The 876,821-nt window shown below is 40.5% G+C and overlaps 2 protein-coding genes and 2 long non-coding RNA genes across 5 annotated transcripts; 2 read left to right on the plus strand and 2 right to left on the minus strand.

The window, feature by feature from the left end:
- Positions 1 to 99,483: 99,483 nt before the first annotated feature.
- On the plus strand, positions 99,484 to 102,920 carry LOC124155805. The gene is made up of 4 exons (XR_006864234.1): positions 99,484 to 99,939; positions 100,025 to 100,206; positions 101,138 to 101,262; positions 101,359 to 102,920. It is a non-coding gene; the product is annotated as an uncharacterized LOC124155805 (long non-coding RNA).
- Positions 102,921 to 145,517: 42,597 nt separating this feature from the next.
- Positions 145,518 to 250,813, minus strand: LOC124155011. Its single transcript, XR_006864093.1, has 2 exons — positions 250,565 to 250,813; positions 145,518 to 145,722 (listed from the first exon to the last, which is right to left on the minus strand). It is a non-coding gene; the product is annotated as an uncharacterized LOC124155011 (long non-coding RNA).
- Positions 250,814 to 264,971: 14,158 nt separating this feature from the next.
- Positions 264,972 to 698,747, plus strand: LOC124155806 (optomotor-blind protein-like). 2 transcript variants are annotated; one of them, XM_046529926.1, is made up of 7 exons: positions 264,972 to 267,222; positions 469,053 to 469,166; positions 470,738 to 470,891; positions 655,010 to 655,156; positions 664,888 to 664,964; positions 692,755 to 693,029; positions 693,949 to 698,747. In XM_046529926.1, the coding sequence occupies exons 1-7, from the start codon at positions 266,660 to 266,662 to the stop codon at positions 695,019 to 695,021; spliced, it is 2,403 nt and encodes an 800-aa protein (XP_046385882.1). In that variant the 5' UTR covers positions 264,972 to 266,659; the 3' UTR covers positions 695,022 to 698,747. The 2 variants fall into 2 exon arrangements, with proteins under 2 accessions (XP_046385882.1, XP_046385880.1); XM_046529924.1 differs by having other exon boundaries at positions 264,973 to 267,222; positions 470,738 to 470,900.
- Positions 698,748 to 785,642: 86,895 nt separating this feature from the next.
- LOC124155013 (piggyBac transposable element-derived protein 3-like) lies at positions 785,643 to 788,058 on the minus strand. Its single transcript, XM_046528758.1, has 3 exons — positions 787,848 to 788,058; positions 787,450 to 787,654; positions 785,643 to 787,353 (listed from the first exon to the last, which is right to left on the minus strand). The coding sequence occupies exons 1-3, from the start codon at positions 787,873 to 787,875 to the stop codon at positions 785,754 to 785,756; spliced, it is 1,833 nt and encodes a 610-aa protein (XP_046384714.1). The 5' UTR covers positions 787,876 to 788,058; the 3' UTR covers positions 785,643 to 785,753.
- Between the last annotated feature and the right edge of the window lie 88,763 nt (positions 788,059 to 876,821).

Below are 876,821 nucleotides of genomic sequence, written 5' to 3' on the forward strand. Positions count from 1 at the left end.
TCAAACTGGAGGAAAAATATCAATAAAGTTCAAAGTTCATGCCCTAAGAGACATAGGAGTAGGAATAATTAACATATTTGAGTAATTATCAAGGATTCTGACTATGGAAAACATAATTGACTTTTATTCATTTAATCAATGAACAGGTAACATAACTTTTTTGTAGTTTATATATTTCAAGCCGTCATGAATCATATATTGATATATGCAATGTTTGATCTCCATTTCTTCAATCAAATTAAATAATTATCTCCAAACTTCTTTGCAATACTCTGTGATTAGAATATTTTGGTAAATATTGTTTGTGTCCGTAGACGTCCAGTCGCTCTCCGTTGCGGCTCGTGAGGAGAACAGGATGCGTTCCAAGTGTAAAAGGACGAGTATTCTGCTCCACAATTGTCAGGTTTTGGTCCAAAGCCGAATCTTAACCTACGGAGCACTAGCCTCCCAGTGAACTAGAGAGAGGGACTAATTCAGACGGTTATAAATTCGTTAAGTGCTTTGACGTCTTGACCCTGATTTCTCCCAAGCTCCTTCCCTCCCAAGCTCAAGCCCCAAACCAAATAGTAACCAGTGGTTCTTTCCCTCCAATGGTCATTTGCTTGTTTTTGATGATTGTTTATCACCGTATGCAAGACGATGTCACATCAGCGACGCCTTGGACCACACACTGATGGAGTTCTAGCCTTAACCCCTTCATTTATGCTCGGCCATAATAGGATGTTGGTCCTGGAGGGGATGGTGAAATATCAAACCAATCACGTTGCACGAAGCGATTGAAGATAACGACCTTGTTCGGTTACATAGTAATAGATGGCGTTAGTTTTCACCGATAAATCCAAATCGCCGTCACTGTTAATTCCACTTATTCCAATGATAAGAATGGTATGTGCCTTAGGAGCTTTGGTTTATAAAAACTCAAGTTACTACAAGTATAACAAATTGGTTAAAGTGAAAATTTCAATATCAAGGCTCCGTGAAAAAAACATACCCTGCAATTAAGCGCTGAAGATAAACTATGTAAGTATTCCTCATAATAAACTTCATTACAGTAATATGTATTGTAAATTACCTGCATTTCACCGTGATGGAAGTTTGTTTTTCTAAGAAATGCTGATCTATTGGAATAAAATATTGTCGCATCCCTACGACGATCAGGACAGGACCCTGAAAATCGGGGTTGTGGACCGTCCGGGCTACAACCGAAGGAGCTTGGGAGAAATCAGGGTCAAGACGTCAAAGCACTTAACGAATTTATAACCGTCTGAATTAGTCCCTCTCTCTAGTTCACTGGGAGGCTAGTGCTCCGTAGGTTAAGATTCGGCTTTGGACCAAAACCTGACAATTGTGGAGCAGAATACTCGTCCTTTTACACTTGGAACGCATCCTGTTCTCTCACGAGCCGCAACGAGAGCGACTGGACGTCTACGGACACAACAATATTTACCAAAATATTCTAATCACAGAGTATTGCAAAGAAGTTTGGAGATAATTATTTAATTTGATTGAAGAAATGGAGATCAAACAGTGCATATATCAACATATGATTCATGACGGCTTGAAATATATAAACTACAAAAAAGTTATGTTACCTGTTCATTGATTAAATGAATAAAAGTCAATTATGTTTTCCATAGTCAGAATCCTTGATAATTACTCAAATATGTTAATTATTCCTACTCCTATGTCTCTAGGGCATGAACTTTGAACTTTATTGATATTTTTCCTCCAGTTTGAACCATATTTTTCTGAGTATTGGAGATAAATAAGTGGTATCCATCTGTGACTCCATCACTCAAATAAAGCTAACACATTCTAAAAATTTTTTGTTTGAAAGACGCATGACGCATCCGGATCACATAAAGGTTGGATCATGGTAAGCTAAGAAATAAAAGCTTTAGGGGGGGGGGGGGCTTGGAGCGCCTGCAGTGGGTAAATTAATCGCTATAAATGAATGTGAAAGAGATTTCTTCTCGTAAATTGACGTCTAAAATATATTTGTATGGATTTGTGGGATCATAAGTCATGTTAGGAGCTTGTAGACCTGAGTTCTAAAATTTTACATTATAATGATCGAATTCGGAGCAGGAAACAGCTTTGCCTCAATGGAAACTACTCTCACATACCATTTTGATGACGCATAACACTTATATTGCTTGTGGAATTAGCTAAATTAAGCTGGAGATACGTAACAAAAATTGTGATCGAAAATTATCTGTACGAAATATCAAAGTAAAAAAATCGCATTAGGATGATGCGCATTAAAATACGTTGATTATGGTAGAAGATTGTGATTACTTTTTGAATGAAAACCATTGACTTTTCGAATAAATAAGTGATTACCAGCATAGATGTATCCTAATGATAATTGAGAAAATACTTCAATTTTTTGACATAGTTAGCAAAATAAAAACAATAAGTGAAAGCATGAGAGCTTAGAGAACAATGAGAAACGAGAGGAAATGGGTATCTCCTGTCTGAACCAACGAGTGTGCTTCATGACCAATAAGTTATTTGTAGTGATACGTAAAAATTGCTAATGTGATAAATGCGATATTGATGCGATGCACGTGAATAAATGCGACATAGGCGCGATGACTGGACTTTTATGATGTTTAATCAGCAAATTTGTCTTTTCGATGGTAAAATTCGTAAATTTAGTCACGAGCTCTGTGGAAATGCTCTGCCGGCTCTTACTGCTGATTGAATGAGACTCAAACTAGACCATACAGGCAACACCACCGCCCCCGCCAGCCCATTTTCGCACGCTTCCGTCTAAAAGGCGCAAAATCGGTGAGTTCACCAATTGGAATATAGAAGCATTTCTCCCTCTTTACCTTTCTTCCTGAGAATGTTTTTTTCAGACTGTCACCTTGACTACGGTTATTAAAAACGCTACCAAAGATCGTTAGCGATCTATACGACGATGACATTTTGTGTTTTGCCTTGTATATCAGAAGGTGCTTGGCTCAATGGAATAGACCCGAATGTGTAGGGTAGACAGAGGTACGTTTGCACATGGGGTAGATTTACGCGGTGCACTTTACCTATCCGAGTTAAAACTATAGCGCGCCATAAGTCATAACATATTAATGTTCTTCCTTAGGGCCTATTCACGAGATTGTTACGTCAATCAAGCATCGGTCTAGCGTTATGTAAGCTTGTCCCAAGAGCGGGCAAGTTAAGTCTCCCGTCTACCCAACGTAGATAGAATAAATAAAAATGTCTTTCTAACATGCCGTTGTACTACTTATTCTTGTAGTTTTCTTGAGTGCACATTTTTTTACTAATAATTTTTTAATAATTCAAAAATTATTAAAATCAGTACAACCGTTCTTTATTTATAAATGGTGTTTTGAAACCGTTCATTGATTATCAGGTGGTACGAAGTTCACCGGGGTGATCTAGTTTAGTATATATCTAGTTCCTTAATTAATTTTTTCCAACACATTATTAATAAAACTATTCCGTATTTTTTCAAATAACTGTGTTTCACCGCATTTTGTCGTAATCTACTGGTAATGTATAATGAAAAAAGAAAAATATAGACTCTACTCAATGCTATAAACTATAATTGAAGGTGCTATAAAATTAAAATGAAAGTGCTATTTACACGTATCTCTAGTTATTAGTAATGTTTCTGTTTTATTTTGAGGTGTTGTCAATTTTTTAACATCTTTTCCGACTTTTCGACGCATATTTGTCATCTTCATTGACTTCCCACGTCATAAGTATAAGCACCCGAGTTTGACGTAATATTGTGAAGTGATGGTTCGTCTAATAAATAAAAATAATACTCATCTTATATGGAGGACACTTGTATTTCAACAATTAAAGGCATAACTGCATAGATAGTTACGGAGTCATGACCCCAGTGATACCCCCTACCCCTCAATCTCACTAGAAAAAGTTGCAGAAATAAGAAATGAAAGGAAATGGAAAAAATGTCAAGTGTTATTTATGAGTGTTGCAAACGTTGAGATTCAACTTTAAGTTGATTATGAGTGAAATATACGGAATTTCACGAGTTGGGAGGAGGAAAAGTATAATTTATTGCTATAATAATCAATGAAATAATTAATGAGATCTGCTTCTTCAAAAATATATTACAGATCATGGAGGAAAGAATCGGAGTTCTTAAATCTCATTGTTCATTATGATGTTAATTTATTCGCTTCCTTTTGTTATGGGAGGATGGGAATCACCCCCTACTACCACGACCGCCACCTCTTACACGACCGCCACCCCATACCCTCACCAACACGGCAAGCTTTTCCTACTCATTTAAAAGGGTTTATTTCCTTTTCGTTGTGGAATATATGATAATGTATCTAATTTATCAAATATCTGATATTTTTTCTATCCATTTATTCTGGCAGTGATTATTAAGGAGAAGACTACAAGATGTACTGGAGGTGTTCACCTTCCTCAAGAAGTAAGAGTTGGAGGATGGGTGAAGTATCGGATGGAGAGGGATTGTTGACCCTAATTAATTATGATGGGGGAGAGAGAAATCTATACTATCCTCGGATGTTCAGGATGACTGAAGGGGGAGTATGTTTTTACAACTTAAACGGGGATGAAAAGTTTTATGTACGCATATTGATAAAACACATTACAAATGGAATGAAAAATGTATTATTTATTTCTTAATTTATTTACCCAGAACAATAACCTTTAAATATGCTAGAAGTTGCATTAGAATGATGGAGATGGTCTTTCGATTTTAAAAACGGAAAAATTCAACACTAATTTGGAATATTAAAATAGAAAGTATTAATGTTAGAGAGCAGAAATGTTAATACAAAGTATGGTTTCGTTTATTAGCTTTAAGGATGAACATTTTCTGTAATAGACGTCAAAACGATATATCGTGAAATAGGGGTACCCTTGCACCCTGGCAATGGAGCCTCAAGGGTCTGAGGAAATTTAATTGTTTCATCTGAGAGATAATAAAATGCTAACAGCTATGTCGTTTAAATCATACATTTATGTATTGAAATGTGGAAGATATTAAAGTTAGATGCTGCTGTGACGTCATGTGCTAGCTTCGGCATGCAGCTTTGGAGACTTACCGGTTGAATACGTAAAAAATAATCAGTGATTAGTATGCTACGACAAAGGAGGAACATTTTCTGTAATAACTGACAAAACGCCTACTCTTCAAATAAGATACCCTGGTGTCCTTACTTTGGACCCTGAATAAGTCTAAGATAGTTTGATGGTTGCATTCGAAGGATAATAAAATGTTGACAGCTATGCCGTTTAGAGCAAAAATTTATCTATTCAAATGTGGAAGATATTTTAGGTAGATCATGCTGTGACGTCATGCGCTAGGATCGGTATTCAGTTTTAGAGACTTTCAGTTTGAATTCGTAAAATATAATTAGTGATTCGTATATTACGATAAAGGAGAAACATTTTCTGTAATAGCTGTCCAAACGCTAACTCTTCAAATTGGATACCCTAGTACCCTTACTATGGACCCTGAATGAGCATTAGGAAATTTGATGATTGGATTCGAAGGATAATAAAATGCTCTCAGCTATGCCGTTTAAAGCAAAAATGTATCTATTCAAATGTGAATGATATTAAAGGTAGATGAAGCTGTGACGTCATGTGCCAGGATCGGCATTCACTTTTAGAGACTTTCAGTTTGAATTCGTAAAATATAATCAGTGACCCGTGTATAACGATGAAAGAGGAACATTTTCTGTAATAACTGTGAAAACGCTAACTCTTCAAATTGGATACCCTAGTACCCTTACTATGGACCCTGAATGAGTATTAGGAAATTTGATGATTGGATTCGAAGGATAATAAAATGCTTTCAGCTATGCCGTTTAATGCAAAAATTTATCTATTCAAATGTGAAAGATATTAAAGGTAGATGAAGCTGTGACGTCATGTGCCAGGATCGGCATTCACTTTTAGAGACTTTCAGTTTGAATTCGTAAAATATAATCAGTGACTCGTGTATAACGATGAAAGAGGAACATTTTCTGTAATAACTGTGAAAACGCTAACTCTTCAAATTGGATACCCTCGCACCCTTACTATGGACCCTGAATGAGTATTAGGAAATTTGATGATTGGATTCGAAGGATAATAAAATGCTCTCAGCTATGCCGTTTAAAGCAAAAATTTATCTATTCAAATGTGGAAGATATTAAAGGTAGATGACGCTGTGACGTCATGCGCCAGACTCCCCATTCACTTTTAGAGACTTACAGTTTGAATTCGTAAAAGATAATCAGTGATTCGTGTATAACGTTGAAGGAGAAACATTTTCTGTAATAGCTGTCCAAACGCTAACTCTTCAAATTGGATACCCTAGTACCCTTACTATGGACCCTGAATGAGCATTAGGAAATTTGATGATTGGATTCGAAGGATAATAAAATGCTCTCAGCTATGCCGTTTAAAGCAAAAATTTATCTATTCAAATGTGAATGATATTAAAGGTAGATGAAGCTGTGACGTCATGTGCCAGGATCGGCATTCACTTTTAGAGACTTTCAGTTTGAATTCGTAAAATATAATCAGTGACCCGTGTATAACGATGAAAGAGGAACATTTTCTGTAATAACTGTGAAAACGCTAACTCTTCAAATTGGATACCCTAGTACCCTTACTATGGACCCTGAATGAGTATTAGGAAATTTGATGATTGGATTCGAAGGATAATAAAATGCTTTCAGCTATGCCGTTTAATGCAAAAATTTATCTATTCAAATGTGAAAGATATTAAAGGTAGATGAAGCTGTGACGTCATGTGCCAGGATCGGCATTCACTTTTAGAGACTTTCAGTTTGAATTCGTAAAATATAATCAGTGACTCGTGTATAACGATGAAAGAGGAACATTTTCTGTAATAACTGTGAAAACGCTAACTCTTCAAATTGGATACCCTCGTACCCTTACTATGGACCCTGAATGAGTATTAGGTAATTTGATGATTGGATTCGAAGGATAATAAAATGCCTTCAGCTATGCCGTTTAATGCAAAAATTTATCTATTCAAATGTGAAAGATATTAAAGGTAGATGACGCTGTGACGTCATGTGCCAGGATCGGCATTTCTCTACTACTGAGTTTCAGAGAATAGATGTCCCTGGGCTAGTACCCTCCTCAGCAGTTGTATCGCGGGCAGTCGCCATAAGGTGAAAAAAATTCGGGAAGGGAGGTTTGGACCCTCCAGGTGCCTGACTTCCTGTCATCTCTATGCATCCTAACTCAGAGACCGTACCTTTTCATCCTCAATACCACGAATAGGGTGATTTCCTATTTTTTTTAAATTGCCTAAATCGTAAGATTATTACTCCTGGAGTACGTTTTTCATGATTTTAGATTTTAAAATGACAATAACTATTTATCGCGATTTTATAAAAAGTGAAAATTTTAAAGCGCGCGAAAACGCGACGGCATAAGTATGAATGCTGGGAAAAGACCGTGTGACGGCTGGCTTATGCTGTGTGAGACCAACTGGCTGATGGCTATGAACGCCGCTATGATGCAGGCTGCTTGCTGCCGAGAATGGCGGTAGCGTGAAGTAACCTGCTAGCAGGCAGCGCTTGGCTTAAATAAGGATCATTAATACCCAATCAAACAAAGGAAACTTTCCGACTATAGTCAATTTTAATAAGTGATTATTAAAGATGTTTCCTTGAACTCTGTGCTATATGCATACATTGGTAATCTCAGAAGATGTAAAACTCCTGACTACTCGTATAGCATCTAGGTCCCAGTGACGTCACGTGGAGTGGCATCGCATGGGCGCCAATCTGGCCTTTTTCAAATTATTTTAAAATTGACCATTAACATTCGTCTGAACTGGTATTTCTAAAACAAAAAAATTGTATCATACGAATACGCTAATGTTGGGTAACGAATCGCAAGCAATGCCTTTCGTTTTCTTTGATGAAGGAAACTACCCTATTTTACCAACCTGAAATCGCTTCGGATGAAATGAAGGAATACTCTAATTCAAACACTCATGCACCATTATTTTTACAAAAAATAATGATGAAAATACTTCCATTGGGGGTCCTCACCAAGATAAGAAGTATCAAGTCAAATACCTATTTCTTTCTATATAATAATTTGTATATTATGAATACAGTAATAGTGGGTAACGAATCGCAATCAATGCCTTTCTCCTTCTTTGATGAAGGAAAATACCCTATTTTATAAAAGGGTATCCTCAAGTCGGCCTCGAAATATGTTTTCATCCATCGCGCATTTAAATGAGTTTACGTGCTCGTGTCGCTGACGAACAAAAAGATCTGAGTTTTACGGGGAAATAAGGTATAATTAAGGGTATCAATCGAAATGTATACACACGATGCTGTAACCAATCAAATCTATTCTTCTTAAATGCTATTCCTCTCAATGGCAAACATTGTACTGTAAAATATTGGGAAAAAAGTGTATTGCATTGCACTCATCACCACGCTGCGGACAGTTTTGAAAGCCGATTGAAATGTGACCGAACCGACAACAGAAATCAGCCTTCTATGGGATGGAATTGGGCCTCCTCCATGCAGTCCCCTGCTCAATACTCGTATTCTAAATACAGGTTGTTTATTGATTTATTTGTTTATGGATATGTGAATGTTCTTTTACTGCTGGAAGAAGAAACTCAGTTTTTTCATGTTTCTGTATGATTCGTTTGTTACCCTATTGTCGGTAGCCAACTGAGTTAATCGATTTATTGATATATGAATACGTTCAATGTTCATTTTATGTTAGAAGAAGAAATTCATTCATTCATTAATTCAATCGATTCGGCTTTTACTTTGTGAAAATCCATGTTGAAATAAAATACACAACCCTGGTAACTTTTCCAGTGAAAAGTTATCAGGGTTGTGTATTTCATTTTTTCATATTGTTGTATGATTCCTTTATTACTACTGCGTCCATTGTCCACGCACACCTTTTAATTTAATTCTATGTCCTGATGGAGTTCAGCCTCCTAGAGAATCTATTTATCCTAATCGTCGCATCTCATTCCAATTTTTTTGTTCTCCCAAACCCACCACGTATCCACGCTCGCGTATAACCCTTTCCTACTCTCCTTCCCGCACCCCACTCCGGGGTCCGCATCCCCACCATTGAGCCTCATTCGCCGTGGGTGGCATCTGTTGTGTGGGTGGCATCAGTGGTTACCCGCGAAACCAATGTTCTCCAGGTATTTTGGGCCCGAGTGGGGAGGAAGGAAATTATCGGCCGGAGCAGGCCTATCTCCCGATAGCATCTCTTCGCTCTAGGGTACGAGTTAACTCCCACCCACCCAATCCCAATCCGACTTTGCACGAAAAAAGAGAAACTCCCATTGGCTCCATGCTTCGACCCGTTTTGTTTTTTATCTCTGAATCATCTCCCTGTTCTGAACGAGTGAAATCGATTTCTCAGTCATTACATTAACGAGAGTACTGTCCATCGCCCACAAACCCATTTGCTCCGACGGAACTCGGAAAGATATCAGCTGCTGTCGCCCAGGGTGTTATTATGCTTCAACCGACTTGCCTGTTCTTGTTCGCCCGGAAAAAGAAAGATGGCGTACAAGAATTGTATGTGGCTTTTTCGAACAGCATATGCAAGAGTAGAATCGCACGCCTGGAATAGCCTGATCAAGTTATCGTTCCTTTAATATATTTTGGCTTCATTTTTGGTCAAAATATGGTCACAATTTTTCCCCAACGCTGGTATTGCACAATCTTGAGAAATTAAGATGAACTAAGGCGGTTGATTTCAGCTTGTTTCCATATAGACAGAATGCAAATCGATGGATGCCGTGCAATTGTTTCTCCTAATTAACGTATTCGAAGATGTAATCGTCTACGCATTTAAACAAAGTATTTGTGCTACGAAATCTATGACACATGTAAAAATAAAGCATGAATAAAACGGTTTAATGAGTCTGCGCAACTGTATAATTACCACTCTATTACAATTGATTTGCTGTGGGCTGCTTTTTTCTAAAGATTATCTTTATGAGACCTTGTTATTGTACTATTAGATACTCTTTTATCAAGCATATACTTTTAATAAAGGCACCTGCATGTCTATTCAGCGAATAATTAATTTGTGATGCTGTAAGGCTCCATTTTATGCTAGAAGTGAAAGTAATTTTTTGGTAAATTAATTCCAGTAGTAAGCTAAATTACCACGAACGTGTGTACAAAGTGAAAACCAATTTGCGGGACTTTCAGTTGTAGGTGGAAACCAGGTACGAAAAAGCGCTAATTCTTTGCAATTTCTTCATTCATTAGCAACATTTATTAAGCTGCTGTCATTATTTTGTATAATATATTATTGGAATATTCATATAATATGCGTATTCGTAAAATAAATGGCTATGGGGATTGTTTTATGAGTGGATAAGAAATTTTCCATTGTTGAATTTTGGATGTAGGTTGGTCGAGAGCAAGTGCAGAGCATTGCAAAATATATTCTCATCGGCGGCATTTATTAGCTGTTCTCATTGTATGCCAATTTAACAGAATCATAACGCAAAGAAAGTATCGATTGAATTATAGGCAGGTTTAATTTAGTATTACCTTTGTATTTAATTACCTTTCATGTACGTTACCTGTCATACATGGAATTGGTTTATCTTAGTAAAACTAAGAACTTACTCGTAATAAAATATAATATACATGAATCTACATAAATAATTTTACTATTTAGCTAGAAATTTTAAGTATTACGTGATTAAAATCACGGTAGCAACGACAACCCTCGCTCAAACATAATAATAATATGCTTGAATTCATGCTAGAGATGTACCGTTACCACTTCAATGCAAGTTGATACGAACATTCAATGCTGTAGATACCTTCTTATTACACGATAAAGCCGTGATTTCCTTAAACGTATATTTCTCTCATTATTGTGATGCTAATTTCATAGTGGGGAGATCATATCTCAATGAAATACGGTGGGTAACGGCTACACAGTGGCTATTTAAATATTTTTTTTCGGTAATGAAACGACTATATACGTAATAGCTACGCCTGTAAAAGACAATAATTGAGTCTATTAGGCTCAATAAATGACAAAAACTCGATTATAATCGATTTTCCTGAAATAGCCTCGAATTAACATAGTTATCGCAACGATTTTGAAGTGGCTTATGCATAAGGGATGTTAAAAAAGATAGGATTAAATAACCATGTTTATTTAATTTGTTGAAAATTCCAATACTGAAAAATGCTATTACGTACAAAACAATGCATTATGACATCGACACCTACCTAATGCATTAGAATATTCATGAGTGTGAATGAAGCGTGTCTGACTACCCATTAAACATAGATTTATCGGTTCGTAGAGAAGGAATGTGAGGCAATGGCAATCGCTTGTATGCCTACTGCATAAATACCATCACCATAGTACATAACATTGAAAATAAATATACTAAATCTAATAAGTAAATTTGGATGGAGAAGTGCCATGTTTTTATCATTGTTAGTGTGTTATAGACACGGAGCTTTATGATAAAACGTTTTGATGCAGTAATGAAGGGTTTTCAAATGTTTTATCCGTGAAATTAGGAAGGTATGCCCTTATTTGCGAATTCTAAACGCCGAAATTGGTGTAAAAATTATTTGGCGCCATATTCTGCTCAATTGGCTAAAATAATAAGGTGATGAGGCGAAGATTTATTAAATAGATTGATATTACGCACGATAGACTTGCTTATAGAGATCAAAAGATATCCAATCCAAGGATGATATTCGCCATGAAAAAATGTGTACTTTCACGGAGAACTTCGTTCTTGGTGTTTATAACTATGAATGAGTGCGCGCGAGTGCGTACGAAGTCACTTGTTACATGCAGTGCATCAAAAGATGGCGTCTCGGAAAATTTTTTTTCGAACGGAGCACACAAAAGGTTGAAATTTAATCAGGCTTTAAGTCGCGTATTCAGCCTATAACTAATGTTGGAATAAATAAACATATACACACTACATAAAAGTGGTACAAGTATTACAATAATTTACAGGAATTAGTTAGAAGTTATACCTACATCACTCCAGTAAAAGTTACGAGAAAGTAACATACTATTGATAACTGCTTAATACTCATGAATGTCGTAAATTTTCTTGCAGAATTTCAGGTGACGTAGCTCGTTAAGGAATTAGAACTTCCTAACAATAATCTCCATGAAGTTGCATTCATACGACCGGTTTACATGTATATCCGCAGCCTACGTATGCTACGGTATATCACATGTTATCCGGACTTAATATATTTCCTAAAACCGTCACGTTATCAATTGCATATCATCGTCAGAAGACACCGCTTGGATAAAATATTTTGCAAGTTTTAATTTGCAATGTATTTGGATTTCACCATATTAACCCGAAGCTAACTCGCTAATCCCGTGAGGTCAAGTCTTAACCCTTAATTGCAATATTTTCTAATTAGGTGACGAATTAATTTTTCCTTATAAGAAAAAAGAATGCTAGAAGATATTCATAAACGCTTCAATTACTACATTTTTAATTAAATTTATCTGTTTTTTTATTTTTAAGGAAAATTATAATATCTATGACAGATGATAAATAATGTTTTGATCAAATTGTGAATTACATCTATATGTATCATATATGACACACATACTCATTGAAAACTTCTCATTAGCGACCGCACTTTTACTGATTACTTTCTTATAGTGATACCATAATTATACTGATTACTCTAGAGATGGCTTGGAAAAATATTCAGGTTGTCATGCGGAGAGCGGACTTCCTTCTACATAATGAGAAGCTGATCACCTGCAGCACCTTCTGACTGCTTCGAGAACCACATAAAGTAGCGGCGGGGTGTATCATATCTGATACACCATGCGTTACAGAGGAAGAATATTCCCCTTCAGAAACAACTGTGTACTGTTCCAGTACTGAGTATAGTGCACCATTGCCATCACACAAGCCAGACCCCCTGTAAGAGATCTTAATACTAAAAAATCCACTTCCGACCACACTTTCACTCATACAAAACTTAGAGGTGAACGAGACGAGATACGACAAAAATTCATAGAATATAAAATCGCCTGAAACTCTAAGAAAAACATTCAAAGCACTAAAATGTCTATTTTACTTCTATGCACTCGGTGTTTGTATGATGCTAAAACCAGTGAAGGGGTAAAGATACAGGAGAAAGTGGGTATTATGTGGTGGCTAAAGTATTTTATCGGTAAAGAAACCTTCATTGTACTTAATAATTACGCCCGTAAAAGACAGTTAACACACTCACCCCCTCACCTTATTGGATGTCGTCCACATTCCTCCTCCTCACGCTTCCGCCTCCTCCATCCGCCCGCACCCGGTGAGTGCAACTTTCCCCGCTCCCGACGCTCATCTCGCAGCCGCACCTCCCGCTGCTGCTCCCTCCGGCTCACCTCCGTCCTCCCATCACTCTTGTCCCAAACTCGCGCACACGTCCGTCATTCGTCAGATGTTTGAGGAGAGATTCCGCCGTTTGCCGCCGAGGGTAAAAGGGGGCGTTCTCATCGCGGGGTGGTTTGAGAGAAGGAGAAAAAAATGGGGTTTGTCCGCCGAATTGGATAGAACGTTGAGGGTTGCGCTCGGGTGGATAGGTTGCCCTCGTGGGGATAGGGGCCTTGCAGGCAGGGGAAGGGGAAGTAGGAAGAAGGTAGTAAGTGAGTTTTAGGGTGTTCTAGTGTGTTATTCGGTAAGGATGAGCGCTTGAGTGAGAGGGCCAACTAGGGCGAGCGTAGAGGAGCAGGGACGCAGGGGGGGAGGGGCGAAGGGAAATTATACAGAGGCACCGCTCTCTCTCTTCAAGAAGAGAGGAAGAGAGCGTGCGTTTGGAGTGGGGCGGCGGGAGATCCCTTTTTTTTTCTTTTTTCCCCCGTCGGATGTTTCGCCATATGTAAGAGCATGGGGATATGTGTGGTATGGGGGAGGGTCTCTAGTGGTGGTGCCCCCTCTAAAGTTTCGCGGCGTGGAGGGGGGCACAATGGGCAGATAAGTGGCGGTGGAGGAGGTGGAGAAAGGTGGTGGTAAGGGGGTAGGAGAAAAAAATATATCCCTATCCCAAGTTCGTCGAAAAAGGATGTTTGGATGGATGGTAAAAGGGAAAGGTAGGACGCGGAACGGCGGCCGGTAGCAAACGGAGGATTTTGGCAGGGACGAATCTTCTTCTCCTTCTGCTACCGATTTCTTTGTCTGCTGTCTTCGGATGACGACGTGGTCGGGCCGCGACTACCTCCGCTATCCCGCCCCAACGAGTCCCCCCCCCCTCCGTCTTCTTCCTCCGGGGCCGCGAAGGTTTGCTGGGAGGGATGGCAGACAGCCGGGTGTGTTTTGCGAGGAAGGCCAGGGGTGAGGAGGAATGGAGAACAGCGGAGGGAATTGTGGAGGAAACTAGGATGAGAGGCCAAGTAACGTGGGAGTGGGTTACTTAAGCGCGCGGAGTGGGAGGGGATGGGGCAAGCCAATCGGTGGTTCCATTGTTGCTCGTTGCTTGGAGGACAGGTTAAATTTACCGATAGGGGTAACTGCTATCTTACCCAAGATAGGGAGCTAATTAAAATCTAAATTTACAATATTTTACTAGGCATAATTTCCTGTTTCACAAGGCGTAAATGTGCGATATACCCATTTTATTAGTAAGCTTCTTTTAGATACTGACTATGATGGGCCATGCAAATTTTAGGTGACCATTTCAAGGCTTAACATTCAAATATCTGCAAATCAAGCGGAGAGAATATATTATATTAAATTTCCTATAGATTATAAGGATATAAAAATGTAGACTAGCTAATATTTTTCTTTTTATGCGGACGACTTTATTCACTAATAATTTTTTCGCCAATATGAAAATAATTTAATATTAGACATCCCCAAAACTATTCAATCACTCTGGGCTTCGCTGTTTTATTCAACTACCAAACCATTCCACTAGTTACTTATAATTTCGGAAGAGTCAATTAATGGAGCGAATAAAGGTAATTGATTATCTATATCGCTCTTGAATCTTAAAATGGTGACGCAAAAATATGTATTCGGCAAGTTATATCTCAAGAAAAAAACCTCTGGAAAGAATCTAAAAATTCCTTTTCTTTGGAGCTATTTATTGTCAAATTCACTTCATTCCGTCAACATGACAGTGTTTCTAATGGTAAGTTACGAAGACGGAGTGAAGAACCTCGAAGGAAGCTAGGGTGAGTGGCCAGGTGGGTGGATCACGTGGGAGTGTGTTACTCAAGCAAGTGGAATGGGATGAGGTAAGCCAATCTTTGGTTCCATTGTTACGCGATTTCAGGGGGTTTGGGGGCGGAGGGTTGAGAGTGGCTGGCTTTATTTAGAGTTGTCCTTGGGCACATTTGGAACGAGATGGGCCGTGGACAAATGATGGCTATCTACGTGGAGAAATTTGTTTGGAAGGTAATGAGCGTCTGAGATGAATAGGGTATGTTATTTGAAACGGCCAATGAGCGGACGAAAATAAGCTCAAGTTTTGTAAAACTTCAACAATTGTTCGTTTACAGTTACCTCCGTCATGATTTGCGTAGCGGAGGTAATTATTATTAGAGTATTTTCTGCTTAAGTAACAGGGAGTATAAAATGTCTGATATGCCAGAGCGGACTTGTATTATCGGGAGCTCTACATACAAACCAATTAGAGATAAGTTAAACTGGTGAGTTTTAAAGTTTTCTGCGCCAAAAGTACGCTCTTTGTTAAAAATTATTTTTTCGAATCAGTCGTATTTCGTTTCCATGCAAACTAATGATACTAATATTTTTCTCTGATGAATTTGAGAGATTTTGGATATTACTGGGCAATTAGACAATATATGAACTGATTGTTGAGTGAAAAGTGGCTCAACACAATTTCTTTAAACTGCAAGTCTTTGAGTGGTATAGAGGCTTTGGAGAAATTAAAAGGCGCGAGACAAAACAAATCATCGAGTTGAAGGAAAAGGACGTTTCAAAATACTCTCGGCTGGTGTGCGAGCAATGAGAAAATGGTACATACCTCGAACGGATTCCGATGGAATGTTAGGAGCTTCTCCTACAAAAAGAGGGCACAGTGGTGGAGCTCAAGAGCTACCCTTGGCCCTCTTACAAGAAATAGTCAACAGAAGAAAAAAGAATAGAATGGGTGAGATAGAAACGGTAAAGAGTAGAGGGAGCGGAGGTCGCGGTGGCAATCCCATTGAAAATGAAAGAAAGCGTGAGATCCGATGAGGGGAGTGAGGATGAACTTTAGGGTACACTTATAGGAGTGGACGAAAAACCGTGGAACGAACGGGATGGGCAAAGGATTTTTAAGGGGAGACACGTTGAAGAATGAGTGTGGAAAGGAATTGCAAAGGAGGATGAGGAAAGGTGGTCCTCCGGAATAGGGTGGAAATATTGCCGTTTTTGGACAATTCCTGGAGAAGAATAGGTTTTTTCTTCTCTTTCTTTTCTCGGAGAGAAAAATAGTTGGAGGGGTTTCGCTGGGAGTGGCCCACCCCTCAGGAATCATTTTTTTCTCTCTCCCTCTACATCCCGAGATGAATCTCGCCTGCTCAAATAAAATTCCTCACCGTGAAAGGGACAAAGCTAGTCTAGAGGAGGGAAAAATGTTGTCTGCGGATGGAAGTCCTCCATTTTAGATGGAAAGGTAACAAAGGAAGACGCGGCTATGACCAATGGATGACTACTTTTTTATAATTCCTAAGTGGCATGCAAAATAATTTTGGGAATATTTTTATAGCATCGAAGAGGGAATAGGAGATGGTAGAAAAGGGCAAGGAACATCTCGAACAATATAATTGGAACAGGTAAAGAAGGATTTGTGGGAGAAGAAATACATTGGTGTGAAACTATTAGATGGTAGGAGAATTGAGTGGAGAGCTGGCTGCGTCAAGCCTTCGGATTTTTGACCAGAGATGTTTATTATTACAGTATTCAGATTGTTTCATTCCGTCAGAATGATTTACTTCTTATTGTTTTTAGCTCAGCGTTCAAGTGAAATGAATATTGCATGTGTTCGGTTTCGGGAAAGATAGATATTGTATTCATCAATTCAAACCTATAAAGTCAACTAATTATTTTAATTTTCCTCTAGATGCATGAAATCTGGTCGGAAAAAGAGAGTTTCATATGATAGCAGAAGTTAAAATACATGCCTCTGGGTCGTAAAAAACTGATTTTCATAAACTGGCCTAGAAAGTACTATTTTTCCTAACATGCTTCACCTAATCTCTCACCCTAGCTATTTTCTCTTGTAGCCACTCAATAAAGTCGTTTCAAAATTTTCTCGGATTTCAACTGATTAAATCAAAGTATCATATTGACTCTAATACTGTGCATTTCTCTAATTAAATTGGGTGTGACCGTAATAATTCAAAAATGCATTGGAACGACGAGTTGTTTGAAATGGGGATGGAATCAATATCCTGTATTCTTCAATAATTTCACAACCTTCAATATTTTATTCCTCCTGATGTCATCCTTTACTTTTATTTTACTCTATCTTGATACAATTATTGTGTAAAGAATCTAAATAAATTATCCTTTAATTCATATTCATTAATAAAAGTGGCATTAACTTGTTCAAACGAGCCATTTTGATTTTCAACCGAATATTTTTTATATTTTCCGACATTGCTACCATCTCTTGTTAATCATGAAATATTTATTTTCTGTATGCGTAAATGCATCAGTGTCAATCTTCTCCTCTTATTTAATGCGTTACATAATTTAACTCATCGACAATATTTCCTGTTGTTCATCACTGAGATGAATGCGATACGTTTTGACTCTCACTAAAACCTTGCCCTTTTATATACTTCAATCCATTTTCTCACCCCAAGTGTACTCTCCGCTGCTTATGCATAAAATGATATTGGAGAACGTAAGCCTGATTGAGACAATGATTTTTTCGATAGGTTTTTCGGGACCAAAAGACTCATAAGAAGAAACGCCCCGGAAACCTCAAATCAAACTCAAAAGAGTGATTGTTTGACCCATCATTTTCAAAATCACACGGTCTAACGCCATCCCTTTTTATATAGCTTATTCTGTCACTTTCCGTAATTACAACTATCATCCAATTTAAATCTAAGCGTGACGTTACAATCGCTGTTTGTGGCTGTGCGTTCTGATTGGCTGAAGGATGTTGCCAGCGACGGAAAAAGAAATGTGCCGAATGATTGGGGAAGGGATGGAATTTTCATCCCTTGCAAAATCGATCGCGTGAAACTGTGATATTTCCCATGATGAAAGAGCACAAATGGTAATTCCCACACTTTTCAATTCCAAAACTCAACAACCGACCCAGGTTTCAACACATTGTGTCATTTTCATGGAAAATTGCAAATTTTAATTTGAAATGTGATCTTAGGTTTTTCCGGCGTATCAGTTGCAGAAAAGTTTCTCGGGTTTTCCACCGGTTGATGTCATCCATGTCTCCCGACGTTTCGATCCGCGACTTGCTGATCGAAACGTCGGGAGACATGGACGACATCAGCCGGTGGAAAACCCGAGAAACTTTTCTGCAGTTAATTTGAAACCTTGAAAATGGCACAATGTGTCTAAAACCTGAGTCAGTTTTCAAGTTTTGGAATTAAAAAGTATGGAAATTACCATTTTTGCTCTTTCGTCATGAATATATCGAACACCAAATCAAGCCGGAAACGCGAATTTATATGAGTGGGTGAAAGCCAAGGGATACAAGTGATTTCTTTTTTCTATTTAGAGTTAGGTACAGAAAACAAACGAGATCAACTAGAAATTTAGTGGTGCATTTGATTTTCCACTCGATGTCAGCACAGAAGAAAGAAACACTCGTATCCCGTGGCTACCAAGTTTTTGTGTATTTCTTCTAACAACGAACTTTACCTAACTCTGTTGAGAAAATAATCACTTGTACGCCTTGGCTTCTCACCCCTTCATATGTGATATTTCCGCCATAATTGGAGCGATTGCTCAAGCTGTCCCTCGGCAGAGATGGTGAATATGATCGAGTGAGCAAGGCTTTAGCGCAGAATGATTCATCACGGACCATACTTCGCGATACTGGCCAAAATAGGAAAGTTTCCTTCATCAAAGAAAACGAAAGGCATTGATTGCGATTCGTTATCCACCATAAGTATATTCATAATATACAAATTATTTGGTTTTAGAAGTCCCAGTTTAGACGAATGTTAATTGTCAATTTTAACCTCATTTAAAAGAGGCCAGATTGGCGCCCATGCGATGCCACTCCACGTGGCGTCGCAGGGATCTAGAGCTTTGCGAGTAGTCAGGAGTTTTACATCGTGTGAGATTACCAATTCATGCATGTGTCACAGGACTCAGGGAAACATCTCTTAATAATCACCTATTAAAATTGCCTAAGGCTGGAAAGTTACCTTCGTTTGATAGGGTAATTATAATAATCCTTATTTAAGCCTAGCACTACCTGCTAGCAGGGTACTCTGCCACATGATAGCAACCTGCATCGTAGCGTCGCTCATATCCTCGCCCCAAGGTCACATTACACGGCGGCAGCCGGAACCAGAATGACGTCACACTGGCTTTTCCCAACATTCATACTTAGCCGTCGCGTTTTCGCGCGCTTGAAAATTTTCACTTTTCATGTCTTCGCAAAAAATAGATATCGTCATTTAAAAATCTAAAAGCGTGAAACACGAACTCCAGGAGTAATAATCTTTCGATTTAGGCAATAAAAAAAATAGGAAACCCCCCTATTCCTCTGTCTGCTTCATTGGTCACACTAAATGGAATTGGGACAATGAAGACGAGGTCACGGGGATGGGAAACCGATGAACCTTGGCACACAAACTTACTTTCCTGCCCGATCTCTCGATGCCTTTAAGCTTGGCTTCGATAATAACCCAGCCTTTAACTCGACGAATCCCTCATGGGAGCTCACAGCATTCCCCACATGCCCTTTTCATCCCGGAGATCCTTCTATTTCCTCCTTCTACCCTCTCCCTATAAATTCCCCCTCTCTTCCCAACCTACCCCTCCCCCCAACTTCTCTGCTTTGGCATCGCCCTTCCGCCTGCGCTCGAATTTTCTACAATTTATACGTCATCAAATCCGGGGCCAATTAGCCGGATCCGCTTTGAGAATCATCTGTTTTGTCGAGACCGCCGCAAGAGGGTGGTGCGTTGTGTTGTGAGTCGGACCAATTCTTTCCCTCCTTCTCCGATACCCTCCTCCCTAACTAGCAGCCGTCGAGAACTCTATTCCTCCATCGCGCTTCAGGGATGGACAAAGAGAAGGAATAGGCACGAAAAGGAATGGAGGAAGGGAAGACCACGGTCGAATTGAGGGTATAAGGAGGACGGTACTTCGGCTCAGAGTGCACCGGAGGATTGAGCGGAGAAAATAAGGTGGGCGAGGTTTGGTTTCCGAGTCTCAGACGGTAGCGATGAGGAGGAAGAGCCATTGTTGAGGAAGGGGAAAGGACTTTGGGAAACAAATGAATTGGGCCGCGGAAGGAGTTAGTGTTGTTCGAAGATGTTGGCGAAAGCAGCTCCTATTGAAAACATGACGCAATTAGGGGAAGCAGTGAAGTTCGCCGTGTGATTTTTGCGCTGGGACAAGGAAGCGCGAGGTATTTTCCATTGGGTTTATCTCTCGTTGAGCCATGAATTAGGCGTAGTTTGAGGCTCTTCCCTGATGGATGGCTCTTACGAGCCCGTAGTGAACTACAGGTATTTGTTCACGTGGGGAGAAGTTGGGTTGAGGAAACTGGGCAGACTAGTTGTTCCTAAGAAGTGAATAAATATGCCTATTTCAAGTTCCATCAATTTCGCCCCTTTCAAGCTCCTAAATGATGCTTTTTTACTGCAGGTAAACTGTTAGTAAATGATAAGTTTTCCTTATAGAAATGATACATTCAAGATTTTGAAATAACACACATGATAAATGTTTATAAATTTGGAAAGAGGAACGTAGGAGACGAATTTATTTGTAAATTTTGATGTACTACAGTAATGCTTTTACTTCGGAGGAAATCGAAGTGGAGATAATTGCAAATGAAATGAAAGAGAAATTTAAAATGTGAAAGTTTTTCAATATTACTTATGTAACAAAAATGATATCATATTAAATGAATCCCTAGCATGAATAGCAACAGTTTTTTAAGCACATTAAAGAAATTTATTTCTTTGCTGGTCCACATACTCCATCAAAAATGAGATTATTTCGAAGAAAGATGTTCTAATGAGAAAATGAGATGATAATCGTACAATGAGGTTCAATACTTCGACGCTGTAAAATCAGAATGAGGTAAAAAAATAAAAAAGTGGAAAAAAATGTATTTATTGAAACTAGATCGAAGCCCATGTAGAGTTCAAACAAATTTTATAATTATCAACTCTAAAATAGTCATGGGTGTACGCTTTATGGATTTGATTTTTTGAAATTACTGCACGCATACTGGATATGAGATTGACAGAGGCAAGAGTAAGTGGGCTCAAGATAGAAGTAGACTTAGAGAAGGACGCAGCAACTATTGGTGAAATGATGTATAGTGGGAGAAATTTGATGGAGGCGTGAGTTAACTATGGGAACTAGATTTGAGGTGCCAGGCTTAATTTTTTTCATTAGCCGAAATAATATTTTCACTTATATTGCCACCGACTGCGGTTTTACCAGTAAATGTTCCTGAACATGGCCTAAGCTATCGAGATCGTAGTCTATATACATACATCGTGGCCCCTTCACAGTTCCATCCTCCGGAGAGGACTAGCGAAAAATACGAGAAGATTGACAGCAGCTGTCGAAAAACGCGATAGTCATGGAGTGCAACGCTCGAGGAACAAAAATAATTTTTTTTTTCACTATCGGGACTAGATGCGAATATATTAGTTCTCAGTGGAAAACTGCTAATTTATTTCCCCGCTCCTTTAGAAGGAATATCGATGTTTTGGGGTAGTAGAACGAGGGACATGTGCACGGTGAAGGAAACGAGAGGGTGGGGGTAGGAAAGACCCCTTCCCCACCCCCATGAGGCGTTGAGGAGGGAAGAAGCCTCAACGAGCGACCGTCGTCGGCGATGGGTCTTTCGATGTCGTATCGTGTGTCTACGGGTCAAATCGGACCCGCATTCGCTCCCTTAAATGGCATGGTTAGGGAAAGAGGCACGGGAGGAAAACGGGGTTGGAGAGGTAAGCGGCGGAGAAGAATGAATCCGAGGGAAACTGGAAAAGAATGGTGGAGGTTCATCAAGCGGCGGGCCGCGGGCCCAGGGGTAGGCAATGGGATGGATGGATGAGGGTGGAGGCACTTTGGAGGGAAGGGGGGTGGTTTTGCGAGATTGTTCCTACTGAGGGTGGTGGAGGGTTGTCAGGGGGAGGGGCTGCGGTATTTTCGCCAAGGCGGGAGGCGGGCGGCGGCGGCTTGCACGACGGAAGACCTGCGTCCGCTGACTGAGGGACGCCTCTCGCGTTTTCAGCTGGCATTTCGTCGGGCCGCTCCCGAAACCGCATTCCTCGGCGAAGAATCCCCTATTGCCTCCCTTATCCTCCACTCCCCCTTCCCCCGCGCTCCTTCGCCTGTTTCTCCGTTTCCTGTCTCCAGACGTCACCATTCCATCACCGTCCCTCCGCTATTTCTCCTTTTTCCTCCACTTCTTCACAGCGTGCTTTCTCCACTTGTGTCTCTCCGTCCTTTCCTTTCCGTCTACTTCCTCTCATGCATGAAATTCTAACGTGTTTTCCGCCAAGGGTTAAATTATTTGTTGGGAGTTCGGAGAATGAAATAAACTTGCAGAATTCGGTATTGCTACATAGAATCAGGAATTTTTATTTTGGTTTTAAAGTTTTTAAAACTTTTTGTGTCATGTAAGATTTCACTTTTTCCCGGCGTATGATGGCGGTGAATTCTTCTCGGGTTTCCATCCGGGTGAGCTCCATCTCCATCGCTGCCGACGTTTCGATAGAATCCTTTTCTATCGTCATCAGGGCCGATGATGCGAGTAGGAAAATGCCAGGTTTATATATCCTCGGTCGTTATGTTGGGTCGTTCTGCCGTCCAGAACGACCCAACATAACCTCCGTCCGTTTCTTTATTCCATACAACCATTACCTTTTGATCTCCATCCTCTTTTTCTCTTCCTTCTCCAATCATTCTTCCCCGTCTTATTTCTTCTCATCTCTATCCGCCTATATCTTCTACTCTTCTTTCACAATTCTGTGATACTTCCGCACGAGGTTCATGCTATTCGGAGAAGGCGGCCGAGGAGTGAATTAAAATAACGAAATGGGGTGTAAATATTATGAATTTGGAGATTTTAACTTTATTTAAGGATAGTTATAAAAAAACTATCTTGGTTCTCATAGCTCTCACTTCTGTTAACAATCAGTTTTTATTTGGCGCTAATGTCAACACATCTTTGATGCTTGATAATGTGCTTACATGCACCTATCTAATAATGTGATAAAAAAGGGATATGACATGCATATGCTTTAATGAAAAATCTATGAATGCGATTTAAATTTTTATGGATTCGGTGTTGGGTTAGTTGAAGAAGATGAATTTCGTAAAGACTGTTACAATATATGGTTCATAGATATTATCTATGGGGGGGGGGGGGGAACCTGTAAGAGTTAACTTTACGTATTTTCAAAAATTCTACCGTAATTAGTTTTTCGTTTCCTGTACGCGGTTTGATTTTGGTCCAGGGAAAATCCTTTTCTTGTAAAAGTTGCCGAGGAAACTAAGGAAACATGTAATGAATGTCTTTCATCTACATGAGGAGTTCATCAAAAAGTAAATTCCCAACGCTTTAGCCTTGAAGTCTTCAGCTTTTGGTTTCACTCTTTTTCGTTTTAATGAATGTTCTTCGTTGGTCTCTATTCTACCTCTTTCTTAGATCTTTGTCCACTCAGCACCTCACACGGGAGGGAATTTCCCGGTCTCTTTCTCCCGTAGCATTTCGACTGAACTTTGTCACAGTCACGCAACGCGCTCATTTCTGAGACATTTCCACGACTGACTCAAGATGTTCGAGGAGCGGAAATGTGCAGGGCATACCGTGATACGGTCATGCTCCAATCGTGCTCGAAAAATTACAGGAAGGAAGTAGCGAGTGGAAAACTATGAGAATTATCCCCACCCCTTTCTTCACAGTCGCATGTCGTTTATAAACCGAAATCGTTGAGCGTGCGCGTTCTCTATACTCGTTAATGTTGCAGTATACTTTCTCCAGAAATGGAAACTTTACCTAACGGTCGTTTTAGACAAGATAAATTTAGAGGGGAGTTTTAATTTAGAAGTTATGTTATCAAAGCTTTACGAGAGAGTTGCTCTTATTTACTTTCCTTTTCTAACTATTGATTTTATGACCAATTTATTTATTTTTGTGCCGTTATTTCACACTTATTTTTCTAAGCAGGTACTATATATTCAAATTCTAAGTGTAGGTAGGTATTAAAAAGCATTGAATGGATCCCTCTCCTTATCTGAACCAAAAAGTATATTTTAAATGCTGCTCCAAAATTTATTTCTAATAGTATGATACCTAAGTAGCGACAACATTTTTCGTGTTTTCTTATATTTTTGTTTCCGATCGCTTAATTATTTAAGCGTTGTGTTCTGGCTCGCACGATTGATGTAGTCTGGTATTTTAGTGTATTAATGGTAGCATTCGCCCATGAAATTTCTAAAACTTGTACTTGTTACGTCAGCGAAAAAAAACTTAAGAGCTGAAGTGAGTGTTCCACGAGAGTATGTAATGATAAAGCATACTTATCTACAATCGAGTATCATGTTATTTGAGAAAAAATCTGTTTAGCTCTCTTAATTTTAGTTTATGAGCTTAAGGGGGACTGTTTATAACATTCCATGCTCCATCGACCATATTTGGTACCTTTGATTTTTGAAGACTTTTACTTATATTTCTTTTACTCTTTGTAGTACTAGTTGTCATATTTCAAAGTCAAATAATTGCTCTTAAGGTATTCCACATGGGTATGCTTCGATTATATATGCTTTTACAAGTGTATTGTCAAATATATTTACGACTGAAAAGCGAGTCTAAGATTTTTGCAATATTCCAGCTCCTGATTACGCGCAAACATGCTTCCCTCAAATTCTGTATTTAATTTCCAGTGAACAATCAGAAATAGCACGTATGGCATTATCTTTTCGACGTGGCGATGTGAAGCTATACTTTTGAAAAACAAATCACTTCGTGCCTTATCGGGTATTGATCACACCGGCAATTGAAGCAGTATCAGTCATCAGCACTTATGACGTTGATGGGACAAATTTCAATCGAATTTCCGCTGAATTGGTCGTTTTATATCCAATTAAGCTCTTAAAAATGTGCATTGTTTTCAATATTAATGGCCTCAACTCTATTGAGAAAGGTTTTGAAAAACTACCCTCTTACCTTTCTGGTTTGAACTCAGATTGAAAATTCGAAGAAAATTATTTTTACCAAGTGAGTAAATTTATTATCACTTTCTTAGTTTGAGCGCAAGGTGTGATTAGCGCAATGGAAGCATCGCAGCTAGCCCACTGCACTTTTCTAGCAGTGAGTTCCAATATTACTGTAACTGATGACGACTACTTTAGGAGAGCTTAGTTTACTGTTATCCTGGATTAAGAACAGGCTTGTAGCACCTCATTTTATTATCATTTATCATAAATGTAAATTTTTACCGATTTACAATGACAAAAACTTTTTCGTAATGCTGACATTCTTATTACTTGGGTCTTTTCTAATGGCTCTATTAAGAATACAATTGAGTGGTACTTTGGGCATGAGTTGGTTTAATATTCTATGCTTATATGGGCAACAATAATCATAGTCAAGTTTCTGTCCTTCTTCATTTAAGGCGACGCTTTCATAATCGCTGGTGTATCGCTAATACTGCCATCTGTCCACAACTTCATCCAGTGGCATGGTGTAACGTCTGATTTTATTGCCTGTGTTATGATTTAATTTTTATTGCCATGTATTTGCGGTATTTATTTTAATTTTTGAATTTATTAGTTTTAATATGGGAATGCTTGTGGTAGCCAAGAGGTTATTGATCTCCCTGAAATGCCACGTATGAGATAATTGATTGTTTCAAAGAGGAGGGGGAATATTGGATTTGGGGAATGAAAGAGATTGTAAGCCACTACAGGGGTTAAAAATTGTTTGAGGTTACAATCAGTTTTTTATGATTGTCAATTCCAATAATATAATCTTAGTTAAATAAGACATTACAATATTTCCACAGGATTAATCCTGTTGAAAAATTGAAATATCCTATTTAACTAATAAATCCGGTGGAAATAGGTATTTCAAGGAATTTCACTTACATTTAACGAATATTAAGAACTTCCACCACATCGAGCCGCATATCATACAAGACAAAAAATATAATCCTTTACGTAAGATATAATGCGAATGATTTCAATTTCAATGTGACTACAACGAATAGTGAAAGTTTTTGTGCTACAGCGATAACAAAAAAAATCTCCAAATTTCCTTCTTCTCAAGTTCTCTTGTAGGAAATGTACTGCAGAACATTTACCGAGATCTCTCCCCCACACCCCTTCCCACGAAGAGTAGAAAGAGAACGTTCCGACCCGTGCTCCGTGCCCGAACGATCGAACGCGTATCGGATTACCGCTCTTTTAAGTGCCCTATTGCGGAGAAAGGAGACGAGAGGACGGGGGAAGCCTTGGAGGGGGTATGTGGGTGGTGGATGAGGGCATTGAGAGGGATTGGGGGGGGGAGGGGTTAGTCGGACGTGGAATATCAGGGGCTGGGACCGTCTCAAACATCCTGGAAGAAGAAGGAGAAAGAGTTGGATGAGCATGGATGCGGATCATGAAGAGAGAGACAAATGTGTGGGTACGGTAGGCACAAGAACAAGAGTGGGTACGCCTCTTACGCAGTCCTTGAACCGTCGGTCATGCCTTTGATCTCACGCCCCATTATTTTTTTACCTGTATTAGGGATTTAAAGTAAGATGAGGTGGGGAGATCTTCGTACATCAGGGGTGGGAGCACGTGAAAGGGTTTCTAGCTTTTTTTTTATTTCCTTCGCCTTGTCGGAGGCGGGAAGCGGTCGGCGGAGGCGGAAAAGGGGGCAGGTGTGGGCGGGGTGGGACGCGCCGCCTTCAGTGGGGTGGTGGAGATGTAAGGAGCGGGGACGGTCGTGGTGCAGTTGTGGTGTAGGGTGTGGTAAGATTGGGGACGTGCTGCTCCCAATCTCGTGGGGTGTGGTTGAGGCGTGTGTAGAGGAACTGGGTACGCCACCGTCGGCATTTGGGCCCATCGACTAGCCACCTTGACTACCCCCTCGGCTCCACTCCCTCACCGGTGTCTGAACCAACCCCCGAAGCCATCCTTCCGCTCTCAGGATCGCCTCCTGAAGAGGCGGGGGAGAGTTTCCTTATCTCCCTTGTCTTCTTGTCCACTCACGCCACCATGCCATTCCCCAACCTCACTTTCACCCCTCTTAACCCTCAAAGACCGAACTAACTAGCCAACTGATTTTTATTATTTTTATGCATATACTATTTATTTTACAACCAATTATGAGATATTACGAAAGAAAACCCGAACAAAAATTTTTAAATTCGTTTTCAAGCATGTTCCCAAATGGGTACACGCCACAAAATTTTGCTATCGTTTGAAAAAAATAAATATAAACTTGACCATAAAATTAAGTTTATCATGTAATAAATATTGGTCTTTTGAATAAATGGACATTTGTTTCTGGAGAGCGAAGGTAGGAAAAATAAAAGAGGTGATGAAAATAACAAATTTTGGAAAGGTATAATTAAGGACAAATGAATACACAAGTTATATGATTCACTTTAAAAATGCATCCATGCTTAATAAAACAAAAGCTATAAAAGTAATCACAGATACGAAATATAATTTTCACGAACTTTTATAAATCAGTTCCCAAATAAGAGCATTGGACTGTGAACGGTTAACTTCCTGGCGACCACTCTCGGAGAGTGATTATAACCGAGTGGTGGTATTAATTAAGAAATAGTTATACTGTGATATGGTATTTGGAGGATGGGACTGATATATGTGGTCATTCTCCTCAAGAAGGAAGGGTTAGGAAGGAAGGGTAGAGAGAAACCTAGAGAAGCGTCGGAATTAGCCTACTCATAAGGAAAGGCTCTAATTGGGCCATGGCTTAATGTCAAAAATCTCTATCCCCACTAGGAATGAATGTAACCCAAACCCTCAGTGTTTGAAAACAACACACAAACCATTGCAATATTCAATAAATACTGCCTTTTTTAGGTGATCCGTGTCAAGATTTTAGAAAGAAAATCAAACAACTAACACATACAACATTTTAACAGATATCTAATAAACTCCTCTGGAATAACTTACTTCACTTTTCCAAACACAATTTATTTCTCTACGGCCATGGTTTTGCCGTCAATACGTCGTCTTATGTTTACATTTCCAATTTCGTAAAGAAATAAATTTTGCGTGGAAAATGTGTAATTGAAAGTTATTCAAGATGAGTTCTAAGTTCAACGAGGTGTCACCAGAAGCTATAATTTTTTTCCATTAATATCATTAATGGAATGTACCTATGCTCTGTCCCAGTGGCGTAACTATGGGGGGGTTGAGTGGATCCCCCCCAAAGCCTCAGGGAAATAAAAAAATATTTAAAACTATTGTGTAATTTTATGTGTAAAAACTGCTTCTGCTTTAAGTTAAATATTTAGCGCCTAAATGGTGTAAAATGTATTTCCAGGCATGTGATTTTTCAAAAATTTCCCCGGACACCCCGTCGTCTGTGGGAGGGGGTCGCATCTCACCCCCCCTCAAAGCATATTCCTAGTTACGCCACTGCTCTGTCCTATTGTACACTGTTCACGCCGGTCTCGGAGCAACTGATCGCAGGATATCACCTCTTTCCTCTCCCTCTCAAACCCACCTCCACCTGCTCCCTCCCATCTTCTCATCCCTTTGGGTCATCCATGGGACGAAGAGCTCCTCGTGGTAATTCGTCCCACCTCCTCCCTCCATTCTTCACTATCCCAGTGATGCCGACATAAGGTAAATCCGGTTTAGATGCCCCCCCCCTGAGGAAATGTCTTCATATCTATGACAAGTGACAAGATTGTAGGACTTCAAGATTGAATATATTATTTATTGATAATTAATACTATTCGGACATATTTTGATTGAAAATTGTTCGCCGCGAAATATTTCAAATTTTCCACAGATAATTCATTACGCCATCTCTGCCAACTCTCGGGATGAGACGCCTCATCTCAACGAGAGAGATACCCCGCCACAGTGGGGCGTCTCTTTTCTTTTCGCTAATTAAAATGTTTTATTCTGATTTAACTCAGCTCGAGCTTTTTATATAATAACACACATAAATTAACTTGAAATTAGGGTGTAATTCAGCGTTTAATTTAACATTTAAACACATTAAGGGCTGGTTTTTAATGGCTGGGTAGTTAGCGTTAATTCGAATAAGATACTTTTGTAACCTAACTTAAAAGTATTTGAAATTTCAGGACAGCGGTTAGTTAAAAAGGTGACCACAAATGGAAGACATAGTTAATTTTGATTTTTATGCTCCGAAAAAACTTAACCAGGTATCATAAAACCGACCTTATGAAGCAACGTTACAAAAATTTGCACACCTTCCGTGTACTGCATTTTTGTTATTTGACGAGTAACTAAACCCATCCTCACCCCGTCGGACTTAAGTACGTATCCATCGGAACATGATACTGTCGTAACCTTAACTTAAAACTATTTGAAATTTAAAGCAATTTAAAGTAGTTCAGGACAACGGTTAGTTAAAAAGGTGATTACAGGTGGATGACATAGTTAATGTTGAATTTTATGCTCCGAAAACAAATCTCAACCATACATTATAAAAGCATCCCTTAAGAAGTAGGCCTTAAGAAGCATCATTAGCAAATATATTTCCCACCTACCAAGTACCGCATTTCTGTTATTTGACGAGTAACCAAAGGCATCCTCATCCCATCGGACTCGTATTATAGTTAGTACGAGCGTGATGCGCCCGCTCCCAGCGGGCTTCCCCCGCTCTTTTCAATGCAGGTCCACAGAGGGGTAGGCGCGTTTCTAATTTTAAAATGTAGCAAAAAAGACAGGGTCTTATGTGCAATTTAATTGGAATGTTTATGTACAAATTGAGGTCAGAGGACCTCTTTAAACACAACATTGGAAGTAATTACACTACCCTCTATTAATACTTGTTTAGCGTTTTCCTTAATATTTACAAAAATATTTTGAAAAGATCTTACCCTAGAGAATGCTGCATAAAGTTGGCCATGAAAGAATACAGGGTCAGGCAGGAATAAGCCAGCTCTTTACAAAGTCTGACCCTGAGACTTGTTAATAGTCATCGCATAGGAAACCTTAACGGGAAATTGTCTGCGAGTCAAATTAAAAGGCATGGTGGGATCCGACGGCGTTAACTGCATTCTTGTAATAACATGTATCTGAAACTAAATTGGTATCAATTAAATATCCTGAAATAAAGGTTTGCTCTGCACCATGGAGCAAGTGCGTGACGTCAAGATGGCGGATCGCCTCATCCCCTAAGAGAAATATCAAGGGACATTGTTTAAAACCAATTTTAGGAAACAAAAGCAATATTTAGGAAGTAAGATATGCCGTCGCATGTTCTCTGATAAATTCTGTGGATTTTGGTACCTTATTTGTAGAGTTTGGTTGCGTATAAGTTGAGAAAAAGGTATCCATACAGTAGAAATAATGTAGAGAATATGTAAGTATCCACCCCCACGTGTACAATCCCACAACCCCCTCTGTCTTTCCCTCGCTCCTAATCTCCTTACACGTCACACGTGGTTTCCTTCCACTCCTTCCCCCCCCCAACCTTCCACCGAAACCGATCCAAGCTCTCCTGATTTCCTTCCTTTATCGTGTGCTTGTCCATTATAACTGGGAATAAAGAGGACGGATAAAAAACTTTCCCATTGTCTTGAAACCAACAAACTCCCCCGCTCCCATCTCCTTACATCCTCTCGTTCCTATTCCTCCCTTGATGAGAAAAAGCTAAACAATAAGTAGCTCCGTCATCATATCAAAATCTTCCTAAATAGTCCTATTTTTACTTCCTCGAAGAATGTTTTTTTTCATCCGTTCCTTGTTTCCTACCATTCAAACTATTATAGCCCTTAGCTTTATTAGACGGGTAGGAGGAAAAGAAAAGTGGACACGGGAAGGGTTTGGTATCGGGGAGAAAGAACTTATAATCGGCAGAAAGGAAGTGGAGGAAGGAAAATATTTACGCCCTGTGAAGAGCTTTCGGAGAGCAGTTTTATTGTTCTACCAATTGGTTTCAGGGCTTGATCAACCCTTTACTCTCACTGTCTTCCGCCCGTGCTCGACCGTTTTTTTTCGTGCACCTCCTTTCCTACCCTAGGCTTGGTTTTTATTAGCCGTTAATCTTCGTCAATTGAAATGGTGAGCCGTTTACCCTTGGGAAGCAGCCATACCGGTGGGCTAGTGCCAGGACAGATCGTAGGGTAGGAAGCGTATTCAACAAAATGCATAGCAATCTTAAATTTAAATACAAAGTAAATATAATTTATCATCAAAAGTTCCTGGAGTATAAGTCGAATAATGCAAAAAGAAAAATAAATAAAAAACAGACATTGAATACCTTAGAAAAATTCATTTTTATTTACTTAATCGAAATTGATTGTAACTAAGTTAGGTAATGGCTTAGTTACCTGCTATCAATAAACAAATATGTGCAAAACTTAGGTATGTCAAAATTCTTGTGTATTCCCTTCTCATTTTTTAAATTATATTATTGTAAAAAAACTGTTTTGTAACCTTTATTTATGTATCAATATTGTATATTATTTTATCTTATTGAAATGGTGAGCCGTTTACCCTTGGGAAGCAGCCATACCGGTGTACTCTCATTTGTTTCACTCATAGCCCTGAGGAAAGTTTAAAATAAACCGAAACGTTGGCAAAACACTTTTTTAATTATTTAACTTATACTCCAGGAAATTTTGATCATTAATGAAAAGAGGTCAAGACAAGAGAAAAAAGAAAATATAATTTATCGATAAAATTTACTTTCATTGACATTTTTAGAATGACGGTAGCTCAAAAGTGGATGTAGTCGTTTGGAGAGTGCGAGAAGCACGAGCCTGCAGCTTTTATTGCGGTTCTATCGTCGCTATGGGTCAACTACTTCCAAAATTAACTTTCCATAAGAAGATAACACACCAAGCGTTAGCTCCTAATGCTATCACTAACTAGAACAAAAGACCACTGATATTAATCATAATTTACCACCAGGTGCAGCGTATAATTATGCTCCTCAAATAGGGTGGATTCCTATTATTTTTTTATTGCCTAAATCGAAAGATTATTACTCCTGGAGTACGTATTTCACGCTTTTAGATTTTTAAATGACGATATCTATTTTTCGCGATTAAATGAAAAGTGAAAATTTTCAAGCGCGCGAAAACGCGACGCGTAAGTATGAATGCCGGGAAATCTCTCCGTGTGACGTATTTCTGGTTCCCGCTGCCGCCCCTCGAGGTGACCTTGAGGCGAGTTGAGCGCTGATACGACGCAGGCTGCTAGCGGGTAGCTGAGTTCCCTGCTGGCTGGTAGCGCTTGGCTTAAATAAGGATTATTAATACCTTATCAAACGAAGAAAACTTTCCGACCCTGGCCAGTTTTAATAAGTGATTATTGAGACATGTTTCCCTGAGCTCTGCGCCTCATGCATGCATTGGTAACCTCAGACGATGTATAACTCCTATCTTCTCGTATAGAAACTAGGTCCCTGTGACGTCACGTGGAGTGGCATCGCATGGGCGCCAATCTGGCCTTTTTCAAATGAGGTTAAGATTTACCATTCCCATTCGTCTAAACCGGTATTTGTAAAACCAAATAATTTGTGTATTATGAATACAGTAATGGTGGGTAACGAATCGCAATCAATGCCTTTCGTTTTCTTTGATGAAGGAAACTACCCTATTATTTGCCAATGTTTCATTGAGGAATTCAAGAGAAACAGCTTATCGTTTGGTGTCACTTAAACTTTTGGCCATTGATGGTAAAAGCCTCCCCTACCTTGGGCCTGAGTTAAAACTTGCGTGCTTTGAAGAAGACACTTGACATACAGCTCTTCGTCCGTCGGTTGGGACTTTAATCCGTGTTTCTCATGGCACCTTTCATTGAGAGTCAGCGGATTCTGGTGCTGGATTTCTCTCAATTGTTCCTTTCTCGGCCTTTCCTAAGGCGAACATGGCGTTAGCTGTCGGTCATCTCTTCCAAATATATATTTCATTTTGTACAAAATATCTTTTCTTTCAGTAATTCTCTCTGGTTCAATAATTTTATTGAAGCACATGCTTATGAGGATTGTGGAATTTAGGCTATTTCAATTTGGAAATAGTGCCTATAAACATACTTGAGGACTTAGAAGTCAAATTGCGGAGGCTATTTATGGGGCTAAATAAACCCATATCATTCGTGAAATCGTCAGAAAATTACCAGAATGAGTTATGACTCAAATTCCATTGTGTTAATGCAGGGGGCATAATTTTTTAAGTATTTGCTCAGCATTGTGTGATATATTTGAATGTCCATATGGAGAGATCAATTATTGACGATTATTAAGTCATGAGACCAAATACTGCAAGTTTTGGGTTGGCTTAAGCTAGCTTACACGCAGTCATCAATGGATCACTGACGAGACGAGGTTATATGACGAGAATATTGATGTTCTTGGGACTGGAAAGGATGCAAACAATGCGGTGGTGGAGATAGTGAATGAACTGCTAAAAGGATCTACGTCACAAGAAGCAAAACTGAGCGAATTCTAAGGGAAAATTCGTCTTTCCCACGCATGGCACGGTTGGCTTTTGTATTGACTCATGAATTGAGCGACTCATCTGCTGAAAAGATAATTTTCCTTTAGATACAGCTTCATACACATATTTATTGCTTTTGATCCCATCTGAGATATAATTCTTGCAATGCTTCTTGATGTTCATAGCACAATATGGACTGAAAATCACACCAGTAATATGTCAGTTAAAAATGGATGTTATTAAAGTGAACTCTATGCTAATCCTTAGAACCACGCAAGGTTGTTATATCCCCACTTATTTCCAATATGAAGTATCTCTGCGTAAAGTGAAGGTGTAAAACGCAGGTTTTTATGCTCACTATGAAAGACGTAACGTGAACTGTTTTGCTGGGTTTGTAGGTGTATCTCTGTAATTTAAGTTCTTCTTCCCTCTCTCAGATAGCATTTGGAAGGGAAGATGTGATAATTTGCTGAGTCTCTACGCGCAGTGGGAAAGGTCTTAACCACACTTACACAATATTTCTCGTAGCATCACCGAAGTTAAGGGCCCAGAGAATGACGATTGAATGACTCATTTTGAGTTTCTTCTGACGACTCTGTGATAGATAAAAAATCGTGTCTCAAACGAGTCGAATCAAATGCGTTAATATTAGTTACAAATTAATACTTTTTATGCCGCAATCGTTAAAGGATAGGTGTAAGGGAAGAAGGTCAAGGTGGTTACGATTCATCCCTAAACCATGGAGGAAGATAGAGTATTCGTAGGGTCGGCGCAATGGACCAAGAAAGGTCTAAGGGCACTTGAATAAAGCCAATATGATAGTATTATCAATCTATCCATCAATTCTATGCGAAGTACAAAATTCCGTAAAGGTGAATTGATAGACCTCTTATTACTTACATAACTTTAGAATGGATTTCTTTGGGATGGAGGTACAGTAGATTCCGGTTAATTGGGACACATCGGGATTTGTGCACTTTGCCCCAAATAAGCGGCTGCCCCAATTAGGCGAACCATCCTGTATATGGGCATAAACAAACGTTGAAGTGATGGAAAGAAGACTAAAGAATGTTTATAATGCAAAATAAGTTTATTAAGTTATTAATTTGATGAAAATCAGTGATTTTAGATAATTTATTATCATTTTTAAGAATTAAAACAATTTGGTTAAAAACATTTTTCAAAGCCTCGGGCGACGCTGAATGAATGTCTTCCACTAATTCCCATTAAAGAAAAGTCCTATTCTCTTGCGGATAGTATAAAAACAAGAGCTATCAAAATAGGGCAAGAATAGGAACATTTGTGGAAAATAAGAGTGAATCAAAGGAGGAAAATATAAAAAAATAGTATTCTGAAAACAAAAAATTTTAATTTTGTCGCGAGTATAGAGTCTAAGTATGTCGCCGACACATGGCCCAATAAAGCGGCATACTGTCCCAACAAAGCGGCATACTGTCCCAATAAAGCGGCATGCTGTCCCAATAAAGCGGAGAACACTCTTGGATATTCCTCTATTGGGTTCTGTTCTTCAAGATCTGCCCCAGTTAACCGGCTGCCCCAAGTAACCGGTGGACCCATTAAACGGAATCTACTGTATTTACTATTATACAAGGCATATTTATAAAGTAAGGACCGTTTGATTATATTTAAATATTGGCGCTTCAGAGCAGTTTACACCTTCAGCGCCATCTATTGATTAATTAAGAAGCTACACCATCATTTGTTTTGTTTGAGAAGTCGTTCGCTTGCCCGTGCATGCAAACAACAAAGTACGCGATAGTCGTTGATCCCGCCGGCTGCGAAGTGCGTTCTGTCATACGATTTTTGTATCGAATAGGATCTTCGACTGCTGAAATTCATCTGGAGTAAAGCCTAGTTCAGGGAATTACATCTCTGACTGAGGGAAAGGGGATTGTGCTGGTGTGGTGGCTAGAGTTTGGGCTTCCCACCCGGCGGGCTCGCGTTCTAATCCCGGCAGTGGCAGAGAATTTTCTGAGACTGCCCGATCCCTGCTTGAGTGTTGCGTGGAGGACGTTTCAAGCGCAACACTCCGTCCGTCGAATGGGAGGTTAAGCCGTGGTCCACTTGGCGCCTTTCGCTAAGAGTAGGCGGAGTAGGCTAATGCCGACGCCGGGTTTCTCTCCACCCACTCTTCCATACCCTTCCCTCGTGGCGCAAATGACCTCAGCTGTCGGTCGCCTCCTCCAAATACCATACCAGTGAAGGAAAGGTTAGATAATGGTGCCGTGAAACCTATTTGAAACAGAGGCTCGGTGGACAACGTTTCGAAACCGAAGAGGAACTCAAGAACGGCGTTGTCAATACGTTTTCTCTCTCAGGTGGCGTACTTCTATGCAGCGGGGTTAAAGAAGCTGGTGCAGCGTTACGAAAAATGCTTAGAAGTGAACGTCGGTTATGTAGAGAAGTGAAGTAGGTTTTTAACTAACTAAAAGTGCCAATAACATGTGTTACATAAGAGTAAATTTTCCTGTGACCAAACGGCCCTTACTCTATGAAAATGCCTCGTATTTTTTAAAATCATCTCAATCATTGTCACATTATTTAATATTTCATCATGAAGTATTGAATTTTTGACGTTTAATGAGAAAAATAAACTTTTATGAGGCCAAAACTTTCTTCAGGTAGAGTGCATGAAAAAATTAATGATATTTCCGTAAAATGGAGATATTTTTCATTTTAGAGAAGGAATTTCCCCCATCATTGGAGTTGATGAATACTTGGTGATGCGTGAGACGTGATCTTCCCCTCTTCGCTCCATTCAATTGAACCCTCGCGATTTGAAGAGAACGCTGGTGAGTCAATTGCCAATCGATTTTTCACTTAATATATGAATTGACCTTTCAGAAGTGGTATTTTGACACACTCAATCACTGTGTGAAAATATTTTGGCAAGAGTCAACTCCCTTGAGCGCTTCCTGGATGGATTTATTGTGTTCTGCATTTATTGTCCAGTGAATTTGTATGTACATATAAATAGCTGATTTTTCTTTGAAGGAGCTGAACGTTTTTCCTTGAAAAATGTTCGCGAGCATTAAATTCCCCTCCATTATTAATTCCACAGAAAAAATGACGTTTCTCGGCAAAATTCTATGGAGCAGCGAAGCAAAACTGTAGTGCGGAACTCTAGGTTGTTTTACATTTGATGATTACGGGCGGTCGTATGGAGGGAAAATTGCTCTAGCTGAAAATAAGAAACGAGTAAAACAAGCCCTTGATTGGAATAGCTGCTTGAATATAAATATAAAAATACTTCAATATTCTACAACCGTACCCCTATAGTCGTACTAGTGAAAGGAATAGTACGAAACACCTTGGATTGAATTACCATCCAATTCAAACGCGTTCATTCATTCATTTTGACGGTGATTTCGTGAACTTCATTGCATCCATCAGAAACAAAAATGTCCAATGGCTATGGAAAACTACCAATGTTAATAGCAAGATAATCAATAAGAATAGATTTTTTCAATTGAAGTCCATCTATTTTTCAACCCAAATCTAACTGATGTTTTTCCTGATACGTTTTCTCATAACTGCGACAATACGCTATCTTCCCTACGGTAAGAAAAAAGCATTGACCTATCGTCCAAGTACTTCATGAAAGTTATCATTTTAAGTATGTAATTTCGGTAAATAATTATTCTGCAACATTTAGATGGCATGGACAGCAAGTCCTGTTTTATATCGTTGGCATGGAGCTTTGTTCGAAGAAAAAACATAGCTGCATAGGCGTTATTCTTGTGTGTTGATGATAAATCAACCCTATAGGAAACACCCTTGGACAATACGAATGGGCAGCCAAAAGAATGAGGAGCATGTGGCTGTAGTGACACTCTTACCATAGTATATGACGATAGTGACAGTAATTTTTACTTTTTTCCGAACGGATGCGAGTGTTACGCTGACATGAACTCGTTCCATCACCTCCATTGGAAATACTGCGCATATTGAACTTCCCTTGTGATCATGAGGAAATTGTTATGAATGACCGAGAGCCGCGAGGAAAAAAAATAATTTCCCTACGCTTTAAGCTCCTTCCGAGGGACGGTAGACCTCGTTTTATTGGTGGGGTTATGGACTTATGGGAAAGAACAGTGGTGAGTGAGTGGGACTAGGACGATTGAACGTTGGAATGAGAAAAAAATGTCTTGGAAGCGGGGGAGGGGGCGCGCGAAAGGGGGAGAATTGTTGACGGTTGGCAAGTGGTTCAGAGGCCCATGTAGCGGTTGACAGGTGTCATTTGTGGAGAGTGAAATTGGTGGGGGGGGGGGGGAGAGAAGAGCTGCGTTTGGCGGGAGAGGAAGGAATCGAATTGGCCAACGGAACGCCGCGCGCTCTAGGAGGAGGAGGGGCGCATTCAACCGTGGGGCCGCGGGTAGCGAGGGTGGGTGGAAAGAGGCCATCCAGGGCGGGTGGTCGTCCCCGCGCGGAGAGGGGGAAGATTGAAGGAATAGGTGGTTGAGTGGAGGAGGTCCCTCGGGGTCATTACTGCAATTCAGGACGTCAGTCACGGAACTAATTGACGTGGTGAAGAGCGGGCAGTGGCGGCCGGAGGCCCTCCAACGTCGGCGAGGGTGGCCGATGTGTCCCGGACTGTATAGTTAAGTGGGCGAGAGAGATAGAGAGAGAGAGAGAGGGAACGGAGTGACCCGCGGGGGCGGGAGTTATTTAGTTGCACCGGGAGTATGGGGGGAGGGAATTTTATAGGGACTGCCCGGAGGGGTTTTTTGACGCGGGGATGTTGGGTTGGTGGGGTCGCTCCGATGAGAGGGGGGGAAGAAGCACGGGCAAGAGGCGGCCGTTGGGAGGTTGAAACGTGGGTCGCGGAAGGGCGAGTCGGGAAAGGGGGAGTAGTAGTATATGGATTGCGGCCCGCGGTCGAAGGGCCACCACCACGGCGCTTCGCTGGGGAGGAAGAGGGTGGGAGGGGTCGCGGGCCGCCGACGCGGCCGCCGCCGCCGCCGCTTAGGTGACTCTGGTTGGACACGCATCCTGTCTGGTAGACGCGGTCGTGGTGGTGGCAGGCTGGTCGTCTCCGCCGCCATCACTCAAACGCCCTTCTTGTCTTCCATTTGATGAGATGGGAATGATGTGATGCTGTGTGGGCGGACAAATTGGTAGGGAGTTAAAAATGGAAGGGGTGGGGTTTATAGCTAAGTGTGCATGCTTGGTGATGGCCTTTTGTGCGTTTGTTGCGTGCCTTCTGGGAGTTTTTTTTTTCTATTTGTCGGGTATTGTGGGGTTGACGTTCATGGGAGGTCATAACGAGCTTTACGTGCTGCAATTGGCGACAAGAGTGAGAACTGGGTTGATGACATAAACAATGCTTTTGGTGTCCACTGGAATTCATCTTAACCCGTGGAATAACTAGACTTGACCTGAGAGGCAGAGGGTATTTTGTTGTGGCATGGAGAAAGTCGTGAAAGACGAAGAATATGTCATGAAAATCATGGCATATGCATGGTAGGTAATGTGGGCCGAGTATATACCCAATGAAAAAAGGCATAAATGAATGCCTATTGCCTTTACTATACCTTCTGATCAAAAATGAGGGCGAGTACCTACGTTTGAATAAAGATCTGAGGCTTTCGCGGCGTATGATGACGTTGAAGATGGAGAGAGCCTCACCCGATGGGAAACCCGAAACAACTTCAATGAATATGTATGAGTTTACGACTCATCAGTATATTTTTAATCAGTAGAATTAGGTGATAAAAATCGTCTAAATAGGCAATCAAGAATACTATAGATTCCTTTTTAAAGCACGTATTTCTCGCTTGAAATTTTCATTTAATTCGTCGATGGAATCAGTCTCTACGAAAATTCCCACCCAGGATATCCAAATAGGTTTACTTCCCGCCGCTTAACTTGTTTACTTGTGGCGATTGGATACAAAGTTAGGGCATACTTTCGGTATTCAGTATCTATTAAGTCATTAATATATTTTGGTATTAACAGTATATTCCTGGCATAGTCCTGTGGAATGTAACTACCCCCATAAATATTCATTCCTTCCGCATTCGGTGATTTTATGCATGGGTGCCGGCACAACATGAATAATATATCAGGTTTTTTTTCAGAAAGAAGCCTGGGTTGTGGGCTGTAAAGGTTCACACAAACGGTATGCGTGGGCATATATTTAGATCTAATGGGCTCAGTAGTCGTTATCACTTGTATATTGATAGCAGGGAAATGTTCAAATTGGAAACCTAATCTCCAATAACAACACTATTGTATTTGCTTACGCTAATTTTGATAATGATAGTGTCGTTTGATTTATTTTTATCGTAGCTCATCAAGCTCATTTACTAATGATTTAATGGAAGTTTGAAGTCATTAAGAAACTACTCTCTTATACAATGTATTTGATATTAGATCAATGATAAATTTTGTAATATACTGAATATATTAGGTGATCCCCTAATCCTCTTAAATAATTAATTTTAATTTCATATACAGTTGATCAAATACCAATTTCCAGTTTCATGCTCATATAATGCTCCACTAGTCGGGGTGATGTAGAATTTTAATGAATATTCATAGGTCACCAATACGCTCTTCCCTCTAGCTCAAATTATTACTTGGTCTTGTTCACCCATTGTTTTGAATAGGAACAGGATATAGCTATTTTAATTTTCCTTTTCATGTGCAATTCAATGGAATCAATTAAGGTTTTCTTATAGATAGGCGGTACTTATATTTTATTCTAGTGCATTCATGCACATTTGCTAAAGGCCGCTGCTATATCAGTTGCCTTCATTTATGCTCAAGAAATGCTAGAAGAAATTGCCTTCCTGAGACACATACATGATCATTTCTCATCAGTGCAGAGTGGATAATCCTGAACGGATGACGAATAAATGCATTAATTATTCAATTAACGATGTTGCAATTTCATTGAGGGATTCATTTGGAGTGAGTACATAAGTTAGCGATAGCACGAAGAATATTAAACTTACAACATGAATACTAGAAAGTTTGCGAGTAAACTCATTCTCCAATGCCAAAATCGCTCTTGTAACATTTTTCTCTTCACACGGATTCATATTTATTTCTTGAGGTAGTAACTTTGGCACCATAATATCCTGATATTATTTGGCATCCAACTAAGATTAGAATATTATTAACTCCAAAACTTTTTTCCCATTTAAAGTACATGATGAAAACATTTTTCTCCCAAGCGTTGGCTGTAGTGGTTTAAATTTCAACTTTACGGTAAATTCTGACGCCATCTGTACTGTAACATCCTCCATCCTTCAATAATTTTTTCTGTTAATTGATACAGTTCATTAATACTCCCGCATTTTCTGGCTATTTTTGCATGTATGTCGTTATACATGCCGAAATTCCCTTCTGGCAGTATCTACTTTGTAGGTTTATCGTATCACATTCCTCCTCCATATTTCTCTACTTCTGCACTGCCCCGTCACCTTTCTTTTCTAAGCATATAGGCGTATTGTATAATGTATCTAATAGCTTTTTCGACCATCCGACTCCACCTAGGGTCTTTTTGATTGCAAGATTGATAAAGCTCTTGGAACTTTTGAATTAATTGAGAGAATCCTGCCATGTAACAGGTATGCCTTTCCGCATGTTTCGCCTTTAAACTCATAGTAGGTATATCCGAAGTTTCCCCCATTCTCCACCTCCACTCTATCGCCACTCTAACGCCTTCAAGGGTATAAATTCTAGGTACTGATACTTGTAATTGCCAGATGATGATACGCTGTATCGAAACCGGTCGCAAATATATTTTATTTTGTGAAACAGCGAAGTCTTTTCTTAACCTTTGTGCATCATGAGGGAGTTTCACCATGTTACGCCAACCACCATCGCATTTATCATAGTATTTAGATATTACATTTTTCAGCGATTCATGAATGGGAGTATTTTTACGAAGTACCTTACATTTGGGGGTTTGGAATTGGTTCATTGCTAAAAATATGCTATCGTACTGCCTGGAAGTTAGAGGATCCCGCATTTCGCCTTTCTTGTGTATCTGACGAATGACTGAGTCGTGAGACAGAGAGGAGAAAGGGGGGAAGGAGCAGGCGGGTGAGAGAAAGATGGCGCAGGGCGCAAGGATGTGTTTTTTTTCGTTTGATGCCAGCAGCGTCGGTGCCCTTTGATATCGCCATTACGTATTCCTTGGGAGAGTGTCTCAGCTTCTTTCCACGGTCGCGGACTGAGCCTCGGGCGTGGGAATCCTCGCGAGTCTCCGGGTCGGATGATTTTTCCACCTCCCCCACACCCGCATCTGCCTTTGAGATGGGAGGGCGGCGTGCGTGAGGACACGGCCGCGAGCCCTGGTCGGGATTCTCGGTCACGTGTGAGACGCTTCGAGGAACACCCAGGTCAGCGGGGCGGACGAGTCGGAGAGATAGGAGCTCTACGATAGGTGGGACTCGCTCTCTCATAATTCTCTCCTCGCTTCTAGGCTAGACTATTACCAGGGGAGATAAACTACCGAAGGGAGAGCGTCTCTGCATCCCATCCCAAGTCTCTATCCGTTGTGTAGAGAAATGTTTCAGGCCCACTATGATGAAGATTAACACATAATACGTTGGTAATTAAGTTATAGGGAAATTTCCACAAATGGATTGTACCAACTCACCACCTATAGATCTGTCTTTTCTAAATTTTACATCCAGATCCTAAATTCTCGTCGGCATAGATCGATCTATATTAAAGCAATTTGTGCAAAAGGATTAATGATTCAGGTAATGTAAAAATGTATACACATATATGAGTGGATGTAAAGCCAAGGGGTACAAGTGATTTCTGTTTTTTTAGTAGAGTTAGGTACAGAAATAACGCAAAGAAAACAAAGGAGATCAATAATATATTTAGTAGTGCATTTTATATTCCACTGGATGTCAGTAGATAACAGAGACTTACTCATATCCCATGGCAACCACGTTTCTGTATATTTCTTTTAACAACTATTTGTACCTCTGTTTCGAAAAAAATCACTTGTACTCCTTGGCTTCTTACAACCTCATATAAAAGAGGATGTCTGTTTGTCTGTCCGCTATGCGTTTCCATACGGCAGCACGAATTGCAAATTACGTTAGTAAATAGGTGCATCTTATGCTCCCAACCCCCTAGTGCTACTTATCGTGGCGTCTGTCGCAAGGGCGTGCCCAGGATCATAACTAGAGGGGGAAAGTCATAGTTTATGGAGGGGCAAGCCAAGTTGTGACATTTGAAAAAATAGTTTTATTTTAGTAGCATATTTTATACTAATACATATCATTTTTCGTGGGTTTAAAGAAAATTTGTTGAATACTTTCCTTTCAATTCAGTTTTGATTTTGCTTACCGAATTTTGTGATTTTTGCTTCTAAGGGGGGCAGCTACCCCCCCTGCACCTTGCTGGGTACGCCCATGGTCTGACGCGTCCTATGGGTCGTTTTCTCATTACAGTTTGTTGCGTCACAAGTTGGACATCCTGCCGGATAGGCACATGTCTTAACACGCACAATGATAAAGCATTGAAATCCTACATGATTATGAATTCTAAGTTTCAAGTTTCCCTCTTCTCTGGGTATTGTACCTCCCGAGCAACGCCGGGTGGCCAGCTAGTAGACTTACATACATGATGCTGTATTAGGTTTCATGGAGCTCTACGATTGGTGGAAGTAGTTCTCTCATATAATACTCTCCTCGCTCCTAGGCTAGACTATTACTAGGGGGGATAAACTACCAAAGAAAAAGGGTCTCGCCAGCCCATCTAGAATATATTTACGTTTAGAGGTTTAGATGTTTAGAGGTATGTTTCAGGCTGAATACGGAGGAGATCTAACACATAAGTAAAAACATTTCTGGAAGTTTTTCACAAATTGTATTGTGCCACCTCCCCACCTAGGGATTTGTCTTTTCTATCCAGATTATAAATTCTTATTGCAAGAGATCGATCTATATTAAAACGATTTGCCCATGAATTTGTGCTGAAGGATTAGCAATTCAGGTACAAATAGACTTGAAAATATGATGCTCTATTAAGAGTTCATGCAGCCCTATGATAGGTGGGAGTCGTTCCCTCATAATTCTTTCCGCGCACCTAGTCTAGACTTTTGCGGAGATTAACAACTAAAAGGAAAGCATCTCTGCAGCCCATCTCAAATCCCTTTCCGTTCTATAGAGCACATATAGTTTCCGTTTCTTAATATGGTGGAGACTTGCTTTTGAAGGGAATTTCAGTAGGTTTGTGGAGTTCCCTAACTTTATGGAATAAATGTGTTAGGGATATCTAATTGTTTCATTAAAGCTACCTATTGGAAAAATAAATTATGGCTTTGTATCTTTTATTTTTTCTTATTTTCACGGCTCTAACTGAAAGTAAGCTTTCTCAATATTCGCGAGAAAGTATCCTTTCCGGTGAAAAATGGGTTTTGCAACATTTTTAACTTTTGTGATTTATCTTGGTATTTTTTTCTGTAACGCCATCGTCTACTACCGGCGCAAAATCGTCGTTTTAGTAGAGTGCATTGCCGTGAGGCGATTTTCATCTTTTTGGTTTACTTTGAGCAAGAGGAACAATATAAACATATCCTTACATGAAAAGTTTAGGAATTTTATTTACATATAGCATACGTAACTGCGATATTCATTTTCTTTTCTAAACGTTGGAAATGGAAAGCTACCTTTCGGCCATTTTAAAAATCAAAGAATGGGTAAAATTTAATTTTGAAAAGCTATTTGTAATTCGAAGATGTCGTTCTGTCAATGAAAAATACAATAAAATGCACCAATCAGATATTTTGCCCGTGACGAGATGAAGAAGACGACCGTTTCGCCGTTCCAATAGTTTTTCGCGTGTTCTTCTTCACTCTTTCGGCCGTAGAAGCTAAACGTTTACGTATAAATAATGTTTTATGATTTATTGTTGTGATCCGATAAACAGCGAGTAAAACGATATATAACTTGACCGTATGGAGCTTCGGCAGGATATTATACTAATGCTTAAAGTTCAGCGTTCTACCTTTTTTTGCGCCGATAGTAGTCAAGGTTACCTCATAACATGTCAATCGAAAGTTTCGATTTTAGAGCATAAATTACTCATGTTTTCACTGCAGGGTAATAAAATAAATTGAATAATAACATTTCAGATACTAGATGTACTTACTATGCCCTGAACAAGTGTTTACAACTTCACGTTTGATTGAATATCAGACTGATTTCTCACATGTAAAGTTGTCAGAAGAGTAATATTTCCCTTTTATTTCTCCATCATCCCTAAATTTCTGTTTTATGCATTATGTTGGTCCGTTCAATTTTTGTTCATTTCAACTGCATGTCACTCCTGTTTGAAAAAATGTAATGCTTACACACATTGAAGTTTTTTTTGTATATCCATGACAATGCTATCCGTTTGTCCAGGATAATGAATCCTTTTATCAAATAGATGTACCATCTATAATATTTTGGAAAATTTTGATGGAACACGCCCTTTTCTTGAGTTTCTGCCTTTATGATCGCGTGGGAGGGAGGGGTTCTCACGTTTCCGCTTCCCTGTTTTCGGGATAACCCTTCTCAAGCCGAACGTGTGTGAGATCGGGTGGTAAGATGACTCCGAGCTTGTTTTCCATCTCCCGGCGCGTAACCTCTGTCCCTCATCTCCGCCATGCGACCCCCACACTCCCCCGTATCGCCAAACCTTAAAGTGTCCCTCCAATCTTTTGACCTGGCCGTTCCGACACGTTCAGGCTGAATCACCTTACACACTGCGTCACGTCGTTGGCGCTAACTCTCGGAGAAAAGAAGGGAAGATCGTGATACTGGGCGATGGAGGGAAACGTCTTGGATTACCGTGTTCGTGTAAAGCATTTAAAATATGGAGCATACGTACATGTCGGTGACGGGTACTCGGTTTTCGTCTTCTATAAAATGATGGTACCATAATCAACGATGAACGGTAAAGTGGCGATAATTCGTGTCCAGAAGTTATCGTTCTCCCAGTTAAGAGATACCGGCCTCGATGGCGGGGGAAGGAGGGTAAAGTCCTCGCCTATCAAACGAGAGGTGGCGGGTTCGAGTCCCGTCAGGGTAAGTTCCACTTTTCCAGAAAATGCTTGTTCGTGCACGTAAAATTGTTGAAATGTTTATCAAACCCCGATTGAAAAGCCAATAATGTATGCTGTTTTGGGTGGAATGGAAATAAATAAATTAACTAATAAATGTGTTTTGCGATTATGAACGTAGGAGACTGAAATTGAGGGCTTTTCTTCTCATTCATTCAAACGCAGTGCTATTATTGTGACGGAGCTAGAGTGTATTGCGAATGTAAATTTTCAGTTCAAAAGCTAATTTTTCTCGCCATTATTTGGCTAACTTATTTTTCAAATCTGCACATCTGAAATGGAAAAAATCAGCTGAAAGATACGTGTATCGGTTGGTAATGTTACCGATTGATACATTAAAACGTTCATTATCGGGTTTTTGACTGGTATTTTGATTAATCGGCAGTTGAGAGATTCAGGTTCTAATCAGACGAAAACTCGGAGCATCTTTTATCAATTATTTTATCTAAGTAAATAGCCTTTGCTTATGGTCGTGGATGCATAAACAGGTTTTAACTTTTTGTATTACGTAGGAAGTCTTTCAGGAAAAAATTAATAAACGTTGAGATGATTATAGTTGCTTTAGTTATAAAGGACTTGATACTCTAATCAACGTGTCTATTTGTACGTGTTATTTTATGTGGCTCAATTCATTAACATCTATGTCGCTCTCAACTCACGCCATGCGATGTTAATATCATTTGAATCTTTCTTTTTTGCGGCGGCAGCGTGAAGCGCTCATCATTTGCCTCTGTTTTTCAGCATCCGATTTTAACATCGGCAGTCCGTGGTCGCCCTAATTAGTTCCCCTCGTAAAAGTGCATGAAACACGTCCCCCGACTTTATTCGAGCACCGGTGAGCTTGCACGGTTGGTGCCAACGACGGGAATGGCTAAATCGTTTAGAGCCGGCAATCAAAGAAAGGCCAACCCCCATACTCTACCCCGGATTCGCGGTAGGGATGAGTTAGGCGCAGTGAAAACTGCCCCCTTTTCATTCTTATGGAATTTAAATAACATTTTCCGTCAGATCCAACAGATATGGTAATGTAGACGCGAAAATAAAGAATGATAAAGAGAGAAAAAAGAGAGAAAGAGAGGAGAACCCCTGATAAAACCGGAAAGCGTAGTTTTTACGGCAATTTAGGGACTTTTGCCGTCCCTTTTTACAGAGAAAGAGAGAAAGGAGTATCCAGAAAACCCCTTTTTTTCGTTTATTTTTGTGGCTTGGCAATCTCTTATTTTTCCCCGTTCTCTTCAACCCCCTTTTTCCCCATCTCCTCTTTCCTCCTCGTTCATTTCCTTCACCCTTTTCTCTCTCTCTCTCCTGTTCTCTCTGTTTTTCCTTCTCTTCCGTCCGCTTTTTCCCTTCGTTCCACTGCTTCATGGCTTCCTCCTCCAGCTTCGCCCTGCCGTTAAAAATCCCCCCAGCCAGGCGATTTCGTCCGCCTGCTTTTATGATCCGTGACTCCCCTCCCCCGAAATGCCTGCTTTCCCGCATTTGGCCGACGATCTCTCCACATAAATAAGTGCCATCCCTCTTTCTTCCTCGAATTTCCTGGTCGCTATGACTACTGGAAAAATTCCGGAATCCAATTAAAAATTTCGGAAATATAACTAGTGTGGCCATATTATCAGGAATAGACCTTCTGCGGATTTGTACGATGAAAAGTGATGGGTATGAACTGACAAATATTTTTACGTTATCAATGAACCTTAATATTTTGACGATTAATATGTCATGAAATAGATTTAATTCTGTAGCTTGTGAATAAGTGTGTACATTCTTACTCTGACTCATTGCCATTTTCCTACTTCATTTTTAAGTTGGTTGTCTATAATATTTCTACGACGTAAACACTAAGTTTATTTATTCACCGGAAAATGGCACCAGTGCTATTGGATCGTGTAAGAAAAATTAGTATGACAGATATTTTACCCACAGTTAATTTAATTTTAGCAGAATTTGCCGATGTCTTGAAAATGGAACATCTGTGTAGTAATTTTTTGATGTCCGGTACGTATGAGTTATACGTTTTTAAATTAATTCGTTAATTAATGATAATGAGATTATGAAATGATAAAAATACCTAAAAATGAACATTGCAGTATTTGTTAATACGATGTTAAATGTAGGAACACTTATCATCAAGTATGTGATCAAAGTAGTATCAAAGTAAAATTGAGTAGCCGCAGTAAGAAGGTATATTTTTCGATACGCATGATAAAATATAGCACGAAATGACTTAGATTTTACACAATGCATAAAGAAGAACTTGATGAGGTAGTAATTTTGCATAAACTTTCAGACACAAGGGCTGATATTGATGGGATTTTATTATTAATAATGCAATTTTTCTCTTATTTTTGGCTCATTTCTTGCTCAACGTGATGCTCAATATAATTACTCACTTCTTTTACGGATTATAAATTCTAAGTCTCAGTTCATTAATGGGAGCTAAAAGTGGATTAGTGAAACAAGATTTTTATTACTATTATAAAATTATATTTATTATAAAAGAAAATATGTCATTCTAATAACACCGAGCGTATTTCCATAACATGCTTTATTTCATTAGTAAACGTTGAGTCTTGCACCCAGCAACTACTAAAAGAAGATAAAAGGTAAATAGTCCAACTTGGGCACGATGCCTTTCTACATTTAGCGATTCATTTATTTCAGCTGAAGCGACACCTCATAGGCCACAATTAAGTATTAATTTAAACCCGGATTAAAAAATCATATAATCGTACAGCTATGAAACTGACTCCAAATTAAGTCCCGGATAAATAATCATGGTAGGCTAACACGAATTTGCAGAGTCTTTTAAGTTCTTTTTTGATGCTCGATGTTTATGTGTATCCACCTCACATTCACCTGCAGGAACACTGCCGGTGGCGGTATATGAAGCACTCGCCGGCGTGAGGGAAAGCTTCCACCGAAAATCGCTCCGCGCCTCGTTTGTCAAAACGTACGCAGGCATATTTTTTTTACGACGCGTGTCGCTGGCGGCACCCTTAATTACGCGACTAAAGCCCTGTCGACGCCGCAGTCACGGGCGAACCCTTTTTCGTACCGTGGAGAACGGCATTACATGCGTACAAACGCGGGCACGGTTTCACGTTGACGTTTTGAAATATCCTCTCCATCGCTCTCACCCGGCCTCTTGTCCCCTCCTTGCCTCGTGGTGTTATTACGCCCGCCGGTGCTAAAGCCTCTCGCCCGCCATGTGACACAGCGCCGTGTGACTGCGGCGCCGGATTAGTGCGGAATTAATTTTAAAAGCCGTGAAACGAATCCGTGGTGCAAGTGGCGGTGGAGCTCGTTTCAATCCGGCTGGTTTTTTTTTCATACCCTCAGAAGATGTTTTTGTGCGACTGTGACTGTATCACTAATAGGCATATCCAAACGCATAAATACTCTACACTCTATGTCCAAACGTTTGATGGATGACTTTCATTTTTTTGGCTTAGATCTTCATTTATTTTAGGGGTTTAGAAGTCAAGGGGTACGAGCGATTTTTTTTCAAAACAGAGCTAGGTATAGAAATTAGGTAAAGGAAATAAATGAGATCAACTAGATATTTAGCAGTGCATTTGATTTTTCCACTCGATGTGTGTACAGAACAGAGACACTCGCAGGGACGCCGACTTACCAAAAATATTGGGGGGGCCCAAACTGGGGATCTTGCCCCGGGAATTTTTTAAGTAGTGAGTTTTAAGTTTTTTAAGCATTTTAGAAGAGTCGTATGATCAAAATTAGAACCCTTATAACTTGAATCTCGATATCTGGACACTCCGGGGAAAATGAACAAGCCTTACACATTTTTCCTCACACCCATAACGAATTTTTGAGGGGTCTCGGGCCCCCTCAGGCCCCATGGAGTCGGCGCCACTGCTCACTCGTATCCCTTGTCCACCAAGTAAATACATTTCTTCTATCAATTTCTGTACCTAACTCTGTTTAGAAAAAAAATCACCTGTACCCCCTCATTTTTTTCTATTTATTTCATCACGTGTTAGGTGTGTCAATTAACATTTGCATGCTGGTCATAACAAATTTGCTTCTCCGCCGTTCTGCCTATCTACCCTAATTCTACGAATCTGTGGTGCAAGTGGAGGTGTGATCGTTTCAATTCGGTGCATTTTTTTATCCTCAGAAGATGTTTTTGTACAACTGTTATACTGTGTCAATAATAAAAATATCCAAACGTTTGATGGATGACTTAAATTTTTTTGTTGCGTAGATCTTCTCTTATTTGTTTTATTTTTTTATTTCACTAAGTTTTGGGTGTATCAGTTAACATTTTTATGTTGATATAAGCAAATTTGCTTCTCAGCGAATTTGTTTTTCTATTTATTTCATCCGTTGTCTGTTGTGCCAGTTATCATTTTTATGTCGATCTCATCGACTTTGCTTCTCTGCCGTTCTGACCATCCACCGTAATTCCAATAGCTAGGTATTCTGTTAGCATGTAATGTTATTCATCACCTTTCCACAGTTTAGTGAGTAATTAATGGTGACATTTTCAAAAAATTTTATTTTAAATATTGCCATTTTTCAAGGGAATATTTTAATTAGAATGATAAAATTATATTCTTTAGCAAGCTTATTTGGCAAATAATATCCTGTGCAAAAGTACATTTTTAAACTCTCACACGAGCCTATTTGTCAGCTCCAACGTGCATATAAGCAAAATGAAATTATTCGCTACCATAATTCATACTTCTGCGTAATGACTGGCTAGGAAAACCAAGTGAACAATCAATATTTAAATCCGCAGTCCTTATTTTAGCCTGTAGTGACGTCTTAATACTGAGGAAGCAAATGACCCTTGACTCTATCGGGATCTATTTTAGGACGGCGTTTTATCACTTAATCTAATGGAAATCCGTGCTTGACCTCAAAATTATTGTTACAACACATCTTTGGGGTATGACACCCTTATTTCTAAGCTATATTAGACTTAGTTGCTAAGGAGATAAGTGGACGCAGGATATTTTTATCTGCGGTGTATATCCGTCCTGAATGAATGGAAACACTAACGATGATTGCAACGCTGCTTTCAGCACATCACGGCTTCAAAAGTGTGCTAAAAAAATATGGCGAGCTGCCACGTTTCTCACGGTTTGAAACGCTCATTACCGCTCCGTGTGTAATGTGAAAGGTATGTTACAACTCCAGCCGAGTTCTCTTCCTCGTACTCCTAAGGGTTTTAAGTGGCGAGGATAGAAGTCGCCCCTTGCAGTGGTCTGGTTTTTTTTAAATTTTTTATTAGCGAAAGGAATCCGACCAAGCATGACCACCATGTCGCGAGTCCAAACACCCGCCTATTTGACACGGGTGCGGCGTATGGCAGCTCCTTTCCAACCCTTGCGATTACTTCCCTTCTCTTTATAATCTCGTGGCTCTCTCCATATCTTCCTCACTTTATTTTTTCACCGTCATCATGGAAAATGTCGTCAGTTGGTATCACGTAGGTTTAAAAAATGCGAATACAGTAAACAAAATGAAAATAATTAATGTCCACAAATTATAAATAATTAAAGTTGGTGGTTTGAGGCGTCACTTGGTGGAATTTACTCATAATGAATGAAAATTAACTTTGTTTTTCCACATAAATATTTATTGGAAAAACAAAGTTCATTTTCATTCATTATAAATAATTAATTTCCCACAAACCATATTAATTTATTACACACTCCAGTAACTCCCCTCTCGAGCCTTATTATTTCCGCAATCTTTCCATTTTGTCCACATAAGTTAGTTTTTATGTGTGCATTTTGCTAAATTGCGACGTTTCAGCGACTGGACGCGGCGGCTAGCCACTCACTGGCCTCTACCTCTGTGTGGTTATCTTTATTCTTTTTTATTTTATTTTTCAATTCACGTCGGTTCGTGTCCCTCTGACCATGGACATGCCGTGGCCAATGGCGGTCGACCCTCCTCGGCCCATTCTCGGCCCCTCCTCATTCATTCATACGCAGCCGCGAGTCCAAATGGTTCGTCACCATCCTCTTCGGGGGGTCCGCATTTACCACTGCATGTGCCCTCGCCCTCCCGTTCCTCCTCCAGGCACTCAAGCGCTCGTCCCCCCACTCGAAGAAACCTTACGTACCAGAAAAAGTTGGGGAGCTCAGCTACTGTTGAAAAGTTGTAAACATTAGCGAGCACCCATTACAATTTTAAATAACAAATGGTTAAAGATAAAAGTGCAGTTGCGGTTACTATGCATAGAAATTTTTCAAAATTTGATTTGGCGTATTGTTAGTTACTTTCACCTCTCCAAATTAGCGAGCACCAATTGCAATCTGAAAAGATGCTATCTTCCAGTAAAAGAACAGTTACAGTTACTTTTAATAAAAAAATTTCAAAATACTTTCGAGAGTTAAAAACAATTCGAAGGAGTAATTTTTCAGTAAAATATATTTCTAACTAGAAAATGATGAACGTTTTTCAAGCATAATTCATAAGGTGATGATTGAAGATATTTATGCATAATTTTAGGGTACTCACGACTTCATTGGCTCAGGAAGCTTTGAGAAAAAAATAGTATTTTTTGAATACTTTAAGTAAATAAAAGGTAATACTTTCGTTGTTTTCATATTGCGATTAAAATTCGTGAGATGCAGTGCCCTGATTAAATTAATCGTTGAAGGACAAGTTGAACGGTGAAGGGAGAACTAGAAATAGATGGTCCAGGTGATCAGGAATATAAGGCAGAAGAAATATGTAAGAATTAAAGAAGTAGTCAATGAGAGAATTGATCGGAGAACTAAGTCAAACCAATCTTCGGATTTTCTGACTCATGGTGGTTTGACCATTACAAGAAATAATACTTGTTACTATACTTAAGTTACCTAATACTTACGTTAACTAATATGTAGTCTTTACCGCTGACTCGGTAACCTCTTTACTCTCAATCTCTGGTCGAAATATAATGAGAAAATTGCAGGTGATACTTTAATTTTTTTGGCCCGGTCAAAACTTTGTGGCCCCTAAATGCGCAGAACTTCAGCGATTGGAGGGGGAAGAGGCTGTGGTGTGAGAATTTCGGAGGGGAGGCAAAGCGCTTAGTCCCGAGTGGAGCGCAGACCACGAATGCAGTCAAATCCGAAGCAAAACTATCAATTTTAACCTACACATTCATGCAAAAGTTAATTCTTCAAAATAGACTAGCCCGTGCCCAAAACCGGCGTCCGCGCAGGGGCCGCCAAGTTTCAAACGGACTCTGCCTATTTCTATCAAAAGTGGTAACGATTCTGTCTTTGATAAGAGTGAAGCTCAGGTTTCGATTGCATTCAAGTCCGAAGAAAAAATGACTGTTTTAACCAAGGGGACTGCATAGTGGAGGTCCAATTCCATCCTAAAAATGGATGATTTCCGTTTACACTTCGGTCGCATCGGATTTCAAAAATGGCCTCGACGCGGTGATGAGTGCAATGCGATCCAATTTTTTTTAGTAATATTTTGCAATATAATGTTTGTAATTGCGAGTGTTAGCATAGAATAGTAATGAATTTGATAGTTCACATAATAATGTGTATAAATTTCGGTTAATACCCCTAATAATAACTAATTTCCCCGTGAAACTCGGATCAATTTGTCCGTTACTAGCGACGCTAGAGACGACTTTTGTAAACCCAATTACAGCCGAGGTGTACGACAACACATTTAGAGGCCGACTTGACGATTCTCTTTTGTAATATTCGAGGTTTCAACCAGGGATGCCGACTTACAAAAACTATTGGGGGGGCCAAACCGGGGATCTTGCCCCGAGAAATTTTATAAGTAGTGAGTATCAAGTTTTTTAAGCATTTTAGAAGAGTCATGTGATCAGCATTAGAACCCCGATAACTCGAATCTCGATATCTGGACACTCCGGGGAAAATCGACAAGCCTGACACATTTTTTCCTCACACCCATAACGAATTTTTGAGGGGGCTCGGGCCCCCTTAGGCCCCATGGAGTCGGCGCCACTGGTTTCAACCTTCACTTCCATATGAAGGTACATCTTCAAAATAGATTCGCCCATGCCCAAAACCGATGTCAGAGCAAGATCCACCAAGCTTTGAACGGACTGTTGAATCCCTCTATCGCGCGGACACATTTCCCTCACGCGTCGATTTTTAAATGGACTTGGTGGGAGAGAGAGGGAGGGTATGTACCCTTTTTTTTCTCCGGCTGTGTCCCTCCCATTACACTCGTGCGCCTAATGCGCGCGAATCGTCCCCTGAAACGGATTCATCACGCGTTTCCCTCTTCCTCCTCTCTTTCACGTAAAACTTCAGACCATTCCGAAGAGGTCGTTGGTTGGCGCTTATGTGATATTTTTATTTTTTACCCCGTTTCCATCACCAACACGATCGTCCGCCAATTGGGATGTGGCGCATGTTTCGTTATTTTTTCCCCTCATATCCTCTCAAAAAAAAGCTTGCGATGTTCCGTGTGGCCCATGCTCTCCTTTCTTCTATTGGTTTCACCGTTATTTTCTTGTTTATCGATGGTAAAGATTAATCCCATGTGAGTCCATTTACTTGCAACAAATGCTATAATAATTATTGCTATAAATTATTAAATTTTACATCTCAAATGTAATTATTATATGACGTTCTAACACGCTCTGTGTGTAGGAGCCTACATATTTCATTCTAAAATACATGGTTAGTTTAGTCTACCCCAGCCTAACAAAAATTTTAGTAGCACTGTAATTGTGCTAAATGTTCTGTATCATGTGAACCCAATATTTATAATTATACCACTTTATTAGCCTTGCAGCTAGGGGCTTTATTATATTAATGTAGGAGCCTACATATTTCATTCTAATTTCAATCTACACCAGCCTTATTAAAAATCTTTAGTAGTACTGTAATTGTGCTAAATATTCTTTATAATGTGAACCCAATATTTATAATTAGACCAATTTAAAAAGTTTAATTCAAAGCCACCACTTGTATTTAAATATGATTGGAATAATCAATCAATAAAATCAGTTGTGAAAGTAGAAACATGGATAGCATATTCTGTTACTTGGGTTTTATTGGCGGTGTACACCTCTCTTATTTAATTATTCAAGTTTATTTAGTGAGGATATGCATTCATATTATCCTTCATCACGATTAAATATTTCTACAGACACAACTCAGAGAAATAAATGAACAATATTTTATCACTCTTTTCATTTTATAAGTTTTTAAAAGCAAACTTACTTCTATTTAATTTGATCCTCACCATATTATGATGCATGTAAGGAGCAAATGTCTTCCGAGTGACAAATGTTCTCCATAAATTAAGTAGGGGAATGCATTAAGACAAACAAAAGCCTGGACCCGTTTTTAAAAAAGCGAGGACGGAAGCGCCATAAAAAATTACATAATTCATAATTTTGAGACGATAATACTTTCTTTGGGGTGCTGAAATTACGACGAATGCGGGTTGGATCCGGGGAGAGGGGAAAACTAGGAAGATAAGAGGGTGGGAGGTACATACAATGGCGGGAGAGGAAGCCAGTGAGAAGGGATTCAAATGGCTTTGAGTTATGTGCCTTCATCAGATTAAAAAGGAGGAGAGGGAGTACGTGAGAGAAAGGAAGAAGGTGACGCCCAAAGAGTCGCATTGTAAGGGCCGAGAAGGAAGTCACCCATCCCCCTTCTGCTCTGTCGCGAATACCGTGCTATTTTCTTACTGAGTAGCCGGTGGCAGAAATTGGAACGGAGAATATGTATTTTTTCCACGAAGGACTTCCAAGAGTACTTGCTCTAGCTGAAGAGATATACCTCAAAGGAAAGAATTGCAATCACTGGAACTAACACACATCAAGTGCCATGAGAAAAAAGTTCCCTGAATCGGGAATCGAACCAACTACCTTTGGCAACGAAGATTTCTAGGATTTCGCGCCGGGAAAGGTCTTCCATGTTTCCTTTCAACGTTTCGATTAGCAACTCGTCCATCGTCTTCGGTTATTCAAGAACTCAGCGCCATTCCGTTTATGCCTTCTGCACTCTCAGCGTCTCGTGATTGGCTGCCAGTCCCCTTGAATTGACAGGAGGTGGTCCAGTATATAGCCGCAGTCACTGTTGATCTGCTGTCGTGTCTGAATGTATTCTTTAACGAAGCGATCCCAGTATCAATGGGATCGACACAGGAGCTCCGCTTCTCCTCAGTGAATCATGTGGTTTTTAAGGTGCTCAGCCAATGCTGATTTCTGGTTATCCTAGTCGTAGGTGTCTACGGTGTTATTTCACCCTGGTCTCTATTGTGCGGCTCACCTCTCCAACCATCTGTCTGAGCAATCTTTGGAACTCGAGTATCGTCTTATAATATCAGCGTTGCAGTCAAGTTGAGTTTTAGTCAGGAACAATACTTGAGCAAAGTTCTGGAAAATGGCCCTAAGCGTAGTATTCTAGTCGGTAAAGCAATTTCAAAGCGACCAAAGGGTCCTAGATTCAATAACCCGAGGGGACACGAGTGAAATTTTTGGAAATCTAAAAAAAAGTATCCTCAGTCGTTATTAATGTTGGAAGGAATGGAGCTGCTCCCCTTTCTGTTTGCGTACATTTGTTTCATCTTCAGATAGTTTGGATATGAGTTCTACCCTCATTTATTGAAAAAAATTCGGGAAAGCGAACTGGGTGAGTGAAGTGAGTACTGTAGCTACTATTGCCCACTTCTACCTTTCTCATTTTTTATTTTTCACTAAAAGATGACAGAAATTTCTTACCAAATGTGATATGTATTTAATGATAATTGATAGAAAATTAAGTTCTACCGAATGTATTTTCAATTCTCCATTATATTTGTACATAATGTGATTTTACGTCATAAGCCAATCGGGAGAGCCATGCAAAGCATGCATTAGATATGTGCGTAATTTGGTATGTCTAAGAAATTATAATAACATTATTGGCGGGTATCTATTCCCAGCATGAGCGGTAAGTTTGCAGGCATCATATAGATCGAATTGTGCGAAAAATCCACCGAGAAAAAATTATTCGCCATGACCAGGATTCGAACTCGGATCCCTAGATTTCCGACTTTTTGCCGTATTTCCACAGGGGAGAATGACGCCTCGGTGGCTTAACTGGCTAAAGCAATCGGCCGGAAATTGAGGGATCCGGGTTCAATCCCGGTCAAGGCGAATGTTTTTTTTCTCTGTGCATTCTTCCCACAATTTGTGCATTGCGGGTGACTTCGTAAAGTCATCACCGTGGCTAGTCCCGGTATGATTAAATTATATACCTCGACCAAAATTATCTGCGATTTCAAATTTAAAATAATGAGTTACGTAATCAGATTCAGGGAGACATATTTTATATTCATTTGGCATTGACACTCAAATGTGATGCTGGAGCAGTGAACGCCAAAATCAGAACATTCCCCACACCTTCCTGCTCTGCATTTGTGAGCACCGTATTCACGGCCTACTCAGACTGCCGCCGCTCCATTTTATCTCTTTTTCTCCGTCCTTCCGTCGACACAATAAAGTTTATTTCAGTCCTCCCTCGCCGTTCCGCGCTTGTAAAATTATTTTCCCCAGCGTCTCCCCTCCCTCCAACTCTTTACGGCCGCACTCTTTTCATTTACGGGCGTCGTTAGCGGTCGCTGGCCACAACACATTGGCCTCTTTGCATCCTAAATGTGGCGGGACGAAGAGCCGACAATTATGCGGGGGACAATGAGGGTGCGTCGTTATATTTTTTTATTTACTCGACGAAAAAAATTGAACTCGGTGACAATAACTCACACCTCATGTCGTGGTCACCCATTAGCAAGCATTTTTGAGGATGGAAATATTCGCAGAGAGCCTAAAAAAACGTGAACTTCATCCTTTTCACTGTTATCACGTTGTCGCCCTGTCCGTCGTATTAATTTAATTACGCATTTACAAAAAACGGAATTAGAAGGGTATTCTTGGATTCTCTAGCGGATCAGGTTTTTTTATGCCCGGCGTTTCGATGCTCGACACGCGCTAATAATAAATCGTGATTAATGTTGGTCTAAGTATGTATTACCTGCGAGCTTACTACCAACTCGTCCTTAGATTTATACCCGCCAAAAACGCTGTTATAAATGCTTAGACACACCAAATTACGCAAATATGTAATGCATACATCGCTTGGTCATCTCAATTGGATAATGATTTAAAATCACGCAAAATAAAAAAAATTAGGGTTACAAATAATTTCGAAAAAAAATTTAACTGCTAATTCATTATCAGAAATGGTCAAATTTGCTAAGAAATTTTTGTCTTCATTTCATGAAAAACATACGATGAGAGAGTTGAAGTGATCATTGGTAGCCACAGGCTGCAGACTGCATAGAGGCGGCCCAAATCCATCCCATAGAGGGCTGATTACTGTTGCCACTTTGGTCGCATTTTAATAAATTTTCAAATGTCCTCGGCGATGGATGCAATGTGATCCATTTTTTCCAATATTTTTCAGTAAAATGTTTTTAAATGCAAGTAATGGCATTGAGTTTTATGAATTTGATAGATCACATCACCATGCGTTTAAATTCGGTTGATACACATAATTATACCTTCTTTCTCTTTAAAACTCGGATCAATTTGTCCATCAGCTACGCAAGTGACGACTTTTATAAACCCATTTAAATGCGCGGTGAATAACAACACATTTAGAGCCGGAATTAAGGATCCCCTATTGAAATATTCGTGTCAAGACTCTTCAGTCACTATAAGAGTGCTTTATCCACTGAACTACCACGCTTTCCCCGCGACGTTTCAGTGCTCGACTATCGAAATGTCGACTATGGGAGAACTGGCCCGGTGGAGAACCCAAGAATAATTCCTACGATTTGTTTTCCCGGAAAGTCTAAGGTCCTATTTTAAAACATCGGAATATTTGGTGACTAACTTTAATGGAGCCACCCGCATATGCTCTCTCACTCACTCTCTTAGTTATTCAATGCCAAGTTTAGTAGGGATATGATAAGGTAGAGCTCACCCCATATTACGGCTAAGGCCTATGAATATTCTTGCTTTCAGGGATGAGGGGGGGCTCGTTTCTTTCCCTATGCCACCTTGAACGTCGAGGGTTTTTGTTTGGGTTATCCGAAGGGTTCCTCCGAAATTCTAACCCGGGATTCTCCGGTTAGAATCCAGTGCCTCTACCCACTATAATTCCTGCGAAGTGCACATACTCGCATTAGCTTGTATTTGAATTCATGGTTTGGCTGCAACTTCAAGATGACGGCGCATTGCGCTCGAATACATTTTCATGTGCAAGGGGAATGCATAGAGAAGGCCCAATTTCATCCCATAGATGGATGATTTATTATGCCACTTCGGTCGCATTTTAATCAGTTTTCAAAAATATCCTCGTAGCCGAGTCGTAAGTAAACAAAAGTTTATATATTTCTTGAAATCAATGAGTAGAAGGAATCATATTTTTTATATCGAGGCATATTATAACCATCCTCCTTGAACTCTAAAATCCATTTCAATATTGATTCGTATTTCGTGCTATGATTAAAGGAATATTTCATTTATTGCTCATGTTCATTATCAAGCAAGTTATGTCAAGTTATGTTGCAGTAGATAGGTCTAAAATACCAGTCTAATAACTCACTTAGCAAATTTAATATCATCTCTTGAATAAACCACAAGTAGGGATGATATTTTTCTGTCGAGAAGTGTAATAAATATCCTTCTCGCCCTCAAAAATCCGTTTCACGATTAATTCGTAGTTAGTGCTATGATTGAAGCGACATTTAGTGGTATGATGCATAATCAAGCAAGTTGCGCCAACTTACGTTCCTGTAAACGTGTCTAAATTCCAGCCTGATGACAATACTTGACAACTCTTAAGTCATCATTATTGAGCGATGATTTGCTCTGGATTTAGGATGCTCCTTCAGTTGCACATTTACTGATTTCTCAACCGCAAGAAAAGCATTGGGAATCAAGTTAAGTTGCTCTAAACGGGTCTATCTACCAGCCTAATAACACGCCGGGCAATTCTTATGTCATCATTATTGAGCGATCATTTACAATGGTTTTAGGATGCTACCTCACATTTACAGATTTCTCAACCTCAGGGAAAACAATGAGAAAGTCATCCGTTCCACAAATTTTGCCTCTTCTACCCTCTAGCCATGTTTTTCTTGCCTCCAACACTCCCCCCTTCCTCCCTTTGCAGTGTACAAGCAACATCTCGGCCCCAACCCTCATCCTCTCCCCCTCCCCCTTTAGTCTCCTCCTAAGCTGTCTTGCAGCGTTTTCACGCCCGAGGAAGCGGAAGGAATCGCGGTCTTTGCCGGCCCTCTGCTGCCTCCCGCCGACCTCATAAATCAGTGCGCTGCGGCGCCTGCTTTTGTTTTTTGTTGCTCCTCCTCCCCTTTCTTTGCGCTCCAATCTTTCCCCCTTCCCTCCCCGATCGCGGCGTCGAGGCGGGAGGCGCCTCGTCGAGATGGTGTGTAGGTACTCGGGGCCGACGAGGATGGCGTCGGCTCCACCAACCCAGGACGTCTTCACATCCGTCCATGGCGAGGGGAAAAAGCGGCTCTTTTGAGAATGTAGGGGTTTGAAGGAAGGCGGTGAGGGTGGAAATTAACGGGGGTGATTTTTAATCTCCCCACCGTCCCAAAGACTGCCAAAGAGCATTAGCCTTTATCGTATAACGTCAATGTATTTTATTTTATTTGGCTGATATTATATTTCTACGCGGTTGATATTATTTAAAGGAGAGTTGACGGGTTTCGAGAGTTTTTTAAATTTATTTTCAACTTCCCCGTAAAAAGCAAATAACGGCCTTTACTAAGGGGATTCAAACATTAGCAAATGACATAAAAAATATCCACGTCCTGGGCTGGGACAACCTACCCCCGTGGGATTTGAACACTTAACCTATGGTTTGTCAGGCGAGGATTTTACGCCACCGCCACCGTGGCCGGCAGTGACATGGGGACTATGGAAAGACAGTCAGCGAAGGGGCTGCAGGGTCTAGTGGATGCGTTAGACAAGCGCTGCGAGGTGTATGGCATGAGGATCTAACGATTTGGTCGTTGGATCCTTTTTCCTCATAGAATGGTCCTCCAAGATCGTTAGAACATTAATGGCTTTGCCTGGTTTCGCTAGGGTCGAGCCGCCCGCCTCTGTGACGGTGCGGGATTCCCTCATCCCTTCCCTTCCTTCCCTATCCACTCCCAGGAGGCGTCGTCGGGCTCCTATCGCGGCGGCGCCTCCTTCCTTTCTCCTTCCCGTCCTCCCCCCTTCTGGGTGCAGAGGAGAAAAGCTCGCGCTTACAGTCCCTGCCCCAGGAGTGTAACCTTGCGAGCCCGCCCTGGAGTCTCGTTTCCACTGTATGGCATGAGGATTAATCACAAGAGGACCAAAGTTATGCGGTTTTTATAGCACTCGAGGTAGAAGTTGACTTTTGAAACTCAATGTGAGGTAGGTATAGGAGGAGGATGAATAGGAGGTAATAGGAGTAAGGTAGGCGGGGAAAAACTTACGCGGGTAGTGCAATTCAACGATTTGGGCAGCATATTTGAGAGAAACGGGTGCTGCAGTAAGGACATTATGAAGAGATTTGCGTTAGCAAAGGAGGTGTTCATGAACAGGAAGGAGCTTATTCGAGGATCTTCATGTAAGACTTTAAAGAAAAGGTTAGTGTTGGTATAGAAGATTTGAGAGAGCAATTTCTCTTATAAATACTGTGATTACATGCTTTTTTTTGGTGATGTGCTCTATTGGTATCTGATGTGACTATTGAAGTATTTTAGGTGATTGTCCTAACCTAGGCAATGTAGTAGACATATTACCTAGTGTATGCACAGATGACTTTCTGGTGGCTCCCATTATATTTTATAGAGTTAGTGGAATATAATAGATAGAAGGAATAGTTTGGTCACTTTCATTTCTAAAACTGACCGTTATCAAGAGTTAGTGAAGACTCTGATCTGTGTTGACTATCTTCTCTATACTTGCATTTGGAAGACTGGAGATCTTCCAGATATGGGTATAGAGAAGAATGGAGAAGTCGATGGAGAGCAGGAGCGACGTATTACTTGAGACTTATTTATTTATTTAAATTCATCATCCCGAAAACAGCTACACATAGTGTGTGAGGATATATAGCTTCTGGGTTGAGCACGGAAAATACGGAAGGTTTATATTGTGTAAATACTGACTGAGGGTGGATATTGAATACATTGTCAGCGGCAAGAATGATGGGTAATCGAGTGAGACGAAGGAAGAGAAAATGATTTTTTGATAGAATGAATGTCAGTTGGCCTTACTCTGAAATGAAGAGTGAAGGCTATGATGGAAGGGAAGACCGCCGTAATAATTCGTATAGAATACATGAAAATCAACCTAGATTGGTGGAATATTTCTGAAAAAAACATATTTGAAATTCCATGATTTTTAAGCTAACATTTATATTGGAGAATACGGTTATACTCGCCATCGTAACTTTGGCGCAGGTGATCGCAATGACTCCGTAAGTAGTTTTAGAACTCTCGCTGATTCTTTTATCACAATGCGTTCATTGCGTTTATCCCATTAGTATAAAAATCAATGACATTATTTCAGTCCACTCCTCTTTCATTTTAATATTTTTCAGCGATAGTTACTGCGTATACACTTTCAAATTAAGAGACCACAGGCTAGGCGATGCGTAGGTACTTTTGAGACGACGAGGATGGCGTCGGCTACGCCTACACGAAGTCTTCACATCTGTCCACCGTGAGGAGAAAAATGACTGCAGAATATTCAGCAGCGAGAGAAGACGTTGAGCTCGTTCGTTGTCTGGATGGGAATCGTTGGGTGGAAATTAACGCCGGAAATTTGCAAACTCACCGCCGCCCGGCTTTGTGACTGCCTTAAGAGCATTTGGTTACATGGCATAATTAAATATTTTTAAAAATTCAGGTGAAAATTTTCATGTGAAAGTTTGGAAAAAATTATTTACATAATATTGACAGCAGAAAAATGAAATTTTATAAATTAAATTACTTATTAATTAAAATTGTTTTACAGGTAGTGAAATCATGTGCTTTTCAAACTGAATTTGCTCCCTTTTGCGATGAAAGCAGGGTTTATCTTGTAGACCTCTTTTTTCAGTGGGGATAACCTTTTTCATACCTTAAAATAGAATTCCAGCAGCTTCGGTCAAGATAGTTTGCCCAATGCATTAACATATTTTTTGCAAAAATTATTTTAGTTTGACGTCAGACCAATTTGATTTTAATATTTTCCACCGATTTTTAAAGGGCTAATCTGTTCGTGTCAATACTTAACTGAATAGGATGTGATTTAGTACTTGGAGCCGACAAGGATGGGAAAAAGTGGCTCTTTTGAGATGGTATGGGGTTGGTGACAGGTAAATAACATCAAAATCAAAATTTAGGAGGCGGAAAGCTGGAGTAAGATAGCTTTCTCAAATACTCCAAAGTCTCCGGTTTTAAATTTATTCGCATGCATTACGTTATCAAAAGTACCGATTGCACTTTTTTACGAAAGTATTTCATTGTTGAAAGTTATAGTACTCGAACTATCACTTCCAGTTATGATAATCTCTGGCATGGCGTCAAATACTCTCCCGTTTAATGAAATCAAATCCTCCGCCCAACTAATCAATATTCACCCGAATAGATATGAACTTGATATTAAACCCTGCTACAAACTATGCTTAACTTTGTACGGAGACGCTATCTCGCAATCCAATCGCCCAAGGAGAGCAAGCAAGGGCAAATAAATATCAAATCAGGCGGACACCTCTGACATTCCTTTGTTACAACGGATTATTATCACTGAGAGGAGGTTAGACTCGACAAGACTCTTTATCAATGGCCAGCTCCCATAGCGAAAGGGGCCTGCGCACACCAACTCACACACAAGGCCGTCATTTCGAATCCAGCGACCGACACAAATTCATTCATCACCCCATTATCGCGATCTCGCTCGCAACGCGATTAGGCGCGTATAAAAGAGCCGGGCAGCGGTGCGTATGCAGCAGTGTAAAAAGGAAGAGTGCACGGAGAAGAGCGAGAGGAGGAGAGGGATAAAGGAAAGGGTAGAGGAAGAAGGAGAAACGAAATGGTCCGAAAAACCAGTTCAAAGAGAACGAGACGAAGAGGAGGAAGGCGGCATCCTTATAATTCTTTCCTTCCTTTTTTCTCTTCTTTCCCAAACACTCCTCTCTCTCTCTCTCTCTTTTTCCTCCACCAAGGTCAGACTTCTCTGTCGGTGATTAGTAGGGCGAGCATACAGACGTCTCCGCACTACGCAGATAGCCATCGGCATATCCATCTGGAGCGAGCGCTATCGTCTCCCCCCTTAGTCTTCGTTGCCGGGGTAAGATGCGAAGGTTAGAGAAACGGAGAGATGGCGAAGAAATGGGGAAAAGGCAGGATTTCAGATGGATAGACAACGGAGGGAGAGAAACAAGGAAAAGACAACCGGACCGGTCCCGTTGACTGATAGTTTTTTTGGGAAATAAATTGCTCGCGAGTACGATGATATTGATTTTACGAGCAGATACTAAATATTTATATGCCCTATTTTCTAGGATTTTGGTAGTCTACTTACCCGGATTTCAGCATCAATTTCAGTTATTTCGAAGCTCATATCTATGTACAAATATCAAGATTTATAGTAGCTGCTGTTTGAAGGTTGGGGAAGGATGGCAACTTAAGATTGTTGTAGAAGCAAAAGCTATCAAATGTGCAGCGGAAGGTATTTTATTGGTTTTATTTACCCAAGCTACAATAGAGATTGAAAGGCACCCAGTAACTAAATAAATTCATATTTTGTGACTTGAACTGAGAGAATTGTTGAAGTTATCCGCTATTTACTTAGAAGTGGTTAAGGCACATGGGAAAACCCTAATCCAAGACGCTTCCTGCCTAACTGCAGGTTCTTCCATTTTCAACCACAAACAGTGTTAATTCCAAAAACATAGCTACTCTGAATCAGTAGTAATTGCAAAAATACTTTGTGAGTAATTTTAAGAAAAACTCCCTTACTTCTTATTACTTAGAGAAAAAATTAATTATTGAAGCTTTGTCCAGTTACCATAGGCGCCATGAGTAGCTTTTTCCGATGTTTCTGATTGGAAGGAGCATGATTTCCGCGAATATAAAATAACTTTCTGACTATAACAGTCTGCCATATTTTATTTAAGCAATGCTTTAAATATGGTTGAGCCATTTTCCGTGATAATTTATACATTCCACGTCAGTAGAAAATGAGATAGGGTGCACTCTACGAAGACCAAGAGAGAAAATGTGCATTATAAAGAAAAAAGAATAGTTATTTACCAACTTTTCACAGCTTCTTTCGCTTATCTTAGTCATTACAAGTAGATAACTTAAGTTTTTGGTACATTCTGGCTGTTTTTGTAAGCATTGCGTTTTTAAATATCATTTGGTACATTACCGCAATGAAATCAGAAACTGGCCTTTCAAGGCATTCCCAAGCTGCGGGCACAAACATGGATTGAACTACATGTAAATTGCACTTCTATCGTAAATTATGCCAAAAAACCGTTTTATGCCAATTTTTCGTTGAAATTGAAACAATTCTTGCGAAAGTGTATTTACCCAATTAAGGGACATCCTTGAAGGAATTACTGAAGATTTTTTGTTACTCTTGTGGCGGTATGATATATCACATTTTAGCTCGAGTATACGTAGCTATGGAAATAAATGAAAAGTCATGTTAACTCATTTTCGCAACTTAATTGATCGCACATACTGATTTTGAAACTGAATACTAGTTGCTTTAGCTAATGATAATATTGGCAGCAACTTCGAAACCTATTTTTACCCACTTGCAGTTCAGTTTTAGCCTTACTTTGCTATCGCTCCATTTATTTCCACCCTGGGTTTCACCTGTCCCAACCCTTCCACGAGATATCCATCGCTTTAAATGTGGCCAACGGGCGGGATCTTGGATTTGGCAGCCATCTCCACTGATATATCTCTCGACGGCAACCTTAAAAAACTTATTCGAGCGTGTATGATTTAGGGTAAATATACTGGGTATTTTCCCTCGTAACAACTATCCAAAGTGCTAAAATACCCATGTATGCCCTATACTTTGCAAATATGCGTAATGCGTATGCGCAAAAATGCGGCTCGTAGGGCATAATGTAGATGTTAAAGTATTAATATCTTACTTACTCGTAATGGAGTAACGTAATGGAGAATGGAGTAAGTGAAGCGATGAGAGATAACGCTACCCAGGTTACATGAGTAGACATTTTTTAGCCAGGTGGATATCATTCACAAAGTGCATCTTTTTTATTTGAACAACGATCTAGGAACCATTGAAAGTCATCTTCTAAACCGTTAAAAAAACTGCTCGTCGATAAAAGTCACTAAATCAATGTTAGCAATGTCATTATGCAATATCATCATATTTGCATGTAGAAATAAGATACTAATGATCACTCATAGAGGTGATATTTCTTAAAGGCTATTCCATTCGTCTAACTGCTTTCGCCCGTTTTAGACTTGACATTTTTTCGAGGGGAAGAGAATAGAAGGGGTGGCAGTGGGGACGAACGGAGAAAGAGGCGCCTCCCTGGCTGTCCATTCCAGGAAACACAAGAGTGTGATCGGCTTGACGTCATCGGCTGCGGGGGGAGAGTCCTTTCATTCTCTTTCCCACACGTCAGTTCACCTCTGACCCGGTCTGTCTTCTATCATATCTACTCTAACGACGTCACTGAAAGAACGCGTATGGTGGCGTGAAACTAATTGCAAGTAATACCCTGTTATTTGGGGGTTAAAAATGGTTAGTTAACTATACTCTGTATGAACTCATAAAATGAGGGCGGATAATAATATTATGTATAAGCACTGAATGAGCAGTTTTGAAGGTTCAGGGCGATTAATCAGGTCCCTTAGTTGACAAAGTTTTGCTACAGTTTATATCCTCGAGCCATAAAACCGAAAAAAAATATCGGAGCAGGTTTCGCTCGTTTATTAAGACTGAATCACACGGTCATTTTTTCGTCGCGAAAAGTGATCACTTGAACGATCGCTTTTTGCGACCGGAAAAGTTAACGCTCGGGTGATCATTTTTCTGAATCACACGGTCCCTCCCGCCGTCGCTTTTCGCATTATTTCCGATATCGCAGCTCCTTGTCAAAGGACCCGCATCACGAAAATATATAGCGTGTTTATGTTTACCTATATCGTTCCCACGATTGTCAAACGTTGCGCTGCAATCGCTCCATACGGGCGTGCATTCTAATTGGCTGATATGGTTTTTCAGTGACGGTCTCAGCGACGGAAAAAGCGACCAGGCGAGTGATGAAACAAGTGATGGGAATCCTCATCATTGGAGTGATCGCGAAAACCAATTTCGGGGGACGAGAGTGAGCGCTGGAGTGATCACTCGAAAATGACGAAAAAAATGATCGTGTGATTCAGGCTTTAGTTATTCAATTGTTAACATGTTAATAACCCCCGATGTAAAAGGACGTATAGAGCTGTTTTCGGTGGTATGGAAAAAATATTGTTATTAACCATTTAAAATAACTAGAATAAAGACTCAGGTCATATATGGTTCAGCTTTTCTTCGTTTATGTATTTTTTTCACAATAGTCCATCCATTGAAATAGAATCCTATGTAACCCCCGGTTTCCTTGAAACTAAATTGACTTTAAATTTTATTCAGAGAGAATGCGCCAACGATTATTAGTGACATACCACCGATTGACGCTTCCGTTCTGGGGATCGTTGCCACCCCTTCACGGGGGTGGAATTTTTTTTCACAAAATAACTTCGGAGATTGACAGAGGACCAAATTTCAAACAAAAAATGAACTTTGAAGTCTCTTTTTTTATGAACGTACTTTTTTATTTATTCAAGATTGAAAATTCGGAATTTTTATGGGAAAAAATGACGCCTTCAGATAGTTTTTCAGGAAAGAAGATATTTAGAGTCGATAGAATATTTAGGGATGGAAATATATGCCAGAAAATATGATCAAGCTGGCGAAGCCGAAAGACTAATTGATAATTTAACAATTACTCAATACTGGAAACAAAATCTCCACGTGAGAAAATCGGTGAACTGAAGCATGCATTGCCGAGAATTCTTCTCAAATTTTTGCATCGAAATACATGATATCATTATTTTGTTTAATTTTGGAAAATAATTCTCGTATTAATCATAACAGACACATTTTGTAGCAGATCAGTTTTTAATTTTTACCAAATAATTTTACTTTCACGGCTATTGTTTTGGAAATATTAATAGTTATTTGAGCTAGCTATGACCACGTTAAGTAAATTAAACTCTGGCTTAGAAAACATATAACAATGAATTTTCAATTAAATCGTCTAGCCTTCTATCCAATAATGCCATATAAAGTATCCTTGAAAAGTATCGATTACGGTGAAACTAGCAAAAATTAGGAGATATAGTAACAAAAAAAATAATAACAATGCTGCATTTCCCAAAAAAAAACTCGTTCTTTTTAAAAAGGTTTTGAAGTCCTAAAAAAAATCCACGCTCTGAGAGCAGGAACTCGTGCCAAAATTTGATTTTTGATCGTTTAAAGTTTTTACAATTATCAGTGTCCATTGTTTATTCTACTAAAATTATAAATACTAAATAATGCCAGTCTACAGTCTTATCAAGTTAATGGGTCGCTACTTTTCTTATTACTTACTTTAGTGTATAAGTTTCGTAAATTTTGGTCCTCTAATACAATGTGCGCAAGAGGGTGATTATTTTATGAATAGATTCAAAGCCATGTGCTCTTTTTATTTCACAGAATTCCCACGAATTTTTATCGCCGCACCATAAAAAATTATGCTGTTGCTCTTATTTTACTCTCAATTGTTGATTGAATTAAAGCAGGAAACATAATATTTTGGTATTGATCGTATAAGTATATTTTTAATACTTGCCAAAACATAAAGAGTACCATTAGTGTGTTGATAAAAAATTGAGTTATATGGGTGACTGAAGAAATAGAAATAAGAGCGGAGATTTTGCATTCCCGATAATTTGTTCCCATTAATTCCCTCTCGATTAGCACTTGTGCTTTTTTTGCGCCATGGTATTCGTGAATTTCCATGCAGACCGCATCCGCTGGGGATGATATCTGTGAGGGGAGAGGGGGGTTGGAGAAAAAAATGAAGAACAGCGACCGTTTCCTCAGGGTGGACACCCTCGGCCGTTCGACATCACGATTCGTTTCGCCCACACGCCCCTTACATTCCGTCGATCCAACTCGACATATCCCGCCGCGGGAAGAAGTATGGTCTCCCTGGCCCTTAGGCGCCACCACCCAACCGACCCTTGACGCGTTAGACCCTCCGCGCGTCGGATCGCATCCCCCCCGATGGTGTTTTGTTATCCTCTTTGCCGCCGGAAGATCGCCACACGCATGAGGTCGGGGCGGGCAGGCGCCAGCGTGACCTTTTCGAAATGGCTGCCGCAAAAACCGTGACCACCAATCCTTAAACTGCGGCCACCCACCGAACACACGTACGTACTCATAGGGGACACGAATGCTTGGGATGGCTCTCTCTCAACCACCATGTTCTTCCTCGTGGACCAAAAGTTAAATGGGCTCTTTCCACGGACTTTATTTTGCAGCGAATATTAAGGCCTGGTTACACGATACATTAACACGCACGGGTTAATGTCTAAATGTATGAACGCGAGAATGAACGCCAAAATGCAACGTGTAATCGCCCAACTTGTGCGAATGCGTGAACAGAAAATAGAACCCGTTCTAATTTGGTTCATACATTCGTACATGTTCCGTTCCGGTCCACCAAAATCATTCACGCAAACGTACATTAACTTGTACATGTTAATGTACCGTGTATCCAGGCCTTAACTCATAGTTGATGATTAAATTTAATCTCATGGCAAGGATTGACATCAGAAAATCACCTGGCGGAAAGCCAGGTTATGCGTAGAAAACGTAGTAGCTGATCAAAGCTGTGGATTAAGACGATATTTCGCTAATATTATCTACAAAGAAATGTACTACGTGACGTCATAGGTAGGCAGTCTCACTTTTAGTCTCCAGTGGACTCATAGCCTAAGTGTCGACTTATATAGATGTCAAAATCGAAGTGTAAACAAGGCTAAAAATCTTTGATTTCCGATAGAGACTATAAATTACCATTATTTCGAGTTGCTGGTTAAAGGTTGAAAAAGGTGATTTTTCTGAAAAAAGTTCTGATCACCGCCAGTTATTATGATTCATCTTATCCTTCTTAAATCGAAATTTATGACATTGCATTCTAATATTGAATATAATCAAAACTTGTAGAAGCGTAAAAAAAGCGATATTGGATTTAAATATGCTTATCCTATGGTATGCATAATGAATGGAGTAGAATCATTAAGGGAAAGACAAAAGATCGTAAAGTGAGATATTTTCTAGAGAATTATTCGCAGGATAACGGATGGAGTATGTATCATGCTATCACGGGTGAATATGATAACATTATACGTACTCATAATGCACTGAAAAGTAAAGAGGGAAAGGCATAGTGCAAAGTTTCTTCACATGCATACTGAATATGGAGTACGTTTTATAACGCGCTCAGGAAATAATTTGCATTTATTTGGTGTCAAAGGCTTAAACATCACTCTACTCTTTTAATTTAAAGATCTAGGGTTGGTAGGATGGAATTCTATTGATTATCACCAATGAAATAATAAATAATATTTCGACTATGCAAAAGCTAAGTGACTATAAGGTTATTATATTTTTGTCCCAAGCTATTTAGATGGAAATAGAACATTCCCGAGCGTCCTAGGCAGGAATAAAAGAAATATATTATTTAATATTTTATTTTTATTTGTTATGCTTTATGCTTGAAAATATTAATTTTAGTTTTAGCTAAAGTGCTTGCGTCTGATGAGGTGATGATAAAATATAATATTTCGGCACCCATCAATAATATCTTATTTTCTACAAACTATCACCGTTTCAAATTCAGTTCACCGTTTCACCGTTACGTCAATACAACCATTATTGCTTAGTCACACATTTTGTTCGAATCAATGGTTCAAAGTTTGACTACAGAAATTCGATGTTGTTCGAAATCTCTCATTTCATTCCAATGCTGTCGTCGATCATCGAATCTGGCGACACCTTTCGTCACCTCACCCTCCTTTTATGTCGGATTTCTCCCTCTCTAACTCCTCCGTTCACCCATTGTTTGTGGGAGAAAGGATCGCCTTATATCATATCTAAGGATGTTCGTGTGTGGCTAAATAGAGAGGAGAAAAACACGATGGAGTTGCCACGACAGTCTGCTATTGTGTCCTCATAAGCAATAAAGAAAAAAATACGCCTCATTTGATGTTAAAAGTTTATCTATTTACGATAGAGGGAATTTTTATTTTTGTTGGATCTCAGAGGGCGTCCCTTTAGACTGTGCCTTTAAAACTCAAGATAATATGCAATATATTTGAACTCAATTATGCATTGTAATAACCACATAGTCCTAAGATGCCTCAAAGAAGTTGAGTTAACTTATGTATTTTGAATGTTTGTGGGAGATTCACTGTGCCGTCAAACTTTTACTCATGATCACGTAAAAAGATGCAATATGGAGTGATATGAATTGAGTTGATGAAGACTTTAACTTTTGATGAATTTGTCTTGTGTATTGTGTATTTTTTCCTCCTAAATTTTGATGGAACTAATTTTGCCGTGTACAAGGTGGTGCAAACTGAAATACTGGAGTAGATCATATTTACCTTCTAAGTTTTATTTAAAGGAATGGTTCGAAAAATTTTAAGAGATCACTGCGCTAAGTGAATTCTTGTAGGTGCATATTGTTCGTTAAAATGGAACCTAACCTTTCATTACCTAAATATTAATATTATTAATAGGAATTCACCAAATTGTCCTATTTCGGAATAAATTTTTGAAACCAAATCGCTAAAAACGTAATTTACTAGCCAAGAAGCTGTGTAGAATAATTATTAAGGCTATACAAAAAAGGTACTTAAAAAGTACTACACGATTACTAAGGACAGCAGGAAAATTTTAAGGTGCATAGTTAATATAATCAAGAACACACACAAAATATCTAAGGTTAATGACGTTTTATTACGCAACACTTTTCTCCTAAATAGATAACAGTCTCTTTCCTCATGAATCCACCTTATTGGCAATTTTCCCAGTTCATTCTCTCTCACAAACTTTGAAGGAATTTGACTATTTGGATTTCATTTTTCTGCATTATAAAGAAAAATATATCATCTAAAACTTTTATTGAGTTTTAAGCACTATTTTTAAACGAGAGACTTTCAGATAGATACACTTTTTGATAGATATATACCAACTATACCACTTATTTTTCTCGCGAGAGCAAAATTCTTTTTACAAAATTCAATTCAATTGCAGTTTTCTATCCAATTTTGTATTTTGACCGGCTCATTTCGCATTCGTATGCTAATGTGTAAGATATTCTCTCATATCTCGGCCATTACATTTGAGGGAATGAGAAACTAAAGGGTACAAGTGATTTTTTTCTCCAAACTGAGGTAGGTACAGAAATTAGGTGAAGAAAAACAAACTAGATCAACTAAATAATAAGTATTGATTTGATTTTCCACTCGATTTTAGAACAGAACAGAGGCTCAATCGTATCCCTTGGCCACCAAATGTTTGTTTATTTCTTCTATCCATTTCTGTACCTTACTCTGTTTAGAAAAAAAAATACTTGCAAACCTTGGGTTCTCTCACCCTAAATTGTTAATGGATAATGTAGCATGGTGGACAATAATGATATCATATTCCTATCCCCACGAGTAAACCCAATCCAGCGATGGGTCGAGGAAAAGTCTCCCTCTGTTCTCTTTGAATTGTCCCTCACTGCTCCTCCCATTCGACCGATTGAAAAACAATAGGGACGCCCACCATGCTCCTTTCACGGAATTTCTGTCGCTTTTCATCGATAAGAGGTGTTTTGTGACGTAGTTTAGTCACGTGTTGTCGCCAGATGCGTGCGTGTTTTTTTACCCGTGCACGCGAACTGTCGAAGTCGGTGGGTGAGGCGAGGTTGGTTGGTGGTGGTTGGATTCGATGGATCGTGCAAAATTGATGGGAGGATCACACTGCCGCTAGGGTGCGGGACTGCGGTTAGGCGGCGCTCCAGACGAAAGAATGGGCTGGGAGAGTGGACTTCATTTTTCTTTTTCGAAGACCTCATCGATATCCAAAGGAGTATCTCCACTCATAGTGGCCCGTGATAGTCTTTAGATCCGGGAGAAATTCTTGGATTTTTAGGAGCAAAAAATTTTCATGAATTATTCATAAGCTTATTTAGTATATTTAATGTGACCGTGGTGTTAAATGACGCTGGCATGCGCTTACTCATGTTCATATTTATATTTAACTTAGGGCGCCGTTGTGGATGGTAGGTGAAGCTAAGTCAAAAATTGAAGCTTATACGTGGAGGAAGGCCTCCATGTTATAAATAACAGATACCTTTTTACTTTCACAATTTATTTTTTTAATTTGACCGCTTTCGGCTGTTACACCCTTATCAAGTACAGAAAATATTTTTTTATTATTTATATTTTCTGTACTTGATGTTGGTGTAACAGCCGAAACCGGTCAAAAAAGGTTTTAAAGAACATATTGTGGAAGTAACGAAGTGTCTGTTATTGATAAATGGTAGATGACGGTTTTATTGACGCTGTTTTCCGCGAGGCAAGGTCATTTAAAAGGAGGTGAAGAAGTAGTGGCCTATTGGATCTTATTGTGATCGCAATATTTCTGACTGAAATTAATAATTCACTTAGCTAAATATTTTATTTTTACTCAAGGAATGATTTCTTATGCTCAATCACTCATCTAAAACTATGAATTTAACATTTTTAAGTCCAGAATTTTAAATATTTTAATTTAATTTAATTATTATTTTCAATGCCCCATAGTAATAATAATCACAAATGTAGATGCTTTGATGGCATTGATGTTGATGATTACGTATTTTCGGCTAGGTTTTTGTTGATACAAATTATCCCTTTTTAAATTTTTAAGGCAACTAGTGGATAATAAGAGCTTCGATTTATATTAAGATTTTTTTAGGAGAAAGTAGAATAATTGGTATTTATTGTCTTTGATAAAGTTTATGAATCTCTGTTTCCTCTGTCAAAAAAATTAACCATTTTCTCATGAATCGGGATATATATTTCGGATGGGGATTAAGGGATTGGTAAATTAGCAGTAACATTTTGACTACAAACATGTTAGAATTGCACTAAATTAAGCATGAAAAACTCCCTGAACGGGTAATGAGAAGTAACTCCTCCGAAAAAAAATCCATCGGAAGAAAAGATTATGAAAGGTAGATTGATGACATGATCCACGCGTTTGGATAACGAGCCGTGAATCGTGAATCGATGCTATCCTATGAAATGAAGTTATCTGCTTAGAAAAGGAAAGTTGGATGCGGAATGTACCCAGCACAGGCTAAGAGATGGGGGAAGACGTGAGGCCTGTTCTTTCCGTTCGAGCCGTTTGCTGTGGCGTGACTTCTCCACCGGCGACAACGTCATGGACTGGTTTCAAATATTACGCAGCCTATGGCTACTGACTTTGTCGTGCAACTTCATTGGACATCAATCATACATCGGCGACTAAAAATAGTTTCTCGCCCTTCCTATAAAATGCTCGAACGGCGCAATGAACCGAGGCCACGACTGGAAATAGCTTGTATCGATCCTGAGCATGGTGTTTATCTTTTCATCTGTCTTGTGTGAAAATAAACGTTAGATATCAATACCCACGGCGAATATGATGTATCTAGTACATGAGCTTTGCATCGGCTGCTGTGGGTGGCTGATTTTCCGAGAAGAGAATCGACGAGGACGAAGAGTCTTGCTGAGATACGTGCGATTGCATGGACGGAGATTTACTGAACATTTTACGCAGGCTTGATCTTTTTCATTTCATTTCACTCTTTTTATCAAGGAATAAAGGAAGAAAATGCATACAGAGATTTATAATATCCAGTTTATGCTTGTATCCATCGTGTATATACTTATATAGCATATAATATTGATATCTTTAGCGCACTACTGGGCTAATTACGATCCGTAAAATGGGTTACAATAAAAATGATTGAAATATATACTTCTTATCATTTTTATTTCATCAATGTTTCAAAGTACGAATCGTAATGACCTCAGCAATGCGCTAAAGATAGCAATTTTAATCGTTATACATACCATTGATAAAAAATGTCACCTGAGTATTACTTATCTCAATTTACTGTCACTGTACTGAAATAGTGTTTCTTTTCAAACCCGATATTTTGGCAAAAGTTGGGCATGAAATTTGTTACGGTGCAGCATTACTGTAGGTACTTTGAATTGTTGCTATCGGGCCCTTTGCTCAACTTTTAGGTGAAGTTAAACTGACGATAATTTTTATTGCACGTTTTAGAATAAAATAACTAACCATAGTGAAGAGAAGTCGGTAGCTATGTAAATGTTTACTGCAGGACTTATTAAGTGTAGAAATAAACAAGGATCCATTATTTAAAAGAGGAATCTATGAAAACTTGCCATTTATTATTTGCTCTTGGTATTCGAAACATGAAAATTGCTTCTCAAGGTACTAATTTGAATGCTTTTCTCGTAAATTTCTGTGTGCATGACAATCGCTCCCTTTCTTTTCTTTTCTCAGGATCGATATCATTCTACGTAATCATACTGGGTTGACTTGCCGGTTCCTTAGCTCCGTCATATCGTCGATTCACATGCAATCAATTTGTTTGCTCCTAGTGTCGCGCCATATTCATAATTTCTACGCCTAATATCAAAGAGGTTCGTTTGAACGTGAATTTGAAATTAATGCGGGGTTGGACTGTTAACGCCCTTAACAAGCATTTAAAAAACATATGCCCAACCCAAGTTACGTCGCCATTATCTGACGGTCTCCTTACTGAGTACACCCTTCCACCCCATAATCTTGTATTCTCCGTCATTCCACCTATTTAGGGGGCCCGTTCGCATTCTCACGTAGCGCGTGACGCGTGACGAAAACAGCGCCACCGCCCGGAAGGTGGACGAACAAACACCGCCCGGCACGCCATCTGACGAGGAGGCGTCGCATTTATTTTTTCAAGCAGTCGGCGTTTGCGGTTTGCTTTCCGTGCGGCTAATGGGTGCCGCCCCCGTAAAGACGCCATCGTGACCTGAAAGGTCGGCGTGGAAGGAGACTCACAGTTCCACACCACACGAACTTTCTTTAAAAATACAACGACTCTTCACCCTTCCTTCACCGCCTCACCCTCGCCGCCTAATTTCTCGTCATCCCTTTCATCAGCGAGACCTCAAAGTTCCCAGTATTTTCCTTTACTCACTTGACCTCTTCTGTTCCACTCATATCCTTCATTTTACGCTCCTATCAAACTTCCTATAAACTCTATTCTTCCCGCTTATTGATCAAAATGACACTCGCAACCGTGCCTTTTAACTTTTCGAGTTAGATAGTGGATATCGATCTGTTGGTGAAATCATTAGACATTGGGGATCGGGATGGTATGGAGACTAGAAGTGATGGCTTCCCACCTCGTTGATCCGGATTCAAATCCCGGCGGTGGCAGAGAATTTTCAGAGACTGCCCGATCCCTGCTCGAATGTCGTGTGGAGGACATATCAAACGCAACACTCCGTCCGTCGGATTGGACGTTAAGTCGTGGTTCCCTGAGAGCATCTCGTTAAGATAAGGCTAATGCCGACGCCGGGTTTCTCTCCAACCTTGCTTCCTTCCATACCCTTCCGTCAAGATGCAAATGATTTCAGCTGTGGGTCGCATCCTCCAAATACCATACCGATCATTAGACATTGCGTCTAATGGTGTTGGCATCATAGTGCGTTTTAGTGCATTTAGCATTTTGACACAATAAACCGATTTTTTGATTTTGGAGATAGGTAATGGGTTTCGGGTAGGTAATTAGGTAGGGAGTTGGCAGTCCATTGAGGGAGCTTGGGTTCAAGTCCCAGTGTTGTCCGTTCTTATGTGCAAGATGACTGGACCAGCTCTCCGTCCATCAAATAGGATGCTAAACTGTGGTTTGGCTAAGCAAGCTAACAATGTCACCGGGTTTCACTCCTCTCTTCCATCCTTTCCCTCTCCATTCGCAATTGATTTCCGATGTTGGCCTTCTCGTCAAACATCATCAGCACCACTAATTCCAGTCTACCACCGTGGTCACGAATCTAATGGGGGCAATATTGATTTTCAGCAAGATATTTTGCTCTTTACATAGTCACCGATGAAATATGCAAAGGAGAAGCTTATTACGCAGTTTTTTTATATAACCAGAATATTATTTAAACACCACAATTCGAACAGCGCTCGAAATTTTTATGGTTTAAAACATGCTTCCTCACTTTTTTTTCTTCTTAAGAATATTTTTAGGGGTAATTTATTTCTCACCAAAATGATCTAAAGAACAGAACTTATTGGGGATAAATTTAGTTCGTCTAAATTGTAAATATTCCTTAATATTTTCATAAGGTAAATGGAGATGTTTTATTACTTAATTTATTTATAAAATTAAAAAAATAATATTCGCTTTCGGTGTAATACCGTGTAAATAGTTGACTCTTTTTACGTCGTAAACTCACGTCAACATTTGTTTAAGATATTCCACGTAGGCATTTTCATCGGTATTCATATTTAGATTCAGGCATAAAACACATTCTGAAGTCACTTTATATCGGTTGATTAGAGGTTCAGCGGAAGCGAAGAGGGAGCGATAAATAGCAGGCACTCCGGTTGAGGCAAATCGCCATTAGCGGCTCCTCGCTTAATCGCCGGCGGTGGGATTCGAAAGGGGGAGATATCGGCGGGAAGACCGGAAGGCAAATAATCACCGTAATGAGGCAACCATGCTCCGCCGCGGTAGATTGATCGAAGTAACTTATTGGTTTGCCTTCTCATGCTCGCTCCCATATCTTGTTGGCAGAGATTTTTTTTTTAACCCAAGGGTGGATCTGCCCCACTATCGATTCGGTGAAATCTCACATCAATCCAATCTAGATGAGGAAGCAGAAAGCGGCACAGCGAATCGAGAAGATCCAACGTTATTTATAATATACTAACAAGTTGGCCTAGTCCTATTTTTGTGAGATAAAGAACGATTCGTCATGATGAGTATTCGGATACCCCAGAGAATATCAATCATAAGCGTGATAAATTTGCGGTAATTGTAATTATCATAGAATTTCATTAAATTCCTGACTCTCCTAGCCCAATATTTATGAGAAAAATAACCATTCATTATGATGAGTATTCAGATACACCAAAGAATATTAACAATTAGCGCTATTAATTCGTATAAATTTTAATTATCATCAAATTTTATTTAATGCCATTCATGCTCACAAATATTCTGTTCAAACGGTGGAATATAATATGTAAATAGGTGTCATATCTTAATGGGCGACTTTTTAGAAGACTTTAATTTTTCGATACTCAATTCATAATTACCTTCCAACTTCACATATTTCATAAGCAATATAGAAATAATTTTACAAGCTTTAATATTTTGGTCGATGAACATTATGAGAATAAGATAGGATATTTTTTTCCTTATATTATTGTTTTTTAAATTTCTAAATTAAGTTTTATCCATGCACTTGAGATAAATATTATTTAACGTGTAATACAGAAGTGTTAAAACATAGATTTTGCGAATACGATAGGCTAATTCTGTTACTTATGCTACAAAACAACGCCCATATTTTCTTTAAATTTCTTACTTAGGTTTTTCCATACACTCGGGATAAATATTTTTTTACGCGTGGCATAGAAAAAGTGAAAACTATTTTTTAGTTTTTGTAATACTTGGTCATATTTTTTTAAGGTAAAAAAGAAATGACAGTGATAATACGGGCACGAGGAGGGAGGTAGGGAGGATATAATATGAGAGAGAAATGTGGGATGAGGAAGGGGGCGCAAATCGTTAAGGAACGGTTGGCTCCTCTCATTAAGGAAGCTGTTATATATACTCGGGATAAACATTATTTTACGCGTCGTGTAGAAGTGGTAAAACAAATATTCTACAAATACAATCTGTTAGTTCTGTTACTTATACTAGAAAAAATACGTATATTTTTTTCAATTTTTGACTTATGTTGTTCCATTTTTAAGTATATCGGAACTAGCCACGGTGATAACTTTTACAATCCACAAATTGTGCGAAAAATCCACAATGAAAAATTCATTCGCCTTGACCAGATTCGCCTTGTTTTCCTGTGCACTCGGGACACATATTATTTTAGGCGTGGTACATAAAAAGTAAAAACAATTTTTTAGCCTTTGTAATACTTGGTTATATTTTTTTAAGGGGAAAAAAAGTTGACAGGCACGAGAAGAGAGGGAGTGAGGATGTAATATGAGGGATAAATGTGGGAGGAGAAAGGGAGCGAACATCGTGAAGTAACGGGTCTGCTCCTCCCAACCGCCCCGACTCGAAAACTCTGGGTGCGGTCCCTCCATCTCACACACTCCACCTTATACGTTTTTCGTGCTCCGCCATCTCCTCTGTCGTTTCCCCGTCTACATTTTCTTGTCCTACACCGAGGCCCGGTCTTCCTGCTTCCCGAGGAGTGACATACACGTCCATATCACCGCTCTAATTTACCGAGCGACGATGGGATCTCGGGTATAAGAATACTTTGTCCCCGACCGCTCGTAATTCTAAGGAGCCACCCTATACTCTCTCTTTCCCATCCCTATCACGTTGTATGTACCCCAAACCTTTCGTTTTAAACCTTCCCGCTTTACTCCTCTCCCAGCCTGGCTTACGATATTTCTCCTCAATTTTCCCTCTCCTCTTTCGACTTCTCCACCTCCTCCAGCCATTTCGGACGGTCAGTATTTATGCGGATGAGATATAGCGGGGTGGATGCTCGCTTCTACATATTTCCTTCTCGTTGCAAACCCTTTGGTGGCCAAGCCCTCCTGACTACACACGTCTCTACCCTTCTCTCCCAAAATTCCTGTCTCTTTACAAGTGATGTGGCCTGGATCTTGTGATGAGGGTATTTAGAAGTGTGTATTTACCAAATAAAATGTCCATGGTCTGAACAATCACCAAAATTTTGGAAATAAACAATGGCTCTTAGGGATTTATTACAAATTCGACTTTTTCTACGGCCTACGTGATTCTTTTTTCGCTTAATAACCTTCACTTCGAATAGACTGTACGTTGGCTTTTAAATATTTTTATTAGAATTTTTAACCTTTCGTCAGGCGCAATATTGGAATCGCTGAGTTCAGGCGCAATGTACGTGACAGGCACAGATGCGAAAAAAACATTTTTAACTCTTAGCATGGCTCAGTGGAACACATTTAAAGTTTAAATCACCAATAATTACTGTACTCGAACACTTACATGATGTATTTCCAGAATTGCATATACCCCTTTACATACCATTATATGGTCCCATACCGATACAGCTAGGTGCGATATAACGCGCTCTTAAGGCTAGTAAATATTATATTATATGCAGTGTGTTTTAGCATCTGAACTCTAAGAGATCGGTGTTTTTTTTATTAGTCTATCTTATTTATCTAATAATACTTTTATTTTGCTTGATTGTGAATTCATTTTGCTTAATTATGCTGAATCATCTGCCACTGATCTGTCGACATTAAATGCGAAAAATGAAAGTATGCATGGAGTGTGTCAAAACAAAGAGCTACCATAAGCGTCAAGGGTCTATGCTGCCCAGTGTCACGGAGAAATGAAAAATAGCTCGTGCTGTGCCTGCCAGATTCATTGCGCCCGACGAAAGGTAAAGTGAAACATATTATTCACACATGACGTTCACCACCACTAAAATGGTCGTTTATAAAATTTATCTTACCTTTAGCTAATGTAATTCGAGGTCAAGCAATTACGGTTTACAGTAATCGTGGCAGCCTAAAATACCTGGGTATCGATGAATTAAAGAGTTTTCGACCGGATTTTGCTCGTGATATTTGTCCGCAAAAAATAGAATGTGACATCTCATTGTCAGTGTAATTGCAAAAAGTAAACGTGATTGGTGGAAACAAAAAGAGTGCTTTCCTTGTACCCTGTGATGCGGGCGAAGGTCAGCGTTATGTGGGGCGTTCTCTTTTACTCCATGTTTCGCGTTCATCTCGACAACGTGATAAAAGAGCTGTAATTTATTGCTAGTGTAAAAATATAGCAATACATTGTTTCTTAACAGTGGAATATTATTATTTTGCATTTTTTTAGAATTCTATGATTTTTAACCTAATTTTCAAGCCGGACGCTTTGAAACTTGGGCATGTAGGCAAGGTGAGACTTGATGAAATAACCTTGAAATTATTTTTTCTCCTTTTTGTCTGGGAAAGAGCCATATCTTATTTCGAAAGAAAATTGATTCCTTCCGCATCTTAGTACTTGTTGGTTGCTTGGATGAGATTGGCGACGATTGAGGTAGGAAAAAGAGACGATTCAGGTGCCCAAATCAATGAAAAGAAGCCCTAGGTGATCATAATTCAGTGCTTCCCTCGGTAGATCAGAGCACTACCCCGAAAGTGTGATCTACATGAGTGGGGAAAGGGATTTGGGGTTGGAAGAGAATTCCCGTTACCGCTGGCGATTGAACGGAAATTTAAGTATGGAAAGCCGTCGCTCGAGAAGGCACAACCCGATATTGTTTTCAACATCTCATGACATTTTTGAGCATTGTCCATATATCTCGATCTGATTCTTTAAGATTTGTATTTTTCATACATTACTATTATTCTTTAGATATATTACATCGTCTTTCTTTTGCTAACGAACAATTTCATGCATCTAATGGCCTCAACTAACGTTCTCAGCTATTGATTCTCCTTTAGTTTCTGACAATCGGTTCATCCAATAAGATAAGTCAACAAATTGGGCTAAATTATTTGGCCTATACATTTTGTCCGGTTTTTGATTCTGCAAAATAGTTCTGCTACTCAAAAGTATTTGCAAAATCGTTTTCTATGGCATATAAAGCAATCCTTCCCGTCACAAGATTAAATCTTTATATCTTCTTTTTATTGCGTAAGATGAAACATTCCATTCAGTATTTTGATAAAAAAACGGGCATTTCCATTGCCAATTTTTGCCACTCAAGAAATTTTTAGCTTGAGCCTCGTGCGTAAAACCCCCTTCACAATCCGAACACCTAGTTGCGAAGTGTTTTAATAAAAAACTTTGTAAATTTCACATGTGATGCAAAATCACATGTGAATTAACAAAGTTTTTTTATTGAAAATGAAGCAGTTTTACCTAGTCACCCCTCAAAGCATCAATTTTATTGTAAAGTGTTGTTGATCAGTGCCTATTGTGGCCGTTTATAAGGAATTGCTAGACTTCATCCATGGTGATGGTATAAAAATAAGCTGCCGAACAGTCGGACAGGAAACGTGACAAGCCTTTCTACATTGTATTCAACCCCTTTACTCCCGGATAAACAGCGTAGGATGAGCAGTGGAAACATTGCAGGGGATTCCTAGCTCTGGAGTCCCAGCGGAGGTGAGGCACGGCGCCGGTTTTGAAGGGAGAGTGGAAAGGGATCTTGTGATTTACTCCGACCGCCTCCTCTCTGTCTCATCCATCGCGTATGCCGAGGGCCCCCTTTCGATTCCAGACGCCCCCATCCCCACACCTCGGCCACCCACGTCCTCCAACATCTTCCCGACGCCCACCATCGTCTTCTTGCCTCTCTCTCTCTACTCCATCTGAAACTCCTCCGCCCGTACCTTCTCCGTCTCTTTTTTGCAGTTACGTTCGCTTCCCATTCCTCTGAGGTTGAGATAGAAGGAAGTTCCCACTAAAACAAACAAGTCGAAATTAAACTCCAGCATTTTGTATTCATTCCCAAATAAATAATGCTTTCGTCGATGAAATCATAACCGTTGGAAACGATTAAAATAGAGAGAAACGTTTGAGACAAAAAGCCGATAGGAAGCCTAAAAGTATTGGCGATGGAATAGAGACGTATCTCGTTCAATATATTGAAGAAGAAGGCTGAAAAGACACAGCGATGGAATTAGTATCAAAACTAAATTCCAGCATGTGGTGTACTTTCCCAAATAAATAATACTGTCGTCGATGAAATCATTACTGTTGGGAACCATTGAAATAAAAAAACAAAAAAAACACTGTACTCAAGCACGAAAACGTTGTAAAAAAGCATTATCGGAAGAAATGTTTTTGGCCAAAGACCGATTGAATGAGCCTAAAAGTATTGCCGATGGAAATGGGATGCGTGTTGTCCAATTAATTGAAAAGAATGCTGAAAGGCATAGTGCTGAAATTCGTGGCTGCAACAGCAATGATATCCTTATGAACAGGAAAAGATTAAATTACTCGATACCTAGAGAAAGTATTCGAAATACATGTAGGTATATTACTCATTGTCGGTGATTCAACCTGAAGGATGGCTTGTATTAGTAAGGGTTTGACACATCCTGGGCCATTCCGCAAATAAGTGAATTTTGATATGCAGGGTAAGGGGACCAGTTCCTTTCTCTGTGTCACATAGTACTTTGTAGAATATTTTATAGGGCTGTTTTGAAGGTTTCAACCTTGTACCCTTCGTCAAAAAATAAAATAAATTACTTTGTTCTATTCCACGATTTATTTGAAATAGCACGACCCGGGTTTCTGCATCTTATGCTATCATACATCATCTGATGATAGCATACGATGCAGAAACCCGGGTCGTACTATTTAAATAAAGTGTCGAATAGAACAAAGTAATTTGATTTATTTTATGATGGAGCAGTTCCACAAAGTAACGCCTGATACCGTGTCATATATTGTACCCTTTGATTAGCAACCAAGCGCTCCACTAACTAAGCCACCGTGCTCATTAAATGAAAGTAATAGAAATGTATTTATCTGTTATAACACTTGAATCTACTGTGTGAGTCTAATTAGGAAGATGTGTGTCCAAAGTTTGCCCTATGTCCGTAGTTCGTTCTTCTGCCATTCCCCGTAATGAAACCTGATAAGGTCTAGAAGACGGTCGCATTACGTCAGCCCGATACTGCCTGATTATCTGTATTTATTATTTGTTTTGCTCCCTTTCACATTCTCAGTAGAACGTAGGTTTAGTCTCCAAGTGTTTTGCTTTACCTGAAACCGATTTATGGGTCGATTTTATTTAAATTAACAGATTTCTTAACAAAAGAAACTTCTAATTTTCTCAAGTTGACCCAACTAATAGTCCGTCCCCTCTTCGTAATTATTTTGGCCCTGTATATATTACGGGAGTTCTGATCTGAAACGCCAGGCATGAAATGGGCACCTTAATGTGAACCCAAGAAGCATATCTATCAAATTTGTACCTGTTTTCATAACCATGGCATTGCTAACCTTCACTGTTGATTAGAATAAGTTGAGCTACCAATTGGCTTAAGTTAAATTTCCGAAAATAGTAAAATCCGGAAGCTAGTTCAGTTGGGAAAATAAGAATCCCTAAAACAGGTGTTCTCATCAGCTAGGAGAAGAATTGGTGTTAATCTACTGAGGGCTTAGTTAATAGCCAACTCTCTGCGGGTTACGAGTCCTTAAGCTACCTCTTGGGGGACAAACACTTATTCTCTTCCCCGTCGATAATTGCCTTTAAAAGCGAGTTTCGGAGATGCGCATTTAATTTTCGCAACTTAGTGGGCATTTTTCTATCTAAGGACAAACTCACAGCCAGTGGTCATTTTAAGCGCCCAAGCATTAAAATCCTCCTCATCCTCTCGTGTTTTGGCAGTTACCTTATCCTCTTTCTCCTCCTCCTTCTCTCCTCCTATTCCCTGCCTGCACACACTCACTCCCCTAACCCACCCCCACCCATTCGCCTTGCCCCCGCCCCCTCTCCCGTTTTAGCCCGTCCGTGGCATGCGTGGCGAGGCGGCGTTAAATAAATGACGATCGGACTCCGCCGCCTGTGCGACTGGATCTAAATGTCACATTACCGTCACGTTTCGCGGCACGACACGGCAATGCACGGCGCCACCATCGCGTGCACGCCTCCCTTTCTCCCTCCCCGCCCTCCTCCGTGCACGGGACCCTTCCGCTGGCTCCGTGCCCCACGGCATCACGAGTGCGCCACCATCCGTGGCCTCCTCCTCCTTGCGGCTAGATTTTTGCTTTAATCCTCGGCGGCCATCCGCCACTATTTTAGCCCTTCCCATTCACTATCACTTCCCTCACTTTCTGTTTCCTCCTAGCAATAACTATCCTCCTTCAACCCTCAGCTGTATGAATTTTTACAAACCTGCCAAAATAAATTTTCCTCTTAAAATATATCCAGAAACGCTTCAATCACTAAAATTAAGTATAAAATTTGTCTTCTTTTAATTTTTAAAGAAAATTTTACAAATTATTACACTTTACCATCCACTATCACTTCCCTCACTTTCTGTTTCCTCTTAGCAATAACTATCCTCCTGTAACCCTTAGCTGCATGAATTTTTACACACATGCCAAAATAAATTTTCCTCTTAAAACATATCCAGAAACGCTTCAACTACTACACATATTAAATTTGTCTGCTTTCTTTTAATAAAAAAAAAAAATTACAAATTATTACACTTTACCATCCACTATCACTTCCCTCACTTTCTGTTTCCTCCTAGCAATAACTATCCTCCTTTAACCCGTAGCTGCATGAATTTTTACAAACTAGCTAAAATAAATTTCTTCATATAATATATCTAGAAACGCTTCAATTACAACATGTATTAACCTTTTCTGCTATTTTTTAATTTTTAAAGAAAATTTTAAAATCTATCATATAGTATGATACATACTGGTTATAGACAACTTCTACATTAAATGGATATGTATCGCATATGATACACATACTCATTGAAAACCTCTCATTAGTGCCCGCATTTTAATAATTACTTTCTTATAATGTTACCATAATTATACTTATTACTCTAAGAGATGGCTTGGAAAAATCTTCGGGTTTTCATGCGGAGAGCGGACTTCCTTCTACATTATAAGAAGCTGATCACCTGCAACACCTACTGACTGCTTCGATAACCACATATTGTAGCGGTGGGGTGTATCATATCTGATACACCATGTGTTAGAGTGGAAGAATTGTGCCCTTCAGAAATAACCGGCACTAAGTGTAGTGCATCATATGTGATACAAAATGCGGTGAAACGTTTAATATTTAAATTCTGTTGATTTTTAATGAAATACTGATATCTAATCCTTTTGGGTAGTTGTTTAAGGAAGGAGAGGAGAGGAAGAAAAGGAAAGTTGATCGAAGTAGGGAGGGAAAAAAGAAAGCAGTATATTGAAGAAATTAAAGAGGATTTGAAAACAGCTGACGTCTGAAGTTACTAGATAAATTATAGAATGTACGTACCCAAATTTAGAGTTAAGTCGATAAAATTGTACAAATATCAGTGAGAAATTTGACGTATCCATAAGAATACTATAGAATAAATGGTGAATAATGTAGTTACAGAATAACGTAGTGATACAATAATGTAGTTATTTATTCATCAATGATGTAATGAATCTTGCTTATGTTCGAAGATGAAAGACCAAATTTGCAGCTATAAAATGAGGCCTTCATTTTGGGAGGCACCTTGGCCACGTTTAAGTTAACCAATGAGAATAGGTCGAGGTAGTGAGCCCCCTTAATCAAACGCTCCCTCGGTTGTCAACAGTAATAAGTGTTATGGGTAAATCTTTATTGTCCCCTAACCATTAATTAGCGAATATTAAACTTCCGGAGATACGAAAACCTTAGTACCAATTAAATTTGGGGTAAATAACTCCGAAAATGGTTTATCGACTGACTTTGTATTGATTAAAACGGGAGGAATGTAAGTGTTAACCCACCTAGGGCTAGGATAACTGTTTTGTTTCCCAAATTTTGATTGGTGTTCGGATTTTTCTGCCTTACAAGATACTCACTAAGCCAATCAGTAGCTCAATTGAATTTTTTGAGAATCTTTATTAAACAAATATGAAATAATTGAACGATACTCATGCAAAACTAATGAATACTGACATATCATAGAAGTTATTTTTGGGTATTAATTAGCAGCTATTACGATACAGTACGCTAAGTCTTTATAGGTGAAGATGTGCTGAAGAAAAAATAAGCTTAATAATTCATATATTTTCCAGAGGCATTCAACATTTCTTTATCCTCTCCTATCTGGTTGCCCACTCCCCAAGTTGTAAACTCTTTCTATTTATGATAAATTACTACTTCGTATTTACGTAATGATTTGTAGAACATTTGAGATTTCATTTATTGACATGTCAATCAAAGAAAAACATGTTTTTAGATTGAGCAAGGAGGAAAAGAAGGAAGGTGAGCACAGAAACACTTCATTCATTGGGGTTATATAAGATTTCATTTTATTCATCAAATCTTCCTGTCATCCAATTTCGTTATTCATTCCTTTTTACTTGCTGCCATTCCATCCTTTAGTTAAGGCAAACATGAGTTAACACGGGTAGTAATAAGTAGTACCCCTTGAATCCTTGGTAGATGTCCGCCATTTTTTGTAATACCTTTCTACAGCTAACAAGAGTAAGATACGAGATACGATAAGATAAGAGTGAGTACAAATAAAATTTTATTTTGCGAAAGTTATTAGTTCCCTTTTTATTTTTATCTTTAATTCCTCCTTTCTTTATGTTTTCTTAGCTTTTTACTATCGATATTTCTGTATACTTCTTGACGAGTTTTCCCTCGCTACTAAAATCTGGTTTCTATCGAAATGAATTGCATAATAACCTGACTGAAATTGGCCAATTTAGCCCACCAATTATCCCCCTTAATCTCGCTTTTCTTGCTTATCAATGGTTTTGTCACTCCTAAAAAAATATTTTTTAATCCGCTATCAGATAGCCTACTTGATCATATTCTATCAACATCGTTTTCGGCCTAACCTCAATCCCTCATTTGATAAAATCTTAATCCGTCCATCCGCTCTTTAACCCACCTGACTCTGCTATTTTAGAATTTAGAAACGATAATGTCTAAGATTTATCCAAAGACTCTTGGATCGCTGTTTTATAAGATTGTTCTCTCTGACTTTATCAGGTTCCTCTTATTCCATGCCGCATGTGTAAATATTTGAGATTTTATAATTTTTCGAATAATTTGAATAAAATGAATATTTTTTTCTAATTTGGGTCATATTTTGTACTTTATATCTTAGCAGTTTTATTTTTGAAATTACCCACTGTTACAAAAAGACTTCGCGCATGGAAATAACTATCCGGAGTGGTAGGTTTTACTACTATTTTGTAGCATCCGTTTCTTTTTAGCTAACTGTACCTCTTTGTTAGTGATCACTTTTAAAATCATACTTGTAAACGAAAAACTAAAGCGCACCACTAGGGAAGGCATGAATTATTTTTCATGATGACTCGTGTCCTTATTTCCTTATTTAACTTCATCAGCACTCTAAAACGTATCCATGATCACCATTATTTATTTGCACCATTTCTCAACATCTTTAAAATGGTCTCAGAAATATGTTGCCATTGAAAGCTATCCGATTTCAAAATCTACCACGGAAGCAAATATTATAGCGCTTACACCCATATAAAACGAATCCAAATATTTTTTGATATTCTTATTTTTGTCTTGATAATGTTATTAATCCCACCCTTCCATGAAGCTCGTTTAGTCCTAAGATCCACCCTCAGTCCCAACTATGAACGTAATTTGCAAACTCTCGTTAATTTGCAGCATGGTACTTCTTCGTATTCCGCTTGGAAAATTTAATTTAGAATTTTCGTTGAATTTTTTTCTTGCAGCTTCAATTGCTCTCAGTAAACACCTACAGTTTCATTGGAACACAGTAGAGATAATGATTTCATTTCGTCGGATTACGGGATTTTTCAACAATCCACGATAAGAAAGCATTCAAAAATATTATTTTCTTCCAAGGCCGGACTATTAAAATTTATGACGGAATGAGGAAAAGATAAATGCCGGTAATTATGGCCATAAAATTAGATTTAATCATTGTTTGTGCCATTGACTGAGCTAAATGTGTAACTTGAATAGCTGGAAACGATTATTATAGTGATATCTTTCGCTATTTCGGTCAATACTTACTGGTGAAATGATTATCTCAAGAAATGAAAAGTGTTCTGCTCATTATCTTTGGTAGGCAAAGAAATTGTGCCAGAGTTATAAATGAAAAAGTATGCATCATTCCCGTTTTAACTGATTAAAATGAACCTAATAGTCATTAGCTTAATTATATTGAATGCTAAGGTAATAAATAACTAAATACCAAGATATTACGTTTTGAAGCATGCATCCTTTAGCAGGATAGAATAAATGAACTGAAAAAATAACTATTGATTAAAAATTTTATAAAATCAAATAAAAATATACCAACACGTTTCCTTTAGAAATTTGCGAGTGAGAGATTCCAGTTTTATTCTTAACTTGCATTAATTAGTTTTCAAGACTTGCATTCACCGTTATTTTTGCACATTCGTACTTCACGTTTTATCAAGCTTGTAGCCATAAAACGTCTCATAGCCTTGCTTTTATTTTGCACGTTCCATAATGGAGGTGTCGGTGTTTTCCCCAGTGGTGTAACTATGGGGGGTATGAGGGCATAGATCCCCCCAGAGCCTCAGAGATACAAAAAAATCATTTAAAACTATTGGCTAGTTTTGACTTACAAGAACTGCATCTGCTTAAAGCTAAATTTTTAGAGCCAAAATAATGTAAAATGTATTGCATGTCATTGCAAGGCATGTCATTTTTCATAAATTTTTTCCGGACCATCCGTTGCTTGTGGGGGGGGGGAGAAATTGCCACCAAAGGCCATCCCATCCCCCCCAAAGCATATTCCTAGTTACGCCACTGGTTTTCTCAATAGATTCAGTTGTCATGTTGGTGGAGGATTCAATCGGAGAGACCAATCCTCTACCCATGTTTGACCAAGCGCAGTACATCTACGTCAGTTGCCCTCGCTGAATTTTGAGGCAAACCCTTAAATGTACCACCTACAAGGTCCACTACCGCACGGACATCGAATTTTTATCCCATAATCAGAAGGCAGGAGATACCCGTTTCTGGCAGACCTAATTGAAACCTCAATCTCTTCGTCCCTTCGGGGGAATATTTATTCTCGCTCCGCAAGGTTCAATACAATAATTTACTTCCATCTTGATCCTTCGGCCTCCTCGTAATTGATCACCCAACGAGCCATGCTCTCTGATTGGAGGAGGAGAAAAAAAATGGCGTGGACGAACAAACACACGGGAACACCCGAGGGGAATGGTAATCGTTTTCGACCACGTAGGTACCTACCTACTTCACCGAAAAGATGTGTAGGGGCGAAAAAAATACATATATTGGCCGAAAAGGAGGGCACAAAAAAAAAAGCCGTTTGGCATTAGCATCGGGAAGTTCGACGGAGTTAACCGTTCTGATTGCCTCATCTCGGGGTAGGAGGAAGGACGAAGAAAAAAAAGCGACGCGCTTATTAAATCATCTCGATTGATTATTAACATCCAAAAATGGTCCTGCTCCTGGGCTCCCGTCGGTCCGGGACCCGTCGTCGAGGCAACAGGGTCGGGTGGTCGAGTCAGCACGGAACAATCGCGATTGCTAACGCCGCCGCAGTCTCCCTGCCGGTGGTCCAGTCTCCAAGGGTGGTCCATTACAGATTCTGACGCTCTCCATCTCTGCCTTTACCTTCTCCTCCTCTGCCTTTTTCCTTGAAGCAGCTCTTTACATCTCTCTCTATCTCTTTCTCTCTCCTGCCCTCGTCCTTCTTTAGCCGGCGCTGTCCATGGCATAGTCTCTCGGTTCGCTCGCGGCGGAGTCTGGATAGGTGAGTGGGATGGGCCGGGTAAGGAGAGATGTCCGCGGCCAGACGCGTAAACCAACACGCCCTCTAGAAGGTGAAGGAGGTAGCGCGGCGGTTTTCCGACCGGAGAGCCTGTCGGGGTGATTCTCAAGCCTTATTTATGCAACTGCGTTTGTTGAATGGTTACCGTTGAAGTAAAAATATAAACTTGCATGAACACTGGCCATTTTAAAATGATAGGTTAACCAAAAATGCGCAGAGAAGTCGGGCGTCGTAGTGTGAAATCTGTGAAATCATCCGTCTACCTGTAGTTATCATGCACATGTTTGATCCCCGTCCATTGTTAAACTGGTGATGCTGTTTGAAAATTCTAAACCTGGGTAGTAACATCAGATAGTGATCATTAAAAAGTAGATTAAAATTTCTTTCGTCTACTAATAAATATCTTCATTGCATAACGATTCCATAACGATCATACCTTCCATGCAGCTACAGGCATAGTCACTGATTGTTTACATATAACTCTATTTTAGATTTTACCAGGTTTATTATAATGTCTTTGCCCGGTTTTTGGGTGCATACATCCACAAATTCATATTCAATCAACGATTGAATATGCTGTAGAACTATGAAAAATCTGCTTTCGATTCCACATCAATCCTTTTTTTGCGTCGAAAAATAACGTAAGCCATAATTGAAACTTAAGCAAGATGAACAAGCCTAATTTTTGGTCTCTAAATGTCTTTATGGTGAGGAATAGATCTTTAAGCTAAAAATGTCACTTTGTGAAGTAAATTATTGCGTAATATACACTTTTACTATCATGGATTTAACTGAAAACGGAAATGCTGCTGATGACAGTTTGTGCCAAAGCATCTGTGTGGAAGTCGGGTATTTAAAAATTTAAAGTTAAATAAATTACCTAAATTTAAATTTGAAAATTTTTATGTTTTCCTCCCACGCAAAAAATTTTACCGGGTAAAGGATATTCACAGTACAAATTTTGCAGAATACATTGCATTTACATTTTTTAAAAAAAGGTGAACAGATACGTTCAAAGCCCAATCAAAGTTTGGGTAAGGTCGTTCAGAATGGAAACTCTGGAGGAGTCTCAGCGTTGGTGATAGGGGATGACTATAAAGGGGCGAAGGGTATTCGAATAACGAACGGCTCTGTAAATGGAAGCCGGGGGATGGAGCAGGAGGAAAATGCTGGACGCCATGAGAAGTGGCGTGTGCGCTTGCGGAGTGGGTCTCAGTGCAAACGGTGCGGAATACAAATCAGCGCGCGGAGGGTCGAGCATAGATACAGGCAGAGACCTTCATTCCGAAAATCCTTGGCGAGGATTGGCTTCTGGGTGCTGCATCACGCGCGGCATGAGTATTTGCATTGCCACACCCAAATGCTTCACTTAAAATGTCTCACTATGTGAGTAATATATAGCAATTGTATGATTGGCCATAGTTCATTTCCGGACTCTATTTGCCATTTATGATGATTAATTCAATTATCTCAAGGTACGTAGTCACCTAAACCTGGCTTACGAGCATTATTTAGCTATCTTATTTGCAAAAAAAACGTCAAATTTTGTCACGTTCCGACAGAAACACTAATTTCAGAGAGATGATACGCCGAACGGACAGGTATGGGAATTAATACGCCGCGCCCCCCAATCACGACATTAGTATAAACATTAATCGCAAATACTCAACTTAAAATGTCACGCTATGTCAGTAAACATAGCAATAGTATGATGGTCCATAGTTCATTTTCGGACTCTATTTGCCATTCATGGTGATTAATTCAAATATCGCAAGGTACATAGTCACCTAAGCCTGGGCTTATGAGCATTGTTTAGCTACCTTATTTGGAAAAATTAAACGTCCAATTTTGTCTAGTTCTGATAGAAACGATAATTTAAGAGGAATATTTTCCTGAATGGATAGGTATGGGAAATTCATTTTTTCCCCGAACAATAGAGGACGAAAACAACAAAAGAGGATAAATGCTGGGCGGAACTTCGTTGAAGCATTTCCTTTTTAATTATAAACGGTTGGTGTACTAACAGCCCCCGCCAACGCTTATTGAGATGGCTTTCGGGGTAGTATGTATAAGTAGATGTAAAGTAATATTCTTTATTTAGGGAGATCATAGCGTTTTTTTTTAGTTTGGCTAAAATTGGTTATGGCTGCCAAGTAGGAAGCTATTTTGACTAATGACCGAAGGTTGTTCTTTTCGAATCCTGAGTGAAGACTTCGGACTCGTCCGAATGAAGCAATAAAGCATATTCAGAGTGCAATGTAGCTTAGGGAAAGGAAAAACTCCCCACCTGGAAAGAGGGTATTTCACTCGCGAGTGACATTATCTATCTCTATCCTCATGTATATTAACCTTCGAGTTGAATTACTGAGTGAGCGAAAACAAAAAAAAATTCTCCTTATTTTACTACCATTTATTACTAATAGTTCCTGACTTACATTCTCGGATATGTCGTAGTCAATGATGCAATGGATTAATTGGAAATTTTGCAATATTTTCAATTATTTTACCGAGGTATCATCACACTGGGCTTTCAATCATGTATCGCGGCTTTGGACAAACCACCAAGTAGGCAGATATGGAAATAAATGAGGCATTCCAACTGCCTTATTATGAGTTATTATGGTCTTTATCGATAAAAAATAAAAAATAACATAGGTTTTGACCAAGTGTCAGAAATGAAAATGATGCAGCAAATAAAAATAGAGTAAAAAAACAAAAATAGAACAATATCATTCCTAAAATCGAAATGTCATTGACAATTTCCTTTACTATCTCAGGAGGAGTATTTGTATAACTTTCATTGAAGACTGATCATGGTATAAAAATAGGTCTTGGTAAATGAAGAATGTAACTGCGAACAATCTTTCGCTAAAGACCACTTAATTACTGAACATTTTCCAGAAGACCTCTAATATTCCTGCGGCAGAATCGGTTGAGCAATTCCGGAAAGAGAATAGAACATGTACATAATCTAAAAATTAAAATTTTGGGATTTATTTGGTGGAATAAAAATTTCTATCATTTCTATCTTTAGGATAAAATTATATCATTTCTAATGTGAAACATTCTTTTTTTTACTTTTTTTGAGGATTTTGGACTTATTTTGCTTATTTTCAGTGTTATTCCAGTGTACCTATTCTTGTGGATTCATTTTTGTAAAGTAAATTCATAGATGAACATGGCCACCTGAACTCATTTGAAGGGAAATAAACTAGCTAATCCTTTCTTAACAACTGTCGCTGCAAATTTCCTCAGGTAACCTCATCAAGTTATAACAATTTTTTCGTCCGATATATTATTTTTGGTTCTCATCCTATTCCAAATAAAAATCAACATATTAAGTGGGTTGGTTATGTTCTAACGGAATAGGGCCATTTAGTTTGCGTTTTGTTTTATTTATTCATTTCTTCCACTTTGTATCATTAATCCACAGGTATTTCATTCGAGACACGGAGCTCCCTAGGACTTAGACCGCACCCCAAAACGGACGACTCGTCAAGACCTCCTGCCTGGAAGATATCAGAAACACTGCCCCCACATATCACGGAGAAAGGAGACTGGTTCCGCATGAAAAAATGATAGCGAAGGAGGAGAATTACTTTGGCGAGTCCACGAATACATTCTGGTGAGTACCCTTGACGACATCGGTGAAAATTTATGGAATCAGACCCGGTCCATTGTTATGCGTCCTGGTTGCTGAGGAGACCTTTGCTTCGATCGCCAATGATTGGTTCCTGTCAACCGATTGTCACGCTGAAGCCGTCCGTCATTCAGAATCATTTGGCCCTTCAGCGAGATACGGATTCGATGGTATTTTTCTTTCCTTTAAATATATTTAGAGATGTTAATCATCAATTTCATGCAATTAGCATGCCATTATTAATTTTTAAGCAGAGTATATAAATTCGATAGATGGATATTGCACCACTTAAAAAACGTACTCGGATTACTAGGATTTGGTATTAGCATTAATGACGAATTTTTAAGAGCAAAAACGTAACTACGATCAATTATACATATCAGTCTCGTTCACAGCAACTTGACATGGTAAACTGGTGGAGTTAAAATGATAAGAGAGCCTTTTCCTAGTTCATAATACTTAAAATAGTGTTACTGGACTTGGCATAGATACTAAATTCCTCATAAAATCATCGAGTAGCAAGGAAGATATGTATTCCCATTGAGATTCAGGTAAACTAGCGAAATTTGTTTCTAAAATTGGTTTCACAATTGATTTGCGCAACAGATATGATTGGTGGGATACTCCCGCTGTCGGTATTGTACATAAGCCACGTTACGTCAAGTAAAGTTGTTGTGAATGGCGCTTTACGACATTCAGTTACGTTTTACGGCTAGGTTACGGCTAATTAAATAACTGCGGTGCGCTAATGAACCATTATGTGCGCTGAAATAGATTCCTAAATCTCCTGCAGTGAATTTTACTGCGCTGTGCGGGAGTTTGGCCAGGCGAAATCACATGATTTACAGATACACTACCAACAGGTTTACTTACTAGCAAAGGTATTTTAGTGCCGATAGAATAATAATTATTCCATTATTATTATGAATGGGAGACAAACCAATATCTTGAGAACGTGGTGGTGGTGTAAAATCAAAGAATATTTATGTTTAAATGATATATACTGTGGGGTTAAACGGAAACGAACTTACTCAGGTTATGCATTAAATGAATACAAAATCCAAGTAATCCGTATACGTATGTGAAGTAGTTACTGTATTTTATCTACCAAATGTATATTCCCTGCTACAAAATTGATAAGGAATGTCAAGTTAATTACATTGATTATTAACTTGTTCAATGTAAACACAAATATTCTGTTTCAATGCTGAGTAATGATAAATGCGCCATTCATGCCCCATTTCTAGTTATGGTGGAGTGTACTATCATCCAGCATATCCTTATTAGGGTAACCGAAATGAGTGCCCTTTGTATCCACAAGCACGATTTATTGCTGCGAAGGTGCTTTGGCTGTCCAACCTCGAGTCCATTCAGCCGCCTTGGGTAAGTCTTTGTGGTCATTAACTGCCGCCTCATTGGAGGAAATTTACATGAGCACCGCCGGAAATCTCGAACGATTAACTCTAATCGCAGTGGCCCCATCTGCTGCCTCGCCATCTCGTTTCGTGGTGCATTTATTGTGCTACAACACGATGCATATCGCTCGCCTGTAATCAGGACATGAAGTCTGTTGAAAAACACGCATAGTCAGATAACTTTCCCATACCTAAGACCGAAAATTAAGATGGATTGTTGAAGCGATCAAAGTGGAATAGGTATTCGTCATGGTCAAACTAATTAAGCGGTTAAGCTCAGGGTTCTAGGAATATTCCTATTAAGAATTTGTTGCTTGAACAACGGGGAACAAAAGCAGGCTAAGTCTGATTTTCTTTGCTGGATTCCCATGGGTTTGTATAATAGCTATCAATAATCTTTTTCTCCACTGTATTTGTTATTTTGAAGATGTATTCTATATTACTGTAAAATGGGATTTATGAAATTAGTGTTGCAACTTATTCTAGTTAAAATTTTAGCAACTACTTTTTGACTCATAGTAAGTTTACTAATGGCACCTAAATTATCTTCAGATATTTATCTTTGCATTTCAAATAATTTTTACGGCGGAAAATTATAATGAGATCTAAGCCTAACCTTCAGCTACGTTCGAGCTAAAACGTTTCTAGCCCTTTATAACCAGCAATGATTGTTGAAAATAACTAAACAATATTATTGCTTAGCCAAAAGTAAACAAAAATTTATTGGAGAGCAATGTGGTAGTGATAAATAGTGCATATTCATTGCAAATAAAGTGGCTCTATCTTGTTAATCTATTGCTGCATGTGAATTTGTAGCATATTTCGCCCATTGAACATCTATAATAGAGAAATTCCAACGTAAAACACGTTTTATTATTAATGCTGTTATGTGAATTTCACAATACACAGGTACATTTTAAAAACACATGCCTTTTTCTTCGTGAAGACTCTTTGAAAAACGAGAGATGACTGCCGTGAGAAAGGAGTACTATGGAAAAGAAAATAAAAGAAACGTGAATGCGTCAAACGGATCAGTGAGTCACGAAAGAAAGAGGCAAAGTTAGAAAGCGCCTTCAGGATGGCTCGATTGCGGAATTTTGTAACCCTAGATCCTTGGGCGAGGGTTAAGAGTGATGACGCCCCGGACACATAAAATCCACATCCACAAAATCGGACCGACATAAGAACAAACTTCTGTAAGCACTGCGCGAGCACTATATGCGTAAAAATGGAAGGCTTATCAACGTAATAATTTAATGGATGAAAACTCACCCATCTTACATCTTCCTTCCTAACTTATAACTGTAAAAATACTAACTTTTACCGCTAGGATTACACGCCTATTCTGGTGTTTATAAGTTTTGCATGCCACATTTATTACTTATATGCCTCCCTTTCCCAACTCTTTTGTCTAAACAACTCCAGTGGACGACAGGTAAAAAGAAACATTTTTTGCTTATGCTTACTGTTCTATTTCTTGATGAAATTTCAATTTTTATTTTAACGAAATAGGAACAACCATGTGGATGAATTAAAATATATGTATGCAAGAGCTCTCATATTTTTATATCTGTGTAAGTGTCGTTGATAGATATGGACCGAAATTAATTTAGGCTACACGAATAATATCTGACTATTTAGTCTTGGTGAAAAATACATTTTTTTCCTTTCCATCACCATTCCTCTCTTTTGGTTGAATTAAGCGTGCATGGGCCAAAAAGATTTACCGAGGTATCTTAGTCACAATTAGAACTTACCAAATATGTGGACTGCATAGCCAGTATGTTTAGCCAATCCTGCACTCATTTCATCTCTCTTTGAAAATAGTATACAACGTGAACTCTTGAGGGGAAAGGAACATGACAAAATATACACACTTATTAGTAAAACGACCATTTTATGCCGTTTAAGTACGTAAAATTCACTTGGGCACTGTCTTTAACTAATTCCTGTGCACATTTATGCGCAGAGTGAAAATGTTTTCGCACCAAGAATGAAATATGCTATGAAAAAATCATTTGACTTAGCTGGAATCGAACTCCATATTTCCTGACTGCCGATCAGGTATGCAGCCAGTTATTCCTGGTACAAAACCTGGTTTAGCTAAATTATTTTTTCATTGGGCATTTAATCCTTGATATAAATAATACTTTGTTGTCTAATCTTGATAATAAATTATTTCTAATCCGATTTCTTCCACCATCATATCTCTTTCTGCCGAACAAGTATATAACCAGTTGCTCCTGGATTAATCCCGGTTAAAACAATTTTTTTTCATTGAGATGCTTTGATAAGAAATTATTTCTAATCCGATTTCTTCCTCCATCATCTTCCTGCCAGTCAAGTGAGTAACCAGGTACTCCTGGATTAGTCCCGGTAAAAACAATTTTCTTGTTTCATCGAGCATTTCATCCTTGATGTAAATAATATTTTGTTGTTTAATCTTGATTAGAATTTGTTCATCTTTTATCTTATTTACATCTCCAATCTATCTCTTCATTCTCCCTTTTCTATCTCCCTTCTCTCCCTTTACCATCCCTCACTTCTCCCCTTTCTATCCTCCCTAGTATCTCTCTCCTCTTTAGCCTCAAACAACCTCCATCCCTTCCCCTCCTGTCGCACGCTCCTCCGCCCCCTCGCGATCTCCATAATGAGATTCCGGCAATGGCGTCCGGTGAAATGGTTAGCGAGGACCCCCGTCCCTTTTAGAGGAAACGGTGGGTGGCATGGGGTGCTTATAGGAGTTGGGCGGTCGAGGAGGTTGGGTTAGGCGTTCACCTCGGCGAAGGGATGGGGTTCGAGGAACGGTGGAGTGAGTCTCCCTTTCTCTCTCTCTCTCTCTTTCTCTCTTCTCTGTTCTATCCCGCATACGCTCGTTAGCGAAGTCCCCACCTTTCTTATTCCCTCTCCTCTGTGTCTTCGTCGTCCCTCTCCCGACCGCCTTAGCCTTCGCCAAACTAACTCCCCCTGACTCTGTCTCTAATACGAGCACACACACATTCTCTCTTTGCTAATACGCTAAACTTCCTCTTTCGGAGTCCCCCTAGTAAGTGCCGTGCGTCAGACCCCGGGAGTCCTAATGCAGTCAGGGAATCAGAGCTCGTATTTTTATTTTGCATTTATTTAGCCGGGAGAGGTCGAGGGCGGGAGGAGGGGTGAGCATTGGGGTCGGGGGGAAGGGGGGGGAGAGTTTTGTGAAGTGACCGAGAGACAATTGGTTGAGCGGCTTAGTCCTTCCTCTTTTGGGGAAAACCTTCTCCGCCCCTCCTACTCCTGCGGTTTAATTAGGGACGAAAATGTTCTTGGCTGCATCCGTGATTTAAAACTGCGATAATTATGGGAATCGCTTATTTTAAAAAAAGGCTCCTCGTCGTAATTATTATTAGTACCTCTGCTCAATTATTTTGAAACCTACCCCCGAGCCCTTCCAAATATTGTTAATTTTGATTAATTTAACTCTCAGTGCCACTTTAAGGTAGTTTGAGCGAGATAGATCCGTAGTCACAACAGCGACTGAATCTTCTCAAAATTTACAAATATCAAGAGTTGTTAAGGTTTTTGATACAATTTTATAATTTTTTGTTGGGAAAATATTTGCTTCAGTTGCTTATTTTTCTCGGTAATGAACAAAATATACGTATTTTAAACTCTATCTTGACTTATTACCAAAGGTACCAACCGTACTTTTAGTAATATAATAATAAGTTTCCTTAATATAGTATGGACTTAATCCCGACTTGGAGTACGATATCCTGGCATCTGAAATGTTCAAACATAAAACTATAAGAGTTACTTATATTAGAAAGCAATTTTAAAGCATTGTATCGCAAGAAATGACATATGTCTAAGAGACGTTCGACTTGGCAACAACGTCAAATTTCTTAGGTTGGTGCGACTCTCAGAGAAACAAGTGAATGGCTTGAAGCGTTACAGGAGTGCAGAGATTTCGGTGTTGAAATATACTTTAGAAAGTCGAGTATTTCTCTAACTTTTTAGTGAAATATGCCAGTTTTTCAGCCTTCTCTGCTTCAACGATGAAGCCATCCACTAGTAAAGCGGGGCGGTTTGTGCGGAAGAAGGAATTTACGAAGGGACAGAAGAGTTCTTCTCGAACGTTCAGTGAATATAGGTAAGTGTTCTAGTAAATACCTCATTGCGAATTTAAGAATGGAAGTATGTTATTAGCTGAAAATAAATTTTTGTTTCATTTATAGTGTGCGTCCTGTCATGTGTTGGGAATGAGCAAATGAATCGGGTTTTGGCAACCCTAATTATTCCGTCTGTCGCCAATTCCACTTGGAAAAGGTAGGAGCGATCTGTGGGGTCAAAGGTTGAAGATGCAATCGAGTACGGAAGCTGTGGAGGTGGAGAAGCTTCTCACTTTGGCCTTAACACCGTAAGTTTCACCGCATCAGTAAAAAAATGAGACTATAAGTAGTAGCGTTATTGGTCCCCCGGAACCCAATGTGAATGTTAATTCATTTTTTTTAATGTGCTTTGTGGTTGCATTACGTTCTTTCATATCTCTTGGAAATATTCAGTCGGTGTGCTTTTTATTTCCATGTACATTGCATTCCATGAACATTACCAGTAGTAGGTCCAATATATAAACTAAAATTTAGTAAATGCAGAGGCTTTAATTTTTTTGATGATTACTTTGTTCAAGTGTAATTTTAAATTAAGTTTCATTTAATTTTTTATTGTCCTTCAATGTAATTTGTTATTGGTTCCTTTGGATGAAACCATAATTGATTAAGTGACTGTTGACTGGAATTTGGTGATGTGAGCTATATAAAGTGTTTGATATTTAGAACCAGAGAATTACCACAGATTTACTGTTTTTAACATAGAAAATCAATAACTGCTGGATTGTGTTAATGTGGATTATAAGTTGATTAATTATGGTGATCTGTTATCAGGTCATAGGATTAGAAGTCTATCTAACATATATTTTCAACTACAGTATACTTATCTTAAGTATTTATTCAGCAATTGAAGACAATCTAATTTCTCCTTGATTATCATTCCTTAGTCATTGTTTCTTAAAGAGGTAAAGTACTCAGCACAGCCCTTTTACTGGTGTGCTCAGTGTTGCAACTATTATTCTATGCCATAATTTTACATGCTACTTATTTATCTAAGACTTTCAATATTCTTCGTGGATCAATAACTTTTCTTGATTTCTTAAAGGGATTACCTGTCTCCTCTAACAGCTATTTGCATGTGCTTGCCAGAAGAGGAGTATTAGTTATAATTCAATCAGCTTTGTTTCCGTGGCCATACCCTTTCCGTATACCCTTTCATTCAGTATACATAATTTATTTCAGTGGCATGACTCCCAGTGAAGAGTCTCCTATGCAATGCAATGATGGAGCTGAGGTAGATATCATTGCCTCTTATGATTATGGATGGCAGAAGAAAGGCAATGGGTAATCATATGACAGTAAACCTGGTAAATTCCATCATATTTTCTGGGAAATAAATTATGTATAAATTGTTCCTCTTTATTATGTTAACAGTTAAAATGTCTTTCTTTTTACATTTACAGGGCATTGGTCTGTCATTGATTACCACTCCAAAAAATTACTTGCGTATTATGTATGCAGCACTATCTGTGCAATGTGTAGAAGACACAGAAGGTGGCAATGTTACAAACCCTGTGGAGTATTTTCAAGCTTAATGATTTCCCAAATGGCTACAGCTGGCATTAATATGGAGAAGCTGGTGGAAATACTGGTGGTGGCTACAGCTGGCTCAGTAAATGTGGAACTGAGGGAATAAGATTAAGTACACATGTGAGAGAGTATCAATGGTAAGCCCCATGTTACCATCCAAAGGAGAATAGAGTTTCACAAGTCTATTGAGGCTATTAGTAAATATTTTGAGGAGTTGAGAAAACTTAAAGAGTAGACTGATAAATTATCTTATGCCTTATGTATAGCATGGTTGTAAATGTACATAGTAGAAATGGTCATACTGTAAAGTCTATTAGAGATTTTTTAGCTTCTTTAAGATTCTCCCCACGTCCTCTGGCTTGTGGTAACAGGTGTCTCCTGAGTATTTTAACTAGTATCTTCAGGTTTGCTGCAAGGGTCTAAAGGTTTGCGTGACATAATATTGGGCAATTTTTCCATTTTTTCTTTTGGGTGATTATCTTGTATACTGGTTAATGCGTCAACGCCTTTGAGTGAGAATGACTCTTTAGAAACTCCCTCCTGTATTGTTAGTGGGATTTTGTCAATAGGGCTGATCAATTTCTTTGCACACCTTGATTGGCAAGAAAATTATGCTGTCCCTCCCAAGGGATTGTTGTTACAAGGGTAGCAAGGATTTTATTATATTTGCATCGGTGAAAGTTATTTTAAAGTACTGTTTAACTAATTGCCATCTAATTACTGAAGGACATTGTGTTCCACTCTATGTATATAAATATCTTTATATATAAAATTAACCTGAAAATGTCCACCAGCTTTTCCATATTATGTAGAAATAAGGTTAAGGCAAATCTGGTGGTCTCCATGTACAATGCTATTGGCTCCTGAAGTTAATCACAATCAAGATCAGCTTACATAGCTAACATTGGTAACATATTCCCTTTCGTATTATATCTTTTGCTCTTACAATGACTTCGGGAACAACCAAAGTTGGTTCACAGGGACTGTAACTTGCCTCCTTACTGTAGCCTTCATTTTTTCTTCTATTCTGCTGGAGTGGGGCATATGCAGTGTTGAATGCTAGCAAAGAAATGTTTCTTTTTAAGACTAGCCTCTGCCCATTTCTTCAAAATTTACTGTGAATGCCTGAAGTGTATTTTTTTAACACTGATTTTACGGAAAAAATCCCACTACTATGTTGGAAATATGAGGGAACATTATCACAAGCAAGTTAGAGTGATAAGACAGCAGAGAAATACCTCATATACAAACAAATAAAGTATATAGTAGCCAATTTAACGTCTCTTGGGAGCCCTGGCTCTCCTTTTTATGTTCTTAGCCAACACTGAGTGAAACTGAAATGTGTATTGCTGCATTTATGTAACATTGTAGAGTGCTTTTCTGTAAATATTTTGTAATTTTTGTTATGTATTAATAAGAAATATGCATACCAGAAGTGTAGTAATATATCATTTTTTTGTCTGATTCCTTCCTACAAACCCTAAGTTGGTAGCTATGTGCATATATTTCCAGAATAGGGCCTTGAGATGAAAAGCAGAATATTGAAATTGTATCCAGTTTAACTAAAGGTAAGGGGGTATTGCAGTAGGCATAAAGGTGAATGGCAAGCTTCATTTAGAATAGTGTTATGGAGATTTTAGTAGTTGAAGCTCAATATTGCGATTCTTTAGCTTTTAGTATCTCTGTAATGATGTAAGCAGAAGTCCATTTGGTGTGAATTTCTTGTTCCTAAGGGATTGTTGTAAGGAAATGGCAAGATGCACTTCCTTTTAGACTCAATATGACTATTATTGGAAGATTAATTTATACTTCGGTTACGTTCTATCTAAAGATTAGATTCATTTGATTGCTTCGTGGTTAGTAGTCAGCCCTGCATTCATGACGTGGAAATCTACAGTTACTGGAGCAAGAACTTTCCAACAGAGCAATCTTGTAATTTTGCATTACGTGGAAGAAAAGATAGGTAATTTAAAATCGATGTCGGCCAATGTTAATATATTCGGAGGGCTGGTTCTACATTCATTTTTTCGAAAGGTTTCCTCAAATTCGGTTTAGGCAACAAGATTTAGTAGGTTTTATGCATTGTGGGATGAATTCTGATTTCCAAAAGGGAGATGATTCGACAGAATTTTACCATAAACGAAATGTGTTGTTTGACTTAAGTGTAAACGCATGACTACACTCATAATATCTCGCTTTGAATCCTATCCTTTCGTTTATGTAAGGTTCGGACTGCGTTGACTTAAATATGAAAAGTACCTGTCAATAACTACCTGTTAACGTTGTTCAATAGGTTTCACGCACGGCTCATACCTAAAAGATGGTTTGAGCCACTCGATTTCACCACAAATAGCAAGTTCATTAATGCGGATGGAGAATCGTACTTGTGAAAGTAAATATGCAGACACCTTTAGTATGCGTAAAATCGGTAATATCTTTCCTCCCAAAGCATGCCAAATAATATTTACGTACACATAAGAAATCTCTTTATTCGAAGTTTACAGAAACCCAAATAGTATTAGGAATCGCGAATCTCATATTTCACTTCCCAATGTCCACCACGAAGTAATTTTTGTACTTGGAATTTACTGCGACAATATGGAAAGTCAGTACACTAAACTCTTACGCAATCAATTATATCCAGTAATGCTTATTCCTTGTATGCTGTCGTATGCGATCATGTTTGTTTACGTTTAATTCTAAAGCAGCGTTGCCAAGCCGAATCTTCCGGCATCCGGTCGTCTGCAGGAAATGCCTGTTCGACGAAAAGTTTTTCTTTTATATTTTAATTATACTACCGGTGACCTATAATTTTAATGCAACCAAAAATTCATAAATGAAGTTTACTACACTCAGTTAGTTTTTTGTCGATTTCTATAAACGGGAAATAATTCTTTTTAAATAAATTCTGTCGCCAAAGCGCATGGCTCCTATCTATGCCATGTAAATCAGCTTCTCTTTGCTCACAAATATCTCTGAATTTAGCCCGGTAAGGGGTGTATATTATGATATCACTGGAAAGATCAAGACTTTTTCTTTACAATGAGATAAAAATCATAGAATTCTATGATGATTGATTTTTCGCTCAAACTACCTTAAGAAGACATTAATTGACTTCTTAGGGGTCGTTGTTGTTACTGAGCATCATTATGAGGAGGTTATATGGAAATTAGCCTTTTTGACTCAAAAGTTTGGAGAAAAGTTGGTACCACGAAGTATGCTGAACTATCGAAAGTAGAAGGTGAAATATTTTCAATTTGTCGATTACTTGTACCTACCTATGGAGAAGGAATTACATTTAATGGAGTATAAAGGAGATGCCCTCTCTTATCTTAGATATTCTGGTCGTGCTTCAATAAATTGTCGACATTATAATCAGATGTTCTTCGTCTGAATTTAAGTGTGTACTGCAACGCACTTTTCGTATCTTTAAGTTCAAAATTATATTGTCTATGCACAATGACTCTAACCGTCTTAATCTTGAAGCTCCTTTTGTTGAATGTATTCCATCATTGAATTTCTTCCAATTTTCCAGCGACTCAGGCTAATATTTATAATTTTGTATTTTTATCATTCCTAACCTTTATTCTTTTTTAGATTTTCGGTCATTGTATTCCCTTATAGTTGAGTTATGTGAATATCAGTGACGTCTGAGATTGTTTATTTAAAATATAATTAGAATATAACATACTATGTTTCCAGGAAATAGCCTTACCTCCTCGTAATTTATTTTTAAAGCAGAATAAATACTTAACCGCGTCGTGATCCTAAAACATGTTCAAAAATGGGCCACAGTGAAATCTATTGTAGGTTTTTGAATGAGAGGTTTTTATCGAAGACCGCAACACAATGCATCTACGTCTATAAAAGAGTCCTGTCGCTATTCTAGCTACCGTTCTATAGAGAAAATATCTCTCGCTCTCCTCCCTTCCTCTCCGGCGTGCGTATCCCTTTGGCTGTGGCTAACCTTTTGAGGGAGGCGGCTTGAGTGTGCGCCATCAATGAATTCCGTGAAGCGTCTCCACTCGGCAAAGGAAAAATTCCCTCCTCCCAACTGCTTCAACCCCTGGCACATCCAACTCCTCCTTCGGCCCATTCTCCAGGAGGGCAAAATAAAAGAAGAAGACGTGGAGGAGAATGAGGCCGTCTTACTCCCTGCAGACGACGCCGCCTCCTCCCCCTCGCCCCTCGTTCATTCTTCCACAGCCCCCAACAGTTCCTCTCTTTAACCCTTTCCTGTCCCCGCCCCCGACCACTGCCCCCAAACCCTCCCGCCCGCCCCCCCCTCCCATCCCCTCGGTCTCTTAAGGCTCTAATCGAATGAAACCCCATCTCGCGGGAAGGACCCGCAAAGCAAATTCGCCGGGACTCAACCGGATAGCACCACGCAGCCACCCAAAAGTGAGGAAAGGGGTTGAGGGAGAGAAAAAAACATAATCCTCAGGCCTCCACCTTCCTCGTCCCTTTGCAAAACTCCAGCGCGCCCAACGCCAGCCATGCCATCGGCAGTAACCCTTTGCCACAGGGTGGAGATGCGGAATAGTCATCATGGGGGGTTCGGGTTGGTGTAGTAGCTAGAATGTGGTCTTCCCACCCCGTGGGCCAGGGTTCGAATCCTAGCGGTGGAGGAGATTTTATAGTGTGTGCCCGATCCCTACTTTAGAACCTTGTGGAGGAAAATGAAAGTACAGCACTCTGTCCGTCGGATAGGACGCTGAGTCGTTGTCCCCTTGACGCCTTCCGTTAAGAGCAGGCTAATGCCGACACCAGGTTTCACTCTACACTTACTTCCCTCTGGCTAATGGCCTTAGCTGTCGTCGCCTCCTCCGAATACCATAGCAATAGAAACCAGGGTAGACCGAAAAACACTGTGAGGTAAGGCCTTGAAATATCGTAGTAATAAAAGGTAGCTTAATTTAGGTTAATAAACGGTGGAAAATATAATATTGAATGAACTTTAATTATATTTCTTATAATTTTACAAATCAATATCAATTTATATTTGCTACTCGATCGATTTTCATGCTGAATATCCTTCGCAGGTAACTTTTGCCAGCTCCTAACTTCCATGATGAAAGATAACAGCAGAAATCATTTTTAATTCCCTGAAATTTCCTTCTACATATAATTATATTTTCATGCATTAGGCGAAACCTGATAAATGGTGGGCAAATATCACGCATTTCCAACGTAGCCAACGCAATGACAGAGTGCAATAATGAATCCTCGTTTATTGTTTCTTGTATGCTTATCCTTACTCTGCTACTGCTCATCCTCATTAAAAGGATTGAAAATTTGAATTCTCAACAAAGCGTTAAATAGCTTGACTTATGAGCAAATTTTAAATATTTTCAACGTGGTCAACGAATTGGAAGAGTAAAATAATGGCTTCTCGTTTGCTACTCCCTGTATCCTATCCTACCTCAGCTCTTACACCTCATTTAAAGAGTAGTGAAACTTTAATCTATATAATGTTCAATTGGGAGTACATTTTACACATTTTCAGAATGGCAAGGCATTGCTAGAGTAAAATCATCCAGCTCAATGAGTAAAATGATAATTTCTCATTTGTTCCTCTCTTCACTCTTATCCCTATTGTGACCCTATGCCTCTTCAATAAAGGCAATGATATTGCTACTTATGCATAAAATAGAAATTAATATATAGAATTGGAAGCAAATTTAGCACATTTTCAACGTGGCCTTCGCATAAAAAGACTACTGTGATGAATTCTCGCTTGTTCCTCCATTTATGCTTGTCCTTACACTACTCCCATACCTCCTTAATAAATAAATTGATATCGTTACTCATAAAATAGAGATTAATTTGTAGATTTGGAAGCAAATTTTTCGCATTTTTAACCTAACCTACGCACAAAGAGACTACTGTGGTGAATTCTCTTTTTTTCCTCTCCATTACTTGTCCTTACTCTACTCTTATACCTCCTCAAAAAAGGCATTGGTACTATGATATATAAAATAGGGATAATATGTAGAATTGGAGGCAAATTTTGCACATTTTCAACATGGTCGACGCACAAGAAGACTACTGCAAAGACTTTTCACATATTCTTATTTGTATTACTGCTTTTGCTTTACCATTATATCTCCTCAATAAATAAATTTACTTTTTGTTAGTTATGCATAAAATAGGGATAGTATATAGAATTTGCCTACGCATAAAAAGACTACAGTGATGAATTCTCGCGTATTCCTCCCTTTTATTCCTGTCCTTCCTCTACTCCTTCCTCAGCTCCTTCCTCCGCCCTTGTACTCCTCCATACGTCGCCCTTCCACCCCTTTGTCCCCGCAGAATCTTCCTGCCTTCCCCTTTCTGTCGCACACCTCACCCTCCCCCTCCTCGCCTGCTCCATCCCAAAAACCTCGCCCCCGCCCACCACCTCCATGAAACCCTTTTATCTCAGTCGTCGACAATCCGAAGCTCCGCTCCTGGGTTACGGGGGTGGTCCAGAATTATTCATGAACGGTTCCGATGCCTCGTTGATTTCTGGACTGTCCCCCGCTCGCTCCCACCCCCGCCCGCCTTCCAACCCCCTTCGCTGACGCCACCCCGCCCCTCCCCACCTTATTCTACTCTTCTCTCCTTCTCCTCCTTCACCGCCTATCCTAACTTATTCCTTTTTCATTTCTTCGTCCGAAATTGTGCTGCTTTCAGGGATTCCTCTGTGGATTTCTTACTTCAAAGTGCATTTCAACGTTTGTACGTGCTAAAAGTAAGAGAAGCAGGCGAGATATAGTGAAATGACATCCTGTAAGTATTGAAAGAACATAGAGATTGTACTTTTCCATAGGTTTACTATTGAAAGTACGACGCGTTTCGACAGTCAGATCATTAACGAGTACAATGAGGATTTTTGGTTCCGGAGCTGTATTTATTCCGGAGGTATATTCATTATTATTATTATTATTAATTTTTCCACAAGATTTATTTGGAGGTCTGCCAGTGTCGGGCCTTGCCAAGACGCTGCCTCAAGTTACAATTCATTTAAAAACAATCTAACTGTTCTACATGTATCCAGTATTACAGGTTTTTGATATTATTATTATTATTATTATTATTACTATATTTTGGTATTATAAATACAGCACCGGAACCAAAAATCCTCATTTTACTTGATAATGACTTGACGGTCGAAATGCGTCGTACTCTCTCTCTCGTAATAATAAACCTTTGTAAAAGTGCCTTCTCTCTGTTCTTTCAATGTTTTGTAGGTGTTATTTCAAACGAGACCCTTAGTCGATCCTTTCCATTTAATTAACGTTCTTATTTTCTGTTTCCCTAAAGGAAATGTTGATAAAAAGATCGGAAAGTCATTGGCGACAAAAATTGTGCCTTCATATCTGTTATTGGTACAAAGTATATTATGACTGCACTCCTCATTTCAATCTTCCAAGCATGCATAAAAAAATGCTTAGTAAATATGCTTGATTTGATACGGCCCACACCATTTGCATAAGGGAAAGTATTTAAAATTTCACCTTTTCTAGTCGTTTGAGCCGATAATAGCCCCAATTTTATCTGCATTGACATAATTGTTTTGGCTTCTTTCGTAAAAAAATGATCGGGTGACGTCATGAAGCATCACAGCGAGGTACTTCATTTACATTAAACGTTGACTATTTATAATGGCAAATCACGTTTAGGTATTTAGCGAAGCATTTTCTTGTGAATGCAATTTGTTGAATTGTTTAAGTAGTACTAAGTAATTTTCGATTTTTCTTAGGAAAATTTTCCCATTGCAAAACTTAGGTCGGGAAATTTTAATAGGAACTAATAGACCAGAATGTTCATACGATGAAATCGAAATTGAGTTTTCTATGAAACAACTATTTAACAGAGCTTAGAGATTCTTTACGTAATTATTCTGCCTTGCATCCTTCATCATCTATTATGTGTCTCTTACCCTTGGCCTGCCTTTTCTATTTTCCTCTTCCACCTGTCCTTTGACGACAATTTCCATCACACTATCGTGTCTAATGATGCATCCGTTTAAGTTTCTACTCACACATCATTGCAAAATAAGCAGTGCCGGAACGCACTTTCCATAATTTGTTTTAGAGGAGAAATATTACTCTGTGTGTTTTTTTATTACTAGTTATTATTTACATTATTTTTTTGCTTTGGTTACGAATTCATATATTAGAAATTTTGAGGCAAAAAAATAAAAGTGTTTTCTGATCATTATATCTTGACCATGACACCACTGCTTCTACCACAAGATTTTCAAAAGACTTCTCTAAAACCATAAATATCTCGTTTGGAAGGATGAGAAGCCAAGATGTACTAGTGATTTTTTTCTAAACGGAGTTGGGTACAATAATTAGGTAAGAAAAAAACGAGATCGACTATATATTTATTAGTGCATTTAATTTTCCACTCGATGTCAGCACAGAACTCAGACACTCGCATCCCTTGGCCATTAAGTTTTTTGTGCATTTCTCCTATCTTTTTCTGTTCCTAACTCTTTTTATAAAAAAAATTACTTGTACCCATTGGCAGGGGCGCAGCTAGGAATTCAGGCTAGGGGGGTTTCAGGCCGAAATAATATTGCGGTGCCTGTGGGTGTGGTATACCCGCCAGGGTAAGCGGGAGGTGCGGGGGCCCTCCGCCAGAAAAAAATTTAGGATAAATGTTTCACAATGTTGAGTTTTATAGCCTTCTGAGGGATATTTTGTTAATACTCACACTATTCTATAAGCAATATTAATCCATTTAAGTAAAATAGATTTAACTTAAAAATTTCTCTGAGCTCTGGGGGGTGGGGTTTATCCCTTAAAACCACCCCCTCGCTGCGCCACTGCCCCTTGTCTCCCCTCGCCCTTATTTATTCCAGGTACGGGTAAATATCTAGGCCATAACATTAGCGTTAGAAAATTCAGCTACCCAAGCACGCGATGGCTTGCGTACGACTCGGCGTGCGTATGACTCCCCATGCCTTTCCCCGTCGCTTTCCCCACCATATTAGCGCCATTCGCGATTTGATCATTTATTCTAGATGCGGGTAAATATCTAGGCCCTTAGGTAAGCGTTAGAAAATCCCGCCACCCAAGCACACGAGGGCTAATAACTCAACGTGCGTATGACTCCCCATACCTTTCACCGTCGCCTCCGCCACCATATTAACGTCATTCGCGATTTGATCGTCCACTATTCACCCCACCTCCAACTCCTGCGGCCGCCCCCTCCTTTCTTCCTCGCTCGCCTCCAGCGATAGGACTCCACCCGCCCGTGGGTCGGCCCACCTCTCGCTTCCTCCGCCGGCAACTGCCACCTCCGCCCCCGCCGACCTTATCTCCTCCACTCCCCCGCTCACTTTCCTTCCATTCTTCTACCACCTCCTCCTCCTCCTCCACGCCCCCCTGGTTTTCCCGCCCCGCCCTCTGCCGCGGCCCACCCGTTTAGTAGTGAGATGGGGTGGAGTGGGGGGAGAGAAACTTATCAAAAAAGGGAATTTTGTGCCCTCCTGCGCTTGTTGTGGCTTTGTTGGGGTATGCTTGGCTAATATTCAGTGGGTTGGCAATGTACTGTAACGTCGTGCCTTGTTCAACTACATTTTTCTTTATTTTATTTAATTAACCCTTATACGTTCAATGTGCCGATATATCGGCTTGTTGTCAGTTTTCACCTCTAAAGTCTCAAAGTGCCGATATGTTGACCCTATGTTTAATCCCGCGTGAAAAGTGCTTGTTTATAATATATTGAATTAGTTTCAATTTTACACTGGAGATTATATAAATTTTCGTCAATCCTGATTTTTTCAGCAGTATTTAATGCTCCATATAAACAGAATACTTGGTTTCTTCTCCCAAATTCCTGATGCGTTCTTTAATCATGCCTGAGCTGTCTGGGAGTGTAAAGGGAAATTTCCGTGGTTGCGTAAAGGTTAACTTTATTCATTTAATTTCGTTCGTTATTTTGATTGTATAAATTTATGTGCTAATATAATGCTAGGTTGATGTTTCAGATTATTTATTGTTTGTTTGAAAGAACGTTGCTATGTGTTGTTGTCTAAAAGAAGGGGATGGTTCGAAAATAAGTTTAAGAGAGAAGGCTTGTAATTAAGATGGGCAATTTGGAATTCAATTATTTCAGGTAAGTTGATATTATTTAAGGGATCCCAACGCCTCAGTACCCATGGCGTGGTCAAATGTAAAAATGGATTTTCTCGTTTCATTTCAATAGTGATCCGAAATTAATATTTAGTTGTTTTGAGAAATTGACCAAACTAAGTTTACATTTCAATTTTAAAAATAAAAAAATGGATTTGATACGAAAAAGGTGCTGTGGCAGCAATATATTCCCGGCAGTTAATATTGTAGGGTATGTCATTTCATTTGAAACGACATCGAAACCCATTTACTTTTTGCAATAAAAGCTGTAGCATCAATTTGGCAGCCTCTTTGGAATTGATATTGTATTACTGTGGTATTTTATTATGGATTTGTATTTAAATTAACAATAAAAAATATCCAGTAGCAAATTCTCTTTGGTTTTAAAAAAAGTGCTGCCGACCAATGAACCCATTACTGCTTGAAAAGACTAAGCATGGACTCTAAAGAATTCGTAATTCCGCTGTATACTACAAAGAGTTGTTTTTATTTGGACGATTTCGCCCTTTTTTATTCATTAAAGCCCAGCAAGGTAGTGCAGACAATCTAAGAGGATGATAATTGCCCTCCTAACAAATGTTTTGACAGTAATTACTTTGGTTTTATTTCCAACTATTTCAAGCACCAGCCAAATCTGTTACTGTAAAACGTGCATAAATACAAACTATGTTTTCATATCCCAGTAGTACTCTAAAGTAGATAGCAATTGGTATAGCTTTCCTTTTTCCCTTAAAAAATCATTGATAAGTGAGCCCGGCGAGGCAAAGTTACATCATTTATGAGGCGAATAGTGAAAGCGGCCCTTTTTTTATCTATTAGCGTCACCGACGGTGGTGTAAAAGCGGACGGTCCGAGAACGGATTTCCTGGGATGATACCCGCCCTCCTTAACGGCCACCGTCTGTCGTCGCGTCGTCGGCGCAGGGAAGCCAATGAAATATGTGCCGGTGAGATTAAAAAGGAGAGAGAGAGAGGAGAGGAGGCGAAATCTCGCCCTCTCGACGACGACGCCGTGTGTGCCACAAGGGCGCTTTGCGGGCCCATGAAGAGAAGGGACCCTCCGCGCCGACCACCCCTCCAGAGGGCCGCATTACTCATGCCCACCCCCATTCGGACACTGTCATAATTTGTTTGCCCTCGCTCTCCGGACCTTTCCGGCGGACGGTGCGACAAGTCCCGGAGAGACCCCCACGCCGATGTCCTTCCCTACTCACATCCCACCAACATTTCTGTCTGCCCCTTTACCGAAGACGACCAGCCTCCCTACCACCCTTCTATGCTGAGGGGCGTTTTATCCTCCCTCTCAAAATATGCCCCTCTTTCCTTTTTATATATATATATATAACTCCCCTTTCTGGACCGCGTCGCAATCTCCTCTTCTTTTTTTTCCTCCTCCCTTGTGGACCGCCCATTCTCCACCATATACCCTACCCTGTCCTTTCCCTTTCTTAAAAATTCCCCACCCACACATGTCCCCGCGACAACCGCCGGGCGAAATTCCGGCGCCCGGACATGAAAAGAGTTGGAGCTTGAAAGATGGGGAAGAAGGCTGGTCCGCAATGAAATATGCGCGTGATTATGGAATCGTATAAATCCAATAGGGATAGGCGATGGGGGGAAGGGCGGGCGAGGGAATTGAGGGAAAGATGGATGCAATGGGTTGCTTCGAAAGCGGATGGCATTCGTGGTGTACCGCGTAAATATGTCTAAAATGCCGGTGCTTATTGACCGCGTTAGAGGAGCTTCGCGAATTTTTATGCTGTCTAGACCGAAGGACTGCGTGAGGGGACTAGTTACATAGCTAAGAGTTATTTTTTATTTAAGTAATTGCTCACATATAGCATTTCTACCAATTTATAGTTACGCAGTAAATAGTGGAATTGCGGTCAATGTTCTATACTTCGGGCGAATGTTGTTTAGGACTCTTTCCCGAATTTCCAGCCGGTTGAAAGTATTGCAGGGCAACATCGTTTCTGTGGCATACTCTTGCCATTATCATCAGGAATGGAGGAAGACAAAAACTTCTCCATTGAAACGTCTTTAAACCCTTTTCTCAGGTTGAAAACACATGAGAAATAAGATTTTTATTGCAATTTATCACAAATTAAGAACCATAGCGCCTTGTACATTATGAAATATGATTGCTCTGCGCTCTGGTGGCCCAAGATATTTTCATATTTTCCCTAATAATCTGCGTGAAAACTCGTGTTCGATAGTCGTCCCAAAAATGGACGAATGAAATACTTTTCCGTGTCATTATAGTTTGAAATTGAATACTTCCGCTCTCGTAAAAAATATTTGAGTCTATTTTCACTGAGAGTAAAATGCTTTAAGTTGTGAAGGCGATGAAGATGGACAGGTAATATGTGTAGCTTTTTCACAGTTATATTTTTCTTCGATATTTATTTTACATATTCGAAAAATTATAACTTTCTTGTTTTAAAAGTCCCTATAAAACCATAGTAACAGTACTTACTGGTGCTAGACGATGCGCATGTAGGAGTATTCATCATTTAGGAATCAAAGGCAAAATGCTTAACATAGAGAGTTTAATTAGGACATAGTGTTAACAATATCTTCAGCCTTCATTGCGCTGAGTTCAACCACTGAGGTGCTGATTTCTATACTGCGAACATTTAACATTGTATTGTAATATACGTGGAAAAATACTGGAGCTTCTAGTAGCGGTTACATATTCGCAAAAAAATTATTCAGCCATATGTGAGTAATTTAATTACTGATATTAGTTATCATTATTCAAGGTTATTAAATCTGTTTTCCGAAGATTGTATCATCGATCAATTATTGGTTATTGCAGGCAAATTTCATTTTATCATCGGCTTGCATGGATACACATATAATTGCACGAACTCTTATGCGTTAAAATATGCTCTTTCATGTTATTTCTCCCAGAATGAATATTATAATTGACAAGTCCTGGAAGCTTAATACTAATGGATGAGATTTCGTATGCTTCTAAGCTTTTTCTCTTTGATCTGATCAATTCTGGTAACTCCTTTTTTTCGTTTTCTTTGAACGCAACCACCATCTCTGAAATTTAACCCTTCTCCTATGAAAGTTATACTATTTACTCATAGTTACTGCAATGGACAACTCATAAACATTTATGTTTATTACAGGGGTCTTTCTTTTTCCTACATTTTATGGAGCAAATTTTACTGGGAATGGCATTCCAGGATGAATCTACTCTTCTTTACGAATCCACTTTTCGTCTAAAACATTTCCCCTTCAACTTCCTATCGTAGCCACTCAGGGATAGCTTCAGCTCTTCCTCCGTCCCCCCATCTCATATGCCCTTCGAAGGAGACGTCGGTGAACCCGTCTTTGTGCACTTTTGAATGGCAACAGAGGGAATGGGAAGAGGAACTCGACACCGCGGGTGAAGTTTCTCAAGAATGGGAAAGATAGAGAGGGCAAGAAAAATGCAAGTAATCGGGAGCGAGAGGAACTGTGGTGATAGGATGACAAACATTTGCATACATTCGCACGCAAAATATGGCGCGGGTTGGACTTGTGGCGGTGAATATCTTGCGTGTGGTTGTGTGTGTCTGAAAAAAAAAGAGAACGCACACACGCTAGCGAGATAATACATGTAGGAAGGAGGAAGAGAGACGTGTAGGCGGGTAAGGAAGTTCTTTTTTTACTATGCGTATTCCGAGTTTCTTTTTTTTTCTCTCTCTCTCTTTCCCTCTTAACCGTCGAATGGAATGTATTATGTATGTGTGGCCCTGTGGCTAGCCAGCCAACTCCGCTCCTCTCCTTATATATTCTTTCTCTCCCCTTTTTTATTCTCCTACTGCTCTCGTAAATTTCATTTTATTGTTTTCGTTTGCGGTCCCCTTCCGCGACCGAAACACTTTTGTCAGGCGACATATCAAGGGCACTGGGCTCTGTGCTTGGCCACCCGCCTTGAGACAACTACATCCCCCACCGCTACATCTTCCATCCCTTCCCATTCTATCCTCTCTTGTGGCCTCTATCACTCTCCCTCTGTATCTTCCTTCCGTGGTCTTTCAACCACCGCATTCCTCTCTCTCTCTCTCTCTCTCTCTCTCTCCCTCTCTCTCTCTCTCCGATTTCCCATTCAGCATTCAGTTCTATTTGTTATGCGAGTTTTATTCTATGCCTCCATCCTTGGAAACTCATGTTGTTTGCATCGGACGAATCGTCATATCTTTCTCCCGCAAGAATTCAAGCTTTCGCTCAAAAAACAACGCTTCCTCTGCGTCGCATTTTTCTGGGATGTAGAGGAGTACCTTTTTTCCGAATCTTAAGTATGAAGTGTGTCTATATAGTTTAGTTTGTCTCCTCAAGAACACTATCCTTGAATTATATAAGTCTTATAATATAATATACCATGCTAATTCGGTACATTTTTTAGGGTCGAAAAGGTTCATTCTAAACCAAGAATGTTGCTCGGCAGAAGTTTTATTCCCAGCTGTGGGTGTATTGAAGGTTAGTTTACATTAATTCAAATTCATAAGCAACAGCCATGTGCGAAATGGTAGCGAAATGCAAAAATTTTATCTTTTAAACATTTCCTGAAAACAAAATACTCCTATTTATTGTATTATTTTGTGATTTTATAGGTATGGAAACGCCTTTCACCTAATTTATAGCGCTTAAATTTAACGCGTCATATTACAACGTCCAACAAATCTATGTTTTCAAGTTGTTAAAATTGTTATCTTTTCCTGGCCCATTAAAATCAAACACCTTACCTTATCTGAACACAACTCAATTACCTTACTTGTATATTAATACACCTTAAAAAAAAAAAGATCCGAGCATACACTTATGAACACACTGATATCATTACTAAAGTCGGAGGCTCTATTTATCGAAGGCGGCTATAGAGCTCATTGTTAGTCATTAGGATTGGTTGTGAATAATTCCCTGAGTGAAAAAACAGCCACGACCTCCATTGGAAGCCTCTTCAATTACACGCGTTGCCGCTCGCGCTAGGAAGGCGGGTAATTTCACCTCGTTACACATGGCTCGTCACGGCCCCGTCATTCCTCGCCGCCACACTTGAAATTTACCATCCGCCAGCTATCTTAGCCTGGATTTCCTGGTGCTCTGCAATTCAGTCTCAATTATTTAATTCTTTGAGTATCTTAGTACTGGAATTCAGCGAAAAAAGAGTGAATATTTGTTTACTTTGGTACACAAATTATGACTTTGGCATTCAAATATTTCACATCTTATCATTTAAGTTTTATGGTTAAGTTATGATTCGAACAAGTCTAGAAACTGCGCAAATGACATCAGCTGTTGGTCCTATATATGCCACACTAGGATAGAGATATCATGTATTAGTTTTCATCTGTAGCACTACATAAGATCCTTGGATTGGTAAGTATCCCTTCTATCCGCTCTTTCTCAAACTTCCTCCTTCATTTCCCTGATCTTCATCTATATCTGATCTTAACATTTCTCATATAATCACTGTGTCTTGTGACATGGACATAAACCGGATCCATTTTCTGAGATGGTGATCCTCTTTTCCTTTCATTCTCCTCTTCTTCGCTTTACTTCCTCTTTTCGCACTCTATCTGACCGTTTGATCTTCAGCACTCGCCGCCGGCACCAGGTTTCGAAGGCCTCTCTTTCCTTATCAGCTCCTCCAATAGTCCATGTTACTGATCATTAGAATGATGTAGGAATTACATGGTAAAATTTTTATTTTTTAGAATTAAACGATGATGACAAGGATATTTCATATGATGACCGTAGAAGCCAAGGGGTACAAGGACAATTTTTATAATTTTGAGAGTGTATATAATTGTGAGAGTGATGCATAAGTGTAGTTAATGGCTGGTGGGGTACACAATGACTTTATATATGCACTTATCAGTAATTCATTTTTTCCTTTTGCCAAAACAATATTGTGTACCCCAACAACCATTATATCCGAAATCATAAAAATTACGCTGCTACCCCGAGGCTTTTAAGGTCCTTATATAGACTTCTGGTTCATTCTTACGTATTCGAACTCTTTTTAAGCATTTTCTCTTCCTCAAGTGTGATGGATGTATACCCCATGATGAAGATGTACCCAGAAAATGGGGTGAGATGCCAAGGCCCGTAATTGTTGCTACCCTTCGTCTCCAAGGTCTTAGATCGTTTGCTAGTTGGGGCCAGAAGTTAAGGCCGTTACGTCAAGAGATTCCCATATAGACGTGCATTAACTCATCGCAAGCCGTCCTGCATAAGGCGAGATTTGGTTTCTTCTTCCTCTTTGCGAAGTAGGCGGTATCGAGTTCTCGCCGGCCGGTGTTGGCCAAGGGGTCGCGACCCTTGGGCATCTTCCATCCCCCGTGACCGACTTCCATAGAGAGACGCGCATCGCGGCGAGACGAGGATGAAGAGAGCCCTCCGATGGTTATTGTCTGGGGGACGAGAAACACGGAGAGTGGCCGTGCGGACGACTAGACACCGCACATATGAAATGGAAGAAGCCGCCTTCGGTGAGGCGGACGAAAGCCGGTGAAAGGAAACTGCTAATTGGAACTCCTGAAAATTCATGACGCTCGCGACATGGTGGGAAATGGCGATGGGAAGAATCAACCATCCCCAGACTACCAAGGAGGGTAACTTGATTACCCCTCGTGATCTCGTAAAGCATGACTCGTTACATCTTCCAGGAAAAATTGCTACCTTCCATTCGTATTTTTTAATGCTTATTTCTTTTAAGTTTTCCTGGATATCACACAATTACTCATACCACTTCTTTTTAACAGAGCGCGACCCGGGTTTCAATGAATTATTATCATCTTCTGGCGCATATTCTTCTTCATATTGACTTCTTATAATGGAATCCCACAGTGTTAATCAAGAGTTAGTCAATTTTGCTTATTTCTTTAATCCATATTCTTAAATGCTTTGTGATCGCAAGTGTTTATCCGTTAGCATATTGACAGAAAAATGATTAAATCACAATTGTGTCTCATAATAAACTTATTGAAATTATGAAATGCCATTTCCCACAAGAAAAATACTTTTATTTAGACCTGTTTTCATTGTTACCGCATCATTTTCAGGGTATCTACATGTACTAAAGTTGAAACTCGGGTCGAATTAAGAGCTATTTTTATTGAATATTGCACTTCATAATTACAGTATGTTACATAACAGCTAAAGAAAGGGTCTCCATCGGCCGGTAATTTTACGGCGTTAATCCATAGAGGTCGTAGAGTTTCTTCACCTTTATTTATTTATGCCAATATGGACAAATTCCTCTCAATATCGCTGGTATCCCTGGATTGTATGATCATACTAAACAATGTGGCTTATGTTAGTAGGGGTGATATTGAGAAACATTTCTCCATCTATATATCACGCAGTGCCTGCTCAGAAGGCAACAATGACTATGGAATCATGATAAAAACTGCTGACGAGTTTTATATTTTTTATTGGCAGTGAACTCGTAGTATGTCCTTCATGTATGGAAAGCCTAATACCTATGTAAACTGATAATCACTTTCGCAAATTTCAGGTGCTGGTAAAATAGTATATAGAAACGTTTCTGCATATTTCTAGGGCTGCTGACCGATATTTTCTCTTCGTTTGTCATTTTTGATGGAATTAGACGCGGGGCGCGACCTCTTTTTCTTTTAAGTTCATAGATTTGATCAATGAGACGTGAAATTGTACCTGACCTGCTACTTTTACCTACTGCTACCTTTTACTAGTTTACTACTACCTGAGTACCTACTGCTCGCACTTTTCCACGTCAACTGCATATATTGTATGTAGAAATTATAGAAATTATTATTGTAAAATTAAAGGAAAATATCCCGAAATAATCCATCCGCCATCTTTTATCCTTCTTGTCTGGTTTTTCGTTGTTGCCTCACTTATAATCGGATGTCCTCATTCTGTCTGTCCATCACATTGCCTCGTCTAGATACTAATCTGATGACCTATCGTGAACCTTATCAATCCTCTATCCTTCAGCATACCTAAATACAACCAAACACTTCCGTAAGTGTTGCCTCAACAATTTCTTTAGATCTACGGACAAATCTCTCGGTTGAGACTTCTGGCATGCGTTTCATAGGAATATTTTCGCCAAGCAAACGTAATGATGGCAAAAATAAGTTCCAAGATCATATGGGCTCATGAATACGTACTTCTTATCTTTGTTCATTTCTAAATAATAAGGATTTTTTCCCATCGAGGTAGCCTAAGAGCTGATTGCAAAACTGAGATTAATTATATTTTAATTAGAACTTTATGCAGATTAAGCATTTATTCCGGCTAGTCCCACCATTAAATAATAAAGTGATTTAAATTTTTTTCTAGTTTGTAATGAATAGCATTATCTTAACTAAATTGCTCGTTCACCTAATATTTCAACACAGACTGCTCCATCAATTGGTTTTTATAGAATTTCATACTTTGAGTTTTTATTTTTCCATGCCGTCGTTTTTTATGTAGCAATCTGATGTTTAACCGGTGGGTTTTCCTAAAATTTAATGCCTTAGATATTAAATTCAGTAAGCACTGAAGTTTAATTGCATCTACGCGTCAGATACTCATGACTTATACGATAATCATAACCGAACCGAGAGAGCGTAACATCGTTGAAACCTACTTACGACATATTATTTCACGACTTATTGATTTATTTATTTTATTTAAAAAACTAGAAAAGGCTCCTTTTATTTACGACCCAAAGGTTGGTTCATATAGATGAGGGTAGAGCTCACCCTGACTAAACCACGGGCGTGTGAATTCGCATATTCAGGGTGTGGTGCCAGTTTCTTTCTCTGTGCCTCCTTGCACTTTCAGGATTTTTTTGGGTGGTGTATTTGAGGACTTTTTTGAACCTGGACTCCTAAGGTCAGCAGCAATGCGCTATACACAAGGGGCCTCCGTTCTTCCTACGAGATTTACAACAGGTCATGGGTTAATTCTCACGTACGTTTTGTGCACATGGTGTGTTTTCCCGTTTAGCATTAATACCGTATTTATTTTTTCTTCTCGCCGTACATTATCATTCCATTTCATTCTCTCTCTCTTTCTCTCTCTCTCTCCTCTCTCTCTCTCTCTCTCTCTCTCCTCTCTCTCTCTCTCTCCTCACTTCTCGTCTTCCCGGCGTCACACATACTTCGTTTTTATGGCCTCGCATTTTTCCATTTAATTAATTTTTTTTTTCTACGAGTTGTCTCTTTCCCTATTTCTTTCCCCCCCACTCTTCCTTTGCCCCCTCCTGTCCTCTCTTTATGGACGTTGTTTTCCATCGCGAATCGTGTGTCGCTCGTCGCTGTCATTTGAGTTGCCCGTTTGTCGGCGTTTCAGTGTGTTGCCTCATCTTGTGTGTCGCAATCGCCGCGCCGATGCGATGGGGGCGCCCTCTCCTCCACTCACACCCCACCCCCTCCTCACTCCTAATTGCTCTCGTCCTCATGTGACCATTGCCATCATCCACGCGTTACTCCCTTCAATCCGAATGCTCTGGCGAGGATATCATATTCATTGCCCTTTAGCTATTCATGCTTGACTTTGTTTTTTTTTAAGTTTAAACTTAAAATGTCATATGTACATAAGTACATGGGCATGCGTAATTCATTCAATCAGAATATAACTGATAACTTTAGGCTTTAATCTGTAAAGCCTTTCCATTATAGAAAATAAAATTTTAGGGGGAATAAACTTTGTAAGTTTCGCGAATATATTTAAGAAAGCACGACCCGGGTTTAATAACATAGTTACAACATGTCACGAAACCAGGTTCGGGCCCTTTTAAATATATTAATGAATCTTAAAAACTTTATTCTCTCATTTTCAATCATACATTTAGGATCGGTGATGCAGTGTCTCTCCGCAGCACTTAATATTTTAATACTCTTAGAACTCAAAAAATTATGTCGCATAGACTTCAGTTTCCGGCGTCCAAATGTTGCCTCGAACTCGGGACTATTCATACACCAGCACTCCACCCACCAGATCTGCATTACCTCTAGCAATGGGATATAGCATGATCAAAAAAGTGAGAAGGACAAATTTTCTTAGTACTGGTAAGCACGGTGGGTGATTTAAGGGAAAGGCATAGGAATAATCAGGTCATCTAACCTTTTTAGAGATCCAAGTTAATGGGGCAGCCAATAATATATCAATGTCTGAAGACGTACTAACTAGTTTGGTATTAAACAAAGCTAAGAATTTTTTTATAGAATTTTGTAGAATATTGGTGGACTAATTATATTAACAAGCATCAAATTCGTTGAGAGAAGCGTCTTGTGAAAACTTAATGTGGGGTTGATTTATGTATGATAGTTAGGCCTTGACGCTCGTTATGGAATCGAAAGAGTGGCTTTTGAACCGACTCTTCGATCAGTAGCTAACCTATTGAGCCATCGCGCTTACCTAAGGTGAGTGATTACTAAACGCGTAAACGCGTTAAATGAAGGCTGGTGTATGATAACCGAAGTGCAGAGAGAAGATCTTGATATTTCTTTCGATCCTCTGTAACTGGATAAATGTTTGCTTCAGCAGGAGTAACTCACTACCGATGATAATATCCCTATGTTTGATAGGTTTGCATTAGTTCCGGCCTGCGGACTTCATTCTTTATATCCGCGATTCTTCTCATTTCACCTACTAACTTGGATAAAATGAAAGTAGTTCGGCTAACGCCCACCTACTTTCATTTTATCCAAGTTCCTCTTCCTTCCTCAATCACCTGATATTCTTCCCTCCTTGGTCTTCAGCATTCTTGCATTTATTTGCACAAGATCCATCCACAACTTCAACATACTCTCTGTTTCTTCAAGGGATGTTCTTCATGTTAAATAGCTCGTCGAGTCTTGTTCTCCCTTCGTTACTCTAATCTTTTACACACACCTCCATGTACACATTCTACTCAGAAATTGGTGTTTTAGAGTAAAATTATTACAATAATCAGACTTGGACATCTTTTCCTAATAATTATTCACCATTAACTGATGATGAAAAATACCTTTCTCTCTAAATTGAGTTTTCCTCGCATCGTGGTTATTGTTAGGAGCAACTCCACCAGCTTTGCTGATTTAAAATACAATGAACAGGTAATGATACCTATTGATGTATAGTCAGTGACGTGATTAATGTTAATAGCATTGTCTTTGATATGGCAGACACGTAGATGTTGCTCATTGAATTTAAGTTTTATTGTTTTAATTGTTCCAAATCAGCCATGCATAAACAGAAACATGAAACACAATCATATGATCAGGAATTATTAACTTGCCAATCGCAAGTTGCTTTTATATTTTCTCCTTCGATAGGATCAGCTTAATTAATATATAAGGGACCTTAGATAAACTTTCATTAAAAACCATTGTTTTTCAACCTTTTTTCACCTCCTCCTGAATAGTTAAGGAATGCACAGAAATATTCGCCACGGAGACACAAAAATAATTAATTTCCCGAGAGGAAATCCCGGTGGAGGAAATTTTGATGCAAATTCACGTAATTAGGCAAATTAGACCCGGAGGAAATAAAGTCATCCCGCGTCCCCCATTTTTTTGAAGAGACGTTAGAGGGAGCCCAAATTCGAGAGGCAATTTTTACAGGAAAGATGGTTATGCTAATTGGAAAATTAGAGGGGCGTTTAAGGCTCTTTTTTTTTTTAACAGGAGCAAAAGAAAAGAACTCAGTTGGGTGTGTGAGTGAGGGGTGGGCGAGGTAGGAGTGGTTGGAGTAGAAAATGATGCCAAAGAATGGGAAGAACGTGGGAGGGGACATTGAAGGAATTTGGGCACAAGGAGGACGCATTTATACGGGGGCGGAGGCGGGGAAGGGAACGACAATTACCTTAGAATAGTAGTGAAGTTTTCTCGGGTTTCGCACCGGGTCAGGTCCTCCATTTCTCCTTCCAACGTTTCGGCGGACAACTCGCCCATCGTCATCCGGGATTCAGGAATCCAATACCAAATCCTATATACCTACGTCCTGGTCGCACCGAGACTATAATCACAGGGATGACCGCGCCGAAGGCGCGAACTGTACAGCTGTTCCGGTGAGTGTATTACTCACCCGAACCAGCCAGTTAACATAAAAATTTTAATAATGGCGTGAGTGTATCGTTGTCGGTGTAGTGTGATGTTTATGAGAAATTTAAACTTAAAGTTACACTAAAAACAGCGTCTCCTCATTGGCTACCAGTCCCCTCGTATTTTTAAGACGTGGTCCCATATATGGCTAAAATTATAGCGACAGTCTCTGTTGATATTATTGATGTTTTTTTCGAATCTGAATGGATTCTTTTACTAAGCGATCCCAGTGTCCATGAGATTAACACAGAAACTTCGCTTATTCCCAGTGAATCATATGATCCTCGAAGATGCAGTGCTCAGCCACTGCCGATTTTTCCATTTGTCCTGATCGTAGGTGTCTACGATGTTCTTTCAACCTGGTCTCAATAGTGCGGCCCGTCTCTCCAATGTATGAATGCGGAAAAACCTACATTGGTTTTGTTTCAGAAGTCGTTTGCTTGCACATGCATGCAAAAATAATGTCCGCAATAATCGTTAATCCCGCCAGCTATGGAGTGCGTTCTGTGATACGATTCTTGTATGCGAAAGGATTGTCGGCTGCTGAAATTCGTCAGGAGTTATACCTAGTTTATAGGTCTACAATTTCCTCTTCTTGCACTTGAAATAGTGGCTGGGTGGATAACGCAACGTTTCGAAACCGAAGAGGAACTCAAGAACGGCGTTGTCAATATGTTACCTCTCTCAGGTGGCGTGCTTCTATGCAGAGGGGTTAAAGAAGCTGGTGCAGCGGAACGAAAAATACTTTGAAGTGAACGGCGATTATGTAGAGAAGTGAAGTAGGTTTTTAGCACACTAGAAGTGCCAATATAATGTGTTTCACATGAGTATATTTTTTCCTGTGACCGAACGGCGCTTGCGTAGTGAATATGCCTAGTACTATATTTGATTCATAATTTAGTATTTTAGAATGAAAATGGTAGACTTTCCAAATAATTTTTCACCAGTAACTGATGACGAAAAAAATATTTCTCTCTAGCAGTGAGGGTTTCTCGGGTCATGTTCCGGGAAAGGTCCTCCATATTTCCTTCCAACGCTTTGACTAGCAAATCGCCCATCGTCCTCAGGGATTTGCTGAGACCCGAGAAATCTTCAGTGCTTTGCTCGCCAGGAAAGAACCAGACATTACATTTTTTACTCTAAATTGAATTTTTCTGGAAAACCCTAGTCAATATTATGGGAATATCTACCGGCTTTTCTTATTTAAAATATACAGAAAAAGTAGTGATGTGTACCTTTGATGCGTGGTCAATGATTTGATTTTTTTGTATATAATGCCGAAGAATGAGAGGAACGTGGGAGGGAGATGGACGGAATTTGGGCGCTAGGCAAATGCTCGTATGCGGGGGTAGAGACGAGAAAGGAATTACGATTACCATAGAATTATAATACGCTCCTGACAATAGGAATCCATCTAGTACTAGATAAAGTGCTCTAAAGTTTCACTGGGTGAGAAAGTTCGTTTCGTCCCACTTTCCTCGAGACAGCGGGCATAAATAACCCTCTCAATATATTTAAAACCCTAAATTACGTTTACCTTCGATTCGTCAGGAATGAACCAGAAAATTCTTCACTTAAAGTACTAATTTGGAATAATAATTTTGGAGCCAGTAACTTTTCTTTTTTATGTGATATTCTATTTAAAGCAAAGTTTAATTTATTTTAGCTCCATGTTACTTGGTGTATCCATAACATTTGTGGGATTGTTTTTTGTTTTGCTAGATTTCTGCTTGGAATGTTCCTTAGATTAGGACATTCATAGTAATGATAGCATATGGCTCCATCCTATAAAATCCAATTCTTGGTCCATATCGCATTACTTCAAGCTGGGTTCTATTGCACACAAATTGAGAGTGGGGTGTAATTAGCCTTCTGTCGGGCGCAATGAATCTGACAAGCACATCGCTGGTGTTTTTTCATTTCTCCGTGCCATTAGGCGGTACAGACCCTAGGCGCTTATATTAGCTGTTTGTTTTGACTCGCTCTATGAGCCTTTTCCTTTTCGTATTTATGCCGACAGATCAGTGACGGACATGTAGCATAGCTAAAGAAAATAATGGCACAATTAAGCAAATAAAAGCATCATTATTAGCTAAATAAGTTATAATAAGTTAGTTAAAACACACTGATCTAATAGAATTCACATGCTGAAATACATTGCATATAATAATACTAAAATAGCCTAAAGAGCTCGTTGGATCGCACCTTGCTTAATCGGTCAGGGGCCGTACATGACAGCATGTAAATGGGTCTATAGATAGCAAATAAGATATTATGCAAGTTTTTTGGATATTTCCCCTTTACTAACACCACTGCTAATAATAATAATACCCAATATAAAAACAACCTACTTAGCAATAGTGAAATATCCAAGAAAACTTATACTGGAATACCACAAAGTTAATAATGAGTTAGAGAATTTCATCATGTAAGTATTCGACTACACCATTAATAGTGCTTTAGACTTCAAAGGTATACCACTGAGTCATGCTAAAAGTTAATGATGTTTTTTTCCATATCTGTGCCTGTCAGGCACATTTCGCCTCACCTCAGCAACTGGAATATTGCACCTGACGGAAGGTTAAGAGTAATACAACAAATTTCATCATGCTGAAGACGGAAACTAGGTCTTAGATGAAAATTTGTGCGTGCACAGCTAGCCAATTTCTGCCAATTTCATAATGCTTCAAACTTGGACTCGTTCACATAATAATTCGTATCTTGCGGACGCTTGTTCACGCGGAGTCGGCCAGGAGCATCTGGATTATATCCAAAATCCATTTCTATTTCTCAAAGTCATCAGATTATAAACTCCCACGACGGGTTTTTTCAACCTGCTGCAAATATAATCGCCATGATATCCCTCCTTTTTCGAGCTCCCGAAAATAAAACTCACAGATAAAACAACCAACTTTCGCGGGTAATTTTCTCAACGGATACAATGTAGCCATGGCCAAACGTGAAATTCAGTGATAAAAGTTTCGCGAGTGATTCCCGAAAAAGATATACTACCACTACTGTTGTTTTAAGGCCGGCCACATAAAAAGATAGAGCTTGTGAAATCCATTAAAACAACCCGGAGCGCAAACGAGCTGGGTGGTGATGAGGAGTGGAGGTGGAGGAATTACGCAGACAGATGGGAGAGCCAGAGAATGTGGTGGAGAATGATTGCTTTTATTTTACATTTTAAGAGAACTTTTAAGGGGAAGGGCAAAGGGTGGAACAGGTCGGCTAGTCGGAAATCGCCGAGAGCAGGGGCGTAGTGAGGGAGTGGACCCGTATAAGTGTAAAATCACAATTACTTTGCTTCATAAAATTGAACGAAATATTGAAAAATGGTGAATACACAAAATATTTCTTTGGATAATGAATTTTTTCGATTATGAAAAGTGTTAAAATTAGTTTAAAACCTTCTACTTATTACTCTGTTTTTTTTTAATTCCCCCCCCCCCCCCTGGTTTTGGAACCCCCCCTCCACGAACGAAATTCCTGGCTACCCCACTGGCCGAGAGCACCGAGCTAATGCTTATATGAATAATATCAATTGTTTTTCGCTTCAACTTGTGCTATCATCAACTAGACAGTCCTAATTGCTGACATGATGATTGAAAGCACCAAGACTTTTTGAAAATACTTACTATTACCGATTGCTGTGAATGAGAATCATTTCATCCTTTTCGATAAATCGAGATAGTTGGTGTCCAAGAATTTCAATATGGCTGGGCCACTCTCCATCGCGTTAAAAATTGGATTAATCAGGATTACAATGAATTTTATCCTTCTAGGTTGAGGATAAGGCGCCTTGCCCCTCTTACTTCGCACATCTGAAATGTCATAGGAAAGCCGGCGCGATCTCGCCGTTTGAGCTTAAACACAAAATAAATATTAAACCACTTTCAAACAGCTCATCACGAGGTCGGCTGGTAGGCAAACGCCGAAGGCCCCGAGCTAATACGGCCCCCAAAGCGCTGTCGTATATCGTGAAGCGTATGTGAAAGGTTTTAAAAAATAGACTCAGATTACTCAAACCAAAGTTTTTTTAATTCTTCGTTTTCAGTAGTTGATTTCTTTACCACATACTCGGTGTAAAAATATTATATAAATAATAAATAAAATTAAGGTGCAAGAAGATAAATGAGAATATAAGGTTTTTTTCACAAGTTAAATTGTAGAGTTTTTTTTTAGATTTCAGTGCATTGTCAAGGAAGAAATTCACTAGAGCGATAATAGAACCATTATTCATTATTAAATTTTTTGAGCTGCGAAATTCTCAGTTTTTATAGTATATTTTCGTAAGAAATTGCTAATTTTTATTAACTTTTATATATCCATGTTGGCAGAACACAAGAGGTAATTTCTACAATTTAATTCGAAACTCAACAATCGACCAAGTTGTTAACATACTATGTCATTTTCAACCTTGACCATCACATAATATGTTGAACTCCATAACCGACCATATTTTCAACATATTATGTGATTTTTAACGTTGAAAATGACATAATATGTTGTTATATACATAATTTTCAACCTTGAACATCAAATAACATGTTGAACTCAATAACCGACCATAGTTTCAGCGAAAAATGTTATTTTCAAGGTTAAAAATGACATAATATTTTGAAATCATGGTCGGCTATTGAATTTTGAATTAAAGTGTGGAAAATGCCATGTGTTTTCTGTTATCATTAATATATCGAAACTTCATGAAATCAAGCCTGATACGATTTTTAAAACTTTTATTCGGTTTTTAAGTGCCAGAATAGTATCAAAATCCTTTCCTGGACATGCAATTTCTAAATATTTTCCGTAATCCCTCCAAAAAGGATGGCCCCATCAAGAGCCCCAGGCGAGGGTCCCCAATCACCCCAGACCGCCCCTTGGGGAGGGGTTTTGGTATTTAAGAGCAAAGTGTTCTTTTTTTGTCAGAGAAGGATGATGACACTAGAGGGAGCGTTGCGGAAAGGAACATTTACGTCCTCATGAATTTTTACGGCTTTTGTCTCTCTTTCCTTCCTCCCACCGTTCGGGTGGTCGCTAATGCCGTACGCCCCCGTCTAAAAAAAATTCCTAGAAGCAAGATTACTACCGCTCTTGCGTAGGGGGTTTTAATTTATTTTTTCGGGTTGGAGTGGGTTAGGTGCGGATGTGGACCCTGCCTGGGGAATATGTGCGCGTCGGAAGGGTTAAGGGTGCGTTGACAAAAAGGGTCTGAAGAATGGGTACGTTGAAGAAACAATGAAGGAGGTGAGTAATATCTTCCCCTCCGTTAAAAAATCTCGCCGCGTTAATGAAATTTCTAAAAGAGCCGCACCGCGTGAATTTTAGCGTCTGGTTTGCAGGATCCCGGAGTCTTATTTCGCAAGACATCAACGGCGATGGAGTTGTGAAGTTTCGGATTTTTTTTCCGAAACGCCTCACCTTCAATTTATCTCAATATGTTGACATTGCAACTATGATAAATTTGGTGAGTTCAGTGAGTTCACTATGATAAATGAGTTCACTGTCAAATGACTTTTTTTGGAAAGAAATATCGACCTGCCTAAAAATTTCGATTACAAAACTTTACAACGCATGTTTCTTCGAGGCAGTTGAAATATTTTGTAATTGAGTTTGAGTTTTTTTGAGTTTGAGTTTTTTTTATTTGAGTTTTGAAATTGAAGTAGACAGAATGAAGCCGAATTCATCATTTTCAGGGCTTGATTTTTCTTATTTTTTGATGAAGTAGGTAACTGCTCTGCAAAGATAAATTAAATTTAGCAACAGAGTCAATGCTGCTTGCCTAACTTTATACATCAATCGAGTGTTTCAGCTGGTGACTGGTGGTAACATTCTGAATCTATTCTGGGAGAAAATAAGTTTCAGAAAAAAACAGAGAATACTTGTTCACGTAACTAGGAATGCTATAATTCTATACTGTGAGCCATTTATTGTGGCTCCTTAAGGACTATGAAACTCACCACCGGTCAAATAGAAGTAAGAAACTTGCGATCAGAACGTATGTTAATTTTCAAGGTGCGAGTTAGCAGTCAAGTCTGAAAAGTCTGTGCTACTTGAACTATTTCTATCACAGCGATGGCGAAGTATGAACGCAATAATAACGCACCACTATAAATTATCGTGTATTAACTCTGAAAATGTGTAGATTACAAAATCAGTTACAAAATCGGTAGCTGCTCATTGTCTATGATTACGATGGGTATATTTTATTGAGATTCGGATTTCCTCTTATAAAATTATCATTTAAACGTTAGTATGCATATATTTATATAAAGCTTAGTAAATTTCTATTCGGAATAATAATACATTGGTCTGTAATCGTTCATGAGATAGGTATTCTAGTTCGCTTTCAGCTGTCCACCTACACAGTTCCGTTCTTCTCTCCAACCAACGCCCATTTTTCTTGTCTTGCTGTGCCTTTGTGTGATTATAGACGCCACCTGCCGTGCAAAGAATCTGGAAGTAATTTATGAGGTTGTCGGCAAAGAATTTTTCCTCATAATGGTGAGCGGACATATTTTGTTCTCCCATTTCAAAGCAGCACGAGAGACTAATCAGTTGATATTCTTTTCAATGATATTTTCCCTCTTTAACTAAAAGTTAACTTCTTTTTCCTATCCTAAAAGTTTTCCTGCCTTAATTCGTATATCGATTAGTTGCTTTGCCAATTTATCATAATGATGCATATTGAGAGCCAGTAAATCAGGAAAAATTGTTCTCTCCCAGTTTTTCAATAAAAGATAATTTTTCCAAAAATATATTTACAGGAATTTCAAATTTTTAGATTTTTTTAGCTCCTATTATGAGATTTTTAACGCAATGCAATTGCATATTTTGATCCGTTGTGGCTCTTTTGTTTCATTCTTTGGCTATGCTAAGAACAATTCGTAAAGAAAGGCGATTGAGGAACGACCACCTCCTACCTCTTACTTATTGGTAATTCACGATTTTTTTACGATTAATTCTTTTGAACGTTTTACGAACGCATCTCCTATTCGCGAATTCGATGAAAACCTAAGTGCTGGTTGTGAGAATACTCAAGTAATAAATTGTAGAGATGGCTGTCGTGTATTTTATAATAACCTCCATTTAAAAAAAGCTGAAGTGGCCTTCTTGCCAAGATACTTGGTCAAACATGCATTAATTACAAAGAGCACGTTTTATACTCACATTATTTACATAGAGCACCTCTATTCTTAGTGGAGATCCATACCGGTGTTGCCTGGAATGGATAACTAGGTCTAGGTAATTCGTATGGCACAACCAATGGATCCTTGAACCATATCCGAGTTTGGAGAGAGCTGCCTCTACTTGATACATTCATGTGATTAACTGGATTAAAAGGGTAAGAATTATGGCTCTATCTAGATGAATAGATTTTTGTGCTTAGTTAAGACGGTCACAATTTTTCTTTAGATTCAGGTCAAAACGAGTGTCTTTTAAGGTTCATCAACCATATAATTTCATGAATGTTATTATACGGGTAAGAGAGAGAATTTCCAATTGTTTTTGGCTTCAACTTGTATTAACTGGACAGTCCTAATTGCAGACATGATAATTGAAAGTACCTACTAGATTTTTTTTAAATTACCTACAACTACTGATTTATGTGATCGAGAATCATTTTATCCTTTTCGATATATCGAGAGATCAATATAGCTGAGTCTGGGCCACTCTCCATCGCGTTAAAAATTGGGTTAATCAGGATTAGAATAAATTTTATCCTTTTAGGCCGAGGATGAAACGCTTTCAGAATCATTTTCCCATGCCGATACTCCCACTGCACAAGCACTCAACTGTAGCCCACCGAATCAAATCCGCTCATCTAGAAGCCCAACAACACGAATGCGCTCAGCTGACTGTAGCCGAATTACAAACGCTCACCTCCGAAGCTTGGCTAACTGGAGGTGGCGTTTGTCCTCCGGCTACTTCCATCTGAGCACATTTGTATTGCTGGGCTCCTAGATAGCGGGTTTGATCATGACCACCTAGTAGGTGGTCATGGTTTGATTCGGAGGGTGATTGTTGACCGCTTATGCAGTGGAGGTATTGGTAATCAAACGGCTCACCAATGACTGCCAAAGAAATCAAAACATCGGTGTCATCCAAATATATCATCACTCATCAAGGATACTCGGCCGTAAAATATTCTTGAAAGACTGTAGGAATGGAAAATTAGCGGAAGAATTAACGCGCATGGGAATTATTTGAAGCATTTAAAAGTGCAATTAAAAGGCCTTGGTACTACGAAAACGTTGACCAGATACGGTCCCTTTTCTTTGTTTTTCAGCTTCTGTATCGGAATTCAATTCCAAAATTCAACAGAATTCAACAATGAATAAAATTTTTAATCGCGTATAGGACCCAAAATCTTGAGAAATAATTAAACAAGTAATATCCCTGCAATGTGAATATTTGTATATATTTTCTAGTGATTTTCATCTTTAAGCCGAATTCTCACTTTGATTCTCATGTTTAAACACTTATCCTGAAATTTCGAAAGAAAATATTTAAATCTAATATGAAAATTATTCCCTCGATGTGTATGTTTTGCAGGAAAAATGTTAAATGCTTTCGTTTGGGTAACTAGAAAATTTCATTGATCTTGTCCCTGCTCTGCCGCAATTCCTCAGCAGCACATAAACAGATCCGACCATTTAGAAACCCAGGGACACTTCATCAAATGTTTTCACCGGGAATACTTACGGCCCTCCAACTGATTTTCTAGCTTCCGGCGGCTTCTTTACCCTCGGAAGCCGCTCAGGGTGACGAATGGCTTAAGATAGCGCAGCGGGCGGGGAGCGCGCGTCAGGTGTTTCTTTCTCCCCTCCCTTCATATCCCATGATGAATCGCCGCTCACGGCACCGGGATTAATCGCTCATTAATAGGGTTTGCACACCTCGACCTCAAAAGTGCATATCATCTCCCCGCTGCCTTCCGCCCCCGACAAATAGTTCCGGTTTTCCCGTAATTCACGTCCGATTCGGCCAGAGAGACACTCCGCTTTTAGCTCAACTACGTCCGCCATTTCTCCGCGTCGCCAAAGTACACCGCCCCCCAACTTCCTGCACCTACCACCGGTGGCGTAGCCAGGAATTTCGCTCGGGGGAGATCCGGGGGAAAATTTTTTAAAAACAGGGTACTAGGAAGAGGGTTTTGAAACAATTTTAACACTTTCCACGATCGAAAAACTTCATTTTTCGAAAAAAATCCTTTGGCAAATGCATGATTTATCAATATTTTGTTTTGTTTTATGTTAAAGCAAAGATGACCACCTTCTTTACGTACGCCACTGCGTACCACTAATATGAATAAGATATTCTGATTAATATATTTGCAGGATTTTTCGCATCTTTCAAACCTCTTTTCGCCAAAATCATCTGGTATGTCTCAACGAAGGAAATAAAAAGGAAAACAATGACTTGAGTTTTTTCTTTCTCTTGGCCTCAATTTTAAACTTTGATTAGTGTATTGGAATGTAAGCCTTTAGAAAGAAGTAGGCTGACATGTCGTTTATAGGGATTTTATTCATGATAATTTATTTGGTCGCTTAGCACTTATTTAAATAATATCCAGTTCGTCGAAGAATTATTTCCCGTTATTTTTTTACTAACAATTTCGGTGTTTGTCAAAATCCTTTATCAATTGGATGCCAAACGACATGTCATTGCTATAAAATCAGTTTTGATAGAGCGATATGGAATTTTTTGAGAAATATCCGTCAGACAAATATATTCGTAACATTTCGTGCTGTATTACGGGTCCCAATATTCTCATTCCGCCGCCGCCTTTCAGCAATCGGTCTGGTTTCTAATAAGACAAATTGCAAGAAGTTAAGATGTCGTGAATAGGGATTTTATGTACGAGCCGTTATTTAGTCGCTTTGCTCCTATTTACAGAATATCCATTTCGTCAGTGAATCATAACTGTTTACTTTTTTTACCAACGTCGTTCCTCATCAATATCAATCATAACAATATCATCAATATCAAGCAATGACATGTCGTGTAGGAGTAAAAAGACTTGTCATTGCTTTTCATTGTCGTTTAGCAGTCAAACGACATGTCATTACTTACTTTAAATCAGTTTTCATGGAGCGGTAAGGGTATGTTTCGAGACGCAAAATAGACTTTTCGGTTGGCAAGTATATCCGTAGCTTTTCGTGTAGTACTCCGGGTCGCAATATTCTCATTCCGCCGCCGCCGCACGACCTCCGCCATTCCTCTACCTCGTCCTCAGAACGCCGCCCCCTCCTCCCGGCCCCCCTTCCCTCCCCCCCTCGACCCCCGCCTCCGGTGAAGCCGTCCATTTCCCCGAGGGGCGGTACGCCACGACCGGCCACCCCTTTTCAGGCGTCTGGGACGCAAGGGGGTTGGCCGCGGTAATCGTCGCCCGGGTCCGCGGTGGGTAGGGTGTTGATGACGTGTCCGCTGCGGCGGCGAGGTGCGCGGGGGCGGGGGGGAGGCCGGGTATATTGCCGTGGGCGGGATGTATAAAAAGCTAAATGGTAGGGAAAAGGGGGGGGGCTATAAAGGTTTCGGAGGGGGTGGGCGGGGCGGGTGGTGGAGTAGGGGAGTGGGGGAGGTGGTGGAGGAGGAGGGAGGGGGATTATATTGCACGCGTCCACGAGTGCTGCTACCACGCGGCCCCGTGTCAAATTAGTGGCCGCAAAACGTTCGCTTAAAAGGTCGCGCCCGGGGTGCGCCCTGTCGTCCGACTCCCCCTTCTCCTCCCTCTCTCCTCCCCGCGACCTTTCTCTATATATATCCTCCCCGACCCCTCCTCTCGCTTTAGTGCTTCGGGTGGAATTTGGCGTGGCATTTTGTCGCAATTGACACGGGGAATACGACTGCGCTTAAAATTTGGTCGTAAGTTTGTCACTGCGACAGTTTGGTGGTCCAAAAGAAGGGAAAGTCTTCGCATTTTTCATGCCGCGACCCCAATTGTGATGAATATTTACTGGGAAACTGTTTTCAGTAAAATTTCACTTCAAGGCGTACACTAGAAGCTGTGCCTATGACCTATTGACATCTTACAAGATAGGCAACGTGGATATAACTATTGATTTTTCTCACATGCAGTGAGTTGGCACTGGTGCTTACTAGCAAAGTTACTTTGATACCTTCATATCCCTGAAAAGAAACTTACTCATAAAAACTTTTTATGCATACGAGCAATGAATTTTTGGAAACCTAAATTATTTTCTGAGCTCACAAACGCCGACAGTTTAACACAACAGTTTTGGCACCGACATGTTTTATGTATTTTTTAAAGTTAGAGTTACACCGACAGTTAAATTACCTAAGAAATGGCTGTATTAACAATTTATTAGTTTACACTATTTTTAAGAGCACTCAAACATGTCTATAAATAATGTGTTGATTCGAGAAACCGATTAAGATGAAATCCTACCTCTTATCTTGAAACTATATTTCTTTTGCTATTGCCGCAGCTCAAGAATAGTAGAGCTCTTCTTTGAACCTTTAGTAATTTTTCTCAGTTTCATATGGCAAAAATTCAAGCAAACTAGGCTTGCAGAAAGGTAAATGTAAAGTAATGCGACCATAGCTACATAAGTGCCCACCTAAAAAGGCAAGTAAAAGGAATTTGAACTCTCATTTTAAACCAAATGTTTTTAACCAGCTTCACTAAATAATTCGATCCTTCACTTCACACACAAAGGAAGAAACGTTTTTTTTTTTGTTCTTTTAGAGGAGGGAAGTTGAAGTTAAAATAACTAAACTCTGTTACAAAGAGGGCGCAGTGCGCCACCAAAGTGGAGCATTAGACGACGCATAAAGAATGCATCATCGGGTAAAAGAGGGCTTTGCACCGCTCTGCCGCCTTTCTGTTACTCCCTGCATGCCGGAGACAAATAAGTCAGCCGCCAGGGAAAATCCACCGTCGTGGACTCGGAATCTTCAAGGGGGAAGGCGGTGCACGGCGCGAGAAAGATATCCTGCATTGCAAAGTGGGAGGTAATTATCGCCGCTGAATGTCTCATCCTCCATGCAGGGGGCGTGCGTGTGTGGCGCCGTGTTTTGTTTCCCTCCCCTACGATTCTCTCCAGGCAAAAGAGTTACTGCGGAACGACTTGCTTGCGAGACAAAAGCCAACTCGAGCGAACATTTGAGGAGGGAGATGAATGGAGTGGAGAGATGTGGAATAACGGGCGTGATGTAGGAGAGAACACGGGGATTTAAGTCTCAAAGTGGAAAGAAACGAAAAGAAGAGTAGGGTTGCAGTAAATGCGAGGCATCCGAAGATCGAAATATTATTATTATTATAGTATCCTACCGATTAAGGTAGGTTTCCATGGAGTGTTCAAGAAGTGATCTGGAAGCTCCCTTTCCTTCCAGCACTGCCTTCTTTAATTCACCGTAAGGCCTAATCCCATTCAATCTATATAAAAATCCTATTCTTTTCCTTCCCCTCCCTCGTTTCCCTAACATTCTACCCTCTAGCACCATTTTCAACATCCCCTCACAGCTAAGCACTAAATCCATCCATACCTTCTGTCTCCTCCGTATCTCATCTAAAAGCTGCCTCTCCTCGCCAACCATATACAGCACTTCGTCGTTCCTTTTCCTCTCCGTCCATTTCACCCTCTCCATTCTTCTCCATACCCACATCTCGAATGCCTCCAATCTTCTCTCGTCTTCTTTCCTCAGTCAAAATATAAGCAAAAAAAATAAAATAAAATGACGAGCTTAGCATTTTATTAGTAGGTACCTCGAAAAAACGATCCATTGATTAGGATGGGTTAAAAAATTATAAAGTTAAAAGTGCCTACATTAGCACGTTTTGGTGCCCTCATAATAATTCTTCTTTGGGTCCTACTCTCCTCAAAACAGTACGTAAATACTTTCCCTTCTGATAAATTATTAATCTACCATTTATCACTCTCTGTAACGTGTATTCTATACTCGGAACAGTCAATCTACACCCTCTGTTTCTTGCAAAAGTAATTAGTTTTAACCGGTAAAGACTCTCTTGATGATGGTTGGAAGATCCAAAAACATATTAATAACGTTCCTGAACTAGGAGGTTTACCCCACAGATACTAAGCAGGCACATTATACAAAACATCAATCCAACCTATTTCGTCAAAGTTATGGAAAATATAAGTATTTATCTCTCATCGAAAATACTTTTCCTGAATCTAACAAACAGAGCAAATACTTTTAAATATTTAATATCTGCTGGAAAGAGAAAAAATCATACAAAATCCAATAAGCCGAGGAAAAGTTAAACCACATTTTTGGTGAACATAGCACGGCAGGTAGTATTTGTACCTTAAATGCACATACATGTTTCAAAGTATTAGCACACCTGAACCATCATCTTCAAATACAAGGGCCAGTTATTTTACATTCAGTGATGCGATGAATTTAGACCAAACCGAACGAGAGAAGGAAATGTGATGTTTCTGCGCGGTGACGGCAATGACACGGAAAACAAAAGGTAAGATAGATGGAGACGGGGATTGAGGGGAGAGACAAGCGTTGCACTGGCAACAAGAGGCTTCTTCATATTTACACCAAGCAGGATATTTTGTCACTTAAAAACAACATCCACACGCAGAAAAAGCAACAGTTTTGGATTTAACTGAGAGTTTTGAGAGGCTAATAACTTATCCCGTCAAGAATTATATCGTCCTGATCTAAAAAGATACAATATGGAATTCAGAGAAGTTGATGTCATGATTCGACCCATAGATTGTACAAATTGCAGGTAGCAACATGCAAATCGAAAGTTAACGATAAACAAAGATGGAGGGTGAGGTCCATGCATTTTACGGAGAACATTACGTATTCAGATAATCAAGTTATGTTATCCATGTTCACCCTAGTAGTATGATAGGAGCATGTGAAAAAACCAAATACATCATACTATACAGCTATACGATAGCAAAATACTCGTCCTGATAGCTATAATTAACTGCATTTGGCTTTAAATAAAAACTCTCATAGCTTTTATTCACCATATTTTTCTCGGTAGTAAAAAAATGGTACTATAACTTTAAAGCAATTAGAATCGATGGAATATTCGCCTAATAAAGTCTTTAGAGACAGGTGAAAGTGTCACGTTTTTGAGAGGAAATGGTACCGCATTTCAATAAAAATAAGTAGGATAATATGATAAACCATGCGCGCCAGAAATACCATTACCGTTTTTATTGCTCACCTGCTGTACCATTCCATCGCGTCACTCAATGCTGTGCTCCCTTTTGCGCTATTACCAATGACCTGTACCCTGGACCAAATCGAATGACGAAGGATTGCATGCAGTGACGAAGTACACACACGAAAAGCGAAAGGTAGCGAGGAACAGTGAGGGGTTGGAGGGGGTGGGGGAGGAGAGAGTCATGCGTTGCGCTGACAACAATAGGCATCCTGATATTTACGTCAGTCATGTTGTTTTGTCGATTTTCACCCGAACATCTGCGTCCGTCAACGAGGTGGAAGCGGATAACATTGCGAAAGATTGGCTGTTTATCCCGTGAGGGGTGTGGGAGCGGGAAGGTTTAGAAGAGCATATGCGCGGCAGCACCGGAACGAAGTCACTAATGGGTGCAGGAGAGAGGGGTTGGAGAGGGGACGATTTGCGAAAGAGATGTGATCGGGAGAGTTTGGAGGGGGGGGTGGGAAGTCTACGAGGACCACAAAGGTGATCCTAATCGAATTTACGGTGGAAAGTCGAGGGGAAACAAGCAGTGGATTCACACCACGAAGGTAAGCAGCGATGGACGAGTGACGGCGAAAATGTCATGGGAAAGTGATGGAAGGTTACAGTGACGAGTTACGGTATAAAAAGAAGGAAATTTCACAAGAGAAAAGGATTGATAAAAGGGATGGGGGGAGAGGATGGGAAATATTATGGTGGCATAAGAGTTGAATTGGTCCGGTGCTGATGATGACTCGTGCAGATAGAGAGTGGTTGGAGAGGGTTATCGAGGGGCATTGCAAGGTGGAGTGGAAGGAACGCTGGGGCGTGCTCCGATAGGGCTTTTGTGTTGAGCATAAATGCGATCGACTCCATTGAGAAAAGAATGGTCAGTTGGGCTCCAATCGTGGCGCGGATTTGCAAAATGACGCAGATGATCGCGGAAGAATGTAGATGCTGATCCAGTGGCTCTGAGGTGGTTCCCGTGGCTCACAATGACTAACACGGCGCATATTGAGCATTCTACGTAAGTAGGTTGATAATGATAAAGAGCTTCGTTTACGCATTTGATGGGATTTAATGGCATGCTTCCATACCGATGAAGTAAAGCTAAGTCACCACAGCGTTTGGTCAAAATAAACAAAACATTGAGCGTTCTTAGATATGTGAATGTGCTCAATGATTTATAATATTGTCATGAGGCACTTGATATAATTTTAGAATTCTCGGTGAATATTAATTTTAGCATTGAAAGCTGAAACTAGTTCAATAGAGTAATAACGGCATTGTTTCCTGAATAGGGAAATCAAGTTTATATACTTTCATGACAGTCGATAAAAATTCTAACTTGATTCAGGCAATTGAATAACTTATGTTAGTCCAAAAAGCTATTTTTAATTGGTACTTATAATGGATTTCAAGGAGAAGTAAATTTATCTACTTGAGTTAAGGGAAGATCGGAACCTTTAATCTTAAGTAGAGCTAATCGTTAAGTATATGTGGTTGGAAGATAATTATAGAAATAAATTTATTTCAATTGTACCTACTCCTTCGATATTCTGAGAAAACCTTCCGTGAATGGATAATGGCTGCGTATTAAAAAGAAACCGTTCATGCACTGTAAAAAAAAGTTTCAAATTTATTTACGGGTTTTTTCAGAATAAATTTTAACTAAAAAAACCTAACAACTTCCACGTAGAAATATTTAAAAATGGTTCATAATTTCCCCTAAGCCAGTTCCTATATCAAGTTTTTCATTTTCACAAGTTGAGCATGAGAAAGTTGGAAACAAGAAAAAGACCAATTATTAAACACAAGTTACAGCCGAAATTAATGAAACATGTCACATTTTAGACAACTGGAAAACCGTGGAAATATACAAATTTGACACAACATATGATGTATATCTTCTACTGAGGTAATACCTTACTCCTAAATTATTAAAAGATTAGCAAATTAAGGCATATAACCAAATTGTCAATGATAGGATTACTACAATACCATCGAATCTACAAACCAAGTCGCTCTTTGAACGCTGCGTGTTTTTCCGTCGGCCAACTCTATAATATCCCCATCTGCCGGTGCGGTTGAGAATCGCGAATGCTTTCACTACCGCCTGAGAGCACTTAGCGAATTCCCAGAACGCAGGCAAACGACATATTTATGCCATCAAGAGTGTTTCGGAAGCAGGTTGACGGGAAGCTTGTGTGTGTGCAGAGTGGACAGAGGAGTCGGACCTAATCTATAGTCCGGACCAGCGGTAATCCAAATGTTAAGACAAAGGGAGACAATGAATGAATGAATATGTGCAATAAGCGTGGAGGGACAAAAGCTCCCTTTTCAGCAAGCCACACGCGACCCCGGTCTACCGTCAGCCCTGTAGGTGCACCCGGTAGCGAGTGACAATCCACCACGAAAGCATTCAGTAAGAGAATGTCAAATATATTCGAAAATGTTTGTGGTTTTGCAGTGAGTGGGGAGCAAGAAATATGCTGCTGGACATTAAAGGTGGATGGGTACTGAAGCAGGTGGAGCCGTTCAGCTATCTTTTACTATTTATTTATTACCATGCCACCGAAAACAGCTGTATATGGCCTTTTACATCAAGATTTTCAACTTATTAACAACTTCAACGTACACGAGCAACCATGCCCATGATACCCACCTACCCAGACGGGATTCGAACCTGCAACATCATATTAGGTAGGCGAGGAATTTAATCCACCGTCACCGAGGCTGGCAAGAATGAAAATATTCCTGATGGAGGAAATCGAACTATGTGGAAAAAATATCAAGGGGATAATGGAATTAGAAACAGAGGCTTTTATTAATTATAATGTGTTTGCATAGGAGGATCGTTGTGCAAGAGCTGGTGGGTCACGAGCTAGGAATTTGAGGCTCGAGATTAAAGCATAAGGGTCGAAACTTGAGTTGGTGGATCAGTTCAACTATTTGTGCAGCACATGAGAGGGAATCAAACGCAGCAACATGTGTATCTAGAAGGAAAGTACGTAGAAAAAGAAGTACATACGAATAAAACAGAGCTAATGAGTGGATCATTATGTGTTTAGAAATAGCAAAAAAAAGATAGGTAAAGACTCTGGTCCGTAGTGTGGCGCCTTGAGGTGAGGAAACGCGAATGCAGGGGAAAGATGACGGAACAAATGGAGGTATTCGAGATGTGAGAAGGTTGTGGGACTCATTCCGTGACCCAGCATCCCCAAAGATAACCAAACCAATCCTCTCCACACGATCATTCATAAACCAAATTCATACTTTTTTTACGACCCTGCCTCCCTATTAATGGCAGCTGGATCTCACACTGAAGCTTCCCACGCTACCAGATTGTATCCATTCATAGTTATGCTTGGTATACTGTTTGCCTTCAATCCCAACCCAGTTCCTACAATGCCTGATGTCTTTCTTCCATGTGTCCTTGATCTGATGAAAGTACACAGTACCTACTCTCGGAGGGATTTTCCTTCCACTTACCTTCCACCACATTTCTCACACAATTACTGTATGTCTTGACAGAGTCCACCAACTAGATGCTTTGGCGAATGCTGCTCCGCGGTTCTCTTTCATCTCCAGTTCTATGGTATACCTCCTGGTTTCTCACCTCGACCATTCATTGTGGCTAGATTTGCTTAGTATGTAAATATGTTTAAGTGAGTATGCCGGTACAAGTTATAGCCACCCAACGTGCGTAAATTTATTATCACATGGTAACTTTCGACCGTACAGATATTTTTTTTGGGATATGGACTCTTATTCTATAACGTCCAGCTTCTATGGTATGGAAAACAGAGTACACACTCACCTTACACTCATTGTCCCTGACCAAGGTTACATTTCGTGCTAGAAACGGCAAGTAGTTCAAAGCGCGGTTATAAATTCAATTAAGTACTGCTGGCTTGTGTAGTATAAACATCGCAGTAGATAAGTTTTTCATGTGAAGAAAGCCACTCAGATGATAGCTTATGCTTCCTGCCATCGTTTCAAGAACTTCATTTCGATTTTTCTTTGTAAAATACGGTATGAACAAGCGTGCATATTAAACGCGTATCTCTACGCGTAACGCGTTTCTTTAGAGCAGTTAGGTATTGGAAATAGAAGCAGAGAAACCAAGGGAAGGCGAATCTGAAAGTTACTACGAAGTAATGATGTACAAATGATTGGCTCATACTGTAATGAGAGGCTTCTAAGAAGAGTGGAAGTGGATAAGTGAGGTGTATCTGGAAACCATACGCACAGGATAGGGAAACTTAATCGTCCATATATAGAGATATTATGGGTTTATGTAATCTATCGTTGAAAGGCAAGAGAACTGGGCATTGTCTTGACAAGTCTTGTGTGGTATGATTGTAACAATGGTAATGGATGAAGAAAGAGAAGAATTGCGTAAAATCAAAAATATTATCTGATGGGAGAATTGTGTAAGAGCTTTTGAAGTAAGAGGTAGCTTTTAACCGATCTCAGGATGGTTAACCTCTTCAGACTAATGAGTCTCTGAGCTGTTTCAATTGTGTTTGAGGCTCCTTTCATAATCAGAATGGATGGAAAAAATGACATCACAGCGGAATTTGAAAGAAATATTTATTGACAAACATTTTAGAGTATGGTACACGTATGTGTACCATGGGGTTTTTACGACAATTTTTTATGCACTACGGTAATACATATAAATAATTCTCATCAAGAATTCTTAATTATTATACATTATTTTCAATTGGTGTAATATTTACAAACACTATATATCAGTTTTAAACTATTTAATATGCAGCTTATGGAATACAATTTACCATAGGTATGAGCACGGAACAAGAAAGGTATAAAAAAGCAAAATGCTTAGAGAAAGTAAAGACGTTACCAAAAACGTAAAAATGTGATTGAATGGGGAAAAATGAGAATAAAATAAAACTTAACCTAGAGAATGTAACCCCACAATGAGGAAATCGTGGGGCTCTCTTTGACACACCTATTTCATAGAAAATAACTGCCAATATATCACGGGGATATGAGGAATTATCATTGAAGTACTGAAAAATTCAATTTACAAACTATTTCTATATTTCTTTGACCAAAAAAGTGTCTCCCTTGGAGTGTGACGTAACGCATAAAATTATTAAGAGAAGTTAGTAAAAGTTTTGGTTAAAATAAGAGCTCAAATTTCTTTACTTGCCCTATCTGTTGGGTACTTATATAATTATGGTAACATTCCTTTAGTGTAGTTCTTGTATATACACCTTTCTGGATTCCCTGTTATTTTGGATTTTAGCCCTTTTACTCCTTTTATAACAGTAAAAATACTTTTCTTTAGAGTATGACAAAAGAGATCAGTTTTCAAATGATATTTTCAATTTTTTGACGAAAAATACTCATATTTATCTTTTAGTCTTCGAACGTTGAGTATGATATGGTATGGTATTTTATGCGCGTGAAATTTATCCTGGCATACTCTATTTACTTAATATTGTAAAAACAAGTTTTAAGTGCTGGATATTTTCAAAGAAGCTAGAGCTAATAGTGCATAGAGCTAATGTGATATGTTTCCAGGTCCAACAGACGCGATAAATTAGGAGTGATATTTTTCCGAACGGATGGATATGGGAATTCGTTTTTTCCCCTAACCATAAAGGACTTAAATAAATGCTAATTGTAATTTTGCATTTCCTTTTTATGCGTAAACGGCTGGTGTCCTAACAACCCCTGCCATACACCTTTTAGGCGGCTTACGGGGTAGTATGTATATGTAGATGTTTATCTTCGAATGTTCAAAAAACTTTCTTTTTTTTAAATGCGGAGAAATAGCACCTTTTCATAGATTAATTTTTACATTCTTTGGGACTTGGCAGGCGTAGAATTATCATTTTTTATTTGCCGTGCTCTCCATTGCTTCTTCATCTCTCGAATAGAGTTCAGGTAGAGTAGCTGATTAACTCAACTTGTAAAAAGTTGCACGTTTCACTTTGCAAACTTTTCAACGCCTTCATAGCATAACATATCATTCTCAAAGGTCAGGAGAAAATATGATTATTTGTTTTAACACTTCTTTGGTAGGTACTTACGTATATACGGACTTTAGTACCGTATCATGGTAATGGTGTTTTTATGATATTAGGAATACCACCGAGTGCATTATTATTTTATCCCGTTCTTTGATAGAAATGTAGTTAATAAGCTCTTATAAAAAAATTTTTTTTAAAAACCAGCCTTTATATTTAGATTACAGGGGATGAGCAACGTTTATATATGACACAAAGCAAAAAAACTCAGTGACCCCGAAAAACCAAAAGTGACGTATTAAAAAGTCACTATATTTATTAAATTTTCAGTGAATGGTAAGCCCCTATGTTTCAAAATGCCACCCCTATGCTTTTAAATGCCTACTATGTGGATATGCCTAAAGTGGATAACTTTTACTGTGGTCGCAAAACACGAAAATCGACCATTTGGAACTTCTTAGATCAAAAACATGTTTTGGGGGGCTATAGGTTGACTGGGGGGTGGTTAAAGGAGGGTTGGAGAGAAAAAGTTATATTTTCATGTATTGTCATCGGAAATGAAGAAGTGTGCAAAATTTCAGCGTTTTTGCTTCACAGGAAGTGAGTCAAATTTGAGTTACAAGATTTGTACCAGACAAACAGACAAACAAACAGACAAACAGACAGGTTGGTGAGTTGATATAAAGGCTGGAAAAATACTAACTCGGTCTACTCCAGAATTATATCAGGTAAAATATACATGGATCTCTCTTTATAATTTAAGTTTAAACGAAATTTATTTTTGTAGATAAGTGGCAGAATATTCCACCATAACTATAAAAAATCGTTGTTTGATCGATGTTTTATTATAAGCTTCAAAAAATCGCTAACTGCAGAAAGGAATCATGTCCACGTTGGACGATTTTGAACGGCTGGACGAAAATCTCTGGCCAACTCTCTTCAAATATTATACTTACTTTATTAGAAAATATATACAGTTTTCAAAAAAAGTCATGTTTAACAAATATATTAAAACTATATACCTATGTGGTGCATGTGGGTTTACTAGGCTTTCTTTTTCTGTCCTGTAAAGTTAGCCAAAGTGGACATGATGCCTTTCTGCAGCAAGCGGTTTAAAAATGCTTGCATATCTTGACCTCGTAATCATGTTCAGGAACTTTTCGAAAAATTATTTTGTTCCGTAAAAGGTGACCAAATACTTAGGCAACATGCACATTGAATATAAGTTTTCACACACCTTACGTGCCAGCATCATTTACTGACGCCTAAGCAGCAGTCTTAATTGTTTAGTGAAATTATCTTACATTTTTCCTTCAAGATAACCACTATTCCGTTTTTCACCCAAAAACTTAGTAGTAAATGTAAATTACCTGGCGTGGTTTGATTGTTTTTGACATTAGGTTATACCTTAGGAATAAATGATGCCACCTTCTATGCCAATATTTTAATACTAATGCCTTTTTCAATGGTGATCGTAAGATCCTGACCCAATTTCTTCTTTTCCACAAAGAATTGTTTAAGAAAAATATGTTTCTATGGTCAACGGAAGGGAACTTTAAATATAGCAATAAAGATTTTACTTCAAAATGTTCTACAAATGAAATCTCAATGATTGAAAAATAAAACGAAGAAATAGGTGGAAATTTATAATGTTGATATCAGATACCTCCAAGTTTTCTCTTTTATTATGTTGGTTTTATAGTCTTGGTTATCAACATGTTTCCTAGTTTAAATCTTTCCGTAGGAACCTAAAAAAAAACGGATTTTTTATGATAGTAGAATTTTATTACAATCTTAGAAGGACTGGCGATGCCATCAGTTCATCAAGGGACTCAGCTCATCGAAGTATGTCCAAGGCAGTCAGCTCATCTGTCCTGAAAAGAAAAAGGATATTCATTTTATTGTGGGGATGTGGAAATCTGTGGATGAATTATATAAAGAGTCAAGCCATTACGAAAGCATTGTATCTATTACAAGAAATCTCTTTCGGATGAAATTAATGAATAAAATATAGCCTCGGTCAACAAAGATGATCATTTTGTCAATTTAACTTCCCCAAAAGAACAGCCACCATAACATCATTTGAATTAAATTTTTCAGTCAGAAAAGTTGTCCGGATTGTTATCATTATTGGCCTAACTTATTTGTAATCTATTTACCTATCCATTTTGCCTTTCTTAGTAGCTATCCAGCAATAAAGTCTCTGATTAACAGTCAAAGGAACAACCAATTCAAAGATATTTACATATTTTTTCCAAGAGAGTAGGTGAGAAGAGAACATTTAGAGTGCTTTCGATTTTATCACAAATTTATGAAAAATAACAAAATTATTTGGCATTGTTCAACAGTTTACCTTTCTTCTCATTTATTACATCTATATGATGAGTCTGAGATCTCAAGTATAAAAATTCCTATCACGTATTTCATAAGGAAACACACTTTAATTCTCTTGGCAAATTAGGATGAAATTCATCTGTTTACGATCAGTTCCTATTTCTGGGCCATGTTGAACTTCCAGATTTTGTGTTTGTAGTCTCTACAGTGGGCTGTACCTGGAAAATGTACCAGTGAAAAGGCAAGGTCGATAGGTAAGCGGCTCATTCCCTAGATTACCGCGTTCCTAATGCAAAGAACGTTGGGTGTGAATACGTGAAGTGTGGGGTAGTTTAGAGAGGAGGCATACCTTTAATACGACCTTTAATTGTGCTAAAATATCCGTATCCATTAATTGCCAGTTTCTCTTCACTCATCCCTAGCTTTTTTCCAAGTTCAGCCTCAACCCCACCATCGCTCTGCGTTGTAATTAGAGAACTGGACGCTAAAAATAATAGAGCCTAGCCTCGCTCTCCCCGATATGGTAAACCTAGTGCCCCCTGAAACGACCTCCTGGCATACCTCCGTCATTTCCCTCCCGACCCGAGGCACGCCAAGCGATTAATTCGTCTCCGGCAGAGCCACAAAAAGACAAGCCGCACGGCAGCATCCGTAACCAAGAGAGAGAGAGGGATACGTCACATTTTTTTTCAGATGTCACGATAACCTTTATTAATTCCCTCCGAGTCGTAACGCGATAAAACGAAGCGAGAAGACTTCTTCCTTTTAACCCCCCCGCTTCCGTCCCGCTTATGAAACCTTCCTTTTCAACCTTCCCTTCCCCGTCGGCCACCGTGTGCTTTTTTGACCCCCGCCCCTCCACCTTCCATCCCCGGATGATCCCTCACGAGTGCAAGTGACCGTGACATCTCCGGGCTGAGGACATTAGCAGGCCAACCAGCGGATCCTCCTCCCCTTCAAGGAGATGTTCCACTTCCACCTGACCTGATCCGCCTCCCTCAATCTAGACCCGCTCATCTACCCCCTCCCCCCCCCGTTAAATCCTCTAAAAGTGAGAGTGTGTATTTTGGACTTTTCCGAGGAAAAAATATAGGGAATGAGAAAGAAGAGGCATCATTGTGTTCTCACTGATCTTAAGAGTTTTGAAATAATAAAGGGAGGCTGAAAACAGTGTCTGGGGGTAGCATGTTGGGTAAATGAGGGAGAGGATGAGAGAGAATAGGAGTTTCAGATAGAATGAAAGAGAGTATTCAAATATAGATAATAATCAATGAGAAAATAGTTAGTTGTAAAAACATGCTCGCTGAAGCAATAAATCATCGCAGATCATGCACATATTTCGTCATGATAAACTTCAATATCATAGTAAATAAAAATATGTCGCGGACTTAACGCTGGCGTTAATGAACAGGAGAGAGATTATGAGAGAATCGTTATGTAAGAGTTACAGAAAAGGTTAGTGGAAAGTCTGGTATGGGGTGCAGTGCTTTACAGTGCGGAAACATACCTGGGAAGGAGGACGAGAGAAGACTGGGGACGTTCGAAATGTGGGTGTTAAGAAAGTAAATGGGCGGAAAGGAGGAGGAACGACGAAGTGCTGGACATGGTGGGCGAGGAAAGGCAGCTTTTAGATGAGATACGGGGGAGACATAAGGTATAGATGGAGCGAGTACTTAGCGAGGAGGGGATGTTGAAAAGAGCGTTAGAGGGTAGAATTTTGGGTAAACGAGGGAGAGGAAGGAAGATAATAGGATTTTTTAGATAGATTGAAAGGGTGTAGGCCTTATTAAGAATTGAAGAGGGAAGTCTGTAAAGGGAGGGGAGGCTGCAAGAATACATCTTAAATACTACATGAAAACATAACTTAATCGGTAGAGCATTTTAATAATAATTACGCCTGTCGAGCCAGCCTCAATGTTAGGCCGCAAAGGATTAAAACACAACTTGGTCTCATGTATGAGAGCAATGCATTGGTGCTCATCATTTCAACTGGCACGTGATACGACACCTTCCCTAGATCCTCTTGCCTCCAAACCCCTTCTCCGCGATCTCTCTTTCGCCTTTTTGAGCCACACCACCGCCACCTACCCATTCCCTCTCCATTGCTCCCTCAAATAACAAACCTCAACCAGCCGAGCCTCCCGTCCTGCCCTATTAAGCGTCCCATCCACCGAGACCCCTTTTGGCTGCCTCCTCCCTCCTCGCTCCCGGGGCTTCGTTAAAGGCGCCGTTGTCCGCTTAGGCGCCTGCCGGCTTGCGGAGGATGTCGCGCAAGGCGGAGGAGGAATCGGGAGCAGAAGAGTGTATATTCGTCGGATCCGGAGAGATAAGCCGGCGGCTCAAGGGGACGCGGGCAGGTGCGCTGCTCAAGGGAAGCGTGACGCAAGCTCTCGTGGCTTCGTGACGCATTGAGAGTGTGGCTAGGGCTCTATAAAAAGATGGAGGATGCGGTTGCGGGAATGTGACATCTCAGGACAAGAGAGAGACTCTTCACTTGGCCAAGGCGTTACTTTTCCATCGTTCTCCCTTGCCTCCTCCTCCAGACACCACGACTAAAATGTAGCCTCAAGCATTTGTTCCCAGGAAGAGAGGAGAAAAAATAAGGATGGATCGTCTTGTGGAAAACTCAACCATTGTGAAATATATTATGTGAAGTCTTATGAGGTTTCACTTACCCAGTGATTCAACTCGAAGGTTGGTTAGGATAGGTGAGGGTAGAGCTCACCTCAGACTTAACCGCGAGGGTGTGAATATCACAAATTGAGGGTTGCACCTAAAATGCATGCACAATTTGGTATCCATGATATTTCTGGCGATTGTAACTCGGTAATGCGATATCCCTCAGATGTAATGGCAAAAGGGTTCTGCAATGCAGGTTGTAACACGAATGCCAATTATTGGTATTTTTCTCGGGACGGATTTCATTCGTGAGTTAAGTTTTTTATAATAAAGGAAGGTAATGAATTAGATCATTTTAATAAGGCCTATTTAAAGTGTATTTTTTAAATTCATGACCTATAACTTAAGAAAATAATTAAGTGGTGACGGTAATGAAAATCATAAAACTTTACCCCCATTTGGAACTATTACTTAGAAGAAGTTATTTTATTCATTTCATAGCTGGAACTTAGGAAGTGTAGTAACTGTTATGAAATGAACTAGGCTGATTTTTATGAGCAAAAATAAAAGAAACAAAATCTTACCAATGCCAGGTGTAAGAAGTTTGTTCATTTTGCTCTAAAAATTTTTCGATGGCATTATAATCTCTTTCTTTGCCTCTAAGTGGCCTCCCGTATCAGTTCCCTTTCATATCCACGCTAGTTGCAGGGTCACGCTAACTACTTAGTATTCTTGAACTACATTTTTAATAGATTTTTCTCTATTTCCACAACGCACAAATAATAGTCGAAGTGTAAACATGCTGTAAGAACATACTACAGAGTAAATGGCTCTTAATTTCAAACAATACTTCAAAAATTACGCAATTAAAATGATAAACACCCTTTATGTGTATAATGTACGTTTGAAAATTTATTCTTTTGGGATTCAACCCGTCCACATGCAAACTGGGATGGTAGGAGGTATATCGTGTTTTCACTTTTATCCGAAAGCGATATCTATGCCGCCCTTTTTACGTCCTGAGTAAGATGAGAGTAGTTTCTCAAATACTTCGGAGAATGAAAAGAAAAACTATCCAGTTTCGCGAATAAAAGAATGTCGCAATTCCTTTTCAGACGGCCTTTCGGGAAATCGATGCTCGCGTAAAAACGGTTACGCTCCCCTGACCTTCTCGCGGGGAAGGTAAATGAAAATCATCCACTTGTGTTTCCCCACTTCCCCCACACCCCCTCTTGACAGTTTCTACGTTTGAAAAGAAACTGTCCATTTAATTCAATCCTCGCCGTTTGAATGACGGTTTTTTTTATTCCCTTCCGACAATTTAAACTCAACCTTTTTGCATCCCATTGTGCGAGGCAAAGCGGCGAAAACCACAGAACACTCCTCTTTCTCCTTCCCGCCTTTTCTTTCTTTCGCTTCTCCTCCATCTTCTCTTCTTCTCTTCCCACACTCCTTTTTACCTCTCCCCAACCCCTTATATCCTTACTGTGGGCTCATTCTCCCAGACTCACGGCTCCTCAGCAACGCAGCAACTGCCTCCCTCTTAAAAACCCAAGCTGTCTCTCTCTCTCTCTTTTTCAAGCCCTTTTCCCTCGGTGCATATTCAACGACGTCCAAGATGGCGGCGACCGCAGCCGCCGCCTGGTCGTACACATGTCGCCCTCTCCGCCTTTAACCCGTCGTCGTCGACAGAGGGAAGCACGAGCGGTAAAAGTCACATGCGGTGGCGTCGCGGTGTGGCCCGAGAGCTCGTCAGACAATCACGGGGAAGACTTGGGAACGGAAGGGGGATCTTCGTCAGTGCAGGTGATTAAAATGACCGAAATGCTGAAGAAATTTTGTTGGCACAAGAATATAAAGAAAAAAAAAAGAAAACAGTGATGTATTGGTCATTTCTTTCTAAATCCATGGATACGTTTAATAAAGTTGATCAAAATTTATGTGAGTGCTAAAATATTTATTAGTTATAGGAAGGAGAATGAAGTTTTTTGTCAGCATAAACGAAATGACTGACGTAGGGGTAGAGAAGTGAGATAGGCAAACATTTCTCAATTTCATTCATAAATTTCATGGTTTGGAAAAAATAAATTTCGTTGGTTGTAAATAATAGCTTTCCTAATGTTCGTAAGTATAAGAAAAAAATCAGGAAGTAACAGGAAAGTAGGAAGTCATGAGCTACGGGGAATATAGAACCATGAAAACCAGTGCGATGGGTAAAAGTTAACAAATAATGCCATCGGTTTAATATATTTTGCATCAAATGTATTCTTAGTTATGCCATTTTTCATTACCATAAGTGAAGAATCATAAGCACAGGTCTATAATGTAAGGAAAGTCTTTCAGCCTAAAGGAAGGTAGATATAAGAAAATTATTGGCCAGTGGAGATCAATAGCGATTAGCCATCCATCATGCTATAGTGTTTTTGTAACTTTTCGTCTATACGTATAAAAAATGAGAAACATATTACATACAAGTAGAGCTAGGAGAGTAAGGTGGTCCATAAGTTAGGACCACGTCTAGACGGAAGTGAAAATGTCAAGGGAAAAGTCAAGAGAAATTTCCTCAATCTTTGAAAGGAAGCGTCCCTACCTATTATCTCTAAATGCATGCAGTACCAACAGTTTAACTATTTCAATCGATTTTCTAATAGTTTTTTTTCGGATGATTTACATTGTATGTATTAGGGAATGGAGGATGATCATGACTATGGAAGATACTTATGAAATTACGAGGACCACATGAGAGTAAAAGTACATGCCGTCTAAATCGAATGGAAAGAGTGCGGAAATCGAAGTTAGAGTTGAATTTATGGCCATTTATGACTCACTGAAATGCGTGTACAAGGTTTAAAAGTGCAGATTCTAAGGGTGAGATAAAACTGTAAAATTGCTTATATAACTTGCAACTAATGAATTGTGATGTGATCCGCTAATATAAACGCATACACAAGTTATTTTTCGGAATATTTATACCTGAAAAGTTTTCATCTTCACATTCATTTTCTCAATTCTCCGACACCTATTTACGCGCGCAATTTACAACCATAATTCCCACATATAGTCACTTGATAGACATTTTGTTACTCTACATTACATTCAAGATATATCTAAGGTAAACAATATAAGTACCATGTAAATCTGTAGGATAAATGCGACGATGAATGAGTGAATAAAATTACTATTTTCTTAGTCCGGCTAGCAGGCATATCCAATATAGTCCGGTGATGCACTTGGTAACTACCTTCGCTGAGACCTTTTACCAGAATTCTTGCATGCTGTGTTCATTTTACTGTGAATTGTCTCGAATTTGCGTACATTTGGCCGTGAATATTTCAGCATTTTATTTTCCGCCGTGTGATGATTCGGGATAAAAGCCAAAGCACTTTGGGTGTCGTAAAATTCTCAACGCCAGCATTCGTAGAGACTCTTTGTTGCGACAGTGGCATCTCTAACACAAGTGATGGGGAGCCTTAAATCGTAAGAGGGTTGATGGAGGAATAAAAATATTGCTTCTCTGAAACTGCTGCTAGTGAATTGCTTAGAAGCAACCCGAGCTGTCATAAAAGTGAGTAGATAAGTTTTCTGCATACCCCTGCTGTCTGCAGCCGTAAATAAACGAGACTTTCTCGAGAAATTCATCACTTGCCTGCCAAATTGTCACGGGCTGGAAAGAATGAATATTTCATGTGAGAAAACTGACGACTCAGCTCTTGTGAATCTGCTGGTTTAGCAATTCATGTCTACGTCGCAGACTTCGAAAAAATCTCTTCTTACATGATTATTTAAGTTCTCTTCAATTTAGTATAGAATTTAAATTTTTGCTTCAGGCCTCTGAAAAACAGGATTTTTTTAAAGATTCATCTTTTGAAATCTCTCTAAAACATTTCTCATATATAAGTGGAAATGCATTCCGAAATGATTATTTTCATATTTTTTTAATTGAACATAATAGAGAAAATAGCAAAAAATAATAAAAATAGTAATTTAACCAGGAAATTTTGCAGCTCTGGGGCGTTTATGAAATAATAATGCATTGGGAATATCATCTATCAGTCAACTAAAGAAAGGAGTACTAACAGAAATCTGTTGTACACACGGCATTAAAATTGGGTTGAATGTCCCTAGATGCCATATCCGGAACTTATTCTTACGATAATAAGGTCATCCTCCATCCCGGGATGCCTTATTCCATGATTCACGATTTGAATCGAAAACGGCGAAAAAAGACAAAAATGACTATGACTTTGTGCACTCGAGAAATTTGTTACATTATTGCATTTATTGTAGATAGGCCACACTTTAAGCTAATTTTTCTGTTATTTTACCAAAGTTTCCAGCTTTTTTTAACCACTTTTTTATACGGACACCGCCATTGACCCTATGGCACAGTTATCTCACGCTACAGTTAAATAAGTGCTTTGTGTTTACTCTATAAACCAAAATTTGGTCTATCTCTCGTGCAGTGAGGGTTAGTCTCCAGGACATCTGGTGTTGCAACGTTTTTGACTCGTTGGGTAGTAACGAATTAATGGGACGCCCAATATTCACGCTGAGATTATCTCGCAATGGGACCGCCTCTACACTTCTAAAACGGACAGCATGTTGCACTTGAAGTAGTATCCATGCATTAAAGAGGGTCAGATAACCGCATAATAGCAATACCTTTACGTAGCTATTTGAAAACCAGTAATCGGTTAAGAGTTTCAGAAAAGCCTTAGGAGAGGGTTGGGACATAGCATTTTCCCCACAAGGTGGTCAAGAGGCAGCGTTAACGAAGAGCAGACAGATGATTCTGAATGGCGATGCGACGGGAGATAGGGGAATTTTGGGGTTGCGATGCTATCGGAGATAACACTTTAAAATCTGGTTTCAAGGAAATTCAGATCACTGAGATTCAAGCTTCTGACGGGTGGAGGATGTTTTTTTTTTTCGAAAAACTCTATCTAACCATGTGTGTATGGTACCTATCCTGCAAGCTAAATCAAAAGTACGAATCTTTTCACTTCAATTATTCTATTTCGCAACGAATTCTTAGTTTCACACTGGCACTATGGTCATGAATTTTTCAGGATACACATAGAAAGAGCCTATTTAACATTTGTCTGCATCTCCAACTTGAAATTTACACCTTGGTATTTCAAATATGTTGTTACATTTAAGAACTAGTAAACTTCGACACAGGTCTACTCTATGCACCATGAACTTTCCAACGCAAGTCTTTAGTTAGTGATTCGTCACAAAATAGAGGATTATGTACCGGTCGAGGGAAACTGTCCTGTTAAGGGGATGGGTCTTCCCTGATTAACTGCTCCTAATCAGCCTAAGATTTTTTCACAACCATGCTGAGAGCATAAAACCAATGCCGCAAGACACATTCAAGCTGTCATATCAAGGGTTTTAGCAGTGGGTGAGTTTTACTAAAATATCAAGTTTTACATTATGAGGCACATTTTTTAAGATACAGCCAGATACCAACTAAATGTTAGTCATTAAAACTTAATTAGCCTCTTTCTGAACATTCTCCATCTCGTATGGAGGTGAAGTTATCGAACCATGAAATACCTGCATTTACTGTAAGAACGAATCTATCAATAAAGAAGAGAATCAAAGGGTCAGTCGCGGGCCAAACAATTATCAGCACAAAGCAACATTAACTCAGCATTTCTTAGTTCGTAATTCTCTTGCTAATATGTCGCATCCCTATTTGGTGGAGATGATCATCAAAGCCAATAATAATGCCCGTGTTGTATTTTTCATTTCCATTTAATTGGTTCTGAATATTTCTCTCTCCTTCGCTGAAAACTTTTTCCTGAACAAGGGATAATTGTATTCTCATCCCCTTGCCCATCATCTAATGACCATAATTGTGTGACTTTTTTCCCTCGTCCGCACGTGATCATAGGACGTGTGGCGTTGTTCGGGTGGGCGGGGCAGAGGGGGAGGGGAGGCGGAGGAACGTCCTTGGTTAGGCGCGTGGGGTCGCAAACTAAGCAGCGAAAATGAAACTCTTGTCTTCCCGGAACACGTCCCAAGCAAGGGATGTACAAGAATGGACCATATATATACCTGCGGGCCGCTGTGACCGTGAAGTGTAGTTTTCTGGAGAAATGGACAGACACGGGCTATGTTAAGCCTTTGTCTTTTCAATATTTTGATGAAAAATCATTGCAAATTGATGACCACGGCAAAGTAAAATAAGTTTGCTAGTATTTCAGGTGGCATCTCGTCTCATAAATGGCTTGTAAATTTTTAAAACATAGCTAATATGCTCAAAAGCCTCAGCGTTGCAGAGTTATTCGTTCATACATCAACAAAATGTTCTCCATTGACGTTCAAAACATACGTTTTCAAAATATACCGCAATAGAACACCAGAATATTTCAGAGAGGGGACAAAATTACTCAAAATGATAAACCACTTCCATAAAAATTAGCAGTACGAGTATCTGAACAGCAGCTATTCTCACTAGGCATGCGCATGAGAATAAATCTTGCAGTAGTATGACGACTATGCCCCGCAGAAATAGGTAGTGACACTTTCATATTCGGCCATGGCGTGAAGTCTTATTGTAACGCTTGGGTCTCCGAGGCCGCAACTCACCCTTACGGAGTGTTGACCCTGAATCATTGGATGTATTTCACTGGTCATAGATCATATGATCTAGCCAAAGGTATCGTTTTCGGCTCATGCGTTTTTTATATTTGTGTCGTCATTGGGTTTATTATTCTCGCATGCAGTGAAACCTATCGAAACGACCAACTCCGTTCAGCGGTTACCAACATAAGCGGCAACTTTTCCCAGTTCCAAAAGCGTTGCCCTTGGTGCTTGGTGCTTCAACCTAAGGTTGATTTGGAAATACGAGGAAGAACTCACTCCAGACTTTGAATTTCAACTTTGAAAGACAAGACCAGTTCCGATATCGCACATTTCGGGAGGGGAGGCCAAATACTTAATTATAGGCCACCTCGCACTTAGCCCGTGTAGGCATTTTAAATTCCACCTCTATTTTGCGGCTGCCTCCTTAAAATGTCAGCGAAAAATTTATTTTCGGGTAACGTCCAATGCAAAGGCCAACTTGCAATGTTTAACCGACCAGCCCTGGACATTTACTTCCGCATAATGCTTTGGAATATTCTTGATAGAAATCAATGTATTATAATATATAAACTTTGAGTTCTAAAGAGCATCTATTAGGTATTCTTCAGACAAAAGACAACGAGCAATAGTTGAGTGGGTTTTACTTAATAGGCATTCCAATCGTTTTATTTATGGGCTAAATCTGATGTGAGTAGATATTTTTTTTTCATTTTTAGGATAGCTGAGTGATAATTAGCGCTGCCTCCGAGTTCAGAGTCAATTAATGCCCCCAATTATGACAAAACAATTTCAGCACCCCTTTTAAACCCCTCTACGCTCAAATTCTCTTATTTACCCCTGTTTATCCCCCCTCCACCATAAATATCACCCCGTCGACCCCTTAAAATCATCCCTTGGGCGTAATTGCGATAATTCATCGTTCCCAACGGGAGACCAACGCCGTCATTTCTGGCTCGGGATCGTTTTATTTGCGCCCAGCATATGTGTTTTTGTGTTTGAGGGGGTCGGCGTTCGTTTTGGTGAATTTCTCCCGTCGGGGGTTTAAGCCATTTTAAGCTGCTTGATCCGCGTACCCTCTTCCTCCATCATGATCCAATGTCCCCCACCCCACCTAACCTCTCTTTACCCCCCTCCTAATTGTCCCCGAGCCCTTTCTTCGGGCCAACCAGTTCCTGATTGCTTCGCGTGAATCCACCGGGGATTACACCCGGCATCACTCTTTTTCCCCAATTTTTTTTAGATTTTTATTATTCAATTTTTCGAAAAATGGTTGAATTCAATGTGAATTGAAAAGGTTTCGACGGTTGTAGACCACTCGCTAAAAGATTTTGAGGCGATAAATCGATACTACATCATGACTTTACGTATTATTATTAAGCATTTCGATTAGAAAGCTTTACGTCTTATTGATGCATTTTCCAAAAATTTTGAAACATCACAAAAATAATGTCTTCGTTGGTATTTTTATTCTCTATTGCAATTTAAGTAATAGTATTATCTTGTTATATGTATTTGTCACTTGAGGAGGTATTTACTTGATGATTATACTAAAAGGTATTAAAGTGGATTTTCGCTCGAAATAAAGCTTTTGAGAAGTGATATGTATTTAACTTTATTTACATGTCCTGTAGAAAAGGTATCCTGCTGCACTCTTTTGAAGTATTTTTCGATAATTTTTAACCGTAGAAAGCAGTCAGTTAAAAACAGAAAATTATCAATCTACCTCAAATGCAAATGTGTAAATACTTGGGAAACTACAGATGAATATGAAACAACGAAGACTAAAAACCTAAGAAGCTACCTAGATGTACACTACTTAAAATTGCAGCTTCTCTGCAGTATTGTTGGGAAGAGAAGATGACATTCTATTCTAAAGCGTTTTCTGATTCTGTGACTTGGACGATTACACTGCTGATGGATGTATTTCGATTGACACTCCTAAGGGTTGTGCAGAGTAATGAACTGGCGAATATTCTCCAGCATAGTAGCAGTCTATCCATTCCACCTTTGCTCAAATCACCGGGAATAAGCCAACCAAACTCTTGCAGTTTTATATTCCTTGAAACGACGGCCTCGGTGCCGAAACAATGGAAAATGAAAGCCGAGACTGTTCCTCATCCCCGGCTTCCGCCATGTGGTTTGCCGGTAGCTTGAATTGGCCCTGCCGGCAAAGGACTCGTACTTTTTTTCGCCACGTTTACACTTTTTTAGGCTGAATACTACACTTTTCGTGAATCTTTTGAAGATGTGTGATGTATAAAAATAAAGGTTTAAAGCTCAATCATTGCCACGAAAAAACTGCAGTCAGCTGTTTTCTCGCGAATAATACACTCTTGATATTATCCAGCTTCACCAATTTCTCATTATATATTGGTGACTTAAATGAGAGTAAAAACGACAGCGTAAATTTGGCTCTAACTTGTATTTATACGAAAATTTACCAGGCATTATTTTCAGAAATCTACTCTCAACCTTCAAGTTTACAGTAGGAATGCATGATACTAAAGTATCCCTGAGGCTCTAACGATATCAATAAATCGAGCTAATTGACACCCTTTGGAGTTTAGATAAAATTCATTTCATGTATTGGTACTTCTGTGACATGTGCTGTTAGTTATTGTATATTTCACGGTAGGAATTACTTAGGGAAACATTAAAGTTGAGTGAAGAGTCGATTTAACGTGACTTATTTTGTGTGACATGTGTGTAAAACGTTTAAAAGCTTGTAATCCTTGGGTTGATACAGTGTTCTGACTTCTTGACTATGGGTAAGACTATCCAGCTGTGTTTTGAATACGTGGCAGCTACTTTGGATTTCTTAATTAATTTTTCTAAAGATAATCATAAAATCCATCAAAAATACAGCATGGTGAATACTAAGGCAAATACGTGGATCTCATTTTATGGTTCATTCTTATCACATACCGCTCAGGTAGTGAATCAGTCAATGTATGATTCATGAACGTGTCATTTGGTTTTACGAGCAGTTTGAAATTTTATTGCCTACCTTACACAACGTTATTCATCCCAGTATGGCTGTGGAAGTGCGAAAACCAAATGCTGTGATCGTTAGTCGGCTTCTCAGCTCATTGCATTCCTACCGCGGACAACTTTGAGTTTTGGGCATTTTGTTGCTGAATTAACAATTATGTGCATCAGTTCAAAGGAAATTTACACCAGTCTATCAAATACAGATAGTATCATGTATTCCTACTGTAAACTTTAATGTTGAAAGTATATTTCTGAAGATGATGCATTGCAAATTTACGGATATATACAACTTTGAGCCAATTTTACGTTTTCGTTTTTACTCTCATTAGGTCAAAAATTTAGAGTCAGGAAATGGTGAATTCAATCTACCAATCGTGTTTACACTTTACGTGAGTAATATCAAAAAGTCTGTGTCTATGGGTTTAATGGATCTTCATACGTCATTTCCCAATATCGCTAATTCCTTCCTGCTCATTGCAATTAGGTTTAGTTTCGGGGGTAACATTACTATACCATGATACTATAACTACAAAAAATTATGTAATGACAATAATTGATTTGGTGTGCTTTCACAGTTGAAAAGATAATGTAAACATGCGTAACACATATTACAAGATTTAATTCTAATCCTTGAATATTGGTGCGAAAGAAGTCACTACGTTCGTTAAAAATATTTTTCAGTCTTAGATGGTAAATTTTAAGCAAAATCACATGAATATTTGAAAATGTGGACAATTTATTGGGTAAAATTGTATCTTCCATAGCAAGCTCTGGAAGAAATTTTTTATAGGCTTCAATTTATATGAATGAAAAGGTTCATTGTAAGAATATTTTTTGAGTCACTTAATCGTTTTATTCCCCATGAAAAGTATATCTTCTATCCTAAGTTACCCATTTTCATTAAAGATTTAATCAAATAATGCGTTCAATTTTAAAGTTTCCAAACAACTGCAAAATTATTATTTGGTCGTAATTTTCATCCTTTTATTGGTACGCCAACTGATCCACGGAATTTACTCGTCATTGTTCCACCTTCCCATTTCCAACACAACCAATTCATCCTTCAATTATGACTGATCTGTTACATTGTTAAAGCCATGCCTTTTTATGGTGATAATAACAATAATGAATGCACTGTTTTTCGGACGTAATTTTTGACGGAACAATTGGGGATGAAATTATTTTTTTTAGCACTCTAAGACAGCTTGCAAAGTTAAAAACACCAACATTTGAGGAACAAACTCACCATCTCAGAAAACTAATCGTCTTAGATAAGGATATGTCCCTCGCTTTACGTCCAACTTGTGATTGTATCTCCGCTCGACCCCGCCGTCCCAAATTATTTCACGAGCGAAAACTTAATTTCTCCAATTTGGCCCAAGTTATGGTGCCATCAACCGTCTGGGGCTATACCTCGCCTCGTGCCACAGTTGTAACATTTTTTATTCCCCGTTTGCACTCTTTCTTCCGCCTTACCACTCCGATCTCCTGCCCTAAGGCCATATCCCAAACCCACCTTTCCGCCGACCCAACACTTAAACCATTTGCCCCGTGGCGACTGCCTTGATCACCTGTGTTCACCTACCCAACCACACCCCAACGGTAGCCGTTTAAGGAACCTTTTGTATCGTTCATCGATATGCGGAGGCCAGTATTACTTAATTAGGACCAGCGCATTTTCATCTTTCCTACGTTTTTATGACTTTCCGTTGAATTGAATTTAATTACAGATCATCAACAGATAGTTATCCGTTCCATGCCTATTCACTAGGTATTATCCGTTAATCGCTGGTTATTTTTGTGAGCATATCTCCTCCTGTGTACGCTGTCAACACAAATAAATGAGGAGCATGGATGTTATTTTTTGTGCCAAGTTTGTTTTATGCAAAAGACCGCTGGTTTTATGGCCATTCTTCCCTTTTATGGCCCAACCACCAGGTGAGTGATGCCCAACGGCTAACATTCGTCCAAAAATTTTTTTAGGCGAAAAAAAACAATTCAGTTTGGCTTACATTCTGTGGGAAATAACTCATTTTTTGCGCAATTATAAAATCATTTTCTTTGAAGCATAAATTGCCAAATTTTACGACTCTAAGGTGGTCATAATGAAATTGCCTTAAAATTTGGCCATCACCAAGGAAAAAAACTAATAATTGCGGCAATATGTGTAGGTTTATAATATGGATCAACCATCTCTAAGCTCTGAAGTAGTCATCTGATGCACTGCATGTACACTTTGCACAAAAAGTGTATAAAAACTAATGTCTATACTTAACTATGTCTTTATTTTTAATTGCGTAATAATCAAAGCAATTGCTATTAATTTAGAAAACAATTGCTATTAATTTAATCCCATTCAGCTAATGAACGAGGTAACAGAAACTACACACAATTTGATGAACTGGCTCACCGATAATAAGCTATCTTTAAATGTTAGTAAAACCCATTATTTAAATTTCAATCTTAAGAAGATAATAAATTTTAATCCAATAATTAACAGTTACCCTATAAAAGAACTTAGGGTAACAAAGTTTTTAGGTATCTGGATTGACTCTAATCTTTCATGGGAAGAACACATCAATAAATTAACTCAAAAAATGGCACAAATCTGTTATGCATTCCGTGTACTCAAGGAAATCACTTGTATTCAGGTATTGAGAACGATATATTTTGGCTATGTGCAGTCACTTCTTAATTATGGTACTCCATTTTGGGGCTCCTCTATCTTCCTACCAAAATTATTTAAAATGCAAAAAAAGATTATTCGCATAATAACTAATTCCAATAATAGAGCTCCCAGCAAACCTATTTTTGAAAAACTGGAAATCTTACCACTCCCTTGTATATATATTCTTGAAACAGTCTCTCTTATTAAAAAAAACCAAGACATGTTTATTAAAAATTGTGACATTCATAGTCATAATACAAGAAGCCAAAATGAAATCCATGTAAGTCAGCACCGAGTAAATAAAACAATTAAAGGCATAGACCATCAGGGAATACTTGTGTGTAATAAATTGCCAAGCTATGTAAAAAATATCAAAAGTTCCTTTAAATTTAAGTGTGCCGTGAAAAAACTACTTTTAAGGAAATTATTCTATAGTGTGGATGACTTTTTAATGTAAAACAATTTAAGTGTGTAATTGAAATGTGTTCACAAAAAAAATTGTAAACTGTATGTATTTATATTTTTTTATATTGTTTTGTTATTTGAGCATTGTTTTTCCATTCATATTGTGTAATACATGTAACATCCTTGACAAAGCCATGCATAATGCAAATGCTTACGGTGACTTAATAAATCAATCAATCAATCAATCAATGCAATGTAAATTCAATATTGGTTTGAGAAAGGGTATTGTGCCAAAGATATTAGCAAAGAAACGAGTCATACATATGGGAATATAAGAAAACTGGATTGCCGCAATAGGAATTAGTGCCGAACAAATGAGAACCATTGGAACGAAAAACTAATGTAAAAACTTGTATTTATGGGTTGATTACAATAATATAAGAACTTAGCAACTTTCACAGTTCATTATGGATAATACAATCAGGTGTTTGCAGCCATCACAATATTAAGCGTATACTGTACTCACATTACAATACTTCGCTTACCTCTTCTACAACCAAGTTTGAAGAACGAAATGTTTTAAGATTCATATCTTGCTTGATAACCATCACTCCTTGGGGCATTGAACAAAAGCCAGGGATACGGATCAGGGAAACAGTGCTTCATATGGCGGTCGAGACAGCGTCTCGTCCGAGAAACAAGTGACGGAGATAGGGTTCAGTTGGCTGGCGATGGCGGCGCTGCTTGTTTTCGGGGCGGGAAGACTCGCTTGCGTATTCTGGACGCGAATGGTGGCCGCGGTCACGCAAAATGCGAGCTGAGACAGAGAAATGGCCGGGGGAATTCTCAGGCGGAGATGAAAAACGCCGACGGGCAGAAAAAAAGAAACGAAAGGAAACGGATTCACATCTGTGATACGTTTTTGAAGGAGAGTGAGCACTTGTCTTTCTTCTGCCTCTCCACCCCTCCCTCTAACACTTCCCCCTGAAACACCTCCCACCACTTTCCAAAAAATTTGCTTGCCAAAAATTTCTCGCTAAAAGTGCACGTATTCTCGCGCGAAATATGTATTGTATATTTCCCAAGGAAGAGCAAAAGATATATTTTTCGGGAGCCTTGCCGATACGTCTTGAACTGATATATTTGAGGCTGAGTTTTTAAAACTCGAAATGTATATTATCCCTCTTATTGTCAGTGCTATCCTTCTTTCTGGGGTACTAGTGAGAAATGCGTAGAGTATTTTTATAAAATGTAGCAACTTGGAAAAAAATACAAAGCTATTTTATGACATATCCATAAGTGGTTTTTTTCCATTATTAAGGTTTAACTGATTATAATTGACAAAATCTTTTTACGCTGACTGAAATAAAATATATGAATGTAATAAATAATAGCAAATTAAATTATGTACTATGTAATAGCCGATACATCGGTCCGCCGCACTTAAAGGGTTATTAACGGATAACTTTGTATTAACACGATATTTCAGGATATTTTACATCCAAAAATTCCATTTTAGTGGCTGAAGAGATAGTTAAAATGATATATAACTACATATCTTGAAATTATTGCCAAAAGCAATTATTAACAATTGTCTACAATAGCCGGTAATTCCAGGGAAGAAGTAATTAAGAACTCCGAAGTTCATATGTGATTATTTATAAGACATAGGTTGGTATTTAATATTCACCAACTGGGAAGCACAATGAAAATGAATGAAATTAAAAAATAAAATTCTCTATCCGTTCGCCATTCGTTTGTTGAAAATATTGCAATTTTGTCGAAGACTTTTGACTTGAATGTGAACTCCGTTTTTTCGTCGTGAGAATTTTAGGCGTAATGAATTGGAGTATTTCAATGAAATTCGTCGATCATTCACAAGAAAGAGTGGCGTTTAATATAAAATTTTAAATAGATGAGAATCAATGAAATCGCAATGTAAATTGCTATTTCTATAACAATCACTCCCAAACTGATTAAATAATTTCATGTACCCACTCTAATTTAAAAAACAAGAATAATGCCCCAATTTCACATTATTTACTGGTTCATGAAATTCACCTTTTTTTGTTTACCTAAGCCTTGGATTCAATGATCGACTTCTTAATTGAAATGGGAAGCAAAAAAAGAATCAACCCCTATGAGGTCAACGCTGCGAAATTAAAAACTAAACTTCGTAATTATGACCAAAATATAGTATTGTAATAATTGACATATTTCCCATTTTGGGCTGAGAATATATATGTTGAATTCTCCATTACCATAGACACTTTAAGTAAATACTACAAGCCTGGAATTGTGAGCCACTAAATATATAATGATAGAGTAATTTTTCTCTTCATTATATCAACCTTCCAGTTCAGGCTTACCTTTCAAACTCTTTTAAACCCAAACGTCATTTTTTCCCTCCATAAAAGTCCTTTTTCGACATTTCCAATAATGCTGCTTACTATGCGAAAATTTTCATGAGAGGCAATAAAAGTTTTTCCGTTCTTATCAAAGAGGATGATGATTTACAACCACCTACCTACCGCTTACTATAGGCCATCAACGCCCTTGTAGCTGAATGCGATACAACGACAATTAGCATAAACAAATTGTTAAAGGAAACAAGCGGAAGATTCGCCTCGAAACGATCAGAGGGAACAATCAAACAGGAAGCCCCGCTGTTTGTTTTACAATACAATGATAGAAATGCTGGAAAGGGCTTTTAATTAGGGGAAGAACAGATGCAAAATGACATAAATATTTGATGAAGCAGTAAAAGTCACTCCCCCCCCCTCCCATGTCCATTCCAATTTGCAGCCGTTCCTCCCGGCAGCGACTTCAATGAATACGTAAGTCCCCAGGCCACCTTGTTCTCACCTTGTCTCCTTAGGTGTATCAAGCTCCCATAAAATGTCCTCACCGCCAGGGATATGAGCAATTTAGAGGCCTTCATTCTTTCTCAAGCCCAGACCGGAGGTCTCGGAGTTAGATATGTTAATGTATGCATCGATGAAACACATAAAGTGAGGTTTTAAAATTAGGCGTGTGCACGAGAGGTAAGTATGGATAAAATACTTTTACCGAAGAAATTAATCGATAAGGGAGTATTTCAAGCAGGTGAGGACGAGTTGCTTACTTTTCATTCCTACGCGAAAGGAAATAAACTGATTTTTTTGTGTAAGCAAACGGACGGTAGGGGCAATCTTGATACGTTAAGATTCACATAAGTGGTGCTGAGTCGATTATTCTTGTGATTGATGTTAAGATTAGTTTCAGCTACCAATGTCTCGAGTGTGTGCGCCTAACTTAGGCTTTGGAAGGAAAAAGGACAACTCTAAAGAAAAAACATTGGTCATGCCAAACGTCTTATACGGCCACATTAGTATTTTATGTACTTCAGGATAAAATTATATATGAAAATCACGATACACCAATAAAAATTGAAATTCATTATATGTTTTGAATTTTGTGAAGCCTTTCTAAGATGGGCACAGATTCGGAGTAAAGAGATTCATTTATTTTTTGAGACTAGTATTCATTTCAAACACATTTAATTCACAATGTCTCGCAAAGTTCTCCGCAACGCCTTTATAACTGGTTGAGAATATGATATTTATTTCAGAGTTTTCCCTTTAATACCGTAGGTACAATTTGTCGTCAAATTATTTGTCAGTTTTCAAACGTAACCTGCTTCAATAGAAAAAAGAATATTTTTTGAAAAATTTACTCACGAGCATGTCTTTTTAGATACTCCTAACTAAGAGGAATTTTCAATCCTTATCTAATTCCTTTTCTGACACGAATAATTTGAATGAATGTCTTAAAGATGAAAATTTCTCAAACCTTGAAAATGACACAAGATTGCCGAAACTAGTCTTAAATAAAGCTATAGTATCCTAGTGAAATATTCTCGATTCATACTTAAAATTATTCACATATTATGCCACATATTTAAAAATTCAATCCATGGCACAATTTAAGCAGGTGACTGTTCCACTTCGTCAACCCCTTTGTTTTTTAAACCCGTATAGAAATCTGTACGATTGGAATAAAACGGTACCGTTAGCCATGCCAGTTACCGTATGGTTGGCTTTATAAAAGCCTTAAATAGGTTCCATTATATATTTGAAATAAATAAAAACTTTCACGCTCAAATATAGACGCGGTTATCGAATTTAATTTCACGACGGTACTATACGAAGACAATGGAGAATTGTATCTTGCTATCTTGCTAGCCTTATGCTATTGCCTATTGCTGTTTGCTCTCCATTCGCTAGCCCTGGAGTCCCTAAACCATCTCACCTGTCTACCATCTCACCCAGAGGGCACGAGGAAAGAATCCGATGGAACAACTGCTTCTGGTGGGTCGGATATTCAGAGATAATGATCATGTCTTTATTAAAATTTCGTAGTCAATGGAGATCTTCGCCTTTCCCAGTTTTTTTTTCTTAAACTTTCCGTGCCCGCGCCTTCATCAGCCAATGAAGCGCGCTGCCCATCCATCTGACATAAACACTTTATTACCATATATTTTTTTCTTTTAATTTGGGTGCCGACGACTTTTTAAATGTGTGTATATTCTGCTTCATCCTTCTCCGCTACCTTTCAATTGGTGTTCGTGTGGAATCACCTCGATAGCCATCTTTTCAACGGGCCACCACGGTAGAATGAGATGCTTATACGTCTAGCCTTCCTATATTGGTTATGCCTGTAAATGGCTTTTCTCGCATGATGAGTTGATGTATTCGTACGCTCCTCGCCTTTCTCTCTCGAACGAGGAAGAAGGGAGCAATTCCGTGTCATGTCAAGACTGACCCCGCGGCGCACTTAAGGCAGGTGTGCAGAGAAGTTGAGATCAGTTCGCCACGAAAGTTTCTTCTCCCCTGCCGTTGACGTATTTTAGGAAATGAGAAGGGTATCATTTTCCGTTTTTTTAAGAAAAAACTGTTGCATATAAAATTACAAGTGTTTAAAAATCGTCGCGGGTCGGTGTGTGTGATTAGCATAACCTATATTATGATATCTTAATTTTCTCAAGAATCATTATTGTCCTACACTGTAATTAGACGTATTCTAATGGCTATGTGTGTGTATATGTATCACGACACGAAACCACTCATGATCGATACTACATACCCTTATAAATACGTTTTTTTTCCTCATCACATCTACGGACGATTTTCTTTTCCTTGCCATTCCTCGCTTTTCCAGCACCCTTGAAACAATAATATTACTAATATTATATTTTTGTAGTTTACACTACTACCACAAGCTTTTTGAATCCGGGTTATAATATTCCTGTCAATGAAACTAACATTTGTCTGTGGAAAATTGTGTGCAGGAAAATATATTTTTCTTATTTCCCTGTAGATAGATTATTTTTGTTTTCACAATATCTTGCTGAAAGCATTGAGATTCCACACACCTCTTCATGGTAACTCTACAGTGTATACTGACCTGTAATAGGAGTGTATTCCGGTCAAATTTCCGACAACTTAAGTAATTAGCACTGCCACAGTCTGGTGGCTCAAATCATGAGAGAAATATTCATTGAACTGTGGACCAAACTTCTCTGAAACCCAGTCATTAATCTACCATAATAATTGCCAGGGGATGCATATTTAAGCATTTTTTGGATAATTAAATATGACTAAAATTTCTTCTTTCAAAGAATTTAAGTCAGGTCAGAATTCCACTGGGAAGAGGCTCAAGTAAAAAATATTATTGGCGATTTAGTCAAATTTAAAAATAATGAAAATTTATAGAAAAATTGACCGTTTTGATCATCATTATCCATCCTACTATGGAAATCTTACATTCATAAGAGTTTTTTATTGTTACTTCTGAACTTAGAAAAATTATTATAATTAGCTCATCTCTCCCAACGCAAGCAAATTTCTATAGTTCCTGATTTTTTCTCCAAATAATTTTCGACTCAACCTTCAACTCTTCTTCAACCATTCAACCATTAAATATTTTCTACCATTTTTAATGAGACTTTTCCAGCCCATTTTCCATTAATGTGGTCTTCACGCTTTATTCTGTACCCCAAGATACAATTAGCACCTAATATTCTTTGAAAGACTGCTTCACATTCTATTTTCTCTTCTCCCATTCCCCTGGAAACTATCTCGCGTCTTACTTAGACGGTCCACTTTATTTTCAGTACCGTTTTCAGTACCATACTTTGAAGAACTGCTCCACAAAGCATTGCTTGACATTCTATTTTCTCCTCCCATTCCTCTGGAAATTATCACGCGCTTTACTAAGACAGTCAAATTCATTTTCAGCAACATTCTCTTAAAATAAAGATAAATTATTTTTTTCAGACCAGCTTATCCAGGAACCCATGCCTATGAAGTGCTCTCACGATGACTTCAAGAACACCAATAAAGGTTTCTGAAAAATTACTGATAACTACAGTTTGTGTCAAATACTCCAGAGTCTACGGGAGATGCATTCCTATCGTCCCTCACTCAGCAAACATTTACGCTCGGCTATTTCCTCAAATGGCTGTTTCACGCCACGAACAATTGAAGAGCCCGTGCGTGCACGAACAATCGATCACAGACACAACACACGAGGGGGTGACTTGAGTCGTTTGAAACCTCACCATGCTGACCCGCGTCTTTTCTCTTAAACGCCGTGACAGTCGTGACGACGAGGACTCATGGCACCATAAAAATTCTTCAATCCTACATCCGTGATACCTCCCTAACATAGAGAAGAGAATGTAAACACGCCAGACTATTCACACACAACCACGTCGTAAAAACGCGCGCATACATATTCGCGGGAATGATATATCGCCCAAGTCCCTCCTGGAGGAGAGTGGTCAAGGAGGTGGTCAAGTCGATTCTATCCGTGGTCGCTGATTCCTTATTCTCGCCAGGGTACGAGCCGTCCGTCCAGCCGGCGATTGCCACGGGGTTCCCTCTGAATGGACAAGGCGAGATTAGGGGCCCTCGCGAACGAAGGAGGGAATGGAATATGAGTTAACGTTTCCGTGATCCTCGACGTCCGTCAGTTTTTTTTTCTTTCGGTCACGACTCCTCGCTCAAAAGCTCTCTCTCTCTCCCACCTCGTGGAATCGACTCGTGAACCAAGCGACCATGGGGACTTTATAGAGGAGGTCCGATTCCATACCATTTAAGGCTAATTTCTGTTGCGATTTTCGGTCGCATTTTAATCAGCTTTAAAAAATGTCCGCGGCGCGGTGATGAGTGCAATGCGATTCACTTTTTTTCCAATATTTTGCAGTATGGTCTTTGCAAAAGCGAGGAATAGCATTGATGAGTACTGAATTTGAGAAATCGCATCGTCATGAATGTAAATTTCGGTTGACACCCCTAGGGCCGGATTCAGGATTTTATTCTAGGGGCGGGGGTGACACACGAAGATCTGACAGGCAAACAGTCTTCTCATACTTGAGATTAGTTAAACAACATACAACAATTACTGGGCAAAATGTTCTCTTTATTTTGATATGAAAGTTATCGATATGAAATTGAATGATTGAGGCTCCTACAAAACAATATACACAAAACACAACACACAAATACACAAAATAATACTTTCATAATAAAATAAATATATACAAAATAAGATAATACACAAAACAAAACAAACGTAATGGTAACCGTACTTAAAATCTTATCTACTTATATCCGACAGTGTAAATTCTGGCGGAATAAGGGAACAAACACAGTTGGTGTACTTATCTAAGACAAGTTTTTTTCCCTTATGGTCTCCTGCGCATATTGTTGTGCGGTTGAATAAAAGCTTAAGCGTCTACATCCGTCCATGGGTACTCTTAATTATCTCTTAGTTATCCCTTATTTTCCCGTGAAACTCTGATCAATTTGTCCGCCAGCGACGCGAGTGGAGACTTTTGTAAACCCATTTAAATGCGCGGTGGGTGACAACACTTTTAGAGGCTGACTTGAGGATCCTCTTTTGTAATATTCGTGCTAGCGAGGACGCACGCTTAGCGGAGGAGAGCACCACGGGACCCGCCTGCTTCAAAACCAACCACCCACACCTCCCCCGCTCAGAACGGCCAGCTTATTTATGCCGTATCCACTCCTTACGTATTCAAGAGGTTATGAGCGTACGAAGGTGTCCGCCGCGGTGGGAGGAACTGTCATAAGCCCACACTCTTGCGAAGGGGAGGATCCCTACGGAATGAGCAAGGGGCACATGGGTGCGTAGACAGTGAATAAATGAATGGTTATATCAGAAGATATAGGTGGAGGGCGGATTTATTCATAAGAGGCAGGAAGGAAGCATTGTGAAGTCATTGGGCTGCCGTGTCACGGGCGAAGGTGGTGGTTAGGGAAAGGGTGTCAGATAATTTGGGCTCCTTGCGCAGTCATGTCGTCAAGCGATAAGCCCTCATAATTGGTTTTTCTAAAAAGGGGGGAAAGAATACAATTTATTCTTATCTCCGATCGATGTGGGCCACATTACATGCAGTCTTGCGAGGCTTGAATTATTTTTTTCTCGGGTAGAGAATCAAATTTTTTAAGGTTTTTCATTTAAAAACTCGGCCCGTTTAATCGTTTTCATTCAATCAACCAGTTAATTAGAACATGTCAAGAAGTTATAAATGTGGAAACTTGATGAGAAGCACGTCAGCGGGTTATAAGTCCGTGATTAATACAACCTTAAATGAGCTTGAGGTTTACTCCACCTCACCGCTCCACGACCAAATATTTTTTTTCCTCGAAAGAGAGAAGAAATGAAACGGACTGAACATTAGCGCATACTCCTAATATGCAGTGAAGAGCGCTATTTGACTGAACCTGCCACTGCAAGCTAGCAATAGTAGCCTAGTTCCGTTAATGCTGCAGCTGTTTCGCAGGAGATAGGCTTTCATTGTATTTACCCGTGATTCGCACGATGTGTAACTAAAGTGACTTATACAGTATTATTTGAACCATTGTAACTCCGTCAGTTATTTCCAAGAAAGCGCCAAGTTAATCTTATCAATTGTTCGCTTACGCAACGGTTATTATATTTGCACCTGAGCTTACTGTAGAAGTCTGAATACTCTTCATGCTTAAGCAAAGGATTCTGAGGGATATTTTCATGGATTTTATAATGGTGACTTTCGTATTAAGGAGGGATGAATAAAATGACATGGAAGCCGCACAATTTTTTAATATTTTTTCGTGGGTTTTCAAATTTCATTTCACATCAAGATAGGAACATCACCGCACTATTATGCATGTTACTTTGCGTCAAAATCTACTTCTTATTTATATAAGATTATAAACAAGTGGACAATGATACTACTGTAGAGAGCACATATTCTTGCAGCCATAGCCGTTCATTCAGGTATGCTTCAACTAAGTTCACCTGTAATTAACCATTTGCTGCCTTACTAAGATATTCACCTGGAAAGTGTATCCTGAATCCAGTGGCTGAATGACTCTAAAAAATATACTCCCTTTTTAGAAAAATACATTTTACAATTTCACCCAAATTTTTTCTCACGTAAGTATTGTGGATTCCATTCCAGCTGTGTAAGGAGGAACGTTGAATGATGTCGTATTTTAAAGCTTGTGCCAGTAAAATTAATTCTCCATTCCCAGAGAAAATTTTTATTTCTTATGACGCCGTTCTACCTAATGAATACCAAAAATTTAGGCGTTTTCATTTCCTCCGCCATGACTTCATGAGTACTGAAATGTAATGCCTGAGGAGGATTTCATTAGATTGGAGTTATGTCATCGAAAGTTTGATCGAGAAGTGAAGAAAATTTCCCGGCATTGTAACTTCATCGCCGAACATGCGAACATTACGCCTCGAACTCGAGTGCGCGGCAATTACCTTAGAGTACACGTATTTTAAGGACCATAATTGATGTGTTCCGTAAATGGGCTGGAATGGGGCGTGGCCGAATAAGCCTGATGGAGTGCTGGAAGGGGAGGGGATTGCATAAGGGGTGTGGGAGGGGGGTATATGACGACAGGGTGGGGCCACAGTGGGATAAAGAGGGGAAGAAGAGTCCGGGGATGAGGTCTCCCTTTCATGACTATTCTTCGAGGAGAAGAAGAAGGTGGCTGGATGAATTACCGCGTTTCCGAGACTTGTATCATAATCGAGTATCCCTCAGGGCGTGTTGTTCGGGACTAAATAAGTGGGGGGAGAAAAGGGTTGGGCGTGTGTGTTCATATGCTTTTTAAGGGTTGTGGGTGTAGGCAAGGATATATGTATACCAAGGGCTGGAGAGGAGGAAAACGTTTTTTGGACGTGGTGTGGGTGGGTGGCGAAGAAATGAGAGAGAAAATAACTTGCCCCAACAGGGTGCGTGGATGGATAAAAAGATGTTTCTCCTTTGATACGGAGGGAGTCGGAGAGGGGTTAAATAGCCCCCTGTCTCCCTCCCCTACTCTTCCCTTCATCCTTCCTCCTAACCTCTTTACATCTCTCTTACGAGGTCTCCTTAAACCGTTCCGAGGCGAGTTGGAAGTCTTACCCCTTCCCCCCTGCATCGCCCTATCTCCTCCTCTTTAAAATTTCAGGCGGTGTGTGGTCCGAAACGGAAAAAATGAGTAATTTTGATGAGTGGGTAGTTCTAGATGGATGGGATCGGAAAATCGTGCTCGGTTCGTGAGTTCTTTCGGCTCAAGGGGAGGAGGAAGGAATAAAGGTCTTTTTTTCATGTTTTTCTTCTTGGTTTTTCCGAGGCTTGGTCAGGAGGATGAATGGGACGAGGTATGGGTGTCGAGAGCCAAAGGAACGATCATAGTGGTCTGATGGAGATGAATGTCCAATTTAATTTCACTATAAAGAGCGAGAATATATATTATGCATGGATAGATCCGGGCCACGCGTAATCATCTTGCTCCAGTCTATTTTTGCAATTGGTCCTCCTCTCTCTGTCGACTGTCAAAAACTGCGCTCGAGTGCTCGGGTGATTTTGCCCACAGAGGTAAACATGACATGGAGATTCGTCTTAATCTTGGCGAAAGTTTCTAAAATACGATTCCGGATCAAAAAGGGAAAATTGCCTACATCACATATTCCTTAAATATGCACTCCTCAATATTTCGGAAGAGGTGATGATAGGAAAAAAAAGGTATTTTAATTTTTTGTGGCAGTACTTAATAATGCTATACGTAATTTTGAAGCTCATTAGTTTTCATTCAAAATCATTTAATCTAAGGTGAAGTTCAAGCATGATTACAAGGCGTGTTCATGTTTATCTTCAAATTTGCCGTCGGTAAAGTGATATAGGTTATAATTCTTTCCGGATTTCCCAAGGGGTCAAGTATTTTGCTGTCTATCATAATTCATCTCATCGGTAGAGAATTTAGAAAGTGCTTACAATGCAATTAATGACATCACACTTTTTTTTACATCCTTCAGATAATGGAATCTTTGATTGAAGAGTAATTTCGGAACGATACTTTGTTCATTTCAATCTCTTTCAATGGTATAATCCAAAGATTATTTTAAATAGACAAGGGTAGAGCTCGTAAATTTTCCTATCATTACCTCTTTGGCCTATCTCCCGCCCAAGTATCACTGCTGAGGAAGAAGACAAATAATTCTCGAATTCCGCGAAAATTTGGTCCTTTTCTTCTGATGATTACTTTGGTAATGGCCAAAATATACAATTTCGGTAAAGTTTATTGACGTCAGATGATGGGATTGATGATGCTATTCTCAAAAGGCGTTTCCTTTCAGTTTGTCTTCCAGAAATGTCTTCGTCATTAAGAAATTGATTTATCTCATTTTACTCACAAAAGAAAAAAATGTCTACGCTATATTTGAAGATGGTTTAAAAGTAGAATGACCGGTTCAGTTTCGTCATAAGACCACCAAAACTTATATATTTATCCTGCGTGCTCCACTGAAAAAAAGTCTTCGTGAATGCGACTATTATTAAGACAGTATATCAGCTTTACCGGCCAATACACATGCATATTGGGGACTCCTGCATGTATTGTTTTCTAAACATTAATAAGAATAATTTGACTCATTATGATTAACGTAGATGTTGTTCTATAGTATGAGAATAGCGGAAGAAAAATAGTGGTAAAGAAACTCTAAACTTTCCAATCGATGAAAGTTAGACCGTGAAAAAGCGAAATATGTTTTTCTCATGCCAACAGGTATTCCAGACTAAACAAATATTAAATCCATAAAATACAGTATGATTAAATAATGAAATGCTTAATGAGCATGAACAAAATGTTCAACTCTGTCTTTTCGTCATTCCTATCTGCGCAATTTGATAAAGAGCCACTTAAGTTTCTTCTTTCGAATATTTCATCAAAAGGTTTTCTGTGCTCTACCTGATAGATACATTTAGTGCCAATAATAAAACAAAGTTAAATTCATTCACTTTGACGTTTTATTCAATGAGTTATTCGAATAAATTCGACGTTCTTCCATGACTTACAAAAGTCTCTCTCGTGCTTTTGCATTGAAATCCCGACTAAGAGTGTGAAAATTAGATAAAAATCGATTTGAATGACGTAAATACCTCATTTTCTAAAAATGCGTTTGCCTTCATTTAATGAGAGGCGAGATCATTTTCCTCGCGGGAATTCATACGGTTCTTTATTATATTTTTTTCAATCCCACTACCTCTTTTGACGAGATTTTTCGACTCGCATAATGATTACACCTAGGTGCTTTGGCGATGAAAAAGAAAAGGGAGACACTTTTTCATCACTCCCTTCCATTCAAAATCTCGCAAGCATGAGACCTGGGCCTCGTTCCGTGAGGACCACTCACAGTGCGAAGGTGCCGGCGTCGTCGCCATAGGCAGACGCGCAGATATAACCGCTAAAAAAAAATAAATGTGATTTTTTTCAACTGCCCGCCTCATTCCGTCCCTTAACGAATAACCCAGCACCCTGCCCACTCCCTGCATTCATCCCTCGATGTGAATCCATCGGCATGGAATAAAAAACTACGAAAAAAAAAAATGTATATATACCACCCTGATCTTCTACCGTTTCGGTCTTCCTAATTATTCGTCTTTTTTACCCGTACCGAGTCACCGTCCACCACCCGGTCATACGCGAAGAAAAAGGCCGCGATTCCCACCCTTATTCATTCCTCAGGCGATATTATTCGTGCGGTTTTCGCAGAAATAAATAAATTAAATACCCTCCGCCAGGGTTCGCCAGTGTGCTTTTGATGATTTTTTTCTTTTATTCGCCGTGTCCCGTTCGCTCCCTATCCTCATTTGGTCGCGCCTCGCTCCCTTCAACGGCGAGCCGAATGGCTCCCCAACCGTTTATATGTCGCGATACGCTTTGATGACCTCCAATAGCGGCTTAACCATTCCCCGCAGAGACCCTCCGCCACCTCCGTTCAAGCTAACCCTTCCTCATCACATCTTCCTTGCCGTCGAAAATAATATTTATCCAATGTACAGTGCTTCCAATGAAATTTTATGGCACAATAAAATCGTGTCATCAGATGCTTGGTTTATAAAAGGGATAGTCCTCGTCCAAGTTATACATACGTATTACCATGTTCATATGCCTGCTTCAAATGAATTTCAGCGTGTCGGCGTCCTTTTGAAGGGATTCTGCATGAATAAATCGTCCCTGTAAAATGACGCCTGTTCGACGAACTCGATGGAAATGGCTAAAAAAATATTTCCCACTCTTAGATATCTCAGATTTTACTTAAAATTATAATATGGGATTAGTGATATCATTATTATCAAGTATTACAGCATTTATATCGTTTTTTATTTCATTAAAACAAAAAAATCGCATCGATCTCTCAATCCACAGATATCCTAGGCATTTAGCGTTGATGTAATTGGATTTACCTTGAAGAGTTTTATGTACACATACTTATCAGTGTAATCAAAGTATTTTATTTCCGTTAAGTGCTTGGTGTATTCGTAGTCTACAGATATACTCATAATTCCATTAATTTGATAAATGTCAACGATATCTGGGCATTGAAGCCACACTCTCTCGTCTTTAAGTTTTCACATAAAGACAGTTTGTTTCAAGATAGTAAAACCTTCTGTAGTTTAGATTTGATAAGAATTTTACATGCATGATTATTTAGGTTGATGTCTTAACCGCACACCTAATAAATGCACAACTTAATATCGAAGAAGTGTGAGGCCCATTTACTCATGAAACTTATCTTATTTTTTGTAATCTTTTACCCTTGGATACGCCTTTAGTCGTACATTATACTGAAACTGTTTTAAGGCACTTCAAACTTCATTTCTCGGGTCTCTAGTTGTGGAGATTCACTGTATTGAGTGTCATGCGAGTGGCGAAAATAAGAGAAAACTAGGTATGTTTTTTTAGCATTTAAAGTTATTTCTTTGGTGACATGAAATGAAATATTTAATTTATATTATTTATACACCTGTACAGTAAAGTTAAACGCGAGGTGTTTCTATTTTCTCGGCTAGCATACCTGTTTGAAATTGCTTAGGAAAAATGGATGAGCATCTTTCCTACCTATTCCTGTCAAAAAACTATGTTTATAATTGAATGAGAGGAAAACAGACGCGCATAGTTTGTTTGGTAATAGTTTTTACCTCTGTATTAAATAGAAGATAACAGATGTATCATTGTTTTATATTAGTAATCTGATATACTGACTTACATATCCATCGATTTTACTCAAAAGTCGACTTAGGTAGGTCCAGGGTAGAGCGCGTCCCGAAATAAATCAACTACTTTATGCTACCTTGTAAGCCACCTGATAAGGCGTATGACGGGGGGTTTTAACACACCAGCTGTTTACGCAAAACGAGTCACGGGTGAATGAAATTCACGAATTTGTTTCCTTTTTCTCGCAATACAGGAGCACCCTAAGACTTCAGCAAGGATTCGAACCCGGCATACCTTGGTTAGGTGCCAAAACTGCAACCCAGTATGTTGCCTCCCCCCTCCTGAATCCAACGACTGATAAGGAATTTGTTGAGAACGTGGAGAGGATCCAGTATTGGAATCAGCGTTACCTAAACGGTAAGTGCCAACGAGAGCTTAGAGTAGAAAACAATTTTAGGGATATTAGTCACATACGGTTTACAATAGTTTGGCTTCGACGAGTTGGTATTTGGTGGGTATTCTAGTAATCATTAAAAACTTCAGAAAAAATATCTAGCAATAATTTTTCGCGAGAAACGAAAAATTGTGAATTTACCAATTGCTCACATTCAAGTAAAACATGGTGGTATATTTCGAAATTTACATTTTATATACTTACGCAAGCTGTTTTTAGAAATGCAGCTACAGATTTACAGTTTCAATGTAAGAGTATGGGTATCTGGAGAATTAATGCTAACATGAAATGACATCATATGCAATATATGCACACATATTTATGTAACACAGGTACGATTTCACGGTCGAACCCGTTTTCTGTCCCTATCCAGTGAACTCATTAAAACCACGTAATAACGATAATCTTTAGTGGCTCACACATTCTCTTTAATCATCATCAGCCTTGCCTTGAACTTTCCCAAAACGGCTGCACACACACACACACAAAGTGCGGTGCTCCCGACCGGAATGATATTCGAATTAATTAGCAATTTTTGTGCGATCATTTACGAATTTAATATGTTTAAGCGATCTTCACCCATTTCGCTGCATTAAGATAATATGTTCCCAAATGAGATTAATTTTCTGACAATAGTTTATTAATGTTCAGACACTTATCTACGTTAATAATATTTTAGCATGTCAGCTAAAAAAATCGAAATAACTTTCAATATTGAATTATTTCAGTCATTAAAAATCTGAGTTATGTTGCGTAAATTATATTATGATAATTATAATCTTTTGAGGTTAGAGATTCGATTTAAGTGTCGTGGAATCGGCGAAATTTATGCTTATCATATTGTTCGATGGATACCCTTAAATGTATTCATCTCAGGAATGATTTTACGGTCGAACACGTTTTCTATCGCTATCAAGCGAACTATTTAAAACCACATCATAACGATAATCTTTGCTGGCTCATTCAATTTCTTTAATCATCATCAGCCGTGAAAATGAATTTCAATATTAACATTCTCTCAGTCCGTAAATACTTGACTTAAGTTGCGCATATTATATTTTGAAATTTACCTGAATAGATTAGAGCTTCAATTAAAGAGTCGTGGTATCGGCGGAAATACTGCTAATCCCTCCTATTGCTTAATAGATACACATGAGTGTACACTGTATACCTCAGGAATGATTTCACGACGAACTTGTCTTCTATCGCTAATTAGCAGACTAATTGAAATCACATCATTATGCGAGCTATTTTTTGGCAAATTATACTCTAAAAATTAACCTGAGTAGTTTAAAGGTCCAATTACAGAATCAATGCTCAACTTATAGTTTAATGGATAGCACATAAAAATGTGCATCTCAGGAATGGTTTCGCGGTCGAACCCGTTTTCTATCGCCATCAAGCGAACTAATTAAAACTAGATGATAATGATAATCTTTACTGGCTCACACATTCTCTTTAATCACCATCATCCTCGCCTTGAACTTTCCCCAAAAACGGCCATACACACACATAAAGTGAGGCTCTCCCACCGGAATGAAATTCGAATTAACGAGCAATTTTTGGGCGAGCATCTGCGGCGGAGCTGCCCATTAACGGTCGCCGGATCCTTTTGCCTCGCGCACATCATCGCTATTGACGCCGTTTCAATGGGGTTTTATTCCTAAAAATAAAGTTGCAAAAGGCGTTCGCTGGAGTGCACTCTCTCTCTCTCTGTCCCTCTCACCCCACGGACGAGGAGAGAGGCCTATTTCCCCTCCCTCCCCGCCAAGGGAAATCCCTTAACACCCTTCCTTTCCCAACCCTTTTTTTCGATGCCCTTTACCCCCCCCCCCCCCCCCCACAAAATGCCGCGCGCTCAAATCTCCGAGCGCTCGCAGGTCGGCCGAGTCGACCTTTCATCCCCACCGCCAAGCCAGCCGCGGGTTCCTGCCGCTGACAGTCCGGGCACAGCAGCGGGGAGCTCATTAAAAAGCCAGCTCTCATACACTCTCTCTCTCCTCCTCCTCTCTTAATTGATTAAAACCCAGTGCCTGTGTATATGTGTGTGTTTGTTGCCGCTGAACTTCTCCATTGGTGTCCAAACTCATTTCAGGTTGCGATTTATTCGCTCAGGGGAGAGGCGCGCTTTTGCCTTCGACGCGAGCATCGGATATTAGCCCTAAGGGCTGTTGATATCGATATAATACCATTTTTCTCTAGAAAGAGTGGCATCCATATTGTGATATTGCATAAGGCAGCTTTCTACGCCACTTACTACCTTTTAAACCCATTTTATCCCTATTTAAATATGTTTTCTTGTTGGAAATAAATATATTTGTCCTGAGATCGGTGGATGTCGACATACCATCAATTTTCTCTAGAAAAAGCGTCATCGATATTGAGAAAATGCACAATGGCATCTTTCTGAGCAATTGATCCCTTGCAATATTTTACTCTTTTCATGGAGTTGATCTTGATTTTGCCTGGTCGAACTTGTTTGATTAAGAGAGAAAGGTGCTTTTGCATTCGACGTGAGCGTAGGGCATTACACTTGTAGATGATAAATTCCGTTAAAACCAATATTGTTCGTATTAATTTTTTTTGTTGAAATGTAAATGTATTTATTAACCCTGAGGACGGTGAATGTCGATCAACTTCTCCATTGGTGTCCAAACGCATTTCAGGTTGCGATTTATTCGCTCAGGGGAGAGGCGTGATTTTGCCTTCGAAGCGAGCATAGGATATTATCCCTTAGTACGGTGGATATCAATACAATATCATTTATTCTCCACAAAAAGTGGCATCTATATAGTGAAAACACACAAAGGCAGCTTTCTACGCTAATTAATACTTTGTCATATTTTAATCCTGTCGTATATCGCCAGATCAAATTTGTTTGTTTCAGGAATGAATAAACTTTTGCAGTCGACGTGATCAACTGCAAATAACCCCATATTATATTATATTACCCCATATTATTCGTATTAAAATTGTTTTAGAAGAAAAAAGTATAATCGTCAGTTATAAACTATTAATTAAATCACACGAATATATTCCAGGTTGGGCACACACAGTAAAACACACAATGAAAGATAAAAAGACTCAGAAAAATACATTTTCGATGGCACCTACTCCTAGTCTTTTTCCTAACTCTGAAGGAGGTGGTACGTGCCACCGCTAAATTAGTTTTGTGAGTCTTTTTATCTTCAATTGTGCTTTTTACTGTGTGCCCAACCAGGGATATTTTCGTGTTATACACCTCATCGAGGAACATCTTCAAGTATTTATTAAATCACAATATATACGGTATCAAGGTAGTCACCATTAAATACCATTGATATTTTTTGTTTCATAAAATACTTGATGTGTGTGCGCGTGAATTACAACGATTATACGCTGAATTTGAAAATGTATATTCAAAATAAAAATCGAATACAAGGTCTTATAATTGCCGGATATCACTTTTAAATTATTATGACGTTTATTGTACTTTCCGTGTTATTTAATTAATCAGGTTATAACCGAGTAATAAAAGAGTCATTACCGCGCTCATTTCAAATCAGCTGCTTCAGCGGAAAAGAAATTCTTCACCTACTTATATGGTACTGGAGTTACAGATATCGCGCTTACCAGACCATTGAGTAGGACAAATCGAAAAGCTGGAGCCCGAACTTGAGTCAGTAAGCCATAATTATTTGGAATAGGTACTGAACACTTGTTTTAACCCTCAGTTGGTCACGTGGTGTCTACCAGGCGCCAGGCCATTTTCTTTTCTTTGCCCGCATTGTATTTTCACTGTCAGGAACCTCATATTCCTTGGATCTTATTATTTCATGACTCTGAAATAGTCACCAATATGATTATGTGTTTGTCACATTTATGGTATAAATTTTTATATTTTGTTGTTTTTGGACGTCATGCGACAACTTGGTTTCAATACGTTACACGCTAATATCTTCCTGATATTCATCGCAAAAAGTTTTAATGTGTATATAACTAACAGCTTTTTAAATCATAAAATTTGGATATGTGTCTTATTGCCACGAATTTTTTCACTGTAAACAATCTAACACCTGAATAAAACTGTTATTGGGAAGAATTTACTATGGTTTTCACATAATTTGTGTGAACTTTGGCGAATAATACACCGTTTTTCCCTCTGCTACAATGTTTATGGTGACATATTACATTGATGTAGATGCATAACATTAACCGTAAACATGCACATAACAATTTGTGGTTGCATCGAATAATAACTTTCCGATCTGCTAGGAGATATTTTGGTTCAAGTTCAACTGAACGCGCTATCAATAAAAAATATCTCCATAATCAATAATTCTCCCTGTAGTTAAAATTATTTGTTAGGTTAATAGCAAAATCCGTGCTGTGAAACTGAAAAATATGTTTGTATTTACTGTTCAAATGAAGCACGTTGATATATTTTTGATTAATGAGAAACTGTAAGAAGCGTCAAAATAATTAGTATTCAGTCTTTTATTATCACAAATATATCGATCATTATTATAATAACTATGCATTAATTTGTTTCAATTATTGAAATTAAGTATTCAATGAATGATTTATTGTAGTTAAAACAGTAATTTCTTCTTTTATGTATTTTGTTTAGCCATTCCAAAATGGTGTCTATGAACTCAGCGCGACAAATAGCGTTCCTAAATGTGACGCGCCTGACGGAGGGTTAACCAGAAGTTATTTGATACGACATTGTCACCGTATTTTATCCCACCGAAATAAAATGCAAGAATATTGTGAGCCAGATGATTATCGTTTTTTTTTAATACAGGAATTATATATCCCAATTCCTCGGAGTAAATACGTCAACTAAGTGAATACCGTAGCGGTAAAACTATGTTAATAAATAATGCATCGAATAATTGCGTTGAACGATTTAATTCTAATTGGCTAAGATACGGAAGAGCATTAGAATAACAAATTCAATGTAACTGATACTTTTTTTAATCCGAGGAACGATAATTATGGTGCTTAAATTTTTTCTTGTCCTTCGACACGAGCTTATTGAATCCAATCTGTGATGTGAGACTGTTCCTATTCTGTGATGTAAGTCTCGGTTTCACGCTTGAGAGCAACACTTATTCGTACCATTTGCGGCAAAAAAATGTAGTTTCTGCTATTTCAAAATCGCCGTCCGTCGGTCGTAAAACCAGATAGTGGCAGCTATGTATTTTTTTTGCTCGATCGCATTCTCACCCGTGCCGTGCGTGATAGAAAAAAATGTGGATTGTAATGTAATCGTCATTAAAACTCTGCTCAAGAACGGGGAGCTTGCAGCGAGGAATTATAGAGGTGGGGCAAAAAATGTATAGATGAAGTGACTGATTCGGAATGGCAATTAACCCACTATGCCTCTCTCTTCTAATTTCTTCTGGCGAGTCCGCGGACTTATCACTCTGCCAATGCTGGATCGAGGCTGGTTCGTGTTCATGAACGCCTATGTTATGAAAAAATACAGGCGTGGTCACGTCTCCTCTACCGTACCTAGTGATGTAAAATACCTGGGTGCTTATAACTCAAGAGAAGAGTGTATCCTAGGCAATCAAGTAGTTATCATAAACACGTTACAATTACAAATTGTTATCAATTAATCTTTGAAACAGACAGAGGGTAAGGAATAAAGGATTCAAAACTTGCTAATGTGTTAGAAGCTTATTTATCAGTCAATCAAAATTTATATTACTGGATCCCCGTTGTGGTGAACGATTTCATTCTAATTGGCAAAGTTACGGAAGAGTAGAATAATAACAAATTCAATGTTAGTGTTACTTATTTATTCTGCGGCACGACAATTATAGCGCTTAAAGTTTTCTCGTTTCCTGTAAAATCCCGTAGACCGTTTTGTAGGTGACGTAGTACATGAGCCTTAGAAATTTTGATGGGTCCTTTACAATATACGAAATATCCCCTTTTTGAGTCCGCAAGTACTATCCAGAAAAAGTAAATAGTTATTTATGAGGTCAATCGTTAATTTTAAACTCTATTATTATCGCTGCCTCGAGTTTGCATAATACAAATATTGCTTGAAGTTATTAGGTCATAAAATAATTAATGTGTTAATATGGTCATTGTATCGATTTGTGCTACCTATTAATTTCGTTATCGGAGCTTTGAATGAAAAAGTATTATGCATAGGTATATAATTTCGGAATAAAAATATATAAGATCCTTGGCTGGGTTTTATCCCCGTTACGTGTTAATAAATAAGAAGTTGAGAGGTTGAATATCAAAGATAAATAAATTCCATTAATTATACCAAATATTTGAACATTTGGTAATTGTTTGAATTTATGGCTAATAAAATAATAACAGTCTAATGTTCATTTACAGAATTTCAAAGATATTAATGAACAATAGATATTAAAATGCTATTATTTTATTTCCAATAATTTAGGGGTACCTCGAAGTCAATCCCTGAGCTACAATTAACATAAATTGGCTTAAATATTTTCAATTTTGTCTCCATTGTCCGCCGACTGTAGCGGTGAATTTTCATATTCACCCGACGGTATACATAAAATATATCCTAATCACCCCTACCCCAGGTTGTACTGCAACAAGGCAGTTTAGTATTTAAGCATTCGCTTAAGTCATTCGTCAACACTCATTAATGAATACCTCATCCCCTAGGTGCTGTCATTGCCTGCCATCGCCTTTGAATTATACAAATACTGCTTAGAGTGAATAGACCATAAAAGAGTTAAGGTATTCATATGGTTATTGTATCGATCGATTGGTGCTTGTAATCAAAAAGGATTAGGTATAGGCAGTGGTAGATCCAGGATAGGGACAATGGGGGGGGGGGGGCTAACCTCACAAGAGTAGTGGAGGTCCGAATAAAATTACCAATCTATGTAGTGTAAATTGGATACCCAAGGGGGGAGCTATAGCTCCCTTAGCCCCCCGTTATAGATCCGCCACTGGGTATAGGTAAAGTGTATGTAGATAAGGGTGATTAGATAAAGCGATGACAGCGACCCGGCCCTCTTTACTAGACCATGGCCGTTCCATGATCACGGACGCCTACGTCATGAGTCCCTATCCTTTATGGAGGATGGGGGAAGGGAAAAAAGACAGGTGTGGTCTCGTGTCCTCCCTTCCACCTCACCCTCTCTCTATCTCTCTTCTTTCCACATATGCGTTCCCCCTCCCGTACTCGTCTCTACATCCCTGCAGCCACATGTATCTCCGAAACTAGTCACGTTCACTTGTTTCCAGGCGAGGAGTGTTTCCCCAACCTCCCACTCAAACAGCACAAGGCTAACGTTTCCCCCATACCACTCTCACCCCCACGCCCTGGCACCCAATCCAAACGTATGCTCTGCCGCGCGCCTTTTGGGTGTTCCTCCGGCCCGCGCAATCAGTACGACAACACCGTACAGCCTGTCAGATTCCGTCGGCGGCTCGCACACTCAGTATCATCTCGTCGAAGGGCGAAACGCGTACGTACGACACATCTCCCGCGAGGACTGAGATAGATTGGATTTGGTTTTTTCGTCTGCCAAGCCGCCTTTCGCTCCTTTTCCCCCCCTTCACCCGCCCGCCTATCCATTCACTCCCTGTGAGCCTACCTCTTCTGAATTCCACGATATCTCATCCTCTCGCGTCGCTCCTCTCGGGTTGAATTTGAGGATTTTCCCCCGCCCAAAACGCTTTGGTGTATGGTAATGTCGTCACGTAGTACCCGCGCTAGCAGCGCCACGCGGTCGGTTTCGCCCTACCCCATTTGACTGTTCATCGTCGGGATCTTCCCCATTGCTGAGGTGTAATCTAAATCCGGGTTCATATCCCACCTGAGTTCGTTTGAGGAGACATGGCGGCAAAACGGGGTCGACGATTTCACAAAAAAAATATTTCAATTCAAATATGTCCCACTAATTTTCTCTACCCATTCAAATATTAGGGAATGGGGTTTTTATTTAATTTATTCTGGATATTTCATTTAAATCCTGTATTTTTTTAGACTCTTTTGCCGATGCATAGTGTAGCATAGAAAATATGGAAATTATTGTGAAGTACTCACATTATTATGGAGTGCGCAATGGTACATGTAAATAATTATTGATATCAAAATTGGGCACCTCATCGTGCTCCTTATAATGTATTTTATTACCCATTTCTACAAATGATATATATGTTTAGAATTCCATGTATTTGAAGTAGGTAATAAAGTTGTAGTTGAAACTTGATTAAGTACTGAGATAAATGGCAAACATAATACAGCCGATTTCTGGAACTACTTACTAAGTATAGTCTGATGCATAAATATTATAACTTCAATTTCAGACGCATGCATTGGTTGAGAATTATAAACATGGAAAAATCTGCATTTCTCTGCAACCTCATTATGTTTTGATATCCTGAGGAATATTAATAAAAGTTGAAGGAAAATATTCTTTTCGAATGATGGTGCCGCACCCCCTTAAATGTTCCCTGTGCGTCGTCGTAACGATTATCCCAAAAAAAAATTCTCGAGCCCCTAAAATACTAAATATATCATTCTATTTTATTCCACATCCGTATTCCAGAGGTGACGTTTCCAGAATTCTCCGCAGTCCCAATCGTGGGCGGGCTCCAATGAAAAACGACGCGACCGGCGTCGTAAAGATGACCGATAATAGTGGCCAATAAGAGATCATTACGATCGAGGGGACCTCGCCAGCCCAGCAACGATTCGTCAGCCGCTTCAAGTGTCGGTTTGGAAAAAAAGACCTTATGTTCACGATAGGGATGAGGGGGGAAAACGGAGGAAATTTGGGACGATTTGGTCGACTGATTGTTCCATCACGTGACGCGTCAAGCGTTGAGTTTTTGAAAGGTTATCCAATCGTCGCATGCCGTTGATGACGGATAAAATGCTCTTAAAAATAACGTCGTGCTCGACGCCAGATAAAAGTATTTTATCCTCGTCGGAGATATTGTGGAGCTTTCATTTTTTATGAGCATGTAATTGGGGATCGGTATAAAACCCTGGGATTTATCACCCCGAATATTGCTATTAGCACGTACATTTGTTATTCCACACGCTATCGAAGTATTAAGGGTTCAAGCACGGGTTTAGCTTCTTGATGAGGCCACTTCATGCATCAAGTTTGGCTCATTTATGTGGTAAATATGCGTAATAGCTGCATTTTTTGTACGTAAAATAAAAATTGTGTTAGCCCATATTTTTAGGTTTTTTGTTATTCCTATTGCTTGGAAATCTATGTAGATTACTGTATCACTAACTCATCACTAACAATGAGTATTTGTTGAGCATGTACTCGATTCTCTTTGGGCATTGATGATCACCAATCTGTACCTTAAAACCTAATTATTCTAGCCTAAGATGATTTCAACGATTTTCAGCGCGTGACTTGGGTGGGCTTATTTGCTTAAAAGCGAACGACAGTGTCTCCCTAACTTTTTATCTTAATTATAATTCGAACTCGCTTTGGAAATTTTTGGAAAGCCTATGATAAACATTAATCTAATTCGTTTCAATAAAATGAAGTAGTTTAAAATGCAGTGAAATATCTTCAAATCCGTGTTGGTTGGAGGCAATTTTTAAATATGGTAGGATGTCCTAATGCTCAATTACCTGCATTGTCCTGGTCAGTCAGAAAATTTGGAGCCTTTGGTGAGCTCCCAGATGTGAATCAAAATTCAATTCTGTTTTCACGGTCACTATGGATAGTTTATTTGCTGATTATTTCCATTTCCGAAATATTTTTAGTATTACAAAATATTATTATGGAACAGACGATGAGGGATTTAAAAGAAAAGGAAAAGGTATGCCGAAAAAGTTAAGCTGATAGGAAAGTGGATTGGATACCAATTTCAAGCTCATCTCATGGTTGTGGATCACCGATGATGATGACCACAGCAACATGCGTAATTCATTAACTTAAGTAATAAATATGCGTAACTTACGAAATAAATAATGCGTAATAAATTAAATTATATCCCCTAATTAACTTTACAGGTCAATATTTTTTTAAACACCTAGATATTCTCTGTAATAGACCCGCATTAGTCTAATGAGCCAATTAAGGAAAACGTTGCACCATTCCGTTGTTCAATATGTTTTTCCATACATTCTAACAGACATACAGAAACTGCTATTCAGATTTTTATAGCCTTAGGTGGATAAAATCAGAAGCAACGTTAACTCAAATCTTTCGACAAAACAAGTTGATCAAAACTATGGAGCCGTGGTTGAAATATAATTTTCCTGCTTTAACATATTACTACTTTCTCAGTATTAGCAAACTAATTAAGTAAACAATGCCAAATTACGTTAGCTGAATAAAAACGTGATGCGGTCGGACGAGATGTCAAGCCGTGGTCATATTGGTGCCTTTTGTTGAGAGCGGGCTACTGCCGACGCCGGGTTTCTCTCCACCCTTCCCTACCTTACGTATCTACCTATGGCACAAATAACATCAGTGTCGGTCGCGTCCTCAAAATGCCAGTAGTGAATAGCTATGTCGGATTGGGCATTAGGAAGATTGCGCGACCGCTGAGGGGACCCCTTTAGGAGGGGGATTGGCAGGGTACGGGGAATTTTCGAAAGAGTTGGCTTCTGGGTAGAAGGTGATGAAAGGAGGGGTGGGAGTTTTCAGGAGAAGGGATTGGAATGAAATGGATGTTCCTTGCGGTGCGAGTGTGGCCACGCAGTATCCTTCAAGAGGGGATTATCCCATCAAATGCGCCGCTCGGATTTTAAGCCGCTGGAAGCGCCGAGGGTGTGGTTCGTGAATAGAATTGGCGTCGGTGTGAAACGGTAGATGGGCTAAGACCGCGCTAAAAGGGCGTGGATTAAAGACCGCTACATGGGCTACATACTTGACATGGGCTCAAACAAAAATTTTGGTTTCGATTCAGCATGTAGAATTAATACGGATTTGCTAAAGCACAGGGTTTAAACGAATTTAAAATTTATTCAAACTATCGATATTTTTAATTTGATATGAAAATTCGTATTTTGAAAATTTTAGCGTTTGCAGGGAGTTTTGGATAAATTAGATCATTAGATATTGTCCAAAAACTATAGAGTAATTATAGATTTCAAAATGAAATCAATGAGCTATATCTCTGGATGCTTACTCGTTAATTTTCAAATGCATGCGTATTTGTGTTGTAGATTTAGAATTGGCTTTTGATAATTTAGGCTGTATTTCAATGATTGCAATCCTGAAAGAAATCGAATTGTTTCATTATGACCAAATAATTATCCACAATTTATATAAAAATAAATTCGCTGTGATTAAATATAGATCCGCGAAGAAGTCAAGGTTGATAGCTTTCGAAATGTGAAGTTGTAGCAGAATGATGAAGATCAAAGGAGTAAGCAGGGATGCCGACTTACGAAAAATATTTGGGGGGCCCAAACTGGGGATCTTGCCCCGGGAAATTTTATGAGTAAGTAGTGAGTTTTAAGTTTTTTAAGTATTTAAGAAGAGTCATATGATCAAAATTAGAACCCTGATAACTTGAATCTTGATATCTAGACATTCCGAGGAAAATCAACAAGCCTGATGCATTTTTTTTCTCACGCCCATAACGAATTTTTGAGGGGGCTCGAGCCCCCTCAAAAATTCTGAGGGGGCTCTATGGAGTCGGCGCCACTGGAAGTAAGCATGTGAGAAATGCGAAAAAATCTAAGAAAAGTAGGAGAGAAGATAAGCCTCTAGAAAATCTTGGTGGAAAACGGAACAATTAATTTGGTCACGTCATGAGACACGATGATCTAAAGAAAATTATCGTTGAATGACAGGTGGAAGGGAAAAGCGGCAAAGGTAAAACACGAATAATGTTCACAGGTGAAGAAAAAAGAAATGGAATCTTTTCCAGTCGGTTTGTGTTTACACGGCTGTGGTAGTCCTTGACGAGGAAATTACATTCCCGTGAACTACCACAGGGGGGTTTTCTGTTTTTTTTTTTTTTGATGAGTGGTGCCAAATTTTACGGCCATTGGAGACCCTTTTCTTCATCTGTTAATTAATAGAGGAGGTAGAGCTCAATTTCCTTTATTTAGAGATATTACTAGCAGACCCGGCAAACGTTATTTTGCCATATAAATTATTTCTAGTGAATATATTGGTAGTCATATAAAAACAACCGACTTATTGTAAGCGTGTGGGGGTGTGGTATATGAGTCAAAGAAGAATGGAGCGCTGTGAAGGATGACGACCTGTAAAAGTAACAAAACACAAAGCATTCATTTTTTGAATGCATTGTATTTTTATTATCTTAATCAATTAATTTCAAACTACATCTCTTTAACAAATTATGGAAATGAAAAGAATATACATTATCAGTCTCTTAGTGCAATGAAGTGCACGATATTTTTAGTGCGCCCTTATTTAGCCAACGCACGTAAACTGGTTGGTTTACCCACGCGAGAATATGCCACATACAATTCCCCGCTAAAAAACACGGTATACCCAAATCCAAACCGCAAACAGACATCAGACCTTGAGATTTTCATTGCGAGTGCCGATATAATTGGAAAATGAAGCCGTTTGAATTCAATTGGCACATTTGTCGGGATAATAGGGATTCGTGGTAGTAATACATGTTCTCTTTAAAACTTTCCATCCAAAATGTTCACAAAACGTTCCTTTTCTCAGACCTACTGAATTTGCACTCAGCATTTTATAGGAATTGGTCCAGCCGTTTCGGAGGAGTTTGGCCACAAAAAAAAACTGTGGCACGAGAATATTATATATAAGCTTAATTAAGAATACGATGGAGTATGTAAAGCAGAAGAACTACTTAGGTGTTGCAAGATTGGCCAACTGGAGAACTGAGTGAAGAGTTGATTTTGATGATGATGAGGATTCCAACATATAGCGGCAGTGTGCCTACCTTTTAATAATGCCACCAACGCATTAAAATAATAAAGCGCCAGCAAACACTCCAGCCAAGTTTTATTTCCGTCCGTCAGGGAAAAAATTAAAATTATGCTCCATAAAAGTCTTCACTCGTCGCCTGACCGTTTGATCAAAACTCATCGTTTTAGGACGAACAAAAGAATTAATTTCCCCCCCCTAAAGTTAAAAGAGACTCGGTGTAAAATAAACCCTCCAAGCTCCACAAAACAGTGAGTGTGTGAGAAAGAGAGATATATTTACACATTTTAAAGGGATTTCCACGGTAGGGAGAGACGCGAGGGTGTGGGGCTAAGTGGGGGGGGGGAGGAGACAGGGGCCCCGTGGAGCAGGCGTGCAGCAGGGTTGAAGGCGCAAGGACAGCAGCGCCAAATCCCACCCACGCGGTGTAAACAGAAACGGCGCAAAAAGCCTCTCTCCTCCTCCTTTAGAAATTGCGAGAGCATCCCTGAGAACGGTGAAGGGAAGGGACAGAATGGTTGGAAAAGGAGCAAGGGGGAATCGGGGAGGCGGGAGGAGGGGAGAATTGAACACTCGGCAGAAGTTTGGAGGGAGGGGGTAGTTTTTGAGAGAAAAGAGCACCCAGGAAACGGTGGGGTGGGTTATGCAGTCGGCAACGTGTGGTGGGAGAATGGAAAGATGGGGTAAGGGAGATATACGCGTGAGATGGGGGAAGGTGGAAGAGAGTTGAAGATATTCGGGAGAAAAAGGGACGCTGGGCTGAAAAGGGAGTGAGATAAGGTAGCGATGTGAATGGGGATGCTGTAGACAGGATTACTCCTTAGTTAGCCTAGTCGAATCTATCGTCGCTTGTCAACGTAGATATTAATATTACATCTACGTACTACCCCGCAAGCCGCCTAAAAAGGCATGTGGAAGGGGTGTTAGGATACCAGCCGTCTGCATATAAAAAGCAAATGCTCAGACTAAATTACGACCAGCATTTATTAAACGATGATATAAATATTTTACATCGAATCATTCGATGATAAATAGATATTATTACGAAAAGTATAATGGAAGGCTTCAATGTTATTTGTAAGTATTTCGTTTGGCCAACATTATCGAACCTCCGATTTTCACCGATGATGGAGTCATTGCCGTTGGTCTACCAGTGTCTGAGAGTAAATTTTATGCCATTATAATATGCGTTTAATAATGTATTATTTCATACGATTCATTATACAAAGCCGGTAACTTTTTGAATGTGGGCAGTTAAAGGTCATTAGCAACCATCAATGACATATAAAATTAATTAGCACCATTGACCACAATACGATGATCCCTATCGACTGCTGATACCACCAATTATTTTACCATCGCACTTTGATGACTAAATATAAATGGCATAGAATAAGGGCAGTGATATAGTAATCGATATACATGGGATCATTTTTGTTTATTTGGGATTTTTTTCCTCTTTTTTCCAGAAAATAGTGCTTATCACAATAATAACATCAATCCCTCAAAGAAATCCCCACCCATTAATCCTGCCTTGCTTTTCCCCTTCTTCTCCTCGTCTTCGTGCGCGAGTAGGCTGACGAGGATACGAGGCACGATCTTCAGGATTGAGTGCGAGGATGACACCAACCCCTAGCAAGAACGCAGGGAGAGGTAGAGGCCGAACACGTCGCTAAGGAATACGTGGAAGATGTTGGGAGGTATGGGAGAATGAAGACGAAGTAAGGGCATTGGTTATAGCACCCTAGACGAGCTGATTCATTTGTTGATTCTTCATTCCGCCCATCCGGGCACTTTGAAGATGGTGCAAGTTTACTGTCCTGTCTTCCAGGACTGGGAATATTTAATTCCTGGTTTGGGGTAGGTGTTCAGTGTCTCCTGTAGACGACACTGGTCGACGGTAGCAGTCCCAAGAGTTGAGATTTGCTACCGCCATGGATGCAGCACCCTAGATTCCCATCCATCCCGAGGGATGTTTCCGCCTCCCATTCTCTGATCACCCGTCCCAGCTCCTGGCCAACCATCGCTCTTTCCCTTCCTCACGGGGAACACGAGCCACGACTCGCATCCCAGGAACTCTGAGGCAAAAATCCCTCGCTTCCTTCTTTTTACCACCACTCGAGGGGGAAACGTATTCCACGGTATATATATATCCGCAGGGATACCTAAGCCTCTCACTTGCGTCTCGCCTGTATCACCTCTTCCTTTCGTTTTCTCGAAGGAAACCCTCTTATTCTGTCCCAAACCCACCCTTCCACTCTGCGACCCCCTCTTCCCATCGCACCCCTATCTCAATCTCCTTCCTGCCCAACATCCTCTGAATATCTTCGGCCCTCTTCCGTTTTCATCCCCTCCTTGATCGATGCATCATTCTTTCCCCTTCTCTTCACTTTTCTACGATTACGATTTTCTGATGCTCGGTTTAAACCATCGGGATGCGGAGACCATCGACTGTTTCCGTGAACAATTAGCGTTAGATGTATAATTTGAATTTTTGTCCGGCGTATGATTTTTAGTAAATTTTCTCGGGCTTCCATCGTGTTTTGATTTGGTTATATGGTCCAAAAGTTTCAACTGCTATGTGTAATGAAATGGGGTTAGATCGCCCGTGACTTAGGATGAGAATCGAATTATTTGAGTGGTAAAATTCAGAAATATCAATTTAAATTTGAGAGACGAAGACAAACAGTAATCGGTGACTCATCAAAAATCTGAAAAAAGTTAGTGCAACGTAGATGACATGAAACTGTTTCTAACGCATTTATTTCATGTAGTCAGCACAATCGAATTATTTTCCGAATGAGTCGTCTTCCATCACCCTCATCAACTCCTTTTTTGCAAACAACCCCTTGGCCACACAACATTCCACGTTGCAGTCAGGCGTTACATTGGCGCGATCGACAGTTAAAATATCTCTTTGATGCAAACCGTCGACAGCGACATCCACCATCTTTCGTCATTAGCTGAAATTTTCGATGATAGTTTCAGTTAGAAAGCTGATCTACCGACTTTCTTCCGGCCCAAATCACATATCACTCACTCTCTTTCCTGCCTAACATTCCTTATTACTTCCCTCCTTTATTTCTTTAATTTCACCAACTTTGTTTCTTTTTAACTATTCTTTGAACACTGTGACACTATGGTAAAAGCTGAAATTTCAAATGAAGCGAAAATGGCGCCAATATGTTTGCTTTTGAAAACGTTTTTGATCCATAGTACCCTAAATGGAGTTACATATATTTCCTTACCTTTGACAATCTGTAAGCAGTATTATTTCTGACGTGGTTGATAAAATTATTATAAAACAAATTTCCAAATTATTTAAGATAGACACATTTTTGTATCCAATCAAGGTGTTTGGCTTGCAGCCCAATAGCGTAACGACATGTCGCGACGAACGACATGACAAGACGAGTCGAATTTCTGCGAAAGCATCATGTCAGCACACCATGCTTTCGAAATTATACTCGCACAACGGTACATTTACTTTTTTACATAAAAAATACATATTACACGAATTACGTCTATCTCTTTAAGAAATTCCCTCCCATATAAACTACCTTGCTTTACCTCTCTCCACCAACTGCATAAAATAATTTAATTTCTGGTTATGATTGTTATGTACTAAGTAATTTACAGCATGAACTCATACCCGCCAGCTATCCACCTAGTCACCCTTCCTTTCGCTCCCTTTTTTAAGCGAGGTTATCTACCGTGAAAATTTCCCATTGTGAAACTTTGAAAAAAAAATTAATTAAGCTTAAGATGATCTTAATATTTACTAGGGATGCACGGATCCAGGATTTTTTTCGGTTCCGGATTCAGATCGGATCCTTGATTTTCGGAACCGGATCTTCCGGATCGGATATTTTCGGATCCAAATGCATTTTCAAATTCCTGACGTTGAGATTCCCCCGATGATTTTTCAATCCCTTGGGAAGAGTCACACTATGTGCCAGTCGTATTTTGTCTTTTTTATCCTCCACGGCTGAAATTCTCCTACGTAATCTCTGCGAGAGTTTTCAAACAAAACGGTTCATGAGTCCGACACGAATCGCATGCGACGGCGCATTCGAAGATAGAATCGGAACTCTTTCCACCCTTATGGGGAGTTGCATTCACTGAAGCTATTATTTAAAATTTCGTATCCAGATCCGATGTCTTCCGCGACTTTGGATCCGATGTATCCGATGAAGGGCAATATCCGCGGATATTTGGATCCGAGGTATCCGATCCGACCATCCCTAATATTTACCCGTCATTCAGTGTTAAATATTCTTAAATCCGAGACAAAGTACGTATCCTTAGGCTCAGATACCAACTGCACTTTTTGCTTCACCAACTTCGTGCCTCTTTCCAAGAACGCGTGAGAATCGCTCTCATCCTTTTCTCCTCCCTCGCCACCCGCCATCTTCTGCATGCACGACCCTGAAGCCGCCGCGTCGACAAGAGGGTAGGCGCTGAATGCATCCTCTTTTTGCGAACCTATAACCTCTCCGAAAGGGAATGCAGGATTCTTCCATCACTTTGCAGCGCACTTCCAAACCAACCGTACTTACATATCCGTGAGTTCGTCGTCTTTTTTTCCAAACGGGGTTCGAACTCTGCTTTTCTTCGTAAAGGAGTTTTTTTTTATCCAAGTGGCGTTGTGCTTCCGTGAGCCACACTTGTGCCATGCACTTTTTTGTTGATTCTCTCACACTTTTGCTTTGTCTTCACGGTTCAGAAGTTTTCTAAAAGTTTCCAATTGATTTTGTAGCGCAAACAGTTTTGCTACGAATGGGTGAGCCTATTGTTGTTGCCGACAGTCAAGTGAAATTATAGTGAACTTCTATGTATGTCAATGCTACTTCTATTTGAAAATTATTTTTATTGCCATGGCGGAAGTTGCTTTTGGTCCTAAGGCGTCACTATTTTATCACTATCAATTTTATCTATGTTTACTATTTTATCTATATAATTTAAAGCGTTGATAATATAATAAAATAAGCGTAGTCAGTCAAAATTTTCTCATAAATTTAAGGATGTATCGTACTTTAGCGTATGTTATGAATGAAGCCTTATGGAGCTCTCTCTAGGTCTGGTCTTATGGTATCGATACTTGGCGAATTGACGTTTATTTCGCAGATTTTGCAGTTGTCTTCACGATGTTTGCTCAATGGAGACCCGGATATATTCGCAGAGACAGCTATTAAAACCTTGACAGCAAAAAATATAACCCGTCCAGGAATATATTACCAGCGCCCACATGTATATTCATAGAGTACATTTTGTTCCTTTTTGTATGTTACGTATTGAGTTGCTGAACCTTTAGGCAAAGGTAAAGTTTATCTCCACTCCCCGAAACTGTATCGTCCGCTATTGTTACCAATTTTTAAAAAACCAGCCACGAAAAGAAGAAACGTCCTTACTTCCACGAATGCATCGCTTGCCGTAAGTGCTTCGGGTCGCCGTTCTTGGCGGCTCCACGGCGGAGGAACACAGAGAGAGACTAGGGGAAAAAAACAAATGACAAGCTCAAAAGTCGGAAGCTTAATGCACGTACGCGACACGCGTAGCTGCTCTCTCTTGGAAAATTTAATCGCGGGCACGGCGTCGCAAAAACTGTGCCTACCACGCTCTGGAAGGGAAAGAAGAACGCCGCCAAGTCGGAGGCAAAAATTAAAAAGAAAAGAAAAAAAATTAAAATAAATCCTCGCGAATAATTCAGGGGGAGAGAGGCTTTCTCGCGCCGGAGGTACTGGAAGTGAACAAAGGAGGTGGTGAAGGAGGAGTTGGAGAGAGGGGTGGGGGTTGGAGGGTGGGGGTATAGGGGAGGGTGGGGGGGGGGGTTTAGGTGAAGAAGTAGGCGTAGGTAGTTGTGAGGCAGATTCACTTGAGAGATGTGGGGAGGGATTCCACCGGAAGTGGTGAATAATAAGGGGCAGGAAACAACTCGAAATTACACGAAATTGCCCTTCGAGGAGGGTGGGAGGCAGAAAAAGGGTGGTAGAGGAAAGAAGCTTGGATGTTGTAGGGAAGAAAAATGACGCGAAATTACGCTTTCGAGAGAATATCTAAAAAAAAAAGGAATAGATAAAAATGGCGCTCTCGACGGCTTCAGTAACTTTTTTCTTTCTCCCTTCCTTCCTCTTCTCAATTCTGAGACGGAATTAATAATACTTTGGCCCATTAATTTTTGATTTAATCGCATGTTCATGCATAACCATCAATCCTATTAATAGCGCCACACGCTGAAGTATTGTTCAATTTGTACCCTTAATGAAATTACTCCATCTCAGTGGTGTATTTTGTCGCTCATAACACCATGTTAGCTCGTTAGCTGTTTTAAGAAAGGTGTATGCGATTTGTTTGCGCTTGAATATCAGCGCGTTCTCAGTTAAGTGCTTGCATGTGCGTCGTGAAACTGTTATTACCTGCATTTGAATTACAATTACGCTATTTTTTTATCATGAGAGGGAGTGAACAGTGGTGGACGATTTGATGAGGTTAAAAATAATTCTCCTCGACAATTAACTCAATAACACTAATAGTGAAATGTAAAAAATATGCAAAAATTAAAAATTAATATTGCACGACCTAGGTTTCGACGTGGTACGTCATAATCAGACAAGAGAAGTCTTCAATGCAAATATACCAGACGTGCCAAGACGTTTTATATATTTCATTAAGCTAGGTTGATTCTATAGAGTCACTCCCGAGACAACGAATTGGATCAGTTATACTCCTTGTCACTCTACCTGAGTCAGAGAAGTACCTTTACCACTCTCTGATACTGTTTTCGAAAGTTGTGTTATTACATTTAATTTCAAATTGAGCGAAATTTCCACAGATAAAAGAATCATTCGCCTTGAGGGATATTCGAACGCGGATTTCCCAGTATCCTGTCGAGTCCTTCATACAATTAACCGATCCGTTTTCTCATTTTATGGAAATTAGTGGATTTTGGATTGCTTGTGACTCCGTAAAATTTCGCCGGTCCCGGTATACTTAAATTTTATTTTTAAGCTAAGCATTTGGAAAGTTTTACCACGTGATTTAATTTTTCTCTCAGGTTATGAGAAATTAATAAGTTCTTCGAAGATGATTCCAACGTAAATATAATTTATTAAGTATGGTTTAGTCGCATCATGAAAAATAAATAAAAAATATAAAAATGCAGATTATAGTTTCAGCTACTGTTGCCATCGTCTCCCTGACGACTGCATTCACCATTTGTTGAAACGTTGTCAATTCTGTAATTTTTAAGTTACTGAATCGGCTGAGAAGTTATCAAGGTTTTTAATTTTCACTAGGACGTGCATGATTACCATAAAATCCAGCCGCGCATACTGTAATTCACATAATTTTCCTAAAAGTTCTTCATAAGGCCGTAGTCAAGAGAAGCTAAGAAGAGAAGCAGCCTTTCAAGAATTGGCATGCATATTTATCGATATACATACGCTCTGGAGCTAGCGTAAATTCAATTAGTTGGCTGAAAATTGGCGAACAAAACAAGTCAAGCCAGGTAAAACTTGTCATCCTAAATTGAGCTGTTTGGATTTAATTTTCCACTCGATGCCAGTGCAGAACTGAGACTCACTCGTATCCCTTGGCAACCGATTTTTGTGTATTTATTCTAACAATTAACTTTACCTAACTCTGTTGAGAAAGAAAATCACTTGTGCGCCTTGGCTTCTCACCCCCTCAATTTAAATTCGGTAATATGTAATTTTTATCCTTTTTATTTTGTATCGCATGTGAACACATTATATCTAGTTCTTGCAACAACCAATTACGTTCCCAAAAGAGCTGTGTTAGCAAATGCAACTTATGATTGTTAAATTTAACAAGACCCTTAACCATGTGTCAATTTTGTCACTTAATTTTGAATTGAAGTTTCACCACAAGGTGTTCGCCATTTAGTTTTGCGGAACTAAAATTTAAGCCATATTGCGTGTTTAAATATCATTAATTTTTATCGAGGAAAGTCGTAGTGTGGCACACGTTATCCACTAGTTCAAAATCATTGTTGCAAAACTAGTGGACATTGGTTGGTAAGGGTGTGATACGATCGCCCTAGAAGACGTGAAGGGTTGAATTGATGCCCCTAAACTCAAAGAATTGGCATCGAAGTTAGATCGGCTGATAACACACCTTCACTAGAAACATGAAAAATACAGGAGAATATTAGCCCTGCAAACTAAGGGAAAAAGAAGTGTGCATTTCTGCGTTTATTATACCTTGCTAGGGAAAACGCATTGGGTACCGTTTTCCATTACCCATTAGTGAGACACACTATTCCCATTAAACATTGGTCCACTCTTACACATACTCTCAACTTATCTTGATCCACATTCTTTTCTGCTGACCAATTTTGCCGTTGACGGATTGCGAAGACGTAATTTCTTACCATCTCGTACCAAGATATTTACAGCACGATAGTATGGCCGGTACATATCTTTTTGCTCTCTTGCAGTAGGTACTCTGCTCTTTTCGCAATTACTGTCCTTCTAAACTCTGCACCTGCTTCTTCTGCCTTTATCTTCCACCAACTTCATCCTCCTATAAATCTCTTCTCGTATTCCTGCTCTATGTCACCCCTGTCTCTTTCCTTTACACACAGATAATCAGCCTTGTTTTACAAATTTTATCTCCCTCTCGGCGTCTGTACTTGTTCCATATCCCATTGTTTTCTGTGTTTCTCCTCTTTCCTCGCCCAACTGCTGTAGCATCCTTCTTGTAGGTTCGTAGCTTATTTTTTCACGGTCCAATTCTATCTGGTAACATTTCAGCCATTTTTTTCTCCAAAAGTGTATCTGATTACTCCGTTATTCTTCATTAAAGCTTATCGCTCTCCACTGATATTGTCTATGTGACATTCCAAAGAGTTTGGGAGTCCAATTGACCACTTCTCCTATCTTTCCTCTCCAAAATATTCTTGATTTTTCTCCCTTTATCAAGAGTTCTTTGAAGTTTGGCCTACGATCAAATCTAACTCTTCAATTATCTCTTGGGAAGTAGTGATTATTTGGTTTCACTATTTAAATCTCTTAAAAATAATCTCGTAGCGGGTCCCGTATTGGCTTTATCTAAATAAGCACCAATTAAATTAACAGATAAATACCATCTAAGTTACAGATTTAAATATTTTTCCTATGAATGCAGCTTTTATTGAATAGACTGGATGCTATATTCCACCAAATTCCTTACCGTCTATTACTCTCCTCAGTATATCATTTATATCGCAGAATAGTTTACAATCTTTGCTAGATACCTTACTTATTCTGCTGCCCATTCAAAATTATTTTTATAAATCCTTAGGAAGCTGGTATTTTCAGTGTAAATCACTTTTCATCAACAACAATTATTCACTTGTGCAACTAGAACTTCCTCGCGGATTGGTTGATAATAGATTCTTCAGTTACCAGAGTCATCATGTTATGATTCATATTGCCTTCATCTTTCTCTTGACTCTCTTAGCTAGCGAAAAAACATTCGCAAAAGTGTTTCTGTTCTACCCACCTATGCTAGGAAAAACTTTATTTGATACGGAATCCTTTCATCGCATCTAATCTCAATTTTAGTGTTAATGCCCATTTTCAGGCTCATAAAGGAAATGAATAAGTAGTTCTAAGTCGCATCATAATACATTATGGTCTTGACCTGAATTTGGTTGTATATAATCTAGGAAATTTGAACATGATAATATTGACGATTTCGTTTCTGAATACCCTACTTTATCACTGCATTTCCCCGCGTTTTGGAGCTCTTGTCCTTCCTTTCTTACCGTCAGGCCTTAAATAGGCTAGTTTTTTACTACACCCATTGATAATCGCAGTCCAGCCACCCGTAGTTGTCTTCGAAACAAACCACAAAAATTCGATCGCGCCTCCGCTATCTCTCCGTTCTCCGTTTCCTTTCAGAATGTTTTCACTTTATCGTGACTCCTACGCCCACCGTCACTCAAATGTTTATCTATCCCGACCGTTGGGGGCCTTTCGTAATCCGACACTCGTGGAATAATAATCATAATTTCGAAATTATTCTCACGGGATTTCACACGAGAATTCTTTCTCCACTCCCTTGCAACGCGTTCGACCCTTATCTTATTTTTTTCCGAATCGTTGCCTTGGAGATGATGATATTAATTCCGGTAAAAAAAAAATTTGAGATCGCGATATTCCTCAGATATTACATACCTATCGATCTTCAGCGCATAAAATTTACGACTTAATCGCCTCGTGGAGCCAATAAAAGCATGGCCATTATTCACAGTTTATGACTCTTAAAGTAGGCACTAACTCTCCGCCAGTCTTACCGTTTCTCTTAATAGCCCGTTGAATACCAATGTATTTCCGTGTCTGCGCCAGAATTACTTTTGGCGATCGCGTCCACGTAATAGGGAAGCCATTAAATGTCTGTTGCGTTCCATTTCTAATACCTCCGAGGGCATAAGACCAAGGGGTTAAAACCTAAATATTATTTATAAAAAATATCATATATTATGTTAAGAACTAAGAATTATGATACGACTTAAAACTACGCACTGAGCTATTTCTTAGATAAGCCTCAAAATGGGTATGTAGCCTTCAAATTACATTTGGTATTGTGAAAGGATTCCATATGAAATAAAGTTTTTCCACCTTCAAAGATCAAGGGGTTAGATCAACTGTATATAGTGGCAACACTTAAATTCTACTTGTTGGTAGCGAGTTCAATATCTTAACATGTACATACCGCAGCCACAAGAGCATCTCATTTTGCCGTGAGTATTCTCATTCATGGCCTGTACAAAAGAGACTGCTGGTAAATCGATTTCAAACGACCCTTTGCAGTGTTATTAATCTCTTTTGCGTTCATTTTCTCTGATACCCTCACAATTGCTGCCCCCATTACTGTATATTTGTATTTTTGTTCTGATTTTAGGTACACTGAACTGCGTAAATAATTCTCATATTAGCAACACGAATTGTATAGCAGTATTGCATCCTGTGATCGCGTATTCCTGATCTTTGGCAGAGTGATGGATACATTAAGCGATAGGTTTTTTAGGACAAATGTTGCTTGCAATCGTGCTGCTAGTCTCCATGTTTTTATAATTCATTTGTATAAACTCACTCCATCTCAATATGATCAACGTTTATTATGATTACAAATTCGAAAGTTGATGGTTGGAGGCATGCCTTAGAGGAATTTCGGCGCATGCATGGCAAAAATACTCATACCCACACACAGTGGCGTAACTAGGAATATGTCTTGGGGGTGATGGGATGGCGACCCCTCCCCCTCAGGCAAAATCTGGTCAATTTTTTTAAAAATGACATGCCTGGTAATAAATTTTACATATTTTGGAACTACAAATTGAAATGTAAGCCGATGTAGTTATTATAAGTGAAAACTAGACAATGGTTTTAAATAATTCTTTTATTTCTCTGAGGTTTTGGGGGGAGGGATCTATTCCCTCATCCCCGCAATAGTTACGCCACTGCCCACATACATGGCAAATGTACTAGAAAAATAATTCTTGTGTTTGTGTTGCGTTAAATTTTACTTTATATTTTAAACACTATTAAAAAACAATTAAAATATTCTATCAGACGTAATTGAAACCTTATTTGAACGGAAAGTAGTTATGATTTTTCGTCGGTATGGATTTTCTAAGCTTTCCTTCCATAGTACTTTGTGCAGTGTTAGTAAGATCCGTGGCAAGAAAATCCTTCACAGCCTTGAGCGAGTGCTTAGCCCCGGGGAAGATGAGAAAAGAATCCGGGCAGTATTACCCAGCTATCTCTTCACCCTTGGGAGCAGGGATGTGGAACACTGAGGAAGCACTGAGGCACGTCCCCGTTGCGAAAGGGGAATCGCTTCCTTCACGTGATATAGTGCTTGCAAATTTCCCCCCAGTCTCCACTCCGGGGGCGTTATAATGCTAACCCCGCCACTCCCTTGGGTGGGGGAGATAGAATGGGGAAGGGGGGTATCTAACACACTCGCCCGCCAGCCGACACCGCCGCTGCTGTTGCTTGCGATGCAGGAAGTTTCTTCCCAAGCGGGAAGGCGTTTCGTCGGTGACGTAAGGCGGAAAAAGGACCAGGGATTGGTGGAGACGCGTTCGGGCGGATATTTCAGGGAAGTGATCGTGAAATGATGCAATTTTCCCAACTAGGGAACCCGGTTAACTAGGTTGGCTCACTCACTCACTCAACCAAGTGTTCCCGACCCGTAAGGAGGCTACTTAGATGGGTGGGGTTAGAGTTCGTCCCTAACTCGGTGACTGGCATGTGAAATTTACTCGTTCAAGATTATTGAGGTAATTCATGCGAGGCCCGTCGGATGACTTTTATGTCTCTTAGAGACATGTATTTATTCTCACCGTAAGTGTGGCCATTGGAGACAGGGATACAATATTGAAACAATACTTTTGCAAGCAAAGGGTTTTGTCGAGAAAGGGTTTAACTTCGTATTTATATTCATTGTAAGGCGTTTAACTCGAATATGTCTTTAACCGCTCATCTGAGGAAAAATGGGAAAAAAATATTTTCGATCGGTATCAAATTTTTGTACTCGGTTGGCTCATCGATAAAAATATATTCCCAATCAAATTGAGAACCGAAGTGAGAATTACACCAGAATGTCAAAATTTTGGTAATGGATAAAAGTTGACATTAATCGCTAATAATTCCCTCTCTCTCTCCTCTTTTTAGGAGAAAACGAATCATTTGATAGATCTAACTTGATTCAAGTTAAATACTTTTGGTGTGAAGCATCGTTCTCGAGTATCACTCATTTAAAGAAAAACGGAAAAGAAATTGATTTTAGACGTTATTAAATGTTTGCTATACTCAAGAATAAATCATTTTTGTCGTAAACAGTCGCGCCAATAAAAAACTGGAATTTACATAGGTTGTTCATCTTCATTCAGCATGTATTTTCACAAACTGAAAGCTGAATCTATCGATTTCATAATATCTGAAAATTAAAATTCATATAACTATCTAAATCTATATCTATCATAATTCATGCATAACTATCGGAGGAAATGAAAAATCAGGAATTTGGCTATATTGCCCTTACATTTTTGCGTTGAAAACGTTAGATTTCTGTGGCCGAAAAAGCTATACTTCTGTATTTAATTGCATGGTCTTATTTTTTCGCTTTTTGCCCTTCAATTTACTTCGCACGATATTTTTTCGTTGCCACGCGCCATATTTAATGAGATTTTTTATAATATATTCAAAATTGATAATTAATTTTTGTGCATAGTATTGTATTTAAGGATGGTAGCCTTCCCACCGGTGTTAACCGCTAAACCTACCTATAGCTCCTTTAGTTTTTTTTATTACCAAAGCTGTAAAATTGAGAAATTGGATTAATAAATTCATTATTAACTATTTTTACTCAACCCCTGGAGTCAAACGGATGGTTACGTACATTTACAGTGACCACAAGATCCTCCTGTCTCCTTGGACTCGAGTCTTTCAGGTGCGATCACCACACCTGGGGGGGTTTTTGGAAGTTGGAGCGTTTCTTGGCAAAGGGTGGAAAAGGATGAGGCAAGTGAACGTGTTCGTTAAAGTGGTGGGGGGCCGGTTTGGACTCCCTTTCCTTTTATTTATATAAATATATTCTCTCTTTTCCCTTTTCCTCCACCCCTTTTCCTGCGGTCGGGGGGGGGATGGAGGGGCAGACGTGTAGGCGGCCTGTTCGCGGCGAAAATAGCACGCCTACCGCGTCCAATCGGGTGGTTTGGCGTCGGCTCCGGGGTGGGAGAGCTGGCAATGGATGAGTGGAGGAACGGTGGGTGGGGGGTTCTGCGGCTTCCTTCCTCCCACTCCCACACGGGAGGAAGTGAACAGAAAAGGGATCGTCTCGGAGAGGGGTACGCACACACACACATATATATACAGGAGGAGATTCTACAAAGAGGGTGGAAAAGAGAAGGAGAAAGATAGTATTTTACCTCCGCGACCTCTTTTTTTTTCTCTTCCTCACCACCACCACCCCCTTTGCGGCACCCTCCTCTTTCCTCCGCCACCCTCCACACGCCCTCTCCTCCTCCCTCGGCCCATAATTCCTCGCGATGCGAGAGACACGGAGGGCAAGGGAGAGATAGTGGTGGAGGACCGCCCCTGGCTGGCAAGTCTCCCGAGCAAAGTAAAGCAAATGGTGTGAGCGGATGCGGCCGAGATGGATGAGATAGGGAACATTTTATTTTGTGCTATTTTTTGGAGGGAGGGTTTTGGGAGATCTCGAGAGTTGGTGGTGCAAAAAGGGTGAGTTTTTAAGGGGTGCGCGCCGAGGAGAGGGTGTGTAGGAAAGGGTTAGCGGGGCCGATAAATGTTGGGAACGAAGCGGAAACCGGAGCACAGCTCTCATTTTCCATTCCCTTGCCGTTAACTCCCTGGAAATGGGCGAGGGATTTGTTTTGGCATGAAGGAGAGAAGTTTAACCCTTTCTAACCCAGAGCTGCTTCTGGGAGAAATTGAATTTCAAGGCGTCTAATTTTTAAAATGTGAAAATTTTCTACTCAATCATAATTATCGTGGCAGCTACATATTTCGCCATTAACCTTCACAGCACAAAAGAACATGTATCTTAAATCTTTCCTGAATAGAGCTGTGGTACTCACTGATAATTGGAATAAATTGAGAACTATAAACTATTTACACCGCAAAATATTTTTAAATAAATATATATTCCTTCACAGTGAAGAGATCACAATCTTAGAAACTGTGCGCGTGAATACAGGTAATGTAACTTAAACGGTACAATATCCAGAAATTTTATTTAAATCAGCAGTATAAAGTTAAAATCTTCACGGGTTTCCCACCGGGACAGTTCTTCATTCGTTGAAGTTTTAATAGATACCTCCGCCATCGTCTTCAGGGTGCTGATCTTGGTGATGTAGGAAGTTGTCTTTGAAACGTGGTCAGCAGGGGGTCCCGATGGGAAACTGGCTGAGAATTTACCTCGCAGTGGAATTAATGCGCAGGGAAAGAACCAAATACTACAGTCAAAGGAAAAGCTTGTCTTTAGTATTACCAGAAATTAATGATGTTGCATTTATTTTTTCAAGGTTGGAGGGAGAAGTTTTCGGAATTAGTACCGTGTGTGTCTATCTTCGTAGACGACGGTTTCACCGGTATTGCAGCAGGCTTCTTCAGGTCAATGAAATAAATTGAGAAATGTGCCATCATTGGCATGTGGCACCGTTCTGAATTTATGGTACATTTCACCGAAAACCTCTCCGCTGAATATTTAACACACCGCGAAAGCCTACACAAAGATTACTTTGTCAAGGGTTTGGGCTAGCTGAAAGGGATAAAGATGCCGAATAATGGGAAAGAAGGATTTTTGGGAGCTAAATTCTTGCACGGAGGACGCATCGGCGCAGTGGCGTAGCCAGTGGAGAGGTCCGGGGGGTCTGTCCCCCCTCCCCCCCAGAATATAAAAATACTATTATTTTCCTTCACAATAGAAAACTGAACATTTTTTTTAAATCATGATTTTCAAAATATTTTTTTTAACAAATGCAGTTTTTTCGATTATGAAAAGTGTTAAAATTAGTTTAAAGCCCATTACTTAGTACCCTGTTTACAAAACATGTGCCCCCCTGGTTTTGAACCCCCCCCCCCCCCCAACGAAATTCCTGGCTACGCCCCAGCATCGGCGGAAGGTCTATCGCCTGATCGCTCAAGAAGGGGGCGGAAATAAAATCGGTCGCATTATGCAATCCGGTGGCGGTGGAGTTTAGATCGAGCGACTGTGGTCCTTTCGAGGACGATGATGAGAGGCAAGAGGTAGGACTGGAGGAGTTGAAAAGGATTCAGAAAGTCTTGGAGGACACATCCCTCGGGCACCATTTACATATCGTCCTTCTTGCCTTCCCTATCTCTTCAAGGCATTCACAGAACTCTTTTCCCAACCGAGGGTTTTTTTTACTTGAAACGGCTCTGGTGTTTTTTCTCGTTTTCCTGAGTTAATAAAATGTTCTCCCCATTGTGTTGTGAAACTGGAACGGCGAATCTCTCCTCATCACCTTCGAGATTAGTAATCTGAAGGCTCCTTCGCTGCTGTGTAGAGATAAGGCTTCGTTTCCGTCGGTCGCCGCCATTTGCCGGAATGAACGAGGCAAACGGTGACCACTTAGGCATGAGAAGTTTGGAGCATTTTTGCATTATGAGGGATTAATTTTCCATCTATAAAATCTTTGGCCTCTCTGGACATTAAAATAAATTGAGGAGTGTGCTACCATTTAAACCGCGAAGTAGTTTTCGTTAAAAGTGATAAGACGTTGATTATCAAAAGACGAACAGTAACATACTACTATTAACTCATGGTCGGCCTTTATCCATTTCTTAGTAAAAAATTCTGAAACGTTTGAAATAGTTTTTTTTTAATCTCGTGATGCTTACGTTTTCTATGGCATTGGTTCAACAATCATTTCGCTATCCACTTCATGTGCCCGAAAATTGTGTGAAATTTGCTGAAACTTAGGTATTCCCTTTTTGAATTTTTGGTACAATGTAACATTATTTGCAATAAAAATAAAGCCGTACCATAATTATTATCAGTATCTTATATATTTAACGTAATAAATGCGATTTTCTGTTAACAAATTTATGTGTTTCTACCGACCCAGGTTTGAGCACACAATGGCATTCCCTGCAAATGGCATTAAACCTGAGTCGTTAGAAATAAATAAGTATGGAAAATAAGAAAGTTCTTTCATTATGCTGATAACCGTAATTTTCTTACCAGGCAAGTCCTAAAAATTATTTAAAATATTAATACAATATTGTATTCTCTGGTAAATCCATCGTAAAATTATCGGGCGAAAATATATGGAAAAAATAAGATTAATATTTTATCAATTCCTCATTTAAATTTTGGTTAAACTTCTTCAGCAATACTCTCAGTATCCTAGCAAAAGTCGGGTTTCGAAGTGGCTCTCTGAAGGAGGTGTTAGGAATGAAAAGAGGGCGGTTTTCTCTTTTGAGAGAGGAGAATAATTTCTTAGCAGCCGGCTGAAAAGGTTGTCAAAGAGTTCGAATAGGGTGAATACGGCAAGTCACTGCAAAGAAGGAGGGCAAGGTGTTATGGAAGGGAAGCTATAATTACGAACTTTTAACCTACCGAATAACTTCTTGAATAGGTTTTATCAATTCTAAAAAATTTAAAAAGAAGTTTTAATGGAATTATGGTGTTCAGTTTTTAGAGAAATTGCAGAATATTTATTGCTGTTTGTTGCTACACTGAATCGCAATTGATGTACGATATGAAAACAATCTTCAACTATCGAATATTTTTGGGGCACAATGCCTTAGCATTTTAAGAGTGTTTCAGTTTAATGCGTGTATGTGTCGTATAAAGGGGTTATTAAAAATGTTTATACTTCCAGGAATTAGTCATGGGCAAGTAGCAGAGTCAGGGAGGAAGAGAGATGGATTTTCACTTTCAAAAGTGGGGAAATGGGGAAGTGGGGAATTACTCAGCGATTGCCTTAAAGGTTTTTGTGACGAGTAAGGAAAAAGAAAATACGGAGTGCCGTTGGGTTGAAAATAAGGAGTCGTTGCAGAGACGGAGGAGGTGTTATGAAGTCGGAGCCGCAAATGACCAGCGGTAACATACCGCTGTTACTTAATGATCAAACTTTATCAGAGCATGAATATTTTGTTAAGAAAGTAATAAAATTTAAAAGTTTGAATTCATGTTTAAGCAAAATTCGTCAATTTAAAGTAGTAAAATACCATATTGTCATTAGATTTCGTATCGAAGCATAATTTACTCGTAGAAAGAATCTTTAATTTTCGTATATTTTTGTAAATAAGACCATTTTTCAGGTAGGGGAGAAATCGATGATACATAAAGAACGCCCTACCCAATTTGAGTATCCCTCTTCAATTCCCAGTCAGACATATTCCCTTTTACTTCCCACTATTAATCCTAACTCCCCCCTTACACTCATACCCAACATCTTCCATCTAAGACGGTTTTAACATCCCCTACTCGCTTAGTACCTACATGCAAATCACAAAATATTTACTCACATTAGGTAGCCATCTACAAGCAGTAGAAGTCGTCGGGGCGTACTAAACATGGGGCTGGTTTTCATTTTTAAAAACTGGTGCAAATTTCACGACTTCCGCTGAAAGGGTTTTCGAATGAGCATCAAAGAATCCTCCCAGTCATTACTGCAGGAGTGGCGGAGGAGACCGTTGAGTTATGAAGGCCAAACCTTTGAGTGTCGAATATTTTTGTTTGAGCACATAAAAAATGATTGAAGCAAGTATCGTAATATATATTCACTAAATAGGGTGATTAATATCATCTTTTAAGGTTTTATACAATTTAAGGTAGGTTTGTGAGGGAAAGTATGCGACTGACCCCGCGTGCCTCACTCGCCGAATTGAACGTCCCTTTTTAATTCCAAGTAAATCCTATTTCGTTCATTCTATCCATAAAGTCTCTTTTCTTCTTCACTAATCTGAACTAATTATTCCTAAAACTTAGACCATCCCCTACGAGTCGTAGAAGTCGTCTGAGTCAGGGCATAATGCGGAAAAGTTAATTCCAATTATTCTATCCATAATTTCTGTTTTCTTCCCCGCTTAACTTAACTATATATTAATTTCTCAAATAATACAGTCCTCTACAAGTAGTAGAAGTCGTCTGAGTCTGGGCGTAGAACGGAAAAGAGTCTGTTTCTAATTTTGAAAGCGAGTAAAAATTCCTCGACTTCAACTGAGGGTGTCCTCAAATGAGCAAGTAAGACGGGGAGGTAGTCAATGCATGGGAGGAGGGCAAGGTGTTATGAAGTGGGAGCTTCGAACCAGGTCACGGGGCGTCGTCGTCACTTCCTCGTGCCACCCAATTTGTAAAAAGCCGCTGAAATATCCGAGGGAGAAACGAGCGGGCGTAGCAGCTCCTCATCGCGAGGGTTTGTAAATAGGAGGCTGGAAGAAGAGGGTGTGGGGAAGTTTAGGATTAGCGCTTTCGAAAAAAAAGTCCCGTGCGGAGCGTGAATTCGCCTCGCCTCCGTCTGCGGAACCGATTGCCAGTTAAGGCGGTGAGGAGCACTTATGAAACGGCGCGGTGGCAAAGGGAAGAAAGTGAAAACTTTCTCTCGTTCAATCTTACACGGATGGAGGTGGTGGGTGGTTTTTTTACGTCACTTCACGCCGAGCATGGAAAAACGGCGAGACTAACGCGCCTAAGGGGAGAGGTTATTAATTTATTTTTTTTATTCGACGGAGAGCGAATGCGAAGTTGTGGATAGTCCTTCAAAATTCCAGCTGTGATTTGCGAATATTTTTTTTTTTGGAGGTAGGATTAAGGTGTAATTTTCAGCGCTTAAAATATCTCTGAGATATTCCGTTTTTAATTCTCTGGAACGTGTTATTAATGTCCAAGTTAGGTTAAGGATTGTTTGTATTGCCAATTTCAGTTAAATATGACACAAAATTGTTTTAAGTTAGTCATATTGATTTTGTAAGCGCGTTTAAAGGTTTATTTCCAAGTATAAAAATTATAAATGAGTCGATAATGATGGTTCAAGCACAGAAAAGCTGTGCAATAAATTAATGTTTAAATAACGAGGTGATCATTTACGAGCAAATTTTTTTCTGCGTGTGAACATAGTAACTCATCCTCTTTATTTGGGAGTAATTCATCATTCGAAAGGAAAGCAATGCATCTTTTCATCACGAAAATCCATTATTATTGCTATTTAGGTTGTGATAAGTATTTTGAGCATTCGCCAGAGTGAATTTTATTTCATGTGCGAATTTTATTTCGCCTCCGAGAAGATAGGTAATATGAGCACCAACCATAAGAAAAATCCGGACTTATTTGTAACAAAGGTAATTCTATAATTTTTTAATTATAAAAGTTATAGATTATTTTTATTTCCAGAAAGAGGAATCAGAAGTGATTTTCATCTTCAATTTTCTGTAAATGTTTTAGTTTTAATTGCCGCAATCACTTGGAGTTATAAAGACTACCATAGCGATGATATATTTAAGATTTTCCGCAAGTCTTCTATTGTGCGCAAAACATTTTAAAGCTAGCTTGCTTTTCAATTGCAATTAGGCATCATATATGATAAAATGTAAATAATATTATTTACTAATTAAATGAGTAAAGCTGTGATATTGACCCAAATTCATGCAATGGAAAGAAATTAACTACAATCTAAATGAACAATTTTGTTTCCTGAGATGACATGGTGTGTATGTGGTTATATAGTACTGTGCATTGATTATCTCAATGAGAAGCTCGTGTGTAACAAAAATATAATCGCAGTTTAATATGAATTCTATCAAAAGTCCATTTTGGCATACAAGGGGAAAGCTAGCATTGGAAATACCTCCTAAACAACGTCACAACGGTAACCATACCAATTTTGTCTCTTACAATCGGTTATGCGGAGGATGATAATTTGAGAATGGAGAATCGATCGTATGTATACCGATGTGGAGGATTTTTCCCACGCCGAACGATCTCGCAGTCATCATCGTCCCAGCTACCGGACGCACTCCAGGGGATCTCAGCGTGAGGTCGCAGGACGACGGAAACCCCAATCGTCCCTGCACCAAAGAATAGTCTCAAATAGTGGGCGTGATACGGGGCACCCAATGGGTGCCGTATTGACGCGAGGACCGTTGGGAGGATGATTGCCAGACACGGTAGGAGGAGCGAGGGCCCACCATTGCCATTGGGTGTAGGAAAAAAATTCAAAAACGGTCAGGACAGAGGAGAACGCGGGAATTGTGGGATGATTCTTCCGGTTCGTCCATGGTTTGTTCGTGGGAAAAAGCATGTCGTTTGAAAGATGGCACATCAAGAAAGAGATTGAAGACCGCATTCTTGGAATTGAGATATTCTGTGGTATTGGGTATTTTATTCCATGACAACCCTGCATAATTTAATCCTCCAAGGATGTCATTTATGACATCACAAGTTTAACAAGGATTTGACAAGACAAGGATTGGTTTACTGTGCATGGCTGTAGTAATAAATATAAATAAATTCATTGATTATAGTATTGATTTATTGCTCGAAGGAGCTTCATAAAAATCGCTAGAGGGATACTTGCTAACTGATTCAATGAGTCATCCGGAAACCTTATGAGACAATTACTTACTTACTTCGTTTTAAATGACAAATTTTCTTTCATGAGGACAGAAACAGCTCAATGATGTCCGCATTACTTACATTCAGAATCGGATGTTTACCAGAAGATTATATTGGCAGTATACAATTTTAATGTAATATTTTATACTGAAATACTTTAAATTGATTCTAATTCAAATAAAAAATATATCTAAGCGATTGCTTGATTTATTATTTCAAGCTACTCGTTATTTTAATCGTGTAATTTTTTCACTTTCTCGCGCTAGGAAGGCATGCAGGAAAAGTATGATTCATATGGATTCTACGAATCTTTTGTAAATTATACTTATGTAAGGTGTTGATTATTAATTATATGTATCTAAGGTGAATATTCAAAAAAGTATAATACTTAGTCGCTTTAATTTCATCATATTCTGGTGGTAATTAAATGGGCTAGGACCATGCACCTTTATTTGATACTCTTCTTCTGGGGCTCATGTTCATGCAGAATTTTTAAGAATGAAATTCATAAAGAATATATCATATTTATTTTTCATAGAGGTCATATTTCTGTACATAGTTTCACAGTCTCCTAGCTTTATAAATGGGGTGGCATTTGGCATGTTTAAGTCCATACGGCATTTCACACCCTCCCGCGCGATTGAAACTATTGAAATATATGTATTTAAGTTGCATTGTAAACCATGATTGAATCCTGTTATGATAGACAACAAAAAACGATGAACCCTCACTAAATGCCATTCTCTGCTACACCATATGTATATTGAAAGTCATCTTTTAGCCAAACATCACATCGCCGTGGCCAGTATCTAGTGGGATGAAGCTCTGTGACCTCCATTGTAGTTCCTGTTGGAGAATATAAATTACGTCCCACCACCAGTTCGTCTCGTCCCACGTAAATCTCGATTTGATGTGAAATAGCTCATGTTTTTGGGAATCGGGAAGCGGTCCCCTATAAGCCTTCGTTTCCCATCCGTAGGCGAGGTGACTTGGACCACACGGGTTACGGCCACGCGTGGGGTCCTCTTCGTGTCCCACGTGTGCAGGGAAGCAACCATTCCCACGATGCAACGCGCGGCGAGGGGTCGGGGAGGAGAGGATGCCATAGGGGAGAAACGCAGGTACTCGTGTTAAAGGGAGTCACGACAGAATACATATGAACCGTGTCGACCCCTCCGCCATGCTCTCCACCGCATGCTTAGCATTTTTTTAGTTCCGCCCAGGACCGCGAGGATTGAGGTGTCCCTTGACTCCTTCCACGTGTTCGGATGCCATTAAATTCGAAGCGATTCCTCCTCATTTATTTAGGAACAGCAACGGGTCTGGATGGGGGCCACTTTCAATGCTGTGTAAATGTTAAAACTGGTACCTATCAATGATACGATGGGGATACGAATATAATACGGCGCTACAATGTTCTGTATGAGTTTGAAGTTGCGAATAGATTATTGAGGTCTAGAAATGGAGCGGTCCGGAAGATATCATGCGCCCTAACATTCAGTTCCAAAATTACACGACGAACCGAAATCTTTAGAATCGTCCTATGATGTTAGGATTTGGAGATATTTTTCAAAAATATACTGTTTTCAGAGGTAAATGTTAAATACTTATTAGGAGATATTTATATAATAAAAGCAGAGAATGTAGTTGTGTCGGCGATTGAGTTGCTGTTTTATTTTGATAGGCATTTTAATTAGTATCGATTTTTTTAATAAAGCACTTATTAAGAGGTTGAAAGTTCCGAAAATAATAATGTAACCTTCCTCCATCCGATATCTTTGTCTTTGATCTAGGGAGGTAATATTCTTCTAGCTTCATTAGAGATATTCTGGAGGAAATTATATTTTTTAGGCCAATACTCCTCTATTCACATTCTTCTTGCGGGGCTCACATTCTTTCTGTTTTATTTCTTAAGGAATTTTTAATATTTATTTTAAATAGCGTACGTATTCTTGAGCATAGTTCCACATTCTGCTAAGCTTTGTAACTAGGGTGGCCCTTGGCATGTTCAGGTCCGCGCGGTATTTCACGCCCTCCCGTGAGCGGCGCTTGTTCAGCTTCCCTCTGAGCGAACCACACGCCCAGATGCACACCGCCCGTGAAAGCACATCCCCTTTCCGCGCGCAAGTGGTGGCGAGGGATATAACGAGCGAATGCGCCGGAGGGAGAGGTGACGATTGCCGCCGCGGCCGGCCGTAGGGCGGAGCCACGGGTGCAACCGAGCGTAGTCCCCGCCGCCACCGCCGGGAGGAACAGGCCTGCCACCCGCTTATTATAATGCCACCAACCTCGGAAATTATATTCCCTCCGAAAGACTCACCACCTCCTCTCCCCATCCGTCATCCTCACTACTTTTGTGTGAGACCATATCTGGCGAAAAATAAGGCGAAGCGAGAAGTGGTTATCTACGTAATGGAAAAGATTATCTCACCGCTGGCTTTAAGATATCTTTTTTTTCGTATAATTTGAATATCGCTGAGAAATAATTTTAAATTTATTAATTTATGACGTTATTTGGTCGAGTTTGATGGTACTAGGTGTATAGTGAAGTTCTCCAGGGATTTTTGCCTTGCGAAGTTGTTGTTGGCTCACGTTTCCATAGATTCTCCTGATATTATCCTCAGGGTACGAGGAGGGAGCCAACTTGACTTGAAACATCGGCAATCAACCGCCCAAGTTAATGGAATATTAATTAACTCTTTATTTGATTCATGCGCCGAGATTACTCCTGAGAGGTTAGATTTTAGTCCAGCCCTCCGCCTATCCTCCGTTCTAGGCCATGATCCAACCTGGATTGGGATGTCCTAATATGACAGGACCCGCGACCATTGAGTTGGCATAAGAGGAACTTCATGGCCCAGAATCAAAGCTAAATTTTAGGAGCCACCTCTAGTGAATTTCCTTTTCTCATGAAATATATGCTCTATCCTACTCATCAGTCGTGGTTTCACTATCATGGGCCATTTATTTTATAAAATTAATAATAAGGTATAAGAGAAATTTGCTATTTGATAGTAATAGAACATGAAAAGATGTGTGTTAAAAATACCGAAACAGAAATCTCCAATTAAATATGTTTTAGATGCTATTCTTCCAGATATGGAACCTCATTTATGGAGATTCAAACTTTCGTATAAAAGCAAATGATATGACATACTTGGACCATATAGAGGGTTAAAGAGAGGTCAATGTTCGTCATTATTACACATTTTGGTTTTAGGATCACAGAATCATACATAGGTAGGGAAAAGTAGGAGGGAAATCGTATTGTGCTTCGTATTGTACTTGTAATTTTATTGCAATTGTATTGTACATAATTGTATTGTGCTACAAAAAAATGGTAGTTTGGAATTAAGTGATTACTATAAAATTTAATTCATATCTATTCATGGTACAATTATAGAAAATGGCAATTTTCTCCCTATTTCTGTAGAGGCATGTACGTTTTATAGTCCGTAAGAGCATTTTTTAATTTATCATCTTTTTGAGATTTTACCCATACTATTCCGAAACAAAATACAGTTTTTCTCTTTTTTCGATTGCACGTTACTCCCATTTTCGACAATTCATCATCATTAGTGTTTCGGTTGTCATAGCATTAATGAGCACACCAAATCTTGGTGGAGTGGCTAAATAAAATATAGCTCTTTTCGCCGTCTACGATAAGATAGTGTGACGCGTTAAGTGGCGTTGGGTCTGCTTCAGCCTTGCCTTAAGTCCATCTGAGGCGTACAATCTTTCGTTTATCTCTTATCAGAGGGTTTTTTCCCGTGGAATGTGATTTATCGAATTTTTCAGTTTTGGGAGAGTAAAAACATAAAAAATAAGTTATGTATCGTCAAAGTCCTATCTCATGAATTATTCCATTTGTGGTAGCAGATACCTGCAAACAGTTTTGCTTCATTTAAATAGTCAATACGTACTAATGGATAAATTCAACTGACTCAGGCGTGATATTGTGGGATTTAGAAATATTGAAATGAGAGGTAGTTGCACTTTTCCACAATTATTTTAATACGTAAGATTTGTTTCGTGTACCATATGTTGTTCGTACCAGATGAAGGCTTTATGAGCCGAAACGAGTCGTACGCATTAAAATAATTGTGTAAAAGTGCTACTAAATTTATTTAAATAAGTAATAATGGATCTTTGTAAAAGAAACCAGCAATAATTGTTTAGATATTGACCAGAGCAAATCCTACAAATTGTTTTAAAGTTTTGAAAAGTGATGTGTAAATAGAAAATATACCTTGAAAAATAGCAGAAATAAATTTGCCATTTGATGTCAATAGAACATAAAAATATGTTTATTAAATTTACTAAAACAAAAATATCCAATAAAATATGTTTCGAAAAATAATATTTATTTTCTAAAAAGGCAAAACGGAGTGCTGAACCATAGATGTTGTTCTTACAGATATGGAGTCTCAGTTATGAAGATTCAAGCTCACGTATGAGAGCACATGGAATGAAATACTTGGAATATGTAAAGTGTAAAATTTAAGAAAGTGTTAAACTAATAACTTATAGCATAGTATTTTAATAAATCCTTATCATCCTTATTAGGAGCCATGAAAAACTGAAAAACTAACACTTTCAGGAAGGTGATCTCTTGAGGTAGGAGTATTCAAACTGAAAATTCACCTAAAATAAAGTTTGCCCATTGTTTTTTCGTTTACTTTATTTAAAAAAAGCTCTTCGAAAGTTTCTCTCATAGCCTTAAATAGCAACGAATATCGATTCGCTTATAAATTATTTTTCACGCCCCTGTCAACACTTCCACGATGTAAGCAAAACCACTGACAGTGGATTATCTCGAAAAAAAGAGTGGTAAGGTTTGGTGATTTTTTCTGCGTATCCCAACAAACAAATACGATTAGCCGTTAAATACCCACGCTGCCGATATCCCCCAAAGCGGCGTGTTTTACAGGAATCAGCGGGCGATTGGAAACCAATTTTTCTAAAGATTGACTGCATTCCTGATGGTACCTTAACAGTAAAAACCCAGGTTCTGCCCTTTGCCCTTTTGCTCGTTTTGGCGAACTAAGTTGTACTATCCTCTCCTTAGGGTTTTTAGAAGACATCTCATTTCTCCCACTCTTCTTAGCACTTCCACTACTTACGCAGTCCATCCATTTTATCTTCCTCATTCTCCGGTAGTTATTTCCTTTTCTTTTCTCCGGTAGCTTTCTAGTTTTGCGTGCTTCTAGATTTAACTTCTTTGCATCTGTCAACGTCCAAGCCTCACTTCCATGAAGAGACATTCTCTATATGTAGCATCTAATGAATTGTTTCCTTACTTTTATATTTGCATTATCAGCTGTAATTAGCTTCCTTATTTTGTAGTAGGTCCTCTTCGCCTGAGCTATTATACTGTATCGAGTTGCATGATTTTTAATTTTTTTACCTTCGTGTTGTTTTCAATGGATTCAATATTCACTTTTTGGTGATCTATTTGCCAACAAATACGTCAAATTTCGGCACTGGATGGAGAAAGCTAATTTTTTTTACAACTGCAATTATCCTCCCTCACGAAAATCATTTCTGGCTCCGCTCCTGATGAGGAGGGTGTGGCGTTGGTGAAGGGTGCTTTGGCATTGTGTGAAATGGTTTCAGGGTAAAGCTTAGAGGGAGTCATGCAGGCATTTGTCAGGGATAGGGGTGGGGAAGGGGTTCGGCAGGGTACAAACGCCGGGCGGGCGGGGAATTAAAAGCGAAGGGAGTCGATCAGGGGAGATTAAAATGGATTTGAAATCCGTTCCGGAAACGGGTTCTCTCCCTTCCTTCTCGAAGTCCCACAACCCCTGCCAACCACCACCCCCCACTTCTCGTCTCTCGAATGACGTAGCCGCCCGACGACGTCGTGTCCCTGTGTACACATGTGTGCGAGCGTGTGAATTAGTGGGGACCGATGAGTGAATCGGAATGGCGTCACGTGCGGTGAATCAAAGCCCAAGTTGGCGGGGAGGACTCGAGGGAGAAGGCGGTGGTGGTGTGAGGATGGCGGTCGCTAGGGAACTTCACTCCCGGATGCGAAAAAGGGTTACGATGGCTAAGTTCATGCCACGATGGGCTTTGCTGGTCGTGAGGTGAGGAGAAAAACTTTTTCTTGCCGGGGGATTATCGCTACGTTCACATTTATGCATTAATTTACTCCAGATTCAAGATTTCTTATATTCGTATTGATATCGTGGTTCGAAGAGTTAGCATTAAAACTGGTAGGTTGCCGTTTTCAATAACACAGGGGTGTTTTAATATGCAATTACGTCTTTTTTAATGAACCGAAATCAGAATTAGTATCTTTTATATAACCCCTTGCTTATAATGCAGCAACTAACGTATATACTTCTCGTGGCCTCTTCTTTATAACCCACCATGATGAGCAACATATATACCACGATTAGAGAAATCAAGCGTGATGAGATTAGAACCTGCGAATTATAGTTTACTAAACTGAAAAAAGCTCGATCAACAGGAAAATAAACAGTGCTAATGGATGTCTTCTTTAGTGGCGACACAGAGACGGGGATTGAAGTTAAAACCCCTTGGATTCGACGTGGAAAAAGGTTTCTTTTTACTAATTACCTGGGACTAAATATACTCATCCCATGCTCCGTATGCCTCCGATGACAGTCATCGCGGGATAGTCTGCGGTTTTTCCTTCAATAAGTCAGCGAAGACAACAGATTCTCCATTTTCTTCTGAATTTTGGTTCATGAAATGAGATGTCGTTATTTTGATCCTACCCCTCATCCGGATCGAGCGGTTGTATCAGTACGAGTACGGTATTAGTATCAGGAATGTTTATATCTGCCTTAAGTGAAAAAAATTAATAAATAAATATGGACGAAGTGAATGGAATGAGTAAAAAAATCTGTACGCTTCACTGTTAGCAAAAGTTCAGCGTAGCATGGGATGAAATGTGCAAAAATGTCCATAGAAGAAATCATTTGCTTTCACCGGAATTCGAACCAGGATCTCTATCATATGCGCCAGATGAACCACCCAGCCATCTACCCAATCACCCAGGTTGTAGAACAAGTACATAACCACGCCATGAATTGCTAAAAAAAAAAAGCCTTGATGGGATTAGAACCTGATAAATTTAGTAAACTTACAATACTGAAACAGATACTGAAATAAAAATATATAAAATTAAATAGCTATGATGATAAAATGGCTATTTCGGAGCTACATTGCCCGAAATGGGAATAGTTTCTTGGACGCGACGACAGGTGAAAAAGGTTTACGTGGGATAGGTTCATGCTATGATAGGCCTTTTAAGTCGTGATAGGTGCACAAGAGTGCGTTTCTTACTCGCTTATGATACTCGCTTTGCTCATGTTTATTTGTTCATTTTTTCAGAATTGAAGCTGGATACTAATTCCGATATCATGGTTTTCTTCTACCACTGAGAAAGAGAATACCACGGCTCCAGAGAGATAGGGAATTAGAGTAGCCTCCCGGATGCTAAGTGCGGAAAGGTCGGAATCCATTTCTTTATGGCTTGAGGTCGATATCAGCCATTTCGATCTCAATGTCGATGCTAAAACTCGATACCGATAGAATGGAGTGCTTTCAATCCGGCAACTCCAGAATAGAACTCCTTTGTGTCTCTGCTTTTCGAGTTGCACTTGTCCGCATAGAAACATGTACAGAAAACAAAATGGTGGCGTAAATAAATTTAAATCAACTTTTGTAGAAAATAGACAGCCCTCATTTTATGTCATTTCCATATTTAGGAATACATACTTTCTCTCACGATATAATTATGTATACCAGAATACGCCTACGCGTATCCATCATGTCAAAAGAGTCACTTCCTACTAGCTGTTCCTACTGCCGTTCCTAGCTGCTCCTTCCTACTAGAGAGTTCCTGCTAGCTGTCAATATGACCCTACAAAATCAGGTAGATAATAATTTAGCACAGTAAGTGTAAAAAAATTGAGCATTCCTCATTTATATGGTACTTCGTGTCGTAGACGTTCACTAAACGTCATGATTTATTGGATCCCACGTGTCATCTTGTTGAGTGGACGGTAGTTCAAGATATTTTACCCTGAATTACTATTTAAGGCTGATTCGAGTTTAAGAATAATTACTCATCAGCCATTGATATTGTTGATATATTTCTAACTCGCGCAAAAGGCCGACATTTCCGGAAGCTTTATGAGGCATAATGAGGAATATGATGATAGAAGATGATATCATATGCTACGATCACTTCTATTTATTAGAGCAAAGTGTTGATTTCCTTACCGATAAAGTTTTTGCGGATTATTATGCATGATAGACCTTAAATATGTGATTAGGACATTTGAATTGTTTCAATCCTAGAATTATCCACCATTTAGGTTGAATTTATAATTTTTCATAAGCTTAAACATTTTCTTTTTCTGGAGGTATTTTCTGATTATCCTCATTACACTGTGGAGGTTTTTAAACATTACCCTAAATATTTTTCACTGCATCGAGTGATTTATGAATTCCGATATGCATCCATTCTAAAAAATTTCTCTCTTAATTTTTAGTTTCTGTCTGACCAAAATATATAATGGACTGGCCCCTTACCCTAAATAAGTGATATTCAAATTCCTGTGGCTACATTCATATGAGACGAGCTCTCCCCTCACTTATCCAAACCAACTTTCGTGTTACATCACTGAGTTAGTGAATAGTATCAGAATTCAATATGGACCAAAACCCAGTAGTGTTCCGCAAAATTTTATTTGTTGTCGACTAATTTCGACGGCCATAGCTTCATTATCAAGATAAACGGGTGACAAACTGTTTGTCTTGATAATGACGCTATATCCGTCGAGAATAGTCGACAGCAAATAAGAGTTTGTGGAACAGTACTAGGTTTTTGCTACACCTTGAATACCTCATCGTTCTAGCAAGTCACACCAAAATCAGTTGATTTCATGGACCAAAAAATATCTAAGTATAGGGGAGAAGGCCAAAAAGCCATTCCCCACATCGTCTTTGACCCATTTTTTTGTATTTTTATAATTCATCAGGGCCTGGGGTGATCTCTACCCTCATCTATCCAAACCTGCCTTCTGGATGGATCACTGAGTTAGTGACAAGTATCAGAATTCAAAATGGACCAAACCGTAACGAAATAAGTATAGTATAGGCGATATTCTTTATCGTCACCGTCGCAAGTTTATTTTTTGTATTATTATTATTATTCATCAGGGTCAGGGGTGAGCTCTACCCTCATCTATCCAAATCAACCTTCGGGTTACAACACTGAGTTGGCGTCAGAATAGGTGTCAGGTAGGAAAACTATATACAGACAACAAATGAGATCAACTTGATATTTAGTAGTGCATTTGATTTTCTACACCATTTCAGGACAGAACAGAGACCCACCCGTAGATAAATTTCTATGAATTCGATTACAATATATCGATGGCTAAGTTGAAAGTTCTAACAACACGTGTCTCAAAACTTGGCCGGCTTGGCACTGATATAAACTATGTGTAATAGCATTAAAAAATAAAATTCAAGCAAAAAAACAACTCTTTGTTGGCAAATGTGTGCTTCTTTTTTCAGTTTTGTAAATTTTTGGTTTTTAATTTTAGCGTACAATTAGGAAAAAATTAATCGTTTTTTTTGCTCGCCTGAAAAGTTGCTATGTTTGAGTTACGTGTTGTTATAACTCAGTCATTGATATTTTGTTTTTTTTCCTTGTTTCAATAAAATATTATTATTATTCATTCGGGTCGTGTGACTCTGCCGGTGCGTTGCCCGGATACCGTGGTCTCCATCCCCTTCCTCCCCCCTAACCAGAGCGGACGGTCGTCGGCTGCCTGCGGGAATCAGTGACGCGGCTCGGAAGGACAAAACTGACTGGATGGTCGAGTTAGATCCTCCTCCCCCCACCTCATCCCTTCCTCATCAACTCCTCCTCGGCCAGTCCGTCCGCGCCGTCACACGGCTGACGTGTGCGCTCAAATGCCTCTCTACCCGTTACATCCAGTCATCATCCTCCTGTCCCCGTGCCGCTCATCCCCCTCCCCACCCAAACGTTCGCTGTCTCTCGCTCCGGATGTTCCGGCCGATAAGTCACGTGGTTGTGAAATTCATGATGGTCTTATCTAATTAACTGCTGAAATCAATGGATTGCGGGGTTACTTTGTGAAATCGTGACATGATAGATTAAAAAGTAAACTGTTTCTGTGTTCCACACTGCATTTATTAAAAGATTTGATCGTTTTCAACCTATTCAGGTCATTACCAAGAAGTGAACAAATAGATATACAGACAGGGAATATATATATACTTACGTAGGGTGAACTAGGTGGGAAAAGGAGACGAAATTCGAGTCTTATAATAAATACTGTGTGGAATAAAACAAAGTATACTTTTTAATCTATAATTAATTTTATACATATATTACTTATCAAATTAATGGCCAATTGAGTTCAGGTTTCTGTTACGTCAAAATGTGATCTTGTTTTTCTGTAAATATTATTTTTTGCAAAGTAAACACACCAAGAATGAAATTCGCTATGAAAAAAATCATTTGGCTTAGCCGGTATTCTAACTCGGATCTCAACCTGATCAATGCAACGTGACCGACAGTCGAAAGATCCGAGTTCGGATCCCGGCTAAGCCAAATGATAGCTTTCCTGGCGAATTTCATCCTAGGTGTAGGGGAGGCCCGGAAAACAAGCATAATGCGGGTAAGAAGAATAAACTGTTTTCCCACAAATCGCTAATAGCGTCACGATACACATAGGCCGGGTCAGCTGATTGGTAGGGTCAAAACTGTTCAAACAAAACAATGCAGGCGAGCATTTTTCGTTAGAGTGAATAAGGACTGTTTATTCTACTTTCTTACGACTTTCGCAAAGGATTGTGCATTTTTTGCACTAATTGTACATATTGTGATCGATCCTACGTTCTATTTGTTCTATGACACGTCTCTTTAAGTTTAATTTGTGGCTGTAGTCTTCCACTATCTACCATATCTGAAATTTTTATGCATCTTTCAAATATTGTGGCTTCGGACCAGACGGATATGGGCAAAACGAATAAGTACTCATTTTGGAGGAGAAACACATCTTTTATGTATGATCTTAGGTTTTCCCGGCGTATCAGTTGCAGAAAAGTTTCTCGGGTTTTCCACCGGTTGATGTCGTCCATGTCTCCCGACGTTTCCCGAATTCGGAAGATCCCCTGAGGATGATCAGCAAGTCGCGGATCGAAACGTCGGGAGACATGGACGACATCAACCGGTGGAAAACCCGAGAAACTTTTCTGCACATCTTTTATGTGACTACCGTATGTGACATGGGCAGACAGGAGTGAAGACCAGCCCAACTAACACCTCCAATAGTTTTATCTATCAAAAGCTAACTAAAAGTAGTGAGCACTACAGAAAGGGTCCACAAACCACTGTTATTTACTGCTGCAATGTAGCCGGTTGCTGTTTTCTTGCGATTTTCACTGTAACTGTTTTCATATCCATAAACCAGCAGCCCTATGATTGATTTGGTGCAGTTCTCCTTTTTGCTCTCTCACATCAGCTAACCTTTTCATATTTTCGTATTTCTTTTTTTACATCCATAATTACTTGACTTTAACATATCCATAGGCGGATTTAGAGAGGGGGAAACGGGAGCACCGGCCCCACCCAGACACTCAAAAGATTTTTGATACGGTTATCATTACGTCCGTTTTATTTTGTGTATTACATAGCTTCAGTCATTTCATTTCATATCAATGACTTTCATATGAAAATGAAGATAACAAGTCAAACAGAAATTGTTGTATATTGTTTTTAATCTCAAATATGAGAAGATCGTTTGTCTGTCAGACCATTGTGCCCCCCCACAAAAAAAAACCTGGATTCCACCTCTTATATTTCATTCGGGGCCTGTCTTGACTATTCTTCTTGTCCACTTGTTCTTCGACGAATGTCTTCATCAGCCTATAATGCCTTTTGATGTGGCCGATTGAGTTGTCCTGTCTTCTTGGAATTTTTAGAAAACTCCTCCTTTCCTTCAATCTTCAAAGGACTTCTTCACGACTCACTCCACGAATATTACAGTAGAGAATGCTCAAATTGGCCTCTAAAAGTGTTGTCACCCTCCGCGCATTTAAATGAGTTTACTTAAGTCGCCACCCGCGTCGCTGATGGACAAATTGATCTGAGTTTCACGGGGAAATAAGGAATAATTAGGGGAGTCAACCGAAATGTATATTCGTGATGATGTGATCAATCAAATTCATGACTCTTCGATGCAATTCCTCGCATTTGCAAAGACCATACTGCAAAATATTGGAAAAAAACTGGATCGCATTGCCCTTATAACAGCGCCGCGGACATTCTTGAAAGTCGATTAAACTTCGATTGAAGTGGCAACATATATCAGCCTTCTATTGCATGGAATTGGGCCTCTTCTATGCAATCCCGTGGACTCACTCGATCGATCCATTTCATCTACATCAGTTTTCTGACAATACTGCATTTCGAATGATTCTTTATTTATGCTTAAGAAAGTAAAAGATCCCATTTATATGACTCTAAGAAGGAACATAGAAACGTGAAAATCACGTGCGGCTTAGTATTTGAGTGAAAAGTGAGTGATAATTTTCGCACGCTTCGTCAAACGAAAAGGTATAATTGATAATCCAAAGCTTTTATTTCATAGAAAAAACTTCAAGAGACAAGTCCAGTTGCCAAGTCATAATCATTACATCCGTTGAATGTGCGAAATATAGTGTATGAAATATATGAACCTTGGTCCAAATATCTTGTCTTGAATGAATCAAGTCCAAATAATTGCAATCAAGATATATTGGCCAATGAATGAAGATATTTTACCTTTATTACTTCAATGAAATATTTATATCGTCAATCGCTTCATATTGTCGGGCTCCCTTTCCAGGTAAGCCTCTTAGAGAAACTCACGCATTAGCACACGAGTAGAAGCATTGCACTAATTAGATTCAGTGTTTACATCATCCAAAGAGCTGAACGTAAGTTAATAGGGAAGGATTTTTTTTATCTGCAAAGGTGGCATGCACGATAAATTTTCATACGTTCTCAATTTAATTGGTACAGTAGGTAGTGATTTTTTGCATGAAATGCCGTCAGATAAGAATTCTAGTTCTTTGGTGACTAGCATTGTGTAACTAAAGTTAGATCAGAAAAATGAATCATAGCACTTTTTTGTAAGGTGTTGCTGAGGTAATAATTGATTCATAATCATTTCTGTGCCCTACTGTTATCTTAAATAAATGCTGGCGATAGGCGATAAATCTTGAGATATTCATGTGCTAATGCAATCATATACCTACCTGACTTCTAATTTTTTTATGCTTGTTGGAAAAAATAAACTGGAAATGAGTACAGAACGAGTAATTATAGGGAATTATATTAAATTGGTGGATAATAGCTTCCGCCTTATGGAGGCATACGCGGTATGATTATATAGGGTTATGACAAATGAATGGTGCGCTTTTGAATAAGGTATAAATTGAAACATAATTACTTACAGTTAATGATTTTTATTTTTCGAATATGTCGTCTCGGACAGTTTTTAAAATATACTAATTGTCTTTCAATATGACTTTCAATATGTTCATCTACGGTCGCTCGACAAGCGTTCAAAGATACTCTACTTCTGTCAAAACATTAGTTAATATTACTTCGTTAATGACTATCATTGCTTAATTAATCCTGATCACTAAGTGATTTAGGTCGCAAATTGTTGTCTATAAACAAAGCTATTAATATGCTCCCACAAGAAATAACCGTGAAGTGTGAGATCTGGCATCTTCCTATGAATCAATGAAACGTAACCACTATTTTATGATAAACCTGTGCATCTCACTTGTGCGGCAAAAACAAAATTACAACTGTTTTCCAAATGCAATCAAGGAGAGTAACTGAGAGTTGCATATATACGTTTCTAAAACACGTGGAACTTAGGCTATTTACAAAGAAAAATATTATGAGGGTATCATATAAAAGTATTTATAGCCATATTAATTTTTTATTTTTTTATTTAATTTAAATTATATTGAATAATTTTTGTTTTTTTTTTAATTTTCAATGTTAATTTATTGAATAATTACTTGTATATCACTACTTTATATTATTTATGTATCGATAGTTCATCTAGAAGACTTTTTTATCGCTCTAATATTCACAGTATTATGAACTATTTCTGATTTTTTTTATGAACTATTTATATGATTACTATAAATCACAGTATTATGATTTTTTTCTGATGGTGATCCCATTAAAGCCTTTGAAGTCATCTGATGCTCTCATGTGTTCTCGTATTCATGTCTCAGTAAAAATGTTCATGAAGCGATAAATTTTATTATTATTACATTTCATAATAAAAATATAATGCATCTGTAAGATAAATAAATGCCCAACCATTAAAGAGTAATTTATTATATATTTAATTCATTCGACCGGGATGTAGTCGAAGTGATATTTTAATGCAAAATAAATCCGTGATGGCACACGCTGCTCTCGCAACACGTGCGTTTACCGCACGCGGGTCGTTCCACCCGATCAATGAACCCTCGGCCACCGGCATTCCTCGCCGTTCAACAAAGAGCGTATCCACGCGAGCCTCCCCGGCATTTCTCAAACTGTCGCGAGAAAGGGAAGGAAATTGAGAAGTGTGCGCGGAGTGAATAGCTCGCGAAGCCAGGTGCTCCTTGACCTCCCCCACGGCATTCTCGCGGAAAGAGGGGACGACAACGGCGGCGACCATTTTAAACTTGTCGCGAAAGCGTCTCTCCAATGGGGAACTTACGTGGAGGCGGCACCAGTCCGTTCCGTTGAAGCTTGATTTCTGCTGCCGCTTCCGTCGCTTTCTGATCGGTTTTCAATCATAATCGCTTCGTATCAGTGAGTTAACAATGAGAGGGATGAGGGGATAGATCCTCCTCCAAAGCCTGAGAGAAATAATACAATATGTAAAACCATCGACTAGTTTTGACTCATCATAACTGCATCGGCTAAAATTTAAAGATCATTTACTTACTATGTAAAATGTATTTCCAGGCATATCATTTTTTTAAATTTCCCTGGACCTCCCTAGTTGCTTGTGGGGGGGGGGGGGTTGACCCCTGCTTCTTCCGTCGCTTTTTGATCGGTGTTCAAACATAATCGCTTCGTATCAGAGTGGTAACAATGAGGGGGGGAGGAGGGAATAGATCCTCTCCCAAAGCCTGAGAGAAAAAAATATGTAAAACCATTGACTGGTTTTGATACATTACAACTGCATTGGCTTAAAGTTAGGGATCATTTATTAATGAGGTAAAAAGTATATCCAGGCATATCGTTTTTTTGGTTTCCTGGACCCCCCCCCTGTTGCCTGGGGGTTGCCCCCTGGCCTCCCTGTCTCCCCCAAAAGCAGATTCCTATAGTTACGCCACTGCTTCGTATTGTCCGGCTCCCTTTCCAGCTCAGCCGTTGGGAAGAAATTCACGCAAACTGTAGAAGCAGTGCACTAAGCGCCAGAGTTTGAATCATCCGAAGAGCTGACCGTAAGTTAATAGAGAAGGTTTTTTTTTATCTTTAGAGGTGGCATGCAAGATAAATTTTCATACGATCTCAAGTTAACTGGTACCAATACTACATTAGGTATTTGATTTTTAGATGAAATATCCTACGATAAGAATTATAGTAATTTGGGGGAGGGGATGACTACGGTGGCGACCATTGTAAACTTGTCGCGAATGCATCTTTCCTAGAGGAAGCGGCAAAGTCCGTTCCGCTGAAGCTTGATTTCTGTTGCCAATTCGGCCGCTTTTTAATCGGTCTTCAAACATTTCCTCAGCGCGGCGATCTGTACTGAGCGTTATATTTTTTGCAATATTTGCAGTGCAGTATTTGTAATTTCACTTAGTAGTAAGAGAGGGTAATAGCTTAATGGGTAGAACGCTTGGCTGTTGAGAGAAGGGTTCCGGAATCGATTCCCGAGTGAATCCTTGGAACGCCCCCAAGATAAATCCTCAGAGTGCGAGGTGGAACAGAAAAATTAACCGGCCTTCTTACCCTGAATGTTTACACGCCTGTGCCTAATTCCGGGGTGACCTTCATCCTCACCTGTCCAAACAAACATTCAGATTGACGCACTGAGAGAAGAAATAGCGATTAAAAGTTATAAATTTAATAGAGAATATAAATTCCTATCAGCAATCCTAATGATAATAAGATACAAAGAGCTGTAGTAATTTTCCAAATCCTTTGATTCAACTTATACACGTCTTTACCAAATCCTGTCTCTTGATAATGACGAGTAAACTTTGAAACCAGTTGCGCGAATTAAATAGTTTTGAAAATTACTATAGCTGTTAGTACCTTATTGCACTGAATTTCCAACAAGTGAACTCGTCTACAATCGATCCAAACCCTGATTATATGTTATTTCTCCGCGAAATTCGGTTCGCTCTGCTTATCAGCGACGCGAGTGGTGACTTCTGCAAACCCATTATAAAACGCGTTGGTAGGCAACACATTAAGAGATCGACTGGAGAATTTTCTATCGTAATATTCGTGCTTCCCTTACTCGCGGTCTCCACAAATCCGAGCAAGATCACGAGGCTTACGCGCCGTCCGACTGGAAAGGCCTCAAGTAGGTGCGTTGCCTACATCTGAGCCCTTTCATGTTTAATAATATAATTCAACCCTTTCTGCGATCACCCGGGCAAGATTTTGTCTCCGAAAAGGAAATTCCATCCATTGCGATAAGGTCGCGGCAACATTTTAAAAGCTTTCCGTGCGTACGAATTATTTCTTAATGGGCGAATAATTTTTTGTTGGGAGAGAGCAAGAGAGTAGGTGTTAAGTAGCATAATAAATTTTGTAATTCAGACGTAGAAGACGTAAGTTAGCGGATTTCCGTCAAGATTTATAGGAAAAAGAGAAAACTCTGCTTTTCTGCAAATTTTTGCCATTCGATACGACCGGTTTCAAAACAGGGTGCCAGACATTTATTTGAGCCGGTCGCTTCAAATGTACCTACCTATTATGTATGAAAAAGCTGTTTTCTTTCTTTCGAACAACATATTTTGATTCATTTCATTTAAACTTAGTCTTTTATTTGAAGTTGCCATCAATTTGTAATATATGTCACGAAAAATTGAAAAGATATACATATATATCCTATGACTTTATATCGCATTGAATGTTGATGCTTATCAGGAGTACGATAATGATGTGAAAAACGTATTTATGATATTTTGCAGTGTAGTATCTATACAAAAATTTCCTGCAATTAAGTGTGATGAAGCGGACACTAGATTACCTTGCTGTAATTACAGGCTTCCCCCAGAGTTGCTGTGATTCCTCCGATAAATCATACCCAAAGCCTATCACAATGAGTTTGTGGTCCCATGAATGACAGTTGAATCATTAAAAACGGGTCATTTCACCTACTTATAGCACCTGTAGGAAAATTTATTACGAAGAGGACTATGCTACTGGTTTCTACCATTGCACCAATGTTATTCTACTAAGCCTTTCTCTCAGCGATTAGATCTCTATCTATCTCTAGATTGGTATGTCTAGGAATTATTGTGACATAGAAGCAACAAAAATGTTCACTCTGCAGAAGAAACGGGGTATTTTGCTCTTCCGGATATGTTAAAATGGATAACCAATAACCATGGCCGGATTGAAATGGAAAGATGCTCGAGGCTATTTCACTTATGAGGTCCTTTCACCTCACATTTTCTAGCCTTTAAATTACACGACAGATAATAAAGTATATAATTACTCTGATATGCATCAGTGTTTAAAATAAGAAACGTTTTCTTATAACTGTACTATTTTAATTTTTCTAGCAATTTGAATGTAGGCCCCACTTGATCTTGAGGCCGTAGGCTGAAGCCGAGATATACGAAATAATACGAAAATCCAGCCCTGTCGATAACCTAAGTGTTCTGTATGCCATAACATTAAAATTATCCATCTATAATAAAAGTAGATATGCCAGCAAGTTGAGGCAATCAAGAAGAGACAAATAATTACAGAGGAGTGATTAAAATAATAATTTGAATAGTTATGAAGCTTATGCTGCTCTTTGAGAAAGAGGAAAACTATGTATTTGTTCCGGGGTTAGACATCGTCAACATGGAAGTAAATTAATTACTCTAAATATCCTTACACTTTACTGTTTTATTTAGTGCTTTAGTGCATACTCTTAAAAATGCGCATTTTTCGAAGGATACTAGTTGTAGTCCCAGTGAAAGCGTTGTTCTCTTTCCCGGTGGATTTTTTACAAATGGCACGGTGCTGTATTCTTTACGAATTGAGGCGTAGCAGGTCTCTTTTCTATACCAACCATTCCTGTTTCAACCACTTCTTCCTGCCCTATTGCATTGAATGCGTTTGCGGGAGCGGGAGGCGTAATATTCGTCGGTCAGACCGTTCCACGCACTAACACGCTACCATCCGGGTTTATATTTTCCCGTAAAAGCGGTGCTTGAACAACCTCTCTTCATCCTTCTCCCTCTCTCTCTCTCCCCACTTTCATTACTTTTACCCCACCTCCTCCCGCGCACCTCTCCGTAAGCGGGCGACTAACTGGAAGTCATTCTCTGCTCATCGATGAAGATGGACTCACACACGGCTCCTCAAACGGTATCGTCTCCGCTTCTCTCCTTTCCAGGAATCGCTCCGGCTCCGTTGGTCGCTAATGGGCGGAGAGCAATTCGGATGGTTAATCGGGGTAGGAGTTGCGAGAGTGAGCTTGTTCGATGAATCGATCGATCGAAAATGTCATCGAAAAATCGATCGTAAATGGTCGGGAATTCGGAGTGGGAACTTTGAGAGGAGGATAGTTAGCTTTTTCTGTGGATCGATTATTATTGGAGAAATTCGTCGAAAAATCGATCGAAACTGGTCGGAACATTTTTAATTTTCCATTAACTGTAACCACGATATAGGTCGAATCGACGATGATTTATGTTATTTTTAGAGAAATAGATTGATCCAAAAACATCAAAATTCTAACGATCCAGGTTCTCAAAATATTTTTTTTCCGTATTGAAGATTCGTGCTTTCGACCGTAATTAGATATTCCTGCTTGCAACAATTAATTGGCGTTGGTTCGTGTTGATTGTGCCGTTAGTGTTAATTTTTAATTGCCGTCGATTGCCAGTGACCGTCGATTGTCATCAGTACGATTTCCTATGATCGCACATCGATGAAAATGATAGACAACGATCAAATATACTTATTTAAAAAGATCAACACGATGAATGATGGGAAATGATGACTGATTATGACCGCGTTTTCGGTCTTCCATTTCCCATATTATATAAAAAAGGGACTGCATAGAGGACGCCCAATTCCATGGATGGATGGATGATTTCCGTTACCACTTCGGTCGCATTTTAATCGGCTTTCAAAAATGTCCGCGGCGCGGTGATGAGTGCAATGCGATCCACTTTTTCCAATATTTTGCAGTATGGTCTTTACAATTGTCAGCAATAAAGACTTATGAATAGCATTGAGGAGTTATGAATTTAATGAATAATCATAATGAATATAAATTTCGGTGAAAACTCTTAATTATACCTCATTTACACGAGAAACTCAGATTGATTTGCCCGTCAGCGACGAGAGTGGCTACTTCTGTAAGACCATTTCAATGCGCGGTGGGCGACAACATATTTAGAAGCCCACTTGAGGATCCTATTTTGTAAAGTTGGTGATCTGTGAATGAGAGACAATCGATTTTATTTAATATAACTTGTTAAAAAGGAATTAAATTGTCTTTATAACTATACTAGAAGAGAGTTTAATGTACAACTAGGGACTGAAGAAATGTAAAAGAAGAAAGACGTGGCAAAGAAAGGCCAAGACCAGGGAGCAAAAGGTCGAGAAGTGGTTTTGCTGCTGCTAGAGTCCTTAGGCGGCAGCCGTCCGAAGGCCTTTTTTTTACGCCATCGTCAATAGGGTGGTTTCCTATTATTTTTTTATTGCCTTAATCGAAAGATTATTACTCCTGGAGTACGTATTTCACGCTTTTAGATTTTTAAATGACAATATCTATTTTTCGCGATTAAATGAAAAGTGAAAATTTTCAAGCGCGCGAAAACGCGACGCGTTAGTAGGAATGATGGGAAATCTCTCCGTACGTCGTATTTTTTGTTCCCCCTCCGCCCGGTGAGGTGACCTTGAGGCGAGGCTTAGCGCTGATACGTCGCAGGCTGCCAGCGGGTAGCCTAGTGCCCTGCCGCCTGGTAGCGCTTGGCTTAAATAAGGATTATTAATACCTTATCAAACGAGGAAAACTTTCCGACCTTAGCCAGTTTTAATAAGTGATTATTAAGACATGTTTCCCTGAGCTCTGCGCCTCATGCTTGCATTGGTAACCTCAGACGACGTATAACTCCTATCTTCTCCTGTAGAAACTAGGTCCCTGTGACGTCACGTGGAGTGGCATCGCATGGGCGCCAATCTGGCCCTTTTCAAATGAGGATAAAAATGGACCATTGCCATTCGTCTACACCGGCATTTATAAAACGAAATAATTTGTATATTATGAATACACTAATGGTGGGTAACGAATCGCAATTATTGCCTTTTGTTTTCTTTGATGAAGGAAACTACCCTATTGCAATGCTAGCCACCTTGAGTCTCAAATGATCCCACTGATGAAGTAAGCTCTCAAAGGATGCCCTAACGAGGGAAGCGACTTTTTAACTAAGCCCTTCCGCTGATCAGGCAAGTTCAAAGATTTGAAACGCGGGAGAAGACTGCCAATTGTTTCATACCCGATTTTTAAATGAAATTCCGAGACTTTTTTACCGGTGGTAAAATACCTAGTTTTTTTCTGTATTTACTGGTTGAAGTAAAAAATGAAAATATCTCTGTATCTATTACAACACCACATCGGGAGGAAGCAAATCGCGATAGCTACTGACGGCCAGGGATGGCAAGTGAAACGCAACGAAAATGTTTCGTTTGGACCCGCAGGGAAACAAAAATACTCACCAAAGAAATTTTAAATCGCCAAGGAGTTTAGTTTCTACCTGGACGAAATTTTACCCCCGGGATATAAAAAAATTAATCCAAACTCCGCTGCTCATAGTAGTTTCGATCCCAGAAGTTGAATGGAGGAGGATAAGAGCGAATATTTTCGACACATTTTATGACAGAATAAGGACAGATTAAAGCATTGAGCTTAAAAATCGAATGGTCATTTTGCATTCACCATTCTCTTGTCAGTGGTGAAAATATGAATGCCCCGAGCATCTAATGGCGGTAGGTCGAACCTCTATTTCATTCAACCATACTTCGTAATCGGTGCGTGGGTCTAAACTGAACTGTTCGAAGGTCAAGCACGTGGTCTCTCCGGTGCGAAAAATTATGTGTTTCACATCGTTCAAGAAGTTTAGTTTAGTTTCGACCCGAAGTAGTTTTGACTCCGATTTCGTTTCGACCCTGAGTTTAGCTACCTGGGTGTAATTCTTTTTGTTTCGTTTCCGCATTTCCCTTCCGGGAACGAAACTATTGGAATTTTGACTGGTTTTGACTTTTGTTTAATTGCGATTGCCATCCCAGCAAACGACAGTCAATAAATGGAGAGGAGCAGCGGGAGGTGCTGTGATAAGGATTGCATAATTTTGGGTTATTTTAGGTGCCTTTATAGTTCATGAGTCATTTTGGTTTTCAAAAAATCATGAATTTGTCATATTCCTATAAAAATACATGGCTGTTTCAAGTTTTTTCTTTGAGAAAATGACTTCATTAAAACCACAAACACACAGCTAATCAAATACACCACAATTACTCCCATTTTGGGTACATAACCAGGCCAAAAATGAATGTCCATTCATACAGGTTTAATTTCCCTGCCCAAGAGCAAACGGTATAGCCCACGTGACTACAACTGGCGACGTAATTGTACTCATTACGTAGATATTCAAAAGCTTGTTCTTTGGTTAAAAAAACGGCAAAGTATTAATGAAAATTAGTTATAAATACAGGTAAAACCATTTGAACTATCCAGAAAAACTCCCGTCAAAAAATGATGTGTTGTCAATAATGAAGTGGATTTAACTTTCTGGGCAACCCTTGTAAATGTAATAATATCGTATAACCTGTTGCGCACGCCTCGTGTTTTGATATACCTTTCGGAAAAAAAATAAAAATATCGTAATAATTAAAATTTCAATTCCTTTTTCGTAGAAATTTCAAATCCACTTTCAGAAAATTTGAAAAACTCACACACAACAATTACGTAAAATTAGTTGAACTATTTCTCTCTCAATCCCTTACCGCGGTCTAATTATTCATTAACTCTCTCCCATGTCGTAAGCGGGACTGGCGTTGTCGCCGCGCGGCTTCGGCCCCGAGGTCCTCGCGGCGGGCCCTCCACCTTCTCCCCGCTCTGCGGCTCGTCTCTCCTCTGCCGCTCACAATTAGACAGCGCGCCGCGAATCCAAATCATGCGGCCATTGAAAACTCGCTCCGTGCCCTCCTGCCTCAGCGCGCGACCTTTCCTTTATTCCAGCTGCGGTAGAAGAAGACTGGGCTCGCTCAACTACCGGTGACAATAGCAGCAGTTTCAGTGCGGGTTGAATATTCTGTGACGACATAAAACGTGCCGTCGTAATGCATACAAAATGATCTCCACTAGTACAAATTTTTCTTCCTTTTTAGCAGAGTTGTTTTCATGAGATTTAAGTACAACAATCGCCGTATTATAAACCGTGATGCTATAAGAAATAATTTTACATTGCCTATTGATTTCATTGGTGTTTGATATTATATATCATAGCAACGTGTTTCACTTACCATGACGTATTTTAAAATGCATTATGATCTAACGTTACTTGTCTCGTGTGAAATACAAGTCTAGTAAATACGTCAGTAGTGTCCGATGATAGCCCCTCCGGTCTTTCCAAGTAAAAGTTGTTTAAGGCTACCATTTATTTTTTAACCATTATGATGAGCATTTTTATGGGGATTATTATGGCCATTTTTGCCGCTGTGGTTGCGAAAATTGCTCAGATGTCGAGTGAGATAAAAGCGCAAGCCTTACCTGTAAGCCTTATGTGGGTAGGTAATTCTGGGAATTTATCTTATTTTTAGAATTGTCGCCATATTATATGTTTATTGACTTGATTTTAATGCATAGAGTATAATTTACCTAATGTTTGTTTGAACACACTGACTTTCGGAGGAAAATCTCGCAGACGTTGCTATGCTAAAATACTCCAGAATAGGTAACCTCCCATATTCTCCACTCAACGTTGATGCTATCTATGCATGAAAACCTGAAAACGAATGCATTGTCCGAAGAGATTCATACCACAAACTTCATTGTTTTGGTTAACTTATGACACGCACTAAGATACCCAATTTTTTGTTCACTAACACTATTCTGAATATCCAAGGCAAGTTGTATGAATAAAATATGAACAAAAAATAGCTCTTAAGGTTCAATCGACTCAAGAGAAATTTTTTGCCTCAGATAATGCAGTTTTTTTCCAAAATGAGCGCGACGAGAAAGTCAATATGAAAAATCTAGCCATGGCTTCGTGCTTAATTTTGTGCATTCAAGCTGGTAAAAATACAGTTCAAACAAAATCATCAGTCAAAGTTCATTAAATTTAGTACTTGAATTAACTTTGGTACTTGAACCCTTAAATCAAGGTGAATTAAATTCAAAGACTTTTCACACAAACTCTCTATAAATCCTCATTTCTTTAGGTATTTGGCTAAAATTCAGCCAAATAATGTGAAATTACTATTAAAATGTACTATTACCTGTTATTATTAATTTAAATACGCATTCGTTCATAATGTTAAGCGTTCTAAAATTTACACTGATTTTTGCGTAGTCACTAATTATTTTGTTTTAATTCACTAATATGTTGATACGGCTGCCCTTCATATAAATTTAGTCCCATATTCATTAAAACATTGAAGTCCTTATTCAAACTGTAAATATTTTGAAAGGAATTTGACTACACTGGAAGTTAATGACTATCAATAAGAAATAATAGAATTTTCGTCCTCACATCATCTACTCAAATTTATTCTTTTAAAAATCACCGTAATTTCTTCATGTTTCCCGGATATTTTCTTTTTACTGCAATTTGAATTAAACAGTGTACATACATTCTCATTTCCCAGTCAAGACATTTTTTTTGGTCATTCATCCGCCTCATCCAATGAATCCACGCAGCTTGCATTACAATAGTATTTTCCTCCGAAATGAATTCAATTCGCAAAAAAATTCTTCCGCTATTTTTACCATAAATATCGCGAGCGATTACAATAATAATTGAAGTGGCCGAAGGGAGGATGTATTTTCATTACCCGTGAAAGCAGATTAGTCCGGGTGCATCTAGGGCAAGGTCCGCATGGATTATGAAAGGAAAACCTGCGTTCCCTCCGGGATGCAAAAAGAAAAAAAAAACGAAGCAATAGGAGGTTTTAATTGCGCGAGAGATCATCCTACGTCACATGCGAATGCATTTCCCTCCCATCTAAAATTGGGCAAAATTTTACGAAACAAAATTCCTCGAAAAATCCCCGCTTTCACTCCGGGAACGCGAACTTTCCTTCCCCTCATTCTCTACTCAACGCTTCGCCGTATTTATCTCTTCGTTTTCCATCCCATCCCCGTGGACTCTTTTGGATCAGGATATCCTCCTTTCCCTCATCCCTTTCTTTCTCTCCTGACCTTCCTCTCCTTATTTCTTCTCCTCCACATTTATTCCGCATTCACCGTCCCAGCGCTGGGACACGGCCTTTTTCTCTCGCTATTATATGTTCTCCACTCCTCCTCCGATGCTTTCAACCGTTTCCACTTAACGCTTAACTTTCCACGAGGTGCCGGGAAGTGAGGTGAGCTCTGTTTAATGGAAAGAGGAGAGAATTGGGGAAAGGTGAGATTGAAATTAAACCTCTGGATATTTTGAGGCATAGAGTCGATGAAAACATGACGAGCGGAAATAAAACGTGCATGGTGTAACAAACTGGTTGGGACTCGCGAAAAAAGAAGCATTTGCCAGTTTAACGAACGCGCAAAGAATAATGAGCAACGTCCTGAAAACGACTATAAATCTAGTTTGCTCGGTAAAGGGCTTGTGTAATTATGGGCTAATTATTGATAATAGAGCTTTCACTCATGAGCTCACACAGATGTTTTGTCCAGCGTATCAGACCATGTGATTTAATGGTGAAAAACGTTTTTAATGCCGAAAATCATCATGTTTACACCCTTTAAGGCTTAATTATCTCATTGTTCATGGTGACTCTTTTAGTGGGGAGACACATTTACAACCTATGGAACATCAAATACGTAAAACATTTTTCTTACTTAATTCGGTAGTGTATACGGGTTCAGCAAAAGAGGGTTTCTGGAAAACGCTCAATGCAAGTCCCTTGACGACCTAGATCCAGCAGTAATATTTAGGTTCTTAGCTGTCAACGCTAAAAAATACTGCTAAAAAGCTGTAAATGATAAAATATATACACTAAACTTGGCCTAGTTTTTTAATCAATATTGGTCTGTTGAAAATATTTTAATGTGGAAAGTCGCTCTTTGAGGAGACTGTTAACAATGTGACACTTGCTGAAAGAATTACGTGTCTAATTTTCAGTCAAACCGCTTTACAAATATGAATCAAATCGTAATGTATTTACATAATATATATTATCTGGCTTAAAAATTAGTGCGTCAGCACAAAAACACAGATACCAAAGATATTTTCATTGAGGCATACAGTACTACGTATTATTCTGAGTTACTACGAATGGTGGTAGCACGACTGCTAATTAACCTACGATTTTCTCTATTTGATTTTAGATATTTTTTTTACTTAAGTACACCGGGACTAGCCACGGTGATTTTTCCTCTGTGGATTTTTCGCACTAGATATTTTTTATCGTGGCACAATCTACTACGTATCATCCTGAGTTACCACGAATGGAGGTAGCTCCACTTCTAATTCACCCTCAAGTTTCTGTAATTTCTTTGAGTCATGTACATAGAGAGACGCTCTGGAATACACTTGTGCCGTGAGAACAAAGAACCGGGCTAGATTTATTTGGGAAGGGATTCCTTGATGCCAGCCACAAAGGCGAAGGAGGCGGAGAGGCTAAAAAGCAAGGAAGGGAGCTGTGTAGCTAAGAGAACGGCGAGCAGTTCTTATGTGGAGTGAGGAATGCGAAAAGAGGCAATTTGATCAGATTGAAAGGGTGATCGTGTATGAACCAGAATCTTATGTCACTTTAGAACATACGTGGGATTAGCCACGTTCTAAAAAAGAGTTATTATCAGTCTAATCTCTTCATGGCTTATTTGTCGAAAAAAACTGTCCATGCTCAATAGTTAATCCATCAGCTATAAACTCAGGTAGCAGGTTTTGTTTTAGCTGAGGCGTAGAGTTCTACAAAGTACCTCAGTGTTCTTCTCTAAACTAGAGGTATAAGGTGTCCGGACAGGTTTCATGATAATTTTACCAAGATGATACGATAGTCCTGAAAGATTTATTGGAGAAGGCTTTTCTCGGAGACAGTCACCAAGAACTTGGCTCGATGGAGGACTTGGGTTCCGAAAGGGAAAAGCTTCAAAACTTTTTTGAAATGGGGAATGCGAAAAGAGGCGAGTTGATCAAATTGAAAGCCAAGTCATAGCTATTCTCGAGTATTAGGTCAATAGAGAAGATATTTTGCATTAGCAACGGGCTGTAAAAGTTATTAGCCAGATTACTTAAAAAATGACCAGATCAAAATTCATAACATTAGCTAAAACTACTGAAGCGAGGGCATTTTAACAGTGGTATAAATTTAAATATTTTTATACATCTTCTACATCTCCACGATTGCTGGTTTAACTTTTCTCTCCTACACTTAACGACTTTCTCGACACACATTGAGACTACAGTAGAGTAGCCATGGATTACATCTGTACGAGGAGAATGAAGCAGCCAGGCCGGACTGCGTAGCAGCGGCAACAACGAGGAGGGTATTTTAACAATTTTATACTTTTCATATATCTTCTACATCTCCACTATTGCTGGTTTAACTTTTTTTCTCCTGCACTTAACGACGTTCTCGACACACGTTGAGATCACAGTAGAGTAACGCCATGAATTACATTTGTACCAGGAGGACGAAGTAGCCGGACCGGGTTTGTTTGTAAAAGGCATTCCTACAACCTATTCCAACATTTCCATTATACAACCATTCCAACGATCAATAAGAGATTATAAGAGATTATAACGGCAGCAATAGAACGCGTAAATAGATTGCATGACTTGTAGTGTAGCCTACTAACCTATGTAAAACTTACTGCATGTTTCTGAATTTCTATTCTATATTCTAATTCTAACAGCATATAGTAGTATAGTTTGTTATTATACGGGACGTTTCTTGGACGGTGTGGTGTGCATGTGGGAGTCCAAATGCATGCTGCATGCTGGTGATTGATCACCCCCTGCCAAACACCCTAGAGGTGGCTCGCAGGGTAATTTGTAGATGTAGATGTAGATGAACCTGGTCACCGGAGGCGGAGGTGGTGAAGGGACTCGAAAACCAAAATGGGACTGCGCAGCAGCGGCAACGGCGAGCAGAACTTTTGTGAAGTGGGGAAATGCGAAAAGAGAGGCGAGTTGATCAAATTGAAAGCACGATCGTGTGAGTGTGTGTGTGTGTCGGGGAAAAATGTCACAGACGGACGCGCAGCGAGGGTGATCCTCTGGCATCGTAACCGAAAAAAAGATAGGGAGGAAGAGAGGTGGGGAATGCGGGGGTGGAGATCTCGGAAAGGGTCTAGTAGGACGGCAGGGTGGGGTCGTAGGAAACAGTGGAGGGAGAGGCCGGGGAATGGTATGGAATCGAAATGTAGGATGGGGAACAGTGGGGTGGGCCGCGCGGACGGTTTTTGGGGAGAAGAAGGCAGTATAGGAGTGTAGAAGTGTGGGGTGGCAGAGGGACCTTTCCGGACGCGCGTGTTCGAGGGACTAGAAGATATCGATCTTTCGCTCTGGAGAAAGGAGTGGGTCTCCTTATATCTATTTCCACCTCTCTCTCTCCCTTTTCCTTCTCACATTTTCGAAACCTATGCGTTATGTGCTACTAGCTTGATTCAGATTGCTGGAGCAGCTCAGAACTGACATGTTTGACGTCTGATGAGGTCGGTTTTGTTTTGGTGGCATGACAGGTATCACGAGGGCCGAAATAAATGTTAAAATATGGCCATTTCCGGGCACATTGGTTTATGAATCCTTTCATAGTAAGTCACATCATGTTAAAACTTGTTGGTATAGAGCATGGACGCTGATCAAAGAGCCCGGGCTCGAATCCGGGATAAGCCTTTCAAATCCCCAAAAAGTTCCCGCTATATGAGGTGGTCCAGTTAAAGGATCTGGTTTGCCCACACCGCCCATGATAGTGAAAGTCAAAAGGCAGTGGTTGAGCCTATGGTAAGCACTTTCCTTGCCAAATCAAATCAACCTTCGGGTTATAGTATTGATAGAGTTGCAGTGAATATCTATGTGGTGCCATGGTATAGTACCTATGTCTCAGACTTATGGAAGCAATTATGAAGGTTGATATTGAACATAGGGGTTTAATGTACACCGGGACTAGCCTCATTGATAATTCGATTTAAAGAAACATTGGCCTCACTTATACTTTACTCGACTGGTAGCACAGCCATGGAGATCATTTCAAGAGGGTGATCTGTTAATCTTCTTTTGATTCCACCTCAAAACTATTACGTCCCTACATAAGGTTTTATCTGATTATTTGTTCGCAGAACATTTGGATTATGTTCGTGCCGAATTCTCGGATTGAAATAAGAGACGAAAAGGTAGCGTTTTCACGGTTGCATTTTAATTAAAGCAATCAAGCTAATTTCATTCGCTAGAGTGGATAAGATACCCGCTGAATTTATTGTCTATCCTTTCCTACAAATATCTCTTTTGCCAATGGAGCTGGTCGTAGCTACTAAGGGAATTAGAATATGCCTCCGTAGATGTCTTTGCTTGAAAGAAGAGATGGAAAGATAATTTGAAAATGAATTAGTTGCTTAAGAAATTAAAAAAAGAAAGAACGTTACGGATTGTATCAAGTAAGTTCCTAATGATTATCTTTATTTCAATATAAGGACGGCCTCATGATTCATATCGTGATAGTACACTACATTTACAGTTGAGTGAAAGCCGCACTTTTCTAAAAAGTTTTATTTTTACGCACTGTCATGAGAACATAATTTTTTTCCACATCGCCGGTCACAAATTTTTAAGTTCCATGAAGACTAAATTTACTGATAAAGAATCTCTTATTAATACCTTAAAAGAGCGTTCATTCATCTATATGCGTTTTTTAAATCTTCATTATAGGTTTTCAATATTATAATTCGCAAAGTTCCACCGTTAAATTCATTTAGGATCAGGATAAGAATTGCATCTTTGTAGGGAAGGAGGAGAGAAGCCCTCCGTAATGTAGTTCTACCCCGAAAAACAGCTTGGGGATCACATGCCAACGTCCCAATCAACGGACGAAGTGATGTACTCCCCTTACCACCCAAGTAGTGGTTGGATTACCGGAGGAAATTACCTATACCAATTGTGACTTGAACCCAGGCCCCCATTGAAGTAATCCATTGCTCAATGAATGCCTACGACTCTTAACTCCCCACATGAATTTTTATACGGCAAGTTTCTTTCCTCTGCCTACTCGTCTGTTTACCTAGACGGTTTCTGGGCAGGAGCCACGTCTGCCAACCCGGACGGCGCGGTTCACTTTCTGCCGGACTGAAATTGTTGATCATATTGCACTCTTGTACTCTTTATATCATACCTCCTATCCTTTACCTAAATAAAATTCCTCGAAAATCGTCTTAAAAGATTAAGTCCTTCCATGCACTGAATAAATAATGTGTTTTTTCTCTCTTGCCTTGCAATGTTTTCCGACGATGATGAAACGCAAAAACGTAAAGGCTCCGTAAGGCCTTCCAGGGAGGCAAATGTGACCTGATGTGAGATATTGGACATCCGTTGGGTAAACTAAGATGGATCATCATCAAACTACATAAGATAGTATGATGACCTTTCTGTAAAAAATAATTTTGATATCACAAAATGAAACTTCTTCTCACCGATAACCAATTGCACCACGTCGCAGTTGAAACTACTTATTTGGAATACTTCTTTTTTCCTTCATTATTTTCCATACTGTGCATCAATATCCAAAATATAGGTGCGTAAGTTTCATGTTTATCTCTCTGTTTCTCCTTTGACCTCAAATTACTAGCATTACACGTGGTCACAATAGTTTATTCGTTCGTGGCTTTGTAATAGAGTGGCGATGCGTAAGCAATTATTTTTCGATTATAACCCTTGAGATGAATTTTGAAATATTTACCTGGGTCGATATCATAAAATTTTTACACCAGTTTGCAAAGAAGAGCATTAGCTATTAAGAACGTAATGGCATGGTTCCCTCGAGTGGAATATGAGTGTTATTATTCTTACTAGCGAGATAATTTGACATGTAGTGTTCTTGTAATCGGAAGAAAAACATTAAAAACTATCACTTAACGTTTTCAGGGTTTTTAGATTTGATATTTTTCAACTTTCATCTGGATATTTAACAACAAAACTTTATATCTCAGGAAATACCTAGGAGAAATTATCTAATTTGGAATACAGACAAATGTTTAAAAGTATTGAATATACCCTGAAAATTTCCATATTTGTTTAAAACAAGTAATGCGGGATGAAAAAAAGGCCGGTAGAGAGGGGTTGACGCACCCTAGAAACAGGCTATAATCCTGACTTCATTTTCATTTCATTTGCATTGGCAAATAGTAACTTGTACCTCTACAAAGACTGCATGAATCGTCCACCATTCCTCCCGTGCAGCGACTTACACGTGTAATCCAATCGACGGAGTGATATCTCCCATAAGAGTGTAACAGAATGGATGGGTGAGAGAGTGTGGTGTAAGGCGCTTATGGAATCTCGCGTAAAGGCCTTACGAATGCCTGTTTATTCACCTCCCCCCCTTGTCCCCCCTCCTCTCTCCAACCTTCCCGCCTTCGATATTGGATCAATCCTTGCTTCCGCCATTCTTGCTCTGCCGACACAAAAAGAGGACCGGAGAGAGAGAGAGAGAGAGGGAAAAAAAAGAAAGGAGGAATTTCGCCGTTTTTCCCCGATGGCAGACGGGCCAGGCTCACGAGAAAGGGGCCGGGAAGCGTTACCGCCCGTGCACTCGACTCGCCGATTTCGGTGGTGCGACGCCAACTACGAGACGACGAGGAAAATGCAAAAATTCGTTCCGTTCCGCTTCTTTGTCCGAAGTTTTCGGCTTTCGAGGAGGTTAGGGAGGAAGGAAGAGAGGCACCCATGTGCATTGGTGCAAGAGAGTGGGTATTGATTGGTGAGAGTGAAGTGAAGTTCGAAGCTCTCCGTAACTTCCACCGCTATCGTTTTGCTCGCGAAAATTTTCTCCTCTCGCCATTTGCCGCAGAGTGCAGTGAGGGGGTCTTCGTAAACAGCTCTCGTTCTCTTCCTCGTGAAGTGATACCCTCTTCATAAGCTCGAGAGTTATCTCGTAAATGTTATGACTAATCAACATCAACTCACAACCGTTTTATTACATTATTCATGTCTGATAATGATAGTAGAATAAAATATTTCCAGAATTATGTCAAGTTCTTCCAAATATTTTCTTCTTCTTCTTCTTCTTCCTATCACGTGCCTCAAAAAAATTAGTCATAAATAAAAATTCCCATGAACTACACTTGATACTTAATTAGGTATATAATGAATTGCGATAACTTACACCATTCCTGCCTTGTTTCGTCTCATGCCAACATATTCTGGTGATTTTACTATCTGACATAATTGAATATCGCAACATCGTTGGGTAACGTTCCTTTCAGGCGAGGCCGATGGTTAAGTGTGAACATAATAGTAATGGACAGTAGTAATTTCCAAGCAATAGGATGTAACTTAGTGCTCCGTAGATGTTTGTTTTCATGAGCATCCCTGTATGCTCGGGACATACGTAATTATATTGTATTTTTGTTACATGACCCAGAGGAAAAAAAGTATCATAACGAGAGAATATATTCATTTTTTAAAACCACATTTTAGCCGTGGATGATATGGCAGATGCAAAACTTCACTAGATATAAGATAGATATAGTCTTCACTTTTAATATAAATGTTTTTCATGAAGAATGAAATTTAATTTACCACCAAAAAAATTCTAAATGATTGTAAATCCTCAAAATTTTTATTATCTTACTCGGTAATGACTTTAGCGCCCTAAGTAAACAGGTACCATTTTAAATCAAAATGAACAAGGAGATAGTTCTGTACTGAAATAATGGCTAATTTTCATTTGAGTGAGAAAACTCAGTCAATTAATATGTATATAGTTTCATCCGAAATTATTTAGGAGGTATCGGTTTGTTTCTCCAGGATTTCGGGATTTTTCTCATCTACTTTCCTTTGCTTCCATAATCAAGTGAAGCCTTTCTTACCTACCTACCTACCTGAATAGGTCGTACTGTGAAATACGCTTTTTGATCGATGGTTTTTCATGCCTAAATAGAGAATACAGAACTGAAAATTCATATTAGTCAGAGTGATTTCGCGAAATATGTTATAGAAGGTAATTAAATAAGTGGATACATTTTCGTTTATTATCTTTCTTTTAGCGAGCCTATCGCCAAGTAAACAAACCGTATCGTCAAGGGAACTTGATGAATTCTACTAAATCGAATTTCTTAGCACCTCAGCTATTTTTCTTACATAAGTACGTTATCACTGTATTTTAAAATAAATTATGCATAAAAAGAAAGCTAATGAATAAATGTTTTTCCTTCTATTTACTTTAACTCTCAGGGATCCAATTGGCAGAATTGAATGCAACAGTTTCGCATTGTGATGGAACAAATGAAAATGTATCGTTTGGATCCGTTAATAGCACCGCAACGTAAATACTAATGGGGATATTGTGAGACTTGAAGGTTGCCTCAGTTTCCATATTGGCAACACGCCGGCCTGGCAGTCTAGAGGTTGTGAGTCCTAATTGCAACCTTTGCAACGTCAATGATGCTGTTTAAGAAATTACGCTAGTTTACCCACAAAGAAAGCAGGTACCAATGCAAATTAAAATGAACCGAAAGATATTTGTATCCTAAAATAATGGTAACTTGTCTTTTGAAGGGAAAACTCCGAAAATCGGATATGTATATAACTTAATTCGATTTTATCCAAGAGGCACCTCTTTGTTTAAAGATGACGATTAGCGCACGACCAATTGTCAGTGAAACTTATGGTAAACATAAAGCCTAAGAATCTAATCGAATTTTCCACGATCGATTCCCAAATTGAACTTTTACGATGGAATAATCAAGTTCAAAATAAAGCATACTTAGTGTAGGCACCATTTGCAAGATTGAGTCGTATTTCAAAACAATCTAGAGAGCTCTCTCGCATTTGAATCATGCTGAGAATCCAAACAAATTCCTTGGATCTAGGCATCCTAAATAATGTGTATTTTTTGTGGCTTTATCTTAAAAACTGTTTAAAAATTAATGCTTTTTTTACATATTGCTGCAAGCAGGCTATTGCCTGGTGGCAGCATTATATTTACACAAATGAATAACAAGTCTACCTATCCAATAAGAAAGTAATATACAGAATAGACACCAGTAGTAAAAATTAATACATTAATTCTAATATCATACAACTAACAATTGAACATTGACCCAATTCAACCAATTTCAAACACTTCATAATAAGCCACTATGTCGTCAGCCAAGAGATGATAAACACTTATTCCTTAAAATTTTGGTATTTGCGAGAAAGAAAATGATGAAACGACGAAGAAAAATGACGAAATTCATTCAACTACGAGACAAATGAATACTCCAATTGAGTATGCAAAATCATGAAAACTTACAATGAGAGCAAAAATACTTATAAAATAATTTTCTATGAGTGTCTTTATTTTGTTTTTGTCTAGCTCTTTCTTATCAAATTTCCACTTCAGCACCTACTCTCTGCTATCATCTAGCACTACAGCTCTGCTATCATCGAAGGGATGAGTTTAATCAGTTTCATGACATAAACATTCCCTAATCGAAAGATAATTCTGTGACAACATGGTTGGGATATGGCTGATCACAATCATTGCAGGCGTTTTTAGCATTAGCTCATTTATGGTTTGTATCTAGTAATCATCACTAGAATATCCAAATTAATTAAAAAATCAACAGATACCAATTATCAATTTCCAAATCTCACAAGATTCTGTTATCAATTCATTTTATTGTTTTAATGACTAGGAAATAAGATCATTTGAGAAACCCATTTCTCGCAGTAGGGTTAAAACTGCTTGTAATAGTGACTAAATGTGAAAAGTAATGATTTACTTGATTAGATATTGTAATCCATCGGGATACTATCATCGGCAGGAAATTAGGTACGGGTGAATGTTTTTTTGGCTCATTACAAAAGCTTGACCCTGAGTCAAGGCTCACTGAAAAACTCGGAAGGTAGACGGATCCCCACAGTTGTTGCTTTTGAGGACCGAAGCGATCGTCTCGAAAATTTCGCGGGCGACGACAGGCCCAACGTTCGGTAAACCAACAAGCCCAACCTCCCGCTTGCGTCCGCCACCCTGTCATTTCTGCGTCTGTCTACAGATAGCATCGCTTAAACATCCCTTGCCATTCACCCCTGGCCTTTCGTGAAGACTAATACAGATGTATCTGCGACACAAATCTTAATTATAGAGGCCCTTGAGGAGGGAAGAGGAGGAGGATGGGAAGGACGAAGCTAAAGTGGTCTGCTGAGAATAAGTTTCGCGGGGGGAAATTGAGAAACACCTGGAAGAGAGAAAAAAAATAAATAAAAGAAGATCGTTTCGTCTCTCCTGCAGAGTCAAAGCTAACCAACGCGAGGGGCCAACCTGCATGGTTTTTCATTTTCTTTCTCTCTCTCTCGAAAGCTCGAGTCGAAAGAGAGCTTTTTAGTTTGGTGGGCAAATAGATTTCGGGCACGAGATACGGAAATCTCGATACATACAGCCCGAGCATATCATAAACGTATAGTTACAAGAGTCGAACGCATGTACTGAAAAGTTCTCCGCACAGGCGTCGAGGTGGTTTAACTCATATTATCTGATTCTTTTCGATGCGTTGTCTTTTATGGCAGTTGTTGAGTTCGGATCGCGTTTCGTATCACACCGGATTTCCCATGAAAGATTATTGGTTGGGTTTTTGTGAGCCTTAGTGGCTGTCCTCACGTCATCCACGACTTTCTTCTTTTGTCTGACAGCTTAATCTTCCTATTCTCGGGCTCGATTCCCCCGTCTTGTGTGTTTGAGGGCATTTTAATCGCTTTATAATTGTCGGATCTCTCGTGTAAAATGATGTCATTTTAATCTTACATCCGCAGCGAATCTGGGTTTCTCTTTTATTGCTTTGGTCGTCATGTAAGGAATACCATTTGTTACTCATCACAGAGTTTGAGATATTTTGAAAGAAATATTCCAACTATTTTCTTCGCTGAAATGTGGATGCATGTTAACTGATCTTTCGTGTAAAATGATGTCATTTTTATCTTCATGACCATGGAGAAACTGGGTTTCTTTTTTATTGCTTTGGTGGTTATGTAAGGAGTACCATTTGATCACGGATATCATCACACGGTTGAGCATTGGTATATTAAGAAAATTTCAAGCCAATTTAATCGCTGAACAAGGGGGCATATCATAAGACCTAGAAAGAAGCTTAACTGTTTATTATTTTTTTAATACTTTTTTTCCTGGATGGTGAATTTTTTGACCGTGTTTTCATGTTTTATACGGCCCACATTTACATTTAGTTTTTAAGACGAAATTATTACATTAAGGATTCATTTAACGTGTTATGCAAAAACTTGATATTTGATATATTACTGCTGAAATTTGACAATTGAATTAATGCCAAAAACATATTTTAAGAATACCTACCTTATTTTTCAAGATGTTTAATAAGCTTCATAATACATAAATGGACAATTATCACAAAGAACGGAAAAGGATTATTATACATACACGTTACTTGTCCAGTTAAAACATTATTAATGCTTCATCAAGTAATCACCCATATTTTTAAAATGACGGTAAGGTATGCCCTGGTGATGCATTTGAATGAATCACAACATGCGTTTTAAAAAAACACTGATATTGAATTGAATTGAATTGAATTTTAATACTCCAAGCTTGAATGTACACTTTTTTTTAACAGGACAACACAAATGGAGCTTTAGGTAGCTCCAATGGTTAAAAAACCAGCATGGGAGCTACCATCTTAAAAAAACTAATTTCACGGCAGACCAGAAACAAAAAGAAAGTATATATAATTTTTTTGAAGCATTATCACTATGAAACATACATGTGATACAATCACTTACAATAAGCAAGAATAAAGTATAATATGTGGACAGAACAAAATTAATTTCTTTTTTTTCCTCCTTTCACAAAAATGTAAAAATAATATATAATAATATTTATATTATTCACAAACATCAAAAAGATCATCCATATCACCATGGGACAACAATCAATCTTTGGGCTTTTTACTAAACTTATTTATACTCTTTAACTCTTTGATCAAACAAGGTAATTTATTAAAAATCTTCGGCCCCAAATAAAGAAATGATGTTTTAAATAAAGAAAGATTAGGCTTGGGAACTAGAAAATTTACATTCCTACGTAGGTAAGTTATAACCATGCTCGGTTCCAGAAAATATTCGCCACCTTATGTAGCCTTAAGTAAGATTAAGGGATTCCAAAAGTATCAATTTGTTGAAAAAAGGAGATGATGCTATATAGAATCATATTTCAGAGTTTGAAACCTACTTGTCTACATTGTAAAGCACCTTTCCGACGCAGTAGTTGTAAAAATAAAAGTATCGGTATTCAATGACGTGGTTGTTAAGCTCTGCCAACATTTTCCAATAGCAGCATTAATAAGCCAATGATAAGCTAGAATGGTTGGAAAAGACGTCATTAGTTAAAAAATTCCTCCACATGGGAATAAATGTCATAAGATATATAAGCGGAGGCATTGTGAAATCATTTTAAGTATGTGAGAGAAAACTCGCTGAGTCCATATGAGGAATACTTGTTCACCATTGCATCCTACATGCAACTTTCATAGACATATACTTAAGTCGACGTTCAACTTGAAGATCCTGTAGAAAGTAATTACACTGGCTTTTGAAATAGGAAAGAACCTCCATTGATGAGTTTCAAGATGTATCAAGCATCAGGAATGACCAGTTCCAGAGGCTGTATTGAGACCAAGGTGGGAAGGATTATTAAACAAACATTTCCACCATGCCATGGTTACTGTGATGCTATTTCATCATTTAAACTGATGACACAAATCGTAAGATTCCTTGATTAACGCGTTGATTGGAAAGTTCGCGAACAGTACCCTACCTCTTGGCATAAGATTCTCAAATCGAGTTTTGAGTTATCTTCTACATGCGGCATTTATTTTCAATACCTTGCTGTAAAAATATGAGTTAGCATATTGTGGCCCATTTATAATTTGGCCCATAATATCAATTATTTAGGTTGGAAATAATAGGATCAACAACTTTGCTATTTCCACATGGTAATTTCATTCAAATTCAAATTTCCACATTTACCATGTGGAAATAGCAAAGTTGCTGATCCTTTTCTTTAATTTTGATCCTTCTATTCCTGCGATTATGGATTTCCAACAAGTTTCGCCCGCTACTTTTAATTAATTAAATTATATAGGTAATCAAAGAGTAGATATACATTAAAAGCGTGAGTTTTTAAATTACTATTACATATGCCCATGTGCTATTACTTTTAATTGTTTAATTCAGAAACAATAACCCACGGATGTTAAAGACTTAATGCTCGTTAATCTACAATTAAGTCATTTGACCTGATATTATCTCTTTGGTCTTGGCTATAAGTGTGAAATTAATTGCAGTATATCCTTAAGTCTTCCTAAATATTGGGACTTGTGTATAATTTCAGCCGTAGGTATATGTCATAAGCAGCCTTCTCCTGTTTAAGATTGTTAGTTTTATATATTTCACACCTCAGTCTTGGTTTTGTATATATATACGGCGCTGGGGCTAAATGAACTGCTCCGTACAACGACTAGCAGATGGACCGGACTGCCTATCGTTGCGGCTTGAGCGCGGGCGGCGGACGACCCGGTAGCGTCGAGAAAACCGCCCGTGACGGAGCGCTCGTCAGCCGGTGAAGAATCAAGACAAGGCCCCGCTTTTAGCCGCGAGATGGGGGTGATCGTAGGAGCCGGGGAAAGGACTGCGCAGGACGGCGATACGGCAAGGAACACAATCGCGGTCCCATCGGAGGAATTTGAAGACGAGATGTTCGAAATAAGTAAGAGCTAGAGCTGATCTTAAAATTGAGAGGAGCTTAATTCGTTCCCAGCGTTTCCTAGATGAGCTGAGGATAGAGAAAAGGTTCGTAAGAGGCCCAAAGAATTGCCCGCCGGGTGAAAAAATAACGCTTAAGATCGCGGAAGATTTTTTCCTCCTACAGACCCACGACTGTGCTCGGGGAACATTAATATATATAGAGATATACAAGAGAGAAGGTAGGGGTTTGGAGATGGGAAACTTGTCTCAAAACTCTCACGCTCTCTCGCATGATCGGATCATGGGAAAAAATGTATATTTTGACGTTTGAATCGACTTCGCCGACGGCCTTCGTACGAGTGGCTAAGGATGTGGGAAAATGTTACGCGCAGTGTGAGCAAAGCTCGGGTTCAAAGGCAATGGGAGAGTGAAAGTTTTCTCCTTCAAAAAAAATAGACAAGACACTGAGACAATTAAATTATTCTTGTAAGGGAAGGAGTTATTAAAGGATGACAGAAGACATGGTAAATGACACCTTGTCGGTAACTTCACCGTCACCATTACATCTCCACCAAGCCAGCGGCTGCTATAGCACGAAACTCGGCAATTTCCTGCTAGGGTTGTCATTACTCAAACGATTCAGATAATTAGTATTTTAGCCTTCGACAAAGACAACATTTTCATTTGAATTATATTTCCGGGTCCTATAAAAAGCTGAAAAAGACTAATGCATTGCCGTTAGGATGGTTAAGATTATTTTTTTAACGGACTAAGGATAAAGATAGTAATTATCATGATTATCCTTTTACTCACTTTATCATTGGCACGACTATTTCAACAATGTGTAATGTGTCTAAGAAGCGGCACGCGGAATAGAATAAAAATGTATATTAAAATGCGGGTAAAGGAGGATTTAAGTGAAGATATGCGTGGATAACTGAAAAATTATAATATTTTTTAAAATTTAGTGAATGAGCTCTTAAAACAAACAGCAAAAGGGGAAGAAATAGTTTGCAAGTGCAAGAAATAAACGATTAGAATGATTTTATCTTCTTAAATTAATTTGATTAGGATGTTATTACGTTAGGCATGGTGTAAATATTGAAAATTGTGCGACTAGATTTTTAAAAAATGCTGCAATTCGCTAAGATAAGTATGTATTTATCCGAATATTTTCGTCATTCCATGGTTCCGACAAGTATAAGCCGACTTGATTATGAGATTAAACGTCAAAATTAATGTCTCAAAACATTTTCTCTCTTAAAAAAACACTTTTGTATGACCTGATCCTCATTGAAGTAAATTAGACCTAATTACACCCTGTTATAGGTATTATTATACTCCCACTACACATGCCCACTACTTTACAGAACCTGTCCGTTTAACTCTGCCCCTGGTGGTCCGATATACCTCAAAGCCATCCCTACAACCTTGCCTCCAGTTGCTTTTTATCGTCACCCTCAGAAAAAAATCCTAAAAAGGAGGAGCGAGGCTGCCGTCACCATGAGCGAGACTGTAGCTCGCTCTGGAGAGACTTCCCAAAACATCGACCTTCTCCGCTCTGGACTCCTATCAATATCGCGGCATCTCCCGCACCATCATCTCCTCCGCATACAACAGACGACGCGAACCTCACGCACACGACTTCACACATTTCCTCATAAACACACTTTCTCCCTCGCATAAACACACTAGCGCACAATGAGAGTCGATTCAGACACAACATACCTTCTTCTAACGCGAGGCTCGTGTCTCTCAATCTCTTTCCTCTTCCCTTTCATCAGCTCCCTCTCTTCTCAGCCTCGTCCTCTTTTTCTTCTTCCTCCTTCCTCTCCCTTCTTCTCCCTCCGCCGAAGACGGCTCACGGCAGGACGATCCATCTTCTCGTGATGCGACGAACCCTTTCGTGTGGCCATTGGGCGGGATAGTTCGCCCTTTGGCCGCGCCGCGGCGCTCGGGTGGGCGGAAAGGGATGGAGAGAGGGAATGGATGTGGATCGGGGAGGGGAGAGAAGGAGGGGGAGGGAGGGTTGACTCTACCTCTACCTCTCCCCCACCCTCCCCTGATTTCCCCTCCTTTCCCCACCGTACCCCCTCGGGTACCATTCTCAGCCCCTCCCCCTCCGCCCCTTCCTTTCCCCTATTTCCCCTCCCACCGTTCCCTCCTTCCACGGGGAAGGAGCGTTCTGAGAAGGGGCGGTGTCATCTTCAACGCTCGCTCCGGGGCCCGCTCTCCCTCCCTCGCCGTTTGATGGCTCCGCCCACTGCGGGGCCCCCGACGGAGCTCCCCCTTTTCTCCGCACGGCGTCGCACAGAACAGGAACTCCGTGGCTTGGACGTCCGCTCCGTTCCCTATCTTCGTTGCGCTTCCTGCCTTTAACGCTGCCGCATACGATTCGGCAAGTTCCCTCTCGCTAGTGCGCGTACGTATGCTTCGACCGATGTTTTCTGGATCTCGCGGGGGAGAGTGGTTTTGGTTCAGGCGACGAGTTATCGCGTCGAATGGAGAGAAAAATTGCAGGACTTCAGTTTTTTCCGGCATGGGTCATCGTCCACATTCCCTTTATCCGGGAAATCGTGCGAAAAATAGCCTGCTCCGTTGCCAAAAATCTGGGATCAACATTTTGCGGGCAAAATGATCAATTCTGAAAAAAACTATCTACAACGGTTGTTTGATTCAGTTAATTATTAGGACTGTACTTTGATAACGTAATTGAATAGGAGTTTCAAAGAAATATTTGATAAATTCTTCCGTATACAGTTGAAGGATTGCGAATTCTTCACAGTCCTTAAGTTTTCTGTAATTGGCTTTCGCCCATGACTTGATGAAAAATCGATTTTAAATTTTCCGGTAATATTTTTGACGTGTATTTTCTTGAGAAAATTAAACTTTTGGTAAAATGGGGCATCAATTTGCAATAACAACTTATACATAACTCCCCTTCAATCATTTTTCTGTATTCATTTCTTTCGCTCTCCGTTCTTTTTATAACCTGCTCACCCTTGATATAATTAAAGTGAGGAGGCCACATGCGTTGTACATTTTGCGCTCCGCGCTGTCCCCTTTGCAAAACCAGCAAGCCTTCTTGACGTCGCTCCATGATCTCTGCCATCACAAAATATTTCATTAGCAGTTGCATGGTATCTGTGGATATAGTGCCTGGTCAGTTGTAAACATAAAAGTGAAGTGTTCTGAAATTATCGCGCTCTTTGCTAGCCTGACCGCCATTAAGAGAGCGGAAAATATATGAATATGGGCTGAATCTAGTATTTTTGAGAAGATTCCTCCGCGACCGTGCGATTCACGACTAAATTCAATCACTCTTAGTATCTAAATATTGCCTAAAAACTCATGATCTCATACGTATCATCATTAGATTATGTGCATCGATCAGAAGGAGGAAACAGAGTGTTCCAATAATTGAATTATTATTGTCAATTTACATTTATTCCTCCGTCTCATGCGTACTGGAGACCTATTTTCATTTTGCACACACAATATAGCAGTAGTGACAATCGGTGGAAACAATACGAAAGATATATTGAAAATTTCGCGAATGTTATATTGAAATAGCAATGGAAGTTAAGCTTTACGGACGAAATGAAAATACATTGACCTCTCAGATGCCATATTAAATAAAAGGTTACCGGCTATACTTAGTGGAATTTAGAGTTTCCCTTGATAATGGTGCTGTTAGCAACGAAACCGGTTTGGTAAATATATTTAATTGGAATATTACTAAGGTTTTATCACTGTCATTATTTTAATAACCGGTCCGGATCTGCGACAGTTGCAAAGTATCCGTGAATTGAGTTGATTTTGAACAGCCAGAAACCTAAGAGGAAAGAGTTCAGAAGATAGCAGTAGATCACATTGACATGTGATGATTTTAAAATAAATTTTCCAAAAAATATAAAATGGATAGCCCACTGGGTTTAAATGATTATCGGTGCATAAATCAGCTATGAAGTTAAAATATTTAAGTGAAAAAGTTAAATTAACTAAAAAAAGATGACTTGTTCTCTTGGTCCTAAATCTACCAAGTGACGGCCGGTATAGCTCCTCTTTGGAGAAATATCTGTCCTACCGATTTCCTCCACATTTTTGCGTATTAAATCAGTACAAAGATGATAATAATCAACCTCGTTCTATTCGTAGTTTCTAACAAGAATAATCGATACTCAAAGATCCCTTCTACTTAATTTTTATTTCACAAACTCTGCTACACGTTTATCGATTGGCTTGGAATCGTCATCAGGCATTGTATAATGACTATAATGATCATACTGTAAATAGTCCGTCATAGGTAATAGATTGCAAGCCAATCCAAACACGTCTAGCAGATTTTGTGAAATCAATATTAAGTGGACAGTACGATATATTTGTGAATCATTTAATATGCTGTTCCGCGATATCTCTCCGGAAAAATGTAGACTTCATCCAACATGGAGTTTCACAAAGTCTTCAGGTCTTCCACCACGAATATTACTTAAGAGGATCCTCAAATCGGCCTCTAAATGTGCTGTCACCCACCGCGCATTTAAATTGGTTTACTAAGGTCGCCACCCGCGTCGCTGGCGTACAAATTGATCCGAGTTTCACGGGGAAATAATTATATATTAACGGGAAATAATTATTAGGGTGCTATCCGTAATTTATATGCATGATGATGTGATCTATCAAGTTCATTACTTTTCAATGCTATTCCTCGCGGTGATAAACATTATACTGCAAAATATTAGGGAAAAAGTGTATCGCATACCGCGCTGCGGACATTTTTGCGAACCGATTAAAATGCGACCGAAGTGGCGACAGAAATCAGCCTTCTATGGGATGGAATTGGGCCTACTCTATGCAGTCCCCCTTCCTGCCACCATGAAGTATAAGCCATTGGTAAGCCGTTGGTTGGGTGGGTGGAAACGGCGTCTTAGATGTAGGCAGGCCTTACGGGAGATGAACCTCCGTGTCTAAGAGTGAGTGGGAGAGGCCCTTGGAAGGCTATGTTGCTTTGTGTGCTCTTATGCGGGGGGGGGGGGGGGGGGAGGGTGAGGGGTTAGGCAAGGGAGCAAAGAGAGGTAGGAGAACAAAATAAACAAGGTTCTCTTCTTCCATCACTTCCTTTTCCTTTTGTTTGCCTTCGGCCGCTCCTGCTTACTCCCCCATCCCACCCTCTCAGGCGTCTCCAAACGGTGAGAATGGCCTCGCCACGATTGGGAAAGATCCTTGGAAATTAAATCGCCCTCATTACGAGAGACAGATAAAGTGGAATTTCGGTCATTTCTCCAGCTCTGGAGTGGACCAGGCGTCGTTGGTCTGGGGTGAGAACAATTTCGTCTCATAATTTCTAGGGAGTCACCTCTAACTCTACATACTACCCCGCAAGCCACCTCGGTAGTATTGGGACCAGGTGGGTAGCCAGGAAGTTCGTTCGGGGGGATCCAAAACCAGGGGTAAAAATTTTTGAAAAACAGAGTAGGTACTAAATAGAGGTTTTTAAACTAATTTTAACAGTTCTCATAATGGAAAAAACTTCATTTGTCAAATAAATCTTTTATAAACTAATGATTTTTTAACATTTCGTTTTCTTTTATGAAGGAAAGTAATTGTGTTTTTATATTTCGGGGGGGTTGGTCCGTACACCCGGACCTCCCCCTCGCTAAGCCACTGATTGGGACTAGTATGGGTCATTCTGGGGACATATAATGAAAGACACAAGGAAAAAGACGATTTGAGATCTGAAGGAACTAGTTTGAAAAAAAGAGGAATGGTGGGCTGCAATGTCCCAATCTTTGGGTTGCAATGCTATGGATGCTAACCCTCTTGTTGAGATTTTAACCCTGCCTCAAAAGCATATTTTATTAAGTGATATTCATCAGCATACCACCCGGAAAGCCGCCTAAAAAGGCGTGTGGCATGGGGTGCCAAGACACCAGCTGTCTACATATAAAAAGCAAATGCTCAAACAAAATTACTACTTGCGTTTATTAAATTCTTTTATTGTTAGGGGAAAAAGCGAATTCCTATACCTATCAGTTCGGAAAATATCTTTCTTAATTTATCGTTTCTGTCGGACTTATAAATGTAGTGTGGTTCTGATATAATGTTCTCCGCGTCGCTCTGAAAGATATCCATTCTCAATTTCTCAAGCAATCCAAGCCTAGCGCACAGCCTCTGATTTTGAAGCGGTTCCCAATCTCAACGCGCGTATCACCTGTGTAACGCATTCTGTGCGGCCGTAGCAGATTTTAGACGTACCGCGCAGCTTTCCTTTGTATTTTATTAAGTTCACGGATTTAAACTAACTGCACCGGATCACACATACTCGCTGCATTTTTGGAAACGCCATTGGTTTGGCACGGTTCAAACTTATTTGTCTTTTTATTAAAGGCCAAATTAATTCTATGATGAGGAACTACAGTAAAACACTTATTTAATATGTTGGAGACAGTAAGAACACTGAAATTAGAATTTCGTTGCTGATGCTCAATTGAGGGTATTTGCGAATTCGATGCATGGTGATTTCACAATAATTAGAAATATGCGAATGGTCTAGGTGTGCTTCATCTAAGTGCTTCATCCATAGTCCAAGTTTTAATTATTTTTTGGAAAATTTTGTAGTTCTCTTCGTCCTAAATCATTTGTGTGGATGAATTCAAACAAATGACGGTCGATACAGCTTTAAATATTAAAAAATACTTTTAATCTCTTAATACAACAATTTGGCCTTATTTTTCCGTGAATTCGATGCGCTCTTCAATGTAAAACATATCTCATGCAGTTGCAGTGAGAACCAGAAAGTCCTCATTCTCTTCTGTTCCCAATGTTTTGGAGCCTTTTAAGATAACATATTTCAATGATAGATAATTTTGAAGTCGCGCCAAGTCTTATAGAGGCATTAATATACGAAGACGAGCATACAAAATGGGAGGAATTGAGCTCATTGACCTCGAAGATGAAATATGAAATGAAAAACACAAATAACCGTTTATTATATTAAACATAAGACCATTTGTGTATTTTTCATTCCATATTTTTTACGAATACAGATGTAAGAATAATATATATAGGCATGTGTTTGGAAGAAGAAATTCTCATCGACTTGAAGGGTATGCAACACGCATATAAAATTGTTTATTGATATACCCAGTATGAATGCGGGTGGGAGCAAATGATGTAGTCTTTGTTCCGCTCAATGTACCTTGAAAAATGAATGTAGCGAAACAGCCGAGAGACAGAGCAGATCAACGAGGTTTGAGAATTCCTTTTTTTTACAAAAATTTGAAATGTATGAATGGCTTAAATGATAGCAGGCTTCCGGTATAAATCATCAGAGCCTATTCATCGTCTCATTACCTCCGTCTTTCCATTTCTCGGATATTGTCCCGGTAACTACCAAATGTTGATTTTGCAGCTCGAATACTTGTACATATAGAGTTGTGGTAGGGTGCATTGCCTTCACTAAGTGAACATATATCTTATGAAGATGGCATTCATTTCGTGACCAAATCATTGGAAAGAAATTGTAGTCGATAAAAATCAAATGAGTAAGGTGAATTTTCAATTAACAAATACTTATGCAGTTTTCGTTCAAGATAAATTTCCCAACTGCTTGGAATCTTCATATTAGATTAATGCTCTTAAAACCATATCTCAACTTTGAAGACTGTGCCCTTAGTTTTTTAGTGACTGAAGTAAATCTTTCGATGCTTCTCCGAACTTGAAAAGAGATTTATACTTATTCACGTTCAAGAACCGATTGCCATATTACGGTAACCTTCGAGCAATTACCTAACATCAAATTTGAGGCAGGCTAAAATTACGCAGACCCCCTTTACCTGATCTTCCTATAGTCTTGGACAAGCTTCAAAATAATTCTGACTTTATTATTAGTATCACATGTTGCGATTCTACGGTTATTAGTACCTGAAATAATCTCATAATTCTATTGGTACGTAGATAGTTGCACGGTTTTTAGGACAATAGTATTTTTTTTATTTTGGAGTAATGATGAAAAATATGGTCTTGTGACCCCATTGAAAGACTTCAAATTTATATTATTCACTTCTAACTTAAAATATATGGGTGTTATTTGACACAAACTTTGCTTAATAGGTGAGGGTAGAAATCACCCCAAAGTAAATCAGTGGTATTTGAAATCATTCCTGTATATCGTCTTCAAAAAGGGGTTTATCCTTTTAGCAGGAGAGAACACTAATAGGTACTTCGAAACATCAAATTATCAAAAATTGGAAATGAACCAAGAAGCCAGTGTCAAGGAGTCTCGAGTCAAAAATTAAATCGCGAATATATGTTCTTAAACAAAAATATGATCCCCGTTTGTTCCTTTACTTAATCCCGGTTCGGCCAGATTGATTCCCACATTATTTGAAGGCGCGTTTCAACTTTCTCGGAGAGCCAAATTCACTACTACCAACCAGTTTACAACAACGATGAGTTTGCGGTGTGTTGTTTGTGCAAGCAGAAACTTTAAGCACTAAATTTAAATAATTTGAAAACATCGACTGATTGAAACTGACATCATAAAAATTATCTTTTTTTACAGATTTTATATTTTTTTCATTTTTCAATTTCTTAAATAAATTCATTTTTTTCATAGCAGGTATTAATTTTTAGCGTTCTGTTTTTTCCTTTTCTTTTCGATATTTCCTCTCTTTTTTAAATATATTTTCTTTTTCATCATGTTTGGACACTTATTCAACAGCAATTAACCTTTTCTAACCCAGAGCTTCCTCTGGGAGAAATTAAATTTCAAGAAATCTCATCTTAAATGTGACATTATTGTGACCGCTACATAATTCGCAATTAAACTATACAGCACGAAAGAAAACGTAATTCAAATCTTTCCTGAATAGAGTAGTGAATGAAAATATTTTTGATGTTACCTAGAAGCAGCATTGGGTTTTAATTGGTTATTCATAAGTACAATCAATTCATAGACGATAGACTCATAGGAGAAAATCACTCCCTTTTGTAAGTGCATTGCGCTCCTCATCTAATCCATTGACTCCGTCAGCGTTTACCTCCTTGTAATCTTGCACCGCCTCGTACACTTTGGCGTCGAGGGCAGCTCGTCGTCGGTCGTCCCCTTGTGTGGATGGACCTAATCTTTAAACTCCGCCGCTCGACCCCTCCAATCGATACCACGGCCACTGTAGCAGTTCTTCCTCCTAACCTCCCACACTCCGACCCCTCCACACCACTCAAACAAGCTTTCTTTCCCCTCTTGCCTTGATCCCAACTGTATCATACACTTTAGTTCGAACCACGCGGACAGGAAATGTTCTTTTTGTCCTCAATCGTTCAATGAATGATGCAACTGTAATGCGTACCAACATTTTCTTATCTTTCTTTCCATCATTTCTTCAGGTCTAGCACCTTCTCTTGCAATCACGCAAGGTTCAACTTTCCGATTTGAGTTGAGCTGAATACAAACATTGGAAATTTTAAATAAATTGGTTTAGAGACGTCGATTTAGGATAGGGGTAAGCTAATACCGACTTTGGTAGAGACAAAAGGAAGAAGAGGTGACTTTTTTTAAATATCCCTCATCATGAATTAGATCTGAGAATAATATGCCCATAGAAAGAAAATTATTTTCTCGTGGACTGATAATGTCGTCACAAAATTTGTCATCATCACTGACCAAACAATTCTAAGGTTTATTTGAAGCTGCTTTGTACTCAATTCTTCGTCAGCAAATCTTTTCACACCAATGTATTTCCTCCCTTTCACATCCTTATTTACATCTCCTATGTATTTTTATCGAGATCTTCCTTTTTTAATCTGTCTACTTGTCCCTCGACGACTGTCTTCATCAGGTAATTATGTCTAAAGATATGGCCCAGTACGTAGCTTTGTCTTCTTCTCAGAGTTTTCTCGAGGCTTCTCTTCCCTTCTTGTCTTTTTAGGAGATCCTCAATTCTTTCCAAATATGTAGGGATGCTTTTTTCCTACATACTACCTACATATCTAACTCAGTTCCTCGAATCCAAGGTCTGCTCGATAATAAGAAGACCTCTTCTCCTGATACTCGTTAAGGTAGAAATGTGATATGATGTTGAATGATATTCGAAAGTTTAATATACAATAATCTATCACTAAAATTAGGATATTTGACACCCTCTATTCCTTTTTTCTTTGCTTGCGATCTATTCACATTTTTCACTTTTGAAAAACGCGTACAGGAATTTTTTCCTACGTCTTACTCACCGTATCCATTCTATTCCTTACCTACGTTCCTAATAATTTTTTCTTTCACTTAGTAGGAATTACATTCCTATGAGCTTAGTTTTTAACGCTGCCAAATTCTCAGTAAACAACTATACAACACGTAAATTAAATATAAAACACTTATATGATGTCTAATCTGCTCTAACTAAATGCTATGCCATATGTTATGTCTTGAAAATGAAAAATTTTGCTGCTCATTGTCATAGTTGATTTTATTTTCTCTTCCAAAGCATTCCTTTTACAAAGCATTTCTTTCACAAACATGACAACTCCACTTTTGAGCAGCAAAAAGGGAATTTAAATATGTATGAATCAGACCCAGACTTGAGAGACTCGGCTCAGTAACTGATTGCCGTCCAAATCGTTACATTGAAAATCTTTGCTCGGATATCATCAATTTCGATAATTATTCTGACAAATGAGTATCTATTCCTATGCCAAATGAAGGAGAAGTCATTGCGTGGATATGGTAATAACTTACGCTTCGTTTCTTGAAAATAATATGCCTATACTTTTCATTGCTATTCCTGTTGATGGATAGGCCTACTTATGTTAACTCTTTTAAAATTCTTGGATTGATTTTCTTCGATCCTCCCTTTCTCCCTATCTTATTCTGCTGCATTATTACCATTGATTTCTTCCCTCGCCTCCAGTTCGCCAGTAAGTATAGGTATGTCATATGATATTCCTCTTGGGCAATATTAACGTAATTTATTTCTCTTTTTGCTACCCATACAGATATTCCTTATATCTCAGGGATTTTATTTCGTGTATCGTTCTTTAAAATACTTTGCGAGTAACTATTGTTTTCCTGAATTTGGTATTCCATCATTCATTTGTGATGTATTTAATATTCTGGCGCTTAAGTGTCATTTGATGATTGACAAATGGAACAATTCCAATAAAACTGATTTTATTTAAGAGCTAGATTGATTATACTCTGGAGAGTGCATTACTTTCCGATTCCCCAAAACTAATAGAGAACACCCAAAATAAAGGATGTCTTACTTCATCTTTGTCCCATGATTCATCTTATGTTTGAAGGCATATTGAAACACGGCTTCAATGTAAATGCTCTAGCCTTTCTCACTAATAATGTCGGCATTTGTTGTATGGCTACTCTTAATCTCTGGGAGGTTCCAATTTTGTTGCGATAGAAATTCAGAATCAGATAGTTGTTGCCTAGAATTTTCAAATTTAACAATGTTTTGTATAAGAAGAAATTTAAAATCTGGTAAAACTTAGAGTAAGAATAGTTATAATTAGTTAGGGTAGCTCATTACTTTGTGAATAAATTATGATAATATTTTTCATGTTCTGCATAGCAAATTAAGAATTTAATGCGACTTATGTATACGATGAATGACGCCAACAGAAACTTCTCTGCCATTGCAGAGTCTGATTATATGATCAACATTAAAAGCTGATTATATGATCAACATTGTCGTAGAAAACTTTTGATTCATTTTCTTTTTCAGTCGCACTCTTTCATGTAATGCGAAGAATTTCAATTCTTTGTGTAGAAAAAGTGAAAAGCTCAACTTTGTAAAATATTACCATCTTATGAAATGTTTGGTCGCCAAGGTTATCGAATATAAATTGTAGGTGTTGAAAAAGGCTGATGTAGCATTTGAATACTTTGTCTTATTCTTGGAGTAGGTGTAACTTGTGGCTAAATTCACTCCTACAGTCAATACTTATTAATAGTTAATATAATTCAAAACTTATTTTCTATTTTCGAAAGCTCTTGCAATCACCTTCACTGCTAAAGTTGAACTTCAGTCGGATTGTAGTAAATCGTTGTTGCTGATTCTGAAGTCTGTACTAGATTGATTAAAGTTTTACCTTATTTTTTCTGCCTTCTGATGCTATTTACCCTCCCTTCCGTCATTAATGAGCGATTGCTCTGGATAAATTGCTACTGAAATCAATCCCTAGGAAGAGAAACACAATAGGTACCTACTTCATATTTATAGGAATGTTGCGTCGTAGCTGCATAGCTACATAAACAGCTATCACAAGCCATTATCAAGAATAAATTCTGTTTTTAAGTTATATAAATATTTCATTAGTTCAACGATGACGATATGTACTGACGATACTTCTTCGTTGATAAATTGAAAAAAGTTAACGAATGCGTGCTCTAAATTCTTTATATAGATTTTTTAGTTCGTGGAGGAGTAGCGAATTATTCACCGTGCTTTTACACGAATGACATTCAACAATCTTTTTCCCGGTCGGTACATACAATTATGTTCAAATGGAGAGAAATGTGAATCTCGGTCAATGATCGCTTTTGACTTGAGAATGATTTAAAAAAATACCGCAAAACTTCGTGACTCGACTTCAGAATAGTGCACCAGTCATGTCGCTGCTCGGCAGTTTCTTTTTTTTTCTCCTCCTCTCTCTGAAATCTCACGCCAACCCCATAATCTTCCTCGGCGAGGGACTATAGTTATCGTGAGGGATCGAGAGAACACCAATGGAGTCGTACCAGCGTTCCCTTCGCGACCCCCCGGCGGCGTTAGCAGTCCTAGCAACCCTCAGGGCCCCTCGAAACCTTCCAGCTTGCACCCCCATAAGAACGTTCGCCTTAACCGCGACCCCCAATCGCCTCTCCGGTCCCTGTGAGAGACGTAGAATTGGAGCAGGGGAAAAAAGGGAAGGTTTTTACCCGCATCAGTGGGTAGGTACTTCACAACTTGCCGCTATCCCACACGAGGGACCCCCGTCTGTGTGAAGTCCCACCACCGAAAGGTGGACTATCCCCAACACGCCTCCTGCCAGTCCATAATGATACGGAAGTCTGCGGGGCGTGTTCTAGGTGACAATCGCACGACCATTCGGGGTAAATGGGGATGGAATACCCAAGCCGCCATGCATATGCAGTCTGAGTACGACGGTACAGAATTTGTAGATATTTGATCGATATGAAATATTTTCCATCGACTTTTATTGTATGCACGCAATGGATACCCATCAACGTTGCTTATGAGTGTCACAAATTTAGTATCGAATCGGTTGCTTTAGATGCATCTCGAAATTGAGACCTGGAGCTAGTTACGTAGGCACTAACTACGAAATTCTTAGTATTTGGATTCCAAAAATTGACGATTTTCTTTTTCGATGGATAGTAAAATTCATGATAGATACATGACCGTCAATATTCGACAGGTTATCTTTTGACATTTAAAATCGGCAGCGATTGGCAATCCATGCCCCTCTGATGTTGACGAAAAATCGAAGATAACAGGTTGACATTAATGTCCATATTTCGTCGTCTGCAACAAAATGAAAGAACATTATCGTGATAATAGCGAAAATTGTTGGGTATGGAATTATTGTGCAACACTACCGTGTCTCGACCACAGAAGGTCGAATATATTAATAGCAGTTCCATTTAGGTCAAAGTTCATCACCTTCGTGCCAGTCAGTGGCAAAGAGCATCAATTCTCGAACCATGGATCAACCTTGTGGTTGTGTCCCCTGCCTCGCAATTCCCCATCCGCGCTTCTCACTCCATTAGAATCCGTTCTCGCGCCTCCCCTCCCCCTGTGCCATTTCCCACCCTCTCACCTTCCCCTTCGCGCCGCATATTCCACTGGCATCAGTGGCACGGGAACATTCGAACATTCTCGCCCCCGCACTCGCAGACGAGCGGCACAGCCCGCATCCACAGCTGCCGCCGGCATCTCTCCACTTCTCCACTGCGGCGAGTCCACTCGATGCGAAGTTGTTTGTCGGTATCGGCGCCGTTTTAGACCTTTCCCTGCCCGGCTCCACGCGGGTGAAAGTGACTGCCTTCTCGACTTCCTCGTGGATGAAGTGAGTTTTTGTACGAAGACGTTGTGTTTGCGTGGAATGAACATTGTCAGTCCACGTAAAAAGCAGTAATCAGTGAATAAGGACTAAGGTTTGAAGCGTCTTGAGATAGGTAGTTTACGTTGCACGTGATCAGCCCGTATGTTACTGTATTTTTCCAGCTGCAAGCCATTTGCGGTGGTTCGTGATGTTTTGTATGAAGACATTGTGTTTTCGTGGAGTAAACATTGCTCGTCCATATCAAGAATTATTCAGTGAATAAGGCCAAAGATATGGTACAACATGCAGCTAGTTCATTTTGTACTTGATTAGCCATTATATCACTGTATATTTCCAGCTGTAACTCTTACAGTGGTTGGTTTCTTAGGGAAGATTCGAAGAAGAATTTTGTATCTGTCGCCGGCCTTTTTCCTGGTGGCATTTCCTCTTGACCAGGGTATCACTTATCCTGTCAACTTGTTTCGTTTCCGGGGACTCAATTTGAAGACCTGTTCGCCGTAAAAATCCAAACATCTTTGCTGCCTTTCGCATTTCTTGTTTGTTGGGCCGATGTATGCATTTCAATTAATCCATCTTGAACTCATTAGTTGGATGTTTTGAGGAATAAACTCGGCTTATTCTGACAAGAATTGTTCGGAGTGACGGTCCCCATGTAAAAACTGCCTTTTGTCGGATTTTCTTCATCCTTGGGCGGAATGTCTCCCTCTTCAGTTTCACTTCAACACAAATGGAGGCGTTCGTGAGGACTCAAATACCCTCATCCCACGAAGAGGATTAGAAATACGAAGATCTTAGCAGCCGAACGCCGAGTTTCCATAGTCTAATCCTTTGGAGAGGAGTAAAAGTTTGAAGATCCATGCAGTTTCCTATCAGTTTTACTGTAAAACGATACGATATTTTCAGTTCCCATTCTTTAAGGAAGCAAGTGGAGTACTGGCGCCGGAGATCAATTGCCGCCGAGCCCGCTGAGTGTCCGATATCCTCCCCCGCCATCCACGAGTGCCGACGTGTATCTAACTGCCCCACTCCAAAGAAGCGATCCCATCGTCTTTAAGAAGACGCCGGCGCATTTAAGGGGGAACCTTATAGGAACCACTTCCGTCTGAGACGAAAAAGCTCCGACCCCCACCTTTTCCTCCAGTTATCTTCCAACCTTTGCCAATCCGTGAGGAGGGGGGGAAGATTTTCTAAACTGAGGACAAACTTTTTCGGAAAAATCCCTCCCTCGGTGGAGGCGGAATATACATTTCGTCGACGAAAAGCAACCTAGGAGAACGAAGGATTTTCCTCCGTCGTCGTGTCGAATTTTTATTTCCTTTTTATACAAATCCATCCTCCTATTTTCGGAGCCTTGAAAAGGACGAGTGTGGGCTGTGTTGGAGAAAAAGGGAGGATTTGGAGAAAGAAATTCTTCCCCCCCAAAACTCTCGTTTGCCCCTTGCTGAAGGAGAGCAATCCAGGAATACAGGAGGGAGAAGTTTCCGTTTTTCCGAGGAAAGAAAAACCCCCCTTATTCTCCTTCACCCCCGGCCAGCGTCTTGAGCGAAGTCTGGAGGAGAAAATAGCGCTCGGTCGCCCATTTTATTTTAAGTATCGCTCCCGCCTCTTCCAGTGTGCCCTTTCCCCCGCCCCCAGCCGCGGCCCCCACCGCCGACCGTCGCCTCCGCTTCACACGCCGCCTACCCTCAGATGAAAAAAAGGACGCGGCCCACAGCCTTCCAACTGCGGCCCGCCGTCGAGGAGATAGGATAGAGCCGCCTTGCATCGCCTCCTGGTCCGCGAACACCTCCTCGCCATTGTCCCAGCCGTTCTGTCCTCGTAACGCCACCCCTCTGCATTGTGTGGCCTCCCCCCTCCCTCTCCGCCCCTTCCCCGCCGCCGCCCCGCCCATCGCTCCCTCCCCCGGCTGCTTCACCCCGCCCACCGCCCTCCCCTACCTCCCCCTTCCAAGGGCCCGCGTCCTCCCCTCCCTTCTCCTCCCACGGCGCTACCCCGGCTTCCCTTCCCGCCCCACTCTCTCGCCTGCCGCCTCCTCCACCCCCACCACCGCCGCCTCCGAGGCCGTACGGCCGTCGCCTACGCCGCCACGGCCGCGCGTCGACCTGTGAAAAACACGCCTAGGCCGCCTCCCCATTGGTCGCCCTCGGAGCCGGCGACCAATCCGCGTGGTGCTCGCTCATTAACACGAGGCCCGGGTGTAAAAGCCGTCGGCTGGCGTATAGTTTCCCCACACCCTCGGTTGGTGCAAGAGCTGAGGGAGAGATAGCGAGAGAGAGGGAGAGAAGGGGGTGCGTCACGAGCGTGTTTTGTGTGAGTTAGGAGGGCGAGAGGAGCGGAGAGTGACGTGCTGCGGGCGCCCCGGTTCGTGCGAAGCTTGCAGGAGGCGGAAAAGGCTTCGCGCAGGAAAGCGGGGAGAGGCGAGAAGAACGTCGGCGGCAACAGCGGGCGTTCCGGCCGGCAAGCGAGAGGTGTGCGCGCCCGGGCTCGTGCGAGGACGTTCGTGGCGATTGCTTCGGCGGCACGACGGCGTTACCTTCTTCCCCACCGACCGGCTGGCGTTTTTCTCGGCGGGAGGCGAGACTGCGGATCGCCGGGGAAGTTATACACCAGGCTCCCCGCTGTACACGAGTGTAAAGGAAGGAGTCTCTTGGATTTATTCCCTCTCCTCCCTCAACAAAACGCGGTTGCGTCTATTTCTCTCTCCTTGCTCGTTGAGCAGAGTAGGCGAAGGAAAAAAGTGGTGGGGGCGGGGTGAAGGTGGTGTGAGGGGGTTGTGTGTGGAGGACGTGTGATTTTCAGTGTGCGGGGTGGCAAAATAGAGGGTGGGGGAAGGGGCAGAGGGTGTGAGAGAAGTGACAGAGAGCGAAGCATTGGTAGTTTTGGGGGTGGAGGCAGATGGTGCCAGTGTTGTATGATGATAGTGGTGCTTGGTCGCAGTCCGGTTCGACGTGAAAAAGCGACACCAAAGATATCGCAATAGTGCATTGGTAGAATTGCCCCTGAAATACGCATAGCTGTGGTGCGATTTTGTTTATTCGCGTCGCAGCATTGGATTTTCCGTGAGGAAGTTTGCTGCAGTGGTTGACACTTCGACCTCCCCCATCATCGCACGCCAACAGTGTAAGCCACCGTAGGTGACTCTGGATTCAGACCCAGTGTGTGAGTTAGATTTACTCTCGTCCCCCCAGTGGTTCGTGCATTCTGTTACGTCTTTGCCAGTCTGCTGAAGCTTTGACTGTGATCCTACGGAAACTGATTCATAGTGAGTTAGACGAAGTGCACCGATATATCAAGGATTGTTAGCTCCGAATAAAACTGCTAGAAAATGAAGAAAATGTTCTCTCGGGTATCGCTAACGTAACCCTACGTACCCGAAAAGTGAAAAGTTATCGAAATCTGTCTCAAGACTGCAACGCTACATTTATCGAAAATAATTCCAGTTTTGAAGAGTGAGACATTGCCGTATTCTAAGCTTTGAAGAACTGTCCTCCAAAGTGGTTATTGTCAGTGGAGGAGGTCTAAACTCAAGGGTTTCGACCCCCATATCCTCACGTAACTGCGCGTGCGGGCGCGCCGGCCGGCGGAACCGCTCGGCCCGCCGGCAACGGCGGGCTCGTTGGCCGGCGAAGCGGTGAGCGGACGGGCGGACTCCACCTCCGCGGGACTGCGGGCCGCCCGTTGCGGCGGCGCGACACCGAGGCGCTTGAGGCCGGGGAGATTGCTTCTGGACGGGCGACACAGGACTTCCCCATGAGATTCGACCACGCCGAGGACGTCGTGCTCCCCCCTCCTCCTCCCGAGATGGCTTACCATCCTTTCCTGCTGCAGAGGCCCACGGATTTCAGCGTCAGCTCCCTGCTCACACAACCGCAGGCGTACTTTCCGGCTTTCGCCCTGGGCCACCATTCGGCGGCGGCGGCTGCCGCGGCGGCCGCTGCTTCCGCCGCCGCCTCCTCTGGCCCCGGGGGAGGCGGTGGAGGCGAAGGGGGCGGCGGAGGTGGTCCCGGAGGACACCCTGGAGGCGGTGGCGGCGGCATGATGCCCCACGGCTACCCCGGTTTCCCCAAGCTGCACCCGCACCCGCTCCCGCCCGGCCACCCGTACGCGGCGGCGTCCGCCGAGGAGGTGCTGGCGGTGACGGCGGCAGCGGCGGCGGCGGCTGCAGCGGCTCAGGGCCCCATGAGGCCCCTCCGAGGGATACAGCCCGAGGACGATGGGGTGGTGGACGACCCCAAGGTCACCCTCGAGGGCAAGGATCTGTGGGAGAAGTTCCATAAGCTGGGCACGGAGATGGTCATCACCAAGTCTGGAAGGTAAGGACGAGATCGTGAAGTGTAGAAACTGGTGTTGTGTTGTTTGCGTGTGTTCTCCACTCCCAGTAACGGAGTTGTACCGTGTGTAATTTATGGTGTCGATGAGTCCAATAGATGCAACTCACGGAAGGAAGTATATCTTAGGTCTTTATATTGAAAATAGCCATAAGTGAAGTTGAGATATGAGTAATCACGTTTTCTCTATGATTATTCGTATAGTGTTGAGAAAGCACTCGTGATTTCTTAGGATAAGCATGATGCAATAACGAGGAAGCCGAGGTCTGCGCCGTTGTCTTTGTTCCGTATTTATCGGAATGGAATGACAATGTACTTCCCCTACGTCACTGCTTTTCCATGGTAAAGTGCTTCAGAGTAGGTGCCAAGATGTCGAAAGGAGTCAGAGTGAGGTTATCTTTTCGGCTACGGGTTTGAGTTTCCAAATCTTGGGTGTCCGACCTCACGGTTTAACTTGAAGTCTTTTTGTAGTGATAGAGCGAAGGTCGTCATACATCTTATATTCGCAATTTGAATCGTGTCTCTAATCTATCAAGGGTTATAAATTAGTTTTATCTTCTCTTCCTCAACCATGTTTTGGGTTAAAATGTTCGAAGCGATATGTAACAAAAGTTCATCGCCGAATAACCAAAGAGGTTGGTGGGAAGAACATAGTAATTGCATATTCCTGATATTTTTCACTCGAAGGTTAATTGTAGCATGCCGTCCATTAGTCCAAATCAAGAATTTTTTAGTGTGTCGTACTCTGTTTCATTTTCATACGACTTTATTGTATTAAAAAAATTTGCGTTCTAAGTGGCTTGTAATCCGTCTTCAATAATACCGCATTCATGATAAGAGCAATGAATGTGAAATTCTTGCCTAATTTGTGTCTCTACTCCAGTTTGTATTAAGATGTTAGGCGATGCGATGCGAATTTTTAAAAAATCTAGCCCTTTTCATCTACTGTGTAGGTAATTTCATCTCTTGCGTGAATATGCATTGCCGTTTCGTTACGTCTATTGGCAGTATTAGTTACATACTTTCAGTGGATGATTTTCGATATTTGTTGTTCGCCAAGAAGGAAATTAATCATTTATTATTTGTAGTAAGTTTACCCGTTTCTTTCCGAAAATCCTTACCCGTCTTTGGGAGTTATGGTTGAAAATCAAAACCATTTTTTTGTCGAACGTCTTTGCCAATGACGGTCTTATCAGTTCTTCGTTCACCTCTTCTTCGTTTCATAAATTACGCGGAAATGTTTCAATCGAATCATTTTGTCGACTCAACAACTTGTGGCCAACAAATTTTTAAGCTACGGCGTAACATCTATCAACGCGTACCCTTCATAAGCGAAAAATTATCCTGAGGTTATGAATTTGGTATACTTAATGTTACGTCAATATTGATAACGTATACTTGCAAAATAACCTAAAATTCATTTCTGAAACGGAAGTCAACGTCAAATTACCAGTGCTACCATCGAAAAATTGTCCGAAATTTTAGCTCAATCGCTAAAACTTATGTCCACGTAAAGTACGTAAAAAATGATAGCAATCTATAAAATGTTAGCATTAAAGTGAATCTTTTGAAATGCCATAGTATCTGTTTTACAAATTCTTAATAGTATCCGTAACGCGCTGAATTGACGCATCATTCCTGGTAACTTTCCGGAAATATTATTCATAGGGTTTGAAACTCTTTGTCATTCTTTGAGACTTATCGCTTATTTACTTAGTTTGAAATCCGTATTCCCAATATTTGAAAGCCTCAGGTGATAAGTATTTTCGTGAGTCATACTTACAATTAGATTTTTTATTACAGTCCGCTATGTAAGAGGCACATTTGCCGTGAATCGCCAAATATAAAACCTTTTACCTTAATTGTTTAATTTTGCTTCACCACCCTTTCCTAACTTTCATGATAGACATCTTCATTTAGTTATTGAGAATTCAAGCTTCCCAGAACCACGCGTAAGTATGAGATGCAATTGACGGAAATTCTGTTTGCCCTGGGTTACTGATTCTATATCTCACTGAAGGCAGAGGTTGGAAACAATTCGTAAATCGTTGAGAAGTCCAGGTTTTTAATTGTCTTTTTACGTAAAACTTCGAGTAATCGGCGGGCCAAAGGCTTTCCGCGGAGAAAATTGGAGTGCCAGTTAAAATCGAACTTACGTGATGGGATTTGTTTCCATTTTTGATGAACGTTTGAATTTATTTATCAATAGTTAGCGTACAGTTTATATCTTATCCTAAACTCTCATTACTTTGCCGTGATTATCTGCAGAAGAAAGAGACTACGCATGCATTTACGCCGCTAGTTTGACTAAGTTTTCACCAATTTCAGCCCTATTAGTAAGTTCGGAGATTTTGCGGAAAATTGAAAACTGCGTGAAACTATTTTCCTTTAACTTTTTTCAACTTTAACGCAGATTCTCTCCTAATTTTGATGTCGGAGGCCTTTATTAACGAAGAATATTCTACTTATTTCAGACGATATATTCGCCGTTCATTTCAAGTTTATGCGAGACACAATTTCTTTGGAATCTGGTGACGGCTTGTGAAATATGTGTGCTTACATATCTGGTAATAAATATCGTCATTAGCTCGGCTTAATCGAAATTTACTCTGCTTTCATTTGTATGCTTGATTGCCAAGTATCCGGCGTGACATGTAGCTTTTTTTGATGCTTTCCGGAAGGTTCACGCCTTGTGATTTATCAACTTCGGTCGTTGATCCCCGTGATGGATTCAATATCATCATTTTGTGTAGGTTTAATAGTTTTTATGATAATTGTTCTCAATGAACTCCTCTGACGTCGTAGCATTTGAATAGTAGTTTACGACTTCCGTTGCGAGGGCACCTATCACATTCGCTGGTCGTTGATTTAGCAACCAAACCTTGCCGCTTATCTTATTCCGTCCCCATACTTGTTTGAAAATAGGCAATACTTATTTCTTATTTCTCCAGAGATTGCTCTTCTCGAGCGATAAACCATTGTTGTTTCGGTGCATTTCTTTGCGAATATTACCTCACCTGTGAACGGTAGCCCTACCGTCAAACTTAATTAAATCGTGTTACAAATTTATGAAACAATTTAGGAGGGTAATTTGTATTTTTTAGCAACGAGAAATATATTCGAGTGATATTACTGTGAGAGTTTAGTTTTCAAGTCAGAGTATAACTTTTCGGACCTTAGTTATGAAGTGAGGTTTTTAAGTGACTGGCGAGAATCGCAAAAGAGAACCGATGCCAAAAAATTGCATACAAATTGTGCTTTCGTTTTATTTATAATCTTTATATTTCCATGCATACAAATATTTCCATTCCCCACGAAAGCACGCTATGAAATCTACCGTCTCATACCTTTCCTTTTGACTGCCCGATTGAAAATGTTATTGTATTGGGTTCTTACGACACCGTGTAGTTTATATTGCAGTGATGTCATTTCGCTTTGTCTGTTTTATTCGTTGAGTATAATTCCTCTTTAGATGTACGTCATATTTCACCCCTGCTTTCCCTCGCAATAATTTGTCATTTCCTGTTATTATGTGCTTTCCGTCTATTTTGTGCGAATCTTTCATGTTTTTGCGTAAAATTTAAGGATTTTTTTATTTTCATTCGAAGAGAAAGTTTCCTTTTTCACACCTATATGTACCCAATATCGAGACTATTACTACCATCACTTGCTCGCTTGCGAATGACTCTGATATGGTGATTAGTTATTCTATCATTTCCCCTTCACCATTTAAGCTATTTTCATTTATTCTGTAATTATTTAATAATTTTCTCTATGGTAAACGTTTCATTTCATCAGCGATGCACGTTTGATACAAATATTGCATGCATTTGCTTTTGATACAAAGCATGCAATTAGCCCAAATATCTGATCATTTTTGCTTCGCGATTGAAAAAGATGAGCTCTGGGAATGAAATAAAGATTTTTCTTTCTAATTTACATTCGGTAACAAGGCGTTTGCTCTTTCTACAACTTTTGGCCTAAGTTCTCTTTTCCAACTCATTGCGATATTCGCATTTGTCTGTACTAAGTTTAATTATTTTTTATGAGAGAATTAAGAATACTTGCTCATTGTTTCAATGCGATAAAATGCAGATTTTCAATGACTGTTCATCGTAGGCTCATTACTCTCCGTATTAAGAATTGTTCTGTGAGCCCGGGCAATGTCCAGGCATCGGTGAAACTCTATTCATATGAATATATTCCATGTTTTCAAGTTTCATACTATTATCCAACGGAAAGATGGGCGATGTCCCAATATTGAACTAATATTTTGTATGCAATTATTTTCGACGCGAGTTCATCGAATCACTGTTCCAACCTTTTTGGCCACCTTTGGTAATTTTAATCTTCCGTTGCGCTAAAATTGAGAGTTTTTGTGCTGTTGTTTGTTAGGAAAAATCATATTTCCATTCATTCAATACTATATCGTTAGTACCTCTACTTGCAGCACTAATATTATCCAATAAGTGCAGTTACTCTTTTACCGTTAGTGACTAAGCGTAAGTCTGCACATATTTTGATGGATAAATAATTCATGAGATAGTAAGATTTTCATTCCATCGGGAACGTGTCTCGTGGTGACCCAATCGCAAGTTTCGCATCACATTGCTCTTCCATCAGTGCTAGTATTTCGATTGCGTTTCCCAACCCTGAAGGTGTTTGTCAATCCTTATGAAGAAACGTTATGATAAATATAAATCGCAACGGGATAATATTAACAGAGGATTAGGATTTTTTGTGATTGTTAGGAAAACCATAGGTCCGCGGTTCTATTCCTGATATCAGTGATTTCTTGTATCAGTTGTTGCCTTTCGTGAAGTACGATAACTCTCCTTGGAGAAACCTCGTAACTTAGCGGATATGCAGTGACTGACTTGGTGTAAAACTGGTCGAGTGAATTCACCGGCGCTTAAAATGGCAAGAAAACATAAATTTATCTGAAGTTCTATTCCTCAAAAAATTCTCTAATCGAGAACCCTAGAAGCCAAGGGGCCCAAGTGCAATCTCAAAATGTTAGAGATTGTGGTTGTTGATATCAAGTGCAGATAGTGGTTGGTGTGATACAAGTGATACACTGAAAAGTACATTCACGTAGATTCAATCATTCACTTGTATCCATTTGTTACAAAAATATGAAAACCACCAAATATTATTTGCACTTATTTCCAGCATTATAAGAAATTTTCCCAAAATTATAAACATTGCTATTCCAAGGCCCTCAATTTATCGTGGGCTTCCTCGTACTCCCTACCGCAGAGTGGCGTGCGTTGCCGTTTTGTGCCCCGAGCGAACCCGGGGATGCATCACGCGAAATCAACCGTCGCGTCGCCCGCTCGCGTCTCCGCTGAATATACAAACAGACCCTGCGCCCTCTGCTCCCAGATATCCTTCTCTCTCTCTCTTTCTCTCTCCCTCACTGTTATGCACTCTTGTATTTTTGGGGTGGAGTCACGAAAATTTTTCGCCCCCGTAGTTCATGGAGAGAGGGGTTGGGTTTTCTCATGCTGGACTCCTTTCGGGAGGAAAGGAAGTGGAGGAAAAAGGTGTGGCCTGGGTAAAAAACGGGGAGGAGCTCCCCGTATTGTGTTTTTCGGAGGAAAAAAGGGAGAGATATGGAGGGGGGCGGGGGCGGAGGGGGTAAGAAGAGTAGAGAGAACGGGGGGGGGGGGGAAGGGGTACGTTGGTATATTATAAAAGGGGTAAGGCGAAAAAAAGGTGGGGGAGATTTTTCTCTTTCGCGTTCATAATTTTTTTTTCTCTCTCTTATTCGACGCTGTGATGTGTTTTTGATGGTGGTGGGGGGGGGGGGTGCAATTAAAAATGGGGATGGAGTTTTGAAGGGAGTGGGTTGAATATCTTTCGTCCCGGTGGAAAAAATGGGCGGGGATATATGCACGCGGCGTTATAAGGAGACATTGCTGGGATGCAGAAAGAGGGAGATCGAGGATGGGAATGGACGTTGTGGTGGGAATGGGATATGATGATGTTCGGCGGAGTCGTGGCGGGCGGTCCGCGGGGGACCGGCGGGGGAAGACGCGATCGGGCTGCCCGCGGGGTGGGAAGAAGACCGCGCCAACTTCCCTCTTCGTATTCCGGCCGTGGAGATACGGCGATGGCATACCGTGGTTGTGAGAGGTCCGAAATTTTTGCTTTCCCCATCACATTGTCGAGGTTATCGATGTCTTCACTTACGTCCGTGAAGATAAGATGGGTCTTGACTAATTCGCAAGAGCAAAGAGTTTATACATATCTCTGCGAGGGAAATCATACTTGGCTATCGGTCTGCCAACCCCGCGGGCATCCCAATAGCCAAGAACTATGCTCAGAATGATTTAGCAGAAAATGAGTGAAGATGATATTCCTTCCTAGTGATACCTAGCTATGAAATTGGTTCACAAAATGTTTCCAACTTTAATGGTATCAAATATGTTGATAATCAGTGCGCAGTGTAATTTTTCTGTATAATGAAATAATTTACGCATAAGACGTGATTGTTGGCTTAGTAATATTTAAAGCATATATTCTTGCTAGCGAAACTCGAATTATTTTACCCCTGCTCGAAAATGTTTTTATTTTTAGATCCCTACACTTGCGTTTTATTAATAGAGCACATATTACTTATAGCTCCTCGGGTATCGGGAGGGATGCTGATTATGAGTGTATAGCTGTGGATATCTATGTAGCAGTTCTGCAGTTCTATTTTCCTAGGTAGCTTCTTGTCCGTTTTCATCTATGTGGCATGTTTTGGTTTTCATAATAAGTAGGAGAATTTCATACATTAGAACAACGATAGCAATAATTGGGTTTGAATACTCATCAGCTGCTAAGAAATCACGCTGAGCGGAAAGAAGACATACATGGTTTTATAATATCGAACGCATTTTTTGCTATTAAACTGTTTATTATTTGGCTCATAATTGTATGCGCTTGTTTCATGAAAGTGAGGGAATTGAGTATCATAACCCTTAGGTCAAATTATATAGTTAATAATCTTCTCCAGTTTTTGGATACCAGTGTGGAGGCTGTTATTTTGATTGACGATAGGCTGAGTAGTAACTACAATTCCGTTATACCGTGACATGAAATCTAATCTGCGTTTTTTCCTTATGAGGAACGCAGGCTCTCAGAAATTTTGCTTGATTTGCTCTCCATATTTTTTTCCGAGGATTCGGAATACCATAATTCTTTTCCAACACGAGGACTGTTGGAAAACTCTTACTAATAAGAATATTTTATAACTAGGAGACTTCTAGGAAAGGTTGAATTTAGTTGGAATATTTTAAGGTTACGAACAGGCGATATTTTATCTGTTAAGTTGTTTTCATATTTCCTACTTAATAGGCAATAGTTTAGTGCATAATTGAAGTAAAGATAAAATATGAACCATTGAATCGAAAATGGATCAATCGCACCGATATTGAAAACTATCTCCAGAAAATTGTGTCCTCGGTGATGTAAAGCTTTTATCGAATGCGAATTTTCTGATCTTTGGATTTCTTCTCTACGCTATGCTTGTCTTAAGTTTTTCGTTTGAATCTGAATTCATTTTAGTGCCGAGTGGTTTTTGAGCTTATGTTAGAAACTATGAATATTTTCCTGTTTTTTCGTACTTTCGAAATAATGGCTCCATTTCATAGAGGAAAAGTGGATTTCTGAGTATAATTCTCCGTTATTGCTGTTTTATTTCGAGTAATCTTCGTTAGATATCTATTATTACGCGGATAATTTCCGAGCCTTATGGCGATTATCCGCGAAGTACCTTCTTCATCCCATATTATAGCCGGGTGTATAGCTTAGTCAGCAGATTAATTCTTCATGCGGGTGCGATGTTTTAGCTTTGAATGTCATCCATTATAATACCGTAGGCAGTCTAGATGATATCTCTAGGTAAGGCTGAGCAATTGAGAGAACCTTAGAACACTTGTGCCAAGAATGATTTGGCACAATATGTGTAAAAATGAAAATCCCATTAAGACTTAAATTCATGTCGGTTGAGCGTATAATAGATCATGTAGTGTTGTATCAGATGTCATTTTTTTTTAACAGTGAATAATTGCATTTCGTTCAACAGTACATGTGGTGCCACTGGATCGAACTTAGTCCCTCAAACAATATTAGTTTGTCGTTAAAAAAGGATTTTTTTAAATTGTGCCTGGAATGAAGGTAGGATTAATCTTGGTATATCTTATATCCTTTTTCGTTTGTGATCGTCGGGTTTCTTCTCTACACTGTGCTTTGTAAAAGTTTTTAGTTTGAATCTGAGTTCGTTTTTATTTAATTTCCAGTGTTCTTTGAACTTATGTTAGAAACTACGACATTCCTACCTCGACTAATATTCATGTTGGTTGAGCGTACATTGGATAATATGTTGTTGTATCAAATGTCACTTTTTGAAAAATTGCATTTCACTCAACAGTGCATGATGAAGGAGAGCCACTAAATCGTCCCTCGACCAATTTTATTTCATCATTAAGAATGGGCATTTTTGAAAAATTGTGTCTGGAATGACGCTAGGATTAAACTTGGCTTATCCTCGAGTAATCCATGAAATCATTCACCGTCGGAGATATTTCCGTGCTCGACGATTTCTTTTTCCATTTTCCCCGCGGACGCGTGTTCCACGGAAACGCAACACGCGAGCAATCCTCACAAGTTGCCTCTTCATTTCGCTCGCCTCCCGCGATGCCCCGAAAATCACACACCCTCGCATTACGCCTCTCCTTTGTTTTTTTTCATCCCTCGTTCAGCGAGAGAGAGAGCACCTCGGATTTCCCCGCATTTTCCAATAGCTTCCTCTCGCCTTCCGTAATAAACCGACCACCGCCGATACTAGAGGTGGGAAGAGCACATGGCGCGCCGCGGAGAATTCCAATCGGTGCAATATCTATAACCAAGTGGGGTGGAGTAGGGAGCAGAACTGGTGTACATGCACGTGTTCCAACGTACCTGCGAGATTTTCGTGTGAATATACCTGAAATCCTCTCCTAATATTCTCTCTTTTTTTCCCGCTCACTACATACGCCATTCTAATGGGGCTCTCCCACCTTTACCGCGCTACGACTACTACGGCCCCATCCGATTCTCGAAACGTGCGAAATCGTATTGTGTGTGTTGATACCCGACGTGTTTTAACGATCCTCTCGCTCACTCTCTTGCCTCGCTGTCGGATATTAGGTGCGTTCGATTGGAATCGAGGGAGGCTGAAGAGTGGAGAAAGGAGGGAGGTGTAGGTAAATGCGGGGAGGATGGGAGTTTATGTGTATCCGCGAGGTGTGGAGGGTATGTAGGATTATATACATACATACACATATATATGGGGGAGATGATGATGGGTCGGGAAGGGTGTGGAGAATGTGTAGGAATAGGTACCCGGAGGTGGGTGGTGCAGCCAGATTTCGGCGGCGTGAAGTGAAGGCCTGATTGGGTGCGTGTGAAGTGCGGGCGGGTGCCGTATGGGCTAGAGGTGTGAGCCGATGTGTGCGGGACCGTATATATGCCCTCTCGTGTGGGTGACGATATTCAGGTGGCTTGGCCCTCGAGCGTATGGGTACTTCATCTCCCCGCATCACATGCAAGTTCACCGCTGCGTAATAAGCGAGGTATCGCATCCTCTCTTCTCTCGTTATTTACCAGCGAAATGAAAAAAAATAGCATCCTGAGTCCACTACGCATACATCGGCTCACCTGTACACTACCTTCCTTTCCACTTTATTATACATTTTTCGCCCGATATTCCGAAAATAAAGACTTCCCCATTAATGGACCAATTCTTCGAGTAAGGGATGAGATTGGTGTATTTGGATGGGCAATTTTTGTGTATCAACACTGGTCTACGCATTCTGTAATCTCTCCTCTCCCATCAACCTTACTCATTTCAAGTTTTATCTTGCCAGCGGTAGTTTGAGCTCAAGTCGACCAAATGCCCATCATCAGCGTAATTGTCTATTTATCAACGCTTCATAAATTAAGATTATCTCTTCATTTGATATTTATTGCATTTGATGTATTTTGCATCATCGTTCTCTTTCAATTTTACATGTTATTGTCATTGTTTTCAATTACGTAGCAAGAGGAAAAATTGCTGCAGCATTGGTTGTCAGAAGTAATGCACGATAAGTATTAACACACTTTTAATAGCCACTTCAGTTTTGCTTCCCTTCTTTTAGACTAGCTCTCATCTCTTGCAAAATTATAATTATGCTTTAACGCATCTAATTCGCTCTTTCCTCGATTTTACGAATCAATTTATTCGACGTGCTTCTGTTGTCAAGTTTTTTTGTTTCACAATATGTTTCACAACTCTTTATTGAATTGTGGGAACGTGGAAATGCAAAAATTTACATAGGTATTACTTGGGTGGATTACAATTTGCACTTTTTATCCCTATAATTATTTAAACTTATTGCGTGAAACAGAAGCGTTGGTTTTACAATGTCAAGGACTGATAACAGTCATAAGCAAATGCAGCCTGAGAGAGAATAGGAATAAACTTTGGTTAGGATCGTTATGAATCAGTTTTTCGTGCTTTTCCTCTTTGGAGTAAATCATTGATAGTCATTGAATTGGCCCTGCTTTTTATTGATTTACAGTATCGGAGATTGCCTAAAAAAGATGATCGCGCAAATGCATTACCAATTTAACCTCTGTATGATGGATAGTGTTTGGTTCGATGTGACTCGCAAGTTCATTTCATGCCATTATTACCCTTTGTCATACTCTCTCATTAGCATTTTCGTTTAATGTCACCCATTAAAATTGTTTTGGCTGTTGCAGATACTAAAATGACTTATGATATCAGTGACAGGATCGAATGTTTTAACTCCGATCGCAAATGGTCGTCGAGCCATGGTTGCCCTTCCCAGATGAACATTTTTGCGTCTACGGTCGATATTAGACATCAAAGGGCGACAAGCGATGTTACAAGACGGAAGACAACTATCGGAAATGGCTGACCATAGCAAATGTGATCATAAACGACCATATAACAAATATACATCGTTGCCTGTATATAATATGCTAATAATCGACATCGAAGGTGTCAACTAGTGTGCAATAGAAAGGCTAGGGGAAGTGCCGTAATGTAAATCTTTACTTCTAATTCACTTCGTCAATCTTCGTTTCGAAGTGCGGTTAAGGTACATGTACGTTTTCGACAATTCGTGTTCTTCTGGTGAAAATTTTCTCCCATTTGTCTTAAATCCAACCCGTAGGATTTCGTGATACGAAGCGAATAGTCTGCGGATGGAAAATATTTCTCGTCGAAGATGCTTGATTTATTTATTTCACGACGTGGGAGGGAACTTACACACCCCGTTCGCGTGTATTATATATTTGGCCATGTGTGTCTCTTCCCTTCCTCTCATCTGAACAGTGGCGTTCCCCTCCACGCACATCTTCGTTCCCTTTTCCCAGCCCGCGGGCGTCGCAGCGCGCCGCCGCGCCGAGGCTGCCTCTGCCGCTGCCGCCGGCGGTGCGGCCCCCCTGCCCGCCCCCGACGTATTTAGGGTCGCCCGAGCCGGCGAATATCCTGCACTATCCGGGTGTAAGGAGGACTCGGCAATTCGACGCAATCACGTATTGCTCTATTTGTGTAAAACTTTTTATTTCGATTTCCATCGAGGAGTAAATGTACCTAATGGTGCCTTTGCAATGATATGAAAATTCAAGGTTTTTTGAATTTTCGTGTAACTTGCGTCAATTTACTTCATTTACAGATATTATATTCTAGCGACTCTAAGCGTAAGTTCTATGGTTATATGCTTGCATTTTGTTTTTATCATAATTCTCACGGTCGAATGGACTACAGTCAGTATTTGGCCACAGCGACATTTATTTATTTGTTATCTTCACCAGTTTTCTAATGCTTCGAGGAGCATTGCCATTGATAGCTGCAGATTCATACATCCATCTCCAGTTCCCGGTAAAAAGTAGAATGGAAGCGCGTTTATTTCCTTATAGTGATTAATTATTTGAATTATGACATGAAATTGGCATTCATATCGATAATATGCTGACTCAGAAAACGCTAACCTCCGTGGTTTGAAGGCCGTGTTTTTTCATATTTTCTGACTTGTCATTTGTTTCAAACTGACTCTGTTCTCTTAAAATTTTCATAGTGGTAGTGTTAGGGCAGTAATTCGTGGGGAAAAGAGAAATAATAAGAGCGGTCGATCCGGACTGACGCTTCCTCTCAATGAGCGTAAATTGCAACCTCTTACACGCGGTCTATGTGTCGCACTTGAGGTCACCCCAAACCTCCATCCCCCGCTCAATTCCTACCCCTCAATTGGCATCCCTGGTGTCGAGCGTGTGTGTTGCGTAGCAAAGGCGCTGATGCCTAAGGGAGGCACCCCCGTGCACCCGCTGGTGCGTCAGTTATAATCTGGGTACGCCACCTCGCCACCATCCACGTCTTCGCAGGAAATGATTGTAATTCGTATTTTTTGGCTCGCCCACTGTCTTCAGCAGGTCTCCGTCTTCCATTGCATTTTCATAACCAGGAGGTTGATGTAGTATGGGTTGCTAAAAAAAATCTTCGAAAATCACAGTGAGTTTTGGATATAAATGTTATTAATTTAAGGTTCATTTTGATTTTCAATGCTGATTCGATTTAAAGAAAAAATGTAATTTGTACTTAGAACCATCTTGAAAGTTGTTTTCAATTATTTATTCCGCAATAATTATTCGTCTTGCCATAATCTTTGTATATCGGTCTCCGTAGCGGCGGGGATAAGTCCTCGCATACAATACCGAAGATCGCTGATTCGAGTCCCGCCTGGATAGGTTGCCCTTTCCAAGACATAGTTGTTTGAGATCGTCTGTTGTTGATTGCTAAAACTCCCGATGTAAGGGCCTCGTTGTGCTGTTTTCGGGGTAATTGAGATGCATAAAAAATAAAAAATAATGAAGCTTCCTTAAAGTATATTGATCATGCTAGCAGAGTGATCATTTTTAGAAGATCCTTGACGAGTCATTAAAATCGCCATCATTTTCAGGCCACGCCCATTGGCAGCATCTATCGCATCTCCTTCCATAACGTATCGCACTCTTTTTCAGTTTCTTCTGCGCTCTGATGATTATTTCGATGAAAAATTCATCTCCAGTCGTCTGGCAATATTCCTCCGCGACTTTACTTCTCCCGCCGTATTCCCTAGTTTCCCTCGTTCCCTGCTTCCACCTTGTGGGTTCCCCGACTCTTCGTCATGGGCTCTGCTTCAGTCGTCTTCTCCCTTCGTTAATTATCGCCTCCTCGGCCGCTCGCTGCTTGAGGTTTCCCATCCTCTTTCGCAAGCGCCGTGGGAGATCCAAGGATTTCGGGGCCGCTACTCCAACGCCTTTGGAAGAATATCACCTCTTTTTACTGCGGCGGTCCGGCGAGGGAAAATGGCCGGTCTCGTAGTTGAAGGGCGAGAAAAGGTCAGCGTCTCCTACTAACTTTTGCTATAGCTGTTGAAGTCCTGCGTGCCGAATCTTGAGCGCCATTTTTTTCACCTAAAATGTTGAAATGGTGTTGCGTTAATTCAAAATTTGATTCGAAATGATAGAAGAAAAATGTCCCGAACGCTTTACCCCAGACTAACGTCATTGGAATTGTATGATATGATTATCGCTCGTTTGATTTGTTTTCAGTGGTGAACATTCGTATTCGTTCCTGAATTCATATTTTGAGGTCCCTGCACTGATACTTTTTCGGTTTATGAATCTGCCAGTATTGTTCAAAGGGTTTTCTTTATCATTAAGAGTGTATTTTAAGGCTGTATTGTACTTCCGATGGTATCAATGTGGACTAGTTTGAATCAGTTTTGCGTCGATTGTGTTATTTATGACCATTAATAAGCCTAACGCAGTATATTTCGCAAAGGTTAATATTACAGCCGCATACATGAACTTACGGTGGAATTTATGTAATTATTTGTAGCACAGTCGAAGGAGATGTTTCAAACGGGGATTGTCGACAACAATTTTCCCAAAGTTTGAATATACCTACTCCTTAATCGCAGATTTCAATGTGACGATGTTTGTTTTGCTGTTGAAAATGCAGCAGATGCATCAGGATAAAAACATTATTAAAATATATTGCCCCTATTAATCGATCATTCAAAATCTTCATGGAGAACAAATGTTTTCCGTTTTCCGGAAGGAGCATTTTACTACAAGTCCCTCTTGAAATAACAAATTTCAGCCGAATAATCGTTTTGCAGTCCTTTTCCGTTTCTTTTTCTCCCTTAGAGAGTCTATGTATTCATTTCTGGAAATTCGGTGTTTCTTTCGCGTAATCTGTCATCGTCCAAATCTCCGGGAGTAAAAATGTCATCTCATCACGTTCGTCAAAGCACGCTGCCACCAATCGAGTGAAAGAGCTAATGGTGACCACACTCGCAACAATCGGAGTTGGTGCGATAGTTTTTCGCCACGGATTCGTGCCCGCTAGCGACACTCCGCGGCCGCCGGCTGAAGAAGAAAAGGGAAGAGTCCACATCATGGCAACCAGGTAACCGTGGCCGAGAGAGAAAGAAGCATACCCCTTCTCCCCCCCCCCCCCCCCATCTCACACATACACAGTGCACATCTAGTTTTATCGTCCGGCTCAAGGGGGAGCAGTTAGAGCTTGAGTAACCGTCCACAAGGGGGGGACACTTTCCACCACTCTTTTTTTTTTATTTCGGGGTGGCTTTTAGATATTCCGGCTGGCCTCTCTCTTCGAAGCGCATGCGACCTATCATTAGTCCCCGATGCGTGGAGTAGTGTGGGGGACAGTGCGAGAGGGGAGGGAGAGAAGAATAGAAGGAGGAGGAGGAGGAAGAGAGATGAGAATTAAGGGGTGGGGAGCGGGGCAGAATGGCCAGGGAGGAAGGGAGAGATTTTGGGAGCAGCGAGAGAGAGAGATCTTTGTGTACGGGCGATGGGTGTCTCTCTTTCGGCGCATATACACAGGCGGGCGGTCGGGTTTGTTCGAAATGGGGGGTGAGGGAGTGAAATGGTTCGGGAGGGAGAGGAATAGGCAGATTAAGGAAGGTTGAGGTGTTCTATTCAGGATGGTCGCCACGCGTTGCATACACGGGCACCGGGAGAGACATCCTTATGGTCTCCTTCCTCCTCCCGGTAGGGTGAGATAGGGTTCGCGTCGAGGGGTTTTGCAGGGTGGGCTACAGCAGCCGTACTCTGGTCGTGGTCGCCCCAACCAGAGCTACCTAACCGAGAGGAGGGCTTCCATTAAGTCCTCTCATTCCCCTCATATTTTTCCGACCAATGTCGTCACCTCCTGCAGCCAATCCCCCCCCCCCGTTTGATCTTGCGGCAACCATGATTTGCACTTCATGTAACTTGTGTGTTATCCTTCAATCTCGTATGGGAGGCCAGTAATGATTTTAGCGGCTAGTTTTTGGATCTTTGGATCGTTTAGCGGCCTGGTTATCTTTCTCTGAGTTTGAGGAATGTCTTCTTAACATCGAAGTTGAGTATGGGTGATTGGATTTTAATGAGTTAAATTTAAATAAAACGAATTTTATTGCCGAAATACATCAGTGTTAATTAACTTAATTTTATAACATGATGATTCTGATGCATGGGCATCACAGAATGGCTGGAATAAATCCGGTGTGATTGAGTGTAGCTTTGTTTTTCAGCAATGGCATATAACTCTAATTAAGTGCTGTCAAAAACCAGGTTAGTACTTATAGTCTGAGGTTCAATTTAGTTTCCTCAGGATGAGGAATTCTGTTCCTTTCTGTGATTCATGGACTCTCTTCCTGTGCTCAAAATATTCCTAGCACTTTCTCAGGGTATTTTTCTGCAATTTTTCAAACCATACTTGACGCATGAATATAGCTTTAAAGGTATTGAATGATTTTTCCTCTGTGGAATTTTCACACTGCACCTGAACTCGATTGTGACTCCATAAAGTTACGCCGCTTGCAAGTGCGCGGTTATTTCCTTGAACAGTATTGGATGTATCTGCCATTTATTTAAGTTGAGTATTTATACTGTATGAGGCTGAAGAAATTCCACCAATCGCCAAATGGAAGATTCGTAAAGATTTGAAGTTACCGATATACCAGAAAATCATTAGCAGGTCTTATTAATCGCGGCATCTTGTGGCTAAACTGCTTCACCTCCCCATAGCTTTGTATGTACCTACGCATCGGCGCAGTGTATCGCCGTCGGCACCTCACCCCCCTCATATATTCCGCGTTTTAATTGTTCACACTTGGAATGTTTCTCTCCCCTCCGTCCGAGACAAAGAGTTGGAGGTAGGTACAGCCATCCGAGATGTTAGTGCGGAAGAGCGTGTGCAAACTGATTAATTATGGCATGACCCGAGGATTCATGTCGCCGGTCTCTTTTGTCTTTGCTTTTCTTCGCCACAGTGGTTACGCGTTTCTGTCGGGACGTGAAGCAATTGCTCATCCACTTCGCGTGTTGCTATGCTATTCCCTTCTGTGACTGATCAACTTGTGCATCGCGCTCAATGACCGTAGTCGCTCTCGCCAGAGAAACTCGGTGCTTCTACGAGCAAGTGTAATGGCCGAAGTGAATCCTGAATTCGAATTTCTCTCAATCTTGGAAGACTGGCCGCCAGTTTAGCACGCATTAACATTACTCGAAAGAGATGTTTTCTCCCTTGTCAGACACATTCGAATATCAAGTTTTTTTTATATTCCACTTTATTATTCTATTTCCCCCGAGGATAGGTTTCTTCTTATGTGATTACCACATGACTCTTTTTCACCTGTATGTATTAATGTATCTTTTATTTTCTTTCTTCTTACAATGATTAATGTTTCGTTTGTTTCCAAGTAACGAATAACCTGAGCGACCCTTTTCTAATTGAATACGACTCTCGTTTCCTCTCTTTGTTTCTTTATTAGTTTCCTTTTTCTGTGCTCTTCTCATGGCCTTCGTAATTCCTTGTAAATTACAATAGGCTTACATTTTTTCTTCAAACGAGAACGGAACACCAACTCAATCTCTAACTGTGTTGTACAATATAATAATAATAAGGACAGGAATTCGTTTTTCTTTCGGAGCTGAGTTGAATTTTAGCTCTTGTCAAAATTGTCGAAGGATTAATTTCCCTTTTCACCGTTTTCCCCTTCATGTGGTTGGTGTACCCAGCATCCCGTGCCACGAACCCCATCGGCCGGTCAGTGCGTTTTAGATAGCCGTATTTGGTGAAGCCCGTTTGATTTTTACGCGCCGTGACTCTCATGCCGGACATTAGCGACTGCCAAGTGTTTACTTTTACACGAACAGGCGACAGTGTGGGAGTCGCCTAATGTCCACCTTGCACTCGCGCTGTGAACATAAATTAGCCAAATCATTAATGCGCCATCGGTGGTACGTGCTGTCCACGGGACAGGAAGAGGCAGGGATGTTCGAACCCGTGAGATTGTGATTGGTCGCACTAACCATATAAGCTTATCATCCACTTCTCTATTCCGTGAGTTTATTTTCGTTTTATTCCTCGCTTAGAACCCCGTCAAGCCATACTCCTTTGTTGTACTTACCTCTCGTGAGAATTTTACGCCCTCCGCATCGTTCCACCTCCTTCATTTATTACCGGATATCAGTTTTATCTCTTCAGCCTCCATCGTGTATCTTCTACGCTTCTCAACTGCTAAGTGAGAGCATATACGTCGGGGAAGCATGGACAATTGAGAATATTCACTTATATTTCTTCATGCTTCCATCTTTTTCTTCTTCTCTGGCACGCTGTCCGTTTAGTTCCTCGACATGCGTAGTTTAATTTTGAAGAAGCAAAGATCCTCGCGCAGGAAAAAATTCAAAGCCACAGAAATTTGCATTTTAGGCTAAACTCTGGTTATTAACTTACCATGACCGGCGAGTCTCTTGCGAGTACTTTGCTTTTCGGTGTGGTAATCTTGATGAAATTAAATGAAGCACATTTAAAGAGATAGCTCAAAAATATTGCTTTTATTGGTTACGTAAAATATTTCCACAAAGTAGTTACTCCGAACAGCTTTATTCGGCTCGGGTAAACAAATCGTAACTACTAGATTGGAAAAAAACCTAATTTGGAATGTGATATTTACTTTTTTCACTACGATTAGGATAATTATTATTCCCACAATTCTTGTTTGATATTCGATGCATCAGTGGGCGGAAGTTTGAACCCCGAAACCCGCCAGAAGGAATATAGCTGGTGAGGAAGGTTCTCTTGAAAAGACTGAATTCAGAATTATTTTTTGAGGCTGTTGTAATTCAGGCAACTGTAAAAGCTGGAAAACCTGTAAAACCTGGAAAGAAAGGAATAGTCATGAAAAATCAACGACTGAGCGACCAAAAACATCATATCTGCTGCAAAAGTGAAATTTTGATTCTTTCTCATTTTCTTGCAAACAATGATATCTTCGATATCTCACCATCCTTCTCTCCAGATTCATTCAAGTGTTGCTCCAAGAATGCTCCATTTGTTTTCTTATTATTTTTGTACCCTTAGTCTTATTTCTATCCCATTTAAACATGATTTTTTGTTCAAATAAACACTAATGCCATGCCATCGAATAGCCATGATAAAAGAACACAAATGATATTTTCCACGTGGTTTTATCGTGGATATCAAACTTCCACAAAATCAAGCCAGAAACTATTTTATACTATCAAATAGAAATAGAATATAGAAATTGCGAATCCAGCCTAGCAAACTCTCGAAAAGTTGGGAATATGATCTTGAAAATTGCTACTTTATATTTCCATCGGGAATTTCTGCCCAGTACATGATTGGCCATTCTTTATCTACATCTTTCTGTTAATTTTAATTTCTCTCTCTAACCCGGCACTCCTTGTGACACCCTCCTCCACCTCCCGTCCCCCTCTAGCGTAACCAACCCCACCCCCTTTTTGCTGAAACCACTGCGTACCCCTCTTTGCCCCACCCCCCCTCCCAACTACACCCCCGTGTTCCCTGGGCTCCCTTTCACCTCTCGGCTTAACACCTCACAACACTGCCTCTCCCACCCCTACATATTTTCCCCACCCCCTCATCCCCATCTACTTCCTCGTCTCCCCCTCCCACCCCCGAAACACACTTGCAGCAAAGCTGCGTGCCCCCCTCCGCCCCCACCGCCTCCCATTCCACTCAATATTATCCCACCTTTTGCCTTGGCGCCTTCTCCCACCCAATTCGTCCACGCGGACCCCCGAAATTTAGCCGCCCGGAAAACTGTGTAACGTCGCCGTCGACTCCTCGGTGTCGAGACAGCATGTAATGCCCGCCTCTACTCTTTCTCTCTTCCCTTCTCTCTTTCTCTCGGGTGAATTTCGTTTCAGTGCACGTGTGAATGTGAGTGCGGTGTTCGTACGGATGTACTTGCGTGAGTGGGTTCAAGAACTCTCCGGATATATGGAATCAATGGTTAACAGCGATGTACGGTGGTTTCAGACTCCTTGGTCTTGTGAAATTTTATTTTTGATGGTTGTTTTGGGGGCACAAACTCGTAAAAATGCTATGAGCTCACGAATATGGAAAACTCTTCCTCAGTTGTGTATGCGACTGGCGATGAGTTTTCTCAATGGTGACGTAGGCGATCGTATTCCCTTTATTTGTGAATGCTTAGTTCTTTTTATCGTTAGCACTCAATTAGTCCCTCCGATAGTTCCCTGTCGAGTTTACTTAGTGGATTTTACTCGTCGTTGACAACCGATCATGTGATTGTAACTAAGTTTAATCCTATTTTAAAAACAATCATCGTTCATTCTGTTGAAATAAGGATACCCCTAAACTCATCAATTTTACTTTACCTACCAGTAAGTGATAGAGTCATAGGTTTCGAATGATATCCAGTCAATATCAAGATTATGACTAACTCAGAAACTAATGCCTGGAAAAAATAGCCGGCGATAGTCGAATGGCCAACCGCGTTGCTAGCTTCTTGATCAATTATCTGGCTACTACTCTACTTTCGTCACTTATTCTTATAGTGATTTTCAAAAAGTTGTGAGATATGCTCGGTAGGGAAAATTCCCTTGATAATTCTTCTATTTCGGTTGAATTTCATTCGCTATACTCAATGAAGATTGTAGAATATCATCATCATATATAGAGTTATAATACTATTCTATACATTTAAGGGTGAAAGAGAACGTCAGTTTATTGAGTATGTCGAGTTTTCTGTGTGTTCTTTCCTGGATGTCACGGATCGTGTTCTATCTCTAGAAATTCTTCGTCGAATGCTCCGTATTCCATTCCCCCGGCAGAGGTCGTTCGATTTGTCCCTTCGGCACCTTGGATTATCATAACAGGCTCCGCGTCTGCTCGGACATGATCTATTCTAAGTATTTTCCCTGTTTTATGCGTGGAGGGGATGCGATCAATGCACGGCAACACGCTTTTGTCATTTTCAATTTTCTCTCCCATACGCTCGGGGCAAACATTGTTCCCAGCATGAATCTCTCCCGCGCCTGTCATCTTGCGTCTAGATTGTGTCGTAGAGTCAGATTACTGTTTTCCACGGCGGATCTTACGATCGTCTGAAGGACTGTTATTTCTCCGTAATAATTTGACGTGACTGCTTGTACACACTCTCCCACTAGTGACGACGGTCGCTTTCTCTAAGTCCAACTACCCACTACCGGGCTTAATTCGAATCGTTGTAGATTGGAGAAAGCGCCTCTAGGTCTTGTCAGTCTCCCTGTATCCTAATAGGACTTCCCGCAGTTTCCTTGATTCATTGGGAAACAATTCGCATGCACCACCTGCAGCAGGCCGGTGCAGAGGTACGAGAAAACATACGTCCATGAGTGACTTTGCTGCGGGTTCAACGGTCATATTTTGATTTCTCGATCGGACATCCTGTTCAGCTAGTTGCTGATGCTGACTCTCCTTAGTTGGACACGCTCATGTTGCAGTTTCAAAAAGCCGCCTAGGCAATGACATCCTAATAACCATCAAAGGGCCGAAGTATGTTCACTGACAGCCTGTCGTAAAAAGGGTTATATATTTCAGGCTGCAAATCTCTTGAGTGCGTGCGCTCGTAATGTGCTCAATTGAAGCGTGCACCGTTTTCTTTCATAACGATTTCCACCTGAAAATACAACTTATTCTGGAATTTAACCGTCTAGCGACTGTCCAATGCCACTGAAATACTTAGAGAAATGTATCTATCGTTCATTTACGATGCCTACATTTCATTTTTAGCGGTGGAGTCTGTGAACGTTTCCGGCGTAACATGTTTCATGTGAGCTTTTCTAATCGTCCTATAGATCAATAGAGATCATAACCTGGGCGCAGAAAATAATTGGAACATCAAACGATGCTCTGAATGATGGTTTAGCGCATTCCCTCGTCCGCCCGCCGCGTGGCATTCCGTTTTCCGGGCAGCGCCGCCCCGATTGGCCGGGGAATCAAGCCGCGTCTCCTCGCAATTCTTCGACGCTCAAGGCTGCCTCATGCCGGCCGCTCATGGCTATTCTTGACTCACCCGAAGTCGACAAATGCTTATTCTGTCGGTTCATATTTATAAACTTATTTTTGCTTTTACATATTTCTTGATTCGAACTCGCTCATTTAATTAATACTGACTTTGATCTCGAATTAGTCTTAGGCACAAGATCAAATGAAACCATTAGCGAGATGAATCACTTAACTTGTGGTGAGAGTTGGAATTATGTAATCCCTTAAATTTAATCTTTGTAGTATTAATAGAGTAGGTGAGGATTTCCCAAAATTAATGCTTCGTTATTGACAGCTTTGAGTTCAAAATTAAGTTCAATGCTCCACAAGTAGCCCCCTTAGTTTTTGTATTGAGAGGCACTAAAATCGTGTTCTTTCGAAAAATAAATAAAAATTGATCAAGTATCCCTCATTTATTTACTTGATATTGTCGATATTTGTGCATTTCCAATCTTTGCTGTTTATGCAGATTGTTGTAAAAGAAACTGTTCTGTTTTACCTACTTACAATCATTATTTGTGTATTTCTAATGGCTATTTGTTCTCATGGAGATTGCCCCAAGAGAAACTCTGTTCTTGCGCACCTACTTATTATTTACGCGAGCATCATCGCTTATGTGATTCATTCCAATTCATCTACCCTCGTGAGACGCTTAAGCTTAGTTGTTCATCATTCAGAGCCATAGATAAGATGGCGAACTAATACGCTGGCCCCATTATCACCTCAATTTCGTCGGTAGAAATGGGTGGTAAAGAGTTTGATGGCAAGCTTTCAGCTCCGTTGCGACACACTGCATTCGTTCTGGGCGTAACTTTTAAATTGCTACGGATATTTGCACACTTCTTGCGTTATGTTTGGGGCTCAACACCCATTTCAGAATCCGTGATAAGTGTTTCCGTTATGCATCCGCCTGCCGACGCGAGAACCCAATTTTATCGTTAGTTGACTTCAAATCGGGCTTTCTGCGGGAGGAAAGTCAGTTCAAAGCTCAAATACGAAAATATCATTAAATTTCCGGAGAATATCAGAGGCTGTTTCATTTTGATATTTGGGGAAATTTCACTTCCACTTATTCAAATCAATTTTCGTATAATGTATATTATTTTTCTCTTACCTGACTTGTAAATGCTCTTATTTCTTGATAGTGCACAATAATTCATGAAAATGAAATTTCGTCAACGATACATGTGTATTTTGTTTACATTAGGTGCTTTTGTGCCTACAATAAAATATGTAAAATGTATTGCGAAGCAGAATGGCTTTAATTCAAACTGTGATTCAAAATCACGCGTTGAGAAGTAAATGTTGATTTCCCGTATTAGTTTCAATATTTTTTTAATAGGAAATATTTTCCAAAGAAATTTTGATTACCAAATATTAGGGACTATTTTTTAATTCCTTGTTGTAATCATGCGCATTTATTGAGCCATTACCTCATTATAACAGTCACGTCAACGATTAACTTGACGATGGCGATTCGATTTTATTGTATCAGCTTCATCGTTATTCATAATTTACCCGGTTATATTTTGACGAAATTAGCGAGGCGGTGTTGAATCCGAAAATTTTGCGTTAATTCGGAAATACGAAGCGTGTTATGTAAATCACTGCTTTAATGGAACCCTTGTGGACGACATGTGAATCATTTTTCACGTTTTCATTGCCCATAACCTCTATAATTCATTGTTACAAGTGCATCTAGTATTTTGGTCTAACACTCATTTTTTAAAGCCGTGAGAGCCTCAAGATACAACTTTCAGTAAGGTGCCCACCAATGATTCCTCGATTTATATGTGCCATAAAGTTTTTAAATTGTTTTAACTACTGCAAATGGATTGCAAACCGGTGAAAGAGGAAGCAAAGCAATTTTCTTGGAGAGTATTTTAAGCGTGATAAATATTTTTAGATTGATACGAAAGTTTCATTTCAAGTTTCATTCATGATTCTTTCACTTTTCAATGCATTTTTGGCATGATAGGTATTCTGGATTGTTTGTTTTACTTATTCCCCATTTTGAATGACACAATGGACTCATAATCGTCCATTAGCGCGAGGCACATGTGTACCACTCATGAACCTCGGGAGGACCAAAAGGTGAACCGTCGTTTAGATCTCCAATGGCCACTATGAAAATAATTACCCGAGTCTGACATGTATGTACAGCCTCTCTCAGTATGAGGCTAGGATTATAAATATCCTATGCTACCGTTATTAATCATAGCAATTTTAATCTCAACGATTGCAAATCATCTGGCGGTCATAATATTCATCAGACCACATAATAAGATTTACACGTGGTAAAACACACTTTCTTCGCATGAGCCGCTATCACGTTTCATTCGGTGATCGATAAACAAAACGTCGATCGTGATCACAGTCGATAGGATTAATTTCAGCTCGGACAGGAGAGCGATGTCAAGCGATCTTTCACTCCTTCCTCTCTATTTCTCATGCGATGGTCAAGAGATAAGAGCCGAAGGGAAAGAGCAGGTGTAGGTACGCACTGAACAGACCTTCGGTTAATTTTCTTCTGCTCCGCTCCCTGATTCAATTTTTGCGCTAGGATTTCAACCTCACTTTCCTCGCATTAAGAAAATGCGTGCGTTCGAGACCTGTTTCATTGTATCCTGGGCTGAATGAATGTCTCTTTCGCACGTGAGGCTCTTTAAACCTTCAATGATCTTCCCTGATGGTTTATTTTGGGCAAAATGGTTTCTTTTTTCGGTTTCATGTTTATCAAATCAAGGCTTCTTATGCGACGGCTCCTAAAAGTTAGCCGTTGAAGTATTTTATGCCTATTCGTAAAATTTCTTTATTATTGATGAAGGTGTACCTTGTTTAGATTAAATTTACGATCTTTTTACCTGTTGATAATGATTGTAATATTCATTGAATTGAGTTTTTTCCGATAATATTTTAACCGGATATGAAAAACTGGACCACGTCAGTAGTATTGTTTTAACTCACTACCTTAGTAGATTCAAAGCTTTACATCCGAAAATGTTTTGATGACACCAAAACTGCGCTGGGATTTACTATCATTCAAGTTTCCATATCATACAACGTTTATTTAGATACCGAACATATTCTCAATGAGGATTACAATTGATATACCATAATTTTGATTATTAAACTACGATATTCATAGACTGTATGGCTCGAAAGGAAATTACTTCTCATATTAATCAGTGGTTTATGATTGTAAATACTTAGTTCATTTTATCCTTTTATTAATTTCTCAGCTCCCATTTTATATATATGAGTAAATATTATTGAATATTGAGTTGTAAAGTACTTCAAAACCTCAGCTATTAGTGGAATTTTTTACATTTTTCTCGCTGTTTTGCACAAAGTTGGAAAAATTTTGGCTTAACGCGAAATTGTGTTTTTTTAAATCTTCCGTTTACTTTGTTTCTCAGAATGGAAGTATCCACCACTGGTGGTGTCCAGAGTCTTTAATATTCGCGGGGACATTGCAAGTTGTTTGGCGTATCCGCGCTATAATCAACGGAGCAATTCCGAATACACCCGATTCAACACTATCTTCTTCCGCGAAATCCAGACAAAGAGGCCCCACCAGCTCTGTTTTACGTTCCTCGGCGCAAACAGTGGAAATATGAGAAATTCTCGCCTTTTACAAATCTCCACCGTTTCGGTTTAGGGAGATAAGTTTTATTTCGCATGTTTCCATGAGCGGAGGCGGTCGAGTGTCACACGCACACACACTCACGGTTTTTAATGAATTGACCATTAGCATTCGTTAAACTGGGCGTTGAAGATTTCCACGCCTTCAGAACAAGCGCCGCTGTGTGCTTTATTTTTCCTCGGGGAAACGAGGAAAGCGTTTTGTTGATCATCTGCAAAACACAAGCGTCGATTCCATTCCCCCACCAAGATCTCAACGTATCGTATATCTACGATTTAACGAATCGTTTCAGGTGTCATATGATAGAATAGCTCCAAAATGGTTGATGTAAAAATAAAAATTTTTAACTCCGCGTCGAATTGGTTTTGACGCTATCCACGCGTTTTTGACGCTATTTCGCCTCAGGAAAAGGTACACATCATTATGCACTTAAATTTACGGTATTAGCTATGAGATACAATATTACTTACAAAAATCATTATAGTCTTCTGAGAAATTGTTCAGTGTAATTAATAGCATTGCGATTTTACATGCAAAGTAGTTAAAAAGATAAATGTACTATCCTAGAGGTATAAGTAAAAGAAAATAATTTTAATGGAGAACTCGGAAAGTGATATAAAGGTAGACTTGCGATTCAATAGCATAATAAATTAGTTTTATTGCTCATTTATCTATATGATTCGATTAACTAATAGTGTAAAATCCATTGATTTGATCAGTGAACAACTCAATTTTGTGAAATAATAGTTTCATGGAGTTAAATGGGTAGGATTATCATGATCTATTCATTATAGACCTCTCTCTCTCTCTTAATATATATTCTTTGCTCGCCTCTTTAGTCCCCACCGAAGATAGACTAACTACCTATGGTGTTTGCCAAACCGCCCACCTAGCTGAACCTACCGTTTGTCCTCCATCGTCGAAGGGAATAGGCAGTGTATTTCTGTTTCTCTTTCCCTCGGACGGCCTCTATCCCGCCCTCTAAGAATGGAGCATGCGCATTGTATCCACTTCAAAAACGCCTAGGGTGGGAGTTTATTCACTCTATTCCACGAGAGAAAAAATTATCAATTTTTTTAATAATTAAAATTTTCGGCGTGACCACTCGGCGAACGCTTTGGAAGCCGCGAATGTATATATCAAGTGCTCTCTCCCAAGGCAAGGCAAACAAGGTGGGGGTTTAGAAGGGGTGGGTTTTGGAGGGGAGATTGGCCGAAAAAGCTTTCGATTGAACTTGCAAACTTATTCGTTGCGGGAATGTTTTGATTTCTCTCGTGGCGCGGCGCCCTCTACCATAAAAGGCCGCCGAGGGTTCCTCGAAACACCTCTTTAGGGATTAAGGGATCAAAATTTTAGTTGAAGGTGGAGATTTGATTAGCGGAAAGGGTTATGCGCTGTGATTGGATATTTTATAATTTCATCTCAGCGATTATTGTTGTTAGTTATCGTTATTTTGGCTTCCGTAATAATTCCGCTGTAATGTGTGATTTCCGCTGAAACTTGCACTAAAAATTAGTATCAGTAAAATAGCTATGATGGCGTTCGTCTCAAGAAACTGCGGACTTTTAGGTCAAGGTATTTATTTAAATAATAATTATTTGGAAATTTCTGGCTTCAGTTTTGTGTTTCTTTGTACACTTAGCTGTTGCTGAACGAAAATCTCCATGCTTAGTTTTTAGTCAAACATTGAAAGTAAAAGTTTTTCCCATTAATATTTCCTTCACCATTTTGGTTGCTAGATCGCTTTTATTAAACTAGTTTCGCCTATATAAATTCCAATTCACCGGTCCTAATGTTTTAACAATAAGAATTCACTCGATAATGTAATTTTGATATCATTCCATGCATCGTTGCCTCTTGTTGAGCCGTACCGATGGTAGTTCCCATTATATAATTATCAAGCGTCTTTATGACCGCACAGCTGAAGATGTTTAGTAATGAGAGAATTTCCCTAATCTCGAGGGCATTGCCATTAAGCTCGCCCCCAGGGGAAAGGTCGCATTCTGATATTCGTAAATGATTGCTGGACGTCTGTGCACGTGTCATTTGACGAGAATTGGCATTCACCACAATATGATGAATGATCGAAGCAGATGGACCGTATGAAAACGTCTGATTTGTGATGCAATGGGCGAAGCTCTTTCGGGTCCAGCGTGGGACGCAATCGCTGGCTACAGGATTTTCGCTACTAATTAAACCGCGAAAATTAAACTGCGCAAATCATCTTCGTTCGCCGGCCGTGAAATGATCAATTATGCCGTGTGCGGCTCTCCATTTTAAATCATACAGTGTATGAATAAAATGTCAAAGCCGGTGGAGGGACGTGTGTCACCCTGCAACCGGCAGCGGTCGTGCGCGGGGGATATTATTGTCAAGTGAACTCGGACCGCGTAAATTGGATGGTGAGTCCGTCATCCACCGCGGGCGGCGCTCCTGTTGCCGGGTCCCTCGGGGCTACTCCACGGCGTCCAGCGACATTTAATCGGAGCGGTGTTTGTGCCGGATGCCGCCCTAGCGAACCGGGGTGATCGGTGCCTGGTGTTGGACCCAAACATTCTCTATGGCTTAGCACGGCTAGCATTCACTCCCAGCCGATATCCTCGCCCGCTGACGTCCATTTCCAGCTATTAATAATATGCAATGCGTCTTTAAACGGCTACCATCAGAATGAGGAATACATTTTTTGGAATAATTTTTCCGATTGTTCTTCTCTACTAATTTTACAGAACTTTCCTCTCGTATATTTTCACGCAAGCATTCAATTTGATGTATCCTACTGCATTATGTAATTGATTTTTTAATAGAGCGGGGAAATATTAGTGGATACTTATAATTTTTGCTCATCTTCATCGATCTCGCCATCAAAGTGCAATGGATTTTAATTCTTAAATTTCTCTTCTCAAACTATTCTCTTTACATTTTATCAGCTGTTGGGCTAATTTTGATCAAATTTTTAGCTCGTTGTTGTCGATTGTCGAAGATTCTTCCTCAGTATTCGATATGCTCTCCGATCTCTTCTGGTTTATTACTTTTATTGAATTTCAAATCAAAGTTCACCCGTAACTCGTAGTACTGTCACATACGTCAGCTCGTCAATTACACATGTTGACGTAGCTCTTGATTGCACTATGATGAATTTCTATCCTCTAAGCAAGCTTGATTTCTTCAAAGTGAACCGCTGTATGTCAATGAATAAATGTATCAGAAAACATAATAAAATAAATGGCTGGATTTGATTTCAAAGAGCGTAATTCTCATGCTTAAATTCTATATAGAGTCTGTATGAATATTAATGTGCAATTTAATATATTCCACCTCATACGGGACTAATTGCTTCGTATTTATGAGATGCGGCGGGAAGCGATGGTGGAGACTGGAAAATACCTCTCAGTTACTTCATCGACCACGTACTCAGCGTCTATTGAATTTCAAACCGTTTTCTTTCAAATGTTTCGGTCAACACGCTCAAGGTGTTTGTGCATTGTCTACTCGTACATTATGCTCGGCCGTAAATTAAAACCTTTACTGCTTATACTTCTCTCTATTCCTCTCTCTCACCCTTGACACTTTGCCAGGGAATGCACACACGTGAATATATGCATTGAGGGCTGACTCTCTGCGCCGAAGACTGTTTCAGTGCTACAAGACCTTTGGAAGTTCAAACACTCCAAGGTGGCTTTGCTCCCTCCGCGAAAGATTGTTTGCAAATGAACTTCCGCGAGCAAAGCTTGTGTATGTAAATGAATTTATTTAAATTGTGTACGGGAGGCATGGATCCTGGTTGACCTTTATTTGATTTACATAATCCTATTAAATCTTTTAATCAAACTTTTAACCGCTACTATATGTTGCTGGAGACCGTATCACCACAACGTATTTCAGATTCCGTGAAGTTTTTTCGGCAAGTGTTGGGAATGTTATTTTTTTTACCACCAATTTCATTGTGAATTGGACGTTTTATGAGTATTTTTGGAATCATCTTTGACTTTTAATCGCAAATACGTTATTGCCATCAAGTAAAAAAATCAATTCTTTCATTCCAACACAGGGTATTTTTTCTTTCCGTAGCATTGGATTTTTGTTATCATTATTGGTATTCCCATCAATGTAAAAGATGTTTGATTAAACATGAATAAAAACATCCGTTTATAATTCGGTAATTTATGTATCAGGTTAAGAGCTAAAATGTTCATTTCCCAGGGGTCATAACTGGGCTAGATAACCAATAAAGCAATGTCTTGTTCACTTTATGTTTGTTCCTGGAGGATAGAATCTGACTCAAACTTGTATATATTGAATTTTTTGGTAAATTGTTAACTTAATACTTCATATATCCAAAAAGGTTTTCATTAATTTGTTAACACCTGTTAGTTTCATAGGATTAACCTCGGTATTGGGTAATTTTTTCTTGTCAGGGCAGGAGGAAAAACGTCTCAATCGGTATCGTTAATTTTAATGTCATGGATTTTTTAAATGCCCATTGAACTTGAATATGATCCTAAATATTACATAAAACGCCCAGCCCAGCTCTTGGAATATCATTCTACTTTGCATTATTTCTGGCGGTTAAAATTTGACAAATTCTCACCAGCAGCTTTCAAAACATAAGGTTGGAGACATTTATTTTTCTAATATATAATCGGTGAATTATATTTAAGAAGGAACGTGCTGGCAGGCCACTCATATCGACAAATGACTATCAACGAGGTTCTCTTCCCATAAAGGTTTGTCCTGTCTCGGGAATAAGTATGTACCGTGCGTAATCTCTTTTTATTTTTTTTATTTTTGAATGAAATAGCACTTTCACCTTACCGGGGGAAAGCACGCGCAGCGTAAATCTATCCGCGAATAAAACATTAGATTTATCGCACCGTTTTGCGGCAGCGGCGTCGCGCGCATACACTGCGTAGGTTAGACCCGCCGACTTCAATCGCTTCATATCTCCCACCTGCAGTCTTAAGACCGTCACCTTGTAAGGTGGTCGGTCACCCTCTCTCCTCTCTGCCGGGACCTTCCACCCTCCCGGCCGGCCATTCACGCAGGCCATCGCGAAACTCCCTCCATCTCGCCTAGCGAGTAACGACGAGCTATGTAGAATAAAAGGAGTTCCCGGCGGGGGGTTTTGTGGGGTTAGTGTATGTTTGTGTGGGTTTTGAAGGATTTTTATGAAGTTCATCCCGTAAAAGTCACGCGGATCTTTCAGTGGAGTGTTTTGCCGGGATGGCTTAGGGTTATTCTTCTTCCAGCAGCCATCTCTTTTTGCATCCCTCGTGCTTAAAAACAGTTATTCCCGTCTTATTTTAACCAGCGCATGACCTTTTTTTTCCGTGGATCTCTAGGATATCAGAACTGTGCTATTCGCTGTGTATAACTTCTTAGTTGTGATCTCTGCATTTTTCACGGGTTTTCGTCCGCGTTACTTGGCTTGTGGACAACATTTTCGCTGGCTATCCTGCCATCGTCTTCATGTCGAAGGTGTCGGCGAGTGAAGACACGCAGGATAGTCAGCGAAATTGTTGTCTACAAGTCAACTTACGCGGAATATAACCCAAAAAAAAACATTCGGAGATCAAATCATCACCACGGAAACCTACGTTTTTAATTATGCTTAACACTCCGGCTTCTTGATATCATTTTTTGTTCTACCACTTTCCTAGTTCTTGCATTGGTATAGTGGTATATATGTATGGATTATATTCAAATTATAGGAATAAACAACCTATAGTTAAATCGAAAAAGTGACGGCAATTGTGAAGTATTTACTTCACCACTAAAATGGTGCAATTTTGATGGGAAGATTTACATTTTTTAAACCACTGACCAACGTACGTAGGCGTTTATCGTTTCAGGACTAATTTTTTTTCGTTTTAAATATTTTAACTCCTCTTTAATGGGCTAACGAAACTTCATTGACCGAGCGCTTGTGGCATCATAATTTTATTGACCCTTTTAGTGGTTTGGTGATTATAAATTTGGCTTTCGGATTTCATCACTATTCAGTCATTTCCAAATGTTTAGTTCTATAGGTGCTAAGATATCTAGGGTTATAATTACATTTGCCCGGAATAAATGGTAATGAATGCCTTTCCGCTAATTTGTTTTCCAAAATTACGTTTTTGTGGAGTGGAATTACCTGGGATAGGTCGATGTGACATTTTAGCAGAAAAGCTTGTGATCTCCATGCCCACAAGTGATTAATTGATTGCCTAAATTATGAACGGTAAAACGGCTTTAAGTACGTTTTGACGAATATGCTCTTATTATTGCTGTACCGATGGCTAAAATTTGTCATTGGTTTATTTCAACAATTATCAGTCGTAAATGCATCCAACGAATACTAGGGTCGCAATGTAATTAAAATTAGGATTCCCCTCAGTTTATCATTATTTCTGTATGTTTCCTGGTATTACGTGAATTTTGAGTTGTATTTACATTACGAATCAGGAATTACATTGCCGCCTCATGGTTTCCAACAATTCAGTTTTCAAAATACATTGAAAATCACAGTAATCTGATAATACTGCTTTTGTTTAACTATATCATTTTTCACAACACTTTAATGTTCCTCTGAAAACAGACTTGTAAAATACATGCATTGCTATAAGCCCTCTCCACTTGGGCTAATCAAAGTCCTTGTGGGCAAACTTCTGAGCCTTATTTAATGTGTACCTCATTGTAATTATGTCTTCACTGTTGCCATCAAATCCGCATCGCAATACATCAAAATCTTAGCGTCAGATTGCCAGTTAGACATCTTTTTCCGCAGCATATTTTCTCAGAGATTTAACCTAAACCTTAATAGCTTATCCCTTACATTAATATCATCGGTTTAATAGTTTCATTGGTTTGAACACACTTAACAAAGTGAGTGAATTAAATTTTATTTTAAGCATACGCCCGAGCACTTTTTTTATTATTATCGCACGTATTTCTGTCCCATCATTACCATCAATCCCTATTGCAATAAACTTATGCATATACATCGGTTTGAACTATCATCACCTTAGCATACCAAAGTTTTTCGACCAAATAAGCGAGCACTTTGTAATTTCCAGCTCATCGCGCTCATTTCGGTCCCATTGCACGAGCCAACAGAAAGCGTTACAAGCTTTTACGCGAATTGAGTTTGGAGCCGCTAGAGACTCAGAGGCTACGTGCTATGTTTAGATTTCTTGAGTAATTAAGAATAGATTTCTTTCACAGCGACATCATTTAAGAGCCTCACAATATTTCGAGGTCTGCAAGAAACGATAAAATTAAGAGATGTATTTAGCTAAATGGTTTGGTGTAGATTTGGCGATGTGCGTGTAGATTATTACCATCAATCTCGTCTTCCAATCAAAAACGCATCTTTTTGAACTTTCTTTACCTTGAACAGCTAAAATTTCCCGAGCGTACTCCCTAACACTACGTAATTTGCACCACATCTTACTTATTTTCTTGCCATAATTAACATAAATCCCGGATACCAGTCAAACGACGTATATTCATCGGATTGAGCGCTCTTTACCTTGTCCAGCCAAAAGTTTTCGATCAGACGCGAGCGTTTTGTTACTTACGCCTCATCACAGTCATTTTCTTCACATCGCGAATTTCCAGTTAAATTTTTTTCCCAAATATCGAGTTAAGTTTAGTGCTCATTTTACGTATTTTACTAACCCGCCTTGACGACAATCACAGCGTTGATTTGTATATAATTCAGAGCGAAATACTGTCGTTAGGTGCCTACGTTCAATTTCACATGTTATAGTGGACGACGATATGTGAGGTTTTGTGTTGAATTGACATAATTACCGTATTCTCATCGAATGACGTATTTTCATTGCTTTCTATTCTGTTTACCTTTGCAGACCAAAGTTTTTCGAGTAGACTCGCGAATTGTACGCAATTTACACCTCATCGTGGTCATTTCCTTACCATTACATTCAGTGGTGGCTTTTGGTGGCCTAGACTTGCTTTCGACACATTCCCCCCCGCCAACCACCCTAAAAAAATTTACCAGGTTTTGAGTCAGGTTTTACATATTTCACTACCCCACCTTGACTTCAATCATACCAAATGCCAATCATTTTATCGCAAATGTTACGGTGAATCATGTGTGAGGTTCCGTGTTGGATTGCCATAATTACTGTACTATCAAATGATGCATTGTCTTCGGCTTCAACTCACTTTACCTTGGCCGACCAAAGTTTTTCGAGTCCCGAACCCTTCGTAATTTACACCTCATCGTGCTCATTTCCTCACCATTATATTCAGTGGCCTAGACTTGCTTTCCGCACGATTCCCAGCCGCCAACCACCCTCGCGGCAACTCCGAACCGTCTGCGGAGGTCCTTCCCTTATTCCCTCTCTTCTGCGCGCATCTATCAATCTCCTCTCCTCCTCTCTCGCCTCCATAAGCGTGGAATTCCCTCTCCAATGCATACACACATACTCCCACCCACTCACACGAGTCTCTGGGGTGTTGTGGCGTTCGTTAGTGGGCGTTAAGTGAGCAACTTCAGTCGGATTCAGGGAACCTGCCTGTATGTGTGTGTGTGCGTGAGAGAGAGAGAGAGAGAGGGTGAAGGAGACTGGGAGGGAAGGTGGCGGAAGGGAGTTAAGGAGGCTCCGTCGCGACTACGGGAATCAAAACAAATACTTAATTTCCCGGATTCAGTTTTGAAAATACTGATTTTACGCGTGATACACCTTAATGTTGAAAATCAACGTTAAGTGGAGGGAGAATGGAGGGTTTTATGGGAAATAATTCTAGGGTAACAATTTTTCCAGGATTACCGGAATCAAAACAAATACTTAATTCGCGGATGCTCTTTTGAAAATTCTGATTTCACACGCATTACCCTGTGGTGTTGGAAAGTAACTTCAGAGCCAAGAGAATGGAGAGTTTTCAGTGATATAATTTCCAGGTTAACAATTTTTCCAGGACTACGTAAATAATAAATTTCTCAGACGCAGTTTAGAAAAACACTGATTTCACACGCGTTACCCTTTAATGTTGAAAAGTCACTCTAAGAGGAAGGAGAATGAGAGAAAAGTTTTCAGCAAATCAAATTCACGGTTAACTACTGTTATCTCAAATGTAAATTTTGAACGATATGTGAAGTTTTTCTTGTTGAGCAGATTTCTTAATTTATGTCCACATCGTTTCAAGGAACGGGAGTGAAATACCATGATTTCCTTTGGAAATTTTTGATTCTTGATGTCATTCACAAAAATTGCCAACTGTTGTTTAAACATAGCCGGAAGAGAACGATTGGATAGACATTTTTGTGCATTTTCCAAACATGGTAATAACTTTGTTTTCGGTGGATCCTCCTTAAAAGGTAAAAAGATAAGAATAAAACTAGTAGAGGAAGAAAGCAGAGGTGGTGCTTTTCACCGTCTGCGGTCCAAGGGGGAAGAGATGGGTGGAGGAAGTAGATTACAATGCACTGTGGGGGAATTATGGGTAGGGTGAGTTGGTTTTGGCGGTGAAGGTGGGAGGCAGGGAGTTTTGGCGCCGCCATGGTGTGAGCAAGCAAGAGCAGGAAATGGTGAGAGATGGATTTAATTTTGAAGCGGCGGTTTGAAGAGCTTCCCATCCGTCCGATATTGGTGCCGGCGCCCCGATTATTATATTAGCGGGAGGAGAAATTTTAATTTTACCCTGTTTTTCATCGGGATGGGAAGTGAATTGAATTTTTTCCTGCTCTGATTGCTTAAGCTGGTTTCAACGCGGATTATATCTGTATGCTATCCACGATGGTGGTGAATTGGTCTTTATTTTATCAACCATCATGATACATTTTTTGAGTTGAAGTGTCACTCTATTTTAATAGTTGGCAGTTGCCGAGATAATAGCTGAGAAATGAATTTTCATGTTTTCATAGACGCGTGGTTTTTATGCACCATTCACGTTGGTGAGGATTTTAGAGGGAAACATTTGCTCGGCAATTGTAGTTAGTTTTCTTACCTGCACAGCAAGGACCATGTTATAGAAGCGACATCCTCAACAGCGGAGCAACAAGGCAAATACTTTGGCTTTAAACTTTAACTTAGATCGCATGTACCGTTGATGCAGCCACGACACACTGGTGATGTGAGACTCCCCATCAGCTACTAGAATTAGAAATGGCGCATATGCATGCATGCATTTGGCAACTGATATAAATAAGTACTTTATCTGTGGCATGGGTGATAAGTATTTTTTTTGGCAAAATAAATCTTGGTGCCCACACAAATGAGTCGGATGCCATAGGCGGGACTAATTGCTAAGGGAGGAAATAAAATTTAAGTATGCATACGAGACCACGGTAATCAAATGTGTTTCAGCATACATATCAGTCGTGAATTTATTTTCATGCTGCTTAATGTACTGTAATTTTTTATTTGAAATCCCTGCGGTCCTCCTCGTGTTTTTACATTTATGACGTGTTGTACAATGGTTTTATGTCCCGTTGTATTCATTTCGGAATTATTCGTCAACAGTTCTTAATCAATGCCAGTGATAATGTCGTATTTTATATATTTTCGATTAATTTTCGGAGTTTGTAAAATTCTGTTCTCAACCATTTCCTGTGAAAGGTTGGTCGGAGAATAATGACCTCTTTGAAATGACGAATGTTCATTTTATACATGTATAATTTCATTTATCTTTTATTCGATAGTCCGGAAGAAGGATGTTTATTGCATGGGAATAAGCTTCTTGAGCCCATTCAGATTATCAGCTGTTTGCCTTGGGGGGATTCTTTCCCTCGATGAAGTGTAGCTAAGTATTCCTGCAGATCTTTAACGATAACAACTTTACTTTGATTAACCTCGTCCTCTCATAGCATGAAGATGCAAATTATCCCTGTAAACATTCTCTGAAACACACCTTCAAGTATAATATAATACAATTATCCAACAATGGCGGGTGAGGTAAAGCAATATGAGAACAGTTTATCATTTGCACAGGGAATTGAAGAAAACAATTGAACAATAAATGCGTAAAAGCGTAGTATTTGTTTCAAGGTGTTAGTTCTCCCAAAGGACAGCGGCTGTATTTCCCTTATAACGACCGTAACCTACTTTTTGAGAACGTGAGACCAGCGACTGATTGGCCTGTAGATAAGAAATTAGCAAGTATCCGGTCAAAATAATGATCAAACATCAAAGCTCGTTTCTGTATGAATATTCATGAGATCAAAACGTTTTTGAACGAGTGGGCTCAAGTATGAAAGGAGAAGAATGTTTTTAGGACAATATCTTAATCTCTATGGCATGTATTTTTTTGCTTCCAAGGGAGTAATATTTCAAGCTGGCTGAGTAATGGCTTCATCTTTTTATGGGTATCTTGAAGTGCGTGAAAAATTGTATGAAGAAGCGTGAGAAACACCGATACCTACTCTCTGTTGAATGTGAGTTATATTTTGTTTCAACTTCCATCCCTCTTGGAGATTATCATCATCACTCGGATCGACGTGATGTTTTATTTAAATTTGGATCTTATTTGCGAATATTCAGGTGAAGCATAAAAATTCGCAGAGTATAACAAAATCAAGGTTATCATATGGGAATAAAAATAAAATTTTCGAATAGGCAATGTTTGGCAACACTGAGCCGAAGAGATTGTTTCCCCAGCTCAGGCCGCTAAATTATGCTTGCCCTTTGTTTCCTAACTGAAACTTAAATTAGCGTTTAATTTCGGCACCGCGAAAATTACACGGGTGACGTCAGTTTCTTTGGTCGTGAAGATGACGGAATAGTATTTTTCTGCCGTGTAAATATAGCATTAAGAATGAAAGGTGGTGGTGGCCGAGTGGGTTAAGTGTTGAGCAGCTAATCGGAGGGTTCCTGGTTCAAACCCCAAGGTGAAGTTTCGGACACTCAAACAAAATGAAATTTCTGAGCCCAGAAAAATGAAATTAGGGATATCCTTACCCTGAATTTGGGATATTCACACGCCTGTGGCTTAAATCAAGTTGAGCTCTACCCTCGCCTAACCATACCGCCCTTCTGGTTGAATCTCTGAGTTAGTGATTGAATGTGCATGCGGGTGAATTCGTTAAGGTGTAGGCACCGCTGTTACGTAAGAGATGAAAATCATTTCTAACTTGTGTTTAAAGGTCAGGGAGGATATTTTCGTGTCGTCCTCGCAATGCCGCATCCCGTATGTTCGCCACCCCTGTCCTAATCTATCCAAATCCTCGCCTCTCCCCATCCGTGGTGGCGTTTGACTCACCTCATCTGCACCATTTCTCATTTCTCAAAAACTCCTCGCCACCTCGGCAGCCTCTCCATGAGCCCGCTCTTCCTCCACGCGCCCCGGGGCTCTGAGCCTCATCTCTCCTATCCCACTAATCCGTCCTCTCCCGGAAAGAATGCGCCTCGGCGGCTGAGGAAGGTGCTGCACTGCTCAACTCTAGGCTTGGGTGGATGCGGAGAGAGGAGGCGAGAATCTTCATCGACCAATGTCTAATGTCGACACTTTCGGTGTGGTAAAGCCCTCCTGGATAGCCTGGAGGTATTTTACTCTAATCCTGAATGTGTAGTATATCCCATAAGTATCCAAGATATGGGTGTGTGTGGTCGGCAATCGTTGTACCGACAAACGGCTTTATGTTTATGTACGATTAAATAAAAAGACTTACCAGGATCCATATTAAGAATATTATATTATAATAATTTTATAATATTTACAATATTCAACCCACGTTAATTCAATTCAAAACACTGTTGGCCACGGTCGTTACGTGAAAAGAATTCTTAGGTTTGTTTTTCTTTGTAAGAATTTCTATGGGAACTGAGGTAAGCTCTACTTGATAGTCTTTAAAAAAATTCATTATCCTGTAAATAAACATAGTATATTTTCATCAAATATTATAGTTTTCCCAATGAATGAACTCCCTTTGAAATGCAAATTTTTTAAACCCTCCCTCTCCCCCGGATGGTTACTCTTGAGTTACGCTAGTGTCGAAATGCAAGCGACCGTCAGCACGGCAATGTGATACCCCGCGGTGGAGATATATCCTGGTCCACGGCCGCTGCATCAGCGTGTAAGCATCGCGCGCGCAAGGGGTGTGAGGGAGGGGGGTTTTTCTTTTTAAGGTTTTTGTGGAGGTGAGAACAGGGCCATTGGAGGGGGGGGAGAGAGAGGGATGAATGGGGGAGGGGGAAAAGGCGCGGTAGTAGGGGTGGCGTGGCGATGGTTTTGGAGCCGTGGAATGAAAGGTCGCGGGAGAGGTGCGAACTCAAGTAGTTTTATTCACCGATCGATACCACTGACTGAGTACGAAAAACTGGGAGAACACCTCTTTTCTTTCCCACTCTTTCCCGCACGCTTATTTCTCCCTCTCTCTCTCTCTCTCTCTCTTTCTCCGTCTGTCTCTATCTCACCATCGCCTCTTCTCTTCCGCCTTCCCCTCCCCTCAACTTCCCTCATCTGCTCTCTGTATCTCTCATTCAACTGAATGCGTCACTACCTTCCCTCATCTCTGCCATCCTTCTGCCGTTCATAACCTGGCGCGTGAAATAATACTTTTCGACGAAATCCAACCGCGCTTAATAAATATTGTTAGGTTTGACAGATTCCAACTTTGTTTACCATGTTGAATTGTGAGAAACGTTTTTTCTGCTTCATTCGTACGCAAAATCCTCAGTGTAAGTTGTGATATTTGAGGAAAGGAAAGAAATTGGTTCCCCTCCCTGAATGAGATGAAAATTTTATCGAAAATTTTAGTTCATCTACCTTTGAGCTTAATTTAAATAGCCCCTTATTTCACGTTCTGTTGGCATTTTACAAAATTTAAAGTTAATTTCTTTCTCCATTGTAAGAAATTCGTTAGTTTTTCATTGTTATATCTACTATTTACTTCCAGTATTGTTTTACTTTTGTTATAATTAATATTTAATGCTAGTCGCACAACAACAAAATTCACTATATGTTGATGTAAAAAAAAGCTTCTGGTCCCTGATGATGCAGTAAGGCAATGAAAATTCTGGGATAAATAATAGAAATACGATAAAGGACTACAAATCATATGTTAAAATGAATGCTAGCTAATTCTACGAAAGGAATGCTAAAACTCACTGGAATAATTAAAATACGAATCGACAAGGGGCAGCGTTTCATTTTTTGTGAACACTTCAAAATTTCTCCTCACGAATTGTACACAATTAACTGTGATAGGTAATCCTCATGTGTGCGTAAGTAGGCGTAGGAAATGCTTCATTGAATAAGTTGCATGCACCAGTGTCACTCTGCTCTCGGGGTATCGAATCCTCCCCAGTTTTCGCGCGTCCTTGAGAAGACGTGGCTTACTTTCCGGGAGTGGATTGAAAAATTAAGGAAGCGTCAGTGGTCTCAATTTCACTCAGGTAACTTTTTCTCGCGCTCTCGCCTCCAAAGTCTCTCTCCCCGCGAGCCGCCTGCTGTCCTCTTCTCTCCCGACCAACCAACCAACCCTTTCTTCTTCTTCTTCATTCTCTTCCGCCTTCCATCTCTGCTTCTCTTTCTCCACCTCTCTCTCTCTATCTACTTGCCTCCCTTCCCCTCCTCCCACTCTTTAGCCCCCACCCCCTCGTTATCCCTTAATTCCCCTCCCCTACCGAGCTGCCTCCCCTCCCTCTCACGCCATCGTGATTTCACCCTTCCCCTCCTGCCTCCCCTCGCGTCACCCCTCCATCCCCCACCCCCCGTCTCCCTCTTCTCTTTCTTTCACTCACACTGTCGTCGAGTTCTTCTTTTTCTCCACCCCAACACCTCTTCCTTCTTATGCCAAGCGAAGCCTTTAAAACGCCCCTCTCTCTCTCCCTCTCTCCCTCTCCGCCCATCCAAAATAAAGTAAAACTGTACCATGTATATCCGTCGAGGTTGGGAGAAAGGGTGCTGCTAGTTAATTCATTTTGTTTTCTAAAGTGTTTCGCTAGTGTTTTTAGAGAAATTTTTCTCGCGGGTGTTATGTCGTCAGGGTACACGAAGTCTTTTTTTTTCGTATTTTTAATGACTACGAGTGGGCTTGGAAAAGTTGTGATTTTTGTCGGTTCGGGCGAGCGCTGGTAAATATTTAAGCTAGGCATCCCTAATAAGAGTTTAAATGGGTCAAATCATCTTGAACAGTGGCGTAACTAGGAATATTCTTTGGGAGGGGAGGATGAGATGGCCTGGGACGGGAAAAATTTTGAAAAATGACAGGACTGAATGTATAGGACCTACATTTTACATCATTTTGGCACTAAAAATTTAAATTTAAGCAGATGCAGTTATTATATTTCAATACTGGGCAATATTTTTAAATAACTTTTTTATATCTGTGATGCTTTGGGGGGGGGGGATCTATCCCCTCCCCCCCCCAATAGTTACGCCAATGATCTTAAAGATATTGCATAAACGTGTGATGAGGCTTTTAATTACAAGTGTGCTTACCTCGTTACAATCCAAATTTGAATGGCTACTTGTTAAAAATTGTTGCGAACACAAAACATCTTTCGCCCATCCTCTGCAAATCGATACCATGACTTGTCTCAGGCGTGACAGTTTACACGAAGAAGTGTGAAAGCGTATAGTGAACACCACTAATTACGAAAAAAATGGTACGAGGCTGGCAAGATCTCCTCTTTTTTCTCCCGTGGAGGTTCATTGACACATTAAGGAGGCACGCTGCAACGCTTGAAGCCTTATAAATACATAAAAATGAGCATCAAGCAAGCATAAGCATCTCTTTAAGGGGTATTTATACTCTCTCAGTTGAGTTGGTTGCAAGGTGTTAGGATCTTTAAAAGAACCTTCATGAACGTGCATTTAAATTTAAGATTTTCATTCGAGATATTTTTTTCCCATCATACGTAAATATTACCGGGAGAAAGGAGGTTCTGTCTTGGAAATATGTTTTCGTCATTTACGTGAAAATGTAGAATTTCTGCCTTTGAATTTATGTTGTAATCTCATGTATATTTGGCTTATTTTTCCTTGACTTCAACGTGAATGCTTACTTTTTAAAGGCACTTCGTGAATTCGGGAAGATGCAGGTATCGCTTTTTTATTTCTTTTGGTTTGCATCTGAATGCTGAAATGCAAGGTGGGCGTGGCTTCTTGTTCGCTCAACTTTCCTTGCAACAAAACTGTCTCGTTTCCCTGAATTGACGTGATTGTCAACCCTAAAGATAGGGAAGCCAATCAAAACCTATTTTGGTTGTTCCACATTGATAGTTTTATATCTCTATACTTATCAGGACCTAAGATTTAATTTATGAATTTGTTGAATAGTGCTGAAATAATTGTTCTTTGCAAGTAGTAATCAGAAATGAGGATTACGAGATCACTAGATGTAATTTCTGTAGATATGGATTCTTTTTTCTAATAACAATCTTCATTTGACAAATCAAAGGGTTTCAGGAGTAATTGTGTGAAATTTTTCCATAGTGGGAATTAAATTGCGAGTTTCACTCTCTAAATTTTAATGTATAATGCGAAATTCGCAATAAATTTAACAGTAGTTTGAAATTCACGTTGTAAATTTAATTTATAAAATGAAATTTGCAAGTTATGTTTGTTTCCACCAAGTCTTCCATCACTTGCACATTTACTGCCGACGCAGTCCATTGTAGGCTAATGCAAGATTTAGGCCGTGGAACTTTTGGTCCGCACTGCATTTTTGGCGAGGGCGAAGCTCCTCAGTGTCCTGACGAGCGGTGTGCATGAGGGAGGGTGGGGAGTGTGAAGGCGCGGATTACTCTTCCTTCTTTCGGCGGCGTGGGCCGCTCGACCGAGGAAGGTGGAGTGGGCCTCGGGTGCATCGACATAAGACGCCAATTTTTCCGCACACCATCCCCTTCGCTTTCCTGCCACCAGGCACGTAGCCAGTGAAGAGGGTTTGGGGGGCTTCAAATCCCCCCGAAATTTTTCCCTCGCGGCGGGTATCCGCGATTCATCTGCTGAGGAGTTCACTATAACCCAGCAGCATACAGGGTGTCGCATTCATCTTGACCACCCGAAGTAACTTAATGTCCAGATGCAAATTCAAAAATGTGTCATACAAATGTTCATTAGCCGTCAGGGGGACATTAATCAGCATGACTTCCTTCCTTGTGGCTTTGTTATTGACAAAGATATGAACAGCGGTATGTATTTTGTAAATGGAGGAAATGAATTGCCGAATAATGCCATTTACGGAAGAAATACCGCTGTTCATGTCTTTGTAATTAACAAAGCTACAAGGAAGAAAATAATGCTAATTAATGTCCCCCTGACGGCTAATGGACATTTGCTTGACACATTTTTGAATTTACATCTGGACCAAAAGTTATTTCGGGTGGTCAAGATAAATGGGACACCCTGTATATGATCTAGACTCTACATTTTCCGATATCGTTAAATTTTATAAATTCCGTAACGAATGACGAGTGTAGCTTTCAGCACTACGCAAACGCAATATGTAGATTAGGTAATGAGTTGTATGGTTTTCTGAAGCGTGCTAATGGACAACACGCTTTTAGTGTAGGCAGAGTACCCCCATACTCCCACACGAACCAAATTTCTGGCTTCATACCTATAGAAAGGATGAATCTTCAGGGCAAGTATATTTTTGGATGAAGTAAAGTCAAAATAATCTAAACAATTCTCCCACTCCCTGCTTACTTTTACGAGACTTGCATATTAAAACTTTTTTTAGTAGTGTAGGCAGCCTGCATACCTCCCTAGCACCCCACGAAACGAATTTCTGGCCACATAACTACCTCCCACCTCTGGTCCTCCCTTCTGCTCACGATTGCTTCACGACACAGGAGACAAAAGCCTTCCCACCGCTAACTTCTTTTCGCCAAGTATCACCACCTTCGCCTGCGCCCTGCTCTTTCGCACTTCACCCCGTGCGTTTTCAGTTCGTGCATCAACACCCCGAATGCATTGACGCACGCATCTGGAGTGAGTAAAAGTTTTCGTCCCCCTCTTTTCATTGTCACGAAGTGTTGGTTCGATAGGTGAGAGTGGAATTCAATCTTTGCGAAGTCCTTGGGGTGAGATACTAACGCTTTCGGGGATTCATGAGTTTGATTCGGAGTTGCTTCCTGTGACTGCTGGATTTCTCTTGAATATCGTCATTATTAAGACTCCCAATACTGGCTTTTTGTATGAAACTCTACGATAAATTCTCCTATCAACTCCTCTGTTCATACACATAATTATTCTGATTAATATCCTACACAGCCTACTATAGAGACCTCATCTGAGTCAAGTTTACTTGAACCCGCAATCTTCGGCCTAGATTTTTTACTCAACAAGTGACCCCCGGAGCAAATACAAATAATCAATTGACCACGAAAGTGTGATGGACCGCCTTACATACTCTGGTGGCTGCAACTTTTGTGTAATGGGTTGCCCACGGGTGGTTTAGATGTTAGGAGGGGTGTGATAAGAGGGAGTTGGAAGGACACTTTTGGGAAATAATTCCATTGAATTGACTAAAAGAATCAGTTTGAAAGATGGTTTCATGTTATCCACGTTACAGCCTCGAAATGATTGAGCCAGACTATTTGAGCACTGCATGGAATAAGTGATTTTGTACTCAGTCACGCGCAAGGGTGCCGAGTTAAATAGACCAAGGATGAAGTTTTTCATGAAAAAATATATGACTTAGACGGGATTCGATCCTGGATCTCCCAATTGCCAGTCTGGTGTGTTAGCCAGTTGCACCATCAAGCCATATTATGTGTTCGATATTTTTTAATGGCGAACTTCATTCTTGGTCTATTTACCAGGGTATTTGGTTAATGAACATTTCATTTCTCCATTCATACACAACTCCCCTTCCACTATAGTATGTTCTCCTGGCTGTGATACCTCCTTATGCGTTTCCTTGCGTCCATGCCCCTCCCCACAACTACGTACACCGTCCCAGACATCCATCCATTCCTCAAAACATTTCCCCGCGCCCTCGCCAAGTCAAGATTTGGCATTCATCTCGCATTTGCTTAAAAAAAAAGAAAAAAATACTCCTCACTCCCTAGCATTCGCTACATCCTCCCCCTTCTTCTTCACTCCCTCCCCTCCTCTCCCCTCTCCACTCACCCCACCATTCCACCCAGTTTCTAAGGCGGACCCCACCCCTTCTGAATTTAACCCCCTCCCTCCTAATCTCAACCCCCCTCTCATCCCCACGTACTTTCTCCCCTCTCTTCCATGCTCTACCTCCCCACCCTTCTATACTTTCCCATTCCTACTCCTTGTACCGATACCTCCTCTCTCCTCCCTGTTCCCGACTGCTCCTCGTCCTTATCCTAAATGAAAGAGGTACGGGCGGCGGAGGGAAAATAAAAGGAATTCTATCCGTAGCGAGCACTCGTCCGCGCTTCGTCACTCCCGAACAATTAAGAGCACCAAATTCCGTTCGCTAACTTCACATTTGTGTTCTTACCGTTCGATTGCAGTAGTTCTGTTTTTTTCCACTCTAGCTCTTCCGTCTCCTGTTTTCTTTTTCGCCTCCTTTTGTTTTTGGGCGACTGCGTCGCAATGATTGCTTCTCTTTTTTTTCTCTCTCTCTAAGCTGAGTGGTGAGTGCGTAATTTTTTGTGTGAAATTGTCGGTAATTTACGGCCGTTAATTTCGCAAAGGCGATCGGATCCGGCTGTTTTTTGGGAAGCTGTTTGATTCGAAGGTGTATGGCTGTTGTGCTGCGTAACGTGCTGCTCTTTTTTCGTATTATTTCTGTCTCCTCCTTCTTCGTCGTCGTATTTTCGTATTCGATTTTTTTCGTATTCCTCAAAAATGTATGGTGGTGGAGCCAATAAGGGAATTTGGCAGATATTTGTAAATGGTGAATTTAATGAATCAATTTCATGAATTTAATGAATCAAAGTTCCGTGTTTTGGCACCTACGATCCAATTTAATAGACAAGTGCTCAGCTGAGTGTATAATGAGGTGATATTCAACCTTTCGAGTGAAATTTGAATTGAAAATGTATTGTAATTGTCACATCTTTAGTATTTTTAAATTGGAGATACTTAATGCTTGAAGAAATTTCTTCTAGCAGATATGTTCATTTCCATTCTAAAAATTAGAAATGCACGTTCAAAACCACCGCTCATCCGAGAGAAAGTCCCAAACTCTTGTGATTCCTATGGAGTGTAATTTCAGGAAAAAACATTTTCGCTTTAGGAATCCGGCTCGTTGCTCCATGAACTAATGAAGCATATTACTATTGGAAAAAGTTTCTTGAACCTTAGTCTTGGCGTGTTAGTTAAAAATATATTTACATTCATATATTTTACTTTATTTTTCCCCGTTCTCTCTCGTCAATGTTATCTTTTTATGTTTGTAATAAATTTATTTGCTGTTTATTGCAATGTTTTTTACGTTGGGAATTTAATTTCCAAATCTTCATAAATAATAGTCGTAGAAAGATTTTATACTTTCCCAGGGAATTGTGAGGTTAGGCTATTCTCGGGATTACCACCGGGTTAGAAACTCCATTCCTGCCAACGTTTTGAACTCATTCTCAGGGCTGTTGAATGATAGCCCTGAGTGATAATCGACGGGGTAGCCAGGAATTTCGTTCGGGGGGGGGGGGGGGGGGGGGTCCAAAACCAGTGGGGAAAATCTTTGAAAAACAGGGTACTAAGTAGAGGTTTTCAAACTAATTTTAACACTTTTCATGATCGAAAAAAACTTCATTTGCCCAAGAAATATTTTGTAAATTCAAATTTTTTCAATATGTCGTTATATTTTCTGAAGCAAAGTAATTATTTTCTTTCGGGGGGGGGGGGGGGGGGACCCCTTGGACCTCCTCCCTGGCTACGCCACTGGTGATAACCTCAAGATAACCCCATAAATGAAGTTCCTAACCCAGTGGGAATCCCGAGAAGATTTTACCCACAATATAGGCATATTTATTTATCATTTATTTCTTAGGTATCACGAAGCTGGCTAATTTATCGATACCTATCCGTTGAGGTCTAACTGCTGCCTCCTCCGCGTCCACTCGGATTGAAGTTCTCACTTATTCCCGTGCGGCTTGCCCACAGTGGTCGGGGAGGGACGGCGGGCGTGGGGAAGAGCGGTACCCTTGGTGTGAGCTAGTTACCCTCGTTTTCACTGCACACGCGGTCTCGCTCGCCTTCCCCTCTTCCCCCCTAACACCGCTTTTCCCTTTTCTCTTCCGTCGCGCTGTCTCACAGCGGCGGAGCAACTCGTGTACGCAAATAAACCCCTTGTCTTGTACCCCCCCTACCTCACCTCCCCTCCCCCTCCCTCCGTGAGATTGAGAAACTCTGATAAGCACGTGAGCAGTCCCGTATTAAAAATACGAACCCCGTAGGGGTGGATCTCATGACGGCAACTCGAGAAGTCATCCGCGGACTAGTTTCCGTTCGCCTATCAGGTGTGGGTTCCAGTCTCTGTCCAGCAAGTGTTCCCTTACGTATCCTGCTAGCATAGAGAGAGGGGTTAGTTCGATAGTTTTATCGATCGGATTGGCGATTTTGTCCTTTGGTTTCGAAATGGTGTGTTTTGATTGCGTTGGAAGCAGTGATGTCATTTTTCCGGAACGGCGTTCCGGCACTGGTCAACGAAAGACATGATAGTCAAACAACAATTTTATCAATTTAGTTGCCACAAAATTTCTAATACATGCATCGGTAACCAAAACAAAAAAATGTAGTAAAATGTAAATAATAACTATTAATTAAAAAAACAAACAGGGTAATATTTCACTTGTAAAAAAAGTTAAGAAAAAGTCCGTTCCGGCACTGCTTATTTTGCCATGACGTCACTGGTTGGAAGGTATAGGTCACTTTGTTTCATGCGCTGGATATCTATCTAGTATCTGTTGCTGAAATTTTGTGTCACATAGATTGTAGATAGTCAGTCGTCATTGTTGCTCCCAATTGATGACGATGAAATATTATAATAATGCGACGGCTGTCGACCGTCAAAGTGTTAAAAAAAACCTTATAAAGTCGATTTTAGCTAGCGATGAAGTCTTCGATTGAACGATGACAGGGATTGGCATCATGTAAAATATTTTGATCGAAGGGAGCTGATGTTGAAAAATGGCCTAACGTAATTCTACGTTAACACGAACGTGCACACGGATAGGAAACCACTTTTACTGCCTAAAGTGCTTCCTCATGTCCGTCCGCACCTCCGGAAGCACTCCACAAGGCTCGAGAATGTTGTGTACACGCCTGAGATCGAGATGGAAAAATGCCTGAGCAAGTAGGATAACTCTTTCTCAGCGTCGGATTACAGTGAATGGGGCTCTGGACTTTCCTCTTGGTCCTCCAACGTGGAGGAAAAGGCAAGACTAGAAGTAGGAGTACATAATAGAAACGGGATGTTGACGTCGAGATAAGGAGGAAATGGCGAGAGGAAATGAAGTTTTTTGTCAACAATGTCCGACTTTTATTTGAGAAATAATGTCATCGGAAAATAATATTTATTTAAAGCATTTTAATATATGTTTCGGAATAATATTTTATTTTCAAAGACAAAGTTGTTTTGTTATTTTATGGAGCCTTTAAAAATACTGGAATTTCTATTAAGGGATTAGAATGAAGGGTCAGCTTTAATGCTAGCTTCGTATACATAGTGTCCAGGTTCGAATCCCGGTGATTTTCCAGGAGAAGGTCAAACTCTGCTGGTTTTATTGTGTTAAAGGCATGTCATGTAAAGAGTCAAGTCCGTCGTGAGGGACGTTTGGATTAGGTATTCATTGAGAGTAGGCTCACTCTATCGCCAGGTTTCTCTCCAACATCCTTGCATGTCTGTCATGCTGGGAATGGCCTCAGCTATCGGTCCTCTCTCCCTAATATACTATATACAAGTATCACTCCTGAAAAAAGGATGTATACTACGCAGACGAAAAAGATAAATAGAATATATGGAGTGGGAATATTTACATGGGGGAGAGGAAGGCCAGCGAATTCAGGACGAGAGCGTGGACGTGGTGGTTCACAAGGGGTTGAAATTATATTTATGGCAATTTTTTTTCGGTAAAAAAAAACGAAGACAACGCCGCCTCGCGCGTGAAGGGGGTGTCGGGTGCGGTCGTTCGAGGGGGTCGTTAATAAGGGGTGTGAGCGTATGAAGTGCGGGGGGAAGGAGGAGGGGGCAATGGAGAAAAATCAGCGAGACTGGGGAAAGTACTAGTGCCAGGTCGGCTGCTCTCTGTAAGGTTGGCAAAGAAGGGTTTGGAGGTGTTGGCTGGAAAACCTCTCTCTCTCTCTCACTACTACACTCTGTATTCGTGCGGGTGGATTACGGAGGGTGAAAGGGAGCAACGAAAGGATGGGGTGAGGGGTGTATGGCAGGGGGGGAGGGTGGGGACGTGTGGGAATATGAGTCGGGGAGTGGTGTGGGGGAGCGTGTGGTGGTGTGGGAAGTGCAGTCAGTTCCCGGCGAGGTGAGAAAAGGGATTAGGATGAAAGTGCATACGTACGCTTGTGGGTTATGTGGAGCAAAAGCTTTGGCTGCGGCGAGGGTGTTGAGGGGGGAGAAGGAGTCCTCGATGATGGAGGTGAGGGAGAAAGTGAGGGAATCGGAGGTGTGGGGAGGAAGGGAGACATAATAGAGGAATGGGTGTGGGGAGGGAATTGGAGGCCTTGAGATTATAGGTGTTAATTATTAAGAGAATACGTATTTATATTTCTGTGTTACATTGAATTAGCCCTAGTTACAGTTTCAAATGGCTGCGTGTTTTTAGAAGCCACCGAAACTCGACGTATATTCAGCGATTTATCATGTGTTACTTATATGTGGCACGATAAGGTGGAAATTCGAATACTCATTTGATTATAGATTGAATTTTGATTTGAGAATATCGTAGGGGCATCGAAAAACATCGTAAGGAAATAGATCAGGTGGAAATGTTGTGCAGTGTGTATTTATTCAGTATTTTTATCTATTTATATTTACTGACAAGTGTCATCATTCAGCATATTTCCCACAGCAGCTGATTAAGTGTGGCATCGTAAATAAACATTTTTTTATATTATAACTTACACGAATTTAATTACATTAACATCATTTATCATATTAAATATAGTATAAAAGATTGACTAAATGGCAATTTCCAGCATAAAATAAAATATTTAAAATAATTATTTGATCATATGTTAAGTCTCCGTGTCTTCTAAGAGTATTTAGTCAGTCATAAAATATAACTTGGACTACTTTGCTGAGAAACTCACCATAAATTAGAATATGGCAAGGAATGTGAATAAATTGTACATTACGAATTTTTAATTGTGCACTGGGTAGCAGTAAAAAATTAGAATTTTATCTTCTATGTAGTTTGTGGCAGTATTCTGGCCTAGTAATACTGGACTTCTCGGTTAGGAAAGTATGCAATTTTTTCATAATTTTATCGGTGATAAAAAGGAATCAAATTAGTGACGCCCGTAGGAATGTATCCCCTCCCCTCCCCTGTATAGTTATAATACATTTTAAAAGTACTGATAGAAGTTCACTGATAGATCGTTGCCGAGTTGTCGTGACTCCTTATAGGGTTTCGGTTGAAGGTAAAGAATCGCTAGATAACGGCCGGGTGAGGAAGGCGGTGAAATATGGGGAGACCAAAGGAAAGGAATGAGTTTGAATTCAGCGAGGGTTGTGTTTGGACTTTCACAGGTAGAGGCGTGAGGTATGAATTCTCGATGGCGCAAAAAAATAAAAAAAACAACCGATAAGAAATATTTTTCACGCCAAGAATCCAGAACGCATAGCTAACGAGATGGGTCTCCCCTTTTGTGTAGGGGTGGCGAAATGTTTTTATTATGCTTTTAATTTTTTTTTCTTTAATTTCGTCAATTTTTTATTCTCTGTCTCTCCAACCTCCCCTACCTGCCCAACACGATCCTCCCTTCTCTATCGCTTCGTTTTTTGAATGTCTTGTTGATTTTTACCCCTTCCTCGCGATCTTTCCCTAGCGCGCTTTTGACTTTTCGCACCGTTTCCCCTCCACTTCCCAGTCAGCCTTCCACCCTCCCCACCTCCCTCTCTCACTCTCTCCTCGCGAAAAATAAATGAAAGCGTGGCAAAAGAAATCCTCCGAGGAGATATCTTTTCACATACAAATCTTTGTGTCGCCTCTCCCTCTCTTCCGAACCCGAAAATCCCTGTCTCATTTCTGCGTTTCCTGACTCCCCCGTCGACTTACCTTGTTCTCCGCGTCCCTTCCCGTCCTTTCATTTTCGATTCCTCGTTTCCTCTTCGATATGTAAATAAGGGTGGATAAAAATAATCCGAATCGCTATGGGATCACGCCCCTCCAGTCTTGACAATATTTTTCATGCATGCCCCCTCATTGAACATATTGTTTGTGTTGGAATTATTGTGTTATGTGAATATGAAGAAACTGAATTTCACTGTGAATGATGACATGGAGTCGTATGCTACCGTTTTGCACCATTTTTTGCCTTGCTTTGCATTTTTGTCAACTTGCTCTTACTTAAAATAGTAATCATTGGTTAACTACCTTCCATTTCTTTAACGACTTCCATTCAGCAGGGCAATTTCTTTGCTGTGAAATATGTCATTAATGGTTGGATTCTTTTACGGATTCTTAACTTGTTGTCTCTCCCCCTATTCCTCCGAAAATTTTATCTAACTCAGCAATGTTAATAAAAAGTAAGAGCTTTGACTTCGTAATTCTACTTTGTTTATTTGACCGACCATAGTTTCGACGAGGCACGTCAACATCAGGGATTCGCACAGACACAAACACACCAAGTTATGCACCATCATTTGCATAACGGGTCAATATACTTAATTTATTCGGAATTACTGAGTCAATGCTGCTCATTTACGATGATTATCAAATTCTACCGGGTCACACCGGACACGGCTGCTTCCAGTTATGTAACTTTCTATGTTGTCTGTTATAGCTTCAGTACTTGATTTGAACAAATAGAATCTCGTACCACGGAAGCATCGTAATCCATTGTATCGATTTCCTCAACCTTCTGCTCCTAACTCCCACGTAGGCACGTTTCCTCTCTGATTTTAGCTTCCCGTCATTCTCTTTTCGTCTCCTTCGTTTTCCCTTATTTCATCATCCTCCCTCCTCTTCCCTTTCGCGGCCTCTTCCGTCTGATTTTCACTCGTCCACCCTACCATTCTCATTGACGGCACCCATGCCGCAAGGAACAAGGACGGCGCGTGCTCACTGCGGCGTGGTGTCCATTAAAAACATTTTTTTTCTTCGAACCGGTGTTCATTTCTCTCTTTGGCGAGCGTATTATTTTTTTGTAAGCGTGAAATTTCTGAGAACCTTCGTGATCGTCGAGTGCCGGGGATCTGTCTCGAGAAATTTTTGTTTCATCTCGATGATATTACATTTTGAAAGTAGTTCAAATTTTGGTTGTAAATGAATCTGAAATACCTACTTCGTATTCTATGGTCGTGCATCAAGGGTTATTGGTATCTACGGTGCCTTTGTGTATTTTCACGCCATAAGGTTTGTTTACTGTTAATACTACCAGTATTGAGAAACTTTTTTTCGGGAATACGGTTTTGTGTGTTTTGACGGAAAAATTGATATAAATAAGGAAAATGTATTCATAAAAACAGTGATAGACTCTTAAATGCTTATGAAGTTTTAATGTTTTTTTTACAAATTCCTCTTTCATCTCGTGGTGTTATTATTAAAACATAATAAAAATATTTTTCTTCTCCTTAGAGCTATTTTTTATGTTTATTATATAATTTTTCCTGTTATTGATTGATATCAGAAAGATATAATTAGTCCTCTAATCACTTTTAGCTCAACAAAGAAAAACGTAACTCTCTAATATTCAGGGAATAGTCATGGATGAGTGGTATCAATGACATTGAATGTACCTATGGTGGTCATAAAATCACCTGCCTGTAAAGGTTTCATTTTTCAAAAGAGATCTCCTCACTTTCACTGAGCGAATGATTACTTCAACCAAGGAAGAGTGTATCGCATGTATCTCGTGAGCGTCTTCTTTGAGTCGTCATGTTACTCTCCCGCGGGGACATCACGCCTCCTCTGTTCTTTACATTGGGAGGACAAACCGCCCGGTATTGTTAGCCAACACGAGCGTGAACAAATCATCCATTATCTCCTGTCAGTCATGAGTTTTCCCTTTTTTTCGAGGAGAGACATGAAGAAACCTTAAATACTTCCTTTCCTGTCCGTCCGTCTTGCCAACTTATCGGCTTTCCCTCTTAACTTTGCGCAGCACTGTGATTGCTCGCTCGTTAGGCTTGCTAAGGTTGGTACTTTGGTACCAAATCCGATTGATGTTTTCATCGATAAATGGGCGGTGTAAATATATCTACGCCCTATTGCGATGAAGTGTTGGTGACCACAGCTCCTCATATAGTCCAGCGATGGGAATGGGTTCATTATCAGTTGGTAAAAGTATGTTTAATTTTTTGGGCAATCCAACTCCTAGTCTGATGGGAATACTTTAGTTCATGTCTTCAACGTTAGGACAAATTCTATGTACCCTTAGCCGTTTATTTTTGGTTGATTACGGTATATTAGTCTAAATGTTCTCAATTTAGGATGTGCTTAAAAATAGCCAACAATTTTTTTTGTTTTGCCACCCGGTCACGCTTTTCATTTCAACTCACATTTCAATCTGCATTTTACTCATCGCAAGAGTGCAATCATTATCGTTCAGATATTTCCTTAAGGAGCCACGGGTAACCGAACTCAACTGCGCTTAGTTATCACTTTCCTTTGGATAGTGAGTGCATAGAGAGGTTGCTAGTATTAGACGTGTCTGGGGCAGAAGACCGTCTGGCACCGATTCCTCTCCGCTTCGTGGTCTCCTCCTTCGTGCCCAACCCTTTTCTGTCGTCAAGTTCGCTCCTTCGTCGCGTCCCATTGTTTCGGCCCTCCTTTGTTCTTATCCTCACCTCCTCCTCCATTACCGCTGCCCTACTTTTCCTCTCGCCGGCCACCAAAGCTTCTTCCTCCTCCGTCGCCACCCGTGTTCAATGCACTGCCCATTACGTCACTCCTACGTCACGACTTATCGGGGTAGCGAAAGGGATGACTTCCGAGACGGACCCCGCTCTCGCCCCGCGGAAGATGTTTCATTCCGATCATTATTATTTTTTGCACCACGGTTCGGCCGGATTTATTTTTCACGTTTTTTTTATATATTTTTGAAAGTTTTTTAAATGTAATCCTACGAGAGTTTTTTTATTAGTGCAGAGATGTCTCATGCCGATTATTATTATTTTTTACACCACGGTTCGGCCAGTTTTTTCCACGTTTCTTTTTATTTTTACGGTTTTTCATCAATTCTGCAAGGTTTTTTTTAGCGTGGGGAGATGTTTTGAAAAATTTAGTTAGAAGACAGAAAAACCTTATAGGCCACATCTTGAAACATGAAGGCCCTGGTGAAGACAATCGTCAAGGAGCGATTTGATGGCAAGAAAGGAAGAGGAAGATCTCGAGCAAAGTATATAGAACAGGTAAAGAAGGCATACGTAGGCGTGAAAAGATTAGCTGTTGGGAGAATCGAGTGGAGAGCTGCGTCAAACCAATCTTAGGATTGCTGACCAGTGATGATGATGGTGGTGGGGAGATTTTTACCGGAGTAGCGAGGCGAAGTAGGAAGAATGGTTGGTTTTGCCTGGGCGTAGCTCGTGTGGTTTTTGGCTTCCTCCTTTGTTTTTTTTCGCGTTTTTTTATTTGTCTCCAGTCCCTCCTCCCTCCACATCGGCTCCACGTAGCCCACTTGCCGATCGAAGGGATGGACGTCCGAGCGACTCCGCCTCAACGGATTCACGGCCTTCGACGTGAAATGTGTTAATGCTGCTTCCACGCTCGGCGACACACAACCGATGGGGTTGCCGTCGGAACTTTGTGTCCACTTCGGCGTCGAAAACTTGTGTGGAGTCCGAAATTGGGAATCGAGGGTTCTGATTTGGGCTCGAATTGGTGGAACCTTGGACTATTATCATTTAGTAATTGTCCCAGTGAAAGCACTTGCGTTCTAAAAATCATTTTGTGGCATACCCGTTTCTCCACCCTAAAAAATGTCAAATATTTCAAGAGTCAATTCTGATTTATAATCTGTAGTTGTGTACAATTGCGAAGTGAATTTGGACGATACGAAATTGTACCCAAAAATATTATGTTTTGAGAGAAGGAAACAAAATTTAAACCGTATGGTGATTTGAAGTTGAACCTCAAACTTCTTTGGTTATCGTTTACAGATGTTTATGAAAAGCGTGCGAATTTTCCGGTGAATACTGTTGCGATAATTTTTTCTAGCTTTCTTTGAATGGAAGATACTGATAACCATGCACGTTTAATATCCGTAATCAATCATCGCCTTCACCGTAGTAACCTTTTTATCGTATCAACGAGTAACTCTTCGTATTCTTGTTTTACCAGTCCCCCAGCATTTCATCTCAGCAGGATTTTAACCCCTATGCTTACTTGAGCCTTCGATGTAGCCAATGAGAATTGAATCATTTACAAGTTGAGCTACTTTACGTCTTTCACTACCAGTTTTGTGATATACCTGGCTAAAATATTTTTTTTTTCACGCGTCGCATCCGCTTCAAGCGCTGTTCCCCGCAGGGTCGACGCGCCTGCCGCGTCGTCATGGCAACCGTGGCGCGGATACTTGAGGCACGTCGGCAGAAACGTCCGTCATGAAGTTACACTCCGAGGGAAGGCACATTGTGTTGGGGAGGTGGTTTGATGTTTATCAGATGGACGATTTTTGCAATTGACACTCAATAGACTCCTCTGCGGGTGATTGGCAACAAATATATCGAATAAACTATCGCACGTAAAATCGTTTACTCTCAAATGCCTGATGTAGGATCCTTTTTTCTCGGCGAATTAAATAAATAAATAATTATCGGGTTTCTAGCACAGCGAGAAAACTCTTAAAACCTGGTTTACGCATCGAAGTCGATCGCTATTAGCAGTTTACTATTATGCTCGACTTGTTAACTACTTTTTTCGTATTTTTGCCAGCTTTAATTTATTTATAGACCCAAGACCTGTTGCCCATGTGATGTCTTGACGTAGAAGCCTTTAAACCGGAGCATTTCCTCATTTCGTGTTCTTATCATGCCTATTAAAAATCGATTTACGATCGCCAATCGATTTTCCATTTATCTCGGTTATATCGAGAATTGCGATCGATATTAAAAATCACCTATCCGTCATAGGTAGTCATAACCATCGATAATAGTTTCGATGGATAGAACAATTGAACAGCCCTCGGTAGATTTGTTGGATCACCAATCGATTACCACATGCCTCTGAAATAAATCGATCAATACTTGCAATCGTTATTAATAATCACCTATGCGTCATTGGCAGTCGTAACCATCGATAATGGTTGCGATGGATCTAACAATTGAAGAACCCTTGGTGGATTTGGTGGACAACCAATCGATTTGCCACATGCCTCGGAAACAAATCTATCGATACTCGCGATAGATATTAAAGCTCACATACGCGCCATTGGCAGTCATAACCATCGATTATGGTTGCGATGGATCGAACAATTGAACAACCCTCGGCGGATTGGAGACACACGTGTTTGGATCGAGAGGAGGGGGTTAGGAAGTATTGAAGGGTTGGAGAATGGATTGTTTGGGGCTTTTTGCTCCGCGGCAAAAAGGCCTTTTTGGCCTTCCTCAGGAATCTACCAACGTTTGGTCAAATGATCACGTGTCTTCTTTATTCACTCGCCGCCCTCTTTATTCTCCCTCTCTCTCTATCGCACACACATGTTCCTCGCCTCTCTCTGCATGTACTTGGCTGCCTTTCTCTCTCTCGGTCTCCTTGCCATCGGACAAATGCCGCTTTGCTTTCTCTATTGAGAAAGGGAGGTTTTTTTTACGAAGGGGTTGCGGGCCAAAATAGTAGGGTGGGGAAATGGCGGCGGAGAGAGAGAGAGGGAGGGTTGAATAAGACGGTTCCCATAAAGGGTAGGTCGTTGTGTGGGGTGGGAGATAGATCGGGGGAGCATTAGGGGGTTTGGATTGGGTTTGAAAGTTTTTCTCTTTCGGTGGTCGATTCTCAAGCCATCGTGCTTCGGTGAACGGAAATTAGTTTGCTTTCCGCGAATCGTGATATTGTAAAAAAATAGGCTAATGAAGTATAATTTGATTTCCGCGACTTATTTAGGCAATTACTATTCGTTAGACAATTACTTACGTAGGGAAATTCTTCTCCCATATGAATTAATCGGTAAGGTCATAATAGGTTTAAATGTCATTCTTTCACATATAAAACGATTGTTCGGTGATAATTCTCAAGCCATGGTGTTCCGGTGGTGGAAATTAGTCTGCTTACCCCATAATCGTAAGATTTTTAGTGACGAACTGATCGGTTGATGATATATTATGTAACTTCCGCAATCAATTTTGGCAATTATTATTAGTGTTAGTTATCACTTAGGGAAGTTCAGTTGTGTCAGAATAAATTAGGCGGGTCATAAAATATTTAAATGTCAATTGGTACCACACGCTATCACAAAGGAAATGCCACAGTTTTAATTTTCCTTGGCGTCAAAGGCTTTGATTCTACCGGTTGTTGGTAGTAGACAGTTTTCTCGATATTGAATCGGTTATTGATGTTCGATTGATTTGATGTCTCATCCGAGCCATTCGCAAACGTTCATCGACTTGGCCTGAACCTATTCTCATAGGTATTTAAGATCTTCCCTCTCTCACCCTTATTTTTCACCGGCACACCAGTGCCTATTCTTCAAGCCCCTAATCTCACCCCCTCAACCCAGACGTTTCTCTAACGTTTCTCCTTCCCCTTCCGCAAGAATCGATCTCCCCGGTCTTTTTTTTCCCTAGCGAATGCGATTTCATCGCTAGTGGACGTCAACTTCGCTATATCTCCAAAGCGCGGTCCTTACTATAGGTGGGTATGGAATTCTATTTGGCCACTCGGATAGGTTAATATGCGTAAAGGTACCTTTTGCGTGAGGATCATATCGATACTTGCCATGGTTCCGTCGGGAAGGTAGTACATTGTACAGGATCATCTCGGTCTTCGCCTCAAGGCGAGGTAGTTCTGTTCCAGGCAGGATATCTCTGCTAAGAAGATGTGGTTTCGTTATGTTTTTGTTGTAAATATGGGGTATAATAGACATTTTTGTGCTGATACTTTTGATAAACTTATTCCCTTTTTGGAGATTATTAGGCTCTTTTGTTGAAACCGCAATTAAGGAAGGTGGTGTTTTTGTTTTAAGTGTAGATAGCCTACCTTGCTATGCTCGTGATAGATGCTATTTCAAATGTAATGAGTGTGTATAGATTTCAATGTCGCCCCATTTTTCCTGCAGAAATATGCTTTTGAATCATTTGCATTCAGGGAAAATTGGTGACCATAAAAATGATAATGAAGCCACAAATTCTCTTTATCCTTCGCAGAAATGGAGGTGAATATTTTGAGCGGCAAATTCGTAGCGATAATTTTTCATCAGACTGACTACATTTAAAATTGAATATCTTGTCTCATTTCCTTACAATTTCCTCGCGTAAAATTCTTTTCCCCCCGATACTGAAGGGAAAACCATTCCCTCTCTTTCTTATATGTCTCACTCAATGCCGGCATCACTGGCCACTTGTGAGACGCTGGGATCGCCTATATATATATATCTCCAAAATCTATCAATTCCGCTCGCTCGTGTCACGCATGCGTGTTTAATACATTTTTTTTATCCTCCTCGAGAACGCGCCGGTGGAAAGAGAGAGAGAGAACAGTCGAGGCCTTTCGAGGGAAGCCGGAACTACTTACGTTTAATTGCTTTTTAGGACCCAATTCGTTTTTACCATTTGACTCCATTATGTCGTTCCGAATATATTTTCTCTCTTTCTCCCAAACTTTTTTTTTCGGAACGGGCCCGAAGCTTCCCCAAATGGCCCTCGATCACAATCTCTCAGGTGAAGGGTATATCCTCTTCACAGTCATTTCCCTTTTCCTGAAGATCGGAGGGAAGCGGTTTTAAATATTTGCTTTATTTTCCCCCTCCCCACTCCAGAACCTCCACTACCGCTGACGCCGAGCCAACTTCCCTCCAGAGCTTACCTCTGGCGGCGTCTCGGAGCCACTCTTCGCGAAGGGACCGGTTTGAACGCTACCTATAACCGACAGCCCCCGACGTGTAATTCCTCCCCCTTAAAACTCTTCCCACCCGCCTCCTCCTCCTCCTACACCCACGGTAAGGTTTTTTCGAGCGCTGGGTGGTCACTATTGCCTCGCTCTTTCTCCTTTCTCTTGCCGGCGTTAATAGTCTCATTAACACAGCCCGCTCGTTTTTAGTAGTGTAGGTACAGTATAAATTGTGTAGTTTCCAGATTTTTTTTAAATTCTACTACAGTCCTCATTGCCTCCTTTATCGTCCTCGCTCCGGAAACTGAGCTAATTAGGAATCGTTTGTTGGGACCGTGGAATGAAAGGTTATATCGGTTTGGATGGCGCTCAACTATTCGGATGCATCCCGAGAATGTGTTAGGTGCTTTCAGCCTTAATGACTTGTGTTTCCTGCATCTTTTGTAGTAATTAGCAAACTATAGTTCAAGTAGCCCAATATTTATCCATGCTCATGCCCAGTATTTATCCAAAAACTATCTGATATCCTGTACATCATACTGGTGGATATTGTATATTCCTACCTTTACGCTGATAGGGCAGCTGAAATAGGTTTATAATTTTATATCTCAGAGAATTTATTTCAAATCGGTATCAAGTTTAGAAGGCAGCGGTATGATCTCTTAGCTTTTGTCAATTAGGCATTCGGTATATAGTCGTCGTGTTTGTCTCAATAATAACTACACCCAACACACGTTAAACCTGACCGAAAATCAAGAGACTACTATCATATACAATTTATGGCTATTGAACCTGTGTATACCGACAAATCAACGACTATTTACAGTAAATAATCATTATCCACCATCGGCAGTCATGAACTACAACTCGTAGGCGGCTGCGAATTCATTGTTCGATATTTGGACGCCCATCATAGGCGTTACAGAGTATCAATCTGTCATCACCATTGAAAGCCGTCGCTGAATCTCCCTTCGAACCGGCCCGACATATCACGTACCCAGACTGGCGTCGCGTCCGACCATCACGCCGAGCAAATGGCTCTCTTCCGTTCCTGCATCTCCTCGGCGATGACTCCTCGCTTGCGTATTTTTTTTCGCTCATGTGCTTTCGCTACAATCTTTCGGCGAACTCTCCTCGGGGTGAGCAGTTGTAGGCATCGAGGAAAGACCCATTTAAGAATCCAGTGACTCACGCGCGTGCAAACCAAGGGGTCTCCGAATTGAATAATAGTAATGAGGATAATAAAAAGTGAAAGGATCGTGGGAGTGTGGGGTGGGGTTAGGGTCTTGAAGGGCCTCTTTTGGGTCCCGAAAGCCACATCCTCATCCCACGAATATCACAAAAGAGGATCCTCAATTCGGCCTCCAAATGCGTTGTCAACCACCATGCATTTAAATGGGTTTGCAAAAGTCGTCACTAGCGTCGCGGACGGACAAAGTGATCCGATTTTAACGAGGTAATATGGTATAATTAGGGGTGTTAACTGAAATTTCAATACATGATGGCGCGATCTATCGGAGTCAAAAAGCTCGATGCTATTCCTAAAAAGTATATTAGCATTATACTGTTGAAATATTGGGAAAAAAAGTGGATCGCATTGCACTCATCACCGTACCGAGGACATTTTTGCAAACCGATTAAAATGCTACCGAAGTGGTAACAGAAATCAGCCTTCTATGGTATGGAATTGGGCCTCCTCTATTAAATCCCCTTGTGTAGTCATCGAGGAAGTCCCATGTAAGAATTCCGTGACTCACGACAAAACCAAGGGGTCTCCGAATTAAATAATAATAATAAATATAATAAAAAGTGAAAGGATTGGGTGATGTTGGGAGTGGAAGGGGGTCTTGAAGGGCCCCTTTTGGGTCCCGAACCTCATCCTCTTCAGTCTCCCTCGCTATGCATTCGGAGACGTCTCCCGCGCATGCGCGCCGGGTCGTCCCGCGCCGGTCGGCCCCGCGTCTACCCCCACCCACGGCCACCTCCTACCCTTTTATAACCGGTATGAATGGAGGAGCAGCACTGCTTGTCGTTGGCACGCAATGCTTCAACCGTGCCTCACACAGTCTCTTCCCTCTCTCTTTGCCTCTTTGCTTTTCCTTCTCTCTCTCTCTCCATCTCTCTCTCTCCACACACTGTTCCGAGGGATGCTGGCACAGCCGCGGCTGGCCCGCCTTCGCCGTGGGGGCCTCAGCACACGGTTTCTCGTGAAGGAGATCGGCGGGCATCGTTGGTATGGGGTTGAAAAGGGCCCTGGAAGACAGAGGGGAGGGTTAGGGCGGCCGGGAGGAGGATGAGGGCATAGCGCGGGCGAGGATGGAACACAACCGTTTTTCCCGGTAGTCGGGATGCTGTAGGTGGAGTGTGAGGAAACCAGAGTTTTTTCGGGAGAAGATGAAGACCGAACACAACCTCCCGGTGGCTAATACTGTCAAGCGGGGGCAAATTAGGGGGGGAAGGATTAGGTGGAAATGATAAGGGAGGATTTTTTTCCGCCTAAAGTGGAAAGGGTATTGCCATGGTTAGTGTGAGATGGTTGTTTTGTGTTGGTTTTTCGGTGGTCGAGCAGTCCTGGGACGAGTTGGACGGTGCGTGTACATATATCTTTTGCCTCTGCTGCAGTCCGTCGTGGAAGGAAGATCGTGTGGACGTCGTCGTTTTTCCGTTTCGGTGCCATCGGTTGTGGGAGTTGTGTGTTCTCGTGTGTGATCCCTAGAGTGTGTTCTCTTTTTCCCAATCTGTGTGTTCGGATGTTCGATGTCTTTTCCGTAACTAAATAGTCTGTTTTATTTTCTGTCCGAATCGTCGGAGGATTCGTGGTGATTGGTTTTATTCCGGTTCACAGTTTTCGATTCGTTGTTCAGTGAAGATTCTTCAGAATTTTTATTTTCCTTTTAATTTATATTTTCGTTTAAATTTCTTGTAGGTCATTAGGCTCTAACCTTATCTAACTATTGTCTTGTTTCTTTGAATCACTTTCATTATCTGCCAGCTGCGAAGTGTTTTATATTATTTGTGCCCTGGCTTCTTTAATTTATCTAAAGATGCCATATAGTGACGTTTCCATGATTAATCATGTCATTCAAAATTAACTCAATGTAATCCAGTTTCACACTTTCCCGACAATCTTTTTAGAATATTGGTTTGAGGATACAAGTTTGTGGTAGATATATATTTTTACATATGCTAAAACTGTGCTTCTTTTTATTGAATTATTACAAGTAATTAATTTATGTATATTTTTCGGTTAGGGTTTGCAATAATCATTACAAGCTTCAGCATACATTAACGGTATATCGTTTGATTTTCTCACATTCTAATATTTTTTGTCACTCCAAGCGTATTCATTTATTTCAATTGCCTCGGAATAGGCACTTTCTATCTTAGTTTATGATGCCATAATCAGGAGACGCCAGTCGCGAAGCTTAAGATCCCACATCCATATCCTTGTTTGCTATTCACAGTCTTTTTGTTTCACTTTTATGGCTTTATAATTTCACGGCTTAAGTGACATCTTTTCCTTATGATTGCTTGAATAACAGTCTTGTAGGGTAAATATAAAAGTATATTCTTAAATTGCACCATACAAAGAACCAATGAGAAAAGAAAGCTATTTAATGAAGCCATAAAATATGGGAGTTCCAGGCATATTTTTAGATTGAAAGCAGCAATGATTTAAACGCCATCTTTTAACGAAAAATGAAGGAATTTTAGCATTCATAGTTTTACATTTGAATCATAATTTAAACGTTGTTTCTTTTATTCAGTTTTATCCCTTTATTCTCCCTACACAAGCTTGTGCATATTAAAGACTGTGGTGAATCTTCTTAGCCGGGTAAATAGCATACTAGTTTCTAATTCATGGGGAAAAAATTAGTCACTGCAGTGTCAGGACAAGATGGCAATTTTTGTGAATATTAGGTACGTCTGGTTTCAGCTGGTCGCCTGCTGCTATCCTCATTTTTTTATTGTTGTCAAAATAGTTAATGGTGTAGTTGTTAATTAAATTTGACAACCAAATTCATTCATGAAGTTAAAACAGTTTAACTAAAGCGCGCTTTACCTTCATAATTTATTATCTTTGGACTTGAATACATGTTTAATCCTTACTTTTATGGAGCTTGCAGAATGGAATATTTGTTAGACGTGGAAATCACCTCATCCATGTAATCAGGTAGCTTTCATTAAATTCTATTTTTCTTTAAACATGCACCAGTATACTGAAAGTAGGAATTTGTGATAGTTTAAACTTTAGTCTCTGTAAGCCCTACCGTGCATAGCTTTCACTAAAATTTTCTTAGCTTCATCATAGAATTTTCTTAACACCTCTTATCCTTAATGACTGTGATTAATTTTCCCTCATGATTCTAATTAACTGGTTAGTGTATTGGCTGGCTCTAGGTAAAGCAACATTGCTTTTCAAACGTTTAGACGGACGAGGATTGTTTAAATTTTGCCTGAGGCGTATTAGTTTTGAAACTAAATTTGCTAGAAGGGAGGGTGGCTGTAAATTATTTTTTCTATTTGAAGGAATAGTATGTCTATTTTTCATTACTTCACCTCAGGCGAGCTTGTATTGGATACCAGAGGATGATGTGAAACTCATCAAATAAGATCAGCTGAGTAAATAGTGTTCGGGTGTAGCAAGTGTATTTTGGCATAATCATATCGCACTTTCACGGAGTTCTTTACCAACCAACTGTTCAACTGCAGTATTGATTTTCAAGGGTTCTTGCAAATCTGTGTTTTCTGTAATTTCTCTGGTCAAAGTATTAGTAACCTTAAGCCGAGATTAACGAAAGATATTAAAAGGTGTTTAGGATGAATAGAAAACGGCATGTTTGTGAACTAAAATAAAAAAAAGGCGACAAAAGAGTATAGAGCTTCTAAGTAAGCTGTAGATACCAATGCTACTACATTATCGTCTCTATCTATTACTCACTTATATGAGCAAAGGCAAAAATTAGCTCTAGGCAGACATTTTGTCTTAATAAAGGCTCTTCCCCTGGGCGATGACCAACCTATCCCTTTCGTTAAACCCTTTCGAAGTGAGAGGATCTTCTATAAAATCTTTGCTCACACTTCCAAATTAGCGTCTCGCATTCATATACCCGGGCCCACGAAAAAATGGCCGGAAAGTTTGAGTGGGAGGACATTTTGTCTCACCAGCGATCCCGTGTCACAACCCGCGTCCCGGCTCCCGGCAGTGCGAATTTCCGGCACTTAATCGACGGCGAGGGGATGATTTTTCAAGGTTGGCAGCACCAGATTATCTCGGCTCCATCCCCGGATGAGGCAAACCGCCGAAGATATGCGACGCCGCGACAGGATTTATCGAGCACACATACACACACACATAGCCCTGAGGCGAGCCTCCATGGCGGCCGGCCGCAAGGCCTATACCTCCTCCTCCTCCCCCCACTCCAACCTCTCCCGCCTCCCACACCCCCGCCCAGTTCAAAAGGCGCTGGTACCCCACACCACATACCCTCCCACCCCCTCCCCCATTACCTCCCGCATGTTTCCCGCCAAGACACATTCATCCCCCTCCCCTTATACCCACCCCACTGCCTTTGTTTCCGATCCGGTTCCGTCCGTGTGACCCTCCCCCTTTTATAAACCCACCCCTACCTCCACTCCTCCCCTTCTCAACCTCCTCTTACGTCTTCCTCGCAAGAGCGAACGTCGTCGCCAATGCTCAGCAAGCCAGCGACTCTCCCGTCTCTTTTTTCTGCGATGCTTGATGCCCCCTGCTCTGAACGACAAAGTGAGGGAACGGACGGCATGGCATGTGTGTGTTGTCTCGTCGGGGAGTATTAGCCGGTCGCGGGACTCTTGCCGACCCGGCGAGGCCTCGGGGGAAGGCGGGGGTTTCGGTGGCAGCGATCTCCCCTTAAAAAATACTGCCCAAGGGAGCGAAAAGCACGCTGGATTAAGGGAGGTGGATTTTTCGATTTTTTTTTCCTCCGTCCTGGTCGTTTTTGGCCCTGCTTGACCCTCCCACACCCTCTTTCCTACGATTCCCACTTATCCCCTTCCTCTATACGATCCTCTGTCTCCCAAACAGCCTACTCTATATATCCCGCGAGAAAAATCCTCAAACCACACCCCTCCTCCCGTTTTATTCATCGTTCCCTTCTTCTTAAAGCTTCGCTCCCGGTTTCTTCCGAGGCCATTATCCAACCCTTCTTCGTCTTCTCCAACTACTAATTGCCATAGCTTCGCCTTTCCGCCCTCGCACCGCGTCTGGGACAATAATTAGGGCGTCTCAGAAGACTATACTGGAGGCCGCGCCTCGTTCCTAGGCAGAGATGTTTCCAGCGCGGCAAATTCCCTTCTTTCATTCATTCCCCCCTCTCTGTCATGCTCCAGCTGTCGTCTTAGACCTAGGAACGTTTTCGGGCATCTTTTTTTTTTCATATCATCGCTTAGATCGCATAACCCCTTCACATTTCTTTTAAGGAGCGAATGAGAGATCCTTATATTAGCTCGTGGTACATCAAGACTGAAAAGCCGTGTCACTTATTAAGAATGGTTGTAATCTGTCGGGGTGAAGACAGACATGATAGATTGGCCTATTAATTAGGTTTATCTTTGTGTGATGGCTGATATTTTTGATGCTAATGGCCTAAAAGTTTGCGACTATCTCCCATGAGAGCACATCTCTTAGGCTGTTGCATCAACAAAGGGTTCAGTGCAGATCATAACTAGGTATTATGATAAGCATTTGACTCTGTTGGAATTCAGTTCATTTGAATTGATGATCGTGTAATCTTTCTCGATCGTAATGCGACATTTATAAGCAAGTATATAACTTTTCAAATATTCACGAATTTAGATGTAATTTAATGGATATCTTCTTTCATTCATTGGATGGTTTTATCTTTTCGCCTCTTTCATGGAGGTATTAGTGAAAACTCTTTGCAAAACTAACTTGAGTCGGCTGTTCGTTTTACCTTCATCCATAGCGGATTTACAATGACATTTTCTGCTAAAAATGTCCTCCTTTGAGATAATGTGTAATAATTATAATTATTATACGTGCCAAACTTTTAATTATTATCATCAACTTATTTGGAACCAAAATAGAAAGTTCTCGTTACGACGTTAAATTTAGTCACTGCTGGATTTTTCCCGATAAATACCCGCTTCCCCTCACTGTGTCTAAAGTGGATCATCGGTGTCGCATTTGTTTGAAATGTGTTTATCCTCGTCCGTGGTGGTATGTATCCATCGCCTGTTACTCCAAACTGCCTACAATCGTCCCCGCACGTGAGAACGAAAGGAGCGAAGACTCGGGTCCCCAAGGGCATCGGCGAAGAGAGTGAGGGCGTGTGTTTATAAATCCATCGGATATTTCCCCCAACCCCCACCGCCAATCTCCCTCCCTTTGGGATAAAGAGAGACGGATTTGCCAATGTGTTAGTGTATACTTTTTTTTTCATCCACACTCTCACTCCCTCTCGCCTCCGTGCTCAAAAATGCAAATGGATGCCTTTGGGGAGTGTGGAGGGGGGTGGTAAGCGTGTAAAAATAGGGTGCGAAGTGGCCGAGCGGAGAAAATGGTTCTCTACTTTGGATGGATCGAGTACATTTGATATTGAGTGATCCAGACTCCGCTTCCTTTTTTTTCCTACCTCCCCTCCTTTTCTTCTTCCCCTCCCTCTCTCTCCCTCCTTCCCCCACCCCCCTCTCTCGATCCATATTCTCCTACACATACCCTACCTCAATCACTCCCCTTGCTCTTACCATTAAACTCGTCCTTTTTTCCCTGCGAAATGCTTTCTTTACTCCCTCCATCTCCTCCTCCTCCTCAACCCCTGCTGAATTTTCGTAATTTTTCACGCCGTCTCATAGCACTCCACTCTTCTCTTCTCCCCCACCTTTGCCTTTTTTTCCCTAACCCTCCGCAGACTTGTGATTTTTCTTTCTCTCTCGTGAAAGAAGGGTGTTGTCTCGTGTTTTTGGGCTGAGTCTTGCTTATTCTTTCACCTTGAGGTGGTTTTACTCATCTCATTGTGCTCGCCTCCACGCAATTTGTTTTTTTCGTGCATGGCGAATTGATTTTATTAGCATGCATGCAGTTCTAGTCAGGTCATCGGGAATAATTGAAAATAATATCAATTATTGAAGAATTTGATTGAAGAAAAGTGACCGTTTCATCGTATAGGTTGCCAACAGCATCAAATTTTGCTGTCTGATTCTAAATAGCCAAGTTATTTTTTAATCTATAAATATTCTTAGGAGTTAATATCAATTTTTAATCTCTATGTTATCAAATTCCACGGTGGAGCCTGAAATCATTCATATTTTGCTAATTTATCTGGTACGATTTTTTTAGTTCATGTCTAAGGGAGTCTCAGTTCATCGTTCGTGTTACCAATATTAGAAAGAATATTACATTATCATCAAAAAAGATCTTTTTGCCATGTATTTATTTATCGCAGTATTTTTTCTCAGAGCTTTAATCACAGAATTAAACTCGTACCTTTTTTATGGCAAATATTTTTGCTTTCAGTGTTTTTAATAGTCGATTAAACGTTCTTTGTCTGGACTTTTAGCTAGTTAAACTTGTAATGCTTCCATATTTGAACTCTATCTGTAACAATCCAATCCACTTTTATATGCCGGCACTTTGTAAATCGTGCTATATCCCCGGGCTTCAAAAAAATCTATGAAAAAGGAAATATTTCTGTTTTCCGTGCTTTCAGAGCCCACGCCGATGCATCGAGTGCATTGTTGACAAAGTGAGTGGGCTAATTCATATCAATCCATGGAATTCGAGAATAAATCGATATCAGAATTTTTTTCACTTTGTGCCTTTATTCGCGTGCGCTTCATCGCTTCCGAAGCCCCTGCTGTGGTGTCGATTTTACGCTTCGCACAATGGAGCCATTCTGATGGCTTTTCCTTTTGATGGGTCCGAAATATACTCCAAGCGTGTATTTATGGATTGTTCCCTGTGACGCCGCAATGCCTATTCTCATCATCTAATCCCATGGCACTCAAAAAGCTCTCGCTTTTCTTTTGTTCAAGTGTTACTCTCAAGTCCCTTCCATACCCCTATTTTCTTGTCTACTGTTATCATGGGGGATCTTTTCTAGGGTCGGAATTTTTTGAAGAATCGTCGCTAGAAGAGCTATTTCATCGTAAAGTGTTTTCCCACCCCTATATAGTGTGGGGTAATTTGAATTTTCAAGGGGTTTCGTGCTGGTCTTTAGTGATATACTCTCATAGAGCGTTATGAAAAGAGGCTGCTATACTTAATTGGGCTCATAGTACACTGCTTTGACTCACTCATTCTCATGAGTTAAGTTTGAAAAATTACCCATTTTCATTCGTTCGAAACGTTTTTAAGCAGTTAAATTTCATTTTAGTTAATATGATAACATTTACTTATCTCTGTTGCATTATATTTCCTCTGTATTATTACAATTTTAACGCCGTATTATTCACCCCTAACTGACTAAAAGTATTTAAGTGCGATTTTAATTTTGCTATTGTTTTACTGAATTTTATCTGTTAATGAAGTATATATCCGTTGTTAAATTGAAGCAAATTGAGGGGTTGAAAACAATTTATTCTCAGTGTCCTGTCTCCGACGCTTTTGCGGGTCCAAGACAGGAGGCGTATTCTTATGGCAGCTGTAACGTGTATTTCCGGGAATATCACGAATTCGATTTCACCCGGACTTCCGTGTAAACTTCTTAAACAAACGTTCCTTCCCCCGGGGAAGGCGCCACGCGAAAATCTTAAATGGAAAGAAAAAAAATAAATTGAACGTAGCTGCGAAAAATAAAGACGAAATCCGGGCATACGGCTTGGTGGTATCTACATCAGCCGTTGTTGCATTTTTCTCGGGCCGCCTCGCGAAGTGGCCATTGTGCGATGGAAGGAGGCGCCATCAAGTTGGCAACTCTGCATCCGATCCGCTTTTATTTTCGCTCCTCTTCTGTTTTCCTCATTTTATTTCATCTCTTTTTTTTTGCTCTTCTTTTTCACCCCTCCCATACCGTTTCCGCTCTACCCCCTCCCTCTCCTACACTTTCCCCCTCAATTCCTTCCTCCCTCCTCTCCCCCACCCCTTTCCCACATTCCCCTGCCATAGCCATCTCCCACCCCTTTCCGTATGCTGCACATTACCTCCCTTTCTTCGGGGAATCGTGAGTTTTTCGCTGTTCTTTCCTATCAAATTATGAAATTCAATAACAATGGATGCCACTGAGCTGAAAACGATGGAGTGCTGTTTGCTATGCTCCTTTCGCAGGTGCAATTGAAGCCTATCTTTCATCCATTCCTGAGCTCCAAAAATGACCGACTTTCATGTATTTTATGTGGAAAAATGGCGTGGAAATCAATAGAAAGAATAGTGCATTTTGAGGTGAAAAAAATGGTGTCTTCCATTCGACCAGATTGTCTTCCAAGTGGCCGCATCATCCAAATATATATAGGCATTCCTTTTTTAGCTCTGTGATACACACCTTTAGGCGATAGTTATCGAACAATCTAATGCTGTATCTTCGATTTGTGAAGGCCTGTTGGCTGTGGTGGTAGATTCTCGATGGTGTTATTTCAATGTTAGTTGATTTGGCGATATTCAGCGAACAATCGAATGTTGACTCTTCAATTTGTGGCGGCTGGTGGTCTGTCGTAGTCGATTCTCGGAGTCGTGATTCGATGTAAGTATTGTCGATTTTCATCGGTGGTAATTGTCTGTTTGCGGAAACGTTGACGCTAAGGAAGGAGGACGAGAGAATATTGGAGGCATTTCCATGGAGTCCTAAAGAAGTAATCTGGGAGCCTCCCTTTCCTTCCAGCACTGCCTTCTTCAATTCACTGTAAGGCCTACTCCCTATCAATCTATCTAAAAATCCTATTCTCATCCTTCCCCTCCCTCGTTTACCTAACATTCTACCCTTCCGCTATAAGATCACCAGAAAATACTCTTTATGGCGGGAGTATTTACTGATTAAGAGTTTAACAAAATATTTCTGGGAAATTCGATATACCACTCAACCTTTTACTCCGTTATACTATTGGCAATTATATAATACCTTTTTTTGAAATTTTGATGAAGAAAATATAGTATAATAGAATGTTGGTTCTGAATGAAGGCCGAAAATAGTTTCCACGAAAGTACGTCCTATGAATATACTTCATAATAATTTTTAATCGGGCAGGAGTCCAACAGGTTATCATTGAAATCCACCTATCCATCCTCGCCTCATACTTAAGCAACGACTTTAAAAAATAAAAGATTAAAACGTCAATATATTTTTTTAAACGTATAAATTTGCTCCCCCACCTAGGCTATGCCATCGATTCGGATTAGTAATTCGGCCAAGGAATTCGAACAATAAAAATCTCCAGTCGCCTTCGGAACCCGTTAGGACCATTTGGGCATCAAGACGAGAGCGGTGCAGAGTCGATGTCCCGGAGTAATGAAGAGGAGTGGTCTAAGTGAAGGGAAGAAAAGGGGATATATGGTGCAAGGGGACTTGTTTCTTTTTTCAGTATTTATCCGTTCGGTGGCCGATGGAGGGACGTGGCCGTGGGACGTGATATAGTGGATATGGTGCCGAGAGACAGGTGGGGGGGGGAGTGGTGGAAGAGGTGCGGGGATAATGAGCGGCGTGGGAGGATGGTGCAGATGCCGTGGAGGTGGCTGCCTCCGAATGGAGGAGGGAAGAGTGCAGCCAAGGAGGCGCATAACCTTCTTGGTGGGGGAGCAAAGTGTTAAATTATGATGGGGTATGGATTTATGTACATGCAAATATACCTGCATGTATGTGCAGTGGCGGATCCAGAGAGGGGCTAGGTAGAGCTACAGCCCCCTCCTTGGGTATCTAATTTACTCCAGATAAAATGGTAATTTTGCTCAGTTGCCGAATACATAGGATATTCCTCTAGCCCCCCCGTGTACCTATCTTGGATTCGCTGCTGTATGTGTGTGTATAATATATAAACATTATACATGTGTAATTTTTCGTAGAAGGTAAAGCCGTTGGCTATGATAGAATTGGTAATCTTACCCTATGTTCTTACCCTATTGTTCCTTGTAAAAATGACTACTAATATTTTTAAAGAAAATATGAATATGATCAGTTAAAATGAAAAAGTCAACGGATAGTTATCATGCTAGTAAGAACTCTGATTTTTGCTTCGCTTAAATCCAACAGGTTAAAACTCAATCACATATATCTATCCCCTTATCTCATTGAATAACCGATTATTTTAAAAATAGATTAAAACTCCATTTTTATTCTCCCATGGAACTTGCACCATCAATTGGGATTGTTCCTCGGAGCATCTATCTATTCAATGAATAAAATTCCTATAATGGTTGTGAAGTGGCAAAAATTCTCTTCACATTTCCATCAAATGTATACACAGTTGAAATGTATTGGGGTATCCAAAAATTTTACGATTTTTCAAATATATGCCCATGCATATAAATGGGCTGCAGGGATGGTGGTAGGGGGTTGTGAGAGTAAATGAAGAGATACGTGATGGCTACGGCAGCGATGATTGTGATGGACGTACATAAGAAAGATGTGCATTCCTCTGTCTTAACGCTTCAAGACGCAATGTCGAGGGCGTGCTGGGGGAGGGGAGGGGGCGGGGGTGGTAGTGTAGGCGGGTACTGCATCCTTGTGGGGTGGAGGGGAAGACTCCCCCTCCACCCCCACCTCCTCCGATTCTCTCATAACCCTCTCCTACCCCCACCTCTCTTCCCACGCTCCCTGTATCCCTTACGAGAATTTCACCCTTGGCCCTTCTCGGCTTCCCAATGCACCAGCCAAAAGGATGCATGGACCTCTACCCTGCTCCTCGGCCGTTGTAGAGATTGAGACCTTCCCAAAGTGATGGGGACCGTAGATTTGGTCTGGGGCTACATGACTTTTTTTCTGATGAGTTATGGTACGAGATTGAGGGTGGGTGAAGAGTGATATTTACATGTAAGCATGGATTCGTCTAATTTTTTGCAGAAATATATCTAGGTATGAGGAAGTTATTAAATGCCCTAATCCCCCATTATCTTTGCTCTGAATCTAATCTCCATTTTCCTTCCGGGATAGCAAGATATAGCAAAAAAACAAGGACATGAATGTAGTTGCTTTCCCCATAGAGTCGTGAATTGATGTTTTAGTGAAATATGGGTGATTCCCTCATTTGGACGGCATATGAATATGGGCATTTAATTTTATACGTCATGTTTTGGTATTCATTTACAATTTTTTTTTAACTACAAAATTTTGTCGTTACTTTGTTGAATTTATTATTATCCGAGAAAAATTCCATTGAATTATTTGGTATAAGTACTTATATATCAAAATTCATTTAGCTAAAATTTAACTTTAGTGTATTATTATGTATTTATAAAAAATCTTATCCTTCAAGTGGACAATAAATTTTCCTATACATCGGTAGATATTTAAATATATTTAATTATTTATAGACAATTAGAAACACTTAACTATACATGTTCACCCTAACGGTTCATGTCCAGGGGTAAATCTTTGCTTTCGACGCTGGTGTCTAACACATCATTTTCACGCGGAATTATCCCTCACCGAGTCCAAACTCTTCCCTTCTGCTTCTCTCTTGATATGAATTCGCTATCTGGCAGGCCTGCCACGTGTTCCTCGTACTGCTCCGCTTGGGAGCGCGGGTGCATCCTCATCTCTCTTTCCCCGCTCCCTGCCGCACCTTTCCTCCACCTCCGACCAAACACACCCCACCCCCTTCTGCACCCCTTCCCCTCTCTAGCGTCATCCCTCCCACTCCACTTGCGTATTATGCACCGCACCCGGCATCATCCAACACACACACACACGCTCCTTGCCTTCTTCGTTTTTGCATTTCGTTTTTCAACTTTTTATTTTTGGCTTCTGTCATTCGTCCTGGGAGGCTTTCACGTCCAACACTCCCGAAATTCTTTCGTAGGTTCGCTCAAATTTTTTTTTCCGATCCTCTTATTTATTTTTAATTTTCAGCTGCGGAGTGGGTTCAGGTTGAATTTTTTTCTCCTGCATTAAATGCACGTGCGCATAATTTGGGAGCCATGTTACGTATCTCCATTGCCCAACGCGGTTTCATATCCGACCTCTCGTGCTGCATTATTTTCGTTGCAGAGCAGAAGCTTAGGAACCCATCCTGTCGAAGCTCATGGCTGCGAAAATTTCGTCGATTTCGTTGTATTTTTCCGAGCACGGGTAGAGATTTGAATCTCGCAGAGGAGGGTGCGGGACAATAGCTATTTCCCCAAACAAAACTCATGGAGTGCTCATTTGTGAAATACACATTTTTCACGGGATACTTCGTCTACATGTGGAAAACGTAGCAGTGAAGTGTCTGGTACATCAAGTGTGTTCTCGGCTTTGTCCTTGAATTCCCTGTAGCACGTTGGGATGGCGTGATGTAGGTCACGTGTATTCTCATATAGAGACCTATAAGACCTACAGGTGATGACAAATGAATCTGACAGTGACGCATGTAGAATTTCTGAAAAAATAAAAGGTAGTCCAAATCTGACTGAATCATTAGTGCCTGAAGTTCGTATTGAAAGGACAATGTTTGTAATCATTTTCCTTGTCCATCTGCAAAATTACAATTATATCGGATTATTTTCTACAGGGATTTATTGTGACTCTCTGAGATGTTAACCCGAATGGCAATACTAGAGTTTAATCTGCGAGTCCACTTTGTCACCTAGTTTACACAGTGGTGAATAATTTTGTGAGAAAACATTAATGCTCCATAATAATTAAAGGTTTATCTATTGATCTTCCGATCTGCATTTTTTAGATGACTTTTGAAACTCAGAACAGGCATGAAAATGGAGAAAAACAACCAAGTTGTGGCATTGCAAATATTCATATTGCTCTGAGGTCGGTTCTGCCCAGGGAAAATGCTTGAAATATGCATGGAGAGATTGGGGTGATACGAGGTGTGAATTGGCCAGCCACCTCGCAAGAGAATAACCCTTGCTCCTCGTGGGAGTAAAACTGCTATAGATGGTTCCAATTGTTTTCTCGAGGTGGCGAGGAATCTCATAAACGACTTTCATCGAATTTTCTCGACTCGTCCGCAATTCTTCCACGAATTCTCTCCACCAGGGGGAGAAAAAGTTCTTAGAAGAGTCACCGACTCGTCACTCACTCGGGAGACTGCGAAACAACATTTTTTTACCCCCTCCACCCTCGTACATACCTCCCTCCTTCATTTTGACCTCCTGCAACCCCTGCCACCCACCTTACCTCCCCTCCTCTTCCAGACGTCACCGCCTCCCTCACCCCCCTCCCCTCTTGTGTTTCTCCCTTTCAAACACCTCCACCCCCTCTTATGAACGCCCCTCCCCCTTGTGTTTGCGACACCCCGCCCCGCTTCTCAAGTTTTTTTTCAACCCCTCACACCCCTCGCCGATGGTTTTCTATCGGTTCCCCCACCTCCCGATACGGCCTTCCCCTCCCTCGCACGCCTCATCCCCCTTGGTCTTAGAAACCTACCTCCCTCCAACTTCACCTCGCAAGTCTCCCCCAAAGCTTCTTGTTATTCACAGCTCCACCTCCCCTGTTTCGTTGCGTGCGGAAAATTACACCGAGTAGTTAGAAAACCTTCCCCTCTCTTCCCTCCCCTCTTCACCCCTTCCATCCTTGCCCCCTTAACCCTCCCCCCCTCACTCTTTATCGTATTTTTATCCCCACCCTCAATCTTTCACCCCTCAATCTCTAGTCCTCTAGATTTTTCTCCTCCTCAGCGACTATCGCCATAATTCTATAAGTCCAAGTTTTTATTGGACTTCTCCTTTCTTCTCTTCTCCTACTAACCTTATTAACGCAATTTTGGCTGTCTATTGTGTCTATTATTGCAGCCTACTTCGGTAGCTTAAAATGATGGACTCCTATGTCGATAATTTGAGTGAAAAAAGTGACACGAGAAGTTATTTTTGTAATTGAACGGGTAAAACGGCTGAGTCATTGCAACATAGCTTGGAACTAGTAGTTTAAATCTCTGTTTTAGTCGTCTTTCCGTCACTGGGAAAGGTGCTTCTATTTGGTTAGACTTTTTCTCTCGTTTCAGTGTTTATTTTCGTGTCGTCAAACGGTTAATTGGATAAATTCCGCGCCCGTTTGCACTGATGTCCTCTGCTGAATAATTAAATGCAATTCGCCATGGCCGGCGACGGCGTTACTTTAATTCCATGACCACACTCAACATGAAGAATCCCTTCCCTCTGTCCTTTGAAGGAGACATTCTTTCTCCCATCCCTCCTCCTCCTCCATCCCTGCCTCTTCCCCCGCTGCTTCAGATATTTTAGTTCTTCCCTTTTCTGGATATATCTTTTCCTCGTTCACACATTCCTGGATCACTAGTTCACCTTTAACCCCTTATGCTCTTCCCATAACTCATGACGTCGACATCACTTGCCCCTCTTTCATCTTTTGCCCCTTTAACTCCATATTTCACTTAAGGCGAAGGCTTGATGCATCTCTCGATTGATTTAGCATTTTCCTCGAGTGCATCTTCATTCAATTTTTCACTCGTGCGTCTCTCGCCGTCTTGTCTCTTAAAGACTTCACACATTACATTCAAGATTTCTTATCGGGATCTACACCAGGTTAATTCAGTCTTATTGGCCGACGTTTCGGAAAACGACTTGTCTTCCATTCTCAAGGCATGTTATAAGGCCGACATTTCGGAAAACGACTTATCATCTTATGACTTATCTAACTTCTTATCTAACGACTTATCACTCGAGGCGTGTTAAATGAGAATGGACGACAAGTCGTTTTCCGATTTAAAAAAACATTCGGGAATTCTTCTCAGGCTCTACACCTGGTTAATTCTGTTGTATTGGCCGACGTTCCGGAAGCGACTTGTTATCCATCCTCAAGACATGTTACATGAGAATGAAAGACAAGTCGTTTTCTGAAACGTCGGCCAATACGACTGGATTAACCTGGTGTAGAACCCGAGAAGAATTGCTGAATATTATTCACATGGAAAAATTAAAATCGTTTACTTCACAGAACGTTCACATTTGGTTCTAGTATCTTTAACCATCATGGGTTGGCTTGGTTTCCTTTAAAAATCCTTGAGCTTATTAACACGTTATGGTGAAATGCAAGCCGCCTTCACTTCCAAGAGGAGATGCTATCCGAGGTTTCTAACACTTATCATCGACGTTGGACTGTCTCTTTCGTTTTTTCTGTAAACTTTGTTAGATTTCATGCTTCGTCTAGAATTCCTCATCGTCTTACTAGTTTGATTTTTTATTTCTAGTTAATTTTATATCTTCTCCACCGTTAATGAGAATTCGCGACATGAAAATATTAAAACATTTCTCATAAAAGTTCTGTCATGATGAGTGTGCTTAAATTAATCAATGGAAATTGAGATTTAGCATAGCTTTGTGTACATTTTAGCAAAAATTACCGAAAATGTGAACTTGAGATAGCATCGAGAGGTAATTCTTAAAAACTTATTAATTGTATGATTTCTAGTATCAGTGCCAACATCTACCTGTTTACCTTTTAGATGAACTATTTGGCCGCGTCGACGCTGCGCTGCAAATGAAAAATACATTATTAATTCAAAAAGACATGGTAATGTAAGCTGTTTGAGATTCAGCGAGATAAGATTCCAGTAAACCAATGTGATAGCCTCTAACGTGTCACATTGGCGCCCAAAGAAAAAGAGCGCAGACTAATTTCACGATTGTCGTCATCTGTTTTTTCGTCCAATTTGCTCTGTAGCATGATCTTTCTCTGTCGTCTGCATGTGGCGGCCCACTTTCGCTCAAGCAGTGTCCCTGCGATGGGGACGCGGACTCGGGAAAAAATTAACACGTTTCCCCTAGCGACAGTTTCAGTTTTACTGCGCTGCAATTACTCCCTGGACGAAGAGTACTCAGGTAATGCAGCGCGCTCTGCCGAGGTGACGAAACTGAAGTGAATTCGGCCCCTTGCGAAGCTGAGTGTAGTCTCTGCATTCCGCGTCGACTCCTTTCGAGTGTATTCGAAAACATAGCATTCGCTCTCTCTCTAGCGCACATTTCGATTGCTAGGGAAGAGTTTCACCGCCCATAATGCTATCTTCCCATCCCATCGCGATATCCTCTCCCACACCATCGTCCCATTATTCTCGCCCGCATATCCTTTCGGCTATCTCGACTCCTTTCCGCTTCCAAAAATTCTCCGTCCCTCCCGAAGGGTTTTTCTTCATTCCGGCCTCGCACATGAGTCTAAAACACACGACCAACCAACGCATGAATCAACGCAACGGTCGTGTTACTCGTAATGTATAACATTCCCACTTGCGTTTAAACGTCATCAGTATTAACGAGTTGACATGGTTAAAAGAATCTTTGCTTTCAATCACTCTGGTTTTTCAATATTTGGGTCTGTTAAATTACATGAATGTGTGTGAATCGATTTCTTTGATCCACCGAGACAGCCATAAATTTCGCCAAGTAAAGCTGGATACGATTCGTGATTAATAATGGATTTGGAATTCGTAGTCACTGGTGGATTGTCAACGAAGCAGATTTCGATAATTATACTTTTAAAAGATTAAGCAATATTTCGTGAATAACTACCTCAATAAGTAGCCACAGGTGGTTGGGAATAATTTAATCGTGTAGAGGTAAAGACACCCTCTTCATCACTAACGTAAATGAATACCTGCCTGTAATCTTATCAGCCTAAATTTATTCTATTGGCTGTAACTCATAATTGTTATTAGCGATACACTTTGTCTCTCCATTGGGTAAATTTTGGTTCAACTGGGAACAATGAACTTTTTTGACTCGTGGAAGTCGATGTATTTTGTAGCAAGATTCATCGATATGTTGCCACAGCATATGTTCAGGCATATTTAAAATTAGATGGGAATTTTTTAATATTAATTTCCATCTTTATCTTTGTTTGAATTCATTTGAATAGATTCTTTGTGTCTTTTGCCATTATTATTCAAATGCCGTTGGAAAACAATGATATTATTACAAGTTGCACCTGTAAGTATATGCGATTAGTCCATGTTTGTTGCTCGTGGCCACCTACATAGAGAAACATTCACATTTTTCTTCACCTACCCATCGCCAGCAAGAAATAGGATTCGTTCGTTCAAAGGGTCTCAACTCGCTGTATGCTATGGTTCTTTCTCCAACTCCCTCCATCCGCGCCGGTGTTCTCCTTCATTTCCTAGGCTGTAAAGACGTGACCGAGTCGCCAATCGCCTCCCATTAGTCGTGCTTGTCCGTCACGTCTGCGTGGCTTACCGTACGAGGAATTCATTGCCTCAACTGTGTTCACCTACTGATAGGACATGGAGTGAATGGAGGGAAGGCAAGTAACACAAACGTTTGGTGTGATTGAGAGGCAAAGCAAAACATGAATCGGAGATAAAGAGTTATGAATGGCGATATTCTAGGTTTAGGCGATTCCTGGCAGAGAGTTGGTTGTACTTAGGGAAGAATGATGGCTTAAAATCCATAAGGAATAACAGAAAGCCCTTGTTGTCTTTATTGATAACTCCTTCATATGTCTCTATATCCAGCCTTACATCTCAGTTGCAAATAATCCCTTTTAAAGCAGTGTTTTTTTTTCGCTGATAAAAACATATTCTAATTAACCTTTTCTGTGATTTTTAAGTGATGACGTAGTGTAATTAAGTTTACGATTTTTAAGTGCATTTTTTTGCATTTTTCTTTTTATTGCAATGTTCTTTTGATCGTTCCAATGATAAAATAGTGTCCTTCATCGAGGGGAAAAAATTTCCCTCATTAAAACTGCCCTTACACCAGCTTCCCTACACCAACCTTTTGTTTACTCTCATTGCCTTAAAAAAATCTCACGTAGGCAAAAGTGGAAATCAGAGAATTGAGTATGACACCTCGATTAATAAAATCTTGGGAGTTCTACAGAGAGGCTAGGATTGAAACTAGGGAATTCGCCAGGACAGAAATTTGTACATTTTTTTCGCTAAACTCATTGCCAAATTGATACTTTTTTTTATCTCTTATTCCTTTTTTTAGAAATAGAACATCAATTATCATCCTCTCGAATTACTTTTTATCTCACTGTATATTAAATTTACTTAATTGTAATATACATTATTTAAATGTACACATATTCCTTTATATCCAGAATTGTCAATTGATCCGATCACCTCAACATAATCTTCTTAGGATTTCAATTATGATTGCTCTTGCCAATCTCTTAGATTAGAGGAATCCTGCCAAATGTTTACAACCCTGTTGGATACGATATAATTTATGGTTAATACATATTGGATATATCTCTCTTTGTCTAATTGCTTCTCTTAGACATAAAAACACAGTTGATATCTAAAGAATCATTTGTATCACAATAGAAACAAACCTGTCCTGAATTTCCTAAGCAATCTCCGCCTGACTTGCACCCCCATGTCTTTAACAACACGCCGGCTAATACCCTTTTTTTTACTCTTGCAAGTCAACTTTCAGCACCACTCACGAGCGCTCGACCTGTCTCCCCCATATTAATTATTTCTGTGTCCCCGACAGATTAAAATTGGCGAGTCTAGGAGTCTGGGTATGGTTGAAGGGGAGGGCACAGAGTGGCCGATAGAACAGGGTGTATATGCACCGCGGGGAATGATAATAAACGGTTGGTATTATGAAGATAGGGGAGAAAATAAAAAAAAGCCGCGTGGATAATGGGGAGGATGGATGGTTTAAAAATAGTAGGGGCGAGATCAAGTCGCGGTTGCAAATGAAGGTGCCACCCTCCTTAGTATATCTCCTTGGCCGCCAACTGCCGCAGGAGGGATCGGTGATGGTGGAAAAACGAACGGCACGGCGGGTGCAAATCTGCACCTCACCCGCCACCCACGTGGATGTACGCCTAGCCGCACCCCGAAGCGCGGACTTTGAGTTGGAGGTAGTTGGGGTGCAGAACCAACCTCACTCGCTCACCCCCTGGCGAGGGAATGGGTGCCGTGCTCCCCACTCCCGTTCGCGCCGCACCCGACCGCACCCTACTGTCGCGACGGCTCACTGCACCCTGCCGCCGCTCGGGCAAAATTCCCGCCGCACCTCATACGCGTTCAACACATCACAATAACCACGTGGTGTCGTCCATTGAAGTGAATATACGTACTATACCTGCTATCTGCTCTTGCTATCTTGCTTACAGGCATACCTGTTTGGTATTTGCTGACTGTTGGTGTGTGCTCTTCAGGGTATTTCCATTTGACATATATCTTTTTTCATCTATTTACTCTCCCACGCATTGTTTCAACGCCTAAGTTGGTTGTGATAGATGAGGATAGACCTCGTCCCATATTAGCGATATGAATTTCAAATTTACACATTTGGGGAAGGGGTAAGTTCTTTTCTCTGAGCCACTTCATATTTCATTGTTTATTTTATTGGTGTCCAAAGGCTTTATCCTGGACTTGAACCTGAGACCTTTCAGTCAGCCTGTTAGAAAAATACCCACGAGGATATTCGCAACAGGCTAAGCATCAACGGAGATATATAAAGCATACGATAGGCAACGGCCCGTAATTGCTTAAGCATCTTCGCGGTTTTACTTGAACATATCATTATGAATAATGTATGTACTCTTTCATTGAGTTATTGTTCACGCATGCATCAAGCATGCAAGTCAGCCTTTAATTGTTTGTTGAAAATTTTTAAATAGATGCTGGTGATAAGTGATTCTGACCTCCCCAGATATCGATGCACCCTCGGAATCTTTCACGACTGGGCAGTGCCTCGTGCTGTATTTTTGGAAATTTTAAATTTAACGTCAAATCGGGAAGTGAAAGAATAATTCATATTCCAGCAGTCTCTTCTCATCCAGCCTTGCTCTTTGCTCTACCCTCTTTTCGAAAAATTGCTCCCGCTCCCCACCTTTGTGGAAATAGTACGGCGAGTCGTGCGGAGGTGTCGGTCTTTTGCCGGGTTGAAATGATATCTCTTAGACCATGCGGGCATTCCACGCAACGAATGCGTCACCACAACCTCTCCCCCCCCTCCCCTTCAACCCCCGTCTACTTCACCCTTCAACACAGCTTGTCAGCGCTCTTTCTTCATCTCCATCCCGCTCCCTGTCCTTCTCCCTTCATTTCCACAACTGCCCAAGCTTTTCTCGCATTTTTACACCAGTCCATTCTAGTGAGGTAGCCCCTTTAAGTCTGCTGATAACTACCCTAGCGCCCCCTGTAATGCAAATATTTTAGATGGCTCATGTTTTCATTTATGCCATGGGGTGAATGTACAGAGTTTCGTTCTTTACTGAATCTTTTACGGCGTCCATACAGAATCTGTTATCCGTCTTTTATGCGACTGTTTGAATCATTTGAATTATTATTATTATTATGAGAAAAATTTTCACTTCGAGGAGAATGGAAATATTGCTTATGACTCAAAATGTTTAAATAAAAATTAAACTTAATTAGATTTAAAATCGTTTATTTATGTATGTAGCAGGTTTTCCCCGCCCCATAATTCAACTATCCTGGTGTATACAAATATATTGCCCATTAGTATAATCCGCAGTAGATATATGCGGGATATAGCATTGAGGGTTTTTGTCATTTCTAAGAGTCATATTTAGCGTTCTAACTCATGTGTTCTAAAAGCCTGTTCACTGTAATAAAGATATAAATAAATAATATATTTCAAAGATTTGACGAAAGTGTTATGCCAGGGTTATGCCATTTCCGTGGAATTATGAGACATTCTACATAACGAACGGTACCGGATATAACTGATGGAGTTAAGTTGTCCTTAAATTCGAAGCCAAATTACCTATACTATTCCCGAGCATAGAAGAACCGAAGATTTTTGTTTTATACCGGAATTGTACAAAATACTCTAAATATACCTTCAAGTCATCTAAAAAAAATAATATGATAAAAATGAATAAGTATTGAAATTTACAAAAACTTATTTTCTTTTCTCTTATTTGACTCGAATATTATTTATCATTCTATGACAAAGGTTATCCGCGCTATTTATTATGATTATGGTCTAATAATAGGTATTTATCGTCACAATAATCCCAAAACTCCTTCCATTAAAATGTTTCCCTGTAGTTTTAAGGCACGTCTCCTCACGCTTGAGCTATTTGCACCCTTTAAACACGCCAGTAGCGGCACGCCTCAGTGAACATCTGCGTTAACTGATTCAGCGCTTACGATAATGGCATTTGAAATCGAAGCGAGGGAGAGAAACCTCCGGATCGATCCCAGTAGCAAAGACGGAAGATATCCTTTGAAATAGTTAAATTGTTGATTGGGCGAAAAGGAAGTCGTTAAAAAGAAATGATTTTTGAATTTCAATCTCCTTCTAAGCTCCCCGCTCGACCCCGTCCCTGCCGCAATGGGAGTCGCGTATTTGCAGGGCATAAATATTCACATGGATGAAGTATCCTTTGAAGCAGCTTTGAATTGGAAAAGAGAGTTTTGACAGTAATTACGGACGGAGAGATGGGCAAATGTGATTAACTCCGAAACCCCTCCTTCCCACCTCATCGCTTCCATGTTTACAAGTCTACCTTTCCTCCTCCGCCCCCTCCCTTCCCCCAACGCATTCCAGACACCCCACACCCCCTCCTCCTCCCCCAATAACTCCCTTTTCCATCCCTCGCCCTCGCGATCCCGAGGGAGAGATCCGAAGCAAACGGCATTATTAAATGTTTCTCGTTATGGACTCCAATCTTCTCTCTTCTCTTCCTCCTTTTAGCTCGTACACCCAGACCTCAATTTCCATTCAATCCGTCTGGTAAGCATCTCTTCTCTCTCACTCACGCCCCCATCTCCAATGAACACACTCATCCCCCGTTTCCCACCTTTTGCCCGTCTTCTCTAAGTCGCTCCATTCATTAAGTGTCCGATTCTCGGAACCGTTATCTAATCCGCTCCACTGTCATCAGAGTTTTGTTCTTGTGTGTATTTTCAAATTGGTTTTCTTTGACTCTGATCGGATGGTTCTCTTAGATCTATTTTCCAGTTTGAAATGTTCTGGAAAGGGTTGAAGTGAGGAATGACGTGTTATGTGTTTATTGATGGAAGTCTTTTGAATGATTTTTGTTTGGAAATGAAGTTTCTTTCATATTTTTAGTTTGAATGTATTGTGATAAATTGTTTTTTCTGGTGTGTATTTGGAAGTAATTGTTTTAATGCTAATTTTAACCGAAATATTATCCCCAATGCAAAAGTTTTACCTGCATCAATTTCGCCTTTTACCATGTATTCTCGCATTCAGGCTATCATTGATGATGAAGTTAATGCTGTATGAAGGTGAAGTTTCTTTACGAGCATTCGCAAAAATAATGATAGATACGCAAGAATGTATCATTCGCCGCATTCCTTCTCGTATCCAGTTTTAGGAAGTCCAACCACCAACCTTAGAAAGATTATGAATTATTCACAGCATTCCTTCTCGTCACGAGTTTTAGGAAGACAACCACCAATCTTCTCTTTAATTTCTTCACTCGCCTCATCAGCCTTTTTTTCCCCGCAGAATACGATCCTTTTTAATGATTTCACCCATTCACACCAATCATAATGTTCTCACTGCGTACAGGACTCTTATCTCACCATCTCACAAAAGATTCCATTTCCTTATTACAATAACTGCGAAGACCCAGCTTTTCGAAGTGTAGGAAATTACTTCTTAATGTTCTTCTCCTATTGAAATATAGCTTCCATCCTCTCCAACCTGTCCTCGTTTTAATCACAATTATCTTTAATTTCATCGCGTTCACTATTTACTTGAATCCCTTCCATATTCCCATTGTCGAGTCCATTCCTCCGACTTCATTGTGTTTCCTTATAAATTCACCTCACCCCTATCTTCTCTTGCCTCCACGCAAGGCATGGAAATTGATCTGATTGGTGGAATTTTTGATCGAGCAGTTTCTCGCCCTCTGCCTGCAAATGCGTGCGCCTGTGCCATAAATCACCTTCCTCGTGCCCGAGGGAAAACTTAACTTATCTCTTTCTTTTTCGATTTCGTCATCATCGTTCGTTCCGACCCTCCCATCTCTCGAAATTTGTCGTAATTCCTTTCTTTCATCTCAATCAACGAATTTTTTTTCTTCGTTCGAGCATCACACCGTTTCGTGGGAATAAGTCGTTCAGGTGCGCTTTATCAGTCAGAATACGACGTGTCGGAGAAAATACTAGGTTTTTTTTAATGCTTCGCAGCGATTAATTTGTTTGTAATCCTTCAAAAAACCTTATCTCCAGCCAGCAAAAGTGGGCCGTCACATTGTTATACTCGATCATTTTGTTTTTCATTTGATGATGATTTCGTAGGTTTGGTGGTTTGTGGACGATCGGGGAACTTTATTAACTCGGCTTGTGCTGTAAAATTCGAAATCGTGTTATTTCAAAGCATCCATAAATTCCAACTATGGCATTCATCAATATGACGGTAATTTTTTCCATTTTACTGTTATCAGATACTGTTTTTCCTGTTACACTTTGTTTGTTATATCTTGGTCAAAATTATAGGTACTTTCTACCCATTTATACCCATATCTTCTTTTATTGTTGATTCAGTATTTTTTAGCCAAATTTTGGCGCAAAATGTTTTTTCTTGAGCTCAACACTTGGTCACTTCGTCTATTCCTTGTGATGCAGTAAGTACCAGATAATTGTATTAGCCTTTTTTAATGTGTGAATGCAATGATAGGAGAAATAATAATGAAATTTAAGGGTTTTATCACCCTCAGTTCTTATTCATCGTGTTTTATTGTTTTCTCTGGGTCTTTTACATCAAATTTTTCCCACAGCGTGATTGTGAATTATATCTTCATCTAATTGTGCATTTAAACTTTAACCTTTGAAACGGTCATAGATTATCAGGAATTTGTTGGTAATTTGGAAGCCACACTATTCTACTCCTAATATGGAGTACCTAGTGCGTGTTTATGCATTCTCTCGCATTTCTCAATTCCGTGACCATATTCTTTCCTATAATATATATATTAAATGAATAGCTGAAGATGCTGTCTCATTTGCCCATCTAGAGGGGGTCATAAATCCTCGGGAGGTAAAGAGCAAGGACTAAACACGGAGTCCCAGCTGCGATTCGTCATCTCAACTTATCTCCCTTCAACGCTTTGCAGATTCGTCGACTGGCAGCCATGCCTTTTTCCCTCCACTCTTCCCCTCAAAACCTTCTCTCTCGGTCGCAAAAGCTCTCTCCCCCCTCACGCGAATCCACGACCGACTGAAAGGGTCTCATACGCTCAAATCCGGAATTATACCTGTTTGCCCGCCCCTAGCCCCCCCCTCGTTCACTTGAGCTGAAAAATACTCATAATACCAGGATTACACGAGGTGCGATACCTAGTATGCCTCATTTTTCTATCGTCAACACAACACCTTTATCATCAAATAGGATGTAACCTCGAACTGCTGTTGTTTCTTTGGGGAAAAATGTAATGTTTTTTCTCCTACTTCAACGAATTTTTGTGAACGGAATATATTCATATGATGACTTTCGAGTATAAATAATAAATATCTCTTGTTTTAGGTATATGTCTTGTGTGGAGTTTTTGTTTCATAATTTTACTCTGATGGTAAAAATTAATGTCCAACTGCCGACCTCGACTGGTTATTTATTTTTTTATGATGCACGAGGCTTATTGAATTATATTAGTGTATTATTCAATAATTATAGTGTAATGTCCGCAAATATTTTTAGATTTCATATCTACCGGAGTTCATGTCGGCTGTATGAAATAGTGTTAGTAGCCATAAGAAGTTACCATAACATTGCATAAAAACGAAAATAATGCTAGATGATATTTGAATTCTGGGAACCCTACTAGTAATCAAGGCAACTAACGGCCGGCAAGTACATAGTTATGAGAAGTATCACTAACAAGTGACTATCTGAGATACCAGAGTGAGGGTGATGCCAAGTGTTGTGCTGTTAACGCGTGGTGAGAGAAGCACTAATTTTTTATAATTATAATTAATAATGAGAGATTCATTTATCAATTCTATGTGGGGAACTTAAAGTGGATTCAGTTACACCGATTTTTAGAGATATTACATCGCCTTTATCTGAACCAAAACATACGCGCCAATTTAACAGTGCGCCCGCATCCTCTTGGTGCCCCATTGAGTTAATCTCCATGTTACTTAAAACGCCTCTAATGGTTCGTTATGTAAGGGTCGTGACCGGTGGTGCTATCTGTGAGGCAAACGGATCGTAGTTGAAGTCGTCCGTCACCGCATCCAGCAAAGCGTGTAAGCGATATTATGACCCGATATTCCAAAATGCTCACTTCATCGCGCTGGCTTCGTCGAGCGTGCGATGTTGCCGGCTTGAAATCAAAGGAAATTCTATCAGTGCTCCGCATATTTGGTATTTTTATGGCGCCCGCTTTATCTCACGCAATTGCAGCATCAAAGCCATTTGATTTTTCTAGGTGTTTTAGAAATGATAATTTTCATTCTCCATTTCGTTTTTTTATCCTGTATCCCATTTTATTCCTTAACCAGTGTACGATTATGCGTTGAAAGTAAGATTCTTGCTCAATACTTACCTACCAATAATAACTTGTATTCAATGTCGTATTAATTCAAGTGTCATGTTGTATCTCAAATGATAAATTACTTAGAATGTCTGTGTGAAATAGTATATAATAAGCTGCCGCCAACTAATGTAAAAGCGGAATATAAGACGATTGATCCTCATAATGAAGTTTCATGAACACAGTGGCGCAATATTATTTAAATCAATTATAGGTGATATTACCGTAGTTCTGTTTACAGATGAGGATTGAGTTTTCAATGCCTAAGAAAATTTTATGGATACAATGGACGTGGTGGACCGTGGGGACTTATTACACTCTTGCATGTAATTATTCGTGGATGTCGTGAATTCTTGCTCAGTGCGGAAATGTTTTACGTTAGATTTGACAATGCAAAGAGAGTTTGCGATCAGTGCAGGACAAAAATAATAGTTTCTATCACTAATATTTCCGACACATAGGAGTATAATCAGCATTGTTAAATGTGAATTTCAAATATAATGAAAGATAACTATATATAAGGGGCTATGAGTCGGAAGTTTTACAAAGTGCAGAGAAACGATTTGCCATTTTCTCAAAACACATAAGAATTAATTTTGGTCAAGGTGTACTGTAATCAAATGATGATGATGACGATGAAGTGGGTTGTTATTGATGTTTTGATCAACTCCTGTCTGTTGTAAGTTGTGAATTGCAAAATATTTTGATTTTATACAATTTGGACAAAATAATCAGTTCCATTCTCATTAGAAAACACCACTCTTCGTGTGATACAATCACGTTTGAAAGGATTAATTGGAAATTTCTCGCCTGGTACAAGGAAAAGTAGCCTTTGAATTTGTAGACTCGCCTTTTAAGATATTTTTTAATCCTATTTTGATTCATATTAAGAGTTAATAGTGCTCCTGATAAACCATGTAAAGGGATAGTGAATTGTCACCTTAAAGTCTTTAAATAAAAATGATTGGTACCTTGCGAGCAGGCGTGTAAAATGAACACAGGTACCTCTTTTTAAATGTGCGGTCTAATATAATATTGGTTTGGGTATCAAATAGCAGTGCCATTGCTAATCACTCGGAGCCTTGAATCAATCGGGCACCAACACTGTTAATTATGCATATTCCTACTTGGCATTGTGTCGTCCGATAGCTACGCCTTTTGGGCGCGCTCAGGGCTCGTCTGGGCTGCACCCACCAAACCACACCGTGGGCGAAGCTGCCGGACTCCAGAAGAATAAGGGAGGGCGCCCTTGGTCACGTGGTCTTCCGGTGGGTGGGTGGACTGGGCCGCAGCGTGTGTGCGTGGGAGTATATGCGTTTATTCGCATGGCCTCTTGAATGGACGGCCGGTCGCGCCTCCTCCTCCCTCGCCCAAGAGGCGACGTTCAAGGTGGGCGTCCTCCGGAGGATGCAGCAGGCCGAGGCGGCACCCGCCGGCAAACAATTGCAGGTGACACCGCGCCTCCAGAGGGCCCCGTTTTGCTCGTTAGCGCGGTGGCTCTCTCTCTCGCCAGATTTTATCGGCGCGGCCGGGAGTCTAATCGCGGACGGTGGCTCGGCAGCCGCCGCCGACGCCACGACCCGAGAACACCCATTTACCTTCCATTCTCTCTCTCTCCCCTCCGAAGAACCCTTCCTCGTCTTTCCCTCCCCCGAACGAGACCGTTTTATACTTGCGCCCTCGTCTCAACGTGCATCTTTCCTTCTTCCGTCTTTTGCTACGGTCATCCTCGCGCGTATTAGCCCCGTTCACAACATTTTAACCCGTAACGTAACTTGCACCAGGGGCACGATTTTATTTCTTCGTAACGCCGGTAAACTAACGTTTCTTATACCGCCCGCATATTTCCGTTAAGTTGCGTAAGTTGCTTTAATTACTCGTATGATCGAAAAAATATTTCAGGCTTAGCGTAGGTATATACTACCTTTTTCTGACCCGCTAGCCGTTTCGATCCCGTAGGGATATAATAACTAAAATGTAACAGAATCCGTCCTCAAATTAATTAATGCCATATTCCCAAAGTCTTTCTTTCAAACCTTTCATTAATCGTATTATAGATTTTATGGTACTGAAGATAGTTTGTATGTCTCCCGATACACGAAAATGTCTACTTAGGTGCTGGTTTATTTCAAGGGAAATTTCAGCTTTACTGTACTACTAACCGACCCAAATGCAGATACGCCATTTTAAGTCATTTGAACCAACAGACGCTCTTCATGAGTCTCCAACGCCAATGTTATGCCAAGTTTAGTGAAGACAATGTTATTGTGATCAAGGCTCATTTGATCAGGCTTGATTTCATTCGTATCTGTCTTCTCAAGCTTGCGCGCTGCTCGATTGATACTACCATTGAGTGAAATGTTCTCAATGGAGAAATAAGAATTCAGAAAAAAATTTAGTTGTATTTCCGAAATTGCTTATGTGAGTGTGATCAGTAAGTAATTTTGTGATAGATGTTTTGGGTTTAGTTTGGCAATAATATGTTTAGAAAGATAATTTAGCTTTGGGGTACAGGAATAATGTCAGCGAAACTACAATTTGCTCTGAAACAATTTACCATCTGCATTTATTCGTTCAGTCATTTCAATTGCATGTCTCCAGTCAAAAATTTATGGACACATTTTGTGCACAAACTGCACAGTAAACCCCTTCGTCTGAAACTCCACGTTCATTGGGCCCTTTTTTAGGGGATTTTAAACCGGCTAGCGTGTGAGAAAGTGGAGGCGTTCGAAAACACGTAAGGGAAGGGAATGAAATACTTTTTTCTCTTCGCCTCTTTGAACCGGAAGTGAATAATTTCCCTATATCTATAATCGGAGTCTCGCTTGGACCCTTCTCTTTACGCTGCACGTTCACTCTCTCAAAACTCCTGCCCTTCAAATGAATAAAGTATGGATTTTTTCATGTATCGGGGAGCGTTATGAATTTTACGTGTTAAACATTTACGGAAAATAATAAGAAATCACTGTGAGCGATGAACTAAGCTCTGCAGCGAATTGGTTGTGAAATAAATCAATTTTTTCGTGTCCAAAATAAATATGCATTCATTCGTCATTATTTGGTGAAAGTGCTGGTCCCATGAATGCCATTATTTCGTAGAAAAAATCAACGAGAAGGATTCCTGAGACATGTTCAAATGGGAAGATGTGTCTCTAATGTGATTCAAAAGGTCGTGAATGGGTGACGTCTAGCCTTACATTTTCTTTTCTCACCCCTTGTTATCTTATGTGTCGTGCCTCCAATTCCTCTCGTATCATATATATTATTACGGAAAGGTCCTTTTCTGTCATTCCGTATACGCTCCGTTAATACTGCACCTGCAGTGATTAATGAGGTATCATTTTAAACGTTGAATCACTGGCTTCTGACAAAAAATTCAATCTCAACCTCAAAATTCTCTGTTTACCCATTAATGTGACATAAAAGTTTCAATTTTTCCATGCGATTACTCGCTCGAGATATATCGGCTCCACACATTCTAGACTTTAAAAAAAGGTTTAAAAACCCGTTAAATCCGTAAAAAAAACAAGAGAAACGTTACTTAAGCAGGCAGAAATATTATAAATAAAATCTAAGTGAAAGCGTGAAATTTGCGTAAGGGTTACCTAGTGCAGTCATATTAGTTCTTCATTTCAAATGTGCACTTGGCACGTGGGACTATGTTTGGAGGTTTTTTATGCTGAATGCAAGCTTGTAAAACCTTTTCCTATGCACTAGAATGGAGGAATAAAGGAAGAGAGAGGGAAGGAGTCTAAGACTTAAATAGAGACTAAAGAGCGATAGTGTTAAAAGTTTTTATTATTTTCCTGTTCCCTTCTTTCCCCGCTGGGCGGATGTCGTGGGAAAGGACCGAAAATTTTCACTCCCTCCTATTCTCCCCGTACGACTAAAAACAACCGGTTTTCTCATTTTTGCCTTTATCTCGGCCAACTATCGACAGGTGAGGGAAGTAAGTATGAACTTTTACGGAGCAAAGGAGTCTTTTTATGCCTGCCTCTGTGAAATGCGCGTGAGGTGTGGTATGGGCACACGGGCAAGTTTGCTCTTGATGGTTGAATCGGCCAGAAGCTGCGTGCATCAATTTTGTACTGCGGGAGGGTGACAGTAAGGACAAGTGCTTGAAATATTGGCGAAAGTTGGCGTCAAGATTATCGGCAGAGGTGTTATTATTAATATAATTCTTTTATTGGATTCATTTGGACACGTGGGAAGATGATGTGAAAATTTAGGTACTTAGTAGAAATTATTTTCAACTTTGGAGATGGAATAATTCTTCAAAATGTTGATGAAGATATGTATAATTGATTTATAGTAATTTCTATACATTGGAAAATTATTTGTTTCATGTGTTGAAAATTTGGAGCATAAGGTTACGGTGAAAAAACATGGGAAAAATTAAATAAAAAAATATGCAATATGTTGATACATTTCAGGTACTCAATTCCTTTGATAAAATTTTATGTGTAAAAACTGTTAGAAATATGAATGGTCGACTAATTGACATGCGGCGCGTATGGCTCTTTTCCTCGTATCTCTCTTGCCAATCTTGGAAGAAATGCGCGTGAAGGCCTCCCTTAACGCTCAATCATTATCTTTTTACGACCACGATTTCGTGGGAGTGACTATCCTCTCCGTCTTTGCAGCCGGTAGACTGCGTTAAAATTGTAAACCCCTCAACTTGCTGGGACGAGCTGACCAAGTGGCCCGCTTCCGAATTAACAGCAATTCCGCTCCGGTTTTTTTTCAGAGGGCGGAGGAAAGTGAGAGGAAGTTTTTAACGGACTGTCAATCAATTATCCTGAATAAGGCTCAGCTGCGTGTCCTTTTTTTTCTTCATGTCCCGCGTGAACATGCACACATGGGTATTGTGAACATCGTGATAGCAAATATAATCGAGTCATTAGATTGTGAGGCCACCTAATTCGCAGGGTACCAAACAGGCTAGCAGCTAGCGATCTGTACGCTGCTCTCCGGAGGTAACCGGAACAAATTAATTATGTAAATTTCAATTAAAATACAGTAGTCACTACCAAACCAGAGGGAAGAAAACCTTTGGCTGGAATTAAAGTTATTGCTACAATCGAGTGTTTCACCAATAAATCAGCTCCTGCCGTAAAATCAACTTGCGAATACATTTATCCCTGAAATAATATGTCTCAATTGAATGACCCAGTGTTAATACAGTGAATTAGCTGCAACTGTAGTATTTTTGCACGTGATAAATAATGTCCTCATATTGTGCACGACTGTCACTACCAATGGATATATTTAATGAGCAATCTTTCACTTTATAATTGACAAATTTATGCCTCAACTTCGAATGTTTAGAAATGAAGTTACCTTTTCCTCCGCACAGCGGCGCACAGTCAGAAGCACACCTGACAAAGGCATAAAATGCGGAGCACTTGGGATCATTGAGGCATTTTCCGGGGGCCCGATGACCGTTTTATATTATCTCAATGTTCACGATGTGTGCGGCGGTAAACTCCGACGGTGGCGGCTAGCCTACCGAGCAGGGAAAGGAGAATTGGTGTGGCGTGGGTTATATTGAGGCCCTGGGGCTAATTGGCCGTGGTCCGACGCCACCTGGTGGTACTCCTCTCACGGGATCGAATAGTTCCCGAGAGAGAACCGAAGACTTTTTTTTCCAAAGCCTGCGGCCGTTTCCGAGTCTACGGAATGGGAAGAGGTCGGGCCCTGCTATCTAAAATGACCCCAAAGACGTTTGTGTTTGTGCTACCTATCGAAAAAAATGGGCCGAGAAGACCCAGTCGGCTTACGCTATTCACTCATCCTTCAAAAATTTTCCTCGGGACTTAATCTCGATCGCGATCATTTGAATGAGCAATTAGTTTTATGAATTTATAGAGGTGCGTATAAAATACGTTCGCGTTCCTGGGTGTTCGGTTGTTGGCATGATGTTTCGGGACGGTGAACCGGAAAGCGACAATTTAATGGCGCGATCCGAATGATGTTATCCGCGATACGTATTGGAGATAGGAGAGTTGACATGACTCCCCGGAAAAGGTTTTGAGTGGTCGTGGTGGTGCCACTGGAAATTTCGCTTCGCATTGTGTTTAATAGTGCTCGCGAAATTATAGGTTTCCTCAATCGTTTCTTCTTTTTTTACATTTTTTTATCCACTGACTTAATTCAGTTAATTCGAGCCCGATCGTCCGTTGCATTTAAGGAGCTGTGTTTTTGAGTCGAGTCTTTTTTTTCTGTCGGTATAATCGTAGTTTTCACCCGGTATCATTCTTCCGAGATGGCATCTAGATAGCGCTGCTGAACATTATAGGACACTAATTTCGGCGTGAGCGTATTCCTTAATAAAACCTACATTCCCTAATAAAGTCTTGATCCCATTTGCTGATTATACTTTGACAAGTTAAATTGTAGACACAATGCCAACCTGAACGCTAATTTACAGCTGTAAAATCTCTTAATAAGGTCAAAATGGTCACTATATCTGTTTTAAGAGATTAGAATTTATTTCGCTTGAGTTGAGCATGTGGATGACATTTAGAACAATGCTAGCTAACATTCATATTAGACATTGCAGTTTGTATAATGCAATGATAGCATTTAGTAAGTATGAATACTCTTTAATTTCTGAGTGACGATAAATTTCATACACTTTGTAATTTTATTGTGGAATTATTAAATAAATGTTAAAGATAAAGTTAAATTAATAAGTTTAACCCCCGTTGTATGTAAGAGTATCTTCGAGCTTTATTGCGTCGTAACATAACATTTTTAGCGGTCTGGTGGCAAAACCGTGGAGGGAAATACCCATTCTCTTGCCTGCGAGCATTATTTTCTTAAAAGACACACAGCTTCGTTGGCTGTTAAAACTCTTGTGTACTTGTTTCAATAGCAAGGTGTTAAACTTGAGTGAGCCATTCTCCTGGGTTTTGTGAATCAGAGATGGTTGTAAACTAAGTCCATAGAAAGATAAAGTTTTTGCACTTCCTTTTCCATCTGGAATCAGCTTCCTTAATCTTGATACTATAGCGAAGTTCATTGACCCGCCATAAATACTCACCTCGTTCATCTTCCAATTTGTTATCGTAATTATCTCACTCATTGTTCACCGCCTTCATTCGTGAGAGTGGGGAGGCGTGAATAAAATGGAAGTTGGAAAGGAGAAACATCTCCCAGGGTTTTGTCCACGAATACTTAACGACGAACCAAAAAAGCCTTTAAAATCCTCTTCCAAAGACTTCATTCTCGAGATGTTTAGTCGAAACCGGACTAAATGGAAGTTTCTTCTTGATCATCAATCTAGACTTTCTTTTCCACAATCGTTCACGTTGAGTATGCCTCCCACTTCCTTCATTATAGGAATGATCTATAAGAATAGTATTTTATCATCGCCATCGTTTTGCCATTTATTTTTTGCATTTGGCATGCCAATACAGGTATGGGGAACATTATTTGTTTTCATACCGATAAAGTCCCAGACGGGGAAAAAGGAGCCAAGTCATCAACAAAGCAAACATGATGTAATAGCTAAGCCGTTTACTATAAGTTTTTGGGTAGATAGTACTGTCATGAGGCTTTTTTCAAACAACCCTTTGATGTTCTTTTGTGTCTACGTTGACTATTCTACAAAGATTACATAACGCTTCGACCATGCTGCTTGAAATAAGATGCTTGGGTAATGTTGCAATATGGCTTTTTGCATCCAACCCTTTTATGTAAAAGCTGAAAGCCGCAAAATTCATGGGATAACATATCACAGGAAGGACAATTCCCTTAAGGGCGTACAGAAAATGATGTGTTCGCGTAGCCAAAACTGAGAAAGTTCCCGCAAAATAGCGCATACCGGTGCAAATCTGTTTCTTGCGGGCCAAAGAGTTGGCAGGAAGAACAATTGCCCATAACAGCGTGCAGAAAATGCTTTGTTCGCGTTGACAATATCGATGAATTTGCTGTAAAACAAAACTTACCAATACAAATCTGATTCTTGCGGACCAGTCTTCGTTCACATACTGCAGCCAGAAGTATGTGTTTATGAGGACCTTATCTGTCTGGAGGACCGCGAGGGAGGCCAGTTGGCCGGTCGCTCGAAGGCGGCAGTTCTGTGTCGGAGGCGGTCTGCAGCGGGAGGCGAGGGGAGAGGGTAGTTGTGTGTGTCCGACCGAAGGAGGGGGAGGGAGAGAGGGGAGGGGTGGATAAAGGGGGCGGGCACAGATGGAGCGGAAGGGTAGGGGGTGGGATATGTGTGGGCGGAGATGGAGGGGGAGAGGGGGTGGTGGGTGGGACCTCCCCGAGGATACGGCATGCAAGCAGAGGCGGCGGCGTTGAACGAATGGGTCAACTGTGCACGAGGGCGACGAATTTCCGCGAAGTGAGGCCTCACTCGGAGGAGTAAATATATACTCCGCGTGAGCTCTCGTGGTGGGTGCTCAGTGACTTAAAAGCAGTGGCCGATATTGTTAACCCAACTAGCATTTTAGTATCGGGAATGGAAAAATCAGAATATATGCTTAGCTATGATAAATACTAAATAATGGGTTAGATTTTATTAAAATTCTGTCACTTCTACTTCTCCTTTTTACTATTTTATTTAAATTCTGTCACTTCTCCTTCTCCGCCTTTTTATTATTTTATTAAAATTCTGTCACTCCTCCACAGTATTAAATGTGATTGGATTATAATTTCCAATCGAAATAAACAAGGAGGAGTTATTTCTTCCTGAGTAAGAGTTTATATAGTTCAGATGGTCAACCCACCATTTTCTTTGAAGTCTTAGGTATCTAAGATACAAAATATTGAGCTTCCCAGTGTACACTACTACAAATTCTAATTTCACCTCAAATAGCTTTATGGATATAGTGCTACAACATGCGACATCACTCTGCGTTAAAAATTTAGAATTGATTAGCATTCAGATCAGGTTTTCACAGTTAGCCCTACATTTAGAATTCCATTGGACTATTTTATATCATTTGAATCTTGATATTCTAATGTCTGAAGGAAGTGCGTATTTTTCATTTTTATGGCATAAGTATGACATGATTATCTCACTCAACTTCTGTGTAAACTACTCCTTAAACTGAAATTTGAATGAGTGAGTTTATGATGAATTGCTGGATAAGTGGTCATGTTAAAAGTATATGTTTTTACCAAACTGAATTTTTTGCCCGATTTCGTCAACAGGTATGCAATGATATCAACAATGAAATCAGTTCTTACCAACAAAAACGAAATAAATTTCGAGTCAAGTATTTTTGTGATATTTCGTAGTCGCGGCAGAGTTATCTCGAGAAAGGAGGAGACGTTATGTAGAAGTGGCGTGGATGGTTGTACATGTGCATTCAGACGGGTTTGTTCCTCTTGCCTTGCGCCAGCCGTCTGCGAGGAGAGATGGACGAGGTGGTAAAAGCGACTACAAATCAATGCTTCAAGGACGAATGGAGACGGTATGGCTGGCCAGTTTATCACTCCTCCCCCCTCAATGTGCTTGCTCGCTGATGTCCCGCCATAGGGATACTGTCCTCACGATATTTCTTGCGGAACCCATGTTGTTTGCTGCTTATGCTTCAACTGGGTCTCGTTCTGTCCACTGTAAAGGATGAGTAGGTACTTATACAATATCAACTTCATTCGGTATAATTAAACAATGTTGATAATTGCGACTCGCGGGAGAATTTTGATACAGAAATAGACGTACAAAATAAGACATTATTGATGAGAATAAGCGGCAGAATTTTGATACAGAAATAGACGTACAAAAAAGACATTGATGAGAATAGGCGTGAGGAGATGTCGTGCGCAATGATTCAATTCTATGAGAGAATCTGTTACGAAAGCGGCACGTGGGAATTCTAATTTTTTATTTCTTCGGTGCATGATCCATTTTTCTTCTTTAAAATATTTTAATCGTTCACTCTAAATTCAGTATATGTCAAAATTTCAGTTTTTTTATCTGAGAAAAATGCACTCATGCAGTGCCATGCTTAGGCCAGTTTGGAATACTTAAACAGTTTTTTGTGGAGTGGGTAACAAGGTCAAATTGAAGATAACGGAAGGAAATTAAATTTCTTTCAATGGGACCATATACGAAGGTATCTCGGCTAAATCTAGATGTTATAAGTGACAATCAAATAATTATAAAGCTCGGCGATTGCTCGTGGTCGTTAAACGTGGACATCAGCATTACTCGCCAAGACAAAAAAATTGAGTCAAAGGATTAAATAGATTACGGAATATAAGGAGAGATAAAACGAGTAAAAAAATTACGGGCTGGTGTGCTAAGGGAGAGATGAACGGGGTAAGTGAAGAAGACTGAGGTCTTAATTAACGAAGTGCCAAAAAAATCAGGAAGGTGACGATTATCTAGAGGTCAAGCATGGGAGGGAAAATAATGAACGGGCTCGGTGGATCTGGACGGAAAATATAATCAGTTAAAGAAGGAAAGGCATTAAGAGTGATGAAGAAATTGTTTTGCTCGGGTAACTGTGTCATGCAATGATGTCGGGAAAAATTTCCGCTTCCCCTTAAATGTTACGGAAGACCTATTGTTATCATCCATGAAGTAACCTAGATCGTATTTTTCACCCGGTATTAAGTTACGTGTAAGGGTTCACCTTTTGTGTTAGAGTTTGAGGGCGCGGAAGAAATAATTCTTCATGTCCCAATACTTTGTTCTTGGCGGTGAAATATTTGTGTTAGCTTACGTAAAAAAGTAGCGTGGAAAAAACTTAAGTCACATCTTTCACTGCCGTGAAAATTAAGTATAACTAGTTGTTTACCTTACCTTATGTTTGAAAGTGTCTCCAATACCGTCAGGACTCTTGCCTGACATTTTTCCTTTTCAACTATCCTAGCGAATTTGCGCCTAAGTAAACAGAAAATATGTATGGATACATTAAGTACACTGAAAGAAAAGTGTTAAGAGATGTTAAGAATTTTTTTTGTTCCTATCGTATTTAAGAGCGGACGGAAAGAGATTTAAAGTAGCACGCTAGATAAATGTAGTCAATATCCCTGCACTAAAAATCCTCAGTATCCTTGCATTATAAAAATGATAAAATGTATGCTAAATTTGGGTACTGACTCAGACCAAGAACTTAATTAAAGTCTTATTTTTAATTATCTTTACACTTAGAAATGTATATTGTCAAAATAATAGAAATAGGTGATAGAGCTAATCCTTGGAATGCACTAAAAAGAGACCCGCGTTGATATCCGAGGCAAAGGAAGACTCGGCCATTTCGTTGAGCTCTGTTTCTCTGCGAGGAAGCTTTTCCCGTCGATTCCTGAAATTGGAGGCTGGCTGAGGTCCTGTCCTCTCAATCCCTCGTCATCCAGCTCATCTAATTAGGGACAGGGAACGCCCTTCGACCCTTTTTTGTTTCTTACCATCTCAATCCCCCTCATCCACACTTCATCTTCCTCTCCTTTCTTTCCCATTCCCATTTCTTTCTCCTTCCTCACATCTCCCTTCGTTTCTCCTTGTTCCATCTCTATCTTTCGTAGGCGGATGAATGGTGGGAAGGAAAAAAAAGAGAACCGTAGCGCTAATGAAGAGATGGGATGCGCGTGGCTCATGGGATTTGTAGCGGAGCGGCCATAATTGATTGTCACTCATTAGAACTCGTCCATGTCAGCGTTGCTCGGGCCTCTCTATTCCTCACCGCATCGCTGGGTGGGCCGCCACGCCCGAATAGGGCCCATCGGTGACCCTTCCTCCTCGCCCACACACAAAGTGAAGAAAAACTCTAAGCAGCACACCGCCCGTTAAACTCTCCGAACTAAGCTCGCTTTTATGGGCTCACGATTTTGTCATTTACTTCTGAGGGATATAATCAGTCAACCAAATCGAAACAGTTATGCTAAGTATCGAGAATTTAAACCATGTCATTCGGAGGTTGTTGCTTGTTTTTCGTTGGCCGTCATCCTCGGAGATAGTCGTTCTCTGAAATGTTTTCGATAGTTTATGATTTTCGAGCACCGAAAAGTAAAATAGATTATGTAAGGTTTTCGAACGTTTCTGGTTGTTATAATTGATAGGTAATAAGTGTTGAGTTACCTAGAGATGTGCATGTGTGTAAACCATTAGGTGGGAATTAATGTTATTGAGTATTGCCAGTTTTTTTCAGCACAAGTTATTAATGGAATTCCACAAAGTTATGGTCTGAACAGTGCTCACGATTTTTAAAAGTTGTCTTTTGTTTTCAAACGTGGATCTTCCTCGTTGTGTTGTTTTTCTCAGTTATCAAACTTGGAGTTTGTTGTAGTTGATATTCATCCTTAATTGAATGCAAATGAAAACCATCAAGGATCCCCGAAAATGGAAAATAAACATTCAGTGACCGCCATCTATATTTTGATAAATACCTGTGTATGGTCGTCATCGGTGAAAATGAAACGATTAGGAAAACCATTCAGCGACCTACTGGTGGTCGTGGAAGGGAGAAATTTGGTTGATTAGTGTCGTTAGTGTCTGCGGAGGGACTGGACTGGGCAGAGCGGTCATCAGTTGGGCAAGTTTTTAAAGAGCGGGTGGGTGGATGGGTTTCGTCCGTGGGAGTGACGATCGCCTTTCTCCCAGAAATGGGCTGCTTGGCCCGTTTTTCTCGTTACAGGCGCCTCCCCACCCGAACCACGCGATTATAGTCGACCATTTCTTCCGAAACCAACTCCCTCCACGGATTTTTACTTACAGCTCCGCCAAAAATGAAATTATTGACGCTTAATTGGCTGGTTCTCCCGTTGTCCGAAAGGGATTCTTGCTTCCCACTTATATTCCTCATCTCTTCGTGTTTCTCCGGCGAAAAAAAGCACCGTTTCCTGTTTTCGGCCACACGCATCGCGACTCCGTTTATAATGAACAGGTTGCTTCCGAGGTGTGCAATCATTTTTTTTTGGCCCCAAACCCAGCCCTAGAAGATTGAGAGGACGAAAGCAATATATACTTTCTTCCGCGGGACAAACGATTGTTATTATAATTTTTTTTTCGGCCTCTCGTCGACCTCGTTTGAGCGCAAATGAGACTGAAATACTCCCGAGGGTGATCATTTGAGAACGTTAGATGTTTCCGTATGAATTTTTCTTTGATGAAATTGAATATAGTCATCAAGGCAGTTTGTCTTTAATCAAATTTGATTGATGATTTATAAGGATTGGTTGATGCTTCCTTTTTCCTGATTGTAGACGTTGAATACAGGTTACGGGATGCTGTACTTCCATTTACTTAGTGCATATTAGGCTAACTATGAGTAAAAATCATGTTTTATATATTTTAGTTAAAATATTTGACGGATTTACTTTGTAGACTAATAAAATGATGTATGCTAGGATGTTGAGTTAAGTTGTAAATGTCTTCTTGTTTGATATACTCACTTTAAGTCAACATTATCGGGCTCCGTCTGCGGATGTTAACAAATTTTCATAGCCGTTTCGCCAGCTATCCAGATGGCTTCCTCTTGTGAACGGCTGATTATTCCTCTATGAATCTTTGTCGACAAACGCGAACGGTACCCAAAAATGAAAAATAACCTTCATCAATTTAACGGCGCGGAAACCTGCGAAGGAATATTATCTTTTATTGAATTTCCGCCTGTAGTATGAGATATTTATTTTCAATTCGCCAATGAATTTTTTAAAAATTCATGAGAGTACGATACCGAAAATATTTTAAATTTCTCAATAAAGAGGTGAGAGTATTTAACAGAGAAAAAACAACTTGGAAATGTAAATTAATATAATTTGTGTTCCAAATTCTTAATTGTCTGTATTAGTTGTGCTGAAATGAAACTTGCTTCCTTGTGTAAATTGATAAAAAATAAACTTTGTTATATTTCACTAAATATTTATTGAAAACCTCTACCAGTTTCGACCTTTTCAGGTCATTATCAAGAGGTAACAGAAATAGAATTATGTATATTACTGAATTGTTACCTGTTTCGTAAAAAATGTTGTTCTTTCCATCATCTTGATAGCATGCTAATGCTCTTTCCTTTCTCTCGACAGGTATGTCAGGGATCACATGCAGAGCTCTTCCCGGAGTGGTGTTCTCACATTTGGCGAGAGAAATCTCATTAACGGCGAGAGAGTGAGTTCCTCTCTCTCTCTATCTGCCTCCCTCTTCCTTCATCTCTCACCCGTGTACGCACACTTTGGTTGGGCCCTAATCCCGGAGGCAAACAGCACAGTCTGATCCCAACACCCAACTCCTCCTCCTCGCAGCGAATCCTCTCCGTGTTTGCCCTGAGATGGATGCAGCGGTGTAGGAGAAATAACGCGAGGAGGAGTTGAAGGGTTATTTCGGACGGGTTTGGGAAGCCTCCGAAAAGTGGGATAATTCCCTGCCATGAGGAGGCGAGACGGCGTTTGCAATTAGATAAAAAATAAGTGGGTCCCTTGTCAATTTCAAGCCGCTTAATTAATAGAGCAAATCTTTGCGGGAAGGCTTCCGTGAAAATACGGATATGAACATGTCCAAGTTCTTGCTCGCCTATAGTCGAGGTTCCACAAATTTTAAGCTCAGATATTTATAGCATTGATTTCGTGCATTTTTTGTATTTATAAATTTAATTTTAGGATATTAATTCTAATATTAATTTTTTGAATCCGAATTATTTCATTAGTCTTCAATTTGAATGAAAATGATTATATATAAGAATAATTTTTGGAAAATGTATGCCTCGTTGTCATTATTGAAATGAAAGGTAATTTCATTTTTGCACAATGGTTTGATCTAGATGATGGCTTAGTGAGCCGAAACGCGTCGTACGCATTAAATTAATGTGGACAAGTGCAATTTACTTTCATTTCAGTGTGTCGAACTTCCACAATATCACGCCTGAATCAGTTGAACTTAATTTTCAATAGATTACAGTAATTATCTCTGCTAGAAAATTGGTATTAACATAGGAGTTGCGTGCAGAATACATTATCTCAATAGGTTATGCAAATCACTAGTTGTGAGGGAAGGGAATGTTTATAGAGGCGCTTAGCGCTTATTTGTTTTCACTTCGCATGGATGTGGAAACCTCGTGAACGTGGAGATTATGTCTTGACAATATTATCCTATGTTTAAAGGCATTATGTTAATATCTTTGTTGAAGTTTACATTTGGAGGAATGAATTTTTCCCTAATTTATTGAAGTGCGGAAAATTAAACGTGACAACGTTCACGGCCAGCAAGAGAAGAGACCGGGGTCCATAACTCTCTAGTCTTTGAGCGTTTACATTCGGCCGTGATGCCTATCGCCATATTTTCGCGGGGAATTTCAGTCAAACAATTCCATCCTTTATGTCACTTCGTCTCAATATACGGCGACACCGGAGCGGCGATTAGCGTGAGCAAGTCCGTTTGCCCTCCCACCTTCTTTCGGATAAATACCAGTCCCTCTCCCGTTCGCCTCTACCTACTTATCACCACCACAAACACCGCCCATTTTATAAGACGGCCATTTATATGAAAAACACTCCTCTTCTTCTCCATTCTGCACGTGCTGTGTGTGTACCCACGCCGGGAAACCGACCGCCTTCACTGCCCGACCGAGATGACCGTAAAGTCTGTCCGAGAGAGAGAGGAGAATCCGCCCCGCAGACCTAATCTCATCTTTTAAAAACCCCCCTTGCTCGGACACCGTATTTCAACACTCTCCCTCTCTTCCACATTTTTATTTCTTGTTTTCTCGTCTTCCTTTTCCGTCTCTTTCCGCCCCAGACATTTTTACTTTTTCGTGTCTCCTCCTTTTTCAGGTTCTTTTAATCTCTACCTCCCTGTTCATCCCTCTTCCTTTCATTTATCTCTTTTTTATTTATTGTGCCTATAGTTTGCCCGACATGAAAATCATAATTACAGGGTGAAGTCAAAGGTCATTTAAATAATGAGAAGAAACAGTCGTTGACAACATTGGATTAAATTATGGAATATTTCCCGTAATATAAAACGAATTCAACTATTTTTTGCGCTAGTAAGCTCTTTTAAGAATAAAGCGACTGAGGTTAATTTGCCAAATAACCAAATACAATGGTTACTTTACACCCCCTAATACTGATTTTATTATTTAGTATGCCCAAGATCCATCAACGTACAAGTCAGTGATTCAGTATGAATTCGAAGATTAAAATGTAATATATCTACTAACAAAACAGTTTGAATTAAGTGCAATAATACTTTTTTTATTGCTATAGCCGTGTTTAAGACGAGATAGTTACCATAGCCTCGAGAAGAAGTGTTTCGTTTACGTTAAGTAACTGCTATTTTTTTATTTTCATATATGTCCCTAGCCTTCTTTTGTCAGCTGAGACTATGAGTTTGCTTCTTGTTTCCTGCATAAATTCTTCAAAATTCTTATAATCCTTCAAGTTTTGATGGTTTTTATAGGCTTAACAATAATTTTACCCGGTGATAAATTGAATACTTAACATTAAAAGTGGAATATTACCAGTGAAACGAAGACCTTTGCGAAACATGGCGTTTCACATGTTTTTACAGATTATTTTTGGGGTTAAAGTTCCAAATCACGCCCGAGAAACGTTGCCCGAGGAGTAGCAACATTTTCAACGTAGGTTGATCCGGTTTCCCAAGGTCATACAAAGCGCATTCTATGTTTGAACTTCTATCCAATGCCCTATCCTCCCCTATCTATTACAACGCTAAATGACTCCTTAATGACCCGTCCGCTGAGCTCAGGCTATATTGTGAACCCCCACCTCCATCTATCTCGGCTGCGTCCGCCGGCAGTGTCCACCATGCAGGGTCCCCCTTCTGCTATTCGTGTGCCGCGACCCACGTCTCCCCCTAGCTCGCTCCTATCTCACCGTCTCCGCTGAGACGCTACTTCCTTTTCCCCTCGGGTGGCGGCGCCCCAAGCTTTCCATTTGGCCCGCAAGGGGGACGCAAGGTGACGTCGCGAAACGTGCATGCTCCAGATCAGCCGATATGTCACTTTTATGTCACCCTTATCTTCCTATCCTTCTCTCCCTTTCTCCCTCTCTTTTCTCTATTTCTTTCACTTCCTCCCTTCCTTACCAAAGCCATTAGGTAGGGAATCAAAGCTATCATCATAGAGAGGAAGGAAAATAAAACCTTCGTGATAGCTTCGTAGGTTAGTGTGTGGACTCATTGTAAGTAGGTGAAGATGGATTTTGATCTCGGTCTATTTAAGATATATACCCTCTAAGGTAGGATTTTAGGGATATAAAATGATCCCTTGTGCGCTATTATCCTACCCGTCAAAGACCTATTTTTTATTAATGTCATGCCCCTATTGATCCCATTTACTGGTCTTCTTCCATTCATATTTCCTCTTTGCCTCTTACCTATCTATCGTTTCTTCCTTCTTTTAGTGTCTTAGATCCTCTAAGCTTTTTTTAGTATTTTCCATCTGTCTACTTTGATGTCGTTGGTGTAATCTAAATAAAATTCAAGGACTTAAGGTAAACGTTCGTAGGGTCTATTGCATTCATAATGATTTGATTGATGACGTATTTATATCACTTAATGATGAAGTAAATTTCTGCAAGGGTTCCCAATTCTTGCCCTAGATTTTGTGGTCTCATTATCTGGAAGAATTATTATTAAGGAAAGTACATAGAATCTGCTACAAAAGCTAATGAAAGTCATTAAAAAACCTTTTCATCATTAATTTAAGTTCTGATTTGAATTAAAATAGCAATTAAATGACATGAAATGCGTTCTTATGGTAATATTTTATTGCTGCAATACACATCTACTGAATTCTGTTAAGTTGCTCATGAATGTATTTGCTTTGTAGGAAAGCCGTTCCTATATTTCCCCTCACGATGTGGTAATTTTTTCAGTAGCTGATACGACTGAATTCAATGCGACACTTTTATTTCTTTTCTGAAGATAATTGTCATTCTCTTGTCGTCACTCGGAAGATCCGATAATAGTGGCTTGCGTCCAAGCTAATTCCTTTCAGTTGATATGGGTAATTTGTTCTCAGGTCCCTGGACAACACTGTTCTCGGAAGGAGGGATCATTTCGCGAAACCATGGGAAGCCACCAAAAGATTACCGATGATGATTGCTTAAATACCTCCAAAGCACTTATCTACCGCTTAGAGAGAGGTAGCTGCGCAAGCCAAGGCTATGGCATTTCCTGAGAATAATAGTACTTTTAAAAGTGCAACCTATAAGGTGCGCATTCCCTTGTTTAAAGATTCGAAAGTGCATACCTACGATAAATTCACGACCATTTAGCCGTTATTTTTATCACAGTGATAAAATGCTTTAACGGTGAGATTATAGGGAATTATTTTTCGTTACTTCCTCAGATGTTCCTTGTTATACAATTATTTTTTCAACAAAAATATCTTATTTAAAAATTCTTTGGACGAATTTCATTAAAAATACACAGCTCAACTCTTCCTAATTTATTTGGTTCATCAAGTAGATATCAATTTTTTTTACCCCAAACAACACAAGAGAATTTTATTCACACAGAATATTTTCAGCTTTTCGTGTTCGATATCCAAACGGAGCACAAGAACATAATTGAATGCTTAAGAAGCATCACCTTTTCGCTTTTTGAATCCTCGCTACGTTTTTGCAAGCATTTCCCCCGGACTGAATCCATGTCCAATCACATCAACCAGCGTGGCTACGAACGAAACACATGTTCTTTCCCGGAAACCCACATCCACTGTCTATCCTATATGGCACCAACAAAGACACCGAACTCCGCTAATCACGACCGTTCGCCTTCGCTCCTTGCTCTAACTACACCCCAACCAGTTCTTCCGAATTGTCAAGCGAAGCTCCCGGGGGAGAAAGTATATTTCGGTTCAAATCAACCCAACGAAGGGGTTTGAATCCATTCAACCCGGGTCGGGAACCTATGTATGTGCTAAGTAACTCAGCCCTGCTGCCCTTTGCCAGTCCGACATGTTCCTTTGCGGGATCGCTCGGGGACGCTTGTGGCCTCTGGGAAAACATGGTGTACTGACGCAGTCTCTCCCCTGTATCCGATCAATCCAATTTTTAGCTTCCAAATTTTAAAACTCCTTCTTTCTATGCGAAAAAAACACAAAATGTCGTATTGACTTCCAAAAATTGACGCAATTCTATTATTTCTACTGCTTGTCACTGTCTTTCTTTTGACATTAGAAGTATATCTCAGCAAAAATATAAATATCGGGCAAAAATTAATGTTTGAAATCCTCTTTTTTTATCTCGTCTCTCGTTGTAAATATGTTTTTTTTTAATATCACGGTGACTTTTGTAATGTAGTTAAGGTAATATCGAGAATACTTCACTGTTTACAGAAGTCCCACACCATAGGCGGTGATATATAGCCCGAACCCCTGGCCAAATTCACCCCTCCAGGGCGGGTCAGTCCCCTACAAACAACAATCCGATTGCAATCGTCGCTTTTGCAGGAGAGAATGTATCGAGAAGGGTGTGCGGATCAAATTAACGAGTCTATCGTTTGACGCGGTGACGCCCAGCAGTTTTTGTTTGGCCCCGTGTTACGAGGCGATTCATTTCGTCGCCCGGATACAGCAAGGAAGAGGACGATCGGCCCTTTATATTGCATTTTACAGCGATAAAACATCGACACAGTCGTTGTTAACGGAGTTGCCCGTCCATTTGCCACCCGGGATTTCGTGGGGAAGGGGCCGCTTTCGGCTTTAGCTTCGCAGTCGGAATCAGGACAACTCACTCTTCCAGAGGAGTGTTCCCTTCCAACATTTTTGCATCAAATGAAGTTTTTTTGTGAGTTGAAAAACTAATTTTCCGGAGACATGTATCCACGGTGTATAAATCACCATGTTCAGTTTTTTTTAAATTAAGTGAATTGGTTGAAGTGAAGTGAGTTTGGAATTATCCATTGAAAGTTACATTAGTTCAATTTGAAATAAATTAATGACAACTGAAAAATAAAGATACAGTGCAGTTTGTTTCATTATGATTACATTAGGCAACTACCATAGTTTGCACTGGTCATGGTGGGATCATAGCCTGCATGGGAGAATCACTTTACTGCTCTTAAATGTTACTGATATGAAATTCAAAACAGTACAAGCTATATTAAACTACGTGTTCCGAATAAAACATAAATGAGTTTCATCATAAATTGAGCCTGGTCTCGAATGCCTCCCTCCTCACTGTAGACTTAGTCTTGTTAATGTCTTTATAACTGTGCGCGCGACTTGCTAGAGAGCTTAAAACTTGAGTGGACCATTAAAGGTAACTATGACTACTGAAAATCGCAAGTAAAAAACATCCTATATGATGAAAAAAAGAAAGAATTTAACGTCTTAATAACTGATGGACATCGTTCCGTCAATGGAATCCAAAAGGAATAACAAACTTACGCTAAGATTTCGTGACGACCGATTCTTCCAAGTCGTCAGATCATTGGGTTAGCTCGGGCCTTGCTTGTCACCTCCTCCTCGAAGCACACCCTCTGCCACTCCAATTCGGCTTGTGCACATCCAATGCCTCCATATCGCAAGTCCTCCACCGCAAACTCCATCCTGCACTTCTTCGCGTCCTCGAGCATCGGCCAGCACGCGCCTATCCTCCCCGTATCTGCCCTCCACATCTCCTCGGGCAGCCGAAACCCACGACAGCCGATTGTTGGAACCTCGACCCAGGAAGGAGTGAAGTCCCCACTCAACAGGCGATTGACAGCGAGAAATCCATCTCTTCAGGGTTCAAAGGACAGGGCGCACCCGTCAGACGTCTAGTAGCCGGGGGCAGAGAGAAAGGCGGGGGAGGTACACCCACGGGCCCAGGTCCCTTTCAGCACCACCCGCTCTCTGCACGGGCCCTCTCCAGCGAGGTTCCGCGCCCCGCTCCTCATTGACTCGCCCTCTTCCTCTCATTGTCGGCGGTGGCAATGTTGTTGAGGGTGGAGACGTCGCTCATGGGCCCTCCCAAATCCGCCAACCCCCACGATCCAGATTTTCGTCCACCTCCTCCTACTCGTAAAAGAAGGTCCCTTACTTCCCGCTAGCGGCCCCTGCCTCTCCACAGCCGCGAGGCCTCCAGGAGGAGGACAGGCAGGCGAGGTACCCCCGGTGCCAGAAAAAGGAAGGCTTGTGTGAGGGTCCGCGTTCAAAGCCTCCCCCTCTGCGTTTTCGGTACTGTCCCGGTGTCGGTGCCCAAAGGCCCAGAAAAGGGCACCAATTCCCCTCGCACAATCCCACTCCACTCCGCGCCTGTCCCCCTCTTCTCATCATTTGAGTCCGGGCCGGAGGTAGGGGAGAGGTTTTTTTTAAGGGAGGGTTTTAATACTGGCCGGGACAGATGGGTATGGAGGGAAGAGGGGCAGGTTTGCCCGCGGCAAGCAGCAGCAGCACCGGGAAAGGTGGGTTTTTTGGGGTGGGGATTGATTCGGCCGGGTTTTGACACGGGGTTGTATGGTGGTGGGGCGGTATCCAGCGAGGCCGACAGACGAGTCTATTGGCTGTGGTTTAAGGCTCGCATCAAACCCTCCTACAAAAACCTCTCCCTCCACTTCTCCCTCAATCTCCTGCCTATTTTTTCCTACAGCAGCGCAATCACCGTTCTTCCCCTGTACCTAGCCGGTGGCTGGACTTCTCGCTGGAACCCTACACCACACCCCTGCTTTCGCGTTCCTCGCTCGGCGTAACATACGTCTATCCTTCAGTAAGGCAGTATAAACCTACCTCTCAACTTTCCATTATGCGGCCTGCCTCGGTTCGGCGAATGTCGGAGGGGTCATTTCCAGCTGCCTCGGGGCAAATCGCTGATTTTGACCCTCCGTGGATGGTCGAAGGACACGAGGGACGTAGTTAACTGATGGGGACAACGATGAGCTATTTCCTCGAGTAGGTATCGGATTAAATATCATCCATGGCCTTCAGAAATGCGGATTTATTAAGTGCAATTGTTGCGTGATTGTGATTGCGGAAGTATCATATGTTTAAAATATCGAGCTTAGGCTGTGTTTCAACGTTTTCATCATTTATCGCGTGTTTCCTTGCATAGCTATATATATATATGTCCCCATTAGTTCTATTTATGTTAACTGTTGTTGAAGGATTTAGGTACAAGGCTTGGTTTTTAACGGTTGATATTTTTGACGAAGCGAAGGACTCCGTATAAGTTGAACGAGAATATGCCATCTGTGTGCAATCATTTCAGGGCAGTAATTGTGAAACTTTTCATTTTGGAAATAATAAATGTAGACACTCCATGTGCAACGCTATGCAGCATATTTATTGAATATTTTTTATTCCCATTAACATTCCCGTCCACATGCCCCATATTGAAATTAGGCATTAATTTAAGGTGATTAAGAACTAAAACTATTGACGTGATTAATTACATTTTACAGAGATCAGGTGATGACACTAAAAATAATTCGTGTACGTCAAGAATCAGTAGTTTCATCAAGAAATGTCATCACTATCATTTCATTTATATGCTGGAGGGTCTTCATACAGTGACGGTGGGCTTTTGGTCATATGTCAAACACTAGAGCTGCATATATTTTTGCATAACTTTTTCGCCTTACGCCTGGCACCTCATCCCTTGTTTACAGTGACCTGATCCTCTTCCGTCTACGCTATTTGTGCTGCATTAATTGCTCGCTCTTTACTTCCCACTCTCTGCGTAATCAACACTAGCACTTTATGCATGTCACCGTTGACACTTTTACCCTATCCATTTAGTGGACGCCCACGGAATTGTTTTCGTCCCTTGACCCTTCAGATCTCTGTGTCTCCATGGTCCACAGGATGAACATAAGGGGAAAAAGTCTTGTGTGGTGGTTTGTCATGAGGATTTTACCACTTCCCGTGGTGGAGCGTCAATAATTCCCCACATCTTCGCATTCACCTCTTTTTGTTGATTTCTTTCGCTTGGACGACCAAAGGGATGACAGAGACCGGGGGATCGTTGGTGCGTACGTGGCTATTTTTGTGTCTGTGAGTGTGTACGCTCTCGCCTTTGATGGGTTTCGCCTTCATGGTGGAACACTTCCCCGTTTTCTGCCCCGATATCTTTCTCTTCTGTTGCCTTTCCCTTTCGCTCGCACCCGACTAGTTCTATTGTACAACAAAGCTCATGTACAACAGAGTGTCATGCTATTGGCGGTATTAAACGATGTATTAATGAAGCAGGAGTTAAAAGAAGAGTTTGAAAGAAATAACACGTGTAGCGTGTAGGTACGTGCAGGGTTTCGGAAGTGATGTGTCGAAATGAAGGTGAAATAAGGAAACAGTTGTCCAATTATGACGGATTTGCGTTTCAGAAAATAGTGTAAGAATTATTTCTCCCTCATTTAGATGTGCTCTCTTGTGGTATGGTAATTTTTCTAAATTTGAATATTTTTGAAGCAGCCACAAGCATTCTTTTAGACATCTCCCGTCACATAATTACCTAATAGTTGAATCAAATTTGATTTAGACCAAAGAAGATTTTTATTCTGTCATTTTCATCGGCATTGAAGTTAACTTGTATATCTTTTATTGCTGAAATCAGTGATTATTTTTGTGTATTTTGGCATCCTTGGCGGATAATTATGCATTAATTAATTTTATAGTATAATACCATTTTGCTCGGGTGCTAGCACACTAATGATCAGTATAGTATTCGTTTTGTAATATTCTAAAATTCATTATACCAGTTTTGATATTTTCTTCTCAGTCGGTTCTGATCAAGAAATATTTCTGAAACTAGTCCAAAATTTATCACATGGAATCCTGATATTTGGATACATCGCTCAAATTTTCACGAACAACAAATTTATGTCAACTCACGCATAGCTCGCGGAGGTGGCAAGAATAGCGTCTAAGACTGGCAATGATCAAAATGGCGGGTCCCCGTAATCCAAATTCTCGCGCGAAAAAAAAATTCAAATCCAAGGTGAACCCGCCATGCAAACGCACAGCAGCCGTGCCTTCGAAGAGATGCGAGTTCGCATTGCGAAATGAATAGTTCTGAACGAATGGAAGGTGATGCAAACTAATTCTGGAAAGTGTGGGCAAACAGTGTGAGGGCACATATACGAGGGATGGAAAAAAAATAATATCGTGCCCGTGTCGTCCATAATGGCAAGTGACATCTTTAACGCTTCTGCGTCCGCGATTTGCATTTCGTATGCAGTCGACGGCGTGGCTGCAGGGGGTGGAGCGTCCTTGCTTGCATCGGGGCGAGGGCACAAAATCGTTAAAAGTCCTGCGCGCTGCAGTTGCTGTGATTCTCCCAAGATGGCACGCTAAAATGTCTTCATTCTTAAATCCGGAATGCTCGGGGAAATATGAAAGAAAGCGTTGGATTTCGCCGTTGGGTTTTGGAATTGAAACGCTTCCATAATAAGCAGCGAGGGATGCAATGCGAAATGTCGAGGCGGAGTGTGGCCAGTTTCTTTTTCAAACGAGGTTTAGCAGTGATGATAACGGTGCGTGAATAGCCTTATGAAATGACACTCTCATGTGTTTATCAAGGTGTTTTCTCCTTGATTTCTGCTTATTCATGCAATTATCAAGTGGAGGAACTGCATAAAAAGCCGCAAAAATAGAGTTGCTGTGTTAGGTATGAGTGTAAACTGGTCTATCACGTGTGGAGTTTTTGTATTCATAAAATAATGACTTTACTTTTTTAAGTTCTCCTTACTTTTGCTTAGTTATCTCTTTTTTTTATTGGGAAATTATATTTCCTTCGCCCATTTACGCTCTTCTCAAGAAGCAGGATTAAATCTGTATGCATTTTTTGAGTTAAAAAAAATTGTACCCGCTTCTAAGTTTTGTTTTTATTGCATAAAAGTATTTACATGACTTCCTTATTTTTAAGTTTTGAATTGACAAAGAGACCTGTAATTGGGCAGGTTATGGGATGTGTGGGGAAATATAACCTAAGGGAAATGATGGAGTGGAATAGGGAGATAAAGGGTACTGCAATGATCCAAGGATTTGAGGACAGAATGAAATAATTACAATTATTTATTGAGTGGGTCACTTCATCTCTTAGTTTGTTATTGTTTGTTTCTTAGCTCCTTTTCGTCATTTCCGGCTTGACAAGTTTCGAATATTGTTTACAGAAATTCAAAGGTTGGATGCATTTCATATATAATTTGAATAATCCTATACCTTTTTCAATAATTAAGACTACATTTTGTGGTTAATTTTCCACCATTCACTATTTTTATCCAATGAAAATATCTTTTTTTTCTGTCTTGTATTCATCATGCTCTACGATGGGGAAAATATACGTCGATTATTTGACCGGCATATTTTCTAAAATTTACACCCATGCATCAACATTGAACATTTCCTCATTGCAAATTATCACTATTCTAGATTTAACAAGTTTACAATAGAGCTCAGAGATCAAAGTCATGGCTGCTGCCGTCGCCTAATTGAAATGAAGAGTACTTCCCTATGATACTCCATTGTTCGACGTGGCTAGAAAGAGGGCCGGGGGTGGGGCGATGCATTTTTGCCACCACAGCAGTCAAATCAAGCCCGCGCGGTACGCTGGCAAGGTCTCCCGCAGTTGAATTATTGAGGGCATCACTTTTGTGAATCTTTCCTTTTTCGGCCGCGTGCATCATATTGAATTTTACTGTTTTCGATCATGTCCTCGGACCCACGCGGGAATGAATTATTCTGCTTTTACGTCCCCACACGATATAATTCTCTATTGACGACGACTATAGGGGTTGCTGGCGATGGCATTTTTGGGAAATAAAAGGGAGGAGAGGAAAAAGATATATTCTTTCGTGCATCGGGCAGCGAACAACGGTTCGTTTTGAGAGAGGAAATTACTCGGCTCACTCAAAAAAGGACCGTATCGGGCAGGAAGGCACTCTGCGGAATTTTTCCTTCTTCGTTTTATGTATTTTTTTTATCGTGACGACACGGTCCGGGTCATAAGCATTCACGTCGAGGCCAAAACCAAAAAACTCCCGATGGCTCACACACATGCAGACAAGAGAGCAAGCGTGGGATGCTGAATTTTTTACGGCCAGGAAATGAGATTATGGTCCACCGCTCTGTCCTTTTATAATCCTTCAATTTATTCCCGTTTCTGGATCGCAATGCGGAGCATGGACGATATTGTTTTTGGGCCTCGCAAGCCCACCGCGGTCCAACACACAAATACGTGGCCGGAGTCACATGCATGCGTCATGATCGAAAAGAAAAACCCCGTGGCTTTTGTTCACCCTCACCCACCCCCCCCCTGAATTTCGGTCCACAATAGGTTTTCTCCCGACCCTCCTCTCACTCCCGAATATTCATGTGAATCTCCTTCGCCGATTTCTCCTCGCTAATTATATTGGGCCACCGAAAATTTTCGTGGCCACTTCCTCCTCCACGAATTAATTTATCCATCGGAGTTTATTTCATTAAATGCACTCCATTATCCCCTCGCGTATTTGGTTGAAAAATTCAGCTTTTTAAAAAATTTTATCGAATGTATATTTATGGATGAATTTGTTACAAATATTATCACTTCCACCATCGACCCCCATCCCCTCTCTCTCTCCCCCCAACTTTTGCAGTGTTAATTTTTTTCCCCCAAACTTTTCGTCATATTTTTGCTCACTTCCTCCGCGAGAGAAAGGATATCCTTCTTTTTGCAATAAATGAGAGGTTACGATTTTCCAGGCTTGTTTTTCGAGAGCCTTTCATATCGCTGGTCTGAAATGCTGAATGGAAGACGCGCACATGCTTCTGTGTCCCCGTCGACGCATTTGTTTATTTGTTCTCACGCTTTTGTTCAGAACGTTTATGTTTCATTTGGAGCGCTGTCGTCATACAACGCGTGGCATTAAATTGCAATAATGGAACGATTTGTCACCGCCGAAGCCCATTATCTTCTTCTGTTTTCTGGTCTAATTCTTGTCATTTGAATCCTTCGCCATGGGTCATGAGAGTGAAAATATCATATTTTTTTATAATAACTATGAATTAATGAGATCCGGAAGACGATTTTCGTTGCGCGAAAGATTATGCAGATTATTTTCATTTATGTTTCCTTTTAGCGTTGAATTACTTTTGCTTGGTATTAACTCGGGAAGTAATAAAAATTTCCAGAAAATAACAATTTACATCATCCACTGAGTGAGCGAGTTGAGATTTTTAAAAGTCAAATTTATGATTTTTTCACAGGATGATAAAGCAGATAAGTTTTTAGAAGTGTGACATGATTCATAATTGCTTAAGTAACCAATGTTATTGATAGAAATTTTGATTTAGGTTTTATTTTCAATTTACTTGTGCTTAATTGTTGATTTGGTGAGGGATTTTGCTATTGAGAACGCATGGACTATCTCTTTTTTCTGCTACTTCCTGAGTAACCTCTTCTTTCTCGTATTTAATTAGAAGCTATGGGAAAAGCTGGGAAGTTTTATGGATGCAAAACTGTAACTGTAACACAAGTTGCCCGTTTAACTTCTGCCTTAAAAATGTAAGACATTATCAAGTTTAATTGCCGTGGTATATGTGTCATGCTTTTTTGCGAAGGCTTAATTTAACCTTTCCTCCGTTGCCATATTTTATATTCCAAGTTAATTACTTTGTCACGACGAGAAGTGAGAGATCTTCAATATCATCTCGATAAAATTCCACCCTGTTTACTAACTGCCTGTGCTGTCCTTTCTCACGTAAATTTCAAAAAGAGTTTGACTAATTTTTCATAATGAGTGTGCTGCCAATTAATATTTCTCTTTTATCTTTTCTCCAATGATGCCATTTCGTCATCTCATTCCGATCGTTGGTTATATAAAAATGTGCGTGTTCATGGGCATTCTTAATTGCTTCCTTTTTCAATCATGAAAACCTTTCTTTTCCGTAATGATCAGACATTATTTAAATACATTCAGTGACAAATTACTAAATTTGCTTTTTCGAATAGTGATTCCCTGGCTAATTTCCCACAAATGACTTTTGATAAATTCTATTCGCGTCAAAATATGGCATTCCATAGCTCTTATTTTCAAATTCCAAGCGATATTATGTATGCATAAAATTAAAAATCCGCATCGTTTGTATGATAATGCACGTATTCTAGAAGAAGATACGTTGTTGATCGAAAAAATATAGTCATGAACAAGTACACATTTTTAACTACATCAATATCATGCAAACTTTTAAAGAAAACGAATACCCATGAAGCAAGAGCATTTATTTGCTGATTCTGTTCTGATCACTTATAGACTTAACATCTAAATTCACCACATAGATTGTATAAATTAAATGCCTCTTGTGCTAGTTTTTGAATTTTCGGCCATATATACACCTCATTCGTTCGAAGTACTATTTGATGTCTATTGGATTTTGTCGACTACCTGTGCCTTCATAAGTGTGAATAAGTGTCCAAACTTTCTCCTCTTGCAGATGTTTTTAAGGTTCTCCCAGACTAAAATTAGCTTTGCCATTGAGGTAGAATAGAAAAAAAATCGACAGACACTAGAGCGAGTAGTAATGGTGATCCTGTGTTTAATAAGGGTTTTCTGTGGGGGTCTTAGCTTACCTTGGCGAATGTTTTTGTAGCAAAAACGATCGTCATCCTAAATTTTGATCTCTATTGCCTAGGATGGCTTCAAAATTGCTCTTCGGGTAAAATCCGGAGTATGAATTCGCGCTTTCGAGAATCAACTTTTTGCCGTGCGATTCCTTCCGCTCGCGGGTGTTGATAAGACGTTTCAAGGCGGCGAAGACCTTCGGTCACTCAAGGGGACTCATGGCTTTTCGCCCGAGGACGTTAGAAGTGAATAGGTCGGGGAAGGAGGGGAGAATAATCCCCCCCCACTACCACCACCTCTCCCAATTCCATCTCCCGAGCGTTTATGTCCCCTCACACTCCCTCTCCCAGTGCGCGAGGAGATCACTTGCAAACGACGAAACGTCGAGTACCCGTGCGCGGCGGGCATGTCGTGCCATTTGCAAGGAGGTGGGCGGACGGGAGCTGAAGGTAAGGTGGTGGCGTGGAGTGTGTGCAAGTGAGATTTTTTGTTTGTTTTTATATTCCTGCTTTTACTTAGCTGTGTGCTGCACATTTCTTCGCGAGATGGAGTTGAGGGGACGGGCGAGGGGACCGCAGGAGGAGTGGCGAGAGAAGCCGGCGGGAGGTGTGCGGAGGTCCGTTGGGATGCTGGATGGCTTTTCGCGAGGAGGGCATGCGCTGTGGCGACACGGACGCGGCATTCATTCCCGCTCCCGACTCCTTACCGCGCCTCTCCCTCGACTCACACCTTCCCCCCCACTCTCGACGTGTTCAGGTTGAGGGGGGGAAGTTTGACACCCCTCCAATCTCTCTCTTTCTCTGGACTTGCGATACTGAATGTTTTACTCAGTAAAGTTGGGGAATGGCTTTGTTGATAATCGAAAACCTTTTTATTTGGATAGCTGCAGTCGTGGAAAAGGAACATTCGTTCACTTTGTTTTCCAGATCGTGTTTACTATTCGAAACCAGTGGCGGAGCGAGGGGGGTTTGGGGGATAAAAACCCCCCCAGAGCTTAGAGAAATTTGTTTTACAAAAATATGGTAATGTGACAAATTTTTCAATTAATATTAGGGGGCCTCCAAAACGCTTGCCTCTATCGTGAAGCGCATATGAAAGGTGTAACAAAAATTACCCATTCAGATTACTTGAGCCAAAGTTTTTCTGCTATTATAATATTGTACGCTTTCATTACTTGCTTTTTCTACAATATAATCAGAGTAAAAGATTATACAAAAAATGAATAGAATAGAGGTGCCAGAAGAATAATAAGAACCTGATTATTTTTGATAGGGTTTTTCGAAGAGGTTATTTTAGATATTTTTTTAAATTTCAGTGTAGTTTCAAGGAACAAGCTCACCAAACAGATAATAGGACCATACATAACCATAGAACACACATTATTAAATTGTACACGCTGAGAAATTCTCACTCCTCACAGTATATTTTCTTACATAATTGCCGTTTCTTTATTAACTAACATTTAGTTATGTGGAATGAAAATTTTATTTAACATGATGAGTACCCGCGAAAGTTTTAACGAAGAATAACATCTAGTTTTTAGGAGCCAGAGTCGCGTAAAAATCCATTTCCGGGCATCCATTGTCCAAAACTTTCCTGGGTAGGACCCTCGAATCCTCGGAGGACGGAGGATGAGCTCGAAGTTTGGGTAAACTCGGAGGACGAACCTCATGACGAGGACCCCTATCATGAACCCTATCCGAAGCCCCCCAATCAAACCAGATCGCCCATGCCTAAAACCTCACGCCTATTGAGACGGCTTGCGGGGTAGCATGCAGATGTAGATATCGGGGCAAATCAGTAAGAAACGAATAAAATTCAACAAATAATAGTAAACAATGAAATAACCGCAAATAATAAAATAAACTAACAGACAACTCCTTAGAAATTACTTCAAATTATATTCTTATTATACTTGAATACTCTGGTATTTAAATTAAGGAAGCCAATATGAACCCCGCTTCTTTTTTCAGCTAATTGATGCGACTTTTCCGTTGGAATACATATGCGTTCCACGAAGCAAAAGTGAACTTGACCAAAATGGCAGTTTAATAAAGTTATCGAAGTAATACGTGGTTCTTTCTTGGCGAATTAACTGTCCTCTAACGTTCTCTCAGGTTTCTTGCCAAGACAACCTATCTATTTGACGTTTCGAGTTCCATCTCTTTCCCCGTCCTCGGAACGTTGTGATATCTCGGGTAAACTCTTCTAGGGATTCCCACCGGGTCCAATTATTCATATAAGCCAACATTTCAAGCTCCGACTCGGGGTTCATCCTCAGGGCTGCTGCATTTCGAATTTTTTTTGTTTATGGTCGCTAAACCTAATTTCCCGATCCCGAGAAGTTTCGCCAGGAAACCATCACATCATATTATGATAATTGTTAATATGATAAAGTAAATTCAATGATTCTGTCTGCACGGCGGTCCCAGAGAGCCCTATAGACGCCACTGGTCCAGGCGATGCTGCTGTTCGTCCGGGATGTTGCTTCGTGGAGAATAACATGGCGGACTGCGCTGACGGTTTCCGGAGGGGTCGTGCGACATGAGGAGAGGTCTGAGGAGAGGTAGTAGCCCTTGGTGCGTGCTGGTGGTGCCAGTCTCCTGGTGCCCAGGAGGGAGGAGGGGAGACTGCGGGTTGTTTCTATCGAAAGGACGGCGGTGGGATTTGCAAAGGGGAAGGCTGTGTTGGTTGGCTCTTGAGCGGTGTATGATGGAGAGGACGAGGGGCGGGCGAGGAGGCCATGGCGGCTTATTTTATGATGCCCGCGTTGTAGACGGGGGAGGGAGGGCAGGTATTGTGAGTGAGGCGCGGGGAGGAGGGTGGATCAGATGGGACTTTGGAGGGGGTTGGTGGCGCTGTTGGATTTTTTGGCGGGTGGGCCTTGAAATATCTCGGCGGGACATTCCCCAACTTCTTCCCTCTCTCCTCAAGTTTGTCCCCTCTTACTCCTCGCGTCCACCTTTCTTTTACCTCTCTTTGCACCATACCGTCTCTTTTTTCTGTAGATTCTTCGCTGCGCATGACCAATCCGCTTAATCTAAAGACATGTCCCACTGAAATGAAAACATAAGCATATGGAATTATATAATTTTTGGGGTAGGATTTGGGAATGCCTTGTAGTAAAAATTAGTCTCGTCGGGCTCGGTGGTGGCGGTGTCCTCGCCTGTCAAACCGAAGGTCGTGGGTTCGTGTCCCGCCGGGGTAGGTTTCCCCTATTCAGGGGGTGGATGTTCGTGTACATTTAGTTGTTAATTGTTGTAAAACCCCGATGTAAATGCCAAGTTGCGCTGTTTTCGGTGGCGTGGCAATAGGTAAATTAAAATAATAAATACATTAGTGATAGCCCATAATCAGTCAGTGATATACTTATTGGCACATTTAGCTGAGGATACTATGCATTCGGAGTGAAGGGGAATACGAATTCTAAAGTTATAAAAAAACTAAGTGATTCAAGTCAATTTTTGCTGTTGTCTTACCTTAAGATGTTGTTTCTCTTTCCAAACGAAGCCTTATTATGGTAAATCAGTCTTCTTTTTTGGAGGTAGTTGCTCTAAAGAACCGTAAAATCCATCTTGAAGTGTATACTTTCGAACGCATGAAAGGCAAAGGACACTCGATTGTCTCTCGCGGGCGATGGCGGGATCGCTCCAGACACAGTGGCACCCCAATGGCCGTGGCAATTGTCATTGGGCAGCCAACTCCCGTCCGAGAACTTACTCATTACTCGGATAGGGGTGGCAGTTGAAGGCTGAGGAAGGGGAGAGTGGTGGGGAGGGTTGGGGGGTGGGGCAATTTCGCGCCTGTCGCGCCCGGGGCAGCGGAGGGATGCTGGGTAATTGGGTGCAGGAGGAATGAGGCGGAGGAAACGTCCCATCCACCCGTCACCAACAATCGCTTATCTCTCATGGGGATGCCAAGAGCGTTTGACGCTCCAGTTACTGTGTACTACAGACTTCCTTCCCTTCCATTATAATGCGAGGCTTTTTGGTTGTGATAGATTTTAATTTTTTAATCGCACCATGCAGTGGGATGATTGAAGACAGACGTTTAATTTCATTGAATTCGCTTTTTCACCGTAGCCGTAGGTTTTTTCAAGCTTCTTGGTCAATTTTACGTGTTTTTCTGGTTCTTAAAGTAAAGTTAGATGGACATTAGGAAAAACAGTTATAAATAATAATATAGTTATGATGCGAAGGAGATTTTTCTCCAAAAAGAGCTTGCTTCGAACTCGATGTAAACATCGGTTTTTTTATGTTAGCTAAACCGTGTGGAACTTTGGAAAGGTCATGAAGATAGCTTTAATCATGGACACGGCTCTTTAATTCATTCTGTTTTCCAGATCCTGTTTGCTAATCGAATAATTGCTTGCTACTTAGTTTCTATTATAAATTTTATGCCAAAACATCTTGATGATAGTGGGACATTTCGTATAGAGATGTTGGAATTAATTTAAAACAACGATTTACAAAGCTTTACGTGCTTAAATTGACCAAAAGCTCGAGGGAAATGTTTATTTTCTCGGAGGAATTTGACTTTATTTTGGTTTCTTACTTCCAAATTACAACCGTTTGAGAAAGCTTGACCGGTGCCACTTGTAAGTCCCGCTGAAGCAATATTCTTAATGTACTTCCCGAGATGTTTCTCCGGCTCTTCCACGTATTGTAATCCCGCTGCAGTGCATCGAATTATCCCACCAAGCACCGCTTCTTCTTCGTCCCATTTTCGCTTGGTGTCGCGTTTCGTCGGGCGGCCAGACTTCTCATTTTCATCGCCGTCGAGCAATCACTGCGGGAGGATGCTTCGGTCTTATGTGTGAGGATGATGGTGATCCGTTCGAAACAGAACAATAATCTCTGGATGTTTAGCGCGCGGAGGAAAGAGGCCGCCTCTTGGGTATCCACGCGCACTCTCTCACGCGTGTGGTGCAAACAGGCTCACTCGGAAATCGATTTCGGAGACATTGTTCTTCGGTCTTTTGGGGCGTTTATTGTCTTTCGGAATTTTTTCCTCTCGCTGGGGCGGGAGGCGCGGTGTGGCGCCCTCTTCTCCGCACCCCAGCACCCTCGGCGCCGATCCGTCAATTCCATTTCCGCACCACCAACACCCATCCCCACTCTCGCAGTTCTTTAACAGGACTCCTCACTCACAAAACCATAATTTATTGCTTTTCCGTGACTTTTTTTGTCTAACACATTTGGTACCAGCTTCAAATATTTTGAGCACACAAGTGTAAGGTTAGGAGTGATTTGTCTAACTTAGACGCTTTGGATATTGCTTTTGTTTATGCTTCAATCAGTCGAGAAAATCAGGCACGTATCTAGGGGGAAATTTTGCATATGAGGAAGTACTGGGGAAAAATTGCCAAATAAGTCACATTTTAAGAAGGGTCTACTCAATATACCCTGAGCATTTCAAGATGATAGCTTGACAAATAGAATGGTAACCGCTGTAAATTTGTGGAATATATTTTGTATAACTTTGTGAAAACTTATATTGAACCTGCAAGAAATACTTTGTACACTTACATAGGGTTATTTTATTTCACCATGTTTCCATCTAACTAATATTGTGCAAGTGTAGGCTCAAAATTTTTCTTGTTGAATAAACACGATAGCCTAAATTAAAAATAATAAATACATCACGAAAAAGGACTAATCAAGCGGAAGTGATTTATCTTCTTGTGAACCTTTATATATTGCTTTAATTTTTGTTTTGATCAGTCGGGAAAATCATAATTCGCCCTTCAGATGTGTAGGAAAAGTTATTAACATTGTGTCCATTATACTTTCTCTTCGATGTCCTCGCATGCAAGGAAGTACAACACAGCATCGAAGTATTTTCATCTCTATGTTGTATTCTCCGCAGAATGTAATCTATTCATTTTTTTATATTATATTAACAGAGACCATATTTTGATAACCAAGGGAGATATTTTGATAACGATGGGAAAGCACCCATTTCTGTGCAAACGTTACTCCTGCGTTTTACTTACGGATGTACCAGTATTCCAACATAAAAACTGTTTTTTCTTTACTTCTTTCAAAGAGGCATAACTTTTCTTAATTCCGATCAATAATATGCTTCGTATTGAACCGAATGTTCACTCTTGCCATCAATTTCAAATGGTTTTATTGCCATTGATTTAAAAAAATTGCAGTAGTCTGTTTTTCCATCGCCGGTCCACACTTTTGTCTCTTTTCCATCCCCTCAAATTTTATGCAGGCATTCCGACCACATTTTTATCCCCGCCTCATCTCATTCCTCTCTCCTCATCCCTTCCTTCCATTCCTTCGCCCAATCTTTCATCGTTATCGTCCTCTCCTTTCTTCTTCTCCCCTTGCCTCTGCGAAGACTTCAGCTGCGACTCCTTCCACCCTCTCGCATTCCTCCCCTTCATATTTTTTTCATCGTCTCTTTTTTCCTCTTCTCTTTTTTCTTCCTGTCGCAAATCGTGATCCACCCACACCCCCTATAGCCGGCCAACCCCTGCCATAATCCGTCCGCATCGTAAAGGGAGAGGCACCCGCCCTATGTCCCCTTCCCCTCCACCCTATTCGCGTCACCCACGTCTTCTTCTAGCCTTCCCCTCCCCCAATGTCTCTCCGTCGCCGCGAAGGCACCCCTTCCCTTCCTTGCTCCATTGTAATTCTGGACCTCACCCTATCCTATCCTCCTGCTCCCGCGAACCCTGCCTCCTCATCCCCCCGCCCTTCCTTGTGCCTCCTCCCACGCCGCGTGACCCCTTGTGTTTTCTGAATAGCCGCCTTTACTTCTCCGCCGGAGACTTTCGTATACTTGGCGGAAAATCCATCCAACCTCTTTCTGCGAACCAGCTTCCACTAAATAGCGCATAGTTTTGGGAATCAATTTAGGAGGCCGATACTTTATAGAACATCTTGTAATCAATATCTTTTTAGGGAAAGGGCTTTTCTGTTTAATAATTCTGATACTAATTTTTCTACTAGTAAAAACGATGCCAGGTCGACATATTTCACTGGATTGTAGCAAGGACGCAAATACTTCTAGCATTTGAAACTATTTATGTGCTAAATTTATCTAACTCATAAACTCTATCCATACGCCCTATAACAGTTTCAAGGGCATTTGGACAGATTTCTGTTGGATGTTATGGAATTATTTTGGGGGCGGCAAAACCCTGAGTGCCAAAAGTTGTCGATCCCTGACCCAGATGTTGCACACTATTTCAATGATTTTTCAAGCCACAAATTGCTATAAAATGGTTTATTTTTCATCAGAATGCATGCAGTTAATCGTTTATGAGATGCTTAAATTGTGACCATTTGGTAAAGGATCTTTTCTGCGTCTAATTAGGAATGATAGTGAGTAAGCTGAGAATAAATGATGAGTAATAATTCGGCCAAAACTGTTAGACGTGAACTTTTCAAGAGGCGTGGCAAGAATTGTTTTCTCGCTCAGCGTGGTGTTCAGCTCATGGCGGCCCGTGGGATACGAATGACCATTTCATGCAGATTATCATTTCTCCCCCTCTGCCCTACGCCAATCCACCCTTTTCCGGATAGCCCACAGCATCATCCCCGTCTCTTGCGCCCCTTCCTCCCTCCCTCCCCCCCGAAAAGGAGAACGGTCCACCGCTGTCCGTTTAAGCCCAAGGCACACACACGCTTCACGCTCATCGGAGAGGAGGCCTGCTCTCTCGGGGGGGTGGGCTTCTAATTTCTCCGCTGCCGCGGCATTTCATCGCGCTGCCAACTGCAGGCGGCGACACCAACACCACGGCCGCCGACTTCGCTGTTCGGGTCGCCACACTGTGACAATATCATTCCGCGGTGCGGAGTGGGAGAGGTTGAGGGAAATGATGGTCTGTGGGTTGGGGCGAGACATTCAAGGAAACGGCTGGTTTTGATTGGCGTGGTTTCATTATTTTTTTTTCCCCGTGGCTTGTCGGGGGATGGAGAGGGTGGTGGTAATCCTTTCTTCCCTTTGTTTCTGTCGGGATTAGTGTTCTCTCCCTCCGGAGGACTCGAAAGGATAAGGCTGCGGTCGAGATGAAGGAAGTGTCCTTCTGTCTCGTCCGACCCCTTTCCCTTTTATTTCGTCCACTTCCCTCGCTTTCCAGGCCTTTCCGATCGTCCCCCGTCGTGCCCCCACTGTTGAGAGCGACTCATTTTCGGTTGATGGTGATTTAAAGAGGACATCTTCGTCATCGTCGGTCAACAAGCCCGAGATTTGTTTGTTGCAGCCAGTGGCGCCGACTCCATGGGGCCTGAGGGGGCCTGAGGGGGCCCGAGCCCCCTCAAAAATTCGTTATGGGTGTGAGGAAAAAATGTGTCAGGCTTGTCGATTTTCTCCGGAGTGTCCAGATATCGAGTTATAAGGGTTCTAATGTTGATCATATGACTCTTCTAAAGTGCTTAAAAAACTAAAAATTCACTACTTATAAAATTTGCCGGGGCAAGATCCCCGGTTTTGGCCCCCCCCGGTTTGGGTTTGTAAGTCGGCATCTCTGGTTGCAGCTCCCCACTTGTGTGTGTTATAATTTCACCCGTTCATGATTGCGTATTTTAGTCTATCGTCATATCTTACCACTTGTTCTGTGGAAATAATGATAGGATACCATGAGTCCCCTCTTGCTCTTCGTTGGTTGCCTTCCTCAGATAGTCATTTTCATGATGTGACCAATTACGTTTTGCCATCTTTTTCGTGGGAATTTTGTTATATGAGATTGGGTCTAAAGGGATGGTGTTATCTTGAGCATTTATAATAAAGCCGTTATCTTTTAATCAAATGCTCTTGATTGCAGGTAAATAGAATCCAGCGTAGCAGTCTATTCCAGCTAATTGGTACATGGATTTGGTGAAATAATTTATTATTTTTGTACATTTTTTGCTCTTTTGTCACTATCTCGCACTTTTTTTCTAAGTAAATTAAGAGCAAGCATTTTAAAACTTCATCAACATGTGCTTCAATGAAGTGCATTCGTGTAAAATCGAGCGGAGCTGTTTAAAAATAAGTTTTCTTTACGGTTATTAATACATAGCTATGCAACTGGTTTTCTACCAATAAATTTCTTTGCTACTTATTGAAGCAGTATTCAATTGTTAGAGTTTCTTTACCGAAAGTTCTCACGAGAGAAAATTTTTAATACTTAATTTGAGATTTTGTCATCTTCCGTGGATGGTTCTTTTATGGGTTTTCCAAAACTAAGGAAAATTTTTAATTCTGTGCTTCATTTTGAGATATATTCAATTCTGCGTTTCAAATTCACTCGACTTTTCTCTGCTTATTCGTATAATCTCGTCTTGCAGAATATATTCATATTATCTCGTCTTGCAGAATAATTGAGAGTAATTTTTTCCCGCGTGCAGAGAAGAACAGTGATTTAGCCTTTCAAATCGAGTTTTTAATTCAGCAATAAATTTTCTATTCATTAAACCGTTTACCATGATAGTGGAAAATTTACATTGATCAAGCATAAAAAAATGTGTTTAATGCCATAAAATATCATGCTTGAGTTATTTCATGGTAATTTTCAATTTTGGTAATTTCTTTTACTCAAAAACGCAAATATAGCTTGTGCATCCAGTTAGCTTCAGAGCAAAATGGCTGCAATCATTTTCCTCTAGGACTAGCAGGCAGCTCATACTCTTAAAAATAACTCATTACTTGTGAAATAAGTCACTCATGCATTCTGGACGATATTCTGGGAAAGAAGGACATTGGAGTTATCGCATCGAAAGGACTGGATCGTGTCTGAGATTTTTTTGGCTTCAATTTTCGGTCGCCATTGATATTTCATGCAAGAATGCATTTACTTAATGCAAGCAGCTTTGGTGTAAAGGAGGAGATATGAATTCCCAGTCCATCTTGTTCGTGACGGGCGACGATTTGGTGAAACAAAAGGTTCCGAAATGTGTCAAAATTCGTTAATTAATGAAGAGACTCTCATTCTCACGTACTCGCGTTCATTTTCTCTCTCCCGCTCTCTTTTTTTCCGCTTCGTTTTTATTTTTCCTCGCGCCATTGGTTCTTCGCGCCGCTGTTGGCTTTTCCGCGCACACCCCCTTTTGGCGCGCCTCCCACTGGCGGGCAGTGAAACACTGACGGCGAGGCGCCTTATTGAAATCTCTTCATCCCTTTTATCGACTCGGGATTTCCTTCCACGCTCGGCCGTTGTGAAAACGTTCCGTTTCCTCTTTTTATTTCACATTTCCCATCGCCGTTTTCCAAAGAGTTTTGTCGTGGAGCTTGTCGCATGCGCGACTGCTCCGGAGATAAAATTATTACAGAAAAAAATGAGGAGAAGAACTGTGCCTACTCTTCGGAGTACGGTGGGAAGTCTCGCGTTGAAAGAGACCGCTAAAAAAAAAAGGAATCGATCGAAATATTCTCTCGCCGTTTTTCGCATATTAACCCTTAGAGGACCAAGGGAGGGCTAAAAAATGTCCACCTTTTTATTTTTTCAATATTTTAAGTACTCATTCACCCAATACAGATTTATAACTTCGTTACATTGTCAAATATAGGTTTAAAAAGATAAATACATCTTGATTTATATGGAAAATTTTGTTCGTACAACGTTATGAGAGCGTAACTACGCGGTGGACACAAAGTAACCCTCCCTTGGTCCAACCTGTGACATATTTTTCGACCGAATGGATTCGTGTAATATTTTTGTTTGGCATTATAATTTATAACTTAATTAGTTTAAATTAAGCATTAACGCTTATTTTAATTCAAAAATAGGCTCCATATTGCATTTATGTATTTAAAATATAGGATGTAATTACTTTGATTTTATTTAAAAAATTTCTACTTTACATAGTTTCAATTATTATTCTATTCTAAGAAATCAGAATTCGTAAAAATAGTTTTCAATGCATTTATCTTACATATTGATTAATTTTCTTTAAAAATTTTGAACTGCATCTTTAAAATAAATACTCTCTGTTTCTATTCACTTTGCTTACTCTTATAGGCTCTGCTTGACAGAATTATAAACTGATACATTATATCGAAAAAAAACTTATGAATACCCTTCTGAAATTTTGAATATTGAGCTCATTCCCTCTATAATACTTTCACAAAATCCTTTTCACTGTATTTATTTTATTCATTCATGAACAGGAAAGGGCGCAAAGAGCTCTATCCAGCCATTCATGAAGCATCTTTTACAAAATGAATTTTTGCATACCCCGGAAACACTTTGGTTACCTATCTAATCAGATTCGCAAGAATTCGAAGTATTTTACCTTCATGTCAAACTGGAATGCCATTGATGCGAAAATATGAGTGCAACAAGAACTAGCCCACTTTCTTACCGTGATATTAGTGTTTTTAAATTTATGACACACCGGCTAATTTACTCAATACCTTCACCCTCACCCTCAGCTTCTGCGTGATTTGAACTCTTGCCATTCAAGATGCAATCTGTATACAATATAATGCAATTTATACAATCAGGATACAATCCCAAAATTACCTGTCATACGGTGAGCATTTACGATGCATGGCATGCTGTCTGCAAAGGTTCTTGTGAAATTTTGGTCCTCATGTTGACATCTAGAGTTACTATGCGGTGGCTTTTGAGTGAAAGGGTTTATATCTTTGAAAAGTTTTCCTATCTGCTTATCTACTTGACTGAGAGTTATGTGAAATGAGAATTTGAAATTACAAGTGTCACAAAATAAATCAGTAATGAAGAATTGAGTGAAACTGTAGTCCATGTTAGTGAAATCAGTTCAAATAATGAGGTAAGGCAGGTAAAGGAAGTGACTTTTGTAGGAAAAAAGGCAGCTAGGAAGATATCGAGTACGTTGCAAAAATGGCAAGGAAAAACCAGAGTGATCCTCTTCGCGTGACTAGGCGAACCATTCAAAATATATTGCGGAAAAAGCTATGTTTACTACCAGCTGCTAAGGAAAAGGATATGCGCAAGTCATTTGAAAAAATTTCAACCCTGAAATTCTCGACATGATTTTACGGCTTACAAATGAAGAAGCAGAACGAGCTCGAAGTCTAAAAATGATACGGTAGAACTAAAATCCTTCGTAGGAGTTTTGATATTGTTCGGTGCAAACGGCGATAGAAAAGTTAGAATTGCATATTTGGTTACATAGATTTGGAAGGACCTCCTATATTGCTGCGAAGAGTTGAAACTGATTTCAGGAACTATTGCCTTATTTGATGAAAAGTCTACTCTTGGAAAGACAAAGATGAAAAGACAAAGTTGCACTCATTTTTCGGTATTCCAAATGGTCAATGCGATATCACCCATATATTACATTTGTGAACCCGATATGTTAGTTGATGAAATGTTAGGGGAAGGTGTAGATTTATAGTATTCATGAAACAATAACCAGGGTAGTATGGGATACTTATAAGAATGTTCACCAACTGTTATGAGAGGTATGTGCTCAACATGGAAATTGTTGCCTCAGAAAATAATGAACCATCAACACGCAGAGGTTCAAACGAAATAGTGAACGCCTGGTGGTCCCAATCAAGAATTCCGGAGGAAATATGTCAATGGGTAGATACTATAATTCTGTGGAGCCAGCAAAAGAACTTTATGGATTGACTATGGTTGGAACTATGCAGAGTAACAGAAAACGTATTCCTGAACAATCGAAGGGAACAGCTAGTCAGAAGATTTTTTTTAAGTTTGTTTGAATTTACGACCCGAGATCTGGGAGTCCACCGGTGACTCTTATCATTCATCACCAAAGAGAAGCCTAAGAAAAATATCGTTTATCCATCCATACAGCATACAGAATATATTCGTTTCCGATATAAATGTCAGTAATTGTTTCAAAAATAAGTTGGACGTAAATTTGCTCTACTACAACACCAAAGGAGGAGTTGATGTTATTGATCAAATGCTATGCAAGTATTCCACCAAAAGATCTACAAGAAGTTGGCTAATCTGTCTTCTTTGCACTACTCGACATTGCTGCCCTAAATGGATTCTCTCTTTTTATACTCATTTTCCTCAGTAAAATATCAAAAAAATTAAAAGGAGACATCATTTAGGCATATTTGTTGGGCCTTGAACTTGTGTGGCCACAATACAGTATTAGTTGGACAAGACAATAGGTTTACATAACAACATTTTAATGATGATGGAAGGGGTGGCGGAAGGAAAAATACAGCCGTCATATGTTGCTGTCAAAGTAATAGGCACAGGAAGTTTCCACGCGTGCAGCAACGCACTCACATCAAAAAGAGAAAAACCAAACAAATTATAAAAAACTATGATTATATGTACTATATGTAACAGTTATATTTGCTGTAAACATGGCATAAAAACTAACGTACACAATACAGGCAATAATGCTGCCTTATCAGAAGATTCGAGTTGATCATTCATTAGTGATTGCTAATGTTAATAATTTTATAACTTTCTCGGAATGATATGGTTATTGATAAATAAATACTACGAACAATATAGAACATAATTTTTTTAATTGGGAGACGTATTATGATTTATCATGTACTTTTAAATTAGGTAACTGAAAACGGAGTGGAAAATTTTAGGTTTATTTTAAATAATTATAAAATGGTTGTCGTGGAGTATAGCTGCTGAAATTTGACTTAAATTTGAAATACCATGCCTTATTGTTATTATACATGCACAGTTATCGGTGATTTAGAAACCTAATTTTCAAATAAGAGCATGAAATCCGGAACCTCTGTGAAGAAGTTTTATCATAATTTCGTTTATGATCAGTTCAAAAAGATTTGAAAATTTCAATATTTTAATTGCGATATTATGACTTTCAGCTGGATAAACAACTTTTAAAATGTTTTAACAATGTAAAAACACAATTGTTGAAGATATATTCTGTTTCATGATTAGTTAAAACGAAAAAATATAAGTGGACATTTTTTGACCCTCCCTTGGGCCACGGTGTAACCGGAAAAAGGTTGGTCCTTTAAGGGTTAATCTCTTCTTTTTTTAAGCAAATATTTCCATTTTAAACTTTCCTTTTTCCTCCTCCTCTCTCTTTCACACACTCTTCTCGGACGCTTTAACGTTAATGGTTTCCAGAGGAAGTCATCGTATCCAATCTCATTTTGGTCCATCAAACGTGATTAATTTTATGTATTTCCCCTCCGAGGGTTTTGGAGTGCGTGTCGCATATTTACTGAGTACGGGTTTCGATAAATTTAGAAATTTAATCTCATTATGTGAAAACTCGGTCGTGCATAATTGAGCCCAGTGTACACACGAATAGTGTAAGCGTAATATGCGTACATTACCGTTCATAGCTCGCATTACACAGGATTGACTCGTTTAGAGGAAACGGGTTTACATTTATCAGAGCTGGAGGTTAAATTAAGCCAATGAAGGTATTGCATAGTGGACATTGTCAGTTAATTTACACATGTTTGGAATAATTTGCTTCTTTCAAGTATATTTGGCATTTTTATGATCGAGGCGCTGTCTTTATAAGTTTATTGTTAGTTAAAAGTATTTACATGTTGGAGTTACGATTCAAATAATGATAGATCATACAGTTTTGTGTCGGATTTAAAACTGTATTATTGGTAGAAATAAAATTGCGTAATATTAGTTTATATTTATGACTTTTTAGTAAAAACACAAAAATCCATTTTGGTTTATTATGATTTTATAAGATGATTCTGGAGCGTGCTATGATCATTGCCGATTTTCCCCTGTAGTGGGTCGTATAGTGTATGGGGAATATGGAAACGTTTTTCCGTCGCCCTAAGGTCTTATCAAAGGCCAATTCCCTTCCTATTGGTTTCTCCTAACCAGTGAGGCACTTTTGTTGATTTTCGGAGCTTAAGTGCTTGGAGAGCACGCACGTGCGCCCAATCGTGGGCCGAGGAAACCTATCCGCATTCCTCGCTTGCAGCGTTTCTCTTTAACGCGGATTGCGGTTGGCCTCAGCCTCAGAAACCGCCGCCGTACGTGCTCCTACACGTTGAAAAGAGCTGAGGGCACGCTGGCTCTAGAGTGTGTTGCACATAAAAAGATCCATTTAGCGCTTGCGTCGGAGACTTAGCGCAATGATGTGCCGAAACTGAAGATCCAGTTTGACTATTTATCTCCACAAATTTACTCTTACTCCTAGGATCAGTGGCGGATCCAGGATAGAGACAAAGGAGGGGGGCTAAGTGGGGTTAAAAATTCCAGCAGTAGTGGGAGTCGGAAAAAATTACCATTCTATATAGTGTAAATTGGATACTCAAGGGGGGGCTATAGCCCACTTAGACTCCCCCAAAGATCCGCCACTGCCTAGGACAATCTTTATCTAAGGCGATATTTATCCTCATAAAAAATATCCTCTATGTAGATCAACCTTTGCCTCTCTTTCTATTATTCTTCTCTTCTCCCCACCGCCCTCCAACTCAGGCGAGGTCTCCTTAGGGTCCCTACCTTCAGGGATGCTACTCACAGCACTTCCTTCAGCTGACATCTCTCCTATTTCCTTAGCTCAGACTAGTAAAATCTTTTGGACTTAATCTCGTATATTGCATGAGGATACCGATTACCATCTTGGCTAATGCAGGGGGTTGAAACAAATAATACAAGCTGTGGTGCAGTTTTACTCCGGAAATGTATGTGTTTAAGTATCTAATTGCCGTCACCGTGTCAATAATCTTGCCTCGGAAACTACTAGTTATATATATTACCATGCGCTGATTAATGTTACGGATCAACAAATCTATCACTGATCGTTCGTTCGTGAGCAAAAATTGGTCTGACCATTGGCACCAAAAACGCCATTGAAAATAGACTGACTGCAATATTCCAACCACGCTTCTGTCGATTGAACCACCGAAGAGACTTGAAAAGGATACTGGCCGAGAAAGCATAAAGAGCAACCGGAGGAAAAGCAATCTATCTCCGTTTCCCCGGTTTTTCCTTTACCTTCTCCTCTCTCTCTCTCTCTCTCTCTCTCTCTCTCAACCCATCCCGCCTCTCCTTCCACTTGCTCTTGTAATGGCTCGGAAGATTTCATTGCCGCGGTCAGGAGGTGCCCGCCCATCGGACGCGTGCTGGTGGAATTGCTCGGGCAGCGAAAAACAAACAGGGCGGCGGCGTTTTTTCTCCGCTCGGTGGCCAGGTGAAAGACAAAGTTAGAAAAAAGCGGCCCCGTCGGCGAGAGGCGGATTCGAATGGCGAAACGATCGGGCGGAATAGGATGCTCAACGTCTTGCGTCAAAGGGAGGGATGTGTTATTCGAGAAAAAATCTCCCGGGACCAATTTGTGGCTTTACTCCCCTTTCCTCGGCTTCCTCCCGTTTCGCCTCCTCCAGGCTCTCATGCTCGAGTGAAGTTCCTCAGTGTTCGGGAAGGAATAAAAACGTTGCTGGCGTGATATTTGAGTGAAGTATTGATGATTTGATCTGTTTTGCATCCATCCTCTCAAGTTCCTGTTGAGGTTTTTTTCTGCTTTACCTGTCCTTTTTGTTTACGCCCTTTCGATGTTCAAGGAACCCACTTCCCTGTGCTCTGAAGTCCTGGCAGGTCTTCCAACATCGTTTCCAGGCTTCGGTTGTGGCAAAAAATTTTCGTTGGATGTATATTTCTGATATAAGTGTACCGAGAATTGGAAAACTCATACATAAATTTCCTTGACTGTTTGTTAGGATGGTTGCATGATCGTTAGTTGCGTTATCTCGAGAATTAATCAATGAATTGTCATGTCTACTCAACTTCTCTCTGATACCCGTTCATATTGAGATCATGCAATTGAGGCAGTTAGCCACCGAGCTGCATTCAGCAACAATTGTCATCATCCATTACCTTGTCATAATCTTTAAAACCATGCATTTAACTTATTTTGTACCAACGTGTTCAACCCTCTCATTATTCTTTGGGAGACAATAAATGTTAGTATATTATTTACACTATTCCATTATTTGTTGTTTAAAATCACCTTAGTTTCTTATTCGGTAATCCGTCAAATCTTCTGACTGTTTTGAGCTTGATACTCTTCGACTTCGTCACACTCTGAAAAAACAATAAATCTTTCACGACCGCATTGCCGAATTCCCTGACGGACTGGCAGAGTGCGATCAATCACAAGCGATGCTGAGCAAGGTGGGCGGTTCACACTCGTGAATGGAGGACGAGCGCGATATTTCTCCCTCGGCAAACACCATAGTGATGTCTGCCTGACGCGGGATTGTGTTCGACGCGTTCGGCGTCGGTCGCCTCGGGCGGCGCCGTCCCAAGATGTTTCGCCCGTGTCCGGGTGCTCGGCTTCGCACGTTGACGGATGTGGCGCAAGGTATCCGGGACGCGTCACGGCCCTCGCATTTCAATCCCTCATCTGGATCCCTCGCCTCGCTTCTCACTTTCGATGGCCCACCCACCTTCAGTCACGTCTCACCCTCCCTTCAATTTCGTATTTTGTGCACCCTTCCCACGGGCCCCGGGGTTTTCACCACCTTCCAAAATCGCCCGCGTCCATCGCTCCAGGATCTCACACCTCTCGTCATTGTGGAAGGTTACTCGGGATTTCCACCGGGTCAGGTTCTCTAACTCCATCTCGGCCGACGTTTCGATGAACGAGTTGTCCATCGTCATCAGGACAACTCGTTCATCGAAACGTCGGCCTAGATGGAGTTAGAGATCCTGACCCGTTGGAAATCCCGAGTAACCTTCCACAATTCTACACGCCGGGAAAGCCTGCGATCATACTTCACCTCTCGTCATCTTTTAGCGTAGTCTAATATCAAAGAGTCTATGCGTCCTGCGATCTTTTGATAGAATCAGAGGCGTAACAATGGGGGATGAGGGGGATGGATCCCACAAAGCGTCAGAGAAATAAAAAAATATTGAAAAATATTGTCTAGTTTTGACTCATAATGACTGCATCAGCTCAATGTTAAATTTTAGGTGCCAAAATGATGTAAAATACATTTCCAGGCATGTAATTTTTCAAATATTTTCGCGGTACTCCAGATGCTCGAGGGGCGGGGGTGTCGCCCCCAGGCACTGCCATTCCCCCCCAAAGCACATTCCTAGTACCGCCACTGGATAGAATGAATTTTAAGAATTGTGTTACATAAAATTTATTACCAGCAGCCCAAATTTTCACACTTCAAAACTCCAGGGTTTTACACGTGATTTGGTCAAATAAAAATAAATCGGTGGAATAAACCGAACACCTTTTTCATAATTTAAGAAGAATTTCAAAGCAGTGTGCAAAAGAGTATGGAGGATTTTCACGATATCGTATTGTGCTATAAGAATAAGCATGCCCACAAAATTGCCGTAGGATGAATCTAATAGGAGTTATCATTATAGAAATTCTTTTTTACATTTTACTCAGCATATGCTCGTTTTTTCTCCTACAATATCGTGGTTTCCGTCTTCCAGATACTGTAGTTTCCCTCGTCCCGTATTCAACCAGAAGAAGCCTTTCACATCGCCTAAGGGACATGGTCAAACGTGATCTAAAACTTCCTTCCTCCAGTTAATCATCTCTTAGAAACCTACGCGCGGATGACGGAATATCACCCAATGAGCCAAGAACGTCATGCAGCACTTTTAAGAGAGCGTCCCAGCTTGCTCATCCCTTTGCTTCCCCTTCGCTTTTGTTTATCGGTCGCTGGTGGGGTGAGCGGGGGGAAGGGGAGGGAAAGGGTGGTCCCCTCGCGCTGATGTCATCCTCGGTCGCGGAGAAGAGAATGGAGCGTCGTTCCGGGAGGCGGCGAGATAAGGGTCGCGGTGGGGCGTGCCCCCGCACTATCTTGGCCCCTTTCTTCTTTTCGTGCTAAAGGTGGCGGGTGGCAGGAGGTGCAGATAGCCGTGAAATTTCGCGCCGTGAGATATGAGAGGCGGTTGCCGGGTGACGAGGGGGTGTGCGCGTAAACGTGTCGCTGACGATGCACGTGCGGTTATGGGTGGATGGCAAACGACACCATTGGTCGTGCGTTTCCCTCATCGCGCAATTTTCGCCGCTACGTTTTGAACTTCTATTTTAGCAGTCACCTTTGACATGAAATTACAGCTTAAAAATCTCATGTAGATGGTAGGTGGCTCAGGGGAAGCAGCGTGTACTAGCGTTAATTTGTTCGCGTTATACCGGTGAACTTTGGTAATGCGATGATTGTATGCTCATCCTTTGGGTTTTGAGGTGCGATGGTAAAAAAGAGGGATCAGAAATTGGTGAAACTATTCGATTGGAAATTCGTAATTTCTACAAACCCCTGGGATATAGATAGAGCAACAATGTTTGGATAAATTCTGTATTTTTTAAATCTTTTTTAAGATACTACATCGGAGTATTTTAACAAATTGCAATTTTCCAGGGTATAGTTCATTATTTTTCTTAAAACATTGAAAAATTTTTTATATCTGCCTCTATGACATTGGTCTTCGAGTTATTTCAAACGTTTAATTTTGTACTGATCTTTGTACCGTTTTCCAAAAACTGGTTATTTCCGAGTTTTTTTCTGGCGCATGCGTGTAAAAGAAAATATACGAAAAAGACTATTTTCTCAAGTGTTTTGGCCCTCATCAAAAACTATTTTGACGCTGTTAGTATGCAGTAGATTGAGTTCTCCAAAAGAACCCGCGGACATATCACATTCGTTTTTTTGTCCTCGGCAACATTTGGACGTGAAACTTCGGTGTTTGGTGGGGAGAGAGTGAAGACGCATGACCATTTCCCGGATGTGGTTTCGTGAGAGCGACGGTCGCTGACGAAAAGAAGTCGTTGTGGAAATCGATGCTGTTTATCGTGGAAGCAAACCATCCATAAAATCAATCGCTCCGCTTGATCGTAAAGAGAACAGAAGAGAAGAGAGACAACGTTACCGCTTCTCTTGACTCCCACGCACAATTCCTTGTGTTCTTTCTCCTGCGTGGATTTCCACTTGATGTTTGATGTTCGCTTCGTTTTTGTAACTCATGCCGTTGATTTTGTATGAATTTGAGGGAATTTTATGGTGTTCTACAGGGGATGGACTAGACTTTCGGATGGATGACGCCGGATTCAAAAATCCAAGGGATTCAAAGCACCTTGTCATGAGTAGACCGAGAGTAATCCGTTGCCTGGAATAATAAAGAATGCGCAATAGACAGCTTGGGCTGAGAACATGGGAATGCACAAAATTCACGTAATAATCTGGTGCTTCCGTTATAATGTAAGCTTAATATACCTGGTAATCATCAGGGATCTTTGAGGTATGAAGTAAGTCATTGAGTTGTCCGTAAGGAAGTTTTCTCAGGTTTCTGGATGGGTTAAGAATTGAAAGTTTCGGCTGCTAACTCAGGAACCATGATAAAAGAGGACCAAAACGTCGAAAACTATGCATCCGTTTACCCGATTTGAAACCCGAGTAACGTTCCTTGAAGATTTTTGTCATGCAGGTGATGGAGAAATTTTTATTAGTTTTATGTTTATGAATGTTATCCGTAAAGTGTGCGTTATCCGTAAAGGTACGGCTCCCTTTGAAGTTATACCAACGTGAGCTCTTTAGATGAAGACTGACTATCCATTAAAAAATACTTATATCTTTTTGACCGTCGCACCATATCCTTAAGCGCGGTAAATTCTTTGCAGGACAATGTTATATGGAGCGTGGTAACTCGTAGTTCCTCTAGTAGTAGCGCAAAACTACATCATTTGTGTAGTTTGAAGGTCTTCATGCGGAATATGGATGCTTCGCTTCTAGTATTTGTCTGGTCTGAACTCTGTTTCTTATTGTGGAGTGTGCGCTGTCGCTTGGTCTATTGTGTATTTAATTCCTCATAGAGCCTGTTTAATTACTAGCGTAGTTTGTAACCAAGTATTTGCAGGGCTGAGAAGTGTGAGAGATAACTATCCATATTCACTCTTTACAGATTTTTTTGAGGACACTGGAAATCTTCATAAATTTGGTGTATCCATGATTTTTACTGTCTTAAAATAAATATTAGAAATTAAACTGTACATTGCAAAAACATTTTTCTTCATACCAATTGTCTATCGCTGAAATATATCGAGGAGCTTTATAATTTGACGAAATTTTCACGATTCATTCTGACTTTCCCCTATATTCTCTCTTGGTGACCATACCCCCTGAGGCTATCTTTTAATTGAGTTCCATATACGTCATCTTTCCGTTTTAACCCAATTTTTTTATAATTTCCCACTTTCACATAGTTTTCCTGACTTTTTACGCATCTGTTAGCTTGGTTTAAATAAAGTTTTCTCCTTCAATCCGGGATTTTGGGAGATCCATGCAGATTTTATCGTGGTAATTATTTTGTATTGTGGTTTACCGCGGTTTTCCTGTTCCTTTCTATGAAAAAGCCTTATCGTGGAAAGTGATTGATGGACGTGTTTATAAATTCTTTGGAAAAAGTAATAAGCTTCGAGAGGAAGAGAATATTTGAACAATACCAGAAGACACTTTTCACTACAATATTCACGCAGACAAATACTAATAATTTGTTTGGTGGGTAGAAAAAATCATGCTTTAGCTTCATAAAATAATCATCGATGTTATTCGTGAGAAGATGGCGTTGCATATTGCATGAAAAAATAAGTAGAAAATAGCCAAGAAAAGCTGTAGTCCACCAATTGTATGTGTTTCTTTTCGTTTTAAGAACCTATTTTTCGTTCAAACTCGGAGAGGTGCATACGTGCATTAAAATCTCTGTAGCAGAAGTCGAAGTTTTAATTAACTATCGCCATTGTGCACCAATTTATGAGATTACCTGTATTTCTGTGAAAATTACATAATTTAGGAGACATTTTCATTATAATACCACTAAATAAGTGGAATGAAACAGTGTAGGTGGGAAAATGAGGCGAGGACGTTTCAACTTTGACATTTTTTAAATAAATACAACATTATGCAGCGATAGTTGGCGTGGATTTTCACGTTCTGCGTGAAGGCATATGAAAGAATTCATCACAAGTCAAACCTATTGGTGACCGCAAATTCTTCTTAAAAATCACTCTCCTTAGCCGTTAAATCAGCCTTTCAAACCCTTCTCCTCGCTGGACTATGCTCCGTTTTCTCAAATCCCCTTCTCTCCTTCTTTCAAAACATTGGAAAACAACTCGGACGCGTGTTTCTCGACAGATAAACCACGGTTTTCCCCTATCCCTCCACCCCATTCCGCCGAACGGGGTGGACCAAGGGTGATCACTAGGGTGAGGATTTGGCAAGGTTTTTTTTTTACCCTCGCGGTTGGCGTTTGTCCTTTGTTTTACCCCTCCCCCTTCTCATCCACGCTTCTCTCCCTCTCGTTTCCAATCCTTTAGTCCCAATCCGTCTCTCGTCGTGCCTCTGTTTCTCTCCGACACTTCCCACTCTATCACACCCACTCGGGACCGCATCTTTCGCCAGCCCTTCATGCCTCCGCTTTGATGACAAGTCCCTATTCCCTCATCATCAGTTTCGAACTGGATTGAAGCATGATCGATGCCCACTATCTGGTGTGGGGATGTATATAGCTTCTATATATGTACATAAAAGAGGATGTATGTTTGCCTGTCTGCCACAAGTTTCCATATAGCTGCTAGGAGGATGTTTATGATTGTGTTTAAAGAGGATATTAATATGATCTGTTTGTTTGTCTGCTATTCGTTTCCATTCGGCTCTAAGGATTGCAACCAAAGTTAGTATAATGGTGCACCTCATGATTCTAAAGGTCGTAATGCTACTTTTAGCTGTTTCCTACTCGTCCTTTGCGTCGTTTACTCATTACAGTGTGTTACGTCACGTCAAACATCTTTTGGAGCTGGAAATTCTACTAGGTAGGCACACATCTTGACACGCTCAAAGAGGAAGCATAAAAATCCACTATGATTATGAAATCCAAATTCCAAGTATCCCACTTTTCAGGGCACTATCCTTCCCGAGCAAAGCCGGGTGGCCTGCTAGTACATGTATACATGAGGAGAGTGGAAAAGAGAAAGATGGAAAGGGAGAGAGAAGAGTTGTGAAGTGTGGTGAACAGAGATTTGGAATCGATCGATGTGGACGTTCGTCATAATTGCTTCGGATTCCGATAGTCCGCGTGTGTATGTGTTTGGGTTTTTTTTTCCTCTCTGTGTTCCCACACCACCCCGCACAGGGCCAAACACCAGTGGGAGTATTAAAGGGAGGGAGGGAGAGAGAGAGAGACCCTGGGATGATGAACCCCTAAACTCCCACACCCCATTCCCCGTGCTCTGCCATGCATTCGTTCCATGCGGTCGCAAAGCCGAAGAGTGCCACTGATACGTTAGCAATGCCGCCTGGTGGGTCCCCGCTGCAACTACGCTCCAGGGCTACACGAACGTTTGGTTCTCCTCTTTCCTCTCATCCTATCAATCCTCCCTTTTTCGGCGATGTACGTACACCACCCCACGCAACGTATTGCTTTGCCTTCGACCAACCCCTCTTTTTCCGCTAACCCCTCCGGTGGCTTCAGAGACCGCAGGGACCGGCCAAAAAAGTGTCGGGCCGCTCTGCAATTCCGGTCCTTTTGTTTGCTTTTTTTTCCCCCGTGTGAGAGTATGTACGATCCCCCGCAGAACCTACCCCTCCCCCGATAAAACCCCAAAAAAAGCGCAACGATAAATTAAAGGTCCTTATTTCTTTCTCTCATATCTCTCTCTCTATCACTGGCGTTAATCTTTTTTTTTAATTTTTTTCTCTCCTCTCTCTCTCGGTCATGTTTTTTTTTCTTTCGTGCAGATGATTTCGTTGTCGTCGAAGTGGTTTTCTCTGAATTCGATGCATCGGGCTATGTGCTCTTTTGTAACTCTCTTGTCCCCACATCGCCCACCCAATCTCTCTATTTTCGTACCGTTCCCTTTTTTTATTATTATTATTTCCTCGGGTGTGTGAGAGAGAGGTAGAAAAAAAATGTTGAAAATATTCCTATCCTCACCCTCTCTCCCCCAGATCCGTATTTAGGGATCCGCTTACTTCCGGTCCATGGAAAAATTTCGGAGCCTCATACCCCTTTGGCCCTTGCGGGTATGGATGTTTATTTGTTTTTGTTCTTTTTTATTTATTGCAACGCCTCTCTCTCTCTCATCGCGTCGCGATGTCCTCTTTTTTTTCAATCGTGGCGTGTAGGGTGAAATGATCTTTCTCTCTCCCCTTCTCATTGTGGTGGTTAAATGTCCTTTTTTCTCTCGCGGGAAGTGAGTGTGACCAAAATCCCATATGGGCAGGGGTATTGGGGTTCTATAAGGAGTGCGTTTTGATCAGCGGTCACTCAGAAGAGCGACCTCCAATTTTTAAGCTGTGGTCAAAGCTCGGGAGTTGAGTATTGATGAAAAGTGTTTTGGGAAAGACAAGAGAGTCTTAATGAATTTTGTTCGAAATACACTCCTCATGATCGGCGTCGGAAACGTAAAAATCACTTTCAATAAATTTTGCGAATGATATCCTCCAATATAAATATTGACTGATTTTCGTGATCACAAAAATTGAGAATCAGTTGGTGGAGACGTAATAATCACTTTCTATAGATTTTACGAATGATATCTACCAATCGTGTGGTAATTTTGACCGATTTTTGTGATCGCGACAATTTACAATCACCTCTTGAGCTAAAGTTCCATAGTAATGGTAGTTTTTCATGTCCAGCTTGAAGTCTTTTTACTGCCGGCATTGAGACTTCTTTATCTTTTTATAGTCTTGGAAATTATATGACAACGCAATTAAACGACTCAATTCGTGTAAAAGCAGCGCGTAAGAGGCATTTAATTCAAATGTCTCATTAAACTCCCTCTTCCGTGGCCATTATAAACTTACGACCGTACACGTGCGTGAGGGAAACGAGTGATTTTCTTCCAAAACGATTCGCCTCCTTCCCTTGAGGCTAACCGTTGAGAGAAACAAACGCACCACTGGTAAGGGAGGAGGAGGATTAAAAGATTAATCCGTGGAAAAATAACTTGCCGCACATCGAAAAAATTAAATAGGATTTTTTTTTTTTAATTTCGCCGACAAAGGAAATTAATTTCTCCTCTCCAGATGCGAAACCTCTAATGAAAAGAAAGGACTTAGTGGGGTTAACCTCGGAGCAAGAGAGTGGAGCTGCATATCCGTTGACCCTTTTGCGAGAGCACCACCGCTGCGACTGATATTATCTTTTTGTTTCCACGCGCAATCCTTTCTCTCTGTCCCTTTGCTCCTCCCCTGGGCGACTCGCATTTACTCCCTTTGTTCTCCTCCTCCTTCGTATTCCTCCCGCTGCAGTGAATCCCACTTTTCTTCCCTTCTCTCTCGGCCACAGCAGTGAGCTCTTGCCCTTCTTCGGCCGTCCGCAGAATCCAAGTCCCATGTGTCCCCTAACCCTTTCTAACCCAGAGCTGTTTCTGGGAGAAATGAATTTTCAAGATTTTTCAATTTGAAAACTTGAAAATTTTACACTTAATGATAATTATCCTGGCATCTAAATATTTCGTCATAAAAATTTACACAACAAATTAATATTTAGTTTAGATATCTCCTACGTAGAGCTGAAAGTTTAAACATTTTTGATGTTGCTTAGAAGCAACATTGGGTTCTATAGGGTTAACCCATAGACGCTCAACGTACCGATATATTGGCTTTCGGTTTTCAACTTAAGAGCCTCAAGATGCCGATATATCAGCCCCTTGTTTAATCATATGTTTAAGTGATTCTTTATTATATTTTGGGTTAGTTTCACTTTTATACTGGAGATTAGACAAGGGTTTACCACTCCTGAGGGATGGTATTACTTACACAGTATGTAGTGTTCCATATAAATTTTTATATTTAATTTTGCCTTTTCCTTGTATTGACCTCTATTTTTTAATAATATGGTGAAAATTATGCAAACATTTTATGCCAACGTTTCGGTTTATTTGTAAACCATCTTCAGGGCTTATTTTTTCACAGAGTTGTTTATTGATAGTTAACAACTCTGTGAAAATATAAGCCCTGAAGATGATTCACAAATAAACCGAAACGTCGGCATAAACGTTTTTTATCATTATGACATAAACTCCAAGATACTTATGATTATTATAATTAATTATTATATATCAAAGTTCAATAATAAGTGTACGTCGGTCTGAGCATGATTGGACTGAAAATGGAACTTTCCGTGAAAGAGGAAGTGTTAAGCCCTCCGCCTTATACAGATTTTAACTGAGCCAAAATTCCCATCCATGGTGACATAAATTAACTATTTCAACCTTTCCCCAGAATCATCACCGTGATTTTTGCCGGTATGAGACCGAGTCTCTCGCCTTAGCACGAATTTTTTCCATGATTTTCATTCTCGTGCGAGTCCATCCACTATCTCCATCGTGTTAATTCTTCCGACATGAATCGTACATTTATCGGCGGGAATTTTATGTCTTCCATTTCATGTTGTTTTCCCTCCAATCTTCTTCCCTGTCGCGCGCGAAATATTTCCACTTGTTTTACTGCCCTGCTTGCATCTCTCATCCCCGGAAAATCCCCGCGCGGACGGTGTATATTAGCACCAGCAGGGTCGGGAAATAATGCTGACTAATGATTCATATTAAGAAAAAAAGTTTACACGTTGACCACCTGTTGTCTTGACGTAATGTAGCATAATCAGAGCATATAAAAATAAGGATATTAAAAAAAGTGTACATATCTTACAAATTCGCATGGAAAATACGTTTTTAATACCCTTTTTGATGGGGTTCAAACAATGAAAATCCACTACTGACGAAGCCATGATTTTTTTTACTTTTTAACTTTCATATCTCCCTTTTTACGAAAATACTCTATTTTATTCTATCTAGATACCCATTCTTGCTAGCTCTCTATTTCTCGCCCACCCCTTCCCATTCCTTTCTCCCACAAACCAAAGAGTCCCTCCATTCCTAACCTTTTTATTGCCAGCACAATCACAGTGGTGTTAATATCCTCAGGGTTTTGTGGCGAAGCGGAAACAGCCGACGCCGCTGCCGCGATTGCAGCGGTACATGATTGCTCCGTAACGAGAGGGGTTAAAGGTGTGTGGAGAAAGGATGAGTGCAGGATAGGGGGGCGACCCTGTGAAGTTGTGAACGAGATAGGAAAAAAAGGGACAGAGCTCGGTGTGTGTTTGTGTGTGACAGTGGTGGAACTATGGGGGGAATGAGGGGATAAATATCCCCCGAAAGCCTCAGAGAACTAAAATAATGATTAAAAACTGGTGTCTTGTTTAGACGTATAATAACTGCATCTGATTAGAGTTAGATTTTTAGCGCCAAAATGATGTAAAATGTATCCCCAGGCATGTCATATGTAAACATTTTCCCGGAACTCCCATTCCTAGTCGCCATCCCAGGCCATACCATCCTCCAAAGCATATTCCTAGTTATGCTACTGGTGTGTGATATGGGATATCGGAGAGTTAAGGCTGCCATATTGGGCATAAAATATCGTGTAGTTGTTGTTGTAATGTTTCCAGGAATATGTACTCTCCATTCATAATATATTCATTGAAAACAACTCCTTGCTTCGATACGTTGAATGTTTGGTCTCCTTTCTTGTATCCGAATCTGAGGTATTGTATCGACTTATGTGGTATGTAATAGTTTAATAAATATTCACCACGTAAAATTAGTAATTTTGAACTATTCTTGGGAAATGAATTTTATGAAACAAATTGTTAGTGTAGTCACATCAGGAAACTAGTTTCTATAATGTGAATTCATCGCAAGTACTTAAGCTATGACGAATATATATAGCATTATCTAAGAATTAATTATTTATAAATAAAAATTAATCTGCATGCAATATTTACATCGTGAAGATATTTATTAACATCTCTGGTCTCTGTATTTACCAGTGAAACGGAGCAAAAAAATATTGAGTTGTTCGATTAAGTGATTATACTTTTAATTCGAATAATAATATCCGAATGTATAAAATCGGAGTGCATTAGAAGAGGGGGAAAACATCACTTTGCTAACTACACGCTTTCATTTTATTTTCACCGACTGTGGTTCCAACATGCGAATCAACCGTCAGCATCGTTGGAATTTTTTAGGAGATAATAATTATCAATTTCGGAAATCCTAAAAATAACATCGCGGGCGCACTGCACTGGTATCGATGTTGCATCCCCACTTCAGGGGTTATGGAAGGACAGGAAGGGGTGAGTGGGAACCGGGAAAGGAATCCTTTGGTGTCGGGGGCACCGCTGCCGCGGATAATACTCGTGCGGCGGCGTCGGCGTGTGAGGTAATACCGCCCGGGGTCCGACATTGGCATCGGTCGGGAAGCAGGCCAGCGTGTACATTCCACTCCTCTATGCAATGAAGAGATTGCGGGCGTGAGGGTGTGCAAAGGCGTTTATAGCGTGGGTGAGGGAATCGCTCATTTGGACTCGATGGCGGGCGTCGGCGTGGAGGGATACTTGAGGGTGAAAGTGTTTCGGAGGGCGCGAAAAAGGGTGTCGCGGAGGTTGCCGGGATATTGGAAGCGAGGGAGGGGTAGGGTGGGGAGAAAGTGGGGTGTGGAGTGTAATTATCGAGGATTCTTGTTATTCTCATCGCTCCGGTGCGAGGGCTCGTGAATGTGGGGGGGGGGGGGGGAGAGAGAGTCGTTTCGGGGGAAAATAGCGCTCGCAAAATGGTTCTTCTCTTCTCGGCGTGTGAGGATAAGAATCGCGGTGTCATTGATTTCCACTTCTAAAGAATCACGTTATTTTTTGCTATCGTGCGGGGATAGCGATTTCGTGAGGTATTCCAACCTAATTTCGTGTTCCAGCTGGAATATTTATTTGCGATTTATAGCTAGGTGTACTTTTTGTGTGTGTACCTTTACCATAATTCGCTGTGTTGATCCTTGGTCAACCTCAATGTTGATTTTACTTTTCTCATTTTCACATGTAAGTGGTGGAAACTTATGTTACAATAAAAAAAAATTTCCTTTCTCCTAAATAGTATAATCAGTGATATGAAAGACAGATCGAGCGAATACATTAGTAAATATTTATGGTTATACATATGTATGTTTTTTTCGTCTTTTCCGTTGTATAATATTTACTAATTTTCCGTTTCTTTTCTTTACAGGTAAGCGATAAACTGAAGGTGAACTGTTTGGAAAAATGGACCTATGGACTATGTGAGTGATATGGTAGGGTTTTAAAAAAAGCGTGATTTAGGCCAGGGTATTCATTTATGTATATTCAAAAAATTTCTTCAGTATGTTTTAATATAGGTACATAGCAAGCTCTGAACAAAGTTCGTATGAAATGTTTTCCCAGTCGATTATTTTTTATGTATAATGGTGGGAATAATCCGCATAATGTTACCTTAAGATCGAGTTTGTTCCATTCTGTAACCCTGGGAACTGGAGATACCATCACTCTTGATGTATGTTTCCCCTTCGGTGGAGTTCTTGCAGATTGCGCTCAAGAATGAGAAAGATAGGCAGTGATGGGAATGACAGTCAAGTGTGGGATATGGTGAGGATAGATTAGTCTGAGACGTGAAGTGAATTTAGTAATTACTCTGGGAAACAGTGTATTAATTGTATTGAAAAGATGAGATATCAACTATTATATTGAGAAGTAAGTGCAAAACTGATAAAAAGTGACTGGAATTCAAATTGGGACCTCGGTGAATATGGACTGATTTTTACGTAACACAACCATCTCCACTGGTGGGAAAAAGGATTTTAATTTTTTGAAAATTCAAAATTAGTGTCATCTAGCGTATTTAGCTTCCTACGAGGTGCTTATGTGTATTATATTCACACAAAAACGGTAAAATTATACTTTTAATCAATATAGATAAAAGGAAATAAGTTTAATGCGGCACTTATTGACTTTTAGCTATTATTTTTTTATAACGTGTTCACTTTCAGAATTAATTTTCCTGCTTGTAAAAATTCAGTCTATGAGTACTATTATGTGTTTGCTCTTCATTATAAGTGGTGCCACGCTTGTAAGCCTTGCATCTACCATGTGAGTGCCAGACTGAGGGTAGAGGGTCCATTTACACCAAAATCCAGTTCTCGTATTTTCAAGCTAGTACGAGTATGTTTTCCTCTTGAGGGTGCTTTTCACTGCAAAAAAATCATTTTCTCGTCATAACTGGGTATTGGTCCGGAAATTTTCACTCCGCTATTGCTCTTTGTAATTGGATTCCTCTCGATATCTTTCTCTCTCGTAACTTTTCCCGAATTTCACGCCTTCCCAAGTGGTGATGTGTATAAAAACATGTGTATAATACTTCTGGCGATTTGGTGGCGACTGAAGTTTCATCTGCATCCGCTTAGTTTGGTAAATGAGTGCCCCGGTATCCTTTTCATTTGATGCCTACCACTCGTAGTGACTCCGTGGCAAAGTGTATGTGCGTATATAGAAAAAAGTATGAATTCCCTGCATTTTTTTGGGGACGAATTAAAAAAAAAGACGAATAAAACGCGCCCACACTCGCGTTGGGTATAATTCGTCGCGACTCAATTGGACGTTCCGCTCATTTAACGCCGTGAATCGGCCAGTTCAACTGTGAGCCCTCGGCGGCCTTAATCCGACTGCTGAACATCTGAAAGCAGACCGCCCCCAGCATCCCATCCCCATCCCATGGAGCATCTCTCTTTTCGATACCTCTCTCCAGTCATCGTTCCGCGCAACCCTTCCTCTACGACTGGCCTCTCCGGAATCCAAAAAGGAACGACCTCGGCGAATAGGGAACAGTTTCTCCCGTAACACGACCCTCTTCACTGGTGGCATAAAGGGTTTTATTTATTTGAAATTTCAACATTATTTTCATCTAGCGTTATTTAGCTTCGTTCGAGTTGCTAATTTGTGTCATTGTTTTCATGCGAACACTTCCGATTTTAATATGACCGCTATAAAGTTTTTCAACAAGAATATTGGAGAAAGTATGAATTTTTGCGTTTAGCTCTTACTTCAACAATGATCTAGTGATTGGCAAATACAGACACTTTGAAGACAATCAAGTAAAAATTAAAGTATGCGATACCAATAAAAAAACTCCTCACTATTAATCAAATCATTGCCGCGAATCTCAATCACCAAAATATTTTAAGCTTGGTATGTTCGAAAAAACATTATTTGCAAGACATTTGGATGTAAGATCCAAAACTAAGCGAAATTAATGCTTTGTACGGGAAACTCTAAGCGTTCAATTTAAATGTAGTGCATTTTTCTTAATGTCATTTGAACAATTTTGAACTATTATCTTATGCACTACGATTGATCTTCCCTTTAATAAATCTAGATTCCAGCCGTGTAATCCCGGATCTTCTCAATCTACCTCTGGACTACCTCTCGCATTTACACTCGCGAGCCTGATACAGCATCTACCACATCCCTAACACCTTATACTCCTGGAAAAAAAAAATGTTCGAAAAAACCCTTTCGCTCCATCCCAGGGACGCGCACCCTCTGTTCTCTCACCCTAGCCGCCCCTGCACACCACGGGGGTTTGGAGAGTGATCGGTGGGGTGGTGTTCCATCTCGCTCTGTTGGTTTGGAGAGAATTTCATTCCTCATGAGTTGGCGGGTACCCCTTTTTCCCACTGATATCAAACCGCCTCCCCACCCAATCTCCCTCTCCATCGTCCCCAAAAATCCCAAACCCATGTTGCCTCCTCCACCTCTCTCCCCGAACAAATGTCGGAATGGAGCATTCTTTCGGGCGCGATGTACTGGAAGTGATTAATGTTCAATGGAGGGATTGCAATTTCGCTCCTGTGTGATAGTTACGTCTAGTGGAAAATCGTGTAATCTTTTCGTTTTTTAGTAAATGGGGTATCGAGTTGGTGTGGTGGCTAGGGTGTTGATTTCTCACGTCGTGGGTCCTGGTTCGAATCCCTGCGGTGGCGGAGATATTTCAGGTACTGCCAGATCACTTCGTGTGTGTGGTGTGGATGGTATTTCAGCTACAGTTCTCCCTCCGTCAGTTGGGACGTTAAACCGAGATCTCTTTGGCGCCTTCCGTTAAGAGTTGTCTAATGACGACGCAAGGTGTCTTACAACACTTCCCTAAAGGCCGTTTTACACGGGGCACGCACTAGCAAAATCTGACGTGTGTGCGAAGGCGCTGTCAAAATTGCATCGTGTAAAGCGGTGAATTGCTAGGACACATAAGAGAATGCGTGGACGTGAGATAGAAAATAGCCCCTGTTCTAATTTCGTTCATGCATTCGCGCAAATCCACGCCATTTTAGAAGTTGATGCAGTTCTGACCTGCGCAATTCCGTGTACCGTGTAAAACTGGCTTAAGGATCGGTTGGCCTATGCTGCGGGTCAAATCATCCAAATATCCACCAAAAATCGCAAAGAAAGCACTAAAATTTAATTTGATGCCTCTGTGCGAAGGTCACGGTGAACCAATTTGTCTATATTGGGAAATATTTGGTTGTTCCATCAAATATCCGGTCGAATTATAGTAAACGTTTCGACAGTTTAATCAAGTGTTAGTCTCTCGTCTATGATGTGAGAAAGATTTACAGAACTGCGTACAATTATATCCTCGCTGGCTGAGGTAACTGTTCTTAGTTACTTTTAAAAATCTCTTAAAGTGGGATGTTGCCTAATTTCTGAATAAGATTTTCGGATTGGAAGCGCGTCTTGTGTGGCTGCTTATACTGGTTAGTTTTGACTACTTCCGTCCCAGTGTCATCCGGAAAAGTGATTATGGATAAATACGGCCATCAAGTCTTCGTTCGTGCGGTGACTAAATCCAACAACGCGAGTGACTTACCTGAAAAAAATGAAAACAGCACCTTTTTTCGATTACCTTTACGAGCCATCATTCAGGAAAATCCTGGAAGAACACGTGATCCCCGTGCTCCTTGCCCTATAAAAGGTAGTGCTAGGTTTATCTCTTGCAAAGGAAAAAGTGAGAGTATTGGCAGTGTTGACGGCTCGGAATTATTTGTTAAAAAGTGCGGAGATGGTAGCAGGATGTTCGGCAACGGGGTCTCGGAGGTAGGGAAGTAGAAAGGGGGGTCTTTGGACCCCCGGCAGGGGTGTGGGCCAAAGAGATGGAAGAGAGTTTGAATAGGGAAGAGGAGAGAAAGGGCTGGACGAGAGTGCGTCGGCATGTTCTGAAGGAATAGCGACCGGAAGAGAGAAGAAGAACAGCGGCGGAGGGGGGGGAGGGATTATAGGGGTGGGGGTACTCTGGCGTGGATAAATGGGAGGGTGGGATGGGGTGGTAGGGGAGGATGAACGGGTGCGATGGTTTTCGAGGAGGGGAAGGAGAGCAGGTGAGGGATAGCGGTAGTGAGAGGGAATGAGGAGGGTGGAGTGTAGCCTCGTAAACAACGGCTGTAGATGAGTGAGCAGTGTAGTTTGCCGTGCGTGGGTTTTCCGTGGAGAGAGAGGGTTTGTTGGCGGAGCAGGGTTTTTTTTAAGGAACCGCCGCGGCCGTGCGTGTTGGGCGGGAGAAATTCGTTATAAGGGACGCATTCCAAAATTTTAGTCCACTCCTGATCCTGGCCCAAGCTCGACTCGGTTGGTACTACGTGGACTCACTTGGGTCTCAGAGATGACTCAGACTATAGTCCAGGGTTGATAAGTTGAGTCCAAGCTGGATTGAGTCGCCAAAGTCGAAGAATTCCGCTACCGTCGTCTCGCATTTTCAAAAATGAGATACCCCTCGTAAAAATACATCTGCGAGTGATATTGTAATACATACATCCTAGTTTTTTTTATTAGAACGAGACCATGGGTCAAAAGAGTTTGGTGAATGTATTTTTTTGTAAATTTTATGTCGGAGAGTTATCACAATTGCTCTAGGTCAAAGGTGTCGAGTTGAACTTAATTTGTAAAATAGAATTCCCACTGAAATTCAACTTGAGTCTGAGATCTGTAACACTGAGGTAGAGTAAAGTCTCAAAGAGCCATTTTTAGGAATATGGCCGTAAGGATGATCGTTTGGGCACTCATGGTATGGGCTGGAATGGAAGCGGTAGAGTCCTCTGAGATTCTTTAGCGGAATAGGACGCGAGTTTTTTCCCGTAAGGGCCACGTGATGATGGGATGTCATAAAAAGGCGGGCGTTGCGCTTTGTTTGCTTCACCATCATGTGTGGAAAGAATACTCATGTTGACTCGGAAATGAGCTCTAATGGTCACAGCTTTATTGCCTTTCTCCCTGTGAAGCTGTGCTTAATTACCGGTGCCCAAGATAAGGATGCATTGCGAACCATTTCCGGAAGCTGATAGCTTTAACAATTACAAGTTGCGGTTAGGTTTGTGCTAATTATTTTACACTGATGGAAAGCAGGGTAATAATATTCCTCGTTTGGAAGCAGCAAACGCTCTGATAAAATAGGGCGATTTGGCGGCCTGTTAAAGAACTGAATGTGTGGGTTTATATATCGGCTATTCTCAATTTAACTTTTTTCTTGCATGACAGCCATGTCTAGTGGAACAATCACCAATAACAATATGCGTATGTTAGGAGTCTGATTGGAGAAATTGCATTTCGTTTATGAAAATCGGAACTTGTTTTGATGCTTCTCTATTTCATTTCTCGTAATACTTCGTCATCACTCGACACAATCATTTCTAATTACGGGCCTCTATTTTGAGTCAAGCCCTCCTATCTGCGTCATTGTAAAAATGTCTATTTTGTTAGGGCTACTGGTTTCCTTACGAAGTCCACGATTCCACACCACGCAACGCTGCCTAGCATGGAATATGGTGTATATTTTTTTGCAAAAAAAAATTCGTTTTTCTCCCTCTCTTTCTGTGACTCGATCCGTGTCGGAAAGCATAACGGAAATACTGCTTAATTACAAAGGAGGTAAGAGAATGGAGTCTATATCGGCGGACGCGTATTAATCGAGTGCGGACTCTAAAAAAAATAAACGCTGTGGAGATGGGTGCGGGGAAAGACGTTGATGGAAGGGGGTGTGTATGGCGAAGGGGATGCGGCACAAAAGGGTGCGGGACGGAATGGAAGAGGGTGTATGGAAGGGGGTGTCGGGAAGAAGGAAGATTTCGAATTTTTCGAAGGCGAGCAGGAACGTCGGCTTCGGCGGCGCCTTGTTTTCACTCAATCCATTAACCCTTGGGAAAAGACGAAACTCCTTTTTTTTTCTCTCTCCCTTCCCATCTCTTCAATTCCAATCTACTCGAACGAAATGGAGAGAGGTGCCTGGGAAGGATGTATCAGGGTGTCGGGGGAAGGGGGAGGGTTTGAAATTGAAAGGAAGAGCCCGAAAGGAAAGGATCAAGGGGGTGAAGGAGTGAAAATCTATTTGGGATGGGATGGATGGGCCCGAGAAAAAGTCTTGTGGAGGATGGGAGTGGATGGCATGGAAGTGAATTCGGTGGTAGAAGAAAGTAGTGTCGGAGGAAAGTAAAGAAAAGGAATGGATGTCCTGGTCCTGGTAGAGTGAAGGAATAGAGGTTCGTAGAATATTTGGGCGTAAAGAGGCACAAATGGATGATGAGTCATAACTAATTCCTATTATTCAATTTTTCTGTCCTTGTCGAAGTCATAGAAGAGTTTTACAGATTATAATTATGCCTCTACGCCACCCATGATGACATTTTGATATGTTCACTCGCGAGTAATTCGTTATAACAAAAATACCATGGTTATCATTTTATAGACATTGCTTTCGCTCTTTCTCTCTTCGGCAAAAGATATTTAATTTACTGCCCGCTGAAATTTAAAAAGATTAAATTCTTAGATAAAATGTTAAATAAAGGCTGGCTTTTCTTTCAAGATATGATTGAACATTCTGATTTTATTTCTTGAAACTTTTATGTAATATATACTGCATTATTTTTTTTGGCGCACATTTTTGTCATTTGATGGTTGGTCAATTCTGGTCTTAATGGCCTTGAAGACTCCTTCTCCTTGATATTATCAGCTGTAAAATCAAAATGTATGAGTTATACATTATATATTCATTACTCGAGGAAGAGATGGAGATAAAGAATTCAGGAATTCATTCAGAAGGGGAGGAATACCTTAGCTTAGGGGTACTAAAAACACTATATCAGCTTCAACAGCGCGCAGTTGAGGATTCTGCCACTCGTATTAAAATAGTACTGAATTTAATTAGTAGAATTGAATTTGAGGTGTCATTAGGTTAATATACAATTAATGATTCGGGATTAAGCATGAAAATGGCCGTAACTAATTGATTGAAAGTAAAATCTGATAGTGAGAGTAGGTGATGCGTTTTGTCGTGAACTACTGGATAAAAAGAGATCATGCCTTATTATTTCGCTAATTTGTTTCGTGATTATTACTTTCGCTAATTTGTTACGTGACATTACTCGAGAAGATGTGGAGGTATCGTTAGAGTGAAAGTTAACTACGATTATTTCTGGAAAAAGACCACAATTTAATTTTACCACAATAAATTAAAAACATTAAAATGAGATTTACATGGGTATGAGTCGCGTAACTGTTTTCTCATAACTTGCTGCGCATAGTTAAATTTTTTCCACCTGTCATACTGACATGAAGTTAGATTTCTCCAGGGTCCTCACGCTATGCAGTAAAGCTCCCGTGTTTACACGGAGGAGAGCTCCGGAATCCGGAAAACTGGGTAAAGGGTTTTGGAGACCGTGGGAGAGGAGGTAGTGGGGGTAATGGGTTGGAGGGTGAGGGGGGGGGTAGAGCTCTCACACAGGGCGGACACAGGAAGGTTTTATTTTCCCGAGGAGGGAGCCCGGTCGGGGATGGATTTGTTCTATGGAGACGCCGCACAATGCTTTTTTTCGGGACGGCAAGAAAAGAAAGGCATTTGTTTTAAGGACCGATGGAGGAGAGGAGTTGGGGGATGAGTTAGAAGAGAGTTTGTCAGGGTAGGGGGTAGGGAAGGGCGGTCATTACAGATGTGGGTTTTCCAGGATGGCGGAGAAGGGAAAAGAGAGAAGGTGGGGGGAGGGTGAAGACAATATTCGATCGGCTGTACATAAGAAGGGAAATTAGGAGTGGGGATGTGGTAAGGGAATATATATAGAAGAGAGTGCCTTGGGCCCTGTAAGCTATGGTGATGTAGGACGGATAGGGTTGATGTGAAACACTACTAAACATAGTTATTATTATCATGATCTACATCTATATGCTACCCCGCAAGCTCCATCATTAGGCGTGTGGCAGTAGATGTTAGGATACCAGCTGTTTGCATGTAAAAAGGTAATACTCGAAGCATATTATTAAAAATTCTGAGACACTCATGTGTTGATAATGGTACGAAGACATCTTTTTTTTGAGCCGCTATCATGGAAACTTCGACGCATAATCCCACCTTTATCGCGGAATGGGTGTATAGGGTTTGGTACAGGGGTGGAGTAGGGGTTCATCAGCCTGGTAAGGTTCGGATTGGGGGTTGGGGGGTTCTATTATTTTAACCTCAATGCGGCCGACTCATTTGAGCTTCCCAGCTCCACCGGCTCTTTCTCTACCCCCCACTAACCCTCCTCCCACCCTCCCCGAAACCGAACGGCAGAAATAAAGAAAAAAACCGACTCGTTTCACCCCCCCACTCTCTTCCAGTCTATCTCACCACTTCCCCGGTCTGTGTGTCTCTCTCACTCTCTCCTAAAACAATCCCATCGGAGTCGGCGTTGGGATGCATACCAGCTTCGTTATGCGCTCCCTACCGTGTCGTTTAGTCGGCCGCCAGTCCACAAGGCCGGCGGCGGTGTGCGGACGACGACGCGCAGCTCGCCCGAGAAGAGTTGATTCTCTCTTTTTTTTAACCTCTTCTTATTGCCTTTCGGAGCGATCCTGCGCCCTCCTGGATGGAATGGGGACAATGAGATCGAGATCAGTCCGAAATATTATGACAGTGCTGATTTATATCTCCCGAGCGAAATGTTTCTGATTTATTTTCGTTCATTTTATCCTATCAGGAGTCGTATTCGAAGGGGCAGAAAAAGATAACATTGCAGAAAACCTCATTATTTACTCGGTGATGAGGTAAAAACAAAATAAAACGTACAATGCGCACCGGGGAGTTCATGAAACCCACTAGTCGGTGGCCGTATCGACACCTTTTTGCTGTCGGTACGGCTACCGACGATCTCCCGTCCTCTCGTCGGTGCCGCACCGATCGGGTTCGTACAGAATCACACGACTTCTTACCGGGAGTCGGTGTGACGTCGCACCCGACGAATCGGTGCCGCACCGATCGTTTTGGAGTTACAGAATTCGGCCCCAGCAAAGAGTATGCGAAATTGTTTTAGCTAGGCAAATATCCTTGTAGGGAGGATATTATTTGGATTTATTCGATTACTTATCCGTGGCCTAAGTAAATATGTAAAACTAACTGCAATGACTCTATATGATGAATGTTTTGGTTGCATAAACAACAATTTTATGTAAAACTTTGTCAGTCGCTTGAGGACATTGAAGCGCAGTATTTATTAAAAATCTATTGAACCAAAAATGCCATTAGAGTATGAATACCGGCCCCTAGAAATAGTCAATCATAACCCAAGGAGGTGCTTTCTGCTTTTTCTTCTTACTGAGAGTATTTGAGAGTTCTTTCACGAGTTATCTTTGAAGTCGTAAATAACTGAGTATTTCCTGATCTTAGTTAGTTAATTATCCTGTTGAATACGCGGGGGCTTCTACTATGAGCTATAGATGACTAGTTTTTTAACGCACCGCTCAAGGTGAACGTGGTCAAGTCGGTTTTGATAGGTTATCTTTGATATGTGTACGCGGTAGAAAAGATTCGTCCTTTCGAACTGTCAAAAATCGGGCAGAACGATTCGAATTTCAGCGAGTAAATGAACGCTAACTCAATATTTCAAACTCATTATCATTCGGGATGAAGCCATTTCCGGGCGAAATACTTGGAGGCCTCGGGTAGAAAGTCAATTATCAGCGTTAATGAGCGTGGGGATACCTTGACGTTATCGCCTTTCAGCTGAGCGTGTGGTCGTACCGCTTTGTGAAAGGTTGAATCTTGAAAACGGCATGCCTTGAATTAGATGTTGTACGATTTTTTTTGTATTTAACTACCCGTCAAAATATTATTTGTGTGCTTAACGCCTCGTGGAAAATATCTGGGCATTTTCACCTGGGGCACTATCACCATGCAGATATTTACCGCCAATGTCTTCCTTTTGCCCATGAAATATGAGTGAGTTTTGTCCTTCAAAGGCAAGAATAAGAGCTGTGCTAAGACGACGGTATTTACCATCGTGGGGCATTATGAATATATTGGAGGATATATGGAGGTATCAGCATAAAAATACCAGTGGTTAGCTTAATCGCCTTGAATACATGACACTAAGCAATGCTAGCTAGCCGTCTTATTAAACAAGGGCATGCATTTATTTCCCATTAAATGCAATTCAAATATATCATGTAGCAATCCGGAAAAATATAGCAGAGAGCGGGATGCTATTAATTTTTAGTGTGGTGTCGTGAAATAAGAAACTTCCTGAGGGAAAAAATAAGCATCAATATTGAAATCCTGTTCAAAGTAAATTTTATTAATTTTGAATCGCACCGTTAATTTCATTTTAACCCAATAATAAATGCGCACCGTTAATTTAATTTTAACCCCATACTAAATGCGAAGTTACTGAATTCGTATTAAAATCTCGACAAATGATGAATTTCGTGGTGAGATGGAAGAGAGTAGAATGTGAGCGATTAATTTATACTGTGAATTGAAGAGGGAATATTAATGCTGAAAGGCAGCCGGGCGGGATAATTCGTGAAATTATAACCTACCAACAACAACAACAATAGGTATTTTTTTGCTGAGCTTCGTTCAGCATTCTGAGCTGAGCTTCGTTCAGCATGCTTGGGCTCTTCAGACGATGATAATCCTCATATCGCTCTTCGGTAAGGGACTTATTCCCTTCTTTTAGCCTCCTGAATTGAAGCCGATGTCTCCTTTACGGAGCCATAGCCGGTAAAAATGCCTCTAATAATAATTTCGTTTTACTTGTAACACGAAAATAATTAGGGAGTAAATGGTTGTAGACGCCTACGGTCAAGTGCCTTCTACATATTTTTTCCGCATCCACCGCGAAAGAGTTATTTCCCTCGCCCGTGGGCAAAGGCCACTCGACGGTTCGGGATTATCCACCGCTCCCGCCGACGAGGCTCGGGTTTATCCGCGCGCACCGCCACCTAGCCGCGAAAACTTCAATCGGTGCGGATTTAGCGATCCCTCGCGGGCGGCGCGGCGCCACCAACGAAACCGCTCGCGGCCCCCACACTCGTGTGCTCTGCACCCCCGGTGCAAAGCCCACTCAAAAGCCGCGCCAACTACTTCACACTCCCGCACGCACTTCATGGAATAAAAGGAAAAAAAAATTACGAGCGACATCGATCGATAATAACGCGTGTGTGCGAAATTCTTCTGTTCCGTTTCGTTTTTTTGAGAACTGACCGCACTCAACAGGGGAGTGGATGCTGGGGTGGGGGAGGGACACCCGAGTCTGCCCGCACCCTCTACACCGTTCTACCTATGCTCCTTCCCCTTCTGCCGCACCCCGAGTTGTGGGGAGTCGAATTTTCCTCTCGCGCTACAGCTCTCTATCTGAAAAGATTGACCGTTCTAGCCTGGCACGTGGTGGAGGTGATCTAAAAGATACTACTTGTTGAAAAAACTTTCTAGGCAAGAAAGAAATGATTCTTAATTTCCTCTGTGAAAATATGCCATTACCGCGAGGTATCTATGCAAATATCATCAAGGTTAGATGTAAAATCATTATTATGGCGCCCGTGGTATATAAAATCGATGGAAAAATTCGTGATTTCACTATCGTTCAGGTTTTCACAGTTTTTGTTTGACGCACAGCAGTAGAATATATTATAGCTTATGTACGTGAACTAGCTGAAATTATATTAATCCATATTTCGAGGTAATCCATGTTATGATTGCTCTGAATTATTGAATTTTTAGGTAATCTCCGCAATACCAGTTGTTTCAGGTACCTACGGCTTATCTCAATTTTTCATTTCTCGTCTCTCGGTTTGTAGCTATCTTCGCTAAAATTCTTCAAGCCGATATCGTCGATAGTACAGCTGTTTGCCCTCGCCGAATGACGCATTATTCGTCATCCCCAACATAAACACAAACCTTTCGGTTTGCTGGCGTGGTGTTTTCCCGATGGCTCCGCTCCCCCCAACCCCCTTCGCGCTCTTTTGTTTTTCTTCGTCTTGTGGTTGCCAAATCGCTACGTCATACCCCGATCGTCAATTGTTTACCCGTTTGCTCGCTCTTTCGCACCCGCCGACGCCGCTGGGACTCTTCGGCGCTCCGTGACAACTGCCCGCGGGAAAACGCTTGAGCCAAAGCTTTTTCCATTTACGCTCTCTTTACCTTCGTTTTTTTTCCTCCTTCTCCTCCCCTTCTTTCCTTTATCTCCATCTCCCACTTGCCCTTCGTATTGTGTCGGCATCACCATCCTTCGAACTGATATAATTTGTTCACATATTATCCTTTTGTTCTAACTATTCCCTCTTCCTCCCCTAACGAATCTCGCGGGGTTATTTTTATTCCTCCAAGGATCCTTGATCATACGATAAGGGACGGCAAACGGAAACGCCAATTCATAGTGGGCCCGGGTTGGTTTAGAAACACATCCTGTTAGCTCCCTGACCTCCGTCAAGTTTGTAGCTTGCTTCTAGCTCTAATCATTGGCAAATATCTTTACTTATGTCGTAAAAATACATATATAGATCATAGATTACCCAGATCATCAGTTTTTCCTTCACATTCACCTGTGAGTTTGGTAATGTTGTTAGCAAGCTTATTTCTCCTACAGATACGCTTTTCCCTAATTTCATCTTTGGTAATGTTTAAGAGCTTATTCCTCCATGAGACACGCTTTCCTTTTATTTTATATCTACATCACGTGTGGGTATTGATTATTCCCCTTTTTTCATTTTCTCATAAGTAACAGTTCTTGATCCTTACCAATTGACTTCTATGCATAACGTCATAGCTTCACGATTACGTTTTAATATAGGAGTAGGATCGAGTCACATTATATGTTAAAATGGCATTAAATGGTGATCCTCCAAGCAGTGTAAACCACTACGTGTAAAGGTACAAATTATGACTATGCACAGTAGTAATTGTGTCCATTTGTGGTATTAAAAAGTGTTTCATTGTGCAGGACCAGTTTAATTAGAACACGTAACTTAAGATTACTAGCGTGCATTCTAATATAACATATATTGTGATATACTTGAGCCCGACTCTCAGAGATAGGTAAGTCCGCTCTAATCCCTGTTTCTCTCCCCATTTCGCCTTCTCCACCTCCTCGGTCGCATATTATTCTCCTACTTCTGATGTCCCCACCAGTTGCCCAAACGTCACCCTCTGCTCCTCCCACTCCCGATACCAAACAAGCGATGGCGCTGTCTCCAAAGTGCACGCGCGCCGCTCAATTCATGTGTTTTCCAAGGGACGCGTAATTTTTTTGTCTGTTTTCCTTTGTTTTTATTTTCATCCCCCCGTAGTGTTCCCATGTTTCCTTTTTTCTTGTGTATATATATCTCCTCTCCTCTCCCCCCCTTTCATTTGCTCAGACTCAATACGGGGCGATCACATATTTTTGTTTCTCTTTTCGTTAATCCCTCGCGGTCTTGGTATTTTTTATTCGCCGCCACAAAAGGCCCAAGTCGGGAAAGAGTAACGATTTATGGTAAGTTGAAGTGAGAGAGAGAGAGATAGCAAAAGGGAAAATAGTTGGAGAGGGTTGGGTGGTGGGATTGGGAGAGAAACTCGAGATTAGTGGGATTTGGTTTTTAATCGATGAGGCCCAAGGGTCGAGTGAATGAAAGGAATCTTGCGGCGATGGCGATGGAGTCAGCGGCGAATCGCAGGCGAGTGCTCAAAATATTGTTGCCAATCGCCGCCTCCCTTTGAGGATTTCTCATCTCCCTGTTACCCACCTCCCGAGAATCCTCATTTACGCTAAGATTTGCATTTTTTGCCGATTTTCTTGTTTTGTTTGATTCATCATGATCCCCCTTAGTTCATTTACAGAGTAACAGAGATTAGAGCGCACTTACCTCTTACAATTGGACACATCACATACACAATATGTTGCATTTAATTGTATGCAACGCTATTAATCTAAAGTCACATGTTCTAATGAAACTTGTCCTCTGCATTGAAATTTTTTTAAAAATATCCAATGCCTTTAAACACCATTGCTATTGTGCATAGTTTAATTAGCAGCAGCACACGTAGTGGTTTGCATTGATTAACGTTATTGAAAAGAGTACTGCTTTTTTTTAATTTAATCGATCAAATAAATGTGTTGTACATTTATCCCTTTGCTGCATATTAAGACGAAAGTTTACACCAATTGGAATTGAAAAACCTATTCTTATTCTTTGAAGAGTCAGTTGTTAGGGAAAAGTTGTAACTTGTGTGAACGGCTTTGGAAATGAGTAGTCATTCATCACTTAGGGATATGGTAGAGAACTGGGAAATCATTCTAAGTGTGGAGCGAAGTCATGGAAAGCTGTGATATTTGACGACTGAGAAGGCGTGCTGTGCTTTCCGTGCTTCCCCAGTCTTCGATAAAAATTTCGGAAATGGTGTCGGGGTTTCTTTATCAAGTGCTAAAACACTCGGCGCCCTTGGCTGACCGTGCATTGTCTTCCTTGGCTCTATAAGGTGTTGACCGCTTATCTCTCTCCTCTGGGCGAAGTGTGAAGCGGAAAGCTTTGCCCACACCAAACTGGCTTTCAGTCCAGAGCCGCGGTCATCCTCGAATACTCGCCCACGTTTCACACACCCACTCAGTAGATAGTAACAGTGCGACTCAAAATGCCTTCTTTGCTCCTTTTTAATCGACGCAATACCATTTTGAGTTCGGAAGGTAGGAGGATACATACGCTATCATGCTTGATTTACAGGTGTGTGCATTCGCTAAAACCGACAGAGATATGGTAGAAATCTCAAAAATCTACCAACCACTCGGTTAGTACCCTTTATACTTACGTTCGGTGATTTTAATGGCTGTCATATTTATATATTCGACTCAATTGTTACGAAATATCTTCTCTTTCCACGACAAAAGTTACCGAAAAAGCATTTAGTAATTTTATGGGATGTGTGAAAAGGTAAAAGTGAGCATTATGAATCATATCGGAATCGAGTTGTTAATTAAGATGCCACTAATTTTTAATTATCATTTCTAACAATAAGTAGCGTACTTTTATTTATAAGGTGATTTAAGTGTCTGAAACGCGCCCCCCCTCCTTTCTAGTAATTCTCTCACTTTAGTTGAAGTTCTGTATTCACTGGAGCGTGATTACGCGAACTATGGACTGGCTTAAGTGCTCTTGAAGGTTAAATTGCTTTTTTTCAGTTCGGTAAAAGGTATCTGTGATGACGTAATTCTTACCATTTGATATTATCACACTCACACCGAGATATTAAAGTAGTTTTATGCTTTATGAAGGCTAAAGTAAGTAAATTTAGGGTTGATATCCTTGAACAATTATAGATTTTGCCGATGACGCCAGGAGCTGTTTATGTGCTCATGAGTGTTACTAAAAATATGAGTACTAAGAGATAAAGGGTGGCTGTGTTTTACAAATGCATGCATTGCGGAGAGTAGGCACAAGCTAATTTTTTCGTATATTATTTTTTGCCTAGATGTCCTGAGGGTGAAAGTAATATTAGGTGAAAAGGTCCGAGAGAGCCTTGGGCTAAGCATTTTTTCTTCTCACTTCCTTTCTGCCCGGCAGAGAGGTGCCTCGCCTCTTCACAAATTCAGAGCCACCTGCTCTTGGCACTAAGGACGAAGGGGAGAATATTTTCGATTAATCGATTATCTGAACACATATTCTTTTGGCCGTGCCCCTCGTAAACTAAGCGGATAATTTTCAGGTCCTTTTCCCTGTTTTCCGGTGTATCAGCTCCCATTGTTTGCGTTGATAAGGGAAATACATGGTTTCTGTTGGGTAAAAAAAAAGGATTAGGTTCTGAAAACCGTCCAATAATTTCCATTCAATTACAGGTTGCTCGTCTCCCTTATCTTAAGTAGAGGCCCGGACATGGATCGTATATTTTCGATAACTACACATACAGTGACTGCCGGTCGCTGAATAACTCTTTCTTACTTGCTATCCAGTCGTTATGCTTAAGTAATTTATGGATTCTACATGTGTTAGCAAATGAAGTTGACTGTCACTAGCAGAATTCTGACCCGCATTTGTAATTTTTTGACGCACTTCATTATTTTTTATGGGCTCATCTTATCTTCATCTTATACAAGTGAAATTTTGTGAATGTTTTACTCTCTCGTACCTTCTTGGGAAAAACCTTGATAGAATTGTCATCATAAAGTTCATTATACATATTTTTATGCATACCTCAATCTTATTTGTGTGCTCCAATTACTATTTAATTTATGGTTAGGCTTCCATAGCTTTTAGTATATTCTGACTTCTATTAGGTATAAAATCTGATAGTTTTCGAAATATTTCTCCTTATTTTTTTATCCAACTCATTTTCTTTTCTTCTTTTGTTGGGAAAAATAGGTTAAAAGTGTTCCTCAGCTTATATATCTGTATGTTTTCTAAATTTTTCATAGTCATAGCTGTAGTACCAAGTCTCTTTGTCTCCAGATACACCTTAAGGAATATTATCTGTTTCATCTCATCGCCTTTTCCTAAGGTCACACTCTTTCCTATCTAACTAGTTTTTTTCCCATTCCAATTTACAAGATCTCTCCTTTCATTATACGCGGACGCGCTCCAAGGAACAAAGGAGGAAAAATAAAACTCGGGTAAGAAAACTTTTAGAGGACAGGCTGAGTGGCTCCGGCGGTGAGACATACCGTGTTTACTTTTGCGGGCGCCAGTGAATGACTTAACTTTCAGACGCTCTTCATATTCGTCCGGCCAACTACCGCTTTGCTGCCTCCTCTCTCATATTAAGCCTCCCACTGCCCATTTCTATGAAGCCGTAATTCTCGTCCTCTTGCTGGCGCCAAATGGAGGGATCCGATGCGATTACATAAACCGTTCCTTTTGCCTGTGTGCGAAATTATAAATTTAGATAAATTATGCTAATAATTTTAGGGTTATTTTCATGAAAAGATTATTTAGTAGGCTTCATTCGAAGTTATCACCGGTGTTCGGTGACTTTTTTCCGTTTAAGTATTTATCTTTAAAGAAAAAGACAAAAATACTGTGTAGGTAATAAACTCAATGTTTGAAATCGTACTCATTCCTGGGTAAGTCTCTGAAGACATCTACAAGAAAGGCTTTTAAGTTTTTTAGTAATCACTCCAACCCCGTTTCTTGCCAAGTAATTGTGTGATCCAATTAGGGGTCTGATGTCTCTTGCATTCGTTAAGGTAGAGCTAGCCCCACACTAAGTCACAGGCGTGTGAATTTGACTTAATCAGGATTTGAGGTTTCCTGAGCCGACTTGCGAATCAAGGATTTTTTGGGGTATGAGAAGGTTTCACTGAGGTTTAAAACCAGAGAGCGTTGATATTCAGCATAGCGGGACGATGTCTACAATAGGATATATGCAACAGGTTAAGCAACAGCGGAGATGTGCTGAGTTTATGCTGGATGACGACCCTAAATTGCCTAAGCATCGTCACGATTCACCTTGGACATAATTTTGTGCACTATACATAGATAATAATTGTTCATTAATGTTTGACGCCAATGAGCTATCGACCCTTACATTGTGTTAGAAGATTGCGTTTGGATTTACGTTGGGAATGCGTTCTATCTACCCCCAGTGGCGGATCCAGGATATGGACAAGGCTATGATTACGATTCTATCTAGTGTAAATTGGATATCCAAGGGGGGGGCTAATAGGCCCTAAGTTTAGAGCTAAGTTGTATTTCAATTCGTTAAAGAAGGCAAATATGTAGGAAAACATAACTAAATACTTTTGTACAAAGTTGTAACCCACAGGGACTTCGATTTTATCTAGTGTGTGTTTTGACCCAAAGGGAGGGGGCTGTAGACCCCTTAGACGTATAGATCCGCAATGTATCCGTCATAAATTTTCTGTAATATATATAATTAATTATTATTATTGTATTTATCCGCCCCCCCCCCCCCATTGATCCGCCACTGTCTACCCCCAATACGCACACCAACCTGTTCACCTGCGCCGAGCCCCTTCCATACCCGAAGTGAGGGCCGCGGTGGTCCGTGCATCGCTTCTATCTCCGCCGCCTATCACGGAGCACGCTCTGCAGACGCTACCAACTGATTCCTACGCCACTCGAGGCCGCCGCGTGCCTTCCTCCCCCTCCTCTTAACTACCTTCCCCTTGAGTCCACACGGGTGGTCCTCTTCCCCCACCCCACCTCTCCACCCTTTTGGCCTCCCTCCCCCACCCCTTCCACCGTCTCGGCACCGTTCGGTCCTTGGCCGCGGAGGGAAAGAACCACGGAGCCGCCAAACCTCCGACACCTCCTCACCCCACCCCACTTCTCACCCAACCTACCTGTCGCGCCGAACGCCAGCTAGCGCCGGTTAACTGCCCCAGAAGCTAATATCACACGGCACTATATCAAGGACCAATTTTGTAATGAGAAAGTCCTTAGAAGGGTAGGAGAGATGAGTAGGCTCATGAAAACCTTGATAAGAAGACGGAATGACCAAATAGGCTATATCTGAAGACATGATGGCATGATGAGGAAGACATCGTTGAGGGACAAGTAGATGGCAAGTACAGGAAAGGAAAACCTCGAAAGAAATATGTGGAACAGGTAAAGAAGGATTTGAAAGAGACGAAATACGTAGGTGTGAAAATATTATTCGATAGAAGAATTGAGTGGAGAGCTGCGTCAAACCAATCTTGGGTGAATATATCAAGAGCCGCCGATCGATTATGTGGCAATATTATAGGATGGGGTACAAGTGCTTCTTGGACTAAATTAAAAATATACGACGAAAGGTGGAGCAATTCGTCAATTATACCAAACAGAGAGTGTTGCACGGCTTTTAAGTGTATTTATTTGTCAAGAAAAGCCTCCTCAAAAACTGCTTCGAGTGAATCGAGAATTTGTATTCTGCTTTTACATGGATCAGGCTGGGAGAAGCTTGCCACTTCCGCTTCTATTGTCTAGAGTGCATGTACTAGGCTTAGATTGATTAAGGAATAAATCTATGAGGCTATCTTTCGGAGTGATAGAGCATCGCAGAACCTCGCTTAATTTCTAGGTCCCACAGAAACAACAGGTAGGCATTTGTTTTTTTCCTTCTAACAGTGAAGGACTACAATGAATGTTAGGTTTAACTTGGGCAGCCAAATTTCTAAGTCTCTCAGGCGGCACTAGTTTGTAGTTAAGAGCTATCTTTGCCGTCGACCAATGTTACTGTGTTTTCGACATTTTTCAATCATCCGCAATTCTTTTTGCTTTTCATGGATTTTCTGAAAGCTTCTATTGTCTCTAGACATGCTCTTTAAGGATTATCATTATCCCTCCTTTGATCATCTTCTCCTCTTGAGAATTTTTAAGTTATTCAGCAAATTATTTGTAGCCTAATTTTAGTAGGATTCAAAAGCCGGTATACATTGTACAATTTTATGGGCGTTGTAAATCGTTATGAGCTCCTTGGACGTTTATATTTACGACCGCATAAAGATCTTCATATGACGTCCAACCCTTTTCGGAATCACGGACGTGTCCCCCACTCAACTCACGTTTCAACCTGACGACAGCCCGCGGACAGTTTTAAAAGCCACCCTCCACGCCAGCAGGTGATAATTTAAAACGCCGTCCTTGATGACAAGGGCGTGGTTAGCGCCGAATAATAATATGCGAGTGGTCAACTGGCGAACTTCCTCACCTCCCCCTCACATGCCGCGATCCCTACCGGGAAGACCGGAAACCTTTCTTTGGAAACGGCACACCGAAATCTTCAACTCGTGGCGTACTCCGCCGGGAGAGAGCTAATCAATTACCGATGTGATCTCTCCGTCACTCCGGGAGGCAAGCGCGCTTCCTGGCCCACGTCCAGAGCCGAGGACGTGGCGGGGTGGTCGCGTTTGCTTATGGAAGGTTTTGATGCGGAGGAAGGAGCCCGGAGAGATGCCATCTGGAGCACGTGAGAGTCGATCATCGGACCACCGGTCTAGCATCCGCCGGGACGGTGCCAATGCTTCTCATTGCTTCTTCAAACCGACGCTCCCTCCTATTTATCCTATCTCTCCCCTCACCCAGTCGTATCTTTCCCCCCTCCCTCCTTTTCTTTCTAGCGCTCTCCACCTGTTACCCACACCACCGGCTTCCCTATCTCGACCGGCGCATCCCATACCGACCTCAGCTTCAAATGGCAGGCTATCATTTCTTCCACGCTTATCCCCATCCTTTGTCTCTCCTCTCCACCTCCCCTCTATATTCCTTCTTCACAAAATCCTCATCCCCCTCTCCGTCCACCTCTCTTTCTTGAGTCAACCGTGCCCGGACGCCTATATTAAACCTTTTTTTTCCTTCTTCGGTCTAATAGCCCCAGAGTGTAGATTGGTTGGCAATTAAAACGGTCATCCTATACCCTTACCTCCGGGGAGGTTACGGAAATTTGACCAATTTTCTGGTTGTTTTTTCTTCCCTCCAGTGGACACTTGTGATGAATTCATTCCTTAGGATGTAAAATATGATGGTTTTATGCAAAGTCAATAGAGGAAGGGTATATTGAATTTCATATGCGATGCGTGGGGGTTGCTAATGCCTTCCGGGAGGTACAGGTTTAGAAAACCTTTACTGATTATGAAGAGAATCGTATTCTATGCCACTGACCTTCATTGCTCTTAGGTGTATAATGCTGGATGTATCTTCTCACTTTTACTAAAATACACATATCTGTCAGTGACGGTCATAAAAATATACTTAATAGTTATTTTGTAAAATACATATTCATATATCTAGTATAACTATTTAGGATTAACACCTACGGAGTTTCTTTGTGTCATGTTGTGTGATTGATTTCCCTCAAATTAAAACACCTGTTTCGTACAGAATTTGTTTCAGTGTCGGACTGTGTATATGAATAACTCCTTACTTTGGCTAACTAATGAATATTTAAGTTTATTTGGAAAGGGTATACATTATTGTCTTTTAAATTATTATTATTTTTAGTCATTGAAGTATAATCTTTAGAGTAATTTCCCTTCGATCCTCCAGCTTCAATATCGAGGGTAATTCGCGCTCGATTTCATATCACATTCTCTAAGAAAAATGAAGCCACTAGGCAGGCAAAAATATTGATGATTTTGGCTCTGAATATTGATTTTTTCCCAAAATGATGCACACATTCCCCCAAAAACCGCTACATCGCCTCAATCATCCTGGATCCTTTCCCCTTGCCTCCCTCAATTCCGTCCCTCATTTGTTTTCCGAAAAATGTTTATGCATGCCCGTGTATCCTCATGCCCCCGCCAAAGAGTCGTACAAGCACTTCCGTTTCGTTTTTGGCGGAGGACGAAAAAAAAAGAACTCCCAAATCCGCGGGCATCCACAAGTGCGCGAATATTTTTAATGCACCTATCCCCAAGGATCGTCAAACCTCTCTCTCCCCCGCAAGCAGATTCACTGTAGTTTTTTTTTCGTGAACGTTTCCGCATCCATCCGAAAGTCACCCATGCCTTGAAATAATTTTTTTTTAAGTACACCTATCCTTTGGGTGGGCCCAATTGTTTTCGTCCAAAACAATCCCAACACATTCCTCCACCCATTCCTCTATACGATCCTTATTCTCAGTTCGTATCTACGTCCCCTCGAGTAGAGAATTTCCCCTATCCCCACCACTACCTTCATATTTCGCCCTCTCCCCTCTATGTATGTTAACTTTTTTGTGGGAGCACCACCACCCCACGCATTAATCGCAAAAAGTAATGGCACTTTTTTTTCGTGCATCCGAAATATCCTCGATCCTCAAAAATTTTACCTTTCGTACCCCCAAATGCTAAAACTGCCATAGGGCCCGCTGATCCTCCCACGATGTGAATCCAGTCCTTTGCGTCTTCCTGTTCCTTCCTCTCGAACCACCATCTACTGCCCTCCAGGACACAGGCCTCCGATTCAGCAACACCACTCCGGTATGGTCGCGACATACCTCCAATCATTCCGACACAAACACCGAAATTTTTTCTCCATCCATGATCTCTTTTCCCCAAAAAAATCTTCCTTTCTCTCATAACTCCCCTCACGCCAACAGTTATCATCATATAAGTCACCAAGTCCTCCTATCTCTCGTTCTCTCTCGTCATAGCCGATCAAAAAGTCATCATTTTTTGGGAATTTTGGCCCTAAACCATGCGTAGTCATCATCATCCCTCTCATTATCTTGGAGATACCATGTGAGAGCTCAAATATCTGTCTGGCTCTACTGATTTCGTAATTTTTTTCGTTGTCTCCATAGGCTATACGTTTATCTTCGGTAGCGCAGTTCATTCATTTTTTATTTTTTTTCGGTCGAGGATTGTTTGGAATGTGTACGGATTTTTTCACCATCGTGCGTTTTCGAATCGTCTGCCGCTCTTTGGTGCACATCACGGGCTGGCATTCTCGAGCAATATCCGGTTCGTGACCTCACTGTATACCCTCTACGTGCAGCTTCACCTGAGGGCGGCCTCGTAATAAGAGCGCCTTCGGTTCCGGTGGCGGTATACTGTGGGTGATGCTCGCCTCTCCATAATGCTCATGTGTTTGTCTACTTTTGCGTCATTTTATTTCTCCTTTCGACCACACGTAATGGGGATGGTGGAAATATTATAGAGTCATCACTAAATTGTATCGTGTCAGGTCTGGTATGCCTGAGATTTTCCATTTATAAATGAAACCCTTGAGAATTGTGTGTTTCTTCGCTGTAAAATTCACGACGGCTGTGATTAAAAGTTTTAATTAATGGAAAAGTAGCCTGATTCGGGAAAAAAATAAGTGAGACATAACGAAAAAACGAATATAATATCGATAACCGCAAATAAAAAGGTGCTTGCAGCACCGACATATAAACTACTAACATGTTGAGTATTAAAATTGGTGGTGAATTTATTCAGGGAAAGGGGTAAAATCGACCTACGTTAATAGTTGTCTTGTGATCCCTGAACAATTTAAAGAAGCCGAATCTCACGCGACCAAAGATGTGGTTATCATACTATTTCACTCTAGTGTTTACTCTATTACTTTGATATTTTAGTGGAATTTGAATTTTCAAGTTTTAGCATTTCGTAAATGTTAATTAACAAATCCCACGAGAAAATTTCATTTTTCAGGTAACCAATTTAAATGTGTAGGTACCACATTTTGAGTTACTTAGGCAGATTGTTCTTCATCATCGCTAAAACTGCTACTAGGGAATTATTGCATTGAGACCCAAAATGGTCAACGTTTTCAGCTGGCGTACTCATTAAACACGGTGGTATCAAGAAGATGTGTACATTATAATTGGTTCCAGAGCTATCCTCCTTCACGAAACGTGTGAGCCGAAAGTGTCGTCTGAAAAGTTTCATCGACGCAGAATTTGATTAGTCTAACTGGAGCGTATCCCATCAAAAATTTCATTAATGGAATTTTCCTCTGAGGCTCAGTTCTTATCGCGCACTCATTGTTTTTTTTCTTATTTGCTTTTGGCGTTGAAAGAGTCGAAATTCGATCAGCTTAAACATCGGTCCCCCAACCCATGAGCTGTGTTTTTCAACAGATCGATATTTCGCCGAAATTTATCAACACCCCTTCTAAATTTCTCCTCCTCCTTCTTATTATGCACGCCTACCTATAATTCTTGCGCCGAGAGCATTTGCCAGTGGTCTTGGGCCCCACGTCCATCTAATCCGTGGGATATTAATAGCCCCCCCCCTCACCCTGTGGCCTCCTGTCACCTCCTCCTTCCTTTACATTATTAATCACCTCCACATTTCTCATCATTTGCGATCACTCATTGCCTTAATCTATTTTTTATGAGAGATTCGATCCTCCCTCCCTGTTTCAGCCGAGCCTGCGCCCTTTATATGCCTCGTCGAACATTTTAACTCGATGCCTCATTTCCAGGGAGTTCCCTCATCTAGTCTTTATCCCAGTCGAAAATGTTCATGATTTCCTCGCAAACTCAAAACCCCTTGGCTGGGACCCTAAGCACTCTCACCTTAAACAAATAAGAAGAATTCCTTCAGTTATGGTACGGCCTGTTTAAATCGTAATCACTAGGTGTGGTTATAGTCATTAGGTTTGGTTATAGTCTTTAGTTCTGCTTGCCATGCTCAGCAATGACTGCTATCATGAGATTTTTCAATATGCACCGAGTATGGATTATTTGGCAAAATCGGCGACCAATAAAAATCCACGAAAGGCATAAAAGTTTAAAAGAACAACCAAGAATAACCTTCAAAACTGTTTTTACTCCAGATTCTCTTTGATTAAATTATCTAGAGAATTTCGTTGGCCTGCATTCCCATTGCAATAGTTCATGTAATTTCCAATAAAAAAAGTCAAGACTGCTGATAGTGGCGGAATAGTTACCAAATTCTGAGACTCCCAGTAGGAACCTTAACTATTTAAACGGTATGTGGCGAAAGTCAGCGCATTTATGAATAGATTATATTAAATGCTGATACCTCTCATCCTTTCTGAGTGCAAAACTTTTAGGAAATTAAATTTCCGCATTGAACCAAACGTGAAAGCAAAACCTATCGTTCAAATCAGCCAGTCAGATCCATCACTTCATCTCGGATTTAGCCATGTCAATCTGGAAGCCATGCGCAGATGATCCGGAAATCTTTCTTGTTTATATGTACTGCAGAAGGATCGCTCAGGTCCCTTATGGTGGCCTCTCAGGGGAGCGTAGGCATCTAAACCATACGCACCCATCTCCCCGAGTATATTGGTTACGGATAACCAGGCGTTCTCCACCCCGCCCCCGTCTCCGCCCACCATAGTCACCACGGGCAATTTTTTTCCCTCTCCCTCTCGGCCTCATCTCGTTGTCCCTCTGGAAAGGCTGTATTTATTCTTTCACTCCTTATCCACACCCCCGCCTCCTCCTGGCCACCACTCATTCAACTCCACCTCACGGCCAGGCCCTGGGCATCCCAATTTGGTGGGCAAGGCTGTGTTTTTTGCGTTAACTCATTCCAACCCACCCATCCTTCCTGCTAACCGAAGATTGGCGCTTCAAACACTGTGTTTAGGATGACGTTGAGTGCGGGGCATGAGTTTTTAAGGGGCCCACGTAGGCCTTTCCTCCCCTTCCAGCCTCCTAACCATGTCCTCCGTATCCCGTATCCGATTCCCTCCGAGTCATCCCTGCCCCATCCCAATCTTTACCTATGGCGAAGTGGCACGTTTTTCTTTTTCTGCAAAATGATTTTTTTTTTGCCTGCCAATAAGTGTGTTGGAGTGGGTTCGCACACTGCCCGCTGGCTGCGCGGGTGGGCCAGAGAGCGGACCGTGGAGGACGTTACCATATTAGTTTCCCAGCAGTTCTCTAATGGCAGCTTTATACGGAGCGAGTTTTTTTTCTCGTACGAGTAATTGAATACGAAATTGTATGCTTGTGCTAATATAATTAGGGCGGATTCTATTTTACCTGTAGCCATCTAGGCATCTCTGCACAAATGTGTACAATTCATTTTACGCGGTAAAATTTTCTTCCTGCCAGTGTTCATGCTAGAGCATGTATTCACCTCTCTGTAGTCATAGGTCTTGTTGGAAAGTAGGCTCGACATATATATTTTCAATGCAAAAAAGTAGTTGAATTTTCAAAAAAGGTATTGTGTTGGTTATTTATACCTTGAGGCAATGAAAATTTGCTGACATAATGTTTTATTCTAATCCAGCTTCATTTGCGCCTTTTCAGGAAGCTAAACCAGCATTTACTTTGTCATATCTGCCATCTCTTATCTATCTTTGCGTTGCTTGTCTGATTTAATTCCTTGTATTATTCACACTTTATGATATCATTCAGTTGTGAACTGAATGAAATTGCTGAAACATGGGGATGCACATGTTGTGTCACGTAAAGCGTTTGCTTCCTAATTTGAATGTCCAGTTTTAATACTGGTGGAGATTTTTTAAAGTATATATTACCTGTTCCTGTGTTCCTATTGTCTTGAGCGTACTTGAGTACAACATTCCGGTCAATGAGTCATGGTCCCTTTGGCGCCGTTTTAGGCCAGCTGTCGCTGAGTTTCTCTCTCCCTTCCTCCTAATCCGCCAATATCCTTATAGGTAATTTTTTTCCTAAAACTAATTCACAATAATTCATTTATGTGCCGTCAATCACCACAATTTACGGAAGAAGAAGCGTGCACACTTTCAGATAACTCTTGCTTTCGAAGTTTTTTTTAATCATCCCCTTGGATTTATATTGTCTTTTGCCTTGTTTCGAAGAGCAGAGCCATAAACAATGATTAGGAGTGACCGGTGTCTGTCGTCCATCCATTTCCGAGAGCACACTCTTCCCTCAATACATCTCTCTGTAATAGCGGCAGACTGTCTTCGAATGATTACCCGCCTTCGGATGACGCGTGGAGGCCAATTGTGAAGCGAGTCTCGTATCTCTGTGTTTCAGACAATTGCGCTCGTGTGTGCGAAAGTCTTGGTTTCCCGGCGCCAAGGAGAGCGTCGTAAAAGCGTCGTGGAAGGTTTCCGCTCACCCTGCCCGATTATCCTTCCGTTTTGACCTCGTTCGTTTATTGCACCCTCGCATGCATCCCCATCTTGTAATCGTCCCTTCAAATTTTTTTTCACTCTCGCAGACGTCCGTCGCCGCTGTCTGGAATCCTCGAACCGATAGAATGTCATTTACGGTGAGGTGACCGTTAGGTAACTTGTCTGGGTGTCGAATACAAAGGTGGGCATATACGTGGTAGAAATATCATATACGAGGCTTCATTAAAAAGAGGAACAATGTTTAGAGAGTTCAAAATAGCATTTTTGAAATGATATTTTCAAAATAATGTCCAATCTCTTTATGATAATCTCTTAACCACCGCGGTTTTGTCGGTGAAAATCGCTCAATAAAAAATTCTTCCGGACTTGGCTAGATTACCAATATATTGGTTTTGAGCAAGCTTATTGGCTGGGGAAGTCTGTGCTTCATTTCATAGTCTATGTGAACTTCTTATCCTAAAAATCGTAATAGCATCATTTTACGAAAAGTAATGTATTATCTCAACTGACTTCATGAGAATAAATTCAACCTAAAATTGAAAATTATTTCTCTTCAGTTTCGTATTTGACATCCTCCCTAACTGAATTGACTTCCATCTAATCGAATGAACGCCGAATAGTGGAACTCAAAATTTTGTTCTCCTGTACTTAAGCTAAGGAATAAGTGAAGCGTAGCAGGGAGCAATGGTATTTTACTATTTTACGTCAATATAATGGTCTACATTAATCTTAGGTAGAAATTAAGGGAACAACTACCAAGTCAAATGGGATTAAAGTTAAATTAATTTAAAATTAAAGTCGCGAGTTTTATTTCTCGCGAATCGTTCCAAAATGTTACTCGTCATAATTTCGAAAGTTAAAAAGCATGTTGGTACTCGTGCGCGTTACCATATCCGGAAACCAATATGCGCAACAGACGCATTCTAGCGATAAGTATTGACATGATCATTCATCGTCCCGAATGCTTGAGGCAAACATTTCGAGCACATCCGTCACAAATTGCGCCTGATCGACGAGCGCCCATAAACTTTCACCCTTCGCTCATCAGTCGCAATCGCTCCCGCAGGCGCATTTCCCTCGTTAGAGAAAACATTTGCATTCCCTTCCGCTGGGAACGCTTACTCGGTTCGAGACATGGGCGTACCCAGCGGGGGGGGGGGGGGGGGCAGGAAAGAGCACCCTACGAAGCAAAAATAAATTTAGATCAAAACGAAATTTTTGAACAAATTTTCTTTTGAAGAAAAATGATATTAGTAGAAAGGCCGTTCTACACAGGGCACGTACTTGCACAATCTGACGTGAGTACGAAGGCGCAGTCAAAATTGCGTCGTGCAAAGCGGTGAATTGCAAAAACACAAGCGAGAATGCGTGGACATGAGATGGCTAAATAGCCCCTGTTCTAATTTCGTTCATGCATTCACGCAATTCCACGATATTTTAGAAATTAATGCAGCTCTAACCTGCGCCATTCCGTTACCCGTGTAAAACGGCCTTAAGACATGGAACTAATATAAAAAATAATTATTTTTAGAGAAAATAATTTTATAAAATAATTTAGCGCCGTCATGATTGTGTTAAAATTTTGGTTTCATGCTAAAATGTTACTACTTGAGCGACCCCCCCCCCCCCATAGTTTTTATCCTCGGTACGTTCAAGGCTCGATACCATGAAGGAATGACGGTCGAATCATCATCCGTACGTTTCCCTGTAGTGCGTTTAAAATTTTGTGCCTTCTCATAAAAAATTGATTCATGAATTTTTCATCCCGATAATAATTATAATACGAATTTGTACCTTTTTCTAATCTCTCTCTCGAGGGAGACCCTATCTCGGGTCCCATTATTTATAATTCCTGCGAGCCTTGGGGCAATCCGCCTCGAAAATGTTCCGGAACGAAAATTCGAATAGGTGCGACCTATTCCGTTCGTTAGATTATATCTGGAATCCAATCGGTTGAAATTTTTTTTCAATGGGTGTGAGGCGTGGTGAAGTGGATTTAAATCGTATATTCTGACACCTGTAGGGAAGAAAAGGAGGTGAAATGTTTTCATCTTTACCTTAAAATCTTTGGGGGGGGGGGGTTATTTGGTCAGTGTGAGTTCTTCTACGGTTACTCATCATGTATGTCGCTCGTTAGACTTCGCTGGTGGATTTTTGTCGTCGTTATTGCATTTGTAGTGTACGTAGTAGTTCAGCAGAAAAGTGCTTTAAAATCTTACCGTTGCTCATTAGTAATCTCTCATCCTTTGTGAAGACTAAGTAAGCACATCAAATGTAGGTAAGGTTACAAATCTGATTACATCTTTTATTAGAAGCAGTTTTATATGCTGAAGTACAGGTTAATGAATTCAACTGTTGGCTAATATCCAATAGCCCCACTCGTAAAGTCAAATTGACAATGTTTTCCTGTAATATTACCGATTATTTTCAAATATGCCTAAAATTATCTTGTATGATGTTGGGCACGATATGGTGGAAGTTCTTAATTACCTAAAATTAACAAATAGACAAAGAGTCCTTCCTTGTAAGCAGGGAATAAGTCTTTGGAGATCACGGTTTGAGTTCAGATGAAAGTGATTGTTTTTTTTTGTTATAAATTTTGGTAATTTCAGGAGAGGATGTTTTTTTCATATGATTGTTTTATTAAAGTGATTTTTCCAAAAATCATTCGAAGATTTTAATGCAGGCTGACTCTTCGGTCGACCTCTAAGTGCGTCGTAAATCAGCGCGCTTTAAAATGGGTTTTTCTAAATCGCCACTAGGGATGCTGACCGATCATAATTTCACGGATATAAGCAGTAATTGAGTCTGCTAACCGAAATTTATATTCAAGATGCCGTGATTCATCACTTTCGGCTTTTCAACGTTAGTCATTGAAGATGCGAATACTATATTGCAAACGCTTGATATGAATGGATAGCTCTGCACAGATCTCCGCGCTATGGACATTTTTTGTAAACCTGATTGAAATAAGCACTTAAAATTTTCCATGATCATAAAATGTATTCTGACAAAATTTTCGAAGTTGCTACATCATCTTCAAGGTCATAGTAACGTCGGAATGTTGTACTTACATTGATACCTAGTTTGGAGTAAATTTCATAACCGTGGAAAATTGCAAGTGTTTATTTCAATATGGAAAAATTCCTCTCCATAACGCTGGAATATTCGGATTTTATTTTGGAAAACCGACTGCAATGCCGAATAAAAACTTCTGGGCTATATAACCGCGTCAATTTTTGGGTGACCACTTGAGAAAGCGACCAGCATCGGTCGGGAAACGTTGGGGCCACCCAAAAATTGACGCTGCAACAGAGCCCAAAAGTTTTCATTTAACACGACTAGTACCCGCGAAAGTTTTAACGAATAATTACGATCGAAATGCGTCCGAAGTGTCAACATGGCTGAAACTTGTACGGGATGGGCCGAAGTCTCCCCACCATGTAGTCTCCTTGGTAAGGATATAGAGACGATTGTTAGCGGAAGTTTCGGGACTGAGGCTTGTACGTCCGCCTGCGTAGAGGAATGAGTCTCGGAAGAGAGAGGTGCAGTGGGGAAGGGGTGGGGGAAGGTAGAGAGGGATGGGGGAAGCGGGGAGGGTGGGAGGGAGGGTTGGGTCGTTGCGGTGGAGAGGGGGGTATAAGCGCGTTTTGATTAGGGGGTTGGTTTTCTGCCTACAACTTAATGACTGGGATGGGATGGCCCCAGAGGATGATGTTCAAGAAACAGGAGGTCTGGGGGGTGGGTGGGGTGAGTTTAGGTGTGGGGCGGGCACGGGGTAGGAAATACTCCCCCAAGGTACCAATTTGGTGAGCCACCCAACTTCCCACCCGCCTCCCTTCCTCTTTCACACACATTCATTCTCTCTTTTTTCATATCTCTCTCTCTCTCCTTCCTCCCTTAAGCGCTGAAATGTTCTCGTTAGCAGAACAAGCGTGGCTATGCGTAAGGTTTTTATCCCTCTTGTTTTCTTTATCTCTTTCTCTCTCTTTCCCTCCGTTTATTGCGCGATTATGCCCTGCGTCGTCAACACAATCAGTCAGTCAGTAATGCGCTGATGTCTGGGTTAATTGTTCTTTACAATATAATTGTGGTACTGCCAATTTCGTACTATTCTATTTTGGAGACAGTTTTAGAACTGAAATCGATGGTGTTTACGCTGTATGGTTGGCCACGTCAGCGTGAATGTCTCAGGGGGAATGGAAATATGATTGATGATGTTATAAAGATTATCAGAAGCTCATAAATTTATTTTTGGTGTGGTGCAACGTAATTCAATTTAATAGGTGGTAATTTTTTCGTACCACGTATTTATCTGCATCAATAAATGAGCTTGTTTCTGAGCACACTTCTGAAAAGCATTCGCATCTTTACACGGAATATTTTTAAAAAATGCTCTCTTGTGACTTTTTAGAATGCACGTATATTTATGTGGGTCTAGAAAAATTTATTATTTTGATCTCAATAAAATTATTATTAGTTAGTTATAGTTAAAACCTTGGATAGTGGAATCTTTTTAATGAAACTTCAAATATTTATATCGTACTCCCGTTGTAATGTTTTTGCAGTTCAGTTATTTTTATGAGGATCGAGAGAATTTTTAATTAAGTTTATTAATTATATCTCAATAATTTTATCAGTTGTTAGATATTGTTAAAATATTGATTAGATATTTGAATTCATGTCGCGCATGCATTCCAATTTCCGGTCAAGGCATGGCTTTTGCGCTATCAAGACTAGAAGCATTGTGTCCTTCCTTCACACCATTCAATTCCTTCCCTGTAGTCGCTCTCCCGCAGTCTTATTTGCTCAATTCTCTCCTACCCTTAATTTACTCTCCCCTCCCTCCCAATCTCTCTTTCCCTCGTTTCCATCTCCCGGTTTAGTCTGTTAACTACCTCCTTCACCTCTTCCCTTTCCACACACCCATAGCCTTATCCTTTCCACCCATCCTCCTCCTTACTAGCAACATATATACGCGCACGTATATATAGGTATGTGTATATAAAAAGGAGAAGAAAAATAGCCCCCATCCAGATCCAACCCGCCCATTCCAAAACGGAATAGCTGGCAAGTTTGTTTTAACCTCCCCTTTCCGCGTCTCCCATCCCCCGGAGCTCGGAAAACCAACCTTCCCCGCCCCGTGCGTACAAGGGCTCGCCTCATCCCAGTGAAAATTGCGGGGCAGTTACCGCCCACCCGATTCCCCCCCCCCTATAACCTCACCCCCACTCCCAACACCCACTTCCTCCTCCTCCTCCCCGGACCACCTCCGCGATAAACACCCTCGCCTCACGAGTAGTCGAGGGAACCTCCAAAATCCTCACCCCCTTCTCTCCCCCTTGGATATCTTTCCCCGCCACGGTCCACGGAACTCCCGCAACAATTTTCCAGAGTTTTACCCTCCTCCGCGATCGTTCCCTCCTCCGAAAAACGTGGTCGAGGAATTTTTCGTCTCCCCCTCCTCCTCCTCCCGAGCCCACGGGAGTAAGAGAACTTTCATTCTTGAGTTCCACGGACGGATGGGTGGATGGATAAGGTAGAAAAAGTTTTCGAGGATGTTGTTTTCGGGGAGTGGGGGAAGGTGTAGCGTTGTTTGGGGCACTTGTACGAGACTTTGAGGGTGAGGCGATGGGTGGTTTTATTATTATTATTTTTTTGGTCGGTGGTCTATTATATACGGAATCTGTTCACCTTGTAAAATTGGTCGAGATGAGTTGATTGAATTTTATGCACAAAACTGGTTTCCCTTTCCTTCGCCCCCCCCCCCCTTTCCTCGTGCGAGGACCGTTTAAGACGTGTTCTCTTCTCCGTTGGGATAAGTTAAATGGTTACGAGGGGGAAGATTTTTCCGAGTTTTTTTATTGGCATGTCCTCATGGCTGTGGGGGAGCTGAGCAAATACTGGGTGGGAGGAAAAGAGCGTAAATGCTTAGTGCAGGATTTGCAATCATCCCGCCCCGATAGACGGGCTAATAACTTGCCACGAGGAAATTACTCAAGTCAATTTATTACGCTCGAATTTTAAGTTTTTATTATGATTTCCCTCCCATATATAAACCCTTCAGACAAGTGTTGACAATTTGAGAGAACCTGCTTGGATGAAGCTATTAAGTTGAAGTCATTTACATCCTGAATAGTTAATGATTTTTCAAAATATGTGAATTGATCGGCTACCTGCATTAGCTAAATAAAATCTGGCAGACAATATTCACTTCTGACGGGGAGTGGTTAGCGAGGAATTTGACTTTCTCAAGCGTTTCTCATGAATAAGTTATCGACGCAGGAACTTTATTTGTCTTGCCCTTTCATAAAATTTAACGTGAATGGATTTTTTGTAATAAGTATTTGTAAAATTATTTTATTGAATTCACACCTCTCCAGTTTTACCGTTTAACTTACGTAAAATGTTCCTGCGAATGTTTTTTTTTACTCTTGGCTAGCTGTATTTGTCATCATATACGAGGTATTTCACTCCTCTGCAAATATTATTTACGAACTTGATTTTTAGATATTCATTCATTTTAAGCTGAGGTTAGCCGACCCAGTCATTTGGTCGTTTTGCCATCTTCAATCTATTGTCATTTGATCATCCATTATTTCCGCTAGTTTTCGAATCATCAAGCTAGAGAACATGGCCGTAATCGATGTCCCCGAAAATTTGAAGACGCAAAACTTCTGCTATTTTCAACTGTGAGCTAATAGCCATTCATCGAATGCCGTCAAAACTGTTCATCTGGTTCAGGCGTGATATAGCAAAAGTTCGGCACACTGTAATGATTGTTGAAAACAATGATAGATTGTGAAAAAGTGCATCTGCCATCGAAGCAGTTGAGAGTCGTTGTAGTTGAGCGTCATAGTCACAAAAATTTCTAGGCGCTGACCGATCAAGGGTCCTTAACGGAGCGCGACCCTAGCAGATATCGAGGGGGAGTAGAATTAAGGTAGGGTCAGGGCAGGAAGCAAGTGGTTAACGGACGGGAGAGGAATTCGTGGAAGATCCAGGGAGGATCGCGAGAGGCAATGGGATGAGGCGGATCGTCTTGGGAGGGATTTTTCGGGTGGCGGGTGGGGAACGGCGATTTGGGTGGTTGCAGGCCGAGGGTAGCAATTGGGTGGGTCGGACCGGAGGGCGAGGGGTGGTGCGGGAGAGGAGAGGATGATAAATACCTCGGAGAGGAAGACGTTAAGGAGAGTGGAATACTGAAGAGGTGAGAATGATGGGTTACGAGTCGTGGAGGGGAGGTAGGAGGGTGAAAAATGGGTTCATTCCGCCCCAGGGATCTGTTGGTCTTCTCACCCCCGGGACGTTTTCTGGGGAAAAGTGGGTTAGGAAGGTTTTTGTGAGAATTTATACTCGTCCATCCGTTTTTGAGTCATCATCCTTCTTTTGCGATTCGAGCGTTCGGCCGGTTTTTTTCGGTAGGGAAATTTTTGTAAGTGCTCAATTTTTTTTTCGTCTCTTCCCCCCCTGCTCGAATCCATATGCCCTAGATGGTCGGGAGTGATGAGTTTATTATGCCTTTGGCCGGGTATCGTTTTCTCAACAACTCGGTCCGCTTCACGGTGGGATAAATCAACACGGGTGCGCGGTTAGGCCGCCATTAATGCTGGCATGTTGGCAGATAAGAGTTAGCATAATTGAGGTGCTTCATGGCAATCTGCGCGTCTTCGGGAAGAGGAAATATATTTTGATTTTCAGCCCAACAGACCTTCATTTCTGAACTGGGGTAAATAATTCATTACTATCGCCCATTTTGATGCAGTCGTGACTTTCTAACCTCCAGTTGAGATTCGTGAAGTCCCATGATATCTTCGAGGCAGGAGGTTTTTATTATTATCATCATCATCATCACTATTTCCTCCTCATTGTTAAGCGATCATAGTGCTTCCTGGAAAATGTTAAGCTATTTCTTGAAGTCTATTTATAGTCACACACCACTTTCCCTGTCATGCTGAACTGTAGATCAAGCGTAAAATAGACGGATAGGAAGTAATTTAAGTCTATTTGTTTGAGGTTAACGTTTTAGCTGTTCTTTTTGTGGCTTTTGAAGTTAATACTCGAAATAAATCAAAATTATTCCACCGATATTTTCAGTGCATTCTTCTGATTATTTTACCTCCGTTGTACATGGTCAATTGATGTTAATGACGGTCAATTCATGACTGTGAAAGCGAATCTATGATGATGGTTAACTATCTAACTGCTCAATACGATAGGAAATTGTAAAAAATTGCCTTCGGCATCTCTCCTCATATATTTACAAACAGTGACCAGTAGAGCATCAGCGCATTTAATGTCCGACTCTTCTGTCTCCCGGAGTGGCACTAACCAGTTGAATGATGCAATAAGAGATCGTACTGTCCTCTTAATTATGATTTCACCTCCACTACGCGTGTTTCGATTGGCTTGCAATCATCATAAAGTACCTGTGTGTGTAACACTAGTGGTGGAGTTTGTGTAATTAAAATTAAATGGGTAGCGCGATGTCTTTGTGCATAATTTAATATGCTATTTCACGATATCTCTCCGGAAAAAAGTTTACTTTCAAGCAGTTAGTTCAGGAAATTCGAAATGCATCGAGTGGGTTGCACTAGCCACTAACCTAAACCACCTACCGACTCGACTCTTTGATTCGGTCTTCCTCAAGCCCCGGCAGCTCCTTCCCCCACCTTTGCCGCATTCCTACCGCTGGACGCTGTCTGGAAACCCGACGGCGAAGACGGACCGTGAGTCGTTACCGCTGCATCTAACCAGCTGATGACTACGCCTTTCGCTGTGCGCCAAATGTCCGGTGCATACATCACCCTCATGCCGGGATTTTTCTCTCCAATCTCCCCGACACCGCCGGTCTCCTTACTTTTATTATTCCTCATCCTCGTACCTACTACCTTGTGAGTTTCTTTGCTCAATCCTCTTCACAACTTCTTCCTTCTCGTCTCTCCCCACACTCCGACCACAGCCGATCGTAAATTTTCGCATTATTCTGTCGTTTTTCTCCCTTCGTCTTCTTCCTCACGTTCTCTTTTTTTCGTTTCTTTTTGTTTATATTTTTCCTCCGTCCAACTCGGCGTCGAGATGGCCGGCCATGGAGTAACCGTTCACGTTCTCTCGACATTAAATAATACCCCGATTTTATCGCACTCGTTGGTAAACACCGTTTCTTTTTTTTATCACCTTTTTGGATAGTCATTTTCTCGCTGTAATTATCCTCACGCTATAAACGACGTGATGGACGGCGTTCAAATTTTTGTTGTTTTAAGTTTTACACGTGGGTGCCGTGCGCTGTAGTAAGAAAATTCAGAATATCGCAGCGCTTATGTGAGACTCGGATCAAATTATATATCCTGTTATCCCGATAAGAGCTGGCGCTTAATCTTGCTTATTCAATGTGAATACATTAAGCTAATGTTTATACTCTCCGCCTGTGCTCTTGAATTTTTGTTCAGCTTTGTGCCAAGCGTTGTTCTCACTTTATTTTTGATGAAAATTTACTGTGTTCACTAGGTTTTTCCATCAATTTATTTGATGGAATATAATTTAGGGAAATACTTTGGGATCCTATTGATATACAATATTATTTTTCAATTAAATTTACGTAGGTATTTATTCCGGACTTAGTATATATTCATATTTCTTTGTATTTGACTTGAATATTTGTGATACTGGATTGAATTAGAGCTCTGTGCATACATATGTAGTTAGACATGCTAGAGTCTTAAATTCATCAGGGTAGTCTTCAGAAATCTTTTCCCTTTTTCTAAGATGCAGTTTCACAAAGTTATCATTGAAATATTGAATTTGTAAGTGATTATAAGTGGACTCAGTTCTGGGCAGGAAAATGATACCTTTCGAGGGGTGAATTCACCATACATTATCAGTTAACAGGAAACTTAGTCTCCTGGAGACTAGTTACGTACTTCCTTTTATATTCAAGAGTTAGTTTCGTTTTCATATTATGACAGAATGGAGAAAGGTGTTTTTAAATCATGAGAAAAGTTAAGTTCTTGTTTAAGTATACCGGGACTAGCCACGGTGATAACTTTTACGGAATTACCCGCATCCGGGTTCGAATCCCGGTCAAGTTGAATGATTTTTCCTCTGTGGATTTTTCGCGTAAAGTTTGGTATATTCCACATATCCCATCAATTGACTTCGCTCAGGCCTGTCAACGTCTCCGTCGTCAAATTAGTAAACTGTGCGTGTCACAATATGTCTTCCGAAGCACGCCGATGATGTTTCCCTCCGTTTGCCTCTATTCGTCCCACCCGTCAAAGCGATTCCTCATCAGCTAATGCACTCTTCATCCGAAACCTTTCCCTACCCACTCGGGCCCACTCGAGCGAAGAAGGAGAGACCACGAGTCCCACGGATATGCACAATGGTTTTTGGACACCTCGAAGACGTCGCTAAAACGTCACGTTTTCAGTTTTAGCCGGCGCTATCACGTACGCACACCTTTCAGGCGGAAAAGGCTGAGCAGGGAACGGGGGAGGACAAGACACAGCAGCGACACCTATTGAAAAACCGTCGGAGAGTTTTTCTCGCGGCGCGGATTCTATCCTCGTCCCGACTCCAGGGACTCGCCGTACATAAATGATCGTCAGCGGCCTCGAGGAGCAGGAACGGACAGCAGCGCAAAAGGCTTCTCAGTGCGTGGAGCTCGCATATTTGTGACTTGAGCTATCTTGGCCTTAAAGAGCTGCGTGGTGGCCCAGTGTGTAGAGCGTTTGGGCATTGATCGAAAGGCCCTCGGTTTGAATCCCGAATGAGGCCTAGGGACACAGAATTAATCTCGAATACGACGTGGTCCAGAGTAGGGATCTGACGCAATCAATCTTAATGTGTGACACACCGTTCTCATAGCAATAGGTAATTGCTGAGACGGTTGTGCGGCAGCTTTACCTTTTTTATTTTCACTTGGAGGCCTGATCATATATTAATAGGAAAGCAAAACTTGTGATGTGTGGTAGTTGGTAAACACATTATTAATCCAATTAATATAATGATATTTTTTTTAAGTTTTGAGCCAATGCTATTTCCTATGTGGGGTATAAAACTTTTCTTCGCACAGCCTTTTTCCTTTTGCTGTTATGTATCAATTTGTTGCTAGTTTTTCAATCCGAATTTTGATTTGTGGATAATCGAGGACCGAGTTCGCCCCGGACGAAACCAAAGGTGTTTGAATTTCATGCATTCCCGCATTGTACCACAAATATCGGTTTTCCTCCGAAAGAGCGCTTTTTTTCCGATCAAAAATTCTGCTTCTCAATCGTATTAATGGTAATTTTTTGAATAGAGCATTCTCCCTTCTCTGCGGGATGGGGTTAGTCGGACGCAGATTCAGCCCTCACCTCCCAGCTTTCAAAAATGTGCGTGGTGATGGAGCTCCGGACTGCACGCTTATCGAAAATGGGCATTTTTCCACGAAAGCCGCGTTTATTGCTAAATCTCTTTTTATTTTGCCACTCTACGGATTAAGATAAAACCTCTCACGTAATGGGAGACTGCTAATGTGCCGTTTTTTTCGCGATAGGTTATTATAATGGGATGCCCGGACTAGTCTGATAGTATCTAATAAGTGGAAATACGCGGTGGAGTATAATTTGCATATATTTTTTAAATAAAATAATCGCCCTTAATTCGATTATCTTTTGATTTCAAATGATTTCAATTTTTTTTCTCAGCACTCACTCTGAGCCGGAATTACAGCTCATAAAGCAGCTTAAAAGAAATATATTTTCCCTCATCATTGTCACTCAAAGTGGATCCCAAATGCGTTGCTGCCTAATAAATGTATCTCCATAAAATATCCATAAAAATAAACTCAGTATGGATGAAAATTGTAACATTTTTTCATGCAAATATTTGGCGTTTCACCATTGGTTACGTTTAATTAAGTGCTATTTTCTTGTGAAAATAAATAATGTGAAGATTCCCTTAACTTGTTCATAAATAGTATAGTTGGCTTCGTACCAAAATGGCTGGTAGGTACTTGCTCCTAAAAGTACCTAATAGCCGCCGACAAATCATGCTTGACCGTCTTAACTTTAAAAATGCGATCGTAAATATTTTGTATCCACGATTTGGTAGTCTATTGTGCAAAATTACATTTTAATCACAGTCCTCCAACAAGTGAAGGTGTCTCTCCGAAAGCAACTTCGAGATTTCTACATTTAGTGATGGTAGTCATTTAGGTAATCGCTAGAACACTCGAACTTGCCTATTTTTTCATTCAAATGTTTGGCGTTTTATTATTGACTACGTTTAATCAGTTACGCACTGTTTTCTTTTGAAAATAAAAAAATGTAAATATTCGCTCAACTTGTTCCTAACTAGGATAGATTCTCTCTTGCCGAAATGGTTGGTAGGCACTTGCTCCCGAAAGCACGGGAAAACCATTTTTGCCTATCTTAACTTTTAAAGTGCTACTGTTAATTTTTTGTTACGACGATTTGGTAGTCCATGGAGATTACATTTTACTCACAGTACTTGAACAAGTTCAAGTGTCTTTCCAAAAGCCACTCGGAGAATTCTAGTTTTAATGGTGGAAATAATGTTGGTACTCGCAAGAGCACTGGGACTTGCTCAAGGTCAATCTTGATATGATTCACGCTTCGGTTTCATTGTCGCCTTCCCACCTTCCTTGTTCTTAGGCTTGGGCCGCGAGTTTCTCCCGCTGCCATCCCGCCGCTCCATGCCGCTACGAGGCCGTCGGCTAGCCGCCTCGCGTCCGAGACACACACACTGTTCGATGGAGACCCCCTGTGGCGAACTCGCTGAGAGCCAAGCATAATTCTCCGCCCGCCCACCCCACGCCACCCGTCGAAACTTTAGTGCCGCCTATCCTCATCCTCCTCCATCTCCAACCTCCCTCCCTACCCCTGACCCCTCCCCCGTCTTACTGCCCACACCAAACGTAACTTAGGTTTCGCCGTAACTACAGGATTCAAATCGAATACTTAAGCTCAACCTTTAGATTTTACTTATTTCCTCAAATATACGGCCTTCACATATGAGTATTAAACTTTTGTTTTTTTATTATAACTTATTATTAACATATACAACCAGTGGTGTCATGCTGCCGGATCGCGCCGGAACGCCGTTCCGGCACTGGTTACCAAAAAGATATAATAGTCATATCTTTGTTATATCAATTTTGTGGCCTCAAAATGTCTAATATATAATTCGTAACTAAAACAAAAAATATTGTGATAAAATGTTAATAATAAGGTGTAATAAAAAAACAAAGTAATATTTCACTTCTAAAAAAAGTTACGGAAAGTGCGTTCCGGCACTGCTAATTTTGCCATGACGTCTCTGCATACAATGCATAATATTCGGTATGCTTATTATAATTTTTGAAACACTAATTGAAAGATATATTGAGTGCAATTATTCTGTTTTTATTACATGAAAAACTTTTTCGTGCCATTATAGCTGACTTCTGCGCCCTTTTTATTCACCTAATCTGCATTTGCCGGCCGGTCGGAGAAGACCTAACCCATATGCCATCGTTTCGATGTTGTGTTAATTGTTTGTCGTATTTTTGGGTAACATATTTTAGTCAAAGTTTGGCAGTCATATTTATGTCTAATTATGTAGGACCTTCGGTTTGGCAGACGAGAACCTTACCCTGCTGCCATCGTTACGCAATGTCGCAAATGATTTGGAACATCATTGGGTAATTTATTGTCTTCTATCGAAATATGTAGTTCTCTCTGCATTATCTCTTTGATTTTGGAAGTAACGGTCGGAGTTACGTCATCAATTCGATATGAATGGACCTTGATTGCTGGAAGTCTTGGTCATTTCCCTGTCGACTTCTTCGTCTGTTATACCTTCGACTCGAGGCAACGATGCCGTGGTAACATAATACCTCTTCTTTCTATCTTCTTCCCTCTCCCTTCCTCCCTCCTCCCCCCTCCCTTCGCGTCCCTTCCTCTCGGCCTCCCGCGGGTTTTTCAACTAACACGGCGCCCCATCGATGCCGAGCCACGGCCGCATAAAAGGTTTTTAGGGAGTTTGTGTCCAGTCGCCCACGTCCCCGACCACGCTTTCAACCCTGTCGCATCTTCCTCCCCAATCTCCCTCCATTCCACCTCATTAGTGTCGCCATGCTAGTTTTCTTTTTTTTCTCTCGTCATTTGTTCGCGTCCTTGTTTGTTTTTCATCACGTTGCCGCTCGCTGTTTTGTGAAAATAACTTTTCTTTCCTTATTTTTTTTCGCTACGCCTCTACCATTATTATTTTTTTTAATCGTGCCGGCGGTGTTTTTATTTTTCTTTATGCCCCTCAAGTATTAAGCATAAACCCCGAGCGGATGACACTAAGAGCTCTTTCTCCAAACTGGACGAGCAGGTTGAGGTTTCTTTGGTATCAAATGCGCAACAGCTCAATTACCTACCAGCCGTACGCCCCGGGATATGTGGATTGATTTTAAGTTTTTTTTTTACTTTGGAGTGATCTTTTGCGTCGAAAGAAATGTGCTTTGGGTTGGGCATAAATTGTGGCCGGAGTGGGTGGTGCAACTTTTGAAGCTTAAATTTAGCTCATATAAATATAATTTGTTTCCATTCTGGAGCTTGCTGATTCGTTCTGTGTCCAGTTGAATGTGCCTGTTGACTCTCTGTATAGTTTGAATTTAATTTTTTTAATAATTCTTTTCTCTGAAGATAAATATTAACAAGCTGAAAGAGAACAATTTTATAATATTAGGACAAAAAGGGAATTTCAATCGCAAACTATACTTCCAGTAATCCGATCAACAGGTTGAGGATAATTTTTTAGCCCATATAGTGCTCTTGATGGTTTTTATTGCGTAGTATTGCAAAATGGATTTTTGTTGTAATCCTTCCTTCTACTGGAATCCCCTGTTTTATTTCAGAAAACGCTGGATATATATAAATTCTTGAACTAAATCAGGAACCATACGCATCTATGATATACTGGCGACTTAGCTGGTTATCGCACCCCTCGCCTTTGTGTTTCAGTGCGTATGCTACTCGTGGTTTTGACAGTTTATTTGCGTCTATCAACCCCGTCATTAATCGTGATATTGTGAATATGTGAAAAGTTCTATGATGATCTAGCCATCCAAGTAGTTTTACGAGGACACTTTGTGAGCCCTCATTATCGTATGGCCGAACAAACACTATCTTTGCCATTTTTCTGCATTGCTCTACCTCCGTCTCTTCGGCTTCCTCATCAACGGGAGAAAAAATGTTGAAAATCTTCGGAAAAACCGAGTGGGTGAGATTGGGTGGGGAAGGGGGAGGAGAAGGCATAAACTTTTACGCTCGAGCGACCACGCTAATACATTTCTAGAGCGGTTCGATGGAGAGGGCCCGAAAAGATTTCGAAGACGGCTGCTGTGGAGACGACGAGAAGCAAGCGGGTAGTTGGAGGTGGCTCTTCTTTCTCTCCAGAAGTGCTCCGGGCGAAATAATACACCTACAAGCAGCCTCCGTGGCGTTTGGCAGGGGATGGGTTTACTTACCCAAAATGCCGAACGCCGCATTTCACGTAACTGTAGGTGCTTGTAACGTGTCTAGCACGTAAGTGGCGGAGTTCAGCTCTCACCAAATGCGAACGATACAGTCTGTTCGCAGTATTCAGATCAAGAAATGCATGCATTCGGAAGCTAAGGTATCATAAAAAAATCATTTCACTGAAATAAATGTGTACTTACCATATGATACCTTTATAGGCAATGATTGATTTCAATATTAATAAGTAACTACAATGCCTGACGAAGACTAGGGAGTTAAAGGCGGTGAGTTATGGAGTGATCTTTTATTATTCGGTATAATAATGATATCTCAACCTCTTTGCTCTCAACCCTCTTTCATTAATTTTGTGATCATCGTTCAATATACTGTATTGCATTAGATTCTCAAAATGTCTTGGACTTCGTTTGAAAATTGTTGAAAGAGAGCAAGCTTTGGAGAATCTGGTCCAGTGGGAGGGATGCTGTGTCGGCCGAATTTCACCTTTCTTCTTTCTTGATGGGAACGGAGGGAAATGAGACAACGGTCGGGAAATGGAGGGCAATTGAGGAAGGAAGGAAGATGATTATGAGCAGACCGTTTCCGCATGTTTTTAACCCGGTCTCAAAAGTTAATCGCTCCGTCTTTATTATCTTCCTCTCTCTCTCTCACGACCAATATTCGCAGTAATTTTTATTACCTCTTGCCTTCCTGATTACTTTCGGGGAATAATCCTAATTGAACGACTAAAAAATGATAAACCACCATGCTTATCTTTTGTCTGCAGTGAAACAGTGAAACAAATAGCAATTCTGAATAGGTTTTCCCTATTTTTTACTATTTTTTCCGAAGAAATTATCCTCTGGTATATTTTGGGAATGCTGGGGCTAGTTTAAAAAAATGGATGGTTAGATGTTCCGATAAGCATGAGTACTTGTCTTTTTATTTACTCGTAAAGATGGCGATTCAATATCCATAAGTTCCCCAACTATGTGCCTTATTTCAACCTAATGAGATGCTATCAATTTTATCACTCATTTATCCACATAAACTGCACGCACAATTTTTGAATACGTAGTTCTTAGCATGTCCGTTTCCACAAATTGTTCAATCTTAGTTTTGCAAATACACGTTTATCACCATTTTATTTCTATTTCCTTCTCTAAGGTCGCCCAATTAACACTAATGTCATAATATGTACCAGATACTTACCATTCATTGAGAACGGAGACCGACTCTGGTAATGATGATCGACTCTTTTGGGCATGATGTAAAAAGAAACAGTCCCTGAACCGAATTGCATCGCAGGGGCGTGAATAGGAAGGAGTTATTCCATTCCTTAAAATTGGTCTAGGGGTCATGGGGCAACTCGGAGCCAAGGAGTGGGGAATTATCATGGACTACGCTAAAAAGTAAAAAAAAAGGGGAGTGAAGAACGCGATGCGAGCTTCATCTGTTTAGGGTACGCAACCGAGAGACAAGCTCCGGGGTTCGAGCCAACTCGCCGGGAATAAATAAGCTATACGACGTCCTTATATTTTCCGCCTCCTCCCCGTGCTGGCGCCCACCTTGCCCCACCCGAATCCCAGCGTCAAACATTTGCCCACCGCAGACGCAACCTCTTCCCTCTGCCCCCACACCATTCTCCGGCGGTCTTTTCGGCCCCCCCCCCCCCCTCCCACACCCCGTCGCTTCGGCAGAAGGAAACCTTCGCACCCCCGCTGGCGTCTGGTCTTCCACGTCCCGCATACGCGAGGAGAAACAAATGAATAATCGCTGTCGGCTTTTGTTTGTTCTGGGCCTCGGGTCCGCCGACGCCACTGCGCGGCGCTGCGGTCCGCCGCGCCAACTCCCCCTATGACCACTGCTGCCATCTTTCCTTGTGGCCCGAAGGTGGGGGATCTTCTTCTTGTTCTTCTTGCTGTAGTCGCTCATGTCTCTTCCCAACTTTCCAATCTTCGTTCCTTCTTCTTCCTCTTCTTCTCACACTCCTTGATTTCGCTTTCCTTTCTCCCGTCGGCGGCGTCTGCTTCTTTGCAAGGAGACGGCCAAAAGCAGTCAATCGGATGTCGCGCGGTAGCGCAGTGAAGTTTTTTCAAGGTTGTCTTGGCTCGTGCGTGTTGTACCGAAAATACTCGGCTGCATTCCTCCGGTGGGTATTTTGTCGGCACGATTTTTCAGTGTCGGCAGCATGTAGACTTTCACGTTGGGCTATGTTTTCGTTCGCTCATACTTATTGACCATTGATGAAATGTGTCGATTAGCGTCAGAATCTATAGGTGCAATGACCACAGAAAAATTCAGTAAAAAATGATCTTTCGTGATCGAAGTAATGTTTTCCTTGGTCATCATCAGATTTTGAACCTAGCTTGATAAATTCAACTTCCTTGTGGTATCAAGCTCATAGATGTCTAATGAAAATCCCAAAAAGTACAAAATCATTCACTGGAATGGTATTCGTTCACATTTATTGTTAAAAATAAGACTCGCGGAAGGAATTAATTCATGCTTATCAAGAAGAAGAAAAGTTCAGTTTATTGATTTTTTTTCTATATTAATTAGAGTTCTTTAAACTTTCTCAGGAAACTGGTACTTTCTATTATCTTGTTCGAAATTGATATTGCTAAAAATATTGTTCAATTTTTGCAGAGGACAGGGACAAGGCATGTTTATATGTGCTTGGTGCTGCATCTGTTGTTTCTCCACCTGTCGTTTCTTTTGGCCGAATTCTTCGTAACTCCTCACATCGTCGCTTACGTCGCCCACTCCCTTCCTCTTTGTAAAGGAAACCAACCTTTCGATCACCTTTTCTACCTTCTTTCCCTTGCCTTCCTTCAACCTCGTCCACCGACCTTATCACTCATCTGCTCTCCTCCCTGACCCGAACACCTCACCCTCCTATTTCATCCATCCTTTTTTCTCATTGCATTACTTGTCCTCACTCGTATCCCCAACACTCGCCGCATTCCACCAGTCCTCTTTCACAGATTGAGGTCCCCTCCTTTGCCACCAATACCATCTTGGCGACTTGCGAATAAATATCTTTTCCCTCGCCCTTTTTCGTCCCTTCTCGCTGCAGCATATTCCTTTTGTCTTTTCGACTTCGAGAGAGAGAGAGAACCCTATCGGTACGTCTCCCCGGGTTACTTCTTTTTTCCCGCCTGCCCCGTGAGGCGGCCTTTTCCCGCGTCAAATGCCGCCGCGCCGTTGCATTTGTTCGATTTTATTCGTCTCATCTTCGTGAGGTGGCGATCGTGAATCGGGAGACATTTTGCAGCGGAGGAGTTTGAAGGATGAGGGGGATGTTTTCGCGCTGGTGCGGTGACTCGCCTAACGATCGCATGCATACAAACCCGCTTTTCGAGTACATACATGCATACCTTAACCACCGCGCACGTGTACGTAGTGAGATTCCTCGTAGTTGAGGCAGACAGGCAGCAACCAAAATTTATTTTAACTTCCCTGATGCTGAGTATCATTTTATTTGGATTCAGACTGACTTTTTTATGAATAGGCCAATGCTTCATTATTCCATTGGATTTGATTTTATAAAAATCTCCTTTCCTGTATCTTTAGTGTTTAACTTTATTTTTTTAGCAAACTATATACATGATTAGTTGTCAGAATATAATGTCGAACTACTCGTACAGCTGCGTTTTTGTATTACAACTGATATTCAAGCGTTAATCTTCGTTTAATATATTTTCTGGGAATCAATACTGTTAGATTTTTGGGATTTCCAGAAAGCTTGATTACCAAGAATCCTAGTAAGAAGAATGCTTTGCCTAGCAAGAAGTCCGAGGAATGATGAGGGTTCATGGGCAACCCATCAGTCAAGAGTTAAGTTAAAACGCTCATTTTACTGCTGATAGAACATATTATCTAATTTTCTTCAATTCGCCGCCCCAGTAGAAATGTAAACGTTGTAAAGTGATGACCCTTGTGAATGCTTATGGCATCTCCCGCTTATGAATTAGTGACATGTTGAACTTGAAAAAGGAACTCTGAAAATTGTGAATCTCCCGTGTGGGAGAACATTTTTTATATAAATGGCACATTTGGCGAAAAATGTGTGATCGGCGCTGCACTTAATTTTTGCTCACTCGTTTTCTTCTTTTGTTTTTTTTTGAAAATTCCGTGAGTTAATGCCCTGTGTGCCGGCGTCTTGCTTCGATAGGACCGTCTGATAATAGTCGGCGGTGGCGGCGGCTGCGGCTCTGGGTGGGGTGCTGAGTAGAAGGAAGATATGCGGGCATCGTGAGCAGAAACCGGGTTTGTAAGGACAGATAGATGCCCTTCGCTTTTTTCCTCTCCCCCCGAAACCAACCCCCCACCTACCTAGTGCTTCCTGACCTCATCCACCCCATCCCCGCCCATCTTCCCATCTTCAGTGATTCAGCCGTCGGGAGGCCGAGTTGCCGGCCTCTGCATCCGAATCTTATTGAGATCTCGCGGAAGGGTGTCTGCCTCACGAGGAACGGGCAGGGAGGGAAAGCTCTTTGGTAGGCTGCTGGAGAGGTGAGGCGTATTCGGATGGAGGAGGTGTTTGGGAAGTTGGATGGATCGGAAAAGGATCATTTTTGTTTAGTCCCTTGGTTATGCCTCGAAATGTTTATGTAGTCTCGTGGTTATGCGGGCAGAGTAGGGGAGTAGATACTTGTATAGAGATACTTGTATAAAGATTCCAATTTTAGCTCTTCGTATTTTATTTCTACTCAGATATTTTACCTAGTTTTTGCGGAACAGGGAAGTAATTATAATAAAGTTGAAAATTCATACGATTTACAGTAGCTAAGGTAAAAGTTTGGGCCCGGAAATGTTTAAGTTTCCGCGAACAGAGTAGCAGTATTGATAGTATGGAGAGTGCAATTTTATGTCTCCATATTTTATTTCTACCAAAAGAAATGAAGATTTTTTTGTCTATCTTGAGGCGAACGCGGTAGTAATTATAAACACGCTGAAAACTAACATCATTTACGGTAGCTAAGGAAAAATTGTGAAACAGTTTACTACTTGTTTTGTCGGAGCTATGAAAAGAGTTCACACAGCAGAGTAAGCCTGCTATTATCTGAAACATACTGTACCCATATTTTATCATTAATTCGAAGTTATTGATGAAAGTGGTGCCTTAGATGACTTAGAGGTAATATGGAGGCAAAGAATTATGACATTTCCGAGAGTAAAATATAATTCTTTATGTGAATTAAGATGGCTGGTTTTGACTTTAGAATGAATGAAGGAAAGCTTGACCAAACTGAAATAAATTATGCAAATGAGGTATGCAGCCGTGAGTGGAGATTCTTGGTCGTGATCTTCCGTGTGTTCCCGTTTTCAAAGTAACACGTTAAAAACCCTGACTTGTAACTTAAAATGAAAAATCTCCAAAGAAGTTCTGAAAAATTAAATTTTATAAATATCATCTCCATTTAAACATCTTGAGTCATTTGTCGTTTGTTTCATTCTGCATTATATATACTCCCATTTGAATTAGTTGTTTGCTTGTTTTACCAAGAATGAGATTATCTCCTACCCCATCTTAAGTCGGGAAAATGTTCCTTTCCTTCTTTCTTTTTCCAATATTCCTTTTGAAAAATCCAATCAAACGATTGGCCATTCGAAAAGCTTATTTGTTTTCCGTTTTTTTCTGCCTTTTATTTGACTTAACTGCGTTCTTTATGCGATTTAACCACAATATACGGAGCTTATGGCCCCTTGCGAAGGCTTCCGCTTTCCTCTTGTCAAAAGTTATTAAATTTAAAGGGATTACCACTCTACCTCGAGAAAATAAAGTGGTCTAATAAATAAGATATTTCAAATCACGCTCCAAACCTTAAAAATCGAGTCCAATCCTGATGACTCGGCGAAGGAGTAAAATCTCTTTCCGTTGCGTACTGTGAAATTTTTCGAAGGCAGCCAAGCGAGCAATACATTTAGCTGATGTTGGCTGGAACTCAATTCTCACAAGCCGTGTTTACCGAGTGGAGGAGGCCCCGAGGAAATTTGAGGCACGTGTGCCCTCTCTCCCTTTTTCTCGTAATCTCTCCAGCGATTTCCGTTCGTAGCCAATAAGTTTGGGAGACATCTTTACGACTTCCAATTTCGAGTAACCTATTCAGACGTCTCGACTTCCCAAGACATTATGTACATACGATATGATTTGACTCCTTTGTTGGAGACACAGGCTGCGTAAAATTAAAAAAAATCTCCGAAGTTGAGGTTACCGTCGTGTTTGCATCCGAATGTGTTTATTAATGAGTTCTCTGGTTAATTGAATTCGAGAACTTTGTCAAAACGTGATCCAGTTTCTAGGAATGGTACACATCGTTACCTTAAGGCTCTTAATATTGATAAAGCTTATTTCGATGGATACGAACAGTTTTTGTACTTTTCAGTACTTAATTGATAAATGAGTTGTATTTTCGACGTGGTATGCTTACTGAAAGAGAGTTTTTTACTCTCAGTTAGTCGAGTTATTTTCAGTTTCAAAGGGTACTCACCATAATTCTTTCCTTAAATATTTTTACTCTAGTTTGACACCTTATCATACGGTAATTAGGAATATTTAACCAATGAAAGCGGTGCGTATCGGTTGAAGAACTTTGATTTTGTACACAAAATTATTTATACTACAACGAACCTTACGTGATAAAGAAGTTTCAATATTAATGACTTATTATAAGTCATTTTTAAGACTACAAGTCACCAATTCTAATCTTTTTCATCACCCCTCGCTACGAATCTAATCACCACAATTGTTTCGCAGTATTTCCCTTGCTTGGGTATTTAACAATGGTATTGGGCGGTGAACAGTATCTAGAAAGCTACTACTGTTCAAGCGTGTGGTAACTTTCACAAAAATTTGTTTTGACTAGCGAGTGAGATCCAAAATTACCTCCACCAAAATTACGAGATCAACTTGTGAAGGCAAAAGACCCAACCGGGCTAAAAATTGCTGGAGTGTACGCCGTACCATGTGAATGCGGAAAAACCTACATTGGAGAGACGGGCCGCACTATTGAGACGAGATTGAAAGAGCATCGCAGACACCTAAAATTAGGACAGCTGGAAAAATCGGTAGTGGCTGAGCACAGCATCCTGGAGAATCATATGATTCACTGGGAAGAAGCGAAGCTGCTCTGTCGATCTAATGGATACTGGGACCGCGTAGTAAAAGAATCTATTCAGATTCGGAAAAACAGAAATAACATCAACAGAGACTGCGGCTATAATTTAAGCCATATATGGGACCACCTCCTAAAAATACGAGGGGACTGGCAGCCAATCAGGAGACGCTGAACCGCTCTCAACCTTAGAATTATGTAGGTATATATACCCCGAGATTTTGAGGAATTGGTATTGGATTCCTGAATCCCTGAAGACGATGGGCGAGTTGTTCATCGAAACGTTGGAAGGAGAAATGGAGGACCTGACCCGGTGTGAAACCCGAGAAAACTTCACTGCAATTGTTCGCCGGGAAAAAACAAAAAATTATACCTAAAAAGTACGTTTCTTCAAAATTTTGATTTTCCAATTCAAATTTATTATTTTTTGCAAATTTTTGGGATCGATGAGTAACTATTCATTTTTCGATTGTGTTCTATCTCTCCGTCTTCCCAAACCGCTCTCGTATTGGCATCGTAGGAGTGGACCGGGATTGTGGTGGAGTATGGCTTCAATTCACGTTGACCCCAATGACAGACGCCTCTCCTCTCATTGGCAGCTGTGAAATTTCCTATTCGCAGATACTTTAATCTCTTACCCCCGACACTCCGATAACCTTTTTTTCCGGTCGTTTGGAAGCCAAAGCGGCGACGGCGTCGGCATCTGGTGGCCGGCCGCTGATTCTCTTATCGCCGCAAGTGGCGAAACTGCGTTCGCCTCCTTCTCCTTTTATCTTGGATCCTCTCCTCGGGGTGGCTGATTTATTTTTCCTCCATTAAGCAGGCGAAGACGGAAAAAATGCTACAAAACATAATAGATTCACGTGCCGACCTTTCTTTGCGTCAATCATTTGCATAATGAGTCCATTGATGGCATCTGGGCCATTAGTATTTCTGTTTTCTGCGTGGAGAAAGATGGTGGTTAATTAAAATGGGCGTGTATTGACTGCGAAAATATTTTAATGTGTACTCAGAGGCCAGGTTCAAAGGCCATCATCATATTCTTTACCCTAAAATATTCCATAACCCTGTAGACCTTCTTATAAACGATGTGTTTGGAATAAAGATTTATTTGTGATAATAATTTTCATCAAGCAACGGTGTTGCGACAGTCTTTACTGAAGTGGTTATAACGATGCCTTTTTGGGATCTTTAATAATTATTCTGAACCAATCCTTACTCCGGTATGTATAGTAAGCTAGCACTGAGGATTTGAGGAATTTTAGCTGATTTAGAGGCAATGCTGAATCATCTAAATTTTAAAATGTCGATTTTTAAAAATCCTGATGAGCTTCATTTTTAGACATACTTTCCGGTATATCATAAATTATACTGAGTGCGATTCTGCAATTCGATTTTTCGACCATCAGTTCTGGCGTACCGGTTTCTCTTCGCTCTTAACCATTCCTACTTCTAATCCAGCTGTGCCTCCTGCGTCTACGCCCCCCACGCCTCTAGTATCTTACTTCACGGAACTCACCATCCATCCAACAATGCCTTCCAATCCAAGATCTCTAGCAAACCCTGAACTCTCTCACTGCTCCAAGTCCCTCCCAATGTCTCCTTCCTTATCTTCAATTCCTCCACTGCTCTCCTTTCGTTCATTTCTATTTTTAAGCCCGTCTTTATTCTCGCAACATATTCCCGAATTATAGAATGGGACTATGAGGACTTTCTCGAAAGATGTTTTTTTATAGAGTCACTAAACATTTTCCGAAATTATGGGGTAATCTAATGTGTTAAAGATGAGCATTTAATCATAAAGTCATGAAAATATGAAGTGCAATTGTATTCGGTCCTTTTTTTATACAGGACGCCAAACACGTGGGATTCAATTCTAATTTAGCCATGGGTATCATCTATTGCTGGAACTATTGGCACCAAAGGTAAATAGTGCATATAGCTGCACTTAATTTGCTGTGGTTATCACCTAATTCTGGAACTGACTCTTATTCCTCGCAACATATGCCCGAATTATCGAATGAGACTGTGAGGACTTGTTTGAAGGATGTTTTTTTATCGACTCACTAAACATTTGCCGACCTTGTGAGAAACACTAATGCGTTAAAGATGAACGATGTAGGATAAAATTATGAAATTATTTCGTGCGATTGTATTCGGTCCTTTTTTATACGGAACGCCAAACCCGTGCGATTGAATTTAGCTAATGCTGGAACTATTGGTACCAAAGGCAAATGGTGCATATAGCTGCCATTGATTTAGCCATGGGTATCAAGTAATTCTGGAACTATTGGCACAAAAGCTAATGGTGCACATAGCTGCACTTAATGTAGCCATGGGTATCAGCTAATTCTGGAACTACTGGCACTTCAGGCAAATGGTTCGTAGAGCTGCACAGTGTATACTTAACGCACATTACCTGAGGTCACCTTCCCCAAATAGACAACTGGGAGTGAATAACTCTGAAGATGAATAGTGGGAGAATAAAGACGGCGATACTAGTTACGCGTGGATGCCGCGCGGGACTTTTTGGCTTGATTGGTCTGAGGAAGACGTCTTGGGGAGGGTGAACCCGGTGGCCTTCTGCCGTAGACTGACTCCTGCCACCCTTCCCATTGCTGCCTTTCAACCCCCGAGTCAGAACCTACGAGGCCTTTTGTTCTGCGACGCCCTCTATCTCGTGGTGCAAGGAGAAGGTGGTGCTGCCTCAATTGGGAGATGGATGCGCCGACGGCAGATAAGGGACCCAGGGGAGAGCTTCTGGTCCGCACCGCTTGTGTGCGTGGATGTCTTTGACATGGGGTGGGTGTATTAGGGGAGGGATGCTTTTCCCTCTTTGCCTAACTTGCTGGTGTGGCAAAGGGATAGTGCACGAAGGGTGTAGTGTAGTGTACTCTTCCCCCCACAGACCTTCAAGTAGTACTTTTCATCCGGATCGTAGTATGAGAAAGGCATTAGAGAGCTATTCGTGTGAGCACTTGTGTGAAAAAGGAATGATTTTTAAAATTGGAGTTATTTTACTATGCCATGTATTAATTGTAGTTTTTGTACTGCATTGAACTACACTCGCAGCAGAATAGCAACAAGTCAGGATGTGGTTGTTCGGTCTAAATGAGTTTTTGATTGAGGTAGGAAAAATGTTGTCCTTACTGAACACAAGGTTAGAAGAAACTATTATGAGTACTTTTTAAAATCATTTATTCAACTTTCCGTATTAAAAAATAGGTTACATTTATATGAAGTGGATGTGGTAGGGTAGAAATTCAAAAAGTCATCCCTCACGGCCATTATAGACCATAATAGTGTTCTTTGCGGTGGACAGTGAAATAGTATAAAAATTGTGTGACTTGTTTTCCACTAAAATACGCCTAACCCGGAAAGGGCGCGCGGGGTGTATATTACCCCATGGTTCTTCTTTATTTTATGAGAATAAATATTTGTATCAATTTAATTCGGTGGACCTTTTTTAAAAAAAAGAACACAGCATAGCTATATCATTCCAAGGAAAGAGAAAAAAATATTTTCTTTCGCCTTCTAATGTTACATTTCGCCGCGTGCCCTCTCCGCGGTTATTATATATTAGTAAGATGGTAGTGGTTGGTCAGTGAAGTAAAGCATTAAAATATAGAGTGATTTTTCTTCAACAAACGTTGGCAGTGGGGGTGACAATAATCATCCCTCCCTTACTCACGCCCCTACTACGGGGCCAGGGCTCGGATTTCAACAAACGAATTTCTAGGGGGTGGAATTGGAGGGTGCCCAAAATAAAAGCCGGTGGATTTTTTATTTATTTAGATGGACGCGATAGGACGCGGGGTTTAACGAGGTGGAGGGGGGGGGGCGGGAGGGTAGCTGGTGGTGTGGTGGGTGTCGTTTCTGATGCGGTGCCGTAGTGAGCCGTATTCGGGCAACCCTTTCGTCGGAGCGGGAACGTTGGAAGAGACGGTGAACAAGGGAACTCGGGAGGATGGGGTGCAACGCGGAGGGTGTCGGGAAACCGTTGTGCGATCAGGGTGGATACGAGTCGTTGGGAGCGAGATCGGTCGGAAGTTTTTCGGGGAGTCACAGGTGGGGTAGGACGGGTGAAGTCAAAAGTCGTTCTGGGAGCGATTCTTGGAATGTGAATAACTCGATTGTTTGTGTTGCGTTGGGTTGTCTCGTTGTTTTGTTTTTTTTTTAATCCGGGGATATGGAGGAATGTGCACACGCTACAACATGCCAGCCGTGCGCAGGTGCTACCAAAAAGTTTTTAAGGAGTCCCAACCCTTTAAGACAACCCTTTTGTTTTTTGCATCCCTCCGTTCGGGGACAAAGAACATTTTTCTTCGTCCGTTTCCATCGGAGGTAGAGAGTGTGTCGCTCGGCACTGGGTGTCTTAACCCATTCCACCACTCAAATTAGTCTCGCCGATAAAAAATCAGGGCCCATAAGTTATTCAAAGTGGAAGGATTGATGGCCTATATTTAGATCAAGAGTTTTCGATTTTTCTGAGCTGCTGCCTTTTGGGGATATCTAATCTTCTTCGCTATGCGTTCAGGGAAATTTGAGTATGGAGGCAACAGGATTGTTTACTGTTTACTGAGTTGGGTTTAGAAGGCTCATTTAATATTACATCCGGGTCAGAAACTATTTGAATCCTCGCCTTGTGCAATCAATGTATTTCGTTTCGAATGGCTTAAAAAATACGTAAATTGTTAGAAAAACATCCCTACATTCTCTATTCGTAGACTTTTGTGCTTGATTTTCAATATTTCCATAGGATGAAAGAATTTTTTGCCAAACATGAAATTGGGTTTTATGTATTAGGTAACGGTATACACCCTCAGTTGAGAGCATAATGTTACGCACTACTTTTAGTGATACTGGATATTTCGTTTGTTGGCATAATAAGCCGTCATAAATATTAATAAATGAATGAAGCATTGCATGAAAATACTGAAAATGACTATGAGAGACAATTCATTATGTTTGACTCTGTGGAAGGGTGGGATTTTAGCATCAGTAAAAATTTCTGTCGCCATCCCAACGTGTAGTCAACCATTTCTCAAGTGCCTGCCCTCTCTTGTCACCTAAGCGCTAAGGGTCATCAGAGGCTTGTTACTGCAGCAATGCACCCTTGCCTCAGGGAGATGCACTTTAGCGAGGCTGGATGCACTTTAGTGGGGAGTAAAGTGGGACCTCTCGCCCCCGCTTCCTTCTTCCCACGCCGCGTCTCCTCTCACGCACCCCCCCTCTCGAGATTATCCTCGTGTGCACAACTCCTTCGATCCTTTATCCTGCTACTCTTTCTCTCTCCCGGTGCTTTTGCTCACCTTTGTCGGAACCATCCCCATTGTATCCCCTCCCTATTACTCCCGATTCTTACACCTTGCCCACCGACCCAGGTAGCCGCCACCTCCGACCGCCCCCGCAAAACCCATAAGAACCACACGCTCCTTATGCCCTCCACCGTCAGCGGAAAGTTTTCCCTCAGATGCCCACGAAAAGGCGGGATGCGCCAGTCTTTTGTCGATTCTCACACGCTGCTCTGACTCTCCACACCACCCTTGTGGACCTCAAGAGAAGACTCGGAGATGGTACAAGGGAGCAATAGCTGTGTTGAGAGAGTGTTGGTCTATAGGGAGTCCATTGGGGCATCTCCCACACACATACAAGGTCCCCCCCCCCCCCCATCCGCCTCTTCCTCGTCCAACTCCATCCTCAGCTTTTCGCCGGGCCGCCTTGACCTCACGCTCTTATGCTCATTGACAAAGGTGTCGTGGGGGTTTCCCTGTCGTACTGTGAGATCCGTAAGGGTCCGCGCTGGAGACCAAATGACTGCTCAATTCGCCGACGCCAGATTTTCTCGCGTGGCCATCGCCCACGGGTGGCTTACATGGGTGTTTCTTTGACGGCGATGCAATTTTGAGTTTATGACATGACCTTTCATCGGTAATAGTAGTAAGTCATGTAAAGAGAGCAGTGATGAACCGTGACCTATTACTAACATTTAATAAAGAATATTTTAATTTTGTAAACTTTGCTGGGCAACTGATGTGGAATAAGTGTCAGAAATAATTTGCCTCCTCTTGCAGAAGGATAAGCGTTTCCGGTAAATATTTTAATGCACTTTTACTGCGTGAAAACATTTTTCAACTTCATCTTCGAAGGAATAGCAATCTTTTTTGCATCTTCAAATATTCGTACCTACTCAGATTTTGTAGAAAAATCTATCTAGAACTTAATCTTAGAATCTGTCATAGAGCTTGGAATGTTCTGTAATTTTGCAAATAGCTTTTTATTTGAGGTCCTATTTCCCCCAGTGGTACGCACACGATGCTTTCTAAATCAGTCTTCCTATAGACTAACGTGGAATATTTGGCTGGCGTGGCAAGTCGAAGATGGTAATTACTACTGAAATTTGTCAACGAGAATTACTGATTTGATCATACAATTCCTCACCTATATTTCAAAATGTTCGGATCAAAAGACTCTTGGAAGTATTCTCAAACTCAAAAGTGTTACATTTTCTACTCAGTCCTCAATGCCCACTTGACCTTTTCGTACCGAGTTCCCAGTCAAGAGCATTACTCCCGCTCTCTTAGCTTTTCATCTCGAACGATTCCGCACACCTTTTGGTGGCCACACCAAAGTCTCTTAACCTACAGTTGCATCCTCTGCCATTTCTGCTGCCGGAAAAAATTGTCATCTCACGTCCCACTCCACCCATTCACTCTTGTTTTTTTTCTTTTCTTTTTAATACCCGATCCCCATTGGATCTCTCGCCTATGAACATCGCTCTCCTCGGCTCCCATCCCGACTTCTTCACGGCGGCCGAACGCTTTTTATCCTTGCATTTTTCGGGCGCCCTCCGTTCCACATCCTCGTAACCACCTCGGCCTCTTCACATCCAGGGAAATCCTTTGTTGGCGTCTCCTTATGCATTTTTTTTCCTTCTCCGGATTAATTTTTTTCCCAAAATCCCTCTCCCCGTCTCAAGATGGTTTCGTAGGTGAATTTTTTTTAATAATCCATCCAGGTTCTTTCTCGCCGAGGGCGCGAGAAGGGACTAAGTACTCCAGGAGGAGAGTGTGAGAACGACTGAAAAAATATATGTGTGTCTGTGTAAAAGGGAGAACCCCGTAGAGTTTGAATCCTTTCACTTCAGCCCTTTCAACAGCCTTCTCTGCTCCTTTTTTTATTTCTCGTCTCCCTCCCGCGCACAAGTTCGGTCGCGGCTTCTCACTCTTCATATATGTATGTATACTTCTATCGAAGCGCCTGCAAGTCTACAATCCTCCCCATAGTGATTGTGCAAGGGTGTGTGGCTGAGTGGGTGCGGTGAAAAGGGTGAGGATTTGGAGCGGCAAGAAGGTGACGCGAATTGGGTGATGGGGGGTGCGGATAGGTGAGATTGTGAGGCCTCTGCGGTTTATGTTAGGTGGGTGCGGGAGCAGTTGGGATGTAGTCTTAGGGTGGCATTCAAGGAGCTGGCTCAATCTTGAGCCCTCACTCGGCCTCGGTAGTTAAGATCTCTGGCTCAAGTGGAGTTTGAATTAGTGCTCCATTTTAGAAAATAACTTCTTCTTCTTTCTTCCAGGATTAGGCTACTAAGCCTGTTCCGGCTCCACATTACCATCTTTTCCTTGGTCTTCCTATACTTCTCTTGCCAATTGGTTGATATTCCCTTGCTTGTTTTGGAATTCTTTCATTTGGCATTCGAAAAATAACTTCGAATAACATAGAAAATAACTTCGACTCAAATCACGAGTGAGAAAAAATTTAAGTCTCCTTACAGGCAAATGAACTCCTGCCACGGTAATATTTAGTTTATTAACGTATTGAAAATACATATACATTCTATCGGCAGGTCTTGGCCTAACCTATAACCATGCCCATACCCTCCGCGCGCAGCACCTTCAAGGCGGCAGGTTTGTCCTTACGAGTCTTTGAGTCTCTAATTAAAAAAAGACAATGCACTTAATAGGTGGGATTTCGGGGGGGGGCAAGTTTTTTCAGTTTTGAATGAACTAGGGCTGAGGGGAAATCAAAGTAAAGGAGCTTTCAGCATGCAATAGTAAGTGGAAGTATGGAATATTTCATTCACTTAGTTTCTGCTCGAGGTTTTTTTTGGGACGATTTTTGATCATGCCACAATTTTTGATTCTGTCGAAAAGGATTTTTGATATGAACTTTTGGAGCTTAAATGGCAGTTTCTGTTTTTGTGGTATCTCAATAACGGAAATAAGAAAGATTTTATACAAATTTAGTGGTTTCATTTTTTCCTTATCATAATTTTCGTATCATAATTTGGTGGTAAGTTCCCAAAAATTGGGCAAGTGTCCCTTGATATCTCTTAACCAATATCACTCACAGTCCATTATCAATTATTTCAGGTATTTTTTTCCTGCTGATGTAGTCGTGATTCATACTTCTACTCAGTGTGTACACTTGCGATTTTAATGTTTTCCTTTTTCCTTCCAGAGCAAAATTAATTTTATGTTTGTCATTGATTTAATTTGTTAATTTCTATAAATTGGCAAATTATCTTTTTCTTTTACTTTCAGAAAGATTGGTTTGTTTTACCACATGTTGCGGCTCCATTTTCTGTTATATATATTTATCATTTATCATTGTATCTTCTGGAAACCATTTCATGTCACATTTAATTGAGTTTTAGGAGATGTATTTTTTTAAGATATCAGTGTTCAATTTTATTTTCAATCTTTCATAAAACTGAGAACTTAAATTTAAAAAAATCCTTATGATCCAATGAAAATAAGAAGTCTTTTTTAAGACTCTCAAGCTGAATTAAGTTTTTCTCGAATTAAAAAAAAAGTTTCAATTATCTTTCAGTTAATTTCCTTTATTCATCATTTGAAGTTTCAAAGTGCTAATTTTTCATTCATGCCTTTATGTGGCAATGCATAGTCTTAACTCTATATTTTTAAATAACTCATTCTCAGAGTATGTTTTCACATGTGAACATAATTTCCTCTCTTGTTCTCTTCAGCCTACCATCATATATGATCAACTACCACTCACACCACCAGTACATCCAACAGATCATTGGGTCCGACATGAAATTTCCACTTGAATTTTTCATGTGTCCAGGTTTTGTGTCTCTTATTTCCAGGCAGATGTTTCCTCAGATGAAGTTTCGGGTTTCCGGTCTCGATCCAAAAGCCAAATACATTCTGCTGCTGGACATAATTGCCGGTGATGACTACAGATATAAATTCCACAACAGGTAGAGGATCTTAAGACAAACAAAATGACCTGTCAAGACTGGCTTCTTCATTTCTCGCCTGTTCTTTTGTCTTTTTTTCCTCCTAAAATACGTATATCATATTCTCGTTTTTTTTTAGTGTTTCGCTTCTCTACTTTCATTCCATTGCTTACACTGCATAGGAAAGCTTCTATTCTGCGGTTGGCCGTGGCTGAAAAGGATTTGCCTGTTATAATGACCCCTATATACCTGAAAACCCTGACAGATTTGTCAGAGCTTAATAGTTCCTTCTCCTTTTTCCTATACAAACCTGTTATGTGACGAGGTCGGCTCGTTTTAGAGAAGACCTCTGAATTGTAACAAATCCCGCATTGTCCTTCTCTCTCGTTTCATATGGTATCTCTATTGTGTCTTGCAGGCGAATGTTCCCAGCCTACAAAGTTCGGGTAACCGGCCTCGATAAAAAGGCCAAATACATCCTTCTTATGGACATCGTCGCGGCAGATGACTGCAGATATAAATTCCACAACAGGTACTAAAAATAAAAGGGAAATGTTGATGAAGATCGAAAAAATGTGACATAGCTGACTTGATGATGAAAAATGACGACTTTACGATTAAGTGAGAGTCAAAAAGAATATTTCAGCTTCACTTAGCTCATTTCTCCGATTGTCATTTATTTTGCAGCCTAGGAGAGAGCGTTATGAAATAAATTGTACTACTCGATAAAGTCGAATTTGTAATTTTCAATCAAAATTCAAAATGAATCCAACCTTTTAATATTCTAATGTATTTGTGATTAATATTTCAACTCGTTGAAATAAGCGGAAAAGGTAAGGGATGAATACGAATTTGTCATAATTAAAATTGAAGTACTAAAATGAAATGACTTTGTAAATGTCGAACAGATTTTTGGAAAATATTCATAATTCCGTCTTAAGGTACTAAATTGTGAATAAATCTGATATTTTGGACAGATAAATATAATATTTGAATGAGAGAGCTTTGTTGGCATTGAACATGGGCCCGCATGTCCTATTCATTGCGATGACCTGAAAAAAACTTAACCTCAATCCCTGCGAATCAACTTAGCTCCATTTTGCATGTTTGGTGTGTATTTATTTGAATTTGGATCATTAACCAAGTGCATGATTGCTCAAACTCACGTGACTACCCATTTACACAACCATGGATTGCATGATTGCCTTTCTATGACTTTCGCCATATCTTTTCTTTGCGCTTAACCTGGGTTTGCTGCAATATTTAATGGCATTAAAGAGTGGATGAATATTTTCTGATTCATTGTTCTGCATATTTACAATTTTTTAATATATTAAATCAGAGCCAATGGTATCAGATCAATTACGTTGGTGGTTTGTGCATTTATTTCCTCTTTTATTCTTTTGAAGTTAATAATTTTTTTATCTAGTAATTATCTAATCTAATAAAAAATGTGAATTGAAAGATAAACACTGCAATGCAAGGGTAATTCAAAATACCAGTTTCATGAATACCATATGAATTGCCCAAAACTGGCAATTAACGGTTACTCCCTTCAATATTTAAGTAGTTTATGAAAATAAATTCTATTTAAATTAGATTTGCTGATTTGGTATTCACTGAAGTACCTTTATGCCCTTTGCAAATGCATGCCAAGGCGTTTTCTTATTTGCCAAAATATTACAAAATATCCAAGTTCCAATCTTTCTTTACTTTTTTCATAAGATATTTACCCTTATGTTTTTCTTAAACATAACTAACCTTGGGGAAACCCTAGCGAGGCTTTAAATTTATTCCATAAAAATGAACTCAGTGCCCTTCATTATTGCAAGTTATAATGCAACTTTCGAGAAAATAATAATGTGTCAAATCTTTAGCATGGAAATTTCTTAAGAAGTACCAAAATGCATGAATTCAGAAAGTCAAGAATGTCAAGTTCAATTTATCTGACGAGATTCCACAATCATCAGCTTGAATATCCTTCAGAGTCGAGATGTTCTGCATGTCTTGCATGATAAGTGTATTTGTTTTGTATCGCTGCGTGTGGTTTTGTTTCAATGAGCATTTCACTAAGCATTTCTCTCTCTTTCTCTCGCTCGGCAGCCGGTGGATGGTCGCTGGGAAGGCCGACCCCGAAATGCCCAAGAGGATGTACATCCACCCAGACTCCCCGTCGACGGGGGAGCAGTGGATGCAGAAGGTAGTCTCCTTCCACAAGCTCAAGTTGACGAACAACATCTCCGACAAGCACGGCTTTGTAAGTACTGTACGTTGTATCCGAACATTATTACAAATTCTCTAAGTTTAAATACTTTACCATAAGGGCATGTCATGCATTCCCGGAGAGTTCAAGAACAGCTATACCAGCCGTCATCTTCCTCTATACTTGCCCTTCCATCAGGTTTATTTATTTTTTTTGTTTGAAATTCGACAGAAAGTCACCAGTGTGGCAATATAAAACTGGAATAAATTTTGTTTTAACCCGACGATTGAATCTGGTGGCTGAGAATTGATTTAGATCATCTTTTCTCTATTGTCCCTACTCAAAAAAGATCCAATTAATGGAAATTTCTTTCATCATTGCTTAAAAAAATACTATGGGGCAGCTTGAGGATTCAAGATTTGGGATTGTTTTTGCTGTTCTTTTACTTTGTAGGAAATATTAGTGCGTATGAATTAGAAGTAATATTTGAAATGCATCTGGTACTCTCGTTAAATGGTGATGGTCTCTAGTTTATCTGAATATAATATGAAGTAGTGTACAATTAGAATTGCATTGATGCGCGAAATATCGATTAAGTTGTACATAGCGCATGTAACGTTATAACAGCATGAAATTGTTTTTCAATAAATATGAGTATAGTCGGAAAAACTTGGGAACTATAATAATCCATTCCATAATCGAGGAAAATAATATGTTAGGAATGATTATTCCATTTCTGAAAAATTGTTTTGTATTATTTTTTTAATGAGTGTTAGGCGATGACATTCTTTATATGTCAATAATTTTATTTTTTATTTATTTTTGCTGTAACTACGACATTATCTGCGTAAGAACTAGATAGTTAAAGAAAAATTAATTTCAACTTGACTCGAAATAATTACTCGCAGTGCGTTGCAGATTGGTAGAATATATTTTAGATGCGATATTCAATCTGTGATTTACCCAGAGGATTTTTTATATTTACGGCCGTTGAAAAAACCATAAAACTATTGCAAAGGAAAACATGTAATGCCCTTGAAGCTGTGGATAAACGTATAATATTCTAAATTAATAAGTCCATCACAGACTCGTCCATTTTTAAGTGATTAAATTTACCCAGCCGTGATGATTTATTTGCACCGAGTCCATAATATCACCTTTACATCTCGAAAGCATTAAGTCACATCTAGGATTATAGCCAAGTTTATAAGGGCCATACTGGTAAGGTACGAGCACAGAGGCTGAGAAAAGCCTTTGGCTTATGCGAGGTGCTAAAAGCGTTCCGAGTGTCGGACCCCGGGTGTTATCGATGCACCGTGCGTGTTCGCCGCGAGTTCACAGTTTCAGATGCGCTATATAGGTTTAGCACATGAGTCGTGCAGCGGGAACTGAAGGAGAGTCACACTCCGGCAAGAGTCGTCCGAAAGGCCGAGCCATTGCCGCCGTGCGACCGAGAGAGTGTAAGAACTCTCTCTCCTCCTTTACTTTTTCTCCCCCTAATACTCTCTTTCTATCTCCACACACTCTTCAGATCCCTCTCCCCTTCGAACTTCTTCTCCTCTCCTCGTTCCTTCCTCGCGGGTTTGTTTTTTTTTATTATCTTTTTGCTCCTGTCGCGGTGGAAGTTTTCTCTCCCCCCCCCCTCTTTTCCCACATGGCTTCGTCCTCCCGATTCGTCGAGAGCGGTCGTCCAATGGAAGGCCGTCTTCTTTCTCACACCCTCCCCTTAACACCTCAACCCTTTTTCAGACTCCCACTCCACCCCACCACCACCTCCCTCCAACGCGCTTAAGAGATGGAATAAACCTACCTCCCCTCCCAATCTCCCTCCCTCCCCCCTCCACCCCGATACCTTCACTCCTCATTGTGCCCGCCACCCACCTCCCCTCCTCCGCCCCGTGCCACCCCTCCCTCGCCCCCCTTCCCTCACCGAGCTTCCTCACACCACTCTTTTCGCTCTCCTTCCCCTCTCCCCTCTTATCTACCTTCCCACCTCAATTACAATAAGTTTAAGTCATTCCTTCCTCTTCCTGCTACCTACTGCTCCCTCCCGGCGTCCACCTCGGAAATTCGATTATTCCGCGGTGCAGCCTGGGTTATGCACGTGTGAGCGCCCCTTTTTTAATTTATATAATAAGTAATATGCTCGCCAGTATTTTTCATGTATGCACATATGTTTTGCTAATTCTGCTCCTTACGCTATGTTGTTTGGATTTGAATGGACGGAAAAGTGACCGTCCTCGGCGTGCTGCCGTTTATTAATACACACACCTGTACTTTTATGGATGCAGTAAATTATGTATGATATGTGTTGGTTTGGACTGGATAATTGAAGGTGCGCGTTTATGATATCTTTAATGAACAGTAATAATCCTCCTCGGTAGGGCTTATTGTGAACGTTGTTTTCTTAAATAAAATGAGATAAAAATATTTCAGTACAATTGACAGTATCTCTCAATAACTCTCCCGGCGCATACTTCCAATGTTCAGTCTCACCTCAGTCGAAGGAGTTGTTATCATTTTCTAATTTTTTCGCCCACGCGCCGTTAAAGGTGGATGTTATCCTCGTATAATCATGTTTTTGCTCTTAGGTATGCTTACCTGTTGTGAATAAATAAGTAATATGGAAGTCAATATTTTTGTGAATTCATGTTTTTGGGACGGATATTTTCTTAGATAATTATTTGTGCTCAGGAGTATTTTGCTGGGGATATTTTTTGGGGAAATTCCATAACTCAATTAATGCAGAATACGTTTAGATGCATTAATTTGGTATAATAATTTTCCATGAAGTGGGTGTAATATAGCTGTTTGTAATTTTTTGAGATATATTATTATTGAGAGACATGGAAAACCCTTAAGTTGAAAATAATGACATATCATTGTGAGTCACTCACAGACATTTAATTATTTAACCTTGTTTCTAATATTTATTGGTAATTTTCGATGATATCTGGAGCTCAGTAGCTTTCTACCGAAATAAAGGGAATGTTTAAATATCGAACCTGGTGAATGGAATTTTTTTAATGCCTCTTGCAACCAGTTGTTGAAAGTAGTTTCATGACTTTAATTGAGGCTGAAAGATGTGTTTCTCATTATTAAAAGTTCATTTTCGCATAGAAATAATTGCATCGCACTCTACAATGTCGTCCTACATGAACCCATTTCATGGGCCATTATTATCGCTCTCGTTTATTATATTTCTAAGTATCAAACTTCGTTTCATACATGTTTCCTGGGGATACCGGAGAGTTTGCATCAGGAGCTTTTGCTACCTGTAGTACAGTCGTTCGAGAGAGGTTTTGGGAGAAGATATTCCTGTTTGCACAGCACAGATACCAGGAGCTACCTTACCCTGTCATAACTTTTCACCCAGATGCATCGCACTCCCGCCCAGCAACCTCTTCGCCTTGTCTAATACATCTCCACCAAACTCTCCCCTAACCTGCCCACGCCTTGATAACTTGAGCCTCCGCTGAAAACAAGAAGTTACCCCTTTGCGAGAAATATTGAAGTGGTAGCTCATATTTGAGCGCAATTTGCGATGGCCTTCATGAAACACAATAGACTCTTGCACACAAGCTACCATGATGTAGAATTTCACGTTATTGTCTTTAAATTTCATGATATAATCAGAAAGGTTCTCGTAATAAATGGAAGCTTGAATGCCTTCTGCAGTAAACTTATAAGGTGGCTCGTAGAATGTGTAGATGGTTGATTAGCAAATTGTTTGTACGTTTCTCCTAGGAGGCATTGTCATGTTCGTTTCCAGCTGGCGAGTTTTATCAAGATCTTTTGGGAATGACTAATGTCCTGTAGTGTCAATATGTGCTCCAACTGCTTTTCTCGAAATATATAGCCATAATATAGAAGGTAATACGTGCGAGACTTCGTTTGAGATCAAGGAGAAATTAGTTATAAGTTAACTATGACCAGAGCATGCTTTTAGAAAGATGGCATGATTATCAAATCATTCTTTTGAATAGTAGAATAGGATGTTTTATTCGAACGTTTGCGTTTCAGATTTCAGTCATATTATATTTCGGAATCAAATGATATCAATCCTGGGTTAATTGGCGACTTTTAAGGAATTCAACTACTGCTGCATTGCATCAAAATTGAGTTCAAATACAAACATGTGTACTTCGGAGATAAAGGCCAACTTTTTGTGAATTGGATTATTTTGAATTTCTTAAAGGGAAGTTGAACTTGTATTTATACTCTTTCAGTTGTCTGTAACAGAGTTACAAATCCAATATCCAAATGGGGGTTATTAGTACGAGCCCGGAACTCTATTTTTAGTTCGATGTCACAGTCATTTCGTAAAAATAGCATTTTGACTAAAATAGTTCTCTCAATATTATCCATCGAGTATAAGGTGGTATTTCAGTTTGTCCACCCTGCGTAGACTATTAATGTGCTGGGAGTACCGTTCTCCCCATCAAAAACGTCTGCTATCTGATCAAAAATACGCATTTCATGCCAGGATTGGACCGAGATTCGCCCCAGCATAAGCTTTCATACAAGCTTTTAAATCATGCCTAAAATTTATGCATTTTCGTGCCGCCGTTAATCAGATTCGAATCCGTCATCGGGGGACTTCAACGGGTGCGACCCAATGTGCTCCGTCTTGAAAGACCCTCTTAAAAGCCTCCGTCCTAGATCCACGCGGAGATAAACATTAAACCGGGCTCGGTGCGTTTTCTCGAAAAATTTCGATCGGCACACGATAATGATCCGCTAACGAGAGAAGAAGCTGTGGAAAATAACGCGTCCAGGGCTAGGTTTTATGCGTCCCATAACTCCCCCGCTTCATCGCTTCATGAGGACGATTTGAAATGCTTTCCCTCCGCACGCTACGCTATGGGGACCCTCCCACGATAGGTACAGGGTTGAGCCATTTGATCAGCTGTTTGGGCGGTGGAGGGCAAATTATGGCATAGAGGAATTACGAGCTTGGGAAGAGAGGAGTTATTTGAAAGGGAATTCCCAGGTGAGGCGATGTGCTCGGGTCATTCCGTAGCCTGTTGCTGCTGAAGGTGATTGGGAGGGGGGTGAAGTGGCTTCCTATGAGATCACAGGTGTACGCATAGGCGAATTAGTTAGACAAGTTAACGGGGATAATGTCAGTTCATTCTGCAGGTTATTTGCGTTTAGCTTTATTTTTCTCACAATGTTTTTATCGCAATACTCAATCGGTTGTTGAAATTGAGTATCCTAAGATCGTCGAAATAGATAAAGACTATGAATATAATGTTTAACCCTTTGAGAAAAAAATACCAAACTATCGAATAGGCAGATGACCATACCAAGGATTAAATTTTGGTGTCACGTACAGCCTCATTCGGTTGTCATAATGTGCTGTTGAATTAGTGTCAAGAATAATTCGTACTCGACAGCCTTATGTTACGAGGTGTTTATGAGCACTGATATCTAGAGAAGTAGTACCATCATCAGATTAAACCTTCATAAATTCTTATGCTCAAGATTTACCCTATCCTTGATGGTTTGTCGCATTAAATAATGGGAGTAAACTTGTCCTTGCAAAAATGTATCATATTTTAGATCATTTATCTAGGCCATTATGATCAATTATGTTAGAAACGAGGTTCTTTCGCGCATTTCGTACTTCTAAGTGGGCTCATCACATCAGTTCCACCTGTTTTTCTGGCGATATATTAGTCATTGCACATAAAATTTATCTCATCATTTTGAAATTTCCTGAGTATAGGCCCTTGCCAGCGTATGACTGTATCATAAATTTAAAAAATCTATCTTGGTAATCTCTTAGATTTAATTTTATATTTGAGGAACGGGAAAATATACAAAAAGGTTCATCCTTTATGCTTAGAAAATTTCAAGGTGAAATATTGAGTTTTCAATTTCTCCTTATACCATATCATATTTTGGGAGACAGCTCTCGATCCTCGTAATAATAATTAAATCCCTCCCAGATCAGGTTAGTGACTATGTGAGCTGTCGTCCGTGGAATATTTCACTTATCGATTTATATTATAATGAGCCAAGTTATTGACAAAGCCTCATGCTTCCCCTGAAACCAGTTGCCTGGAATTCTGAAATTAAGGGGGAGGGGGGGGGGGGGGAGTATTAAGGGGGTCCAAAACTAGGGAGGTCCAGGGGGGAACTTCTTTCAAAAACAGAGTACTAAGTGGAGGGTTCTAAACTAATTTTTACACTTTTCATAATCGAAAAAACTTTATTTTTAAAGAAATCTTTTGTACATTCATGATATTTCAATGTTTTGTTTTCTTTTATGATGAAGCAAAGTAATTGTGTTTTAATTTTTCGGTGGAGGGGGCATCTGGACCCCCCTCGTTACGCCATTGCCTGAAAGGGAACATTCCTTGTGAATTCGTGGCTGCGGTTTAAAGAGGCGCGGTGAATGGGATTCGTGCAAGGCGAGGAATGAGGGCGGACTCGATAGGAGGTGTCGCGCTCTGGGAGATGCTCTCTCTCTCTTTTTGGGTCGATACGAGTGCCCTCTTGAAAGACCCCGAATCACACCTCGGCGCCGCAGTGGTGACGAAACGCCAGAGTGAACGACACGGAGGAGAGCCAAGATTCCTGGGGCGAGTCGGTTCATCCTTTCTCTCTCTCTCCCTCTTTCCTTCCCTTGCCCCGAGGGCGAATCTCGCTGAATGGGCTGCAGCATCCGCTAAGTGTATCTGTCTTCTCATTTTCAGCAGTACCCCCCCTTGTTTCCCCCGAGTAGAAAGGCCGCACTTTGGGCGAACATTTCCTTCGCCTCGGCGAAAGTTCACGTGTGTATTTCGCGTTTCCTCTCAGCTCATCGGTGAAGCGTGCAGATGTAATTTCTTTCGCTACATTTTCTCACGAGTGTCTCCCGGTGCAATTCGAAAATCTGTTGTGTAGCTTCTTCATTCTCAGAATTCAGAAAATGGCCTGGTTCAAAACAATTTCTTTGTGTTAGAAGCTGCTCTGGTTTGGTGTGTTCTCCACAGGTATTATTTGTGCAGTTAGGCAAGCATTGTTTTCAACCAGCGTGAAATTAAACCGTCTTCCATGGAGTCTGGAGGTATCATCAAAGTCAAATAAACGAGACTCGTTTTTTGCTATTGAGATGCTATTATGTTACTTTTGTCATGTTTTCCATTTTTATTATTATATTTACCACAGGTGAGTTTCTTTGAGTACACTTACTGGAACTTTACAAATCACCCATTTAAGTGTCTTGATTCTGCATTTTATCTGATCATTTTGCGAACTGTGCCCTAATAATGGGAAGAAAGATACAATCTCAGCCTTCCACAGGTTATCTTAAGTGTTTTCAAGGTAAAAAATCGCTGATACTCCCCCTGAAATTAAAGGATTTGATTCGTCAGCACATTATTTAGGAGGGTCACTGCGTCTGCAAGCAGGCTCAGAAAATTATTCAACCTGTTCAGGTTCACCGTCAAATGCTTGACTCCAGACCGTGAGCACGCACTTGTTAGCTTGCGACGGGATTTCGACGGTGTTCCACTTTTTTTGTATTTTTTTTTTTTAAATCCGTGCCGCACTTGGTCAGGAAGCGCCCCGCAATCAGTATGCCTGACTCAACCAGATCAGCCAGACACGTCGAGTGTTTCCGTCTGGCGGCTACGTCGCCACTCGGGGTGATATCCCAGACAGCAATGTCGTCAAGGCACCCATCGCCTTGTTTATCGTCTCGAAGGCAGCTCGCTCCTTCCCAGAATTCCCGAAAAAGATGGCTCGATGCGAACTCGTATATACCTTTCTCTCATAATGAATAAAAAGGATCAGATGGGCTTGAAGTTGAAGAAGAACCGGGACTCCTTGAGACGGGGAGAGCCGCGCGCCGCGCTTTTCACCAAGTCTGGATGGCCCCCCAGCTCTCTTAGCGTTTTTCGCTGACGCCACGTGGCTGGGGATTTGAAGAATTCTTCACAATCATGGCGGCGTCGGCGGCGGTGTCTCAAGACGCCACGTGGCGGGAATTCTGGCGGGGCAGGGCGAAGTCACAGACGCCCGTCCTCGACGGCATCGGTGAGATGATGAGGGCGAAGATTCTGAGGAGAGCAAGGGGAGTTTAGAGGTTCAGACACAAGGGATGCGACCCCTCTCGCGACGTTAGTCAAGTGGTGGCGTCGGCGGCTGTGCGCGGCGCGACTCGATTGTTTTCATTTCACCGCGTACCTCCCCAGGGCGGCGCTCTCGTCGCGAGACGATCGCAGCCGATTTTTGCGACAGGTTGAAGTGCATTGCCAATATTTTTCAAGCCGTTCAGAATAATTTTCAGACTTGTTGGAGGAGGTGAAGAGGGTAGCGCGTGGGGTTGGGGGATTGATGTGAAGATGACGGCGAGATAAGTCGGAGAAGTAGGCTACTGGAACGCTGGGGATGAGCTTAATTGATCGCGTGGCGATGGAGATGTGTGTACATATATCGATCGTGGGGGAAGTTTGCTGGTCGTTGCCACGATTGTCCTCCCACGCATGTGTGAGACACCCCCACCATCGGTAATTAGAACGAATGTCGATGGTAATCTTAGAAACTTTGGCTCAGTTTTTCTCAATCATACTCGAAGCTCCACCTAAATATTTTGTCAATTACTCTGGAACTTGATTTGAATTTTTTGCCTTTTTTATCCATGACGACATTATTGAAAACAATATTAATCGGAATTTAAAATGATAGAGATTGACAGAATTCATTTGGAGTGGTTCATACTGAATACAAGACTTATTTTAAGTCTCATCTTATTAAGGTGTATTTGTTACTATTTCTTGTTTACATGAGTAATAGTTACAGAAGCTATCGAATATTATTACAGTTTTAATCACGCAAATTTATGATGCGCATTCACTCAAAACACAAGAGTAATTTTGAAAGTAATTGTGGCAGTGTTGAGGTTTATTTGAAAATTTTAACTATAATACTCACTTGGAATAGCAGCCACAGCAGATTAAAAATTGCAAAAAAGTTTTAGCTTAAATGACAGATGCCTTAAAGCAGAGGGTGGTGTTTTCGGGAATACATTGTAGCATTTAAGGTAGTTTTAGAGAGAATAAAATTGAAAAAGTCTCGTTCGATTCTGAATATCATGATAGTTGATTTTTTTACTGTTTTTTTCATGAATGATAGATATTTTGCTACCTGCTGATGACTTAAAAACCAATGGATTAGTTTTCAGGCATTCACTGTGGCGTTTAGGTTGATTTTAGGAAATACAAAATGGACAGAAACCTCTTTCCATTCTGTTTAGCATGTACTTATATTTCTTTTACGCATCTTCGAAGGAAATTTGTCTCTTTTTTGATAGTGAGTTCGAAAATTAACCTTGTCGATAGCATAAAGAGCACGTGAAATCAGCAATCTTCTCGGGGTGGAGAGCGTGCTTTTGATCGGATTCACAAGGCTCGCGCGCCCTCGGTGTGCTTATTTCAGCGGCTGGAAGGAGTGCTCTCCTCAGGGTCTTGAGATGTCTCTTTTGAAGGGCCATCGGATCCGTGAAGAGAACTCTCTCGATAATGTATTACTCGAGAGAGAGAGGTAAAAAAGGGAATATGAAAGATTAGTCGGGATACGGAATAACACGATCGTCTGTAAAATATCGGTGCTTGGTGAGTGAGACTACGAGTTTACGATTATCGCGGTCGTTAATAATCATACCGGGGTCTTTGCCCTGTCATTGATCTTGTTAGATCATGACATTGGGGAGTAATTACGTGTCTGGTGCAATAATTTAATGCAACGCAATCAGTGTGGAGCTAGCATTTTTCCACAATTCTGATGAATGAAAATTTTATGACTCACCCCCATACACTACTCTTCCTAACGCCTAATATTTCGTGAAATTACGAGTATATTTATAAAATCAATTTATTTTCGCAGATTATGATTTAGCAGCGATCAATTTCCTGTGTTACTTTTTCTCACAATAAAATTAAAAATAGGAACGGCGGTCAAAGGACCATTTCATTTTAAACCGCTGAATGAAATCAAAAGCAGAATTTTAGATGGTAATCAAAATAATACTTCATCGACGGAAAAATGTTTTGGGTAAGAAATAAAAGTTCCTTGTCAAACTTGCTTGAGGTTAGTAAGATATTTCCATTCTTCCGAAAGAAGACCGTGTACAATATCATAGTACTGTAACTTTGAAAATAATTTAAAGTGGAGGAGAAGATGACAAAGTAGTCGGCCAAACACTGTGGCTTCATGCTAACAACTTTCATTAAGACTCATTTGCATAAGTCCACGCATAATTTTCCCCACGGTAATGGTTCATTTAGTTTGCGATAATATGGAGTGCGTAAGGAGAGTAGTTTCAGTGAAGAGGGTAGGTAAGATGGCGGGGGCGCGCACGGGTGTGGGGTTTGGAGGGTGGCCGTGGGGTGTGGGGGACAAGAATCGCTTGCTCCGCCTCGACAAGCCACTACACTCGTCTTGGAACGGAGCACTCTTCCCTTTTATCACCACTCTGCCATTGAGGGCCAGCCTTTTACTCTCCGGACGACCTCTCCCGTGAAGGCGGGAAGGTCACTGATGACGTCCAATAGCTGCAGAGAGAGAGAGAGAGAAAGAGTCAAAAGGGGCCGAGAAGAGAGTAAAGTGTATAGGATGGTCAGACGAAGTCTCCCCTCAACCTCGAATCAACATTTCTGTGAGGAAGGTGCCAATAGCCTCACTCTCATCTTCCAGACACATAGAAATTAGCGACCATCCGTCAGTGCATTCTTCGTGCATTTTTTCATTTACTTTTTGGCCTTGTGAAGTTTTTACAGTGGTTCTTTTATAGATTAGACAGGTGTTTCGAGTATTCCTCTGCAAACGTTCATTTTTTTGCTAAAGAAAGTTTATCCAACGTTTCAGGCGGCTCCCGTAGGTTCATTGCTTCAGTCATTCGAGATCATGTTCGAGATCATCGAACCGAATGAGAGCGAATACGATGTCGAAGATACCACCCATTCCGGCATATATGGACGTTCGTGGAAGATTAGTGGAAAAAATTGTTAACTTTTTAGGACCTTTTAGCTATGCCGATACAAAGTAGTAGGCCAGTGTACTTTTCAAAGGTTTTCTGTCACCACCGGATTTTACGTCAAATCTTGTTGCTTTTTAATGTTCCGTTCTCGTTAGTGTTCCGTAGACATGCTCCCTCCAAAAAGGCCAGTGCAAAGAAAGTATACTATGGAAATCTTTCTAATTAACTTCTGTAGATTAAGAAACAAGATGAAAAAAGTTAAATCGTGATTAATTTTTTTCCGATATGGATCGCGTATTCCGGATTATCGCGGAGGGTCGTTTGCGGCGGCAAGTCCCCTGGTTTATGAAAATGAAATTTTACTAATGGCCTCGCAATTCCGTAGGTGAAGCGATGATCCTTTTTTTCTGCATGGAAGGGGTTTTCTCTATGTATCGAAGGTAGACCCAAGGCGGGGTAGCCTACGGAGAGGGTGTATATAATCTGGAAAAAATTCCACCTATTCTACATTTCCTCGCCTTCCGCATCACACCCTCTGCCGACTCATACAGGGGACTCATTCTTTTATATTTTCATCCCCCAAACCACCCCATCTTTCCCATCTCGTTTTCTCCCTTTTATCTTTCCCTTCCGCCAGCACACAGCTCTCCCTCTGCAACCAATTCCCATCATCGCGGACACCCATAAAGGACATCCCGGACCGATTCCCTCTCATCTGCCCCAAGAGTTTCTTTCTTGCCGTATTCCCTCCCACCTCACGTTATCACCCTCCCACGTCCACCGAGGATCCTTCCCAGCCCCCAGTAGCGACGCCGCTGGGGTCCCTCGGCGAAGCGGCGATGGCCTCGGGGTGCATCAGATCCGCCGCGCTACTTCCCTCTTGGACCCACGCCGTTTCCTGCTTCCTCGCCGCTAACGCCCCAATCATCATCTTCTCCACGTCCCGTGGCTCTTTCTTCCCGTAATTATTTTTTTAAGGCAGGCGCCCATCTAATTCCAGAAGTCCCTGTGCCCACGTAGGCTATCCTTTTTAATACCCCAGAACCCGTCGTCGTCAAATTTTCTTTTAATGCCATCTCAGGGACGGTCCTCACGTCTCGTGTTTTTGCTTGGGTTTACTCTTCATATTCGTGCAAGACGTTGTACTAGAGGTCTTACGAGCGTGGGGATTGAATACTAGTACTATTTTACTGCTTATATGGCCCTGGTTCAAATACTAAGCAATAACCTGATTCTTTCTGGATGAATCTCGAATACTACGTCCGTCGTTTAGTTCTCTTGCCGTCCTTAATCAAGGAAGATCTCAGGCCGGTAGTGATCTTCTCTCCTTCATGATATCTAGATAACTGTTCTCCCAACTTGGAGCTAAGATTATTTAGAGACGATATTGAAGTTTTATGAAACATTTTCTCTGTTCTCGGAGACCTCACTGATTATTCAGAGGCCTACAATTTGTTTATCAGTAGCATTTGCACTCCGGGCGAGGTTTCAACGAGGGAAAATCATCTGCCTTGACCTGGATTCATACCGATATCACCTGATGAGACCGTGAGATCTTGAACCAATAAGACACAAATACCAACAAATAACCCTAACCGGTTTCTTGAGGAATTAAACAGACCTTGATCGGTTTTGTGCTCAACCACAGCCTCTCGGACTATTCTAGTTGACTTGCACAGAATCATACTTGGGTTGATTTTACATAATGTTTTATTTATGGGTGGGATCGCTGGACGGTATTTAACCCAGCCGTGTTCCAGGCGCCAGAAATGTTAAATCCATGCCACCATTGGCTTTATATTTTGCATTTTCTTTAGCTACGTATGGAATTTCTTGGCGATCCGGTGCTAGATATAGTTTTGTTTTTGTATGCGTTGTAAATGTAATCCCGATATTGAGATTCCTCGTGTTTTGGCCGTGCATATTGCCTTTTCATTCTCCGACTCATGTGGACTCGAAGTCTCATTCCATTCATGTGCTGCATTGAGGGAACTATTTCTCTGCCACTTTCCCCGCTCTGTTCTTCCTTGGACCACACACCCTACGTTATGTCGTTAATCTTCCCTCGTTCGTGTCTCTCCTCTCTCTCCCTCCCTGCATCCACATCTTCCCGGCCAGACATTTCACATTCATCCTCCACACTTTCATCTCGCCGACCGCGATTATTGCTTCTCCCGCGGTGGTCCCGGGCTCGACCCCAGACCCGCGAGAGAGCGAATTATACTTTCAAAAAAGGACCACCGTGGTGGTTTTAAAGACGTGTTTTCTAGTTCATCCCTCCCACCGCCAGACCTCCCGTCTTCCCGGCGCAATGCTATCCATTTGGCGTTGCTCTTGTCTCCTCCATACCCGTTAGCGTCTCTTAAATCTCTCCCAGGCCTGAGCGTCCTTTGCAAGAACGTCATGAGATACTCTTTACCCTCCGGATCCCTTTGCACACTAGTGGAGGGTAACAACCTCTTTATGCGTACTCCCGTATGAGCTCAATGTTTAATTCAACCGCGAAAATTTATCTCTTCATTCGCATCTTTATCTCGTGCAGCCGAGTTGGAAAGGTTAGGGTGATTTGACGTAAGTTAACAGTCGTCTGAATGGGTTTATGCGTCTCAGCTCTTATTTAATTCCTCTTTGTTCTTCACCACTGGCAGATCTATTGGGGGGGGCTGAGGGGGATATTGCCCCCCCTCTTGGACATCCAATTCACACTAGATAGAATGGTAATTTTTGTTCGGACCCGCAATACTTCTGGGAGTTTATCCCATATTTAGCCCCACCCTTGTCCCTATCCTGGACCCGCTACTGTCCTTCACTACATATCTGTTGCTATTCTTTATGTTGTGTTTTCTGAAAAAAAAATTGAGTTTAGGGGTATTGCTATAAAAATATATTAGTCTATCTGGTGTTGAGAGTTATGGTTTACATTTCCAACGTTCTGATTTTTTTCTGCTCGAAGTGTCGAAAATGATTTGCGAAAGAAATCAAAGGTTCAAACTTGAAACATAAGCTCTCGCAGCGAGATTGCGCAGAAAGCGCAACACGTAGCTGCTCCCGAAAGTCTTTTAAACCCTAAGCAAAGGTTCTTAATGAAGAAAAAAATTAATCGAATAAGATTAATTTAAAATATATTAATAATGCAGTAGTGTGAGTGGAGTTATGATAGTGCCCAAAAACGTTATAGTTACTCACTTTAGTGGTATCTGCATTTTATTTTGAATTTAAAATAGGATATTATGGGACATTTTAGTCCCGTTCATTTCCAACAATTCACCAAGCGTTTATTTTTCGTGGAGGGAGGGGAAACCCATTTGTCTCGAGTCTTTCAATTTGTTTTTCACTTGGCGCTCTCGAGAATACGGCAGATGACGTAGAGTTCCTGTTCGCTCTGCTCAAGACCCGAGTTTCGTTAATGTGATGGTCGTGTTCGGCACGTTCACCCGTCTCTATTGTTTTTGGATGATGCTTCATTAATCTCAACTCCCGTTTATTTTTCTCTCCTCGGGTTTGGGCGAATGCATGAGCTCTAAAAGGATCCCTAAAATGTGTCTTGCAGCGGTACCTCGACCCCGGGGCGAAAAGTTTGCGTCCCGTCTCCCAACGTCTTCATCCTCGCCACGGTGTCTTCCGCAGCATGCGCTCCTTCCTCTGCATCTTAGGGGCGTTACCTAGTGGAGGGGCATCGTTGCAATCACTCCCACCTCCGAGCAATGAAAAATCATCACGTTAATTTACCTCGTAGAATGTAATATCAAGTGCTTCAATTAGACGATTTTCCAAGCGTTCTCCACTATTGCGGAGAGGTTCAACTCTCTTTCTCAGCGGCTTGTGGTAAACAGTTAATTCAGTGTATAAATTTCCTTGTACCGTCCCTGAAAAACCTGAGTTCAAACTATGTTTTATAGGATTACGAGGGCAAAACGGGCCGACAGAACCATCTGGTGAGATTAGATGACAGTTACAGCAATTTTCGTATTATTCTTGTGAGGCACTGGATTAAATTTTATAAGCTAAAGTGTACTTTCGAAGGCAACGATTTGGTATTGATTATCATGGAACTTAAAATTACTGCATTGAAATAAATTGCAATGTTGTGTGGTTATAAAAAAGAAACTGGCTTCTAAAACTACGAATGGTGCTGCTATTGAAATAGCTGTATCATTGGCACACATTTTGCTAATAAAATATAAACATCCTGTCGGAATATTTCAACATTATTTAACAATGTGTCGCTATTAGGTTATCCATAAATAAACTAGGGTTCAACTCCTTCGAATTTTTTTCTGTGTTACCCGTACGTGTGGAATGTTTACCCCTTCCCAAAGGCCTTTCTCTGGGCACGCACTTGCATCTTCCCCACTCCCCCCTCCTTTGGTCCATGAGACTTCCCTTCCGCCATTGGTCCGGCTCCTCCTCGGACATAAATCACTCTTGATAAAGACTTCTTCAGCTCCATCCTCCCTCCCAGACCATTACTCGCACTCTCCTCCAGCCTCCACCATTCTCCCTTCCACGAGAACCCTACTTTCTCGATGAGGATTCTGTAGCCCATCTTTTTCCATCCTCCCCAACACTCTCTGGATCTGACTGCTTCCCAGACGCCGTTCTTTGCCGTCTTACCCCCCCACCCCACCCCTTCTCCCTCCTCGCGAGTCTTATTTTCTTTCGCCCCCATCCACGGCGTCTTATCGGCCATTAGCAATTTGTTTTTATCGCTGCTTTTCATCCGGCGGACCTCACTTTCTCTCCCACCCATCATGCTGGCTGGCTGGCCCTGTCCCTCTCCTCCATCTCGAGAAGTGGTTGCTTTGTCTTGATTTATGCCCGGGCTACGGTTCGTTTTTGTTTTTGGTCCCGTGAGAGAAAGGGGTAGGAGAAGGAGAATGCATGGGATTCTGTTTTATCGCTGTGAGAGTGAGATAGCTTAGGATTTCCCTCCCCAATAATCTCCCTAGGGGAATGGAAACGTGAAAATTTCTTTAATGTTGAGTGAAAAGTAATGTCTATGCGTGCAATCTTTGTTCAGTTGAAACTGAGCTGTGTCTTATTCGTGGCTTAGATGGATAGGTTCGTGGTTTTGTAAGTTCTCACGTGATATCTTTGCGTGGTAAAGGTTCGTTAATAATCGTTCGGGGCAATAGCTTGCACCAAGCGTTTATGTTTCGTGGAAGGAGAGGAAATCCCGTCTTTCAATTTGTTTTCCACTTGACGGAGTAGTGTGAGATTAAATTTCGTAGTTATCCCCATGATTTATATGAGAATGTGGTTAAAATATTTATTGGTTTATCTATTATACTCTGGTTGTTTATCACAGGACTGTCACGATAAAAGTATATTCCCTCAGTGTTTCAGGACAGTGCAAAATACAGTCATTGAAGCGTCATGAGTAGAATGTGAGATCTGGTTCACATATCGTGAAGTTAGCACCTGCAGGATACTGGGAGAAGGACCCTGATCATAATGATCATCACTGGTCAAGAATTGTAAGATTGGTTTGACGCAGCCTCCGCTCAATTCTCCTGTCTGCTAATCTTATCACACCCACGTATTTCTTCTCTTTCACGTCTTTCTTTACCTGTTCCATACATTTAATTTGCAGCCTACCTTTTCCATTCCTGCTAGCCACATTTCCGTCGACCATTGTCTTCATCAGGCCTTCATATCTCAAGATACGGCCAATCAGGATGTTTCGTCTTCATATTTTTCATTAGGCTTCTCATCTCTCCTCAGTACTTCGTCATTACTTCATGCCTGCGCGAAATGTCGCGTTTCGTTCACGTGTGAACTGACCAGTTGCGAGATGTCTCGAAGCGGGGACCGACCAGTCCCACGCTGTTGCGCCCGATCGAGGAGTTGCCATTGATCTTCAAGGAGGTTCATTTGCATCGCTCGCCTAGGTGATGGCTGCAGGAATGAATAAATCGTGCCCCAGCGTCTCCTTCCCACTGGATCGGGACTTTTCCCTCCTCACTATTGGTCGCGCCGACTCCGTAATGGCTTGTCTCAACCACTCCCCCATCGCCCGAGTTTTTATCTCCCCTTACTTTTTTCCAATTTCCATTCGTCCATCGAGTTAAACTTTTTGCTCTCGGTCGTCTTCGGACTAATAAACCCTCGCACGTATAATATATATATTTTTTCTGTTTTTCATCCCTCCAGTCGAAGTCCGCCCATAATCTCTCTCTCAGGGGATTTTTGCGGAGTCTTATTTCACTGCTGTCACTAGCCACAACATCTCTTTCCAAGCCCCTCATCATCATCCTCCGCGTGTTTGGCGTTGTCTTTCGCCCTTATCTAACTCATCCCTGAACCGCCGTCCGTCCTCCCAGCTCATCTTGTATCGTGCTTTTATTTTGCCTCTCTCAGAGTGAGACCCCTTTCCCGTTTAACCTCTTTGACGAATTACTACACGGCCCTAAAACCCGGTTCGCAACGAATTAACTTGGCGTAAGTTGGAGTGGCTCAACTTGCGACCCGTACCGATGTCTGAAATAATCCATCATTCGCAGTTCAGACCGAACATTGATCGTGAAATCAATTTGTGAGGATACATGGAAAATAAATATTAGGTTCACTAATATATTTATTTATTATTTTATTTTACATAATAGATAGGTTTCATGCAATTGAGCCTGAAGTCATCAGCAAAATATATGTGGAATTTGGATTGTTTGACTATCATTGTGAAATAAATAAAACATCACATTTAACTTGCTACCCAGTAGATTATTTCATAGTAGGATATATTATTAACCATCATATCAACACATTAGTCGTCTCACGAAGTCTCACTCAATCGTTTTCATCATCGGCTAATTTCAAGATAAATTTTAGTTTTGCTCCTACAATGACTAGGCCATTCTAAGCATTTTTGAACTAGCACACGCCTTCTCTAGTTTACAACTCCATAGTTACGCCAATTGAAGCTGTGAAGAAAGCTTTATTCACAACAATTTAACTTGTAAATATAAAGCTGTAAACTTCAAAAATGTGTCTGTAAACCTTATTACGACGTAAATCGACGGATAATTAATGCTCATTCATTAATACTCAAATTGTGTCTGAAAATAAAGAAGCTGATGATAAATGAAGGTATTAAATTTTATCGACAATTATAAATAACTGAAAAAAGTCATCTAAAATTAATTTTACGAAAAATCCGCAGAGAACAAATCTCTCGCCTGATCAAGGCTCTTGGCCAAGGTTTTTGTGACTCTGTAGATTTTTCGCACAATTTGTGCATTGCGGTTGACTCCGTTAAGATATGACCGTGGCTAGTCGCGGTTTTCTTAAATTAAAATTGATTTTACGATTGATCCGTGGTCGGAGATGTATTTTCGCTTAATTTACTTATTGTCCTAGGCCATAATGAATTAATTGAGTTACGCCAAGTTAAGTTGCTGTGATCAAGGCTTCCTCCTTCTCCGTCTCTCGACGCCCCACCCCTCCTCTGGCGGATATATAGCGAAAAGCCTTCTTTCAAACCGACCCTCTCCGCCCCCGTCTCCCCTTCCCATTATGCTTGGCGTCCCATTTCGGACCGTTCCTTCCCCCGACCGCCCGCCAATGTCTTCGCCGGTTTTTAATTTTTTTATTGCTCCATATTTTCGGCCCGGTCTTTTCTTTCGTCCCCCTCTACCTCCGTTCGGATCCGTCCTCCAATTAAGAGACGGGGTCGCGACCGAGCTCCTCCGAATCTGTGCCTTCCAACATACACTTCGCTCCCTGTGCCCACCCTCCGATTCGTGGGATATGGTTTATTCAACCCGCATTCGACGGGCGGGCTTCGGAGGTAGTCTCCGTAGCTCCGTTTCTGAAGCCGTGTTGAGTTCTCAGTTTATCTTACCCTGGAGGCCAATTCTTTTGGCCATCCTTTTTCTCTATTTCAGTAATTTTCTAACACTTTGTTGGAACTCAAAGTAGATCCTCCTTTAGTTGGATTTTTAGAAGATTTATCGGCATTAAATTTGCTTTTTAACTGGACAAATTCTTTATTTCATTGCACTTGAAATTGTATTGCGTACTCGTATCGTATCGTTCCAGTCTGAGTATTTAAGTGGTGATACTTTTTTCTTGATTTCATGCCATACAATGGGAGTATTAGGTTAATTTTATAGGCTACATAAAGGGATGTTGTATAAATTGCCAATGTCTCAAATTAAGTGCCTGCGCTATTCATTGGTCATATCATTGTACTTCTTTCCGTAACTGTGCCCTCATTCCGTTGACTCGATTATTTAGCAGATTTTGATGGCTACTAATTGTCTCATTTAGTTTTTAAGTGCCATAACTCTCTCCAGGCCATTGTAAGAGCGAATTCGATTGGGATACAATTGTAACTTTTTGTAATGGAACCAGTTCGAGAAATGGTTACCTTAAATTTACCTCGAGGAAATTGCACGCTCAAATACTGATTATTTCATAGCTGCGGACTTTCTTTTACTATTTTCTATTGGTAGCACGAGGTGTTAGGCCTCGCGACGTGCCGCGGCGTCGTTGACAGTCGTTTTGCCGTGTCCATCGCCGCTCCATCGCCTGCGTTTTCCATTCTCGGAGAAGCCGGTATGTCGTGGACTCGTATTCAGAATGCTTCTCGCTTGTGAGGCACTCGATGAGACAGGCGCGGGGAAGACGTGGAAAAGGAAAAAAGTCTCAGTGACAAGGAGACGCGGGCGTGTTTCAACTCAGTGCCATGTCAACGACTTCTCGCAATGTTCCATGCTCAGCTTCACACCACATACGCCTATTCCGATAGATGCCTACGCATTCTAAGCATGATTAGGAAAAAAAGGCGGCGGTGTAAGTAAGATTTTTTCACTTGAAAACTTCTGCTCTCTTTCCACTTAAGCTATTTATATGTATAGCGGATGCATTGGAGAAAGCAAGTTAGTAATCGTTGTTGAATAAGTTGCCACTATGCGTTGGCGTTTCAGGGCTTAATTGACTATTTTAGTGGTTATTAGGTTGTTAAAATGCCAATTGATGATGCTGAATTCTTTAGTCTGAATAATGCCACTATCATTTAATTTTTTTACTTGGTTTACAATCTGTAGACATGAAGTATCGCTGTCATCTGTAGGGAAGTAATGCCCAAACAGACGCAGTCTATAATTTAAGCTTTCATAGCATTGATTAGGCATAGTGGTGCTTATAATACTTGTTAAAGGTTATTTCGTAACTGCTTTAAAAATTAATATGTTAGGATGATTAATTTATGAGGACCATGAATATTAATTTCCAAAAATATGGAAAGCGAAATTGGTATTTCAGGCGGTTGCTTTCGAAGTTTCATTTCCGACATTGTCTGTCGCACCAGTCATTTTCCTGAATACGTTACAAAATGCACGATATAAAAAAACTAATCGTGAAAGGATTTAAATGAAAGGAGCAAGTTTTCAACGTCACGGTAGATAACAGGAAAGAGTTATGTTTTTCAAACGCTTTCGTGAAGCGATTTATCTGAAAAGGGAGCTGATTAGATTTGACATTTTTTGAAGAATTGAAGTGGCCACGGCTGTCTCCTCGGTAGGACTACAAAGAATTAATCTGTTTCATGGCTCTCACGTTTCCCCCGACCGTGTGGTTATTATCAGCGGTTTCGCAGGCGAGGAAAATAAATTTCACTCGACGAATGTCGTCCATTCGTATATTTTTTTACTCCGGGGTAGGTCACTGAGAAACGTGTCAAAATGTCCTCCTTGCCGGATTTCGGGAGTCGTAATCTGTGTTGAGTAAAATACTTGGACATATCGTCGGCATGGAATCGGTTCGTAATTCGTTTTGCTCGTCTTCGCGTCAAATGCCAATGGATGACGTAGACGGAGGGCAAGTTATGAAAAAGGAATCGAATCTTCACGGCGGACTTGGAATGGGTGTTATTTTACCTTTACTGCTCCAAGAGTCAGCAATTCCCTCCAATGGTATTCCTCCGTGAAAGCCTGATCCTGCGAGTAGTGTTTCTCCTTTCAAGTGAGAGGCAGTGATATTACTTAAATCTGTTTCTGGAGAAAACCACGCTTCTCACCCCTCATTCATTAATTTTAGAATCGTTTCGATTTTCGAGATCAATTTAATATTTCTTTCCCTCAATGCGAAACCTGGGTTGTATCTTTTTTTTAACTCGAATTATTTTGCGTTTTATAATTACTCTTTTGCTAGTCGAAACTTGTCTGTACTAATTCTAATTGAGTTAAAATTATTTCTTGTTTCAAAGAATTTGACCTTGCTCGAGGAAAGTAGAAATGTGTATTTATTTTGATTTCAAGCATTTTTTTTTTGCCATTGAACATTACTCTCGGTCACCGTGCACTGATTTATAAGGGTATTTTTTTCTCCTGGATATCTTGCGGACTGAGATATGAAAAAAATTGTATTAATACTTCAAAAGGTACCATTCCAAAAGGTGTTGGGAGATTTTGATAAAACTTTTAATTGCCACGTATTATATAATTAGGTACGAGTGCTCCTCCGACCTTCTCGGCATGAGTGCTAATTATTTTTGATTAGCAAGTGCACACGGTCTCTCGGACGTATTGAGTGCGGCGGGACCGCGCTCAAGTGCCGCGGGGGCGCTTTTAAAAGTGTCCGCACCCCGTGACCGCAGGCACCCCTCCCATGCATTGCAGTCCGTCGGGCGATCGCCAACCACTCGCTTCTGCCGCCACACCTTCGCGCGCCAATCCCTCGTCTAAGTCGCGCGGTCTCTCCCTACGGATTGAGTTTACGAGTGAGGTTAAGAGGAAATACCTATTTTCGCACAGCCCTTCCCTCGGTCATGTCTAACTCTTGAGGTTGCGACGGGGACATGTTTGAAAGGTGATGACGCGCGTGTGAGGAATGCGAATAGTGCTGATCTTAAGGCGTTCTCTGTGTAGCAGAACATACTCAACTGCGGGGCAGACACGTTGCTCGGGTCTTGTTTGATCTTCGCACTTGAAGTTCACTTGCACTACTTCCCATCGCCTTTTTCAGCCTTTAATCACTTAATGTTCGCATTCGAGAATCGTATAAATATCCTTTAAGTTAGTTCACCTTAAAATGTGCGAGTTAATGGCTGTAAAAGTAGAACTCATATATCTTATTATGCCAGTACTATCTATTGTCAAATCAGCGCCAGGTCTTGTGAATCTCAATATGCAAATGGTAGTACAGGATTTGACAGAGTGTAGGTGCAAGATAAATTGCCCATGAATTCATGCCGTAGGTAATATATTTTATTGATAGTATATTGAATGCATAGTTTCGAACGTTGAATGAGAGAGGCAATAACCGGGATACTAAGTTTTCCTAAATGAGAGTCGAGTTAAAATTTAGGTGGTGAATCATCAAAATTGATTCTACCCATGATGATGGCTCCATCAATGGTTAAAATCGTGACAAAATGCATATCGGTGATATTAATGTTAACAGATGACTTCTTAGCAGTTTGATATAATATTTCGTTTTTGCTCAGCCCTGCGAATTATTCCGCCAAGACAATTTTGCGATCGAAGTGTACATGTTATTTTATTCTTTAGAAACGAAACTTGTGCAAAATTAATCGTCACTCAAATCAATTTATCATTGAAGAGATCTAAGTCTCTCCCCGATCTTTCTACGCATCTCATTTTGTCCACCTAATATCACATTCGCGCTATCTCTCACAGCCCTTAAAGCACCCGACTTCCGTGCCTCGCGTTTAATTAATCCCAATTTCTGTCCTCTGCCCGGCGGATAAAGTTTCCCCGCCCTTCACAACACCACGCAACCCTCCGAAAACCCCGTTTCACTCCGCCCTACTCATTTCGGGGGCCAATCCAACCCAAATAAAGTCGTGTATCTAGCCATCTCGTTCCCTCTTGCCGCTGTCCCCCGTGTCAGAGTCCTCGCGCCCCTTCGTTTTGACATCTACGTGCGTGTATGGCTGCATGCCCAGTCTCTCTCTCTCTCTCTATAGCGCCCTCTCCACAGGTTTATCTCGTAATCGTTTAAGCCAGCGTACTCGGCAGAGAGAGCTCAGAGGGTGGTAGGAGTCGGGGTGGGAGAGCGGGGCTATAACCGGAATAGAAGCGCCTGCGGTAAGGTGACGTCCATTACATGAATGCCATCCGCTCTCGATACGAAGCTGTCCCCCTCTTCGACAATCCCACGTCCCTCTTGACCTCTCACGGGCGGACTTGCACCCTGCCGCCTCTCTGCTTACAACCCTACACTTGATCTTCCTCCCTCTCCCACTTTCTCACCATTTATTCTGTAGTGGTGTAGTGCAGGTAAATGCCGTCCTGGTCCGATACCAGGCATGCTGTCCTTTTTTCATATAAAATTTGATTCCATACTGTAATCTTGTGTATAAAATTTGGAAAAGGTTTAAATTCCTATTTACCTGCCCAATTTTTTTCCAAAATTTAGAACTCGTGCGAATAAATACACGAGAATTGTTTTATCTATTGAATTTGCGAAATAATTGATGTTGTTATGTACGTAAAAATAGCCATTAATGCAGTACCCGATACCGAAGATGGCTGTTGGAAGAATGGCGTCATTGTTGTGAACAATAGCCAGTGAGAACCTGATAAATCGAGAGAACAGACTACAATATCTTTTCCACGGAATACTCAGAATATGCGTGAAGTATTTTGCGTATCAGTATTTCCATTTAATAATCATGAATTTTCTTAATTTGCTTTAATTTAATTATATTTTAATTCAGCGCTTGATTCAGTTTTAATTTCTTGTAGTTGATTGTAACACGTTCGCTGGTATTAAATGGAGTTAGTCGATGCAAGGATGCGATATAAATCATGAGCCTAGTAAGCCCGTCTAGTATAAGTTAATTATTTACATTTTTTTAGTATTCTCCTCAAGGAGCATTAAGCTAGCTTGATATTTCATTATCTTAGCTTCTCTTCATATCGTTTCACGTAAAGACTGGTTTTAATTCGTTTGAAAATTGATTCCATACCTCGTCATGCTCCAGATTACACATTACTGGAGACAGTTTGCCGTTTCCACGACTGACATTGCTTGCTATGAAGTGAATAAATGAGGATGTTTCATCATATCTGAGGAATATCAATCCGTTACTTGTGTTTTGAAAAATACGTTTCACAATTTTTTTCCAAGTGATTGCTCGCAAATGAGGCTCTGCTTTCCCTCATTCACATAATGTCAATCTCCACTTCAGGAGTCTTTCACCCTGTACTTTCCATTGAAAATCCTCCTTGATCTTGTTCACCTTTCCCTCTGGTACGCCAGTGGTATTTTTATCCCATTAAGCCCCCTTATCTAAAGCCTGCCTGTGCATTTATTTTCGCTGATCAAAGTCTTTCGGTACTTGAAAAGGTCTTCAGGCAATTTGAATATTGAGTTCATTATTTGAGAAGTGAGTTCGAAGAGGAGGTTTTAGATGAACGTACAGAGGCTTCAAAAGTATTCGGAAATGTGGAAGACAGTGGAATTGTGAGGGTGTCCGGTCACTATAACCGGAACTAATTGGATACTGCTATCCAGTCTAGCAAGTTTTATCACGAGCTGTTAGTGTACGAATGTAAAACTGGTTTTTGTGTATAATTTGTGTTCCATTCGCGGCGTTATCACAATGATAAACCGAGCATTTGCATTGCCTGATGATAATTTTTGAGTTGTAGGTACGAATGTGATATGGTGGATTTGTTCGAAGGTTAGCTCACATTTGCGACTAACAAATATGTTGTGTCTCTCGCAGTAATTCCATGTAGAATTAAGGCATACTTTTTAAATTGAGACTGTATCTTTGCATGGCTATTTGGCTAGTATGCAATTCAATAAAGACCAGTTGGCAATATTCGCAACAGTGGAAAAGGATTTGATTGCGTTGACAAGGTTTTGATATGATCCAAATTTTCCTGTAGATGGTGAGCATATTAGAGCGAAATGTGTACAGTGTTTAATAAAATGTTAACACAAAAATTTTCTGTGTGCTAAGTATCAAAATTTAACCGCAAATGTCTTCGATGGTCAATTTGTAGTATTAGGTATGCAAGCAGATGTTGAAAAAGATATACTCTCTAGACTCTGGAGAACTTTTCGTAAAGATCACATAATTTATACAAGTAATTCGTCATTAAATATAATAGGACTGGTCTAGCAGGATGGAAACTTCCTCATAGACTGGATTCGTTTCCAATCTTGCCGCATTCCACAGACGACAGTTTTTCAGAGCCAGGCACGCAATGACGGAGGAAAAATAGTTAATGGAGTGGCGGGTGCATCGGCGAGCGACAGCTATCGACAAAAAACATTCCCGCGCCTCCCCGTGATTTTCTCGCCGTCAGCGGCGAATGCCTGCTCATTGACGTCTCGCCGCGCCTTCTCCTCCCCGGAGTCTGATCCAACTGGTGCGGCTACACACATTCCCGCTCCTTTGTGAAGCGCTCATTGCTTCATCCTCCCACAAGCGATAGGCGCCCCACCTATCTCCCGAACCACAATTTGTTCATCCCATTCTGTGGCGTGCGCAATAACATCTTCTTCCTAAGGGGACTGCATAGTGGAGGCCAAATTTCATCCCAAAGAAGGGTGATTTCTGTTGCCACTCCGGCCTTATTTTAATCGGTTTTCAAAAATATCCGGGAGCGGTGATGAGTGCAATGTGATCCAATTTTTTCCAATATTTTGCATTATAATGCTTGTAATTGCGAGGAATAGCATTGAAAAATAATGAATTTGATAGATAGATAGAATTATAGTTTAAATAAATTGCTGTTAAAACCCCCTATTTATCCCTTATTTCCCCGTGAAACTCGGATCAATTTGTCCGACAGAGACGCGAGTGGCGACTTTTGCAAACCCATTTAAATGCCCGGTAGATGACAATACATTTAGAGGCCGAATTGAAGATCTATCTAGTAATATTTGTGCTTCTTCCCATTGGTGCCTTTTGCTATACAGTGAAATAATTTGGCTATCACGGCCTCGGCCGTAACGTCACTAAGGATATAACGACATTCGTTCCTAAGTCCCGCCAAACTTTAAGTAGAAGTATTGATAAAACCTCGGATTTGTCATCAATAGGTTCCAAAACCTCGTATATGACGTCAGCAAAATCTGGCTCCAAGCAACAAAAGATTGTCGAAAAGTAATTTACAGATTTTTTTGGCAGTAGAACTTCATTAAAACGTGCTTGTAAGTTTAAGATTTTTTATTTAAATAATTTATTTTACCTTTAAATGAACATAATACTTTATTCGTTGCATTAAAAATACTTCATTTTGATGACTTTTTTACATAAAATTTCTATAGGACAACATTAACACTCATAAATTTAGTTGTATTTACACCAATAATCTTATTAAAGCATGTATTTCATGAAAAATCGTAACTTTCTATTTATCCTGTGTTATTGATCAATTAGTTAAATAGCCCTTTCAAAGTTTCACTTTGATATAGCGACAATAATTGTGTGGTTCCTAAAATTAACGTTATAACCAAGTTATACTGTACACCCCTTCCCCCCCCCCCCACACTTCCTCCCCTTCCCATCCACACACTCCCCCTCTCCTCCTTTCAACCTCCCCCTCCTCCAGAGCCGTCTTCTTTCGATTCTTCCGGTGCGTACGCCGCCACGGATATTTTTTTTCCTCTTTTCCAACCCAAACGCCTCTCACTTCTCTTTCTCGTGTGTGTGTATATATCCTTCACCCCCTTTCATCTCCGTTTCCTCTCTTATACTTTATCTTTCTCACATTCTCTCCCCAATCTCTTTCTGTTCTTTTTCCTCCTTTCCTCCAGCTCACACATTGGATTCTGATCCAATCCCCTCTTCAAATGAATGAAATTCAGCTCCCTTTTTTATTATTCGACATCCTCCTCCTCCCTCAACACTGTTCACATCCTCCCTCTTCAGCGCGCTCGTGTCGATATGATGCCCTGTTCGCGCTTCCATCGCTCTTATGTATGTATAAATCGTGCCAGCCAAAAATGTGTCCGCGCTGCTTGGACTGCTTGCATATTATCCTGTGTGGATCGGAGCGATTTGGTTTGGTAATTTTTTTTTTCGTTCTCCGATCCTTACGTTTAAGAATTTAAAAGAGAATCAGTGCGTCTACGGTTAAAATATAACCTTCAGTGACGAAGTCCTGAGCATGGGCGCACCCAGCAAGGGGCAAATGCCCCCCCCCCCCCACTAGAAGCAAATATCGCCAAAGTCTTTAAGGAAAAGCAGTGCTGAATTGAAACAAAAGTAATCAAAAAAATTTCTTTAAACCCACGAAAAATGATATATACTAGTTGAAGATATGTAACTAAAATAATAATATTTTTTCAAGGAAATAATCTTGGTAATCCCATGGCTTGCCTCCACTAATTATGATCCTGGGTACGCCCTTGGTCCTGAGGAAACGAATTCATGCGAACTAGAACCAAAACCTTATTGTGTGAAGATTAACCCCTAGTATCTCAGCAGAGCCACAGGTTTAGGATCACCGATCAAACAAACTTATGGATTGAAATATTGTTTAAGTACGTGATTAATTTTTCAGTCTTTTTGTTTCCAATATTTAATTTATTATGCGGTTCAAGAAATAGAGGGAGCAGCAATGCGTGTTTGGCCCATGTGGAGATTCAGTGCATATGATTTTGTCAAATAACTCAATAGAACTACCATGCCAAAACTACCATGCCAAAAAACGTAAAACACTATATTTGAAGTAATGCCTGTGTTCATCCTTTACTAAACTTTAATTTTGTCGTTCGCATAGTTTGCCTAATTTTAGCACCAATTTGCTATAGTTAATTATTCTCTTGCCGACTGTGAAAGTAAACTTCTGTGGAATATACATGGCAATAGTGGCGATACTGGGTAAGAATGTGGAGGCCGCCGCGCTTAGGCTAAGGAAACGGGCAAAAACTATCTCGCGGCCGCCCGAAGGAAAGAAACTGGCACTTCCTTTCCCTTCCCGCCGCACCCCTCTCAATCCGAACCCTTATTCCGCACCCGTCGGCGCTTCCCCTCCCCGCCGTCGCCCCTCGTGCGGCGCTGATGCCGCCTCTGGTTGGTCGTCGGCGTCGGCGCGCGTTCATCGGAGTCACATCAAAGGGAAGGCGAAGCGGCGACGCACCCGCTGCCACCGCCTTCTGTTATTCGCTTCGCGCCGCTCCGAGCCGCACGTCACACCCTCTCTATCCATTTTTCCTTTCAGCTCAACCCTCCCTCCCTATATCGCACCCCCCTTCCCGCGCCTCCCTGAGGGGGTTTTCGGGGCCGGAAAACGCCCAAAGGCGCCCCCCGTGTTTCCACCCACTCGACAACACATCACCACCTTCCTTCTCCCTCCCTATCTGCTGATTCCCATCACCCGCGCATTCGATTTCCTCTTCCGAATCTTGAGCATTATACCTACTCTAAGGGTGTTGAGAGGACGCGCGTCACTCCCGAAAAGACGACCTTTTCTTTCGTGGCATATTTCTTGTTTAGAGGATAACTTGTCGTCTTGAAATTTTCAGTGTATATAGGGTGGACTCTTAAGCCCTATTTGCCTGTCTCTCTAAGGTTGACGTAACTTCATTATTTTCTTATATTTAAATTTGCTTAAAAAAGTTGTGATGCAAATAAGTGCTAATAAGAGGTCAACTGAATGTAATCTGACGATTTCACAATTTAGTCACAGTTTTAAATATGTAATGTGCCTTTAAAAATACAGAATATAATAATTTGCATAGGAGTGATTATTCGTCTTATTTGAAGGGAATAGGACGGAGATAATGACTTATAGTCGATGGGTGCAGGATTCATCAGTTTTCGTACAGATCCCGACTGAACCTCGGCACCTCCGATTAATGCTAAATCTCATTATTTTCGTTAAAAAATTAAAATCCGTGCTCGATTATAATTTGATGAGTATATTTTTTGGTCACCCACAGTCGGAAATAATGAAAGATGACGATTCTCAGAACGCAAGAACCGCCAAAAGCAGGTCTCTATGTTAACGATTCATTAGTGCCCACATAAGCATCAGAAACATCGATTATATGTCCAAAAGTATATGGAAAAATTCGGCCATCGAAGAATCCCACCTGCAGATCCTCTTTCCACGCCCGTGTGCATCACATTTTTCGTCCACCTTCTCTGCTCACGAGTTGTTTCTGCAAGAACGAGAGCGAGGCAGCCGGATTCTCGCACGCCCCTCGTCTGCGTGGAAGAATGAATATATGTATGTATGCATGCATATTCTCGCGGCACCGATAACTTCGCCACCCGTGGTCCTGCACCCACTCAATCCCTCCCCCCTCATATCTCTCACCTCATGTACACAGTTCGTTCCCCCTCCCCTCCCTTACCTCTTCCCGCGACCCTCATCTTGCATTTTTAACGCGCCAGTTTCGCGAGATTCGAGGGTGGGTGTGTGTTGGATCGAAAAAAAAAGAAGTCTTCGGAGCTCTCCAGGTTTTTGACGCCATCCATTCGTTCGCGTTCGCGGTTCAGGGTGGAGCACACGTCCAACCCGACACGAATTTTTACATCGCGCCGGAGGTGGCGAGTATGCATTATTTTCATTTCCTCCCGGACCGCCTCCTCCGAGGAAAATATTTCGTGTTCGTCAATGCGTTTATGAATCCGTATCCGCAAGACATGGGACGTAGCGTGGAGCGACTGAGTGATGTTGTTTTGTTTTTATTTTTCGCGCGATAATCTTCCACGGGTTTGCCGAACACGTTCGTGAGCCGGAAGTGAATGTCGAGGTGTTTATAGAAGGGCGTGGTTTAGCGAGTCAATGCGTTGATTATGTGGAAAAGAACATGTCCATTGTTTTAGATGCAAGCCGTCTTAAAACTAGCCCATTTGATTAGCGGTATATTCCTCTTAACGTTTGTTATCTCTTCCTGTTTCTTTTCTTTTGCTGAGAATCGGGAGATATCAACGTTTAAATTACTTATTCTTGCATTAAGTTCATGTATTTGAATTGTCTTAATTGAGTTCGGCACTGCTACTTAATAATCCGTCAGCGCTTTTACCTAGTTTAGCGAAATACGTTAAGAGTCTGTTAATTTCTAGTCGATGGTCTTGATGGAAGTGTTCTTTTTTAATTTTATAAACACCGGTGTTTGCCTCGTGCTTACCTCGAGTCTTCAGCCTTTCTTCGTCGGCGTCTATTTCTCGTATCCGCTCTTTTTTGGAACTTCTCACAAGATTTCCCTCTGTCGTCAACGGTTTTCTCGATCGTCAGGCATAACATTACTCGTATCATTATGCTATTAGTACTCTCTTTGTGTTTTAGTTTGTTTTCTCAGGATAGAGATCTCGGTTCGGGATTCTAATAACTAATGAATTGTTCCACGTGGCACGCACCGAACGAAACGGGACGAGCGTTCGCAGCATTCTCTTGCGGATTCATTATCTCACAAAGTGAGGAAGTACCTCCTAGTCATTCCTTAATTTCCTCGGCTGTCAATTCCACCGACAGACGGTGTCAGAAGGGATGCCTTAAGAGTGGAGAGGAGATTGCGCCGCCGTAAAGGGCTTTCCATGCGGCGTCGCTCGGGAGGCGGTGGGAGCTTTGACGTGCACATCGCTACCAAGTTGAGGAGCGGGAAAGGTAGAAGAAAGGAGCTTTCAGAAGGATGTGATTATTTCGAGGGGCTCTTCACCAATCAAATCCCTCCGAACCCCTCCCCTCCGTCAAAGTATTCCTCATTCCCCCCCCTCTCACTCCTTGGCTCTCATTTGTTAATCGCCCAATATTGACGAATATCTACACGAATTCCTATTCATTTAGAGCGCCTTTCTGGCTTATATTGGGCCTCTCTACGCCATGACTCTTTGTCAAGAATTTTCGCTATCCTTTTCCTTGTGAATTTTTGCTCAATAAGTGTCTTGATCTCAGAGATTGTTCGCACTACACACCTTCCCATTGCTAAAAATTTGTCACTCTTAAAATATCATAGGTTTTTTCTAGATTTCATCCAATAGATGGACAATTGAAAATAATCAACCTCCACTATGGACCGGGAATCGAACCACGGGCCTTTGGCTTTCCGGGCCAATGCGCAGACCACTACGCTATCCAGGTTCTTTAATTCCCATGGCAATTATACCTTATACTTTTTTCTCATGGCAATTCTTGTATATTTCACCGCCGTTCACGCGGCAGGGTTTGAAAATATTACACACTCCACTACGGTATTACTAAGAGAATTGATCTTCAATACCTTTATCATATAATTCGCTGCTGTCCTAATACTTTCTTCATATGCTTATGGATGAATCGTGGAGTATATATGGACTGTTGAAATGCCTGTTATCTATCGAAATGAATTCCTCTTGGTCTTTTTCCTTTTCTATGCTACTTTACCTTTTAATTTTTATCCTGTCACCCATGTCCCACTACTCGACAGAGTCTCGTAGAGTGTGAGGTTTATCATTGATGAAATTTCACGTATCTTTGTCATCCTACCGGCCCCCGAAGATTGATACTCCGCGTTCCTTGGGAAACTGATTCGCTCACTCTTTTCCATTCGCTCATTTTGAATCCTAATCTCCGTCGTTTGTCTTGCCGCATTCCCCGATTTGCTTCTTCAGCCGCCGGCCACTCCGCGCGCCCCTCTTCTTCTCACTCCCATCGCCTTGAGGCCATCTTCCTTCCCGCGGGCGAAATCATTTGCGTCGCCTCCTTCCCTTCATCTGTTTTCCCCCCCTCCGCAACCACACGTCGCAGCTCTGCGACGCTTTTGTTTTTACGCCTCGAGGTGCTGATCCGCTTTTGCCGGCTCTATGAAAAAATGAGAAAAAAGATATATATGTAGGTGTATGCACGCGGAAAAAAGGGGACTTCCGCCGACTTCTCAGAAGTGTGGGTGTCTGTGTGGTGATTGCATCCCTTTAGAAGCGATTTCTTTTATCATCTTCCCCTACAGTTCTTCCCCCGGTTTCATCCCAAGGCGATCTTTTTAGTACGCCCTCGATGTGGGATCCGAATTATACGTATAACGCTGATTAATTTTTCGTCAATTTGGTGGAATGAGGGTGAGTAATCAGTCGCTGTCACGTCCTCTGGGAGATCTCAATCATTGGCGGTGTTCCCCTAAGTAGGGCGAGGAGTTTACTCATTGCGGAGAAACATTTGAATACATATATCCTCCTTAAAGATTGCCCATTATTGTTTTGTAGCTCCGCGTCGCTTTCAGGACCTTTCCATATTGGTAAGGAAGTTCTCACTTTGCTCTAAGTGAGGTAATTATGGTTTGCGGCTTGTTAGTGAAATCTACTTAGAATTGAATAGGATTACTGTTTGAAGGCGAAGTGAGGTTATACTTACAAACAACTTGCCTCGAGGGATTTTTGTAGTGACTTGTTTAATAAACGGCTTTGTAAACATCTTGAATTACCGCTGAGAAACTTGCTCAGTCTTTTACATCCGGAAATTAATCACCACCAAAGTGAAATCACCCCAAATCAAAAGAATCAGTATCTGCCTACGTCTCGCGCTTATTTATTCCATCAAGGATATTCATTTCCTAAGTAATTCTCAAAAAATATTATCGCCTACCAAATTAAGGACTCCTTCACCGAAAGATCAACATACCTTGAGTTATTTATTTGTTTGTGGAAATAAATTTCGTATCCTCTCTCTTTTAGAACTTTTCATAACATTTTCATTCGTATTTAATAATTTTCTCCATCATCATGCATAATATTACTCGTATAATTGGCGTAGTAGTACTCTTTTAGTGTTTTATTTGGTCATCTGTAACATTTCATCCGTAGTACTGATTATAATTTAGGAATGGGTCATTCAAAGTTGATTATGAGGGAATTTAACGCATGCCTACGTGGATTGAATTATATATCACTTTATTGTGCTAATTCCACCGAACGAAATTATCTATTAATACGAATTATTGACTTTTAATAAATCAACACACAGCCGCTAAATGCCGAGTAAGCGTTCGGGGTCCTTTGACGGCAAACACTTTGGGGCAGTAAATTTTTTATTCACATGACGCCGGTGTTTTCTCTCGCCCACCTCTCAATATTATACACGCCCCGCGTGTGTGTTTTGTTGTTTTTTTTGTCATCGATCGAGAAGGTGTTATTAATATGAACGTGAGAAAGCGATCCTGTATTCTTCGACACGATACCTGGTAAAACCATCTTCGCACTTCGTGCCCATAAAATTCTGGCTCGGGAAAAGCGTCGGTCAAAATGTTGATCCGCGAGATGAATTCATTATCAGCGCAGAGCTGGGGTCTCACCTTGAATACCTCATTCCATCTATCGTGAAACTACCCACCTCCCAATCTCCGCTCCCCTACGCATGCATGTACCAAATGGCGTGTACTTTTCATGCGTCTAATACCTTCGCCAGCCAGTAATCACTCTTCTCCTCTCGGGCTCAGCGTAATGTAATGCAAATGAGAGATTGCGGCCGTCGTGGCATCGACGGTTTTTTTAACGCCGAAAGATGCACTATTCCCGTGGCCCTCAACTTTTACCCTACCGCTAACCTCGTGCAGTATTGCGATGTCGTTTTCCATGTTCTAGTATGGTGTTCATGCCAATGAGTATGCTAATAGTAGGCGCTTAAAATTTTATTTTCCATCGCTATTAAGAGGTGCGGCTCAAAGTGTTTGAAAAGGTTCGCTGGTGCTCTGCTCCCCGTATTAAAGGAACGTTGCCAACTTGGTTTGTGTTGGACATAAAAACTGTTGCAGTTAGAAACTGCTGGAATGTGATAGTGGTTTCTTTACTAAGCTGCTTGATCTCATGAGTGAATTCACAGATCTTATAGTAAGTAACATGAGTGGTATTTGTAGATGTGGCTCTTTAAGATTAAATAAAAAACTAACCGTTGTTATCAATAGTTTACAATGCGGCGCGATTTATAAATTAATGCTTTTTAAGCTGCAATAGTTCATGTACTACAACGAGAAGGTTACTATGGCATAACACTGCTTGCCCGACTTTGCGATTTTGCGTGACTCGGGCGCCCGTGATAGAGGAAATTTTCCGAAACCAATTACTACATTTGCAACTAAGTGCTATGAGCAGAGTTGATGTTTGGCGTAATATTTGAAGCGTGTTCCCTCTACATTGGACGGGTTTCCTGCACGTAATATCGCGCGCCAGAATCGTTACTGCGCGCGCAGGATGCATTTTGAAAGTGGACCACTCCGCTGCAGTGAGCAGCTCTGCACCGTATTCTATCGAGAATATTATTTCTCGCGGGCACTGGCATTTTAGCTGATTGCATCCGTTATTTGTTCTCAATTTCTTGGTGCTCGTGGGAGGGTACGAGGGGAAAAAATATTTATGTTCTCGGGGTGCAGTGAAAGGCGAAAGCCTCATGGGGTGACGTTGGACTGCCTGCACTTTTAACCTACCCCATCCTATCGACATCCCTTTCCTCTTATCCCCACTCCTCTACAATCATCTATCCCTATACCCGAAATTTAGCTTCTTCGAAATATGATCATTCCAAACAACTTTTAATTATTCCAAGCAACTTTTAAATTCTAGTCTTGATATTTTTATAAGTGCAGCGTTGTTCAGTGTTTTACACGTGCCGTACACATCAAGAATAGTAAACACTTTTAATATTCCTGCTTTTAACCATTAGCATTGAACAAAATTAAATTTTTGATGTAGCGAGAGCTTGTAACATATTTTGCGCGGTTTTTTTTTAATTTCCGTATTCCTGTTTTATATCTTAATATATCACGCAGCGATGGGCATGAAAACAGCAAAACTGAGTACAATTTTAAGTTTATTTTTCGACTCATGCACTAGTTTTTCGTCTATATTTTTGTGTACTGTATAGATTTCCGGCATATAACTTCACATTTTCAGACCCATGGTTGCTCTGTGTAATAAATAATTCTTATCCATCCATCTTATCTATATTCCCTCCTTCGTTTATCTTATTCTCTTCCGCTTATCTATCTCTATCGGCCACCATCTATCGCTCTTTCACACCTAGCCCCCATTTGTTGCCGTCTTCCCCGCCCCTTCCACCATTTTGGCCTCCTCCTCTCCATTCCCGCTCCGCATCGTTTTATTGCTCAACGGGGAAAGGGCTCCCGTCTCTCTCTCTCTCTCTCTCTCTCTCTCTCCAATGAGAGTGGAATGACACCGAGGTGCTAAGAGGAACCCAACCTCCCATCTCCACCCTCTCCTCATCTCAACCTCTTTCTTTAGCCCCATCTCCCGCATATACACCTCCCGCCTTCCATTTCTAATTTTCAATCCGATGCGTTCTAACACCATAGCAATGCTTGAGAAACCTAAATGGATCTTTGGGTTAAGACTACCTCTCTACCGATTTTTTTTCGAGAGGAAATATATGCTTGAAACTTGCGCCGACATCTTAAAATATATACCGGCCGTATAGAGTAGATCCTAGTCAACTTCAGCGTGTACGTGAAACTTTTAAAGTTTCCTCAGCAGTGACGTAACTAGGAATATGTTTTGGGGGGTTGGGATGTCCTCGAGTGGCGACCCCCCACCCCTGGTAATTCTGGAACCGCGATAATTTTTGAAAAATGACATGCCTGGATATTCATTTTACATCATTTTGGCGCTATTCATTTAAATGTAAGCAGATGCAGTTATTAAATTTCAACACTAGACAATAGTTTTATATACATTTTTTATTTCTATGAGGCTTTGGGGGGGATCTATCCCCTAATCCCCCCATAGTTACTGTACCCCCATCCCTCTCACTGTTCCTCAGTTTACCCTCGGGTGAAACATTTCAATATTTAACTGTAGAAATGGGTAGTTACTTGGTACATGTGGACTCAGGAAAAGTTGGTCTTCTCAGATGCATATACTTACCCTAAAATAATTATATTTAATTGGTTTATTTGGTGCGCATTTTATGTTGATTATCCGGGCGAGCGAGAATTATTTGTTAATTAACTAGGCGTAATATTTTCAACATTTGGCATGCACCAGACTGTATCCTTCCTCCCACAGCACCCACCTCCATTCAAAATACTCTGCTTATTAATGCATTTTTGAATGCGCAGGCACTCCGGCTCTCTCTTCGGTACCCATTTATTCTTTCCCACGTCCCCTCTCGCGATGGGCGTTTTGTTGCTGGGTGTAGTAGATATTAGGGACTCGGTGTGAGAGTGAGAAGAGAGGAAAGGGAAGAAATTATGCATGAGGGGATGAGTGAGGGGCTTGAGTCATTCCACTGCTTCGCGACCTCCGAGCGCTAAAATGTGGAATTTAAAAAAAAATGGATGAAAAGAGAAGAAAATATAAAAAACGATACTTGGGTGAGAGAGAAAAAATATTTGTATTTATGATTTTTAAAATTATATACGTATATATTCGTTAAATATGTGTTTATGTATATACATGTTGGTATACATACATATATAAATATATGCTAACCTTTTTTATTGTTATCTTGTTCTTCGGATGAATAAAAAAATGGAAGCTTGTATTATAAAACGGAAGGAGTTGAATAGGAGGGAATTCTTCTGGGGTCTGGAAAGCAGGAGGATTTAATTTTATTTTAGGAAGTAAGCGAGACTCGGGAGGTGGGAAGCGAGGATAATATTCGTTGCAGAATGAGTGGGGAAGTGGAGGGGAGTGTCGTGTTGAAAATGAATCTTTCGCCCGTTGTTTTACCCTTCCTCGAGTTTCTTGCGTCCCAAGCGGGGATTGCCAAGGGACTACCGGAAGGAAGGCAGTAAGATAATAGTGATAATAATTATTTTTTATTGGGGCAAGATTAAGACGAGAATTTTCCCTCTGTATTTAACACGTGGTAAGTTATCAATAGTGCATATGATGATAATTATGTTTCATCTCAATTGCTAATAGGCAAGGTGAAGATGATATCATATACCTACCTCAATATGAGACGGTATGGGAAAGAAGAATAAGGGATAGAGTCAAAATTAACCGGTGGAAATGACGGAATCGTCAGTTTTTTAAATATATTCACAGGGAATCTACTTGGATATTCGTGCACGAACCCTTCACCAAAAAACTCACGGCAGGAAAATGTCTTCCTAAGAGAGGCATCAGGAGAACCAACAAAATCTTGCAAATAATGTAATGCTAAGTGATGGAATACCTTGGAAAATATAAAATTTTAACGTGGTAGTAATACTCTAAGATGTGATAAAATCTTTGGAGATTTAGTAATTTCAATGCAGAAGATGGTGGTGAGTTTCGGCTTTCATGTTTTTGATTCCTCCCCATGCCTAACTTACCCCGTTCACACCGCGTCTACACAACGGCTATTCTCCCTCATTCGTCCACCATTACTTTGCCTCGTCCATTCGATTTCTTAGAATAAAAAATGCTATTAGAATGGTAGGAGAGGATATTGTGATGATCCTTAAATGTATACAGGAAGGAAAGGGAACCTTAAAAAAAAAATATATGAAATATGACTGGAATATTTTCCGTATTTTTTTATTATTTTAATGGCTTCAAGAGGTGGTGCGGTGGTGGGGATAATAACAGTTTCGGGGGCACGGTTAACGCCTTGGAAATTTTTTAAGTGGCGGAGACGGCGTCGGCAAAGAGACTCCTGGACCAGAGAGTAGCAGCGATTTTCGTCGCCTTTCCGTGGGAGCGTTTATCAAGTTCGCACCTCGGCTCTAAAAATTATGGGCACTGGTTCATTTCAAGGGATTTCCAAGCCCCTCCCCCCCACCCGGGGGGCCAACGGCGTTTTCCTTGGGTCCTATTTCTTTGTTTCATCGCGCCCGTTCCGGAATCTGAGTCAACAGTTTCCGTGGGTTATGTAGCCGTTGCATCGTGGGGTTGTGTCTCTCCTGTTCACGCCGGCCCATCGCTCACAATGAGGCCCTCCGATTGCTAATCCCTTCTTCAAATAGCAACGGAGTGTTTCGGTCCACTCCGGAGTTAGTACTGCCTGGTTTGACGTGTATACCAACTAGCGAAAGTTTGTCGTTTTAGTTTTTATGTGGTTCCATGTTTTTGTGGGTGGTTCGTATCCATTTTATCCAACTTCAAATGCGGGGAGAGTTTATAGTGAAGCAGTGAGAGTGATAACATAATTTTGATAGTGTAAAATGATGCATTAATTATTATTCACCATTTCTTCCGAATATTTGGCTCTTAAACGTGAGATTTTTCCATGCTATCATGCGAATTTGGCTCAAGATTCATCCATTTTTTTACTAATTAGATTAGTATTAATGATGCGTTAATTTAATTGAATACTTATCAGCACTGTTATTTCAATTCGGAGATGAATGAAAGTATTGCGTTGAAAATTCTAGTTGACAAATAGTTATATGTGCTAAGGAGATAGGTATTGCTACCGCTGACCGTCGTGGGGTTAGATATTTCGTAGCCCTTTCTCCTGCCCATTGGGCGAACCAATCCTTTCGTAAGCTACGGATCATATCTGTGGGAAGCCATCTTGATTCACGAGTGCTGATGAGAGTTGGCAGTCATTGGGATGTGGCTCACACTGCCGTGATGCACTTCGTATTTTAAGAGGAGCCGTTATTTTTTCACGATGCAGATCACGAGATAGCAAAAAAAAAAAGGTTGAGTACCAGTTGGTGGGGCAAGAGAAATTGTGTCCGTGAGGATGTGCCATTAATGGGAAAGGAGTGTTTTTTAAATCATGCTATGCGACTTGTATAAACTGTATGAACGACCTCGGGCATATAAGATTATGATTGTCTTATCCTTCTGCTGTATAGCACGCAGTTCTGGTTTGGAATTTCATGAGAGACTTAATAACTCGTCAAGGTTTGTATTTTTATACAAGTGCAGTTCAAGCAAGGTCGACTGCTATATGAATATTAATTTTGCATTGCGATGAATCGACGTCATGATTTTTAGGTTTTACGATTTTGTTTCCCATGAGAAGTTGGTCATTTGCTATGGAATACTTTGGTTACGGGTGGATTGTAAGAATATATTATTCTCATGTTAAAAAAATGCCAAATCGATAGGAATTCCCAAGGTTATTTATTACGATTATAGTTACTTCTTGAGCTAGAGTGATAAGCAGTTTTACGTATATGAGCTCTTTTGTCATCATTTAATCATGTTGTCCCATTTGCGGCAGGAACCGACTGTTGTACTTTTTATCTGTGTCATCATAACTCGGACGTCAAGTATGTTGAAACTCATGCCAAAAATCTTGTGAATGAATACTGCTTCTTCAATGTTAAAATACCATTCGGATAAGTCTGATACCTCCGAACGAGATACTTCGAACCGTGAATTCAGCCTATCGTTATTGGATTTCTACAATATGGAAAGCAGAGATGATAACAGTAATTAGCGCAGCTATTCAACAGTCGCGGCAGCCATTTCTGATATTATTTTAAAAATATTGTTCACCATGTTCTATTTAGGATGTATTGGATTGGATTAGTATGTAGCATGCGTTGTATTTGACGGTTTTCAATTTGGAAGGCGTTTTGATATGAGTAATCCAGTCTCACTGAATTTTGAGCACCTCATCCAGATTCGGTGAGGACGAACAGTGGACATTCCTGATATATTTATTAATGTATTGCTTACCATATTCGATTAAGGATGCAGTTTACATATGTCGCATGCGTTGTATTTAACGTTTTTCAATTTCGATGGCGTTTTCATATCATTAATCCAGTCTCACTGAACTTTGAGCACATCCTCCAGATTCTGTAAGAGCGAGCAGCGCAAGAGTGCGAGCCCACACCGTAATGGGCGTCGGTTTGCGCTCTCCACTCCAGAAATCGGCTGGATGGCGCTTTCGTGGGGCGATTGAAACGTGAGTAAATTCTCCACTCGCTGGGCGCGCACCAAGCGCTTTATCGAGAGGCGGCGATGAAATCCAGGCTTTTTATTCCAGCACCGGCAATTAAGTGGGCGGCGAAAAAATCACTCCCGCGGTAGTTGACGCGGATCCGGGAAAAGTTTTTGAAATCCTCTAGGGATCCAACCAATTAGGGCCCCCTCACCCCCGCCCCCACACTTTTTCTTCTTCGTGGGATCCTCCAAATGTCACGGGCGTGATAACTTTTCACACTTCCGCCGTGCGACCCCAGAACATGTTCTCTCCTCTGTGGTGCGTGGCGTGGTTTGGCCTTCCACCCGTGCCGCACCCGCCTTGTATCTGGAGTGGCTTGCGGGTGCTGCGGCTCCATACAACCGACTCCGTTCCTTTCCTTTTCGAGTGGTTTGTGCACGTCAGGATTGATGTCGCCTAGGCGAGGGGAAAAATTGAGAAATAATTTTTCAAGTGGCGGTCCGCGAACGTCAGCTCTTCCGAGCTCAGGGAAATCTCGTGATGTATGGTGCAACATACTGAAAAATATGAAAATTTAACATATACGATACATGGATACCTCCCGCGGTTTGTGGTATTTCGTCGTCATGAGCGTACCTTGTGGTGAAAATTGATTATGTGAACGGTAGCGTTTACTATTCTTTGATCTTTACCTCTTTCCTTCCCCAGATTACCAAGGTTTTCTCATATGTACCACTCTCTTTCCCGTGGCTTATTTCATTCGGAGCTGGGTTTGTCACGTGATGGGTAAAAATGTTCGTTGATTATTTTACCTCGTAGGTGTTTTGTGACTTTATTTTACTCACGTCATCTTCCTAGTTAAATAAAGAACATATATACAGAGAATCATTTAATAAATTTCTTAACAAATATTTATTTTGGTATGTAATTTAAAAAAATAAAAATCCCTGTGTGTGATATTTCGTTTAAGGTACATAAAAAGGCCTAGCGTTCCACGCAATTCAATCATTCAGAAGTTAAAACGCGATGTCTTCCATATAACAATTGAGAAAATCAGGAACAACCCGGTTATGTTAAAAAAATGGCATTGTAATTTTTAAAAGAAATAGTAAAGGCTGAATTTTGTGTTTGTTGTCAATATAAGCAATAGAGAATTACCCGAAGATTAATCGATTAAGATTAATTAGGAGGTTAATCGTATATGTAATAATCGCACATCCTCTAATATTACACATACTAATTTGTCTGTGAAATATAAGTTTACTTAAAAATTTAACTTATGTAGTCATACATTAATAATGATGAGTAGCAATACCTGCATAAAATTAAATAATAATTTCATAAAAACTAGGTCGTTTTCTCTTTTTTTCTCTGTCCTTCGTCCATATTGGTTTCGTTTTAAATCTGCCAACGCTTGCAGGGATAATAAACGCTCTGTGTAAATGCCCAAAGTTTTTTTTAAATGAAAGTGCATTTCCATAAACTGCCGCCTAAACTATTTAAATTCTACACGATCCTAAATTTCGGCTCAACCCGCACCCATCGTCGGAATGAACGCCTGCGGTCGAGGATCAGTGTACGCCGAGTTCCACGCGACAGTTTTCTTCGCGACCGCCCGGCGGGAGTCGGACGGTGACGGGATGTGCCGCGAGGAGACTCCGCCGAAGGCTCCATGCCGCCCGCCCGCCATCCTGCTGGGCGCACTCCGCGAATAAGACCTCCCCGCCATAATCATCTCTCTCTCTCTCTCTCCCTCTCTCTCTCCTTGCGAGGACCTCCGAGTCGGCCGCCGATGGCGCCACAGGTCGGGTCCACGACTCTCAAGGACGTCTCTCCGTATTCTCTCTCTCTCTCCCTCGTGTTCGAGTATCCCGCAGCTTCCATCTTCCTCTATTCGCCGTCTCTCTTGAGAGCGAGAGAGCTGGAGCGTGTCTCAGCGGGCGGTGGCCATCTTTGAATCTCTCTTGCTCGCCCCGCGGCGTGAGTAAAGCGGCGTTATTGCAGGCGGGTATGGAAATGGATGTGGTAATTCCGACGAGGAGACGCCGGCTCTCCATGTAGACCATGCAGGTGGTGTCTGGTAGTTAAGATGGCGGAAAGTGTAGAGGCGATATGGAGTAATTGTTTGGGAGATGAATCGGAAATTAAGCCGGGAAGATCATGGTTGTATATGGGAGTTAATCTGCCACGGGTAGCTAAAATTGAATTCCTTAGCGGTTGATATACATTCAGGGTTGTTAATTACCTCTGATATATGTTTTTGGTAAACCCCTTGAAGTAAAGCTCTATGTTACCAGGCCTTGTTAGTTATAATCTAAGGAAGCGTTTGAGATATTGGTCGAACTAATATCCGGGTTGTAACGCTGAGACATTACCTCTGGTAGATGGTTTTGGTGCACCGCTTGGAGTAAACCTCTATATTGCCAGTACAGTAGAATCTAAGGGAACGCATGAGACAGTGGGCGAACAAATTTTCTGATTTTTACCCTGATAAATTTAAATTTTTGCCGCTAATGTTTTCACTTATTGTTGTATTAATGCATTCGGCGTGTTGTAAATTAAATTTTTTCTAAATAATTTTACACATACGTTAGGCGATGAGTTGAATTGAATTGATGATGAATGAGTTGAATTTTTACTCATATTTTGACTTGTATCTTTTATTTTATTCAAATTATCAGCATGTGACCGATGATCATGGCGCTGGCGGTATCTGGTTTTGTTTTTCTTCATTTGCTTGACAGTGGAATTTTTCGTTAGTTCATTGCATTGCAGAGTAAACGAGAGGTGGTCTTCCTCTTAATAGATATTCTCGCTTAGTCATATGCGCCGCCTGAATAAATTACCAAAGTCTTAAAATATACAAAGTTTTCGTGGTTTTAGTCTCATTTCCCACCATGGAAAAGCTGTAACCCTTCGAAATAAACTCCTTTCACGCAGCATGCCCACCTTTGGTGCTTACCCTGTCCTCTTAGCTGAAACTCGCTGTTTATATATGTTAACGTCAACAACCAATGAGAAAAACCATTTTCCACTGTGATAGTCGTCCCTCTCCCTACGTGGGCAGTCCATGATTTGTTCTCGTCTACTTTTTTTACAGTCTGGCCAATCTAGGAAACGGGAAGGGAGGGACAAAATTGGATTATCGTTTGTCGTATGTTTTACGAGCGTCGGAGACTCTTCGAAAGCGTTTGTCGGAGCCACGAGTGGGCGAACTTTTGAGGTGTGTGCTCAAGCGACCGGTTTTCCATGCCGCGAAACCGACTTTGAGAGCCAACAAATTTCTCGGCCACCGCAATATTCGAATGGGAAGCGTGGGGTCAATCGGCGATCCGGACGGACTGGGAGAAACAAAAGAGTGGCGACTAGCTATTGGAGGTCGGGGGTGGGAGAGTGAAGAAGTATTAGTAGCGTAAACGCTGCAGTTTTCGCGTCGCCACTAAAGGGCACACGGCCGCTCGGGTAATCCGTCTATTTGTCGAGAAATCTCTCCGGCGACAAGGACGCAAGTTTCGTTGTCATTTGCAAGCACGTGTGCGGATTAGCAATAGTATTGTGGTAATGTATGCCACTTTTTTCTACCCATAAAACACAAGTTTCCTGACGTCGGGTCGGAGGAATCTTTAACAGATGAATAGCTTTCGAAACGAGCAAATATTAGCAGTCTATTGACCCAAATCCACCCATATCTTAGAAGTCGCTGTGAATTTATGCAAAAGTTTTTGCGATAAAAACTTCAATGACCTATCAAGGAGGAGAATGTTCAGATATTGGCTTGGAATGAACGTTTTTTATGGTTGCACACTAACGTTTTTTTAGCCGTTACTATGCAGAAACTGAACATAAATTATGCTTGCAACCATGTTATTATTCGTGACGATAAAAGTCATTAAAAATCTGTTCTTAATAAGGTTGAATGTTCGGCTTTCTGTAAAGGTTTGATGATATTCTGTGAGAGTAAGTTTAGTTTACCGCCATGTAAGCCACGTTATATGGGTTTTGTTTCGAGTGCAAATCGTAGAACATTATGGACGTTCTCGAAAAATACTCTAACAACATTGCCGTGGACATGAATCAGTCAATTATTACAGATCATTTGAGGTCTCCTCTTAAGTCGTCGTCCGAGCGAGTTGTGGCACAACGCTGACATGATTTTTTCTGCCTGCTTACAAAATAGAAGTGTTATGCGTCATATGGTGGAGAATTACTGGAATGTTGGGTTCCTTTTGTCTTTATTTCCGATGTGAAACGTGTGCTCGAAAAAAGTCATGTATAAAACTCGTTTCTACAGGGGCCCAATTTAGTACATATAAAGAATTGAGTCTCGGTTTTCCTCATCCTCCCCTTTCCATCATCAGTCACACGGGAGAAAACTCTGAATATTACTTTAATTGCAAGTACGTTCATAACTTATTAAGGGTACCCATATCCTATTTCACGGCGATAATATCATTTCTCAGGCATACACGTGCGGTACTCTAGAAATTAGTCATCAGGTACGTAGGTAACTTTATTATCACGGCGAAATAAATGACTTTTCCGTCGAAATATTCTCGTATTTTTTTTTTCTTTTTTTTAGTGGTCGCGTCTCTCCCTTGATAACGAGAGAAGTGCCGCTCCTCCGATAAATTTTAGATCGATTTGCATCGGACCTCCACCCCTATCCCTCCCCACGTTGTTATTTTATAAAACCCGATTGCTCATCGCAGTCGCGATGCGGCGTTTGCACTACCCTCTGGCGGCGAGGGGATGAAATATTCCGAAGGTGACGTCCGTCCATCTCTTCGTTTTAACCCCCCACCCCATCGCCCCATTACCTCACCTCGCTTCCCCCCACCTCTTCACCATCACCTTTGAAATGGCCACGTACCACCCATAGCTCGTCCGAGCCATCCGACAAAAAACCTCATTCGTTAGGTAAACACTGGCTTTGCCGGAGGTCCCCCCTTCCCCCGCCGTGTTATTAGTCCCTTCCTAAATTATTGGCGTCTCCTCGGCGATCGTAACGCGTTTGACGATGTGCCCGGTGGTGACTGTAGTACGGTGGGAGGCAATACGATGCATTACGACCCTGGGGTAGAAAAGAGACGGAGAGAGAGAGAGAAAACACGCAGGATAGTGAAAAGGATGGATAGAACACAGAAAGCCCCCCCAACAACTATACAAAACTCACATGCTTGCACCATCAGCAAAGGCATCTTCCACTCTAGCAGGACGTAAAACAAGTCCACGCGGCTTTTATTTTTTTGACTGTTATTGCTCCGTGGGTGAGAGTAAGGGTGGCGGTGGTGGTGGTCGTGGAGGAAAGGGTGAGGAGTTTGGCAGGGGGTGTAGAAGGGAAGGTTGGCTAGGGCGTGGGATAGTAGTCCACGCTGGAGGTCGACGAAATGGCTGGACAGCCGCCCTCTCTTTACGGCTAGGTTGTGCGGTCGTTCTCCGTGCGTTACACTGGCGAACGCGAAAACCCATTGGACTCGCCGTGGAAGCCGTAAAAAATATATATAAACGGGAGTAGAAGCTGGGCGCCTCCGCACCTCGTTTCACATCTTTGGGGAATTCCTTCACCTTATTCCTCCTTCCATAACGACTTCCGCCCCCTCAGATAGGTGGCGCAAGGGAAAAGGTAGGTGCTTTTTTAGGAGTACTGGAATGAGTTTTGAAGGGTTTGACCCCTTTGGCGACCTGACAAAATCTTTGGAATGATGAGCTCGCCCAAGAAGTTTTATCACAAATACAACGAAGGTATCCTATGTATTTCGATGTATTTCGCCGTCCACAGACCTAAATTAAGAATTATTTTTTAATTTTTATCGATTGAAATGTATGAAGCCTAATGTGATCAGTTGTAGTCCAGGAATTACTCATTTAAGATCAACGGATAAATTGATTAAGAATGGTACCTACTGTTTTCATATCCCCTAATTCCCTAGCCATACGCAATCTATTGTAAAAAAATCAGAGAGGACAAATGTATTTGTTTCATAAACTTTTCTCTTGATTTGAGGGTCAATTTTCATTATATAGTGATAGCTGAAAATCTCTTCCTCGTGAATATAAGCCTGTTATAATACATCCCTGTTAAGCATTTGCTCTTCTTAAGCAGAAGACTTCTTTCCACTTTTTAATGCATTGTTTGAACCATCGTTGAATTTAGGAGAATGCAGATATTTTAGGAACATCACATCAATGCTGTATGCTTTAGTAAAATCAACTAAATGAGATAACACGAAAGTACTTTGTGAGCGTGAACATACACAGCAAAATACGTTCATAAATAAATAATTAATTGAGGGAAAGTTTTCTAGATTTAATTTTCCTCAAGACCGCCATAAGCAGTGGTCAGCCTCCATATTCACCTTGCTTCCTCCGTATCCATGTTGGCGGTAGTCGTCCGGGAGGAATTGCCCTGGCCCTTCAGCCCAGAGATGTGACACAATCCGGCGTCGTGGCCGGCCAGCATGCGGGTTACAGGGAGATAGAGAGATGGGGAGGGTCGTAATGCGTTGTAAGTCGTTTGCCTTCGGGTCGTCGCCGTCTTGTCCGCGTCTGTGTGACTATTTTACAGGTTTCACGGGGGCGGAATGAGTCCCTTTGCCTCCCCCCCAATCCCTTCCTAACTCCCTAACGACTATTCATTTATTTTTTTATGTATTCGTCCGCTCGCCCACACATCTATATGTCCCAAGAGTGGGTTACTCCGTCGGAGGCTTTCCTTTTTTGTAGCGCCGGCCTCCTCATCCTCGTCTTCCTCTCCGTCTCTACTCGTGTCGTTTCTGTCGGTTATTAAAACGTCGAAGGCTCCTCGGAATGAGAGAGGAATTCGGCCGGTCGAAACAGAGGGAATAGGGAATGGATGAGGTGACTGTCGCGGGAATTTACTTGTGTTGGTCTCTCTGGGTTGGTTAACATCGACATGCCTAGAGAATTGAACTGTGTTTGGACGTATGGCGCAGTAATTGGCGTGGACTGTTTACTTAAGGGAAAATCAATTAAATGATTATCATTTAACTCAATTTCTAAGAGGTTTTGTTCTATTTAAGCCAATATTCCATTCTAAGCCAGTCAACCATTCCTCTTATAACGGTATTTCTCTCCTGGAAGAATTTCTCGAAAAATACATGCCCTTCAGATTTTTGTTCAACATTTGAAGCTATTACCCTGGTGAATCAACGTCTTGATACTCATTCTGTTGGCTACATTAATTTTACATTTCATTCTAACATAATCATGGCTTATCGTTCTATTCTTGCCACTAGTTACATTATTCTAACTTCTGTTTGCGACGCATGTCATGACAAGGATAAAATAATAAAATGTCTCTACACTGTTAGTATAATCCTGTTCATTGCATTTAATTATAGATGCCGCCATCCTCATTTAACCTGAGGAATAGAAGTTATATCTTCCGGTACATAGTTTTCTAAAAGAAAAAGCGTGAGAGGTCTAATAGGAGCAAATCGTTGATGGTGGCTTTTACGAGCAGCAACTCTACGTGCTGAAAAAGCTATAGCTAATTAAGTTACCTATTCCTCGAAAAGAAAGCCTGGCTTGCACTCGTGGAGGATGGTCAAATTTTTTTTGTTCCGATCACAGAGGCAGGAGTCTGTGATATTATGCCTGGCATAGAAAATAGTATGGCTCTCCAGTAAGAGGCGTTGTGTCCAAATGGGTGGAAGCGTATCGCGATTAAAGCAGCAAGAGACCCCCAGAATGACGCTCTGGGTTTTAGGTAGGAGAAAAAATGCATGGGCCCGCGGGCGGAGTGAGATAGTTGATATAGAGTGGTCCTTAAAAATTCTTGGAGGACAGGTGAAGAAGGGACGAAACGGATAATGCGGTGAGGGAAGGTTTTTCATGGGTTGGTTTTTGTGGACGGGTTGGAAGTTCGCGCCGCTTTAGAACCTTCTAAATCTTTTAAACTCGAGACGCACTCACCCGCGGAGCCTCGCTAGTCCATCAAGGAACCCATTTCACATGAGCCTTCAAAAACCATTGCCACCTTCCCTTCAAACCACCGCTCCGACCATTAAGAAGTGAGGGCACAACCATTAGTGCGCGCCATTTTTGGTGTGATTCCGTGGTGAGGACGGTGCGGTATTTTTTTGTCCGCCGCCGGAGTGAGTCGTGCTATGTGCAGGAAAAAAAATTAGAGGAGTCCCGAGTTTATAGGTAGGTGGCGAGGGATTGGATGATGTGCCATGGGAGGCGGAGTCTAGAAGCTTATGTGTTGTGCGGGTAATATTTGATGTCCCAAAGAGGCCTATTGAGTCCCGCACTGAATATTATCCCGCCTTTCCCCGTATACTCAAAGGGTACATCATGTGTCGGTAACCTAATTTTTTCCTTTAGAATTATTCCTTCTTTTACCATGCCCACACCTGTGTATCTTAATTTTTTCGCGTCTCTTTTTACCGATTAATTGCGGCTGCCGTGTTCAGTTGTTTATTTCCCCGACTCCTCTTTGGTTGCTATATTGCTACGCGTTCATTCAAAGTCTGTCTCGCACACCTTGCTTTTTTCTCTCCATAGATAGCACCCCTTCTCTCGCTTTTTTTTTCTCTTCCGTAAAAGTATTTCCTTTATCTTCCTTCCTAGATCAAGTTCCTTCGTTGGCTAAAATACCTTCGTGGCCTCCCGGTCTTTCGGCTATCGGGATCAAGGCTTTAAAAATTTATTGCACATTACGTTGATGTAAATACGATGAGCGCTTTCTTATTCGAACCCGCACGTTGAATTCAGCAGTTTTGGAGAGATAAGATAGGACTCCTGGGAGCAGGGCGTGTTTTATTTTTATTTAATCGGGGATCTAACGGTCGCTATATCGATATGTATACATATATATGTACGTATATGGGCCGTAAAATTGGGATTTTGTGAGGTCTTTCGATTTTATAAACCAAGCTGCTGATATTTTATTTTATCTAACGAAAATTAATTGAGTTTATCATCGTAAAATTTTATTTGTACTTCTTAACATATTATAATTCGATTCTTTAGTGCTAAAATCTAATTTTGGGGCTCAAAGATACATGCTTGATTACACCTACCATCTCACTCTCATTTATTGGTGCGGCTTATCGGCGTCTGCGAGCTTGTCACCAAGTATATCTCTTAATGCTTGTGAAATCAAAGAAGTGCTATCATAATTAATACCTTGGTGAGCAAGCTGTGAAATGGGTGATATTTACTTGGATTTTCGCTTATTCGAACACCTTGTTAATCGCAAAATCTCCCAATTGAATTATTGTTTTAGACATTGCTCTTTGATTTTTTTCTAAGGATTACTGCCATTGAAACACCCGTCTTAATTATTTTACAGGGTCTAATCATGGCCCTTATAAAACTTTGTTTGCGGGAGCAACACGTGAAGTTACTTCACACAGCCGGGAGTAATTCTATCTAAAGAACGACGAACAATCTAACAATCCTTCAGACCAGACGATCCATCCGAAATCTAAAATTATACACAATTGATTTGTCATCCACTCGTGGCAATCAATTTTCTTTCGAAAATCGGTTCATTAACAAAATTTGATTATGATTGACAGTCGATTTACCATCAAAAGGAAATATTGATGTATATCACCAACAATGGTAGTGTTTATTGCAATACTTTTTCACCTGAAAAAGTAAAATTTTACGTCTTACACTTAGTTAGAGTTGAGCTCTAGCCTCACCAATCCATAACAAACTTCGGGTTGAATCAGTGAGTGAGTTACAAGAGTTCTTGGAAAAAGGAATCGGCGAAGTACTTTTTAAAACTCGATGAGGTGGCTAATATCAATCATCTTCTTTTTTTTATTAAGTCCACTAATTTTTAAGTGTATTAATTACCAACTATTAAGCCTCCCGCAAACAGTTTTATAAGGACCATTGTTAGACCCTGTGAAATAATTAAGACGGGCGTTTTAATGGCAGTAATGCTTAGAAAAAAATCAAAGAACAATGTCCAAAAAAATTATTCAACTGGGATATATCATTTTATTAAGTCTACTATTACATTTCTGTTGGCGAGAGACTAATTATTGCCAGTGCCCACTAGTTTCTCTGCTGGCGGGGGCAGAAAAGCCGCTCAACTCATTACAACTGCATTTATAGTCTGAGTAAAGATGCATGGGTGAGAGAAGATGGCGGTCTTCCACCGCGGATGAGATGGAGGGAGAGTCAGTCGCCTCCGAGTTGCGAGGTGGGTGCCGTGTGGGTGTAGCAGCTGCCGCTCCACTCTCCCATCTCACAACACAACACTTCTGCCGACCTATCCCCTGGGGGGGTAGTGGGTGGGGGGGGGAGGAGGGCGCAGATGTGGCGACTCCCTTTACCCGGATCCGTTTCGTTAGCCACTTAGAGGAAGTGGCAAATCTATCGGTAAAAGAGCAGGAGGTGCCCCCCGGGAAGGGGGTATATACTGACTGGATGTAGTAAAGAGTCCGGGATGGACAAGAAGGGAGGAGAGATGTGTAGAGCCTTAGGGTTTATACACGGGGATGAGTTTAATACCGTGGGAGCTCTGGTGGGATCGTGGGGAGTCCTCCTCAGGCGTGTTGTGGACGGAGGCCGAAGGAGGATAGGAGGGGTATGGGATCGGAGTGCAAAAGTGGCGCCGCGTCACTTCCTGGGGTCAATATTGTCCGAGCGGCCGCTTTTCTCATGTTTTGCGAGGCTCCGCCGTTAGACTGTGTGTGTCCACTGTGTGAAGGGGTGGGGAAAGGATGAGGGAACAGGCTGGCCGGTAGGGGGAGAGGCTGAGAGGGAGAAGCAAGGACGGGAGAGAGGCAGAGAGAGGTAAATGGATATGTTCTGAGCGTGTTTGTGCGCTCCGAGAGTGAGGAAGGAAGGAGAAATGTTTATTATGATTTATGCGGATATTTTGGCTCGGACGCCGGAATAGATTTTTATCCGGGAACCAATTTGCTCGCTTCCTCCCCGCCCAAAGAGATCAGTAATTGTTGCCTTCTGCCCCTTTGCGAAACGTGGTTTTTACGAGGGCACCACCCTGTGTTCTCTAGTACCATGGAGTGAGGGAGGAGCACTGTTCTTGTATCCGAGTTTTAAGTATGCCATCTGATTAGATCATGACATGAATACCTACATTGTACGTTTTACACTCACATTATAAATTTTATCGCATTGAATTTTATTTCATAAAGTGAGTGCAGCTTGCAATTGATCATTCGATCATGTTAGATGAATGATATAAAAAATTAGGCCTTCCGTACTCATCACATTTTTTCTCCTTGTTTAGGCACCTTGCCAGCTTTGGTTTTCTTCGCTAAATAATAATCATGGAAACCTGCAGGCACTTAAGCTTATTTTAATTTATTCCTGGATTTCCTTAATATATATTAGGACCTCAAGCAACAATTGGTTTCCGGTAGTATAAAAAATATATTTCCTCTTCTCTGCGGCGATAATCTGAGGGCATCTCGTCTCCATACTTTTATCCAGAATTAGCGTGTTAGTGAATAAAAAATTACATAACCACTGTTGGTGTAATAATCACATGCAAAATAAGACATATTTCAAATATAGAAATTAGAAACGGGCAATTAATACTCTGCGCAAGACTCTGGTGGAGGGGGAACGGTGGAAGTAGTTAATAATAGCCTTTCGAAGAATTACAATTTTTGCCCCCTGTGCAGAGATAGGAAAAATTTTCCTAGGAACTGTTGGAGAGACAAGTCCGACCTATCGCAGGACTTTCGCCTCTCGCCAGCATCCTGCGGTCGCGGCAGCAGACAAGTGAGCCGCGAACGGCCGCGGTCTCCCGGGAAGAAGTGTCCGTGCGCGGAGAGAACATGACGAAACGGGTTAATTTGACACTCTCGGCGAAAAGAAAAAAAATATACGTTTCCATCCCACCGGGGAGGTCACTTTGAGACGTGACTTGGAATGGTTCGCGGGACGCGGAGGACAATTGAACCGCGCTTATGAGGCACTTGTCGCGGGAAACACATTGCCCCGATGATGAGAGCGGGAGGGAGGTGACTACTCGAGAGAGTTTTACGAGATTTGTGCGCGGTCGATTTGCTCCCCTAAAAGGGTCAAGGAGCGAAGCCGCGCTCGCAGCCGCTTAGCTTGGCGTAACTTGTCTCATCGTGAGCGGGACCGATAAGTGAACTTTCGTGTCAAACTCAGTTCGGACCGCGTATTAGTGAGATTTTAGGGCGATTGGAAGGCACTGCTATATCCCGTGTGATGGAATTTCACGAAAAAAGTACGAGGTTCGTTAATTCAATGGAGTTAATTAATCTTGGCCTCTGTATCCTGATTTTCGAGGAATTGAAATGGTTTTATGGCCGTTAGAAGATTAGGTTACATCGCTTGCTGATGGCAAGAATGGCAGAAAATACGAGACACGTTCATTTGTAAGGCATGGTTACACGGTCCATTAACACGTTCTAGTTAATGAACGTTTGCGTGCATGATTTTGGTGCACCGGAACGGAACATGTACGAATGTATGAACCAAATTAGAACAAGTTCTGTTTTCTGTGCATACATTCGCACAAGTTGGGTGGTTACACGGTGCATTTTGGCGTTCATTCTCGCGTTCATACATTTAGACATTAACCCGTACGTGTTAATGTACCGTGTAACCAGGCCTTAAGGTAAAAATTAATATTTAACTCTCAAAAATGAAATCTGATGAAATATTTTTTTGTTCTAATGACGCTCACTTCAAGTTGAGCTGCGCTGGTTAATTTCTTGTGAACTGTAGCCGACTCTTTTATGAAAATTCTAAATTAATACTTAAGCCAACTTAAGTCAAGCTGCTGTGAACGAGACTAGAGAATTTGGAGGGAAGGAAAGGGAGGATATATATAAAGGGCGTGTGTACATTTAGGTTAGTGCTTTGTATGTGTAGCGGAGAAGGGCGGGCTAGTTTGGCGGGGATAATGGGCGAAAGGTGGTTCTGTTGTGGGTGGAAGTTTTAGCTATATAGAGGGAGAGGAGACGGGGCTTATGGGGTTGTCTTGTTATCCGTAATTTTAGAAGCCTACGACAGGAGGCCGACGGCGGCGACATATAAAGGTCCCTCCCGGTTTTGTAGTGGTGGTAGGGATGACGGGAGAGATTCCGGGTCCGGTCTCGTCCCTTGTTTGCGCACATGGACTGGGAGCCTCCCGTGTTTTCAAAACGCATCGTAATGTGTATATAAACATAAGGGCGGTAAGAGGAGACGGGGTAATGTGCAGAGTGTCGGTGAGTTTTTCCGACCGCACCTCATAACCCATTCGTTGTTTCGTGTGTGTGTGTGTGCGATGTCCCGAAGGCAGCGTCCGGCCTGTGCTGCAGCCGCCAGTGTACTCACCGTTCCGCTGTTTTACTTCTCTCCCTCGGTCGGGAAAAGGGAGGAGTGATGGTTAGCGCACCAACTGGGGTTCCCCATTCTCTCCCCACCCCTCGCTATTACTCACTTTACTCATCGTTCATGGCGATGCTGTCAGCACCATCCGCCCAGTTTTGTCCCTTCCCCGCCGTGGGTGGCTCTGCCCCGGTCGGGTCGAGGTCGCGGGTTCAAAGTGGGAGTAGGCCGTGGTGGGAGGTTCAGGAAGGTCAATTGGGATTCAATCAGGGGAGGTGGTATGGCTAACAAGTATATAAGCTATGTAAGTATGGAAAGTAGTGCTTGTTGGTAAGTTTCTGCTTAATGGAGCGATTATTATTGTTGTCTTAGCCTGCTGTATTTGGAAGAATCTCGCTGGAATTAGGATGGTTTTCTGTATATTTTAATCGACTTATATAAATTTTATTCCATACGGCCAAATAGCCTCATCTTTAGCTCATATTCTTTCATTCAGCAGATAGTTTCGCATTTTTGTGCAAGTAGGTGAAACAGGCTGAGAGTAAACTACTATGGAAAGCCTACACGAAAAATTACCGTAGCACGTTTCACTATTAAATTTTATGCCTAGATTGGGAATGAAGTTTTAGAGATGGTGATGTATCTACATATGTAATTTTACGTCATATCTATGACCCAATCCACTAAGCTATGCCTTCAGCATTTCATTTTACCCCGTATAGTGGAAATGCGACATCTTTCGAATGGTAAATAGCAGTTGGTGCCTGGTTTTCATTAAGCTCTCGTCACGTTTCACTTTTTTCTCCAAGAAAATTTTGCCCCGCTTAAGCGTATTATACCCATACATTCTCACTTTGTTTGATGCCTGAAAGCTATCAATACGGTCTTACATGTCCACCTCTGTGACAGTCGCAGATCCCGCAAAATCCAAAAATCTGTGAAGACTCCGAAGGAGATGAATGCCTGCCGGACTATTCGAGCAGTCTCGGAGGAGTAAGTGAAGTAAGAGAGCCAGACCCTCACGGCGGGGATGGACTAACAGGTAAAATGGTCCCATAATCCGCTTGGATAAACACAGCCGCCCCGCCATCATCATCATCCCGTTGCCGCACCTTTTCCATTCTCTCTTCCCACACCACCGCTCCCTTTCCCGACGCACCCGTCCGCGCTCCGACCGCACAACGTTCTCTGCAGCCCTCTGCGGCCAACCAGAATCTCTTTCACTCTCTTTCCGAGAGTTTTTAAGAGGTCCTACCTACCCTTTCCTCCTCTCCGCCCCACTACCGACCCCAGCCAAAGCACACGCTCCGACCCCGGCCTGTCCCGCTCTCCTCTGTCACCGTGCCACTCAGCACTCGGTGTTTTGTGACGCCGACTGCAGAGTCCGCCTCCCTCCTCCTCCTCCTCATCTCCTTTGGTGGAAGCCGACGTTGTCTCATTCCACGTTTGTCTTCCCAAGGATACTCACTCTCCCCTTTCAGTCCCTATCCGGCCGCCTCCCGTACCACGCCGCGTCTCCACACACATGGCCGGGATTATTCTTCCCGAGCCGGACTCTTAATGCACGAGTTCTGATGAGGCGGAGATATAGTCATTAACATCTCCGAGTCCGGCTACAGCAGTAACGGATACAGGAAAAACTTAAGGGGAGGGCGCAAAAGATATTTGGAGCTACCTATACTTTTATCGTAATGAAAAATAATCAAATTACGTGCAAATTTTAAGATTTATTTCAACTGATTATCCGCATATACAAGAAATTGATATCTAATGGTATAAAAAAGTTAAAATTGTGGTTCTGCAATGTTCGGCAATGCGGGCAGTCCCACTAGGGGCGGAGGTGCGGGCCCGTTGCGCCCCCTATATGTATCCGCCCGTGGGCTATAGTCGTTTATACGCGAAGATCGGTATGAGATTGGTTAGCCAGAGGTTTGAGGTTAGATTTTCTCCTTGCGACCAATCGTTTTCTCGTTGCAATCAATTGTTTTCTTTACCCAGCATGGTTTTGTGAATATAAAATGAGAATTACGTATTTTATCACCGACCCTACCTGTCTGAAGGTTGCATACGGTTTTATCTACGCTAATCTTCTCTAAGGCAGGTTTTTTCTTGAACATGCTGGATTCTCGCTAAAATTCATGGGAATTTTTATATTACCAATCTTAACAGGTTAGTTTCTCTGTTCGGTTTTATCTATCCTCAAAATGTATCAAAGACTATGGTTATATAACTTATTTTTATTGTTTTATAAATGTCAGGTATAGAAATAAATTATTTTTTTCTTATCTTGACCTCGTTTAATACATATTAAAATAGCTCTTGGAGTGTAGGTCACTCACCTACACTCCAAGAACTATTTTTATATGAAATAAATTATTTGAACGTTCCAATTTTGCAGAATGGTTGTTATCACACTCACTACAATGGAATAGAATATTAAATGTTCTGAAAGGGCGTCGCATCAACTTAGGATGTATGAAATTCGGTGCATTATGACTTCCTTCTCGGTTAAGACGATTTTTCGTTTGAAACGTCATTCAAATTCCATCTCCGTCGGCTAATATGGATGGGTATCATAACGTATTCTTTATTTTTTCGATCGGTGGCCATTAAAGTTACGTGACCGCGGTTCAACGGATACAGACTCATCCCTCGTCGTCTGAGGAATTTTACATGCGGAGCCAATTTGTTGACGGTAAGCGCGGGACGGTGGTCCGAGGGGGTATTTTGTTTTTTCGCTCGCCCCCGAGCGGCTTGCGGTCCTCGCTGTTCGTCCGGGCGTGGAGGGTCGTCCTCGCCGCCGCCGGGCCAGCGGCCGCCACCGGGGTGGCCCTGTGCATCTGAGCGGAAGGCGAGCCGGCTCTGGCGCCGTAATTAGCACACTCCTTACGACGTTCTCTTCTCTTTGAAGGCCTTTCCAAAAGCCACGTCCCTCCGTTGGCCGAGTGTGCCGCTCGCCAGTGCGAACTTGTCCTCTAAAAATACCTAACATTTTAGGTTAGGACTGGCGTAGAATGTCAACTTCTTGTGGAAAAAATCGGTATCAATTGAAGCCGCGAGTTCCTAAACGACACGAGTCATCTAAACTAAGCGTCGAGGCAACATATTTTATAATGCATTCTAAACCCTCCAGTGCTATAATTATACATATATCCATCATTGAGTGCTGAGTAATTGAAACCACGATTTCTTAAACAATACAAGTCACCTCAGCTAAGATTTGGGATTAAATAGTTCTATAGAATTACGAACCACAAATCTTCTACTTTCTGTTTTTTTTCAAGATTATGTGTTGCTTTATGCAGTACCTACTCTGAAAAAATCGAATTGACCATCTCAAATGACCCGTAAAATAACTGAGCATACGAAAACCATGTTTAGTGAACTTGCTTAATTTTAAATTCGCGGCTCATAACCTTCATTGTACCTCAGCGAGAATGAATGTCTTGACAAATAACTTTTGTCCATGTCATTTTAATAAAAGATTTCCATGCCAAATTTAGGTATGGAAAACATACTTGAGTATGGCAAGAAATATTTCAAAACATACTCTTTGACTTCGGAAAGCCATCGAAACTATATTGATCATCTATTCACAGCCATTGCGAATACTTTGTCGATGGATTAAACGAAACTCTCTTTCTAAATAACACGTCCTGTCTATTCGAAAGTGAAGTGTAATACGTTTCTAGTATCGTAACCATCAGTTTAACATACGCTTCTGACGGCTGAAGAGAGAATTGGCAACGTAGAATCATTTTCCCCGAGTTCATAGTCCAGCATTCCAAGCTCTTTGATTGAATATATTATCGCTCATAAAGAATTTTCCACCACTATCAGGGTCAAAGAGTATCAGTGACACATTCTCGTCGGTCGTGTGATTAATGAGCTAATCAACGACGCTTATAAACATTTGTTCTCTCACTTGACAGCGGAGCGCTCAAACATTCGGTCGAAAAATTCGCGAAATATCGGATTTGCGTGTATAAATAGCAACCGAGGTAAATTATAATTTCAGAGCGTTGATATTGTAATATTGTAGCCAGGAAATTTCAAAATATACCGTTTCAGGATAATTTTTCATGAATGAATTAGTATGCCTATAAGATCAAGGAAACGTTCTCCATTTTTTGGGGTTTGTAAGGACAACAAAGTCTGCCCCCAGCGATTATTTCTAAAGTTTTAGGTGGTCTCTTTCTCGCCGGTCCGGTTGCCCTGCGTTCACTATCTCCAGTTTGCTGATCTCAGCATCTTTAAACGTTTATCCCAGTATTTCTTTCGGAAGAAACTTCGCCCGCTGGAGAGCGCAGGACACTCGGAGGGGATGAGGAGTCTTATCTCGCCCGGAGAATCTACAAGAAAATCTACTGGTAGCAGCAGACGCCACCGGTCTTGGAAAAAGTTTTGTTCCCGGACACAGAAGCCCATAATTGGATGGAGAGGATCCCCTGAATTGTTAATCTCAATGAAAATATATTTCCTCCCGAGTTTCTGTGATCTTAAACGCTCCAATGAAACGATCTGCGTTCGGCCGGTGACTCGAAATTTATTACAGGATCGGATTGAGACCGAACCGAATCGATTTTTGCCTAGTTTCAGAATGTAACGCCACATATACGAGCGCTCCAAATTATATCCTGGTCGCCCTTTATGTTTTGGCCGAGTCGATTGAGTATTCATGTGGTAAATTGGGAGCAGAATCAACTCGTTAGTGTCGATGGAAGGAAACAGTTTTGTGACCAGGAGGCATGGCGATCTCTTATGGCTGGACAGCCAGGCTATGGAACTTAAATGGATCCTCATGACATACGGAAGTGGCTGTCCTTTTTTTAAATCGTTCTGAACGCGACAATGCGGTCTTCCGACGTGTCCCATCATATTCAATGCGCCGCCCACGAGTGGCATCACGACACCCGAGGCCCTCTTTTCTTCGTAAATGCGATATGTCTTTCCTTTTGTATGTCCAATGAAGCCTTTTCACTCATCTACTTTTACTGTCCGCGACAAACCTCTAGAGGCGAGGGACCTCTTGCCATTCTCACTTCTAGCGTTTTCGCCACCTTCCTGTTGAATTTCAGATGATAGCAATGTAATATGGTAGCTTGAATTGAAATAAATTCAAATATAGATTTTTTGTCCGAGGTTGATCTCTGTCTAAGTTCAGGAATAGTCGTTGACCATCATTGTTCACCGTTGCCGAAGATATAACTGTTCGTATCCAATATTTCTTATGGTAATCCGAAGGTTTGAGTGTGGTTTATATCTCAGTATTATTCATTGATTACGTATGCATTCATCCAAAATAGTTGTCCCTTTGCCATTTCGTGAAACATTAAGTGGAATAGTACAATTATCAACTTGAATATTGATCAGATCATTAGTTCACCTTAATCAGCAGTCGATTTTGATTTCCCAAGTGCTGTATAAGTAAAGCTGAGAAGAGAACATCAATCAGAATTATCAGCCGTAATCATAGTAATCAACACCCAGCCTGCTAACGCCATCCTAATTCAACATTTTAAATTATAGGCGTGCCTAAAACAATCGCTTATAGTTTCGATTAATCGAGAAAGCCCTCCTACATCTCCATTACTCATCAGCCTCTCCTTATCCCCAACCTCATCCACTCTCTTCAGCCCCCGTTTTTTTTTATCCAGGTCGCCCTCAAACTCGCCCCTTATAACCTCCATCCGAGAGGGAAAAAAGAGGGGACTTGTCAGTCCTCGCCACTTATCCTGCCCTATCTCTCTCCGCTGTCCTTCGGGAGCGCGCACCAGAAGAAGAAAAAAGGTCCGAAAAGAGGGCTACCTACCTATGCCAAAGCACACACACACACAACCCTCTCGAAACGTCTTTTAGGACCCCCGGCTTCTTCAGCGGCGGTCCCCTCTTTTACCTGTGCCCGCCCCCCCGACTACCACCGCACCACTATTCTTCCCACCGCGTCCATTATCCCCTTCTGCTCACTCTCCGGGTTAAAGTAAAGCTTTCTTCCCATCCCCCACCATCCCGCGGGGGCGCTCTCCGTATCTTGTCCACACACACTCTTGAGTCTGCTGAGCCCGTGCAGAAAAAGGAGCCGCTCGGCAGTCCGCTAGGGTCCTCCTGCATTTGTGGTGGGACCGCGCACCGCCCCTATCTCATATCTCCGTGCCGTGTTAACGTATTGCGGTGGGCGGAAGAATTTTCTGCGTCGGGGGCGGTCAGCGTCAGCGCCGCGGGGATGTTAATGGGGAGTTATGTGTCTCGCTCCAAGTGAAGAGGGTGATGCGTTCTCTATTTGTCGCATTGTGGGTCTGATGCGTCCAATAAAGGTGGCGTTCATTCGGGAGTCGTAGTGATGATTGCGAAAATTTGCGTGTTTTCGTCATACCCATTGTTCAATTTTGGAGTCATTGGGAATTGAATGTTGCTTAATCGTAATATAACTTTTATTCGTGCCTCATGCTTTTCATAAGAAATTTCATTATATTTTCATGTCCTCGAAATGATCATTTTGCTTTGTACCATATTAAATGTTAAAATTTGAAAGGCCGATGCATTCATAAATTAAAGATACCGGAGAAGCACAGGTTTAATGTCAAAAAATGAGTTAAAACTGGTAATTGACGCATGAAGATACGTGGTTCTTAAATTTTGTCGTTGTAACTGAATTTAATTTTTATTTTCAATGCATTTTTTACCACCAAATAATGGTGAGACGGAAGGTAAAAATGCAGCTTCTTCATACAATACAAAAATGCTTATGGTAATGTAAAATAATAAATCTACCAAAAAGCATTTGTCATCCAAAATATCCGCTGACTGTTCACCGTTATAGTGTCGCGCTATCTGTTAAAAACTAGTGGTTGTTATGCGTTGTTCGATAATGAACGACATTTTTTTTCAACCTTTCAGCCGTTCTCGATCGACCCCTGCATCTTTCTTCTTTCGCCGCTTGAGCATCTGCTCCTTGATGCTCTGCCCGCTGTATCACCTGCTTTACCCCTATCCTCCACCGTTTGAGATCCAGCCCATTCTTGTGTTTATTCATCAGTCTGATAACATCTACCTACTCGACTATTTTTTTTAAAACAACAGTCTAAGCGATGTATCATTAGTTGACACGAAAACGACCATGTATCACAAACTAACGATTTTACATACTTTTGGTTAGTTTTTCGGTTCCTTGGTGATTAAAATTAAGAATTTGTTTTGTAAATAACTGAGAAACGGTTTTCAAGAGTTTTGTTTCACTATCGTTTTTCTGATTGAGAGATAAATGGAGGAGATAAATTGAATATCTTGTGTAGCCGGTGATGCTAATGCTGCTGGCGAGGTAAAAAGCTTTCGAAATCAATTTTCTCTCTGATACCAGTGGCGCTGTATTTTCGTGCGTTTAAAAGTTGATATTTTCAGCACCTGGAAATACATTTCATCCTTAAAGAATATATTACGATTTCATACAACGGAAATCGCCGAGCTTTGCTGAGCTCCGCGATATAATTTTAAAGTTATCGTTAAATTTTTTGATCGAATTTAGCTTTAAAATCGTTTGAAACTATACTGTGAATATAAATTTCTAAATCATAAAGGGACCATTGCAATGGTATCACTTTATAAAACCTTCAGGCACTTTGCTGTGTCAGGTGAGACGACATACGCAGTATTCATTTTTTACCCGGCCAACATTTTATGTTTGAAAATAATTGCCTCAAAGTCATTGATCATGTAGATATGTTATGGATTGGACTGGTAACTGATGAATGGATCAATATTTCGTACTAGTATGTAAAGAGTAACGATTTATTTTCGAAATATTCTTCTCAGTGTATAAATTCAATGGGAGTACTTCATAAATAAATACAAGGCACATGAAAGACACCATTAGTAATTGAAAATTATCTGTGCCTCAAACACGTTCATTATTAATAGGAAAGAATGCCAACATATATATATTGAGCTGTATAGAATGTATCGCACGTACGAACGCCACTCTTTTCAATCAGGGGGCGAACTTTTAGAAAGCTATCCTCGGTCGGAGAGACTTTTCAGCTCTCGAGGTAGGTACTCACAAATGAGTGCCACGATGCCCCTGCTCAGTCTCCCACGCTTCGAGAGATTTTCCTTTTTTAGTCGTCGACCCACCACCAAGTCGCCACGCTGCTCACAACAATGTGGAATTCGTCTGCTTCCCTTAGATCCAGCCGCCTACTCTCCCTCCCCACCCTAACTTCCCCCCTTTCCTCACTAATTCCCCCCACCCCAGCCAACCCACCTCGCTCCCCCACCTCCTAAGTTTTCTGCACCCCTTGGCGCCCCGAAAAATCGTGCCCTCTCGCTCCGCTAGCTCGTCTCTCCGCGTTATCTATCGGTGTGGGTTCCCCTTTTTGCACCCGCCGGCATAGGCCCGTCCGACAGAAATACGAAGCATAGGCCGTCGAGATGTTTCCTATGGTTTGGGCGCCGGCGGTTGAGTGTCATCCTGGCTTGGACTCGATTTTTAAATTGTAAAAATGAATGAATGCTATGGTGAGATTCATGCTCATGAGTTAGCATATTTTTTGTCGGGTTAATCAATGCTATATTCTGATAGATGGGGAAATGAGTTTTCAAGAACGTTACCTTGAACCAAGAACCTTCATATGCTTTCGTGGGTATTAATCCGAACAGATCAGGCCTGCGTTTTTCATCATTCTTTTTTCTCATTTAGGAGTTGAGGAGAACCAAATGCAATTTTGTCCACTTTTTATCTGAAATATCTGGTATTTTACAGATATATTATGAGTGTTATTTTATGAGATTTTATGTGTGTTATTAGCATTATGTGTTCTATACAGGCTGTATCTGATTGCTACTTTAAATACGTTCCCGAAGCAACTTATTGTGCAATTATTCTCACAGCTTATTGGTGAAGTAGGTTTTAGGTAGGTAGGTAAGTAGGTTTTCCTCAAGTTGTAATATATCCACGGCCATGGTTTCGACTCAGTTTGTTACCTTCAGGCCACCTTGTGTCAATGAAGAGTGCGAGGCCCTGAAGATGATGGTGCCGAAACCATGGCATGGAATATATTTTTAGTTATTCCCATACCACCGAAAATAGCACATATTCGCCTTTCACATGGAGGTTTCTCAACAAGTTATCAATTGCACGTGCACGACAACCATGACTAGAATAGGGGTAACCTACTCAAGGGGAACACGAAGCTGGGACCTCTTATTTGGCAGTGGAAGACTTGCCACAGAGTATTATTGAAAATTGTGAAAAATAAGAAATGTAATTTTATAATGGGTGAAGAATTTCAGCCAAATGATTCCGGAAACTTCATTTTAAACGTAGATTTCCTAATTTCTCACGGGTTCATCCGCTCTCCATATCTCCGTCTCTCTTTCTCCCACGCGTCTCTTTCTCTCTCTCTCTCCTATATCACACACTTTCTCTCTCTCATCCTCGCACGCAGCCTCTCCGCGCCGGCGACGCGTGCGTCCCAACACACGGAGAACCGCCTCCACCCCTCCCCCGCCGTCTCCTCATTCGCCGGGCACTTTAAAGGGACCGCCGCCGAGGGATTATGTGGGATCAGTGGGTTGGATGGATATGTGTGGATGGTGGGTGGCGGCGAATGTCCACGCACACTCGCAGAGTGAGAGAATGGACGAATGCTTTCGGTGCGAGGGACGGAGTGGAAAACAAACCCCCAATGAAATAGCCGCACTCCATTTGTGTGTGGGCGCATAATGAAGGGAAATTATCTGGTATATGCTTCACAAAAATGAGAATATATCACTTTCATCAATGCCAATAGTTTCCAGTGCTGTGGTGAAGAGTTTCCATCTGGCAACTAAATTTTTAAATCTTGATTTTACTGTCGGCCCATTTCATCGGTCCATCGGTCTTTGTGAACTTTCTTTTTCAAATTATGATCTTCTTTGCTAGCTATCATGAAGAGCTATTTTTGTACTTCATATTTTCCTAATAATGCCTATTTTCCCCTTTCCTGAAAGAAAATTGTAGCTTCTGAGGAAAATTGAAGCTTCTCAATAATTTAAAAGATTCTCCGGCTGAAAACTTTTACCATCTCTAGCTTTATTTCACAGCTTATGCTCTTGCATTAGGTATTCCAGGAAAGCACTTATTTCAACCCAACGTTGACCATTTGAATGTGCTGCTCTCATAGCTAGCCAAAAAGCATACTCATTAAACTGACAAAAATTGATATCAGGGAAATATATAAATTAGGGAATTACAAATTTCATGATTTTTACGTAAATGTTTTGGGTCAACGTTCGCAGTGGATGTTACGTAGTTTCGAGGAAGGAGAAAGTGCGATGGGAAAGGCACGGTGGTTCCAGGGTAGCAAGCTCTCAGTCAGGGTGACTCCAGAGTGCAGGGTATGGGAGGAGGAAGCAGGGTTTAGGTAGGGCGGCACAAGGGACACACAAAGGGATGGACAAGTGAGAGAGAGAGAGAAGGGAGACCCTTAATCTGAGGGTCAACGGGGATCGCTAACCGAGACGACACCTAGAAAGGGACGTTTTGAGTGGACATGAAGGGGCGGCGGTTTGGGGCCTTGTGAAAAAAATAACAAGCGTCGAGTGGCTATAGTGATGTTTATCCCCTTTCGGACCCTTTTCACTATCTGTACCCCTTGAAAGCGAATGAATTGCTCTTCAGCGTCCAAGATGTACCATCCTGTCCTCTTTATTAGTTTGTTCCATATTAATCCTGAAGCTCCATAACTTCTTCTTTATTTAGTTATAGCTGTGATGAATGTTATCTTGGGAGTCATGGTCTAGATTTTCTCTCCCTGGTCATGATTCTATTACCTTTCTTTATAATTTTTTTCGTTGAGAAAACCAAACCAATAAATACTCCGTGACTTGGTAGATGATTTAAATGGATGTGCTTTATCGGAATTTTTATTTTTCGCAATTTGTTAAAATTAAGAGTAAGTAACCGTGTTTACGGTTTTATCCTGCGATTTTGAAATCTTAGTAAGGTACCAATTTCGTCATTTGAATCTGTTAAGAAAAAGGTGAAACATGAATATTTAAATTGAAATATACGCCAACTGACATCTGAAAACAGCGCCATCTTGAACAAAACCTTATGTCCTTGGATACGAGATAATAATTTGAACCAACCGTGAAAGGGATTGTGTCAATGACATTTTTCAATGCCGAGGCATGTTATTTCTCTTCCATTTTTTTTTCTTATCATGTAATAATTGAATTCATGAGGCTGGCTTCTTTGTGTAATGCATCTCCCTTCTTTCAAACTTCTTGGTTATCGGGGCTCTTGGTGTTTTTCATCAAAACTTTATCAGATGCTCATAATTTTAATGACTCAATCGACGCGCACAAATGATGAGCTTCGCTGCATTTATACCAAGTTTGCTTGGCACCATTCAATGGGAGCTCCAGACGTATTTTTCTCTCCGCCGCGAGGCGGGGAGACAGGAGCGTTGAAATCATAATAGGAGGTTGCCGTCCGTGCACGTTCTTAGCCTCGGGGGAGCGTGCTTTGGAAAACCCGTACAAGATCCGGGAGGCCCTCCTGGAAGGGGACTAATTGGCAAGGTGTAAAATTTGCAGCTTCTTCAGTTTCCACAAACAAAGATTCACGCCTTAACTACATCTCGTGTGAGTCCCGCTGTTAACCCAACCCCGCCGCGTTCGCTATCTCGACAGACTCTTGCGCGAAGCCTTAATGATATACATTAGTTTCCTCTCGCGCCGCTATCTGATCCCCAAGGCGAGAATCATAATCAGCCGCAGACCGTTGTGGGAGTCAACTCTTTCTCCCTCTCTGTGTGCAAATGGAATCGCCAAGGAGTCGAGGATGAAGGTGAACCTGGAAAGGAATGGTTTAATTGTCTACGGTGTTGCGCACAACGGCGCTATGGGCACCAAGGACACAAGAGTGTATAGATGGATTCTGCAATTTGATTTCAGGTTCATTTTTAAATGTATTTTCGTACAATTATGAAGAGGTTCGATTAATTGATAGTGAAACAGCTTTATCAGAAATTTTGTATGAATATATTCCTCAGTTTTCGCAGGTTATGGATTCTAAGAAAGTAATTTAACTACATCAAGTTCCTGATTCTGTCATCTCCGGCTTGACCTTTCACCTCAAAATAAATCGCGATCGTAACTTGTTTAACATTGACCCTATTAACCGGAAACGATATAACCTCAAAATTTACTCTAACATGCTCGTTGTTCGATTTTTTAACAATGCCAGTTCTCTACATTTCTGAGATAGAACGAAAACAGTTAATCAGTTCGGAAATGCCAATATACATCGGAAGCAATGTAGTTACTCGATAAAGTTGTATGGAATCATAGTGAGTCTTGATACGTGTATCTTGAAGTAGTTGTTTCAATACATTTTTTACCTTTACATCACTTTTGAGTGGGGGATAACTTGAATTAAATCCTTTTCTTGTACATCAGGCGTCAGGTGTGACAGAAGAGCAGAGAGAATATCACTGCGGCGTGTTTATCGAAGGATAGTAGCCAGCGCGGAGGCCATGGGCCACCTCGGGTGACGGAGAAGTGACTTGAGGCTAGGGGCGGGTAACAAGGGAGTATTTGCGTGGGGAATATGATTGCGAGGGGGCGTCCGAGAGTGTTACCTTGAGGGGAGAGGTGTGGGAGGTTTCGAGGATCGAAGAGGTTTCTGGATGGTGTCCGTTTTGAGACGCGCGAGAAGCAGGCCAGGGTTCGCGTGTGAAAAGGCATTGGGCCTCCGAGGGGAGGTGGGACATGGATGGGTGGGCGGGTGATGTTGGGGTAGTTCCGGCCTCTTTCGGTGGGAGGGGGGGGGAGGCGAGGGAAGGTGATGAGTGAGTGGAGGGGGTGTTTGGTTGATGGCGTGAGGAGTCGGGTGCGCAGATAAGGATGTGGCCATGGGAATGGAGAACGGGTGGAAGGCTAGAAATACACTTCGCCCGGTCGAAGCGGTGGTTTTTTCGCCGGAAGCCTACGGGCTCCTAATCCCCTACGTTATGGAGCCTTCGGATGATTTTATTCTTGTAGCATTCTCAATATTCTGAACTTACAGTCATGATTTTATATCGAGAAATCCCTTTTTTTTTTTGCTAAATCGTGAAGTTCATTTCTTACTTATTCACTCATTACTCTTATTATTACATCTAAAAAGCCGATGTCCTGATGCAATGTATCACGCATGAAGTGTAGCTTTTGGGTTAAATCTGAAAATAGAGGAAATTCATTATGAGTGGAAAAGGAAAAGACGGTCTTCGTGCCGCCATTTCACTCGTCTCTGAAGGTACACCGCGCAGTAGCGATTCAAGGGGAGTGGTGCGATTGAATTTTATTCGTGTAGCATTGATAATTATGATTCATAATTTCACTCGGGGAGTAGGTACTAATAATGTTGTCTTACAATTCGAAGGAGGGGTATGGGATAGGGTTTTATGTTAGATTTGGGAAACCTGATGAGGAGCAATTAAGAGTATTCTTTTCTTCGTCGCTAGAGAAAAAGAAAGAGAGATATGCCGATAAGACGTGAGAGGAATCAAGTGGAGTGCCTCCAAGAATGAGTATCCGGGGTGAGATGTTTCACGAAGAAATCGCGCCCCGCTGGCGATCGTGCCGGGCGATTGTTCACCATTTAAGGGGAAAGCGGTGGGCGAGGCAAATTGCCGGCATTAACTCCGTATTAAATTGCACAGTAAGTATCTAATACGGTCTACAAGGAAGTTGTTATTCCTGATACATCTTGAAATATTATCGTAATTCTAAGGGGTTATGAACATCTTTTTCTCCACAAGAAATCTTAATTTCCTTGAGGATCAGAAAGGAAAACTCAACTACTGAAAGATTGGTATTCGTGTAATGAATATTTGGTATAATTTTTTCGTCACAGATTGACAAATTGCGATTTTGGTGATCGTTTTCGCCAGAATGTCAACTAGGCATTTATTTCTGCTATGTATTTCCTATTAAAATTGACAAAACTATTCGTCATATATTTCAGTTGTTGGAGTTAAAGTATCATTTGCCGAAGTTAGGCTTTCCTCAAGAATTCTAAGAAGCGTGGTGCCCCATTGAATAAGCGAATAAGGTTCATGTCTCTTCGGTCACTCCGAACAACAGCTTATATTCGCACTGCGATGAGGCTCGGGGAACTGTCCCTGTACAATGAATATTTGAATTGCATACAGCTGTGGCTTAGTTCTGGGTGAGCTCTGACATCACCTAACCTACCAACCTACGGAAGTACGGAAATAATCATCCTACTTCCCGGCGTCGATTGTTTCTCAAGAACCAAGTTAGTTTAACTGATCTGAACATATTTCTTTTATCCCCGAGTGATCTCGCCCTCGAATTAAATCCTCTGCCCCTTTACAAAAAGAACTCTTCTCCAACGCTAAATATACGAATTTCTTACACATGTGGCTCACTACGAGGTCAGTTCTACTCTCACCTATCGAAACGAACCCTCGAGTTGAACCACCGAGTGATTGAAGGATACGTCCGTTGTTTTATTTTGGAACTACTCCACGAAATCCTCGCACACCCATGTCTCCATGTCGCACTCGCCTCGTGAGCGGGGATTTCATTGATTGATCTCGGACCAATGGCCCCGGGGCGGCGTCTTATCGCCCTCCGAGATCCCCAAATCCCACCTCCGCCAGTGGTGGGAACACTCGGCACAGCGCACCCTTTTCCGCTCAATTTCTTCACACATCATCCCTCACGCCCCAGTCACGCTATGCGGGGACGGAGGCGGGCAAGGTGGGGGGCGGTGGGGGGAGGCGGTTTTGGAGGTGCCTCCACACCGTGAATAAATCAAATCCCCGAACCGAGTCGACCATATTTTCACGCTCGTTCGTCGCCGTCCCAGGTCCCCGCTGTTACGCCACGTTGCTTCCGGTGGTAGTTTTGGATTTACGTCGGTGGAGGCGCTAGTGGGGGAGGTGGTGTGATGGTGGATGGTGTGATGACCCACCGTAAAACTAGAGTTACTTTCGCGAAAATTTCCAAATATCTCTACTTAATCTCTTTTACGCCAAATACCTATTCTGGCTACGTCTCACATACTTCGATAATGATTTCTGTACTGACGTCTTTGTTCGATATATTTTATAGGAAACCGCAATAAATCAGCATAATTTCTTATGTTCATTCGTTCGATAGTTTTTTTTCTGCGTGGAAAATGATAGATTTGAGAAAAAAATGGTAGTAATTTTGGCAAAAAATGTAGTTATATTACATCATCGGAAAAAATTAAAATGGAACGTGACCATTCCACGACAACTCTCTCGATAATTGGGAAATGACTCCTCTGGACTGTAATCAAAATATGTCAGTTGAAAGAAAATGGCGTCGCAGTATACACTCACACTTCTGGAAAAAATGTTTAAAAAATGCATTGAATCATCTATACTTAATGGTTATTTACGTTTTTTTTTTAATTTCCTTGAAGGATGTCACTTATGAAACCGACTCTTTCATTCACGGAAATATCCATTTAGTTTAGATGTACCCGTATTTTTTATTCTGAACTGTGCAGTCACGGTGGGAACTCTCCAAGAATGGCGTCGTGGTGTGGGTGACGGACGAAAGAGGGTCTTCTCCCCCACTCCACCTCCTTCAGCTCCGCTTCGCCCTGCAGGCAAGTGCACCTGCCTTACAAGGCAATGCACCTTTGCAAGTCGATGCGATGCGGGAGGGAGGGGTGCCGTCAGCGGCGTGTGGGATGGGAGGAGGAGGGCGAAGATGACGGCCGAGAGGGGTGGCGGTGCTGCTGCTGCCTCTGGCATTTGTTTTCTTTTTTTTTCCTTCTTCTCGCCCCCGCCCGTGTTGGTGTGCGTGGCGTGTTCTCCGCCAATCCGCGTGCCGCATCGATTTTTGACACCTCCCGCCCACCACGGGCACATTTCTACGCGGTCGCCGCTATGCCTCCCACTTTCTCCCCCACTCTCTCACGTCCCTGTGCGCGGGGACGTCTTCCAACCCCCCGTCGAGCCTCATTCCCACCACTCGTCAAATGTTTATCTCCCCCCGGTGGTGTTCCCTTCGTTAGGATTACTGTTGCACCGACGACCCGGCTATTTCGGGAGCATCGCGATCTTCATGCCCGTCGTGACGGTTAGGTGGCTGGAATGGAGAGGGGATTTTGTTTTCGGGCGATGGGGATTTTATTTTTAAAAAATATATATTCGGTCAGTGAAGTTTTCCAACCAGTGAAAAAGCCTGTGGGGTCTATAGCGCACACTCAGGTTTTGGTTCCAGATTCTTTGTTTGGGCCAAATGCAATTTTTAAAGAGTTATGAGCATCGGGATATCGCATCGCTAGGATTTATTTTTTTAATGTTACGCAAATAATAGTAGGCAGGAAATTTGGCTTCCGAAACAGGAGAGGGTTAATACTTGGCGATTGAGAGGCATTGATCCTGTCTGAAGAAATTTGTCACGGAGATATATGTATTTAAAGTGAATAACTGAGTGGATGGTATGCAAATTACCGGTGGAATATTTGGATAAATAAGAAGTTGTTTGTTACTCTTCAATCGCGGATTGGGAAAGGAATGTCACCTGGTAACCATCTGTGCGTCGAAGATAGAAAAAAAGCGACGTATAGCATTTCTAATGCGGAAAATTAGTGAAAGATCCCGAGATATCATTATGATTATACGGTGATCAAAATACATTAGCACAGTAATATATCTGAAGTAGAGAGTTAACAGCTTGATCATGGATACTTGTCATCTTTCTAATATTCTATTATTTTGAAATTCTCGTTGGACCGCATCAGGGGCGCAGCTAGGAATTACGTCTGGGGAGGGGTTTAGGTGCAACTAATTCCGGGGTGTGTGGGGGTATGGAATACCCACCAGGATAAGTAGTTTGTGCGAGGTAAATACATTACGGAATTTTAAGATAAATGGTTCATAATGGTGAGTTTTACGGCTTTCTGAAGGATATTTTCATTAAACCTTACACTATTCTATTAGTAATATCAATCCAATTAAGTAAAATGGATTAAACTTAAAAACTTCCCTGAGCTCGGGGGTTTTCATCCCCCAAAACCCCCCCTTGCTGCGCCACTGGACCACATGTCAATCCATATTCTCGTATCAGCTGTGCATTGAGTGCAACATTACGCTCCCGTTGTCTCCATCATCTTCACCCCAGAGAGAATCGTGAGACTCTGTCGGAGCAGCCCATCCATCGTGCATGGGGGTCGTCTCTCCCGAATTTTGGCCCACGGAAATGCGAGGCGTCGTCTCCACAACCAGGAGGGCTGTGAGAATATTGCGTGTGAACGTTCTGGAATGCTTCGCTCATACGTGGGCAATGAGATTTTTGGAGGATGTTGTGCAGGGTTCACGCGTGAAAGGATGACGGGGGCACACGGGGTGATGAGTGGTGAGGTGATGCGGAAACACAACGACGAAAACAAAATGAAAGGCCCGTGGTCAAAACGAAGGGAATGGGAAATGAAAACTACGGGTGGGTGGATGGGATGTGTGGGATACTCGTGGTGTGACGGGGATCCGCCAAAAACTCTAATAATTTTAGGCTAAAAATCGCTTTCATCCAATGGGTTATTATTTTTTCACAATAGCGTTCATGAATTAGAAATGTCATGCTTGAAGGATTATCGTGATGAAGACATGTTTACGTGCATTTTTGAGTAAATATGAGGTATGAAAAATATAAAATGACATACTTCAAGACACTTACGAAAATCGTTGGAGTTGAAGCAATAAAAGGAAAAAAGTTTTTAATCCTTCAACTCCTTTTATAAAGGATTTCCACCAAGTCATACCCGTCAGGTGCGCACAAGGAATTAAGGCTAGGGGGGTTTTAGGCGTAACTAATACTGGGGTACGGAATACGGGAGATGCGGGTTCCCTCCCCCAGAAAATTTTTAATATAAAATATTAAAAATTGTGAGTTTTACGTCTTTCTGAGGGATATTTTTATTAACCCTTACAATATTCTATAAGTAATATTTATCCAATTATGTAAATTGGATTCAATTTTAAAATGTCTCTGAGTTCTTGGGGGGTTGTTCCCACAAACCCCCCTCGCTGCGTCACTGATGCCCGCAACTATTACCTATGTCTATCTACAGAAATATTTAATAACTTTTCGTTAGATTAAATAAAATATACGATTGAAATAATGGAAGCTGGAAAATGTTACTCTCGTTCCATACTAAAGTTTAGCATATCTGCTTTGGCGTATTATCTTGGTCAATTTGGTAAAACCTCATTCGATGTAAGAAATAAACTGTTTGAGGCATTTCCTTGTTATTATTACCGTAATTTAACATCATTTCTGCCGGATCAAGCCTGAATTGGTAACTTCCCGGATGAAATTATTGCATCTCACGCATTTCCTTTTCGAGTAAATGCATTTTTTTCCTGTCATTACCACGAGTACGTTTAAAACCGTGCTCCCGCACTCGTTCGGTCCGCTCCCGCCGTCTTATCCGCGCGCCACGTTCATTGTTCTCTCCCGTTTCCCACCGCTAACAAGAAGTCGGTGCGCGCCCCCACCTTTCCGCTCCCGCTGCGTCGGCAATTTCGCGAGAACGAGTCCCACTGGTGTCCCCCAGGGGCTCAAGCCCTGCACTCGACGTAGCGTTTTAGAGGTCGACCCACCTCCCTTCACCCGCTCGCCCTAGGGCCGGCCCCGCCGAAATGCAGCCGTGGAGGTGCATGCGATGTGGGTGCATGGTGCAATTTCGATCGTGCTCCACCCCCACCTTCTCCGATGCCGGCGGAGTGAGTGGGTGGGTGAGAGGTCGGGGCTTTTTGGCTCTCCTCGCGAGAAGAGGTCTACACGACGAAAGGAAAATGGCCGCGATCCTGAGTTGGCAGTTTTTGTCCTCCTCCTCCTTCGCTCGGTGGAGAGAGTGCAGCGTGGTACATATAGTACTTAGCCATGTAGCATTCATCGAAATTGGCGTTGACGGAGAATAATGACGTGGGTTTTGGGGAAAGTTAAGTTTTTTTTTTAGTTAAAATAAAATTAAAATAACTTGGCCCATTTTTCATTATTTAAAAAAATTTGCTTTGCGCATTTTAACTGTCAAGATAGGTTAACAATGAAGATGAGCCACCAATTTTATTGATTATTCTCCAAGTTCTCCTGTCCCTTACTTTTATTCATATGTAGTTCGTTTTATTGTCTAATGCTATTCATTTTATTCATGACTCCTCTCATTTTACCTCACTCTTCTCGACACTGCCGACAGTAACTACCGATCGAAGATCTGTCGACATTTTTCCCTCTATCATGGTTTTCAGAAACTCCTTATTCAACTCTCACTGAATCCACTTTCTTCTTTTCTTTCCATATACTTACTCGAAATCTTTCCGGTCCTCACCAACCCTGTTACCTATGTTTGAATCACTTTTTGCTGTGTATTTGTTTTCCAGAATCTTACATTCACTGTGGTAAGCACAAGATTTGCTTATTCATTGGTCCACAACGTTTCCCGCATGAAAAAGCCCCCGACTTCACTTTGGGATGATGTATCCCTGGTTTGAGGGATTAAAAAAAATGCAAAACGCAATGTAGGCGGAGTAGGACCTTTTGGGATGGGAGAGGTGAGTTCCCCCGCTTGAATTCAATGTGGTCTCCAAGAAAACGTCAGAGAGGAGAGTTTTCTGAGCGGGAACGAGCATATGTTCCGTCATCATGCTCCCGCATGCACGTATGTGTTATGACGTGAGAACGGGAGGATAATACCTGGTACCCATTATAAGGAATATAATGGTTAATGAATACCCTTTCTAAAAACTTCTACACGTCAACGTTCATTATGATTTCAAGACATAATAATAATACTTCTTTAATTGGCAGAAGAAATATTTAGACATTGCTAAAATATCTGCACATCAGTAAATTGTAGACCTCTTTTAAATTACGGTCTTTTTAAGTGATATATACGTCGTAGCAACTCAGGCAGGGTCTTTATGTGTGTGTTCTGAGTTATATTTGGTCGCTTGGGAAGGGTTGGACGATGGTTTTTGCAGTGTGTGGGTGGAGTTTTTGAGTGTCACCTGCCGGGTTCTCTCGTTGGGGGATAAAAATCGTAGAAATCCTTTTATTTTTCCATCCTTCCAACGGATGAGGTCGGACGGTTTTTAATTTTTTTTAGTATGCAAGCCAACATGGCGTCCACGCAGGATAAAGAGGCGTGCAGGGTAATGTGGGGTTTGTAAATGAAAGTTTCAGAATGCAAGGTTCAGGTTGGAAGGATTGATGCAGTCTTCCCATCTCTTTTTATCGTATTCTCCGGGAAATTGTGTCATGTTTGCGGAAAGTGAAGTCTAGGAAGATGGAAGGCAAACTTTTGCAGCTGCACCGCCAGGCGTGGGTGGAAAGTATTTTGGGAGAGTTTCGAGGTAGCGAGGGAAAGATTCAGGGGATATATGTATGTATACTTTTTTTGGTTCAAGAAAGGGTGGAGTACGTGCATTACAGGATAATGGTTGGGAGATGGGGAATGTTGAGGATAAAAATGCAGCCGAGGGTGCGTCTCAAAGGAGATTTTCGGTGAAGAAATAAGGGAGACCCAAGTGTTTTCTCGTTGCGCAAGGCGAATACAGTGCACTTACTCTTCAAGGTTTCCGTTCTGACCCTTAACTTTGAGTAGGGGTGGAGGTCACATTAGTGAACTTACTACATTGTCTCACCCGGCAGCTTAAATCTAACAGAAATAATTTGCATTTTCCAATCCAAGCTGTCTCTTTCCAATAATTATCCGAAGATACAAGCGTGATGGAATGGGATTTTTCCGTATCGAAGGCAATATTTGTAATTTTCCGCGATTATAAAATTTATTACGACCTAGGTTTCGATTTATGACGTCATCTTCAAGTTTATGTAGTAATTTGATGTCAACTTGTAGATGATGTAGTAACACTGAAAGTTAGGCCGTAATATATTTTATAACCGTTGAAAATTTCTGGTATTTATTTCTTTTATCAACACCGCCACCTTTCCCGTCAGAGAAATCCATCTATTAAAAAAAACCACACCAGTTTCTGTATGGATGTCGCTCCTTCAATGGCTGAATTTCGTCTATCTTATCTTTTTATAAGATTATTCAGAAGGGAAATTTTAAATTTTATTACCCCCGGCGTTTTTTCCGTTTATATCTTTTGTTTTTCTCTTTACGGGGGTAGGTATCTGCTCTATCAAGGTTGCGTGTTTCCGATGCAGCCAGTAATCGAAGTATAATCCATCTCAATTTTCTGCGTCAATTTTCGTGGGTATTCTCACTCCCATTAATGTATGGATAAATTCCTCTAATGGTGACTTGATACCGTTGATTGAGCTGTTGTACGGTAATACAGGAGCAAAAATCCGAGTAATTTCCATTGATGTTTTGGGCTGGAAACTTAGCATGTTTAGGTAAAATGTGAATGAACCGATATCCTTAACATTGAAATTTCTGCTGCTTATCTGAAGCAAGTTAAGCCACATATTCCGTTTTTCTTCTGCTACAGCAAAAAGATAAAAGTTTCAAGATTCTGTAATTCCTTCGTTTAGAACCCAGAGAAATCGGCTTCCATATTGAGTTGAGTTTCCAAATTTTCCTCCCATATCTTTCCCCAATTTATTCCTTCTTAAGCCTTACTGATAAAAATTTCGTTGCTTTTAAAGTGGCCAGAATTTTGAATCGGTAATTTGCTGTTTGCGCCAAGATATTTACCCAATTTTTGCTCAGCCTTTTATTATGTTTAATTTTACCCGCCATGAGATGATATCTAAGTTATTTATATCTCATTCTTGAAACAAAATATTAAGCAATTCTATTTTAGCCAGGGAGATTATTTTGTTAAATTTCCCATGAGGTAATTATATTCTTCTTCGAAATTACAGAGTAGCTGAGATTTTGTTATCTAAATCATAGAGTAATTGCCAACTTGCTCTTTGCTTGCATACTTTCTCCTCATCGTTTTTTTTGCTATATGTATTACTACTCTGTATAGGGTTTCTTCATTTTGGTTCGTTTACCTCATTTTCTTCTCGAATCCTGGTTATATTTTCATGTCCCTCCTTAAGTGCTAAGCGCCCATCACTGTAGTCACGCGAAGCTTCTAAAACGGCAGCTTCTCATCATGCTTCTTGTTTGGAAGCCCTTCGGCAATACAAACTCTGTAACTTTCTCTCTTTCTTATCCTTTTCTAGTTCAATCTCTTAGAGAACCATGTAATGCATGATGCTTGGGTTGGAACGGTGTAACTTAAAAATCGTCATTTAAAAGAGGCCTGCATTATATTGATTTATGCAAATGTTAGCAATGTTTAAATATTTCTGCTGTCAATTTCTCTCCAGAAAATTTAATGATCGATGGAATCGAGATTTTGTTTTTCTTTGGGAGAGGAATTATTTTTCCCCCGTCGTATAATTTTTAGAATAGGTGTTCAATAACCATTATATTAATGTGAAAGATGCCAGGTATTATTCGCTCAGTCACAAATATTCTTCTTTCCATTCTCAACTGCCTTAAGGGAATATTAGTACCTAAGATTAAGAGGATTAATTTATATAAACTTGGTAACAAAGTATTATAAATATTTCCATTGGGTTAAGTATAAAAGTATCGATGTTTATGTCAATGCTTTTTTTCTGATAGCGTTTGAATACTTGGTAGAAATTTCAAGATGTACTCAAAATACCCATTTTGCAATATGAGGCATAAATTATTTAGAAACAGATCGCCTTGATGTTTACGACGAGAAATTACGAGAAGAAACATTTTTTCTCTCTAGAAATACAGCCGTTCTACTTGCTCCGCATAGGAGTCATTTTAAACACGAACCAGCATTGTAGGCGTCGAATATAAGTTTGGTTTACCATTCGCACGAGACGGTGTGGCCGGGGCGAGAGGACAGACACCCGCTGGGAATAATTTCACAGCTCCAGAAACGGATCGAATGCCCTCAAAAACGCCTCATTTTCATTCATGCATCGGGTCTCCTCGTGGCTCTGGCTCTCACGGAGGGACGCCGCCCGAAAATATCCCATCACGCGAATTACGACCGATGTAACCATCACGCCCCTTCGGTTTTAATGCAATCCCAGGTTCGTCAGATGGTCCTCTCACCCTCGGGCGCCGGCAAGGGCGTGTCCGCATGCAATTAAAAGCCAAACCCTCATCCGACTGCAACCCTTTGCCGAGACTGCTATCTGCGTCGTCGTGGCACTAATATTGGCCTGCTATTCCTTCTATTCCTCACAGAAAAGATTTCTCGCATGCATTCATCCCGCCCTTAAAGATGTCCCGGCCTTGAGGATTGGTTAAAATTTTATCTACGAGAGCTTTTCAAAGTATGCTATTCTCATTGTGATTTATTGACTGTTGCTCTTAAATACTGGAATATGTGCGTTTTCGAATTCAAAAAATTATAATTTGAAAAGTTTTATGAGCTATTATGGTTATATTGCTACCAAGAAATACTATTTTTAATTAGAGCATGAAAAGCATTGTAAAAAGTGTCTGGTATACGGTTTGCCGTTACATGAAATTAAGGATGTAAAGCAAAATTTAAGCAATTAAACTCGATGATTTATTGGTTATTTACAAATAAATGCTGTGTCTGAAGTCTAAATACGTTTATTGTTGGATAATGGCGGTACGGCTAATTCAAAATGGCGAAAAATAATTTAAGAATAAATACATGAGTATTTCACTTTCTGTGTTCTCCTTCTGCTTTTCGGCATCTAAGTATTTCATCTGTGGAATAGAAACTATTTTTAACAGTGCATGCGACAAGTATTCGTTTTGAAACGTGTAGTCACGGCAGGGCCCCTTCAGCTCCCTTCGGAGGCAGACATAAACCCTGTGTTCCCTTCCCTTCCACGAACCCTTCTCGCCCCCACCTCCCTCCATGTCGGCCACATCACTATTAGGTGAGAGTAATAGCGAGATAGGGGGGATGAATCACGCGACTGCACGCTTACCGCTCCCGAGGAAAGCCACACCTCGTTTTATCTGGGATCGGACCCTGGGTCTCGCCATCTCGACACCCTTCCAACACCCAGCCACCTCGCCGAAAATCGTGAGGGCTTCCCCAAATACGCTTCCGATCCCTCCCTTGCTCCCTACCTTATTCCTCAAGCCTTCCTGAATTTCCTTTCTGCCGTCTCTTTTCCAATGAATCTCCCTCAATTCATCACCAGGACTAGTCGGTTGGTTGAGGAATTCATACTACTTACGTTGTACACTAGTAGGCCAACCGGCGTTGCTCGAAAGAATAGTACCTAGAGAAGTGGGAAATGTGGATTTCAATATCATATACAATTATAATGTTTCCTCTTTGCGTGTATTAAGATGGGTGCCTACCCGGTAGGATGTCGGGAGAAGTAATATGACGTGATGTAACAAATAGTAATGAGGTATCAACACAAAAGATGCGTTAGGCGCCACCAAAAGTAGCACTACTGGGTTGAAGAGCATAAGCTGCACTTATGTTCTAACTTCGGTTGCAATCCGTGCAGCCGAATGGAAATGCATTGCGGACAGACAAACAAACATCCTCTTCTAAATATATTGATTTTCCGTTGCTCTTGGGAAATGGTTTTTAAATGAAAACACAGAAACATTATAATCATATATTGATATTCTGGAGAAAATTAACTTTTCAATATACAGTGGGGAGTATAACTGATGATTTCAAGCTTAACTTTGTGAAACCTTTCTATTATGAGCAATAAAAGGATAAACTTTGTTAGGTTCTCTAATGTATTTGAAAAAGCACGACCCGGGTTTCATACCATTAGTTCGTAAGGTTACGTGACGATATAATCGTGTTGTGAAACCCGGGTCGTAATTCTGCAAATATATTAGTGAACCTAGCAATTCATTCTTTCATTTACTCTATTTGGGAGCTCTGGAATTAAGCATTGAAATTTTTTTACCGGACGCATAAGTGTCTTCATATACTTAATTTCGTTCTGAGCCTCTTCATTATTTGATCTGCTGTAATCGAGCAAAATATCTCATTGCAATATTATCCGTGGCGAATTTCTATTCTGATGATGGTTATCATTGAGGACTTATTGCAGAGATTTGGAGGCAGGGAACCTAAATACAGGTATAATTTCTCCGAGTTTTCTTCCGTCATTACTCAAGAAAAGAATTGTCAAGAAATGCACCTCATCTTTATTGTTGACATGGATTTAATTGAAAATCTCCGGCAAATTTATGCATTCTTGAAATTAAATAACAAAAAAACCAACAGAAATATCTCCGGTGATAAGTTAAATAGCTTGTCGAGTAGGTTAAAACAATGACAATTTAATTAAAACTGGAGCTTCTTGCAGATAAATATTCCACGTGTATGCATACTTCGAATTTCTTATTATAAGCTCAATTTTTGAAGAGAAAGGCAAATTGATTTAACCGTCCGTTCTTCACTCCGGGCGAAGTACTTCTCCATAATAAGAGCACCGTTGCTTCATTACCTTCGCGTTTAATTGTTATCGGAAATTGAATTTGGAAAATGTAAGTGCAGCTGTTGAAATATAAAAAAAAGAATATCTCGCGTATTGTTTTTAGAAGAGCTGAATTTTCCGCAGAGTGAGAGGCGAATGAAACAAGGTAATTTATATGAGGACCAAAGAAGAGTTTGAGTAATAACTTGAAGAGTGGCAAGCGTCGAGGAATTCGGGAAGGTGAGAAAGAAAGTATGTGAAACTGAACGCGGGAAGGAAAATGGAAGGGGTATAGAATATCTGCAGAAAGGGGAATTAGCGGAATTGCTTTTGCTTATCCATAATTATCATGTAGAAAGGATTTTTAGGAGTCTGCAACATATCTATTTTTAGTTCTATAATATCGATGCCTGGATTTTAAATGAGGTTTGTCATGATCACTGCAATGAAGCTTTTACACAAAAATGTAATAATAATGATTATCAACATAAATCATCAAAATGATGAAAACATTTGGGTGATAATAATATTAAAATAGACGTATTAATATAGGTTAAATTTGTGGTAGAATTAAATAATTAACAATTCAAAACTTAATTTCGTGGCCATTTATACCATGGATGGTATATATCCTCATCCTAGATAATTTCGTAATAAGTAATAATTTTCATGTGAGCCTAGATATCCGCCTTGATGGAATCTTAATGTCGCGTGATCTTAGATCGAATATATATTTTAATTGTCGGGTTGTATCACTGTTTTACCTTCCTCCTATTCACTAGATGGGAAGTAGAACGAATGACGTCTGAAGAGGAGAGGGTGAGAGATGCGAAATTGATGAAGAGAGAGAGGTAGATAAAGAGAGTGCGGCAGAAGAGAGAAGAGAGTGGTAGGAAATAGAACAACAGTTGCTGAGTGAAAGACTTGAAGCTCCCGGTCTCACCTCTCCACCTTTAATTACGCTATCGCAGGACACGGAAAGCCACTCCGTCCCGCTCACTCACTCATCTGCCGCTGCCCCCACCGCCCCCGGGAACATCCAATCCACCCATCCCCACTCGCCTCCTCCTCTCGAGGTTGATACTAAACCAACCAACTCCTCTGGTGACAGGCCTTTGCTGCTGCTCAGTCCTCAAAAACGCCCTTTCGCCACTGTCAAAGCCGCGAGCGGCACAGTAAGAGGTCTGGCAAATGAATTTCGACCCGAAATTCACTGTCTTTCGTGTTTTTTTTTTCAGGGATCAAAAGTTTTCCTTCTTGTCACTTTCCATTTTTAATTTCCCCACCGACAAAGTTCTCTTTCGTCTTACTCACGCGCGTAGGTGTTGAAGATTTTACGCGAATGAAAAATAGCAAATATGTACATGCAAGCGATTATATATTGCAATATTGCTGGCAAGATTGAAATTATAAGCTCTTTCTCCTAATTAACTGAATTTCTGCCAAAAGTTTATCACGTTCATGTCAATGGTAATGCAGTGGTCAACTTCCGATCCATTGGGTTAATGACATATTTAAAAAACGAGTAACATAACTCACCAACTGCATTAGATCACTTCGAAAAACTAATAAGTCGTCAATTTGTTTCATAAATCGCGTGGTAAGTTACCTAAGCATACTTTTTCGGCGTGATACTGTTTTACTAAATGGATCATAATTCGCTGCCTAACGAAATGCACCTTTTATTTCGTGATTAAGGTATTCTAAGGTGTATATACGTCAACTCCCCTTTATGATTCCTCTAGCGAAGACTCTTTTGTGCATTGGTCCCGCGAATGGGCGTAAGTGTTGATGACAAACGCCGTGAATAACTTAAATATATACTGAGGTGATTAGGTGATTGTCAAATTACTGGCGCCACGGGAAATTTGAGGGTTCTCTCATTCGAAGAGATCATTTCTCTCCTGAAAGATTATCCGTGCTCAAAGTAATATGTTGTCGAGAGATAGTGGATATTTCATTCGTTTAGACATCGCGTGACCAAATAAAATTATCCGTGCGAGATTGCTAATGCCAAGAATTTTTCTTGAATGAGCATTTAAGGAATAATTGTAGTTTTCCGTAGATTTGAGTTTCTGACAAGTCCATATGTTTAATTCTGACGCTAACACTCGCAGCTTTATATCCATTAATCCAGTAATAAAATACGCTATTTTTTTAATCATCCTCCTCGAATCAATGCACACTTACTGTTTCTGTGTCAATGAAAGTGAGATTTGTGGCAAACTACTTTCTATGTGATTAAAGCCATTTTTTATTTGCTCTCTCCGGAATTGTGTAGTTGCGGAAGACATGTTTTGAAAAGTTACAGGGTTACCCCATCATGTTGAAGAGACCAGCTGTCTTAAGCCGGTCTCATCGACATGAAGAAGAAAACTATTATTGCATGAAAATCTTTCACCTTACCGCGTTGTCGTCTTTAATTAAAAAGTGCGTGAGTTATCCCGCTATTCTAGCATCATCAACCTTGGCCACGGAAGCCTTTTATTCTATGTCCGGAGATAATTTTTTGTCAAAACTCTTACCGTGGGAACGTTGGCCCTACGGAATCATCCATGACTCATTGATAGAGTAAAGCCATATTCATCACCGCTTGCCTCAAAGACGGTAGCGCCTATACACTCCACGAAAACAGACAGCGGCATCCATTTGTCTTAGAGGTTAGGTGCCATTTTCGTCCTGAAGGATATGGCCGCCATTACGTCCCAACTAAAGCTACTCTTAACTAATAAACGGCGCAGTCGCATTGCCTCTGGCAGGTCTCCCTTAAATAAATTATTGATGACGGCTTTCAAATCGTTCGAAAGGAAATATTCGTTGGTGGGTACCTTAGCGAGGGTCGTGACCCCGACCGTTCTCCCTTTGGCGGCGAACGTCATCAACCACCTCCGAGCGAAGTTCACACGCCAGCACTCTTTTCACGCTCACGAGCAGACATTCGCATTCACGAGACTGGATCATTATAATGGTTACCGTATCAACGGTAATCCATGGCATTAAAAACGTTCAATTGAGATTATGGTACTCCAAAAAATAATATTATGTATCTCGTAAGGAAAATTAAAACTTGCTAACTATTTTCACAAACAATTTTTTCTAGCTAGATTCAATTTACATTATGTTTCCACCAGATTAAGCCTGAATCAACTCTCTATAAAGGTATCTTTTTCTGTTCTGTAATTCTCAATTAAAAAGATGAACTAAATTTAACTGATATATGGTTACAACGAGTCATAATTTATTCCATTGGATCCCTTTATAGATTGAAAAGTGAGAATTGCATAGAAGGTTGCTTCTTATGATGGCCCTGAAGAAGAAATAAATCGCAATATTTACCCTCAATACACAAGAGTTTCCTATGCTACGGTTTGAGTGAATTAACCGGGAATTTTGACTTCAAGATAGATTCCCACCTTTGAGCCTTGCTGTGAGAATGATAAATTTTGGGGAAAAGATTGTTGGCAAAGTAATGTGATTGTTTATGTGTTTCCTTAAAAGACTAGACGCTTTTAGAGGGTTAGATTTATTTTTAGGCTAGATTAGAGGGTTTACAAGTCAAATGTCTATGTTTATAGTTACTTTCATTGTGTAGATGACTCAAACTTAAGTTTAACGTTTACGTCATATAGTAAGGGCCTTTTTTTTCGTGTATAGTGTGAACTGGTTTGTGCTCTCATTCACCTGTTCTACTTTTCTCTCCTGACTCCTCCACTTAAATTTGTCCTTCCCTCGGGAATCTGGCCTTCTCCGCTGCTTACGCTCGCCCGGGTCTCTTATCAGGAAGCGGGCAGGGTGGACCATCGAGTAAATGAACTGTGATTGAGGAGGCAGGGTGCGGTGGGAATGTGGGAGGGGCGTGAAGAAGTGGAAAGGGGAAGAAGGGGAGGGATTTTTCTCTTGCTGGGAAAAAAGGGTTGGAGGGAGGAGAGAAAGGTATTCCACGCGATCGGGAAATATTTTGGGCATGAGAGAGCAGATTGAGTATTTTTGGTCGCTGATATCGTATGTTCGTCCGCTGCCAAATATTGGATTTGGCATGATATCTGTCGAATTTGTCGGCAAAATAAATGTTTTACTGACTGATTGGCGTACGCTATGTGAAAGTTCAGCAATTGTTCGGTAATTTTGGACAGAATTTTAATCCAACCACGCTACATAATTTGTAATGGCTTCTTTAGATGTAATTTTCCCTAGCTGATGTATTTTCTCTGGCTCTAGAGAAGCAGCGCAAATAAGGTTTGGAAAACACCATTTTCTTGGTTTGCCGAAATTGCTTGCTTTTTGTTCTAATTGCGCATGTTCCAAAAAATATATTTGGAGTGGAAGTTGCTATTCCAGACGTTCACATACGGCTACCGTTTAACTATTTTCTTAATTATTTGTTGTGATAAGTAAATAAGGTATAATGATGTCAGTTTGAGTTCAATCGAGCAATTAAAGCTCTTTCAGTACCAAAATCGAGAAATCCTGCACAAATGTGTTTGCCAGCAATTTTATAGGATATGATACTAATTCTCTGCAAAAAGGTTGTCTTGAATTGAGTGTTTTAATATTAAATATCGTAAAATTTCCTACTTTCTCAAGACGCCCGCACAACTATAACTTCCCTTTATCTTAATCCTTTGAGAGGTGTTTTCGATATCGACCAACCTTCTCTTTCAAGGGTGACGTAAGGCCACACGCTTGGTCGTATGCTTTGGCATAATGGAACGATAAGGAGCAGTAAAATACAAAAAAAAACTCTCAAGGCAACGCACGAGGACACCCTCCATGTCGTGCCAAAAGATGAGACAAAAGCGTTGTGCGTGGGCAAACGGCGTGGAATTCGCGTAATGGCGGTGGCTAAAGTGCTTCGATAAGATTTGGACGTTGAAAAACCTTTCGCGTATTGAATTTTGTGGGAGGTCTCGCGGTGTCTTTTCTTTCTTGGCTTCATTCGTTCGGTGGTTCGATGTTCTGTTTGAGCACTTTGTATTCAGCGGTAAATTTTAGTACATTATTGAAGCGTTGCGCTCAATGAAAATTCATTCTCATCGCTTTTATGCCCTTCTATTTTAAAGCTATCAGGATATTCCCTATATTGAACAAATGCCTCGGTTTAAATGCTGTGCCAAGAGGTAAATGAAAGTAGGTATGACAAATAAATGTCATGTGCTCGGATGTATCATGTTGCCAAAGGATATTCAATAATTATACATACTTGTATATAATAAAAGTTATTCAATAATTATTCAAGTAAATTCCATGGTCATTTCTGCAGTGGTAAAATTACCGAAAGAACTCATTTTCCTTAGATCAATTCATTATCCTTCATCGTTCTTCACATTTAGAAGATAGGACTCCGGTCATTCGAGATAAAAGGGACGTTGAAAAGGAGTACATATTTATTTTACCTGAGCTGCGGTGACATATGTGTGTAGGAAGCTTGTTTGAACGTTAAAGAAAGTCCCTCCTCCGTGTTAACGTACTTTTAAGTCCTCTCCAGCCCATCGTCCTCACACAGTCCACTTAATTACTCCTCCTTCATTAGAGAGTGGTGAGCATTTTTAAGAGTGACGTAACCGTTGCAGAATCCCTGCTCCCGCAGCGAATTCCTTATATATGAGCTCGTCTAGCGTAGCGAGGAAGGAAAGGCGTTCTCCCGTTTCCCCCTTTGAAAAAGATAGAATGTTTTTTTTCCGTTTCCTTTTGCCAATTATTCTTGTGATATTATATGATGCGTGAGTAATGTGCCGCTGTAATTGTAAGAGGTTTCCTAAAATACATTCAGCCTTTTGCCGCCACGCGCCGTAGATAAAGGCTGTATTCATACATTATTCTCCAATTTTTGAACACGATTAGGTTGTATTGATACAAATAAATGGTAATTTATCTATTATAGGAGGGAGTAATTTTTGGAAGTACTTATTGAATTATTCCATGCATAATTTTTGACTCGTACAAGTAAAAACTATCCTGGTGGTTTAATGGGTACATGTTTGGTTTAACTGAGAAGAAGAATCGAATGGGTGATCTAAAGATTCTTTAATTTTGCGAAATACAAAGAGCCTGCATGTGAAGGTATAAGTCTATAAACAAAATAGACTATTTATTTTGCAATTTATTTCATTCGATATCAGTTATAGAAAATAGTCCTGTATTTTTCATCTCTTCTCGCACAGTAGTTCCTTCCATTTCCTTTTAACCTCTGCCTCACACTGGTGTTAAAAATACCGCCTTCTACACCGCCGCAGTCGTTATCAAACAGCCATGTGGGTGGGACAGAGTTAGATTTTTCCATTTATCTCGACTTGAAAGTGATAGATATAAAGATGGTAGCGAGGAGGAGGAGGAGAAGGCGAAGGAGCAGTAGGAGATTTAAGTGCTTGGAAGATAGGAGGAAAGAGGAAGGGAACAAACGGGAATTGGTCAAAGTGATCGCAGACGAGAATTCCCACCTACCCCACACCTTTCTCTCTCCATAAGCCCTGGGTGGGCAGGTTGGAGAGGAGAGAGAGGTAGGAGGAAGAGGAGATAGCGTCCGAAAAGAAATGCGTGTATTCGGGCACCTTAACTTGCCACCGTACTGCCGGCGGTGGCCTTTGGGGAAGGGTAGCATTAAAGGAAGCGACGGAGAAAAAAGGGTGGAGGAAGAAGTAGAAGAAGAAGAAGTTTCTGTGGAAGGGTGAAGGGAAATTAGAGTTAGTCGGAGAGAATGTTGAGACAGTGGAAGGAGGGAAGGTGTCTGTGTGGTGGTTTTTAAGAGGTTGCTAGAGGTAGGGTGGTAAAAAGCATAGCATCGAGATGAAAGGAGCAGTGAGAAGAAGTGTTTGATTGGACGCAGGCTTGAGTGTGGGGTGGCGTTCGGCTCTGCCATCTGTTCACTGTGTCTCTCCGACTATCTAACCCTTTCCCTCCCCCCCGAGAGAAATAAAAGGAATCACACGGTATCGCTATTAAGAGTAAGTTCCCGTATCTCGGTCTTGGTGGGCCGCAGTCCCAAGTGACAGCCACTGAAAAATTGGAATGGAGATGGTTTTTTTAAATCACCATCGAGTTTTCCGCACTAGCCTAATGCATTCCCAACACCTTTCCACCCTAAGCGTCAAAGTTGGAGTTATTTTGATTATACTTTTCGATCTCCCGTTCGGATGGTCCAAATGGAACACCTGTCTTCATTTTTATCTCACTAGGCATCCCTCGTCAACGGCTTCTCGACATTTTTGTTTTCTATTTGGAAAAATATGTGCTCACGTTTAGTTACACATTCATGGCACTAATGTGATTTATTGTGGATGAATAGCCCCTCTGAGCATCATTAGAAACGGTTCATCTTGCTCCTTTAGAAACGTAATGGGTCTTTAAAGTAGGTAACTATGGATACATAGATTTGAGAAATCGGATAAAGTAATGTAATTGCTTCATTTTAGTCGATTGATTGATACTTCTGAATCACTCCTCAAGAACTGTTGAGATAGTTTGTCTCTTTATATAGACGTTTGCATATTATGAAGTTAACTATTGATAGGTTTTCTCATAAGTTGTTTTGCTCTGGGGAAGATGTTAAGAAAATTTTAATAAAACTCTTCACAACGGCGTAGAAATTTTCTCTACGTGGTTTCCTTTCATGACGTCTATTAAACTTTTTTATGTAATATAACAATTTTCTAAAGTTTCCTATGAATAATTTCGCAGACTTTCAGTACGACCTTTCTAAATTTCATCGATATCTTAAACGGGTCGGTCCATTTTGATGATCTCTCTTTCAGCATACTCAAATTGTAAGCTTTTATTTCTCTCTTCCCCCTTGATGCTATAGGGTATAAAACCTAAAACTACTCTTCGTGGACAACTCCGCTGGGACCTTCACCCTTCCTTTTCCGTCTAAAAAAATCCCTCTCCCTTTCCTTAGCTCCTCCGGCCACACCAATGCAACCCCCAAATGCATCCGGATAACGTAACCATTAAGGAGCTTTTAGGCCCCTCTGAAATCGCATTACTGGCGGTTACTGACCGCACGCTGAGTTGATCCCACCCGAATGCGTTTAGTAATAGTGTATAAATTGCGGATCGCGTAAAAAGCGTGCCGCTCTTGGCACTTAATGTGTCCGTACTCATTTGCGGTTTATTGTGAACTCCCACGGGGATATCTCCCCTAACACCGTTCTGCTCATTGTCTTCCATCTCCATTCAACATATCACCTTCTGCCTATCCCGAATCTATCATTTTTTGCCCATTTTCTTTCATTTAAATATGTCTTTTTGTTAATCTCTGTGCTTATTTCTTGCACATGATTAGGGGAGGCCATATTGAGTCACGTTGTACTCAGAGGAGACCCTCTCAATGTCGCCTTCTGTGCCGTGATGACATTTCATGAAAGTTCACTCCGTAACATGGAAGACACACACGAGTATACCTTGGTTTCTTGGAGCTAAAAGTGTCTTATCTTTATTATATTTAACAAAAATACGGGTGAAAATAATAACTGTTGCCCGGATACAGTAACTTAAAATAAATCTAGGAGTTTCATGTCAATAAATTGATATCTTCTGGACTGATTGTTAGGTACTGCGACTCTTGTTACTGCGCTTGAGTTTTTACAGTTAGTAGGCACTCCAGGTTTAGTTCTGAACTCCCACTTTATACCAAGTTATATCTAATTAATTTGCTGTGAACTAAGGCGTAAAAAAACCATTTACAGTCGACAAAAATGACAGTTACCTAGTCTTTAGTTCTGATAAAACTGAGATGAGTTCATGTCACCGCTTCTGATCCTGCTTAATTTACCGTCGTATAATCCTGAAGGAAGTGTATGTAGTTGATTGAAGTATGATTAATTCTGAGTCTTTAATGATTTATTATTGGCTTTGAGAGAAGATTCTTTATTTTTCCTTACGATCATTTCAATTTTTTGCCCGGATAGGGGAAACGAACGAAAGTAAAGAGAAAAGGTTCCTGATTATAATAAATTAGTGATCATTCCTTTAAGATTATTGGCACCTTGAGCAGTGAGAGTGAAAATGGGTGGCGAATCCCTCCGGGGTCCATCATTTTGTGGGTGACCACACCCATTACGTCACCCTTGGACGTTTGGGGAGGGAGGTGGGCGGGCGAGGAAAGCCGTCGGGCGGACGGGGCAGAGGGGTCGTTGCTCATCACTCCTCCTTATGCTGATGGAGTGGGCGCCGACGTCGGTTCACTTAGCCCAGCGACTAGGCGCCTCTTGTTTTGTGTGCATGGAGGGAAGACGGGCAAAGGCAGGAGGAGGTGGCGGCGGCGGCTGAGGAGGGAATTTTTAAGTGAGGTGTTTGCCTTATTTTTTCCCCGTGAGCTCCGACGACGTGGCCGCCTCGGAGTCGGCAAGGAGTGAGAGTGTGTGGAGGCGAACTAAGTCGAGGGTCCCCCAACAAAGGAGGGGGATGAGGCCAATTGGCAGCTGCTTGATTTATTGCCCGTGAGGGGGCGTATGGCCACGACTCGTCTCGCTGCCCTCCTTTTCGTCTTCCTTCCTCGTTCCTAGTCTTCCGCCTTTACCCTCCCCGACGAAGTCTCCACTCCCGGCTGGAAGCCTCGTGGTGTCCGCCGCCGTCGACAAGAGCCCTCGAAGGCGCCACTGACATAACTGCCGCCGCTAACTTCCCTTAATCGGGGGCGGTACTAATATCCTCTTGATGGACAGTCCGCTGGACTCTTCTCCCAATTTCAAACCCCTCCCTCAGGGGGTCCTTAGCGAAATGATGTCTTCCTCGGTCGCTGTCGGTCATCAAATCACTTTCGCCTTGGCCTTCATCCAAGCGTCTCACTTTCCGCCCGTCTCTTAATCATTTTGATCCCATTGGTTCGTTTAAATAATGAATATTTTTTTCCATTAACGTTCGGTGACCCAACTTAATGCTCGAGCTCGTAGCTTAATCAAAAAATATTTTCATTCCCTATCCATCCTGATTTCCCATCTACAACCTTAGCCGCCAAAGGACATTGGTTAAGCGATGGTCCATTCTATTTTTCAGTGATGGATAACTTTTGTCGTATTTTTTTCTTGGCGTCCAATGGAAATATCTGTATTCTGAACTATCTGTTATATGAAACATGATTTGATGCTTTCCCAGCGAATAATGTGGGTTACTCTTCCCAGGATTCCCGCCGGGTTAATTTATCCACAATAGCCTACGTTTCAAGCTCCGACTCGGGGCTCATCATCAGGGCTTCTGAATGTTGTTCAAAACAGCAGCAGCCCAGGAGCTTGAAATGTTGGTTATTATGGATACATTAACCCGTTGGGAATCCCGAGAAGAGTTTACCCATATCTGTTACATCATTAAAACCTGCTGAATTCTTGCGTTGAGGGCGATTTTATTCCCGCTGGAAATAAATTCATTACCTTCTGTTCATTGAGTCCAATCGGAACTAAGCAACAGTTGTAATTAACGAAATTCAAATAGCTATGCAACGGTGAGATCGTTTCATAAACCCATTTGTTTATATTAAATGACAGTATACTGTTCGTTATAGGAGCATTCAAAGCCAGCACGCTGATGTTAGAGGAATAAGCGTACTTAGTCCTCATTATTCTATACTTTTCTTCGATATTCTGTCTCAATGACACGCGAAAAACTAACATTGCCCAGTACAAATCATTCCCCACCACTCATTCCTTCTCTTCGGACTACTGCTCTTCTTTGCTTTCCCATGCTCTTGGCTCTTCCGCGCGTCGTGCAAATTTACTCCCCGTGAGCTTAAGCGACAGGGAACTAGAAATAAAAATTCGCAGGAAGAGGAGTGAGGAGGAGAGATGGAGCTGTTTTCGGTCATTATGGAACGATGAGGTCATCTCAAAGTCCAAATAAAGAAAAAATTGGAGACGGCATTTAGAAGTGTCGGAAAGATGAGAAGAAAACCCAATTGGATGAATTCCTTTCACGACTAGTGGGCTGCGTTATGAGCTTTAATTTCATGTATTGCGTACGTTTTCATTCACTTTAGTTAATTACCTGCCATCAGTGACGTAACTATGGGGGGATGAGATAGATCCCCCCCAAATCCTCAGAAAAATTAAAAAATTTTAAATTTATTGGCTAGTTTTGGCACTATAATAACTGCATCTGATTAAAGTTCAATTTTTAGTGCCAAAATTGAGTAAAATGTATTTCGTGGCATGTCATTTTTTTTAATTTTACAAGATTTTTCTTGGTGGTGTGGGGGATGGGTCGCCACCTCAGACCATCCCATCCCCTCCCCATGGCATATACCTGGTTACGCCACTGCCTGCCTTATTTTCTTTAACATTTGCTGAATGTGCGTGAATAACATTATTTACGTCCTAAAGTTAATCTGGGATAGTTGATCCGGAATTTGAAATAAATTCAGACTTGTTGGACAAAAAAAAGCATTCCGTTTCAGTCTAATGAAATCTTTAGGCGCGAAAAAATCTCGTAAATTTCATCCCTTGATCACCGTAAACACAGAACAAAAACTAATGGCTAACTTAGATTCCAGAACACACATCGTTCACGTGTTTGGGAATTCGTTAGCATGAGACAACACGCCGCCGCATACGGCGGAATTCTAAACAGTGAGGTAATCAAGGGAGGGCACTCCAGAGAATTAAAAAAAAAAAACAATTTGAGCCTCGAATTTGAGAACTTAACCACTTTATCCTGCGCGAACCTTCTTCATGTGTGTGTAGCGACCATGGCGATCGGCATGGAAAGAAGTACAGCACCAGCCGGAAGGTCAAATGTGGAGTGAAGAGGAGAGGGTTTGAGTTCCGGAGAAGCACACCTTCTAATTAAGCGTTTTTGTGGAATCTAACAGCCTCACTGGGAGTCAGTAAGCTTGATTAATATGCCCACGTTCTCTAGTGCACATCTAACAGTGTGCTAGCGGCTGGCATCTTTCAACCATTCAACGCTTGCTCACATTTTCTGGACAGCACTTATTAATAGGCTATCGCGATGGCTCAATTCATGGAAACTGTATTTGGTATTCCGTTTAGGACCCAATGGGAGGATGACTTTCGTTGTCATAGTCTAAATCGACAACTCCATTTCAATGGTTCATGGAGACCTTATCGTCATTTCTCACTCGATAATCTTCGATCAACTTGCAGGCAATGGTCATATCATTAATTGTGTAACGTAGACAATGGTGGTTTAATTTGTATTGTTCTTCGATTCTAGATATTCTTCCATTGTTGAATCTCTTTGGTTGACAGTGACTTGTCAATAAAGATTGATTGGAGATGCGTTTCTACCATCGTCGGTAAACGAAGGCGAAACGAAGGAAGTTAAAAATCTTTGGCATCTCATTTCCAATCAACCTCTTTTACCTAGAATACTTCAGTCTCAAGGGCTAATAACTCCTGCACTAAGTTGACGTATTTTTGCTCGAGGATAGGGAAAATTTGTCTTCATAGCCAGGATTCCAGAACACGTGTCACTTTGTTTTCTACTGGCCTTCCTGAATGCACAGGGTGTTTTTTTTATTTAGGTAGAGAGAAAAAACGGGTGTTTTTTTATTCTTTTCTGTCCACTCCACCGTTCATTGAGTCTTCGATCTCTGTCCTCTCCTCTCATTCCACAACGTTTCTCCAATCGCTCACCTCCTTTCCCTGTTACAACTCAGCCCATACCTCCACGATACAGCTGAAATATTTCCAGTTTCCTCGTGTCGGTTTCTTCAATTCCCGACTCCCGGCCTCCCCAGCTTGTAGACTCATTTATAACACTCGCCGAGTATCCAGCTTTCCGATGCAGTGAAGCGGGTTTTGTTTTAGCTTCGTAACTAGGTTAACGTTCTTTTCAAACGATTTCCCAAACTAACGCCAAGAAAAGTTTTTTCGTTCGATCTATCCTGAGATATTTTCGTTCCCTGTCTTTCTTATTTTTTTCCGGAAAATTGTTGGTCGTTTGTGCCATCAAGCTTGCTCGTTTTAAAATTGTGAGTAATGCATTATTCTCCGTTTCATCTTCGTCAACCTTTTGATGGGCGTCACAGATATGTTTGGAATAAAAGGGTTCCTCAATTAATGCTTCACTTGATATGTTGCAGCATCTGCCACGAGAGCCAACGGTCCGTGATTTCTAAAAGCTATACTTTTGTAGCATAACTTTAGCGTTCAGAATGTCGAAATAAATGAGTTTTTAAACTATTTTATATTGCGAGCTAAGATTGACTGAGCTTTTGCATCCAATAATTTCAGAAAATATGTATCGCGTTCGTTTCTGTAACAAATTTAAAGAAAAAGTTTATCATTGTTATAAGAAAGTAGTGGCTCTGACAATTTCCTAGCCTGCCAAATATGATTTGGAATAAAAGCAGTGATCCAATTTTTTATCTTTCCTTTCAAATGAGTATTGAAAAGGTCACCGGATCTATGGAAAGCAATGTGAATTTCTGTATTCCTCAGAATTTGCTTTCTTCAGTCTACTCATCCTCACAGAATTTCTTTAATTGCTTTTTCTCGTGCATACTACCCCGCGCAATTTATCACCCGTCATCCAAACTAATGGTTGGAAATATTTGAAGTCGTTTATAATTTTAAAAATCTAGCTTTATTTTATTTTAGCCATGGTTAAATGACGCTTTGAGTTGCTCCATATTTTTTCAGCTCGTTTCTATTCATAATAGAATATCTTAAGACCCATGGAATAAGTGTGTTATGACATGCGCAGTAGTCTCCCGGCCAAAAACGAACTTTTTGCCAAACTGAAATTGAGATAAAAGAAAAAATTGTTTTGAGAAATATCTCGAGGGTATGGTAAAGTTTTGTTATACCTATGTGGGGTTAAGTCCGCTCTTTAGGGTGGATCGCTCAGATATTTGGTGCGCGCGATTGGAGGAGGGAGTGAAGGCTTACCTTTGAGGCCGCTGGACCAGCGGGGGAGACGGCGTTGTGGGACTGAATAGGGAACGGGCATTCCAGAAAGGGACGAAATCCGCGGCGGAGGAGCAGGAGAGGAGGCGAAAGAATGGCCGGGGGGACGTCGACAAAAGAGGAACGTCGGGCGGAGATTGAGGAATAAAAGACGCGGCAAATTTCCATCGCTTCCTCCTCGGGTTTGTCGGCGTGCCTCATCCCCCACCCCCTCTCTGTTTCCCATTCTATCCGCGAGAGGGCAGGAGGGGATGTAAAAAAAGAAATAAACCACCTTTCCTACCCTCATCTCTTTCTTTCCTCCTCACTCTCTCTCTCTCTCTTCTCTCCTTAGTAACCCCTGAAGTACCTCCCGTTCTGACCCATAACGTCTCCCCACCATATACGCGATTCCTCTCTTTGGAGAGAGGGGGAGGGTAAATAGAAAATTTTGTCGTGGATAAAAGGGTTTAAAAAAATAAATAAAACGTTCCACCTCTTGCAATTCTCCAGTTTTCACCAAAACATAATGCATGAGCCTCGCTGCCGGCTCGAATTGCACCGCGCAAGGGAACAAATGCGGGGATAAATCACGTGATCCGGCCGGCCCTGAGGCGGTTCGCGCGGCAAGCAGCGAGGGAGGCAGAGGACGGAAAAATTGAGGGAAATTGAACGAAATTTTTACGGGTGGGAGTTTGTGCATGGTTGATCGTTTTCATCGTTATTTTTTCCTCCCGACGTGTTCTTGGGAAGGATGAGGGAGCAAGTAGGGATGTTAATGAATTTAAAGGAGTGGGAGAGAGAAGGAAACGTGGGCTGCTCTTCCCTCGCCATGTTTGCGGGGGTGATTCCAAAAAACCTCCCGTTTGCAGTGAAACGAAGGGATTTCCTCCACGTATTATTTTTACACGAGAGGGGTCGAGGATCACTCCCGCCTTCCTCTTCGTTGTGCTTTGCAGGGGATGATGGTGGAGTACATTTTCCGGTGGTTTTCCGAGAAATTGAGCTTGAGCGAGCCGAAGGCGATGAAAGATATTTTGCAAAGTAAGCGTCGATGTGCAGCGCATGGAAAAAGTATCGAGAGATGCAATTTAATTTTACGTGGCTGCTTTTTCCCATTTTTTTTACTGTGGAGAGCAAACTAAAGTGGTTCACTTTACCCTCGTAAAGTAATAGTGGATATGTTAGATCGAAAAATGAGAATTCTAGTTTTTTCTGAATGTTTTGAAAATTAAATACACTCAATTTCAGTGACACCGAACTTGGTTTCGTTTACCCTAACCATTTCTTCATCGCAGCATCAAATATATCAGATCCCTATAAATATTTTCTGCTTATTGCATCAAAAAATTAATTTCAGAATTTTTACAGGGCTTAAATAGAAACTAATGTATGGGACTTACCTTTCGATCTTCTATGAAACAGTTTCGCCCTTTTATGCAGTATACCAAATAGGCATGTAGTCCCCGTATCAATTCGCTCCAGTGGCGTCACACCATGTATTATGTCATCAAAGCATTATTCATGGTATGATTTTGAGCAAGTCGATTGCGCAAACGACGTTAGAGACATGTGGCGCTAGTGGTCGAGGACATCATCATCATAAGTCAACAATCGTAACCGTGGTTTGATGTTGCTCTACATTCCGCTCTCCTATCTGCTATCCTTTTCATAGCCACGTATTTCTTCTCCTTGAAAATCTTAATAACCTGAAAGCGTTCATATGTGCTTCCCTTGCCATTCATCTCGTCTACCTGTCCTTCAGTGAATTCTTCATCAAGCCACCATGTATCATCAAGCTTATGAATAAGCCTTCTTTCTAGAGTATCTATGGAAGATTTTTTTGATTTGGGGAGCAATGTTTTTCCCTAGCAACTTTCCTTCTATCTGTATCGTTGGCGCGAGCGACCTGATAAGGTCAGAATATATTCAAACTGGTGGTTACCTTTTATGTGATGATAGTACTACAGGAACTAGCTGTGTATCCTGGTAGTGTATGTAATTTCTCCTAGGATGATAGTGCAGGAGAAAGGATGGGTGGCATATAAGTAGTAGGACAAACCTCATTCTCCTTCTTCTCAATCATTCTGGCAGTCCCTGCTTGCGAGTCCAACCTGCACACATCCCCCTTTTTATTTACTTCCTTTGCACTCCCGCACACCCCTTTCCTTTCCCCATTATTCCTCCACTCCATTGGTCGATGTAGACGAGTGTGGGCTTTTTTCTCTCCCTTGCGGGAGCCGTAGAGTGGGGTGGTGGGCCGGGCCAGGAAGATTTTTTTTTCTTCGAAAGGAGGGTTGTGAAATGTGAGGAAAAGGGGTTGGACTTTTTTAGAGAGGGGTGTGGTTTTAATGATTATTTTTTCATTCCCGCTGCCGTCGTGGAGGGTTTGAAGGAGGAGAGAGAATGCGGTCGTCGGCGGTTCCCTCTGTCGGTATTTGCATGTGTTCCTGCGGCGGTCCGTGTGAAAATTTCAGCTCGTGTGTGTGGGTATGTGCTGCCGGTGGGCGTTGGCAGTGGTGGGCTCTTCGCGAATAAAAACGCGCCCTGGTGGCGATAGGGGGAAGTAACCCACCCCCCTCTCATCTCATCATCCATCCCCTGTTCGTACTTCCAATTCTATCGTCTCCACCCTGCCGCAAATTTTGGTCCGATTTTTTTTTAATACCCCGCGTCAATTCTCTTTCTCATACCTCTTGTTTTTTTTTCTTTCTTTTGCCCCTTCTCATTTTCTTCCTTTTTCACCTCTTCCTTCTTCAAGCCCTCATCCACCGGCTTCCTTTTGTGCACTCCGTTTTCTTCTTCGCCCGACCTCTTCCATTTCTTTATTCCACATCCTCATCTACTCTCTCCCCTCAACAAATGGACTAAAAATGCTATGGCGTCTGCGCGCCGTTTTCATTTTTGTCCGGGGATAATTGGCCCGACGGGTCTCTCGAACGTTCGTTTCCTCCGACCGTTTTTGTCCTTTCTTCATGTGCCCAGCCTCATCAAGTACTTTATTTATTTATTTTTGCCCGCAACCAGTCCGTACAGTGCTTCCAATCCAACTTGCCTCAATTCCACCACTCTTCTCCTCACTACGAGAGTTCTTGTTTGTTCCATTTTCTGCCATACTTGGATGACTGACGCCCTAACCAGACCTGGAATTAGTAACTTCACCTTATTTTATCTGACGTTTCATCTAGTAGCTTTTCAAGTTTTCTTGCCTTAAGTAATCCTCTGACTCTATTTGATTTTCCAACCTGGGAATAAAGGCTGGAAGGTTGCTTTTCTCGCCATAATAGTACAATATTGCTAATTGAATATGTGGCTATCTGTGACTTTATCTCCCTTTTTTGCTATTTTCTATTCATGAAGAGCCAGACATAATTATCCGTAGATGACAATGCGTATTCCTAATTACGAGCACTGTCTTAGCTGTTTAATAATTTAAATTTACTGGGATTTTTGGAAGTCAACGAAGTCTCCTTTTCATTTTCGAATATTAACTTCCGCATAGTTGAGCCTAATACCATTGAAAAAATACTGGTATGAGTGGAAGTTGCTAATAACTTTTAATTTATTGACATGTTGAAGTTCCACCAGATTAAGCCTGAAAGTAATTATTCCATACCATATCCACTATTCTCCTCCTCATTTTCTATCCTGCTCCGCATCCTTGCGACCGCCAATGGAGATCTGTCGGGCTGAACGCCTCAGCGATGCACGCGCACCAACTCTCGGCGGCCCCGCGGTCCTCGCCCGCTCCTCCGCAGCCTCCCTCGGCAATCCTCCCCTCTCTCGTAATGCCCTTCGCGGTCGCTCGCTTAAATGCAATGCTGGAGTGGGGATGCTGAGTGGGGGGGTCTTTTTCTCTCTCTCTCGCCTCTCCCTCCCCCTCTCCGAGCGCACAGGACGATAGGACGTGACGGGGACTCGAGTTCGACGAGACCGCGGCGGATGCTCCAATGGGATCGCTCCTCGCGGTCCACTCCACGACTCCCCTCGCCTCCTCCTTCTTCGTCTTCCTCCTGTTGTCGTGTTTTATTTTCCGTCCCCTCCACACCCACGCTAACCCCTTCCTTCCTCCTTCCCCTCCGCCGTTGCAACCCACAGGCCGCCCTTCGCACACCGCTCTGAGCACTGCCGCTGCCTTCGCATGCATCCCATGTAACTCGCTTTCTCCAACGTGCTTTTCTCATGCTCTCCTCGCCTCTCTGCCTTGTATTTCCTCTCTCCGTGTACCTCATTTCATGCATAATGTTAACATCGCTATCCTGCAGATGCTATTAAGAAGTTATTGCAATTATTTTGCTAAGCAAAGTATAGTGGCAGACCACGGCTTACGGCTGAAGATTCCGTTTTTCGCTCGTCAAAAATTCCATAAATTTATAAAGACGAATATCGATAAAAAGTATTGGCAATCATATTTTGGTTTTAATTTTAATGTAACTTTGTTATTACCTCCATTTCAACTATATAAACTGACTTAAAGTAATTTTTGAGACAGTTAGTAATCTCAATCTTTTGGACTCAGAAAATATATTACATGCACGCATTTCCGAATACGACGAGCATTGATCGTAACAATGTAATATTTACTAGGTAAAAGGTATGATTCAAGTGGATTTTTTCATTTTCAACGATTTTTATTTTCCTAAGGAAGTGGTTTCCTTATTTTAGTTTTATTTTCCTTGCATGAGAACGAACAGAATGACGAGATTGGAAATTTGAATGGTACTAGTATCCTTTTCCGAGATGCTAATTTGGTTATTTATGCCCTGCGGCGAATCTCGCATCCTTCTCTACCAAGAATAGCCTCCTGCCAAGCGCCGAAGCCCTCTCCTGAAAGTACTTCCGACCTGCACTAAGAAAAATAAAGCCTAAAACGAGAAACGGTGCTGCAACCCCTCTCCTTCGAAGTGTACACCGGGGTGCAGCCTTGGGGTGGAGTGTTTGGGGGGGACATCATCATATATTTAGGGACCCCCGCACACGCTTTCGGCGCCCGCGCGTCCCCCAGCTCATACGAGAGAACATGCCAACTCACTGTGCTCCTTGCGCCGACTGCTTTTTCCCCGAACCGGAGTAACCTCCAGGTCCCCCCCCCTCTTATACGTGGGTACATATATTTCCCCACACCCCCTCACCCTGTTTCGCCAGAGCTAACCACGTCCAACCCCTATGTGTACTCTACCCTACCCCCACCTTCGATGAAAAAAAAGAGTCCCGCCTCCCGTACCCACTTTCAGGAAACACTCCTCCTCCTTTTGCTATGGCGGCCGTCGAAAAAAATGAAAGGATCGCGGTGCGGGGAGGAAGGGGGTGTGACGTATGTGTGTACACTCTCTTGCGCGCTGACGAATAAAAACAAAAGGAGAAAAAACGCCTCGATCGCCTCCTCTCCCTTCCACCTTTCAAGATCTTCGAAGCCCGTCCCTCTCCGTGTCCCTCCCCTTTCTCGTAAAAAAGAAAGACAAAAAAAAACACGGCCGAAAAATAAGTCCCCCCTCCTCATGAACAGACAAGCTCACACATGCATCGGGCCACAACTGTCGTCGGGCCGCGCCACGAATCACGGGACCCGTACCTCGAGTGGTTGAAGAGGAAAGGGGGTGGTACTCCACATTATGGCGGGGAATAGGGTGTGAGGTTCGGGCAAGGGCGGAGATAGGCCGTCCATGAAGTGCACTAGAAGGCTCGGGTGTCATTTTATGATTTTTTCGCTTATTTTTGATCAGGTATCGTCGAAGGAAGGTTTTTTTTAAAGGAAAAAGTACGCGCAGTGTCCTGCCTCCGCCCTATTCAGTGAGTCGTGATGGCGGTTATCAGGGGGCCGGGCAGTTGTGTGGTGATGTGAGGAAAAATAAATAATTGGTGAAATGTGTGACATGGCGCACTTGGGACGAGGACGGGTCTCGAACCTTGCTTTCCTTGCCCCTTGCTTTTTATTGTGGCGGTTCCTCCGCGGCTAAGTATTTCAAAACTTCGGGCGGTCCATAGAATAAAAGGCGAAAATATGATATAATATTTAACGAAAATTTAGATTTACAGCTCCTGGAGTTTTTAAAACTTTATATCCTGCTGGATGCCACTAGGTTTTATTAACTTAGGTGGACGTTTTATAGACTTTTGCACGCGCCATGAAAATAGAGTTGAGGTTTTTCTCATCTTTTGTCATTACCGGAGCTTCTTTTTCAAATTTAAATTTTATTTTGACGCTCGGAGATGTCTTCTTCCATTATTCGCTGTTGGAGTTGATTAAATACGGAAGAAATGCTCGTAAACAAATCTGTAAACAAACCCGCACTGCAATCTGTAAAATTCCAAGACCAAACTTACAATAATTTTTCATTAATTTACATATTTTTCGCGTTAATGTTTTCAATGAGAGCGCTGCTATTGACTTAAGAACACAGTAACTATACTTGAAGTTTTTTTTCTGCGGTTAAATTTGCATATAAATGGGCTAAGCTATTTCACTTTAACGATTATAAGTCGTAAATTATATTCACGAAAAATTCTCAGGTTTGGTACCGAATCCGTGGAGGTTGTATTATTATTAAAATCCATGCGGCCATCCATAGCGAACTGTAGAATTTTATAGTGATATAATCACATTTTATTTTATAATGAATTTTGCTATGGTGACCCTTACTGAAGTTACTATATTTTGCTCAAATCAATTCACTTTCCCAAAATTATTTGCATTTCTGTGACGTTCAGATGAATGATTGTATTTGTAGATTATAAAACTTCTGAATCTTAAGTATATTCGATTTCTCAAAACAATAAAAAGTTTGGTTCATTTATTTTATAACGAAAGTTGTAAAAATGTAAATGTACCGGGTAAGCGTAGTATTTTGAAGTTTCTATGAACATGGTACTTCAATTATGTTTTTCTGGAGACTCCCAAAGATATCTCTTTACCCATACATCTGTCAGTTTTCCCCCTCGTCTCCAGTCTTCCATCTCATCTCATTCCTCATACGCTTTTCTGCTCCATACACGCCACCCTCATATGTACACCTACAACTCTCTTCATTCTCCGGCTTTAATTGTAAGCGTACCATCAAACTCCTCCGCAATACGTGGATCCTGATGCACTCCGCCTAACGTGTTTCAAATTTTTCCTCCTTGCTTTTTTGCTCGTCCCTCTTCATATTCCCACCAATTCAATTCCGGTGCTCTTTGCCGCACTATTTCGTGGCTATCACGTGATCAAAAACGGCGCTCTTCCGCGACGAGGACGCCATCTTGTTCATGCAGTATTATTTTACAGTTCTTTTTTTTGTATTTCATGAAGCGTTGTCTTTCCTTCGTATTTCTGTTTCTTACAGTGTTTTATTTATCTGTCTTGGTCGTTCCCGTCTCCATATCGCTTTATTTCCAATCTTCTCTCACTTCCATCTTTTTCTGTGGTCCATCGTTACCGATGGTTGACTTCGCGGAAGTTTCTCGGGACTTTGCTATTGTAGTGTGAACTTCATCCCTCTCTGGGATTCTATTAAGTTTTAAAAGATTGACTGTGGTCTACATGACATATTTTCAGTGAAGTTTTTGAGAGTCGAGAGTCAAGATATATGCCACTTGTGGACAGAAAAAAATTTGATGCCCTCAGAAAGATTAATGTTACTGTTACATTGTGTGTGCATAAAAGTTTTACACAAGCCCTCAGATTTTTTATATAGCTCACCGTAGTTCTTTCTCTTATATATGAGGATTCCAAAAGACATCTTGAGCAACCAGAAACGTTTTGTTTCTAGCTACGTTGGTTGATGTATCGAATGTTTTTCAATCAAATCAAATTTGCTTAACGTTGAGAAATGAAAGCTGTTATTTAGTAACTCTTCGGAAACTACTTTTTGTGATTAAAATCTAAGCTTTTCTGGAATTCCTATGTTGCATCCTATAATACTGTGCGTTCTCTCCTAAAATTGATCTCATTCCAGCACACATTCTGTTTTAATAGCAAGAAGTGCACGTCCGCGCGGATGATATCTCTCATGAAATTAGTCTTCCCCCTTCCTTGCACATGTTAATCCGTTCCGTCCCTCATCGACCGTGTGTTCCACCTCCACTTACCTTCCTCCTCGGGTAGGTACGGTCCTCAAATCGTCTTATTTCAATCGGCTGTCGCAGCAATCTCCTCTTATTTTCCCTCCTCCTCTTGGATTTCCCTTTCACTTCACTCCAATCATCTCCTTCCGTGAGCACAACCTCTTTTTCCCCACACTCTCTCTCTCTCTCCTCCTTGCTCTTTTCAACGTCCGTCCCTTCATTTACCTCTCCCCCCACCCTCATTCCAATGCCTGCATTCTCATTCTGCCTCTCGGTCGCATTTATCTTTTTTTTTTAGCTAAAATGAAATAAAAAAAACATTCGCGCACCCGGGATGAGCGAACGCATGCTTTTCCTCATATTTATATTTCGTTCGCTTTTTCTTGCACTTCTTTTTGTTTTTTTCCCCCATCATCCCTTTAGCTCCTCCCAATGCTCCTCCATGGTTCTCCTCCTACTTCGTCTTGTCTTGCGTCGTAGTCTGCAAGTGCGCACCTTGGCAAACATGGCCGCTCATTTGCATGGCATCTGCTTCTTCGGTGGAAGCGTGGGGGAGAGGGTAGTATATTGGTGGGTGGGAGAGTTTTTGGGTGAGCGGTGAATATTTTTTCGGGGAGTGGGAGCAGTTACGTGGATGAGGTGCGGGTGCAGGCCTCGGGGATGACGGTGGAAGAAGGAACTAAATATATGTGCATCTCTGTAGAGAGATAAAAGGTAAAGGTAAACAAAGGTAAAGGAGCGGTCCAAGATGCTGTTGGGTGCACTTTACCCGAACGAAGGGGACACGGTCGGGTTGGGAGGGTATCAGGGAATGCATTTTAATTTCGCAGGGAAGGGAAGGTAGGGGTTCGCATTCTCATTTGCCCCTGCATCGGATGCATCGCGAGTAAGACGTTGTTCATTTCTCTCGCTTTCTTCACATCTTTATATATTTCTCTCTCTCCTAAGATTGATGCACTTGAGATTTTTTTATTAAGCGTGCAACATCCAACTCCGTGTAAATCCCTAAACTCCCCCAACCCCCGAACTTCATGCACCTAACGTCAAACTCTTGGGTGCATCTTACTCGAGGCTTCTTTCTTATTATCGTTGATGAGGATTTTTTTAACAAAATCTCTCTCCCTCTCTGTTTTGATTCTACAATAACCACCGTGCCCGGAGAAGTACTCCCCAGATGCATTGTACTCTTAAATTTTGTGAGCGGAGCCCAAGAGCCCGGATACTTCTTCCTCCTCTTTCGCTAAATAATTTCGGAAAATCCCGCGTGGTACACATCGCTTTCGACGCGTATTGTCTTTTAATTTTATGTGCGTGCATCATGGGGAAAACAATTCGGATAGCGTTATGCGTGTGCGTTTTCATGCTCCAGGCGGAGTTTGGAAAACGTTTTCTCGAGCTGTTGAAAATAATTCCTTACGATTTCCTTCGTTTTTTTTGTTTTTCAGGGAAGTGATATTATGGATTGCGTCCTTCCTTTTCTCTCTCTCTCTCTCTCTCTCGAGAAAATGCGAGTTTCTTTCCATTTATATTTTTCCGCTGCACTTGCGATTAACGTATTCAAAAATTGACGTATTTGGGAATCACAATTGATAAATTTAGGTTTTGTTTGGTTGTGCATTGTTTTTTAGTAATGTTTGCGAAATAAGCGTAATTACAATCGCTATTAGCTGGGAAAATGGGTGTCGAAGAGAAAGAGATATTTTCTTCCACTAATAGTGTCTCCTTTCGTTCAAATAAATATTGCAACGTGGAAAATGATTAATTCAAATTTTTGTAAGCTTAGTGTTAAGAAATGAGTCCAATTTCTACGTAGAACTCCGTTTGTAGCAACACTTCATCACAACTGACTGAAGAAGGAATAATGAAATATTTGCATAAAAGGCAATGGTGATATCATCCTGATAAAGAGTCTATAAAGACGCAATCAGTCGACATTAATTTCTTACCATTCTTCACTATTAACGATAGCTTCCCTGTCTAAGTACGCTTTCTCCGTCGTTGACCATTTTAGCCCTCTTTATGCTCTCCCTAAGTCTAAGGAGAAATGTTAGGGTAACGGTGCACACTTTCTGGATATAGGGTGTTGAATTAGAGGGGTATGGGGTGTTCGGATAAATTGGAGTCCCTCCCCGGAGACCACCAGTGTATGTAACCCTTCGTGGGTCCCTCCGAAAAATGAAAGGTTCCCAGAGAGTGAGTGCTTGATGGGAAATCATAGTGAGTCGGTTGAATGCTCACGGGGTTGGAAGAGAGTGGGGTTAAAAAAGGGACCTTCAGCTTTTTGAAGGAAGCAGGGAATTGAGGGTGATGATCCGAGATGAGAGAGATACGCCACATTCTGTGAGTATACATTTGGAAGAGGAGGCTGACAGCTTATGTCATTTGCGCATCAGGGAAGGCTTTGGAAAGAGGTTGGAAACCCGGCGTCGAAACCTTGGCCTCTTAGCCTGCTGCTGTCGAAAGGTGCATAGGGGACCGCGGTTTGACCCCTCCCACCTCAATTTATTTTCTGAATATCGTGCTCCAATACTCTATTTATTTTTTATGTTGTTCTTATAAAATGGAATGGTAGGTAATGAAATGTTAATTTGGAGTTTGTTATCAATATAGAATAGTGAAAAAAGCTATTATTATTTCATATTGCAAAGTATCTAGTTATATACATCGAGAACGCACCCATCGCTACTCGTATAAAATCATTTTATTGCTTAAATTGCATCATATTTCATAGGATATGAGTTCTTTAAGTAGATTATGGATTATTACATTGTTAAACTTTCAAAATATGCATATTTTCTCCCTAAATAGTGCTAAAATTATGAAAATCTGATGACGTGCTAACCAAGTCCAAGGCATTCAATAGTCATCACATGGACTGCATGCTTTACATGAACGCCTCTCCACAAAGTAGGGATCGGGAAGTCTCTGGAAAACTTCTATCTCCACAGGAAAATGAACCCGAGCCCACATATTGAGGAACATGAACTACGCCCACCATACCATACCCACCGAATTCGGTGCTGTGATCGCTGACTGCAGTGGCTTGGAAGATGGAGGGGTTTGTTGCGTGCAATCGAGCCCCTTTTCTTACATTTTCACGCGCTGATATCCCAGCTCATGTCACAGTCCTCGGCCTGCTGGGCTTTGTAGTCATCAGAAAAAAATTGTGTGGTTGAAACTGTGAAGGTTTAGGAATCAGGCGACAAAATTTCTCTAGAGGACTCTTCTCAATGAAATATTTAGAATCAGTTGAGCCTTTGCATTTTAGTTGGAGAAGTTTTCGAAGGTGGCTCTTGATATAGACACACTTGCTCACAGTTGAGCACAGAACCTACTGTGCGGTGAGCACTTATTATCGAGGTGTAAATGATTCTTTCTTAGAATGGGATATTTTGAGTCTACTCATGCGAAACATTTATAGATAGATAAGAATCCAATAAAAATTTAAGGAATAAAAACAACAAAGCATAAGCCGCTGTCTATAGATAATAAGTTAATAAATTAAACACGCCATGATCAAAATATTTAATTTTTATAGTCTAAGTCATGCTTACAGATGAAATATTCCCGTGCACGCGCTGCCCTTAGGATGATATTGAACGAGTCCTTGCAAATACAAGTTGCGTATGAGTAACATCGGCTGTATGAGTGCGTGCGGTTACACGACCGGAATGGTTTTCATTTCTCACGCGCCGCGGCACTGCTCTCCACCCCGGAGGGTGACGCTTATTGGATCGGAAGTTTTTCGGGGGATCCCTTTTTGCCCACAAGTCCCCGCGGGCATTTAAAAAGGGATCCGGAAAGGAACAAAAAAAGAGAGAGGAGATAATAATAAAACCAATATCCTCTCTACTCGGATCCCGCTCTCTCTCTGTGTCCCGCAGCAACACCCAAACCGTCACGGGGAGTGGGAGAGGGCTCTCCCGGTGTCATAATCTTCCCGCACCCTATTTCCTCCTCACACTGCAATTTCAACCCTATCATCCTTGTGCACGGCCGTCCCTTTTTCGCAATCCCCATCGAGGCCCACCCCAGCGTGCCATATGCCACTTCGTCCGATAAGCGGGGTGTCGGCGTTGTCGCCCATTGCACTCGTTGTCTCTGCCGTCTGACGACACCCAAGGCGGAGTGTGTTCGTTTTTTGTTCTTCCCATATTCTTGTTATCATATTTTTAATCATTCATCGAGGAACGACGCCAACACTGTTCTCTAAAACGGTGAGTGCCACTAAGCAAACGTCTGAGTAATTGTCCTCAGAGTTAGGCCTCTTACTGGTTACTTTGTTCCCTATTTATCATGCTCAATTTTCTTTTAGTACGAATAATTTTTACAAGTCGCTTTTGTACCGGTTTGGAGTTATTTGGCGGCTAGAAGAAGGGATGAATCCTTCCTGGCATTAATTCAGTTCAATTATGGATGAAGAAGAAATTTACGGCACTTTGAGCTTTGAAATTAGCTTATTTGTTCGTCTGATTTTTTCTTTCAGTTTCTTTGTACGCCCCATAGCCAATCATTGTTCTAGCGTTCTCTCCAATAAGTACCCATCTTCTGAATCCACAGCTCAATTTAGAGGTGGGCGGATTTGAAACACCTTGATCACTTTGGTGAAATTTCTCCGAGCGTAGCTTATTGCAACTAGGCATTTCTTAGTGTTTTTTTTACTTTTATCAGGAAAGATTCAATATATTAGTTTTCAGGTCAATTACGCTAAAGGTAAAGATAATATTTACAGAATTCTCCCCCCAAAAATTGAGAACTTTGAGCTCTGTTAACATGAAAGTATTTTAAAAGAAAAGCGCCGCATGGATAACGACTCCTACGGGAATAATTTATTGATACCTTTCGCCTAACATGAGGTGAAAACTTAAAATAATTCAATCCACAACTGAAGTCAAGTATGTTAGAGGATCGGGATCAAAAATGCTACGAAACTAATTGCCTGTGCCCAATCTTTTAAGTTTCTCAACCGAGTCCGGTCGGATTTTTTCTCCTCTCTTTTTTTTTAAATTCGTTTCGACTGGACCCTGGGGTTCAAACGGCAGTGTCGTTCAATTTCCACGCTTAACTTCAGCGCGAGAGAGAGAGAGAGGGAGAGAGAGAGAGAGAGAGAGAGAGAGAGAGAGAGAGAGAGAGTAGTCGGCTCTGGTCGACAGGCCAACCGCAGTCCTCCGCATTCTCTCTCTCTCTCACTCTGGCTGGAAAATAAAAAAAAATCGAACCCTTTCCCATCCCAGAGTGGCGCGGCAGGATGACCCCGAGCGATGCCAAACAATCCCCTTGTGTGTCGGCAGTGCAAAATAGGGGTTGTGACCCAATGACACGGCCAGTTTGTCGTGAGACCCATCGACTTCCGCTAACCGCTGCTGACCTCCGAAAAAATTTGCCCTTCCCTCCACTCTTCGTCGTCCGATCCCCTCCGCTACGCTAATCCCCCTCGAGCCACTAATCTCCGCTCGGCCAAAAGCCGTTCAACTCGAGGAGGATTGTCGTCGGCAGAATTAGATTGGCGCGGAGGGTCGGAATGGGAAATAAATACGACCTCAATGGCGTCACCTGCAATGGACACCTCTCGCGAGAAAATATTTGCTGCGAATCCATTTTTTCCTTTTCAGTTTTTTGTTGGAAATTAATTTATTCTCTACTCCTATAGTTTAATTTTTTACGATCATCACCGACTTAGGATTAATAATTATAAGCATAATTATTTCACGATGATTTTATCCGGCTCAAAGGTTCAATAGTAATTTACATTGCAATGATTATTATATCAAGATTTATATTTGGCTGGATCACTTTTATCTTGACGAAAGTTTAATTAGAAATAGTCTCTGACAAGGCATTTTATCAGCGGGTATTCATGCATCCTCTTTCTAGATATTTTCATGCAGAACCTTAATTTCTCGTCAAATTTTGTCTCCTGTCATTTTTTTATGACTTTTGGAGAGTTCTTATTATTTATTCCAGCTTGTTTTGTGAACTGTACTTTAAAAGGGTAGGGCTTACTGCCTTTCTAATACAGCCGGTGGTAATTTTGAGAATCGGGTGTTTTGTGGGGAGAAGTTATTCCATTTATATGTTCCATTTCATTTCCCGTAATTATCTTATTTAATTCCCAAGTATTTTCATCATTACCATGCCTCTATCAAGGGTGTATCCATAATTCCATTGCATCATCGATTCATTTTAAATTTTAATTCTTTTTCTAATTATAATTCTTGGTTCTAATCCAGGAATGTATCACCAGCTCTAGCGCTTTCTAATTTCGTGTAAGGAGAATTATATTAGCATGCACCTTTTTCACGGAGGCATCATATTTGACGATTTTTTTGCGCTTAACTCGCATTTCGTGATCTTCCGGACACATGCACGGGAATGTCGGACGTGCGGAGGCCGCACTATGACGTGCGACATCTCTCGCGTAGGCCAGTACGGCGCCACACACTTAGCGCGTCCCGACTCTCGCGGCAGGCGGGCAGCGCGGCTCGCAGTGAATGCTGCACTCCGCTCTCTCCCACGTCTCGTCGACACGCTCGCGAGGCCATAGTCGCGAATCCCCTTCAATCACTAAACTCCCTTTGGCAACCGTCAGACCAGTACCATTTCCCACAACTCTCCCGATCAATTGAAGGGCCCCCACCAATGGCCTCCCACTCATCCACTCCCTCTCTCGCGGTGGCTGGGCGCCGGGCCATGAGGCCTTTCCCATGCCACTTTAGCAGTGTCGCCGCGTTGTGTCAAGTGGTGGAGGCGGGTAGGGTATTGGCGGTCGGGGGCGGAGGATCGTGGCCTGTGGGGAGGTGGGGAGGCCGCGAGTGGGCCAGTGTCGAACCCGTTGCTCACTTCACTGTGATAGGCACATCGGCCGTGTTTTTCAGTCCGGAATGCCATGTAGATATCGTACTAAACGTATTATTCTTTTTTATTTTTCTTGGCCACTGTTTTTTTAAATTAATTTATTTTTATCAAGATTTGGTCTGTTCGTTGCAGTTATATTTTAGTTGACAGTACGTAGTAATGTTTTGTGGGTGTTTCATATAAATTAAATTGCGACATGATTTGATTATTTGAATAAATTTGCTTTTTGTGCATCATTAGCCCTGGTGATGTCCGATAAATTATGCAGCACGTCGGCTAAACAGCAAAATTTATTTATTTTGACTATATCTTCATGAAAAGAGGGTAAGAGAAGGCATTCATGCTGCAACTGTCCTAATCTAGTTCCGTAACAGTTAAATCAGTATGATGCCTCCATCATGGATGTATCATTAAACATATTCACGGAGTATACAAAAAGTCAGAGGAAAATATTCACAAGTGTCTTTCTTTGCTCCTTGTGCCTTTTCCTTTGTTTCCACCAATACATTCCATACACACTTCGGTAAATGCTTTTCGGATATGTTCATCACTTCTCTAAAGCGTAGAGTATGATTCATGGGGACCTTCTCTTTCCCTTTTCCTAGCGGAAAGAGAGGTCGAATGGCCACCCTACCAGTTCAACCACAAGAGAACACTTAGAAAATAGTTAAAAACCTGCGACCGTAACTGACCAGAGAGGTGATTGACTTCTAAATCCGTATATTACGTCGTAGGGGAGCCCATTTCGGGAATGCATCGAGAAAAAAAAGCGAAGGTGATAAAGGGGAGGCGAAAGAAAAAGCCAGCGTCCTATAACGAGATGAGAGATAAAAGGGAAGGGAATTTTGGTGGAAGGCAGCGAGGGTAAATGCTAGGATGGACGGGGAGTCACGCCAAAAAGATTCCGGGTGGCCTTTGTGGATTTACGACCCTTTAAGATGAAAGGGTGTTTTTGAGGGAGGAAATTGGGGCCTCCTTAGCTGTAACCGCTCTTTTTATTTCCTCGTGGCTCCATAACGACTTTACCAACTCCTCCTCTTCGTCATACCTCCGTGTACGGGCATAAAACCATGAGGATCTCCGCTTGTTCTACCCGAGGTATCCTTTGCCTCTCTTGAGAGGACATCAGAATAGGGAGCGTCAGCGGAGTTTTTGTTTCATGGTTGAAAGGTATTGAAAATGTTTCGTAAAAGTTTCGAACCAACCGACTCGTGAACGTAATCTGTAAAATGTTCCTAAGAATTTGTTTCTGCGGTTGCGGATTCCATCCGAGTATCAAACAAATTGTGTAAGACGTGCTTCGAACCTAGACTCATCCTGTAGGGATGGATAGAGTAATTTTATTCGAGTTATATTTATTGTGTGATGCTTATTTAATTTTAAATTGTCGTTGATTGGTTATTGATATGGCTAATTGTAGGAAGAATTAAAGGTGACACGGGTAGTGATAGACCTAATGTATTTACTCTTGGTTCATAGTCATGCTTGTGTAAATAATGTACAATTATGACATGTGCTCATAATGCCACTAATGAAAAATTTAAGGCCAGCGATGATCATCCGCTACCGATATCAGAGGACGTTGGGCAAACAACGAAAATCGGAAACGATTGGAAGTCGATTGTTTGTGAAAATCGATCTCAAATGAAAATGATCATTTACATGCCATGACCAGATCTTTCGGCCAGCATGAGTGACCAATACTTCCATTTTCTATTTCGAATAGCCAAGTAGTCAACATCGATCAGTGTTACATACTTGGAGATTCGATCGCCTAAGATCGTGAATCGAACAGCCCCGCCGAGAACCTCCTCTAAGATAACTCTCGATGCTAATCCACGCTCGTGGAGCAAACACGGATGCCCGAAATGGAGCATCGCGCCACCTCACCCTCTTAACCATAAGCCCACCATTCCCCTCTCCTCCCCCCCCCCCTCATGCCCCCTTCCACCGCCTCCCCAGACTCCCCTCCCACCTCCTCGCTCTCCCACCAACTTGGCAGTCTGGCGCCGTTACGCCCCACCTCTCAAATTGGCTCTCGGGCCATCGGCGCCTGCCCCCTCCCCCCGCGCGCCCCCATCACCAAGAACCCACAACCACCACCACCACCACAGGCTCAATGGCCCTCCCTCCCTCCTCCTGCCATTCCTTATCCCCACAGCGTGCCTCCCCTACTCACTCTTCCCGAGACGTGCCTTCAGGGGATCTCCAACATCCCCACAGCACCCACTACCACCTCCCGCTTTGAGATATTCTCCCTCTCTTCCCATGAAACCACGTCTTTCTTCCTTCCCCCGCCTATTGCTCTCCTCCTCCTCCTCCAACCCAAAACCCGTACTTAACATCTGAAGGAATACAAACTGATTTTCGACGATTGTGGACTCTAATGCGGGGCGATTGGAGGTGGGGTTTTGGGGATGCGTATTTATCGGTTTCCGATCTCTCCTTCGTTTTGGGTTTTGCTAGGGGATCTGTTTGAGACGCGTGAAGGGGTGGAGGGAGAGATAATACACACATCAGCGTGGTGGATCTCGCTGTGTGTGTTAACTCTGCGAATGGAGGTGGTGGTCTCCGGCTCCTCGATAACGTGCACAGTACTCCACTTTGGTCTCGGCTCGGACCTAATAATTTTTCCATCCCGATTGCTATATTTTCTTTTCACTTCCTGAAGACTCGAGCATATATAATGGATGGGGCAGGCACGTAGTTCCATTATTTTCTTTTATTTTATTTCTTCAAAAATAGTAGGATAATATTTAGGATCAAGAGAGGAGACGTTTTTCAAATAGTGAAGAAGATCGTTAAAGGAGACTCCTTTCTTTAAAGGTTTTAAAAATTTCTTTTGTATAAAAAAATCGATGAACTACTGAAGATTACGCCATAAAAGTGTGAGTGATTCTCTTTCGTAAGCACCAGGTTCCCCAAAAACCGTATAGTGTAGTCATAGATTTTTAACCAATGTGTGGTTCAAAAATACATTGGCTACGTATAATTTCGATGGCTTTAAATTGAATTTTTTCTTTTACAGAAAAAATTTTTTGCATCCGGAAAAATTTGAATTTCGAGGTATTAGCCATTGTTAAAAGTATAATGTTAGTGTAATTAGGCTGCATTTCACATTCAAATTCGAATCCTAAAAGTGACACTCTTGTCCAAATAATTACCACTCAATTCATTCCTCCCAAAAAAATTTCAAAAAACTTTCTATTTTCGTTCCCGAATCCCATTAATACGATTTCAATTTCACCAACGCCACTCTGCCCACATTTCGAGACGGTGGCGCTGCCCCCGGTTATGGTTTCGAGAGGAATTTGTTCATCATCAGCCCATCCTCTCTCCACCCACCACCCCGCAGGGTTGCGCGCTCCGTAGGACTCCTCGAGAGGGCTAACCATCATCCCGGGAGGAGGCTGAAAAATTCCCCGCCCCCGCGCGTTCATCCCCTTGAGGAGGGGGTGGTGACTTCCTTCTAAAAATCCACTCTTCCCCTCCCCCTCCAGATCCCTCCGTCTTTAACTCAATTCCCCATCCTCTTCCACGAAACCCCCCCCCTCCTCTGGACCTTCTTAATCTATTCCGTCCCCCGCATCCAACCCGGTCCCTTGTCAATTCCATCCATCCAGCCACCCACTTTCACCCCCGGAGCATCGTCGCCGTCTCAACCCCCCGTGTCCCACCGCCCCCTCACCAACCTATATTCGCCATCCATTCCAATCTTGGTCCACCCCTACTCCGTTCGACATTCCATGATAGAATTCACCAACCTCTTCCGTCTTACCCTCTCTCTCTTTCTATGTCTCATACCATTAAGGCATGTGCAAACCCATGAATGCTCCGTCAATCTTTCTCTTATATATCGTTCTAATTCCAAAACCATGCAGAGGATGTAAAATTAATAAAATCTGAAGTTGCAAGCGTGATGGAGTGAACTTTTTCATATTGAATTGAACAGTTTTGAACAATGAGCAATTTTCCATGATCATAAAATTTGTTCTTGAAGGTGTTGTGGTAACATCGAAATCTATGTTGGAATATATTTTATGATAGTGGAAAATTTAAACTGTTTATTTCAATACAGGATGTAGAAATGGGTGATAATGAAAATTGAACACCAAGTGTGGTGGAATACAAAGTAGGTATTGAGTATATAGTGTATTTTGGGAGATCCGCTGTATTTTTTTTTGTGTAAACTGGGCAAACGAGCCGCGGCGTATAATAGAGGCCCGCTGCAGCGCATATATCTACATCATACGAAAATGCACAGCCATTAAGGTGACCAGATTGACGTGACTACAAGAAATTCTCATTATTTTATCAAAATCTTTCAGTGATTAGTTTGATTTGGAAGTATTTTTTCTCCGGTGAAAGTGCGAGTAATTATGTCGCATATACGATGCGAACTTCTCTACTAATTAGTAGTCCCATCTCCCAATTTCGCTTTTGATGAATATATCCCAAGGTTATTTGAAGGTATATTTATTCCAATGCAAACTGATTAGAAATGCCTTATAAATGCTAAAACATACGGTGCGCTTTTTCAAGCTTTTAATATTTATTCCTCATCATTTCCTTGATCTGGTAAAAATGTTTGTCTGAAATGCCGCTTCTCAGTGTTAGAAATTTTGATTCCATTTGGATTAAAATTTCCTCATAATTGTTCTTTGTCATCAAGCGATTCGACCGCAATTTTTTACGACCGCAGATGGCATCAAAATCATCCCGCCATCCGTGCACACGCGCCATGTAAATACATCTATCTCAACTTCCATCTCTATGTTCTTTTATCTCCTTTGGGCCTCCTCCCGCCTCTGGTCAGTCGTGCAATCATTTCCACATCCATTCAAGCCTCGCACAAAAAAACGGGAGGAGAAGGAATCCCCTCCCTTTCCTTTCCTCCACATAATTTTTTGTATATCTAAGCTCCCCCCCCTCCTCGATCCATCCTGCCTACTCGAACTCCGGCGGGCCATCCCTCCTCCATTCCATTTCATACATTTCCCCCATCCCCCTTTAATTAGCTGTTTGTTTATCTAAACTGCCGGTTGACAGGGGGCCCTCCTCGCCAAGACGGATTGGGCATCTTGACGTGAGGCATTGGGGTAAGCGGGGGGGGGGGGGGGTGGGGGGGGGAGAGAGAGGGCCTGAGGCTTCGCTCTTCTCCCCCGCTACGGATGATGATGGTCGGGGATGGGAAATGATGGTCGTGAGGGTGTTGGGGCCTCGGAGACGGGCCGGCCAGTCAGATAACACGAGTGTGAGGGACGAGATAGGCACGGAGGGAAAAAGTTATTGAGAGATGGAAATGGGACAGGGCCATAAGTTACGGGGTGGAAACCAAAATTTCTCTCTTTATATCGGATGGTATATATGAGAGGATGCGCATGGGAGAATTTTCCACCTCTTTTCCTTTTCCGATCGTGAGCAATCTGTAAGTTTTAGACGCCACGGTGTTCGCAGCCACTGTCACTGAATCTTGTGCAATATTAGCTATAGCAACTTGAGTGGTATGTGACTAAATATAATGTTTCATACCTAATTTGATGTTGCCCAGTTTTTATCAAAGAGCGTGGAATAATCGTATAGCTGGTTGTACGAAAGAGAACTTTATATCGGATGGTAAATATGCGCATGGGAGAATTTTCCACCTCTTTTTCTTTTCTAATTGTGTGCAAGCTGTAAGTTTTAGACGCCACGGTGCTCGCAGCCTTAACGGTGACAACCCAAATTTTATGTCACTGGATCTTGTGCAATATTAACTATAGCATCTTGAGTGGTATGTGGCTAAATATACTTTCTCATGCCTGATTTGATGTTACCCAGTTTTTATCAAAGAGCGTGGAATAATCGTATAGCTGGTTGTACGAAATAGGATATTTTCCTTTGTCATGAAGCAATCATAGCATGTCGTTTTTTTGTCTTAAGATCGCTTCAAGACATTGAAATTGAGGCATTTCTTTTATAAAAAAAAAGTATTTAGTATAAAGAAAAAGGTATTTAGAGTGATTCCTGGAAACTGTCGTGAACTATTCCAAAAAATGTCGAGAAATGTTGGCGCGTAGTAGAATTTTGGGACATAGCCACCTATTTCGCCAGTTTTCGTAACCCGGTTCAAGGAGCTCTTAGTGCGAGTATTAGTTCCGCATTTCTGTTTTCGGTGACGCCCATCTTCTATTTTCACTTTAAGCTGTCACTCTGAAAGCCGAGGGTGAAAAGGAAAGAGCGTGGCAAAAATGGTAACCGTAATGGTTTAGGCTGTAACAAACCACTTTATGTAGAAGCTTTAACTATGCCGTTCGTTTCAAGGAGGAGGCGAGATTTTTTTTCTGTGAGCCTTGCAATGCAGTAATTCTACTTTCCATCATACGGGTTCAGTCTATGAATTCTAATAACTTACAAACAGTGCTATTTATGTTTTATAATAATTTTATATGCTTTATCTACAATTTTTTAATGAACATTTGATTATTTACTCGAGATTTTTACATTAACGCGCTGATTATAAATGGCAAAGTATATTTTGCATCCAATTCTTTCTATATCCTCGCTCTCATGCAGCTTTCTTAGTATCTTTTCTGCCGTCCAAATCCCATTTTAGCTCTGAAATGGCCCCGAAAAGAGACTGATGCATTAAAATTCATCCATTTCGCTCAGGCTTTACGAGGTGCTCAAAAAACCACGTCTAGCCTCTTCGATCCGAGTCACCAACTCCTTTTGCAGCCTCTCTCTCTATAACCTCTCGCATCTTAAAATTTTATGCCACCCATACTGTCCTGTCGGGCTACGGAGCCTATTTTCCTTGCAGTCGTTAAAATCACTTAGAATATGAATGACTGGTAGATCATCTGTGGAAATCTTAACATTAAAATTAGTTTTCTAATAACATTGTTGGCATATTAATGTATTTTACTATTCAGGAATAGTTTTTATATCCGTTTTTGACATTTATAATATGCTATAAGAAGTGACTTTGGTGGTTTAGTTTCAGGGATCTGGTCATAATACACGTACTTAAAGATGTGAGATTTCCTCTTTGTAAGATGTGAAGGTGAGGTCTTTTTAGTCGCCGAATTTTTCTCCAAGTCGTTGAGGGCCTTAACGATTTTCCGTAATCCTTGCATGACGATGGGAAGGAAGTCTTAATGGGATATGGAACGAGGCGGGTTCGGTGGCTAGGATGTGGGAGGTTTTTCGGGGACGTTATTGCCCTTTGTGGGTCTCGGAGCGGAAAGCCTAAACGTTTTGTGGTGTTCTATCTTGGCGCCACTTTTTCTTGAGTCGTTCCTATACCAACCCTCGCCTTTATATCACTAGCAAACGTAGGCGAAACGCTTTCGTATTATTATCAATGGAGTCATTGTCTCAGAATCGAAGTCTTAATTAATTGATCAGGTGATTCGGTAGGTGAATGAGAAAGATAAGTTATGATGAAAAAAGTTTTCTTCATTTAGTCATTTATTCAGAACATCAATATGAAAAATATGCATAAGTAGCCGCCCACTTTTCATGTTTCAATGATGTTCATAAAAGCTCTGGTTAATTAATTAATTCAGAAAATCCGGCCTTTGAAGGCAAGAATCGCACATTGGAATGTTATTGACAATGAGCCACGCGAGAGAGTTGTGCGAGACTTAGAAGTGGCGGAGAAACGGTGAGCCACCCGGAAAAAGTTAGTGATGTCATGATCTTACCATTGGAAAGGTTAAGCGCGTAGAATATACGCAGCTAATAGCACGGTAATTAGTCGACGCGTCGCAACGGATTGAAAAACGGAAAAATACGAGTCTCCTTATATTTCAATCCCTCTCGCAATCGAAAATTATGAAAAAAATGGCGAACGAGCCCAATTTCGCAGTTTCTCACCAACAAGGGCTTTTATATCTGGAACATGTCTATTGGGATAAGAATTAGAATAGGAGGAGATATAAAAAGGGGAAAATCGCCGATACTCTATCCTAGTTTTGTGAAAAAGTGGCTGAAATCGATTTTAAGTTGTTCAATACATTCTTATTAGTGGGTGCAAGGAATTTTATGAGAAAATCCCATGCTTTTAGTGACTGTGGTTTCTTTCGAAAGTCAGTCCCCTTCCCGGTCACCAATACTAGGTTTGTCGTTCTCCCCTTTTCTCGCGACAACCGCATCCTTCTGGGGTGCAACCCTGTCATATTTTCCAATACGCTCTCGTTGGAAGCTTTAGCTTGAGGGGTGTGCAAGGGAAGGGTACACGTGTTAATGAAAATCCCTGGGAAGATTTGATAAGTTTTCCGGCACAAAATGGAATCAGCGCAGCTCATACCCCTTTCTTAGCTGCCAAAGAGGGCTATCTCCACTAGCTAGTCAATAGCGTCTTGATAATATCGTGGTTGAATTATGGCTATAAAGTAATCGATGCCTAATACTAGAACACGCGAACCTGTTCACACTCACGGCATTAAACTGCAGGTTGCCGATGGCAAAGTGATATTGGCATACGTTTTCCATATGATAGGAGATAAACTAGATTCATTGAAGAGCATTAAATGTTATCCTAATGGCACAATTTAGTTTTTGCTGGTTCCCAAAGGTAAGAATGACCTCTCTGCTTTGAATTGGCATTTTACACCATTATCGTCACCATGGACAAACCAAGTGCAATTTTTGTTCCATTTGCTTATCATGTGGTGTACTCAGATGAATTAATTGGCTAAGATCAGTGAAGAATTCCCATCTGCCTAACAACCTAATTGAGAAGAATTTCATTCATTCACATTGTATTTTAAATTTAGGTACTAGCTCCTAGTAGTAACATTTATGAAGGGATTTAGCATCTGAGTGGATGGAATCGAACCTCGCCCGCTTGAAGCTCATTGGGTAGCTTAACTCGCCGCGTAAAATTACCTCACCGAGAATGAGACTGCAAATACCTCTCAGAAATTTCATTGTCTGCGGCTATGGTCTTTAAACTTGTGGGAAACAATAGAATTTTGAGCGTTTATCATCTCGCGCGGCGGGCAACAAAAAAGAAAAGCAAGTCTGCTCGCGTCGTCTCGCCGTCCCCCCAACCCATCCTTGGTAATTCCCGTCTTCTGGAACTCGCTTAGTTTTTAACGACCCATAAATAAATAAGTCTCGAGGTTCTTCAGGATATTTCAGCGTTTGCGGGTGAGAGTCTAGGAAGGAAGCCTCGAGTTTGAGGGGAGGGAAAAACTTATTCTTTTTTTTTGAGCGCTCACCAGTTAATTTCGTAGATGCTGCTTCACCTTAAAGAGAGAGGAAAGGGGATGCGAGTGAACAGGACGGTGGGGAGATACATGAAAGAAACAATTTACCGGCGCCGCCGCTCGGAAAGTCGTCATCGCGGTGGCAAATGCGTCGTCTCCAGTAACTCACGAAAGGTCTTCTTCTTCCCTCTCGTGTCCCATCACAGCATTCTCGTCCATCTCAACCGGTGAACTACACTTCTATCTCCTACCGACCGCGGTCCCTCCAAAAGATGGTCAACTCTCGTGTCTCCCCGGGGAGTTTGGGAGCGAGGCGAAGGAAAAAGAAAAACTCTAAGGGCGATTCTTATCTCTTTAGTTTTAGTCAGGCGGTAATGGGGAAGGGAAGGAGGTAGAAGTTTCGTCCGAGACCCCTGACTGAGTTTACCTTATTCTGGAAACGCATCTTCCGTCCTCTTTCCTTCTCCCTACACTTTTAGGTCGCAGCTAACTTACTACGCTACTCCTCCCCTCTTGTCTTTCTTCCCAACGGCCACTTGACCTCCGTTAACTGCCTTTGCGACTCTTGAGAAGGGCCCAAAGCAGTCAAAAAGTTTGTTCTCACCTCTCCTCTACCTGGGACCCGTCTCCTCTTCGTGACCCTTGTCCGACTCTTGTCGCCCAATTCCGCCCGTTTTCCGGAGATGGGAAGCATCGTTTTCTTGTTTTGTTTTATTCGTTATGGCTCTGTAGGCGGCGATGTCTTTGCTTCTGATGCGACTTGGGTTTCAAGGACTTTCTAGCACACCTATTTCCCATAAGCTTCTAGATTTTTTCTTTAGTCGTGTCGGGGGTCACAAAAAGAGAATTATAAGAATAGGTGAAACGAGTATCAAGAATGTTAGAGCTACCGCATTTTCAGCGTGGTGTTTCGTTGGTTTAGTCCTCCATCTGTTAATTAAAGATTCCAAAGCTGTTATGCAATCAGAAAATGTTTTTTTTTTAATTTCTGGTGAAGTGAATGCGGTAAATTTTCATATTAAATTGTGTATTTTTGTTTTATAAGTAGCGCATTCCCCTCAGGAGTGGAATGAATAATTTCCGCGATATCACTTTTTACTTTTGGCTATCTGAAAGACTTTTATGAATCCCCGTGAAATCCACTCTTAATCTTCCATAAATGCTTTCTGAATGCTTATATTATCTTGATATATTATTAAATCACGTTAGTCCGTTAGAATTTTTTTTCATATTTTAATCGTTATCTGCAGTTTTATGATCCCTCCCATTTTCTCCTACTTGCAAGGTGTATCTATTATTTACCCTGTAACTAATCAGTCTCATCGAACGATACAGATAGCTTAATTAATCACGTACCTTAAAAGCATATATTTAATGCCTTGGGAGTTTTCATTTTCTAACTGCTTATCATTACTAAATCACTGAGTATTAACCAACTAAACCCCTGCCTCAAGTTTTACATGCATGAGGGAAAGCATGAATATTTTGCAGAAATTACAGAAAAGCATTCGACCTCATTTGTATGCTGGGCAGGCCGTTAGGTCGAGAGCCAGCTTTTCCATTTTCAAAGACGGCACTTCAAAGTTCGTATTAACCTCCCCAAAAAAACTTTCATGGCTGATGAACGACCCTAAAATTATGAATGGTGACAGAATTCCCGGGACCCGATCGAAGATAAGGCCTCAGCATGGTACATGAATCTCCTGCCCGCAGCCGTCCAGGCACACCCTAGCGAAGCGAGAAATTTCGGCATTTTTCCTCTGTATCGGCATTTGAAATCCCTTTAAGCCACCATCCACCAAATTCGTCTGACATATGGATAAAAAAGGTTTCGTACCACAGTTGTCATAATTCCGTCCCCTTCTCTATTCTTCCTGAATCTATCTATCTAGGTTTCCAGATAGATTTCGCTCTTTCTTGGCTTCAACCTTTCTTCCTCAAGGAAGTATCTAGAGAGTATTTGAATTGAAGTTTTGGGAAAATCAAAGAAATGGTCTTCCTCGTATTGTCTAATAACTACCGTTTTAAAAAAATGGGCTCTTCTAGTTATATAGTTGTTGGTAATGGTATTCAAATCCTGTCATTTCTCCAGCAAACCCTTCTTCATCACGAGAATAATTCTTTTGGTTTAAACAAAGTGAAATGAAGCAGTAATACAGGAATAGAAGAGCCGCTTTGAAAAACATTGCACTCTTCACCACTGCGTTTAGTGTCATGATGAATATAAAATATGAGCACTTCGCCGCATTATTACCAGGGTATTTAAATAATGTTATGACTGAATCCATAATTCGTCAGTTGAACATGCATGCCACAGTAATCGAATTACATTGCTAAGGAAAATTCAATCACAAATTTGCATCAAAAAACGTATGGATGTATGATGTGTAAGCAACATACTCTAGTAGTATGTAAAAATTGGAATCATGCATTAATTTTGAATTGCGTAGTAGCGATGAAAACTTCTTTAAGCTAGGTTGTCCTCCCTCTCTCTCTACATTTTGGACTCTTCATTTCAAAGGAAAAAAAAGGAGTGTTTCCCTTAATCACCGACTGCATCAGCTTATTCCATTGTTTTATTCGCCCGCACCTTTCATTTGTCATACTGTTTTATGAGCACCTGTCACGCGGATAGCTTTGCCTTCTGACTTCCCCCCTAAGACCTTTCCCTGGACTCTCTCCTCCTCCCCTACCATTTCCAAAAGGGACCGCTGTCCCTTATATACATTTCAAGTCCCAAACATTTCCCTCCCGTCGCGTTCCGCGCCGTCTTACGGTCTTCAACGACTCTCACTCAAGCGTCCGCCGTACATTTATCCGTCCAAACATCCAAACTTAACGCTCTTTCTCGTTCTTCTGTCTTCACTCCCAGGTCGCTATCTCCTTATCTCTTCTTTCCACTCCCTCGTACACCTACAGGATCCTTGGCGGCGTCCGTTTCATTAATATACCAAATTCGGCGTTCCAACTTCTCCCCCTATCCCCTTCCCACTCACCTCATGTCCCCGCTAAGTCCAAGGGTTGACGGACGACTTTTCTTGCGTTATTAGCTTAAATCATGAAGCGAGATCTTGTTGACACCCTTGGAGAATTATTAAGGGCCACCGTGAAGAGGATATTTCGAACGATCTGCCGACACTGCTGCCTTAGCGTATAATATTATTTTCTCTTTCGAAGTTTTTGTCGCGATGATTTTCGTGACTCCCTTCCCATGAAGGTTTGAAGAATGTACTATTTTTTGTGCAGGGAATGGAAAGATTTTAGAATTTTTTTTGTATGAAGCTTTTATTTTTTGTTTTCCCGCGTGACGGTTCTCCTTCTCTTAATGTGTCGTTAACAGTCTTTTCGTGTCTCGAGCCGTTAATATGTTTCCATGCGCCTGATAAAGTTTTACTGAAATTTAAATACAAATGTTCTTGCGGGAAACAAGAGTTTTTAAGCGGTACTTGATGGTAGGAACAACCGTTTCGTCCGAAATCTTCCAATGTTTTTATTTGGCTGCACGATAGCCTGATTCCAAGTGAAAGGAGCTGATACACAAGACGTGTTTTTAACTATTCCCGAAAAATCGTTGAATAAATATCGATATCCCGTAATGCTCGTGATATGGTCTCCATTTGAATAGTACTGGCTTCGATGGAGTGGATTTCGTTTCATTGGTATTCATGGCGTGCCTTTTCGTTTGTGAGAGAGTTGTTATTGCATTTTAACATGCAATGTTTATGCTATCCTTTGTGCGACTCGCTTCCTCTTGGTCACGTCCGCTTGGCCGATCGAAGCGTGGGCTGGGAAATCCATACTAATATCTCAAGGGGCATACCTTCCAATTGATCTGGACGGCGCTGATATCCATCGACTGATTTTCGTAATGCAAGGCGTTCGTTACGGAAGCGTTTCGCCCCTGCCGTGAGACCAAATTAACCCCACTCCGAGAAATGGGAACTTGGAGCGCCATCTTCGTGAATAATTTTGTACGCACGTTTATATAAATCCGGGATAGTTACTAGCTTTCTGTATTGAGTAGTCATGTGGTTTATCACTTCTCAACTTCGCAAATGTATCTACCTTAGAATAGCTTGAGGGAGGTTAATTAAATAAATTGATAGCTTTGTCTATCAACGTATTTAATTCACTACGAGATAATTCCACGAAGTCGGTTCTCTCGAAGATATAGGGTGCGCCTGGCAAAACAGAATACTTTGGTTACTCTTTAATGAGATTTGGTAAATTGATCTCTTACCCTATTTATTCGTTTAACTACCTCGTATATACCTTGAATTTAAATTAAACTAAATACAAATGTTCATTTATGTCACGGGGTATGCAAATGAACGCTATAAATGTTTTACATTATAGATCGTTTTATATACATAGCCCTTAAATCTGCAACTATATTTGATGGAGAAATGCCTCTATATCAGGAAAAATTAAATATACATTGTTTTGATTCGTATTTTATGGAATCCGTCACATTCACCAGCAATATTTAACACTTAAATTTTATATCTAATATATGAAATCATCATCGTTCTATTATTATTTCGGAACGTCACGGAATATTTACGTAGTTATTTAAGATCATTAACCTAAAGTGCTCCTCTACCTCCCCAGTTAGGTGAGTGAATTAGCTTGCCCGGAGTAACTCCAATTTGCTTACCCAACGTAAACCACCAAAGCTTTCCCGCCTCAACCGATGCGTACTTCATTTCCAGCCCGCGGGGCTGCTCCGTTCTCTATTCCGTTAACGTTTGCTCCACCTCCCCGCTCCACCGCCCTCCTCCCCCTTGCAGAGAGACCCTGAACGCTCTCTAGCGGCGAAGAGGAGGAAATTGTAATTTCCACAGTTTCGTGGAGGTCCCCCCCCCCCCCTTCCATCGCCCGCCTCCCCACGAAGGCAGCCAGCCCTCGGTGGCGTGTGAGAAGCCACGCCTCGTCTCATTGTTTGCTCAGCGCCGCATTCGTCGCATGTTCCAGTAATCGCTCTTCTTCTGTTTCCACCGCCTCCTCCTTCCCTTCCCTCTCCCTAGCTCACTCTCTCACGAATGCTGAGATAGTGGATTTTCGTCGGAAGAGGGCGATGCATGTGAGCGGTTGATTCCCCCTTTACCACCTTTATTTTATAATTCTCCGTGGCTCTCAACAAGACTTGATGCCATTTATAGAACAATCTATCTCTAGGTGTTGGGAGAAAAATAATAAGATACAAGGAAGTAAAGAAGATGATATGGAGTTGTGACTAATCGCAAAATTTTGTTGTTTTTATAGCAATTTTTTTTGCAGTGATTAGCTGAAAACATAGTATTTCCTTGATTTTATTCTTTATCGATATAAAATAGCTCTAGGTATTGAATATTAAATGGAATAAATTAGTAAGTCTAACAAAGGTTTTATTGATGAAGATACTTTAGAGGACATGTAAAAAACAGCTGTAATTTTGAGTAAAATCATGCATAAAGTACTTACTTTAGAACCATTAAAACTTTCTAAGTCTTAGTCCTTTATGGCAAGAATTAATATACAATAATATGTGCTCTCCATAACTCTGCCAATTGGAAATAGAATGAAAGATTCCTGATGAAATGAGTGAAGGTATGGTACTACTTACCCAATGTAATGTGAAAACCTCATTCTTGGCACATTATGCGTTCTTGATACATTCAAAGAAGCAAAGCGTTCAGCTTCCTTCTTCTGAGGAGGAATACCCTTTACCGAGAAGTCTTTACTACCACATTGGCTTCGAAGCAATAGCCGTGGTATAATCATGCGTCATTTGAGTCGGAGCGCTTTGGCGTCACCAATGGGGGCGGCTTCCAAAAACCACTGTCTGAATTCGTGCTCACTCAACTCGCTATCCACGAAAGGCTTGCGAGGTTCGCGTTGGTGTGGGTTCGAAGATAAGGAAATGATGAGGGCCGAGTCGGAGGAGCGAAGCGGTGCGGGTGTCGGCTTGTGAGATGGAAACGAAACGGGAGGTGTTCGTGGAGAGGTTATTTTTCGGCTGGAAGGTGGGAGAAAAGGCGGACGGGAGAAGTGAGGGAGCGAGTATCAAAAGTGGATTTCCGAGGAAGTGGAAATTCGGGCTCGCGTGCACTCGTGTGCTGCAGTCGGGAATGGTCGCCGGGGTAAATCGCGTTATCGCCTCCATCTTGGTTCTACCGCGAAGGTTCCCCTCGGCCACACCTCCCTACTTGTGTCGGCAGACTCAATTGTTCCCCATTCGTATCCTTCTTTTAAGCTCTCTTCTCCTTCTCCAATCCTTTTTACCACGTTTTCTATACCGTCAACCGTTTTCTGCATGTTAGTCACGGTGGATTTATTTAATCGATTCGAAACTAACAAGCCTGTAAGCTAACTAACAAGCAGGTAATTTAAGTTTTTAGAAAGATCGATTCCCGATGAAAAAATGTGGTTTGAATGGTTTCAGCTCAGTTCGATTAACATTTCTCAAATATACAACAAAATAATATAATGTATCCAGATTAGTAGCAAAACATGCGCCAAAGTTAATGGCGGTGCTTTTGTTTTCAGAAAATTATTTAAATCAATTTTAATAGATTCTTTTCGAAACAAAAAAATCTATGTCATGAAAAATGTAGTTGTTTTAAGAAACTTTTTCATTTCGTGGCTATTTTACTTTTTTACAATCCTTAGTAAGGTTCATTCTCATAACCTTTGCGAGAAATGTGCGACACGCTGAATTTTAATGCCAAAAATTCATTAGAATAATGTTGGATGAAAATCTATACCGTAAAGGGAGGTTTAGAAGCAAAACCTCATGAGAACGTTCAACAATGAATATATTATAGTTTTTATTTCCGAGATTCCTTTTTAATTATATTCTTTGCCTTCACTTGCTTGCACTTTCATTCTTTAACCTCATTTTATGAATACAAATAGTCACGGGAGGGTGTAAACACATGCAGTTACTTTTTCATCTTTGGTAATTTCGTCCTATTGTAAGTTCTTATTTTACCAGTAGTAGTAATCTGTCGTGTCGCGAGACACTTCCTTTTGTTTATCAATATATTTCGGTGACATATTTTTACAATCAAGTTTAATAATTTGTCCACCATTTTCTATAAGGCGAAATTATCATTGAAATTCTTCGCAGCCGTACTTGGAATACGTATCATTTTTTTTCTTTTGAAATTAATGCCGATGTAATCTCTGGCATGCCGCGTCGACAATTTTTGAGTTTATATTAACTTCCATTTCCTCTTGTCCTACTAGACGATTCAGAGGTATCTTTTACGATATCTCATTTATAATTCAAATCCTTTTTCCATGAAAATTCCTTATCTAGCTTCTTTGTGTGCCTCAAGAGCCATTCAGGCATTCCGTTGCTGTCACTGCCTTTTGAAAATCCTTAATAGTCATTTTCTGTTAGCAACCGTTTCTTCGATTTTATCTTAAGGATTTTCTTCATTAAATGTCTGGGTTCATTCTATTTTATACATTTTCCAAATTTTCTTCTTTACTTCCATTACCAAATTCCCAGTTCTGCCTTGTACCTGCACCTGTCGTTCTATCTCGTTCTCTTCTTCGACGTTGGAAACGCACCTGGTGTCATATTAAATCCCATGCTATTTTATATTCATAACCGTAACGGTTATCTTGTATGCATGACATTGGGGATATTTCTCGAGGCCTTATTTCTTAAATAACGTCATTTATAACTATCTATTTTGAGCGAATTTGCCGGTTAACTGCTGACAAGTTTTTATTCGCCCGATTACAGAATTGAAGGAGATACATTTCGTGACAGCTAGGTTTGTGTGATCAAAAATTATTTGTAGCTTATGAGTATATATAAGCAACATTTTGAACTTAAAATCGAATTTCATTTCCTCGAAAATAAAGCAAAGCTTGTTTTAAACCGTGAAATGTATGTATAATTCGTGCTTTTAGAGTCTTAACGGAGAACTTATTCCTTAAAAAGTCTCATACTATTAAACTCGTTCACGCATTAAAAGTTTAATGTATCACTATGTAATTTGTAAAAACTGGAGAGAGAACGGATTTACGAAACCTATTTGTATTTTTTTAAACAACTGACGCGTTAATGAGAGGAAACTCATTCAAGGGTTCGCAAAAACTAAAATTGGACGTTATTTATTGATGTAGGTAATTTTAAAGTATTCTACAGATAGAGGTAGGTTTCCATCGAGTATTTAAGAAGCATTCTGGTAGCCTCTCCTTCCTTTTTGTACTTCCCTCTTCAAGGATTAAGGTATAGTTGTCTAGTTTTCTCATTCCCACGTAGAGTAAATAGTGATTCGTTTCGTCGTTTGTCAAACCCGCGACGTAACCGGGCGAAGAAGTGGAGACTGCGTGTATGTGATGCGCTCACCCCTGGTTGAATGTCGGCATCGGCTTGGCTTGCGCTCCGGCGTGGGTGAGTGTCGTCGGGGATTAAGTTTTGTGGTGCGTAGCCGCCTCCCGAATTCGATTTCCGATGTGCCGTCCTCCATTTTTCCCTCGTCGGCCGAGCACAAATGAAGTCGTCGGGTGATGTAACGGAGACGCCGCGTTTTCTGAAGGGAGAGGGAAGGAGAGAGAGAGAGGACTTTGCGTTCGATTAAACTAATGGAGGGGTTGGGAAATTGTGTATGTGTGGAGGGGGGTGCTTTCGGGATGAGGAAACGTTTCCGAGGAATCGGACAGTCATTCCAATGGACATCCTCTTCACTTCGAACCAGACACGAACTTCCTCCTACTACTACTGTGCCCTTCCAGGAGTTTTGCCTTACCACCCTACCACCCTTATCCCGCCCGCGCCTCTTATGCACACCCTCCAGCGTTTCTCGGACAACCTCCGTTTCGGATGGGTACCACTCCCCCCCGAAATTTCTCCCCCCCCCTGCACGAACCGTCTTCTTTCATTCCACTCCCGATGCCCTCGCGAATACACTCTCGTTCCATTCACGCGTCTTCGACTTTTCACGTCCCTTGCCCGTTTCCGTCGAACGGCATTCACGGTATCCTCCGGGGGAGTTCCTCAAGGTTCCGACCTGGGTCCCCTTCTATTTCCACCACCCGGATTGAATTTTCACCAGCGGCTCTTGAAACTGCATTGGGATTCCGGTGGTTCGGTCAAACTCTCTTGTTGGATTATGTTGTCGGTACGAAAACCGCCCCCTTCGCCGCGTTTTTCCTTCCACAACCCACGAAGCGTTGGGTACCCGCTCACTTCCGTTTCGGACGTAATGAAAAGGATTATGGGTGGAAATTTTGGTTCCAGTAAAATTTCGTTCAATTAGTGGAAACCTTCCATTTCTTCTAGCGGATTAAGGAGGGGTGGTTCTGAATGGATATGGGAAAAGTTCATCGTATTCTGGAGGCATCGTTATGTTACCATGGGTATATAATCGGAAAACTTGTGAGTGCTTCCTTTTCATGGTAATTGTTACTAAGTTTGTCATAAAAAGGGAAATTTTTGTGTAGAATGTGGTTTTATCCTCGCAATTCGCCATTTTCAGTTTTTTTTTGCGTTTGAATCTTATATTGAAGACGTTTACGCCCTTTTATATATACTTTTACTCGTATGTATTTGGTTGGAATAGCTGTTATTTTCCTCGATAACCAGCTGAAAACACGCTTTTTATTGGTTAGATCATGTTTAAGAAGATTTAAAATCGCGCAAGAGAAATTACCATTTCCTGATCTGACTGAAATATAGTCTTGAAATCGTGAAGTCCTATTTTCCTTTAAGTTATTGAATTTGTATTTGTTTGATTTCATTTCCATTGGCAAAAAGCTGGGGAAATCTCACTTGTGCTTAGCTTGAGGAAAGTTTCATTCAGAAAACTTTCATACGAAATGCTTGTATGGCCTTCTTATGAAAACTGATAAAACCCCTGGAGCAAATTTACCCCCCGCACGACCACCCTGAAATATTTGTGACCCGCCACAATTTTCCAGTGGCACCATGTCACTGGATGCTGTTCTCTCCGGGACAATAAGACCTCAGAAATTAGCACTCCCCAAATACCCCCAGGGGTAAGATACCGTGCCTATATTGTTTGCAGCAGCTTCCTCCACAATGCGTGCCTGCGAGACGCATAAAACCCTCCTCCCCACCCGCAATTACGCAAAGAGGATTACCATGTGGAAGGCTCTTCCTCGTTTTCTCTAATCCTCCCTCGCGCCGCCTTCACTCCATTCTTTAGAAACTTGGGGTCTTACAAAATTCAACGCGTTATCGTTCGAGGGGGTTTGGGGGGTCTTCTTCTTCTTCCCAGGCTCCCCTTCCACACAGGTGTTGCGGGCGAGCGGGATGGGGAGCTAATTGTGAGTTATACCAGAGGTTACGATGGGGGCGGAGCGTTGAGGAGGATGGGGGGAGGGTTGGGAGGAGGGTGAGGTTTAATGCCGTGGGGGGTGAGGATTACGATGTACGTTTTATTCATGAGCAGGGTAAAGACCTCTCTCACTCTCTCTAACCTCATCTTCCAGTTCATTCTTATCCATCACTTATCCTACCTTCTTCCATTCTCTTCCATCACATCACCCCACGATTCCTCTCGTATTACATTTTACATCTTTCTTTTGTGTTCTGCTTGCTAAGATTGGGTTTTCAGAAGGAAAAATCCTTTATTGGGCCCGTTTATTGCTTAAATTAGGGCGATAACGTTCAGCTTGATGATTTTTTTATTCATATGATGTAATGTCCATTTTTAATCGTCATGTTTGTCATTTGTTTTCACCGCTTTGAGATTATTAGAGAGAGAATCTTCTTAGAGACAAAATATGGGCTTATTTTCGATGGAATACTGGTTAGTTTCCTTGAAATGCCTCCTGAATCTTTATTTTTCATAATTGTATGTCCTTCATATTGTATATTCATTCTTATATGTTTTTATTTTCATTCTTTCATCATTTTAAAATTCATTTACATGTATTTCGTGTCGTGGATTAAGGTGCTGGAAACAACCTTCTTAACAAGAATATTATTCCTTTTCTTCTCTGTTTTCCCCTTCTTTGTGATGTCTCTCATTTTAGACTGAGGATACTCAAAGTAGAAGGAAGTTATAGTGGAAGATTGTGATATATGGTGGCGATGCACATTGTCGAACGGTATGGAGTCATCGAGACAAAATGCCCATAGGCAAAATACATGACTGGGAATGGAATGGCGAGGAAAAACGGCCTTGGAGGTGGATGACTGCCAAGTAAACCGCTTCAGATATTTACCGCGGTAACGCTCGTGAAGTGCGTCTAATCTTTTGGAAGAAAACATGTGTACCTATTATATTCCGCGCTCGTAGGACGGGAGACCAGTGAGAGCTAATGGTTTGCTTGGAGTGCACGTTCTCAAAACTAGATGCGTTTGATCCCTTCGACGGAGTGTCGCAAATGAGATGGAAATTTAAAATGAAAAATATTTTCGCTCATTGCGCTCGAAAACATGAGCATGATACTCTCGGATAGCGATAGATATTCAATTTCATCCATCTGATTTTTCCGAGCCACCAGGACGGTCGTAAAGATGTCTCCTCGGTCTGTAGGCGAGTGTGCTCTTTGAATAGTTGCTGTATTTTTATCGCAGCGGAGTGCGATGGTTTTTGGATCGACAAATTCTCTTTCCATCCCCCGCTTTATTTTAAAAGTGCATGCAGATGAGGCGTCGCCTCGGTCGATACTTACAGGCGTTCGCGTATTTAGACGTCGCTTAAGGCGTTATTACGGAAGCGATACATCGGCGATTCTTTTTTTTTTTTCTTTATTCACAATAGGTCAGTCATAAAAACGAGATCGATGCATATAAATATTTAGGGATCGGTGAAGAGGGAGAGAGAGGGAAAAAAAATTCATGGCATTGATAAATTCGATGCATTTTGAAGCAGGGAATAAATATTTGTGATCGTGCGGGTCAGATAACAATCCGTTATTTTTTTATCCCCAATGTGAGTGTGTGTGAGTGAGTGTGTATATATATATCCTCTGTTTGGTTTGCAAACGATCCCATTATAATGGCCTGTTTCCTGCCCCGAGACCAATTTGCTCTCCTTCATTTTTTCCACATGACCGTACCTTCCAATAGCTTCCTCTCCCCCGTCCTCCACCTTTCCCCCACCCTCTATCCCTCCTCCTAACAATCCTTTTGACACGCTTCCTCACGTATCACGAATACGAAACCTCTAATTCCGTAATCCTACGGCCTACGTGTTCCACGGTGAAACACGGGTAGTAATCACCGTCACGGAGTTATTTAAGGTGTTGATTCTAACACGTCAACTCCCATCTTTCATTCCTCCGTCTGCCCACTCTCGTCCGCGATAACTATCCGTCTCACCTCCCTGCCTCGTATAAGCAACCCGCCTCTGCATACCCAGGAGCATTTGGAAACGCTGAGACGAACGATCTTTGGTATTCAAAGTGAGGAAGAAAATATTCATGCGTATTTATATACATTTTCACCGAATAGAACCTTTTATAAACACCCTCCATAATGTGTAACAAAAGGATATATTACAATTTGAATGGGTAATTATGTATTTTTATCTGATCCAAAATTATAGAAAATTTATTGAAACCAAATATTTGTTAAATTCAAAATACAAGTATAGGTTCTTCACTCCAGTTCACGTTGTGATTCGATCCGTGTGTGTGCTGGGAAAATATGCCTGCGTAAATACATCCCTATGGATCAAAACTTAAGAAACTTCGTAAAATATTTCAGAATTTCGAATGTAAAATTACATATTGGGTGAAATAATATGCGTATTTTCCCTAAAAATATTGAACACCACTCTCTTTAGCCATTTCTCAGTTTAACTTACCGTCCTATTGATATCGGTTTTTCTCGGCATCCTGACTGCAGAAGACCTTTTCCTTGTACTATCGTTATATCAGTTTCATATCAAAAACGTCCATATACTGTTTGAATCTCATTCTCGAACTTTAATACAGATTTTCATTATTTATCAATTTTCACAATTACGCGCCGTGGTCAACATTTTTCTAGGTCTTTACGAGATACAGGTCGCTCCCAACCTTCCAACTTACCCGAGTCATAAGATCACCATATAAAATGCTCTTTACATCTAAAGGATATCAACTTGATTTTATTATTCATCTCACGTTGCGTGGGACGATGGCTGGGAGACATCCGGTAGCGATTCCGACTCGATTCAACTTTTCACCTTAACAAGCTCCGCGTCGTGATCGGTTGAGCCTCTTACAGTGACTTTCGAAACCGCCTTGAGAGATTCAAAGGACGCCGTGGCTTTGGGAATTTATTCTGAAAAACCACCATTTCCCGACTCCCGTGGTATTTTGCCTTGGTATTTCGAAAGTGGTAGCGCAAAGTCGAGGCATTTATTCGGTCGGGATCAGTTTAACCTCTTCCATGGCCTCCATTTCCCTTCCCATCCGCCATTCTGCTCGGCGACTATTTGCATTGAAAATGGTATTTTATTAAAATATTTTGTTTTATTACCCGTGTCCGACGTCAACACTGGCGCACCTGTCATTTATCCTTATCTTTCTGTCCTCTTCTTAATTTAGATCCATTTAAATTCCTCCACAAAGATGCTAATCGCGAGGCATGATCATTTTATGTGACCCGCGGCAGCGAATAATTTGCCCCTGTCATTCATCGCAGTGAGACCATTTTTATTCTCTCGATTCTCTATTTCGGCGTTAACTTTTATTTTCATTTTTTTGCAAACTATAATATAAGTTTTTTAAACTAAATCATTAGGGTAATGTAATGAAGTAATTCCATACATTCAAAGGAGAGAAAATATTTAATCTTAGTCCATATATCGTGCTCTAAATGAAATGCAACTGACACGTTTCCGTAAGATCATGGTTCAAGTTCAGTTTAAGGTGAATTATTTGTTCCGTGGAATATTGTAGAGAATTTTACGTGGAATTCTTGCAGAGAAGTTGGTGAAAGTATAAAGCAGATAATACCATGATTATCCCTAAGTTCAGATCAATGTTTAGCCGTCAAAATTCGATTAACAACTTGTCTCAGTAATACGAGCTCTTGTTTTTTCTTTTTGTGTATTTTTTAAGCCTACTCACTGTTTTGTTCAGGAGATTCTTGGCCTTAAAAGTGCCCGCTCCTTCGTTAAACAAACCAATTATTGTGATAAATATACGTCGAGTATTTCTCACTCGTTCCGTCGTCTTCTGGGCGCTTTCTTCGGTGGCTCTTGCATCCTCTCGGCGAGAATTCCCTTCTTCTCACTCCCTCTCTCCTCAACCCTTCCTCCTTCCTTGCCTCGGCTTTCCGGATCATCGCGTCCGATCTGATGACAGTCTACGACGGGTAATTTTAGGTTATGGATGCAGGGCGCCACCCCTTCGTAGACGCTCGCCACCCAACAACTTCCCATTAATGCCCTCCCATCGTCCCCTTGGGCTCCGTCCCCGCCCTCCTCACCCATCATTTTTCTAGTTCTTTCATAAACCCCACACATTCGGGTCGGGTAAACCATTCTCCACCCAAGCCCACGCTCTGCTCCGCTTACTTTTTCTCCTCTTTGGCATTCCTCTTTATTCATGTGAGGCTTAGGACCTTAGGGCCTACAGGGATGAATGGAAGGAACTAACTTTTTTATTTCTAGTCTACCGTGTAGTGAGTATGCCCTCAATGGTTAATCTGAGGTTGTTAGCACTTCAAAAATTGAGGTGTTTTTTTCGTTTTCTTTGTGAATATTCGTGCCCATCTCTTACTCATGTAATTGGAGTTTTCTTTTATCTAAATACATTTATGTCACACATGCATTTCAGTTGGTATTCATCTGCACTCGTATTCCCTATTTAATTTTTCATCTCAGTGCAATTTCTCTACATTCATGTGAGGCTAGGACCTTAAGGCCTAAAGGGATGAATGGAAGGAACTAACTTTTTCATTTTTCTCGTCTGCCGTGTAGTGAGTATGCCCTCGCTGGTTAATGCGAGGTTGATGGCACTCAAAAAAATAAAGGTGTTTTCGTAGTTTTCGTAGAAGGAGTGGACCCGATGCTTTTTAGGGATGAATGGAGGAACCTAATATTTTTCCCCTCTCTTAAGTAAAATTTCTCTCTACAGAACTTCTTGATGCTCCTTAGAAAGGTATAAATAGATGTATCATTAGGCGAAAAAAATTCAAGGACTTTTCTTACTTTTTGTACCTTACAGTGAGAACTTGAACGCTTATCAATTCAGGAATATTATCAGGAGCAATCAGTGACTATAAAGACTTGTTTGTTTTATGAAAATAATGTTTTTACGGAACGGATAACGCTGGGATTTTTAGAACAGTCGAATTCTTTGTTCTATCCTAAGTTTATATCTTTAATAAAATTTTTGTTATATTTTGGCCAAAACCTCATTTAGTTCAGACTTATCTAACAAGTATAATATAAGGATGTTCATCAGTTTTCAGCATTCCTTGATTTATCACGTGTCATACTTACATATTTTCAAATCGAAGTCTCGTAAACAAATTTCTTTCATTGAACGACTTTATAATTGTGAGTTTCCAGTCACTTCCACCCCACATGACTCGTAGATAAGGCTCTCGTAATTTTATTCCGGAAAATCTTCTATCCCTACGAGTTTATCAGAAGAAGAGGCCATTGTTTCCTGATTGCTAAGACGTGAATGAAGAACAATAAAATTCCTAATTCCTAAAGCGCCAGCCAATAAACCGATCGGGCGATAATGCATCCTCACGATGGTGTTCATTCAAAAACAGTCTCGAGGAGACTGTGGTCGGGGGAGGAACAGGGAGAGAGGAAAAAAAACGAGATTATAGTCACGGATACCTCCACGGATGGGCCAGAGAAGAATGGAGAGCACGTGACGCGACGTTTATTTATTTATTTCTCGTGAACATTTTCTTTTTCTCACCCTCGAGAGAGAGAGAGAGAGAGAGGATGGTCGGGTATCGGGAAAAGTGCGCGAGGCTACAAATTTTTATCCCACGTCCGTCTTGTGCACACAACGGCGTTTAAGGTTCCTCTCGTGGGGTTTGTACCCCCCCTCCCCTCTTAACCCTTCCTTTTCCTTGGTCAGGTAACGTCCCCCGGAGCACCGGAAGGATTGTGAGTGAGATAGTGAGGCGATGATGATGATGATGATGGCGGTGTAGCGAAGGTGCTGTTGCCTCCTGCCAGCTAACCACCTTCCTTCATCTCACGTCCATCTCACGTCCTTAACCCCTCGCGGATATGTGTATATACCCACCTATATTTTTTGCTCATTCTCCTTCTCTCTCCTCTGTTTGTTTATCCGTCATTATTCCCACCCTCCTCCCCACACCCCTTCCGTCCGCACCCACTTTTTCTTCTTCCTCGTCCACCCATCGCAGTCGCCGTGCTCTCGATGGATCGATTAATGGGGACCTTAGTCGATGGTTTTTGCCTTCGATGGTGCGATGGTCTCCCAAGGTGGTTTTGTAGTTTGTAGTAGATGTCGATTGTATTTTGTTTGCGGTCCTGAAACGTTTATAGTGGGTCCGCGAATGACTATCATACTTAAAGGCCGATCTTGATTTTTTTTTGAATTTGTTGGATTATTACACCCCAAGATTATGAATATTCCCCAAGTGATAGAAATTGGAGATCCTCGAATATCGAGCAATTTTAGGGAATCGATCTATAGGTTCGTTCGACGTCCGACTAAGGTCGATGAATTTCGTCCGTGAATAATTGACTGCCGTGTGAAGTTGACGTTTTCCTTCTATCGTAGTCTTTGAATTTTCAATGTCCACATTCGGTATGGTTAACAATGCTTTAATTTAGCTGTCGGAAGTAAAAATTAATGTCAACTTTGAGCCACTCCTTTTTAATTTCTAATAATCGTGGAACCAAAAAATAAAACTGAGTAGCCATGGAAAAAACTAATTTTTAATAGTTTAATCTTGAACTTCCTCAAATTACAGTCGATTTCAGCGAAGCATATCCCAGTTCTTCGTGCAAACTCGCTCCATACTCTCCTCGTGAGCCACAGTCAAATCTCCTCCTCGCCCACCTCTTCATCCTCCTTTGTTCTCTTCTTTTTTCGCCCCATAACAACTCCACCAACACGTTGATGATGGGTGGCCGAGGAGAGGTGTTGGTTTTTGAGGAGGTGTGGGTCAGTGGAGGAGGTGGGCTATTCCTCCCCACATGCTACCCCCCAGGAATTCGTGGGGAGGAAGGGGAGAACACCTCCAGATATCCCAGCATTCAATCCTTCGGACCATCCTCCGCGGCGCAACCACCCTAAACCCCATCCCCCCAAATCTTCCAGCCTCCCAAAAACTAATACAGCCTCTCAACCCTTTCCATCCAACACCGCCCCCCCCCCTCACTCCTCCCCCAAAACCCCCCGGAGACCGACGAAACTACCGCCATTATCCAAACAAGGTGTCGGATGGCGTGATAAAAATGGGCGTAACCCCACAACTAGATGGTCGAGGGGCCGAGGATGATTTTTCGGACCTCCTCACGCTCTCGACTTAACGCCCTCCCAACCCACTCCTCCCCTCGGGCGCTAATTTTCTCCCATCCCCCCCTCCTCCTTCCTTCGCCTCGCCCCCCACCACCATCTCCAGTCTCTCCTTTAAATCCTCGTATCCCTCTCTCTCTCTCATCTCCTTTGTCTTCCACGTCGAAGGAACGGGCACCTCACACCCCTCCGATATGTGCTCCCATTCACTCCTACGGAGATAACCCACGCACGCACTTCGTTCTTGCGTTCCATCCTGTTTTCTTCGCCCTAAGAACATTCTCAGGTGGTGTTCGGTACCTCACAGATGTGGTAAAGCTATGTTAAGATCATCATTGCACTTATAAAAATGGGGACCTTGATTTGGAGGCCAATGTTTAGTTAATAGTCTGGTAAAGGAAGTGTTCTTCTTAATACCGCAAACTTATAACAATTAAGATGCTTCAAGTATTTAAATTAAGGATTATAGCGCATAAATTACAGGGAGATGCCACTAATGACGGAAATCAATACATTATTAATTGTGTATTAGTCCTCCAAAATTTGATTGATACAAATTTTAGTTTATTATTTAGCATAGTGTTGCTGAATTCCTAGTCTTGTTACCAAACTTCACAATATAGTGGGGGGTATGAACTGGAGTATCGTCATGAATTGGGAGATGAGTATTCGATTTTGTGAAATGATATCTGTACACGTTGATAATTTAAGTCAACCTCTCTAAACGTATCTCTTTGCGATGCAGATAAAATATGGAGCTTTTTCTCAGCTGATGCTTTAGTAATGTTTAGAATGTCTTCATTTGAATATACCCTCTGTAAAAGATTTCTCAGCAAGTAAGGTACGAGAAGACATTTTTCATCACGTTAGCGAGATTATCATCTTCAGTCATTCATGGCAGTCAGCGTTGCACAGGTTAACCTGCAATTTTCTCCAGTGGGGACGATGGTTGGCATTGCAAGAAAAAGGCTGAGGACTTCTTTTGATAACCACCAGGCCATAAAGTTAAAATGCTTTGCTTAAGCTTCTTTATTCTGGAAACTATGCACATTTTTTTTTTTTTACTTTCATTCTCTTGAGCAGCATTGGTTCTCCTCCTCGGAATAAAAAAAATAACCGTCTGATAAGGAAAATTCTTGCTGCACTTTTAATGACCAATTAGAGATTATAAAGAAATGGGAAATTAAGTGGAGTGGATGAAAGACTTTTTAAACAGATAAAAGAGTGAGATAAAGAAGGATCACATAAAAGAAGATAATTTATTTCCCACTTTTTTTTTCACTCAAAGGGGACTAAACTTTTCCCTTCAGTCCTCTCTCTCTCTGCCTCACCACTTTTCCGCAGCTACTTCCCTCTCTGTCCAAGCATCTTCCCTCTTCTTATCCCACCTCAACATCTTAATTAATTTTACTATTGATCCTCTCTCTTCCCTGACTCACTCTCTCTCTCTCTCCTTTACCTTTCTTTTCTTTTGAGTTAGCAGCAACTCAAGTCCTTCCTTTTTCGCTTTCTTCTCCTGCCGGCCATATCCCCTCCCCAGCAATCGCCCCCTCTATAATACCAAGACTCATCCTCCTCCTCCCACTATTATCTATTGTTCATCCTCTCAATTATTCGAGAGAAATCTAGGGAGGGATTCTTCGGTTCGTCCCAACCCACCGTGCGCCAATATATATGCCCCCTTACGCTATTGCGATGACCCTTCTACCTCATCTTTAACTTCAGGTTCTTGATAGGTCATTTTGTTGCATGTCTTCATTTTTTTAAGAACCTCTTACACGATGATATCCTGACTGAATTTAGTGGACGAAAACTTATAACCAATACTGGTTTGGAGCCCTATGGATTCTTAGAAGCCCTACCACTTTTTACTACTCAATATTATAAATAATCTAGTTTGATAGAGTAAGCAGATTCTGTCTTAACTGTACCCGATTGCAATTTTAATCATTTAAAGTAGCACTGAAATTTTATACTGCAAACTAAGCCTCTTATAAACTACTCTTAACTGAATATATTTCTGGCCCTCAAGGGAATGTTTTTCAGGCCTTCCACGAAAGTTACATTCAGTCTCTGAATTATATATACTTTTCTATGAGTTTCTGATCGAATTCCCATGCGATTCCCATTGATCAAATTGATGAAACGTAATCATCAAATCCAGTTTGAACAAATAAATAGATTATGTCAGCAAAAGAGACTGACACAATGCAGTGAAAAGGATATTGCCTGAATGCGGTCCGAAATATATTATCAGCAATGCTCGAAACATGCTTGAAGATTGCCGGATGTGCAATCCTCCTCCTTTGCTCTAGATTATTTTTTGTATTGTGCGGGTGTGTTGACAGTACTGAGTCCTGAGCTGTAATTTCAAAATGCAAAGAAGGTAACCCTATAAGCAAGGTACGCGATACCCTCTTTAGTCTAATTAAAAATCGCATCTAATTTATCAACTTTAGAGGCTTTTTAGTGGTGTTGAAGTCCCAAATCGCAAAGTCAGTCACATTTTCAACAGTTACAATCATTACAAATATTCCAACCATCCAGGCATCGTTGGCACGCTATCCGTCCTCCTCCTCTCTCAACCCTAGAAACCCTCAGATGCCTACCCTTACACCCCACTTGTTTCCATAATGGAATCCATCGCATATTTTTCCTTCCCACCTCTCGTAGTTCAACCCCTCAGAACTCCCCTTTCTGCTTCTCTCTCTCCATCAAAACTTCCCATTTTTTTTCCTCGTCTGCCCCAAGAGAGGAAACAGGATTTACGAAGAGATGATGGGTTAGAGGGCCACCCTCCTCCCCGTGAGCCCACCGAACACAACTCCATCTCGCCATACCCACGCTGCACTTCGTCTCACTTCGCTCTTTCTCCTCCACCACGCACAAACCTCACGTAATTTTTACGTTCTCGCCTCTCACCTACTCCCCCGCCTTCCCATCAACCTTCTCCGTATCCCCTCCGTACCATTTCCTTTCCCTCCGGCGTCCTTCAGGTTATTTTTTCTCTCCATTCCGACGTGGCTAATCGTCTTGGGAGGGCGACGTCTAAGGTTTGGAGAGGTGGTAATGAACGTGAATGGGGTAGATATGCGCCGTTCGTAAGTTGCTGAGAAGCTAATTGTGTGTGCTTAGTGGGTGAATAGTGTTATTTTATAAATGCAATTATGGGTCAAGAAATGGAAATAGGCAACATTTATTGTTAGATAATAATGAATCTTTTTTAACTCTCAAGTTTAGGGAATCTTTTGCGTATTTAAAAAAAAATTCACCTCAACTTTTGGGTCTGCCTGCCCTCACATCAAGACAGATGCGCAGTATCCCATGTGCATTATATTTGTATGAATATTTTATTATCTTTCAATTTTATCAGTATAATAAAATTTGCTGAATGGTTAGTTTGCTCACGTAGGGTTTGAATAGTAGTTGATGAGTCTAGACATGTTACCCGTATTGTCTTCGTTTGTAAAAATCTCGTTATTGTGAAAATTTCGTCAAGGAATCGTAAGTGTGTTCTTGCTAAACAAACTGGTAATACAATTTTTGAAAAATTAGCCCATTATTAACCAGGTTTTGTCTGTGAGATGTTCTACAATCCCATTTAGAAAACCTACCGTTGCGTTGTAACGGTGTGGGTGGAAATAAGATAAACTACAGAGACAAAATACTCTTGATTCCGGAAGATAACATAGCATATTATGTTTTTTTTGCTACGGCTAGACTCGACTGTGTGTTTTATTTCATTGAAGGTGAAAATTCCCTCTCTTCGTTTCCACCTCAGTCTGGTCTCGTGTATGATGCGAGTGAGAAGTGTCGGTCGGTCGAATGTTGAGTGAGTGTAGCGTCTGTCGTGTCCCAGGGGAATTTTTCCGGTGCTCGAGGCATGCGATGCCCGCCACAGCTCCCCGCTGCGCCGCGAGCTAATCACGAACGAGGGTGTCAGACGAGTCGGGTCCCCGTCTCCGCGTGAATGTTTGGGGAATTGGGCGCGCGAGCCTCATATAACGGGGCGATGATGCGGGGAGGGTGGTAGTTTTTATTTCTCTTCATTTTGTGGAAAGATAGGAGAGCGTGACACGCAAAACGAGGAGAGTGCCTGTTTCATCCCCCTGCCGTGATAGTGGACAGATGGTTACCCCCTTTTCCTAAGATGATATCCTCATTTTCTCTATGGTTTTTTTGCAAAATTGTATGCGAAATAATTTAAGTGATCCCGAAGTTTCTAAAAAAAACCATTGATACCTTGATAGATATATTATTGCCATATTGGTGATATAGAGATCACCTCGGTGTAACTAACATTTATATCGTGCTAAATAGTTTGTATAACCCGCTCGAATGAAATATATGGAACAAGTAAATAAAGATGTGAAAGAGAAGAAATAAAAAGGTGTGAAATGATAAACTGATAGAAGAATTGAGTGGAGAGCTACGTCACACCAATCTTAGGATTGTTCACCAGTGGTGATGATTCAGTGGCTGACTCGGCTTTTACCATCCAAAGTCTATGTTCATGATCAAATGGCGAATGATCACAAAAAAATCGATTAGACTATTGCTAAAACTAAGTCGTAATTACGATTCAATGTGTAATGAATTACAAATTCTTGATTCTGTACGAATGGCTGCGAGAGCCCAGTTCCGCATTTTTCACGAAACCAGGACGTATGCTCGCGTGCACGGCACACGGTTCCACGCGTCATGATTAAGAAATTTTGCAAACATGTCATCTCACGTCGAGGTAAAAATGAAATTCACATAAAAATGAAACGACTCCGAAAGATGAGGACGAGGAAGATGACGGAAAATAACCTCTTAATTTACCAGGAGACACGGCAATTTTTGTGGGCATCAAAAACCTGCGTGTCTGCATCGAGAACACGCGCTTTATTCTGTCACATGCGCGTCTCGTAAAAAAATAAAACGTCACGCACGAAGCCGAACACCCCGCTGCTCTCGAGTACATTAAAATATACGATTGCGAGGACCTAATGGGCTTTGATGGACAGAAGGGGTCGAAATGAACGCCATTCTCAGCTGTTTTACTCGCCGACATAGACTTCCGTACCTATACTTGTTACGTATCCTCCAAATCTTTTTTTTGCATTGAGAGATGCTAGGCACACTATTGTGGGTTGTGTATTATTATTATAATTTTGCTATTCGTAATTGCGAAATGGACTGGAGAGACTTTGGTACATGTGCACCGAAAGATTACCTTCACGCGTGGCGGTAAGTTAGAAATCCGGCACTTTTCGTGTTGTGCCCCCTTTCGACAAATATCCAGCATATGGATCAAGGGTTAATACAACATAACATGGAGGCTCCGCACGTCTTATAGGAGCTTTATAGAGATCGGCGATGCCATTTCTTTCGCTTTTTAATCGGCTTTCAAATATGTCCCAAGCGCGACTATAAGAGCGAAGCATTAATTTACAATAAAATCAATAGAAAAGCTGTCTTGAGGAGTACCATTGAAAAGTTACATTATGTCACCGCGAGTATAACTTATGGTTAACAGCTTGTATGTAAATATAGTGCATTTCCGTGCGAAATTCGGATCGCATTACCGTGAGCGTCGCGAGTGGCACAACTTGTAAACTAATAGAGTTTCGCGGTTGGGGACAGAACATTCATTTGTCGACTGCAGAATCCACTGCTGTAATATTCGATATTCGCATATCCTTGGCTCTCCGCTTTTGATATTGGATTCTATTTTATCCACTGCGAAACCCAGAAAACCGTCCGAGAAAACCCGATTCGCCGTAAAATTGCGCGCATCCTCGAGCGCATATAAAAATTCCCTGGCAGTGTTGTAAGTGGTGGGGAAAGGGAAGAGGCGAAGAAGGCCTTGAGGAGTACGAGGCAGAGATAGAGAGATAAGTGTATTTTTGAGGGATGGAGTTCGGTTTGAGGTATCGGTCATCGCTTGTGTTGGTTTTTCTCAACCTCCCTCGGCAGGCGTGACGTATTGATGAGCCCGAGGTATAATGGGGGTCAAAGGGAGGGAGGGGTGAGGTGTGGGAGAAAAGTTTCGTGGGAGGGGGAATAGGATAAGGAACTGGCCGCGAGGAGGGGGGGAAAACATGAGGCGCTGAGGTATGGGGGGTAAATGGCTGGTTTGGGAAGGTGAGTTAGGCTTGAGAGGTGGGAGTCACAAAAAGACGCAGGAACGAAGCCCTATGTCTATCCCTTCGGCGCCAGAAATTGCTCGGAAGGGTCTTTTTCTACTAGTTAAAAACCCTCACCTGCTATTTCAAGCCCCTGAAAGGTGTTCGTTGTCATCTTGTTCCTCGATGATATGTTCGGACACCACGGCTGAAGGAAATGAGAGGTTGATACTTCTCCACTCCTACCATATGTAGCTCATTCTCAAAAGTAGTCGCCGTATTCCGTGTTTTTAATGGGCTAGCATATTTTCAGAGAAATTGCCTGTCTTAAAAAGACATTTCGCGTCATTAAAATTGACCTATATTTCCATGAGTTTTTTGCAACAAAGTCTAGGGAGCATCGCGTGGAGACCGAATGTATGTATTTTCGACTAAAGCTTTCCATTTATGAATTTTTTGGCATCTTCCCCATTGGCTTCATATGCCTTTGTTTCTATATTTCCCCGTGCTTGCAATCCTTCTCAAATGTTTCATTGGTCATTGTTAGCGAGGGTACAGTAATAGAGTTTCCAGTATTTTTTTCCTAGTGCTGTGAAAATAATGCCGAAGAATGTTTTCTTCCCTTTCTCATGTATAACGGATTGTTTTACTTCTCATACGGTTTCTTTTCTCCATATCACTTCATCACGTGGACAATATAAGTCTCCCGATACAATGCCCTTCACAACACATTAGACTTTGGGTTGAAATCCTTGGGTTATTGCTCTGAGGCCATCATTCACCATCCGTTCAGTAATGGTTTTTGGGTGCTGAGACGTATAGCATATTACCGACACTCCCTTCTATTCAGGAGGCGTTGAAGCCAATAAAGGAAGCACGCTTGGATACCTGCGGCCTAAAAGGCACACGCTGTTCCTATCGGCGGGGGTCCCACACCTAACCATCTCCCTCTCCTTTTTTACAGCTCTCTCTCTCTCTTCCTCGTATCTTGTTTTTGCCTCGATCGCCGTCGTTTTTCCGCATGGCTTCTCCCCAACGTCACGTGTCTTTACTGGAGAAAAAAACTCAAGGATTCTTGCGTTTAGAGCGCTCGAATAAAGTTCTGCAACAATTTGAATTAAGAATCGAAAATGTGATAAATCAAGTTTTAACAGACTTATTTACAAGTCTTATTTAATGGTTCAATAATATAAAGTCAACTTTTTTCGGAGAGATTTCGTGAAACAGCGTATCAAATAATAGAGAATGATATTATAATGCCCTCTAATTTTATTTGAAAGCTCGCAGCACGTGTTTCGGTTGCCTTGCAGTAATTGTTTGGTACTAGATACGTCATCAGTACCTGATGATTTCGACTGCCTTGCTCGTACCTGAGAATGATTGCAAGGCAATCGAAACAAGTGTTGTGAGCTCTCAAAAACGTTAATGTACAGTACGATGATATTTGTTTATTATCGTTTAATTAATTATTAATATTATTTTCAGTATCCAGTATCTATATCCGATAAAAATATATTAATTATTAATAATATATTTTTACTGGATAAAGACTTACTGAAATCTCGAGAGAATCTTTACGTTGTAGCTAAATATTAATAAATGGGTGATAGCATGGTAGCATTTAGGAGAACGCTCAAACATATAGTTGAATTACTAAATTATAAAATTTATTATTACGAGCGGTTCATTATTGTCAAATCGGTAAGGAATTCCAGAGCGTATTTTGTTATCCGATCAGGTCGATTTGAGATACTTAATCGCGGAAAATTATGAGCTATTTCGGTAAAGTTGATAAACTCTGGTTGGCGAGAATGTCCTGATATATGCATGCGGTGGCTTTTCTGCTATCCGATGTTTTGCGTTGGCCGTAGAAACTTGAGGCGTCCCGTCTCCTTCGAAGGTGTTCAAATGGAGGCTGGAATCACTGGGTTCCCGCCAATTAAAACTATTATCCCTTCCGCCGACGGAGATTTATGTCGGAGCCAGTCGGTCGGTTAATCTGCGCCGATCGCTTTGTGTATATTTCTTTTAAGGAGGAGGCTGGAGGTGATCGTTTATGTTGGCGGTGCCGCAAATTAGCACCCCGCATGCTTCGACCCTCTTGCCGACCCGTCACTTTTCCGGGAACTCGGCGCCAAAGGTATTAGGGATGTTTTTAGTGATTTTGAATATCCTGGTATTTGTGGAACTCGGTTATTACGGGTAACCCATGAAAAAACAGCTACTTACGAAAAACTAAGTAATCATGAGCTGCAAAAGTCTTACCCCTCAGCAATTTTAAATTTATGAGGAGATAATTTTCACCATAAATGTCATCTTTTCGAGTGGAAAACAAGAAAAAATCCTTTCAAAGACCTTTAAAGTTATCCATTAATGATTGAATTTTTACCTAAAAATAAAATATCCGCTGATAAAATACCGTTAAGGGTTTGAGTTCATAAAATTGAAACTGTGTATTTTCGATTCGCCCTCAATTGTTGGTGTATTTTCTGAGATCATGGCTTTAAACGGGGCAAATGAACATTTGGAAATAATAAGTTCACAGAATATTCGTGGGGCCATCATCTCTGAAACGTCTAAAGTCGACGCCGGTCGTCGCGCCGAACCGCGGGGCGTCCCTCAGTCCTCCGCGGCAAGCAAGCGATCCTCGTCTGACCCTCCGCTCCGCGTTCTTCCCTTTCCTCCCACTCCGTCCTCTTCGACTTTTTCGCCAGGCGATAACTCACTCCCGTGTCCCTCCTGGGGTGCATCACTCTCTCGCAGCACAGGTACGCCACACAGCCCCCAACCGTCCTGCGACTCCCCACGCCCACTGCTCCGAACAGCGGATGAGTCCTGTCCGCTAACGGGGAGCCATCCACCAAAACACGCGCTCGCTTCTCAGCAGGGTTTTTCCTCTTTCTTACAAGCCTCTTTTTGCTCACTCCGTATTCGTCACTCTTCCTCTCACGCCATTGTCTACTTTGTTTTCCTATTTTTTTACGGAGTTTAATAGATCGCTAAAACAATTACTCCCTCAAGTTGGCAAAATAGGTAGGTACCCACGTTAATTTGGTGAATAGAGTAAAGCGTAATTTCACGTTATTTCAGTTTAGTGTCAATTTCTCTAATTTCCATGAGCTTTTTTGAAACACCTAATATAATTACTATAATTCTATTTTCAAGAAATAGTTGTGCACTTGTTGTGGTAGGTATTTTTCGTGGCCTAGGTTACATGCGTAGTGTCATTGTGTCTTCTTTAGCCGTAATTTACCTTATTTTGTTTAAGCAAAATCACTAATAACTTGCACTGATCGCGGGAGAAGTGATTTCTTTGAATAACCAGCTATTCCCATCAAAATCTTGACTGTCGTTTTACAGTATTTTCTATAGAATGTAAAAAATATCTCGTGTAAGTATGAGAATTATTTGTCTTGATGGCTTGCTTTGCAAAAGAAACTAGAAATAAATCATTATTTATATTATCTGCATTGGTTTTTTTTTTAGTGTCTCGTTCTTTAATTCGCCTCACAATACCTTGATAGCTACCAATTTTCAATCCATCATGAACCTATACGACTTTCGCTCCACGTAAGAAGTTTACGGAATTTATGCATCTGTTCGTCCCCAAACCCTGTGCACGAAAATGAAAGATCCATGCGCCCCTCAGTATTGTTGCCTAAAACGCTTCCATCATGACGCCGTCTTGCCAATCCCATTTTCGTTTCCTGGATAGGAATTCCAGTTCCGTGTCCGTCATTTTTCACTCCTTTCCACGCGTGCCCACTCCCTGTGTGCCTTTCGGACGACCGAGGGGTGCCGTGGGTAGGAGTAGTAGGTGAGTGGGAGCGACCATTGGAACAGGTGGAAAATGTATGGCGGTGACGAAGTGGCGAGCTGGTGAAAAGAATGGTCGAAAGGCGGCCGTTTGGTGGGTCGGAAAGGAAAGGAGAAAAAACACCGGGAGGCAGTTGAAATTGGAGTAGAGGCAAGTCGGAAAAGTAAACTCGCGGCTAGATTTTTACGATAGCGGAATCGTATGTGGAGGAAGAAGTAGTGGGAACTTTTCGAGGCTGATCTTGTGGGAGGGAGGTTGAGTTGCGGACAAGTTAGAAGGTCCCTCTTGAAGGAGCACGGGACTCGGTGTTGGTGAGGGGGTGGTTTGAAAAATAATGGCAGGTCTATGACCCAAATGACACTCGCGGTAACACCCGAGTGAAAGAGAGAAAGGTAGCAGTCCCTTCTGGAAAAGGTCGCCTTCTGTTTTTTTTTCTCTCGAAGCCTACTTCTTGGTGAGCAGTTTGAAAGCACCTCCAGTCCGGGTTCACCTTTTCTTCTTGTGTTTTTTTCTCCGCACGAAAAATCCCCACCATTTCGTTTTCCTCTGTTTCGTGGATTTTCAGTCTCCAATTTGGCCACGGTAGCAAAGGGAGGGAATGTCCGACCGCGGTGATAAAGAAAGTGGTTATTCTGTTCCTCCGCCTCCTCCATGTCTTTCTCGATTCTTGAGCTCAGTCTCAGAGCTACCGGAGGCGTAACTCGACAATGGGCCGAAATTTTATCAAGAAAGAAAGCTTTTTATAGGGAATTCAGCGATTTTAGCTGTTGATTTATCCACGGCCATTACTTTCTGGTGAGTGCCAGTGGCATGATTTGGCCTGAAAACTGCAATTTATCGTGTTTCTTTTTATCAAATGGCCACATGAATGACTGAAAACGCTCCGAGTTTCATGTTTGGGACACATTCTTTGGTTTTCATCGCATAACATAGCAGTGAGCAAAGGAAGTTAGTGAAATTATGTCTAGAGAGTAGAGTACCTGCAACACGATATTTTTGTGGAAGGTGTGGGTAGTTACTGTAATGGCGAGTGTATTCAGTATTTGTTGCAAATGACAAAAGTTTTTTGAAAGTTTCATTGAATTGGATAATCAAGTAATTAAATAGTACAGAAAAAATGTCTTCGTTTAAAATTTAAAAAATAGGTAGCAATTTAAAAAAATACATATGAAAAAATATTGAGAAATATTTCGAGCAGCAGCCCTTTTTGATTGTTTTTTTATTCGTGATGTCATGGTAGATTTAAGTTCTCAACTGTTTTAACTCAAAGATAATAGTATGTTCTATCTTTATCTCCTAAACATAGTGGATACGTGAGTAAAATAATATGTCCTAGAGGAAAACTCGGAGCGTGACACCACGTGAACTTGACTACGCTATCGATCTGGGAACTTTAAAAACGATTCAGTCGCTGAGGCTATTTGCCAATGCAAGAGTGGAAACTTCACTAGGTTAAGTGGTTCTGAAATACCGTGACACATATTCTGTCGATACACACGTCTCGGCTACTGGAAACAACTTTTATTCAGATAGCAACTTTGATGTTGGAAAGTGATAGATTTATAGCCAGCTATTTACATGTGGTCTAATGCTTCAGCCGTTTGAATATGTAATTTATTGGCCTTATTTATTCTTGCCTTTCTTGTGCTCGGAATATGTTGCTAACCTTAACCTGATATCTTAGGTATCGTGAGAGAAGGGAAGAGAAATATCTCGAGTGCAAAATGGTGCTGGTAAATTACTCTCCTCCGATATTTTACAGCTTTCCCAATCGGTCAAAGCAGTACAACAGGAGCCATTATCGCTAGATACAAATGCTTAGCGTTTTATATATTACGTTAGGGTAGGGCTGGATATATGGGTAGCAAAAATTGCTGAACCTTATGCAACAACGGTCCTTATGACTCACAAAAGACAATATCATGAGTGGCATTGTTTCTATCGTATACTACCTAAGCATTTCTCCTTTTTTTCCTCTCTTTAGGGACTGCTATCATTTCTGATGCCCATTATTTTGATCTTTTTAATGGTCTGTGCATAGATATACTGCAGATAATAAGCGCTGAACGAGTAGTAGACACAATTATACAACTCTCTATGTTATTTTAACTTGTTTATTAAAATTGGTGTGGAAGTGAAGAAAAATTATAAATTTCATCTCGCAGACCTGAAGATGGGTGAAAAGTGGAATATACCATCCCGGGCAAAACTTGATCCGCCTGAGGTTCAAGTGTGATATGGCGTGCCAAGGGACGCTTTCCGTTTGAGTGGTAAATAAACTCTAATGAGTGGCTGGGTTGGAACATTTACCGCACATCCTCCCGCGCCTCGCATGAGCTTCGTTTTTATTTCAATCGCTTCGTGGAAGGAATTTCGGCAGGCACAATAAAATAGGGTATCGCTTACATTAGAAGTTGAAATTTTATCCGTGGCCGAGTGAAATTTCCGGTGGCCAGTAGCGGCTATAAAGTATATTCGATATAATCTTAGGGACGTTGTTGTGTCCCTAAAAGTTTATTGGCCTCCTAATAATATCCTGTTTCACCCAGTGACTCGAGGTTGTAAAGTTTACCGAGGGGAAGAAGCGAGGGTTGGCGGATAAAAAAAACACGTAGGTAACCTGTTACGCAGGGTGCGTAATGCTTTTTGTCCCAGCTCTCGAGTTCTCCCCTGGCACAGGCCATCTTTTCAAAGTCGCTAATTTGACCGCCAACACGCGTAATGGATACTCTCATAACTATCCAAGTTAATGAGTTTTCACCTCAAGTGCTGCGTCGAGGCATTACTGTTAATCGCGTCGATCTTGATTGCCGTGCGATTAGCTCAAGTCATGGGGGTTACACTCCACAGACTATTCGATCGGAGAAGCAATTATATTATATTGGATAGCCCTGTGCTAATCCCATAAAACCTATTCAAAACGACTGAAATACAATTGCGAGTCAACTGTATCAGGTAATGGTTCTTGCATGAAGATAGGGATTTTTACGAACACGCTGAAGTACCCGTCCTGCTCATGTCGTCGCATAAATAGGTGCATTTCATTTTCAGCTGTTCTCAGAGATAAGGTTCTTTAATGACGAAATGGAAAATTTAGCTTAGCTAGTTAAAGATTGAAATTTGCAGTCGGATATGGAATACTTCACGTCGTTGACATCTTGCTAGATAAGCTAAATTTTAACGATCGAATTCTCTCCATTAATTTGCAGTTTGCGTGGAACTAGTAGTTTTTAGCAAAAATAGGAATATCCTCTTTCGTCCTATGGTTATTTTTCCGCCTTTTGTGCTCGTGTGACTTCACTGTAATTACTTATACTTATGGCGCCAGCCTTTCTTTAATATTTTATGGGTGCGCAATTGGATGATGAATAATATATGTATTACACTCACGTAATGTTCAGTCAGCGCCAATCTCAACTCTGTCGGGGACGGTAGGAGGGGAATTCACCCCTCGGAGGTGAGAAAAAAGCAGGGAATCAACATTAATTTGTAATGTCACGGCCGCACCTTTACCAATCTTCACAGGGTATAAAGCAGCTAGATTCATGTCCCTGCCGTCCAATAAAAATTCGGACGAGTGGGTCCCTTCTTTGCTTTTTCGTGCGTGTTCTCTTCGCACGGAAGGCAAAGTCGACACGAATGTTTCGTGATAGGTGAGATGCGTGCATTTTAGTGTCGCCTACATTAGCTCCCTTGTCATTTCTTATTATTATTTTTTGAAGTTATACTTTATTGCATCACAGGGTTCTCTCCGAACCGAGAGAATTGAATAAGTTTGATTGTACTTATTTACTCTTTTCTTGAGAGCCAATCGATGCGTCTATTGTGGAAGTATTTAGACGCATTGCGTAAGTGGCAAGGGAATTCTTATTTCGATCCGATGCTAATGTGAATAGAATAGAGCTGATATAGATGTTAAATTCGGTAAGTACTGATGTCAGAGAGCAATAAGATGCCTATGCTACAATATGTGCGTATTTAAGTAAAATGACATACTTCATAAAAGCAAAAAAAGTACAATTAATGACTGTACCATATTAAGGCTGTGTGAAATTAATAATGCGTGAATACAAGTACAAGCATATTCACCATACTCAATTTCAATGATAGATTTTTGATTGTACTTTCCCCGTGATTTTGACCATTTCAATTGGTATTCCAATATAAGATACTTTATTTCAAGAATGACATGATGATGAAAAATATCTCGAGACTAACAGATGGTTTTCCACTTCTTTCAATTTTTCGTTTCGTACCAAACTCGAGGATTGCGGTCCTTTTCCCTTACGTTCCACCCGTATCACTTTCTTCCATCCTACCCCTCCCCATCCGCTGTTAAATTTTCGCTCGTTTCGGCCCCTCTGAAGACGTATCCCGACTTGAAATACCTCCGCAGGTGTTGATCGTGACACTCGGTCGGTCCCAATCTCGTCCTTTGGATATCTGCCGCTCTCGTGTTCATGTAAATCCTTCGATTCCCATCCGAAAAGGGGTCAGTACTACTTGTGTGAGGAGTGGCGGCCCGGGCATCGGACAACTCCCGCCGCCATCCCCTCGCCCCGGTCCCGGATTAGTTTCCCAGCTCTGAAATCTCGTGGCGGGGGATGGAATGCAGGGAGACTTCAACGCTCGAAATACGGTCTTTCGATCCGGGAAATTTCATTCCCATCTCTCTTTCTCTCGCGTTTCCTCTTTAATTTTTAGCTCTACTTTTTTCTTCACCCCAATAGTCGATTTCTAAGTTGCAGGGATTTATATATTTTTGACATTTCGTGAGAGAGGGGACTTCAATATGTCCGATTGGTAAATGTATTCCCAAATTTTATTTTGAAATGGGATATATCATTTTCAAGCATATTAATGTATTGAGAAAAGTGTGAAGAAAAAATTCAAATTGAAGTAATTTCGCGAAACCCGAATGAGTGTATTTTGCCTCCCTTGGGATGAGAGATAAGGAATATCTGGATTCCAATCTCTCAGAAAGTGGTTTTTATTACCTGAACCTTATTTTACCGCGTTAGTTATAAGCTTGGCTATTGTCTGTGATATTCGCAGACTATTTCTGTTAACCTCATGATAGCTCGGGAATTCTATATGGAGATATTGGCAACGAAATCGGTTTTTCTTAAACCACATTATTTTTCATTTGATGATGCTATTTTTTCCTTCATGTTTTTCATCCTAAGATATTTTATTAGAAAAAATAGTGCCTATTTTGGACATGTTAATAAAAAATGCTAATTGAAAATCTATTTCTTCTACTGTGTATACGTCTTTGCCTCTCTATTACCTCGTGGCCTCATAACTGGGACCGATAGGCATTTCGTCCTCAAAATCCTTTCCAGCGCGCCCGCTACCCGAACCTTTGCCTATCTCTGCATTGTATCAATGTATCACTCCTCTTGTCCCTCGAGCCGTCTTAGTCCTATCGTATTCTAAGATCCCCGCTACCTGTGACACGAGAACCTCTCCCATTCTCCTCACTCCAATCTGTCTCTCCCTTCTCTTCAAATTCCGTTCAGTTTCTAACTTCTAATCTCACGTATTCCTTGTGTAGTCATCCGGAATTTACCTAACACATTCAAGCTGCCGCTAGGTGCTCGGAAAATCGCTCATTGCTGGATAACTAGTCTTACCGCTAACCATTTAAAATTACGAATGCGCATTGACATGTTTTATTTTATTTATTCTTAAAGCCTCACAGTTTGCCTCTCCTCTAACGATTCCAGCCAATTTGTGAAAGGATATAACTGGTTCATTACATTCGCCCGTTTAATTTTTTCCGGCTCGTATATTTATTAGTGAGAGCTTTCTTGGCCTCAAAACTCTTTTCTCTAATTGACTCGCTTGCGCGGCGAAATCTTTCATCTTAGCATTTCCTTTGGCAACTTGAAGAAGACTGACGCACGGGGAAGACGGGATGAATACATTAAACCTGTGTACAACATGCCGTCAAAGAGATTTAAAACCGTTTAATATATAATGGTAAGCCCTTAGGAAGACCGGTAGCGAGCGGCCTAATATATCCTCCATTTAATCAGTGCCTTCATTAGGTATTTCTCGGATCCACGGCCTCCCACATTCACACAGGACGACACTTGTTTCGACGCGGGGAAATTTCTTTCGGTCCAAATAAAGGCTGGATTTCATGGGCCCTTCATAAATTCGAATTCCTTAAAACGCCCAGCGTCCTTATGCTAATAAACGAGCCTTATACGGTCAACCCCTTGTTTCCAATCTTGCGTCCACCCCTGTCCCTACAACTTCTTTTAACACTTCTTTTTGCTCTCTCCCCTGAAATATTCCCTTGTCCCCTTCCCGACGCCTTACACCCAGAAGGCATTTCCCTACTCCGTCTATTAACGTCCCTCGGAAGGAAATCATTGCGTTGTCCCTGCAATCCCTCTCTTGCGTCAATTAAGGGAAAATGCCTTGGTATTTCTATAGTTTCTTCTATGCAAGCGTTCTTTGTTCGAATCGACAGTGCTCTCATGTTTCCAAAGTAACTCTCTCCCTTAAATAGAGTGAAGTCTGAGTGCTCAGCTCATACTGTTTTGACTCTGTTCTGAATTCTTACTCTCAAAGAGAAAATTTATTTATACGATAGTTGTTGTGAGCTATGTACACTGAAATCATTATTACTGCGAAGTTGACCGTGAAATTGCGGTTTTTGCAATCGTAAAATCATATTAAATAAATAATAAATGCTGAAATTAAAGTGTTGCAAAGAATAAAGCAAAATAATGTCTCCCAGTGTAGTAATTTTTCCTTACGAAGCCAAATTTATGTTCCTAAACCGTATGTTCAATGTTTTTTTTTTGTAATTAATAGGTATTGTCATAACTATGAATACTAGGGTAATAATGGCACCTGGTTTTAGACTCAGCTTGATGTTTATTCAGAAAAATCTACTATTAACTACCCTAATGACATGGAGGAATTCCCTGATTCGTTTTTTTCCCCCAAAAATTCGTCTTCTCCTGCGTTGTGCACGCTATAGCTTACTTCCCTCTCCCCCAGTCCCACTTATGAATACCTGTAGTGATCATCAGCGCGAGTCGCCCCTCCGTCACACCGCATCCAACCCTCTACAATAATCATTAAAGTGTACATTTAGACATACAAGTTTTCCCGTTAGGCCCCCTTACATTTTTTTCTCACCTTCCTCTCCACGGGCCTGCTTTTATCGTTCTCTTCCCACACGCATTCAGTCGCCTCCGCTTGCTTCCCTGGCATCTAGCGTACCTCAGCGGTGGATTCCGATCATTCCACCTCGCAAAGATTCCCAATTCATTCTCCAGCCATCTTTTCCTTCTTTTCCATTCTTCCAACTTCTTGTCTCTCTCTCTTGTGGACAACATGTGATTTCTTTCGCCGTATTCCGTTCAGGTCCAAGAGGTGATTTCTTTGTTCACTGAACAGTTTATATTCTTGAGAATGTGAGTGCAGATTTCATGGTGAAACTTGGCAAAACGAAACGGAAAACATGTTGCATACAGATGATGGAATACTAGTTTTAGATGTTGCCTCTTCGGGAAAGCCTTTGCTACGATTAGTTAAAATAGTTGTTTTGTATACACAGTAAGGGGAGCGAAGACCTGTAAAATACCAGACCGTGTGATGTAGTGATAAGCAGTTACTTAAACATCCAAATACATAAAACGAAGTCTATGCTGTAACTAAATGGGAAAAAATCAATTTATAGACAGTTAAACAAGCTACTAAATAAGTTATTATTAAAGTAACCTAACTGAAATACTCTTTTTACATTAATTTTCATATACTTCCCATTGCATATTTTCCTACCTTCCATTTGGGATTGTATAACTACTCTTTTAGATTAATCCTCCTGTTTAACCTATGTTTCCATCGCCCTACAGGACATATCTTCTACCCTCTTCCACTCTATTTCGTCGTCTCCCATTGTGGTTTTCTTTTTCTCCCATTCCTTATGTATTCGCCTTTTCCTCTCTCTTCTCTTTTAGGCTCTTCGTATATATATCTCTTTTCTCTGGCGTTCTACCACTTTCTCCAGCACCGTACCTCGTCCACCCCTTCCTCTTCCCTCTGTCTCCGTCTCTTTCCACCTCCTCCTCCCCTCCCAATGCTTGAAGATAGCGGCCCGCCGAAGACATAAATCCAAACTCTATCTCCTTCACCCTCATTATACTTATCGCTCTCAATCGGTTCAGGGAGGGACACACATGGTCGTGGTGTGTGCACGTCGCCGGGTATGCATTACAAAATGTGCGCGCTCCGGCCCCGGCGAACCGCGCGTGTGATTCTGCAAAACGGTCCTCCCTCCCGTCCCGTGGACTCGAAGCGGTGGAACTCCTCTCCCCCCCCCCCCCCCCCCCCCCCCCAGCTCTGACATTTAATTGCGACATCGCAACGAATTCTTCTCGCTCATCTCGATAAAAGGGCGCCATAAAAATCGATCCCCGATGCTCTTCGGCTCTGTCTTCACGCGGTTAAATCAGCGCAATCTGCGCGCTCGCTTTCGGATCATCAAAAAAGACGCAGCACCTGTGAGGCAGTGAAATTTCTCTATTTCCCGGGCGCGTATATCCATCTCGGGGATCGCGTATCGGGAGTAATTTTATTTATATGCTTGTTGCTTGGCGTGGCGACTTGGTAGACTCTCCGAGCCGGTTACTGTGTCGACAAAATGCGTGGCAGCTTAAAGGTCGCGAGTTTGAATCCTGATTCGAGCATGAGTTGTTTCCGAGCTTGTATGCCTGGGGAAAAAATAGGCCAGTATTACGCAAAAGCTACTACTTTCGCCTATAGCAATAAGTCTTAGTTTAGGTTGCATCGTCACTGTATAGAAGAAATTTCTTTTACAGAAGTGAGTTGCTGACGTATGTCGTCAATTAATTAATGAAAACATTCTTGAACACCTCCTCGAACTTGTATTATATTTTAGCCATTTAATTGAAACGGTGTCTGACTGACATTCTCGGTTTTTATATGTTGTTATCATTCTACCATTATTTTATTTCTATGGCATAAAATACGTGGTCCTATCTTACTTCATCTTCATATTATTTCCTTTGGTGTAAATAATGGTGCTGTAACTTGTTTAGGCCGGACATTTTGTTCTTTTTTTCACAATTCACAAGTTTTCGCACGATTTGGTCACACACAGGCATCGTTGTATCGTATCCACCAGACGTGTGACCTTTTGGACTTACTCAACGCGACTGAAGGAAAAAGTTACTTGCTCAATGCGGTATACCCATCGTGACAGTCAAAACCGGCTTCTCCATGCGGAAACAACTGTATTGATCCTCACGAAGAATGATTCTAATGTTTTTTTATGGAAAATGTTATCAAATACGAATATCGGTTAGTAGTCATTATTTACTTGAATCTCTAATCAAAACACTTATACAATCCTTTTGCACTCTTTATATATTTTTTCAGATTTACTAGATTATTATCATAGTAGTTTTTTTCTGAATTATCGGACTCATTTATCTAAGAATGGATTGGCAGTTTTATAAAAAGAACTTTATATTCGCCCTTGTGTAGGTGAATATAGGAATCAAATAGGCAATAAAAACTCCTAGACAGTTGGAATCGAACGGGTACCCTCGAAAGAATGAAGTAGCCAGTGTGCATAGTCATAAGAGGAGCAGTCTCACTCGTCAAATCCCTGGAAAAAGTACGTTTAAAAGAGGAAGAAGAATGTGTAGTTGGGAAGTGGAAGATTCGGGTCGGATACTAGCGCGTCGGAGGCGGCAGCGCAACGGTGAGATAACGAGAAGAGAAGAGGCGGAGGCCGAATCATAATGTCTGGTCGTTATCGAGGCACCTTTGGGTCCCACGCAATCGGCTCCATCTCTTTCCTCCGTTTCGGGATGCTGACTCGTTGCTACGATCCCCGCTGTCTCTTGACGCCGCCTACCTCTCTTTCCATCTCCTCCAAGAAGCACCTACCTCCCCCATTTCTATCACTTCTTTCTTTCTTTCTTCTCTTCCTTCGCTTTTCTTGTTTACCGTATGCAACCATCTTTTCTCATAAACTCCCTCAGGTTTAAACTTTAGGTGAGATTCGTTGTATTGTGGTTCAATAGCTTGCATTTGGTGGCCTTGGCTTTTATAATTTATTGTTTGCTAACAATTCGTTTCCATTTATTTGAGCATAGGTAATGATTTCTTTCGATGTCATCTTTTCAGTGTTTCAAATTATCTTCCCCTAACTTATTCAAGTATTCAGTTTTGATGCCTGATTATTGATACATTTTATCAAACAGTTTTTTTTGTTGAATGTTTTTTTATTATTTTTGAAATGCTCGAAGGTTTTTCAGATCGAGGTATAAATAAGATTTATTTTTCGATTTTTGATCATTCAGTCAAAGCGAGAGAGTAAAACCAAGCGGTTGAGTTACAATAATCGTTAGCAGTCGTCAAACTATGGATGGGTCTTTATCGATATTTTCTCATGTCAGAGTGATGTAATGTGGGAAAAGGTATAGGCCTGAAAAATAAACCAAATTCACGTGCTAAATTTTCTCTGAAACGGAAGTGGCTTAAAAGAAAATTAAACTGCCATCCCAATTGCTTTTAGTATCATCTTGCATGTAATTGCCTGAGAAGTCTTCAAGGGTTCTTCACCGGGAAGGTATGCCATACACGCTGTGAAGACTTTGCCAGAGTTGTGCGTCGAAATTTTGGCATCCGCCGTCTCACTTACCCGTCGGGAAAACCCGTGAAGACTTCATCAGCACCATGCGATGGGAGTACACTTTGTTCCTTCATTGCTTGTACTTTCTCACGTCTCTATTTTTCGCTCGTAAAGGGGTAGGTATGTGATTCGCGTTTATGTCGTGTGGCCTTCTCACACAGAGTCACCTTCCCTCCCCCTTCCCTTTGGACCTTTCCTCCCCTTCCCTCCGGCCACCCTCCTCCCAACCTTTCGGGCAGGCACGCATCGCAGGCATACCAATGAGGTTGGTTGGGGGTCACCGGAGCGCTTCATGTGGCGCCATCTCCTCCACCGAATTCTTGCGTGAAATTTTTTTCACGTTATTATTTTTTTATCGCCAAACCTCCCCTTATCCCTCTGACCTCCCTCTTACCTCTTTTTCGCCCTCTCTTCTTGCAGTTTTTTTTACGATTTTTCGGGCAGTTTCCTCCTTCTCTTTCTTCCTTAACTTTTATTCTTCGCCGAGCGGCTTATCTCGCAATGTCATAGTGTGCAGTAGATTTCCATAGTTGATTATGTTCATCGTTGTTTTTCCTTTTTTGTCATTATGTCTTTGGCCAAGTGGATTCTTCAGACGTAGAAAAATATTGATTTTTAGACGAGAAACCGATGAATCAAAGTGATATAAAAAGTTATTGTTTATTATCCTTCCGTTGAACGAGACATTTTTTTATTTGTTTTGTTATTGAGGTGTTCCGTATGCCAATAATTGGTACATTTATAGTTCAATACCAATAAATCTTAATTCTGGTTTCGAAAATCAATGGATTCATTCCGGTTTATGATAATTATCTCTAGCATTAATGAAAAATCACCCTGGTATAAGGAAGTCATGTAAATTATATTCTTAGATTTGGTCGTTCAAACAATGCCTGCCTATTTTCACCACACGTACACGTTCAGAATCGCTCATTTGAGCGACCTTCATTGAACTCAACTCGGACGCCGATGAAGAGTTCGAGAGCTGCCTGCGCGAAATATAAGGGGATCCTCCTAACGAGAACGATTGGTTCGCGATATGTGTACGTGCGTAGGGAACAGACAAGGGACGAGATGGTGCGGTGAGATGAGGAATTCAGTCCGCAGCACGAGAGGAGGAAACTGGTCGTTCAACTTCCACCGTTTCGGGGAGAATTCAAGCCGTGTGGAGTTGTCTCGCGTTTGAAGTCTGTCGGTGCTGAGGCCAAGGATGGCCGTCGCGTCTGGGATACGATCAAATGCCATTGGGAGACGCGTGGTCATCCAGCATCCCTCCAGCCTTCATTCGTGCAGCCCTGGTCTCAGAGACTTGATTCTGTTGTCGTTCAATTCGTCTTCAGTTATGTCTTCCCTCCAAATTTTTCTGCTTAGAATGAAAATCTGTGGCCTCAAAGTAAATAAGAAATGCCATGTCAAACCATGTCAAGCCATGTCAAACCCTTACGCCAGGGGTGGGCAATTTTTTGGGCTCAAGGGCCACTTTGTATGAGCGGAGGTTATCGGATGGATGCACTGTTTACAATGATTGTATCCGTCAGTTCATCGATATTTAATTTCAGAAAAAATATAAATTGTATAATAAAAATTTTAAAAATAGTGGTAGTTCTATTCTACTTATTTATTTGGTTAATTTTATATTCGTTAGATTTTTAGCTTCTGGCACATTTAATTATATAATCAATTTAATTAGACAAGTGTACCCTATCACTTTTTTAAGTATGTGTCGGGCCATCACAAACTCTGTGGCGGGCCGCAATTCACCCACCTCTGCCTTAAGCATTTGTCTAAATTTTTTGACTGCTTTATAACTCTCATGATATTGAGAGGAGAAAAATACGGTAATCTACCACAAAATCATGTAACTCTAGCTTAATCCATTGCTTACTAAAAAGCCTTTTACTTTCTTGAATTAATTTTTTTTTTACTCTTAAAGGGCAATCTCCCCATTTTTTAAGGGCACTGCCTCGGCTGACCGAAAGTAGGTAGGCTACCATCATCATCTACTCCACTGTTATTAGTTCGACGTTTGGGTTCACCCTAAAGTTTTCTTGCTATTGAAATTTTTCATACTGACTAATTTGTTCATTCTAATATGTTTTTACTGCACCCATGTTTCTTTAAGAGAGGAGTTGTGTGCTTTAGCTTTGTTTTTGTTCCAAATAAATTTGTCTGTTTCGCAGATTATTCTTTCTCCTAGACTCTAAAAATCACGCCGACAGCTGTTGAGCACATAAAAATCCACTTCTGGGAATGCCAGTGCACGTATTTTCATGTTTTCTTCATGTGGATACCTTATGGGTTCGGTCAAGTTCTAAGACGTATTGCTTATGTTCGAAGTGAAATGGCCTAGCTTTGCTTGAAAAATGTCGATTGAGGATGTAGAAATTTCCCAAAACATAGGATATGAAAAATCACATTAATTTTAGTTGCTTTTCTATTGGGAGAGGAAGATATTGGCAAAAATGTTCAAGTGTTTAAGTATTATTTATTTTGAATATCAGGTCAAATATGTTTATCGATACTTATTTCTTCATTTGTATGAGTTCAGCTAGAATAAAACGGGATAGATCGCTAGGTTTAACACGGGTATTAATGGTTTGAGGATGCCTGAGGGGACCTGAGGGCTTCTCTATATTGACGGGCACCAATCCTGCTTGCTAATTGGCATCGGTCCGGTTTAAATTGGAACCGATGATAAGAATGAAGCCACCTCATCGCTCCCTCTGCTTCATATCCATCCCATGCCATCGGCTGCTTTTCCTCTCACTCCCCGGCATTGCCTTTGCGGGCTTGATTTTTATGGCCTCTGTCCCTCACTCGATTTTACGCGGTCTATAAAAATGAATGACAACATCGGCGGAGAGGCCTTCAGACTCGTCTTTTCCGATTCCTTTTGAAGTGACGTGCCGAAATAGCGGTATCAGTCGTTTTGTGTATGTCCACCCGGATCAATAGCCGTGGGGGGGTTCATGCCAGGTCTCCCTTTTCCCATCGCGCTTTCTCCCTTTGTATATCCTTGTGTAATCTTCCCTCTTGTCTTGATTTTAAGGAATATATTTTCTGTTTTCATTTGCGCAGAATTTCGTGTGATGACGTCGAATTTTCGCCTTGCCAAACAATCGTGTAACAAGCATTGACAGGGTCCTTAAGCGTTTCGAAGCATGATGGTCGGTCCTCTTGCGAATCTAAAGGGAGGTGAACAAAATGATTATGCGGAGAGATCAGATCGATCGCTATCGAAGTATCTTGATAAACCCCCACCGGTTTTTTTATTCTTCAAACATTTTCATATTTTGTTTTCGTCCGGAATTTTATGCCCATCGCCAGCAGGTACGTACCTACCCACCATTCAGATTGGGTTCTCTTCTTTTAGCTATTTTTTTTTCATTCGCGCGGTGCTCATTTCGAATGGATCGTTAATTCGTGCTCTTTATGTCTTCCGGCGGTGAGAGACGCCGAAAATCCCCGCGGTCCGCATTCTCCGGAAATTTTCACTGTGGACACCGACTTCCATTTTTTTTTCGTTAACGTTCATGTTTTACACCGTTGATGGTATCCTCTTGCGGGTTTTCCTTTTATATGATGCGAGTCGGATGAGAATTGATCGTTCTCACTTTCTCGTTGTCCATGTGCGTCAAATTAAGCTAGATCGCAAGCACCTCCTGATTCTTGGTAGAGAATAAAGTTAGGTTACCTATGACCTTTATGAAGCCTAGTTTGAAGTTTAACCATGGAAAAATCGTCGTTTAAAATTTGAAACAAAGTGTTCGACAAAAACTCACTGGATAAAAACCAATTTCCATGAAGGAATATTTAAATGTACGTAGTTACGCTCCACAAATTTTTGTGCAATCATATCCGTTATGAATTAACTCGGAGGTAATACTTCTCCAGAATCATACATCCCCTCCCAATAGATCACATATTTATTTTTCTGTACAAAATGTTATTTTCACCGTCACCAAACGTTACAGCTCTCGAAACCGAACAGCAAAATCAATCATCGTCATCATCCTTGTCACTTTTTCTCGGAAAACAGACCATAGTAGCCGAATCTCTTCGCCTTATAGTTGTGCAATGCTACTCCTAGCGGAGAGAATTGAATGCTGATAGCAAATAGCCATGAGCGTCAAAGAATTTGGTCAGGTCATTACAGATTTTTTAAAAATCTTTTTAGAATCCTTCACACGTCTTGAGGTTGGGCGAAAAGGATGATTAGGAAGAAGGGTGTCTTATCGCTCGTTATCATGGTAACTGACTCCGCGAGGGCAAGCTACTTAGTTTGAAGGGCTTATCAGTCTTTCCACTAAGCACTGCCTTGAGGATGTTTCATGCTATCGCCCCAAGAACCCATGGAGTGACAGCGCTGCCCACTGAAATTCACCTATGTCTGAGAACCACTGTCAGGCTATGCAGATGCACCCTCCGACCCTTTCTTTCCTTGCTTCGTTTGTCACTCCTGTTCCCTCCTGACCCTTCCCCCGTGACCCTGACCCTCTCTCGCGTCCTAAGCATCCATCACGCCCAGTGGCGTGTCGGACATTGTGTGCCAGGCACCCCCGCGGTCCGTGGGGACGGTCTGTGCTCATCGGTAGCCAAGCCGCGCGCACGAGAGATCTTGGGAGGTAGGATGGAGCGGGGCAGTAAAAGTTGTGGAGAAAAATGTATGTTTTGTAGCCGAAAAGGTTGCGTGTGGGCACCAAGAAATGATATTGCCTTATGGAAAATGTGTTCCAATAGATGTCACATCGTGGGATTTATATATATTCATGTTGATATTTGTATCATCACTTAACAATTAGTGGCAATTGTAACAATGTTAAGTTCAAACTTTATACTTCACGACCCCTTATTATATATATATATTTTTTTTATATCACCAGATGTGGGTCAAACCCACATCTCGTGATATAAAAAAAAAATATATATATAACAATGTTAAGTATATACATGAAAAATAATGTTCTGAGTTACGTGTGATTTTCTTTTTTTTCTTCCTGAAGGCCGTTTTAAAATAAGCGTTTAAGTATTAATTCTTAGTTACGCGACGAAAATAGCAACATTTCAAATTATATATTTCCACAATGGATAATGCTTTGACATATTGCAGGTTAAACCTTATTGAAGAAATCTTACTCGAATTATTTATTTAGGCTTAATGGACAGAGTGAATGATATAATACGACTTTCAGAGGTAGATTCCTTGATCAGATCAATTCTTTGCTTCAGGTTCTATTATATACCCACTACCATGGAGTCTTCTGAGGGCCTAGATCTATTTTTGTATCGCTGAAGTCCTTCCTTGCTTAATAGTAATCTGAATATATTCGTGATGAAATAAAACATTCATAATAAAACTCGATTGTTTATCAAGCAAGCACAATCCCAAAAGTGGATAGATCATTACGTTTAGGCCATGAGTTTCCAAGATAATGATAAGAGATCAAAGCTTTCCTTCTTCTTTCAATTTATTTATTCAGAATGAGCTGGTGATGTAAAATCGTCACACAGGGTCTTTTGTTTTCGCCTCGCGAATTCACAAGTGTTGCTTTGGCGTCTGAAACTGTGTGATGAGGGTGTAATAACTGGCACTTACTTGAGGTCAAGAGATAAGCGATACTGTTGTACAGCTTCGTGGCATCTTTTAGCGCTGTAAACAGGAAGCGGGTGGGTAATAAAATGATGCCCGTTGAAAAGGGAGACAATATCGAATGAATTTTCGCAAAATATAATAAAACAAAATGGGATTTTAATTAATCGTTATCGAGTTTGCTATCGTGCTCCGATTTAGAATTTTAGTTTAGTACCGCCGAAGAGAATCTCTTAAATGTTGTTTGTCCGTCAATCGCCGGATTCACGCGTGCATTGAACTCTTCGATGGCCATAAAAGTGAAATATAACTCTATTTAACATGGTTTGATCGATCCAAATGCTTCAGCTCGGTGCAATGGAGCCGTCCAACGGGAGGAATGTGTTTCTCACAGAATGGTATCGTCAATCACTTTTCATCATTCACACAACCATGTCTTACTAATTTATGTCCCGTCTTTTCCTTCGGTCGTTATCTTTGAAGATTCATACCAATCGACTAATTTGCTCCAATGTGACGGATGGTCTCGAGACAGATGAACAGACTAGATTTTTTGTCCACTTCGCGTCATTCACTTTTCTTGTCTTTCAAACTTTGTCCGTGACTCGGCTGAGATGACAGATGACTTGGAAATAGAAAAATCTAGTAGTGAGGCCAGAGAAGTATTGAATATTTCTCTAAAACAGTTGGAAATATTAATATGCTGGAGATTGTGGCTTGATGGCGGAATATGTTATGGAACCTTGTGGAGATTTTTTGGGTGTAAGATAAATGAAGGCGTGACAATGAAATGAGATATGAACTTAGAATGATTAGCATTTCTGTCTATTTGTATCGAGGAATTTTGTAACAGTGAACAGCTTTATTTCTCGAAAATCCGATTGTTTTTTTCACTCGTTCAAATATCGAGATTAATTCAACAGAGAGAGTCTATGAGCTTTCATTAATATTAGACGTTAATGAATGCGCAAAAATTATTACAAAGAGCATTGTGGAGCTGCTCAGTGATGATTAATGGAGGGTAGTGTGTTGAAGTAAATGACTGGTAGATATGGAGAAGAATGGGGGTGGATATCTCAATCCACGATCGAAAAGAATGAAGACTTTAAGACGTCAGCAAGGAATAAAATATTTTTATCTTCACATCTTGCAAAGGTTTTACTGTATAATTACCATAGCGAGATAAATCAAGACGGAAAATTGCTATATTTTTGCTCTGTGAGGGTTTTTCAGTACCATGAACCCGGTAAAGGTATGTCACGGAAAGTCGTGGTAGTAAAAACATTCGCATAAAACCCAAATACGTAGGTGATAGATATAGTGATCTATATTATTTTAATGCCGTTGAAGTGTAATTTTGCTCTAATTTGGGTTTACAATTTACAAGATGACTTTACCGAGAGAAACAATTACACACTCGTTTTTAAACTATATTCATTATGTTTATTAAGAATAATGGTATTTTTTCTCTCGAATAATCTGTACACTCATTAAAATTAAACATGTTATTCGCTTGCTAATCTTTGAATCCTCGTTTTTTCTCATCATTATGGAAGTCATCAAGACTGTAGTAAAAATTATAAGTTATATTCAAATATTCTCTGTTAGGCCTTCATTTTTTTAGGATCGGTAACCTTTCGGCTCTCTTCTGAGGGTCGCCACATGACGCACCGATCTGTTATTGGGGGGGGGGACAAGTGGGGGTTGCGAGGGAGGAGGTCGGGCGTGGATGAACCATGAACCGGGGGAGGGGGTGTTCATGACCCGTGACTTGTGGCGGCGCCGTCATCAGCGGAAGGGAGCTCTCAAAGGAGGGGATTTTGGATGGGGGAAAGTTCGGAGGAGGGAGTTGGGGTGGTAGAGACAATCCCGTCGCCACAGTCCGCCTTATTTAACGGATCGCATGAGAATTAAAAAGTCTTGTGGTCGCCCTCATGCATTTTAGGCACGACGCTCCATGGCGTCCCCACCGGCATCTGTCGCCTTCCGCTCGTCAAGCTATTCCCTCTTTCAATTTCCCCAAAGAGAGTGCATCACAAGAAGTTAATCCTGGCAATGGTCGTTCCATTAATTTATCCTCCATTTTTTTTCTTCTAACATTTGCCTAGCATAGGATGGAATTGGCGAATTATAAGAGGGACCTCGCTGGAGGTCTGCCTAATATCAGGTGGCGGCATACTTCAGCGATCGGAAAGGACACTGATGGATTCGTTCCATGATATCGGGCTCAACTATGTGGAAGTTGATATTCACAAATGAATAGAAGACTTCGTTGAGAATAAATCAGTTGAAGTCAGCGAATTCTTCTTTTCATTTGTGACACTAATGGAGATGCGATTGAAATCTCGGTCGCAATCTTTTCAAGCGTGTTAAAATTTTATTTAAAAAATCTTTCAACCGAAATATTTTTCTAATGTTCAAATTAGTGGTTGAAAATAGGCATCCACATGAATCCACATGTGTTGAATCCTTAATTTAATTGCGATTTTTTTCGGAGATGACACAAAGTTTTGAGATTTTCTGAGCCCAAAATTGACACTAATTTCACTGCTATGCGCTGAACACTTCCAATCTATTCTCTTTCTCAGTCTATATTTTCTCATTGATACCCTTCCGGTCTGTGCCTAAACCCTGTTGAAGCATCCGCGCCTCCCCGTTTCAAACCTCCTCTCCGGACAAGGTCCGCCTCAATCCGTCAAACACGGTCCATTAAGAAGCTTGGTTTTCCGAGGAGTGAGGTTATGGCGGCGGGAAGGAGATCGGGATGAGCGTTAGAACCGTGAAGACTGGTAGACGGTGGAGCGGGAGGATTGTAGGAGGCTGCAGAGCGGATATGGAGGACGAATCGTATCTTGCAACACGACGATGAAAGTGACCGCCCTTTTGAGAAATGAGTCTATCAATCCCAAGTGTTCTGCTTGCAAATTGGTTTTTCGAGAGCGTCAAATTGAAGCGGCAAGCATTTACGATTGCCATCAATTGGAAGAGCTGAGGAGTTTCAAAGGATTTCTGAGGTCATGGCGATATGAAAATATTTCGCAATCGGGGTTGTTAGAGGTTGCATGAGGGTAAGGAGTCACAAACTTGAGTAATTACAGCAATTTTATTATATGTGTATAATTTGGAGGTAGGCGGATGCTGGAATTCATACGTTGGTAAGAGGAAAGCGTTGAAAAAAAACTGTTTACCAGATTTTCTGAGGAAAATTGTGTAAGAGAAGAACGGAACGACGGGCAAAGAGTCTTGTGTGGCGATATAATCATCAAAGTTTCCGGAAGGAACTCTTGCCGTACCTTAGAGCTACTTTACCATAAATATCGTTGGATGATGCAATAGAAATTTCGTCGACGAAAATAGCCGCTACCTAATGATTTACTTGTCACACCTCATAGTTAATCTATTTTTTGCGGCATTCATTATGTCTCTAAATATACTCCTGGGCGTCCAACTTCATCAACACTTGGGGTCGAAAACTTTAATGATGGTAATTGCATAAACGCGTAACACCTGACCCAAAAAGAAAAAAAAACCCATTCCCAGATCAAGAATTTCCTTGATCAAAGCATTCCGCCCATCCACGGGACGTCTTTGACTGCTAACGCTCCTTCCCATTCAATTGTTTTGAATTTCGAAGCCCTTTTCGGGGGTAAAGGAAGAGGCGGCATCGGCGGCTACGCGAAATTTTATAAAGAGGGAAAACTTTGGGAATAAAAAAAAGAAATATCGGGAGCCGGGAAGGAAGGAAAAGGAGACTGAAAGCAAAGAGAGAGGGATATATAGGAAGGAGAAAATTCTTTGCGAATTCCTCACGATGACAAATGAATAAAGAGGGGAAAAAAATGAAAAAAAATATATATGTATAAATCCCGAAGCTTCCTTCCATTTGTGCACAGAGAGGAGAGAGGTTCGACATTCCGGGCTTTGCAGGCAAACGAAAGAGAAGAAGAGAGTATATAAGAGAAAGAGAGAGAGAGAGAGAGTAGAGACCCTGTATTCATACAGTCAACGAGAGAGGGGGGAGTGAAAATAAAAAGGCCGAGGACGAAATGAAAGAAGAAATAGACGCAAAAGAACGGAGAAGTATCCTTCCTTCTTTTTTTGTTATAAGAGAGAGAGAGAGAGCTCGCGGACCCTTTCAGTTTAGTAGTAGGTAGTTTTTTTTTCGTCGAAGGGATGCGGGAAGGGGTACGAAAGTCATTCGCGAGATTTATATAAATGTGTGTGTATGTATATACATATATATTAATTTATAAGAGGCGAACCCTTTTGAGGAGTGGAGGTGGCACTTGCGCGAGGTGGTAGTAGGGGAAGGAATAAAAAGTTGTTAATCTTTCTCGGTGCCGACTTTTGTCTTTCAGAGGGGCGATTCCATTGGCGCGTTTGTGCGGCTTTTCCTTTGCCACCACCGCCACTTCAAAACCTCCTCCCCACTCCGTTTACACCTCTCCTCTTCCCGGCGGCGCCCGCGCAGGTACGATCCGAAGAACTTGCGCCTCTCTCTCTCTCTCTCTGTATGTATAATACATTCCGCCAGCCTTACTTCCACCCCTCCATTCCCTCCTCGCCCTGAACACTTCGTTCCCGATGCATGAACGGAGCGGCTTCATCGGTCGATGCGCGGCATTCTGTAAGACGGCCGAAAAGGCGGAAGCCGCGCCGGTGTGGTATGAAGTGACGAAAGGCTATGCATAAGTAATGCGGAAGTCCAATGACGGGCGTGAGGTTTTATTCCGTGGTGGTTGGCGGTGTAGGGGGAGTATAGGGGATTAATTTCTCGTGTGCGGCTTAGTTTGGGGTTTTTGATGCAAAGATGGATCGTGAGGAGTGGAAAATGAAATGTTGGAATAGGTTTAAAGTGGATAAATAAAGGAACCTGTCCCAGTTTTACATGCACCTCATCTTTGGAGAGAGGTTCGTTATATGTCATCCCGTCGGTGCTGCAGTCAAAGTTTTAATTAAAGCAACTCGGGGATCAGTGGCTTTTTGATACAATACCCAATTAATTTAAGCTGTGTTAAGGAAATTTTCACATTTATAAGTCAAAACTACGTATAAAATACATGAAATGTCATACTCCTCAGTATTATCTTACCGATAAAGCATTCTTTCATCAATCATTATTAACGGTATATTTATATCGAGCTTTCGCCACTTCTTCTAACTTCGCTTCGCTTGGCATTGATGATTTTATGAGTCTTACTTATGTCTTAAATTTGTAGCTCTATAGGCTTGCGACCATAATAACTCGTGTCGTACGCTATGTCTTGCTAACTCATATGCGTGAATTCAAGCTAGTTATGAGACGGCAAACATTCCCCTCCCTCCATTTCTTGTTGATCTTCAACGGCCTCATGCGGTACGCAATTAGCATGCCCATTACGCCGGGATAATGTCCCCCCGTTCTCCTCCGTAGTGCAAGAAAGGCTCGAGTAGGAGAGGCAATAAACCCCAGAAAGAGGGAAACGAGGAGACGGAATTGAAAAAATGAAAGCGAAACGAGAAGGGAAAGCATTTGCTCCATCCATTGAGGTGGAGAAGGATGCGGTTTCAGCGAAAGCGCCGCGATGCGGAAAAGTGTAGCGCCGCGGAGCTATTCTGGTCGCTCGAGGGGTTGGCTCCTGTTGATGGTGATGATGTCGGAGCATTAAAAGGCCGCCGCGGGGATGAGGAATGACATTCGCAACGAGCGAGAATTGTGCCTCGCCGTTGGATGGAATGGGAGCGCGAGTTGGTTGGGTGGTCCGGTCGGGGAAAATGGAGGTGAGCGAGCGTGGACACGTCGGAGCCGAGGCGTCGGTGGAGAAAAGACTCTAGAGATGATGTTGTATCTTCGCGGGATTGAAATGGCTCGTTGTCGTTCAGACTAGGAGAGGCTAAAAAGAACAGCGGTCGTTGTGACGTGTGGATTGATTAGGGCGTGTTACAGTGTGGAGGGAATCATTTTAATGGCTAACTGAGCACTTCATATCTACATACCGCGAGCCGCCTGAAAGGCGTGTGGCAGGGGGTGTTAGGACACCAGCCATTTGCACATAAAAGGGAATGCTCAAACAAAATTATGAGTGGCATTTATTAAAGTCCTTTATGGTTCTGGGGAAAAAGGAAACCGCACATCTATCCGGTCGGCAAAATTTCTCTCTTAATTTATCGCTTCTGTCGGACCTGGAAATATAGTGGGGCTCTTAAAGATATCCATTCTCTATTGTTCAAACAATCTAAGCCTAGCGCGCAGCCTCCCGTCTCCAACGGCTCCCAGCCTAATTCGCTTAACATCTGGGTAGCGTTATTTGTACGCCCGTAGCAGTTTTTGACGAAGAGTTAGTTATGTTTGTACTATTTCGTATATTCGACGTGCTGTTGATAGAATAAATTAACTTTTATAGATAAATATTTATTTCCTAAAAATATTCGACGAACCATCAGTAATCAAGAATCATTGACTATTATCAATTCATTGTTGTTTTTTTCAATTCCCAATGCTGTTATCGTACCCTTTCGAGTGGGTATTACTTAGCTGAATCCATTAGAGAAAATTTCCCATCCATAACTTGCGTGAATTGCCCCTTTTTTCTAAGTCAGCTGCTTCTTACTTGAAATTTCAATTTTGCTCGGTCCGTGTTAAGAATAAATCTAATCATTGAAATAATTTCCGGTTAACCTGTGATTATAATTTATATCTGACAGTTGATGGGTGATGATTGTGGAAGTGGTGGAAACATCGGTGATGATTTAGATGATTCGAACCATTGAATAAGGTGTGTTCTTTACGAGATTGGGAAGGATTAACGTTCACGCTGGTGGAGAGGAGACTTCGAGCGCAGTCGGGCGTCTAGCGGCGGCGTTTCCCTGGGAAGAAGGAGATACGGCCGAGACGCTCGACACCCAGGCGCCCGAGTCTTCCATCGTTTACACCCCCGTCTCTCCCACCAAACGACTTCATGTCCTTTCCCCGCTCTTTGCGCCATTCCAAGCCCTTCTCTCGCGGGTGGAGGAGCCCTCTATTCCCGCCAACGAGGCCTCCTCCTTTGGCCATATCCAGACCACCTCGCCATTCTCTCGTAAAAACCTTCCCTCCCTCCATTCACCCTCTCTAAGGCGAACTGCTGCTCCCGTCCTACCATTACTTCCTTTCCCGCCACGAGGGGAAGAAGACGTTCCTATTCTTTTAATACCTTTTCACTTCTCTTATTATTTGGAACCTACCGTCCCGAGTGAGACTCTTCTTAACGGGAGCCTTCATGATTTTCAGATTAATGTTCCTCGCTCGTGAATGACCCGTGTGGAGCAACGTGGCGAGAGGAATGTTTACTTTTACGATTCTAAAAATGAATGATATGAGTTTTTATTTATTATGTATGAGTAGTCTGAGATTTGTTAACGCCGAAGGGAATAGAGGTCCGAACTAAGAATTTAGCAGCCTCAGACATTCCGCTGATTGTGATTTTTAGTGTGTTTTTTTGAGAGAACATATAAATACCAATTAATGTTCACCCGCAGTAGTAATTTCGCATGCTGAAAGAATTACTTCAGGCCTACATTCTTGACTTATTTTATTTCTGGGAAATGCATCTACGGTAGATGTAAATGTTTGTTTTTTTTTGGTCCTCAGGTTTCCTCCAACTAGGTACTACACGGCATGCGGCTGTTTTTCTGATTTTCTGACAATGCCGTTTATATCATCAGGTTCAAAGTTCTGGAGCTATTTCCGGAATTTTAGGTTAACTACATCCTCTCAACACTAACAAATGAGGAGGAAATCCGAGAGTGATATAGGCAGATATTGTCCTTTATAATACTATGAAATTCTATCGTGTTAATTCTTTTTGCGCCTCGATCGAAAAGAGGAAAATCTTCAATATTGTTAGCATGAGATGCGTAGGAATAATCGGAGCCTATCCGTAATAGCTTCCCAACTTCCCATTGTAAGGCCACCAGTAAAAGGTAAAATACATGCTTGAAAGATCGCCTCGTTTGGTAGGAAGGATTTGCGAAGGAAGGAACTCTGTCGAAACATCTAATAATGGCTCTTAAAGCTTACATTGAGTAGAGGAGCGCTCTTGCCACCCCTTCTCCTCGACATTTTTGACTTGAGTAGCCAATCCTGCCCCTTCCTTCCACTCTTTCGACTGACATTCAAGTAGGACCATGGAATTCCCAAAGAGAGAGGGAAGATAGTGTAAAGCGATAGCGGACGGAGTGGTTGGAACCGGAGGGAAATTTTTTGAAAGAACTTTTATGCTCCAAAACCCCTCGAGAGTCAAAAAAATGGGAATGGAGACGAAAAGGGTGAAAAGGTTGGGAGGGGGGGTATAATAATAAGAATTATTCGCAGCAGTAAGAATCGGAGATATCAGGAAGGGTTGGAAAGAAAAGGAAGAGTAAGAAATGAAGGAAAGGAGGAGAGATGAGCGAAGTGAGGATTAAGTCAGTGCGTGAGGGAGTGGAGTGAATCTTGGAAGAAGTGGCTGGCTAAAAGATGGGGTGTTTGGTGGTATATTCGCTGCCTTGCCAGGGGAGGATGAATTGATTGGAAGGGATGAATGTTCTTTTTAAAAAAAATTTAATGGCATGTCGCCTTCATTTATTACTACTAACCCCTTCCCGGAGACTCAAGTTTGCCGGTGAAAAATTCCGGTATCTTCTAATTCAAATTTTCTTCCCTAAATTTTGTTTCCCATTTCATTTTGGGACCAAATTTTCCACCGTCATTCCAACTCGAGATGCTTGAATTCATTCTCGGTAACGTGCTATGTGAAAATTTCTCACATTTTTTTAAATTTGGTTAATTCAGAGATTTACGGAAAATTATTGCGAATACCGCATGGCAATGAGAATCGTATGCGGCGGCGGTAAATTCGACTGCAATTGGTGGAGTTTGAATGGATTGTTGGATATTACTAGGAGCGGATGTCAATCACCAATGACAACATCGACTCTTTTATTGAAAAGCTTAGCCCTTGACAAAACCGGTAGCTGAAGAAAAATATTGCCCTATGAATTCAATACTTACAGGCGTAATTTTATGGAAGATAATAAGTGGATAATGATTACAGCAAGTACATTTAACACCACAAAATTTTGTTCGGTACTACTGCATCATCATGAAGTACCTGATGATTACATTATGGCATCGAAAGAAATTCTGTAGATTTAAACTTAGTTTCTTTAATCATTGATCCATGGGTTAATGAAATTCGTAGCACTTGAACTAAAAAAAAGTGCACAGTGCTGGAGCTAAGAAAATTCTGTGTTTAAGTCTACTTGTTGGGATTATGTTTTCTCACAGACCAAGTCATAAACACCCATTCGTGAGTTCACTACCTTGTGGGTATTTCTCCGGCTCGCATCTCGAATCTCAAATGGTTGTCCTTTCGAAGTGATTGGAGGAGTGAACGCTACGGTTGGGGAGAGGGTGGTGTTTCTCTCGTGGACGATTGAAAATGGCCGATTATGTGGGGCAGCACTCTTTGCATCTCTCCGCCGCGCCGCTCCCCGCGCCTCTGCACCTCTCCTTGCCTTTCTCTCCGTCGCTCGGCGTCTACTCTCTCTCTCTCTCTCCGCGAAAAGAACACCGTTGTGTCCTGCCTTTGGCGAGCCGTCTTCGTTTCAGCTGGCCTGAAATATTGCCGCATTTGTATTCTTATGCATATTTCTACTTTTCGAAATTGCTCGCGATATCAAAGCGGGCTCTCCTCCGTACGCTCCGCGGTCCTTTTCCAGAACGCTGAGATGCAAGCGGAGTCCTGTAAAATGTTGATCGAGATTGATTTCAAGCCGTATAATATTTACGGATATTATTTACTGTGTATTTTCATGTGTTCCGAGCAACGTAGGCGGGTTGCGCTTACATTTAAATTAAAAGAGGTATAAGCGTAGGGATAGATAGTGTACAGAAAATATAGCGCGGAAAGGTAGTTCGGAGGGATATTCATGACCGAAAACTCTGGGAAAAAAGTACTTTTTGTCGACTCAAGAACATCGTAGAGGTCATTCTCCCTTTGGTATCATATTTTTACATTTCAGCAGTCATTCATTGTTTCTGAGTTATTAACTTCATAATTCAATATTAATTTTGTGGAAGTCTTCGTAATTTTTCAACATTAGTAGTGTCTGAAGTGATATGGCAGGTTTTTAACAAATACTGAAATTGCTAAGTGAGTTAATACTGCTTAAATATTATCAATTTCTGTTTTGAGAACTTCATTCTCTCAAGGGGGACTATTTAAAATGAGCTTATTATTTTGTCTAAAAGTCAAAAATATTATCTATATTCATATAAGTCTGTATTTTGTAAAATACTTTGCAAATGTACTTTGCCGATCTCAAATTATTCACTTATAAAGTATATACTTCGAATTTTTATTCGTAATTAGTTAATGCATTGACTTTTCCAATGGTGGAGGTAGTGGAATAGATTATTTTATTTCCTATGGAATACTTAAAAAAGCCCTACCGTAATGAGGAGGGGAATTGTCATTCTCTGACATTAATTGCTTCATCGAGTTTTGCGCCTCGCTCTTTCAGCCAACTCAATGATTTATCTTATTAGATTAAACCTTGAGTATCTCGGAGGCAAAAATGTCCCAACCTGCTAGCTTTGCAAACCCGAACAACTTTCTCAAGACTTTATACTTGAGAATCCGGCACTCTCCCGTGGCCTTTGCAATCGAAGGAGACGCACCTTAATTGATAGGAAGCGTAAAATTCTCCTGAAATGGACCACGTACCAAGTTAGGATCCGTCCCGTGATCCATTCGTCGGGCAAGCGACTCGCAAATAACAAAATTCCGTTCGAACCCGTGCATTGAATTTATGAAATAACCGCTGACATTACACATGTTCGAGTGATATCGACGCGGGCATGCCTTTTTTTCCCCGGCCCACATGCACGCTTTATTTATTCGATCATAAAAAGCGTGGAAGTTTTCTTCTCTCTTCCCGACAGAAATTTTTGCTTGCGACGCAGAAAAGAGCTGCTCTAAAAAAGAACTCGATACTTCAATTTTTTTCTCCACCATGTCTCCTACGCCCAGGTCCCACGGTTCTATCTACGTATATCGCCTCCTTGTTAGTCTGAGTGAGATAAAGACAGGGGAGGGAAGGTGGAGGGTGTTAGGATGGAGGAGAGAGGAGAGCATATTATTTACATATATATATTTATGTACAAGTGTACATATTAAAGGGGGAGAGAGGAAAAATTGGTGGGAGAAGGGAGGGTTGATCGCCGGTTTGGCTGAAGGGAAGGATTGGGAAGCGAGGTTGCTCGAGCGATATTTAAATAAAAGCGTTGGCGAGTAGAAATGGTGCTTGGTTGTGTCGGAGAGTAGAATGACGGTATGATGAAGGGGCGGAGAAGAGCTGATTCGAGGTTTATACTCGCTGAGATTTTTCCAATTGGTGGCTAAATACAGGAGATTTGCTCACCCCAGGTAAACATCAAAACTTAAGCGTCTACAGATGAAGCCAAGTAATGTCTGATGGGTTCCTGTATTATAGCCTGCTCACCACTGGTTGTGTGTTAGGATACGAAACCAATAATTGTTTGCCGACTCTCCCGAATTCAGTGAATCGTATAGGTGATATTCGTCTTCTAAAACGAAGAGACTGCATGGTTGATGAACTGTCACTTCTGGTAAATGTTTTTAGCGTCTTGAGATTTTAAAAACCCCAGCTTAGTCGGTTCTTCGTTTTCATTTTTACACCCTTCATGTTCGCTAGCGCAATGCTTGAATGATCGGAGATTTTTGTGCTTTTGTTATGATTGGGTGAAATAAGAATAGCGGTCAACTTTTTCCGCGAAATATACTGAAGGATAAAGATTTTAAAAGTGATTTTTCGTATTTCCTTGGGGAACTCTCTTTCAATATTGTGGTTTTATTTCGAGCGAGTGTGCGAAAAGAGTAAAATGTCTATGGGTAGTTAATATAGTAATGGCAAATGGAAAAATTACTACTTAATATTTTCTGAATCGTGTGATTCCATTGAAACCTTATAGAATCGTTTCTTGAAACTTCTCTTGGTGACTCTTCTCCCTGCGTGCTACTCAACATACAGCATCAACTGCATTGGCATTATCCGCAAATACCAAGCAGCCTAGAGAGAGAGAGAGACGCACCACCCGTAGCAGAATTCAAGAATCAACGATCACCCCCTCAAGACGAGAAAGGTCAACGTCGTCTCAATGGCAGGAACGTGAGGGATAGGGAGAATGGAGAGAGGGTGGAGGAGATAGCGCAATGGCTCTAAGGAGTGAAATGGAGAGATCTTCATTCTTCTGTTAGGGTAAGGCTCCTTGGGGATACGCGGCAACGCTAAGGGATGAGAAACTCCGCCCCATCTCGTCTCCAAGGGGTAGGACAGGGGCTAAAGTGATTGGAGAGGTTAAGGAATAGAATGATAGCGGCGCAAGATGTAGCCTAGATTCTGGAACGCAGGGAGAGGGAGAGAACACGGGTCATGGAGCTTTGGCATCCGCTAGCCTCTCGAAAAGTGCGCCTGAAGAGGGTGGATAGGTATCGAGGAAAATACTCGAGTGGCCCAGAAAGTGTTCTTGAGCGAATATCATATTCGAATCAAGTGGAGTGCGAGGGTAAGATATCGTACTCGTGAACGAGGTACCTATCTGGAGATGGGATAGGATGCGATTATACCGCGGTGGTGGCTTTCGCAACTTCGCCATTTTTCTTCGGGAGGGTAGATGGAAAAAAAATAGAGGCCGTTCCCCGCGATCTCACGCTCATGGAAAGCATGATAGAGTAGTAACCGTGTGTACCAGGAGCCTGTAACTAATTGAGTCTTGTGAGCTTCAGTTTTCCCACGTCTTTTTTAATGTCACGATTCCACGACTTGAGTCGTCAAAGTGAAAGCTGTTTGAACACGAAGGTGATCGGTATTTTTGTAACTTGACTCAATGATTCCGCATTCTAATTTGATAAACGATTTTCTCTAGATTTGAGATCTTTCTCAATTATGGATTCAGATGGACTGACAACCTTTCAAGCTATCCCGGAAGTATCATTATAATAATTTTCTCCTGTGTATGCCAATCATGTTTCCTTGGGTTGACATCATGACGGAACATAACATTTCGTTTTGAAGTAATGGACTTGTTTTTGTGCTTAGTGAGTCTTCCTTATATGCTAACGCATGTTAGTGCACAGACTTTTCTTAAAAGGAATGGGTATTCAATAATTGAGATTCCTACCCATTGGAACAAATATATTTTTGCATAGAATTATAACTCCTGGTTAGACAATTTTGACGATTTATTTACCTTAATGTGATCGATTCAATTTCATAAATTAGTCACGTTTTATGGTTTTAGGGTGTGAAGCATAATAATAAGTACAGGGGCTAACGGCGGATTACTTTTAGTGTTTTACTTATTCACTATCATTCCTTTGAAATTATTTGATTTTCGTAGTCTCATGTCATTATTTTCTTCACTTCAGTTGTGAGGTAAAAGAATTTTCTTCCCAAACACAAAGTCAGTATTCCGGAAAGAATAGGAGATTTTTTTGATAGCGTTTCTATGTTTTTTATTCAGATCATTAACAAATCCTCGACACATTTGCTGACGCAGAATTAAAAACAGTAGTGCCTGTTGATGGCGCGCTCTGCTTTCGATGAAAACTTATCTAAGATCCTCCTCTCTTGGTAATAGTAAAAAAGTAGGAGCGAAGATGGATAAACGCAGGACACTGAGTCGTAGTTAGTAGATGGATGAGAAAAAGCTGGGATGTCTCTGGCAGCTAAACAAATTCTACACTTTTGCAAAAGTAGGGTTACCGTCAGCAGTGCGTGTTGATGGCGTGCTCTATTTTGGATGAAAACCTCCGTAGGATCTTCCTCTCTGGGTGATAGTAAAAAAGTAAGAACGGGAGATGAAGAAACGTGGGACGCCGTAGTCGAAGGGAGTGGATGGAAGTGAAAAAGGTAGGATGACTCGGGCGAAAAACTAAGCGAGGGTGATGGCATCGGGAGCCAGTGCGTGTGCTACTGGGTTTTGTCGGATGGGGTGGACATATCTTTTCTGCTGATTCCACTGGATGGTGATTAGAGAGGCTGACTCCGCCGGCCAATCAGCCACGCCTTTTTAAGCTTTTCCCACCCCTCCCTCAACCAACTCGTCCTTCGCCCAATGCACCCATCCCTCATCCCCCAACACCTCCCTAATGCGCCCCATCGACCCTCTTTTGTTCTCCTCGTACTCTCCCGTCCTTCCTACATTCTTCCTCCTCGACCGTTTTCTTCGCATCTTACTTTTTTATGTTCCCGTCTCCCGCCTGATCGCGTCTCACCAGTCATCCATGCTCTAGTTTCCTCCTCGGGTGCCGTGGAGTTCACTTCTCTCCTTAGGAATTCCCTGACTTTCCGCAGCAGGCGTTCCCAATGTTCATGCTTTGTGCGCAAGTTGTTGGTGCATTTTCGGTGGTTCTTGTGGCTAGGTTCATTAGGGCATGCAACGAAGGCCATGGGTTGAGGGCTTGTTTCACTTTTATGGTAGAATATTAAGGTAGAGATTCGACGACGGAAAATTTGGAGGATTTTTCTTGCGAATTGAACTAAAATATTTCCATATCATGTACTGATATCATCCATTAAACTTTTTATGAGGTTATTTTTACTTGAGGTGCGATGAGCATACCTAAAAAAATCTTTTATAAGGACATTTTTTCCCTACGCTTCAAACTTAAATGCCCATAGTTGTGGAGCAAGGTTGAAATTTTCGTTTATGTCCGAACAAAGTTTATGTACTCGCTCGTGACTTTAGCCACCTTTAAGTTGGTGGGTGTATATCTTGAGCTTGTTTATTTCACCTTAATTATGTTCTTTACTTTGCCCCATTATTTACCATGATGTTTCGATATATATCTGTAACTCTAGTTGAAACTGCGGTAACTCTAGTGAAATTCCAGAGGGTTTAGCTGAAACCATGAGAAAATTTCATCATTCGATGATCAAATCTAGAACTTTAACCCTACCTAAGTTATGTCGTAGTAATTCCCTCCTTTCTATAGTTTGCGATACCTATTTTGCAGCTGTGACGCCCATGATTTTTGTGATCTCAAATTTCCTTGTTTTTACGGGGATATTATTACCCATGTAATATTACCTCACTATCATTGCCTTTCTTCAGCATTTTAGTTTTGCTATCGCGAGTTTTACTCCATTTCCCTTTTTACTACAACGCAAAAGGTCCTTCTCCTCGGTATCATTACGACCTAGCGATAAATCGAGTGGCTCAGTCATAGCTGGACCCATTATGCCAGAGCGCCTCTCCGTCAATTTGATTCGTCATCGCCTCGCTATTGACCGCTCTCCGGCTTTTTTCCTTCTCCGCCGCGGCGTCGCTCAGGCAAACTCCCCTAAAAACCCTACGCCTCATTTTTATTGCCATCCCATTCCGACTTCCATACTTCTTCCCTTCTCCCTCGCGAATTTCACGACTTGCATCTAATCGTAACGATGAGGCGGTGATTATTACTTTTGTGGAGGAGAAGGGGATTACGGTGCCTAGGTGATGCGCCAGCGAAAATGTTTGGTTCGGGCAAACGCTGACGAGGGAAAAGTATCCGTGGCTTGTTAAATAAAAAAGATCCGTATCCATCCGGGTTCGGAAGGATAATAACAATGCGAACGGGAGGTAGTTGACTTAGGGAAGATGGCCAAGGGTATAACCGGGGAGAAATTTTACTTTTTCTTAATGCTTTATGGGACTGCTCTTCCTCATCTTGGTGCAGTAATGAGGTGGGTACTTGGTGGACCTCTCATGCTTTTCGCGTTTTGCCGAGAAATCTCTCCGCTCGGATATCATTCCGATATGCCATCTGTAAACCTTGGTATCAAATGGAGAGTTAGTTGACTTTCTCATTTTTAATTAAACTGTCTTGGAGTAAAGTTTAGATAATTATTTTTTTCTCTCTCTTATTTTGACCTCGTTTAATACATGTTATAATAATTCCTGGAGTTTAGGTCAACGTATTTTATGAAAACAAGTTATAGCCAACGTTTCCATTTATTTTAAATCATCCTCAGGGCCTAACATTGTACATATTTATTGATATTAACATAACATAATATAAATATAATAGCAATAATAATATTAGTAACATAATATCAATATTGTACTGCACTGAATTATACCTAAAAATTCTCCTGTGCGGGTAATTGAAATCGTATTCTCTGTGCCATAAATTAGACATAAATATCTTCTTTCGCTAGGCCATTAATTATTTGCTGATTGACCACAATTCGATGATAAAAGTTAAAATTAATGTATGTTTTCTCCATCCCCTTTTTATTTTACCCTAATGTATACTGGCTTTCCAGCTTTAATGAATTGAAGTAGTTAACATATTTGGCGTAAAAGTAAATGGAAACGCGTTTACTTTCTGCTCAATCCGTGGTCCAGATGGTAACATTGAAAGGAAATGCAGCATCCTGACATTTTTTTGCGACAAACTAAGATGCGTAGGAGACGATGAGCGGGATCAAAATTGAACTTCGTCAAGGGAATCCCCTCGGAGAGAAAGAGAGAGAAGTCGGCTTGATTCGTTAAGCATCAGACCGTTTCCTTTTTTTATTATTATTATCATCATCATCCGAGCGCACGCTGAAATCCAACACTCCCACTCACGCAAAGGCGTTTCCAGATTTAATTAGTCAATTTCTTTTTGCGCGGCGACAGAGCATGATGGGAGTTGATTGAGATGGACGGATAAGTGGGAAGAGAGAGGAAGGAAAGACGTAGAGGGGAGGCTAGGAACCTCAGTGAGAAGAGTAGTATGGGGTTGTGTGGGTGGTAGGCAGGATGAGCGATTAGGAAACCGTGGGGTAGTATGGGAAGGTATAAAATGAGAAGTCGCCGATTCCCCAATTGGAGCGGGGAGGTTGGTTACTGACGAGCGCCGCTGACGTCGCTCCTTTGAACTAGCGAGGCGAAGAAATGGTTGAAGTGGCGGGAAGGAGGGTAACTCCGGAGTGGGATGGGTGGAAAGATTTTTTTTTTTTAGCAGTCAGGAGAGAAAAAGAGTAGGATTCGAAGGGAAGGAGAGGTTCAGTGGAAAGGATGCGATTGATAGCGAGGAGATTTATCGAAGGTTTTGAACGAACGGGTGAAAAAAAAAGACGAGCGAGATATCTCGTCTTGCCGCACGCCTTCGCACGCACCCGGCTAACGACGCCGCTCCTGCCGCCAGCCGGCCCTGTCTCGCTCTGCCGCCGATGTTCTCGTTACACGGGCGTGGCGCCAGGAGTAATATCCGCGGAGCCGAGTGGCGGAGCCACTGGCTGATTGGGATTCGCGGCGCGGATTAATTATCAGTCGTGAGGGAAGATTTGTGAGAGGAGGGCGGAGTAAATCGTGTTTTGGGAAGCCGGGCTAAGCGTTGAGTAAACCATGAGCAAAACCCTCTTTTGGCGTTGATCGAGAGATTAGGCGATTTGGTATCGAGCATGCTTGCACACAACATTACTTTTATATGTTTACCTGAAAGTTATTTCCCTCTTATAGAGATAATTTCCAAAGTTTGCTATACTAACCTCAGTATTGCAGTAGATATTATCGAGTACTCAAGCGCTGAAGGTGTTTTTTCACCCAATCCTTGGATTTATAACAACCGGTTCATCAAAGCCTAGAGGCGGATAAAGGCATAAAATCCTGGAGAGCGTAGATAATAGGGAATACATGCATGGAAATAATTGCTAAATGCAGAATTTACGGTTCTGTGAATTATGCATTTTTTATTTGCTTCTTAGAAGATAGGAGTTATTTTGGCGTATTATACATGTATAATGAATGGAATTAAGCGTAAATATTTTCGTGGCTGTAGTAAAATTTTCTCCTTCGATAAGAAAGGGAATTTTTTTTCGTTTCCCACCTACGGGACCCGTCACTTACTTTTTCAAGTTTAACTATAACTGGAGGGAGACTATGTTGACTTAATTATTGCCCCCCTTGAAATTAATTATTGCGGTATTTTATTAAAAATAACAGTAACTATTAAGTTCTTTGCAGTGTTAACCTCGCGCGCTTGAAAGCAGTTTGGATCATTCGTCCGAGAACGCCTCGTGCGCCTTACCCGTAAGAACTGAGTCACGTGCGACGAGAGCGACATATCCCCTCTGGCGGAGAAGTTTGGAACTCAATGAGCAAGCCGTTCACGTTTTCCCGCCAGAGATATTTTAAATGGCGGCGGGAGAACGTGTGGCGGTCAATATCCCTCTGCGGTCTGAGATTGTGGGACCGTCGCATATGCTTTAAGCGTTCATTCCTTATTATCAAAGATTAAATATTACAAATATATAAATTAAACTGTCAGAAAAGCGATTTCTAAAAAAATAAGCACATTGTTCATTTACGTTAGCTATACAACTTAGAATGTCGCTGGTTTCCTTCGCATTTTATTAGTGCCTCATTGGTAATCCGACCATTTTTCTTGGATCTAGTCTGTGAAACAGCTGGAAACCACTCTGTGTTGAATTATATTCATATTTTGGCACAGAAAACGTGAATTAAAGAGAGAGCTCAAGATTTCTACGCCAATTTGGAAAATTTCATGGAGTGAATTGATAATTCTAAAATGTTTTTGATGTCAACACCTACTTGTGCCGACTTGATAACGACTTAGATAGGTCTTGAAATTTTATAATATCGGAAATCACGTAATTTTTACATCGGGATCTCAGAGATTTCAAAAGTAAAGCCATTACAAAAGTTGATATACCTACTCTACCGACAAAGGTTGAGACTCGCTCAGAAAGTATTTTGGGGCTTCAACACTTTTTATCCATACTGATTGCCAATGTTTTTATACTGCGATATCGAAATAAAATCGTAAATTAGACGTCAGTACCTCATATATGTTAAAGAGTAACGATTCAAAAGTGACTGGACGCGCTTAGGATAACGTCACAGCTCCGCTGAGACCTTGTCGAACACATCACTGATTTGGGTCTCGAATATATAGTCTCCACTCCGACCACATGTGCGTACTACGAGTCCATCCCATTCCAACTCTCAACCTCTCTCTACCCCTATACGCTATTCTGCCCTCTTCCGTCCACCCGCTTCGAACACTCACGCCTAATTGGACTCCTCGGGCCATTTCAACTCCCTCCTCCTCTTCTCTACAATTCCCCAGCCTACTACCCACGTCCCTCCATCGCTTCCTCCAACTTCTTCTTCCTTCTGACCGTCCTCCAAAGCCGCCATCCCCACATCATCCCGCTCTCCCTTTTAAAACTCGCCGCACAATCCTCCAAACAGTCGTTTCGCATTAGGTTTTTCACGAGACCGTGTGGCTTGAACACACACACGCTCACGGTCGGTCTCTTCCCACATCCTTTCCCCAGCGGCGACTTCCGCCAGTCCCGTAGTCGGCGGCGGCGTTGTCGCAGACGCGGCGAGAAAAGCCGCGGTGGCTGGCAATCCGCAGATCCTTTCCCACGGCAATAGTGGAGGGCAGCCCTCCTGATCCTCGGCGGTGGTGGTGTGCGGGCGAACGTGTACCACGGTCACCCGCGTCGGCGTGCCTCAAACCGATTCTTTTTCTACTTTTTTTTGCGTGTATATATTTTTTCTTTCTCACTGTCACCAATGGAGCTGGGCAGGGTCGATATCCATTCTGGCTTTAAGCATTGTTAATCTCTTGAAGGAGGTTTTCTCTCAATTAGCGTCGTAGATTCTGGATCTGGGGTGATCACGCTGCGCTCCCTATGAAGATAATTATTTCCAGCAAAAGGCTTTAGATTTCATAACTTTCGTGAAATAGTTTAAAAGTTAATTTTTGCAATTGCAATGCACTCAAGCAAATCTCCTGGGCTTTTAACCTACCTGAATTTCAAGGAGACATTGGCCCAATGAGTTTTACTCAATATTTTTGCCCGTAGAAATACATAAGCAGATCAGGGCAGGAAGTTGAAGGTCTAGATTTTCTGTCTTATTACATCTCATTAAGACGCCATAGGAAGAACGGCTATTTGATTGAAGATGACAGCCACGAATGTTACAATAGAGGATCCTCAAATCGGTCCTAAATGTGTTGTCACCGCTCATTTAAATGGGTTTACAAAAGTCGCTATTTGTGTCGCTGACGGACAAATTGATACGAGTTTCACGGGAAAAAAAGGTGTTAGTAGTGGTATTAACCGACATTTATATGCATATGCATACAAATTTCATCACTTTTCAATGCTATTCCTCGCAATCCAATACATTTTCCTGCAAAATATTGGATAAAAGTTGATCGCACTGCAATCATCACTGCGTCGCGGACAATTTTTAAAACCAATTAAAATACGACCGAAGAGATAACAGAAATCAGCCCTCTATGCGATGAAATTGGGCCTTCTCTGCAGTCCCTTTGATGACAGCTTTCGCCAGGAATTAGGATGATGGGAAGAGATACGTAGGTTTCGGCGAACCGACTATTTATTCTGCACAGGGAAGTAGTCAAATGAACGCTTCGTGCTATGTTGCTTCTTCGGTCAGTGACGTCACCCTGTTTAAAGGTTATATATAGGCTATTCTATCTTCAAAGAAAACTAATCCGGCGATAAACAATAAATATTTTTGAAGTATAATACTTCCCTGACGTTTTATCGGCATGGTCTTTCAAGAGTGCATTCTGAACGTGCCATAGACTTTAAGTCGTTGTCTTTTATTTCTATTTTTCTCAATTTAACCATCGCAAATTAAAATCGACCACTGAAAGAATCCCCGGTCTATGTTCAGTGTGGACCGGGTCAAGGAACAAACGGGGCGTTTCCTTTCATAAAAGCCTCGTGAGAAGAATTCCTCTCCTTCCCTCCTGGCTTCCCGTGGAGTGGGGCCTGACCCCATCCCCCTTTCGCAGTCTCGGTCCATTTCTCAATGGCTCGTCTCTCCCGCCTTCTTTTCACGGGGAAAACTGCGAGGCTGTCACCTCCAATAACCTGAAACGTCATAACACGGAAGGTCAGAAATTCACAGCCCAGGAAACCACACAAGGAGAAACCGTGGGCATTCTCGAAGTCGGAGTCTAGCTTGACATCTATCTCGGTGACTAATTCGAGTTGATCAAACGTCAACAATAGGCCGCTCCTTTTTTCAGAAACGCCAACGGTTTTGAAAATTTTCATAGACACTTTTTGGGATTTATATATACTTATTTATCCAACTGATCAAGGATTAACTTAGATACCTACATCTGGCTCCTGTCTTGGAGTTAAATTTTCTAATAAACTTTCAAAATGATTATATAGCGGCAACCGCGTTCGATACGTATGCATTGACATAAATTTTACGGAAAAGAGCGCAGTTATAATGTAACAATATGGTACAGTAAATCAAGGACATTTTCTTACTTAGGATGATGGGAAGCAAGTGCTAATTATTGAATTATTCACATGGAATGCAATGAAAATAACTGTCACATGTATAGGAAACTCTCAAAGGACATCACAGCTGCGATACTAAGTGCCAGTATTCGTGATACGTGGTGATATAATGCATAATCATGTGACTCATTAGTTGTAAATATGTTTCATTCGGAAGGTATTCACTAGTCTGTTGAAAGGCTATATTACCAAGAAATGTTTCTCCCTTTCAACGAGTCATAGTTTCAATATCGCATTACATTAGACGCACGCACAGAGGCGACCATGGATGGAAACGGAGGTGGCTTAGGGAAACTTGGCCGTTCCCAACTTTTTCACGCGAAATTTTCTTCGAATTTTGAATTTTTCCGTGACTTGACAGCAAGCTCGTCCCATGGGGGGTCCTATCACTCTCCATTGCTGATTTGGCGCGCGTCTTTTCCTACGCAAAATATTCCCTGAGCCAGAAAGGTGTCAAAACTTCAGCTTTTTCCATTCGCTTGTGGTTACCTTCCCCATCCCAACGATCCCCGCTCGCTCTCGCCGTGGAGGCATTATACTCCGCTTCGTCCGACCCATTCACATCCCAGCCTCCTGGGCTCCACTTCCTGTCCGCGGGGCGTTCATTCATATCGCCTCCTCGGTTTCGCAGCTTCCTTTCTCCTCCATGTACCAGTCCTAGCGATAGCTTATGCCCTCTAAATGCGCATAACAGGGATTTGAATACATTTATGGCGGTTCTATGTGCATTTTTAGCAATATTAATACTTCAGTCCTTTTGAATAAATTAATCTTACCGTCTCATCCACCGCGTCTGTTAACTTAAACGTATTGCGCAATTGAAGGACTAGTGGAAGAGGAGAACGGCAGAGGAATGCCTAGGTTGAGATGCATGGAGTAAGTGATGAGTGTTGTAATACAAAAGAATTACAGTGCTCTGAATTGCTAAAATATTAGCGGATAGAAGGATTGAGTGGAGAGCTACGTCAAACCAGTTGATGAGTGAACGATCGTAGTCTTTCCCGGAGAACACTATTGATAAAATCTTCTCGGGTTTGGTGCCGGGAAGGTTTGTCTTCACCCTGATGATGATGAGGGAGTTTCTCATCGAAACGTTGGCCTTATACAGCTTTCCCCCGAGCCATACACGAGAATATTTTATCAATCTTATGAGAACTGACTTATCTTATGATGGTGATGTATACACATTGTCCTGTCCTGCCCAACTTCTGTTTGGCATCTGTCTTTTTGATCATTCGAAGTGACGTATCTTTATGCATTCATAGGGAGCACTACCAGTGAGATTCACACACCTTATCGTGATGAGTACCCATTTAGGCGCAGAGGCGGATACCTACGGGGGGGGGGGGGGGGCGCACCACCCCCTTGCGAGCCATCTCATTGCAGAACAAGAATCGTAGCTTTTTTATCATTAGTCAGTCTTGTATATGTGTATAATTAATTTTAATAAAACGTTCTGAAACTTTGCAAAAGACTTGATTATTTTTCTTCCGATAAAAGTAAAGGTAGCTCAAGATATCTTTTGCGCCACCCACTCCAGTTTTTTCTTTATCCGTCATCACAGCTTATGTATGTGCAATACCTGCGACTTCGATGCAGTAAAGCCTATTAAAAGGAGAAGCTAAGAAACTTCTGGTGCTTTTCTGGGGTGCGTTGGTTCTCCTTTTGGGCTACAACACCTTGACGCTCTCCGCTCCCTTCCTGCCCTGTACATATATATATTTCCACCTCCGTTCCCTCCTTTTGGTCCTTACCTTTTTTATTCACAAAGAGAACCCTTCCCCCTTCTCCTCTTCCTATTCTTTCTCCACGGCACTCCGGCCTCCCGCGTTCCTCACCCACTTCCCGTCGCGGGATATAAAAGACTGCTCCCTTCCACGCATTTCCCTCAGTGCGTCCTTTGATTTCGGCGTCGTCGGTGGGAAAGCGGGTGTAATATGCATTTCTAAATGAGAGGGGAGCATATCTCCGGGCTCAATTTCGCGGTCCGAGTCGTGCAAGGTTCTAATTGTTTCGCGCTCGTTCGCGGCGATTAGTGTGGTAGTTCGCGCGACGTTCCTCCGCCGTTGAGGCGGGTCGATTGCGTGCGGTGAATTTTTTTTTCGGGACAGTGCAGCCGCGGCGGAATCATGGTGCGGCCGAGGGTGGCGAGAGTTTTTTCTCAGGAGGCGGGTCAGTTTACTTTTCGGGAAAGGGCTATAATCGTTCGTCATTACCCGTGGAAAACTCGCGAACGTTCTACTTGGACGTGAACGGGGGTGAAATACTTATTTTGGTTAAGTTCTGAGGGTCAGCATCGAGACGGTGTTTTTACAGGCGTCTTTTTTTTATGTTTTAGCTCACCAATTCAACTCATGATAGTCTATCATTTGTGCACTGTTTGGAGTAAAAAATATGTGAGTGCGGTTTTATTTATTTACTTATTTGCAAAGGATAGCAATGCGCCATTGTTTTTAGAGTGATTTTTTTCGTTTACGTTTTTAATAATTTTGAAAAAATTTTCTTGTCATCGTCGTTTTTAGATAAAATTTTCCGTACCGCAAAAAATCATAAAATTTGTATATATTCTTGTTTTAATTTCAATGCTCCATATAAATTATTGAGGGTTGTTTAGAAATGGATGTGGTTCCTAAATTAGTAACTTCAATTTAGCACGATTGCCATGCTAGTGCAAGTGGTGAGTGTAAAATTATAAACAGTAGCTAATGTAAGTAATTACTATGGTTGGTTAGTTTGGTCTTGTTTCGCATTTCGTATCATCTCTAACAAATACTTTTTCCTCCTTTTCCCCCTACCCGATCCCTTCCTATCCCCATTTTTTCTACTCCATACAGACGATTCTCAACTCCATGCACAAATATCAGCCGAGGTTTCACCTGGTGAGGGCCAACGACATCCTGAAGCTGCCCTACAGCACGTTCCGGACCTACGTGTTCAAGGAGACGGAGTTCATTGCTGTCACAGCTTACCAAAACGAAAAGGTACGGAAAATATTGCTATCTATATTCGTAATTCCTATTTTAATTTATGTTTATAAACTTTTCATTGGGAAATAATGGAAAAATTTTGGACCGTGGAAAAGCACATTTTTTATTGATACGATCTCTGATGACTACAAAAAATAATGGATTACTAGTAAAATGAATGGATTAGTCAACGTGAGGTACGATAAAATTCCATAGCGTTATCACACATGTTTTTTCGTCATAGCATACTCTCCATGGATGTCAGCGGGCCGATTGAATTTTTGCTCTTGGAATAAGATTTTTAATTTTTTTTTAAATTGACTTATTCCTTTCAAGTCATGAAGCTATGCATCATTTTGTCATTAACTTTAAAACTTGAAAATGAGGTAGATTTGTTCCGAACTTTCATTTCATCCAGCTCTGCCCGAGTATTTTTTTTTTAAGTTTGTGGTTCAGGCGTCTAGCAATGAGAATAACCAATCGGAAAATATCGCCATTTTATGAAACTTTTTCGTCCTTTTTAGAGACTGCCGGTTGGAATATTTCATATCTTGTGTGATGTGAGGCACGATGTGGCGAAAATTCTTAATATTAGTAAATTTGGACATTGCAATATTTCCACTGGATTTATTTTGACACTACGCGTTTCGTTGTTACAAACACTTGATAATTTTATGACCTTTTTTTGATAATATTGAAGATGGCAATCCGATCCGGCACTTGATAATGTTATTTGTAACAACGAAACGCGTAGAGTCAAAATAAAACTCATTGGAAATGTTCAATTTTACTAATGAAGTATTTCAGCTGAAAATTGCGTTATTTCTACGGCATCTCTTGACCGGCATCTCTACAGCATTTGCTAGTCCTTTTTTCGTTTATAAGTGCTAGGCGTCTTTTCGTTTCTACCCTTCCCTTTGCCTCATCCGATTCTGCACATCTGGAAATTTCCTCTCTTTTGTCTCACAGTCCCGTCCCCCTCTTCATCGCGACTCTTTCCTTCTCTCCGGGTTCCCGTTTTTCTCACGACCGGGAAGAAAATTCCCATAAGGCCTCGTCTCCTCTTTGTCTAGCTCAACCTGTTCTCTCCATCATGCCGCGTTGATTTCTTGCCTCCTCAAGAACCCGAGTCTCTCTCTCTGCTACCTCGACTCCCTCGCGGAATTTTCTTCGTTGTCATCCCACTCCCCATCACTCCCGTCTTCAGCCTGCCGTGGAATAAGTGTGAGCGAACAGGTGACAGCCCAGCTTCTCTGCGAGCTTCTTTCGGCGTTTGCTCTTTGCGTCGACGTGTGCATATTTCCTGATTACTTCTCAGTAATTTTCCATAGTTTGGATGTTTCCGCGGCCATAATTGCTTTGGAAATATTCAGTACTGTTTTTGGTAAAGGGTCGGCGTAATCTCGCTTTACCTCCTTCTTTACCTTACGCACAAGGGATAGCTAAATGATTTCTCCGGCGCTATGTTAGTTTTTTGAGTTTAAGCGGAGACAGCTTATCCCTGCACTCTAAGTACAGTGAATATTGGCAAGGAATGTTTGAGACATTTTTGGCATTAAATTTAGAGATATTTTTATATTTACGGAATATCTGAAAATGTATTTGAAAACTGAATGTTTAAAACAATTCATCAAGCTTCTAAGATATCAGAACATTTTTAACGAATAAGGTACTTGTTAAATTTTTCAAAATGACACCTAAAAGTTTCTTGCGTAGAATCCATTTCTTATGTCCAGCCATTTAGAGCGTAGACGTTTCCATGAGCTCACGTTAACTTGCTGCAGTTGAAATTTTTTTAAATTTTCAGTGGAATAGTTTGATTAAATACGTATTACGTCGAAAGAATACCCACGTAGCACAACGAATTTTCTCGAAAATCTTTCAATTCTAACCTAGGTATGTGCTAACTTCTGTTCAAATTGCTATTGTTTGAGGGTAGCCAAAGTAATGTGGGAGTCATGAGGAAGGGCATAACTTCGTATCCTCAGAAATATGGAAACGCAGTTTCGCTTAAGGTAAATGAGACTGAAGGAAAATGTGAAGTGGAGTGAAGAGCTTTGAGGGAGAAAAGCAAAGAATAAGAGTACCATTGAGAAAATAGGAAGAGTAAAATAGGAGAACCCTCTTTTTCAAAATTGGAAGGGAAGGATGTCTTCCGGGGACTTAAATAAATATCTCCATGTTTTGTTTTCGTCGTTTTTACGTATCTTGAAGAATAGTATCTTTTGAATCTTAACGGCCGCTGTTTTTATTTCTTTTCTTTTTGCTACCGATTTCTCGCGAAATGAACTCACAACGATTGAAGCAAGAGCTCGAGAAATTACGATTCTGGAAACTGGTCAGCGGAATCGTTTTCTAGTTTTTTTTTCTACGACTATTTCCAATCCAAATTCATGTGCTCTCATTTCAGACTTTCTGTCCGCTAGTCACTTGTCATTTTAACCGTCGCTCTAACGAATAGTTGGGGTGGGAAGTAGAAGAGAGGGGAAGAGTAACGACAGTGGGAGCGATTTACTATGATTTCTTCCCGAGCGACTCATATTTTCCCGATGCGCTGCGGTTGCAATGCGGATGTTTCCTACGGATGGACTTTCGCCGTAGATGTTTTTCAAAATCTAAGGAAAACCAACCTTAAGGAGCAAATAAACGAGATTTATTTATAGAGATATGTAAATATGTATAAGCGCGATATTTGTTGCTACCGCGTTTCAATTCTAATTTGCCGAGTGTTTAAAAGGTATGCATTTCGTGAAGAATTCCGTTTCATCTGCAATGACCACGTAAAAAGCTTTTTTTGTCCATATCTCTGATCTTAAGTCGATGATACTTTTGCTTTATCATTACTCAACATAATATGTCACTATAATGTAGTTGATGTGTCCTTCAAGTTGGCATAGGAGGAATCATGATCTGTTATTTGGTACAGTTTTAATTTCTATCAATTGGGAGTTTTACGTGAAATATACGGGGTTAGTACCTAGACATTTTTATTCAGGAATAATTGTTGCCGCTTTTAGAAATCAACATGTGGAATAGTGATCATTAGTAAAGAATTAAGAGATCATAATTGTTAGGAGAGAGGTTTTAATTACTTTTCAATTCCACCAAAAAGGATTTATTTTACGTTCAAGTTAATGCATGGAAGAACGGTAAATTTTAGCTAGCAGTCCAAAAAAGTAAAATTGCAAAGTTTAATTAATCTAAAACAATTGTTTGAGGAAGAATATATTCAGATAATGAAAATATTTGCGGGCATTGAATTAAGGCGCTTGGAATGAAGCAAAATGAATCGAGTAATTTGAAGTCTCCAGCCGCAGAAAGTTACACATAATTAACGAGTTTGGGGAGTGGTGTTGTATTTGTTTATGCAAATGTAATCCCTCAAAATAAAGTAGCATAAAAGTCCAGTGATCAGGCACTGAAAAAAAAATCCGGTGAAGCAAATTGAAGTGGTTATTTCTTCTGCGCATGTTCGAGAGAAAGGACCTAAATTAAACTTGATGTGAAATTAAATCTTGTTGAAATTTGGTAATTTTTATATCGTTCATTGCTCTAACTTTTATACCAGATGTTTTTCGTTACTCTATTTTATGGGTTCATTCATCGTCCACCAATGAGGACCCCACCCCCGCTATCTCATGCCATGTCCTCAATCTCTTTGGGGAGTCGCACCCTCTATTGCTTATTTGGCATCGTTTTTTCTCCTCTTTACTGCTTTTTTTTCAATCCTTTTGGCGTAAATGATGTCATGGGCACGTTTAAATTGGATGCGTGCGCGTCTCATTATACACGGTCCTTTTTAGACGTCACAAGGGCCAATGGAGAGGGTCAAGAGAGTGGAATGGGTAGCCTCGTATATGGAGAGGCCACGCATTGACACCCCGCGCTGAAAAGGGTATTGTCCACACTCATTCCTCGTGCGTTTCGCGCGTGATAAATATTCACCTTGGATCACGACGCCCGGCGAGGTTATAAAAAAATAGTGCATTGAAAGGTCCAATTAGGTCCGGAGGGCGACACCATAAATTTCGGTCCTGGGAAGATATGCATCTGGGTGAAAGGAGGAAACGAGATGAATCACTCCGATACGGATCTGAACGGGACTATGTTTTCCACGGCCATTTCTGATATATAAACACACGCGGGATCACTCCGTTGGAAGCGTATGCACACACATCGCATCGAGGTTAATGAATGCAGATTAAAACTTTATCAAGGAAATAAGTCTTAAGGTTTCATGGAAAGGAAGAAGGAGAGATAGAAAGAGGGATAGAAAAAAACGCAAGGAGTTTCTTTCGCTCGGCCCCATTAAAGTATTCATGTCGGCAAGGAGATCGTCCGATAGACCATCGTGCGTACTAATTACTTAGCGATGAAAATTTTCTGTTGATTTTTTCCTCTGTAAACGCATAATAAGGTGATTGAGAGACATTCAATGTAGTGGGGTACATCATTATTGCGGGGTAAGTTTTACGAAAGGTATGCAGTCATCTTCGATAGCCTTCTTGATGTTATTTCCTTAAAAATTTAGAATAAAGAGTCTCTTTGGGGAAGGGAGTAGAGAATTTGAGGAGACATATTAATTTTGATATTAAATGCCAATAAAGCGCCATTTTGCTCGAGAGACATTAGTCCGCTTCTTCCACCAAGTATGTTAAGCCCATTGGGAGAAATAGATAACTTGAGTCAATGAATTCAGTTAAAAACGATAGTTTCTGCTGATAAAACTGCCAGCTTTTATATGAGCCCATTTAAAATATGTAGCATGATGGTTGGTGGCGGAGGTTGGCATGCGAACGACCGCCTCCGTATGATCTCTTACCTTTACCGTATGGATAGGCGCACTTAATATTTATATTTTTGAGGCACAGGCCACAATAAAGCTTAAGTTTGTCTTTTACAATTAATTTCCATTGCAATTTGTACTTGGATATGTATTTTACCGTATGAAATATGGAGTAGTTGTCTCCAAAACAAAATATTTTCTCACTGGTCATCCTTTTACGTTTGTATTTCAGTTAATACTTCTTATTCATCGAGGCTCGGGCACCCTTAACCTCCTCCGATTAATTACGCCCTTCTAGCAATTAGAAAAAACTTTAACACGTTTAAGGAGACGGTGGGTAAAGGTTAGGGCGAGGCAAGAATTTTTAGCGATTCACGCGAAAACGGGAATCTGTGGGAAGATGGCCGTGTTTGGCGAATCACATTCTTTCCCCCATTCTGTGATTCCGCGTTCGCTCATTAAGGCGAGAACAATGGCGCAATGGAGGAGTGTGACTCGGCGTTGTTTGGAGGGCTCGTTGTTTAAGGCGTGGGTGAGGGCCAAGCAGGGCCCAAAGGGACATCCTCCCCTCGGGTGGTGGCCTTAAAAGCGCCAATCCGGCAAACGCCTCACACCCTTTGGATTGACTCTCCGCCGCAGACGGCATCAGACGAGCCACCCCACCCTCCCGATCGCCCGAGCACCGCTGACACATACGTGCCGCGCACTGCTGGTACTGAAGGTTCCCCCTCCAAGTCCCCGCCGTCATATAGCGGACCCCTTACACTCGTTTGACACCCCGGGGGCGTTGGGTAAGGCGTGGTGTTTGGCCCTCAGGGCGGGTGACGCCTGCGTCGAAAATGGAAGCTGGGTGTTGCTGAGGTGGTGAACGCTTATGATGGCGCCGAAAATATCAAATTGAATCATAAATATAACAATTTATGGTTTCAGAGCGATGGTTTTATTTCAACTCTAGTGGGTATCATTGCATTTCGACGTTAACGCAAGGTTCAGAGAAGATATATGTTTTTCTTCGAAGATACTTAATTTCCATCCAGAGTTTTGCTGTATATATGTACAACCTGCATTATGAATTGTCGTACAGATTTTGTTAATGTGTTTAATTCGGTGAAAAATAACTGCATGCACGTAATATGAAAATATTATTGGGTATGGATAGCTGAGAATGCAATTGCAATGCCGTCATTAGAAATGCCCCTCAACAGTGAATTCCTCGATGATTTTAGCGATGGGTTCTGAGGTTTTCTTATAAAATATTATTTTATAGGCGAGGGCTCTTTCTCACTTTAGAACATGTAATCTAGAATGATATCCTCTCCTTGAGTTGCCAGCGAGGTCGGTTTTGTAGTCACCATTGTTCGACTGATGAAAGTAAAAATTTGTGAATGAAATTCAGTTGGATAAAAAACTATACGACCACAGGCTCTGTATATAATAATTGTGTCAAACGTTTGTTGAATGAACGCTACGGTGAGTGGAGAGTATATTTATAAAAAGTTACAATTATATCTTTTGTGTGAAGGATCTAAAATTGAAAATTTTAAGCCTTTCCCTAATGGAAAATGACCAAAAATTATGGAAAAAATATCAGCGATAGTCCTGCTAATGATACTGCTGTACAATGAAACTTGCTGACTTGATAAATAACCACTGTGGGATGGTACAAATCATTTATAATTATGTCTTAATTACAACGGAGATGAGGTGCATTAATTGAAGCTTTATCTTGCGGGAGTGACGTGGGGCGTAAATGCGCAAATTAAAATGGACATGGCACTGAGGACCGACTGTAAGGACTTGAGCTAGTGGCTGCACCCGTCCGTTTGTAATTGGCTTGGGGTTGAGAGAAAGAGAGGGAAGGAGGATGGGTATCTTAGGATGGTTGAAATCGGGTCGTAGAAATAGCGAGGAACACACGAGCGCGACTACTTAGCTGGTGGGGATGTTCGGGCGGGGACAAGTTGTGAAACTGGGAACCATCAGTTTTAGCGCCAATCGCGATCCGCGGATGCCTTGAGCCGCGAAAATGTCATGAGCAAGCTTTATTTTTCAACGTCAAATATCTCGCTCAATTTACAGTCATCGCGCGGGGTGACAATGTGCTTGTACGCGTGAAGGTACCAGAAATTAAGCGTTGGTACAATGTGCAACCATGATCGCAAAAACTCTCGGATGGGCTGGCACGACTGGTCAAAAGTTACGCTAAGATACGATAGCGCATGAATACATTTTATTAGCGAGCAAGTATCGTCTGCGTACGGTTTAAAAACGAATTTCACCTCTTTTTAGTTATTTTTAAAAGTTAACTTATTTATAAAAGTTACTTTTTAATTATGCTTTGAAATATGATCGATGATTCCTACAATAATTCTTCTGGGTCGCATTGGGACAAAGAATACCAATCCAGCGTGGTTGGAGGGGTGATAATTGGTTTTTGCCTGTGAACCATTTTGGCTGAGAACAGTGGGCTGGGCTAATCCGGCGTTCAAAGATGGTGAGGATGATAAATCATAAGCAAGATGCCGAGGTGGTGTTGAGCGCAAAAGGGCAGTTCGGAGTTGAGTATCCGCACTGGGGCCGAGTACAGTGACGTCGCGGCGGCGCGGTAGAGTGTTGGGAGCAGGAAATTGAGGCGAGAGCCCGTTGTGTGCGGGAGCGTATGCAGCACCACCACTCCGCGGCGTTGGTGTCGGGGGTGTCACCGTTCTATGGCGCAGAGAGGGGGAGGGGCGTGCGGGAGTGGGAATTAGGAGTAATGGGGGTCGCAGCGGGGCGTGGGGCGGCGAAGGCGGGGGTCCCCTGTGCATGGGATGGAGGATTTCCTGCTTCTTCCCCCCCCCCCCATACACCTCCCATCACCTCATATTTTTTCTTTTATTTTTCCATTTTTTTTTTTTAATTTTTGTGTCCCCTGTCGCAGCAGCCATTACGGGGTACTTCCTGTTGGCAGCCCGGCCCGTGAAACGCATCTCCCGTTACACGCATACACAATCCACCCCACTTTCTACTGTTCCATGCTCCCTTTTTGTGGCGGAAAATTATTGTTTTTGCGCTGGACGTATGTTGTTTTTTTTTTTGTCCCCGCATGTCGTGAAAATCCTCCGGTCGGCTAATGGCGTAAAGTGAGAATTTTTCAGTTTTCCCGTTTTAATGGTAGCCGCGAAAAAATGATGGGCATAGTGGTATGACCGCTCCTCGTCCTATTTTTAATAATTTGTCAAATTTTTTAATTTGTTCTGTTGGCACGGTAACCGAAGCGAGAAAATGTCACGGGTGCGCTATGCTTTTCTTGATGCCAAGAATTCTATTTTACATTTGTTGTTACCCTCTATCCCCGATACGGTGGGAGCTGATGTCATTATACAATTTTCTGTCCTTTCCATGTGCTGTAAGGATAGAATGGGTCATTATGTGACTCATTTTTTTTTACTTTATATTTTTTACCTTACGCTTTTTTATCCTGGTTTAGCGTAAATTTTGGCGTAGCAGAATAAACCAAAGTACACCGTTCTTTCTATTTTCTAGGAATTCAGTGCCTACAAACTTTTGGGTATTGTGTTCCATAATCAGCGACAGAAATCCATGTTAGTTCAGCGTCCCGTTGGAAATAAATTAGTTTTGAAAGCGCAGTCATTACTGTTGTGCGATAGAGTAGGCAAGCAAAGGCTCTCATCTTTCCATTGTGACTACGAGGATCTCCTAGTTTGCTACTACAGTAAACTTCTTTGCCCTCTTCTCATCTATTTATTTTTCAAAACCCAACAGTACAGAAAACATCTCCACACACTCATTATTTCCGTGGCTCATATCTATTATTCAAAAAACTTTTATTTGGCAATCCGTTCACCTCTCACACGAAGGATGAAATATCTCACCGGAGCCATTCTTCTCCTGGGCCTTCATAATTTAAACACGCAATCTATAAGGCGATCTGCCTACTACCCTCAGTTTCTCACTCTTTATATTTTTATATTTTTGAGAGAGAGAGAGAGAATTTGAAGTCAGGGTTTTTTTTGAGAGGTAGGCTGGGGGTTTGCATCCACGACGAAAGGAAGGAGGATCTGGAATAATGGGAGAGGAGCTAGTTCATTGTTGGTCGCCATGTTTTGTTCCTCGTGTTCCAACCACCCCTCATCCCCTGCCACTATCCTTCACTCCGTCCTTGTCTTCTCTAGCGCGCGCTCCCAGCACTCAAAACCGCCCCCCCCCTCCCTGTACTCTTGCATCCCCCCCCCTGCGTCTCATCTTCACCCTCCTGGCCTACCGCTCTCTCCCAACCCCCGAAAAAAAACCATTTCCGACCGCGTTATACACCCCCTCTCTCCCGCGTCCCACAAGTCAGGCTGATGCTTCAAAATGACAGGAGAGGCCAAAATGGAGGATAGCTCCTCTTCTTTCCTACAGCGTCCATTCTGCAATTTGAGGGAATATATAACGAACTATCTCCTCTTGACTTTGAAAAGAGGCTTTATCTAATTGGAGAGCGGGAGCGAAACGTCTGTTTTTTTAAATATTCGTCATGTAAGATGGTAATTAGTGTAGCTACGACCAGGGTCGTATGTTCTAATATTGGTTGCTAATGCTTGTATACGTGTCGTGTTATTTATTTACTACTTTTAAATTAAAGGGCTGGATGTAAATTTCTAACCGGAATCGATGTTGGGGAATGTTAACCCCACGGTGTTGGGATATAATTGATACACTTCCGCCTGTGTATAACGTGATTTTATAATTACAACAAAGAGTAGCTTTCTCTCTCTTGGGTGATTTTTTGCTCATTTCCAATTGGTTTTACTCTTCGATAGTTACACAGTGTTACACGTTTGGTAATGCAAATGTGGGAATTAATTTGCTTCCGTGACAATTAAAAATAGTTTTTTTAGTGAATAAATCAGTGTTGCTCTTACCGGACGTTAATTAATTGTTAATTTTATTTTTTCTTCTTGTTTTCTCCAATCAGATCACGCAGCTGAAGATCGATAACAACCCATTCGCGAAAGGCTTCAGGGATACTGGCGCTGGAAAGCGGGAAAAGAAGTGAGTACAGAAATAAGCTGTCAAGATAGTGGGAAATACGTATTCAGCTATTATGGCGTCCTGTTTTCATTAAAAAAATATAAGAAATATATGGCATATCAACATTTATTTCTTGGCTGTGAAACTGAAACAGTTTTATGCATGTAATATCTAACACTGCATTATGTTGGAAAACCATTGGACTCGATTGATATTTCTGATTGAGCGTAATTAAATATCATTTTAATGGGTCGAAAAATCAAATATTTCAGTTTGAGCAACATAGTTTCAATAGATTGATTTGTGAATTCCATGCATCTTCGTGCTACCCCGCTTGATACAGAATGGTCATGTGGTAAGTACTGCTTGGACACCAGCGTTGTACAGAAAAAAGAGGTCTATGAGACCGATGTTGAGGTTGCCATGATAGATCAGTTTTTTTATGATCATTAATTGCACATCAAAACATGTATTTTTTGTATCATCTATTTCTTTTTGGCCACCACCCCTTGATCTCGTTAATTATACTTCAAACTTTATGTTTCACGACCCCTTATTATATATATATATTTTTTTTTAGATCACCCACATCTCGTGATCTAAAAAAAAAATATATATGTTAATTATACTTATTTACGTAAAATTTCCTTATTTTAGGTATCATTAATATTTCTATAGAGCTACTATTCACTTATATACATTTTTTTCTGTCACGTCTACAAATATAGTTCGGCGTCAAAATTGTGCGGATTTCATTTTTTTTACCTCGTGCATACAATTGAGGAAGTCTTTTTTTGATGGCGGAAATTAAATTCTTCGGTGCATGGAGATAGCGTCTGGGGTCGAAGAGGCGTGAATGGGTTAATCATATTCAATGCATTTCGCCCTCGCTGCCCCTTGCCTTTCCTATCCGGTCCACTCCACTGCCACGGGCAGCCAGACTCTCCTTCCTTTCCTAAATTTTTAGTTCTGCCCCGGGGCTATGTCATCACCTGCGTCCGCTGAGCGCTCTCACAATTCACCCCTCCCACCTCCTTCTCATACCTACTTCCGTCAGCCTCCTAGGAGCACATTCCCACGAACCCCTTGTGTTCTCCGCCCCTTCGTTCCCTCAACCGCCGTCGTACCCTTTGCGCGGAAAAGAGGAAGATTCGGGAAGGAAGTTATGACGTCTTCTCACCCCTTTCTTTCACCTCTGTTTTTTCATTTCCCTCCGCCGTTCTCGCGGGTCTTTCTCACCTCATCATGGACGTACCCAGCGGGGTGTAGAGGGGACAACTGCCCCCCCCCCCGCCCTAGAAGCGAAAATAAATTTAGTTCAAAACAAAAGTTAGGATCAAATTTTTCTTTTGAAGAAAAATGATATTGGTATAAGACACGGAACTAAAATGGAAATCATTATTGTTTCAAGCAATTATTAATTATATTTCAATAATATTTCAATGAATTAATTATAAAAACTTATAAATTGCTGTCATAATTTCCTTAAAATTATGGTTTCATTAACCTTTTCTGTGCAAAAAAGTTACAACTCGAACGACCACAGCTAGTTTAGCCCCCCCCCCCCCCCCCCCAGTTTTGATTCTGGGTGCGCCCATGCTCCTCATTATATTTGACCAGGGGTTTATCCTATCTTGAGGGGACATCACGGCACAGGAGTCATGGAACCTTAAGTGATACGAGGTAGAGTCAACTGGACCAAACATAGTGACGGGGAGATCGTATTGACAAGTACTGAACTTCATTCCTCTTTGTCCTCATTTTTTTCTTTTTCGTCGATTTGATTAATTTATTTAAATCGTTTCTCAACTCCTCATCTTGATCATCCGAATGTCTATTAATTCTTCCTTCATCTGTTAAATATCAATGAGGAAAAGCAGTGACATCGTTTTTGTTAATTTTTGGCGGATTATTTTAAACAAAACAAATCGTATTACGATTATCGCTTCATTAGGGAAAAGTAAGCATTTTCGCACCTTAAAACCCTTTGATGAATCTATTATCGGCTTTAATTTTTGCTTTCTTAGAGAGATAGTTCTGTTGGTAAAGAGCTATAATGAACATACTTTGTATTACATTGAACCATTATTAAACCGTGGCAATAATCATGATGTGGTGCTAGATATATTTCCTGCGGAGTTTACAATATTCATAGTTTCTGGTGGCCTCAACTAGTGAAAACAATCAATTTAAAATGACCCTATAAAAATTACATTTTTACCCAATCGGCGGCCATATGATGAAAAGAAGCTGTGTATTACCCTTGGATGTTAGAGAGCCATCACAGAATCTTGGAAATTTTCTTGATACTTTCTTGTAAAATAGTATATTTGAAATTATTTTAAGATTAAAAGTCGCTATTTACTTAGCGTTTGAGATGCAGGAAATGAATCTCCATCCTTTTGCAGTAAGCTGGTCATGAAGCTCTTCCTGCGTCTTCCCATTTTTATATCTGGCTTAAAATAAGCGAAATAATCAGATGGAAGATTAATAAATAAATCGAAGCAGCCTTGGTTCGCTTGCACTAGTGATTCTTTGAGTGAAAGCTAGTGTAAAAGATACAATGGCGATGTGCCTTCAATAAGATAGCCAATTTGTGGCAAGGCATTTTTATCTCCCAAATTTCTTCATTTTCCTTTTTATCTTACGCATTATTTCTATTGAATAATCGCTTCTATAGGTGCTTTACAGCCATGAAGTTTAGAAGTACAAATTGGAATTGCAATGAGCTCTTTGAAAGGAAGAAAGTAAATCAAACATTCTCACCGCCGAATAGTCTTTGTCGTCTCCATTGTGTGCTCATTACGGCCGCGCGTGCCATTTTCCCCGATCATGCCAAAGGGCGCATGCGTGCCTCCCACTCGATCTCGAGTGACGCTTCGAGAGCACGACCAGGGCCGTGATCGTGCCCCCGGTTCGGTTCACGCCCCGCGCACAACAGACACCCTCGCGACCGTCCGTCCTCTCTCCAGCTGTCGTCCTCATTGAAGATGACAGCAGACTTCCACGGTCGCCGCGGGGTGTCTCCGGGGGGCATTGTACCCCCCGATTCGGGGGTGCTGGGCGAAGCGGGGGCGAGGCGCCTCAAAAGCCGGAAAAAAAGCCCACGCACCCCCGCTGGGCTGGGGGTCATTGAGGGTGAGAAGAGTGAGCTTGGGGGGGGTGTCCTATCGCAATAATGGGAAGGCCTTTTCCGCGCTAGGATTTCGCCCCATTGGCGGGGTGCTGGGTTTTTCGCACGTCTCCGGGTGACAGGGGGGGCGGGCATACGTTGTTGAAAGCGAACGGATGCGAGCATAACATGGTGGACCAAAAGTCATGAGGTTTATCACAATGGTGGTCGTTCCTGTCTCTATCTTTGCCAATTAATATCCTGAATTTAGCGAATACATCCCGACGGAATATGAACATTCAATTGTAAGCTAGCATTTAAATTTTATTTCTGCTAACTCATATATTTTTCGATGAATTTTGATTTCGAGCCGTATGATAAGTTGGAGTCGTATATTGAATTCGAATCGGAGGCGAAGTTAGAAAATGAAAAGTTGTGTTTATTATCATTATTAGCTTTTCTATTCCTACATCTCCCCAATATAATATTCTTGCCTAATATTGTAAAACTGCTCATTATGTTTGGATTTTGCCCTGAGTGCCTGTTATATTCCTATGAGTGGATAATTACTATTTGTTTCACTTAGCCTCGTTACACAAACTTTCCGTGCTCAACATTATTTATTTAGCTCTTTAATTTTCGGTCATATTTACTTAAATCTATTAATTCTTTCGTGTTTTATATAATTCGCAAGTCTACTAATATCAGGTATTTAAAGTCGTCTTCGTTTACTTGGGAGTTCTTTACTGAGCTGCCTTTCACTCGTCGAAAATAAATTCTCCGTGGTCAACTTTCTTTGTCCTCGAGTAACGGTGGGTGGACATCAGTCAGGCCTGAAATAATAATGGGCATTTGACTCCCGTGTACTCCGGCATAGTTTTGAAAGATTAAACTCCGGAGACAAAACGGCGTAGAACAAAACTTGGTAGGCGGGAAGGCTAGTGCTTACAAATGGCCCTAAGTTTTCTGGGCACAAACGCTTAACAAGACAAGGGAGTCGGACAAAGGGTTTATTTCCATCCCAGCCCACCATTGTCATATCCCTTCCAAAAGGGACGGCAAAAGCCTTTAAGGGACCTTCCACCTCCCCCGGGGTCAAGGGAATGAGGACTTTTCAGGATCTCCTTCCGGGGTTTACAGACGTGCCTGCCTGCTTGGCTGTAATGCGGAGGAAAGAAGAGGCGAAAGATGCGAGCATTCTTCCTCGTGCCGATTTCTACTCAATGGTTAATTTCCTTGCACTACCTTTCCTTCCTGCCAGCGAAGATTCTTCCTCTTTTTCCTCCAGAAAGTCGAATTTAGGGATAAGGGAGAAGACTTGAATGCTTCACGTTTCTCTCTCCCTCTCCTACCCCTTTCTTTCTACTCGTACCTTCTGTATTAGTAATTTCTTTCATAAATCTTTTCAGTACGTCATTATCTTACCTCTGGAATAATCTCTCAGATGTCTGAATAGAGTATTCCTACACTGAAATTATTTAAGACCATTTTTAGCTCATTCCTTAGTATCATCATAAATCATTCATAGTGAGGGAAAAAGAGTTAATATATTAATTTAGTCAGTGGCGCAGCAAAGGGGGGGTTTCTGCGCCTATGAATTTAGTTATAGTATATTAATTTCAGCACTTTTATTGTCAGTGGTAACCTTGACATTGCCTGAGATTTCGTACTAGTTCATTGATTTCTAGGTCGCTATTTTATTATCATTCTTTTTATTGATTCTGTGCTAATGCAACGAGGAAGATTTATAAGGAAAGCGAAAATTTGGTGATGTAACAATTTAAATAATTTTATCAAACCCTCAAGAAATTTACGGGGGAAATACGTACAATAAATTTTGAAAGCCGATTTATGTATTTAATTATTGGATGTAGTAGCTCTTAATAGTTTTAGCTATTATGGTCGATGAATTTATATTCGACATTTTGCTGGACTTTGCCCCAAGGCGATAAATTCTTTTTCTCTTCTCCCTCCATTATGATCCTCCTCTTCAAAAAGCCGTATTTTTCCGGTTACACGACCCCATAACTTCCCTTCCAGCCCCCCAAGTACATGCGACCAACGTTTTTCTCCCGGGGAGGAGGATTTTTGAGCCTCCGGAAGAGAGTGGTTGGCCGCGCCCCCCCCAGAAACCCACCTTCCCTCACGTTTTCTATTATTCCTTCCCTCTTCTTCCCACATTGTCTCTCCATTCTCCTCCGATTCAGCGACCACTTCCGTTCACGTGCGACTGTTAATTTGATTGGGCCCTTGTGCGGGGCGCGTCCCGCGAGAAAGAAGGACTCCCGCTCAATTTTTTTTAGGTCCGCGCGTGTTTCTCAGCCTCCGTTATGGCGTCTGCAACGGGGAAGGGGTCTGGCCGACTGAGCAAAGCTGTGTTACGGCATATCGAAGAAAGATCTGGCTTGTCTATTATTATGTAATCCCTTGAGCTTAGGGTTTGTACTTTTTTTCTTTGAGAAGTGTATTCGGCATTCGTTTCGTGGAAAAAATTACCCATATTTTTCGGAAGAGTGGAAATTCATTATTATTTGTGACTGGTCGCAGTTATGTTTGTGGGTATGGGCGTATCAAATTTTGTCTTACATTCCGCCCGTCATTTCTGTATGGATTGTAAGGTGTTTCATACTTCTCCTATGTATCACCGAAACATTCGAATCTGAGCAGCATCCGTTTAAGTTACTTAGTGTAGGGTATATTTAAATAGTATTGAAGATTAATAATGAATTGACCTCATCCCGTTTGGTCACCATTTCTGCTATCAATATTAGATTGGTCAAATATTTGGTCAGATTTTAATGGATAAAAAATATTTTATCTTATTTTTTAATATTATAAGTTGTCTACTCGTGTTCCTAGTCGAAAATCCACCTATGTTAGTCCCAGTTTTATGAGAAATGTTGATTCATTCCTTTCAATATTATTCGTAGTTATTTTGTTCATTTAATTTAATGTACTTGATGCCACTGTATTTATAGCATACTAAAAATGATTTAAGTCTTTCATCGCGCTTTTATGCAGAATTCCCTGATAATATTACGCTCCCCAGTCAGAGCTAACGTAATCCTTTAAAAAGTACAACGATCAAGCGCGTCAATCGTCCTTGTGCTTTTTTATCACCCTAATGTGTAACCAGTGCAGACCGTCTGATTCAGTGTTCGTACACATGCCGCCGGTTTTTTTTCCTCTCTTTTAACTTCCACGGCTGCTCATGGGGTTTCAACGGATGGAGAGACGGTTATGAAGTAAATAGGATGTCTGCTGACGTATAGGTTAGCTGTTTGGCTCGGGTAATAGACTTCGTGCTTTAGACTCATTCGCTTCGATAGATATGTGGAAAGGAGCGGGAAAGGGGTAAGACTTCTTTCTTCTCCCGCGTTAGCAGGTCACTGTGAGTTACACGCGGGGGGAAACCTTTCACACGTGTCAGAAGTAAAGGGGTTTCCGTGCAATGTGGGGATTCTCGGCTTTCACTGCTTAGCTCTGATTCTTTTTTACATCTGTTGAAGCTGCATGTAGTGTCTTAGTTTTCAAGGGAAATGAGGAAAGGGGTAAATAATTTTCAGTTTCCTCTTCGGTAGCTTTTTTGTTATGCATGATAATCTAAATATCGCTAATCGGAGAAAAAATTATATAGATATCAAATTACATTGAAAACCTAACGATCTTATAGAGGAATTCGACTACAACACTTGATTTAAGTGAAAAATGTACTCTTAAATCTCATCCACAATGTTTGATAAAGGGAATTCAGCGATTTTTGGGAAATTTTTCATAGTTTTTTTATCTTTTCAGACGAAGTGTTCCCTATCATAATTAAATGATAAATAGATTAGTCGCCTTTCTGACCCAGGAAGTTTTTGAAACTTGAAGACCTCGCCTGTAAACCCAGCTTAAAAAGGTTTACGAGCACTTTTAAGGTTGTACGGATGTAAGACCCCTGACATGTGGATTGAAAGGAGAACACGTGCAGGAATCTATCTTTGTGGCACCAGAGTCTTAGCCTAATTAACTAATGATAAATATCGTGTGGCCAGTTTGATGTGAGCTGTTTGTTACAATAAGAATATATATTTTCTCGATCCTCCTGGGAAAACTGCGTGAGGTTTCAAGCGCGTAAAATTCCATTAACATAAAAAAATAAACCGTGTATTTAAGTGAACATAAGCGATGGCGGTATCTGACAGAAAACTTTTATGAAACAAAATATTTTCATTGATTTTTTATAACATATTGCAGTGCTTCATTGCACTACTGTAAAAAAGGCATGCAAATTTTTTTTTCAATGTTTCGGTAATAATTTTACGTCTACTCACAGTAAATATCTCAAAAATATGTTGATCGCAGTGTACGACTAGATTTCATGTATCTTTTCAGTTATATTTTTGGTGATATTCCGAAGTTGTCAGCAATGAAGAGTATTTTTTTTGTTTTAAATTATCAATGATAAAAGCATTTAAAATTTTATATTTTAATTATATCGTGTTAACTCCTCAGTTGGGATTGTGTGAATGAGCTGATGGGGTGAGGGTGTGAGTCGGGTTGTCTAACCTCCACGGGGCGCCAGTTTTCTCTCTCTCTCTTTTTCCTCCTCCCAGGAACCGCCATCTTATTCCCCCGCTGGATCATCTCAAAGCGACGCTCTCTGCCATTCAAAAGAGCCCTCACCACTCCCATAATACACCCCTCAGGACGTCCCCGTCACCACTCCTCCACTTCCGTGTGAAATTGGGACTTTTCACGCACGTCGAAGTGCCAAGCTCTCTGCTTTTTTTTTATCCTTACCCTGCCATCGGGGAAGAAGGACCCTCCGCTGCCCTTTCGCCCTTCGAGAAATCTGTCATCCTTGCCCTCTCACGAACCATTCTTCCTCCACCCCCTTCCACCCGCCAAGCCTTTCAAGACCATCCTCGCCTTCTTCGCCTCGTCACGCAGCTTCAACGAGATTTTTCACTCAATCCTCCAATTACAACTCTCCCTTAGTTCTGCTCGATTTAGCATTAAATCTTTCTTAACTTCAATTGCGTGGCCTCTAACTGATGTCATGAACTGCTATACGGCATCAGTTCTCTTGCCTGGAATAATAGATTTTTGTTTTTTATATTTGGGATCAATTAATCATGATATTGTGACGTATTTCTTGAGAAACCTAGTTCACTTCTAATACACCTGTGTGTAATTTGTAATTGATGCAGCACATGCATTATGCTTAGCAAATTACGGTGGCAGCAGGGTAAAGTCCTCGCCTGCTCAACCTAAGGTCACGAGTTTGAGTACCGCCTTCGTAGGTTGTCCCTATCAAGGGCATGGATGTTCGTTTACTTTTAATCGTTAAATTTTAATATAACACTGATGTAATAGGTCAAGTAGCGCTGTTTTTTGTTGGTGTGGCAACGAATAATATTTTAAAAATTGATAATAAACTTTAAATTGCGGATTTTAATCAAGTCATAATTAATTTTGTATTTAGTTAACTTCCACAGAGTTAATCCTCAAAAAATTACCTACTCAAATTCCATCAAATTACGTTTAAGGAAGTATAGCTTATACACATTTCACACTTAACCTTGCTGAAGTTCGTGTCATTGTTGGGCTCAGAAAATCATTTTACGAATACGGAAGCCTCAGGAAAATACGGGAGGGTTGGCAACCCTTCTTGCTCGTTTGAGGGTGGAGCACTCCAAAACCCTCTGCCCCTCCTCCTTTCCCTCTGCAGCTCTACTTCCGGGCCCTTGAGCCACCAAATACACTCCTCCCACGATCTCCCGCTTCTCTCCGCTCTAAACTACCACATATCCCCGTGGCCCTTAAAAAAAAAAAAATTCCACCCTCTCCCATAAATACATAGCTTTCGTTTCCCCCAAAAAACGCGAACACAATGGGATCCTGCGCGCGGGTCCAGAATGGTTTTTCATCTCGCTCCACGGTGCCAGTGTTCCTTCGAGGAATCGGATACAGTTGCGCAGGATGGAGAGTTTGAGGAAACAAGGTGGCGCTTTCGGGGGTTTAGTTCTTTTTATTGCTACTGCGGGGCGGGAGGGTCGCCGGCTTGGAGACATAATGGCCTTTACACGAATCGGGAGCCGCCAAGTGGGGAATTTTCCGCTTCCTTCCTGCAGCGGGAGCGAAGAATATCTCTATCCGCATTCATTTCTATATTCCGTCTCCTCTCCTCTCGATCCAATGGGAACATCGCCATCCTTATCGTCTGATTGGCTCACTCCTCCAAGTGCCCTGCATAATTCATGGGGAGGCAATTGGTGTCCCCTTTCCTTATTCTCTTTTCTTCGAAGGAATCCCGTGCGAAAAGATTTGGTCGGAAAAATATGGAAATTGGCAGGATCAAGGGTTCTTCAGGAGTGCTCTTGCTTTTAAGCAAGCTAAGTCACCGCCTCAGGGTTTCTTTCGTTATTATTGTTTTCGATGGCTAATCCTCGATTTGCAATTTTTCTTTGTGACTTTTCGAGTCAGAAAAAAAAAAATATTTATACCCGTATTTAATTGCATACTGGGAATTGGGAATTTGGGGGTTTGATTTTTGTATTCTTTGATCTCGGAAATCAAGTCTTTTGGAAAAGTATTTTGATGTATCGGATAGATGTAGGAGGGAAATTTTACCATATCAAAGTAGAAGAAATATTATTGACGTCTTATCACCTACACCTGATGTGCTATAATGTAGTCTACGATATAATTTCGGTTTCAGAACATAACTTGCAGTTATCTATTATCAAATCATGAAGCATATTTAGCGACCTAAGCGTACTGTCTGGTTCAAGTGCTTTTTGTGAAAGATACGTCATGTAAGGCATGAAAATAGAGGAATGAACAATGGGTTCACGCCTAGGGTGTGAAACAAAAAACAATACCAGCAGATTTAACCAGCAAGTATCCCTTTGAGGATGTTCACGAGCAAACTCCCCGGTTCCGACATAATGTACGTACCACTCCACCACTTAATCCTGCTCCATCAGCGTGTCCAAACCATTTCGTGGCACTGCCCCTACTTGTTTCTGCTCCATTCATTTCACCTTTTGTGGCTCGCCCTCGTCTAGAGCGTCAGATTTTTAACGCCCGCTGATTTGGCCATTGTTTTACTTCACGCGCCGGGTGTGACAAAAGGGGAACTCGGAGTTTGAGATTTATGCACCCAATATTTCAAGTGACATACCCCCCATCGGACATAAAAGAGCCTCCTCACTCGGCCGTTAAATATTCCTAGAGGTGTGAAAAAAACTCCTTTCGATGTCAATTTGTTTCAGATTCGATGAGCTGAAAGGATGTCGATGGGTTTAGAGTGCATGACTCTTTGTCTACGCTTGGCGAATGTAACCAACGTGGAGGATCAGTCTTTTATTTTGGGGATGCTCATGTCGTACTGAATATTCAGTGGTTACGATCGTTACCCTGTTTATTTTAATTTTTTTTTGTAGATCCGGTTTCATTTCAATTTGTTTTTTTAATTAAATACCATCACTTACTTCACACTTCTCCAAAGATCCATGTTTTATAAAAAAAATACTTTGTTTTGGTGAAACTTATAGTACTACAGTTGAATATTATCTCAGATTTAGCAGAGCCAGGTGACTTCTCGTTGTTTCTTTCTGACATTTAACATCGACTCGCACTGTAAGTATTAAAAACCCTGCTAATGACTAAGTAAATCTTCAATAAGATATTGCTAAGTAGTAATGCCGCAATAATTATTCAAAGTGAGCGAATCTATCCGCTCACACATAATTACGTGCAGATGGTGCAAACATTTTGTTCCTACATATGAGGCTATTGTCTTAAATGGCATTTATAGAATAGATACTTCGGCACGCGCCTGTCAAATAAAATACAAGTGCGGTCACCATCAAATACTTCGGAGAAGTCGTAGGCGATAAAATGCGCAAGTGATGGCGTGACTTTGATTAAAACTCCCCATCTAAACGGTGGCTTTTATTTTAATTGCGGCTCGGTGTGCATGCAACTCATTCAGGTCATATTTTAAGTTAGTTGTTCTCAAGTCCTTGACATCGATGTGTATCTACTCTTGGGAGCTTACGTTGCTCTTTGTGCTCTGGCAACATTAGTTACTCCGAGATTACGGGAGGTGGAGAAACGGTGTCTGCCCGTTGTGATATAACCTCTAAAGAAAATATTTTTTTTCCATCACATGAGGATTTCAATTGGTTCATTTAAGAAATCATTTTCATTTTTTTTTAAAGACTTCTCGCTAGCCCACTCCATTTAACGCTGACGTTTTTTATGAAACAATCCCGCCTGATGATGACTGCCTAGTGTATTTTCCCCTGAGGAAAGCAATGGTATCTCAGGGTTTTGCATATCCTCAAACCTAGTTAAGGGTTTGTAGAAGCAAAAATGCTGTGCAATCGATATGAGTCCATTTACACAGGTCACGGGTACCTTAACTATGGGCCAATTTTGGTAAAAAATAAAAGAATAATTACATATTTTCTAACTGCCTTAAGGGAGGAGTTTCCGTTGTAATTTCGGTAGTTGAAAATTGAATTAAATTGAATATCAATAAATATGTACAAAGTTAAGCCCTGAGGATGGTTTAAAATAAACATAAACGTTGGCTAAAACTTTTTTTGCGTAACATACATTGACCTAACCTCCAAGAGCTATTTTAACATGAATTAAACGAGGTCAAGATAAGGAAAAAAATAAATAGTTAAAAATAATAACATTAAGAAGGTGACTTAATGTTAGTAGTCTCATTGGTCAGACATCAATGACCAGTATCTAACTTGCTCGAGGAAAATTGTAATTTTTTTCGCATATTTATGGTGAATTTTTATTCTCACTAATTTCTAATAATTCGTGTTTGGATGAAAGCATTTCTCGTTTTAGCTCCCAAGTTCACTTCTTTATCATGCTCTATATCAAGAAATTATTATGCCAGCGAATAGATGTTTTTCTTGTAATATACTCGCCTGTGTGCTCTAGCTATTGATCCCTAAGTTATGCATGGGCTTCCAAACTGCCTCAAGTAGTCACCAGTAGTTTCAACATTCGCGTCTCACACGTCATTCACCCGTCGTGAACTTCGAACAAAGCGCGTTAAGCGTCCAAAGAGGACCTCGAGAGAGAGAGGCCACGATCCTTCCGGCTTCGCATGCGGGCGTCCCGACTTAACAATTGGCGACCGCGGACCGCCTTTTCTTAGCGGACACAAAGCGGGTCAGAAAGACCCCGTCGGCTCGGGTCTCGGGAAGTGTCGCAGGCGGGGGCGAAGTCAATTCATTGCCCAATCCCTAGCTCCCACTCGATTGTGTCAAACCGAGTTATTAGTGTCAAAACGTTTTCAAAACCGTCCATTTTCTGCCCTCGCCTAAGTGGCCGCCCGGCAGCGCGTGACATGTATCCCGCCTTGCGCCTCTTGGAGTTGGTGGTCGGGGAGTGGAGAGGGGGTTTGGAGGCTTACCAACCTCCTCAAACCCAGATCACTTGTGTTAACACGATCAGAGTTGCTGTATTGCACACGAGCCAATGTCTTTGGACATTTATACTTGTGCACTCTACGAACACAAGGATTGGTCAAACAGGAGAGGAATTGTGCTATGCACTGTTTGGAAATTTATTTAAGTTTCGATCGACATCTGTGAAATTTTACGTTGAAGAATTACTTAAGATTTTAACTGTTTTCTCGCAGTTAATGCGACGATTGGGAAGGTGCCATGTCCATAACGCATCAATTTCTGACAATCCAACGGAGGTTTTTTCAAGATTCAATTAATTTTTCATCATATCTACTGTTAGGCAGAAGGGACTTCATTATTTTTCATGGGATAACATGTTCACTTTAACTTGTGTAATTGAATTCTAATAAAATCCGTAAATAAAAATCCTCAGCATATGTATCCATGAATAGTGGCCTGTAGGAAGAAACTGGCCCCGTACCATTAATAAAGTATGAAATTCGCATGCCTTTGGCTTAGTCCGGGGTGAGCTCTTCTCTCACCAAACGAAACCAACTTATAGTTAAATCACTTACTGAAACAATTCTCTTCTTACCTGCACTTTATACTTTCGCTGGTGCCAGGATGTATTAACCGCGCAATCGTTATCTTCTCTACCCCTTCTCCACTTCCCGTGATATCACGATCCATCTCTTAGATAACTACTCTTTCTTCCCTCCCTTCCCAACCTTCTTTCTCTCTTCCACACCGCTTATAAACTTCGCTTCCCACTCGGCAGGGGGGCATTCGCTCCGTTTCTCCCCCTCTCCGCGATCCCCTCCCCCCTGCCCGTTCGTGCATGCATAATCACACGCTGCCCCCCGCCAAGGTGAAGAGTGCCACCGAATAGGACGTGCAATGGTTCGGGAGCAGCCCTTTCAAACGGAAGGATATCTCGGGAGGAGGTGTGGGATAGGACCACCACCACCACCACCTTTTGCATATAAAGACTCACACCCGTTGCCGCCCTCTACAGCTAAGCAATCCTTTCCCTCCCCATCCCCCCCCCGTATAGCCTCCCCAATTTCCTCTCCTCTTCTCGTTCTTCTCCATTCTTTACCGTTTGTGCGGTTTGACCTTTGTGAACAATAGAGGGCTGCGACCTACCCGCCACCTCAGGTGGAGAGAGCCGTGAAGTTTGACGAGTTTGAACGGTCGTCGGTGACGTCAGTCGGTCCCCAAAGGGGACCCAAGTAAATGAAAAGAAGTGGAGAAGTAACGGAGGTAGTATGATAAAGCTTCCCGTCTTTCGTCGACATTCAATCGTTGCGTGAATTTGCGCGATTTAATTTTTTCTTCTTATCGCTCTCGATGACTAGTTTAGCTCTAAGAATGCGTCATGTTTGCATTCTTCTTTTTGAAGATATCTTTGGCAATCACTTCAGAGCTTTCTTAGTGGAGACTGTATTCAAAGTGATTGCCACGTGTAAGATTTATCGTAAATTTCGTATTAGTTCGTGGTGTGGTCAGAATGTGTCGCATAAAAACAATTATTTGAATTTCATGTGTTATGAGTTGTTAATTTTTACTTCAGTTATGCTAGAAACTCGTAAAATATCTCTTCATTTGAAAATTTATTTTCTCAAAATTAAGTAGATTACATATTTTACCTAAGGAGCAGGGCTTGATGATAGGAGCACGACTTGAAAAAATAGTTCAGCCTTACACGGAACTGAAGGAGATTCATTGTGAGAAAGGACACAACCCTTGGTGATTATTTTCATGATAACGTTCCAATTCAATATTTCACGATTCATGATCGCACCGAATGCTCGTGCGTGAATCGTGAGCTAATGTTTCGGTCAGTCCTTAACTCACCTCAACCAGTCAGTTTGCAAAAACAATTAAAGTGAAATGGCGCAGATGTAACGTTGTCGTTTGTAGTGTTATTTGTGTGACTAGGAAGCTTGATAACTAATTCATTGGCATTACACTTGAACAGTTGGTAAATACAAAACTTAAATGTTATATTGCGGATTATTCGTGCCGTAGGAAAGCAATGTATCCATATATGCCTCGTTCCATGGCTGTAATTCTCCGCTTCCTTGCTCTTTGATTCCTACACGAGCTCTTGAGGGGTGGAAGGCCAATTAACACATCTACATCCTGTGAGATTCGTCTTTCAAGAACGCTCTCGGAAAAAGAACACATCTCCCTCCGCATCTCGAAAGAGTGAGTGGGAGAGATATGCATGGTGAAAGCATGCGTTAACCGCATCTCGTCTCCGAGTTACACCCTCCGTGGCTCAACACTGGATGATGAGCGCAACAGATTTTTCATTTCGCGCCGACATTTGCACTCTCATTCGCTCCCGTGCCGCGCAACACGCTTGACTCAAAAAGAGTTCCGTTCCATTTTTTTCGTCGCTGGGAAAGTGGTTTAAAAGGATGAGCGAGGAGAGTGGTGCGGTTTTTGGATGACGCCGTAATAGGGAAGGCCCGAGCTGCCGGGTTTTGACGCAGTGGCGCTGGTGGCGGCAGAAGGGCTTGAATGCGGGGGCAGAATGCGCGCATGCAAATGTTCGCGCTGTTGAGCTCTCTCTCTCTCTATGCACTTTATTTTATTTTCCTCCTCGCCGCGCGTGTGTGGAGATGTGAGGCACCGCCGTGGAAGCATTGGATGGAATAAAGGGTGAAGTTGGGGATTTTGAAAGGACGTGACGGTGCGTGTATACACTGCCAGGCTTGTTCAATAGTTAGATTAATCGAAATCAAGATGGCTAGTTTCGATTAGTCGATGGTTTAAGGACTGCAGATTCGATGGTAACTTGCAGTAACAAGTACGGGTAGCGGAAACTTTTTTGTTTGCATTGAGTTACTTAATTAATCGAAAATAGATAGTTTCCATGAATCAACCGTTGGATCATCAAATATTCGACTTTATTTTCGTCTTATATAGTTGGCTTTGATTAGCTTGTTTCATATCATCGTTGGTATTCAATTGTCGAAGTTCACCTATTATAATATATTGTCGTGCGTTGGCTGACGAGGCCAAGGCGATTTTTTGACAGTCATTATTGATATCGGAGGCTATCGATGACTTACACGTGTCCAATGAGGGTAGAGAATGTTAAAAATACCTATGTATCACGCGAACCTGATTTTCGCCTCCTCCACTGTATACGCGCATGTCAAGTCCGTGTGTTCCGTGAGGTTAATCTGCGAGCCGATGGTGAGAGGGCGCTGTGAGGCCTCCTCGCCCTTTTGATCTCTTTATTTTTTACTTTAATGTTTCACTCAGGTCTCTTTTACAACTCTCTCCCTATTCCTTTCCCTCTGACCTTCCTTTTCTCCCTTCCGTCCATTCTCTAGGCTGTTTTAATTTCCCCGCTTTTTTTCCTGACCGTTCCACATTTCTCTCCACCCAACATTGCCTCCTATCCTTTTTCCCCTTCGTACTCTCCTTCGCACCCATTGTTTCGCTCTCTTTTATGCTTTATTTATATATTTTTTCTCCCCTCGCCGTTTTCCCGCCATCCCTCCCTTTCCCGCCGCTTTGGCGCGTGGCGGACTTCATTTCGCTCGTCTTTTTTTTCCCTCCAGCCTCGGCTAACACCCTCTTTTGGGCATTCTCTGCAACTGCCTCTCCAATTGTGCCCACTTTTAATCCATTTGGGTCTCAATGGAGTGAGTGAGTTTCGCCTTTTCCGCCGCTAGCCGGCTGCCGAGGTTAGCGGAATGAAAAGAGGAGTGGATATGAGGCCACCGAAAAGTCTTCAAAGGGAAACGTGGGATACTGGTGCCGCTGACGTATTCACTGAATTATTCGGTTTTAAATGCGGGTCGTGATATTGAGGCTTTCTAATCTACTTTGAGCGTGTACTTGCCGATGTATTTCGGGTTAAATAGCATTGGAATCGAGAGGGTAGAGTTATATTCTCTGTTCTGGGTGAAGCTATTCATATACTTACCGAATAAGCGACGGTCAAGCTTTAGTTATTGCGTACATGAAGCTTCTATGGCAGTTACATTACATAGTTTGTCAGCCGTCAATTTGGAAGGAATTGGTAAAATGAGTGTATCGGGTATTTAAGAAAACCTGAAAGTGCATTAGTAGTGCAAATTTTCGTTGAAAAAAAATCCCATCCATAATCAGCGCGGACTAATTCACTGTTTCCTTAGACTGTCAAGTATGATGATATTGAAAATGATAATATTATTATTTCTCCATAGTTTAAGGTTTTTTTCATTTCTCTTGCATTTTTATTACCTCCTTTTGCTTAGCAATCTTCAGTTATAATTTTTTACCCTTACGAGAGCATCCCACTGCTAAGGTAGACAGTTCTCTGTTCAATGGTGGCACTGAGTCTCTGATGAGAAAAAAGTCGAAAAAAGCCTCAACCATTGGGAATATAATGGGTGTCAAAATACATGAGCATATATTACCTACAATCGACACCTTCCAACCATTTAGAGGACGGGAAGTGACAAGCCGCCCTATTGTGGCGGAGGCAGGAAAGCCGCGCACCATGACGCGTCCTCAATGGGACGAATAGGACGTGTGCACAAAGTTTCTAGCATGACACCGAGGTCGCGGTGCCACCCTCGGCTTTAGTTTGGTAGAAAGCAGAAGCTGGGTACATGGGCGGTAGCTAAAGAGAGGAATGAGATAGAGGCAGGACGGTGTGGCGGAGGAAAAAGGACCACCTCGGGCCATGGTAAACACGCGCTGACGAACTCGACACCCCCTAAACAGTCGGAAACATTTTGTCGGACAAAAGCCTAGTGTGAGAGAGGGAGTATATGTGGTTGTGTCCAAGGGAGCAAGGAAGAAAGGAGGACCCAGAATAGGGTGTGAGAAGCGAGAGTGAAAGAAAGAAAAGGATTGTGTTGGAGGGGCGAGAATGGGTGTACGTGTGGACTACTACCTACTGCTAGGGAGAGAGCCACCACTTCCCTCTCACTCGCTGGAGTGTGTAGCCGGACTCTCTCGCGACAAAGCCCCGCACACAGCTCACGGGGCAACAATGGGACCACCCATACGAGGGGCAGCCAAGGGCGAAAGAGGAGAGGGAAAATAAAGAAGGCTTCTTCCCTCTCTCTCTCTTCCACTCCTCCTCATTTGCATCCTCCATTAAACCCTTTTAAGGGAGGACACTGTAAAGGAGCTTCGTTGGCCGCGTACACGTACGGCTCTGTGACCGACAGAGCCACCCTCCAATGGGTCCACTGGCCCTCTCCAGAAAGTCATGGTCATTAGTGTGATACCTCTCTGTCTTGGAAGCTAACAATCCATTTTCAGAACGTTCAATTTCGCCAGAAAAATGTTTTTGATTCCCAGCACGCCTCTTATTAAAATCGGTGATGACTTGAAACGACTTTCAATTCAATAACTTAGCAAAGAATGTTTTTTTGTTGGAGAAATTTTGAGAATATTATAAAAAAATTGAATGCGACATGGCTTGAAACATTGTGACTTATATTGAAATTGGTTGGGAAATACTCCAGGAATTCAACCTTAGAAGGCCGGACTCCGGAGTTAAGTTATCTGATAGTCTCTCAATGAAACAAAGTCAACTGATATGTTGTCGAATGTGAATGCGAACTTATCTCTCTGAGATTTGGAGGATGCTTCGAAATTACATATATGAAAAAATATTTGCCTTTAACGACGTCCGGACTCCGATCCCCGGAATTGCCACTAGTTGCCAGTCTGATTTGCAGAGACTTTCTATGCAGTTTTTTGCTAGAATTAGTGGACAAGACGGTCAATTCTGCTGGACATGGATTTCCACGAGGTAGATAAACGAATGGTTTTTACTTTAACTTTACTACTGCTATACTTGACGAATTTGCATTCCTAACGTTCTCTTTCGGATGACTTCATTAAGGTACGCCCAGTTATTTTCTCGAAAAATTCTGGGCTCTGAATCGAGTGGCCACCATGAATAATGACATGTAAACATGTGACTCGGGCGGTGGCGGCGGCGGTCAGGGGACCACGGGATAGAGAGCCTTCCTCTCTTTACGCAATCAGCGTCAGATCTGGAAAGGCGATCCCCGCAGCGTGGGCGTCACAGATTGGAAGGCCGACCGCCGCGACCTCCGAAGCCGTCGCCCACTGGCTCGAATGAGGGAAGCGCCGGAGAGAGAGAGAGAGATTGGGATGCGAGATGGCATCTCGCGGGCTCATCTGTGCTGCAGCACGGACAACAGAGGGAAGCCTCTGTTCCGGGGTCGAGGCGCCGTCTTGGCTGCGATGCGGATGAGGGCGGAAACGGCAGGAAACACGGCGTTCAGAATGCGTGGAGCTGGAGAAATAGCGTGAAATCTGGGGTGGCACTCTGCGCTCATGGTAAATTTGAATGCACCGACCTTCGGCTTCTGCGTGTGTGACCAAGATTGAAACGTCAAAACTCTAGATCACGTAATGGGACTCATTGGTTTATGTTTGATCTTAGGTTTTCCCGGCGTATCAGGTGCAGAAAAATGTCTTGGGTTTTCCACCGGTTGATATCGCCCGGTGGAACACCCGAGAAACTTTTCCGCACCTGATACGCCGGGAAAACCTAAGATCAAACATAAACCAATGAGTCCCATCACGTGATCTAGAGTTTTGACATGCAGAAAGGTTTCTCGGGTTTTCCACCGGTTGATGTCGTCCGGTGGAAAACCCGTGAAACTTTTCAGCGTTGTCATTGGTTGAATATGACAATGAAGTTCGTTTTTATGTTGTTAATTTCGTTAGACTATAATATTCACGCTGAAGGACAAGTATTAGGATATCAGCAAAGCCTATTTGTAAGAATTTCAACTACATTTTCTGTCCTAATGCCGAAGTTTGAGTATCAAAACTAGTATAGGCTTTCAGTTTCTGCGTGACCACATTGAGCACTCTAGTATGCACTTTTTCTGACGCTGTATCACGGCCCTTACCGAGGGTAATTTATTTAAAAAATGGAAAAACATTTTTCTTTCCGAAATATCGCAATAATTTTTGTCAAAACTTCTTTAAAATTGTATCTTCGTAATTTAAAAACAGCTTTCCTTAGTTCTCATTTACCATTTAAGAAAAAAATATTCCTTCTATAAAATCATACTCATTGTGATTAAATTAATTTCTCCGGACGTATCTTAGGACAATCTTAGCTGAAACACCGAAGCAAAGCATACGTGTTTCAGATAATAATTGATAAAGTGAGAAAAGAAATGTCACAAATGAAAAGGCGACTTCGTTGACTTCCACTAATTTATTTCCATGGAATATGTTTCGATCCATAGAGGTCATTGTCGTACCAAGGAAATAAATCAGTGGAAGTCAACGAGGTCGTCTTTTCATTTGTGAATATCAACTTTCGCATAGTTGAGCCTGATGCCATTGAACGTATGAAATGTCACCTATATTTTACCAAACCGCTTTCTGTGAAAATGTGACTTCAAATTAAAATATCGCAGAGGCTGCGTATGTTTTACTGATCCACTAGTGACCTTTTCAGAAGTCTATAATCTTTCTAGACACTGTGAGTGCAGGGCACGAACCGGCCCACTCCATTCCCTCCTCCTCCCAGCGACGCCTACTTCCAGCGAAGATTCGGAACCGCTTTACGCTTCCCTTCCGCCTTCCCGACAATTTTCTCCATCCCCGCCCTCCTTACACACGACCCGTGCACTCCCGACCTTCCTTCCTGCAACCAACCCACCGCCGACCCCTCATTCCACGTCATTAGTCCAACAGAAGTTCTCCCCCGCACGCCCTCCTTGTCTTCTTCCCTTCTCGCCACACAACCCGCTTCCTTTTCCTAGAGTTTAGTTCTCACTATTTTTGCTCAAATGCTCCGTGACCGGAGTTTTGAGGCGCCCGGCATGCGGGCGACAAACTTCCCGACGAACCCCGCCTTCACTCCCCCCCCCCGCTCTCCCAGTTTCGTTCTCCATGGCCCGCACATACGAATTCAAGCGCAAGAAAAGGGACTTTGTAGGGGGTGGAGGAATCTTGTCTGAAGAGGGTGTCTTCGGAGAACTGTGACCAGCGTGCTGTGGGACTGTCCAAAGATTGTGTCCTTGAGTATTTTCAGGATTGTATTTATTTCTCAGAGTCAATGTAACCAATTATGATTGTTTATGATGAGATATTCGAGGGTTAAAGTCACAAATAAATCAAACTAAAAAAATGGGGTCGCAACTGTTTACATATCAAGCGATTGTAAAGGGCTCTTAGGTGTGGAAAATATAAATTTCTCTTTGAGGGTAATGTCATATTAGACAGAGTATGGTCAATGGTTATAAAATATTAATAGAAATTCATTTAAAGCTCTGAGGAAATTCATATAATTATGTCGCAGATAGGACATTACGAGTGTATGGAAGGATAGGCTTATTATTTTTCTCAGAGGATAGGCTTATTCTATATCAGGACAAGTGCTCGCTTTATTTATGGATTTGTTCATCTCCGGGGGAACATATTAAAATACTTTTAATTTTTTAAAATTACAGTGTATAAAAATCATGTTTATATTTTTCATTTTTTTGCGATTGTGAGGTAAATTTATTTTCAATATGAAAAACAGTAATTCAAGCCCCTCGGAGCTGTGTGTCTAGGCAATTAAATTGTACCAGTCTGATGCGTGAACGTAAAAACTTCGTTTGAATCAATGAAGTGTTTTTATCTCTGCGAAGTTATTACCTACTAATTGCGGAGAAAGAAAAGACCGAGGGCATTCATTCAAGCCACGGGAGGCCGATTCGGGCGTCGATTGGACTTTTAATGTATTCAGCAGCGAAGTGAGATGTAATCGACGCCTTCAGACTTCCACGGGAGTCGCACTTTCCTCTCCCAAAGGCGCGGCATATCGCTCCACGGCGCCGCCGTTCGTCCAAGATAGGGCGCGCAATATTTCATTTTCCACTCCCTTCCTCTTGGCCTTCCTTCTTTCCTTCATTCATTCAAGTTTCGTGGAAATGACAAGGATCGTAGTTCTCTCTCTGGAAAAAAATGACCCTCCCGACTACTCCTCGCATTTTGTTTTTCATAATTATCACCCCTTCAACACGTTATCGTTCTCATAATTTTCTCGCCTCAGTCATTAAAAAACAGTCCTTTTTTCACTTCAAAAAATAATATCCCTCTTCATTCTCTCGACTCGTTAGAACCTCTCATGCTGACACCTCACCGTACCTCTCTCTCACCCGTTCATGTTTTCCCAACTTCATTTTTGCTTCTTTTCACACGCTTTCTCTATTTGCTCCGAGAATATTTTTTCATTCCATCTCTCCACAAACAATCCACTTCTTGTAAATTAACGAGGGTATCTATGTCTATTTTTTTCATCTAGTCAGTGATCCTTCGTGATTTACCTGAGAGATGTTCTCAAACTTTTTTTGTTTATGAAAGATGATTTTTTCGTAGGGACCCTGGCGTCATCATAAGATATCTCTTCTCGTTTTCCTGAATATTAATTCCACTACTCACACTCAATGCTCTTTAGTCAGCGCTTATATTATTTCCTCCAAGTTTCTTCGTGGTTGGTATTCCCTCTTAGACAAGGGGTGATTTTCTCTCCGCTATGCACTCGATTTTTTAGCATGGGAAATTCTCGGAAGATATTACTTTTGAAATAATTACTTTTTAACCAGTAAAGAGATCAGGTAACGTTGCCTCGGTTACGTCTCAGCGATGATAATTTTAGTCTTTAACGTTTTTTTTTTTTCAGTGTTAAACAAAATTTCAACTTTCCACCACCCCTGGTTTCTCGTAAATAATATTTTAATTTATGCAAACAAAACTGCCATCAATGAAATAAGTTAGCAACCAGAAATTAATTCAATGAAGCTCATGACGATGCTTTTTGCTCCAAGTGGATTTATATCCTTGATTTCTGCCGCCTTTATGTCCCTACTTAGCACCTTAAAAATAAGTACCTTTTCTGTCACCAAGTATTCTTTCACCTTTTCAACGGCTTTCTCTTCGCTTACTTAGTTGATGAAACCTCGTACATACTTTGTGTTCGCCGGTACATTTTTCCGCGGACGCCTTGTCTTCATAAACTGGTTGCACTCATTGGAAAGAAAAGGTGGTTTGCTCCGTTTCCCGCTCCAACGCGTAGGATCTCCGCTACCTCTGGTTAAGAGTGAAGGAAAGCAGAATCTACCTTTCAATTATTCAACGCTCTTAATGTCTCCCGAGCTTTACATAGCTCCAGTGTGGAATTCTCGTATCTCTCTCCTCCACTCTTCTCATTCATTTCTCAAGTCCTTTTATTTTTTTATATTTAACCTTTTATTCTGCGCTTCCAACTATTCTTTCCCGTCACGACCTCTCACTAGATGTCTCCTCTTCTAGCCCCTTCTGAGCACTCCATCTGAGAGCTAGAATCTTTCTTCTCTCGATCCCAACCTCTCTCTTCATATCTCCCTCACGGCGAATAAAAAAACCTTCTATCTCTTTCTCCTCTCGCCTACGCTTCCTATTCTTCGCCACTCGAGTCACAAGACCTTTCGCATTATTCCATAGCATCTTTGCGTTCCGGAGACGCTCTTCCCCGTCTCTCGTCCTTCCCCTTCGCGTCCCAAGCATTTCCCCGTCCCCTCCTTCGCGAGGCTCCTTCAAAAAACTTCTCCTGTCTCCCTAATTTGCCTCCTCAGTGCCATTCTCAGAGTGAATCCTTCGAGTCAGCCCCCTGTGTTCCCTACCTCTCACCCGCCTGACACGTATAGATGTATCGGTACGCCCGGTATGTGTTTCGACTCAAATTGGTATCTCGGTTTACTTTTTCAAAATTGTGGTGTTTTCACTATAGCAGTTCTCGACGTGTTAAAAAGAGAATGTCTCTTGAACGTATTGGGGAAATCGTTAATAGAATGATGGGTAATTAAATGGTTAAAATTTCGATTGGATAGTAACTCTTTCACTATACAGCTATATATCACTCCAGTCCAAATGCTCATCGCTGCATCTCTTTCGTAGTCTTGCCTAATTGTTACACCTGTATACACAGACTTGGAAAACACATGGCAAAATTACTTGTTTATAATATGTTGAAGATATTAGTGAGAATTTATATTATCATACCGAAAAATTTAACTTGAGGTTTTTTTCCTTTTTCATTTTCTTTTCATTACAAAGTAATATTTATCATGCCACGCTGGAATGCATGGGAGCACTTACTATTTTTTTGATCTAGTAAAAATTATTTGTTCCACCTTGTTTATGCAGTTTTGCAAAGCTGTGAATTGTGGAATTACTCATTTCGTATATGTCGCAAGTGAAATATCGAGACTCGGTGTCCTCGTCATATCGTGGATGTTTCTACTTCTGAGACTATCCCTCACCCCATCTTTTGCTTCCGTGTCATTCACGTGTACGCATTTCTCGCCTTCGATCCTCGCCCTTTCCCTGTCGCAGCATCTTTTGTCTCTCCCCATCCTCTCGAGCGCTCCCGGCATTGTCCCAGTCCTTGGCTCTTTAGCACTTGTCTCCTCCCTCCCTCTCTCCTTGTCTCACCTCGTGAGTACGGCGACGAATCAAGTGGGCAATGTTGGGTGGGTCAATTTCCGGGTCTTGTCGGTAAACACTCAGCGTCCGTCGGCGGGGAATAATGGCAGGAATAATTTGATTATTTTTCGTTTCGTGTGCTAGTAAGTGAATTTTTTTTCGCCGTGAATTGCGAACGTTGAGCAACAATAGTAGAACGTAATTTTTTTTTTGTATTCATTGACAGAGATACTCAACTAGATGCTTTGTAACCACTGGGTCTTGTAAAAGAAAATATTTTCCTCTCACCGAGTTTTGGCGTCCTCTCGAGACTTTTCGTAAGAAAACTCCATTGTTCTACATGTCCCCATGGCTCAGCATCTGCAGCAAATATTGCTGTCGCATTTATTATCAATGTAATTCTAAAAATTTCTGTCAACAAATCCTGTTATGGTTTAAGCTTTTCTTTATACTTTCTTTGATGCAGTTACTTTTTTTGCGTCTCATTTTTGGAATTATCGATTATATACTTACCATCAGTAACGAAAGCACCTACTTGGTTGAACATTTTTATTCCTTTTTTTATTGTTAGGGTGTTTTCTCTCTAAAACTGTATCTCCAATCTATAATACTTCATGCCGTCTATACCAAGAATGTTTTGGCTTTGCAAACTACGAGTGAATATTCCGTTCACAGGAGCGTTTTTCCCAACCAGATAGTGCAGAGTTCACCTCTTTCGCGTTTGCCTTGAACCCATCTTTTGCTCCCTTCTCTTCCACAACTATCCCATTGACATAATACAAATAACCCCTCTCTCCTTTCTTCTATTCAAATTCCTACCACTCTTCTCTCGAGCGTCTCCCACCTCGGAGGGAAACGACTCCTGAAGGAGGTCCTAGGCTCGCTAGCCCCCTTTCTCCCCCCTGCCTCCCCGCTGTCGCTAAGAACCCTGCAGCTACCAAAGTCAAATTAGCCTCCTTTTTCCTCCCCCCCCCATGCCAGAAGCATGCCCCTTCATATCTATTCCTCCTCCTGCTCCTTCCTCTCCCGTCCTTATTTCGCATTCTATCCCATTCTCCCACCCACTTCAACGAGACTCCCATGTATATAAAGAGAGGGAGAGAAAGAATAAAAAAAACACCCATCCAGGATACTCCTCCAAGCGCGATGCCCTCCAAACCGCTACCCTCTCTATCCACTCCCCCGAAAAACTCGGAGCGGGCTACCCCCTTCAACTTTTTTGGTGATCTCTTCCCCTCAGCCTGGTGAGCATCCCCACCCTCGTGGAAAAACCTTCGATCGTTTCCACCTCACCCTCTCCAACCCGCAAGTCCTCTTATCTCCATCCCAAAGAAGGTGCTTCTTATCCTCCTCCGCCTCCCTGGCCGCCCTCCTTCACCTCGTGCCCCATCTAACTCCCGCGCTGTCAAATGGGGCTCCTTTTAAGGTAAGGCATGGCCGTTGTACCTCAGCGAAGGCGCGCAAGTGCCTTCTCCGTAGGCGACCGTCTTCCTCTTCCACGCTCCTCGCCTTATTCCTCTCGTTCGCGCGTCTTCTTCCCTTTCCTTTTCGCTCCGTCTTCCGTCCTCTTACTTGCGGTGGTTCCCACTTGACTTCCCCAGGGCGCATTGCCGCGGTGTTCATTGTCGCGCGATTTAATGCTCCCCTAAGACCATCCGTGGCAACGAGGGCTTTAGAGGCGGAATTAAAAAGGTGTCACCTCGACTTTTTGACGCACTTCACCTCTTTTGACGTTTATTTTGTGTTAATCTTGCCTTCTTGTTTAGAGTGCCGCGGCAATTATTCGCTCCCGAGGTGGTGAAGATTTTTAAAATAAGCGGTGAAAATTTACCTCGCTTCGTCTCGTGTAGGAGTGAGGCAGTTATAAACGTGCAGTATTTAGAGGTGTATTTTAACGGCTTGGAGGCCCTACGTCTGAAACGAAATTTTAAGCTTTTGTGTAATTATTCCATTAAGTATGTTAAATAAATTCTCCTAGTAGTGTTTTAAATTTATTCTCTGCGCACTTTGCACCCTGAAAATTTTATTTCCCCTATTTAATTTATTCTTTAAAAGTTTCAATCGCGATGATAACAACATTATAATATTTTAGTTTAATTCCAGAATTGGATATTAATACATTGAAATATAAAATTAATCTCAGAGTAGGTACCTGCTAAATCAATAGTAATGTAGATATTTTTGAAAATTACGTAGTGATTTATCTACTTTTATATTTAATAGATAATCTCTTTCGGTAGAAAACAACTAAATCTTTATTAAAACCGTATTTTGTAACACATGTTTGGCAGCAAGGTTTGGTACATGCTAGTGGAATTGCTTTTCACGATCCTTTTTAGCTCAGGACTAAACGACCTAATGCTTCTTTTGTTCATCTTACTTTAAGCCACTTTGTCTAAGTGTCATATAGGTCCGATATTTCGAATTTTTAATTTATCTTCCCTTGTGGGCATTTATGAAGAACGAGAATTTCACCTCGTCTTTGAGGGGGAAGTCATCTTTCGACGAGTGTTGCACGAAGAGAGAGGAATTTTGCACTCCTAAATAGAGAGAGAGGGAGTGAGGTGGTCGAGGCTAGAGAAAAGGCGGGTGCGTCGCAGGCGCCAGGGCCTCCTTGCATGGGCGACGTTCTCCTTTTCAAGCAGGCGTCGAGCTGGCGGCAAAGGGTAATCTTGTGCTCGCGCCGCAAGCTGTGTTGTGGGCGGCATAGGCTGGGTTCGGTCGGGAAGGCGAGAATTGCGAGCTCTCCGGTGGTGTGGGCTTTTGAGTGGTGGCGGTTGCTGAGTGGTGCTATTTCGGGTGCCGCCCCGACGATGAGGGAAGTCGTTCGGGTGAGGTATAGGGAGGTGCGTTCATTAGCACTCTCCACGCCACCCACCCCTTGTTTCTGCCGAGGTGTGAGGTGTTTTGTGAGGGAGGGCGCTTGTCTGTGTGGCCCATTAGGGGACTCCCGAGTCCCAAGCGAAGTGAAGGGCGAGTTTGCAAGATGGGTAGTCGGGTATGGTGATCTGCGCTCACTCGGTGGTTGGGTATTTTTTTGTTCTTTTCGAGGTTCATCGATGTTGGTGGTACACATATGCCACGAGTTGGAATTGTTAACTCGCATATTACCCTGTATATCAAAATCGGATTTTATTAAAGTTTTTCCAATTTCTATAACAACCCTTTTTATGTATGGCAGGCTTAGCAAATATTAATTGCGCAGACGTATTGGTATATCTTAGTTATCTCTTTGTGCTCCTGTATTTCATACTTCTCCGAAATTATTTTTTTACAAATATATTCAATTATTAATTTCATGTATAGAATAACAATCTTTTTACTTTCTGATTCTATTTTTTTTCATCGTGCCTCAACATAGTATAATTTGCTTCAAATCAGGCTAATTAAAATCCTATCGGAATCAAATGATGTCTATAGATGCAGAGGAAAAATAAATCAAAGACAGCTTAGAGCCTGTTTTTTTGTTACAATATTTTATACAATCTCCTCAAAATTATTTGGGACCATACATGATCAGAAAAGTAGCAATCTAGTAACGTCATCTCAAACACGGTCAACAATCATTTCTGCTTCGCATTTGCTAGGCTGGTGTTCAAGCATCCTCTTACGCGTCAAGCGGAGTATTCATTAGAATTGGAAAACCCAAATTGGAATTCATTAAAATTGGAATTCATCACGTGAATTACAAAACCCAAAGTTCCTCTTTTTGCATGCATTCTTTCGTTGTATTTGCTCAAATTTTGCTGGAGTCTTAACCGTGACATACCCTCTTTTCTCCCCTCTGTTCCTTGAGCAGGCGGCAGGCCCTATTGGCGGCGCAGCGGCACCAGGAGGAGCAGAGGCTCGCGGAGCAGCAGAAGAGCATGGGTGGGGGCGGTGGGGGCGGCCGGGGGCACAACGCCATCCCCGACAGCAGCAGCGGGCTGGGCCTCGGTGGCCTGGCCCGTGGCGGCGCCGACCCCGAGGACGAGAAGGTGGACGTTGTGGGCACGTCGGACGGCGGGCGCGTCGACTCCTCCTCCCTGCATCACCACCACCATCACCACCACCACCTGCCGCAGCCTCACTCGGGTGAGTCCGCTTGCCAAGCATTCATCCCAAGCTGGAGTGCATGGGTGTTGGTTATCTTTTCAATTAATTCCTGCTGCTTCTTTATTGCTTTTTTGCCATTCCACAGAAAACTATATTGACCTTTGCTTCAATTCGACAGTGCAGAACCATATTGTATCTGTGTTTTGTAACTAGATAGCTATTGAACGTGCTAGAAATAGAATTTATCTCAATTATATTCCCTCTTTTGCCTGTTTCTAAGCATTATGTGTCGATTACTTTTGCACGCATGTATTTTGCTTTTATGAAATGCTTTATGATATACTCTATACTTAACATGCTGCTGAACGTACCTTTCTGTTATTAAGCACGTTGGATAATTATATGCATTGATTATTTCGTTTAAAACCTTTAGTAGATAATATGAATAGTATAGGAAGCACTGAACTTTCTTTCTTGCTACTTCGATTTGCCCACGATTATGCAAATTTAGACCAATCCATTTATTCTTTCCCTTTTTACGCTTGTTATTCAAAACGTATGCCCTAAAAAACGTATCGTGGCAAATAGGGAAATTATAAAGCATGAATTTTTTGATTATATTTTTAACTTTGACCACCAGCTGAGCAATGGCTTAATGTTGCTTGCTCTACCTTTCACATATGATTGTATTTATGCTTTGCATTTTATGGACACACTTCTCATGTGGTAATTGATACGGAGAATGGGATGTACTAGGGAGTATCTTCGCATATCTATATCTCAACTTGCTCCAATTATTACGCTGTATGCCTGTACTGCACGCTCCCTACCAAGGAAAAATGCATGCTATATTGTAGAAGGTAAGCGGTAGCAAAGCTTGTAAACTAGATGATAAACGACATGAATCTGTGGACCATAGAGCGGGCCTTTACCTCGAGGGCCCCTCGCTTCTGATTAGCCTGGTTCTCTCTGCCACCAGATCCAGACGACCCGCTGAGGAGACGCTGCGAGGACAGCGAGCGAGAGGCTAGCGACAGCTCCTCCGAGTCGGGCAGTGCAGCCGCCGCGGCGGCGGCCGCCCATGCGGCCGGACACCACCCCTCGCTCCCCGGCCCATCCTCCGACTACCCCAGCCCCAACATCTCCGTCGGTCCCCCCATCCACCCGCCACACCTCCTCCCCTACCTGTACGGCCACCCGGCGGCGGGGCTGTACCACGGCGCCGCGGCCGCAGCGGCTGCGGCTGCCGCGGCGGCAGCGGGCGGCGGCGGTGGAGGCGGCAGCGGGGGCGGTCACGGCGCCTCCGGCCTCCATCAGCTGCTGATGCCGGGAGCGGCGGCGGCGGCCGCAGCGGCAGCCCACGCCGCAGCCGCGCACGCCGCCCATTCGCCCTTCTCGATCTTCTCCGGGTCCGGGGGCGGAGGCCACGGCGGCACGGGGATCCCCGGCGTCTCGCCCGGCCTCCTCTTCAACGCGCAACTCGCCCTCGCGGCGCAGCACCCGCTCTTCGGCCACGCCTACTCGGGACTGGGCTCGGCCCTTGCGGCGGCGACACCCGCCACATCGGCCGCCTCCGCCGTCGCCCCGCCGCTCCTCTCGGAGAGGCTGAAGGCAGCGGCCGCCGCGTCTGCACACCACCATCACCACCACCGCTTCGCCCCTTACGCGCCCCCGCTGCCCCCGCCGTCGGGTGGGGCGCCCGCACCCACCGCCCCAGCGCCGCCCTCCGCCCCCTCGTCCCTCCTCGGAGGGTCTCCCCTGGGGTCCGCCTTCGAGACAGTCACTCCCGGTTCTCACCACGGTGTGGGCAGCAGTCCCAAGCTGTCTCCCCTGGGGGCGGGGATGGACTCTCCGGGGGCGGAGATGCCCCAGGCGTCGTCGGTGGCGGCGCCGCCACCCCCGCCTCCTCCACCTCCACCCATCCCACCCACGTCTTCGGTCCCCGGGTCGGCGGCCAGCGAGCTGAAGAGCATCGAGAAGATGGTGAACGGGCTGGAGGCGAGTCATGAACCCGAGTCTGTGGACAAGTGAGGCTTGGAGGAGGGGGTCGGGGGTTCGGATATGATTGGGGGGCTGTACTAATCGCCGCCGCCTTGTGCAATTCCCGTTACTGCCCCCTCGAGCCCAAGACAACCTCAAGTGTACGATCTACGGTAGCGTTCCTCCCACGCCTCCAGCCTCTGATGAGTGAGAAGTGTTTGCGGTGACTGTGCGTCGCATTATCGACACACGGCTTTCTTTCTCCCCTCGTCGATTGAGCACGCGGTTTAACCGTCTGCGCGATGGATGTCAGCACAGTCATGACTTTTTGTGCGAGGCGAAATATTGGGTTGGAAAAAGACACATAGCAAAGCTTAATTGTGTGTATAAATAATTGAATGAACACTTGATGTTGACTCAGAAATTTGCAGGTGTCTTTTGTGATCACGAGTGAGTGTTTTTTAAAGAGTGTTTTCGTTTTGTTGTGGCATGCTGTGCAATCATGCGGGAAGATTCCGCATTGCGCTGAACATTTTCGCAGCGGAATGAAGAACTAATACACTCTCGCAGCTTATAGACAATGTGTGAAGATGCCTGCATCTCTTTAGCTGAAGTTTTTAGAGTGAAACTTATCAGCGGACTGATAATTATTGAGTCGTCGACCTGAGTTTGTTGTTCTTGTAATTTATGTTCCTCAAGGGCTATACATATTATATATATAAAGTATACATATTATAAAGTATGATGAATATATGAATATTATATATTATATAGAAATATAAACAACTCTCTGAACTTGAACACTTCGGTTTGTGTCTGGTGAACGAAATTATTCAGAATGTGTACATAAGTATAAAAAAATTGAGATCTAAGCTAAATAACGCAGTGAATTGTGGATGTAGGTATCGTAATTGCATGAAGTTTTAACAAATTGTCACCTGTTTATACCAAAGAAAATGTGGGAGTCCGCGATTGGTGGAATGAACGAGACAAATACGTCGCTGTTTATTTTTAACCCTGGCGAATAAACGTGTGTAACTCCACATGACCCAATCGTAACACAAGATTTCATTATTTAATTAATTTAGCCGTAATGAAGTTTCCCGGAAAGGTGTTTTAGTGTAATTCTTTTTGTGGTATAATACCCCTCGCAAATTACGCGTGAGGATTTTCCGAAATTAATCACAGGTTTTGCCTTTAGCTCTCTCCGCTGCGCTTAAGGTGGCTATCCTCTCGGTTGTCGGTGAAAATAAGCTGTTTACAATTTAATAGTCGCGATTCATTTTGCAGTCACTGCCTAAATTTCGTTTTCTTGCCATGTTTTGCTATGGCACATGAAAGCTAAAGCATGCGTATATTAAATATCGGCACGTGCCAATTTCCTATTTTTGAATTTTCTGAAGGTGATTTTAACGGTTTCGTGTTACTTTTACTGTTTACAACAGGAACATTTTGGTACAGTCTAATTTATCTTCCGTACGTGTGAAGCATTTACGTAATTTTTGCATAAACGTTGAGGGGAGTTATGGAGGCTCCAGCCATGTCAAGAGAGAACATTTTGTACAAAGGTAGGTGTGTGGTTGTTGAAAAATTGCCAAGAGGTATCATGATGAACGTCGTTTCCAATTTACCCCCATTTTCTTGAAAAATCTTTTTGATAGTTTTATCTTTACATCAAAACAAAATTTTCTAGGCATGGGAATTAAATTTTTATGCAATTAATGTTTTTCGTACCCTGTTTGCACACATACCATTCGCCAAAATGTACTCTCGGAGCAATGCTAGTGCAGTGAACTGTGGCCTTATAACTGTAAACTCTACAACCGAGTGAAATTGACTTGTAACTAAACGTAAAGTATTCATTGCGTAAGCATTGCGCCTTGTGGCTGTCCTTCAGCGTACATAGTAACACGTTGACGATTTTTAGGGCAGTGGTGTGTTGAGTACCTACAATGTTCAATACATAATCTACATAGGACAAAAAAAAAGAATCCAAACGGCTCGTAAAGTTATTATTTTTTTGTTTACTGAAGGATGAGCTCGGTTCTTTTCTTTTTTATACAGGGAGAGAGGTGGCGGTGTTTGTAGAAATCTCAGTCTCTTGAGATTTTGGAAAAAAACCCGCAGTTATGCTCCCTTTCCCTGAATTTTTAATGTGCAATCCCCCCCTCCTCGTTCTCTCCCGCGAGTGTATCCCATAGCAACGGGTTTAGTATCGGCTTCAGATCCCTCCATTCCCGCTTCCATGAACCCTGACGCTCGTCCTCCGAGTCGAACCTGACTGCATGAACGCTGAATCCTCGGACGGCTTTTGAAAATAGGTCGTACCCATGCTTAATTACAATATGAACATGCCAAGGGTTTCCTCTTTTTTTTTGCAATGATTCTCAAATATTGTGTAATATTACAATTCATTTTGGTGCTCCCTTGTGCAAGGGAAATAGGAAATATGTACAAAGAAATGTATAATACGGTATATATGTGTGATATTTGTTTTTTTTTCTCCTCCTCTCCCATACACCTAATAGATCACGACTTTTTATCTGGGATTCCTCTCACAAATAGTCACGTCCTCTCCTCAATAATTTCTTTTTGACTCCCTCCTGCTATCTCACACTCCTTAGATTACGTGATTAAAATTTCGCTCTTTTGCATAGTAATTAAGAAAGTAAGTGGACGGTTTTCTATTAATTTAAATCTCAATTTATATAAATCTCTCTACCTCATTAATATCGGTGAGAGAAACGCAGCACTTAAAACCAATCGTGTTGCTTTCTTTTGTTGAAATACATGATGACAGTTCAAAAAAGTTAGTTGGTCTCATATGTCATAATTTTATTTTTTCTACCGTAATGCCATATGGTTGAATCCGACTATTGTTCGACGCTTTCAGATTAGCAGTGATTAGTAGCATTAGCAAACCTCATCCAATTCTCCTGGAATCCACGCTTTAAGCGTAAAGCCCAATCAATATGAATTGCCCAATGCTACTGCATAGAGCGACTGTTGAATGACTTCGGTTCGCCCGAAGTTGTTGCAATTCCTTTGTAGCTTGTGGTGTGACAGAAATGTGGCCAAGAGATTATATTTTATGAAAAAGCCTACTTATAAAAACGACGGAGTACCCAGTGTGGTATTAGAGGAAACAAAATCAAATTACTAATCTCATTGAGCAAAACCTAAAAAAAAATTGTGTGATTTCGAGAGAAGCGTGATGGAGTTTCGTGGCAAAGCCATAGTCATTGTGTACAGCGTCGTCTTTCGAAGCCATTGAGTGGTCGGATTTTTGAAAGCATTGACAGAGGACCCTAACTGATCTGTTAGTGAAACAATGAATGCACTTTTGAAGTAAAAAAAAATATGATGAGATAATAACAAAAAAAATGGTTGCGTGAGTGAGAAAAAAATGAAAGTGTACGTGCTTGATCGAATGTCAGATGTTACTATTTTTCTGTTTTTTGTAAATGCAATTTCTATTTGTTACTGTATTCTTGTCTGTTTTCTGTTGTTTTTTCTTAAGCCTTCTGTGAGAAATATGTGTTGTTCTTCTCCGATCTCTTAGAAAGAATGTTAATAACGGTGAGACTAGGAGTTGATGAGAGAGGGGGAGGAATAAGGAATGTTCTAGGACGATACAATCTGTGTGTTTGTGTGTGTATGGCGGAGAATAAGAGAGGATCATGTTGTGTGAGTCGCGGGCTCTGTGAGAGAGGTGGTGTCGTCATATGATGGTGAACAGTTCAATAAATTTATATACTACGACACAGTAAAATAAAACAATTGTCTATTATTACTTTCCCCTTGTCTTTACCTATGTTTCCTCAGTTGGAACGGCGCTTTTGTAAGCTAGCTTGGTTCTTGCTTTGCAGTTTCAGGCATAAAAGTTATTTTGGTGTAGGGTTCATGCCCTGTTACCATAATTGCATCCTGAACATGTGAAATATAATCACTCATGTCTGAGTGTTGAGTGAAATTTACCCTCGCCTATCTTAGCAAAATTTTACGTTGAAGTACTGAGTGAATTTGTTAAAAAAATAGATCAGTAATTGCTTGAATATTTAAAGAAAGGTTTTTTTGGTATTTTTCTGTTTTTGGTTAAAACATGGTAGCTTACTACGTATGATAGATTCTTACATCTCCTTTGTGGAAACAATTTTTATAATGACTAACTCCGTTCTTGCTTTAAAACTCCAGAATCTAAAATAGTGGTTTCAACATCATTGATGATGTTATGTTTGCGTACGTAAGGGCTCATGTCCTGGCAGAGCCCTAGAGCACACTCAAATGCTGGGATGATAACTGGAACCCTAACGTGAATATGTGAAATATACTCTCCGGTGGCTTTTTCCTGGGTGAGTTTTTAGTGAGTGAGTTGGTCCAAAAAATCTAATAATAAATTTTAAGAAAGAAGATTTTGAAATTGAAATTTGGTTACATCATGGTAGCATTCACGCAATAAATTCAGCGTGCTAATATTTTCTCGGAAACTTTTTGTTCAATGTATGAGGGGCAGAATGTTTAACACACCTTTCAAGTCTCTATGTACAAGATAAGAGTTTGCAGAGGTTAATAGAAAACATTTGAACCAGAAACATGTTGCGGTACCCTGATAGCCATATACAGCTTACCATCATGAAAATAAGAAAAAGGAATTGAATGGAGAAGTGCAAAAAGGCATGCACTCTTTGAAGGTAAATCACACACAATCTCTGGCACATGATGCATAACTATAATCTGATAATCTCCAAGTACAACAAATTCTTCATCTAACTTTTTTGAACTGAAGCAAAAGATATGAATGAGTACGGTGCAAAGAGGATATAAGTTGGTCCTTAATAATTCCAAATTATTGCCAGTTCAAGGGTTAGTTATACCCTAGAGAGTTCAATAAAGCTGCAATAACGCCTTAAGTTCATTACACAATCACCATAATTGCAAATCATTTTATGGCATTGCCATTGATCTCTTAGAATACGATAATGGTTTCAGTAGATCCAAAACAAAGTTCAATAAATTATGCAGCATCTAGTACTATCTCCCATAAATTACAATTCATGTTCAGCAATGATACAGTTATAAGTAAAGAGTTCTGTCTCCCATTTTCCCAAATTTTGTTTGTCCGTTTAGATTTAGGCCTTTGGTCGGTGGATTGGCAGTGGCAACAGATACCTACACATTTCATTACTTGCCTCTATCGTGCCACTAACTAATTTTTTATATCCTTACTGGCAAACTTCTTCAAATAAAAAATCGTAAGATCGTAATTTTTTTACTGTAGCATATCATGAGAAATAAAATTTCATACCGTCACATGCTTACGATTAATATAAACCATAATGAAATGAAATGGAAACTGTATGAACTACTAAAATAACTTCACATAGTGAAATTTACTTCTGTCCGAGTTCCGATGCTGAAGCATCTTTTTTAGATCTGTAAGATGGTTCATTGAAAATTTTGTGGCAATGAATTTAATTTTGAGGAAAGTTACACACCAATATTTCACATAAGATATCAACAAACTCGGAAGAATTTATTTATCTCGCCATAGCCGATACTATACTTCTATCATTAGGTCTCTGCTAGTAATCTTGGACTGATAGTAACCTCGAAATTATACAAGGTCAAGAATTACGTTATTCATACTTTTGCCTCACTGAGGTAAGGTGACTGGTTGAACAGGGGAGTGAAAAACTTCACCACCTTGCGTGTGTCTGTGTTGCACCACACCCTTGAGTCTATCAGCCCTCGGCTTAGTCTACATGGGATGTGCAACCTATTCGACTTGCCGGTAATTCTGAGGTAGTTTCTCTTGCCCTCCTCCCAGACGTCAGTTGCGTTTAGAAACCGCGAGTGCTTGGTGAGGTATGAGCGTATTACAACTTGACTTGCGCTCTGGATGCTATGATGCAGTGTTATAAGAACACCACGTGGTGTGCATACTCCACAGCACCACTAGGGAGTAAGTATTTTATAGAGTAATGGAATATATCTCCAATTTCATAGTTGAGTGAGAGAGCGTCTCGTCGATGAGGGAGGCATTTGGAGTTGTACCAACTCCCTGAACCTGGGATCAACTGTGCATTTGGGTAAGTAAGAAAAATTTTAGTACCCTGAATTAACAGCGGCAGCGTCGAATTCTCTCCAAGACATATTCACACCACTATTCATTATAATCTTAGAGAATATTGCAGTTTTACGTGAATATCGAAATACTAGTTTTGTACAGAAGCATTACGGGTTACGATTAGTTCCACTTTGGTTAGAGTCAAATTAAATTAGGCTTACTTCCGGTTCTAATGTAATTTAGTTGAACGTGTTTATGAATATATTCGGGCCTTTCTGTGTCGAAGTACAAAAAAGGACCAAGCTCTCTCCGTATCTTCCATTTCAATCTGATTTATTTATATTTTCCGCTCGCGGCATTTTGTTCGTTTTCATAAATTAAGCGAAATAATTTACTTTATTCGCAGACTGTTGAATTTGAATAATTAGGATTTTCTATTATTATTTTGCAATTTATTTCGACCAAGGAAAGACAACTCTTCCATCAGGTTTTAATCCAATGCGTGTTAATGATATCATAAAATTCAATAAAACATTTTCGTATCACATCTAATTATGTTTAAAGGTGGTGGTTCATGAGTGGTATTTGGGTTTCTGTCTAATTTCGATTTTTTGTGAAAGAATTTGATACACGTGCCTTTCCCTCATTTAATGATGTTAAGAGGGGACATTACTCCCAGTCTTTATGCCATTTTTCATCACGCATCACTCGTTAAAAACTTACGCATATCATGTTGAAATTTTCAGGGCACACAAAGTCAGACATTGCCATTATTTGCATGTATATGAAATATGAACATTTTACCTTATAATTTCGGGAGCGTAGCAGTTTTATGCATGGGTCATTTAAAAACCACGAATATTAATTGCGTCTTCTTAAACTCCTCACTCCATTCAATAGAAAAGATTCGAGCGGTGACTTGCCCCAAAGTAGTTCTTGTTTTTTTTCTGTCGCCCACAGAAAGTATGTATGATGGAGAGTAAGCAGAGGAATAACAAATTGCGCAGGCCGTGACATTATGCAGGCCGTTACTCGAAGAAAACCATGGAGGCGAAGGGAAAATTTGAGGGAGCAGCATTAATGCGTACCCTGCTCCAATGCGAGAGGTTGGAAATGACCTATTCGATCCCGTGAAGTGTCGTTGATGATAGAGGAACTATCGTCAAATGCACAAGAAAATAAAGCTGAAGTGCTTGGGAAAGCAACCATGGCCTTGGGTTTGGCGACTTCATAGAGAGGGGACCGATAGGTTCCGTGTAACCTTGATTTTTGTAGCCACTTCGACCGCTTTGTAATGGGTTTCCAAAAATGTTCGCAGAGGTTAGTCGAAAGCGATCAATATATTCCATATTGTACAGTTTACGCATTACTAACTTACTGTGAATTAAAAGTAACACTCGGAATAAATAATAAACTCTGAAAAACTGTTATAACCGCGGACGACACCGGGAAGAAGGTACAGGGATGTTTACATCATGGATGCTTGTAAAAGACCACCGAAAAGGTAAGAGATGGACACTGTGGCCTGATAGCCCTGCTCTGTGATTGGCTAGTCAGGATGGTGTGATGTTCAGGCCGCGGCATTGATTTGTTGCCGTCAACTTAACAATTCATACACCCACTGTTGCCTCCACACAACATTTGTAAAAGCAATACTACCTTGCACAATTTATATATGATCACAATAACCAAATATAACACTTAAATAAAATTTACAAACGTGAGGAATAGAATTGAAATATGATGAATTTGATAGATCAGATTATTTCGAATATAAATTTCGGGTAACAGCACAAATTACAGATTATTTTTCCGTGAATGCTGACCTCTCTCCCCGTCAACGCCGCTAGTGGCGACTTAAGTAAACCCATTTAAATGCGCGGAACACATGTAGAGGCTGAGTAGAGAATCTTTGATCGTAATATTTGTAGCCTTGAGTCTCTATGCTTCCATCCATTCTTTCCTCGTTCCTGTGATTCGGGTGTTTGAGAATGGGTTTGTTGTCGTGGCTTCTTCAATAACGAAAAGTCGTTGCATCGGGTAAAACAGGCTCACTTGTCGGTGATATTAACGACCGACTGCAAGCGAATACAGATTAAGTTGCTGAGCTGATAGTTCCTCTCAATCATGGCCGCAGCTATGAATTAAGGCTAGGGGGGTTTCAGGCGCAAAACACTTGGCTGTCTGAGGGTGTAGAATACCCGCCAGGGTAAGCGGGTTGCTCGGGGGCCCTCCTCTAGAAAATTTGTCAGATAACTGGTTCAAAATGGTGAGTTTTACGGCCTTCTGAGGGATGAGAATAAAATAAAATTGTGTGGAAATTTACCATTTTATTTTATTCTCATGGATATAAAACATTCCCACCAGATATCGCCGGACACTGTGAATTATCTTCGGAGGGCTATTTTATTAATATTTACACTATTTTATAGGCAATATTAATCCAATTAAGTGAAATGGATTAAATTTTAAAATTTCTCTGAGCTCTGGGTGGAGGGTTTATCCCCCCCTCCCTCAATCCGTGTAGCCGTTTGGAAATGCATAGCGGACAGACAAACAGACATCCTCTTTTATATTTGTAGAGGTTTATAGATGATAAATGAAACAGCGATTGCCAGATTTTTATTCCATTCCACTTGCCAGTTGTTAAGCTGAGAATTATATTGCGTTAAAAGAAACGTTTCTTTGTAAAAATAAATTCAGTATACAGGTTTATCATAAAAGAATGGTGTGGCTTTCAAAATTGTTTACACGAAAACAGAATTACTTGCAATTTATGTTTTTCTTCGAACATGTCAGTTTTTATGTAAAACAGTTTTTTTACATAATTTATAAATTTTGATATGTCGCTCAAAAAATGCGCAAATAATTCTCACCGTCTTTCTAAACATCAGTTAATATTTATTCGTCAAGAATTGCTGTCATTGCTTCATTAATCCCGCTCATTAAGTTTTGGTCACGAATTTTTGTTAATAAACAACGCTTTCAATGTACCCTGATACCAATACAACATATAAAAATATCCCTACTATATTCCTAGATGAATTACTGAAACCGCAGCATTATTTTATGATAAACCTGTACTAAAATCCTAATATCTCCCTTCAACCTATTCTATCGAACCCATCCATAAAAGTAAGGTACATATATTCATAATTAAAGGTAATGAAGTAGGCATATTCTTAAATTTTGTCTCCCAAATGGCATGAAATCCTGACAAATACGCTTGGAAATTAGTCGAGTCATGTTTACTCGAGTCAGTATCAGTGTCAAAAGGTCGAGGGTCGTTCACTGAAATGCGCCCGCCGCCAATCATAGGACACAGTTTTATTTCCTTGATGACTTGAGTCACGATGGAAACTCAAATCGTGACATATCACTGCAGGGTATGGAGTGAGACACGAAAACGGGCCGAGAGAATGATAAGAGGCCGACAAAAAAATATTTAGAAAAAACGAATGAAATGGTTGGGGGGGGGGGGGAGGGTAGGTTCCCTTTTATGTCCTTTCCTCGAAGTGGCGTCTCAGTTGAGTCGGGCTTTGGGCCCTTTGTCCCCGGGGCGTCAATTTCCGATTTCTCCGGGCCCTTGCCCATATCCGTCCCATGGGTCCTGGCGACAGTTTGGCGCGATTTGTCGCTCCCTATTTCGCCGAACGACCCGTTTTTCAAAGCTAATAGATTAAGACGTCCGTGACCAGGAATCAACTCCTCACACCACCCTCATATATCTCTCTTCCACCCACCGCTTCAAAATATGTTCCCATCTCTTTTCTTTTTTCTCCGAGCGGTTCTTCACCGTCGCCGTCCCGGTCAACCCGTCACTTTTTGGCCTTTCCAAACAGCATGTATTAATGATCTCGCTTTGTTATACTCCTTCCTCTAGGACTTGCTCAAGGGGCCACTATCTCACGACACTCTCTGGAAAGTTGACCCAGAGAGTAACCGTTTCTTGTGACGTATGCGTTCATGAACAGGAAGGAGCTTTTGAGATGATCCTTACGTAAGAGTTTAAAGAATAGGCTAGTGAAGAGCTTGATCTGGAGTTTGCGGTGCGGAAACATGGAAACTTAAAGGTGGAAGAGAAATGACTGAATAATGGAGAAGGTTAAGTGGACGGAGAGGGGGAAGATAAATGGAGTGCTGTAAATGGTGGGTGAGGATAGACAGCTTTTAGGTGATATACGGAGGAGACATAAGGTATAGATTGAGCTAGTACTTACCGGGGAGAGGATATTGAAAACAGTGTCAAAGGGTAGAATGTTGGGATACAATAGGGGAAGGATTTTTTGGTAGAATGGATGAATATGATTTTTAGATGTAATGAAAGGGAGTAGGCCTCATTGTGAATTAGAGAGAGAATTCCATGAAGGGAGGGGAAACTGCCAAAGTACGTATTAAATATTTGGTGCATAAAAATTGTAATCGAATAGAGTACCTATGGAAATAACTTTTAATTCAATGGTCCATTTAGAGGATCCGCATCACGCCTGCTCAACTGGTCTTGTTCTGTCTTTTGTGGTGAAATATTATTCATTAAGTATGTTTTCTATTAATTCAATCTTTAATCTTAGAGCTTACAGTTATTCGTAATAATAATCAACTTATTAAAGTGCACGTGTTGCCAGCAATGTACCACCAAAATATATAGTTTGAAACTCCATACAGACGTTACTAAGGCATCAGTAAAATAAGACATGAATATAGTTGGTATGAAGGCTTCCATGGTCCAAAAGATCGTATACTTTACGAACTTTTGCCGCGTTGGGGGTATATTTTGTTCTCGAAAAATGAGTCAATGCGGAAAACCCCGAAATGAATGTGATTATTCTTGAATATGCTTCAACCCAAGATCTCAAAGAGGGGGTATTTCCATGAGTTTTTATGACCTAGAAATATTACAATCATAATAATGTTATGATATTGCCATTATTAAATGTACGATGTCAAATTTTTGGAATTATAAATGAAACATATATAAACGCCATTGAATTGATATTATAAAAAGAATTAATTTCTCTTGATTAAAGAAATTATTTACCAGCTTTTAAGATTTTGACTGTTTCATTGTTTATTTCTTGTCAACAACTCGGAACGGATTTTTCCCATGATAGTTCGACTATGGTTGTTTCGTTTGTAGCTGGTATAGCTGAAATTTCGAGGGTCCAGTGGTATCATTTATTCACCATAATCGGGATATTTCATCGGCATGTGCAGCTCTAAATATGCACGGTGGAGCTGAGAAAAATCAATTCGTCGCAGTAAAGTTTTCCAAACCCTGGGCGACGTTCATGAATAGCAGTCGAAGAGACAGAGTTGACGTAAGAGCCGTCTTTATCAATTAAGCATCCAAATCGGTCGGTTTACTCGGCATTGCCGATCCACGTGTTCGATTATGACCCCACTTATGACGGATGGCTGCGCGGTAATGAGGCGGAGAGTCAATTAGCATACGTGAGTGCAAAACTTGGCTCACGAGACCAATGAATTCTACCATGATCACTCCTGTCAACTGTACCTCTAGCCAAGGTTTTCTACTGCGAAAAGTCCTGTTTTTGCGCCTATATCACGCATGCCACGAAGATAGAATATGGGCAATCATAAGGGCATTGAATACTACCATACCATACCATACCATATTGAATACCATATTAAATGTTTCTCCAAAAAAACTCCATATATTTCAGTCCTCGCACAAACTTAGACCCCTCATGCCTACATGCTGAATGAGGGAAACGGGGATTGGGCTGTTTGGTGGCTAGTATGTTGGCTACGCACACCGTGGGATCGGGTTCAAATCCCGACAATCATGGTAGAGAATATTGAGCTACCTGATCTCTGCTTGAGTTCTGTGACGGCTGTTTAACACGGGGATGACATCGCGCATTCTGACGTATGTGCGATGGCGCAATAATAATTGCGTCGTGTGAGGCCGTGAATTGCTAGAATAGATGCGAGAATGCGTGGATGCGAGACTGCAAAATAGCTAATGTTCTAATATCTTCCATGCAATTCCACGCCATATTGAGGAAGAAATGCAGTTCTAACCTGCACAATTACGTGCCCCATGTAAAACCGCCTTTATTGGAATGGAATGGCTGGAATATTTTTGTTGGGACTTAGCATTACATATCATTTTAGCAATTGCAAGCTCGCATTCTCGCAATTTCAATATTTTTATGCGTGGGATCTTCGTCTCCCTTGACTAGCCATGGTGATAACTTTACGGGAGTCACCTGTAATGCACAAATTGTGCGAAAAATCCACAGAGAAAAAATCGTACGCCTTGACCGGGATCCGGGTTCGAATCGCGGTCAAGGCGAATGATTTTTTCTCAGTGGATTTTTCGCATCATTAATTATACGCGTAGAGTTTGCTCAAGTTTCAGGATACTCGCATTTGTCACCGTGCCTTTTCACGAAACAGACCAGTGTTTCAATTACGTTGGGCACTGAATTCCTTTTTTTTGTTCTAACAAGTAAGTAGCTACTCGCCCACTCAAGAGACGACGAAAATTCGTGAATGAATGATTTAATTCGAGTACCGTGTAAAGCGGTAACGCATTTGTATGCGAAATAATTATTGCACGAAATATTGAGAAATGAATGCAGAGCTAACCTGCACAATAACGTGCCCCACGTAAAACGGCTTTGAGGAAGGCGCTTCAAACGCAACATTCCGTCCGTCGGAAGGGACGCTAAGCCGCGGACCCCTAATTGCACATTTCGTTATGAGACGGATAAATAGCAACCATGGGTATCTCTCTACCCTTACTTTCCTATTCTTCCCTCATGGTGAAAATGGCGTAATCTGTCGTTCGCCTCCTACTACTATACCTAAGAAATGAAATGTGTGAAAGAGGAACGGGAAAGGAATAAGATCAGAGATAGTGAAGGTATGATAAACAGCCCCGAAATTATTCAGAGTTCATTCTAGAGTTATAGCATAACCTAGTTGCTACATTGCTTACTTAATGAATGATAGATATTTTTACAGCTGCTATTAAAGGAAACTATTGTGGCATTATCGTCGGCATAAGTTGTTGTAGTTGATACAATCAATATTAAGACATTCATGTAACTTTTAGCCCAACTTAAACAAGGTTATCGTGTGGTTTTCATTCCTTGATGTCTCTGTGAGAAGCGACCCAACGCACCCCTTCTTTAAAGGGATTCTATCGCCGGAATTATGGAAAAGCATTAGCGTTCGACTGGAAATCTGCCGATGAGGCTGGGAGTCACCAAGGCAAACAGCAGTTACCATGCCAAGGGGACAGCATAGTGGTAGCCCAATTCTATCCCATACTAGGCTGATTTCTGTTGCCACTTCGGTGGCATTTTAATCGGTTTTCAAAAAAATTCCGTGGCGCGGTGATGAGTGCAATTCGATCTACACTTTTTCCAATATTTTAGTAATGTTTGTAATGCAGTATAATGTTTTTAATTGCGAGAAATAGCATTGAGAAGTTATGAATTTGATAGATCACATCATCAGAAGCATAGAATTCCAACTCCATGCAAAACGGCATTGACAGGGAAGAGTTTCGCCGACAATAAGTTCAGATGGCACTAGCGTCGGCAGCTCTGCATTTGCCGCCAAATTCAAATCACTTAAACACGACCTCCCTTTCCATTCCATCATTTCAAGTCTGTTTGCTTCAACTCAAAATGCCTGCAAACTCGCACGCACCAAATAACTGATTCTCAGGAGCGAATGGGTAGTTTCATAGTATTTTTATTTGGAAGAAAGAGCCACCAAGGCCTCACGGCAGTAGGTTATTGGTTATCTTAGGCTATTACACATAAATTAAAATCAAATATAAAAGGACAAAGATAATATTTATTGTCAACTAGTACATTATTTATGATAATAACATAACTTAGCCGAACAGTTAAGTGCTATATTTTTTTTCATGATGGAGTTCTGAAGCATGATTCATGAACTCCTGGATAAATAAAGAATAGAAAAAAATACAATTAGAGTGCATCATTTGAAATGGTTCAGAAATTAAAGGAAAATTACACCTCCCCATGAAAAACACAAAAAATTTCTGAGAAATGCTAGGACTTTATGACTTTCAAATAAAATCAACTATGACTGAATTGGTCTTAACTGAGTATTGCACTGTCAAACATAATTTTTAGACGATATCCTCAAAGATGAGGTCTACAAGACAAAAATGGCAGCATGGATAATTCAATAATGCAAAACTTTTCAAGGGACTAGAAATACAGCTCAGTGATTTCTTAGAAGAAAATTATCTTAGACTGTTGCACAGAGTATTTCAATACCAAGTTTAAATTAAAGAAAGATTAACATGACATCAACACAAAAATACACAAAGTTAAGTTCACTAACAACACAATTTGTGTAGATAAGTGAAAAATAAAGGTAGGTATTAATTAAAAATGATTTAATTTCTTTGAAATGATTTAAACAGTAATTATAATTACATTATAATTATATCAGCTAAGTATAATAAAAATTATGCATTCCTTTTTCGCAATCCCTGGAATTTAATAATAATCGCTTCAAGCAGATGAAATTCATTTGGATTAATGATTTTTAATAGTCCTATAATTACTCCACGGGAAAGATATGTCATTATCATTTGAGAGGAAATAAACTGACATGTCACTATTCTTCTGAAGAGTTCAATTAAGTTATCCAAATTTAAATATCCAACAAGGACGTTCTTGAGAAAAGTATTTCACAACACATGACAGCAGATGCAATAAAAAATGACTGTGACTAGCTGGCTACTGTACGAGGAAAAAAGAAAAACTTACAACCCTTGGAAGGGCGGTCCTTAACTGCGCAATAGCCACGTATTTCTTACGATACTCCAAATTTTGAAAATTTATTGCGATGCAATAAACGCTGGCAAATGCCGAAATACTTCGATTTCACTAAAGAACTCCGAAACAACAACAACACAGTTTACATGAGAGGACACGGATGTCACATTCATTTGTTTTTTCTGATAAGACTTCGACCGAAAATATAAATCATTATAAAGAGTCTTTTAATTATCAAAAGGAAAGGCAATATTCCGTAAATTTGAAATTTATGGCTGATTTATGCATTTTTATAGCTACAAATATTATATTTAACTACAACAATAAGAATAGGTGTCGAATATTCCTGCGGAAACTTTTCTCCTATCCTGTTGAACAGCCATGATCAGGAGTACAAATTTCGTTAAACATCCCTAATTATACCTTATTTCTCCGTGATAATCGAATCACTTTGCCCGTCAGCGACGCGAGTGGCGACTTTTGTAAACCCATATAAATGCGCGGTGGGCGACAACACATTTGGAGGCCGACTTGAGGGTCCCCTTTTGTAATACTCGTGTATCACCCGAAATGAGGCGGCCCGAAATGTTCCGTAAGTGGTCACCTAGTGCGAGATAAGACGACTGACATTGCCAAATGATAGAGGCGTCTACCTCGGGACTTGAGCGCTTATTTGGCTCCACGCCCTTGCGCCGAGCAGCCCTCAGTTGAGTCTCCTGGCGAGGTGCTTCAACCTATTTGACCTGACGGCCCAACTGAGCAAGTTGCTCTGCCCAGAGCCTCGTGCAACTCACGGGAGTCAGTCGAGTTCAGGGAACGCGAGTGCAAGGTGAGGCTGGAGTGTTCTACTAGCCTTGTGTAATGTGGAGTAGAAGGTGCGTGGAACTACAGTGATAAATTAGCTTGGAATACTTACGTTGTAACTTCAGTAAAACCTTCTTACCCAGAATACTAGAATGAGTTACTATTGTGTGAGCGTGAATTTGCGTGGTCAGGGAGTTAATTCCGCCATCCAGTGAAATGTGCTGATTTAAGCGTTGCATAATTAAACTTGCGCCCAAAATAACTGGTGCTTGACATTTAATTTTTGGAACATTGCCGGCAGCACCGTTGGGAAATCCGTGAGATATATTATTGCTAGTTCATCGACATGTGAATGAAGATACCGGGAGTGTGGCATAGTAACCATTGCCAAGTGATCACCGGAGCGAGGAAGAAAATCGTTTGTGAAGAGGAGTTCAGCTGGCTGTTCTGCAACAGGTATTTCCTATAGGTCTAGGGGATTTGGAATTTTTTTATTAACTTTGCAATAAGTGCAATTAGCTCATCTCTCAATGGAAAATAGACGCCGCTGCTCTGATAGGGGATATTCCGGTATGACAGGGACGTCTACAAATTTGCTTCATAATGAAATAATTCAAACTAAAATTATTAAATTTTCTTTGATAGAATTTATTTTTGATTTCATTTATGTAATACCTATCATTAATATCATTAATTATTTATTTGCGGCTAAACTTATTCGTGATAGCCACTTGAAAATGAAAGTCAAGGTGTTCTTGTAGATGAATCAAATTTAACGCTGTAGTATATTGTATTTTTGAATTTGAGGCAAGACGAGTAAAATACAAAATGGGACGCTGACTATGTGGAACAGGGAATTATTGAAATTGATAGTCGCGTTTCTGACTACCCTCATGATTAGATGAGAGCTTTAGCCATCGTGTGGCGCAACTGATCTTACAGTCACACGGTGAAAGATTTTTTTTAATTGATAGCAATCGCTCGGTGGCAAAGTCACATCATTCACGTAGCGTTTCTTTATTTAGACATGTGCTGCTCAGACTTTCAGCTAACTTACAACTTCATTACTCACCACTGGAGGATGTCAAGTAAGTTTCTGAGAAGCGCACTGCGCACGAATTCAACACGATTTTGAAGAATTCTTTTTTCAATTCTAATTAATAAAAATATAAGTATATTTTTACCATTTATAAGATAAAAGTGTAATTTTTGTAATTATATTTCGTTTTTCAGACGTAAAAATAATTTGCCTAGTCCTATTATCTAAATAGCGCATTAATTGGACCCTAGGTGGATCGATGATTGTTTACTTATTAGTCTGTGACCGGGACACACATGACGTTGCCTTTAGAATGTGAAAGGGAATCAATGTTTGGCGTTTGAGATATAGTTGGAGGATATCTCCTCTTCCTCCGCTCACAAGTCGCCCTTATATTCAACCCTACCCTCTTCCTTCTTCTCCAACCTGCCCTTCCTATCCCTTGACCATGCCATTTACTTGATATTTGGTACATATTTTAATAGTCGCATTGAAATGACATCTACCTGACTTCCATTGGAACTAAATGAAAATAGTATTAAGAAAACCATTTTTTTGCTAATTTTTTCCCGTCTTTTTTGCCGTATCATCATAAAAGATTGGTGCGGTTTCAGTATTTCGTTGGAAGCTAATAGGGATAAGGTGGAGATAAGTGGAGATCAAGTGCAAGCATTCCGTCTGTCGGATGGGACCTTAAGCCGTGTTCCCCTTGGCGCCTTTCATTAGGAGTAGGCTAATGTCGATGCCGGGTTTCTCTCTTGTCGAGCAACTTAGGGCGCACGTATTGACATTTATAAATTATGTAAAAAAATACTGTATAAGATATCATGTTCGAAAAAAGCATCAACTGAGAGTATTTCTGTTTTCATTCAAACCATGTTCAAAACCGCACCGTTCTTTTATTATAACCATCTATTAACACCTAAAAGTGATCATAATAGCTCTAAAGTCGTATACGTAACAAAATTAGGAGTTTAGGAAGATTGTTCTTATGTGTGCCTGGCAGGAATATTGTGCTTGAACTTAGATATTCAAGTATTACGCCTGGCGATTATTAAAAAATTATTCGAAATGCATTCGTAACAGTCATACATAAGTCCCATAATGTGATGAAACCATTGTGCTGTTTCTCATGTTTCTCCGACTTGTGGGCCGGCGCTAAAATGAAATCTGCTGTAGAGTAGTCAAAATTTTTTTCAGACTTGTATTTCGATCGTTCGGGGTAATTTTCTCAGATTTTCCCCCGGTAATGAACAGAAAGGAATATAAAACTTAGGTGTTTTGTACGATAGGTGTGCAGAGGAGATAAGAGACAGGGATGCTGTAAGCGGTATTATACCTATATCGAAAGCGATTGATACCCGTGTTTCATGACGTGGTCTACCCACATCATGGTAAACAGGCTGTATTTTTTTTTCGTATGTCTCTCCGACTTGTAGGTCCGAATGCTGAGAATCTGAAGCGCTAGAATGAAATCTGCCGTGAAGTGGACAGTATATTTTTTCATACTTGTCTTTCGATTAATCTGGAGTACTTACCTCAGATTGTTTTCCTCGGTAATGAACGGAGAGGTACAGAAAATATTTGTGCTAAGTTCGGCAGGTGAGGAGGGAAAGCATCTAGCACAGGGGTATCCAAAATACGGCCCGTGGGTAGCGTATCTCGCTCGTTTAACTCTGCGAGACGCCGCAAGGAGCATTGCAGCGCTGTACAACACGTCAAAGTCGCCTTCAACTGTTCGTAAATAAGAAATACGCCACCGGATACTTCAATATACGTTGGTATCGAATTCTTCAGTCATCGGCAAATTTGCTCTCCGGCCCGCGGGGCGATTCGGAAATTGGAATGTGGCCCTCGTGGCCTAGTAAATTGGAGATCCCTGATCTAGCGGATATATCCAAAGCGATTGCTGCCTTTGTGTACCATATTGTGGTCAACCCAATGCATTTTTTCGCATGTTTCTCCTACTTGTGCGTCCCAATGCAAGGACTCTCAAGCCTGACCTGATTTCCCCCCTGGACCAAACGAAACGCACTCCTCCATAAGAAGGAGCATCGTGCCCGCTTCCACAGATCTCCTCATCTTTGTCAACTTCAGTTCGCCTTTGGAGCTGCACATGTGACGTCGCCCCGACCCCAGACACTATGAGGCTCCGTCTCGACTCCTGTCACGAACGCTATCTTTCTCTTTAGAGACCATCGTTCCGGAAAATGTTCTCCCATCAGCGGCTCTTTCTCTCCCATCCCTTCCCTCAACTCCCAGAATCTTGCCCCATTTATGCGTGTAATGACTGGGACCTCAGGGCGACCCCACTTCACAACGGGACGCTTGTGTTCCCAAGCCGGATAGTTAGCGGAACTTTTCTTATACGCGCCGCTGGCCGACTTCTAAAGAAATCGATGGATTCGTGTGGCGCCTTCATCGCCGCGTATAATTTACTTCTTTCGATTCTAATTCCCTGGGTACCCCGGCTTGATATACCAGAGTTAATCAGCGGTGACTATAAGTGATAGGAGAGAGCGTATGGTATCTATTTTTTAATCTCCTGAATTATCAGTTCAGGGAGGATTTCTTTCAAGGTTTCATCGGAAATTATTTCCTTTTCTCTACATTTATTTGAAAGTAAATACGCTTAAATCACAGCGAACTCGGTTCCACCATGATGAGATTTACGGTTTGATGATTAAGCTATTTAATATTCTAACATGTATGTCGGTATTGCTTTTGAAGGGAGATTTACTAAATTTTGTTCATTAATTGTTTATTTGGGAACATTACCCGTTAAAATAAAGAGCTATTTTCATAAAATTTGCAATGAAATCAAAATATGCAGTCCTTGAGAAAGAAACTGTTTGCGTCCCCTGCAAAGTATAAAAATGGAATATCAAGTTATTATTATAGACGCTATTTTATTCGGATTCAGTATATCTTTGGAAAAATAGAAAGTCATGGTATCCGATCGCTGTGTTAGTTGTGAATGGCGTAGGCTTAAATTCAGTAGGTAGTCTGGGTTCAAATCAGGAAAAGCGTGTAGTTAATAAAAAAAAACTGCCGTTTCGTATCTATTTCTTACTCAGTATTCGGTCCGCAAGAAGAACGCAAAACTATGAAATGTAAGCACGTGATTCTACATTAGTGACGAGTTTTCAAACTTACTTGCGATAACCGGCATCCGATTTTTTCGAATTTCTTTCTCCCCTTCCAATTTCCCCAGAAATGCAGGATATGACCTATGTTGTACGTCTCCTACAAAATCCATCCATATCATGCATTGTGTAGCGTTTACTTGGAATATTTTATTATTTTGATTAAAACTTTATATTATTTATTATGTAATTTTAAATTAGATGGGTTGCACCAAAAGGATAGATCAAACATGCAGGACATAGAATTAATGTGAAGTATGAGGTAATTCCTTCCCAGAAAATTATTTTCGTGTAGTCTCATCGGGAAAACCCGAGAAAAACACGTAATGAATAAATGGGTTTCACTTAAATATATTGCATTCAAAGTATCTAAATTGAACTTTAAGTGTTACAAAATGCAATAGTTATTAGAGCAGGGACCTTCCTGATATAATTTATATCAACAATGGTTCTATAATTCTCTGCTTATATTTTTAATGCCCCATTATTTTGAGAAAAACAGCACCTAGTGTTGATGTGGGTAAACTCTTCTCGGGATTCACACCGGGTTAATTTATTCGTAACAGCCAACGCTTCAAGATCCGACTCGGGGTTCATCCTCAGGGCGGCTTAATGTCTTTTTATTCGCCGGGAAAGCATCAAATCATATTTCACCAAGTGTTGATGATTGGGGCTAAACTCTTCCTTTTGGAATGATATACTCTGAGAGGATAGATACTATACTATTAAGAGGAGTTGTCACTCCCATTAGACTGGTCTTCTTTTGTGACGAATTACTCGATTAAACTTCTGATATCTCCCAGCAATTTGCAGAACACGTAACGTATATCCCAGGAAACAATGCCTTATTTATAATGAGGCCCCAAAAATTAATATCTCTAATAAATCAAAGGTAGGTTTTCTCTCCTTTGGCATAATGTGAGCCCTTTAGTTTATTTTCTTAATTGTTTTAGTTGCTTCATTGCAATGTATTTACATTCTCCTTACTTTATCCAAAGTTAATATGGCAAAAAAATTTCTCGACAAAGTGATTAAGTATTTAAAAATTATTTCATTGATAAATATTGAGAACACTTGTGTCCTTTCGGCATGATCGCCCAAGCGATTGAGGAGTCGGTCGTGCATGTGTGCAAGCTTAATATTACCTTCTTCGTAAGATGTTGCGGCTAATTACTCCCAATGAATTTCGTCTTTGTCCTGAATCTCATCGCCCGCTTGAAAATGCTTCCCTCCTAGCCGCATCTTCATTTCAGCGCAAAGATGTAAGCCACACGGAGCTAGGTCGGTATTGCACCGCGGGTGATCGAAAATATCCCATTGAAATTGGTCAAGGAGCAGTTGGACTGCATCAGCGCTGGGAGGGTGGGCGTTGTGATGGATCAGAGCACTACCAGAAGTTAGCATGTCTCGTCTTTAGTTTTTAATGGAAATGGACGTAACGTTTCGCCCCGAGCAGTACATTAACGTTAAAATTCTAAATTTTTCTACAGAAATAGAATTGAATCATTTTAATCCTCTTAAATTTTTTCAAATCTTTTAGCAGAGAAAAATAAATTTATGCATTATATGTAATACAATGGGACACTTTAAAACCATTACGAGATAAGGGTTTTGTGCAAAATGAAAAAAAAATGCGTTTGTATATTGTAAAAATGTTATATAAGATCATGTTATTGAAATTAGGTAAAATGGTATCAATAAATGGTACTCACCTTTTTTAATGCCGCTCATTGTACAATGGTACCAACACTAGAAACTAACTTTTGTCATCCAATCCTGATATTCAAGAGAGAGATAGAAAACAGCTGAGTATGTTCAAGCGCAGAATGTATAAAATACTACGCAAGCAGCGCTCAGCTCTTGGAGACACTATTAGGTCAGGAAATTATTTAAAAAAACAGATATGATGTATGGTATCCAGAGACTTAAGGGGATATACGATTCTTGGATCAGAAAATGGAATGTTTTTCGTTGATCTGTTTATTTACCTAGGAAATAAAAAATTACTTTCAGCCTTACCATAAATTTTTCGGAGTGGTGCTCCAGATGCTTGTGTCACGAACATAATGGAGCAGATTTGTTTAGAATTAGGGTAGCTAATTAATCTCCAAATTAAAGTGGATGGATCCAATGCTCCTGATTTTTTTAAATTGTAATTTACATGAATATCCTTGTGAAAAAATTCCCCTGTAACGGACCGTGGACCTTCGGGAATCGAGTCGTGAACCTTCGGTTTTTCTGGCCACTGCGGAGATCATCACGCGGTTAAGGTATAGACGACGAATCACGTTTCATATCAATAATGGAATTATCCACGATAAAAACTATAAATGGCAATTTCCACATATTGATTCACAACCCAACTACCGACCATGGTTTCAACATATAATACCATTTTCAAGGTATTTGACCCGTTAATTTTACCTTGAAAATTACATAATATGTTGAAACCGTGGTCGGGAGTTGCGTTGCGATTTAAAGTAAAGGAAATTACCATTTTTAGTCCTTTTCATGGATATATCGAACTTCCGCAAAGTCAAGCCTGAAAAGATTCTGTGCATTAGTGATCGAATTAATAATCATCGTACGAATATATAATATTTTCCCCATTTCGCCTCATAGCCGTTGAAACCCTCTCAGACCACCGCGGACTACACCCGTCAATTTCCCACTTCCTTCCTCCCTCCTCCCCCCACTGTCACTAACTATCTCATTTCGGATATATTGGTCTGCTTCGACCGTGGAGGTCTCCCGACTGACTGCCGCCTTCCACTCCCCCTTCCTCCCCCGCCCCCTCTCTCGCCTTTATCCACGCGGAAACATTTCCCCCGGTCCTTTAATGTGGCCGCACGACCCCCTTCATCTGCCCGTCACCCTCCCCCCCCCCTATCCTAGCGTCTTTTACATCCCGCCATCACCATACTCTCATCCCTTTGTCGCTTATGCGGAGCACGAGCGTCAACCGAGGCCTCTCCTCGGGATCACATTCCGGGACTTTTTAACTGGCTCCAAGTGGCGTATCTCCGTGAAGACGATTTATCGTATTTATCGTCAGGTTTCGTGAGAAAATCCTGTTAGTCTACGGTATCCACTGTATGATAAATAATCTAACGATTTGATCGTTGGATTACTCTTCCTCATAGAATGATCCTCCATGATCGTTAGAACATTAATGGCTTGCCGGGTTTCGCTTATAGTAGGACCCTCTTCGCTTCTATAGCGTTGATGTGTTTTTCCCCGTCCCGTCCCTTCCGAACCTATCCCTTCCCAGAGGCGTCGACGGGCTCCTATCGCGGCGGCGCCTCTTTCCTTTTTCCTTCCTCTCCAGCCCCTCCCCGGGTGATCGGTCGCATAAGCCACTGGCTTGGTTCCCGGCCCCAGTGTGTTGCATCCCTGAAGGATTCCCCTTGACCCCTCATACTATTTGCGTGATAAATATTTTTTACAATTAATTCGATATATTTCTTTTTTCACTTATTAAATCAAACAATAAAAGCTTTATTTAAACTAATAATTTTGCATTAGTAAAAATTGTGAATTTTATGCATTTTTTTACTTCATTTCCAATTTTTTTCGATTCATACATTATGATCTTCCTTTTTCATTCTTGGCATCTGCTTGTCCCTTGATGATTGTGTTCATCAGGCCATCATGTCTCAAGATGTGGCCTATCAGTTTGTTCCGTCTTCTAAGAAAGGTTTTCATTAGGTTTCTCTTCCCTCCCTCTCTTCTTAGGACTTCCTCATTATTGAATTGATCGATCCATTTGATCCTCATAATAATAATGATAATAAATACATAAAATTACGAATTATTAAGTCACATTCATAACAAATTTACTTGGCATAGCAGCACGTTTGATGCACTATTTTTTTCATTCCAGCTTCGGACTGTTTTTTGAATCCTTAAAATGGACTTGTCACAGAGAAATGCAAATGAAGATTTATATTACATATAACGTTTCATAAAGACCCACCATCATCAAAATCACTGGTCAACAATCCTAAGATTGACTTGACGCAGCTCTACAGTCAATTATCACATCAGCTAATCTTTCCACGCTTACGTATTTCTTCTCTTTCACATTCTTCTTTATCTTTGTGCACATATTTCGTTCGAGGTCTTCCTTTTCTATTCTTGCCATCTACCTGTCCCGTGACGATTTTCTTCATCCGGCCATTATGCCTCAGGATGTGGCCTATTAGGTTATTCCATCTTCTTATCAAGGTTAACAATAGGCTTTTCTTCCCTCCTTCCCTTCTTAGGACTTCCTTATTACTAACTCGGTCGATTCATTTGATCCTCATAGTAATAATAATAAATATATAAAATTATAATTCTGTTATTTGGGAAGCAAGATAACTAGTGACGGGAGAAACAAGAAAGAAATTATCAGCAGAATAGCCCAGGCGAAGAGAGCATTCCACCAAAAGAGAGACGTGCTTACAGCGGGAAACTTAAATATGGAAGTAAAGAAACAATTTATAAGAACCTACATCTGGAGTATGCTCCTATACGGAAGTGAGGCATGGACAATGACCGCAGCGGAGAAAGCAAGGATAGAGGCCTTTGAAATGTGGTGCTACAGAAGAATGATGAAAATCAAATGGATCGACCGAGTTAGTAACGAGGAAGTCCTAAGAAGGGTAGGAGAGAAGAGAAGCCTCATGAAAACCTTAATAAGAAGACGGAACAACTTTATAGGCCACATCTTGAGACATGATGGCCTGATGAAGACAATCGTCGAAGGACAAGTGGAAGGCAAGAATGGAAAAGGAAGACCCCGAACAAAATAAATGGAACAAGTAAAGAGAGATGTGAAAGAGAAGAAATACGTAGGTGTGAAAAGATTAGCTGATAGGAGAACTGAGTGGAGAGCTGCGTCAAACCAATCCTAGGATTGTTGACCGGTGATGATGATGATGATGATATAAAATTATGAATTATTAAGTCCCATTCGCAGCAATTTTGATTTTCGTAGTAGCATCATCACTAATTTTGCATTCCAGATTCGGATTATTTTGAATCCTTTACATTGACTTGCCACAGATTGGGATTGTTTTTTTTATTTTTTTCATCGTCAACATACCTTGATACATACTGAAGTATCATTTTTCAATTTCTTCCATTTATGTTTTTTTTATTCGCTGGAATTATTATTTTCGTAATGCCTTCGAAATGTCACCAACTTTTAAGGAAGTGCATGAGCATGAATAACGACTGATAACGATAAATTCTCGCTCAATTGACAATCGACTACCGAGAGACATCAGATGAGCGAAATAATCTTGTTGGACAACATGGTTGAATGCAAATTAAAATATAAGATGGGATAGCAATAAATGTAATTTGCATGTCAAGGCAAAAATATTTCATGTTAAAAAAGGAATAAATACTAATGCAAATTCACAAGGGAAAAGATGGTAGAAAGAGAGATGTTGTGATTAGAAAAGTTATTTCAATGGGAAAAATTTTGCAGAGTGACATGTTTGAGTTCAAAGCTAGCGTATTTGTCGTAGCTCTATGCATATGATATTGAATTGAAAATATAGGATATTGAATGCTAAGCGTTTCCTTTATCCTACATCATTCCGTCAATTGCATTGAAACCAGAGGGATTGGACATTGGTTTAAAATGCCTGAGACAAATTTGAGTTTTTTCTACAAAACTGTCGTCATTCATCAAGCATATGGCACTGTACGCGATAAAGCTGCGTACAGCTCTGAAAAAAAATCATTCTTTATCGGAACATTAATTTCACTTGTAGCAAGCGGAAAACTCAAAGGGACACAGATGATATGTGCCGCTTTGAAAAAAATATTTTATTTAGTTTATCTTCTTTTCCAACCACAAGATTCCCTCTAGAATTTGGAAATTCTAAAATTTTGATAAATGGCTTGGAAAGTAAAAAAAATACATTAGGGAGCTGAAAATAAACCATCGGTCAATACAAATACGATTAATATTTTCGTGGTCAGTCAGTGATTTAATTGGCGCTTGAGCAGTGGAATATTCGTTTATACGTCTTCGCTGTGCACAGAAAAAACTCAAAAATGAGTCATTGAATGATCAAAGTAATTTTCGTAATCGGACTTGGGTCATAGGAAAAGGAATTAGTAATAGCTGTTCAATAGACCAAAGAATGTTCACTTGAGTATTGAGATATAAATTGAATGAAGTTATAATCTTAATTGGAAATTATTTAAATAGGCCTCGATTATGTTCATTTATTATGTCTTTCTAATAGATTTAACTTATTTGGAACGCACAGTCTTGCATAAAAATGCACAAAACGTCCCTAAATAGAGGTAGTGGAAATCTAATATCTCCATTGTTAGAAATAAGCTCTTATCACGATTTTTGTTTATTTTAAATTATTTCGAAATCACTCTCGATAATGAGAGCAAAAGGAATTAGTAATAAATATTTCAACCATAGAATCTTGACATTTATGATATTTAACTCTGTGCCATCTCTGTACTATGAAAACAAGAAATTGCGATACTGAAGCTCAAACATCACAAAAAAGAAACTCGGCGTTGAACAGACGATTTTGAGAAATACCAATGCCTGGCAGGGACAGCTAATATTTCGTAATACTTTAACCACTCATTTAATTTCTGTGTTTTAAATCATATTATCAGTTTGGAAGGTACCAACGTTTACATTAGAAACATATTTCTTAAACCTCATACTACCTAGATTTAACACAATAATTAAATATTATGCTCCGAATCCTGAATATGATTCACAAAATTTGATGCAAAGAGGAGTGTGCTTTTACCGCTGAAGTAAGTTTGACGTAATGAGAGAGTTAATAAATTAAATTTTTTGACATTATTGTGTGAAATAGTTCTTGGTAAAATTTCTGATATTGTGACATTTACTGTCGTGTTTAAAAATTTAAGAAGTACAATTCGTGATGTAGTTTAAAAGGGATGAATGGTAAAGAATAACTTGTAAGATGTGAGTGAGAAAAATTTTTCTTTTAAGTAGCTCCAAAAAACATATTTTATTGAGGGATTCTTAAGTAATTATTCACCGTAAGTCTTTTTATCACGATTAGATATCAATTAATATTAGATCTTTAAATTCACTATGCCATAGGATTTTTCGGGCAAATAATCTTTTCAAATCCTCGAATGATAAGTGAATCCGAAAGCAGACGCGCTGACGATTTCGACGCCTGAACTCTCCACGCTCGGTATTGCGTGCCAACGCTATTCACAGAAATAATCCTTTTTGGATTCGTATGAATAAGAGAGGGAGACTTGGTTGGGCGTGTGAATATGATAGCAGTGTATGAGAACAGAAGCCAGATATTGCTGACAAAAGTTTTATTGGCTTATTCCTCGCAAATTCTCTTAAGTTGGTATTTATTTTTCCGTTGGATCGCGAGGAATTATGAAGGTGGGAGAAACCTGAGTGAGACAGACGGACAAATGCCTCTTGGTAGGACTTAACCCATTAATCCCCAGCGTTGCGTAAACGCAACATTATAGAATCGTAATTATTAGAAAAAACCTTTGCGTCAGGATATTTTTTTCTCTGGTTTTCTGAATTCCTGAAATACCTTTTGTTCTTATTCAGTTATTTTTGGAAAAATTTTCACCAAAATAATAATTTTTATTTTACTTCGAAATTTGCCTATTTCGAAGAGTTGAAGTACTACATATTGTAAATCATTTTTTACAAAGATTTATTGAGTAATATTACAATAGGTAATGTTTTCTCTTAGTTCGAAGTTTCTTTATTCATCATGTTTATATTTGTCACAAACTTCCGTCGTTACTCGCATAAATATGGTTGTTGTAAATAATGTTGCGTTTACGCAACGATGGGAATTCTCTGGTAGACCAGAGGGCTTTTCTCAAAGCATAACGAAACTCGTCAGTATGTCTTTTAATCGACAACTTAGTCTTTTGGAGGCAATTTAGCTGCATTTTTGGCACTCAAAGGTTGTGAGTTTGCAAACCAAAAGGTAAATGGCATCTTGAATTCCAAAATGGCCATCGGTACGAATTTTACATTGAACACTGGTACTTCGTGGGGTCAAACTTGCGCGCACACGTGGAACCGATACAGGGCAATGTCACTCCCATGTCGTTGAGTGGAAGGATTACTTAGTAGACGTTAAATTCAGCTTCAGATGCATTCAGTTTCAGAGATGGTAGAATGAGAGGATGAGAAACGTATTAGTTGAAGCAGGATTGTGATGGAAGGTGGAGTGTTCCTCTATTCACTCATTGTAATTTTCTCCGTGCAATCCTGAGTTACCTACTTTTTCTTTTATCGCTTAGGTGATGTAAGGCTAATAATCTAGCTTCAGTTGGATTCGTATCAGTTAGATAGTCCTCTGAAATGCATCTTTATCTCTCATCCAGTAATCATACCAATAATACCGCAGTAGTTTTTGGCTCGGCGTTTTGCAAAATGATTCATCCAGGGGTTATTTCTACGCCTCAGACGTATACTTTAGAAGAACCGTCAAGAAGGTACCTGAAGAATATAAATTAACAGGAGAGGTGATGTATAATATTTTCTAAACTTTGGAACTACAATGGGGATTACATCTTCGTAGTATTTCAAATATGGATGATTGCAGTAGGCAATTCAAGGCAAATCACAGTTTACTCAAGTAGTATCTAAAGAAAAATCGTCCAGTTAACGCGCACGCCCAGGCAAAAGATGCAGAGAACAAAAGGTTCATCAAAATGTGAAAAAATAGATTCTGCATCCGTAGTAGTCCCGAATTTCTGCGTGAAAAAAATAATAGAAACACTTATTACTCAGTATGGAGGCCACTCACCAATCTGTCACTTATTTCTCAGTCGAAAATTACTTGAAATAATTTTGAGCAACTCAAATAACTACGATGAGGAGATAAATAACCATGCATTTACTCAGAGTAAGGCAGATTAAAAAAAATATAATTGAAATCCTAATGTTGTCGGGGTATCATATATTACTGCGCACTAAGTTGTACTGGACAAGGTAAGTGGAGATGTCTGTCGCAATTGTGAGGCAATGTATGACGCGGATTCGGTTTGATGAATTACCTAAATAAATATCGACAGCTCTCCGATAATTCTCAACTACACAAAGTGATAAATTTTTTGAAGTCGGATCTATTCTCAACAGACTAAACGAAAATTCCATTCAGTTAGGAATTTTCCTAACAAATGGTTCCATATTTCAGGTGGCACACAGCTAAAATATTATTCGTTGGGAACAATTCAGAGTAGGTTATACATTGTAGTGTCTTGTCTCTTCTACAGGCTATTTTTATCAATATTTGCCATATGGAGAGGCGGAACTTGAAAGTGTTATTTCGTGAAAGGTGTTCACGAAGATTCCCGAGGAAAATCGAAATATCGTCAACGATTACAATCAGGGAATGGGAGGGGTAGATTTACTCGATAATTATGTTGCATGTTACCATATCCAGATTTAGGGCAAAAAACCTCTATTCCGAAAAGGGGTTGATAGTTCAAAGTTGATTCCGTGGTGATTTTATGCCAAAGTCACGGGCAAAGCAATTCCTTTGTTAGAATTTCGGTCTGAGATCGTAAAATTTTACTGAGGCAAGTAATCGTTTCCAATACAATGCTGATGAATATGCTGACTTGGCATAAAAATCGGTGCCCGCTGGCGGGACACCTTAGGAAAAATGACATACCAAGAGATGCCCGTGAAGGGAGAATTGGGCATTTCATCCGCAAGCATACTCATAACTCCCGGCAAAGATGTAGAGTGTGCAAATCAAAGATAAGTTATGTTGTGAAAAGTGCTACGTTTAATTCAACGCTGAATATTATTGAACATTACATCAGAAAAGACGATAAAAAATAAAATACGCAACCTAAGTTTTAAAAAGTTATTTTTTATTTTTATTTACCGGGGTTTTCCCAGCGTTGCGTAAACGCAACATTATGTAAATCATGTATTATGATGAATATAATATTTTTTTCTGAAAATTAATCTTAATTAGGCCAAAATAAACCGTAAAATACGAAATAACCTAAGGTAAAAGCCCTATATGCAGTCTGGGGAATAATGGGTTAAAAAAGTGCGAGCTTTTAGCAGGGCTGGGCAAAACTGCTAAGCTTTATGTGGTGAAGGATTTGTAAGTCATTGGGAAAACGATACAGAAATCGCTGCCTCCCTCAAATGAGCTTATTGGCTACACCTGGAATATGAGCGGATATATGTCTCCGAGGAGATGGTGTGCTAAGACTTACTCACCGAGAAAAAATAAGTCCATCCCGACATGTTCAATGGAAAGGATTCCTTCCATGAATACCACGCATGCTACCTGGCTGTATCTGTGGAAGTTGAGGAGGATTGCATGCTGAAAATTCTAATCACACCTCGATTCGAAGAAACTTGAGATAGTATCGTCAGGGTGGATTACGAAGGTACCTATATCAATCCGTTTGCGTGTTATATCAAGGCACATTATGAGGAGAGCCTCCAGTACTCAAACGGCTCATTGCGTCTCCACGGATTTGCGAAACGAAGACCTCAGCCACCAAATGGATTTTCATGGTTTTATGGGCATTTTGCGAAAGGAAGGCCATCGCGTGCAAAAAGGATTACAAAGGCGGGATAAGTGGAAAAAAATGCAAGGGATCTAATGAAATTCTGCACGGCTTGTAAGGGTTACAAGCCAAATCAGGGGGCAATCCCCATTTAAAGCCGTTATTGAAACGAAATGCTGGATTTTTGCGATATCCCAAAGGTGTATCGTGTGCGAAGCTCGTTTCCAATGTGGGTAAAGTTTAAATTGGATTAAGAATATCAGCTTCTATGTGAATGAAGCCTCGGAAGCTTTTTGGAGGAAAATTGAAGCAAATCTCCGGCTCTGTGACCGATTTATTTCTATCTCTAAGGGAAAGTTTGGAGCGATATCATGTACCTAGGGGGCTGGAGACTTCTACAGGCGAAGGGGTAGAAGCTATCTTGGTTTCTCTATAAATTAAACAAATTTCAATATTTTCATACCAAATTTTCAGCTCGATTCCTTAATAGCCTCAAAATTCTATTTTTGTAAAAATTTATTGCAAATAATGTAATTGAAGGTTAATATTTTAGAGTTTATTGAGGTGAAGGGTCTGAAATCTCATTTCAGTCAAATTAGCAAGAATATTTTAAGTTAACAAAAGCCATGTTTTGTAATTATTCTTCGTTAGACATTATAGATTAGCTTTATTATAATGTTTTCACTTTCTTCTTTTACACAATTTGCCGGCTTTGCCATTCTAAAACTTATGAAATGTATTAATAATTATGTCAACGAAATAGATGAACATAGAGAATTTTTTTTTACATTTTAGCACTAATAGTAAAGTTACGTTTCAAGTGTTATAAAAGAAAAGCCCTTTGATTTATTTTATGTTAATGCAACTCAGTTTCATGAAATGCGTAATTACTCATGATATTTTATAAATTCACTTTAAAAGTAAAGAAAATGCTCTTTACCATGTCCACAAACTACGAAAAATAATTAACAGCCACACACCATTCCAAGACCACTCCGTCGCAACATGCTTATAAACCTTTCGAGTATCAAGGATTTTGTTTTTTTAATTTTACAATTTACAACTGCTCATTTAATTTGGCAAATTACTCATGCATCACTCGCATCTTAAAAAATATATCATCCGACGCCAACTGAAATGTTAGAAAGATTTGCTTTGTTTCTATTCAGTGCCATTATTTTAACGACTAATCGAGTGGCTTGAAAACTTATTTGCCTATCAAATGCATAATAAGACGATACAGCCACTAATATTGCATTAATTACCTGTAATGCGTGTTGCAGATTTTTATGCGTCCACTGGAGGCCATATGCAGTGAGAAGTAGCAAAAAAAATCTATATACATGGATTGATCTATTTTTGCTTTTGTTGCCCCTACATTATTTACATGTTAAGGTGAGTAAAATTGTATATTTAAGTTATTTTTAGGTCTAATGGGATAAATATTGAAACCATTGACAAGTGCGAAAATAAGCACTTGTGAGAGCAACTTCAGGTACGTTATAGTCTTACGGGACGATTATCAGGAATTCTGCTATGTTTATTCGTGGTTTTATTTTGTTCCAATTTAAATTGTTTTATAATTCATTGCAGTTAGCCTTTTTTTCGAGTTAAATTCGATCTTCGCTGTTACGATTTGAGACCTAAATGATTAAGTCAGAGTAACCATAGGGTTATTGGTCAGCTCAAGTTATTTCAGCCTATTTAATCGATTCTAGCCATAACATCAGCCTGAAAAATTAATTACTCCAATACGTTTAACATAACATGAATATTTCTAAAATATATTTTCTATTCATTTCATCTGTCGATGAAGAAAAAATAATTTGAAACACTTTCCCCATAGCTGTAAAAAAATTTATGCCACTCAATTCGATTCTTCGTCAATTCCGTAATAAAATTTGTATTTCTTGAAAGCGCAGAAGTACCAAATAGAATATTTTGTATCTAAAGCGTAGAATGCTTGAAAAGTTAAGACATGAAGGCAAGGATAGCAAATCGCTGCTTTACGTCTGTCTACTCATAGATGTTTTAAGTTTTCCGTAGTATTGTGGGGAACAGCCACTAACTTGTGTCACGTAACCTCGACGAAAATGCAAGCATCAACTCCCTTTTGCACGGCATTGCCATAGTAACACTACTATAGTTGAAAATCGAGTTATGCAAAACCTTCCATATTTTCATAATTAGTACTTAAGTTTTTATTTAAATTAAAAAATATCGTATTCATAATTAAATGGGTAAATATCAAATTAAACTTGCAAAAAAGAATATTTCGCTGCCTACATGTCTGATTATCTTTCATAGTCATTGCAAGAATTAAGAATTGTGTTGATATTTGATGCTCACTATTTTCAGTTCGATAAATTAAGCCGGTGATTCAACGGTATCCAGCGAGTGGAAAAAATATCTTACCACTACTTGGTAGCGTGGAGTTTTTCTATGCTGTAATTTTACTGTACTTCTTTGTCTGGATAGTTAGTTGAAATTATTTGATGGAAATATTTCATTAAGGTATGGAAGCAAACGAAAATCTGCTGAGAAATTAAATGAAAGAAGTAAAAATCATGGATACATTGAAATGAATAGTTGTTATGCAATTTATCATGATATTTTATCTAAAAATTAGAGGCCAAAAATTATGGTATCAAAGGAAACGAAATGCGCGAAACACTTCAAAGCAAAGTATTTGCAATCTAAATGCTTTTTATGGAAGGCAAAAAATGCTTTGGTTATATTCGATGAAGAGTTGTGGATATTACTCTTGAAAGAGTTTTATTTATGATGACAGCATAAAGAGCAATAGGATTATAATTTTTTAAGCTTTCAAGCCGTACTTTGCTTTGGTGATAACTCAAACGGAATTTTATCCATTATCTCATTTCGTTTATGGATTCCCTTGTTATGAAATGGCATTAGGCCAAAATATTGAAATAATATTGATCGAAGAAATATTGGTAATACTGACAGAAGCCTAAAGGATTCATAAATATCGTTTGCTTCATATCTCATGGAATCATAAGTTGGTATAAAAGCACTATATAATAACTTAAATATTAATCAATTACCTACCGAGGCTGTGTGTAGCTATTATAACACCGGTAACTTAAAAGTAAAATTTTAGCTTCATTTATAACACCACATTTATAACATATAGGTTGGTCTGAGAGGCAAGGGATAGGCCCATCTCTCAAAGCTGGGGTTTATGATTCTTGTTCCCTAATGATCATGTTATAAGAAAAAAATTTCTTTGCCTCGTTTTCGTGTGAAGTCTGGGATATCTGTGTTTAATTGCAATTGCAATTAAGTATCAGCAACGTGCAGCTTAGTACTGCATGGTATTTAGTCTTGGATAATGACTGTGGATCTCCTGATATTGGCCTATATACCCTTAAGTACGCTAGTAGTGATAGCTTCCCATACCCATTAGGCTAACACTTCCTCGAAACTATGAATTTCAAACCAATTATTATGTAAGTATATTTCTCTTATTCTGGGATAAGTATAGAGTGAATGGAATACTAAGGCTTACTTCAGTTACACAGCACATAAACTTTTCACATAAGAAAGTATAATTCAGCTTAGAATTTACCTGTAAAATAGTGAATTTCCCGACAAAAAACTCTACTGGTGTAATACTCTTAAATTAGACTGGCATTGTGGAAAAATCGAGACATTTTTATCATAGTTATTATTTTTGTATATATATTGCTATTTATGTACTTCACTTCAAGCAACATAAATCAAACGTGAGATGTTTATATGTGACACGCCCACTTTTTCTTTTATATCGCAAAAGAATATGCAGCATACAGCAAATCTTGGGTCGTTTTTATCTGCTAGGAGAACTTAAAAAAATACAGCGTAGGAGAGAATTTATTGAGAAATCGCAATAACTTCCGTCTCACCGTGAAAAACGACCAAATTGAAGCACGCTGTCGGACGCAAAGGACCATGGGCAGGGATGGAGGGGTAGTGGGGATAGGAGAAGAAATGGAAAGCCGGGAAACGAAAAGGGGCAAACGTGTCTGGATTCGAAAATGCAGCACTAGCAGGCGACGAAGATGAGGCATTGTTCGGTCGAATGGAACTGAATAGAGGAGGCCCAATACCATCACAGTGAAGGCTTACTTCTGTTGCCACTTCGGACGCATTTTAATCGGTTTTAAAAAATCTCCGCGGCGCAGTGATGAGTGCAATGCGATTCACTTTGTACCAATATTTTGCGGTATAATGCTTATAATTTCGAGGAAAAGTATTGAAAAGTTTTGAATTGGAAATATCTCTTCATCATGTTTATAGATTTCGGATTACAGCCATAATTAAACCTTAATTCCCTTGAATCTCAGATCAATTTGTTTGTTAGCGACTTTCGTAAACGCACTAAAAATGCGCGGTGAGTGACACCAAATTTAGAGGACGACTTGAAGACCCTATGCCTTATATATCAAGGCTACCGCGCGAATGTCAGTGGAATTCGCAAGAATTGAAATGGGAAATAATTTGGGAATCTATGGGACAATCCAACTCATTGAGACATCCCGCTTCTTTCACCACGCGCTTCAAGTAATTTACTGTGGTAGGAAAGATTCCCTCAGCATATGAACTCGTGTGAATTCCATAGCCAAACTCTTTACTCTGGGGTGAAATCCTTTGAAGCACATTAACATGATATAGCTAATGTTAGGGTAAACATATTTTGAATAGGCGTTACAATTTCATATATCAAGGAACATGATATCGTAGTTAGTAATAAATTACTAAAAAATGAATTTCATTCTATTGTTAAAACTTCCATAGATTTCTTAAGTTAATTCGTTTTTAAGGAGCGAGAATTTTAATTATTTCTTCCATTCATGATCCTTGTATTATATTTTCTTCATTTCTCACCACCAAAAACAACACAATAGTGTATGTTGGTCAACCACTAAAATGAATATTTTTGCAATCCACTCAAAGAAAAAAATATAAAGATGAAACGAATAAAGAACTCATATGCTGGAAAGCGTTGATATGTTTTAGGGAGGATTTGAAAACGGTGGCTGAGGAGGAGAAGAAGCATTTTTGGCCAGACATTGATGCAAGGTGTGGGTTCGGTAGAGAAGTGGCTCGTCTATAAAGAGGTATATTTTATCTGAGGCCTTCCTTAAACGCTCTTTATTTCCAATTTAAATTCGTTTAACTCAACGGTCTTACCTTCATAGCAACATCATGTGCCATGATAAAGCCAATTGGGTGGTTTCCTATTATTTTTTATTGCCTAAATCGAAAGATTATTACTCCTGGAGTACGCATTTCACGCTTTTAGATTTTTTAAATGACGATATCTATTTTTACCGATTAAATGAAAAGTGAAAATTTTCAAGCGCGCGAAAACGCGACGGCTAAGTATGAATGCTGGGAAAAGCCTGCGCGACGTCATTCTGGTTCCCGCTGTCGCCGTGTAAGGTGACCTTGGGGCAAGGCTTTGAGCGCTGATACGATGCAGGCTGCTACTAGGTAGCAGAATACCATGTTAGCAGGTACTCTGCTACTTGCAAGCTTATTTAATAAACCTTAGCAATAAACCTTATTTAAGCCAAGTACCTCTGGTACTTGGCTTAAATAAGGATTATTAATACCCTATCAAACAAAGGAAACTTTCCGACCTTAGGCAGTTTTATTAGGTGATTATTAAGAGATGTTTCCCTGAGCTCTGTGCCTCATTTATGCGTTGGTAATCTCAGACGATGTAAAACTCCTATCTAATCGTATATAAACTAGGTCCCTGTGACGTCACGTGGAGTGGCATCGCATGGGCGCCGATCTGGCCTTTTTCAAATGCGGTTAAAATTGACCATTGCCATTCGTCTGAACTAGATTTCTGAAACCAAATAATTTGTATATTATGAATACACTAATGGTGGGTAACGAATCGCAATCAATACCCTTCGTTTTCTTTGATGAAGGAAACTACCCTATTCCGATGAAGTAATTACAAAACATGGCCATTGTAACCTAACAATATCTTGCTAATTTAGCTCAAATGGGAGTTCAGATACTTCAACTCAATTCATTTTAATACATTAACCTGTAATTACAATTTGCAATTGTTTTGATAAAACACAAATTTGAGGCTACTAAGGAGTCATGCTGAAATTTTGTTGTGAAAGTATCAAAATTTGTTCAATTCCACTCAGAATTTGCATAAGACCTCAGTTCTACTTTATTAAATGAATTTGCAGCACTCACACGATCGATCTATTTGATCTTCATCAGTCTAATATAATATAATATTTGGGATAATTTCACCCTTACCCGCTGCTGCTATAGTTCATGCCTTTCTCTACCATAAAAAACCATGCTGCAAATGCATGACCAAATGCATTGCTTCCTCACGCACTAATATTCTCAGCTGTTACTTTGTGCGCCCCTATTTCTTTCACGATCCCAAAAAATTTATTTGGGGAAAAAGATAAAATAAAAAGTTTAAGATACCATAGGAAAAAAAGTTATTCTGAGAATTTTATTGTAGACTAGCCAACAAAATATTGATGCATGAAGTATACGTTTTCCTCGCATTTATTTCATAGTTACTGCGTATAGCCAATATAACCGCCAAATTGTTATTTAAATTTTCCAAAACTTCCCTAGAATCTCCAAATTTTTGTGCGTTCTCTAAAATTTTCTTCGGGTCACTCAGTGATTCAACCGGAAGGTTGGTTGCATTAGGTAAGGGTAGAGCTCAATAGAGCTCACACGCCGAAATAGGCGTTTGAACTTCACACATTTAGGGTACAGTTGCCAGCTTCCCTCCACCTTCCCCTGGGTCACCTCTCACTTCGACTATTTTGATTGGAGGCGTTCGAAAGCTTCACCCGAGATTTGAACCAGGGCCTCCTTTATCAGCAGCAAGTAATATACCTACTAAGCTCCCTTTTTTGAGTGAACAATGAAATTTCAGAACGGGGAAATGGTTTTAGAAGGACTTTCATGAAGGAGAAAAATGATGGAGGAGAAAATAGAACCCGAGCCTCCTCTATTAACAGCCAGTACTCTACCCACTAGGCTACCAAGCTCCCTTTTTTGGGTAAACAATGAAATTTCAGAACGGAGAAATGGTTTTACAAGGACTTACATGAAGGAGAAAAAGGATGGAGGAGAAAATAGAAGGAGAGAAGTGGGGGATAAATTGTAGTGCTGGGTCGTGCGTAAAGTTGGGGGTGAGAAGGGAGGGCGAATTGATGGAGCAGCGGCAGGCCGTGAGCTCTCCTTGCCGGTCCCTGGAACTAAATGGCCCGTGGTGGCCCGCTGTCACTTCCAAGCCCCACCCAATTAGGTCCCCTCGACTGGAGAATGGGGACGCGGGGGAGGAGCTGCACTCGTAAAGGGGAAGGGGGAGGTCGCGCGAGTTGCAGGGGCGGTGGAAGGCAGGGACTAAAGGGGGTACACCACTATGTTCGAAAAGCAATAACAGCAACTGGTGAATAAGCTAGGAATGAAAGCAATTTGCAAAGGTGCAAAAAGGGCATATATGTATGGCACTGAAATTTAATAACTAATTCTTCGTTAAAACTTTCGCGGGTAGTCGTCATGTTGAATAAAACTTTGGGCTATGTCACCGCGTCAATTCTTGGGTGGCCTCAACGTTTCCCGACCGATGCTGGTCGCTTTATCAAAGGATTCTGAAGAGTTGGGAATTTAAATTCTTACGTATAGGTATCTGTGTCAGGTGGTGGGGGGAGGGAAGCGGGAGGATGGAGGAGTGGGTTGTTGATTGTTTTCCCTTACTACGCGTTGCAAAGTACGGCTAATTTTAATGCCGGTGTCCCCGTTGAAATTGTTCTTCTCTTCTTTAGATATTTCAATGGCTTCTCTGACGAGTCTGTGTTTAAAACCTTTTACTTTGGCAACGATGTTTGCTTCCTTAAGGTCGATCGTGTGGCCCAGCGCTGCGTGTTCGGCTACCGCGGACTTTGTTGATTTCCCCAGTCGAATCGCTCTCTCTCTCTCCTCTAGGCGTGTTTTGACTGATATGCCTGTTTCACCGATGTAGTTCTTCCCACAGGTCTGGAAAGGAATTCGGTAGACCCCTTCTACTTGTAGTGGAGTTCTATCCTTGACGATTTTTTAAGAGATGTTTTATCTGCATGTCAGGAGAGAAGATTGTTCTTATATGGAATTTTCGCAGGATATTTCCCATTAATTATGTCACTCGTCCACTTTTCTCTCATTGTTTATTCGGCTACAAAAATAAATCATTGAACATTTTTTCAACGTAAACTAATAGCATATACGGTCGAAAGAAGAAGAGTGAAGAAGAACACGGGAAAAACTATTAAAACGGCGAAACGGTCGTCCGCTTCATCTCGTCACGGGCAAAATATATAATTGGTACATTTCATTGTACATTGTGTAGAGAGAACGACATCTTCGCATTAAAAATAGCTTTTTTTAAATTAAATTTTACCCATTTTTCATTTTTAAAATGTTCGAAAGGTAGATTTCACTTTCCGAGGTGTAGAAAAGTACATGAATATCGAAGCCACGTATGCTCCTCACGTACTTAAAATATACCTACCACAAAAACGAAAATTGCCATTGTGGTATCGTGCATGGCCGCGGGGCAATTTTCGTTTTTGTGGTATATTTTAAGTAAGAGGGACAATGTAAACACTTCCTCGCATGAAAAGTTTTAAAACATTTTTTTCATATAGCATACGTAACTTCGATATTCATGTATACTATAATGTAATTAATTTTCCAAAAAATGAGGAAAAAAACATTTTTTGTCTATTTTTGTCTCTTTATAATTGTTAAAATTAGCAATATCTCGGCTGTAGTGGCTGCATAAATTAATCGTTTCGGTAGAATATACTGAAACATTTTATGATGCCATGGCAAAGTTTATATAAAGATTGGGAGGATCGTATGGCGTCCTGAAAGTCATAGGGTGAGAACGTAAAAGAAGTGACTGTTGGTGCTGGATTTTTGATCACTGGTTGGGTTTTTTGCTCCCATATTGCTCCTACTCAGATGTCTATTCATTCTCGGTACCTATACCTGCAGTTCTCACACGATGCCTTGCATCTAAATGAAATACAAAGGAGGCAGCGCCATTCGTCAGAAGCTATTTCTAGTATAAGAGAGTTTTGCCCAGTTTTTACAAGATTTGTATTTGCAGCCGGTGGAGCATCGGAGACTACGTACTAGGTTTTAATTGCTGGAATATTAAGAACAGACATCTGTCAGAGCGACACAGAAAACATTATCATGAAACCGAAATAAATTTCTGACAGAAGTGATGAAACAGAGATAAGTATTTTTCTGAACAATTGGGTAGGCATAGGAATTCTTTGTTGGCCATAACAATGCAGGAATAAATTCTAGGTCGAAATCTGAAAGTCAAATATCTCGTAAGGCACCTATGTCTCTTAGTATCAATGTATAATACGCATTGTACAGAATGTTGGCTGGTGTCGAAACACCTCCCTCCACAGGCCCATTGAGGCGGCTTGCGAGTTATATTTACAGTTTATTTTATTCTATGATGAAGCGAAATGAGAGGAAGTCCTCGTACTAATGTGTGAAAATATTAGTTGATAGGAGAACTGATTGGAGAGCTGCGTCAAACTAAACTTAGGAGTGTAGAACACTGATGACGACGATGAAGAAAATTACTCCTTCATAAAACATAATTTCCAGTTAAAAACTAAAATAATCTCGATACTTGTGTTTGCACTTCTAAAATAATAAATATAGCCCCTTACGATATGATCCGTCAGATGTAGAGGCGAGAGGTAAGTGATCGTGATGTATCATAGGAAAGAGGAAAATTAATGAAGTAACCACTTCTGTAAATTACAAAATTGAAGGAAATGGAAAATCTTTTTATTTGTTGTTTGGTCTGCATTCTTGAAAGTATATAGCCAATGGTCACTAGGCCGGCCCTTATTTTTCAGAATTGCGAAAAGTTATGTTTTCCTGGTCTCAAAATGATCCAAATGAGGTCTATATTCACGTGTTAAAATTTGGTTACTTTAAAATAACGGCAACCCGTGCCCCAAGGGCCCTAAGTACTAAGGGCCCTCAATTAAGTTTTTTGGGGTTGAAAAAGTGCTATTCCTATGTAAACCGTAAAAGTAAAGTCTTTGGGCCAATTTTCTGTTTGTTTTGACCTATCTCTAAGCGTTTAGGAGATATCGTCCGTCGTAATGCAATCCCCCCCAGGGCGCCACCCCGCACCGCGGCACCGCTGAGGTACGGCCCGCACCACTTACTACAGACTTCCCCTCAACCCCCTCCCTTCCCTCGGCAAAGACTTAGCTCACACTGGCAAGATCTAGCCTCTGAAGAAATGTGCTTACCTTAGAAAGAATCTAATTGCCATTACAATACTTCCAATAAATGATATCAATTTATTTTCACTCTGTCCAAGAATTTCGGTACATTTTCATTGTATTTCTAATTCTTCTGACCCTGTTAGGAGCGGAGAACCACACCTTTTCCTTTCTTCTTGAATATATTGAAATATATTCCACCAATAACTGCATTTCGTTCTCCTCTTCATTTGCGTAAGAACTTTATTTCTTCAGTCTAAGCACATTTATACGAGAGATTAACTGCACTTCCCTCCTCGTGCGTCAAAAATTCAATGGTACCGCTCCTTGCAATTTCAAACAAATCATCAGGTTTTGTTACGAAAGATTCTCTTCTCTTCATCTCCACTGTAGTTCGCGCTCTCTTTATGTCGTTGCACGTTCATCCATTCTTTACGTCATTTTTCTAACTTTTCAATCGCCTTATTTACCGCAATAACAAGAATTCTAGTTTTGTACCTTGGTTGAGATGCATTTCTCACGGTTTTTCTCGCACTAAGTCTTACAAATTCGGACCCATTAGGTGATAGAGAAAACACAGTACTTATCTCACTCTAGGTAAATTTGAGCCGAGTATTTCTTCAATTTCTTTTCCAACCAGTTCAATGCCTGGATTTAGTCTTGATTACATGCCTTTCCTTGTTGGTCTATTCTTAAAATGAACGTCACGTTCATGATTAAGTATTTATTTCACTACTTTTTTCCTTACATCCTAAAAAACTTAGCACCTTCTATCCTTTGCACACTATACACAAGAACTATCTCTCCACAGTGATCTACATCCGTGAACTGACTACCTCGTTTCGTCTTCCTTGAATATTTCTACCTACTGTTGGAGCCCTGTTAGCCCTGCTCATTCCCTTCATTCCGTTATAATTCATAGACACAATTGTATCACAAGTTTATAATATTTTTACATAAAGAGCACTTTGGAACAAAGCCTGCTGGAGTGGTTCGCGGCCGTATGGCGGAAAAAAATCAAGGTTTAGAGGGTCGGTACCCAGTACATAGGACAGCGTTGAAGGGTTAAAATTGACATTATAGGCTTTAACAACATTAATCATGACACAAGAGGAACAACCTATTCAATACTGCACCATTAGCATGTACATCTTGTCATCAGGAGCAAAGTCTTTGCCGAGGGAGGGGAGGGGGTTGAGGGGAAGTCTGTAGTAAGTGGTGCGGGCCGTACCTCAGCGGTGCCGCGGTGCGGGGTGGCGCCCTGGGGGGGATTGCATTACGACGGACGATATCTCCTAAACGCTTAGAGATAGGTCAAAACAAACAGAAAATTGGCCCAAAAGGACTTTACTTTTACGGTTTACATAGGAATAGCACTTTTTCAACCCCAAAAAACTCAATTGAGGGCCCTAAGTACTTAGGGCCCTTGGGGCACGGGTTGCCGTTATTTTAAAGTAACCAAATTTTAACACGTGAATATAAACCTCATTTGGATCATTTTGAGACCAGGAAAACATAACTTTTCGCAATTCTGAAAAATAAGGGCCGGCCTAATGGTCACGTTGGTTTATAAAATAGTAGAAACATACAGTTCTAAACGTTCAATGGAAAAGATGTTTATTTTCTCACTCTGCGGACTGTCAATATTTCTATTCTCTGGTTTCATTCAGATAATTCTCTCATATCCGTTTTGCATTACTTTTTTTAGGTTGCTTTGGTCATTTTTTCGATTTTTTTCTTCCTTTTGTCAATTCCTAATCTGCAACATAATCCAGTGTTAAATAAAAAAATTAGATTTTTTATAGCGAGTAGTTTTATTGATTTTCCCGAATAATTATCATCAGTACTAATCAATTTTACGTGTATAATAATAGAAAAATGGGAAACTCGACATATTACGCGATTTACTACAATAGTTTAAAATAAAAATGGCATACTATGCGATGTAAAGTCGTACTTTTAAGTCCGTTTAAAATCTTTAATTCAATACTCGACAAGAGATTTCCAGGAATCATCATGCTTTTATTTTCAAAATCAGCGTTAATGGCCTTGAAAAATAACTCAGTGATGAATCTCAGCCCTTTTTTTCCTCCTTAGGGAAAGAAATGATTATTATGAATGCAATCCTCTGCTTCACACGAGCGTTAAATCTTCTTGCATCCACGAGCTGAAAAGTAGCGTGGAAGATTACTTTAGATCAATATCATATCGTCATTAATTGATCTAACTGTTGCCATGTCGTTAAATAAGATTTTCATAGATTAGCAGATTCTTGGGTTAGTGCCCGCAATAAATACAATCAGGAGGTTCATTGACTCCCGTAAAAGGAGGCGCATCTTTAAAAATTGTGGCTGGCGCACTTCCACACGCCAATTGTACCCGAGCGAGAAAAACGGTGTATGTGCCTCGTAGAATGCACACCTTGCATGATGCTACATTAACGCGCCTTGAGAGTCTCGGAGGTTAATTGTTCATTTCCTCAATCATGCAGTGGTGAGTTGCAAGCGTCCTGTGTATGATGCAGCCGGGAGTAAAAGTGGGTATTATGGCCGGGTGTGAAGTGGTAAATTGGACGGACGAGGTGAAAAACGCAAGTGAGTGCAGTCTTGATGCCGGAGGAAACATTTGCGCTCACCACGGGGCACCTTGCAATTTTTATATCCATCCTATCTCTCTCTTCGCTTCCTGTTATAACAAACAGGTTTCAGCGAAAAGGGTAAAGGTGTTGCATTTAAGTATTTTTGCGTCTGAATCTCACGCGCTCGATCTCAATACCCCTTCATTTGTCTCGCCGTTGTAACGAGCTCTTTTCGCTCGGGAGCCGTGAGGCGAGAAGTCGTTAGCTCGTCAGTCGCTGATCTATCAAATGAGGCATCATCCCTTCCCTGCATGCCAACACCGAGACCCCGAAGAGAAAAGTGGGTTGTTTTTAAAGGGTCTTTTGAGTCAGAAATTTATTCTTCTTGGCAAAACTAACATTTTTTAATTTCCAAATATCGAAAAGAAATTACTGCTGACCTCTGTGATTGTAGTGATTTGCGATTTGAAATATGTTTATATTTTTTGCAGTTGCCTAGATGTAAAAGATATTTTGAGGCAGTTTCCTTTTTTTGACTAATATTTTATTCAAAGTAATATTTGATTGTTTTGAATAAAATTTATCGCCGTATTTTTAGTACAAGGGAGAAATTCTACTGGTAGATATTTTTCCTCTCAACATAAGGGTGAATTAACTTTTTCTCGCTCTGGAATTCACATCAAAAATACATTTTTCTACTCTATTTCCATAATATATCTGATTATATCTTAATTCAGTAAGTGTGGACTACAACTATTTGTTTACTCAATGCTTTATTTCACTTTTTTCATTTTTTTCTTTCTGTTTTAGAGTAAGTAGCTTGTTTAAACTTCTGTAATCACCACTTCTCCCTAACTCTCCTTCGCCATCAGAAACCCCTTAAGTAATGTAGCACAAAATTGAAATATAATCCAATGCATTTTCAATCACGATGTTTTTCAAACCTGTTAAATGAACGGAGGTGAAATTCACATTAATTGCCATGAGAAAAATTCCCGGACTGGGAATGGAACCACAGGTCTTTTGCGCTCTTAGATACTTTCTTAAAACCACTGAAACGCTCCATTTTCCATTGGAATTAAGTATCTGAGAGAGATCAGTCGTCCTTTGCTCAATGGCCCGGAAATCGAAAGGTCCGCACCGGCCAGGGGAATGGAACCATAACAATTGCTTTGGCATATCCAAAGTTTGCTTTACCTCTCTATAGACGTGCGGTGAAATGCGTTAGGACACCAACAGTTGAGTTGTGACCCCGTATAAAGGAAAGCAGCACGATTCGTGAAACACTACTATGGACGTACAGAGAGCGTTACATAGATTTTAAACGAATCAGCCTGGGAGCCAACAGAGACTCAGAGGCTACGCCCTAGCCTTAGATTACTTCAGTAATTAAGAATAGATACCTTTCAGAGCGATATGGAGCACATCATATTGCAATCCTACTAAATTTTCAGGTCCGACAGAAACGATAAATTAGGAGAGATATTTTCCGAACGGATAGGTATAGGAATTAATTCTTCCCCTGAGCAACGCAGGACTTAAATAAAGATTCGGCGGAACTTATTACGTACATTTCCTTCTTATTTGCTAAATAATGGTCACCTACCACTCCCCGATACGGGTCTCTTTAGGCGGCTTACGGGGTAGTATGTGTATGTAGTTGTACGAGAGTTAAAAAAATAAGTTGGGGTTGTGAGAATTTTTATTTCAGAGTTTAATCTAGCATTTATTTATGCCGTTAATTGATTGTGTGAAAAACCAATTCCTATACCCACCTGTTTGGAAGTATTTTCTTTGTACTATATTTAGTTCGAATACTATACATTAAATCGAGGATCACATACGCTTGCCTCGTATTCGAGGTTAGGTAGCTTATATCCAGTCCGTATTGTAAAGCCATACCCAACAGTCAAAACAAGCATTCACGGTATGCGGAATAATATAATCACGTGTGTTACTAGCTCGATTTTTGGGTTTATAAATTTTTAAGTCCCGAAGCCCCATGGAAGCTTAAATATTGATGGCAGTTCATAAAGTTTTGTTCCAGGTACACCATAACCTTTTAAAATTGTCGATCGTTGGTTAAGCATATGTTATAGTTTGTGTTCCTTACCTACTTCCTTTACTTGATGGATTTTTCTTGATGATATGCGATGATTTATCTGGAATTCATAACATGCGGGAAAACTTCTAGACAATGGGTGAGATCACAATTGAAGCCTTGAATAAGTATTCCTACCGAGGCATCACAACAGTGATTAGTTGAATTACAACGCGAACGCCGCACCAATGTTAGTGTCATGGGGAGTCTGGGTGAAGTCGAGGCGTGCCGTACAGCGCTGTCTTCGTTCGTCAGAAACGATGGCATGCGGTACTACGAATATAGGTGGGTAAAACGCGTGAGCTTTCCAAAAGTGCGATTGATCCCAGCTTAAGTTATGAAAACGTTGGAAAATTTTGTCCCGGCTTTAACGTAGGCATATGACCTAAAAATATCACCTTGTATCACTGCTCAAATCTGAGGAGGGAAATTGAAACATTACTAAAAATTCGTACTTAATTGTTTTGGATGGGAGAGTCTAAACAGTTGTACAGGGGAAATTCAAGTGGTGATACAGGCCTCTCGACAAGGGAATGCTCCAAAATATGCCAAACTATTCATATACTCCTCAGTGAACTAGTGTTCCGCCAAAAAACAATCAATTTTCACCAGTTTTCAAGGGGTCCAAAAAAAACTAATCGATGGAGCATTTATTGTAACAATGTGCTTAAACTCAGCGGTTTAAATATTGCGCATGATGAAAGGTTGATGGAATAAGGAAATTGTTGATGGTATAATCGAAACAGGTCGCTGACAGGATATGATGGCATTATGCACTACTACTAGTATTGCACTGCTCATCAGTGCTACCTTGGCATGCGTATAAACACGCGCACATGATCGCAAAAGGTGTGAACAAAATGCTAGAGACCACCTAAACAGTGCGTAGGGAAGAACTCGTCGCCTTTTTTCCTCAGAGAAAATGGTGCGCGATACCATTATTTATTAATTGCATTGACGCAAGGCCCCTTGTGGATGGGGATGAGAGCGCAGTGTTTTAACCGGAAGCGACCGATTAAATCCTTTTTCGTCACCTCCGCCTTCTAAACTCCCACAATAGAATACCCTCGTGTCCATTACAGCGAGCACGGCCGCGCGCAAGCGCTATAGCCAACGCCCCACGCAACTCCTAGCTCATTTCTTTTCCCCCTTTCGTATTTTAAATTCCTTCACAAGGCACATCAAAGCCCTCTCTTCATCCTTCCCCATTCAGTCGCGGTCTCCGGCGGATGTCCTGCGCGCCTGTCAACCTCTTCTCAATTAAATGCGAGGCGATGCTGGCGTTTTCATGCCGCGTGTGACGGTTTTATTTTAATCGCGGACACTCTACAGGTGTTCCTGAAAAATTTTCTGCGTTCGCCTCGATAACCATCACAAATATTTCCCCCCCTCTTAGCCGATTTATTTCCGTTCCTGTTTTTCTTTTAACACCGATGTTCAGTGAAGAATTAATGTCCGCTCGAGCAAAGTTATGAAACATGAAAGCGAAGGCTTAACGAATACAAATGTAGTGCGGAGGTATGTCTTCTATTTTTCGGTATAACGAACATCATACCGCTACGTTCACAAAATTACTTTTTAACAGAAACTAACAATCGTAGAGGGTTGAGAATGTTGCCCAAGAAAATCGGTAAATTTGTGTTATTAGCCATGATGAAATATATGTTTTGAAAGAAACGGAAAATATTGAAGGATGTTATTGCTTTGGTGTTATTTGAATCCAGATATAAATATACTCTTTTGAAGTGTGGATATACCTGTTATAACATCCGTATCATTTCATATTAGGTAATAATCAATGTTAATATGGATTTCCTTCTAGCCTCCACAAAACCCTCACTTTGTTTTTAGTTAATTTTTTTACTAAATATTTATCGTTCTTACTTAGCCTTTTTAACAATTATAGTTTATGTATATAACGGCGCAATTCCATTTTATTAATGATGATTTTCCTCGTGGTTTCATTTTTTGAATCTTTCTTTGCGTTTTACATAATCACTTACTTTCAACGTTCTCCTATGCTATGATTCATACATGGCTGAATCTTCCTAAACTGCGATTCAAATATTAATGGTATTCAGAATTAAAATATCAGCGATAGTGAGATAAAAAAATAAATTAAAAATAAAATTGTTTTTTGACATTATAATCAATGCCAACCATGTTGTCGCGTGAAATCATAAGCTCCCATTTCGAATAATGGGTTTAAATAGGTTTGTCGTTCCTATCTTTTTCCGCACAAAGAGGTCGTGTCGGTATGTAAAAACATGATCATACTAAATAGTATAATATTTAATTTTCCTTTCCCCTTTATACCGAATTTTCCAGTCATACATTTTTCTTTATGCCATAACTTGGCGTGGATTTTATCGTACGTATTTTAAATCTATAGCACGTTCTTCAAATTGTTATGTTAACAATCCTCGATCAGTAAAATTTCACAACTGATCCCTCTATTGTAGTCTTTAGAGTCCAATATAACGATTTTTTGTCAAAAACAATTTAATCTTTGTCCTAGGTATGAACGCTAATGTCTGATCGAAGTGCAGTGCAAAAGATCCCCTCCTGGTGTGCCACCACCGCGGAGCAGTCCTTGGAATGAAAGGGGGATGCATCTCCAGATGTTCTCGCAAGGAAGAAGGAAATAAGATGTAAATTGTATTCAGGGATAAGCGATAGTCGTCTCGGTGCAAAGTGGATGGAATGGTTAACAGGGAGTAAAATACGGCGGAGGCTTTTCAGCTGGGAAGGGAGGAGAACCCCCGCGCCTTGTAATTTAAAGGCACGGGGGGTGGCAGGGTAAAGAAAAGGGGGGTTGTTGAGGGATCTCGGGCCAGGGTGAATAGGTCCTGGGGACTCGCTAGGGGTTAATCCCGTATGCAATAGCTGACAATTTACGTCAGCCAAAAACCGCCGGATCCTCTTACCCTGTCATCCCACCGCTAAATTGACACAAAACGCTTACAGGAAGAACACCCCTTTAATCTTAAAGCCTTTCCCGCCACCGTACCTCCCGTATCTTCATCGCTTCGCGTATCAGGGTTTACCAAGTTTCCTCGTGGCGTGAAGACCCAGCTTGTCTGGGCCTTGAAGAGAAAATCCAAACATCTTTTCTACCCGAACCAAAGCTGTTATTAAGAATTAGGCGATTGTGGTAGTATCAAGATCATCTATTATGTTGATAAACTCTGGGAAAAATATTCCACTAAATAAATAAAAAAAAATTCTTTCAATAGCCGTAAATAGCGGCTATATTTATGGCGTATGCCAAACGGCAAGGCTTCCAATTGCTATCAAGGGCAATCACCATTTTAACAAGTATAACTCTTTTTTCAACTCTTTGTGTATTCAGATTCATTACCGTGTATAGTTTTAAGCTCGGTGAACACTAGTGTTTGCATGATAATGGGATTTGATAGCAAATTTCTTCTGCATTGCTGGAAATTGTCAATATGTTCGTATGCTAACACTCCTCTTAGATTGTTTTGGGTGAGGATTAATGGCTTGATTTTCAAAGTCTCGTAGGTTACCACGCCCAATGATCCAACTGAAACTTCTGTCATAAGTGTGCTGTTGTTAAAATCTACTTAAATGTACATATTGAAAGAGAGAGCCTCGATTAACAATTTTATTTATTTATTCATTTAACTATGTACAAACAAGAAATAATGTTTATACAACAGTGTAAATTTACAAATGAAAACAAACATTCTGGTCCCTCTAAGCCGAAATTGGCTTGTCAGCAGGTGCCAACTTAAGCATTACAATTTGTGTCTTGTAAAAATTACTAAATTAACAATTTCACTAACAAACAAATTTTTACATTAAAAAAAACATTCTTAATAGCAATTAAGCATATCAATGTATAAAATACTGTTACATTCCATTATCAACAACCAGACAATATCCATGTCTTAATTTTTCTTTTTACTTCACTCAAAGATTTTAACTCTTTAAATTCGCTCTTCAAATTATTGAACAGTTTAGGTACAACAACTTTCAATTGCCTACAACCCTTATGCGTATAACATCGCGGAATCTCATACATTCCTAAAGCCCTTAAATCGATATTACTATTAATATTTCTTTTCCTTTTGTATCTATTATTAAAATAATTATCAATTATTAATATGTACTGATACAATTTATCAAGTGGTAATGTACCAAGGTCTTTAAAATACGAGTCACCTGAATATCCACCATTTTCCTCAAAGTTAGTTTGATGAATCATTTTTAAAATCCTTTTTTGGTTGGACTTCAATCTTTTCATATTAGTCACACCACATGATCCCCACACAGTAAGGCCATATCTGAGAAGGCTCTCAAAAAGACCGTGATACATCATTTTGAGTACATTTTTCGTGACGCTGTCCTTCAGATAATAAAATTTGTACATAATGCATCTGAGCTTTTGGTTCAATTTTGATACATGAGAATTAAAAGTGAAATTACAATCAACAATCAAACCCAAATATTTATATTCGTTCACTTGTTCTAAAATATTACAGTTACAAGTTATCATGTTGGAATGTAGACATTCATGACCGTGAGATTTAATATTTATTGATTTAATATTAGAAGCAAGATAAGTGATGTGCATTGTTTTAGATTTTTTTTCATTTAAAATTAAATTATTGTCATGGGACCATTTTAACATATTATTGATATCATTCTGCATATTATTGACGGCATTTTTGAAGTTGACATGACTAGATATCAAGACTGTGTCGTCAGCATACAAAAGTAAATTACAATTTTTAATACATTCATGCATATCATTAACATAAATTAAATACAAAATTGGCCCCAGAATCGATCCTTGGGGCACTCCCATTTTTATGCTGGTAATATCACTAACAACATTTTGAACTTTCACTACCATCTTTCTATTAAATAAATAATCTTTAAACCAATCAAGCAACAACCCTCTCACTCCAATATTGTATAATTTTTTAAGCAACAAAGTGTGATCAACCATATCGAAAGCCTTTTTATAATCAATGTAAGTTATTACAACATTCTTTCCTCTATCTAAATTATTTCGAATATTCTCTGAAAAGTATTCTAAGGCATCCTTTGTACCTTTCTTTTTTTGAAAACCATATTGATGCTCAAAAATTGCTCTATTTTTGTCCAAAAAATTTAACAGCATGTCTGCCACATATTTTTCTAATATTTTACTCATACAAGGTAAGATAGATATGGGCCTATAGTTCTGTGTTTGAAGGTGATTTCCACTTTTATAAACCGGACGAACAATAGCTGTTTTCAATTCAACAGAAACAATGGAATTTTCTAAACTATTGTTAATAAATTTTTTTTAAACCGGTATAAAGATGCTGTTAGATTTTAAGTCTTTAATTTTCATCCCATCAATTCCAGGTCCTTTATTTTCAATATTCTTAAGAATATTTTTAACATCTTTTTCAGTTGCATAATTTACCACTATACTATTATTTATTGTAACAGGACTGTACTCGTATAAAACTTCTGAACAATTTATTCTAAGCTCTTCGTTATCTTTTGAGTACTGCTTTACAAAGAGATTAACCACAGATTTTAAATTCATCTTACCGGAGAAATATTTAACAATAGTATGATCAGGCCCCTTATTTTTATCTGCTCCAGTGATTAACTTAACTAGTTCCCAAATCTTTTTTGCATCATTACCTGCACGAATTATACTATGATAGTAAAAACTCTTTTTTGCTCGGCAGATTTCTTCATTAACTTGATTTCTAAAAGTTTGATACTCCCTTCTATAACTCAAATTCGAGGGACTATTTTTCCATCTCTTATAGAGGCAGTCTCTAATTTTAATTTTTTCAATTATTTCTTTATTAATCCAAGTTTTTTTATTATCTTTATTATCCTTCCGAGAACGTTTTTTCATGGCTTTACTGTATATTCCTTGAAACAAACGTGATAATTCTAGATATATATCATTAGGAGATTGCGAATCTAACATTTGAAGATCGTTTAAATCAAGGCTTGAAATCAGCTGTTTCACCGTTCTTTCACAAACATACGTTTCAGAAATTGTATTATTTAAAGTAGTCAATTTCAATGAGGGAAAATTATCTTTTTTAACCATACCAACTGCTACAGCATAATGATCCGATATGCAAGTCTGAAATATCACCCCATCACAATGAAAGGCATTCCCTCGGTAGAGTATATGGTCAATGCATGAGGAAACTAAATTTCCATCTACTATCACCTCTCTAGTATTTTCTTTAATTAATTGTATATATCCTCTTTGAGCTAATGCATCTTTGTAAACATTAATATCTGTGCCAAGATTGGACATGAAATTAATATTGAAATCTCCACATATAAGTACATCTCTAGTTCGTAAATTAATAATTTCATCAAAAAATTCCTCTAAAAAATCTTTAAATTTGAGGTTAGGTGGTCGATACAGTCCCATAACAGTTATATCTACTCCTAATATATTTACAACACAAGAGATCGCTTCATAAGAAATACTATTAACCGAAATACAATGATAAATTTTATCATTAGAGACATAGATTAACACGCCACCTCCTCTACCAAAATTTCTAAGTTTAAATATCATTTCATAGCCCGGTATTTGGAAGTTCTCAACTTCTTCTTCCTTTATATTAACTTCCGTTAAAACCACAACTCCAACTTTGTTATTCATATTAATTTGATGCAAAAGAATAAGTAAGTAATTGAAATTTTTTCGGAGACTTCGTATATTCAAGTGTAAACACATTTCCTCATAAGTCTTAACTATTTTTGAACTTTCAGATAAATTATACGTATGACATTCTCTGTAATCATCATCTATGATAGAAAACAAATCCATTCTTATACTTAGTATTTAAAAAAAAAGTTATATTCACACAAGTTATTAGCAATTTCAAAATTTATTTAAGTCATCTTCTGACCTTATTCTGATGATTTGAGAATGTTCATCTTTTTTTACTAATATTTTTCCAAATTTGACCCAAACATACCTAAAACCTTTCTCTTTACTCTTTTCCTTAGTTTTCCACAGGAGATTTTTATAATAACCTGTGAGTGCTTCATTTATAATAATATTAGAAGGAAATCAAACAAGTTTTTTAAAATAATTTATTAATTTTTAAATTTTTAAATTCAATATTCATTTTAGTCCTGTTTAAAATGAACTGCTCCTATGAGTGGACCACAGAAAGTGCATGCTGCATAATTTATGTGGTGCTCCATTGCAATGGATTAATTTGAAAACACAATCTTATCATTTAAGCATAGCTAAATCCAAAGTGCTACATGTACGGAGTGCATTGATGGATTCACCCCGAGCCTTTCAGGATATACTGGAAGACAAGCGACGGGAATACTGACATGGCAGTGGAAATAAAGGGAACGGAGGGGTGGAATATTGCAGACTTCACTCAAGGCGAGACGCTCCCCGATAAAGAGACGACGACAGTTTGATTAGGTCCATAGAACGAAGTGTCGGAAGAAATCACTGGAGTGAAGAGAGGATAAGGGTGCCTTGTGCAACATGTCGACGAGGAAATAAAAACATTGGGGACAGGAAAGCGAAAAGAATCTGAACGAGACGTTGGCGAAAGGGACTAAGACGTCTCAAGTTGCTGGGAAAGGCGAGGTGAAATAAAAAATAAGGGACCCAATGTTCCGTTTATAAGTCAAGAAACAGCATTAAGCAAACGCCATTTTTGTGGTAGCCTTTGACTGACTTTAGAACTCTTAGTGGCTAGAAAGAGTATATTTTTAAAGTTACATGACTGGAATTTATTAAAATTTTGTAGTGGTATTTTGGTTACAAATTTTGTGTGGTAAAACACCTATAATCCATTACGAATAAAATGTTTGGCAGATAAATAATTATTTGCAGTTTGAAACAAAATAAAAACACATTTATGCTATAGAAAAGTTGTTCGCGAGATTAACTTTAGAACATAATATTTTACCTTGAAGATGATGACTAATTTACCATCACACCCAGCTTTCGTGATTTCTGTTGTATCTACCAGTTTTACCAGTCCATTTGTATATTCCATTCCATCAGGGGAGGGTACACTGAAAACTGCGATAAATGATGCTGGAAAAGCTAGTGCTGGGAAAGAGATGAGGAAGAACGACTTATTGATAGATAGTAGAAGAAGAATAATAGGTCTAATGTCTCACTTAATTGTCAAATTAATGTCAAAAAATTCTTAGTGGGACGGGATACAGGCCGGGTTCATAAGCCAATCTACTCTGCTATCTATCAATCTATTTCAATCTACTCTGTAAACCCTATTGAGGCGGTTTGCGGAGTATCATGTAGAAGATAGACTTCATCAGGTCATCATGCCGTAAGCTATGGGTGATTAGGTTTTTTGTCATCTTTTCAATGTTCTCACGAGGCTTCTCTTCTCACCTGCTCTTCTTAGGACTTCCTTTTTTCTTACTCGGTAGATCCTTTTGATCCTCATCATTCTTCTGCAGCACCACATTCCTAAGACCTCTATCTTTGATTTCTCCGAGGCTGTCTTTGTCCATGCCTCACTTGCGTATTCCAAGTATATGCTCGAATTTTTCCTTACTTATATCCTCAAATGTCCCGATATCATTAGATATTTCCTTTGGTGCAATAATCTCTTCGCTCCGGCTATTCTCATGACAATGTCTTTCTTGTTTCTTCCATCGCTAGTTATTCGGCCTCCCAAGAAACAGAATTCATTCACCTCATTCATTCACTAGTTTTCATTTCCGTACTTAGCCTTAAGTTAGCCTTGACTTCTCTCCTTTACTGTATTTTAATATCTTATTTTTCTTTGTACTCATTTTCAGCCAATATCCCGTCACCGTAGTTATATTTGCCAGAACTTTCTTTAAATACTTCTCTGACTCTGCTCTGACAGCTAACTAATCAGAAAAATGTAGCATGCTACTTTTTTCTCCGTGTATGTTTATTTCTGAGGTATTTTCTGTGGGTTCATCAATGGCTTTCTTGATGTAAACGTTGAAAATTACGGCTGACAAAGCACAGCCTCGTCTCACTCCTTTCCTAATTCTTGCTTCTTCACAGCTGGGTCCTGATTTAATCACCACTACTTAGTTCATGTAAAACTGTGGATTATTAAACTGTCATTGAAAATAACAACAATTTCTTTCAGGATTTCAATCACTGAGCTCCAATCCACATTGTATAAAGCCTTCTCTGTCCATAAACGCAAGAAACGCGGGCATATTCTTTTCCATTCTTTCATCAGCCTTAATAATAGTTGATTAATACAGTTTCATCAATAGTTTTTAATTCAGATGCGGTGGTAGTGGTACTGGTGGCTTTTGGTACGTCGACAACCAAGGTCATTTACACCGCCTTTCTAGTTTTCCACGAAAACTTCTCTCCAATTCAAAGCATCCAGATGAATAGCAATTAATATTCTACAAAACCAATACCGCGTATTTTTCATATTAGAGTATGATCTTATTTCCACGGCGGACATGTTTCATTGAATAACATTTTCATTAAACTTATAAAAGGTGCTGGTTGGAGTCTATGCCTTGGACACCATTCTTCCGCTCAAAAATGCTTTTTGAAATGGATGTTTCTCATCGAGGAGATGGAAGCCTCCGAGAATAACTAGAATGCCGTCCGACTGCGTCTTATCTAAATAATCTGACAGTGATATGATGTCCGAAAGAAGCGGCGTCCTCTTTCTTAATCTTCTCACGGGAAGGAAGACGAGAACCGGAGTGGCTTAATGGGGAGCCGTATTCCCAGCCACGTTTACTTCCGTCTTTCAATGGACCTGTCAACGTATCACGTAATAGACCCAAGGGAAGTTGGAAGCCCAAAATGCGAGTCAAAAGCTTGGATTGATTAGTGCACCCAATTTTTCGAGCGTTTAAAACAGATAGTCGCAAGGTGTTCGTGAAAAAATATGGCATTTATTCGAGGTTTTCACAATAAACATTCATTAATGTTGCCATTCACCATGCATAGAACAAATTATAATTGGCATATGGGTAAATAAAGTGGACCTCAGCGGTAAATTTCCGACTCAGGCGAGCTAACTCTTTGGAGCTGAGGCATTCCAAATTCGAGTTGGTCTTCATGTGCCATTATGAACATTCATAGAGGAAATCAAAGTGGTTACTCTGCTTCTACGTAGAGGAGGTACCATTTCGTACAGTTGAAGATAGATTTTTTTGCCACTTCATGCACATTTTAAACGGTTTCCAAAAATGTCCGTAGCGACGCGATGAGTGAAAAGCGATCCATTTATTCTTAATAATGCATTTCTGCACTTGCAATCGCGGGGACTGGTATTAGAAACTTATGATTTTATAGAATACTTCATTACGAATATAAATACGGTCGCCAGCTTCTAGTATAGCTTATTTCTCCGTAATATTCGGATCTATTATGCTGTCATTGACGCGAGTGGCGACTTCAGTAAAACCATTTAAATATGCGGTGGGTGACATGAATCGCTTTCACCAAGTTACGCCTCAAACAATTAACTGACAAGTCATTTATCGGCCGATTGGAGAATCCTTCATTGTAATGTTGATTAAGGGTAAACCATTCGAAATCGGTACCACTGTGACGAGTGCAAGCATTAGAGGAAGGTCACACTGGTGTATTATGACGTCCGCACAGTAGTGAATACAGAAAAACACGAGGGGGGAAAGGAATATATCTCGAGATACCTTTACTTTTGTCGTAATGAGAAATAATTAAAGTCACATTCAAAGTTTAAGAACTTTTTATTTAAACTTATAATACGTAGATACAAGACAATGCCATCTTATGATATAAAAAAGTTACAATTGTGATTCTGCTTTTTTAGGCAACGTGGACGGCCCCGCAAGGGTCGCACGCGGTACTCAGTTCCATCGTCTGGGTCAACTAACTTCAACTCCCACATGAGGGGCGGTACAATGCCACCGTCTTCCTACTTGCAACATCTCTCCTGCCATTTCTCCTTCCAAATCCACTTTCAGCTCCAATTGTACTATCTCTTTTCAAAAACATCGCCAAGTAATGATATGGTAACATATAAATTTGACGTTGTTCGCGTAAGCTTTGGGTTCTGACTCAACGGAGAAGCACTTTTGAGACTCACTCCATCATTGTAAAACTCGAGATTTTTCATTAAATTCTAGGCCTTTTGTAATTAAACTGACTTTCTTGAATTTCCCTTACTCGGATCAATTGTGAAAAGATTCTTGAAATGAGGTATTGGGGAGTATTTTTCTCATATTTTTCGTTCATTCACTACAGAATTTCTACAACACAGCTTTTGCTGTGCTGTGAGTGTTTGATTATTATTATAGTATTCTACCGATTAAGGTAGGTTTCCATGGAGTACTCAAGACGTGATCTGGGAGCCTCCCTTTCCTTCCAGCACTGCCTTCTTTAATTCACAGTTAGGCCTACTCTCTTTCAATATATCTAAAAATCCTATTCTTTTCCTTCCCCTCCCTCGTTTCCCTAGCATTCTACCCTCTAACACCATTTTCAACATCCCCTCACCGCTAGAGTTTGATTGTATAAAAAAATCATCAACATCACTGGTCAACAATCCTAGGATTGGTTTGACGCAGCTCTCCACTCAGTTCTCCTATCAGCTAATCTTTTCACACCTACGTATTTCTTCTCTTTCACATCTCTCTTTACTTGTTCCATTTATTTTGTTCGGGGTCTTCCTTTTCCATTCTTGCCTTCCACTTGTCCTTCGACGATTGTCTTCATCAGGCCATCATGTCTCAAGATGTGGCCTATAAGGTTGTTCCGCTTTCTTATTAAGGTTTTCATGAGGCTTCTCTTCTCTCCTACCCTTCTTAGGACTTCCTCGTTACTAACTCGGTCGATCCATTTGATTTTCATCATTCTTCTGTAGCATCACATTTCAAAGGCCTCTATCCTTGCTTTCTCCGCTGCGGTCATTGTCCATGCCTCACTTCCGTATAGGAGCATACCTCAGATGTAGGTTCTTATAAGTTGTTTCTTTAAAAAAATTATAACTTGAAAAATCTTTGGACATTTTCATGAAGTTTGACTTTGGATTGAGATTACTTTGAATCAAAAGCTAAAATTTGAGGAATAATGTGTTGAGGAAATGGCTAGTACACGGGCTAACAATGCAAATACACACGGATACCTTCGGATGCATAGGTAGCCCCTGCACTTACACTTTCCGTTGTGAAAATTAAATTTCAACAGATTTGAAAAAGTTTATGGCTCGTTTATTTTTAGCAGTCGCCTCTGCTACCAATCTTCTGCGCATCCACCTTTGGTATCGAATTTCTAGTACTTGCAGTTTCACCATCACAAGTCAGCAATACGGTGATTGTTTTGACCCAGTTCTTGCTCTGCACTCCTATCGGCTATCCTTTTCCAAATAATGCATTTCATCTCGTTGACATCATTCATAACTTCTCGAATATTAGTCTCTCACGGTCTCTCTTTGTTTCCTCTCATTTACTTGTCCTTCGACTTGTCTTCATTGTCATCTCTTTATCAAACCATCATGGTTCATGATGTGACCAATTAAATTATTTCATCTTATTCCCAGATTTTTTAAAATACTTCTAATTTTCCTACTCTTCTTAGGGCCTTCTCAGTACGCACTCGGCCGATCAATATTTTTTTGCAATTTTATTATTTATTTGGATGCTCTCACCCTTAAAGTCAATAATTCTCCAAACTACTATGCCTGTCTACCATAAATAATAATGCTTCACATCAGTGGCGTAACTAGGAGTTTGCTTGGGGTGGAGGGGCATGGGATGGGGACCCTCCCCAGGCAACGGGAGTTCCGGGAAAAGTTTTGAAAAATGGCACTCCTGGGAATATATTTTTCATCATTTTGGCACATAAAATTTAACTTGAAGCAGATGCAGTTACTATGAGTCAAAAATAGACAATAGTTTTAAATAATTTTTTATTTGTCCGAAGCTTTGGGAGGGGGGAATCTATCCCTTCATTGCCCCCCTTAGTTAACCCAATGCTTCATACGAAGTACCTGTTTCCTCGTTACTATGCTTGCTTTCCCAGCTGTCAGTAGATTTTATTTGTTAAAATGTCCTCTTGGTCTGCGCTTTCTGCTGACGATACCTTTATTGCACCGTCCATCGCTGGATACTCGGCTACCAAGGCAGCAACATTCTTTCGTTTCTGCAAGCTTATGTTTTCCTAGCGTAGCGTTGATTTTAGTCTCCCCTCTTCTGGTCGCGTGCAAGTTAGATTTTCGATTTCCGAGGGATTCCTACGCTTTTGACGGGAGCAATGGTATTCCCATTGGTCATCGCAGGTCGACGGTGCCCTAACCTGCGCCGTCGTAACTCACAAACCGCAGTCCATATCTCTCTCTATGCAAGAGGATGAGCCGAGGCGACGGACGCCGCCGCGGTCACCGCCGGCCACTCCCCCCTCTCCTGCACGCCAACTCCTTGGCGCCTCGCCCCGACCTCTCCCGCGTATCAGTCATCACGAGAGTCATTAATGCGCGCTATCTCTCCCACGAAAAAACCCTTTAACAGCTCTCCGGGCTGGCGCTGATACCGCCCGGGACAACGAGGCGTCTTGGAGGCGAAGAGGGACATCGTAATGTTGGAGATGGTTATGGCTTCGGATGCTGCAAGGTCGCGATGCGAGGATTTTCGGTGCGTCGGCTTCCTTTCATCTGAGATCTCGGTTTCCTCGTCTCCTCTCTTGCGGCTCCTTCCATTTCTTCTTCGTTCCAAGTTTTCCCGGACCATCTTTCCGCACTTCTGGTCCCTTCTCCAGTGACCAACCGTTTCGATCATCAAGTCTACTGTCCAACTCCAATGGGTTGGAGGTTATCTAGGAACTGTTATGTAGGCGCCGTGGATGGGCGCTGAAAAGTTACGTGTTTCGCTTCTCGAATCGGGTATAGATACGATTGGGTTTATATTTTACGGGGCATAAGGTTGCGGTGAGGGATGTGATAAGGTTTTAAGTGCTCCATGAAATTAATTTCCATCTAATTTACATTTTTATATTTTGCAGTTTAGAGCTCAAATTTACAGCAGAGTTTGTATGGGAAATATCTTATGGAGATAGTTAATACTCGTGAATAGTTTTAGGAATCCTCGGAAGGTTTATGCCGTAAAAGTTTGCGTGCCTTCAATTTAGAAAAATAAGCAATTGCCTTCAAAAATTTCAATGGAAACGCCCTGAGTGTCAACTAATGATGAGTACATTAATTATATTTATTTCGGGGATAAGATTGTGGTGATAGATGTAATAAGGTTTTAAGTGCTCCATGCAATTTATCTCCATTTAATTTACAGTTACATAGTATGCAGTTTATAGTTAAAATTTACGGCAGAGTTTGTATGGGAAATACCTTATGGGGATACTTAATATTCGCGAAAAGTTTTAGAAATCCTCGTAAGGTATATGCTGCAAAAAAATATTTAGGAAAGAAACAATCGTTAACAAAAATTGCAAGAACGAAGTCCTGTGTGGTAACTAATGATGAGTGCATTAATTTAATTTTCTATACCATCCAAATATTAAATTACAATACATTTGTATTGCTAAATAAATGCATGCACACATTTTTTCACGTAGCAGTCGACAGCAATTGTAATATCAGCTTTCCTAAAACGTAAAGTAAAACAGTAAGTTTGACAGGCATTATTTTCACTTTTAATTTTCTCCAACCCCAAAAATTACAAATTGTGACGCTAAAAAGACATATTGGAAGTAATGAAGGTTATTGAGAAATGTAAACAAAATGGAGCATCAAATTTGCGCCTCCTTCATACTTATAAAATGATTAAATCTGACTTAACTGTGGTCAAAAACGCCTCTCTTGCCATAACTTTCTTTCGGTTGTCGCAACGTTGTAAGCAGCTAATATAATTTCTTTCTTGAAATTAGCGCTTGTAACTAAACTTCAATTGAGTGTTCAGTTCTTCATTTTTCATCTACCCCCGCAAAACATTTTATCGTCCTTTCTCACAATTCAATGCCTAATGCGTTTTTTTGCTCAATATCCCTAGGATATGCGAGAAATAAATACTAATTGACTTCTTCCAAGTGGTCATTCCTTATTCATTTACAGATCTTTCCTTTACTGGCTAATCTGCATAATTTCAATAGAATATGTTGATGGAGACTTTCGCGGGGTGGTGCAGCATGCGTAGCAAGATTTCCGGGTTGACCTCCGCGTCGATTCATCTTCAAGACGACAGTTTCGCTCGACGCTCTCAAACACATGGAAGAGACTCTTACCCACGGACCAATCAGAACGCACCTAGCCCAAACCAAGGCCTATATAAGACGGGCAAAAAACCTGCATCCGATACTTCGTACCTGAAGACGCTAGCTGCAACGCCGGCGAAACTGTCGTCTTGAAGATGAATCGACGCGGAGGTCAACCCGGAAACCTTGCTACGCATTCAATAGAATATGTTTGCACTCATAATATATTATTATATTTTACTTTTCACACTAAATCAAATGCTGCTGGTGCTCGTAAATGCTTCACATACATTTCACGATGCTGAAATAATTGTAAAACATGCATATCCGGGAGGGCAGATAGCCACTGATCTGGCTACTTCACACCTGATGACAATCAAAACGGTAAAACTTGTTAATTACTTGCTTAGTAAGTTCAAGGTTCTTTGGTAGTGGCGGGTTTAATTCCGGAACCTCGAAATATTTTTCTTGGAAATCTCAATTTTCGAGATAATTTCGTGAATTTCCTGCGGGAACGAAGCAAGTATTCGATCGCTTTCTTGATAGCAACGCTGGCGTTGGGGAGTGTGAAGTGGATGGTGAGCCTGCTCTAATGGCTTCTTCCTGCAATGCGTCAAGTGCAAGTGGCTGATGAATAGTCTCCCTACCTCATGAAAAATAATGAATAGGATGTGCTCTTCGAGTTTATGGCATTCCGAATTACGATTGAGAGACATATCGTGTCTTCCGTTTGAACGTAAATTACTTCATTACATATTTCGTTTGAAATTTAATGTAAGCTATTGAATCTTTTCATATACTGTTTTTTTTAGACAAACCATTTAGTATTATAAAGTTTTTAATCACTTTCGATATTTTCGTAAGGTTATGGTAATTGAAAATATGCTAGAAAACGCAATGAAACCAGTATTGATAGTTTTCTTCCACGAAACCATTTAAAATTAAGTGTGGCATCTCTTTTTGTAAAATATTTAAGTTAATTATTGAGTGATTGTTAAGTGAAGATGGCGGTTAAATGGCTTTCATTATAACCTTGCTAAATAAATATTGTAATATTTGTGTCAGTCTCTTGACGCTACATACATATCTAATATCATTGCTGATGACGGGAATTTGTGAAAACAGTTAGCATATTTTGTATCTTAAAGTTGGCTGAAAATATAAACAATATTTTTGATGGAGATAAAATCGTGATGAAACTCGATGCTATAATTATTTTCAACGATATGAGAATTAAAAAATTAACTTTAAAATTTTATGAATAAATTTGAATCATTGTGAGAAATATGTTTTTTCTGAGGATCCTTTGTTATGCTCCAAAAATCAATCTTATTTTACAACATAAAATTACGTACCTCATAAGACTTTTGTTGGAGCTCTGAGAGATAATTGGAATGCTCGAATGAAATATTCTTAATGAAAACAACATTTATTCAAAAATTAAAGTGGCTAGCTAAGTATTTTTCATGTTGCAATACCAAAATACGTTACGTAAGGTCTACTTGTAAGTTTAAGAGGATGCCCAAATTTCGAGTCGACCCTTTTACATTTCAACATTGACTTAACTAAAGGCTGCATTTTTCCGGGTATCGCCGCGTCGTCGTTGTGATGGAGAAAACAGTTTCTCTTGCATTCCAACAGACCTCTACAGGTCGTAAAGCTTGATGCCGTGTCTTGGCACGAGTCTTGGTCGCCGTTATATAGGCAGCACAGTGGTGTAATTTCTCACTTATTGGTCGCCTTGAGAACAATAACCCATTGCAATATCATCACCAGTAAGGGGAAATAGTTGGATATGGTCAATCACTCAAATAGCTAGAGATAATTCTGTGATTTTTTTCGAAAATCGTTGTTAATATTATTCCAATTAAATATTTGTTACGGTAAACTAGAGTAAATATTATTTTAATTGGTTGAATTTTCTTCAATCTAAATATTTTTATTAACAAGAGTATCTTGTGCGTGAATAAAATTAAAGCAAAATTATTTTTCAATGACACTCTTGGACACCTGAAGTCGCCTGAATGCCACCCGTTTAAATTCTTTTACGTAGCACCTATGAGTGTAAAAGAAGGGATTGACTGTAAGTGCATGTATTTGCATTATCTACCCATGGTTCCACTAGTCTTATAGAATCTTCTGTCCGATAAATTCGGGTTTGATTCGATCGGCGTCGGGGAAAGGGGAAAGTGGAGGGAAGGCAGTTAAAATGTGTAAAAGGATTTGGATGGTCTTGTTCAGCCAGTTGGCTTTCCCCACCCACTTTTATCGCCCCTCTTAATCGTGTCCTTAGCGAAGGACGGAAGCCACATAACAGCCCACGTCAAGGCGTGGCGACATCTTAACGCAAATGATAATGTCCTTCTCTTCCTTTTACACTCCCTTCCGAATCCCATCAACCTCAAACACTCCAGCTAGGTCTCTTTCGGATGGAAAACACAACTTACTACTGTTTAGGAGAGATATCCCTAAACTAGTCTTTTTGAGCGCGAATGTTTTCAAAGCGTTCTAAAAATTCATTTTTTGTATCCTTTGTTAAAATCGATTACATATACGTAGATATCAACCGCCTAATGTAAGTGAGATAATGACGATAATAATAATATCTGTCCTGATCACAAGTTCCCCCAATTACGATTATTTTAATATGAGCTACACATTTGATAACACCCATGTCCATGCGACACTCAAAACCGCGAATATCGGTATGGCAGGCGAGGCCTTAACCACGCCGTCACCGAGGCCGGCATTGAATAAAATCTTGAGATTTCATAAAAGGGCTAAGGTAAAAAAATTGAGAAAAAATGGAATTGTTAATATTCCTTGTCAGCTCCGTTTAGGTATGACCAACTAATTTCAGCGCGGAAGTGATATTATCAGGTATTGCATCATTTTGTTGCAGTTGTCATAAAATCTAATTGACCGAAATGAGTAAAAATGGTAATACATATAACGAGGGCTAAGTTCTAACGACACGTATCTGAAAAATAGCAACTTTTCAGGAGAGCAAAAAACGATGTTTTTTTTACTCGTACACTACAATTAAAAACGAAAAGTTCATTAAAATGAAAAAGAGGCATTCATTTGCTAACAAAGAGTTGTTTTTTCCTTGTATTTTATTTTTTTTAATGTTATTACACTTTGTTGAAGATACTTGTCCAAACCGGTCGAATTTGAGATACGTGTTGTTAGAACTTAGCCATCGATGAATTGTATTTTTACTTGGTACTTAAATTTCGCTCAAATTTCAGGAAACCATGGTTTATAACTTATTAATATGCTAAATTTTAACTGTAGTTAGTGAATTCGCTGAAATATTCGTAAACAATGTACCTAGACCCGGGTTAAAACCACAAGTGAATTGACTTCCTTTAATAAGACAAAATGTATGCATAATGGCTAATATTTATTAGCGGTTCACACTCTGATTTGGAAATAATTATCCTCATTGCTGATTTGAGTCCTGAGCAAGGCGTTAAATCTTGGGATGTTTAATGAATGCTGTTAGTATGATACGCATGAAAAGTGTATCTATCATTACCATGAGATGGGATGTAAAATTCCGGAAATGAGGTTGATGCTTATAATTTATGTTATTCGCATTTCATCATGTATCATAAGTACAAGAAATTTTGATTCCCTCCCCTGCACGGTGCAGTTTATTCCTCATGTAAGTCTTTGTCCAAGTCCTAATGCAATGACATCAACTGAAGAAATTTCCAACCCGCAAAGAAAAATAAACATTTTTGTGGTTTTTGCCAGTTTTTCATTTCATTTCATCCCCTATGAGTCGGGTCGAAAATTGAAAAAAATATGTATTGTCTATTTTATTAAACTCTATCGCACTCGATGGTATACTGAAATTGGAGGCTGAAACATTCCACTGCTCGCAACTGTATCTGAATTGCTGAGCAAGGTTAAACTATTTCGTTGGAGTGTGAAAATCCTCCACAGACGAAATCGTTTTCCTTGATCAGAGTTCGAACCCGGGTATCTGTTTCCGACAGGAGTTGGCAGATTCGGGAAATCACGGTTCAAATTCCTGTCAAGGCAAACGATTTTCCCTCTTTGGAATTTTTGCATTCAATGTGAATTTGTAGGTGTCTTCGTAGACTAATCCTCCATAGACTAACTCCGGTGGCCAGTCCGTGGTTATTTCCATGAATAATATTGCGGGGGTCTTCATTCAGGAACTTGTTATGAAGGTATAACATTGTCATTTATTTCTACGGGTGGAGGGCATGGGGGATTGGCCAAGTCGGGTGAATGGGAATCTTCGTTGTGGCCCCCGCTCTTGCGGAGATTCCCACGTGGGGTCTCAAGGTCGAAGGCTCGCGACGGCTTTTAGGATCCCTGGACTCTTTCTGTACCTTCCATTTACCTTGGGCTCTGCAAGTTCGTGAACTTTAAAATGAAAGAACACACGATATCTCTGCAATGGTTACGGGTGTCAGCCTAAAAGGCTAACAAAAAAACTCGTGGGACTGGCCGACAGAAGTGAAAACTGAAATCATTATTATCCATTTATTTTTTATGTAGATTTAATATTATTAAAGAACTAATTTTTCCAGTAATACTCATTTTTCAACAAAAATTCAAATTATTTTTTTCAGCAAACGGTTTATTATTAAATAAATATTAAAAATATGATGTGTATGAATAGAAAGTAACATCATTTATACATTAAAATAAAATATGCTTTTATTTCTTTACCGTACAAAATTTTTACATCTATAATTTATGTTACAATGTTATATGCTTTTATTGCGCTATTTTAAAATATTTTTAAAACTATTATACATAAAACATTTTATACTTCTGAAAAGTTAACTTTCATGTACAGTTTGAACAACACTTTCACCATCTTGACAACAAGGACCATCATCATCAATTTGTAAAACTGGTACAATAGTTTCATGGTAGCTAAAACAAGAAATCAACAATTTTGATTCAAATCTATTTAAATGTCTTGTAAAGACCGCATCTATTGTAGTTTTATATTTCATAGTATTGAGATTGCGATCATTTGACATTTTTAAACCAAATTTATTTTTTAAAAATTCAATTAATGTTTAAAAATTTAAATTTCCAAAATAAAATATGTCTAAATTAGATAAAATTTATACAAATATGTGTATTGCCATATAATACGCATTGTATCGAAGAAGTACATATGTACAGTATAGAACTAGAAGCAGACAGATGCCAGTATTCAGTATGTGAAAGTATAGCGGTGACGCAACCTATACCATTGTATACACTATATGTACACACTATACATATGTATATCTCGCTGTAGCGATCACGGTGTCGGGTCCGTGACGCTCACGCGAATTCTATGCTTTTACCCCATCCCACAAAAGTGCTTAACGCCGCTAAAGAAGTTTTCACTTCAAAAAATTAATGACAAGTTTGCTCAGACGCCAGAAGAACTGAAAAATAAGGTAACTTGAATTGAAAATAGAATTTTCAATTCAAGATAAGAATCTATTTTATTTTTTATCATAAAAACACGAATAGTATAAAAAAGAATCCTCAAGTCGGCCTCTGTAGGTGTTGTCACCCACCGCGCATTTAAAAGGGTTTACAAAATCAGCCACTCATGTCGCTGACGAACAAATTGATCCGAGTTTCACGGTGAAATAAGATATAATTAGGGGTTTTATCGGAAATAATATACAAGACGATGTGATCTTTTAAATGCATAACTTTTCAATGCTATTCCTCGCAATCACATTCAAAATACTGCAAAATATTGGAGAAAAGCGGTTCGCATTGCACTCATCACCGCGCCGCGGGCATTTTTGAAAACCGATTAAAATGCGACCGAAGCGGCAAAGGAAAACAGTCTTCCATGGGGTGGAAGGGGGATCTCCCCTATGCACAAAAACATGATTTGCGAGTTTGGGGCTCTTTGACCAATTTGTGTCTTCGTGTGAGTAAGATGTGCAGGAAATTCCCCCGTACGCAACGACCTTGAGAGTGACCCATACCACGAAACGAAATTGAATCGCAACGGGAGCGTTTCCGAGCGCGGAATACCATCACTTCGCCGGGACTCGAGTAGGTACGTGCAGTGAATGGGTCTCGATGCTTTGACAGCGTGCTACCGCAAGAACGCCTCCGCCTCTCTGCCAGAACGTCGAGAGGGCCATGAAGTGGAAGATTGAGCACACCAATGCCCTTCTGAAGACTGTAAGAGGAGGAGGACAGGGAATAGCTTTTAAAAGATAGGGAGGAGGTTAGGGGGGATGGGAGGGAAGAATGGATTAGACAGGCAGGAAATGAGATAGAGGCATAGTGATGAGGTTAGAAGAATCGGGGGACTTGGCGGAAGAAAGGAATGGGGAAGATAATTAGCGGAGGAAATATAAATAAGACGAGAGGTCGGATGGAGTTGAGGTGAGTTGTGTGATTCTTTTCGCGGCCTTCACAGCGTTCGGAGCGCTCTCCTCTTAAGAGGTCGCATCTCCACCACTCGACCGGTATTTCCATCTTAACGTATTATATATTTTAAAATTTTGTTTTCGACTGTTCGAGCTCGCATAAGCCCCATTCGGAGTAACTTATTACGAACCACTCTTTGTGTGTTATGATTCTTTTCTCGGCCTTCACGGCCTCCGATCCTCTTAAGAGGGAGCATCACCACCACACGACCGGCATTTCCATCTTGTTGCTTTAAAATGTTGTTTTCGACTTCCTGAGTTTGCTTAAGCTCCGTTCGGAACAACTTAACGTAAAGTAACTTATTATGAGCCAGTTTAATTTATTCCTAGGGAACTAAAGAACCTGTACAGCGTAGTGATCTGCCCAGTATCCCGGATAGCCAAATGTCCGTGGATCGATTCCCGATCTTGGGAAATTTTTTCTCTCGGCAATGAACGTGAATTTCACTGCCGTTCACGCGGCAGTTTTGAAATGTATCAAAGGTGAATTTATGACACTCATCAGGAGAAATTTCGCCTCAAACGTACAATCGGTTTCGGAAGAAGTACGAAAGTTCTTTGTCTCTCTATAGGCAAAACTATCTTTATTGCTACATATTAATTTCAAAAGATATTTATCTCGACTAATGACTATTCCTAGTTGAGTTGCACTTTAAATTATATGTTGCTACGAACCAATGGGCGTTTCTTTCACTTTCCTCCTCCATAGCTTCACAAAGTTAAATTGCTTTCAATAAAGCTGTAAGCCGTCATAATTGACTTTGCAGGTTATATAGAGTATACCCTTGTCAAAATTAGCAGGTATTTCAAATTTGAAAATTTTACCTCCGTATATTTTCAGATGTAGCACTGTACATATGAGATAGAGATAAATTATGACAAAGTTTTAATATGTATTAACTGAGGTACATCCGATGTGAGCGTCATAACAGAATTCGGAGCGCTGTTTGCAAAACAGTTTCGCGTCATAACTCGGAGCAGTATCGCATTCCAATGGTTCAGCGATCGTTCTCTCCCCATATTCTTTATTTTCACTCTCACTATGTAAATGGGGAACTTGCATGGGTCGTCAATTGCTATAAAAACTATTTTGAACAAGTAAAACGGATATATTAGCTCACGAAAATACCTAAAGTTTCTCCATTCATCGTCAAAAGAAATAAAAAAGTTGACTTTGAAAATCGAGCAAATTTTCTCTGAGTCGACCACTGCGCGAAGACACCCGCGCGTTGCCGAGGTCAGGCGTGACGTTATAGGTGCCTAAACAACCGTAGGGAGTTGGGAAATACGCTGAGCGCATGCTGTAAAATTTGTTTTGAGGGAGTATTTAGCCGCTCATCGTCACTTTATTTTGTTCTGTTACTCTTGGGCAAGTTTTCCTATTGCTATTGTGCCACGATTATTCCTTAGGACATAAATAATGCACAACAAAATGATGAAATACAAGCGTTTTACCTCGCATATTTCAGTTATCAGAAAAATGGATGGTAACGTTGCTTCTGGTTGGAGTAGTGTACCTGAAATTGATGCCACGACCCTCATGGAATTTGTTATGACAACTTATTGCTATACGTCGGTAAAAAATCTCAACGTAAAAGAAACTTGTAAGACTGGAGGATAACGATCACTTACATTATGCATAATTGCCTCAATTTTCCCGATTTATTGGGATGATCCATGCGTCGGTGCATTTTCTAACCATGTACCACTCCGTTCATTCCAGTTTCATCTAGTTTTTTGCTTAGGTGAAAACACTTATTACTTGACACACTTTTAGATATTCAAGGGTTCTTCGGAAAGTATCTACGTTAAAGTTTACTGGTGGAAATATATGCCAAAATATATTGCCTAAGGAATTATATACCAACATGTCTTTAGATGCATCGGCAATAATAAGTTTCAACAGGGTCACCAGCCTTTGTAACAAGGGAGTTCAACAGAATTGTGATGGCTTAACGACTCTTTCTGGTGAGATTATGGAAGTGAAATATGAACATCACCTACTCAATTGAAAATCATCGGTGGACTCACTTATGCATTGAGTAGGCACTCCTGAATCACCCGTATTATGGCGCTGTTAGCCCAGCGGTGGACTGCTTCTGGCAATGCCTTATTATGTTTATGAGCCGTGCTGTTTAATTTTTCAATGACGCATTAGCGGAGAAGGTAGCCCTATCCGTCTTAAGATGGTCCGATTCTCTTCCAGCTGAAAATCCATTACGAATGCTTAGCTGGAGAACCTTAATCATAGATAAAACACTTAATTCCTGTGAAATAACAAATAATCTGTTTCTCTGCATTCTTTTCGTGTAAGTAGCGGAGTTTGAAAAGCTAATGCCAATTCAGAGAGTGCAAGAAAAGCACTTTCTATCATGATGAAAAAAATTAGGCCGTTATCTATGAAAAGCAATGGGCTGTTAAAGAAACACAAGACATACACTTATTGTTAAAAGAAACTTTTATTTCATAATAATGTAACACACTTTCATCACCATTTCCTTGGTACCACGGGTACGAATTCACAGCAAAACAGTCTGCACACAATTCACATGTGAGATCGCGAATCGTTTCCGCTGCCAACACGCACACAAGCTACAACGTATTTCAATAGTTCAGAAAAATCCGCGAACGATATAGAAGTTTACATAATTAAAAATAATGGGAAATAGGCAAATGAAATCGTTTAAAACTGAAAGTAACTACCATTCTTATATTCATCACGTATAAATAACTATCACCGAGCTCGTTATGATGAAAACTATTATTTATTCACTAAATTAGCCCACGTAAATGGCACAGTTGACTTTTCTCACTGCTATTCGTTGATATGTTGGTAAACTAGAAAAACAAACTTCACACTCAGCTTTGATCTTGATAGCTTGATCGTTAAATGTCATATCTACGGTGAACATGCCACTGACGATTTTTGTTTTACTGTCAGACATTTATCGATAGCGTAATATCACTGTTTACGATTCAGTCACAATGGAACACTGAAAATTACAACTCTAGGCCAATATTTTTCAACCTTGCCAAACTTTGTGCATTTCAATCACTGACACTGTGATTATCAGCAGTAGATTAATGAGAGTTCTCACGTTGAAAATAACACTATTTTGGCGCAAAATATGTTCGTAGAATTCTACTAGTAGCGAGCAAAAGCTGTATTCACCTTTTAATGCAAGCACAGGCATTCCTGTACGACGAATTTTCCAGTACCTACGAAGAAATAGATGGAGTTATTGTGTATAATAGCATAGCGGACATAAGAAAACATCACTATTGTTCTAATTACATAAATGAATTAGGTGCCGTCGATAACACCAATCAACTTACAATCAACGTATCCATCTTCAACGGCCGTGGCTCAGACTGCTACAACGGTGTTATTTAGGTATTATAAAATATTTGGTTTCACTGCTCTAGTTTTATATTTTATGCGCTTACTCAGATATTAATATTTTGTAAATACTACAAAATATGAGGGATTCGTTCCTCTATCGTCGGATATTTTGCTTTAAATTGAAAACAACCTAGACGTCTCACAAACGAAGCTCTTACAACTGCCGTTAACTATTACAGAGAATCACAACAATTGCTTCGTGTGAAGTTTTGGCACCTATGACGTCATCGAGGCTTCGTCGGAAGTGGCTTGGAGGGTGAGGGAGTTTTTGGCGCGCTTTAAAATTCGTTATATTTATCATTGAATATCTCGCGAAAGAAAACTCAGATTTACATGCAGTTTTCTTTGTTGTTATTATTATAGTATTCTACCGATTAAGGTAGGTTTCCATGGAGTACTAAAGAGGTGATCTGGGAGCCTCCCTTTCCTTCCAGCACTGCCTTATTTAATTCACTGTAAGGCCTACTCTCTTTCAATCTATCTAAAAATCCTATTCTTTTCCTTCCCCTCCCTCGTTTCCCCAACATTCTACCCTCCAACACCATTTTCAACATCCCCTCACCGCTAAGCACTAACTCCATCCAAACCTTCTGTCTCCTGCGTGTCTCATCTAAAAGCTTTCTCTCCTCGCCAACCATATCCAGCACTTCGTCGTTCCTTTTCCTCTCCGTCCATTTCACCCTCTCCATTCTTCTCCATACCCACATCTCGAACGCCTCCAATCTTCTCTCGTCTTCTTTCCTCAGAGTCCACGTTTCCGCACCGTAGAGAGCTACACTCCAGATCAAACTCTTCACTAACCTTTTCTTTAAACTCTTACACAACGATCCTCTAAGAAGCTCCTTCCTGTTCATGAATGCCTCCTTCGCTAATGCGATTCTCTTCCTTATGTCCTTACTACTGTATCCGTTTTCCTCTAACGTACTGCCTAAATAGTTGAATTGCTCAACCTGCTCAAGTTTTTCACCACCCACCTTTATCTTGAGTCTCACATTCCTCGCTCGTGATGCTTTACAAAACCGCATTACCTTAGTTTTCTTGTGATTAATCCTCATCCCAAACTCCTCGCAACGTTCGTATAACGCATCCACTAGGGCCTGAAGCCCCCTTGCTGACTGACTGATCAACGCCTGGTCATCCGCGAATCTCACTGATTTGAACATCATTCCTCCCACTTTTATCCCAGCTTCTAACTCATCCCACGCTTCCCTTACCATCTCTTCAGCATACACGTTAAAGAGCAGTGGCGATAGAGGACAGCCTTGCCTCACACCTCGGCCAATGCTTGCCCACCCAGATTCTCCGTCCGCTATCCTCACTTGCGCAGTCTGGGCCATATACAGATTACAAATCAGTCGTCTATCCCTCCAGTCAACACCTATTCTCTTGAGAATATCCATTAACTTTACCCAGTTCACCCTATCAAACGCTTTTTCAAAATCCACGAAACACACATATACGTCCTGCTCATATTCTAGGTTCCTCTCCACGAGGGACCTCATTATTGCTATTGCATCACGAGTTGACTTCCCTTTTCTGAAACCAAACTGATCTTCGCCCAAATACTCGTTTGCCCTCGCCTCCATTCGTCTGTTCAATATCCTCAGCACTACTTTAGCCGCATGGGATAATAGGCTGATAGTCCTATAATCTCCGCATTCCACAGCTTTCTTCTTTTTCGGAAGCGGAATTAAAACCGTCTTTACGAAATCCTCCGGCCAACATCCCTCCTCATAGATCTTGCGCACTAGTTCGAAAAACCTTTTCTTACCTTCCTTCCCTAGATTCTTCAGAAGCTCACACGGGATGTTGTCCACGCCTACTGCTTTCCTAGCCTTCATATCACGGAGTGCTCTCTCTATTTCTGAATCTAATATCTCCGGCCCAAGATTATCCTCCTCCACTGCACTTTCCTCCTCTAGAGTCAATCTCTCTGGTCTGTTCGTTCCGTCATACAGGTCCTCCACGTATTCCTTCCACCTACCCTGTACCTCTTCCCGCTCGGTTAGCATCCTCCCATCTTTAGCCTTAATTTTAGACATGGCTTGTCCTCTTTTGCCGCCCGATAGCGACTTAACTTTGGCGTACAACGCGCCTACTTCTCCATCCTTCTGGAACTTTTCCATTTCCTCGCACTGTCTTTTCCACCAAGCCTCCCTTGCCCTCTTAGTTTCACGTCGTAATCGATTATTCAATTCCCTATACATTCTTTTGCCCTGTTCTGTGTCCACGTTCTTCCACTTCCTCCTCTCCTCCATTTCATTAACCATTGCCTCCGTTATCCACGGCTTCTTTATCCTTCTACTGTCAACGTAACCAATTGACTTCTCCGCCGCTTTGACTATTCCCGTTTTTATATTATCCCATCTTTCCTCTACCGTCTTGGTACTTTCAATCTCCCGTATACTAATGTCCACTAGCTCCTGATATTCTCTCCTCATACTCCCCTTCAGGGCTTCTACGTTCCATTTCTTCGCCTTCCTAACTTTCATAAGTCTTTTGAATCTTACGTTGCATTTCATGAGCACTAGATTGTGGTCCGAATCCGCATCCGCTGCAGGGAAGCTGCGCGAGTTTTTCACACTGTTCCTAAACCTCTGTCTTACCATAATGTAGTCTATTTGATATCTCCCCGCATCCCCTGGACTTTTCCACGTGTACCTTCGCCCTTTATGATGATTGAACCACGTGTTTGTGATGAATAATTTGTTTCTCCTACAAAATTCTGCTGCTTTCTCTCCCCTGTCGTTCCGTATTCCTAGACCAAAATCTCCTATTTCGTTTCCATTCCTCCCTTCCCCGACTGAGGCGTTCCAGTCCCCCATCACTACCAGATTTTTCTTACCCGGTGTGTCGCTAATTATTTCCTCGAGCTGTTCATACACCTCGTCTACTTCTTCCTCCCTATGATTGCTAGTGGGCATGTAAACCTGGACCACCACAAGGTTGGTGGGCCGCGCCTCAATTTCTACCACCAGAATCCTATCGCTTACCTGGTCTATACCTACCACACGCTTACCCATCTTCCCGTTTAATACTAAAGCTACCCCTCGCTGGCTTTCTTCCCCTCCACTATATATAACCCTATACCCATCACTCCAATAATCCCCCCCATCCCTCCACCTCACCTCGCATAATCCTAAGATATCTATCCTCCCTTTATCCATTTCCCTTTTGATATTTTCTAACTTTCCCGCCCTCATCATAGTCCTCACATTCCACGTCCCCACATTTATAGCAGACTTCTTCTTCTCCATCTTCTTGGTCTTTTCTTCTTTCTTCATTGCTGCTGCCACTGATGTTGATGATGATAAGTCTCTGCAAGGATTTCGCATGTTGGCGACCCCGAGGACCTTGCCGACCTCGTTGCCGTGCCCGACACCCGCCCTTTGCGGACGGGTCCCGGGCGATGAGATTCCGAGGCTCATTTGGTTGTACTCCATGTGTTCAGGGAAGAGATAGTTGGTAGGGTTTCCCACTTCCATTCCAACAGTGTTTTTTTACGTGACACCATCACGCGGACTACCTTTCGTCTGGCTCCTACCCTTCGACCTATCTGGTATGGGTGGCCCTACCGGGAATAATTTAGAATTAATCCCGCCAGTGCAGCTCTAGGGGTCATAGGAGCGCGCAAGCCTTTCCACCGCGACAAGGTTGTAGCCCAAGGGAAAGGTTTTCTTTGTTGAATTCAGAAAATAATTCTATGTCCGCTAGTGAAATAAAAAAAGTCATGCAAGTTCCCCATTCTCCAATTCAACGATTGATTTAGCTAGGAAAAGATTAGGGTTGTAAACCTCAAACGAAATAACCCAATTAAGTAGATGCTAATGGTGAGTTTTAGTGAATAAATCACATTGGTGAAAATTTTTCCGCAATAGAGGCATTAACTTTTTTACGCTCCGATGAAATTCGTGCACTTTCGAAACGGCCAGTTTTGGCGGGAAGTCAGGCTCGAATGGCTCTGACGTCACACACAGCTACTTCGCTGACTTTACTCTAGGTGATCACTGGTGAACACCGTTATTCGTGCTGTGCTCTATTTTGTGGATGCCGTGGTGAGGAATGGCTTTTGATTGCGATTTTGTGAAGGCTATTTCTAGTACTGTGCCTAAAATGAGTGCTCTGATGCTCATAAATTTTATAAGAAGTAATGGCAGATTTAGCGCTCCAGAAATTCGAGGAGTTAAGCAGGCAAGGTAAGAAGAGTTAATGCATATCGACTGTGATAACAGTGTTAACTAGATTAATCGCACTTGCATCAAGAGTATTTTACATCAAACACTCAATTTTGTTATGGTTTACTCTGCCTTGGCTTGTGGATATTGTGAATGCGGACGCAAATATCCACAGGGAAGAATGACGCCTCGGTAGCTTAACTGGCTAAAGCACTCGACCGGAAATCGGGGGATCCGGGTTCGAATCCCGGTCAAGGCGAATGATTTTTTCTCTGTGGATCTTTCGCAAGATTGTGCATTGCGGGTGACTCCCGTAAAAAGTTATCACCGCGGCTAGTCCCGGTATACTTTGAACTATATTAGATGGGTTTATTTTATATTAGATGGGTGTGAACAATGTATATGCGAAATATGATTTAATGCTTTCCCGGCGAATAATGTGGGTAAACTTGTATATATGTTACATACATACATACAAGTTTACCCATGTTACATACATATATACAAGTTTACTTGTATATATGTTATGTATATATGCATTTAATGTATATGCGTCTTAAATAACTTAAATTGAATGGTTTCAAATGTATAAATACTATTTCATTAATAAGGACACCACATAAAAAATGCATACTTCAGTATTGAATAAACATAAACGATAAAAAGTAATATAAACTACTAGGTGGTGAAATGGTAAAATGTAAGTAGAAACTGGTTTGAAATCTTTACAAATCGTATGATACCTATGAAACCTAACATTTTTCTTGAATTCACCTCTATTGAAACACAACTTATTGTTAAAAATAACTCCTAAATCTGAACTAAAAGAAGCTCAAGCAAAATAATCCCCAATAACGAATACTTATAAGAAATATTGAAAATTAAATATGCCTTCCACAAATTTAAGGCCAGATATAGCGGCTTGCACTTCAAATTATAGTTCATAGCCCCAACTGTATAAAAAGGTTTTCAGTTGGGTTTAGATTTTTCAATGGCTTCAACTGTATTGTGCCATGCATCATAAATAATTAATATGCATTGAATCATTCACGCACAATGAATTCACATGCACAAAAGTAATTGGAATTTGGTGGGTTTTACTCTTCTGTGATCACAATAATGTATCTGTAATGAATTCCAGTATTTTCTTCGTACCTATTTATAATCATAAGTGTTCAATTATTTATGTATGTACTCTTACCAAGGCAGTTTTAAATGATAAATCATTCTCTTTCATCGTCAAATAGACAAACATGTCATAGCTAAGGAACTCATTCAAATTCAATATTCTTTGAACTACTTGCTTAGAATGCACTTACACCATACTGAACAAGATAGGTAACAAACGGTATTGACAGTATACAGTATTTGACAAAGTGCACCGATTTCTGATGGCTACGGTTATGAAACCTGTTATATATCATCAATGAATCCCTGATTAATGGATACTTAAGAAAGAAGGCAAATTTCTTATTGAAAAAATTCTTAATTACAAACAAATTCATATCCCCATCACGACAAGGATTTATGTATGGTAAATCCATGGGCAGTGCTATATTCAATCTCTTAACAAAAATGGAATTGAGCAACACCATAAAATATTTAATATCTTTTATGGCTGCTCTTAAGCATTTTATACCATAAATCAAGGAAGTATATTTCATGTAAACCTTATTTCATACAGCATTAAATGCTGGAATTATCTTGTACCCTTATCTATATGCTTGTCATGTTTGTAAAATAAAATATGGCAACCAAGGGCATACCCAGGATCAAAACTAGGAGGGGGGGGCAAGCCATGGTTGTTCAAGCTACAGGTAATATTTAAGTATGAAAAAGGAGAATGAAATCAACATTTTAAGGAAACTGTAACAACTCTATTAGTTTTTAAAATTATTTGATTGAAAAAATATTATTTTCCTAAAAGACATTTGCAATTTTTGCTTCTAGGAGGGGGCAGCTGCCCCCTCCTGCCCCTCGCCGGGTACGCCGATGATGGCAACTGTACTACCAAAACAATTCCATCAATAAACATGTCACTAGAGGGAAGAGTATCTTTTAAATAAACTATTAAACTGAGAAAACTTTCATTGCAAGCTACTCTTAATACTATTTTATGCCCGTAATGGAGTTATAAATTTGTGTAAACATGCCATCATGAGCAACAAAATATTATTATTGTTATCTGGTATTTAGATGGGGAAAATTTTAGGTATTTTTCCCAATGACCAATGATCAGTATGGTGCCAAGTCATTACGATTTCAAAGGAAATATTATTCAACAGGTAGTAAAAGTTTGTTTTTAAAAAATCTTGGCAAGGTCATTACTACCAAAGAGTATGCTGGTGGAATTCGCAAAAGTTAATGGTTATGCTTGTTTAAGATGAGGGTATGAAGAGGGTTTAAGATGAAGGTATCGTGCATTTGCATAGCTTAATGCTATGTTACTGTACATTGATGTGTGTTATTTTCTTAATGAGATGCCTATATGAGAGACTTATGGCTGAGTAAGTCCTAGAAACTTATTTTTGACATTTCCTTATCTTTGCTTTCAGGTGGTTGTAAGTATGCCATTGCACTATTGATGTGGTTGCATAGGAGGACCGAAGAACCATCTCCGATAGAAGTAGAATGCTACTGGCTAAAACCGGGATTAGCTGAGGCATTGGGGAATTGAGAGATGTTGAGGGCATCAACATTAGAGCGTCATACTCCCCGTAATTCTCAACAGTTGCCTGATGCATCCTTGTTCCTGGAGAACATCATAGAGGAGTCACAAAATACTCCTCAGTATTACTCAAATGTGTGTCAGCGAAGTCCATGAATGCGGCTGAGAAACTTGGCCTCCATTAATTACTCGACAAAATTCTAAAAAATATTTGGCTTTGTTGATCATGATGCAACTGATTTCCAGTCATTTTCTACGTCTAATATGGGCCAAAAGCTCTGTGAAGAAGCCTTCAAATTAACTTCGAACGAGTGTCCAATATGGCATGAACTGAAGTATGGAAGAATGGGAGCATCTTTGCTGAGAGAGGCATCATCATTCCAGACGGAGGGATATTTGGTGGACAAGATGCTGGGTGCTGAAAATGCTTTTATGTCAAAAGCAATGACAAGGGAAGGCTGTTAGAAGATGCCGTAGCTGATGCAGCATCAAGAAATTTCAGCAGGATCTTCAGGAAATGTGGTATTTTCCTTAATGCCAATTGCCCCTTTTTGCTGCATCGCCCGATAGAATGTGTGACGATTTCATTGTCGAAATCAAATGCCCCATGAAGGAGAGCACAGTAAAAAAACTATTTATTTGAGGGTAAAACATGAATGAAGGTAAACATGCAAATGCAACTTCAAATGCATATGATGGACATGAAAAGAGGGTTGCTATGTGTTGCAAGCCCTTCTTTTGAAAGGGAACTAAAAATTACCCACCAGTGGGAAGAGTATGATGATGATTTTATTAAAAATGTAATGAAATAGGCAACTTCATTTTGGGAAATATATATTATTCCCAAATTCAAACAAGTATACTGCTAAAAAACAATTAATTGGGATTTCTGTCATTTTTATTTTATTTGATGTGGCTATGTTGTCTTGATAATACCCATTTGTAAGAAAACAAGCACGTTAATATGCATTATTTTAAGAGTTGTATGCTGCGGTAGACACCACTGGACTCTTTAATAAAACAGGTGTATTCTTTTTATTTACTTTATTAATTTTTAAGTAGATCACCTTGCAAATTTATTAAACCTATGGACCGAAACTAAATAAATCCTCTGGGACGATACGAAACACATACTATGTTTCGCACCAGAGGAACCACGTGCTTCGCCTTCGAACAGTTTAGTTTCTATCCACACACCGAGTACGAACAGGCATGTCGGCTAACAAAAATATTGGGGGGCCCAAACCGGGGATGTTGCCCCGGGAAATTTTATAAATAGTGAGTTTAAAATTTTTAAAACATTTTAGAAGACCCATATGATCAACATTTGAACCCTGATAACTCGACTCTCGATATCTGGATGCTCCGGGGAAAATCGACAAGCCTGGCACATTTTTCCTCACACCCAAAACGAATTTTTGAGGGGGCTCGGGCCACTGATTACGAAGTATGGTTCGGCCACCCGCCGTTAGATACATGGGGCTCTCATATTTTGACCAGTAACAGGAGAGCGGTGAACGCAAATTGCCCATTCGATTTTTAAGCTCAATGTTTAAACCTCTCATATATTTTGTCATGAAATGGGTCGAAACTATTCCCTCTTGTCCTCCTCCACTCAACTTCTGAGATCGAAACAAAACTATGAGCAGCGGAGTTTCGATTAATTTAGTTTCGTTCCTGGGAGTAAAGTTTCGTCCCGGGTCGAAACTTAACTCCTTGGTGATTTTAATTTCTAGCGGGAAAGAAAGTAAAGCTAGGCTTCGTATTTTCGTTTCCCTCCGCATCGAAGCGAAACATATACGGTTCGTTCACTTATCATCCCTGCGAATCACATGAGCGTCATGAAGAAGGCCAAGGAGTATCTGAAAAGTTTTTACCGGCTCGGCTGGAGTTCGTGACGTCATCAACTTATCGGCGAAAGGCTATTTATATTTCGTCAATCACAGCACGAGAATTGGGAGACGGATCGAAGAATGGAAATGGAAAAAGACTTGTCTCTTTATTTGTCGAATTATGTCACAATTTACAATACATGAAAATGGTGAAGGAACTCAATCTTTAAATTTTACATCAGGTATTTCCCTGAGGCATTGCAGTTAAATACTTCATGGGTTCTTTTATAAAATAACAATAGGGTATCAACCATTTAGACAAGTGGTGCTTGATAAATACAACCACACCCTTGACTAGCAGTGAATAAGGTAGTTATCTACGGAACGAGACGTTTCAGAGGGATTAGTTATAGTGGGATGCCTTTCTTTAGGCCAGAGGAAGAGGCTCGGTAGTAGTCCGTGACGTCATCAACTTATCGGCAAAAGGCTATTTATATTTCGTCACAAATAGCACGATAGTTTGGCGACGGATCGAAGAATGGATAAGGAAAAAGACTTGTCTCTTTATGCGTCGAAATATGTCACAATTTACAATACTTGTAAATGGTAAGGGAACCCAATATTTCAATTTTACATCAGGTATTTCCCTGAGGCATTGCAGTTAAATACTTCATGGGTTCTTTTATAAAATAACCATGGGGTCTCAACCAGTTTGCCAGGCGGTGCTTGATAAACACAACCACTTCCTTCACTAGCAATGAGCATGGTAGTTATCTACGCAACGAGACGTTTCAGAAGGATTAGTCATAGAAGGATGCCTTTCTTTACGCCAGAGGGGCAGGTTCGGTAGGATTTCAAGCGTCATCTACTTATCGGCGAAAGGCTATCATATTTCATCACACATAGCACCAGAATTCGGCGACGAATAGAGGAATGGAAAAGAAAAAACGTCTCGTTACACGTCTCATTATTTTCCGAATATATCACAATACACAATAAAATAAAATTGGCGTAGGAGCAGATAATTTAAATTTTGCATAATGTTTTTTCCTGAAGCATAGTAGTTAAGTACTCCATGGATTCTTTCAAAAAATGACCATAGGGTATTGACCAGTTAGCCATGCGGCGCATGATAAATACAGCCACGCCCTCAACTGGCAGTGAACAAGGTAGTTATCTACGGAACGAGACGTTTCAGAGGGATTAGTTATCGTGGGATGCCTCCTTTTTTTTAGACCAGAGGAATACTATATTGTCGGCGTTAACGTCCAAATTGTCCACAAATCGCGTGTCGAGCACGTGTCCCGCCCGAAACCGTACTAACGAACTCCCATCCGCACCCACCTCCGTGGGCAGGCGCCCTTTCATCGCCCGCTGCGCTCCGAGATCTTCTCCCTAAATAAAGGGCCCCACCTACTGCCCGTATCTCCATTCACAAAGCCCACGCAGGTTTACACAGGCAACGCGTGTCTCAATACCGTGTGAGGTGGTCGAGGCACGGCCCAGTCGCCTTCCTTCCTTCCCTCGCCAATTTTTATCGACTAGTCCTCCGGTCAGGTTTTTCCGCACCCAATTTCTGCAAAACCGCCGCCCGGGGAGGTTTCTTTATTTAATGAGGTGGGCCTCCGAGGTAACACCCACGTTCACCCTCAGCTACTTCGAACGTTCAGGGAGGTTTGCCTACTCAAAATCCGGTTTTTTAGACAAAATTAGGCATAAATTAATCGTGGGGAGGACTTTAGCGTGAGATTCTAGTACCTATAGGTTCATGGGCGCAGCTAGGAATTGAGGCTAGGAGGGGTTTTAGGCGCAACTAATACGTTGGTGTCTGGGGGTATGGCATATCCACCAAGGTAAGCGGGAGGTGCGGGGGCCCTCCCAGAGAAAAATAAGGATAAATAGCAAGTTTTACGACTTTCTAAAGGGATATTTTATAAATCCTTACAAAAATCTTTAAGTAATATTGATGCATTTAAGTAAAATGGGTTTCACTTTTAAAAAATTCTGAGCTCTGGGGAGGGTTTCATTCCCCAAACCCCCCCCCCTCGCTACGCCACTGTATAGGTTAACAACGGTGAAAAAATCAGAGCGGTAAGAGTTGAAATAATGGCAAAACATCATGTAAGGGGTTAAGAAACAAAGGGTAAGAAGTGTTTTATTTCTAAATAGAGTTAAGTAAAGAAATTGATGGAAGGTTTATGCTAAATCTGTGTGGTCATTGGATGCGAGTGAATCTTTGTTCTGTGCTGTCATCGAGTGGAAAATCAAATGCACCACTTAATATTATCTAGTTGATCTCGATTGTTTTCTTTGCATAATTTCTGTTCCTAACTCTGTTTAGAAAACAAAATCACTTGTACCCCTTGGCTTCCCACCCCTTCATATATATTACAGTAGATTCCGTTTAACGGATCCACCGGTTACTTGGGGCAGCCGCTTAATTGGGGCAGATCTAGAAGAACAGAACAGAATGTTGCATTATAAACATTCTTTAGTCTTCTTTCCATTATTTCAACGTTTGTTTATGCCCATATATAGGATAGTTCGCCTAATTGGGGCAGCCGCTTAATTGGGGAAAAGTGCACAAGTCCCAATATGTCCCAATTAACCGGAATCTACTGTATATATATTTAATGCTTCTGAAACAGTTCAAACGTTTTAAATGTCATGGATGCATAAATATTTTGGAGGTTCAGGTGACGCCATAGGTTATTGCCTAGTCAACATTAGAACTTTTTTTTAGCCCGTTACCTGACTGGGCCAGGCCAACAGATTTTTTCACGGCAAATTCTACCCATGGTGTAACATTGCACCATCGCGCAAACTACGTAAAAAACACTTATTTTGTCAAACATGAAAAATGGTGTTCATTGTATTTTGCTCTTTTATAGCGGTCAAACATGAATATCATACCTTATATGTTACATTTAATTGCTCAAAAGATTATTAAATGTCATCCCAACGCATCACATCAGCTAAAATCGGTAAACTGAGTATATTGTTCAGTAATGGCGTCCTGATGAACTTTTGATACCTAAATAACATAAAATAAAGATACGCACACCAAAGAAAAAACAGTGGATTTGAATTCAAATTTTCAAAATTGAAAAATAAATATGGTTTGAAAATACTTATAAGATAAGTGATGTGATACGTGATGAAATTTTACCCTTGCCAACATTTGTTTGTATCCTAAACTAACGACAATCATTTGCTGGAAAAAAAAAATTATTATATCTCAAATAATATATCTCTAATAATAAGCCGTGTTGCTCCTCTCTTTACTCTGAAAATTTCAAGATGGTAGCGCACAATTTCAAACAGTGATTAGTCGTGAAAAAGATCAAGTCAATGGTACTGATACTTCCTCTCACACCCTCGTTTTTACTCCCACCGTTGGCACCAAACCTTTGACAGAGCTCTGTCTTCCTCCTCAATGTGATCGTATCGCCGCTTTTGCTTATCTCGGTCGTGTCATCGCATCCGGCGGCAACAACCGAGGCGCCGCCACTCGCTGCCGCAGTGCCTTCGGTCGGGTCAAACGCCCTCCGCCGAGCGCGAAAAGCCGGACCCCATTCAACCACAGTCCACCGGCTCTCTATTTAAGTGGAGGATATAAAATTCTCCCGACTCTCGAGAGCGTTTAGCCGGAGAATTTAAGGGAATGCCTCACTCTTGGGTTTATGTCTCGCCCACGCTTGGAGCGGTTTTTTAAGAGAGTCAAAGGTAGCCTGCGGATCTCCTCTTTTAGGTGGTTTGTGAGGGAACTAGGCAGCTGTGTTTGTCTTATTTCTCTCGCATTATGAGGCCTGCGCTACTCTCTTTCATCCATGACACATTATGCCGTCATCCTTTTGGCGTCATCCTCGAATACTGGCGTACTGGTAACCTTCCATGGATGTCTTAGAAAATCGGTCGATAGATCTCGGCTTTTGTGTCAGTCATAATGGATAAATATTCTAAATCAACGAAAAAATTGTAATTAGCCGTGGCGGATGCAAGATCGCATCGTTCAATTTGCTAACATTTTTCCTGATCGAATTTTTATGTAATTGATACTCGGTTAAGGGAAACATAAGAAGTCCGTGTTTTACATCATTAGGGGCGTAGTCCAGTACACGCTCCCAATGCTCCCAAGTGCTCCCGCTACAGACGCTACAGATTCGTGGTCCACTTTCGCTCCTATCGCTCCCAGTGCTACCCTACTGGATCACGGCTGGAGCGATTGTAGCATTTGTTAGTCGTTTGTTTTACTAGTATCGTCTGCTCGGATATTAGATCGCCTGAACTAGGGATTGTTATAGACCCTTGTACTTTACTTAGCTTGTTAGAGAGGTCAGTAATATAAATGACAAAAAGAATATGACCATAGGGTACACCACAAGACACTTAATTAATATTAGATCTTCATTGGATACCATGAATGGACACCACCGATCCGATGCTTGTCCTGAAGATTTTACCCACTGGTTTGCAAATCCTCTAACACCAAGGCACCACCAAGGTGATAAACTTAAACAAGAGCAGATCATGATACACATAAAAGAAGATAACACTGATTAAATACCTAATTAGAGAAATTTCAGTGAAGCAAAAATAAGCCTGATTAACTTAGCTCACCTAAAAGCTTGCGTTTAAACGATACACGTACAAGTTAATGCCTGGTTGCGTGAATGATTTTTGTGGACCGAAACGGAACATGTACGAATGTTTGAACCAAGCTAAAATAGGTTCAATTTTCCGTTCATGCATTTGCACAAGTTGAGTATGGTTACGCGCGTAACCACATAACGTGCAACAACGCAACCGTACGGTACGTATTTCGTGTTCATTCTCGCGTTCATACATTTAGACTCGTACGGGTTTATGTAGGTGTAAAAAGGCCTTAAGTGGAGTGTTTTTTTTTACGATTTATCATGCACTCATGACATTGAATGATAGTCTCTAAAGCAGTCCTAGACTTGGACCCATCTCGTCAACAACAAGCCTTAAGCATCAATGCAATACGTGTCAACCTGACCTTAAGAAAAATACACAATTAAAATACAACCGAACATCAATAATTGATTAAACTTAAGTTGAAGATTAGAGGAAGATATCATCATTGAACAGAGAATACAATCTTCATGGAGAAAGGTTGGCCGCCACAAAGCAACAAACGGAATACTTTGACCAGGAAGTTCACGTACCCTAACCTAAGAAGTCATATTCTAGCTCAATTTCACGCAATGTCAAGTTCAAATAACTAATAATTGATCTAAATAACAAATGAATCAAAATAACTTACAAAATTAACAGAAGTAACATATTAACAAAAGTAACAGACGGAATGCTTCGACCGGAAAGTTCACTCACCACATGCCTTATTAATTTCGAATAGTCATTTTCTATCTCCACTTCTCGCTATCTCAAGCTTAAACCACTAATAATTATATAATATTATATATAATTCATTATCACCACAACAAAGTTTATAAAATATCTCGGACTTGCCGCTCAATTTCTTCCTCGATCTGGCCCGTGGCGAACATTGACTCTGAATTGTAAAACCATTGAGTTACTGCCATTTGCCTCACCGTAATATCCCCGGAATAGTTCTTTAACCATTTGTTTTTAGCATTTACCATCCTGGCTCTCTTAGCGACTTCTTCTGTCAACTCCAAATGGTCATATTATTTCTGGCCAGGTCCACAATTGTTATGAACACCATTTTCTTTTGCCTTCCTTCCCGTTCAAATTCGCGCTGAAAACCGGTTCGCTCCAGCTCACCCACCTATTTCGCAGGAGCGTTTGTAGCGAGAGAGAAGCGAATGTAGTGACGTCATGCGTGACGTACGAGAATTCTACGGGAGCTTTTGTAGCTTCTACTGGACCACGCAAAGACTCGCTCCCAGCGCTTCGGAGCACTGGTAGCTTGTACTGGACTACACCCAAGGAGTCCAAAAAAGTATAATGATGACACACAATTTATTTTATTGCATATTTTTATGGAAGTAAATTTCCTTTTGAAATATGCTAGTTGCGGAAAATAATTAGGAATACGTATTCAAAATTTGTTCACCTCTTAGGCTGGACATTTAATTCAAGGGATCTTTAACTTAGATACTACTTGCTTTGGATTTTATCTAATACCAATGGGTATTATTGCTCGGTAGGGATACTTAGGAAATATCATAACAAACTAAGCAGTATATTATAAAATATAATAAAAGTTATTAATGAAAGTTGCTTTAAACTTGTTCTTAGTTCATCAAAAGCGGCAACAATTTTCATTCAGAATTGTGACTTGAAAGTTTTGAAAGAAAGGAGAGAAAAAACAGAGAAGATCATTTGTTTTTAGCTATTTATTTCATCATTATGGACCCATTTTTTCCTCGTCAGCTTAATGAAGATAACGGTAAACTGGAATTGGTGAAGGAAATTGATTTCGATTTATGATATGAGGGTCCAAAATTGGAGAGGGAGAAGATTGAAAACCACTGGTGATTGGAGGTTTCCAGATGAGTAGATAGCGTGAAAGTATCAAAGAGCAACATTCTAATTACGGGCATTATTGTGGGCATGCGATGAAATGAAGTTAATTTTTATTAGTATCATAATGAACGGGAACTTGATAAAGTGTCGGACATGAAGTGTCATGGATAACCGTATATTAGGCACTCAATGAATGTCAGGTTATGATCGATAATTACTGATAAATAATGACACGCGTGAAACATTGTTTAGCCAAGGGATATTCGGTATTCATCCATGAATATTCGGTATTGACTTAAAAATTTTAGCTCAAAAACGAATTCAGTTCCCCATCTTACAACCATGTTGCTGGTGCGATTAAGTATTTTTACAGTCCGAGTGATTGCTATTTTCATGTGATCCGCTGCCATTAATTATCAAAAGAGTCGGTTACTGGTCATCAATGGTGGTCGATTGACGTTCAACTAATTTCATCGAGGGAACGATGATTACCGTAGGTTGTGTGAAATTAAGTCATTGATTAGTCCCGGGGCAGATGTGGCTGGTATTCAATCTCCCAGCGGGGCAGATAAAAGTCATCCTCGGGCCGCCAATTTAACGCTAATCCTTCAGAAGATCTCTATGTATCCCTCCCAGATGTCGAATCTTCTCGGAGCGGGAGAACATTTAATATATTAACACACCCTCTTAGATAGCCTGTGAGTTGGACAATTGCTTGGAGGAATAATTAGCGCCTTTATTTTGCGATATCGATATTATATCATCAGGTAAAAATTCCATTTCTATCTGATTTGGCGTTGATCATCCTTGGAGGTCTGCTGAGGATAAATGTGGCCGTCGTGGCTGGTAACTGGCTGTAAAAAATGTCTTGTGATTGGTTGTTAGAAGTTAAATAAAATATACATACATATACATCTAAATATTTTTCAAGACATGACAAGGGGTGACTATCAAGTGTTGAGTAATTTTTATCCAGCATGTATCACGCTACCAATGGGGTGCTATATAATAACTCGCTTTCACTGCGGCCTTTACTGGCCACTCTCTCAGTTCTTACAATTTTTGTTGAACCCTATGATTCAACACCGTATCTTCCTCAATTTTTGAGATAATAATGCACGAAATTGCACGATTTGGCCAAAATTAAAAATGCTCAAATCGGTCTGAAAATTGGTTTCTTTGCGTATCAAGTGGTCTACAATCAAGTAATGACATTTTGAAAAATCTATATTTTGAACCGATATATGCCCCCAAAAAGTATATCTATAGAGACAGTTGACAACACTGTCAAAGATGGAAAATAGAAACTTTAGTGCTTCGGCAATTTTTCTTAGGATATCAGACGATATTAAAGGGGTTCGATTGTATGAATAAACTGAGGGTTGCCCCTCATCGAGTATGCTGCACTGGCTAACGTTTATGGGTACCGTGGTAGCCTAGCTGCTTTAGGGCTTGGCTTCTGACTGAAGGTTAAAATTGTAGTACCGCCAATGCAGAAATCATGAACTAAATAACTGCGCAACTGAATGCCGGGTATTCTAATCGGTGGCTTAATATTTCACTTTATTTCGTATACATTTTATCTGCTGTAGGCCAGCGTCTTTCCCTACTTATTTGGAATTTTTTAGGAAATCGTTGTAATTAATTTCTAATTTTATTTTTTTATGATTAACACTTTTATTTTTTCCTCGTTCGAGTCTGGGTAATTGGGGGCTAAAAATTTTTCAGAATGAAATGAATAGAAACACTTTTTTCGGGCTTAATTTTCATTTTGTGTGTTTTTTTGTAAGTGGGAAAAGTGTGACACCGAATTAATGCTCAAGCACACGAAACAATCAAAATATGTCCATAATCATCATGATGAGCCAATTTTACTGGAATTCATTTGGTAGCTAATCACTTTTATCCCTTGATGGGCTGAATTTTTAGGTTGCCAAGAAGCAACTTTTTCATGGCACATATACATGGTGTAATTTTTGCTATTATTGAAATGCTTTTCTCAAATATGCCTCGGACCCAAGCGTGAAAATGATCGTGCATTTCAGACTTGGAAAAGGCGCGGCATTGAAGTTGGTGTCGGAAAAGGGACCGGATACCCGCGGAAGACGCTTGAAAGATCGCCGCTTACTTCCGGCGGCTCCTCACTCGCAGCCTCGTCTTCTCCTTCTCCTCCCGCCAAAAAATCTCCCGCCATTCAGTGCGACCCGCGCGCGCAAAAACAGGATCAATGATCCCGCCGCGACTCCTTCCGACACTTCTCCTCTTCCCTATCCTTCACTTTTTTCTGCAGGAGGAAGTAAAAAGGAAGGGTATCATGGTGTGTTTCTGCAAGAGCCGCTCGTTCAACTCGTGGCAAAGCAGGAAGTTCGTGAACTCTCCTCCTGCCTTGATATTTTTTGTGCCCACTGTCTTCAAAGACGAAGCGATAAGCTTAGTAGATCTTTGCATGCGTGGGAGGTTGGATTGGACGAGTGGTATAGAGTGGTGAGAGAGATTAGGGGCATGTTATTCAGCCCAAGTGTGAATTCAGGAGTACTCAGGCCTTGTTTTTAGTTTCGCTCCTTTCATGATCGTTTTTGTGATAAATTGGCCCTATCCGCCCGCGCCGACCAAGGATGGCTAAGTGTGCCTTTTTGTAGAATATATTGTGAAGTCCTCAAGATTAAAGCAGTTGTTCGCAGCACATATGAAAGGGATAATAGTGTTCATGATGGAGAGAGACTGGAGAGAATGAGGGTCCACTTGAACACACTTTTAGGGTATTATGGCGGCAATTGAGTTTCTGATAAAATTATGGGGCGACATATTTTCTACTGATTTGGACATTATTCCTGTTGACATTATTTTTTTAATGAGCTATTTATATTTAATGTAATAAAGTAAGCAAGTTTTGGAGGCCAACGATTGCATTATCTAATTTAAGTATACCGGGACTAGCCACGGTGATAGCCTAACGGGAGTCACCCGCAATGCACAAATTGTGCGAAAAGTTCACAGAGAAAAATATCATTCGTTTTGTCTGGGACACGGTTCATCGCGGTCAAGGCGAATGATTTTTTTGACTGCATAAAAACGACTGCACCTGCACTATTACATACATTTTTATTAAGCTAGTAATGACATCATAAATTGACGATAATACGGTTCGAGCTCAATTCTGCACGGGCATTGTACAAAAAAATCCGTGATTTTCAAAGAAATTCTAATGTTTTCATTAATACCTCACCCTTTTCGGTGAGGTCAATAAACTTCTAAACCTCTGGAGCCACACGCAATGGCTACTTCCTCGAGTAACGCCTCCAGGAAAGTCGAGAATGTTAACAATAGACGGAGGGTTAAGTGGCGAAGTGAAAACAGGCACGGTTCATGAAAGCACGGAAATCGGGCAGGGGGTGGGAAAGATACAAGTTCAGGATTAGCGGCGTCGGTGTTAAAACTGGAAAAAGATAGTCGTCGCGTCATGAGCGAGGTGAGATGAGAGAACGCTGATGAAGGGACCGGTTCTGTCTCTCTTTCTCACCCACGCTCCAGCTCCGAACTCTCGAGCATCAGTTTCCATTACCCCTTGTAAGTGACGTTGTCTTACCTGGGGTGACTTGCACCTTCTCGGAGGCTAAATGCAGAAATATTACGTCCTCTCGTGCCCCCTTGCTTCGGTGACTAAGATATCTCTTCAAGTGGAGTGTGGCCCTCGCCGCTCGACTGGGATGGAATCAGGAAAAGAACTCCTTTCCTATTTATCATTTTCAATTTAAATTTAAACCTTTTCCCCAGACGAAGTTGATAATAGAGGAATAATGGAAAGTTAACGAAAGGAGAGGGATTATTATACCCATGGCATATTTTTGTGGCTGGTAAATTTATTCTGTTGGCAATCACGAATCGTCAAGAGAAATAAATGACAGTCATTCCTATTTACTGTTGTTTTTTTACTTGTGTTGCTTATCCCTCTAGAAAATTCGAGCATGTTTATTTTCATATTAGTATGTGCGATAATAATTATAAATGTTTGTAGTTCCGTTACGTCCTCTGTGCATGCTCTTAAAGGAGGAAGGATATTTTTCTGAGAGTTTAGAGAGACTCTTAGCTTGTAAGATGTGTAAACTTGGGCCCACCGATAAAATATTATCCACGCTCAATATTGCTGAATATAATTTTAGATGGTTAATAATTTTGTATCACTGAATTAATTTTGGCTAAGAGTTTTGAAATTCTTATTAGAATCCACATAAATTCGGGTAATGTTTCATTGTGTTAAAAATTATATTGCTCAAATGTGAAATTATGGTGATTAAATAATATATTTTGAGTGTTTGTTTTTACAGCTAGATTAGGATCACATCACATGATGAATTCCAAAGATAATTAAGAGATATCTTAGGCTTTGCTATTTATTTTTCTAATGAATATTTTGTAAGAGTAAAGTGTATATTCTCATGATGCGACATTGAGTACACCAGAACAGCAGTAACGTAATTAAAAATACTGCATTTAAGAGTATATATATTCTAAAATTCTCCAAGCGTATCATAATGACTAAGAAATAAAGCCTGCAACCCACTGGGCGCGGAAGTGTAAATGATTCTTGAAATCTCGTTTTCGCCACTTATGGAATTAGTGACTTATCATTCGAGGTAGAGCCATTAATAAATACCACCGATCCGAGTTGCATTTAATCTTGATATATCCTCTTCGGTCCCGAAAAAAACCTGGCTCTCAGAAAAATGTTTCCTTGCTAATATTTAGCACATATGAGACTACTGACATTGTGTGTGGAAGTATTTTTGAAATTGTTTCTATAATTGTTAAAATATTCTATGTCCACATATGTGGACATGAGGATCATATATGCAGATTGTGAAATATACTTTTCTGTTTTTTATTGCGATATATATGTACTTTTTTTACTTAATTGATCAAATACTATTATTGCATGCGAAAAAATTGTACCACGAATAAAAATATAAAAGTTTATCAACAAAATGAAGAATAAATAATTTTTTTAGTAATTTTTATTTTTTAATATTTCTCAAATAAACAGTTATGTCAAGTATGAATTACAATGACATTAAAATAAAGGCACATAAGTAATTAAAATCTTAGTACAAATCAAATAGTTCAATTATTATGATACATAATACAATCTTAAAAAAATAAAAAACAATTGTTTTCTTTCAGCATGTTTAGTGCCTTGTATGAAATTTTTGAAAACAGCCATTGAGGCTCACACATAAGTATACATCACACTTTTGGCATTTAATCCTAGTTCTTGATGAACAGCCAGAGTGTCTGCATCGTGATGCATTTTTGTCATTGCTAAAAATAGGCCAATGATTTATCCTGTCAAATCTGACGTCATTGACAGGGTGTATGATTCTTCGACGTTTTTGCTGGGTTTGATCCTCGTGGTCAATTTGCTGATCTTCAATGCCTGTTTCTTCATTTACACATATTTTAGAACTCTCATGAGGGCCTGGACTAATTGAACTACATTTTGATGGCCTGCCTCTTTTTTTTTGGATCTCCTCCCTGATTTCAACCCTTCCAGATTCAAAGTGAATCATTGCATTGCCTAATCGAGTTCTAAATTGCAAAAGTGAGGCAATTTCTCTTTTTGGTACATCTGCCTTCACACAATTTCGGCGGTACATTACCCAGGAATTTACTATAGCCAAATCAACAAAGTGCGTAAATACCCGTAAAGGCCATTTTTTGGTACGCATTGAAGAAGAGTAATATGCTAGAAGTCGATCACAAAGATCAATTCCTCCCATACATTGGTTGTATTTTTTTATAACTAGAGGCTGGTTGACTTCACGTTTCCTCTTCTCTGTTTTGTCCCATCTCAAGCAAGATGAGTGGGGTTCACTACCTATGCAAGTAGATAGCATAGTGACTGCCTTACTATCCTGCCACTTGACACAACACATTTTTTTATCACTGCGCAGAACCTCGTCATAATCACCCCGTTTTAATTCTTTGTCGGATTTCAAAATACTAAGTGCACCACCTACTCTGTTTTTCATGACAGTACCACAGAGGTTAAAATTATTTGCCACTAGGTAATCACCTAGTTTTTCACTAGTGAAGAAGCGGTCGCAGTAGATGATGGAATGGCTGATCGTCCTCGTTAGCAACTTCACAATTCCTGCGCCCAGACCAAGCTCCCTCATGTCCTTATCAGGAATGGTTCCTTTTCCAACATAGATATGAAAATCAAGAACAAGACCATCTCTTTCTGCAAGAACAAAATTTTTTAGTCCTACTGGATGTGGCTTATTCGGTACATACTGTCGATTAGGACATCTACCAGTGAAAGAAATCATTTGTTCATCTACAGATTGTTCATTCGATCTAGGTAGCATGTGACATTTTTTCAAAAAGGCATCAAGTATCGGTCTTACTTTTTGTAACTTGTCATCGCTATCGCTAGTAACAAATTTGTCAACGAAATGTAAATGATTCCTTAACTCGAAAAATCTGTCCCGTGACATGACTTTTTGAATGAGAGGAACGGCCAAATCCCTACTCCAATACAGCCTTGTTTGCGGATAATTTAGTGAACCCATCAAAATGGACACGCCAACAAATCTGATGATTTCATCGTAGGTCATATTAATGGAGCGATGATCTCTTACTTGTACTGAATACAGGTTGCTTTGTTCTACCACACTTTTCCAAAAGCTGGGAGGAAAATACTCGAAAAACATATCGAGGAAATTTTGACTCCCTTCCTCATTTTCACAAAAGAGATCTTCTACGTCGTGTACATATGGTGGCATCCTGTAAGTTGTACAATTTTTTGCAGATTACTTATTTATTATTATCACCAATGTATTCATAAGTGCATGCAGTATCATTCAATGCACTTTAACTCACTTGTCACGTGTCCATTTTTTATTCTTCGGAGTGCCTTTTTCTGAATTCGGTGAACGGAGTGATGCTAGTGGAACATCATCTTCACTTGAATATTCTTCTAAATATTCATTAAAATCATGTTCTTCATCTTCACCACTAGATATTTCCCCTGGAATATCCACATCACTATCTCCTAACATTTCCAAAATGTCATCAGCAGAGAGGCCTATAGCATGTTAAACAGCAAAGTTAAACCCGATGTCCACATATGTGTACATTTGTTAATTGAAGGATAGAAAAATAATTGGTGGTCGCACGAAAAACAACAGACTACCATCATAAGTATAAATAATGATTACATTAAAAGAAAAAAATTCAACATGAACCAGTGAAAATTAGCGGAAATATAGTTTACTTACTTCCCATGTGCTTATTTGTGGCCGCCATTTTGATTTCTGGAAAACAAATGCTGAAATAAATAGCTTCTAGTATGTAGAATTGGCGCTGTCAAGGCGGAAAATTCAAAAAAAGGTATGTCCACAGATGCGTACAAGAGTACAATATTCTACTGGAAGAAACTAGCCTGTGAATTAATAATAAACCGGCTGTCCACATATGTGGACAAGGGGACCGAAGAGGATATATAATGGATTGCGGAGACACTTCCCAGTGAAGTCGAGTCGGGTATGGGCAGATTATAAATGGCCCATTCAAGACAGCTGTTATCTTCAGTATTATCTTGCATAATTCAAAACCCATCCCAGCTCAATGAAATGAACACATTTATCCATTTTCTCATGCTAAATAATTAGTAGAAAATCTTTTCCACTAGTGAAATAAGAGTAGGTAAAATCAACAATGCGTACTATACCCAAAACATCAAGTAATAATGTATACTTTTGACCAATATCACTAAATTACCTCTTAATCATAGGTCAAATAGCTGCATACCAATCTCTTAGGATTTTCTATGGTTTAGTGTTAAATGCAGTACCTGGGATGAAACAAAAACGGATGAAAATAGAAATTAAAATCGTAGAAAGTTGAGGAAAATATATTCCTATTTATTATTGCTCTGCTTTGCTCCTTTACCCATCCGTTCAATCTATTTCATTCTCCTACAAAAGCGAATTTTGAACGCCTTATATCTTTACAATTATTGTGTATCCCTAATGTATATTTTTAATATAGCACGAGTAATTTATATCTGTATCAATTCCTTTTTCTTATTTGATAAAGTAATATCGGATGAAGTTATGTCTATAACTCAAATAAGTCACTTTTACTAACATAATTAGTAAAAAAAGAACTTAATTTACCTGTTACAGTTGCATATGCAAATGGCTCGTGGGTTTGATCTCTGTTTGTAGGAGTTTACAACAAACTATAAAAATTTTATACTCATTAAAAAAGTGTAATTTTTCAACAGTAGGCTTATGTTAACAACAGCTGAAGCACGGAAAAAACTATGGTAAGAACATGAGAGCAACAATATTACAAAAACTACAATGAAAATTCCAGTCAGTCTTAGAATAATGATACGCAATGAGTTGAGTATTATCATTAATAATTCATTTTTCCCTGTTAATGACCATGAATGGAGATGGTATCAGACCTGCAGCATTTGGGAGTATTTCGTCATCCTTGGGGTTATTCCAAGAAATCGAAACTTGTTGAATAATCAATAAAATGATTTCTTTGCTTTCTGTTGCTTTTCGACCTGTTATCTCTCGTTGCATGCGCTTAGTTTTTATGTCGTATTTTTTCATAACTTTTTCCTTTTTATATTCCTGTTTTGATGTAACTTGTTTCTTCTTTCTTTCAATGACAAGTCACCTCTCATCACGTATTATTGGTTTTCATTAATTCTGTCCCCGGATTTTCGAATTGGATTTTTTCTTTAGATGGTACCGATTTCGCTTAGTGTCTCAAATATTTACATATTTCTTTCTCATTACCTTCTTTGCCATATTACGTTATGCGTTATCTTACATTTACATTTATTACTGCTATTCGGATTAGATTTCTTGTATACAAGTGATATTTCCGCTTAAAACTGGCATAGAATACGGGATAAGTATGCTTTCATAAATCCCACCACCATTCCACATTTGCTGGCTCTCCCCTTACTTGAACTATTTTGCACTAAAAACAAATATTGCAACTATTTACTTTGCTAAATATACAGAAGTTCAGGCAAAGTGAAAGGTCCTTCGATTTGTCTTTCAGAACACACAGTATCTTCACTCGAAAAAGCGATCTTAGGATATAAGAATTTTCAAAATCATACCATCTCCACTCCACTCGTAATCGCACCATTCTTAGAGATTCAGGAAGAGCATATTGCACAATTATAAAATATTTATAAATGTGTATCTACCCATTGCCTGTACTAATACCCAAAATGGAATTACTTATTGTGGTTTTGAGCCCCAGCTCTAAGCATTTATATTTTTAGCTTTGATTCAAGGTGCGCACTTTGATCGCTCATGATCTTTAAGTGATTTTAAATGAGCTCTTATTAACTCAAAGTTGGTAGACTTCAAAAGACTTTTTTCCAAGTTTTATCCATATTAATGTCATTCAGGAATTTCATCCATCCCTAGAAAAATTCAACCGTGTATGCAACTCGCATCGCTCTACAGCTGTACGCTTCACAAAGCTAGGATATAATTACCGTAAATTTAAAATGCATGGAGCACTTATCCGCAATTTTCCAAAATATTAAACTCAATGCTTATCTCACTCATTAACTGCAAGTGTGAGTTTTTGTGAGTTTAACTCGTTGCATATTACACAAAAAATGCGGAAAAGAGATTTTTGTAGTTCAAACAAGGATTAAGTCCACGAAATATAACCTGAATATGCAGATATCATCGTGTAAGTTGTAATATTAGAATTATTATAAATTAGTGAAAATCCCTCGGGAATTCCTGAAAGATTAGTAAGGTTATATAACTTATCAGGAGAATAGCACTGTAGGAATTTGACGCTGAGAAAAGAGGACCACAAAAGACTGTCGGCGTTCGAGATTTTCCTACGGAAGAGAATCAAATAGTTAGATTGGACGGATAGGAAAAGGAACAAAGTTGTGCAGGACACGGTGGGTAAGAAGTGAGAGATTTATTTATAGATTTAGAGAATTATACGTTTTTCACGCCATATTGGAAGGTAGGATGTTCGATGTTAGATGAGTGGAGAAGGGAAAGAATAGAACAGTTTTTATAGATAGAATTTAAAGAAATAGGGCCTACAGAGAATTGAAGAGGGAACAAAGAAAACAGACCTTCCTTAGACACATTTTCTTGGTGCGAACAATTTGGACACATCGGTGTTATCATAAAGCCCGAATACCCCCACCTCCAACCAAGTACCATAATAAATTAATAAATGGACCCAGTGTGTTGTAAATCTTCGCGCCTGAAGACGACACTGATGCCATGTGTCGAAACACTTCATACCAAGGAATTAAATTTGCGAATGGAAACAAAGTAACAATTTTGTTTGTGAAATTCGAATTTCTTAAGGTTGAGAGTGATACCATCAAACGGAGGAGAGTAAATTTAGGGAATGGGAAAAGTCGGGGTGATTCGTAAAAAACTCCACGAAAACATACCTGAACCCGTAATGATTTCACTTACGTTATCCGGGCAATATTCCCGGTGTGGACCGCTTGGCTTGTTCACAATACACAATTCCTTAGCTCCCACCTTCTCTTGGCCACTCCCACCAAACCAGAGCCATTGACTTCCAACCTTGGTCCTTTCCCTCAACCAGGGCAGTCATTCTCTCTCTTTCTCTCTCCATTATGACTTGCCGCCACCGTATTATCACTATTAAGACCCCGCCGTTCCTTGAAGGTGATCACACGCCAAACAGAATTTCTGGGAACAAATTGTTGGATCGCGTGATTGTGGTGCCGGGGTGAAAATATGAGTGCATGTGATGTGGGCGACCTCCTTCAGCAGCATCTACGCCTCTTTAGTGCCCGAAATAAAAAAAATAATCTCTCCTCGCCACGGTAAATATCTTTCCCGGAATCTGGACGGCGAAGAATATCATACTTTAATGGTCCCCTCGTTCACCTAATGCCTGCAGGAATAGATTCCAGCACATGGTCACTTTATTTCAAGCAAATAACACACAAAGTCGCTAAGCCTAATTATTTTGGCATAAATGCATTCGGTACAATTTTACCCTCTTTTAAAGAGATGCGTATTCTAAAAATTCATGAATAAGTTTCAAAATTCAAGTTTTCCATTTTATTCAGCATTCTGTTCCACCATATGTCTCCAAACTCAGTTAAACCCTAATAATTCATGTTCAGGTACCTATATAAGTCAATGTGGTGTAACCACTCCTTCATCTGAGCTGAAATTTTCGTTCTTTTTTTTGCAATTTGATAAAACGATGATTAGAGGAAGTGGGAAATTGCATTTCATTCGCCAGTAGATAGTATTTTAAAAGTGGTTACTTGGCTTTTGACTAGCGCTAAATTTCTCTTGGTATTATCTCTTGGTGTTATTTTAGAGTATATTTGCGATATCGGTTCCCATTGGTTTGAGTTTCTGGAAATTCTCGTCGTTAATTCTTGTTAGATCTCTGTTATTTTCTTGGTAACAGTATTTAGTGATTATTTTATTCCAGAAATTAGTTAATTACAAAATAAAATGTAGCACACTGCTATTCTGAGAAAGAATTAAAGCATTTATGTGTTGATGTGTTATCTCAATACGATATCCCGCTTTAATTCTGAAATCAACTGTTTGGTTTTTCTTGTTGTTGTAAGATATTTTTCGGCAAACAGATGTTATCATTAGTGTCCAGACATGAGATATCCAAATGTCCGATCCACTTGACATAAATCAATGCCATAGTGATTATAGACTTGGGATTCTAAAACATCATAAATTTTTGGATATTGGAACAGGAATAATTTTAAGGATATGATCTTAACCGGGTATTACAACTGTAATTAGTATATGAGTATCGTTAGGAACACTTACAGCTATACGGAGTGGTCTCGATTTTAAATGGCTGGAAATAAGATAATAGAAGTATAGATTTCACTTCAAATGAGATAATGGTGGAATTAACAAAACTAGAGGCACGAAAAGGAAAGCTATAGTTTGAAGTGCGATCTTGAATAGTAAACTCTACACTCACTAGTAATTTTGGTTTAGCCGTGTTCATGACAAGGAGGAAAAGTAATTCTATATTTGTCGTCCTTTGTTTTTTTCACACAGGGCCCTTAAATTACAGCTTATAGCTGCAGTAACTTTGCAAGTAATATATATATATATTGGATTGTAAAAAATTAAAAAGAATAATTGAATGAAAATAATGTTTGTTAATGCCGTTATAATTTTTGAAACATTCTCATCATATTTTTCATGCATCTTAAATATTTGGGGTCGCATTATTTATCTTTCTAACGTTTTAGAATCTACCTTTAATTGATTTAATTGCTCCGTTTTTTAAATTTAAATTTATATACTTAATATCAATGCGCGATGGAATGATAATAAGGATCTATTCTTATAAAATGCTTTTTGGAGCAGAGCAGGTTCTGGGAAATTCAGTTGGGAGGATGCTAGTAGAGTGTAAAGAGCGATGTTTTTCGTTTACATTTTTTTTCATTCTTAGCTCTGTCGAGAAGTGTACTCTTTTTTGACCATTACCTGTCTTCTATTTCTTTGAGTATGAGTTTCACCCAAATAGAAAATTGCACTTCATTACGAAGACGGCATTGGACGTTTAGCTAATACGAATACCCCTGCGTACCCTTAGTTTACTATCTAAGGTGGAATTTTTTACTGGAATTTTAGGGAATCTGGTGTTACACCCTTGAGGTTGAATGACGATTTTGAAAGGGAAGCCTTTGGTAAGGGAACAAGCAATCTAGCTATTAGCCTATAGCTCTTCTAAAAATATATTACGTAAACCTTTAATCAGATTTAAATTTTGAAAAAAGATAATCGTTAATGCTTGTTATGGAACGACACTCGAATATAGGATTACTAGCTGACCCGGCGAACTTCGTACCGCCTAACATTCAATGAACTTTTAGTTTAGTTGCACCATTTATAAATAAAAAGTGGCTGTATCGTTTCAATCATATTTGATTTATTATAAATTAAATGAGAAAATATTGATGAAATAAAAATTATACGCATTCAGTTGTTGGCTATTTGTGTTATTAACAGTAAAAAAATGTTTTTAGGTCTAAGTCCGTAGCGTAAACTTGGCGTTCACGGGACAGGTTAACGCAACGCTAGACCGAAGCTTGACTGATGCTCAAAATAGTGTAAGAAAAGCCCCTACGAAGCAGCATTCGTATCAAATGACTTTAGGCGCGCCAGTTATAGTATATCTGTTTGGAAAAAATGCACTGCGTAAACGTGCTGCATGCGTAAACGCACTACGGTGTGCCCTACACATTCGGGTTTAATGTCTTGCGTCAAGCGCCTTCTGATAAACAACAGTTTTTGTTTTGTTATCAGGCGCAAGATAAAGCAAATGAAGCTAAATAAAAATATCGAAGCGAAGCAGGGACGCAGCGAGGGGGGTTTTTGGGGGTAAAACCCCCCCAAAAGCTCAGGGAATCTTTTTATAAAACATTTGGTTAGTATATTAGGGGGGGGGGAAGGGTAAAAATATTAGGGGGACGGATGAGTCACAAAATATTTAACTGTTCACACAGCCGCAAAACCTACCATTTTGAACCTTTTATCCTAAAAAATGTCTGGGGAGGGCCCCCACACCTCTCGCTTGCCTTGGCGAGTTTTCTATACCCTACAGACCCGCCAGTATTAGCTGCGCCTATCCTTAATTCCTAGCTGCGCCTTTGAAGCGAAGGAAGAAATGCAGCGGATGGTTTACCGACTCGTAAACATACCACATATTGTTTACCATGAGAAAATCATGGGTTTTCACTGACACATGAGAACAAACATCACAAAAACTGAAAGACTGACCATGCGATTTGTTAATCGTTATCACGAATGCAACACGAATTGGAAATTAAATACGTTTAAGCTCAAAAGGGCATATAAGTTGGGATCATGGAATCTTCGGATTGAGAACTTCCTCATCTTTGAATTTTCCTTTGAGCATAGTAGCGTGAATCACTTTCATCATCAGTTTTTTTAATAACCAAACACGTTCCGTTGGATAATTTTGGTTGGTTTAGGCTTCGAAAGATCATGAACACAGAGCCTACCTTTAGCTGTAAATCGTGCCGTGGTAAGCCAGGTGCGTCCAAGGACTTAAATTTTAAGATAGATAGTTGGTGACTTCGTCTTCGTTTATTACAAAGTCAACAGATTTGAATTCATGCAGAGTACACGGACATTACTGATAATCAACAATTGCTTGGAGATTTGTTTACACACACGGTAGTTATGTGTTTGTTGACAACTCAATTCGAGCTGAGCTTACCTCTAATTCAATTATTTTAATACTATTTTAATATTACTTTAATATTTTTAACATGCTTGAATATTTAAATTTTTTTGATATTGCTAAAAAGATCAGTCAATACATTAGTAAAAACGGAAACAAAATCTTATTTTTTCGACCGTCTTAACAATCAACTCCTAAAAACATATCTCTAAGATAAAGTTGAATTTTTTTTGTGAACTTTTCCTATTTTTTAATATCCTATATGTTAACCCCGCCTGAGACGAATCCAAAGAACCAAATCTCATTGAAATCGGTGCAGCCGTTCTCGAGTTATAAGTGTTCTAACTAACACGATTTTCGACTTTCTTTTATATATATAGATTACCCGTAAGAATTATTGATATGCTGTTTTTAAACGATTTTTCCTACCTTTCCCGCGAATACTTTTCAATCGTTAGCACGGAAAAGAGCGATTCAGAATTAGAAGAAAAATCTAGCGATGATTTCTGTTAAGAGATAGGCTTTGAAAGGGGTGGAAGGTGAGGAGGTGGGCGGAGGCGTTTACTGTCTCTAAGAGAAGATAACACGTTCTTGTGGCACCCCGCAGTTTTAATAGCAATCTACCGGGTGAAGGGGGGAGCATATATTCAGGGGTTGGTAAATATATTCCGCAAAACGTCCCTCTGGCTTGGGCCAAGTGTGTAGCATTTCGATCGACTGTCTCATCAATCAATCAATAATAGTTTTCGTTGACAGGATTAGAATTTAACAAATGAATCTGGGATATTTTTTTTCTTGCGCAGATTCATTCTTGATTCCACTTTTTTCAACAGACGGGCGTCGAAAATAAATCTGTGGAATAACCACTACATTATAAAAACTGATGTACAAAAAATATCTAATAATCAAGTAAATAAAATTACGCAAAATACATAGCTTCAAACCATAATAAATACACCGTCTTCTGTGTATTTTCAATCCTTATTTTCCTTTCCTCAAAAACGAGACTATAGATTTGTGAAATCCAGCTTTCTTTTTGTTATGCTTGGTACTATTGAAAGACATTATTATTTCTCCTCTACCCTAAATTATATAGATAGATACGTAATATTTAAGATGTCTTTTATTACCTGTATAGCATTAAGTCCCGTTTTCAATGTCGTGCATATTAATATTATCTGTCCGGCGCCGCTATGACAATTTTTTCGGTATTTTTTAATAGCAAAAGTAGGTATTTTATTATTAGAATCTAATATAATATTTAATATTAATATAATATTTAATGTATAATTATTATAATATTATCGGGGAGGAATTATGTATATTTTGTCGAAACAGTCTATTCTACAGAAAACAGCGGTTCCTTTTAAGTTGGTGTATGCATTTTTAAAAGTCGTTTTAGGCATCATTTAAGCCAAAAAAAATACCGTGCAGCGCTTAAGCTTTTTTTCTACGGGTTATTTTATGATTTCCCTAGTTTATAATGCGTTGTAACTTGTAAAGCGACAGCAGTTTCGCTTTCTTTCTGGCCAGAGTCTTGAGGTTGAATGCATAAGCTCAAAAGCACAAAATCAAGATAAACTCTCAAAAAAATATGAACCCAGGTTATTGGTGCAACTATTTGATGAATAACGTAACCGCTGTGTCTTGAATTAGCCTTAATCTCAAAACTGAGACGATTCGGTGCATTTAGAATTTACTCCCCCATTCAGCTATACTGAATTCATGACTAAAATTGTGATTTTGGGTATGAAGGCATGCGCAAGAAATATGCAACACAAGAAACTCTAGGAACACAGTTGGAAAAGTTCTTTGGGGCCTATGCTATTGTAAATTCCCAGCATTAATTTACTTCCCCGACACAGAAAAGTGGGGGCGAAAATTATGGGAGGTAAAGATAAACACATGCCGGGTATTACGAACGACGTACTAGAAACTAAGGGAAGTAATGAAATTTCGAGCTTTTTTTTACAAACGGCTCGTTGTGGAGCAGAAACATTTGCTGAGGAGGCCACTTGCCGTAGACACCTATCCTCTAACCCTTCATTTTTCGATATAATAGCATTCACAATGACTACCCATGGAAATATTTGTATCTATATCACATAAAATAGATTTCCTTTTGGAATTGGCAACAAAATATCCATAAAGGCAACTTACATATCACCATCACTCCCCCGAAGCAAATTTCTTGCATGTTCCTGGTTACGCAGTAACTGTAGCTGAGGCTAACTTTGAAAACGCTAGCAAATGGTGAGTTATTGGTGAGTGGGAAATGGAAAAACGTTAGCAAATTAAATACTTATAAATATACTTTTTAAATCCTGATACGTCTCTTTTAATGTGAGGAATACATTAAGTTAATTTAAAGAATAATGTGATATTCAATGGAAATAAAACAAATGAAACTATAGCTATCGTCTTGGGCAGGCGATCAGACCCTTTACGTGATGTGGGATTTTGTCACTATCAACATGGTCGCTTGCGCAGAAGTCGATGTACTTACTTCAAGCTCATAACAACCGGTTTTTTAAGATATTGCACTTTTCCAGTCTCGAATAGTTTACTGCGCAACGCAGTTGGCTATGACTGTATTGCTGACCGGGTGGAGAGGGACATGATGGGAGGCACGAGTGGATGAGAGGAGGGGGCGGTTGGTAGTGTGCGAAGGCGTGGCCGGGCGAAAAAAAGCAATCAAAATGCCCATAAAACGGGAGGCACACGGGAGGGAATAAAGTCACAGGAGTGAAAGGAACCGACGGGCAATAAAACGGCCAAAGAACGCGGCTCTATCGAATTCACGCGCACTAAACCTCAATCAAAACTGCCTCGCCCCTTCCAACCACCCCAAACCCTCTCTTTAGGAAAAACCTTATTCGAGCCTAATTTCTCCGCGCCGTCTCAATCTTCACGGCTCCCACTGCATCCCTTGTTTCAAGTATCCTGAGCTCATTTCCTCATTCGCTCCTTGCAAAAACGCACCTTCATTTTTCACAGTTCTCCTCAAAGCTTACGGAAAATAATCATTAATGGTAAAAAAAGAGTTTATCTACGAACACGCACCATTCTTGCCGGACCGTTATTGTTTATAAGTGTTATTCAATTAAAATATATGATGATATAATGAATTTTCAGAGTTTTTAATGGAGGCACTCGTAATGACTTACATTTTTCTTTTTTTACTTCTTAACTTTTCACATACCCAGACCAAGAATAGAATTATTAAAACAAAGTTACCCATTCTTGGGACCGAAAATTTACTGTCAGTTACCAAAATACATAACTGACGAAATGAATGTATACAGAGATTGCAAAAGGGTAAAGATGTGGTTGTTTGCTCATAATGATGTTTCACATTTGCTTAGGTGAATTAGGTATTGTGATGAATGGAATGAGATTCTATTATTGTTTTATGCTAGTTAGTGGTTTAATATTCTTTATGTTTATTTATATATATTATGTTTACATATTATATATGTTTCTTATGTTAGGGAGCTTATTATTTCTCAATACGAATGATCCAGCAAGGTAACATTTTTGTATAATATGTACAAAAGTACCCTAACTGAAGAACGAGTCGGTTACCCCAAAGCGGAATATTAACTCCAAAGGGGTACCTATGTTCCTGTAGCCATGTAATTCTTAAAATTTATATTTGTGTGGGACAATAAACATTATTATTATTATTTTAAACATGAATTGCGTACCCAAATAAAAACGGAATGCAACTGGTCTAGAGGAAGCAATGTATTTTCTCAAGGTATGTACGATATCAACCGCTATATTTGCCCTTGTCTTTTGTTTTCTTAAAGGTACCGTATTTGTTTAATTTTTGCTATAAGTACCGAATGTAATTATGTCCATCTTATATGGTGAATACTTTTCCAATATTTATTATTCTGTTCTATACTTAAACGTCTGAAAAATACACAGAATGCCTAATAAACGGAGAATGTGCTATTTGTCCGTGTTCTGAAATTGATTCTTTAATACTTAACTCTTGAAAATAAGCGCATTCTCAGATCATTTGATGGAATTATTTTTACTTCCTACCATATCTGCTGTAGTAATCCGAAAAATGACTAGGTTCTCCCGCTGTGGCGTAGCGAGGGGGGAGGTCTGAGAGTCCAGACCCCCCCCCCTGAAATATAGAAACACGATTACTTTCCTCCATAAAAGAACACAAAAATTGAAAAAATATATTACAAAATATTTCTTTGACAAATGAAAGGTATTTGATAGTGAAAAGTGCTCAAATTAGTTTTAAACCCTCCACTTAGTACACTGTTTTTCAAAACTTCCTCCCCGCCCTAATTTTGGACCCCTTCCGAACGAAATTCCTGGATACCCCACTGATCACGCGCGTAAAAAGGGGAATTTCCCATAAATGAGGCTGAAATACTCTAACACAATTCGGCCGGATCACATATTGAACGAACATGATGATTTTTCCTGTGGTTTGTTTTAATACATTAACTGGAGCAAAGAATTCACCCGCACTTGTAACTCGAAAAAATTATTTTTGGCCCATCCCGATGTATCACCTGCGCTAGGGCCATTCAGCCTCATCCTTTGAATGGCACTTCTAACTCTCCATTTTATCCTATCATCGTGAAATTTTTCCTGCAACGCCCTTCATTTTATATTGCCTCAGCCATTACTATTTCCCATTGGTCACTCCCCTGGACTACCTTGCCGCCCCTGTCAACTGCTATTTCACGGCCTCTACCGGTCTTACGCCAACTCACGTGTCTCCTTGAGCCGCTGTCTTTTACCTCTTAACTCCGTCTAGATTCTGATCCTTCATGTCTCATTACCGTCTTGAATTCCTATCAAAACATTACCCTCTCTTGACGTCCGATCTCTAGGCGTGCGTACCCGAGTAAGACGGGGCTTATCACTAAGTCCACTTCATTATCACGCACATATATCGACCTCTATTATTCAAATGAGCAACGAACCGTGGCAAAGACACATTTTCAGCCTTTGGAATAGATTAGGGGTTATCGCCGGACACAAATGCACAAAGAGAGTTTGGTTTCCCTATAGATGCTAGGACTAAATCGATTTTTATTCACGACCTTCACGAGACGAATTCATTAATTTTATTCATGGTAAGAATCTAAGATTAGTTGCAGAATCACAGGCATGGAAATATTAATCAATACCTATAAAATATATCCTATTTGATGGTACTCATTTTTTACGAATCCTACCCTCACTAAACTCAGATAGCATTGCATTGTTACTTCACTTCGTTCCTTATGTGAGAAGTAAAATGACTTTGAAAATTAAAACAAAATTAAAAATTAGAAATTTCCAATTTATACTGATAGGAAAGTAAGTAATAAAATTGTTTTTATTTCGACAGGAAAAACAAGATTCCGAATTGTAAGCCATAATTATGTCTGTATGTTAGTGCTGATTTACTATTTGGGAATCGGATGTTAACGGTAGCAAAAGTTTTGGCTTCCCAGCTGGAGAGTCTGTAATTCCCGGCGGTAGGATGGTTTGTCCCAGAATATGCCCGAACCTTACTCGAGTGCTTCTTGAAGGGCACCTTGAGTTTACCACCCCAGCCGACGGATGAGACGTTAACCCAAGGTCCCCATGACTCAATTTGAGGAGAGGAGGCTAGTGTCAACGCTGGGTTTCTCTCCGTTCTTCCTTACCTGCCATTCTCCGTAGAGCAAAACACCTTAAAAGTCGGTCGCCTCCTCCAAATGTCGTACCGTCTACCTCGCACGAAACCATTGCACATATTTGAGACCTAAATAACTTGATTCTTGCCTTTATACCTCAAGATAGCATTCGGACCCGTGTTATTCCTGGATTAGCGGCTTCCACGGAGTTGAAAGACGGAATGAAAACGGCTTACGCGTAGTAGCAAGAACCTTTGGGTGAATGTTTGCGGCTAAATTTTTTTTTCTCGGTGAATTAATTTCTACTCGCAGGCTGATTATGCTATCAGTTCTAGATCCTTCAAAGCTAAAACTTTTCATTTTCCCCCGTTTCTGCTGTCCTGCCACCGGTGGTCGCCCTGGATATGACGGAAGAAACGCGTAAAACCCGTCCCGGAGTCACGCACAATCCAACACCGGCGTGCCTTATGAGGCGGAAGTCCCGACATCTGGCGGATTTGGTGCGAGGTCACGTGATGCAATCAGCTTTGCGGCCCAGGCTTAGTAATTCAATGGGAGAAAATGAAGTGATAAGATTCGCGGTGTCCGCTCGGGAGGGCGGCTATCGAATTGCAAAGTGCTCCCTGGATTAACGGCTCAGATATTATATAAAAACCAGGTAGAAACGTTAAGATTGCATGTACAAAATAGCTTTTAAATGTGAAATGATTACATATTTGGCTGGAGTAAAAGCAGCAATCAAGTAATTCTTATGTAATCAGAAATTATTGAAAGCATTTTTCATGTCCGTGCAAGGTAATTAAACTCATTGAAGTACAAAACATCTTCAGACTTCGTTTTTCTGATTGGAATTGTTCATCGACAATTTTTGAATGCACCAAATCATGTACCATAAGAAGTTATGCAATTAGAACTTTTTTTGTTATCTCCGAGAATGACAACATTCATACTCAGACTCAAATACTTACATTACCAGTACAACCTCATTCTAGAATTTTGCGAAAAATCCATAGAGGAGAAATCATTCGCCTTGACCAGGATTCGAACCCGGTTCCCCCGATTTCCCGGTCGAGAGCTTTTGCCAGTTAAGCTACTGAGGCGTCATTCCTATCTATGGATATTTTGGAAGGAAATACGCCTCGGTAGCTTAACTGGCAAAAGCTCTCGACCGGAAATCGGAAGATCCGGGTTCGAATCTTGGTCAATGCGGATGATTTTTCTCTAAGGAGTTTTCGCACAAATGTGCATTGTGGGTGACTCCTGTAAAAGTTATCACCGTGGCTAGTCCCGAAATACTTTAAACTTTAAATAATTCTAGAATCGTTTTCAATTCCATACATGTATAAATACAGGTACTAAGAGCCAGGATGAATCTAGTTTTACAAATGACACTAAAATGTACGCTATCGAAGTCACATCAGCTAAAGTACCACTAAAAAGTTATAGCGGAGGATATTAATTGGTTAAAAATAAATTTGTTCCGATATTGTTATAAATTATAGTTCAATCGATCTAATTTAGAATTCACACTATAATTTCAATCTCAGGGAGTCACACGAAATCCTTTACTTGTGAACCTACACTCGTATGTAACTTAAATGAAAAATCAATATTCATGAATGTAACAGAGTTCATATGTAGAAAAAATTACCATTTTATCAAGTAAAAATGACTTATACTTATCTTACAAAATCAAAATTCTTAAACCGCATTATGTTGTATATCAAACATTTGGAGTTTCATATTACTCATGAGTTCTCGATTTTCTCTGATTTCTTGTACGAGAATTGGAGCAGTAAGGTATATTATTGTTAATATGATCAAATTTAAAACGTGAAAGAAGATAAATATGTACATTTATCAAATTTCTTGGAGACTTCTACCATGCGAATTTGAGCTGAAAACTCTAATCGATACGAAAAGAGTTATCAGTGGAACAAATGATGATAATTCCCATTCGCAAAAATTTTTCAAATTGGAAAGTGTTCCTTCGGACACCTCGGAACATAAATTTTTGCCAGAATTACAACTTTCACGGCCGATGTGAACAAGGTTTTAAGTTTGCGATAAGGAATAATGGCTAATTTATATACTTTTAAACGACTATATTCCTGCCAGCAAAAGAAATTTCCATAAAATAAGTTGACTTATACGAAAAAGATTCCGGGTGCCAAGAAATTAAGGGGCAAGCCCACGTTTTCCCTAAGGAGATAAGAAAACCGATGCGATATGACGGCTGAAGTGATGGAAGTGGAATGGCCGGCCTAAAATCTGACTGATGGAATCACAATCTAGCTCGTGAATCTAGCGGTGCTGTCCAACTCGCCATGTCAAGTGGCAAGGTACAAAGGGAACTGAGTAGGGAAAAGGACTGGCCATTCCTAAGGAGGAGACAGTAACTTCACAATTGCGGTCACGAACAACATTCTTTAATTACCGCCTGCGTAAAAGGTCATTGATGAAAATCAGACTGTAAAAGAATGGAATTTAAAATATCGGAAGGACACGGTTATCAAAATGTTTTTTTACAGTCAAAGCTTTATGGTGTTTTTTACGCGATTTTCGTTCACCCACGCTATGCCCACAACTGGGACACCTCAAGTGGACAAAAATTAAGAAATCTCTGAAACATATCTCTCTCTTGGCTCTGCTTTCAAGTCCCGTGGTCACTCACACCAGATAGCAGCGGCTTGCAGGCTAATTTAACAGTCTTATTTGCGTTGACCATCCCCATATTCTTCAAGAGAAATCTTAAGCCCTCCATCAAGTTCCCGGGAAATATACTTGATCCAAGGATGCAAATCGTACGTGTTTGTATTCACTATTGAAGCAAGTTTCGGTCTACCAGCTTTTAAGGTTTTTCCAAATCATAGAACTACAAAGTATGCGTCGGAATTGGAATGTTTTTCTAGGTTTGTGTGAATGTTTTAATTTGTTTTTTTAATGACATAACAGAAAACTTACCTGTAGTGTTTTTCTGGCATTCAAGGTGTTGCATTTGAAACTAAACATAGGATTGATTTCGTATTCCCTTGTGTAGGCATTAGTTATTACATATTATGGATTGATTGGGGGATTGTGATCACGTAATGGATGCAGCGCTTGGATACTGATTGCAGGACATGTACCTGTTCAAATCTTGGGCGAAGTCTTTGGACTCCCTCAAACAATACCCTCGAAGTAGGAGGTGGCGATAAGAATGGACTTTGCCCCCTGAATGTTAGATTTTAACACGCTTTTTTCTTAGTCAAGGCTTAGCCCCATCACTTAATGCAAAGCAACCTTCGAATTGAGAATCCCTGAGTGAATAAAATAACTGATGGATAGGACTCATAACCGTTTTTTTTCGATTTTTTTCCTTCGAACCTATTGGTTAAAACTTCACACGGATCATAGATGAGTATATGAAACCCGGTTATGAATTATGGCAATATGCCTAATTCATGTGAATAAACTCCCTCGTAATATACACCATAAAATATTCCTCCAGATTATCTTAAATCATCTAATGAAGTCTAGAACAGCAAGTGCGACGGTTAAAAAGGATGTGGTAATATAAATATTAGAGTAAAAATTGTGCAATAGTTACGATTTTTCGTAGAGAAAAAGAATTATTGTAGGTAATATTAATTAGATAAATTTCAACTCAATAATTTTATAGCTTATTTATAGCCTATAATCACCTATGCTAGCACGATGTTTGACTTCATTAACTGAAACACCATCTCACTACCTATTTATTTGGATTGCAAATAATCTTGGGTAGAATCAGTAATACCATCTCATTGAAGATGTTAATTTAGTAAAAATTAATATTATTCTTTTATAGTTAATAACTTCTTTAGCACTCATTATTATGCCCTATATAGTGAAAAACGCACCCAGCTGAAATTGAAACCCATGGACTACATGTTAGCAAGAGATAAATCAAGACTCTTGAGGCCGGCAAATGTGAATAAACGAAGTGAGGACCTAAAATATTATATGAAACAATAACCTGTGCAAATTACCGTGAACCATAGGAACATAGGAAGGTATGATAAAGAAGTTCTGGATTTAGACGACACTCGCCTTATGATTTATTATTCACAAGTGCTTCGAGCGCGGGTGAGGCTAAGGTGTCAGATGTCACACTTACCTACCTCTCCTCATTCCTATTTCACGCCCGTAACAATAAGATAAGGCTCCGTTTGGGAATTTCGACCTTGGATTGTTCCTTTCTTGATTTGAGATAAGGTTACGATAATTTAGAGGAAGGAGGGTAAAATAAAGGTATTTCAGGCTACTTCAGGCAAGGAACGTTTCTGTTTTACTTTTCTTTAGAAATGTCATTTTTAGTTTTGATTGCGGCAGTGTATATAAAAAAGAGAACTAGTGCATAGAACAGGGCACTTTTAATTTAGCTGCAAGCATTATTTCTTCACCAGAAATGCGCTATCTTAACGTGCCGTCGATGATAAACATGTGCTATACACGCTCAAAGACTTAATTTATCTTTAATACAACAAATCCTCTACGAAAAATTAAGGTAGGAGGTATTTTCATTATTTATTCATATTACTTATCAATTTTCGCTCGTCATGCTAATATCTGTCCCAACCGTAGAAGGTGATACGGAAAAAAACATGTGGAATTGATGCATACCTTCTCTACTTATTCATGAAATCAAATAGCATAAAATAATAAGCAGCTATCACTATCATTGCCTTCTTTCCACGGGTTAGTTTCGCTTTATCTAAAAATAAACTACCTTTTTATGGGTTTTTGGTCGGAGGAAAAATTTTCGGCTCTTGGAGACAGGGATCAAGTTTAGGAAGTGAGACTTTGACGCGATAAGGCGCCAAACTTGCAGCGCTACAACGCGCAGGCGTCGTCGTCCTATCAGACAGTTTTCTTTTGTGCTTAGGACTGTGTGAAATCAATGACGTCAATTGACCCAGAGTTTTTCCTCGTGCCCCGTTTGATTATGTATCTGATCTCCCCCATAAGCCATATCGATACTTCCACAAGAGGTCGCCTTTGGAAGATTTTGATATTGAAATGGGTTGTGTTACACGCTTATAAACACACGCGTCTCGAGGTCTCAGTTTGATATCATAACTGCCACTTTTTCCCTCAAAATCTGTCGTTCTAATTCGTGGGTTGAGCTAATGAAGGGGTAGCTGAGAAAACGGTTATTTTGATCCTATCTTGCGGTGAAAGTGATAATGCGACGTAGAAATAAATATCCTCCACGCAAAAACATGCGATATAGCTTTTGGATCATATGTCCAAAATTCATTTTTCCTTACCTCTGCCTTAAGTAGACCTAAATTTCGTCTTTTATATATTGAGCTATTTGGAAGCACAATTTACATTGGGATCATTTTTGGATCATTTTATCACTTGAAATTAGTTGTCACACAAGATAAGATGGTAGGAAATGATAAGTTAATACATTCAAAAATCTCACACCTCCCAGACAATTGACTTACAGTTTTATCGATTGATCTTGATGGATATCATTCAATCATTGATTCGGACAAAGATTGGAAAGTATATTTCGACTTTTATACTCCTAATAATGAATTCTCTTGACACTCTACCCCCACACCGAATTAAAACATGATAATTTTAATCGTTCGCATTTTAACACGATCCGTATTGAATCTGATCATTTACGGATATAACAAACTTCCGCAAGACTCTTTCTTGGTTGATCATTCCGACAATAACTACCCTGACTTTTCATCCATCATAAGGCTGTTGATGAATATTTTAAGATTTCTACTATAACTTGAAAGTCCAAATTACTGTAATAAATTTAAATTCATTACGTATTCATTTTCACCGAGACGAAGCGCAAAGATAGCGTCTAGAAACTCGTGAGTTTTCCGCGGGAGTTATCGCACCTCATCGATGGTAATGCTCCCGAAGAGAAAGAGAACTGTTACTCAGGAGATTAGCGCCCCAGAGCAGCAAAGCCGGTTTAATTAGGCGGTCAGTATAATTCTTCTTGTCTCACGCGGATGTTTGACGAGGTAGCTACGGTGTGGGGGGAGAAGTTTGGGGCAAAGCTCACTGAAGTAGACCGTAGGGGCCGCGCATCAACTAAGCGACCGCTTACGGTGATTTTTCTCCACATTTGTAGACAATGGAAGTATTATTCCCAAGCCTCATCTGACTTGTAACGTTGTCTTTAGAAGTGAAACTTGGATATGTAATGTAAATTCTCAGTTATTGATACTTATTTTGTTGCGTTGGAAAGGTTGCATAAAAGTGAAGTTACCGAATCGTTTAAAAGCGTTATCAAGAGTAATAATTATATTATTATCATTATTATTATTATAGTATTCTACCGACTAAGGTAGGTTTCCATGGATTACTTGAGAAGTATTCTGGGAAAATTCCCTTTCTTCAAGCACTTCCCTCTTCAATTCGGAAAAGGGCCTACTACCTTTCATCCCATCTAAAAATCCTATTCTCTTGCTTTCTCTCCCTCGTTTACGTAACATTCTACCCTCTAATACTGTTTTCTACATCCCCTCCTACTACCTTTTACCCTATCTTAAAATCCTATTCTTTTGCTTCCTCTCCCTCGTTTACCCAACATTCTAACTGATCTCATCTGATAACTGCCTCTCCTCGCCCACCATGTCCTGCACTTCTTCGTTACTCTTCTTCTCCGTCCACTTCACCTTCACCATTCTTCTCCACGAATATGGAAACATTAATTTGAATGAACCTCACTTCCTCGGGCTCAGTCCTGTCTCGACTTGCGGGAACCTTTTTCCAGTAATTTGATAAAGCTGTTTATATACTTAAAACGAAAATATTTAACTTTCAGTTTTTTCCCTTGACCCCATTACATACATCCTCTAGTGTTCTTCCCTCGATCATTACTTTTATAATTTTCCAAAAATAGAAAATACATTATTCTAGGAGTTGGGTAACTTCATTTTAAAAGAAACCTTTGGTGTAAAAAACATATCACGTGTTATTTCTTACGTTCAATCCTATAGTAGATTTTCTCGACGAGATCTTTACGAGTAAAATGAATTGGGAATTTTTTAGAGCCGTTTGAAAATTGAGAACTATACATCTAGCCCAAAGTAACGGAAGTTTTAGAGCAAGCATTTCGATTTTCTATACTTACGCCTTATGTACCGTAAATACAAAGGTTTTTTATGTAATTATGATTGCTTTAACATATATATCTCATATAAAGTATGGTTATTTGATGTGAGCCTAATATTTGGGATGTTGTGATGCAAAATATTTTGGTGGTAGCATATGGTGGTATACTATTAGTGGTAATAGAATAAATTTTTCACCTAATGACTCAGAGTTTCATTGCTATCTAGATACATGATTACCACAAAAATCGTAGAAACTTTTTAATTCAGGCGTTATACCGGGTTGATACGGCTTAAGCTTCACACTTTCCCTCGTTCCCCAGCAATCCTCACCTCCTATTCTAAGCAGGTAGTTCTCCAAACGGCCCATGAGTAGTGAAACTAGTCCGGAGTTGATACGGGAGTAAAAACTTGTCTCAAGGTGTTGCACGCGGAGCGGGCATGGACGTCCGTCACCCCTAGTCTCCCCCAATGACCGGAAATCTCAATCACGCGCAAGTTGCTTTTCTTTTATTTTTTTCGAGAAAAGACCGCCTTCCCATGAGCCACCTCCGTAAAAATTCATTGCCACTTCCGGATTGCTTCTCATTACGCGGGAAAGCGGCTCCGCGGGTTCACGTGCTGTAAACTTTTTTTAACGCCTCGGCTCTTGACGATATGAAAGCAACGCCAGGGGTCCACTTTGTAGCCTGTGCAAGAGAAACACTTGGCGCTGCTATATTTCATCGTGACGCCGCCTTTGTCTGGGCTAGTGTGAGGGAAAGTAATTTGATAAGCTTCGCGCTTAGAAGTCTTATAATGTGCTGAATTTTTTATTTGAGTTTTCAAATTCATTATGTCCACGCATCTGACGTAGCGCGTAATGGGTTGAAGAAACATTTAGCTTTTTCGCGCTCTGCTGCTTATCAAGGACACAGCCATATCAAAATGATATATGAATATTTTTCTTTCTTTATAGGGCTAGGATAAAAGCTCTCATCGCAAGCATGCGAAACCTTTAATGTTTTCCCCAACTAATCATGAGCGCCATGACTTCGTCTAGAGATACTCTAGAACGAAGTACGATAGAGCTAAATTTTATCTTTACATGACATTTATCCCGGCTCAATTTACATCCCATGTTGAAATTACTGTGAAAATTAAAATGCATGATTTTCAGCCAGAGAATTTTTTTAATCCTAGATTACAAATCATAGCACGAAAGCGTAATGTAGTAAGCTATACATCGCTTAACTGTAGTAAGTTATTTTCTGAAGTTTATCGAAGTCATCGTCAAGAGTATAATAGGACAGTAAACCTTTATTAATGATTGGAGCGAAATCAAAGTAGCAAAAAAATTCGTGAAAAATAGCTAGTTTTATTAAAGTTAGAGAGCACCTTTGAATGTAATTATATTCACGATCATTATTTAGAGCAGAAAGGCTACGTCACAGTCCCTTCTCTTACGGACGGCTTCATTTCTCGTGCAAGGGATGCTCAAAACCTCTCACTGGTAACACTGGCCTCTTGAAGGAACTCTCTGGGCAGGATTCCATGTCTCTGTTCCAGGAAACCAGCCTGTACTCATCCTCAAGAGATTCTCTTCATGATGATCTGGTCGTACGTAGGAATAACCTTGCAATATCATGCAAGGACATGTAGCAGGTTGAGTTTCAACGATTTGTTTAATATTTTCCTTTCATCTTCGAACTTAATCCGAAATCATACTCTGCTAAAAGAAGTCAATGATTGATCAGGGGCATCACTTTTTATTTTTGACATAAATACGTATTGAAAAATGAGAACCGCTTGAATGATGAACAGAATTATCGAACCGCTCTGAATCTAGCAGTCTTAAACACATGGGAATGCTTATGACCGCTGTCGTCATAATTAGAACATATTTTTCTCTGTTCCCTCCGTGTCTCTGGCTTTCTCTAGGTCATTATATTTTTGCTTAACTTTTGTGTGTTTTGGCATGATGATATTGCTGAGTTTTATTGCTAGGTGTTATAGGACTGAGCAGATCTCCTGCAGACCTCTCATCATATGATACACTCTTCCTGCGCCGCTGTTATATCATTTATGTGTAAACCTTAAATACTATCGACTGCCACGCTTCTTTAAGCCACATCTTCTTCGAGAGATTATGAATGGATACTTACTGTGCATACTTATCTTAAAAAATTTCAAATATACCAGACTATATAGGATAATCATTCGTAAAATTCATATCAATTCTGAAGATATGCATACTGACTGCATTGTCTTCTTTAAGTTCTCAAAATATAAGTAATGCAACTCCCGGTTTAAAATAAGCTAATTGTCTTTTTGTTCGAGCATTCTAGAATCATAAAAATAAGTTAACTGTATTGTAGCAGTTGGTTAAAACTTTGGAGGTCCATGGATGTCTAGCGATTTTTCATTTAAGTTTGTTCCTTCGTCAAGTATTAAAATCCCTACGTTCCCTCCCCAATTCTTAACACTTCCTCGAGGTTAATGATCTGCTTTTATTGCACATCGAGTTTATTAATAGTCATAGGGTTAGGATGGGGTGAAGTATTGAGGGTACGAGCGGAAGTTTTTTTTCTTGTCTGGTGAGTACTGGTACCTAGGATGAGAAGATTAGGTCGTCCTGGCTACCAGTACTCTCCATAAAAGAAACTTCTTGCTACTTGACTCGGGGATGAACCTCAGAGAAACGTCGTTGGACATATTTTTTCAGCTTTTGTATATATTTTTCGGATCTGAGAAAAAAAATGAAAATACATATATGGTATTCTATGAACACATCAGTTTAAAAAAACTGAAATTAATATACAGCAATGACGATATTTTATTCCTTCTCCATAAATAAATTATTTAATTTCCTTTTTTATAAATGAAATTGCTCATTTTTTGTTATGATTTCTACCATAAATGCGTATTTATTCAAGACAATGTGTAAGGAGATGCATACAAAAAACTTTTAAGTAAACCATTATATATGTATTTCTTTATAAGCAGATCTCATCCATATATTTAGATCAATACTTAGCCTCTCATTTTAAAATCTAATTGCATGAATTTTCAACTTCTGCTCATGACGAGTAATGCTAAGTCTTTGTAACGCTCAAATTCGCAACATATATGTAGTAAAAAATTGCAAAGTGGCATTCAATGGTAGAACTAACTACCCCGTCAATTGACCCAGGAAGAATATTCGAAGAAACAAGGCTGTTAACATTCAATCTCCGCGGTTGTTAGGCGGAAGGGGGGCTTTTCCTAGCCACAAAAGCTTTTTTTCCAAAGGGGAACCTTCCCAACGTTTTAAGAGGTTAAATGAAAGGCAGCCCTTAGTATTCACATCATGCGCCGTGAGTGCCAGCTCCAAATTTATGCGCCACTCATGTTATTCTGACGGTCCCTGTAGCGTGAGTACGTGGACGAGAAACCGTAGCGATCAGATAAGACGGATCCACTCAGGAAAAATTTTTCCGAAAAAACCTCGCGTATGAAAATTGTCGGTTTGGATGAATAGGGTGGGAAATGTAGTTCTTGAATGGTGTGCGCCCTCCCCCGGCATGGTCCCTTGCCCTGGGATGTAGCCTACGTCTCCCATAGGGCCTCTCTGCATAGACTGGTTTTCTGGCTCCGAAAAACGGCAGATGACGATTGTTCAAAAAACCAGTTTTTCTCCGCGGAGACGTTGGCTAATTACAAATGTGGCGGAGCGGGGCGGGAGAAGGAAGTAGATGGAGAAGGCCTACTTAGCTCATATATTTTTTGGGCGATCAATTAAACCGATAAAGTGTTGTTTTCACAGCGAGTGAAGTCTTTACCGTGGGTAACGAGCGGGTTTTGAGTGTTAATTATAGCGACGGCTGCCTCAAAACTAAGTCGGCGGATAAAAACCGAAAATAAAGGAGAGAGCATGTGGCATTTTTTTTCGTGATAGAAACTTGTATGAGGTGGCGTGAAAAAGCGATAAGTTAAAATTTACATATTCGTATCCACTCCATAATCTCTCAATTAATTATAGAATTATCAAAGTATGGAAAGTCACGTTTCCTGTGATCTGCATTAAATACTCTAAATTATAAATTTATTGCTCTTTTCATGGTGGTTATGGATATGGTATGGATATGATGCATTCACTTAGGTTTTTTTATCCTTATTTAAATAGGAAAAGTGAAGTAATACAAACGCCGCAGGGAAATTGTATTAGGTCTTGTTGGGATAATCCAGAGAATTATTTGACCAGATTGATTGACTTTCATCTTTTTCAGCTCTACTTCAATTCAGTAATTCAGTTTGTGCATAGTGATATTGATTATATTTTTCAAAGGAGTAAGTTTTAAAATATTTTCAGAAGCATGCTGCAAACATTGAATGTTCGTATGTACTGTATTAAAATGATATAAATGTTCATAAAGTGAAAATGTCAATTACATACCATAGTGATGCGTCTAGTATTTCATTTTATGAATGTAAAGAAATAGTATTTAAATAAACGATATGGTGATGATACTCATTTGGTCAGTGCCGCTAGATACTCTGCCTTGCGTCAGTGCCTTATTAGCATAAGAAAATATTTCAAGCAAGCAAATCATTGATTACAAACAAGCTTTAATGACTGATAGGAACTCTGCGTGTGTATTTATTAAAGTTTATCTAAACCATAATAGTAATGTCTTGTATTTTCCATATATTTAAACGATGGTGTAGAATACATTCAGAAAAGCACAAAATCTTTATATTGCAATAGATGAGTGAGTTGTGAACTTCCTCTTTTTTAACTAAATCAAGTATTTTTTTACAAGCATAGTAATCGTGCACTCCACTTTCTGTTGGATATTATGATTTCATTGAACTGATTTTTTCCTAGACCAAATAATGTTCTTAAAAAATGTTAATTAATCGATTACATCTTGCTTCTTTGATGCGTTTGGAATAGCATGGTGAAATTTGACTGTAGCGTTTTAATTTCTGGGGACAATTTTTCTGAAGCGAAAAGGCTTGAAATGCTTGGCTTGAATAAAGTCGTTGCAACGCCGCCAAGGCTGCGAATAATGGTGCCAGTCAGTTGTTATCTGGAGTCCTTTCTAGGTATTTGCGGTGATTAACAGCGAAATTACCCGCTAAAAAGAGATTGCGGGCTCACTGGTGCGTAAAACTCATAAGAATAAAGAAATCAGTCAGGGACTTGAACCATGGACTTGAAGGAGGAAAGTGTAGAAGGGAGAGATGACCCCCTGCCCTCTTGGAGACCCACCATGGAAGCCTGCTGGGATTGGATATGCGTTCACAGATATAAGGGTTAAGATTAATTTGACTTGAGAACTGACCTCGGGGGAAGTTCATATTAAACGAGTCGTGGGAGTGCGTTGCTATCGGCAGAGAATTCACCTCACCTGCGCACTAAAATATAACCTATTGAAATAAGACCAAAATCTATTTGTCAGAAGTTATTTGAAGAAAAAAATGAAATTACCATCAAAATACCCTGACGAAACAGATAACAAGTCCACAGTTTTATTAAAATTATGTGAAATGTCAATTTGATCTTTGTGACTTTTGACGGATTCATAATTTCTTTGTGCACTTTTCTCCTTCAGGTCCATGGTTCAAGTCCCTGATTGACCCGTCCTCTAATGAGTTTTATGCACAATTGAGGATTCACTCTTTTTAGGCGGTTAATTTCGCTGTTAATCACCCAAATACTTTGGATAGATTCCAGATGAAATTAACTGGTACCTTAATTCCCAACTCTGGCGTCGTTGTAACGCATTTCTACAAGCCAGTTTCCAATGTTCTACAGCCAATATCAATATTGAAATGAAAGGTAGCTGCACTATTCGACAATAATTTAATGGGGGCGGCGCGTTTCGGCTCACAGAGTCACCATCTGCGTCTTTTACCGACTACCGTTCATTTCAGTAGGTCGAACTTCCACCAATGAAATCGATTGATTCGGCTATCACTTTGTGAAAATTCATGCTGAGTAAATAACAACAACTTTTGTAGTTTACATAGAAATTTTTCGAATTTTTGTTCGAAAAATGATTCTTCTATTCAAAATTTCTTTGAAAATTACATAATTTCTGTGGATCCTGCATTACTTCCTTCTCGTCCCTATATAATATAGGAATATTAAAGTTTTTCCGGCATATTAAGAGCGCGGTTTTTTTCAACCTCCGATCTCTCATCAAAAACACCACACAAGCGACAGGTGGGTACTGCGCAGGTAGGGCAATTTCGCGTTCTCCGCATCACACCCTCAACTTATTTCTGACCTTAAGCTGTTAGTTTAAGGTTAGTAGCAAATCTCATTAACTACTACATTAACTACCTCAATTGATTCTCCCGCCAATTGTGCACTGCGGAGCGACAGCCAGAAAGCTCGCCGAATGGCTTCAGCATTAACATGTCGATCTTAATGCCGACCTTAATACCGAAGTGACCTTAATGCCGATAAAGGAGATTTTTAATGCATTGTAGCTAGCAACATTTTGTGCAACAGAGTGAAACATTACGTCCATTCCCATGCAAAACAAAAAAGGAGACGTGCTGAATTCTGGAAGTGTTCTGATCCATGACAACGCCCGTCATCTCAGCGCTGATGCAGCCCAACTGCTCCTTGAGCAATTTCAATGGGACATTTTCGATCACCCGCCGTGTAATTTCGACATAGGACCGAATGGCTTCCATCTTAACACTGAAGTGAAGAATTGGCCAGGAGGGAAGGGTTTGCAAACATGCTTCAATCTTCAGAACTAAGGCAAAATTCTTTGGAGGTCACAGGAGGCAACATCTTCTGAAGAGGGTATAGTAAAACTTGTCCACAGGCACGACCAATACCTCAATTGACGAGGTGATTATGTCGAAAGGATACCAAAAGTGTGCTCAACGTTTAGCAATTGAAATAATTTTTAATCGGTCACTTTGTCTTCTGCTCATGACCCATCGGGGGTTGAAAAAATGGCCCTCGTACTTTGTGTTCGACAATGACGCATCAGCGTCGAAACGCATCGTACCGTCAAATATTTCTATGAAAATTGCAAAGGTTGTTTTTATTCATTCTTAACTTCCACTGTATCCAGCCTGAATCAATTGAACTTAGTCATTATTAGATTTTTCAGTTACGAATTTTCAGTTTTTCTTTCATCTACAATGGAATTTTTCAATTTTTTATAGGAAAAAACGAGATGCATTGAATGGATTATTTATCAGGTTAAGGTATCCTTTTGAATCGATGGATGGATTGGGGGATAGGTTTTAAGGTGTGGAAACAGCGAGACAAGTCAGGCGGAAAAGGGTTAGGCGATGGACCAGTCTAAAGTATTCGGCAGCGTCCACTCCCTGGGACATGGCGAACATCTGGTGAGGTTGAGGAATGGCGAAGCGGCGTCTTCTAAAGTAATGAGAGAGAGAGAGAGAGTGGGAGGGAGGGAGAACTCTGTCCGTCGTCTACCGGAATGGACGCCGCTCCTCGCCGCGGTCTTTTGTTCCCGGCCGCCGAATGCCCTTTTTGCCCCATTGACAATTGAATAGCGAGAAACACCGCCTCCTTTGTCCGCAGCCCAAACAGATTGCGATTACCCGGTTCACGTGTGCTGATGGATGACGCTATTAAAAGTTGCAAATCTCTCGCCCGAATAAAGTTTCACTAATTTACGTGATGTTGTCAAATTAGGCCTCTCTAGAATTTTGGGACAATGGCGCGAACGTTCATTCAATTATTGGTACCTAACTAAAGTAAGGATTGGAAATAATTGGATCAAGTCTACTCCCAAATCTCAGCTTTTGTAAGTATTATGCGGTGTAGTTTTATGTTATCAGCCAACAAAATACAAGATACTTTACGCGCTCATAAGATTGAGTAAATGTTGGTGAGATTCAACACCCAATTAATTTCTTTTCCAATAGAAAGCAGCCCACAAACGTGAACGAAATTGTTTATTGCATTATAATTTTTAAATATTTCTCTTGAGACAATCAACTACAAGATGTTGAATGCAAATGAATTCCAATAATTTAATTTTACCTTGTTTCTCTTAGTTTTTTAAAATTTCATTATTAATGCAATCAGCCTAACTTTGTGGAGCTTTTTTATTTTTTAAACTTATCTCTTCAATTTTTACGGATCATTGGAAAGATATATCTTTTGCATCTTGAGTTGAATTACATTTTAGCAAGGCACCACTATTATTACCTTTTGCACCTATTATGATACATTAATTCTAATAATCTAATCGAACTCGAGTCTAATTAATTTAATTAATTTCGTGTATTTGCTTCCAATATCATGATGTAATTCAATTTTATATTTCCTCGTGTCTTTCCTCTACCGCTTGAAATCTGCTTTGATTATACCTGTTGAAGTTTTTTTTACCATTTTTAATATATTCAGTTTTCCAACGCTGAAATCTACAATTTAATCGTGAGTTTGAGACGATGAGACTTCTATAAGATAGAGAATTGACTTTGACCACAGTTTCTGAGTTGTTTCCCATAGTTTAAGTTGCAACCTGAAGTGAAGTTTTCCACTCCCTTTCTGCATAAATTTAAAGAGCTCGTCATTGAGGGCTATCTTGAGGTTTGAGAAAATTTATTGGCTTTAAATAGATTATTTTAATATTCGGAGTTGATTATTGTTTAATACAACCAAGTTCGTGTAATTAACTGATTAGTGGATTCCTTCTTTACCACTTTTGTCCATTGCTAATGATTACGCTGTCATTACGTAATCTCGATACGGATGCGATAAAAATATTTCATGGTAACTTCTTTCAATCACATTCGTTACCACATGTACGCCCTTCTATTTCCCAGGAGACAAAAACTTCTCGGGGATAATCGATTTCTTACTCAGAGAGAAGGAAGGAATTCTAATTCCCTTCACAGTAATGAGGTGAAAGGTTTTAGCCGTTCCATTGTTTCTCCCATTATGTTTTTGTTTTCCTTCGAAAAAGGACGGCGAGGAGCCCAACTTATTGAGTGGGTGCCGCGCAGGGAAGAAATAGGTATATTTTAACCCTCCTAATTGGTGCCATTGGTTTTATGAACAGGCCGAGGAGAGGAAACTAAAGGAGACCGTCTTTTCTCCCCTTAAAAAAAAGAAAGAAAAAGAGTGCGTTCCCTCACGGGTTACCTTTGTTTCTTCATCTCTCCGGTCGGGAGATTCCGGAGGAAGAATTCCAACCTCCCTCACCTTTTTCTCCATCCTCCCCCCCGACCTTCTCTCTCCGCCTTACCGGGGGCACCCAGTCGCATCCCCGCGGCTTCCCACCCCTCAACGCCCGGCACACCTGCCCTCTCGACCCGACGATTGACGCCCTCGACGGCCGGAGCAGGTGGCTCTCCGCTTGTAATACATAGCCAGTTTCTGTTACGGGGATCCTTCCGAGTCTTAAACGCCGCCGTTATACACACCCCGATGGTCGTGGTGATCCACCCCCCCGTTTAGGAGGGATGGGATAGGGACAGAGCTGGGAGGACGAGGAGGGAATTCCCGACATTTCTTCTGTTTTCCACCCAAAATGCCGCGCGTTTTACTTTTGTTTTTCCCTCCCTCCTGTTATTTTTTTACCTCTCGACCTGAACAAAATGTGTCCCGAATCGGAATGGGCCTCTCCTGCCCATCTTCAATCGCAATACTCCATCCTTTACACTGTTACCTACCCTCATTGTCGCTCAACTAGTCGGTTGGCTTTTAAAAAAATAATAATAATAGCTATCTTGTAAGTAACTTTCGTGAAACGCTGCGTTAAAAACATTTTTCGATCAACGTTTCACTACTCCCCTTGGGAGAGTTTTAAAGAGATTAAAGAGAATTGAAAACGCTCCCAGTAAGAGGATTGAAGCATTGAGCGAAAAATGTTTCAACGCAGCATTTCCCGAAAGGAACTAACAAGATAGGAAAAATAAGCTAAGCTGCGAAAATCTTCAAACAAAAAATATAATAATGATAACTGTCGATATCAATAGGTTTTTGGGGTAACCCGCGTCAAGACTCTAGGATGACGGACGTTTCCTCTCCTATGCTGGAGACATCATGAGGGCAAATGATCATCTGGACATCATTTGCTCTGATGGGGTCTCCGCCGTAGGAGAGGTAACGTTGGCCATTTTAAATTCTTGACGAAGGGTTCCCCCAAAATCCATTAATATTGAAAAATATGGATAAAAATTCTTTGGTAATTTGACGCATAATAATGATATTTGTATACTCTGGTACTTTGTGATCACTCACCGAATTCAAAAATTATTGCCGATTGCAATAATACTCGTAAAATAAGGAGACCCATATTTTGCCATTTTTCGAGCCATCATCTCCTCCATCTTAGTCTCCTACTTCTTCTCCTTGCGACATTATCTTCCAGATTTCTTTCATTTTTTCTTTAACAGACTTCTGCTATAGCTGAATCATGTGGTCAATATTAATCATAAGCATAGCAGCAAATCTGCATGCCACGCCATGAACTTCCGTATTTTTAGTTATAATGCGTACGCTTAAAGATTTTGAAGTAATATCAAGCTGAAATTACTTGTGCACTTGCAACAAAGGATGAGTGATCTATCAACTCATTCACTATTTTATTGACCTGCGACTAGTTATACCTAGTCTGAAGTAATTCTTTCTTTGCACTAATTCCTAGGCCCGATTATATCATAAGAGGGAAATCTTTAATTAAAAATTTCTCTTCGAACCGAAATAAAAGGCACAAAACAAAGAAAGCTATTCGCAGAAATAGAGCCTTCATAGCTAATTTGATGACGTCACTAGCTCCTGCCGAGCAAGTTAATGCGTCTCAAGTAGTCCTCCCTTCTTCGCATAGACCACACGAGGCCTCTCGTTATTTACTCTAGTAAGTAATTCATTCCCTCAATGGGTGTTTCTCCCAGACCCACTTAATGACGCGGTAATATAATGACGTCAACAGCTCATGACAAGTGGGTGGCAATTTACGCCTAATTTTGTTTTAAACTAATGATATAATGTAATTGGTGTATAGGATGTAAATCTGATATACAATTATACAATATGGTTGATATGTTGAATGATAGCTGAATGGGGTAAACTTTTTCGTTGCAACTGATATTTCCTTTCTATCTAATGAATTCTTTCCATGAATAGCTATTTCCGGTCTTAGTGATTGACCCCATTGTATCCCATGGGTACTGAGAGAAAAATATGCCTACTTTATTTCAATTAGTCACAATATTTGCAGATAATTTGCTACATGTAGAGGTAGACAAGGTGAGAGAGTTATTTCAATTACAAATATAGAGTAGCAATTCATTTTACTTCAAGTCATGTGAATAGCTTTGCAGAGAAATAAGAAAAAATATACATACCCATTTATTGCATTGTTCTTAGAGAACTTAAGCCTTTCATTGTTACTTAATTTCATCGAAGTAATCCTTGGAAATGCAACTGGGTAACCTTTACCTTCATGCGGTCACAGCTGGCTGGCTGATGGAAACCTGCTGTTGGGAAGTCGAATTTTGGCGTGCCGTGACCTGGAAAACAACCTGATCATCTACTTCTTTTGAAATTATTTTTTTTACTTCAAGGCCTGAAAATTAAGGATTTATTTGATCGAGATTTTGTGATTAATAAAAGAATATGGCGTATTTTATACGAGAAAACATGGAAACGCTATCTCAATGATATGGTCTGTTAACAGTTTAAACAGGAACGGTTACGTATAAATTGTCTGCAACCTAAAGGATGAATGTTAGCTAAGTGAGTCAGCTGTTTGTCAAAAGTTGATAAAATAAATAAAGAGAGATATGTTAAAGGTTTTGACGTAATACTAAGCTGAAATTATTGAAAAACATATCAGAAAGTATAGGTGAGTTGAATATCTACTCATTTCCCCTTTATTTGACCCCCGAATGGACTGGATATACCTAGTCAAAAGGAAATCTATCTTTGCCCCAATACTCAATCCAGATCATATCATATGCAAGTAATCTGTAAATAAAAATTGCTCTTCAAACCTAATTAAAAGGCACAAGACTAATAAATAAACTTACTTGAAGGAGACACTAATGTAACTGCGTGTTATAAAGCCATTAATATCTTGTTGAATAAATAATTCGTCATCTAATAGTGCGTCATAATTTTCTAGATTTCTTTCATCTTTCCCTTAATAGACTTCTGTTTTTGCTGACTCATGTGGTCACGATTAATCATAACGATGGCAGCGAATCTGCAAGGCAGTTCATGATATCATATATTTAGGAAATTTTTCCTTGTTTCAGACCACGTATCAATCATAAATTTTAGGGAATTTAGTTAGTTTTAAAGCAATAACAGTACATAGTTATATCTTCCCCTTTTTTCGAAAGTACCTGGTACGCCTTGTCAAGTTTCTGGTACCAATTAATGCATCTTTTTAATCCATTTTTGGGCCAGGGATCGATGTACTGATGTGTTCACTTGCCCATATAACATATATTCACTAAGATATATGACTGTGATTGTTGCAAATAGATGGATAATGTATTCAAAATTCTTTTTCGGCTATTAATTGCTGTCAATAGCATTAGTTACTTCGATAAATACACTTTAAATGGTGAGTTCGCGCATTTTTTCCTTATTGCAATAGTACAAAAATTGATTGGTAACTACCGTATACTACATTTTGAATGGGAAGTAGTAATTTGGTACTAAGTAAAGCTGTTTGGAATAAAAAGAACTTATTCAACGTTTTTCTGTTAGAGTGTCGTCGAACTTCTCCGTCAAAACTATTCTCACCGCTTTTCTCTTCTTCCGTGACTATTCTGGACCGGGATGGGGCATTACGATGTCGTCCACGTAATGCAGGCGCTAGAGTAAAAGAAAGGAAGGGTCCTTCACATTCCATGGGTCCACCTTGGCGCTCCAACCTCACGTACTATCAACGGAGATGAGTGGAAGGTGGGAAACGGGGGAGGGGGGATGAGGTGTGGGCGAGATGCAGCCCGCAGATAAGGACACGCGCGTGTTCCGGTGCGTGCGAACGATGTCTTACCCCGTTCTAACTGCGACGCTTCGGGACGAATCCAAAACGTGACCCTCGTCGGTCGCACGGGTGTGTATAACCCACCTACCTACCTGCCGCAAATAAAATGAATATCGCGCACCGAAAAATTCTCAGCCTCTCTCTCTCTCTCTCTCTCCGACCGCTTGGGAAAACAAAGGATCCGGACGTTCTTGACCGTTCTTCATAAGGGGAGACTCATCGCTCGTCTCTGGTGAGTCACACGTTTTCTTGGCACACTCCCTCGCCTTATTTGAGGGTTTGGTGGTATTGACCGGCACCTGGGTAGTGATGGGAAAATTAAAACTTTTTTCGAGAAAATGATTTTTTATCGACATGAAAAGCTCGATTATTTTGAACGAAAAATTGGAATTTGAGCCAAACGATGGATTAATCGAGAAAATCGACGGTTCTTTCTTGAAAAAAATAGAATCTGTGCAAAAAGATGTTAATACGCCATTCTAAAAACGAAAATATTAGTAAAATATACAAATACCTGACCATTAAAGTTTGGAGATTACCGCTTGCAACCTACTAAATTTATTTTCATTAATATTATTAAAAAAGATCAGCTTGAGATTGAGATGCTTTCGTGATTGTCATGGTCGATGGCGTGCCTTTCCAATTTTACCGGCCTCAATGAGAAGTCTTTCAAATGGGACAGATAACATTATCATAGGCCAGTAGTGACGCTGCTAAGATCCAACGAAATGGTAACGATCGATGTCGAAAAATCGAGTTGGATCGAAACTCAAAGATCATGGCTCGGTCTCGATTTTTCGCTCTTCGACTATTAAAACTCGATTTTGATCTAAAACGATTTTTCCGTCACTACACCTGAGCTCATTTGCTCCGCGAGGGAAGAGTAGAGAAGGAAGGGCAGAGAAAACCCGGGGTTGGCATTAGCCTGCTTTTAGGAAAAGGCGCTTAGGGGACCATTGCGTAACGTCCCATCCGACGGACGGAGTGTTGTGCTTAAAATGCCCACTACAAAGCACTCAAGCAGGGGCCGGGCAGTCAACAAAAAAATCTGCCACCGCCTGGATTTGAACTCGGACCTTCAGGGTGCAAAGTCAACACATTAGCTGCCACACAAATCCGATCCCCGACTCCAAGAGAATTTTTCCTATAGCGTATTTATTTGGAGCCAAAATAAGGAAGTAGCCAAGTAAATAGGAGCTTCATCGATTTTGGCAGTTTTCTCTGTCAAATTAGAATCATTTGATCGAAAATGAGTTGATAGCGATATTATTGCGCTCTACGGGATAATATTACAAGATATTAGGGCCAAATTCAAAATTTCAAATATTTACCTGCGGTATTCTACTTATTTTGAGTGGCAAGATTGGGTGAATTACAGAGAATTGCAATAAATGCATTAAATATGATTTTATACTTATACCTAATGGGTCTTTCAATTGTAACTAGCTCATCAAGCGGGTGCAGCAGAGAATTTTTTCCTTGCTCCTTCAGAAACCAATCCTCATTATCCTACCAATTCTTCTTAAATAAATGACCAAAAAATTATCGGCGGGACTCGAGAAAATGACTTTCTTTTGCAAATTTTAAACAATAGTAGAAGATATCAGAGAAAATATGTAGGTATATTAATTTTTATTAAAACGGGAATTATTTGCCTTTTAACGTGGTTAAAACTTCTGGCCATGTCTCATAAGGTGATGAGATGTATTTGAGATCTGAGCCGTTAAAAAAAACATTTCCTATCTGTTCCATGTATCGTCTTTTTGCCCACGCTTCCACGGAGTTCATACTGTTCCTTTTTGCATGTCCGACACAAAAATCAGTGTCGGAATACTAAACGTGCTCTCTTCTCGAGGTGCGGGTCCAGCAAGGATTCCCACGGTTATCGCCTTCCTTCCAAAACTCACGGACGAACTCGTTTTGCACGCCATCTACTTCGATGGCACTGTAGGCAGACCATTTATTCGAGAAATATATTTTAATGTGTTCAAATTTTATGAAATCAAGCGTTAATACACTATTTTATTTAATTCCATTGCCATCGTGAAGATCGTATTTTGTGTTTTAATGCTAGTTGGCCTTAAATTTCATTAAAATAAAGAGGAGAAAGCACTTTCCACAAAAAAAACAATATTATCGAGTTTTGGAACAAATAATTTTCTTGGATGAAAGAGTAGATATCTAAAATGTATTTTACGATATATTTTAGAAATCATTTGATTTTCGAGGATATCTTTAAGTTGCTGCTTGGTGAAAAAGATTAAAGGGAACTCTTGGAAAATACAATAGCATGAGAATAGTGTTTTTAGTATTTCGCAAAGAAAATTTTGTACACGAATAATGTTATTTGGATTTAATTATTTCTTAAAATTTTCACATTTACTGATACCAAATTTTTTTAGGAAAGAAAGAAATTAGTTGGAAATTTCAGGTAAGAAATAAAATTTAGTACATAAACCAGTATATAAAATAGACTTCTTAAAGAAAGCTGATTCTCAAGGAATGCTCTATTTTAATATGAGCCTCACCTGGACAAGATTATTCTTATATCTAGCTGGTAGAATTGATCGTATCTTATCTCACTTGCTCAAATTTGGATGCTAACTTCGAATTCTTTTTTAATATGTCCCTAAGTGCACAGTGTAATGATTTTCAAAAACACTTCATGGAACAAGTAACTTTGTATGCAATCACGCGCATGGGTACAAACAATACTTTTGATTATGCAGCTGTTGATTAAAGGTTGTCTTGTCGTTGCACTTCCTATTGTTCCACTAACAAGCTTCGAAAGTGCTTTCCTGGCGGCATTGGTGACAAAATAATTTTCTTGTCCTATTTAGCTTTGATATTGATCCACCCTTTAAAATTCGTATGTGTTCGTACTTACTCTTAAGTTTATTGACCTTGACGCGCAGGGATAAGTAGGGAGTAGTAGGGTAATCCAAAACCAGCGGTCAAAAGCAACGGTATCTTCCATTACTGGCATTCACAGATTCAGAAACTACTGTTGTAACTTTCAGTTAAGGATTTTAGTCCTAAATTTACGCTTTTGGGAAGATATAAATCAATACGTACTAAGTGATAACATCAGCAGCAAAATATTAGCCTTCTAAAATGCTACGTAATTGGTTAGCGATCCAAATTTCCAAATTTCCTTTAATTCCGTGCTTGTTGCATCAGTGTTGTAGCTTCCATATTCTGTATTATATATTGATTGAAGTGAGTCATAAAGTAGAAAAAAATTATATTTTCCAAGACAGCTGGGTGTTTCCATATCATTGCTTTGGTAAATTTACTGGAACACCTTAAAAAGAAGACGAATACTTCATAAACGCTTTTGGTAAGAGATAATTCAATAGAGGCGCCAGAGCTCATTTTACGTTTGAAATTACATCGTAATGGGCTCAAGTAGATGGCATTGCTCCTCTTTAAACACTCCCGCTTAATTGAGAGTTTTCTTTACGCTGGCGGAGTTATGGAAAAAACGTGCTGTTCCTATAGTCTTAGTTGAGTGAGCAATCCTTTTAAGGATAAAGCGCTTTTCAGGAATATAGAGAAACGGGAGATCATTACAGGAGATCAAAGTTTTATTAAACTACACACATGCCTTCTAATGGCGCTTTGGCTAATTGAATATATTTTGTGTCTTCTATTTAAGTATTGTCCCCATCTTTAAATTACATCCTCTTTATCGAATAGTTACATATGTAAAGTTATTGTTTCCCATTTTGGGTCACTGAATGAATTTATCGTTTTATTTAAATTTTCTTTATAGAGACTCTGGGGCATTTTACACCGTCATAGATTGTAAAATTTTACTGTTTACTCATAATTCAATATAGTGATATCCCTGTTATTTAGAAGGTGAGAGAGGTATTTCGGCCGAGCCATTATTGTTTCAATTTAAAAGTGTTAATCTAAAAATATAAAAAAGGAATAATACGGTGCTTTTATAAGTCACCTATGATTCCTGTAGACTATGATTTGGTTCTGGAATTGGTTTGAAACGTAATACGTAATTCCAGGTGAACTTAGGCAATGAACTGTCACGAAAACAAGCACATTATTTAGTCTTCTCTTCTGAGTCCCCTGTTCGAGGCCAGATGTCTCCCTTTCGCGCTTTTCGTAGCAATACAAAGGTCCATAGCAATGCAGATTCACATGATTGTCGTTGAGGAGAAAAATCACCCTAGATCGGAAATCAAGTATCGAACATTTGTCCCTTTTTCCCTTTGATCAAAAGCGCGCGAAATACCGCCATGAACCTCGCTAAAATTTTCTTAGGCATTAAGGAACCTGGATAGCCTAGTAGTCTGTGCAGTGACCCGAAAGGCATTGTTTGCTCCCTGGTCCGGGGGAATTTTCCCATGGCAGTTAATGAATACATACGTTTAACTTAAGAGTGGATGGAGATATTTTGTGGAACCGTGAGACAGATAAAATGATTATAGTCAAACTTTTGCATGATCTACAGTACAAAATTCACTAACTCTTGATTAACATTGTGGTATTCCATTATAAGTTTTCCTGGATATCACACAATTACTTATACCAATAATTTTTTGTATAGCGCGACCCGGGTTTCAATGAATTATATTAATAAATAAATAATTATCATCATATTCAGCCTGAAGATGATAATAATTCATTAAAACCCAGGTCACGCTCTGTAAAAAAAAGTGGTATAAGTAATTGTGTGATATCCAGGAAAACTCATCTAGAGAACTTGTTAACCACCCAGGTTTGGACAAAGTATCTCATTTTCAAGGTATTGCAAAGGTTTCAAATTCATTTTCACCTGAAAATGGCATAGTTTATCGAAACGGTTAATAAACACTGTGGAACAAAAAAGACTTGTCAGTGGTTATATTTCGTAAATGATATTTAGTTTTTTTATTGACCTCTATACTTAATATGAAAGCATAGTTTTGGAGTTTAGGTCTTGAAAAGTTTTAGGACATTTTTTGCCAACATTGCGATATATTTATAAACCTTCACCAGGGCTTAGAATGTAAATTAGTACATAATGTTGTTACATATGCAGTAAAAGGTTATAAAAATGTGTTTTACAATGATAAAAGAAAAAAGAACAAAAAATCAGTGGTAACCAAACAAAAAAAGGGAACTGGAATTTTGACATACCTATTTGATGACTACTGATGGTAATTAAGCTTATACGGTATATGGTTACGCATATGATACAAGACATTGCCTTAACCAATTTCCATCAATATTTTATAGCATATAAAATATTTATGAGCATACCACATAAGACTCTTGAAGAAAACTCCCGCTCCTTATTCCTGTAGAATAGTCACAAAGGTATTGTGAAAGCTTGCAGTAACTTAATTTATCTATTAGTTTATTTTCGAAAAAAGTCGAAAAAAGCCCACCGACAGAAAAACAAAGGTGCGAAACGGAAATTCAGTATGGGAGCCCACTGTTTGTATATTACATGTAAGTATCATTAAAGCAGACTGGAAATGACATTGAAGGCATATTTAAACTATCCTTAACAAAAAAATATGCTTGTCCTAAAGACACAGCCTTATATCAAGGTCACCCGTAGAATTTGAACAACATTAGATTCTGATCTTGTTGCCACGCGCTATAGTTTTATGGCTATAGGTCATTCTGAAGAAACAATTCAATGTATCACCAGAAAATTTAGCAAAGTTACTAAAGACATGATATAAGGAACGTGCTTTAATTGGAGGGCTGAGAAACATACTTATTGGTGCGAGCCAATTTTTGTTGATTTTGAGATATCCATGGCAACCGACTTCAAAATAGTTAATCTACCTAGAAAGATAATAGTGCAAGACATAGTTACACTTGGTAACGCCAGCTAGCTACACATTTTCAACAGCCCTCAGCACAGTTCCAACTTCTTTGCGAATTATTACTTAATTGTTGAAAAACTTTGATTTTGACTAACACTATTGTTTCTAAGACTTACATATATTCATACTCGAAAGCAGATAGTTTTCTGGAAGGAAATGGGGAAATTGTAAATGATAATTATCAAACTTGGACAGGTTTTAGTTGACTCGAGTTTCGATTGAGCCAAGTTCGGACGACTGGGTTTTCTACTGTAGTTCACGAGGTCAGTTCACGAACCGTGGAGGATATTTCCACCTTGACCTAACCTGGTTCCTCTCCCTAAGTTCACGCCCGCTTCCAGACATTTCCCCTCCCCCCTACCTCTCCTCCTCCGTGTCACAAAGCCCAACTCCTCACACCAGAGCACAGAGATTGTAATCGTCACTTCGGCCCGCACGCTGCTCGGCCGCGGAGCAAATCACTCACGATCTCTAGGGCCCCTCTCCCAGGAATTCCCCAACCTTCGCAGCTTCCACCACCATTCTCACCAACTTCTCCCACCTCCGCCCATGTCCGACTTCACAAAATTTTCCCACCGCCACCTCAAGCCAATCCCACTGCTTGGCACCTTACTCCACACACTCCTTTTTTTCGGAGATTTGGGGAGAAAATATAAACGGGAAGGAGTGAGATCGAGGTATGGTAGGTAGCCTTTCAAGATTTCATTTCCTTAGACTTTGTTTTCCCCACGGGCGCTTTCCAAGCCGACGCCGATAATTTATCGACTGTGTCAACGGGTGAGAAAGCTCTTATTTTATTTGGGAGAGGGTGTAAGAGAGAGGAAAGGAAGGGTCGGGGGCTTGGCTGATTTCTGATTGTTTTTATCCAGACTTCTTTTACGCCTCGCTGCGCATATTTTGGCTCTTTTACTCCTTTGATTTCATCCCCACCCTTGATCATGCTGAGATAAGTATCGATGAACGTGCCAACACCCAGGTATAATTAAGTGAACGAGGTTCAAGTACACATGCCGTTTCATTGTTGATTGTAACTGAGCGCGTTCAATAAATAAGTATAATTTTGTCATGCCAATTATGCAGACGTAATGGAATTGGTGGAGGCAGGAATTATTGCCTTAATCTTTTATCTTGCTTTTACACCTTTTCCCTTCTGAATTGGACTGGATATATTAAAGCCGATAACAGTGAAGTGACGGTCGAAGGTGAGATTTTCAGATTCAACCCCAAGGAGTTTTATGCTAAGAACTTAGCTTAATATAACGAAATGGGCTTACAACGCATACCAATTTATAACAGCTTAATAGTGATGATTACAAAACCTTTTTGCTCGTAAGATAATTTTTTAATCAAGTGAACTCATTAAAAAATATATTTAACTTTTACAGCTCAAAAGCATTGGCCCTTATAGAATTTCCTCGGAACATCGAGGCGATATATTTTTTTATACATGAGAAGCAATCGCTGTTTTGCACAAATTTGTACCTATAACTCCCTCCATTCAATATAAATTGTTATTAGGTTAGGATGGAGCTCACTCCACAAAAAGCCACAGTCGTTGGAACATCACAAATTCAGGGTTAGGGTGATTTTCTTTCCCTGAGCCTCCTCCCACTTCGACGAATTTGGCTGAGGCTGTCCGAATACCTCACCCAAGATTTGAACCCAGGACTTCATGTTCAGCAGTCGTGCCTGATCGTAGGGTCCCATGTCGCCTGTTATGTAATTTTATTCTTATGTTCTTTAACAGAGGCATCTAGTAGAATATTTTTAAAGCCATTCAGAGTGATAAATAACGAAGAAAAACGGCGTATTTGGTCTGCTGCCAGCACAAGCGAGAAAACATGAGATTTTCAGCATAAGAGAAAATACTAACATTTATTCCCGGGAAACAGCGACGGATAAGGTTTCCCTCATTTGTTTATCCTCATGAACACATTCCTAACCGCATAATAAAACGTGCGGGGAGATGTTTAAATCTAAAAGAAAAGGAAAAACTACCATCATTTCTCACTCCTCTTCTTGCGACCCTTTCTGTTCCCACCGACCGCTCTCTCGTCTGCTCCTTTCCTTCTTTGCTTGACAGAGGTAGCGCCAATCCAACGCCCCTCACTCACTCAACTTATCGCCTCGGAGTAAAATGATACGGAGGGAAATAAAGAGGATTCTTTCGCTTTCGAAGGACATAAAACCTGTCGAGGGCTACTGTGGGTGTCGCACTCACTGGGAAAGGTCAACTCCCTCCTCAACTTACTAGGCGACACATTGCTCAGGAAAAGCTTCTGTTTCAGTCCTTCGGATTCCAACCGGCCTCTTTCTCTCATTCCTCGTATCCCACCTTACAAAGTACACGGGCCCTGCGGGAAGGTTTACGGAACCTTCTGCTCAACCTTCTCTCGATCTCATCTGGTCCTCACATCTCGTGCCGTGCGTTCTCGCATGTCTGCTCCCAACACATTTAACGCATCACATCCACCTCGGAGTTTTATTTTCGGGTTTTACAGCGTTCCAGTGTCTCCATACTGGTCAAAGATCCGTTTAAATTCGTTTCCAAAAATCCTCAACCCTGAAATAAAACATTACTACCCATTTGAAATAATTTAATATGAGCAAGTATTATTTTTGGCGAGGAAAAATATTTAAGGTATCTAAAAGTGTACTCCAAATGATTAGCCAAAAATGTTCCAATGCGTCAAAACGTGTTTCGTTGCTAATTAACTGGGTATTAAACCCATTAAATGTAAGTAAAACTTAAATGCAATGGCAGTGAATGATGACAAGGGTTAAAATCCTTATCTAAATTTCTTTTAGGGTGTAAAATAAGTTTCGTCGTGCAGAAGTTAACCAAGAGAAAATGCATATTCAAGCATTTTCTTCCGAACATTCCCAGCTACATACTCCAATAAAGCGTTGGCATGAAAAAAATGAATACATTGGCGTACAACCGAAGAAAGTTCCCCTGGAAATTCGTTGGGATTGCCTAAAATATTGTTTCCGCCATTCGTTTCCCTAGGACCGGGATTTAATAACGGTATGTAATACATTGCGGGGTGATTTTAATTCTACTAGCAGGGATGGGTGATCCACTCTAAGTATTGTACTAAGTGTTCCCTCTAAGTTTTCCTCCCTCTAAGTTCCCTCTAAGTCTAAGTTTTATCCCTCTCTTTGCCTGTGAAATACAAGGATAGTTTAAATGACGAACGCCTTTTATTGATTTCAAAATCAACATTCAGTTTACACTTAAAAATTAAATCATGCTAGCGATGGATTCATGGAATGTAATACAGTCCCTCAAAGCTTGGCTTGAACATTATTTCTATGAAAGCAATCACATCTATTGAGATTGTTTTGTTGCAAAATCTCAGCGTGAAAAGGTTTGCTAACCAAGACCTAGTGATAAACCATTGGATCACGCTCAAAAAAAAAATATATATATATAGTCCACGATTGGTTAGCTGAGGATCGCAAGTTTTATCGATCGATGGAAGTTTGAGTTTTTCCATTTGTTAAATTAGTTAATGCTTGACATTTGTGAATGCCTGTTGAGAAGGCTCTACTTTGTTACATATATAGTGGCTTAAAACATGAAAAAAATCAAGCTATTTCAGCATTCAAGTTATTAAATTTTGTATTAAAGTAACAATCGTGTCACAGTTTGAACAAAGAGCAGGTGAGGAAAGAAAACTAACCGATACATTTTTGACAACCCCCAGAGATAAGAAGAGTATTTGTTATTGAAAATTTCATTAATATTTAATTTTTATAAATTGAAAATTTCCTTTTCTTTAGAAAAATTAGTTGATTTTCAGAAGTTGCGTCACACAGTGGTTTGTAGAAGATACCGGCATAAGTACTATAGTTTACGGCGAAGGTGAGAAAAGGGTAAATAATCACCGAAAGCGGTAGCACATTTTATACGAGGCCCTCGCACTCTCTTCCTTTCTTCCTCCACCTCTCTCCAACACTTTATCTTCCCTCCGCTACCTCTCCGGCCGGCATTCCTTTACTCCTTCCACTTCTCTCTCTCCTGTGCACTTCAAAATTATCGCCCGGGTCATTTATCAGGTTACCTTCCAACTCGTCCCTGATTCTTATTTCCACCGGAGGCGAGACTTACAACGGCAGCCCCGTCCACTACCGTTGTTACCCGTTGTTTCCGACTAGTCTCCTCACCTTTGGCCTCCGCCTCGCCTCTGATTGGTCCTCTTGATGTACGGCACCCTTCCATCTTGTTAGTCTTCTCAAAAACCTCCGAGTTGTATTTGATACTTCCCAAGATATCGTCGGATCATTGTGTTGCCTGGATTCCGTTCCCTCTCCAGCTCTGCATTGGAATCAATTCCACCGAGGACATCTACGGCTCATACCGTCACTGTTCATTTATTGAAGCGGCTGATAACTATAGTTAAATGTAACTCAAGTAAAATATTCAAGGTTAGAGGGAAATCTCAACATTCATAACGCCTGCAACATTTTATTAGCTGTATTAAACTTTAGTTTACTGTCAATTGTACTTGTAGTCCTCTGTAATTGGCCTCGTGCTGTCTTTGGACTGGATTAAGTAAATAAATAAAATAAATAATGGAAATATACCAAATATTGAGATGTTTGCGAGTAAGAGAGTGAAATATGAATATCCAAATACATAAAATAATAATATTTCAATTTTTCTCTAATTTCTGGTCGCAAACAAGGCATTAAATTCATAGAGAGGTATTTCCGGGTGGCAGTAGTTGAAGTTCGTACTTCCACGTCACGGCCAATTCTCTGCTCAGAACGTCAGTGTATGCAGCCTTGTAATTATCAGATAAGCTAAATTGATTTTATGAATATCAGATGTTTACGGAAAATCGATACTATTTTAATAGTAAAAAATAAATAAAGTACAATTGAATTAAACATGACTGGCCGAGGAAATAAACTTGACTATACTTAGTTCATCTGATAATTGACAGTAAACTTTTTATGCCTAATGAATGGCTAAGAAAACTGAAGATGATCCCAAAGTTTAACTAATTCCAAGTTTTAATTAACTAATTCCAAGCTCCTAAATTACGAGTTATTGTCTTCAAATCTTCTCGAGACAACATTTTAGAAGTATAAATAAGGACTAAAAAATTATTTTCTGTTTCCAGCTATTTTCTTTTGGTAAACCCGCATCGCACTTCATTAAAATTATATACAACAACATTTTCCGCTGTTGGAGACTTCCTCAGGGTAACGACATTGCTGGACATCAGGGACTGCGAAATTTGTAACCAATTTGCAGTGGGATGCTTAATCATGTCTATGAGCGCTTGGTATTTAACAATTTGTCGTAGGGAATTACATCAGGTTTTATCAACTTCATTTGATATGTATGGCATAGTATACCACAAGCTACAGAAAATATGGAGATGACAGTCAGCAAGCACTCATCAACTGAATATAAATTATTTGGCAGTTGGTGGTGTATCATTGAAATATAATTGTGGCGAAGAAATTGATGGTGCTGTAAAATACCACTTAAGGAGTGCATGGCGTCTTTTTTTCACCAATTTAATTAAATGTAAGGTATGGTTATTCGATGAAATATTTTACAATGCATCTACTTATCTCATCTTTAAATTGAAAGACAATACCTCGATTCTGAAATCGATTTGATTCGATTTGACATAAAATGTAAACACACACATGACATGTTTGCGGAATCTTACTGAAACTATGCGCCGGGAAAACATTTATATCTCCCGTCTCCATCCAAGTTGATCAATGCAAATCTATGTACCTTTTAACCTAATATGTTCCTAAACAATCGGTTAATTAATGACTACACTTTGTCTAGTGTCGGCAAGATTCTTAGTATGAATGGTTAAATCTATTTACACCTGGTCGTGAGTAAAATTAACTATATGTCCGATTCCACAAATTAATTTGCAAATCGTTTAGAGCAATTATTTTTTCCTTGAATTAACCAATGTACTTTGATTCTTTAATCTTTGAACAAGTTTTCCTTCTACTACTGCTTTCTCTAGCTTATGTACTTTTTCCACAGAGGCAGTTGTTTCTAAACTTAGGAACTGTAATGTTTCAAAACAATTTTTTTAACAGATCGTCGAAAAAATTATTTTTTCTCTAGCTCCTAAAATCCTCAGGGACCCTCGTTATGGAGTGTTTTCCTTTTCCACATGAAAAATTGCCCACCCCTCTCACAAATACGTCTAATCTCTCACCTCAACCCCCCGTACCCCCCGTCCTCTTTTCATCGTCACCTCGGCCGGGAATAAATTTCCACTTTAACGACTCACCTCACACCCTCCCCTCCCCCGCCCCGTTCCTCCCTCACACCCCTACCTTCGCCAGATAGGCCGGTACGCACGAAAGACGCAGATATGCATCTGCCCTCTCCGAATATATCGGAAATATTCTCCACCTTTTAACGCCCCTGTCCTCGCCCAAATGGCGTTTTTATTGCCCACCACGTCTCACGCGCCCCCACATATACCTTCCCAATGCCCCTACTACTACTAATTCGGCGGGGGTGACAGTTCGAAAGCTAAGCATGGTAACCTTGATCGAAGGGTCGATTGATCGAAACGATCCAGGGACTGATGATACGATCGTGAGTGTCGATTTCGACGGCAGAATGCATTTCCGAATTTTCAATTGTTGAATTAAGTGAAAAATCGTTGTCGGTTTACTTTTCTCAATATTGGGTTCCATTTACCTCGAGACAGTAACTACCATGTTTTGCTAAGCAATTGTAACCCAGTTTCGTCGTGCCAAGGGTTTTAACTCACCTCGTAGTATTTCCATCCCAGCACAGCTGGTTTCAACGTATTATTTTGACACAACTAATGTTGACGTAAATGTTAATGTAACAATTAAAGGGAGAAACACAATGAGTTAAGTGATAATGAACGGTAATTGTTGTTGACGGCGCGGAACATAGAATAGAGAGCATGGTTGATAAAATAGTGGCTTAGGGTGTGCGCGTTTTCACCGGGAGAACTGATAAATAATGTTTTCATTTCGATTCTGTATAAATCAACATTTAATGCAACCGGAGTATCCATGAATTGAGTAAGAAAACAGGAGAACGTTGAAGGCGATGAAGGCTTCGATGCAATGTTGGTCAAAACGCCAAAACTTCTTTAGGGAGAAAGAGATGAATCTAGTGCATGCGTGAAAAACACCTTCCCATTTAGGCTCCGAAAGTGGAAGAATCCCTGCACTTACGCATTGGAAAATATCGCCAATTTCTTCCACTATCGCAATAATATGTGTTTATGAATAGAATTTGTTTTGCATGTAGATTTTTGAATGCTGGAGGGCGTAGAGACGCGACGTCGTAGTCTAAGGAGTAGACTGTTGAGCTTCCTAAAAAGGGGTCCCATGTTCAAAATACGTGTGAAGCTTTTCGACGAGTCCAAACAATATTCGCCGATGAGTAAGGAGGCCTAGGGAAATTATATGGGTCTCGTATCCAAAATTCGTGAAAAATTACTCGCCTCTGGAAACAAGATTTTAAAATCTACATTATTTTTTAATTTACCATGGCGAAACGTGTGTCAGCATGCGAAAAATGCTGGTTAATTCTAGGGTATTATACATCACTTGTGGGAAAGAAACCGCTATGGTATGCCTCGTTCCGAAATAATCACGATGAAAATAAAAGATTTGGATATTAAAATGACAACTTTTTTAGTCATCAGTGACATTATGCTATAATTTTAGACTAATCAGTTATGTTACCTTTAAATGACGCAGCGGTTGGTTCAAAAACGTGGTAAAATATTATGTTAGCATTTATGAATTGATCGAATTATCCTCACACCAAATATCTTCATTTTACTTTTTAACCTGAATAGATATTTATATCGACACACTCGAAAAGTATGAGTCCTTAACCACGCAGTCACGACTTCATATTCTTAAGGACGTAGGTTTGCGACTTCGCGATCAAATGCTTTTAGTTTACGTAGTTAAAATTTGGTATAATTTATGGCATCAATCGAGGTTAAAACACCAATTATTTTACATAAAATGCGGATAATTCTTATAATTCTAAGTAAATACCTTTTCAAGTTCAGTTAGCCGACCGTAGCGACTTTTTCATTTAATTGCCGTAATTGCACATCAATTACAGCATCAAGAATAATTAACAAAAATAGAACTTTGACAAGTCTACATTTTATTTTCATAATTATTGTTGCATTAAAGATAGAATTATATCGTTTTTATCAAATCGGCTCATCTTTTAGTAGTTATCAAATTTTTTTCTTGTGCTGAGACAGGTAGTTACAAGAAGAAAATCCACATTTTTACTCATTGTCAGAAATGGTCTGACAATGAGTAAAAATGTGGATTTTAAAAGGAAATTTCCAGTAATGATAGAGATATAAATTTTGTTTTTCGCGGACATCAGTAGATAGCGATGTAGCTAGAAGTACCTTCTGTTTGAAGAGTATATTTTGAAAATTTCACGACAATGTCTTGCTTTAGTTCCCCGCGCCAAATTCTTGAACTAACAACACTCGCTCGATGTGGATGCAGAAAAGTACGGAGCACAGAGTATTCACTGGGGGAGAACTTCAGCGTGGACTTTGTACGCTGGGAAAAGAGTGACGAGGTCCCGTACTGAAACCGCAACCTGTTCCGTCACGCGTCCTGGACGCGACAGGACCGCGTGAATCACGGATGCCTTTGAGAATCCACGGACGGAGAAACGGGGAAAGAGAGAACTAGTGCCACCACCACGAGGAAAAGACGAAACGGGAGAAAGAACTGAGAGGTAGCGCCGTATTTTCCTTACGGTAGCAATTAGGTTGGTGATGCATTTTTTTTTCTTTCGCGATTTTTAACTCGATCGGACAAACCGGAGTTGAAAGCGTGTCGTAATGCGAAGAGTGTGGAGGAGAGGTAAAATGTTGGGGAGGGGGGAAAAACATTCGAAAGTAGAAACAGTAAAAGAAAGAGAACGGTTCCGCGATTATCTGTTGCTGTGTACGGGTGAAATGGCAAAAAGTTCCTGACGCTTTGCACCGATAATTAGAAGGGCGTTGTGTTATTCGTTGATAATTAGATTATTCTACCAGTTTAGGTGGGATTGCATGGAACATTATGCAATACGCATGTTTCCGCGGCCTGCCACCTCTCCCAACTTTGATTCCCCTCTTCAATTCACAGGTCTACTCCCATCATTCTTTCTATGTATCCTATTCTCTTCCTTCCACTCCCTCGCTAGCCTAACATTCTTCCCTCTAACACCATTTTTAACATCCCCTCTCACTGCTCGCTCCATCTAATCCTTCAGTCATCTCTGTATTTTATCTGTAAGCTCACTCAACATGTCCATTAATTCTTTTCTCCTCTTCCTCTCCATCCGCTTCTCTTTCTTCATTCTTCTCCATACCAAAATTACGGACGCCTCTGGTTTTTTTATAATTCTCCTTTCTCTACAGTTTACATCCTAATATCGGCACCGTAAAACGCTGCACTCCAGATGAGACTCGTCTACAGCCTTGTCTTCGAACTCTGGCGCAATCAACCTGGCGTCAGATCTTTCTTATTCATGTAAAACTCCACGCTTATTACAATGAAGAATTCTCCAATCACCCTCAGGAAGGGTTTTCACCCGCTGCGCATTTGAATGAGTTTAAAAAAAAGTCGCAAATCACATCTCTTCTGGGCAGAGCGATCCGAATTTAACAGATAATTTTGCTACAATTAGGACTGTTAATCGAAAATAATATTACTGATGATGTTAGGCATCAAATTAATAATCTTCCATGCTATTCCTCACGATTTTTAGTGCTTTTCAGAGAATATGAGGATAAATAGATCGCTCTCTCCTCATCGACGTGATACGGCCATCTATGAATGTGGTTAAAAGAAACGTTCGAAGGGGCGACAAAAATTGAAATTCAACGGGGCGGATTGGTATCCCCTAGATGTAGATGTAGATATAGATGCTCTCATACTTTCCGGGTTTCCATCGCGTTGGGTGACGTCTGATGACGAAAGATTCGCCGATAATTCCGTAGTATCTTAGGTCTTAGTATAGGTCGTAGTATCCAAGGTGCGTATAATAGGAGGTGGTCTCAGCTGAAACTCCGTGCGGGCGTGACGTCACGAAGTTCCCAACGTAGACGTATGCCAGGGAATAACAAGCAGGAACCGGGTCGTGATATCGCCTTTCCGCATCAAATTCTTATGAATTACAATAAAAATATCGTTATTGGCCATCAGATTATGTTGTATACTCTTCCGGAATGTCCCTGTTTCCTTTTCAATCGCATCATAAGACTAGCAAAGTAAGCAGAATTATCGTATTCTATATCCTATAGTTTCATCCATAAAATATCGCAATGTATCATGCTATTTGAAATTATAAACTCATAAGAGGAATAAGCTACCGTAAAAAATGGGTGAACACGTATTTTATTTAAGTATTTCTAGCTTTAAAATTTAAACTAAAAACCAGGACTGCAGATTCGTAGCCACTCCAAAATTGCAAATTGAATCATATTGATATCAAGATAAAACATAAAACAAACATGTAATGTAAATATGTGTCACAACTACTATTTTGGCTAAAAATAAATATCCTCTGTTAATTGAAGACCGTAATCTGAGCAAAGTCATCACCAGCAGTAGTTAATTCGCCACAAAAAAGTAATTAAGGGAAAACTATAAGCGTGCCTTAGACAAGTTATGATGCTTTTACAGGACGTTTTTCCGGGTATGGAACTTATATATGTATTAACATGGTAAATCATATCTGAAAGTACTAGTATTAATCTCATGCCCACAAAGTAGCAATGCTTACTATGGAATAATTTGAGCTTTAGGAAAGTAAAATATAAGCTGAGAAACAAGATCGAAGGTATTCCGCACATTATTTCCAAGTAAACTTCCATTAAGGTAGTGCAATGAACAGCATCGAGCACGAATCTGGTCAATTTTAAGGGCTGACTAATCAGAAATATTATCACTCCCCGAAACAAGACAAGAGCAACTACGGAAACCACAACCTAACATGCAGTACATGTGCTTTTCATGAGAGTTGCAGCATGGATAACAGCTGCATCAAATGGAATCACAGACGTAGGTATTAAAACGGAAAACAATTCACATTTTTCAAACTTATATAATGTACACACATGTCAAATGTTACATTTTCAGAATGATTTAAGAACGCCATTGAAACTAAGATATCATATTAGTTAATAGATACTTAATATTATTTATACAATCCATACAAAGTAAGCAACTTAAAAATAAATCTTAAGTACAAATGATGGAACAATTCTACCGAAAAAGTTTCAAATTAGTGAGAGAACCATGAATAGGAGATGAAAGCCGGCACGCATATTCCATTAATTGTTGCTGGAATAGCTGAACCTGTAATTGAAAATGTGTATTAATTGCTGAGATTGATAAGATCAAAAAAAAAACAAAGAATTTAATAATTTCAATGAATATCATCAGAGTGATATATACATTAAATGGTCAGTATCATCAATCATCATACATTCTAAAACCTTTGGATCTTTATCAAACATGCTATCACTCAAGTTTCTAATTCATCTTTCAAGGTTTGTACTACAAGAAGACAATGATTTAGCACTTTCAATTTGCAGTATTAGCAATATACAATAATAACAGCAAAATGAAACTATAAAACATAATAATATGATATAACCATTACACAACAACCATTTTTCCTCGGCAAAAAGATTTCGATATTTACCAAAATATCTGCATATATAATGAAATTTAATAACTAAAATCATAAAAAAACTAATACATTCCTCAATCATGACCATTGCATTTTTTATGACTACTGAAAATAATAAGGTATAAAACCTGGCAACTTACCAAACACCTGAATAGGTAGATGAATTTCACATTCAATAGACATTTCCAATCACATCCACAACTTAATGTTTCTCACCATGAAAACTGAATGAATTAAAATAAAACCATAACGGAATGTTAACTAGATATCCTTCAATCACTAACAAAACACTAATTCTCTAGGTAGGCCGAAACAATTGACATAGGTATCTGGAAAGAAACAAAATTAAAAACAGGATTTCAGAATGGCATTGAATTAATGTAAAAGCCTAACTTACCGGCGGGCAGAAGAATAACCTTAGATTTTTATTGATTTATTTAGACATTGATTACAATCTTTGTGGACTACTGATATACATATTCATATATACATATTCCTCACGGACACATTCAAATAGGTATAATACGAATCAGGATGAAGTGATTACTATTTCTGTAAAAGAAAGGAATTGTTATAAAGGATCCTCTTAAGGGCAGTGAATTTATCTTTAACAAAACAATACTTACCTGTCTAAAGAAATATTCTCAATTATTGTGAAGTTACTTCAACCTCATATTCCAGTTACCCAAAGATTTCAAGTCAAAGTACATGGTAGCCGCAAATCGCTTCCACGGCTGAGCCACGATGCTAGGAACCCTAGGAACTCCGAGGAAGCGAAAGGCAATGTGGAACTTCGTGACGTCACGCGCTTCCTCCCCCACTTTCAGCTGAGACCACCTCCTATTATACGCACCTTGGTAGTATCTTAGTACAATAGTATCTTAAGGTCAGAAACGATTGCAGAACCTGCATCAAGCAACGCAGTTGAAACCCAGAAATCATGAGGGCATCCATCACACATAGCTGAAGTCTTTGGATGAACCTCCTCTTTGTAATCCCTCGAACAACTCCTGCGAGGGAAAAGATCTGTGGAAACGAACATGCCGCAGCACGCTTTCGTGGAAAAAAAGAGAGGGAGCGTCTCCGGGAATTGTTTGCTGCCGCTGCGCGGGTGAAATGGTAAAAAGGTCCGGACGCATCGGGTCTGGTAATTAGAAGGGCGATGAGCGCTTGGCTAATGGGTCCGTGAAAAATCATTGAGTTTGTGTGGGCACCCTACCAACCCCGCCGAGATCTGATCGGCGGATCTCCCAGTTCAGCGTTTTTCGTCCGTGAACGAGTTGAGATATTCCCGCAAAAAAGTTGTTCTCCGACTTCCTCATTGCATTCCTTCGAATGATCCGAGCAACACATTTTAATTAGTCTCGGGTGGGAGGAAAAAAATCACGTTTGCAGAATAATCTTTGCCCACCAATAAATTCGCTGAAAAAAAACAACATTATACACCTGAGACGTAATGAGGTATTTACATTTCAGGAAGAGAAAAAAAGGGTCATAAAATAAGGCACTGCCGCCTTTGAGCTGTGAAAGACGGATTAAGATACGCTGAGCGTAGAAGCAGTTCATAGGTGAATTTTCATGAAAATTTATTCCATATAATTAAAATTTTGTAATTAAAAGAAAAGAACCGCGTTCACTATTTTCAGCATTGGAATATGGAACACCTGCAGGCGACTTTAAAACTTCAGTCATAAAAAAATTGAGTGAGTGGCCTCACCATTGAGGCGGAACTTTCTTAGTGAGAAATTTGAATTAGTTTTCTTAAGAAACGTGTCCAAATCCTAGTAGCGTGGATAGACAAAAATAGCTCAGTGTGATGTAAGAAAAATAGGAATCTTTTATAACAATGTAAGGATGATAATCAATAATAATCAAAGCACTAAGTCGATTTGGAGTTCAGGGTCCTGGTTCTGGTTCTTTCTGGATGTAGCCAACGTGATTTGTCGAAAAGATTGGCGAATGGTGTATGCATTCGTGTTCTCATTTTCACTCGCTAACTATTTCGCCAGGAATCCTTCGCTTCGTTTCTCTCGCGGCAAAAACGTTATTCTCGTTCTGTCTTGCGAGCATACAACGAACGCAAACATTCGCCAAGAACGGATTTCGCTAGCGTTGACAATGAAATCGCACTAACGGATTAGCGAAAGAATTGATGAGGGACAGACTCGTGATTTTGCTGCCACTTTACATCATTATTATGATGATTGGTTTTAATTGTTATTAAGATGTTTGGAATACAAACTGTGTGCTGTTTTACCGGTCTTGTCGTCTTAAAAGAGGATTTGCATTTCCATGATCCGCAAATTTTTGCTTGATATCGTATTGTGTTATCGTGGGAGTGCTGTTATTCTGAGCATATCAATGTGTTTTGGATTGCTTGAGAAAACTTGTTGTTTCGGTTCTTATGCTCGTGAACGTTTCATCGGAAACATTAAGAAAGAGATTGACGGGAGTTTTTCCATATCTGTTCATACTAGATGCAGTGCTGTAGATGCAGTAGATTGCATGGCCAGCTGTAAACCCTAAGGTAATAAGGTCGATTCTTCGCATAATCACTTTTTTTCTCTTCACCACAAGAAAACGCTTCGGATACTATGCATTTCATCTTCACCAGCTAGTCGCTCGAAGTTGCCAAAATATTTTGTTTTTACAGGAATATCTCGAACGGAGAAACCCGGGCGGAAGGAGAACGAGAATCAACGCCCTGGTCACTGTAATGAAAGTAGCGAACGAGGAGGACACGCTGGAGTGAATTTGTGAATTGCTCCATTTCCTTAACCTTAACCGGTAGAATAACATTGTTAACAATTGATTGCTGTAATAAAGTTTTCTTACCCTGAAATTATGAGAAGAAACACGTAGGTGTGAAAAGATTAGCTGATAGGAGAAATGAGTGGAGAGCTGCGTCAGACCAATCATATGATGGTTGACCAGTGATGACGACCCTCAAAATAACTTCTATCCATTTCGTATTCATCTGCATTTGCCCATGAAGCAGTAAGCCTCAACAGTAAGTAAGCACATGTGAATGTAAATTGCTCCGCGCCCTTTTTCGACTCCTGCACAGAGCACTGAGCAATTTTTTTCCTAAATTAAGAGGGAAGCATTCTCATAATGACATCTAAGAGATTATTTTGGATTTTAGATGATCCTATTATGGAAATGTTTTAGAACTAATTCCTTCTAGCGTTGGTGACCTGATAATCTCCGAGTACAAGGCAATATTCTTAATTTTTCAATACATCAATCTAGTTTCTCACGAGAGTATTCTAACTTTAATTACAGAGGACACCATTCAATTTCTAGATAGTATTATTAATTTAAGAATCATTTTTGACACCAGTATCCTATACCTCTTCCTATAATACCATTATTAATTGTACAAGAAAATAGCCAGGTTATCTCTTCAAGGAGGTTGACACAAGTGGGCATTCCTTTCAATTCAAGAAAATATTTTTTTGTGATTAAAATGACAGGATCTTTGGCAGTCATACGATCCCTTGCTGCGTTTCCAATGCCAGTAACTTGAAGTGTGAAACTTGTCTTTATAACTGATGTATAGGCGATTGGAAAGATAAATATGACTCAAGATTTTCGGCGGGGACTTCGAAGAAATGTATATCATAGACGTCGAGGTAGGATGGGATGTAGTAATCAGTCTTTTTCCCCGCTGTCACAAGACAGCCCGCTACGCCCGTCAGTCATTGGACGAAATTTTCCATCGATGTTCGCAGGTTTTAATTAATAGCTGTACTTTAATCGGGATAGTGGAAAAATAAGTGATTGAAAACAAAATGAAAATTAACAAAACCTGATATCTATTCATCAATTTAAGGAAAAATTTGTCTTTACATCGCTTGAAAAATGATTTGACCTTATAATGGTAGATTGTGATTAATGAAAGCCTTGTCATATCGAAGTTGGAAAATTAACAATTGCACGATTGCCACCAAAGTTTGTAATCAGTTAATGACCGTAGATGTTCAGCAGATGGAACTGTCGTCGATGATTTGGATAAATTTGCTCAATCTGTCCAATATTAAAGGCTATGTTAGATGATTATGACCAAGAATAATGAAATAAATAGAGGGTTACTTTTCCTTAACTCCTATAGCTAGGGATGTACGACTAGTACTTTTTGATCTCGAGTCGAGTATCGAGTCAAGTTGAAAACTACTCGTGAGTATCGAGTCGAGTCGAATTGTGCAATTGTGAACCAGGCACTACAGCATTGTATGTTCCAACATATTCTCATTTTTACAAACCCTACATTTTCCTATCCCAACATTGTCTATTAAGAATTCTTAACTTGATGCACAAAGGAAATATCATGAGGATCGTTGGATGTACATTGCGTCAAAATTAGGAAAGGAATAAAAATTAATGAGTCTAACAAATTTTACGTATTCTCTCGGCGTTTGAGTGAAGAAGGTATGGTAGGGCCGAAAAGTATCGCATATCGCATGAGCGACAAAGCGGTCCACTCCGATTACGCCGCCGCGTTGGAAGACGGTCGGCCGCCGGGGTCAGTTCCCACGTCGACTGCTATAATAGTTGACTGTTACGTTTACAATAAGCTGAATCTCCTTTTAGGATTAGAACGACTTATCGACTTCAAAAGCGATAATATTGCATGACTTTCATGATAGCGCCCCCTGTCGGCAGATTTCTGAACATACTGGCCTCGACAGCTCGGTAACTAAAACTACTCGACTCGACTCAACATTTGTAACACTACTCGAAACACTCGAGTCGAGTACCTACTACTCGACTCGAATTTTCGAGTACTCGCACATCCCTACCTATAGTACGTATATCAGTCAGACTGCGTGCATTTCCTCTTTCTTCGCCTTCTCCCTACTCTCCTTTGCCCCCAGTAGCACGCGCTCAAAGTCACCACGCCTCAGGGCAATACAAATACTATGCCTGCCAGGGGACAGTCCTCTAGTTGAATGGAGGAGACATTGAGAGTGTGGACATACTCAGGTGATCGAAGGGTACTTGTCACAACCCTCGTCGAGTGGTCTCTGTTCTGGTAAATGCTAGGTGGACTGCACAGTGAGTAAAGCCGTTAATGTACTACAACTATGAATGGAAATAATGCCCATCTCCGCCTTGTTAATGTATTTCGGAGAAGGAATACTCCTTCTCAGATAGTAAAATACAGGCGAGAAATAATTGGGAAGATATATATTTTAAAAATTATTGGCTCATTTATCGCAATATATGTTTATTATCACGATTTTGTCCAAATCGTGATAATAAACATATATTATTTATCCCTAACGCAATGCCAGATTGTCATTTCGTTCAAATCAGTACATGGAAATACCTATGCATAATACATGACTCATTGAGAGTTATAATATGAATATTAACGTCAATATTAATTATACGGATATTGTATTCCCTACATATCATACGCCATTTTCTTATATCCACGTATTTTGTTAGTATTCCTATTAAAATTCTTATATTATCCTTCCCACGTTTATTTTTATCTCCTCTGTCATCATGGACCGTTGCATGGACGCCCAAACAGGTATTCAGTGGAAACATAGGGTGTCGATGTAACGAGTACTAATTATAAGAGGAGATGGAATGTCAAAAATCATGTTCGAAGGAAAAAATTAGGTTTGCGGGGAGTGGGGAGGAAAAGGAAAGGGTTTATACATAGAATAAAAGAGATCAGGCCCCCTTTTGGATTGAAGAGAAAAGTCAAAATTGGATTGAATACGAACTACGATCGTTCGTTGAATAAGGACAAAAATGATGCATTTAAACCTGCCTTAATCGATAGAATACCCTTAGTAAAATTCATGGAATAAGCTCACTATTTATGTAAACAAGGATAAAAATCGCCATAAAAATTTTTCTTTTGCTTAGCCGGGATTCGAACCCGGATCTCCTGATTACTGGTCTGGTATGCAACGAGTTAAACCACCAATTCAAGATTGTGTAACTGGTGGCATACCTGACCAGCAATCGAGGGAGGAGGTGACCTACAGCTGAAATCATTTGCGCCATGAGGGAAGGGTGGAGAGAAACCCGGCGTTGGCATTAGCCTGCTCTTAACGAAAGGCACCAAGTGGACCACGACGGAGTCTTGAGCTTCAAATTTCCTCCTTTATTCAAGCAGGGCAGTCCATGAAAATTCTCTGCCACCGCCGGGATTCGAACGCGAACCCACAGGGTGGAAAGCCAGCACTCTAGCCACCACACCAACCCGATTCCCCTCCGGCAATCGAGAGATCCGGGTTCGAATACGGATGAAAATAATTTTTTTTCATTGCTAATTACATATTTGTATTTTATTAATTGCACCTGTGCGCGAGACTACGTACAAAGTCACTTGTTCTATGCAGTGCTTTGGAAAAAGCTCATTTTTTTATTCATCGCCCAATATTGCAGTTGCTTCCGAACAGGAGTGCATTAATTACACTTTTCCTTACACTTACACAATTCCGAATTTCATAAAATATTGGGGGGGCCCAAACCGGGGACCTTGACTCGGTAAATTTTATAAGTCGTGAATTTTAAGTTTTTCAAGCATTTTAGAAGAGTCATATGATCAACATTAGAACCCTGAACACTCGAATCTCGATATCTGGACACTCCGGGGAAAACCAATTTTTGGGGGGGGCTCGGGCCCCCTCAGGCGCCATGGAGTCGGCGCCATGGAGTCGGCGCCATGGAGTCGGCGCCACTGCTTCCGAACCGGCAGCAACTGCAGTATCACCTAAAAGGCAAATGCCCCTCCCGATCACCTATCAATGTGATACCCGAGGGACTCACGAGTTGCAGGGAGTGGCGATGATATTGGCAGGGGAAGCTATGCGACGTCGGAGAGCGGAAAAGCGCCGAATGTACAGGTGCGACCCGCGCGTTGCGTTTCCTTCCGAGACACTTTACGACCCAGCGCGTCTTTACTGCCTCCTGCATCCCTTGTCGAAACACCAACACGGGGCACCGGAGCGGGCATAAACGCGCCCACTCCGAAGCACATCTTCTCTTCGCCATTTGCCTCCTCAGTAACAGCAATTTCGTCCCGTTCCCCCCCCCCCCCCCCCCCCTCAGCGCACCCAGCAAACACCGATCGCAAGTACCTCGCTCACACGCACCTGAGTTCTCTCGAAGTTAACGGAGAACGTTAATACCCCCCTCCCTCCCGGTAGGAATTCCTACGGAGTGGATGCATTGGCGTTTATAGTTATGTTTTCACCGGCGGTGCCCGAGCTCTAGCGATCGTTAGTTAAGGTGTCCGTAAGGGTGGGAGGGAATTTACGGCGCCAGATATTTATCGAGCACTTTGTCCGAAGGGTTGTCAATGAGTATTAAAGCGATTGCGGAGATGGCTCTCGCAAGTTAATGCCTCGGATGTGTTTGCTCAAAACCTAACTCGATTATGTGTTACTCAGATTGCGATCGGCAATACTTGTCGCTTAAAACTATAAATAACTTGGTGCCGAGGAGAAATGGACGCATCACGCCCACGTAGGCGGTAATGAAAGCTGTCTAGTGCGTAAAGCAGGGTTTGAAGCCTGAATTTCTCCCTACTCTGACTCTCAAATGTTGTAGTATGCTTTCCGTGGTGATAAATTTGAGTTCGACCATTTTCATACGCGTGTAGAACTTATTTTTATATTAGTCTCCTTAGCCATTATTGTATCTAAATTCGGTCTTTTTTTCGTCCACTGGAATTCAAACACGCAATTCGCTTCTCTTACATTCACGTGAATAACGATTTTTCTTTGAACTAAAGTTACGTGCTTTTCTTCTCCTCGTGTGTACTTTGTGAATATTTTATGTGTTGGCACAGCAAAGTAGAAGAGAGAGACCATTAGAAAGACAGAATAATAGAAAAAAACGGTGGACATTGCAGGTGGAGGATTGTGCTTTGAAAGAAGAATTTCTAGTTCTATGACGTTTACTCAAATACCTCATCATACAAATAGGGGAATGAGACGCTGTTATAGCAGCAGAGGCTAATTAAATACTGGGCAGGATATGATTTCGTTGGTAGCTTCGTTAGATCTATCGTTTAAGCGCATCATCTTAGTGGAAATAATCTTTTCTGTTTTTTCTGAATGTGTGAAGGTACGAGTTTCCCAGAATTCAATTTTAAATTGGAGCACTGAAATAGACATAATTAATTTTATTGAGTGGGCATCAAAATAAATAAAGTCAAGTTAAATTCATCAATGCCCAACATTTTCAGATAATAGTGTTCGGTAAATGCTCTCTCCTATAGCCTATCGAGCTTCGGACAAAGTGATTAATAAATATCTTGCACCATAAACTTTTCAAACTGGTATGTTTAAATCACATAATGCATTCTCCAAGCTTAAATTTTGGAGAAATTCAAATTTCCGCGGAAGAAGTCTTTCGCCAAATATATTCAATTAATGAAGTACCAAACAGAGTGTTGTAAAATTCTGCTTATGGGACTGAATTTTTAAATAGAAATAGAGAATGGAATTCAGTTATGAATAAAATGCCAGATTTTATTTAATTTAAGAATACCGGGACTGCGGTGATAATTTTACGGAGTCACCCGCAATGCAAAAATTGAGTGAAAAATCCTCAGAGAAAAAAAATCATTCACCTTGACCGGGATTCGAACCCGGATCTTACGATTTCTGTTCAAGTGCTTTAGTCAGTTTAGCTTCCAAAGTATCTTTCTCCTCTGTGACAAATTTGGTATGGTATTTGGAGGAGGCAACCGACAGCTGAGGTTATTTGCGCCATGAGGGAAGGGGTAGGTAAGGAAGGGTGGAGAGAAACCTGGCGTCGGCATTAGCCAGCTCTTAACGAAAGGCGCCAAGGGGACCACGGCTTAACGTCCCATCCGACGGACGGAGTGTTGCGCTTGAAATGTCCTCCACACAACACTCAAGCAGGGATCGGGCAGTCTCTGAAAATTCTCTGCCGCTGCTGGGATTTGAACCCGGGCCCACCGGGTGGGAAGCTAACACTCTAGCAACCACACCAACCCGATCCCCCTATGACAAATTTATTATTAAAAAATATTTTATAACACGTGACATTTGGACTTCAGGTTTGGTATATCAGAATTACAGTTCCTTCCATTGTATTGACTCTAGGTATTCATTATCCCATCGAGAGGTTACACTGATAGTGTTTTAAGTATAGGAAAATGTTGTGCGATGTTTTGCTGAAATGGTTGAAACTGAATAGGCTGTAGGAGAGAGCCATTTTTACGTACCTATAAAGTGCGTAGCGAGAAAAGATGATTTTTACATAACAGCGGCTATTCCATGCATCGACTTTATTATATGCTGACTTACCGGTATTTCTGAGGTTTCAGAATTTCTATTAAGCTTCTCAGATAGCTACTTACGCAAAAATATATGATTTACCAAACAGTTGCTTGGACAAATGCATCTGCAGTTATCTGAATTTTCATTTGTAATATTTTTATTAATAGAACCGCACTATCAAGGCTTTATAACGAGTTATTTTATCTGAAAATGTAGGACATTGACGAATTTATCTTGGCTTTCTTTCAGTTTGATGCCGATTTGATAAAATTAATTGTGTTTATTTCTGGGCTCCAATTTAAAATTGAAGCTTGGGAAGCGTATGATATCTAAACCGGTTCTTAAGTAATTTAATCAACGTGGCCATTCCTGATTGTATATGATCCAAAAATTCAGCAATCGGCTGGTTCCATTGGTTTGACTTCAAGCGAAGGTTTCGGCAGAGGATGCTATCTTGATTCCGGATGGGAGCAGGAGCAGCAAAACGGAACCTGAAATAAAATCTCGATCCCAAAGGCGAACTTTTTATCCATCCGCCTCCAAAAATGTGGAAAATTTAATTCTGAGATACAAGAAACGGTACCTACTTCTCATTATATCTGCTCGTCGATTCAATGCTCGACCCTCACCCAACCGCGTCGTTTTTGAGAAATTAATAATAATCATAAGCTTTGAGTGACCCGAATGAGAAGTTCAACGGTCTGGGTGGGTTTTCAGTTCAATGGTAAATTAGGGCCCGAATTTTCTCCTCCGTCGGGGAATTTCGCTCGTATGGACTTCCTGTTTCTCCATGAACTTTGTTCTCTCTCTCCTCACCGGAAGCGTCCTGAAGGATCACTAACCTCACTCATGTTCGCACCTTTTTTTTGCACTCTCTTCTCATGCTACCATGCAGCTGCCGCTTCCATGTTGCGGTTTTTCATGAAACTCGGAAATACTTTAATGCGATCATTCGAAAAGACACGAGTTGTTCGGAGTACACGGTAACATATAGGAAGTCATCACTTTCGATTCGCTGTTAAACTGTCAACTATTGAAAAATGCCAACAGGCTTCGACAAAAAATTCGTCGAAAATGGTGACGAGTGATGATGGATGCAAGGAGCTTTATCGTCCGTGTGGCAGAGCGTGTATTGCTTCTTTGAGTGGTATTAATATGCATTCCGCATCTCTCTCACTCAAAGACCGCCAGGGATAACTAAGTCAAAACGAAACCGCAGGAATTCTTTGCCAGTTTTCTCCAATTGAATGTGAAAATAATACGATATTTAAATACTTCATAAAATGCATTTATAAACTGGTGATACTTGTATACTTCGAAAATTAAAGTTAGCTGTAAATTGACAGTCATTTTTCTATCAAAATTGGATTCCTATCTGAAGGCTTAACTTATAATTATTATCTATGCGTATGCTCTATGGTTCAAATTGCATTCAATTCATAGATGTGGCATAGCATTTTCCATTTACCTTCATTGAAATTGAATTCTATAAATATGAACGACCGATACTCTTGTTAATCTCAAGACTATTCGTAAAATTATTTATATACCTCACATTGGCTCCTTTGGGCCTGGAAAAAATAATCATTGCACGCTTCATTTATTAAAAGTAAAATATACTAGCAAATTGAAATGGCCCAGGGAAGGCTTCTGGCCCCGCCAACCTGAGTATGTGCAATCCACACTCCCGTAGCTTAGAATGAGGAGATCTTTACCATCACCGACCAAAACCAAACCGAAGCGAATTTGGCTGTGAGCCGCTTGAGACTCGGAGGCTGCGCGCTAGGCTTAGATTGCTTGAAAAATTGAGAATGGATAACTTTAAAAGCGACACAGAGAACATAATATTAAAGCCACACTATATTTCCAGGTCCGATAGAAGCGATAAATTAAGACAGATGTTTTGCCAAACGGATAGATATGGGAATTCGTTTTTCCCCCGAACCATAAAGGGCTTTAATAAACGCAAGTCCCAACATCGTTAGAGCACTTAATTTTTTATGATTAAACAGCTGGTGTGCTAACACCCCATGCCACACGGCTTTTAGGCGGCTTGCGAAGTATTATGTAGATGTAGATGAAACCAACCCACTGATTGAATTATCGAGGGAAATTTTTCAATTCTTAGCTCTGCTCTACTCGCCTACTGGCTAGTTGGAAATGCCTATCGATGTGGTGGAATAGTGTGGTTTCCTATTATTTTTTTATTGCCTAAATCGAAAAGTTATTACTCCTGTAGTACGCATTTCACGCTCTCAAATTTTTGAATGACGATACCTATCTTTCGCGATTAAACGAAAAGTGAAAATTTTCAAGCGCACGGAAACCCGACGGCTACGAATGAATGCTGGGAAAAGTCCGTGTGACGTATTTCTGGTTCCAGCTGTCGCCATGTGTAATGACCTTGGGGCGAGGCTTTGAGCGCTTATACGACGCAGGCTGCTAGCAGGTAGCAGAGTACCCTGCTTGCAGGTAGCGCTTGGCTTAAATAAGGATTATTATTACCCTATCAAACGAAGGAAACTTTCCGAACTTAGGTAATTTTAATGGGTGATTATTAAGAGATGTGTCCTTGAGCTCTGTGCCTCATGCATGCATTGGTCATCTCAGACAAGGTAGGAGTTCTATCTACTAGTATATAAACTAGGTCCCTATGACGTCACGTAGATTGGAATCGTATTGGCGCCAATCTGGGCTTTTTGAAATGAGGTAAAAATTAACCATTGCCATTCGTCTAACCTGGGATTTCTAAAGCCAAATAATTTGTATTTTATGAATGCACTATTAGGTCCTAGTTTCTATACGAGTTGATAGGAATTTTACCCCGTCTGAGATTACCAATGCATGCATGGGGTACAGAGTTCAGGGAAACATGTCTTAATAATCACCCATTAAAATTACCTAAGTTCGGAAAGTTTCCTTCGTTTGATAGGGTAATAATAATCCTGACGTCACGTGGAGTGAAATCGCATGGGCGCCAATCTGGCCTTTTTTCAAATGAGGTTAAAAATGACCATTGCCATTCGTATTAACTAGGATTTCTAAAACCAAATAATTTTTATATGATGAATACACTAATGCACAGTAAGGAATCGCAATCAGTGTATTACGTTTTCTTTGATGAAGGAAACTACCCTATTGTGCATAAGCTTGATTGATTGTTGAGCAATCGCTGATCCGGAGGAATGTATCCTTTGGAGTGAAGAGACGGGGGTGAAGGAAATAACAACAGGGTGTGAGGTAAGGCTATGGAGGAAAGAGCCGAGTACTCGAGAGCCGAGAGCTCTCGCCATTAAAATTCCTCGGCAAATACGTGGATCACGCCGTTTGGCACCGACGCCGTCGGCACACGGACTCCTCCTCTGCCGCCGCCAAGGGATCTCTTGGGGAGAGCGACACATTTCCACCCCGGGAGCATGCAGGGTTGGGGTGGAGAATGAAAAAAAAACTCGGCACGAGGACAATAAGAAACGAAGGGAAAAAAGTGACCGGGCGGACGGCTAAAGACAAGAGAGGGAAGAAAAGGAGAAAAAAAATTGCTGGAAGTTTACATTCCACCCCACGAGGTTGCTAGGCCGGCCCGCAAATTTCCCATTTATCCAATTTTGCTCGCTAAAATCCCGATCATTCACGCGAGGTGACGGTGGTGGGGAAGCAAAAGGGTTGGAAAAAGTGTTTTTCTATTCACGAGTTCGTCTTTCTCCTCTGCGCTAATTGCCTACACGGTGTATTGTAAGTTGTTTGGAAACGGTAATGACGATTCTCGATCGATATGGTGAAATCGTTCCATTGAAGGATCGGGTAAATGAAATGTAGTTGAATAAAAAAGGCCTCCGGTTTGTACCTAATAATTTTTCATGATATTTAAATCAGTTTTTAAATTGTATTTTATAAGAAAATTGTAAAATTTTATTCGATGTATAGCGAATGGAAACGGCCTTCTCAGTGATGGGGTACTAACAGCCATAGCATAGAGAATACCTCTATTGTCCGGCAAATTTAGAGGTTAGCGGACAACTCTTCAGCTGATTTCAACCTCTCTAATCCTTCCTCACCTCTCTCAGTTCATTGCTTTGTAATCGCTAATAACAGGCGTAACAAACGGACATTACTGGCCTAACACCATTGGGGGAAAGGCATGGGGGGAAATTCGAGATAAGATTGAAAACCCCAGTTATATACGTAGGAGAGATCACCAATACAAGATTAAATTCCGGCCCCAAAGAACTAACATAAAAAAAGTACCCATGTATCAACAGGACGTTTAATGATTGGCATAACTGCTTCAGCCCTATCCAACCATCATGAAGGTTTTCAAGATGAGGTGTCAAAAGTTTATCTCGGAGAACTAATTTCATTTCTTATTTTAAAGTTTCGATTTCACTGATCTAATTTCCTTTAGGTGATGAATTTTCATTTATTCTCTTTTCATTGCATTTTAACTGTTACCACCTGGCACATAGCCAACTTGTGACTTATATAATATAATAATAATAATATATACATTGCTAATGTAATATTAAAAATGTATTCACGCAAAAGAAACCCATTAACAGCAATAAATGAGTAATAATTGGAATCCCTCTGTAAGAAAGTGCAAATTTTAAGAGCCGAGTAAAAAAGATAACGACAGTTCAGTCCGTGGACCAGGGGTTCTGGCGAGACGGGACTGAAAAAAACGCACTTTTAATTAGAAACCCATCACCACCATCTTTGAATATTAAAAATTCTCTGGAGGTGGCGAATGAAAACATTTTTAGTTAAATTTCCCCTATAACGTTGGACACATAAGGAAAAATATCCCGGTAATATTGAATTCATGGTGACAAAATTGAAGGCGATGAATTAATTTAAAATACAATGGATTCTAATTCTAGCGATTTCTACTCAAACTCAGATAATTTTAGGCCGCAAGAATTTGGCAGTTAGTTCCTACTCAATCAGATTATAAAATCCTGTAAAATGAACCATCGTCTCCTAGATATCACAGTTGAGAATATTTCCCTGTTGACTTAAAAAAAACTTTTTTCGTCGTAGAAATAAATACTTTCGTATGGCCAACCTAAAAAAATGAATGAAATTCCCTCCCGACTCATCTACGATGGTGCGAGGCCTTGGAGATGCGACCGGATCAAAGGGCAAGGCTTCTGCGGCGAGGATGTTCTTCGGGTTCTCTCCTCTCGGATAGGCCACGGTCGACTTTCCCGCTGTTTCCCGCCGTCTGGAGGCGACTGCGCGGGAGCGGAGGTTAATTAATGGTTCCCCTGACCGAGCGATTGCACACTCTCGCATTCTTTCGCATTGACATAATTAGCTCGGGCACGATTTCTTTCCTCTCCGATGAGGGCGACCCGACTCGTATTTCTCCGCCCTCTCCTCCAGGGTGGAGTCGAACGACATCAGAGGCACCGTTCGGCAAATTAAGACTCCGGCGACACGGCCGCCGCCGTCGGTGTCTGTAGCCCACTTAGCGGTGTGGAGGGCCTTTGATGTGAATGCGCACGATCGAAATGTCTCCACGTCGATCTAGCTGTTATAGAGTTTGAGTTGAAGCCTGTGTTCTCGCTTGGACCTTATCTTTATTTTTTCTCTATCTCTATGCGAGGCTTAAAGTCGAGCACTGACGTAGTCGGTGGGGTTTTTGTTACTCCACCACGAACTCTGTACACCCAAAATGGGATTTAGATCGAGTTTGCATCAAGTTAAAGTTCTGTCGTGGTAATAAATCAAGTTGTAAGTATTCATAATTTTTTTCCATTTATTCATGATGTATTGTTTATTTTAAATTCTGTGATTTTTTGTTTATACTCGCTGTATTTTAAGTTTAAACAGTGTTGATAATGGGATACCTCTTTTAAATATTACCTCCCTCTCAAACTTGTATCTCGGTCAGGTTTATTGGTGGGGGTAAATATTTCAATTCAGCTTTTATTAAATTTGAAAGCTTAATATTTTAAAGCAGGAATTGGTATGAGTGAGTATTTACTTTATCTTGACCGAAAATCCGTTACTGTTGTAATTATTTAATTTCGTTGGTATATTGTGGAATATGACATCGCAAAAGGAACTATCAATGAACTAAGATTAATTTATTGTGATAAATAATGGCTGGAGGACATCGGGGAAACTAGCTACCTAAAACGCTTTAATTTACGACAACGCAAGTTAACTAGCAAAGCTAGGAATGAGAGCTTGGACTAAATAGTATTAAATGTTTTCCAGCACGATTCTTACGAAAGTCGTTGCAGGTAGGTCCATTAATCACATTGGGTGAAGCAATAATAATGATACCTATAAATGCCCGGGAATCACCGCAATTACAGGTTAAACTTTGAATCAAGCATTCGAAACATTTACGAAGTAAGCACAGCGGAAATCAACTCGGTTGAATTCATGGATCAATATAATGAAGGACTTGAGCTAGAGTTTGAGATAATGACAACTTATATAGCACATCACCTCAGCAATAATATACTTATAAGTTATAACATAGGCATAGGTATTTAGATAGCCGAGAGCTTACGAAATTAGTCCATTCTGAAATAGCAGTACCTCTACCTGCTACCAGCGTGAATGTAGAAGAACTATCAGCAGTTTTTTTTAACGGTCAAACGGCGAAACAGATTTATGAGTAAAGCACACTAATGATAAACTTAAATGATGCAGTTGAGACCAATCCATACATGATAATGCGCTGTTCTACATTTCTGTCAACAAATAATCAAAAAATGGTGGCCAGTGATGAGATTTCTTATTTTCAAATGATTGAAGGGGGTCGGTCTTAGAAAAAATAATTCTATGTTTTGTAGTTCAGCAACATACAATTGATTCGTTGAATTTACATGTATTTATTAGTCTGCAACCTCCCCTACGAGGGTGTAACATAAGGCGTACTTCGTCTAGTAAACTACCAAGCGGCAAATTACCTCAATATACTCCTTTTTAAATACATAAACCTAAGATGCAGCGCTCGAGCTTAAATTATATGAACCTCTTCGTTATGAGTAGGCAGAGAATGCGCGTACATATATTCTCTCTATTCTCCGAGAATTGTAAATACCGTAAGTTGGTGGGATGCTTTTGAGCGGAATTTATTCCTTCATAAACTCTGAGTCTTTGCCTCAAATAGTTGGATTCGCGACGTGAGCGAGGCAAAAATTACAGCTGGAATCGTGGAAGACGAGCAACGGCAGGTTAACGAAGGGTACTGCTGCCGCATCCGAGATATATAGCTGCGAGTTACACCCATAGGAGTGGGCAACCTGATGGTTCCGTTGGCCATTTGTGGCAAGAGAATATTTCTGCTCAAACCACTGGGATTACTATCTTAGCGGCGCAAAGCGAAAAGGTAGGGATAAGAGGTTAAGTAGAAGTCAGAAAAGCGTAAACTGCATTTTTTTTTCATTTGTGCAAATCGTTGAGTTGAGTGTTTATGTCCATGCGTCAAACACATAACCGCACTCACACCTAGCCGCACGAAAACCACCCTTTCCGGGATTTATTCCAGCTTTAGCCTGCGCGAAAACCACAAGCACATGATTCACCTCGCAAAGATCACATGCGAAGGAGATTGAATTTGATGGGAAAATTTTAACGTTTACTCAGGAGCGCACCGTACCAGCGCCGACAAACGTGAGGTGCACACATTATGGTAACATCTGTTTATGGCGTTTTTATTATGAGGAATGTTTATATACCCATAAATCTGTTTGAATATGTATTTATAATGGCGTTTTCTCATGATACCGTGGCGAGCAGGGAGCGATTCTTAAAGTATGAAGAATAGTGCTTAAGAAGCATGAAGATTAAAATCAAGGAAATATCTGATTACCATAGTTTCTCTCAAGGACAGGGGTGGTGTTTCCAGCACCAAGTAATGTCAGTGCTATTCGAGCCACCTTATTCGGCTCTCTTCAAAACATTGTCCGATGTGTATCTACATTTTCTGCAGCTATATGTTTGCAGTTTTCTTTTTATGCCCGTATTTGTTTATCTTTTGCGCCAAAATGACACGTAAAAATTATGTTCGCCCTCATTTTAAGCTTATTTCGCCGGTGATGCATGTAAACATTTCTTTTTTTATATTGTGTATAACGTCTATTTAATTAAATTATTTAAATTTACTTCAACTCTCTAGAAAGGAGCGGAAATCAAAATATATTTAATTGTTCTTACCTACCTCTCCATAGTTGCGAGGAGACTACTTCTACAATTTAATATCATCGTCACGTCAGAGATTATGGTAGGAAAAGTGGCCTATATCCATGCCCTCATCCATGTTTTAACACTTTATTAAGTGACTTTTTCATTTTCCATTTTCGTATTACAATGGAGAAATTTTCTCGGGCTTTCATCCGCGTGATGATGAATAATCTGAACCATCACATCACCCGGACGGAAGGCTGGGAACAATTATCCAAGGTTATATAGCCTTAATAAATTATCGGTTTCGTTATTCCCCATATCGAAGGCATTAAAAACATATTTACTACAGTGCCATTGAATAAGAGAGTTATTTTTCAACCTCTTATTGTATCACTAATTAGTATGTTAAATGCGACGACGTGGATCATTGTACTTACCGACCACGCTATAACCACGTGGAGGATGAAGGCATTAAAGTGAGGTTAATTTTCGTGTCTCTTTAACATTTTCCCGGTTGTGCCATAATGGGCACTTTCTCAATCCCTCCGAGACTCAACCCCTCTGAGACTCAACCCCTCTGAGACTCAACCCCTCTGAGACTTAACCCCTCTGAGACTTAACCCCTCTGAGACTTCACCACGAGGAGACGATTCGCGAGCTCCTGAGTACCAATCTCGCGAAGCTCCAGAGTACGCCGTGCCTGCCTGATCCACGCGTGCCGCTGATCCTCGCGTCCTGTGAACTGCTCACAATTTATAGTGAATTCACCAACGGTGTCGGCCTCTTTACGGCATGTGTGAACTTCAATTACTTTCCGCCACCGTTTACCCAATTGTAAGGTGAATCGTCAGCGTGAAACCTGTTTCCCCTCCTCTGCCTACACCTCCCCTCTCACGCCTGCTTCGAGCGCGGCCGCGATCCTGTAAGCCGCCTGGCTCGCTCTCTCTGCTACTGACCTCAGATAAGGAAGGAACTCTATCTCGTGCCCGGCTTCTTCCCAACGGCAAGAGTACATTATCCTCAGGCAATTTAGTATTTTATGTATTGTGCTCCTAAAGCTTACTTCGGTTATTAAATGTATCATTACTGTTGGAAATCAACCATATTGTTTGTTAATTTTTTACTCCTAACCACCTATTTCTCGTCAATTCATTCTCACGACGTGTGTGCGTTGCACGGTGAGGTTACTATTTCCGGGTATCTTTCACATTTTTCCAAGGGTTTCGAGGAGCAAAACCCATTTAAATGACTCGCATGCAGCTAGCATATAGACTCGTCTATTTTTATGAAAAAGGTTCCAATAGTCAAAATGAACATGGGTAAACTTTCGCCAAGCTGCTAGAGCGACTTCACTGTCGTCGCTAGCGAAATTCGCTCTTTTCGACAAACCGCGTTGGCTATAGCCAGAAAGAACCAGAATCAGGCCCCTGGGCTGAATGTTGAATGCTGAATGTTGTCCTAATGATGAGCGCCGAGAGGGAACTTGAATCGTTGGCCTTTATCAAAGAATTAACCCGGTGGGAATACCGAGATAAGTTTACCCACATAATATGCCGGGAAAGCATCAAATCGTATTTCAAAATGAATATGCGAAAAAGTTCCACATATAGTGCATGCGTCGCAATTGCTAAAATATTTCGTTTTTTTTTCACTTTTATCATTTGTGTGTCTGTCTGTTAATGTCAACCCCGTAAGTAATAAAACTTTTCCATCCACATGAAGAAACGAAATTCGTAAAAAATTTTGGAGGGTTCGACAAAGTAAACTTACCTTAGTTCACATAATTTAGGAATACTTTCATCAGATTTACAGCGCACATTAAGGCTATAACCTTCTTTACATTCTATTAAGCAGGGGAACTAGGGGCAGAATGGGGAAGTTCAAAACATTAAAAAACATGTAAAAAACGGTTTAATGAAATTACTTAATATTATTAATGGACCTTTTAAAATATATTGAAGTAAAAATACAATAATATAGTGGAAAAAATCGTCATTTTATATATTTTTTCCTGAAAGCAAAACATAATGTCATTTTCCTCGATCTGGCCCAGGTTTGGGGCGGAATAGGGCAGTTGAAAATTAATCACAAACCAAATTAAATATATGAAACGAAAGAAAAAATCTGTCTCGTGGAGGTGCTCGTCTTCTTATTTGAAATTTCACAATGAATTTTTAGGTGCAGTACATTTTTACTAAGTCTTTTTTTTTAGCCTAATCACAACATTCGCACACAAATACAGAATCATTTGCTTCGATATCCACTCCTGCACACGAGTATTGAGCCCATTTCTTACAAATGGAACAAATGACCCAGCCTTCAACTGATTTTGAATAAAAATTGCCGCAGTATAAATAAATATAAACATAGAGTTATCTCTTTATCCTATCATTCCTATTTTCCATTTGCTTTGCTTCCACGTTCCGCCCCACCCGTTCTGCCCCAAGAACACGTTTACGTTATCTAGGAACTGACGCCCGAAAAAAACATTTAGTCCCACGTTCAGTTACATTAAACTAACGGGAATTAGATGGACTTCAAACACGTACTAAGACTTTAGTAATTTAAACACTTAAATATGACTTACCATGGATACTAAATCTTCCGAAGTTAGAAAACAAAAGCTAAAATTTACACAATTCACAGTTCACGTGTGAACACTCAATCAAATAAACCAACACCTCTGCAGGAGATGAGCAATAACAGGTTCATCTATTTCCAATACCCTCTTATGGTTAAAAGCACCTGCTAGACGCAAAAAAAACCGAACCTCATCCTTCCCCGGCCCCCGTTCTACCATGTGTTCACATATAAATTGCCTGTACAAAGCGGCTTAGTGAGCTAATATTCTTGCATTAAATCGTATATAATTTCGTATTTATTAAAATATATTGATTCATATATTTAGCTGATATAAGAGAAAAACAACTTTCGAACAATTTGACAGAGAGAGTTCATACAAACAAATTCCAATACTTTTCCACTCAATTTATGAGAGGAATTCGGATCCACTCCTTTGTATTCTCCTAATGGTGGCTATTGTCACATCAAAGGTATTCGTAATTTTCAATAAATATTCTGCAAATTGAAATTCCATACTCTGGCATTGAACATGAATTATATTTCAGATTTTATACTATTATAGAATGTCAGCATCACCACAATTTACCGTGCAATTTGAAGAGGGAAATTTATGCCTAGCTTCCGATGGATAACGATTTATTTGTGGAATTGACCGAGTGAAAAGAAACTAGTTAATTAAGAGCATGGGTCACTTCTAAAGAATTTCAGCCTGTTGACGCGACTTGCGGCGAGAAAATCCAAGAGAGGGACTAAACGCTCCATCTCCCTCGCCGCTTAATAATTATGGCGCATTTGGCGCAGCGCCACTCACGCGTTCAAATTCTCTTTCTGCCGTTTGTGCATCCGACGGGACGACTTCATCGCTTATCCCGTTTCTCTGCCGTAAAAGTCAGAGGCGACCGTCCAACTCGCAGTACGGCTGTGCGGATGGGTAAGGATTAATAATGCGGTCGAATTTGGCGTCGTTCTTTCATCAAACTCACCCGTCTCCTGTCCAACAGCACAACCACCCTACCTACATCATGACCCACCATATCGGCTGATAGCCTAATTTCGTCCAATCCTGACCCGAAACGTGGTCTGGATAAATACCTGGCAGGTAGGCTATCTATGAATGTGTAATTACCTACGTACCTATTTCCCTAATGCATGGAATTCCCACACTCAAGGAATTGATTATTTTCTTGGGTTTTTAGCTATAAACAACATATAAAAAATCGTTTCTGGCTTAACTTAGTGGAAGGGCGATATATTCATGGTAAAAACTGAAAATGGTAGTTCTCAAACTTTAATTCAAAACTCAACTACTGATCATGGTTTCGACATTTTATTATTGATATTTCATCCTCCTTGAAAATGACAGAGAATGTCGAAACCATAGTCGATAGTTTTTATTTATTTAAATTTTATATTATTTTATAATTAGTGTTCTGTAGTTTTTTATTGAAGTGCGGAAAAATATTTGTAGTTTTTATCATGGATATAAACAACACGGCAGGAAAATGATATCTTCATGGGTTGTATTGTAGTAAATAGTCCCTATCTACTTCGTTTTCTGGGACCAGTGGTGTAGCCAGGAATTTCGTTCGGGGGATTTCGGGGGTCGTCCTAAGCCAGGGGGGAAAATTTTTGTAGAACCGTGTGCAAATTAATGGGTTTTAAAATGATTATAACACTTTTAACAATTTTTTTAATCGAAAAAACTTCATTTGCTAATGAAATAGTTTGCAAATTCATGATTTTTCAATATTTTGTTTTCTTTTATGAAAGAAATAATAGTGTTTTTATATTTCTTAGGAGAGGGCCCAGACCCCCGAGACCCTTCCCGCCTCTGTACTGGGACGTAATCTGTTACATTGAATAACATTTTTAAGTTTTTCAAGAAAGTCTCCCCTCATGAAATTCACAAAATGACAATTCGCATTTCATTACCACTAGCATCTGCACTAAAGGGGTAGTTCCGTTATTGCATGTTTTTGTCGTACTTTTCATCAATTCTCGATAGTTATGAACTCTGACTGCTTACAGTGCGTTTTAAACACCCGGATATCTCATCAATATGCGTATCCTCAGCCGTCGCATTCTCCGATAGCCTACTTTCGACCGGAACGAGTTCCTCCGAGTCTGTCCCGCAAGCGGCGCAGTGACGAATGCAATATTTACGGCGAGTCATTATCCAATTATTCTCCTCCTCAATTATCGATGCCTAGTGTGTCCCCTCCCGTCACAGAGCCTTTCCGTCGCCTCTCATTACTCAGGCAAAACCTCTGACCGCTCTCCCATTCGTCAATCGCGTTGGATCGGAGGATGAGGCACTGTGGTAAATGGTGGGAGGTTGTCGAGATGGAAGGGGTAGAGGTCACGAGCGAATCCAGCCACGTATTCTTAACGATTCCGTCAAATTGGACTCGATCGACTAACCTCGACATCAACCCCATTTCTATTTAAACGATTTCGCTTCCTTCGCGTATTCTGCAACGCTTTATCGATAGGTAGCGTTGAGCTCGGAGGAAAGATAAATATCGTGCGTCGCGCTCGGCACCTTATTACCATTTTTCACTCAAGTCTCGGAGGGTATTTCTGCCCGCTTAATCTCATCTCGGCTTCCGAGCCTTGCAGTTTCCCCGAGATCGGCGTAAGCATCGGTCAGGAGTCAACGTAACTGGACAATTATGGTCCATTTTCCTTCGATCTTCCCGCCGACCCTTGCCCATTCGGTGGAAAAGTTTTCGAAAAAAATAACCAAATGCCTCCCTCCGTATTCTTTCACCACTCTTTTTCCCCGGTTATCCACGTTCTGCTCGAGCCTTTTATCCCGCAGCGGGTCCCCGGCAATCTCGCCGTTAGATGGAATACAGCGTCGCGTACTCCTACTCCCATTCCTCGGGATTTTTCCCAGACTAGTAAACCCATGAAAAAATTCAGCCGGCTCACGTAGCGGCGGCTAGAACAAACGGAAGGCCAAAGAGAAGTGCCGCCAGAGAGGCGGGAGACGCCGGTCAGGTTGAACTGGCGGAGGGATTGGGGGAGAGGTACAATAAGTGAGCTGGAGGAATTAGTCCGCGGCGGAGATATACACGCTTTATATTCATATTCCTCTTTTTCAATTCATTGTCTCAACTGTATGACATCAAAATATCTACGAAAGGGTTAGGGCCGACTATTTCAGAAGTAGACGTGGGATCGGTGTATGAAAAAATACCCTGTAATACCTTCTTACTTACTCCCATGACCATTCATACCCTAGATGTTACTTAGCCTCGCCAAATGTCTGCCGCCATCAATTCTTCCTATTCTCTGCATCCTCCTAGCTGACTCCCATTCTTGCCATATGAATCAACGCCTCATCCTCCCATCTTTTTTTCGGTCATCCTTTAGGTCGTCTTCCATCAGGGTTTTCTGCCTGTGTTGTCTGTGAGTTTTTTTAATAGGACCTCTTGCTTTCCTCTCATGATGTGCCCTGCCCATCGCAATTTCCGGCTCTTGGCTTCAGCTACTGGGTAATACTAGCTAATATAGCTTAGCTTCAATTACTAGGTAAAACTGCTCTATAATAGGACATACAAATATGGTCATCACCATTATCATTGGTCAATAATCCGTAGACTGTGTTGACGCACATTTCCATTCCTCTCTCCTATCCGCTAGCCTTTTCATAGCGACATATTTCTTCTCTTTTACATCCTTTATAACGTGTACATTCTGGCCCATCTTTTGGTATCTCACAATCAGTTGACAGAAATCCTTTGTTTTTATCGTTGTCGCATTATAATATTATTCCATCTTGGAATACTCCAAAAATTGCTTTTGTCGAATTTCCACGAGTTTCATTATTTTGAAAACTCTTATCACGGTAAAAATTTTGAGTTAAAATCGGCAAGCGAGTCTTTTATCATATCATAAGAATAGATTTCCTTCACACTTGTTTTCACTTTCGAGTTTTCTTTGCTTGGATAGCGTCCCATCCTCTCCTGTCCCACGTGGATCGCAAATCAGTACACAAATGCAGACGTAGGCGGGTTGGTGGTGCGGGGAGGCTCGGAAGGTCGAAGCAAGGATAGGCAGATGACAAAGGGAGCATGGGAAAAAGAAATAAACGGAGGCACGCAAAGATGGCACGGAGAGAGCAGAGGTGGAGGAGGAGCGAGAGAGAGAGAGAGAGAGAGAAAAGTCCCGAGGCCTTAAAACACCGGGCAAATAAAACATGAGGAACACGCGAGCAAACATATTGACCAGCGGCTAAGTGGAGAAGACGGACATTCGTGGCCAAATGAGAATAAATAAAGGGAGCGAGTAAGGAGGGGGTTGGAAGCCGGGTTTCTCCGAAACGAGTGATCCGGAGGAGAGGGGAGGAGAACGTCCAAATGATCCTCACGCTCCCGCAACCGACAGTACTCTCGTACGGATCCCGGGATATGAGCTAAGGTCGCTTGAGGTACCCAACGGTTTGACAACGCGCGCCCCCTGCGCCCCCCCATCTGTATCCGCTACTGCCACTATTTTCGATGCACTGTCATTTTAAATAGAGTGTCTTGAAGAGTGCATAGAAACTTGTTGAAGATTTAAGGTCAAGTGGTATGAAGCAAAGTTTGTAGTTTCCCTAACTTAAAATGGAATTCCACGAGGTTAAAACCTCAACAATTCAGTACAGATTTCTTCCTCTTCACCACGTAAGTAGTCATAAAACTACGTCAAGTCAGAATATTTAGAGACTATAGGTCATAATCCTTTCCCGGCGAACTAATGAGAAATATTCAAAAGTTAGGAAAAATGACAAAGTTTGCTTTCTATAACCTTATATCGTCTACTATTCAGTAGCGGATACAGAGGAAACTCAAGGGGAGTCACCTTTACTTTCATCGTAATAAAAAATAATCAAGTCACATGCAGAGCTTCAGAAATTTTAATTTAAGCGATTATATACGTATTCAAGTCAATGCCATCTTATGATATAAAAGTTACAATTGTGGTTATGCTATGTTTGGCAATACGGGTGGCCCCGCAAAGGGGGGGCGCGCGCCCCCTGCGCTTCCCATCTGTATCCGCAACTGCTACTATTTTCGATGAACTATCACTTTCAATAGTGTCTTGAAGAGTGCATCGAACCTTGTTGAAGATTTAAGGTCAAGTGGTTCAAAGCAAAGTTTGTAATTTTTCCTAACTTAAAATGGAATTCCACGTGGTTAAAACCTCAACAATTCAGTTCAGATATCTCTGCTGCCGACGCGACGTTTAGAGAGATAACTCCGTTATAGCACTCAAAGCCCTAAGGACGGTGACGGATTAGCCGTTGAAGCGTTGACAGACCTTGTGGAAAACTCGAAAAGAACTAACTTCAATTTAAGAATAGACATTCGATGAAGTTGTTTTTGGTGATGTAATTTTGACATTATTTCAATCTAAAACCGTACTCCAGAAAAATATTCGGGTGGCGGGAGATTTGGGTGGGGCGGGGTGGTGTGTGATAGCTTATGAGAAGGTTCATTTCATTAGGATATGTTCAATACCTTACCTCCCAAACATTTGAAGATCAATTTTTAACCTATCGATGTTTCCAGTGTTATTATTCCCATTAGCTATTTAAAATAAGTCTATCTGATTTTTCAGGCATTTTTTCTTTTTTAAGGATATGTTAATGGTAAGTAACCAAACTTTGTAGACATAAGCTTAGATTTGGTGCAATTTGACACGTAGAAGTTTGTAGAAAGTTAAAAGTAACATTATCATCTTATTCGGTTCTATTTTGGAAAGTGATGGCAAGATTATTAAATTATCTTCCCATTAATAACTAAATTATATGGTATTCAATGCGTTCAGGAAACGTGTGATATGCGATAAGCGTGAAGGATCTCCTTGCGGTACACCGCAAAGATAATTACTTTATTTTATAATTATTGTCAGAATTATTTACAAGTAGGTACCTGGTGGTGTTTCTAATTCCAAAAATTGTCACCTGACTATTTCCGAACCAAGCGGACCAGGAATTGCCGGATTTACCCAAAAGAAAGGCATAAAAACAATGGTATCCTCTCGCACCCTCCATATTGTCCCATTTGCAGCTTTTGACACGTGTGTCCACGGTCAACATGACCGACAGTTATTGACAGAATGACAACATATCCGCGAACACACCGATGAACATCCTTGAGGAGCTGAGAGGTGAAATTAGTTTTGTTTTTATACCACACACAAAGGTCGCTCCCTTCGGACAGGAACCTCCTGACTCGTTTTTATTGGCTTGAGAGAGAGATAGAAAAAAAAGAAGCAAACCGGAGATAAAACAATGGTCTTGTTTACCGTTTCGCGGAAAAAAAGGCGAGCAAAAAAATGAAAAACTGTGGAGAAAATTAAAAAAAAAAAAGGAATAAGACGGGTTGGAGGCACAGGAGGCACATATATCCGTCTGGGAAACGGTTTTTAAGTGAGGTTCCGCACGCCCGCAGAGGTGAGGGCACTCTTGAGGTGGCGATACGTACTCCAAAGGGAAAGAGGGAGAGAGGGGGGAGTTGGTGGACGATGAAGAGCAGGAGTGGCTGACTGCCGGTTAAGTAATTCCAGGAATTGGAAATGGCTTTGCGGAAGAGAAGGCGTCGTCTCCGTACCTGCTCAGTTTTTAAGGAGTTCAGTGCATTAGGAGCGACTGCTTAGCGAGTGTGCCGCTCACAAACATGCCGTGCTTAAGACATTCGACTGCCGTTACTCTGATTTTCATGAGGGTTTTGGATGAGATGGTGTCGTTTGCCAAGTAATGCGGCGATAAACTAAATTACTTTGTGAACATGTTTCTTGACCACTTACTTTGTAAAATGTTTTTTAGCTTATCTTGAGGTTTGACCAATAAAAGTATTTAGTTTTTTTGTAACTTTTTTACAGTAAAATTGTTATCCTCAGGGATTGGAAAGTCATTGGGAAATTGGTAGATGAAAAAATCGTTTATTAGCTTAAATATTGTCGCTAATTTATATATTACCTCTATAAATTGTAGATTGCTAAATAGCAGCCATTGAGTATAATGCCAACAGATTATTACAATTTTCTTTCTACGCCATTTTTAAATTACTAAAAATTTATTTTTTGTTATTTTTTTGTTATTTACAAATTACATAGCTCGTAAGTTTGTAATAGTTTTTTAATATTTAAAAAGTTTTTTATCTACAACTTTCACAATGAATTTCCAAGTCATGACGATATTGTCATGTAATTCAAAATATGCGTAAAAATTTAGGGGTAAAAAATTTAAGAACGCTAACAAAATACCGACAGTTTCAATTTGAAACTTTATATAACCCTGAAATGTGTTAACGAGGTCGTTAAAAATATTTTAAGTAAGTAGTTTAGGCTTCTGGTATAGATATATAGAAAGAAATTTTATCTGATTCCCATTCGTAAATTAGATTTGCAAAATAAACATCTATCCACCACGGCAATGAGTATAGCAGCTCCATTCCGATTCAGGTAGGATGAAAGGTAATGACATCGTATAAATTACTGCTTACCCAATTAGGACGAATATGGAAATAAATATGCAATTTTTCCCGTCAGTAATTATGTATCTATCATTTTCTCCATTATTGTTCAAAACTAAATATAAGATGGTTGGTTTTTGCTGATAGGGATATTGTTTGAAATTTGGCCGCAGATACCGATACGTTGTGCAGTCAGTCTTTCAGTGTCATAATAAATGGAAATATCAAGCCTTCCGTCTTTGGTGGGGCGAATTTAATTTGAGTGCATGTGTCACCCCCTCTCGACCAATATGATTTCCTGCTGTATTACCTCTTTGCAAATATCTTGAACTACTCATGGTACACACATGTTTCCCTTGTAAAAATTTACTTATGCTTTCAATGTGAACATGTTTGAACAATTTGAAGGTATTTGAACAATGTGAACATGAACAGAATTCACTCTGAGGCTAACCACAACATATAAGTCGCAGGTAAATTTCGAAAATAGTGTACATTAGTATCAAGATGATATTGTTAGTTTTAAGTGTATAAAGCTTCACGGAACAGCACAAAATAGAAATAGCCGAGCAGTACTAATGCTCTTTACCCTGCAAAATGCGAAATGACATGCTATGCATTCATTACATTTAATCCAAACTTATTAAGTATCGATATTCGATAAAACCTACTTCACTCCACATTCTTACTTTGCTGTTCCTACTTAGTGAATAAATCGCTCAACCACCTTCCTTTAACTCCAAGTATCTTTAACTTTTAAATTTTATCATTCGCAAAAATCCATCTATTTTTAATGGTTCAATTTTTGTTGAAATTATGGTTCCTATGAAATTGAATCTTCCTCATATCGATTGAAATTGTTATGCCAGGGTTGGGAAACTGATTTTGAACTTCTTATTTCTCGCATTAATTTCTTTTACATATTTCAAAATGCTTTCTTCTGACGTTTATTTAACTACAAAAATTTTGAGGTCATCGTGTGTGGTGTATATGTTTCAGTCTTTCTGATATTCTTCTATTTCTTTAGTTTCATTCCGAAAGTGCTATATTTTTTGTATTTTTTAATGAACCGAAATTTCCGTGAATTTTTTTATGACGAAAGATACTTGCTAGAGATAATACGGATGATAGAATGCTGACCTGTACATGCATTGAATTCGTAGCAAGAGGTACTTACTCCTATTATCACATAATGCGGGGTAGGACTATTAATAAACTTGATAAAAGGACTGCGTTAATATCTAATCAGAAGTCGTATGACATCGTATCTAATTGTCAGGGTCGCGTCAAACATTTCCAATTCCGCGGAAAATTAAACCTTTCAGACAATAAATAGATAATTTCCTGATCGATTAATACTCGTAACACCGATTAGAAAGAGGCTCTTAGTGATGAAAATAAATCCAGAAAAGATAGGTATCGTTTATACAAGATCCTTTGAAAATTAACACCCTGCGACTTTTCCTTGACGATGGCATTCCAGTTCTACCCTCAGCTATTTCTTAAGTAGATACAGTGGTAGAAAATTACGATGGAGAGTACTTAGCGGGGAAGGATGTTAAAAAACGTGTGATGAAAGGCAGCATTCTGAGTTCCGTTTGAGGATATGCACGCCTGGTGCCGGACTAATTGTCCATCTGCCTATCTTCCCAGAAGAATCTTATAAGTATCAAGTCATACATTTTTCCATTGAAAACTTAGTTTCATCTTTTTAATTTCTATACCCTGAGGCAACTTCCATGGCCATCCATGGTGTTTGTGAAAGCAATAAATTAATTCTAATCGATTTATTTGGTTTTTAGGAAATATTTTTAAGATATAAGTGAAGCCGTTGCCAAAATATGAATTTCCCAGAACAAATATTCTCAATAAACATTCACGCGCCGTATTTACCACCGTTTCACTGCATTTCCGCTAGTAACGTCACGAGTAAGGTCCACCGAAGAAATCGCAGAGGTTATCTGTGGCTACTTTGATCCTTGCGCCACGCCACCAGTTCCCACCGAGCGCCGACTCCCATTTGAGTTCGTTCCGCGGAATACGCTCACGGATGAAAGGCAGGCGGCATTCTGAGGTCCGTTTAAGAATATACACGCCTGGTGCCGGACTAATTGTCCGTCTCGTTTGCCTATCTTCCCAGAGAATGTTCCAAGAAGCCCCTTGTTTAGACCTCGTACTTTTATTTTCAACAATCGATTATTTACATGATCCTCTATTGATCCAAAAAGCTTAATACTTTTTATGTCATCTAAGTAGTTTTTGCTATCAATTACTCATGTGCAATTCGAGGATAAGAGGCTAAATTAATGAATGATTATCACATTTTAGTACATAAGAATCGATAATACAAATATTAATTACCATGGAATGATATTGTGGAAATAAAATTGCTAGTAACCGCAAAGCAAATGTTCCAATTTCGTGGAAGCTAATTTCAAGTAGGTAAATTGTTCACTGAATTTATCTCAAATACAAAACATGCCCTCCCCATCGTCCTTACCCAATTTACATCTGACCTATCCTGAATTCTTTCGCTTTTTCTCATGGAAAATCCATTCAATACTATATTTTGATATATTTTTACGGAATTTTATATCAAATATAAATGGCATTCAACATTTATTTCCTGCAGGGATTCCTGAATTATTAACAAATGTTCGTGATATAACTGGTCCGGAAATGTTGGTTCAGTGAAAATGCGCAACTAAATGCTCAAATTGTGGGGAAAAAGTTTACTTGGACTCATATTCATTGAAATATCTTTTTACCATGCCCACCAGCTTACATTTGGAAAATCTATGGATAACACGACCGAAAGTATTGCATGTAATACTCGAGTAATTGTGCCAAAATTAATGAATAATCATCAAATTTTAGTACGCGAAAATCAATAATGCAAATTTTTATTACCAAGGAATAATATTGCGGAAATAGATTCGCAAAACACTATGAAGCAAATTTTCCAATTTCGTGGAAACTAATTTCATGATGCTTATGCATGCCAATTAGAGATACCAAAAATATTGATTAGGACCCAGCTTTAATATCCTTTAGATAACAAAATTTTTGAACAAGTAATGCTGCAAATAAAAGACTGGTCGATCAGGAGTGATGCGTCGTCTTAATGCAACTAGTTTGTCATCTCGTCGAATCCGGGAGATGCGAGCGACAATCTTGGGCAGGACATGACCTTGGTCTGAAAGGAAGATGGACATGGAGGCGGGGCCCAATTCGTTCCCGGGGGAGAAAACACCGCGCCATTCGACCGAGGGTGGATTTATTCGCTCACGGCTCCCTTTTCTTCCAGTACAGCCACCAACTCCTTGCCGTCCGCCGCCAAACCTCCCTCCCCAGCATCCCTCCCAGCCCTCCGCAAGATCTCTCTCCTCGCCGCGCGCTGATTTATGTGGGATCACAAGGAGGCCGCGTCGCGGAGTGTACTGCCGCCTCCTCCTGTCCCACGAGAACATACTCGCCACTTTACCCTCCCCCGGCTCACTCCGTCTGCTCGGGCCAGATAGCCACCGTGTTACGCACGCGGGGACGTCGAAGGCTACGGAAGGATAAGGTTTGCGTAACCTTTGAGATTGTGCACCAGTATTTTTTTTCTTTATTTTTTCCGTCAGTAAGGGGTGTTGCGTGAATCTTACGGAGAAAGTAAGAAGGCGAGAGATAATGTAGCAAAATAGGTGAATAAAAGTGAAGCACTTTGCACTTAAGAAGACGAGCGCGCGGCGTTGGCAAAATGATAAAAAAATCTATGATGAGGAGAATTATAGTGTTTCTTACAAAAATAATTCTCAAACCATTTCCTAAAAGCCATTTTCATGGCGTATTCAAAACTATCTTGTGGCTTATAATGCTCAGGAGGGACTTATAGAAATAAGATGTGTTATATCTATAAATAATTGTTCTTACGCGTAAAATAGTAGAATAGTACGTGGAAAAATGTATAAAAAAATAGTTTTGCTTATGCATTCACATTGCTCTTAGAACTTAGTTTAGTCTCATAGATGAATTATTTGCAAAGAATTGAATAACGTGGTAATGATGAATGTTTGCTACTCAGCATTCATAATTTCAGTTTTTGGGTAAGAAATGCTTCTCCTGTGTCTAAACCCAGTCTGCCTTTATTTCAAAGAAGTTTCGGGTGTATTTCCCGTAAGATATTTTAATTATCCTCCCCGTGTAATGTGGGAAATATATGCGAGTAATTTACTAATATCCCCACAGTGTGTTTAACCATGAGAACCAGTCCACTTGTGAGGTGATGAGTAAATTTGATAATATTTGTGTTTATGTTTCTGGGTCAAGCATTGGAGTCAGCCAAGAGGACTCTAGTGCTTGATTCTTTAAGTTACTTAACACATTTTTTATGTTCTTAATGAACTTCAAAACAGTTTTTGAGTAAAGTTAATCATTGGGTAAATTAAGCAATCTCGGGTTTCCGTTCGGCTAAAGAAATTTTATTTCCGTGAACTTGTCGGTAAATAATTGATATTTATTTATTTTCTTTCATCAATAGTTGTTTTAAAATGTTCACCAATTGTTATATTTAGTTTTTTAGGCTTTATTTAGTCATTATTCTCTCTGCGTACCCTTCTTTTGGAATTTATTTACTTTTGATACAAATCTTTCATCATCAGGCATCTTTCTGGTCAACTATTTTTATTGATTTGTAAATCTGCTCCTAGTAATAAATAAAAAATTGACCCCTGCAATTGGCTCACAACAGGCTTAGCCAAGTGCCCTTTTAAATTTTCCACTGTCCATACACGGATGCTATTTTCATTTGGGTTGAAGACAACAATTAATGATGGTGAAGCTTAACGACAGAAGATCAAATATTTGCGATCGAGCAATGGTGCACTGCCTCACATAAGAGCCGCCACGGCTACGTACGCTTAACTGGCCTAAAGCATTTACGACTTGTTACCAGACATTTATGAGCGCCGCTGAAGCCGCATAATTATTCCTTCCAATCGCTGCGACCGAGGATTTGATCACCGCCCTTGCGAAGCGTAATGTTCGCGTTTTAGCTTTACGGTCGCTCCAACGATTTTTCCCGATTTACCTGTGTTTCAGCACAAAGAGCCAGCACAAAAACTAGGGCTGGTACGTAGGAATGTCTTTCAATGACGGTAGCGACCACGATTTATTAATAGGCCTTCATTTGTCTATGTATCCGCCTAATATCGCTGTGTGACAGTGCTAGCAAGATTTTAAAACGATTTTTAGTTTAAAATTTCCTCAGCCCTATAAAATGGGTTTAACAGAAAGGAAGACACAAGTTTAACTGAATGAATCCATATGTGTGTCGTTGATAACCAATTATAAAGCCCTCGTTGTATGAAGTAATTAAAGAACTTAACTAACTAAATACCGGGATGAGATGGATATGAGAGGGATTAATATATGCAGATAAAAATCCAACCGTGGGAAGCTTTAATCAATCTTTAAAATGTACCAAATGATTAAGAAATTGTGGAATTGACCTCCTGAGTAACGCTTTGAAATGATAGATAAATTCACTTTAAGTCGATGTTTTCCTTTGCCTAAGTACTCTTACTAAAGTAGGAGTGCAAAGTAATATCAAGAGCGATGTTCAACTTGTATGATGTTAGGCACGATGTGGTGGAAGTTCGTAATATTGTTGAAATGACACATTGCAATATTTCCACTTATAGATTTATTTTACACTACGCGTTTCGTTGTAACGACGAAACGCCTAGTGTAAAATAAATCTATAAGTGGAAATATTGCAATGTGTCATTTCAACAATAAATGATGTTCAACTTTGAATTCTCTTAAAAATATGTAACTTCATTTATGTAGCCGATACCACGCTAGACCAGAAATTTTTCTCGATTCTGGACAAGGAAACGCTTTTATTCCCAGCAAATTCACTCCTATGGTGTTTAAATATTTCCACCTGTTCGCGTGACTGCGTACAAAATTACTATCCCAGTGCTGAGAATAATTGCAATTTTAAAGGAAACTGGTCTTATTCATTGGTTCCAAGGGTAGTCTAGCAGACCCATAGCGTCAGATGATGGCTAGATCAGGGATTCACTCTCTGAATTCCAAATCAATTTGGATGGACAATATACCTCCAAGACAGGTTTTTCAATTGACTTGGCAATGACGGTGTGGAAGAGAATAGATGTTAACCTAACATATGCAAGACTAAAAGTAAAATTAAACTGATGCTGGCTTGCCATTAACCTTCACCAAAATTGAGAGATCCGGGTTCGATTCACTTTAGGCACTTATCTCCTGGCCGAGCCGTTATCGGGTTAACATCTATTATCCTCACCACCAGTCGCTGCCAGATAAATAGCAGTTTCGAAGATATTTATTTTTTCCTACCGTTTATGTGATTCGGATTTTCCTGTATCCAGGCATTTAACCCTCTAACGGCTTAATTATTATATGGTCGTCACTACATAAAACGACTTCCGGCCAGGCTCCTACTTATAATTGCCGTTTCCCTAGAGGAGTGAGTATTCTATACTCCCAGAAACCCTCCAGAATTTCACGAGCCCCTGTTTCCAGCGTATATATTTTACAAGGTATTCCATGAGTCACTACTACTGTGAGACCTCGGGATAATGGGTTGATGCCGTACTGTGAGGAAAGGAATTTTTGAAAGATGGATAATAACCTATATTTAGGAAGTAGATAAATTTCTCGGGCTACCATCCGGGTCAAAAGTGTTGTCTCCGACATGCTCGGTAGCTTACTCCGCCAACGTTTTCAGAAATGAAGACTTCCTTGAAAACGGCAGCCGAGTAAGCTACAGAAAATTGTCCAAGGTCACTCGATTGCTTTGTATAGAAACCAAAGAAATTTATCTCAATTGCATCCAACAGGGAAGCTTCAAAACACGCATTTGATAGGGTCGCATAGATATGGTGAAACTGATGTGAAATAGGGAAATTTAAATTACTAGAAGCGGACGAAGAGTAACACCTATAAGTAGATAAATTTCCTCGGCAAGCTCGGAAGCTTACCCCACTAACATCTTCAGGAATCAGGTCTTCCTTGAATTCGTTAGCCAAGTAAGTTACTGAAACTTATCAAAGGTCACTTGTTTGTCTCACATGGACACCAAAGAAAGCATGGAAACCAATCTCAATAGCATACACCGGGAAACCCTTCAAACACAAATTTGAAGAGTTGTATAAATAAAGGCACGATAAAACTGAAGTAAAATAGGAAAATTGAAATTATTGGAAATGGACAAGTAATGACGCCATAAATAGTTGCCATTACTAAAACATTTGGAACGTTTTCGTGGGATATATGTCGTTTGTTTTTGAGAAAGTTAGTCTTCTGGTTTATGATACGGTGGGCCGTCTAGCTTGGAAAATGGGAACCTGTCACTCCTTCTACACGGTATCCGTGAACCCCGAGAAAGAAATCAACCCCGTCCGGAGTGAAATATGAATGGTTTCGGACGAGACCCGTCCCTTTTGGGGGGTGTGAGCGATCTCACAGCCACATTCAGAGACACGACATTCCATCCGCTTATCAAAGAGAGGCGTCAAAGTCGGTGTCGTGCCATCAGCGATGGTATGTCGGTGGTGGCTGCTAACGCGGAGACCTCTTTAGGTGGGTGGGGGAAACAAAGTCGCGGAGACGAGGAGAAGTCGTAGGCGGCCGCACACAGATCTCCCTTCCCCTCCCGCGGTTCACCAATGCAAATGCAGATGTAATCCGAGCTGGATTCCTCGAGGGGTGCGGAGTGGGGGGAGAGGCAGGAATGTCCTCGTCTTTGTTCCGCAAACCGACGTCGGGGTCGGTGCAGGCGCGGAGGGTCGGGGCAGGGGAGGCGGGGAGGACGTGCGGGGGGATGGCGCTTTAAGAGGATGCATCACTCCCGCTCCCCCAGTTGCATTTTGTCTGTCTTCCCGACGAATTACTACTTTCGAACTTAATGTTATGGTCTCGAAGTTCTCACGGCATATCGAGTGAACCTCTTTCTACATTTTCCTGTATCTATTTCAAATTCAAACATCTTACTTCATCGGATTATTCGGTGGTAAAGGTTTTCCCAAATTGAGTTACCTGCATATTCTACCTACGCTCTATTCTATAAGCAAAAAAGTTTCAGTAGGATGAAACAATTGATTCGTCACAAGAAAAGACTATTTGATCGGGAATGATTCGTTCCCTTAAAATTAATCGATTGCTGCTAGCTGAATCAATTCAAATCTTAGGTCTAGCCATTGCGCCCCATTATTAAAAAAGTAAAAAATAATAAATGACTCTATATATTTTCGTAAATAGGAGGGTTTTCCTTGCCTATGTATTCACAGCATACTAGATACATTTGTAAGCTTTTAAAGCTTATACCTCGGGCATCATTTGTAAAGTATATCATGGAATAACGTTAGCACTATAGATAGTTTTCCTGGAGTGTTTCTCCGACATTAGGTTGGGATAACACTACAAAAGTGACTTTTGCAGAGGGATGAGGTTATAGAGGCAGGAAATGGTGTGGCGGGATGGGAATTCCTGAAAATAGGCCTTGACGGAGGAGTTTGGAGATGGGGTATGAGGAAGATAAGACAGAGGTCCGCCTCACTTTCGTTGGGAGTCGGGGTGATGGACCAGCGTGTCAAGAACGGGTGGTAGGGTTCGTTCGGGTGTGGGGTAAACTGGGGTAGCGAAAGCCAAAGACAACCAGAGTTCTGGTAGCCGCTGGAAGTAGAGGAAATTCTCTAGCATGGATATCCTTATTTTTAAACCGTATCCCAAATCATGAAGGTACCCAATCGGTTTTGATCGCTGGATTGTTTTAGCGGCTCATTAAAACGTGTGCCTGATAAGTGGTCTTGGTTTTGCATGGAATCTTACCGTAATGATATTTTACAGGTGTTTAAAATGCCATCGAAAAGATAGGGTCATACATTATACTTATTTGAAGAGAGGTAAAAGGCTTAATCTTACAGAATTTCTACATTTTAAAAGGATGGACTGGAAACTTTTATGCAATAGCTATTAAATTATCAACCGGCGCCAATGTACGAGTAATTTACCTTACTCTTGGGTTAGGTAAGTTGCATTGGCGCTAGGTAAGCTACACTAACTTAGGTTCCAATGTACCTAAATCACATCACCCTCACCTGAAAATGATGTGAACTGCATCGGTACCAGTCAACTGTAAAATCATTTAGGAAGAATTGTCCTGTTTTCTGTTATATCTTTTTTTAAGATTTTCCATTATACATGTCCATCCAACAGGCCTACAAATAAAGAGTAGAAAATATAATGAGCATTCTATCAGAGCATTTTAAACTGGGTGAGGTAGCAAAAAGTTCGCAATTTCTTTCACAATGGTGATTGATTGGCGCAGTTCCTCATTACCTCGTCAATTACTCCAACAAATAACCTCATCTCAATGAGCCAGATTTTCTTCATTCTTAAGAATACTGTCATGAAATATTTCAAAATGGCTGACCAGGTACTAAAGCTGAACGCAAAATTATTGTTTGAAATCCTCTTCATTTCAGAATGTCTTATTGACGGTGTAAGTAGTTGGAGGTAACAATGAAACAGAAAAGTTAAACTGCAATATCATCGGGCTGATGTTCACAGCTAGACTGTAAACTCCAGGCTATCTCAGTCTCTACTTCGCGGAAAACTAAAGGAAATCGCATAACTAGTGATAACTCGTAGAATATGCAATCTAATCATTCATAAATATGTCCTTGCTTTATTCATGCTATCTGTAGGTAGCCTATTGCCATCCCAAAGGTTGCAAAGAAACAGTTGATTGCAACTTGTAGTTTAAACTAGGTAGCAAAAAAATTTGATCAAAGATATTCCGGGGCGAGATCGAAGGTTAGGAGATCGAAGCAAAAATGCGATTTAATAGACATGATGAGCCATCACCACGGTCTATAGAAGTGACACTTTTCAACTTTATCTTATGGGTTCCTAAAACCATAGCGTAAGTCTACTTTTCTCCTAAGTAACCTATCTCCACCATTCTTCCAATTTTTAAAAGCGAATCTGCAAGAAGGAGAACGTATTAGCTCAGTAATAAAATGCGTAGCTGTTGAGCGAAGGCTTCTACGTTGAAATTGCGGCTTCAGACAGCCCCAAAATAAATCATTGAATCGGGAGGTGGTACATGAAAATGAACTGGTTCCTCTGCCCTATATGTGGGTATTCACACGATCGTGGTTTAATCAGGGGTGAACTCCACCCACACCTATTACAAAAAAACCTTTTCGTTGAGTGGGTGAGTCTATTACGTGCTCTGAATTTAAAATTATCGTTAATTCATAAAAATCTAGATATATGTAGTTAAAACGCCACACTTGATAAATTATTCCGCCACTATTTCACTCAATATCGCTACTGAGTAAGGTGTTTAAGGAATAAACACGTAGTTATCTATGGTCGTTCTAACTCAGTGTTTTAGCCAGGTCTGCACCTAGCTATTGCAGAATTCTATGAATCTTTATCATGACAATAGAATACTTTACATCACAATTGAGTTACTAAGTTTAAGTATTAAACGCATTGAATGCAGTTCTACATCAGTGTTTTAGCTAGGTCTGCAATTATCTATTACAGAATTCTATGCATTTTTATTCTGATAATTAATTCAATACTAAAATATATATCACATCGCTATGGAGTCAATGTAGTGTAGGCAAATAAAAGAGGTGGGAGAGGTGATTGAGCGATGGGGAATGGAGCAATGAACAGGACAGGGCTCCGCACAGGTCTTTCGGTAGCGGCTACCGTCCGCGGCATCTTTACGGCTCGAGATAAGGTCGCACTTTGGGGTCTGTGGTCGAGTCGAGGCTTTTTCGGCGGTGGCCGTGGGAGGAGGCCGGGGACACATTAAGGCGAGAGAGGTGACGAAGGGAGGGGCCGTGTCCTCTGCTGGAAGGACCTCCGATGAGGAATGGGAGATGAGGAAAAGGAGACTCGTGGAGGTGGAAAAAGGCGTCCGAGTAAATGGGACGAAAGTGAAAATGGAAACGGGCGTAAATCAACAGTGGTGATTTTTTTTTAACTCCTCAGATCGTCCCTTTGGTGATAAACCACTACAGATATCCCTTTGAAGATAGCCTCTTGGGTAGGAATTTTTTCACGTGATTTTCCGAGACTGTTCTTAAAATAGAAATTGCTTCGGCAGGATTTCTTTTACTTGAATTTAGTTTCCTGAAGCCGGTTGATGATATCTAAGTTTTCTAAT

The sequence above is a fragment of the Ischnura elegans genome, chromosome 3 (genome assembly GCF_921293095.1).
Source record: "Ischnura elegans chromosome 3, ioIscEleg1.1, whole genome shotgun sequence".
Taxonomy (NCBI): Eukaryota; Metazoa; Arthropoda; class Insecta; order Odonata; family Coenagrionidae; genus Ischnura; species Ischnura elegans.

Coding starts and splice junctions, on each gene's coding strand:
- LOC124155013 (XM_046528758.1), bottom strand. CDS start 787,875: ATGGCGGCCACAAATAAGCACATGGGAA. Junction 787,655..787,847: donor CACAAATAAGCACATGGGAA/GTAAGTAAACTA, acceptor AACATGCTATAG/GCCTCTCTGCTGATGACATT. Junction 787,354..787,449: donor AAAAAATGGACACGTGACAA/GTGAGTTAAAGT, acceptor TACAACTTACAG/GATGCCACCATATGTACACG.
- LOC124155806 (XM_046529924.1), top strand. CDS start 266,660: ATGAGATTCGACCACGCCGAGGACGTCGTGCTCCCCCCTCCTCCTCCC. Junction 469,167..470,737: donor AGATATAAATTCCACAACAG/GTACTAAAAATA, acceptor CTCGCTCGGCAG/CCGGTGGATGGTCGCTGGGA. Junction 693,030..693,948: donor CCTGCCGCAGCCTCACTCGG/GTGAGTCCGCTT, acceptor GCTTCTGATTAG/CCTGGTTCTCTCTGCCACCA.